The sequence below is a fragment of the Giraffa tippelskirchi genome, chromosome 1, assembly GCF_054371585.1.
Source record: "Giraffa tippelskirchi isolate mGirTip1 chromosome 1, T2T-mGirTip1v1.2.pri, whole genome shotgun sequence".
NCBI classification, from domain to species: domain Eukaryota; kingdom Metazoa; phylum Chordata; class Mammalia; order Artiodactyla; family Giraffidae; genus Giraffa; species Giraffa tippelskirchi.
Genome location: NC_137275.1, coordinates 102,099,085 through 103,194,934, shown reverse-complemented (window position 1 = coordinate 103,194,934; position 1,095,850 = coordinate 102,099,085). Strand labels below are relative to the sequence as shown.

General features: G+C 42.5%; 14 protein-coding genes, 18 long non-coding RNA genes, 1 other non-coding gene and 7 pseudogenes across 169 annotated transcripts; 17 read left to right on the top strand and 23 right to left on the bottom strand.

Annotated features, from left to right (window-relative positions):
- Positions 1-36,757: 36,757 nt before the first annotated feature.
- On the bottom strand, positions 36,758-36,896 carry LOC145521986 (5.8S ribosomal RNA; annotated as a pseudogene).
- A 953-nt stretch (positions 36,897-37,849) lies between these two features.
- On the top strand, positions 37,850-91,930 carry LOC145505624 (uncharacterized). Of its 2 annotated transcripts, none has more exons than XR_014053163.1 (4): positions 37,850-38,132; positions 62,552-62,606; positions 63,727-65,356; positions 87,705-88,499. It is a non-coding gene; the product is annotated as an uncharacterized LOC145505624 (long non-coding RNA). The 2 variants fall into 2 exon arrangements; XR_014053166.1 differs by lacking the exon at positions 37,850-38,132 and adding an exon at positions 90,760-91,930 and having other exon boundaries at positions 59,762-62,606; positions 87,705-89,071.
- LOC145505642 (uncharacterized) lies at positions 78,593-132,440 on the bottom strand. The gene is made up of 3 exons (XR_014053173.1): positions 132,198-132,440; positions 80,675-80,752; positions 78,593-79,513 (listed from the first exon to the last, which is right to left on the bottom strand). It is a non-coding gene; the product is annotated as an uncharacterized LOC145505642 (long non-coding RNA).
- Positions 132,441-132,582: 142 nt separating this feature from the next.
- LOC145505483 (liprin-alpha-1-like) lies at positions 132,583-171,388 on the top strand. Of its 11 annotated transcripts, XM_081487817.1 has the most exons (11): positions 153,750-153,963; positions 155,167-155,251; positions 159,623-159,731; positions 162,135-162,310; positions 162,400-162,497; positions 162,971-163,082; positions 163,900-164,150; positions 164,599-164,624; positions 165,200-165,257; positions 166,450-166,516; positions 168,396-171,388. In XM_081487817.1, exons 4-7 carry the CDS (start codon positions 162,246-162,248, stop codon positions 163,931-163,933), a joined length of 309 nt encoding a protein of 102 aa, XP_081343943.1. In that variant the 5' UTR covers positions 153,750-153,963; positions 155,167-155,251; positions 159,623-159,731; positions 162,135-162,245; the 3' UTR covers positions 163,934-164,150; positions 164,599-164,624; positions 165,200-165,257; positions 166,450-166,516; positions 168,396-171,388. The 11 variants fall into 11 exon arrangements, with proteins under 11 accessions (XP_081343913.1, XP_081343870.1, XP_081343905.1 ...); XM_081487787.1 differs by lacking the exons at positions 153,750-153,963; positions 159,623-159,731 and adding an exon at positions 132,583-132,805; XM_081487744.1 differs by lacking the exons at positions 153,750-153,963; positions 159,623-159,731 and adding an exon at positions 132,606-132,805 and having other exon boundaries at positions 162,108-162,310.
- Positions 171,389-172,103: 715 nt separating this feature from the next.
- LOC145505341 (N(6)-adenosine-methyltransferase non-catalytic subunit METTL14-like) lies at positions 172,104-199,365 on the bottom strand. 16 transcript variants are annotated; one of them, XR_014052957.1, is made up of 8 exons: positions 199,144-199,365; positions 195,023-195,111; positions 194,287-194,374; positions 192,930-193,010; positions 192,494-192,581; positions 182,841-183,031; positions 177,372-180,269; positions 175,014-175,473 (listed from the first exon to the last, which is right to left on the bottom strand). XR_014052957.1 is itself a non-coding variant. In XM_081487081.1 (7 exons), exons 1-6 carry the CDS (start codon positions 199,207-199,209, stop codon positions 177,373-177,375), a joined length of 537 nt encoding a protein of 178 aa, XP_081343207.1. In that variant the 5' UTR covers positions 199,210-199,365; the 3' UTR covers positions 172,104-172,849; position 177,372. The 16 variants fall into 16 exon arrangements, 7 of the variants coding, with proteins under 7 accessions (XP_081343207.1, XP_081343197.1, XP_081343217.1 ...); XR_014052959.1 differs by having other exon boundaries at positions 175,014-175,885; positions 177,291-177,500; XR_014052963.1 differs by having other exon boundaries at positions 175,168-175,473; positions 177,372-177,497.
- On the bottom strand, positions 176,223-177,039 carry LOC145505250 (tyrosine-protein kinase RYK pseudogene; annotated as a pseudogene). Its single transcript, XR_014052920.1, has one exon. The product of XR_014052920.1 is annotated as a tyrosine-protein kinase RYK pseudogene (transcript).
- Positions 199,366-199,443: 78 nt separating the features above from the next.
- On the top strand, positions 199,444-247,157 carry LOC145515725 (uncharacterized; annotated as a pseudogene).
- A 33,450-nt stretch (positions 247,158-280,607) lies between these two features.
- On the bottom strand, positions 280,608-281,086 carry LOC145505746 (uncharacterized). The gene is made up of 2 exons (XR_014053252.1): positions 281,016-281,086; positions 280,608-280,732 (listed from the first exon to the last, which is right to left on the bottom strand). It is a non-coding gene; the product is annotated as an uncharacterized LOC145505746 (long non-coding RNA).
- Positions 281,087-281,140: 54 nt separating this feature from the next.
- Positions 281,141-287,102, bottom strand: LOC145505745 (uncharacterized). Its single transcript, XR_014053251.1, has 2 exons — positions 287,012-287,102; positions 281,141-281,331 (listed from the first exon to the last, which is right to left on the bottom strand). It is a non-coding gene; the product is annotated as an uncharacterized LOC145505745 (long non-coding RNA).
- On the bottom strand, positions 283,334-287,005 carry LOC145505662 (uncharacterized). The gene is made up of 2 exons (XR_014053189.1): positions 286,952-287,005; positions 283,334-283,885 (listed from the first exon to the last, which is right to left on the bottom strand). It is a non-coding gene; the product is annotated as an uncharacterized LOC145505662 (long non-coding RNA).
- Positions 286,258-327,893, top strand: LOC145504861 (neurotrypsin-like). Its single transcript, XM_081486186.1, is given in 7 exon segments — positions 286,258-286,800; positions 302,238-302,376; positions 309,995-310,173; positions 314,752-314,902; positions 321,951-322,129; positions 324,186-324,327; positions 327,329-327,893. Coding segments are annotated over 7 exon segments (1,608 nt in total). The 5' UTR covers positions 286,258-286,307; the 3' UTR covers positions 327,654-327,893.
- On the bottom strand, positions 300,373-314,632 carry LOC145505666 (uncharacterized). Its single transcript, XR_014053192.1, has 2 exons — positions 313,752-314,632; positions 300,373-300,695 (listed from the first exon to the last, which is right to left on the bottom strand). It is a non-coding gene; the product is annotated as an uncharacterized LOC145505666 (long non-coding RNA).
- Positions 327,894-346,974: 19,081 nt separating the features above from the next.
- LOC145505566 (liprin-alpha-1-like) lies at positions 346,975-835,296 on the bottom strand. Of its 17 annotated transcripts, XR_014053138.1 has the most exons (6): positions 709,000-709,242; positions 704,504-704,630; positions 674,628-674,683; positions 673,967-674,032; positions 644,742-644,851; positions 643,253-644,137 (listed from the first exon to the last, which is right to left on the bottom strand). XR_014053138.1 is itself a non-coding variant. In XM_081488018.1 (5 exons), the coding sequence occupies exons 2-5, from the start codon at positions 704,515-704,517 to the stop codon at positions 643,988-643,990; spliced, it is 372 nt and encodes a 123-aa protein (XP_081344144.1). In that variant the 5' UTR covers positions 704,518-704,630; positions 709,000-709,242; the 3' UTR covers positions 643,253-643,987. The 17 variants fall into 17 exon arrangements, 2 of the variants coding, with proteins under 2 accessions (XP_081344151.1, XP_081344144.1); XR_014053143.1 differs by lacking the exon at positions 673,967-674,032; XM_081488018.1 differs by lacking the exons at positions 673,967-674,032; positions 674,628-674,683 and adding an exon at positions 701,757-701,854.
- LOC145505653 (uncharacterized) lies at positions 365,346-483,433 on the top strand. 3 transcript variants are annotated; one of them, XR_014053182.1, is made up of 6 exons: positions 365,346-365,598; positions 384,568-384,663; positions 413,913-414,058; positions 422,939-424,681; positions 468,519-468,620; positions 480,704-483,433. It is a non-coding gene; the product is annotated as an uncharacterized LOC145505653 (long non-coding RNA). The 3 variants fall into 3 exon arrangements; XR_014053186.1 differs by having other exon boundaries at positions 384,568-384,668; XR_014053185.1 differs by lacking the exons at positions 468,519-468,620; positions 480,704-483,433 and adding an exon at positions 459,243-460,080.
- Positions 377,519-382,253, bottom strand: LOC145505683 (uncharacterized). The gene is made up of 3 exons (XR_014053203.1): positions 382,115-382,253; positions 381,112-381,820; positions 377,519-378,688 (listed from the first exon to the last, which is right to left on the bottom strand). It is a non-coding gene; the product is annotated as an uncharacterized LOC145505683 (long non-coding RNA).
- LOC145504903 (uncharacterized) lies at positions 419,312-424,182 on the top strand. The gene is made up of 2 exons (XM_081486270.1): positions 419,312-421,155; positions 421,261-424,182. Exons 1-2 carry the CDS (start codon positions 420,841-420,843, stop codon positions 422,173-422,175), a joined length of 1,230 nt encoding a protein of 409 aa, XP_081342396.1. The 5' UTR covers positions 419,312-420,840; the 3' UTR covers positions 422,176-424,182.
- LOC145504887 (nuclear pore-associated protein 1-like) lies at positions 419,326-424,193 on the bottom strand. Of its 2 annotated transcripts, none has more exons than XM_081486208.1 (2): positions 422,825-424,193; positions 419,326-420,555 (listed from the first exon to the last, which is right to left on the bottom strand). In XM_081486208.1, the coding sequence occupies exons 1-2, from the start codon at positions 424,094-424,096 to the stop codon at positions 420,532-420,534; spliced, it is 1,296 nt and encodes a 431-aa protein (XP_081342334.1). In that variant the 5' UTR covers positions 424,097-424,193; the 3' UTR covers positions 419,326-420,531. The 2 variants fall into 2 exon arrangements, with proteins under 2 accessions (XP_081342334.1, XP_081342323.1); XM_081486197.1 differs by lacking the exon at positions 419,326-420,555 and adding an exon at positions 422,083-422,262.
- On the bottom strand, positions 429,047-543,290 carry LOC145504994 (olfactory receptor 4A47-like). Of its 50 annotated transcripts, none has more exons than XR_014052838.1 (13): positions 533,013-533,197; positions 528,855-528,921; positions 527,315-527,420; positions 509,206-509,376; positions 504,556-504,681; positions 494,105-494,278; positions 493,724-493,867; positions 486,198-486,310; positions 485,225-485,396; positions 483,879-484,021; positions 483,671-483,780; positions 468,171-468,324; positions 442,805-444,534 (listed from the first exon to the last, which is right to left on the bottom strand). XR_014052838.1 is itself a non-coding variant. In XM_081486622.1 (12 exons), the coding sequence occupies exon 12, from the start codon at positions 468,279-468,281 to the stop codon at positions 467,352-467,354; it is 930 nt and encodes a 309-aa protein (XP_081342748.1). In that variant the 5' UTR covers positions 468,282-468,324; positions 483,671-483,780; positions 483,879-484,021; positions 485,225-485,396; positions 486,198-486,310; positions 493,724-493,867; positions 494,105-494,278; positions 504,556-504,681; positions 509,206-509,376; positions 527,315-527,420; positions 528,855-528,921; positions 533,013-533,197; the 3' UTR covers positions 466,835-467,351. The 50 variants fall into 50 exon arrangements, 17 of the variants coding, with proteins under 17 accessions (XP_081342748.1, XP_081342800.1, XP_081342766.1 ...); XR_014052773.1 differs by lacking the exon at positions 509,206-509,376 and adding an exon at positions 452,089-452,156 and having other exon boundaries at positions 442,805-444,530; XR_014052724.1 differs by lacking the exons at positions 442,805-444,534; positions 483,879-484,021; positions 493,724-493,867; positions 509,206-509,376 and adding exons at positions 446,277-447,680; positions 449,250-449,409; positions 451,689-451,757; positions 452,089-452,156.
- Positions 545,498-596,289, top strand: LOC145505679 (uncharacterized). The gene is made up of 3 exons (XR_014053202.1): positions 545,498-545,631; positions 551,143-551,347; positions 596,103-596,289. It is a non-coding gene; the product is annotated as an uncharacterized LOC145505679 (long non-coding RNA).
- Positions 545,644-550,298, top strand: LOC145505709 (uncharacterized). Its single transcript, XR_014053226.1, has 2 exons — positions 545,644-546,646; positions 549,096-550,298. It is a non-coding gene; the product is annotated as an uncharacterized LOC145505709 (long non-coding RNA).
- LOC145505608 (liprin-alpha-1-like) lies at positions 561,313-580,942 on the top strand. Of its 2 annotated transcripts, none has more exons than XM_081488126.1 (4): positions 561,313-562,814; positions 567,173-569,861; positions 569,949-570,046; positions 579,164-580,942. In XM_081488126.1, exons 2-4 carry the CDS (start codon positions 569,680-569,682, stop codon positions 579,241-579,243), a joined length of 360 nt encoding a protein of 119 aa, XP_081344252.1. In that variant the 5' UTR covers positions 561,313-562,814; positions 567,173-569,679; the 3' UTR covers positions 579,244-580,942. The 2 variants fall into 2 exon arrangements, 1 of the variants encoding a protein (XP_081344252.1); XR_014053148.1 differs by lacking the exon at positions 567,173-569,861 and adding an exon at positions 574,987-575,116 and having other exon boundaries at positions 561,382-562,814; positions 579,164-580,380.
- LOC145504852 (neurotrypsin-like) lies at positions 599,720-641,554 on the bottom strand. The gene is given in 7 exon segments (XM_081486179.1): positions 599,720-600,468; positions 603,470-603,611; positions 605,668-605,846; positions 612,899-613,049; positions 617,641-617,819; positions 625,439-625,577; positions 641,012-641,554. Coding segments are annotated over 7 exon segments (1,608 nt in total). The 5' UTR covers positions 641,505-641,554; the 3' UTR covers positions 599,720-600,143.
- LOC145505667 (uncharacterized) lies at positions 613,920-627,442 on the top strand. Its single transcript, XR_014053193.1, has 2 exons — positions 613,920-614,049; positions 627,120-627,442. It is a non-coding gene; the product is annotated as an uncharacterized LOC145505667 (long non-coding RNA).
- Positions 640,741-644,479, top strand: LOC145505648 (uncharacterized). Its single transcript, XR_014053179.1, has 2 exons — positions 640,741-640,860; positions 643,928-644,479. It is a non-coding gene; the product is annotated as an uncharacterized LOC145505648 (long non-coding RNA).
- LOC145504728 (liprin-alpha-1-like) lies at positions 709,401-768,637 on the top strand. 8 transcript variants are annotated; one of them, XM_081486040.1, is made up of 17 exons: positions 709,401-709,607; positions 712,749-712,844; positions 728,550-728,616; positions 730,053-730,158; positions 731,414-731,488; positions 735,812-735,953; positions 736,993-737,016; positions 747,907-748,008; positions 748,479-748,643; positions 751,531-751,752; positions 754,043-754,192; positions 756,199-756,420; positions 758,753-758,902; positions 760,914-761,135; positions 763,476-763,625; positions 766,270-766,493; positions 768,301-768,637. In XM_081486040.1, the coding sequence occupies exons 5-17, from the start codon at positions 731,448-731,450 to the stop codon at positions 768,617-768,619; spliced, it is 2,133 nt and encodes a 710-aa protein (XP_081342166.1). In that variant the 5' UTR covers positions 709,401-709,607; positions 712,749-712,844; positions 728,550-728,616; positions 730,053-730,158; positions 731,414-731,447; the 3' UTR covers positions 768,620-768,637. The 8 variants fall into 8 exon arrangements, with proteins under 8 accessions (XP_081342166.1, XP_081342175.1, XP_081342214.1 ...); XM_081486049.1 differs by having other exon boundaries at positions 712,749-712,849; XM_081486035.1 differs by lacking the exons at positions 709,401-709,607; positions 712,749-712,844 and adding an exon at positions 722,846-723,039.
- On the bottom strand, positions 722,443-723,314 carry LOC145505545 (uncharacterized). Its single transcript, XM_081487970.1, has 2 exons — positions 722,804-723,314; positions 722,443-722,661 (listed from the first exon to the last, which is right to left on the bottom strand). Exon 1 carries the CDS (start codon positions 723,229-723,231, stop codon positions 722,833-722,835), a length of 399 nt encoding a protein of 132 aa, XP_081344096.1. The 5' UTR covers positions 723,232-723,314; the 3' UTR covers positions 722,443-722,661; positions 722,804-722,832.
- Positions 805,784-805,922, bottom strand: LOC145521982 (5.8S ribosomal RNA; annotated as a pseudogene).
- LOC145505508 (liprin-alpha-1-like) lies at positions 834,262-870,721 on the top strand. 11 transcript variants are annotated; one of them, XM_081487856.1, is made up of 10 exons: positions 834,262-834,461; positions 856,827-856,911; positions 863,770-863,972; positions 864,062-864,159; positions 864,633-864,744; positions 865,562-865,812; positions 866,261-866,286; positions 866,862-866,919; positions 868,114-868,180; positions 870,060-870,721. In XM_081487856.1, exons 3-6 carry the CDS (start codon positions 863,791-863,793, stop codon positions 865,593-865,595), a joined length of 426 nt encoding a protein of 141 aa, XP_081343982.1. In that variant the 5' UTR covers positions 834,262-834,461; positions 856,827-856,911; positions 863,770-863,790; the 3' UTR covers positions 865,596-865,812; positions 866,261-866,286; positions 866,862-866,919; positions 868,114-868,180; positions 870,060-870,721. The 11 variants fall into 11 exon arrangements, with proteins under 11 accessions (XP_081343982.1, XP_081344018.1, XP_081344047.1 ...); XM_081487892.1 differs by having other exon boundaries at positions 834,272-834,461; positions 863,797-863,972; XM_081487921.1 differs by having other exon boundaries at positions 834,272-834,461; positions 863,797-863,972; positions 866,112-866,286.
- Positions 870,722-873,894: 3,173 nt separating this feature from the next.
- Positions 873,895-901,029, bottom strand: LOC145505270 (N(6)-adenosine-methyltransferase non-catalytic subunit METTL14-like). 17 transcript variants are annotated; one of them, XR_014052932.1, is made up of 8 exons: positions 900,808-901,029; positions 896,687-896,775; positions 895,951-896,038; positions 894,594-894,674; positions 894,158-894,245; positions 884,507-884,697; positions 879,039-881,935; positions 876,681-877,140 (listed from the first exon to the last, which is right to left on the bottom strand). XR_014052932.1 is itself a non-coding variant. In XM_081487013.1 (7 exons), the coding sequence occupies exons 1-6, from the start codon at positions 900,871-900,873 to the stop codon at positions 879,040-879,042; spliced, it is 537 nt and encodes a 178-aa protein (XP_081343139.1). In that variant the 5' UTR covers positions 900,874-901,029; the 3' UTR covers positions 873,895-874,516; position 879,039. The 17 variants fall into 17 exon arrangements, 7 of the variants coding, with proteins under 7 accessions (XP_081343139.1, XP_081343145.1, XP_081343148.1 ...); XR_014052935.1 differs by having other exon boundaries at positions 876,681-877,137; XR_014052939.1 differs by lacking the exons at positions 876,681-877,140; positions 879,039-881,935 and adding an exon at positions 873,895-874,516.
- Positions 875,610-880,486, top strand: LOC145505739 (uncharacterized). Its single transcript, XR_014053248.1, has 2 exons — positions 875,610-875,819; positions 880,175-880,486. It is a non-coding gene; the product is annotated as an uncharacterized LOC145505739 (long non-coding RNA).
- LOC145505259 (tyrosine-protein kinase RYK pseudogene) lies at positions 877,789-878,706 on the bottom strand (annotated as a pseudogene). The gene has a single exon (XR_014052922.1). The product of XR_014052922.1 is annotated as a tyrosine-protein kinase RYK pseudogene (transcript).
- Positions 901,030-947,615: 46,586 nt separating the features above from the next.
- On the bottom strand, positions 947,616-996,789 carry LOC145505720 (uncharacterized). The gene is made up of 3 exons (XR_014053233.1): positions 996,726-996,789; positions 970,507-970,561; positions 947,616-948,736 (listed from the first exon to the last, which is right to left on the bottom strand). It is a non-coding gene; the product is annotated as an uncharacterized LOC145505720 (long non-coding RNA).
- On the bottom strand, positions 993,042-996,717 carry LOC145505638 (uncharacterized). The gene is made up of 2 exons (XR_014053170.1): positions 996,666-996,717; positions 993,042-993,595 (listed from the first exon to the last, which is right to left on the bottom strand). It is a non-coding gene; the product is annotated as an uncharacterized LOC145505638 (long non-coding RNA).
- Positions 995,972-1,095,055, top strand: PRSS12 (serine protease 12). 6 transcript variants are annotated; one of them, XM_081485883.1, is made up of 15 exons: positions 995,972-996,514; positions 1,011,465-1,011,603; positions 1,019,005-1,019,183; positions 1,023,773-1,023,923; positions 1,030,967-1,031,145; positions 1,033,202-1,033,343; positions 1,036,334-1,036,530; positions 1,041,519-1,041,660; positions 1,051,441-1,051,646; positions 1,054,393-1,054,471; positions 1,055,332-1,055,454; positions 1,069,839-1,070,119; positions 1,072,629-1,072,799; positions 1,073,435-1,073,505; positions 1,093,938-1,095,055. In XM_081485883.1, exons 1-14 carry the CDS (start codon positions 996,022-996,024, stop codon positions 1,073,437-1,073,439), a joined length of 2,487 nt encoding a protein of 828 aa, XP_081342009.1. In that variant the 5' UTR covers positions 995,972-996,021; the 3' UTR covers positions 1,073,440-1,073,505; positions 1,093,938-1,095,055. The 6 variants fall into 6 exon arrangements, with proteins under 6 accessions (XP_081342009.1, XP_081342020.1, XP_081342000.1 ...); XM_081485894.1 differs by lacking the exons at positions 1,073,435-1,073,505; positions 1,093,938-1,095,055 and having other exon boundaries at positions 1,072,684-1,073,377; XM_081485874.1 differs by lacking the exons at positions 1,073,435-1,073,505; positions 1,093,938-1,095,055 and having other exon boundaries at positions 1,072,629-1,073,377.
- Positions 1,004,187-1,006,114, bottom strand: LOC145505743 (uncharacterized). The gene is made up of 2 exons (XR_014053250.1): positions 1,005,729-1,006,114; positions 1,004,187-1,005,103 (listed from the first exon to the last, which is right to left on the bottom strand). It is a non-coding gene; the product is annotated as an uncharacterized LOC145505743 (long non-coding RNA).
- LOC145505707 (uncharacterized) lies at positions 1,009,599-1,022,901 on the bottom strand. Its single transcript, XR_014053224.1, has 2 exons — positions 1,022,773-1,022,901; positions 1,009,599-1,009,921 (listed from the first exon to the last, which is right to left on the bottom strand). It is a non-coding gene; the product is annotated as an uncharacterized LOC145505707 (long non-coding RNA).
- LOC145538796 (cancer-related nucleoside-triphosphatase homolog pseudogene) lies at positions 1,057,688-1,061,140 on the top strand (annotated as a pseudogene).
- On the bottom strand, positions 1,076,227-1,078,034 carry LOC145505633 (uncharacterized). 2 transcript variants are annotated; one of them, XR_014053167.1, is made up of 3 exons: positions 1,077,259-1,078,034; positions 1,076,566-1,076,610; positions 1,076,227-1,076,377 (listed from the first exon to the last, which is right to left on the bottom strand). It is a non-coding gene; the product is annotated as an uncharacterized LOC145505633 (long non-coding RNA). The 2 variants fall into 2 exon arrangements; XR_014053169.1 differs by having other exon boundaries at positions 1,076,861-1,077,270.
- Positions 1,076,680-1,076,810, bottom strand: LOC145521841 (small nucleolar RNA SNORA24). Its single transcript, XR_014065727.1, has one exon. It is a non-coding gene; the product is annotated as a small nucleolar RNA SNORA24 (small nucleolar RNA).
- LOC145515719 (peroxiredoxin-1 pseudogene) lies at positions 1,084,747-1,085,305 on the top strand (annotated as a pseudogene).
- Positions 1,095,056-1,095,850: the final 795 nt, after the last annotated feature.

Here is a 1,095,850-nt window from a genome sequence, read left to right as displayed (position 1 = left end):
GTGTGAAACCAGGTTAAAAGCCCAGGGCCCCAGGGAAGAAGTTGGGCTTCCTCGCTCTTCCGAGTCTAAAAATGGGATGACGACCTAGGGCTTTTGGTGACAGAGTGTGCGGCTCTAAAGCACATGTTCCAGCTTTCTTGCGTGTTTAGCTTAGGTTTTGTGAGTGCATTGCTGTTTACCCCATGAAATCATGTCTGCAACACTCTGCTTTGTAACTGCACTTGTAGTATCACTATTTTTTGTTACCACCCATTTCATTGTAGCTGCATTGTTAGTTAGCATATAATTAAATTATCGGTGAATCATTTTAGCTGCAGATGAAGTGGTAACTAGTCCATTTTGTGGTCTCTTGACACACTGTTTTTATAATTTGCATCACTGGCTAATTAGTTGGTATTTAAAATTCTTTGAAATTTCTCTGTGGTTTCATGCTTGATTTCTTTCCGAGTATTTGTAAAAGAACAGTTCTGTATATTTTTTCCTTGTTGTTGGAGCTCTCTGACGGTGTGTCTGCTTTCATCATTGGTTTTGATTTCCTGTCTCATACTGTTGTCTGCTTAGTCGTCGTCAGTCCAGACCCCAGCCTCCCATCCCCCCACCCGGAGGCTGTAGTTTACCCATCCGTCTCCCCTCCCTCGCCCTCCCACTTGCTCTGGTCATAGCAGTGCTGTGGTCCACAGCGTGTGTCCCTTTTCGTCGGGTTTGTGCTTTGTCGTCATGTCTCATTAAATGATGTTCTTCCCCCACAGCAGGAAGTTTGAATTATTGTATCACTATGCAGTTACAAGCAGAATGTAGATGGATAGTACACTACGTAACATGTGTGATTCATAAATGAGATTATGCTTACATAAAGAAATGATCATCTAAGTGTAGAATTAATGGACTTTTGACACAATATCCTTTCTGTGTTGGTGCTTGTACTTAAGACTGTAAATCTCATCAGCTTTTGCACGGTTAATGTCTCTACTAGACTCTCTTAAAATGTATCTTCTATGGTTCATAAAATGTAAAGACTCCACCTGCTATTATTCTAGCTTTCATTCTTATATATTTTCACAGGGTACCTGCTTTAATGAATTTATTTTGAGAAGTTTGAAATCAGATTCTACGTAAAGATATTACATTAACGTCCAATAGGTGGTTAGATTTGTTCAGTGTTAAAAAAAGGTATTATGGTAACTTCCTCATCTGTTAAATTACTATTTTGAAGTATAACATGTTATTTATTAAGAGAAACTAAGTTATAGAGAAGTTTGGCTGAGAATAGAAAACTCAGGCCCTTTGTTAAGGCCCTTCGTTGTACAGAATGCTGTGCTTTAACAAATCATGATGTTGGAATAGAATTGTATCTTCCTGAGGAATAACGTATAGTGTTTCTCTAGTAAATCCTGAATAGCTTATTTAACTTCTGTGGTCCAAGAAAATGTTCTGTTTCCAGTTACATGTTCTCTAAATCTTCATCTCACTTATATGTTTGCTGTCATTTTTGCTTTACTGTCTTTGCCTATACGGATTCTTGGATTTTTAGCTTCAAAGTCGCAATAAATCTGGTTTCTCTTCATTTCTTTGCATGCATCTATCAGCCTAGTGATTTAAGGAAGCATCGTCGAAAGGTAAACTATTTAGTAATTTAGCATGCCTTTGTTTCTCGATGAAGTATTAAAGAGTCTTTATCGTTTTACATGAATGAACGCTATGTGGTTATGTACCGGTGAATACTTGACATTTTAATGGAAGTGATGAAACTCACCCACCACTTAAAATATGCTGATGATTTTGTTGCAAATGGGTCATTCCTTGGGGAAATTGTAACAGTTTGCCTTTCTCCCACTTGTTTGCCTTCTAATCATCTCATGCTTATTTATAATGGACGTAGTATTATTTATTATTTTTAAAATTTTATTTACTTATTTATTTTGGCCATGCTGCACAGCTTACGGGATCTTAGTTTCCCAACCAGGGATCAGACTTGTGTCCGGGCAGTGAAAGTGCCTCTGGACCTAACCTCTGGACCACCATGGAATTTCCACTTAGTGGTTTTTTAAAAGAAATGACCGAATCAGAACCATAGATGTTAGAATTGGGGGAAACCAATTTAATGATGGTGGGTAGCAGTGTGCAGGACTCTGTGCACCAGGCACCCCGAAGAGTGCTTTCCGAGCCTGTCATCTAATCCCACAGACACCCAGGTGAGGTCCAGGCTGCTGTTATCCCCATTCAGCAGACATGGACACTGAGGCTTAGAGAGGCTGGGCACCATGCCCAGGCTTGCACACCCAGCAGTGCGGTGGGGACTGGTCTGATCAGAGCCTGGACACTTAGCTGTGGTGCCGTCCAGCCCGCTTTCCTCCAGAGGCTCTCGTGTCCATCATGGCATCCCTGATGGAGGGAGCATCAGGAGGGAGCTCGGTGCCTCTCCGCTCGGGTCACTTGGATGAGCCCCTGTTGTTGGAGTCCAGTGCCCCGAGGGCTGGCCTTCCTTGTCCCTCTCTCGCTTCCAGCCTGCTAATCGAGCACTCCTGGGGCTTTCCGCAGGACTCGGGCAGCCGCGCTCCAGTTCAGGCAGCGCAGTGCCCAGGAACCCTTCTGCCGGGCACAGCAGAGCAGCACCGTCACCCTGGGGTTTGTGACCTGGGTGTACGGCTCGCCCGTTTTGTGGCCTGCTTTGCCCTCTTGTTAAGTGAGGACACGGTACTGCCCGTCCTAGTCACGTGGGCACCCGTGGGGCGGGCTCCCATCCTGGGGGAGGGCGGCCAGGCTGGGGACCCAGAGGCCTGCCTTAGGAGGAGGCCCGGGGGAAGGGCCTGGCCGTGGTCCCTGACTTTGAGGCAGGTGTTTTTCTCCATGGAGTCTATAGTCAACCCAGGGGTGTCACTTCCTTGGTCTGTTCTTTGTTGTTTTCTGATTTTTATAAATGCTTCTTTTAACTTGAATTTGAGATTGATCCCTGTTCAGTTCCATGTGGATAATTTCTAGCCTTTTAGCCTTCTGTTGTCTGAGGGTGGTTGTTAGAGATCAGGGGAGGGTGCACAGTTTATCCAACTGCTGTTAAATGAGTTCAGCTGTATTTTGCACTAAGTCACTTTGTTGTCACCAAGCTCCTGTGGGGCTGCAGTGGATCAGTATTCTTTACAGAATCTCATTAAAAAGGCACAGGTTAGTTGGTTAAAACAGCGCACTCATTGTTTATAAAAATACTTGGCCGTGCATGCTTCCTAAAACCTCCCCTGGCTGAACCACTCGCGCAAAGGTATAAGTGAGACCCGTCTGGACCCTGAAGGGGTTAGCTGTTCCCCACACTGTTGCCACCACTGTTTCCTGTCCTCAGACCCAGGACCAGCGGAAAAGCTGGGAGTCCAGGAGAGATCATCTATTTTTTTTTTTTAATTAGTTTATTTCTTAATTGAAGGATAATTGCTTTACAGAATTTTGTTCTTTTCTGTCAAACCGCAACATGAATCAGCCACAGGTACACATATAGACCCTCCCTTTTGAACCTCCCTCCCATCTCACTTCCCATCCCACCCCTCTAGGTTGATACAAGATTATCTCTTAGTGAAGACTTCTTTTCAGTTCAGTCGCTCAGTCGTGTCCGAATCTTTGCAACCCCATGAATTGCAGCACGCCAGGCCTCCCTGTCCATCACCAACTCCCGGAGTCCACCCAAACCCATGTCCATCGAGTCAGTGATGCCATCCAGCCATCTCATCCTCTGTCGTCCCCTTCTCCTCTTGCCCCCAATTCTTCCCAACATCAGGGGCTTTTCCAATGAGTCAACTCTTCGCATGAGGTAGCCAAAGTATTGGAGTTTGAGCTTCAACATCAATCCTTCCAATGAACACCCAGGACTGATCTCCTTTGGGATAGACTGGATGGATCTTCTTGCAGTCCAAGGGACTCTCAAGAGTCTTCTCCAACACCACAGTTCAAAAGCATCAATTCTTTGGCACTCAGCTTTCTTCACTGTCCAACTCACACATTCATACATGACTACTCGAAAAACCATAGCCTGGACTAGACGGACCTTTGTTAGCACAGTAATGTCTCTGCTTTTAAATATGCCATCTAAGTTGGTCATAACTTTCCTTCCAAGGAGTAGGTGTCTTTTAATTTCATGGCTGCAATCACCATCTGCAGTGATTTTGGAGCCCCCAAAAATAAAGTCTGACACTGTTTCCACTCTTTCCTTACCTATTTGCCATGAAGTGATGGGACCAGATGCCATGATCTCAGTTTTCTGACTGATGAGCTTTAAGTCTACTTTTTCACTCTCCTCTTTCACTTTCATCAAGAGACTTTTTAGATCCTCTTCACTTTTCTGCCATAAGGGTGGTGTCATCTGCATATGTGAGGTTATTGATATTTCTCCCGGAAATCTTAATTCCAGCTTGTGCTTCCTCCAGCCCAGCGTTTCTCATGATGTACTCTGCATAGAAGTTAAATAAGCAGGGTGACAACATCCAGCCTTGACGTACTCCTTTTCCTATTTGGAGCCAGTCTGTTGTTCCATGTCCAGTTCTAACTGTTCCTTCTTGACCTGCATACAGGTTTCTCAAGAGTCAGGTCAGGTGGTCTGGTATTCCCATCTCTTGGTGACTTTTCCACAGTTTATTGTGATCCACACAGTCAAAGGGTTTGGCATAATCAATAAAGCAGAAATAGATGTCTTTTGGAACTCTTCTTGCTTTTTCAGTGGTCCAGTGGCAATTTGATCTCTGGTTCCTCTGCCTTTTCTAAAACCGGCTTGAACATCTGGAAGTTCACAGTTCACCTATCACTGGAGCCTGGCTTGGAGAATTTTGAGCATTTACTAGCGTGTGAGATGAGTGCAGTTGTGCAGTAGTTTGAGCATTCTTTGGCATTGCCTTTCTTTGGGATTGGAATGAAAACTGACGTTTTCCGGTCCTGTGGCCACTGCTGAGTTTTCCAAATTTGCTGGCATATTGAGTGCAGCACTTTCACAGCATCATGGGGGTTGGGGGCGGAAGCGTATTATGGGACCTCATCAGGAGGATGTTCAGGAGGCTGGTGTTCCCCCGGGTCCTCCATTTCCCTGTGGACTCTTGAAAGGATGTCACTGAGGGGTCCCTTTCCTGTGACACTTATCAGAGGGTGCCACATGGCATGGATGGTAGACGGTCCTTGACCATCTAGAGGAGGGGTCCCCAGTCTCCAGGCTGTGGTTCAGTACCTCCTGTCATCATCAGTAGTGAGGTTAGATTACAAATAAAGTGCACAGTAAATGGAAAGCTTGAATCATCCTGAAAACACCCCTCATCGCCGGCTGGGGGAAGAATTGTCTTCCACAAAATTGGTCTCTGATGCCAGAAAGGTTGGGAACCGCTGATCAAGATGACCAGCCTGTGTTCCATCTAGAAAACAGTGCTCTGCTGACATGCTGATGGCATTACACTAACTGAAGAGGTCAAAGAAAAGCCCGCTGTGGGCAGAGGTAAGCACTGTTCCTTTCACCGTCAGAGGAAATCGCCAACAGCAGAAGTGGCTTTTGCCCATTGTTGGGGATGAGCCAGTGGGCCTCTGATGCGGTCTGGAAAATGGGCCTGAGACACCCGAAGGGAAAAGAAGCCCAAAGTGGGGGCTGCATCATGAAACTCCTTACTGCATCGCGGGCGGGTGTCCCACTGCAGCAGTTTCAGACTAACCCCAGACAACTCCCAGAGCAACCAGGAACTGCTGGTGCAGGTGAGTCAGCCTGGCTTGGCTGCATAACCAGAGACAGATCTCACCGGAAGCTTCTAGCAAAGTCTCCCAAAGCAACACACATCCACAGGTGATGGTCCCATCTGTGGATGTCGCATCCTCCCATGTGGGGGGCCTCGATGGAAAGCCCATGGTTTGCCTGGACTCTCCTGCCTGCCGCTCCAGGTCCTTATCTTCACTAAAACCTCACACAAGGATGCTCCACAGAGCATCAACCATCTGAATCTCATTTTCCATATATTCAACCTCAACTATATTATGGAGAAATAATAAAGCCTACTTCATAGGCTTGTTTACAGGGACAAATTAAAACTATTTAAAGTGTTTAGAACAAAGCTGGCACATTTGGTGCTGAAAAATACTCACTTTTATCACTGAAACAAGGGCATCACTGCCATCATTAATAATCTCCCAAGGCAAACAACAATACATGCCTGGATATGTAAATTCCAGCTTGTCTATTTCTTAAATACTTCACAGTCACACATCAAAATGAAATATTATTTTGCAAAAACTATATTTGCTATTTCAATGGGTAAGACTAGTGTGTGTGCTCAGTCGCTCAGTCGTGTCCGACTCTTTGCAACCCCATGGACTGCAGCCCACCAGGCTCCTTTGTCCATGGGATTTCCCAGGTAAGAATGCTGGAGTGGGTTGCCATTTCCTACACCAGGGGATCTTCCTGACCCAGGAATCCAATCAATGTCTCCTGCACTGCAGGTGGATTCTTGACTGCTTGAGCCACCAGGGAAGGATTTTTATATGATGACATGAACTTTATTTACTGATTTCAAGAAAAGTTAAGTCATGGTTATGGCTCTGCTTTGTTCACATCTGCTCCGTGAGAACTGATGCTCCTTCCTAGGACCAGCTCCAGCCTTCACATGGGAGTCAGACGCATCTTGTGTTTCCATTTCAAAACAAATAAATTCGCCTGCCAATGCAGGAGACGAGGGTTCAGTCCCTGGTCCGGGAAGATCCCGCCTGCCCCAGAACAACTAAGCCCGTGTGCCCCAACTACTGAGCCTGTGCTCCAGAGCCCGGGCTGCAACAAGAGAAGCCCCTGTAAAGCGAAGTCTGCACTCTGCAACGGAGAGGAGCCCCCGCTCTGCACAGCTCGAGAAAAGCCTGTGCAGCAACGAGACCCAGCACAGTCGGATAAATAAAAAACAATTTTTAAAATGGTATTGACAAACCCAAAGGAAAATATCCTCCAGAAACACCTGATACCTCTTTTCAATACACATTGCTTTTAATGTCATATGAGACCCATTTACCATCATAAGTATTTCTCCTTCTTTAATGAGAATGATTCTCTGACTTCTAATCTCTGAAATATATGAAAATTACTATTCCAGAAATATGAACTTTGTTTCAAATTAACATATATAACTAATGTACTAGAATCTAACTTTAAAAGTGGTGAAAATAATTTTGTAGTATGTTACTTTTTTCTTGGAGTTTTAACTAAATTTCTTGTAAGGTTTGGAGTCTCTGATTTGAAAAATAATTTAAAACAGGTTATTTTAATGCATGAATTCTGTTGCTACAAAATGGAAAGGGTGAATGCAAATTTCCAATTAGAGGCAGCCTTAAATGGGCTTTTGAATATCAGTCTATGTCCAAAGTGCAGAGATAAAGATAATTTTTAAAATCATATTTTTTCATTTATGCATGACATAGATAGCTATTGTATATTCTATGTGAATTCTCTCAAAAAATTGCTTTAGATTGAAGAGCAATACTCTGTCGATATATGAAATTGACAGTCACATTTAGAGTTGGAGAAATGTGGCTTATACAAGGAAAATCTATTGTTATAATTGATAAGCAACACAATTCAGGAAAGCTAACATTTCCTATTTTGCTTTGGAGAGAGTCTTGAGGTTTTCAAAGATGGAGGTTTCAGGGATTGCTGGCTAGGATGACCAGTGATAACATTTTTGAAGTCTTGGAAAAGAATATTTCTGAAAAGTAAATGAATTTGGGTGACTGGTAACTTTGGTTGTTACACTAACAGGTGACCCGAATATGCCATACAGGGTGAGAGCACGGCCACACGGGGACGTCCAGGGGCCCACCAACATGACCGCCTGCCTTGCCCTCGGTTCCAAATCCTTAGAAAAACCAATTCATTCATTCAAACTATTTTGGGCGCTTTGTATATATCATATATAACTATATATGAGCTTCCCTTGTGGCTCAGATGGTAAAGAGTCTGCTTGCAATGCAGGAGACCCGGGTTTGATCCCTGAGTTGGGAAGATTCCCTGGAGGAGGGCATGGCAATCGAATCCAGCATTCTCACCTGGAGAATCCCCATGGACAGAGGAGCCTGGAGGGCTACAATTCATGTGGTCACAAAGAGTCAGACACGACGGAGCCACTAAGCACAGCACAGCACAAGCTTTATATAGAGGATGGGTAAACAACAAAGTCCTACTGTACAGCAAAGGGAATTACATTGACTATCCTGTGATAAGCCATAATGGAAAAGAATATAAATAAAAGGTATATGTATGTGTGTGTATATATATATGTATATATAGCAATCACTTTTCTGTACGGAAGTAATTAGCACACTATGAATCAACACAGAAAAGTGAAAGTGTTAGTCATTCAGTCGTGGCTGACTCTTTGGGATCCCATGGACTATAGCCTGCCAGACTCCACTGTTCCATGGGATTTTTCAGACGAGAAGACTGGAGTGGGTAGCCATTTCTTTCTCCAGGGGATCTTCCCAACCCAGGGATCGAACCTGGGTATCTTGCATTGCAGGCGGATTCTTTACTGTCTGAATTGTACTCATTATTATACTACTTCAGTTTTAAAAAATCAAATTAAAAAAAAAGAACAGGTTGGCCAGGTTAAGATATTATAAGGAAGCAATGTTCAAGCAGAGGTCTCAATAAGAAGAAAGAGCCACGCTTGCCAAATATGGGCACAGGGGTCCACATAAATGAAGAGCAGGTTTACATGTCACGTTAAGGTTCTGAGCAGGAGCCGAGTTTGCTGTCCACAAGCCCTCAAGGAGACGGCCTTTGGTCTGGAAGGAAAGGCAGGTGAGCAGGCAGAAAGGCTCAGGGCAAGGCCAAGGCCTGAGCACAGCCTGGCGAGACTGGGGCAGAAGATGGGTTTTATCTGAACTGTCTGTCAGTGAAGGATGTTAGAGGGGTGAGAGACAGATCCAACTCTCTCTGGTTCAGCCTGCAGACCGGACACTGCAGAGCAGAGCAGGTCATCAAAGCTGCTCTGTGAGGACGAGGGAGCAGAGGACTAGCTGGCGTGAGAGGAGACGCTGACCCAGGTCAGGACACACCGCAAGGCAGTGTCACAGGACCTTCTGGTGGCTCAGGGTACACAAAGGCTCTGAGGGGTGAGACCCAGATTCCTGGTTTGAGCAGCTGGTTGGGTCGTGGGAGGAATGTGGTGGCTTTGACTCACATGGGAGGGTGGGCTGCATTGAGGTGAATAAAAGTGCCTGGTCCTTCTTGATACATTAAAAAAATTTTTCTTGGCGTCTAGTTGCTTTACAATGTTGTGCTAGTTTTTGCTATACGGCAAAATGAATCAGCTATACGTATACACATACCCCCTCTTTTTTGAATTTCCTCCCCCTTTAGGTCACCATGGGCTTCCCTGGTGGCTCTGACAGTAAAGAATCTGCCTGCAATGCGGGAGACCTGGGTTAAATCCTGTGTCGGGAAGATCCCTGGAGAAGGGAATGGCAACCCACTCGAGTATGCTTGCCTGTAGAATTCCATGTACAGAGGAGCCTGGGGGGCTACAGTCCATGGGGTTGCAAAGAGTCGGACACGATTGCATGACTAACACTCTTACGAGGTCACAGAGCACTGAGTAGAGGTCCCTGAGCTATACAGTACCTTCTCATCAGTTACCTACTTCATACATAGTGTCAATAATACATGTGTGTCAATCCCGTTCTCTCAATTCATCCTCTCTCCCTCTCCTTGGTGTCTATACATTTGTTCATTTGTTCCCTATGTCTGAATGTATATTTCTGCTTTGTAAATAAGATAACCTATATCCATTTTTTCAGATTCCATATATATGCATTAACACATGATATTTGTTTTTCTCTTTGTAGACATGCAAGTGAGGGTGTTGAATAAACATTTTGGAGCTCGGGGCCAATCCAAAAATTGGGACTCCTAAGTTGATAGACGGTTTCAAAGTTCAGGAATTAAATGAGATAAATTAGGACAAGTGTTTACACAGAAACAGAAAAGGACCTAATACGAATCAGGGGACATTTCCAAATAGGGAGGTGGGGAAGAGAAAGCGTTCACAGAGCAGGAGACTGAGACAGTGTGACCTGTGCAGTCAGAGTAAGGCAAAGGACCCCTCACTGCAGTCAGGGAGTCATGCCTAGGATTTAGGAAAACCAGCTTCGTTGGGTTAAGATTAATTACATTCTTGCAGATGTTCACTGCTGTTCAAATTCTGCAAAAGTCTGAATTGTACACTGAATTGTTTTCAAACACTGTATTTAGCTACTAATACATCTAGTATTTCCACAGCGTCTGATTTCTGTTCAATTTTCAAGTACTTTCAAGGGATTTAAAGAGAACCAAGAAAATTAAGCATTGTTATTATATAGGTCTTTGATACCAAGTGACAATTTGAGTAAAAACTTTCCCACTTTTCCTATTTGTAGCATCGTGTTTCCCCAGTTATGTTCGATTTTAACTCTGACAACACGATGTATCTAAGAAAGTAAGAAGAGCAAAATTAATAGTCATTAGGGAGGTTGTGCTTTTCAGTGTTTTTATTAGAAACTGAGATGATGATAATAATGATTGAAGAGAAAATCTTTCTGAACCAAATTTGTCAACTTGTAAACTGGTAAATGTTTCAATGAGACATTCACAATGTTCATATTACTCAGAGCTTCACAGAAGTGAATTATGTTCTTGTAAACAAACAAACAAACAAACTTCTCTTGTTCCTACCACAATACTGATCTGAATATGCTTTGCAAAGCTTACCCTCTTTTAAAACACTGGAATGCTTGCTGGTTTACTATTACTCTCCCATTCCAGCTACCAGCAACATTCACCCACAGGGATTTGAGAAAAATCATTTATTTATCTCATCATAATACAATATATCTGAAAAATGTTTATGTTTTTGACCAATTGTGCACTAATACTCTAAGGAAATCTCTTTAAAGAAAGAAAAGTTTTAATACTTAGAAGATTATGTTCACAGGATTTTTACTAATTACATTTTATGCATAAAGAGAGAACATCCGGGACTTCCCTGGTGGTCCAGTGGTTAAGAATCCACCTGCCAATGCAGGCGACACAGGTTCAATCCCTGGTCTGGAAGGATTCCACATGCTTCAGAGCAACTAAGCCTGGAGCCACAACTACTAAGCCTGTGCTCAGGAGCCACAACAAGAGAAGCCACTGAAATGAGAAACTCACATACCACAACTTCAGAATAGACCCTGCTCACCACCATTAGAGAAAAGCCGATGCAGGAACAAAGACCCAGAACAGCCAAACATAAATAAATAGATGTTAGTTTTTAACAGAGAGAGAGAGAGAGAGAATGTCCAGAAATGTTGTCCAAGTAAAATGGCTGTGTAGACTCAACCAGTGTAGATAAAATTTATACTAGATAACAATTATAGAGCCAGATGAAATAAAAAGTCGAAAATGTAACAGCAGTAGAAATTATCCAAAATCAGATAGAGGCTACAGGAAATTTTTCTCTTAAAAAAAAACAGTTCTTAAGAGTAAGAAATGTGTTTGCAACAAAAAGAATAAAATACCTAGGAATAAACCTACCTAAAGACACATAAGACCTGTATGCAGAAAATGGTAAGACACTGAGGAAAGAAATCAAAGACTACACAAACAGATAGAAAGATATACCATGTTCCTGGACTGGAAGAATAAATATTGTGAAAATGACTAAACTACCTAAAGCAAACTACAGATTCAATGCAATCCTTATAAATTACAGAAGGCATTGTTTTTCACAGACCTAGAACAAATAATTTTACAATTTGTTTGGAAGCACAAAAGACCCCAAATAGCCAAAGCAATCTTAAGAAAGAAAAACAGAGCTGGAGGGATCAACCTTCCTGGCTTCAGATATACTACAAAGCTACAGTCATTGAAACAGTATGGTACTGGCACAAAAACACATACAGATCAATGGAAGAAGGTAGAAAGCCCAGAGATAAACTCATGCACATATTGGCACCTTATCTTTGACGAAGGAGAAAAGAATATACAATGAAGAAAGGACAGCCTCTTCGATAAGTGGTGCTGAGAAAACTGGACAGCTATATGTAAAAGAATGAAATTAGACCACTTCCTAACACCATATACAAAAATAAACTCAAAACGGATTAAAGATCTGAATGTAAGACCAGAAACAATAAAACTCTTAGAGTGAAACATAGGTAGAACGCTGTGTGACATACATCACAGTAAGATCCTCTATGACCCACCTCCCAGAGTAATGGAAATAAAAACAAAAATAAACATATGGAGCCTAATAAAACTTAAAAACTTTTGCACAGCAAGGGAAACTACAAACAAGATGAAAAGGGAACCCTCAGAATGAGAGAAAATAATTGCAAATGAAGCAACTGACAAAGGATTAATCTCCAAAATATACCAGCAGCTCATGCAGCTCAACATCGGAAAAACAAACCCAACCAAAAACTGGGCAGAAGACCTAAACAGACATTTGTCCAAGGAAGACGTACAGATGACCAATGAACACGTGAAAAGATGCTCAACATCACTCATTATTAGAGCAATTAAAACTGTATGAGGTATCACTTCACATGGTTACAATCAAAGTTTTAGTCACTCAGTCAGGTCCAACTGCGACCCCATGGACCCCTAACCCACCAGGTTTCTCTGTCCATGGGATTCTCCAGGCAAGAATACTGGAGTGGGTTGCCATTTCCTTCTCCAAGGGATCTTCCCAACCCAGGGATCAAACCCAGGTCTCCTACATTGCAGGCGGATTCTTTACCAGCTGAGCCACAAGGGAAGCCCAAGAATACTGGAGTGGGTAGCCTGTCCCTTCTCCAGTGGATCTTCCCGATCCAGGAATCGAACTGGGGTCTTCTGCATTGCAGGCAGGTTCTTACCAACTGAGCTATCAGGGAAGCCCTCGGTTAGAATGGCCATCATCAAAAAAAATCTACAAACAATAAATGCTGGAGAGGATGTGGAGAAAAGGGAGCCCTTTTGCACTGTTGGTGGGAATGTAAATTGATAGAGCCACTATGAAGAACAGTATGGCTCTGTAACCCTGGATACTCATATTTGTAGAAAACAAACCATAAAAGAGTATAAAGATAGTGAAAACAAAGAGTCATAGAAATGCAAGTAGGGAGCAATATTTTTATTAGACAACTCAAGCTACAGCATATTTATAAGACATACAGTACAGGTTGTAACATTTAAGCTGATTTATGCGGTAGATAACATGGCATTCATTGTAAAATAAATGTTCAATACCTTCCTATGAGTGGTAGTTTTACTGATGTATACATGTTTTGAAAAATTGTGCATTTAAAATTAGTATACTTTATGTTATGTACTTAGAATTAATAAAGTAATCCTTTAAAGAAAATACAAAAAAAAAAAAAAACAATTGGAATAAATCGACAACATGACCCAGCAATCCCTGGGCATATACCCTGAGAAAAGCACAATTCAAAAATACACATGTACCTCAATGTTCACTGCAGCATTATTTACAATAATGCTGGACATAGAAGCAACCTAGATGTCCATCAACAGCTGAATGGATAAAGAAGATGTGTTACATATATACAATGGAATATTACTCAGTCATGAAAAGGAATGAATTTGAGTCAGTTATAGTGAAGTGGATGAACACAGAGTTTGTTATACAGAGTGAAGCAAGTCAAAAGAAGTATTGTATATGTGTGTGTCAATCAGTTGTGTCTGACCCTTTGCGACCCCATGGTCTGTATGTAGCCTGCCAGGCTCCTCTGTCCATGGGATTTCTCCAGCCGGAATACTGGAGTGGGTTGCCATATCCTGCTCAAGGGTATCTTCCTGACCCAGGAATCACGCTTGTGTCTCTTACACTGGCAGGCAGATTCTGAGCCACCCAGGAATATGACAGCATATATAGAGAATCTGGAAAAATGGCACCGATGAACCTCGTAGAGAACAGACTTGTCGATACAGCGGAGGAAGGAGAGGGTGGGACCCATTGGGAGAGGAGCCCTGACATACACACACTGCCGTGTGTAAAACAGCACGTGGGAAGCTGCTGTGTAGCACAGGGAGCTCAGCTCCATGCTCTGTGATGACCTAGCAGGGTGGGATGTGGGGCTGGGAGGGAGGCTCAAGAGAGAGAGAGGATATATATATACAATTATCAGTGATTTGCATTGTTCTAAAACCAACAAAACGTTGTAAAGCAATTTCCACCAGGAAAAAAAAAAAAAAAGTGAATTTGAGGCTTTCAGACCTGAATTTGTGGATTTTTGATTCCTGATCTTCTCAACCCCCATAGCTACAATGATGCAGATCAGCAGAAGAAAACTATGGTATCAAGGGACAGCAAGGGAATTCCAGAAAAACATCTACCTCTGCTTCACTGACTACACTAAAGCCTTTGACTGCATGGATCACAACCAACTGTGGAAAATTCTTCAAGAGATGGGAATACCAGACCATCTTACCTGTCTCCTGAGAAACCTGTATGCAGGTCAATAAACAATAGTTAGAACCTTGTATGGAACAACTGACTAGTTCAGAATTGAGAAAGGAGTATACTAAAGATGTTTATTGTCACCCTGTTTACTTAACTTAGATGTTAAGTACATCATATGAAATGCCAGGCTGGATGAGTTACAAGCTGGAATCAAGATTGCCAGGAGAAACATCAACCACCTCAGATATGTGGATGATACCACTCTAACGGCAGAAAGTGAAGACGAACTAAAGAGCCTCTTGATGAGGGTGGAGGAGAGTGAAAGAGCCAGCTTAAAACTCATTATTAAAAAAAATAAGATCATGGCATCTGGTCCCATCACTTCATGGCAAATAGAAGGGGGAAAGGTGGGAACAGGGACAGATTTCCTCTTCCTAGGTTCTAAAATCACTGCTGATGGTAACTGCGGCCAAGAAATTAGAAGACAATTGCTTCTTGGCAGGAAAGCTGTAACAAACCTAGACAGTGTGTTAAAGAGCAAAGGCATCACTTTGCCGACAAAGGTACGACTAGTCAAAGCTGTAGTTTTTCCAGTGGTCATGTACAGATGTGAGAGTTGGACCATAAAGAAGGCTAAGGACTGAAGAATCGATGCTTTTGAACTGCGGTGCTAGAGAGGACTCTTGAGAGTCCCTTTGACAGCAAGGAGATCAAACTAGTTAATCTTCAAGGAAATCAAGCCTGAATATTCATTGGAAATGCTGATACTGAAGCTCCAACACGTGTGCCACCTGATGGGAAGAGCCGACTCACTGGAAAAGATCCTGATGCTAGGAAAGATTGAAGGCAGAAGGAGAAGGGGGCAACAGAGGATGAGATGGTTGGTTGGATGGCATCACCAATGCAATGGACATGAACTTGGGTAAACTCCAGGAGATGGCAGGGGACAGGGAAGCCTGGCATGCTGCAGTCCATGGGGTCTCGAAGAGTCAGACAGGACTTGGTGACTGACCCACAGCAACAACAAATGAACACTGGATTGTTCACTAAGTGCCAAGTAGCAGTAAAATGCTATAATACACATTTAATTTGTGATTTGGGGGAAATAATGTATGAAACCTATGCTTACAAATATATTGGACTTTGAAGCTGTTTTTAAAAGGTTTCGTCAAAATGTAATAAGGCTAAATCCTAAGATAATGTATATACATACAAAAGTGTACAAATGAAAGTCACTCAGTCGTGTGTGACTCTTTGCAACCCCATGGATTATACATGGAATTCTCCAGGCCGGAATACTGTAGTGGGTAGCCTTTCTCTTCTCCAGGGATCGAACCCAGGTCTCCCACATTGCAGGCAGATTCTTTACCAGCTGAGACACAAAGGAAGCCCAAGAACACCAGATTGGGTAGCCTATCCCTTCTCCAGCAGATCTTCCCAACCCAGGAATCAAACCGGGATCTCCTGCATTGCAGGCAGGTTCTTTACCAACCGAGCTATGAGGGAAGCCCAAGTGTACCAATGATGGTGCACATATATGATTTCTCCAAAACGTCCCTGTTGGGTAATCATTTCTTTCGTAAATAAACTATTTTTTAACATAAGACACATAACAGTTTAATATATTTAGTGAATAGTATGTGTGTTAGTCGCTCAGTCGTGTGGAACTCTTTGCAACCCCACTGACCGTAGCCTGCCAGGCTCCCCCATCCACAGGATTTTCCAGGGAAGAATACTGGAGTGGGTTGCCATTTCCTTCTCCAAGTGAATGGTATAGATGCATATAAAACCTAGCCACGTGAAGCATGAAGCTAGAGGCTGGAGGAGCAGAAAAAGTCTGAGTGTTAAAAACAACAAAGCAGAAAATAAATCATTAACCATGTGTTAATCAACCCACTTTCCACAAGTCACCAGCTTTCTCAAAAGATTACACTGCTTTCATAGGTTCTCTAATTAATGTTTCTTAAATCAACACAGAGCCAGGGGTTAGGCTACCGGTTCTGTTTGTTTTGTGCATTAATTCTGCCTGTGACTGGTGGCTCAGTATATTAATAAATGCTTGTCCGTAACTGACCCTGTGTTTTTTTGCTTGAGAAACCAAAGCGGAGAGTGGACATACTTAAATTGGATTGAACTGTGAACTTCAGTTCTTTCTAGGGACACCGTGAAACAAGTCTATTCAACTGACCACACACGAAACACCTTTTGATCTGCCCCGAAGTTAAACACTACCATCAAAATGTTTTGCGGAGACTATGCGAGTATAATGGCTATTTTCATAAAACTTGACAGTTTTTCGAGATGTGAACCTCGTGTACAAAATTTCATTTGTGGTTCTTGACATTTTCAACAAGAAATACTGGTGTTTTAATTTATCTTCATTAAAGTTTTAATGAGTAGGTGTTCGATGTCACTATTAAACCAAGTTTGTGTTATTAAATATCAAATTCGTGCTAATTTTGAAATAATGTATTATTCTCTAGAGGCAATTCAGTGATCCCTACTTTCTAAAGTTACCTGACTCAGAATTCTAACTGAAGTGTAATAAGCTCTTTTTGTCTCCATACTTACGTCTCTCTGTAAGAAACTAAAAGTAAACCTGACTGCTAATTTTTATTTAAAACCTATGGTATGTTCAGAAAATACGGTTTATTTTTTAACAATTATTTTGAATTTAAACAAATGTAAGACTTAGTTTAGTCATTTTATTTTTTTCCTTGTCTGAGTCACTTTGATCCAATTGCTCTAATAGTCCATGAACTTTGGAAGAGCCTATAGAGACGCTGAGTTATTTAAACGTACATCGTTTGAAAAGATATCCACTTCACACAGCCCTGGAAATTTTATATACATTTGTTGAGGATTTTCTACAAATCTGTATCATTAAAAATGCTTTCCAGAAGCCTTTTATTTTTAGTGCAAAAATGTTATGCAAGAAAAGAAAACAATTATTTGGTGAAACTTTGGCGCAAAAATGATGTTATTTACCCATTTACAAAGTATTAATCCCTAGAAATTTTTATTTACTTATATTGTTTTTCAAATTAAATATTGAATGGGACCTCAAATGTAACTACTTTCCATCACTGTTGGTTCATGAATCTTAATTTTACCTTGAGATTTCAGGATCTTATTTGCAGTTGAAACTTCCTTCATCATCTTATTAATTGTAAGGCAGTTACATTCTACTAAAGAAACAGAAGTTGTTACGTAATTTAGGCCAGGACAGTCAATGATTTAATTTGTAAAAGAAGTTGTTTTCTCCCGATTATTACTTTCAAATAATTGTACTTGGATGAATAGAAAATTTCTCCCTTTTTGTTCATTCAAGTACAATTATTTGGAAGTAATTAAAACTATATTCTGTGTGGTACATATGGTTTTATATTAACATTTATATGCCCATCTATCAAAAGATATATTCATAGAATATTTACATTACATGTCAGAGACTACTAAAAGTTACCAATGATAACAAGCTTTTAAAGAAATGCAATGGTTTGCCATGCTTCTGTAGATAAAGAAGAACATCAGAGATTAAAGAGTTGGATTTCAGCAGACCTAAACTTTCATTTTAAGTGTTCTGATCATCTATTTCAGAGATAAATATCAGGTTTTATGAATTATCTCAGAAAATGAGAAATGGTTTTACATAATCATGTGATTATATTTTCATATTTATAGTCTTTAGGATATATATTTATACATCCCGTTATATATATATATATATCCTTAAGATTTATGGACTAACTGGGAAGAATTGGATATTAAAGAGGCCAATATATGAGGTCAAGTTCACCTGTTTAATCTCCATTCTGGGTGTGTGTCCTTCAGCAAAAGGCAGGCTTTTGCATAATAAGCAAAAGTCCTCAAGTCATAGGGGAGATAGTTACTGACTGGGTTGCTTGTTAAACTATTGAGTTTACATTAAAATTAAATTATCGACTGAGCCTTCTTCTCAGCAGCTCTGATTGAATGACACCTGAATTCACCCCCTTGGTATAAACACATGACTGTCTTTAGAGCCACCAAAATAATGCATTATGTCAGTTACAAAACATAGAAAATTTAAACAGAAATCAAGCAGGAAGCAAGAATTAGAGAAAAGCAGTTATATTTCTATAGGAAAGAAGCATATGCACTCCTTGAAAATTCCTTTCCAGAATTTTGGAGTTCGAGGACCCTCAGGGATTAAAGTAATTCAAGTGGGTTAATTACACCAAGAAGGTAAATTCACCTTCCTGTAAGTATTTTACAGGTGTAAGTATTTTACAGGTGTGCTTGACTGTAAAACTGTCAAAAGCAAGCTTTAATGAAATGACGTTGGCAAGCCTCAAATTGTTTTGATTTACTATTTAGCCAGATATAAATCACCCGTCAGGAAGATGGTATTACAACATGTCTCTTCGAGTGGAAAAAATTTCACTGCAGAGCATTACCAAAAACCTGCCCAGATCAGTATCTAAACCAGGTCTCTCTCTGCCACCGTAACTCAAGCTCTTATCCACAGAAAAACACTGTCTCTTCCACATACATCGCCCTGATTCTTCTACCAAAACTGTTGGCTGTTTTTGTCCTGTTTTGTCATCAACTGATTCCCCCGTTTTGTGTGCGTGCTCAGTCACTAAGTCGTGTCTGACTCTTCTGTGACTCCATGGACTGTAGCCCACCAGGCCCCTCTGTCCACGGGATTTCCAAGGCAAGAATAGTGGATTGGGTTATCATTTCCTCCTCCATCATTTTGTACAGTAGCATTTTCTTTATTATAGACTCCTTTACTTGGGAACACTCTTCCTTTTTGCCTCAAAGGAAATTATAGTCCTTTTCCTTTCCTTCTGACAACTTTCCTATTTCTACCACATTTATTGACTCTGAAAAAAGTTAATCATAGGAAGATCACCAGCAATAGAATATGTCGAGCACACATTCCATACCTGAATTTACATTTTATTTTACACAGAGAGAAGTTATCACTATTAAAATTTCCTAGTCGGTGATAAACAGCAGGAGCTTTGCGCGCGTTGTCTGATGGAACAGTCACTGTGAATCTTCTTACAAGAATACTCCTGGACACGCAAAGGTCCTTGCGTTCTTCTTGGAGGCTCCAGACATCCTGCTCGGTGGTTTTAAATATATTGTTTTTAGGCTTCACAACCTTCATGGAAAATTTTAATCTACCAGTTTCCATATGAATATACTGAGGCTTAGAGAAGTTAAATAATTTTTCCAGGAATGGAAAGGCAGGAAGTGGCGAAACAGAATGTAACTCCAAAACTGTATCCATCACACAGACACAGTTAGAGGGTAAACACGTCTAAGTGTGACTGCTGTGTGTTAGTCCCTCAGTCGTGTCTGACTCTCTGCAGCCCCATGGACTGTCGCCCGCCAGACTCCTCTGTCCATGGGATTCTCCAGGTAAGAATACTGGAGTGGGTTGCCATGCCCTCCTCCAGGGGATCTTCCCAACCCAGGTCTCCTGCACTGCAGGTGGATTCTTTACCAGCTGAGTTACCAGGGAAGCCCCTAAGTGTGATGATCCTACATAATTCGAGGTTATGTTATGAAGGAAAGAGCAGACCCTTTGTCAGTCCAATTGAGAGAGGAAATTAGCAGCAGTATTTTCACAGAGATGCTGTTACTCACAGATTTGCTTCCAGAATGGCCTGAGAACAGTCTGACAACAGCAGCTGAGCTAACGTCTAGAATGGGCGACAAGGCATTCTGCATTTCAGCTCAACGAACACAAAACAAGGCTCAGTATTAAAGAACCCACCTGCCAAGGCGGGAGGCACAGACTTGGGTTTGATCCCTGGGTGGAGATCCCCTGGAGGAGGAAATGGCAACCCACTCTAGTATTCTTGCCTGGGAAATCCCATGGACAGGGAAGCCTGGCGCATGACAGTCCGTGGGGTCAAAAACAGTCGCACATGACTGAGGACCGAATAACAACAACATGAATTAAACGCATGGCTGCTCAGGTGCGAATGGCCGGTGAGGAAGGCAGACAGGCAGGAAGTCAGAAGCAAGTCCGGGCTTTCAGTCTGGGAGGGTCTGCAGGCTGAGAAGGCCTCCCTCCCCTGGGGGTAGAAGCTGGGAAGGGCAAGATCTTTTGTAAAACATGTTTATTGGAGTACAGTGGATTCAAAGGCAAAATCGTTTGAAAAGCAGATTTTTCCTATAGAAAGGGATTCCTGAGAGAAACATTCCAAGCAAGAAATGTGATTTGGATTGCTTATCTACAGTATGACTTACTGAACAAATAATAAGAAAAGGTTGTTCGTACTGCGATTGCATTTTACTATCACAGGACTGCATTGTCTGAACTTGACACTCTGGAATTTAACAAAACTCATGACTCGTGGGTGAGGGCCTCCACTGCAACTGAAGCTTCTGTTGAACTCATACATACTGGACTGGAAAATTCGATGCAGGCACGTTTTCCTTGTAGTCATATACAAGCATATTGCTAATAAGTATTATTATTATTGCTAATAGTATTTCAAAACTTCTGTAACAGCTGTGGATTGCTTTACTGGAAGAGCAGGGCAAACATAACTGCAGGATCACTACTGCACAAGCACTCAGGGCCAGCTTTACCTCCAGGGCTCTGTGCTGAGGACCATTTACTCAAGCTTTGTCGTTGTTTAGTCACTCAGTTGTGTCCGACTCTTTTCGACCCCATAAACTGTAGCCCGCCAGGCTTCTCTGTCCATGGAATTTCCCAGGCAAGAATACTAGAGTGGGTTGCCATTTCCTCCTCCAGGGGATCTTCCCCACCCAGGGATTGAACCCGCATCTCCTGGTTTGGCAGGCGTGTTCTTTACCACTGAGCACCACCTGGGAAGCTCTTACTTAAGCTTTCTGCACCTCAATTTTCCTACCTGTGAGATGGGCGATATGGGCTTCCCAGGTGGTGCAAGTGGTAAAGAACCCACCTGCCAATGAAGATTAGACATAAGAGACGTGGATTCCTTCCTTGAGTCAGGAAGATCCCCTGGGGGACGCCGTGGAAACCCCCTTCAGTATTCTTGCCTGGAGAATCCCGTGGACAGAGGGCAGAATCCCATGGCTGCCGGCAGTGGGATCGCAAAGAGCTGGGTATGACTGAGCAACATAGCACAGCACACAGCACAGCAACATGGGTGGCATAACAGCACCTGTGTTAGATGAGTCTCTCGAGGATCACTTGGCAGGTAAAGCTCTGAGAAGACCTGGAGCACAAAACACATCTGGGAAAGTGAACTATTATTAGCAGCTTTATTAAGTAACTGTGCCAGAGTTTGACGGAGAAGGCAATGGCACCGCACTCCAGTACTCTTGCCTAGAAAATCCCATGGATGGAGGAGCCTGGTAGGCTACAGTCCATGGGGTCGCTACGAGTCGGACACGACTGAGCAACTTCACTTTCACTTTTCCCTTTCATGCACTGGAGAAGGAAGTGGCAACCCACTCCAGTATTCTTGCCTGGAGAATCCTAGGGACGGCGGAGCCTGGTGAGCTGCCGTCCATGGGGTCGCACAGTCGGACACGACTGAAGCGACTTAGCAGCAGTAGCAGCAGCAGTAGCCAGAGTTTGAACCCAGCTAATGCAGAAGCCCTGGCTCTCAACATCCCAGCACATGGCTTCTAGAGAGGAGGTTACACAGACACACACACAAACACACACACACACATGTATATTCGTATATGTGTGTGTAAGTATTCATAACATTTATGAGCAAATTTGAATACCAGCAAACGTTCCATGGGTAGAAATAGAAATATATTCTCGTATGTGAATACATTTTCTTTATCTGTAAACAGCTTCTACTGTGCTGAAAAGTTTTTCACAATCCCACTTTCTTCGCCAGTTATTGCAAACTCTGTTTTTTATGGCACAAGTCCTCCAAAGTGTATTGTACTTGTGTTATCCTGCTCCTCACCTCTGAATCTCCCTGGCTGCATCCTACCTGGGCTGTCACCCACCCCCTCTACCTGCTGGGTCCTGTGGAGGTTGGCAGTGACCTCCATGACCTGACCTATACCCCATTCTCTGCCTTCTCTTGCAGATATATGGGTGAGGTCTTGCCGGAGTTCTGCTCCAGCTGGTCCAGGGGTTCCTTCAGGAAGGACGGCGTCAGTGATGCGAAATGAGAAGACACAGCAAATCTTAGAGTCTCCAAGTGTCTCCTGACTTTGTTGTTTTCAAGACAGCTTTTATATTTTTAGTGGTACATAGAAACAAATGTAACATGTAGAGTCATACCAAATCAGCTTAATGGCTCAGCAGTTTTGACCCTTATCGATGCCGTTTGCATATCTTAGTTACAAAAAGTTTCATTTTGTTTACATCATCTTCTGGCCTGGGGGCCTGCTAACATCTTGTGACTCTATTGATAAGGGTTGATCAGCCAGAACACTTTTGTATCAGGCACAGCAGGAAAGAATTCATCAACAGAAAGTTTCAAAGTAAAACCCGTTTTCGGTAATCTATCCTAGCCTTGAGCCTAACAGAAAAGAATGTGGTCCCATAAAAGCATAGAACAGCAAGCTGAAACAATGTAGCGCAAAGGTCATTTCTTAGCAAAAATCACCAGCTGAATTAACAATTGTCTTATTATTTGTATTAAGGCTAAGCTTTTATTTTTATAATTCTTAAACTATTATATTTTTATTATGTAGGCTAACTATGTTAAGAGGAAAAATATAGCAAGTAAATATAGACTAAGTAACAGTTTCATAAAGCAGTGTTTCTTATGTTTTCTAATAAGCCCTTTCCTACGAAGGGCTCTGTGCCCATTGGGGCTCTCTGTGCGGAGGCTCTTAATGCTGTTTATTGTTAAGGAGCAGTCATGCACATTAGCTCCAAAGGCACAGGTATTTTTATCAAGCAAACTAATATACTAGTAAGAGAAGTGTCAATTAAAATACTCTATATCCTAGATAATCTTATAGGGAACTACCGTTCAGGGGCCGTAAAGTTTTCAGATTGATCTATTTGAGAAGAGATCAGGAAAGGCCTTCTACCTAAGCCGCAGAAAATAAGAAGAGGTTTATTAGAAAGATAGATATCATCTTTAAGGTGAGCACTGAGGCAGCCTTCCGAGAATTCCCTGAGGCCTGAGTTGCTCTGCTCATCAGGTCTTCTCCTCATGACTCTGTCATGGGTGGGATCTCGTGAGCTGGCTCCCGGCACTCGTGGACTGTAGCCCGCCAGCCTCCTCTGTCCGTGGGATTCTCCAGGCAAGGACACTGCATTGAGTTGCCATTTCCTTCTCCAGGGATCTTCCCGACCCAGGGATGCAATCCATGTCTCCTTTGTCTCTCACATTGGCAGGCAGATTCTTTACCACTGGGCCACATGGGAAGCTCATTGCTATTAACAGTGATTCTCAATAATAAAGTTAATAGTTACTCTCTTTTTAGTTTTATTACTTTGCTATATTTTGCTATGTAATGTTTTTTCTTTCATGTGGGATCTTAGTTCCCTGACTGGGGATCAAACTCACGCTCCCTGAATTGGAAGGCAGAGTCTTAACCACTGGGCCACCAGAAAACTCTCTACTATAGGCTGTTTTTGACGAGGCGTCTTATCATTATAAATACAGAATTGTGAGATCTTAGATTGAAAGGGTTAGAAAATGTAAACGCCATGAAGACAGGCCCAGTGGCCTTAACCCCAGCCTCAGCCCCAAGCTCCTTTGTCTGACCAAGGCTTAGAGCAGGTCTAACAGAGCTGCTTTGTCAGTGCACATTGGGTGCCTACCCCTCCCTCTGCTGAGTGAGCACTCAGACTCTGTCTGGACCCTAGTGATGCTGAATCTGTTCTTTTCAGAGTGGTCTCCCCACAGTCATCTATTTATTCTGAATATTTGAAATATCCATCTAGGATATCTCCCATTTACTGGTATCTTAGTTTAATAATCTTTCATAGTAAATAATCTTACTTAATCAGATTAGTTTTTTAAAAACATAACTTTATCTCTTTATTTTTGGCTCCCCTGTGGGCTTTCTCTGCTTGCGGGGAGTGGGGACGGCTCTTCATTGCAGGGCTCAGGTGTGGCTGTGATGGCACCTCTCGCTTCAGAGCACAGGCTGCAGGCGTGTGGGCTCCAGCTGACGCAGCCTCTACAGCGCGGGCTCAGCAGCTGTGGCTCCCAGGCTTAGTTGCTCTGGGGCATGTGGGATCTTCCTGGACCAGGGATTGAACACGTGTCCTCTGCATTGGCAGTCAGATTCTTACCAACTGCACCAACAGGGAAATCCCAATAGTAAATAATCTTAGAATTCTAGAATGATAAATAGAAGGTGACCTTCCTTATGATTTTACTTGATGATGACGTTTAACTCCAAAAGAGAGTATCCATTCCCACCCCACCCATGAATTTGCTTAAAAAAGTGAAAAAGTGAACTGAGTTTTTTGAGAAATCAGAGCAATTCAAATTCTTATTCTAGTTGCTGTTGCATTAGGTAGAGTGTTTCCCAATGAATTCCAAGAAGGTATTCCTAGCACTGGAATTTAGATGTAACATCATGAGGGTCATTTCCCTGGCTTTTCTCTAATCTGGAAGGAGGACAACTGACAGAAGTTTAAGGGAGATTCTTTGTGCAATTAGTCTTCAACATGAAAGACTATTATATCTTCCTTTTTCTGAGAAGTGGCCTCAAACAGGAATCTTCTCCGGTGCTGGAGGAATTCTTGCTGACACACTCAGAAAGGCTAGGCAAGCAACTTGCTGGCATAATTGGCAAGGATGTTACATCTCATCCCACTTAATATAATTAAATCTGATTATATATAATGACTCCCTTCCACGGAAGAAGTTTCCTTGAAAGGTTAAAAACACTGATGGCTGGGAGTGGAGATTTCACTTTCCCATGTTGACCACAGGTAGAACTAATACTCTGTTGAACTCCTGTATCCAACATACTTATTCAAATATATATTCCTTTTCCCTCCTCAAATGCATTTAACTTCTCACCAAAGAACTATAATCAAGATGAATCGGTCCCAAAACAGAACCACATTTTCCTGTAAAAACCCCACATTCTTTCTCTGGGTTTCCCTGGTAGCTCAGATGGTAAAGAGCCTGCCTGCAATGCAGGAGACTCGAGTTCCTTCTCTGGGTCAGGAAGATGGCCAGGAGAAGGATATGGCCACCCACTCCAGTGTTCTTGCCTGGAGAATCCCATGGACAGAGGAGCCTGGCAGACTATATAGTCCATGGAGTCACAAGGAGTCAGACAGGACTGAGCCAGCAACACTCACTTTCTTTCGCTATTACTTTTATCTTCCTATTCTCTTAATATGTAACTTAACTTGATTCTAATAAATAACAAGAGGTGACTAAACTCACTGAAAAACTTTGGCGTTGAAATTTTGTTGGGTAAAGTAAGCAAAAGGGGAAAAATAGAGCAACAATTAAGTGGTCAAAACAACGTTTTCCTGACTTCCCACCAACCTTTCCCCAGTTCTTCCTCCTTTAATCTCTCAGAGATGTGTCTGCTTTCCTGACTATGAAGTAGGTAGAGTCATCTTTAAGCTCTTAAGCAATAGCTGCCCATCAAAGAGAAAAAGCCCATGTCCTCACAGGGACTCAGGGTCCATTCATTTGGCTTTATTTTCCTCTGGCTTTTGTTTTAACGTCCTGCCTCCTGAGTCCTTCTTTGCGATCCTATGACATACCAGTCAGCCTCCTATTAAAGAGCCGTTGCTTGGGACTTCCCTGGTGGTCCAGTGGCCAAGAATCTGCCTTCCAAGGCAGGGGATGTGGTTTGATCGCTGGTCGGGGACCTAAGATTCCACGTGCTGTGGGGCACCTAGTCCCGCTCACCCAGAAAGGCAGGGCTTTATTCTTCCTGAGATGCTCTGTCTACATGGCTTCTCTTCCATCTTTCACTTCTCTACTTTGTTTTCTGTTCTCCCAGGAAAAAAGGAAGCAGGTTGACCATTGCTTATTTCTCTCCTCATTTACAACTGATAGCACCTAGATTATCTTGTAGTTCCGTATTATGTTCTGAGAAAGCCATGCAAAATAGAAACAAGTTGATATTTAGGTTTATCGATGATTACCTTTTCTACCATCATCATGAGATTAATTTTTAACTTCACAATAAGCCATAACATAAGCAAAATAAACAACTGGAAAATAACTTTTAGTAAAATTCTTAATAAAATACATACCTCCTTAACAAAATTAAGGAAAAGCACTGCCCTGGATTTATATGATAATTGCATTCCTGGAAAATTCACTATTGTTAAAAATTACCCCCACATACATTATTTCTATATATTCAGTGTCGTTGTTGTTTAGCTGCTAAGTTGTATCCAACTCCTTGTGACCCTTTGGACTGTAGCGCACCAGATTCCTCTGTCCATGGTATTGCCCAGCAAGAGTACTGGAATGGATTGTCATTTCCTTCTCCAGGGGATCTTCCTGACCCAGGGATCAATCCTACATCTCCTGCATTGGCAGGTGGATTCTGGATTCTTTACCACTGAGCCATCACCGAAGCCCAAATATTCAGTGGGAGTCTTTCAAAAGTCATGTGGGTATGAAATGTCCTTTTTTTTTCTTTTCTTGGTCAGGACTGTCCAGTGTTTCAGAGAATTTCTAGTATCCTTGACCTACTCACTAAATGCTAGCAGCGCCCCTAGATATTATGACAATAAAAGTGCCCCCACCAGATTTCCAAAATGCCCACCTCCAGGAGATGGTGTTACCTTTACTGACAGCCATTGCTCTAAAGGAATTTGGGTGGAGTGTTCCTTCCCTGACTTTGGGGCCAACAGTCCTTCTGAGCAAAAGCACAATAGTTAACATCATGTGCTTTGTCCTAAAGGCACAGGTTGTAAGGGAGCTCAGTTCTTGCCCTTTGTAACTGACGCAGGGTGAGATGAATGTGCCCCCACGTGCAGACATATTAACGGAATCACTGATGCTTTTCCTGCTGACCATGTAGGCTCTATGAGTGTGATTTTCTCCGTGTGGAATTTAGGGAGGAAAAAAAAGGGAGAAAAGGCAAAAGCAATCTTCTTTTGCTACATATGTCTTAGCCCCATTATGTGTGAAAGTACTAAATTTACAGGAAGGTCTAAGTAACTGCAAACAAGATGAGGAAAATTTCCTCCTAACAGGCAAGGCATAATCTCCCTAAAAGGGACCTTGAAGGAGACTTATTCAGCCGTACATTTAGGGTATTTTGCTGTCGGGGGAAACTAGAGGAAGATTTGAGGGCAAATGTTAACCTGAAATGCACACACAGCTTCATGCAAATATCTAGGGCACAATTTCGCTTTAGTTAAGTGAAAGACCTTCTTCATCCTTCTTGCAAAATTGTAGCTCTTGGTAATAAATAAGTTTCTTTCTGAATGATCAGGTTCTCCTTCTTTAGTCTTCCCATTTTTTTAGCTTGCCCCCCTCCCCCAAACATTCTTGGCTATCGAATCCTTGTTTATCAGGAGGGCTGAAGATGAATAATTTTCTACAACTGTAACAAGCTATTCCTTCTGGATGCCCCAGACTCTTCATCTATAATATAGGGAAGGAAGTTTGAACAAGACTCTTTAATGGCCCTTCCAACCAAGAGCTTCGGTTTCAGGGACCTTAATTCTAGCTGAATGACCCTGTATTTAATAGCAAGGATATTCTTCCAATACATGGGTAAAGTGACTGATTTTTCCAGTAGGAAATGAGGTGACCCCCCCACATTCAAATCACTCTTCTGCCATTGTTTATCTCAGGTTAGTCTCATCTCTGCAGCGTTATCACCTGGGTTTGAATCTCAGGCGGATTCCTCAGTAGCTGGGTGACCTTGAGGCAGTTACTGAGCATCTCAGAGCCTCAATTTCTTCAAGTGTGAAACAGACAATATTGGTTTCTATAGAGATCTTATGAGGAGTAAATACCTGTGAACATATTAGCTGGTCACCATCATCCCCAGCATATGGTACGACTCAGCACCATTTGACTTTTTTAAAAAAAAAAACTATTTAAAAAAATTTTAAAGAATTTATTTATTTATTATTTTTGGCTGTGCTGGGCCTTCGCCGCTGCGCGGGCTTTCTCCAGCTGCGGGAGCGGAGGCTACTCTTGCGGCGGCGCTCAGGCTCCAGGCGCACGAACTGCAGTAGCTGGGGCGCACAGGCTTAGTTGCCCCGTGGCATGTGGGATCTTCTTGGACTAGGGATCAAACGTGTATTCCCTGTGTTGGCAGGTGGATTCTCAACCACTGGACCCCCAGGGGAGCCCTTGACTTGCTATGTGCATCCCTAGTTCCCAGCATGTGGGGGACATGCATTCAAAACTCAATGACCTGAATAAGGTCACTTCCATCCTGGCCGTTTCTCCAAACTCACGTTTCCTATTGCCGGGGCTTGCTGTAAAACATTGTCTCCAGTCTTTCAGAGATCCGGATTTTTAATGAATTTCTGAAATCATACTGAATCTGGCATTGCCTGGCTCCGCCAGGTACGGTGGAGCATTTTCCCAGTCTGTCATTTGCGGCTCTGCGGTGGTTCCGCCCACACATTCCGGAAGTTACCCCCGCAGAGCTTCACAGCACAGTCATTCCACTTCGTCCATACCTTGAGAGAGGGGTGCTCAGGGTTCCCATTAAAAGGCAACAAATGAAGGCCCCAGTCTTCCCATCCACCACAAATATATGGACTTTTTAACCCTGGGACGATTTTACCTTTCTGTTATAGAAATGATAAGTGTTGTGGGCTTCAGTTTTCCCTAAATTGAAAGAGCTCTGTCATATCCTTCAAATGCTAAGGGCTGCTCTCTCCCTTCCCAGAACAAGTACATTCATACTTAGGGCAATTTCAAATGTGACTCTGCAGCAGGCCAACACTGGAGCTATAGACTGTTTTGTGCACCCTCAAAATCCATATGTTGAAGTCTAACCCCTTCTGGTTTCAGAAGGGTGGAGCACCCCATCAATGAGATTAGTGCCATTTACCAAAGAGATGCTGGAGAGCTCCCCTTCCCCCTCTACCATGTGAGGACATTACAAACAGATGGTAGCCTGTGAACCAGGAAGTGGGCACCCAGGAGACTCCACACCTGCCCATGCCTTGATCTTGGACTTCCCAGCCTCTGGAATGCACAGAAACAAACGTTTGTTGTTATAGTCATCCAGCCTACAGTGTTCTATTACAGCACCCAGAATGGACGAAGGCAGCTAGGGTAAAGGGAATGTGACACTGGCCTTAGGTGCAAAACCCAAGAGGCCACCAAAAAACCTAGTAATCCAGATAAACCATACTTTATTTTATAAAATATTTTTATTTATTTATTTGCACTGGGTCTTGGTTGCAGCACGTGAATTCCTACTTGTGGCATGTGGGATCTGGTTCCCCGACCAGGGGTTGAACCTGGGCCCCCTGCCTTGGGAGCATAGAATCTTAGCCACTGGACCACAAGGGAAGTCCCCAGATAAATGATATTTTAATGCAATAGTTTTAAAAGTCAAAAATAATTTAAAATCCCATGATGGGACTTCCTGATGGTACAGTGGCTAAGAATTCACCTGCCAATGCCAGGGACACGGGTTGGCTCCCTGGCCCAGGAGGATCCTACATGCTCTGGGACAACTAAGTGCATGAGCCAAACTGCAGAAGCCCACAGGCCCAGTGCTCAGCAGCGAGAAGCCACTGCAATGAGAAGCCCACGTGCTGGAACACAGAGCAGCCCCACTTGCTGCAGCTAGAGAAAGCTCAGGCAGCCGTGAAGACCCAGTGCAAAAAAAACAAAAAACAAAAGAAACCCATGATGAATGAAAAATCAAAATTTTAAAGAAAGATCGGGTCAAGAGTAGTGTTAGGGTGAGCCATTAGTTAAAGGAATTAATAATAGTAATTGTGCATTAAAAATATTTTGTTTATCATGGATGTTTTGGTGTTAATTTTGATTGAAAAATACTACATTATAATGTGATGTACCTGGATAACTGAATGCTTTGGCATTGTCTTCCACCCTTAGATTTTGTGTCTGAGCTTGTATTTCTCTTCTCTCATGTTAGTCTTTGCCCTGAAAAGAGGGTCATCCATTCCTCTTTACATTGTGTTCAGGAAACTTCCTTTGCTTATCTTTCGACCACTAAAAAAAAAAAAAAAAAAAATACACTACAGGAATCATTCTTGAGCCTTGGTCAAAGATAAGTGGCAGAAGTATTTGGTGCGTGGACCACAGTCATTGGCTGACCTCCGCTCTAGGCCAAAGCCAAACTACCCAGCTCTTAGTTATGAGACAATCCGAGAATGTCTTTCAGCAAAATGATTCAAAGTATCTTCTCGAAGGTAATTTAAAAATGTGAGTTTCTTAGATGAGTCAGGATTTTTATAAAGAGATGTAGAGAGAGTAGATTAAGAGAACCACAGATTTGTTGTTCTAAATAGCCAAGTTACATTAGGTGCCCCCTCTCAACCTTCTAACATTGTGTAATTATCTGTATGGAGCATTTAAATTGCCTGTAGTTATGTCTGTTTTCTCGTCTGGACTGACAGTCTGTGATGGCAGAGGTTCTTGTACTCTTGACTCCCTGGACAAATTTGGTGCAAAGCAAGGTTATAATGAATGTTTGATGAATGCATAAACACATATTTACATCCCAAGAAATATAGCAGAAATTTCCGTATTTCAGGCTCACCAACAAATACTATGTTTGTCAACATAAGCACAGTTTTGCAGCAATTTATGGAGACATTAATCCACTAAGAAAAATAACATTGTTTCATTCTTCAGAGGTGAGATAGTCTAACATCAATAGTAATAAAATAATCTTTTGTCTGATGTAAGTTATTAACTACTCGCCATAAAATCAAAAATAAAAAGAAAGGCTTAAATGGTTATATCTTGCTTTTAAATGGATAAAATAAAGTATTTCCAAATTTTCTGAATAAACCAAGAATCTCAAAGTCTAAATTTACTAATAAGCTGATTTTTTACAGGAATCAGTCACTTTGTTAACATAAGGAAAGATCCTGGGTCAGGTACTTCAACTTTAAGATCGATGCTGTTCAATTATTTAGTAATAAATCCTCCTAGAGCAGCATTATACAAGCACCGTGCCTTTAAAAACATAGGATTGGAGGGAGATGAGATGGCAGCTTTTTGATCAGATGAGACTATGCGGGGAGGTGATAAATTTCTGTAGATGCCGGTAACGCTGAATGCCACTAGAAATGATTCTAGTATTTTATCTATACATTAAAAGCTAAATTGCAAAGTATTTGGCATCTTTTCAGCGCAAAAGCCATCTTAGGGAATCCTCATTCCATCTTAGGTAAAATTCTAAGGTCAGTACAGAGGACAGAAATCATCTGCAGGGTGAACTAACTGTGAAAATCTCTTTAGGAGGGCATCCTATTGGAAACTGACATACATTAGGTCAATGATTCAATCTGGCCACTTCTGCTCTTGGGTACAAAGAGATCTCTGTTTTTCTGTGTAAGCATCCCAAGAAGCAGTTGCCTTGTATTTTTAGGCAAGGCTGTAGAAAAGGGAATTCTGCGTCATTAAGCCCCAGCGAGTCTGATGGTTATACGGCGAAAGGCAATGGAGAAGGGAGACGGAGAAAGAAACAACAGATCTGTGTTTCTTACATGATTCTTACTCTGGAATGATTTACTCACTGGTTGGAGGGGGCAGTTGCTTGCACTGTTGCAGGCATTTCTGACGCTCTGTGAATTGACCTCTACTTGGCCACCTTGCTGCATTAATTAACTCACATGTTCCTTCTGGAAAGCATCCTGACTCCTTATGCCTCCACGCTGAAGACTCCAGGCTGGTAGACTAATCTCTAGTTTTCCTGCACACTTCTATTGAAGCTTGGTGCTTGCCAAGTGTTCACTTTGTTGTCTTAAATCTGTTCATGGTAATTGTACTTGCTATTATAATTATACCATTTAATTAAGCATTATATAAACTGATAAGTTGTAAGTGTGAAAAGAGAATTATCTCTATGAAAACTAAGTTGAACACCTTGGAAAAAAATGATAAAGGCAATCAGCTAAAAGATGCTATCATATTAGGTGTGAGGGAGACAAATGTTAAGACTGAAAATATCATACAAATCTAGAAGTCTGAAATCAAAGTACAGTAAAAGTCTTTTGAGGTCCTGCAGCATTTTCAAGAAACTGCCATTTATCTAGTTAAGTTCCATAAGCAGCATAGGATTGGTCAGCTTGCAGTTGTCAGTATCTGCACCACAAGAAGAAAGAAGAAATGCTCAGAGACCATCCCCTGAACTCCTAGAGTAGCCACGCTGGAGGGCGCGGCGGTGCCCTTGGCGCTGGAGGTCATGCGAATGGCACCCTCAGAGTTGAGCAGTGTGCAGCCTGAGGAGCTGTAGATGGCGCTCCTGCTGATGCTTGCCAAAATCAAAACCGCCTCATTAACCAATCATACCCACGGTCCTGGAGAGTATGTAGCAAAGCAGATAAACTCCCAGACGTGATTGGTGGGAGTGAAAGTTATCTAGTTCTTGAGAAGGGCAGTTCTACCAGAAATTAAACACTATATGCACTTCGAGCAAGGCTTTCTTCTTCTAGGAGGTTATTTTTTAATTAATCGATTTTACTTTTGGCTGCACTGGGTCTCTTGCTCCCCGTGGGCTCTCTCTCGCTGGGGCGAGTGGGGGCTCCTTCCTCGCTGGGGCGTGTGCACCTCGCCGCGAGAGCATCGCGTGTCGGGCACCACAGGCTCTCGAGTATGCAGGTGTCTGTAGCTGCCACCCTGGGCTCAGCAGTTGTGGCTCATGGGCTGAGCTGCCTCGTGGCATGTGGCATCCGCAGACCAGGGATTGAAACCAGAGTCCTTTGCATTGCGAGGTGAATTACTGACCAGTGGACACCAGGGAAACCCTAGTAGGTCAGTTTTAAGAAATTCTTGGGGCTTCCCTGGTGGTCCAGTGGTTAAGACTGCACACTTTCCCTGCAGGGGGCACAGGTTTGATTCCTGGTTGAGGAACTAAGATCCCACAAGCTGAGTATCAGGGCCCAAAAAGAGAAAAACAGCAATTCTCATTCATGTGCATGGAGATACATGTTCAAACGTGTCCATTTTAGCAGTGGAGAAAAATCTAAATGCCCTTCTTCCTCCAATCCTTTGATATTTGAGCACAACCAAAATAGTGTGGCTTATGGAAATTCAGACTGGAAGAGACACACAATGACCCTGACCTCAGGGAGCATGCCTTTCTGTGAGGTCTCAGATAAACAGCCAACAGATGCACAAATAAATATGTATCATGATATCAAAAGGTCAATAAGGCCATGGAGACATTATTTATGATTCATTTTGGAATTCTATTAAGCCATAACAAAAGAATGACATAACCAATTTTTACAGATAAAAAAATTATCAAAATATTTTCAATTCTTTCTCGGAAAATAAGTCACACCGCGGTGCAATGTGAATCGTAAGATCACAGCTATGAACAGTCTGTGTCCGTGGGCGTACATATGACTCGACTGTACAGAAGGCATCTGAGAGTGTATGCATTGGAATAGAATGGAGCTATGTCTGGGGTGGGGGTCTTAGTGCTGGGAGAGGGCGAGGGCGTATATGTGAGGTGGGTGGGGTGGGGAGTGAGAACAAGGGGAGGGTTGATACTCTGTTTTGCCTTATTGCATCTTCCCATTCTACTTTTGTGTTTGAAAAGAAGAAATCTATGAGCACTAATCAGTGCTTCTCTAAAGCTGATAACTGAGTAGGGCAGTGAAGAAAGGAACTCCTCTGTCCTGATGCAGGACTGAAAAATCTAACCTTTCTAGAAGGCAAGGTCAACAGCTTTAAAAGCTCAACTTTTTGAAGCAACAATTTGACATCTAGGAATTTAGCCTAGAGAAGTAACTCATGGTGTGGAAAAAAATTTAAATAGAAGAATGTCCATTTCAGGTTTTTTGGCTTAGAAAATTTTAAAAATGATGTCCACATAGAGAAATGGCTAAATAAATTATGACAGCTCCTAAGGGATATTACACAATTCAAAATCTTCTTTTGGGGATTGTGAACATATAAATGCTCACAATATTGCAAATTTGGGGAAAATAGTAGAAAACAAAAACAGACCACTTGGCATAATCCAATATTGTAATAAAAATAGAATATGCCTTTGAGGAGGACATGACAGGCCACTCTAGTATCCTTGCCTTTAGAATCCCATGGACAGAGGAGCCTGGCGGGCTACAGTCCATGGAGTTTGCCAAGAGTCAGACACGACTGAGCACACACCACACCCAAATACAGAAACTATAATGCCTGCGAGGTTGGGTTCCGCCGGGAGCCAGCTCACCAGATCCCACCCATGACAGAGTCATGAGGAGAAGACCTGATGAGCAGAGCAACTCAGGCCTCAGGGATTCTCGGAAGGCTGCCTCAGTGCTCACCTTAAAGATGATATCTATCTTTCTAATAAACCTCTTCTTATTTTCTGCGGCTTAGGTAGAAGGCCTTTCCTGATCTCTTCTCAAATAGATCAATCTGAAAACTTTACGGCCCCTGAACGGTAGTTCCCTATAAGATTATCTAGGATATAGAGTATTTTAATTGACACTTCTCTTACTAGTATATTAGTTTGCTTGATAAAAATACCTGTGCCTTTGGAGCTAATGTGCATGACTGCTCCTTAACAATAAACAGCATTAAGAGCCTCCGCACAGAGAGCCCCAATGGACACAGAGCCCTTTGTAGGAAAGGGCTTATTAGAAAACATAAGAAACACTGCTTTATGAAACTGTTTCTTAGTCTATATTTACTTGCTATATTTTTGCTCCTAACATATTTAGCCTACATAATAAAAATATAATAGTTTAAGAATTATAAAAATAAAAGCTTAGCCTTAATACAAATAATAAGACAGTTGTTAATTCAGCTGGTGATTTTTGCTAAGAAGTGACCTTTGCGCTACATTGTTTCGGCTTGCTGTTCTATGACTTTATGGGACCACATTCTTTTCTGTTAGGCTCAAGGCCTAGGATAGATTACGGAAAACAGGTTTTACTTTGAAACTTTCTGTTGATGAATTCTTTCCTGCTGTGCCTGATACAAAAGTGTTCTGGCTGACCAACCCTTATCAATAAAGAGTCACAAGATGTTAGCAGGCCCCCAGGCCAGAAGATGATGTAAACAAAATGAAACTTTTTGTAGCTAAGATATGCAAACGGTGTCCACAAGGGTCAAAACTGCTGACCCATTAAGCTGATTTGGTATGACTCTACACGTTACATTTGTTTCTATGTACCACTAAAAATATAAAAGCTGTCTTGAAAACAATCAAGTCAGGAGACACTTGGAGACTCTAAGATTCCCTGTGTCTTCTCATTTCGCATCGCCAACGCCGTCCTTCCTGAAGGAACCCCTGGGCCAACTGGAGCAGGACTCCGGCAGGGTTCCTGCCTTATTAAAACTGTGCTCTCCCCCTAAAACTAACAATGTTGTAAGTCAACTTGACTTTAATTTAAAAAAAGCAAAAATCTGTGTTCTCAGAAGTTACTCAGCTCTACTCTTTTCCCCTCTGGAATGAGACCCTTACTTAGTGGAAGAAAAAGGAAGATGCAGAGGTTAGAACTTAAATGTCAATTACACGTTCCTAGACGCCTGCGCGTCAGGCCATTGAGGTTTGACCCATCTCATTTTCAAAGGGCTGAGCTCTGTCGCTCACTCTAAGTTAATAAAAATTACATAAGAAATATTTTCAGTATGTACAGAGCAGTCTATATGTTTTATGACAATTTCCAACTCTCTGGTTGTAAGTCCAGCGCAGCGGCGGGCAGACGCCGCGGCGTCCCGCGGGCCGCCTCCGGGGCACGCGTCCCCGGGGTGCGGACGCGCACGCGGACTCGGCCTCGGGCGCGAGCCGCCCGTCCCGACGGGGCGAGAGCCGCCACGGGGGAGGCGCGGGCCGCGCACGCGCGGCGGGGAAGGCACCGCAGAGGGAAGGGGGGCCGTCCGGGCGCCGGGAAACGCCGCCGCCAAGGGCAGGACGGCGCACGACGGCGGACCGAAAACGCGACCCCACCACCCCCGCGGGCCCCCGCCGCGCGGCGCGAGACCGTCCCCAACCCCCCCCCCCGACACCCCAGGGGCAGCGACCCCCAAAGGCCGCTTGCGGCGCGAGGAAGCTCTCCAAGGGGAGGACCCATCACGGAGGCCCGGCAGGCCGGGGGCCTCGGCGCGAGCTCACGTCCCCTTCTCTCCTCTCGCGGGCGGCGTCCCCCTGGCCGCGGAGGCGGGGGACGCCGTGTCTGCACTTAGGGGGACGGAGGGCACGGCGGCCCTGCGAGGACACCCCCCAGCCGTGCGACCCCCGGGGAGGCGTGCACACGACACGGGCACCGGGAGAGGCGATTGATCGGCAAGCGACGCTCAGACAGGCGTCCCGGGGCCGCAAGTGCGTTCGAAGTGTGGATGATCAATGTGTCCTGCAATTCACATTAATTCTCGCAGCTAGCTGCGTTCTTCATCGACGCACAAGCGAAGTGATCCACCGCTAAGAGTCGTTCGAGGTGTTCGAGGGTTTCGTTTCGGCGGGAGGCCCGCCCCTGGCACAGCACAGCCCTCCCGCTTTCCCTTCCCCGGAGGTGGGGGCGGGGGGGTTGCCTCTGGCCGGCCAAGTCAGACAGAAAACAGCAGACCGGAGGGGTCGGGAAAGGTTTCACACGACGGGGCGTCCGGCGCCAACCCGGTAGGGCGGGCTCGGACACCCCACAGGCGCCCGGGGGTTCCCCACCCTCCCCCAGGGACGCGGGGGGTCGGGCGCACGCAGAGCACCGCACACGGCCACAGCCCGCCCACACGACGACCGCCGGGCAGGCCCCCTCCCGACGGCCGCGGCGGCGGCGGTGACCGTGGCGCGCCACCCCGGCCCCTCGGGGGACGGCGGAGTCTGGGGGAGACGGGGGAGGCACCTCCCGACTCCCCGCGGGCCCGACCGCCGCGACCCCGAGGCGGACGGGCGACCCCCCCCCCCAAGGGGTCTTTAAACCTCCGCGCCGGGACGCGCTAGGTACCTGGAAAGGGGGGAGGCGGGCGAGGGGCACGGCGCGCCCCACGGGCCACCGCCCCGACGTCGACCACCACCGCGGCCCCCCTCGCGGCCGCCCGCGGGCCTCGGCGCTGCCGGCCCGTGACGCACGGGGTCCCGCCGTGCCCCGGTCGAACGCCGCCGCCCGGGGGTCCCCCGCCGACGCCAGACGACCACCCCAACGTCCCCCCGAAACGGGGCGGAGCCCTCTCCCCGTCAACCACCTCGCGGCGCCCCTACGGCCGTCTCCCCCGGACCCCGCCCTCTCCCCTCCACCCTCGGGGTGCCCCTACCCGCGCCCGCGTGTCCCAGGCACCCTTCTCCCCCACGCGCCACCGAGGGCGGGGGGGGGGGCGCCGACGGGAAGCACCGAGCGGGCAGGGGACGCGACAGAGGGAAGGGGGGACGAGAGGGCGAGAGACCCGGAAGAGACGAGACGGCCGCGGGGGGCGTGGGGGGAGGAGTGGGGGCGAGCCCCGAGGCTCGGAGGGCGCGGGGAGGCGCATGGCGACCGCGCGGCGGGCCCAGAGCAGCGGGACGACCGACGACCAGCCGAGGCAGACCGGTCCAGGGCCGGCGGCGGGAGGCGACGGGCGGGCAAGCGGCCCCGCGGCGGGGAGCCGCCACCCGTCACGCCGCACAGCTCGCGAGACGCGACCGGAGGATCCGCGACCGGGGCAAAGGCAGCCGTGGGCGGCCCACGGGGCGAAGGCACGTGGGGTGGGGGGGGGGTGGGGGGGGGGTGGGGGGGGGTGGGGGTGGGGGCGCGCCGAGCCCTCGGATCCAACCTCGAGGGACGTGGCGGGGAGGTCGGACGGGAGAGGGAGGGACACCGGAGACGACGCCACCGGGCGCCGGGGGGCGGGGGATCCCTCCGGCCGGGGAACGGAGGCGCTCGGAGGGGCCGGCGGGGCGGGGCGGGGCGGGCAGGCGGAGGGGAGCCGCCTCTCCCGCCCGACCCCCGACACACGCCGCACGCCGCCCCCCACCTTCTCGCGCGACCCCTCGTCCCCCGAGCCCCGGAAAGGCCACCGGCCCCGGCCCCGGGGCGGGGCGCCTCCCGGACGTCTCTCTCCCCCCTCTCCCCTTCCTGCCCATCCCGCGCCCGCCGCACGGGTGGAGGAGAGGCTCTCGAGCCGGGCGGGGCGAGGCGAGGCGAGGCCGCCGCGCCGCTCTCGGCACCGACCACGGTAATGATCCTTCCGCAGGTTCACCTACGGAAACCTTGTTACGACTTTTACTTCCTCTAGATAGTCAAGTTCGACCGTCTTCTCAGCGCTCCGCCAGGGCCGTGGGCCGACCCCGGCGGGGCCGATCCGAGGGCCTCACTAAACCATCCAATCGGTAGTAGCGACGGACGGTGTGTACAAAGGGCAGGGACTTAATCAACACAAGCTTATGACCCGCACTTACTGGGAATTCCTCGTTCATGGGGAATAATTGCAATCCCCGATCCCCATCACGAATGGGGTTCAACGGGTTACCCGCGCCTGCCAATCTTTCCTCTCTTAGGTATCATGATGCAAGCCATTATTTCATTTGAATATGATTTGCTATGTTTTTTTTTTTTAAGGATTTTTAAAATCTTTGGTACTCTCTGTGAAAAGTGAAAGTGTTAGTCACTCACTCAGTCACATCCGACTCTTTGCAACCCCATGGACTGTAGCTTGCCAGGCTTCTCTGTCCCTGGAATTTTCCAGGCAAGAATACTGGAGTGCATAGCCATTCCCTTCTCCAGGGCATCCTCCCAACTCAGTGACTGAACGCTTGTCTCCTGCATCGCAAACAGATTCTTTACCATCAGAGCCACCAGAGAAGCCTGTTGGTGCTCTCTATCAGTTACTAGTTATTACTAATACATTTCAAAACGGACTCCAACACACCAGATATCAATATATCATCACTGAGACCTGCGTACTCAGACACTTGATGAGAGAATCCTTTCCCCCAGTTTCAACATACATTTTTTAAAGAAATCAAACCAGAAGCTATCCATCAGCCCCATCTCCAGGCATTTCTTGAAGACTGGCTTACGTGCTAGACCAGTAAAACTCAAAATTCTTCATGAAACCGTTCATATGAATGGTGGTATATTTCTATCCAGAAAAGCACAGCCCCGGTGTGATCCCATCATGCTCTCCCGTGTCCTATCTGCTCTGACCTGCGTGTCCCTCCATGAGCACACAGCCTCCTGAGGGCAGAAACCCACCATGTCCATGGTGCACAGCCGGCACCTGGTAGGGAACCTGGCAGATAACAGGTGCCTGCGAAATAGTCATGGAAGGAAAGAAGACATCTCAGAATGGCCACATATTGTATCTTTTAAAAAGGTTTTACTACGTGATTCATCCACTGCCATCATAATTGTGGCTATTTCCTGCTCGTTCTACCAAGTTCTGCCTTGTCCAAGATAGCAAGGACCCCTTCTCATCCCTCCCGATCAGTCCATCTCCCCGTTCCTCTCCCCTGGGAAGTTGAAGAGCACACGAGGCTGCTGGATGGCGGCCCTTCAAGTGATGACTAACGGTAGTAACGCAGTCTTAACTCCTCTCCCTGCATCCTGCAATGGAATATTCTTGCCTTCTCCCTCCCACTTCTAGGACACATGGTCTGCCCAGGAATCCAGCTTCTATAGAACTTGTGTCTCCTAATCTAACATCTTTCCATCCTCTGGCCTCTGAGAAAATAAAAACAGCCTCTCCAAGCACAGAGTCATATCTTTATCTCCTTATTAGCCTTTTGGATTAGTTGGCTGTTTTTCCTTCCATGTGGCTTTGGGTAGTTAAATATACAGACACCAAGCAGACTAGTATGTGGAGCCATCACTCCATCTCAAGTCATTATCATTTGTTTATAAATATGATTTCTCATGGCTGTGTGACTGTCCATTACATAGAATTCGCCATAAGTTTTTTAAAAATTCCCTTTTGCTAGGCATCATTTTATAAAGGCTTTTAAGCAATCCTGAAAGAGTGTTCTTATACTTAAATGTTTGTGAGTATCACCATTATCACTAATATTACCTGGGATATAGTCTTAGGTGTGGAGATACTAGGCCAAAGGATTGAACTTTTTCAGAGACAAAGTTCACAGGAGGATAGACTAGCTGATAGAATATCACTTGATTTGAAAGATCTATATAAAAGATATAGAGATGATAATATATGAGCAAGGATGGGCTTCCCAAGTGGCACGCCAGTGTAAGAGACATAGGAGACGCAGTTCTGAACCCTGGATTGGGAAGATCCCCCGGAGGAGGAAGTGACAACCGTCTCCTGTCCTCCCTGCCCGCGCTGTCCCTGATCCCCGGGGCGGGCACGGCGCTCGGGGCCGGAGGGGCCGCTGGAGCCGCGCGCTCCTCTGCCCTCCCGGCCGGGGCGGCAGCCGCGCCGCGTTCTCTCCGCTCGGGCTGAGCCCATGGACACCGCCCGGGGCGCAGCGGGGAAGCCGCTGCCTTCCAGGCGGAGCTCGCGTAGGACTACCGCACAAAGTAGCCCGCGACCAAGCAGGGACCTCGTGAGCACATGCACAGCGCCATGGGATCCCAGTGGTTACATTATTATTTACAAAACGTGGGCTGAGAGAGCCTGAACACGCCGTCTAAATCTCTCTCCCCGCAGCAACCCGCTCCAGTGTTCGTGCCTGGGAATCCCGCGGGCAGAGGCGTCTGGTGGGCTGTGGGTCCGCGGGGTTGCAAAGAGTTGGATACCACTTAGCAAGCGAGCGGGAGTCTCGCACCCAGCTTTATCTCTGCCTCAATCACTGTGAATTACTGATACGGCGCTTTAATTTGTCTGAATTTTCTTTTCCCCAAATACATACATCTAGGAGAGTTAGTAGATGGCTTAATATTTATTTTGTGACTGGTAAAGCTTCAGCTTGAAACCATTACTTCTGTTTTAGTTTATAAACAACTATCGATATAAAAGATCCCATCAAGAAGCTCTCGTTTCCAGTTTTACTTACAGGCAAGAAACATGTTAAAAGTCAGGGATATCAAGCAAATCCATACAGGGTACATGTCTGGTCTGAATCGAAACGGTTGATATGTAAGATAATGGTGAGTAGGAGCTGTTGTAAACTGCAGGATGTGCGCCAGGTTTGAGACGATTCATCAAGAAAGTCGTGGGCAGAAAAGAAGTGACAACTTCCTTCACTTTGGGCTCACCATCTCGTTGCTTAAATGCCACCATCGTTTATCCTGCTTTCAATACCTTCTCTTCTGTTGATATGGTTCTCATCAGTGGATTTCTTTTAAAGCTTTACTTTTTCCTAAAATATTTATATGCACGAACCAGAATGTATAACCAGCAGTCCATAATCAGGGATATCTTTAGCTGTGTTACAGCAAAAGACCTGGAGGACAGAAGGGAGAATTTCCCAGAGGGCAAATGAGTGTAAGTTCACAGAAGTTTCGATGACTCTTCAATATTCTTGAGCCTGGTAGTCTCAAGGAGTAAGCCTGACATTTCCATAAGTGAAAACTTTTGATTCTCCATGATAGAAATTCTTATGCTAATTAACTTACGCAAAACAGAGAAAATCAGTTTTAAGTATATATAATGAAACTACAGTCCATGGGATTCTCCACACCAGAATACTGGAGTGGGTAGCCATTCCCTTCTCCAGGGGATCTTACCAACCCAGGGATCAAACCCAGGTCTCCAGCATTGCAGGCAGATTCTTTACCAGCCCAGCCACCAGAGAAGCCCAAGAATGCTGGAGTGGGTAGCCTATCCCTTCTCCAGGGGATCTTCCCGACCCAGGAATTGAACCAGGGTCTCCTGCATTGCAGGCAGATTCTTTCCCAGCTCCAGGGAAGTCCAATAGCTCTCACCTAGAGGTGGCTTGTTGGTCAAGTGGAATGATTCTCGCTTTGGGTGCGAAAGATCCTGGGTTTAAATCCCGGACGAGCTGCTTATGGTTAGATGGTTTTGGGGCTTCCCTCATAGCTCAGTCTTTAAAGAATCTGCCTGCAATGCAGGAGACAAGGTCTCAATCACTGAGTTGGGAAGATGCCCTGGAGAAGGGAATAGCTACCCACTCCAGTATTCTTGCCTGGAGAATTCCATGGACAGAGGAGTCTGGCAGGCGACAGTCTATTGACTCTCAAGAGTTGGACACGACTTAGCAACTAGACCACCACATAATGAAAACAGCCCACGTTAAATTTGGGTTTTAGGGAGTCAACAATGTCAGGGGGCCAGGTCTCTCCAGTTTTTTCTGTGCTAATTTCATGCTCAGGTTCTACTAATGGCAAGACGGATGCCCAGAAGCCCGCCATCTACATTATTCCAACTTTAGTGGAGAAGAATGTGTGCTTCAATATTTTTCTCAGTAAACTTGTGCCTGAATCCCCTGAGCAGGCTCTGCTTTATGGAATCGAGACTGAAAGAGCAAGGAAGGAAACAATCCCGAACTGTGTCTGGAAGAAGACGTTCTCATTGTATGACCTCAGCTTGCAGAGGACAGTGGTTTCCAGGTTTTGAATGCTCGTGCCCATTGATGGATAAGGATGTTAGAATAATTCCTACTGATCCCTGTCAGAACAAAGAGAACTCGTAGAGCTTATTATTAATATTTTATTCCTTTAAAGAGTATTTACTTATTCATTTGGCTTATTTGTCCTTACTTGTGGGGCTCAGTAATTGCAGTACACAGGCTTGGTTGCTCTGAAGCTTGTGGGATCTTAATTCCCAACCAAGGATCGAACTGGTGTCTGCTATATCCCAAGACAGATTCTTAACCACCTGACCACCAGGGAAGTCCCTATTTTACTCTTTTTTTTTGGATGAAGACTCACATCAAATTCGTATGGCTTCCCAAGTGGCACTGGTGGTAAAGAACCCGCCTGCCAATGCAGGAAACATAAGAGACACAGGTTCGATCCCTGGGTCAAGAAGATCCCCTGGAGAAGGAAATGGCAACCCCTACAGTGTTCTTGGCTGGAGAATCCCACAGACAGAAGAGCCTGGTGGGCTACAGGCCACGGGGTCACAAAGCGTCAGACACGACTGAGAAACTGGGCACACACGTTTATAAGACACGTACAGTGTCAAAACCTCCAAGCACACGCTTGGGTGGCATTGGGATTCAGTATTTTGGGGGGAGTGGAGACCTGAGTTTTAGGGACTTTGTAATTGCTCTTTGCTTTAAATGGGTTAGAGGTACTTTGGGTGGAAGCCCAAGGTTAGATAATGCTGTGTCATTTGCTATGACTACTAAAATAAGACCAGAGCGAGTAGAAATTGTATGACTCAAAAAATTCATCTCCATTTCATGGATTTTTGAGGTGACCTCTTTGAAGCTTTCTGGCTCTCTGATTTCATATTCCAAAGACTAAGAATGGAAGAGGAAGGGCTATAATGTAAGGCCACAGTATAAACACAGTTGATTGCAAAGAACAATAAATTGCTATCAGAAATCAATACATTATTTTCCAAAGCTTGTCTGGGGAGAATCATTCCATCTTCACAGACACAGTGAATGTTAGCTAGATTTATAGCTGTTTGCTGGGGGTTTATACAGCATCATATTTCCAATGGATCCACCAGGAAGAGAAGCTTGGTTATTTAGCCTCCCTTTAGGGAGTACCAACAGCAGAGAAATTTCCGAGATGACGTATTGAGAGTTATAAAGGAGTGATCTTTTCCATGTACAATTAATCGGTGAATTAAAGAAAAGATTCTTGCGATAGTTCATTTAACAGTTCACTTTTAATGCTTTATTTTGCACATAGAGGTCTGGATTAGATAAATTTACTTTATTAGTACAGATAATATTAAACATTTGGGCAGTCTTGATATATGATGCTTAGTTGTATATATTTAAAGGGAAAATTTAACATGTATCAGGACACTTAAAATATAAAACATGTTGACTGCAGTCACAGAATGAACCAAACTCTAAATTATTATTTACTGAGCAGGAAAGTCAAATTTGAACAATTTGGTTTCAAGCACCAATAGTTTGAAGGAGTCATATGCTAACTACTGAATTTTTTCCAAAAAAATCCTTACTTAGATATTGAAAACTTTAAATACACACTAAAATCTGATTTACTTGGAATTCACTAATTTGTAGTTCATAATAATGTGACTTAGCTAGAATGACATTGACTTGTGTTTTCTATTCAAAGAAAAGTAGCTATTCTGTGTAAATGCATTTTCCCAAGGAGCATCTTATCTATTTATTAAAGGACTTGACAGCACGGAAATTGCATTTCATTGAAATAGTTTTGTAATTTACCTGGACCCCAATTAGTACAGGATTGTGATGTTTGACTATCCTTCACTTTATACCGCAAGAACATCTAGTTCAGAGTTTAAACATAATACTCCTTTCTCATAAAATAATTTTATAAAATGAGATCTTTTCCTTCTCCAAAGATCCTTCTTCTAATTTTTATACCATAAATAATAATAGAACATCATCATGTGTAATAAAATACTCACCTCTCTGGATAAACCACTCTGCTCTTATTATTTGTATCCTGAAACAGAGTCATTTATGAATTGAAATCATAAACTGTCTTAGCTCTAAGTATAAATTAAGCCAAGCCAATAAAATTTTAGCTGGCCATTCTCAACCAGTACTGTGGAGAAGCTTAACATTTCTAAAGTCCCATATTAGGCAAACTAGTCAACATCCAAGGGTATTGTGTCAGGTGAAGGCATAGGAAGGGGCATTCTAAGACGGATTTGAATAAAAGCAAAAACATTCAAAGGATGACTTTCCAGACTAAACCGATTTCCCCATCTGAACGCACATAGCAGCGAGAATTGCTCCCTCCGCAACTCTCTGCATCCAGAACATGAAACCCCGCTTTCAGGACAGGCATGAGGGGAAACGGGGACTTTCTCATTGTCTCAGGGACCTTCTCTGACCTTGCACGACTTTCCTCATGCCCTCAACCACGAGGCCTCTGAAACAATCTAGTCCTTAGGGTCAGTCCAAGAAGACGCTCGGTCTTGTGTGGCTCACTTCTGCCAAGTCCTGTCCCTAGAACCAGAGTCGTTAGGGGAGGATGAAGGGAAAAGTGCTTTATATTCTGTTGCTATTAAAAATTACCGCAGGTGCAAGGCACACTGATTTCAATCAGTCTCCCACATATTGTGAGGACTTTGGAAAGCCTAGAAAGTTCCAAAAGCTCTAAGTTTCCATCAGACACAATAACCTAGGGCTACCATCTCAGAAGATAGACTCACAGTATTTAACAGCCCACAAATTCTTCTATTTATCTGCATCTCCCCCTCTTACTCTATAGTTGCCCTTCAGCTTGAAATTACTCATCTGTAAGATAAGGCAACATTTGGTCATTTATTCACCAAATACTTCTTGCTCTATATCAAGCATTGCGAGTAGGCATTGGAGACATATAAATTAATGTGATAGACAAAATCCTTATTGTCAGAGACCTCGTATTTCTGGGTGGGGATGTACAATTACGATAGACAAGTCTTTCAAATGAAAATCCAGAGCTATAAACACTGTAACAGACAAAGCAGGGTGAGGCTTTACCATGGTGTGGCTGACACACCAGATGCTGCAGTTAAGAAATCAGAAAACATTTTTGTGTGTTTTAATATTTCACCTTTCAAAGTGTCCCATCAAAAGTCAGGTTTATTTTTGCAAAGTAGAGGTATAAGTCAGGGTTCTCTAGGGAAAGAGAACCAATGGGATATAGAAGTAGATATAGATATATAGACTCTTAAGAGCTCCAATACTCTGGTCATCTAATGCGAAGAGCCGACTCATTGGAAAAGACCCTGATCCTGGGAAAGACTGAAGGCAGGAGAAAGGGGCGGCAGAGGATAATAACATCCCTGACTCAATGGACCTGACTTTGAGCAAACTCAGGGAGATAGCCAGAGGAACCTGGTGTTCTGTAGTCCACTGGGGCCCAAAGAGTCGGACATGATTTAGTGACTCAGCAACAGCAACATATAGTAATAGATACAGATATAGATATAAATGTAGTTATAAGAGGAGATTTATGATAGCAGTTGCTTCATGCACTTATGCCAGCTGAAAGTGAAAAGTGTTAGTCGCTCAGTCATGTCCAGCACTTTTCGACCACGTGAACTTGACCCCATGAACTCAACCCCATGAGCCCACCAGACTCCTGTCCATGGAATTCTCCAGGCAAGAATACTGGAGTGGGTTACCATTTCCTTCTCCAGGTTGTCTTCCCAACCCAGAGATGGCACCTGGGTCTCCTGCATCACAGGCAGATTCTTTACCATCTGAGCCACTATGACAGCTGAGATGCTCCACAATCTGCTATCTGGAAGCTGGAGAACCAGGGAAGCCAGTGACATGCTTCAGTCCAAGTCCAAAGTCCTGAGCGCCAGCGGGCTGCTGGTTTACGTCTTGGGGGTCTGAAGGTCTGCGAGCAGGAGCTGCCGTGTCTTGGCATGTCGGTGACCTTCCAGCTCAAGACGAGGGAAGAACTTGCCCTCCCCTTACCTTTCTGTTCCACTCGAGGGCCCGGTGGATTGGTGAGAGTGGCTCTTCACGCCAGCTACCAGATCAAATGCCAGTCATTTCCAGGCACACACGCACAGACTCACCCAGAAAGAATGTTCTTCCAGCTGTCTGGGTATCCATCCCTAAGGGCAGTCAAGTTGACATGTAAAATGAACCATTGCAATGGTAACAAGAGTCCATCTTTATTTCAGCTTGTTAGTTATATCAATGTCCTGCTTATATGTGCATAAATGTTGGATGTGCGTGGTAATTTGAGAGAAGACCCATGGGCCTGAAGCCTGAATTTGTACAGTTTTGTCATTCCCTTTGAAAAAGAGCACGTCTCATCAGTTACATGTTAGAAGGGGAAGAGTAGGTGCCTGACTTTGTCGTCAGACCTGTGGCGTGGAGTCCCCCTGGGGGAGACGGGGCACCCGCGGTGCACACGTTACTCTTGCAGGCGCGCTCCTGTCTCCTGAAGCCAGCAGAGTTCTTGTTGATTTCAAAGGTGTTCTATGGAGATAGAGTTGCATACCGACTGATAGGTCAGAGCGTTGAGAGTTTCCACATCAGCCGTCTTTCTCCTTAAATATGCACCTTTCACTTGTGAGTCTTTCAAACAATACAGTTGTCAATAATTTAGGAAATGATCTCCAATGTCTTACAACTTTTGTAGCACTTTGGGTTTGCAGTCTGGTGATGTTTTACATCCTGGATGCCTCTACAAATCAAAATCTTTATTATGGAGTCAAGTACATACCCAGAGCTCTCCTAGAAAAGGGAGGGAAAGGACAGATGTTTGCAGATAAATATTTGCAAAATAAAAATGTTTTAATGAGAAAGTCTTGTTGCAGTGAGGATAGAATGGATGTCCAAACTTGGAAAATAAAATCGAGTAACCTTCATCTGATTCATCTGGTTTTTGATGAGATCCTCAAGACTAGCTTGACCACAGTTAAGATAAGACCTGGAAGTGAGGAAGATGTGATCTGCTTATTATTCAGAAAAGTGCCTTGCACTTTAGAGATGCTTAATGAACTTGTGTTAAATTGGTACCTCCCTAATTTATGGGGGTATATGGGCTTCCCTTGTGGCTCAGCTGGTAAAGAATCTGCCTGCAATGCGGGAGACCTGGGTTCAATCCCTGGGTTGGGAAGATCCCTTGGAGCAAGGAAAGGCTACCCACTCCAGTATTCTGGCCTAGAGAATTCCATGGAATATCCATGGAGTCACAAAGAGTCGGACACAACTGAGCGACTTGTACTTTCACTTATGGTATAATCTTGAAAACAAGTCTTCTTCCAGTCAGGAGGAATTCACAAACATCCTGTTTACACTACAGTTCATGTGTGTCAGGAATCGTTAGTAAAATACATGGAGATGCATGAAATATTTGTGCTGATACTAGTTCATTATTATAAGCTTCTATTACACCAGTGGTTCTTAACACTACCCAAACCAATGTCATTTTTATAGCAAATATTTCATACTATCTCTTTTACTCTTATGCAGTAAAGTTCATAGCTAATATGAGCTTTGTACCATATAATTTTAAGATGTAATATCATAATTATAATATGAGAAATAAGAGAACACTACTGTGCTTTAGAGCAATAATAATATGACACAGATTTTAATACAGGAACATTTAGTCTTGACCATGCTAGGAGACAAAATGTAATTGTCAAATATTTACACTTAGATATAGAATTATCTATTTAGACATATTTACACAACTAATGAAGGTTTATTGTGTTGGTTGTTGCATCTGGAAAATACTGAGGTTTTCCAAAACAGTGAATGACTGACTCAGTAAAGTTATGAACCACAGTAAAAGTTTACATCAGTTTCTACAGATATTGTGCTTCTGGAGAATTGAGTGGTTAAAAGTGTGAAGAGATAATTTAGACTTGTCTGTGAAGGGTGGTTAGATTCTAGGCTCATAAGATTATAAACACGTTTGCCACCTTCCCGGACATCCACGGGAACATTTCAAAAGCTCTCAGAATATAGGAACGTCCTTTGTTCTTTGAGGAAGAAAAGTCTGGATCCCTTGGACCCCGTATTCCATATCAGTCCTCGCCCCCCACTCACCCTGACGACCAGAGGTCCTTTTACGCCCCCAAACGTTCCCCGGGATGCCGCGCTGTGGCTGCAGAGAGCCGGTGAACCGCGTGCGCAGGTTGAGGAGGCGGCTGTAAGCCTCCCCCTCGCTCATCGTGGGCGCCCCCAAACGTTCCCCGGGACGCCGAGCTGTGGCTGCAGAGAGCCCGTGAACCCCGTGCTCAGGTGAGGAGGCTGCTGTAAGCCTCCCCCTCGCTCATCGTGGGCGCCCCCAAACGTTCCCCGGGACGCCGAGCTGTGGCTGCGGAGAGGCCGTGAACCGCTTGCGCAGGTGAGGAGGCGGCTGTAAGCCTCCCCCTCGCTCATCGTGGGCGTTGTCGTCACTCTTCCCCAAGCTCCTGGCGGTTTTTGAGATGTGACCCCACACAGCAATCTCACCGCCACTGATAGTTGGCTGGCGACATAGTTTTCCTGTCCCCTAGTCATTTAAATGGAAATGAATGGCAATAAAATGAACCCCACATGTTTAAAAGCAGTTCTGGTTTACATAACTATAGGACTGGAAAAAAAATATTGCTACACGGAGGGAACAATTAATCACACGGGAGACTAAGACAAATAAACAGCAGGACTTTTTCATCTTTAAATGTGAAGAAGACAATGTAACAGTCATGGAAATATGCAAAAAAGAGAAAGAAGACGATTGTTGGCTTCAAGGAGCTTTGAGTATCTCCAAGCGTTGGGGACAGGAGCGTAGATAGGGCTCTGATAACCAGCACTTCAGAGTCTAAGCAAAGCTCACAACAAGTGGCTGGTAGGTTACATCACTTCTATCCTTGGGTATGTGGGTTGCAATGCTATGGATTTTAAGTAACTGCCTCATAAACTCAATTGACCATTAAAGTCCAATTGACCAAAATATTAAAGCCTTTGGCAGGGCAGGGGGGAGGGGGGAGCCTTAATGACAACAGAGTGATTCAATTAAGTTTGGTAAATGCTCATCGGAGGTCTAGCACATGTCAAACACTGGGAAGATCTAGCATTGATGAGCCTCTTCCAGAAGCTACACACATAGTTTTCTGTAGTCTTCTCAGTAACTCTCTGTGAGAATATTTCATCCCCACTTTATAGATGTGAGCACTGGGGTTCAGCTGGAGAAGGAAATGGCACCCCACTCCAGTATCCTTGCCTGAAGGATCCATGGACAGTGGAGCCTGGCCGGCTACAGTATGTGGGATTGCAGAGAGTCTGACAGGAGTCAGTGACTAAACAACCGAGGTTGAGCAAAGCTCAGAGAAGCAATCCTAGAAGCTGGGGTTTGCACGTTCACCTGTTTCATTCTCAGGGAGGAGAGTGTATCATTCCGGTACTAGGTCCTAGGCTAGGAAAGGTGCAAGCTCTATTTCCTTCATTCCTCAAAGAACCAAATGATAAAGGTGGTGGCTATTTCTCTAATTTTAAAGCTGAGTCTCTGAAGGCACAGAAAGCTAAGTGACTTGGTTCAGATCCCGCCACGAGTGAACAGTGTAAGCCAGACATATGGTTGCATTGACATGATCCCGGAGGACCTGTTCTTTCTACCCTGGTCTCCTAGGCGTGGTAGCACCATCTCACCTTTTCATTTCTCTACTTGTCATGATTCTTTCTTGAATGTGCCCTGTCGTGTCTCTTTGTGACCCTATGGACTGTAGCCTGCCAGGCTCCTCTGTCTGTAGGGATTCTCCAGGCAAGAATATGGAAGTGGGTAGCCACTTCCTTCTCCAGGGGATCTTCCCAATCCAGGGATCAAACCCACATCTCCTGTGTCTCCTGTATTGCAGGAGGACTCTTTATTGCTTTAGCTACTGGGGAAGCCCTTCTTGTTTAATTTTATTTATTTATACATATTTTGCTGAGTTGGTCTCTGTAGCTGCACTCGGGTTTACTCTAGCTAAGACAGCAGGGGCTACTCTCTGACTGTGGTGTGTGGGCCTCTTCTGTTGCCCAGCATGGGCTTTAGGGGGCATGGGCTTCAGCAGTTGCAGCTCCTGGGCTCTAGTGCTGTGCTGTGCTTAGTTGCCCAGTCGTGTGCGACTCTTTGTGATCCATGGACTGCAGCCCATCAGGCTCCTCTGCCCATGGGATTCTCCAGGCAAGAAGACTGGAGTGGGTTGCCATGCCCTCCTCCAGGGATCTTCCCAACCCAGGGATCGAACCCAGGTCTCCCACGTGGCAGGCGGATTCTTTAATGGCTGAGCCACCGGGGAAGCTCCAGAGCGCAGGCTCAATAGTCGCGGTTCACTGGCTTCGTTGCTCCGAAGCAAGTGGGATCTTCTCGACCAAGGGATCGAGCTGGAGTCTCCTTCACTGACAGGCGGATTCTTTACCGCTGAGCCACTGGGGAAGCCCTGTCATGATTCTCCACATTAAACCCTTGGGTGGTACCTCATTAATTATAAAGATCAGAGTGTAACTTTTTAAAATGTAAAACACACTTGTATTAGCTAAATTATCTAATTCCCTGAAGCAATCTAGAAAAATGTGCCTTGAAAAAAAAGAATGCCCTGGGGAGCGCGAAATGGAGGTCCTCCGCTGCTCCTAAAGCATCAGCCATGCTCGTCACCGGCAGATGAAGGGTTACAAGAAGCGTCGTGGTAAATACATGGCTTCACTTGGTTAATGTAGTTAACAAACTCGGGGTTTTTTCCCAAACTTACTTGACCAGGGAATCCTCTTCCCCACTAACGTATGTTAAAATCCTCAGGATCTAATATCTCACCTAAGACATCTAGGAATAAAGGAGATTGTCTAGTTAGCTTTTTAGAGACAAGATAGCTTGTAACATAGTTAGCCACCTTTTGCAAAGGTGAAGGGAGTCCAGGATTCTGCCTCTCTTTTGGGTACCTCCTTCTGTTGTGTTTTCCAAGACCCTGCCCTGAACCTCATTCACTATCTTTTCTCAAATATTCTCCCAGAGATCTTCAGTGACAGTGGCATGAAGTAACATGAAGGCACTGGGACTATGGTCCGTAGGGTCGCAAAGAGTCAGATGTGACTGAAGCAATTGAGCATGCACGCATCCACGAAACAGAAAGAGACTCGCAGGTTTAGAGAACAAATTCATGGTTGCTGGGGGAAGGGGTAGTCAGGGAAACTGGGGTGGGCATGTGCACACTGCTGTATTTAAAATGCATAAACAGCAAGGGCCTCCTGTACAGCACAGGGAACACTGCCCAATGTGATGTGACAGCCTGGATGGGAGGGGGTTTGAGGGAGAATCAGTTCAGTTCGTCACTCAGTCGTGTCCGACGCTTTTCGACCCCATGGACTGCAGCACACCAGGCGTCCCTGTCCATCACCATCTCCCAGTTTGCTCAAACTCATGTCTATCGAGTTGGTGGTGTCATCCAACCATCTCATCCTCTGTCGTCCCCTTCTCCTTCTGCCCTCAATCTTTCACAGCATCAGGGTCTTTTCCAATGAGTCAGCTCTTCACATCAGGTAGCAAAAATATTGGGAGTTTCAGCTTCAGCATCAATCCTTCCAATGAATTTTCAGGACTGATTTCCTTTAGGATGGACTGGTTGGATCTCCTTGCAGTCCAAGGGGCTCTCAAGAGTCTTCTCCAATGCCGCAGTTCAAAAGCGTCAATTCTTCAGCACTCAGCTTTCTTTACAGTCCAACTCTCCCATCCATACATGACCACTGGAAAAACCATAGCTTTGACTAAACGGACCTTTGTCAGCAAAGTAATGTCTCTGCTTTTTAATATGCTGTCTAGGTTGGTCATAACTTTTCTTCCAAGGAGTAAGCATCTTTTAATTTCATGGCTGCAGTCACCATCTGCAGTGATTTTGGATCCCAAAATAATAAAATCTGTCACTGTTTCCATTGTTTCCCCATCTACTTGCCATGAAATGCTTACATGAAAATTTCCCTTGATGTCTCTAATTTTCTTGAACATATTTCTAGTCTTTCCCTGTCTTTTGTTTTCTTCTATTTCTTCACATTGATCACTGAGGAAGGCTTTCTTCCTTTCCTTCTTATCTCTCTTTGCTATTTTTTGGAACTCTGCAATCAGATGGGTGTATCTTTCCTTTTCTCCTTTGCCTTTAGCTTCTCTTCTTTCCCAGCTATTTGTAAGACCACCTCAGATAACCATTTTGCCTTTTTGCATTTCTTCTCCTTGGGAATGGTTTTGATCACTGCCTCTTGTACAATGTTATGAGCCTCCATTCACAGCTCTTCAGGTGCTCTATCTATCAGATCTAATGCCTTTATTTCTCACTTCCACTGTATAATTGTAAGGGATTTGATGTGGGTCATACCTGAATGGTCTGGTGGTTTTCCCTACTTTCTTCAATTTAAGCCTGAATTTGGCGATAAGGAGTTCATGATCTGAGCCACAGTCAGCTCCTGGTCTTGTTTTTGCTGACTGTATAGAGCGTCTCCATCTTCAGCTGCAAAGAATATGATCAGTCTGATTTCAGTGTTGACCATCTGGTAATGTCCATGTGTAGTGCTGTTGGAAGAGGGTGTTTTTCTGACCAGTGTGTTCTCTTGGCAAAACTCTGTTAGCCTTTGTCATGCTTCATTTTGTTCTCCAAGGCCACACTTGCCTGTTACTCCAGCTATCTCTTGACTTCCTACTTTTGCATTCCAGTTCCCTAGGATGAAAAGGATATCTTTCTTTTGGTGTTCGTTCTAGGAGGTCTTGTAGGTCTTCATAGAACCATTCATCTTCAGCTTCTTTACCATTACTGATCGGGGCATAGACTTGGATTACTGTGATATTGAATGGTTTGCCTTGGAAACAAACAGAGATCATTCTGTCATTTTTGAGATTGCATGCAAGTACTGCACTCCTGGACTCTTTTGTACACTATGAGGGCTACTCCATTTCTTCTAAGGAATTGCCCACAGTAGTGGATAAAATGGTTATCTGAATTAAATTCTCCCCTTCCAGTTCACTTCAGTTCAGTTCAGTTCAGTTCAGTCGCTCAGTCATGTCCGACTCTTTGAGACCTCATGACCTGCAGCACACCAGGCCTCCCTGTCCATCACCGACTCCCGGAGCCCACCCAAACCCATGTCCATTGAGTCGGTGATGCCATCCAACCATTTCATCCTCTGTCGTCCCCTTCTCCTCCTGCCCTCAGTCTTTCCCAGCATCAGGGTCTTTTCAAATGAGCCAGCTCTTCGCATCAGGTGGCCAAAGTGTTGGAGTTTCAGCTTCAGCATCAGTCCTTCCAATGAACACCCAGGACTGATCTCCTCCAGGATGGAGTGGTTGGATCTCCTTGCAGTCCAAGGGACTCTCAAGAGTCTTCTCCAACACCACAGTTCAAAAGCATCAATTCTTCGGCACTCAGCTTTCTTTATAATCCAACTCTCACATCTGTACATGACCACTGGCAAAACCATAGCCTTGACTAGATAGACCTTTGTTGACAAAGTAATGTCTGCTTTTTAATATGCTGTCTAGGTTGGTTGGTCATAACTTTCCTTCCAAGGAGTAAGCGTCTTTTAATTTCATGGCTACAGTCACCATCTGCAGTGATTTTGGCGTCCAGAAAATTAAAGTCAGCCACTGTTTCCACTGTTTCCCCATCTATATGCCATGAAGTGATGGGACCAGATGCCATGATCTTAGTTTTCTGAATGTTGAGCTTTAAGCCAACTTTTTCACTCTCCTCTTTCAGTTTCATCAAGAGGCTCTTTAGTTCTTCTTCACTTTCTGCCATAAGGGTGGTGTCATCTGCATATCTGAGGTTATTGATATTTCTCCAGGCAATCTTGATTCCAGCGTGTGCTTCCTCCAGCCCAGCATTTTTCATGATGTACTCTGCATAGAAGTTAAATAAGCAGGGTGACAATATACAGCCTTGATGTACTCCTTTTCCTATTTGGAACCAGTCTGTTGTTCCATGAACAAAGCTAGTGGAGGTGATGGAATTCCAGTAGAGCTATTTCAAATCCTCAAAGATGATGCTGTGAAAATGCTGCACTCAATATGCCAGCAAATCTGGAAAACTCAGCAGTGGCCACAGGACTGAAGAAGGTCAGTCTTCATTCCAATCCCAAAGAAAGGCAATGCCAAAGAATGCTCAAACTACTGCACGATTCCACTCATCTCACATGATAGTAAAGTAATGCTCAAAATTCTCCAAGCCAGGCTTCAGCAATACATGAACCGTGAACTTCCAGATGTTCAAGCTGGTTTTAGAAAAGGCAGAGGAACCAGAGATCAAATTGGCAACATCTGCTGGATCATCAAAAAAGCCAGAGAGTTCCAGAAAAACATTTATCTCTGCTTTATTGACTATGCCAAAGCCTTTGACTGTGTGGATCACAATAAACTGTGGAAAATTCTGAAAGAGATGGAAATACCAGACCATCTGACCTGTCTCTTGAGAAACCTGTATGCAGGTCAGGAAGCAATAGTTAGAACTGGACGTGGAACAACAGACTGGTTCCAAATAGGAAAAGGAGTACATCAAGGCTGTATATTGTCACCCTGCTTATTTAACTTCTATGCAGAGTACATCATGAGAAACGCTGGGCTGGAGGAAGCACAAGCTGGAATCAAGATTTCCAGGAAAAGTATCAATAACCTCAGATGTGTGGATGACACCACCCTTATGGCAGGAAGTGAAGAACTAAAGAGCCTCTTGATGAAAGTGAAAGAGGAGAGTGAAAAAGTTGGCTTAAAGCTCAATGTTCAGAAAACTAAGATCACGGCATCTGGTCCCATCACTTCATGGGAGATAGATGGGGAAACAGTGGAAACATTGACAGACTTTATTTTTGGGGGCTTCAAAATCACTGCAGATGGTGATTGTAGCCATGAAATTAAAAGACGCTTACTCCTTGGAAGGAAGGTTATGACCAACCTAGATAGCATATTTAAAACAGAGACATTACTTTGCCAACAAAGGTCCGTCTAGTCAAGGCTATGGTTTTTCCAGTGGTCACGTATGGATGCGAGACTTGGACGGTGAAGAAAGCTGAGCACCGAAGAATTGATGCTTTTGAACTGTGGTGTTGGAGATGACTCTTGAGAATCCCTTGGACTGCAAGGAGATCCAACCAGTCCATCCTAAAGGAGATCATTCCTGGGTGTTCATTGGAAGGAGTGATGTTGAAGCTGAAACTCCAATACTTTGGCCACCTGATGAGAAGAGCTGGCTCATTTGAAAAGACCCTGATGCTGGAAAAGATCGAGGGCAGGAGGAGAAAGGGACGACAGAGGATGAGATGGTTGGATGGCATCACCAACTCGATGGACATGGGTTTGGGTAAACTCCGGGAGTTGGTGATGGACCAGGAGGCCTGGCGTGCTGCGATTCATGCGGTCACAAAGAGTTGGACACGACTGAGCGACTGAACTGAACTGAACTGTTGTTCCATGTCCAGTTCTAACTGTTGCTTCCTCACCTGCATACAGTTTTCTCAAGAGACAGGTCAGATGGTCTGGTATTTCCATCTCTTTCAGAATTTTCCACAGTTTATTGTGATCCACACAGTCAAAGGCTTTGGCATAGTCAATAAAGCAGAGGTAGATGTTTTTCTGGAACTCTCTTGCTTTTTCGATGATCCAGCGGATGTTGGCAATTTGATCTCTGGTTCCTCTGTCTTTTCTGAAACCAACTTGAACATCTGGAAGTTCACGGTTCACGTATTGCTGAAGCCTGGCTTGGAGAATCTTAAGCATTACTTTACTAGCCTGTGAGATGAGTGCAATTGTGCGGTAGTTTGAGCATTCTTTGGCATTGCCTGAACCCTCAATAAGCTATAATATATTTCAGTTGAATTTAGCAAATATATATATCTCATATCCATTCATGCTCAGTTGCTCAGTCATATCTGACTCTTTGCAACCCCATGGGCTGTAGCCTGTGAGACACACACACACATGCACACACACACACACACACACACACACACACACACACACACACACACACACACACACACACACACACACTTGCCCTCCTTGGGCATGCAGCTTGGGACTGCAGGCTCATTTCCCAGCCTGTAAACGGAGCTGCCCTCTCTGATGTCTGTCTCCAAGTCCATGTCCTACTTGACTCTTACCTTGGCCACATCCGGCCATGTCATGTGATGAGGCCTGTTACCTAGAGCCACTTTGAAATGAATATGTAAATGGTTGAGGCAAAGATTATGTGAGTGCTAAGTCACTTCAGTCTTGTCTGACTCTTTGCAACCCCGTGGACTGTAGCCCTCCAGGCCCCCTGTCCATGGGATTCTCCAGGCAAGAAGACTGGGATGGGTTGCCATTTTCTACCCCAGAAAATCTTCCTGACCCAGGGGGTCGAGTCCCTTGTGTCTCCTGCATTGGCAGCAGGCTCTTGACCACTAGCGCCACCTGGGAAGCCCCAAAGGGTGCTTAGTACCACGTTGTGGTTCAGCGTATGAGTCATATCCTACTCGTTGTGACCCTCTTGATTACAGCACGCCAGGCTCCTTTGTCCTCCACTGCCTCCCAGAGTTTGCTCAACTTCTTGTCCACTGAGTCGGTGATGCTGTCTAACCATCTCATTTTCTGCCGCCCCTTCTCCTTTTGCCTTCAGTCTTTCCCAGCATCAGCTCTTTGCATCAGGTGGCCAAAGTATTGGAGTTTCAGCTTCAGCATCAGTCCTTCCAATGAATATTCAGTGTTGATTTCCTTTAGGATCGACGGGCTTGCTCTCCTTGCAGTCAACAGGACCCTCAAAAGTCTTCTCCAGGACCATAATTTGAAAGCATCAGTTCTTCGGTGCTCAGCCTTCTTTATGGTTTAAGTCTCACATCTGTAGTCATCTACTGGAAAAAATCGTAGTTTTGACTATACAGATCTTTGTTGGCAAAGTGTTGTCTCTGCTTTTTAATAAGCCATCTAGTTTTAATATCATCAGTTTGAATGCCTCCAATGTCTACCAGTAGACCCAAACTACTCCGGACTTCCTTTTTGTCATGATAATTAGTGTAATCTGACTCAGATCTGTTTTTAATTTTTTCTTTAGAATTAAAGCAGAAAGATGGGGCCTATAGGTAACACTGCAAAATGCTGCATACTTTTGTTGTGAATTGAGAGCAACATAATGAAAACTGTTTAGTACATACTTGAACAGGTGTGTGGAACTGTGGAATGCACCTAAGGTGTGTTGAGCTAATTGTTCCTGATGGTAATTCATGAGATTGAGCCTTGTGTGAGGTGTTTGGTATTTCAGACCTTTTGGAAGGAATCTTCACCATCTAGTCAACATTGATTTGTGAGTATTGAGATACAGGGTATGGGTAGGGAGAGAGGGAGAATGTGGGTGGCACAAAAGACTCCCACATGGGAAGAGTGTTCAGTATGCCTGAGCAATGCAGTGATCTTTAATACCAGATAACAGCCAAGGATTATCGCTCATTTTTGTTAAGCAAGAATACAGCATGAGAAGATACCGTTTTTAATTATTTCATTTCCTCCCAAGGATAGAATCAAGCGATGCAAATAAAAAAAAAAATCACTCAGGTGAGATGAAAATCTTTTAGTTTACACAAGGTAAGAAGATCCTGATGTCACTGTATCATATTGAGCCTTTTGTTCTGTATCTTTACAATATGCGTTTGAGCCTGACACGGCTCTTGCACGCGGACCTTCTCTGCTTCTGCCTGCGGTCTGGCTCTGCTATCTGTACGAGCCCCTGTGCCACACCAAAGGGTGAATCGCCTCCTTCTATTTGATAGCTGTGGTTAATAGGCTTTATTTTTAAGTTGAAGAAGTTAGCATACAAAAGAGATTTCAGAAATTTCTAACCACCTAATGAATGACACTGAAATCCCTGAAAGGTTATTGATGAAAAGATTGCAGCTGATTAGATATCTGGAGACAGAATTTTAACTGAACTTTATATACGCCTTTATTTGAAGATGTAAAGGGTGAATGCAACATTAGGATACAAGGAATTTTTATCTGGCAGAAAGTAATAAATAATAAATGTGAAAGAACTGAAGGGTGAATTTGCATTTATCAGGGTTATTCAGTGTAATGAGCCATTATTATCATTCTTACTATGAGAAGCTCACATTTCCAATTTTGGAATTTATGTGTTTTCAACAACTGAAATTGTTTTTCAGAATCCACCCAGCATAGGTATGCTATAATGAGGGAGCATTTGAAGACTTCCTATAGAAGCAAGCTGCTTCCTTTTTAAATATGATATTTACAAAACGTCACAAGCCTTCAACTAGAACTAAACTATTAACACACACATACACACTTTTAATAACATGTTTTTTTTCTTTTTTTGGCTTGTGGAGTTTAGTTCCCTAATCTTTTAGCTTTCCTGTTTTGAATATCTTGTGTTTGTTCACCACTTAATGAGAGGGCATCCTATGTACCAGAGATATAGAGACCTGTGATTTAGCACACACTTTTAGGCAGTTAATACCAAACGGGTCCATTACATGAGGAACACACACTCACTTAAGAAAATATGGACACCTGAAAAATTAGGAGGAGTGAATCATTAATTCCACTCCTTGCAGACAAGTTCTGCTGCGATGCTGATGGGCCTCCCCCGCCCCTGGTTCATCTGCACCAGTGCTTTCTCTTTGTATTTTATGTGAAACAGGATCACATTAGGTATCCTCTTTTATAGCCTTCCTTTCTTTAAAAGTGTATGTATTTTCAATTGGAGAAAAACTGCTTTACAGTGTTGCGATGGTTTCTGCCCTACATCAGCATGAATCGGCCTTATATAAGTATGCCTACGCCTCCTCCTTCTTGAACCCCCCCTCCCCGCCCCCGCCCCCCAGGCCGTCACAGAGCCCCGGGCGTGAGCTCCCTGCGTCCCACAGCGAGTTCCCACGGGCTCTCTCTTTTACTTTACATGCGATAATATGTGTGTTTCAACGCCAGTCTCTCAATTCGCCCCACCCGCTCCTTCCCCCACTGTGTCCGCAAGCATGTTCTCTCTGCGTCTGCACTGCTGCCCGCGTATATGCTCATCAGTACATCTTTCCAGATTCCATGTATATGCATTAATATACGATATTTGCTTTTCTCTTTCTGGCTGACTTCACTCTGCATAACAGGTATAGCCTTTTTTCCAAAATATTTTTTTGGATGGAGACCATTTTTTCAAGTCTTTGTTGAATTGGTTACAGTATTGCTCTTTTTCTATTTTGGTTGTTTGGCTGCGAGACACGTGGGCGCTTGGATCCCTGACAGGGGTTGAACCTGCGTCTCCTGCGTTGGAAGGCGAGTCTTAACCAGTGGACCATGAGGGAAGTCCCCAGCCTTTCTCTTTCTCCACTTAATACTGTTACCATTTCCCCAGACCAACGAATGTCCTTCTGCAGCATGATTCTGAACAAGTACTTGCTCACATATGGCTGTGCCATATTTTACTTCACCTAATGCCATGGTTGAGGAGGGGCATTCACAGCTCTGCTAACTAGCACTGTAACGATCACCCTGGTCAATACGTATTTGAAGCACATTTCTATTCCCATAGCATACGTTTCTAGCTGCGCCATTTCTAGATTAAAATGAACGAACGTTGTGAGAGGTTTAATGCAGATGAGTCATATGCCTGAATTGGTTGTCCCAACAGCTCCTTTGTCATTTGTTGTTTGACTTCATGCTCTCTGTCCCTGGGCAACACCGATCACTGCTGCAGAAGACCACTAAATTTGCTGCTTTAGGTTCACGTTTTCCACCAGAATGTAAGCCCCGTGAGGACAAGGAGTCTGCCTTGAACATGGCTGTATCTTCAGCACCTGGGACTGTGCTTGGGACAAAGAAAGAAGTCACTCCATACATTTCATTTCTAGAATGAAAGGAAGGAAGAAGGGAAAGATGAGCCAGGTGGGGGCGGGAGGACAAGAAGTTGGAAGTGAAGGGAGAAAGAATGGAAAGATGGAAAGATAGTTTGTAAATGAAGTGGGTGGATGGGGAGCCACCCTGGGGCTCAGCAGTAAAGAATCCGCCTGCCAGTGCAGGAGACAGGGTTCACTCCCCGGGTCAGAAAGATCCCCTGGAGAAGGAAACGGCTACCCACCCTAGTGTTCTTGCCTGGAGAATCCCATGGATAGGAGCCTGGCGGGTTCAGTCCACCGGGACGCAGAGTCGGACACAACTTAGTGACCGAAAAGCAACGCCACATGAAGAGGGAGTGATTCACGGCGAATTTTTGAGCTCTTTTCAATCTAGCATTTTCTAGCCCTGGAAATTGCAAGTAACAAAAATAGTATCTGCCTATGTCAGTGAAAGTGGCTTTCAGAAACAAGAAGGATTTGACATAAGAGAACGGGTCGAAATGTGTAGCTTAATGGCTGATGGCGCAAGCCCGAATGTGACACAGGTGGGGGAACCAGGTGAGGCTTTGCAGTGTCGATGACACAGCCGGTGATGAAACACTGGACCTCGGGGGCTTTCCTCCCCCGCGGAAGCATGGCTAGGGGGCGATGAAGAGTCCCGTGGGGAGATACGCGCGAAGAACATAACAACCGGTTGACAAGTATTTGCATTGATGCTGCAAACACAGATTGGGAAAGTGTTAAAGAAAATAAATGTCTTCCCCTCAGTGATGGCTGGAGAGGATTTGATGAGCAGGAGAAATACTGGTGCAGATAAAAAGGACCTACTGGTGGAAAGGCTGGAACTCCAGTTCTTAAACATATGTGTGTTTTCTGGGTTGAAGACCATTTAAATTAGAAAAAGAAAATTGTTTTCCTTATGTAACTTATTTCACAATCTTTCTTTCATTTCCTCACCTTTTTTTTTTTTTAAGGGGAAAAAAAAACTTTTTTGGTGGAGAGAAAAGGATTTGGCCCCTTTGGGTGGATTTTGTGTTAATTCAAGGCTGTGTGCCAACTGTGGTAACTGGATGGACACGGGGGAAAATCTGATCCCTAGATTGGGAGCCCCCAGGAGGGTGCAGTGTGTATCAGTGGAAGTTAGTGCAGAATTGTCTGCTTGGCTGGTGCACCGTAAATATTAAATATTAATAAAACAAATTCCATTCTTTTCAACTTGGGAAGAGGGTGCTATGCCCAGGGACCTTTGTTTCAAATTCTCTAACTAAAATTAGGGTTCTAAAAAGTATTGTTCTTCTCTGAAATTATGGAAATTAAAATTCTCCCTGTTAGATTTATGCTGGATCTAGGAAATGCAAAGGTGATACTTCAGGAGAGGAAGTTAAGATTAGCAGGAAAAAAAATCAAACAGGGTATTTAAATACCATACTACAAGCGAATAATGTATTCAGTCTTGTAAGAAGACTTTTGAGATCTAAGGGAATAAGCAGAACTGAGCATAAAAAGGAATTTAAAGCAGGGAAGGCGCTTCGGAGACTTCAGTGATTAAAGGGTACCATTCATAGGCATAGCGACATGAGGCAGATAGCTTATACTCTGTGCTAGCTCTTAGCTGAATTCATTCAATATTTCCCGTTTCTTTAAGAGGATGTAAGAAAGCCATTTACACTGAATTGAGCAAGAGACACTGGATTTCAAAATGAAGCTCTCAACGCTCCAGTTCTAGGAAGGGAGGCCTCTCTGTCAATGTGATACTTTATCTAACTTTGTTTTCTCACCTGCATCTAAATTCTGGAACCCTCCAGGGAGACGTTTCAGGTTTCTGCGAGGGGCTGTTCACGCTGCAAGACGTTCATTAAAGTGAGTTATGGCTCCAGGACGTTTCATGATGCTCTGGTCATTTTTTTTTTTTTTTTTTTTTTTAGTATTTATTTGTTTATTTTGGACTGCCTCGGGTCTTCGCTGCTGCACCAGGACTTTCTCTGGTTGGGGTTTGTGGGTTCCTTGTTGTGGTCACGTCTCCTGTTGCCGAGCACAGGCTCTAGGCACACAGGCTTAATTCTGCCACCGCACGTGGGATCACGCCGAACCAGGGATCGAACCCGTGTCCTCTGCATTGGCAGGAGGATTCTTAACCACTGGGCTAGCAGGAAAGGCGGGGAAAGGTAGGGAGAGGGAGGCAGAGTATGCAAAGTGGCCAAGGCACTTCATTTCCCGTTTTTGAGTTAGGTTGACCTGAGCTTAAACATCAGCTCTATTTTTTGCGGGTCACCTCTAGTTCTAGGGAAGTTCTGAAACTCTCTGGGCTTTATTCCTCACCAGAGAACAATATTTGTGCATTACAGATTGAGTTCCGAATGGAAAGTAACTCTGTATGCAATGACCTTTAAAGAACTTGACACATTATAAACATTTAGGAAGTGGTAGTTTAAAACCAAAATAACAGTCATAAAATAGAGGCTGCTTAATTATCAGTTACATGATTTGGCATTTTAAAAAGTGTAACTTTTCATTTTTGTTTTTACCTTTAACAGAGAGGTAGACAATAGTAGAAAGAATCCTGTATTAAAGTTACAAGGCTGGGTTTATCAGGTAACCTTAGGCAAGTGTTTACACTATCCAGGACTTAGTGTTCTGGTATTAGTTTCTTGTTGCTGCTTTAATAAATGGCCACAAACTTAGTGTCTGAAAACAGCAATCATTTATTGTCTGACAGTTCTGTAGTTCAGAAGTCTGACACCGGTCTCAGGCAAAAATCAAGAGGAGAATCACTTTCTTAGCTTTTCCAGCTTCTAGAATCAGCCCACATTCCTGTCTCTTGGTTCTTTTTCTATCTTCAAAGCCAGCAACTGCTGGTTGAGTCTTTTTTAAATATATAAAGTCCTACTGTGTTTAATTGTAGTACTGTTACATTTTTGGTTTTCATTTTAAATCTTTTTAACATATCTATTTATTTATTTGGCTTTATTTATTTTGGCAGAGTCTTATTGCGACCCTCAGGATCTTCATTGTGGAATGAGGGACCTTTAAGTCATGGCACGTGAACTCAGTTGCAACACGTGGGATCGAGTTTCCTGGACCCAGGTTCTCTGCATTGGGAGGAGTCTTAGCCACTGGACCTCCAGGGAAGTCCCCGGTTGAATTTTTTTCCATCACTTTCCTCTGACCTCCTCTTCTGCCTTCCTTTTCCACGTTTAAGAGCCTTGGGCTGCCGTCTATGGGGTCAGAGTTGGACGTGACTGAAGCAACTTCGCAGCAGCAGCAGCAGTGATTACATTAGGCCCAGCTGGATAATCTGGGGGTCGTCTCTCTGTCTCCAGGTCCAACTGGTTTGCAATCTAAATTCTGTCTGCAGTGCTGTCCCTTGTCATGTAAGGTTCATACGTTCTGGGAATTAGGACATGGATATTGTGGGGTGACTATTATTCTACCTGCTACGTTTACATCTATCACATGGAAATAATCGCTTATATAGTAGAATTTATTTTAAATGAAAACATATAAGTTTCCATTCATTTGCTAATCTTATTTAAGAAAGGACTTTCTCTTTGAGTATTTGAGTTCTGTATCTTTCTTATGTCAACTGTACCCTTAACACGTACTGATATTTCTCAGTTACTTTTTAATTAAGAGGAAATTAGGAAATTGTGAAGCAATGTATATAGACTATTTTAAGATATTTTAACCATTTTTTCATTTTATGTGATTTTTTTCACTCAAGCCTAGTTGAATTCCCTTTCCAGTTTCCAAATATTTCAACTCAATTTTCATTGAAAAATTATTTTTCACTAATATTCACCACTTTATGTCACATCTATATGCTTTCAACAACAGGAACAAATAGCATAAGCAGTTATAACTGATCTTGGTTAGTGCAGAATTTACCCATTGGAAGCACAGGTGTGTGGCAAACAAGAGACCCAGGGACTAGTAAGCATGCGTCATGATGCTTTACTGGAGCAGTGGAGATTGTCAGATTCGTTAAGTGGAGATTGATTAAAAGACCGTCAGTTATGATAATGGAAGCTAATGTTATTGAAGGCTTATTGTACATCACGCTCCCCCGTGATGTGTTCTGTTGCTATTGTTGGCTAATCACTAAGTCATGTCCAACTTCTTTTGCGACCCCGCGGACTGTAGCCTGCCAGGCTCCTCTGTCCATGGGATTCTCCAGGCAAGAATACTGGAGTGGGTTGGCATTTCCTCCTCCAGCAGGCCACGTTTTGTCAGAACATTCCGTCATGACCCGTCCATCTCGGGTGGCCCTGCATGGCGTGGCTCATCACTTCATTGAGTTACGCAAACCCCTTCACCAGGGCAAGGCCGTGGCCCATGAAGGGAGCTCTGAAGACAGAGACAAAAAGAGACGAGGCAAGCGGAGACAGCAGGGAAACAGGAAATGCTTACCCTCAAGGGCTTTCCTGCTCTTCGAAAGCAGCATCTTTAGATCGTTGGAGCTACTTGGTCTTTGTCCAAGGCTGTGCTGGCTCCTCCCTCTCTCACATGCAGCACACTTCTCTCTCCTCTCACAGCAGAATTTAGGCTCCAGGAGCAGGGGCATCGTCTCCCAGTGCTTCAGCACCCATTTCCAGAAGAGCATGTGGTTTTTGGTAAGCATTTATACATCTGTTTGAATGAATGAAAAAAAAAAAAAATGAACATATAAATTCCTGCATGAAGATTGAGTGGGGAGGAGCAGCCTTGACAGAGGAGGGTAAAGAATGGTGACATTTTACCAAACAAAAGTGAGAGGAGTGACCCGCGAGGTGGGGGCTTCTCTTTGGTTCCATCCCGTGATTTTCAAGGTATGTATCAAGATTTGTCAACTTGTAAAAAGTGGACATTTCTCTTCAACTTAAAGGGGACTGTCTATTTCCTGGTGTAGCATGGCTGAAATCTCTCGAAGTAGAAGGGACAGAGTTCATATCCCCTCACAGTAATTTTCTGGCTGTGGGATTTGGGGCAAGTCACCTAAACCTGTCTGTGTAATGAGGTTGGTAATGTTTTTGTCTCCTATTGTGAAATCAGAAAGTTAAGTCTCCTTTTTCAGGAGGGAAATGTGAAATAGATCTCTATTTCTATCTTCCCCCATCTGCATTCTCTATCTCTTCCTGCCCGGCCTTGATGAAAGGAGTCATACATTAGGCGAGGGATTTGGCAAAGAAAAGAAACAACACTATGGACCTAAAAATACCTTCTTATTCAGGTGCTATGATGTGCAACATTTTCTTTATAAACAAGACAAAGAAGGACACATAATATTTAAAACTCATGAATGAAATATGGGGCAGTGATTCCACGTAAAATTAGATTTGATAATGATCGATTCTTTTCTGTAAGTAAGATAATCTGCCCATGTTTTCTCAGAGTCAATGGAAAGAAGACAAATCTTTCCAGAACCATGAAACTCTTAGACTGTACAAACTTTCTTAACTTTAGGACACCAACCTTCATCCCCAAGACTGTGTTAACTCTAGAGTAACAATTTTAGAGAAAATGTGTCATAAAACTATGCTATAGGCAAAGTGTTCCTAATGTTTGTCTTAACATTTATATTAGCTGTAAGTAGACTTACAAGTTCCTCCTCCCTACAATTCCCCCTTTAAAATGTATATATATTTATTTATTTCGGCTGTGCTGGGTCTTCCCTGCCGCTGGGGCTCCTCTCTGGCTGCAGAGGGCAGGGTGGGCTCCTTATTGCGATGGCTGCTCGAGGGGGTGTGGCTCCATAGTTGCAGCACGTGGGATCTTCCCGGACCAGGGATCCAACCTGTGTCTCCTGCATTGATTGACAAGCAGATTCTTCACAACTGAGCCACCAGAAAAGCACCTCCCAGCCCCCACCTTTTAAAAAATCTACAGTGAAGGAGAAAGTTTGTGTTTTTAAAGTGACTTTAATGTGTCATTAGAAACCCAACAATTGTCAGAGCCTTTTTGTCTACACTGCCTTACAGGCTTGTTGTGAAAATCAAATTAAATAATGGCTTCCAAAGCTCTTTTAAATCTATAACCTGAAAATATATCTGAGGCGTTGGGTGATGTTGTGCTGAGCTTGGACGAGCACTCACTAACATCCGAGGTCTTCTGAATAAACCAAAGCACTTTACACCCTCATCTCATGGTCTCCTTATAGCAGCCATTAGACTAAGCCTTTTAAACGCCCTTACTACTAGGGAGATGATGACCTAAACTCCTACTTCATGAGAAATTCAAAATAACCTAAGTAATGCATGCATGAATGAATGTCCTACAAAATTTCTGTTTTCCCCACAATTATTATTTAGATTTTTAGTTTTGTAAAATATCCATTTCTTATTCCCCATCTCCCACATGAATGCTTCTGACTTTGCTGGTGCCTCAACCAGGTACTTAATTTGCCTCCTGGGGACTCCAGCCATGGATTTATGTGGTCTTCCAGACAGTGTAAATTAAGTAGTAAAATCCATCCTCAACTAAACAACTTAATCCAACATTTTTTTATTTCCAAAAGAGTTTGGGCATCTTCTAAGATTGATCTTTTTCTGGTCCCAAGTTTGGCTAAGTGAACCATTAGAGAAAGAGACAGATGAAACCACGTAACGGATTAAGACGTGCCTCGGGCATCGACAGGCGGCCCTTCAGGTCCCATCCGCCGCCTCGGTTTCTGAGGGGCCCTGCGGCAGAGTGCGGTGTGCACTTTTCTCCTCTCCTCTCCTGAAGACCGTGTCTTTCCTGTTTGCAGACCTGATGTCAGGACCCCCAACCAAGGGTGGCCGGAATGCTCGCGCAGGTCTGGCTGACGGTGGGGACCTTGTGCCCAGACCTCACCTAGGGACACGCTTCCTGGATGTATTTGACTTGCCTTCCCCTACGCCTGCCCTCAGGTGGGGCCCTGCACGTGGCCCGTGTCTACAGCCCTGCCTGCCAGTGAGCAGGATGCCGGGCTGGAAGATTATTTCAGGCAGACTCAGGGAGAAGCGCCAACGTGTCTGTGGGTCATAAAGAACCAGTAAGGGCCTTGTTTCTGAAGCACAGGTGCAGCTTGCCTTCTCAAGCCTCATCTTGAATTTTTTCAGCACCTGCTCTGAAAAGCAATTGATGTTTCTCTCAAGTCTGAGCTTGATGTATGGGGAAACGTGTGTTCCCCTTTCTATGAAAAGAGGATGCTGGACTTCTTCCTGCGAGGTCTCCTCCAGCTCTGACACCTGTGAAATTCACATTCCCAGTAAATCCCTCCCTCTTTTCTCCTCGGTTTCTGGGAAAGACGTGTTCACTGCTCACTGGTTCCAAACTGTAGTCAGGGGCGTCTTTTAAGACATAGGTTTGTTGTTGTTTAATCACTGTGTCTCACTCTTTCACGACCCCATGAACTGTAGCCCGCCAGCCTCCTCTGTCCATGGGATTCTCCAGGCAAGAATACTAGAGTGAGTTGCCATTTCCTCCAGGGGATCTTCCCGACCCAGGGATCAAACCCAGGTCTCCTGCGTTGACAGGGGGATTCTTTACCACTGAGCCACCTGGGAAGCCCAGGAGATAGCTTAAAGGATGTTATTTCCAAGCTCCCTTGATACCAGTGGCTGTCCAATATTGTTACTGATCGCGTTTGTTGGCCTCCATAATCAACAGAAATTGACCAGAGGCCAGACAAGAAATTCAGGTAAGGCTTTATCGGGGCTCCTCCTACAGCAGGGGGAGGAGAAGAAACAGCAGGCTTCCTCGTTTGCTCCCTGAGGCGACGGGCGAACTTATTCCTTACACGGGGCCGGGGGTGGGGGGGTGTCCGGGATGGAGGGCAGGGTGGCTTAGAAGGTGTGTGTGCAGGGGGCATGCACAGAACCCTGCTTTTGCCCCAGGCTCCTCAGAATGGCAGTTGGGTTTTTTTGGTCTCTTTGTATCTTTTGTCCAAAATTTGGCCCAACTTTGCTTGCAGGCAGTTGTTTTTAGTCCCAGCCCGTTTCTTTGCATTTCCTTGCTGGAGGAGCAGTATGTCCCAGGTGCAAGCATTGGAGGACTGCAGCAAAGGGTCTCACTGCGGTGGACAGAGGAGCCGGCGTGTCCTCCGTGTGCGTGGCTGGGCGTGGTCCCGCTCCCCTGGGACCTCAGCTCTGCTCCATCTCCCCAGGCTCAGCGGCCTTCTTGCCCCTTAAGAAGCTGACCTGTTCTGGCAAGAGCATCGGGCTCGTTTCCCTCTCGACGCCGACCACACTTCTGACTCTTCCCCTGGCCAGATCCTTCTTTGTTCAAGGGCCACCTCCAATATCGCCTGCAGAGGGAGCTGAGGGAACCCCAGGGGGCATTCTCTCCCACCAGCCCCTTCTCCTTTCATCATGACCGTTGAGGGAAGCCGAGACTTATCTTGTTTATTTGCTGTCCATTTTCCCTACAAGAAGGTGTAGTGATGGATGGATGTCTTGTCTCATCTGTTGTTGCGTTCCTCACAGGTGGAAGAGAGTACAGTGGGGATTCGATAATTTGTGTGAAATGAATATATAGCAACAAAACCACATGGCAGCTTATACTTGCTACCTCTCAAGTGCTATTCTAGGTGTTTTTATGTCGACTAGTTGAACTTTGATATTAGCTTAATGACATGGATGCAATTATTACCCCCACTTACAGCTTAGGAAATTGAGAAACAGAGGGAATGAATAACTTGCCAAATATGTTGATGATGTGAGCAAATAAACTCAGACTCTGTGCTTGCTGGGTGGAGCTTAAAAGATCACCAACCAACATCTTTGAAGAATGTGGTCTGAAACTTGGAGTTTCAACTGTGTCGTTACTGTCTCCACTAAAGTGAGAAAGTTTACCATTCCTTTGTCAGGTAGTTAGCCAAGCTTATTTAGGAAGTAAGCATTTTTAACAACTTGATTTAATTTTAATTGAAGGATAACTGCTTTGCAGTATTGGTTTCATTTCTGCCACGCACCAGCATGAACCAGCCATAGGTGTCCATGTGTCCCTCGTCTTGAGCCACTCAGGTTGTCACAGAGCCCGCTGCAGTCCCCCAGGTCACACTGCAAATTCTCACCGGCTGTCTGTGCTACATGCCGTGAGTGTGCTTCCGTCTCTCTCCGCCTCACCCCTCCTTCCTGCCCCTGTCCGTGATCTGTCCGCTACGCCGAGTGAGCATTTAGAAGAGTTCTCTGCATCTCTCGCTGCTGGAGGATCAGAGCAGGGGTTGTATGAGGAAGTAGCCCCGGGTCATCTGGTAAAGTACCTAAGGCTTCAGGGACTGAAAGAGTTTTTCTTTTCATTTTTCAGATCACACCCTTAAACCCTGAACAATTAAGAAAATCCCCTCAACATGTTCAGATTAATAAAGCAAATATTTTACAAGCTGATTTTCTTTCTTGAGTATTAGAATGAGCGATTCAGAGCAACATGAACCTACTGGCTTTATTGAAATATTAAAACGCATGAATAATTTATATGGAGGGACTCACAGAAGAGATGAAATCTTCAGAACATTACACGTATAAATTATATACACTGTGTGGCTCAAGAAGTTTAATGTGTCCGAAAATGTCCAAGTCACCCTCCCATGCTCAGCCCTGCTCCTTTGAGGGGAGGAAGGCTGCAATGAAGACGGAAAAGGGAACTCTGAATCCCAGACCTGCAGTCTTCTAGAGAACAGAACCGACTATTGTCCTCAAATCAGCAGACATGTGAAAACAGGCAAATGGCTGCAAGGCCGTGATAAAAACGCTCGAGCTGGGTTAGGTCCCCCCACCCCGTGCGGTTCCTGTGCAGCAGTGAACGTTGTGATGCCTCGAATCCCTTCTTTAATGCTGCCTTCCCCTCTAGACTGGAAGATGGATGGGGACACGGCCTGGCTCCCCGGTTCGGTTCCAGGAGCCAGGGCTGCGTGACTTGGGACTCCTCACTCAACCTCTCTGCGCCCCAGCTTCCCGTCGGTAAACCGGAGACAGTAAAGTGGCGCAAGGAACAGTCTTAGCAGGATGCAGACTTCTGAGTCAAACTGGAGGTTTTAGCTGCTGTTACTTTGTTTCTTTATTTCAGCTGCTCTGGGTCTCCCTGTGCAGCTTCTCTGGCGGCTGTGAGCAGGGCTTCTCCTGGCTGTGGCTTCCCTTCTTCTGGAGCATGGGCTCCAGGGCCTGTGGGCTTCAGAGGTGGCCGCGCGTGGACGCGGGCGTCGTGGCTCCGGCTCGGAGTGCAGCCTCAGGAGCTGTGCTGCTCAGGCGTAGCTGCTCTGTGGCGTGTGGCATCTTCCCAGACCAAGGATCGAACCTGTGCCCCCTGCAGTGGCGGGCGGATGCTTTACCGCTGGACCACCGGGAAGCCCAGGTGTTACTATTTTCAGTAGAATGTAGGTTACTCAGCAGAAGGGACTCTATATGTTCTGTCTGCTGATGATTCCCTGGTGCCTAGAACAAGGCTTTAGACATAACTGGCACCTCGCTAATAATTCTTGAACAAATTAATTACTAAATTAATATTTTAGATCCTTAACAATTAGATTTTAAGGTTGGGTGGCGGGATGGTAAACAGTGCACACAGGCGCGCGCACACACACCCCTTTATTTCCGTGATTCTCAGCATAAACTTTTGATTATGGAGGACAGCCAAATAGCCTTGCAGCCGCAAGTGGGATCCAGCTGCTCACCACTGGAAGCCATCAAAGAGGCCCAGGCTGGTGGAAAGGAAAGTTTGATTTATTTTGGATGCCAGCAACTGGGGTGGGGGGCGGACACCTGTCTGAAGGTCGACACACACCCCCTCGCCCCTCCACCGCTGACAATTAGTGGGCAAGATCTTTTATAGACGGAGGGAGGGAAGCGGCTACACGCAGAAACAGCAGTCAGCTCTGACGATCATCTTGAAATTAGGCATTGGCGGTGTGCCCAGCGTCGTCTTGACTGTTTCAGGTCTGGTTAGCCTGCAGTTTCAGGGCTGCTTTGTTCCCATTCCCTTGAGGCCACTTCTCGGAACCGTGCCACTTACGTCTTGGTACAGTCTCCTCATCATGCAGTTACCTCCTTCCACCTGGTGTTTAGCGTCTAAGACAGTTCACGGGGTAGGGCTCAGAATCCCATCTACAGCCACGGAGAAGGCGCCAAAGGGCCTTGCTTAATGACTGTTATTATTTGGTCTCCTTGACTGTTCGCCTTTGTTTCTCTATTTTCTAACTTCTCTGATTGAACTTACTCTTCGGCTCGTTTTTCCACAGAGGAAAGGCAGGCTGAGGACAGGGTGGGACGAGGTCCTGCTGTGTATCAGCACGATGCCCCGGGCAGGAAGTCTGGGAAAGCGGATCCTTTGCCTTCCGCGCTCAGCTGTCTTTGAATTCCACCTCGGGCCAGTTCCCCAGGGGTTCTCCCCCCGCTCTGAATCAAAGCCGGAGCTTGCTTTCATTTTGCAAAGGGGCAGCGCGACTTATCATCACCAGCATTGCAACAGGGAAGTAAATAGCCCCTCACCTTAAATGCCAATTTATTGTTCCCACTCTGTCACACCTGATTAAAATACAGAGTTCGCCTCCAAGGCTGAAATTAGCTTTTCATTCTGACTGACTGCCATCGAGGTCTGAAAAATAGCAGCTCGTTTGTTTCAATCTTGACCACACCCGTTTGGAAGAGGTTTACATTATGGCCAATTAGGACTTAATTGTTACCCCTAACTCACACATTTGCTGGCTGTTAACACAGTAAAAGCCATCATTCTCTTTTTACTATCCTGACTTCCTCAACCCCTGAGACACAGAGTGGAGAAATTTCTGTTCCTTAAGATGGGCTTGGTGGAGAAGGTAATAGTCCTTTCGATTCTTAGCTCCAGGAAGTGGCTGAAGGCAGGCGTTAACTGTCCAGTTTAACGGAAGGTGGTTAAGCTGAGTCTGGTATCATCTTCACTTCCCTAATCTTCATTTCCCGACATTCTCCCGACAAACACCTGATTTGGTTTTGGAGAGGTTCTCTGAGGCTTAGATGGCTGCACTAGTCTCCGAGCAGAGCCTCCAGCTCCTACCATTGGCCCCTACGGCATATTCGCAACATTTCGGTGCGGATTGATCTTCTCCCAATGTATCAGATGTGATTCGTCCATCGCAAAGTCTGCATCGCCGTCCCGTCTCCCTCAGGGTAAAGGATGGTCTCTGCAGGGCCTCCCGGGACCCTGCCTCCACGCCGCCCCACAAGACATCACCTTCCTCTTTCTTCACACATGCTGGAGATTTTATATATTTATTGGTATGTGGTCTGTTTCCCCCTCAAAAATGTAAATTCCAGGAAGGCATGTTTAGGTTTATTTATGTAGCCCAACGTTATCATTTCTGGCTTCCTTTCTGTTAATGCTGTTGACTTTAAAAAATAGTTGCAACTGAAAAGATGAGAGTTATGTTTTATTTGGTGGAAATGTTTAGAACTTCGAGCCCAGGAGACAGCATCTCAAGGTACTCTGAAAGAACTGCCCTGAGGAGATGGCCCGGGGCGGGGATGGGGGGCAGGGGGTGGGGGGGGGTGCGGTCGGCGGGGGGCGTCAGGTTATATAGAAGTTTGCAACAAACTCCGGGTAGTCTGAGCATCAAAGGTATTTTAGTTAATTAAAACCGGATATCTCAAGGAACATAGTGCTTTTCTGTATATGAGAAGATGCCCGAGTCTGGGTTCACCGCAGCATCCCTTTCACATGCCTGCATCTGTCTGGAGCCAGTAGCCGATCCTTTTCCTCAGGGCTGACTAGAGGGCGTGGCTGCAGCCTGGTGGCCACCCGCTCACAGGCGTTGTTCTCCTCCCTGGGGGCCCGGGATCGCTGGTGACTGGGTGTCCTTGTTTATGGCACAGCAGGGAATATTCCATTTCTCAAGGCCACACCTGCTGCAGTCTCCAGGTACCAGCCAGGTCCCCTCGGACCCCCTGCTGCCTCCAGACTTCCCAGCTCTCCCCCTCCTCGAGATGCTTCAGTGGCAAAATAGCCTGTCCTTTCTTAGCATCATCTCACAGTCTCTGTGTCCCTCAGTGTCTGTCCTAATGCACTGACCCACTCTAAGGTATGAGACGACTGTCAAGCTAAAAAGTTTTTCTTCTATCCAAAAGCATATCTGATTGATGGAGTTTTAGACAATGTGTCACAGTTTTACGTTTAGGGCAGATGCTTGAGAAAGACGCATTGATGAACTGGTCAGAGAGATAGTTTCTCAGGAGGGGATTGCTTATCTCCCCAGGAGGGCCAGGGACCAGAAGATGCCCCACAAGTGCCAGGGTCCAGAGACACATTTCTTTTGGCTGGCCCTGTGTTTGAAAGAAAGAAGAGCCAGTGCTGAAAAAATGAGATTTTGTAGAGGTCCTGAAGAACTGGACCGCCTGGGGAATGTCCTCCTGGCCCCGCCGTCTCAGCCTGAGGGTCCTCTTCTGCTCCCTTTGGAGCAGGCCTGGCTTCTGTGTCCACATGGTCCCCACTGTGACCTCTCTGCTCGTTCATACGGACCCGTGGTCATGTGAGTGACCAGCAGTCTTCACATCTCAGTTTACTGTGTCCCGGGCTTGGTTTGTGGGGGCCGGACCTCGCTTCTCAGGCTGGGGCTGGCGTGAGTGGGTGTTCACGTCCCTTCGGTGTGCATCACTGGCTTGTCTCTCAGCAAGCCTGGTGAGGCTTCATTTTCTTCCCGTTCTGATGCTCTTGAAACCACTTGCTCTGGGGCATTTTTATTTTTTAACTTCTTATCTTATACCGGAGTATAACTGATTAACAATGTTGTCATAGTTTCAGGTGGAGGGCACAGGGACTCAGCCATACATATACATATTCATGAACAGTTGCATTTACATATACATGTACACGTATCCATTCTCCCCCAAACTCCCCTCTCATCTAGGCTGGCTCTGCAGCATTTAATAAAAAAGTATTTAAAACTTATTTTAAATAATAAAAATAACTATTGCCTAGGTCCACCCCCAGAACACCTGAGTAGAAACCCTTGGGATGTGGGGCTCCGTCTTGATAATTCTTTAAGCTCAGACAACACTACACATGCTCCAGGGTTGAGACTCATTATGGAAACACTCTGTTGATTCCTGTTGCAGGGTAGGGGGTAGAGTGTCTTTCAGTTAGGGTGGCCTGGGGTGGACTTGGCCGAAGGTCAAAGCCTAAGGTGGCTCCTGTGACCACGAAGGAGTGTATTCAACCTTCATATCGTCCAGGTGTGACCCTGGGACCCTGTAACTGACTTAAATTTCCTCTGGCTTGCTTTGGTCTTTGTTGGAACAATGAAAGAATATGAAACACAAGGAGCAAGAGAGAAAATTGATGAGCATGGCTATTTCCTGACCAGAAGACACTCTGGTTTGTCAAAGGGGGTCCTCAGAGAGCGTACTTTGGGGCATCGCTGTTTTTGCATTTGATTCTGGACGGGGTTTGAAAGGCTTTGTTTCGAGTTCAATCTTGCTGTCACTCACCCAAGTTTACCCGTCATCGAACACTGTGGTTCTCTTTCTGCTCTCTGAGCTGAAATTAATAGCATCCTCCAAAAAGCATGCTGGACTGTCAGATGTGTGCCTGAAAATGTGGTTAGAGATGCGTCTGCTCTGCCTCGGGACCGGGAGAGGAATGGCCAACCTTCAGGGACCTGAGAGGTCGTGGGGACGCCCCCGTTGTGTGCCCACCTGGCCTTCCGTCTCAGGCAGGTGGTTTATTGCAGGCGAATTTCAGAAAGCTCTCCTCCTGGGGTTGTTGTCATTGCTTTGAAGTGCTTCAGCTTGCTCTGGGGCCACGGAGTAGACTTTCAAATACTTTTATGTGAACAGATGTTCCCCGTGGACCACAACTCACAGGAAAGCCTGCTTACAGACCGAGCGTGGAGCGCGATTGATGGGGCGGGTGGAGAGAAGTTACCTCTGTTTAATTAGTCGTGGGCGGTGACTGACAGCAGGGGCGGCTGCGGATGCCGCTGGGCTGCTGAATTTCAGACTGCTCTATGGTCGGGCATCATTCTCGTCTCCCAAACTTTTGTCAAGATCGTTGCACCAAGAGCACTTGCTGGAAAGCCTTTTCTGGAGAAAAAAGGCAGATAACATATTCTGTCAGGCAGTAAGGCAGCCACTTAGAGACAGCACTTTGATTATATTCTTTGAAAGAAAGGAAGAATTGGGTTTTAACCACTCTTCCAAATCTCTCACCTAAAGGGTGGAATTGTAAAAGAACTCTGTGTCACCCTTGTTATTGTTGCATATTCGGACAATGCTAAATTAAAGATAGGGTTATTATTTTTTTAAAAGTTTAATAAAAATAATTTTAAAAAAGAGCTCGTTAGTTTCGTTAGAAGCTGCACTCTGTGGTTTGTTGGCGCAGAGAGCAGCCCCTGGGCACGTTTATCTGATTTGGCTGAAGGCGTTCTCACCACGGTTTAGCCAACAGAGTCCCTGTACCTACTCTTCCTTTTGGTTTCTTCTTGTTTTTAAATTCTCTATTGAATTTGTTACAAGATTGCTTCTGTTTGATGTTTTTGGGTTTTTGGCCTCAGGGCATGTGGGGTCCCAGCTCCTTGACCAGGGGTCGAACCCGCACCCCACACACACTTCACTTCCCCCTCAACGTTTGAACAGTTCAGAGTACTCCTCTCGGCAGATGATGTATCTACAATCTAAACCTAGAAAACGCATCATCATGCAAGAAGGCGCTGTCCCCATGCCCACGTTCACACCGGGCTTGGCAAGGGTCAGAAAACAGTTACTGCGGATGAATCAGGGACTCAATCATGTTTCAGGAAATGGTTATCAAATCTGAGGACTCATTGCAAAGAGTCTTGTTAAAAAAGCCAGTGGAAGGACACTACCTCCTAGGATTCTGCACGTTTAATAGTCACCCCAGTGATCTGGATCCAGGGAAATCGAAGGTCATGCTTCAATAGGTTTGGATTGAGCAGAACTTGCTGGAATAGTGTAAACCAAACACCTAAGAATTATTCACACATTGTGACTCAAGAGTGGCATGAAAACAGTCTGGCGGAGTTTTACAGCTTAATCCATAGGTTTGAAAGGGAAAGTGTTAGTCGCTCAGTCCTGTTGACTCTTTGCGACCCGTGGGCTGTAGCTCCCCAGGCTCCTCCTCCGTCCATGGGATTCTCCAGGCAAGAACACTGGAATGGGTTGCCATGTCCTCCTCCAGGGGATCTTCCCAACCCAGGGATTGAGCTCAGATCTCCCGCATTGCAGGCGGATTCTTTACTGACTGAGCCACCTTGGAAGCCCAGATTCACAGGTTTGGGGAAGCCATTTTCTGATACAAATGAGGGAGTCTGACGGTCTCAGTGGCTCCTTTTGCTTGTGCCGAACTTCCGAGACTTGCTGGGCCCTCTTAGGCAGCGTGTCTGCCCTCTCCAGGAAGCGTCACTCCAGCCCCTCGCTCCCTTAGATCATGGTTCTTCACTTACTGAAAAGAAAACACCTCCTCAAAAGTGGTCATTTTGCCTTAGAACTTGGGCCAGGGTCTCCTTCCTTCATCGGGCAATGATGCTGGGTGGACCTCTGCCCATCAAGGGATAGCGCATGTGTCTGAGATCATTTTAGCTGGGAAGAGAATGTGCTATTAAACTTGAATTATATTCGAGAACATTGGTGCTCTTTTCAGTTATTCTTCAATCTTTTTGAATAACTGAAGCTCACTTTGCTGATACGTGGCTGTAGCACTTTTGACCACAGCTAAGTATCTGTTTTTAATGAAAAGAGGGATAGCTTCAAGTTTTTTGTTTTTGTTTAATTATTTGTTGTTTCTGGCTGTGCTGGGTCGCTGCTGCCCACCCTCTGGGTGTCCTGTGCGGGCTCCTCGGGGCGGTGGCCTCTCTTGCTGGTGACCCCGGGCTCTAGAGCATGCAGGCTCAGGCGTTTGGCGCACAGGCTTTCATGCCCTGCAGCAAGTGGCATCTTCCCAGACCCAGGATCGAACCCGTGTCCCCTGCATTCTTAACCACTGAACCACCAGGGAAGTCCAAGTTTTGGGTTTTATGTACCTGTATCTTCAAATATTTAAGCAGTTTCGATAGATAGCTGCCATTTCCCCCTCCTGTGGGGAGAACCTAATACATAGAAAGGGCTTCCCTGGGGGTTCAGTGGCAAAGAATCCGCCTGCCAATGCAGGAGGCCCAGGTTCGATCACTGGGTTGGGAAGATCCCCTGGAGAAGGACATGGCAGTCCACTTGAGCATTCTTGCCTGGGAAGTCCCATGAACATAGGAACCTGGCTGGGTTGCGAAAGAGTAGGACATGACTTAGCGACTAAACAACAACAGATACGTGGGACATCCATCTGAGTCTCTGGACGAGAGTATGGCCGTGCGGTTGAGATGGCAAATTATGGGCTAAAGGGTTCTGCAGAGCATGCTTGGTTGGAGAAAGGATTCAAGAGGGTGAGAGTACACTTATGCAGCAAAAATCAATCAGGTATTTCTACGAGGCGGATCTTATTCCCATCTGGTGTTGGGGATATTGCTGCTGCTTGTTGATAATACAGTGGTACAGACTAAATCAGTGGTTCCTAAACTAAGTCCATGTATATTGCAAAAGTTACACTGTTTCATGGCAGGATGAGAAAAAAAACATGATAAACCTATAACACTATAACACATGTAAATTTAAATCATAATCATTTATTTTGAGTTTTTTTCCTCTATTATTAAAAACCTTTTCTTCCATAAAATGATGATGATAACTGATGGTAGGATGTTATTGTTTCGGTGAATGTTTTCACGTCCTTATTGGATGAATCAGTAAGTTGACAACATTGTGTCAGTCCCAAGCAATTTTTCAAATTGGTTTGAAAAAATCATAAAAATCATGAGCCTCTGGATTAAGTTTTTTAAATGTTAGTAAAATAGGTGACATGTTTTTATTAAATAGACTCACATCAGGAACACTGCATTTTTTTTATTTTGTAACTTTTTATTTTGTATTGGGGTATAGCCGATTAACAATGCTGTAATCATTTCAGGTAAACATGAAGGGTGTCAACCATACATGGACATGTATCCATTCTCCCCCCAACTCCCCCCCCATCCAGCTGCCACATAACATCGAGCAGAGTGCCCTGTGCTGTACAGTAGGTGCTCCCTGGTAAATACAGCAGTGTGTCCACGCCCATCCCAAGCTCCCTGACTATGCGTCTCCCATGGCAACCATAAAGGGGCATGGCACCTTAAAGATCTGTGAGCCACGCAGAGAAATCTGGTCTTCAGAAAACCTGATTGTGTATCAGCTCATTTGTTGCGAGTTGGAAAAAAGAAGAATCAAAGTCACGTGGAAGGGGCACAAGAGTATTGGGCCCTGTTCCTTCTATTTATAAACTTTTATTCCTCTCATGCAAAATGCCAAGCTTTCAGATATTTGTTCCTAATTCATGTATTCTTCTTCATGGCCTTTTCTCCAGGGCTATTTTTATTGTTTGATTTTAGTAAACAAGAATGTACTTTTCAAGGGTTTCTTTCAAAGGTTACCCTCTGGACTGGTTGTCTCTGGCTGTTTAGCAAATTGCCTCCAACTTTAGCTGCTTAAAGCAGCGCCTGTTCATTGCTCTGCAGTCTCCGTGGTTCAGGCAGGCTGGGCTGGGTCCCTCATGGGGCTTCAGTCACTGTGTCGCCAGGGCTGGGGTTTCATCTGAAGTCTCAGCTGGGGAACGATCCATTTCCAGGCTTCCTCCCTGGCTACTGGGAAGATTTAATTCCAAGTAGGCTGTTGGACAGACGTCACTGCATTCTTCCTGGGCATTGACTGGACGTCAGCCTCAGTTCCTTGTGGGCTTCTCCACTGAGGCAGCTGGCTTCCTCAGGGACAGCAATCAAGAGTCTGTTAGGAAAGAGAAAGTTACTATCTCTTGTAACCTAATCACAGAAGTGAGCTCCCATCACCTTTGCTGTATTCTATTAACTGCAGAAATGGTAAAGAGTCTACCTGCTGATGCAGGAGATGAAAGAGACACACGTTGGATCCCTGGGTAGAGAAGATCCCCTGAAATAGGAAATGGTAACCTACTTCAGTATCTTGCCTTGAAAACTCCATGGACAGAGGAGCCTGGCAGGCTACAGTCCATGGGGTCACAAAGAATTGGCCTTGACTGAGCGTGCACACAGGCAAGGAACTAAGACCCCACAAGCTGCAAAGCACAACACCATATTAGTTAGACGCAAGTCACAGTCAACTCCAGACAAGATGGTTACACAAGAGGGCAAGTGCCAGGATGTGAATCGTTGTGTGCCATCTTCAAAGTCTGCTACCGCGCTCAATCTCATCTCCTTAATCCTGTGTTCTTATAACACCCACTACTGCTCCCTACCTGAGAGGTGGATGTGTAGATCAAGGTCATAGCAAAACTAATCTCATCTGTAATTGATTTATTATCTCTTCTAATAACAATTACTAAGTTTGCAACATCAATTCATTAAGAGAAGATTTTAAGACTATGAAGTTTAAAAATATATATGCTGAACTGAACTGATGGTACAACAATCTGACTATTGGTCATGCCTTTCACTATTGCATTCTTTCTACCATCATAGACTTATCAGGACTTATTGCTGCACAATAATAGCTTCTTTGATTCCTTTATCTACTAAATCCCTTTAAAAAAAATTAATGTGTATTTCAGAATACTGCCTTGGTCTTCTCTATTTTGTGACAGTTGAACTAAGGGGCTATTTAAGAAGTGGTCAGCAAGCAAGTTCCACACTAATTAGCTGTACATTGATAGGACTACATGTCAACTCTTGAGCTCACAGACTTTTAATGTAGGTACCTTAATCGTATGCACATTGCTTGTGTTATAGGAAAGGAATATAGAATTTTAATGCAAGTGGTTAAACATGATCTTCCAAAGACAACACTGTCACTCAGGGATAATTAATTAGCTTTTATAAAAAGAAAGGTTAGTTAAACAAGTTAAACATCACTACAAGATATAATTTATGAATTCTGGACTCTGATAATTACACAATTAGAATGTGTGTTTACCTGTCATAAGAACATTTTCTGTAATTTTTGCTCTATACTTCAAAATTTCTTCCAGGGATTAATTCAGGAATCAGGACACTGCAAATGTTGAACATAAAGAAAATGCTGTGAAATAGCCAGATATTTGATTTACCATTTCTTCTGTGGCTGAACATGTGGTTTATTTTGTCCATGCATGGAAATTATTTAACTTAACAGCACAATAAATGTTTAGAAAAACATTAATATTTGATCACAAAGTTATATTATTATTATTATATCATTTCTTTTCAAAATACATTGGCTTTAACCTCTTGTAAAATTACTGATTTGAGACCAAAAGGAGGGGTAAATTCTCAGCATAAGTCCTAAAGTAGAAAGAAGATATCGGTCATATTTAAGAGTTTTAGAGGTAAAGCTAAAAAAAAAAAAACTTTGATTATTTAGAACTTTGGAACAATTAATATAATTATTTTTATTTCTTTATTTTCAATTTTATTTTATTAATTTATTTTTGGCTTTGCTGGACCTTAGTTGCTATGCACGGGCTTCCTCTGGTTATGGTGAGCTGGGTCTCCCCCCTGAGCAGGGCCTCCCCTCTGAGCTGGGCCTCCTCTCTGAGCAGGGCCTCCCCTCTGAGCTGGGCCTCCTCCCTGAGCAGGGCCTCCCCTCTGAGCAGGGCCTCCTGCCTGAGCAGGGCCTCCTCTCTGAGCAGGGCCTCCCCTCTGAGCAGGGCCTCCCCTCTGAGCAGGGCCTCCTCTCTGAGCTGGGCCTCCCCTCTGAGCAGGGCCTCCTCCCTGAGCAGGGCCTCTCCTCTGAGCAGGGCCTCCTGCCTGAGCAGGGCCTCCTCCCTGAGCTGGGCCTCCTCTCTGAGCAGGGCTTCCCCCCAAGCAGGGCCTCTTCCCTGAGCTGGGCCTCCTCCCTGAGCTGGGCCTCCTCCCTGAGCAGGGCCTCCTCTCTGGCTGCCGTGTGTGGTTCTCACTGCAGTGGCTTCTCTTGGGGAGCACAGGCTCCAGGGCGCATGGGCTTCAGCAGCCGTGGCCTGAAGGCTCTGAGAGCAGGCTCGGTAGTTGTGGTGCTTGTGCTTAGTTGCTCAGTGGCCTGAGTCTCTTCCCAGGCCAGGGATCAAACACCTGTTCTCAACTTTGGTGGGGGATTCTTTACCACTGTGCCACAGGGGAACCCCAAGATGTTATCTTAGTATTCGATGGTAGATGGCAGGGCTTCCCAGCTGGTGCCAGTGGCGAAGAACCCACCTGCCAATGCAGGAGACGTAAGAGACACGGGTTTGATCCCTGCGTAGTGAAGATCCCCTGGAGGAGGGCATGGCAACCCACTCCAGTGTTCTTGCCTGGAGAATCCCATGGACAGAGGAGCCTGGCGGGCTACAGTCCATGGGGTCACAAAGAGTCAGACACGACTGAAGAGACCTAGCTTGCAGGTGGTAGATGGCATAGCTCAAGCACATAGGCCAGACTAGTGAGTTTTCTTTCGAACTGCAAGTTTCTGGGGAAAAAATGCAAGGGTTAAAACTATTTTTGGAGCGATTTTGAGATTTTTAATGTTTTCCCATCGCGTTTTTTGAAGTGGCAGCAAAACCTTATCAGCTGTGGATATTAGTGCAACATTCGTGAATCTTTTCCAGAGGTTTAAGAAACATTAATTATCAAAGTCCCATTCATCAAATACTTTGTTTCTATTTATTTACATCTTTCCAAGTATCTAACCGACTCATCAAATTCAAGAGTTACAGACGCAAGATTTTACTTCCTTTTGTTTTTCAGCATTTAAATGAATCATCTTATGCAATGTAAACAATGAACACAACTGCAGTCAAGATGATCAGATGTTTTCATACTTGACTTAGTGTCTCAGCTGCAAAAGCATAGCAGTGATAGATGAAATAACAAATAAGATATACTGAGAAAGACATGGTTATGCTTGGGAGCAGGTTACACCTTTTTCAAGCTAGGCTGCTGGTTTGGAAGCCAGCAGCCCCGCTGGTAGGCTGTTGTCTATAGGTAACTGAGTCGGTGTGTGTACCAGCTCAGTTCCTTCAGTCGTGTCCAACTCTGTGACGCTGTGGACTGTAGTCCACCAGGCTTCTCTATTTATGGGATTCTCCAGGCAAGAACACTGGAGTAGGTTGCCATTTCCTCCTCCAGGGGATCTTCCCAACCCAGGTATTGAAGCCCTGTCTCTTAAGTCTCTTGAATTGGCAGGCAGATTCTTTACCCACTGAGCAATCTGGGAAGCCCCAGCTGAGTCAGAGAACTCAGCAAGGAGGTGGAGAACCAGCACCATGTTCAATGTTTGGAGGCAAGGGTTAGGCTGGGCTGGGGCTATCCTGGGAAAAAAACTGAAAAAGAAACTTCGACACATTGATGCCGGGGGCTAAGACATTCAGAAAGCTGAAGACCGAGGGAAATATGAGGTTGCAGATTCAGCCTTGAAACCAAGAACAAAATCCTCCCAATTCAGTGGTTGGATGTGGAATATCCTCATTGTCTCTACAGATGCGGAGTCTCAAATTGCCGTTGAAAGACCAAGACTAGACTAGAAATTCAATTCAGTCACTTAGTTGTGTGCGACTCTTTGCAAACCCCATGGACTACAGCACACCAGGCTTCCCTGTCCATCACCAACTCCTGGAGCTTGCTCAAATTCACGTCCATCGAGTCGGTGATGCCATCCAAACATCTCATCCTCTTTTGTCCCCTTCTCCTGCCTTCAATCTTTCCCAGCCTCAGGGGTCTTTTCTAAGGACTCAGTTCTTCGCATCAGGTGGCCAAACTATTGGAGTTTCAGCTTCAGCATCAGTCCTTCCAATGAATATTCAGGACTGATCTCCTTTAGGATGGACTGGTTGGATCTCCTTGCAGTCCAAGGGACTCTCAAGGGTCTTCTCCAACACCGAAGCTCAAAAGCATCAGTTCTTCGGCACTCAGCTTTCTTTATAGTCCAACTCTCCTATCCATACATGATTACTGGTAAAACCATAGCTTTGACTACATGGACCTTTGTTGGCAAGGTAATGTCTCTGCTTTTTAATGTGCTGTCTATGCTGCTCATAACTTTCCTTCCAAGGAGCAAGCATCTTTTAATTTCATGGCTGCAATCACCAGCTGCAATGATTTTGGGCCCCAAGAAAATAAAGTCACTGTTTCCACTGTTTCCGCATCTAGTTGCCATGAAGTGATGGGGCCAGATGCCATGATTGTAGTTTTTTGAATGTTGAGTTTTAAGCCAACATTCTGACTCTCCTCTGTCACTTTCATCAAGAGGCTCTTTAGTTCTTCTTCACTTTCTGTCATAAGGGTGGTGTCATCTGCATATCTGCGGTTATTGATATTTCTCTTGGCAATCTTGATACTAGCTTGTGCTTCATCCAACCTGGCATTTCACATGATGTACTCTGCCTATAAGTTAAATAAGCAGGGTGACAGTGAACAGCCTTGACGTACTCCTTTCTGAATTTGGAACCAGTCTGTTGTTCCTTGTTTGGTTCTAACTGTTGCTTCTTGAAGTGCATACAGATTTCTTAGGAGGCAGGTAAGGTGGTCTGATATTCCCATCTCTTTAAGAATTGTACACAGTTTGTTGTGATCCATACCGTCAAAGGCTTTGGCATAGTCAATAAAGCAGAAATAGATGTTTTTCTGGAACTCTCTTGCTTTTTCGATGATCCAGAGGATATTGGCAATTTGATCTCGGGTTCCTCTGCCTTTTCTAAAACCAGCTTGAACATCTGGAAGTTCACGGTTCACGTATTGCTGAAGCCTGGCTTGGAGAATTTTGAGCATTACTTTACTAGCATGTGAGATGAGTGCAATTGTGCGGTAGGTAGTTTTAGCATTCTTTGGCATTGCCTTTCTTTGGGATTGGAATGAAAACTGACCTTTTCCAGTCCTGTGGCCATTGCTGAGTTTTCCATATTTGCTGGCATATCGAGTGCAGCACTTTCACAGCATCATCGTTGAGGATTTGAAATAGCTCAACTGGAATTCCATCACCTCCACTAGCTTTGTTCGTAGTGATGCTTCCTAAGGCCCAGTTGACTTCACATTCCAGGATGTCTGGCTCTAGGTGAGTGATCGCACGATCGTTGTTATCTGGGTCGTGAAGATCTTTTTTGTACAGTTCTGTGTATTCTTGAAATTCGGAGGATTCAGTCAAGAAGTAAAGAAACATTTGTGTGTGTGAGAGAGAGAGAGAGAGAGAGGGAGGGAGAGAGAGACCACAGATAAATAGTGAAAAATATAAAAAGAAAGTAATCTATTCCATTCAAAGGTTTAATGTGCATGTCCAGTAAGCACAGATGTGCTAAGTCAGAATGGTTTGCAAATCAAGCACATAAAGTTATCTAGTGCCAAGGAAGCTGCAAAATAAACAATTAGAACAGTTAGACTCATCTGGAAACCCGAGTTTAGGGCAACTACTGGCCCTTGAGTGTGTAACACGCACTGTTTACAGCGCCTCACGTTGATGGAGCTTATGTTTTTACGACATGTTTTAGAAACTCAAAGAAATAAGTACAGAAACTACATCCACAAGGTACTATAAATCTATAAGAAACTATAAAACAAAACAAGCAGCAGTGAAATAAAAAAAGAAGTGGCAATCTAATAGAAATCTTAGCAGTGAGAAGAATCATCATTTAAAGAAGGCATTCATTAAGTAGCTGAAATATAGAACAGACATTGTTAAAAGAGTTTGGCCAGTATAATATTAAGAGTCTATAATACAGAAGAAAATTATGAAAGGCCAGTAAGGTGCCATGAAGACTGAGAGGTTCCAACATATGTATGTTAAAGGATATTTTGTTTTAAAGATGAAATCATGATTTTCATACAGATCCAAAATGAACACAAGTTAAAGACGGAATTTAGCTCATTATTAATGAGGAAATCTGTAAGATGTTACAACTGTTTTGAAGAAGTCAAAGAAGGATAAATTTATACTGAGTTAAAGGAATGTTGAGATTAATTTACAAATAGACAATGTAAAAGAGGTTTTTTTGCAAGCAGATTTGAGGTTCATTCTTGAGTGAATCGAACCTCCATGGGTCAGACTTTCTCATATCTGTGGATGCTCTGTTTCAGGGATGGCCAATTATGCTCAGAGACTGAGTTTGTCTTTGCCAACAGCTTATTTAACATAAGTTCACAGCAAGAGTCATAAGAATTTTACAGGCTAATAGCAGATAAAGTATCTTAATAAGCCAACAGAGAAAGAGCATACTCCAAACAAATGATAGATTGATCGCCTTGTTGGTTCAGGCAAGGGGAGATGAAAGGAAGAGAGTCCAGATTTAGCTCGAGGCGCACCTTTGCAGGAGTTGGTACAGGGACAGAGGGTTTGACTACCCGAGAGCTGAGTCGCAGCTGCCGGTGCAGAAAGGAAGGTCCCTTGTTGTTAGATCTTGGTTGCTAGGCAACCAGGCGCCGCCATGCCGGCCTGCAGAGCGGGCTGCTCTGGGGGTTATCACTCCAGGAACCATTGCAAAGCCGCTGTCTATGAGGACTCCTCCCTGAGGCAGGTGCAGAGGTCCTTTCTCTTCCTGAAGCTGCTGCTCAGTCTAACGTCACCACCTGCCAAGAGTGACCCCGCCAACACAGGAGAAGTGTCTCGGATCGCCCCAGGGCCACGCCAAGGGTGATTTTTGCCAAGATGCGCCCTCCCAGACACTCCTCACAAGTCCCCGTATGCACAGTCTGTTACCGTTCCACAGCTGCGCCTCCACCTGCCCTTGTCCAGACGCCTCCAGCGACTGGGCTACTTGTCAACCATCCTGCAAAACTCCTCTCATTCTGAAATCAACTTGACCTCAAAGAGCAGCTTCTTATTTGGCTGATTTTGTGTTGTCTTTGTCATAAATAACTGGATTGAAACAACGTAGTAGATTTGAAATCATATCAAATCAATACACCAGGCACAGGAATTCTTTCCCATCACTGTTACTCACAGTTTGTAGAGTTGCTGTGTGCTCAGCCACTCAGCAAGGGCCGACTCTGGGACCCCGTGGACTAGCCTACCAGGCTCCTCTGTCCTTGGGATTTCCCAGGCAAGAATACTGGAGCGGGTTGTCATGCCCTCCTCCAGGGGATCTTCCTGACTCAGGCATCGAACCTGGGTCTCTTGGGTCTCCTCCATTGGCAGGTGGATTCTTGAGCACTAGCACCAGCTGGACTGGATGTCGAGTTGTGAAGCAGCTCAAAGGCAAAGAAAGACTGGAACCACATAACGCAGAAGAGTGTGCTCAAAGTCAAGGGTCGGCAGACTGCAGTCTTCGGTGAAATCCAGCCTCCAGTTTCACCGGAACGCGCCACCCCCACCGTCTGCCTGTTGTCTATGGCGGATTGCACGCTGAACAGCAGGGCGGACATAGTTGACAGAGCCTCTGACATAGTTACTACTTAGACGTTTAGAAAATGTTAACCCGCTCTTCTAAACAGGGCAGTGTTCCACGGAGAACATTTTCTCAACATGAATAATAGAATTCAAAAAAAAAATGGAGAGAGTTGTAAAGAAACAATACATTTAAAAAAAAAAAAACTGACATTTTTCCCCTAGAATTAAAACAGGACATGAGTCCTTAAACCAACATCTCACTCTGAGAACAAGCAGGTGCATAAAATTAGATTCACCCGGCCTCATCGTCAAACTCCCCTGGTGGCTCAGTGATAAAAAAAAAACTGCCTGCAACGCAGGAGACACAGGAGACGCGGGTGTGATCCCTGATTTGGGAAGATCCCCTGGAGAAGGAAATGGCAACCCACTCCAGTATTCTTGCCTGGCGAATTCCGCAAACAGAGGAGTCTGGAGGGCTACAGTCCATGGGGCTGCAAAACATGGCTGAGCAACTAACTAGCAGCATCAGACATGTCATAGAAAAACTGCAAACATTAACAGACGCAGGGGAAAAAAATTAAGAGAAGAGAGTACGGTGAAGGGGAAAAAAATGTTCACTGAGACAATAAATTCTGAGTCAGAACTACCATGGAAAAATATTTTACATGTATTATTTATCTGATCTTTTTCATTATTCTAGGAGCGGGTATTGGCCTTTAGCCATGAAGAAACAGTTCAAAGTTACACAGCTGGTAAAGGGCAGAGCCAAGATGGAACCTCCGGTTTTGTGTTTTCAGAAACACAGACTTGGCCCCTCAGCTCTGCCACTTGTTATTATTAAAAAACAGTTTATTTTTAAGGGTGAGTAACACACACTTCTCTGTCAGGAAAGACGATGAGAAAAAGTCAACTTGCTGATTCAGCTATATAGAGACTTTCGCAGCCAAGAAACAGAAGTGCAGAGACTTCTGCTGGAGGGATCTGTCAGGATCCAAGCCCTGGAAACAGAGTTGCAGCTGGAGAATGGAAGACGGAGGGGCGGATGGGGCTACAGACCAGGTGGGGCTTTTGCAGGCTTTCAGCTTGTGCTAAACACCTCACAATATTCTAAGAGAAATGAGAAGATATTGAAGTTTTAAAAGCAGAGGAAGGGTAGGTGACTTGATCTAATTTGCATTGCAAAGGAAAAGCCTTTGGCATGATGACTGCCTTGGAGTTGGGCCAGAATGGATACGAGGAGACCAATTAGAAAGCTGCTGATATATAACAGCCAAGATGATTACATGCCCAAAGGGAGCTGCGAACCAAATAATGATGAGAACTTGCAGCGTTCAGACTGGAACCGGAGACGTATAGGACACGGGCATGATTGTTTCCATATGGAACGCTGGTCCCTTTCCCTGGCTTGTTCTTTCATTTATATTCTACAGTATTTGGCCTTATTTGCAGATGGAATAAACCTCCATTGTTCTGGCTGCTTGAATTCCCACGGCAAGCAAGCTTGATGTCTGATTGATTCTCCTTTTGTTCTTCCTGTCTGTGTGCTGTCTGTTTCTTACCTCCACTACAGCATTTTTCACACTGAATTATGTCTGATCACCTCCGCCTTGCGGCCTTAGGAGAAGCCCTCAAGAATGAAGACTTCCTTTTAATCACCTTCGCATCCCTACTGCCTACCAGTGCTGCCCAGAAATGGTCATTTCATGCAAGTTGCTGACTAAATGAGTGAGACTTAATTATGTGGGATAGATCATTGTCTTCTGTCAATTTTAGCAGCTCCCTTCACTTCCAAGTTTCCAGATTCATGCTAATTCCCAGGCTCCTGAGGAATTGAAAACCCTCTGAAATAACCCTGTTATTCATTTTGTGTTATTTAGTTGCCAAGTGCTGTCCGACTCTTCGTCACCCCATGGACTGTCACCCGCCAAGCTCCTCTGTCCCTGAGATTCTCCAGGCAAGAGTATTGAAGTGGGTGGCCATTTCCGTCTCCAGGGGATCTTCCTGACTCAGGGATCGAACCCACATCTCCTACTTCTGCATTGCAAGTGGATTCTTTACCACTGAGTTGTAAGTCAATACCATTTCTTACATAGAATATATGGGCCCTTGTAAATGTTTTGAATAGCACAAATACACTTGAATTCTGCTAAAGATATTATCTCCATACCTCAATGATAAACTAATCATGTCTATAGAAACATGTGCTATTTATTTATTTTCCTGCACAACCTGTTCTTTGTGTGACTCGATCAATCTCTGAGTCTCAATTTTCTCTTCTAGAAAACAGATATTTATCCATTGTGACCATTTTTATAAGGATAAATGAGATAATGTGAAGTATGGTAGGTACAAAGTACTAGATTTCCTCCTTTTGTAATTTTATTTATTTTTGGCCGTGCTGGGTCCTCACTGCTGTGTGGGCTTTTCTCCAGTTGCACAGCCTCTCCGGCTGCTGTGTGAGGTGTCTCATTGCCGTGGCTTCTCCTGCTGTGGAGCGTGGGCTCTAGGACAGGTGGGCTTCAGTAGCTGCGGCTCACAGGCTCTAGAGCACAGGTTCAGTGGTTGTGGCAAATGGGCTTAATTGCTCTACGGCAGCATGTGGATCTTCCTGGATCGAGGATCGAACCCGTGTCTCCTGCCTTGGCAAGCGGATTCTTTGCCACTGAGCCTCCAGGGAAGCCTCCCTTTTATTTTTGTATTGTCCCCCATGTCTCCATCATGCCATGGATTACCTAAGTGGTTGGGTGTCCTTTTTAAAATTCTCTTATTTTTCTGTACTGAATCTCTTCCAATATTTGCTCAGGTTTACCTTTTATGTCTCTAGATAGAATAAAATAGAAGTGTTCTACTCCATACACCGTGAATATTTTGACTTCAAAAATGCCTCCCAAATTTTCCCTTGGGGAGGAAATTCAAATTCACTCTAATCTACCCATTGTTGCCTCTTTTCTGCTGTCATGAAAATCTGCAGATGGTCTAGAACTCCTTCACTCCTCTCTCCTGTTAGATTGGATGCACTGTTACCCAGGAAAACCGGGCAGCGCCAGCCTGGGGAAGAGCTGGAGACAGTGAAGCCCTTTATTGCAGGCACTGCTGTGCGGGGTTGGCATGTCTGAATTTAGGATCGGCAGATGCGTTTCTTTAATTGTCCACTTTGTGTAAATTTCCATTCTTCTAAAATAGTTTAATAGGATATTATTTTGAGTCCTAGCTGAGAATTTTTATATTCAAATATTCAGTAGCAATGTTGTGCTCTTTGTTGCTTTCAATTGTCATATGGAACCCCCTTTCAGGTAAACATTTTAATAAACACCCTTTGCCTGGGTGAAGCAAAGTGAAGGCATTAGCAACCCTGCCTTTCTTTGCCTCAAACAGCTCACTGGCACATTATCTGCCTTTGTTCTCAGAGTGTCTTATAAGGCGTTGGAGGGGCCTCACCCTCTGATTTAGAATCTGGGTGTCTTTAGTCTCCTGGAATTTGTGGTCCTGCTAGCATTATCTCACAGACTTAGGTGAGACAGAGGAGAAGCGAGGCTTTACACGTCCCAGTAACACAAACATGGGATCAAGAAGACACTGGCAAGGTTGCTAATTGAAATTGTTTAGGGCCGGGTTTCTCATGCTTTAATCTGTATGTGAATCACTTAGCGACTTGTTAAAATGCAGTCCCTTATTCAGTGGGTTTGGGGCCTCTGATCCTCCATGTCTAACACATCCAACAGGTCTAACATCTGTAACATGTCTCTCTCTCTCAGCTTCCCACATGGCTCAGAACCTGCCTGCAATGCAGAAGACCCGGGTTCGATCCCTGGGTCGGGAAGATCCCCTGGAGGAGGAAATGGCAACCCACTCCAGTATTCTTGCCTGGAGAATCCCATGGACAGAGGAGTGCTGGGAGCCAGCTCACGAGATCCCACCCATGACAGAGTCATGAGGAGAAGACCTGACGAGAAGAGCAACTCAAGCCTCAGGGAATTCTCAGAAGGCTGCCTCAGCACTCACCTTAAAGATGATACCTATCTTTCTGACGTTTGCTATAATAAACCTCTTCTTATTTTCTGTGACTTAGGTAGAAGGCCTTTCCTGATCTCTTCTCAAATAGATCAATCTGAAAACTTCATGGCCCCTGAACGGTAATTCCGTATAAGATTATCTAGGATATAGAGTATTTTAATTTAAACTTCTCTTACTAGTATATTAGTTTGCTTGATAAAAATACCTGTGCCTTTGGAGCTAATGTGCATGACCGCTCCTTAACAATAAACAGCATTAAGAGCCTCAGCACAGAGAGCCCCAATGGGCACAGAGTCCTTCGTAGGAAAGGGCTTATTAGAAAACATAAGAAATACTGCTTTATGAAACTGTTACTTAGTCTATATTTACTTGCTATATTTTTGTTCTTAACATATTTAGCCTACATAATAAAAATATAATAGTTTAAGAATTATAAAAATAAAACCTTAGCCTTAATACAAATAGTAAGACAATTGTTAATTCAGCTGGTGATTTTTGCTAAGAACTGACCTTTGCGCTACATTGTTTCAGCTTGCTGTTCTATGACTTTATGGGACCCCATTCTTTTCCGTTAGACTCAAGGCGTAGGATAGATTACCGAAAACAGGTTTTACCTTGAAACTTTCTGTTGATGAATTCTTTCCTGCTGTGCCTGATACAAACGTGTTCTGGCTGATCAACCCTTATCAATAAAGAGTCACAAGATGTTAGCAGGCCCCCAGGCCAGGAGATGATGTAAACAAAATGAAACTTTTTGTAACTAAGATATGCAAACGGTGTCCACAAGGGTCAAAACTGCTGACCCATTAAGCTGATTTGGTATGACTCTACACGTTACATTTGTTTCTATGTACCACTAAAAATATAAAAGCTGTCTTGAAAACAATAAAGTCAGGAGACACTTGGAAACACCGAGACTCGCTGTGTCTTCTCATTCGCATCGCAGACGCCGTCCATCCTGAGGGAACCCTGGACCAGCTGGAGCAGGACTCCGGCAGAGGAGCCTGGTGGGCTACAGCCCATGGGGTATAAGAGAGTCAGACATGCCTGAGCCACTGAGCATGCGTGTGCTCTTTTTATCTGTCAATATCTATCTGTCAATCATCTAGCTACCTAGATTTGATAATTACATCAGCAAAGACCCTTTTATTTTCCATGTAAGATCACACAACAGCTTCCAGGGTTAGGATAGGGACATAGTCAGCTGACCCTAGGAAGTCTGTGACTTCGTGACCTCCGTAACGTCCACTTCAAGCCAGATACCCTGCAATTCTATATAGGAAAAGCTGTTCATTTAATTTTGCTTTTATAATGTATTTATCTTTGGTTGCACTGGCCTTCTCTAGCGGTTCTGGTGTGAGAGCCTCTCGCTGTGGGGGCTTCTCTGGCCGGGAGCACCAGGTTCCAGGCGCGTGGGCTCAATCGTGGCGCATGGGCTTAGTGGCACACGGGACCCTCCCAGACCAGGCTTGAACCCGCGTGCCCAGCACTGGCAGGCGGATTCTTAACCACAGGACCGCCTGGGAGGTCCCAACTGTGCTCACTTGACTCGCACGCTTAATGTAGAGATGAGAGTGTTTGGACCTGCTCGGATATCAGTGTCCGTCCTCTGAATGTCCGCAGAGAGTGAGGGGAGACCGGAGCAGAACAGAGTGTATCAGCGCAAGTGTTAAATTCAGAGAACAAAGGAAACGGAGGAGGAAGGTGGGGGCGAGACTGAAATAAACACCAGAGGCAGAGGAAGCCAAAGAAACCCTCAGAAGGAAACAACCTATGGCTTCCATCCGAGTCTCTAAAAGGCACTCGGTTCACCCAAGGATCTGGTTAAGCGCATGCGGTCTGGGATGCTGCGTGTCTAATAAGCTCCCGAGTGATGCTGATGCTGCTCATCCATGGACCACACTGAGTAGCAAGGGCTTAGGCTGGGTAGAGACAACAAGAAGGTATAAAAGACATTAATTGGATTGGGTACTGCAATGTGGGAGCCCCGGGTTGAATGCCTGGGTTGGGAAGATCCCCTGGAGAAGGAAATGGCACCCCACTCTAGTATGGTATTCTTGCAATCCCATGGACAGAGGAGCCTGGTGGGCTGCCGTTCATGGGGTCGCAAAGAGTCAGACACGATTGAGAAACTAACACACACATCCATCCCTAGGAAGCAGAAGCTTTGGGTCTATGAAGAACTGGAGAAACTGAAGCTGTCTTCTCTACAGACTCCTTACAAAATTCAAGTCTAGCGTTGCCAAACTTCTTTCCAAAAGAATCTGTATTGCCATATAAAATCTCAATATCCGTGTTGGCAACCTACTCACAAATTTCAAAAACAACTCATGTCACAAATAAATGAAAAATATGTTTTTAAAAAGGATTGCTGTGTTTAAACCTCTAGCGGTGAGTCTTGTGTGCTACATTTGTAAATTGAGCAGATCTGTGACTCCTTTTGCATAAAGGAGTAACCATTAAAAACACTGACAGTGATAAACTGAAAAAAAAAGAAGACCAACAATTTACTGTTAAGTGTTGAACTAGCCTGTGTCTGTTTTGTTTTGCACAGCCCTCCAAATGGGTCGCTGTTGTTCAGAGCACACCATGTCAGGGAGGAAATGAGGCATTCCACGGGCTATTAACTACCCCAGCAGAGATCTAGGAAGATCACTGCAGTGTTATTTAGTGTCGGTATTCATTTAATTCTGGTGCAGAAGGGCAAATTTACCATGCTCAGTGGTCCTCAAACTCACGCTGGCTTACAAGAGGGTTGCTTAATGACCCACTGATGGTAGACTATGGCGTCACCTTACAAAATACCGACAGGAGAGAGGACAGCCCGGGGTAGTTGGTTTTAATACATTTTATATCTAAAGCATTCTTTTCGCTGGTGGAACACAGAGTTGCCAGGGTTTTGTCGGCTGGTTTGTTTGCTTCCCTCATAGCTCAGTTGGTAAAGAATCTGCCTGCAATGCAGGAGACCTGGGTTCGATTCCTGGGTTGGGAAGATACCCTGGAGAAAGAAATGGCAACCCACTCCAGTATTCTTGCCTGGAGAATCCCATGAACAGAGAAGCCTGGTGAGGTACTGTCCATGGGGTCATAAGAGTCGGACCCGACTGAGCAACTAAACCACCACCACTACCACCAAGCTAAGCTACTTCTGCTATCTGACAACCCCCTTCTCTCTGTGGTCTTCATCTGTTGTGAGTTTAGATTAATGAATCCTACCTGAATGAATCTTTTCAACAATATTAGGTAGTCCATTGGGCTTCCCTGGTGGCTCAGCGGTCAAGAACCTGCCTGCCAATGCAGGAGACGTGGGTTCAGTCCCTGGGTTGGGAAGAACCCCTGGAGGAGGAAATCGCAACCCACTCCAATATTCTCATCTGGGAAATCCCATCGCCAGAGGATCCTGGAGGGCTACAGTCCATGGATTGCAAAAGAATCAGATATAACTTAGCAACTAACAATAACATGTGATCTGTAAAGGGCTAACTTGTATAGCTTACTGCTGCTGCTACTGCTAAGTCGCTTCAGTCGTGTCCGACTCTGTGCGACCCCATAGACGGCAGCCCATCAGGCTCTGCCGTCCCTGGGATTCTCCAGGCAAGAATACTGGAGTGGGTTGCCATTTCCTTCTCCAGTGCATGAAAGGGAAAAGTGAAAGTGAAGTCGCTCAGTCGTGTCCGACTCTTAGCGACCCCATGGACTATAGCCTACCAGGCTTCTCCGTCCATGGGATTTTCCAGGCAAGAGTACTGGAGTGGGGTGCCACTGCCTTCTCCGTCCCCAAAGAACATTGCTATCCCTTTATATATAAGATCTCCATCTTGAGATTTTAAAAGCTACAAACATTGATGTAAATGCAATGTCCCAAGGGATGTATAATAAACAGTTGCTGGAGGTGCAAGAAATATAGCAACTGTTTGCAATCTCTACACGAAGTTAGAGAGCCATACCACAATATTTCACTGTAATAGAGTACAGAGAATATGATTTAACTGGCAGAAGAGCCAGCCTCATAATATAACCAGATATTTCATAATAGAGCTTTATTATATAAAATTTAGAGCCATTCCAAATGTTCCTGAAAAATTTTGCAAAGACAACCTACTGTTGCAAAGAGAAGTTTGTATGCTGCCAAGCTCAGACATGACCAGCTCCAGATTCTGTCACTGAATTAAGGCCTCTCTGAACTCAGCATCTAGATGTCTGATTGAGAAACTGAAGGACAGAAAATGGGACTTGCCTTGCGGTTTAGTGGTTAAGAACCCACCTGCTCATGCAGGGAACCCTGGTTTGATACTGGCTCAAGAAGATCCCACATGCCGCGGAGCAACCAAGCCCGTGCGTCACAACTCCGTGGTCCACACTCCAGAGCCTGAGCTGCAACCACTGAGCCCATGCACGTAGAGCTGGTGCTCCGTAACAAGAAGCCGCTGCAAGGAGAAGGCTGCTCTCCACGACCAGGAGCAGCCCCTGCTCGCCACAGCTACAGAAAAGCCTGCGTGCACAGCAGCTAACCCCCAGCAGAGTCCCCTCTCCAAAAAAATACAGAAAATGATACAGGAGCTTTAGTTGTTATCCTGCTGGGTTGTTTCCAAGAAGTATTTTTCCCTGTAAAATGTAAAAAAAAAAAAAAATCTCATCAGCAAGTCTAGCATGCAATCTATGAAGTTTAACATAAAAAAAAAAAGCCAACACATAAAAGTAGGAAAAGATAGACCAACACACATGGTCTTGTTTACTGAGCAGCTCTCTGTGAGTTGCCAGCATGAAAACCCTGCTGCCATTGCTTCATTGATAGTAGCTTCCTAGATCTATCTTAGGATAAGTTCTGAGGCTGATAGCTAGTTCTCTGGGAAAGAGTGCCACAAACAATTAACAATGTCTACCTTGGGCATGGGAAAAGAGTACAAGTTATGTATATGCCATACATTTGCACGGATTATTTGCACTAATACTTAAGGAGATTCTTTTACTTGAAGAGTAAGGATTGATTGAGAATGTCTGAGCCTTTTCTATTGAAAGACAAGTAACAATAAATAAGATATATACAGACCATATGGAAAATGGCAAAAACTGCTTTTTGACATTGGCAGTGGGTAAATCTAGTGAGTGCAAGTCGCTCAGTCATGTCCAACTCTTTGTGACCCCATGAACTATCCAGTCCATGGAATTCTCCAGGCCACAATACTTGAGTGGGTAGCTTTCCTCTTCACCAGGGGATCTTCCCAACCCAGGGATTGAACACAGGTCTCCTGCATTGCAGGCAGATTCTTCACCAGCTGAGCCACAGGGAATCCCAAGAATGCTGGAGTGGGTAGCCTATCCCTTCTCCAGGCAATCTTCTCAACCTAGGAATCGAACCAGGGTAAGTCTAAGACCTTTTCAAATCCCATGTGAAAATCCCTACAGGATCAGTTCATGGGAGTTACTACCTGAGCGCAAGTAGTAAGACAATACTGAATGTAATAACAAATTTTATTTTGGGGGGCTCCAAAACCACTGCAGATGGTGACGGCAGCCATGAAAGTAAAAGACATTTGCTCCTTGGAAGGAAAGCTATGACAAACCTAGACAGCACATCAAAAAGTAGAGACATCATTTTGCCAACAGAGTATAGTCAAAGCTACAGTTTTACCAGCAGTCATGTACAGATGTAAGAGTTGGACCAGAAAGAAGGCTGAGCACCAAAGAATTGATGCTTTCGAATTGTGATGCGGGAGAAGACTCTTGAGAGTCGCTTGGAGTGCAAGGAGATCAAACCAGTCAATCCTAAAGGAAATCAACTGTGAATATGCATTGGAAAGACTTGTAAGCTGAATGCAAAAAGTCAGCTCATTTGAAGAGTCTGACGCTAGGAAAGAGGAAACGAACAGGAGAAGAGGGTGGCAGAGGATGAGATGGTTAGATAGCATCATTGACTCAATGGGCATGAATTTGAGCAAACTCCAGGAGATAGAAGAGAATAGAGGAGCCTGGCATGCTGCAGTCCATGGGGTCACAAAGAGCCAGACATCACTTAGCGACTAAATAACAACAATACTGCACGCATGGGTGTGAGGATGTGGGGTAGTTAGTTGGGACCATCTAGCAGCAAGAGACTTCTTGTGCATGTCAGTGGTGATGGTATCAGTATGGGCCCCTGAAAACTCACCATCTATCAGGTTATGAAACTTCAATATCACTGTCTGTGTGGGCAGAATGACGGCTAGGATGCCTACATCCTCATCCCTGTGAATTTCATAACAGTCATGCTACATGGCAAAAAAAAAAAAAAAAAAAACTTGGCAGATTTTAAGGTTCTGAATCTTAACAGTTGGAGATTATCTGGGATTATCCAGGTAGGGTCAGTCTAACATAAAAGGCGAAGTATCCAGAATATTCAACACAATATTGAAGGAGAAGAACAAAGTTGAAGGACTCGCATTACCTGATTCAAGACCTAATTACTAAGATACAATAATCAAGGGAGTGTGGTCTTGGTGAAAAATTGGACAAATAGTGGAAAAGAATACAAAGTTTTATAATAGACCCACATAAATGTATTCAACTGATCTTTGAGTAGCAAAGGCAATACAATGAAGCAGAGATAGTTTTTCAATGATGCTGAAACAAATAAGCATTTATATGCTGCTGCTGCTGCTAAGTCGCGTCAGTCGCGTCCGACTCTGTGCGACCCCATAGACGGCAGCCCACCAGGCTCCCCTGTCCCTGGGATTCTCCAGGCAAGAGTACTGGAGTGGGTTGCCATTTCCTTCTCCAGGGCATGAAAAGACCCCAAAACAAAACAAAGCAAAACAAAAAAATGACCTAGGCACACACATTATACTCTTCACAAAAATTAAAATTGATAGTAGACCTAAATGCAAAATACAAAACTGCAAAACTCCTGCAGGGTAACATAGGAGAAAACCTAGATGACCTTGAATATGGTGATACATTTTTCCAAACAACACCAAAGACATGCTTCGTGAAAGAAATACGTGATAAACTGAACTTCACTGAATTAAAAACTGGTTCTCCAGGAAAGACAATGTCAAGAGAAAGAGAGAAGAAGCCCCAGCAGGAGAAAAAGACCCATCTGATACAGGGCTTATCCAACATGTACAATGAAATCTTAAAACTCAGTAAGGAAAAAGAAAACCATCCTGGTCAAAAATAGAATGAAGATCTTAACATCCCATCAAAGAACCTATACAGGTGGCAAATAAGTGTATGAAACGATGACTCAGCATCACATCATCGGAGAAATGCAAATTAAAACAAGGAGATACCACCACAACTGTGAGAACGGCTGGCGTCCAGAGCACGGACCCCACCTCATGCTGGAGAGGGTGTGACGCGACAGGAGCGCTCGTTCGCTGCCTGTGAGAATGCAGGACGGCACAGCCACTCTGGGAGAGGGTTTGTCTTTTTCTTACAAAACGAGACACACATTCGCCCACATTAAGTGGTGGCCTTCACAAGTGGCTCTTTCCACACGGTGCTCTCTGTGCTTGGAGCATCCCTTTGCTATCCGTCTCTCTGACTTTGCGCTACGATGGATAAGGGTAGGGAGGGCACAGTAAATATAACACTCCCTTTAACCTTGCACACCGCTATCCCCCTGCTTTTAGTGTGAAGAGAACAATTTCCTGGGTGGTAGGACATGAAATGGGCTTCCCCTGTGACTCAGTGGTAAAGAATCTGCCTGCCAATGCAGGAGACACACGTCCAATCCTTGGGTCGGGAAGACTCCCTGGAGAAGGATATGGCAACCCGCTTCAGTATTTTTGCCTGGAGACTCCCATGGACAGAGGAGCCTGGCGGGCTGTAGTCCCTAGGGCCGCAAAGAGTCAGACATGATTTAGTCACTAAACAACAACAACAAAGGGATGGTATGGTATGCCACACTGCAGAAAAGTCACCCTGTGATAATATCCCTGTCAATTGTTTTCTCCTTCGATGTACTCTCCCGCTCCTGATGCCTTGACTAGGCTGTTTATATTGAATCCCATATGCTTCCAAAGGGCAGTTGACAGTAATACCAGGAAACCAGTTTGTCTGATCCTGCACTTCCCAAAGCTTTTAACAATTTAATCTATCTAGCATGTTCACTGTTTACCACAGAAGTTCTAATCTTTAGCACTGATGACACTGTTTGAGCATTTGTGCATGCGGGGATGTGTCCTGGGCCTTGAAGGATCTTTTGCAGCCTCCTTGGATTCTGCTTGCTAGATAACAATAGCCGTACCGGGTGGTGACGACCAGAAGTATCCCAACATTGCCAGGATTCCCTGGGGAACAAAATCACCCCATGTTAGAAACCACTGGCCTACTGCCAAAACCACCAGTCCTGATGGGTTTATTATCCTTATTTTTATAAAACTTCTATTTATTTATTGTTTATTCCTGGCTGTGCTGGGTCCTCATTGCTGCTTGGGCTTTTCTCTGCTTGCGGAGAGCGGGGGCTGCTAGTCCTGGTGCTTGGGCTTCTCACTGCAGGGTCGTCTCTTGTTGTGGGGCACAGGCTCCAGAGTGCGGGGCGCAGGCGCTGTGGTTCCCGGCTCTAGGGCACAGGCACAGTGGCTGCGGTGCACACACTTAGCTGCTCTGCCGCATGTGGAATCGTCCCAGACCGGGGATCAAAGCCGAGTCTCCGGCGCTGGCAAGTGGATTCCTCACCACAGCACCAGCAGGGAAGCCCCTGGTGGGTTTATTTTACTCACCCGTGGGTCATGGTGTGAAGTAGTCCACCATTCCCTCTGTAAGGGCCTCTCAGAGCAAAGCACATTCTAGCCTAGTCATTTTCATAATGAAAGCAAAAAACTGTGCTTTTTAAGGGGAAGTCTCACACGTAGGCAGCAGATTGGCACCCAGTGAGGTCTTCTCCAACTCTGAGAAGCCTAATTAAACCAGCAAATTCATCTGGTATTTGTAGCTGTTTGTGATCACTTCCAACTCTATTGCACTCACAGCCACACAGAACTTGAGCAAACAGATTCTTATTCTGCTCACAGGTTTGAGTTCTGAAAGGCATGACATGGCACCTCTCCTTCTACAACACTGGTTCCCGAAGCGTCACCCTCACATGCCTTGTTATACACGGTGATCTTAGGTGGCATGGTGTAAACCTATACATTTTTTTAAATCGGAGGAAAATTGCGTTACAATGCGGTATTAGTTTCTTCGGTACAATGAAGTGAATCAGCTATATGTCTACATATACCTCTTCCCTCCTGAGTCTCCCTCCCCTAAGCCCCGTCCCGCCCCTGGGTCATCACGGAGCCCCGAGCCGAGCTCCCTGCACCGCACAGCAGGCTCCCACTCACTGTCTGTTGTGAGTGGTCCAGGCCATGTTCGCAGGAGGGGACCCGAGATGCAGACGCAGAGAAGGGGAGTGTGAGGCAGGGGGTGTGAGACTAACTGAGAGTTAGGAGGCACACGTGTACACTACCATGTGTAAGCCTTCACATTCCATCAGAAGTGGGTTCACTGTAATGATATATGTTGTGTGTTGGGGCACGGAGTCGGAGCCTCAACCAGCGCCCAAAACTCCCCGCGCAAGTCTTCTTCAGAATAAATGTTTCCATGTACAGAAAGTGAGCTGATTTAATGAATATGATAGGACAGAGTACATACATATGTGTAGTTTCCTACTGCTTCTGTAAAAAATTATCGCAGACTTCATGACTGGAGGGCTTCCTTTGTGGCTCAGTTGGTAAAGAATCCTCCCACAGTGCGGGAGACCTGGGTTCAATCCCTGGGTTGGGAAGATCCCCTGGAGAAGGGAAAGGCTACCCACCCCAGGATTCTGGCCTGGAGAATTCCATGGACTGTATAGTCCATGGGGTCACAAAGACTGAGCGACTTTCACTTTAATAACTGGCAGAAAAAAAAAAAAACAAAAAACCCTTGCAGTTTTGAAGTTTAGAAATCCAAAACAGGGCTTGGGGCCGAAGAGATGGACATAGGTGGAGGCTCTGGAGAAAAGCAGCCTGCGGGCCTCTCCCCGGGGCGGGGCCCCGCCTCCCCGGCCGCATCCCCTCCCCCGGCGCTCTGACCGCTCCCTCTGGCCTCACGTCTCCTTTTCTGACTTCGACCCTCCTGTCTGGCTCTCTTGTCTTTTTTAAGGACCTTTGTGATTACACTGGTTCTACCTGGAAATTCTAGGATCATGTTCCAATCTCAAGATCCTTAATTTAATCACATCTGAAAAGTTCCTTTTGCCATATAACATACCATATTCACAAGTTCCTGGGATTAACAAGTAGACAACTTTGTAGGGAGAAGCATTGTTGAGTCTATCACAGCGTATCGAGAAACGTACAAAGTGCTGTCAGGGTGATGCATGACTGACATCTAAGAAATCTTGTTTCAGTTATTTATTGTTTACTTATTGTTGCAGTTGCTTAGTTGCTAAGCCGTGTCCGACTCTTTTTTGAACCCATGGACTGTAGTCCGCCAGGCTCCTCTGTCCGTGGGGTTTTCTAGGCAAGAATATTGGAGTGGGCATGAATATGAGCCAGACATGACTGGGACCCTCTCTTACACTCAGAAATAAAGATAATAAACGGGGAGAAAGAATAGAAGGATACTGGAGTGAGTGGGTTGCCAGCTCCTTCACCAGGGGATCGAACCCATGTCTCCTGCGTTGGCGGGCGGATTCTTTACCACTGAACCACCTGCGGAGCCCCAGTTATCAATTACTGTAAAGCAAATGACGCCAAAACTTAGTAGCTAAAATAGCACACACGTGTTGTTATGTCACAGTTTCTAAGGGTCAGGAAAGGGTAGCAGCGTAGCTGGGCTGTCTTGAGGCTGCCGTCAAGGTGTCTGCTGCCCGAAGCATCTCAAGGTTCACCTGGGCCGACCCGCTCCTGAGTTCGCCCAGGGCCACGGCTAAGGTTCTGTTCCCTGCGGTTGAACTGGGGTCTTAGGTCCTCATTAGCTGCTGGCTGGGGACCCTCTTTGCCGCACGGGCCCCCCTGTGGGGGAGCAGATGGCTCGTCTCCATTGAAGTGACTGGGAGAGCGAGATCGTGAGCAGGCGGAAGTGACACCCTGCTCTCTGAAGCTGCTCTCTGAAGCATCAGCTGGCTTTTGCCCGTTCTCTCCGTTAGGAGGGAGTGAACAAGCCCAGCCTAGCCAAGCAGAAGGCCATTATGCAAGAGTGTCAATCCAGCTGCAGGCGCCCTGGGGTCATCTCAGAACCTGCCTCCACACTCATCACAGGCCTGTTTTTTGCTTCCAAACATGCAGTGCCCCTGTTAGCAGAGAAGGGTCTTCTCCACAGACTTCCTTTCCTCCCGAATCTGGGAGCACCCCTCCCCCCATTTCAAGTGTTCCCACTGTGAAAACCGGCCTTCTTGATTTCCCTTGGGTCTCACCAGCTCTTTCCCCACGCACCCTTCTCTGTTGTCAACTGTCCTCTCTGCGTTCCCACTAGATGCCTCCATTATTATTTCTTTAATTTATGTAAATTAAAATTTTAATTTGAGAATAATCTAACTTTTAAAAAATGTATATGTATAATTAGTTTTTTTAAATTTATGCATTATTAGACATTGTTTAAGAAGCTTCACGACGAAAAAGACAGACAGAAAAATATAAATCTCCTTGCTTAATTAAATTAAACCCAAATCTGAGCTCTGGCTCTTTGGGAAATTCAACCCAGAAATTTTTAGGGTGTGAATAGAGCTTCTCGACTACCAGTGACTGAATCAGATTTTTAACCTTCTACATCTTTCTCCCTTTTTCTCTCCTTCAACTTCCCTGACCAACCCCACACAAAAAAAAAAAAAAAATTATTTTTGGCTGTGCTGGGACTTTGCTGCTTCTCAGGCTTTTCTCTAGCTGCAGCGAGTGCAGGCTGCTCCCCAGAGGCGCGCAGGCCTCTCGTGCGGAGGTTTCCCTCTCGCGGAGCTCAGCTCTAGGACGCCTGGGTTTCAGGGGTTCCGGCTCCGGCTCCGGCTCCAGAGCGCAGGCTCAGTAGCTGTGGTGCACAGGCTTAGCTGCTCTGTGGTTTGTGGAATCTTCCCTGACTAGGGATCGAACTCGTGTCTCCTGCATTGAGGGGTGGCTTCTTAAAACTGAGCCATCAGGGAAGCCTCCCAAAGCCCTTTCTCATAACTTTTTGGGTTTCATGTTGATAATCAGGGTTTTTTGTTTTGTTTTGTTTTGTTTTTAATGCATGTTTTACACCTGGCTAATTTATAGTCTGATTTGTGTGGAGTCTAAAATAGTGAGAGGAGCCTGGCTCTTTCATGAAACCAGACAGTGGAAAGGATTGGGGGATGTCCCGTAGCAAGTGCGAGGGTCAGTTCATTTCTCTCTCCGCGTGTTATGATGCACCGGAGATAACCCTGATGGATTTAATCTGGTGACCTTTAGCAGCTGTCAAGCCTCAATAATTTTTACCTGTTTTGATAGTCCCCAAAATTGCTGAGGACATTACAACATAAAAAGAGCTGGTGAATATGCATAAATCTGTGGGAACTTGAGCAGTCGTTTACGTGGGTGGAGGGGGTGCAGAGGGCAGGTCTCATCCTATGCCCCTGGAGGGACTGCATTCTGGGGAGATCAAGTAGACTTTGAAAATAAACAGGGCTTTTCTCCTCTCCGCTTTCATTCATATTTAATAATAGCTAATTATCCTAAGAATTCAAAAAAACTGTAAAAGAAGAGCATATGATGTGTTCTGTTTATCAAAGGGGAGCACGGGTTTAAAAAATAATTGGGCCTCTCTGTTCTTGCTAGTGGTCTCTGAAGCCAACACTAGGCATCCACTTGGCTACTTTTAATTTTTAAAATATTTTACTTTTTTAATTTTGGCTGTGTCAGGTCTCAGTTTGCTGCTTGAGCTTAGTTGCCCTGAGGCATGGGGAATCTTAGTTCCCCAACCAGGGATCAAACCCAAGTCCCCTGTGTTGGGAGGCAGATTCTTAACATCTGGACCACCAAGGAAGCCTGTTTGGTTCCCTCGAGAGTCCCTTGGACTGCAAGCAGATCAATGCAGTCAATCCTAAAGGAAATCAATCCTGAATATTCATTGGAAGGACTGATGCTGAAGCTGAAACTCCCAATACCTTGGCCACCTGATGGGAAGAACTGACTCACTGGAAAACACCCTGATGCTGGGAAAGATTGAGGGCAGGAGGAGAAGGGGACAACAGAGGATGAGATGGTTGGATGGCATCACCGACCCGATGGACATGAGCTTGAGCAAACTCTGGGAGACAGTGAAGGACAGAGGAGCCTAACCTGCTGCAGCCCATGGGATCATAAAGATGGACATGACTGAGAGACTAAACAGCAACTACGACAAATTTCCAGGGGCAGCAGCCAAAATGGAAGACCATCCTATAACTGTCTTCAAGCTTTACTATCCACTCCCTACCCCTTGTGAAGGAGTTCATGTTTCAAACTATTGAATATTCCTTGATATAAAAACAGATGTAGCAATTAGTATGAGGAAGCAATAAGAACACTGCATTTTATTGCACTCTAAATATTTTATAATTTTTTAATAATCCTGTAGAAAGGCTCCATAGATCATTTTCTAAAAATGACTTTCCTGGCAAATATCAAATCAAGATGGGAGAGTGTCTTATTTTTAAAGCGATCATTTGTATCTAGACCTCTGTACTGTGTTAAACAGCCCTAGTAAAAAATGATATTCCTGTTTTATACTAATAAATGCTGTTTTTACCTGAGTAAGAAAAAAAGAAAGAAAGCTGAAAAGAGCCTGCCCTGGAGTGGGAATATCATTTACTTGAAATAGTGGCTTCTTGTTTTTATGCTTAACAGATTCTATATTACTCCCAGATTAGTGGCCACGTTACCTCATCTTGAATTTCCTCCACATTCAGGCCAGAAGACAAAACAAAGCAACAACAACAACAACAACAAAAAACTCTAAATGTGAATTATGTTAGAAAATAGAAGTCAAGACCTGGTGCCTTAAGGGAAGCCTTGCTCCATGTGGAAATTGAGATTTCAGTTCTCCAACATTCAAGCTGTCTTGGAGGAATTTGGCACGTGTGAATGACCCTCTTTGGAGATGGCCTGCAGCAGTCCTGGGGTAGATGGCATTCCAAGTTCTAAGGACAAATGACTATGTCCGTCCATTAAGGGGCACCTGCTAAAGCCAATGGAAGAGGACATGGAGACAGATATCTTCTACCTTGCTTGCCCTCTCTTGACTTTAGTTTTTATTTTGTCTTGTTATCTTATTTCATTCTATTTTTTTTTCTTCCCTATATCTTTTTTTACCTATATAGCCTTGGGTAACACATCACAAGGTTTGCAAACAATTCTCTGTGATGACCATTCCGATGGCCTTTGGAATTGCACCAATGACGCCCGTAATAATGCCCGTCCATCATGGAGGCAGAGAAACAGGCCCTACCCCCGCCTCCAGGTTCCCGGTCAGGATGCCAACTACTGCCTCCTGTGCAAGCCTCAGGGGTGTGCACCCATCTTCCCTACCCTGTGAAACCCTGATCCTGCTTTAATGGAGAGTCACCCAGTCTTCAGTTGCTCCATGAGGTCCAGAAGCTGAATAGAGAATTTAACCTGAATTTAGGTCCCTTAATTCAGTTTTTTATACCAATTATTTCTCCTTTTTATTCAATGATCTTAGTTGTAGATCCGTAGTCTATTATCCTTTAATTTCTGCCTGAGTTTAGAAGTAAATATGGCTACAAAATAATAATGACATCTTTCTCAACTACAATTTAGTTCAATCTATTGGTTTTCTTACTCATTTAAAAATTAATTTATCAATGTCACACTTCATTCTTAATGTTGACATTTCATTTTCAACATAGGCTGAGATGCATCTTCCTGAGTTATCTATTGTTTCTGCATCCAAGTCTTCTCTAAAATGTTTGCTATCATTCTTATTTGATTATTTTGTTTTAAAATAAATTTGTTACTTACGTAAAAAAATAAAATGGAGTCGCTATGAATGAGTCTACTGTGAGCAAGCTAAATCGTGTTTTAAAATTAATTTAAAGGACTTCCTGGGTGGTACAGTGGATAAGAATCCACCCGCCAATGCAGGGCACGTGGGTTCCATCCTTGGTCCGGGAAGGTCGCGCATGCCATGGAGCAGCTACGCCGTGTGCCATAGTCACGGAAGCCCGACTCTCTAGGGCGGCGCACTGACCCGCGGAGCCCGGCGCTGTAGCTACTGAGGCCCACACGCCCAGAGCCCGCGCTCTGCAACAGAGGAGCCGCCGCGACGAGAAGCCTGCACGGCGCAGCTGGAGCGCGCCCCCTGCCCTCAGCCGCTGGAGAAACGCCCGCACGCAGCAGCGAAGGCAGAGCACGGTCAAAAAAGCAACAACCCCAACTAAAATAAATAAATTTAATAAAAAAAAAAAAAAGCAACAACCCAGTTGGACTTCAAATGTTGCAGTAATTTTTCCAGTTATATTTAAAATGATTTGTATATTACACTCCTCTCTTCCTAAGGAAAGAAATGATAGTATTTATCTTCACATCTTCAGTATTTAGCATTCATTTAATAAAATGTCTATTTTAAATAAAGACATTTCATATGAATAAAAGACATTTTATTAAATGAATAGCTAAAAGTAATATCTAAAATGACTATGAGAACTAGTTTACGCAGGAATCATTGTTAACAGCACTGAGTCTAAAAGGATGTTTATTCTGTGCTTCCTGTATATCAGATACAGTTTTCAAGTACTTTGCATGAATTAATTCATATATCCACCAACAAATTCATGAAGTAGAGTGGCAATTACCCTGATGTACTGCAGGAGGCCCAGGAGACCCAGGTTCGATCCCTGGGTCAGAAAGATCCCTTGGAGAAGGAAATGGCACCCCACTCCAGTATTCTTACCTTGAAAATCCCATGGACAGAGGAGCCTGGGGGGCTACGGTCCATGCGGTCACAAAGAGTCAGAAACGACTGAGCGACTGAGCAGGCACGCTCATGCATGCACGCACACCTTGGACACACCGTCCACCATCACAAGGTTCCCATTAATTACATGGTTTTGAGCAGAGTGGTGGCTTCAGTGGATTTGTATTTTAAAAGGATCCCTCTGTTTCCCTTTGTGTGTGGAAGGCAGTTTGCACGGGATGAATAAAGATTCATTTGACTTTTTGGTTTAAAACATACAGGTAGATAGTGTTCAGTGGAGGGAGGGATACTAGATAAGTATGTGTTGAATTTCATTGCCTGAAAAACATAAAAGAAAAGTCAAGGATGGCACCAGCCACATAAACAAGCTAGTTCGTCTTCTGTCGCTCGATGTGGAAAGCAAACAGAAACTAATAAGGACTCTTAATCAAGACCTCGCTCATCATTTGTGGTGCTTTCAAGATGTGTCAAAATGTTTTCCTCATCAATTATTTTTCTGAAGTGAAGAATGCATTTTCTCCTTATAAAAAAAAATCTCGTTAAAAAACTACTGAAGGCTTTAAACAACAGTGTGCAATAGAAAAAACAGCCTAGGTCCTTAGGCACAAACGATTTTCAATTCTATTCAGAGAAGTCTTTTCGCATCCTGACACTCAGAAAATGAACGATTCCAAAGAGCACACAGAACTGCGCCGTAGGGCTGCTTGGAGCTCTTTGGAATTGGAACTTGTAACCAACCCAAACATTTTTATCAGCTCCATAACAATACCCAAGTCAATAATAAAGGGGGGGATTCAGTTGCCAATCCAGATCCAAAAGACAGTGGCCTTAAAAATAAACAGCCCAATCAAAGTGACATTGATGCTGCCTTGAAACAATGAATATTAGCTCTGTCACGGCTTAACTGCATCGAAGTGCCATATTCTCTCTGGCTCTCACCTTAGAAAATCTCCCAAGGAAAGAGAGAAAACCACCTCAACAGATTCATTTTAGCTGCAGCCATAACTTAAGTTGCCTTCGACTTCAGGTTGGTGTCTGCCTGCAATTTTGCAGATGCTCATCATGGGTAGAATCCTGGTTATTCCACATGGAAAGGGGTTTTTTATTTCTCCATTATATCACTCTGATTCTCTGCCCCTATACATTTAAAGGGTGAGGTAGATTCTGTGAAACAAGAGGAATTCCTTGGTTTTTTTTTTTTTCCCCTGGGGCAATTATGTTCTTCTCTAATCTTGACCTCCAACTTTGAGGAGAAAACTTTTGAGTTCCTCCCAGCCCTTCAATAAAGATACATTGCAGGGACTTCCCTGGTGGTTCAGTGGTGAGGAATCCACCTGCCAACGCAAGAGACACGGGTTCGATCCCTGATCCGGGAGGATCCCACAGGTCGCAGAGCAACTAAGCCCTGTGCCGCAACTATTGAACCTGGGAACTAAAGCCTGCAAGCGGAAACCACTGAGGCCCACACGCCTAGAGCCGGTGCTCCGCAAGAAGAGAAGCCACCGCGATGGGAAGCCCGGACACGGTAGCCCTGGAGGGCAGCCCTGCTCGAGATCCAGCACAGCCAAAAACATCAATAAAATTATATATCTGTATATAAAATTGTATAAAGATCCATTGCAAATGCATGTGTACTATTAAGCCTTAGAGTCACTGACGTGATTAAACTGGTTTACTAATAAAATTATATAAAAATAAACATGCAATGAGAAATATACTGCTATATATATATATATGAAAGACCTGATAACCTAAGTACAGACTTGATGGGGACTTCCCTGGTGGTCCAGTGGCTAAGACTCTGCTCCCAATGCAGGGGCTCGGGTTTGATCCCTGGTCAGGGAACTAGAGCCCAGAGAACTCAACTAAGGATTCGTATGACTCAACGTAGACCTGGCCCAACCAAGTCAACAGATTTAAAAATAAATATGAAAAGACTGTATGGTCTAAGACTGCAGCTCTTTTAGTTTCTCCTAAGTTTATTTTTAACATAATTTGGAAAGGAAGCCATTAATTCATATATTCTCCATTCCAAAAGCATAGCATCACCTGCTATAATTAAGGAATGCCAATTTCAGTCTCACAGATTATATTCCTTCCTCTCTGCGACCCCGAGGTTCTTTCATTTGCTATCCAGGCATTCATTTTGTTTTCCTCATCACCTATTTCAGGCAGTGTTTTAACTACTAGAGAGAGGAAATGTCTAAATTATGTTCTCTGCTTAGGGGCAGGCAGACATATGAATAACTGGCTATAGAACCCGGAAAAATAAAATAAATTCTTAAAAGAATACCAGCAGCAAGACTCATTGTCGAAGAAAAAGAAACTAATTATGATCACCTTTCTTGTATTGGAGAACTTTAACAACAATCAAGACAATTTTACGTGATTTTCTCTGCCAGTGTAGAAACAGCCCTCCTTGCCCTGGCAACTGCCTCCGTTAGTAATAGATACCGACAGGAAGGATATTCAATTCCCCGACCTTGGATTCTGTGTTTAAAAAAATAAAAATCAGCCTAACTTCAGCCAAGAAACTGCTTGACTTTTGAAGCTTGAGTATTCTGCTGCTGCTAGGTCGCTTCAGTCGTGTCCGACTCTGTGCAACCCTATAGACGGCAGCCCACCAGACTCCGCCGTCCCTCGGATTCTCCAGGCAAGCACACTGGAGTGGGTTGCCATTTCCTTCTCCAGTGCATGAAAGGGAAAAGTGAACGTGAAGTCGCTCAGTCGTGTCCGATTCTTAGCGACCCCATGGACTGTAGCCTACCAGGCTCCTCCATCCATGGGATTTTCCAGGCAAGAGTACTGGCGTGGGGTGCCATTGCCTTCTCCGTTGAGTATTCTAAATCCTTTTAAACCCACAGTCACGAGGGAAGCACACAGCAACGAGCATTTAACGACCAGAGCATGGCTGTGGAGGGCCTAGCGTGGTGAAACGTCACACAAGGAGACGCGTGAGCCCCACGCTGCACGCGGGGGCCCCTGACCCCCAGACTCGGCCTGCACTGCCGTCTCCAGTGACGGCTACTCAATGCGTTTGTTATGCGATGGATTTTGTTGTCTTTTCTGTGAACTTATTTATTTCAGACCCCGATACTGGGAAAGATTAAGGGCAAGATTTTTGGAGAAGGAGGTGACAGAGAATGAGATGGTTGGATGGCATCATTGACTCAATGCATATGAGTTTGGGCAAACTCTGGGAGACAGTGAAGGACGGGGAAGCCTGGCGTGCTGCTTGTCCACGGGGTCACAAAGAGTTGGACATGACTGAGTGACTGAACAACAACAATTTTTCATAGAGGAAGAAGCAATGCTAAACCTTGACTTAAGATTCAATTCTTACACATTTTAAGACTGAAAACTACACACCTATAATCATTACAGGCCTTGACATCTGCCTCTTCCTTAAATTTTCATTGTTCCTTGCTGTCTTCTGTCTCTCTGCTTTTACCAAACAACACAGCCAGCCCTTAATTTAAGCAACGGCTTAAGCAACATTTGACTTTAAATTGTTCTTTAAAAAAAAAAGTCCTCACTGGGCTTCCCTGGTGGCTCTGTGGTATAGAATCCACCTGCCAGTGCAGGAGACTTGGGTTTGATCCCTGGTTCTGGAAGATTCCACGTGCTGCAGAGCAACGAAGTGCACGCACCACAGCTCTTGAGCCTGTGCTCTCGAGACCGGGAACCACCTTGCTGAGCCCACGTGTGGAAGCCGTGGAAGCCTGAGTGCCCGAGATCTAGCTCCTGCTCTGCAACAAGATGAGCCACCGCATGAGAAGCCCCCTCGGCAACAAAGACCCAGCACAGCCGAAAATAAATAAAATCATTTTTAAAAAGCCTCACCATGTCTAGAATCAAACCTGCATCATAATGATCCTATATGCGAGACAGAATAAGAGACACAGATGCATAGAACAATTTTATGGTCTCTGAGGGAGAAGGTGAGGGTGGGACGTTCTGGGAGAATAGCACTGAAACATGTACATTATCATATGTGAAACAGAACACCATACCTTGTTCGATGCATGAGACAAGGGCTCAGGGCCGGGGCAATGGGATGACCCAGAGGGATGGGATGGGGAGGGAGGTGGGTGGGGGGTCCAGGAAGGGGAACACATGTAAACCCATGGCTGATTCATGTCAATGTATGGCAAAAACTATTACAATATTGTAAAGTAATTAGCCCCCAACTAAAATAAATAAATTTATATATAAAAAAAAAAATAATGCAGATTTCTACTCCCTAGTGGTAGTGAGGTAAAGAGCCTCAGGGTGTGTGGAACATTCGATCTACCTTTAATATTAATGTAAATCACAGAGGCGAAGCTGATGGGTGGGGTAAATCCTCTGACTTCAGTTCCTATCTGATTATATTACCCTGGACTCCAAGCCGTCCTTTATGTTGCACTCCACTGAAATAAGGAGAGGTACTCAAGTTTCCACCCAACAATATAATTGCATCAAAAGCTTGTCCAATGATAAGACTTCCTGCCAAACCTAAAGAGCTTTATAACTTTGAAACAATATGTTTGCTTTGGAAAATAAACTACAAGGAGGCTTTTGGAACAGAGGAATGTGTTAAGGTAAAGATGGATGGAATGCAAAATGGAAAGTGTTGAGGAGGTCTAAATTCCTCTATCAAACAGACCAGTGCTATTCAGAGACTGTAGATGTTATATACGATTATTGGCTGTATCAGGGTTGCTTGGGATGGTTGTAAATCCAGTTTAATCTGCTTGAGCCATCTAATATAAAACTAAAATGTAAGCATAACAAAATTTGTAAAATGCAGTCTCATAACAATACAAGCAAATATAAGCTTATAGAAAGGAAAAAGATAACTTTAAGGTAAGGAAGGAACTCAATGAATAGGGTCAGAGTTTAGAGGATCTCCATGGTTTTAAACCCCACTCTGATCAATTTTCTTTGGTACAAATGCTAAGTTGGTGGCACGAGTTGGCTTTAGAACACTGGTGTTAGTGATTAGCGCTAGGGGATGTGCATTTAATTAAGTACTTCCTTCTTGCAGACCTTACATTGTTTGCTCTCATGAAAACCCATGTTGTCGTATTATTTTCCTGCTTAAAAGATGAAGAAAGAGGCTTTAGTGGCATTAATAAGTATCCCAAACCATATTACTAGTGATGAATTAAGACAAAACCCAGACCCAGTCTTTTCCTTCCAACTCCATAGTCTGTCTCAGGACTAAGATCACTAAGCGTCTGCTATGCCACGGGAAGGGCTTCAGACTGTTTTGCAAATAAACCTCCTTGGGGTGGATCAAGATGTCTACCTCGTTTTTAACTATTTTTAATTCAACTTGCCAACCTTCTTAAACAAGATTTGGGGAAGGGCAGGAAATAATTTGATATTAGTCCATTCTAGGGAAGAACCTTCTTGAGCCAATCACTACACAAAACGACAGATTTCCTCCTCAAGATGGAATGTGCTAAGTGAAGCTGTAGTGGGAGCCTCGCTGTAGATGCTGAGAAGATGGTGAAAATCTGCAGTGATGTCCATCGTGCACTCACCCATTTTTGGTGGCATAACGTGCAGGGCAACTTCTTTTTGGAGAACTACTGGTGAAATTAGAAATAAAGATATCTTGATCTTCCCTAAGCAGTGGGGAGCACGTGACCCAGCCTGAACTCTTAGACTTTATCTATGGAGGTTGAGTCCTGAAAGGAATGGACCCTAACAGGGTAGAGGAGACAAATAATGGGATTAATGCCTCCCAGGAGCCCACGTCCAGGTGTGCTGCCTGATGAACTTCTGCTTCTGGACACCAGCTGGACCATTTTGTACCCTTTTCATGCCAGGTCTTTGAGATTTTCAATGAATCTGATCATGTCCTACCTTAAATTTACAGTCTTATCGTGGAGACAGCGATGTGCACGTCAACTCAAATAGCACCACTTCCAAGAAGCCATCCTTGACTGCCCCTCTGACATAGGTGCCCCACCCCAGGAACTTCCTATTCTAATATCCAGTTTTAATGTCCTTGCCAACAGTGATTACTATCTGATTTAATCTTGCTTATTGTGTCTCTTCATATGTTTGAGCAGGTGAGCCTCATGGAGTTTCTGCTAGTTACAACAGACAGGACATGGGGAGTGCTTCCTGCGCGCCTATGCTATGCTATGCTATGCTAAGTCGCTTCAGTCGTGTCCGACTCTGTGCGACCCCATAGACGGCAGCTCACCAGGCTCCGCCGTCCCTAGGATTCTCCAGGCAAGAATACTGGAGTGGGTTGCCATTTCTTTCTCCAGTGCATGAAAGGGAAAGGTGAAAGTGAAGTCGCTCAGTCGTGTCCGACTCTTAGCGACCCCATGGACTGTAGCCTACCAGGCTCCTCCGTCCATGGGATTTTCCAGGCAAGAGTACTGGAGTGGGGTGCCATTGCCTTCTCCGCCTAGGAGCAGGAAAAAACTTGGTCTAAGGACATCCAGAGGGTGTGAAGAGGCCTCACAGTCAGAAGAGGAGGATACAGCTGATTCCATGGACCAGCAGATAAAAACCAGATTGGAACAAGGGTGTCTGTAGGCTCCAAGGTAACAGAAAGAAAATGTGAAAATCTAGATTGTTGCGCTTCCAGCTGCTGATTTAACACTAGCTGTGTTGGTGTGGCCTCTTGCATTACACGGTGCTATATTTAAAATGGGCAGTCAACAAGGACTTACTGCACAGCACACGGGACTCTGCTCAGTGTTATGTGATATCCTCGATGGGAGGGGAGTTAGGGGAGAGTCGATGCATGTATATGGGGCTTCCCAAGTCTCAGTGGTAAAGAATCCACCTGCAATGTGGGGGACTCAGAGATACAGATTCGATTCCTGGGTTTGGAAGATCCCCTGGAGGAGGAAATCACCACCTACTCCAGTATTCTTGCCGGGAAAAATCCCACGGACAGAGGAATTTGGCAGGGTAATAGTCCATGGGTTCGCAAAGAATCGGACATGACCTAACGACTGAGCACACATGGATACGGGCATATGTGCGGCCGAGCGCTTAGTGGGGAACTATCACACCCGGAACTGTCACAACATTGCTAACTATCTATGCCCCAACACAAAACACAAAGACATGGATACGGGCACATGTGCGGCAAAGCCCTTAGTGGTCCATCCGAAACTATCACAACATCGCTAACTGTCTACGCCCCAACACAAAACACAAAGACATGGATACAGGCATACGTGCGGCCGAGTCCTTAGTGGTCCACCTGAAACTATCACAACATTGTTAACTGTCTACGCCCCAACACAAAATACAAAGTGAAAAAAAATAAAAATGGGAAAAATCACACTGAGAAAAGATGTTTTTTGTACACTTCAGTTTACAGCCTGAGACTTATACCTAATAAACTTGATTGTGAGTTCGTCAGACAATATGGAGATATAAAATGTAACAATGAGTCTCTTCTAATCCTATCCCCAGAGAGAATGGCTCACAGCTCTTCCTGTAGTTACGTCAACAGAGAGAAGTACAGATGCAAGTATGTACTTGTACATGGACAGAATCACATCTCTGGACACAGTGTAGTCATTGTTTGAATGAATAAGTAGGCTAATAGCATATGCACTCTTCAGAATCAATTTTCAGACATTACAGAACAGCTTTTTTGAATTTGAGCAAGTGAAATATGTCAGTCATTGATAGGTTGACAGCTGACAATGTCATTTAGGGTTAACGGGTGTATTTTCTTTTTCCATGTAAAAAATAACTTTGAAACACTGGATTCACATGGCTTGCTGTAATCAAGAGGCCACCAGGGTAAGACGAATTGCTGCTATGAGAGTGGGTTCCTTGACAAGAAGAGTGAATGTTCACTGGCAAACCCATGAAAAATCAAAGATATTTAGTATATGACTTTGGAAGTGAAAATTGTATACAAGATGTTTATTCTCTGATTAATTATAATTAGAGAGCTCTAAAGCCAAAGTGAAATCATTAAAACTCCCCAATTAATTTTTCTCTAAGACCTCTGAATGAAAAGGCAGGAAAAATGCTTTATTATTATTATTGTTATTATTATTGCTCTCAGAAACTATCAGCTGAAATAATCTACACTTCAGGGGTACCTTGTGAAATACACACGATGCATTTCTTTCAGCGGTAAGGTAACAGATATTTAAAAGTTGACTTAATCCTTTCAGAGACATTGTGACTGCCAAATAAATTTCTGAGGGTATCAAAGTTAGTAATGCAATGATCCCAGGAACTACCCCTGCAGTCCAGTGGTTACGATTTTGCTTTTCAATGCAGGGTGCACAAGCTCAATCCCTGATCTGGGAATTAAGATCCCACATGCTCCGAGGTGTGGCCAATAGTAATGATCTAATGATCCCAGTATTTCTTTGGCTGAAATTTTCAGGTTATCCTTCATGCCATTATCATTTTTTTCATGACCAAATGTAACTGACTGAAACTTTCCAGGGTTGAGAGAAAAAAAGTCAGTGAGTATCTTTTCTTGAAGAAAGATTGTGTTTTAAGGCCACTGACTCTACCCTAAGTGTGATTAACTGGTCTGAGAGCTTCCATGAAACCAACAGGTAACAAGTAGGTGTATTGCTCCGCTCTGGCCGCCATGACGAACTGCCGCCGGCTCTTGCTGTTCAATCTCTCAGCTGCGTCTGACTCTCTGACCCATGGACTGCAGCACACCAGGCTTCCCTGACCTTCACTGTCTCCTGGAATTTGATCAGACTCATGTCCATTGAGTCGATGATACCATCCAGCCATCTCATCCTCTGTCGTCCCCTTCTCCTCCTGCCCTCGATCTTTCCTAGCATCAGCCCTGTATAACTCGGTGAAACTGTGAGCCATGCCGTGCAACCTCCACGGGAGAAGGGAACGGCAAACGGCTTTAGCATCCATGCCTTGAGAACCCCATGAACAGTGTGAAAAGACAAAAAGATATGACACCACGGATTGGATAAACTATGTTTCTTGGTGGCTGGGAAGCCTAAGATTAAGGAGCTGGCAGATTGAATGGATGGTGAGAGCCCACTTCCCAGATGACCATTTCTTTGCTGAAAACTCACATGGTGGAAAAGGCAAGGGAAATGTGTTGGACTGCTTTTATAAAGGCACCAATCCATTCATGAGGGCTCTGCCTCTTGACTGACTCACTTCCCAAGCCCCACCTTGGGGGTTAGGTTTAAATATATGAATTTTGGAGGGACATACATATTCAGATCTTGACAATGTGTGTGTGTGTGTGCGCGTGCATGCGTGTGCACTAAGTTGCTTCAGCCATGTCTGTCTGACTCTGTGTGACCCTATGGACTATAGCCTGCCAGGCTCCTCTGTCCATGGGATTCTCCAGGCAAGAATACTGGAGTGGGTTGCCAGGGGATCTTCCCGACCCAGGGATTGAACCCGGGTTTCCTGCACCTCCTACATTAGCAGGTGGGTTCTTTACCACCGCACCACCTGGGAAGCCCTCTTTACATTACCCTTTTGGTGTGTGGGGGGGACATCAGCCTTGACATGTGACTCAAACATTGGACGGTTCCATCTTGATTTTGGAAGTTGACCATGATACGAACATTATCCTTCTGGGACTTATAATGAACTGGGAGACATGCCACCTGCACGGTCAGTCTTAGGTAAAGCAACTTCCCTGAAGAGTAGAATTTCCTTCCCTGGAAAAAGAGGGTATTACTGGTTTCTAAAATTAACTTGAAGTTGAAACACAGGCAAATTAAAGTATGGGGTAAAAACTCAGGACGGGGCCGCCCCTGGTGGTCCAGGGGTTAAGACTCCACATTCCTGATGCAGGGGGACAATCTGATCCCTGGTCAGGGACTAGATCCCACATGCAGCAACTAAGGGTTCTGCATGCCACAATGGAAATCCCACATGCCAGAAAAAAGGTCAAGATAAAGATTATCTTCGAAGTGGGAAGAGAAGGCAGTGACTTAGAGACACTCAGCGGGGGCTCCTGAGATGCTAGGGAGCTTCTGTTTCTTGATATGGGTGCTGGTTATCTAAGATTTTATTTTTATTATTACTATTATTATTTTTAAAAATCCATTGAACTATATCATTATGGCTTGCACTGTTTCTTTATGTTTGCACGCACTGATAGTTCATTTTTAAAAAGGTATTTCAGTTATATTTGAATTAAGAAAGCGAGCCTCTCCAAAATTTATTCGGAGAGAGTTGTTAAAGAATATACTTTGTGGGGAGAATAATCTGAATCCATAAGGTTTTTACCTTTTGCCCACCCCATCCAATTCCCTCACTCTTCATCTCTGCCTCTGACAAACACAATCCTGATCTCTTTTTCTATGAGTTTGTTTGCTTTTTTTTTTGGTTCCATATATAAATGAGATAACACAGCCTTTGTTTTTCTCTGCCTGACATTTCACTTAGCATAATACCCTCAAGATCTACCCATGTTCCTGCAAATGGCAAGACTTCCTTCTTTTTTGTGGCTGAATAGTATTCTCAAACACACACACACACACACACACACTACTCAGAACAAAGTCTGGGTTGTGGAAACAGGCAGCCCTGACTGAACTCCTATTCTGTTTTACACAGTCAATATTTACGGACCACTTATTAAGTTCCAGGCACAAGATATGGACACCTCGAAAGCCTGGATCTCATTTTCCTCATGTAAAGATAAATTTGATGAGAGCAAGACTTGCTGTTTCCAAAATATGTAAACAGTATTTAATACATAGGAGACCTTCACAGTATAAGCTAAATGCAAAGATTATACTTCAAATGTTACGGTTAAGATTAAAGAAAATCAGGTATGTACAACTCTTATAAAAGCAAATAAACAATGCTCTGAAATGTCAATTCATTACTTTTCTTACTTCCCTGAAAAAAGAGCCCAAGAAATTTGACTAGCGTTCTTGTCACTTTTTCCATTTTCCCTGTTAGATTAAATAAATACATAGCCTTTGAAGGTATACTCCTATAGATATAGATAATCAGATTGAAGGAGAATGATAGCATTTCCTAAACAGATTAGAAAAAATAGTCATCATCACTGGGGTCACCTTTGCAAGTCCAAAGCTGAAAATCTGTAATCTGCCTACAATAGATCTCTGCAGTGCACGAGAGGGTAAAGCGGTAGACTTTTCTGCTGCCTCTGGAGGAAGATATATCTACTATACGTATCAATTCAGCCGTGGAGAATAATTTACTCATACTAATAAATGACATTCCAACAAAAGGTCATCAGATCTATCATGCCCTCATTGACTTAAGAAAACTAGACCTGTTGTATTGATGTTGGAAAGTGAAATAGTGCCTGACTCTCTTTGTAAGGAGACTGGGGAATCAGGAACGCGTGTCTGAGCTGAGCGAAATCCCGGAGCCCAGGCGAGCGGACCGTGAGCCGCTCCAGCTGCAAGTCCTGGTGCCAGCCGAGCGGTTTCTTCTGCTCCCCCTTCATTTTCTTACGAGACTAAATAAACATGTTTCAAAGTGATGTGTGCGTCTCTTCAGTCGTGTCTGACTCTCTGCAGCCCCATGGACTGTAGCCAGCCAGGCTCCTCTGTCCATGGGATTCTCCAGGCAAGAATAGTAGAGCAGGCTGCCATTTCTTCCTCCACGGGATCTTCCTGACCCAGGGATCAAACCCGGGTCCCTTGTGTCGCTCGCATTGCCAGGTGGATTCTTGACCACAATGCCACCTGGGCCAGGGTTCAAAACCCTATCCCTCTTCTCACTTTTCCTGCAGTTTAAATGGAATTGTGCACGGCTGTACACTCCCAGTTGTTTGAGTGGCGACTTCAACTCAACCCCAGTCTGAATCATCACCAAGCACGCAGCCTGACACGTTGATCTATCCAGACTCCTTGCCGAGGCTGCCTAATAGGAGACCTGATGATAACAGGGACTAAGTCATGTCGCCTTCCCATACCAGCAAGTGTAGAGTCTTAGCCAGTGTTTATCCAGAGCTTGTCAGATTTATCTTTCAGCTTCTGAGGGAAAATGCATGCATGATAAGAGCATGGTGGAAAACTAAATCTTCAGGGGTCCACCACTAAGAGCTTCAGGCAATTATCCAGGATTCATCATGCAAAGGTTCAATATTTTTTTTTCAATATTACTTTTGAAGAATTTTCAGACTCTTTTGGTATTTCTAGATGTTTTCGCTAGAATTTCCTTTTCCTAGTTTTGGAGTATTCACTTGAGATGCTGCTGCTGGTGACAACGTACAATACACAGCGCGCGCGCACACACACACACACACACAAGGAGGCACTATATATTTTGATTAGATAATAATTTAAAAATTTAATATGGATATTGCATTCCTGCCATGGACCCTCATAGCACTATTCCTTTCCTTCACTGCACTTATCATGGATATAATTATACATGTACTTGGGTGATTCTTATTACTTCTCCTTTTCCCCACTAAGCTCCTTAAGGGCAGGGAGAGTTTGTTTTGCTCACTGTTGTATATCCGTGGTGGCCTCCACCATGACTTTTTGTTGTTGTGTATTCGCTAAGCCCTGTCCGACTCATAGGAGACCCCATGGACTGTAGTCCGCCAGGCTCCATGTCCATGGCATTCTCCAGGCCAGAATACTGGAGACGGTTACCATTTCCTACTCCAGGGGATCTTCCTGACCCAGGGGATTCTGCATTGGCAGGAGAATTCTTTACCACTGAGCCACCTGGGAAGCCCTTCCTCAGTGATTATCATAGAGTAAAAAGGTAGAAAGTATTTGTTAAATGAATTAATGGTTAAGTGATTAAACAAATGAATGGGTGTTAATACTCCAGTGTGTTATATATTCAAGATTCTTTATATAATGGCTTTACCTCACCCCTCAACATTATAACAGACCCCAACTTCAGTCCACCCAATTTCATAATCAGTGCATGTTCATCTAAAGAAACTATAAAATGCTAAAATCACAAAGCTTTTTCCATTGTGCCATTGCCTAGAAACAATGATGGTTTAAGTTTGATGTATACACTTCCACACTTTTTAATCATTATTGCAGAAAATCGAATCTGTATTATATTTATTAGCTTACTCTTTCACTTGATACATCGTGAACATTTTCCATGAAATATTGTCCTTAACGCAGTGTTTAATGATCATCAGGCATCCCATCATTTGGATGAATAATAATTCATTTAACGGATCCTCTGTTTTCTTGCAGATGAAATGTCTTTCTAAAACTGTAGGGACCCTGAGATATCAGGAGCAGGGCCAGACAGAAGGGCTCATGACTACGGTCCCAGGGACTGTGGCTTCTGCCTCACCCTCGTGTTAATACTGAGTCTTACTATTTTAATAAGACAGTTTGTATCTTATGAGGTGAAAACAATACATTTTTAATTTAAAATTTCTTTCCTGGGGGCTTCCCAGATGTCTCAGTGGTAAAGAATCTGCCTGCCAGTGCGGGAGACTCGGGTTCGATCACTGGTCCAGGAAGATCCCATACGTCTGGAGCAACAGTCCGTACACCACGGTACTGAGCCTGTGCTCTGGACCCTGGGGCCCGAACACTGAGCTGCGAGCCCAGGGCCCAGCTCTGCAGTCAGAGGGGAGCGCCCTCTCTCTGCAACAAGAAAAGCCCGCATAGCAACGGAGACCAGCATGGTCAAATAAAATAAGTTATAAAAATTTTAGCTGAATAATCTATGAGTTATATATATATATATATATTTAAAAGTGGCCCATCAATACTCCAAAATGATGGTTACCTTTATCATTCATTTCTTCTTAATCTGAAAGCTACACAATCCAAGATTTTGTTTCCTGAAAACAAAACACTGGGTCCTAACTCAAGGATGGTGACACACAAGGAAGACAGAAATCCAACAGACCAGATACCTGGAGGAAAACAAATATTTAAAAAGATCATGACAGAAAAGAATAACTTTAAAACAGGCAAAGATTTTGTCACCTGGCCTGAGGGCCTTTTTCCTGCAAACAGTCCACAGGCAGTAACACGTAAGTTGTAATCACTACACAGTCATCAGCAGAGATGAGAGAAATTTAAACATTATGCCTTGTTTTTCCTGCCAGGAAAAGCAGAGATGGTGAAGTAACATTCTAAGAACTGGGACTTTCCTGGAGGTCCAGTGGTTAAGACACCGCGCCTCCAGTGCAGGGGGCAAGGGTTCGACCCCTGGTTGGTGAGCTGAGCTCCTACATGCCGCACGGTGTGGCCAGAAAGTAAAGAGAGTCCTCGGAATGGACACGAAGGCAGCTGAGAAGGCTGCTGTTTCAAGTAATAGTTAAAGACAGAATGAAAGAAAAGAGCCTCTGTCTTCCTCCATCAGGGAGCTGGACTTTTCACAGGTGTGTTTCTATTGGAGATGAAAAAGACACTGTTTGAAGATGGGAAAGAGAGGAAAGCCTGGGAATTTGTATTTATGGTTGAATGGCAACTGCTTATATTAATATTTAAGAGATGTTTTAGATTTCCCCCCTTTTTAAATAGTGCGAAATCTAGAGAAGGATAGGCATGATAAAAATTTTAAAATAAGGGTGAGAAAAACAGAAGAAGGAAACAAAAAACTCCTTATTACTTAGAAACTTATCACCCTAGAAAATCAACGGTTTTGATCCTATTTTGTTAATGCGATTGGTTTCACAACACACAATCTCATGATATTCTGACTACTGCTCTTAATACTATTGGCAAGAATAATAACAATATTAGCCAATATTTATTAAAATGTTATAGTATCCTAAATGTAATGGGTTGAATTCACCCCCATCCACAATAAATTCATTTACTGGAGTGCTTAACCGCCAGCGCCTCAGAGGCTGACCTTATTTAGAGAGCGCATCTTTACCGAGGGGATGGATTTAATTAGAGGTCATTGTTGTTGCTAGGGTTCCCCAGGGGGCACTGAGTCCTACTATTAAAGTGATAAAAACCTGCCTGCAATGTAGGAGACATAAGAGTCATGGGTTTGATCCTTGGGTCGAGAAGCTCCCCTGAAAGAGGGCATGGCAACCCACTCCAGTATGCTTGCCTGGAGAATCCCATGGACAGAGGAGCCTGGCGGGCTTTAGTCCATAGGGTTGCACAGAGTCAGACATGACTGAAGTGACTTAGCAAGCACACACACACGTTGTTGTTTAGTTGCTAAGTCATGTCCAACTCTTTGCAACTCCATGAACTGTAGCGCACCAGGCTCTTCTGTCCATGGGATTTCCCAGGCAAGAATACTGGAGTGGGTTGCCATTTTCCTCTCCAGGGGATCTTCCTGACCCAGGGATTGAACCTAAGTCTCCTGCATTGGCAGGCACTTCTTCACCACTAAGCTTGGGTGGGCCCAATCCATTGTGAGTGGTATCCTTAAAAAAGCAAAAATCCGGAGACGGACCAGCACACGGGGAGAACACCATATAAAGGCGAAGGCAGAGATGGGGGTGGTGCTTCCCGCAGCCCAGGCGCGCCCGTGATTATCGCCAAACCACCAGCACTGACGGGCGAGGCGTGGGGGAGATGCCATCCTGACCCTCAGGAGGGGTCAGCTCTGCCTGAACCTTGGTTGTGGACTTCTGGCTTCCAGAAGTGTGAGGCAGTAGGTGTCTCTAGGGCTTCGATATTGTTGCCCCAGCAAACTAACACAGCAAGCACTGCATTAAACAAACTACACATAAACACTTATTAAATACTCAAAGGTTTTACATGCCAGCTTCTGCCTGCTGTTTTTAGCACAGAGTCTGACATATTCTCCCTAAGCACACATTGGATAAATAGTTCTAGTTCTGTGGTTCTCACATAAATTAAATGATAGCACAGATAGCATATAACATTTTAGTATGGAATGTTCTATGTTCCTACAGAGCCTCCATGATTTTTACTTCTTTAATGGCTATACAAAATTCTATCAATTTCATGATACTCTTATTTATTTGGTCATTTTCCTATTGCTGGATGTTTACGTTGATTTTAACGTATTACTATTATAGGTAACACCATGATGGACGTCTTCATGCCCAGATATTTTCCCAGTTTTTTAAGATGGAATGTTTACTTCCCTGTGGTAGTCATGAAGTTTATACACATTTCTCTAGTTATTATAATATGTATTATCAAATTACCTTGCAAAAGACTTCTGCCAATAAACCTTATTGATGTGGACATGTGTAAGTGTAGATATTTCATGATATTTACATCTGTATTGGGTCAAAATTCACAGTAATTATTAAACCCAGTTTGTCAGATTATCATTCTATGTTTTAAATTTGATCTTTTTGATTTAAAACTTACTTTATCAAGTATCCTAATTGCACCCTTTCTCACGCTCTTGTTAGAAATTAAATTAATTTTGGATTCCCAATGACAAGGCTAGTTTTAAATGTTGAGGTTAGTTATTTAGAAAAATGAAAACACCCACTAAATGAGGTAATCAACTGACAAAATTGATGGAACTTAGTCATATTGAACTAGCACACCAATTTAGTTTAAATACTTGTCCTGATGAATGCAAATAGATACAAGCACAGCTTGTATATATCACAAATTGACCAAATGACAGTATCTAGTGTTTAACTGGCATTTCATGAAACAAAGATAAGTTGTGATGTATTTCAGATTATGAACACACACACACGGCCCCATGATTTGCTTAAAACTGTAAAATCAAATACTTAAAATGTGAAAGCAGGTGAATTGGAAAAAGGAAAGTAGCCCAAAGATGTAATTTTCTCCGACCTCTAAGATATAAAAGGAAGAATTCACTTTGCGATTAGAAAGTTAAAAAGTTGAGTGATTCCTGGACACAGCACATTTTCTGGTAGGGATCTGTTAATACTATAGTCAGCTCAGGAAACAGACCAACTTAGTGATGCTGAGCCTGTTCTATGTGTTACTCCAGTGAATGTGCTAAAGAAAGAAATAAGCTTAATTTACCCCTTGGCCACCTGATGGGAAGAGCCAACTCACTGGAAAAGACCCTGATGCTGGGAAAGATTGAAGGCCACAAGAGAAGGGGGTAGCAGAGGATGGGATGGTTAGATGGCATCACTGACTCAATGGACATAAATCTGAGCAAATTCCAGAAGATAGTGGAGGACAGAGCATCCTGACAGCTGCAGTCCATGAGGTCACAAAGAGTTGGGCACAACTTAGTGACTGAAAAACAACAACAACACCCCCTTGGCTCAACATGGTCACTGAAAGGCATGGGGTGGAGGGAGAAAGGAGAGTGAGCATGGAAAGGAGAGAGAGGAGGAGAAAAAGGAAAAGCAGAGAGAGAAAGGGAAGGAAGAGCACAGAAGGAAGCGGGGAGGAAAGCAAAGGAAAGAGTCGGGAAGGGAAGCGGGATGAAGAGAGGCAGGGAGCTGCTAGGACATTTGTCTATAACTGTGATTGGTATGTTTGTTTATTTCACTTTAAAAATCCCATATGTCAGTGACAGCAGAGAGTATTTGTCTTTCCCTGGCTTATTTCACTGAACAGAAGACTCTCTAGGTCGATCGCATTGTTGTGTATAGCAGAGTTTTCTCCTTTTATGGCTGAGTAATAGTCCACTGTATATGTATATATCTCACAACTTTATCTCAGGGACAATTGGGGAGGGACAAAATTGGGGTATGGGATTAAGACATACAAGCGACTATGTATGACATAGCTAAGCAACAGAGATATATTGTACAGCACAGGGAAATATAGTCATTATTTTGTAATAGCTTTAAATGGAGTGTAATCTGTAAAACTGCTGAATCAGGGCTTCCCTGGTTGCTCAGTGACAAAGAATCACCTGCTGATGCAGGAGACACGGGTTCAATCCGTGATCCAGGAAGATCCCACATGCCAAGAAGCAACCAAGTCCATGCCCCACAACCATTGAGCCAGTGCTCTAGAGCCCGGGAGCCACAGCAAGAGAAGCCACTGCAGTGAGAAGCTGAGGAACCACCGCTGGAGAGTGTCCCCGCCTGCCGCAGCAAGGGAAAAGCCTGTGCAGCAGCAAAGACTCAGCACAGCCAGTAAAAAAAAGAAAAAAGAAAAAGAAAAAATTCTGAATCACTGTTACACACTTGAAACTAATGTAACATTGTAAATCAACTACACTTTACAAAAAAGAAAGATGAGGAAGGCAGAAAGGAAGGGAGGGGAAAAAAAAAACAATTCATGACGCACAGATAGATGCATGAAGTTTGTTAGCACGTGCACAAAGAGAAACTCACTTCAGTATAAGATATTCAATTTTTTAAAAGCCCAATGTTTTAATTGAATTAATTGATAGTGCATATAAATGGAAATTAATTAAAACAGTAATCACATTCAAATCAGATATTAACTTTGCTTTTTTTAAATGACAAAAGTAATCTTTAAGCAGTAACTTCATCTGCAAAGTCCTAAGCAAGGAATTTCTGTGAATTAATCAGTGGCATCTACAATCTGCAGAGTACTCAGCACCTTTGGTGGCTCAGATGGTAAAGAATCTGCCTGCAATGCAGGAGACCTGGGTTCAGTCCCTAGGTTGGGAAGATCCTCTGGACAAGGAAATGGCAACCCACTCCAGTACTCTTGCCTGGAAAGTCCCATGGACGGAGGAGCCTGGTAGGCTACAGTCCATGGGGTCGTGAAGAGTAGGACACAACTGAGTGATTTCACTTTCACTTTTCACTTGCATGCATTGGAGAAGGAAATGGCAACCCACTCCAGTGTTCTTGCCTGGAGAATCCCAGGGACGTGGGGGCCTGGTGGCCTGCCCTCTATGGGGTCGCACAGAGTCGGACACGACTGAAGCGACTTAGCAGCAGCAGCAGCAATTGAGGAAAAAAACCCACGGAAGCAGTCACAAGGGCCATTTACATCATCTTGAAAATGGATTTTTAAACAATTACATAATGTCAAAGGCTAAGCCAAAGACAACAGTATTGATCATAACTTCAAAATTATTTGATCTTTTCTTTGCTACCTTTTAAATTTGCTGGCAAAATTTTATACAAAGAAATTATACCATTAAAAGTCTATGACTCATCTGTGGCAATAAATTTAACCTATCTACCAAACCATGATAAAATTGTAATGACTACACATTACTTCTCTGAAATAGCTTTTATACATAATAATATGTCAACAAAGAATGAGCACGACTCATGAACAAGTTTGAAGGATCGACCTAACTCTACTCACTAAAAATATCTCTGGCTAGCTTGAATTTTAGTTTCAACGCTTTGTGTTCCAAATTTCTTTAGCAACACATCTGCTAATTTCAAAGTCAGTTAAGTGTATTAAAAAATAGCTTTAAAAAGAAGAGATAAGGAAAACAACAACGAAATAGACTGAAAGAAGAAATAGACACACCCACGATTACAGTCAGGGACCTCAGTCTTCCTCGCCGTGACTCAATAACTGATTGAACAAGGAAGCCAAAACAGACAACCAACCAAGGTCAGTAAGGATGTTGAAGCCTTTAAACAATTCTCCAGGCAAGAGTACTGGAGTGGGTTGCCAAGCCCTCCTCCCGGGGATCTTCTCAACCCAAGGATCAAACCCAGGTCTCCCGCATTCCAGGCAGATTCTGTACCATCTGAGCTACCAGAGAACCCTCTTAAACAGCACTATCAACCAACTTGATCTAACTGACATTTGATAGAACACTCTATCCAACAAGAAGCACGATAAAACTCTTCTCAAGGGGATACGGGACATTCTTCAAAAGACAGACAAATCTCAGCATACTTAAAGTGACTCAAATCATACAAAGCATGTTTTCTGATCTCAACAGATTTAAATTAGAAATTAAAAAACCCCTGATATCCAGGAGTCTCCCAAACATCAGCAAAGTAGCATATTTCTAAAGAATTCATGTGTCAAAGAAGAAATCACAAATGAAACAGGAAATATGTTGAAGTGAATAAAAGTGAATATACAATATACTAAAAAGCTACGGGACATGGCTAGATCAGTACCTGGAGGGAAACTGATAGGATTAAATACTTACACGAATGAAGAAAGATTTTGAATCGATCCTCTAAGACTCTATCTTAAACAACTTATAAAAGAACAAATGAAATCCACAGCAAGCAGAAAGAAGAAAATGAAAGAGTAAAAATCAATGAAACAGAGACCAGAGAAACAAAATGAAATGAAAAAACTAAAATCAGGTTCTTCAAAATATCAATAAAAATGACTAAGCCGAGTGACGAAGAAAAAAGAGAAGACATAAACTACCAATATCAAGAATCAAAGAGGGAACATCAGTACAGATCCTATAGACACTGAAAGGAAAGGGTAAACTGTGAACAACTTCAGGCAACTTAGATAAAATACCCTACTTTGTTGAAAGACACAACCTATGAAAGCCACTCAGTAAGAAACAGATAACCTCAATCTATTAAAACTCAAATCCGTAGTTAGAAATCTTACCTACCCATACACCCACACGCACAAAATCTCTATCCTAAATGGCCTTACTAGTGAATCCTAACAAACAGTTATGAAGAAAATCCTGGTTATACACAACCTATTCCAAAATAGTGAAGAAAGAAACACCTAACTCATTCTGAGGCCAGAATTCTCTTGATACCCAAATCACACAAACATATTACAAGAATATCAATATCCCTCAGAGACACAGATGCAAAATTCCTTAATGACACATCAGGAAATCAGTAATCAATTCAAAGTACAAGGTAGCATGACAAGTAGGGTTTATCCCAAGAACATAAGTTTGGGCCAACATTTGAAGAAATCAGTGAAATTCACCATATCAATGGACTGAAAATAAAAACCACAGTCTCACCTCAAAAGAGAGAGAAAAGGCATCTGACAATATTTATCATTGATATATGGAAATCTTAGCAATCTAGGAATGGAAGAAAACTGCCCCAACCTCATAAACGGCATCTACAAAAAATGTAAAGCTGACATCATATGGTGTTTCTCCTCAAGATCAGGAACCAAGCAAGGATGTCTGCTCTCTTGGCTTTTATTCAACTCTGTACTGGAACTCCTAGCCACTGTAACAAGACAAGAAAAAAGAAATCGAAATCATATGAACTGAAAAAACAATACAACTGTACTTGCTGACGACCTGATGATTAACGTGGAAAATGAATCAACAAAAGAGGTACAAGCATGAAAGTGAGTTCAGCAACGTTGCAGTATACAAGGTCAACATACAAAAATGCTCCGTACTTCAGCATACTAAACGAGACCAGAAATTGACATTTTAAAGAATACCCTTGATTATAATGTCATCAAAAACTATGAACTCCTCAGGGATAAATCTAATGGAATAAGTGCAAGATCTGCACAATGAAAATAAACACATGCCATGTACATACATACACACCAAAGAAGGCACTTGATGTTCTTCCGTCCAAAAAGACTAAGGTATGTTCTGAGGAATTATGTACGTTATGGAATCCTTGGAAAGGATTATCTACAAAGTACACAAGTAGATCATCGAGACTAATACTGGAAAAAAAGCAACCAATTGAAAAATGAGCAGAAGACCTGAACAAATTTCTCCAAAGAAGACAGGAAGAAGGCCACCAAACACATGAAAAGATGCTCCACATCGCTCATTATTCAGGAAATGCTAATCAAAACTACATGAGGTATCACCTCACACCAGTCACAATGGCCATCATCAACAATTCTACACATGATAATCGCTGGACAGGACATGGAAGAAAGGGAACCCTCTTGCAATGTTGGTAGACATGTAAATGGATACAGCCACTATGGAGAAGGAACGTAGGTTTCTTGAAAAAGTAGGAATAAAACTACAATATGACACAACAATCCCCTACTGGCCATACGCCCTGAGAAAACCATAACTCTAAAAAGACATATGTACCCAATGTCCATTGCAGCACTATTTAACATAGGCAGGGCATGGAAGCAACCTAATGTCTCTCAAGAGAACAATGGAAAAAGAAGTTGTGGAACATACATGCAAAGGAATACGACTCAGCCATGGAAAGGAACATATACGAATCCGTTGAACTGAGGTGGATGAACCTAGAAACTGTGATACAGAGTGACATCAGTCAGAAAGAGAACAACAAACATAGTATATGAATGCATATGCATGCGATCTTGTAAAATGGTACTGGTGAATATTTGAAGGGCAGAAATAGATACACAGATGTAGAGGAAGGACTTGTGAACTCAGCTGGAGAAGGAGAGGGTGGGACAAATGGAGAGAGTAGCACTGAAACATAGCCACTACCATATGTAAAATAGCTAGCTAGTGGGAAGTGGCTGGATAACATAGGGAGCCCAGCATGGTGCTCTGGGACGACCTAGAGGGTGGGATGCCAGGAACTGGGAGGCAGTCTCACCAAAGAGTGGATAATATACTTATGGTTTATTCGTGGAATTGCATGAGGAAAACCAACCCAACACTGTAAAGCAGTTATTCTCCAAATAAAAATCAATAAATACAATCTGAAAACTATCATTCAACACATATGTACTTTCATTTAAAGCTATACGGGATCATCTTCTATTCCTAGCTATTTTTCCAATATAAGTGCTTATAAATGTCATTCGAGTTTTTGAAAATATGATTTTAATAGCTACATAGCATTGCTTAATATCTCGTACATAAATAATGAACTTTCAGTCTCAAAATAGAAACATAATACCGAAAAAGGTTAAGATTTTAAACTAAAGCTTGCATTTTAATTCAGCTTAATGAGAATTCCTCGGAAGAGCTAAAATTCTTATGAAAAGTAAATATGTGGAGTCCTTCTTGCTTTCATCTGTTATGTCTTATTGTCATTTAATTCTAAGGACTCTTGGACTTTTGACATGTTTGCCTTTGACTGTAATTTTTGACTGAGATAAAATCTTCAGTGTAGATATTAAAAATGTCAAGAAGCACTCTTGTAAGTGTGAGTCACTCAGTCATGTCCAGTTATTTGTGACCCATGGACTATAGCCCACCAGGTCCCTGTCCACAGAATTTGCCAGGCAAGAACATTGGAGTGGGGTAGCCATTCCTTTCTCGAGGGGATCTTCCTGACCCAGGGGTCAAACCCAGGCCTCCCGCATTGCAGGCAGATTCTTTACCATATGAACCACCAGAGAACCCTGACCCTGGTGTACTTGGATGTAAAAATCCTCAAAAAAGTATTACCAGGCCAAACTGAAGCATACGTTAAAAGAATCATACACTAGGATCAAATGGATTTATTCTGGGCCTGCAAGCATGATTTATTATCTGTACATCAATTACTGTGATACACAATATGAGCAAAATGAAGACTAAAATCATGTGATCTTCTCAATAATGGCAGAAAAAGCTTTCAACAAAGTGTAACATCAATTCTGATACCATCTCTCAATACAGTGGTTATCCATGGAACATCCTAAAGGGCACGTTAAGACAAACCCACAGCTAACATCCAACTCAGTGATAAAGAGCTGAAAGATTTTCCTAAAAGATCAGGAATAGTACAAGGATGCCCGTTCTCACCAATCTTGTTCAACATAGTGGCGGAAGTGTCCTACCCAGAGGAACTAGGCCAGAAAAGGGAATAAATGGCATCCCCATTGGAACAGAGGAAGTTACACTGTCACTATTCGATTATGACAGGATTTATATGAAACCCTAAAAACGCCACCAAGTAAGAAGTATTAAAACTAATAAACTCAGCAATATAGCAGGATAGGAAGCATAAGAGAACAGAAAAGTCCCATATACAAATGCATCAAAAAAAAAAAAAAAAACTTGAAATAAATTTAACCGAGGAGCGGAAACACCTGTATCGTCACGGCCTCCAAGACATACAGTCTGGGTTCAAATCTCACCTCACCCGCTGACCCGCACAGTGATCCAGGGCAAATCACACAATGATCTGAGGCTCAACATATTCAACTGTAAAATGGACACAAACCCAGGATCTACACCCAGGGCTGTGAAACTCCGAAGAAGTGCTTATTTAGGCCCGGGGATGGAGTGTCTCCAGGAGACTCTCCTTGTATGACACTCCTCTAGAACTGGGCTCTCCTGATCCTGTGGGTGAGGCTCAAGGGTAGAGCCTGGGAGCCAGATGGGACGCGACAAGGACGAGGACAGAAAAGACTAGTTCTGTGTCAGGGAGAGAAGCCACCTCCTTTCCAGATCTCAGAGTGGGGCCTGCACCGAGGGCCCGGGGGATGTGCAATCGGAAGTGATAACTCCGAACCCCCCACAGCAGGGATGCAGCCTTCCTGGCAAGAACCTTCTCTCTGGTCCAGGAGTTTCACAGCCCTGGGTGTAGATGTGGTACTGCTCCCTGAGTGCTCCATGTCTCCACCAGGCAAAGAGCTCCCGGAACTTGGAGGTCTATTAAACCACAGGTGCCTGAGTGTCACAATGACACAAGGGCTAACACCATTGAAAATTAGCTACATTAAAAAAAATGACAGAAGTATGGACGAGGCAGGGCATGAAAAGCAGAAGGATTGACTACCTCTCAAGCCTTTAGCAGAAATCTCTCTACACCAGCTCAGCGGAGCCCGCAGGAGGAAAATATCATGGAAAAGCAGGCCATAGGTATATCTCTACACTGCTGGACCCAGAGACCCACGTCCCAATCCACCAACATCTTTTTGCGTATCCAGACACCAAGAGGAAGAAACACAGACCTTGCCTGAGAAAGTCTCAGCCAGACTTAATATTGGGGTTGCTGAGCATGGTCACATGGTCACTATGGACTCAGCCTCTCCTCCGTGCTCACATCCTCTGTCCTCACAGAAACATACACGGTTCACTGCAGAGAGCCCTCTGAGGGCACTTGTGTATACAACAAATGGGCAATGGTAAAATGCGAAGAGAAGACACAGAAGTGGAAACAAGCCTCTGGGGTACAAATTACCAAAGACCTGAACTTCTCGATACTTGGCATTTGGAAAAATAGCTTCTTAATATGTAAACGCAGAAAGGACATTTCCAGGAGAAAGGACAAAGGAATCGTCCCATTGGGACAATATTGTATCCATAGGAGAAGGTAAGTTGGATCCCTAACTCACAAAACACCACCAAGCCAATTAGACTGCATACGAAGAACCAGCAATTGAAAGAAAAACTTGACAAAATTCGAACAATTTTTGATGAGGAAATATCTTTTCTTTAAATTGAGGTATTGCTGATTTACCATAATTTGTTTGTCTAAGGCGTACAGCAAAGTGACTCAGAGATTCAGCCTCTCAGGTGCTTCCTTGGACAAAATTCATTGCCTTTGGGAGGCCCCTGGGCCATGCCCTCTACTCAGAACAGCTAAGAATCCTGAATACGCAAAGCAGCATGTGGTGGTCCTCCTGGGGGTTTTCAGACTGAATAAATTATTCTAACAGGATACAAGAAACAAGCCCGGAGGTTAAGAGAGGATCTCCAAACTTACCTTCAAACCGGAGGCCTTGCTCCCTTGAATGTGGGTGCGTGCAACAGCGCTTGCGAAGCGAAGAGTTTTATCGTGAATCTTCCGTCTGCAGAGGACAAAGCGGTGTGTACAGAGGACGCGCAGGCACGTCCCAGGACCCTGAGCACACGGACACAGTGACTGGACTCTCAGCCCTGCTCTTGGGGTACAGCAGTCTCTCCACCGCTGACACAGGGCGAGCAGCTCACACGTGACCTGGAGTATGGTCACGGGACCTGGAATATGGTCCCATGACCTGGAGCTGGCCAATCGGTGTGCTCCATCCTCCCTGGCCACCGTGATTGGCTCAGGACTGGGGCTGTGACCAATCGGGGCCCAGGGCCGGGCCTCAGGCTGGAATCAAGAGAGGAAGAGGAAGTTCCGCCAAAAGGGGTGTGGCTGGGTGAGGTCAGGCTACAGCGGTGGAAGCGGCGTGAGGTCAGCCTGGGGCAGTTGGTGGCTTTCCCGCGCCCGTCAGGGCAGAGCCGCCCGCCTGAGAATGAGGGCGCTGCTGAGCCCACGGGCTGAGAGCGCCGGTTCCTGCTGTGGTCCCGGAGATCCACCTGAGACCTGAGCGAAGCCGTCTGCCGGTGAGTCCTCTCCTGCTTGTCTGTCAGCTTGTTTGCACCACGCTGGGTTTTCTGTCCAGCTGGCTAAGTGGAGACCCTGGAAATGCACGTGTGTGGGTTTTGGCTGGCTTCAGCGAAGAAATGCCAGAGGACACTGGGAGCCTCCAGTTTAATCTGGATTCAGGTCATATCTCTTGAAAATGAAGTGAAGTTCCTCAGTCGTGTCCGACTCTTGCGACCCCATGGGCTCTACAGTCCATGGAATTCTCCAGGCCAGACTGCTGGAGTGGGTAGCCTTTCCCTTCCCCAGGGGATCTTCCCAGTCCAAGGATTGAACCCAGGTCTCCCGCATTGCAGGCAGATTCTTTACCAGCTGAGCCACAAGAGAAGCCCGAGAAGACGGGAGTGGGTAGCCTGTCCCTTCTGCAGCGGATCAGGATTCGCGACCCAGAAATCAAACCGGGGTCTCCTGCATGGCAGGAGGGTTCTTTACCAGCTGATCTATCAGGGAAGCCCAGGATCTCTTAAGGCCAGCTAGTCATTGATATGTCTTAAGGCAAGCTACTCATTGTAGGGTTCCCCTAATTAGTCTTCACAGGATTAAGGTAGCAACCTGCTAAGGTAGCAATCAATGTCCTTTTTCTAGAGGACAAGAGCGGGGCTCAAAGGAGGTAACAGAGCTACAGCAAGGAAGTGTGTACCTAGACAAAACCCCCAGATCCTGCTGTTAGAACTCAGGGAAGCCATATGGTGTGGCTTGTCCATGTGACAGGGGCTAAGGCGCCCAGCCCACACTGGGTACTGTGGGGACCTGACTTGGTAACTGCCGTCTGTCAGCTCTGAGGCTGACAAAAGCAGTTTGCACTAAAGAGAGGAAGGACACCTCCCTTCATCCACCCCACCACACCCTCGGGGTACTGCCACACCCTGCCCCCTTTCTCTTGCTTTGTGAGGGAATAAGAGTCACGCTCATGTGACCACATTGGCTGTCCACTTTTCACGGGCTACCAACTGGAGCTGCTACAGGAGAGGCCAAGAGCCTTTGCCCCTGAGTACCTCTCTTTCCTTTGCACCGTGGGGGCCCTCCTCCACACTTGCACACCAGAGGCCTCCTCTGAGACACGCAGGGACCCTGGCTCAGTTTGCAACAGGTTGCCTCCGTGCCTGTCCTTTCAATGCCTCCCTCGAAACTCAGATCCTAGCCCCTTTGTCTACTCGCGGCCCACCTGGCTGCCATGGGAGGGCCATAGCTTACAATGAATCCCAAGCTCAGATCTGACAGGCAGGAATCTGTGTATAAAGGACCTGATTATTCACGCTGTACAGGCTGTAGTAGGCTCCAGGGATCCGTAACCAGGGCTTGGGCCATAGTGACTCCGCAGCTGTTTTAATGCCTGCGGAGGGTTCTGCCTATAGTGGGGGTGGGGTGAGTCTCCTGAGGTTCTGAAGGCCAACTTTTTGCAGGTTCATGGTGCACAGAGAAGAGAAGGCGGAGTCCTTCCTTGGAGGTGGTCACAGCTCATGGATGAGCCAGACAGGCAGGCAGGGCACAATAGCACCTGAGCTGCCTTCATGAGGAAATGGTGTGAGGGCAGAGGAAGAGAACCAGGTCTGCTCCCTCGTGTGGTGCCCAGGGCAGGTTGTCACCAGACTAAACACTTAACTATGGTGATGACCATCACTGCTGTCTGCAAAGGCTTTACACTGGCGTGTGTCTTCATCTAGCGGTCAGGCCGTCTCTAAACTACACTGTCCATGGGCATGGCCTCTTCCTTGGAACTTGCCGTGTTTCGTCTCTTCCTTACTGAACATTCGTTTCCAAGCGGGTTTTTGGGCCACAAGATTGTTGAGTTTTCTCTAGCTTTGCCTCATGAGGAATGCTTTTCCGGTTGTTGGTGTGGTTTGTTTTTCCAGCTCTCTTTCTTGGCTTATTTTGTGAATTGGTTTCTGCCAGAGGAAGAGCTCAGAATTTGCCTTCTGGCTGAGATGTGACACTCAGAGCAGCAACGCCTACCTGGATATTATGACCACATTTGCCGAAAGGGCTTTGTTATGCAGAAGACCCCTTGAAAGTACCTACCCTGTCCTTTCAGATACCCAAAGGCTATTTGCAATGAAATAGAAAACAATAATGCTCAACTTTAGCCTTACAATCTGTGGGGAGTCAGAAAAATCCCCTGGAGAAGGGAAACACTAGCCATTCCAGTATTCTCGCCTAGAGAATTCCATGGAGCGTGTAGTCCATGGAGTCGCAAAGAATCAGACAAAATCTGATGACTGAACAACAACAACAATGAAGCTTCATCACTCATCAAACAGAGACAACAACAGTATTTACACAACTGTGTGCATGTTCAGTTGCTCATTCGTGTCCACCTCTTTGCAGCCCTGTGGATTGTAGCCTCCAAGATCCTGTATCTGTGGATTTTTCAGGCAAGAATGCTGAAATGGTTTGTCATTTCCTCCTCCAGGGGATCTTCCCAACCCAGGGATTGAACCCAAGTCTCCTGCATCTCCTACATTGGCTGGCGGGGTTTTTTCTGCTGAGCCACCTGGGAAACAAGTCATTACATCACTGGGTTGTCCTAAAGTACTTAATGTAGAGTCTGGCTCTTGGGAAATTCTCACTGGTGATGTGAATATTTAGTCATCTATCATTATTGCTCATAGGATAATGGAATGGCCATGCTCACAAAAGGGAAAGAAGAGCCTTTCCAAGTCCAGTGAAATCCTTCGCCACACATATCTTTTTTAAAACTTGACTTTGAAATAAATATCAAACATAAAGACACTGGTAATGGCCACCAGAAAAGATGGAGTTGTACCAACTGGGAGGATTCTTCTCCCAGTTCCAACATGCATGCGTTGTTTGCCTGGCACCACCCACACTTCTGTGACAGCAGCTGGGGGTCCTGCAGCTTAACTCAGTGTGGACACTGCCTATCTGCGGGTAGTGCCAGACCCCACAGGTTAAAGGCCCAACCCTATAAGACCCTCGCCCCACTTCACACATCATTTGCAAGCCCAGATGGTCACCTGCACTCTGACCCACTGGCCACCCGTTCAGAGGTTCTAATGACTTTGGGTTCTATTAATTGGTAGAGTGGCTCACAGAACTCAGAGAAACATGTTGCCTACTAGATCACAGCTTTATTGTAAAAGGTACTAAACTCAGGAACAGCAGATGGAAGGGGATGCACAGGACGGAGTGTGTGTGGGGGAGGCACGGAACTTCACGCTCTCCAAGCCCCGCTTTCCCCAAATCCGCATGTGTTCATCAACCCAGAGCTGTCCAGACCCTGTTTGGTGGTTTTTCTGGAGGATTCATCACACAAGCACAATTGGTTAAATCACTGGCTGTTGGTGATTGCTTCGACAGGAAGCCCTTCTCGCGTTCCCAGACATGGTAGTGGGGAGGGACCGGAAATTCCAATCCTCTAACCATGTGGTTAGTTCCCCTGGCAAAAAGCCGCCCCCCTTTGGAAAAGAGGCACTCTCTGAAAAGTCATCTCATTCACCTAACAAGAGACACCTTGACTGCTGTCCCCACTTAGGAAATTCCCAGAGTTTTAGGAGCTCTGTGTCAGGACTGGGGGACAAAGACCAAAAATGTATTTCTTCTTATGAATACAAGTTACAAGGTCACAGTGACCCCAAATTTCAGTGATAATTTGGTTCTATAGCTTTAAAAGGTTTTCAGCAGTTGATTGGACCTTTTTTTAAAAAAATGTTGGGGCCACACCTCAAGGCATGTGGGCATCTTAGTTCCCCAACCAAGGATTGAACCCACACTCCCTGCATTGGAAGGCAGAGTGTTGACCACTGGGCCACCAGGGAAGCCCCTGATGGGCCCTTTTTAGATGAAAATGCTCCCGTGGTGTAAACTAAAGGGTTCAAGATTTCAAAAAGCTGGAGCTGAGCATGAGCCATCTTCTTATGCTGTCTTTAGGTCATAACCGGCTTTTCCATGGCCCTTGCAAGCCTGAGCTTTCCCGTGAGATGAGTCAGGCCCCAAGCAGCCTGTTGCCTTCCCCTGCTCGAGACCAGAGTCTATTCAGGGGCCGCTGGGCGCAGGCAGCATGCAGGGTGTGCGCGGGTCCACGCCAGCGGGATTAGCGAGAGATGCCTGGGATGGCTCATTGCCGGGTGTGCTCTGATTACAAGAAGTGAGAGGGTTTGGGGAACAAGATAGCCTCGGAGAGAGCCCAGCCACACAACCTTGCCCACTGTGAAACAAAATTGTGCTGCTTCCCCAAGGAGAAAGAAATCCATGGACTCCTTTGAATAATCAACGACCCCCAAATGATGAAGAGTCTTAAAGTGGGATTCCTCAGCCTTGGCGTTGCTGGCATTTGATATGTTGCAGCATTTGTAAATATAACCGTAAATGTCCCCAGATGTCAACAGTGTCCCCCGGACCCCAACATTGAGGGCCAGCTGGACAGGCTGGACCAGGAGCAGGGATGAATGAAATGAAAGTTGCTCAGTCACGTCCAACTCTTTGCAACCCCATGGACTATACAGTTCATGGAATTCTCCAGGCGAGAATAATGGAGTGGGTAGCCTTTCCCTTACCAGGGGATCTTCCCAACGCAGGCATCGAACCCAGGTCCCACACTGCAGGCGGATTCTTTAGCAGCTGAGCCCCAGGGGAGGCCCAAGGGAAGACCAGGAGCAGGGATGGGAGAATGCAAAAGGACAGTGAAGCAAGAGAAATGGGGGCAGAGAAGCAAGTCCGCCCTCCTGAGACGTCTGCTGGCCCGGTCATCTGCAGTTGTGACCAGGTCACGGGGGCTCAGAGGTGTGTGACCCCCTGTGCTCCCCCAGGGCCAGCGGGTGTGTGAGGCTGAGCTGCTCCGGGGGAAGCGTGGGCCTCAAGCCCCACACAGACGTGCGGCGCGAGCCTTTCTCCCGAGTCAGGAGGTTTATTGTTGAGAAGACATCCCGTGATGAACAGGGGAAGACCGGCCTGGCTGAAGTCGCGGTCAAGGGGTGGATCTTTTTTGTTGTCGTTTGCTGTGAGGCTCAGGCATAAAAACTTTTATTAGAGAAGTCATGATTATGTATAGATGTGTGTAATTTTGATCTGATATTCAAATATTTTCTCTTTTAGTTTCTCAGCTCAGTCCATTTGCTCATTCGTGTCCAACTCTTTGCGACCCCATGAACAGCAGCACTCCAGGCCTCCCTGTCCATCTCCAACTCCCAACGTTTACCCAAACTCATGTCCGTTGAGTCAGTGATGCCACCTAACCATCTCATCCTCTGTCGTCCCCTTCTCCTCCTGCCTTCATTCTTTCTCTACATCAGGGTCTTTCCAGTTGAGTCAGCTCTTCGCATCAGGTGGCCAAAATATTGGAGTTTCAGCTTCAACATCAGTCCTTCCAATGAATATTGAGGACTGATTTCCTTTAGGATGGGCTGTTGGATCTCCTTGCAGTCTAAGGGACTCTCAAGAGTCTTCTCCAAGACCACAGTCCAAAAGCATCAAGTCTTCTGCGCTCAGCTTTCTTTATAGTCCAACTCTCACATCCATACGTGAGTACTGGAAAAACCGCAGCCTTGACTAGATAGACCTTTGTTGACAAAGTATTGTTTCTGCTTTTTATTTTTTTAATTAGCTTATTCATTTTAGTTGGGGGCTAATTACTTTACAATATTGTAGTGGTTTTTACCATACATTAACATGAATCAGCCATGGGTTTAGATGTGTTCCCCATCCTGAACCCCCCTCCCACCTCCCTCCCCATCCCATCCCTCTGGGTCATCCCATTGCCCCAGCCCTGAGCATTTGTCTCATGCATCGAACCTGGAATGACGTTCTGTTTCACATATGATAATATACACGTTTCAATGCTATTCTCTCAGATCGTCCCACCCTCACCTTCTCCCTCAGAGTCCATAAGACTGTTCTATGCATCTGTGTCTCTTTTGCTATCTCGCATATAGGGTTATTGTTACCATCTTTCAAATTCCATATATAGGCATTAGTATACTGTATTGGTGCTTTTCTTTCTGGCTTACTTCACTGCGTATAATGGGCTCCAGTTTCATCCATCTCAATAGAACTGGTTCAAATGTATTCTTTCTAATGGCTGAGTAATATTCCATTGTGTATATGTAACACAGCTTCCTTATCCATTCGTCTTGTGATGGACATCTAGATTGCTTCCATGTCCTGGCTATTATAAACAGTGCTGCAGTGAACATTGGGGTACACGTGTCTCTTTCAATTCTGGTTTCCTCGGTGTGTATGCCCAGCAGTGGGATTGCTGGGTCATATGGCAGTTGTATTCTCAGTTGTTGAAGGAGTCTCCACACTGTTCTCCATAGTGGCTGTACTAGTTTGCATTCCCACCAACAGCGTAACACCCTCCAGCATTTATTGCTTGTAGACTTTTGGATAGCAGCCATTCTGACTGGCGTGAAATGGTACCTCATTGTGGTTTTCATTTGCATTTCTCCAATAATGAGTGATGTTGAGCATCTTTTCATGTGTTTGTTAGCCATCTGTATGTCTTCTTTGGAGAAATGTCTGTTTAGTTCTTTGGCCCACTTTTTGATTGGGTCGTTTATTTTTCTGGAATTGAACTGAGCTGGTAGATCTTAAGGACACAGAATATTGGGAGTCCCAGATGGGGCTTCTGATACTGACGACCACAACGTGGGGGCTGGGGGTGGGGGAGGCTTAAAACAATACTAATCGATTCTCTCCCAGTTCTGGGACCAGAAGTTTATTGTATTTTCTTTATTTTTATTAGATTAGGTTATTTATCTATCTTTTAACTTTACAATACTGTATTTGTTTTGCCATACATTGACATGAATCCACCATGGGTGTACATGTGTTCCCCTTCCGAAACCCCCCTCCCAGCCCCCTCCCCATCCCATCCCTCCAGGTCATCCCGGCGCACCGGCCCCGAGCACCCTGTATCATGCGTCGAACCTGGACTGGCGATTCGTTTCACATATGATAATTGACATGCATCAGTGCCATTCTCCCATATCATCCCGCCCTCGCCCTCTCCCATAGAGTCCATGATACTGTTCTATATATCTGTGTCTCTTTTGTTGTCTCGCATACAGGGTTATCTTTCCGATTTACTAAATTCCATGGCGTCAGCAGGACCGGGCCCCCCGACCCGGGCTCTGGGGGAGCGTCACTTCCAGCTCTTCCAGTTTCTGGGGCTCCAGGTGTTCTTGGGTTTGGGGCCACGTGCCCCCAGCCTCCGCTTCCTACTCACATGGCCTCCTCCTCTCTGTGTGTCCTTCCTCTTCTTATAAAGACACCCATCATTCTGCATAAGGCCCAGCTAATCCTCTATAACCTTATCTAACTTGATTTCATCTGCAAAGACCCCATTTCCGAATAAAGCCCCCCTCGCAAATATGAGGAGTTGGGATGTGGGTGTCTCTTTTGGAGGGCACCATTCACCCATCCACAAAGCTGGGCCTTTACACATGAGCGGTTATCCCAGGAGTGGGGGGAGTTCACGCAGGACCCCTCGAAGTACAGCCATGGGTGGGGGAGGCATGGCTCGTGGTTGGAGGGCTGAGCGGGGCAGGTGGTCTGGTGGGAACCAAGCTTTGAGCTGGCTGCCTCGGTGCAGGGTCTCGGGGTGTGCATGGAAGCCCCTGAGGTCGTCAAGACGCAGGTTCTGACTCAGCAGGTCCAGGTGGGCCCCACACTGCGCTTCTCACCTGCTCCCAGGGTGTATAAACTGCTGAGCCTGGTCCATGCTTGCAGGTGTGAGGAGCGTGCAGTCCTGTTTCCCAGGAGCCGTCAGAAACGTCCCCAAGGAAGGCCCCTCCCCAGTGTCCACTCAAGTCCCCGATCCCCTGTCTAGTGCCCCTGAGGTACCCCAGACAGAGGCCCGCACACCCCGCTGGGTTCCCCGGGCCAGGAACCCAGTGGAGGGGGAGGGGCGGGCCTGGAAGAAACGTGCTCATGGCTCCGTGTGTGGGGCGGATGGAGGCTGAGCCCGGCCGACGGGCTGTGCCCACAGGTGACCCGCTGGCCCCTGCCCCCCGCCAGGACTGTGGTCCCAGGGGAGCTCAGCTTGAAAACTGCTTCCCCAGCCACCCAGAGGAGGGGCCCTGGTTGTCAAATTAGGATCTGACAGCTTGATCCAGAAGACGGCCCCCGAAGTCAGTTTCACACATGAGGGTCCAGGAGGGGGTCATGTCAGAGACCCCTGGGACAGCAGATAGGATGGAAACGGTGGGGGAAGGTCCTGGAGGCAGGCAGCCCAGGCCTGCCTTCTGCAGGAGCGCTTCTTCTGCCCACCCCCCACGCCTCTGTCCCTCTGATGGTGTTGGGATCTGAGCCAGGGATTCCAGGAAATGGAAAAGAGCAGCTTGTGCGCCAACATGTTTCCCTGTACCTGAAACCCATCAGCATTTTTCTAGTCCAACCTCAAAGCCAGGGGCTTATTGATGTCCTAGGAATGTCTTTGTAAGCCTCCCAGAGTGCGGGCGGACACCCGGGCTGGACTCGGGAATTGAGGCCCAGGGAGCAGGCCCGGAGGTCTGGCGTCTGAGTAGCCCCAGACTTTCTGTGCGAGGGAGGACTGAAAAGCCACTCTCTGGGGCTGCCTTTCCTGCCTCCAAGGACGATAGCCTCCCCTACCGCGTTTGGGCTGAGAGTCATCCTGGGCTGGGAAGCGCTGGCTGGGAGGTCATTTTTCAGGGGCCATGGCCCCTGGGGCCCCGCGCCCAGGGAGAGCTCCCACACTGCCTGGGAACGTGACACAAGGCGCCCTCCACACGGCTGTTCTGTCACGTTTGCTCTGCGGGAGAGAGCTCGCGAGACTAGGCCTGTCTGCACCGTGCTCAGCTCCTGCAGGGAGAACACCGTGGGTGCCCGCCTGGATCCCGGGCCTAGGGGCCCCAACCGGCATTTTTCTCCTGGGAAGGCTACACGCGGAGTGCCCCAGCAATGCCTTTGGAGCCATCCCGTGGCTGTTTGCTTTCGTCTGCCGGAGCTAGCTTTGCTCCCCTCAGCGGCGTTGGACAGGGCCGGGGTAGGCCCGCCACCCCTCGCCGGGGGCCCCTGGGAAGTGCGGGCTGGCCTTGGCCAGGGGACACCGGCATGGCACACGGACCTCTCCGCCATACTCATCTGGCCTCCTGCCCCATGGGAGGACGCGTTGCCCTAGGACTATCTTTGCAAGGCTCCCAGAGTGCAGGCAGTCACCCGGGCCTGACTCGCGAGTTGAGGCCCTGGGAGGAGGCCTGGAGGTCTGGGATCTGAGGAGCCCCACACTTGCTGGGCGAGGGAGGACTGAAAACCCACTCTCTGGGGCTGCCTTTCCGGCCTCCAAGGAAGATAGCCTCCCCTGCCAACTTCGGGCTGAGTGTCACCCCGGGCTGGGAAGTGCTGGCTGGGAGGTCATTTTTCAGGGGCCATGGCCCCTGGGGCCCCGCGCCCAGGGAGGGCTCCCACACTGACCGGGAACTTCAAGGCACCCTCAAAAAGGCTGTTCCGTCACGTTTGCTTTGCAATACTAGGCCTGTCTGCACCGTGCTCGGCTCCTGCGGTGAGAACACCGTGGGCGCCCGCCTGCATCCCGGGACTTTCTCCTTAGGCTTTTAGTTACATCATTTTGCAAGAGGTACGGATTGACATATGCAACACTTAAAAAGACATTAGTTGAAATTCATGTTTTATATAAGGCCTGTGCTGATCTACAGATCTTCCTTGGTGGCTTGCTAAGTTGCTTCAGTCGTGTCCGACTCTGTGTGACCCCATGGACTGCAGCCTACCAGGCTCCTCCGTCCATGAGATTTTCCAGGCAAGAGTACTGGAGTGGGGTGCCATTGCCTTCTCCGCCCTGGTGGCTTAGCGGTAAAGAAACTGCCTGCCAAGGAAGACACGCTGGTTTGATCCCTGGGCGGGGAGGATCCCTTGGAGAAGAAAATAGCAACCCATTCCAGTATTCTTGCCTGGGAAATCACATGGGCAGAGGAGCTTGGAGGCTACAGTCCATGGGGTCACAAAGAATCGGACATGAGTTAGCGACTAAAACAAACCACAGTGCTGATTTGTGAATACGATGGCCATGAGCTAGGTTCCCTAATTGTCTTCCTTTCCCTTTTCGTGTTGTTTCCAGATGGGGGAAATCAGGTCATTGGCAGGCATCCCCCTGGAGGGATTGCAGCGTCTCTGCTGGTGTTTCATTCAGCATTTGGAAAGATCTGGAAAGTCATCTGCCCCCCTTCCCTAGCCAACAAACCTCTGACAAATCTGTAGTCAGTTTCTTTCATGACTTGCCTGTAAGAAAGAATTGTTCTGATCCTTTAGAAGCAAGATTTTGCTACATTTGAGCAGTAGTTTTGGTAAAGGACTAATTTAGGGTTGCAAAAATATAGATGTCATCTATGTTTTGTCTCTGCCTCAGCATTACTGACTCATTCCTTTATGAGCCCAATTGATACAATAGTTTACAGAGATTCACAAGAATGCTAACATTTCCACTTAACAGAGGAAGACAAAGGGGCTGATGCTGCTGTTTAGTCACCGAGTTGTGTCCTACTTTTCGTGACCCCAGGTACTGTAGCCCGCCAGGCTCCTCTGTCTATGGGATTCTCCAGGCAAGAATACTGGAGTGGATTGCCATGCCCTCCTCCAGGAGTTCTTCCTGATCCAGAAATCGAACATGCGCCTGCCTCATTGGCAGGTGAATTCTTTACCACTGAGCCATCAGGGAAGCTGAAAGCCATACTGGGACAGAGACAAATGCAAACAGCCCCCAAAGCAGCTCATTTCCTCTTTCCTCTTGGCCGCTCTGCACAGGGCCGGGTCGTGGATCTGAGTTTGCTCAAAAGAAGAGTCAAGTGACCCTGCCGCTGGGCTACGGAGGCCCCCCTTTCATGACAACCCCCTCACCCCAAGCATTTCTCTCATTTCTTCTTTGCTGACATGTCCCCCTCCGCCGCCGATCACACGTGGCAGTATATCACTGGGTGACCCACTCTACTTTCATGGCGTGCCACAGCTCGTGGGCATCATATGAGGGTGGGGGGTACATGAGGCCGACCATGACGTCCTTGAAGTGATTGGAAAGCTTCTCCTTCAAGTCCCCAACCAGGTCCTGTGCAGGGAAAGCAAGTACTTGCATTACACCACTTCCCAAGTTTGCGGGGAAAATGGGATAATCGCAGAAAGTCTTCTAGCAGGATTCCCTTCTCCTTGCCCCTTCACATAATAGCTAGTTTGGTTTGGGTTCACACATGTGTACATGGGTTACATGAGAGGATGGACTTGAGGGTTTGAAAATGAGTGATGTGGTCATATCTCCACGCCAGACGTCATCTGTATGGATATTCTAGTTACACAATCACAGAACCATGATCCTTCTTTAATCCCAACACAACCCCTCTTCTGAGCCTATAAATAAAAGTTAAAATCTGAAAAGCTTAAAATAAATAAAAGTTGAAACTGAAAGCATTTCAGTAGGGAGTATAATAGTTTTGTGTGGAATTAATGAAATATTAGTCCTTAAAGAAAATATGCATTTTATCATTATAGCAGTGTCTTTTAGTAAAGACTTCCAGTTATACTGTTGCCAAAAAGCTTGTGTAAATGAGTTAAGTAAGCAGTCTTGGAACTTTCTTCAAATAGTCACCTGAAAAAGAAAAACAAGCATGCTAGATTTTAGCCCTTGAAATACAGGTATAAAGGTGTGAAACTGATGGTTTTCCTTTAGTTTTCATTTCACTCATATAGAGTAGATGTTTAAAAACAAAAAATATGCACAATTTATGTTTTCTAGGGTTATAAAGACATCTGAAAGATTTTTTAAATGTACCATTTCTTGTTAAAATGTACAGTATATATTCAGTTATATGTTAAAATATGCAACAGTTTAGTTATGAGATGATTCACTAAGATAATTCAATAAGGCACAATAAGCTTTGTTACAGTACAAAACAAAATTGTCATAATTTTCATTTTATTTGCTATAATCTGGCAGTATATTTCCTGTGTTTCTTTTTTAGCAAAAAAGGCATCAGCCACAAGGTGTTAATTGGCAACACAGAGAATGTTTGCTCAGGTCAAGGCAGTTTGTCTAATGTCTGGAGTTGTGGCTGGTCTTGGAGTATATATAAGACTTATAAGATCGCCTCCTCATGGAGCTGGTATTCCAGTCAATTCCCTCATCTTTTGCCATCAACTGTTTCTAATTTCTGTAACAGACTGTCCTGGTGTGCTGTCAGGAGGCAGGCAAAAGCAATGATAAAGCCGTTGTGAACACATGAGCTTGTGAAGACTTTGTTCTCCTGCCCACATGAGCTCAGCACATCGTTTTGAAGGAAAGGCAGCAGTGGAGTCAGTGGGTTTTTATTTCTACTTTTTCTCAGACAAGATGGTAGGAGCTGGAGAAAAACAACACACAATCTCTGTTTTCAAGAGGATCCACATCCATAAACATCCCAGACATAATGCGAGTGAAAATGCGAGCTAATGCTTTGGAAGGCTCTGGTCATGATTTTTCACATCATAAGATCCTAAACAGTAGTTCAAGAGGGTTCTAAAAATTCAGGTAAGAGATGAGAATGGCCTTACAGGCCTAGGGACACAAGACAGTCAGACAAGGGAGAAGTTGCTTTGGGATGGGCGTTCAGAAGTCGCTTCTGATAGTTAACTTTATTCACTTTTGCTGGGCCATTAACATTGTTCTAGATGTTTCTGTGAAGGTGTTTTTAGATGATTTATGTTTTTAGAATATTTACGTTTAAATCAGTGGACTTCAAGTCAAGCGAATTGCCCTCCACAGTGTGGGTGAGGCTCCTTCAGTCAGCTGAAGACTTTCCCTCAAGAGTTCTGCCAGCAGCTGGTCCTTGATACCAATGATCTCCTGCAGAGCAAACGTGACGGAACAGCCGTGTGGAGGGCGCCTTGACGTTCCCGGGCAGTGTGGGAGCTCTCCCTGGGCGCGGGGCCCCCTGGGCAATGTTTTACAAAGACATTCCTAGGACATCAATAATACCCTGGCTTTGAGGTTGGACTTGAAAAATGCTGATGGGTTTCAGGTACAGGGAAACATGTTGGCGCACAAGCTGCTCTTTTCCATTTCCTGAAATCCCTGGCTCTGATCTCAACGCCATCGGAGGGACAAAGGAGTAGGGGGTGGGCGGAAGAGGCGCTCTTCCAGAAGGCAGGCCTGGGCCGCCTGCCTCCAGGACCTTCCCCCACCGTTTCCATCCTGTCTGCTGTCCCAGGGGTCTCTGACATGACCCCCTCCTGGACCCTCATGTGTGAAACTGACTTCGGGGGCCGTCTTCTGGATCAAGCTGTCAGATCCTAATTTGACAACCAGGGCCCCTCCTCTGGGTGGCTGGGGAAGCAGTTTTCAAGCTGAGCTCCCCTGGGACCACAGTGCCTGGCGGGGGGCGGGGGCCAGTGGGTCACCTGTGGGCACAGCCCGTCGGCCGGGCTCAGCCTCCATCCGCCCCACACACGGAGCCATGAGCACGTTTCTTCCAGGCCCGCCCCTCCCCCTCCACTGGGTTCCTGGCCCGGGGCACCCAGCGGGGTGTGCGGGCCTCTGTCTGGGGTACCTCAGGGGCACTAGACAGGGGATCGGGGACTTGAGTGGACACTGGGGAGAGGCCTTCCTTGGGGACGTTTCTGACAGCTCCTGGGGAACAGGACTGCACGCTCCTCACACCTGCAAGCATGGACCAGGCTCAGCAGTTTATACACCCTGGGAGCAGGTGAGAAGCGCAGTGTGGGGCCCACCTGGACCTGCTGAGTCAGAACCTGCATCTGGACGACCTCAGGGGCTTCCATGCACACCCCGGGACCCTGCACCGAGGCAGCCAGCTCAAAGCTTGGTTCCCACCAGACCACCTGCCCCGCTCAGCCCTCCAACCACGAGCCATGCCTCCCCCACCCATGGCTGTACTTCGAGGGGTCCTGCGTGAACTCCCCCCACTCCTGGGATAACCGTTCATGTGTAAAGGCCCAGCTTTGTGGATGGGTGAATGGTGCCCTCCAAAAGAGACACCCACATCCCAACTCCTCATATTTGCGAGGGGGGCTTTATTCGGAAATGGGGTCTTTGCAGATGAAGTCAAGTTAGATAAGGTTATAGAGGATTAGCTGGGCCTTATGCAGAATGATGGGTGTCTTTATAAGAAGAGGAAGGACACACAGAGAGGAGGAGGCCGTGTGAGGAGGAAGCGGAGGCTGAGGGCACGTGGCCCCAAACCCAAGAACACCTGGAGCCCCAGAAACTGGAAGAGCTGGAAGTGACGCTCCCCCAGAGCCCGGGTCGGGGGGCCCGGTCCTGCTGACACCTTGGAATTTAGTAAATCGGAAAGATAACCCTGTATGCGAGACAACAAAAGAGACACAGATATATAGAACAGTATCATGGACTCTATGGGAGAGGGCGAGGGCGGGATGATATGGGAGAATGGCACTGACGCATGTCAATTATCATATGTGAAACAAATTGCCAGTCCAAGTTCGACGCATGATACAGGGTGCTCGAGGCCGGTGCACCGGGATGACCCGGAGGGATGGGATGGGGAGGGGGGTGGGAGGGGGGTTTCGGAAGGGGAACACATGTACACCCATGGTGGATTCATGTCAATGTATGGCAAAACAAATACAGTATTGTAAAGTTAAAAGATAGATAAATAACCTAATTTAATAAAAATAAATAAAATACAATAAACTTCTGGTCCCAGAACTGGGAGAGAATCGATTAGTATTGTTTTAAGCCTCCCCCACCCCCAGCCCCCACGTTGTGGTCGTCAGTATCAGAAGCCCCATCTGGGACTCTCAATATTCTGTGTCCTTAAGATCTACCAGCTCAGCTCAATTCCAGAAAAATAAACGACCCAATCAAAAAGTGGGCCAAAGAACTAAACAGACATTTCTCCAAAGAAGACATACAGGTGGCTAACAAACACGTGAAAAGATGATAAACATCACTCATTATTAGAGAAATGCAAATCAAAACCACAATGAGGTACCATTTCACGCCAGTCAGAATGGCTGCTATCCAAAAGTCTACAAGCAATAAATGCTGGAGAGGGTGTGGAGAAAAGGGAACCCTCTTACGCTGTTGGTGGGAATGCAAACTAGTACAGCCACTATGGAGAACAGTGTGGAGACTCCTTAAACAACTGAGAATACAACTGCCATATGACCCAGCAATCCCACTGCTGGGCATACACACCGAGGAAACCAGAATTGAAAGAGACACGTGTACCCCAATGTTCAATGCAGCACTGTTTATAATAGCCAGGACATGGAAGCAATCTAGATGTCCATCATCAGACGAATGGATAAGGAAGCTGTGTTACATATACACAATGGAATATTACTCAGCCATTAAAAAGAATACATGTGAACCAGTTCTATTGAGATGGATGAAACTGGAGCCCATTATACGCAGTGAAGTAAGCCAGAAAGAAAAGCACCAATACAGTATACTAATGCCTATATATGGAATTTGAAAGATGGTAATGATAACCCTTTATGCGACACAGAAAAAGAGACACAGATGCATAGAACAGTCTTATGGACTCTGAGGGAGAAGGTGAGGGTGGCACGATCTGAGAGAATAGCACTGAAACGTGTATATTATCATATGTGAAACAGAACACCATTCCAGGTTCAATGCATGAGACAAATGCTCAGGGCTGGGGCAATGGGATGACCCAGAGGGATGGGATGGGGAGGGAGATGGGAGGGGGATTCAGGATGGGGAACACATGTAAACCCATGGCTGATTCATGTTAATGTATGGTAAAAACCACTACAATATTGTAAAGTAATTAGCCCCCAACTAAAAATGAATAAGTTGATTAAAAAAATAAAAAGCAGAGACATTACTTTGTCAACAAAGGTCTATCTAGTCAAGGCTGCGGTTTTTCCAGTACTCATATATGGATATGAGAGTTGGACTATAAAGAAAGCTGAGCGCAGAAGACTTGATGCTTTTGGACTGTGGTCTTGGAGAAGACTCTTGAGAGTCCCTTAGACTGCAAGGAGATCCAACAGCCCATCCTAAAGGAAATCAGTCCTCAATATTCATTGGAAGGACTGATGTTGAAGCTAAAACTCCAGTATTTTGGCCACCTGATGCAAAGAGCTGACTCAACTGGAAAGACCCTGATGTAGAGAAAGATTGAAGGCAGGAGGATAGGACGACAGAGGATGAGATGGTTAGGTGGCATCACTGACTCAACGGACATGAGTTTGGGTAAACTTTGGGAGTTAGTGATGGACAGGGAGGCCTGGAGTGCTGCTGTTCATGGGGTAGCAAAGAGTCGGACACGAATGAGCAACTGAACTGAGCTGAGAAACTAAAAGAGAAAATAAATATCAGATCAAAATTATACTGCCTACAATGCCGGAGACCTGGGTTCGATCCCTGAGTTGGGAAAATCCCCTGGAGAAGGAAATGGCAACCCACTCCAGTATTCTTCCCTGGAGAATCCCATGGACGGAGGAGCCTGGTGGGCTACAGTCCATGGGGTCGCAACGAGTCAGACACGACTGAGTGACTTCACTTTTCATACATAATCATGACTTCTCTAATAAAAGTCTTTATGCCTGAGCCTCACAGTAAATAACAACAAAAAAAAGATACACCCCTCCACCGCGACTTCAGCCAGGCCGGTCTTCCCCTGTTCTTCACGGGATGTCTTCTAAACAATAAACCTCCTGACTCGGGAGAAAGGCTCGCGCCGCACATCCGTGTGGGGCTCGAGGCCCACGCTTCCTCCGGAGCAGCTCAGCCTCACACACCCACTGGCCCTGGGGGAGCACAGGGGGTCACACACCTCTGAGCCCCCGTGACCTGGTCACAACTGCAGATGACCGGGCCAGCAGACGTCTCAAGAGGGCGGACTTGCTTCTCTGCCCCCATTCCTCTTGCTTCACTGTCCTTTTGCATTCTCCCATCCCTGCTCCTGGTCTTCCCTTGGGTCTACCTTGGGGCTCAACTGGTAAAGAATCCGCCTGCAATGTGGGACCTGGGTTCGATGCCTGCGTTGGGAAGATCCCCTGGTAAGGGAAAGGCTACCCACTCCATTATTCTCGCCTGGAGAATTCCATGGACTGTATAGTCCATGGGGTTGCAAAGAGTTGGACATGACTGAGCAACTTTCATTTCATTCATCCCTGCTCCCGGTCCAGCCTGTCCAGCTGGCCCTCAACGTTGGGATCTGGGGGACACTGGTGACATCTGGGGACATTTTCGGTTGTATTTACAAATACTGCCAAGATATCAAATGCCAGCAACACCAAGGCTGAGAAATCCCACTTTAAGACTCTTCATCTTTTGGGGGTCGTTGACTATTCAAAGGAGTCCATGGATTTCTTTCTCCTTGGGGAAGCAGCACAATTTTGTTTCACAGTGGGCAAGGTTGTGTGGCAGGGCTCTCTCCGAGGCTATCTTGTTCCCCAAACCCTCTCACTTCTTATAATCAGAGCACATTAGGCAATGAGCCATCCCAGGCATCTCTCTGCTAATTCCACTGGCGTGGACCCGCGCACACCCTGCATGCTGCCTGTGCCCGGCGGCCCCTGAATAGACTCTGGTCTCGAGCAGGGGAAGGCAACAGGCTGCTTGGGGCCTGACTCATCTCAGGGGAAAGCTCAGGCTTGCAAGGGCCATGGAAAAGTCAGTTATGGTCTAAAGACAGCATAAGAAGATGGCTCATGCTCAGCTCCAGCTTTTTGAAATCTTGAACCCTTTAGTTTACACCACGGGAGCATTTTCATCTAAAAAGGGCCCATCAGGGGCTTCCCTGGTGGTCCAGTGGTCAACACTCTGCCTTCCAATGCAGGGAGTGTGGGTTCAATCCTTGGCTGGGGAACTAAGATGCCCACATGCCTTGAGGTGTGGCCCCAACATTTTTTTTTAAAAAGGTCCAATCAACTGCTGAAAACCTTTTAAGGCTATAGAACCAAATTATCACTGAAATTTGGGGTCACTGTGACCTTGTGACTTGTATTCATAAGAAGAAATACATTTTTGGTCTTTGTCCCCCAGTCCTGGCACAGAGCTCCTAAAACTCTGGGAATTTCCTAAGTGGGGACAGCAGTCAAGGTGTCTCTTGTTAGGTGAATGAGGTGACTTTTCAGAGAGTGCCTCTTTTCCAAAGCGGGGCGGCTTTTTGCCAGGGGAACTAACCACATGGTTAGAGGATTGGAACTTCCGGTCCCTCCCCACTACCATGTCTGGGAACGCGAGAAGGGCTTCCTGTCGAAGCAATCACCAACAGCCAGTGATTTAACCAATTGTGCTTGTGTGATGAATCCTCCAGAAAAACCACCAAACAGGGTCTGGACAGCTCTGGGTTGATGAACACATGCGGATTTGGGGAAAGCGGGGCTTGGAGAGCGTGAAGTTCCGTGCCTCCCCCACACACACTCCGTCCTGTGCATCCCCTTCCATCTGCTGTTCCTGAGTTTAGTACCTTTTACAATAAAGCTGTGATCTAGTAGGCAACATGTTTCTCTGAGTTCCGTGAGCCACTCTACCAATTAATAGAACCCAAAGTCATTAGAACCTCTGAACGGGTGGCCAGTGGGTCAGAGCGCAGGTGACCATCTGGGCTTGCAAATGATGTGTGAAGTGGGGCGAGGGTCTTATAGGGTCGGGCCTTTAACCTGTGGGGTCTGGCACTACCCGCAGATAGGCAGTGTCCACACTGAGTTAAGCTGCAGGACCCCCAGCTGCTGTCACAGAAGTGTGGGTGGTGCAAGGCAAACAACGCATGCATGTTGGAACTGGGAGAAGAATCCTCCTCACTTGTTGGTACAACTCCATCTTTTCCGGTGGCCATTACCAATGTCTTTATGTTGGATGTTTATTTCAAAGTCAATTTTTAAAAAAGATATGTGTGGCGAAGGATTTCACTAGACTTGGAAAGGCTCTTCTTTCCCTTTTGTGAGCATGGCCATTCCAGTATCCTATGAGCAATAATAATAGATGACTGAATATTCACGTCACCAGTGAGAATTTCCCGAGAGCCAGACTCTACATTAAGTACTTTAGGATAACCTAGTGATGTAATGACTTGTTTCCCAGGTGGCTCAGCAGAAAAGAACCCGCCAGCCAATGTAGGAGATGCAGGAGACTTGGGTTCAATACCTGGGTTGGGAAGATCCCCTGGAGGAGGAAATGACAAACCATTTCAGAATTCTTGCCTGAAAAATCCACAGATACAGGATCTTGGGGGCTACAATCCACAGGGCTGCAAAGAGTTGGACACGAATGAGCAACTGAACATGCACTTCTGCTGCTGCTGCTAAGTCGCTTCAGTCGTGTCCGACTCTGTGCGAACCCATAGACGGCAGCCCACCAGGCTCCCCCGTCCCTGGGATTCTCCAGGCAAGAACAGTGGAGTGGGTTGCCATTTCCTTCTCCAATCCATGAAAGTGAAAAGTGAAAGTGAAGTTGCTCAGTCGTGTCTGACTCTTAGCGACCCCTTGGAATGCAGCCCACCAGGCTCCTCCGACCATGGGGTTTTCCAGGCAAGAGTACTGGAGTGGGGTGCCATTGCACACAGTTGTGTAAATACTGTTGTTGTCTCTGTTTGATGAGTGATGAAGCTTCGTTGTTGTTGTTCAGTCATCAGATTTTGTCTGATTCTTTGCGACTCCATGGACTACACGCTCCATGGAATTCTCTAGGCGAGAATACTGGAATGGCTAGTGTTTCCCTTCTCCAGGGGATTTTTCTGACTCCCCACAGATTGTAAGGCTAAGGTTGAGCATTATTGTTTTCTATTTCATTGCAAATAGCCTTTGGGTATCTGAAAGGACAGGGTAGGTACTTTCAAGGGGTCTTCTGCATAACAAAGCCCTTTCAGCAAATGTGGTCATAATATCCAGGTAGGCGTTGCTGCTGTGAGTGTCACATCTCAGCCAGAAGGCAAATTCTGAGCTCTTCCTCTGGCAGAAACCAATTCACAAAATAAGCCAAGAAAGAGAGCTGGAAAAACAAACCACACCAACAACCGGAAAAGCATTCCTCATGAGGCAAAGCTAGAGAAAACTCAACAACCTTGTGGCCCAAAAACCCTCTTGGAAACGAATGTTCAGTAAGGAAGAGATGAAACAAGGCAAGTTCCAAGGAAGAGGCCATGCCCATGGACAGTGTAGTTTAGAGACGGCCTGACCGCTAGATGAAGACACACGCCAGTGTAAAGCCTTTGCAGACAGCAGTGATGGTCATCACCATAGTTAAGTGTTTAGTCTGGTGACAACCTGCCCTGGGCACCACACGAGGGAGCAGACCTGGTTCTCTTCCTCTGCCCTCACACCATTTCCTCATGAAGGCAGCTCAGGTGCTATTGTGCCCTGCCTGCCTGTCTGGCTCATCCATGAGCTATGACCACCTCCAGGGAAGGACTCCGCCTTCTCTTCTCTGTGCACCATGAACCTGCAAAAAGTTGGCCTTCAGAACCTCAGGAGACTCACCCCACCCCCACTATAGGCAGAACCCTCCGCAGGCATTAAAACAGCTGCGGAGTCACTATGGCCCAAGCCCTGGTTACGGATCCCTGGAGCCTACTACAGCCTGTACAGCGTGAATAATCAGGTCCTTTATACACAGATTCCCGCCTGTCAGATCTGAGCTTGGGATTCATTGTAAGCTCTGGCCCTCCCATGGCAGCCAGGGGGGCCGCGAGTAGACAAAGGGGCTAGAATCTGAGTTTCGAGGGAGGCATTGAAAGGACAGGCACGGAGGCAACCTGTTGCAAACTGAGCGAGGGTCCCTGCGTGTCTCAGAGGAGGCCTCTGGTGTGCAAGTGTGGAGGAGGGCCCCCACGGTGCAAAGGAAAGAGAGGTACTCAGGGGCAAAGGCTCTTGGCCTCTCCTGTAGCAGCTCCAGTTGGTAGCCCGTGAAAAGTGGACAGCCAATGTGGTCACATGAGCGTGACTCTTATTCCCTCACAAAGCAAGAGAAAGGGGGCAGGGTGTGGCAGTACCCCGAGGTGTGGTGGGGTGGATGAAGGGAGGTGTCCTTCCTCTCTTTAGTGCAAACTGCTTTTGTCAGCCTCAGAGCTGACAGACGGCAGTTACCAAGTCAGGTCCCCACAGTACCCAGTGTGGGCTGGGCGCCTTAGCCCCTGTCACATGGACAAGCCACACCTTATGGCTTCCCTGAGTTCTAACAGCAGGACCTGGGGGTTTTGTCTAGGTACACACTTCCTTGCTGTAGCTCTGTTACCTCCTTTGAGCCCCGCTCTTGTCCTCTAGAAAAAGGACATTGATTGCTACCTTAGCAGGTTGCTACCTTAATCCTGTGAAGACTAATTAGGGGAACCCTACAATGAGTAGCTTGCCTTAAGACATATCAATGACTAGCTGGCCTTAAGAGATCCTGGGCTTCCCTGATAGATCAGCTGGTAAAGAACCCTCCTGCCATGCAGGAGACCCCGGTTTGATTTCTGGGTCGCGAATCCTGATCCGCTGCAGAAGGGACAGGCTACCCACTCCCGTCTTCTCGGGCTTCTCTTGTGGCTCAGCTGGTAAAGAATCTGCCTGCAATGCGGGAGACCTGGGTTCAATCCTTGGACTGGGAAGATCCCCTGGGGAAGGGAAAGGCTACCCACTCCAGCAGTCTGGCCTGGAGAATTCCATGGACTGTAGAGCCCATGGGGTCGCAAGAGTCGGACACGACTGAGGAACTTCACTTCACTTTCAAGAGATATGACCAGAATCCAGATTAAACTGGAGGCTCCCAGTGTCCTCTGGCATTTCTTCCCTGAAGCCAGCCAGAACCCACACACATGCATTTCCAGGGTCTCCACTTAGCCAGCTGGACAGAAAACCCAGCGTGGTGCAAACAAGCTGACAGACAAGCAGGAGAGGACTCACCGGCAGACGGCTTCGCTCAGGTCTCAGGTGGATCTCCGGGACCACAGCAGGAACCGGCGCTCTCAGCCCCTGGGCTCAGCAGCGCCCTCATTCTCAGGCGGGCGGCTCTGCCCTGACGGGCGCGGGAAAGCCACCAACTGCCCCAGGCTGACCTCACGCCGCTTCCACCGCTGTAGCCTGACTTCACCCGGCCACACCCCTTTTGGCGGATCTTCCTCTTCCTCCCTTGATTCCAGCCTGAGGTCCGGCCCTGGGCCCCGATTGGTCACAGCCCCAGTCCTGAGCCAATCACGGTGGCCAGGGAGGATGGAGCACACCGATTGGCCAGCTCCAGGTCATGGGACCATATTCCAGGTCCCGTGACCATACTCCAGGTCACGTGTGAGCTGCTCGCCCTGTGTCAGCGGTGGAGAGAGTGCCGTACCCCAAGAGAAGGGCTGAGAGTCCAGTCACTGTGTCCGTGTGCTCAGGGTCCTGGGACGTGCCTGCGCGTCCTCTGTACACACCGCTTTGTCCTCTGCAGACGGAAGATTCACGATAAACCTCTTCGCTTCGCAAGCGCTGTTGCACGCACCCACATTCAAGGGAGCAAGGCCTCCGGTTTGAAGGTAAGTTTGGAGATCCTCTCTTAACCTCCGGGCTTGTTTCTTGTATCCTGTTAGAATAATTTATTCAGTCTGAAAACCCCCAGGAGGACCACCACATGCTGCTTTGCGTATTCAGGATTCTTAGCTGTTCTGAGTAGAGGGCATGGCCCAGGGGCCTCCCAAAGGGAATGAATTTTGTCCAAGGCAGCACCTGAGAGGCTGAATCTCTGAATCACTTTGCTGTACACCTTAGACAAACAAATTATGGTAAATCAGCAATACCTCTATTTAAACAAAAGATATTTCCTCATCAAAAATTGTTCGAATTTTGTCAAGTTTTTCTTTCAATTGTTGGTTCTTCGTATGCAGTCTAATTGGTTTGGTGGTGTTTTGTGAGGTAGGGATCCAACTTACCTTCTCCTATGGATACAATATTGTCCCAATGGGACGATTCCTTTGTCCTTTCTCCTGGAAATGTCCTTTGTGCATTTACATATTAAGAAGCATTTTTTTTTAAATGCCAAGTATCAAGGACTGCAGGTCTTTGGTAATTTGTACAGCACCCCAGAGGCATGTTTCCACTTCTGTGTCTTCTCTTCGCATTTTACCATTGCCCGTTTCTAGTATACACAAGTGCCCTCAGAGGGCTCTCTGCAGTGAACCACGTATGTTTCTGTGAGGACAGAGGATGTGAGCACGGAGGAGAGGCTGAGTCCATAGTGACCATGTGAGCATGCTCAGCAACCCCAATATTAAGTCTGGCTGAGACTTTCTCAGGCAAGGTCTGTGTTTCTTCCTCTTGGTGTCTGGATACGCAAAAAGATGTTGGTGGATTGGGACGTGGGTCTCTGGGTCCAGCAGTGTAGAGATATACCCATGGCCTGCTTTTCCATGATATTTTCCTCCTGCGGGCTCCGCTGAGCTGGTGTGGAGAGATTTCTGCTAAAGGCTTGAGAGGTAGTCAATCCTTCTGCTTTTCATGCCCTGCCTCGTCCATACTTCTGTCATTTTTTTTTAATATAGCTAATTTTCAATGGTGTTAGCCCTTGTGTCATTGTGACACTCAGGCACCTGTGGTTTAATAGACCTCCAAGTCCCGGGAGCTCTTTGCCTGGTGGAGACATGGAGCACTCAGGGAGCAGTACCACATCACCCTGGAGCCTGGACCAGAGAGAAGGTTCTTGCCAGGAAGGCTCTATCCCTGCTGTGGGGGGTTCGGAGTTATCACTTCCGATTGTGCATCCCCCGGGCCCTCGGTGCAGGCCCCACTCTGAGATCTGGAAAGGAGGTGGCTTCCCTCCCTGACACAGAACTAGTATTTTCTGTCCTCGTCCTTGTCCAGTGCCATCTGGTTCCCAGGCTCTACCCTTGACCCTCACCCACAGGATCAGGAGAGCCCAGTTCTAGAGGAGTGTCATACAAGGAGAGTCTCCTGGAGACACTCCCTCCCCCGGCCTAAATAAGCACTTCTTTGGAGTTTCATAGCCCTGGGTGTAAATCCTGGGTTTGTGTCCATTTTACAGTTGAATATGTTGAGCCTCAGATCATTGTGTGATTTGCCCTGGGTCACTCTGCAGGTCAGCGGGTGAGCCGAGATTTGAACCCAGACTGTATGTCTTGGAGCCCGTGACTGTACAGGTGTTTCCGCTCCTCGGTTAAATTTATTTCAGGGTTTTTTTTTTTTTTTTGATGCACTTGTATATGGGACTTTTCTGTTCTCTTATGCTTCCTCTCCTGCTATATTGCTGAGTTTATTAGTTTTAATACTTCTTACTTGGTGGCGTTTTTAGGGTTTCATATAAATCCTGTCATAATCGAATAGTGACAGTGTAACTTCATCTGTTCCAATGGGGATGCCGTGTATTCCCTTTTCTGGCCGAGTTCCTCTGGGTAGGACACTTCCACTACTATGTTGAACAAGATTGGTGAGAGCGGGCATCCTTGTACTATTCCTGATCTTTTAGGAAAATCTTTCAGCTCTTTATCACTGAGTTGGATGCTAGCTGTGGGTTTGTTTTACGTGCCCTTTAGTATGTTCCGTGGATAACCACTGTATTGAGAGATGGTATCAGAATTGATGTTACACTTTGTTGAAAGCTTTTTCTGCAATTATTGAGAAGATCACATGATTTTATTCTTAATGTTGCTCATATTGTGTACCACCGTAATTGATGTACAGATAATAAATCATGCTTGCAGGCCCAGAATAAATCCATTTGATCCTAGTGTATGATTCTTTTAATGTATTCTTCAGTTTGGTTTGGTAATATTTTTTGGAGGATTTTTACATCCAAGTACACCAGGGTCAGGGTTCTCTGGTGGTTCATGTGGTAAAGAATCTTCCTGCAATGCGGGAGGCCTGGGTTTGACCCCTGGGTCAGGAAGATCCCCTCGAGAAAGGAATGGCTACCCCACTCCAATATTCTTGCCTGGCAAATTCTGTGGACAGGGACCTGGTGGGCTATAGTCCATGGGTCACAAATAACTGGACATGACTGAGTGACTCACACTTACAAGAGTGCTTCTTGACATTTTTAATATCTACATTGAAGATTTTATCTCAGTCAAAAATTACAGTCAAAGGCAAACATGTCAAAAGTCCAAGAGTCCTTAGAATTAAATGACAATAATTCATAACAGATGAAAGCAAGAAGGACTCCACATATTTACTCTTGATAAGAATTTTACCTCTTCCGAGGAATTCTCATTAAGCTGAATTAAAATGCAAGCTTTAGTTTAAAATCTTAACCTTTTTCGGTATTATGTTTCTATTTTGAGACTGAAAGTTTATCATTTATGTATGAGATATTAAGCAATACTATGTAGCTATTAAAATCATATTTTCACAAACTCTAATGACATTTATAAGCACTTATACTGGAAAAATAGCTAGGAATAGAAGATGATCCCGTATAGCTTTAAATGAAAGTACGTATGTGTTGAATGATAGTTTTCAGATTGTATTGATTTATTTTTATTTGGAGAATAACTGCTTTACAATGTTTGGTTGGTTTTCCTCATGCAACACCACGAATAAACCATAAGTATATTATCCACTCTTTGGTGAGACTGCCTCCCAGTTCCTGGCATCTCACCCTCTAGGTCGTCACAGAGCGCCATGCTGGGCTCCCTGTGTTATCCAGCAACTTCCCACTAGCTAGCTATTTTGCGTTGGTAGTGGCTATGTTTCAGTGCTACTCTCTCCATTTGTCCCACCCTCTCCTTCTCCAGCTGAGTTCACAAGTCCTTCCTTTACATCTGTGTATCTATTTCTGCCCTTCAAATATTCACCACTACCGTTTTACAAGATTGCATGCGTATGCATTAATATACTACATTTGTTTTTCTCTTTCTGACTGACGTCACTCTGTATCCCAGTTTCTAGGTTCATCCACCTCACTTCAACAGACTCGTATTTGTTCCTTTTCATGGTGGAGTCGTATTCCATTGTATGTATATTCCACAACTTCTTTTTCCATTGTTCTCTTGAGAGACATTAGGTTGCTTCCATGCCCTGCCTATGTTAAATAGTGCTGCAATGGACATTGGGTACATATGTCTTTTTAGAGTTATGGTTTTCTCAGGGTGTATGGCCAGTAGGGGATTGTTGTGTCATATTGTAGTTTTATTCCTACTTTTTCAACAAACCTACGTTCCTTCTCCATAGTGGCTGTATCCATTGACATGTCTACCAACATTGCAAGAGGGTTCCCTTTCTTCCATGTCCTGTCCAGCGATTATTATGTGTAGAATTGTTGATGATGGCCATTCTGACTGATGTGAGGTGATACCTCATGTAGTTTTGATTAGCATTTCCTGAATAATGAGCGATGTGGAGCATCTTTTCATGTGTTTGGTGGCCTTCTTCCTGTTTTCTTTGGAGAAATTTGTTCAGATCTTCTGCTCATTTTTCAGTTGGTTGCTTTTTTTCCGGTATTAGTCTCGACGATCTACTTGTGTACTTTGTAGATAATCCTTTCCAAGGATTCCATAACGTACAGAATTCCTCAGAACATACCTTAGTCTTTGGACGGAAGAACATCAAGTGCCTTCTTTGGTGTGTATGTATGTACATGTCATGTGTTTATTTTCATTGTGCAGATCTTGCACTTATTCCATTAGATTTATCCCTGAGGAGTTCATAGGTTTTGATGACATTATAATAAAGGGTATTCTTTAAAATGTCAATTTCTGGTCTAGTTTAGTATGTTGAAATACAGTGCATTTTTATATGTTGACCTTGTATACTGCAACGTTGCTGAACTCACTTTCATGTGTGTACCTCTTTTGTTGATTCATTTTCCACGTTAATCATCAGGTCGTCAGCAAGTACAGTTATATTGTTTTTTCAGTTCATATGATTTCGATTTCTTTTTTCTTGTCTTGTTACAGTGGCTAGGAGTTCCAGTACAGAGTTGAATAAAAGCCAAGAGAGCAGACATCCTTGCTTGGTTCCTGATCTTCAGGAGAACCACCATATGATGTCAGCTCTACATTTTTTGTAGGTGCCGTTTATGAGGTTGGGGCAGTTTTCTTCCGTTCCTAGATTGCTAAGATTTCCATATATCAATGATAAATATTGTCAGATGCCTTTCTCTATCTTTTGAGGTGAGACTGTGGTTTTTATTTTCAGCCCATTGATATGATGAATTTCACTGATTTCTTCAAATGTTGGCCCAAACTTATGTTCTTGGGATAAACCCTATTTGTCATGATACCTTGTACTTTGAATTGATTACTGATTTCCTGATGTGTCATTAAGGAATTTTGCATCTGTGTCTCTGAGGGATATTGATATTCTTGAAATATGTTTGTCTGGTTTGGGTATCAAGAGAATTCTGGCCTCAGAATGAGTTAGGTGTTTCTTTCTTCACTATTTTGGAATAGTTTGTGTATAGCCAGGATTTTCTTCGTAACTGTTTGTTAGGATTCACTAGTAAGGCCATTTAGGGTAGAGATTTTGTGCGTGTGGGTGTATGGGTGGGTAAGATTTCTAACTACGGATTTGAGTTTTAATAGATTGAGGTTATCTGTTTCTTACTGAGTGGCTTTCATAGGTTGTGTCTTTCAACAAAGTAGGGTGTTTTATCTAAGTTGCCTAAAGTTGTTCACATTTTACCCTTTCCTTTCAGTGTCTATAGGATCTGTACTGATGTTCCCTCTTTGATTCTTGATATTGGTAGTTTATGTCTTCTCTTTTTTCTTCGTCACTCTGCTTAGTCAATTTGACTGATATTTTGAAGAACCTAATTTTATTTTTTTCATTTCATTTTGTTTTTCTGGTCTCTGTTTCATTGATTTTTACTCTTTCATTTTCTTCTTTCTGCTTGCTGTGGATTTCAGTTGTTCTTTTATAAGTTGTTTAAGATAGAGTCTTAGAGGATCGATTCAAAATCTTTCTTCATTTGTGTAAGTATTTAATACTGTCAGTTTCCCTCCAGGTACTGATTTAGCTATGTCCCGTAGCTTTTTAGTATATTGTATATTCACTTTTATTCACTTCAAAATATTTCCTGTTTCATTTGTGATTTCTTCTTTGACACATGAATTCTTTAGAAATTTGCTAATTTCCTGATGTTTGGGAGATTCCTGGATATCAGGGGTTTTTTAATTTCTAATTTAATTCTGTTGAGATCAGAAAACATGCTTTGTATGATTTGAGTCACTTTAAGTATGCTGAGATTTGTCTGTCTTTTGAAGAATGTCCCATATCCCCTTGAGAAGAGTTTTATCGTACTGCTTGTTGGATAGAGTGTTCTATAAAATGTCAGTTAGATCAAGTTGGTTGATAGTGCTGTTTAAGGGGGTTCTCTGGTAGCTCAGATGGTAAAGAATCTGCCTGGAATGCCGGAGACCTGGGTTTGATCCTTGGGTTGCGAAGATCCCTGGGAGGAGGGCTTGGCAACCCACTCCAGTGCTCTTGCCTGGAGAATTGTTTAAAGGCTTCAACATCCTTACTGACCTTGGTTGGTTGTCTGTTTTGGCTTCCTTGTTCAATCAGTTATTGAGTCACGGAGAGGAAGACTGAGGTCCCTGACTGTAACTGTGGGTGTGTCTATTTCTTCTTTCAGTCTATTTCGTTGTTGTTTTCTTTATCTCTTCTTTTTAAACCTATTTTTTAATACACTTAAGTGACTTTGAAATTAGCAGATGTTTTGCTAAAGAAATTTAGAAAACAAAGCGTTGAAACTAAAATCAAAGCTAGCCAGAGATATTTTTAGTGAGTAGAGTTAGGTTGATCCTTCAAACTTGTTGATGAGTCGTGCCATTCTTTGTTGACATATTATTATGTACAAAAGCTATTTCAGAGAAGTAATGTGTAGTCAGTTACAGTTTTATTATGGTTTGGTAGATAGGTTAAATTTATTGCCACAGATGAGTCATAGACTTTTAATGGTATAATTTCTTTGTATAAAATTTTGCCAGCAAATTTAAAAGGTAGCAAAGAAAAGATCAAGTAATTTTGAAGTTATGATCAATACTGTTGTCTTTGGCTTAGCCTTTGAGATTATGTAATTGTTTAAAAATCCATTTTCAAGATAATGTAAATGGCCCTTGTGACTGCTTCCATGGGTTTTTTTCCTCAATTGCTGCTGCTGCTGCTAAGTCGCTTCAGTCGTGTCCGACTCTGTGCGACCCCATATACGGCAGCCCACCAGGCCCCCCCGTCCCTGGGATTCTCCAGACAAGAACACTGGAGTGGGTTGCCATTTCCTTCTCCAATGCATGCAAGTGAAAAGTGAAAGTGAAGTCGCTCAGTCATGTCCGACTCTTCACGACCCCATGGACTGTAGCCTACCAGGCTCCTCCGTCCATGAGATTTTCCAGGCAAGAGTACTGGAGTGGGTTGCCATTGTCTCCTCCATTTTTTCCTCAGTTAACCATCCTCTACTATTGAATGCAGATCCTCGCGTACAGGAACGTGAAACATGAGTGGATCGGCAACAAGTGGCTGCCCAGTCTGGGCCTCCCGCAGAACCGTAGCTATTTCACGGAGTGCCTTGTGCACGCGCGGATGCTGGACCACTTGACCAAGAAAGTCCTTCGTGGGCAACTGAAAATGGTTGATAGTTTTCACAGGTCAGTCAGTGCAAGAAGTTCTCACTAGCCTGCTGAGAGATGTTTGCCTGCGGCAAGGTCTAAATTTTTTCTTTTTCTCTTGGAAACAGAAACAGTTTCCAGTGTGGAATTGTGTGCCTGCGAAGGTTGAACTATGACCGAAAAGGACTGGAAAGGAAAAGAGAAGAAAGCCAGAATGACCTGAAAGGCTAGTACAGTCCTATTTCTTGCTTCCCAGTGTATAAGCAGCCTCAGTGATTTCCTATTTGAAAGAAAAATTCAGGAAATGCTTTCCTTGGAGAAAACACACCTCGCATCATTACAGAAGAGGGAGGGACGGAAAGGACTGTTTTTGAGGTCGTCCTCTGTGGCCAGAGAACCTGTGCTCTGTCCTGGGGTTCACATGGGTGAGCTCAGTCGTGTCCGACTCTTTGCGACCCCATGAACTGTAGCCTACCAGGATCCTCTGTCCATGGGATTTTTTAGGCAAGAGTACTGGAGTGGGTTGCCATTTCCTTCTCCAGGGGATCTTCCCGACCCAGGGATCGAACCCGGGTCTCCCGCCTTCTAGGCAGATGCTTTACCGCCTGAGCCACCAGGGAAGTTCCAAACACCCATGAAAAACACTAATTCTTTCATTGAAACAGCAACAAACAGCAAAACCTTATCTTTGGTCTCTAGGAGAAGAAGAAAAAAACCGCTGCACCTCCACCAAGGACACTGAGTGTCAATGCAAACCTGGCACTTTCTGTGGAGAAGATGCACCTGAATTCTGTCACAAATGCAGCACCGGGTGAGACACAGGAGCCTAGGGGGCTTCCAACCCACAGGAGACCCCAGTTTCCTTGTACCCCTGTCTCTCTCCTGCTTCTGTGAAGCCCCTCCCACCTCTCAGAGCTCCCCTGTGCCTGTGGGGTCTCCTGAGCCTGCAGCAGCGCTCCCCACCACCCCCGTTTGTCCTGCACGGCTTTCCCAGTGGCCCCTTCCCACGTCTCCTCAGGAGGGGCCTAGAAAGACCGAAGTGCTGACAGCAGACAGAAGTCATCATGAGGCCACGTGTGTGCTCCTTCAAGGTTCCTATAAAACCGGAGCCAACTCGCCAGGCCTCACACCCAGCCCTTGCTCGCCAGTAGCACCTGAATCTTTCCTACTGGGGTGCTCGGGGGCCAATAGTAATTCACTGTCCTCTGATGCTCCAGTGTTGGCTGAGATTGGTAGGAAGAGTCAACAGGTGGATGAGAGGGCCTCGTATTTTAAGTTTGACTGGAAGATGAGTCAAACTTGTGCCCATACCCTTCTGACCCTTGACCTGGATGAGGCCCCCCTCACAGAGCTTCCTGAGCAGCCCAGGGAGGCCAGGGCGGGCCTTGCAGAGGAAGCCCAGCTTTTGAAGGACAGCTCTGAACGCTCAGCAGGAGCCCGGAGGCCACAATACACAATCCTGGATCCTTCTCCTGCCCAGTGAGGGGGAGTGAGGGGACCCTGCCCTGCAGACAGCAGGAGCCTGTCCCGCCTCCAGTCTTGTCAGGGGACCCAGGACAGGAGGCTGCCCCCTCTTTCTCCTCATCCAGCTAGCTGTCCCTGATGAGTCCCCCTGTGTCTGTACCCAGGTGCCCGGATGGGAAGGTCATGGTCATGGACTGAACGCCCTGGAGCAACATCAAGTGTGTGGACCAAGAATCAAGTACCCTGGCCCATGGGGAGGTCCTGGTTCCTGGAGAGCGAGCAGCCGTGAGCCAGAGACTACCCATCACTCCCTCTCCCTCCTCATGCACTTCACTGGTGATGAAAATGGTAACTGGACTTGGAGTCATCACTGTCCTAATCCTAATCGGATGTGCTGTATGCTGGTACTTTAAAGGTGAGGTTCTAGAAGGGAAGGAGGAGGTGCTGGCTCCCTCCTCCATCTCCCCAATCCTCCTGTTCCTCCTGGCTTGTCTCTGATCTTGTTCCCCAGGAAACCCCTCCTTCTCCCACCTCACCAGGTCCTACCAAACCGTGATCACATCGGTCCCCCCAACTCAGCTGACGGTCCCCTCTTCCCCCTGGCCGAGTCTGGTGGGAGGAGGCAGGAGAAGAAGGTGGTTCAGGAGCGCTACACAGAGATTTTCCACGAGTTTCATTTTACTTCCTTTTCTCCCTTCTCTTCTCCTCCCTGAGGGTTCTCCAGACTCGGAATGTCCCGCTTGCCGTCACAGGCCCGGGGCTCTGTTCAGTGTCTGAGCCCCCAGCCTGCACCCTGTCCCTAGGGAAGGAGGTGTGGCAAGAGGGCTGTCCCCACCACTCAGCGGATGTCTCTTCTCTTCTAGGTCGCTTGAGTGAGTGTTGCCACAAGGTGAGTCTGTTTCTCCAGCATCTGGCGGCATCAGGCCCTCAGTCACTGCTTTCCCCCCACAACAAAGCCCAGGGTGGACATGGTTCCCGGTTTGTCCTCTACTGTTGTCCCTGACTCTCTCAACTGGCCTGGGGGCTCTAGGCTGAATGTAGGAGGGAGACGGGCCTGTTGAGAGCTGTCCTAAGGCCGGTTGGCAGCGCTGGCCCTGTCCTTACTGTTTGAGACACCCTCACTCTGTAACCCTGGACCCGGAGGCATGGGGGGTGTCAGGCAGGGGTGCTCAAATCCCCTTAGCATCACACCAGAGCCTGGGTGCCGTCAGCAGAGCCCAGATGTGCTGAGTCTATGCCCCCTTGGGGGGCACAGCACAGGAGTAGGTGGGAAGGCAGAACCCACTGTGTCCCCCCAGATACTGTAGGGGTTTGTGGGTTTGTGACTCCTGGGTCAGCGCCTTGCTTTCTCAAGGCCCTTTTCTGGTGCTTATGTGTCCCCCAAGAGGGTCTGGGACTCTGGACCATGCCCACAACAATACGCTGACCAATGGAGATTCACTTTCCCTTCTGGTCCCTTGGCAGGAAAAGCTGACAGAAGACAACGCCCAGTCCCAAGATGAAGCAAGCAGTCTGTCTGTTGGTGAGTGTGGGGCTCTGGCCCTTCTGCTTGCTCGGACTGTGGTAGAGACAGGGAAAGGCAATGCTGGTCAGGTCTCCTCTCCTCTGGGGAGGTGGTGATGGAGGGAGACCAGGGCATGGAGGGAAGGGAGCCCCACTCCCTGCTCTGGAGAGAGACCAGGGCATGGAGGGGAAGGGAGCCCAACCCCTGTTCTGGTCCACTGGCAGCTCTGATGCTGTTGATCCTCTGTCTTGTTCTCACCACATCCCTGGTCTAGAACAGGGCAGCCGAAGGGTGATCACTCCTCCCATGGCTGACCCAGTGATGGAGTCAGAGCTACATAATATTTGTCTGTGTGATTGTTACACCGTTTTAAGCCATTCCTCATCATAGTAGGAATTTCACATTTATTTCAAAAGTATTATTAAGCTGAATCTACTTGAAGTAAAATTTCTTTGTCAACATATACAAGTATTTTCATTATGTATATGTGTGTGTGTAGGGCATGGCAACCCACTCCAGTATTCTTGCCTGGAGAATCCCCATGGACAGAGGAGCCAGCAGGCTACAGTCCACGGGGTCGCAAAGAATCAGATATGACTGAGTGACTAAAGATATATATATATATATATATAATATATGTATACATATATATATACACACACACACACATAGAGACATCTACAGTTTTGGGTCCTATCATTTCAATAGTTTTGAGGGTTTTGAGTATTGCCTTAATTTATAAATGAATCTAGGAGGAATTGAGATCTTTCAGACGTTCTATATTTTTCTTATGAAAAGAGTTAGCATTTTAAGTTAAGAGTTTTATAATCCCTCAACTCCATGTGTGTTTTTCTTTGGTCAATTTCTCATTTCTTGTTGAGGCTGTATCTTTGTATTACAGTGTTCTGTAACCTTATGAGTTTATCCAACTCATAATTCATTATAGAATTTATTGCCTGTTATAATTTTTAACATTCATCCATCCATACATTCACATTTAGGTATTAGTGTTGAACCATTCGAGTTTGATAAGAATACAACCATATATCCAATAACGACTCTTTTGTCCACTCCCTTCAAAGATCCTGCATTGGTTTTGTTTTGCTTATGGCTGCATCTGCCAGAATTTCAGAACAATGTTTACTAGGCTCAGTTCTGTAATCTAGGATCCTCGATGAAGACCAAGGCTGCTCTCCATTGTGTTTTACAGAAACCAGCAGCCCCTGAAGGATCTCGGAGGAGAAGATGGCTGCTGGTTCCAACAGACACCACTGAAAGTGAGTGTTTTTTTCCTGGGCAGTGGATCAGGAGTGGAGGGAGGAGCGACAGAATTAGTGTCCTAATTTCTGTCCCCGTAGCTGTTAAGGCAACTCAGAGAGGGGACGGCTTGTCCCTGGACCATCAGGCCTCGAATTCCCTCCCTGCCCCCTCCTCTTTTTCCCACCCTGCACCCCTCTGTCCTCTACCAGTGGCCCCTGACACCTCCCTGTCCTTCCCTCCTCCACCATCCTCTCCCCTCCCTGGTTGCTCAGAGCCAGGTTGACCCAACCTGAGACCTCTGAGAGGTTGTGCTGTCCAGCAGGCACCCACTGGCCCAGGGAGGCTGTGGAGCACCTGTCCATGCGTGCTCAGTGGCTTGAATCATGTCCAACTCTTTGCAACCCCATGGACTGTAGCCTGCCAGGCTGCTCAGTCCATGGGATTCTCCAGGCAAGAATACTGGAGTGGGTTACCATGCCCTCCTCTAGGTATCATTCCAACCCAGGGATCGAACCCACATCTCTTACATCTCCTGCATTAGCAAGCAGGTTCTTTACCACTGGCGCCTCTTGGGAAGCCCCGTGGAGCACCTGAATTGTGGCTAAATCTGATGAGCTGTAATATATAACTCGATATTGTAGCTCAAGGTGTTGGTAGAAAAAAGGACTGTAATATGTCTTGTTAACAGGTTTGTTGTTTTTTTTTTATATTGATTACATGTTGAGGGGCTTCCCTGGTGGCTCAGATGGTAAAGAATTTGCCTGTAATGCAAGAGAACAGAGTTCAGTCCCTGGGTTGGGAAGATCCCCTGGAGAAGGGAATGGCAACCATTACTCTTGCCTGGAGAATCTCATGGACAGAGGAGCCTGGCGGGCTACAGTCCATGAAGTCTCAAAGAGTCAGACACACAACTGAGTGACTAACACTACATGTTGCAGTGAAAAAAATTTTTAACTTACTTTTAATTGGAGGATAAGTGTTCCACAGTGTTGTGCTGGTTTCTGCTGTACAGCAACATGAATCAGCCATAGGTATACATATATCCCCTCCCTCTTGAGCCTCCTTCCAACGCCCCCATCCCACCTCCCACAGAGCACCGAATTGAGCTCTCTGTGTTATAAAGCAACTTCCCATTAGCTATCTATATTACATATTGAAATGAAAATTTTTAGAATGCTTTTAGTACCGTATTTTATGAAAACTAGTATTACTTGTTATTTTTCATGTTTTCGGTGTGGCTGTTAGAGAATATAAACTTGTGTTGGGTGCCCTCCTTATGTACTGTGGATGGTGGTGTGCACAGCATTTCACACACACAGCATTGAATCCGCAGCACAGTCCATGAGGCAGGTGGTGTTTGCTCCATTTTATGGTTAAATTCTTGCTCAGAGTCTGTCCCCATCCAGCTCTACCAGTGTCCGGCAGTGAGGCCGAGCGGGGTGTGAGGCCGGAGACCTTCCTGCCTCCAGGCCTTTGCTTTGTCCCCAGTGCAGACGTGGCAGCCAGGGGACCTCACCCTCCTGAGAAAGGCAGCTGCCCTACGCTGAGCTCTGTTCCACCACAGTGTCCCACCGTCTGTCTCCTATCATAGATGCCTTCTCCCTCTGTGACGGCAGTCTCCCCTTCCAGATGGGCCCTCATCCCCTGCTTAGGGCAGGACTCTCTGCTGACCTGGACTGCCCCCCACTGCCCTGGGTGCCAGCGAAGCCCAATGCTCCATGCTGGTGTGGCTTGTTTCTCTGCTGCTGGGAAGCAGGTCAGGGGTGCAGAGCAGCAGGTTTAGCAGCAGGGGGAGCTCCTCAGGTTCCCACCCTGAAGTCTAGGCCTGACTTGAGGGTTCTCTGCCTTTGTGAAAGCCCGTTCCAACTCTGTCTCTGTAACTTTCCCCCAACCTAGGCCTGAAGCTGTTCTTCAGTGACTTTGCAGCTATCTTTTCCTTGTGACTTCTGTGATTCGCTCCTGAGGCAGTTGGGCCTCACATGAAATGAGATCCTTGTGGCCAGAGAATAGGCCTGGGTCTCTCCAGATGCCTTGTATGAAATGCTGCCAGTAACCAAGAAGGGACAGGGGATCTCAGTCAACACCCTGCTGGATGCCTTGGAAATGCTGGGGCAAAGATTGACAAAAGAGACAATTCAAGAGCGCCTGCTGAACTTAGGAAAGTATTAACATGTTTATGAAGAAAGTGAGGCAGGCTCTGTTGTGCCCTGAGTGTTTGAGTACCTCAATCTTTCAGTTCAGGACACTTCTTTATCCTAATAGACTTCTACTTTTTATTTGTATTTGTTTGAAATTTGTCATTCATGTTAGTATGTATGCATTCAATGATGTAACTTATAATGAAAGTGTTCGTCACTGAGTCATGTCCAGCTCTTTGCGACCCCATGGACTGTAGCCCACCAGGCTCCTCTGTCCTTGGGGTTTCTCCAGGCAAGAATGCTGGAGTGGGTTGCCGTTTCCTTCTCCAGGGGATCTTCCCTACCCAGGGATGGAACCTGGGTCTCCTGCACTGTAGGCAGTGCTTGTAATATACATCATTAAAGTGCAAACATCTTGTATGTCTTTGTACTTTTATGTTTGTGCATATATTTCTATGTGTAGAAAAATGTTTTGGAAACATAATTTCTAGGTTGTTTATGTGGGCTACCTGGTTGTGTGCTGGCAATCCAAAGCAATTAGAAATACAAACGGAGGGCATTCCCTGGCTGTTCAGTGGTTAGGAGTCTGCGCTGAGAGCCCTGAGTTCAATCCCTGGTCAGGAAGTAAGATCCCACAAGCCATGAGGCAAAAGCAAACCAAGAAACAAAAACCTACAAAACAACAACAACAACAATAAAGGAGAGCAAGCCCCCTGCTGGGGGAATTTGACCCCGTTGGGATTGCCTGGCGGCTTCTATAGGGTCCAGGCTTTCAACATATCAACTTTATAGTTGTGTGAATATTTGTATTTTTTATAGGGAGATGTTAACAAGTGAGCAGAGGGAGGAGGAGTGGCACACCCATGCAGCACTGTGTCTGGTGTCCATGAACTGGGCTGTTATTCCCCAGGCTTCCTCCTGCTCATCTGGGAGGTTAGGGTGGGATGTGGGTTAGATATGAGTGTCATAGTTTCTGTGTCACGTCTGGTCTTATCAGTGACCTTCATTCCATCTGGGCTCAAGGAAGAAAGGACAGGGATCTGCCATGGTTTCTGGGAGGAAGAATGGACGGGCTCCTGGGTTATGTTCAGTGTTGGCTTGCTCAGCACTAGATGGGCCCCCCTTGATACTGGTGCTCTGAGCTCAGAATTGCCTTTTTGTGTTTGAATTGGCTAATTAAGGATCTCAGCCCCTCTATTAGTTTTGATCTTCTGCAGAAAAGACACAGAAATGCTGATTCTTAAATACTGTGAGAACTCACATAAAATGCCTGCTATATTAGGGTTTTGTCTTTTTTTTTTTATTCCTGCTAAACCTTTCTCCATAGTATTCCAATCACCGCAGGATAATTTAATGGCAGAAGCAATTCTCGGGGTGGGGGGTGTTGGTCTAGTCCATCTCAAGGCTTGTACGTTGTCTTTCCTAAGGTTGATGTGGCTGGTGTGGTCAAAACTGGAATTGCCTAAAATTTAGGTACAAATGGATACAGTATGTGGAGTTCACTTGTGTTTTTAGAAGGGCCGACCCCTGTGGTCTTGGTGCTACATCCCTCTGGCCCTGATGTCCCTCCCTTTCCTGGAAGTCAGGTGTTTCCTGTCTTTGCCGTTCCTTCTGTGCAGGACACTCTGCCTTCATCCCCAGAAGGAGATAGAAATGAATTCTTGGGACTTCCCTGGTTGTCCAGTGGTTAAGACTCTGCACTCGCAATGCAAGGAGCCTGGGTTCAATCTCTGGTTGGGGAACTGAGATCCCACATACCACAACTAAGCATGTGCTCTGCAACTACTGAGCCCATGTGCTGTAGAGCCTGCACATCACAACTAGAGAAGCCTGTGTGCTGCAATGAAGAGTCTGCATGGCTAAAATAAATAAGATAAACTTATTCACTTGAAACTGACACCTATATATTACAAAAAGCATATGCATTTGTAAAACAGTTTAAAAAAATAAATGGTCAGTCAAGTGTCAGGTCACTTGTCCCTTTCTCAGAAGACTTCCTTGAGTGCCCATCTAAAGTATCAGCCTTGTCAGTATTTGTCATGTATATTCATTTGTATATGTGTTTATTGTGTGTTTTACTAATGAGAACCTTCAAGAAACGTGAAACTTGAATCCTTTGTTGCTTTCCTGTGGGTGCTTAGTTGCTCAGTCGTGTCCGACTCTGCGACCCCGTGGACTAGAGCCCACCAGACTCCTCTGTCCATGGGATTCTTCAGGCAAGAATACTGGAGTGAGTTGCGATTTGCTACTCCAGGGGATCTTCCCGATCCAGGGATCCAACCCATGTGCCCTGTGTCTCCTGCATTGCAGGCGAGTTCTTTGCCTGCTGAGCCATCCGGGAAGCATTATTGCTTTAGGCCAATGCAAATGTGACAATTTAAAGTTTTACTTGAGACTGGATGCCTGTTCAGGTTTCTCCTCAGTAATGAATTTGTGACCAAATTAAATATGCAATGTCATATACAAATTTTATAATTTTATGTAAATGTGAAATTTTATGATTTTGAACCAAATTGAATATTCAATGTCATATACAATATTTGCAATTTTCTATAAATATGCAATTTAAAGAATTTGTGGCCAAATTAAATATGCAATGTTATATAAACATTTTATAATTTTATATAAATAAGCAATTTGATGAATTTGTGACCAAATTAAATGGCAGTTACATAAAAATTTTGCAATTTAATGTAAATATGCAATTTTATAACTTTGTGACCAAATTAAATATGTAATTTTATATAAAAAGAGGTGTGTGTGTGTGTTTTTTCCCTATCCTCTGGTTCTCTAGAGCAGTTCTGAGTGAAGGGTACAAGGGTGTGTGTTCTTGCTGTGTGACCCACTCCTTCCTTCTCCCCTTTATGCCTCAGGCTCATCCTGCATGGGTGTGCCTCCTGCTCTGACTCAAGATTTCCGGGTTCCAGATTCCTGGGGGACTGGAATTCAGCCCCTCCTCCCTGCTCTTCCCCTGGGAGAGAGGCTCCAGCCTGGCTGGGCTCCTGCACAGCCTCCCCTCTGTGGTGTCTCTGAGTCCTATCTGGGCCTGCTGGGCTCCCTGGAGGTGCAGACTGGCTCTGACAAGAGCTGTTGGGAAGGGTTGGTGGGGCCCTGCTTGCTGGGGTTCTTCTGTGGCCCCTCACTTGTGAGCCTCCTGCCACTCCGGGGCCACATTCCTCTTCTGTCCCTGCTGTCCTTTCTGCATTCTCATCACAGTGGGTCTGGTGGCTCAGCCCTGCAACCTCATGGAGACCCAATTGCCTTCCCCTGGACCTTGGGGCCTTAGGGTAGATCCCCCACCCACCTAGGTTTCCTGGGGGAGCCCCGTGGTCCCACCCCTGTCCCCTTCCCCAGAGCAAAGGTGCTAGTGCAGAGCTGTACACCCCCTTGACTGCCCCCACTCCTGCCTGTGAACGATTACATATTACATCAAGATTGGGAAGAAAAGAATTTTAGATCACAAATCAGGAGAAAGAGGTGAATTTATAATTACTTTAAAATAAATTCTTGAAAAGCAGTGTTGCCTGTGTGAGACCCCTATATCAAATCATCTAAGTTGTCCTTGAATGGATAAGACTGACTGGGCCTCCATTTGTTTTCGTGTCTGTTAACGCTTTATGAGAAGCTGAGGATGTTAGGGGCAATATTACATAATCAATAGGCTTGAGCTTCCCTGGTGGCTTACAGGATAAAGACACATATGGGATGCATCTGAGCAGTTTTGCAGGATAGGTAAGAGCATGTATTAGTGGAAACTCCCCTAAAACTTAGTGTTGTAAAACTACAGCCTTATTCTTGTTGTTCAGTCACTCAGTCATGTCCGACTCTTTGTGACCCCATGGACTGAAGCATGCCAGACTTCCTGTCCTTCATCATCTCGCAGAGTTTGCTCTAACTCATGTCCACTGAGTCGGTGATGCCATCCAACCATCTCATCCTCTGTCGACCACTTCTTTCCATGCCTTCAATCTTTCCCAGCATCAGAGTCTTTTCAAGTCAGTCGGCTCTTCCCATCAGGTGGCCAAAGTATTGGAGCTTCAGCTTCAGTATCAGTCCTTCCAATGAATATTCAGGGTTGATTTCCTTCAAGATTGACTGGTTTGATCTCCTTGCTGTCCAAGGGACTCTCATGAGACTTCTCCAACACCACGGTTAAAAAGCATCAGTTCTTCGGTGCTCAGCCTTCTTTATGGTCCTATTTTCAAAGAGCCTCTTGATGAAAGTGAAAGAGGAGAGTAAAAAAGTTGGCTTAAAACTCAACATTCAGAAAACTAAGATCATGGTCCCGTCTAAGATTTCGTCCCATCACTTCATGGGAAATAGATGAGGAAACAGTGGAAACAGTGTCAGACTTTATTTGTTTGGGCTCCAAAATCACCGCTGGTGGTGACTGCAGCCATGAAATTAAAAGACGCTTACTCCTTGGAAGGAAGGTTATGACCAACCTAGATAGCATATTTAAAAGCAGAGACATTACTCTGCCAACAAAGGTCCGTCTAATCAAGGCTATGGTTTTTCCAGTGGTCATGTATGGATGTGAGAGTTGGACGGTAAAGAAAGCTGAGTGCTGAAGAATTGATGCTTTTGAACTGTGGTGTTGGAGAAGACTCTTGAGAGTCCCTTGGACTGCAAGAAGATACAACCAGTCCATCCTGAAGGAGATCAGTCCTGGTTGTTCATTGGAAGGACTGATGTTGAAGCTGAAACTCCAATACTTTGGCCACCTCATGCGAAGAGTTGACTCATTGGAAAAGACCCTAATGCTGGGAAGGATTGGGGGCAGGAGAAAAAGGGGACGACAGAGGATGAGAGGTTGGATGGCATCACTGACTCGATGGACGTGGGTTTGGGTAAACTCCTGGAGTTGGTGATGGACAGGGAGGCCTGGCGTGCTGAGAGTCATGGGGTTGCAAAGAGTCGGACACGACTGAGTGACTGAACTGAACTGAACTTCACATCCGTACATGACTACTGGAAATACTATAGCGTTGACCAGACGGATCTTTGTCAGCAAAGTGATGTCTCTGTTTTCTAATACAGTGTCTAGGTTTGTCACATCCTTTATTACATCACCATTTCTAATGGTTCAGTGTAGTTTGGTTCTCTGATAGAGTCTCACCAGATTGGGGCTGTGGTCCCTTCAAAGGACTTGTTTCCAAGCTTACACATGAGGTGGGGGCTGGATTCAGTTCTTGGGGGCAGTTGGCAGGAGGCTATCCTTTGTCCTTGTGATGTGGGCTTCTCGTTATTGTTTAGTCACCCAGTCATGTCAGACTCTTTGTAACCCCATGGACTGTAGCCTACCAGGCTCCTATGTCTGTGGAATTCTCCAGGCAAGAATACTGGAGTGGGTTGCCATGCCTTCCTCCAGGGGATCTTTCCGACTCAGGCATTGAACTGGCATCTCTTAGGTCTCCAGCAATGGCAAGCGGGTTCTTTAGCCCAATGCCACCAGGGAAGCCCGGGCCTCTCCACAGGGCTGCACAAAACATGGCAGCTTGTTTCATCAGAGCAAGTGAGCGACCTGAGGGGGGAAGTCACCATCCTTTTACCCTGATCTTGAGACATCCCACTGCTTCTGTTGATCCATATCTCAGTCTTTTGTCTGAAACTCTGACAGGTCTGAGATCCTACTTGCGAGTTAATGAGTTACCTTGCCACAGTTATTTATGTGAGTCTTTATGAGTGTGCACGTATACCTGGGTAGCATGTATATATCAGTATACAAGTGTATATGTATGTATACAAACATACATGCTAGCCAACAGTACACACACCATCCCACTGCGAGATCTCTGGATCAAGGATCAGACTGTCTCGTTGCCGAGTAAACTTATCCCTGGTTCCCCATGGGGGGAGAGAGTAGAGGCACATGTACCTGTGTGTGCAGGGGGGTTTATGCATAAATTCCAGGTTATGAAACTCAGAGCTTAAACAGATGGCTGACACATCTACTCCTGCTCTCCTCAGTAAGAAAGATCCTGTATTTTCTTCTGGAATAGAAACAAAGTCTCTTTTGAAGGAAAGAAGCCTAGAATGTGAGCACATGGCCCTGATGGGCAGGGGACAACCTCTAGTTCCTACAGGGCAGTAGCCAACCTCTCCCTTCTAAGGCGTGTCAACCATTTGCGCTTGCTGCATGCTAAGTCGCTTCAGTCATGTCTAACTCTTTGCAACCTTATGGACCTTAGCCCACCAGGCTTCTCTGTTCATGGGATTTGCCAGGCAAGAATACTGGAGTGGGCTGCCATGCTCTCTTCCAGAGATCTTCTTGACCCAGAGATCAAACCAGCATCTCTTAGGTCTCCTGCATTGACAGGCAGGGTTCTTTACCACTAGCACCACCTGGGAAGTCCTATTAACCATTCAAACAGCCTTTAAGCAAAGTTGCCCACAATCTTTACTCCAAAAACTTAAACTTTAAGCAAATCTGGAAAATGTCATGTCCATTTTATAAACTGAAAAAATAGGATGAAAGGCCAGAAATTTGTCCCCAGTAGTAAAGATAAGCAGGGTGCACACAGTCTCTCTGCCTGGATGTTAAACATTTACTCTATGGAATTTCATTAAATACATATAAACTTTTAAAGATTTTTTGACATCCCTAAATATTTTGAGCTGGACAAATAGAAAATACAAAACTCAGTCTTTGAAATAGATTTCCACAAAAACATGAAGTGACTTTTCACCCATCCCTTTCCTGGGTCCTGAGTCATCTTTGCCTGTTTTTCTTGACTCCTCAGACTCAGGTTTTACCATGTCTCAGCACTTGACTTCTCAACTCTTCCTTTGGTTTGTCTTTTCTGTCTCCTTGGGCACACCTCATGCTCTCCCTGCTGAATCACAGCAAAAGGTCTCTTGCTTTGACAGCCGTCTCTGTCTTCCATTTATACTACAATCCCATAGGAGTCTGGAATCTTCTTGATTCAAACCACTTCCCAGGATTTCCACCCCTCCCTCCCTGGAGAGTGTCCAGACAACGTCTTATTAAGTGCTTAGCTTTCGCTCCATTCTCTGAGTTGCTGAAATCATTTCTACACTAATGACCATTTTAGTCTACCTATTAGCCTTGTTAAATAATCATGGATTATAGAGACATTTGGGCTTCCCCGGTGGCTCAGATGGTGAGGAATCTGCCTGCAATGCAGGAGACCTGGGTTCAATCCCTGGGTTGAGAAGATCCCCTGGAAAAGGGAATGGCAACCCATTCCAATATTCTTGTCTGGAGAATCCCATGGACAGAGGAGCCTGGCAAGCTACAGTTCATGGGTTGCAAAGAGTCGGACACGACTGAGTGACTAACACACATATAGACATTTATGTGCCAAAATGTTTTTGTAGTATTATTCAAATGTCAAAAACTTCAAAATAATTAAAATGTTCCCAATGGGATTCTGGTTAAGTTACTGGTGTTAGACCCATACAATATGTTAGGGAGTTATCAAAAGTAACATTGTAGCAAAATAATTAATGAAATGAAAAAATGTTTTTAAAAAAGTGTTTAAAAATGTTAAGAGGAATAAACAAGATCATTAATAATATTTACCTGTGGTGGTTTTAAGGCAGGTGCATAAATTCTTTGATCTTTTTCTTTCAAGATATATAGCTGAACATGGAGTGCAATTAGCAACTCATCTGTAATCATTAGGACGTGGCAGAGGCGGCTATACGTGACTAGGTGCTAGAACTGGGATCTCTCCTCCGGATCGAAGGGCCAGCAACAAGCCATCACAGCAAACATTTCCTCAGGACAATGCGGGAACCACCTTTTAGGGCCCGCAGCCATGTCAAAGGGGTCCATGTCCGTGTAGGGCGTTTGGCCGAGTCAAGAGCTAGCTCCCACAGCATCACTCTGAAGGCCCACAGGTCACTGGCACTGGAGAACTCATTATTAACCAGACTTCCAAGGGCTGTCCACCGAACCCGCCTATTTCCGTTGTCCCCTAGGCAATGATAGTTCATGGGGAACAAGTCTCTGGAGACGGCAGTCTGGGATCTTAACTTGAAGTGTTTCCTCAGTGATACAGTTCCTAGCAGCCCCATCTTGGTGGATGACTTCCCTTCTGGCCAGATAGCTCATTCCCCAGGCAATCTGAACAGTCATGTGAACCAAGTCTTGTTGAGAAACTGCCTGTGGATTACGGGCCTCTACTAATTGGCGCTGCCGTAAAAACAATCTAAGATTCCCCCAATTCATGTAAGGCAATAGCCCCGTGGGATTTTCTCCTTCTATACACACCCTGGTGATAGGAAGAAGATTTCCATGATGAAGACCTCGTAGCTTACAACTCTCAGTGAGCATCATTGTCACCTGAATTTCAGGAGCTTGATCTTTAACTGTTTTTACAAATACTTGGTTTTCTTTATTTGGATCTTTTTCTTTTTTTCCTTTAGCCACAGACTTTATTGTTTGAATGTTTGCAACTATTATTTTATACACTTTTAATTTTTTCCAAAACTCTATGCTCCATATTGCTAGGTCACTTCACTCTCCATTTTATTCTACATTTCCATCAAGCAGTGTTTCCCCAAATCACAATCTGCCTGATTGTGTGTTGTTGTTCAGTTGCTAAGCTGTGTCTGACTCCTTGTGATGCCATCGACTGTAGGCCACCAGGCTCCTCTGTCCATGAGATTTCCCAGGCAAGAATACTGGAGTGGGTTGCCATCTCCTTCTCCATATTTGGATCTTTTTCATCTACTAAAATCCCATGGAAAATATGCTCAAAATTACCTTACTGAAGTTCATCTTTTAGAGTTCTCCTCTCCCTGGATATTGCAATATCCTTCACCTTAGCTTTGGCCTCCAAAAGAGTGACACTTCTCAGGTCATTCTTCTGTCTTCTTTGAAGACAGAACTCTGCTTGAGTGAAAATAAAAACAAAAAACCAAACCCCATTGCTATGTCAGATAAGATATCATCAACATAGTTCAGAAGCGACAATGCAAAACAATGCTTTAAACAAAACAATGCTTATTATGCAATCTGAGACAAAGTGCACTCAGGAGGGAGCCTGATCACACTCTAGAAGAAAATGCACTCGGGAGTGAGTCTGGAATCAGAAGCAGCTTTGGTATTTGTTGGACTGTGATCCTCAGCCATTTTTGCCAAAACACGCAGAATGGATGGGTCTGATGCCCTGTGTGCTAGGCTGCAGACCCAATTTCTTAACACAGGGCAGATCACCTGGGCCAACCACCCCTGTACTCAGTGGGCAGAGCTGAGTCACTCTCCTGTCCTCATGGGGCTAGCGGGAGGGACTGACTGAAGACAAACTTCAAAGGGGTGTGATGCAGAAGGGTGCCAATTTTATTGATTGCAGCCCCATCCACTTCTTCTTCCATCTTCCTGGCTTCCTCCAATTCTCCTGGATTTAACACAAATTAACCTCAACTTCGGCCCCTTACCTAGATTTCTCAAGAATTTGATCTGGCTATAAATAGGAGGAGGAAAAAAATAAATAAGTCAAAAAACCTTTTTGCTTTGCTCAAAGACTCTACACAACCATCCTGCTTTTAAAAAATCTTATTCCCTTTCATTTCCTTTTATAATAGTTGAAAATAACATGAGGTGCTTTGGCCGAAAGTCAAGCTTGCTCTAGACCTGTGACTACCCTTTAAAGCCACAATCACACAAAGGCTCTGAAGAGCTCTACCTTCTCACCCCACTGCACAAACCCCAGTTCCTAGCTAGAGACCTAGGCCAGGATGCATTTCTTGGTCAGCCTGCTCAAGATGGATGCTTATGTAACTCTTACCTTCTTCTAAGCAAAAGCAGGAAATCTAGAAATTAGTTTTCTTTAAAATAAAGCAAGGCACGTTCAGGAGGTGGTTAAAATGGCAATAATTTCATACTAATTATTTTTCTAGATCATTTGAGGTGCTGGAGAAGACTCATGAGAGTCCTTTGGAAGACAAGGATTTTGGCCAACTGATGGGACGAGCTGACTCACTGGAAAAGACCCTGATGCTGGGAAAGATTGAGGGCAAGAGGAGAAGGGAGTGACAGCGAAGGAGATGGTTGGATGGCATCACCGACTCAGTGGACATGAGTTTGAGCAGACTCTGGGAGATAGTGAAGGATAGGGAAGCCTGGCATGCTGTGGTGCATGGGGTCACAGAGTCAGACACAACTGAGTGACTGAACAACAACAAATGAGGATTAAAGTCACGTATATTGAATGCTCAGTGTATGGGACCATTGAATAAATTCACTCGGTTACTGTTGAATCACTGTGATTACTGTAAATGTAGAAACTGGCTGGAATTCCCCTTTCAAAAAAAAAAATTTGTTTTTAGGACTTCGATGTTGGGCCTGTGGTTAAGCATCCACCTGCCAATGCAGGGGACACAGGTTCCATCCTTGATTCAGGGATATCCCATATGCCATGGGGCAACTAAGCCGGTGTGCCACAACTACTGAAGCCCACATGCCCTGCAGCCCATGCTCCAAAACAAGAGAGTCCACATCAATGAGAAGCCCATGCATTGCAATTAGAGAAAGCCTGAGCATAGCAATAAGATCCAGTGCAGCCAAAAATAAATAAATAAGTGAAATTTTTTTTTTTTAAAAAAAAAGATTGGTTCATGTCTAAAAAAAATTAGCATTGTTCAAGGTAATGCTTGCTTACAAGCATTTGGTTTGTTGGGAGAAATAATTACATTAAATTGTATCATATTAAAAAGGCCTCTCTTATAAACAGGGTCAAACATTGTATATTTTAAAATAATATTTATCATGTTTTGTTAGATATATTTGCTGCAGAAGATTAAAATGATACATATATATAAAAACCTCACTGTTTTTCCATCATCTAGATATAGCACTCTCAGCGTATTAGTGCATTTAAAAATTTTTTTCTTTCTTTATTTTTGGCTGCACTGGGTCTTGGTTGCTTTGCATGGGCTTTCTCTAGTTGTGATGAGCAGGGGCTACTCTTCATTGTGATGCATGAGTGATGGTTTCTCTTGTTGCAGAGCACAGGCTCTAGGTACAAAGGCTTCAGTAGGTGCAGCACATCGGCTTGGTAGTTGTTGTTTGTGGGCTCTAGAGCACAGGCTCAGTAACTGTGAATGTAGGCTTAGCTACCCTGAGGTATGTGAAATCTTCACAGACCATAGATCAAACCTGTGTCGCCTGCAGTGGCAGGAGAATTCTTACCCACTGCACCATTAGGGAAGTCCCTATGGATTTTTTTAGACACAGATGAATGGATAGGAGGGAGGGACAGAGGTGAGAGGGAAAGAGTGAGATTGGGTGACTTGATGGTATCTGGGTCCTTGTTGCATCATGGTCACTGTAATAGTTAGCTATTGCTGCCTAGACATCTCCTGAAAATGTTGAAGCTCAAAAATACAAGCATTCATAATCTAATTGCTTTTGTGGATTGGGAATGACTTAACTGGGTGGTTCTGGCTCAGTGTCTCGTGGGTTGTGGTCAAGTAGTCATTGGACTGTAGTCAGCTGAAAGACTGACTGGGGCTGGAGGGTCTATGCCCAGATGGCTCATCACAGGGCTACTGAAGAAACCTCCATTGCTTGTTGGCTCTTGGCAGGAGGACTCAGTCATTTCCTGCAGGCGCTTGTCCAAAGGCTTGCTTGAATATCTTCATGTCAGGGCAGCTGGCCTCCCTGGAGAGAGTGATCCAAGAGAGAGAGGAAGGAGGAAGCCACAATGCCTTTTATGACTTAGTCCTTGCAGTCATATACTGCCACTTCTGTTGTATCCTATTCATGATAGGCAAGTTACAATTTTAGCTTATGCTCAGCTGGAACCATTTGAAGAGAGAAGGATCCCAAAATTTTAGACTTCTCAAAACCACAAAATATTTTCATCATCTCATGTATTCCTCCTGCCGTATTTTGATTATGCTTTGTATCATTAATTATCTTGCTACAACATTATGTTAATAACTCTCTGAGATTACATTCTATGGGTAAACTGTCATTTGCTCAACCGGAATTCTATAGGGATTCTTGCAATGTGCTTGATATTTTACATAACGCTTCAAGAAACATTTTTGTACATAAATGTTTTTATAATCTATGATGATTTCCTTTGGTTAATTGTTTAGACTAGTGGGATAGAGTAAAATGGTCATTGGTATGAGAAAGTTTGGTGACCCAGGGAAATGAAGCAAATACCACCTGACAAGACATTGCCTGAACATTCTCTTGGAGGCATGGGGAGGGTTTGAACTCCTGGGAAGTGACTTGACCTGGGCAGATTTCAGAGCTCCAACAGGATCATCAGAGTAAGTGAAGAAGAGGGACAACTGTCAAGAGAAAAGACTTTCCTGGAGAGCCCTAGAGCCTGTGCTCCACAACAAGAGAAGCCTAGTGGATGCCCACACGCCACAGCTAGAGAACAGCCCCCACTCACTGCCACTAGAGAAAGCCTGCCTGTAGCAACTAATACCCAGCATAGGCAAAATAAACAAATAAATATTTTTAAAGCTAAAAAAGAAAAAGAAAGGCTTTCTAGCAGTGATTCAGCTAGGAGAGTGTGATACTGTGCTTTATATTAAGAAATCTGTGTTTGAGCTTCATCCCAGTTTCTGGCACAGAGCTCCTTAAAACCCTAAGTGATGAATTTCCTTAGTCATGAGAGCCATGCAGGTGACTTGTAGGGACTTCCCTGGTAGTCCAGTGGTTATGATTCCACTCCTCCAATGCAGGAGGTGAGGGTTCAGTCCTCAGTCAGGGAACTAAGATCCCACATGCCATGTGGTACCACCAAAAATAAATAAATATAAGAAAACAAAGGCAGAAAAAAAAATGACTTTTGGAAAAACTCCTAGACCACCTGAGGAGGGAAACTGGTTGCCAGGAGAGTTGGGAATTTTCAGTTCCACCCCATCTTCCCCCTCTAGGAGGGCAGGATTATAGACCGAGTTTAATCATGGATGGCCAATAGTTTAATCAATCATTCCTAAGTTATGAAGCCTCAAAAAAAAAAAACAAAAACAGAAAAGGAAGGTTCAGAGAGCTTCTGGGCTCATGAACACCTGGAGGTGGTGGAAAAGTGGGGCGCTGGGAGAGCACAGAAGTGCAGTGCACCTTCCCACTTATCTTGCCCAGTGCAACTCTTCCAATTTTTTCCTGAGTTACTGCCTTTTATAGTAAACTGGTCATCTGGAATTGTCTGAAGCAGAAGGCAGTCACGTAGGCCTGAGCCACTAGCCTGTGGAATCTGACGGTATCTTTGGGTAGGGGTAGGGGTAAGTCACTCAGTCTTATCTCTTTTAAAAATTGAGTTAAAGGTAGGACACTCAGTTGATGTCAGAGAATTGCTTAATGATGTGTAAAAAACCTCACCAACATTGTAACTGAGGTCCTTATCCCTTTAGAGAAAATGAGACATGCCTATAAGTATGAGGAAGAAAGAGGTGAAGGGGCCAACAGTCCATAAGGGTGGCAAAATGATTACTTTAAATGGAAAATATTCATCATAGCAGATGCAGAAAGAACTCTTATTTGAATGTCATTATCAGAAAATACAGCTGCCAAATTCCCTCTCCCAGGGAATTTCCCATTTGAGCCAACACTCTTACAGGTGTAACTTTAGCAGTCAGAAAGAGAACCCTCACCAGGAAATTAATCTTCTAGAACCTTGTTCCTGACTTTCTCAGCCTTCAGAACTATGAGAAATAATTTGTTATTAAAGTCATCCAGTCTGTGATATTTTGTTATGATAGCCTGAGCAGGTTAATACAGTTTTATAAGCCAATGGTTCAAAGTGACCTCATGCTGCTGCTGCTGCTAAGTCGCTTCAGTCGTGTCCAACTCTGTGTGACCCCATAGACGGCAGCCCACCAGGCTCCCCCATCCCTGGGATTCTCCAGGCAAGAATACTGGAGTGGGTTGCCACTGCCTTCTCCACAAACTGACCTCACAGACATGTGACTCTGTGGTCTTTACCAGGGAGGCATCTTTGTAGACAAATTACTCTAGACCATCAGACCATCAGACCGTAAAACCACGAGATTCTCTCTCCACCTTGATTTTATATCCTTAGGGTATGGTTTTAGAAATTAGCATTCTCTCTGGTTTTCTACCTGACATTTACATATTTGTTGGGTATGAGTCTAGAAGGGACCAACTGTGAGGTAGGGGACCTGAGACAAGGAACACATGAGCCTAATATTCTTACTGGCAGTTGCCAGCTTTCATGGGGTTGTCAAAATCCCAATTCTTTTTTACCTCATTATCTTTCTCATGCTGCGACTTCCAGTCTCATTATCATCCATCCAGGATTAGAGATTAGTGAGTCCTTGATTGAAGGCATCTTATTTTTGTGGAGGGCCCAGAGCTTCATTTTTGCTACCTTGCAGCAACTTAAATTTTTTTCTTCTAGGCTATCTTTGGGAACAACTTTGGCCACAGAGCAGATCCTTTGATTTAGAAAAGATTTTATATTTAAGAGAATTTCTATGAGTTTTCATCCTAAACAAACATCCTACTGGTACTTTTGGAAGGGTCAAATTAGGAACACAGACACGCACACACAAAGATATACATACGTGCACACACAAACACACACACAAGTAGTACAGGGCCATCCTAAAATACGCCCCTACAAAATTAAAAAGCAGAAGTCACTCAAACATTAGTGCCATTCCCTTTATACTTGGGACTTCAGAGACCCTAAAATAACGGTATGAGGCTGAAAAAGGAACAGAGCTAATTGGAAACACACTGAATTTTTTTTTTTTTTTCACCTGGATATGCTTTGGAGACCCCTATATGCTGTCTTCTTAGTTCCTCATCCAAATTTTAGTTTCCAGTTACACTAAGATTATTTATAAGGGCAAAAGAAAATCTTAGAAGTCTCCTCCACTAATACTGATGGAAGTCTCATGATAGTCACAATGAAAAAAAGAGCAGATCCAAAAAGATAAAGAGAAAGCAATCAAAGCCTACCACCACAAAAAAATTCACCAAACCACAAAGGAAGACAGTAAGAAAGGAAAAGAACCAAAGAACCACAAAACAGAAAGAAATCAACAACATGGCTGTATTAAGCCACTACTTGGATCAGTAATTATTTCAAAAGCAAATGGATTAAACTCACCAATAAAAAGACATAGAGGAAGAATGAATCAAAGAAATAAAATCAACTATTATGTTATCTCCAACGACCCACTTTAGACTTAAGCTGAAATAGAGGATGAAAGTGAAGGAATGGAAAAAATATTCTATATGAATTATAACCAAAAGAGAGGACTGACTATACTTACATCACACAAAATAGAATTTCAGTTGAAAATGGTCAAAACAGACAAAGAAGGTAATTACATAATGATAAAAGAGTCAATTTAATAGGAAGACACAACAATTATATGCTGTTTGTCCTTTGGCTTTTTGGGACTTATCAATTAACATACACCTAGCTGGGAAAGATTGAGGGCAGGAGGAGAAGGGGACGACAGAGGATGAGATGGCTGGATGGCATCACCGACTTGATGGACATGGGTTTGGGTGGACTCAGTGAGTTGGTGATGGACAGGGAGGCCTGACGTGCTGTGGTTCATGGGGTTGCAGAGTCGGACACGACTGGGCAACTGAACTGAACTGACAATCTCCCCTGTGTTCTTTTCTCCTGTTGTAAAATAAAGGATATTTATTCTAGAAAATTGGGCAATAAAAAATTTTCTTATTTTGTAAATAAGAATGCAGATTCCCTCAACTAGAGATAACATCATTAATATTTAATCTTACTAAAAAACTATTTGAACATATGTATGTATTCTGTCTCTCATTTTTACATTTTAACCTTTATTGGTTATATATTTCAGTTCAGTTCAGTTGCTCAGACGTGACCGACTCTTTGCGACCCCATGAATTGCAGCACATTATATATTTGCATATTCTTAAAAAAAAATCTCAGGACACAGGATCACACATTAAGTAATGAACTTCTGGTTTAAAGGGGTGCCTGACACGATGTCACCTCAAAAAACTGTATGGTGTTTGAGGATTAGATAGGAATGTGTTGATATTAATATTTGGATTTGAAGGATGTATTATGGAAAGTCACTTGAATTCAATATTAGTTTACAGTTCTTAAATGATATAATTAAGAAACAGTGAAATGCATGATTCTTAAGTACACTATTCAATAAATTGTAATAAATATATACATTTGTGTAACCCAAATCCTCTGTGCATGCTCAGTCACTGAGTTGTGTCCCAATTCTTCTGCAACCTTATGGCCTGTAGCCCGTGAGGCTCCTCTGTCCATGGAATTTTCCCAGCAAGAATACTGGAGTGGGTTGCCATTTCCTACTTCAGGGGGATCTTCCCCACCCAGGGATCAAACCTTCATCTCCTGCATTTCAGGGCGATTCTTTACAGCTAAGCCACCAGGGAAGCCAACACAAATCCTCTCTAGATCACAAAATATGAGCATTACCACAGAATATTCCTTTGTGTCCATTCCCAGATTCTACTCTGGAAAACCACTCCTAGAGGCAATTATTTTTTCATCATGGATTGGTTTTGTCAACAACAGAATTTTAAATAAGTCCATCTGTGCAAGCCCTCTTTCACTCACCACGTGGAGATTTGTCTGTGCTGTTTTATGTATTAGTATTTCTTCCCTTTTATTGATAAATGGTATTTCCTTGAATAAATATATTCCAATTCCATCACATTGTTTATCTAGTGTCTGTGGATAGATGCTTGGTCTATTTCCAGCTTTTGACAACTATGATTAAAATGGCTATGAAAGATTCATGGATAGTTAGGGAAACATCATGAATCGTAAGGGAAATTCGAATCAACACTGCAGTGAGATATCACCTCACACCAGTTAGGTTGGCTACTATGAAAAACTAAAAAACAAGTGCTGGTGAAGATGTGGAGAAACTGGAATGCTTATGCATTGTTGGTGAAAATATAAAATGGTGCCGCCTCTATGGTAAAAGTATGGCAGTTCCTCAAAAAAAAAAAAAAAAAAATAGAATTACCATATGATCCAGCAAGTCCATTTCTGAGTATATATACAAAGGAACTAACAGCAGAGTCTCAAAGAAATATTTACACACCCATGTTCATGAAAGCCTTATTCACAGTAAGAGGTAGAAGCAATCCAAGTGTCCATCAAGGGATAAAGGAATGAACACAATGTGGTTTACCCATACAGTGGACTATTACTCAGCTTTAAAAAGGAAGGAAGTTCTGGCACATACTATAATATGGATGAACCTTGAGGACATTGTGTTGAGTAAAATAAGCCAGTCACAGAAATACAACTACCATTTGATTCCACTTATATGAAGTAACCACAGTAGCCAAATTCACAGAAGCAAAAAATAGAATGGTGATTGTCAGGGATTGCAGGGAGGGGAAATGGGAAGTTGTTTCAGTTTTGCAAGGTGAAAAAATGCTGGATGAGGATATGTGGGTATACTTAATAGTATTGAAAAGTAAAGTGAAAGTGTTAGTCGATCAGTCATGTCTGACTCTTTGTGAACCCATGCACTGCAGCCCGCCAGGCTCCTCTGTCCATGGGATTCTCCAGGCAAGAATACTGGAGTGGCTTTCCATTTCCTTCTCCAGCGGATCTTCCCAACCCAGAGCTCTAACCGCAGTTTCCTGCATTGCAGGTAAATTCTTTACTGTCTGAGCCACCAGGGAAGCCCAGTAGTACTGAACTGTACACTTACAAACGGTTAACACAATAAATGTTATGATAATATGTATTTTTTAAAACAGACCATGACAAACTTAATTATCAATTTTTCTGTTAAGAATACTTAGCCAATGTCAAGTTACAAATATAGTCTCTTAGGCTTTTCTCAAGAACCTTCACTGGTTTAGTCTTCAGGAGTGGGTAATGATTTATTGCAAATTGATTTTTGAGTATGATATAGTATAGGGGTTCTTATGCCTTTGTCCCTGTGTTGATAGCCATTGTTTTATCACCATTTGTTCACTTATTTATTTTTGGTTGCACTGGCTCTTTTTCACTGCATGGGCTTTCTTCAGTTGTGGTAAGTGGGGGTTACTCTGTTGTGATGCATGGGCTTCTCATTGCAGTGATTTCTCTTGTTGCAGAGCACAGGCTCTAGGCACACAGGCTTCAGTAGTTGCAGCACTCAGGTTCAGTAGCTGTGGCTTGTGGGCTTTAGAGCTTGGGCTCAGTAGCTGTGGTGCATGGGCTTAGTTGCCCTGGGGCATGTGGAATCTTCCTGCACCAGGGATTGAACTGGTGTCCCCTGCATTGGCAGGCAGATTCTCATCCACTGTACCACCAGGGAAGTTCCATCACCGTTAGTTGAAATTAATTTGCTTACCTCACTGAACCGTTTTAACACATTGGTTAAAAATTAAGGAAACATACAAGTTTGGGGTCCATTTTATAGCCATCTATTCTGTTCTATTGATTTATACTTCTCAGCTACCTCCTTGGTTAGGTTTTAAATATATTAAATGTAAATAGCCTGAAAGAGGAAAGAAGTGGATTAGAGGAAAAGACACTAAGAGGGAGTTGATGTTTCTGGCTTGTTCTTGAGTGAACTAACCCCTGCTTCCATCTGCCCCACCCACCACTCTGGCTGCCTTTATCAAGGACTTCAATAATCAGAAATAACAGTCATGAGTGGGTGTGTGCTAAGTCACTTCATCGTTCCGACTCTTTGTGACCCTATGGACCACAGCTTGCTAGGTTCCTCTATTCATGGGATTTTCCAGGCAAGAATACTGGAGTGGTTTGCTCTTTCCTCCTCCAGGGGATCTTCCTGACCCAGGGATCGAACCTCAGTCTCTGGCACCTCCTGCATTGGCAGGCAGGTTCTTTACCACTAGCACCACCTGGGAAGCCCAATAATAGCCATAGACTCTTCAGCACTAAGAAGTCAGAGAGAACTGTTCCAAAAATAGGGCCAGAGTGAAAGCTTAGCGATTCTCCCAACTTTCTGATCAAAACAGCTTTCTCCCCCAGACTGGCCTTGGTCTTACACTGACTAGACTCTATTTCTTATCAGACAGTCAGCACCAGGCAGAGCACTGCGGGAAGCAGGGATGACACTGGTCGTGGGAGGCACCCCTCTCTCAAGCAGGTGCTGGCTCACGAGTGCGACAAGCCCTGTCATTGCTGGCTGAGTCCGATCCGGGCACAAGGGGGACGGGGTGGAATTACAGAGGAACCCGACCCCAGCTGATACCTCAGCACAGAGTAAAGGCAGACATCTCAAGTTACCCAGCCTGGGAAATGCACACCCATTTCACTGCAGATGCAGCACACCTGCTCCAGTCTACTGCCTTCTCTGCAGGGCGGACACAGCCCCCAGCTGATCCAGCCCCTCTCCGAGTACTAGCAAAGGATGCTGCACTGTTAACAGCTTCAGTCCCACCTACTTAGACCTGCCTGTCCTCAGCCTGGTGGGCCACAGTTTGACGCCGGTGGCCAGGGTCCTCTCTGAAGGTCACCAAGTGTGGAAAGGACAGCAGCACGCCAGGTGGCTGACTTTCCAGCCTTGACATGAAACCAGGTGCTGAAACTCAGCTCTGGGCTGCAGATGGGAACCACTAAGGCTGCAGCCTGAACCACAGGTGACGACCATGCCGGCAGTCTGGCCGCCTGCGGGCCTCTGTCCTGGTCACACAGCTGGCCTATGGTAGGACCTGATCTCCAGCTCCAGGCTTTCCAACACACCTCCCTCCCCAGCAACTCAAAATCTGAAGAGAGCTTCAGAAACCGCAGCCCTTCTTGGCTAAGGTCAATTGAGAGAGGGTTACTTCTGGCAAATCTCGTCCTCAACAAGTGGACTCCCAACTTTTCAACGGAGGGGGAGGGCTGAGTAACAACCCTGCTGACCACGGCGAGGTCAAGTATCCCAGGACCCTGACACCATGTGGGGCGGCACTCGTCCATCCTGTCTTGCTCCATGCCGAACTTCCCTCCGTAGCCGTGCGAGGCTTCGGGTCCTGTTTTCAGCTCTTTCTCCTTGAGGGTCTGGTGTTCTTGAAACACATTCTCCTGCAGCTTGTGGATGCTTGGGAGGGAAGAGATGGAAGACGAACAAATCGGTCAGACAGCCAGCCAAGACATGCGTCTGTGCTTTCTGGGAGGACAGACAAGGACGTTATCTCTGCAATCTGTGAGGTTTCGTTCCCCGGAGGCTCCCCAGCCCGGCCTCCCTTGTGTTCACTTTACTGCACCTCCAGCTGCCCCCATCTACAGCAGTTCTCAGAGTCAGATGCAGGTTAATAGGGAAAAAAGTAAGTCTGAACACACACAGTGAGGCATCTCCAAGCCCCCTCAGAAGCTGGGGCTATGATGTGGACAGCATTCCACCACATGGAGGACAGCTCCTCGGGGTTCACCAGACACCTGACCCGGGAGAGCCAGCTGCATAAATGTCACCAGAGGCAAACGGGAGACAAAGCCAACAGGCTTGTCTCTGGCCACCTGATGCAAAGAGCTGACTCACTGGAAAAGTGATGCTGGGAAAACTGACGGCAGGAGGAGAAAGGGGTGGCAGAGGTTGAGACAGTTGGATGGCAGTACCAAGTCAATGGACATGAGTTTGAGCAAATTCCAGGAGACAGTGAAGGACAGGGAAGCCTTGCACGCTGTGGTCCATGGAGTCACAGAGTCAGACATAACTGAGCGACTGATCATCAAGATCTACAGAATTAATTTATCTTGCATAACTGAAACTTTATGCCAACTGCACAACAACTTCTCATTTTCCTCTCTCTCCAGCCTCTGACAACCACTGCTGTATTCTCTTCTTCTGTGAGAATCACTATTTTAGGTAGCTCATAAAAGTGTATGTATTTATATATGTACTACTGATATTTTAAGTACCTCTTTAAGTGCGTGCATTTTTGTCATTCTGTAATTGGCTTATCTCACCCTTATTATAACTTTTTGTGCTACATCTAAATTGTGACCATGAAAACATTAAAATCAGTTTCCACATGTTGCTTACAAGCAAAAAAAGAAAAAGTATATTGGATTACATCAAAATAAAATTTTTGTGTGGCAAAGGGTGCCATCAAAAAAGCGAAAAGACAACCCACAGAATGGGAGAAAATATTTGCAAATCATACATCTGATAAAGGAGAATATATAAAGAGAATACATACACTGAGAATATATAAAGAACTCTTACAATAAAATAATAAAAAGTCAAATACCTAAAAAAAAAGCTTTTAGACATTTCTCCAAAATAGGTATTTAAATGGAAAAATAAGCATAGGAAAAGATTTTTAATATCGTTAGTCACTAGGGAAATGCAGATCAAAACCACATGAAATACTACTTCATATTCACTAGTATAGCTATAACTATAAAGACAGATAATAGAAAGTGTCAATGATACCTGAAATATTGTTGGAACCCTCACATATTGTTAGTAAAAATATATACAGTACAGCTGCTCTGAAAAACAGATTTGCAGTTCCTCAAAAAGTTAAATGTAGAACTATCACATGACCCAGTAATTCTCTCCCAGGTATACACCCAAGAGAAATGAGAGCATGCATTCACACAAAAACTCTACATGAATATTCACAGCAGGAGAGTTGTCAAGTCAGAAAGTGGAAACAATTCAAATGAATAAACAAAATGTGGTATATACTTACAATGGAAATACTTCTACACGCTGCTAACATCAATGGCCACTGAAAACACTATGTTACGTGAAAAAAGCCCAGTCACAAAATCACATTGTATGAGTCCAATTATATGAAATGTCTAGAATAGGCAAACTGATAATGAGTCAATGAATGGTTATTTAAGCCTGGTTGGGGGGGGGGGGGCCGGCAACTGTGTGAGAAGGAATGGAAACTGACTGCTAATGATTGAGTACTGAGTTTCTTTTTTTTTTTTTTTTTTTGAGTACTGAGTTTCTTTAGGGGAGATAAAAATGTTCTAAGGATGTGTAATATTGTTGGTAGGAATGTATGTAGCAACTGTGGAAAACAGTAGGGAACTATCATACTGTTTTTCCAAAAAACTAAAAATAGAAGTAACTATATGAATACAGAAATTCCACTCCTGGGTATGTATATGAAAAAAACAAAAACACTAATTCAAAAAGACACAGGCACCGATGTTCTCAGAAGCATTATTTACAATAGCCAAGATATGGAGGCAACCTAAGCGCCCATCAACATGTGAAAGGATAAAGATGTGGTACATACACATATACAATGGAGTACTCCTCAGCCATAAAAAGTGATTGTATCTTTCACTATTTGCAACAACATGGAGGATATTATGCTTAGTGAAATAAGTCAGAAAGACAAATACCATATATTATCACTCATATGTGAAATCTAAAAAATAAGGAGCAACCTAGTGAATATAACAAAAAGAAACAGACTCAGAAAACAAATTAGTGGTTACCAGTGGGGATAGAAGAGGGAGAGCAAAATGGGGGCAGGGATTATAAAATACAAATTTCTATATATGTAATGAATAAGTTACAAGCATAATGTTCAGCAAAGAGAATATAGCCAATATTTTATATTAGCTATAAATAAAGTATAAACTTTAAAAATTGTGAACCACTATTTGTACACCTAAAACTTATATAAGATTGTAAGTCAACTATACCTCAATTTTAAAAAAAGGTCTAAAATTAGATGGTGGTGATGGTTGCACAAACCTGTAGATACTTTAAAAAATTATATTCTTTAAATGGGTGAATTGTATAGTACATGAATTATCTTAATCAAGCTGTTTTAAAAATGCAGGGATACTGCCTCTGAGGAGCATACTGGTAGACCGAACACAGCTGAGGAAAGAATCTGAGCTTGAGGATATCTCAACAGAAATCTCAAAAACTGAAAAGTAAATAGAACAAAAACTGGGGGGAAAAAAGTCAGACTATCCAAGGAACATAAGATAACTACAAAAGGTGTAATGGAAATATCAGACGAAGAGAAAAACCAGAGGAACAGAAGAAATATCTGAATCAATAATAACTGGGGGGACTTCTCTGGTGGTCCAGGCATTAAGAATCCACCTTGCAATGCAGGGGATGGCGGTTCGATACCTGATTGGGGAACTAAGACCCCACATGCGGCATGACAACTAAGTCCATGTACCACAACTACTAAGCCACAACAGTGAGCTCACATGCCACAACTAAGATCTGAGGAAGTCAAAAATAAACAAATAATGACTAAAAATTTCACAAATTAATGTCAGACATCAAACCCCAAATATAGGAAGCTCAGAGAGTACCAAACAGGATACATATCAAAAAAGGGAAAAACTCAACTATACCTACACATATCATTTTCAAGCTATAGAAAATAAAAGTCCTGAAAGAAACCAGGAAAAAAAAAAAAACCTACTGTGGAACAAAGTTAAGAATTATATCCAACTTCTCAGAAAAAAGCAAGCAAAAAGAGAGTGAAGTAAAATATTTAAAGTATTGAAAGAAAGAAAACACCAATCCAGAATTCTGTACTTTACAAAATTAATCTTTCAAAAGGAGAAATAAAGACTTTCTCAGAGAAACAAAAACTGAGGGAATTTGTTGCTAGTAGGCCTATCTTGCAAGAAACGTTAAAAAAAAAAATTCTTAGAGGAAAGGAAAATGACATAGGTCAAAAAATCAGATTTACCTAAAGAAAGGAAGAGCATCAAAGAAGGAATAAATAAAGGCAAAATAAAAATGAGGGATAATCACAGAAACAAAATGAAGGAAAGGAAGGAAAAAGGAAAAAAGCAACACTGCTTGATGGAAAAAGACAGTGTACAAGAAGTACTATGAATTAAAGCCATGCCAGGAAAAAGTAATTTTGTTAGAAATAAACCACAAAATGGATAAATTACATGCATGTAACCAACAGCCGGCAATCGCATATTCCCAACAAATCAGACATACCTACATCCCTGATGAAATTCTGGGGTCTATGTCCAGTGTCTACAAAATGTTGGCAGTAATCATTATGGGGATTTAAACTCTGTGTTCCCTAAAGAAAAAGTCAAAATTAAATTAATAGCTTTCACTCTGATGACAGATACATTAACTCGGAGCTTTATTTTTTATTATGAGGCCAAGCAAAATATAAGCTAACTGATAGATTTAAAAAATAAAAAACATCACTACTAAAATGATAGTTTACAATTCAGTTATCTACAGACATTAATAGCCAAGCATCAGAAGAGCATTTCATGAATAATTTTAAATGATATTTTATTTTACAATAAAAATGATCCCTCAATAACTGAAAAAAAATCTTGAACATAAATAAGTATTTAAAATCTTTTCAGGCAAAGGGCTGAAACATGAAAAGTTAAAAGATTTGAAAATTATTTACCTTAAGAAAAGTACTAGAATCTTTATAAATCTCTTCTTCATATGGCAAATTCTCTTCCTCCTGTTGCATTTCTAATTCATCCTTAAAAAAGGAAGATTAAGTAGATATTTTATGTTTAAGAGGAATCTTATGTATTATATCGTAAGTATTAAGACTCATAAATATTTTATTTCCCTAAGACGTAAATTTTTCAAATTACCATTAAAGTCAAACATTGAAGTCTTTGCTTTATCATTACCTGTAACTAGCTATGTTTATAATAAAAATTTCCTTTTCATTCTCAATAATAACTGTCTATAACTACTAATTCTGTTGACTAAGTTATCTATATTTACCTTAGATATAATACTTTAAATTATTAGAATTTAGCTTAAATCATGAAAGACAGGCCCACCAATGGGGCAATTTTACTTCTACTAGAGCAAACCAAAAGAAATCGCTATTTTATAGGTCAAAAATGTTAAAATATTAGGAAGTGTATATGCTTTAATCTAACATAATCACAAATATTTAAGTTATATATTAGAATACATCAAATGCAACCAACACACAATATTTTTGTTTCACAAAGATGGGTCCAACTCTTTGCGACCGCATGGACTGTAGCCTGCCAGGCCTCTCTGTCAGTGGGATTTCCTAGGCAAGAATACTGGAGTGGGTTGCCATTTTCCCCTCCAGGGGATCTTTCAAACCCAGGGATTGAACCCACATCTCTTATGTCTCCTGCACTGGCAGGCACATTCTTTACCACTAAGCCACCAGGGAAGCCCAACACACAACATAGTTTTTATGAAATTAGGTAATTATACTTAGAGATTTACTCAAACTATTTATTCTCATTTGTTAAATACAGCTGTATAACAATTAATTCGAAAAAATGGAGATAGGTTTTTTGCCCTTTACTTTTTTTTCACCTAAATAATGCAACTACAAGTTCAGAAGTTGGGTTTTTTTGCTTGGGCCTCTGTTAAAAATGCTTCTACACTGTCATCTAGCCCATGGATTCTCAAAATATTTTAATTGCACTACCCTATATTGTTAAGATGGAATAATACAACTCACAAAAGACAGTGTAGCCTCCTGAAAATTGATCCAATTATCCAACGTTACTGGTACATCTACCTCCTTGCTCTTATTTAAGAATGTTGTTGCCTAGAGCTTACTAGGCATTACGCTTAGTGCTTTACATACATCACCTGATGTAAATTGATATAAGTGGTGACATATATGCTACTGACGTTATTTAGTGTTTTGTTAAAATTCAACTTTTGTCAAATTTGTTTTCCTAAATAAGACTCTACAGATTGTAAGGACTTATTTTTCTCTTGCCCAAAACATTGCCCCATTCTCTACTCGCCTTGTATTCTTCCATCTTGTCTTCATCTGTCTCTCCTTCATCCTGATACTTACGTTTTGCGTTTGGAACAGAGGTATCATAGGAAGCCCTGAAAATTAAAACTGAAATATCACTCACAAATACATAAGATGTATACATGCATCCATTAATATTAAAGAACAGTTTTAAAAAGACAGAACAAGACAAATTTTTCCTGACTAAACAGTATCCATTCACTTGGTTTATAAATTTTAAAAGTATCACAACCTGATTAATAACTTTGTACTTTATTTTTGAGAAATCAACCAAATGAGAAAATAAGTTTTTATAAGGTATGTATGGCAAAGAGAAATTTCTACATTACATACCATTCTAATCTGTCTTGAGTGAAATTGATGTTCTAATTGGTAACTACAATACTGAAAAATTCTAAATGCTTTATGAACTATCAAATGAGTATCACTTTTAGGGTAAAGTACTTTTTTTTAAATAAGGATTTTTAAAATAAAATTATATATGGTACATAAGCTAATTCTCAGTCTAACATTCCATTTTCTAACTAGTTCATAAATGAGAACTTATATTAAGAAAATAAGCATTTCATAACTCATAGACAATAAAAATCAATGTTTTCCAAATTGGTATGCTGATGCTTATCATAACAACATACTTGATACCTAAGATTATTGTTTATTAAAGCAATGATCCTTTTGCAAATATTAACATATCGCTTATAAAAAGCAATTATTCTACTGACCTGCAAGTTTCTCTTGTTTCAGCAATTTCTCTCTGCTCATCTTTGCTATTTAACACAGCACCAATGCTGTCGGCACTTTCAGCTCCCAACTGAGAAAAGGCAAAAATCAAAATTAGAACACAATGCGCTGAATATCCTTTCTAGCCATCTGTAGCAGCATTTAATACATCAAATATTAAAAAAAAAAAAAAGAAAGAAAGAACTATCCCTAACTACCATAGCAAGCAAACGGACTATTGACCTTGCAGGAAAAACAGAAGTACCTTGAAACAAAACCACGTTATTTAAGAATGATTTGGACAGCTGAAAAGTATTTTATGCTTTAAGTTATATCAGTATAACTTATAGTTATATCAGTATATCAAAACAATTAACTTGAGCCAATCTTCTTTTAAAGTAAATAATAAAACACGTAGTAGTAATAGTAACAAAAAAAAGCAGCTAACAGTGTTTATAGTTTGATAGGCATTATGTTAAACACTTTTCATCCATCTGTGTACCATTCCTTATTTATTTTATATGGTACATATACTTCATGTGCTATACCTTATTTATCCCATATTGTAATAAATACCTATTTGGTTTTATTCAAACCAAGTCTTTATATAATGATTACAAGCACAATACTAAACTTTCCAAATACCTGAAAAATAGTTATGCAAATTATGGCTGGCAGTTGGGGAAATTTTGCAAAATACAAATGCAAACAAATCACTAGTTGAGATAAGTCTGGCTACAAACTGTGGCATCAATTCACAGAAAAATTAAAAACCAAACCAAAGGTATAGAAAGCAATTTATAGGCCATGAGGAATCACTTAACATTTTTAAGCACAATAAGAGCATGAGGAAGTCTGCATTAAATAGCCCCTTGAGCTCAAAAAAGGTGAGAAAGCATACAATACTAGCGCCCAGTCATTATTAAACAATTTTTATTAAACAATTATATTAATTTCCACTGCCTCTTTAGACTATTCCATGACTCCCCTAAAGTTTCCCCACTGATAAATCTCTTCTAATATATTAACTGTTCTGATATTTTAATTCTTCCATAAAATTTTCCTGATCCCTCCTCTGTTTTGTCAGAAAACACATCTACTTCCTGTAGGGGAAATGCTTTTTAACCTTCTTCCCATGAAAGCGACTGACTCCACTCCCTTCAGTTCTCAGATAAACACAAGTCACTTTCTCAGAGAGTTCTTCTATGAACACTAGAGAGAGAATAGGTAGTCTCCTTCCATTTTTCCCTTACCTCCTCATTTTCTCATTCAGATAAAAATACAAACTAATTTTGTTTTACTTTTGTTTATTCCCTATTTATATTATTTTATATTTGTACACCTCAATTATTTTATGTTTACTTTTGTCTACTTCTCCCCGCATTGAATTGTTAGCTCACTGAGGAAGAACTCTGTCCTGTTGATATCTATATGTTCAGGAGCTATTATAAAGTCTGACTTATAATAGATGCTCAATAAATATGTGAATAAACCAATGAGATTTCTTGCCAAGGCCTAAATTAGAATACGATGTTTTATAAGACAAACGCTTTAGATCAAATTGTGCTTACATACATAATCATCTTGTGTTCCAACATTTTTTTTTTTTTAATTGTGGAATGACTGGAGTAATTAAATAGACTTTCCATCGTGGGTGGGTGGGTGTGTGCGTGCTCAGTTGTGTCCAATTCTTTGTGATTCCCCCTTGACTGCAGCCCACCAGGCTACTCTGTCCATGGAATTTTCCAAGCAAGAATACTGGAGTGGGTTGCCATTTCCACTGTGGTAGCACTAAATATATTATTTGAATAATTATGACAATTTGGTATCCTTTGGAAGTATATTAATTTTTAAAAACAAAGCTACAAGCTAAAAAGCAGGTGTAAATTACTGGTGGCAGCATCAATGGCCACAATCATAGTTTGTGCCTATACACTGCACCTGATATCTTCATCCAGCAGCCAAAAGCAAATCAAGCAAATTATATACGTTGAGTTGTGCTCTACTTTGAAGTTCATGAATCAACAAAAACTTATTAAAAAACTTATTAAAAACTAACTTTGGGTAAGAAACAGAGTTAGGGTAGAAGATTAACCCAACTGGAATTGTATTTATGAGTTAGTGATGTACAGTAGTGGACCCAACATTCAGGACAACAGACACACAGAGAGAGAAAAGCCTAAACCAGGGAGTTCCAGACCAAGTTTCATCACAAAGTTCTGACCACGGCTGTGCCATAAAGGATAGAAACCAGAAAGAAAGGACACTTCTTAAAAATTATAAAGTCTATTATATTACACAAATAACTTTCTGGAGAGCAACCAGTCTTGTTCACATAGTAAGTGAAAAAAAAAGGCTGCTGGTAAAGTGGAAGTCTACCATTGATGATATTGGCCATCCTCACCCAGGTGGAATGGTTTCTAACCAGTTATACCAAGAAGGAGCCAGGTGTATTGAAAAGAGCACTGAGACGCCTAACACTGAAGCTGGCAAACTTAAGTTTTGTCACCTTCAGCGTGTAAGGGAAATTCTTTGAGCTTTATTTTCTTCATCTATAAGACCCAGATAGCATCTGACTTGTATGATAAAATATAACATATGTAAAAGTTTGTCAAGTTCTTTGACACATACAAGGGACTTAATAAACAGTAGCCATTAGTAAATGCTGTACACTATGTAAGTTCTCTAATGGTAGGATAACCTATTATTCATAGCTGAGTTACCAACATCTACAAGAGTTCCTGGTACATAGTAAGACATTCAAGAAATAATTCCTTATGTATGTATTTTGAGTCAAATATAGGTCTGAATTCAAAACTTAAGTGTAAAAATCTTACTTGGTTGTAATAAAGAGCCACTGGATATTTTCAAACATAACATGATAAAAGCAATTGGGATAAAGAAGGCTTGAAAAAGATATCTGATTTGTCAAAAAATCATAATGTCAGAGGCACAGAAACAGATCTGATTCCAAACACCCATTTTTTTTTTTTTTTGGCTTACACCACGGGACTTAAGGGATCTGAGTTCCCAAACCAGGGATTGAACCCAGGCCACAGCCATGAAATCGCAGAGTCCTAACCACTGGACCAACAGAGAAGTCCCTAAACACCGACATTTTAAACGCTATACCATAGATCTTTTCATGTCATAAAAGAAGCTATATCTTTGATTTTCATTTACTAAAGCCAAGACTTAAAACAGAAAAAAATTACTATTTTTGAATAACTATTAAGATTCCTCATTAAAGCTTATGAGCATTTCCCCCATCACTTTTACTGACCCGAGGGGTAGAAAGGAAAACACAGCCTCTGACTTTAAGCAAAGATGTGCATGTGCATTTTCTGCACGTGTACTCTACTAATCAGCACGTGTCAACTTACACACAAGAAGCAGTGAAGATAAGCTTTGGACAGACAAACCTGGGTTCAACTTACTGGCCTAGCGGTTAACGACTCGGGGGAAAAGTTAGTTAACCACCGGCGCCTGTGTTTCATTATGTGAAGATAATACTACCCCTTTCAGAGATTTGTTGTGACTGATAAAAGAATTCAAACGTTTAGCTGTGGGTAATGACGAGGATACGGTACACAGCACAGTCGACTGCAACACCCATGATGCAGAACCTAAAATTTACACTCAGGCTACTTCCAATGAGGCCTTTAGATATTATCCCAGAAAAAAACACTGTAAACCTATTTCACAATGAAGCCACAATCTCATGAATCAGGCGCTGATACGAGAAAACCAAGACACAAACGACTACTTAAAAAGTGAAGAGAAACTGAGGGGATAACGAGTCCCCTTTCCTCGCGTGAACCGCGATAACTTATACACAAACACCCAAGTTTTGTATCCTCGTCACTGAGCACTGTGCCAGACACCTAGCGGGCATTCCATAAATGATGCTGAAGACCACGCGTGGCGGTCGGTTTAGCACCACCACAAAGACCACAACATGAAAGGGGAACGATTCGGGGCACAGAGGGTAGGCAGGTCCCAGCATTAAAGTCTCGAGACCAGAAAGGGATGCCCCGTGGCAGATGAGGAGGCGGAAAAGCGAGGCGAAAAGGACGGGGAACGCCGCGCACGCGTATTCGCGACCCCTCCCTGGGCCGCGGACCTGCTGCGCGAGAAGCTGTCGACGTAACTTCTGCCGCTCCCGGATCTCCTGCAAGCGGCTGTCCATGTCCCGACTTGTTTTCCACTACCTCGAAAATTGGCAATTAGCGGATGAATCCTTGTCCCAATTTCTCTTCGGAATCTGTGGAACACAAAATTTTCCAGCCGCTTCAGGAGGCGGGTACCCAATACCCTCTCCTCAGGAGGCCTTTCCGGCGCGGCCGGAATTTTGCGCCACGGGACCCGGAAGTCCCGCCTCCTCCTGGACGCCCGCGATTTGACGCCATTTAGCAGAGGCCCAATGAGTGTCCTGCGGCGCAGGGGGCGTCACGGAAGGTGTCCGCCCTTCCGAGAGCGCGGGCTGTCAGAATGGTGCGGGCAGGTGGCCTGGCTTCTCACTGTCCTCTCCTGGGACTGCAGCCTTCCTAGGTCTGTTAGCACTGTTTCCGAGTTGTGGGTCGTATTGTCGATTCCCTTTTTCAATAATTCCCCAGTTGCCAGTGCTGACGTTTTAAAAATTGCTGGGTACCAGGTTTTTTGCTAAAAGCACAGGCTCGAGTCCGATTGCCGGGTTTAAACCTGGGACTGTCCTTTACTAGCTGAATGGCCTTGGCTAGTTAATCACCCTCTTGTGCCTCTGGTTTTCTCATTTGTACAGTAGGAGTGATAAGAGTGGCTACTTCACAGAGTTGAAGATTGAAAAAATAAACAGCTAAAAGCATACCACCATGGAGATGTTTGAGATTTTTATTATTATATTTCCCTTTAGATAGGGAACAACAATGCATGAGACATAAGAGACACGGGTTTGATCCCTGAGTCAGGAATATCCCCTGAGGAGGGCACAGCAACCCACTCCGGTATTCTTGCCTGGAGAATCCCATGGACAGAGAAACATGACAGGCTACAGTCCATAGGGTCACAGAGAGTTGGACACGACTGAAGCGACTTAGCACTGCACAACACAGGGAACAGTCACTGCATATGCTCATGCTCTTCACAACTCACTAACCCTTGAGAAGTTTCCTGTTTTACCAGAATGCATTCTTAAGGATTCTTTTGTTTAAGGAAGTGAATGTGTAATAAGTGGCTCAGACAGTGAAGAAACTGCTTGCAATGCAGGAGACCTGGGTTCGACCTCTGGGTCAGGAAGATCCCCTGGAGAAAGGAATGGCAATCCACTCCAGTATTCTTGTGTGGAAAATCCCATGGACAGAGAAGCCTGGCAGGCTACAGTCCATGGGATCGCAAAGAGTTGGACAGGGCTGAGCGACTAATACTTTCACTTTGACTTTTTTGTCCTCTATTACAAGTTAATCACTAAAGGGATGCTGTCTGTAAGCTTAAATTATACATAAATGGCCCATCTCTGGGAACTCTGTTTTCCAGGAAATGCACATTACGCTAAAATCCTTCTCATAGGAAACATCCTGACCATACCCACCTGTGAATCACTGCCAGGAGAAAGAGATTAACACATCCCCCTCCAGAGGCTGATAGGAAACAAAGTGTTTGACTTTACTCCCTCCACTTTTACTATAAAAAGAGCCTAAATTCTAACTCAGGCAAGATGGTTCTTTGGGGTATGAGCCCACTCTCTTCTTGCTTAACTGACTTTCCAAAGGAAGTCATTATTTCTTGTCCCAACAACTTGCCTCTTGATTACTGGCCTTTTGTGCAGCAAGCAGTATGAGCTTAGACTTGATAACAGATGGGTCAAAGGAAAATAAGTCTTGGTTGTATTCTAGAGGTCAGATGCTAGGGGGCCCCTTTTTTGTGCCTGTGCAGTTGTCTTAGCTGGAAATAACCCTGAGATATAAAAACAAATAGCCTACTGAAATAACCTGCTTGTAGCAGGGGGCTCCGTGATGCTCCTCTCTTTATAGGAAGGCAACAAAGACTGAAGTCTTAAGTTATTACCATCATACATCATATTCTCATCTTATTCCAAATTCAAAGTACTAGCAGAATTCGACTAAGAAAGTCATGTGGCTGCATGTTTAATTGGAAATTGTGGCAAGTACTTAGTGACATTAGTAACAAGTCTGTATTCTTCAAGGGGGGATTTACTTTTTGAAAATAGTATTAAATCCTGCAGATCAAAAGCAAGTGGTCCCGGCTAGGCCAAAAGGGCTAAACTCAGTAACAGGTGGGTCATAGTAAAACATTTCCTTGGTTCACGTTCTAGAGGTCAGATGCTAGGGGTCCCTTTTTTGTGTTTGTTCATTTGTCTTAGCTGGAAATAACCAGTACTAGACTCTACCAGTTGTCACGTATTTCTCAATAAGTAGCTCTGAAAAGCAGTTTCAAAAAAGGAGTCCTAAAAATCCTTTGAGTAATGGCAGCACTACTTGAAAAAGTATGCTGACTTCCAAGGGCCCTGAACTATAAAAGACAATACTAACTTGAACTTAAAAATTAGCTGCATCACTTGCCAGTCATGTGAGTACTGATTTGAACTTTTATTGATCAGTGATGTAAATAGACATTTTGTTCACTCAAATATGCATTGATATTTATTGAGCATTTTACTACCACATCAGCACACCTGTAGAGTACTGTACATGTGCATCAGTAATATTTCTTCATTACGACAAAATAAGGGCCACTAGGGAATGTGTGTGGCAGGAGTGGGGGGAGAAGAAATTTGTAAATTCCCCAAATATAATTCATATTCTTTGAAAAAGCAATTTTACTTGTAGACACTTATTTTAAGGAAGTAATGAGAGATGCAGGCTTCCCAGGTGGCTCACTGGTAAAGAATCCACCTGCCAATGCAGATGTGGGTTCAGTTCCTGGATTGGGAAGCTCCCCTGGGTGAGGGAATGGCAACCCCTCTAGTCTTTTTGCCAGGAGAATCCTGTGGACAGAGGAGCCTGGCGGGCTACAGTCCATGGGGTCACAAAAGACTCTGACATGACTTACGGCTAAACAACAACAAATGAAAGCTCTAGGTAACAATTAATGCATCTCCCCTCTTGGGCTCCATCCCATAGGCCTACAAGTCCTGTGCTCACCCAGCTTCAAGCCCAGAGTTAGCAACAGAGACAGCAATGGTTTAATGAATGGGGAACTAACATGTGTGAAGCAAAGTCCTGGAGCAACACCTCATGGTGTATGGCAGACGGCAGGCAAGCCATGGTGGCCATCTTCACTGGGGGGCCGGGAGTATATTACCAGTTATAAGGGAACTGATGTCAGGTGGGCTCGTTAGTTACTAGGGAAAGCAATAGAGGGGCATGCCCCTCACCACCCCTTTGATGAGAACAATCACTAAATCACTAGCTGGAGCCTGAGGCAAGTGCATAGGAAGGTCAGTCATGGGATTAGGGTGCAGGCAGTAGGGGTGCAGGGGATGTGCAGACAGCAAGAGAGCAAACGTCTTCAGTGACCTGACCATGCATCCCCCTAAGTTCCTTGAGGATGACTCTTCCAAACTTATGTATCCAACTGTCTATTGTCCATCTTACTAAAATGTCCCTCACAGTCTCAAAGTTGATATGGCTATAAGGTGAATTCATCAATTACCCCCATCCATTTATTTTTTAATTAATTTTTATTGAAGTATAGTTGCTTTACAACAGAAAAATGAATACACATACATATCCTTTCCCTTTAGGATTTCCTTCCCATTCAGGTCACCACAGTGCATTAAGTAGAGTTCCCTGTGCCTATCTTTTTAATTCTACTTCTAAAATGTTTCCTCTTTCAGTGAGTGGGATCAATAGCCACCCATTTTCCTAAATAAGAAGAACTCTACCTCTCCTTCAGCCTCCTTATCTGCTTTGTGACTGTAATCTCTTCCCTCACCTTAACACACACACACACACACACACACACACATACACACACACACACACACCCTAGTCTTCATTTCTGTAAACACAACCTTGGATGATACATATCCTGATTCATATCCTAATTTTCCTAGCAGTTTTCAGTCTATCAAATTCTTCCTAGAGATCTGTGGAAAAATACAAGTTTATCACTTCCAACTCTACTAAAAATTTTTACATGCTTCCCCACTGTCTGGGGCAGTGCTGTCCAAGAAAAATTTTTATAATTATACAAGTGTGCTATTTGTACTAAACCACTAGCTATATGTATCCACTGAGGACTTAAAATGTGTCTAGTGTACCCAAGGAACAGAATTTTTATTTGATTTTAATTAATTACATGTAATTAACCATATTTGGTATATCAGCTACTATATTACATAACACAGCTCTAGGTTCAAGGGGATTAAAATCTAAACTACCCAGCATTATATGCAAAACAGTCCTCTGTTACCTCTCCCATTTTCATTCTATTCTCCTTTATGTACACAATCTTACAGGTATATGACAATTTTTATCTAGTTTCCTAAAACACCTTTTTTCTTGTACTTTTTATTAACTTATAACTGGGTGAGAGAAAATCTTCTAAAATAAAAAGAGATATTCTTAAATGAGTTTTAAAAAATATATTTGGTAAGAAACTTTTTAAAAGAGCTAAAGAACTAGAAATGAATGCTTTCTCCCAGTGCCTTGGAAAGAAAAGTTCAGTTCAGTTGAGTCGCTCAGTTGTGTCCAACTCTTTGTGACCCCATGGACCGCAGCACACGAGGCCTCCCTGTCCATCACCAACTCCCGGAGTCCACCCAAACCCATGTCCATTGAGTCGGTGATGCCATCCAATCATCTCATCCTCTGTCATCCCCTTCTCCTCCTGCCCTCAATCTTTCCCAGCATCAAGATCTTTTCAAATGAGTCAGCTCTTCGCATCAGGTGGCCAAAGATTGGAGTTTCAGCTTCAACATCAGTCCTTCTGATGAACACCCAGGACTGATCTCCTTTAGGAAGGACTCGTTGGATCTCCTTGCAGTCCAAGGGACTCTCAAGAGTCTTCTCAAACACCACAGTTCAAAAGCATCAATTCTTCTGTGCTCAGCTTTCTTCACCGTCCAACTCTCACATCCATACATGATCACTGGAAAAACCATAGCCTTGACTAGACGGACCTTTGTTGGCAAAGTAATGTCCCTGATTTTTAATGTGCTGTGTAGGTTTCCTTCCAAGGAGTAAGCGTCTTTTAATTTCATGGCTGCAGTCACTATCTGCAGTGATTTTGGAGCCTAGAAAAATAAAGTCTGCCTCTGTTTCCCCATCTATTTGCCATGAAGTGATGGGACCAGATGCTATAATCTTAGTTTTCTGAATGTTGAGCTTTAAGCCAACTTTTTCACTCTCCTCTTTCACTTTCATCAAGAGGCTCTTTAGTTCTTCTTCACTTTCTGCCATAAGGGTGGTGTCATCTGCATATCTGAGGTTATTGATATTTCTCCCAACAATCTTGATTCCACCTTGTGCTTCATCCAGCTCAGTGTTTCTCATGATGTACTCTGCAGATAAGTTAAATAAGCAGGGTGACAATATACAGCCTTGACGTACTCCTTTTACTATTTGGAACCAGTCTGTTGTTTCACGTCCAGTTCTAACTGTTGCTTCCTGACCTGCATACAGATTTCTCAAGAGGCAGGTCAGGTGGTCTGGTATTCCCATCTCTTTCAGAATTCTCCACAGTTTATTATGATCCGCACAGTCAAAGGCTTTGGCATAGTCAGTAAAGCAGAGAGAGATGTTTTTCTGGAACTCTCTTGCTTTTTCAATGATCCAGCAGATATAGGCAATTCGGTCTCTAGTTTCTCTGCCTTTTCGAAAACCAGTTTGAACATCTGGAAGTTCACCATTCATGTAATTCTGAGCCTGCCTTGGAGAATTTAAAGCATTACTCTACTAGTGCGTAAGAAGAGTGCAATTGTGTGGTAGTTTGAGCATTCTTTGGCATTGCCTTTCTTTAGGATTGGAATGAAAATTGACCTTTTCCAGTCCTGTGGCCACTGCTGAGTTTTCCAGATTTGCTGGCATATTGAGGGCCGCACTTTCACAGCATCATCTTTCAGGATTTGAAATAGCTCAACTGGAATTCAATCACCTCCACTAGCTTTGTTCATAGTGATGCTTCCTAAGGCCCACTTGACTTCACATTCCAGGGTGTCTGGCTCTAGGTGAGTGATCACACCATCATGGCTATCTGGGTCATGAAGATCTTTTTTGTACAGTTCTTCGGTGTATTCTTGCCACCTCTTCTTAATATCTTCCGCTTCTGTTAGGTCCATACCAGTTCTGTCCTTTATTGAGCCATCTTTGCATGAAATGTTCCCTTGGTATCTCTAATTTTCTTGAAGAGATCTCTAGTCTTTCCCATTCTATTGTTTTCCTCTATTTCTTTGCACTGATCACTGAGGAAGGCTTTCTTATCTCTCCTTGCTATTCTTTGGAACTCTGCATTCAGATGGGAATATCTTTCCTTTTCTCCTTTGCTTTTCACTTTCCTTCTTTTCACAGCTATTTGTAAGGCCTCCTCAGACAGCCATTTTGCTTTTTTGCATTTCTTTTTCTCGGGGATGGAAAGAACAAACGCTCAACAAATGCTTATTGATGAACTGGTTGAGGCTAACTGTCTAATTTTTCCAAGCTTCGTTGGAAAGGTTGGTTGTAAGTAGCTGTTTTGGGAGGGATGGGAGACAGCCAGTTAGTATTTGACGTTTTCTGCATCATCCATGGAAACTGATTTATGGCCACTGGGTGCAGGCTTCTCAGTCCATGCATGTGATTGTGCCCAAAAGGACAACGGGTAAGATCTAGTGCAGCTGTAGCACAAGAGAATATTTAGCAAGCCTCGTGTGTCAAATAAATGGACTACATAAGAAACAGGGATTAAGATGGCTTTTCTTATCTGTCAATAGATTTTTTTAAGGGCATTGTGATTAAATTATTCTAGAGCCTTTCCTGGTGGTCCAGTGGCTAAAATGCCATGCTCCCAAAGAAGGGGGCCCAGTTTCTATCTGTGGCCAGGGAAATGGATTGCACATGCCACAGTTAAGAGTGTGAATGCCTGCAACGAAAGATCCTGCATGCTGAAATGAAGATCAAAGATCCTACGTGTTGCAGATAAGACCTGGTGGAGCCAAGTAAATTTTAAAAAATACTTAAAAAATTTTTATAAAAGATTGGTTTCCTGGAATATAAAGAAGAACATTTCACAGATTATATGTCAGTGTTAACTGGAAAGATGTGGAGAATTGAGTATGTTTGCTTTACCTGGAGAATTAGCACAAAAAATCCCTAGTCTTTTCAAAATGACAAAAATAAGGAAGCAAGTGAGACAAGGCCAAGTGAAAAGCATAAAATAATGCAAAGACAGGTTAAGTAAAATGTCAACATGCTTAACTAAATATATGAAGAAAAATATTTAAATATTGGTTAGTGTGATTTAAATGACTGTATTATTTGTGAAAATCAGTTCTGCTGGAGCGCACAAAATAGGGTGGATGAATCCCATAGGATGTGTTAAGTACAGATAAGCCTTGAGTACAAAATGAAGCAGGGAAAAGGCTAACAGAGTTTTACCAAGAGAACACACTGGTCATAGCAAACACCCTCTTCCAAAAACACAAGAGAAAACTCTGCACATGGACATTACCATATGGTCAACACCGAAATCAGATGGATTATATTCTTTACAGTCAAAAAAGGAGAAGCTCTATACAGTCAACAAAAACAAGACCAGGAGCTGACTGTGGCTCAGATCATGAACCCCTTATTGCAAAATTCAGACTTAAATTGAAGAAAGTAGGGAAAACCATTAGAACATTCAAGTATGACCTAAATCCCTTATGATTATACAGTGGAAGTGACAAATAGATTCAAGGGATTAGATATGATAGACAGAGTGCCTGAAGAACTGTGGATGGAGGTTCGTGACATTGTACAGGAGACAGGGATCAAGACCATCCACAAGAAAAAGAAATGCAAAAAGGCAAAATGGTTGTCTGAGAAGGTCTTACAAATAGATGAGAAAAGAAGAGAAGTGAAAGGCAAAGGAGAAAAGGAAAGATATACCCATTTGAATGCAGAGTTCCAAAGAATAGCAAGGAGGGATAAGAAAGCCTTCCTCGGTGATCAGTGCAAAGAAATAGAGGAAAACAATAGAATGGGAAAGACTAGAGATCTCTTCAAGAAAGTTAGAGATACCAAGGGAACATTTCAGGCAAAGATGGGCACAATAAAGGACAGAAATGATATGGACCTAACAGAAGCAGAAGATATTAAGAAGAGGTGGCAAGAATACACAGAAGAACTATACAAAAAAGATCTTCATGACCCAGATAACCATGATGGTGTGATCACTCACCTAGAGCCAGACATCCTGGAATGTGAAGTCAAGTGGGCCTTAGGAAGCATCACTATGAACAAAGCTAGTGGAGGTGATTGAATTCCAGTTGAGCTATTTCAAATCCTGAAAGATGATGCTGTGAAAGTGCGGCCCTTCAATATGCCAGCAAATCTGGAAAACTCAGCAGTGGCCACAGGACTGGAAAAGGTCAATTTTCATTCCAATCCCAAAGAAAAGCAATGCCAAAGAATATTCAAACTACCACACAGTTGCACTCATCTCACATGCTAGCAAGGTAATGCTCAAAATTATCCAAGCCAGGCTTCAACAGTATGTGAACTGTGAACTTCCAGATGTTCAAACTGGACTTAAAAAAGCAGAGGAACCAGAGATCAAATTGCCAACATCCTTTGGATCATTGAAAAAGCAAGAGAGTTCCAGAAAAACATCTACTTCTGCTTTATTGACTACACCAAAGCGTTTGTGTGGATTACAACAAACTGTGGGACATTCTTCAAGAGTTGGGAATACTAGACCACCTGACCTGCCTCCTGAGAAATCTGTATACAGGTCAAGAAGCAACAGTTAGAACTGGACATGAAACAACAGACTAGTCCAAATAGGGAAAGGAGTACATCAAGGCTGTATATTGTCACCCTGCTTATTTAACTTATATGCATAGTACATCATGAGAAATGCTGGGCTGGATGAAGCACAAGCTGAAATCAAGATTTCCAGGAGAAATATCAATAACCTCAGATATGCAAATGACACCACCCTTATGTCAGAAAGTGAAGAACTAAAGAGCCTATTGATGAAAGTGAAAGAGGAGAGTGAAAAAGTTGGCTTCAGTCAGTTTGTTAGTTCAGTCACTCAGTCGTGTTCGATCTTTGCGACCCCATGGACTGCATCACGCCAAACCTCCCTTTCCATCACCACCTCCTGGAGTTTACTCAAACTCATGTCCATTGAGTCGGTGATGCCATCCAACCATCTCATCCTCTGTCGTGCACTTTTCCTCCCACCTTCAAACTTTTCCAGCATCAAGGTCTTTTCAAATGAGTCAGTTCTTCATATCAGGTGGCCAAAGTATTGGAGTTTCAGCATCAACATCAGTCCTTCCAATGAATATTCAGGACTTATTTCCTTTAGGATGGACTGGTTGGATCTCCTTGCAGTCCAAGGGACTGTCAAGAGTCTTCTCCAACATCACGGTTCAAAAGCATCAATTCTTCAGTGCTCAGCTTTCTTTATAGTCCAACTCTCGCATCCATACATGACTATAGGAAAAACCATAGCTTTACTACATGGACCTTTGTTGGCAAAGTAATGTCTCTGTTTTTTAGTATGCTGTCTAGGTTGGTCATAACTTTTATTTCAAGGAGTAAGCAGAGACATCTGGACATCACCAGATGGTCAATACTGAAATAAGATTGATTATATTCTTTGCAGCCAAAGATGGAGAAGCTCTATACAGTCAGCAAAAACAAGACCAGGAGCTAACTGTGGCTCAGATCATGAACTCCTTATTGTCAAGTTCAGACTTAAATTCAAGAAAGTAGGCAAAATCAAATAGTTGGCTTAAAACTCAACATTCAGAAAACTAAGGTCATGGCATCCGGTCCATCACTTCATGGCAAATAGATGGGGGAATAATGGAAACAGTGAGAGACTTTATTTTGGGGGCTCCAAAATCACTGCAGATGGTGACTGCAGCCATGAAATTAAAAGATGCTTGCTCCTTGGAAGAAAAGTTACGACCAACCTAGACAGCATATTAAAAAGCAGAGACATTACTTTGTCAACAAAGGTCTGTCTAGTCAAAGGTATGGTTTTTCCAGTAGTCATGCATGGATGTGACAGTTGGACTAGAAAGAAAGCTGAGTACCAAAGAATTGATGCTTTTGAACTGTGGTATTGGAGAAGACTCTTGAGAGTCCCTTGCAGTGCAAGGAGATCCAACCAGTCCATCCTAAAGGAAATCAGTCCTTAATATTCATTGGAAGGACTGATGCTGAAGCTGAAGCTCCAATACTTTGGCCACCTGATGTGAAGAACAGACTCATTGGATAAGACCCTGGTGCTAGGAAAGAAAAATTGAAGGCAGAAGGAGAACGGGATGACAGAGGATGAGATGGTTGGATGGCATCACCGTCATGTTGGACATGAGTTTGAGTTAGCTCCAGGAGTTGGTGATGGACAGGGAAGACTGGTGTGCTGCAGTCCATGGGGGTGCAAAGAGTCAGACATGACTGAGCAACTGAACTGAACTGAACTGATATTTTAAAGCATTTAAATTATCAAGAAGAGAGAAGAGTAAGAGGCTTTAAAGACACTTATAATTAGGAGGAAGTGCATGTATAGTTCTACTTTTTATGAATTCTTCTATTATTTCTATACAATTTCTTCAACATTCCCTATAACTTCATTCCTATTTCAAAAACACTAATAATGCGGTTTTAAAGATCTGTGAGATAAAAAATTTAATAAAATGAAATATCCCTATGAAATGAAAGCAATTTCCCCCTAACTTATCTCTTCTATAGTTTATTTTAACGAGTCACTGTATCTCAATGTCCTGGAGGAGGAAAGGGCAACTCACTCCAGTATTTGTGCCTGAAAAAATCCCATGGACAGAGGAGCCTGGTGGACTACAGTCCATGGGGTCACAAATTCTCGATCACCACTGAGCCACTGAGCACACACACAGGTATCTCTATGTAACGCAGAAAATGTTGAGTTAAAAATCTGTAAAGTTTGAAATACCTGTAACAGCATGTAGGGCTTTCTCTAAGAAGATTACCATACTTACGTAAGAAATGAAATTGTTTATGAAGCAAATACTTTTGGGAGCTTATTCTGTGGTTTTTAAAGAACAGGAAGTTTTGTTCTGTAGCTCACTCCAATTAACAGCCTTAATGCTTTACACTATTTTTTAAATGTGTTTGTTTTTACAGCTTCATTCTTACTTTGAGTATTCTCTCTCTCCAAAATTTGAAATGTTAAAAACAATTAGAAAAAGAAAGTATATTCTGGAATGAATCAAAAATAAAACGTATAGGGACTTCCTTGGTGTTCCAGTGGTTAAGAATCCACAATCCAATGCAGGGGACACAGGGTCTATCCCTGACTGAAGAACTAAATCCCACACAACGCTGGGCAACTAAGCTTGCATGCCACAACTAGAGAAAGCTGGCACAGTGAAGACCCAGTGCAGCCAAAAATTATAAATGCATAAAACTTATATTCAAAGAGAAACTGATGATATAATAGTAAGTGCTGCTTACTTTTTAATGCTCTGTTTGGGATTTGGGGGATTTTTAAATATTAACAGTATTTTATAAACCACACATACAAACCGCACAAGATTCGGTCTCAGAAATTACAAAGTACTATTATAAAGGAATCCACTATTCCAGAAATTTGGATCAGAAAAATGCTAAAAACTATTTTTGTAACTTTATACCCAAACTTCCCAGGTGGTGCTCATGGTAAAGAACCTGCCTGCTAACGCAACAGAAGTTAAGAGACACAAGTTCAATTCCTGAGTCGGGAAGATCCCCTGGAGGAGAGCATGGCAACCCACTCCAGTATTCTTGCCTGGAGAATTCCATGGACAGAGGAGCCTGGTGAGCTACAGTCCATAGGATTGCACAGAGTCAAATATGACTGAAGCGACTTAGCACGCAGGCACCATAATTATAGATTTCATTGGATACATTCTTTAAAACAGGCGACATATTCATACAGAGTGAAGTAATCAGAAAAAGAAAAACAAACATTTTATATTAATGCACGTGTATGGAATCTAGCAAGATGGTACAGATGAGCCTGTTTGCAGGGCAGGAATAGAGATCCAGACGTAGATAATGGAGAAGTGGACACGGGAAAGCGGGGAATGGATTGACATATACTACACACTACTGTGTGTAGAACAGATAGCTAGTGGGAAGCAGCTGTGTAGCACAGGGAACTCAGCTCGGTGCTCTGCAATGACCTAGAGAGGTGTAATGGGGGAGGTGGGAGGGGGAGGGAGGCTCAAGACGCAGGGGATACGAGTATGCGTAGAGCCGATTTACTTTGCTGTCCAGCAGAAACTACCACAAAATTGTAAAGCAATTATATGCCAATTAAAAAAAAAGTATGACAGATTATTGTAGCCAATACAAATGCTGTAATTTTTACAGTACTTAAAATTAAATCTATAAATTCCAAAGAGTTAAGTTTCAAATGAATATGAAAAGACAATTCTTGTATATGTGCTCAGAAATACAGATATTAAGACCAAATTATGGCTAATATGCTAAATCTGTTTTAGATTATAAATCAGTGCATCCAAGAGAAGTCACTGGAGTTGCCCTACTTTCTCCTGTCCAGCCTTCTCCTCTGGGCCTTTATGTCAGATGACTTAGGAATGAGCAGAATTAGCACTCACTGGCTACTCACTGGTTATGCAGAATTCCCTCCAATTTGAATAATCTAAACTGGTTTTTTTCCCTCTCATCTGTTTACGGGTCAAATGTACAATAACTCAAAGCATGTTGATCCTGGTGAAATTTAGCAGAGAAAAACAGCTTGGCCACAGAAACTTGAAGAGCTTTACTGAAGGGAAAAAATTGGACATTTTCTCATCCTGGAGAGGAGCTGGATAGGATTCTAACTTCAATTTCCAACTGTAATTGTTTTGTTATGTCTCTACAGGCTGGACCTTAGTTATAGTAAAACTCATCTTAGGCCAACATAAACAATTTCCATATTTGTAGCACAGTAGTACTGCTCTGTAAGTTAACTAATTCAGGAAAACTGGAAGTGACATTAAAAGTAAGCAACTCTTTCACATCTGTACCCAAGTCTGAATTGGTAGTTTCTGAAAACAGGTATCATCTTCATAGCAGGGGGGAAAGCACATGATTCTGTATGCACGTGTAACACATATGCACATATGGCAATAGTATAATTTAGAAAAATTTTGTAAGATGTATAGGAAGATTGGGGCTTCCCAGATGGTAAAGAATCTGCCTGCCAATGCAGGAGGCTCACTATACGAAGGCTTGATCCCTGGGTCAGGAAGATCCTGTAGAGTAGGAAATGGCAACCCACACCAGTATTCTTGCCTGGAGAATCCCATGGACAGAAGAACCTGGTGGGCTACAGCCCATGGGGTAGCAGAGTCAGACACTGAGCCTGCACGCATAGGAAGATTACCTTTGTATTTAGAATACTGACCCAGCAGGTCTTGTAGCATATATTCATTAAGCAAATTAATTATTGTCTTCTACTACTCTTTCTGTGAGGCTGGTTCTTCCCTTGTCCTTGGATGAAAACTTAAGCAGTCTTCATAGTTTTTCTGGTCATTCTTATTTATTAGAAACCGTTATTTGGTTATTCAAGTTTTCATCTCATTATAACAATCAATGAGATGGGGGCGGGGGGGCGGGCCTTCCCTGGTGGCTCAGTTGGCAAGAATCTGCCTGCAATGAAGACCTGGGTTTGATCCCTGGGTCGGGAAGATCCCCTGGAGAAGGGCATAGCAACCCACTCCAGTATTCTTGCCTGGAGAATCCCATTGACAGAGGAGCCTGGCAGGCTATAGTCCATGGGGTTGCAAAGAGTCAGACACGACTGAGTGATTAACACACACATATAACAATCAAAGTAAGAAGTCACAGTTTAATTCTGGCTTTCTGGTAAAGGCTTGTCTCCTTACCCCCATCTTCAGGCCAGTTGCAGGCATGAAGCTCACCGTTACAGAGGCAGAGAAAGGAGAGCGCCGTCAGCTGCTTCTCTCTGTCATCCTGGGGATGCTCCAGCTCCACCTCAGTCAGACCTGCAGACCCCCACACCCAAGGTAGGAGTGCGGGGACCGAGGGGACTTCATGGACAGCTTAGTGGAAAAGTTCTTACTAAATTAGTACTGTCCTCACAATCTAGCATAGAAACTTCCTGAACTTGGCAGATGTTCAAAATTGACTCTTTTTCTTTCTTTAAAATATTTCTTTTATGTATTTGGCTGTGCCACTTCGTAGTGGTGGCACGTGGGATGTTTGCTCTTCGTTGCAGCATGTGGAATCTTTAGTTGCGGCATGCAGACTCTTAGTTGAAGCATGTGAACTCTGAGTTGCAGCATGTGGCATCTCATTCCCTTGCGGAGAGAGAGTGAAGTCTTAGCCACTGGACCACAGCAGAAGCCTCTTAAAATTGACACTTTCTCATTTTGCATTTTCATGGGTTCTTCCAAGACCCACTCTACTCTCCCTGTGGGTTCCCATGACAAGAGCTCTGTTTCTACTGTTCTTTAGCTTTCTTTATTTACTTGGCTTCTTTCTGCAGAGCACTATTCACCCCTCTTGGCTATTCTTCAGGGCATAATGTAAGAAGACTCCATGCTGGCTTTCTAAGTGACTGGCTTTCTAAGATTTGGTTCATGGAAAAACTACATTGTTTATCCCAACAGACTCTGGGGGCAATATTTTACTGCCAGAATTCAGGAAAACCAGAAATCCTATTACAAAGTGGCCACTTGACCCCTTTTTATCTCTGCCCTTTGAGCAACTAACCAACCATTCCAAATGGAAAGTAAACAGTCCCATATCCCCCAGACCTCAGGTTTCCCCATAGTCTCCTTAAAGCCTCCTTTGTTGATTTAGGTTAAGCAGGACTAAGCTCTCCCTCCCTTCCTTGAGGGGAAGGGTGGTATCACAACATAATACAGTGAACTCTGAAAATTCTCTCCTCCAATCACCACTTCTTGATCATTTGAGGACTCTGAAGCAGACAGAATAGTTTAGAGCCTTACAGCCAATTATCTTCTACTTCTTTTACACGTCCGACAGGGTGGTTGTGATCCACACTTTGGAAACTTTGGAAGTCCTAGCCAAAACTTCCACAAGTACTATTGTACACTTAAGTGAAAGATATATCCTATGATGTTGTTCAGTCACTAAGTCATGTCTGACTCTTTGTGACCCCATGGACTGAAGCTCACCAGGCTTCCCTGTCCTTCACTATCTCCTGGAGTTTGCTCAAACCCATGTCTATTGAGTCAGTGATGCCATCCAACCACCTTATCCTTGCTGGCTCTCATCTCCTCCTGCCCTCAATCTTTCCCAGCATCAGGGTTTTTTCCCACTTAACTGGCTCTTCACATCAGGTGGCCAAAGTATTGGAGTTTCAGCTTTAGCATCAGTCCTTCCAATGAATATCCAGGGTTGATTTCCTTAAGGATTGACTGGTTTGATTTTCTTGCTGTCCAAGGGACTCTCAAGAGTCCTCTCTAACACCACACCTCCAAAGCATCAATTCTTCGGTGCTCAGTCTTCTTTATGGTCTAACTCGCACATCTGTACACGACTACTGGAAAAACCATAACTTTGAAGAGACCAACATTTGTCGGCAAAGTGATGTCTCTGCTTTTTAATACATTGTCTAGGTTTGTCATAGCTTTTCTCCCAAGGAGTAAGCACCTTTTAATCCTAAAATTTTAATATATCCTATACAATAGTTAAATTTTAAAAGTTAAATTTTTTATTTTGTTATTACTCTGTTGTGTGTTATTTTTTTGTACTAGACTAGCTGAAATTATTTGTTTATTTCATCTGCCCCCACTCAAAGTGTGACCTTGCCTGTCAATATTCATCACATCTCAAACACCCAGCACATAGGGGTCACTCAATATTTATTACATGTTTAACATTTCTATTTCCTTTTCAAAATGCAAATTCTTTTTGAGTATTCAAATACTGGTAGATTCAGTATATCCTCAAAAGGGACTGTTTATAGTGTTGTTAATTAATTACAGAAACAAAGAAAGGTGAGCTCTGATTTCAGATAAATTCTACTCATGCTACTTACCACTGAGTCAAGTCCTCTATTCATGCCGCATGAAGTAAATAAGAAATGTGGAACCATATATTAATATACCTCAAACATGTCTTGATTCTAAATAAAAGAGAGGATATTGTTGTGTTTCACAAGTTCCAGAAACCACGGGAATTTTTATCCTTTGACTTCATCAGTAATTCTGTGATTTAATCTAGGCAAGTCTGAACAGGTTTTCACAGCTTTGTGTTTCGTTGTGTTAAAAGGATATAACACAAGCTTACCTCATCAAGATGTTATGTAAAGCAGTTTCTATTTGTTCTAAGTGCTGTGTGATTTTTGTCTCTACATTTGTATGGAACAGCACATTTATTACATGATGGTGTCAAAAGAGTTGATGCCACAAAGGATGCCACATTCTTAGAGATACTTGTGGGATTCTATTACATCTATTAAATTAATTTTGGGGGTTGGGTTGGAATTAAGTCTAAAGATAAATCTGGAATTTAGCTAGGTTGAAAAATTGTCTCAGACCATTTTAAGTTGTGTCTTTAGAGTAAGACTCTTAGATATCTCAGGATAGCCTCAAAACTTTAGTAGAAAATCAGTGAAATACATTTTATAAACTTAAAATTCTATAGTTTATGTATCTATTACATGATTAGAATACTGAAGGCACATTCCTTATTTTGAAATGAAAGAGCTTTCTGATATTATTAGCATTCACTTACTTGAAACCCTGTGGAACTCGACACAATAATAGAACACACAAATAGAAAAAAAAATTGTCCATTTATCCATTCTGATTCTGAAAGGATTTTCAAAGAAACTGAAACTTAAAATATATGATACAGTTCCATAAAATGCATTGTGTAGAGTTTTTAAAAGAAATTTAAAATATCAAAAGAGCCTTATAGTTACCTTAATATAACTAGGAGTAATATTGTAATAGAATTCAGTAAAATAAAAAATGTAATTTAATTTATAAAATTAGAAATTTCATTTATAAATGTAAACTAGGCTTTAAAAATTCTTGAGCTATGAAAAAGAAATAGCTTTATGGCATGGATCAAGTCATCTAACCATTTGTATCCTGTGTTCCTAAACTGCAATTCAAAAGGAATAAAATAATTTAGTGGTTCTCAAATAATTCAGTGGTTCTTTGAGATTTCTCAAAGAAGTCTCAAGGACGTCTTTACTCTCTTAAAACAGGTGATCTCAATGAGCTCAATTTTTATTTGCGAGGATTATATCAATCATTATTACAATATTCAAAATTAAGACTGAGAAAAACTTGAGAAAAATTGTATTCATTTAAAAATAACTATCTCACTGTATGTTAGCATAAACAATATATTTTATGAGAAATAACTAAGTTTTCCAAAACAAGATATTTTTTAAAGAAAAGTAGCACTGTTTTGCATGATAAATAAAATCTGTTTAATGTCTGGTTTAATAAAGAATGGCTAGATTCTTAGATATTTTCCTGCGTTGATTTTCCTGTGATCTGTTGTCTTGATTAAAGTATATGAAGAAAATCTGGTCTCATGTAGATAGTTGGAAAGGAGTTTAAACCTTTAAAACTTTAATATTATTTTAAGATAATTATGGATATTTTTGTTCATAGCACATGGAAGCTTGATACACGATCATTTTTTAAAAGCCCAGCTGCTATGTGAAATCTGTAATCATAGCAATGAATTTTTCATATCAAAGAGTAACAACTTTCTGGAGAGTGGCTTGAAAATGAATAGAGATTATGCCACCTTTTAGTCTAACTAAGAGTGATGTGATGAGAATTTTTTATTCCTTTATCTTTACTTGACCCCTTTTCATTAGTGAATATTCTTTTATTGTCTTAAAAAATTTATTTTTGGTGAATTTTCTTAAGACTAGATAATAGATAAGCAATTTAAATAGGTAGTTTAATAGATATCACAGTAAAATGATGAATACTGAATATCATCAATTTAATCAGAAATTCTGTGAGTCTGTCTCGACTGAAAGATATAAGAAGATCACTGGGGGAGGGGAGTGGGTGGAACAGAGTTAGTGGTTCAGTACAGTTACAGTAGTAGTAATAATAGAATAATGCTCCAGTCTATTGTACCAGCAGCATCATGGGAACCTAGCTTCTAAACCTTTCATTAAGGATCGAGACATGCTCAAAATGTCTCTTAGATCAATTTACAATCTGAGTCTTCTCAGTCCTCTCTCAGCAGCCTCCCTTTCTACTGCTGGTGATGATGACCTCTTGCGTCCTGTATCAGTAGATCTCTGATAATCTGTTCTTACCCGAATTGAAGAGTCTTGGTGCTCAGACCTCAAAGAGTCTGCCTGCAATGGAGGAGACCCGGGTTCGGTCCCTGGGTCAGAAAGATCCTCTGGAGAAGGAAATGGCAACACATCCCAGTATTCTTGCCTGGAAAATCCCACGGACGGAGGAACCTGGAGGGCTAGAGTCTATCGGGTTGCAAGGAGTCAGACATGACTGAACAACTAACACTCCTTACATTTCTGGGACCTAGAGAAAATGAAATCCAGAGAGGGAGCATCCTGTTACCCATCTGTTCTATGCCATTAGGGCAGACATAAAATAACTCTTCTCAAAATGGCTTTATTCCATTCTTCATTTTGAGAGTTTCTTCTCAATCTGACACTCTAGCTGAGAGGTAAAGGACTAGACCTTGTTCTCTGGTGATTTAAGGACCTTACAACTGCGCTAGGGAACAGCTATCAAAAGTAGCTCAGCCAATCATTGCCCTTCTAATGAACTGTACAGTTTTTCAAGGGAATAGACCCAGCTAGCCCACTTGCTTTCACTATAAAGGTAGCTGGTGACTATTCAAGAGGTTCATGCTTTGGACTTCATTCCAGGAAACTTCTTACCCAGAATTTTGGTCTTTCTTGATTTCATTTTCTCTCAGTCTAATATACTCCTGTGCCTGCATTCTCCTACTCTCTTTAGCCCAATTATTACTTTCTTAATCATGAGCAAAAAAAAGTTTGATCTACGCTCCAAAGGTTTAAATACTTCTCTGTGTCTCAGAATCACCTGAGGATATCTACAAAAGCTTTCTTCTAAGGTTGTATCTACCTCTTTCAAGAAACAAAAGCTGTCTGTGTGTGTGTGTGTGTGTGTGTGCGTGTGTGTGTGTGTGTGTGTCTGCAAGAGGAAGGAGATGATGAGAGGGAATAGTGACCTACAGGTGAAGACAGCTAGGCATCAGGGATGGAGGTTTGGTTGGAGGAAGAGTTGCCCTTTTCTCTCTCCTACATTGTTCTGGCTAATTATTTCCCATCCTACTGCCTCTTCAGGGCGGAAAAACACTAGCACCGGCTCAGTGCCAGCCCAGGGTAATGATATAGTAGCATATAACAACTAAGGCAGGCAAGCTGACTATGCCCTGAGCATGCATCCTACTCCTTCACCCGCTTCACCCCAACTCTGGCCAGATAATTACAGCTGAAGGAAACAGCTGCTGAAAAGAGCGGTGCCCAGGTTGGTAAAAGTGATAGAAGGTTTAATAAGGGATAGGATTGCCTGGTAGATCATGGAAAGGGTGCAGATGGGGAGTGGTCAATTCACATTGCAACATCAAAGACAAGGAAAACATCTTAGATGATTTCTGAGAGAAAATGCATATCACCTATAGAGAAACAAAAATCAGCTTAACATTACCCTTTCATTAGCCATTCTAGATGCAAGAAGGTAAGAGAGTTAATATTTTCAAAGGATTTTAGCAAAACAACTTTTAACCTAGATTTTTTACTTCTAGGAAAACTACATTTTGTGTAAGGGCTTGATAATACAAGGAGGCAAAAGTGTTTCCCTAAAAAAGTCTTCTTTGCAATGACTCTTGGAGGAAATATTCCTTCAAGAGAGAAATAAATTCTGGAGAAAACAACTTTATATTTATATTTAACAATGAACAAAATAATATAAAGATAAAAAATAAGTTCATTAAGCACTGACTTGAGGAAAATTAGAGATACCAAGGGAACATTTCAGGCAAAGATGGGCTCGATAAAGGACAGAAATGATATGGACTTAAGAGAAGCAGAAGATATTAAGAAGAGGTGGCAAGAATACACAGAAGAACTGTACAAAAAAGATCTTCATGACCCAGATAATCACGATGGTGTGATCACTCACCTAGAGCCAGACATCCTGGAATGTGAAGTCAAGTGGGCCTTAGAAAGCATCACTACGAACAAAGCTAGTGGAGGTGATGGAATTCCAGTTGAGCTATTTCAAATCCTGAAAGATGGTGCTGTGAAAGTGCTGCACTCGGTATGCCAGCAAATCTGGAAAACTCAGCAGTGGCCACAGGACTAGAAAACGTCAGTTTTTATCCCAATCCCAAAGAAAAGCAATGCCAAAGAATGCTCAAACTACCGCACAATTGCACTCATCTCACATGCTAGTAGAGTAATGCTCAAAATTCTCCAAGACAGGCTTCAGCAATACGTGAACCGTGAACTTCCAGATGTTCAAGCTGGTTTTAGAAAAGACAGAGGAACCAGAGATCAAACTGCCAACATCTGCTGGATCATCGAAGAAGCAAGAGAGTTCCAGAAAAACATCTATTTCTGCTTTATTGACTATGTCAAAGCCTTTGACTGAGTGGATTACAATAAACTGTGGAAAATTCTGAAAGAGATGGGAATACCAGACCACCTGACCTGCCTCTTAAGAAACCTGTATGCAGGTAAGGAAGCAACAGTTAGAACTGGACATGAAACAACAGACTGGTTCCAAATAGGAAAAGGAGTATGTCAAGGCTGTATATTGTCACCCTGCTTATTTAACTTATCTGCAGAGTACATCATGAGAAATGCTGGGCTGGAAGAAGCACAAGCTGGAATCAAGATTGCCGGGAGAAATATCAATAACCTCAGATATGTGGATGACACCACCCTTATGGCAGAAAGTGAAGAAAAACTAAAGAGCCTCTTGATGAAAGTGGAAGAGGAGAGTGAAAAAGTTGGCTTAAAGCTCAACATTCAGAAAACTAAGATCATGGCATCTGGTCCCATCACTCCATGGGAAATAGATGGGGAAACAGTGGAAACAGTGGCAGACTTTATTTTTTTGGGCTCCAAAATCACTGCTGATGGTTATTGCAGCCACGAAATTAAAAGACACTTACTCCTTGGAAGGAAAGTTATGACCAACCTAGATAGCATATTGAAAAGCAGAGACATTACTTTGCCAACAAAGGTCCATCTAGTCAAGGCTATGGTTTTTCCAGTGGTCATGTATGGATGTGAGAGTTGGACTCTAAAGAAAGCTGAGCGCTGAAGAATTCATGCTTTTGAACTGTGTTGTTGGAGAAGACTCTTGAGAGTCCCTTGGACTGCAAGGAGATCCAACCAGTCCCTCCTGGGGGAGATCAGTCCTGGGTGTTCATTGGAAGGACTGATGTTGAAGCTGAAACTCCAGTACTTTGGCCACCTGATGCGAAGAGTTGACTCATTGGAAAAGACCCTAATGCTGGGAAGGATTGGGGGCAAGAGGATAAGGGGACGATAGAGGATGAGATGGTTGAATGGCATCACCGACTCGATGGACATGGGTTTGGATAAACTCCGGGAGTTGGTGATGGACCGGGAGGCCTGGCGTGCTGCGGCTCATGGGGTCGCAAAGAGTCGGACACGACTAAGCAACTGAAATGAACTGAACTGAGGAAAAGAGTGAGAAAGAAGCATTTAAAATATATTTATATCAATTCTGAACAAAAATGCTAGATGTTACCAGTATGGGCTGGTGAAGGGCTGAGGCAGAACAGAAAGAAACAGGCTGATGCTAAGGTCCTTATCTTGTTTGAGGCAAGAATACCTATGGATAAGTACAACTAACTTGTAGAGACAATTGAGTCTAGTTCTTTGGGTTTTAGGAAGAGACAATAAAGAACAAAATAACACAATTATTCTTGCTGTGCAGTCGCCAAGTCATGTTTGACTCTCTGTGACCCCAAGAACTGGAGTACACCAGGCTTCCCTATCCTTCACTATCTCCCTTTGGGAGGATAGGATTGACTGGTTTGATCTCGTTGCTGTCCAAGGGACTCGCAAGAGTCTTCTCCAGCACAATTTGAAATCCTCAGTTCTTAGGCGCTCAGTCTTCTTTATGGTCCAACTCTCACATCCACACATGACTACTGGAAAAACCCAGTTGCTTTGACTATATGGACCTTTATTGGCAAAGTGATGTCTCTGTTTTTTAATATGTTATCTAGGTTTGTCATAGGCTTCCCAGGTGGCGCTAGTGGTAAATAATCCCCCTGCCAATTCAGGTGATGTAAGAGACATGGGTGTAATCCCTGGGTCAGGAAGATCCCCTGGAGGAAGGCATGGCAACCCACTCCAGTATTCTTGCTTGGAGGATCCCATGGGCAGGCTACAGTCCATGGGGTTGAAAAGAGTCAGATACCACTGAAGTGATTTAGCAAGCAGCACGCAGGTTTGTCATAGCTTTTCTCTGAAGGAGCAAATGTCTTTTAATTTCATGGCTGCAATAACCATCCACAGTGATTTTGGAACCCAAGAAAATAAAATCTGTCACTGTTTCCACTTTTTCCCCATCTATTTGCCATGAAGTGATGGGACCAAATGCCATGATCATAATTTTTTGAATGTTGAGTTTTAAGCCAGGTTTTTCATTCTCCTCTTTCACCTTCATCAAGAGGCCCTTTAGTTCCTCTTCACTTTCTGCCATTAAAGTGGTAACTATCATCAGCCTATCTGAGATTGTTGATACTTCTCCTGGCAATCTTGATTCCAGCTTGTGATTCATCCAGCCCAGCATTTCACATGATGTACTCTGCATAAAAGTTAAGTAAGCAGGGTGACAAAATACAGCCTTGACATACTCCTTTCCCAATTTTGAACTAGTCAGTTGTTGCTCATCTGATTCTAACTGTTGCTTCTTGACCTGCATACAGGTTTCTCAGGAGGCAGGTAAGATGGTCTGGTATTCCCATCTCTTTAAGAATTTTCCACAGTTTGTTGTGGTCCACACAGTCAAAGACTTCAGCATAGTCAATGAATCAGAAGTAGATTTTTTGGGAATTCCCTTGCTTTTTCTATGATCCAGTGGATGTTGACAATTTGATCTCTGGCTCCTCTGCTTTTTCTAAATCCAGCTTGTACATCTGGAAGTTGTCAGTTCAGGTACTGTTGAAGCCTAGCTTGAAGGATTTTGAGCATAATCTTGCTAGCATGTGAAATGAGTGCAATTGTACAGTAATTTGAACAATCTTTTGCATTGCCTTTCTTTGGGATTGGAATGAAAATTGACCTTTTCCAGTCCTGTAGCCACTGCTGAGTTTTCCAGATTTGCTGGCACATTGAGTGCAACACTTGAACAAAATACATAACTTTAAAATCAGCAAAAGATAATATGCATTATTCTATGCAAAGCAGAAAAGGAAGAAAAGAATACGGCAACTGCAAAACACTAAATAAGGGATCAGAAAACATTCCAAATAACACAATAATTTCAATCAATGTCACTAGGTTAAACTTACAGATTAGAAGACAGAAATTTTCAGATTGTATTAAAAATATAACAGTTTCTTAAAAATACATTTCTTAAAAGAGACTGTTTCTTTTCTCAGAGAGATACATGAGTGAGCTGTGCAACCCCATCGGAGTCTGCATCCGTTCTCCCTCTGGGCATCAAGAACCTACAGCCAGATCTTCACCATATCCATTGTCAAGATCGTTACCAAAGCTTCCTAGAAACTTGGTGTTGAGGTTAAGCTTTCCATCTGAAAATTTCTCTTCAGAGCTCTTCTAATAGCATGTCAATCAGTATATACATACTGAGATATATATATATAAGGGATATATATATATATACATGTATGTATAAAAGGCCCTCAAACTCTAGGAAACAATGAAAAAAAGTGCCACCAAAGCTGTCAAACACATCAGCTAAACTACTAGATGCTGCTGCTGTTAAGTCGCCTCAGTCATGTCCGAGTCTGTGCGACCCCATAGACGGCAGCCCACCACTGGAATTGCCTAGTAAACAAGGGACTGAGTGTTATGTAAAGCAGGTTGACAAACTGATGACAAATTGGCACTGAGAAGGAATTTAAATAGAAATATTGTCAAACTAAGTATTCCCCTTGCTGTCAAGGCTGAAACTGTCAAAGGGGTGGGGGGCCTCTCTCTCCCATCTTATTATCAACTAATCTGGCCACTCAGATGTCACCTAGTCAGTTCCAGTTTTAGTGTGATCAAGAATAGCAACAAGCTCACAATGCAGTGTTTCATAACACTTCCCTACCAGTGATGCAAACTTCAGATAATGCACTAGAGTTGAGGTCTAACAAAACAAAAGAACTTCATCAGGTAGGAGTAAAGAAAGATGCACCAATAAGGGGCATAAGAGATTTTCCTCTAAACATCCTTGAGAATAATGAAGCCCTGGTTCTGTTAAAGATCATCATTGCAAAGGCTGCATACATGGATAAAGTTGTTGACATAGGTGAAAGTACCTCTGGTTCTTCCAGTGTTGGAGATATGACCCAGATTTCAAGTCTTTTTTTTAACTCTAGCTGGTATATCTTATCTGACTAGTTATCAAACATGTGCAAGTTTTCCATCAAGGATGATTTGGTGGTGTGATGCTGTTGTCTATTTAACATTCTTTTCATAAGGATGGCTAGGAAACTTGAAAGAAGTTCCCCAGCATACTATTTTCTAGGTGGTAAGAGGAGATATCATAGTGACCAGCCCCAAGCAAATTTCCAAGGCTAGGATGAGAAGTCATGCCATTGCCTTCTGCTCACAGTGAATCAGATCCATTCTGAAACTGAGTGTTTTCAGGTGTGCTATTCAGTTCAGTCCAAAAGGTGAATTTTCATGGTTTCCCATAATTCTAAAGATACTGAGATATTACTGTTGTCAACATGGACAGCACTAGGCCATCCCTGTTCCAATCTAAGTGCTTGGCCAAGTACAACCGGGCAATGAAGAAACCAAAAGTTCCATAGACAAGTATTACTGAATAAGACCTCTGCTCCTCTTCTAAAAGCAGGTAGCCCAAGATAGCATAATTACCTCTTCTTTTGTCCATTTACCTTTTGATAAGCTTCATGATTCATTAGATAGAGAAGGAAATGGCAACCTACTCTAGTACTCTTGCCTGGAAAATCCCACGGACAGAGGAGCCTGGTAGGCTACAGTCCATGGGGTCAAGAAGAGTTGGACACGACTGAGCGACTTCACTTTCCCTTTTCACTTTCAAGCATTGGAGAAGGAAACAGCAACCCACTCCAGTGTTCTTGCCTGGAGAATCCCGGGGACGGCGGAGCCTGGTGAGCTGCCTTCTCTGGGGTCGCACAGAGTCGGACACGACTGAAGCGACTTAGCAGCAGCAGCAGCATTGTGATTCATTAGAACTGCTACCCTGGAAACTAAGCTTGCACCTGGAACATGTTGAGGAAAGAATGTAGATCTTGTGTCTGACTCAGAAATATTATGTAATCTCACCTGCCTCTGTGAAGCTATATACTTAAAATGTAGACCTTAAAATGTTTGTAAGCAAGACCTGTGGCTTTATGTTGGGGGACAGAAACAATTCAGTAACTTACCTCAAATGTGTGTATAAAAGGGTATATGTTAAGAAAAGGGATATCAGGTAAATATGAGACAATCTCCTTTAAAAGAAGCCAAGATAGCAAAATAGAATTTGAAGTTAAAAGTAGCTTTTAGAATAACAGTATACCAATAAACTATAATAATATAATAGGAACATAGCAGCAGCAGACAACATAACTTTCAATTATATAAGGAAGCAGAAAGAACTATTGAGGGAAATTAATAAATTAATTTAAGCTGGAGATTTTAAGTCATCCCTCTAAAAAAACTGAAAAGTCTTCAAAAAATTAACACTATACAAAATTATAACATGACTTACAAACTGAAATGAAGATAACAGACTTTTACACTCAGCAGAGTATAAATATACATATATAATATAACATTATATATATTATATAATACTGTATATAGAAACTTGGTATAATTATACCAATTAAAATTATACCAGTATATAATATAATTATACAATTATGATTATACCAAGTATAACAATTATAATTATACCAATTATACCAATTACAGTTATACCAATATATAATTATAACAATATATAACAATATATTATATAATAATATAATAATATATATGTATTATTATATAATTATGTATTCTATATAATACTATGTATGTAATAGATATAGCATATATCATATTTTATATATATATTATATGTAATACATATATTATATATTATATAACATAATATATGTAATATATACATTATATACATGTTGTATAATATATATTATATATAATATAGTATATATAATGTTATATTTTATAATATATATGATATTATATATTATACATATTATATTATATATGTAATATTATATATTATATTGATAATATATATTATATTAATAGTAATACATATTGTATATAATGTATATATATTATAACATTCATAGTTTTATATATAATATTAAATATATAATATATATTATATTAATATATTATATAGTACATATATTATACATAGTATATATAGTACATATATTATATATTATGCATATATTAAATATTATATAATTATATATATGTTATACAATATATATAATATATATGTAATATTATATATTATATTAATAATAATATGTATTATATTAATAATAATATATATTGTATATAATATAAAATATTATAATATTCATAGTTTTATATACGGTATATAATGTTAAATATATAATATATATTATATATTTAATATTATATAATATATATTATACTTAATAAAAATAAAGGAAGCATTAAATTCAAAGAACTTGAAAAGGAAACCACAGAATAAACATAGAAACAGGAGGGGAGGAGATAATACAAATAAGGAAAAACCAATAAGAAAGAAAAAAAATCAATAGAGATGACAAACAATCAAAACCTTATTTCTTTGAAGTGATCAACTATTGAACACAAATATCTGACAAAGCTGATCAACCATAAAAGACTATGAATTAAAGCATAACCCCCAAAAGAAAATTAACTCTAGAAACAATAGAGATTTAAAAATAACAACTATGATCTATATAACAATAATATCAAAAAATCTAAAGGAGGGTGTGCGTCCCTGGTGTCAGTGGTAAAATCCACCTGTTAACGCAGGAGTCGTGGGTTTGATCCACGATCCGGGAAGATTGCACATGCCTTGGGGCCCTAAGCCCACTGCCACAACGATTGTGCCTGAGCTTAGAGCCGGGGAGCCGCAAGCACTGAGTCCATGCACTGCAACTCCTGAAGCCCTTGGCCCTAGAGTGCATGCTCTGCATGGACCCTAACAAGAGAAGCCACCACAGTGACACGCCTGAGCACCGCAACTAGAGAAAAGCCTACCGAAGACCCAGCACAGCCAAAAATAAAGAAAGAATAAAAAAAAAAACACTAAATGAAAAATAAATTTTCAGGAAAAAATTTGCCTGAGAAGAAATAGAAAACTTGAATAATGCATTAATCATGAAAGAGATTTCTAATTATTCATCAGGACTCCAGTCTAAAATTTATGGTCAAGTTTCTTAATTTTAGTTAAGTAAACACACTCTAGTTAAGATACTCTGCAAAGGATTTTTTTAAGGAATATATAAATCACAGAATTGTTAAAAAGACTGATGAAACAGACTATGGCTGAGCTTTCAAGAATGATTTCTAAAACCCACCAGGAATAAACAAAAGAACTGCGGCCACTATTATGATCAGGAATTTGCTGCCCGCACTTCTGACTTTACCACCACCACTGCCAAAATCTATATGATAAAAACAAATGTACAAAGTTACAGTTTTAAGATAAAATAAATACTAGAGATGTAAAGCACAACATGATAAACATAATTAACATTGCTATATGTTATATATGAAACATTTATGTTATATATAGAAATTGTTAAAAAAAATAAATCCTAAGACTTCTCGACACAAGGAAAAAAGTTTTTTCTCTTTCTTTACTTTTGTATCTACATGAGATGATGCGTGTTCACTAAACTTACTGTGATAATAATTTCATGATGTATTTATGTTGAATCATTATGCTGTACACCTTAAACTTACACAGGGTTGTATGTCAATTACATCCCAACAAAACTGGAAGAAAAAAAATGAATGCACTGTACCCTGTTTCCACATGACTCTTTGATTCAATCTCAGTTCAGATTTTGAGACTGAATCAAAATCTCCCACAAGTGAATCTTATTACCAGACCTTAAATCACATTCAGAAAACTGTCAGAGAATTTGAAACAAGTAGATTTTACTTTCAAGAGTTAGAATGAGACTGAAAAATAAATCCACAAGATCAGATAGTATTTTGAGTTTCAGAACTTTCAAAGTAAAGATAATTCTAGTTGATATTAAGTGTTTCAGAAAAAAGAAAATGAGGGAAATCAGTGCACCTCATTTTAGGTCTCAAGTTAATTAATTTATTAATTATAATCTTCAGATCAATAATGGATTGGGAAAGTACAAGAAAAGAATCTATTAGCCTATTTCACTACGAACAAAATGTGAAATCCTAAATTAATATTAGTTGAGTTCAACGTGTTTTTATAAACAAAACACGGTGATGTCAATTCCATTTCAGAAATGTAAGGGGGTTCATCACCAGAAAAGCTATCAATACAATTTAGCTCATTAATGGTCTATAGGGGAAAAAATTACTTCAACATAAGCATAATTAATATTTGGTAAAGTTTAAAACCTAGTTATGATATTTTGAAGTGTTAAAAAATTAGGAATTAAAGAAAATTTAGCTTAATAAAAGCTTTTAACAAAAACCTATGAAAAAATCATGACATGTTATGATTAGGAACAGGGAAGAGAGGCTTGTTATTACAGTTCCCATAGTGAGGAGATTTTGGCCAATATAATAAGACAAGAAAAAAACAAGAGGTATAAGGATTGGGTAGAATAAATTACTCTGTCACTGTAAATCGTTAGATCTTCTATTAGAAGACCTAACTGAATCAATAGACAAACTATTAGAACTAATAGAGTTCAGAAAGATTGCATAGATGCAAGATCAATAATAGGCAACATACTAAGTTATATGTAAGCATGTACTAAGTACTATATAAGAAACTATATAAATATTTTACTTGTACTAATCTATTTACATTTAATGTAAATATCAAGACACTTTTATGCATCAGCAGCAACCAACCAGAAATAAGCATGGAGAATATGACTTCACTTACATTAGCAACAAAAACTACAAAGTACATAAGATAACCTAATGAAGAAGTACTAATCCTTTACAAAGTACTTTTCAAATTGATTAAATTACATAAAATAAATTTAGGTAAAAAGAGAAAAGTAACATGTTCATGGATGGGAAAAACTACACTGTAAAAAAATATCATTCTCCATAAATGAACTTATAAATTCAATGCAGTTTTGATGAAAATTTTAGCAGGGTTTTGTGAGAAAACAGAAAAATAGTTTCTGTGAAAGGAAGAATAATGGACTAAAGAAAGGGAATTTGTTTTGTTGGATATATTAAGATATTTTATAAAACCAAAGCAATAAAAAATAGCATAGTACTAGTAGTACGGAAACAGATTAAAAAAATAGATGCTACAAATAGAAAAGCAATGAATAAGTGCCTGTTATGTATGAGAAGGTAGCAGAAATCAGCATCACAAATCAAAAAAGAGAGATTATTTAGTAAATGACTCAAATATAGGTAAAAGTATATTTAGATTCTTACAGAATTAATTCCAAATATATTAAAAACCTAATTATAAAAGGCAATATATAAAGTAATAAAATATATGACGCTGTCTTTGTGAACTTGGGATAGGAAAGGATGTTTAGACAAGACTTAAAAATTATAAACTTTAAGAATAAGTGAGCAGCTTCCCTGGTGGTCTGCCTTCCAATGCAGGGAACTTGGGTGTGATCCCTGGTCAAGGAGCTAGGATCCCACATGCACAAGACAACTAAACCCTTGGGCTGCAACACCACAGCGGGAAGGCCAAGCACCGCAACGAAGACCCAGCACAGCCAAAAAAAGAGTAGGTGCTATATGAATTTTAATTCATATATAACTTAATACAGAAATCTTTCATTTTAATTCATATGAAAATGAAAGATTTCTATACAAAGAGGATATGATAGACAAACTTAACAAGCTTGTGGAAGATTAAAAGATGCTTTCAAAATTTAAAACTGAAAAATGATTATTAACAAATAGAATATATAAAGAACTACTAATATCTTCAAGGAAACAAAAACTGGACAAGGAGTAAAAATAGACTATTCATGGAAGAAGTAATCTAAATAGCCGATATGGACATGAAGAGATGCTTAACTTCACATGAAGTCAGAGAAATTCAAATTAAGTTAACCTAGTATTGGGAAAAATTTAAACATCAGCTAATACCAAATGTTGGTTAGAATGAGGAGTCACGAGAAACTTTACGCACTGTTGGGAGAGTAAACTGATAATATTGAGTGAAATTAATTATCCATATATTCTGTATGCATATCATTCCTTCATCTGGGTTTACAATGTGTACAAGTTTTTAAGGGGACATTTATGAGGATAATGTCATTGCATTATTTGTGTTAGCAAAATGTTATAAAAGCCTTGATATCTGTCCCTAGGGAAATGGATTATCAGAATATGTGATAAATACATGCAATGAAATACAGTACAGCAGTAAGTAGTTAATCACTTTAAGTTATGGCAATATGGGTAGACCTTAGAAATATAGAATGAATTATATAGGGCAAAACAATTTATGTACATTCAAAACACACACATAGAAAGTAATATTATTTCTTAGAGTTATAGCTTCAGATGCCTAAGGACATATATTGAATATACTAGTATAAACATCTCTGATGGGAAAGACAATGTAAATGAGAATGAGTAGGACAAAGGGGAAAGAATAATGAAATAAAACGAGAGGAGCATTTCATGGACTTTATAATAAGAGTAGAAAATGAAATCTGTGTATTTGAGAGCCATTTGACTCATGAATAATTAACGTTTGTCCTAATTTGGGAGAGGAGTAAGCAATGTTCCCAGCAAAAGGGTGCACATATTTTAAAACAGATTCTGAGAGGATTTGAATGGCCTTATGTAGAAAACAGATGGATATCTGACTAGTATAAATCTTTGCTTTAAATATATTTCTCCACTGAAAGTGTTAGAAGTTAGTTTGAAATTAGCCTCCAGCAATCAGTCTAGGAAAGGAGTGAAAATTTGAAAATGTGACTGTTTAATATTCAGAGAGAATTGCTCTGTAAATCTGGAAAATACAAAATACTCTGTGAAAAGTTTGCCTTTTGTTGAGTTTCATGTAATCTGTCATGCAGTAGTTTAAAAAGCATCAGTTTGTTTTGTTCGATGGTATTATCTCATTGCACATACTCACTGACTAAATCTTTTATGCATCAATAAAATTTTCCCTATCATTAATTCTTGTGTGAACAATATACTGCAAATTATAGCCTGTAGATGCTGCTCTGTCATGCTTAGTTTATTGCATTTTTCAATTGCTTTGGTATTCTCGGTATTAATCTTAAAACTCTTTAAAGTCTTCTGGATATTATGTCACTTTTGTCCATATTGTACTTAATAAATCATAGCAATGTGAACTATATAATTAAATGAAGGTTAAATTCTATGTGCTAAATATTCAAAGGCACTATTTTTTGATGGCACAACCTCATGCAAGTTTTTCTTGGTTAAATAGAAAATGTTTGCTATAACCATCTTTTCCTATAACTCACATTTTAGAAGTAATATGATTTTCATTATTAATATTTTAAATAATATTCTTTAATCATAGCAAATATCTCTACTAAAATGTCATGGAGCTTGTCAAAAGTGTTTCTAATAATGCTATAGATGTATATATTTGTATATATACTTATGTATGTCTTATTGTTCCACAATTTTGTGATTCTTATTTAATATTTCATGTTCTTTTCTAACTGGAAAGTGGGTCAGTGTACAAAAGTTCTGAGCATATTAATGTTCTTCTTTAAGATGTTTTTCATGCTTTGTGTGTGTTAGTCACTCAGTCGTGTCTGACTGTGACCCCATGGATTGTAGTCTACCAGGCTCCTCTGTCCATGGAATTCTCCAGGCATGAATACTGGAGTGGGTTGCCATGCCCTTCTCCAGGGGATCTTCCCAACCCAGGGATTGAACCCAAGTTTTCCACATTGCGTACAGATTTCTTTACCACCTGAGCCACCAGGGAAGTCCTTGGTAAATTACAATATAATAACATTTATATGGCACCCCACTCCAGTACTCTTGCCTGGAAAATCCCATGGACAGAGGAGCCTGGTAGGCTGCAGTCCATAGGGTCGCTGAGTCAGACACGACTGAGCGACTTCACTTTTCCTTTCCACTTTCATGCATTGGAGAAGGAAATGGCAACCCACTCCAGTGTTCTTGCTTGGAGAATCCCAGGGACGGGGGACCCTGGTGGGCTGCCGTCTGTGGGGTCGCACAGAGTCGGTCACGACTGAAGCGACTTAGCAGCAGTAGCAGCAGCAACATTTATAAGGCACCCAGAGAGTTATGTGAAGTCACTTGTAGCCAGAGGCAGTTCCCTGCCCTGTAAGTCTTGCCTCACCATCTTGGAGCTGAAGGGGGAGCTATTTCCTACACATTTAACAACTCTGTGTTCCAGCAACCAGATTGGAAAGCTCTGAATTAATGCTTTAAAATTTTTTAAAAGAAATAATTTCTTTCCCAGCCTCTAATGGTAAGATTAAATCTAGAACATAGCGAGACCTCCTTTTTTATACAGAAAGAAGGAATAAAAGATGGTAAGTTGTATGGCCCTTCAAAGTGTAGGGAAGACTCAGGGAAAATCTCTGGAGACTTTTTACTACTATTAGTAGTAGTAGTAGTATAATGATTTATATTTGGAATCATGATGTCAATATCTGTCTAGATTTAATAGTTTTTAAGGGATGCTAGTAATGCGGCAGACACAGAAAGGTGATAGGCAAGCAGGACAGGACACTTGAAAATAATAATGGGGTGGATAATAGGAGACTACACGGCAGGTGAGACAAGGTTATTGGAGAGCAATGATCCACAAACTGCTCAATCTTTCAGTGTCCAAGATAACTGAATGAAACCTTGAGTATGTAATGACTGATCTGTCTACATTTTCCAAAGTGGATTCTTCAGGACATCTTTGTGAGATATTCGTAAGTATTTGGAGGGGCAGGGGAAAGATGAATCTCTTTATCAAATAAATGTGAGAAATTCTGAAATAAAGTTACACTTGATGCTTGATTTCTAAGAGTCTTTAATATTCTGCTATTATTCGTTATGTTTCCAGGAGGAAATAGTAACACATACCCTTTCTCAGATGAGCAAACTATAATATACACCCTTTCTCAAATATGTTTGGCCATGTGCACTTACTTTATTTTTTCTCAAAATATATTATTAACCCCTTCAGAACACTAGGGTGTTTTCTAAGATAAGAGTAGACCTATCCTACTGCCTTTAAGTGTGTTGTTTGGAACAATATATACCAACTTTGAAGACTATAAACTGGTGGTAGTAACCTTTCCTTAAGTTGGATCAATAGAAGTGTTTTTCCCATTTTACCTTTAATTTGTTTTATATCTCTAGTCAGTATCTTTTAATATACAAAGTTGTAATACAAATCACTCTGTGACGTGTTTCTCAATTTATATGAGATGATTTCATACATTTTAAACAATTTGATGAATCTTTCAAGTGGTTGCAATTTTTTGCTATTCAGGAAAAAAGTCTGTGGAAAGTTATATATGGTTTTTATAGCCTGTTAGTATTAATTTTAAGTGTAATATTAATTTTTAAATGTGGTTAAGAAAATGTAGCAAATTAGAAATTAATAAAACTGATTGAGTTAATTTCAGTTGATAGTAAATTTTATTTGGGCTTTCCAGGTGGCATTAGTGGTAAAGAACCTGCCTACCAATACAGGAGACATAAGAGATGTGGGTTTGATCCCTGGGTTGGGAAGATCCCCTGGAGGAAGGCATGGGTATTCTTGCCTGGAGAATCCCATGGACAGAGGAGCCTCATAGGCTATAATCCATAGGTTCTCAAAGAGAAGGACACAACTGAAGTGACTTAGCACAACAAGAAAATCTTACTTGTCACTAACCCAATTGTTTTGCATTTTTACTGATTTGTTCTTTATACACTCTAGCTTTTCTAACTTTCTATATTGCTTTTACAGTGAAAAATAAGACTTCATTATATTTTGCTATATGATATGTAAAACATAAGGTCCTAAGATACTGGAAGGAAATGTGCAAAATATAACCACAATTATCTTGGAGTGATGGGGCTTTATGCAATTCAACTGCGAGGGCCCTCTGAATTCTACTTCTGCATTTTAGGAATTTATTATAAGGACAAATAAATATGTTTTTTTAAAAAGATTTAATTGCCACCTGGACAACAAAGTGGTGCAACACTGTAAACATCTAAAGTGAAACAGCAGATAAACCTCCACAGGTCCTAGAGTCAGTAGACTCTTCACCTTCCATGGGACCTTCACTAAGTCACTGACCTGTTCCAAACCTCTTCTGTAAAACTGGAACAGTAATGCACCTACCTCACAGGAAATTAAAATAGGAAAATACTGTTTTCTGGATGACTAAACTGAAGATGTAACTGCCTACATAAAAATGAAAGTTCTTTGGAAAAAATCTACAAGTTTATGATAACACAATTTAACAGTGTTTTGCTACTGACACAATCAGTTCAATCTTCAGTGAATTAAAGTTTGAGAAACCTTGAGGGAAATTATAAAGAATTAAAATTCTAAAATAATCGGCAGCAGCTCTGATGAGACAATGGATGTCCAGCCTGCCTTTTGTTGATGTTTATCTGCATTTTACATAGATCAACATTCTATCAAGGTAGAGGTTCTATTGCGTGTGTTCACTGAGACAGACAAAGCCTCCTATTGCTTTACTCTAGTTCAAAGATGCAAATACACTTTTGGGATTTTGATTCTGAAAATTATCCTATCTGTTTCTACACCATTTTGACATCAATGTAATTGTTGATTTTCCACCACAAGGAGTATAAAAGGAAAGAGTGGCCTAGAGGCAGCAATGTATTTTAGATCAAGGGTGGCTATGAATCCCATTTTCTCACACTGGTCCACCGAGTGAAATACTTCATTGTGTACTGGTGGGACAGAATGAAGCACACTGCTTTGAAACTTTTATCTTTAACTGGTTTTTACTATAGTATTTTCTTTCTTTTCAATTTAGAAAGATAATAAGAGAAAGAATTACAGGGGAAACTATGTTTCTATCTCAGTGTTTTGGACAAAGCAATATATTGAATCTTTGACATTTTTAGAAACCACCCACGTGATTTAAAAAAAAAAAAGTTTGCTTCTTCTTGAGGCTCATTTAAAGAAACTTCAAATACAAGGAAATACATGACAATTATCTTTTGATTCCTGCAATTCAGTGGGACTCATTTAATGTTAGAATGCCAGTAAAAATTTTTGCTGCCCAGCAGAAACACAGAATCCAGATCAGATGGTCCTGATTACCTGTAACACTGACAATAGATGTAAGAACAGGCACTGTATTTTGGAGCATATTGCTCTTATTGTGAAGCTTTGGACAACTTTTTTTTTTAACTTTCTATGTGGTACTGGGGCATAGCCGATTAACAACGTTGTGATACTTTCAGGTAAACAGTCAGGGGACTCAGCCATCCATATACACGTATCCATGGGCTTTGCCAATGGCTCAGTTGTAAAGAATCTACCTGCAATGTAGGAGACAAAGGAGACATGGGTTCAATCCTTGGGTGGGGAAGACCCCCTGGAGGAGGAAATGGCAACCCACTCCAGTATTCTTGCCTGAAAAAATCCCATGGACAGAGGAGCCTGGTGGGCTACAGTCCAAAGGGTGGCATTGAGTTGGACACGACTGAGCAGGTTCTCCCCCAAACTCCCCTTCCATCCAGGCTGCCACATAACATCAAGCAGAGTTCCCTGTGCCATACAGTAGGACCTTGTTGGTTATCATTTTAAATATAGCAGTGTGTACATGTCTATCCCAAGCTCCTTAACTATCCCTTCCCTCCATCCTGCCCCCTGGCAACCATAAGTTTGTTCTCTAAGTCTGTGAGTCTAGGACAACGTTTAAGTGAGGATTCTTCCTCGATAATCTTCTTTCTGAAAGAGATTCAAACTCCCTTGATCTAAGTTCAGATTTCACCCTGGGGCCACTGGTTGCTGGCTGAGGATGGCCAGCAGCAGATGCAAGGGAGAGACATAGCGCAAAGGCGAAGGCGGGCTGGGGCTGGGTGCAGAGGAAGAGAGACACAGGTAAGTGATCAGTGCACAACAAGGCACGTTTGTTCATACATCAGATTTGTGTTATTGAGGGAGTACTGCTTCTTAGTACTTCTTCTTAGAAGAAAACTACCACTATTAGTCAGGATCCAATCAGGAAAACAGGGTCCACGCCATGTGGTTCAATAGGAGGAATTTAATATAGGAGCCTGTCACAAAGGTCATGAAATCTGGGGCCACCATGACTTTCTGCCCAGTGTCTTTACCATCAGGCTGTTTCTTTCACTTAGGGAAGAATTAAGTAAAAACAGATATTTTCCGGTCGTTTCTTTCTTAGGAGTATTATTTTCCCCACTCATTCTTTAAAATATATTTTAACAGTTATACTAAAACCCTTTCCTTATTTGCTTTTCCTCATATGCAAATCAGACTCTGAAAAATACCTTCAAAAATGCAAAAATCAACAATGCAGATCATAGAAATAAAAAATGCAAAAAAAAAAAATCTTGAAAATACCAATCACTCTACACCCAGAGATAATAATTTCAAATTTTTGGTTGAAAATTTTATAGAAAAATCGTACAGTATTATACAGTCTTGTTACTAGCTTTTATCCTCCAGTGAACATTTATTTATTTTTTTCTACTTCATTGAATATTCTTCAGAAACTTTCTTTTTGGTGTATTCAATATATATCAAGTCTAAATTTCTTTACCATTTTCCTACTGTTGGACATTGAGTTTATTTCCAACCATGTAATTTTAAATAAAGCTAAAATATAATATTCTTATAAGTAGGCAGTTTTTTTTTTGCCTCTTTGATTATTTCCAAAACTAAGAGAAGTCCTACCCTTTTTTTGTCTCTTCTTAATTTGTGAGAGGGGGGAAAAAGTCAGGTCTAATTATGACTTAAATATGAGTAGTGCTTAATGACATGGTTTCTTAGAAGTTAAAGAAAATTATAACTTTAAAATACAATTATATATAAAAAATAACCAATTCCAGAAACCTCTAAAGTTTTCATGCACTTTAGTCCCCTCAATGTTCTCTTCATGTTCTCTCTATTTTCCTCTTAATGAACATAATTTTCTACAGTGTCATCCTTCAAGAAAAAGGATCAGATTCTCTTATATAGATTTTCTACTTTATTCAGTTACTGTAATTGGAGGCAATATTATTTTCTACTATTTCAATAAACAGTCCTTCAGCTGAATAACAGGCTTGGATATATATCTTTATACTTAATATTGTTTCTATGGGAAAATGTATTCAGAGATTCAAATACATATTTAAAAATAAACTTTAACAACACAATTTGCTTACAGGTAAAGGACATTCAGTATTTCAAAAAGTAAACCATATTTGGTTAACCTTGTTCCATTATTCACATATTACCAAATACCATTGTACTTTGATATATAGTTCATCAGGTCAAATATGAAAAACTTTTCTAAGAAATGTGTGTGTGCATTAAATATTAGATATGGTAGATTCTTTGAAGGATTTAGGCACTGGAATTACTAGCTGACCCTTAAGTTATGTTGATTTCCAGAAGGAGACTATAAACTGTGTCAATGAAGATTCTGAGCAAATTTTGCACAATAGCATAGTCATCACTGTTGTTATTGTCTTGCTTTATTTTCTTTTCATAACATTTCTCACTCGGTTTATAATATATTTAGATGTTTTTATTTTAAATTCCATCCTTCATTAGAGTATTAGCACCACGAGAGCAGGTCATTTCTTTCATTCTCTGCTTTATTCACTGTCTTGTATATAGTAGGTACGCAATAAATGCCTTATTTGAATGAATGACTATTGTGTGAATAAAATGCGATGATTGTTTCAGATCTGATACAACAGAAATAACATATAAAATATTGAAAATTTTGTAAATAAGCCCAATTTAAAAAATTGCAAGTGTCATATTTTTATTATCATACAAAGTATTTGTGAGCTGTTTTGTTTTATAGATATATTCATTTGTGTCATATTTTAGATTACATATATAAATGATATCTTGAAATACTGAGTGTGTCAAATCTTGAGCTGTGTCTGTACAGAAAAGAAGTGTGAATCTCAAAGCCTACATTACAAAACATGTATCTTTTTCTTTCCAAGTAAATTAAAAAGTTTTGTCTTAAAAAAATGTGAAATAGACCTAACTCTTTAAACCAAGCAGCATTGCTGATGATTTTAGAATGTGGTTGCCCTGACCTTCATGGAAAGTCACAAATATTTTTTTCATTTACTACAGACTTCATTTGCTTTACTCTTAATAAGTAAGTTAAACGTCCCACACCATAAAAATTACCCCTAGACAAAGGGTACTTTGTCTTCTGAAAGTAAGAATTCTGAAAGTAAGAATTCTCAACAATTCAAAGATAAACATTAGTCTTTTTGGAGAGGCAAGGCTACAAAGAAATAATAAGATGACCAGCGTCAAATTTAGTCTGGCTTTTTTCCCCCAGCAACTCTTAGGCATTTGTCATGGTGTTTAACAGAAGTTCCCAAAGTTAAATGAGGGAATGGAATTAGAATAGATTAAAAAAAAAATGTTTATTAAGATCCACAACTGTATTCACTATTGGTAAGTGGAACTTCAAAGCAGAGTAATGAATTTAAATACATAATAACAGAAAAAATCTTTTTAAAATTTATAGAAGGAACAAGTTAGGTTGGAAAGAATTATTACCATCAATCAGTTTTAGAATTGAAGCCTTTATTTTATGCATGCCCGAGAGGTAAACTGGTTAATATATCTATGGCCTGCACATTTCCACTATATCTCTTTTCTCTCTCTTTCCCACTCTACCCTTCATTTTTCAGACCCTTTCCACCTCTCCCAACCCAGTCAGCCCACACATTCATGCACATGCACAAGTCTGTCTTTGGTATGAAGCTAACATCTTAGGTTTATAATGACCTCATTAGAAAAGTTAAAACAATAGTGCCTATTACCACATAAATGCGTGCAAATGATTAAAAAAATAATTCCTTTTTCTTGTTCTTAATTACATAGACTGTAATGAAAGCAATTACTGTTGCCATTTCCTGCGTTATCAGAATGTTCATATCACTGCAGAAGTAAGAAAAGTTTTTCTATTTAGTTTGGCCTCTGCAATCACAACAAAAGGTATTTATATAGAAGGCCAGAAAACCGTCAAGAAATTGTACTCAATAATCCCAATGCTATCAAATCTATCCTAAGAAAATATTCTAAAATTCTGAAAATTATGAATACAAATATTGCTGCAAGCAACAAAATGAATTCAAGGTAAATTAAGCAAGTAGGAGAATTTGTTGAAAAGATAAGTCATAAATTTAATGACACATTTGTAAAACAGCTTCAGGAACAGATAGGAGCTAAAACAGGAATTCCTAGAATTTCTTATCATTGTGCTACCACTGGAATTAGTTAGCTCCAACTACATTTTCCTTCTTGATTTTTACATGCTTAAGATTCAAAAAGTAAAGAAAAAAGAGGACTAACTAAAATCAGAAATGAAAGGGAGATATTACAACTGATACCACAGAAATATGAAGGATCATAGAGACTACTATAAACAATTACATGCCAACAAATTGGACAACCTAGAAGAAATGAAAGAATTTCTAAAAACATACAACCTATCAAGACTGAATCATGGTGGAAGAGAAAATCTAAACAGACCAATTAACTGGTAATGAAACTGAATCAGTAATTAAAAATCTCCCAGCAAACAAAAGTTAAAAACTTCACTGATGAATTTTACCAAACATTCAAAAGAGAATTAAACCAATCCCTCTCAAACTCTTCAAAAATAGAAGAGGAGAAAACTCTTTTAAACTCATTTAAAGAGGTCAGCATTACCTGATACCAACATCAGACAGGATACCAAAGGAAAGAAAATTATAGGCCAATATTATTGATGGATGTAGATGCAAAAATCCTCAACAAAATATTATCAAACTGATTTCAACAACACATTTTAAGGATCATACAACATGATCAAGTAGGATTTTTTCCAGGGGTGTAAGTATCATTCAATATCTGCAATGAAGTCAATGTGATACAACACATTAAAACAAAATGAATGATAAAAATTATGATTATCTCAACCGAAACAAAAAAAAAGCATTTGACAAAAGTCAACATCCATGTACAAAAAAATCTCTAAATAAAATGAGAATAGAGGGATTGTACCTCAACATAATAAAGGCTGTACATGACAAACCCACAGCTAACATCATACTCAATGGTGAAAAGCTGAAAGTCTTTCCTCTAAGATGAGAAACAAGACAAAGATGTTCACTGTCACCAGTTATCTTCAACACAGTATTGGAAATCCTACACAGAGTAATTAGGTGAGAAAAAGAAATAAAAGACATCCAAATTGGAAAGGAAGAAGTAAACCTGTCACTTGCAGATGACAAGATATTATATGCAAAAAACCCTAAAGATGCCATTAAAAACTGTTAGAGCTAATAAACAAAATCAGTAAAGTTGCAAGATATAAAATCAATATGCAAAAATTTGGTGTGTTCCTATACACAAATAAACTAACATAAAGAGAAATAAAGAAAACAATCTCATTTATAGTTATATCAAAAAGAATAAAATTCTCAGGAATAAATTTAACCAAGAAGGTGAAAAGCTTACATATTGAAAACTAGGGAATTCCCTGGCGGTCAAGTGGTTAAGACTCAGCACTTTCAATTTGGGGGCCTGTGTTTGATTGAAATAGATGAAAACAACAGAATGGGAAAGACTAGAGATCTCTTCAAGAAAATTAGAAATACCAAGGGAACTTTTCATGCAAAGATGGGCACAATAAAGGACAGAAATGATATGGACCTAACAGAAGCAGAAGACATTAAGAAGATGTGGCAAGAATACACGGAAGAACAATACAAAAAAGATCTTCATGACCCAGATAACCATGATGGTGTGATCACTCACCTAGAGCCGGACATCCTAGAATGCGAAGTCAGGTGGGCCTTGGGAAGCATCACTATGAACAAAGCTAGTGGAGGTGATGGAATTCCACAGAAAGTTATAAGACACTGATGAAAGAAATCAAAGATGACATAAACAAATGGAGAGATATTCCATGTTTCTGGGTAGGAAGAATCAATATTGTGAAAATGACCATACTACCAAATGCAATCTACAGATTCAATGCGATCCCTATCAAATTACCAATGGCTTTTTCACAGAACTAGAACAAAAAATTTCACAATTCATATGGAAACACAAAAGACCCCGAATAGCCAAAGCAGTTGAGAAAGAAGAATGGACCTGGAGGAATCAACCTTCCTGACTTCAGATGATACTACAAAGCTACAGCCATCAGGACAGTGTGGTACTGGCACAAAACAGAAATATAGACCAATGGAACAAGATAGAAAGCCCAGAAATAAACCCATGCACCTATGGGTACCTTATTTTTGACAAAGGAGGCAAGAATATACAATGGGGCAAAGACAGCCTATTCAATAAATGGTGCTGGGAAAACTGGACAGTTACATATAAAAGAATGAAATTAGAACACTTCCTAACACCACACACAAAGCTAAACTCAAAATGGATTCAAGACCTAAATGTAAGACCAGAAACTATAAAACTCTTAGAGGAAAACAGGCAGAACACTCAATGACACAAATCAAAGCAAGACGCTCTATGACCCACCTCCTACAGTAATGGAAATAAAAACAAAAGTAAACAAATGGGACCTGATTAAACTTAAAAGCTTTTGCACAGCAAAGGAAACTAAAAACAAGGTGAAAAGACAACTCTCAGAACGGGAGAAAATAATAACAAATGAAACAACCTGAAAAGGATTAATTTCCAAAATATACAAGCAGCTCATATAACTCAATACCAGAAAAACAACCAACCCAATCCAAAAGTGGGAAAAAGACCTTGACAGACTTTTCTTCAAAGGAGACAGATGGCTAACAAACACATGAAAAGATGCTCAACATCACTCATTATTAGAAAAATGAAAATCAAAACTACAATGAGATATCACCTCACACTGGTCAGAATGACCATCATCAAAAAGTCTACAAACAATAAATGCTGGAGAAGGTGTGGAGAAAAGGGAACACTCTTACACTGTTGGTGGGAATGTAAATTGATATAGCCTCTGTGGAAGACAGTATGGTGATTCCATAAAATCTAGGAATAAAAGCAACATAGCCAGTGCAGTGCAGTTGCTCAGTCGTGTCTGACTCTTTGCAATTCCATGGACTGTAGCCTACCAGGCTCCTCCATCCATGGAATTTTCCAGGCAAGAGTACTGGCGTGGGTTGCCATTTCCTTCTCCAGGGGATCTTCCCAACCTGGGGATTGAACCCAGGTCTCCCAATTGCAGGCAGATGCTTTACCATCTGAGCTACCAGAGAAGCCCTATAAGCAACATATGACCCAGCAATCCCACTCCTAGGCATATAACCTAAGGAAACTAAAATTGAAAAGACACAGGTATCCCACTGTTCATTGCAGCACTATTTACAATAGCTAGAACATGGAAGCAACTTAGGTATCCATCAACAGATGAATGGAGAAAGAAATTGTGGTATATATATACAATGAAATACTACTCAGCCATAAAAAGGAACACATTTGAGTCAGTTCTAATGAGGTGGATGAACCTAGAGCCTATTATACAGAGTAAAGTAAGTCAGAAAGAGAAAGATAGATATCGTATACTAGCACATATATATGGAATCTAGAAAAATGGTACTGAAGAATTTATTTGCAGGGCAGCAATGGAGAAACAGACACAGAGAATAGACTTATAGACATGGGGAGAGGGGAGGAGAGGGTGAGATGAATGGAGAGAGTAACATGGAAACTTACATTACCATATGTAAAATAGATAGCCAACGGGAATTTGCTGTTTGCCTCAGAAAACCCAAACAGCAGCCCTGTATCAACCCAGAGGGATGGGATTGGGAGGAAGATGGTAGGGAGGTTCAAAAGGGAGGGGATATATGTATACCTATGGCTGATCCATGTTGAGGTTTGACAGAAAACAACAAAATTCTGTAAAGCAATTATCCTTCAATTAAAAAATAAATTAATTAAAAAAAAAAGCTGAAGGCATCGTGCTCCCTGATTTCAAACTGCAATATAAAGCATTATAAAACAAAACATGGTACTGGGAAAAAAACAGATACATAGATCAGTGGGACAAGACAGAGGTCGCAGAAACAGACCAACACACAGGGGCCATTGATTTATGATAAAGGACCAAGAATATATAATGAAGAAAGGGCAGTCTCTACAACAAATGTTGTTGGGAAAATTGGACAGCCAAATACTAAAGAATGAAACTGGATTACTATCTTATACTACACACAAAAATTAACTCAAAATGGATTGAGGATTTGAACATAAGACCTGAAGCCATAACATTTCTAGAAGAAAATATAAGTGCTAAGCTCCTTGATATAGGTCTTGGCTACAATTTTTTTAATGACACCTAAAGCAAAAATGACAAAAGCAAAAATAAATAAATAGAACAACATGGTACTAAAAAGCTTCTACACAGTAAATGAAACCATAAACAAAATGAATAGGCAACCTATGGACTGAGAGAAAATATTTCCAAATCACCTGATAAAGAATTAATATTCAGGAAATGTAAAGAGCTCACACAACTCAATAGCCAAAACAAAAACAAAAACAATGTGATTAAATAATGGACAGAATATCTAAAGAGAGATTTTGCCAAAGAAGACATACAGATGGCTAACAGGTGCAAGAAAAGATATTCAACATCCTCAATCATCAGGGAAGTGCAAATCAAAACCACAGTAGGATATCTCCTCACATCTCCTAGAATGACTGTTATCAAAAGACAAGAAATAACAAGTGTTGGCAAGGATGTGGAGCAAAGGGAACCCTTCTGAACTGTCAGTGGGAATGCAAATTGGTGCAGTCATTTTGAAAAACAGTATGGAGTTTTCTCAAAAACTAAAAATATAACTACCATACCATTCAGCAGTTCCACCTCTAGGTATTATCAGAAGAAAATGAAAGTACTAATTCAGAAAGATACACAACTCCATGTTCAATGTCACATTATTTACAGCACCAAGATATGGGAACAACCTAACTGTACACTGATGGATGAATGGGTAAAGAAGATGCAGTGTATATATACAAACAAATATGTGTGTCAAGTATGTTGAGATTGCTTAACAAATTTAAAAATGAAAAAAAAACTTGCCATTTTCAAAACATGGATGGACCTTTAGGGCATTATGCTAAGTGAAATAAGTCAGAGACAAATATTCTACAATCTCTTTTATATGTGGAATCTAAAAAATAAACGTAACAGTTCATAGATATAGAGAACAAATTGGTGATTGTCAGAAGTGGGGGTGGGTGCGGAAAGAATAGGTATTAGAGGTCAAAAGGTAAAAAAAAAAATAAAAAAGAATGACTTGTGAAATAGCCAATAGATTCTTATTATCTTATTCTTAAAATTTCCTATTTCTATCAACAGAAGCATCATTAATTCAAACCTGCTGGAGGCATTTAGACATAGTGAAAACATCTGATTTACAGTCTAATTCTCCACAACATACTTTTATAACTAAAGTACAAGATTGGGTAGAGGATTATAGAAGATCCACTGCTTCATTAATAGATTAAGCTGCTCTGTGACTACAAGATAAAATGCTTATTCTTTCAGCAAACGATTATTGAATACTTACTGTGGCCAGCTTCAGAGGTAACTGCCAACATATAACTGTTTGTACAGAGGTGGTTACTGCACAGTTGCACTCATCTCACATGCTAGCAAAATAATGCTCAAAATTCTCCAAGCTAGCCATCAATAGTACGTGAACTGAGAATTTCCAGATGTTCAAGCTGGATTTAGAAAAGGCAGAGGAACCAGAGATCAAATTGCCAACATCTGCTGGATCATCAAAAAACCAAGAGAATTCCAGAAAAAACATCTACTTCTGCTTCATTGACTATGCTAACCTTTGACTGTATGGATCACAACAAACTGTGGAAAATTCTTAGAGAGATGGGAATACCAGACCACCTCACCTATCTCCTTAGAAATCTGCATGCAGGTCAAGAAGCAACAGTTAGAACCGGATATGGAACAACGGACTGGTTCCAAATTGGAAAAGGAGTACATCAGGGTCGTATATTGTCACCCTGCTTATTATACTTATATGCAGAGTACATCATGCAAAATGCCAGCTGAATGAAGTACAAGTTAGAATCAAGATTGCTGGGAGAAATACCAATAACCTCAGATAGGCAGATGCTACCACCCTTATGGCAGAAAGAGAAGAGGAACTAAAGAGCCTCTTGATGAAGGAGAGTGAAAAGGTGGCTTAAAACTCAACATTCAAAAAACGAAGATCATGGCATCCGGTCTCATCACTTCATGGCAAATAGATGGGAAACAATGGAAACAGTGACCGACTTCATTTTCTTGGGCTCCAAAATCACTGCAGATGGTGACTGCAGTCATGAAATAAAAGACTCTTGATCCTTGGAAGAAAAGCTATGTCAAACTTAGACAGCATATTAAAAAGCAGAGACATTACTTTACTGACCAAGGTCTGTCTAGTCAAAGCTATGGTTTTTCCAGTAGTCATGTATGGATGTGAGTTTGACCATAAAGAAGGCTGAGCGCCAAACAATTGATGCTTTGAAATGTGGTGCTGGAGAAGACTCTTGAGAGTCCCTTGGACTTCAAGGAGATCAAACCAGTCAATCCTAAAGGAAATCAATCCTGAATATTCATTGGAAGGACTGATGCTTAAGTTGAAAGTCCAATACTTTGGCCACCTGATGTGAAGAGCTGACTTATTAGAAAAGACCCTGATGCTGGGTAAGACTGAAGGCAGGAGGAGAAGGGGTCGACAGAGGATGAGATGGTTGGATGGCATCACTGACTCAATGGACATGAGTTTGAGCAGGCTCCAGGAGATGGTGAAGGACAGGGAAGCCTGGCATGCTGCAGTCCATGGGGTTGCAAAGAGTTGGACACGACTGAGTGCTGAACAACATAGAGGTGGTTGTAAAGATAAATATTTTATAATGCTCTTTGGAGCCAGGTTTATATGTTTAGTTTCTAAAGTATTTTCTTTTGTAAAAAATATGTTCAGTTCAGTTCAGTTGCTCATTCGTGACCTGGCATGGACGGCAGCATGCCAGGCATCCCTGTCCATCACCAACTCCTGGAGTGTACTCAAACTCATTACCCAAAGAAAGGCAATGCCAAAGAATGCCAAAAAGTGTGTAATATCAATGTAAATTTAATTTCAGTGTATGAATTATGATGTTACTGTTGTCTAAATTAGTAAAATCTCACTATGTTCTCAAAAGTGTTAATGAGGTTATTCTTGGTACACACATACCTTGTTTCATTGCACTTTGCTTTATTGTTTCAAAGATACTGTGGCATAGTCAGACAAAACTATAATTCAAAAAGATAGCAGGGTTATTCATAGTAGCCAAAACATGAAAGCAACCAAAATGCCCAATGACAGATGAATGGATAAAGAAGATGTGGTACATACATACAACTACTCAGCCATAAAAAGGAAGAAAATAATGCTATTTGCAACAACATGGATTCAACTAGAGATTATCATACTAAGTGAAGTAAGCCAGAAAGAGAAAGACAAATACCATATGATATCACTTATAAGTGGAACCTAAAATATGGCACAAATTAACCTGGCTACAAAACAGAAACAGACTCACAAGCATAGAGATCAGATTTGTGGTTGTCAAGGGAGAGGAGAAAGATGGTCTGGGAATTTGGGGTTGACAGATGCAAACTATTACATTTAGAATGGCTAAACAACAAGGTCCTACGGTATAGCACAGGGAACTATATCTAATCTCCTGGGATAATCCATAATGGAAAAGAATGTTTTAAAAAGAGAACGTAGGCCATTTCGTGGACGTCCGGTGTGCGAGCGCATCTGGGAACGCCGGGCGGAAGGGGACCGGGAAGACCTCTGTGGATTTGAACCTCCGCATCTCTAACCTAAGATCTCGAAAAGCATCGTGATTCCTGTCCACTGGACTGTAAATTTTATGTAGATAATCTTGGAAACAATGGCAACAAGACTGAATTGGAAGGAGCTTTTGGCTATTAGGGACCACTCCGAAGTGTGTAGGTTGCTAGAAACCGTCCTGGCTTTGCTTTTGTTCAGTCCAAAGATCCCCGAGATGCAGCTGATGCTGTCCAGAGAGCTAGACGGGAGAGAACATCGTGTGGCTGCCGAGTAAGAGGGGACTATCCAATGATGAAAAGGGAAGTCGAAATCGCCGCCCACCTCCTTCTTGGGGTCGTCGCCCTTGAGATGGTTATCGGAGGAGGAGTCCTCCACTTCCACGCAGATCTCCAAGACGGAGAAGCTTCTCCCGCCGCCGGAGCAGATCCCTTTCTAGAGATTGGAGAAGAGAGAGATCACTGTCCCCGGGAGACAAATCACAAGCCGTCCTGATCTTTCTCTAGGTCTCATAGCAGATCTAGGTCAAATGAAAGGAAATGGAAGATCAGTTTGCAAGAGGAGTGGTGTACAGGAAATAACTTCATTTGACAGGAGTATGTACAGAAAATTCAAGTTGTGTTTGAGACTTCATAAGCTTGGTGCATTTTTAAAATGTTTTAGCTGTTCACATTTGTTTGTCTGTTGGAACAGTGACACACAAAGGTGTAATTCTCTGTGGTTTGAAATGCATCATATGAGGCATGTAATATCAAGAATTGTTACTTTACAATGTTCCCTTAAACAAAATTTAATTTGCTTTGAATTTTAGTCTTGCATAGGCTGATAATAAACCTCTAACTCCTGCCCAGGTAAAGTCAATGTTTAACATTATGGAAACAAAAACTGGCAAAAATTGGAAGATTTTTTTCAACATAGCTGGGATATGATATGTAGCTGTAGTTAAGCAGTTTTTAAAAGCTGCTGTGAACTCAAAAGCCAGCTGGAAAAATTAAAGCTGCACCCTTAAACTAGATTAGAGGTTTAAAAATTCCACTAGTCTTCACATTGGACAAAAGGTTGTCCAGTTGGTGTAGAATCTAAGAAGTTTCAAGGAAGTTAGTTTACCTTTTCTTTAGGTTGTAAGTTCCTTCTGTGATTGCTTTATAAGAATACACAGCTCTTTGTAACATTCTTTATTTGGAAATTTGAGACTACTCAAGATACCAAATATCCTGCCAGTTTAAGGGTACATTGTACAGCTGAACTGAGTTACTGTGTAAGATTCTTTTTTCATGCTGTCATTTGTAATATGTTTTGTAAGAATCCTTGGGATTAAAGTTTTGGTTACAAAAAAAAAGAAAAAGAGAGAATGTATATATGTGTAAAACTGAGTCACTCTGCTGAATTTTGTACAATGTTGCAAATCAACTATGTGTCAATAAAAAAGGGGGGAAAAGATAAGGTGGTTCCACTGTGAACCTGTAAGATTAACAGAGAAGAAAAGTCTGGCAATACCAAGAATGTCAAGCACATAGGAAAACAAACTCTCAAGTATAGCTGGTGGTAGTATAACTTTGTATAATCATTTTGGAGAGCATCTGGCAATGTTTAGTATAATTAAAGATGCACATATACTACTTCCCAGAAATTTCACTTCTAGATATATACTCTGAAGAAATTATCACCAATGGGTACAAGGAGACATGTTCAGGATGTATACAAGATTATTTTCTGTAATAGCAAAAAAAAAATGGTACTAAATGTAGAAGGAATGAATAATATATGTGTATATATGTGTGTATAATAAAATATATATCATCTTTAAACACAAATAGAACACTAAAAAATAAATCAAAGGATTTCCCTAATGATCCAGTGATTAAGAATCTGCCTTCCAATGCAGGAGACACAGGTTTGATCCCTGGTCCGAGAATTAAGAGCCCACATACTTCAAGGCAACTAAGTCTGACTGCTGGAACTAGAGAGAAGCTTGCACCCCAATGAAAAGTCCTGCATGCCACAACTAAGACCTGATGCAGATAAATAAATAAATGTTAAAAATAAAATAAAAGCTAGAAATGATTAAGTGTAGTATGAAGGCACGTAGAAAGCCAAGATAGGCCAAAAGTGAGGCCTCTCGCAATGACCACTTAGCCAAGCTGTGAATGCAAAGGAAAAGTTCTTGAAGGAAATTAATCACGTGTGGGTTTTTTTTCCCTCCTTCACTCTGTTAAAGAGGTATATGGGCATGTGTCTGTGATACGCTACTTCAGTCGTGTCTGACTCTTTACAACCCTATAGACCGTAGCCCGCCAGGCTCTTCTGTCCATTGGATTCTCCAGGCAAGAATACTGGAGTGGGTTTACTATGTCCTCCTCCAGAGGATCTTCCTGACCCAAGAATGAAACCTGCGTCTTATGTCTCCTGTGTTGGCAGGTGGGTTCTTTACCACTAGCGCCACCTGGGAAGCCCAATGTGGTGTATTACATTGATTGATTATTAACTGATTTTCGTATGTTGAACTATTCTTACATTCTAGGAATAAATCCCACTTGGTCATCGTGTTTAATATTTATCATATGCTGCTGAATTCTATTTGCTCGTATCTTGTTGAGGATTTCTGCATCAATGCTCATAAAGGATATTGATCTGTAGTTTCCTGTCTTGCTGGTCTTTGGCTTTGGTAATTCTGACCTCACAGATTGAGTCAGAAAGTGTTCCATCCCCTTCAGTTTTTTGGAAGAGTTTGAGAAGGAGTGGTGTTAGTTCATCTTTAAATGTTTGGCAGTGAAGCCATGGTCCAGGGCTTGCCTTGTCAGATTTTTTATTACTGATTCAATCTCATTACTAGTTAGTTCTTAGGTTTCAACCTTGGTAGCTTTTGTGTTTCTAGGAGTTTATCCATTTCATCTAAGTCATCTAATTTGTTGGTATATAATTGTTCATAGTACTCTCATAATGCTTTTTATTTCTATATAATTGGTAATAATGATCCCATTTTTATTTATATTGGTTATGAATTTTCTGTGTCTTCTTATCCTTTGTCAACCTAGCTTAAGATTTGTCAATTTGTTCTTTTCGAAGATCCACCTTTTGGCTTTGTTTGTTTTCTCTATTGTTTTTCTGGCCTCTATTTTATCTCTGCTCTTATATTTATTATTTTCCTTCTTTTACGGTTTCTTTAGTGTGCCAACCTTATCTCCAATTTAAATCCTTTAAATAGTTTCTGGTTTTGTGGCTTGGGATACTCTTCACCAGTATTTCCCGACTCCCCCTTTATTTCCTTTAGGACTCAGTTCCTCTGGACACCTTCACTGACCTTCCAATCTAAAGCAGCCTATAGCTGTTTTCTATCACAGCATCATGTGTTCTTCACAGCCCTTATCACTCTATGATATTTTCGTTTTTGTTTTTTTGTCTGCCCCCCACCACACATGCTTGCACATGCGTGTATGCATATGTGCATACATGTGCATGCACATTCCTTAGAATATAAACTCTAAAAGAACAGACATTTTCATTGTCTTGTTTAACCACTGCATCCGCGTGGCCTAGAATAGTCTCTGGCCCAACAGTAAAAAATGTTCAGTAAGTATTATTGACTGCTCTAATGTCTTGCGAAGGCTATCAAGTGATTGGTTAAAAAACTTCTTACCTCTTGCTCCTAGAAGATTACTGAAAGACAAGAAATTTATAAAGTAGTTTTAAATTTTAAGATGGCCATAACCTAAATCATTGCTGTCTAATATACTTTATTAACACAGTTGGTTTAACATAGTTATTAGGTAAATAACCATGTTTTACATGCTATTTTTATAATATATCAGCATCTACTTACTTATGTATTATTTCTTACTCTATTTGTTTTTTGAGGTTAAAGTTTTTGGGGGGATATAAATTGTACACTACTCATATCAGGTGGTCAGTTCAGTTCAGTTCAGTCGAGTCCGACTCTTTGCCACCCCATGAGCCACAGCACGCCAGGCCTCCCTGTCCATCACCAACTCCCAGAGTCTACCCAAACACATGTCCATTGAGTTGGTGATGCCATCCAACCATCTCATCCTCTGTCATCCCCTTCTTCTCCTGCCCTCAATCCTTCCCAGCATCAGGGTCTTTTCCAATGAGTCAACTCTTCACATCAGGTGGCCAAAGGATTGGAGTTTCAGCTTCAACATCAGTCCTTCCAATGAACACCCAGGACTGATCTCCCCCAGGATGGACTGGTTGGATCTCCTTGCAGTCCAAGGGACTCTCAAGAGTCTTCTCCAACACCACAGTTCAAAAGCATCAATTTTTCGGCACTCAGCTTTCTTTAGAGTCCAACTCTCACATCCATACATGACCACTGGAAAAACCATGGCCTTGACTAGACAGACCTTTGTTGGCAAAGTAATGTCTCTGTTTTTTAATATGCTATCTAGGTTGGTCATAACTTTCTTTCCAAGGAGTAAGCATCTTTTAATTTCATGGCTGCAATCACCATCTGCAGTGATTTTGGAGCCCAGAAAAATAAAGTCTGATACTGTTTCCACTGTTTCCCCATCTATTTGCCACAAAGTGATGGGACTGGATGCCATGATCTTAGTTTCCTGAATGTTGAGCTTTAAGCCAACTTTTTCACTCTCCTCTTTCACTTTCATCAACAGGCTCTTTAGTTCTTCTTCACTTTCTGCCATCAGGGTGGTGTCATCTACATATCTGAAGTTATTGATATTTCTCCCGGCAATCTTGATTCCAGCTTGTGCTTCCTCCAGCCCAGCATTTCTCATGATGTACTCTGCAGATAAGTTAAATAAGCAGGGTGACAATATACAGCCTTGACATACTCCTTTTCCTATTTGGAACCAGTATGTTGTTCCATGTCCAGTTCTAACTGTCGCTTCCTGACCTGCATACAGGTTTCTCAAGAGGCAGGTCAGGTGGTCTGGTATTCCCATCTCTTTAAGAATTTTCCACAGTTGATTGTGATGCACACAGTCAAAGGCTTTGGCATAGTCAAAAAGCAGAAACAGATGTTTTTCTGGAACTCTCTTGCTTTTTTAATGATCCAGCGGATATTGGCAATTTGATCTCTGGTTCCTCTGCCTTTTCTAAGAGAACCTTGACTATCTGGAAGTTCACGGTTCACGTATTGCTGAGGCCTGGCTTGGATAATTTCAAGCATTACTTTACTAGTGTGTGAGATGAGTGCAATTGTGCGGCAGTTTGAGCATTCTTTGGCATTGCCTTTCTTTGGGATTGGACGTGGCACTAAACTGGAAGTCTTAGTTTCTAGCTTCATCTTTGCTACTATATAATATGTATAGCTTTGGGAAGAAGGGCTTCCCTGCTGGCTCAGCTGGTGGTAAAGAATCCACCTGCAATGTGGGAGACCTGGGTTCGATCCCTGGGTTGGGAAGATCCTCTGGAGAAGGGAAGGGCTACCCTCTCCAGTATTCGGGCCTGGAGAATTGCATGGGCTGTATAGCCCATGGGGCCACAAAGAGTCGGACACACCTGAGCAACTTTCACTTTGTAAAGAATTGTTTCACTTGTTTGTACCTCAGTTTTTTCATTTTCAAAATAAGGGGATTAAATTAGATAAACTGATAAAGTCCCTTCCAACAATCAAATCTATAATTCCATAATTTAGAGTTCAATTTTACTAGTTTAACATGTTTATAATTGTTGGATGTTCATAACATATTTTTCTTTACTTTTTAAAATGTTAAGTTCTTTAATATTACTTAAGTTATAAAATTGTAACCCTCTGTTTGAGCATGGAGATTCCTTTACAGATTTCCACTTTATTTTTCTTAGGAAAAGATATATCTTTTTTTTGTTTCTACAGTATATTTTTATTTATTTTAATTAATTTAAAAATTTTGGCTGTGCTGGGACTTTGTTGCAGAAAAAGCTCTAGGGCTTTCTCTAGCTGCAGCTCTTGGGCTCAGTTGCCCAATGACGTGTGGGATCCTAGTTCCCTGACCAGGGATGGAACTGTGTCCCGTGCGTTGGAAGCTGAATGTCTAACCACTGGACCACCAGGGAAGTCCCTAAGTTATTTTTAATTGGAGGATAATTGCTTTACAATGTTGTGTTGGTTTCTGCCATACAACAAAGTGAATCAGCTGTAAGTATACACGTATCTTCTCCCTCATGAGCCTGCCTTTCATCCCACTTCATCCCACCCCTCCAGGTCATCACAGAGGAATTTCCACTTTATAGAGGGGTTTCTAGAACTGAACTACGTGAAGCTGTCCCTACTCTAGGCAAGATGAGTAGCTGGCTGTCAATAAATTTTGTTGAATTTTTAAGTTGAGTCTGCTAAAGGAAAAGGAAAGATAATATAGCAATGATTGACTTCTAAGAAAAATATTATACTCCAAAAGTATGTAACACTTTACATCAAGGAATTCCATTTAAAAATAACAACTACAATTATAAATTAAAATACATAATAATTTAATGAGAAGATGAAATGCTTTCAGACACTATGGTATCTATAAAATAAATTTCATCTAACTTGGCAATTGGATTTAAACATAAGAGACATGAATCTTGATATAAAAAGTAACATCAAAAGGACAATGTTGATTTCTTCTTGTAAACTTTAGGATTTTGAACATAAACAACCATCATATGTTAGAGGAAACAGATCTTAGAAGTTGAGGTAAGTTTACTTTTCCAATTTCCTGGCCCACTCCTGGACTGTCACAATTTTCCTCTTTCTCTCTCTCTCTCTCTCACACACACACACACACACACATATGTAATATTTTGGATATATTTAAGGTAAAAATTTTAGGAAATGTAGCAGGTAACTGTTGTTGTTTAATCGCTGGTTATGTCTGACTCTTTGTGATCCCATGGACTATATAGCTTGCCTGGTTCTTCTGCCCATGAGATTTTCCAGGCAAGAATACTGGAGTGGATTGCCATTCCCTTCTCCAGGGGATCTTCCCGACCTAGGGATCAAACCTGTGTCTCCTGCACTGGCAGGTGGATAGTTTACCACTGAGCCACCAGGGAAGCCCAGGAAATTGTTAGCAGGCTAAAATACACATTTCATGTCTTCAGAGATTCAAAATGGGAGGACTAGCTGAAAATATCCAATAGAAAGTCCTGCTCATTAAGAAAATAGTGAGTTGTGACTCTATGAGGTAAAAAGCTTTGATTTACTTCACCTAAGGACACTTACATGATTATAAATGTGTTCTGTGAATGTAGCTAGTCAATTTGATTTGTTACCATTTCTCTACAGGACTCAAGATAACATAAAGGGAGTCTCTCAAGAGGATTAGAGACTTCAGTACTGGCCAGCCACTTGGTATCTTGTTAATTATCTTTTTTCTCTTCTCTGTATTTAGATCATTTAATTAATTTAGAATCCCCATTGAAACTCTAGCACCTCCTCCACCATGAACCATTTATGGAAAGACTTCCTCCATACAATCCATTTTGCATGATATAATGAAAGGGCTGAGCAGAAGGGATTTGTTAAGCATAATTTACATCTACTGCATAGTCAACCTTAATTATTTAGTGACTGATTGTCCTTTTAGGGGATTATGCAAGCATTTTGTTTCTACTATGTCTCACTGCTGCTAACTATTTAGCCATTTCACTAATCAGCATGTCTATTAAGAGCAGTTTGGGGCTAGAGTAAAGCAGAAGATCACACTGTGATCCATCATTTTGCCATTTCTTAGAAGATTTAGTAAAATCTTTAATGATGTGGGGAACCGAAGCTTGTGTGTAAATCAGTGGAATTTAATGTTTTCATTATCCATTTATTCTTTGCCTCCTGAGGACAATTAAAAGTTTGCTGTATGCATTTTGAAAATCTTAAGAATAAGAACATGTATCTTACTTTGTTCAGGATGCTATAATAAAATACTACAGACTGGGTGGCTTATAAACAGCAGAAATTTATTACAGTTCTGGAGGCTAGAAGTCCAAGATCAGCGTGACAACTCTCTCTGACTGCAGAACTCACTGTATCCTGCTGTAGCACAAGGGGCTGGGAGCTCAGTGAGATTTCTTTTTTATGGAAAAAACTCGAACGAATTTCTTGGCCAACTCGATATAAACACACTTATTCTGTGCAGGAGGGCTCCATTTTCACAACCTCACCAACCCTGAAAGACCCCCCCCCCTACTAATAACATCACCTTTGAGGGTTAGGGTTTCAGTATATAAATGATTGAAGATAAACTTTCAGCCCACAGCAACAAGGCTATTGTTGTTGTTGTTCAGTTGCCAAGTCCTGTCTGAATATCTGTGACCCCACAGACTGTAGACCGCCAGGCTCCTCTGTCAATGGGATTTTCCAGGCAAGAATACTGGAGTGGACTGCCAATCCCTTCTCCAGGGGATCTTCCTGACCCAGGGACCAAACCTGTGACTCTTGCCACATCTGCATTGACAGGTGGATTCTTTACCCATGAGCCACCGGGGAAGCTCCAGCAACATGATTATACATATTTAAATTTTTAATGGGTATTGCTATATCATCCTATAAGAAAGTTTCTTCTGTTGTTACTCCCCGTGAATGGTGCATAAGCGTGGCTTCCCTCTCTAAACTTTTCCAAACAACACTACATCTTTTTCCCAAAAGGATGGGTGAATTTACCTTTAACTGTTAAATCTTTCAGGTAGTTTATTTTTCAAATAAGCTTACATAAATCCACAAGACATTTTCATTTAAATGGATAAAACCCATAGTAGAGAAGTTTGAGGGGTAAAGGTTAGAGGGAGAAAATTTTTAAATGCAGCAAATTATTTTTAATAATACAAAATGTTTCCCTTGAAATGCATTGTTACATTAAAATTTCCTTTTGGGAGTTGAAAAATCAAGTGGAGAACTATATTTTTTAACAAATATTTCATGTTAATATGTAAAAAGATAAAAATGTTAGTCGCTCACTTGTGTTCCCTCTTTGTGACCCCATGGACTGTGGCCTGCCAGGCTCCTGTCCATGGAATTCTTCAGGCAAGAGTAGTGCAGTGGGTTGCCATTTCCTTCTTCAGGGGATCTTCCTGATCCAGAGAGCCTCCCACATTACAGGCAGATTCCTCACTGTTTAAGCCACCAGGGAAACCCCAATATTAATATATAAGCTTACATAAGTTATATTGTTATTTCAGTATAAAATGCCACTAGTAGATAATATAGGGGAAACAATGGAAACAGTGACTTTAATTTTGGGGGCTTCAAAATCACTGCATATGGTGACTGCAGCCATGAAATTAAAAGATGCTTGCTCCTTGGAAGAAAAGTTATGACCAACCTAGACAGCATATTAAAAAGCAGGGACATTACTTTGCCAACAAAAGTCCATCTAGTCAAAAGCTTTGGTTTTTCCAGTAGTCATGTATGGATGTGAGAGTTGGACTATAAAGAAAGCTGAGTGCTGAAGAATTGATGCTTTTGAACTGTGGTGTTGGAGAAGGTGCTTGAGAGTCCCTTGCACTGCAAGGAGATCCAACCAGTCCATCCTAAAGGAAATCAGTCCTGAATATTCATTGGAAGGACTGGTGCTGAAGCTGAAGGTCCAATACTTTGGCCACCTGATGCAAAGAACTGACTCATTGGAAAAGACCCTGATGCTGGGAAAGATTGAAGGCAGGAGGAGAAGGGGATGACAGAGGATAAGATGGTTGGGTGGCATCACCAACTCAATGGACATGAGTTTGAGCAAGCTCCAGGATTTGGTGATGGACAGGGAGGTCTGGCGTGCTGCAGTCCGTGGGGTTGCAAAGAGTCGGACACAACTGAGCGACTGAACTGAAATGAATATAGCAGTATTATAAACTAGAAAATTAGATAAGGATTATAAACTGGAAAATTAGATAAGGGTTACATGCTACATTATAAATGAAAGGAGTATATAAAAATTTACCCATTTTCGGGAACCCCCTTACACTGTTGGTGGGAATGCAAACTAGTACAGCCACTATGGAGAACAGTGTGGAGATTCCTTAAAAAACTGGGAATAGAACTGCCATATGACCCAGCAATCCCACCGCTGGGCATACACACTGAGGAAACCAGAATTGAAAGGGACGCGTGTACCCCAATGTTCATCGCAGCACTGTTTACAATAGCCAGGACATGGAAGCAACCTAGATGTCCATCAGCAGACGAATGGATAAGGAAGCTGTGTTATACACAATGGAGTATTACTCAGCTATTAAAAAGAATACATTTGAATCAGTTCTATTGAGATGGATAAAACTGGAGCCCATTATACAGAGTGAAGTAAGCCAGAAAGAAAAACACCAATACAGTATACTAATGCATATATACGGAATTTGAAAGATGGTAATGATAACCCTATATTCGAGACAGAATAAGAGACACAGATGCATAGAACAGTCTTATGGACTCTGAGGGAGAAGGTGAGGGTGGGATGTTCTGGGAGAATAGCATTGAAACATGTATATTATCATATGTGAAACAGAACACCATTCCAGGTTCGATGCATGAGACAAATGCCCAGGGCTGGGGCAATGGGATGACCCAGAGGGATGGGATGGGGAGGGAGGTGGGAGGGGGGTTCAGGATGGGGAACACATGTAAACCCATGGCTGATTCATGTCAATGTAGAGCAAAAAACACTACAATAATGTAAAGTAATTAGCCCCCAACTAAAATAAATAAATTTATTTTTTTTAAAAATTACCCATTTTCAAACTAACAGTAGCATTTTCCTTTGACATTTAGACACTTTTTCTCTGAATCATTTCCTAATTATAACTATTTACAATAGACAATATTTGGAAATGGTCAAAATCTTCAACAATGTAATTGAATACTATGAAGCCATTAAAATGGACATTTCAAAAAAATATAATGTCATGGAAAAGATTCTACAATGATATAGTGAGTGGAGGAGTCAGAGAACAAAACTGAAAATACAATGTGACTTCAATTTAGTGTTTCCATTCTCCACTGGAAAGAGAGAGCGTGAGAGTGACAGTGAGAAAGAAGAACGGGAAATGCACAGTAAGAGCATTGAAAGGAAATCAATCAGCAAAATGTTGACAAAATTATCTCTGGGTGATGCCATAGAAGAATTTAATTTTCTAAGTTTTTCTTTATTTTTGAGCTTTTATAGCAATAATAACTTTTGTTAACAAAATTTCCTCCTTATTTTGTGTATTTTTTTTTTAGCATCTATACTATCAGCAGGTACTGCAGCAATGATCATGTTAACTCTTCCACAAAACTAGGATTTCTTGGGGAAGAGAGCCTTGTTTATTTATCTTTATGCTCTCAGCACATAGAGCTTAACAAATGTTTGTTAAATTTTAAAGCTTGAGATAATGAGAAAATAAAAAACAATAAAAACAATAAAAACCTCACAATATAACTAACACTCAACTCTTAGGGCTTTGGACCATCCCTTGTGACTCAGACGGTAAAGAATCTGCCTGCAACGAGACCTGGGTTTGATCCCTGGGTTGGGAAGATCCCCTGGAGGAGGGCGTGGCCACCCACTCCAGTATTCTTGCCTGTAGAATCCCATGGACAGAGGAGCCTGGTGGGCTAGTCTATGGGGTTGCAAAGAGTCAGACATGACTGAACAATTAACCACAGCACAGCACATCAGGGCTTCCCAGGTGGTTCAGTGGTAACGAATTCACCTGCGGTGCAGGAGATGAAGGTTCGATTCCTGAGCCTGGAAGATCCCCTGGAGAAGGAAATGGCAACCAACTTCAGTATTCTTGCCTGGAAAATCCCATGGACAGAGGAGCCTTGTGGGCTATCATCTATGGGGTCGCAAGAGTCAGGCATGACTAAGCCACTAAAGAAACAAAAAAATCAGAGTACTCATCCTCTAGTCCAAGTGCTAACATCTGTCACACTGTTCTATCATCTTTCTATCTATATCATTGCTGATGTCATATGTCACCCTTACAGAATAAAAATACTCTTCCACACAAACATAATACCATTATCACAATCAAGAAATTTAATACTATGTAGTAATATTATATTCAAATTTCCCCAGTTGTCTGAATAACGTTTATAGCTTTTTGTTTGTTTAATTCAAGACCCAAACAAGGATGAAGCATTGCATTTAGGTGATAGGTTACCCTAGCCTCTTTTACTCTAGGTAAAAAAAGGTGGTGTTTCTTTTTTTTACCTAAAAGTGGGTTCTGGGTTTTTTTCTTTGACTTTCATGACCACCATTTTTAAGCATCTAGCCCAGGTGTTTTGTAGAATGTCCACAATTTCAGTTTGTCTGACTGCTTCCTCACAATTAGAAGCAGTTGAAATATTTTTGACAAAAATACTAAAAAGATGATATAATGTCTTTCTTAAATGCATCACATTTGGAGGTACATAATATCCACTTGTCCCATTATATTTATGCTATTTTTAACATAAGTTTTAAAAGTTTTGTAATTCCTTCCAACTGCCATCATGGCTGTATCCCACAGATTTAGATAAGTAAATTCATTTCATTCAATTCTAAATATCAACTTCCACTATAAATTCTTTAACCCATAAATTACATAGATATGTGTTTTGACATTCCAAACAAAATTTCCTCATTGTTTTTACTATTTTTTAGACTTCATATTTTGAAATAATTGAAATTACTGGAAATTTACCTGAAAGTTTCAGAAATGTACACAAAGCTCCTGCATATCCAGTTTTTGAGCACATCCTTACTGGTATATCAAAATATTTCAGATTTGTACTTTCCTAATCCTGAAGTGGAGGTAGACAATATTCTAAGATTCTTGGTCCCTTTTATGTGTGTGTGTCAGTCAGTTAGTTGTGTCCGACTCTTTGTGGCCCAATGGACTGTAGCCCATGGGGCTCCTTTGTCCATGGAATTTTCCAGCCAAGAATACTGGAGTGGGTTGTCATTTTCTTCTCCAGGGGATCTCCCCAACACAGGGATTGAACCCATGTCTCCTACATCTCCTGCATTGGCAGGCAGATTGTTTATCATTAGTGCCATCTGGGAAGCGCTGGTACCTTTTATAAGGTGCGTGTTTGGGTGATCAGTCACTTCAGTCATGTGGACTATAGCCCACCAGCCTACTCTGTCCATGGGATTCTCCAGGCAAGGATACTGGATACAAGGTAATGGAATTTAAAAACAGGATCTGTGCAGTACATGCTTTCTTTTTGTGTGTTTTTAAATGACTATAATGAGGCATCATGAGATGGAGATGAGTGCATGAATTTGTAAGTCAAAGCGCAAGGTTCCTGCTTTGACCAGCCAAGCTGCCAGCTTTGTAACCTAGGGGCATTATCCTCCCTGATATTTGGTTTCCCCATCTTTAAAAAAGTTACTTAAAAAAATAGTAACAACAAAAACAATAATGATAACAAAGAAGGGAAGGGTAATGATATGTGATTATAGTAATCTGATGGGTATTATTCTAAGTTCTTATATAAATACTTAATTTTCACAACAATATTGTTATTATGCCCATTTTACAGATGAAATAAATGAAGATCATAATAAAATATTTGTATCATTCGAATAAAATGAAGTATGTGGATGTGATATGGATTCAAATTGTTTGAGTCCACTTACATGTGAATTTTTTTCAACAGTTAATACTACAGTATTACACTATCTAAGGCTGGTTGAATGAGGGGATGTGGGACCTCAGATTCAGCGGAATAGCAAGCATATTTGGAGGGTCAAGTATAAAATACACACAGATTTTGGACTTAACCTCCTAGTTGTTCAAGGGTCAATTGTATATGTATACATATAATCACTCAATTATTTATTGATTCAATCAGTGAGTATATATTAAGTATTTACTAAGTACCATATGCAATTTTTATGCTAAGTATAAAATAAAACAATGTATACATGTTAAAGTTTATCGTTATATATGCATATCTGCATGTTTATAGCTCCATAGAAAGTTTATTTGAAAGTACCATACAACAAAAATATAATGTAAGTCACATATGTAATTTAAAATTTCCTAGTAGCTGTAGTAAAATGGCTTTATTAAAGGTGAAATAAATTTTAATTATATATTTTATTTTACATAGTATATCCAAGATATTGTCATTCTAACATGTAAATGTAAAACAATTATTAATGATATATTTTACACTTTTTTAGTCTTCAAAATCCATCACAAATTTTATACTTAGCACATCTCAGTTAGAACAAGTCACAGCTTAAGTTCACAACAATCACGAGTTAGTGGCATCTGTTGGATATTTCAGGTCTAGAATGATATACAAAAAACTGACTGGGAGATGGAAGAGGGAGAGGAATTTACCTTTTATTATACATCCTTTCATACTTTAGATTCTTGTATGCTGTGTACTTGTTGCCTAATCAAAGAAATTTGAAAAAATATATTAATACATTAAAAGCATCATGTTTCTATCTGTGCATGTGTGTGCATTCTTGTCTGTCAGTGGTTTTCAATTGCGGGTGATTCCTCGTCCCCCTCAGGAGACATATGGAAACTTTTGGAGATATTTTGGGTAGGTGGGTGGGGACCACTGGCATCCAGTGAGTAGATGTGAGGAGTGCAGTTATAGATCCTACAATGTATGTTACAGCACCCACCCCCCCAATAAGAATTATATGACCCAAAGTATCAACAGTGCTGAGGTTGAAAAACTCTTCTATGTTATGTGCTTCAAAAAGTAAAAATTTCAGTGTCTACTTGTTACCAGGCATTATCAAGACCTGGATATACAAAGAAGGTTTACACACAGCACCTGCACTTCAATGGCTCACAGTGTAGTGAGGGAGGGAGACAATAGGCAAATTATTGCAGAAATGTGATAAATTTGAGAACAGAGTAGAAAGAAGGTATTAAGAAAGAATTAAAATATCTGTAAACATATTCATTAACTAGAAAGCCACTTGTTAGAAGCATCAATTTGAATAGAATAATTGAAATTGAGGGCTTCCCAGGTGGTGCTAGTAGTCAAGATCCTGCCTGCCAATGCAGGAGATCTAAGAGACCTGGGTTCCATCCCTGGGTTGGGAAGATCCCCTGGAGAGGGTCATGGCAACCCACTCCAATATTCTTGCCTGGAGGATCCCACGTATAGGGGAGCCTGATGGCCTCAGTCCATGGGGTTGCAAAGAGTCGGACACAACTGAAGCAATTCAGCACCTACACAAGCAGTTGAAATTGAAACATCAATTTCAGAAGTTATTTTCTACCAAATCCTCAGGTTGAGAGTGTAGCACTTTATTCAAAGGCTTTAGTGTGCCTCTGTACCACTCTAATGTCAATAAAAGATGTCTGGGAAGAACCCTTAATTTGGTTATAACATCTGTTACTCTATTTCTGTGCTGAGTATTACATTTTGGAACTTTAAAAGGACTCTGATATATCTTAAGAAGAATGTGTAAGTCATGACTAACTGTTGTTGCTGTCTGAAAGAGACTACTATATTTTATAAGAACAACAGTCCAAAGGATTATCGTGTTTTGCATATTTCTTCCCAAGAATGTCTCCACTTTTCTGAGAGGCTCCCAAGTTCAACCATATTTCATTACCTATCAAAAAAATGAGACAAAAACTCAGACTGTGAATTCCACTGGCTTTGTTTAGGTTTTCTTAAACCTTAATGCTCTCGTATTTTTGCTTTGGTTTAGTTTTTCACAAGTGAGCTCACAAAAGTGTTGTACACATCTGTTTGCAGGTTGAAAAAAATCTTGTGTCCTTCTCACTGCCTGCAAACTGCCAATACAAGGGGCAGCACAGGGCAGTAGTGATGGGCAAGTGCTCTGGCATCTGGTAAGACCTAGGTTTGAGTCCTGGTTTCACCTCCTAAGCTGCAGCACAGCTTACTTAACTTCACTAAACTTCTGTATCCTCATGTAAAATGTCTGTCATTCAACAAGATCAAATAAGATAGCATATTAAATTCACTATCATTGCTAGGAATGAAGTAATGGGAGCTGTTATTATCCGAATGGCACGAAACAAAAAGCAGCCTTTTAAGCTACAAGTCAGAAGAGAGCTCATGGGTTTTTCTCCACCAGAAATTATTTATGTTTTCATAGTCATTATGTTTCCAAAAAATAAGTGATTCCCCACCTTTTTATTTGAACCTTAATTAGAGAAATCTGAGTACTGCTTTGGTGCTCTGGGCTGAATTGGTTCACATTTGCATTCACTATTCATTTCTTGCTACCTTTCACCACTGTGCTGTTAGAACACTGTACTAGCTCCTGTTTTTTTATGTCTATGCTTCTTTCCAGCTAAGTTCACGTTGTGTATTTAAAACTCAACTGTCTTGGAAAATTCCCCCTTGGATCCTCTTATCACACTAACTAAACCTCACTAAATAGTAACCTGTAACTGTTTAGCAACGAGCCCATCTTCAATAGCTTGAAAAAATATAGTGCCATTCCACAGAGTTCACATCTATATGCAGAGACAAGAGGCTTCTTCTTGACTTGTAATTTCAACAGACCAAGTGATTATAATGTTACTGTGGTAAAAAATGCAGCTGCATTTTTTCATGCTTTCTAGAAAAGTTGAGATGCAATCTTACAATCACACCACACATAGTTTATTATTCAAACCTCAAAGAGGTTTGAATTTTTCATTTTCAATCTTCAATTTTTTCATTCAAAAAGCTGAAATTACACATTTCATTTCATTTGTGTGAAAAGTTATACTTGAATCAATTAATTTTATACAAAATCTTCTATTTCTCTTTGTCAAAATACCCACTGAATGCCTAATTAAAAGATGCAATAGCTTTCTTCATCTTTTAATATATTGATATTTTACACTACCCTTTTTCATGATAGCAAAAAGTTAATGACCTAATTAAAGATTAGAGGAGGTTATAATAACAAAGAATATAGGTAATTTCATTGTTTTTCTTATGGTTGATATTAATAATGATAATATTAATAGAGAAGAGCATAAATAAAAGGTACACTAACAATCTAGTAGCCTAATGACTTGAGACAGACAATTAGGCTCCAATCCATCAAGGAAGATGAGCAGACCTCCAGGGTGAGTAGGTTTTCTGTAGAGAGGGAGAGCCTGGACTCTGTCCTTCTCTTTGCCACACAAGCGAAGATGAGAAACAGATCCAAGCTTCTTTGAACATTTTTCCTCCTGTTTTTCCCTCTATTCTATTCCTGAAGGGAATATTTTTGAGGTGGTATGTCCATTATACACATAACAGATTCCAAAAGAGGGATCTTTTTTTTTTTTTTTTTTAATGGTAGAGCAGGTAAGGGAATGAGGAAAACACAAACGGGGCAGGGAGAGAGCAACTGCATGCAGATTGAGTAAGCCGTGGAGAGAAACTATCACTGAAACGGGTGTGGGAAGAGACAAAGAGAGCCTTCCGGGGGGAAAATGGCTGAAAAGCTGAGAGAACAATCGGGAATGCAGACGTTTAGAAATCACCATAGGAAATCTAAAGCCTCAAGTGGATCATTTTACTTTTTTGCCCCCAAAACGGTGCTCAAGTCGCTTTTTCATTCAGTTCTCGAGAGCTGGGAGAAGTCCTTGGCCACAGACCCAGCAGAATGTGAGCTGCTCAACAAGCTCCTCATCAGAAGCACCAGTCTCAACCTGTTGACTCTCCTTCACCTCTTACCTGGTCTAGAATTTTAACCTCTCCTCTCATTCCTGTGGGTGACACACCGAAGTGGATGGTTATCTTAAAAAGCTATTATAATTAAGACTCCTGGAGGTGGAGAAGAGGCCCTGAGGGTTCTTTTAGTCCAGCACAAAGGAATGTATCAAATCAATGGCTGGCAAACACTCAGGATCTGATACTGTCCATAACCCTGGAGAAAGGCATGGCAACCTACTCAGTATTCTTGCCTGGAGAATCCCATGGACAGAGGTGCCTGGTGGGCTACAGTCCATGGGGTCACAAAGAGTCAGACACTACTGAAGTGATTTAGGGGGCGCACACCGTCCATAAGGCAGTGTTTGTGATAGGAGACTTGCAGAGAGAGGAGAGCCTGCAGTCTTAAGGCTGTATTCCCGAAGCCACCTTCTGGGTATGAAGGTATGAATAGCTGGAAAGTGCCAGATCTAGGAAAGCAGGTCCTGGAATCCCACGCAGGAGGTACACTGCTACAGACGGTGCTCAAAATGAAGAATATGGGAAAGCAAGAAGTACCAAATTTATTTATTTCTTTTTATCTATTGCATATAGGGTTTAACTTGGTTTGATATCAGTTAACAACCATTCTGGAATGGGTCTGGGTTGGACTCCTCACTGTCTGGAGCAGGCTGGTATGAAAAGGGGGGGATTACACTAGAATGTATTGTCTCGAAGAGGCTGGTGGCACTCTTGAGAATACTGAGCAATATTTTGGGGCTAATGCCTGAGCTCCAGATGGCCCAGTGATAAAGAATCATCTGCCAATGCAGGAGACGCAAGATATACAGATTCAATCCCTGGGTTGGGGAGATGCCCTGGGGTGGAAATGGCAACCCACTCCAGTATTCTTGCCTGGAAAATCCCATGGACATAGGAGCCTGGGTGGCTACATCCATGGCATTGCAAAGAGTCGAACATGGCTAAGGGACTAAGCATGCGCACGAACACACACACACACACACACACACACACTCACTCACTTATTCACCAAAATGTCTCTCAGAACTGAATGAGGTCAAAACTGATTGATTCTAACCTAAATCCAGGCTAATCATTCAGAGGAGTGGACTAGCCACTGAAACTTAGGGCAGAGTCGTGAGGAATTCTATTAATAACAGGTAGCCTCGTACTTTTAAAATGAGGACTGCTGTTTTAAACGACATTGTGGAGTAGAGTTGTCTCGAAGGATATTTATAGGAGAAAAAAACGGACCTTGATTAATTGGTGAGATTAAATAGGTGGCTCCAAATAGGAAAAGGAGTACGTCAAGGCTGTATATTGTCACCCTGCTTATTTAACTTATATGCAGAGTACATCATGAGAAACACTGGGCTGGAAGAAACACAAGCTGGAATCAAGATTGCCGGGAGAAATATCAATCAACCTCAGATATACGGATGACACCACCCTTATGGCAGAAAGTGAAGAAGAACTAAAGAGCCTCTTGATGAAAGTGAAAGAGGAGAGTGAAAAAGTTGGCTTAAAGCTCAACATTCAGAAAACTAAGATCATGGCATCTGGTCCCATCACTTCATGGGAAATAGATGGGGAAACAGTGGAAACAGTGGCAGACTTTTTTTGGGGGGCTCCAAAATCACTGCTGATGGTGATTGCAGCCATGAAATTAAAAGACGCTTACTCCTTGGAAGGAAGGTTATGGCCAACCTAGATAGCATATTTAAAAGCAGAGACATTACTTTGCCAACAAAAGTCTGTCTAGTCAAGGCTATGGTTTTTCCAGTGGTCATGTATGGATGTGACAGTTGGACGGTGAAGAAAGCTGAGCACCGCAGAATTGATGCTTTTGAACTGTGGTGTTAGAGAAGACTCTTGAGAGTCCCTTGGACTGCAAGGAGATCCAATCAATCCATCCTAAAGGAGATCAGTCCTGGGTGTTCATTGGAAGGACTGATGTTGAAGCTGAAACTCCAATACTTTGGCCACCTCATGTGAAGAGTTGACTCATTGGAAAAGACCCTAATGCTGGGTAGGATTGGGGGCAGGAGGAGAAGGGGACGACAGAGGATGAGATGGTTGGATGGCATCACCGACTCGATGGACATAGGTTTGGGTAGACTCTGGGAGTTGGTGATGGACAGAGAGGCCTGGTGTGCTGCACTTCATGGGGTCGCAAAGAGTCAGACACGACTGAGCGACTGAACTGAACTGAACTGAAGTAGATGGAGAAGAGGATGAAGACAGTCATTGATTCATTCACTTATTTCTTCAAGAAATTATTCATGAAGCCTCTATGGGAACTGTGCTACACACCAGGGATTTTGTGGAGAGCAGAAGTGACAGGTTCCTGCCCTAATGGCGCTTACCTTCCTGAGTGTGGAGTCAGACAACAAACACAGTTAAAGACAAAGATCACTTCAGACAGCAGTAGGTGCTGTGAAGGAAGGAGAACAGTTCAATGGGATGGCGAGGGACCTGGGGAAGGGTGATGATGAGTTTTTAGCTAGAGGGTGCAGATTTGGAGACTACCTGGAAAGGTGGTATCTGATTGAGACCCAAGAGTTGAAGTGTGGCTCTGTGAAGACCCAGAGAAGGGCATTCTTTGAAGAGGGAGTAGCAAGTATGAGAGGCCTGAAATATCAGTGAACTTGATACAGTGGGGGAAGAAATCAGCAACAACAAAAGCAATGAAAAGGAATGTGGCCAAAGAAAGTAAACAAAGCACAAAAAGTCCAAGACAAAGTTCGCAGGCTAGGCCACATGGAGTTTCTTTAACTGTAAAGAGAATTTAAAGGGAAGATTAAAGTAGAAGCTAATTCTGATCCAGAGAAGATTCAGGAAGATCAGACAGAATCCATTAAAACAGCATTTTTGAGGATGTAGAGAAAAGAGGGCAACCCTGGGTGTAGCGCCCCTATAATAGTAAAAACAAGAGCTAAAACCTGGGTGATACTCAATGTCAGCAAGCTTTGGTTTACAAACATGTGCTCCAGAAAGAAAGGTAAAAAAAAACCCTTGCTGTGGCTACAGCAGTAGGTAAGGAACCCCAGGGATCAACCCAGACTACAGTGTTACAGTCACCACAGCTGGTATTCTAATTCAAGAGGAAGAGGGAAATGACTACCACTGATACCTTCATTAAACAAGAACAACAAACTTACATAGATAAAATTTAATGGCCTAAATATCTTAGATTTTTAATAAAGTAAAAAAAGTTAAAATTCCTGTGTGAGAACCCAAAAGAGTATCAGTGCATAATTTAGTCCTTAGAGGTAATATCTTACTTGTTTTATGTTTCAAAGGCTTACTAACACTTTAATTTGGTCTGAACTCCTTTGTCTACCAATTTAAAAGGCAAAGGAAGTTCAGTTCTTTCCCAAAGAAGCTGAGGTTTTAATTAACGACACATTATTTACCAGATTTCAGAGCCACAAATGCACACTGGGTAAGGGTTTTGGTTTTTTTTTGAAAGGTTAGCATGTTCTCAAGGATGTGTAGCAGCCTTCCCTGACTGTTCTGTTTTAGTCTGGATTGTAAAACTGCATCTTGACTCAACATGCTTTGGTAGGAAAAAACTGTTAGTTCTTCAATAATATTGAACAAAGGATGAGGTTAGAAAAAGGGGGAAAAAACAAAACAGAAAACGTACCATCTGTTCAGTGGTCATGAAGTAGCCAGCACAGCATTTTTCTTATTCCTGCACAACATCACTCTGAGGTGGTGCTGACACCTCCAGATGCAACTCGAAGAGAAACTAGCAAAGATCTGAGTTGTTAAACGGCTGGGGAGAATTTGATATAACGCCCTATGGTTGACAGTCTGTGTGCTATCCACCAGGCTACACAGCATCCCCTTATTTAGAGATTTGTAACAGAGATGATAAAAATTTGTTTACTGACATTAAGAAAAATTAATAAATGCAACTGAATGATCACGTTACTTGTAATACCACCCTTTTCTGATGGAAAAGTCACCTATTAAAAATTGGCTAAGGATACAGGTACCTTGGCAAAAGGAAAACAGGGCAGCAGAGCATGAGATGGTTAGATAGCATCACTGACTCAATGAACATGAACTTGAACAAATGCTGGGGGACAGTGGAGGACAGGGGAGCCTGGTATGCTGCAGTCCATGGGGGTCAAAAAGTCAGACGCAACTTAGCAACTGAACAACAACACAGGTACCTTTGGGCTTCCCTGATGGCTAAGTGGAAAAGAATCTGCTTGCCAGTGCAGGAGATGGAGGTTTGATCCCTTGGTAGGAAAGACCCGGAAAGGAGAAAATGGCAACCCACTCCAGTATTCTTGCCTAGACAAGCCCATGACGGAGGAGTCCATGGGGCTCACAAAAGAGTCAGGCACAACTTAGCGACTAAATAACAACAACAGATACCTCTCATGGAGTCGCTATGATGCAGAAGGCCTGGAGAAAGGAGGGAGAAGGTAAGAACAGCCTGCATGGGAGCCTAGGAAGATTATCCACCAGAGTTTGAGGAAAGGGAATTCTTTCAATTTCTTTCAGTCAGTTAGTTCAGTCACTCAGCTGTGTCTGACTCTTTGCCACCCCATGGACGCACCCCATGGACACCACGGCATGCAACATGCCAGGCCTCTCTGTCCATCACCAACACCTGGAGCTTGCTCAAACTTATGTCCACTGAGTCAGTGATCCCATCCAACCATCTCATCCTCTGTCGTCCCTGTCTCCTCCTGCCTTCAATCTTTCCCAGCAACAGAGTCTTTTCAAATGAGTCCGTTCTTCACATCAGGTGACCAAAATATTGGAGTTTCAGCTTCAGCATCAGTCCTTCCAATGAATACTAAGGACTGATTTCCTTTAGGATGGACTGGTTGGATCTCCTTACAGTCCAAGGGACTCTCAAGAGTCTTCTCCAACACCATAGTTCAAAGGCATCAATTCTTTGGTGCTCAGCTTTCTTTAGAGTCCAACTCTCACATCCATACATGACTACTGGAAAAACCATAGCTTTGATGAGAAGGACATTTGTTGGTAAAGTAATGTCTCTGCTTTTTAATACGCTCTCTAGGTTGGACAAAGCTTTTCTTCCAAGAAGAAAGCGTCTTTTTATTTCATGGCTGCAGTCACCATCTGCAGTGATTTTGGAGCCCCCCAAAATAAAATCTCTCACTGTTTCCATTGTTTCCCCATCTATGTGCCATGAAGTGATGGGCCTGGATGCCATGAACTTAGTTTTCTGAATGTTGAGTTTTAAGCCAAAGTTTTCACTCTCCTTTTCACTTCCATCAAGAGGTTCTTTAGTTCTTCACTTTCTGCCACAAGGGTGGTATCGTCTGTGTATCTGAGGTTGTTGATACTTATCCTGGCAATCTTGATTCCAGCTTGTGCTTCATCCAGCCCAGCATTTCTCATGATGTACTCTGCATATAAGTTAAATAAGCAGGGTGACGAAATACAGCCTTGACATACTCCTTTCCCAATTTGGAACCAGTCTGTTGTCCCACGTCAATTCTAACTGTTGCTTCCTGACCTGCATACAGATTTCTCAGGAGGCAGGTAAGATGTTCTGGTATTCCCATCTCTTGTAGAATTTTCCACAGTTTGCTGTGTTCCACACAACCAAAGGCTTTGATGTAGTCAATAAAGCAGAAGTAGATGTTTTTCTGGAACTCTCTTGCTTTTTCCGTATCCAGTGGATGTTGGCAATTTGATCTCTGGTTCCTCTGCCTTTTCTAAATCCAGTTTGAACATCTGGAAGTTCATGGTTCGTGTACTGTTGAAGCCTGGCTTGGAGAATTTTGAGCATTACTTTGCTAGCATGTGAGATGAGTGCAATTATGTGGTAGTTTGAACATTCTTTGGCATTGCCTTTCTTTGGGATTGGAAAAAAACCTGACATTTTCCAGTCCTGTGGCCACTGCTGAGTTTTCCAAGTTTGTTGGCATATTGAGTGCAGCACTTTCACAGCATCATCTTTTAGGATTTGAAATAGCTCAACTGGAATTCTATCACCTCCACCAGCTTTGTTCGTAGTGATGCTTCCTAAGGCCCACTTGACTTCGCATTCCAGGATGTCTGGCTCTAGGTGAGTGATCACACCATAGTGGTTATCTGGGTCATGTGTATAATTTTATGTGTAATTCTTCTGTGTATTGTTGCCACCTCTTCTTAATATTTTCTGCTTCTGTTAGGTCCATACCATTTCTGTCCTTTATTGTGCCCATCTTTGCATGAAATTTTCCCTTGGTATCCCTAATTTTCTTGAAGAGATCTCTAGTCTTTCCCATCTATTGTTTTCCTCTATTTCTTTGCATTGATCACTGAGGAAGGCTTTCTTATCTCTTCTTACTACTCTTTGGAACTCTGCATTCAAATGAGTATATATTTCCCTTTTCTCCTTTGCCTTTAGCTTCTCTTCTTTTCACAGCTATTTGTAAGGCCTCCTCAGACAACCATTTTGCCTTTTTGCATTTCTTTTCCTTGGGGATGGTCTTGATCCCTGCCTCCTGTACAATGTTATGAACCTCTGTCCATAGTTCTTTAGGCACTCGACCAGATCTAATCTCTTGAATCTGTTTCTCACTTCCACTGTATAATCATAAGGCATTTGATTTAGGTCATACCTGAATGGCCCAGTGGTTTTCCCTACTTTCTTCATTTTACGTCTGAATTTTGCAATAAGGGGTTCATGATCTGAGCCACAGTCAGCTTCCAGTCTTGTTTTTGCTGACTGTATAGAGCTTCTCCTTCTTCGGCTGCAAAGAATATAATCCATCTGATTTCGGTCTTGACCATGTGGTGATGTCCACGTGTAGAGTCTTCTCTTGTGTTGTTGGAAGAGGGTGCTTGCTATGACCAGTGCATTCTCTTGGCAAAAGTCTATTAGCCTTTGCCCTTCTTCAATTTGTACTCCAAGGCCAAATTTGCCTGTTACTCCAGGTATCTCTTGACTTCCTACTTTTGTATTCCAGTCCCCTATAATGATAAGGACATCTCTTTTGGGTGTTAGCTCTAGAAGGTCTTGTAAGTCTTCAGAGAACCGTTCAACTTCAGCTTCTTCAGAGTTACTGGTCGGGGCATAGACTTAGATTACTGTGATATTGAATGGTTTGCCTTGGAAACGAACAGAAATCATTCTGTCATTTTTGAGATTGCATCCAAGTACTGCATTTCGGACTCTTTTGTTGACTATGAGGGCTACTCCATTTCTTCTAAGGGATTCTTGTCCACAGTAGTAGATATAATGGTTATCTGAGTTAAATTCACCCATTCCAGTCCATTTTAGTTTGCTGATTCCTAAAATGCTGATGTTCACTCTTGCCATCTCTTGTTTGACCACCTCCAATTTACCTTGATTCATGAACCTAACATTCCAGGTTCTTACGCAATATTGTTCTTTACAGCATCCGACCTTGCTTCCATCACCAGTCACATCCACAACTGGGTGGTGGTGTTGTTTTGGCTCCATCTCTTCATTCTTTCTGGAGTTATTTCTCCACTGATCTCCAGTAGCATATTGGGCACCTACCAACCTGGGGAGTTCATCTTTCAGTGTCCTATCTTTTTGCCTTTTCATACTGTTCATGGGGTTCTCAAGGCAAGAATACTGAAGTGGTTTGCCATTCCCTTCTCCAATGGACCAGATTTTGTCAGAACTCTCTACCATGACCCATCCATCTTGAATGGCCCTACCCGGCAAGGCTCATAGTTTCATTGAATTAGACAAGGCTGTGGTCCGTGAGATCAGATTGGTTAGTTTTCTTTGATTGTGGTTTTCATTCTGTCTGCCCTCTGATGGTTAAGGATAAGAGGCTTATAGAAGCTTCCTGATGGGAGAGACTGACTGAGGCAGAAACTGGGTCTTGTTTTGATGGGCGGGACCATGTTCAGTAAATCTTTAATCCAATATTCTGTTGATGGGTGGGGCTGTGTTCCCTCCCTCTTGTTTGACTTGAGGCCAAACTATGGTGGAGGTAATGAAGATATTGGTGACCTCCTGCAAAAAGTCCCCTGCAAGCACTGCTTCAGTCAGTGCCCCTGACCCTGCAGCAGGCCACTGCTGACCCATATCTCTGCCAGAGACTCCTGGACACTCACAGGCAAGTCTGGGTCAGTCTCCTGTGGGGTCACTGCTCCTTTCTTCTGGGTCTTGGTGCATACAGGTTTCTGTTTGTGCCCTTCAAGAGCCTGTGTCCCCAGTCCTGTGTAAGTTCTAGTAGTTCTATGGTGGGATTAATGGTGACCTCCTTCATGAGGGCTTATGCCATACCCAGGTCTGCTGCATCCAGAGCCCCTGCCCCTGCGGCAGGCCACTGCTGACCTGTACCTTTGCAGGAGACACTCAAACACTCATAGGCAGGTCTGACTCAGTCTCTGTGGGGTCTCCTGGTGCACACAAGGTTTTGTTTGAGCCCTCCGGGCGTCTCTGGTAGGTATGGCATTTGATTCTAAACGCAATTTCGCCTTTCCTATTGTCTTGTTGGTGCTTCTCCTTTGCCCTTGGATGTGGGGTATCTTTTTTTGGCGGGATCCAACATTCTCCTGTCGACAGTTGTTCAGCAGCGAGGTGTAAGTTTGGAGTTCTCACAGGAGAAGATGAGCGCACGTTCTTCTACTCCGCCACCTTTCAGAAACCAATTCCTTTGGCCTGTTATTATACTAGTCAAGAAATCACGCAGAAGCCTAGGGTGAGCTCCTTAAAATTTCCAGAAACCAGCAATCTGTTTTGTCTTTCTTTACAGCAAAATAAATAGAGAAGTGTAGGAGTTCTTTCAGGTAACATTTAGGTTTATGGATCAGTATTTTTGCTTGGAAGAAGACTACTGTGCTTGCTCTTAAGCATTGACCACTTGAAACCAGAGTGCCTAATGTTAACCTGGCTCCTGGGCACGCTGAGTCTAACTGTTAGTGAACCCGTGACTTCTGTAAACCACGTCCAAACTTCCTTCTTACCTCGATCTCAGAAGACAGTCTGATGGCCTGATCTGGGGCCAAAGTCAACAAAGTAGTACAGAAAAGCCATGTTCTTTTTCATTGCACCTCCCCTGATCCTAAGATGTCCTATTCTGTACTTATTTTTTAATACCAATAATTTTGGCAATAATATTAATAGCCATCATTTATCCAGAACCTACTGTATGCCAGGTATTATGTTGTTATTGCATTAATTTAATCATCACCAAGGAGTGTCCTTGAAGTAAGTATTAGTGTTGTCAGTCACTCAGTCATGTCCAACTCTTTGTGACCCCATGGACCATAACCCACCAGGCTCCTCCGTCCATGGAATTTTCCAGGCAAGAATACTGGAGTGCGTTGCCATTTTCTTCTCCAGGGGATCTTCCCAACCCAGTGATCGAACCTGAGTCTCCTGCATAGGTAGGCGGATTCTTTACCACTGAGCCACCAGGGAAGCCCTGTTTTTAAAGTAAGCAACCATAAAAATTCTCAACTCCTACGGAATCACTTAGATTTAGGAATAGTCAAGTTTATAGAATAAGAGTTTATCTTTGAAATACAGATATTCCTCGACTGCCAACAGAGATTCCTCGACTTACCATGGGGTTATATCCCGATAAATGTAAGTTGAATATATTGTGTGTTGAAAATGCATTGAATACACCTAACCTACTGAACATCAGAGCTTCGCCTCATTCACCTTAAACATGGTCAGAACAGTTACATTAGCCCACAGTTGGGCAAAACCATCTACACAAAGTTTAATTTATAATAAAGTGTTGACTAGCTCATGTATATGAATATTGTACTGAAAGTCAAAAACAGAATGGCTATGTGGAGACAGAATGGTTATTAACGTATGTTGGTTGTTTACTGTCGTGATCGTGAAGGCAGCTGCTCCTACTAAGTATCATGAGATTATACCATGTAACGCTAGCCTGAAAAAAAGATCAAGCTTCAAAATCTGAAGTATGATTTCTACTGAATGCATATCGCACTACCATTAAGTTAAAAAATCATTAAGTTGAATCACTATAAGTCAGGGACCATCTACAGCAGCATCGTTAATACCATATCTTTCTTCTTTAAATACAGCAATGTTATTAATAACATTTCTTTTTTAACTTTATAACTTCCTGAAATATTGGATCCATTTACTTGTTTTTCCTGAACATTGTATATGTTCATTTTTGCTGATTTATATAGAACAACTTCTTTTTCATTCAGTATCATTCTTAAGATTGTTTAATATCCTGCAACTTCATGAGACCTGTGGACTAGAGTGAAGTTTATAAAAACTGAAATCGCAGCATTCTCCAGTATTTGCAAAATAGGAGGAGGGATACAGTGTGGTTGTGTGAGTTCCATGATTGATTTTGCACTTGTATGATGGGCTTCCCTGGTGGCTCAGATGGTAAAGAATCTGCCTACAATGTGGGAGACCTAGGTTCGATCCCTGGGTTGGAAAGATCCCCTGGAGGAGGGCATGGCAACTGACTCCAGTATTCTTCCTGGAGAATCCCCATGGACAGAGGAGCCTGGCGGGCTACAGTCCATGGAGTTGCAAAGAGTCGGACACAACTGAGCAACAAAGCATATGATTTACTCTGATCACCAAAAACATTTAAAAAAATTGTCATTGCTTCAAATTCATCTCCAGATGCTTAAAAATTATTTGGTCACAGTCCCTCTAGAATTGCTAATCCAATCTATCATCTAAGGGCATGAAAAAGAAAATATAATGGGAAGATACATATTTGTAGCAAAATAAAATGTTCTAAATAAAGTCAGTTTCTTTGTTTTTATTAACATTTTCCATAAAAACTCTTTTAACTTGCAGGGAAAAAACTCTGCATTTCACTGCCTTCTGTGCATTTAACTCTAGGCAACCATCTCACAAAGGTAAACAACTAACCATCAAGAGAACTAGATAAGAGACTAGGGTCAGTGAAAATATTTATTGAGAAGCTTATACTAAGTAACGAGGATCCAGAAATGAATAAGATCCAGTACCTCACTCAATAGCTTACATAAGCCCAGCACAAATCCATCCAACAACTTGAGAAAAATTCATTATGAAAAATAATGTATTTTTAAGTGCTCACTTGGATTCCACTAAATGTGCCCTCTGTGCTTTCTTTGTAAATCTTTATCAAAAATATTTTGAAAATAAAAGAATATAGAAAATTATGAAGTATAAAATCAGAACTTTCAAACACTATTATGTATCACAATCAAGAACCAAAATTATGTCATTATTTATAGTCTTAAAACTAATGCTATTGCTCAGATTTTTGTGTTGATTTCCAGCGTTGGAGCATTTTAAAACTCTTCAAGAGATTGATTTCTTAACAGATTTCTTCTTTCTGCCTTCATTATTTTATGCCCTGTTGAGCTAGTTAAGTTCCAAAGGTTAATATTATTCAAAGTTATTGTTGAGTCTCTGAAATAATTTACCTAAAACATTTCTGAAGACAAACAGTCCACAAGACATAAGCATTACATTAATAGCTGTTCTTTTACAGAACAAAACCTTGTTAGTTAACATTTCTTATTTCAGGTTCCTAGATGGAACCCAGAAACATCCATGAAGTTGCCTTTGCTCGGGCCCAGGAGTCAGCTCCAACACAACTGATACTGTGTGCCTAGTATTGTTTTTCTTGTTGACTGACTGACTGTATTTCATTTTCCTAATGACCATGGGATAGCAAAGAACATTTCGTCATATGTAGAGACTTTTAACACTGGATAGAGGTTTTCTAAGCCTTCTAAAAATAAAGACTAGTCTAGAGTAGCGTCATATTTTTAATGCCCCGAGTTTATTACACAACTCAGTTATAAATACTGCCAATGAATCTCTGTTTCAAAACTGTTATCTTTCAGTCTCCAAATGAGGGCAAACTGTACTTCACAATGTAACTGTTTTATGGAAGGGGGAGAAAAGAAATTCTTTCTGATTTCAGCTCCACGAGCATATTTTGTCTCTAGTTCTTATAGCAGTGTTATGCAAGAGTGTGAGCCTTTTTAATGCTTTGGGGTTTTTGGTTTGAGGGTGTGTAGGAAGGCAACAGCAATGTGTGAAGCTTAAATTTCTTGGACAAGAAACTTCACTGTATTACAAAATTCTGGGAGTTGTGGCGAATACAATTTAACTGAGAAGTTTTGTGATCTCCTCATCAAATTGTTATTGCTGTTGTTGATCAGTCACTAAGTTGTGTTTGCCTCTTTGCAACTCCATGGACTGTAGCCCACCAGGCCCCTCTGTCCATGGATTTCCCAGGCAAGAATACTGGAGTGGATTGTTATTTTCTTCTCCAGGGGAGCTTCCCAACCCAGGGATCAAATCTGTTGTGGTCTCCTGCTTGGCAGGCATAGTCTTCACCACTGAGGCAACTGAGAAGTGCTCTCATCAAATTAAACCAGGGTTTTTTTCGTTTCATGTTTCTTTTTCTTTATCAGTATCTTAGGGACAGCCTTACAGGTGGTACAATTGCAGGAGGCTTCCTCCTTATCCAAATTCCTGCTCTCCTGGGACTCAGTTCAGGGGATGCCTGAAAGCCCATAATCCTTTGTCCATTCCATGCATTCTTTTGTCCCTGTTACAATGTTAATATCTCCACACTGGTTGATACATTAAGTCTTATCAGGCAGCTGGTACACTTTGGGAGTCTTTTACTAGGAGTTTGGAGCCCTGAATTCATTGATAAAATCTTTTGGTTTTTTTCCCCTTGCAGACAGATAAAAAACAAGACTGAGTTAGCTTATAATGTAGAGTGGAAGATGTAATTCTAGGGATATTAAGACACCTTTGCTTACAGCTGACCCTATGTTTCACTGAAGTGATTGTTTAATTGACAATGCACTTCCAAGATATTTAGCATTGGGAAAATTCATGTAGTCACACAGCAAGTAAGTATCTGTCTAAATTCCCTGTCTGGGACTTCTCTGGTGGTCCAGTGGTTAGGAATCTGCCTTGCAATGCAGGGTACACGGGTTCGAACCCTGGTTGGGTAATGAAGATCTTACATGCTGCAGGACAACCCGGCCTGTGGGCACAACTAGACAGTCCAGGCTCTGCAACAATCTGGCACAATGTAACAAAGATCCCGTCCGTGTGCCGCACCTAGGATGTGATGCAGCCAAATAAATAAGTACTTTATAAATTCCAAAATATATATATAAATTTCCTGCATAGAACAGTTTTGCAGAATGCAACTATAGTAGCCAGTCGCAAAGAGTGCCCCCCTGCAGTCCCCACCCCCTGGAACTCACACCCCTCCTGCACCGTAGCACAGTTAGTTTACTCTGTGAGCAATAGGATATGGCAGAATTGACAGTGTATCAGTTGTAAGATTAGGTCATAAGAATCTTCGTGATTTCTGTCTTGGTCACGCTCTTGCTCTTTTGGATCACTGGCCCCGGTGGAAGCCAATGCCTTATTGTGAATGGCCTGATGAGAATTCCATGTGCTGAGGAACTAAGCCCTTCAGCCAACAGCCTGTGAGTGATCTGGGAAGCAATTTCTCTAGTGCAGCCAGGCCTTCAGATAACTGCAGTCCCATCACCAATTGGACTGCAGCTTCGTAAGACGTCTTAAGCCGGAAACACCCAGTTCGGCCACTCGCAAGTTCGTGACTCCCAGAAACTCTGTGAGATAATAAATGCTTATTGTTTTAAACCACTAAATTGTGGGACAAAACACTATCATGTCACTGTAGACATTTATCATGTGTCTCCAGAATCCATAGGCTAAAATATCTGTGAAATATCATAATTTAGCATGAAGCTGCTGCCAGATAAAAAAGTATAAACCAGGTATAGTAAACTCAAATGCTTACAAAGTCCAGGCAGGTAGGACCCATGGTGAATTGAGGACCGTTCCCTAAGTCTAAGGATGGAAATAGCCATAGACATTTGTCACTGTGTGGGAACTAGGGTTGTGATAGTGCCAGAGCTCTTGATTTTTTCAACTTGTAGTATACATTAGCTGATCTCTTCCCAAGTTCCCACATAATTAGTCCAAGCTAATCACAGCTCAGTCTATCCTTTCAGTCAATGATTGTTGCAGCAACAGGTGTGCATGCATGCTCAGTTGTGTCTGACTCTATGTGACCACATGGACTGCAGCCTTCCTGCCACCTCTGTCCATGGGATTCTCCAGGCAAGAATACTGGAGTGGGTTGCCATTTCCTTCTCCAGGGGATCTTCCTGACCCAGGGATCAAACTCGTGCCTCCTGCATCTCTTGCACTGGCAGGTGGATTCTTTACCACTGAGCCACCAGGGAAGCCACAGGTGCAGGCATGTGGCCCAGGAATGGCCTACAAAGTGTCAGGGGAAATCCTTGGAAGCCTCTGGGGAAAGATTATTTTGCTCCTGAAAAGGGGCACAGAAAGAACAAATCTCTTTTCTTCTTCTGGACATGACCTCTATCTAGATGTAATGTTTTGTTCCTTGTTGGCAGTCTGAAGATGAAGCCAACACTCAGATAGCCAAACAGAGAGATAAAGAGCCTGCCACCTCAAAGGTGTGGTTAGGCACCGAAACAATCAACCTGGATTGCTTGGTACTTCCTACTGAATGGGATCATATAATCCTTGAAAATACCTGACTTTAAGCCAATTTGAGTTGAAGTGTCTTTTACTTGCAGTCAAAAGCTTTCTAACATGCACACATACAAGGCTGGTAATCCATAATTTCATGGATGAGCTACTGATTTTAAATAATACATAAAGTTCAATTATTAAAATAACATTTCACTAAACAAAATATATCTAGATGGCATGTCCATTTTGGTGGTGGCTAGTTTGTGGTCTCTGTTGTAGACACTACACTATCATATTATAAAAAAGCATTAAAAGCTCATTTGCATTTTATTTGAGGATCTCATTTGCTCACTGTTCATTGGGTGACATTTTTAAAAACTTGACTTAAAATTTTTAGAGCAGTTTTAGGTTTACAGCAAAACTGAGGGGGAAGGTACACAGATTTTCATATATCCTCTTCATCACTCATGCATAGCTTCCTCCATTATCAACATCTCCCACCAGAGTGACATATTTGCTACAACTGATGAACCTACACTGATACATGATAATCGTCCGAAGTCCATGGTTTATATTACAGTTTACTCTTGGTGGTATACATTCCATGTGTTTGGACAAATGTATAATGACGTGGATGCATTATTATAGTACCGTATGAAGTATTTTTGCTGCTCTAAAAATTCTCCATGCTCTGCCTGTTCATTGCTGCCCCAACACCTCAACCACTAGCAGCCACTAATCTTTTTACTGTCTCAACAGTTTTGTCTTTTCCAGAATGTCAAATAGTTGAACTCGTATAGTATATAGTCTTTTCAGATTGGCTTCTTTCACTTAGTAATATGCTTTTAAGATCCTTCCACATCTTTCATGCTGAGTAATTCTTTTCAGTGCCGAATAATACTCCATCGCCTATTGGCTTCATGTAAGGACCAATCACTATAGAATGCATAATTCTTTGCATTGGGGATTTTACAATGAAAACAAGTCTGGAACAATGTGATTGTGACTGTAGAAATTCTGTGTGTACGGCATGCCAGGCTAACCCATATTTCAACAGCAGAATTTGATTAGGGAAGATTTCATAGTTTGAACAGGGTTTTAATGGCTATGGGGAATTCTGTCAGACAGACAAAAGTTTAAGAGTAAACTCAAAACAAACAAACAAACAAAAAAGAGTAAACTCAAATACAAGAGTGACTGTGTTTATTGTGTAACAACCACATATTATGCAGCTATGGAAAAGTTAATGTAATCATAGTGTGGTATGTGGAATAAGAGTGACTTTTTTCCATTGAAATCTGCAATGGGTAAATAATATCTGAGGTATTGTTTTTAATTCTATGAGTTGCCATTTACTGCCATATTTGTCCTGATAATTGTCTTTACATACTTAAATGATAGTCATGTGCTCACTGTCCAGACCTTAATATACTGTTTCTAATTCTTGCAGCTTCGTAAAATAGAGTTATCTCCATATTACAAACAGGGAAACTCTATTTTCGAAGAGGTTAGCAGTGATTGATGGATGAGTGGGGAGCCAGGACCCTTAAATCCTATCTCCACTCCCACCCTCTCCCATCCTCAGGCAATGAGTTCCCCGGAGGACGTTGATGCATAGGATACAAGCCGGGCAAATGCAGACTTTTACAATTAGCTGAGGCTTTGATCCCAAACCCCAAAGTAGTTTCCTAGTAGTAGTGGAAGTGTTGGTCACTTAGTCGTATCCAACTCTTCATGACTTCAACTCTTTGTGGCTCCTCTGTCCATGGAATTATCCAGGCAGGAATACTGGAGTGGGTTGCCATTCTCTTCTCCAGGAGATCTTCCTGACCCAGAGATAGAACCCAGGTACCCTGCATTGCAGGCAGATTGTTTACCATCTGAGCCACCAGGTAGGCAAACAACTAAACAGCTAAACTGCTTCTCTCCCTCTCTTTCAACCTCAACCCAGGTCCAAATCTCAACTTTATGGTCCCTAAGATTCCAGTGATGAAGTAGGGAAAACAGTAAGCAAAAGGAGGGAAAATAGGACATTGAACATTTATTCTTATACAGACTCATACCTCCCACAATAATACTATTAAGGGAGTCCAGTAATGCGAATCAATTGCCGTTCTTGGATCTGCACACTCCAAATGGGGAGATCTCTTTCTTGAACGTGAAAGAAGTTGGGGAGAAAAGATTCTTTAATACCACTGCCCCCCCCGGAGGCCAGGAAACTAATAAATTTAATAGGGATTTGAACCCAGGTCTGCTGGACTCTAAATCAGTAGGAGTATAACCAGCATCATAGCTGGATAAAGTAGGTTTCCACCTGGAGGCAACTTGTGGCTTAGTAGATGGGAAGATTTTCCTAACAATTTGGATTTTCTAGAGACAGAGTGAGCTAGCTTCCAAGTAGAAATTTCCCCCACCCATAGTTTTTAAAAAATACCTGGAAGTCTACTTGTTAGGAAATTCTAGAAAGGTTTCCTGCATTTGACAGAGTTGGGGCTCTAAGTCCTTTTCAACACGGAGATTCTGTGCTTCCCAGATCACCGGCAAACAGTTCTAGCCAGGTTTTTCTTTCTATCTGTTTACTCCTTTTACAAGTGAACACAGCTCACTTGCAACTGAGAGATTTGAAAACTACTCATTATCCTCAGGCAGACGGCTCAGGAAAAGAGTTTTAACTCAAAATATCTAGTGATGGGTTGACCAGAAAGTTCATTCGGGTTTGTCCGTAGTGCCTTGGCTTTCAGGGACCAAACCTGTGGGGATGAGGAGAGAGAAAACCCATCAGACAGGACTAGTGTTCAGGGGAGTGAAGCTAGGGTGGCTGCATATTTGTCTTCCATCTTAGAGGGGAGATGCTGGGGGGCAGCAAGGGACAGGGGCGTGGTAGGGAGGGGATTTTCTGCTTTGTGGAGGCAGGTTTTCACAGAGTGACTTACTCTGAGGAGTTAAAACTCAAAGGCAGTTACTGAGGCTAATCTACCGCATTATAGTTGGCACTTTCTGAGTGCTCTGCTCATCAGTTTATAGGCATTATCTCAGTTACCTCCCCCCATCAGATCTATCTTGGAAACATGATTACTATCCCTTTTTTGAAGATGCTGAGCCTTTGACTTAGGAAACTAAGGGAACTTGCTTAAGATATTTCAAGGCCAAAATAACATTTTTTCTTTTGGGGGGGCGCAGGGGTAAAGAAACCTCCTGCCAATGTAGGAGATGCTGGTTTGACCCCTGGTTCGGGAAGATCTCCTGGAGAGAGAAATGGCAACCCACTCCAGTATTCTTGCCTGGGAAATCCTATGGACAGAGGAGCCTGGCAGGCTACAGTCCATAGGGTCACAAAAGAGTCAGACATGACTTAGCAACAAAACAACAATGAAAATCTATATATTTACATCTATATTCTTCATATACCCTATGTATAATTTGAGTAAGCCTGAAAATGAACCTACAGAATTAATTTCCAGGTAGGGATTACACCAAGGTTAGATGAACTTTCTAAAATAAATGGAAACAAAAAAGTATTCTGTTTTATAAAATTCTATTTAAAACAATAAGGAAAATAGAGATCAAATGCCTCTTAAAAGCATTATGAATACAATGAGTCAAGCAGAGCCCCTTTGGCCAAACCACTGTGCCATTCATTTAGCAATTCATTACTTGTTTTCTGGACCTTTCTTTTATTTTCCAGAACTTTTAACTAAATACTATATGTTCTTTTGTTGTATCCACCCCCCCTTGACCAAAGGCCTGATAATGTCTTATAATTTTAAATCTTCCACAGTCCCTAGACATGGACTTATGTTATTGATATTATTTAATATATTTTTGCTTTTATGTGAAAGAACAATGCCCAGTGTTTCTTTTTTAACAATATTTTTGCACTTGGAATTGTTCAAGTAAATACTGCATTTTGCTTTTCCAAATACAGGCAGTACCCAAACTGTACATGGAACTTATCCAAGTTATTTGGTGTATTGGTTTTAGAACTCTGTATATTCAGTCCATTATGTAGGTAAAGCATAATGATCCCCTAAACGACCATAAAACCAAATGTCCCTATATAACACAGTTGCCACAGTAAAGTGCAGGTATGCACATGTATTCAATACTCGCGCCCGGCTCCACCCCCAAGGCTGCACCTCCTCCCTGCTGTGAGGTGGGCAGGGAGACACCCCTCTTCACTTCCCTTTTTAGGTTTTTGGCTGGGAGGCTGGGGATAGTTGAGCTCTTGAGCCTTTGTCACCCAGGTTGCTTGATGGAACTGGAGGTTACAGAGGTGACAAGAGAGACTGGGGGACCTCATGGGGCTTTTGAAGGGTTGTGCTGGGAAATGCCTGCCAAGTGTCATCTGTTTCATTCTGTTCCTTCTCCTGGCTCCTTTAGCGCTGCTGAAGGGATTGGAAAGCAGAGAAAGCATCCACAGTGGGCTTCTTGCAGCTGTAACACGATGGAGCTGCCGCCCCCTTTCCTTTGGCTTTGCTGTGTGTGACAGGGTGAGGAGCGGCTGAGGAGCGGTGGCTAGGTGGTGGTTCTCCGGGGTGGAGGGAGGCTTCTCCCCCAGCCCCCAACACAGGCAGTGTAATGTGACAGAGGCAGGAGGGAGAAACGCAAATCAGGGAAGGGGAATCCATTCCATCGGATGGGGAATTGGAAATCCTAAACATCTGCATGTTGGTAGCATGCAGGAGGAATGAAGGAAGAGAGGGAAGGAAGAGATTAGCAGGAGGGCGGAGTAATACATAAAGAGCAGGTCTGTTTAAGTCATACTTTCCCTGTAAAATAGAGGACAAAACCCAAATCGAGGCCCTTGACTTCACAGTCCAATTACAGACATGCTGTTTTATCATCTCGGAAAGGGTACGCTTTAAAATGGAGGCGATTACATCCAGATGTGGAATTTTCTGTGGATAACTCCACTTCGTATGAATCAGCTTCATAACTTGTTAACTGTTAAGTAGACCTTGGAAAATTGTCAGTTCCTCTTAGGTGTAAAACGGGCTGGAGAAGAGGCCACACCAGGGTCCCTATTCTTGGGAGCTCAGTTCCAACCATCTTCTCTTCTACTCACTTCTTTCTTGTTATTTTCCTCTCTCCAAGGTGCATAGGTACACTGGGACCAGGTCTGCCTCCAGACTCTCAGCAAGTGTGAAAGCCCTGGGTGTAGGAGCCATGCAGAGAAAGGAGAGAAGCAGGGCTAAGCGGGCCGATCAGAATCCCAGGGCGAGCCTTTCTTGGACCATCATGTGAGTGGCAGAAGGTGGAGACTCAGTTTTGAAGAAAAGGGGTGATTCCTTTTAGAACTGTCACCTATAATAGACAAAGAATCTATGATTTGTCGGAATCTACTTTGGCCACCTCATGCGAAGTGTTGACTCATTGGAAAAGACCCTGATGCTGGGAAGGATTGGGGGCAGGAGGAGAAGGGGACGACAGAGGATGAGATGGCTGGATGGCATCACTGACTCGATGGACATGAGTTTGGGTAAACTCTGGGAGTTGGTGATGGACAGGGAGGCCTGGCGTGCTGCGGTTCATGGGGTTGCAAAGAGTCGGACACGACTGAGCGACTGAACTGACTAAACTGTGATTCTTCCCTGATGGTCCAGTGGCTCAGACTCCGTGCTCCCACTGTAGGGGCCTGGGTTCAATCCCTGGTCAGGGAACTAGAGCCCATGTGCTACAACCAAGACCCAGCACAGACAAATAAATAAAAATAAAGAAGTAATTAAAAAAATAAAGTGTACAAATCAATGGTTAAGTAAAAAAAAAAAGAAAAAATCTGTGATTGGTGAATTCTGCTGACCTCTACTAAAATAAGTAAATCAACTTCCCCCAAATATGTATTTTAACTTTACTCTTCTTCGCCAAGTACAGTTTTAACTATGCTTTTGGAATCAGAAAAGTGTAAGTTTAAAAAAAATGAAACAGTGGGTAAAAGCATCTTGAGCAAAAACATCTTGAATAAAGATTTAATAAACACATTCCTGGATGCCTAATATTGTTCATTTGTCCACTTCTCTAAGTAAAAATCAGATATTTCATTAACAGGGGTGAAAAATTAAGAAAACAGTAATATGATTCAGAATGGTTAAACTAAGATTATTTGAGTTGGGGGTAGGAAATTAATTCAGTTTCTAACTGAAACTAGGTTTTAACAATAAACATTTAATGTTCAAGTTTTCTTCAGAGGAGTGTACGATGGGATTCCCAGGTGGCTCCGCACTAAAGAATCTGCCTGCGATGCACGAGACTCCGGTTGGATCCCTGGGTCAGGAAGATCCCCTGCAGAAGAAAACGGCAACCCACTCCAGGGTTCTAGCCTGAGAAAACCCATGGGCAGAGGAGCCTGGTGGGCTACAAAAGAGTCATGGGGTCATAAAAGAGTAGCGACTAAACAACAGTATACTGTGGGGCAGCCGGTCTCCCCTACACTTCAACACGATTATGCCAGGATGTAAAACATTACCTTTTTTATTGGCCTTCCTTGTTTCTTGTTTAACTTCCGTGGCATAGTCAGGAACAACTGAAGGGGGAAATCCCTAAAACATCCAGCTTCAGGGATTTTTAAAAAGATTCTAAACCAACTTTTTTTTTTTCTGGCCGGGGAAGTGGGGCAGTGCAAATCGGGGGAGCTGTTGAAAAGGCTTTCCTAAGGTCGAGCCAACAGCTATAGAGTTGCCGGTGGACAGAGTCCACTGTGGAGAGGCAAGTGAGTAGGCTTAACTCAAGTCCCATGCTCGGCCAAAACGAGGCAGGTGTTAGAGGGATGGGCTTTTTGGATAGGATGGAGACCCGGACGGATGAAATCTTCTCTGGCTAGAAAGGAAATTTGGTATTAAGAGGGCTTCACTGAATCCCAATAATAACCAAACAACTGGTGTTGTTCAGGGCACCGGGTGGAGAGTGGGTGGCAGGAAGTAGAAAGGCTCGACCTGCTTTCCCTGGGTCGGTTCAGGAATTTAATTTCAGCAAATGTTTATTGGAGCCTAATAAGTGTGGCCCGCGGTTTTAAGTTTTAAGCACTGGGAGATAAAGGAAACGAAATGTGGTCTTGTCCTTGAGGAGCTCACAGCTCAGGAAAATGGCTTCGGCATTCCAAGTGGGCTTTGATAGCTTTTACCCCGGGACTTCAAGGGACTAAACCCATCCACACTTATAAATATTTCAAAACATAGGAAATGAAGCGCGGCAAAGGGGTGGAGGAGAGGTGGGCTGCAGGGGCTGGTGGCAGGTTTGGCAGCCGCCAGACGGAAAGGCTGTGGTGGTGTCGGCTGCTGGCAAAGAGCAGCCAAGACCGTCCCCCGCGTGGGCACCCTCGGACTTGGCTCAGGCACCCCGAGGCCGCCGGGGTGCCAGCGAGCTGGTCTGGCCCGGCCCGGCGCGCTGACAGCGGGAGCCCGGCAAGGACAGGGCGGAGCCCGGCTCCGGGGCGAGACCGCGCGCCTGTGCCCGCCGCCAGAGGGCAGAGTCCCCGGGTCGGCGCCTTCTCTTGGCCGGTCCTCTCTACGAGCCAGGGCTCCGCGGAGCGCACGCCTTCCCCGCCCGGGACCGCTCCCGAGCGCAGCGAGCAGGGGCGCGGCAGCGGGCCCCGCGGCGGGAGGCGGTCCGCGCGCGGGAGGGCGGGAGGGGGCTGGAGCGGGGGTTCCGGGGACGCGCAGCGCCTCCCCCGCCTCCCCTTCAGAAGCGGCGGAGCCGGGGAGCATGGACCAGACGCCGCGGCTCCGGCACCATGAAGCTCCCCCACTTCGCGGTGGCTCTGATTCTCGGGGCGCTCCCCGGCGTGGTCAGCTTTGATTCGGTCCTCGGTTATCCGCTCCACCACCGCTATCACCATGCGCCCTCTCGGGGTCCCCAGGACCCTTATTACCTTGCCACTCAGCGGCGGCCACAGAAGACGCCCCCGCCGCCCCCTCTCCCGCGCGTCCTGCACCCCCCTCCGGCGCTCCGCGCTTCGCGCGCGCACGGCTTCCGCATGACCCGGCCGCCTCCCGGGGACTGCCCCGCCGGGGCGCCCGGGGCCAACGTGACAGACTCCGGCGCTCCTTGTCTGCGCTGGGCAGACGTGCCGCCGTTCCTCGCGCTGTCGCCCCCGGCGGGCTGGGCGCAACTGCGAGGGCAGCGCCACAACTTTTGCCGGAGTCCGGACGGCGCGGGCAGACCCTGGTGCTTCTACGGGGACGCCCGCGGCAAGGTGGACTGGGGCTACTGCGACTGCAGACGGGGTGAGTGGCCGCGGAGCGGCGGCGACCGGGGCCCGGCGGGGAGCCCGCCTGGGTGGGCGAGCGCGTTAGGTGCTCCTGGAGGAGAAAGTGAGAGCGGGTGGGGTTGCGGGTTTGCCTCGCTCTGTGTGAAGGTGGACGGCCACGGACTTACCGTCCAAGTACCTTGGCACCGTGACTGTGAACTAGCGAGGCGCGCTTTGTGTGCGGTTACCTGGGGTGACAGTCTCAATGGAGGGTGGTGCACTCTCGGGCTCCTGGGTGACGGCTTGTCTCCGGGCTGCGGGCTTGTCTCCAGCCACTGTGATGTGTGTGGGGGGAGGGGAAGGGGATGTGTGCGCGCGCGCTTGGCGTGGATGTGTGTTTTCTGCATCAGCTTTGCCTTGAGAATGGTGCCGTATTTACGTAGAAGTGGCAAAGTAAAAGAGAAGATAGTTTCTAATTACCTGTTTTGGAAAGGGAAATATTAAATCTAATATGACAATCAATTACCACACACCCCCGCTCAATTTCTGCCCGCAGTTGACATGTATTTGAAAAGGTTTTTGCAAACTTTCTGGGCCCAAATGTGACTTGTCAAATGATGTTCATGTTCTGGGGCACAGCGTGGTAAATATCAGTGAGTGGAGAAGAAAGGCAAAAGATAGGAATAGTAACTATTCTAGGGAAGAAGCAACTTGATATAGTCAAGTGCTGTTTTCAAGAATGCCAGTATTCAACTGTATATGTTATTTGTGGAAAACCGGAATTAGTTGGTAAAGAGATAAAGTTGGTAAGATGTTTCACATTAATTAATGTGAAAGATCACATTAGTAGATTTAATGTAAGTGAATCATCTGCCTTTGAACAGTGCTTTGTTTTGAGTTGGTGGCGTTTTGTTTACCATTAGGGCTTTTTTTTTTTTTCTTTAATAGTTGTGGAAAAAAACCCTAAAGTTCTTCAAAGTTTAGATTTTCCTTAAAAAAAATTTTTGGCAGCTCTCCATCCAAGCTTTGTGGCAGGGGCTTTGTTAATTGTGATTCTGAGATATATTGTACTTTGTACCTTTTGGTGATTTGGAGGTTAAACTTTCACAGGGCCATTCTTTCCCTTCATAAAATTTTATTTATATGTACCTTCAGTTGCATTAGTGCTTTGAGTTAAAGGGAAGTGATAGGAAGGTTAAGATCCATTATCCTTCATCCTAGAGAATGAAGTCATCGCTACACTTGTTACACAGACAGAATGCCAATGTGGCTATAAAAAATTTGAGGTGATATCAGGCAGACAGCCCTAGTGCTGTTTCACTCTTTATTTGTAGTAAAAGCTCATGGTTAGCAAACACTGACACTTTTTTCATTTTTCTATTATTATATTTCATATTTCCTATTGTGTATACATATATATATAAATAAGTGGAATTCAAAGTTAAAACACTGTAGTGATCTATTGTTCTCTGTTTAACACATAATTTTTTAAATTTTACATTCGGAATGAGGAGAATAGCTTGGCGGTTCATTCTCCCCACCCTCTTGTGTTGAAAAGAAAATTAAACCTAACATCAGTACAGACTCTTTGGGATAGATACCTTTATGCTGATAGCTAATTCTCACTAGACAAAACTCTAAGCACTGCATAATAGTGTGTACTTCCTGAAATAAAGTGCCTGACTGAACACAAGAGAAGCAAAAGAAACCCCCCAAGATGGGAGATAAATACACTCCCTCCCCACCCCACCCCCAAAAAAAGAAACAGGAAAACAGTCTGCTGGCTCTGTAATGATTTAATTACTTTCCAGGCTGTCTGTCATTCACTCCTCACTTTCTGACGGGGCATAGTCATGCCTTAAAATGACTGACATGTTCTGAAACTATGGCTGTCCTGGTTCTACATTCGGTTAGGAGTGTAAACAAAGCTATCATGGTGTGGTGAAAAGAATATGGAATTGTGCTCTGGAGAGCACTGGTGTCCACTTTGGCTCAGCCAGTAGCTATACAGTGTTGAGTAGGACTCTTAACCCCCAAGCTTTGATTTCCTTATCTGGAAGAAGGCAGTTTGGGGATAGATGTATTCAAAGGACTTTCCTAGCACCGAGCACGTACCAGAACAGCCCAGCCTGATAGTTAACAGGTAGGATTTATTGAGGATTCATTCTGTGTTGGATGCTGAGCTAAGCATTTTATATATTAGTTTTCTCATTTAATTCTTTTTTTTTTTTTTTTTTTCTGAAATATCAGTTTTACTGTAACCCAGGAACTGATAAGGATTGTCTTACATGTTCTAGGTGGTCTCCCCATCTGGCACAGTGAGAAAACCCACTTTGTGTCTATACCATGTTTCTTTTCCTCACAGAATATTTAATTTAAAAATGCGAAGTCTTCATGGAATTGATTCTGTTGGTTCCTACCAAGAGGAAGTGTGGTCTTCCTTGAGGCCCTAGGTTTACATTTGACTCTAGAAGTAACCTAGAACTGGAGATATCAATGGGAGATGCTCCCATTTAGTGATTCCATCATCCTCTGCTGCTGCTGCTGCTGCTAAGTCTCTTCAGTCGTGTCCGACTCTGTGCGACCCCATAGACTGCAGCCCACCAGGCTCTGCCGTCCTTGGGATTCTCCAGGCAAGAATACTGGAGTGGGTTGCCATTTCCTTCTCCAGTGTCTCATTTAATTCTTATAGGAACATTATAAGATAGTGCACATTTCACTCCATAGCTCATTTTCCTCTTTAATTATATAAACATGTAGAAAGTCTGTGTGCTCAATTGCTCAATTGTGTCCAACTCTTTTTGACCTCATGGACTGTAGCCTGCCAGGCTCCTCAGTCAGTGGGATTCTCCAGGCAAGAATACTGACTGGAGGTGGTTGCCATTTCCTCCTCCAGGGGATCTTCCCCACCCAGGGAACGAACTCGAATTTCCTGTGTCCCCTGCATTGCTGGTGGATTCTTTACCACTGAGCCACCTGGGAAGCCTGTAGAAAAGCCTAATGATTCTATTTTTGTAGCTTAAAGACTAGTTTAAAAGGAAAGAGAAAGGAAGCTATGTTTGGCCCAATGCATGTGATTTCCAGTCTCTTATGGCTTGAAAATATCCAGGGTTTTCATTCTCTTTCTTTTTTAAACAAAAAATAGCTTGAACAAAAGGAAAGAAGATTAATTGTAACGGAATCCCTCCTTTGAAAAATGTACTGGAGGCTAGATTTTCATGTACCTGGCTGCGTGGAGACAAATGAGGAAGCTGGTGTCTCCAAGGTGGAAAGTTGATTGAAACCTAGTTGAAGGGGTGGCAGGGGGATCTCAGGTGAGTGGGGCAGGGCGTGGACACTCCAATGGCTCAAATGTCTCAGAACAAGGAAGATTATGCCTGGGCCCTGGGTGTGTGAAACTTGCAAATCAGTGATAAAAGAATCGTTGGGGGATTGGAATACCCTGAATCAGCCTGGAGAGTTAGTTCTTACAATAAGCATTAGAATCATGGCACGGGGGTGGTGGTTGGGGGGGCTTATTAAAATACAGATACCTGGGCTCTAGCCTTGAGACCCTGTTTAAGTAATCTCCGGAATCTGGCTGAGGAATGTGCATTTCTAATGAGCAGTCAAGGTCATTTGGAAACTGAAAACTCATTGCCACAGTCAGGGAAAACCAGGGGAGGGCATCAGAACCCACCTAAGCTGTGTAGCGGTGGGTGGTCACGTCAGCTGAATCTGCCATTCTGTGACTTAATCCTACTAGATTTAGGTGACACTAGTGGTAAAGAACCCTCCTGCCAATGCAGGAGACATAAGAGATGCAGGTTCAATCCCTGGGTTGGATCCCTGGGTCAGGATGCCCTTGGAGGAGGGCATGGCAACCCACTCCAGTATCCTTGCCTGGAGAATCCCATGGACAGCGGAGCCTGGCGGGCTACAGGCAGTAGGATCGCAAGGAGAAACAACTTAGCATGCATGCACATACGGCAGGCCTATGGTAACTTTTTGTGTGGTTTTAGAAAATGGTACCACACTTGTTATTTGACCAGTGTGGGGTAATACCAACTTAGCTCACCAGAATATGATTTATTAACTGAATGTGAGCCAGGTTAGTTTTGACATTTCTACAGGAAGAATTAACAGGTGACTGATGACCTCCAGGAATGTGCTCAGTCGCTCAGTTGGATCTGTCTCTCGGTGACCCCGTGGACTGTAGCCCACCAGGCTCCTCTGTCCATGGAATTTTTCAGGCCCGAATACTTGGAGCGGGTTGCCATTTCCGCCTCCAAGGAATCGTCTAGATCGAACCCCCATCTCTTGTGTCTTCTGCATTGGCCGCTGCTGCTGCTGAGTCGCTTGCTTCAATTGTGTCCGACTCTGTGCGATCCCATAGACGGCAGCCCACCAGGCTCCCCCATCCCTGGGACTCTCCGGGCAAGAACACTGGAGTGGGTTGCCATTTCCTTCTGCAGTGCTTGAAAGTCAGAGTCTTTACCACTGTGCTACCTGGGGAGCCCCAGTAATTTACGACTTCCTGACTGGAAAGGGAAATCCCTTCTCTAGTCTCAGGTTGGCCCCTCAGGTGGGGCAACTTGCTTGCACTGTGCTGGGAACTCCTCTTTGTTACAAGCAGCTGAGTGGAACTCAACCTTAAGTGACTGATAGGTAAAATAGATAGAAGAATCAATAGTGCTCTAATAACTGAGATTTTACCAGAAAGAATGATTCATAGATCTGACTTTTTGTCATGTCCTGCTAATCTGTTCACCCAAATCTGATTCAAATAGAGATAGTGGTCTTGTGAGATAAATGCTGCTGTTTACAGGCTGTATTCTTTGAAGTCCATCTGGTGTTTGAAGTGAAGGTTAATTAAAAAGTTGGCTGAAAGCTGTCCCTTTTTAAATTTTTTTAATGCTGCATCTTGATTCTATGTAGCAGATGCTAAAATCATTTATTAGCAACAACAGATTTGATACATTTCCTGGCTGGATTTTAGATATTGAGCTCAATCTCCTTTTCAGGCTAAGGCAGATATAAAATACTTTTGATTTGGAGGCATTATCAGACTCTTCAGTAATGTGAAAAAAATTTTAAGAAGAAAATTAGATGTTCAGTTACTATTGCCTTTTATGAGTGATTATCCTGGACACACACTGTACACAGACACACATACACACACTCTCTTACTGCATATATATTTATTAAATATATATATTTATTCATATATAAATATGGATATATTTATGAAGCATATATACTCATATATTTATATTTATGCAGTGTGTGTGTGTGTGTGTGTGTGTGAAGGTAACCTTTGTAAAAGTAATTGGTTTTTTAACTGTGAAGGCAAACCTAAGTGCGCAGCAATAATGTATTATTCAGAGATCCCTTTATTTGATGTATACTGTGCAGGTCCTAAGGGCTTCCCAGGTGGCACTAATGGTAAAGAACCCACCTGCCAGTGCAGGAGACATAAGAGACGTGGGTTCAATCCCTGGGTCGGGAAGATCCTCTGAGGAGGGCATGGCAACCCACTCCAGTATTCTTGCCTGGAGAATCCCATGGATAGAGGAACATGGCAGGCTACAGTCCATAGGGTCTCAAAGAGTCAGTGTGTGGTGCAGCTCCTAAGTGATAATTGTGAAGATTGTCTATAGAAGATGGAAAAATGCTCATGATAAGGTTGAAGGGAAAAGATTGGAACAAAATGTATATGTGTTTTTACTAACTGAAAATAAAGATGGCTGTGAAGTTTGGGAAGGAAAACAGGTGATGATTATGAACTTGGATATGAATGTGGCTTGGATCAGTTCACGCAATTTTGATGGCAAAGAATAGAAAACCTAATTCAAAATGACTGAATAAATAAGGAGGTTTGTTGTTCATATTACAAGAAGTCGGGCTCCAACATAGTACATCTCTATCTCTCTGCTACTCTCTTGATTCTATTATTTTCAAAGTGTGGTTTTATCCTTAGACTGATGGTTATTCCAGATTTCATATTGAGATAGAATAACTTGAAGAAGCAAGATAGGGTATCCTCTTTATGTATGTCCCATTGAAAGAGCAAAGAGACCTTCCCAGAACTTCTGCACAGATTCCCTCCTGTGTTTCATTGCTCAGACCTTCCTGGCACTCTCTGGGAAGGAAAATGCAGTTACCATGCTTTGCCTGTATTAGTCAGGATTGACCTCTGAACACGTGGGGCCTCGCCTGGCAGGGAGAAGCAGGTAGTTATTCAAGAGAACCAACAGAGTCTGTCAAAAAATGTGACTGAGGTTTGTCCTCTTGGGCTGCACACCACAAACTTGCAAGCCCTGGTGCCTGCCCAGCCTCCTACGTCCATGGTTTAATGGATGCGGGGGCCTTACATGTCTGCAGCCAGCTCCTGAAGCAGCATCTCACCAGGTGTGGCAGGCGGTGAGCAGGACATGGCAGTAGTCTTTGCTGTGTGTGTGTGTGTGTGTGTGTGTGTGTGTGTGTGTGTGTAGGGGGTGTGAGGTAGGAGGAATAGAGGTGAGAGCTGGGGCTGGGAGGTGGAGAGGGAGGTTACCAGTTATAGAGGAAATTGACTTGTCAGGTTGGCTCACTGGTTACCAGGGAAACCAGCAGAGGAGCACACCTCTCACCACCCCTTTGATAAGCTGTCATAGTGGAGATGCTCTGTTCTAAGAATTCACACAGTCCCTAGCTGGAGTTGGGGCAGGTATGTAGGAGTTGACTGATTAGGCTCTATGATTAAGAGGGAAGGTCAGTCACCTGAGTAGGGTGTAACGCAGGGACTGATGGAACAGAGGGATGTACTGAGAGCAAGGGGACGGCCATCTGGGATGGCCTGACCATACAATCCTTATACAGGTATCCCCCACTTTTTGAAAGTTTGCTTTATGCCGCTTCACTTTTAAGAAAGACCTACATCAGTACTTGTTTTCGCTAACCAAAGGAAATCCAATTTTCACTTTTATGAAAAATGGTGAAAATTTACAAGTGCTCTCAGTGTTTGTTTTGCTGGGAGCCGTTATAAACTCAGGGCGATAGCGGAGGACAGAGGAGCCTGGCCTGCTGCAGTCCCTGTTGTAGCAGAGCTGAACACGACTTAGCAACTGAACATTATAGCGGCGGCGCACACCCCCCTCAGCAGCGAGAGTGCTGCCCCCAAGCGCCTTCTCCAGGAACTGCACTCAGTATATCAGCATCCGGCTGCCGCCAGTCTTTGAGCTGTGTCTGGGAGCATCTGCACTTTTCCTGTTTATTTTGTGCATTTCTTAGCAAGATGTTTCCTAAGATTAGTTGCTTCTTTTTTGTTTGTTGTTGTTGTAAGGTGTAGGTGTTGTTTTTTGACAAGTTGTGTCTGACTCTTGCAGCCCCATGGACTGTAGCCCGCTAGGCTCCTCTGTCCATGGAATTTTCCAGGCAAGAATACTGAAGTAGGTTGCCATTTCCTTCTCCAGGGGCTCATCCCGACCCAGGGATCGAACCCGTGCCTCCTGCATTGGCAGGCGAATTCTTCACTGCTTAGCCACCAGAGAAGCCCAGGAACAGAACTTACAAAGATGAATAAGAAATCACCTAAGTCCTCTGGTTAAGGATGCCCACTCTCTGGTTGAAATGTCAAAATAATACTAGGCATTTTTTATTACCTTTCCTGTGATATGTACGCTGGGAGACAGATAAACTTACTATTAAGTGTAGTTTAATTTCATCACTTAGAGTTGTACAATAAAATGTTAATACCCACACTATGTGTTTATGTGTGGACTTAGCTACTGAACAGTATAAACACAATTTGTAAAATTTTCTGCTAAAGTTATTTAAATGCATATATTGTCTTATTCTTTTGCATTATATTGTATAATGTTTTAAATGCATGAATAATTGGTGGTGGTGGTGTTCAGTCACTCAGTCGTATCCGGCTCTTTGCGACCCCCTGGACTGCAGCACTCCAGGCTTCCCTGTCCCTCACCATCTCCCGGATGGGCTTATAGATTTATGTAAGCCCAATGTAAATGGGTAGAATTGCTTATTCAAAAGATATGCTTTCATTTTGAACCTGACAAGTTCATATTTTTCTCAGTATGAAAGGTATCTACATAAATAATAAATGAACAATTAATATGAATTATAGATGAGGACTAATGGGGGTGAGTATAGTTCAGTTGGATATTTAAGGGGATGCTTCCTATGTTAAAAGATGATTTCATTTTGACATGGCATGATTTGAGTAAAATCTATTATTTCACAATGCTAAAGTGATTTCAGTTATGGGTAAGTGTAATCATTGAGAAAATAGAATTCAGTTCAGTTCAGTCGCTCAGTCGTGTCTGACTCTTTGCGACCCCATGAATCGCAGCACGCCAGGCCTCTCTGTCCATCACCAACTCCTGGAGTTTACCCAAACCCATGTCCATCGAGTCAGTGATGCCATCCAACCATCTCATCCTCTGTTGTCCCCTTCTCCTCCCGCCCCCAATCCTTCCCAGCATTAGGGTCTTTTCCAGTGAGTCAACTCTTCGCATGAGGTGGCCAAAGTATTGGAGTTTCAGCTTCAACATCAGTCCTTCCAATGAACACCCAGGATTGATCTCCTTTAGGATGGAGTGATTAGATCTCCTTGCAGTCCAAGGGACTCTCAAGAGTCTTCTCCAACACCACAGTTCAAAAGCATCAGTTCTTTGGCGCTCAGCTTTCTTCACCATCCAACTCTCACATCCATACATGACCACTGGAAAAACCATAGCCTTGACTAGACGGACCTTTGTTGGCAAAGTAATGTCTCTGCTCTTAAATATGCTATCAAGGTTGGCCATAACCTTCCTTCCAAGGAGTAAGCGTCTTTTAATTTCATGGCTGCAATCACCATCAGCAGTGATTTTGGAGCCCAAAAAAATAAAGTCTGACACTGTTTCCACTGTTTCCCCAATCTATTTGCCATGAAGTGATGGAACCAGATGCCATGATCTTAGTTTTCTGAACATTGAGCTTTAAGCCAACTTTTTCACTCTCCTCTTTCACTTTCATCAAGAGGCTCTTTAGTTCTTCTTCCCTTTCTGCCATAAGGGTGGTGTCATCTACATATCTGAGGTTATTGATATTCTCCCGGCAAAATAGAATACCTGAATACTATCAAATAAGCTGTAGGAAAAAAAACAAAACATAAAAATTAATGTAGCCTCCCCAACTGTACTTGAAAAATTCAACTAACTAATTCTCTATTCAGTTGTTTTTAGGCAATGTGATTATTTGGTGTATGTTTTATAATTAAGACAGAAAATGATCACTTAATATATTTTTCCAATTTTGCCTTTAGTAGAAGGCATAAGATTATATTTAATTCATTGTCAAATATGTGTACTAAATTGTCCAATATGTAATGGACTTTTGTTCTGTTTTTTTAATAGTTCATAAACTGAAATTTCTACATCACTTTCAGCTTTAAGTATACTTTTTGTCAAAGATCTGAATAATAGCTTGATGTCACCAGCATGAATTTCTGGTTCCACCAGAACAATAGAGCTGACTAAAATTAAGTATTTTGTGCCTCTGTGAAGTTCAGTAATGGATGAGAAAGGATTTGGGCGATAACATTAATTTTCTATTCCTCATTTATCAAACTGTGATTTTTACAAGATTTCAGAAATATTTATTTTTAATTCTGTTCAGAATACTGGGATGGATCTTTGTTTTTGCTGTTTTTTCTGTCACATGAGTGAGTGCTATTGTATAAGTATATTTTAAGGAGTTAACTAAATAGGCATACCTTTTCATTTCACTAATTTTGAAATGAGCTGGATTTAGAGAACAAAGATAACTGACATGTTTGGTTCCTTTCCTGATATTTCTTTTAGGTCTTCTTGAAGTATGGATGGTTTTGCCAGCTGTCCATGGAGAGATAATACCAGAATGGGTCTATTAGTTTGCTAGAGCTGCTGTAATGAGTACACAGACTGAGTGGCTTAAATAAAGAAACTTGCTATTTCACAGTTCTGGGGACTGGAAGTCCAAGATCAGTGTCAGCAGAGCCATACTTCCTCTCAAGACAGTAGGAAAGGATCTGGTCCAGGGCTCTCTCCTAGCTTCTGATAGTTCCTTGGCTTGTGGAAATGTAACTGCAACCTCCGGATGGCATTCTCCCTATGGGTGTCTGTCCAAATCTCTCCTTTTTATGAGATCATAGTCATACTGGATTGGAGCCCACCCTAATGATCTCATTTATCTTGATCCTCTGCAAAGACCCTATTTCCAAATAAATTCACACATTCATAGGCACCGGAGGTCAATGCTTAAGCATATTTTGGGGGGAAAAGAATTCAGCCCATCACCATCTTTCAACGATAACCCTGTATGCGAGACAGAATAAGAGACACAGATGCATAGAACAATTTTGTGGACTCTGAGGGAGAAGGTGAGGGTGGGACGTTCTGGGAGAATAGCATTGAAACATGTATATTATCATATGTGAAACAGAACACCATTCCATGTTCGATGCATGAGACAAGGGCTCGGGGCCGGGGCAATGGGATGACCCGGAGGGATGGGATGGGGAGGGAGGTGGGTGGGGGGTCCAGGAGGGGGAACACATGTGAACCCATGGCTGATTCATGTCAATGTATGGCAAGGACTATTACAATATTGTAAAGTAATTGGCCCCCAACTAAAATAAATAAATTTATTAAAAAAAAAAAAAAAAAGAATTCAGCCCACTGCAATAGCCTTGAGAACCGATGAAACTTGTGAAGAGAATTTTAATCTAGTTAACTCTCTTTCTCTAGATTACCTTGTATTGAGTGAGACTGATAACATGGCAGAAGAGAACCCCTCTGGAATGTCTCTTTGTTTTAGGAATCCCTATTTTTTTTTTTTTTTGTAGCTAAGTTATCCATAAAGCAAATTTCTGTAACAAAAATCTTTTATGTTCCTTTTCCTTTATAAAAACTGGAGATGTGTTTACATAATAAAAAATAGTAGTAAACTAAAATGACAGTGATTTCAACATCTTTTAAAAATGTACTCATTTTTAATTGGAGGATAATTGCTTTACAATATTGTGTTGGTTTCTGCCATATGTCAACATGAATCAGCCAGAGGTATATGTATGTCCCCTTCTTTTTGAACCTCCTTCCCACCTCCCACTCCATCCTACCCCAAGTTCAACATTTTTGGCAGAGAATTAAGGTAGTAGAATTCTGACCATTGTTGTGTACTGGCACATTTTGCCTTTAAGTAGTTGTTTATACCAACAGGCTGGTACGACTGACAGTTTTCTTTGTTTTTTTGCAATAATTCTTTTCATGAACTCTAGGGGCTCCTCTCCATGACATGCCATCATGCATAGCTTTATAGTTCCAGACTTTTTTCTATTACTGGTTTAGTCTGTAAATTAGTAATGACTACTATAGTTGATCTAAAACCTCTGTCTGAGACTTCAAATTTTAGATTATTGTTATTAACACTTTTTAAAAAATAGGAATATTTAGAATAGAATATTTTTCCATCAAATTGGCACATGAGAGACTTTAAGACCATGCAACCCTGGATTCACTGAGGTGTTGCTGAGAGACATGAGCTGAGACTACGAGGAACATCGCAAAGTGCTGGGCAGAAGCAGGAAAGTATGAACCAAGGAAGACAGATCAATTTTTGGTAATAAGAGGCTGTGACAACAGAGCAATATTTACCAAAGAATCTGGTCTAGAATTTGTCTGAAGAATTTTATTGTTAGTAAGATAGTAATAAAAATGAGTTTACCAGGCTCTGGCCTTTGTGGATTGCTTTATTGTTTTATCCTCTCTCTCTCTGTTTTTTTTTTTTTTATTTCCTCTTGTAATTGCGTATCTATAAATTTGTGCAAATGTATAGTCCTAGAAATTTGTACAGTCCTAGAAATTTGTACAGCCCATGGGACAAATCAGCCTCCACTGGAGGATTAGCCTCAAATATAGATCACCAGAAAGCCACTTCTCTTGTGTTCTGTAGTATAGAGAAACTCTTAAGACTGTCTTATGGATCTGCCTGCCTAGTGTATCCCCATGTAATGTTTGGTAGATTTGTTGTAGTATTTCACCATCCTGGTGAATGCCAACATGGCAGAATGCATAAAGTGGTACCTGAACTATTGAAAAGTGCTTATTGCATCCCAAGTCTTTGCTCAGGTTTGGAGGCAAGGGACTGGTAGCAAGGGAGGGAATCTGGGAGGCAGTTTGTCATGGCTCTGCAACTGCTCAGTTGGTTGGCTCCATAGCTTCCTCATCCATAAATTAAGGGAAACCAATTACAGTTCTACCGTCTTAAGCATTCTAAGAGAGCTAAGTGAAGCAAGAACGAAGTAAAACCAAAACCAAACAAAAACTACCTCCTGTCTCAAATGTATGTAGTATGAATTGTGTGTTCATGCTTTTCTTATCTTAGGCATATTATCGTGCTGATATTTTTTTTTAAAAGTTCTTTCAAAAAATTATTAGAAGTGTAAACCTCATAGAATTACATACCAGTAAGAAATACTCACTGAGTTCAAGGTAGATGATTACTCAGATATTTTGGAAATTTTTATGGCGTAAGGAAAGGATAAACTATGTGGAGGGGCACTGCTAGGCAGGTGTGTGTTTTGGGGATGTTGGTGTTGAGAATGGATTCTTCCAGAGAATTCGCTAGTCATTGACATGCAAACTGCCTTTCCAGAATTGCAAATATTTGTATCCATTTGTTAAAGGAAAATTGGATGAGCACTCCACATTTCTTGCCATATAACAAATACAGATAAACAAATCCAGGTTTTCACAGCATGTTTGGTGCATGTGAGAAATGATGGTAGAACTGATAATTGACCTGGAAATTATTCCCAGTGCTATCATTTTTGTTATAATGATGTTATGGTAACAGTTACACATTATGCAGAGTTTTCTCCTCCTCATTTGTAGATAGGTGCCTTAATCATTTAGATAATATGCCTGCATCATTTCTTCTTTGAAAGCTTTTTAGTGATTTGGGCAATATTTTACATTTTATTGTGATTATTTAACATGCATGAGTAGAGTTCCAGTTTGTTTTCATTACTAGAACTTCTGTCCAACCCTTTGACATGAAGAATTTGATGGCGGTGGTATTTGTGGTGGTGGTGAATTAATAAACAGATAATAGATTAAACGGTTTCTCTGGTGGCTCAGCTGGTAAAGAATCCGCCTGCAATGTGGGAGACCTGAGTTCGCTCCCTGGGTTGAGATGATCCCCCTGGAGAAGGAGACGGCTACCCACTCCAGTATTCTGGCCTGGATAATTCCATGGACTGTATAGTCATGGGGCCACAAAGAGTTGGACACGACTGAGTGACTTTCACTTTCGGATTAAACATCATTTCAAATAACATGTGTTTGAGGTGAACAAATGAATTCTTTGATTTGAAAAAAATCAAAAGACATTTTTACTGTGCATGATATTAGTATTATGTGGGTCTCTATAGAAGACATTTTGTGATTATAAGAAATCATTAAAGTTCAGTTAAACTCTTTGGACATATTTCTTTAAAAATATTCTACAGCTCACACTTTTTGTTGTAGAAAGGGGGACCTCTTCTAAGGCCCAAGAGTAGGCTCTTGTCTGACAGTGAGAAAGGAATTATCTGAGGAGGCACATGTGCTGACAAAGCAAGAGATTTTATTGGTAAAGGGGCGCCTGGGTGGAGAGCAGTACTGTAAGGAAACCCAGGAGAACTGCTCTGCCCCATGGCTCACAGTCTTGGGACCTATGGTGATGAGATTAGTTTCCGGGTTGTCTCTGGCCAGTCATTCTGACTCAGGTCCTTCCTGTTGGTCCAGGCATTGCTCAGTCAAGATGGATTCCAGCGAGGAGGATTCTGGGAAGTTGGTAGGACATAGGGATTGGTGTCTCCTTTGGAGCTTTCCCAAATTCTTCTGGTTGGTGGTGGCTTGTTAGTTTCATGTTCTTTACCAGGACCTCCTGTCATAAAATAAATCATGAGATGGTTACTGTGGTGCCTGGCCAGGGTGAGCGGTTTCAGTTGGTGTTTCCCCCTAACATTTTCACTGAGCTAGACAGGGCTTCCTCTTGCTTGGTCTGAATTAAAGAAAGTTAGAATATATATGAATCAGTTTTAGATTATCTGCCATATGAATGATGCACGCTCACGTTCTCTCCTGAGTAATCAGGATTTGGCAGTGCAACTTTGTCTCCATTTGTTCTTGCCTCTTGTTTAAATTAAATGACACTTTGTATTTATCATGAGAGATAGGATATGTGTTTCTTAAATAGTTATATTTTTAAAGGATGATTGGGTGGAAAATAATAGTGATAGATGACTAGGCTAATGCAAATGAAATGAATGGATGATTTAGAATCTATTATTTTTGAAAAATAATTATAAAGCCATAGATTACTTTGAAATATGTAAAATGTGCCAGAAATTTTTAATAAAATTTAATTTCTTAACTTCTTTTACCTATGAAACAAAGGTCATCTTAAGTGACTTTTCACAGACTTTTATGAAATTTTTAAGTTGTCTGAGTTTGATTCTACCTCTGCACATGTCTCAACTGCAGCCTCAGGACCGACTCTAAGAATAAATGCCCGTGAGAAGAGAAATGTAGTCCTTTGATGCACACTTAAAAAAAACTTGAAATATATTTGATATACGCTATTATGTTGGTTTCAGATGTACTGCATAGTGATTGCAATTTGCATATGTTATGAAATAATCACCACAGTAAGCCTAGTAACCACTTTGATCCACAGTTAAGGGGTAAGACTTAAAATAGTATCTTCCCAGGGATGCTCTAATTTAAATTTTGACTCTTTTAAGACTGAGAAGAATGACTCAAATTATGGACTGTGGAGCAGCTCAGTGGGGATGATATGTAAAGAGAAGTGAAGTTCAAGGGCCATTCAGTTACACCACACCAGTCTCCCTAGGGGCAGTTTCCCTAAGACTAACATTAGACAGTATTTCTGACACTTAACACCTTTCTGAAATTTTAGACATTGTCTTTAGACTTCTCACAACTACTGGAGAGGCTAAAAGGGGAAAAACATTTTATTCTTCTTTAGTGGAAGAACAGATAGAAGGAAGATACAACAGCCAATAACAGGTAACTTATAAACAGCATTGTATTTGTTTCTGTTTTTCTTTTTTTAAAATCTGTGATGTCTCGTGAAGATGGAAAGTGATACATAAGTGATAAGAACTTCCTATGTGATGTAATCAAACATGTGGGATGCAATATCTGCCATTAGTCACAGTCTTCCACTTTTTCCCTTTGGACTTCTGTTTGCCTGGATAAAGAAAGAAAGTATCCTTAGCATTGACATCAGGATGTTAATTTAAAAAAAAGAGCCTGCTAAATCCTCATTTAAAGAAAGAAGGACTTGCTGTGAACAGTGAAAGCCTGGCTCTCTCAGCATGTTACCCGAGGACTCGTTCAGTATGTTCAGTGTGTTCAAACGGTTATGTTCTATTCAAGGATCTGGGGATTCTTTTCCATTTAGGGTCAGTCCGGCTTCGTGGTGGCAAAAGCGCCTTTGAAGGCACAGTAGGAGTGTATGAGAATGGAGCCTGGGGCGTCGTTTGTAGCAGCCACTGGGACGACGCTGATGCTTCAGCTGTTTGTCACCAGCTGCAGCTGGGGTGAGTTTGTTCATCCTTGACCGAATCTGTCTGCTGATACCTGAAGGGAGTGCTGGCCCCCCGCTGTTACCTTGGAGAGGTTACCTCCTCCTTCTCCTTCTCTCACGTTCCTCACTCACTTCTCTCAGGAGACTTTTAAAGAAAGGGTCCCCAATGGAAGGAGTGAGTTCCTTTACATACAAATGCATTTCACTTGTTACTACCCCTGCTGACTAGGAAATGCCTGCCAGAGACGCTCAGAGGGCTCAAACAAACCAAGTGCACACCAGGACCCAGGGACCCCACAGAGACTGAGGCAGAACTATGTTTGAGCCTCACTTGTGGAGGTGAGGGTCAGCAGTGGCCTGCCGCTGGGGCAGGGGCTCTGGGTGTAGCAGACCTGGCTATGGCATAAGCCCTTTTGGAGGAGGTCGGCATTAACCCCACCATAGAGCTGCCAGAACTTACACAGGACTGGGAAATAGACTCTGGGAGGGCACAAACAGAACCTTGTGTGCACCAGGACCCAGGAGAAAGGAGCAGTGACCTCACAAGAGACTGACCCAGACTTGCCGGGGAGTGTCCAGGAGTCTCCAGCGGAGGCATGGGTCGGTGGTGGCCTGCTGCAGGGCTGGGGGCACTGAGTGTAGCAGTGCATGCACGGGACCTTTTGAAGGTCACCATTATCTTCATTACCTCCACGATAGTTTGGCCTCAGGTAAACAGCAAGGAGGGAACACAGCCCCGCCCATCAACAGAAAATTGGATTAAAGATTTACTGAGCATGGCCCCGCCCATCAGAACAAGACCCAGTTTCCCCCTCAGTCAGTCTCTCCCATCAGGAAGCTTCCATAACCTCTTGTCCTTCTCCATCAGAGGGCAGACAGACTGAAAACCACAATCACAGAAAACTAACCAATCTGATCACATGGACCACAGTCTTGTCTAATTCATTGAAACTATGAGTCATGCCGTGTAGGGCCACTCAAGACAGATAGGTCATGGTGGATAGTTCTGACAAAACGTGGTCCACTGGAGAAGGGAGTGGCAAACCACTTCAGTATTTTTGCCTTGAGAACCCCATGAACAATATGAAAAGGCCAAAAATATGACACTGAAAGATGAACTCCCCAGGTGCTCAATATACTACTGGAGATCAGTGGGGAAATAACTCCAGAGAGAATGAAGAGATGGAGCCAAAGCAACAACACCACCCAGTTGTGGATGTGACTGGTGATGGAAGTAAAGTCTGATGCTGTAAAGAGCAATATTGCAAAGGAACCTGGAATGTTAGGTCCATGAATCAAGGCAAATTTTAAGTGTTCAAACAGGAGATGGCAAGAGTGAACGTCGACATTCTAGGAATCAGCGAACTAAAATGGACTGGAATGGGTGAATTTAACTCAGATGACCATTATATCTACTACTGTGGACAAGAATCCCTTAGAAGAAACGGAGTAGCCCTCATAGTCAACAAAAGAGTCCAAAATGCAGTACTTGGATGCAATCTCAAAAACGACAGAATGATCTCTGTTCATTTCCAAGGCAAACCATTCAATATCACAGTAATCCAAGTCTATGCCCTGACCAGTAATGCTGAAGAAGCTGAAGTTGAATGATTCTCTGAAGCCCTACAAGACCTTTTAGAGCTAACACCCAAAGAAGATGTCCTTTTCATTATAGGGGACTGGAATGCAAAAGTAGGGAGTCGAGAAATACCTGGAGTAACAGGCAAATTTGACCTTGGAGTACAGAATGAAGCAGGCCAAAGGCTAATAGACTTGTGCCAAGAGAATGCACTGGTCATAGCAAACACCCTCTTCCAACAACATGAGAGAAGACTACACATGGACATCACCAGATGGTCAACACTGAAATCAGATTGATTATATTCTCTGCAGCCAAAGATGGAGAAGCTCTATACAGTCAACAAAAACAAAACCGGCAGCTGACTATGGCTCAGACCATGAACTCCTTATTGCCAGAGTCAGACTTAAATTGAAGAAAGTAGGGAAAACCACTAGACCATTCAGGTATGACCTAAATCAAATCCTGTACGATTATACACTGGAAGTGAGAAATAGATTGAAGGGATTAGATCTGTAGACAGAGTGCCTGAAGAACTGTGGATGGAGGTTCGTGACATTGTACAGGAGGCAGTGATCAAGACCATCCACAAGGAAAAGAAATGTAAAAAGGCAAAATGGTTATCTGAGGAGGCCTTACAAGTAGCTGTGAATAGAAGAGAAGCAAAAGGCAAAGGAGAAAAGGAAAGATATACCCATTTGAATGCAGAGTTTCAAAGAATAGCAAGAGCGACAAGAAAGCCTTTCTCAGTGAACAGTGCAAAGAAATAAGGAGAATAGAATGGGAAAGCCTAGAGATCTCTTCAAGAAAATTAGAGATACCAAGGGAACATTTCATGCAAAGATGGGCTCAATAAAGGACATAAATGGTATGGATCTAACAGAAGCAGAAGATGTTAAGAAGACATGGCAAGAATACACTGAAGAACTATACAAAAAAGATCTTCATGACCCAGATAATCACGATGGTGTGATCACTCACCTAGAGCCAGACATCCTGGAATGCAAAGTCAAGTGGGCCTTAGGAAGCATCACTACGAACAAAGTTAGTGGAGGTGATGGAATTCCAGTTGAGCTATTTCAAATCCTGAAAGATGATGCTGTGAAATTGCTGCATTCAATATGCCAGCAAATTTGAAAATCTCAGCAGTGGCCACAAGACTGGAAAAGGTTAGTTTTTATTCCACTCCCAAAGAAAGGCAATGCCAACGAATGCTCAAAGTACCGCACAGTTGCACTCATCTCACATGCTAGTAAAGTAATGCTCAAAATTCTCCAAGCCACGCTTCAACCGTGAACTTCCAGATGTTCAGGCTGGATTTAACAAAGGCAGCAGAACCAGAGATCAAATTGCCAACATCCATTGGATCATCGAAAAAGCAAGAGAGTTCCGGAAAAACATCTGCTTTATTGATTATGCCAAAGCCATTGACTGTGAGGATCACAATCAACTGTGGAAAACTCTGAAAGAGATGGAAATACCAGACCACCTGACCTGCCTCTTGAGAAACCTGTATGCAGATCAGGAAGCAACAGTTAGAACTGGACCTGGAACAACAGACTGGTTCCAAATATGGAAAGGCGTACATCAAGGCTGTATATTGTCACCTCTGCTTATATGCAGAGTACATCATGAGAAATGCTAGGCTGGATCACGCACAAGCTGGAATCAAGATTGCCGGGAGAAATATCAGTAACCTCAGATACGCAGATGACACGACCCTTATGGCAGAAAGTGAAGAACTAAAGAGCCTCTTAATGAAAGTGAAAGAGGAAAGCGAAAAAGCTGTTTTAAAACTCAACATTCAGAAAACTAAGATCATGGCATCTGGTCCCATCACTTCATGGCAAATAGATGGGGAAACAGTGGAAACAGTGGCTGACTTCATTTTTTCGGTCTCCAAAATCACTGCAGATGGCGACTGCAGCCATGAAATTAAAAGATGCTTCCTCTTTGGAAGAAAACTTATGACCAATATAGACAGCATGTTAAAAAGCAGAGACATTACTTTGCCAACAAAGGTCTGTCTCATCAAAGCTGTGGTTTTTCCAGTAGTCATGTATGGATGTAGAGTTGGATTCTAAAGAAAGCTGAATGCCAAAGAATTGATGCTTTTGAACTATGGTGTTGGAGAAGACTCTTGGGAGTCCCTTGGACTGCAAGGAGATCCAACCAGTCCTACCTAAAGAAAATCAGTCCTGAATATTCATTGGAAGGACTGATGCTGAAGCTGAAACTCCAGTACTTTGGCCACCTGATGTGAAGAACTGACTCATTTGAAAAGACTCTGATGCTGGGAAAGATTGAAGGCAGGAGGAGAAGGGGACAACAGAGGATGAGAAGGTTGGTTGGATGGCATCACCGACTCAATGGACATGAGTTTGAGTAAACTCTGGGAGTTGGCGATGCACAGGGAGGCCTGGCGTGCTGTGGTTCGTGGGTTCGCAAAGAGTTTGACAGAACTGAGCAACTGAACTGAACTGAATTGACTAGGAAATGGGCAGAAGCTGAATGGTCCAAAAATAAAAGCATCTTTTGGTCTTTGATCTAACAAATGGATTCTTCAGTGCCAGGAAACAAAGAATTGGGTCCTAAGAGTTTTATTTTCCCAGTAGCCTCTACAGCCTGTGGTTGCTGTCATTCGCTTTTACCTTGAGCCAGCCACAGATTCCCCTGTTGTATGTGTGTGTGTAGGAGGTGAAGTTCATTTGTAGTTTCATCCCATGCTGAGTAAGGTGTGATATCCTGGGACATAGGTTTCTGCACTGAGGAGATTCTGTAAGAGATGGCAATTTCCCTCAGCCCAGCAGCACCTGTCATCCTGAGAAGTTGCTGGCCGTTCCTACCACCCTCAGTTCCGTTCAGTTCAGTCACTCAGTCGTGTCCGACTCTTTGCTACTCCATGGACTGCAGCACACTAGGCCTCCCTATCCATCCCCAAATCCCGGAGTTACTCAAACTCATGTCCATTGAGTCAGTGATGCCATCCAACCATCTCATCCTCTCTCACCCTCTTCTCCTCATGCTTTCAGCCTGACCCTAGGCACTCTCCTTAAAATGGACTGGTGTACACTGACTCCCACCATGCCCAGTACCTTTATGCTTTGTCTCAAGGGGTTTCCCAGGAGCAGAAGTTTCCATTTTGGAATTAATGGTTTTTTTTTGTTGTTGTTATTGTTCTGCTTTTCTGTATCATTTATTTTTTCCAAGTATACATGCCCTATATTTTTCTTGACCTTTATCACCAAGGATCTTTAAAAAGCTTGGAAAATATCTTGTTATGAAAAAAATAAAGGTTAAAAGGCCTGAAAGAAAAGCTTTCTATTTGCAAATATTTTAGATTAATAATCAATGAGTGGTAATATCTAATGTGATGACACAAATGAAAAGGTTAGTCAAGTGCAGTCAAATCAGTAAGAATTTTAATTTGCCCGTTTCCTGTCTTCTCACTCGGAAGGTGGGAAATTAGTATTTAGTACAGGCGAACCTTGCAGGCTTAAGTTTTATTCAGACTTTTGATTCTATTAGAGTAGCAAATAGGGTTAATGTAATACTTAATTGATGCTTTCCAACTGTGGTGTTGGAGAATACTCTTGAGAGTCCCTTATACTCAAGGAGATCAAACCAGGCAATCCTAAAGGAAATCAACCCTGAATATTCATTGGAAGGACTGATGCTGAAGCTGAAGCTCCAGTACTTTGGCTACCTGATGTGAAGAGCTGACTGATTGGAAAAGACCCTGATTCTGGGAAAGATGGAAGGCAGAAGGAGAAGGGGATAATGAGATGGTTGGATGGCATCACCGACTCAATGGACATGAATTTGAGCAAGCTACTGGAGATGGTGAAGGAAAGGGAAGCCTGGTGTGCTGCAGTCCTTAAGGTCTCAAAGAATTGGACACGACTGAGCGACTGAACAACAACAACAATACTTAATTAGGCTTCCTTGGTGGCTTATCGGTAAAGAATCCACCTGCCAGTGCAAGAGATGCAAGTTCTATCTCTAGGTCAGGAAGAGCCCCTAGAGAAGGAAGTGGCAACCTGCTCCGGTTGTCTTGCTGGGAAATCCCATGGACACAGGAACCTGGCGGGCTACAGTAAATGGGATTGCAAAGAGTCAGACACAACTTAGCAACTAAACAACGATTAGTTAAGTTAGTTAACTAAACAATTAGTTAAGTTCAGCTACAACTCACTAATTTTTTACAATGAGGGTTGAAATAAATCAGGATAAAAGCAAGAGGAGAGAGCCTACAAAGAGTTATGGTGTTAGCATGTTAATTACTGATTTTATCCCCAGTGGTTTGTTTGGCAAACAGTCCTTGGCTGGTTGGGCAAGTCACAAAGAATGTTGGCTTGATGCTTTTTCTTTGACAGCCTGAAGGTGTAACAATTTGTAGGTTGATGTCAGTGTCTTCCTTCATGGACCTTTCTACCTGTGCTTTTATTATCCCTGAAAAGCAGGGAAGAATGAAATTTTCTATGAGACTGACATAAGAAAACAAAAATGGTACAAATGAACTTATTTACAAAATAGAAATAGAATTACAGATGTAGAAAACAATCTTATGATTACTAAGGGGGGACAGTAGGGAGGGATAAATTGGGAGATTGGGATTGATATATACACACTACTATATATAAAATAAATAATTAATAAGTACCTATTTTATAGCACAGGGAACTCTACTCAGTGCTCTGTGATGACCTATATGGGAAAATAATCTAAAAAAGAATGGATATATGTATATGCATAGCTGATTCACTTTTTTGTACAGCAGAAAGAATGGATATGTGTATATGCATAACTGATTCACTTTTTTGTACAGCAGATACAACATTGTAAATCAACTATATGCCAATAAAATTTTCTAAAAAATTTTAAAACAAAACAAGCTCTGTAGCGGAGATGTGAATTACAGAGATCCTCTTGATTGATAAGGGACTTCCCTGGTGGCTCAGAGGTTAAAGCGTCTGCCTCCAATGCGGGAGACCTGGGTTCGATCCCTGGGTCGGGAAGATCCCTTGGAGAAGGAAATGGCAAACCACTCCAGTATTCTTGCCTGGAGAATCCCATGGACGAAGGAGCCTGGTAGGCTAGAGTCCACGGGGTCGCAAAGAGTCGGACACGACTGAGCGACTTCCCTCCCTTGATTGATAAAAGAATGTAAACTATCTTTATGCAAACATAAACTTCAGATAAGCTGATCTGATTCCTTCTGTCATCTCTTAGTAGTCCATTAATAAAAAAGAATTTCAAATAAGAGCAGAGCAACCTGGCTTTATTGCTGTCAAGACAGATTCATATTTTAGATACACCCCAAATATTTATTGTTGGGTTAATGGAAGCTGTAGCATGGAGACAGTTCTAGAGATCATCATGTTATTCAGATAAGCATTTAATCTTTTAAAAATTTAATTTAAGCTTTGTACATATTAGAGGTTAAAAGTATGTAGACTAGATGAGTTTTCTTAATTGATTTCAAAAGTTCATTAGCAAATACTATTATATATATATAAATTTTTTAAAAATGGGAATGGATTGCCTCTCTTGATATTACCTTGCTTAGATGTGGCAATAATAATTGTTTTGAAAATGACAGCCTAAAATATTGGAATAGGAAAGAATCTTCAAGCATCCAGACTTCTTTCATGTATCAGAAGGAAGGACTTAGAGACGTGTTAGAGTAATTTGCAGCTGAGTGCAGACTAGAATCCAAGTCCCACTAGATCACATGACAGACACACTTCTTCCATATAACCATCCAGACTCCTGTTTTATGTCTGTAGTATTTGCCCATTTTCTTCTAAAATCAGCTGTAGATAAAGGCACATGCCTAGCATTATTCAAGGTTAATTAGAAAGATTGCCATAGATAATCACCCTGTTCTGATCTAATATTTTGATTTCCTTGAAATTTACATAATCCATTATGTTTGTCTTTTTCTTCCACATCCACCTTTTTTGACTTTTTCAATTTTTTTAAAACCCTTGTGCTTTGATAAAAGTTAGCCTACATTTGATAAACCTAACCTTGAGCATTGTACTTCCAGAGGAAAAGGAGTCGCAAAACAAACCCCGTTTTCTGAACTGGGCCTTATTCCCGTTTATTGGAGCAATGTCCGTTGCAGAGGAGATGAAGAAAATATACTGCTTTGTGAAAAAGACATCTGGCAGGGCAGGGCATGTTCTGAGAAGATGGCAGCTGCTGACCTGTGTAGCTTTTCCCATGGTGAAAAAAAAAAATTTTTATTCCCTTGCTTTACTTTTATTCTGTTTTCAGCATTCCAGATGAAAAACATGTCTTAGGTGAATGTTTTCCTAAGCGTTGAAATACAGACCTGAGTCTGAATCATCATAGTCTATCAACAATCTAATTAGTCTTCAAAGGAATTCATGTAACAGTCGGATTTCCATTTGAACTCAGTTGTTTTTTTTTTTTTAATTAAAAAATTTTTTGATTGCACCGAGTCTTGACTGCTGTGCACGGGCTCTCTCTAGTTGCAGTAAGTGGGGGCTACTCTCTAGTTGCAGTGCACGGGCTTCTCATTGATTGAGGTGGCTTTTCTTGCTGTGGAGCACAGGCTCTAGATCATGCAGGCTTTAGTAGATGTGATGCTTGCACCTAACTGCCCCCTAGCATGTGGGATCTTCCTAGACCAGGGTTTGAACTGGTGTCCCCTGCGTTGCAAGGCAAACTCTTAACCACTGGACCGCCTGAGAAGCCCTGACCTCACTTCACATATTTTCTGTTTTAATATAATTTGTTTATAGGATTATTATATACTGTATATGAAACACTTATTTGGGTAATGAAAAATTGTGATGGAATCAAGTTAAAAGTCATCTTGAAACCAAATATAAAATACAGAAACTATAATAAAATGTTTTCACTTTATAAAATAGAATAGAATCATAGTTATTAGCGTTATTCTTTGAAGATAGCACATTCCATAAAACAAATCGCTACCTTGGATAAGGGCTCCTATGCATGATGTCCTAGGCATTCAGTTCAGTTCAGTCGCTCAGTCGTGTCTGACTGTTCGCGATCCAATGGACCGCAGCATGCCAGGTTTCCCTGTCCATCACCAACTCCCGGAGTTTACTCAAACTCATCTCCACTGACTCAGTGATGCCATCCAACCATCTCATCCTCTGTTGTCCCCTTCTCGTCCTGCCTTCAGTCTTTCCCAGCATCAGGGTCTTTTCAAATGAGTCAGCTCTTCTCATCAGGTGGCCAAAGGATTGGACCTTCAGCTTCAACATCAGTCCTTCCAATGAACACCCAGGACTGATCTCCTTTAGGAAGGACTGGTTGGATCTCCTTGCAGCCCAAGGGACTCTCAAGAGTCTTCTCCAACACCACAGTTCAAAAGCATCAATTCTTCGGCGCTCAGCTTTCTTTATAGTCCAACTCTCATATCCATACATGACTACTGGATAAACCTTAGCCTTGACGAGACGGACCTTTGTTGGCAAAGTAATGTCGCTATTTTTTAATATGCTGCCTGGGTTGGTCATAACTTTCCTTCCAAGGAGGAAGCATCTTTTAATTTTATGACTGCAGTCACCATCTGCAGCATTGGTGATTAGTATGTGGTTTTGGTATACAGATGTGTGTATGATCATGTGAACGGAAGCAGCGGGAGAAGCTCCCTTTGCTAGTTATTTTTCCTTGTTTGGGATATTCTTTCTAGGCTTTTAGTTTCACAATTGTGGGTGGGTTTTCTGGGGTCCGTGATTGTTTTAACGTGTGACCACAACCTGTGGCTATCACACCTTTTTGGATTTTCTTGGCGATAGTAGCGTGATCAGATGTCCCAGGTCTTAGAATGCCAGCAGACAGCCGAGGGCAATGGTTTCTGATTGAGTACAAGTATCAGGGAAGGAATTGACACACTCCCTCTGCAAAACATAGGAAGATCCAAGCTAGGGTCATTCCTGTGAACTGACTGGAAGAACCAATGGAAATGGTGCAAGATATCACACAAGTGTGTGCTTGGAGAGCTACAGTCCTTTTGTGGATGCAAGGTGCATTCTAAGTCTTTATGTCTTGTAAGTTTTTCCTTTTCTTCCTTTGCCTCTCCACCTCTTGGTAATCCTACTTGTGGCAAACACATGTTTACACATTGCTACATCAGGGATGCTGTGCATCGGGCTCAACAGTGCACTGCTTTTTGTAGACATTGCTTGTATTCTGTGTTCAACTGAACTGATAAAGTATGTTAACATTTTTCAAGTAGTGAAGTAAGTAAATTTTTGAAAACAATCCTTTTTTTTTTTCAGGGTTTCATAGTACTTTATTTTATTTTTAATTTGATTTACAGTGTTGTGCCAGTCTCTGGTGTACAGCAAAATGACTCAGTTATACACACATACAGTTTGTAGTACTCTAAAAGCCTGCATTTAATTCTAACAACAATGGGAAGTCAGTATATTTTTTTCAGGCTCTCTGTCTACTCTTTTTTTAAAAAAGCTCTCCATTCTCTATAATCTATCCACTTGTTTATGCTCTGGCTGCAAAGATAAATTTAAGGTTGATGTAAGCATATATAACATATCGAAGGTTGAGATAAATTAGAAGTGAGAATGAAAAAATATGCTTTTATGGTAAATTAAATGAGAATATGAAAACAAATAGCTCAAATCAGCAAACACTGAGTCTATCTTAAGGCACAGCAGCAGACCTTTAACATTAATACTTTCTTTTAGTTTGGAATTTACATTTAGCATCTTGGCATTTAGTACTTTTCCAACACTTACAAAGTAGAAGATCGTATCTTTGTATTGGACATAGGAAATATCAGTATAAATGAAAATGTCTGGGAGTTTTATTTATCCATAAGTTAAATACGAGTCAACTACTTCACTGAAATTTCTTTCAAGTGATTTTTTTTTTGTGCGTGTATTTATTGGGAAGATGTGAGATGGTGACTAAATTTTGTCTTTGAGCTTCTCTATATTTTCACAAATACTTACACAACCAGTGTAAAAACTACATTTAAAAATAAAGCACAACGTTTAAAAAAATGTAAGGTAATTATGCCATAATGTTTCTAGGTTGTAGATAATTTTAAATTTCCTTTTAAATTTTTTTTTTTTCTGTTTTCTCCAAGCTTACTATGGAGGTGGGGAGAGGAGAAGCAGAGAAGGATATAATAGTTTAAGAAATTTATTCTGTTTCTATTGGTTTGTTTCTATATTTTCCAAGCTTCTTAAAAGAAAAACATAGTAACATGTAAATTTAGGTTTCTTGCAGTCATTAATTATAAGAAGCTGCTATATACTGTTGAGAACAGTTATGTTTATTAAACCTACCTTTATCCTTTTCCAAATTACAAGTGCTAGTTGACTTATGTAAGAAAACTGTGTTACAAATATCAGAGTATGAGTATATGTACATGTTTGCTAATCTAAATCCCTTCTCTGGTGTGATATTTGAATATAAATATGAATGTCCAAGTACCATTTATTGATAGCTGCTTATACTGTGGAGGAATTAGAAGCATATTTCATGTGGATAAATGATGAGTATTTGGCAAAAGATAACACTAAATTTCCTAATAGGGACCCAGCCTGTTCTGAACCTTTGACCATCTCACATTCTTTATTCCAGAAAAATTAGAGGGCCGTTCTGTTTCCCAAACACACACAGCTTTGTGTTTCTATGCTTGTGTTCATTCGGTTCATTTTGTCTGAAGTGCACATCCCCCATGTAGAACTTATGAAGTCCCATCCATCATCTTGGCCCTCTCAGCTACAGCTCCTTTAGAAGAGATTCCCTAATTTCCTCCGGGGGTGGGCGAGCACCTTTTGCATCTGAACCCCTGCAGGGCCTTCTCAATGGTCTCCCATCTGTACTCATGTTGTCCATATCCCGAGGCAATATACTTCTTAAGGGTAGCATTTGTGCAGTGCCTCTCTGCCTAACAGCTGTTTAAGAAACAGAATTGAAGGAGTGGATATCAATAGTTATTTTTCGTTGTTTGGGATATTCTTTCTAGGCTTTTAGTCATCGTTTGCCAATCCAGTCAGTCAACAAATATTTATTACATGCCTTCTACATAGCTGGGTATCTGAAGTACTTGAGTGAAAGGGAAAGGCGTTCCCTGTGTCCTCAATTCTAGACTAAGAAAAAGAGAGAAAAATTAAAAAACTGATGAAGCTAGATAAGGGCATTGTAGACTATAATAAGGAATTTGCATGGGGAAGCCTCTGGTATTCTTCACAGAGAATGAATTGATTCATACACAAATGATGAACTGATTCATACACAAATGAATCTTCAATATTGTTTTTTGAAGGTACTGGCTGTGATGTCCACCAGCTTCTTATAATGTGATAATGTTAACTTTGACTTGATCTCTACAAATGTAGAAATATTTCTATGCTGAAAGCAAGTATGTCATAGATATAAGTGCCATTCTTAATAATTACATGTTGGTAATTCTCAAGTTACTGTAAATAAAAAATCAATGCTATCCCCCACAATACCACAAAAATCAAATGGATTTCCAATAACTGCAGTTTTGAGTGTGTCTTTTCTGGTTTCTGAGGTCCTCGGGAAAAAGTGAATTTAGACTGCTTCCTCTTGACAGCTATTTGTATGAATGTAATTCAAGTTGGAGGATTTTAATCAGTTGAGATTATCATAAAATATATTAGACATGCGTGGGTATGTCCATATTGCTGAAGTGGCTTATTAAATATAACTTTATGATTGCGAATGGCAAAGAAATAGAATATACCTGATCTTCTATAGCTCAGTATGAATGTGTAGGTTTAATTTGTTGTTAATTTCATATCGCAGGCCCTGCGTTCCCCATCCTGCGCCTTGCTGGGGGGAGCAGTGTGCGTGAGGGCCGAGTGGAGGTCTACCATGCCGGTCAGTGGGGGACAGTCTGTGACGACCAGTGGGATGATGCAGATGCAGAAGTGGTCTGCAGGCAGCTGGGTCTGAGGTTGGTTCTTCTTCTTTTGTTTTGCTTACATTTCTAAGTTTATTACTTCCATACCCAAAGATAGGTGTGTTTAAATTGCACATTTCTTTGAACAAGTAGAAAAAGCCACCTTTTTGATCATTGTATTTGGCGGTAGTCTCCTTGAAGAGAATGTCTATGTACCTATAGATCTAACCTGTTTGTATCTGAATTCAACTGATTTTGTATCCTTAAGAACCTTAAGCCTTTTACCACTTTTTATCGGGAGCCTTTATAGGACTCCCAGGTAGTAACTAGCACGGTCAACTGCAGTAACTTACCAAAGTCATATGATGAAACTAGTTGTGAGGCTTTAACTGAAGTTCAACTTCTTTCCCCCAAATATCGTCTAAACTTTTGCCCTTTGCTCCTTATTTGTTAGGTATGTGCTTAGAACAAAGAATGTTTATTAATGTTCAAAGGAAATAATTCCTATGCAGGATATGGCAATGAAGCTTGTGGAATAAAGACAGAAAACCAATATTATATGTTGCTTTAGTTATGGTTACTTTGGAATAGTATGGTATAATTGTGTATCCTCTGATCCTTGTCTTTAGTGATTTTGAACATTGGTATAGCAGGCCTAAAAGTTTCTCTGAAATTATACTGGCAGATCTTCTGAAGTTGATATTTTACTTTAAATTGGAAAAAAATTATTTAGCATGTTGTGGCAGGTAGGGGTGGGTTGATGTGGAGACCTCTCAAAATTAAGTCTTCTCAGTTCTTGTTTCACTTTGTCCAGTTAAGCATAGTCTTTGACACTGGAGCATGATTTTTGAACCTTGAACCGTAATTTTTTTGCAATTGTTTTTGCAACTGACCCCTCCCCTCCCACTTTTTCAAAACTGTAGGTTAATATTAAAGTATTTTAAAACAAAATAAAGGTGTTTCAACATTTTACCTCTAAATACTTCAGTGTATACTTCACCTTTTAAAAATAAGAACATTGTCCTACATAGCCAAATTATCATCACAACTAATGTCAGTGGTAATCATTCTTACATTGTTTAATATCCTGTAATATTCAGATTTCCACAGGTGTTCCCACCATGTCCTTGACGGATGGTTTCTCTGTAGCAGAATTTAGCCCAGGGCCTTGTGGTGCATCTGGACGTTATACCCCCAAAGTCTTTTAATCCAGAACAGTTTCTTGTTTTTCCTAACACTGACTTGTTGCAGAGACCAAAGACCACACCAGTTGGTTTGTAGAATATCCTCCCTTCTGAATTTGTCTCATTCTGGTTCTTGTAACTTCTGAAATGGGAGGCTAGATCCAAAAGTTTGATTAGATAAACATCACTCAAGTATTTGCTTCCCAGGTGGCGCTACTGGTAAAGAACCCACTTGCTAATGCAGGATACTCAAGAGACCTGGGTTCGATCCCTGGGTTGGGAAGATCCCCTGGAGGAGGAAATGATAACCCACTCCAGTATTCTTGCCTGGAGAATTCCATAGACAGTGGAGCCTGGCGGGCTATAGTCTGTGGGGTCTCAAAGAGTTGAATACCACTGAGCAACTAACACTTTCACTTTCATAGTTTTAAAAGTGAGTCTAAAAATTCATGTTGTAATGTAGAGTTCTTTCTTGAGAGCCAAGATTTTTTTTTTTCACTTACATAAACAGTTCTCAAACAAAGACTGTGTTGACAAACAATAGTCTACTGCATGGAAAGAATGTAGAGATAGAATCACAAGGAAGACTGTATTAATGTTGAACATATGTATGGGTTGAGTAAAGTGTTTACATCTTTCTCAAGCATTTGCTCGCTGCCATCTTTTGTATGAGGAGATTTGTGTTTGGAGAAGTGATGAAAAGGAAAAATATCTTCAAATATTCAAGACAGCAAAGATCTTCCACAAGCCTGTGTAATAACCAACAATCTAGCTTGGTGGAGATTTTTTTTTTATTATTAAGTACCCTAGGATCTGAGCTGATGCTGTTCTTTTGCTTTGTTTTTCTTTACTTTGATTTTCTACTTCTCTCATAACCTTGCAGTACAGCAGTATTCTGCAAGTGCTCTTCCCCTAGAATTTGTTTTGCTCACTTAAAGGCACAGTACTTTCAGATGCAATAATTTTTAATGTTGCATGTTTCATCTCAGTGGTACTTGCTTTGTTGAATTCCCAAAGGGAAACTATATCATGCCTCCCTGGAGTGCTGGTTACAATTTCTTTGTGAGATGCTGTCTTTGTTGACCCTCATCTTTTAATGGTGGCTGTAGATTTTGGTAGCTGGCAAGCGTCCTAAAACACAAAAGGAATAACTGTACTTAAGATATTTAAATTTGATTAATCCAGAACTCAGAGAAACATGAGGATTAGGAAAGGAAGAAGCCAAGTGTTAGAAAATTGAACTTGAGAATGCATACATATGCAGTGAAGTTTCAGATAGAGACATTTTAATTGGAGTTCCTTTTGTGCACTTAACATTAAAGCATTTCCTATGTCTTTCAGAACTCTTAAAAGCATAGCTGCTCATGGAACTGTGACATCATATTTTATTTTGTGGATATGCCATAATTTACATAAGAATTTTAAATTTTTGAGCGCTTTTTTCTTCTTAGGTTTTTTTTTTGGCTATAAAATTATCTTAAAGAAAGAACCATATTATTCCGTGGTCAAAATAAAAATTCTTCTCATGCTCTTTTTAAATATTTATTTGTTCTCTTATTTTATTGTTTATTAATTTTTAAAATACTTTATAAACATTATTAGTATGTCCAATTATTGAGCAGAAAGGAGGCCTTATTTAACAGATGAGAAAGTTAGGCTCTCTGAGATTACTCAAAGTCCCCAAATTATACTGTGAATGAAGACTGGAATCTTGAGATTTGTGGCTCCCAAGGTAGGATTTTTCATTTCATGTTACACTGTTTGCAAAATAGGCAGGTATTAATAAGAATAAATATGAATACAAGCTGAAAGAAATAGGGAAGTCAAGGGAGAAAAGTTTATTGTAGGAGGAAATTGATGATGAGCATGTTTTAGACAGACTATATATTAATGTGCCACAGACACATCACTGAAAATGCCCCAAGAGACTGAAAGAAAGTAAAGTGTTTCAGAGTCTGCTCTAAAGCCAGACAAATTTTACTATCTAATGCTGGGCAAATTGTTTAACTTCTGCAACTCAGTTTCCTCATCTGTAAACAGTGGGTAATAACATCATGGGGTTGTAGGGAGGATTGAAAAAGTTAATACATTTGAAGCTGTTAGACCAGTGTCTGGGATACAGTAATCATTCAGTATACTTCAAAATATCATTATTGGAGATAGAGGGGATTGTTTTCCAGAAAGAAATATGGACTATTGACCAGTAAAAATGAGTTTTTCATCCAAATGTTATGTGTCACAAAATGATATTTGCTGTCAAAGAACCAATCTTTTATAACCTAGCAAGTAATTCTTTTTACACAATAGAATTGCCTAACTCCATTCTGTGTCTAGTCAAAGTAGTAGCTAAATCCAGGGATTGAGTTAGTCAGGTGGTATTTTTTATTTGCTCTTTTTCTATGAAAAACAGACAAATTTTATATGAATACAATCAGATTAGCTAAATAGGTTTAGGAATGTTTTGGATACGGATCAGACATAGGATCAGTTCGGTGTCTATTGGGGATTGCTGCTGTGTAGGTCAAACAGCTTTGCATAAAATAACCTAATAAATCGATGCATTATATCAGAAAACCCCTATTCCACAAATTTATTCTGTGGTCAGATGGTGAGAAAGTAGTAAAACTGGGACTGTTACTACAAATGAACTGCCAGGGCTGATGTGGACATACTTTTCATAATGGAAGGGAAGAGAACACACAACTTTATCAAATTTACATAGTACTTATTAGCCTTTAACAAACCATGAGTCTCATGTTGCTTTCCCTGGTATTAGACAATGTCTTAAACGGCAGAGTCATCCATTTCTTTGGTATTCCCCTGAAAGCTAATACAGTCCAGGACACCAGGAAATAGGCTGAAGGACTGTGTGAATTTATAAATATCATCTTAATTTTTAATGAACTCCAAAATTAGCTGGGAAACCTAGTTTGTTTTACATCATGATTTCTTCGTGTTTTTTTTGTTTTGTTTGGTTCTTGAATTTATTGCATTAATTTTTCTGATTAGTTTATTTTAATTAAACATTTTTGTGATCATTAAAATAATGGTTGTAAACAATGGAAAATATGGAGATGCATAAGGAAGAAAATAAAACACCCAAATGATGTTTTAAGGCTGCATTATAACATAGGTGATTTTCCCCAGAGTCACTATCCGGGGCTTCTGATCTCCCATCTAGTGTTCTCCCTTAAGGAAGGAACACAGTTTAGAGGCTGTTAATCAGGGCTTTTGCTTTTTCCTAGAACCTCTACCACATCTTTGACATATTTGAAATGCAATGTATTTCAGTTACTCTGTCCAGCCTGTCTCAAGTCACTCCCAAGTAATGAGTATTTTAGGTTTGTTATTTTTTTCTTGGGAATAGAAAGCCTTTAGTTTTTAATCTTTTAGCCTAGATTTTTAGTGCAAAGGATTTTAAGGATATGTAAAAATGCATTCTAACTGTTTTAATTTGATCACTGTAAGTTGAGCATCTTACAATATGCTCAGTGGCCATGGGTATTTCTTCTTCTGTAAATAGCTTGTTTGTCTCCATTACCCTATTTTTGATGTTGGTCGTTTTTTCTTTTATTATGATAATAATAAATTATGATTATTTACTTCTAGGAATTTTTTTTTATTTGATTGCTGTTATATTTTACAAATATATCTTTCACCTTCTTTGCCTTTTGATCTGGTTGTGGTGTATTTTGCCATACAATAGTTCAAATTTATGTGTTTGGTTTATTTATTACATAGTTCAAATTTATAAGTTTAACTTTTTTTAGTCTTTGTTTTCTGATTTCTTGGTTTTTCATCTTGCTCAGGAAATTCCCTTATTACCAAGGTTATAAGAACTATGTTATTATTATTTCATTGCATTGTATTAACTTTTTAGTCATCTTGTCTTCCTCTTTCCCTCCTTCCTCCCTTTCTTTCCTTCTTTCTATTTAAATTTTGAAACCATCTGGAGTTTATTTTTTGTTTCTGAGTTTGGGATCAAATTTTATTTTCTCTCATATTGGTCCCTGGTTTTATTTTAGCACCTAGTCTTGCCTCAAGGAATTATACTCACTGAAATTTTCTTTGACAGGTCTTTTTCTTTTCTAGCAATTGTCACCGGGCAGAGACCCAAGAGACGGTCAATCTGCCTTTCTCTAAAACTCTGCTCCTATCTGGCTTCCCCATGGCCTGCATTAGTCATCCTGTCTCTTCTGCTTCTACTCTCCAGCTTTCAGTGTTCTCTAAATCAGTTTCCATATTTGCTTTCATTAATCTCTTTCCTCTAGAGCAAGGGTCAGCAAACATTTTCCGTAAAGGGACAGATAGTGAATATTTTAGACTTTCCAATTACTCCACTGAGCTTTTGTGTAGTGCAAAAGCAGCCACAGACAATAATTTGGGAATGAGTGTGGCTTTGTTCTGATAAAACCTTATTTCTGGATAGTAAAATTTGAATTACATATATCAAAATTGCATTCCTGTTTTGGTTTTAAATTCTCAAGATAGTTATAATGTAAGGAGAAAAAGGCAACTTAAATAATGGGGAATAGATGCAGTATCGTTGAAAAGCAAACTAAAAATATAAATTCTCTAGTCTAAGAATTAAATGGCTGAAAAAGGCTGAAGATACAATTTCTGAAGTCATTTATCATTTTGACAGGCAATCATGATCTTCTTCACTGAAATCTGGGGTTCTAGAGAATATGGTGTCACTTTGAATTGTGAGAGCAGTAAATTTAGTCAAATAAATTTGAGTGAAGAGATGTTTGACCATGAGTAACAGAGAACTGAAAATAACCATGGCTTAAACAAGACATGAGAAATGCCAGGCTGGATGAGTTACAAGCTGGAATCAAAACAGTCAGGAGAAACATCAACAACCTCAGATATGCTGATAATACCACTCTAATGGCAGAAAGCAAAGAGGAATTAAAGAGCCTCTTGATGAGGGCAAAGGAGGAGAGTGAAAGAGCTGGCTTAAAACTAAATATTAAAAAAGCTAAGATGATGGCATCCAGCCCCATTCCTTCATGGCAAAGAGAGGGGGAAAAGGTGGAAGCAGTGGCAGATCTCTTCTTCATGGGCTCCAAAATCACTGTGGACGGTGACTGCAGCCATGAAATCAGTAGATATTTGCTTCTTGGCAGGGAAGCTGTGACAAACCTAGACCATGTGTTAAAAAGCAGAGACATTACTCTGCCGACAAAGGTCCGTATCGTCAAGGATATGGTCTTGCCAGTGGTCATGTCCGGTTGTGAGAACTGGACTGTAAAGAAGGCGGAGCACCGAAGAATCGATGCCTTCAAACTGTGGTGCTGGAGAAGACTCCTAAAAGTCACTTGGACAGCAAGGAGATCAAACCAGTCAATCTTAAGGGAAATCGACACTGAATATTTGTTGGCAGGACTGATGCTGCAGCTGAAACTCCAGTCTTTTGGTCATCTGATGTGAACAGCTGACTCACTGGAAAAATCCCTGATGCTGGTAAAGATTGAGGGCAGAAGGAGAAGAGGTCATCAGAGGATGAGATGGCTGTCCAGCATCATTGATGCAATGGACATGAACTTGGGCACACTTTGGGAGATGGTGAGGGACAAGAAGGCCTGGTGTGCTGCAGTCCATGGGGTTGCAAAGGGTCAGATGTGACCGCGTGGCTGAACAACAACAACAAAGACAAGAGTCTATTTCTCTCTCTGGAGACCGCAGATAGTTAATTCAAGGTTGGTACGGTGGTTCCACAGTCATCAGGGCCCCAGACTCTAGCTTGTAGCTCTTTCATTCTTAGTTTGGTACTTTATGGACCAAGATAGATACAGTGGAGTGAATTGATACGGAAAATTATAAATTAATCATAAGTTTACCTTTGCCAGAGGCAAAAGAAGAAACAGGTCAGACTAACCTTCAATCTGACTTATGTTCTTATGTTTGTTCAGTGGCATTGCCAAAGCGTGGAAACAGGCGTATTTTGGGGAAGGGTCTGGCCCAGTAATGTTGGATGAAGTACGCTGCACTGGGAATGAGCTTTCTATTGAGCAGTGTCCAAAGAGTTCCTGGGGAGAGCATAACTGTGACCATGAAGAAGATGCTGGAGTGTCCTGTACCCCTCTAACAGGTAGGAACTTCACCCTGTCAACCTAGCCACTCTTGCCTTCGCCCGTATTTGGGCTTAACTTCCCTTCTCAATTTAGCTGATATTACTAAATGAACTTACAAATAAATCCCCCAAATAAGACATAAAAAGAATATACACTGTATATTATAATGCTATCTCTTTATTTATAGATATTTCTGAATTTTTCAGTTGAAAGCTACACAATCCTATAAAGTAATTAAGAATATATGATCTTGTTGCAATATATAGTACCTAGTAGTCAGAATCAGTGTACAATGCTACATTTAGGATGTTAGATTTTATAATTATACATTTAGTCCATTCATTTATTAGCCTGTCTTGACTCTCAGAATGTGTTTATAGCTGGTAAAACTATTTTGATGGGATTGTTGATTAAAGCACACTATTAAAGAACCAGGTTAACCTTTGCTGTGCTGAATATTCAGACTGTTCCAAATCACAGCATGCTTGTCAAGCTATGTCTTGTGTTGCAAGAAGGACATGTCTGAGTGCAAATGAGTGTATGTGTATGTACTTAAATGTTTGAGGGGAAGAAGAGAGAAATGGATGGGCAAGAGAAGTTGGGTCAACACAAATCTGTTGTTTCTATAGCAAAAAGAGCTTGAAGAAAAAAATTAAGGCTTTAATATTTCTTTAAAAAAGTCAAATGAAATACTTCTGACAGACTGTGAAATGCTGAAGGTCTACTTTTTTATTTACATAGCTCTGTATACACTGTTGTTTTATTAGAATAACCCATTTATACACAAAACAAATAGAAAATTTATACCAGATTGTAAGCCAGAGCACTTCATCTTCTTGAGCCTCCATTTCCTCCTCTTTCAAATGAGGATAGTCTTGTACTGTTGCTGGGATGGTCAAATGAGGTAACAGGTGTAACAATGCTTTGCAAACAGTGAAATTTTACATTAATAATGATTCTGTTGCTAGGAGACCTTAATTTACTTTGAATGATCCCAGAGATTCATGAAAAGTATGACTTTTTCCCAAGATTATTTATATATTTCATTTGGGAAGAGGGACAGTGTTTGGATTATTTTGGATGGAAATGGCCTCTTATACTTTTTGGGGAATGAATTTATTATATTGTGTATCTGCTTAGAAGCTTTTTACAGGATTTTCTGGGAATTAAGTATTCATTTAATTTCAGAAGACTGAAATTTAGATTTGTATTATCGATAAAAGAACACAGGCAAAACATGCACCCTAGTTTTTATTCCCTTCTCCAGGGGATCTTCCCAACTCAGGAATTGAACCTGGGTCTCCTGCATTGCAGGTGGATTCTTTACCATCTGAGCCACCAGGAAATCCTTTATGAATGCCTAAGGAATAGTAATAAATATTTTGACATGATAGATCACTCTTTAACCAGAGTAGCTTTTTCTGTCTTCATATTTCAGTATTTTTTCATTCACAGTTAAATTTTTCAGCTATTTCCAAGTTACTGTGTTTTTATACTTTTTAAATTAAAGTGACAAATATTGCTCATACTTTTAAGGAGATTAAAACCATAAGAAATTTCCCAAGTATTATTTAATCTGAAGAAATCTAAATAGTTACTTTGGAATTATATCAGAGTATATTTTTCTAGTTAGACACAAGAGTAGAAATAAAAGGGAAGTAGTTTGTTAGGACCGATATGTGTTATGACTTTGTTCAAGAACAATCCCGTTAATGATCTCAGATCACTGAGCACAGTTCTATGCTTGTGTGCTTAGTTGCTTCAGCTGTGAATGACTCTTTGCCACCCCATGGACCGTAGTCCTCCAGGCTCTTCGGTTCATGGGAAGAATCCTGGAGTGGGGTGCCATTTTCTTCTCCAGGGTATCTTCCCGATCCAGGGATTGAACTCAGGTCTCCAGCATTGCAGACAGGCTCTTTACTGTCCGAGCTACCAAGGACAATTCTAATAGGAGTTTAAAAAAAGGCCTCGAGAGAGATCTGGGTAGGATGATATTTCTCATGAAATTACAATGTTGCTCTGCCTTTTTCTGATCATTATTTGCTCAGTCTCCGTGTCTTCTTCTTGTCGCAGATGGCGTCATCAGACTTGCAGGTGGTAAAGGCAGCCATGAGCGTCGCCTGGAAGTGTATTACAGGGGACAGTGGGGGACTGTCTGTAATGATGGCTGGACTGATCTTAATACCTATGTGGTTTGCTGACAGCTGGGATTTAAGTAAGATCTATTGATATGAGATAGCTAAATGCCAAGCTATATTTTTAAAAGTCTTATTTTGTCACCCTTGCTTGTAATGTCTATAATACTAACAGTATATATTCTCAATTATTATCTACCTGTCTATTCTACCTACCTTCCTACCCCTCTTATCTACCTATCTATATATGGAAGTTCAGCAATTAAAAAACAATAACATTTCTTTGATGATAAATAACCATATCTTGCTATTTATCTCATTTGCCTTTCCTGCCATGACCCCTCTTCTTGAATAACTGGTTGGAGCCATGGATGACTTCTAAGTCCCGTTTTGTCTATTTAAGTAAGACTGTATGCTGTGAATGATCAGTTTTATTCTGATGCATTGCTACTATTGGATGTTGTTAGTAATAACATCACTGTATTTAAAATTTCAGAGAAGTCCAATGTCAAATTCTTTGGTATTACATTATTTCCTTTCTCATAATGTGATGATAATTACCACTTTTATTTGAGAAAAACAGCTTTCTTGTCATGAGATGACCTTTTGAACTCACCCTTGACCTCATTCTCTTAAAAACTGAGTATCACACTTTGAGCAATATATTTCATGTCACACACATAATGCATTCCAGAGTAAAGACCTAAGTTGCTTGAAGTAATTGCAAATGATGCCTTTGAGCTAATATCTGAATGAAGCCCATGGATGCCCATTCTTTCTTATTTTCCATATTGCTATGTCATACTTGAAGTAATTGTCTCTTGTTTAAAAGAAATAAGCAAAATTATATTATTTCAGCTTGAGATAGAATTAATTGCAAATATTTATTAAAACTTAAAATATGCTTTCATTCAAGCTATGTTTAAACATATATTTTTAAAGTTGTAAAAGTAATATAAAATTTTAGCGATTTGGAAAAAAGAGAAAATAAAAAACTACTCCTAATTTTTCCATTATTAAAACTTGTGTATAACTTTGTAGCAGCTCTAGTAGTAGATATATAATTTTACTATTCACTTTTTTACTTTATATTACTGTAGTCATAATTTTAATAACATAACTGATGATGTTCATACTATAATTTACTTAATATATCAATTAGTTTAAATTTTCCTGTTGTAAATAATGACATCACAAAGGTATAGATGTATGCGATTGACAAATATTTTGAATTTTCATGGGCAGTGCAGTTAATTATAATTATGAGGTCAAGGGCTATGACATGCTAGCCAAATAAATATTGATATTTAATTAATAAGAATTACTTTAAAATGCCGTTTCATCCAAGTAAATCTCTGCTAGTCTGAGAACTGTATCCCATTTTCACAAGTTTAGAAAAATTCAAAAATATTATTGTTTACTGTTCTCGTATTTTTCCTTATTAGTGAAAACAACTGAATAAATGCTGATTTTTTCTCCATTTTTTATTTTATTTTATTGTTTCACAGATACATTCAGTTTTTCTTGCATATACAGAGTATCAGAACTTAATGGTTCTGAAAGTGTTCTCAATATTTGTTAAAATTCTAAATGATTACGTTAGAAGGTAGAATAGGCACCTGCTACATTTACATTTTAGTTTACAGAGGAATTTCTGAAAGAGAATGCACTTTTGGAATGAAAAAGACGGTGAACTCTGGGTTTCTTCATACAAACGAAATCCCAAAGTAAAATGACCTCTTGCTGTCTCTTACATAATCGATATGAATGGATGTAATCCGATTGCTGCATTTTGTGGAAACCTGGTGTAAGTTGAGCGTGATAGCAGTATGGAATTTAGGATAATTACTTTTTTAGCTAAGAATCGATAAGTCAGCAAAATAGAAGTCTTAGAATGACATTGAAAGTTGCATTGTTTTAATTAATTGAAATGTTTATCATGTTAAATAAATTTAATAAGTAAGTGCATAGGAAAAGATTAGGAAAATTCATTTTTCAGAGAGAAAGATCTCTTCATACTCTTAGTACAGAAATAATAAATTGGGATGGAAGTGACTAACATAAAATTTATGAGTTAGAGTTTAATTATTTATATAGACCAATTGAAAGACACTTCAGATATCTTTTAGCCCAGGGATTTCTGGAGGCTTGTTTGGATTTTACAGAACAAAAGAACTAAACTGGGGAGAAGATGAACGAAGGTAGAGATTGACTTATTTGCTAATTTTTGACTTTGTGGATCTTTCCTATTTCTACAGTGTGTGTATATATATATATATATATATTATAATATACTTCGGGTTTTTCAGTAAGGCAGTGTTACAAATAAAGTCAATTGAAACACAAATATAATTCATGAAAGTTTAAAAAATCAGATTATGTAACCTTATAAAAAGGTAGAAACACTGTTATTACTCTGATTTTGATGGGTTAAAATCCACGTTTCATCATGGATGGGAATGATGCTTGAGAAATCATTGAACCAATACATACATTTTGTTTTTATTTTTTGTTTACTTGTTTTCTTTGACTGTGCCATGTAGCTTTCAATATCTTAGTTCCACTACCAGGAATTGAACCTGCAACCCTTGGCAGTGAGTGTGGAATCCTAACCACTGAACCTCCAGGAAATTCCTCACATGGTTTATTTTGGAAGACAGGATAGGAAAGGGTCTTAGAGAACTAATGAAATCACATGCACTCAGAAGGCTTTCAGAGGCTGACGCAAGTGTTTTCACTTCCTGGTGCACTGTGTTATTTCCACGGTCAGGAATTTGACATTTATCTGTCTGCATTCTCTCTGGATGGTGGCTTAAATTGTAGACAAAACACAAGAATGGTTGGGGGAATAGGATTAATTATCCACTCGTTACCCATTCAGTCAATCAAACATTGTTAAGATCATCAAAATATGTGATGTAGTGAACACTACTGTTAGAAGTGAGTTCTCAGGATAGGAGAAAGAACAAGTACTTACCCTCTGAAGTCATGATGCTTAATGAAGTTGCTTGTTTTATGTTTTGTGGTTCCTTGAAACAAGAGACAGCAGTTCTGTGCATGATGTTTATTTTATTGCCACAGATATGGCAAACAAGCCTCTGCAAACCACTTTGAAGAGAGCACGGGACCCATATGGTTGGAAGGTGTCAGTTGCTCAGGAAAGGAAGCCAGTTTCCTTCAGTGTTCGCGGAGACCCTGGGGAGGTCATGACTGCAGCCATTGGGAAGATGTTGGCATCTCCTGCTACCCTGGCGGGAATGGATTCAGATTCTCCCTGGGTGAGGTCCTGCCACAGCTCTTGAGTATTCATAATCCAGTAGCCACTGCACATCTAGCCACTGGTCCGGAATGTGAGAGGCTTCTAATCTCTGGCTTTTCAAAAAGTCTATTTCCCCAAATGCTCTAATTTTTAATAATTTGATTTCATATAAAAATAGTCTTTTGAGTCTTTCCACCAATGTCACAAAATTTTACTCCTAGTTTTTCTCTACCTATGAGCCCACGTTTCTCATGTATCTGAAAGATGGAAGAAAGAAACTGCAGTGTCCATTCCCCAACTGATTTCGTCACCTATTCTGCCTCTCATTTACCTAGACTTCTAATGAACTATTTGAGAAAGGGTTGAAAATAAACCAGAACAAAACAATAGGTCTCTTTCCCACCCTCCATGATTCATTTGTCTTTAGTCCTGAGGCCTTGTCAATCATTGCTTGCCAGCCAGCCATTGCTGTGTCCTAACCTAGATCTTTCAAGTTTCTCACTGGATTCCAAGGTGGATTCATTGGAGTAAACAGCCCACTTATCTTTCTAAGATATCTTGTTACTAAAAACCCATTAGCATCACTTATTATCCCCTCATTCCAAATTTCTTCAGACTTATAGTCAGATAAAAGGTACTTAGCTCATCTAACAGTCTAAAATATTCGTGTGTAGTCTTAATCACTCAGTCGTGTCCAACTTGTTTGATGGCATGGACTGTAGCCTGCCAGGCTCCTCTGTCTCTGGGATTTCCCAGGCAAGAATACTGGAGTGGGTTTCCATTTCCTTTTCCAGGGGATCTTCCCGACCCAGTGGTCCAACCTGGGTCTCCTGCATTGCAGGCAGATTCTTTACCATTTGAGCTACAAGGAAGACCTTAAATATTGTTAGATAAAGGTCCTTTTGTGAGCAGAGAGGAACTACTATATATCCTTGACAGACTTAACATCTGATGAGGAGGCCAGAATAAATATGAATGAAAAGTGTAGAGGGAGATATTCAGAAGACTTGCCAGGACTCTACCATAGCTCTGTTTGTATCTATACATGTATTTTTTGGTACATAAATGTTGAAATAACAACTGGTGGTCCTTAAGTCTCACCTCAGGCTTGAGTCAGCCCCTTTTATATCCTCCTGTTTTGAGACTCTGAAGCTGGAATCTTCATATTATAAAATAATGGGATGTGTTGAATCCCACAGTATTAACTATTCTCTGGTGGCACAGTGGTTAAAGAATCTGCCTGCCAATGCAGGAGACGTGGGCTTGATCCCTGGGTTGGGAAGATCCCCTGGAGAAGGAAATGGCAACCCACTCCAGTATTCTTGCCTGGAAAAGTCCACAGATAGAGGAGCCTGGTGGACTACAATCCACGGGGTCACAAAAAGTGGGACATGACTGAGCATGCAGTTAAGCACACATACTTTAATTTGTCAAAGTGTATGTTGATTCCTCATTGTACTCTGACCTGTGAGATCATAGTGACGTACTCCACTAATCTAGCACTGATGATACCAGGTAGAAATACAGCATTTTACCCTGTCCCTCATAGGTCATAGTTTAAATTGTTTCTGTTTGGTCTCCTTCCTTGCTACTTTCTTCCTATAAAGGATTTATGATCCTCCTAGGATTATGTGATGAATGATTGCATGTGGTTGGGAGAGATAGAGCCTGTTTGCTAGAAATGGAACCTCTTAGCCCCAGATAGCAGGTATTTGGATCATGGAGTGATCTATTCAGGCATATTCCATCAGTACTCCATGTGATGAAGTGTTATAAATACTATGCATGTGTTCTCAGCCACTTAAGTTGTGTCTGACTTTTTGCAACCCTTTGGACTATAGCCCGACAGGCTTCTCTGTCCATGGGACTCTCCAAGCAAGAATACTGGAGTGGGTTGCCATGTCCTCCTCCAGGGGATCTTCCCAACCCAGGGATGGATCACCCCCCAACCCCCCGCCCTGTCTCTTTTCTCTCCTGCATTGGCAGGTGGGTTCTTTATTACTAGTGCCACCTGGGAAGCATACCAAATACCACAATCTCAGTTCTCTGAAGACCTGTGTGGTTAAATATACACATACAGTTAGGAAAACTAATCCTTTCAATTTCCTAAAAATTTTTAATTTTCTAGGATTATATTGATAGATATATTTTTAAAAAATTTAAAAGTTGAGGGTGATAATTATTAATAAAATATGAGATTATTATTATGAATTCTTTGGTACTAATTTTGGTAATATATTAACTACTTATTTGTCCAAAGAACATTATATCTGAGCCAAATTATTCTTTTGCAGTAGAATCAGATTACCATTTATTCATCCAAAGAGATCATTACTTATCCACTTATCAAAAAGGACTGCATAATTAAAAGAGAAGTTTAGGGAAAGAGACCATGTAATGGTGCAGTTTAAAAACAATTGAGTTTTTTCACTTCTTTGGCGCTATGATAAGAGCTGTTAGACTACTAAGAGTATTCAACTATTTGAAGGCAACTCATTGACCTTAACTTTAATTGTGAATGAAACTTTTCTCAAAATTAGTAGTAGTTCAGTAGACACTTCCTAATTTTAGGTGTGTGGTAGATGGAATGCTCAAAAACAATATTCTAGGTCAGTAAAGGTGATTTAGTACAAGTGTAGTTAATGCCTATGTTAGTTGGGGGAAATTTGTAGGATGGTAAATATGTAGATTTCTTATTTTAATACTGCATTCTTTTTTAAAAATTTAAATAAATTTATTAATTACTGAATTTTCCACATCCTATCTCAAACTTACTTGCCCTGATTGCCCTAAGACTACTCTCCACCAATACTGCATTAATTCTAAAGTTCAGAGTATTAAATCTTAACAGAGATATCTTTCACACCTTCATTGTCTCTCAATTTTACGGTATAAAGTTCAACTTTTACTTTTATGCTAGATTTTATCGTTCTTTTAGGAAAAATATTATTTCTTAAAAATAATGTATTAAATCAGTTTTAGAGGAAAATTGAAATAAAGAAAACTCTGTTGTAATCAGAGTTTGAGATATATAATGAAAGGTACTATATACTCTGTTTAGTTTTCCCAAGCATTTTAAGATTTTAGAAATAAATCATGTATGTTATTATTGCTATAACAAAAAGAACTTAGTGAGGTGGTATTAATAGAATGGCTTCTGTCATTCAGTTTCTCTTCAAGCATCGAAAATCCAATGATTTAATAAAATGAATGGCTAAAATTAGGTTCAGAAATATTGTATATATTATTTTTACAAAACATGCAACTTAGGCTTTAAAACTACTTTATCATTTTTATTTTTATGGAATGTGAAAAACTGCCTATAAAACAACTAGGATGAAATGTGGAGATCGAATTCCATGTGTATATGATTTCTTAATTTTCTTAATTTCTTAATTTTACACTAAAAAGTGTAAAAATCAAAAACTTGAAGAATTTCATCTCTTTAAATTTTTTCATTGAAAATCACTTTTCCCCTTGCTCCTCTTGCAAAGAATCCCTAAATTTCAGATATAATAATAAAAAATGTAAAGTTTTAAATATATTGCATTTTGTAACATGCCTATTACAAAAATTTTTAGCTAATGTAAACAACACATAGAGAAGGTTGTTAATTTTGACTTTGCTGTATTGATTCCACTATGATGCCTGTTACATGAAGTGGGTATGATCAGAGATTAGAGAGCCAGCAACTCTGGGGCAACAAAGAAGAATTCGAGGAATCAAAGTTGGATGTGTCTATCTTGCCAACTGTGTTTTCTTTCAGTTAAAAAATGTCATCTAGTGATTACATACATGGGGTTGAACACATATTGAGTGATACTTGGTTTGTTAGCTGCTTACTTCACCTCCTTAGGTTCTGATCATTTCACCATGTTGGATGGTATTCTTTGAGTCCTTATCAATCTTAGAGGCGCAAGCTGGAGACCCTTCTAGTAACTAGATAATGTAAAGAAGGTGTATTAGTTTGCATGGACTACTGTAACAAATCACACACTGGGTGGCTTAAACAACAGGTATTTATTGTCTCACACTTCTGGAATCTGGAAGTCCAAAATCAAGGTGTGCACTCTGGTTGGGTACTTCTGAGGACTGGGAGAGAAAGATCTGTTCCAGGCCTCTCTCTTCAGCTTGTAGGTGGCTGTTTTCTCCCTCTGTCTCTTCACAACATCTTCCTTCTGTGAGTCTCTGTGTACAGATTGGATTAGAACCCATTCTAATGGCTTCACAACTCAGCCCCAGGCAGTATGCAAGCCATAATGAGGGCTTTTAATTAAACGAAACCATATTTATTGGTGTCAATAGAGATGTGTGAAAAACTCTACACATCATTTCTTTTGCATAATTCAGATAAACCCCCAGTTTGCTAGAGATCAGTATCTCAACTTTTACATCTTTAATGATTTTTATGACTTAAGCCCTTCCTTGGGAATCAATAATAAATAGGAAGCCTGAGATGGAAATTGTCCTTATTAGTTGCTTGCGTTTTTTTTTTTTTTTTCTTCTCTTCCATCATTCAAGTTACTCATGCATCCTAAAGTATATCTAAAAATTCTTCTTAAAAATCCTAGCTTTGGAATGTAATCAGTGCAGATCCTGGCCGTATGATAATTTTCAGTATTTGGCCACCCTGGACAATTTGAGCAGTTAAATATATATAGAAACAAATTATAATCATTGAATAAAACAGAAAGCCATGAATACATGCCAATATAAATAAACAGATGGATAAAATAATGCAGAATAGGATAGGTACTCTTATGGTACAATGAAGTGAATCAGCTATATGTCTACATATACCTCTTCCCTCCTGAGTCTCCCTCCCCTAAGCCCCGTCCCGCCCCTGGGTCATCACGGAGCCCCGAGCCGAGCTCCCTGCACCGCACAGCAGGCTCCCACTCACTGTCTGTTGTGAGTGGTCCAGGCCATGTTCGCAGGAGGGGACCCGAGATGCAGACGCAGAGAAGGGGAGTGTGAGGCAGGGGGTGTGAGACTAACTGAGAGTTAGGAGGCACACGTGTACACTACCACGTGTTAAGCCTTCACATTCCATCAGAAGTGGGTTCACTGTAATGATATATGTTGTGTGTTGGGGCACGGAGTCGGAGCCTCAACCAGCGCCCAAAACTCCCCGCGCAAGTCTTCTTCAGAATAAATGTTTCCATGTACAGAAAGTGAGCTGATTTAATGAATATGATAGGACAGAGTACATACATATGTGTAGTTTCCTACTGCTTCTGTAAAAAATTATCGCAGACTTCATGACTGGAGGGCTTCCTTTGTGGCTCAGTTGGTAAAGAATCCTCCCACAGTGCGGGAGACCTGGGTTCAATCCCTGGGTTGGGAAGATCCCCTGGAGAAGGGAAAGGCTACCCACCCCAGGATTCTGGCCTGGAGAATTCCATGGACTGTATAGTCCATGGGGTCACAAAGACTGAGCGACTTTCACTTTAATAACTGGCAGAAAAAAAAAAAAAAAAAAAAAACCCTTGCAGTTTTGAAGTTTAGAAATCCAAAACAGGGCTTGGGGCCGAAGAGATGGACATAGGTGGAGGCTCTGGAGAAAAGCAGCCTGCGGGCCTCTCCCCGGGGCGGGGCCCCGCCTCCCCGGCCGCATCCCCTCCCCCGGCGCTCTGACCGCTCCCTCTGGCCTCACGTCTCCTTTTCTGACTTCGACCCTCCTGTCTGGCTCTCTTGTCTTTTTTAAGGACCTTTGTGATTACACTGGTTCTACCTGGAAATTCTAGGATCATGTTCCAATCTCAAGATCCTTAATTTAATCACATCTGAAAAGTTCCTTTTGCCATATAACATACCATATTCACAAGTTCCTGGGATTAACAAGTAGACAACTTTGTAGGGAGAAGCATTGTTGAGTCTATCACAGCGTATCGAGAAACGTACAAAGTGCTGTCAGGGTGATGCATGACTGACATCTAAGAAATCTTGTTTCAGTTATTTATTGTTTACTTATTGTTGCAGTTGCTTAGTTGCTAAGCCGTGTCCGACTCTTTTTTGAACCCATGGACTGTAGTCCGCCAGGCTCCTCTGTCCGTGGGGTTTTCTAGGCAAGAATATTGGAGTGGGCATGAATATGAGCCAGACATGACTGGGACCCTCTCTTACACTCAGAAATAAAGATAATAAACGGGGAGAAAGAATAGAAGGATACTGGAGTGAGTGGGTTGCCAGCTCCTTCACCAGGGGATCGAACCCATGTCTCCTGCGTTGGCGGGCGGATTCTTTACCACTGAACCACCTGCGGAGCCCCAGTTATCAATTACTGTAAAGCAAATGACGCCAAAACTTAGTAGCTAAAATAGCACACACGTGTTGTTATGTCACAGTTTCTAAGGGTCAGGAAAGGGTAGCAGCGTAGCTGGGCTGTCTTGAGGCTGCCGTCAAGGTGTCTGCTGCCCGAAGCATCTCAAGGTTCACCTGGGCCGACCTGCTCCCGAGTTCGCCCAGGGCCACGGCTAAGGTTCTGTTCCCTGCGGTTGAACTGGGGTCTTAGGTCCTCATTAGCTGCTGGCTGGGGACCTTCTTTGCCGCACGGGCCCCCCTGTGGGGGAGCAGATGGCTCCGTCTCCATTGAAGTGACTGGGAGAGCGAGATCGTGAGCAGGCGGAAGTGACACCCTGCTCTCTGAAGCTGCTCTCTGAAGCATCAGCTGGCTTTTGCCCGTTCTCTCCGTTAGGAGGGAGTGAACAAGCCCAGCCTAGCCAAGCAGAAGGCCATTATGCAAGAGTGTCAATCCAGCTGCAGGCGCCCTGGGGTCATCTCAGAACCTGCCTCCACACTCATCACAGGCCTGTTTTTTGCTTCCAAACATGCAGTGCCCCTGTTAGCAGAGAAGGGTCTTCTCCACAGACTTCCTTTCCTCCCGAATCTGGGAGCACCCCTCCCCCCATTTCAAGTGTTCCCACTGTGAAAACCGGCCTTCTTGATTTCCCTTGGGTCTCACCAGCTCTTTCCCCACGCACCCTTCTCTGTTGTCAACTGTCCTCTCTGCGTTCCCACTAGATGCCTCCATTATTATTTCTTTAATTTATGTAAATTAAAATTTTAATTTGAGAATAATCTAACTTTTAAAAAATGTATATGTATAATTAGTTTTTTTAAATTTATGCATTATTAGACATTGTTTAAGAAGCTTCACGACGAAAAAGACAGACAGAAAAATATAAATCTCCTTGCTTAATTAAATTAAACCCAAATCTGAGCTCTGGCTCTTTGGGAAATTCAACCCAGAAATTTTTAGGGTGTGAATAGAGCTTCTCGACTACCAGTGACTGAATCAGATTTTTAACTTTCTACATCTTTCTCCCTTTTTCTCTCCTTCAACTTCCCTGACCAACCCCACAAAAAAAAAAAAAAAAAATTATTTTTGGCTGTGCTGGGACTTTGCTGCTTCTCAGGCTTTTCTCTAGCTGCAGCGAGTGCAGGCTGCTCCCCAGAGGCGCGCAGGCCTCTCGTGCGGAGGTTTCCCTCTCGCGGAGCTCAGCTCTAGGACGCCTGGGTTTCAGGGGTTCCGGCTCCGGCTCCGGCTCCAGAGCGCAGGCTCAGTAGCTGTGGTGCACAGGCTTAGCTGCTCTGTGGTTTGTGGAATCTTCCCTGACTAGGGATCGAACTCGTGTCTCCTGCATTGAGGGGTGGCTTCTTAAAACTGAGCCATCAGGGAAGCCTCCCAAAGCCCTTTCTCATAACTTTTTGGGTTTCATGTTGATAATCAGGGTTTTTTGTTTTGTTTTGTTTTGTTTTTAATGCATGTTTTACACCTGGCTAATTTATAGTCTGATTTGTGTGGAGTCTAAAATAGTGAGAGGAGCCTGGCTCTTTCATGAAACCAGACGATGGAAAGGATTGGGGGATGTCCCGTAGCAAGTGCGAGGGTCAGTTCATTTCTCTCTCCGCGTGTTATGATGCACCGGAGATAACCCTGATGGATTTAATCTGGTGACCTTTAGCAGCTGTCAGGCCTCAATAATTTTTACCTGTTTTGATAGTCCCCAAAATTGCTGAGGACATTACAACATAAAAAGAGCTGGTGAATATGCATAAATCTGTGGGAACTTGAGCAGTCGTTTACGTGGGTGGAGGGGGTGCAGAGGGCAGGTCTCATCCTATGCCCCTGGAGGGACTGCATTCTGGAGAGATCAAGTAGACTTTGAAAATAAACAGGGCTTTTCTCCTCTCCGCTTTCATTCATATTTAATAATAGCTAATTATCCTAAGAATTCAAAAAACTGTAAAAGAAGAGCATATGATGTGTTCTGTTTATCAAAGGGGAGCACGGGTTTAAAAAATAATTGGGCCTCTCTGTTCTTGCTAGTGGTCTCTGAAGCCAACACTAGGCATCCACTTGGCTACTTTTAATTTTTAAAATATTTTACTTTTTTAATTTTGGCTGTGTCAGGTCTCAGTTTGCTGCTTGAGCTTAGTTGCCCTGAGGCATGGGGAATCTTAGTTCCCCAACCAGGGATCAAACCCAAGTCCCCTGTGTTGGGAGGCAGATTCTTAACATCTGGACCACCAAGGAAGCCTGTTTGGTTCCCTCGAGAGTCCCTTGGACTGCAAGCAGATCAATGCAGTCAATCCTAAAGGAAATCAATCCTGAATATTCATTGGAAGGACTGATGCTGAAGCTGAAACTCCAATACCTTGGCCACCTGATGGGAAGAACTGACTCACTGGAAAACACCCTGATGCTGGGAAAGATTGAGGGCAGGAGGAGAAGGGGACAACAGAGGATGAGATGGTTGGATGGCATCACCGACCCGATGGACATGAGCTTGAGCAAACTCTGGGAGACAGTGAAGGACAGAGGAGCCTAACCTGCTGCAGCCCATGGGATCATAAAGATGGACATGACTGAGAGACTAAACAGCAACTACAACAAATTTCCAGGGGCAGCAGCCAAAATGGAAGACCATCCTATAACTGTCTTCAAGCTTTACTATCCACTCCCTACCCCTTGTGAAGGAGTTCATGTTTCAAACTATTGAATACTCCTTGATATAAAAACAGATGTAGCAATTAGTATGAGGAAGCAATAAGAACACTGCATTTTATTGCACTCTAAATATTTTATAATTTTTTAATAATCCTGTAGAAAGGCTCCATAGATCATTTTCTAAAAATGACTTTCCTGGCAAATATCAAATCAAGATGGGAGAGTGTCTTATTTTTAAAGCGATCATTTGTATCTAGACCTCTGTACTGTGTTAAACAGCCCTAGTAAAAAATGATATTCCTGTTTTATACTAATAAATGCTGTTTTTACCTGAGTAAGAAAAAAAGAAAGAAAGCTGAAAAGAGCCTGCCCTGGAGTGGGAATATCATTTACTTGAAATAGTGGCTTCTTGTTTTTATGCTTAACAGATTCTATATTACTCCCAGATTAGTGGCCACGTTACCTCTGATTACATCATCTTGAATTTCCTCCACATTCAGGCCAGAAGACAAAACAAAGCAACAACAACAACAACAACAAAAAACTCTAAATGTGAATTATGTTAGAAAATAGAAGTCAAGACCTGGTGCCTTAAGGGAAGCCTTGCTCCATGTGGAAATTGAGATTTCAGTTCTCCAACATTCAAGCTGTCTTGGAGGAATTTGGCACGTGTGAATGACCCTCTTTGGAGATGGCCTGCAGCAGTCCTGGGGTAGATGGCATTCCAAGTTCTAAGGACAAATGACTATGTCCGTCCATTAAGGGGCACCTGCTAAAGCCAATGGAAGAGGACATGGAGACAGATATCTTCTACCTTGCTTGCCCTCTCTTGACTTTAGTTTTTATTTTGTCTTGTTATCTTATTTCATTCTATTTTTTTTTCTTCCCTATATCTTTTTTTACCTATAGCCTTGGGTAACACATCACAAGGTTTGCAAACAATTCTCTGTGATGACCATTCTGATGGCCTTTGGAATTGCACCAATGACGCCCGTAATAATGCCCGTCCATCATGGAGGCAGAGAAACAGGCCCTACCCCCGCCTCCAGGTTCCCGGTCAGGATGCCAACTACTGCCTCCTGTGCAAGCCTCAGGGGTGTGCACCCATCTTCCCTACCCTGTGAAACCCTGATCCTGCTTTAATGGAGAGTCACCCAGTCTTCAGTTGCTCCATGAGGTCCAGAAGCTGAATAGAGAATTTAACCTGAATTTAGGTCCCTTAATTCAGTTTTTTATACCAATTATTTCTCCTTTTTATTCAATGATCTTAGTTGTAGATCCATAGTCTATTATCCTTTAATTTCTGCCTGAGTTTAGAAGTAAATATGGCTACAAAATAATAATGACATCTTTCTCAACTACAATTTAGTTCAATCTATTGGTTTTCTTACTCATTTAAAAATTAATTTATCAATGTCACACTTCATTCTTAATGTTGACATTTCATTTTCAACATAGGCTGAGATGCATCTTCCTGAGTTATCTATTGTTTCTGCATCCAAGTCTTCTCTAAAATGTTTGCTATCATTCTTATTTGATTATTTTGTTTTAAAATAAATTTGTTACTTACGTAAAAAAATAAAATGGAGTCGCTATGAATGAGTCTACTGTGAGCAAGCTAAATCGTGTTTTAAAATTAATTTAAAGGACTTCCTGGGTGGTACAGTGGATAAGAATCCACCCGCCAATGCAGGGCACGTGGGTTCCATCCTTGGTCCGGGAAGGTCGCGCATGCCATGGAGCAGCTACGCCGTGTGCCATAGTCACGGAAGCCCGACTCTCTAGGGCGGCGCACTGCCCCGCGGAGCCCGGCGCTGTAGCTACTGAGGCCCACACGCCCAGAGCCCGCGCTCTGCAACAGAGGAGCCGCCGCGACGAGAAGCCTGCACGGCGCAGCTGGAGCGCGCCCCCTGCCCTCAGCCGCTGGAGAAACGCCCGCACGCAGCAGCGAAGGCAGAGCACGGTCAAAAAAGCAACAACCCCAACTAAAATAAATAAATTTAATAAAAAAAAAAAAAAAAGCAACAACCCAGTTGGACTTCAAATGTTGCAGTAATTTTTCCAGTTATATTTAAAATGATTTGTATATTACACTCCTCTCTTCCTAAGGAAAGAAATGATAGTATTTATCTTCACATCTTCAGTATTTAGCATTCATTTAATAAAATGTCTATTTTAAATAAAGACATTTCATATGAATAAAAGACATTTTATTAAATGAATAGCTAAAAGTAATATCTAAAATGACTATGAGAACTAGTTTACGCAGGAATCATTGTTAACAGCACTGAGTCTAAAAGGATGTTTATTCTGTGCTTCCTGTATATCAGATACAGTTTTCAAGTACTTTGCATGAATTAATTCATATATCCACCAACAAATTCATGAAGTAGAGTGGCAATTACCCTGATGTACTGCAGGAGGCCCAGGAGACCCAGGTTCGATCCCTGGGTCAGAAAGATCCCTTGGAGAAGGAAATGGCACCCCACTCCAGTATTCTTACCTTGAAAATCCCATGGACAGAGGAGCCTGGGGGGCTACGGTCCATGGGGTCACAAAGAGTCAGAAACGACTGAGCGACTGAGCAGGCACGCTCATGCATGCACGCACACCTTGGACACACCGTCCATCATCACAAGGTTCCCATTAATTACATGGTTTTGAGCAGAGTGGTGGCTTCAGTGGATTTGTATTTTAAAAGGATCCCTCTGTTTCCCTTTGTGTGTGGAAGGCAGTTTGCACGGGATGAATAAAGATTCATTTGACTTTTTGGTTTAAAACATACAGGTAGATAGTGTTCAGTGGAGGGAGGGATACTAGATAAGTATGTGCTGAATTTCATTGCCTGAAAAACATAAAAGAAAAGTCAAGGATGGCACCAGCCACATAAACAAGCTAGTTCGTCTTCTGTCGCTCGATGTGGAAAGCAAACAGAAACTAATAAGGACTCTTAATCAAGACCTCGCTCATCATTTGTGGTGCTTTCAAGATGTGTCAAAATGTTTTCCTCATCAATTATTTTTCTGAAGTGAAGAATGCATTTTCTCCTTATAAAAAAAAATCTCGTTAAAAAACTACTGAAGGCTTTAAACAACAGTGTGCAATAGAAAAAACAGCCTAGGTCCTTAGGCACAAACGATTTTCAATTCTATTCAGAGAAGTCTTTTCGCATCCTGACACTCAGAAAATGAACGATTCCAAAGAGCACACAGAACTGCGCCGTAGGGCTGCTTGGAGCTCTTTGGAATTGGAACTTGTAACCAACCCAAACATTTTTATCAGCTCCATAACAATACCCAAGTCAATAATAAAGGGGGGGATTCAGTTGCCAATCCAGATCCAAAAGACAGTGGCCTTAAAAATAAACAGCCCAATCAAAGTGACATTGATGCTGCCTTGAAACAATGAATATTAGCTCTGTCACGGCTTAACTGCATCGAAGTGCCATATTCTCTCTGGCTCTCACCTTAGAAAATCTCCCAAGGAAAGAGAGAAAACCACCTCAACAGATTCATTTTAGCTGCAGCCATAACTTAAGTTGCCTTCGACTTCAGGTTGGTGTCTGCCTGCAATTTTGCAGATGCTCATCATGGGTAGAATCCTGGTTATTCCACATGGAAAGGGGTTTTTTATTTCTCCATTATATCACTCTGATTCTCTGCCCCTATACATTTAAAGGGTGAGGTAGATTCTGTGAAACAAGAGGAATTCCTTGGTTTTTTTTTTTTTCCCCTGGGGCAATTATGTTCTTCTCTAATCTTGACCTCCAACTTTGAGGAGAAAACTTTTGAGTTCCTCCCAGCCCTTCAATAAAGATACATTGCAGGGACTTCCCTGGTGGTTCAGTGGTGAGGAATCCACCTGCCAACGCAAGAGACACGGGTTCGATCCCTGATCCGGGAGGATCCCACAGGTCGCAGAGCAACCAAGCCCTGTGCCGCAACTATTGAACCTGGGAACTAAAGCCTGCAAGCGGAAACCACTGAGGCCCACACGCCTAGAGCCGGTGCTCCGCAAGAAGAGAAGCCACCGCGATGGGAAGCCCGGACACGGTAGCCCTGGAGGGCAGCCCTGCTCGAGATCCAGCACAGCCAAAAACATCAATAAAATTATATATCTGTATATAAAATTGTATAAAGATCCATTGCAAATGCATGTGTACTATTAAGCCTTAGAGTCACTGACGTGATTAAACTGGTTTACTAATAAAATTATATAAAAATAAACATGCAATGAGAAATATACTGCTATATATATATATATGAAAGACCTGATAACCTAAGTACAGACTTGATGGGGACTTCCCTGGTGGTCCAGTGGCTAAGACTCTGCTCCCAATGCAGGGGCTCGGGTTTGATCCCTGGTCAGGGAACTAGAGCCCAGAGAACTCAACTAAGGATTCGTATGACTCAACGTAGACCTGGCCCAACCAAGTCAACAGATTTAAAAATAAATATGAAAAGACTGTATGGTCTAAGACTGCAGCTCTTTTAGTTTCTCCTAAGTTTATTTTTAACATAATTTGGAAAGGAAGCCATTAATTCATATATTCTCCATTCCAAAAGCATAGCATCACCTGCTATAATTAAGGAATGCCAATTTCAGTCTCACAGATTATATTCCTTCCTCTCTGTGACCCCGAGGTTCTTTCATTTGCTATCCAGGCATTCATTTTGTTTTCCTCATCACCTATTTCAGGCAGTGTTTTAACTACTAGAGAGAGGAAATGTCTAAATTATGTTCTCTGCTTAGGGGCAGGCAGACATATGAATAACTGGCTATAGAACCCGGAAAAATAAAATAAATTCTTAAAAGAATACCAGCAGCAAGACTCATTGTCGAAGAAAAAGAAACTAATTATGATCACCTTTCTTGTATTGGAGAACTTTAACAACAATCAAGACAATTTTACGTGATTTTCTCTGCCAGTGTAGAAACAGCCCTCCTTGCCCTGGCAACTGCCTCCGTTAGTAATAGATACCGACAGGAAGGATATTCAATTCCCCGACCTTGGATTCTGTGTTTAAAAAAATAAAAATCAGCCTAACTTCAGCCAAGAAACTGCTTGACTTTTGAAGCTTGAGTATTCTGCTGCTGCTAGGTCGCTTCAGTCGTGTCCGACTCTGTGCAACCCTATAGACGGCAGCCCACCAGACTCCGCCGTCCCTCGGATTCTCCAGGCAAGCACACTGGAGTGGGTTGCCATTTCCTTCTCCAGTGCATGAAAGGGAAAAGTGAACGTGAAGTCGCTCAGTCGTGTCCGATTCTTAGCGACCCCATGGACTGTAGCCTACCAGGCTCCTCCATCCATGGGATTTTCCAGGCAAGAGTACTGGCGTGGGGTGCCATTGCCTTCTCCGTTGAGTATTCTAAATCCTTTTAAACCCACAGTCATGAGGGAAGCACACAGCAACGAGCATTTAACGACCAGAGCATGGCTGTGGAGGGCCTAGCGTGGTGAAACGTCACACAAGGAGACGCGTGAGCCCCACGCTGCACGCGGGGGCCCCTGACCCCCAGACTCGGCCTGCACTGCCGTCTCCAGTGACGGCTACTCAATGCGTTTGTTATGCGATGGATTTTGTTGTCTTTTCTGTGAACTTATTTATTTCAGACCCCGATACTGGGAAAGATTAAGGGCAAGATTTTTGGAGAAGGAGGTGACAGAGAATGAGATGGTTGGATGGCATCATTGACTCAATGCATATGAGTTTGGGCAAACTCTGGGAGACAGTGAAGGACGGGGAAGCCTGGCGTGCTGCTTGTCCACGGGGTCACAAAGAGTTGGACATGACTGAGTGACTGAACAACAACAATTTTTCATAGAGGAAGAAGCAATGCTAAACCTTGACTTAAGATTCAATTCTTACACATTTTAAGACTGAAAACTACACACCTATAATCATTACAGGCCTTGACATCTGCCTCTTCCTTAAATTTTCATTGTTCCTTGCTGTCTTCTGTCTCTCTGCTTTTACCAAACAACACAGCCAGCCCTTAATTTAAGCAACGGCTTAAGCAACATTTGACTTTAAATTGTTCTTTAAAAAAAAAAGTCCTCACTGGGCTTCCCTGGTGGCTCTGTGGTATAGAATCCACCTGCCAGTGCAGGAGACTTGGGTTTGATCCCTGGTTCTGGAAGATTCCACGTGCTGCAGAGCAACGAAGTGCACGCACCACAGCTCTTGAGCCTGTGCTCTCGAGACCGGGAACCACCTTGCTGAGCCCACGTGTGGAAGCCGTGGAAGCCTGAGTGCCCGAGATCTAGCTCCTGCTCTGCAACAAGATGAGCCACCGCATGAGAAGCCCCCTCGGCAACAAAGACCCAGCACAGCCGAAAATAAATAAAATCATTTTTAAAAAGCCTCACCATGTCTAGAATCAAACCTGCATCATAATGATCCTATATGCGAGACAGAATAAGAGACACAGATGCATAGAACAATTTTATGGTCTCTGAGGGAGAAGGTGAGGGTGGGACGTTCTGGGAGAATAGCATTGAAACATGTACATTATCATATGTGAAACAGAACACCATACCTTGTTCGATGCATGAGACAAGGGCTCAGGGCCGGGGCAATGGGATGACCCAGAGGGATGGGATGGGGAGGGAGGTGGGTGGGGGGTCCAGGAAGGGGAACACATGTAAACCCATGGCTGATTCATGTCAATGTATGGCAAAAACTATTACAATATTGTAAAGTAATTAGCCCCCAACTAAAATAAATAAATTTATATATAAAAAAAAAATAATGCAGATTTCTACTCCCTAGTGGTAGTGAGGTAAAGAGCCTCAGGGTGTGTGGAACATTCGATCTACCTTTAATATTAATGTAAATCACAGAGGCGAAGCTGATGGGTGGGGTAAATCCTCTGACTTCAGTTCCTATCTGATTATATTACCCTGGACTCCAAGCCGTCCTTTATGTTGCACTCCACTGAAATAAGGAGAGGTACTCAAGTTTCCACCCAACAATATAATTGCATCAAAAGCTTGTCCAATGATAAGACTTCCTGCCAAACCTAAAGAGCTTTATAACTTTGAAACAATATGTTTGCTTTGGAAAATAAACTACAAGGAGGCTTTTGGAACAGAGGAATGTGTTAAGGTAAAGATGGATGGAATGCAAAATGGAAAGTGTTGAGGAGGTCTAAATTCCTCTATCAAACAGACCAGTGCTATTCAGAGACTGTAGATGTTATATACGATTATTGGCTGTATCAGGGTTGCTTGGGATGGTTGTAAATCCAGTTTAATCTGCTTGAGCCATCTAATATAAAACTAAAATGTAAGCATAACAAAATTTGTAAAATGCAGTCTCATAACAATACAAGCAAATATAAGCTTATAGAAAGGAAAAAGATAACTTTAAGGTAAGGAAGGAACTCAATGAATAGGGTCAGAGTTCAGAGGATCTCCATGGTTTTAAACCCCACTCTGATCAATTTTCTTTGGTACAAATGCTAAGTTGGTGGCACGAGTTGGCTTTAGAACACTGGTGTTAGTGATTAGCGCTAGGGGATGTGCATTTAATTAAGTACTTCCTTCTTGCAGACCTTACATTGTTTGCTCTCATGAAAACCCATGTTGTCGTATTATTTTCCTGCTTAAAAGATGAAGAAAGAGGCTTTAGTGGCATTAATAAGTATCCCAAACCATATTACTAGTGATGAATTAAGACAAAACCCAGACCCAGTCTTTTCCTTCCAACTCCATAGTCTGTCTCAGGACTAAGATCACTAAGCGTCTGCTATGCCACGGGAAGGGCTTCAGACTGTTTTGCAAATAAACCTCCTTGGGGTGGATCAAGATGTCTACCTCGTTTTTAACTATTTTTAATTCAACTTGCCAACCTTCTTAAACAAGATTTGGGGAAGGGCAGGAAATAATTTGATATTAGTCCATTCTAGGGAAGAACCTTCTTGAGCCAATCACTACACAAAACGACAGATTTCCTCCTCAAGATGGAATGTGCTAAGTGAAGCTGTAGTGGGAGCCTCGCTGTAGATGCTGAGAAGATGGTGAAAATCTGCAGTGATGTCCATCGTGCACTCACCCATTTTTGGTGGCATAACGTGCAGGGCAACTTCTTTTTGGAGAATTACTGGTGAAATTAGAAATAAAGATATCTTGATCTTCCCTAAGCAGTGGGGAGCACGTGACCCAGCCTGAACTCTTAGACTTTATCTATGGAGGTTGAGTCCTGAAAGGAATGGACCCTAACAGGGTAGAGGAGACAAATAATGGGATTAATGCCTCCCAGGAGCCCACGTCCAGGTGTGCTGCCTGATGAACTTCTGCTTCTGGACACCAGCTGGACCATTTTGTACCCTTTTCATGCCAGGTCTTTGAGACTTTCAATGAATCTGATCATGTCCTACCTTAAATTTACAGTCTTATCGTGGAGACAGCGATGTGCACGTCAACTCAAATAGCACCACTTCCAAGAAGCCATCCTTGACTGCCCCTCTGACATAGGTGCCCCACCCCAGGAACTTCCTATTCTAATATCCAGTTTTAATGTCCTTGCCAACAGTGATTACTATCTGATTTAATCTTGCTTATTGTGTATCTTCATATGTTTGAGCAGGTGAGCCTCATGGAGTTTCTGCTAGTTACAACAGACAGGACATGGGGAGTGCTTCCTGCGCGCCTATGCTATGCTATGCTATGCTAAGTCGCTTCAGTCGTGTCCGACTCTGTGCGACCCCATAGACGGCAGCTCACCAGGCTCCGCCGTCCCTAGGATTCTCCAGGCAAGAATACTGGAGTGGGTTGCCATTTCTTTCTCCAGTGCATGAAAGGGAAAGGTGAAAGTGAAGTCGCTCAGTCGTGTCCGACTCTTAGCGACCCCATGGACTGTAGCCTACCAGGCTCCTCCGTCCATGGGATTTTCCAGGCAAGAGTACTGGAGTGGGGTGCCATTGCCTTCTCCGCCTAGGAGCAGGAAAAAACTTGGTCTAAGGACATCCAGAGGGTGTGAAGAGGCCTCACAGTCAGAAGAGGAGGATACAGCTGATTCCATGGACCAGCAGATAAAAACCAGATTGGAACAAGGGTGTCTGTAGGCTCCAAGGTAACAGAAAGAAAATGTGAAAATCTAGATTGTTGCGCTTCCAGCTGCTGATTTAACACTAGCTGTGTTGGTGTGGCCTCTTGCATTACACGGTGCTATATTTAAAATGGGCAGTCAACAAGGACTTACTGCACAGCACACGGGACTCTGCTCAGTGTTATGTGATATCCTCGATGGGAGGGGAGTTAGGGGAGAGTCGATGCATGTATATGGGGCTTCCCAAGTCTCAGTGGTAAAGAATCCACCTGCAATGTGGGGGACTCAGAGATACAGATTCGATTCCTGGGTTTGGAAGATCCCCTGGAGGAGGAAATCACCACCTACTCCAGTATTCTTGCCGGGAAAAATCCCACGGACAGAGGAATTTGGCAGGGTAATAGTCCATGGGTTCGCAAAGAATCGGACATGACCTAACGACTGAGCACACATGGATACGGGCATATGTGCGGCCGAGCGCTTAGTGGGGAACTATCACACCCGGAACTGTCACAACATTGCTAACTATCTATGCCCCAACACAAAACACAAAGACATGGATACGGGCACATGTGCGGCAAAGCCCTTAGTGGTCCATCCGAAACTATCACAACATCGCTAACTGTCTACGCCCCAACACAAAACACAAAGACATGGATACAGGCATACGTGCGGCCGAGTCCTTAGTGGTCCACCTGAAACTATCACAACATTGTTAACTGTCTACGCCCCAACACAAAATACAAAGTGAAAAAAAATAAAAATGGGAAAAATCACACTGAGAAAAGATGTTTTTTGTACACTTCAGTTTACAGCCTGAGACTTATACCTAATAAACTTGATTGTGAGTTCGTCAGACAATATGGAGATATAAAATGTAACAATGAGTCTCTTCTAATCCTATCCCCAGAGAGAATGGCTCACAGCTCTTCCTGTAGTTACGTCAACAGAGAGAAGTACAGATGCAAGTATGTACTTGTACATGGACAGAATCACATCTCTGGACAGAGTGTAGTCATTGTTTGAATGAATAAGTAGGCTAATAGCATATGCACTCTTCAGAATCAATTTTCAGACATTACAGAACAGCTTTTTTGAATTTGAGCAAGTGAAATATGTCAGTCATTGATAGGTTGACAGCTGACAATGTCATTTAGGGTTAACGGGTGTATTTTCTTTTTCCATGTAAAAAATAACTTTGAAACACTGGATTCACATGGCTTGCTGTAATCAAGAGGCCACCAGGGTAAGACGAATTGCTGCTATGAGAGTGGGTTCCTTGACAAGAAGAGTGAATGTTCACTGGCAAACCCATGAAAAATCAAAGATATTTGGTATATGACTTTGGAAGTGAAAATTGTATACAAGATGTTTATTCTCTGATTAATTATAATTAGAGAGCTCTAAAGCCAAAGTGAAATCATTAAAACTCCCCAATTAATTTTTCTCTAAGACCTCTGAATGAAAAGGCAGGAAAAATGCTTTATTATTATTATTGTTATTATTATTGCTCTCAGAAACTATCAGCTGAAATAATCTACACTTCAGGGGTACCTTGTAAATACACACGATGCATTTCTTTCAGCGGTAAGGTAACAGATATTTAAAAGTTGACTTAATCCTTTCAGAGACATTGTGACTGCCAAATAAATTTCTGAGGGTATCAAAGTTAGTAATGCAATGATCCCAGGAACTACCCCTGCAGTCCAGTGGTTACGATTTTGCTTTTCAATGCAGGGCGCACAAGCTCAATCCCTGATCTGGGAATTAAGATCCCACGTGCTCCGAGGTGTGGCCAATAGTAATGATCTAATGATCCCAGTATTTCTTTGGCTGAAATTTTCAGGTTATCCTTCATGCCATTATCATTTTTTTCGTGACCAAATGTAACTGACTGAAACTTTCCAGGGTTGAGAGAAAAAAAGTCAGTGAGTGTCTTTTCTTGAAGAAAGATTGTGTTTTAAGGCCACTGACTCTACCCTAAGTGTGATTAACTGGTCTGAGAGCTTCCATGAAACCAACAGGTAACAAGTAGGTGTATTGCTCCGCTCTGGCCGCCATGACGAACTGCCGCCGGCTCTTGCTGTTCAGTTTCTCAGCTGCGTCTGACTCTCTGACCCATGGACTGCAGCACACCAGGCTTCCCTGACCTTCACTGTCTCCTGGAATTTGATCAGACTCATGTCCATTGAGTCGATGATACCATCCAGCCATCTCATCCTCTGTCGTCCCCTTCTCCTCCTGCCCTCGATCTTTCCCAGCATCAGCCCTGTATAACTCGGTGAAACTGTGAGCCATGCCGTGCAACCTCCACGGGAGAAGGGAACGGCAAACGGCTTTAGCATCCATGCCTTGAGAACCCCATGAACAGTGTGAAAAGACAAAAAGATATGACACCACGGATTGGATAAACTATGTTTCTTGGTGGCTGGGAAGCCTAAGATTAAGGAGCTGGCAGATTGAATGGATGGTGAGAGCCCACTTCCCAGATGACCATTTCTTTGCTGAAAACTCACATGGTGGAAAAGGCAAGGGAAATGTGTTGGACTGCTTTTATAAAGGCACCAATCCATTCATGAGGGCTCTGCCTCTTGACTGACTCACTTCCCAGGCCCCACCTTGGGGGTTAGGTTTAAATATATGAATTTTGGAGGGACATATATATTCAGATCTTGACAATGTGTGTGCGTGTGTGTGCGCGTGCATGCGTGTGCACTAAGTTGCTTCAGCCATGTCTGTCTGACTCTGTGTGACCCTATGGACTATAGCCTGCCAGGCTCCTCTGTCCATGGGATTCTCCAGGCAAGAATACTGGAGTGGGTTGCCAGGGGATCTTCCCGACCCAGGGATTGAACCCGGGTTTCCTGCACCTCCTACATTAGCAGGTGGGTTCTTTACCACCGCACCACCTGGGAAGCCCTCTTTACATTACCCTTTTGGTGTGTGGGGGGGACATCAGCCTTGACATGTGACTCAAACATTGGACGGTTCCATCTTGATTTTGGAAGTTGACCATGATACGAACATTATCCTTCTGGGACTTATAATGAACTGGGAGACATGCCACCTGCACGGTCAGTCTTAGGTAAAGCAACTTCCCTGAAGAGTAGAATTTCCTTCCCTGGAAAAAGAGGGTATTACTGGTTTCTAAAATTAACTTGAAGTTGAAACACAGGCAAATTAAAGTATGGGGTAAAAACTCAGGACGGGGCCGCCCCTGGTGGTCCAGGGGTTAAGACTCCACATTCCTGATGCAGGGGGACAATCTGATCCCTGGTCAGGGACTAGATCCCACATGCAGCAACTAAGGGTTCTGCATGCCACAATGGAAATCCCACATGCCAGAAAAAAGGTCAAGATAAAGATTATCTTCGAAGTGGGAAGAGAAGGCAGTGACTTAGAGACACTCAGCGGGGGCTCCTGAGATGCTAGGGAGCTTCTGTTTCTTGATATGGGTGCTGGTTATCTAAGATTTTATTTTTATTATTACTATTATTATTTTTAAAAATCCATTGAACTACATCATTATGGCTTGCACTGTTTCTTTATGTTTGCACGCACTGATAGTTCATTTTTAAAAAGGTATTTCAGTTATATTTGAATTAAGAAAGCGAGCCTCTCCAAAATTTATTCGGAGAGAGTTGTTAAAGAATATACTTTGTGGGGAGAATAATCTGAATCCATAAGGTTTTTACCTTTTCACCACCCCATCCAATTCCCTCACTCTTCATCTCTGCCTCTGACAAACACAATCCTGATCTCTTTTTCTGTGAGTTTGTTTGCTTTTTTTTTTGGTTCCATATATAAATGAGATAACACAGCCTTTGTTTTTCTCTGCCTGACATTTCACTTAGCATAATACCCTCAAGATCTACCCATGTTCCTGCAAATGGCAAGACTTCCTTCTTTTTTGTGGCTGAATAGTATTCTCAAACACACACACACACACACACACACTACTCAGAACAAAGTCTGGGTTGTGGAAACAGGCAGCCCTGACTGAACTCCTATTCTGTTTTACACAGTCAATATTTACGGACCACTTATTAAGTTCCAGGCACAAGATATGGACACCTCGAAAGCCTGGATCTCATTTTCCTCATGTAAAGATAAATTTGATGAGAGCAAGACTTGCTGTTTCCAAAATATGTAAACAGTATTTAATACATAGGAGACCTTCACAGTATAAGCTAAATGCAAAGATTATACTTCAAATGTTACGGTTAAGATTAAAGAAAATCAGGTATGTACAACTCTTATAAAAGCAAATAAACAATGCTCTGAAATGTCAATTCATTACTTTTCTTACTTCCCTGAAAAAAGAGCCCAAGAAATTTGACTAGCGTTCTTGTCACTTTTTCCATTTTCCCTGTTAGATTAAATAAATACATAGCCTTTGAAGGTATACTCCTATAGATATAGATAATCAGATTGAAGGAGAATGATAGCATTTCCTAAACAGATTAGAAAAAATAGTCATCATCACTGGGGTCACCTTTGCAAGTCCAAAGCTGAAAATCTGTAATCTGCCTACAATAGATCTCTGCAGTGCACGAGAGGGTAAAGCGGTAGACTTTTCTGCTGCCTCTGGAGGAAGATATATCTACTATACGTATCAATTCAGCCGTGGAGAATAATTTACTCATACTAATAAATGACATTCCAACAAAAGGTCATCAGATCTATCATGCCCTCATTGACTTAAGAAAACTAGACCTGTTGTATTGATGTTGGAAAGTGAAATAGTGCCTGACTCTCTTTGTAAGGAGACTGGGGAATCAGGAACGCGTGTCTGAGCTGAGCGAAATCCCGGAGCCCAGGCGAGCGGACCGTGAGCCGCTCCAGCTGCAAGTCCTGGTGCCAGCCGAGCGGTTTCTTCTGCTCCCCCTTCATTTTCTTACGAGACTAAATAAACATGTTTCAAAGTGATGTGTGCGTCTCTTCAGTCGTGTCTGACTCTCTGCAGCCCCATGGACTGTAGCCAGCCAGGCTCCTCTGTCCATGGGATTCTCCAGGCAAGAATAGTAGAGCAGGCTGCCATTTCTTCCTCCACGGGATCTTCCTGACCCAGGGATCAAACCCGGGTCCCTTGTGTCGCTCGCATTGCCAGGTGGATTCTTGACCACAATGCCACCTGGGCCAGGGTTCAAAACCCTATCCCTCTTCTCACTTTTCCTGCAGTTTAAATGGAATTGTGCACGGCTGTACACTCCCAGTTGTTTGAGTGGCGACTTCAACTCAACCCCAGTCTGAATCATCACCAAGCACGCAGCCTGACACGTTGATCTATCCAGACTCCTTGCCGAGGCTGCCTAATAGGAGACCTGATGATAACAGGGACTAAGTCATGTCGCCTTCCCATACCAGCAAGTGTAGAGTCTTAGCCAGTGTTTATCCAGAGCTTGTCAGATTTATCTTTCAGCTTCTGAGGGAAAATGCATGCATGATAAGAGCATGGTGGAAAACTAAATCTTCAGGGGTCCACCACTAAGAGCTTCAGGCAATTATCAAGGATTCATCATGCAAAGGTTCAATATTTTTTTTTCAATATTACTTTTGAAGAATTTTCAGACTCTTTTGGTATTTCTAGATGTTTTCGCTAGAATTTCCTTTTCCTAGTTTTGGAGTATTCACTTGAGATGCTGCTGCTGGTGACAACGTACAATACACAGTGCGCGCGCACACACACACACACACACAAGGAGGCACTATATATTTTGATTAGATAATAATTTAAAAATTTAATATGGATATTGCATTCCTGCCATGGACCCTCACAGCACTATTCCTTTCCTTCACTGCACTTATCATGGATATAATTATACATGTACTTGGGTGATTCTTATTACTTCTCCTTTTCCCCACTAAGCTCCTTAAGGGCAGGGAGAGTTTGTTTTGCTCACTGTTGTATATCCGTGGTGGCCTCCACCATGACTTTTTGTTGTTGTGTATTCGCTAAGCCCTGTCCGACTCATAGGAGACCCCATGGACTGTAGTCCGCCAGGCTCCATGTCCATGGCATTCTCCAGGCAAGAATACTGGAGACGGTTACCATTTCCTACTCCAGGGGATCTTCCTGACCCAGGGGATTCTGCATTGGCAGGAGAATTCTTTACCACTGAGCCACCTGGGAAGCCCTTCCCCAGTGATTATCGTAGAGTAAAAAGGTAGAAAGTATTTGTTAAATGAATTAATGGTTAAGTGATTAAACAAATGAATGGGTGTTAATACTCCAGTGTGTTATATATTCAAGATTCTTTATATAATGGCTTTACCTCACCCCTCAACATTATAATAGACCCCAACTTCAGTCCACCCAATTTCATAATCAGTGCATGTTCATCTAAAGAAACTATAAAATGCTAAAATCACAAAGCTTTTTCCATTGTGCCATTGCCTAGAAACAATGATGGTTTAAGTTTGATGTATACACTTCCACACTTTTTAATCATTATTGCAGAAAATCGAATCTGTATTATATTTATTAGCTTCCTCTTTCACTTGATACATCGTGAACATTTTCCATGAAATATTGTCCTTAAGGCAGTGTTTAATGATCATCAGGCATCCCATCATTTGGATGAATAATAATTCATTTAACGGATCCTCTGTTTTCTTGCACATGAAATGTCTTTCTAAAACTGTAGGGACCCTGAGATATCAGGAGCAGGGCCAGACAGAAGGGCTCATGACTACGGTCCCAGGGACTGTGGCTTCTGCCTCACCCTCGTGTTAATACTGAGTCTTACTATTTTAATAAGACAGTTTGTATCTTATGAGGTGAAAACAATACATTTTTAATTTAAAATTTCTTTCCTGGGGGCTTCCCAGATGTCTCAGTGGTAAAGAATCTGCCTGCCAGTGCGGGAGACTCGGGTTCGATCACTGGTCCAGGAAGATCCCATACGTCTGGAGCAACAGTCCGTACACCACGGTACTGAGCCTGTGCTCTGGACCCTGGGGCCCGAACACTGAGCTGCGAGCCCAGGGCCCAGCTCTGCAGTCAGAGGGGAGCGCCCTCTCTCTGCAACAAGAAAAGCCCGCATAGCAACGGAGACCAGCATGGTCAAATAAAATAAGTTATAAAAATTTTAGCTGAATAATCTATGAGTTATATATATATATATATATTTAAAAGTGGCCCATCAATACTCCAAAATGATGGTTACCTTTATCATTCATTTCTTCTTAATCTGAAAGCTACACAATCCAAGATTTTGTTTCCTGAAAACAAAACACTGGGTCCTAACTCAAGGATGGTGACACACAAGGAAGACAGAAATCCAACAGATCAGATACCTGGAGGAAAACAAATATTTAAAAAGATCATGACAGAAAAGAATAACTTTAAAACAGGCAAAGATTTTGTCACCTGGCCTGAGGGCCTTTTTCCTGCAAACAGTCCACAGGCAGTAACACGTACGTTGTAATCACTACACAGTCATCAGCAGAGATGAGAGAAATTTAAACATTATGCCTTGTTTTTCCTGCCAGGAAAAGCAGAGATGGTGAAGTAACATTCTAAGAACTGGGACTTTCCTGGAGGTCCAGTGGTTAAGACACCGCGCCTCCAGTGCAGGGGGCAAGGGTTCGACCCCTGGTTGGTGAGCTGAGCTCCTACATGCCGCACGGTGTGGCCGGAAAGTAAAGAGAGTCCTCGGAATGGACACGAAGGCAGCTGAGAAGGCTGCTGTTTCAAGTAATAGTTAAAGACAGAATGAAAGAAAAGAGCCTCTGTCTTCCTCCATCAGGGAGCTGGACTTTTCACAGGTGTGTTTCTATTGGAGACGAAAAAGACACTGTTTGAAGATGGGAAAGAGAGGAAAGCCTGGGAATTTGTATTTATGGTTGAATGGCAACTGCTTATATTAATATTTAAGAGATGTTTTAGATTTCCCCCCTTTTTAAATAGTGCAAAATCTAGAGAAGGATAGGCATGACAAAAATTTTAAAATAAGGGTGAGAAAAACAGAAGAAGGAAACAAAAAACTCCTGATTACTTAGAAACTTATCACCCTAGAAAATCAACGGTTTTCATCCTATTTTGTTAATGCGATTGGTTTCACAACACACAATCTCATGATATTCTGACTACTGCTCTTAATACTATTGGCAAGAATAATAACAATATTAGCCAATATTTATTAAAACGTTATAGTATCCTAAATGTAATGGGTTGAATTCACCCCCATCCACAATAAATTCATTTACTGGAGTGCTTAACCGCCAGCGCCTCAGAGGCTGACCTTATTTAGAGAGCGCATCTTTACCGAGGGGATGGATTTAATTAGAGGTCATTGTTGTTGCTAGGGTTCCCCAGGGGGCACTGAGTCCTACTATTAAAGTGATAAAAACCTGCCTGCAATGTAGGAGACATAAGAGTCATGGGTTTGATCCTTGGGTCGAGAAGCTCCCCTGAAAGAGGGCATGGCAACCCACTCCAGTATGCTTGCCTGGAGAATCCCATGGACAGAGGAGCCTGGCGGGCTTTAGTCCATAGGGTTGCACAGAGTCAGACATGACTGAAGTGACTTAGCAAGCACACACACACGTTGTTGTTTAGTTGCTAAGTCATGTCCAACTCTGCAACTCCATGAACTGTAGCGCACCAGGCTCTTCTGTCCATGGGATTTCCCAGGCAAGAATACTGGAGTGGGTTGCCATTTTCCTCTCCAGGGGATCTTCCTGACCCAGGGATTGAACCTAAGTCTCCTGCATTGGCAGGCACTTCTTCACCACTAAGCTTGGGTGGGCCCAATCCATTGTGAGTGGTATCCTTAAAAAAGCAAAAATCCGGAGACGGACCAGCACACGGGGAGAACACCATATAAAGGCGAAGGCAGAGATGGGGGTGGTGCTTCCCACAGCCCAGGCGCGCCCGTGATTATCGCCAAACCACCAGCACTGACGGGCGAGGCGTGGGGGAGATGCCATCCTGACCCTCAGGAGGGGTCAGCTCTGCCTGAACCTTGGTTGTGGACTTCTGGCTTCCAGAAGTGTGAGGCAGTAGGTGTCTCTAGGGCTTCGATATTGTTGCCCCAGCAAACTAACACAGCAAGCACTGCATTAAACAAACTACACATAAACACTTATTAAATACTCAAAGGTTTTACATGCCAGCTTCTGCCTGTTGTTTTTAGCACAGAGTCTGACATATTCTCCCTAAGCACACATTGGATAAATAGTTCTAGTTCTGTGGTTCTCACATAAATTAAATGATAGCACAGACAGCATATAACATTTTAGTATGGAATGTTCTATGTTCCTACAGAGCCTCCATGATTTTTACTTCTTTAATGGCTATACAAAATTCTATCAATTTCATGATACTCTTATTTATCTGGTCATTTTCCTATTGCTGGATGTTTACGTGGATTTTAATGTATTACTATTATAGGTAACACCATGATGGACGTCTTCATGCCCAGATATTTTCCCAGTTTTTTAAGATGGAATGTTTACTTCCCTGTGGTAGTCATGAAGTTTATACACATTTCTCTAGTTATTATAATATGTATTATCAAATTACCTTGCAAGAGACTTCTGCCAATAAACCTTATTGATGTGGACATGTGTAAGTGTAGATATTTCATGATATTTACATCTGTATTGGGTCAAAATTCACAGTTAATTATTAAACCCAGTTTGTCAGATTATCATTCTATGTTTTAAATTTGATCTTTTTGATTTAAAACTTACTTTATCAAGTATCCTAATTGCACCCTTTCTCACGCTCTTGTTAGAAATTAAATTAATTTTGGATTCCCAATGACAAGGCTAGTTTTAAATTTTGAGGTTAGTTATTTAGAAAAATGAAAACACCCACTAAATGAGGTAATCAACTGATAAAATTGATGGAACTTAGTCATATTGAACTAGCACACCAATTTAGTTTAAATACTTGTCCTGATGAATGCAAATAGATACAAGCACAGCTTGTATATATCACAAATTGACCAAATGACAGTATCTAGTGTTTAACTGGCATTTCATGAAACAAAGATAAGTTGTGATGTATTTCAGATTATGAACACACACACGGCCCCATGATTTGCTTAAAACTGTAAAATCAAATACTTAAAATGTGAAAGCAGGTGAATTGGAAAAAGGAAAGTAGCCCAAAGATGTAATTTTTTCCGACCTCTAAGATATAAAAGGAAGAATTCACTTTGCGATTAGAAAGTTAAAAAGTTGAGTGATTCCTGGACACAGCACATTTTCTGGTAGGGATCTGTTAATACGATAGTCAGCTCAGGAAACAGACCAACTTAGTGATGCTGAGCCTGTTCTATGTGTTACTCCAGTGAATGTGCTAAAGAAAGAAATAAGCTTAATTTACCCCTTGGCCACCTGATGGGAAGAGCCAACTCACTGGAAAAAACCCTGATGCTGGGAAAGATTGAAGGCCACAAGAGAAGGGGGTAGCAGAGGATGGGATGGTTAGATGGCATCACTGACTCAATGGACATAAATCTGAGCAAATTCCAGAAGATAGTGGAGGACAGAGCATCCTGACAGCTGCAGTCCATGAGGTCACAAAGAGTTGGGCACAACTTAGTGACTGAAAAACAACAACAACACCCCCTTGGCTCAACATGGTCACTGAAAGGCATGGGGTGGAGGGAGAAAGGAGAGTGAGCATGGAAAGGAGAGAGAGGAGGAGAAAAAGGAAAAGCAGAGAGAGAAAGGGAAGGAAGAGCACAGAAGGAAGCGGGGAGGAAAGCAAAGGAAAGAGTCGGGAAGGGAAGCGGGATGAAGAGAGGCAGGGAGCTGCTAGGACATTTGTCTATAACTGTGATTGGTATGTTTGTTTATTTCACTTTAAAAATCCCATATGTCAGTGACAGCAGAGAGTATTTGTCTTTCCCTGGCTTATTTCACTGAACAGAAGACTCTCTAGGTCGATCGCATTGTTGTGTATAGCAGAGTTTTCTCCTTTTATGGCTGAGTAATAGTCCACTGTATATGTATATATCTCACAACTTTATCTCAGGGACAATTGGGGAGGGACAAAATTGGGGTATGGGATTAAGACATACAAGCGACTATGTATGACATAGCTAAGCAACAGAGATATATTGTACAGCACAGGGAAATATAGTCATTATTTTGTAATAGCTTTAAATGGAGTGTAATCTGTAAAACTGCTGAATCAGGGCTTCCTTGGTTGCTCAGTGACAAAGAATCACCTGCTGATGCAGGAGACACGGGTTCAATCCGTGATCCAGGAAGATCCCACATGCCAAGAAGCAACCAAGTCCATGCCCCACAACCATTGAGCCAGTGCTCTAGAGCCCGGGAGCCACAGCAAGAGAAGCCACTGCAGTGAGAAGCTGAGGAACCACCGCTAGAGAGTGTCCCCGCCTGCCGCAGCAAGGGAAAAGCCTGTGCAGCAGCAAAGACTCAGCACAGCCAGTAAAAAAAAAAAAAGAAAAAGAAAAAATTCTGAATCACTGTTACACACTTGAAACTAATGTAACATTGTAAATCAACTACACTTTACAAAAAAGAAAGATGAGGAAGGCAGAAAGGAAGGGAGGGGAAAAAAAAAACAATTCATGACGCACAGATAGATGCATGAAGTTTGTTAGCACGTGCACAAAGAGAAACTCACTTCAGTATAAGATACTCAATTTTTTAAAAGCCCAATGTTTTAATTGAATTAATTGATAGTGCATATAAATGGAAATTAATTAAAACAGTCATCACATTCAAATCAGATATTAACTTTGCTTTTTTTAAATGACAAAAGTAATCTTTAAGCAGTAACTTCATCTGCAAAGTCCTAAGCAAGGAATTTCTGTGAATTAATCAGTGGCATCTACAATCTGCAGAGTACTCAGCACCTTTGGTGGCTCAGATGGTAAAGAATCTGCCTGCAATGCAGGAGACCTGGGTTCAATCCCTAGGTCGGGAAGATCCTCTGGACAAGGAAATGGCAACCCACTCCAGTACTCTTGCCTAAAAAATCCCATGGACGGAGGATCCTGGTAGGCTACAGTTCACGGGGTCGCAACAAGTCAGACACGACTGAGCTCACCGACGTGAGCCCAAGGACGGAGCACAAGTTCTCTGGCCACAGAGGACGACCTCAAAAACAGTCCTTTCCATCCCTCCCTCCTCTGTCATGATGCGAGGTGTGTTTTCTCCAAGGAAAGCATTTCCTGAAGTTTTCTTTCAAATAGGAAATCACTGAGGCTGCTTATACACTGGGAAGCAAGAAATAGGACTGTACTAGCCTTTCAGGTCATGCTGGCTTTCTTCTCTTTTCCTTTCCAGTTCTTTTTGGTCATAGTTCAACCTTTGCAGGCACACAATTCCACACTGGAAACTGTTTCTGTTTCCAAGAGAAAAAAAAAATTTAGACCTGGCCGCAGGCAAACATCTCTCAGCAGGCTAGTGAGAACTTCTTGCACCGACTGACCTGTGAAAACTATCAACCATTTTCAGTTGCCCACGAAGGGCTTTCTTGGTCAAGTGGTCCAGCATCCGCACGTGCACAAGGCACTCCACGAAATAGCTACGGTTGTGCGGGAGGCCGAGACTGGGCAGCCACTTGTTGCCGATCCACTCATGTTTCACGTTCCTGTACGCGCGGGTCTGCATTCAGTAATTAAGGATGGTTAATTGAGGAAAAAATGGAGGAGGCAATGACAACCCACTCCAGTACTCTTGCCTGGAAAATCCCATGGACGGAGGAGCCTGGTAGGCTACAGTCCATGGGGTCGTGAAGAGTAGGACACAACTGAGTGACTTCACTTTCACTTTTCACTTGCATGCATTGGAGAAGGAAATGGCAACCCACTCCAGTGTTCTTGCCTGGAGAATCCCAGGGACGTGGGGGCCTGGTGGCCTGCCGTCTATGGGGTCGCACAGAGTCGGACACGACTGAAGCGACTTAGCAGCAGCAGCAGCAATTGAGGAAAAAAACCCACGGAAGCAGTCACAAGGGCCATTTACATCATCTTGAAAATGGATTTTTAAACAATTACATAATCTCAAAGGCTAAGCCAAAGACAACAGTATTGATCATAACTTCAAAATCATTTGATCTTTTCTTTGCTACCTTTTAAATTTGCTGTCAAAATTTTATACAAAGAAATTATACCATTAAAAGTCTATGACTCATCTGTGGCAATAAATTTAACCTATCTACCAAACCATGTTAAAATTGTCATGACCACACATTACTTCTCTGAAATAGCTTTTATACATCATAATATGTCAACAAAGAATGAGCACGACTCATGAACAAGTTTGAAGGATCGACCTAATTCTACTCACTAAAAATATCTCTGGCTAGCTTGAATTTTAGTTTCAACGCTTTGTGTTCTAAATTTCTTTAGCAACACATCTGCTAATTTCAAAGTCAGTTAAGTGTATTAAAAAATAGCTTTAAAAAGAAGAGATAAGGAAAACAACAACGAAATAGACTGAAAGAAGAAATAGACACACCCACGATTACAGTCAGGGACCTCAGTCTTCCTCGCCGTGACTCAATAACTGATTGAACAAGGAAGCCAAAACAGACAACCAACCAAGGTCAGTAAGGATGTTGAAGCCTTTAAACAATTCTCCAGGCAAGAGTACTGGAGTGGGTTGCCAAGCCCTCCTCCCGGGGATCTTCTCAACCCAAGGATCAAACCCAGCTCTCCCGCATTCCAGGCAGGTTCTGTACCATCTGAGCTACCAGAGAACCCTCTTAAACAGCACTATCAACCAACTTGATCTAACTGACATTTGATAGAACACTCTATCCAACAAGAAGCACGATAAAACTCTTCTCAAGGGGATACGGGACATTCTTCAAAAGACAGACAAATCTCAGCATACTTAAAGTGACTCAAATCATACAAAGCATGTTTTCTGATCTCAACAGATTTAAATTAGAAATTAAAAAACCCCTGATATCCAGGAGTCTCCCAAACATCAGCAAAGTAGCATATTTCTAAAGAATTCATGTGTCAAAGAAGAAATCACAAATGAAACAGGAAATATGTTGAAGTGAATAAAAGTGAATATACAATATACTAAAAAGCTACGGGACATGGCTAGATCAGTACCTGGAGGGAAACTGATAGGATTAAATACTTACACAAATGAAGAAAGATTCTGAATCGATACCCTAAGACTCTATCTTAAACAACTTATAAAAGAACAAATGAAATCCACAGCAAGCAGAAAGAAGAAAATGAAAGAGTAAAAATCAATGAAACAGAGACCAGAGAAACAAAATGAAATGAAAAAACTAAAATCAGGTTCTTCAAAATATCAATAAAACTGACTAAGCCGAGTGACGAAGAAAAAAGAGAAGACATAAACTACCAATATCAAGAATCAAAGAGGGAACATCAGTACAGATCCTATAGACACTGAAAGGAAAGGGTAAACTGTGAACAACTTCAGGCAACTTAGATAAAATACCCTACTTTGTTGAAAGACACAACCTATGAAAGCCACTCAGTAAGAAACAGATAACCTCAATCTATTAAAACTCAAATCCGTAGTTAGAAATCTTACCCACCCATACACCCACACGCACAAAATCTCTATCCTAAATGGCCTTAGTAGTGAATCCTAACAAACAGTTATGAAGAAAATCCTGGTTATACACAAACTATTCCAAAATAGTGAAGAAAGAAACACCTAACTCATTCTGAGGCCAGAATTCTCTTGATACCCAAACCAGACAAACATATTACAAGAATATCAATATCCCTCAGAGACACAGATGCAAAATTCCTTAATGACACATCAGGAAATCAGTAATCAATTAAAAGTACAAGGTATCATGACAAGTAGGGTTTATCCCAAGAACATAAGTTTCGGCCAACATTTGAAGAAATCAGTGAAATTCACCATATCAATGGACTGAAAATAAAAACCACAGTCTCACCTCAAAAGAGAGAGAAAAGGCATCTGACAATATTTATCATTTATATATGGAAATCTTAGCAATCTAGGAATGGAAGAAAACTGCCCCAACCTCATAAACGGCATCTACAAAAAATGTAGAGTTGACATCATATGGTGTTTCTCCTGAAGATCAGGAACAAAGCAAGGATGTCTGCTCTCTTGGCTTTTATTCAACTCTGTACTGGAACTCCTAGCCACTGTAACAAGACAAGAAAAAAGAAATCGAAATCATATGAACTGAAAAAACAATATAACTGTACTTGCTGACGACCTGATGATTAACGTGGAAAATGAATCAACAAAAGAGGTACAAGCATGAAAGTGAGTTCAGCAACGTTGCAGGATACAAGGTCAACATATAAAAATGCTCCGTACTTCAGCATACTAAACGAGACCAGAAATTGACATTTTAAAGAATACCCTTGATTATAATGTCATCAAAAACTATGAACTCCTCAGGGATAAATCTAATGGAATAAGGGCAAGATCTGCACAATGAAAATAAACACATGCCATGTACATACATACACACCAAAGAAAGCACTTGATGTTCTTCCGTCCAAAAAGACTAAGGTATGTTCTGAGGAATTATGTACGTTATGGAATCCTGGGAAAGGATTATCTACAAAGTACACAAGTAGATGATCGAGACTAATACTGGAAAAAAAGCAACCAATTGAAAAATGAGCAGAAGACCTGAACAAATTTCTCCAAAGAAGACAGGAAGAAGGCCACCAAACACATGAAAAGATGCTCCACATCGCTCATTATTCAGGAAATGCTAATCAAAACTACATGAGGTATCACCTCACACCAGTCACAATGGCCATCATCAACAATTCTACACATAATAATCGCTGGACACGACATGGAAGAAAGGGAACCCTCTTGCAATGTTAGTAGGCATGTAAATGGATACAGCCACTATGGAAAAGGAACATAGGTTTCCTTAAAAAGTAGGACTAAAACTACAATATGACACAACAATCCCCTACTGGCCATACACCCTGAGAAAACCATAACTCTAAAAAGACATTCGTACCCAATGTCCATTGCAGCACTATTTAACATAGGCAGGGCATGGAAGCAACCTAATGTCTCTCAAGAGAACAATGGAAAAAGAAGTTGTGGGACATACATGCAATGGAACACGACTCAGCCATGAAAAGGAACAAATACGAATCCGTTGAACTGAGGTGGATGAACCTAGAAACTGGGATACAGAGTGACGTCAGTCGGAAAGAGAAAAACAAATGTAGTATATTAATGCATACGCATGCGATCTTGTAAAATGGTACTGGTGAATATTTGAAGGGCAGAAATAAATACACAGATGTAGAGGAAGGACTTGTGAACTCAGCTGGAGAAGGAGAGAGTGGGACAAATGGAGAGAGTAGCAATGAAACATAGCCACTACCATATGCAAAATAGCTAGCTAATGGGAAGTTGCTGGATAACATAGGGAGCCCAGCATGGTGCTCTGGGACGACCTAGAGGGTGGGAGGCCAGGAACTGGGAGGCAGTCTAACCAAAGAGTGGATAATATACTTATTCGTGGTGTTGCATGAGGAAAACCAACCAAACATTGTAAAGCAGTTATTCTCCAAATAAAAATCAATAAATACAATCTGAAAACTATCATTCAACACATCTGTACTTTCATTTAAAGGTATACGGGATCATCTTCTATTCCTAGCTATTTTTCCAGTATAAGTGCTTCTAAATGTCATTAGAGTTTTTGAAAATATGATTTTAATAGCTACATAGCATTGCTTAATATCTCGTACATAAATAATGAACTTTCAGTCTCAAAATAGAAACATAATACTGAAAAAGGTTAAGATTTTAAACTAAAGCTTGCATTTTAATTCAGCTTAATGAGAATTCCTCTGAAGAGCTAAAATTCTTATGAAAAGTAAATATGTGGAGTCCTTCTTGCTTTCATCTGTTATGTCTTATTGTCATTTAATTCTAAGGACTCTTGGACTTTTGACATGTTTGCCTTTGACTGCAATTTTTGACTGAGATAAAATCTTCAATGTAGATATTAAAAATGTCAAGAAGCACTCTTGTAAGTGTGAGTCACTCAGTCATGTCCAGTTATTTGTGACCCATGGACTACAACCCACCAGCTCCCTGTCCACAGAATTTCCCAGGCAAGAATACTGGAGTGCGGTAGCCATTCCTTTCTCGAGGGGATCTTCCTGACCCAGGGGTCAAACCCAGGCCTCTCACATTGCAGGCAGATTCTTTACCATATGAACCACTAGAGAACCCTGACCCTGGTGTACCTGGATGTAAAAATCCTCAAAAAAATATTACCAAGCCAAACTGAAGCATACATTAAAAGAATCATACACTAGGATCAAATGGATTTATTCTGGGCCTGCAAGCATGATTTATTGTCTGTACATCAATTACTGTGAGACACAATATGAGCAAAATGAAGACTAAAATCATGTGATCTTCTCAATAACTGCAGAAAAAGCTTTCAACAAAGTGTAACATCAATTCTGATACCATCTCTCAATACAGTGGTTATCCATGGAACATCCTAAAGGGCACGTTAAGACAAACCCACAGCTAACATCCAACTCAGTGATAAAGAGCTGAAAGATTTTCCTAAAAGATCAGGAATAGTACAAGGATGCCTGTTCTCACCAATCTTGTTCAACATAGTGGCGGAAGTGTCCTACCCAGAGGAACTAGGCCAGAAAAGGAAATAAACGGCATCCCCATTGGAACAGATGAAGTTACACTGTCACTATTTGATTATGACAGGATTTATATGAAACCCTAAAAACGCCACCAAGTAAGAAGTATTACAACTAATAAACTCAGCAATATAGCAGGATAGGAAGCATAAGAAAACAGAAAAGTCCCATATACAAATGCATCAAAAAAAAAAAAAAAAAACTTGAAATAAATTTAACCGAGGAGCGGAAACACCTGTATCGTCACGGCCTCCAAGACATACAGTCTGGGTTCAAATCTCAGCTCACCCGCTGACCCGCACAGTGACCCAGGGAAAATCACACAATGATCTGAGGCTCAACATATTCAACTGTAAAATGGACACAAACCCAGGATCTACACCCAGGGCTGTGAAACTCCGAAGAAGTGCTTATTTAGGCCCGGGGATGGAGTGTCTCCAGGAGACTCTCCTTGTATGACACTCCTCTAGAACTGGGCTCTCCTGATCCTGTGGGTGAGGCTCAAGGGTAGAGCCTGGGAGCCAGATGGGAGGCGACAAGGATGAGGACAGAAAAGACTAGTTCTGTGTCAGGGAGGGAAGCCACCTCCTTTCCAGATCTCAGAGTGGGGCCTGCACCGAGGGCCCGGGGGATGCACAATCGGAAGTGATAACTCCGAACCCCCCACAGCAGGGATGGAGCCTTCCTGGCAAGAACCTTCTCTCTGGTCCAGGCTCCAGGGTGATGTGGTACTGCTCCCTGAGTGCTCCATGTCTCCACCAGGCAAAGAGCTCCCGGGACTTGGAGGTCTATTAAACCACAGGTGCCTGAGTGTCACAATGACACAAGGGCTAACACCATTGAAAATTAGCTACATTAAAAAAAATGACAGAAGTATGGACGAGGCAGGGCATGAAAAGCAGAAGGATTGACTACCTCTCAAGCCTTTAGCAGAAATCTCTCCACACCAGCTCAGCGGAGCCCGCAGGAGGAAAGTATCATGGAAAAGCAGGCCATGGGTGTATCTCTACACTGCTGGACCCAGGGACCCACGTCCCAATCCACCAACATCGTTTTGCGTATCCAGACACCAAGAGGAAGAAACACAGACCTTGCCTGAGAAAGTCTCAGCCAGACTTAATATTGGGCTTGCTGAGCATGGTCACATGGTCACTATGGACTCAGCCTCTCCTCTGTGCTCACATCCTCTGTCCTCACAGAAACACACACGGTTCACTTCAGAGATCCTCTGAGGGCACTTGTGTATACGACAAACGGGCAATGGTAAAATGCGAAGAGAAGACACAGAAGTGGAAACAAGCCTCTGGGGTACAAATTACCAAAGACCTGAAGTTCTCGATACTTGGCATTTTGAAAAAAGCTTCTTAATATGTAAACGCAGAAAGGACATTTCCAGGAGAAAGGACAAAGGAATCGTCCCATTGGGACAATATTGTATCCATAGGAGAAGGTAAGTTGGATCCCTACCTCACAAAACACCACCAAACCAATTAAGACTGCATACTAAGAACCAACAATTGAAAGAAAAACTTGACAAAATTCAAACAATTTTTGATGAGGAAATATCTTTTCTTTAAATTGAGGTATTGCTGATTTACCATAATTTGTTTGTCTAAGGTGTACAGCAAAGGGACTCAGATTCAGCCTCTCAGGTGCTTCCTTGGACAAAATTCATTGCCTTTGGGAGGCCCCTGGGCCATGCCCTCTACTCAGAACAGCTAAGAATCCTGAATACGCAAAGCAGCATGTGGTGGTCCTCCTGGGGGTTTTCAGATTGAATAAATTATTCTAACAGGCTACAAGAAACAAGCCCGGAGGTTAAGAGAGGATCTCCAAACTTACCTTCAAACCGGAGGCCTTGCTCCCTTGAATGTGGGTGCGTGCAACAGCGCTTGCGAAGCGAAGAGGTTTATCGTGAATCTTCCGTCTGCAGAGGACAAAGCGGTGTGTAGAGAGGACGCACAGGCAGGTCCCAGGACCCTGAGCACACGGACACAGTGACTGGACTCTCAGCCCTGCTCTTCGGGTACGGCACTCTCTCCACCCCTGACACAGGGCGAGCAGCTCACACGTGACCTGGAGTATGGTCACGGGACCTGGAATATGGTCCCATGACCTGGACCTGGCCAATCGGTGTGCTCCATCCTCCCTGGCCGCCGTGATTGGCTCAGGACTGGGGCTGTGACCAATCGGGGCCCAGGGCCGGACCTCAGGCTGGAATCAAGGGAGGAAGAGGAAGTGGAAGTTCCGCCAAAAGGGGTGTGGCCGGGTGAAGTCAGGCTACAGCGGTGGAAGCGGCGTGAGGTCAGCCTGGGGCAGTTGGTGGCTTTCCCGCGCCCGTCAGGGCAGAGCCGCCGGCCTGAGAATGAGGGCGCTGCTGAGCCCAGGGTCTGAGAGCGCCGGTTCCTGCCGTGGTCCCGGAGATCCACCTGAGACCTGAGCGAAGCCGTCTGCCGGTGAGTCCTCTCCTGCTTGTCTGTCAGCTTGTTTGCACCACGCTGGGTTTTCTGTCCAGCTGGCTAAGTGGAGACCCTGGAAATGCACGTGTGTGGGTTTTGGCTGGCTTCAGGGAAGAAACGCCAGAGGACACTGGGAGCCTCCAGTTTAATCTGGATTCAGGTCATATCTCTTGAAAGTGAAGTGAAGTTCCTCAGTCGTGTCCGACTCTTGCGACCCCATGGGCTCTACATTCCATGGAATTCTCCAGGCCAGACTGCTGGAGTGGGTAGCCTTTCCCTTCCCCAGGGGATCTTCCCAGTCCAAGGATTGAACCCAGGTCTCCCGCATTGCAGGCAGATTCTTTACCAGCTGAGCCACAAGTGAAGCCCGAGAAGACTGGAGTGGGTAGCCTGTCCCTTCTGCAGCGGATCAGGATTCGCGACCCAGAAATCAAACCGGGGTCTCCTGCATGGCAGGAGGGTTCTTTACCAGCTGATCTATCAGGGAAGCCCAGGATCTCTTAAGGCCAGCTAGTCATTGATATGTCTTAAGGCAAGCTACTCATTGTAGGGTTCCCCTAATTAGTCTTCACAGGATTAAGGTAGCAACCTGCTAAGGTAGCAATCAATGTCCTTTTTCTAGAGGACAAAAGCGGGGCTCAAAGGAGGTAACAAAGCTACAGCAAGGAAGTGTGTACCTAGACAAAACCCCCAGGTCCTGCTGTTAGAACTCAGGGGAGCCATATGGTGTGGCTTGTCCATGTGACAGGGGCTAAGGCGCCCAGCCCACACTGGGTACTGTGGGGACCTGACTTGGTAACTGCTGTCTGGCAGCTCTGAAGCTGACAAAAGCAGTTTGCACTAAAGAGAGGAAGGACACCTCCTTTCATCCACCCCACCACACCCTCGGGGTACTGCCACACCCTGCCCCCTTTCTCTGGCTTTGTGAGGGAATGAGTCACGCTCATGTGACCACATTGGCTGTCCACTTTTCACGGGCTACCAACTGGAGCTGCTACAGGAGAGGCCAAGAGCCTTTGTCCCTGAGTACCTCTCTTTCCTTTGCACCGTGGGGGCCCTCCTCCACACTTGCACACCAGAGGCCTCCTCTGAGACACGCAGGGACCCTCCCTCAGTTTGCAACAGGTTGCCTCCATGCCTGTCCTTTCAATGCCTCCCTCGAAACTCAGAACCTAGCCCCTTTGTCTACTCGCGGCCCACCTGGCTGCCATGGGAGGGCCAGAGCTTACAATGAATCCCAAGCTCAGATCTGACAGGCGGGAATCTGTGTATAAAGGACCTGATTATTCACGCTGTACAGGCTGTAGTAGGCTCCAGGGATCCGTAACCAGGGCTTGGGCCATAGTGACTCCGCAGCTGTTTTAATGCCTGCGGAGGGTTCTGCCTATAGTGGGGGTGGGGTGAGTCTCCTGAGGTTCTGAAGGCCAACTTTTTGCAGGTTCATGGTGCACAGAGAAGAGAAGGCGGAGTCCTTCCCTGGAGGTGGTCACAGCTCATGGATGAGCCAGACAGGCAGGCAGGGCACAATAGCACCTGAGCTGCCTTCATGAGGAAATGGTGTGAGGGCAGAGGAAGAGAAGCAGGTCTGCTCCCTCGTGTGGTGCCCAGGGCAGGTTGTCACCAGACTAAACACTTAACTATGGAGATGACCATCACTGCTGTCTGCAAAGGCTTTACACTGGCATGTGTCTTCATCTAGCGGTCAGGCCGTCTCTAAACTACACTGTCCATGGGCATGGCCTCTTCCTTGGAACTTGCCGTGTTTCGTCTCTTCCTTACTGAACATTCGTTTCCAAGAGGGTTTTTGGGCCACAAGATTGTTGAGTTTTCTCTAGCTTTGCCTCATGAGGAATGCTTTTCCGGTTGTTGGTGTGGTTTGTTTTTCCAGCTCTCTTTCTTGGGTTATTTTGTGAATTGGTTTCTGCCAGAGGAAGAGCTCAGAATTTGCCTTCTGGCTGAGATGTAACACTCACAGCAGCAACGCCTACCTGGATATTATGACCACATTTGCCGAAAGGGCTTTGTTATGCAGAAGACCCCTTGAAAGTACCTACCCTGTCCTTTCAGATACCCAAAGGCTATTTGCAATGAAATAGAAAACAATAACGCTCAACTTTAGTCTTACAATCTGTGGGGAGTCAGAAAAATCCCCTGGAGAAGGGAAACACTAGCCATTCCAGTATTCTCGCCTAGAGAATTCCATGGAGCGTGTAGTCCATGGAGTCGCAAAGAATCAGGCAAAATCTGATGACTGAACAACAACAATGAAGCTTCATCACTCATCAAACAGAGACAACAACAGTATTTACACAACTGTGTGCATGTTCAGTTGCTCCTTCGTGTCCACCTCTTTGCAGCCCTGTAGATTGTAGCCCCCAAGATCCTGTATCTGTGAATTTTTCAGGCAAGAATGCTGAAATGGTTTGTCATTTCCTCCTCCAGGGGATCTTCCCAGCCCAGGGATTGAACCCAAGTCTCCTGCATCTCCTACATTGGCTGGCGGGGTCTTTTCTGCTGAGCCACCTGGGAAACAAGTCATTACATCACTGGGTTATCCTAAAGTACTTAATGTAGAGTCTGGCTCTTGGGAAATTCTCACTGGTAATGTGAATATTCAGTCATCTATCATTATTGCTCATAGGATAATGGAATGGCCATGCTCACAAAAGGGAAAGAAGAGCCTTTCCAAGTCCAGTGAAATCCTTCGCCACACATATCTTTTTTAAAACTTGACTTTGAAATAAATATCAAACATAAAGACATTGGTTATGGCCACCAGAAAAGATGGAGTTGTACCAACAAGTGAGGATTCTTCTCCAAGTTCCAACATGCATGCGTTGTTTGCATGGCACCACCCACACTTCTGTGACAGCAGCTGGGGGTCCTGCAGCTTAACTCAGTGTGGACACTGCCTATCTGCGGGTAGTGCCAGACCCCACAGGTTAAAGGCCCAACCCTATAAGACCCGTGCCCCACTTGAGACATCATTTGCAAGCCCAGATGGTCACCTACGCTCTGACCCACTGGCCACCCGTTCAGAGGTTCTAATGACTTTGGGTTCTATTAATTGGTAGAGTGGCTCACGGAACTCAGAGAAACATGTTGCCTACTAGATCACAGCTTTATTGTAAAAGGTACTAAAACTCAGGAACAGCAGATGGAAGGGGATGCACAGGACAGAGTGTGTGTGGGGGAGGCACGGAACTTCACGCTCTCCAAGCCCCGCTTTCCCCAAATCCACATGTGTTCATCAACCCAGAGCTGTCCAGACCCTGTTTGGTGGTTTTTCTGGAGGATTCATCACACAAGCACAATTGGTTAAATCACTGGCTGTTGGTGATTGCTTCGACAGGAAGCCCTTCTCGCGTTCCCAGACATGGTAGTGGGGAGGGACCGGAAGTTCCAATCCTCTAACCATGTGGTTAGTTCCCCTGGCAAAAAGCCGCCCCCCTTTGGAAAAGAGGCACTCTCTGAAAAGTCATCTCATTCACCTAACAAGAGACACCTTGACTGCTGTCCCCACTTAGGAAATTCCCCGAGTTTTAGGAGCTCTGTGTCAGGACTGGGGGACAAAGACCAAAAATGTATTTCTTCTTATGAATACAAGTCACAAGGTCACAGTGACCCCAAATTTCAGTGATAATTTGGTACTATAGCTTTAAAAGGTTTTCAGCAGTTGATTGGACCTTTTTTAAAAAAAAATGTTGGGGCCACACCTCAAGACATGTGGGCATCTTAGTTCCCCAACCAAGGATTGAACCCACACTCCCTGCATTGGAAGGCAGAGTGTTGATCACTGGACCACCAGGGAAGCCCCTGATGGGCCCTTTTTTGATGAAAATGCTCCTGTGGTGTAAACTAAAGGGTTCAAGATTTCAAAAAGCTGGAGCTGAGCATGAGCCATCTTCTTATGCTGTCTTTAGATCATAACCGACTTTTCCATGGCCCTTGCAAGCCTGAGCTTTCCCCTGAGATGAGTCAGGCCCCAAGCAGCCTGTTTCCTTCCCCTGCTCGAGACCAGAGTCTATTCGGGGGCCGCTGGGCGCAGGCAGCATGCAGGGTGTGCGCGGGTCCACGCCAGCGGGATTAGCGAGAGATGCCTGGGATGGCTCATTGCCGGGTGTGCTCTGATTACAAGAAGTGAGAGGGTTTGGGGAACAAGATAGCCTCGGAGAGAGCCCAGCCACACAACCTTGCCCACTGTGAAACAAAATTGTGCTGCTTCCCCAAGGAGAAAGAAATCCATGGACTCCTTTGAATAATCAACGACCCCCAAAAGATGAAGAGTCTTAAAGTGGGATTCCTCAGCCTTGGCGTTGCTGGCATTTGATATGTTGCAGCATTTGTAAATACAACCGAAAATGTCCCCAGATGTCACCAGTGTCCCCCGGACCCCAACATTGAGGGCCAGCTGGACAGGCTGGACCAGGAGCAGGGATGAATGAAATGAAAGTTGCTCAGTCATGTCCAACTCTTTGCAACCCCATGGACTATACAGTTCATGGAATTCTCCAGGCGAGAATAATGGAGTGGGTAGCCTTTCCCTTACCAGGGGATCTTCCCAACGCAGGCATCGAACCCAGGTCCCACATTGCAGGCGGATTCTTTAGCAGCTGAGCCCCAAGGGAGGCCCAAGGGAAGACCAGGAGCAGGGATGGGAGAATGCAAAAGGACAGTGAAGCAAGAGAAATGGGGGCAGAGAAGCAAGTCCGCCCTCCTGAGACGTCTGCTGGCCCGGTCATCTGCAGTTGTGACCAGGTCACGGGGGCTCAGAGGTGTGTGACCCCCTGTGCTCCCCCAGGGCCAGCGGGTGTGTGAGGCTGAGCTGCTCCGGGGGAAGCGTGGGCCTCAAGCCCCACACAGATGTGCGGCGCGAGCCTTTCTCCCGAGTCAGGAGGTTTATTGTTGAGAAGACTTCCCGTGATGAACAGGGGAAGACCGGCCTGGCTGAAGTCGCGGTCAAGGGGTGGATCTTTTTTTGTTGTCGTTTGCTGTGAGGCTCAGGCATAAAAACTTTTATTAGAGAAGTCATGATTATGTATAGATGTGTGTAATTTTGATCTGATATTCAAATATTCAAATGTTTTCTCTTTTAGTTTCTCAGCTCAGTTCAGTTGCTCATTCGTGTCCAACTCTTTGTGACCCCATGAACAGCAGCACTCCAGGCCTCCCTGTCCATCACCAACTCCCAAAGTTTACCCAAACTCATGTCCGTTGAGTCAGTGATGCCACCTAAGCATCTCATCCTCTGTCGTCCTTTTCTCCTCCTGCCTTCAATCTTTCTCTACATCAGGGTCTTTCCAGTTGAGTCAGCTCTTCGCATCAGGTGGCCAAAATATTGGAGTTTCAGCTTCAACATCAGTCCTTCCAATGAATATTGAGGACTGATTTCCTTTAGGATGGGCTGTTGGATCTCCTTGCAGTCTAAGGGACTCTCAAGAGTCTTCTCCAAGACCACAGTCCAAAAGCATCAAGTCTTCTGCGCTCAGCTTTCTTTATAGTCCAACTCTCACATCCATACGTGAGTACTGGGAAAACCGCAGCCTTGACTAGATAGACCTTTGTTGACAAAGTAATGTCTCTGCTTTTTATTTTTTTAATCAGCTTACTCATTTTAGTTGGGGGCTAATTACTTTACAGTACTGTAGTGGTTTTTACCATACATTAACATGAATCAGCCATGGGTTTACATGTGTTCCCCATCCTTAACCCCCCTCCCACCTCCCTCCCCATCCCATCCCTCTGGGTCATCCCATTGCCCCAGCCCTGAGCATTTGTCTCATGCATCGAACCTGGAATGACGTTCTGTTTCACATATGATAATGTACATGTTTCAATGCTCTTCTCTCAGATCGTCCCACTCTCACCTTCTCCCTCAGAGTCCATAAGACTGTTCTATGCATCTGTGTCTCTTTTTCTGTCTCGCATATAGGGTTATCGTTACCATCTTTCAAATTCCATATATAGGCATTAGTATGCTGTATTGGTGCTTTTCTTTCTGGCTTACTTCACTGCGTATAATGGGCTCCAGTTTCATCCATCTCAATAGAACTGGTTCAAATGTATTCTTTCTAATGGCTGAGTAATATTCCACTGTGTATATGTAACACAGCTTCCTTATCCATTCGTCTTGTGATGGACATCTAGATTGCTTCCATGTCCTGGCTGTTATAAACAGTGCTGCATTGAACATTGGGGTACACGTGTCTCTTTCAATTCTGGTTTCCTCGGTGTGTATGCCCAGCAGTGGGATTGCTGGGTCATATGGCAGTTGTATTCTCAGTTGTTGAAGGAGTCTCCACACTGTTCTCCATAGTGGCTGTACTAGTTTGCATTCCCACCAACAGCGTAACACCCTCCAGCATTTATTGCTTGTAGACTTTTGGATAGCAGCCATTCTGACTGGCATGAAATGGTACCTCATTGTGGTTTTCATTTGCATTTCTCTAATAATGAGTGATGTTGAGCATCTTTTCATGTGTTTGTTAGCCATCTGTATGTCTTCTTTGGAGAAATGTCTGTTTAGTTCTTTGGCCCACTTTTTGATTGGGTCGTTTATTTTTCTGGAATTGAACTGAGCTGGTAGATCTTAAGGACACAGAATATTGGGAGTCCCAGATGGGGCTTCTGATACTGACGACCACAACCTGGGGGCTGGGGGTGGGGGAGGCTTAAAACAATACTAATCGATTCTCTCCCAGTTCTGGGACCAGAAGTTTATTGTATTTTCTTTATTTTTATTAAATTAGGTTATTTATCTATCTTTTAACTTTACAATACTGTATTTGTTTTGCCATACATTGACATGAATCCACCATGGGTGTACATGTGTTCCCCTTCCGAAACCCCCCTCCCAGCCCCCTCCCCATCCCATCCCTCCAGGTCATCCCGGCGCACCGGCCCCGAGCACCCTGTATCATGCATCGAACCTGGACTGGCGATTCGTTTCACATATGATAATTGACATGCATCAGTGCCATTCTCCCATATCATCCCGCCCTCGCCCTCTCCCATAGAGTCCATGATACTGTTCTATATATCTGTGTCTCTTTTGTTGTCTTGCATACAGGGTTATCTTTCCGATTTACTAAATTCCAAGGCGTCAGCAGGACCGGGCCCCCCGACCCGGGCTCTGGGGGAGCGTCACTTCCAGCTCTTCCAGTTTCTGGGGCTCCAGGTGTTCTTGGGTTTGGGGCCACGTGCCCCCAGCCTCCGCTTCCTACTCACATGGCCTCCTCCTCTCTGTGTGTCCTTCCTCTTCTTATAAAGACACCCAGCATTCTGCATAAGGCCCAGCTAATCCTCTATAACCTTATCTAACTTGATTTCATCTGCAAAGACCCCATTTCCGAATAAAGCCCCCCTCGCAAATATGAGGAGTTGGGATGTGGGTGTCTCTTTTGGAGGGCACCATTCACCCATCCACAAAGCTGGGCCTTTACACATGAGCGGTTATCCCAGGAGTGGGGGGAGTTCACGCAGGACCCCTCGAAGTACAGCCATGGGTGGGGGAGGCATGGCTCGTGGTTGGAAGGCTGAGCGGGGCAGGTGGTCTGGTGGGAACCAAGCTTTGAGCTGGCTGCCTGGGTGCAGGGTCCCGGGGTGTGCATGGAAGCCCCTGAGGTCGTCAGTACGCAGGTTCTGACTCAGCAGGTCCAGGTGGGCCCCACACTGCGCTTCTCACCTGCTCCCAGGGTGTATAAACTGCTGAGCCTGGTCCACGCTTGGAGGTGTGAGGAGCGTGCAGTCCTGTTTCCCAGGAGCCGTCAGAAACGTCCCCAAGGAAGGCCCCTCCCCAGTGTCCACTCAAGTCCCTGATCCCCTGTCCAGTGCCCCTGAGGTACCCAAGACAGAGGCCCGCACACCCCGCTGGGTGCCCCGGGCCAGGAACCCAGTGGAGGGGGAGGGGCGGGCCTGGAAGAAACGTGCTCATGGCTCCGTGTGTGGGGCGGATGGAGGCTGAGCCCGGCCGACGGGCTGTGCCCACAGGTGACCCACTGGCCCCCGCCCCCCGCCAGGCACTGTGGTCCCAGGGGAGCTCAGCTTGAAAACTGCTTCCCCAGCCACCCAGAGGAGGGGCCCTGGTTGTCAAATTAGGATCTGACAGCTTGATCCAGAAGACGGCCCCCGAAGTCAGTTTCACACATGAGGGTCCAGGAGGGGGTCATGTCAGAGACCCCTGGGACAGCAGATAGGATGGAAACGGTGGGGGAAGGTCCTGGAGGCAGGCAGCCCAGGCCTGCCTTCTGCAGGAGCGCCTCTTCTGCCCACCCCCCACTCCTCTGTCCCTCTGATGGCGTTGGGATCTGAGCCAGGGATTCCAGGAAATGGAAAAGAGCAGCTTGTGCGCCAACATGTTTCCCTGTACCTGAAACCCATCAGCATTTTTCAAGTCCAACCTCAAAGCCAGGGCGTTATTGATGTCCTAGGAATGTCTTTGTAAGCCTCCCAGAGTGCGGGCGGACACCCGGGCTGGACTCGGGAATTGAGGCCCAGGGAGCAGGCCCGGAGGTCTGGCGTCTGAGGAGCCCCAGACTTTCTGTGCGAGGGAGGACTGAAAAGCCACTCTCTGGGGCTGCCTTTCCTGCCTCCAAGGACGATAGCCTCCCCTACCGCGTTTGGGCTGAGAGTCATCCTGGGCTGGGAAGCGCTGGCTGGGAGGTCATTTTTCAGAGGCCATTGCCCAGGGGGCCCCGCGCCCAGGGAGAGCTCCCACACTGCCTGGGAACGTCAAGGCGCCCTCCACACGGCTGTTCTGTCACGTTTGCTCTGTGGGAGGGAGCTCGCGAGACTAGGCCTGTCTGCACCGTGCTCGGCTCCTGCAGGGAGAACACCGTGGGCGCCCGCCTGGATCCCGGGCCTAGGGGCCCCAACCGGCATTTTTCTCCTGGGAAGGCCACACGCGGAGCGGCCCAGCAATGCCTTTGGAGCCATCCCGTGGCTGTTTGCTTTCGTCTGCCGGAGCTAGCTTTGCTCCCCTCAGCGGCGTTGGACAGGGCCGGGGTAGGCCCGCCACCCCTCGCCGGGGGCCCCTGGGAAGTGCGGGCTGGCCTTGGCCAGGGGACACCGGCATGGCACACGGACCTCTCCGCCATACTCACCTGGCCTCCTGCCCCATGGGAGGACGCGTTGCCCTAGGACTATCTTTGCAAGGCTCCCAGAGTGCAGGCAGTCACCCGGGCCTGACTCGCGAATTGAGACCCTGGGAGGAGGCCCGGAGGTCTGGGATCTGAGGAGCCCCACACTTGCTGGGCGAGGGAGGACTGAAAACCCACTCTGTCGGGCTGCCTTTCCGGCCTCCAAGGAAGATAGCCTCCCCTGCCAACTTCGGGCTGAGTGTCACCCCGGGCTGGGAAGCACTGGCTGGGAGGTCATTTTTCAGGGGCCATGGCCCCTGGGGCCCCGCGCCCAGGGAGGGCTCCCACACTGACCGGGAACTTCAAGGCACCCTCAAAAAGGCTGTTCTGTCACGTTTGCTCTGCAATACTAGGCCTGTCTGCACCGTGCTCGGCTCCTGCGGTGAGAACACCGTGGGCGCCCGCCTGCATCCCGGGACTTTCTCCTTAGGCTTTTAGTTACATCATTTTGCAAGAGGTACGGACTGACATATGCAACACTTAAAAAGACGTTAGTTGAAATTCTTGTTTTATATAAGGCCTGTGCTGATCTACAGATCTTCCTTGGTGGCTTGCTAAGTTGCTTCAGTCGTGTCCGACTCTGTGCGACCCCATGGACTGCAACCTACCAGGCTCCTCCGTCCATGAGATTTTCCAGGCAAGAGTACTGGAGTGGGGTGCCATTGCCTTCTCCGCCCTGGTGGCTTAGCGGTAAAGAAACTGCCTGCCAAGGAAGACACGCTGGCTTGATCCCTGGGCGGGGAGGATCCCTTGGAGAAGAAAATAGCAACCCATTCCAGTATTCTTGCCTGGGAAATCACATGGGCAGAGGAGCTTGGAGGCTACAGTCCATGGGGTCACAAAGAATCGGACATGAGTTAGCGACTAAAACAAACCACAGTGCTGATTTGTGAATACGATGGCCATGAGCCAGGTTCCCTAATTGTCTTCCTTTCCCTTTTCGTGTTGTTTCCAGATGGGGGAAATCAGGTCATTGGCAGGCATCCCCCTGGAGTGATTGCAGCGTCTCTGCTGGTGTTTCATTCAGCATTTGGAAAGATCTGGAAAGTCATCTGTCCCCCTTCCCTAGCCAACAAACCTCTGACAAATCTGTAGTCAGTTTCTTTCATGACTTGCCTGTAAGAAAGAATTGTTCTGATCCTTTAGAAGCAAGATTTTGCTACATTTGAGCAGTAGTTTTGGTAAAGGACTAATTTAGGGTTGCAAAAATATAGATGTCATCTATGTTTTGTCTCTGCCTCAGCATTACTGACTCATTCCTTTATGAGCCCAATTGATACAATAGTTTACAGAGATTCACAAGAATGCTAACATTTCCACTTAACAGAGGAAGACAAACGGGCTGATGCTGCTGTTTAGTCACCGAGTTGTGTCCTACTTTTTGTGACCCCAGGTACTGTAGCCCGCCAGGCTCCTCTGTCTATGGGATTCTCCAGGCAAGAATACTGGAGTGGATTGCCATGCCCTCCTCCAGGAGTTCTTCCTGATCCAGAAATCGAACATGCGCCTGCCTCATTGGCAGGTGAATTCTTTACCACTGAGCCATCAGGGAAGCCGAAAGCCATACTGGGACAGAGACAAATGCAAACAGCCCCCAAAGCAGCTCATTTCCTCTTTCGTCTTGGCAGCTCTGCACAGGGCCGGGTCGTGGATCTGAGTTTGCTCAAAAGAAGAGTCAAGTGACCCTGCCGCTGGGCTACGGAGGCCCCCCTTTCATGACAACCCCCTCACCCCAAGCATTTCTCTCATTTCTTCTTTGCTGACATGTCCCCCTCCGCCGCCGATCACACGTGGCAGTATATCACTGGGTGACCCGCTCTACCTTCATGGCGTGCCACAGCTCGTGGGCATCATATGAGGGTGGGGGGTACATGAGGCCGACCATGACGTCCTTGAAGTGATTGGAAAGCTTCTCCTTCAAGTCCCCAGCCAGGTCCTGTGCAGGGAAAGCAAGTACTTGCATTACACCACTTCCCAAGTTTGCGGGGAAAATGGGATAATTGCAGAAAGTCTTCTAGCAGGATTCCCTTCTCCTTGCCCCTTCACATAATAGCTAGTTTGGTTTGGATTCACACGTGTGTACATGGGTTACATGAAAGGATGGACTTGAGGGTTTGAAAATGAGTGATGTGGTCATACCTCCACGCCAGACGTCATCTGTATGGATATTCTAGTTACACAATCACAGAACCATGATCCTTCTTTAATCCCAACACAACCCCTCTTCTGAGCCTATAAATGAAAGTTAAAATCTGAAAAGCTTACAATAAATAAAAGTTGAAACTGAAAGCATTTCAGTAGGGAGTATAATAGTTTTGTGTGGAATTAATGAAATATTAGTCCTTAAAGAAAATATGCATTTTATCATTATAGCAGTGTCTTTTAGTAAAGAGTTCCGGTTATACTGTTGCCAAAAAGCTTGTGTAAATGAGTTAAGTAAGCAGTCTTGGAACTTTCTTCAAATAGTCACCTGAAAAAGAAAAACAAGCATGCTAGATTTTAGCCCTTGAAATACAGGTATAAAGGCGTGAAACTGATGGTTTTCCTTTAGTTTTCATTTCACTCATATAGAGTAGATGTTTAAAAACAAAAAATATGCACAATTTATGTTTTCTAGGGTTATAAAGACATCTGAAAGATTTTTTAAATGTACCATTTCTTGTTAAAATGTACAGTATATATTCAGTTATATGTTAAAATATGCAACAGTTTAGTTATGAGATGATTCACTAAGATAATTCAATAAGGCACAATAAGCTTTGTTACAGTACAAAACAAAATTGTCATAATTTTCATTTTATTTGCTATAATCTGGCAGTATATTTCCTGTGTTTCTTTTTTAGCAAAAAAGGCATCAGCCACAAGGTGTTAATTGGCAACACAGAGAATGTTTGCTCAGGTCAAGGCAGTTTGTCTAATGTCTGGAGTTGTGGCTGGTCTTGGAGTATATATAAGACTTATAAGATCGCCTCCTCATGGAGCTGGTATTCCAGTCAATTCCCTCATCTTTTGCCATCAACTGTTTCTAATTTCTGTAACAGACTGTCCTGGTGTGCTGTCAGGAGGCAGGCAAAAGCAATGATAAAGCCGTTGTGAACACATGAGCTTGTGAAGACTTTGTTCTCCTGCCTACATGAGCTCAGCACATCGTTTTGAAGGAAAGGCAGCAGTGGAGTCAGTGGGTTTTTATTTCTACTTTTTCTCAGACAAGATGGTAGGAGCTGGAGAAAAACAACACACAATCTCTGTTTTCAAGAGGATCCACATCCATAAACATCCCAGACATAATGCGAGTGAAAATGCGAGCTAATGCTTTGGAAGGCTCTGGTCATCATTTTTCACATCATAAGATCCTAAACAGTAGTTCAAGAGGGTTCTAAAAATTCAGGTAAGAGATGAGAATGGCCTTACAGGCCTAGGGACACAAGACAGTCAGACAAGAGAGAAGTTGCTTTGGGATGGGTGTTCAGAAGTCACTTCTGATAGTTAACTTTATTCACTTTTGCTGGGCCATTAACATTGTTCTAGATGTTTCTGTGAAGGTGTTTTTAGATGATTTATGTTTTTAGATGATTTACGTTTAAATCAGTGGACTTCAAGTCAAGCGAATTGCCCTTCACAGTGTGGGTGAGGCTCCTTCAGTCAGCTGAAGACTTTCCCTCAAGAGTTCTGCCAGCAGCTGGTCCTTGACACTGGGCTCCTACCCCCTCTGAGCCTCCAGTTGGCCTGCGTCTCGGCTGGCCTGCCCTGTGGATTGTGGCCTGTCCACCTCACAGTCATGTAGCTAATCCCTCACATCGCCCTCCTTCTCGGTGGCAGTGGGCATCCTTCTGACAGCGAGGACTTTGCATAGTCAGAACAGCATGAGGGTGACACGTTTCCTGCGGCACGGTTCATGACTTGTCTCTCGGGTGAGTTTACTCTCCCACTGCAGCAAAATCAACTGCGAACTAATAATAAAGATGGATCTGGGCAATCCCAGATACTTTATTTAGTGAACCTGAAAATGTAACACGTCACAATATGTGACATGCAGCTGAGACAGTGATTGAACATCCATTTTAGCTTTAAATATTTATATTAGAAGAGAAACAGGCAGTCAATGACCTAATCTTCCACCTCAAAACTAGAAAGAGAAGAATACATTAAATCCAGTATAAGAAGGGAGGAAATGACAGGGTGGAGTGCAGACTGTGATGGATTAATGTAACTGTATTACACATGTATGAAACATATATTCATATATTTTAAATTTTAAAAAAGGGAGGAAATGAGAATAAGATCATATTTCAATGAAATAGAAAATAAATACTTAAACTGTCAATGAAATCAAAACCTAATTTCTGAATGTTAATAAAATTCTAATTAGACTGAAAAGAAAAAAGAAAATGCAAAAATATTGGCAATGTAAGAGTAGCATATACATATAAAACAGAAAAAAAAAGTCGCATACACAAATACTACAGATATTGAAGGAAAAAAGAATATTATGAACACATTTATACCACTATATATATTTTTAGTTGAAATATAATTTATTTACAATGTTGTGTTAGTTTCAGGTGATTCAGATATATATATATATATATATATATATATATGTTTATATGTTCTTTCTCATAATCTATCTCTTAGGTTATTACAAAATATTGACTAAATTTCCCTGTGCTATACAGTAGGTCCTTGTTGTTTACCTATTTTATATATAGTGATGTGTTTATGTTAATCCCATCCTGCTAATTTATCCCCCCCTGTTCTCTGTGCGTGTGAGTCTGTTCTCCATGCGTGTGAGTCTGTTCTCCGTGTGTGAGTCTATTTCTGGTTTGTAGATAAGTTCATTTGTGTCATATTTCAGATTGTACATATAAGTGATATCATACAGTGTCTGTCTTTCTCTATCTGACTGGTTTCACTAAGCGTAATGTTCTCTGGGTCTCTCTATGTTGCTGCAAGTGGCATGATGTCATTGCTGTTTATGGCTGAGCAATGTTCCATACGCATACCACAGACACATTCCACATCTTTATCCACTCCTCTGTCTATGGACACCTAGGTTGCTTCCACATCCTGGCTATTGTGAACACTGGGGTGCGCGTGTCTTTTTGAATTATGCCATCATCATAAAGCCTGAAATACTCAGCACCTGTAGGTCATTCCTGTCACCTGGCTGCTGCATCCCTAGGGACCGCCTGTGGCTGTGTCACAGACAGGAGAGCAGAGCTGAGGCTCAGTTCCCTTCTGCACTCCTGATGGGAATAGGAATGGTGCAGCGTCTACGGAGAACAGCATGGAAGCTCCTCAGAAAACTAAACATACAACTACCATATGACCCTGCGATCCCACTCCTGGGCATATATCTGGAGAAAAAGATAAAGATACACCACTATAGTTGAAAATTTAGTTGAAAAGTATAAATTTGTTGACAGCCACATATTACAAAAATAGGACAAGGAGAATTTCCAACTCAATCTAAATTTCCTTATATTAACGAAAAACAAAACCAAACCAGATTCGCAAGTAATCCACCCTCTTTAATCTCTAGACCCAAGTGGAGTCACTTCATAACATCTATGACACATTTTAATGTAGAAGTAAAATCATCTCTACACAGTATTGTGTAGAAAGCAGAGGGTGAAAGAAGACTTCTCAATTTATGCAACTATTATTGTCCTAATACCCCAATAAAAAAAAAAAAAATAAATCCAGTGCTGTGCCTCGGTTTAAAGGGCGGCAGATGGAAACGGTAGAATCAGCAACTCTTTGCGAGCCTTCCTCCGGCCCTCAGGGCAGCTGATTGTTTCTTTGACACTGCAGCTCCACCCCTGAGTTTATTGCACTGGATGAATGACCATATTACATGAATGTTTGCCCCCCTCCCCAAGTCTGTCTCAGGCTTCTCAGGTGGCTCAGCGGTACAGAATCTTCCTGGCAATGCAGGAGAGGTGGGGTTGATGCCTGGGTCGAGAAAATGCCCCCGGAGAAGGAAGTGGCAACCCACTCCAGTCTTCTTGCCTGGGAAAGCCTAAGGACAGAGGAGCCTGGCGGGCTACAGTCCATGGGGTAGCAAAGAGTTGGACATGACTGAGCGACTAAACAACAAGAAACGGCTTTATCACAAATGTTGCCAAATTTGGCCGAGTGCTGAGTGGTCAGAGGTGCAGAGTTTATGGTGTATACCCGGTATAAATGAACCTGTAACAAGTTGAAGAATGAAGGAATGAACGTGGGAGGAGAAAGCCCTGAAGTTACTGATTAAACGTAAAACATACAGGCAATGGCTTGGGCATGGCAAAATCCTCCATTTGATCTTCAGTCACTTCTGGGGTCCCTATCCCTCCCGAATATTCGTAACAGCATCTTCCCCTTACTTCACCTGTGATCGCTGTGGGCTCTGACCCGGAACACCTGCGCCGGTTCCACTGCCCGGTGAGGTTCGGTGCGGCCGCTAGATGGCGCTGGGGAGCTGCGCGCCGGAGCGCGGGGGTGCGCGGGTGCGTGTGTGCGCGTGGCTATAGCACACGGATTTGATAAGGGACCTAGAGGAAGCTGGAGCACTGCGGTGAAAAAGACTGCCGGTGGCGCCCGGGCAGGAGGTGGCCTGCGTTCAGCCCGGGCCGAGCGTCAGCTGCGAAGTGGGCGACTCACCTGTGTGCCCCGTCTGGTCTGTACAGTGAGGACGGCTCCCACCTCAGCGTTGAGCTTTCTAGACAATGTTTGCTCAGGTGAAGTCCTTAACATGTTTTCTGGCTGCTATGAGGCACTGAAAATGTCTTTTTTCCCAAAATATATTAGGTAATTTGCTGTAGGTTTAAAATGGTGGGTACTAGCTGTGTCCTCTCTCCCCTCTTTTTTCTCTCTCTCCACCTCATTAGTTGTCTGTTCCCTTATATATCTCACAGCCTTTCCAGTATCCAGTTGTCAGTGATTCCATGGTCTCTAACTTACGAATGCATCCCCAAATTGACGATTTCATGCCCAGTTACCACTGCAGCCTCGGCCTTTCGTGGTCATCGCTCCTGCGGTCAGTGCCCAGGCCTCCAGAGCGCCCCGTTCTGCCCTCCCAGCGCACCTGGCAGGTGACCCTGGAACATGCACATCAGCTAGTCACTTCTCTGCAGAAAGGCCCTTCCCCACTCCAAACGCCAGGACGAATTACAGCTACGTTTGTGCAGCTCAGCTCAGAATACAGCAAAGATGCAGGTGTTCTGTGTGACGGTCTCCAGGGCGCTGGATGGGCCCGCGGTGGACACATCCCTGCCCTCACCTCCGGCCGCTGCCATCCCTGCTCCCTATCCGCTCCACCCCGCCGCTGGCTTCCTGCAGCTCCTGGGTCTGCAGGCCCCTCCCTCAGGGCCCCAGCTTCCCATTCCTGTCACCTGCATGTTCTTTTGTTGTCTGTGCTGGCTGCCTACTTCATAGAGAGCTGCCTGCTCTCATCACCGTTGACAGTATGCCCCAGCCGCAGCACTGTTTCTCGCCCGGCTTGATCTTTTCTCCAGAGCACTAGTTCATTCTAACATGATACGCGTGCGTGTGTGTGTGTTGCTTCAGTCCTGTCTGACTCTTTGTGACCTACGGACTGTAGCCCGCCAGGCTTCCCTGTCCTTGGCATTTCCCAGGCAAGAATACTGGAGGGGGTTGCCCTTTCCTTCTCCAGGGGATCTTCCTGACCCAGGGATTGAACCCGCATCTCTGAAGTCTCCTGCATTGGCAGGCGGGTTCTTTGCCACTAGCACCACCTGGGAAGCTCGCTGTAGTGGTGGCTTGTTTTTCAGGACATCAGAAGACAGTACTTTCATTAGGGAAAACAGATATTGAGTAACATGTTGAAGTAGCCAAACTTCTCAAGTTCAGAGCAGAGCCTTCACCTGCGTTGTCTAGTCAGTGTTTTAAATGCTCTCCGGAGGGACAGACACAGCGTTGCAGATGCAGTCTTCGCAGGGTGCCTTTCCGCAGCCTGCCTGCTGCTCTTTCCTGTTTGCCAAAGACTCGCCCCAAAGGGACTCCTTGGGCCTCACAGCCTGGGCCTAAACTAGGCTGATGAGTGGATGCCCTTCAAGTGGATCTGTTGGAGCTGCAGGTGGGCCGTGTCGCAGCAGCTCCGACAGCTCCACTTCAGCTAAGAGTGACATGGTGGTTCCCTTTTCTTTCTTCCTTTCACCTTTACCTAACTGTGTGCGCTCAGGGCAAGACACAGGATGGCCAGCACTCTGCTTGTTGGAATATGTTTATAACTTCTATCACTTTTCCTGCTGTTGTAAAAAAATACTTGCTCTTGAAGCCATGTTGTAGACCTGTACCAAGTGTGACTTAGAAGTTGTCTTAATTCTGCCCACCCCAATAGTCATCGTGTAAACCCTCGGGAAATTTTATGTTACATTAGAAAAACACTTGTGCAAACTGCTTTGTCACTGTGCAGTGGTAAGTAAATGTTTAAAAAACGTATTTACTTATATTGACATGTAGTTGATTTACAATGTTGTATTAGTTTCAAGTATAAAGCAGGGTGATCCGTTATAGGTTGCTGCAAGATATTCAATAGAGTTCCCTGTGCTATACAGTAAAAGTGATATCATACAGTGTCTGTCTTTCTCTATCTGACTGGTTTCACTAAGCGTAATGTTCTCTGGGTCTCTCTATGTTGCTGCAAGTGGCATGATGTCATTGCTGTTGTTGTTTATTTGTTGCCGGTGTTGTTTATCGGTTTTATTTACAGTGGGATCTATCTGTTAATCCCAGACTCCTAATTTATCCCCCGCACCTTTCCCCTTTGATACCATATGTTTGTTTTCTATGTCTGTGAGTCTGTTTCTGTTTTCTATGTAGATTCATCTGTATTACTTTTAAGGATTCTATGTTTAAGTGATATCATATGGTATTTCTCTTTCTCTATTACTTCTTTTGGTATGATAATATCTCTGAGTCCATCCATGTTGCTCCAAATGGCATTATTTCATTTTTTTTATGGCTGAGCAATATTCCATTGTACATATGTACATATCACATCTTCTTTATCCATCCTTCTGTCATTGGACATTTAGGTTGTCTTAGATGTAAAACTCACGTCTATTGTATGCTGCTATGGACACTGGGATGCATGTAGCTTTTCAAATTAGAGTTTTCTCCAGATGTATGCCCAGGAGGGGGATTACTGGATCATATGATAACTGTTTTTTTAAGGAATCTCCATACTGCTCTGCATAGTGGCTGTGCCAGTTTGTATTCCAGAATATTACTTCAGGTGAATTTGCCTCCTCTAGGAACCACTGTCAGATTGCCCAGCCCTTCAGCTGGGACAGACCTCCTCAGCCCAGGGGCATCTTGGGTCCCAGGTTCCACTGTACTGGGGAGAACTGCTCTGGGTCAAGGTCTGGAGTGACCGCATCCCTTACGCTGACCAGTGTGTCAGCGGTGTTCCAAGGCTCCTCTCGTGTGTCTCGGGACTAGTGTCAGCAGCTCGTCTAACGTAAAGTATCAAATAGTAAGAAGTATTTGTGAAATGTGCCCAGAACTGTACCTTATTCAGCAGCTAAGAGAGTAATTTCCTCTCATCTTTCTTACTCATGTTCATAAAAATCAATGGTTGGCATACAGGAAATCTATCAGCTCTCCCACAGGAAGGGAAAGCTGGCCTTGTCCAGGTAGAAGAAGTCATTCTGAACGTGAGCAGTGGGGGTCAGGAAGCCATCCCCAAGGTCCAGCAAGCTGACTGGGGGGCAGCCAGAGGAAGAAATGAAGGAAAAGGGAAATTTAGGCAGTTTGTCGGTGGTTTTTTTTTCCCTGTTAAGTGTACCCTAATGGGATTTTTTTCCCTCCTTTTTATTTACAGGCAGAGTGGACTTCTGTGAATGCAGTTCCTGTTCTGTATCAGACCCTGGCTGGACCCGGTCCCTGACTCCAGGAGGTGAAGGCTGAGGGGCGGGAGGTAAGGTCAGTCCGCACACCTGGCGTGGAGGGAGGGGCAGAGAGCCAGGCCTGTGCGCCGGCAGCAGAGGATGTGGTGTAGCAGTCTCGGGGGTGTGTGTCTGGGGTGGCCTGAGTGTGTAGGTCCCGGGGAGAGTGCACGGAGCCCTGGCCGCTCAGTTTGCAGGCCTGCAGGGCCTCCTCTTGATGCAGTGGGCAGAGCAGGAGGTGGCCAGCCCAGCTTGAGGGTCAGAGTGCAGATGCTGCGGATTTGGTGAGAGGGGTGGGAGGATGGATTGAATTCGGTGCACAGATGGGTATTTTGCGGGGGGATCGAGATTAATGCTCTGGTATTAAAGCGGGACAGTAGAGTTTTAGGTTTGGACTCCTCCTGCCTTCAGTTTAGGGATAGCCAGGGTAAGGTCCTGGGGCAGCAGCTTGGGGCGGGGCACCATTTCCACATCCATCTGGATACCACGTGGCGATGCCCAAATCAGAACCGTGTGAGCCAGGGACCCGTGGCAGTAAAAGTGACTAGGAGACTGACTAACTGACCTGATGGGATCTGAGAGCCGAGGGGCCCCACTAGGCTCCTCTGAGGGTCCTCAAGCTCTCTGGATGCCTGGGGCGCTAGCACAGGGGGTCTGACCACTCTGAGACCTTGGGCGTGTGGTAAGGCCTCTTCCCTGGAGGATCCGGTGTCTGAGAAGGTGCAAACACCTCGTTTCTTAGTTTTTTTCTCGGTCTGTTTTAGGGCCATTTTGTAGAAAGTGATAAAGTATTGCTTTTACCCAAGTTAACCTCATCTATGAAAGGCACAGATGTACGTAAACTTTTGGGATATGAACTTACTGAAAATGACCTCTCTTACGGCAGTATGCATATTGCAGCAATATTCGTGACTGATGCTGCAACTTGTATAGCTTTTTTTTTTTTAATAAATTTATTTATTTTAGTTGGGGGCTAATTACTTTACAATATTGTAGTGGTTTTTGCCATACATTGACATGAATCAGCCATGGGTTTACATGTGTTCCCCATCCTGAACCCCCCTCCCACCTCCCTCCCCATCCCATCCCTCTGGGTCATCCCATTGCCCCAGCCCTGAGCATTTGTCTCATGCATTGAACCTGGAATGGTGTTCTGTTTCACATATGATAATATACATGTTTCAATGCTATTCTCTCAGAACGTCCCACTCTCACCTTCTCCCTCAGAGTCCATAAGACTGTTCTATGCATCTGTGTCTCTTATTCTGTCTTGCATATAGGGTTATCGTTACCATCTTCCAAATTCCATATATATGCATTAGTATACTGTGTTGGTGTTTTTCTTCGTGGCTCACTTCACTCTGTATAATGGGCTCCAGTTTCATCCATCTCAATAGAACTGATTCAAAGGTATTCTTTTTAATGGCTAAGTAATATTCCATTGTGTATATGTAGCACAGCTTCCTTATCTATTCGTCTGCTGATGGACATCTAGGTTGCTTCCATGTCCTGGCTATTGTACACAGTGCTGCTTGTGTAGCTTTTACGTTCTCTTTCAAAGGAAAACTACTCCGGGTGTCACAGGAACATAAGAAAAGGAGCAGTTTTACCTGGAAGAAAAACAACAACTGGTTTCCTACTACGGTTTAATTCAGCTAATTTCATGAGCAGTGGTGGCCTTTTAGATGTCATTCATTCCAAAGCAGAGCACACCTTTGTTTTGTGTACTGTGGTTGTTCAGAGCCTGAGGTTTGGAGATGGAGTAAATCTTTAAGAACTAGTCTTACAGAGAAAGAGTTATGGTGGTATTTCATCGATAATGGTCAGGTGACAAAAAGTAATTGCTATTCCAGGTCCTTTTGGACTGAAGAGTTTTCATTCTTAATCTGTGGTTTAAGTGCACAAAAGAGGAGAGAAATCCTTAATGGCACCTGCTTTGAAACCAGTGCATGATTCCGTAAAGTACTCTGGACGGTTCTATTGCCTGAAATTATTTTTGAGCACCATTCTTTTCTAATGGTCTCTAACTGCAGCTTTGGGAGGAAAAGCTAGTGGGGAAGCCACTTGGATAGAGATGCGGGTGAGGACCTCAGGAGAACTGCAGGAAAAGATCTTATTTCTGGGCCTGGATCATTAGCTCTATGTGCCTTCCCTGGAGCTGAACACGGGGTGTTCCCAGGCAGTGCCTAATTGGACCAGCTGGTAGTGTTGGGCTGTGAGAGCTTGTACTTTATGAAGCTGAATGATTTCTAAGAAAGGGCTGGTGGGGTCACACATCACGTGCCGGCACTTCTGATGTGTCTCTTTCCCACATCCTGTGCAACACGTTTGAGGTAGAGGAACTGTCTCGAATGTTCAGTGAAGTCAGACACCTTTGTGATCAGAGACTGGAGAGCCCAGACCCTGTGCGGAGGTGTCTCAGAAGTTTGCCTGGAAACAGGAGGGGTTGGGGGGACTCACCCGGCCGAAGGCACCCAGGTAAGCCTCAGCGATGAGCTAGTGCTACAAGGGTAGTGTTGAGTCATTGTGACAGGGACTATTCAGCTTCAAAGTCATACAGCCCTTTCAGTTCAGTTGAGTTCAGTCGCTCTGTCATGTCAGACTCTTTGCGACCCCATGAATCGCAGCACGCCAGACCTCCCTGTCCATCACCAACCCCCGGAGTCCACTCAAACTCATATCCATCGAGTCAGTGATTCCATCCAGCCATCTCATCCTCTGTCGTCCACTTCTCCTCCTGCCCTCAATCCTTCCCAGCATCAGGGTCTCTTCCAATGAGTCAACTCTTCGCATCAGGTGGCCAAATTATTGGAGTTTCAGCTTCAACATCAGTCCTTCCAATGAACACCCAGGACTGATCTCCTTTAGGATGGACTAGTTGGATCTTCTTGCAGTCCAAGGGACTCTCAAGAGTCTCCTCCAACACCACAGTTCAAAAGCATCAATTCTTCGGCGCTCAGCTTTCTTCACAGTCCAACTCTCACATCCATACGTGACTACTGGAAAAACCATAGCCTTGACTAGACGGACCTTTGTTGGCAAAGTAATGTCTCTGCTTTTCAATATGCTATCTAGGTTGATCATAACTTTCCTTCCAAGGAGTAAGTGTCTTTTAATTTCACGGCTGCAGTCACCATCTGCAGTGATTTTGGAGCCCAGAAAAATAAAGTATGACCCTGTTTCCACCGTTTCCCCATCTATTTCCCATTAAGTGATGGGACCAGATGCTATGATCGTAGTTTTCTGAATGTTGAGCTTTAAGCCAACTTTTTCACTCTCCTCTCTCACTTTCCTCAAGAGGCTTTTTAGGTTCTCTTCACATTCTGCCATAAGGGTGGTGTCATCTAAATATCTGAGCTTATGGATATTTCTCCCAGCAATCTTGATTCCAGCTTGTGCTTCCTCCAGTGCAGCGTTTCTCATGATGTACTCTGCATATGAGTTAAATAAGCAGAGTGACAATATACAGCCTTGACGTCCTCCTTTTCCTATTTGGAACCAGTCTGTTGTTCCATGTCCAGTTCTAACTGTTGCATCCTGACCTGCATACAGGTTTCTCAAGAGGCAGGTTAGGTGGTCTGGTATTCCCATCTCTTTCAGAATTTTCCACAGTTGATTCTGATCCACACAGTCAAAGGCTTTGGCATAGTCAATAAAGCAGAAGTAGATGTTTTTCTGAAACTCTCTTGCTTTTTCAATGATCCAGCAGATGTTGGCAATTTGATCTCTGGTTCCTCTGCCTTTTCTAAAACCAGCTTGAACATCTGGAAGTTCATGGTTCACGAATTGCTGAAGCCTGCCTTGGAGAATTTTGAGCATTATTTTGCTAGCGTGTGAGATGAGTGCAATTGTGCAGTAGTTTGAGCACTCTTTGGCATTGCCTTTCTTTGGGATTGAAATGAAAACTGATCTTTTCCGTTCTTTTCCAGCCCTTTACTGTACTTACTGTAACCTTAATCTAGGGCATGTAAAGAAAAGGATTATTAAAAATAAAATTATAAAATAATGATTTTAAAATTAATCTGTGATATGTCAGTTGTTTTTAACATGTTCTAACATGCATAGAAAACCATGTAATGTTATGCTATTTTGTTAGCATCCTCGCATACTAAAACATTGAATGAAAAGCATAATGAAAAAAAATAGATACGTTTCTCACATACAGGTGAAATATTGAAAGTAAATATTATTGAATCTAATTCAGCAGATGTTTAACTATTAATTACCTGCAGCCAAGTGAAAATTTATTCCAGGGTGTATAAATTATTTACTATACGGAAATATGCTAATATACCTAATCACATCACATAGCCCAAAGCAGAGAAATCATGCATTAATCTTAATAGATACAGAGAAACAGTTGGTCTCTTTTTATGATAGAAAAATATTAATCTAGAAATGGAAAAGTATATTCTCAGTATGCCACAAACAGCATACATACTCTGATGTTTTTCACAGTTAAACATCAGAGATGGTCTTTTAAAGTCATAAATGCTACAAGAATATCTTCTATTTCATGAATATTTAAGGGAAAAAAAGTTAATGAAAGTTCCAACTAGTGAATAAGACATGAAAGATTTGATAAGAGGAAAACATCATTATTTTCAGATTATATTATGACTATATTTCCTGAAACCAAAGTCTGGAAATTAACAGATCTGATAGTTGTCCTCATTCAAGCTTCTTCAGTTGGCAAAGGGATTCCAGTGAGTTTGACATGTAACATTTATTAGTTGTGTCTTTGCATTTTCCTTCAGTTCGGAACAGTTCCTCATTTTTTCTTTGTATTTCATACCTTGACAGTTACAGAACTATAAATCAGTTATTTCATAGAACATCTGTTAATTTGGGGTGTTCCTGTTAGTTTAAAGTTAATGCATCATTGGCTGAAGTATTTCAGAAATAGTGTTGTGTTCTCATTATATGCCCATCCTATCAGATGCACATGTTTTCCTTTGTTCTATTACTGATAGTGTTTACCTTTGATAAGTTGATTAAAATGCTACTGACCATTCTAAACTTACTATTTTTCCATTTTTGTAATAGGTGTTATATCAGGAGATAATTTGTAACCATAAGAGTACCTATCCTATTCTGCATTATTTTCTCCATCTGTTTATTTATATTGGCATGTATTCATGGCTTTCTGTTTTATTCAATGATTATAATTTGTTTCTATATATATTTAACTGCTCAAATTGTCCAGGGTGGCCAAATACTGAAAATTATCATACGGCCAGGATCTGCACTAAATATAGAAAAACATTCCCTATTCAACAATATCAAAATACATTGTTTCCTAGCAAAGTTTATATGTAGAGCAATGTTATACATAACCGCAAAAAACTCAAAGCAATCTCAGAGTACAACGTTAGAGGAATTAACAGAGATTTATACATCATCAGATATAGTGGGCTGTTGGATAGCCCTAAAATCATTAATGTTATTATGTTATTCATGTGCTATTCATTACATCAGAAAATGCTCATTGTAATATTAATGGAAGCAAGGTAACTAGGTACAAACTGTATATTTTATAATCTCAAACATATTAAAAATAAAAGGAGCAGAAACTATATTAAAATATGTATAGTAGATCTTTTCAGTGATGGAGTTATGAGTGACTGTTATTTTTTAAAATTTCCAAATTTGTCATTGGGCATACTATGTTTTTGTAATCAGAAGGGGAAAAAAAGAAAAACAATAAAAAGCATTGGATCAGCTTCCCACAAATATTGATTCAGTTATTGGGCTAAGGGAAGTTTTACTACCTGGGACGCTTTCATTTTCCCACTGTGCGTTACTCCACAGGAGAAAAAAGCATGCCAGCTTTTTTGTTTATGGGCACTGGGCAGGATGGTGCACCATTAAATCTAAGTTGGAATAACGATCATTATCTGCTAGGTGACCTGGAGAGGATGGTTATCCAGTAACTCTCTCTATATTCTACCATGGATGCATTAAAAGAAATCTGCCCTCATATCCTTAGTGGGAAATATGGACCTGAAAATGGGTTAAACAGAAAGAAAAAAGGGTTAAACAAAAGTACACAACATAAACAACAAAAAATATAAGACCTCTATGTTAAGTTCATTACTCTAAAAAAAAGATAAAATGCAGGATGTTCCTCTCATGTGTACTATAATACTTATGAGGTCATTAATGTTTGCCAAAAACAGTACATGCAAAACTGTCTTATTCTTTCTTCTCTGGCATGATCATAATATGATCCTATATGGAGCTTTTAGTAAAAATTGGTATAGTCATTCATTATGCATTTATCTTATTTTAATCCTCTTTGGACTTGATCAGGATGACAATACTTAGTGCTTGAGAAGTCACCATGAAAAGTATGAAAGCTCAAGATATATCTGCTTATTCACAAGTAAATAAATCAGCCTTTTTAATCCTTTAATCTATTCTAGAAATTGAATAATTGAGCTAGAACAGGGGTTGTTCCATCTGATACAAAACATTTGGAGGTCAGAGTCTCAGAGAGATTTTTCACATGTTTATTTTCTCTAATTCGCATAATTAGTTAAAATGAACAAATTAGAAAACAAGTAACCAGAGGGTGCTGGATTAGCAGGAGTCTTAAAAGCTTTGCAGCTTCTTCGTATAATTATTGAGGAGGCATGTTTAATTAATATAATACCCATTAGTAACAAACATAGCCAAGGTCAGGATGTTAACCTTTTTACCATTTACTGTTGGCATTTTAATTTTATAGTACTCTCAGCCCAGAAGAAATGTTCATTTATTTCAATGTAATATTCTGTGATACTGTTGCAACATCAAAAATCTCTCTTTTTCATATCACTATAATGCAGTAATTTATGGGTAAGAAATCGAGGTTTTAGTTTCTAGAGATATCTATAGAAGACTCTCATAAGTGTGAAAGTTCAGTACTCAAAGAAATGACGATGCACATACAATTTCAAGTGACTGTGCTTTGCGAACTGGACTCTTTCTGAGCTGAGTGAAAAATAGAATGAAGAGACTTAAATAGTTGCTCCATTTCCTAATCCCACATCTTGTACCTCAATTGAAAGGGGTTAAGAGCCCATTAAATTCTCTTCTTGGTCCATAAGCTTCTTTTCAGTACCTTTCCCAGGTTGCAAAGAAAATTTCCTGAAGGTTAGCCATTAAAGATTACTATACTCCTGAAAATCCTTGACTTATGTCTTGAAACATGGGATCATTTTAATTATCTATGAATGAAAGACTGTGGTTTGACTTCAACTCACTTTAGATGTCTCTTACGATGTATAACATCTTAAGGTTCTGAAAAACTATCTCCCTCATTACAACCTAAGAAATACCATATTTACTCAGCTTTTTATTTCTGCTCTATGTAATTCATTACTACTAGTGCATCAATTCTGATTTCTATGAATGAGGGAAAAAAAATCTACAAATCAAAAAAAAAACAGAGTATCGAGTTATCTTTTTAGTTTCCATAATGAAGCTACCCTCTCTTTTGTTAAAGCTGTAAAAATTACTATCAATGAATATTATAAGAACCAGAGGATAAAGAAGGTGGGATATGAAAGATATTGACTGTTTATGTGGACGAAAATTTTCATGAATAGTGATACCTGTTTTATGTTCTCAAATTAAAAAAAATTACAATATTAATTTTTAATTATTTTTATTGGAGTACAATTGCTTTACAATGTTATGTTCTGTACAGCAAAAGTGAATCAGCTATATGTATACATGTATCTCCTCTCTCTTGACCTTCCTTGCTACCCATGCATCACTCTCAAATTTTTTGAAAAGATAGTTTTCAGATCGAAGAGAGATGCAGCTCTAATAGTTATACTTTTCTATGAACTGTATGTTTAATATATTTAACATGTATGAAATATATGTTTATTACAGAGTTGTCCTATATTAGTTGTGATTAATACTTGGTCTTTTGAAGTTCAAAATAAATCAAGCAAGATGAATTGGGTAGGAACATCTGAACAGAATAAGGTTTTGTCACATCTGAAGCTGAAATCTTTCACCTGGATGAATTTACCAAAGCCCAGGGGCTTTCCCACAGTTGTAGGGTTTGGAAACATGACATTTTTAGAATTCTAAATACAATCTCTTTTCCCAAGGGAGGACTCACATTAAACCAGCAAACACAAATAGTGTGTAATAACAGAATGGCAAGTTGTGATTGTAATGATAAACAAAAAAAAGTAAAGAAATCACAATGCTCTTTATCTCTTTGAAATGTACTCTGTGACTTGAGTTTGAGCGATCTGGATGTCAAAAGCAATCGAGATTCATAAACTTTTCTGTGTGTATTTTATACCTCAATGAAATTTACAAAAACAAAGTGAAATCTCTGAAACCCAGGGACTAAGACTCTACAGAGTAAACAGTAAGGAAAATTCTCCTGGAAGTTTGGGTGGTGGTTTCTAAGGGCAAAGGGTAATAGCCACTGCAGTTGTCAGTTATGATTTGAAACTTTAATTTCTGAATCACAGATGCATGCGTTTCAAAGGAACCTTGGAAATTTGGATGGATGGTTGCCTTAAGAAGACCTTTTGTTTCTGAGTAGTGAGGATGACTCTTTAATGATTGATGGCTTTTCTGTCAGTCGCCTGAAATAGCTTTTCTTACTTCGTTTGGCAAAACATTTACTGGTCTTTCCTCTAAACCAGAGGTCAAAATCTAACTCCTACAAAACTTTTCCAACTGTTTCAATTTATTCCAAAACTCCTTGACCCTATCAACCTCTCTTACTGGGAACATTTCAAAATAATTGTAATTTAAACTTGGAGTTACAGCTCTCTGAAAATGTGACTCATGTGTTTTATTGGTGGACCTTCAACTCTCAGAAACTCTGAAGTATTGAACAACTGGATGCCTTGTGTTTCTGGGTAGTTAGAGCTACTCTCTCATTTATCAGCTGAGTGATATTGAGCAAATTGTGAAACTTCTCTAAGCTTTAGCTTCCTTGTCAATTAAATCAGGAAGTTAGCACCAAAATATGTAATATTTTATACATAATAGTATACACGGTATAGGTGAGGTATGTTGTGTGTGCAGTGACTATGATATGCATTTAGTACTAGAAACGACTTGATCTCCATCCTTTGTGCTTAGTCGCTCAGTCATGTCTGACTCTTTGTGACCCCATGGACTGTAGCTCACGAGGCCTCTCTATCCATGGGGATTCTCCAGGCACGAATACTGGAGTGGGTTATACCATGCCCTCCTCCAGGAGATCTCCCAACCCAGGTATTGAACCCAGGTCTCCTGCATTGCAGGTGGATTCTTTACCCTTGAGCTAACAGGGAAGCCCCTCCATCCTTTATCCTTTGGTAAATATATTCTTACAAGTGTATCAACAATTGAATTGACACCTCTGTGAGACAGGGAGGAGTCAGAGAACAAAGGATCAGTTCTCATCTGGTCAAATCTTGGTGGTGTTGCAGAAGACTCTTGAGAGTCCCTTGGACTGCAAGGAGATCCAACCAGTCAATACTAAGGGAAATCAGTTCTGAATATTCATTGGAAGGACTGATGCTGAAGCTGAAATTCCAAAACTTTGGCCACCTGATGCGAAGAACTGCCTCATTGGAAAAGACCTTAATGCTGGGAAAGATTGAAGGCTGGAGGACAAGAGGACGACAGAGGATGAGATGGTTGGATGGCATCACCAACTCGATGGACATGAGTCTGAGGAAGCTCTGGGAGTTGGGATGGACAGGGAAGCCTGGCGTGCTGCAGTCTATGTGGTCACAAAGAGTCTGACATGGCTGAGCGACTGAACTGACTGAACTGAACCTTGGGGATAAGAGGAAGGAGGTTCAGAATGAAGCAGGGTTAATTCCCAAGAAACTTGTCCCTCAGAACCTTTCCACATTTGAGTTTGCCATATATAAGAGAGAATATGGATTAGAAGTCCTGCACCTCTGATTTAACTGTGATGCTGGTACATTCTTCCAAGCTAGCATTAATCAGAAGCCCAAATTTCAGTGTATCTCTCTGCTTTCCTTTATTTTTATTTTTCTTCTCTTTCTTCTTTCTTTTGAATGAATTATCAACCTCTTTTTTGTTTGTTTTTATTTTTTCCTCTTGTTGTTATTGTCCAGTTGCTCAGTTGTGTCTGACTCTTTGCGACCCCATGGGCTGCAGCACGCCAGGCTTCCCTGTCCTTCACTGTCTCCTGGAGTTTGCTTAAATTCATGTCCATTGAGTTGATGATGCCATCCAACCATCTCATCCTCTGTCGCCCCCTTCTCCTCCTACCCTCAATCTTTTCCAGCATCAGGGTCTTTTCCAATAAGTTGCCTCTTTGCATCAGGTGGCCAAAGTATTGGAGCTTCAGCATCAGTCCGTCCAATGAATATTCAGGACTTATTTCCTTTTAGATTGATTGGTTTCATCTCCTTGCTGTCCAAAGGACTCTCATGAGTCTTCTCCAGCACCACAATTCAGAAAAATCAATTTTTCAGGGCTCAGCTTTCTTTATGTTCCAACCCTCACATCCATATATGACTACTGAAAAATCTATTGCTTTGACTAGATGGACCTACATTTTCAGGAGCTTTCCACAGTCTTCCATCTGTCTTTCCATCTATTTCTCTTCAGTCTAATTCTATTTCACTTAACTAACCTCATCCAGCCTTTCTCTCAGGTCCCCCAACATGTAGTACTCATATGTTCAGCCAGGTTTGTTCCCTATTCCATAAGCCCTCTGTGCTCACTCCTGACGTTGTGTATAGTCCCTTCCCTGAAGGCTCTTTGCTGTCCTTCTTATATACTTATGCAAGACTCAAATCCTACCTCATCTAAGAGGTCCTCACAGAAGAAGGCAGTGCTTTTTGAAACCCTTCTTTAAATGAAATCCCATAGCAAGTCTAATTTGTCCTCCCTGACCTGGTAATTAATTATCCATTGACTCCATCATATAGGGTATATTGTTTTTCTTATGTGTTATTCTTCTTTATATAAAAAGATTTTAATGACTTGAACTAGGAGCTATGGCATTTTCGTTTTCATTTTCGTACAAGGATCTGTGATATGAAGTTGACATCCTTTTCCCCCACTTCCCATTCACCCTCAGCACTTGTTAAACATAAAGGATACTTGGAACTTACTGGTTTACAGGTTTTTGTAGTCCTTGGTTCTGGTCCTTGGGTCTAAGCCGCAGTACTATAATGCTAATTTGATTGATTTCTTATTGTCACATAACTCAGAAATTAACTAAATATCATTACAAATTTAGAAACGTATAAGATATTGTAAGAAAGCCAATGGATATCACAGCCTTAGGCCTGGAGGAGAGTGTTGTGCAAGTCATAGGTTGGTGGGGTTCATATTTAATGATTTAGCCTTCTAATATTCCATTGTAATTAAGAGATATGCAACTATATATTTAATATTTAACAGCATTGGTTAAAAAAAGAGAAAAGAGAGAAAGGGAGGGAAGAGAGAGATCTTGAAGACTTTTTGAAATTCATGAACAAATATGATTGGATGGGGAAAGAGAAAAACCAAGGGCTGACCTCTCACAAATAAGCTCAGGAAAGAGAGAAGGGCTCATCTGACATGCAAGTAGAAAGGTTAAACCTCCAGAACCTTAGAAAAGCTGAATAGTCTGAGCAGTATTGGCAGAAGGCACATTAAAGAGCTTGCACAATTCTGCAAATGTCTCACCCAAAGAAATCTGACATGGTGTTCATCATCTAGCTAATCCTATCATGCAGACATTTCTGAGAGTGAAATCAGATCTTTCTTTGCCAGAGTGGGTTCCTTATTTGGGCCACCGGGTCAAATCAAGAAAGGCCAATATAGGCTGCCAGAGTAGACAAGGAGAGGAGAAATAAAAGAACAAGACATATAATTCATCAGTGATTTCCTCCCAATATACTTAGCCTCCACCTTACCTCCATCTTACTGGTAATACAGAAACAAGGTTGAAGGATCAGGTAAAAGGTATCTGTAGAAACTGAGTAAATATAGGAAATAAAGTAACTTAAAACATAAAATTGAAAATTTTCTTTCTAGGGATAATTGTGATGATAGTTCAGTAATAAAATAAGATCAGATGAAGTCTGAAGAAATGTTAGAAAACCTGGATAAAGTAGAAAAACATCTGTTTGAAGGCATCAGAATGTTAGAGACACAAAGACGTGTGGGCCAAGTTCTAGAGAGAAGGGAAACAGACACAGGCTTGACATTTGGCCCAGCTTTTCTCCTTGGGGCATTTGCTGATTCAAATCTTACAGCCTAGGGGCTGAGAAGCCAAGGAGTTCAAAAGACTGCAAGCAGAGAAGCCAAGTGGCAAAAGCTCAAGCAAAAAGAAACAACTAAGAGAATGACAAGCTAAGTCTCACAGGGCTGAGGGAACCATTGCATATAAAGCCTGACCAGTGCAAGTACTTGGGAATGGTCACATGGTAATTTCAAAGGGCAGCACCCATAGAGGAAGGACAAGCCAGAAATAGACCAGTCTTCACAAAGACTGAGAACCCCTTTGAATGAGCTCAAACTGAGAATGGACTAAGGTTACCAGTCCCTACCATAACTGTCTGCTGTGAGCAAAAAGAGATCTTTTCAAAAGAAAGATAACAACATCCAGAGTGGAGGTATCTTTATAGTTTCCTAAAATAAGCCCAATGTTAATATAAAACATAATTTGGCATACCAGGAAAAAAGACTAAATTGTCAAGAGCCCCAAAAGAAAAAGACAACATAAATCAACACAGGAGGACAAGATATTTGGGTTTTCAGTCATTAGTTAAAACAACTATGATTTAACAAAGAAAATATACACATGGCAGGTAAGTTCATGAAAAGGTGCTACATGTTATATAACATTCAGTTCAGTTCAATCACTCAGTCGTGTCCGACTCTGTGCGACCCCATGAACCACAGCATGCCAGGTCTCCCTAGGGAATTTTAAATTAAAACGATGAGATACACACCTATTCAAGTGGCTAAAATCCAAAAAATGAAATACCAAAGCTGGTGAGGATATAGAAAATAGGAATTCTCATTTGTTGCTAGTGAGATACTTGACAGTTTCTTAGAAAAGTAAACACTTTTATCATACAGTGATCTTGTCATCATGCTACTTGGTATCTGCCCATAGCAACTGAAAAGTTATATCTCTATTAAAAACCTGAATGTGGGTGTTTATAACAGTTTCTTTCTTAATTGCCAAAACTTGGAATCAACCAAGATGTTTTCCAATAGATGAACCATTTGGCTTCTCTGCTTATAGTCTTTTGAACTCCTTGAGTCCATACAAAGGAATAGCATTCAGCAATAAGAAAGAAAATCTATGAAGCCATGAACAGACATGGAAGAATCTTAAATGCATATAGCTAAGTGAAAAAGAGCCAGTCTGCAAAGGCTATGTACATATTGCATGATTCCAACTATGTGAAACTTAGAAAAGGCAAAACTGTGGTCACAGTGAAAAGATCTTTGGTCATAAGAGATTGTGAGAGGGAGAAAAGGATAGGTGAACCATGGAAATTTAAAGGCTGTGAAACTTCCATGTGTGGTTCTGTGATGATGGATACAGGTTATTCAATTCAGTTCAGTCGCTCAGCCGTGTCCGGCTCTTTGCGATCCCATGAATCACAGTACACCAGGCCTCCCTGTACATCACCAACTCCAGGAGTTTACCTAACTCATGTCCATCGAATTGGTGATGCCATCCAGCCATCTCATCCTCTGTCGTCCCCTTCTCCTCCTGACCCAATCCTTCCCACTATCAGGGTCTTTTCCAATGAGTCAACTCTTTGCGTGAGGTGGCCAAAGTATTGGAGTTTCAGCTTCAGCATCAGTCCTTCCAATGAACACCCAGGACTGATCTCCTTCAGGATGGACTGGTTGGATCTTCTTGCAGTCCAAGGGACTCTCAAGAGTGTCCTCCAACACCACAGTTCAAAAGCATCAATTCTTTAGCACTCACCTTTCTTCACAGTCAAACTCTCACATCCATACATGACTACTGGAAAAACCATAGCCTTGACTAGATGGACCTTTGTTGGCAAAGTAGTGTCTCTGCTTTTAAATATGCTATCTAGGTTGGTCATAACCTTCCTTCCAAGGAGTATGCGTCTTTTAATTTCATGGCTGCAGTCACCATCTGCAGTGATTTTGAAGCCCCAAAAAATAAAGTCTGACACTGTTTGCACTGTTTCCCCATCTATTTCCCATTAAGTGATGGGACCAGATGCTATAATCTTAGTTTTCTGAATGTTGAGCTTTAAGCCAACTTTTTCACTCTCCCCTTTGACTTTCATCAGGAGGCTCTTTAGTTCTTCTTCGCTTTCTGCCATAAGGGTGGTGTCATCTGCATATCTGAGGTTATTGATATTTCTCCCGGCAATCTTGGTTCCAGCTTGTGTTTCTTCCAGCCCAGCGTTTCTCATGATGTACTCTGCATAGAAGTTAAATAAGCAGAGTGACAATATACAGCCTTGACAGACTCCTTTTCCTATTTGGAACCAGTCTGTTGTTCCATGTCCAGTTCTAACTGTTGCTTCCTGACCTGCATACTGGTTTCTCAAGAGGCAGGTCAGGTGGTCTGGTATTCCCATCTCTTTCAGAATTTTCCACAGTTGATTCTGATCCACACAGTCAAAGGCTTTGGCATAGTCAATAAAGCAGAAGTAGATGTTTTTCTGGAACTCACTTGCTTTTTCGATGATCCAGCGGATGTTGGCAATTTGGTCTCTGGTTCCTCTGCCTTTTCTAAAACCAGCCTGAACATCTGGAAGTTCACGGTTCACATACTGTTAAAGCCTGGCTTGGAGAATTTTGAGCATTACTTTACCAGTGTGTGAGATGAGTGCAACTGTGCGGTAGTTTGAGCATTCTTTGGCATTGCCTTTCTTTGGGATTGGAATGAAAACTGACCTTTTCCAGTCCTGTGGCCACTGCTGAGTTTTCCAGATTCGCTGCCATATTGAGTGTAGCAATATATTACTGATGCTAATTAAAAAATAGCTAGACTAAAATTTGGAGGGAAAATGATGGGAAACAGAGAACCTATCCCAAGACCCTGGGGGCAGGAAAAACCATGGCATGAATGTAAAAATTCCACCTGGCTCTCTTGGCACAAAGAGGGAACAGGCTGGCCTGCCTTTAGTTCATTGCTCTGCTGGGAGGGGGGCCTTTTACCCACCATGCAAAATGTTAGGGAGCCTGCCCTCCAAGATGCCTTAAGTAGCAGAAGCCAGGGCTGCCACGCCAGCTCCCAGGGCAAGGGACAGCCTGCTTGTGTCTGTCTTTTTTTTTTTTTTTCCATAATGGCAGAAATATGACCTAAGGGTCCTATCTTGTCGTATATATTTGAGGTGCTTCACTAGTACTTGAGGCTGATTAGACAGGTTTGAGTCAACTTTACTTTGTTTCATTGTTAATTGAGAAACTGTTTCAATAAAATATTCTTAAAAAGAAAAAGAGAAATGAGTACAAAAGACATATGGAGTATATATATAAACTACTGTGTCTAGCCAGGCCCAAGTCACACAGCCTCGAGAGGAGACACAGTCTACCTGAATCTCTAGGACTTCTCCAAAGGGAAAAAATGAGATTCTGATGCCAGAAGTGGAAGGAATGATTTTAAAAGAAAAAGGTAAAATATAATCTAAATACATCAGTAGATGCATATTTCCCTGTGTTTTTAATCTGGTACAGATAATAAGAAAAGGATGCAGCTAATAGTAGGGGCCGTTAGATTCTGCTGAGGAAAATGTGCTGTGGAGGGAGAGTTTGTTTAGCTATTTGTTAGAGTCCACATGTAAGTGGCATCATGCACTATTTGTCCTTGTGTTATTTCACTTGGCATAGTGTCTTCTAGTTTTATCCATGTTGTCTCAAACAGTTGAATTTTCTCTTTTTTAAGATTGAGTAATATTCCACTTTGTATATACATCATATTTTCTTTATTTATCAATGTATTGATGGATACCTAGGCTGTTTCCGTATCTTGGCTCTTGTGAATAATGCTGCAATGAATATGGGAGTGCAGATATCTCTTCAAATAATGATGGTGTTTCCTTTGGAAGTGGTAGTGAGGAAGAGCTTATGACAAATTGACCATGTGTTAAAGATGTTGGAGAAAAGGTCATTTTCAAGGTCATACATAGTTTAAAATCATGACATTTCAGTGAGCCTGTGTGTATGAAGACTTGCTTTTTTTTTTCTGAATTTGAATACACTGCAAAGAAGTATTGCAAAATTTTTGATCAACATCAAAAAAAAGAAGAATAAAAAGGATGGAAATACTTTGTTTTTTACTATGAAACTGGAGGAAAGGCAAGCCTTGTAAGCAGCATGGGATGAAGCCCACTAGAATTTTCTCTGATGATAGTGCTAATTTAGGAGAAGAAGGATACAAGGCCAAGGCACAATTCTGAAGCAAAATAAGGCTGCTGAGTCTGCACCCAGTGTATGAGATTAAGTTTTAATGGCATATGATGAAGTGGCCATGACAGCTGGCAGAGCTGGTTGAGTTGTTGAAAATGGCTCTTGAAGCTACAGGAACTGGACAGTAGACACAGAAAAAGAATAAGGTAAATCCAAAAGAGTGGAAGGACAAAATTAATAAAGAGCAAAGACAAAAATAGAGAAGAAAAGTAGTAAACTTGACAATACTGAAAGCTTGTTCTTTAGAAAGACTAGTAAAATAAGCAATATTTGGTAAAGACAGTAGAGATAGAACTAGCTATAAAGCAGTATTTTTTTAATTACAACAGAATACTGTACTAACTTTATACCAATACACTTGAAAATCTGGACAAACTAGATGATAATAAGTTATATGCATCCAAGATTGACTCATATTTTGAGTAGAAAATATAAGTAGCTTTATGAGGTTAGAAAATATAATCAAAGATCTACACTTTAGAAAGATATCAGTTGTTTTCCAATTTATTAAAAAAGCTAAGAGTCCCAAGACAAAAATCAGATTTAGCAATTTACCCTAAAATTAACCAGAAGCACATTTCTTTTACGGTATTAGGTTATAATGAATGTTAGCAGATAGATTCCAGCAACACATTTTTAAAAAGTTATAATGATCAAGAGGGATTTATCACCATAAAGCAGAGTTTTTTAAGGGAAGATAAAGTTGGAATGAGGAGAGAAATGTGCATATCCAATATCAAAACACACTCCAAAGTTTCAGTGGTTTTAAAAAAATCTACTAAACTATAATAGTACATCAATATATTATTAAACCTGTATAGGAACCCATGTATATATAAGAAATAAAATATAAGATAAATAAAGTGCAGACTGTCCTTACTGTAGAACTACAAAAATGGTCACACAAATTGCACTCTGCAAAGTTGATCTTAATGACCAGTGCAGAAAATATTATTGTTCCTTGATCTTAAAATCTTGCTGAGAAAACACTAGAAATTTTCTTGTTTAAAAAAGTAACTGCTGTACACATGAAACTACCACAATATTGTTAATCAACTGTCCTCCAATATAAAAGAAAAAGTTAAAAATGTTTTTAATACTAAATGTGGAGCTTGATTTATATAATTGTTTTAGATGACAATAGCAAGTCATTATATAATAATGCTAACATATTTGGATATTACAAATTTTATTTTACTTAAAGATACATTCTTTTAAGCTTTCAAAATATAGTAAACCTTAGTTAAGAGACTGCAACCTAAAACATTAGAAATACTGAGAATTAGCATGTTTTATTCTATTGTCAAAAAAACTTACGAGACGTCTAGTTTTGAGTCCAACATGAAAGGAGCTTGGAAGTTGCCACTCTGTACTAACAAGTAAATATCTGAACAAACTGAAAAATCAACAATTCTTAGATACAGTAGAGAAGTGAGGTCACAGGAAAAATCACCATGCCCAAAATTGGAGAGGCAAACAGAATATAACAGCTTACTGGAACGGAAACGCAAGAGTAGAAATCACTGTGGAAACCAAACTGAGGTAGGAAAAACTGAACTGTGTTCGATGAATTGCTAGAGGCCCCGTGTGCAAATGTCTGTGTGATAAAAATTCCAGGGAGGCCTCTATACTTTTGTGAGTTTTGTTTCTTGAGCTCTGCCAGGTTGTCACTACTGGGTGAAGAAGGTCAGAATAAACTCCTCTTCTGGCTGAGGGAAGATAATTTTGAAATACAATTTTGAAACACACCAGAACAATTTTGAAATACACGAGAAAATTCTACTATTCATAGTAAGGCCTGCCCTCAGTTCAGTTCAGTTCACTCATTCAGTCGTGTCTGACTCTGTGTGACCCCATGGACTGCAGCACGCCAGGCCTCCCTGTCCATCACCAACTCCTGGAGTTTACTCAAACTCATGTCCATTGAGTCAGTGATGCCCTCCAACCATCTCATCCTCTGTTGTCCCCTTCTCCTCCCACCTTCAATCGTTTGCAGCTTCAGGGTCCTTTCCAGTGAGTCAGTTCTTCACATCAGCTGGCCAAAATAGTGGAGTTTCAGCTTCAACGTCAGTCCTTCCAATGAATATTCAGGACTGATTTTCTTTAGGATTGACTTGTTGGATCTCACTGCAGTCCAAGGGACCCTCAAGTGTCTTCTCCAACACCACAGTTCAAAAGCATCAATTCTTCAGCCCTCAGCTTTCTTTATACTCCAACTCTCACATCCATACATGACTACTGGAAAAACCATAGCTTGGACGAGATGGACCTTTGTTAGCAAACTAATGTCTCTGCTTTTAAATAAGCTGCCTAGGTTGGTCATAACTTTCCTTCCAAGGAGCAAGCATCTTTTATTTAATTTATTTAAATAAATTTATTTATTTTAGTAGGGGGCTAATTACTTTACAATATTGTAGTGGTTTTTGCCATACATTGACATGAATCAGCCATGGGTTTCCATTCGTTCCCCATCCTGAACCCCCTTCCCACCTCCCTCCCCATCCCATCCCTCTGGGTCATCCCATTGCCCCAGCCCTGAGCATTTGTCTCATGCATCGAACCTGGAATGGTGTTCTGTTTCACATATGGTAATATACATGTTTCAATGCTATTCTCTCAGAACGTCCCACCCTCACCTTCTCCCTCAGAGTCCATAAGACTTCTATGCATCTGTGTCTCTTATTGCCGCATATAGGGTTATCGTTACCATCTTTCAAATTCCATATATATGCATTAGTATACTGTATTGGTGTTTTTCTTTCTGGCTTACTTCACTCTGTATAATGGGCTCCAGATTCATCCATCTCAGCAGAACTGATTCAAATGTATTCTTTTTGATGGCTGAGTAATATTCCATTGTGTATATGTACCACTGCTTCCTTATCCATTCGTCTGCTGGTGGACATCTAGGTTGCTTCCATGTCCTGGCTATTGTAAACAGTGCTGCGATGAACATTGGGGGACACGCGTCTCTTTCAATTCTGGTTTCCTCAGTGTATATGCCCAGCAGTGGGATTGCTGGGTCATATGGCAGTCCTATTCCCAGTTTTTTAAGGAATCTCCACACTGTTCTCCATAGTGGCTGTACTAGTTTGCATTCCCACCAACAGTGTAAGAGGGTTCCCTTTTCTCCACACCCTTTCCAGCATTTATTGCTTGTAGACTTTTGGATAGCAGCCATTCTGACTGGTGTGAAATGGTACCTCATTGTAGTTTTGATTTGCATTTCTCTAATAATGAGTGATGTTGAGCATCTTTTCATGTGTTTGTTAGCCATCTGTATGTCTTCTTTGGAGAAATGTCTGTTTAGTTCTTTGGCCCATTTTTTGACTGGGTCGTTTATTTTTCTGGAATTCAGCTGCAGGAGTTGCTTGTATATTTTTGAGATTAATTGTTTGTCTGTTGCTTCGTTTACTATTATTTTCTCCCATTCTGAAGGCTGTCTTTTCACCTTGCTTATAGTTTCCTTTGTTGTGCAAAAGCTTTTAATGTTAATTAGGTCCCATTTGTTTATTTTTGCTTTTATTTCCAATATTCTGGGAGGTGGGTCATGGAGGATCCTGCTGTGATTTATGTCGGAGATTGTTTTGCCTATGTTTTCCTATAGGAGTTTTATAGTTTCTGGTCTTACATTTAGATCTTTAATCCATTTTGAGTTTATTTTTGTGTATGGTGTTAGAAAGTGTTCTAGTTTCATTCTTTTTCAAGTGGTTGACCCGTTTTCCCAGCACCACTTGTTAAAGAGATTGTCTTTTCTCCATTGTATATTCTTGCCTCCTTTGTCGAAGATAAGGTGTCCATAGGTGCGTGGATTTATCTCTGGGCTTTCTGTTTTGTTCCATTGATCGATATTTCTATCTTTGTGCCAGTACCATACTGTCTTGATGACTGTGGCTTTGTAGTAGAGCCTGAAGTCAGGCAGGTGGATTCCTCCAGTTCCATTCTTCTTTCTCAAGATTGGCAAGTGTCTTTTAATTCCATGGCTGCAGTCACTATCTGCAGTGATTTTGGAGCCCCCCAAAAATAAAGTCAGCCACTCTTTCCACTGTTTCCCCATCTATTTGCCATGATCTTAGTTTTCTGAATGTTGAGCTTTAGGCCAACTATTTCATGCTCCTCTTTCACTTTCATCTTTAGTTCTTCGTTTTCTGCCATAAGGATAGTATTATCTGCATATCTGAGGTTATTGGTATTTCTTCTAGCAATGTTGATTCCAGCTTGTGCTTCATTCCAGTCTAGCATTTCTCATGTACTCTGCATATAAATTAAATAATCACAGTGACAGTATATAGCCTTGACATACTCCTTTCCTGATTTGGAATCAATCTGTTGTTCCATGTCCAGTGTCAACTATTGCTTCTTGACCTGCATAAAGATTTCACAGGAGGCAAATCAGAAGGTCTAGTATTCTCATCTCTTGAGGAATTTTCCAGTTTGTTGTGATCCACACAATCAAAGATTTTGGCATAGTCAATGAAGCAGAAATAGATGTTTTTCTGGAACTCTTGCTTTTTTGAAGATCCATCGGATGTTGGCAATTTGATCTCTGGTTCATCTGCCTTTTCTAAATCCATCTTGAACCTCTGGAAGTTCATGGTTCATGTACTGTTGAAGCCTGACTTGGAGAATTTTGAGCATTACTTTACTAGTTTGTGAGATGAGTGCAATCATGTGGTAGTTTGAACATTCTTTGGCAATGCCTTTCTTAGGGATTGGAATGAAAACTGACTTTTCCAGTCCTGTGGCCACTGCTGAGTTTTCCCAATTTGCTGGCATATTGAGTGCAGCACTTTCACAGCATCATCTTTTAGGATTTGAAATAGCTCGTCTGGAATTCCATCACTTCCACTAGCTTTTCTCATAGTGATACTTCCTAAGGCCCACTTGACTTCACATTCCAGGATGTCTGGCTCTAGGAGAGTGATCACACCATCATAATAATCTGGGTCATGATCTTTTTTGTATAGTTCTTCTGTGTTATCTTGCCACCTCTTAATATCTTCTGCTTCTGTTGATATCTTCTATTTCTGTCCTTTATTGTGCCCATCTTTGCATGAAATTTTGCCTTGGTATCTCTAATTTTCTTCAAGAGATCTCTAGTCTTTCCCATTTTATTGTTTTCCTCTATTTCTTTGCATTGATCACTGAGGAAGGCTTTTCTCATCTCTCCTTGCTATTTTTTGGAACTCTGCATTCAAATGTGTATATCTTTCCTTTTCTCCTTTTTCTTTCACTTCTCTTCTTTTCATAGCTGTTTGTAAGGCTTTCTCAGACAACCATTTTGCTAATTTTGCCTTGGTCTTGTTTTTGCTGACTGTATAGAGCTTCTCCATCTTTGGCTGCAAAGAATGTAATCAGTCTGATTTTGATATTGACCATCTGGTGATGTCCATGGGTAGAGTCGTCTTTTGTGTTGTTCGAAGGGGGTGTTTGCTATGACCAGTGAGTTCTCTTGGCAAAACTGTTAGCCTTTGGCCTGCTTCATTCTGTACTCCAAGGCCAAATTAATCTGTTATTCCAGGTATTTCTTGACTTCCTACTTTTGAATTCCAGTCCCTTATAATGAAAAGGACATCTTTTTTGGTTGTTAGTTCAGGAAGGTCTTGTAGGTCTTCATAGAACCATTCAACTTCAGCTTCTTCAGCATTATTGGTCAGGGCATAGACTTGGATTACTTTGCTGTTGAACAGTTTGCCTTGGAAGCGACAGAGATCATTCTGTCATTTTTGAGACTGCATCCAAGTAGTGCCTTTTGGACTCTTTTGATGACTATGATGGCTACTCCATTTCTTCCAAGGGATTCTTACCCACAGTAGTGGATATAATGTTCATCTGAGTTAAATTCACCCATTCCAGTACATTTAATTTGCTGATTCCTAAAATGTCGATGTTCACTCTTGTCTTCACCTGTTTGACCACTTCCAGTTTGCCTTGATTCGTGGACCTAACATTCCATGTTCCTATGCAATACTGCTCTTTACAGTATCAGACTTTACTTCTATCACTTTTTCTTAATAAGCCCTGCCCTCAGGAGAGACTGTTTTACTAGAGGTCTAATATACTGGGTTTTTTGGGGTTTTGGGACTGACTGCAAAAGCAAGAGAGTTCCAGAAAAACATCAGCAGTACATGAACATGAACTTATCGATGTTCAAGCTGGTTTTAGACAAGGCAGAGGAACAGAGATCAAATTGCCAATATCTGCTGGATCACCAAAAAAGCAAGAGAGTTCCAGAAAAACATCTACTTCTGCTTTATTGACTATGCCAAAGCCTTTGACTGTGTGGATCACAATAAACTGTGGAAAATTCTGAAAGAGATGGGAATACCAGACCACCTGACCTGCCTCTTGAGAAACCTGTATGCAGGCCAGGAAGCAACAGTTAGAACTGGACACGGAACAACAGACTGGTTCCAAATAGGAAAAGCAGTACATCAAGGCTGTATATTGTCACCATGCTTATTTTATTTATATGCAGCGTACATCATGAGAAATGCTGGGCTGCATGAATCACAAGCTGGAATTAAGATTGCCAGGAGAAATATCAATAAGCTCAGATATTTAGATGACACCACCCTTATGGGAGAAAGTGAAGAAGAGCTAAAGAGCCTCTTGATGAAAGTGAAAGAGGAGAGTGAAAAAGTTGGCTTAAAGCTCAATGTTCCGAAAACTAAGATCATGGCATCCGATCCCATCAATTCATGGCAGATAGATGAGGAAACAATGGAAACAGTGGCTGGCTTTATTTTTCTGGGCTCCGAAATCACTGCAGATGGTGATTGCAGCCATGAAATTAAAAGATGCTTACTCATTGGAAGGAAAGTTATGACCAACCTAGACAGCATATTTAAAAGCAGAGACATTACTTTGCCAACAAAGGTCCGTCTAGTCAAGGCTATGGTTTTTCCGGTGGTCATGTATGGATGTGAGAGTTGGATTATAAAGAAAGCTGAGCGCCGAAGAATTGATGCTTTTGAACTGTGGTGTTGAGAAGACTCTTGAGAGTCCCTTGGACTGCAAGGAGATCCAACCAGTTCATCCTAAGGGAAATCAGCCCTGGGTGTTCATTGGAAGGACTGATGTTGAAGCTGAAAGTCCAATATTTTGGCCACCTGATGCGAAGAGCTGACTCATTGGAAAAGACCCTGATGTTGGGAACGATTGAAGGCAGGAGGAGAAGGGGACGACAGAGGGTGAGATGGCTGGATGGCATCACTGACTCAATGGACGTGAGTTTGGGTAAAGTCCAGGAGTTGGTGATGGACAGGGAGGCCTGGCGTGCTGTGGTTCATGGGGTTAGAAAGAGTCGGACGTGACTGAGCGACTGAACTGAACTGACCTGAGGGAAGGGAAATACCTTACCCAAGTCCCTTCCAGCCATTTTGTCTCATTTAAAGTGAGAGAAAATGTTGAGAGGCACTTCTGAAATTCAGCGCTGAGAAGCACATGCTCATTATAAGACTGAGACCTAATCATAAGACTATAGAATGCCTCTGCAGCACCACATCACTGAAGATTTATTTACTGCTGTTAATTTCACCAGTATACTGTGTCTTCCTTTTCAAGGAGATAACTGAATCATATACAATGTTTAATTAAAACCACAAATGGCAGAAAAAGATGGAATATAAAAATAGGAACAAAGAACAATGGCAATAAATGTGAAACAGCATCAGATATGATAGATATTAATCCAATGATATCAATAATCATTTTAAATACCAATGACTATTCCTATTAAAAGATTGTCATAGAGCATCTAAAAACAAGATCCACTTATAAGAAATCTACTTTAAATGTTAATATAAAGGCACATATAACTTAAAAGCAAAGGGTTGTGGAAAGAGATATCATACTAATTCAAAGAAGTTTGAGAAGCTTCATCAGTTTCAGTCAAAGCAGATTTAAGGGCACGGAAGATTACCAGCCACAAAGAAGGCTTTCCATAATGATAAAGGGGTCAGTTCTCCAAGAAGACATAACAATTCTTGATGTGTATGTGCCTGACAACAAAGCATCAAATTAGTGAGACAGAAACAGAACTGCAAGGAGAAAGAAAGAAGCCCAATATCATAGTTGGAGATTTATACACCCCTCTATCCTAAATGGAGAGATCCAGCAGGCAGAAAATCAGCACAGACATAACTGAACTCAACAACACCATTGACAAAATGGATGTAATAAACATCTCCAGACTGCTTCATCCAACAACAGAATGCACATTGTCTCAAGCTCACATGGCATATACACCAAGATGGACCACATTCTGGGGCATAAAGCATGCTCTAACAAATTTAAAATAGCAGAAATATATGAAGTCTGTTCTATTCTTGGACCATGATAGGAGTAACTTGAAATCAATAATAAAAAGAGAGGTGGAAAATTCCAGAATACCTGGAAATGAAGCTGTTCAATTCTGAGCATTCCATGAGTCTTGCTGTCTGTAAGTGAACATGCACAGTGACCCAGCACCCAGAGACTTTGAAAGATGGGGCCTGATTGTTCTCTAATCGTGATATACATCTACCATTACCGTGGTGGTTTGTAAACTTGTTAACAGCTGTGAAGTTTGTACTTTATGCACTTCCTCACAGTTAACACATGCTGGTGTCTGAAATTTGTTTGTTCTGTTGGGGGACAGGTATTATTTAATTAAATAACAGTAACTGAAATTCACGAATGAGCAAACTGTTCAGAGTAAGGACTGCCTGTGTAGCATACACTGAGTAATGTTCCATGGTAAGAAACATATACCTAGAGGCCTATAGGATGAGAATTCATATCTTGTTATGAGGAAGTCTTTCTCTGAGCAGAATGTGAAACTGAGATATAAAGAAAAAAGAGAGTTGCTTTGACTTCATAAAAATGAAAGAATTCTGCACAGCAAAAGGCAACCCAAATAGAGTTAAAGATAAGTGGCAAACTTGGAAACATAAACATCTGACGATGTCTTTGGCCAACAATTCCTTTTCTGCACAATAGAATGAGGGGGGAAATCTCAGTGAGCCAAACCTCATGAATCAATAGATGAGAGGTTAGACTAAATTTCTTATATGGTGTGGATTTAATTTTATGGAATGCAAAATACCTTCCAGTAGGAAATATGGAGCACTACCCATCTTATCCAAATCCTTGGCAATGCACACAGGTAAACCTTGAGTAACTGTGTGATGGATGAGTCTCTTTTCTGTTCTATAAGAGAGAGAAAACAATTAGCAGAATGTGTGTTTCTCCAGGGCAGAATTCTAGTATTGTCTCTGGACCACTGAGCTTTGCAAAAAATCGAAATGCACAGTCTCGGTCAATCACTCTTAAACAATCAAGAGGGAAAGAAATGGAAAGGCTGATGAACTTGCCAGTCGCCGTTGTGGTCCTGACTCCTGAAAATAGTGATGATGGGGAGTATGTGATGTCACATATATGAAACTTACAGGGCATGGAGATTCAGATTTACAGGGTGTAGATTCAAATGAAGTTGAGTAGGGAAGAATGCCTCTCATAACCCACCTCAGCTGAATTACTTATGGTCTCAACTGGGAAATGTTAATTAAGAAATGAGAGGATACAGGCAGGAGCAACTCCTGAAATAGCGCCTATATAACTCAAATATTCCTAAGGAATCTTGTGGACAACTGTGTCAGAGAGGAGCTGACAAATGGAATATAATAAGCACAGAGATCATGCCCTTGTCAGCTAGCATACAGAGAGCATTACTGATCCTCAGCAAATCATTACTGATCCTCAGGAAAATGTACTGTGACTGGGTCTAAAACCTGACTGGAATGTTCCATAGACGTGTGATATTGGAGATGCGTTTGCAGCTGCACTTGGCAAATCACCTTGTCAAAGCACAGTAGGTCATGGCCAGAGGAGCAAGGGCTGCTCTGCTCGCTCTGAGGCAGAAAAGGATTTTAGAAATGCCAAGTTCTCTCCCACAAAGGAAGGGGTTAGCAGGTTATGAATTAATGATTAGTACAAGTGTCTGTGATCTCTCAACTAATTTCCGTCTTGAAGCTGGGATATAAAGACTCAGGTGCTGGGTGGTGAGTCACAATCTCTCTGAATAGGTGCTTAATCACGACTGGATGGGCTGAATTTGGGTCTCGGCATTGGATACCAGCTCTTTTTCCAGCAGGATGCCTTTAGACTTGGCCCCACACCTTTGCATCTATAGCTTTTTGTTGTTGTTTAGTTGTTTAAATATATAAAATGATGATAACACTAGTTGGTGGCATATTATATTTTTAAAAAAAAGCAACCTTTCATTACTTAGTGCAAATCAAACAGTAAATGCTTTCTCTTAGTAAACCTGCTTAACAGTTTTCTGGACTCTTCTGCTCTGGGCCAGATTCAGAAATACACAAGTGAAAGAGGAGATGGTACATCATGTTCTATTCAGTTGGGTCTTGATACCTATGTGTGACTCTTAACCAAGGAGTATGCAGTAGTTAAGGACACAGATTGAAATTGTTTAGAGTGTGTCCTAAACTCTGACTGCCAGGATTTAAATCTCAACTCTGGAAATTGTAAAACCTGGGAAAAATTGCTTCCCTAAACTTCATTTCCTGGATCTGAGAAAAATAACAGTATCTACCTTGTAGACTGAATAATACCCTTGTCCCTAAATGTCCACATTCTAATGCCCAGAACCTGTGAATGTCACATTAAATGACAGAAGGGATTTTGCCAATGGGATTAAATTAGGGTTATTGACGGGGAGATTATCCTGGGTTGCCTGAATGGGCCCAAATTCATCACGGGTGTTCTCATTAAAGAGAGGTAGAGGGAGATTTGACTCCAAAGAGAAAGTGATGATGAAGCTGGGTTTGGATTGATGCAGCCAGAAACCAAGAAATGCTGGCAAGGAAACAGATTCTCTCTTAGAGCCTCTAGAGGGGGCATGAATGGTCCTACCAACTCCTGATTCCAGTCCAGTGAAACTGGTTTTGGACCTCTGTCTTCCAGAACCATAAGAAAATGTGTTTTGTTTTAAGCCACCATGTTTGTAATAATATTATAGCAGCCATAGCAAACAAATGTGCACCTCTTAGGAATTATTACCCCAGTTAAAATGTGTGATTGGAAGCAGACTTAGTGGCATATCTGCATGCAGCATGTATGCCATCATAAGCCATTCTTAAAAACCCGAATCCTTGGTTTTGTGGGATCATCAAATCCAGTACAGTGGTCGCCATTTTTCTCCTTGTTCATCCTGGTAACATGTCTAGACAGCTAGTGGAGAGAGCTCTGTCCTTCTCCACAGGTCCTCTCACCTCTATTAATTAGAAGGAAAGTAAAAGTTGCTCGGTCATGTCCAACTCTTTGTGGCCCCATGGCTCCTCTGTCCATGGGGATCCCCCAGGCAAGGATACTGGAGTGGGTTGCCATGCCTTGCTCCGGGGGATATGCCCAACCAAGGGATTGAACCCAGGTCTCCTGCATTGCAGGCAGATTATTTACCAACTGAGCCACCAGGGAAGCCCAAGAGTACTGGAGTGGGTAGTCTTCCTTCTTCAGGGGATCTTTCTGACCCAGGAATCGAACTGGGGTCTCCTGCATTGCAGGCAGATTGTTTACCAACTGAGCTACCCGGGAAGCCCTAATTAGAGGGAAGAGGTTACTTAAGTAATATGTTACTTAAGCCACCTTATTCTTTTCCTTTCCTTCGTGATTCTTCATCCAGCTGGTCTTTATAAATTTTAAAGAAAACAAAGTCATTTCTCAATGGATTCAGATACTACCCCAAATTAATATTCCCAGTAAGTTCTTGTTCTTATTTCCAGACCTCATCACCAGAAATTCCTGAGCCTAAATCCTCCCTAGCTTCTAGGATCACTCATTTTCTCATTTCTCCCTTTTCCTTTTAGTTGAATCTTGTCATTTTAGTCTCTTCCTTAAACACAACCCTTAATAAGGTGACATAGCAAAGTGATGAAAGTACAGATGGTTTGGTTTTAATCCTGAGTTTTTGCCATCTACTTACTGTGTGACATTGGACAGGCTCTTTAACCTCTCTGGGCCTCAGTTTCAAAAAAATAAGTCAGTATTATAAATAATACCTACCTAAGATTACAATTGTGAGGATTAAATGAGTTTAATATTTGCTAAGCACTTAAAATAGTACTTGTTATAGTGTAAGCACTATAGTTGTGCTTGCTAATAATAATAAATGCAATTCCAAGCACATAACCTACTCAACTTTCTGTCATAACTTTGAGGTATGTATTTGATGAAATCAGTAAAATCATTCTGTTTCAAGGGGAACAGAAAAGTATTTTTGAGCAATTGTCTATGTGGCTATTTCACCACATTTAGTGTTTCCAAATTTCTGTACAATAGCCTGGGCTACTCCAGCAGCAAATTAAAAATGGACAGAGCTTATGTTTTGCACCCTTTACCTCACTGCCCCCCCCCCCCCACACAAATCCCCATCTCTTTGGACACAAACTTTCATTTGTCCTCCATCTTCTGAAAACCTACTTCTAAGAAAGTGTCTGGGTTCATCCATGTCACTACAAAGTTGCATTGACATATATACACTAACATGTGTAAAATAGCTAGCTAGTGGAAAGCTGCTATATAACACGGAGAGCCCAACCTGGTGCTCTGTGATGACCTAGAAGGGTGTGAGGGGAGGGCTGAGGTAGGCTCAAAAGGGAGGGATATATATATATATATATGTAAAATTATGATTGATTTGCCTTGTTGTATGGCATAAACCAACACAACATTGTAAAACAATTATCTGCGAATTTAAAAAACAAAGGTGTGTGATCTCCAACTTAATGTGAATTTAAGACAAAGGTACCATTTACCTCAGAGAGACAACTTTTCAAGACTGGTTGTGTTTTTCAAGTTTGTTTTGTTTTTCTGTCTCTCCCAGCCTCTCAACCTTGGACAAATACAGGAGATCCATACTATGGCTTCAATACTTAGTACCTATGGCATTCTCCAAGCCTGAAAGGAGCATCTGAGGGCAACACTCCTGTCCCGGGACTGCTGAGAGGACCACGCTTAGCTCTGTCTCAGGTAAAGTATAAACTGTTGCTCAGGCAGCCCATTGCATCACATCACCCTAGGTACACGGCAGTGGCTGGTCCAGGGAGGGCCTGGGTGGGCTCAACACAGTCAAGGGCTGTTTCTGGATCTCTAAGAAGAAAATATATAGGACAAGACAGGCATACATTCATGAGTCTGAAATTCTCAAATCTTCCACAAGCTACCTTCTCATTCCTGCGAGATATATGCAGGGAAAATGCCCTGCTTAGTAATAACTAGAGTTTTAGCCTGAAGTTCCACACAGAATTTCTAATCTTAGGAAATATAGGAGGCCCTAGGTCAGATCTCACTTGTGGCCTAGACCAGTATTGGGCGTGATATGGAACAAGGTCTACCTGGCTCATAATTACCTGAAGTACTGGTTGAAATCCAGATTGTTAACTCTCCCACAAAGCAAGGAAATTAAGAGTGATGGGGTCAGAATTATGCAGTTTTCATGATCAGTAACTAGTCATTATTTCTAGTCTAACTGGAAAGCAATTTGGTCTCTTTTCTTTCAGGATCTTATCCTTACTTTGGTCTTACAGCTTCCAAACTGATGAAGGGGAGGGACAAGTGTTCTGAAAAAGGAGGGGATCCAGGCAAGGAAACAGTGTTGAGTTTGAACATTTCAAAAATAGTTTATTCTGGGAAAATAGTGCAAGGAGAACAAAAGAAGGTGGGTCACATTTTAGGAAAAGTAATGAAATTTTGTGAGAAAATAGCAGTTGAAGTAAAAAGCAAACTGAAATATAGCATCAGTTTAAACAGTTGATGTTAGAGACAGAAGTAGGAGCATCATACCTACAGAGAGGAAAATACAGTTCTATCATACTGTTGTCCCCAGGACTGAGCAGAACTTAGTTAATTTAACTTATTGGTTTTCAACCCATAGCATCAACCTGTGAATAAAACACAGGACACTTTGTTCTGATTGCATAACAAATTGTAAATATTATCATCACAGGTAAACAAAGCAAACATGCTATTGACAAAAGGTGAGTTGTACAAGGGGAAAGACAGAAATGGGAGCACAAGCAGTCTCAGGCATAAAGAAAATGATGAGATTAGAGTGAAAGTGACTACTGTAGCTATGTACTATAGCTAATATTTCTTGAGAGCTTCCGTGTGTTGGACGTTGAAGGCTGCAAATGTGTTATTATTTGTATCATCACGAGCAACTCCATGCAATGGTGGTTACCATCCATTTCCTCATTGTACAGGTGAGGAAACAGAGGCCCAGGAAGGTTGAGTAAATTGCTCAGGATTGCAGAGCTAATAAACTGAAGAACAAAGCTTCCAAGCCAAGTGGTCCATCTACAGAACCAAGGCTTTTAGCCACTATGCTACCACTTCTCCCTTCAGTAAAAGCCAGCAAAAATTGCATGGCATTACAGAAGAGAAGCAGCATAAGTAATGAAATGAATATGAAGTATTGAAAGGAAGAGGGATGAGAAGTAGTGGGGGCAGGAGTTTGTCTTCCTGCCTCATGCTACGGTGATAAAATCAATCTACAATGGATACAGCAGATAAACATAATGTTTAGAATTATGGGAGTAACATGCATGTGGCCAAAAACTGTCTCTGGAGAGGGGGAACTGGGGTTAGAAAAGTTGAATTTCTGTATCTGAGATGCTATCATGTCCACATATTATTTTCATAAAAATAATTCTATTTATTTAGAAATAGCTTCAACTGTGTAAGTGCATTAAAACATGAAATTCAAAATCATCTTTACATCTCATACATTTGTTAAGTACTTGCCTTATCAGAATTGATCTTTTCAGCTTCAAAGTTTTTTTTTTTAATGAAAAGCATTATAAATTTTAAAAATTGTCTCTGGTAATATTGCCCGGCATGGCTGAGAGGTGTGGAACTATTAGAAGCAAACTGGATTTCAGCCCTGCTTCTGGGAGGCAGTTGCAACAACAAAGGGAAGGAGAGTCTCTGAAGTCAGGGAGCAGGAGCTTTGATCCTCTGGAGTTGTAACAACTTAGAATAAATGAATCAGGCAGCAGGGTGCCGGGAGGAGGCTGTAGGCCTCTCTGTGATGGTGTTGTTTTTGTGGGAAGGCAATGGCACCCCACTCCAGTACTCTTGCCTGGAAAATCCCATGGACGGAGGAGCCTGGTAGGCTGCAGTCCATGGGGTCGCTAGGAGTCGGACACGACTGAGCGACTTCACTTTTACTTTTCACTTTCATGCATTGGAGAAGGAAATGGCAACCCACTCCAGTATTCTTGCCTGGAGAATCCCAGGGACGGGGGAGCCTGGTGGGCTACCGTCTATGGGGTCGCACAGAGTCGGACACGACTGAAGCGACTTAGCAGCAGCAGCAGCAATCTCAGAAATGTTGCATTAGGCTCAGTGCTATGCATTTTTAGGCTGGAGTTACCATGTTTTTCCATCTGTGTACTTCATGAAAGCAAGCACTTTTATGCTCCCTTTGAAATGGGAATCTCCTATTTGAATTGCCTGGTGAAGACATTTGAAGTAATTCATTAAGTATACATATACGTGCTCTATCTCCATCTATGTATCTATCAATCATCCTTTCCCTACTTACCTACCTGTGTTAGTCTGCTCAGGCTGCTATAACAAAATAGCGTAGTCTGAGTGGCTTAAACAACAGACATTTCACACTTCTGGGAAGTCTAAGATCAAGGCAGATCTACTTCCAGGTGAGTCTTCCATTTTTGGCTTGTAGATGGCCATCTTCTTGCTGTAGTCCTCCTCACATGGTGGAGAGAGAAAGCTCTAGTGTTTTTTCTGTTTCTTAGAAGAGCTAATCCCATCATGACAGCTCTACCTTCATGGCCTCTTCTAAACCTAGTTGCCTCCTAAAAACTCCATCTCCTAATTCTATCACACATAAGAGGATAGGGCTTCAATATATGAATCTCTGGAAAGGGACAAAAGAATTCAGTCTTAACTCTCTATATCTGTCTCTGTCTGTCTGTCTTTATGTATAGAATAGTAACAGTGGCTTATAATTCATTTCCCTGTGTTATTTTATCCTTCCTTTACTCGTGTGAGGTAAATTGGCCATAGGAAGATCACTGATTTCACTGAAACACTTGAAAGTTGAATTAACTTTGTGATCACACAATCAATAAATAATGATGCCACAATTCAATCCACATCTTCTCCATCCTGCTTTCCTGTTCTCTTCTCCCTTCCCACTTTCTGACTCTATTCCAGCCACATTATTTACTAGCTTTTCCCTGAGGACATTGGTATCCTTCTTCTGGGCCTTGCAGAGGTTATTCCCATTATCTGGAATGCTTTTTCCTCAGATATCTGACTCAGTTGCCTTCCCCTACACTGTTCAAATTCCACTTTCCCAGTAAGACTTATCCTGTCTACTGTTTAACTTGAAAACCTTGTTTCTCTGCCCACAAGGTCAATTCCCCATATACTGCTTAATCTCTATTACATTTGTTACTAGGCTTCCCTGGTGGCTCAGTCAGTAAAGAATCCACCTGTAATGCAGGAGACCTGGTCCGATATCTGGGTCAGGAAGATCCCCTGGAGAAGGAAATGGCAACCCATTCCAGTATTCTTGCCTGGGAAATCCTGTGGACAGAGGAGCCTGGTGGGCTACAGTCCCTGGGGTTGCAAAGAGTCGGACACTACTTAGCAACTAAACCACACCACCAACTTGTCAGATAATTTACATAGATTTCTGTTCTCCCCTCTGACTAGAAGATAGGCTACCTAGAGTCAGGAATTTTGCCTTTATTGAACCTGGAGGCCCAACAGAACTCTAGGGTATGCAAGAACTGGACACAGTTATAACTCTTATGTTTGGTATTTTAGCAGCCTATCTCAGAGCCAAGCCAGTTATTAAAGAGAACTTTTCTGATACTTTAAGCAGTATGATAAACTTGAAGTAAACTTAAATTTTCAACAATTACAGAGCAGGCATGGACTCTTCCTTTGTTTTCCAGACACATGAACCTGGATACAAAATCCATCCTCTCTGGGTGAAGTGGGAATATACCAAGATGACTGGCCTAAGTCTCAACTGGATAAAAAAAAAGATGCACAAAAGAGACGTTTAAACATTTTCAAAAACTAAAATCATAAAGTGTGTTTCCTCCTCACACATCAGGGATTATCTGGACTCTAGTGTGGTTAGAGTGGTGTGGGGGGAGAGAGAGAGAGAGACAGAGAGAAGTAAGGATAAGTCACCCTGTCTCTCCCTCCTCTGGACCTTAGTTCTTCCTGGATTGTCACTCCTTACACTCAAAACAGATTTCAGGAGTCAGCACACATGGTCATAATGTGTGCCCAGCTCCTCATCCCAGTCACTGGGACCCAGAAAATTTTGCAACCTCAAGTCTGCCTCAACACATCAATATCAACGAGTAAAGACACATAAACAGTAGTAGATTAACAAGAATAAGTTTTTATTTATATATAAATTACATATATACATATTTGTACATAAAGCTAGGAAAGATAAGGGCCCATTGAGGCAAATGGATAGGGGGAGAAGAAGCAGCTAAAGACTGCTGTGGGCACCCTGCCAGTTCCAAGTGTAGGGAAAATAGCCAGAAGTTTGGGTCGGCCAAGTTTACAGTCAAACCAGGGATGGCACAGTTGATGATACATGCAAGTTATTTTTCATCCTCCAAATGGAACTTCTCAAGTCTGGTATCTAGTTCTGAGCTGGGCTCATCTGCTTCTAACCTTGCAACACACACACACCCACATTCCTCACCCATGCACATACAACACACACATACTCCTGCACACCCCTGAGTGTGTGGTCGTTTGGCTCGTTGTAGAAAGCAGGTTAACAGTTTCACTTAAATGGGCAGAGTCGTTTTCCAGCAAAGCCCGTTCATCGTTGCACAGAATCTGCAGAACAAGATCTGCTCTTTATCTGTTGAGTTTCTTCACAGAAGAAAGGAGTTTGCTGATGCTCCAATGAAATCCTGGGCAGGTGATGAAAGTACCAGACCTAGAGCACAGATGCAGCTTCCCTGACCAGGAGCCGCTAAACACAACACTGTGCTCCTCCAAAGTCAGAGGGGTGCCCTGAGTTGGGGTCCCAGGTGTTCTGAGCATAGAAGTTCCTCTCTAAATATATATGGTGCTATCCCCCATCATACTTCCTGGGTTTGGGCTGGGGAGGCCCGGGTGCTTTGTATGCATGGAACACTAGAAGTGTACCCAGTCATAGCAGGTGTGGTGCTGTCCCCCATCGCCCCCTCTGTGCTTTGCATATAAGAGTTCTGAGTCCAATGGCAGGTGTTGACACTGGGGCCTCCCATCCTATATGAGATGTTGCTCCTTCCATCTATTCCACTCATGGTGTATTGGCCAGGTGGGCCCCAGTTGTACGTATGGGAAGTGTGGATACCAGGTCCTCCAATCCTGGGAATGATGTTGTTCCCTCCTGTACCACCACCACTTGGATTTTGGACAGGTAGGCCCCTTGTGTTTGGAAATAAGGTGGAACTTCTAGTGGGTTCCAAGCCAGGGGTGGGTCTCACACTTGCAAATCCAATGGATGCAGTGTTGCCCTGGTGGAAAGTGGAAATTGACTTGTCCCTTAACACAAATTTCTTCTCCATGGTGAAGGGATTTGTAACTGTAGATTTTCTACGTTCATGTGGGTCCTGAGTGCAGCAATGGGAAGTGGTAACACCCCGACCTCTAACCATAAGGATGCTGGTGTCCCCTGCCATCACTCTACCACCTGGTTTCAGCTCAGGTAGACCCCAGGCATTTGGATTCAAGTTGGAACCAGATATGTGCCTGGATGCTGGGATGGTGGCTTGCCCTTCCTACTGCAGCAGCCATGCTGCAATGAGATGACCCGCAGGTAATCTGGCCCACAGTAGGAGCACAAGTGGTGCTGGGTGCCCCACACAGTTCTGTCCAAAAGTTAGTTGGGCCAGATGCATCTGAATAAGTGAGGCCTAGGGCATTCACACCAACCCCCAAATTCCCACCAGCCATAGAGACTGCAGATCCCATCAACAGTGGGCCTGATGTGGTACTAGCAGACAGCAAGCTACTGTCTCCAGTACCAGGCACTGTGGTATACACTCCAAAATAGCAGATACATCCCTGGGGAAAATACTTGAGTTGTAGACAAAGGCCGGCTGCATGTTGATGATGGTTGTGGCAGACAGGGGATCTGGCAAACCTGAATCCATTATGTTTCCTCTGGGTGGCTGGACTGCAGAAGAGGTTAGCTTTTTATCTCGTGCTAGGACTAATGGGTTTCCCAGTGGAATAAACTTGTCAGGCTTCTCCCTATTGTTGGCCCCAGATGTGGGCTGAATGGTGAGTTCTGGGTCCAAGTGAAGCTTGAAAACGTGGGTACCTCTGTTGACCAACTCCACAGGTAAATAAGTTGAAGCTTGGGTCCAGGCATTGCCACCACTGGGTGCTGTGTTCTCAGAACCAACAATAGCATGTGATATGGGTAGTGGTTCTCCTTGGAGTCAGAGGTAGACTGAAAAATAAATCTGAGAAAGAGGTGTTGTATCCATAGCATCGATGTCAAAGACTGGTTTAACGTTTGTACAGATGCCATCTGCTGGAGCATGGATAACTGCCAAAGCCATAGGTGGGGGACTGGGAAAAACAGGAACTGAAACCATAGATGGGGGTTGGGAGAGGCAGGACCCAAAGCCATAATTTGGGGACTGAGGGAAACAGCCAAAGCCCTAGAGAGGGGGCCAAGGAAGACAAGACCCAAAGCTGTAGATGGGGGGCCAGGGGAGACAGCGGCCGGAACCGTAGATGGAGGGATGGGGAAGACACCGGCTGGAGCCCTAGATAGTGGGGCTGGGGAACACAGGACCCAAGGCCGTAGATGGGGGACCAAAGGAGACATTAGCCGGGGACCTAGATGGGGGGCTGGGCAAGACAGCAGCCAGAGCCTTAGATGGAGGGGCCAAGAGAGGCAGCAGCTGGAGCCCCAGATCGGGGGCTGGGGAAGACGGCAGCCTGAGCGCCAGGTGGGGGCCCGGGGAAGACGGCAGCGGGATCCCCAGATGGGCTGGGGAAGATGGCAGCGGGATCCCCAGGTGGGGGCCGGGGAAAGACGGCAGCCGCATCCCCAGGTGGGGGCCCGGGGAAGACGGCAGCCGGGGCCCCAGATGGGCTGGGGAAGATGGCAGCGGGATCCCCAGGTGGGGGCCGGGGAAAGACGGCAGCCGCATCCCCAGGTGGGGGCCCGGGGAAGACGGCAGCCGGAGCCCCAGATGGGCTGGGGAAGATGGCAGCGAGATCCCCAGGTGGGGGCCGGGGAAAGACGGCAGCCGCATCCCCAGGTGGGGGCCCGGGGAAGACGGCAGTCTGATCCCCAGATGGGGGCACCGGGAAGACGGGAGCCTGATCTCCAAATGGGGGCCCCGGGAAGACGGGAGCCTGATCCCCAAATGGGAGCCCGGGGAAGACGGCAGCTGGAGCCCCAGGTGGGGGCCGGGGAAAGATGGCAGCTGCATCTCCAGGTGGGGGCCCGGGGAAGACGGCAGCCGGAGCCCCAAATGGGCTGGGGAAGATGGCAGCGGGATCCCCAGGTGGGCGCCGGGGAAAGACGGCAGCCGCATCCCCAGGTGGGGGCCCGGGGAAGACGGCAGCAGGATCCCCAGGTAGGGGCCCGGGGAAGACGGCAGTCTGATCCCCAAATGGGGGCACCGGGAAGACGGGAGCCAGATCCCCAAATGGGGGCCTGGGTAAGACGGCAGTCTGATCCCCAAATGGGAGCCCGGGGAAGACGGCAGCTGGAGCCCCAGGTGGGGGCCGGGGAAAGATGGCAGCTGCATCTCCAGGTGGGGGCCCGGGGAAGACGGCAGCAGGATCCCCAGGTTGGGGCCCGGGGAAGACGGCAGCCGCATTCCCAGGTTGGGGCCCGGAGAAGACGGCAGTCTGATCCCCAAATGGGGGCACCGGGAAGACGGGAGCCTGATCCCCAAATGGGAGCCTGGGGAAGACGGCAGCAGGATCCCCAGGTTGGGGCCCGGGGAAGACGGCAGCCGGAGCCCCAGTTGGGGGTCTGGGGAATACAGAGGCTTTTTGCTGCTTATCTGTGGTCACAAATGTGGGCCGAGGGTTGGTTTGGGAGTCAAAGGGATAGTTAAAAATTGAAGCGCGGCAGGGGACCATCGGCACAAATGGGATGGTGGTGTCTGGTCTCTGTGCAATGTGTGTCTGCTCCACCCAAATACCTGGGGGAGACAGAAAAATGACAGCTTGATCAGGGGGAGTAGTGTCCATGTCAGTGATGCCCGGATTTGAAGGAGACGGGGAGGTCACACTTGCAGATGCCATGACTGTGGTGGTAAAAGGGACTGAAGTAGAAGTGATGGGCTGGTCAGTTAGAACAGGGGGAGCGATGGGAGGGTCTGGAAGAGGGGTGAGTAAGTATAAGGGAGGGGGAGAATCTACACACATGGGTGTTGGGGTTTCATTTTTGTAGGAGGGTGGCTGGGAGGAGAGGGTTGGGGTGCTCAGAGGTGTGGAGAGGTCAGAAATAAAAGGTGGTGTTGCTCTGACTGAACACTGAGGGCCTCCATCCTCCTTAAGCGTTATTCCCACAATGGGATTGAAAATTGGAGGAAGACGAGAATCTGCAGAAATAGCAGAATGAGAGTAAACACGGTCTGTGTGTCTTGCCTCCTGATCCATACAAGGTGTCAGGTAAGGTGGAAGGCCAGCCAGATTGGGGAATCTGGAGGACAGGTCGGCCAAGTCAGTGGTAGTAGGAGGGACCTCTAAAATGTGACTGACCGGAACCAGGGAGCCTGCGGTCCCTGGGGCAGGCGGAGGGGCACTGCGGCGTCGCATGGCCTTCCTTGTATCCTTCAGGACTTTGTTCCGATGTCGCTCCATGCTTCGTTTCAGGGTGCCCCAGTTTTTGGCAAGAGTCATGCCTGGAAGCTTCGGAGGTGGGGGAAGGTCACTGCGACCCCACGGCAGAGGCAGCGGTGGTGGCAGTGGTGGCAGCAGTGGCGGCAGTGGCAGAAAAAGCAGCGGGGGCATCTTCCGCTTGCGGTGGTGCCTACTGCTGGCAGATCCCAGGGAAGAAGAGCTTCTCCGTGGGGTGTCTGAAGGTTGTTCGCGCTGCAGCACCTTCCCAGACATCAGTGAGTCAGGGGAGCTGGGTCGGTGGTCTTCACCCAGCACTTCTTCTATTGGCCTGTCGGGCAGCAGGTTGCAGCACGGACTTGAGGCAGAGAGCACCGTGGCCAGGGGGCCAGGCTGCAAGGGAGGCTGGCCATCTCCAGCAGTGCCGTCTGAGCAGATGGCGGGGCTTTCGGAGGAAAAGTTCATCCGAGACACCTGGGCTTTCTCACTAAAGTTGCCTTCTGGGTGCACCGGAAGGAGATTTGGAGGCTCAGGACTGCATTGGAAGGACGCGAGGACCCCGCTGGTCTCCTGGGGCCTAGATGTCATTGTCATATCCCCGTTGCGGTATGGACTTATCTTTCCATTGTCCTCTCCTTCGGCCTCTGTGTGACCTTCCTCCTTTGTCGTGCCTTCCCTGTGTTCTTCTTGGACCTTCGCCTCACTCTCTTTTGCGCAAGAAAGTAGGAGGTGACTGGTTGGTACCAGCTTCCCAGCCTCAACGACCCAAGCAGGTAGCTCAGGTAGTGAACGCAGGAGAATAATTTTGCGCCCCGGTGGAGGAATTCTGACAGTTCTCGAAGGTCCGAACATCATGGAATTACGAGTGGACAAGACGGGCTGCTTCTTCGGCGAGTCCTTCAAGTTCACCAGGGGTAGGACGCCCACACGGGAGTACCCAGCCTGCTGGATGGGGTAGTGCCTTTTCGGCGCGATGTAAAAGCTGGATGATAAAGGCACTCGATCCTGGTTGAGCAGCCTACGACCCGGGTGTAAAGCAGGAGCTGGAGCAGCGGGGTGTAAAGCAGGAGCTGGAGCAGCGGGGTGGCCCCGGCCAGATGTGATGGCAACCCGAGAGGGCAAAACCAGTGAGCGATGGCCCAGCGGGTGCCGGCGGTGGAGCGCGGAAACAAATTTACACAGTAAATTGCCCATATAGGACAGATTGTGCGCCAAACGCCCCGAGAATAGAGTGTGAAACTGGGAGAGCGTCTCCCTAGCTTCTGACTCCTATCGCGGTCAAACACGCACTGGAGAAACGATTCCTCAGCCTGGCGTTTGTGACATGTCCATGGTATACGCATCACAGAGGGCAAACTCCGGGGCAAAGGGCGGGGCCCCTCCCGGACTCTCTAGCAGCTGAGACTTCCCACTGTGGGTGCAGGTGTTTGGCACCAGAGGCGCCACCACGCAGAGACTGTTCAGGACTGTGGGGGCTTCCTCCTCCAGAGCTCATCCTGTCTAGCATCTCATCATGCAGCCCCTTTGGTGCCTGCATGTGTATTGGCCAGCCCCTCCCTGCCTGGGTCTCAGAGGCCTGTGCAAAGCTGAGTGCAGGAGCCACCCACCCTGTGGAGGGGTGGTCCAGCACCTATGGGGGACCTCCCCAGCTTCTCTGCGAGGCCTGGAGCCAGGACCACTTTCTCCACTGCTGTTCCTCTGCCATCATCACCAGCCGGCAGAGAATGCAGAGACCTCACCTGGCCAGATGCTGCACCCCACAACGTCCCTTCTTGGCAGGTAAGGCTCTTTCTTCACTTCTTTTTAGAAATTTGGTACAACAGTTAAACCTTATACTGTTCTTCAGGGTGTGCAGATGGTAATGGCTTAGCCAGGATTTGAACCAAGCCTGCTCTGGACTGTGGTGCCTCCTTGTCATACATGCTTCATGTGTTACTGTTCTTTTCTTGTACTCCTTATGGCACTTAGCCCTAAGTGTCATACCTATAATGAGCCTATATTCTACCCTGTAGAAGGTTTTCTTTTGCTCAATTCATGAATTGATCACCTACCGCACTGGGTTCTGATCTCAGAAGATGCAGGTTAGGGACCACCAGTTGTCAGCATAGCACCAGCGGAGGTTTTCCCTTTGGTCTAGTTTGAAGGATCCAGATATGTAAAGATTATAGTCTAAATAAATCGTGGGCTTTCCTGAAAGAAATTTACCAGTGAATTATCCCGTATGAATTAGAAGCCAATTTCTCTGGCCTTCCTGGAGTTATTTTCAGTAAGGCAGTTGCCTTTCATGTCTAGAAAGTAAATACATCATTTATTGTAGCTTCATAGTGGATCACTGTGTCAGTTTAAAATAGTCAGGTACAATTTGGTCACTGTGAGCATGTCAGCTTGGTCCACTCTTTACTACCATATATAATTCTCGAGATTCTTATGCCCAGGAGAGAAGAAGCACTCTTGGGTGTCTAGGACAAGGGAAACATGTTATTATTCACAAGGTAGAAGCTTCAAAATAATAGGAAAGAACTGGAAAATCCTAGTCTAACATGGCTTTATCGAGTTTGAATCTTGTTTCTTTGGCTTACTTCATTGGAGTGTTTTCTTTCTCCTGTGTTTCTCCTGTAACACATTGTGTGTTACACATCAGGCATGTGACATGTAGAGGTTTCAGAACCCAGAACTGTATTGATCAGTGAAATTTTATTTATATATTTTAGTTTAAAATCTCTTTAAAATAACATGACATAATTCATATATTATAAATAAGTTTTGCCCTCTGCCCTTGAGATTCTTTTTATAGTATGTCAAAGCAAATTTGGACTTCCATCCCCAATAAGATTTGAGATTGGAGGGCACAATAAGTTTTTCTCAGACCTAAATTATGTCTGAAAAAAGCGAGAAATATCATGAGCCCTATCTGACCTCTCTAGGAGCAGAAATGATTTACAGCCGTGGCATTTAACCATAATTCCTTGATCTTGTTTGAGACGAGTTCAGTAAGGAACAATCTCTTGATTTTTGTTTCTTCTTTGTTTTCTTGTTTTGCTTACCAACAATCCATTGTAATCCATGTATTAATATGGCAGCAGGCTGAGTGATCTCTGGAGCTCATTAAAGTAACTTTTTTTCCCTAAAATAACTTTAATTTCCTTGTTTTTCAGCTCCTCTTCTTTCCTTGCCCTTTACCATAACCAGAACTCACCAAAAGCTGACTGGCTTTGTGCAGACCCCTCTTAGGACAATCTTTCCTTAATTATTTTATTCATCACTCTGTTTCATTTTTTGCCTTCTAGAAATATGTTGAAATCTTTCTGTAGTTGATGACTTCCACAACCTCTTGGCTTTTATTAGCTTATTAATTTGGTATTTCTACACTTTTATTTAAATATGGTTTCAGAAGGAACAGAAAGTAAATATGTGCCCTAGTCTGCCATCTTGAGCTGAAAATCCCTGTCAATTTTAGCATCCAGCATTCCCATAGGGGGAAAAAAAAAAAAAACCTTGACATTAATAGGTGTAACACTCAAGATTTGAGCTTTTCTTGGGCAATCACTAAGGACTTAGTATGTGGTAATTTCTAATGGGAAAATAATAACTATTTCATGGAATTTATTTGAGGATTACGTTAGATAATGAACATACAAACACTTTCTAAAGTTTAAAAGTCCATAAAAATGTTTTTTGTTATTGATTTATTGCTACTTCAATTTTACTTGACCTTGCTTATGTGAGAAGATGCCTTCTGATTTGCTGTTTTGAAAGTTAGATTGTATTTTTCAACAGTTCAATGAAAACATAATTTCTGAAGGTGAAGCTGTAAATGTTTCCTGATACTTGTCACTTTACAATATTTTCAGCACCTAATTCACTCATGTATTCCTCCTCCCAATTTTGTTGTGGACCTACTACCCGCCAGATGCTTTCCATCAGGTGTCGGAAAACATTTTCTGGATTTTTAAATATGTGTCTTAGATTTGGTGGGCCATATACAGTTGCTGTAGCTTCTTCTCCTCTTCTTTCTTCAGCAGCCTTTCAAAATGTGAGGCTCAGTATTAGCTCACCGGTCATAAAAACACAAGCTGAGCTCACAATGATTTGTGAGCAATTATTTGCCAGTCCCTGCTCTACATTGTCACTGACTAAGAGGTGCGTTTTTGAGTAAATCATGTCTTTGAGTCAACTCTTGGTCTTCCGGAGCTTGTCCTTACTCTCTTGCAGTCTCTAATCAACAGGGCATTCAGAGAGATCCTGTTAAAACATAAATCAGATCCTATTGCTCAGATCTCTTCAGTGACTTACTCCAAGCAGAAAGCAAAGTCTCCACAGGCCTAGAAATCTGGGCCTCTGTTTCCTCCCTGACTTGTTCCTTCTCCTCTCTACTTTGCTCACTCTATTTCCCACACACTGACATCCTTTCTGTTCCTTGAATACCCTAGGCATATTTTTGCCTCCTTCTCTTTCCATCTGACTGTTCCCTCTGCTGGTAATATTCATTCCCCAGATATGCACCTCGCTCCCTTCCACAACCACCTTAAATTCCTTCATAATTATTATCTTCCTCATAAAGCCTTCATTTATTACTTAATTTCAAGTGGCAGGTGCCTTCTATCAGCCATCTCCATCTCCCTACAATGCTTTCTGTTTTTTCTCTAGCACTTACCTGATATTCTAGTTATTCTATGCATCTATTTAATTTTTATTTACATGTTTATACTTATAGTTTTATATTTGCTTGTTTATTTTTGTCTACCCCCTCAGTTGGAGAGAGGGTATATTCATCTATGTTGATCACTGCTGTGTCATCAACCTATAAAACATACTGAAGAATGGTGCCTGAAATTTGATAAGGGATTAAGAAATTGGCCACATAACTAAATACGTACATAAATTAATGAACAAATCTCCAGGGCTTCTGGATTGAGGGCTAATGAAAAGAGGAAGGCAAATGGTTGGGGCAGGGTACTACAAGAAGTAGAATTTGGAATACTCTGATAGCTATCCCAATAGATAAGGTCTTGTTAATTTAGATAGTTTTAATGAGCGAGCTGCGAACTAGGGACACAGTATCAAGATTTTTATAATGTATTGTGTAGAGTTCTTTTGAAGTGTGCACAGATATCACTGAAAATCTATGAATGTGTGCATGCCTGTATTACTTTATTTAGTGCTTTACAAGAGCCCCTCAAGGACAGGGTTATTGTAAGTATCAGTATCTTTCCTTTATTATGAGCTTAATTTGTTCAAAATTATATCATAATTTATTTGCAGCTGTGAAACTAGACTTAGTTTTTGAGTATACCCTCCCTAGAAATCTGTGACATTAATAAAACCAACACACATGTGTTCAGCTTCCAACGATACACATACTACAAACTCAATTATGGGCCATCCATTTTAATGAAGGCAAGAAGTGATTTAACAAATACAAAGCAAAGAGAATATTAAGTTTTGTCCTCCGTTAATATTAGTAATGGATAACGTGGATTCCAACACCTTCAAAATAGTTTGAGACCATCATCTCTGTGTCATGGCAGAGGGATATTCAGCCAGGATATTGTTCTCTGTCACTCAGAAAAATACCCGCAATGTATACTGATACTTACTGAGTCAGATATGGGACATTTGAGTGATTAGGAGTCTTTTAGCATGATTCTTTCAGATGCCTTAGCTACAAGATGAAGCTAGCAGCTTTGGACACTTTTAGCAATGAAGAGTTTGTTGGGATATTAATTTTCATGCTGAATGAAATGAGCTTATTTCTTCTTGAAAGCCTCCCACATACCATTTCTAACCTCTGTTTTCTGTTTGGAAAGACTTTTAGAAATTAAAGATCAAGACAAAAAATAAATCACAACTTAAATGATACATGGAATATTTTTCTGACTTAAAGGACCCTGCAGAATTAAATATGACCCAGTTCAAATCTGAGCTACTAAGGCTTCTCTGGTAGCTCAGATGGTAAAGAATCTGCTTGCAGTGCAGGAGACCTGGTTTCAATCCCTGGGTTGGGAAGATCCCCTGGAGAAGCAAATGGAAACCCGTTCCAGTATTCTTGCCTGGAAAATCCCATGGACAGAGGAGCTTGGCCGGCTACAGTCCATAGGGTCACAAAGAGTCAGACAGTACTGAAGAGACTTAGCACTAACACAGTTCAAATGTTAATTTCATTTTAATGTGTATATTGGAGTGGAATCTTCAAGGTACCAGAAAACGAGAATTCACCCTACCTACTTGAAACTGCAGCACAGCACGCACACTTCAGTTACCAGTTCTGTTCATTCCACAGAATTATCTTCATAAAACATAGTGTTCTATATACCTGAGATGTATCTTACTTAGTTTTAAGAATTTCCAGATAACTCTTCATACATAGTGTTACAATTCCCATCTTGCCAAGTCCTGCACCAGTTACATAGAACACAGCACATTTATTTCTCTGGATTGTTCAGATCCCAGTGATAGAAGGATGGAGTGGGATCAAAGAGATCAGGATTCTTGTCCCAGATTTACCATAAAATAATTGTGTTCTCAGGAAAATTGTAGTTATTCTAGACCCCTTTCCTTGTCTTTATTTCCAGAGTTTCACTATTCAGTTCAGTTCAGTTTCTCAGTCGTGTCCGACTCTTTGAGACCCCATGAATCGCAGCACGCCAGGCCTCCCTGTCCATCACCAGCTCCCGGAGTTTACCCAAACTCATGTCCATCGAGTCGGTGATGCCATCCAACCATCTCATCCTCTGTCGTCCCCTTCTCCTCCTGCCCCCAATCCTTCCCAGCATCAGGGTCTTTTCCAGTGAGTCAGCTCCTCGCATGAGGTGGCCAAAGTATTGGAGTTACAGCTTCAACATCAGTCCTTCCAATGAACACCCAGGACTGATCTCCTTTAGGATGGACTGGTTGGATCTCCTTGCAGTCCAAGGGACTCTCAAGAGTCTTCTCCACCACCACAGTTCAAAAGCATCAATTCTTTGGCGCTCAGCTTTCTTCACCGTCCAACTCTCACATCCATACATGACCACTGGACCATAGCCTTGACTAGACGGACCTTTGTTGGCAGAGTAATGTCTCTGCTTTTCAATATGCTGTCTAGGTTGGTCATAACTTTCCTTCCAAGGAGTAAGCATCTTTTAATTTCATGGCAGCAATCACCATCTGGAGTGATTTTGGAGCCCCCCAAAAATAAAGTCTGACACTGTTTCCACTGTTTTCCCATCTACTTCCCATGAAGTGATGGGACCAGATGCCATGATCTTAGTTTTCTGAACGTTGAGCTTTAAGCCAACTTTTTCACTCTCCTCTTTCACTTTCATCAAGAGGCTCCTTAGTTCTTCTTCACTTTCTGCCATAAGGGTGGTGTCATCTACATATCTGAGGTTATTGATATTTCTCCTGGCAATCTTGATTCCAGCTTGTGTTTCTTCCAGCCCAGCATTTCTCATGATGTACTCTGCATATAAGTTAAATAAGCAGTGTGACAATGTACAGCCTTGACATACTCCTTTTCCTATTTGGAACGAGTCTGTTCCATGTCCAGTTCTAACTGTTGCTTCCTGACCTGCATACAGGTTTCTCAAGAGACAGGTCAGATGGTCTGGTATTCCCATCTCTTTCAGAGAGTTGCACTAGATGACACCAAATAACATCCCACTCTTTGCAGTAATAGCTTCGATGTTATTGGTATTCTGAAACAAATGAAGACAATGACACATGAAGCTGTGCACCATCTATGTAACTATGTTTTTAGAGTTGCCTCCGTTTTAAAAGAGACACGTGTGCCCCAATGTTCATCGCAGCACTGTTTACAATAGCCAGGACATGGAAGCAACCTAGATGTCCATCAGCAGACGAATGGATAAGGAAGCTGTGGTACATATACACAATGGAATATTACTCAGCCATTAAAAAAGAATACATTTGAATCAGTTCTATTGAGATGGATGAAACTGGAGCCCATTATACAGAGTAATGTAAGCCAGAAAGAAAAACACCAATGCAGTATACTAATACGTATATATATATGGAATTTGAAAGATGGTAATGATAACCCTATATGCGAGACAGAATAAGAGACACAGATGCATAGAACAGTCTTATGGACTCTGAGGGAGAAGATGAGGGTGGGATGTTCTGGGACAATAGCATTGAAACATGTATATTATCATATGTGAAACAGAACACCATTCCAGGTTCGATTCATGAGACAAATGCTCAGGGCTGGGGCAATGGGAAGACCCAGAGGGATGGGATGGGGAGGGAGGAGGGAGGGGGGTCCAGGATGGGGAACACATGTAAACCCATGGCTGATTCATGTCAATGTATGGCAAAAACCACTACAATATTGTAAAGTAATTAGCCCCCAACTAAAATAAATAAATTTATTAAAAAAAAAAATGATAAGATGGCTGAGCACAGAGGTAGATGTTTTGACCAGAGAGGCTCCAAAGTAAATGCAGCTAAACCACACGTTTCCTTCTTTCCCGAAGCTCACTTAACTGAACATAGGCTGCCGGATATTAAGCTGTAAAGCATATTATCAGTGTATTTTAAAAGAAGCTATTCTTCTAAGATTTCTAATTAATAGCAGGAAGTTTTGAAATTCTTAAAAGATCATCTGATCTTGTGAGATTTACAGCTCCATTTTCCAGTCAAGCAAGTTGAGTTAAGGCATCTGAACTTCTGGATGCATCTCAGAACTAAAATTCTGAACCTCTTGAGTTTTTCTTCATGCTGTCAGAAATTCACGCCAGATAATCCTTTTAATAGCGAGTACGTACAGACTTGTATATTTTCATATAAGAAAGCAATGTGGTGAGTCAGGATGGAAGTGAAGCCCTTAGTCTCAGAGGGGTACTGAGCTCCTGGTGAAATATAGCCATCATTTCTTCAAAATAGAAAAGCAGTTATTTGAAGTTATTAACACCAAATAACTATTGATGCATTTATCTGTGATACATGTATTTACTGTACCAACTAGGTGTGTTCTCTTTGGGAAGTCTGTTTAAGACACAGATTGTTTATTTTTGTTTGTTTTCCCACAAAGACCGTGACCTTCTGATCAGGAATGTCTATATTTTACTAACATCTGGAACCACCAACTAACACGGTGTCTAGAATGTAGCCAATGAATATGAAATAAATGAATACATTTTTAAAGTAAGGGCCAGGGTATGGGCAAATACAAATTTTTTGTTTTCAGTCATAACGTGATTGAAACATGTAAATGATACAGACAACAAGCGCTACAGTAATTCAAAGAAGGCATAGAACAGATAACCTGTAAGCATCTATTGTATAGCACAGGGAGCTATACTCGATATTTTGTAATAACTTATTAATGGAAAAGAATCTGATAAAGGACGTATAGATAAATTAATCACTGAACTGTACACCTGAAACTAACATGGCGTTGTAAATCAACTATACTTCAATTTAAAAAACAGACAACAAAAGACACCAAGAAGTCATAGCCGTTCTTATGATATTTCCATAGAGAAGCCAAATGAGGAAGAGAGAGATAGCTTTTGAATTAACCAGAGGAGGAGTCACAGAGAACCTAGGCTTGGACCTGAACTTGAGTTTGCATTAAGATTGCGGTGCAGGTACAGATGTACGTAATCACGTACACTCACTATAGTGAGACTAGCTGAAGTTATGAGTGTTATTCAAGATCCCAAAGCAAGTGCAGTATGGAGTCAAAATTTTAAGTGACACCTAATACACTAAAAAAAAAACAAACAACAACAAGCCCTTTCTGTGATACTGTGTTGTCGTTGAAATAGTTTTGCTTCTTTTTGGTAGATTATAGTAGAAATTGGTTCTAGTGTTTTCTGCAGTAATTACTAGTTCTGTTTATCCCCTCTAGAGCTGATCTTCAAAATTTCCATTACAGTGGTTTTGCCAAAATGAAACATACAAATATTCATGATGCCTGTATCCAAGTATTTCTTCTGTTGTTCCCTGCTTTTCTTCTAGGATTATATGAACAATTCACTATCTTGAATTATGCTTTTCCCTCCTTCAAGAATTCTCTCCTCCCTATTGGGCACCTGGAAAACCCACTTCATTTGTCAAAACTCAGTTTACATATTATCTCTTTTGTGCTGTCTTCTGTTTAGTGTTGTGATCACACTTTCCTTTTTGCTCCCATTACACTTTTGCATACCTGATTGTTGCACTTGCTACACTGTATTGTAGTTGGATTTTTTACATATCTCGGGCTTCTTCTGGGCAACATTCCTTGGGGCCAGGGACTACCTTTTCTTCATCTATTGCTGCAGCTTTAGCATGTTACTTGTTATGCAGTAGTTAATATAAAAATGAGATTTGAATAAACTTAAAAAGGTAGGTACCTATGACTTATTATCATTTTCCAGACATAACAGGAAAAAATATTACTGTTGGTGCTGAATGTTCACTTTTACTGTAGTGAATGGTGGTGGTACTTGACTCCACTTATAATGTTTTACCCACCATTTAATGTATTTCTACCCGATATCTCTTCTTTATTTCCATCTATATATTTATTGCTAATCCAAGTAAAGCAGGAATGAGGGTAGGGCTAGGTTATACTTGGCTGGAATAGTAAAGACATTGTGTGACTTTTTGGTGAGAAAATCCTAATGCATAAGAGGTCTACATCTTCCCTTTGAGGCATATGGAGGGCTCTGCCTCTAAAGAGTTTTATTAGCAACTAATCAAGATGTTTCTGCATGAGGCTCCTGATTAGCTATTAGTAATACTAAGAGTAAATCAAAACTAAAGTAGTTTCTGACTTGTTTTACATTGTAAATGTAGGTTATTATTTTTTAACGCTGGGGGTGGTGGTGGTGGGGAGTGAGGGAATGGTCTTTTCCCATCTTTATGTTTCAATCCTGTCAAGAGAGATCTTAGGGTAATTTCAGCCCTGCTTCTTTTCTTATTCCACCCTAGGGTGATCACGTGACTTATATAGGAAGCTTGAAAAGAATTAAGTGGGCCTGTTTGTCTTAACTAATTCTGTTCTCTCCCTTGAGAGTGAGAGTTGGTGTCTTCTGTTTCTGTCATCCTGTGTATTACTAGTTCAGTTATGGACTAGTAATTTCTGGGGTTCAGTTATGGGGTCATTTCATTCAAACTGGATTCTAAGCCAGGTTTAGATCAGTACCAGGAATATTTTGACCTCCATCTTCGCTCTTTTATCTTGTTTCTTAATTAACTCCATACCTAGGTGTAATTAAGGTGCTGTACCTGTTGTACTTGCACAAATGCATCATTTGATATGTTACCTGGAAACACTGAGAAATAAAAAGAAAGGAGCAGACTTTTTGGAGAGGAAAATGTCCACGTGGAAATGTTTTGGTGCTTCCATGCAAGGTAGTCTTGTGCCTTGGTCTTTAATGTGTGGTGGGATGTTGGGACCTTTGACTATTTGAAAATACTTCGGCTTATGCAGTTAACTGCTGAAGTCTAGAAAAGTTTTAATGTATGCTGTATTAGTTTCCAGTACCTGCTATAACAAATCAGTATAAACTTGGAGGCTTAACATAATAAAAATGTACTATCTCACAGTTCTAGAGGTCGAAAGTCTGATATCAAGGTGTCAGTAGGGCTGCCCTCCCTAAAGCTGTTCTAGGGGAGAGTCCACTCCTTGTCTCTTTGAGCCTCTGGTGGTTAGTAGCTTCCCTGCCTTGAGGCGCATCACTTAGTCTCTGTTTTCACTCCCTTTGTGTGTCTGTATCTTTTTCTTTCATCTGGTCCAAATTGCCCTCTGCCCTTCTTGTTTAATAAGGACAATTATCGTCATATTAAGAACCCGTCTGATTAATACAGGATGGGAATCCCATCTCAAGATCCTTAATGAAACTTGCAAAGACCTTGTTTCCAAGTGAGGTAACAGTTAAGAATTAGAACATGAATATATCCTTTTGGGGGTCACCATTCAACCCACTACACCAACAATAAGACTCGGCAGTTGGCTGCAGTTTATTGCATGGAGGAGTGGCTGTTTCTGTCAAGCCACTTAAGTAAAGGTCTGGCATAAAGAAAAGGGGCCCTAGGGAATTGCAGGTGGCTGAGTGAATAACTGGAGCAGAATGAATAGGGCACCTGGAGGGTCTTTAGTATACAGAGAACTTTACCTGGCTCTTAACTTTGGGGTGGGCAGGAGTTTACAGGGCAGGAAATACTCAGGCAGCTGCTCACCTTGGCTTACTCTTCAGGTAGTTTTTTCCCAAGCAGGCTTGACTGAGACAAAGACTTAGTTGTAAGGAAAGTATATTTTACAGAACTTGTCAGCATTGACACATATGGTTACCATAGGCTCAAGTTAATCCTTTTACATGTGGATCCAAACTGACATGGAATTTGTCAGTTACACTGGAGAAAGAAATGTTCTCTAAAAGGCAGGCTTCTTTGGTCTGTGCAGTTCCACAGCCAGAGGCAGTGAAAATGGCTATGGCGCCGTAGGATCGTAGAATCTACACATCATAACTGGAGGTATAATGTTACTGGATAGAACCCATAATCAGGTCAGTACTGCAGTGTGAACAAGATCATCAAAGAGGAAGGATAACTCAAAAGTCCATGTGTGATAGGTGCTCAGGGCTGTGCATTGCACATGGCAAATTCATAGCGAACAATCAACCTCAGGCCAGAAAATTCCTCCTGGTTCTAAGTTTGCAGGTCAGGAATTTCAGATAAATGGCACAGACTAATGGACATCCTAGTGAGGCTAAAATCAAAGAGACTTTATCTTTCAAATGCCATTGAGTTTCTGCTATGTTCTTTGATAATTTCTGTACTGGTTTCTGGGAATGAAAATGTACCTAGTTTCATTATTCTAGGAGTGGGGACTGGCTTGCTTTTGAGATTGTTTAAATTGTGGGCATAATGCTGTAATCTCAGATTGAATCTTAGTAACTCTTTAAAATCTTTAAAAGCATGATTCATGAAAGACTTGATAAACTGATAGAACAGCCAAGATCCTGAGAGACCCAAGCCAATGTCAGTAACAGAAGTCCAAGCTATAGATATGGAAGTATCCCTCAGTCCACTGAGACACGGAAAGCCCTGCCACTGAGAATGAATTAAAACATACATTTGGGAGGATTATTTCTGGACATTTAGGGACTTCAGATTTTTAACCCAGCATAACAAGGAAACCTGATTTAAAAAAAAAAAAAAAGTGAGGTCTTCAACTTTGTTTTTCTTTCTCAAGATTGCTTTGGTTATTGAGGGTTCTTTGTGGTTACATATGCATTTTAGACTAATTTCTTCTATTTCTGAAAAAAATAGGTTATTTTGATAGGTATTGCATTAAAATGTAGATAGCTTTGTGTAATATAGACATTTTAACATATTAAGTCTTCTAATTCGTAAACATGGTATATCATTCCATTTATGTCTTCCTTAATTTCTTTCAATAACATTTTGTAGTTTTCAGTGTGCAAGTCTTTCATGTCTTTAGTTAAGTTTATTCATATTTTATTATTTTTGATACTATTATAAATGAAATTGTTCTCCTGATTTTTTTTAGATTGTTAATTGTTAGTGTACAGAAGTGCAAGTAATGTGTGTATGCTGATTTTGTATTCTGCAAACAAACTGCTAAGTTTATTAGTTCTAATAGATTTTTTTGTGAACTCTTTAGCATTTTCTGCATCTTTTTTCAGTATGTTCACTTTCAGCCTAAGTGTATCCTTAATTCTAGGTGACATTTTCACTTCCATCTTAGGTTTTCATCTTTTTAAAAAATTATTTTACCATTAATGTTTTTATTTTAATAATCATATTTATATTTTGGCTGTACTGGGTCTTCATTGCTGTCCAAGCTTTTCTCTAGTTGTGGCATGTAGAGTTTCCTCTCTTTGCAGTGCGTGGGCTTCTCACTGCAGTGGTTTTTCTTGTTGTGGAGCATGGGCTCGAGGGTGTGTGGGCTTCAGTCACTGTGGTATGTGGGCTCAGAGTTGTGGTTCCCAGTCTCTAGAGCACAGGCTCAGTAGTTGTGGCTCAGGGGCATAGTTGCTTCGCGGCATGTGGAATCTTCCCAGATAGGAATCAAACCCAGGTCCCCTACATTGGCAGGCACATTCTTTACCAGTGAGCTGCCAGAGAAGCCCCTTAGGCTTTCATCTTAATTCTCAATATATTCAGGCTTAGTTGGGTATATCTCTTGCTCCTCTTCCCTGTACCTCACCATGCCTGGAATAGGAGGTGCCTCTATAACCCTGTGTTGATTTATTTTAAACGACAGAAGTGCATGTACATGTTCATTTCCCTCTGGAAAAGGGGGTTACATTCCACAAGATTCAAACATCAAGTCTTTAAACTTCATTGAACCCATAGATTAATATATAGTTGCATAATTATCGTCCTCTACACCACTCTAAGATAATCATATCAAAGTATGGTTATTAATTATTTTACTTGCAAAGAAATAATAGGCAAAGAGAAAGAAATCTCTTCTCAAAAGAAATTATTCCACTAAAGTAAAGACTAAAGGTCCAAAAGTCAAATTTATATGGAATTTGTGACTATTCTAAGTGATAAAGGACTCTGACAAGAAATATTTCAGTGTTGATTGCTATTATCACCTTTTCACTTTCCATTACAGTTGTTTATATTATTCTCATGAGATTTTACTTAAGTTATCAAGATTTTTATAGTAGTCAAATTAAAGAAACAAAACCCAAAATATCTTAAAATGCCAATACAAAGAAAAATGAGTCAGAACATGAAAAATATTTTAGACAAGTTGGCAACATATATTCTTTGCTCATTTGTTTTTGAGACAAGTTCCATCTTATTCACACCCACATGTACAATACACTGAATAAAATACAACCAATCACCCTATGGTGATGAAAAACAAAAGACAGGATGGTTCTAGAAATTTCTTCTGTCTGTTCCTAGTATCTTGTTGCATCTGGCAAAATAAGCATGTTGAAATGTTCTCTAAATTTTGTGTTTTATTTTATAATAATTTGCTTATTTATCTTAATGTAAATGTTAAAAAAAAAACTTGAGATATTTTAACAGTTGGCATATGAGTTTCCCCACCTATTTTCTCTAATGTTCCCTTTGCCTCCTATAATGATCTTTTAGAATAGCCTGCATATACCATTCACATACTCCGCAGACTCTACAGCCCTATACATGTGCAAAAATAGCTTCTAGGGATGGGTTAGCATACATTGGATTGAATTAGGAAGGTTGTAGAATACATAGTTTTTCATCTCAACATTTCAAAAATACCTTTGGAAATTTTGCACTCAAGTTTGAGTGCAAATTCCATCGACTTACCAAATGCATTTCAGGTATACCTAGGTATGTCCAGTAAAATGGTGAGGAGACTATTTAAATGAGCAAGCGAAAAGAAATCAGCAAAAGGATATATTATAACCAAAAGGCAGATATCATGGGTCAATCAAGTAATCCCAGAAACATATCCACACATATAAACACAATTAACTTACAAAAGAGGTGCAAAGCCAGTTTAGAAGAGAAAGGATAGTCTTCCTGACAAATGGTGCTAGAAACATGTAGTACATGGGTAATATCCATAGATAGCCATATGCAAGACTATGAGTTTTGATCCCTACCTCACACCATATAAAGAATTAATTAAAAATAGATCAAAACATAAATCTGTTAAACTTGGACAAAATCTGTTTGACCTTGGTTAAGCAAAGATTTCCTAGAGATGACACCAAAAACAAGATCCATAAAAGAAAAAAAGTGATAAATTAAGTGTCATCTTTGAAAGACATTATTAATCAAGGAAAAGCTACAGATTGGGATTGGAAGAAAACGTTTTCAAATTACAAATTTGAAAAGACTTGTATCTGTAACATAAATAGAACTCAAAACTCAATAATTAGAAAATTTTTTTAAAAATGAGCAAAAATATTTAAAAAGAGATCCTGCCAAGAAGATGTATGGATGTCAAATAAGCACATGAAGTTGCTCAATGTAATCAATGATTAGCTAAAAGAAAAAAACCACAGGAGATACCACTGCACACCTGTTGAATGGCTAAAATTAGAGTCCAACCACACTAAGTATTGGTGAGGCAGTGTAAAAATTGGAAGTGTTATACAATGCTTGTTGTTGCTGTTGTTGTTCAGTCACTAAGTCATGTCCAAGTCTTTGTAACCCCGTGGACTGTAGCATGACAGGCTACTCTGTCCTCCACTGTCTCCTGAAGTTTGCTCAAATTCATGTCCATTGAGTCAGTGATGTTATCTAACCATCTCATTCTCTGCTTCCTTCTCCTTTTGTCCTTAGTCTTTCAAAAGCATCAAAGTCTTTTCCAGTGAGTTAGCTCTTTGCATCAGGTGGCCAAAGTATTGGAGCTTCAGCTTCAGCATCAATCTGTCCAATGAATATTCAGAATTGATTTCCTCTAGGGTTGACTTCTTTGATCTCCTTACTGACCAGGGGACTCTCAAGAGTCTTCTCCAGCACCACAATATGAAATCAATCAGTTCTTTAGTGTTCAATCTTCTTTATGGTCCAACTCTCACATTCGCACATGCTGCTGCTGCTGCTAAGTCCGACTCTGTGTGACCCCATAGACGGCAGGCAGCCTACCAGGCTTCCCCGTCCCTGGGATTCTCTAGGCAAGAACACTGGAGTGGGTTGCCATTTCCTTCTCCAATGCATGAAAGTGAAAAGTGAAAGTGAAGTCGTTCAGTCGTTTCCGACTCTTTGCGACCCCATGGACTGCAGCCCACCAGGCTCCTCCGTCCATGGGACTTTCCAGGCAAGAGTACTGGAGTGGGGTGCCATTGCCTTCTCCACATTCGTACATGACTACTGGAAAAACCATAGGTTTGACTATATGGACCTTTGTTGGCAAAGTAATGTCTCTGCGTTTTAATATGCTGTCTAGGTTGGTCATAACTTTCCTTCAAAAGAGTAATGTCTTTTAATTTCATGGCTGCAGTCACCATCTGAAGTGATTTTGGAGCCCAGAAAAATAAAGTCAGCCTCTGTTTCCACTGTTTGCCCATCTATCTGCCATGAAGCAATGGGACCAGATGCCATGATCTTAGTTTTCTGAACGTTGAGCTTTAAGCCAACTTTTCACTCTCCTCTTTCACTTTCTTTAGTTTTTCTTCACTTTCTGCAATAAGGGTGGTGTCATCTGCATATCAGAGGTTATAGATATTTCTCCCGGCAATCTTGATTCCAGCTTGTGCTTCCTCCAGCCCAGCGTTTCTCATGATGTACTCTGCATATAGGTTAAATAAGCAGGGTGACAATATACAGCCTTGACATACTCCTTTTCGTATTTGGAACCAGTCTGTTGCTCCATATCCAGTTCTAACTGTTGCTTCCTGACTTGCATGCAGGTTTCTCAAGAGGCAGGTCAGGTGGTCTGGTATTCCCATCTCTTTCAGAATTTTCCACAGTTTATTGTGATCCACACAATCAAAGGCTTTGGCATAGTCAATAAAGCAGAGATAGATGTTTTTCTGGTACTCTCTTGCTTTTTTGATGATCCCTTGGATGTTGGCAATTTGATCTCTGGTTCCCCTGCCTTTTCTAAAACCAGCGTGAACATCTAGAAGATCACGGTTCACGTATTGCTGAAGCCTGGCTTGAAGAATTTTGAGCATTACTTTACTAGCATGTGAGATGAGTGCAATTGTGCAGTAGTTCAAGCATTTTTGGGCATTGCCTTTCTTTGGGATTGGAATGAAAACTGGCCTCTTCCAGTCCTGTGGCCACTGCTGAGTTTTCCAAATTTGCTGGCATATTGAATGCAGCATTTCCACAGTGTCATCTTTCAGGGTTTGAAATAGCTCAACTGGAATTCCATCACCTCCACTAGCTTTGTTTGTAGTGATGCTTCCTAAGTCCTGCTTGACTTCACATTCCAGGATGTCTGGCCCTAGGTGAGTAATCACACCATCGTGATTATCTGGGTCGTGAAGATCTTTTTTGTACTGTTCTTCTGTGTATTCTTGCCACCTCTTCTTAATATCTTCTGCTTCTGTTAGGTCCCTACCATTTCTGTCCTTTATTGTGCCCATCTTTGCATAAAATGTTCCCTTGCTATCTCTAATTATCTTGAAAAGATCTCTAGTCTTTCCCATTCTATTGTTTTCCTCTATTTCTTTGCACTGATCACTGAGGAAGGCTTTCTTATCTCTCATTGCTATTCTTTGGAACTCTGCATTCAAATGCGTATATCTTTCCTTTTCTCCTTTGCTTTTCACTTCTCTTCTTTTCACAGGTATTTGTAAGCCCTCCTCAGACAGCCATTTTGCTTTTTTGCATTTCTTTTTCTTGGGGATGGTCTTGATTCCTGTCTCCTGTGCAATGTCATAAACCTCCATCCATAGTTCATCAGGCACTCTATCAGATCTAGTCCCTTAAATCTATTCCTCACTTCCACTGTGTAGTCATAAGGGATTTGATTTAGATCATATCTGAATGGTCTAGTGGTTTTCTCCACTTTCTTCAATTTCAATAAGGAGTTCAAGAAAAATAAAAGCATTTTTTCATACAAAGACTTGTGCATGTATCTTTATAGCATCTTTATTTTTAATACAATTGTAATAACATCAAGCATCCTTCAACAGGTTAATGAATAAACATACTGTTGTATACTCATACAATGAAACACCACTCAGCAAAACAAAGGAATAAACTAATAATATCCACAAACATATGGATTACTTTCAAAATAATTACACTGAGTATAAGAAGCCAGGCAGAAGAGTGAACACTGTGTAAATCTATTTATATAAATTTTTTAAAAATGCAGACACCTCTATAGTGATAGAAAGTTTATCAGTGGTCATCTGGAGATGTGGAGGGGTAGAATGTGGAAAGAAAATAGGGGCATTATGAATGAGGTATGGAGACACTTTTGCAAGTGATGGTATGTTCCTTTTTTTGATTGTGTTGGTAGTTTCATGGGTATATATATATATTTCAGAACTTAGTCAAATTGTGTTCTTTAAGTATGTGCAGTTTATCATGTCAATTTTATTTTAATAGAACCCTTAATAGAAGGCAAGAACAGAAGTTTGTCTTAACAAAAATGTACAAAAGAACAGAAAAGTTAAGTGCATTATGATCTCTGTCAGTTGAATATTTCTATAGTTTATTTCCCTCAAAACATATATCCCAGTTCTTGAAAGAGATGGGACTCTTAATAAAGGGTAATAAAACCATATTCATTGAATTTCAGGGATAGTTTTTGATATCTCGCTAGCAACATGTTAGAGAAAAGGAGAAAATAAAATTTATCCCACATGTACCCAGACCATCTGTGGCTTCACTGAGGATGCTTGAGGATCATAGCCTCACTATTACCCATCAGAGGCTCTAGTACATGTCTCTGGTTGCCACGACACCCAATGGCAACAGTGGTATCTGGTGATAAGTGGTTTGCATGTGGCTGCTGCTACTCTGGTGAGACACCTTCTCAATGTTTTGTGCACAGGGAGACTGTGAAAGGGTAGCGAGAACAGAAGTGGAATAAAATTGGATGTTCTCTATGGAAGTTGAGAGATTTTGTTGGTATCACTATGAAAAACATGGCTTATATATAGAAATCATCTTTTTTTTTCAAAGATAAATGCAGTTCTAATGATAGTAGCATCTCTAAGTGAGCCCTAAATCATTCTACCAAATTTCTTGGGCTTAGGAAACCTCTCAGGATTGATTAAAGAATCACTAACCCCTAGCAGAAGGCCATCATGTGTATAAGATGATCTCACATCCCAAGGGAGATTCTCCTACTTTATTATGTTTAATTGATATTTCCAGTGATTCCAAACAGAGAGATACACAAAAGTGCCCTCATTCTCAAATAATTAGGAGGTTAGGAAACTGTACTGGTAATCCTAAACCTCGTATTTGAAATGCTTCCAGATTTAAGCCTTTTGAAGTGCTGTGTTTTTTCTCAACTGCTTTTTTTCTTTTTTTTAAAATTTTACTATTTAATGTTCTTTGAATCATACAACTCTTCTACAGGGGATGAATATGCCAAAACAGATAAGGACATGTATTTTCAAAAGGCTCTCTACTTCAAGTTTAGTAGTCTCCCAAAGTTTATATAACAGAATCCCAAGCTGTTGCAAGGGTTTGACGAGCATGTTTTTCAGCAGTTCTGGGATTTATGTTAGATGGCTTTTAGTGCAGATAAAGCAAAGAAAATTTACTGAGTTCCTAAATAACCAGTGATGCAAGTTCTTATTAATATTCTTAGTAGTGGTAAATACTCTTCCTTGCTGTTCTGCCTTAGAATTCTTCGTTTGTTTTCTTCTTCAGGGATTTATTGACTATTTTAAAGATGTATCAAGCTTTTCATTATTCGAATTTGTGTTGTCTCTTGCCCCCTTTTTTTGTCTCCTCCCTATGGCTTGATTTACTTTGCCATATTTAAGGTTTATTCATTTGGTAACATCAGTTCAGTTCAGTTCAGTCGCTCAGTTGTGTCTGACTCTTTGCAACCCCATGAACCGCAGCACGCCAGGCCTCCGGGTCCATCACCAACTCCCTGAGTCCACCCAAACCCATGTTCATCGAGTCGATGATGCCATCCAGCCATCTCATCCTCTGTAGTCCCCTTCTACTCCTGCCCTCAGTCTTTCCCAGCATCAGGGTCTTTTCCAATGAATCAGCTCTTCGCATCAGGTGGCCAAAGTATTGGAGTTTCAGCTTCAACATCAGTCCATCCAATGAACACCCAGGACTGATCTCCCTTAGGATGGACTGGTTGGGTCTCCTTGCAGTCCAAGGGACTCTCAAGAGTCTTCTCCAACACCACAGTTCAAAAGCATCAATTCTTCGGTGCTCAGCTTTCTTTATAGTCCAACTCTCACATCCATACATGACCACTGGAAAAACCATAGCCTTGACTAGACAGACCTTGGTCGGCAAAGTAATGTCTCTGCTTTTTAATATGCTGTCTAGGTTGGTCATAACTTTCCTTCCAAGGAGTAAGCATCTTTTAATTTCATGGCTGCAATTACCATCTGCAGTGATTTTGGAGCCCAGAAAAATAAAGTCAGCTACTCTTTCCACTGTTTCTCCATCTATCTGCCATGAAGTGATGGGGCCGGATGCCATGATCTTAGTTTTCTGAATGTTGATCTTTAAGCCAAATTTTTCGCTCTCAACTTTCACTTTCATCAAGAGGCTCTTTAGTTCTTCTTCACTTTCTGCCATAAGGGTGGTGTCATCTGCATATCTGAGGTTATTGATATTTCTCCCGGCAGTCTTGATTCCAGCTTGTGCTTCATCCAGCCCAGCATTTCTCATGATGTACTCTGCATAGAAGTTAAATAAGCAGGGTGACAATATACAGCCTTGACGTCCTCCTTTTCCTATTTGGAACCAGTCTGTTGTTCCATGTCCAGTTCTAACTGTTGCTTCCTGACCTGCATGCAGGTTTCTCAAGAGGCAGATCAGGTGGTCTGGTATTCCCATCTCTTTCAGGATTTTCCACAGTTTATTGTCATCCACACAGTCAAAGGCTTTGGCATAATCAATAAAGCAGAAATAGATGTTTTTCTGGAAGTCTCTTGCTTTTTTGATGATCCATCAGATGTTGGCAATTTGATCTCTGGTTCCTCTGCCTTTTCTAAAACCAGCTTGAACATCTGGAAGTTCACGGTTCACATATTGCTGAAGCCTGGCTTGGAGAATTTTAAGCATTACATTACTAGCATGTGAGATGAGTGCAAGGCTGCCTCTTAAGGAAGAGTAGATAAAACAAAGATAACTGTTTGTGCAGTAAGCTTGAACTCTTTGCACACGTGTGCCCAACCAGTTTATAAATTTTTTTTGGTCACTCTTTTCAAAGATTTGCTAACATGGTTGAACTTTTACTGTAGAATCCCCTGGCTGCTTAAATCATTCAGCTGATAATCCTGATTCTCAGAGGTGGGTAGAAGGGGCTGACTTCCTTCTCCCCCCCACCCCCTCACCCCCCCCACTACCTCCCACCTCCCCACTCCGCCAGGACTCTGAACTTTACTGCATAAAGCCAGTGTTGAGCAAGCACCTAGAAATTTACAGTCTGCTAGCAGGGAGAGTAGTGACAGGAAAAAGCCCCCCTTCCTCATGACTGACATCAAGTATCCTGACCCTCCACACTTTATTATTCCTCATTCATGTGCTTACTATTAAGTGATTTTCCTGTGTATGGACCCCAAGTCCTCTAGAACTCTTCTTCCATAAAATTGTCATATATTGCAGTGCTCCTGTCTCATAGAAAGTAATATTTTAGATGGGTACAGCCAAAGAAATAGTTCACATAAAGTCTGAAGCTAAAGCTATAAAACACAAGTAAGCAGGATACTTCTTTAGGGATTATATTTTTAAACAGTTTCAAGTCATATCTGGCCTTTACTTCCCCAAATATGAATTATTTTTCAGGCAAATGTCAAATTCTATGACTTTTTACAGATTCCATTTTGTAATTATCTACACTTCACTTCCTGAACCTACACATTTTGCTGAACCCATAGGTCTTGTTTGATTTCTGATAAGCTCCAGGTAACAATAGCTACCTTGTAACAATAGCTACTTTCAAACTCTTCTTATCAGGAGAGTTCTGGGGATGTTTTGTTCTTGGTTTCTTTCTTGATTATTAGTGTTGTTACTTTATGTCTCACCAGTTCCTGGGAAGGGGTCTAGACTAATACTTAGAAAGCCTGACTCTTGACCTTCTTAGTTGGGTGAATCAGTTAATATCTCTGGAATTTAGTTTCCTCATCTACAAAAGGGGAATCAGAATACCAGGCCTGTCTACCATATAGGACTTTTTTGAAGGTCAAGTGAAACCGTGTGCTTACTGACGTTTTGAAGATGATTATGTGTGGTAGCAACACACAGTACCATTATTACTATTGTATTGTTCTTACTCCTGTTTCTACCATACTGTTAATAATATCACCAGGTGAGATGCTATCCAGAAAACATACTTATCATTTTCAATGAGTTTGCCCTGCTTTGTACAAGATAATATTACATTTTATATATCTTATTTTTTGTTGAGGAACCAGTTTCCACTTTAATTTTTATTTATTGGTACCAATAAATAACTGTGGGGCTTCCCTGATAGTTCAGCAGGTAAAGAATCTGCCTGCAGTGCAGGAGACGTAGGAGACATGGGTTTGATCCCTGGGGTCAGGAAGATCTCCTAGAGAAGGAGATAGCAACCCACTCCAGTATTCTTGCCTGGGAAATTGCATGGACAGAGGAGCCTAGTGGGCTCTAGTCCTTGGGGTCACAAAGAGTTGCACGCAACTGAGTACAACAGTAACAAAAAAATAAATAACTATAAAGCCTGATTAGATACCAAAAGGGAAAATTGTATTTAAGTTCAAGGAGCAAAGAGAATCCAAATAAAAAAAACATATAAAGTGTTCAAACCTGCTAGAAGAAATATATATTTTTATTGTGAATTTATATCAAACAGTGGTTCTATATGAGACAAAATCATTGGTTATACTTATTATGATTTCAACACTCAAAGAATCCACTCAGCTTCTTTTAATCAAAGGAAGAGAAGGTACACAACAGGCACAACTCATTGTGAGGCTCTGTCTGTGAAAATCATTACATTGCCCAAACCCCATGTGTACTCCAAATCTTCATAACACATTTTGTTCAAAGTAAATTGTTTCTGGCAATTCTGTGCCTGAAATTTCTGAGCAGCTTGCCACTCCAGTTTATCGCTGGAGGACATTATTAGTCACTCTATTATTTTTAAAAATGCAGAGGTAGTATGTGTGTCTATGTAGTATGCGTGCTGAGTAATAACCAAGAGAATGGGATATTTTTGCAGGCTAGTGATGGGCACGCTCTGCTTGTACGTAGTTCCACATCCGCCCCACCTGTTGACTTCTTGCTGACCTGCCTCCTCAGCATCATGTGTGTGGCCTAACATGGGAAACTTTGCTTCCTCATTTAGTACTTGTTTCCCCAGCTATAGATTGTAAAAGAGAGTGCTGAGCCTCAGGGGATGGGTTTTTATCCAGACAGGCACAAAGCTGATGATCGAATAAGTCTGCAACACTGATCTCAAGCTGGAGAGGTTAGCTGAGAAGCAGATAGGGGCAAGAGGTAAGCAGCTCAAGATAACTGAGACCACAAGGAGGCTTGATGGAAGCCACTGTTCAGCTGTGTCAAGGAATGGAGACCTTCCCTTAAGAATCAATTAGTGGTTTGTCCCTATGAGGGCCTGCAAATGACTCAGAGCTCTGGGCACAACTGTTCACCTGGTCTCTGTGACCAGTGGAGTATATGCAGCTCCATGTACCATTTCCTTTGTCATCACTGGGCATTAACATGATATGAGGAGGATCTGTTGTTTTTCTTGCAGAATTAAAAAAAAAAAATTTGTAAGAAGTATTTGGCTTTACAGAAGTGAAGGAGTATACGCTTACTCGTGACTTGCTTGAGACTCAAGTAATAAGAATATTTGCCATGTGAGAAGCTGGTATCTGCAAACAACCTCCCCACTTCCACTCCCCCTACCCAAATCTACCACCTCCTGGCCGGCCCAGAGTGGCCCTGGCACTCTTGTGCCGGAGTGCTTTCATTACCGAATCCCAGACACCCCTTTCAATAATTAAAGAATGCCCTGTTATATTTATTAGAGAGGTGGCTGATATTGCTGCCGATTGTTGAATTTCGGTTTCCTGTGGTTGATTTTCATGCATGAGGAACACCCAGCTCCTGGGCAGGTATCAGGGCTCCATTAATCTCCCCAGGCTGCCTCGACCTCAGGATAAATTGGAAGATCAATGACTTGTCCCTGCTGCCGCATCAGCTGCTATTGAGAAATTAATATGAGGATCACTATAAATAAAAGATAAAAGATGATATGGCTAACAGTGTAAAATATTAAGGCTGGACACAATGTGCCAGAGGAATCTAAACCACAAGAGGAAGAAATTAACCCCATACAGGCCTTCTACTACTTTGTTGCAAATCCAGTCTGAGGACAAGAGGTGGTGCTGGCATGTGAGAAGGATCTCTTCCTAGAGAAAAAGTTAAAAACAGTGTTCTTCTCTGTGTTGTAGAGTTTTAAGCCTAGAAGAGACTGCAGAAATTATTTAACCCTAGACATCTCATTTTACATGAGAAGACTGAGGACCAGAGTGCTAAGTGGTTTGCTCAAATATTTGCAGCCAGCCAGAGACGGAGCTGCTAATGGACCCCAGTTCCTGTGCTCAATCCTTTTTATCAAGGTATCTCCTATCGCAAAGTCTCTTCGTAAAACTCCCATTTTTGTGCTCTCTAGGGCTTCCCTTAGAAGAGCACTAATTTGTAATCATGCTGCTGCTGCTGCTAAGTCGCTTCAGTCGTGTCCGACTCTGTGCGACCCCATAGATGGCAGCCCACCAGGCTCCCCCGTCCATGGGATTTTCCAGGCAAGAGGACTGGAGTGGGGTGCCATTGCCTTCTCCGAGGTAATCATGCTAGAAGCAGTCAAAGACGAGTGTATTTCTTAACATACACTCAAGACCAGAGATCTATGTGCAGCATGATAATAACATTTGACAGATATCATTTGCAGAGCATCTCTGATTCTAGAGCTTCACAGAGGGCATTATCAACGTTTCTTCTAGAGAAGAGAAAACAGAACAGATTATCAGACTCAAAAAGAGATGTGGAGTCCAGAAAGGGGCTTGGGAGAGAAAAGAAAAATGCTAGTTGAATTACGATAATGCTGGTTGTCAAGAAAATAAGGCCCTAAGAGGAGCAACCTGTTGAAAAGTCATGAGTTAATTATATTTGCATCTAAAAGTCTAAATGCAGCTGCTGGCTCTCGTGCTCAATTTGTGTGCACTAGTCTGCATGGCTCAACTCAAAGTGACTCTGAATCCCCGAGGTTTCCAGCTTTAAACTTTACTCTGCCCATACTGGCAGCTTCCTGGGTGGCTCTGGGTGGTAAAGAATCCACCTGCCAGTGCAGGAGATATGGGTTCGATCCCTGTGTTGGGAAGATCCCCTGGAGGAGGACCTGGCAACCCATTCCAGTATTCTTCATCTGGAAAATCCCAAGGACAGAGGAGCCTGGCCGGCTACAGTCCATGAGGTCACAAAGAGCTGGACGTGACAGAGCGACTGAGCGTGCACACACCCACTGGCAACTTGAGACACGAGGCTGCTGTGATCGCCAGACAGCTGAGTTAGGTGTGTACCTTGATTTGCAGTTCCTTTTGGCTGCTTCTCAGGACAACTAGACGGGATTTAGATTCCTTAAAATGCATTTATGAATCTATTGGTCTTGACTCTAGGTTCTACCTATGAATTCATTTGTAGTTGGCAAGGAACATTTAATTTCTCATCTCCTACATCATTTAAGCCTCTCTTTAGAGCCTGGCCTCACTCTCACCTGTTAGTAATCAGAATCAGCTACATGAAAGAGTCAAGTCAAGCTCCGTCTCTTGAAGACAAATGCACTTTAAAAAAGCCGTGTCACCTACAAGGTGACAAAGTCTGATTCTCTCTTCAGCAGGTTAAAAACAATCCATGATCTCAAACTCTTGCTTTTCCTTTAAAAAAAAAAAAAAGTGCAAACTTCTATCAGAGCTATTTCTTAAGGGCCAAAAGTGTACGTTACAAAAAGGGAGAGACAAAAAGATTAGAAATCAATGCAAGCTCTCCCTGAAATACCTGTCTCAGTTGAGAAATGAATATGAAGATCACTACAAATAAAAGATAAAAGATGCTATCCCTTTTTGAGTAAAATATGAGGCCAGTCACAATATGATGTATCAGGTTTAACCAAATTAACCCGCTGGGATAAACAGGGGCTTGGATTTTGCTGCATTTGAAAAATGAACTGATATTAAAAAAATAAGCTTATATATGAAAAAAAGTCATCTAGGGGCTCAAAAAGGAGAATTCAGCTTCTTTCCTTTTAGGTAGTCTCTGTCAGACACCTGCACGAGATTTGGAAAATGCTTTCCCCTGGGCGACAGAAAACAGAGCAATCATTCAGCATTCTGCAAAGGTGCACCAACTTATCTTATTGGTTGATGTGGTAGCTGGAAGCTGTGTTTAGGGGATGGATTATTTTTTTGCATTTCAGTCTACAAGCTTCTCTCAGAAAATATGCTTTCCATTAGGATGTACACAAATCATTTTCTAATATACTGTTCATTAGATTAATGTTAGTATTAGAGCTTCATAGAGCACATATGTGTCTTGGGCATTTTTCCAGAAATGCATTATGTAACACATGGATTTCCAGTTCATAATTGCAAAAGTTTCAAAACTTGAGCTTCACAGTAGAAGCAGGCTAGCTGCAATGAATTTTTCACTCCCTTTTCTAACTAGTCTTCCTGAATTGTGCGCCTTTTCCAGGAAATGAGATAAAAAAAAAATTAAATTTGGTTCACTAGAAGCGATCACTTTGATCTGTTGAGATGTTTCCAGTTTTTCTCTAAGTCTGTTCCATATAGGCTCTCTCTTTTTTTTTTTGCATGTTTTGACCTTCTCTATAACCCTGAAAGAATATAGATGGGGTGGGTGACTCACAGCACTTTTGGAGTAGTGAGCTGAATTATTTAGCATAGGCAATGGGAGAATATGGAGGAGTAAGCAGGGAGAAATAATTTTAAATTATATCTTCAGCTGGAGGAAAATTGGCCTACCTACACAAGAGTAAATATGGCATATGCAGTGATTCAAATACTCAAAGATGTCTGTTTTAGCAATAAAGACCAGATATGGACACAGTCCCTGGCAGAGTCAGACATACACCTGCACATTCACTATATCAAAAGAACCACAGAAGTGTGTTGAAAACTGCTTAAGTGAGAGACATAAACACAACTACAGATGAATGGACAGGAATTCAAGGTTTTAAATGCTGGACTGCTGCCAAAGCAGTCAGCAGCGTAAGCTCAAGCCAATTTTCAGTTGTGAGACACTAGGTTCCCATTGCAGGCATGCTGGAAGGTTTGTTCTTCCTGCCCAGTGTTTTCAGGAGGATATTAAACACCCCTGTTAAATGCCTGCAAGTGATTGCCAGAGTGAAGCTTTTGAGAATGATGGCTGTGATCTTTAATAGGGTTGTGGCTTTGTCAAGAATCTCATTCAGAATTTCCAATGTAATTTTCAGTTCAACTTTTTTTTTGGATGATATATACAAATAACTTATTTCAAGAATATATGTAGACATGAAGTTTGGGACCAGCTGGTGTCAATTTTTGTGGTTATCTCCTGACCTAACCTTTTAGCTTCTTTTTGTTCCTTGATTGTAGCTAAGCTTCATCTTGCTTTAGGGCCTTTGTATTCACTGTTCCCATTTTTTGGAAATACCATTTCCAGAAAAATTCTCTGTAAATGATTCCTTTCAGTGGCACTCACTTCTTAAAAGATATTTGGTCCTGGACTGTCCTGCTAGCCTAACTTTATCAGATTACCTTATTTATTTATTTTACATGATAAAAATAAAAATAAATATTATCTCTGGTTTCTATTTGTATTTAGATAAGTTTCTTCCCAAAGAACAAAAGCCCCACAATGACAGAGGTTGTTACCTTTCTTATCCCTTATTCTGTGACTTAGAATAGTGTTTGGCATGTAGTCATCACTCAAGGTCTGTTGACTGTGAAAAGAATGTGTGAGTAGATACATGGATTTGGAGTTATTTGAGGTCATTCTTAATGATGGCTAGGGTTGGTGATTAAATTGCACTTGTAGGTTTTAGAGTTGGAAGTGATCTTGTTGCGTCTCACAGATATGGCAAAACTCTTCCTGCTGTAGCATCCCTGACAGGTAATCAACAAGTCTGTGCTTGAGTAACTATACAAAAGACACTCACCAGGGCACCCTCCTAGCTGCCTTCAAACAGATTACTACCTTCCATGGGAGTTTGCTGCTTGTTATTCAGCTGTAATTAGGGGGGAAAAAAAGAAAAAAAGAACTGATTTACTCAGAATCATCTTCTCTCAGTCTCCTTGTTCTAGTTCCTAGAGGATAGTCCAGACAGAATTTCTCTAAATTACATCCTTAGGGTTTGCATTCATGCTTGTAGCAAAATTAGCACACTACTATGGCAAAACTCACCTTGATTGTCTGCCACTTATTACTATAACCCTTGTTAGTATTTAGAAATAATGTGTCTTCATGTTCCACATTATAATTGAGGGAGTATAGGAGTATAGAAACAAAAGTAATCTTGAGGTTATGTCAGAAGCAACCAGATAGATATTTTCACTTACCCTCTTAATGTAGTCAGTGCTGATGCTGTGAGGGATTGAGCAGTATAGTTACAGCATTATTGCCATTGCTGGGGAAAAAAAATGTATTTATGGTGAAATATACGGTAACTTTGACAGCTTTACCTGATGGGGAATTTGTCAACTACATCTTAGAGCTATGAGCGTTTCTCAGAAAGTTGTGATACAAAACACCTCTCCCTTTTCTTTTTTTTTGTATGTTCACCTTCACAAAAAACATACTTCATATCCTTGAAATAATGATGGCTTAGTTGACATTCTTTTGGGTCCTCAAGGACTGACATCTGAGCGTAATAGTGTAGAGTTGCACAGAGCCTGGATATTTGGCTCCAAACTGAAAGCTCCATGGAGTCATTCTTTTCATGTCTGTTCATCAATGTGTATAAGTGAGAGAAAATCAAAGTCCTAGTTTGCCGATCAAGGTGATCCACACTCTTTCACTTTTTGCTGTGACAAACAGGTACAGAGGTGTAAAATATCTGAAAACAGCCTCATAGGGTTGTGAGAAACTTAAGTGGGATGTAGAGAATATGTAACAAGAAGAAAAACAAGAGAGAACAACTGGCAAATTTTTTCAAGGACCGCTTATGGAGCAGTAATAATAGTAACAATAATAGATTGGTTTGAAAAGACTGAAGAGCAGCACAGATTTCTAAGCTCTCTACATGTATTTAATTCCATGTCACAGCTCTGTAAAATGGGTGAGGTTTTTAACCCCCTGTTTTTCAAAGAAAAACACTCCTAAAAGTCCACCACTAATAAGAGGTATAGCTGGGGAAAAGATCCAGGCAAATTGATTTCAGAGTCAGTGCTCTTAACCAGTAGGTTATATGCCATAGGCAATATTTGTACATTTTGAAATCAGTTCACAAATACTATTCTTACCCCTAAAGTACACAGGGAATACACAGGGAAATTGGCATTATAATTATTTACTTTGCCAATGATCAGTTAACTTTTGACCGTTCAACATCCTTACCCAACTTCTTAAAAATTCAGCCTCTTGGCTCTTACTTGGACTTATTTCTCTCACCTCTTCTCCTTGCTTGCCCTTTTCCAAACACCTTGTACTCTTTAGTCCTTGGTGTTGCAAAAAAAAAAAACAAATACAGTAGCAGACATTTTCACTTGCTGTTCACATTGCCTAAATTGTAGTTCTCTTCAGCATCTACATTACTCATCCGCTCTCTTTTATAGGTCTTTTCTCAAATATCACCTTCTCCGTTATGAGCCCTTGCTTATTTTTCTTGGGCTTCCCTGATAGCTCAGTTAGTAAAGAATGCACCTGCAATGCAGGAGGCCCCAGTTAAATTCCTGGGTTGGGAAGATCTGGTGGAGAAGGTGTAGGCTACCCACTCCAGTATTCTTGGGCTTCCCTTGTGGCTCAGCTGGTAAAGAATCTGCCTGCAATACAGGAGACTTGTGTTCAATCCCTGCATTGAGAGGATCCCCTGGAAAAGGGAAAGGCTACCTGCTCCAGTATTCTGATCTGGAGAATTCCATGGACTGTATAGTCCATGGGGTTGCACAGAGTTGGATACGACTGAGCGACTTTCACTTACTCACTCATAGTTTTCTTATAATAACCTGCAACCCCATTAATAAACCCTACCTCCTTAGAAATCTCTCTTTTTACTGTAGAATCTGTTGAATGAATGAATATAATGAATTATATCTAATTAAAAAAACATAAACTGTAAACACTTATTGAGTGATGGTGTCACTAGAATATAAAAAAAGAAGTGTAAGTTCAGGCTTTACCATTCATGATCTATTCTCTCAGGTCTCCTGTGGTGTATCCATGTATAAAAAACACACTTAGATAAGACTAATTACTAGCTTAAATTTGTTAGGATCCAAAAATGTTTGTAGTAGAAATATGATAAAAATTGTGTCAGAGATTCTCAACAAAATATTAGTAAATGAAATTCAAAAAAGTGTAAAAATAATTATATACCATGACCAAAATGGAGTTTGTCTCAGTTATGTAAGGCTGGTTCAACATTTGAGAATCAATTAATATAATCCATCCAAGACTAAAAAGGAGAAAAAAAGACCAAAACACATAGGCACATAAATACATGCAGAAAAGCTTTTGACAAAATCCAGTGTGGACTCATGATAAAAACTCTCAATAATCTAGGAATAAAGGAGAATTTTCTTAACTTGTTGAAGATTATCTATAAAAAATTGATAGTTAATGTCATACTTAATGGAGAAAAACTCAGTTTTTCCACTAAGATTAAAAAAAAGACAAGGATGTTCCCCATTATTATCACTTCAGTATTGTGCTGTTAAGCCCTTGATAATGCAGTAAGGCAAGGCAAGGAAATAAGAGGTGTGCAGATTGTGAAGAAAGACATAAAATTGTTTTTGTTCACAGATGACATGATCATCGATGTTGAAAATAAAGAGTTGACCAAAAAACTCCTAGAACTAATAAGTGATGTTGGTAAGGTGGCAGGATGAAGGTTAATATACAGAAGGTAATTGCTTTCCTATATACAAAAAATGAACAAGGGAATAGGTTAAAACTAAACAGACATTTCTCCAAAGAAGACATACAGATGGCTAACAAACACATGAAAAGATGCTCAACATCACTCATTATTAGAGAAATGCAAATCAAAACTACAATGAGGTACCATTTCACACCAGTCAGAATGGCTGCTATCCAAAAGTCTACAAGCAATAAATGCTGGAGAGGGTGTGGAGAAAAGGGAACCCTCCTACACTGTTGGTGGGAATGTAAACCAGTACAGCCACTATGGAGAACAGTGTGGAGATTCCTTAAAAAACTGGGAATAGAACGGCCATATGACCCAGCAATCCCACTGCTGGGCACACACACCGAGGAAACCAGAATTGAAAGAGACACATGTACCCCAGTGTTCATCGCAGCACTGTTTACAATAGCCAGGACATGGAAGCAACCTAGATGTCCATCAGCAGACGAATGGATAAGGAAGCAGTGGTACATATACACAATGGAATATTACTCAGCCATTAAAAAGAATACATTTGAATCAGTTCTATTGAGATGGATAAAACTGGAGCCCATTATACAGAGTGAAGTAAGTCAGAAAGAAAAACACCAATACAGTATACTAACGCATATATATGGAATTTGAAAGATGGTAATGATAACCCTATATGCGAGACAGAATAAGAGACACAGATGCATAGAACAGTCTTACGGACTCTGAGGGAGAAGGTGAGGGTGGGACGTTCTGAGAGAATAGCATTGAAACTTGTATATTACCATATGTGAAACAGAACACCATTCCAGGTTCGATGCATGAGACAAATGCTCAGGGCTGGGACAATGGGATGACCCAGAGGGATGGGATGGGGAGGGAGGAGGGAGGGGGGTTCAGGATGGGGAACACATGTAAACCCATGGCTGATTCATGTCCATGTATGGCAAAAACCACTACAATATTGTAAAGTAATTAGCCCCCAACTGAAATAAATAAATTTATTAAAAAAATAAATAAATAAAACAAAAGATTTCAGAATTGAAAAAAAAACAAACACTGCATACATTAGCACCACCAAAAATGAATAACTTCAGTATAAATCTAATAAAACATGTACCAAACCTCTATTGTTTTCCTCAATAGGTGGAAAACTACAAAACCCTGATGAATGAGATCAAAGAATAAATAAATCAAGAGACATTGCATGTTCATGATAGGAATATTCAGCATTACCAAAATACTAGTTTTTTCCCAATGTAATCTGTAGAAATACAGTGCAATTCCAATCACAATCCCAGAAAGTTATTTTATGGATACTGTCACATTGATTCTAAAATTTATTTTTTTGGTCTTTTTTAAAAATTGATTATTTTAATTGGAGGCTAATTACTTTACAATACTGTGGTGGTTTTTGCCATACATTGACATGAATCAGCCACGGGTGTACATGTGTCCCCCTGCCCTGAACCCCCCTCCCACTTGCCTCCTTATCCAATTCCTCTAGGTTGTCCCAATGCACCGGCTTTGAGTGCCCTGCTTCATGCGTCGAACTTGGACTGATCATCTATTTCACATATGGTAATATACATATTTGCTTGCTATTTTCTCAAATTATCCCACCCTCGCCTTCTCCCACAGAGTCCAAAAGTCTTCTTTACATCCGTGTCTCTTTTGCTGTCTCGCATATAGGGTCATCATTACCAGCTTTCTAAATTCCATATATATGCATTAATATACTGTATTGGTGTTTTACTTTCTGACTTGCTTCACTTTGTATAATAGACTCCAGTTTCATCTACCTCATTAGAACGCACTCAAATGCGTTCTTTTCTATAGCTGAGTAATTTTCCATGGTGTGTATGCACCATAACTTTCTTATCCATTCATCTGCTGATGGACATCTAGGTTGCTTCCATGTCCTGGCTATTGTAAACAGTGCTGCAGTGAACATTTGTGTACATGTGTCTCTTTCAGTTATAGTTTCCTCAGTGTGTATGTCCAGCAGTGGGATTGCTGGGTCAGATGGTAGTTCTATTTCCAGTTTTTTAAGGAATCTTCACATTTTTCTCCATAGCGGCTGTACTAGTTTGCATTCCCATCAAGTGTAAGAGGGTTCCCTTTTCTCCACACCCTCTCCAGCATTTATTGTTTGTAGACTTTTGGATAGCAGCCATTCTGACTGGTGTGAGATGGTATATGAAGAGGCAAAAAACCCAAAATAGCTATTACCTTATTGAACGAGGACAAAGTTGAAGGAATATTACCCACCTTGAAGATTTACTTTGAAGATATAGTATCAAGACAGCGTGATATTGGTGAAAGAACAAATATATCAATGGAACAGAATAAAAAGCCTCAAAATGAACAACATGAATACAGTCACCTCATCTTTGTCAAAAGAACAAAAGCAATATAATGGAGCAAAGATAGTCCTTTCAACAAATAGGGCTAGAAAAACTGAATATCCATTAAAAAAAAAAAAAAGAAATCTAGACCCAGACTTCACATCCTTCATAAAAATTAGCTCAAAATGAGATCTTAATGTAAAACACAGAACTATAAAACTCGTAGAAGATAACATAGGAAAACCTAGATGACCTTGGGTATGGCAATAACTTTTAAGATATAACCCCAAAGGCACAATCCATGAAAGAAAGAATTGATAAACATAGTTCAGTTCAGTCGCTCAGACCCGTCCTGCTCTTTGTGACCCCATGGACTGCATCATGCTAGGCTTCCCTGTCCATCATCAACTCCTGGAGTTTACTCAAACTCGTGTCCACTGAATTGGTGATGCCATCCAACTATCTCATCCTCTGTCGTCCCCTTCTCCTGCCTTCAATCTTTCCCAGCATCAGGGTCTTTTTCAGTGAGTCAGCTCTTCACATCAGGTGGCCAAAGTATTGGAGCTTCAGCTTCGGCATCAGTCCTTCCAGTGACTATTCAGGACTGATTTCCTTTAGGATGGATTGGTTGGAACTTCTTGCAGTCCAAGGGACTCTCAAAGAGTCTTCTCCAACACCACAGTTCAAACGCATCAATTCTTCGGCACTCAGCTTTCTTTATAGTCCAACTCTCACATCCACACGTGACTACTGGAAAAACCATAGCTTGGATGAGATAGATCTTTGTTGTCAAAGTAATGTCTCTGCTTCTTAATATGCTGTCTAGGTTGGTCATAGCTTTTCTTCCAACAAGCAAGCATCTTTTAATTCATGGGTGCAGTCACCATCTGCAGCGATTTTGGAACCCAAGAAAATAAAGTCTGTCACTGTTTCCACGGTTTCACCATCTATTTGCCATGAAGTGATAGGATCGTATGCCGTGACCTTTGGTTTTTGAATGTTGAGTTTTAAGCCAACTTTTTCACTCTCCTCTTTCACTTTCTTTAAATTAATTTATTTATTTTAATTGGAGGCTAATTACTTTACAATATTGCAGTGGTTTTTGCCATACATTGACATGAATCAGCTACTCCTCTTTCACTTTCATCAAGAGCCTCTTCAGTTCCTCTTTGTTTTCTGCCATAAGGGTGATGCCATCTGCATATCAGAGGTTATTGATATTTCTCCTGGAAATCTCGATTTTAAGTTGTGCTTCATTCAGCCTGGTAGTTCTCATGATGTACTCTACATAAAAGTTAAATAAGCAAGGTGACGATATACAGCCTTGACGTACTCCTTTCCCGATTTGGAACCAGTCTGTTGTTTCATGTCCAGTTCTAACTGTTGTTTCTTGACCTGCATATAGATTTCTCAAGAGGCAGGTCAGGTTGTCTGGTATTCCCATCTCTTTCAGAATTTTCCACAGTTTCTTGTGATCCACACAGTCAAAGGCTTTGGCATAGTCAATAAAGCAGAAATAGATGTTTTTCTGAAACTCTTTCACTTTTTCGATGATCCAATGGATGTTAGCAGTTTGATCTCTGATTCCTTTGCCTTTTTTAAAACCAGCTTGAACATCTGGAAGTTCTTGGTTCATGTACTGTTGAAGCCTGGCTTGGAGAATTTTGAGGATTACTTTGCTAGCGTGTGAGATGAGTGCAATTGTGCAGTAGTTTGAACATTCTTTGGCATTGCCTTTCTTCGGGATTGGAATGAAAACTGACCTCTTCCAGTCCTGTGGCCACTGCTGAGTTTTCCAGATTTGCTGACATATTGAGTGCAGCACTTTCACAGCATCATCTTTTAGGATTTGAAATAGCTCAACTGGAATTCCATCACCTCCACTAGCTTTGTTTATACTGATGCTTCATGAGGCCCACTTGACTTCAGACTCCAAGATGTCTGGCTCTAGGTGAGTGATCACACCATCACTGTTATCTGGGTCATTAAGATCTTTTTGGTATAGTTCTTCTGTTTAGTCTTGCCACCTTTTTTTAATATCTTGTGCTTCTGTTAGGTCCATACCACTTCTGTCTGTTTTCTTTTTTACCTTTTTATTTCTCACACTTTGAACCAGCAGTGGTTAAGAATCTGAGCCACCAGGGAAGCCCAAGAATGAAAGGAACTCAGATCCAAATATTTTTCTCTTGCAAAGTACAGAGAATATGGGGGGAAGTGAAATTTGGGAATTTGTTTTCGTTCCTTTTCCTCCACCTTTTTGGTCAGTTACCTTAGTTCTTCACCTCACTTTTTCTTTCTCATCTGGCTTTAGAAGGAAGATAATTCGATTGACTACACAGTGTTGGAGAAGGAAATGGCAACCAGCTCCAGTATTCTTGCCTGGAAAATTCCACGGACAGAGGAGCCTGGCAGGCCACAGTCCATGGGGTTGCAGAGAGTTGGACATGACTGAACATGAGTACATACACAATATTGGAGTAGATTGCTAGAAGGGACCAAGATCTGGATAACTTTAAAAAGTGGCTACATGGAATTCTATTCAAAAGGGATGGTCCAGCCAATTTCCCTAATTACACTGTGGAATGGATTCCCTGTTTGTAAAACAGTAGACCTATGTTCAACTGACAGGAAGGATGGAGGTTTAGCCCAGTGCATGTATATATGTATTTTTGTGTGTTTGTCTGTGTATGTTTTTAAATTATATGTATTTAATGCCTAATGAGAATATCTCAGACGGTCTCCTACTTTCATGTATTTTTTTTAATTTTACTTGTAAAATTGTGACCATTTTTCAATTCAAAATGAGGAGAACCTTAAAAATTAATTAAAAAGACATTCTCAGTAGTCTAAGGTTCAGGGTGACTTGGCAGAGAAAATTAACGAATGGTGAGATAACAGTGCTGGTATGCTTGGCTACTGTGACACTGTCCATTTGAGTTTCCCTTAGTTGAATTTATAAGATACTATATAACTCAAGAGAAAGACTGATAATTATTAATATTCTGCTTGCTTTTTATATAGCCTCTTGAAGACTATTTTGGTTAATTATTTTGAAGTTCATAGGAAGGAACCTTCATGATCTGACTTTTAAACAAGTAGGGTTGCAACATAGAGCTATGACTAAAAATTAAAAAGGAAGTTTGAAATGATCTGTTTGTTTTGGTTTCTCTTAAGAAATTTTTTTTTTTGGAGTATAGTTACTTTACAGTGTTGTGTTTCTACTGTACAGCAGGGTGAATCAGCTATAGGTATACATGTATGCCCTCTTTTTAGGATTTCCTTCCCATTTAGGTCACCGTAGAATATTGAAAAGAGTTCCCTGTGCTATACAGTCGGTTCCTGTGTGTGCTTGTGCTCAGTTGCTCAGTTTTGTCTGACTCTCTGCAACCCCATGAACTGCAGCCAGCCAGACTACTCTGTCCATGGGATTATTCCAGCAAGAATACTAGAACAGATTGCCATCTCCTTCTCCAGGAGATTTGACCCAGGGATCAAACCCCCCTCTCCTGTGTCTCCTGTGTTGGCTGGCGGATTCTTTACCACTGAGCCACCTAGGAAGCTCCACTGAAGATTCTCATTAGTTATCTATTTTACACATAGTATCAACAGTGTATATATTTCAACACCAATCCCCCATTTCATCTCACCTCCCACATCTCAGTCCAGGTGTCTGTCAGTAAAATGAATCACTTTTCAGTCAAATGGGTGGTCAGCAATATAATTTTTTTAAGATGGGAAGCTGAAAAACACTGTTGCCAAACAGCATCTGCAGTGTTAACATCTATATGGAACATCTTTCTTTTTCCCAAGGGATGCAAATGAGAAGAATGAGGGCAGAAAAATGCACCTGAATAAAGCTTTTCTAAATGGATGGAACAGAGAGCATTCCCAGAGGCAGGTCAAGTTCAACCCAAGAACAACTCTCTCAGTGCTTTCACAACTAGTTAAAACACAAGACCAATAGTACCTCAGCTCTCAAATCAGTGTGGAAATCCAGCAGAAGGTTGTTAATATCGATATGGTTAATATACATCAAATAGGATTCCTTTAATTTTCTGAATCGAAAAATTCTGCACAGTGTTGACATTTCCTTACTGAATTCCCAGGATTGTTTGGTTTCAAAGGCTGTCGGGCTCAAGACGCATTTTGTTTTAAATAATCCTTCATAAAAAATTCAGCTTTCAGTCTAATATGATTGAAACTCAGCTTGAGTGTGTTTTATAATGCATTGAACTGGAAAGACTATGGGCACTGAATTATTCAAAACATGATAGGCGAAGGAGTGATATGTGGGGAGGAGATGATCAAAGAAATCAGTGAGACTTGATATATCTTGTTATCTCATTTTATTTAGCTTTTAGAACTCCTCCAAATATTAGAGAAAAGAAATCAATATCAATTTTCACCTCTGTCACGTTCCACACTTCAATTATTAATGCATGTCAAGTTTGACCACAGTTCTCTATACCACCTGCTTTGCAATAATATTTCTGAGCCTTTATTAAAAATGTAAAATTGTCATTGAATTTCCAAATATGATTCTCCAGTGGCTAATTCGGCTTGTTTTATTAATAAGCAAGTTCTGATGAGTAATACTAATTTAATACCCTGCATGTAAGATTAAATTATAAATTATTTCAGCTGAAGGTGATGAGATATGACTCTGATTTGGTTTTTGGGCAATCACCTTCCTGAACTAACCCTGCAAGCACAGTTCTTGGGAGAAACCAGTACTATAGATAGTAGCAAATCTGATATTATTTTACATGTCTCCTTTGGCAGTGGAATACACACACACACACACACACACAAACACACACACACACACACAAACATGATGGGTGAAAAAGCATACATGCATACCTTAGATGTTTGCATTAATTTCTGAATACGATTCTCCAGGAAGAAAAAAGCTTTACTAATGATTTGTATTTTTATAGTTTATTATTTTATCCATACTAAAGCACTTCAGGAAATCACTTGCTGTTTTGTTGTTCATGGAATCCTTTCAATTTTGAGTTGCTAAATGTAAATTGGGCCTTCCCTGCTGGCTTAGAATCCACCTGCAATGCAGGAGATCCAGGTTTAACTCCTGGGTTGGAAAAATGCCCTGGAGAAGGGAATGGCAACCCACTCCAGTATTCTTCCCTGGAGAATCCCATGGACAGAGGAACCTGGTGGGCTATACTCCATCAGGTTGCAGAGTCATGACTGAGCTACTAAGCACACATGCACAAATGTAGATTGAAATAATAATTAATAGTCCTTGGCCATGAAAGACTAAGTTACAGAGAAACTGGTGACTGGAGGTGAGAGATGCCATGCAATTCTTCTCTGCTCAGTTCAGTTCAGTCGCTCACTCGTGTCCGACTCTTTGCGACCCCATGAATTGCAGCACGCCAGGCCTCTCTGTCCATCACCAACTCCCGGAGTCTACCCAAACCCATGTCCATCGAGTCGGTGATGCCATCCAACCATCTCATCCTCTGTCGTCCCCTTCTCCTCCCGTGGTTGTAATAAGTCAAAATAAAATAAACATGTTTGCATTTCAGAAAAAAGCCTCTAAAACTGTATATCAACAATTTTTTTTTCTTTTTTTTCAGTTTTTTTTCTTTTTCTTTCATTCTTTTTTGTTATTGTTGCTGTTACTGTATTCTTCCTGGAGAATCCCATGGACAGAGAATCCTGGCAGTCCACGGTCCACAGGATTGCAAAGAGTCAGACAGGACTGAAATGACTTATCATAGCAAGAAGATCTCAGCAGCACAAGATGCTCAGCAGTGATTTAAGTCCTGAACTTCCTTGAAAGAGATGATTTTTGTCCTAAAGCAGTTGTTAGCATTTTAGGTATCATAGCTAAAGAATAGCAGCTATCTACAAGGGATTAGTAACACGGACAGGAACTGTAAGTTTCACTCGATTTTACAATATGTGACTTGTTAACTGAAAACATCAATTCTTATCTGGATAAGAGTTTTTCATACTCTAAAGGTATAAACTCTTCTTAAATTAATCTTCTCAATGGGAATCTTAATGAAAATAATTGTTTTGAATATATTTTAAATTTATTTTAACAATTTTAAGCTAATTTTAATTTGAACTTTTATCTTGCTGCTGCTGCTGCTAAGTCACTTCAGTCGTGTCTGACTCTGTGCGACCCCACAGACGGCAGCCCACCAGGCTCCGCTGTCCCTGGGATTTTCCAGGCAAGAGTACTGGAGTGGGTTGCCATTGCATTCTCCAAAGTTTTATCTTATTTATACTTAATATATTATCTTATTTTAATAATTTTAAAATAGAAATATATGGGCTTAGGCAAAATTCTGAGAAAGAATACTAATAAGGGACTGCTAGACTCTTCACAACTACTTGCACTCATCTCACATGCTAGTAAAGTAATGCTCAAAATTCTCCAAGCCAGGCTTCAGCAATACTTGAACTGTGAACTGCCAGATATTCAAGCTGGTTTTACAAAGGCAGAGGAACCAGAGATCAAATTGCCAACATCTGCTGGGTCATCAAAAAAGCAAGAGAGTTCCAGAAAAACATCTATTTCTGCTTTATTGACTATGCCAAAGCCTTTGACTACGTGGATCACAATAAACTGGAAAATACTGAAAGAGATGGGAATACCAGACCATCTGACCTGTCTCTTGAGAAACCTGTATGCAGGTCAGGAAGCAACAGTTAGAACTGGACATGGAACAACAGACTCGTTCCAAATAGGAAAAGGAGTATGTCAAGGCTGTATATTGTCGCCCTGCTTATTTAACGTATATACGTCATGAGAAACACTGGGCTGGAAGAAGCCACAAGCTGGAATCAAGATTGCCAGGAGAAATATCAATAACCTCAGAAATGCAGATGACACCCCCCTTATGGCAGAAAGTGAAGAAGAACTAAAGAACCTCTTGATGAAAGTGCAAGAGGAGAGTGAAAAAGTTGGCTTAAAGCTCAACATTCAGAAAACTAAGATCATGGCATCTGGTCCCATCACTTCCTAGGAAATAGATGGGGAAACAGTGGAAACAGTGTCAGACTTTATTTTTCTGGGCTCCAAATTCACTGCAGATGGTGATTCCAGCCACAAAATTATAAGACACTTACTCCTTGGAAGGAAAGTTATGACCAAACTAGATAGCATATTAAAAAGCAGAGACATTACTTTGCCAACAAAGGTCCATCTAGTCCAGGCTATGGTTTTTCCAGTAGTCATGTATGGATATGAGAGTTGGACTGTGAAGAAAGCTGAGCACTGAAGAATTGATGCTTTTGAACTGTGATGTTGTAGAAGACTCTTGAGAGTCTCTTGGACTGCAAGGAGATCCAACCAGTCTATCCTAAACTGATGTTGAAGCTGAAACTCCAATACTTTGGCCACCTCCTGCGAAAAGTTGACTCATTGGAAAAGACCCTGATGCTGGGAAGGATTGGGGGCAGGAGGAGAGGGGGACGACAGAGGATGAGATGGCTGGATGGCATCACCGACTCAATGGACATGAGTTTGGATAAACTCCTGGTGTTAGTAATGGACAGGGATGACTGGCGTGCTGTGATTCATGGGGTCGCAAAGAGTCAGACACGACTGAGCGCCTGAACTGAACTGAGACTCTTCACATGTCAAAATATCTTAGATATCATAGCAATTATGTGTCAATGCACACATGAATAAAGAGATCAGTGAAAAAGATTAGAGTTTTGAATTAGACCCAAATACATTTGGAGGTAAAAATACAATAGTCAGAATTTCAAATCAATGGCAAAAAGATAAAGTGAATATTTTTAAAAAATTCTAAAATTTACAAAACAAATACAATCAACCCCTCTTGAAAATCCTAAATCAAAATGAATCAAATGCTTTAATGTAAGATGTAATATATGCTTTAAAGATGTAAAAAATGCTTTAAAATTAAATGCAAAAAAAAATGAAGTTTTGGCACAAGTGAAATGAGAAAATTCTTCCTAAGCAGGATACGTTTTTGTTTTTTAATTTAATATAAAATACAAAAAAAAATACATGCAGAAATAATTCTACATGGGATAAAAAAATTAAAATATATATCCAGAAATTATTAACCATATATACAATGTAAAAGATATCATTTCTTTTGTTTCAAATTCTCTCTTAAAAATAAAAAAATGAATGAATCATATTAAAGACATATATATAAAATCCATAAACAAATACAAATCAAATCATACATATGGGAAGATGTTCAAACTTAATTATATCAAAAGGGTTTCAGTTAATGTAAAAAATAACTTTAATTAGATGTGATAAATATTTATCAGATACTGGTCGTTGAGAATGTGGACAAAAAATTCACATGGACTATGAACAGGACAGAAACTGTTATTAGGGCTTCCTTGATGGCTCAGCGAGTAAAGGAGACACAGGAGATGCAGGTTCGATTCCTGAGTCAGAAAGAGCCCCCGAGGGAGGAAATGGCAATCCATTCCAGTATTCCTGCCTGAGAAATCCCAAGAACAGAGAAACCTGGCAGGTTACAGTCCATGGGGTCACAAACAGTGAGACACAACTGAACAACTAAGCACAGACATAGTAGCTGTTAGTACAACCTCAAGGGCAATAGTTTGGAGTGAAGTAAGTCAGAAAGAGAAGAACAAATATAGTATATTAACTATCTATATGGAATCTAGAAAAATGAACCTATTTGCAGGAAAGAAATGGAGATGCAGATATAGAGACAGGACTCATGGACGCAGTAGGGGAAGGAAAGTGTGGGACAAACAGAGAAAGTAGCATCGACATATATACACTATCTTGTATAAAACAGATAACTGTGAGAAGTTGCTATATAACACAGGGAGCCCAGCTTGGCACTCTGTGGTGACCTACAGGGGTGGAGTCGGGGAAGCAGAGGGAGGCTCAAGATGGAGTGGTGCTGGTTTAGTCACTAAGTCGTGTTCGGCTCTTGTGACCCACGGACTGTAGCCTGTCAGGCTCCTCTATCCATGGGACTCTCCAGGCAAGAATCCTGAAGTAGGTTGCCATTTCCTGCTCCAGGGGATCTTATCGACCCAGGAATCAAACTCCGGTCTCCTGCATTCCAGGCAAATTCTTTACCCACTGAGCTAGGAGGTAAGGTGACACGTGCATAATTATGACTGATTTGGGCTGTTGTATGGCAGAAACCAACACAAAACATTGTAAAGCAATTTTTGCCAAATTGAGAAATAAATTAAAAAAAAAAGAGAATGATATTTTGGCAATAAATATCAGTATCAGCATTTTAAATGCATGTAGTACCTGACCATTAAATCAAATGTAATATCAACAATTCTACACCTAGAAACTTATATTTGCACATATTCAAAAACATATATTTATTGGAAATGTAACTGTCATAGAAAAGCCTGGGAATCTCATGAAAGGAATGGATATTAATTTAGATATAAATTTATAAAGAGTGTTGTGCAAAATGAGAAAATTTAAGAAATCTATATGGACTGGTATGGAAATATCTTTAAGATATTGCATAGCAAAAGCAAGCAAGTGATACATATTTAGAAAGAAACAAATATATATAGAGAGAATATACTTGCATCTGCAAAGATTATTACTAGATGAAAATTAAGAAACAAATTTAGGTTCAACCTCTGAGAATGAGGACTAGAAGAAGCTGAGAGAAAAACAGAAAATTCATTTTAAATTTCACCTCATGCTATTTGGATCTCCTTGGGGATCATACAGTAAAGAAACTGCCTGCAATGCGGGACACCCAGGTTCCATCCCTGGGTTGCGAAGATCTCCTGGAAAAGGGAATGGCAATCCACTCAAGTATTCTTGCCTATAGAATTCTGTGCAGAGAGGAGCCTGGTGTACTACAGTCCATTGGGTTGCAGAGTCGCACTCTACTGAGAGAATACAGTTTCCTAGCATTCAGTTTTTGCTTATGCTATTTATTATTATCTATTTTACTTCAGTTTCATTGTAAACACTGAAAGTATAAAAGTAAAAATGTTGTCTATAATGTGAATGCAATACAGTAAAGGCAAGTCATACAGAATTATGTATTTTAAACTGTATAAGTAAAAATGTTAACTTAAGTGACAAGATGCTAAGTAAAGATTACACTGCCTCTGAAAAAGAATAAAAAATATAAATGCATAAGTTGATGAAAAATCAGAATAACTGTATAATAATTTACTTGTTAATTCATTACATATTAATCTCTTGCTATATAGGCATTACACCATTCTAGGTACACTGATAAGTTAATTATAGACTTCATATTCTAGTACGTAGGTAAACTGTTATTATACCCTGGTTGTATAATTATAATTACCATAAACTCTTTGAAGAAAGAGAAATCAGAATCAAATTTTAAAATGACTTCTGCATTCTAAGGAAATGCAACCTGATGTCAAATTACTCCCTTCATGGTGGATGATGCACTTATTGAATATGAGATATGATGTTTCTTCTCCAGGGCATCTTCATAGCATAAGTTAGCTCAGAACTTCTTAAACTGTAGATTAATGGGTTCAGAATGAGGGTTGTGACTGTGAAAAACACGCTCAATAATTTGTCAAGGGGAAACGTCTTAGCAGGTCTTACATACGTGAAAATACAGGGAACAAAAAAGCAGACAACCACAGTGATGTGGAAACCACAGGTGTGGAGGGCATTCTGCCTCCCTTTCTGAGTCAGATTCTTCAGAGATTGCAGGATGACTCCATAGGAGATGAGTAAGAGCAGAAACACAATAGTGCAGATCAGTCCTCCATTGGCCATAACGAAGATTCCAATGAGATAGGTGTCAGTAGAGACGAATTTCAATAAGGGGTACATGTCACACACAAAGTGATCGATGACATTGGGGCCACAGAATGGGACCCCATAAATAGTGCTAAGTTGAATTACTGAGTGCAGAAAACCTCCAAACCAGGACACCGCCAGCACCACAACACATACCCTCTGCCTAATGATCACCAAATAATGCAAGAGCTTACAGATGGCCACATAGCGGTCATAGGACATCACCAGCAGAATGAAGACCTCTGATCCAGCAAAAAAGTGTTCTGTAAGCAGCTGGGTCATACAAGATTCAAAGGATATGTGTTTTTCCTCGAATAACAACTCTGAAATCAATCTGGGGGTGACAGAATTGGAGTAAGTGACATCCATACATGATAAGCTAGCAAGAAAAAAGTACATTGGTGAGTACAGGTTCTTATTGACAGCTATAGTCACTATAATAAACAGGTTGCCTACCAGAGTCAAAAGGTAGATGAACAGCAACAAAAGACAAAGGACTTTCTGCTCCTTTGGATTCTGTGTGAGACCCAGAAGGACAAAGTAGGTTACATCATTTCTTGATTCCATCTAATCTGAACAGGAGCTGACTTCACATATTAAAGCAGTTTACCTAAAAAAAAAAGGGGGGGGTATAACACTTAAAGGGGAAAAACGCTAAAAATTTATAGAAATAACGTTTTATTTATCCATTCATTGGAAGAATGTCAGTAGAACATGCAATTGTGTCTAATGTGTCATAGACATTTTGATTACCAATTTGAATAGGCATAGCTTGTGTTTTTGTTTTTTTTTTTTTAACCTCAGTGATATGACACAGAACAAAGAAAACAAGCAATTCCAGACACATGTATGAAGTTCCATTAAATCCACACAGCACTGAGGAGTCAGAATATAAGAGTATATCAAGTAAGTATCACAGAAGACCTTCAAGAGGAAGTAATGCTTCAGCTGAGTGTAAAAAATAATTCAAAGTATAAAGAAATAGAAAGAGAAAGTCATGAAAAGGTGCAGCATTTATAAAGACGCAGAGTATAATACATGAGACACACTCAAGGTAATACACATAGTCAGTGGGTAGATGAATGTATGAACACAAGTTCCTTGTCTTGAATTGTCTCAAAGCTCCCTGACACTTTTTCAGTCTTTAGGTAGATATTTCCCTTTTCTGACCAATAAACTATACTGCAACAGTCTAATTTTGTATTTCTAATCCTTATCTTTCCCCTAAATTTCAAATGTTTATTTACAACATATCTAATTTTGAATTCCAATTGAATAGCAATTTACTATTGTAAAACATAACTTCTAAATTTTCCACAATAAACATGAGCATTTTCTAAGCAAAATTTAAAGAGGCATTCCTTATTTGTCTCATTAAATGCTATAATTTTCATGTTAATATTCAGAAACAAAATTTCAGTACTCTTAACTCATTTTTTACTCTCATGAGAATTAATAAATCCTACTAACTCTATTTTCAAAATACATCACAAATGTGATCATCCCCTACTTAATTTCCTCCTGGTCCACTCTAATAGCCTCCTACTAAGTCTCTCCACATTTATATTGGCCTCAAAAGTCAATTCTCCTTAAGCAGATCAAATTGTACTTTTTAATCTTATTCTGATAACATCACTCTACTTCTCCAAACTCCTACAGTATATTCCAATCACACACTCATAGTTTAATGTAACACATTTAATATTTACAGTAGCAAGAACTGTAATCCTTATTTCATAAGTGAAAAAATTAAGGCTCAGAATATCTAATTCATTTTCTCATGTACACATTTTTAAGTGATATACCTAGAATTGAATCTGTTTGATTGATTTCAAAGAAATTAACTTTCTTATATAATAAAGAAAGTCACATCTGTGAGTCTGGTTCCCACTATTTAATGTTAGTATTACCTTCTGGAGGCTTGTTCAGAACCTGAAAAATAACTTGAAGTTATTCATAAACACTTGGAATTGTTTTTCATCCAGTTTGACAACAGAGGAAAAAAGGCTGCCTTATTACTTGAGTGTATAGTTTATTTGACTTTCTGTCCATTTACTTCATGGAACCTTCTAATTACTCAGGTCATTTTTATGCGAAGTGTAAATTATTTGAAAGTAATTCCATGGTACACACACTGAAAAACAAGTTCATTACATTAGGAAATATATCAAAATGACCAGTAAATCCTACATATACATAGAAGAAATCAGCTAGCTATTTGGCAGGGAAATTATTCACAAGTAAGTTCTTTCCTACTAACTTCAAAAAGAAAAATAGCATTTGACTGGTCAGTTATTTTCACTCTGTCATATAAACATGACCAGATTAGTTGACTGAGATTTTGAAAGACATTCCCATGATTCTTTTTAAGTCATGTTATAAGTCTAAGAAAGGACCTCCTGAATGTTTTATGCCAGTTACTAAGCAAATAGCATCTTCTTCCTATTAGAGGTGAAGATCATGGGATATTCCATCCCTTCCAGCTTCAATTATCACTGAGTCTTGGAATGTATTCAAGGCTGATTCTTGTTTAATTAATTCACTGGGATTTTCCACAGAGGTTTTAAAGAACATCTATAGGGGCTTTCCTGGTGGCTCAGTGATGAAGAATTCACTTGCCAATGCATAAGATGCAGGTTTGTCCCCTGGTTTTAGGAAGATCCTCTGGAGAAGGAAATACCAACCCATTTCAGTATCCTTGCCTGGAAAATCTCATGGATAGAGGAGCCTGGAAGGCTACAGTCTGTAGGGTGGCAAAAGAATCAGGCATGACCTAGGTACTAAATAACAACAAAAAATATGTGAAGATATTACGAGAGCAAAGCATGTAATTAATGTCAGAAAGGTACAACATGCAAAAAAACAAAAAAAGTAGCTTTAGAATCACTATGAGGCTGCTGCCAATAAGGATAAAATATAGACCCACTCATTTTGATCTAGTGGAATTATTAATATATTCTCCCCTGCCATGGAAAGAATATCTTTCCTTTTATTTAATACTAGATTCAATCACCTTAAAATTTGGTTAAATAAATAACAGTTATACTAAAAATAAAATTAAATGTTTTCAGGTTTTAGATGTAATAACTAATAATTTATCCAATTATTAGTTGTTTATAAAAGTCAGGGCACGCCTCTTATGCCATCATCTGTGCTATGAGTTAGGACACAGTACTTAATAAAAGCAGCGGAAAAATCACGTAAAAAATATTTTCCTGCATGGATATTATAATCGTCAGACAATAAAAAAGGAGACATTTAATAAAGTAGCTATAGTCTTATTCAGGGCTCATAATGTAAGAAATAGAATAACGTGACAGAAAAGAAGAGATAGAATTCTACCATGGATAATATAATCAGAGGAGACCCTTCTTAAAAGGTTATGTTTAAGCTGTGATTGAAAGGTAGAACGTTGCTGTCATTAGAAGTGTTACAGAGAATAATACTAAATAAAAATTAATAAAATTATCTCCTGTCATCAGAGATGACAGGATCTATACTCAGAAAAATATAAACTTTTCACAGGAATTTTTATGGCAGTACTATGTTATAAAAGGACTTGTGAGAGTGTGCCCTCTTGTCTTATTCTAGATTTTAATGAGGAAGATTTCAACCTTTCTATATTGAGGATGATGTTAGCTGTATATCTGTAATATATGGAGTTTCTTATGTCAAGGTACATCTTTTGCTAATTACTTGAGAGTTTTTTTTTTTATGAAATGATGTTTCATTTCTATGTGATAATGAGCAACTCAAGGAAAAATTAAGAAAATAATTCCACGTATAAAAGTATCAAAAAATAAAATATTTAAGTAAACTTAATCAAAGAGACAAGTCCTGTAAACTGAAAACTACAAAAGGTTACTGAGAGATATTATGGAACACACACAAATATGAAAAGACATTTATGATCTGGGACATTTAAAAGTATTAAGTTGTTAATACTACCTCAAGTAATATACAGATCAAAATAGCAATATTGATTTTGCAGAAACGGAAAAATCCATGCTAAAATTCATATGGAATCTCAAGGACTCCAAATTGCTGAAACAATTTTGAAAAGAAGAAAGCTGGGGGTCTCATATTTCCTGACTCTAAAAGATATTATACAAAGCAATGGTAATCATAGCACCAGTATTCGAATGAAGATGGATGGTGGACTAATGGAATAAAATAGAAAGTCCAGAAATAAACCTGTGCTGCAATTCATGGGGTCACAAAGAGTCGGACACGACTGAGCGACTGAACTGAACTGATATGTCTTTAGATAATTTTCAACAAGGGTCCCAAGAGTATTTAAAGGGGAAAAGATATTATAAAAAGTTATAAGAAGGCAATCACATAAAAGCAATTATCATATAATTTGACTTACATGAAGAACTTAGACAATCAAACTCATAAACAGATAGTAGAATGGTGGTTGCCTGGGGCTTCATGAGCTTAAATGTAGAGTTTTGTTTAATGACTGAAATTTCAGTTTGGGAAGTTGGAAAAGTTTAAGAGTTGGATAGTGGTAATGTTTCTATAACAAGTCTGTGTCACTTTAAAATGATTAAAATTGTAAATTTTGTTATGTATGTTGTTGTTCGGTCGCTAAGTTATGTCCAACTCTTTGTTGACATCATGGACTGTAACACGCCAGGCTTCCCTGTCCTTTTTTAATCTCCTGGAGTCTGCTCAAAGTCATGCTTATTGATTTTGTGATCCTATCTAACTATCATCCTCTGTCATCCCCTTCTCCTGCCTTCAACCTTTCCCAGAATCAGGGTCTTTTCTATTGAGTTTGCTCTTTGTATCAGGTGGCCAAAATATTGGAGCTTCAGCTTTAGCATCAGTCCTTCCAAAAAATGTACAGGATTGGTTTCCTTTAGATTTGGCTGCTTTGATCTCTTTTCTGTCCAAGGATCACTCAAGAGTCTCCTCCAGCAACACAATTCTAAAGCATCAATTCTTTGACACTCAACCTTCCCTATGTATATAGGAGCACAATTTTCAAAATAAATGTAAGAACTAATGGACTTCCCTAGTGGTGCAGTGGATGGGAATCAGCCTGCCAGTGGAGGGGACATAGGTTCAATCCCTGGTCTGGGAAGATTCCACATGCTGCAGAGCAATTAAACTCATGCACCACAACCACTGAGCACATGCTCTAGAGCCTGAGAGGCATGACTAGACAGCCTGCATGCCACAACTACTGAGGTCTGAATACACCAGGGTCCTGTAGCCACAACTAATTAGCTCCAGTGCTGCAATTACTGAAGCCCAGGCACCCTAAGGACAGTAAGTCACAACTACTGAGCCCTCAGGCTGCAAGAATTGAAGCCCATGCACCTAGAGCCTGTGCTCCTCAACAAGAGAAGCCACAGAAATGAGAAGCCCATGAACCACAACTAGAGAGTAGCTCCCACTCTCTGAAAATATAGAAATCCCACATGCAGCAAGGAAGACTCAGTGCAAGCAATAAATAAATAAAACAGTATATGTGTTAGTTGCTCAGTCATGTCCAACTCTTTGCAACCCCATGGACTGTAGCCCACCAGGCTCCTCTGTCCATGGGATTCCTCAGGCAAGAATACTGGAGTGGGTTCTGTTCCATGTCAAAAAAAAAAAAAAAAAAAAAAATGAAGTCAGTTTCGTAAAAGAAAAAAAAAAAAAAACTAAGGTGACTTCATTAATTGGTTTATGATGGAAACATAAAATATAGCTTGATAACATAAAGCATATGCAAATATCATGGCTTCAGATAAACTTGAGTAACTTGTTTAAGAGTTAAATATGTCAATCTAATGGCAAAACCATTGAATAAAATCCTCTATTTTTTTTTAATTTTTATTATATATTATAGTACAGTTGACCAACAATATGTTAGTGTCAGGTCTAAATCAAAGGGACTGAGTTATACATGTATATATATATCTATTTTATAAAATTCTTTTTTCAATTTAGGTTATTACAAAATATTGAGTAGAGTTCTCTGTGTTATAGAGTAGGCCCTTGTTGATTATCTATTTTAAATATACTGTTTATATGTCCGGAAAAGGCAATGGCAACCCACTCCAGTATTCTTGCCTGGAAAATCCCATGGAAGGAGGATCCTGGTAGGCTGCAGTCCGCGGGGTCGCTAAGAGTCAGACACAACTGAGCGACTTCACTTTCACTTTTCACTTTCATGCATTGGAGAAGGAAATGGCAACCCACTCCAGTGTTCTTGCCTGGAGAACCCCAGGGACGGCGGAGCCCAGTGGGCTGCCGTCTATGAGGTCGCACAGAGTCGGACACAACTGAAGCGACTTAGCAACAGCAGCAGCAGCAGCAGCAGCAGTGTGTATGTCAATATCCAAGTATTATGTAATCAACTTGAGCAGCCTGCCAAGCTCCTCTGTCCATGGAAGTTTTCAGGCAAGAATACTGGAGTGGGTTGCCACTGTCTGCTCCAGGGAATCTTCCCAATCCAGGGAGCAAACCCAAGTCTCTGGCATCTCTTGCATTGGCAGGTGGATTCCTTACCACTAGTGCCACCTGGGGTTGTAATAAGTCATAATAAAAGAAACATGTTAGCATTTCAGAAAAAAAATCTCTAAAACTGTATCCTAACACATTTTTTTTTTTAGGTTTTTCTTTCTTGTGTGTGTGTGTGTGTGTGTGTGTGTGTGTGTGTGACTATATTTTTCTGGCAAAGTCCATGGACAGAGAATCCTGGCAGGCCACGGTCCATACAGTTGCAAAGAGTCATACAGGACTGAATCAACTTATCACAGTACATGGCAAGAAGATCTCAGCAGCACAAGATGCTTAGCAGTGATTTACGTCCTGAATTGCTTTGAAAGAGATGATTTTTTTTCCTAAAGCAAGTGTCACGTAGCATTTTAGACGTCATAGCTAAAGAACAACAGCTATCTGCAAGGGATTAGAAACACGGGCAGGAACTACAAGTTCCACCCAATGTTACAATAGGTGACTTGTTAACCGAAGACACCAATTCTTATCTAGATAACAGGTTTTTTTTTTAATATATATACTCTAAACGTATAAACTCTTCTTAATGTGAATCTTAATGAAAATAATAGTTTTGAATATATTTTAAATTTATTTTAACAATTTTAAGCTAATTTTATTTTAAACATTTTTATCTTATTTATACTTAATCTATTATTTAATTTTTACTTTTTTTTTTTAATAAATTTATTTATTTTAGTTGGGGGCTAATTACTTTACAATATTGTAATAGTTTTTTGCCTAATACTTACAGGCTTAGGCAAAATTCTGTAAAAGACACATGATACAGGGTGCTCAGGGCTGGTGCACTGGGATGACCCGGAGGGATGGGATGGGGAGGGAGGTGGGAGGCGGGTTCTGGAAAGGGAACACATGTACACCCATGGTGGATTCATGTCAGTGTATGGCACAACAAATACAATATTGTAAAGTTAAAAAAAAAAAGATAAATAAACTAATTTAAAATAACAAAAACAACAATAACAAAATGCTAATAAGGGACTTCTCGGAGAAGGCAATGGCACCCCACTCCAGTACTCTTGCCTGGAAAATCCCATGGACGGAGGAGCCTGGTAGGCTACAGTCCATGGGGTCGCTAAGAGTCGGACACGACTGAGCGACTTGACTTTCACTTTTCCCTTTCATGCACTGGAGAAGGAAATGGCAACCCACTCCAGTATTCTTGCCTGGAGAATCCCAGGGACGGCGGAGCCTGGTGGGCTGCCGTCTATGGGGTCGCACAGAGTCGGACACGACTGAAGCGACTTAGCAGTAGCAGCAGTAGCAGTAATAAGGGACTTCTAGATTCTTCACATGTCAAAATATCTTAGATATCATAGCAATTATGTGCCAAGGTGCACATGAATAAAGAGATCAGTTAAAAAGATTAAAGTTTTGAATTGGACCCAGATACATTGGGAGTTCAAAATACAATAGTCAGAATTTCAAATCAATGGCAAAATGATAAATAGGTGAATATTTTTAAAACATTCTAAAATTTACAGAACAAATAAATCAAACCCTATTCAAACTCCTAAATAAATTCAAGATGAATCAAATGTTATAAGATGTAAGATATGAAAAATGCTTGAAAAATTAAATGCAAAGGAAAAAAATAATTGAAGAACTTTTGGCACAACTGAAATGAGAAAATTCTTCCTAAGCAAGATAGATTTTTTTAAAATTTAATATAAACTACAAAAAATTTTACATGCAAAGATAACTCTACATAGGATAAAAAGTTTAAAACATTTAACCAGAAAATATTAACTATATATACGATGTAAAATAGACAATTTATTTGGCTTAAAATTCTCTCATAAAAATCAAAAATTGAATGAATAAGATTAAAGACATATATATAAAATCCAAAAACAAATACAAATCAAATTAAACATGTGGGAAGATGCTCAAACTCAATTATATCAAAAAGTTTGCAGTTAAAGTAAAAAATAACTTTAATCACATGTGATAAATATATTTATCAGATACTGGTTCTTGAGAATGTGGTCAAAAAAATTCACATGGACTATGGACAGGACAGTAGCTGTTAGTGGGGCTTCCTCAATGGCTCAGTGAGTAAAGGAGACACAGGAGACACAGATTTGATTCCTAAGTCAGGAAGATCCCCTGGAGGAAAAAATGCAACCCATCCCAGTATTCTTGCCTGAAAAATCCCAAGAACAGAGAAGAGTAGGACACAGTTGAATAACTAGCTGTTAGTAAAACCTCAAGAACGACAGTTTGGAGTGAAGTAAGTCAGAAATGCAGTACTTGAATGCAATCTCAAAAATGACAGAATGATCTCTGTTCCTTTCCAAGGCAAACCATTCAATATCACAGTAATCCAAGTCTATGCCCCAACCAGTAATGCTGAAGATGCTGAAGTTAAACGGTTCTATGAAGACCTACAGGACCTTTTAGAACTAACACCCAAAAAAGATGTCCTTTTCATTATAGGGGACTGGAATGCAAAAGTAGGACTTCAGGAAAAACCTGGAGTAACAGGCAAATTTGACATTGGAGTACAGAATGAAGCAGGACAAAGGCTAATAGAGTTTTGCCAAGAGAACGCACTGGTCAGAGCAAACACCCTCTTCCAACAACACAAGAGAAGACTCTACACATGGACATCAACAGATGGTCAACACTGAAATCAGATTGATTATATTCTTTGCAGCCAAGGATGGAGAAGCTCTATACAGTCAGCAAAAACAAGACCAGGAGCGGACTGTGGCTCAGATCATGAACACCTTATTGACAAATTCAGACTTAAATTGAAGAAACTAGGGAAAACCACTAGACCATTCAGGTATGACCTAAATCAAATCCCTTATGATTATACAGTGGAAGTGACAAATAGATTTAAGAGACTAGATCTGATAGACAGAGTGCCTCATGAACTATGAATGGAGGTTCGTGACATTGTGTAGGAGACAGGGATCAAGACCATCCCCATGGAAAAGAAATGTAAAAAAGCAAAATGAATGTCTGAGGAGGCCTTATAAATAGCTTTGAAAGAAAAGAAGTGAAAAGCAAAGGAGAAAAGGAAAGATATTCCCATCTGAATGTAGAGTTCCAAAGAATAGCAAGGAGAGATAAGAAAGCCTTCCTCAGTGATCAATGCAAAGAATTGGAGGAAAACAACAGAATGGGAAAAACTAGAGATCTCTTCAAGAAAATTAGAGATACCAAGGGAACATTTCATGCAAAGATGGGCTCGATAAAGGACAGAAATGGTAAGGAACTAAGAGAAGCAGAAGATATTAAGAAGAAGTGGCAAGAATACACAGACCAACTGTACAAAAAAGATCTTCAAGACCCAGATAATCACGATGGTGTGATCACTGACACTCACCTAGAGCCAGACATCCTGGAATGTGATGTCAAGTGGGCCTAGGAAGCATCATTATGAACAAAGCTAGTGGAGGTGATAGAATTCCAGTTGAGCGATTTCAAATCCTAAAAGATGATGCTGTGAAAGTGCTGCACTCGATATGCCAGCAAATTTGGAAAACTCAGCAGTGGCCACAGGACTGGAAAAGGTCAGTTTTCATTCCAATCCCAAAGAAAGGCAATGCCAAAGAATGCTCAAACTACTGCACAATTGCACTCATCTCACACGCTAATAAAGTAATGTTCAAAATTCTCCAAGCCAGTCTTCAGCAGTAACTGAACCGTGAACTTCCAGATGTTCAAGCTGGTTTTAGAAAAGGCAGAGGAACCAGAGATCAAATTATCCAACATCCTCTGGATCATCAAAAAAGCAAGAGAGTTCCAGAAAAAAACATCATTTTCTGCTTTATTGACTATGCCAAAGCCTTTGACTGTGTGGATCACAATAAACTGTGGAAAATTCTTAAAGAGATGGGAATACCAGACCATCTGACCTGCCTCTTGAGAAACCTGTATGCAGGTCAGGAAGCAACAGTTAGAACTGGACATGGAACAACAGACTGGTTTGAAATAGAAAAAAGGAGTACGTCAAGGCTGTACATTGTCACCCTGCCTATTTAACTTATATGCAGAGTACAGCATGAGAAACGCTGAGCTGGAAGAAACACAAGCTGGAATCAAGATTGCTGGGAGAAATATGAATAACCTCAGATATGCAGATGACAACCCCCTTATGGCAGAAAGTGAAGAAGAACTAAAGAGCCTCTTGATGAAAGTGAAAGAGGAGAGTGAAAAAGTTGTCTTAAAGCTCAACATTCAGAAAGCTAAGATCATGGCATCTGGTCCTATCACTTCATGGCGGATAGATGGGGAAACAGTGGGTGACTTTATTTTTTGGGGCTCCAAAATCACTGCTGATGGTGATTGCAGCCATGAAATTAAAAGACGCTTACTCCTTGGAAGGAAAGTTATGACCAACCCAGATAGCATATTTAAAAGCAGAGACATTATTTTGCCAACAAAGGTCTGTCTAGTCAAAGCTATGGTTTTTCCAGTAGTCATGTATGGATGTGAGAGTTGGACGATGAAGAAAGCTGAGTGCTGAAGAATTGATGCTTTTGAACTGTGGTGTTGGAGAAGACTCTTGAGAGTCCCTTGGACTGCAAGAAGATCCAACCAGTTCATCCTAGGGGAGATCAGTCCTGGGTGTTCATTGGAAGGACTGATGTTGAAGCTGAAACTCCAATACTTTGGCCACCTCATGCGAAGAATTAACTCATTGGAAAAGAGCCTAATGCTGGAAGTACTGGGGGCAGTAGGAGAAGGGGATGACAGAGGATGAAATGGCTCGATGCCATCTCTGACTCGATGGACATGGGTTTGGGTAGACTCCTGGAGTTGGTGATGGACAGGGAGGCCTGGCGTGCTGCAATTCATGGGGTCACAAAGAGTCGGACACAACTGAGCGACTGAAATGAACAGAACTGAAGTCAGAAAGATAAAAAAACAAATATAAAATTTATCGTATCTGTATGGAATCTAGAGAAATGGTTTTGATGAACTTATTTGCAGGAAAGAAATGAAGACGCAGATATAAAGATGGAACTCGTGGATGCAGTAGGGGAAGGAAAGAGTGGGACAAACAGAAAAAGTAGCATTGACATATATACACTACCTTGTATAAAACAGATAATGGTGAGAAGTTGTTATATAACACAGGGAGCCCAGGTTGGCGCTCTGTGGTGACCTACAGGGGTGGAGTCCGGGGAGAAGAGGGAGGTTCACGATGGAGATGGTGCTGGTTTAGTCACTAAGTCGTGTCCGACTCTTGCGACCCCATGGTCTGGAGCCTGTCAGGCTCCTCTATTCATGAGACTCTCCAGGCAAGAATCCTGGAGTGGGTTGCCATTTCCTTTTCCAGGGGATCTTCTCGACCCAGGAGTCTCCTGCATTGCAGGCAGATTCTTTATCAACTGAGGTATGAGGCAAGGTGACATTATGTATGATTATGACTGATTTGGGCTGTCGTATGGCGGAAACCAACACAATATTGCAAAGCAATTTTCCTTCAATTAAAAAAATAGATTTTAAAAAAAGGGAATGATATTTTGGCAATAAATAACAGTATCAACATTTTAAATGTATATACTACCTGAACATTGAATCAAATGTAATATCAACAATTCTACATCTAGGAACTCATATATACACATAATAATAAAAACAACAAAACATACATTTATTGGAAATATAACTGTCGCAGAAAAGCTTGGGAATCTCATAAAAGGAATGGACATAATTAATTTTGATATAAATTTATAAAGAGTGTTTTGAGAAAATTTAAGAAATATATATGGACTGGTATGGAAATGTCTTTAAGATATTGCATAGCAAAAGCAAGTGATAGATATATAGAAATAAACAAATACATATACATATAGAGAATACCCTTGCATCTACAGAGATTATTACTAGATGAAAATTAAGAAACAAATTTAGGGTCAACCTCTGAGAATGAGGACTGGAAGAAACTGATAGAAAAATAGAAAATTCATTTCATATTTCATCTTGTATTGTTTGGATTTCCTTGTGGCTCAGATGGTAAAGACAATGCCGGCAATGCGGGAGACCCAGGTTCCATCCCTGGGTTGGAAAGATCCCCTGAAAAAGGGAATGGCAATCCACTCCAGTATTCTTGCCTAGAGAATTCCATGGAGAGAGGAGTTTGGTGGACTACAGTCCATGGGGTCGCAAACAGTCAGACTCCACTGAGCGACTACAGTTTCCTAGCATTCAGGTTTCACTTATGCTATTTATTACTATCTATTTCACTTCAGTTTCATGGTAAACACTAAAAGTATAAAAGTAACAATGCTGTGCATAATGCGAATGAAATACAGTATAGGTAAGCCATACAAAATTATGTATTTTAAGCTATATAAGTAAAAATGCTAACTTAAATGACAAGATGCTAAATAAAAATTACACTGTCTTTGAAAAAGAATAAAAAATATAAATGTGTAAGTTGGTGAAAAATCAGTATAACTATGTAACAATTTACTCGCTAATTCATTGCATATTAATTCCTTGCTATATAGGCATTACACCATTCTGCTGCTGCTAAGTCGCTTTAGTCGTGCCCGACTCTGTGCGACCCCATAGACGGCAGCCCACCAGGCTCCTCTGTCCCCAGGATTCTCCAGGCAAGAACACTGGAGTGGGTTGCCATTTCCTTCTCCAGTGCATGAAAGGGAAAAGTGAAAGTCAAGTCGCTCAGTCGTGTCTGACTCTTAGCGACCCCATGGACTGCAGCCTACCAGGCTCCTCCGTCACTGGAGTGGGGTGCCATTGCCTTCTCCGGACCAACTTACAGGTCTTCATTTTTTAATCAATTTAACAATCTCCGTGGCCAAAAGCTGGGCCACACCATTCCATTCCGCTGGTGTTCACTGTATGACAACTAATGAGCCAGCCCAGGGAGACAAGGAAGAGAGATAAAAGGTCACAGGCTCACACCCTCCTTCATTTATGAACATGCAGCATCACACCATGATGGTGTTTTGGCAAATCGCACTGTCCGCAACCCCACAGGTGACGGGAAGCACAGTTCCACAGGCAGCAGAAAGATGCGCAGCCCCTCCCACATTTGCTGGGGCTGACACCCCCGTCCCGACAGCTGTCCCTGAGTGGCCAGATAGCTGGTGACCAAGTTGGACTCCACCCCGTGCCAGAAATGAACCTCACATGGAGGCAGGCCCTAAACCTACTCAGCCCCTCCTTCTGGAGCCCCCGTGTGACAGCAGAGCCACAGCGCAGACACCTATGGGGACAGCTCTTCTGTTCATGTTGCCTCACCACCCAACCTCCTCACGTCCACCTGAGGTCTACTACACAAGATCAGGGATCACCTCCTTGCTCAGGGAGGCTGCCATGCCTTGTGCCACTGATGCTTTAGGAAACACTCCATATGAACACACGCTACACACACAACTGTCAACATACACATTTAATGCCGTCCAAGCTGGGTTCCTATTGCAAAAGGAGACTCATGCAGCAGCATGACCTTTGCAGGAGTCACATGGGGTTAGAGTAGCTGGAGCCGCTTCCCAGCCATCCATTAATAGCCACTGAGATAGCAGACAGGCACTTGGAGCAAGATGCCAACCTCACCAAGTTCTCCCAACCCCTGTGCTCACTGCCACCTAAAGACAGCCTGCCCTGAACCATCTACACAGAACAGAGGACTGTGTAAATGCTGCACTGAAATGCCTAGTGACAAGGTGGAAAGAGAAGAGAAGAGGAGATGGACACAGAGAAAGGAGGCTTGTTATCTATGTGTGGGTTATCATCACTACTCCAGTTTGGGGGTACGAGTTAGGTCACAGGAATTTCACCCACATTTCAGTTTTCTTTAGATGTAGATAGAGCTATTGCCACACAAAAAAGAAAGTCCTGTAATAAAATCCTATTGGAAAATTACTGCACTGAACTCATTCCATTGCTTTTAGAAGCTACTGCGTCACAGCCCAAAGGCCATAACGTGATTCTCACTCAGTCCCTCACTCACGCATCTGTCCACCAGTCTGTTCAGAACACAGAGATGAAACTGCAGGCTCTGGAGTCATCTATGTGAGACGGCACCCCAGCCCCACCCCTTCCTCAGCAGTACAGGTTCTCTCTGCCCTACCTCCCTCGCTTGTGAAACGGGAGTATCAGTAAGGCGTCCATCCTATTGTTGCAAAGGTTAAAGGAGACAAGATACATAAAATCCTTAGAACCCAAAGTATGTGCTCCCTCTGGGTGTCTATATTCATGTAACAAACATTTCAATCCAGCTAGCTACAAACCACAAGGGCAGAAAATCTGTCTTCAAGGAATTATTCCAGTAAGAAGACAAGCTGTTAAGGAACTTCAGCAGCAAGACAACCACGACTGTTGTCAGACAGGAAATACAGACCAGGTGCGTGGAGAGAAGACTCCCTCCAGCTAAGCAGGTCACAGAGGATTCTGAAGAGATTTCCCATGAGAAGGGCCATCAAAGATGAACAGGGTCTGGACAACTGGTACTGCGCATCTGTGGTGAAACACTCCAGTTTACAAATAAACCATGAGGGCGTCCAGTAAAATCCATCAAGCAGATGAGCAGAAGCACTTGGGGCTGGGTTCTGGAAGACCTCGGGAGCCTGACCAAGGAGCTGTGCCTTTGGCTGTTTGCAAAAGAAAGCCATCAGAGGCTCAGCAGGATCAGAATTATCCTCTTTATTTACCTAAGTTATGTTTCTGATAGATACGTCATTCAGGCAGAACTTGGAACTACTCCCTAGGACATCAACTATTGTTAACTAAAGAAAACTGCATGTGACTTAAAAACTGTCAGACCAGAAGGCTTCATCTGACAACAGAGTTTAGAGTATATTTAACTTGTTCAGTCTTGGAAGCAAAACTGTTGCCTAATTATCACTTTGAGAGGCAACCAAAGCTTTAATGGGCCATCCTGAGAATAGAATGGAAAAGGAAAACAAATGCGAAGAAAATTAAGAAATCTTCCCCCACTCAAACCCCAGAGCCCCAAATGAGGTCTCCTTAAGACTTCCACCTTATTGATTTACTACCAAAACATCACAGTGTGATTGCTATGTCAGTGAAAAGCATCTTTTCCTTGTCTAACCTAATTCACAGCGATCAAATTCTCACGTGTATGAGACACTGTCCACACAAAGTTGTAGCTGCACTAAGAGAAGAGACAGTGTCCAAAAAGGTGGATGGATGGACATGGGTGCTGAGAAGAAGGAAAATGGGCAAAGATAACATCCAAGAATAAAGAAAAATCAACCCAAAAAAACTTCAGGTTAAAGTGTTCAGTCATTTTTAAGCTTTGCAGAGGCATACACCATTAAGGAATAGATAAAAACTAGGAAGTTATTCTTGTTGCTTTTAAAACTCAGATTAAATATCTGTTAAAAGTACTGATTCTGTAATTCTGATGAGTACCACCCAGGCAGCTCTGCATTATGACATAAATAATAGCCTTTGCTCAGAACAAACATGGCAGAAGTATCACTCACATGGTCTGTTGTCAACGCAGCACACAGGTGAAAATGGTCACAGGAAATGTCATGATTGCTCACTGAACATATGTACTTCTCTAAGTCATCGTATCTCTCTTCATACAGCGCTGGAAGTGAAGAGCAAGAATTTCCCAATGAATGGACACACAAGGATGGGATAACTTGAAAGGAAGACACAAAATTCCTATGAATGTGTCAAACCTACCAAGTCTCACTTTATATGACTGCTTCATCAGCAAGTAGTTATTGTGGGAACTGGCACGGGAGTTGGCATTTCTTTTAGAAGCAATACTTCATTCAATCATACTGTCTGCTTGTTTCCAGTACCGTTTTACAGATTGTAGCCACCTTAAAAATTTTAATTATGTATTACTTATGCAGAACATGGAACCACTTCCTGAAATGTCAAGTACTTCAAAATACAGAAAATGTTATGTGCCTTAAAACTTGTACATAAATGAATAGGCCCTGGAGCCAGATGACCTAAGGTTGAATTCCAGCCTCCTTAACCTGGGCTGAGACTCTTGGTTGAATCACAAAATCTCTCTGTGCCTCGTTTTTAATATTTAAAAGGAAATAATAATAGCAGTCAGAAAATCTACCTAACAGCAGCAATTAAAATAATAAATCATAAGCGTTGTTGGCCATCTAAGACACATCAACATATGCAAAGTACTTAGAAAGGCACTTGGCAAATCAGAGTCTTTGCTATAATTGTTGTTAGTGGGCAAAGATCTAGCACAATGGAAAAATGATACGGGGCTTTCAACTAATAAGGCTCCCCTATCTTTCCAAACATCTGTAAACTGGGACAACATAAGAAGTCTCAAGGTCCATGGCAGACTGTGTCATTATGTGTGTGTGTTAGTTGCTCAATCAAAGTGTCTGACTCTTTGCGACCCCACAGACTGTAGTGCCGGAAGCCAGCTCACGAGATCCCACCCATGACAGAGTCATGAGGAGAAGACCTGATGAGCAGAGTAACTCAGGCCTCAGGGATTCTCGCAAGGAAGGCTGTCTCAGCGCTCACCTTAAAGATGATATCTCTCTTTCTGATGCTTGCTATAATAAACCTCTTCTTATTTTCTGTGACTTAGGGAAAAGGCCTTTCCTGATCTCTTCCTAAATAGATCAATCTGGAACCCTGATCGATACGGCCCCCGAACGGTGGCGCCCTGTTAGATTATCTAGGATATAGAGTATTTTAATCTAAACTTCCCTTGCTAGCATTTTAGTCTGTTTAACAAGAGTGCCTGTGCCTTTGGAACTAATGTGCATGACTGCTCCTTAACAATAAAACAGCATTGAGAGCCTCTGCACAGAAAGCCCCAATGGGCACAGAACCCTTCGTAGGAAAGAAGGCTTATTAGGAAATATAAGAAATATTGCTTTATGAAACTGTTACTTAATCTATATTTACTCACTATGTTTTTGCTCTTAACATATTTAGCCTATATAATGAAAGCATAATAGTTAGAGATAAAAGTTTAGCTTTAATACAAATAATAAGACAATTGTTAATTTAGCTGGTGATTTTTGCTAAGAACTGACCTTTGCGCTACATTGTTTCAACTTGCTGTACCATGACCTTATGGGACCACATTCTTTTCCCTCGGGCTCGGGCGTGGGATGGATTACTGAAGAGAGGTTTTGCCTTGAGGCTTTCTGTTGATGAATTCTTTCCTGCTGTGCCGGATGCAGGAGTGTTCTGGCTGGTCGACCCCTGTCAATGGAGAGTCACAGGGTGTTGGCAGGCACCCGGGCCAGAAGATGATGTAAACATAATGAAACTTTTTGTAACTAAGAGATGCAAACGGTTTCAATAATGGTCAAAACTGCCGACCCATTAAGCTGATTTGGTATGACTCTATACTTTACATTTGTTTCTATGTATCACTAAAAATATAAAAGCTGTCTTGAAAACAATAAAGTCGGGAGACACTTGGAGACGCTAAGATTCGCTGTGTCTTCTCATTTCGCATCACCGACGCCATCCTTCCTGAAGGAACCCCTGGACCCACTGGAGCTGGACTCCGGCACTCTAGCCCACCAGGTTCCTCTCCATGGGATTCTCCAGGCAAGAATACTGGAGTGGGTAGCCTATCCTTTCTCCAGGGAATCTTCCTGACCCAGGGATGGAAACTGGGTCTCCTGCATTGCAGACAGATTCTTTACTGTCTGAGCCACCAGGGAGCCATGATACTATTTTAATTCTATTTCTTTGCAGAAGGACAAAGAAAAAGAAAAATAAATCAATCACTTCTGGTGAGCCTTTCTTGAGATACGGGGGAAATTTCCTACTCAACTGCAGATCCAGCTGGGGGAACCCTTGGTTTTTTTCCTTTACAGAGTGTGGCCTTGCTCAGCACCTGCCAGGAGGAGTGAGTGTATTCCCTGAATATTCAGAGATAAGGTAAGAGATTCATCAGGTGGTTATGGAACTTTCCAGAACACATATAGAAAAGATGACATTCAAACATTCAAAACAGATAAGTATTCTATCTAGACTGAAGCTCAGGCCTACTCAGTCAGATGCTCCGGGTTGCTGATGGTAGCGGAAAGAGCCAGGAAGGGGCAGTGGATAATGATGAGATGCTCCCAGATTTCTGCTCCAGTTTCCCCACCAAGACAGTGGACCTATTAAAGACAAAAATGCTCCATTAAAACTGAGCAGGAGGTCTGAAAGATGTCTTTCCAAAGCAAACAAACAGATGGCCAATAGTTACTTGAAAAGATGCTCAACTTTACCCATCATTGAGAAATGAAAATCAAAACCACATGAGGTATCACTCACACCTGTCAGAACAGCCACCACCAAAAAGAACACACATAAAATGTGTTGGCTGGAGGCTTCCCTGATGGCTCAGTGGTAAAGATTCTACCTGCCAATCCAGAAGACACAGGTTCAATCCCTGATCCAGGAAGATCCCACAAGCCAAGGTACAACTAAGCCTGCACACCGCAACAATTAAGCCTGTGCTCTAGAGACCAGGAGCTGCAACTACTGAGCCCATGTGCCACAAATGAAGCCCTCATGCCCCAGAGCCCATGCTCCACATCAAGAGAAGCCACTGCATTGAGAAGCCAGTGCACCACAACTAGAGAGAAACCTCCACTCGCCTCAGCTAGAGACGAGCCCATGCAGCAGTGAAGACCCAGCACAGCCAAAAAATAAAAATATAAAATAAACAAAAATATTTTAAAAAGCAATCTGAATGTCCATTGCTCAGAGACTAAGTAAACACATTTAAAAAAATATTGTTGGCGAGGGTATGGAGAAACAGGAACTCTTGTACACTTTTAGAGGGAATGTGAGATGGTTACAGCCATTCAGAATAGTACCAGAGGCTCCTCAATAAACTAAAAATAGAACTGCCATATTCTGCAATTATATTCAGCAATTCCACTTCTGGGTGTCTATCCAAAGAAAACAAAAGGATATATGCATCCCCCATGTTTATTGCAGCACTATGTATAACAGCCAAGATAGGAAGCCACCTAAGTGTTCACTGAAGGATGGATGTATGGATAAAGAAACTGTAGTATGTATACATAGAATGGAATATTATTTAACTACAAAAAAGAATGACATCTTCCCATCTGTGATCATGGAAGGACGTCAAGGGCATTATGCTAAGTGAAATAAATCAATAAGTCAGACATAAAAATGATTTCACATGTGAAATCTTAAAACACACACACACAAACAAGCTCAAATATATAGAGAACACGCATGTAGTTACAAGAAGTGGGTGTGGGAGAAATTGGTGAATGGCTTTTATTTGTTGTTTTAGTTTAGTTTAAACAAATTAAATAGCTTTCCAGTTGATTTAAAAATAGCAGATGCAAATAAGACCTGGAAGCTTGACTCATCATCATACATCGTTTCATATTGGCCAACCATGCCAAGTTTACATAAACACTGACAAATTCAGCCAACACAAAATCCTGACACACACTTTCTTTTAATTCCCATAACCAATCCATCAATAATTCCTCTGTATCTTACTTTCCAAAATATCTTTCAAATCTAAGCATTTTCTCCACGTTCATGGCCCCCAGGTCATCTACAATATCCTCCTGGCTGACCTCCCAGCTCCCCTGGGCCCACCCCTGCACTCTTCACATCATAGCCAATAGACATGTCTCGAGGATGAACTCAATCAGGCCACGTCCCCAATTACATTTTCTCAATATCTTCCCACTACATGTGGAACAAAATACAGACTCCCGAACAGGGCGAACATTGTGTTGGGGGTTCCCACCCTCACCAGCCACTCTCCAGCCGCATTCCAGCCTCTCTCCCTTCGTGCACTCACTTCTCTCCAGACACACCGGACTTCGCTTTGTCACCTGAACACAAATTTCCTACCCCAGAGCTTCCACATACACTGTTCCCTCTGCTTAGAATGCTCTTACCCCCTTTTGGACTTGTAGAGTTCGGTTTAGTGTCACCCACTGGAAGACTCTTCCCACCAGCACTGCAGAGCTGTCCTCAGGCTGCACCTATCCCCCAGCTGGCCATCATCACAGTCAGACAGGCTGCCCCTTCTCATCACCATATGCAGGGAAGTGGGCTGCCACAGTCACACGTATGCTCAGCTGTCTGATCCCTTTTGCCCAGTGATTCTGTGGCTCACACCTGGGCATTCCCACACCCACAGTGCCTGGCATTGTGGAGACACTGCTTCTATGCCGAATGCATGAACGTCCTTTGACCCGATAAAGCAAATGGAACTAGATTTAGGGAAGATTCTCAAAAGTGGTGTCAACTTATAAAATATAAGTTTTCCTCTAATTTTGCCCTCCAAATGTGAATTTCTGATCCCCGAGAGTGCCCAGGAACAGCAATACCTGCTATCTGGCAGCCATGGAGCTGCCACCACTCCCTATGGTGAGCAAGGAAATAAGGATGTGAATAATCACATCACAGGACACGGTTTTAGTTAAAAACTAAACATGGTGAGAGTTATGTTTCATTTGGTGGGAATTTTTAGGGCATCAAGCCCGGGAGACAGCCTCTCAAGTGACCCTGAGAGAACTGCTCTGAGGAGACAGGGAGAGGAGGGGAGGGTGGGAAGTCAGGTAATGTAGAAGCTTGCAACAAGGGGCAGGTAATCTGAAAATCAAAAGATTATTGCTAATCAGGGAACACGTGCTGTAGTCCATGCGGTTGCAAAGAGTCAGACATGACTGAATGACTGAACCGAACTGAACTGAGGGAAGACGAGATATCTCATTAAGGAATTGCACTTTTCTGTGTATGGGAAGATGCAAGAGTCTGGGCTCACTGAAATCATCCCTTTCATATGCATCTCAGCTATCTGGGGCCACTGCCCTGTGATGTGATTATTCACATCCTTAGTTCCTTGTTCACCATAGGGAGTGGTGGCAGCTCCATGGCTGCCAGATAGCACGCATTGTTCTTCCTGGCCACCCTCGGGGCTCAGAAATTCACATTTGGAGGGCCAAAACAGCTGAAGGCTGTGACATCCTTGTCTATGATATGGCAGGAAATACTTCATCTCACACTGGTTTCCTTTAAACAGATTACACTGACACTTGGCAATCAACTGGAAATGACTCACTATCACAGTTATTAGATAATTTTTTACAATTCCCTTGCCCATTTGGTTTGGTGGCTCAGATGGTAAAGAACCTGCCTACAGTGTAGGAGGCACAAGAGACCTGAGTTCGATCCCAGAGTCAGGAAGATCCCCTGGAAAAGGGAATGGCTACTGACTCCAGTTTTCTTGCCTAGAGAATTCTATTTATTATTGATTTCCCAGGTGGCGCAGTGGTGAAGAATCCACCTGCCAATACAGGAGGCACAAGAGACAGGGGTTTGATCCCTGGACTGGGAAGATCCCCTGGAGGAGGGCGTGGCAACCCACTCCAGTATTCTTGCCTGGGAAATCACATGGGCAGAGGAACCTGGCGGGCTACAGTCTATGGAGTTGCAAACAGTCGGACATGACTGAGGGACTGACCACACACAGTCAGATAACACAGCTGAATGGTGGCCTTACAGTCTGTGCACATGGCACTCTTCCCTGACTCTGCCAGAAGAACCATCAGTCTCCAAAGACCTCCAGCTTTACCCTTACAGAAGCTGGGGAAGCTGAGGTCCCCCATGTCACTCCATTTCAGAGCTTGGAGACAAGAGTACAGTTCAAGGCCCTGGAGTGCAAAGACAAAGCTGTTGGATGTTTTCCAAATGTGAATATTCAAGGCCTTCAAGATGCAGTGTATACAGATTGAGCAGAAATAAACACAAGAAGTCAGCTTCAAACAAATCAAAAATACAGCCTGCTTGGTGGCTCCTAGTTCACACAGGAAAAGTTAAGCGAAACACAGGCTTATCATCATTTCCCCTTCAAGCTGAAAGCCCCTTAGAGCGGAAGAATTCTTCTATAATGCTGTAAGCCTCTCTGAATAAATACTCTCACTCTGCTGTAAAAACGTTCTCAGTACCCTTCATTTGCCCTATAAATGTCTATTTTCCAACCTGCTCTCTCTGCCCTGGGAAACTGAGCCACAGAGGCTACTTCAAAAGGGTTCCGGGGTTCTCTGGGTCCATCGGATTTGGCTGAATGAGAGCCTGGGCAAGAGACCTGAGGGGAATGAGGATGAGGTCTTAGTGCCACCAGCTCCCTTCCTGGAGGGTTGCCCTGAGCCAACTGTGCCCCCCTGCCTGCCTCCCCCCGCCCCCGCCACCCTCACTAAGGCAGCTGCCCTCCCCAAGCGGCCAGCACGCATAGAACCTCCCTGTGGGCCTCAAGGACGAGCTCCAGGATCAGGCCTACAGGTCTGCCCACAGTTTTCTCTGTGACCTGATCCACCCTTCAAGCTCCACAACTGAGAGCCTTTCACTGATGGACAACTGATTTCATTCTGGTTTCTCCTTCGGTTCACTTGTTGAGATGGGAAGTGTTTGGGTATGTGTGGTATTTTGTGGCTGTTCAGGGTTTTTAATGAGTTGAGGATGTGAAACCTCAGCAACCCCTGACCCAGTCCTCCCCCTCTTCCACCCAGCATATTTCAACAGCACCGGAAGCTCTAGTCTCGCTCTCCACTTCAACAACCTACTCCCGTGACCACACCTGGACCCTGTCCAGCATGTCAACAATCACAAACCCCTCTCTGTGTGTCAGCCCCTCCCTCCAGCTGCCTCCCCTGGGGACCTCCCAGAAGTGTGTCCTGTTGGGTGAGCTCCGAGGCAGCACCTCTCCAGTCCGCTGCTGGCTCCCCTCCATACCTTGCCTGCAGCTGACGATCTGGATCCACTTTCCCCAGTGTTCTGTCTGGACACAGGGCAAGTTTACCCTGCTCGTGTCCCATCAAACTGTGACATAGCTGATGCCTTTCCCACAAGACTTCTGCATGTTCTACAATGATGGTAGAACTGATGGTACAACTCCACAGCCCTTGACATTCTTCTGCAGTCCTTTCTGATGAGAGGACATCTCTGTTTTCAGTTCTCTCTCAACTTTGTGATGAACGCTCACCCTCTCGGTCTTAGAGTCTGAGAAGACACCAGGCACCACCAGACCCAACACTAGCCCCCTACGATGGGACCAGGTACCACCTCAAACTTCCCAGTTCCTTCTTCCTCAGCCAGTTGTACTCCCCCTTGACCCTGTCAACTGGAAGGCGCTGCTGTTCATTCCACTAGCAGACTCAGGTCACTTCCATTGAAAACACCACCAAGGTTCATCTCCTGCGGCACTCTCTCCCTCCTCTTTTTGGCACGGCTCCCCCTTGTGGTCTACACACACTGTCTGCACCTCCTCCCCTTCCTCTGAGTCCTTGGGACCAACCCTTTAGTCCTTGGCACTGCTCTTCAAACACCAGTGATGCTTCAGTGATAGAGAAATCCAGACGATGCTCCCCTGGCCCACAGTGCGCTGGCTTCTCTCTGAAACACGTGAAAGATTTCTGCCAGGGTCTCCTTTCCTAAGAGCTTCTGCTCCCTGGGTTTCAGTTACAGTATTCTTCCTTAGATCTATTTCTCTTCCTCTCTTCTCTCGGGATTAGTGTAATCACTGCTCAAATTAGAAGTGTGAAGATCGTTGAGCATCTTCACTCAAATCCCAGTGAACCTGAGCTCCTAGCACCAAGAGAATCTGGCACCTCTTGCTCCCGTTTTCCACAGACTGGCGCGAGCATCACCACGCTCACCTGGATGGCTGAAACAAGTGCTTCCCTGCCAGACTGCTGGCGGCCTCTCCACCCCATTGCCTCCTGCTACCTGGGCCACCAATGAGTGTGTAAGGTGGAGGCTGACTGACCCTGCTGAACACACTCCAATGCTTTCTCTTGCTTCTGAGTTAAATCAACCTCATTAGTGCTTCCTTTCTGGGACCTGCCAACCATTTGATAAGCCTCCTTCCACTGATGAATCTAAAAAAGAGTGAATATATGTGTATGTAAAACACACACTGATTCACTTTGCTGTACATCTGAAACACACAACCACACAACATTGTAAATCAACTCTATTCCAATAAAAAAATTTTTTTTTAATTTTCTGCTCAGTTCTTTGGGACTTCATTCTATTTTGAAAGGTCCCAAGTATGTGTCAAATATCAGTAAGATGTGTATGCTTTCCTCCTGCTCACCCATCTTATGTCAGTTTAATGCTTAGACTCAGCCACACACCCTAAGAGACCAGAGGACGTCTGTCCTCCTCTATAGCTTCCCAGGTGGCTCAGTGGTAAAGAACCTGCCTGCCAATGCAGGAGACACGAGATGCAGGTTCAGTCTCTGGGTTGGGAAGATCCTCTGGAGGAGGGCATGATAACCCACTTCAATATTCTTGTCTGGAGAATTCCATGGACAGAGGAGCCTGGCAGGCTACAGTCCACGGGATCGCAAAGAGTCAGACACGACTGAGCACACACAGGGTACACATGGGATTTTAGGTCTTACAATACTTTGACATCCTTTTAAACCTTGGTGATGACTCATATCTTTAGGGAGGAGGACAAATGCTCCTCAGGAAGCAAAGTAGGCCCCTGACCAGGCGGGACAGGGTCAGGTGGGGAGGTGGCCACTGGAAACGAGAACCTCAGAGGTTCCCATCCTCATGGCCACTATAAGTGGTTGGGGTGTCTGAGTGGTGGGGGTGGGAATGTTGGGGGAAGTGAAGTCCCCAGGGACAGAAAGTTCGCTTGATTGGTGTCTGTAGTAATGGTGACACTCACAGGAGGTGGAAAGGTGGCATGTGGTACTGTTTAACTTCTATCAGAGCTCTGGAAGAGTCCCTTGGCTTCCAAACTGAACCAATTAGATCGGCTGCCGGGGGTGTATGTGGAAGGCGGGTGCGCCGAGCACTCCCTTCATGCCTAGCAATGTCTTCTGAGATGGGACAGGAGTCCTTGCTGTGGGTGACATCTGGATGACATCTAGGACTCCCAGGGGGATGAGGCATGTCCCAGGAGGGCTGTCTGGGGGTTAGCAGATGTAGACAAGTCTGCTACTGGCTCTCTGTTTGGGTACCTGTAAAGCAAAGATCTCTGGAGTCCTTCAACCCAAAGGGAGAGGCTTCCAGGCCAGGGGCAGGCACACGTGGAGATTCCCAGACAGGGCCCCTGGTCGGCCAGCCTTGGGGCTGAGACCGCTGCCTGAAGGGCAGCCAGCTGTTCAGCCTTGGCCCCCTTCCTCTGCCAGGACACTTGGTTTGAGAGATGGGAGAGTAGCCCCAAATCCCTGAGTTCCTGCACACACACTGGTGGTAACTCCATCTATAGAATCTGCCAACTCCCGTTTCTGTTCACTCAGGTGATCTCTGGGTGTCCCCAGGCAGCTGAATGGTCTGGGATCGGGGTACCTCCTCCAACTCCCCAGCATCTGGCCTGGACTGAGGGCAGGGGGCAGAGAGGACAAGTCCTGCTCGAGGGTGGGACCTGCCAGGGCCCCAGGTTCAGCCCCACACCCCTGCCCTCCACAAGAGGCCTGGTCCCAGTTCCACACTGTGGGGTGCTGCTATCACCAACCGAATCGGGGAGGGCAGAGTCCAGAGGGTCACAGGCTCAGGGTCATGGGCACCTGTTTTCCGGGATCCTGAGTGCAGGGCTGAGGAAGGCAGCACTTGAGGTCACAAGCCCGGGGGTGCCCGTGGCCACCGCAGGTAGTCAGGTACTGAGGAGTCACAAAAGGAGGCCTCTTCAGCGGAGGAGTGGGGGAGGGCACCTATGGAATGCGCACAGAGCTCAGTGGGGGCAAGTTTTACAGCGTGTGGTGCAGGGGCCCCCATGAGACAGTGACTTGCAAGTCCCACCATCAGTCAGGTGAAATGAGTGGATGCAGATCGTGTTGTCCCCAGAACCCAAACAGGACTAAAAGCTGTCAGCGTTGTGTCCACACGTTGGATGGGGCCCGGTCACCAGGTCTCTGCACTCCTAGTCGGCAGTGGGGCCCTCAGCTTACCAATCAGATCCTGAGCCCCACTCTAGGGTGGCGGGCCGGCACCGTCTGTCTGTGCGGCATCCAACCCCAACACGCATTGGGCTCTTTGTCAACATCCGTGGGTCCAAGATGAGCACTTCAGTGAAAGAAGGGGTCTCCTCAGATGATACCATCAGTGCTGTCACACCTGTGCCCCTGGAGAAAGGTGACACGGCTAAGACGTCACCTACAAAGCATGTGCACATCCCAGGCGGCTGCCCCCCTCCCCAGGGAGCCAGGCAGACACACGTCCTGGCCCTTCAGAGATGGGACACTGCAGACTTCAGAGGGGCCATGGAAACAGGCACAGAACAGAACAGCTGTGCATTTCTGTGACAGTCATGCACCAGCTGCCGTTGGATGGAGTGACGGGGGGTGGGGGCTTCCTGGAGCCATGAAGGGAGTGGATCCACTGTGGGGGCAGGGGGCACTCTCAGGCTGAGAACACACCAAGGTGGGCTGGTGCCTGGAGAGCCAGTGAGGGCTACCACCCCTTCATTCATTAGGTCAATGATGGTGCAGCGGTAAAGAATGCACCTGCCAAGCAGGAGATGTAGGTTCGATCCCTGGATCGGGAAGATCCCCTGGAGAAGGAAATGCCAACCCACTCCAGTATTCTTCCCTGGAGAATCCCATGGACAGAGGAGCCTGGCGGGCTACAGTCCGTGGGGTCGCAAAGAGTCCGACACAACTGAGCACACACACACACACGGACGTCACTCAGTTCATGAAAATTATTTGTCAAGAGTGCAGCAGTTGAATATATGCTGTTTCACTTTTTACTTTTTTTTCTGATTATGCTGTGATTATTATTTTAGGAGTTTACCTAACATGTGGCTTTCTAAGGAATCCAAGACTTACTTTTTCAGATGTAATTGAATTTTTTTGATCTTGCCAGGAAGCATGTGGCATTTTAGTTTCCTGAATAGGGACTGAACCTGTACCTGTTGCAGCAGAAGCTCAGAGTCTTAACCACTGGACTCACAGGGAGTCCCACGATGAATTTTTTTTTTTAACACCAAGATAGTCTCATGCTTTCTTAAGATCATAAAGTCAACACTTTTTATTACCAACAGAGTTCTTCTCTACTGAATCTGTTTTGGTTTGAATTGTGTAATAATAACCTCAGTATTAAATATACAAATCATAAATAAACGATGGGCTTAATCAATTTTTCTGTATCCCTATGGAAAAGTGTCAGCAATAATATACTGACCTCTTCATCATGAAGAAACACATAAAACATTTACACACAATCACAGGCTCTAGTAGAAAGTGAAGATGAGCCCCTGGGTGTGTGACATTTCTGATACAGGCATCTCCAACACCTGCTTGTCGGTCCATCAGAGGAAACCTTGGGGCTAGAGACCTGCCAGCTCCCTGCAGATTCCTTCCCAGAATAGCAGGCGCTGAGCAAAGAGTGTGTCCAGCCGCAGCAAGCCAGGGCAGACCCGGGGTTTCTGTGGCACAGCAACTGGCCTCCACGCTGGCCTTTTTTCAGCGTCTAAATCGTTCTCTGCTCCGACAGCCGCTTTCCCCCTTTGACACATTCTTGCTTCCTGTTTGCTTTCCCAGGGGAGTCCCGGCCGCATGGTCCAGGGCAGGCTCCGTGGGGAGCTGCCCCTGAAGCTGTGGGCAGCTGTCCCCATATCCCCGCTTGTTGCAGCAAATGCTCCCCAGGCAAGTCTGATGCTCCCCACCCTATGTCTCCACCCCATATCTCTCCAAGGCAGAGAAAACAAGAACTCTAGGAGAAGCAGAGGCTGTCAGCTGGGATGAGGTTGTGAAGTCTCAAAGCCACTATTAGACATCAAATTATCCTGGCAGATCTGCCTTCCCCTCTAATGGAGAAAAAAGCCAAATTATCTCTTCCCATCAAGGCTTTACTTCCTTTTATATCAACTCAACTTAAAACAGTGCAGTCTGCCACCATAAAAAAAAAAAAAAAAAAAGATGCTGTGGGCCTCCCTGTTGATGCAGTGGATAAGAATCTGCCTGCCAATGCAGGGGACACAGGTTCCACCCTTGATCCAGGAAGATTCCACATACCGCGGAACAACTAAGCCTGTGCTGCACAACTCTTGAGCCTGTGCTCGAGAGCCCGGGAGCCGCAGCAACTGAAGCCCCAGTGCGCTGGAGCCTGTGCTCACAGCGAGGGAACCACCATACTGAGAAGCCGCGCACAGCTAGAGAGGAGCCCCGGCTCACTACCAACTGAAGAAAAGCCTGCACAGCAATGAAGATCTGGCATGGTAAAAAATAAATAGATAAATTTTAAAAGATGCTGCATTTTAAATAATGCATTCATAGTGTAAACACAGATGATTATTATTTCTTTTCATTATCATTCTACAGAGAGTTTTTCCTATGCAATTAGAAACATTTCATTCACATCACTTTCTATGACCACTTTAAATTCCATGAATTAACTTGGCCAGTCCATACCCTGGAGATCTAGGCTGTTACTGACTGTTTGCTACTATAAATACTGTTGTACAGACCATGACATCACACATGTCCTCAAAGAAGAGCAGGAGAGAATGAGTGGGTCAAAGTATGCTGTCAAGTGTGAGCATTTAAAGTGTGCAGATGCTAATCCACTTACAAATGGACTAAAGATCTGCCAGTTCACAGATGAGAGCTGGCCCTGAGTAGAGGACACTTCAACTTCCCTGGTGGCTCAGATGATAAAGCGTCTGTTTACAATGCGGGAGACCCAGGTTCGATCACTGGGTCGGGAAGATCCCACGGAGAAGGAAATGGCAATCCATTCCAGTACTATTGCCTAGAAAATCCCATGGATGGAGGAGCCTGGTAGGCTACAGTCCATGGGGTCACAAAGAGTTGGACACAACTGAGCGACTTCACTTTCTTTTATTTAAAGTCAGTGAGGGTCATTTAATGTTCTGGATAAAAACACATGAGGTTTGAGGCTGTTGCTCTAAGCCTCTAAATTTGAGAGTAGTTTCTTATACAGCAATACATACTGATACATATTTTGATCTGGGATTTTGGAAGTGGAGGACATAAGTGTTGCTGGACAAGCAAGGGGTAGACAATGAACAGAGGTGAAAAGCAACAGGTGTAAGAAGATAAAATCACAGATAGGAAGCAAGACTCCAGGGTGTGGAATTGACAGACAAGTGGGTGCTGGTGTCATCCAGGATTATGGCAGGACTTGGGGTGAAGAAGAAAGCCAAGAGCCCAGATAGTTCAAGGTCTTGATTCAACAAGGTGGGTGGAGGACAGTCAACTCCAATGACCAGCGCATGAAAGAGCAGGGCTTTTTATGAAGAAGCAATTGCATCGAGGCTGAACTGGGGACCCAGGACAGGCCACTGACTCCTTCCTCATCTCCCAGCCTCAGATGCACGTAGAATGGGCTGCGGTGGTAAATGGGAAGTGCGTGGGACTCCCTTTCACAACGTCCGCTCAGTTAGGCACGGCAAGGCCAGAAGCAGACTGAGAGGAGAGACCAGAAAGAGTCCAGCAGCTCTGTCACTTGAGTTCCAGGGGGAGAGCAGACCATGCAGGGCCACTCAGAAGAAGCAGTGGGGTCAGGCAGGGGGCAGAGGAGAGGGGAACAGCGGGTGGTGCCTGGTCTGTGGTTTCCATGCAAAGGAGCTGGTGAGGCAGGGTGAGCAACCTAGTACAGGCTCCAAATAAATCCCACCAGGGGGGTGATAAGGGCAGGTGCATGGTGGCCTGGAGCTCTATATGGGAGGTGGTTGGGGTGTGGGCTTGAGGCACTGGACAAGAAAGGGAAACTAGCAGCTCCTAGTAAGGGCCTCAGAACTGGCCAAATTAATGTGTTACAAACTGTACTACACTCCCCATGGCCACGGCTGCTGTGGCGGGCCACGCAGTCACTCCGGGGCCAGCCCCCCCGCCTGCACAGCCTTGTCACAACAGGAGGACACGCAGCCCCTGGGCTCTCGTGGCCAGGCGGGGCTGTGCCTCTGAGCCCACAGGCAACCTATTATGCTGTCTACTTCTTCAAGACCGGAAGAGAGAGCTGATTCATCTAATACACAGAAACAGAGAACTAGGCAACATAAGGATATGTGTTCCAATCAAAAGAACAAGACAAAAAAACCTCAGAAAAATAATTAAATGAAACAAATACAAGCAATCTAACTGACAAAGAGTTCAAAGTAATAGTCCTGAAAGTGCTTGCTGAATTCAGGGCAAGGATGATGAACAAACACAGTGAGAACTTCAACAAAGAGATAGAAAAAACCAAACAGTCGTGTTTCTGAACTGAAAAACACACCAGAGAGACTCAACAGCGGGTAGGAGGGAATCAACAAACTGGAAGACAAACCAGAGGAACTCACCCAGACAGAGCAGCGAAGTGAAAAACAAAGTTTTAAGAAAAAAACAAAGCTACCTTAAGGGGACCTAGGGACAACATCAAGCAGAATAACGTTTGCATTATAGGGGTCCCAAAAGAATAAGAGAAAGAGCAAGAGAGGAAAATTATTAGAAGAAATAGTGCCTGAAAACATCTCTAATCTGAGGAAGGAAACACATCTAGGTCCAGGAAACCCAGAGAGTTCTGAATAAGATTAACCCTAAGAGACCACCCCAAGGCACATGAACACTAAAGTGGTAAAAATTGAGGATGCAATTGTTGTTATTGTTTAGTCTCTCACTCATGTCCAACTCTTTGTGACCCCATGGACTGTAGCCCACCAGGCTCCTCTGTCCATGGGTTTTCCCGGGCAAGAATACTGGAGCAGGTTGCCATTTCCTTCTCCAGGGGATCTTCCCAACCCAGGGATCGAACCCTCGCCTCCTGCATTGGCAGGTGGATTCTTTACCACTGAGCCACGTGCGAAGCCCTTAAGGATAAAGAAAGCATCCTAAATGCAGCAAGAATAAAATGACTTGTTACATACAAGAGAACCCCCATGAGGCTACCAGCAGATTTTTCAGCAGAAAACTTACACAAAACTTTTTTAAAATGGAAAAAATAAACACAAAAAATCAAACAACACTGCTGAATAATCAACTGGTCATCAAGTAAACCAAAGGAGAAATTTAAAAATATATAGAAACAAATGCGAACAGAAATACAACTTATGGAAATCTATTGGGAGAAGTCTGTGACAGAAAGAACCAAAGGCCTGGGCTTCGTTTGGGGGAGGAAGCAGCTGCTTTGGGCTTCAGGGGACAGGTTGGGGAGATAGGACTAGGGGTGGGGGCAAAAGGAGAAGAAAGCCTACAGAGGAGACCAGATTTTGGGAGACCACCCTGGGGAGCAGCGAAGGGACAGTGCCTGTGGTTCCCAGGGGTGGACAGCACTCCAAGCCAGGCTGCCCACTGGAGAAGGGGAGCCTGACCTCTGGGAGGGCCCCACTTTCCTGTGGGCTGAGTGGCCCCTAGAGCTCCAGTTTGTGTGGAAGGAGGAAGGCAGAGAGAGCAGCAGGAGCAGGAAGCCAAGGGTCTCACCACCCCGCCCGCGGGTGGGGAAGGGAGGGAAATTGGCCGATGCCCGGAAGGGGAGGAGGAGGAACAGCCAAGGGGCTAGGGCTCCAGGAGCACTGGCTCCCTCGTGTGCTGGCTGCCCACACATGAGTTACTAACTGCCTTCCATGAGAATTTAACAAGAGGCACCAAGATCCTCACATTTTCAGCAGCTTTTTGGCCAATAATCCCACTTTCCATTTCAGAAAATCTAAGAATTTCATTCCAAACTGGAAGGAAATCTTTAAACACATAACTCTTGAGACCAACAGCATTTATGATATAAAACCTGAAAATTATCCTAATGCTCTGTAATAATGGAGCAATTATATAAACTATAGTAGGTCACTCGAACACTATTTAACAGTCATAAAAATTATTTTTTCACAGTGCTGTGAAAAAAATGGAAATACCTTTAAGGTAAAATAATGCACAGTATATATAGTATGACTGCAACCATATAAGAAACAACCACATGGACTTCCCTGGTGGTCCAGTGGATAAGACTCCATGCTCCCAACACAGGGGACCCAGGTTTGATCCCTAGGTCAGGGAACTGGACCCTACATGTTGCAATGACAACCCGGCTCAGTAAAATATTTTAAAAAGTGAAAAACAAAGAGAGAGAAAAACAGCCACAACAAAATCTATGCCCTAAAATAAAACAGTAGTAGAAATTAAGTCAAAATACTAATAGTTATCAGCATCAATTTGAGAGGTAGGCTAGGAGTACATATTATCTATTTTTCTTCAGTTTTCCAATTTTTCTCATAATTTTATAATAAACAGAAAAAATAAATGCATAAATGGGTTTTCTAATTCTAAGAACAGAACACAGTGTTAACCAAGTTTCGTGGTTGGTGACACAGAAACATGCTCTCATCAGAGGGAGGAAGGAAAGAGAGGAATGCTCTCACGCTTCAAACAAACAGATATATTGTGGAAATAAAGCAATGTGTTGAAAATGGGACCTGATTGATTCATCAACTAATTAGATCTGGCATTATTCCAAGATGAATCTATATATTTTTTTCATTTGGGATGTAATTGCTTTACAATGTTGTGTTAGTTTCTGCTGTACAGCATAGATCAGCTGTTGCTGTTGTTCAGTCTCCAAGTTGTGTCTGACTCTTGGTGACCCCATGGACTGCATATACCAAGTATACCAGGCCTCTCTGTCCCTCATAATTCCCCAGAGTTTGCCCAAACTCATATCCATTGAATCCATGATGCCATCCAACCATCTCAACCTCTGTCTCCTCCTTCTCTTCCTGCCCTCAATCTTCCCCAGCATCAGCGTCTTTTCCGATAGTCAGCTCTTCATATCTGATGCTTTAGCATCAGTCCGTCCAATGAGTATTCAGGGTTGATTTCCTTTAGGGTTGACTGGTTTGATCTCCTTGCTGTCCAAGGAACTCTCAGGAGTCTTCTCTAACACCACAGTTTGAAAGCATCAGTTCTTCAGCACTCTGACTTCTTTATGGTCCAACTCTCACATCTGTACATGACTACCGGAAAGACCATAGCTTTGACTATATGAACCTTTGTCAGCAAAGTGATGTCTCTGCTTTTTAATACACTGTCGAGGTTTGTCATAGCTTTCCTTCCAAGAAGCAAACATTTTCTAATTTCATGGCTTCAGTCACCATTCACAGTGATTTTAGAGCCCAAGAAGAGGAAATCTGTCACTGCTTCCACCTTTTCCCCTTCTATTTGCCATGAAGTGATGGGACCGGATGCCATGATCTTAGTTTTCTTGAACATTGAATTTTAAGCTGTCTTTTTCACTCTCCTCTTTCACCTTCATCAATAGGTTCTTTAGTTCCTCTTTGCTTTCTGCCATAAGGGTGGTGGCATCTGCATATCTGAGGTTACTGATATTTCTCCCAGCAATCTTGATTCCAGCTTGTGCTTCATCCAGCCTGGCATTCCATATGATGTGCTCTGCATATAAGTTAAATAAGCAGGATGACAATATACAGCGTTGATGTACTCCTTTCTGAATTTTGAACCAGTCAGTTGTTCCATATAAGGTTCTAACTGTTGCTTCTTGATCTGCATACAGGTTTTTCAGGAGACAGGCAAATTTGTCTGGTATTCCCATCACTTTAAGAGTTTCCCACAGTTGGTTATGACCCACACAGTCAAAGGCTTTAGTGTAGTCAATGAAACAGAAGTGTATGTTTTCCTGGAATTCCCTTGCATTCTCTATGATCCAGCAAATGTTGGCAATTTGATCTCTGGTTCCTCTGTCTTTTCTAAACCCAGTTTGTAAATCTGGAAGTTCTCAATTCAAGTACTCCTGAAGCCTAGCTTGAAGGATTTGGGGCATTACCTTGCTAGCATGTGAAATTAGTGCAATTGTGCAATAGTTTGAACATTCTTTAGTAACTGCCTTTCTTGGGAACTGGAATGAATATTGACCTTTTCCAGTCCTATGGCCACCGCTGACCTCTCCAAACTTGCTGACATATTGCATGCAACACTTTAATAGCATCATCTTTTAGGATTTTTAAACAGCTCAACTCAAATTCCATCACTTCCACTAGCTTTATTAGCAGCAGCACTTCCTTAAGCCCCTTAATATCACACTCCAGAATGTCTGGCTCTGGGTGAGTGACCACACCTTCTTGGTTATCCGGGTCACTAAGATCTTTTTTGTACAGTTCTTTTGTATATTCTTGCCATCTCTTCTTGATCTCTTCTGCTTCTATTACATCTTTATCATTTCTGTCCTTTATTGTGTCTGTCTTTGTATGAAATGTTCCTTTGATATCTCCAATTTTTTTGAAGAGATCCCTAGTCTTTCCCCTTTTGTTGCTTTCCTCTATGTCTGTGCACTGTTCGTTGAAGAAGGCCTTCTTGTCTCTCCTTGCTAGTCTCTGGAACTCTGCATTTAGTTTGGTGTACCTTTCCCTTTCTCCCTTGCTTTTGGCTTCTCTTCTTTTCTAAGCTATTTGTAAGGCCTCTTCAGACAACCACTTTGACTTCTTACATTTCTTTTTCTTTCAGATGCTTTTGGTCAGTACCTCCTGTACAATATTATGAACCTCTGTCCATAGTTCTTCAGGCACTGTTTACCAGATCTAATCCCTTGAATCTATTTGTCACCTCCATTTTATAATCATAAGGGATTTGATTTAGGTTGTACCTGAATGGCCTAATGGTTTTCTCCACTTGCTTTAGTTTAAGCTTGAATTTTGCTATGAGGAGGTGATGATCTGAAGCACAGTCAGCTCCAGGTCTTGTTTGTGCTAACTGTATAGAGTTTCTCCATCTTTGGCTGCGAAGAATATAACCAATCTGATTTTGCTATTGACCATCTGGTGATGTCCATGTGTACAGTCATCTCTGGTGTTGGTGTAAAAGGGTGTTTGCCATGACCAGTGCGTTCTCTTGTCAGAATTCTGTCAGCCTTTGCCCTGCTTCATTTTGGACTTTAAGGCCAAACTTGACTGTTACTCCAGGTATCTCTTGACTCCCTATTTTTGCATTCCAATCCCCTAAGATGAATAGGACATCTTTTTTTGGTGTTAGTTTTAGGAGGTCTTGTAGGTCTCCATAGAACTACTCAACTTCAGCTTCTTCAGCATCAGTGGTTAGGGCATAGGCTTAGATTACTGTTATGTTGAATGGTTTGCCTTGGAAACAAAGAGAGATCATTCTGTCATTTTTGAGGTTGCACCCAAGTACTGCATTTTGGACTCTTGTGTTGATTATGAGGGCTACTCCATTTCTTCTAAGGGATTCTTGTCCATAGTGGTAGGTATAATGGTCATCTGAATTAAATTCCCTCATTCATGTCCATTTTAGTTCACTGATTCCTAAGATGTCAATGTTCACTCTTGCCATCTCCTACTTGACCACATCCAATTTACCTTGATTCATGGACCTAACATTCCAGGTACCTATGTAATACTGTTCTTTACAGCATCAGATTTTACTTTCATCACCAGACACATTCACAACAGCTATATGCATATCCCCTCCCTCTTGAGTCTCCCTCCCACCCATGTAGCCTCCCTCCTACTATCTTACCTTTCTAGGTTATCACAGAGCACTGATCTGAGCTCCCTGCACTCTATGGCAGTTTCCCACAACATGAATCTATTTTAAAGGTGATCATGCTCTTTATCTCTCATCTTGAAACAAAAGATAAGCTAGTGTGAACTACAGTTACCATTTTTAAGAACACACAGACACACCCAATCCTAGAAGAACAGGCTCTCCAAGCCAGGGCAGCAGAGCAGCGAAGCCGCACAGAGAGAACCACGGCCACACAAACCTCCCCCTGCGAGGCTAGGCCTTCCCACTACCTGCTCGAAGCACAGAAGGTGCTCAAGAGCAGCAGGTGACCGTCACAGCATATAGGAAGGACAGATGGAGAAAGTGACGACCATGTTCACCTGGGGAGCAGTCATGATTTTTTATCTGGGACAGATGTATATTTCACTGAAGGTGTTGTATATGACTTTCTCTATTTTTTAGAGTAAGATGATGATTCAGATGGCATAGCAAAGCTTCATGCAACCCACAGGAGAAAGGAAGATGTTAGCATGAGCCCCTGACTTTGGATGTTTAACATGGAAAGAGACTATGGAAGAGGTACTGAAAGGCTCGGTTTTGAAATACAAGTTTGATGGACTTTGATCAATAAGAAACTGTTCTGAGGAGTTCAGTGCCTCAGACCAGACTAAAGGCTGCCTTCTGTGACCTTACCAACCAGAGACAAACTGCCCGCATCTCAGCATACCATGCTCTTAATGGGACCTGCATTGATCAGATGGCAGATGAGACTTAATGTTCATTCCTGGGAACCACATTAGCATAGACTCTGGCAGATTAGAAACTTGTAGCAGTTAATGCAAGAGCAATCTAGTTTTTAGTGCATGTTTTCCTAATTAAGGAGGTCAGTAAAATTATCATTCGTCACCTAAAAAGTCAAAATGAGAAATTAATTGTACCTTCAACCTGGTTTCCTCAAACCAAGCTTTACACCACTGTCGATTGTGATGAACTGCTAGGCAAGAGAACCCCTTTCTTCCTTTTTCTGATCGTCAAATGGAAAAAGGTGATTTGCTTGAGAAACTCTGGAAAATAAAGTAAAACATGAAGGGATAGTCATCATTCCACTACTGGAGTTCTGTGTAGTCAGATGTAAACAATTTTTTCTATATGTTTTCTTTCAGTTAAGAATATTGCTGAGTAAAAAAGAATCTTTCTGAATTATTTGACATTCGAAAAGTGTTCTTTTCTGACAGGCTTCTCTGCTTCCCACGGATGAGAAGCTTGGGGCTCCGGGTGTGATGTCTGTCTGACTTGGTGTTAGCCTCTGAGAACGTGCTGTCCCTTCTCGGGGAAGGACAGGATGCAGCCTCCGGGCGGGAGACAGTCACTCATCAGCAGGTGTGGCTGGCGTCGCTGCAGCGCCCCCCCCCCCCCGGGGGTCTCCACTCTGGAAACACTCTTGGCTCTGACCACCGTGTCCTTCCTTTGGAACTTACCCCCGCCCTCTTGCTAATTTATATGTACTAAATATCAAAACAGGGAGAGAGGCTTCCCAGGTGGCTCAGTGATAAATAATCCACCTGCCAATGCAAGAGACACAGGTTCAATCCCTGACTTGGGAAAATTCTACAGGTATTAAGGCAACTAAGCCTGTGTGCCACAGCTACTGAATCTGTGCTGTAGAGCCTGGGAGCCCGTGTGTCCTACGGCCCAGGCTCCACAGCAAGAGAAGCCACCACAATGAGAAGCCCACACACCACAACTAGAGAGCAGCCTCTGCTCGCCACAATGAGAGGAAAACACCGCAGCAATGAAGACCCAGCACAGCCAAAGAGAAAATAAATAAAAACTGGGGAAATCAGAGTGCTTATGAGAAAATATTGTTATTTAACTAATTTGTTTTTAGAAAACAATGCAGAGAGAGTATTATCTGAAGCTCCACTTAGAACTTACTTTTCTAATTTTTGTAATCACCAGAGAAAGTGAGTAAGAAGGGGAAAAGAAATGACTCTGGGGAGGCGGCTTCTCAGGGTAAGTGTTATGATGCTCTCCATTCACGTGATGGAGACCAAGACTTTGTTATGGTAACTAACGCTACCTGGATTCTACCAGGAGGACTGGCATCAAAGCTTGCAATATGCGCATGGATACGTGCTAAGCTGCTTCAGTCTTATCTGACTCTTTGCAATCCCATGGACTGTAGTCCACCAGGCTCCTCTGTTGATGGGATTTCCAGACACGAACACTTGAGCGGGGTGCCATTTCCTTCTCCAGGGGATCCTCCCAACCCAAGGATCAAACCTGCATCTCTTTCCTCTCCTGCATTGGCAGGCAGATTCTTTACCACTAGCACCTCCTTGGAAACACCAAAGCTTGTGATGGTTCCACTTTACTAAACTGCCTTTTATAAAAGAACATTTCTGTTCTTTTATACATGTTACGCACGCTGGAGAAATTCTGAATTTTAAAAATACTTTTTGGCTTAGAGGACCCTTTAAGAATCTGTTCATGAACATGAATTTTCTAATAAAAAATGCCTCCCTCCTTGAATGTGACCCTAGGCACGTGCACACACTCACACTCAGAGGAAACCTTGTATGTAGTCTCAGTCTGGATACTGGTATATTCCAGGCTAAAAAAAATCCAGTTCATAAAAAGTGACTGCACAGGTTTCAAAGAACTACTGCTCTAGGGAAGGAGTCGTCAATATTTAAAACCCATCAATGTGTTTTCTCGAGACGTTTCCTTGTTCTTGGTGACACGATATGCAGTCTGGGGACAGAGAAGGAACACACAGTGTATCCAGTTGACAGCACACCCCTTGGGACGCAGTGTTCCTGGTCTCTGAAGGTACTAGGACTCCAGACACATATCCGATTGCCTACCGACATTTCCACTTGGATGTGTAGTGAATGGACATCTCAAATTTAAGATGCCTGCAACCAATGCCTCAAACTTGGGGCTTCCCCACTTTCCCCAGTCCCAGTAAAGATGGCAACATCTTGCTAACCACGTGAGGTAGCAGGTGAGGACACAGACACGTACAAAACCTGGGCCCCGGGGACAGGGGGAGAGAAGAACACTGAGCTCTCTGCTTCTTCCTTCTTGATTCTCTCCTTTGTTTACATTCAAGTGAACTGTGATTTCATTGCTTTGTTGATTGAAAAATAAGTATTTATTCATCAAATCAGCTAATGGTTCTTGAATGTCTAGCATGTGCTAACAAACTGCTTTCAGTACACAGGATGGGGATATTATGAAGAAATAGCAAATAACAGATCACATTGATCAAGGGCTTATGGTATGTTTGCAGTGTCTAGCTACACTACAGCTATGGCCACGTTTAGTTTTTACTAGAACCCTATGAGGAAGCACACTGCTACTATCCTGATTTTACACATACGAGAAATAACTCTTCAAATGTGTTGGCTGGAGTGGTACAGTGACAAAGGGAAACCCTAGATGTGCAGCTAGTCCCATTTCTAGAGCTCGGATTCCGAATTATTATGCAATAGGCTTTTTGAACAAGGAGACAGAGCACCACAATATTTTTAATTAGTGTATAATACAGTAGGTCATAGCTGTGTAGTTTTCTCTAAAATTATGGCTTTAGTTTTCCAACTATGAAAAAATAAGATATATAAATTCTGTATGTGTTACAATGTACACTAAGTAAAATCACTTGTATGTGTCTTTGGGGCAATTTTGTTTAAGCTCTAATTTGCTTAAACTCTTTGCCAAATTAATTTTTATTAAAAAATACAATGGGTTGTTTGGATTATGAAGTTTTCAAAAGTACAGAAAATAGTATGACCTCCATCTTTATACCACCCTCAATAATCAACATATAACACAACTGTAATGCTCATTCATAGACTGAGTACAAATGGTGATGAATAAAATAACTACTATTAGGGAAGTGGCTATAGTCAATGGAGTAGGAAACAATTTTGCAGAAAATAAAATCCTCAATTAAAAAAAAAAAGGTTATTATTAAGGAGAGACCGAACAGAGTACTTATGCTGCATTTTTAACATTCTGAGTCTGGCATCTGTCAGACAAAATAAAGATTTACTGATGGCTGTACCTTCTCTCACTATGAAAATATAATTTAAAGTTCTTTTAAAAACCTGAGAAATTTTTAATGACAGAGACAACACAAAATCAAACAGTAAACCAAAACGCAGTACTTTATGAATGTTTCATTGTCATGAAGGATGTCTTTCAAAACAGCAAATTTTCACTGATTTTTGTTACCATTTGTACATTTAGAAGCTGGTTTTCAAACTCAGAGACAAACAGCATGGGGCTGGGAATGTAAATTGGTGCAGCTACTAGGGAAAATAGAACATGAAAGTGAAGTTGCTCGCTCAGTCATGTCTGACTCTGCAACCCCATGGAGTGTAGCCCGCCAGGCTCTTCTGTCCATGGCATTCTCCAGGCAAGAATACTGCAGTGGGTTGCCATTCCCTTCTCCAGAGATCTTCCCAACACAGAGATAGAACCCAGGTCTCCTGAATTGTAGGTGGATTGTTTACCATATGAGCCACCAGGGAATCCAGCAAAACAGGATGACGTTCCTCAAAAAACTAAAAATAGAGCTACCATATAATCCAGCAATCCCACTCCTGGGCTTATACCCAGACAAAACTAAATGGCAAAAAAAATATATGCACCCTAATGTTCACTGCAGCACTATGTGCAATATCCAATACATGGAAACAATCTAAATGTCGGATCAACAGAAGAATGAATAAAGAAGTTGTGGTACATATATACAATGGAATACTACTCAGCCTTAAAAAGAATGAAATAATGCCATTTGCAGTAACATGGATGGACCTAGAGATAATCACACTAAGTGTAGTAAGTCAGACAGAAAAAGACAAATATCATATGTTATCACTTATATATGGAATCTAAAAAAAACTGAAAAAAAAAATAAACTTCTTTAAAAAAATAGAAACAGACTCACAGGCTTAGAGAACAAACTGATGGTTACCGAGGAGAAGAGTGGGGGAGGTATAGTTCAGGAGTTTGGGATCCACATGTACACACTGCTATATTTAAAATGGATAACCAATAAGGACCTGCTGTACAGAACAGGGAAGTCTGCTCAATATTACATAACAACCTAAATAGGAAAAGAATTTGAAAAAGAATGATTCACGTATATGCATAAATGAATCACTTTGCTGTATACCTGAAACTAACACAACGTTGTTAATCAACTCTACTCCAATATAAAATAAAAATTAAAAGAAAGAAATCCACTGTCAATCTTTCATTAGATATTTAATGTGAGAAAATTATTTCCATACTCTAAATATGCTTTGACAGGTGATGTGATAATACCACAAACTGCTGCTGCTGCTACTGCTAAGTCGCTTCAGTCGTGTCCGACTCTGTGCGACCCCATAGACGGCAGCCCACCAGGCTCCACCGTCCCTAGGATTCTCCAGGCAAGAATACTGGAGTGGGTAATACCACAAACAGATAGGGATAAATAAATATCCTGTATCTCATAGGATTATTCTGAGAATTAAAAGAGATTATTTAGAAAAGGAACTAGCAAAAACAATTGTTACTATTACTAAATTGATTACCTCTTCTGAGACTATCTCTGATGCTGCTGCTGCTGCTAAGTCACTTCAGTCATGTCCGACTCTGTGCGACCCCATGGACTGCAGCCTACCAGGCTCCTCTGTCCATGGGATTGTTCAGGCAAGAGTACTGGAGTGGGTTGCCATTGCCTTCTCCCACTATCTCTGATAAATCTTATAAAAAAAAGATGGAAAGAATGTTGCATTAAGTCATTTTGATAAATAAAATAAAAAGTCAGGACAAAACAAGAGAATTGTTTTGTAAATTGTTCCTGTAAATTACCTCTTAAAATTTTTTTTGTTTCTTTCTGTGCTTTGCATAACATATGCGTAACTTCTGAGGTTATCAGATTCTTGCCCTGGTAGAAACATAATATTGATCCCCATCCTCTGGGTGAGTATGATTAAGAAGTTATAAAGGAGTGTTTGAGGTCATCAGGATTCCTTTGAAACTATCAGGAAACATGGGGGCAATGCTTTTCCAAGAATAATTTCTACTCTCATGAGAGGCATCCAGAAAACCCTGTTTGAACACCAGCGTTAGCACCGTATCGAAGACAGAGAATTAAGACAGATAACTCAATGAAAGAAGTTTAAGAAATCAAAACATAAACATTCAGTTTCTTGCAGTGAGGGGAAAAATGTACATTACTTTGAAATCTTCACTTCATGGCAGTTAATACTATTAGTTAGAGATCAACGAGTCATAGGATCGGAATCAGTGTGGTCCAATGTTTCGCTCTGAATTATAGTCAAGGACCATAGGTTAAGTAGAGGTCTGAATCCTCAACTGTCATTTCACAAATGTATGCCATAGGTCAAAATTAGGATTTAAATAAATCTGTCTTATATAATTAAGCAGGTGTACACTACTTAGAGTATCTATTAATTTCACTTCTCAACTTCCAATTCTTTTACTCTCTAAGTTCAAACAGGGGTCAAAGTAGCAAGTGGATGGATCTGTTATATCTGTTTTCGGAAGCTGATGTGCGTCACTCTCAGCAGATTAAACCTAGTAGTTGAGGTAATGTATTTCCTCCTTAAACAACACAAGTCTTTAATGAGCAGATAAAAAATTCCATTTTTCAGTGAAGTAGTCTAGGTTGCTTAAAAGTAAAGCAATAATTGCTTATAAAGAGTAGGGTAGGAGAAATTCTTTATCAGATTGAGATTTGCTAAAATTGGAGTCCATTCAATTTGTAATTTTTAAAAGCCAGAAAATTACCTTGTTGGGGATATTTAATATAAAGGAAACAATGAGAGCGTAGTGCCTCTGTTGAATGTGCCATTTTACTGGGCTGTAAATAAAATCCCTGGTGAGTTTTGAAGTCTAAAGGGCTTTCTAGAATTTAAGGCCGGCATCTAGACAGGAAAAAGGCTGTTGATGAAACTTCTTCTCCTTCCTCATGTTTCTGGATGTCCTTAAAATAGACTTCCATCATCACAAATAAATAGGGGCTTCCCTGATAACTCAGTTGGTAAAGAATCCGCCTGCAATGCAGGAGACCCCAGTTCGATTCCTGGGTCGGGAAGATCCGCTGGAGAAGGGATAGGCTACCCACTCCAGTATTCTTGGGCTTCCCTGGTGGCTCTACCGGTAAAGAGTCTGCCTGCAATGCAGGAGACCTGAGTTCAATCCCTGGCTTGGGAAGACTCCCCTAGAGAAGGGAAAGGCTACCCGCTGCAGTCCATGGGGTCACAAAGAGTCAGATACCACTGAGAGACTTTCACTTCACTGCATCGCAAATGAGTTTTACCTATCATCCATTTTGACCTAATGACATTTTCAGAACACTATATTCAAAAACTATGGAAGATGTATTTTTTCCAAGAACACATGGCACATTCATACAAATAGGCCATTTTGGGGGGTCATAAAACAAGCCCCAACATTTTTAAATAACTGAAATTATACAGGAATAATTTATCTGACTACAATGGAATTACATTAGATACCAACAGTGATAACATATCTAGAAAAAAACAAGTATTTATAAATTAAAATAGCACACTTCTAGCTAATCCCTTGTCAAAGAAGAATGATGAGGTATTTTACAAAATACGTCTAATTAAATGGGGAAGAAAAAACCAGTAGATGCAAATTCGTGATGTGCTGCTAAAGCAATGATTAAAAATAAATTTTAAATGTTCAAAATGATAAAGAAGAAAGGTCTTGACTTGCGGTTCCAATTTAATAAGGGAGGGGAAAAAACATAAAGAAATTCCAAGAGAAGAAATAACAAATGTAAGTAGAAATTAACGAATTTATTTTAGAAAACAGACAAACATTTGAGAAAGTAACAAAACCAGGGCTTCCCTGATGGCTTAGTGGTAAAGAATCCGCCTGCCAATGCAGAAGACAGGGGTTCAATCCCTGGGTCGGGAAGATCCCACATGCCAGGGAGCCACAATTACTGAGCCCACATGCTGCAACTACGGAAGCTCATGAGCCCTAGAGCCTGTGCTCTGCAACAAGAGAAGCCGCTGCAATGAGAGGCCTGAGCACCGCAGCTAGAGTGGCCCCCACTCCCCAGAAAAACCTGCTCAACAGTGAAGACCCAGCACAACGACAACAAAAAAAGCTAAAGCTGGGTCCTTGAAAACATCAAGAAAACTAATAAACCACTAGATAAATTAATCAATAAGATGGGACAGAAGTCATAAATTAGCAATATAAAGAATTTATAGAATATTTAATATTATATAAAGAATATACATTTACTAGGTCAGTAAAATACTGATACCGAAATAGCCTGACAGACATTATAAAAGAAAGAAAATTACACATCAGTATCCTTCATGAATGAATATAGGCACACACAAAATATTAGGTAATCAAATCCACTTATATATCTTTTAAAAAATATGGCCAAGTAGAATTTTCCCAGGAAAAAAAGGTTGAATTAATACTCCAAAATCAGTCAATGTAAAACACTTAATTAAAAAAATAAGAGGAAAAGCATATAACAATGCACATAGAAAAAGCACTTGAAAAAACTTAACACCTATTTATGATAAAAAAACCCTCAGGAAACTAGTAATAAAGGGGATTTACTCAATCTTGATAAAGGTATCTACAAAATAACTACAGATAACACAATATCAAATGGTGAAATAACACTTTCCCTTTAAGATCAAGAAGAGAGTGAAGATGCTTATTCACTCTACTTCAACCCTTACAGAAGGAATCAGCCAATTTAATAATACAAGGGAAAACACATAAAATTGAAGAAGAAATAAGATCATATTTATTCACTAAAGACATGTAGAAAAGCTTAAGAAATGTACAAATGAATGACTAAAATTAATGAGTTAGTTTAGCAAGATTGTAGGATAATAGGTCAATATGCAAAAATCGATTATATTTCTATACACTAGCAGCAAAAGATGAAGAAATTAAAAGTTCAGTGGATAATTTTTTAAAATGAAATATCTATAAATATATTTAATAAAAGATGCGCAAGACCTCCACACTTAAAACTACAAACAACTGGTGACAGAAACTAGAGAGGATCTAAATAAACGGAGATACATACCATGTTCATTCACTAAAAGACTCTGCAGCTATAATGAGTATAATTCCATCAAGCTTTTTTAAAAAAACAGAAATTCAGAAGCTGACTGTAAAATTTATGTGGAGGTGCATAGCACCTAGAATAGTCAAAGCCGAACAAAGAACAAACAATCTTCCCTGGGCATGGCAACCCTCTCCAATATTCTTGTCTGGGAAATCCCATAGACAGAGGAGCTGGCAGGCTACAGTCCATGGGGTCACAAAGAGTCGGACACAACTGATCAACTAAGTACGGCACAGAACAAAGTTGATTTCAAGACTTACTATAAAGTTATACTGATTAGGACATTGTGATACTGGCAACAAAGTTAAGTCCATTTTTGAAACAGAGTAGACAGCCCAGAAGTAAACTGACATATACAGTCATTTGATTTTTTACCAAAACAACAACAACAAAGTAATCCACTGAAGGAAAAAGAAATCTTCTCAACAGTTGATACTGGAATAACTGGACCTCAAACTCTAACTCAAACCACACACACACAAAACTTAATTCAAAATATATCATAGACTCAAGTTCAAAAGTTGAAACTATATACTCCTAGAACTAAATATAGGAGACTATATGATTAAGAGGCTTTTTTTTTTTAAGTGGTACAGGAACAACAACTATTAAAGTATGATGAATTAGATTTCATCAGAAAAAGCTGTCTGGTCATCTGAAGAGAGCGTTAAGAAAATTAAGTGCCAAGCCACAGACTGGGAGAACATATTGCCATAACATAAAGGATTGCTTGTTTTATTGCATTTTACTTTATTGTGTTTCATAGATATTGCACATTTTACAAAATTGAATGTTTTGGCAACCTTACATTGAGCAATTATATCAGTACCATTTTTTCCAGCAAAATTTGCTCATTCTATATCTCTGTGTCACATTTTGGTAATTCTCACAATATTTCAAACTTTCATTATTATTCAATTTATTATGGTGATCTATAAACAAAGATCTTTGATGTTGTAATTGTTTAGTGGAACCATGTTTAGTAAACCGTTGTTTACTGCACCCATAAAAGACTGTGGCCTTAATAAACATGTCAGTACTGATTTCTCCACCTGATGGAAAAGTACAAGACTAAGGCTGTTTTCATGTCTGCTAACACAATACCCATTCTTCAGCCCATGGATCAAGGAGTCATTTCTACTTTCACATCTTTTTTTTTTTTTTTTTAAGAAATACATTCTGTAGGGCTACAGCTGCCACAGATAGTGATTCTTCTGATGGACCTGGGAAAAGTAGTCTGTAAGCTTTCTGGAAAGGCTTCACTGTTCTAGATGCCATTAAGAACACTTGTGACTCAGAGGAAGTGGTCCCGATATCAACATTAACAGGAGTTAATGGAGAAGGTGATTCCAACCCTCATGGGTCACTTTGACAGGTTCAGCCCTTCAGTGGAAGAAGTAACAGCAGACGTGGTGGAAATAGCAAGAGGGGGGGACACATGTGCACCCGTGGCTGATTCATGTTGATCTATGGCGGAAAACCACAAAAATATTCTAAAGTAATTAGCCTCCAATTAAAATAAATACATTAATTTTTTAAAATAAAGAAAAATAACCCCCCCCCCAAAAAAAATGTAAAAAAAAATGAAAGAAACAGCAAGAGAACTAAAATGAGAAGTGGAGCTGAGGATGTGATTATTTGCTGCAATATGATCATAAAACTCTAACAGAGGAGTTGCTTCTTATGGATAAGCAAAGAGAATGGCTTCTTGAGATGGAATCTATTCCTGGTGGAGATGCTGTGAAGACTGTTGAAAAGGAAGCAAAGGATTTAGAACATGTCTTAAACTTAGGTGATAAAGCAGAGGCAGGGTTTTAGAGGACAGACTCCAACTTTGAAAGAAGTTCTCCTGTGAGTTAGATCACATGGCTTCTCAAGCTACAGAGAAATTGTTCATGAAAGGAAGAGTCAATTCAATGCTACAAACTTCAGTGTTGTCTTATTTCAAGAAATTTCCACAGCCACCCCACCCTTCAGTAACTACCACCCTGATCAGTCAGCAGCCACCGAGGCCACACTCCTCCACCAGCAAAAAGATTATGACTCACTGAAGGCCCAGATGGTGGTTAGCATTTTAATCAACAAAGTATTTATAATTAAGGTATGAACAATGTTTACTTAACTTATACGCAGAGCACGTCATGCAACATGCCAGGCTGGATGAAGCACAGGCTGGAATCAAGATTGCTAGGAGAAATACCAATAACCTCAGATATGCAAATGACACAATCCTTATGGCAGAAAGCAAAGAGGAACTAAAGAGCCTCTTGATGAAAGTGAAAGAGGAGAGTGAAAAAGTTGGCTTAAAACTCAACATTCAGAAAACTAAGATCATGGCATCCAGTCCCATCACTTCATGGCAAATAGATAGGGAAACAATGGAAACAGTGACAGACTTTCTTTTCTTGGGCTCCAAAATCACTGCACATTGTGACTGCAGCCATGAAATTAAAGGACGCTTGCTCCTTGGAAGAAAAGCTATTATACAAACCTAGACAGCATGTTAAAAAACAGAGACATTACTTTGCCAACAAAGGTCCATCTAGTCAAAGCTATGGTTTTTCCAATAGTCATGTACGGATGTGAGAGTTGGACCATAAAGAAGGCTGAGCACCGAAGAATTGATGCTTTTGAACTGTGGTGTTGGAGAAGACTTTTGAGAGTCCCTTGGACTGCAAGGAGATCCAACCAGTCCATCCTAAATGAAATCAATCCTGAATATTCACTGGAAGGACTGATGCTGAAGCTGAAGCTCCAATACTTTGGCCACCTGATGCTAAGAGCTGACTCATTAGAAAAAACTCTGATGCTGGGAAAGACTGCAGGCAGAAGGAGAAGGGGACAACAGAGGATGAGATGGTTGGATGGCATCGCCAACTCAATGGACATGAGTTTGAGAAAGCTCTGGGTGATGGTGAAAGAGAAGGAAGCCTGGCCTGCTGCAGTCCATGGGGTGAAGTGAAGTGAAGTGAAAGTCGCTTAGTCGTGTCCGACTCTATACAGTCCATGGAATTCTCCAGGTCAGAATACTAGAGTGGGTAGCCTTTCCCTTCTCCAGGGGATCTTCCCAACCCAGGGATCAAACCCAGGTCTCCCGCATTGCAGGCGGATTCTTCACCAGCTGAGCCACAAGGGAAGCCTGCGGTCCATCAGGTAGCAAAGAGTTGAACATAACTGAGCAACTGAACAACAGCAATGAGCATTGCTTTCCTAGGCATAATGCTATTCTATTACACACTTAACAGACTGTAGTATAGTATAGCGCAAGCATAACTTCTGTGCACTGAGAAACCAAGACATTCTTGTACTTATTCATTATGATATTCACTTTATTGCAGTGATCTGGAAATGAACCCACAGTATCTTTCAGGTTTGCCTGTGACTAGGAATTGTAGCCAGAATATATTAAGAACTTCTACAACTCAATAATAAAAATATAAAGAATCCAATTGAAAATAGTTAAAAGATTTGAGCAGACACTTCACAACATATATGGATGGACAACCAGCACTTGGAAAAAAGCATGTAGGTAAATTCTGATGATAAAATTAAAACCACAATGACATAACACCACACTACACATCCACTAGAATGACTAGACTGAAAATACAAGCATTTACAAGTATGAAGAACACCAGAACTCTCACTCACTGTTGGATGGAGTGCAGAGTGGTACAGCCTCTGGGAAAAGATTTGACAGTGCTTTTTTTTTTTAATAAAACTAAATATACATCCACTTTGTGACATGGTAATTATAAACACAGATACATGAACAAGGAAAATGAAAATACATGCCTCAATTCTTGAATGCAATTAGGCACAGTAGCTCTACTGGTACCAGGGAAAGTAGAGAAAGAGCTCAAGTGTCCTTCAACAGCAGAATGGATGAGAAACTGTGGTACACGTGTATTGTACACTACCACTCGGCACTGATTAAAGGAACACAGTGCCGATGCACGTGACAAAATGAACGAGACTCAGAGACATTACACTGGGTGAAGGAAGCTTTACACAATGAGCTCATGCTGTAAAGATCCACCTATTAAAAGTTCTAAAAGAACAGGCAAAACTAACAGATCTAAATGGTGGTTGTTTCTGGGGACGAGTGAGGAGAGACTGAGCAGGGGATTAAAAGAAAATGTTGGGACTTCCCTGGTGGTCCAGTGTTTAAGACTTCATGCTTCCAATGCAAGAGGCATGGGTTCAGTCCCTAGTCAAGGAACAAAGCTGCTGCATGCTGCCTGACAAAAAAGAAGAGAATCAACAGTCTATTGGTATTGCTGGAAATTTAAAAAAGAAAAAACAGAGAACATGCTGCTGTGATGGTCATGTTTCTCTGCTTGGTAAGAGTTTGGGCTATGCAAGTGTGCATCTGTCAAAACTCATCAAAATAGTATAGCTAAGATTTGAGCATCTCATTTCATGTAAATCTTACCTCAAAAAATAAATCTCCTAGAAATACTGAACTCTAGTTAAAGACCTACATGGTGAAATGTTTAAAAGTATGATACAAGAAGGCAGAGTAGAAGGACGGGCACTCCTCTTCTCCTGCAAGAACTCCAAAATTACAACTCGCTGTTGAACAACCATCAATAGGAGAGTGTTGGAGCCCACCAAAAAAAGATACCTCACATCCAAGGGCTAAGGAGAAGCCCCAGCAAGATGGTAGCAGGGGCGAAATAGTGTTTAGAATCAAACCCCATACCCGCCAGAGATGCTGGGACAGCTCTAACAAAACCTTGTGTTCACCAGGACGCAGAGACCCCACAGAGAGAGCGCCAGACCTGCCTTTTAGTGTTTGAGTGTCTCCTCTGGAATTAAGGGAAAGCAATGGCCTGCCACTGGGGTAGGGGCTCTGGGTGTAGCAACCTGGGTCACACAGCCTGTAGCATAAGCCTTCTTGGAGGAGGTTGCCATTAACCCCACCACAGAGCTGCGGAGTAGACGACCCACAAACTGCAGAACAATTATACCAAAGAAATTCTTGCACTGTTAAGAAAGTTCTAGGACCCACAACAGATTTCCCAACCTCGGGGTCTGGCAAAGGGACTGAGAACTCCCAGAGAATTTGACTTTGGAGGCCAGTGGGATGTGATTACAGAACTTACACAGGATGGGGAAACAGACACTCGGAGGGCATAAACAAAACCTAGCACCCACCAGGGCCCAGGAGACAGGAGCAGTGTGCCCACAGGAGACCGAGCCGGACCTGCCTGTGAGTGTCCAGGGGTCTCCGGCAGAGGGGTGGGTCAGCAGTGGCCTGCTGCACGGTCCGCGGCACTGAGTGCAGAAGTGCGTGCATGAGACCTTTTGAAGGACGTCGCCATTATCTTCATTAACCCCACCATAGTTTGGTCCAGGTCAAACAAGAGGGAGGCAACACAGCCCCGTCCATCAGCAGAAAATTAAAGATTTACTGAGCATGGCCCTACCCATCCCAACAAAACCCAGTTTCCCCCAGAGTCACTCTCTCCCATCAGGAAGCTTCCATAAGCCTCTTATCCCTGTCCCTCAGAGGGCAGAGAGAATGAAAACCACAATCATAGAAAACTAATCAAAATGATCACATGGACCACAGCCTTCTCTAGCTCAATGAAACTATCAGATATGCCATGTAAGGCCACCCAAGACGGACGGGTCATGGTGGAAAGTTCTGACAAAACATGGGCCACTGGAGAAGGGAATGACAAACCACTTCAGTACTTTTGCCTTGGGAACACCATGAACAGCATGAAAGGCAAAAAGATACGACACTGAAAGATGAACTCTCCAGGTCGGTAGGTGCCCAATATGCTACTGGAGATCAGTGGAGAAATAACTCCAGAAAGAATGAAGAGACAGAGCCAAAGCAAAAACAACACCCAGCTGTGGATGTGACGGGTGGTGGAAGTAAAATCTGATGCTGTAAAGAACAATATTGCATAGGAACATGGTATGTTAAGCCCATGAATCAAGGTAAATTAGAAGTGGTCAAACAGGAGAGGGCAAGAGTGAACACTGACATTTTAGGAATCAGTGAACTAAAATGGACTGGAATGGGTGAATTTAATTCAGATGACCATTATATCTACTACTGTGATATAGCAGTAGAAGAAATGCACTAGCCCTCATAGTCAACAAGAGAGTCTGAAATGCAGTACTTGGGTGCAATTTCAAAAACAACAGAATGATCTCTGTTCATTTTCAAGGCAAACCATTCACTATCACAGTAATCCAAGTCTATGCTCCAACCAGTAATGCAGAAGAAGCTGAAATTGAACAGTTCTATGAAGACCTACGAGACCTTCTAGAACTAACACCAAAAAAGATGCCCTTTTCATCATAGGGGACTGGAATGCAAAAGTAGGAAGCCAAGAGATACCTGGAGTAACAGGCAAATTTGCCCTTGGAGTACAGAATGAAGCAGGGCAAAGGCTAATAAGAGTTTTGCCAAGAGAACACACTGGTCATAGCAAACACCCTCCGCCAACAACACAAGAGAAGACTCTACACATGGACATCACCAGATGGTCAACACCAAAATCAGATTGATTATATTCTTTTCAGCCAAAGATGGAGAAACTCTATACAGTCAGCAAAAACAAGACAGGCAGCTGACTGTGGCGAAGATCATGAACTCCTTCTTGCCAAATTCAGACTTCAATTGAAGAAAGTAGGCAAAACCACTAGACCATTCAAGTACGACCTAAATCAAATCCCTTACGATTTTACAGTGGAAGTCACGAATAGATTGAAGGGATTAGATCTGATAGAGTGCCTGAAGAACCATGGATAGAGTTTCGTGAAATTGTACAGGAGACAGCAATCAAGATCATCCCCAAGAAAAAGAAATGCAAAAAGGCAAAATGGTTGTCTGACAAGACCTTACAAATAGCTGAGAAAAGAAGAGAAGCTAAAGGCAAAGGAGAAAAGGAAAGATATACTCATTTGAATGCAGAGTTCCAAAGAATAGCAAGGAGAGTTAAGAAAGCCTTCCTCAGTGATCAATGCAAAGAAATAAAGGAAAACAACATAATGAGAAAGACTAGAGATCTCTTCAAGAAAACTAGAGATGCCAAGGGAACATTTCATGTAAAGATGGGCACAATAAAGGATAGAAATGGTATGGACCTAACAGAAGCAGAAGATATTAAGAAGAGGTAGCAAGAATACACAGAAAAACTGCACAAAAAAGATCTTCATGACCCAGATAATTATGATGGTGTGATCACTCACCTAGAGCCAGACATCCTGGAATGGAAAGTCAAGTGGGCCTTAGGAAGCATCACTATGAATAAAGCTAGTGGAGGTGATGGAATTCCAGCTGAGCTATTTCAAATCCTAAAAGATGATGTTGTGACAGTGCTGCACTCAACATGCCAGGAAATTTGGAAAACTCAGCAGTGGCCACAGGATTGGAAAAGGTCAGTTTTCATCCTAATCCCCAAAAAAGGCAATGCCAAAGAATGTTCAAACTACTGCACAATTGCACTCATCTCACACGCTAGCAAAGTAATGCTCAAAATTCTCCAAGCCAGGTTTCAATAGTACATGAACTGTGAACTTTCAGATGTTCAAGCTGGATTTAGACAAGGCAGAGGAACCAGAGATCAAATTGCCAACATCCATTGGATCATCGCAAAAGCAAGAGACTTCCAGAAAAACACCTATTTCTGCTTTATTGACTCCATCAAAGCCTTTGACTGTGTGGATCACCACAAACTGTGGAAAATTCTTAAAGAGATGGAAATACCAGACCACCTGACCTGCCTCCTTAGAAATCTGTATGCAGGTCAAGAAGCAACAGTTATAATTGGACATAGGACTGCTTTCAAATTGGGAAAAGAGTACATCAAGGCTGTATATCGTCACCCTACTGATTTAACTCATATGTAGAGTACATCATGCTAAATGCTGGCTGGATGAAGCTCAAGCTGGAATCAAGATTGATGGGAGAAAAATTAATAACTTCAGATATGCAGACGACACCACCCTTATGGCAGAAAGCGAAGAGGATCTAAAGAGCCTCTTGATGAAAGTGAAAGAAGAGAGTGAAAAAGTTGGCTTAAAACTCAACATTCAGAAAACTAAGATCCTGGCATCCGGTCCCATCATTTCATGGCAAATAAATGGAGAAACAATGGAAACAGTGACAGACTTTCTTTTCTTTGGCTCCAAAATCACTGCTAATAGTGACTGCAGCCATGAAATTAAAAGATGCCTACTCCTTGGAAGAAAAGCTATGACCAACCTAGACAGCATATTAAAAAGCAGAGACATTAATTTGCCAACAAAGGTCTGTCTAGTCAAAGCTATCGTTTTTCCAGTAGTCATGTATGAATGTGAGAGTTGGACCATAAAGAAAGCTGAGCACCTAAGAACTGATGCTTTTGAACTGTGGTGTTGGAGAAGACTGTTGAGAGTCGCTTGCACTTCAAGGAGATCAAACCAGTCAACCCTGAAGGAAATCTATCCTGAACATTCATTGGAAGGACTGATGCTGAAGCTAAAACTGGAATATTTTGGCCACCTGATGGGAAGAACTGACTCATTGATAAAGACCCTGATGCTGGGAAAGTTTGAAGGCAGGAGAAGAGGATGACAGAGGATGAGATGGTTTGATGGCATCACCAACTCTATGGATATGAGTCTGAGCAAGTTCCAGGAGTTGGTGATGGACAGGGAAGCCTGGCATGCTGTAGTCCATGGGGTCACAGAGTCAGACACAACTGAGTGACTGAACTGAACATTTGAAACTTCCTTTCAAATGTGTCCCTCTCCATCGTCTTTTTAATAAATGACTAGAGGCAGAGAAAATTTATGGACATATGTAAAGCAAATATAATAAAAGTAATCATAGAATTAGATGGTGGGGCGATGGATACTTGTGGCACACCTTTCAACTTTTCATGTTTGCAAATTTTTATAATAAAATGTTGAAAACTGAAGAATGGTTTTCTTTGAGTACTGAGATAATGGATTATATATTTTCTGCAAATCTCCACTCACTATAATGATATACTTTCTAAGTAAAGTAGTTTGACAGTAAGTTAAGAGATTTTAATTTTTATTTTCAAAGAATTAAGAAGACATTAGTCTAGAATCATACAATATTTCTCACAGATGAAAATGGATTTAAACTAGAAATCAATAACAGAAATACAACTGGAAAATCCAAAATAACTGGAGCTTAACACTTTTCTAAGTATCACATGGACCAAAGAAGATATCTCATGAGAAATTTTAGAATATTTTGAACTAAATGAAAGTTCAAATATAACATCAAAATTTGTGAAAGGCAGTGAAAACAATTCTTAGAAGGAAATCTATAGTATTAAATGCATACATTAGAAAAGAAAGATCTAAAATCAGTAATCCAAGCTGCTACTTTAGAAAACTAGGCCACAGGTGCAAGCCCAGTGTCAAGGTCACCTCTGGAATTGACTGAGCCTCTGTGTCACTGTTGACAAAAGGCCCCTGATCATCACCAGCAAGCTTCCTGACTCCAAACTAGGTAAAAGGCCCACCTCAGTGCTCACCCTACAGTGCCCTAACCAATCACCTAATGCCAACTTTACAGCATGAATTTTATTTGCCTTGAGGCTATCAAAACTGGCTACTAAACCACAGACACTTTTACCTCTCCCTGGTCTGTCAAGAGGTCGTTCCTCTGAGCTCTCAGTGCCCCTCTTATCTCTGCTCTTTGCTCTTAATAAACTCCCTCCCTTCTGCAATGCTGTGTCTGGAAATTCTTTTCCAGCCTGTGCTTGGGCTGCCATGACAGAAAGAGAAGAGCAAAATTAGTCCAAAATTAACAACAGAAAATAAATAAATAATAAGAATTGCAGCAGAAATCGATGAGGTTGAAAACAGGATATTAGCAGACAAAAACAAGAAAACCAAGACCTGGTACTTTGAGAAGTTCAAAGAAATTGATAAGCCGCTAAGCCAGGCTAACTAAGGGAGAGAGAGAGAGGACAAAAATTACTAATATCAAAAACGAAGAGGGAACATTCATGACAACCCTATGGACATAATAGGATAATCACAGAACACTATGAACAACTGTACATCAATAAATTTGATTACCTGATGAACTTCACCCATCTCTTGAAAAGCACAATAAATTAGGAATAGAGGGGAAACTTCCTCAACTAGATAAAGACCATGTACAAAAAACCTAGAGCAAACATTATACTTAACAGTGAGAATCCCACAGACAGAGGATCATGGCAGGCCACAGGCCACAGGATCTCGAAGAGTTGGACATGACTGAAGCAACTTAGCATGTACAAGAAACTCAAGCTTCCTCACTGAGAAGCTGCAGAGAAAGGCTACCCCTCTCACCACTCCTCTCCAGCATGCTATTTCCGGTCCTGGCTAGTGCGCTGAGACTATCTGAGGAGAACTATGCAAGCTGTCCTTCATTTCTCATAAAATCTGCGAGATAGCATTCTACCAGGTAGAAGAAGCTACTGCCCCTGTTGAATGACTTCTCACGTAGGCATGTGACAAGCAAGGAGTCTCCATCCATCACAAAAAAAGTTAGATTCAACAAAATCATTTAGGAAACTGGAATATATAAAATAAAAATCAACCGTTAAAATAAACATTACAGATTTATGACTACATTTTCTACAAGGACATTGTTGTTATTATTATTTTGATTATCAGCATCATTGTTGCTGTAGTTATCAACAACAGCTACTCTTCGTTGAGTCAGTTCAGTTCAGTTGCTCAGTCATGTCCGACTCTTTGCAACCCCGTGCACTGCAGCGTTCCAGCTTCACTGTTCATCACCAGCTCCCTGAGCTTGCTCAAACTCATGTCCATCAAGTCGGTGATGGCATCTGATCATCTCATCCTCTGTTGTCCCCTTCTCTTCCTGCCTTCAATCTTTCCCAGCATCAAGGTTTTTTTCAATGAGTCACTTCCTCCCATCAGGTAATCAGAGTATTGGAGCTTCAGCATCAGTCCTTCCAATGAATATTCGACTGGGGATCGAACCAGGGTCTCCAGCATTGGAAGGTGGATTCTCAACCACTGACTACCAGGGAAGTCCTCTTTGTTGAGTACTTATAGCAGACAGTCTGCTATGACTTTCAAAATTAACCTCATTTCAGCATTACGACTATCCTACATAAAGACACAGGGCAATTACTATTTCATAACAAGAAAAACTGGGCTCAGTGGGACAAAGTAATATACCCAGTGCAGAGCCAGGATCTAAACTTAAAATCCGATTCTAAGGCCGTTATTCTGGATACAAATATATGTAATATAGCTGCATGCAAAACATCAGAAATCTGATTCATTTTGGAAACCATTTGGTAATGACACCTGTTGACAGCCATAGGGAAAATAATGTTTTCCCACCGTCACCAAATTGCTCTGAGTAAGTATACTGAATGATCATTTATGTGTTTATCACTTTATAGATACACGGATACACAGAGCAGAAGATTTCACAGCACGTTGTTTTTTGTTTCAAAGTACTTACCTAACTTTGGCTATTTCACTCAACATTAATTTTGTCATTTTCCTGAAAAATACTACATGATCTGCTAACTTTAAAAAAAAGGATTATTGTGAACCATCAATACTTTCCAAATAAACACGTAGTTTACTTATTGTTAGGGAAAGAAGAGAGGGCAATCCAATTATTTTTAATACTGTTGAATCTGACTATCGCACAATGTTGTGGTTTTATAAATTATAAATGTCAAAGATTGAAAATTACCCCATTGTGGTTGCTACTTGGACCTTAGAATAGAATATGTATTAAATACGGCTAATATCTTTTATTTTGTCACCTCTACATTGACTATATTTTATGTAAATAGTACTCTTGGAAAAAAAAAAGAAAAATCAAAAATGCACTTATACTTACAACAACAAGGAGAATGAGCAAAAACACTACTGGTAACAAACTTCATGGAATAAACAATCTGATGGCTAAGAGGGACACTAATCAAACAATTACACAAAAAATTTGAATCATAAATATGACAAATGACACAGAGCTCAAAGGTAGCTTCCTTGAAGGTTTTGAGCCTGACAGCTGAAGAATCAGTGCTTCCTTGTAATCTGTCCCGTAAGGACAGCAAAGACTGATGGAGGGAGGGTTCAAGATGGTCGCCCAGGAAGAGCCTGAATTCACTTCTTCCCAAGGACACAACAAATCTACAACTAATACAATAATTCCCTAGACTGGATAAGCAGCCTCCACAACGAAGGGTAAAAAGACAGCCTCGGGATGAGCAGAAGAGCAGAGAGAAAGTTTTGCTGAGATAAAAGCCACAGCCCAGCCTCAGGATGTGCGATACCTTTCAAGAAAAAGGAAGGATGACTCCAAGGTCAGAACCTCAAGGCCAGAAGGCAGAGCCCAGAGCCACGGAGGATTGTTTGCTAGAAATTTTAATTTTTTGGGGACCGACCAGTAACTCCTTTTTTTCCTTTCATTTTCTTTTTTTCTGAACAGGGATGTTCATAACTGGTACCCTGCCCCTGTCACAATGTTCCATCTTGGGCACAGATAACCTGCATTCTAGCTCCATGCTACTTGAATGGAAAGGAGTGTTGGCTGAGAATGGTTCATATGCAGCAGCCTCACCCATACCTGATTTAAATAATTTAGCTGATGATATTTGGATGTCCTGAGTTGATAAGATTTAGATGAAAGTTTGGACTTGAGGTGATACCATCATGGGTTGAGGCTTTAGGGGACTTTGGGATGCGGTGACTATATTTTTCATGTGAAATAGATGTGAGTTTTTCTGGGCAGAGAGTGGACTGTAGTAGACAAATAAATGGCCCCCAATGAATGAAGTCCATGCCCTAATCTGCAGGACCTGTGAATATTACCTTAGGTGGCCAAAAGAACTTGCATATGTCATTCATTCATTTAAGGACTTTGAGATGGGAGATTATCCTGGATTATCCAAGAGGCCCAATATGGTCTCAGGCAGGTAGTTAGAGAGGAGAGAAGTGCCATGCTACTGGCTTAGAGATGGGAGTGGGCACATAACAGGTATTGAGGAACCTCTACAAGCTGGAAAAGACAAGGAAACAGATCCCCCCTCAACCCCCTGATGTAGCACAGCCCTGCTAACACCTTGACTTTAGACTTCTGATTTTCAGAATTGAAAGAGAACAAATTTGTGTGCTTTAATCCAATAAATTGGTTGGAATTTGTTACAACAACAATAAGAATTCAGTACAACTAACATTACCATCCATTCCATTAAAATAATCAATCCACTTCCATCTTTGAAACACCTGTGAGAATGAGCCCACACCCCACTTCCCCTCCTCTCTTTCCCTGTGGAAACTTGCAGGGTGTACACGCTCCATCTCTACTCCTTCCCCTTCAAACTCCTGAAGGTGGGTGAGCTGACCTACCTTTAGACCGAATCTGCACTAGAGCTCCTCTGCCAAACATCACCAGCGATGAGCTATGGACAGCCAAATCCAAACAACCCTGTTTAGTTCTTGAGTTACTGACCTGTTGTCAATATTTGAGATTTTCACAGCATTTCTTCTTTGAAAGGGTCTCTTCTCCCTTGATTTCAGCTACACTATTCCCTTCCAAATCTACTCTTCTTATTACATCTCTGTGTGCGTGCTCAGTCCCCCAGTGTGTCAGACTCTGTGACCCCATGGACTGTAGCCCACCAGGCTCCTCTGTCCATGGAATTCTCCAGGCAAGAATACTGGAGTGGGTTGCCATTCCCTTCTCCAGGGGATCTTCTCCAACACAGAGATCGAACCCGGGTCTCCCTGCACTGCAGGCGGATTCGTTACCACTGAGCCACCAGGGGAGCCCTGTCATTTCTAAAACACCCATGGGCGCTCAGTGGCAGGAGGGCACACTTATGACTCAAGAATGTGCTCATGTTGCAAGAGGCTTGGGTTTACAGATGCCCACCACAGCACCAAGGCAAAGTATCACATCTCATTTAGAGACATCTAGATTCTAATTTTTTACTTAAAAAAAGCTTCAGGTTTCCTGTGTTTGCAAAGTGAATTCACTACAATGACCCAGTTGTGGATACTGCTGTTCTTGGATAAAGCAGTTTCACAATGAAACGAAAGCAGGATGAAAATGCACAGTGACGTGAAGGAATCTGAATATTCCCATATTATCTGTTAAGCTCGCAGAGGACAGGTGGACTTCTGAGCTCTATCAGGTGGACTTTGTGGATAAGGGGGACTTTTCTCCTTTTCTGCTTTCTTTTAAATGAGCTAACGAATTTGGCTACGTGGAAGATGGCACATATGTGAGGGAGAATCAAGCAGTAACAGCCAACACAGATACCACTTTATCAGAGTATTAGCTGTGAGAAAAAGGAATTCTCAAAGGAAATGCAGATGTTGATTCATCAGTGGTGTGTCTCGGATTAAAAATTATTTTTAGTGCATTAAAAGGAAGAACTTAACTTATCATTTTCTTTCCTCCCAGTTGTGTGTCCACTGAGGAGATATTTCAGGGGAGGCCTAACTGGGGTCTTTATGCTAAAGAGTCTGACTCCTCTCGGACTGTGGATAGGGCTCACCTGCTCAACAGGGACTGACAGAGGCTGGATCACAGCTGTGGTCACTCTTGTCTTTGGAGATGATGATCCAGTGGTCAAGGACATAGAAGTGGTTTTCTTCTGAGCTCTGCAAAGTAAGGAGTGAAGTCTTGGGTCAGAATTTCTTAAGCAGGAATTATTCTTTGAAATACTGCCACAGAACAGGCCAGTTTCTTTATGTTTGCTCAATCTGCTTCAACTGGAACTGCTTCAGAAATGGGGACCCACAACCTACAGTTAGAACAGTGGTGCTCAGTATATATTCAGAGGGGCCCACAGACAGCAGCAAAATAAACACACAGATGAAAGTACTAACTATGTATCTCAGCTCTTATTAGAAAGCAGAAAGTATTGAACTGGAAAATCCTAAGACAAAAGATAATACTTAGAAAAGCCCAGTCTGGAGCAGTAAGCAGATACGTTTAGGAAATGTTTAGGAACAGGCTTCGATATTTAATTCAAAGTTCTGGTGGTTGCTTTTCAGTCCAGCAACTGCTCTTTATTCCAGTTTCCCATTGTGTAAAGTTGAGAATGTCTTGGACTGTGGTCTTTTCTTAGTGCATAAAAGTTAAGAGCTGTTTCTAGGTCCAATTTTGCTAAGTCACAGGCTGTGTAATCTCAAGCGAGTCATGGAACTTCACTAAACTTGAGATCCTTGTCGGAATGCACAGGTAGCAGAGTATGTGATCTTATTAAGAGCCCTTTAACACATATGCTCAGTTAGCACTCAGTCACGTCTCTTTGCCACCCCATGGACCGCAGTCTACCAGGTTCCTCTGCCCATAGGATTCTCCAGGCAAGAATACTGGAGTGGGTTACCATGCCCCCCTACAGGGGATCTCCCCAACCCAGGGATCAAACCCATGTCTCCTGCATTGGCAGGCACATTCTTTACCACTCAGCCACCAGGGAAGCCCCCTTTAACATGAATGCTCAGTGATAATTTGAGGCTGAATGGCTATGATTGTTATGCATATACTAGTAAATCAAACAAATTTCTTAGCACAGTCTCAATATTCATGGAGTTTTCTACCAACTCTTGATAGATTTTATCTTTGCAAAATAATTAAGATCCTAACATATTACTAATAATCCCTATGTCTTTGTAGGGACAATGACATTTTGAGATTTTCATGACATGATCTAACTGGAGATACACTTGATCCAAATGGAAACCCATTTCTAGCCTAATTAGATATTTTCTAATTTATGTGACAAGTTGTTTGTCATTTACATTTTAGTACTGATGTCAGTCATTTTCTCTCATTGTGACTGCTCCTTCTACATATTTATAAGCAGTCAGTTGGCACTGGAACAAACATTGTGGATGGTTAGATTTGGGGACACTGAGGATGAAATGCAGACTTCAAAGTTCAAAAGTCAAAGACTGTGTTCCAGGCTCAAGCATCTGATCTCTCAGACATCAGCTGACCTCTTCCTTTAGCGCACAACACCAGCGGCGTCACTGAGCACAAGTCTGCTGACATTTTCTACTTAAACGGACGGAATCATACACACTTACTGTGGCATGGCTCCAGGCTTCGATTTGCAAGCTAAACTTTCACTGTCAGAATCTGTTGAACTGGCACCTGAGTGAAAAAAAAAAACACAACAAAGATGTAGGTAGTATCTATATCTGCTTCCATTAGCATATTGGGCACCTACTGACCTGGGGAGTTCATCTTTCAGTGTCCTATCTTTTTGCCTTTTCATACTGTTGATGGGGTTCTCAAGGCAAGAATACTGAAGTGGTTTGCCATGCCCTTCTCCAGCGGACCACATTCTGTCAGACCTCTCCACCATGACCCATCCGTCTTGGGTGGCCCCACACGGCATGGCTTAGTTTCATTGAGAGAGACAAGGCTGTGGTCCGTGTGATCAGATTAGTCAGTTTTCTGTAATTTTAGTTTCAGTGTGTCTGCCCTCTGATGCCCTCTCGCAACACTTACCATCTTACTTGGGTTTCTCTTACCTTGGGCCTTGGGTAATTCCTCTCGCGGCCGACGCCGGCCCCCAGTCCCCGGCCCAGCCTAGCCCCTGTCGGTCGCCGCCCCCGGCCCGTGGCCAGGCCTAGGCCCTGTCGGCCGCCGCCCCCGGCCCCCGGCCCGGCCTAGCTCCTGTCGGCCACCGCCCCTGGCCCCCGGCCCAACCTAGCCCCCGGCCCCCGGCTCCTGGCCCGGCCTAGGCCCTGTCGGCCGCCGCCCCAGGCCCCCGGCCCGGCCTAGTCCCTGTTGGCCACCTCCCCTGGCCACCGGCCCCCAGCCCGGCCTAGCCCCTGTCGGCCACCGCCCCCGGCCCACGGCCAGGCCTAGGCCCTGTCGGCCGCCGCCCCCGGCCCCCGGCCCCGCCTAGCCCCTGTCGGCAGCCGCCCCCGGCCCCCGGCCCCCGGCCGGCCTAGCCCCCTGTCAGCCGCCACCCCAGGCCCCCGGCCCGGCCTAGGCCCTGTCGGCCGCCGCCCCCGGCCCCCGGCCCGGCCTAGTCCCTGTTGGCCACCTCCCCTGGCCACCGGCCACCAGCCCGGCCTAGCCCCTGTCGGCCACCGCCCCGGCCCCCGGCCCGGCCTAGTCCCTGTTGGCCACCTCCCCTGGCCCCCGGCCCCCGGCCCGGCCTAGTCCCTGTCGGCCACCTCCCCTGGCCACCGGCCCCCAGCCCGGCCTAGCCCCGTTGGCCGCCGCCCCTGGCCCGTGGCCAGGCCTAGGCCCTGTCGGCCGCCGCCCCCGGCCCCAGGCCCGGCCTAGCCCCTGTCGGCCACCTCTCCTGGCCACCGGCCCCCGGCCCGGCCTAGCCCCTGTCGGCCACCGACCCCGGCCCCCGGCCTGGCCTAGCCCCCCGCCGGCCGCCGCCCCTGGCCCGCGGCCAGGCCTAGGCCCTGTCGGCTGCCGCCCCCGGCCCCCGGCCCGGCCTAGCTCCTGTCGGCCACCGCCCCTGGCCCCCGGCCCAACCTAGCCCTCGGCCCAGCCTAGCCCTCTGTCGGCCGCCGCCCCCGGCCCCCGGCTCCTGGCCCGGCCTAGACCCTTGTCGGCCGCCGCCCCCGGCCCACCGGCCCGGCCTAGACCCTTGTCGGCCGCCGCCCCCGGCCCCCCGGCCCGGCCTAGACCCTTGTCGGCCGCCGCCCCCGGCCCCCCGGCCCGGCCTAGACCCTTGTCGGCCGCCGCCCCCGGCCCCCCGGCCCGGCCTAGACCCTTGTCGGCCGCCGCCCCCGGCCCCCCGGCCCGGCCTAGCCCCTTGTCGGCCGCCGCCCCCGGCCCCCCGGCCCGGCCTAGCCCCTTGTCGGCCGCCGCCCCCGGCCCCCCGGCCCGGCCTAGCCCCCTGTCGGCCGCCGCCCTTGGCCCGCGGCCGGCCGGGCCTAGGCCCTGTTGGGCGCCGCACCTGGCCCCTGGCCAGGACTAGCCCCTGTCGGCCACCTCCCCTGGCCACCAGCCCCCAGCCCGGCCTAGCCCCTGTCGGCCACCGACCCCGGCCCCCGGCCCCCGGCCCGGCCTAGCCCCCTGTCGGCCGCCGCCCCAGGCCCCCGGCCCGGCCTAGGCCCTGTCGGCCGCCGGCCCCGGCCCCCGGCCCGGCCTAGTCCCTGTTGGCCACCTCCCCTGGCCACCGGCCCCCAGCCCGGCCTAGCCCCTGTCGGCCACCGCCCCCGGCCCACGGCCAGGCCTAGGCCCTGTCGGCCGCCGCCCCCGGCCCACGGCCAGGACTACGCCCTGTCGGCCGCCGCCCCCGGCCCCCGGCCCAGCCTAGCCCTCTGTCGGCCGCCGCCCCGGCCCCCGGCCTCCGGCCCCCGGCCCCCGGCCCCGCCTAGCCCCTGTCGGCAGCCGCCCCCGGCTCCCGGCCCCCGGCCCGGCCTAGCCCCTGTCGGCCGCCGCCCCCGGCCCCCGGCCCCTGGCCCGGCCTAGACCCTTGTCGGCCGCCGCCCCCGGCCCCCGGCCCCCGGCCCGGCCTAGCCCCTGTCGGCCGCCGCCCCCGGCCCCCGGCCCCGGGCCCCGGCCCCCGGCCCCGCCTAGCCCCTGTCGGCCGCCGCCCCCGGTCCCCGGCCCAGCCTAGACCCTTGTCGGCCGCCGCCCCCGGCCCCAGGCCCGGCCTAGCCCCCTGTCGGCCGCCGCCCTTGGCCCGCGGCCGGGCCTAGGCCCTGTGGGACGCCGCACCTGGCCCCCGGCCGGGACTAGCCCCTGTCGGCCGTCTCCCCTGGCCACCGGCCCACGGCCCCGCCTCGCCCCTGTCAGCCGCCGCCCCCGGTCCCCGGCCCGGCCTAGCCCCCTGCCCGGCCTAGCTCCTCTCGGCCACGCTTCTGCGCCGAGGCGTCACAGCCGCCTCGCTTCTGCGTGCTTCTACTACCCAAGTTAAATATTCCAGAGAGTTCCAGAAAAACATCTATTTCTGCTTTATTGACTATGCCAAAGCCTTTGACTGTGTGGATCACAATCAACGGTGGAAAATTCTGAAAGAGATGGGAATGCCAGACCATCTGACCTGCCTCCTGAGAAATCTGTATGCAGGTCAGGAAGCAACAGTTAGAACTGGACATGGAACAACAGACTGGTTCCAAATAGGGAAAGGAGTACGTCAAGGCTGTATATTGTCACCCTGCTCATTTAACTTATATGCAGAGTACACCATGAGAAACGCTGGGCTGGAGGAAGCACAAGCTGGAATCAAGATTGCCGGGAGAAATATCAATAACCTCAGATATGCAGATGACATCCTCCTTATGGCAGAAAGAAAAGAAGAACTAAAGAGCCTCTTGAAAGTGAATGAGGAGAGTGAAAAAGTTGGCTTAAAACTCAACATTCAGAAAAGTAAGATCATGGCATCCGGTCCCATCACTTCATGGCAAATAGATGGGCAACAGTGAGAACAGTGGCTGGCTTTGTTTTTCTGGGCTCCAAAATCACGGCCGATGATGACTGCAGCCATGAAATTAAAAGACGCTTACTGCTTGGAAGAAAAGTTATGACCAACCTTGACAGCTTATTAAAAAGCAGAGATATCACTTTGCCAACAAAGGCCCGTCTCATCAAGGCTGTGGTTTTTCCAGTAGTCACGTATGGATGTGAGAGTTGGACGATAAAGAAAGCTGAGTGCTGAAGAATTGATGCATTTGAACTGTGGTGTTGGAGAAGACTCTCAAGAGTCCCTTGGACTGCAAGGAGATCCAATGAGTCAATCCTAAAGGAAATCAGTCCTGAATAGTTATTGGAAGGACTGATGCTGATGCTGAAACTCCAATGCTTTGGCCACCTGATGTGAAGAACTGACTCATTTGACAAGACCCTGATGCTGGGAAAGATTGAAGGCAGGAGAAGGGGACGACAGAGGATGAGATGGTTAGATGGTATCACTGACTCAATGGACATGAGTTTGAGTAGACTCTGGGAGTTGGTGATGGACAGGGAAGCCTGGCGTGCAGCAGTCCACGGAGTCACAAAGAGCTGGACACAGCTGAGCAACTCAACCTCAGCCTCTTGCCTCTCTCCCCTCCCCCAACGCTGCTCTAACCATGGAGAAGTCTAGGGCGCAGGACCCCCTCCCCGACCCCAGAGCCGACGGAGGAGGAAGGACAGGGGGGAACACTCGCTGCCCCGGCCCCGCCGACCTGCCGGAAGTCGGCCGGGACTCCGCGCGCCCCCTGGCCCCGCGCGTCCACCGCCCCGGCCCCGCACGACCCGCGCTCCGCGCCGCCCGCACTAACCGGCCTCGCCGCAGACACCTCCTGCCCGGAAACAGCTCGTCTCGGGCCTCAGGACTCAGTCCTGCTCGGCTCGCAGCGCCGGCCTCTGAATTCGGTCTCGTTGGCGGAGCGCCAGGGACGGAGAGCGCGCAACCGGCGGCCAGGAGCCGGGGCGAGGGCGGCGCAAAGACTTCCCTGTTCAGTCTGCCTGTGGCGGAGGGGGCCTGAGCTTCGGGTTCACGGAGGGGAGCGGAAGGGTGTGTCCTCGGGCGGCTGGGGAGGGGGAGGGGTGTGTCTTGGGGGCTGGGGAGGGTGTACCCTGGGGCTGGGGAGGGGTGTGTCCTGGGACTGCGGAGAGGGGAGGGGGTGTGTCCCGGGTTTGCAGCGGAGGGGCAGGAGGTGTCTCACTGGGGGTGCTGGGGAGGGGGAAGGGGTGTGTCCTGGCGGGGGGGGGGGGGTGTTGCTGGGAGGAGAAGGGCTGTGCCTGGGTCTGGTGGGGGAAGGAGGTGTGGTATATCCTAGGGTTATGGAAGTCAACAAAACGGATGACAATTTCTGCCCCATGGCATCGATATCTTGGGGGAGGCGCATAAAGCAGACAATAAACATATAAGTTATATGCTGTGTTAGAATATAATAAGAGTAATTGAAAACATAGAGCTAGATAATGGAGACTGGAAATGGCAGGTGGGGACTTAGATTTTAGATGGAGTGGTCAGAGGTGGCCTTGTGGAGAACGTGACATTTAAGCAGAGTTAAAGGTGGTGAGGGGGTGAGCGCTGGGATTCTCTGGGGAGGCTAAGGGAATGGCTTGTACAAAGGCCTTGAGGTGGGAGGCTGACCCGCACGATTGAGGTACAGGGAAAAGGCCATGCGACTGGAGAAAAGCAAGGTGGACTGTCAAAGGAGGGAGGGAAATCAGGGGGCCACAGTCAGCCGTCAGAGGGTCTCAGGCAGAGGAGAGGTGTGATACGGATCGCTCTCATGTGTCACATCTCATGGCATTGTCCTGGACAGATGCCACACAATTGAAGCAGGACCCGAACGATAGACCCTGTGCTTCCAGTATTTGGCTATTAAACAGTGTTGCAAGCTTCCACATGCGACATTCTACCTGCTGTGTCTAAGGTATTCATCACGGCAAGTGAGATCACTGGGCTGTACATTCCTAATTCTGGTGGACACAGCCCTGTTGCCTCTCAAAGGGCTTCGCCAGCCCAGATGCCCACCAGCAATGCTGACCGCTGCCTGTTCACCACGGCCTTGCCTGCAGACCACTTCGGCAAACGTCCGAGTGTCCACTAGTCTGATGGGTGAAGAGTGACGTCTCAAGCAGATTCATAGGGACTTCCCTGGGCGTCCAGTGGCTAGGACTCTGTGCTCCCAATGCAGGGGGCCCAGGTTCAGTCCCTGATCAGGGGACTAGATCGCACAGGCCGCAACTAAGATGCTAAAGATTCCACTTGCCTCAACAAAGACCCTGTGTGCCACAGCTAAGACTTAGCACAGCCAATAAATAAACACAGAAAAAGAAAAAAGGCATACTCACAGATCTTAAAATCAAACTTTACAGTGACCAAAGGGGAAGCGTGGGGGGAAGTAATAAATTGAGAGATTGTGCTTGACATATACACACTACTATATGTAAAATAGGGAACTCATGAGAGCCTACTGGATAGCACAGGAAACTCGGCTCAATATTCTGTAATGACTTCCACGGGAAAAGAATCTAGTGTATAGGTATAACTGATTCAGTTTGCTCTACAGCATAAAGTAACACAACATTGTACATCAACAATAATAAATATTAAACATAATAAAAATTAAACAATTAAAAAAAAGGACGATTCTGACTGCCTTTCTGTGATATTCAAGCAGCTAGTTGGCTACCTGTGTCAGGATACATTTAACAGGAGGCTTCCTGTGTGCTGTTTTCAGTCTTGCATGAATTCTATGTTCTTTGGCACCCCACTCCAGTACTCTTGCCTGGAAAATCCCATGGACGGAGGAGCCTGGCGGGCTGCAGTCCATGGGGTCGCTAAGAGTCGGACACGACTGAGCGACTTCACTTTCACTTTTCCCTTTCATGCAATGGAGAAGGAAATGGCAACCCACTCCAGTGTTCTTGCCTGGAGAATCCCAGGGACGGGGGGGCCTGGTGGGCTGCCGTCTGTGGGGTCGCACAGAGTCGGACACGGCTGAAGTGACTTAGCAGCAGCAGCATGAGAGTTCAATAATTTTTCTGGACACAAGGTCCACATAAAATTCAATCTCATCTCTTTCATTAAGGAATTATTCTGTTAAGACCAAAATAAAAATAATATAACTTGAAATATTGATAGAAAGACAAATATGAATAATTGGAACCAAATAAAGTTTCTTGTAATTGGCAAAAACTATACAAATGTTTACTAAATCTTTTAGGAAAGAAAAACACATAAATAATTCAACAGATATGTCCTGTTAGTGACTTCTCTAAATTGATTGCTAAGCTTACAGTTATTTTAATTGATATTTGAATAACATTTTTTGAGATCCATGTGAAAATATTTTGAAATACTTCTAGAAAACAAATGAGCCAGGATTGCTATGAACTTTGAAACACGGAGAAAAATTCAGAGAGGTGTATTGTGGATAATATCCCAACAGAATAACAACAAAAATCACATTATAATAATTATGTATGATGATAGCAAAATCAATATGTATATATAACTGAAAAACCTTATTTGTTGTTCTTCAGTTGCTTAGTTGTCTCTGATTCTTTGCCACCCTATGGAGGGCTGCACACCAGGCTTCACTGTCCATGACCATCTCCTGGGGCTTGCTCAAACCCATGTCCATCGAATCAGTGATGTCATCCAACCATCTCATCCTCTGTCATCCCCTTCTCCTCCTGCTTTCAATCTTTCCCAGTATCAGGATATTTTCCAATGAGTCTGCTCTTCACATCAGGTGGCCAAAGTATTGGAGCTTCCGCATCAACACTTCCAATGAATATTCAGGACTGATTTCCTTTAGGATGGACTGGATTGATCTCCTTCCAGTCCAAGGGACTCTCAAGAGTCTTCTCCAACACCACAGCTCAAAAGCATCAATTCTTCAGTGCTCAGCCTTCTTCATAGTCCAACTCTCACATCCATACATGACGACTGGAAAAATCCATACTTTGACGAGATGAACCTCTGTTGACAAAGTCATGTCTCTGCTTTTTCACATGCTGTCTAGGTTTGTCATAGCTTTTCTTCCAAGGAGCAAAAGTCTTTGAATTTCATGGCTGCAGTCACCATCCGCAGTGATTTTGGAGCCCAAGAAAGTAAAGTCTGTCACTGTTTCCACTGTTTCCCCATCTATTTGCCATGAAGTGATGGGACCAGATGACATGATCTTAGTTTTTTGAATGTTGAGTTTTAAGCCAGCTTTTTCACTGTCCTCTTTCATCTTCATCAAGAGGCTCTTTAGTTCCTCTTCCATTTTCACCCTAAGGGTGGTATCATCTGCATATCTGTGGTTTTTGATATTTCTCCCAGCAGTCTTGATTTCAGCTTGTGCTTCATCTGCCCTGACATTGTGCGTGATGTACTATGTCTAAAGGAAATCAGTTCTGAATGTTCATTGGAAGGACTGATGCTGAAGCTGAAGCTCCAATACTTTGGCCACCGGATGCGAAGAGACGACTTATTGGAAAAGATCCTGATGCTGGGAAAGATTACAGGCAGGTGGAGAAGGGGTCGCAAAGAGTCAGACACGACTGAGGACTGAACTGAACTCTGCATATAAGTTAAATAAGCAGGGTGACAATATTCAGCTTTGATGTACTCCTTTCCCAATTTGGAACCAGTCTGTTCTATGTCCATTTCTAACTGTTGCTTCTTGACCTGCATTCAGGTTTCTCAGGAGGCAGGTAAGGAGATCTGGTATTCTCATCTCTTTCAGAATTTTCCACAGTTTGTTGTGATCCACACAGGCAAAGGCTTTAGCAGAGTCAATGAAGCAGAAATAGATGTTTTTCTGGAACTCTCTTGCTTTTCTATGATCCAGTGGATGTTGGCAATTTGATCTCTGGTTCCTCCGCCTTTTCTAAATCCAGCTGGAACATCTGGGAGTTCTAGGGTCACTATGTGAAGCCTAGCTTGAAGGATTTTGAGCATAACCTTGTTAGCACGTGAAATAAGTGCAATTGTGTGGTAGTTTGAACACTCTTTGGCATCGACCTTCTTTGGGATTGGAATGAAAACTGACCTTTTCCAGTCCTGTGGCCACTGCTGGGTTTCCAAATTTGCTGGCATATTGAGTACAACACTTTCACAGCATCATCTTTTAGGATTTGAAATAGCTCAGCTGGAATTCCAACACCTCCACTAGCTTTGTTCCTAGTAATGCTTCGTAAGGCCCAACGTCGATATTTTAGGAATCAGTGAACTAAAACAGACTGGAATGCGTGAATTTCATTCAGATAACGATCATTTTACTACTGTGGACAAGAATCCCTTAGAAGAAATGGAGTAGCCTTCACAGTCATCAAATGAGTCCAAAATGCAGTACTTGGGTGCAATCTCAAAAACTACAGAATGATCTCTGTTCGTTTCCAAGGTAAACAACTCAATATCACAGTAATCCAAGTCTATGCCCAAACACTAATGCCCAAGAGGCTGAAGTCTATGAAGACCTACAAGACCTTCTAGAACTAACACCAAAAAAAAAAAAAAAATGATGTCCTTTTCATCATAGGGGACTAGAATGCCAAAGTAGGAAGTCAAGAGATACTTGCAGTAACAGGCAAGTTTGGCCTTGGAGTACAGAATGAAACTAACAGAGTTTTGCCAAGAGAACACACCGGTCACGGCAATCACCCTCTTCCAACAACACTAGAGACAACTCTACACATGGACATCACCAGATGGTCAATACCAAAAAACCTTCTACCTATTATTAAAACTACATTTATTTTGGATCAAGCAGTCAACAGACTCCTCTAGAACCATCTCATGTCCCTCGGGTCCAGGACTTAACCCGGGAGCCTGGGCACCCTGCTGCTCAGTGCCACTTTACTGCATGCCACCTTTTTGTCACCAATCTGAAATTCCAGTCTTTGGAGAAGAGTCTCTGCCTTCCCACCTCCACTCTGCAGCTGCCAGACCATCTCTCTGACATGAATAGACACCCTGCCCCACACTGGGTCTCCAGAGATACACTCACCCACCTTGATCCAATCCTCACCCTCACTCACTGCCTGTTTCCACACCCGACTCATTACCTTCCTATGATCCCCACATTTCCACGATGGCTTTAAACCCCCAAAATATGATCTGCTTAACATCCTAGCGCTTCAACTCGCTTTTCTCCACATCTCCATAATTCGTCAGAGAAAAACTGTACCACACACAACTCAACAGGCCAGGATGCCTTTGCAAAAGGAGAGAGACTGCCCCCAGCTCCTCTGGGATAAAGGCAGGTGAGGTCTGAGCCCTGGGCTGAGCTAGTGAGTAGTTCAGAGGACACAGGGTGGGGGCCCGGTCACGCCATGAGGACTCCCGAGTCTGCCTACTGGCACTGAGGGTTCTGCCTGCCACAGAGCCCGGGGCCAGCAACTGTCTCACTCAGTGACTGTGGCTGAAAGGGGTGGATTCTAAGCCCTTGAGGAAGGCATTTCTAGCCATCCAGCAAGTGGTTGGGAGAAGATTTACATCTCAAATGAGTAAAGAAAGAATTTACAACCACAAGTTTTCCAAAGTAAATGCTCTCAGAAAAAAGAAAAGATGGAAGGCTTATGATAAGGAGAAGTTTATCTAAATACTGGTCAAGCTGAGGGGCTTCTGAGGTCTTCCTGGTCACTACTGTGACTGCATGTGTGCATGCTAAACTGCCCAGTGTCCGACTCTTTGCGACCCCATGAACTATAGCCTGCCAGGCTCCTCTGTCCATGGGATTCTCCAGGCAAGAAAACTGGAGTGGGTTACCATTTCCTTCTCTAGAAGATCTTTCTAACCTGGGGATTGAACCTGCGTCTTTTTTGTCTCCTGCACTGGCAGGTGGTTCTTTATGACCACAATCTCCCCGCAGCGATTGTACATCCAGGCATTTTACCAGGTTGATGGGTTGGTGGAGGAGGAAGGGCAGGCCTCAGAGCCTAGGAGCAGAGCCCCTGTTAAAAGCAGGGGCCGGATTCCCTCCTCTCACAGCTCCCTCCCCCAAGACTCTTCCTTCTCTGGAGAGTCTGCACTGAGTAAGGGGCACATGGGCCCCTGAGTAGAGCAGCTGGAGTTTGTCAGGTGGATTCAACGGGAGCTGTGTCTTCCCTGATACTCCAAGGACGGAATCAGTGGCAGGAGCCGAGCTCTGCAGGAGTGAGAGAGAGGATGAGCACACCTGTCCCTCCTGAGGGCGGGGAGACGAGGCCCCGCCCCACCAGGCACCAGTGTGCAAGCGGCTCCTCAGGGGTCTCAGAGGGAGGGGGCGCCATCCTATAAGTTGTTGTTCAGTCGCTCAGTCACGTTTGACTCTTTGCGACCCCATGGACTACAGCAGGCCAGGCTTCCTTGTCCTTCACCAACTCCTGGAGCTTGCTCAACCTCACGTCCATCGAGTTGCTGATGCCATCCAACCATCGCATCCTCTGTCGTCCCCTTCTCCTCCTGCTTTCAATCTTTCCCAGCATCAGGGTCTTTTTCAATATGTTGACTCTTTGCATCAGGTAGCCAAAGTATTGGAGCTTCAGCTTCAGCATCAGCCCTTCCAATGAATATTCAAGGTTGATTTCCTTTAGGATTGACTAGTTTGATCTCCGTGCTGTCCAAGGGACTCTTGAGAGTCTTCTCCAGCACCACAGTTCAAAAGCATCAATTCTTCAGTACTCAGCCTTCTTTATGGTCCAGCTCTCACATCATAATAAGTGCTGTCAAACCTCCCACAATCTTCTGTGCTAGAATCCATCTTGGCTAAAAGATGAGCATGTATATGGGGAGGGCCCTGGGACAGGTCACATGTGGGGAAAGAGGCAAGATACCTGGCCAGAGTGGAACACAGCCCTGGAAGAAGTGCCCCACATTAGTGATTTAAATCCCGTCTCTGGCACACTCCTCACTAGGGACGTTGCCTGCTGTCTTCTCTGGGTCTGTGTGTCCGCTTTGCTCCTGCTCTACATGAACTGCTTCTTTGTTCCCTTTGCATGAACTGTGCTGCCAATAACCTCTGTGCCTGCTTCACTCCATTTCTGCGGGGAATTCTTTCTCCAAAACAGAGAGGGACCCTGGTGGTCTCACCTGCTGTCAGCAGGACCAGAGCAGTGACTTTCCTCTCAACGCACATTGTAAATCATTCAGAGCCGTGTGGTGAGAAGGACATGGGGTCTGTTCAAACTGGATCCGTGTGGAGATCAGGGAAGCCTTTTGCTGGTGGGGTAGGAGGGGGATGGAAGAAAGGCCACATTCTCTCCTCCCCTCTATTTGTATTGAATCTTTTAAAAGAAAAGTCTGTAGCAGCAGGAGAGGGGGAGACGGAAGGCACCTCGGCCACGGCAGGGGTACCCTGAAACTTCCACTCACGTTGGGCCTTCTCCCTCCACTGGGAGCACCAGGGGACGAGCTGGCCCACTGGCCTTGGCCCCTGCACCGTGGGCTCTCCCTACCTGCAGTGTGGCACCCACAGCACTCACTCACTCTCCAACACAACTCTCTTCCAGGCTGTGACAAGGACCTGCTGATCGACATCCTGACCCAGCGCTGCAACGCCCAGAGGCTGCTCATCGCTGAGGCTTACCTGGGTGCCTTCGGCCGGGTGAGTCCCCCCAACCCCTCCCGTTTCCAGGCAAACTTCTGAGACACCTCCGCACAGGGTCTGGGCTCTCCAGTCTCTGATCACAAAGGTGTCCGACTTCACTGAACATTCGAGACAGTTCCTCTACCTCAAACGTGTTGCACAGGATGTGGGAAAGAGACACATCAGAAGTGCCGGCACATGATGTGTGACCCCACCAGCCCTTTCTTAGAAATCATTCAGCTTCATAAAGTACAAGCTCTCACAGCCCAACACTACCAACTGGTCCAATTAGGCACTGCCTGGGAACACCCCATGTTCAGCTCCAGGGAAGGCACATAGAGCTAATGATCCAGGCCCAGAAATAAGATCTTTTCCTGCAGTTCTCCTGAGGTCCTCACCCACATCTCTATCCAAGTGGCTTCCCCACTAGCTTTTCCTCCCAAAGCTGCAGTTAGAGACCATTAGAAAAGAATGGTGCTCAAAAATAATTTCAGGCAATAGAACCGTCCAGAGTACTTTACGGAATCATGCACTGGTTTCAAAGCAGGTGCCATTAAGGATTTCTCTCCTCTTTTGTGCACTTAAACCACAGATTAAGAATGAAAACTCTTCAGTCCAAAAGGACCTGGAATAGCAATTACTTTTTGTCACCTGACCATTATCGATGAAATACCACCATAACTCTTTCTCTGTAAGACTAGTTCTTAAAGATTTACTCCATCTCCAAACCTCAGGCTCTGAACAACCACAGTACACAAAACAAAGGTGTTCTCTGCTTTGGAATGAATGACATCTAAAAGGCCACCACTGCTCATGAAATTAGCTGAATTAAACCGTAGTAGGAAACCAGTTGTTGTTTTTCTTCCAGGTAAAACTGCTCCTTTTCTTATGTTCCTGTGACACCCGGAGTAGTTTTCCTTTGAAAGAGAACGTAAAAGCTACACAAGCAGCACTGTGTACAATAGCCAGGACATGGAAGCAACCTAGATGTTCATCCAGCAGACGAACAGATAAGGAAGCTGTGCTACATATACACAATGGAATATTACTCAGCCATTAAAAAGAATGCCTTTGAATCAGTTCTATTGAGATGGATGAAACTGGAGCCCATTATACAGAGTGAAGTGAGCCACAAAGAAAAACACCAATACAGTATACTAATGCATATATATGGAATTTGAAATATGGTAACGATAACCCTATATGCGAGACAGAATAAGAGACACAGATGCATAGAACAGTCTTATGGACTCTGAGGGACAAGGTGAGGGTGGGACGTTCTGAGAGAATAGCACTGAAACATGTATATTATCATATGTGAAACAGAACACCATTCCAGGTTCAATGCATGAGACAAATGCTCAGGGCTGGGGCAATGGGATGACCCAGAGGGATGGGATGGGGAGGGAGGTGGGAGGGGGGTTCAGGATGGGGAACACATGTAAACCCATGGCTGATTCATGTCAATGTATGGCAAAAACCACTACAATATTGTAAAGTAATTAGCCCCCAACTAAAATAAATAAATTTATTAAAAAAAAAAAAGGTATAGAAGTTGCAGCATCAGTCACCCAATATTGCTGCAATATGCATACTGCCGTAAGAGAGGTCATTTTCAGTAAGTTCATATCCCAAAAGTTTACGTACATCTGTGCCTTTCGTAGATGAGGTTAACTTGAGTAAAAGCAATACTTTATCACTTTCTACAAAATGGCCCTAAAACAGACCGAGAAAAAAAACTAAGAAACGAGGTGTTTGCACCTTCTTAGACACCAGATCCTCCAGGGAAGAGGCCTTACCACACGCCCAAGGTCTCAGAGTGGTCAGACCCCCTGTGCTAGCGTCCCAGGCCTCCAGAGAGCTTGAGGACCCTCAGAGGAGCCTAGTGGGGCCCCTCGGCTCTCAGATCCCATCAGGTCAGTTAGTCAGTCTCCTAGTCACTTTTACTGCCACGGGTCCCTGGCTCACACGGTTCTGATTTGGGCATCGCCACGTGGTATCCAGATGGATGTGGAAATGGTGCCCCGCCCCAAGCTGCTGCCCCAGGACCTTACCCTGGCTATCCCTAAACTGAAGGCAGGAGGAGTCCAAACCTAAAACTCTACTGTCCCGCTTTAATACCAGAGCATTAATCTCGATCCCCCCGCAAAATACCCATCTGTGCACCAAATTCAATCCATCCTCCCACCCCTCTCACCAAGTCCACAGCATCTGCACTCTGACCCTCAAGCTGGGCTGGCCACCTCCTGCTCTGCCCACTGCATCAAGAGGAGGCCCTGCAGGTCTGCAAACTGAGCGGCCAGGACTCCGTGCACTCTCCCCGGGACCTACACACTCAGGCCACCGCAGACACACACCCCCGAGACTGCTATACCACATCCTCTGCTGCCGGCGCACAGGCCTGGCTCTCTGCCCCTCCCTCCACGCCAGGTGTGCGGACTGACCTTACCTCCCGCCCCTCAGCCTTCACCTCCTGGAGTCAGGGACCGGGTCCAGCCAGGGTCTGATACAGAACAGGAACTGCATTCACAGAAGTCCACTCTGCCTGTAAATCCAAAGGAGGAAAAAAAATCCCATTAGGGTACACTTAACAGGGAAAAAAAAAACACCGACAAACTGCCTAAATTTCCCTTTTCCTTCATTTCTTCCTCTGGCTGCCCCCCAGTCAGCTTGCTGGACCTTGGGGATGGCTTCCTGACCTCCCCCACTGCTCACGTTCAGAATGACTTCTTCCACCTGGACAAGGCCAGCTTTCCCTTCCTGTGGGAGAGCTGATAGATTTCCTGTATGCCAACCATTGATTTTTATGAACATGAGTAAGAAAGATGAGAGGAAATTACTCTCTTAGCTGCTGAATAAGGTACAGTTCTGGGCACATTTCACAAATACTTCTTACTATTTGATAGTTTACGATAGACGAGCTGCTGACACTAGTCCCGAGACACACGAGAGGAGCCTTGGAACACCACTGACACACTGGTCAGCGTAAGGGATGCGGTCACTCCAGACCTTGACCCAGAGCAGTTCTCCCCAGTACAGTGGAACCTGGGACCCAAGATGCCCCTGGGCTGGGGAGGTCTGTCCCAGCTGAAGGGCTGGGCAATCTGACAGTGGTTCCTAGAGGAGGCAAATTCACCTGAAGTAATATTCTAGAATACAAACTGGCGCAGCCACTATGCAGAGCAGTATGGAGATTCCTTAAACAAACAGTTATCATATGATCCAGTAATCCCACTCCTGGGCATACATCTGGAGAAAACTCTAATTTGAAAAGCTACATGCATCCCAGTGTCCATAGCAGCATACAATAGCCAAGATGTGACTTTTATATCTAAGACAACCTAAATGTCCAATGACAGAAGGATGGATAAAGAAGATGTGATATGTACATATGTACAATGGAATATTGCTCAGCCATAAAAAAAAATGAAATAAAGCCATTTGGAGCAACATGGATGGACTTAGAGATATTATCATACCAAAAGAAGTAACAGAGAAAGAGAAATACCATATGATATCACTTAAACATAGAATCCTTAAAAGTAATACAGATGAATCTACATAGAAAACAGAAACAGACTCACAGACATAGAAAACAAACATATGGTATCAAAGGGGAAAGGTGCGGGGGATAAATTAGGAGTCTGGGATTAACAGATAGATCCCACTGTAAATAAAACCGATAAACAACACCGGTTTACTGTATAGCACAGGGAACTCTATTGAATATCTTGCAGCAACCTATAACGGATCACCCTGCTTTATACCTGAAACTAATACAACATTGTAAATCAACTACATGTCAATATAAGTAAATACATTTTTTAAACATTTACTTACCACTGCACAGTGACAAAGCAGTTTGCACAAGTGTTTTTCTAATGTAACATAAAATTTCCCGAGGGTTTACATGATGACTATTGGGGTGGGCAGAATTAAGACAACTTCTAAGTCACACTTGGTACAGGTCTACAACATGGCTTCAAGAGCAAGTATTTTTTTTTACAACAGCAGGAAAAGTGATAGAAGTTAAAAACATATTCCAACAAGCAGAGTGCTGGCCATCCTGTGTCTTGCCCTGAGCGCACACAGTTAGGTAAAGGTGAAAGGAAGAAAGAAAAGGGAACCACCATGTCACTTTTAGTTGAAGTGGAGCTGTCGGAGCTGCTGCGACACGGCCCACCTGCAGCTCCAACAGATCCACTTGAAGGGCATCCACTCATCAGCCTAGTTTAGGCCCAGGCTGTGAGGCCCAAGGAGTCCCTTTGGGGCGAGTCTTTGGCAAACAGGAAAGAGCAGCAGGCAGGCTGCGGAAAGGCACCCTGTGAAGACTGCATCTGCAACGCTGTGTCTGTCCCTCCGGAGAGCATTTAAAACACTGACTAGACAACGCAGGTGAAGGCTCTGCTCTGAACTTGAGAAGTTTGGCTACTTCAACATGTTACTCAATATCTGTTTTCCCTAATGAAAGTACTGTCTTCTGATGTCCTGAAAAACAAGCCACCACTACAGCGAGCTTCCCAGGTGGTGCTAGTGGCAAAGAACCCGCCTGCCAATGCAGGAGACTTCAGAGATGCGGGTTCAATCCCTGGGTCAGGAAGATCCCCTGGAGAAGGAAAGGGCAACCCCCTCCAGTATTCTTGCCTGGGAAATGCCAAGGACAGGGAAGCCTGGCGGGCTACAGTCCATAGGTCACAAAGAGTCAGACAGGACTGAAGCAACACACACACACGCACGCGTATCATGTTAGAATGAACTAGTGCTCTGGAGAAAAGATCAAGCCGGGCGAGAAACAGTACTGGGGCCGGGGCATACTGTCAACGGTGATGAGAGCAGGCTCTATGAAGTAGGCAGCCAGCACAGACAACAAAAGAACATGCAGGTAACAGGAATGGGAAGCTGGGGCCCTGAGGGAGGGGCCTGCAGACCCAGGAGCTGCAGGAAGCCGGCGGCGGGGTGGAACGGATAGGGAGCAGGGATGGCAGCGGCCGGAGGTGAGGGCAGGGATGTGTCCACCGCGGGCCCATCCAGCGCCCTGGAGACCGTCACACAGAACACCTGCATCTTTGCTGTATTCTGAGCTGAGCTGCACAAACGTAGCTGTAATTCGTCCTGGCGTTTGGAGTGGGGAAGGGCCTTTCTGCAGAGAAGTGACTAGCTGATGTGCATGTTCCAGGGTCACCTGCCAGGTGCGCTGGGAGGGCAAACGGGAGGGCAGAACGGGGCGCTCTGGAGGCCTGGGCACTGACCGCAGGAGCGATGACCACGAAAGGCCGAGGCTGCAGCGGTAACTGGGCATGAAATCGTCAATTTGGGGATGCATTCGTAAGTTAGAGACCATGGAATCACTGACAACTGGATACTGGAAAGGCTGTGAGATATATAAGGGAACAGACAACTAATGAGGTGGAGAGAAAGAAAAAAGAGGGGAGAGAGGACACAGCTAGTACCCACCATTTTAAACCTACAGCAAATTACCTAATATATTTTGGGAAAAAAGACATTTTCAGTGCCTCATAGCAGCCAGAAAACATGTTAAGGACTTCACCTGAGCAAACATTGTCTAGAAAGCTCAACGCTGAGGTGGGAGCCGTCCTCACTGTACAGACCAGACGGGGCACACAGGTGAGTCGCCCACTTCGCAGCTGACGCTCGGCCCGGGCTGAACCCAGGCCACCTCCCGCCCGGGCGCCACCGGCAGTCTTTTTCACCGCAGTGCTCCAGCTTCCTCTAGGTCCCTTATCAAATCCGTGTGCTATAGCCACGCGCACACACGCACCCGCGCACCCCCGCGCTCCCGCGCGCAGCTCCCCAGCGCCATCTTGCGGCCGCGCCGAACCTCACCGGGCAGTGGAACCGGCGCAGGTGTTCCGGGTCAGAGCCCACAGCGATCACAGGTGAAGTAAGGGGAAGATGCTGTTACGAATGTTCGGGAGGGATAGGGACCCCAGAAGTGACTGAAGATCAAATGGAGGATTTTGCCATGCCCAAGCCATTGCCTGTATGTTTTACGTTTAATCAGTAACTTCAGGGCTTTCTCCTCCCACGTTCATTCCTTCATTCTTCAACTTGTTACAGGTTCATTTATACCGGGTATACACCATAAACTCTGCACATCTGACCACTCAGCACTCGGCCAAATTTGGCAACATTTGTGATAAAGCCGTTTCTTGTTGTTTAGTCGCTCAGTCATGTCCAACTCTTTGCTACCCCATGGACTGTAGCCCGCCAGGCTCCTCTGTCCTTAGGCTTTCCCAGGCAAGAAGACTGGAGTGGGTTGCCGTTTCCTTCTCCGGGGGCAATTTCTCAACCCAGGGATCAACCCCACCTCTCCTGCATTGCCAGGAAGATTCTGTACCGCTGAGCCACCTGAGAAGCCTGAGACAGACTTGGGGAGGGGGGCAAACATTCCTGTAATATGGTCATTCATCCAGTGCAATAAACTCAGGGGTGGAGCTGCAGTGCCAAAGAAACAATCAGCTGCCCTGAGGGCCAGAGGAAGGCTCGCAAAGAATTGCTGATTCTAACGTTTCGGTCTGCCGCCCTTTAAACCCAGGCACAGCACTGGATTTCATTTTTTTTTTTTATTGGAGTATTAGGGCAATAATAGTTGCATAAATTGAGAAGTCTTCTTTCACCCTCTGCTTTCTACACAATACTGTGTAGAGATGATTTTACTTCTACATTAAAATGTGTCATAGATGTTATGAAGTGACTCCACTTGGGTCTAGAGATTAAAGAGGGTGGATTACTTGTGAATCTGGTTTGGTTTTGTTTTTCGTTAATATAAGGAAATTTAGATTGAGTTGGAAATTCTCCTTGTCCTATTTTGGTAATATGTGGCTGTCAACAAATTTATACTTTTCAACTAAATTTTCAACTATAGTGGTGTATCTTTATGTTTTTCTCCAGATATATGCCCAGGAGTGGGATCGCAGGGTCATATGGTAGTTGTATGTTTAGTTTTCTGAGGAGCTTCCATGCTGTTCTCTGTAGACGCTGCACCATTCCTATTCCCATCAGGAGTGCAGAAGGGAACTGAGCCTCAGCTCTGCTCTCCTGTCTGTGACACAGCCACAGGCGGTCCCTAGGGATGCAGCAGCCAGGTGACAGGAATGACCTACAGATGCTGAGTATTTCAGGCTTTATGATGATGGCATAATTCAAAAAGACACGCGCACCCCAGTGTTCACAATAGCCAGGACGTGGAAGCAACCTAGGTGTCCATGGACAGAGGAGTGGATAAAGATGCGGAATGTGTCTGTGGTATGCGTATGGAACATTGCTCAGCCATAAACAGCAATGACATCATGCCACTTGCAGCAACATAGAGAGACCCGGAGAACATTACGCTTAGTGAAACCAGTCAGATAGAGAAAGACAGACACTGTATGATATCACTTATATGTACAATCTGAAATATGACACAAATGAACTTATCTACAAACCAGAAATAGACTCATACACACGGAGAACAGACTCACACTCATGGAGAACAGACTCACATGCACAGAAAAGAGACTCACGGACACAGAGAACAGACTCACGGGCACGGAGATCAGACTCACACGAATGGAGAACAGACTCACATGCACGGAGAACAGGGGGGGATAAATTAGCAGGATGGGATTAACATAAACACATCACTATATATAAAATAGGTAAACAACAAGGACCTACTGTATAGCACAGGGAAATTTAGTCAATATTTTGTAATAACCTAAGAGATAGATTATGAGAAAGAACATATAAACATATATATATATATATATATATCTGAATCACCTGAAACTAACACAACATTGTAAATAAATTATATTTCAACTAAAAATATATATAGTGGTATAAATGTGTTCATAATATTCTTTTTTCCTTTAATATCTGTAGTATTTGTGTATGCTTTTTTTTTGTTTTATATGTATATGCTACTCTTACATTGCCAATATTTTTGCATTTTCTTTTTTCTTTTCAGTCTAATTAGAATTTTATTAACATTCAGAAATTAGGTTTTGATTTCATTGACAGTTTAAGTATTTATTAATTTTCTATTTCATTGAATTATGATCGTATTCTCATTTCCTCCCTTTTTTAAAATTTAAAATATATGAATATATGTTTCATACATGTGTAATACAGTTACAGTAATCCATCACAGTCTGCACTCCACCCTGTCATTTCCTCCCTTCTTATACTGGATTTAATATATTCTTCTCTTTCTAGTTTTGAGGTGGAAGATTAGGTCATTGACTGACTGTTTCTCTTCTAATATAAATATTTAAAGCTAAAATGGATGTTCAATTACTGTCTCAGCTGCATGTCACATATTTTGACGTGTTACATTTTCAGGTTCACTAAATAAAGTATCTGGGATTGCCCAGATCCATCTTTATTATTAGTTCGCAGTTGATTTTGCTGCAGTGGGAGAGTAAACTCACCCGAGAGACAAGTCATGAGCCGTGCCGCAGGAAACGTGTCACCCTCATGCTGTTCTGACTATGCAAAGTCCTCGCTGTCGGAAGGATGCCCACCGCCACCGAGAGGGAGGGCGATGTGAGGGATTAGCTACATGACTGTGAGGTGGACAGGCCACAATCCACAGGGCAGGCCAGCCGAGACGCAGGCCAACTGGAGGCTCAGAGGGGGTAGGAGCCCGGTGTCAAGGATCAGCTGCTGGCAGAACTCTTGAGGGAAAGTCTTCAGCTGACTGAAGGAGCCTCACCCACACTGTGGAGGGCAATTCGCTTGACTTGAAGTCCACTGATTTAAACGTAAATCATCTAAAAACACCTTCACAGAAACATCTAGAACAATGTTAATGGCCCAGCAAAAGTGAATAAAGTTAACTATCAGAAGTGACTTCTGAACGCCCATCCCAAAGCAACTTCTCCCTTGTCTGACTGTCTTGTGTCCCTAGGCCTGTAAGGCCATTCTCATCTCTTATCTGAATTTTTAGAACCCTCTTGAACTACTGTTTAGGATCTTATGATGTGAAAAATGATGACCAGAGCCTTCCAAAGCATTAGCTCGCATTTTCACTCGCATTATGTCTGGGATGTTTATGGATGTGGATCCTCTTGAAAACAGAGATTGTGTGTTGTTTTTCTCCAGCTCCTACCATCTTGTCTGAGAAAAAGTAGAAATAAAAACCCACTGACTCCACTGCTGCCTTTCCTTCAAAACGATGTGCTGAGCTCATGTGGGCAGGAGAACAAAGTCTTCACAAGCTCATGTGTTCACAACGGCTTTATCATTGCTTTTGCCTGCCTCCTGACAGCACACCAGGACAGTCTGTTACAGAAATTAGAAACAGTTGATGGCAAAAGATGAGGGAATTGACTGGAATACCAGCTCCATGAGGAGGCGATCTTATAAGTCTTATATATACTCCAAGACCAGCCACAACTCCAGACATTAGACAAACTGCCTTGACCTGAGCAAACATTCTCTGTGTTGCCAATTAACACCTTGTGGCTGATGCCTTTTTTGCTAAAAAAGAAACACAGGAAATATACTGCCAGATTATAGCAAATAAAATGAAAATTATGACAATTTTGTTTTGTACTGTAACAAAGCTTATTGTGCCTTATTGAATTATCTTAGTGAATCATCTCATAACTAAACTGTTGCATATTTTAACATATAACTGAATATATACTGTACATTTTAACAAGAAATGGTACATTTAAAAAATCTTTCAGATGTCTTTATAACCCTAGAAAACATAAATTGTGCATATTTTTTGTTTTTAAACATCTACTCTATATGAGTGAAATGAAAACTAAAGGAAAACCATCAGTTTCACGCCTTTATACCTGTATTTCAAGGGCTAAAATCTAGCATGCTTGTTTTTCTTTTTCAGGTGACTATTTGAAGAAAGTTCCAAGACTGCTTACTTAACTCATTTACACAAGCTTTTTGGCAACAGTATAACCGGAACTCTTTACTAAAAGACACTGCTATAATGATAAAATGCATATTTTCTTTAAGGACTAATATTTCATTAATTCCACACAAAACTATTATACTCCCTACTGAAATGCTTTCAGTTTCAACTTTTATTTATTTTAAGCTTTTCAGATTTTAACTTTTATTTATAGGCTCAGAAGAGGGGTTGTGTTGGGATTAAAGAAGGATCATGGTTCTGTGATTGTGTAACTAGAATATCCATACAGATGACGTCTGGTGTGGAGGTATGACCACATCACTCATTTTCAAACCCTCAAGTCCATCCTCTCATGTAACCCATGTACACACGTGTGAATCCAAACCAAACTAGCTATCATGTGAAGGGGCAAGGAGAAGGGAATCCTGCTAGAAGACTTTCTGCAATTATCCCATTTTCCCCGCAAACTTGGGAAGTGGTGTAATGCAAGTACTTGCTTTCCCTGCACAGGACCTGGTTGGGGACTTGAAGAAGAAGCTTTCCAATCACTTCAAGGACGTCATGGTCGGCCTCATGTACCCCCCACCCTCATATGATGCCCACGAGCTGTGGCACGCCATGAAGGTAGAGCGGGTCACCCAGTGATATACTGCCACGTGTGATCGGCGGCGGAGGGGGACATGTCAGCAAAGAAGAAATGAGAGAAATGCTTGGGGTGAGGGGGTTGTCATGAAAGGGGGGCCTCCGTAGCCCAGCGGCAGGGTCACTTGACTCTTCTTTTGAGCAAACTCAGATCCACGACCCGGCCCTGTGCAGAGCTGCCAAGACGAAAGAGGAAATGAGCTGCTTTGGGGGCTGTTTGCATTTGTCTCTGTCCCAGTATGGCTTTCAGCTTCCCTGATGGCTCAGTGGTAAAGAATTCACCTGCCAATGAGGCAGGCGCATGTTCGATTTCTGGATCAGGAAGAACTCCTGGAGGAGGGCATGGCAATCCACTCCAGTATTCTTGCCTGGAGAATCCCATAGACAGAGGAGCCTGGCGGGCTACAGTACCTGGGGTCACAAAAAGTAGGACACAACTCGGTGACTAAACAGCAGCATCAGCCCGTTTGTCTTCCTCTGTTAAGTGGAAATGTTAGCATTCTTGTGAATCTCTGTAAACTATTGTATCAATTGGGCTCATAAAGGAATGAGTCAGTAATGCTGAGGCAGAGACAAAACATAGATGACATCTATATTTTTGCAACCCTAAATTAGTCCTTTACCAAAACTACTGCTCAAATGTAGCAAAATCTTGCTTCTAAAGGATCAGAACAATTCTTTCTTACAGGCAAGTCATGAAAGAAACTGACTACAGATTTGTCAGAGGTTTGTTGGCTAGGGAAGGGGGGCAGATGACTTTCCAGATCTTTCCAAATGCTGAATGAAACACCAGCAGAGACGCTGCAATCACTCCAGGGGGATGCCTGCCAATGACCTGATTTCCCCCATCTGGAAACAACACGAAAAGGGAAAGGAAGACAATTAGGGAACCTGGCTCATGGCCATCGTATTCACAAATCAGCACTGTGGTTTGTTTTAGTCGCTAACTCATGTCCGATTCTTTGTGACCCCATGGACTGTAGCCTCCAAGCTCCTCTGCCCATGTGATTTCCCAGGCAAGAATACTGGAATGGGTTGCTATTTTCTTCTCCAAGGGATCCTCCCCGCCCAGGGATCAAGCCAGCGTGTCTTCCTTGGCAGGCAGTTTCTTTACCGCTAAGCCACCAGGGCGGAGAAGGCAATGGCACCCCACTCCAGTACTCTTGCCTGGAAAATCTCATGGACGGAGGAGCCTGGTAGGCTGCAGTCCATGGGGTCGCACAGAGTCGGACACGACTGAAGCAACTTAGCAAGCCACCAAGGAAGATCTGTAGATCAGCACAGGCCTTATATAAAACAAGAATTTCAACTAACGTCTTTTTAAGTGTTGCATATGTCAGTCCGTACCTCTTGCAAAATGATGTAACTAAAAGCCTAAGGAGAAAATCCCGGGATGCAGGCGGGCGCCCACGGTGTTCTCACCGCAGGAGCCGAGCACGGTGCAGACAGGCCTAGTATTGCAGAGCAAACGTGACAGAACAGCCTTTTTGAGGGTGCCTTGAAGTTCCCGGTCAGTGTGGGAGCCCTCCCTGGGCGCGGGGCCCCAGGGGCCATGGCCCCTGAAAAATGACCTCCCAGCCAGTGCTTCCCAGCCCGGGGTGACACTCAGCCCGAAGTTGGCAGGGGAGGCTATCTTCCTTGGAGGCCGGAAAGGCAGCCCGAGAGAGTGGGTTTTCAGTCCTCCCTCGCCCAGCAAGTGTGGGGCTCCTCAGATCCCAGACCTCCGGGCCTCCTCCCAGGGTCTCAATTCGCGAGTCAGGCCCGGGTGACTGCCTGCACTCTGGGAGCCTTGCAAAGATAGTGCTAGGGCAACGCGTCCTCCCATGGGGCAGGAGGCCAGGTGAGTATGGCGGAGAGGTCCGTGTGCCATGCCGGTGTCCCCTGGCCAAGGCCAGCCCGCACTTCCCAGGGGCCCCCCGGCGAGGGGTGGCGGGCCTACCCCGGCCCTGTCCAACGCCGCTGAGGGGAGCAAAGCTAGCTCCGGCAGACGAAAGCAAACAGCCACGGGATGGCTCCAAAGGCATTGCTGGGCCGCTCCGCGTGTGGCCTTCCCAGGAGAAAAATGCCGGTTGGGGCCCCTAGGCCCGGGATCCAGGCGGGCGCCCACGGTGTTCTCCCTGCAGGAGCCGAGCACGGTGCAGACAGGCCTAGTCTCGCGAGCTCCCTCCCACAGAGCAAACGTGACAGAACAGCCGTGTGGAGGGCGCCTTGACGTTCCCAGGCAGTGTGGGAGCTCTCCCTGGGCGCGGGGCCCCCTGGGCAATGGCCTCTGAAAAATGACCTCCCAGCCAGCGCTTCCCAGCCCAGGATGACTCTCAGCCCAAACGCGGTAGGGGAGGCTATCGTCCTTGGAGGCAGGAAAGGCAGCCCCAGAGAGTGGCTTTTCAGTCCTCCCTCGCACAGAAAGTCTGGGGCTCCTCAGACGCCAGACCTCCGGGCCTGCTCCCTGGGCCTCAATTCCCGAGTCCAGCCCGGGTGTCCGCCTGCACTCTGGGAGGCTTACAAAGACATTCCTAGGACATCAATAACGCCCTGGCTTTGAGGTTGGACTTGAAAAATGCTGATGGGTTTCAGGTACAGGGAAACATGTTGGCGCACAAGCTGCTCTTTTCCATTTCCTGGAATCCCTGGCTCAGATCCCAATGCCATCAGAGGGACAGAGGAGTGGGGGGTGGGCAGAAGAGGCGCTCCTGCAGAAGGCAGGCCTGGGCTGCCTGCCTCCAGGACCTTCCCCACCGTTTCCATCCTATCTGCTGTCCCAGGGGTCTCTGACATGACCCCCTCCTGGACCCTCATGTGTGAAACTGACTTCGGGGGCCGTCTTCTGGATCAAGCTGTCAGATCCTAATTTGACAACCAGGGCCCCTCCTCTGGGTGGCTGGGGAAGCAGTTTTCAAGCTGAGCTCCCCTGGGACCACAGTGCCTGGCGGGGGGCGGGGGCCGGTGGGTCACCTGTGGGCACAGCCCGTCGGCCGGGCTCAGCCTCCATCCGCCCCACACACGGAGCCATGAGCACGTTTCTTCCAGGCCCGCCCCTCCCCCTCCACTGGGTTCCTGGCGCGGGGCACCCAGCGGGGTGTGCGGGCCTCTGTCTGGGGTACCTCAGGGGCACTGGACAGGGGATCGGGGACTTGAGTGGACACTGGGGAGGGGCCTTCCTTGGGGACGTTTCTGACGGCTCCTGGGAAACAGGACTGCACACTCCTCACACCTCCAAGCGTGGACCAGGCTCAGCAGTTTATACACCCTGGGAGCAGGTGAGAAGCGCAGTGTGGGGCCCACCTGGACCTGCTGAGTCAGAACCTGCATCTGGACGACCTCGGGGGCTTCGATGCACACCCCGGGACCCTGCACTCAGGCAGCCAGCTCAAAGCTTGGTTCCCACCAGACCACCTGCCCCGCTCAGCCTTCCAACCACGAGCCATGCCTCCCCCACCCATGGCTGTACTTCGAGGGGTCCTGCGTGAACTCCCCCCACTCCTGGGATAACCGCTCATGTGTAAAGGCCCAGCTTTGTGGATGGGTGAATGGTGCCCTCCAAAAGAGACACCCACATCCCAACTCCTCATATTTGCGAGGGGGGCTTTATTCGGAAATGGGGTCTTTGCAGATGAAATCAAGTTAGATAAGGTTATAGAGGATTAGCTGGGCCTTATGCAGAATGCTGGGTGTCTTTATAAGAAGAGGAAGGACACACAGAGAGGAGGAGGCCATGTGAGTAGGAAGCCGAGGCTGGGGGCACATGGCCCCAAACCCAAGAACACCTGGAGCCCCAGAAACTGGAAGAGCTGGAAGTGACGCTCCCCCAGAGCCTGGGTCGGGGGGCCCGGTCCTGCTGACGCCTTGGAATTTAGTAAATCGGAAAGATAACCCTGTATGCGAGACAACAAAAGAGACACAGATATATAGAACAGTATCATGGACTCTATAGGAGAGGGCGAGGGCGGGATGATATGGGAGAATGGCACTGATGCATGTCAATTATCATATGTGAAACGAATCGCCAGTCCAGGTTCGACGCATGATACAGGGTGCTCGGGGCCGGTGCGCCGGGATGACCTGGAGGGATGGGATGGGGAGGGGGCTGGGAGGGGGGTTTCGGAAGGGGAACACATGTACACCCATGGTGGATTCACGTCAATGTATGGCAAAACAAATACAGTATTGTAAAGTTAAAAGATAGATAAATAACCTAATTTAATAAAAATAAAGAAAATACAATAAACTTCTGGTCCCAGAACTGGGAGAGAATCGATTAGTATTGTTTTAAGCCTCCCCCACCCCCAGCCCCCAGGTTGTGGTCGTCAGTATCAGAAGCCCCATCTGGGACTCCCAATATTCTGTGTCCTTAAGATCTACCAGCTCAGTTCAATTCCAGAAAAATAAACGACCCAATCAAAAAGTGGGCCAAAGAACTAAACAGACATTTCTCCAAAGAAGACATACAGATGGCTAACAAACACATGAAAAGATGCTCAACATCACTCATTATTAGAGAAATGCAAATGAAAACCACAATGAGGTACCATTTCACGCCAGTCAGAATGGCTGCTATCCAAAAGTCTACAAGCAATAAATGCTGGAGAGGGTGTTACGCTGTTGGTGGGAATGCAAACTAGTACAGCCACTATGGAGAACAGTGTGGAGACTCCTTCAACAACTGAGAATACAACTGCCATATGACCCAGCAATCCCACTGCTGGGCATACACACCGAGGAAACCAGAATTGAAAGAGACACGTGTACCCCAATGTTCACTGCAGCACTGTTTATAACAGCCAGGACATGGAAGCAATCTAGATGTCCATCACAAGACGAATGGATAAGGAAGCTGTGGTACATATACACAATGGACTATTACTCAGCCATTAGAAAGAATACATTTGAACCAGTTCTATTGAGATGGATGAAACTGGAGCCCATTATATGCAGTGAAGTAAGCCAGAAAGAAAAGCACCAATACAGCATACTAATGCCTATATATGGAATTTGAAAGATGGTAACGATAACCCTATATGCGAGACAGAAAAAGAGACAAAGAGGCATAGAACAGTCTTATGGACTCTGAGGGAGAAGGTGAGGGTGGGACGATCTGAGAGAACAGCATTGAAACGTGTACATTATCATATGTGAAACAGAACGTCATTCCAGGTTCGATGCATGAGACAAATGCTCAGGGCTGGGGCAATGGGATGACCCAGAGGGATGGGATGGGGAGGGAGGTGGGAGGGGGGTTCAGGATGGGGAACACATGTAAACCCATGGCTGATTCATGTTAATGTATGGTAAAAACCACTACAATACTGTAAAGTAATTAGCCCCCAACTAAAATGAATAAGCTGATTAAAAAAATAAAAAGCAGAGACATTACTTTCTCAACAAAGGTCTATCTAGTCAAGGCTGCGGTTTTTCCAGTACTCACGTATGGATGCGAGAGTTGGACTATAAAGAAAGCTGAGCGCAGAAGACTTGATGCTTTTGGACTGTGGTCTTGGAGAAGACTCTTGAGAGTCCCTTAGACTGCAAGGAGATCCAACAGCCCATCCTAAAGGAAATCAGTCCTCAATATTCATTGGAAGGACTGATGCTGAAGCTGAAACTCCAATATTTTGGCCACCTGATGCGAAGAGCTGACTCAACTGGAAAGACCCTGATGTAGAGAAAGATTGAAGGCAGGAGGAGAAGGGGACGACAGAGGATGAGATGCTTAGGTGGCATCACTGACTCAACGGACATGAGTTTGGGTAAACTTTGGGAGTTGGTGATGGACAGGGAGGCCTGGAGTGCTGCTGTTCATGGGGTCGCAAAGAGTTGGACACGAACGAGCAACTGAACTGAGCTGAGAAACTAAAAGAGAAAACATTTGCATATTTGAATATCAGATCAAAATTACACACATCTATACATAATCATGACTTCTCTAATAAAAGTTTTTATGCCTGAGCCTCACAGCAAACGACAACAAAAAAAGATCCACCCCTTGACCGCGACTTCAGCCAGGCCGGTCTTCCCCTGTTCATCACGGGAAGTCTTCTCAACAATAAACCTCCTGACTCGGGAGAAAGGCTCGCGCCGCACGTCTGTGTGGGGCTTGAGGCCCACACTTCCCCCGGAGCAGCTCAGCCTCACACACCCGCTGGCCCTGGGGGAGCACAGGGGGTCACACACCTCTGAGCCCCCGTGACCTGGTCACAACTGCAGATGACCGGGCCAGCAGACGTCTCAGGAGGGCGGACTTGCTTCTCTGCCCCCATTTCTCTTGCTTCACTGTCCTTTTGCATTTTTGCATTCTCCCATCCCTGCTCCTGGTCTTCCCTTGGGCCTCCCTTGGGGCTCAGCTGCTAAAGAATCCGCCTGCAATGTGGGACCTGGGTTCGATGCCTGCGTTGGGAAGACCCCTGGTAAGGGAAAGGCTACCCACTCCATTATTCTCGCCTGGAGAATTCCATGAACTGTATAGTCCATGGGGTTGCAAAGAGTTGGACATGACTGAGCAACTTTCATTTCATTCATCCCTGCTCCTGGTCCAGCCTGTCCAGCTGGCCCTCAATGTTGGGGTCTGGGGGACACTGGTGACATCTGGGGACATTTTCGGTTGTATTTACAAATGCTGCAACATATCAAATGCCAGCAACGCCAAGGCTGAGGAATCCCACTTTAAGACTCTTCATCTTTTGGGGGTCGTTGATTATTCAAAGGAGTCCATGGATTTCTTGTTTCACAGTGGGCAAGGTTGTGTGGCTGGGCTCTCTCCGAGGCTATCTTGTTCCCCAAACCCTCTCACTTCTTGTAATCAGAGCACACCCGGCAATGAGCCATCCCAGGCATCTCTCGCTAATCTCGCTGGCGTGGACCCGCGCACACCCTGCATGCTGCCTGCGCCCAGCGGCCCCTGAATAGACTCTGGTCTCGAGCAGGGGAAGGCAACAGGCTGCTTGGGGCCTGACTCATCTCAGGGGAAAGCTCAGGCTTGCAAGGGCCATGGAAAAGTCGGTTATGATCTAAAGACAGCATAAGAAGATGGCTCATGCTCAGCTCCAGCTTTTTGAAATCTTGAACCCTTTAGTTTACACCACAGGAGCATTCTGATCAAAAAAGGGCCCATCAGGGGCTTCCCTGGTGGTCCAGTGATCAACACTCTGCCTTCCAATGCAGGGAGTGTGGGTTCAATCCTTGGTTGGGGAACTAAGATGCCCACATGCCTTGAGGTGTGGCCCCAACATTTTTTTTTAAAAAAGGTCCAATCAACTGCTGAAAACCTTTTAAAGCTATAGTACCAAATTATCACTGAAATTTGGGGTCACTGTGACCTTGTGACTTGTATTCATAAGAAGAAATACATTTTTGGTCTTTGTCCCCCAGTCCTGACACAGAGCTCCTAAAACTCTGGGAATTTCCTAAGTGGGGACAGCAGTCAAGGTGTCTCTTGTTAGGTGAATGAGATGACTTTTCAGAGAGTGCCTCTTTTCCAAAGGGGGGCGGCTTTTTGCCAGGGGAACTAATCACATGGTTAGAGGATTGGAACTTCCGGTCCCTCCCCACTACCATGTCTGGGAACGCGAGAAGGGCTTCCTGTCGAAGCAATCACCAACAGCCAGTGATTTAACCAATTGTGCTTGTGTGATGAATCCTCCAGAAAAACCACCAAACAGGGTCTGGACAGCTCTGGGTTGATGAACACATGTGGATTTGGGGAAAGCGGGGCTTGGAGAGCGTGAAGTTCCGTGCCTCCCCCACACACACTCTGTCCTGTGCATCCCCTTCCATCTGCTGTTCCTGAATTTTAGTACCTTTTACAATAAAGCTGTGATCTAGTAGGCAACATGTTTCTCTGAGTTCCGTGAGCCACTCTACCAATTAATAGAACCCAAAGTCATTAGAACCTCTGAACGGGTGGCCAGTGGGTCAGAGCGTAGGTGACCATCTGGGCTTGCAAATGATGTCTCAAGTGGGGCAAGGGTCTTATAGGGTTGGGCCTTTAACCTGTGGGGTCTGGCACTACCCGCAGATAGGCAGTGTCCACACTGAGTTAAGCTGCAGGACCCCCAGCTGCTGTCACAGAAGTGTGGGTGGTGCCAGGCAAACAACGCATGCATGTTGGAACTTGGAGAAGAATCCTCACTTGTTGGTACAACTCCATCTTTTCTGGTGGCCATAACCAATGTCTTTATGTTTGATATTTATTTCAAAGTCAAGTTTTAAAAAAGATATGTGTGGCAAAGGATTTCACTGGACTTGGAAAGGCTCTTCTTTCCCTTTTGTGAGCATGGCCATTCCATTATCCTATGAGCAATAATGATAGATGACTGAATATTCACATTACCAGTGAGAATTTCCCAAGAGCCAGACTCTACATTAAGTATTTTAGGATAACCCAGCGATGTAATGACTTGTTTCCCAGGTGGCTCAGCAGAAAAGACCCTGCCAGCCAATGTAGGAGATGCAGGAGACTTGGGTTCAATCCCTGGGCTGGGAAGATCCCCTGGAGGAGGAAATGACAAACCATTTCAGCATTCTTGCCTGAAAAATCCACAGATACAGGATCTTGGGGGCTACAATCTACAGGGCTGCAAAGAGGTGGACACGAAGGAGCAACTGAACATGCACACAGTTGTGTAAATACTGTTGTTGTCTCTGTTTGATGAGTGATGAAGCTTCATTGTTGTTGTTCAGTCATCAGATTTTGCCTGATTCTTTGCGACTCCATGGACTACGCGCTCCATGGAATTCTCTAGGCGAGAATACTGGAATGGCTAGTGTTTCCCTTCTCCAGGGGATTTTTCTGACTCCCCACGGATTGTAAGACTAAAGTTGAGCGTTATTGTTTTCTATTTCATTGCAAATAGCCTTTGGGTATCTGAAAGGACAGGGTAGGTACTTTCAAGGGGTCTTCTGCATAACAAAGCCCTTTCGGCAAATGTGGTCATAATATCCAGGTAGGCGTTGCTGCTGTGAGTGTCACATCTCAGCCAGAAGGCAAATTCTGAGCTCTTCCTCTGGCAGAAACCAATTCACAAAATAAGCCAAGAAAGAGAGCTGGAAAAACAAACCACACCAACAACCGGAAAAGCATTCCTCATGAGGCAAAGCTAGAGAAAACTCAACAATCTTGTGGCCCAAAAACCCTCTTGGAAACGAATGTTCAGTAAGGAAGAGACGAAACACGGCAAGTTCCAAGGAAGAGGCCATGCCCATGGACAGTGTAGTTTAGAGACGGCCTGACCACTAGATGAAGACACATGCCAGTGTAAAGCCTTTGCAGACAGCAGTGATGGTCATCACCATAGTTAAGTGTTTAGTCTGGTGACAACCTGCCCTGGGCACCACACGAGGGAGCAGACCTGCTTCTCTTCCTCTGCCCTCACACCATTTCCTCATGGAGGCAGCTCAGGTGCTATTGTGCCCTGCCTGCCTGTCTGGCTCATCCATGAGCTGTGACCACCTCCAGGGAAGGACTCCGCCTTCTCTTCTCTGTGCACCATGAACCTGCAAAAAGTTGGCCTTCAGAACCTCAGGAGACTCACCCCACCCCCACTATAGGCAGAACCCTCCGCAGGCATTAAAACAGCTGCGGAGTCACTATGGCCCAAGCCCTGGTTACGGATCCCTGGAGCCTACTACAGCCTGTACAGCGTGAATAATCAGGTCCTTTATACACAGATTCCCGCCTGTCAGATCTGAGCTTGGGATTCATTGTAAGCTCTGGCCCTCCCATGGCAGCCAGGTGGGCCGCGAGTAGACAAAGGGGCTAGGTTCTGAGTTTCGAGGGAGGCATTGAAAGGACAGGCATGGAGGCAACCTGTTGTAAACTGAGGGAGGGTCCCTGCGTGTCTCAGAGGAGGCCTCTGGTGTGCAAGTGTGGAGGAGGGCCCCCACAGTGCAAAGGAAAGAGAGGTACTCAGGGGCAAAGGCTCTTGGCCTCTCCTGTAGCAGCTCCAGTTGGTAGCCCGTGAAAAGTGGACAGCCAATGTGGTCACATGAGCGTGACTCATTCCCTCACAAAGCCAGAGAAAGGGGGCAGGGTGTGGCAGTACCCCGAGGGTGTGGTGGGGTGGATGAAGGGAGGTGTCCTTCCTCTCTTTAGTGCAAACTGCTTTTGTCAGCCTCAGAGCTGCCAGACGGCAGTTACCAAGTCAGGTCCCCACAGTACCCAGTGTGGGCTGGGCGCCTTAGCCCCTGTCACATGGACAAGCCACACCATAAGGCTCCCCTGAGTTCTAACAGCAGGACCTGGGGGTTTTGTCTAGGTACACACTTCCTTGCTGTAGCTTTGTTACCTCCTTTGAGCCCCGCTTTTGTCCTCTAGAAAAAGGACATTGATTCCTACCTTAGCAGGTTGCTACCTTAATCCTGTGAAGACTAATTAGGGGAACCCTACAATGAGTAGCTTGCCTTAAGACATATCAATGACTAGCTGGCCTTAAGAGATCCTGGGCTTCCCTGATAGATCAGCTGGTAAAGAACCCTCCTGCCATGCAGGAGACCCCGGTTTGATTTCTGGGTCGCGAATCCTGATCCGCTGCAGAAGGGACAGGTACCCACTCCAGTCTTCTCGGGCTTCACTTGTGGCTCAGCTGGTAAAGAATCTGCCTGCAATGCGGGAGACCTGGGTTCAATCCTTGGACTGGGAAGATCCCCTGGGGAAGGGAAAGGCTACCCACTCCAGCAGTCTGGCCTGGAGAATTCCATGGACTGTAGAGCCCATGGGGTCGCAAGAGTCGGACACGACTGAGGAACTTCACTTCACTTTCAAGAGATATGACCTGAATCCAGATTAAACTGGAGGCTCCCAGTGTCCTCTGGCATTTCTTCCCTGAAGCCAGCCAAAACCCACACACGTGCATTTCCAGGGTCTCCACTTAGCCAGCTGGACAGAAAACCCAGCGTGGTGCAAACAAGCTGACAGACAAGCAGGAGAGGACTCACCGGCAGACGGCTTCGCTCAGGTCTCAGGTGGATCTCCGGGACCACGGCAGGAACCGGCGCTCTCAGACCCTGGGCTCAGCAGCGCCCTCATTCTCAGGCCGGCGGCTCTGCCCTGACGGGCGCGGGAAAGCCACCAACTGCCCCAGGCTGACCTCACGCCGCTTCCACCGCTGTAGCCTGACTTCACCCGGCCACACCCCTTTTGGCGGAACTTCCACTTCCTCTTCCTCCCTTGATTCCAGCCTGAGGTCCGGCCCTGGGCCCCGATTGGTCACAGCCCCAGTCCTGAGCCAATCACGGTGGCCAGGGAGGATGGAGCACACCGATTGGCCAGGTCCAGGTCATGGGACCATATTCCAGGTCCCGTGACCATACTCCAGGTCACGTGTGAGCTGCTCGCCCTGTGTCAGGGGTGGAGAGAGTGCCGTACCCGAAGAGCAGGGCTGAGAGTCCAGTCACTGTGTCCGTGTGCTCAGGGTCCTGGGACCTGCCTGCGCGTCCTCTCTACACACCGCTTTGTCCTCTGCAGACGGAAGATTCACGATAAACCTCTTCGCTTCGCAAGCGCTGTTGCACGCACCCACATTCAAGGGAGCAAGGCCTCCGGTTTGAAGGTAAGTTTGGAGATCCTCTCTTAACCTCCGGGCTTGTTTCTTGTAGCCTCTTAGAATAATTTATTCAGTCTGAAAACCCCCAGGAGGACCACCACATGCTGCTTTGCGTATTCAGGATTCTTAGCTGTTCTGAGTAGAGGGCATGGCCCAGGGGCCTCCCAAAGGCAATGAATTTTGTCCAAGGAAGCACCTGAGAGGCTGAATCTGAGTCACTTTGCTGTACACCTTAGACAAACAAATTATGGTAAATCAGCAATACCTCAATTTAAAGAAAAGATATTTCCTCATCAAAAATTGTTCGAATTTTGTCAAGTTTTTCTTTCAATTGTTGGTTCTTAGTATGCAGTCTAATTGGTTTGGTGGTGTTTTGTGAGGTAGGGATCCAACTTACCTTCTCCTATGGATACAATATTGTCCCAATGGGACGATTCCTTTGTCCTTTCTCCTGGAAATGTCCTTTCTGCGTTTACATATTAAGAAGCTTTTTTCAAAATGCCAAGTATCGAGAACTTCAGGTCTTTGGTAATTTGTACCCCAGAGGCTTGTTTCCACTTCTGTGTCTTCTCTTCGCATTTTACCATTGCCCGTTTGTCGTATACACAAGTGCCCTCAGAGGGCTCTCTGAAGTGAACCGTGTGTGTTTCTGTGAGGACAGAGGATGTGAGCACAGAGGAGAGGCTGAGTCCATAGTGACCATGTGACCATGCTCAGCAAGCCCAATATTAAGTCTGGCTGAGACTTTCTCAGGCAAGGTCTGTGTTTCTTCCTCTTGGTGTCTGGATATGCAAAACGATGTTGGTGGATTGGGACGTGGGTCCCTGGGTCCAGCAGTGTAGAGATATACCCATGGCCTGCTTTTCCATGATACTTTCCTCCTGCGTGCTCCGCTGAGCTGGTGTGGAGAGATTTCTGCTAAAGGCTTGAGAGGTAGTCAATCCTTCTGCTTTTCATGCCCTGCCTCGTCCATACTTCTGTCATTTTTTTTAATGTAGCTAATTTTCAATGGTGTTAGCCCTTGTGTCATTGTGACACTCAGGCACCTGTGGTTTAATAGACCTCCAAGTCCCGGGAGCTCTTTGCCTGGTGGAGACATGGAGCACTCAGGGAGCAGTACCACATCACCCTGGAGCCTGGACCAGAGAGAAGGTTCTTGCCAGGAAGGCTCCATCCCTGCTGTGGGGGGTTCGGAGTTATCACTTCCGATTGTGCATCCCCCGGGCCCTCGGTGCAGGCCCCACTCTGAGATCTGGAAAGGAGGTGGCTTCCCTCCCTGACACAGAAGTAGTCTTTTCTGTCCTCATCCTTGTCGCCTCCCATCTGGCTCCCAGGCTCTACCCTTGAGCCTCACCCACAGGATCAGGAGAGCCCAGTTCTAGAGGAGTGTCATACAAGGAGAGTCTCCTGGAGACACTCCATCCCCGGGCCTAAATAAGCACTTCTTCGGAGTTTCACAGCCCTGGGTGTAGATCCTGGGTTTGTGTCCATTTTACAGCTGAATATGTTGAGCCTCAGATCATTGTGTGATTTTCCCTGGGTCACTGTGCGGGTCAGCGGGTGAGCTGAGATTTGAACCCAGACTGTATGTCTTGGAGGCCGTGACGATACAGGTGTTTCCGCTCCTCGGTTAAATTTATTTCAAGTTTTTTTTTTTTTTTTGGATGCATTTGTATATGGGACTTTTCTGTTTTCTTATGCTTCCTATCCTGCTATATTGCTGAGTTTATTAGTTGTAATACTTCTTACTTGGTGGCGTTTTTAGGGTTTCATATAAATCCTGTCATAATCAAATAGTGACAGTGTAACTTCATCTGTTCCAATGGGGATGCCGTTTATTTCCTTTTCTGGCCTAGTTCCTCTGGGTAGGACACTTCCGCCACTATGTTGAACAAGATTGGTGAGAACAGGCATCCTTGTACTATTCCTGATCTTTTAGGAAAATCTTTCAGCTCTTTATCACTGAGTTGGATGTTAGCTGTGGGTTTGTCTTAACGTGCCCTTTAGGATGTTCCATGGATAACCACTGTATTGAGAGATGGTATCAGAATTGATGTTACACTTTGTTGAAAGCTTTTTCTGCAATTATTGAGAAGATCACATGATTTTAGTCTTCATTTTGCTCATATTGTGTCTCACAGTAATTGATGTACAGACAATAAATCATGCTTGCAGGCCCAGAATAAATCCATTTGATCCTAGTGTATGATTCTTTTAATGTATGCTTCAGTTTGGCTTGGTAATATTTTTTTGAGGATTTTTACATCCAGGTACACCAGGGTCAGGGTTCTGTAGTGGTTCATATGGTAAAGAATCTGCCTGCAATGTGGGAGGCCTGGGTTTGACCCCTGGGTCAGGAAGATCCCCTCGAGAAAGGAATGGCTACCGCACTCCAGTATTCTTGCCTGGGAAATTCTGTGGACAGGGACCTGGTGGGTTGTAGTCCATGGGTCACAAATAACTGGACATGACTGAGTGGCTCACACTTACAAGAGTGCTTCTTGACATTTTTAATATCTACATTGAAGATTTTATCTCAGTCAAAAATTGCAGTCAAAGGCAAACATGTCAAAAGTCCAAGAGTCCTTAGAATTAAATGACAATAAGACATAACAGATGAAAGCAAGAAGGACTCCACATATTTACTTTTCATAAGAATTTTAGCTCTTCCGAGGAATTCTCATTAAGCTGAATTAAAATGCAAGCTTTAGTTTAAAATCTTAACCTTTTTCGGTATCATGTTTCTATTTTGAGACTGAAAGTTCATTATTTATGTACGAGATATTAAGCAATGCTATGTAGCTATTAAAATCATATTTTCAAAAACTCTAATGACATTTACAAGCACTTATACTGGAAAAATAGCTAGGAATAGAAGATGATCCCGTATAGCTTTAAATGAAAGTACAGATGTGTTGAATGATAGTTTTCAGATTGTATTTATTGATTTTTATTTGGAGAATAACTGCTTTACAATGTTTGGTTGGTTTTCCTCATGCAACACCACGAATAAGTATATTATCCACTCTTTGGTTAGACTGCCTCCCAGTTCCTGGCATCCCACCCTCTAGGTCGTCCCAGAGCACCATGCTGGGCTCCCTATGTTATCCAGCAACTTCCCATTAGCTAGCTATTTTGCATATGGTAGTGGCTATGTTTCATTGCTACTCTCTCCATTTGTCCCACTCTCTCCTTCTCCAGCTGAGTTCACAAGTCCTTCCTCTACATCTGTGTATTTATTTCTGCCCTTCAAATATTCACCAGTACCATTTTACAAGATCGCATGCGTATGCATTAATATACTACATTTGTTTTTCTCTTTCCGACTGACGTCACTCTGTATCCCAGTTTCTAGGTTCATCCACCTCAGTTCAACGGATTCGTATTTGTTCCTTTTCATGGCTGAGTCGTGTTCCATTGCATGTATGTCCCACAACTTCTTTTTCCATTGTTCTCTTGAGAGACATTAGGTTGCTTCCATGCCCTGCCTATGTTAAATAGTGCTGCAATGGACATTGGGTACGAATGTCTTTTTAGAGTTATGGTTTTCTCAGGGTGTATGGCCAGTAGGGGATTGTTGTGTCATATTGTAGTTTTAGTCCTACTTTTTAAGGAAACCTATGTTCCTTCTCCATAGTGGCTGTATCCATTTACATGCCTACTAACATTGCAAGAGGGTTCCCTTTCTTCCATGTCCTGTCCAGCGATTATTATGTGTAGAATTGTTGATGATGGCCATTGTGACTGGTGTGAGGTGATACCTCATGTAGTTTTGATTAGCATTTCCTGAATAATGAGCGATGTGGAGCATCTTTTCATGTGTTTGGTGGCCTTCTTCCTGTCTTCTTTGGAGAAATTTGTTCAGGTCTTCTGCTCATTTTTCAATTGGTTGCTTTTTTTCCAGTATTAGTCTCGATCATCTACTTGTGTACTTTGTAGATAATCCTTTCCCAGGATTCCATAACGTACATAATTCCTCAGAACATACCTTAGTCTTTTTGGACGGAAGAACATCAAGTGCCTTCTTTGGTGTGTATGTATGTACATGGCATGGGTTTATTTTCATTGTGCAGATCTTGCCCTTATTCCATTAGATTTATCCCTGAGGAGTTCATAGGTTTTGATGACATTATAATCAAGGGTATTCTTTAAAATGTCAATTTCTGGTCTCGTTTAGTATGCTGAAGTACGGAGCATTTTTATATGTTGACCTTGTATCCTGCAACGTTGCTGAACTCACTTTCATGCTTGTACCTCTTTTGTTGATTCATTTTCCACGTTAATCATCAGGTCGTCAGCAAGTACAGTTATATTGTTTTTTCAGTTCATATGATTTCGATTTCTTTTTTCTTGTCTTGTTACAGTGGCTAGGAGTTCCAGTACAGAGTTGAATAAAAGCCAAGAGAGCAGACATCCTTGCTTTGTTCCTGATCTTCAGGAGAAACACCATATGATGTCAGCTCTACATTTTTTGTAGATGCCGTTTATGAGGTTGGGGCAGTTTTCTTCCATTCCTAGATTGCTAAGATTTCCATATATAAATGATAAATATTGTCAGATGCCTTTTCTCTCTCTTTTGAGGTGAGACTGTGGTTTTTATTTTCAGTCCATTGATATGGTGAATTTCACTGATTTCTTCAAATGTTGGCCCAAACTTATGTTCTTGGGATAAACCCTACTTGTCATGATACCTTGTACTTTTAATTGATTACTGATTTCCTGATGTGTCATTAAGGAATTTTGCATCTGTGTCTCTGAGGGATATTGATATTCTTGTAATATGTTTGTCTGGTTTGGGTATCAAGAGAATTCTGGCCTCAGAATGAGTTAGGTGTTTCTTTCTTCACTATTTTGGAATAGTTTGTGTATAACCAGGATTTTCTTCATAACTGTTTGTTAGGATTCACTACTAAGGCCATTTAGGATAGAGATTTTGTGCCTGTGGGTGTATGGGTGGGTAAGATTTCTAACTACGGATTTGAGTTTCAATAGATTGAGGTTATCTGTTTCTTACTGAGTGGCTTTCATAGGTTGTGTCTTTCAACAAAGTAGGGTATTTTATCTAAGTTGCCTGAAGTTGTTCACAGTTTACCCTTTCCTTTCAGTGTCTATAGGATCTGTACTGATGTTCCCTCTTTGATTCTTGATATTGGTAGTTTATGTCTTCTCTTTTTTCTTCGTCACTCGGCTTAGTCAGTTTTATTGATATTTTGAAGAACCTGATTTTAGTTTTTTCATTTCATTTTGTTTCTCTGGTCTCTGTTTCATTGATTTTTACTCTTTCATTTTCTTCTTTCTGCTTGCTGTGGATTTCATTTGTTCTTTTATAAGTTGTTTAAGATAGAGTCTTAGAGGATCGATTCAGAATCTTTCTTCATTTGTGTAAGTATTTAATCCTATCAGTTTCCCTCCAGGTACTGATCTAGCCATGTCCTGCAGCTTTTTATTATATTGTATATTCACTTTTATTCACTTCAACATATTTCCTGTTTCATTTGTGATTTCTTCTTTGACACATGAATTCTTTAGAAATATGCTACTTTGCTGATGTTTGGGAGACTCCTGGATATCAGGGTTTTTTTAATTTCTAATTTAAATCTGTTGAGATCAGAAAACATGCTTTGTATGATTTGAGTCACTTTAAGTATGCTGAGATTTGTCTGTCTTTTGAAGAATGTCCCGTATCCCCTTGAGAAGAGTTTTATCGTGCTTCTTGTTGGATAGACTGTTCTATCAGATGTCAGTTAGATCAAGTTGGTTGATAGTGCTGTTTAAGAGGGTTCTCTGGTAGCTCAGATGGTACAGAACCTGCCTGGAATGCGGGAGAGCTGGGTTTGATCCTTGGGTTGAGAAGATCCCTGGGAGGAGGGCTTGGCAACCCACTCCAGTACTCTTGCCTGGAGAATGGTTTAAAGGCTTCAACATCCTTACTGACCTTGGTTGGTTGTCTGTTTTGGCTTCCTTATTCAATCAGTTATTGAGTCACGGCGAGGAAGACTGAGGTCCCTGACTGTAATCGTGGGTGTGTCTATTTCTTCTTTCAGTCTATTTCGTTGTTGTTTTCCTTATCTCTTCTTTTTAAAGCTATTTTTTAATACACTTAACTGACTTTGAAATTAGCAGATGTGTTGCTAAAGAAATTTGGAACACAAAGCGTCGAAACTAAAATTCAAGCTAGCCAGAGATATTTTTAGTGAGTAGAGTTAGGTCGATCCTTCAAACTTGTTCATGAGTCGTGCTCATTCTTTGTTGACATATTATGATGTATAAAAGCTATTTCAGAGAAGTAATGTGTAGTCATTACAATTTTATCATGGTTTGGTAGATAGGTTAAATTTATTGCCACAGATGAGTCATAGACTTTTAATGGTATAATTTCTTTGTATAAAATTTTGCCAGCAAATTTAAAAGGTAGCAAAGAAAAGATCAAATAATTTTGAAGTTATGATCAATACTGTTGTCTTTGGCTTAGCCTTTGAGATTATGTAATTGTTTAAAAATCCATTTTCAAGATGATGTAAATGGCCCTTGTGACTGCTTCCGTGGGTTTTTTTCCTCAATTGCTGCTGCTGCTGCTAAGTCGCTTCAGTCGTGTCCGACTCTGTGCGACCCCATAGACGGCAGGCCACCAGGCCCCCACGTCCCTGGGATTCTCCAGGCAAGAACACTGGAGTGGGTTGCCGTTTCCTTCTCCAATGCATGCAAGTGAAAAGTGAAAGTGAAGTCACTCAGTTGTGTCCTACTCTTCACGACCCCATGGACTGTAGCCTACCAGGCTCCTCCGTCCATGGGATTTTCCAGGCAAGAGTACTGGAGTGGGTTGCCATTGCCTCCTCCATTTTTTCCTCAATTAACCATCCTTAATTACTGAATGCAGACCCGCGCGTACAGGAACGTGAAACATGAGTGGATCGGCAACAAGTGGCTGCCCAGTCTCGGCCTCCCGCACAACCGTAGCTATTTCGTGGAGTGCCTTGTGCACGTGCGGATGCTGGACCACTTGACCAAGAAAGCCCTTCGTGGGCAACTGAAAATGGTTGATAGTTTTCACAGGTCAGTCGGTGCAAGAAGTTCTCACTAGCCTGCTGAGAGATGTTTGCCTGCGGCCAGGTCTAAATTTTTTTTTTCTCTTGGAAACAGAAACAGTTTCCAGTGTGGAATTGTGTGCCTGCAAAGGTTGAACTATGACCAAAAAGAACTGGAAAGGAAAAGAGAAGAAAGCCAGCATGACCTGAAAGGCTAGTACAGTCCTATTTCTTGCTTCCCAGTGTATAAGCAGCCTCAGTGATTTCCTATTTGAAAGAAAACTTCAGGAAATGCTTTCCTTGGAGAAAACACACCTCGCATCATGACAGAGGAGGGAGGGATGGAAAGGACTGTTTTTGAGGTCGTCCTCTGTGGCCAGAGAACTTGTGCTCCGTCCTTGGGCTCACGTCGGTGAGCTCAGTCGTGTCTGACTTGTTGCGACCCCGTGAACTGTAGCCTACCAGGATCCTCCGTCCATGGGATTTTTTAGGCAAGAGTACTGGAGTGGGTTGCCATTTCCTTGTCCAGAGGATCTTCCCGACCTAGGGATTGAACCCAGGTCTCCTGCATTGCAGGCAGATTCTTTACCATCTGAGCCACCAAAGGTGCTGAGTACTCTGCAGATTGTAGATGCCACTGATTAATTCACAGAAATTCCTTGCTTAGGACTTTGCAGATGAAGTTACTGCTCAAAGATTACTTTTGTCATTTAAAAAAAGCAAAGTTAATATCTGATTTGAATGTGATGACTGTTTTAATTAATTTCCATTTATATGCACTATCAATTAATTCAATTAAAACATTGGGCTTTTAAAAAATTGAGTATCTTATACTGAAGTGAGTTTCTCTTTGTGCACGTGCTAACAAACTTCATGCATCTATCTGTGCGTCATGAATTGTTTTTTTTTCCCCTCCCTTCCTTTCTGCCTTCCTCATCTTTCTTTTTTGTAAAGTGTAGTTGATTTACAATGTTATATTAGTTTCAAGTGTGTAACAGTGATTCAGAATTTTTTCTTAACTTTTTTTTTTTTTTACTGGCTGTGCTGAGTCTTTGCTGCTGCACAGGCTTTTCCCTTGCTGCGGCAGGCGGGGACACTCTCTAGCGGTGGTTCCTCAGCTTCTCACTGCAGTGGCTTCTCTTGCTGTGGCTCCCGGGCTCTAGAGCACTGGCTCAATGGTTGTGGGGCATGGACTTGGTTGCTTCTTGGCATGTGGGATCTTCCTGGATCACGGATTGAACCCGTGTCTCCTGCATCAGCAGGTGATTCTTTGTCACTGAGCAACCAGGGAAGCCCTGATTCAGCAGTTTTACAGATGACACTCCATTTAAAGCTATTACAAAATAATGACTATATTTCCCTGTGCTGTACAATATATCTCTGTTGCTTAGCTATGTCATACATAGTCGCTTGTATGTCTTAATCCCATACCCCAATTTTGTCCCTCCCCAATTGTCCCTGAGATAAAGTTGTGAGATATATACATATACAGTGGACTATTACTCAGCCATAAAAGGAGAAAACTCTGCTATACACAACAATGCGATGGACCTAGAGAGTCTTCTGTTCAGTGAAATAAGCCAGGGAAAGACAAATACTCTCTGCTGTCACTGACATATGGGATTTTTAAAGTGAAATAAACAAACATACCAATCACAGTTATAGACAAATGTCCTAGCAGCTCCCTGCCTCTCTTCATCCCGCTTCCCTTCGCAACTCTTTCCTTTGCTTTCCTCCCCGCTTCCTTCTGTGCTCTTCCTTCCCTTTCTCTCTCTGCTTTTCCTTTTTCTCCTCCTCTCTCTCCTTTCCATGCTCACTCTCCTTTCTCCCTCCACCCCATGCCTTTCAGTGACCATGTTGAGCCAAGGGGGTGTTGTTGTTGTTTTTCAGTCACTAAGTTGTGCCCAACTCTTTGTGACCTCATGGACTGCAGCTGTCAGGATGCTCTGTCCTCCACTATCTTCTGGAATTTGCTCAGATTTATGTCCATTGAGTCAGTGATGCCATCTAACCATCCCATCCTCTGCTACCCCCTTCTCTTGTGGCCTTCAATCTTTCCCAGCATCAGGGTCTTTTCCAGTGAGTTGGCTCTTCCCATCAGGTGGCCAAGGGGTAAATTAAGCTTATTTCTTTCTTTAGCACATTCAGTGGAGTAACACATAGAACAGGCTCAGCATCACTAAGTTGGTCTGTTTACTGAGCTGACTATAGTATTAACAGATCCCTACCAGAAAATGTGCTGTGTCCAGGAATCACTCAACTTTTTAACTTTCTAATCGCAAAGTGAATTCTTCCTTTTATATCTTAGAGGTCGGAAAAAATTACATCTTTGGGCTGCTTTCCTTTTTCCAATTCACCTGCTTTCACATTTTAAGTATTTGATTTTACAGTTTTAAGCAAATCATGGGGCCGTGTGTGTGTGTTCATAATCTGAAATACATCACAACTTATCTTTGTTTCATGAAATGCCAGTTAAACACTAGATACTGTCATTTGGTCAATTTGTGATATATACAAGCTGTGCTTGTATCTATTTGCATTCATCAGGACAAGTATTTAAACTAAATTGGTGTGCTAGTTCAATATGACTAAGTTCCATCAATTTTATCAGTTGATTGCCTCATTTAGTGGGTGTTTACATTTTTCTAAATAACTAACCTCAACATTTAAAACTAGCCTTGTCATTGGGAATCCAAAATTAATTTAATTTCTAACAAGAGCATGAGAAAGGGTGCAATTAGGATACTTGATAAAGTAAGTTTTAAATCAAAAAGATCAAATTTAAAACATAGAATGATAATCTGACAAACTGGGTTTAATAATTACTGTGAATTTTGACCCAATACAGATGTAAATATCATGAAATATCTACACTTACACATGTCCACATCAATAAGGTTTATTGGCAGAAGTCTTTTGCAAGGTAATTTGATAATACATATTATAATAACTAGAGAAATGTGTATAAACTTCATGACTACCACAGGGAAGTAAACATTCCATCTTAAAAAACTGGGAAAATATCGGGGCATGAAGACGTCCATCATGGTGTTACCTATAATAGTAATACATTAAAATCCACGTAAACATCCAGCAATAGGAAAATGACCAAATAAATAAGAGTATCATGAAATTGATAGAATTTTGTATAGCCATTAAAGAAGTAAAAATCATGGAGGCTCTGTAGGAACATAGAACATTCCATACTAAAATGTTATATGCTGTCTGTGCTATCATTTAATTTATGTGAGAACCACAGAACTAGAACTATTTATCCAATGTGTGCTTAGGGAGAATATGTCAGACTCTGTGCTAAAAACAACAGGCAGAAGCTGGCATGTAAAACCTTTGAGTATTTAATAAGTGTTTATGTGTAGTTTGTTTAATGCAGTGCTTGCTGTGTTAGTTTGCTGGGGCAACAATATCGAAGCCCTAGAGACACCTACTGCCTCACACTTCTGGAAGCCAGAAGTCCACAACCAAGGTTCAGGCAGAGCTGACCCCTCCTGAGGGTCAGGATGGCATCTCCCCCACGCCTCGCCCGTCAGTGCTGGTGGTTTGGCGATAATCACGGGCGCGCCTGGGCTGTGGGAAGCACCACCCCCATCTCTGCCTTCGCCTTTATATGGTGTTCTCCCCGTGTGCTGGTCCGTCTCCGGATTTTTGCTTTTTTAAGGATACCACTCACAATGGATTGGGCCCACCCAAGCTTAGTGGTGAAGAAGTGCCTGCCAATGCAGGAGACTTAGGTTCAATCCCTGGGTCAGGAAGATCCCCTGGAGAGGAAAATGGCAACCCACTCCAGTATTCTTGCCTGGGAAATCCCATGGACAGAAGAGCCTGGTGCGCTACAGTTCATGGAGTTGCAGAGTTGGACATGACTTAGCAACTAAACAACAACGTGTGTGTGTGCTTGCTAAGTCACTTCAGTCATGTCTGACTCTGTGCAACCCTATGGACTAAAGCCCGCCAGGCTCCTCTGTCCATGGGATTCTCCAGGCAAGCATACTGGAGTGGGTTGCCATGCCCTCTTTCAGGGGAGCTTCTCGACCCAAGGATCAAACCCATGACTCTTATGTCTCCTACATTGCAGGCAGGTTTTTATCACTTCAATAGTAGGACTCAGTGCCCCCTGGGGAACCCTAGCAACAACAATGACCTCTAATTAAATCCATCCCCTCGGTAAAGATGGGCTCTCTAAATAAGGTCAGCCTCTGAGGCGCTGGCGGTTAAGCACTCCAGTAAATGAATTTATTGTGGATGGGGCTGAATTCAACCCATTACATTTAGGATACTATAACGTTTTAGTAAATATTGGCTAATATTGTTATTATTCTTGCCAATAGTATTAAGAGCAGTAGTCAGAATATCATGAGATTGTGTGTTGTGAAACCAATCGCATTAACAAAATAGGATGAAAACCGTTGATTTTCTAGGGTGATAAGTTTCTAAGTAATCAGGAGTTTTTTGTTTCCTTCTTCTGTTTTTCTCACCCTTATTTTAAAATTTTTATCATGCCTATCCTTCTCTAGATTTCGCACTATTTAAAAAGGGGGGAAATCTAAAACATCTCTTAAATATTAATATAAGCAGTTGCCATTCAACCATAAATACAAATTCCCAGGCTTTCCTCTCTTTCCCATCTTCAAACAGTGTCTTTTTCGTCTCCAATAGAAACACACCTGTGAAAAGTCCAGCTCCCTGATGGAGGAAGACAGAGGCTCTTTTCTTTCATTCTGTCTTTAACTATTACTTGAAACAGCAGCCTTCTCAGCTGCCTTCGTGTCCATTCCGAGGACTCTCTTTACTTTCCGGCCACACCGTGCGGCATGTAGGAGCTCAGCTCACCAACCAGGGGTCGAACCCTTGCCCCCTGCACTGGAGGCGCGGTGTCTTAACCACTGGACCTCCAGGAAAGTCCCAGTTCTTAGAATGTTACTTCACCATCTCTGCTTTTCCTGGCAGGAAAAACAAGGCATAATGTTTAAATTTCTCTCATCTCTGCTGGTGACTGTGTAGTGATTACAACGTACGTGTTACTGCCTGTGGACTGTTTGTAGGAAAAAGGCCCTCAGGCCAGGTGACAAAATCTTTGCCTGTTTTAAAGTTATTCTTTTCTGTCATGATCTTTTTAAATATTTGTTTTCCTCCAGGTATCTGGTCTGTTGGATTTCTGTCTTCCTTGTGTGTCACCATCCTTGAGTTAGGACCCAGTGTTTTGTTTTCAGGAAACAAAATCTTGGATTGTGTAGCTTTCAGATTAAGAAGAAATGAATGATAAAGGTAACCGTCATTTTGGAGTATTGATGGGCCACTTTTAAAAATATATATATATAACTCATAGATTATTCAGCTAAAATTTTTATAACTTATTTTATTTTATTTGACCATGCTGGTCTCCGTTGCTATGCGGGCTTTTCTTGTTGCAGAGAGAGGGCACTCCCCTCTGACTACAGAGCTGGGCCCTGGGCTCGCAGCTCAGTGTTCGGGCCCCAGGGTCCAGAGCACAGGCTCAGTACCGTGGTGTACGGACTGTTGCTCCAGACGTATGGGATCTTCCTGGACCAGTGATCGAACCTGAGTCTCCCGCACTGGCAGGCAGATTCTTTACCACTGAGACATCTGGGAAGCCCCCAGGAAAGAAATTTTAAATTAAAAATGTATTGTTTTCACCTCATAAGATACAAACTGTCTTATTAAAATAGTAAGACTCAGTATTAACACGAGGGTGAGGCAGAAGCCACAGTCCCTGGGACCGTAGTCATGAGCCCTTCTGTCTGGCCCTGCTCCTGATATCTCAGGGTCCCTACAGTTTTAGAAAGACATTTCATGTGCAAGAAAACAGAGGATCCGTTAAATGAATTATTATTCATCCAGATGATGGGATGCCTGACGATCATTAAACACTGCGTTAAGGACAATATTTCATGGAAAATGTTCACGATATATCAAGTGAAAGAGTAAGCTAATATAATACAGATTCGATTTTCTGCAATAATGATTAAAAAGTGTGGAAGTGTATACATCAAACTTAAGCCATCATTGTTTCTAGGCAATGGCACAATGGAAAAAGCTTTGTGATTTTAGCATTTTATAGTTTCTTTAGATGAACGTGCACTGATTATGAAATTGGGTGGACTGAAGTTGGGGTCTGTTATAATGTTGAGGGCTGAGGTAAAGCCATTATATAAAGAATCTTGAATATATAACACACTGGAGTATTAACACCCATTCATTTGTTTAATCACTTAACCATTAATTCATTTAACAAATACTTTCTACCCTTTTACTCTATGATAATCACTGAGGAAGGGCTTCCCAGGTGGCTCAGTGGTAAAGAATTCTCCTGCCAATGCAGAATCCCCTGGGTCAGGAAGATCCCCTGGAGTAGGAAATGGTAACCGTCTCCAGTATTCTTGCCTGGAGAATGCCATGGACACGGAGCCTGGCGGACTACAGTCCATGGGGTCTCCTATGAGTCGGACAGGGCTTAGCGAATACACAACAACAAAAAGTCATGGTGGAGGCCACCACGGATATACAACAGTGAGCAAAACAAACTCTCCCTGCCCTTAAGGAGCTTAGTGGGGAAAAGGAGAAGTAATAAGAATCACCCAAGTACATGTATAATTATATCCATGATAAGTGCAGTGAAGGAAAGGAATAGTGCTATGAGGGTCCATGGCAGGAATGCAATATCCATATTAAATTTTTAAATTATTATCTAATCAAAATATATAGTGCCTCCTTGTGTGTGTGTGTGTGTGTGTGCGCGCGCTGTGTATTGTACGTTGTCACCAGCAGCATCATCTCAAGTGAATACTCCAAAACTAGGAAAAGGAAATTCTAGCGAAAACATCTAGAAATACCAAAAGAGTCTGAAAATTCTTCAAAAGTAATATTGAAAAAAAAATATTGAACCTTTGCATGATGAATCCTGGATAATTGCCTGAAGCTCTTAGTGGTGGACCCCTGAAGATTTAGTTTTCCACCATGCTCTTATCATGCATGCATTTTCCCTCAGAAGCTGAAAGATAAATCTGACAAGCTCTGGATAAACACTGGCTAAGACTCTACACTTGCTGGTATGGGAAGGCGACATGACTTAGTCCCTCTTATCATCAGGTCTCCTATTAGGCAGCCTCGGCAAGGAGTCTGGATAGATCAACGTGTCAGGCTGCGTGCTTGGTGATGATTCAGACTGGGGTTGAGTTGAAGTCGCCACTCAAACAACTGGGAGTGTACAGCCGTGCACAATTCCATTTAAACTGCAGGAAAAGTGAGAAGAGGGATAGGGTTTTGAACCCTGGCCCAGGTGGCATTGTGGTCAAGAATCCACCTGGCAATGCGAGCGACACAAGGGACCCGGGTTTGATCCCTGGGTCAGGAAGATCCCCTGGAGGAAGAAATGGCAGCCTGCTCTACTATTCTTGCCTGGAGAATCCCATGGACAGAGGAGCCTGGCTGGCTACAGTCCATGGGGCTGCAGAGAGTCAGACACGACTGAAGAGACGCACACATCACTTTGAAACATGTTTATTTAGTCTCGTAAGAAAATGAAGGGGGAGCAGAAGAAACCGCTCGGCTGGCACCAGGACTTGCAGCTGGAGCGGCTCACGGTCCGCTCGCCTGGGCTCCGGGATTTCGCTCAGCTCAGACACGCGTTCCTGATTCCCCAGTCTCCTTACAAAGAGAGTCAGGCACTATTTCACTTTCCAACATCAATACAACAGGTCTAGTTTTCTTAAGTCAATGAGGGCATGATAGATCTGATGACCTTTTGTTGGAATGTCATTTATTAGTATGAGTAAATTATTCTCCACGGCTGAATTGATACCTATAGTAGATATATCTTCCTCCAGAGGCAGCAGAAAAGTCTACCGCTTTACCCTCTCGTGCACTGCAGAGATCTATTGTAGGCAGATTACAGATTTTCAGCTTTGGACTTGCAAAGGTGACCCCAGTGATGATGACTATTTTTTCTAATCTGTTTAGGAAATGCTATCATTCTCCTTCAATCTGATTATCTATATCTATAGGAGTATACCTTCAAAGGCTATGTATTTATTTAATCTAACAGGGAAAATGGAAAAAGTGACAAGAACGCTAGTCAAATTTCTTGGGCTCTTTTTTCAGGGAAGTAAGAAAAGTAATGAATTGACATTTCAGAGCATTGTTTATTTGCTTTTATAAGAGTTGTACATACCTGATTTTCTTTAATCTTAACCGTAACATTTGAAGTATAATCTTTGCATTTAGCTTATACTGTGAAGGTCTCCTATGTATTAAATACTGTTTACATATTTTGGAAACAGCAAGTCTTGCTCTCATCAAATTTATCTTTACATGAGGAAAATGAGATCCAGGCTTTCGAGGTGTCCATATCTTGTGCCTGGAACTTAATAAGTGGTCCGTAAATATTGACTGTGTAAAACAGAATAGGAGTTCAGTCAGGGCTGCCTGTTTCCACAACCCAGACTTTGTTCTGAGTAGTGTGTGTGTGTGTGTGTGTGTGTGTTTGAGAATACTATTCAGCCACAAAAAAGAAGGAAGTCTTGCCATTTGCAGGAACATGGGTAGATCTTGAGGGTATTATGCTAAGTGAAATGTCAGGCAGAGAAAAACAAAGGCTGTGTTATCTCATTTATATATGGAACCAAAAAAAAAAGCAAACAAACTCACAGAAAAAGAGATCAGGATTGTGTTTGTCAGAGGCAGAGATGAAGAGTGAGGGAATTGGATGGGGTGGTGAAAAGGTAAAAACCTTATGGATTCAGATTATTCTCCCCACAAAGTATATTCTTTAACAACTCTCTCCGAATAAATTTTGGAGAGGCTCGCTTTCTTAATTCAAATATAACTGAAATACCTTTTTAAAAATGAACTATCAGTGCGTGCAAACATAAAGAAACAGTGCAAGCCATAATGATGTAGTTCAATGGATTTTTAAAAATAATAATAGTAATAATAAAAATAAAATCTTAGATAACCAGCACCCATATCAAGAAACAGAAGCTCCCTAGCATCTCAGGAGCCCCCGCTGAGTGTCTCTAAGTCACTGCCTTCTCTTCCCACTTCGAAGATAATCTTTATCTTGACCTTTTTTCTGGCATGTGGGATTTCCATTGTGGCATGCAGAACCCTTAGTTGCTGCATGTGGGATCTAGTCCCTGACCAGGGATCAGATTGTCCCCCTGCATCAGGAATGTGGAGTCTTAACCCCTGGACCACCAGGGGCGGCCCCGTCCTGAGTTTTTACCCCATACTTTAATTTGCCTGTGTTTCAACTTCAAGTTAATTTTAGAAACCAGTAATACCCTCTTTTTCCAGGGAAGGAAATTCTACTCTTCAGGGAAGTTGCTTTACCTAAGACTGACCGTGCAGGTGGCATGTCTCCCAGTTCATTATAAGTCCCAGAAGGATAATGTTCGTATCATGGTCAACTTCCAAAATCAAGATGGAACCGTCCAATGTTTGAGTCACATGTCAAGGCTGATGTCCCCCCCACACACCAAAAGGGTAATGTAAAGAGGGCTTCCCAGGTGGTGCGGTGGTAAAGAACCCACCTGCTAATGTAGGAGGTGCAGGAAACCCGGGTTCAATCCCTGGGTCGGGAAGATCCCCTGGCAACCCACTCCAGTATTCTTGCCTGGAGAATCCCATGGACAGAGGAGCCTGGCAGGCTATAGTCCATAGGGTCACACAGAGTCAGACAGACATGGCTGAAGCAACTTAGTGCACACGCATGCACGCGCACACGCACACACACACATTGTCAAGATCTGAATATATATGTCCCTCCAAAATTCATATATTTAAACCTAACCCCCAAGGTGGGGCCTGGGAAGTGAGTCAGTCAAGAGGCAGAGCCCTCATGAATGGATTGGTGCCTTTATAAAAGCAGTCCAACACATTTCCCTTGCCTTTTCCACCATGTGAGTTTTCAGCAAAGAAATGGTCATCTGGGAAGTGGGCTCTCACCATCCATTCAATCTGCCAGCTCCTTAATCTTAGGCTTCCCAGCCACCAAGAAACATAGTTTATCCAATCCGTGGTGTCATATCTTTTTGTCTTTTCACACTGTTCATGGGGTTCTCAAGGCATGGATGCTAAAGCCGTTTGCCGTTCCCTTCTCCCGTGGAGGTTGCACGGCATGGCTCACAGTTTCACCGAGTTATACAGGGCTGATGCTGGGAAAGATCGAGGGCAGGAGGAGAAGGGGACGACAGAGGATGAGATGGCTGGATGGTATCATCGACTCAATGGACATGAGTCTGATCAAATTCCAGGAGACAGTGAAGGTCAGGGAAGCCTGGTGTGCTGCAGTCCATGGGTCAGAGAGTCAGACGCAGCTGAGAAACTGAACAGCAAGAGCCGGCGGCAGTTCGTCATGGCGGCCAGAGCGGAGCAATACACCTACTTGTTACCTGTTGGTTTCATGGAAGCTCTCAGACCAGTTAATCACACTTAGGGTAGAGTCAGTGGCCTTAAAACACAATCTTTCTTCAAGAAAAGATACTCACTGACTTTTTTTCTCTCAACCCTGGAAAGTTTCAGTCAGTTACATTTGGTCACGAAAAAAATGATAATGGCATGAAGGATAACCTGAAAATTTCAGCCAAAGAAATACTGGGATCATTAGATCATTACTATTGGCCACACCTCGGAGCATGTGGGATCTTAATTCCCAGATCAGGGATTGAGCTTGTGCGCCCTGCATTGAAAAGCAAAATCGTAACCACTGGACTGCAGGGGTAGTTCCTGGGATCATTGCATTACTAACTTTGATACCCTCAGAAATTTATTTGGCAGTCACAATGTCTCTGAAAGGATTAAGTCAACTTTTAAATATCTGTTACCTTACCGCTGAAAGAAATGCATCGTGTGTATTTTACAAGGTACCCCTGAAGTGTAGATTATTTCAGCTGATAGTTTCTGAGAGCAATAATAATAACAATAATAATAATAAAGCATTTTTCCTGCCTTTTCATTCAGAGGTCTTAGAGAAAAATTAATTGGGGAGTTTTAATGATTTCACTTTGGCTTTAGAGCTCTCTAATTATAATTAATCAGAGAATAAACATCTTGTATACAATTTTCACTTCCAAAGTCATATACCAAATATCTTTGATTTTTCATGGGTTTGCCAGTGAACATTCACTCTTCTTGTCAAGGAACCCACTCTCATAGCAGCAATTCGTCTTACCCTGGTGGCCTCTTGATTACAGCAAGCCATGTGAATCCAGTGTTTCAAAGTTATTTTTTACATGGAAAAAGAAAATACACCCGTTAACCCTAAATGACATTGTCAGCTGTCAACCTATCAATGACTGACATATTTCACTTGCTCAAATTCAAAAAAAGCTGTTCTGTAATGTCTGAAAATTGATTCTGAAGAGTGCATATGCTATTAGCCTACTTATTCATTCAAACAATGACTACACTCTGTCCAGAGATGTGATTCTGTCCATGTACAAGTACATACTTGCATCTGTACTTCTCTCTGTTGACGTAACTACAGGAAGAGCTGTGAGCCATTCTCTCTGGGGATAGGATTAGAAGAGACTCATTGTTACATTTTATATCTCCATATTGTCTGACGAACTCACAATCAAGTTTATTAGGTATAAGTCTCAGGCTGTAAACTGAAGTGTACAAAAAACATCTTTTCTCAGTGTGATTTTTCCCATTTTTATTTTTTTTCACTTTGTATTTTGTGTTGGGGCGTAGACAGTTAACAATGTTGTGATAGTTTCAGGTGGACCACTAAGGACTCGGCCGCACGTATGCCTGTATCCATGTCTTTGTGTTTTGTGTTGGGGCGTAGACAGTTAGCGATGTTGTGATAGTTTCGGATGGACCACTAAGGGCTTTGCCGCACATGTGCCCGTATCCATGTCTTTGTGTTTTGTGTTGGGGCATAGATAGTTAGCAATGTTGTGACAGTTCCGGGTGTGATAGTTCCCCACTAAGCGCTCGGCCGCACATATGCCCGTATCCATGTGTGCTCAGTCGTTAGGTCATGTCCGATTCTTTGCGAACCCATGGACTATTACCCTGCCAAATTCCTCTGTCCGTGGGATTTTTCCCGGCAAGAATACTGGAGTAGGTGGTGATTTCCTCCTCCAGGGGATCTTCCAAACCCAGGAATCGAATCTGTATCTCTGAGTCCCCCACATTGCAGGTGGATTCTTTACCACTGAGACTTGGGAAGCCCCATATACATGCATCGACTCTCCCCTAACTCCCCTCCCATCGAGGATATCACATAACACTGAGCAGAGTCCCGTGTGCTGTGCAGTAAGTCCTTGTTGACTGCCCATTTTAAATATAGCACCGTGTAATGCAAGAGGCCACACCAACACAGCTAGTGTTAAATCAGCAGCTGGAAGCGCAACAATCTAGATTTTCACATTTTCTTTCTGTTACCTTGGAGCCTACAGACACCCTTGTTCCAATCTGGTTTTTATCTGCTGGTCCATGGAATCAGCTGTATCCTCCTCTTCTGACTGTGAGGCCTCTTCACACCCTCTGGATGTCCTTAGACCAAGTTTTTTCCTGCTCCTAGGCGGAGAAGGCAATGGCACCCCACTCCAGTACTCTTGCCTGGAAAATCCCATGGACGGAGGAGCCTGGTAGGCTACAGTCCATGGGGTCGCTAAGAGTCGGACACGACTGAGCGACTTCACTTTCACCTTTCCCTTTCATGCACTGGAGAAAGAAATGGCAACCCACTCCAGTATTCTTGCCTGGAGAATCCTAGGGACGGCGGAGCCTGGTGAGCTGCCGTCTATGGGGTCGCACAGAGTCGGACACGACTGAAGCGACTTAGCATAGCATAGCATAGCATAGGCGCGCAGGAAGCACTCCCCATGTCCTGTCTGTTGTAACTAGCAGAAACTCCATGAGGCTCACCTGCTCAAACATATGAAGATACACAATAAGCAAGATTAAATCAGATAGTAATCACTGTTGGCAAGGACATTAAAACTGGATATTAGAATAGGAAGTTCCTGGGGTGGGGCACCTATGTCAGAGGGGCAGTCAAGGATGGCTTCTTGGAAGTGGTGCTATTTGAGTTGACGTGCACATCGCTGTCTCCACGATAAGACTGTAAATTTAAGGTAGGACATGATCAGATTCATTGAAAATCTCAAAGACCTGGCATGAAAAGGGTACAAAATGGTCCAGCTGGTGTCCAGAAGCAGAAGTTCATCAGGCAGCACACCTGGACGTGGGCTCCTGGGAGGCATTAATCCCATTATTTGTCTCCTCTACCCTGTTAGGGTCCATTCCTTTCAGGACTCAACCTCCATAGATAAAGTCTAAGAGTTCAGGCTGGGTCACGTGCTCCCCACTGCTTAGGGAAGATCAAGATATCTTTATTTCTAATTTCACCAGTAATTCTCCAAAAAGAAGTTGCCCTGCACGTTATGCCACCAAAAATGGGTGAGTGCACGATGGACATCACTGCAGATTTTCACCATCTTCTCAGCATCTACAGCGAGGCTCCCACTACAGCTTCACTTAGCACATTCCATCTTGAGGAGGAAATCTGTCGTTTTGTGTAGTGATTGGCTCAAGAAGGTTCTTCCCTAGAATGGACTAATATCAAATTATTTCCTGCCCTTCCCCAAATCTTGTTTAAGAAGGTTGGCAAGTTGAATTAAAAATAGTTAAAAACGAGGTAGACATCTTGATCCACCCCAAGGAGGTTTATTTGCAAAACAGTCTGAAGCCCTTCCCGTGGCATAGCAGACGCTTAGTGATCTTAGTCCTGAGACAGACTATGGAGTTGGAAGGAAAAGACTGGGTCTGGGTTTTGTCTTAATTCATCACTAGTAATATGGTTTGGGATACTTATTAATGCCACTAAAGCCTCTTTCTTCATCTTTTAAGCAGGAAAATAATACGACAACATGGGTTTTCATGAGAGCAAACAATGTAAGGTCTGCAAGAAGGAAGTACTTAATTAAATGCACATCCCCTAGCGCTAATCACTAACACCAGTGTTCTAAAGCCAACTCGTGCCACCAACTTAGCATTTGTACCAAAGAAAATTGATCAGAGTGGGGTTTAAAACCATGGAGATCCTCTAAACTCTGACCCTATTCATTGAGTTCCTTCCTTACCTTAAAGTTATCTTTTTCCTTTCTATAAGCTTATATTTGCTTGTATTGTTATGAGACTGCATTTTACAAATTTTGTTATGCTTACATTTTAGTTTTATATTAGATGGCTCAAGCAGATTAAACTGGATTTACAACCATCCCAAGCAACCCTGATACAGCCAATAATCGTATATAACATCTACAGTCTCTGAATAGCACTGGTCTGTTTGATAGAGGAATTTAGACCTCCTCAACACTTTCCATTTTGCATTCCATCCATCTTTACCTTAACACATTCCTCTGTTCCAAAAGCCTCCTTGTAGTTTATTTTCCAAAGCAAACATATTGTTTCAAAGTTATAAAGCTCTTTAGGTTTGGCAGGAAGTCTTATCATTGGACAAGCTTTTGATGCAATTATATTGTTGGGTGGAAACTTGAGTACCTCTCCTTATTTCAGTGGAGTGCAACATAAAGGACGGCTTGGAGTCCAGGGTAATATAATCAGATAGGAACTGAAGTCAGAGGATTTACCCCACCCATCAGCTTCGCCTCTGTGATTTACATTAATATTAAAGGTAGATCGAATGTTCCACACACCCTGAGGCTCTTTACCTCACTACCACTAGGGAGTAGAAATCTGCATTATTTTTTTTTTATATATAAATTTATTTATTTTAGTTGGGGGCTAATTACTTTACAATATTGTAATAGTTTTTGCCATACATTGACATGAATCAGCCATGGGTTTACATGTGTTCCCCTTCCTGGACCCCCCACCCACCTCCCTCCCCATCCCATCCCTCTGGGTCATCCCATTGCCCCGGCCCTGAGCCCTTGTCTCATGCATCGAACAAGGTATGGTGTTCTGTTTCACATATGATAATGTACATGTTTCAATGCTATTCTCCCAGAACGTCCCACCCTCACCTTCTCCCTCAGAGACCATAAAATTGTTCTATGCATCTGTGTCTCTTATTCTGTCTCGCATATAGGATCATTATGATGCAGGTTTGATTCTAGACATGGTGAGGCTTTTTAAAAATGATTTTATTTATTTTCGGCTGTGCTGGGTCTTTGTTGCCGAGGGGGCTTCTCATGCGGTGGCTCATCTTGTTGCAGAGCAGGAGCTAGATCTCGGGCACTCAGGCTTCCACGGCTTCCACACGTGGGCTCAGCAAGGTGGTTCCCGGTCTCGAGAGCACAGGCTCAAGAGCTGTGGTGCGTGCACTTCGTTGCTCTGCAGCACGTGGAATCTTCCAGAACCAGGGATCAAACCCAAGTCTCCTGCACTGGCAGGTGGATTCTATACCACAGAGCCACCAGGGAAGCCCAGTGAGGACTTTTTTTTTTAAAGAACAATTTAAAGTCAAATGTTGCTTAAGCCGTTGCTTAAATTAAGGGCTGGCTGTGTTGTTTGGTAAAAGCAGAGAGACAGAAGACAGCAAGGAACAATGAAAATTTAAGGAAGAGGCAGATGTCAAGGCCTGTAATGATTATAGGTGTGTAGTTTTCAGTCTTAAAATGTGTAAGAATTGAATCTTAAGTCAAGGTTTAGCATTGCTTCTTCCTCTATGAAAAATTGTTGTTGTTCAGTCACTCAGTCATGTCCAACTCTTTGTGACCCCGTGGACAAGCAGCACGCCAGGCTTCCCCGTCCTTCACTGTCTCCCAGAGTTTGCCCAAACTCATATGCATTGAGTCAATGATGCCATCCAACCATCTCATTCTCTGTCACCTCCTTCTCCAAAAATCTTGCCCTTAATCTTTCCCAGTATCGGGGTCTGAAATAAATAAGTTCACAGAAAAGACAACAAAATCCATCGCATAACAAACGCATTGAGTAGCCGTCACTGGAGACGGCAGTGCAGGCCGAGTCTGGGGGTCAGGGGCCCCCGCGTGCAGCGTGGGGCTCACGCGTCTCCTTGTGTGACGTTTCACCACGCTAGGCCCTCCACAGCCATGCTCTGGTCGTTAAATGCTCGTTGCTGTGTGCTTCCCTCGTGACTGTGGGTTTAAAAGGATTTAGAATACTCAACGGAGAAGGCAATGGCACCCCACGCCAGTACTCTTGCCTGGAAAATCCCATGGATGGAGGAGCCTGGTAGGCTACAGTCCATGGGGTCGCTAAGAATCGGACACGACTGAGCGACTTCACGTTCACTTTTCCCTTTCATGCACTGGAGAAGGAAATGGCAACCCACTCCAGTGTGCTTGCCTGGAGAATCCGAGGGACGGCGGAGTCTGGTGGGCTGCCGTCTATAGGGTTGCACAGAGTCGGACACGACTGAAGCGACCTAGCAGCAGCAGAATACTCAAGCTTCAAAAGTCAAGCAGTTTCTTGGCTGAAGTTAGGCTGATTTTTATTTTTTTAAACACAGAATCCAAGGTCGGGGAATTGAATATCCTTCCTGTCGGTATCTATTACTAACGGAGGCAGTTGCCAGGGCAAGGAGGGCTGTTTCTACACTGGCAGAGAAAATCACGTAAAATTGTCTTGATTGTTGTTAAAGTTCTCCAATACAAGAAAGGTGATCATAATTAGTTTCTTTTTCTTCGACAATGAGTCTTGCTGCTGGTATTCTTTTAAGAATTTATTTTATTTTTCCGGGTTCTATAGCCAGTTATTCATATGTCTGCCTGCCCCTAAGCAGAGAACATAATTTAGACATTTCCTCTCTCTAGTAGTTAAAACACTGCCTGAAATAGGTGATGAGGAAAACAAAATGAATGCCTGGATAGCAAATGAAAGAACCTCGGGGTCACAGAGAGGAAGGAATATAATCTGTGAGACTGAAATTGGCATTCCTTAATTATAGCAGGTGATGCTATGCTTTTGGAATGGAGAATATATGAATTAATGGCTTCCTTTCCAAATTATGTTAAAAATAAACTTAGGAGAAACTAAAAGAGCTGCAGTCTTAGACCATACAGTCTTTTCATATTTATTTTTAAATCTGTTGACTTGGTTGGGCCAGGTCTACGTTGAGTCATACGAATCCTTAGTTGAGTTCTCTGGGCTCTAGTTCCCTGACCAGGGATCAAACCCGAGCCCCTGCATTGGGAGCAGAGTCTTAGCCACTGGACCACCAGGGAAGTCCCCATCAAGTCTGTACTTAGGTTATCAGGTCTTTCATATATATATATATAGCAGTATATTTCTCATTGCATGTTTATTTTTATATAATTTTATTAGTAAACCAGTTTAATCACGTCAGTGACTCTAAGGCTTAATAGTACACATGCATTTGCAATGGATCTTTATACAATTTTATATACAGATATATAATTTTATTGATGTTTTTGGCTGTGCTGGATCTCGAGCAGGGCTGCCCTCCAGGGCTACCGTGTCCGGGCTTCCCATCGCGGTGGCTTCTCTTCTTGCGGAGCACCGGCTCTAGGCGTGTGGGCCTCAGTGGTTTCCGCTTGCAGGCTTTAGTTCCCAGGTTCAATAGTTGCGGCACAGGGCTTAGTTGCTCTGCGACCTGTGGGATCCTCCCGGATCAGGGATCGAACCCGTGTCTCTTGCGTTGGCAGGTGGATTCCTCACCACTGAACCACCAGGGAAGTCCCTGCAATGTATCTTTATTGAAGGGCTGGGAGGAACTCAAAAGTTTTCTCCTCAAAGTTGGAGGTCAAGATTAGAGAAGAACATAATTGCCCCAGGGGAAAAAAAAAAAAACCAAGGAATTCCTCTTGTTTCACAGAATCTACCTCACCCTTTAAATGTATAGGGGCAGAGAATCAGAGTGATATAATGGAGAAATAAAAAACCCCTTTCCATGTGGAATAACCAGGATTCTACCCATGATGAGCATCTGCAAAATTGCAGGCAGACACCAACCTGAAGTCGAAGGCAACTTAAGTTATGGCTGCAGCTAAAATGAATCTGTTGAGGTGGTTTTCTCTCTTTCCTTGGGAGATTTTCTAAGGTGAGAGCCAGAGAGAATATGGCACTTCGATGCAGTTAAGCCGTGACAGAGCTAATATTCATTGTTTCAAGGCAGCATCAATGTCACTTTGATTGGGCTGTTTATTTTTAAGGCCACTGTCTTTTGGATCTGGATTGGCAACTGAATCCCCCCCTTTATTATTGACTTGGGTATTGTTATGGAGCTGATAAAAATGTTTGGGTTGGTTACAAGTTCCAATTCCAAAGAGCTCCAAGCAGCCCTACGGCGCAGTTCTGTGTGCTCTTTGGAATCGTTCATTTTCTGAGTGTCAGGATGCGAAAAGACTTCTCTGAATAGAATTGAAAATCGTTTGTGCCTAAGGACCTAGGCTGTTTTTTCTATTGCACACTGTTGTTTAAAGCCTTCAGTAGTTTTTTAACGAGATTTTTTTTTATAAGGAGAAAATGCATTCTTCACTTCAGAAAAATAATTGATGAGGAAAACATTTTGACACATCTTGAAAGCACCACAAATGATGAGCGAGGTCTTGATTAAGAGTCCTTATTAGTTTCTGTTTGCTTTCCACATCGAGCGACAGAAGACGAACTAGCTTGTTTATGTGGCTGGTGCCATCCTTGACTTTTCTTTTATGTTTTTCAGGCAATGAAATTCAGCACATACTTATCTAGTATCCCTCCCTCCACTGAACACTATCTACCTGTATGTTTTAAACCAAAAAGTCAAATGAATCTTTATTCATCCCGTGCAAACTGCCTTCCACACACAAAGGGAAACAGAGGGATCCTTTTAAAATACAAATCCACTGAAGCCACCACTCTGCTCAAAACCATGTAATTAATGGGAACCTTGTGATGATGGACGGTGTGTCCAAGGTGTGCGTGCATGCATGAGCGTGCCTGCTCAGTCGCTCAGTCGTTTCTGACTCTTTGTGACCCCATGGACCGTAGCCCCCCAGGCTCCTCTGTCCATGGGATTTTCAAGGTAAGAATACTGGAGTGGGGTGCCATTTCCTTCTCCAAGGGATCTTTCTGACCCAGGGATCGAACCTGGGTCTCCTGGGCCTCCTGCAGTACATCAGGGTAATTGCCACTCTACTTCATGAATTTGTTGGTGGATATATGAATTAATTCATGCAAAGTACTTGAAAACTGTATCTGATATACAGGAAGCACAGAATAAACATCCTTTTAGACTCAGTGCTGTTAACAATGATTCCTGCGTAAACTAGTTCTCATAGTCATTTTAGATATTACTTTTAGCTATTCATTTAATAAAATGTCTTTTATTCATATGAAATGTCTTTATTTAAAATAGACATTTTATTAAATGAATGCTAAATACTGAAGATGTGAAGATAAATACTATCATTTCTTTCCTTAGGAAGAGAGGAGTGTAATATACAAATCATTTTAAATATAACTGGAAAAATTACTGCAACATTTGAAGTCCAACTGGGTTGTTGCTTTTTTTTTTTTTTTATTAAATTTATTTATTTTAGTTGGGGTTGTTGCTTTTTTGACCGTGCTCTGCCTTCGCTGCTGCGTGCGGGCGTTTCTCCAGCGGCTGAGGGCAGGGGGCGCGCTCCAGCTGCGCCGTGCAGGCTTCTCGTCGCGGCGGCTCCTCTGTTGCAGAGCGCGGGCTCTGGGCGTGTGGGCCTCAGTAGCTACAGCGCCGGGCTCCGCGGGGCAGTGCGCCGCCCTAGAGAGTCGGGCTTCCGTGACTATGGCACACGGCGTAGCTGCTCCATGGCATGCGCGACCTTCCCGGACCAAGGATGGAACCCACGTGCCCTGCATTGGCGGGTGGATTCTTATCCACTGTACCACCCAGGAAGTCCTTTAAATTAATTTTAAAACACGATTTAGCTTGCTCACAGTAGACTCATTCATAGCGACTCCATTTTATTTTTTTACGTAAGTAACAAATTTATTTTAAAACAAAATAATCAAATAAGAATGATAGCAAACATTTTAGAGAAGACTTGGATGCAGAAACAATAGATAACTCAGGAAGATGCATCTCAGCCTATGTTGAAAATGAAATGTCAACATTAAGAATGAAGTGTGACATTGATAAATTAATTTTTAAATGAGTAAGAAAACCAATAGATTGAACTAAATTGTAGTTGAGAAAGATGTCATTATTATTTTGTAGCCATATTTACTTCTAAACTCAGGCAGAAATTAAAGGATAATAGACTATGGATCTACAACTAAGATCATTGAATAAAAAGGAGAAATAATTGGTATAAAAAACTGAATTAAGGGACCTAAATTCAGGTTAAATTCTCTATTCAGCTTCTGGACCTCATGGAGCAACTGAAGACTGGGTGACTCTCCATTAAAGCAGGATCAGGGTTTCACAGGGTAGGGAAGATGGGTGCACACCCCTGAGGCTTGCACAGGAGGCAGTAGTTGGCATCCTGACCGGGAACCTGGAGGCGGGGGTAGGGCCTGTTTCTCTGCCTCCATGATGGACGGGCATTATTACGGGCGTCATTGGTGCAATTCCAAAGGCCATCAGAATGGTCATCACAGAGAATTGTTTGCAAACCTTGTGATGTGTTACCCAAGGCTATAGGTAAAAAAAGATATAGGGAAGAAAAAAAAATAGAATGAAATAAGATAACAAGACAAAATAAAAACTAAAGTCAAGAGAGGGCAAGCAAGGTAGAAGATATCTGTCTCCATGTCCTCTTCCATTGGCTTTAGCAGGTGCCCCTTAATGGACGGACATAGTCATTTGTCCTTAGAACTTGGAATGCCATCTACCCCAGGACTGCTGCAGGCCATCTCCAAAGAGGGTCATTCACACGTGCCAAATTCCTCCAAGACAGCTTGAATGTTGGAGAACTGAAATCTCAATTTCCACATGGAGCAAGGCTTCCCTTAAGGCACCAGGTCTTGACTTCTATTTTCTAACATAATTCACATTTAGAGTTTTTTGTTGTTGTTGTTGTTGTTGCTTTGTTTTGTCTTCTGGCCTGAATGTGGAGGAAATTCAAGATGATGTAATCAGAGGTAACGTGGCCACTAATCTGGGAGTAATATAGAATCTGTTAAGCATAAAAACAAGAAGCCACTATTTCAAGTAAATGATATTCCCACTCCAGGGCAGGCTCTTTTCAGCTTTCTTTCTTTTTTTCTTACTCAGGTAAAAACAGCATTTATTAGTATAAAACAGGAATATCATTTTTTACTAGGGCTGTTTAACACAGTACAGAGGTCTAGATACAAATGATCGCTTTAAAAATAAGACACTCTCCCATCTTGATTTGATATTTGCCAGGAAAGTCATTTTTAGAAAATGATCTATGGAGCCTTTCTACAGGATTATTAAAAAATTATAAAATATTTAGAGTGCAATAAAATGCAGTGTTCTTATTGCTTCCTCATACTAATTGCTACATCTGTTTTTATATCAAGGAGTATTCAATAGTTTGAAACATGAACTCCTTCACAAGGGGTAGGGAGTGGATAGTAAAGCTTGAAGACAGTTATAGGATGGTCTTCCATTTTGGCTGCTGCCCCTGGAAATTTGTTGTAGTTGCTGTTTAGTCTCTCAGTCATGTCCATCTTTATGATCCCATGGGCTGCAGCAGGTTAGGCTCCTCTGTCCTTCACTGTCTCCCAGAGTTTGCTCAAGCTCATGTCCATCGGGTCGGTGATGCCATCCAACCATCTCATCCTCTGTTGTCCCCTTCTCCTCCTGCCCTCAATCTTTCCCAGCATCAGGGTGTTTTCCAGTGAGTCAGTTCTTCCCATCAGGTGGCCAAGGTATTGGAGTTTCAGCTTCAGCATCAGTCCTTCCAATGAATATTCAGGATTGATTTCCTTTAGGATTGACTGCATTGATCTGCTTGCAGTCCAAGGGACTCTCGAGGGAACCAAACAGGCTTCCTTGGTGGTCCAGATGTTAAGAATCTGCCTCCCAACACAGGGGACTTGGGTTTGATCCCTGGTTGGGGAACTAAGATTCCCCATGCCTCAGGGCAACTAAGCTCAAGCAGCAAACTGAGACCTGACACAGCCAAAATTAAAAAAGTAAAATATTTTAAAAATTAAAAGTAGCCAAGTGGATGCCTAGTGTTGGCTTCAGAGACCACTAGCAAGAACAGAGAGGCCCAATTATTTTTTAAACCCGTGCTCCCCTTTGATAAACAGAACACATCATATGCTCTTCTTTTACAGTTTTTTGAATTCTTAGGATAATTAGCTATTATTAAATATGAATGAAAGCGGAGAGGAGAAAAGCCCTGTTTATTTTCAAAGTCTACTTGATCTCTCCAGAATGCAGTCCCTCCAGGGGCATAGGATGAGACCTGCCCTCTGCACCCCCTCCACCCACGTAAACGACTGCTCAAGTTCCCACAGATTTATGCATATTCACCAGCTCTTTTTATGTTGTAATGTCCTCAGCAATTTTGGGGACTATCAAAACAGGTAAAAATTATTGAGGCCTGACAGCTGCTAAAGGTCACCAGATTAAATCCATCAGGGTTATCTCCGGTGCATCATAACACGCGGAGAGAGAAATGAACTGACCCTCGCACTTGCTACGGGACATCCCCCAATCCTTTGCATCGTCTGGTTTCATGAAAGAGCCAGGCTCCTCTCACTATTTTAGACTCCACACAAATCAGACTATAAATTAGCCAGGTGTAAAACATGCATTAAAAACAAAACAAAACAAAACAAAAAACCCTGATTATCAACATGAAACCCAAAAAGTTATGAGAAAGGGCTTTGGGAGGCTTCCCTGATGGCTCAGTTTTAAGAAGCCACCCCTCAATGCAGGAGACACGAGTTCGATCCCTAGTCAGGGAAGATTCCACAAACCACAGAGCAGCTAAGCCTGTGCACCACAGCTACTGAGCCTGCGCTCTGGAGCCGGAGCCGGAGCCGGAACCCCTGAACCCCAGGCGTCCTAGAGCTGAGCTCCGCGAGAGGGAAACCTCCGCACGAGAGGCCTGCGCGCCTCTGGGGAGCAGCCTGCACTCGCTGCAGCTAGAGAAAAGCCTGAGAAGCAGCAAAGTCCCAGCACAGCCAAAAATAATTTTTTTTTTTTTTTTTTGTGGGGTTGGTCAGGGAAGTTGAAGGAGAGAAAAAGGGAGAAAGATGTAGAAAGTTAAAAATCTGATTCAGTCACTGGTAGTCGAGAAGCTCTATTCACACCCTAAAAATTTCTGGGTTGAATTTCCCAAAGAGCCAGAGCTCAGATTTGGGTTTAATTTAATTAAGCAAGGAGATTTATATTTTTCTGTCTGTCTTTTTCGTCGTGAAGCTTCTTAAACAATGTCTAATAATGCATAAATTTAAAAAAACTAATTATACATATACATTTTTTAAAAGTTAGATTATTCTCAAATTAAAATTTTAATTTACATAAATTAAAGAAATAATAATGGAGGCATCTAGTGGGAACGCAGAGAGGACAGTTGACAACAGAGAAGGGTGCGTGGGGAAAGAGCTGGTGAGACCCAAGGGAAATCAAGAAGGCCGGTTTTCACAGTGGGAACACTTGAAATGGGGGGAGGGGTGCTCCCAGATTCGGGAGGAAAGGAAGTCTGTGGAGAAGACCCTTCTCTGCTAACAGGGGCACTGCATGTTTGGAAGCAAAAAACAGGCCTGTGATGAGTGTGGAGGCAGGTTCTGAGATGACCCCAGGGCGCCTGCAGCTGGATTGACACTCTTGCATAATGGCCTTCTGCTTGGCTAGGCTGGGCTTGTTCACTCCCTCCTAACGGAGAGAACGGGCAAAAGCCAGCTGATGCTTCAGAGAGCAGCTTCAGAGAGCAGGGTGTCACTTCCGCCTGCTCACGATCTCGCTCTCCCAGTCACTTCAATGGAGACGGAGCCATCTGCTCCCCCACAGGGGGGCCCGTGCGGCAAAGAAGGTCCCCAGCCAGCAGCTAATGAGGACCTAAGACCCCAGTTCAACCGCAGGGAACAGAACCTTAGCCGTGGCCCTGGGCGAACTCGGGAGCAGGTCGGCCCAGGTGAACCTTGAGATGCTTCGGGCAGCAGACACCTTGACGGCAGCCTCAAGACAGCCCAGCTACGCTGCTACCCTTTCCTGACCCTTAGAAACTGTGACATAACAACACGTGTGTGCTATTTTAGCTACTAAGTTTTGGCGTCATTTGCTTTACAGTAATTGATAACTGGGGCTCCGCAGGTGGTTCAGTGGTAAAGAATCCGCCCGCCAACGCAGGAGACATGGGTTCGATCCCCTGGTGAAGGAGCTGGCAACCCACTCACTCCAGTATCCTTCTATTCTTTCTCCCCGTTTATTATCTTTATTTCTGAGTGTAAGAGAGGGTCCCAGTCATGTCTGGCTCATATTCATGCCCACTCCAATATTCTTGCCTAGAAAACCCCACGGACAGAGGAGCCTGGCGGACTACAGTCCATGGGTTCAAAAAAGAGTCGGACACGGCTTAGCAACTAAGCAACTGCAACAATAAGTAAACAATAAATAACTGAAACAAGATTTCTTAGATGTCAGTCATGCATCACCCTGACAGCACTTTGTACGTTTCTCGATACGCTGTGATAGACTCAACAATGCTTCTCCCTACAAAGTTGTCTACTTGTTAATCCCAGGAACTTGTGAATATGGTATGTTATATGGCAAAAGGAACTTTTCAGATGTGATTAAATTAAGGATCTTGAGATTGGAACATGATCCTAGAATTTCCAGGTAGAACCAGTGTAATCACAAAGGTCCTTAAAAAAGACAAGAGAGCCAGACAGGAGGGTCGAAGTCAGAAAAGGAGACGTGAGGCCAGAGGGAGCGGTCAGAGCGCCGGGGGAGGGGATGCGGCCGGGGAGGCGGGGCCCCGCCCCGGGGAGAGGCCCGCAGGCTGCTTTTCTCCAGAGCCTCCACCTATGTCCATCTCTTCGGCCCCAAGCCCTGTTTTGGATTTCTAAACTTCAAAACTGCAAGGGTTGTTTTTTTTTTTTTTTTTTCTGCCAGTTATTAAAGTGAAAGTCGCTCAGTCTTTGTGACCCCATGGACTATACAGTCCATGGAATTCTCCAGGCCAGAATCCTGGGGTGGGTAGCCTTTCCCTTCTCCAGGGGATCTTCCCAACCCAGGGATTGAACCCAGGTCTCCCGCACTGTGGGAGGATTCTTTACCAACTGAGCCACAAAGGAAGCCCTCCAGTCATGAAGTCTGCGATAATTTTTTACAGAAGCAGTAGGAAACTACACATATGTATGTACTCTGTCCTATCATATTCATTAAATCAGCTCACTTTCTGTACATGGAAACATTTATTCTGAAGAAGACTTGCGCGGGGAGTTTTGGGCGCTGGTTGAGGCTCCGACTCCGTGCCCCAACACACAACATATATCATTACAGTGAACCCACTTCTGATGGAATGTGAAGGCTTAACACGTGGTAGTGTACACGTGTGCCTCCTAACTCTCAGTTAGTCTCACACCCCCTGCCTCACACTCCCCTTCTCTGCGTCTGCATCTCGGGTCCCCTCCTGCGAACATGGCCTGGACCACTCACAACAGACAGTGAGTGGGAGCCTGCTGTGCGGTGCAGGGAGCTCGGCTCGGGGCTCCGTGATGACCCAGGGGCGGGACGGGGCTTAGGGGAGGGAGACTCAGGAGGGAAGAGGTATATGTAGACATATAGCTGATTCACTTCATTGTACCATAAGAGTACCTATCCTATTCTGCATTATTTTATCCATCTGTTTATTTATATTGGCATGTATTCATGGCTTTCTGTTTTATTCAATGATTATAATTTGTTTCTATATATATTTAACTGCTCAAATTGTCCAGGGTGGCCAAATACTGAAAATTATCATACGGCCAGGATCTGCACTGATTACATTCCAAAGCTAGGATTTTTAAGAAGAATTTTTAGATATACTTTAGGATGCATGAGTAACTTGAATGATGGAAGAGAAGAAAAAAAAAAAAAAAACGCAAGCAACTAATAAGGACAATTTCCATCTCAGGCTTCCTATTTATTATTGATTCCCAAGGAAGGGCTTAAGTCATAAAAATCATTAAAGATGTAAAAGTTGAGATACTGATCTCTAGCAAACTGGGGGTTTATCTGAATTATGCAAAAGAAATGATGTGTAGAGTTTTTCACACATCTCTATTGACACCAATAAATATGGTTTCGTTTAATTAAAAGCCCTCATTATGGCTTGCATACTGCCTGGGGCTGAGTTGTGAAGCCATTAGAATGGGTTCTAATCCAATCTGTACACAGAGACTCACAGAAGGAAGATGTTGTGAAGAGACAGAGGGAGAAAACAGCCACCTACAAGCTGAAGAGAGAGGCCTGGAACAGATCTTTCTCTCCCAGTCCTCAGAAGTACCCAACCAGAGTGCACACCTTGATTTTGGACTTCCAGATTCCAGAAGTGTGAGACAATAAATACCTGTTGTTTAAGCCACCCAGTGTGTGATTTGTTACAGTAGTCCATGCAAACTAATACACCTTCTTTACATTATCTAGTTACTAGAAGGGTCTCCAGCTTGCGCCTCTAAGATTGATAAGGACTCAAAGAATACCATCCAACATGGTGAAATGATCAGAACCTAAGGAGGTGAAGTAAGCAGCTAACAAACCAAGTATCACTCAATATGTGTTCAACCCCATGTATGTAATCACTAGATGACATTTTTTAACTGAAAGAAAACACAGTTGGCAAGATAGACACATCCAACTTTGATTCCTCGAATTCTTCTTTGTTGCCCCAGAGTTGCTGGCTCTCTAATCTCTGATCATACCCACTTCATGTAACAGGCATCATAGTGGAATCAATACAGCAAAGTCAAAATTAACAACCTTCTCTATGTGTTGTTTACATTAGCTAAAAATTTTTGTAATAGGCATGTTACAAAATGCAATATATTTAAAACTTTACATTTTTTATTATTATATCTGAAATTTAGGGATTCTTTGCAAGAGGAGCAAGGGGAAAAGTGATTTTCAATGAAAAAATTTAAAGAGATGAAATTCTTCAAGTTTTTGATTTTTACACTTTTTAGTGTAAAATTAAGAAATTAAGAAAATTAAGAAATCATATACACATGGAATTCGATCTCCACATTTCATCCTAGTTGTTTTATAGGCAGTTTTTCACATTCCATAAAAATAAAAATGATAAAGTAGTTTTAAAGCCTAAGTTGCATATTTTGTAAAAATAATATATACAATATTTCTGAACCTAATTTTAGCCATTCATTTTATTAAATCATTGGATTTTCGATGCTTGAAGAGAAACTGAATGACAGAAGCCATTCTATTAATACCACCTCACTAAGTTCTTTTTGTTATAGCAATAATAACATACATGATTTATTTCTAAAATCTTAAAATGCTTGGGAAAACTAAACAGAGTATATAGTACCTTTCATTATATATCTCAAACTCTGATTACAACAGAGTTTTCTTTATTTCAATTTTCCTCTAAAACTGATTTAATACATTATTTTTAAGAAATAATATTTTTCCTAAAAGAACGATAAAATCTAGCATAAAAGTAAAAGTTGAACTTTATACCGTAAAATTGAGAGACAATGAAGGTGTGAAAGATATCTCTGTTAAGATTTAATACTCTGAACTTTAGAATTAATGCAGTATTGGTGGAGAGTAGTCTTAGGGCAATCAGGGCAAGTAAGTTTGAGATAGGATGTGGAAAATTCAGTAATTAATAAATTTATTTAAATTTTTAAAAAAGAATGCAGTATTAAAATAAGAAATCTACATATTTACCATCCTACAAATTTCCCCCAACTAACATAGGCATTAACTACACTTGTACTAAATCACCTTTACTGACCTAGAATATTGTTTTTGAGCATTCCATCTACCACACACCTAAAATTAGGAAGTGTCTACTGAACTACTACTAATTTTGAGAAAAGTTTCATTCACAATTAAAGTTAAGGTCAATGAGTTGCCTTCAAATAGTTGAATACTCTTAGTAGTCTAACAGCTCTTATCATAGCGCCAAAGAAGTGAAAAAACTCAATTGTTTTTAAACTGCACCATTACATGGTCTCTTTCCCTAAACTTCTCTTTTAATTATGCAGTCCTTTTTGATAAGTGGATAAGTAATGATCTCTTTGGATGAATAAATGGTAATCTGATTCTACTGCAAAAGAATAATTTGGCTCAGATATAATGTTCTTTGGACAAATAAGTAGTTAATATATTACCAAAATTAGTACCAAAGAATTCATAATAATAATCTCATATTTTATTAATAATTATCACCCTCAACTTTTAAATTTTTTAAAAATATATCTATCAATATAATCCTAGAAAATTAAAAATTTTTAGGAAATTGAAAGGATTAGTTTTCCTAACTGTATGTGTATATTTAACCACACAGGTCTTCAGAGAACTGAGATTGTGGTATTTGGTATGCTTCCCAGGTGGCACTAGTAATAAAGAACCCACCTGCCAATGCAGGAGAGAAAAGAGACAGGGCGGGGGGTTGGGGGGTGATCCATCCCTGGGTTGGGAAGATCCCCTGGAGGAGGACATGGCAACCCACTCCAGTATTCTTGCTTGGAGAGTCCCATGGACAGAGAAGCCTGTCGGGCTATAGTCCAAAGGGTTGCAAAAAGTCAGACACAACTTAAGTGGCTGAGAACACATGCATAGTATTTATAACACTTCATCACATGGAGTACTGATGGAATATGCCTGAATAGATCACTCCATGATCCAAATACCTGCTATCTGGGGCTAAGAGGTTCCATTTCTAGCAAACAGGCTCTATCTCTCCCAACCACATGCAATCATTCATCACATAATCCTAGGAGGATCATAAATCCTTTATAGGAAGAAAGTAGCAAGGAAGGAGACCAAACAGAAACAATTTAAACTATGACCTATGAGGGACAGGGTAAAATGCTGTATTTCTACCTGGTATCATCAGTGCTAGATTAGTGGAGTACGTCACTATGATCTCACAGGTCAGAGTACAATGAGGAATCAACATACACTTTGACAAATTAAAGTATGTGTGCTTAACTGCATGCTCAGTCATGTCCCACTTTTTGTGACCCCGTGGATTGTAGTCCACCAGGCTCCTCTATCTGTGGACTTTTCCAGGCAAGAATACTGGAGTGGGTTGCCATTTCCTTCTCCAGGGGATCTTCCCAACCCAGGGATCAAGCCCACGTCTCCTGCATTGGCAGGCAGATTCTTTAACCACTGTGCCACCAGAGAATAGTTAATACTGTGGGATTCAACACATCCCATTATTTTATAATATGAAGATTCCAGCTTCAGAGTCTCAAAACAGGAGGATATAAAAGGGGCTGACTCAAGCCTGAGGTGAGACTTAAGGACCACCAGTTGTTATTTCAACATTTATGTACCAAAAAATACATGTATAGATACAAACAGAGCTATGGTAGAGTCCTGGCAAGTCTTCTGAATATCTCCCTCTACACTTTTCATTCATATTTATTCTGGCCTCCTCATCAGATGTTAAGTCTGTCAAGGATATATAGTAGTTCCTCTCTGCTCACAAAAGGACCTTTATCTAACAATATTTAAGGTCTTCCTTGTAGCTCAAATGGTAAAGAATCTGCCTGCAATGCAGGAGACCCAGGTTGGACCACTGGGTCGGGAAGATCCCCTGGAAAAGGAAATGGAAACCCACTCCAGTATTCTTGCCTGGGAAATCCCAGAGACAGAGGAGCCTGGCAGGCTACAGTCCATGCCATCAAACAAGTTGGACACGACTGAGTGATTAAGACTACACACGAATATTTTAGACTGTTAGATGAGCTAAGTACCTTTTATCTGACTATAAGTCTGAAGAAATTTGGAATGAGGGGATAATAAGTGATGCTAATGGGTTTTTAGTAACAAGATATCTTAGAAAGATAAGTGGGCTGTTTACTCCAATGAATCCACCTTGGAATCCAGTGAGAAACTTGAAAGATCTAGGTTAGGACACAGCAATGGCTGGCTGGCAAGCAATGATTGACAAGGCCTCAGGACTAAAGACAAATGAATCATGGAGGGTGGGAAAGAGACCTATTGTTTTGTTCTGGTTTATTTTCAACCCTTTCTCAAATAGTTCATTAGAAGTCTAGGTAAATGAGAGGCAGAATAGGTGACGAAATCAGTTGGGGAATGGACACTGCAGTTTCTTTCTTCCATCTTTCAGATACATGAGAAACGTGGGCTCATAGGTAGAGAAAAACTAGGAGTAAAATTTTGTGACATTGGTGGAAAGACTCAAAAGACTATTTTTATATGAAATCAAATTATTAAAAATTAGAGCATTTGGGGAAATAGACTTTTTGAAAAGCCAGAGATTAGAAGCCTCTCACATTCCGGACCAGTGGCTAGATGTGCAGTGGCTACTGGATTATGAATACTCAAGAGCTGTGGCAGGACCTCACCCAGGGAGAATCTGAATCCATTCCCGCCAGGGTAGCAGGAGATGCCAACATCTTCCCAATGGCTGCAGTCATGACCTCCCCAGGGTCTCCGCGAACACTGAAGGAAACTGGCTTCCTTTCCTGAGCAACTGACACCTTCCAACCATATGGGTCCCGTGCTCTCTTCAAAGTGGTTTGCAGAGGCTTGTTTGCCACATCTGTGGCAATAAAATAAACATCATGCACAGAACTGCTGTCTCTTGTTTCAAGGAACCACAAAACATAAAACAAGCAACTTCATTAAGCATCATGACTTCAGAGGGTAAGTACTTGTTCTTTCTCCTATCCTGAGAACTCACTTCTAACAGTAGTGTTCACTACATCACATATTTTGATGATCTTAACAATGTTTGATTGACTGAATGGGTAACGAGTGGATAATTAATCCTATTCCCCCAACCATTCTTGTGTTTTGTCTACAATTTAAGCCACCATCCAGAGAGAATGCAGACAGATAAATGTCAAATTCCTGACCGTGGAAATAACACAGTGCACCAGGAAGTGAAAACACTTGCGTCAGCCTCTGAAAGCCTTCTGAGTGCATGTGATTTCATTAGTTCTCTAAGACCCTTTCCTATCCTGTCTTCCAAAATAAACCATGTGAGGAATTTCCTGGAGGTTCAGTGGTTAGGATTCCACACTCACTGCCAAGGGTTGCAGGTTCAATTCCTGGTAGTGGAACTAAGATATTGAAAGCTACATGGCACAGTCAAAGAAAACAAGTAAACAAAAAATAAAAACAAAATGTATGTATTGGTTCAATGATTTCTCAAGCATCATTCCCATCCATGATGAAACGTGGATTTTAACCCATCAAAATCAGAGTAATAACAGTGTTTCTACCTTTTTATAAGGTTACATAATCTGATTTTTTAAACTTTCATGAATTATATTTGTGTTTCAATTGACTTTATTTGTAACACTGCCTTACTGAAAAACCCGAAGTATATTATAATATATATATATATATATATACACACACTGTAGAAATAGGAAAGATCCACAAAGTCAAAAATTAGCAAATAAGTCAATCTCTACCTTCGTTCATCTTCTCCCCAGTTTAGTTCTTTTGTTCTGTAAAATCCAAACAAGCCTCCAGAAATCCCTGGGCTAAAAGATATCTGAAGTGTCTTTCAATTGGTCTATATAAATAATTAAACTCTAACTCATAAATTTTATGTTAGTCACTTCCATCCCAATTTATTATTTCTGTACTAAGAGTATGAAGAGATCTTTCTCTCTGAAAAATGAATTTTCCTAATCTTTTCCTATGCACTTACTTATTAAATTTATTTAACATGATAAACATTTCAATTAATTAAAACAATGCAACTTTCAATGTCATTCTAAGACTTCTATTTTGCTGACTTATCGATTCTTAGCTAAAAAAGTAATTATCCTAAATTCCATACTGCTATCACGCTCAACTTACACCAGGTTTCCACAAAATGCAGCAATCGGATTACATCCATTCATATCGATTATGTAAGAGACAGCAAGAGGTCATTTTACTTTGGGATTTCGTTTGTATGAAGAAACCCAGAGTTCACCGTCTTTTTCATTCCAAAAGTGCATTCTCTTTCAGAAATTCCTCTGTAAACTAAAATGTAAATGTAGCAGGTGCCTATTCTACCTTCTAACGTAATCATTTAGAATTTTAACAAATATTGAGAACACTTTCAGAACCATTAAGTTCTGATACTCTGTATATGCAAGAAAAACTGAATGTATCTGTGAAACAATAAAATAAAATAAAAAATGGAGAAAAAATCAGCATTTATTCAGTTGTTTTCACTAATAAGGAAAAATATGAGAACAGTAAACAATAATATTTTTGAATTTTTCTAAACTTGTGAAAATGGGATACAGTTCTCAGACTAACAGAGATTTACTTGGATGAAACGGCATTTTAAAGTAATTCTTATTAATTAAATATCAATATTTATTTGGCTAGCATGTCATAGCCCTTGACCTCATAATTATAATTAACTGCACTGCCCATGAAAATTCAAAATATTTGTCAATCGCATACATCTATACCTTTGTGATGTCATTATTTACAACAGGAAAATTTAAACTAATTGATATATTCAGTAAATTATAGTATGAACATCATCAGTTATGTTATTAAAATTATGACTACAGTAATATAAAGTAAAAAAGTGAATAGTAAAATTATATATCTACTACTAGAGCTGCTACAAAGTTATACACAAGTTTTAATAATGGAAAAATTAGGAGTAGTTTTTTATTTTCTCTTTTTTCCAAATTGCTAAAATTTTATATTACTTTTACAACTTTAAAAATATATGTTTAAACATAGCTTGAATGAAAGCATATTTTAAGTTTTAATAAATATTTGCAATTAATTCTATCTCAAGCTGAAATAATATAATTTTGCTTATTTCTTTTAAACAAGAGACAATTACTTCAAGTATGACATAGCAATATGGAAAATAAGAAAGAATGGGCATCCATGGGCTTCATTCAGATATTAGCTCAAAGGCATCATTTGCAATTACTTCAAGCAACTTAGGTCTTTACTCTGGAATGCATTATGTGTGTGACATGAAATATATTGCTCAAAGTGTGATACTCAGTTTTTAAGAGAATGAGGTCAAGGGTGAGTTCAAAAGGTCATCTCATGACAAGAAAGCTGTTTTTCTCAAATAAAAGTGATAATTATCATCACATTATGAGAAAGGAAATAATGTAATACCAAAGAATTTGACATTGGACTTCTCTGAAATTTTAAATACAGTGATGTTATTACTAACAACATCCAATAGTAGCAATGCATCAGAATAAAACTGATCATTCACAGCATACAGTCTTACTTAAATAGACAAAACGGGACTTAGAAGTCATCCATGGCTCCAACCAGTTATTCAAGAAGAGGGGTCATGGCAGGAAAGGCAAATGAGATAAATAGCAAGATATGGTTATTTATCATCAAAGAAATGTTATTGTTTTTTAATTGCTGAACTTCCATATATAGATAGGTAGATAAGAGGGGTAGGAAGGTAGGTAGAATAGACAGGTAGATAATAATTGAGAATATATACTGTTAGTATTATAGACATTACAAGCAAGGGTGACAAAATAAGACTTTTAAAAATATAGCTTGGCATTTAGCTATCTCATATCAATAGATCTTACTTAAATCCCAGCTGTCAGCAAACCACATAGGTATTAAGATCAGTCCAGCCATCATTACAGACAGTCCCCCACTGTCCCCTGTAATACACTTCCAGGCGACGCTCATGGCTGCCTTTACCACCTGCAAGTCTGATGACGCCATCTGCGACAAGAAGAAGACACGGAGACTGAGCAAATAATGATCAGAAAAAGGCAGAGCAACATTGTAATTTCATGAGAAATATCATCCTACCCAGATCTCTCTCGAGGCCTTTTTTTAAACTCCTATTAGAATTGTCCTTGGTAGCTCGGACAGTAAAGAGCCTGTCTGCAATGCTGGAGACCTGAGTTCAATCCCTGGATCGGGAAGATACCCTGGAGAAGAAAATGGCACCCCACTCCAGGATTCTTCCCATGAACCGAAGAGCCTGGAGGACTACGGTCCATGGGGTGGCAAAGAGTCATTCACAGCTGAAGCAACTAAGCACACAAGCATAGAACTGTGCTCAGTGATCTGAGATCATTAACGGGATTGTTCTTGAACAAAGTCATAACACATATCGGTCCTAACAAACTACTTCCCTTTTATTTCTACTCTTGTGTCTAACTAGAAAAATATACTCTGATATAATTCCAAAGTAACTATTTAGATTTCTTCAGATTAAATAATACTTGGGAAATTTCTTATGGTTTTAATCTCCTTAAAAGTATGAGCAATATTTGTCACTTTAATTTAAAAAGTATAAAAACACAGTAACTTGGAAATAGCTGAAAAATTTAACTGTGAATGAAAAAATACTGAAATATGAAGACAGAAAAAGCTACTCTGGTTAAAGAGTGATCTATCATGTCAAAATATTTATTACTATTCCTTAGGCATTCATAAAGGATTTCCTGGTGGCTCAGATGGTAAAGAATCCACCTGCAATGCAGGAGACCCAGGTTCAATTCCTGAGTTGGGAAGATCCCCTGGAGAAGGGAATAAAAACTAGGGTGCATGTTTTGCCTGTGTTCTTTTATCGATAATACAAATCTAAATTTCAGTCTTCTGAAATTAAATGAATACTTAATTCCCAGAAAATCCTGTAAAAAGCTTCTAAGCAGATACACAATATAATAAATTCATTCCCCAAAAAGTATAAGAGGCCATTTCCATCCAAAATAATCCAAACACTGTCCCTCTTCCCAAATGAAATATATAAATAATCTTGGGAAAAAGTCATACTTTTCATGAATCTCTGGGATCATTCAAAGTAAATTAAGGTCTCCTAGCAACAGAATCATTATTAATGTAAAATTTCACTGTTTGCAAAGCATTGTTACACCTGTTACCTCATTTGACCATCCCAGCAACAGTACAAGACTATCCTCATTTGAAAGAGGAGGAAATGGAGGCTCAAGAAGATGAAGTGCTCTGGCTTACAATCTGGTATAAATTTTCTATTTGTTTTGTGTATAAATGGGTTATTCTAATAAAACAACAGTGTATACAGAGCTATGTAAATAAAAAAGTAGACCTTCAGCATTTCACAGTCTGTCAGAAGTATTTCATTTGACTTTTTTAAAGAAATATTAAAGCCTTAATTTTTTTCTTCAAGCTCTTTTTGCTATAGAAACAACAGATTTGTGTTGACCCAACTTCTCTTGCCCATCCATTTCTCTCTTCTTCCCCTCAAACATTTAAGTACATACACATACACTCATTTGCACTCAGACATGTCCTTCTTGCAACACAAGACATAGCTTGACAAGCATGCTGTGATTTGGAACAGTCTGAATATTCAGCACAGCAAAGGTTAACCTGGTTCTTTAATAGTGTGCTTTAATCAACAATCCCATCAAAATAGTTTTACCAGCTATAAACACATTCTGAGAGTCAAGACAGGCTAATAAATGAATGGACTAAATGTATAATTATAAAATCTAACATCCTAAATGTAGCATTGTACACTGATTCTGACTACTAGGTACTATATATTGCAACAAGATCATATATTCTTAATTACTTTATAGGATTGTGTAGCTTTCAACTGAAAAATTCAGAAATATCTATAAATAAAGAGATAGCATTATAATATACAGTGTATATTCTTTTTATGTCTTATTTGGGGGATTTATTTGTAAGTTCATTTAGTAATATCAGCTAAATTGAGAAGGGAAGTTAAGCCCAAATACGGGCGAAGGCAAGAGTGGCTAGGTTGACAGGGTGAAGTTCCTACCTGTTAGAGGGGTACAGGACACTCCAGCATCTTCTTCATGGTCACAGTTATGCTCTCCCCAGGAACTCTTTGGACACTGCTCAATAGAAAGCTCATTCCCAGTGCAGCGTACTTCATCCAACATTACTGGGCCAGACCCTTCCCCAAAATACGCCTGTTTCCACGCTTTGGCAATGCCACTGAACAAACATAAGAACATAAGTCAGATTGAAGGTTAGTCTGACCTGTTTCTTCTTTTGCCTCTGGCAAAGGTAAACTTATGATTAATTTATAATTTTCCGTATCAATTCACTCCACTGTATCTATCTTGGTCCATAAAGTACCAAACTAAGAATGAAAGAGCTACAAGCTAGAGTCTGGGGCCCTGATGACTGTGGAACCACCGTACCAACCTTGAATTAACTATCTCCGGTCTCCAGAGAGAGAAATAGACTCTTGTCTTTGTTGTTGTTGTTCAGCCACGCGGTCACATCTGACCCTTTGCAACCCCATGGACTGCAGCACACCAGGCCTTCTTGTCCCTCACCATCTCCCAAAGTGTGCCCAAGTTCATGTCCATTGCATCAATGATGCTGGACAGCCATCTCATCCTCTGATGACCTCTTCTCCTTCTGCCCTCAATCTTTACCAGCATCAGGGATTTTTCCAGTGAGTCAGCTGTTCACATCAGATGACCAAAAGACTGGAGTTTCAGCTGCAGCATCAGTCCTGCCAACAAATATTCAGTGTCGATTTCCCTTAAGATTGACTGGTTTGATCTCCTTGCTGTCCAAGTGACTTTTAGGAGTCTTCTCCAGCACCACAGTTTGAAGGCATCAATTCTTCGGTGCTCCGCCTTCTTTACAGTCCAGTTCTCACAACCGGACATGACCACTGGCAAGACCATATCCTTGACGATACGGACCTTTGTCGGCAGAGTAATGTCTCTGCTTTTTAACACATGGTCTAGGTTTGTCACAGCTTCCCTGCCAAGAAGCAAATATCTACTGATTTCATGGCTGCAGTCACCGTCCACAGTGATTTTGGAGCCCATGAAGAAGAGATCTGCCACTGCTTCCACCTTTTCCCCCTCTCTTTGCCATGAAGGAATGGGGCTGGATGCCATCATCTTAGCTTTTTTAATATTTAGTTTTAAGCCAGCTCTTTCACTCTCCTCCTTTGCCCTCATCAAGAGGCTCTTTAATTCCTCTTTGCTTTCTGCCATTAGAGTGGTATTATCAGCATATCTGAGGTTGTTGATGTTTCTCCTGACTGTTTTGATTCCAGCTTGTAACTCATCCAGCCTGGCATTTCTCATGTCTTGTTTAAGCCATGGTTATTTTCAGTTCTCTGTTACTCATGGTCAAACATCTCTTCACTCAAATTTATTTGACTAAATTTACTTCTCTCACAATTCAAAGTGACACCATATTCTCTAGAACCCCAGATTTCAGTGAAGAAGATCATGATTGCCTGTCAAAATGATAAATGACTTCAGAAATTGTATCTTCAGCCTTTTTCAGCCATTTAATTCTTAGACTAGAGAATTTATATTTTTAGTTTGCTTTTCAACGATACTGCATCTATTCCCCATTATTTAAGTTGCCTTTTTCTCCTTACATTATAACTATCTTGAGAATTTAAAACCAAAACAGGAATGCAATTTTGATATATGTAATTCAAATTTTACTATCCAGAAATAAGGTTTTATCAGAACAAAGCCACACTCATTCCCAAATTATTGTCTGTGGCTGCTTTTGCACTACACAAAAGCTCAGTGGAGTAATTGGAAAGTCTAAAATATTCACTATCTGTCCCTTTACGGAAAATGTTTGCTGACCCTTGCTCTAGAGGAAAGAGATTAATGAAAGCAAATATGGAAACTGATTTAGAGAACACTGAAAGCTGGAGAGTAGAAGCAGAAGAGACAGGATGACTAATGCAGGCCATGGGGAAGCCAGATAGGAGCAGAGTTTTAGAGAAAGGCAGATTGACCGTCTCTTGGGTCTCTGCCCGGTGACAATTGCTAGAAAAGAAAAAGACCTGTCAAAGAAAATTTCAGTGAGTATAATTCCTTGAGGCAAGACTAGGTGCTAAAATAAAACCAGGGACCAATATGAGAGAAAATAAAATTTGATCCCAAACTCAGAAACAAAAAATAAACTCCAGATGGTTTCAAAATTTAAATAGAAAGAAGGAAAGAAAGGGAGGAAGGAGGGAAAGAGGAAGACAAGATGACTAAAAAGTTAATACAATGCAATGAAATAATAATAACATAGTTCTTATAACCTTGGTAATAAGGGAATTTCCTGAGCAAGATGAAAAACCAAGAAATCAGAAAACAAAGACTAAAAAAAGTTAAACTTATAAATTTGAACTATGTAATAAATAAACCAAACACATAAATTTGAACTATTGTATGGCAAAATACACCACAACCAGATCAAAAGGCAAAGAAGGTGAAAGATATATTTGTAAAATATAACAGCAATCAAATAAAAAAAAATTCCTAGAAGTAAATAATCATAATTTATTATTATCATAATAAAAGAAAAAACGACCAACATCAAAAATAGGGTAATGGAGACAAACAAGCTATTTACAGAAGAAGAAATACCCATGGCCACTGAGCATATTGTAAGATGCTCAACTTACAGTGATCAAATTAAAACAGTTAGAATGCATTTTTACATATCCTTAAAATCCTTTGCACTAAAAATCTAGGCTAAAAGATTAAAAACTAAAGGCTTTCTATTCCCAAGAAAAAAATAACAAACCTAAAATACTCATTACTTGGGAGTGACTTGAGACAGGCTGGACAGAGTAACTGAAATACATTGCATTTCAAATATGTCAAAGATGTGGTAGAGGTTCTAGGAAAAAGCAAAAGCCCTGATTAACAGCCTCTAAACTGTGTTCCTTCCTTAAGGGAGAACACTAGATGGGAGATCAGAAGCCCCGGATAGTGACTCTGGGGAAAATCACCTATGTTATAATGCAGCCTTAAAACATCATTTGGGTGTTTTATTTTCTTCCTTATGCATCTCCATATTTTCCATTGTTTACAACCATTATTTTAATGATCACAAAAATGTTTAATTAAAATAAACTAATCAGAAAAATTAATGCAATAAATTCAAGAACCAAACAAAACAAAAAAAACACGAAGAAATCATGATGTAAAACAAACTAGGTTTCCCAGCTAATTTTGGAGTTCATTAAAAATTAAGATGATATTTATAAATTCACACAGTCCTTCAGCCTATTTCCTGGTGTCCTGGACTGTATTAGCTTTCAGGGGAATACCAAAGAAATGGATGACTCTGCCGTTTAAGACATTGTCTAATACCAGGGAAAGCAACATGAGACTCATGGTTTGTTAAAGGCTAATAAGTACTATGTAAATTTGATAAAGTTGTGTGTTCTCTTCCCTTCCATTATGAAAAGTATGTCCACATCAGCCCTGGCAGTTCATTTGTAGTAACAGTCCCAGTTTTACTACTTTCTCACCATCTGACCACAGAATAAATTTGTGGAATAGGGGTTTTCTGATATAATGCATCGATTTATTAGGTTATTTTATGCAAAGCTGTTTGACCTACACAGCAGCAATCCCCAATAGACACCGAACTGATCCTATGTCTGATCCGTATCCAAAACATTCCTAAACCTATTTAGCTAATCTGATTGTATTCATATAAAATTTGTCTGTTTTTCATAGAAAAAGAGCAAATAAAAAATACCACCTGACTAACTCAATCCCTGGATTTAGCTACTACTTTGACTAGACACAGAATGGAGTTAGGCAATTCTATTGTGTAAAAAGAATTACTTGCTAGGTTATAAAAGATTGGTTCTTTGACAGCAAATATCATTTTGTGACACATAACATTTGGATGAAAAACTCATTTTTACTGGTCAATAGTCCATATTTCTTTCTGGAAAACAATCCCCTCTATCTCCAATAATGATATTTTGAAGTATACTGAATGATTACTGTATCCCAGACACTGGTCTAACAGCTTCAAATGTATTAACTTTTTCAATCCTCCCTACAACCCCATGATGTTATTACCCACTGTTTACAGATGAGGAAACTGAGTTGCAGAAGTTAAACAATTTGCCCAGCATTAGATAGTAAAATTTGTCTGGCTTTAGAGCAGACTCTGAAACACTTTACTTTCTTTCAGTCTCTTGGGGCATTTTCAGTGATGTGTCTGTGGCACATTAATATATAGTCTGTCTAAAACATGCTCATCATCAATTTCCTCCTACAATAAACTTTTCTCCCTTGACTTCCCTATTTCTTTCAGCTTGTATTCATATTTATTCTTATTAATACCTGCCTATTTTGCAAACAGTGTAACATGAAATGAAAAATCCTACCTTGGGAGCCACAAATCTCAAGATTCCAGTCTTCATTCACAGTATAATTTGGGGACTTTGAGTAATCTCAGAGAGCCTAACTTTCTCATCTGTTAAATAAGGCCTCCTTTCTGCTCAATAATTGGACATACTAATAATGTTTATAAAGTATTTTAAAAATTAATAAACAATAAAATAAGAGAACAAATAAATATTTAAAAAGAGCATGAGAAGAATTTTTATTTTGACCACGGAATAATATGGTTCTTTCTTTAAGATAATTTTATAGCCAAAAAAAAAACCTAAGAAGAAAAAAGCGCTCAAAAATTTAAAATTCTTATGTAAATTATGGCATATCCACAAAATAAAATATGATGTCACAGTTCCATGAGCAGCTATGCTTTTAAGAGTTCTGAAAGACATAGGAAATGCTTTAATGTTAAGTGCACAAAAGGAACTCCAATTAAAATGTCTCTATCTGAAACTTCACTGCATATGTATGCATTCTCAAGTTCAATTTTCTAACACTTGGCTTCTTCCTTTCCTAATCCTCATGTTTCTCTGAGTTCTGGATTAATCAAATTTAAATATCTTAAGTACAGTTATTCCTTTTGTGTTTTAGGACGCTTGCCAGCTACCAAAATCTACAGCCACCATTAAAAGATGAGGGTCAACAAAGACAGCATCTCACAAAGAAATTGTAACCAGCACTCCAGGGAGGCATGATATAGTTTCCCTTTGGGAATTCAACAAAGCAAGTACCACTGAGATGAAACATGCAACATTAAAAATTATTGCATCTGAAAGTACTGTGCCTTTAAGTGAGCAAAACAAATTCTAGGGGAAGAGCACTTGCAGAATACTGCTGTACTGCAAGGTTATGAGAGAAGTAGAAAATCAAAGTAAAGAAAAACAAAGCAAAAGAACAGCATCAGCTCAGATCCTAGGGTACTTAATAATAAAAAGAAAATCTCCACCAAGCTAGATTGTTGGTTATTACACAGGCTTGTGGAAGATCTTTGCTGTCTTGAATATTTGAAGATATTTTTCCTTTTCATCACTTCTCCAAACACAAATCTCCTCATACAAAAGATGGCAGCGAGCAAATGCTTGAGAAAGATGTAAACACTTTACTCAACCCATACATATGTTCAACATTAATACAGTCTTCCTTGTGATTCTATCTCTACATTCTTTCCATGCAGTAGACTATTGTTTGTCAACACAGTCTTTGTTTGAGAACTGTTTATGTAAGTGAAAAAAAAAAAAAAATCTTGGCTCTCAAGAAAGAACTCTACATTACAACATGGATTTTTAGACTCACTTTTAAAACTATGAAAGTGAAAGTGTTAGTTGCTCAGTGGTATTCAACTCTTTGAGACCCCACAGACTATAGCCCGCCAGGCTCCACTGTCTATGGAATTCTCCAGGCAAGAATACTGGAGTGGGTTATCATTTCCTCCTCCAGGGGATCTTCCCAACCCAGGGATCGAACCCAGGTCTCTTGAGTATCCTGCATTAGCAAGTGGGTTCTTTACCAGTAGCGCCACCTGGGAAGCAAATACTTGAGTGATGTTTATCTAATCAAACTTTTGGATCTAGCCTCCCATTTCAGAAGTTACAAGAACCAGAATGAGACAAATTCAGAAGGGAGGATATTCTACAAACCAACTGGTGTGGTCTTTGGTCTCTGCAACAAGTCAGTGTTAGGAAAAACAAGAAACTGTTCTGGATTAAAAGACTTTGGGGGTATAACGTCCAGATGCACCACAAGGCCCTGGGCTAAATTCTGCTACAGAGAAACCATCCGTCAAGGACATGGTGGGAACACCTGTGGAAATCTGAATATTACAGGATATTAAACAATGTAAGAATGATTACCACTGACATTAGTTGTGATGATAATTTGGCTATGTAGGACAATGTTCTTATTTTTAAAAGGTGAAGTATACACTGAAGTATTTAGAGGTAAAATGTTGAAACACCTTTATTTTGTTTTAAAATACTTTAATATTAACCTACAGTTTTGAAAAAGTGGGAGGGGAGGGGTCAGTTGCAAAAACAATTGCAAAAAAATTACGGTTCAAGGTTCAAAAATCATGCTCCAGTGTCAAAGACTATGCTTAACTGGACAAAGTGAAACAAGAACTGAGAAGACTTAATTTTGAGAGGTCTCCACATCAACCCACCCCTACCTGCCACAACATGCTAAATAATTTTTTTCCAATTTAAAGTAAAATATCAACTTCAGAAGATCTGCCAGTATAATTTCAGAGAAACTTTTAGGCCTGCTATACCAATGTTCAAAATCACTAAAGACAAGGATCAGAGGATACACAATTATACCATACTATTCCAAAGTAACCATAACTAAAGCAACATATAATATTGGTTTTCTGTCTTTATTCCACAAGCTTCATTGCCATATCCTGCATAGGAATTATTTCCTTTGAACATTAATAAACATTCTTTGTTCTAAGCACATACCTAACAAATAAGGAGCAAAGGGCAAAAGTTTAGACGATATTTGGGGGAAAGAAGTTGAACTTCAGTTAAAGCCTCACAACTAGTTTCATCATATGACTTTGGTAAGTTACTGCAGTTGACCGTGCTAGTTACTACCTGGGAGTCCTATAAAGGCTCCCGATAAAAAGTGGTAAAAGGCTTAAGGTTCTTAAGGATACAAAATCAGTTGAATTCAGATACAAACAGGTTAGATCTATAGGTACATAGACATTCTCTTCAAGGAGACTACCGCCAAATACAATGATCAAAAAGGTGGCTTTTTCTACTTGTTCAAAGAAATGTGCAATTTAAACACACCTATCTTTGGGTATGGAAGTAATAAACTTAGAAATGTAAGCAAAACAAAAGAAGAAGAACCAACCTCAGACCCAGCTGCCTGCAGACCACTTCTGCATCTGCATCATCCCACTGGTCGTCACAGACTGTCCCCCACTGACCGGCATGGTAGACCTCCACTCGGCCCTCACGCACACTGCTCCCCCCAGCAAGGCGCAGGATGGGGAACGCAGGGCCTGCGATATGAAATTAACAACAAATTAAACCTACACATTCATACTGAGCTATAGAAGATCAGGTATATTCTATTTCTTTGCCATTCTCAATCATAAAGTTATATTTAATAAGCCACTTCAGCAATATGGACATACCCACGCATGTCTAATATATTTTATGATAATCTCAACTGATTAAAATCCTCCAACTTGAATTACATTCATACAAATAGCTGTCAAGAGGAAGCAGTCTAAATTCACTTTTTCCCGAGGACCTCAGAAACCAGAAAAGACACACTCAAAACTGCAGTTATTGGAAATCCATTTGATTTTTGTGGTATTGTGGGGGATAGCATTGATTTTTTATTTACAGTAACTTGAGAATTACCAACATGTAATTATTAAGAATGGCACTTATATCTATGACATACTTGCTTTCAGCATAGAAATATTTCTACATTTGTAGAGATCAAGTCAAAGTTAACATTATCACATTATAAGAAGCTGGTGGACATCACAGCCAGTACCTTCAAAAAACAATATTGAAGATTCATTTGTGTATGAATCAGTTCATCATTTGTGTATGAATCAATTCATTCTCTGTGAAGAATACCAGAGGCTTCCCCATGCAAATTCCTTATTATAGTCTACAATGCCCTTATCTAGCTTCATCAGTTTTTTAATTTTTCTCTCTTTTTCTTAGTCTAGAATTGAGGACACAGGGAACGCCTTTCCCTTTCACTCAAGTACTTCAGATACCCAGCTATGTAGAAGGCATGTAATAAATATTTGTTGACTGACTGGATTGGCAAACGATGACTAAAAGCCTAGAAAGAATATCCCAAACAACGAAAAATAACTATTGATATCCACTCCTTCAATTCTGTTTCTTAAACAGCTGTTAGGCAGAGAGGCACTGCACAAATGCTACCCTTAAGAAGTATATTGCCTCGGGATATGGACAACATGAGTACAGATGGGAGACCATTGAGAAGGCCCTGCAGGGGTTCAGATGCAAAAGGTGCTCGCCCACCCCCGGAGGAAATTAGGGAATCTCTTCTAAAGGAGCTGTAGCTGAGAGGGCCAAGATGATGGATGGGACTTCATAAGTTCTACATGGGGGATGTGCACTTCAGACAAAATGAACCGAATGAACACAAGCATAGAAACACAAAGCTGTGTGTGTTTGGGAAACAGAACGGCCCTCTAATTTTTCTGGAATAAAGAATGTGAGATGGTCAAAGGTTCAGAACAGGCTGGGTCCCTATTAGGAAATTTAGTGTTATCTTTTGCCAAATACTCATCATTTATCCACATGAAATATGCTTCTAATTCCTCCACAGTATAAGCAGCTATCAATAAATGGTACTTGGACATTCATATTTATATTCAAATATCACACCAGAGAAGGGATTTAGATTAGCAAACATGTACATATACTCATACTCTGATATTTGTAACACAGTTTTCTTACATAAGTCAACTAGCACTTGTAATTTGGAAAAGGATAAAGGTAGGTTTAATAAACATAACTGTTCTCAACAGTATATAGCAGCTTCTTATAATTAATGACTGCTGAATTATGACAAGAAACCTAAATTTACATGTTACTATGTTTTTCTTTTAAGAAGCTTGGAAAATATAGAAACAAACCAATAGAAACAGCATAAATTTCTTAAACTATTATATCCTTCTCTGCTTCTCCTCTCCCCACCTCCATCGTAAGCTTGGAGAAAACAGAAAAAAAAAAAAAAATTTAAAAGGAAATTTAAAATTATCTACAACCTAGAAACATTATGGCATAATTACCTTACATTTTTTTAAACGTTGTGCTTTATTTTTAAATGTAGTTTTTACACTGGTTGTATAAGTATTTGTGAAAATATAGAGAAGCTCAAAGACAAAATTTAGTCACCATCTCACATCTTCCCAATAAATACACGCACAAAAAAAAAATCACTTGAAAGAAATTTCAGTGAAGTAGTTGACTCGTATTTAACTTATGGATAAATAAAACTCCCAGACATTTTCATTTATACTGATATTTCCTATGTCCAATACAAAGATACGATCTTCTACTTTGTAAGTGTTGGAAAAGTACTAAATGCCAAGATGCTAAATGTAAATTCCAAACTAAAAGAAAGTATTAATGTTAAAGGTCTGCTGCTGTGCCTTAAGATAGACTCAGTGTTTGCTGATTTGAGCTATTTGTTTTCATATTCTCATTTAATTTACCATAAAAGCATATTTTTTCATTCTCACTTCTAATTTATCTCAACCTTCGATATGTTATATATGCTTACATCAACCTTAAATTTATCTTTGCAGCCAGAGCATAAACAAGTGGATAGATTATAGAGAATGGAGAGCTTTTTTAAAAAAAGAGTAGACAGAGAGCCTGAAAAAAATATACTGACTTCCCATTGTTGTTAGAATTAAATGCAGGCTTTTAGAGTACTACAAACTGTATGTGTGTATAACTGAGTCATTTTGCTGTACACCAGAGACTGGCACAACACCGTAAATCAAATTAAAAATAAAATAAAGTACTATGAAACCCTGAAAAAAAAAAAGGATTGTTTTCAAAAATTTACTTACTTCACTACTTGAAAAATGTTAACATACTTTATCAGTTCAGTTGAACACAGAATACAAGCAATGTCTACAAAAAGCAGTGCACTGTTGAGCCCGATGCACAGCATCCCTGATGTAGCAATGTGTAAACATGTGTTTGCCACAAGTAGGATTACCAAGAGGTGGAGAGGCAAAGGAAGAAAAGGAAAAACTTACAAGACATAAAGACTTAGAATGCACCTTGCATCCACAAAAGGACTGTAGCTCTCCAAGCACACACTTGTGTGATATCTTGCACCATTTCCATTGGTTCTTCCAGTCAGTTCACAGGAATGACCCTAGCTTGGATCTTCCTATGTTTTGCAGAGGGAGTGTGTCAATTCCTTCCCTGATACTTGTACTCAATCAGAAACCATTGCCCTCGGCTGTCTGCTGGCATTCTAAGACCTGGGACATCTGATCACGCTACTATCGCCAAGAAAATCCAAAAAGGTGTGATAGCCACAGGTTGTGGTCACACGTTAAAACAATCACGGACCCCAGAAAACCCACCCACAATTGTGAAACTAAAAGCCTAGAAAGAATATCCCAAACAAGGAAAAATAACTAGCAAAGGGAGCTTCTCCCGCTGCTTCCGTTCACATGATCATACACACATCTGTATACCAAAACCACATACTAATCACCAACGCTGCAGATGGTGACTGCAGTCATAAAATTAAAAGATGCTTCCTCCTTGGAAGGAAAGTTATGACCAACCCAGGCAGCATATTAAAAAATAGCGACATTACTTTGCCAACAAAGGTCCATCTCGTCAAGGCTAAGGTTTATCCAGTAGTCATGTATGGATATGAGAGTTGGACTATAAAGAAAGCTGAGCGCCGAAGAATTGATGCTTTTGAACTGTGGTGTTGGAGAAGACTCTTGAGAGTCCCTTGGGCTGCAAGGAGATCCAACCAGTCCTTCCTAAAGGAGATCAGCCCTGGGTGTTCATTGGAAGGACTGATGTTGAAGCTGAAGGTCCAATCCTTTGGCCACCTGATGAGAAGAGCTGACTCATTTGAAAAGACCCTGATGCTGGGAAAGACTGAAGGCAGGACGAGAAGGGGACAACAGAGGATGAGATGGTTGGATGGCATCACTGAGTCAGTGGAGATGAGTTTGAGTAAACTCCGGGAGTTGGTGATGGACAGGGAAACCTGGCATGCTGCGGTCCATTGGATCGCGAACAGTCAGACACGACTGAGCGACTGAACTGAACTGAATGCCTAGGACATCATGCATAGGAGCCCTTATCCAAGGTAGCGATTTGTTTTATGGAATGTGCTATCTTCAAAGAATAACGCTAATAACTATGATTCTATTCTATTTTATAAAGTGAAAACATTTTATTATAGTTTCTGTATTTTATATTTGGTTTCAAGATGACTTTTAACTTGATTCCATCACAATTTTTCATTACCCAAATAAGTGTTTCATATACAGTATATAATAATCCTATAAACAAATTATATTAAAACAGAAAATATGTGAAGTGAGGTCAGGGCTTCTCAGGCGGTCCAGTGGTTAAGAGTTTGCCTTGCAATGCAGGGGACACCAGTTCAAACCCTGGTCTAGGAAGATCCCACATGCTAGGGGGCAGTTAGGTGCAAGCATCACATCTACTAAAGCCTGCATGATCTAGAGCCTGTGCTCCACAGCAAGAAAAGCCACCTCAATCAATGAGAAGCCCGTGCACTGCAACTAGAGAGTAGCCCCCACTTACTGCAACTAGAGAGAGCCCGTGCACAGCAGTCAAGACTCGGTGCAATCAAAAAATTTTTTAATTAAAAAAAAAAAACAACTGAGTTCAAATGGAAATCCGACTGTTACATGAATTCCTTTGAAGACTAATTAGATTGTTGATAGACTATGATGATTCAGACTCAGGTCTGTATTTCAACGCTTAGGAAAACATTCAACTAAGACATGTTTTTCATCTGGAATGCTGAAAACAGAATAAAAGTAAAGCGAGGGAATAAAAATTTTTTTTTTTCACCATGGGAAAAGCTACACAGGTCAGCAGCTGCCATCTTCTCAGAACATGCCCTGCCCTGCCAGATGTCTTTTTCACAAAGCAGTATATTTTCTTCATCTCCTCTGCAACGGACATTGCTCCAATAAACGGGAATAAGGCCCAGTTCAGAAAACGGGGTTTGTTTTGCGACTCCTTTTCCTCTGGAAGTACAATGCTCAAGGTTAGGTTTATCAAATGTAGGCTAACTTTTATCAAAGCACAAGGGTTTTAAAAAAATTGAAAAAGTCAAAAAAGGTGGATGTGGAAGAAAAAGACAAACATAATGGATTATGTAAATTTCAAGGAAATCAAAATATTAGATCAGAACAGGGTGATTATCTATGGCAATCTTTCTAATTAACCTTGAATAATGCTAGGCATGTGCCTTTATCTACAGCTGATTTTAGAAGAAAATGGGCAAATACTACAGACATAAAACAGGAGTCTGGATGGTTATATGGAAGAAGTGTGTCTGTCATGTGATCTAGTGGGACTTGGATTCTAGTCTGCACTCAGCTGCAAATTACTCTAACACGTCTCTAAGTCCTTCCTTCTGATACATGAAAGAAGTCTGGATGCTTGAAGATTCTTTCCTATTCCAATATTTTAGGCTGTCATTTTCAAAACAATTATTATTGCCACATCTAAGCAAGGTAATATCAAGAGAGGCAATCCATTCCCATTTTTAAAAAATTTATATATATATAATAGTATTTGCTAATGAACTTTTGAAATCAATTGAGAAAACTCATCTAGTCTACATACTTTTAACCTCTAATATGTACAAAGCTTAAATTAAATTTTTAAAAGATTAAATGCTTATCTGAATAACATGATGATCTCTAGAACTGTCTCCATGCTACAGCTTCCATTAACCCAACAATAAATATTTGGGGTGTATCTAAAATATGAATCTGTCTTGACAGCAATAAAGCCAGGTTGCTCTGCTCTTATTTGAAATTCTTTTTTATTAATGGACTACTAAGAGATGACAGAAGGAATCAGATCAGCTTATCTGAAGTTTATGTTTGCATAAAGATAGTTTACATTCTTTTATCAATCAAGGGAGGGAAGTCGCTCAGTCGTGTCCGACTCTTTGCGACCCCGTGGACTCTAGCCTACCAGGCTCCTTCGTCCATGGGATTCTCCAGGCAAGAATACTGGAGTGGTTTGCCATTTCCTTCTCCAGGGGATCTTCCCGACCCAGGGATCGAACCCAGGTCTCCCGCATTGGAGGCAGACGCTTTAACCTCTGAGCCACCAGGGAAGTCCCTTATCAATCAAGAGGATCTCTGTAATTCACATCTCCGCTACAGAGCTTGTTTTGTTTTAAAATTTTTTAGAAAATTTTATTGGCATATAGTTGATTTACAGTGTTGTATCTGCTGTACAAAAAAGTGAATCAGTTATGCATATACACATATCCATTCTTTCTGCTGTACAAAAAAGTGAATCAGCTATGCATATACATATATCCATTCTTTTTTAGATTATTTTCCCATATAGGTCATCACAGAGCACTGAGTAGAGTTCCCTGTGCTATAAAATAGGTACTTATTAATTATTTATTTTATATATAGTAGTGTGTATATATCAATCCCAATCTCCCAATTTATCCCTCCCTACTGTCCCCCCTTAGTAATCATAAGATTGTTTTCTACATCTGTAATTCTATTTCTATTTTGTAAATAAGTTCATTTGTACCATTTTTGTTTTCTTATGTCAGTCTCATAGAAAATTTCATTCTTCCCTGCTTTTCAGGGATAATAAAAGCACAGGTAGAAAGGTCCATGAAGGAAGACACTGACATCAACCTACAAATTGTTACACCTTCAGGCTGTCAAAGAAAAAGCATCAAGCCAACATTCTTTGTGACTTGCCCAACCAGCCAAGGACTGTTTGCCAAACAAACCACTGGGGATAAAATCAGTAATTAACATGCTAACACCATAACTCTTTGTAGGCTCTCTCCTCTTGCTTTTATCCTGATTTATTTCAACCCTCATTGTAAAAAATTAGTGAGTTGTAGCTGAACTTAACTAATCGTTTAGTTAACTAACTTAACTAATCGTTGTTTAGTTGCTAAGTTGTGTCTGACTCTTTGCAATCCCATTTACTGTAGCCCGCCAGGTTCCTCTGTCCATGGGATTTCCCAGCAAGACAACCGGAGCAGGTTGCCACTTCCTTCTCTAGGGGCTCTTCCTGACCTAGAGATAGAACTTGCATCTCTTGCACTGGCAGGTGGATTCTTTACCGATAAGCCACCAAGGAAGCCTAATTAAGTATTGTTGTTGTTGTTCAGTCGCTCAGTCGTGTCCAATTCTTTGAGACCTTAAGGACTGCAGCACACCAGGCTTCCCTTTCCTTCACCATCTCCAGTAGCTTGCTCAAATTCATGTCCATTGAGTCGGTGATGCCATCCAACCATCTCATTATCCCCTTCTCCTTCTGCCTTCCATCTTTCCCAGAATCAGGGTCTTTTCCAATCAGTCAGCTCTTCACATCAGGTAGCCAAAGTACTGGAGCTTCAGCTTCAGCATCAGTCCTTCCAATGAATATTCAGGGTTGATTTCCTTTAGGATTGCCTGGTTTGATCTCCTTGAGTATAAGGGACTCTCAAGAGTATTCTCCAACACCACAGTTGGAAAGCATCAATTAAGTATTACATTAACCCTATTTGCTACTCTAATAGAATCAAAAGTCTGAATAAAACTTAAGCCTGCAAGGTTCGCCTGTACTAAATACTAATTTCCCACCTTCCGAGTGAGAAGACAGGAAACGGGCAAATTAAAATTCTTACTGATTTGACTGCACTTGACTAACCTTTTCATTTGTGTCATCACATTAGATATTACCACTCATTGATTATTAATCTAAAATATTTGCAAATAGAAAGCTTTTCTTTCAGGCCTTTTAACCTTTATTTTTTTCATAACAAGATATTTTCCAAGCTTTTTAAAGATCCTTGGTCATAAAGGTCAAGAAAAATATAGGGCATGTATACTTGGAAAAAATAAATGATACAGAAAAGCAGAACAATAACAACAACAAAAAAAACCCATTAATTCCAAAATGGAAACTTCTGCTCCTGGGAAACCCCTTGAGACAAAGCATAAAGGTACTGGGCATGGTGGGAGTCAGTGTACACCAGTCCATTTTAAGGAGAGTGCCTAGGGTCAGGCTGAAAGCATGAGGAGAAGAGGGTGAGAGAGGATGAGATGGTTGGATGGCATCACTGACTCAATGGACATGAGTTTGAGTAACTCCGGGATTTGGGGATGGATAGGGAGGCCTAGTGTGCTGCAGTCCATGGAGTAGCAAAGAGTCGGACACGACTGAGTGACTGAACTGAACGGAACTGAGGGTGGTAGGAACGGCCAGCAACTTCTCAGGATGACAGGTGCTGCTGGGCTGAGGGAAATTGCCATCTCTTACAGAATCTCCTCAGTGCAGAAACCTATGTCCCAGGATATCACACCTTACTCAGCATGGGATGAAACTACAAATGAACTTCACCTCCTACACACACACATACAACAGGGGAATCTGTGGCTGGCTCAAGGTAAAAGCGAATGACAGCAACCACAGGCTGTAGAGGCTACTGGGAAAATAAAACTCTTAGGACCCAATTCTTTGTTTCCTGGCACTGAAGAATCCATCTGTTAGATCAAAGACCAAAAGATGCTTTTATTTTTGGACCATTTAGCTTCTGCCCATTTCCTAGTCAATTCAGTTCAGTTCAGTTGCTCAGTTCTGTCAAACTCTTTGCGAACCCACGAACCACAGCACGCCAGGCCTCCCTGTGCATCGCCAACTCCCAGAGTTTACTCAAACTCATGTCCATTGAGTCGGTGATGCCATCCAACCAACCTTCTCATCCTCTGTTGTCCCCTTCTCCTCCTGCCTTCAATCTTTCCCAGCATCAGAGTCTTTTCAAATGAGTCAGTTCTTCACATCAGGTGGCCAAAGTACTGGAGTTTCAGCTTCAGCATCAGTCCTTCCAATGAATATTCAGGACTGATTTTCTTTAGGTAGGACTGGTTGGATCTCCTTGCAGTCCAAGGGACTCCCAAGAGTCTTCTCCAACACCATAGTTCAAAAGCATCAATTCTTTGGCATTCAGCTTTCTTTAGAATCCAACTCTACATCCATACATGACTACTGGAAAAACCACAGCTTTGATGAGACAGACCTTTGTTGGCAAAGTAATGTCTCTGCTTTTTAACATGCTGTCTATATTGGTCATAAGTTTTCTTCCAAAGAGGAAGCATCTTTTAATTTCATGGCTGCAGTCGCCATCTGCAGTGATTTTGGAGACCGAAAAAATGAAGTCAGCCACTGTTTCCACTGTTTCCCCATCTATTTGCCATGAAGTGATGGGACCAGATGCCATGATCTTAGTTTTCTGAATGTTGAGTTTTAAAACAGCTTTTTCGCTTTCCTCTTTCACTTTCATTAAGAGGCTCTTTAGTTCTTCACTTTCTGCCATAAGGGTCGTGTCATCTGCGTATCTGAGGTTACTGATATTTCTCCCGGCAATCTTGATTCCAGCTTGTGCGTGATCCAGCCTAGCATTTCTCATGATGTACTCTGCATATAAGCAGAGGTGACAATATACAGCCTTGATGTACGCCTTTCCATATTTGGAACCAGTCTGTTGTTCCAGGTCCAGTTCTAACTGTTGCTTCCTGATCTGCATACAGGTTTCTCAAGAGGCAGGTCAGGTGGTCTGGTATTTCCATCTCTTTCAGAGTTTTCCACAGTTGATTGTGATCCTCACAGTCAATGGCTTTGGCATAATCAATAAAGCAGATGTTTTTCCGGAACTCTCTTGCTTTTTCGATGATCCAATGGATGTTGGCAATTTGATCTCTGGTTCTGCTGCCTTTGTTAAATCCAGCCTGAACATCTGGAAGTTCACGGTTGAAGCGCGGCTTGGAGAATTTTGAGCATTACTTTACTAGCATGGGAGATGAGTGCAACTGTGCGGTACTTTGAGCATTCGTTGGCATTGCCTTTCTTTGGGAGTGGAATAAAAACTAACCTTTTCCAGTCTTGTGGCCACTGCTGAGATTTTCAAATTTGCTGGCATATTGAATGCAGCAATTTCACAGCATCATCTTTCAGGATTTGAAATAGCTCAACTGGAATTCCATCACCTCCACTAACTTTGTTCGTAGTGATGCTTCCTAAGGCCCACTTGACTTTGCATTCCAGGATGTCTGGCTCTAGGTGAGTGATCACACCATCGTGATTATCTGGGTCATGAAGATCTTTTTTGTATAGTTCTTCAGTGTATTCTTGCCATGTCTTCTTAACATCTTCTGCTTCTGTTAGATCCATACCATTTATGTCCTTTATTGAGCCCATCTTTGCATGAAATGTTCCCTTGGTATCTCTAATTTTTTTGAAGAGATCTCTAGGCTTTCCCATTCTATTGTTCTCCTTATTTCTTTGCACTGTTCACTGAGAAAGGCTTTCTTGTCGCTCTTGCTATTCTTTGAAACTCTGCATTCAAATGGGTATATCTTTCCTTTTCTCCTTTGCCTTTTGCTTCTCTTCTATTCACAGCTACTTGTAAGGCCTCCTCAGATAACCATTTTGCCTTTTTACATTTCTTTTCCTTGTGGATGGTCTTGATCACTGCCTCCTGTACAATGTCACGAACCTCCATCCACAGTTCTTCAGGCACTCTGTCTACAGATCTAATCCCTTCAATCTATTTCTCACTTCCAGTGTATAATCGTACAGGATTTGATTTAGGTCATACCTGAATGGTCTAGTGGTTTTCCCTACTTTCTTCAATTTAAGTCTGACTCTGAATAAGGAGTTCATGGTCTGAGCCATAGTCAGCTGCCGGTTTTGTTTTTGCTGACTGTATAGAGCTTCTCCATCTTTGGCTGCAGAGAATATAATCAATCTGATTTCAGTGTTGACCATCTGGTGATGTCCATGTGTAGTCTTCTCTCATGTTGTTGGAAGAGGGTGTTTGCTATGACCAGTGCATTCTCTTGGCACAAGTCTATTAGCCTTTGGCCTGCTTCATTCTGTACTCCAAGGTCAAATTTGCCTGTTACTCCAGGTATTTCTCGACTCCCTACTTTTGCATTCCAGTCCCCTATAATGAAAAGGACATCTTCTTTGGGTGTTAGGTCTAAAAGGTCTTGTAGGGCTTCACAGAATCATTCAACTTCAGCTTCTTCAGCATTACTGGTCAGGGCATAGACTTGGATTACTGTGATATTGAATGGTTTGCCTTGGAAATGAACAGAGATCATTCTGTCGTTTTTGAGATTGCATCCAAGTACTGCATTTTGGACTCTTTTGTTGACTATGAGGGCTACTCCGTTTCTTCTAAGGGATTCTTGTCCACAGTAGTAGATATAATGGTCATCTGAGTTAAATTCACCCATTCCAGTCCATTTTAGTTCGCTGATTCCTAGAATGTCGACGTTCACTCTTGCCATCTCCTGTTTGAACACTTAAAATTTGCCTTGATTCATGGACCTAACATTCCAGGTTCCTTTGCAATATTGCTCTTTACAGCATCAGACTTTACTTCCATCACCAGTCACATCCACAACTGGGTGGTGTTGTTGCTTTGGCTCCATCTCTTCATTCTCTCTGGAGTTATTTCCCCACTGATCTCCAGTAGTATATTGAGCACCTGGGGAGTTCATCTTTCAGTGTCATATTTTTGGCCTTTTCATATTGTTCATGGGGTTCTCAAGGCAAAAATACTGAAGTGGTTTGCCACTCCCTTCTCCAGTGGACCACGTTTTGTCAGAACTCTCCACCATGACCTATCTGTCTTGAGTGGCCCTACACGGCATGACTCATAGTTTCAATGAATTAGACAAGACTGTGGTCCATGTGATCAGATTGGTTAGTTTTCTGTGATTGTGGTTTTCAGTCTGTCTGCCCTCTGATGGAGAAGGACAAGAGGTTATGGAAGCTTCCTGATGGGAGAGACTGACTGAGGGGGAAACTGGGTCTTGTTCTGCTGGGCGGGGCCATGCTCAGTAAATCTTTAATCCAATTTTCTGTTGATGGGCGGGGCTGTGTTCCCTCCTTGCTGTTTACCTGAGGCCAAACTATCGTGGAGGTAATGAAGATAATGGTGACCTTCAAAAGGTCCCATGCATGCACTGCTACACTCAGTGCCCCCAGCCCTGCAGCAGGCCACCACCGACCCATGCCTCCGCTGGAGACTCCTGGACACTCCCCGGCAAGTCTGGGTCAGTCTCTTGTGAGGTCACTGCTCCTTTCTCCTGGGTCCTGGTGCACACAAGGTTCTGTTTGTGCCCTCCCAGAGTCTATTTCCCAGTCCTGTGTAAGTTCTGGCAGCTCTATGGTGGGGTTAATGCCGACCTCCTCCAAAAGGGCTTATGCCATAGCCAGGTCTGCTACACCCAGAGCCCCTGCCCCAGCGGCAGGCCACTGCTGACCCTCACCTCCACAAGTGAGGCTCAAACATAGTTCTGCCTCAGTCTCTGTGGGGTCCCTGGGTCCTGGTGTGCACTTGGTTTGTTTGAGCCCTCTGAGCGTCTCTGGCAGGCATTTCCTAGTCAGCAGGGGTAGTAACAAGTGAAATGCATTTGTATGTAAAGGAACTCACTCCTTCCATTGGGGACCCTTTCTTTAAAAGTCTCCTGAGAGAAGTGAGTGAGGAACGTGAGAGAAGGAGAAGGAGGAGGTAACCTCTCCAAGGTAACAGCGGGGGGCCAGCACTCCCTTCAGGTATCAGCAGACAGATTCGGTCAAGGATGAACAAACTCACCCCAGCTGCAGCTGGTGACAAACAGCTGAAGCATCAGCGTCGTCCCAGTGGCTGCTACAAACGACGCCCCAGGCTCCATTCTCATACACTCCTACTGTGCCTTCAAAGGCGCTTTTGCCACCACGAAGCCGGACTGACCCTAAATGGAAAAGAATCCCCAGATCCTTGAATAGAACATAACCGTTTGAACACACTGAACATACTGAACGAGTCCTCGGGTAACATGCTGAGAGAGCCAGGCTTTCACTGTTCACAGCAAGTCCTTCTTTCTTTAAATGAGGATTTAGCAGGCTCTTTTTTTTAAATTAACATCCTGATGTCAATGCTAAGGATACTTTCTTTCTTTATCCAGGCAAACAGAAGTCCAAAGGGAAAAAGTGGAAGACTGTGACTAATGGCAGATATTGCATCCCACATGTTTGATTACATCACATAGGAAGTTCTTATCACTTATGTATCACTTTCCATCTTCACGAGACATCACAGATTTTAAAAAAAGAAAAACAGAAACAAATACAATGCTGTTTATAAGTTACCTGTTATTGGCTGTTGTATCTTCCTTCTATCTGTTCTTCCACTAAAGAAGAATAAAATGTTTTTCCCCTTTTAGCCTCTCCAGTAGTTGTGAGAAGTCTAAAGACAATGTCTAAAATTTCAGAAAGGTGTTAAGTGTCAGAAATACTGTCTAATGTTAGTCTTAGGGAAACTGCCCCTAGGGAGACTGGTGTGGTGTAACTGAATGGCCCTTGAACTTCACTTCTCTTTACATATCATCCCCACTGAGCTGCTCCACAGTCCATAATTTGAGTCATTCTTCTCAGTCTTAAAAGAGTCAAAATTTAAATTAGAGCATCCCTGGGAAGATACTATTTTAAGTCTTACCCCTTAACTGTGGATCAAAGTGGTTACTAGGCTTACTGTGGTGATTATTTCATAACATATGCAAATTGCAATCACTATGCAGTACATCTGAAACCAACATAATAGCGTATATCAAATATATTTCAAGTTTTTTTTAAGTGTGCATCAAAGGACTACATTTCTCTTCTCACTGGCATTTATTCTTAGAGTCGGTCCTGAGGCTGCAGTTGAGACATGTGCAGAGGTAGAATCAAACTCAGACAACTTAAAAATTTCATAAAAGTCTGTGAAAAGTCACTTAAGATGACCTTTGTTTCATAGGTAAAAGAAGTTAAGAAATTAAATTTTATTAAAAATTTCTGGCACATTTTACATATTTCAAAGTAATCTATGGCTTTATAATTATTTTTCAAAAATAATAGATTCTAAATCATCCATTCATTTCATTTGCATTAGCCTAGTCATCTATCACTATTATTTTCCACCCAATCATCCTTTAAAAATATAACTATTTAAGAAACACATATCCTATCTCTCATGATAAATACAAAGTGTCATTTAATTTAAACAAGAGGCAAGAACAAATGGAGACAAAGTTGCACTGCCAAATCCTGATTACTCAGGAGAGAACGTGAGCGTGCATCATTCATATGGCAGATAATCTAAAACTGATTCATATATATTCTAACTTTCTTTAATTCAGACCAAGCAAGAGGAAGCCCTGTCTAGCTCAGTGAAAATGTTAGGGGGAAACACCAACTGAAACCGCTCACCCTGGCCAGGCACCACAGTAACCATCTCATGATTTATTTTATGACAGGAGGTCCTGGTAAAGAACATGAAACTAACAAGCCACCACCAACCAGAAGAATTTGGGAAAGCTCCAAAGGAGACACCAATCCCTATGTCCTACCAACTTCCCAGAATCCTCCTCGCTGGAATCCATCTTGACTGAGCAATGCCTGGACCAACAGGAAGGACCTGAGTCAGAATGACTGGCCAGAGACAACCCGGAAACTAATCTCATCACCATAGGTCCCAAGACTGTGAGCCATGGGGCAGAGCAGTTCTCCTGGGTTTCCTTACAGTACTGCTCTCCACCCAGGCGCCCCTTTACCAATAAAATCTCTTGCTTTGTCAGCACATGTGCCTCCTCAGATAATTCCTTTCTCACTGTCAGACAAGAGCCTACTCTTGGGCCTTAGAAGAGGTCCCCCTTTCTACAACAAAAAGTGTGAGCTGTAGAATATTTTTAAAGAAATATGTCCAAAGAGTTTAACTGAACTTTAATGATTTCTTATAATCACAAAATGTCTTCTATAGAGACCCACATAATACTAATATCATGCACAGTAAAAATGTCTTTTGATTTTTTTCAAATCAAAGAATTCATTTGTTCACCTCAAACACATGTTATTTGAAATGATGTTTAATCCGAAAGTGAAAGTCACTCAGTCGTGTCCAACTCTTTGTGGCCCCATGACTATACAGTCCATGGAATTATCCAGGCCAGAATACTGGAGTGGGTAGCCGTCTCCTTCTCCAGGGGGATCATCTCAACCCAGGGAGCGAACTCAGGTCTCCCACATTGCAGGCGGATTCTTTACCAGCTGAGCCACCAGAGAAACCGTTTAATCTATTATCTGTTTATTAATTCACCACCACCACAAATACCACCGCCATCAAATTCTTCATGTCAAAGGGTTGGACAGAAGTTCTAGTAATGAAAACAAACTGGAACTCTACTCATGCATGTTAAATAATCACAATAAAATGTAAAATATTGCCCAAATCACTAAAAAGCTTTCAAAGAAGAAATGATGCAGGCATATTATCTAAATGATTAAGGCACCTATCTACAAATGAGGAGGAGAAAACTCTGCATAATGTGTAACTGTTACCATAACATCATTATAACAAAAATGATAGCACTGGGAATAATTTCCAGGTCAATTATCAGTTCTACCATCATTTCTCACATGCACCAAACATGCTGTGAAAACCTGGATTTGTTTATCTGTATTTGTTATATGGCAAGAAATGTGGAGTGCTCATCCAATTTTCCTTTAACAAATGGATACAAATATTTGCAATTCTGGAAAGGCAGTTTGCATGTCAATGACTAGCGAATTCTCTGGAAGAATCCATTCTCAACACCAACATCCCCAAAACACACACCTGCCTAGCAGTGCCCCTCCACATAGTTTATCCTTTCCTTACGCCATAAAAATTTCCAAAATATCTGAGTAATCATCTACCTTGAACTCAGTGAGTATTTCTTACTGGTATGTAATTCTATGAGGTTTACACTTCTAATAATTTTTTGAAAGAACTTTTAAAAAAAAATATCAGCACGATAATATGCCTAAGATAAGAAAAGCATGAACACACAATTCATACTACATACATTTGAGACAGGAGGTAGTTTTTGTTTGGTTTTGGTTTTACTTCGTTCTTGCTTCACTTAGCTCTCTTAGAATGCTTAAGACGGTAGAACTGTAATTGGTTTCCCTTAATTTATGGATGAGGAAGCTATGGAGCCAACCAACTGAGCAGTTGCAGAGCCATGACAAACTGCCTCCCAGATTCCCTCCCTTGCTACCAGTCCCTTGCCTCCAAACCTGAGCAAAGACTTGGGATGCAATAAGCACTTTTCAATAGTTCAGGTACCACTTTATGCATTCTGCCATGTTGGCATTCACCAGGATGGTGAAATACTACAACAAATCTACCAAACATTACATGGGGATACACTAGGCAGGCAGATCCATAAGACAGTCTTAAGAGTTTCTCTATACTACAGAACACAAGAGAAGTGGCTTTCTGGTGATCTATATTTGAGGCTAATCCTCCAGTGGAGGCTGATTTGTCCCATGGGCTGTACAAATTTCTAGGACTGTACAAATTTCTAGGACTATACATTTGCACAAATTTATAGATACGCAATTACAAGAGGAAATAAAAAAAAAAAAACCAGAGAGAGAGAGGATAAAACAATAAAGCAATCCACAAAGGCCAGAGCCTGGTAAACTCATTTTTATTACTATCTTACTAACAATAAAATTCTTCAGACAAATTCTAGACCAGATTCTTTGGTAAATATTGCTCTGTTGTCACAGCCTCTTATTACCAAAAATTGATCTGTCTTCCTTGGTTCATACTTTCCTGCTTCTGCCCAGCACTTTGCGATGTTCCTCGTAGTCTCAGCTCATGTCTCTCAGCAACACCTCAGTGAATCCAGGGTTGCATGGTCTTAAAGTCTCTCATGTGCCAATTTGATGGAAAAATATTCTATTCTAAATATTCCTATTTTTTAAAAAGTGTTAATAACAATAATCTAAAATTTGAAGTCTCAGACAGAGGTTTTAGATCAACTATAGTAGTCATTACTAATTTACAGACTAAACCAGTAATAGAAAAAAGTCTGGAACTATAAAGCTATGCATGATGGCATGTCATGGAGAGGAGCCCCTAGAGTTCATGAAAAGAATTATTGCAAAAAAACAAAGAAAACTGTCAGTCGTACCAGCCTGTTGGTATAAACAACTACTTAAAGGCAAAATGTGCCAATACACAACAATGGTCAGAATTCTACTACCTTAATTCTCTGCCAAAAATGTTGAACTTGGGGTAGGATGGAGTGGGAGGTGGGAAGGAGGTTCAAAAAGAAGGGGACATACATATACCTCTGGCTGATTCATGTTGACATATGGCAGAAACCAACACAATATTGTAAAGCAATTATCCTCCAATTAAAAATGAGTACATTTTTAAAAGATGTTGAAATCACTGTCATTTTAGTTTACTACTATTTTTTATTATGTAAACACATCTCCAGTTTTTATAAAGGAAAAGGAACATAAAAGATTTTTGTTACAGAAATTTGCTTTATGGATAACTTAGCTACAAAAAAAAAAAAAAATAGGGATTCCTAAAACAAAGAGACATTCCAGAGGGGTTCTCTTCTGCCATGTTATCAGTCTCACTCAATACAAGGTAATCTAGAGAAAGAGAGTTAACTAGATTAAAATTCTCTTCACAAGTTTCATCGGTTCTCAAGGCTATTGCAGTGGGCTGAATTCTTTTTTTTTTTTTTTTAATAAATTTATTTATTTTAGTTGGGGGCCAATTACTTTACAATATTGTAATAGTCCTTGCCATACATTGACATGAATCAGCCATGGGTTCACATGTGTTCCCCCTCCTGGACCCCCCACCCACCTCCCTCCCCATCCCATCCCTCCGGGTCATCCCATTGCCCCGGCCCCGAGCCCTTGTCTCATGCATCGAACATGGAATGGTGTTCTGTTTCACATATGATAATATACATGTTTCAATGCTATTCTCCCAGAACGTCCCACCCTCACCTTCTCCCTCAGAGTCCATAAAATTGTTCTATGCATCTGTGTCTCTTATTCTGTCTCGCATACAGGGTTATCGTTGAAAGATGGTGATGGGCTGAATTCTTTTCCCCCCAAAATATGCTTAAGCATTGACCTCCGGTGCCTATGAATGTGTGAATTTATTTGGAAATAGGGTCTTTGCAGAGGATCAAGATAAATGAGATCATTAGGGTGGGCTCCAATCCAGTATGACTATGATCTCATAAAAAGGAGAGATTTGGACAGACACCCATAGGGAGAATGCCATCCGGAGGTTGCAGTTACATTTCCACAAGCCAAGGAACTATCAGAAGCTAGGAGAGAGCCCTGGACCAGATCCTTTCCTACTGTCTTGAGAGGAAGTATGGCTCTGCTGACACTGATCTTGGACTTCCAGTCCCCAGAACTGTGAAATAGCAAGTTTCTTTATTTAAGCCACTCAGTCTGTGTACTCATTACAGCAGCTCTAGCAAACTAATAGACCCATTCTGGTATTATCTCTCCATGGACAGCTGGCAAAACCATCCATACTTCAAGAAGACCTAAAAGAAATATCAGGAAAGGAACCAAACATGTCAGTTATCTTTGTTCTCTAAATCCAGCTCATTTCAAAATTAGTGAAATGAAAAGGTATGCCTATTTAGTTAACTCCTTAAAATATACTTATACAATAGCACTCACTCATGTGACAGAAAAAACAGCAAAAACAAAGATCCATCCCAGTATTCTGAACAGAATTAAAAATAAATATTTCTGAAATCTTGTAAAAATCACAGTTTGATAAATGAGGAATAGAAAATTAATGTTATCGCCCAAATCCTTTCTCATCCATTACTGAACTTCACAGAGGCACAAAATACTTAATTTTAGTCAGCTCTATTGTTCTGGTGGAACCAGAAATTCATGCTGGTGACATCAAGCTATTATTCAGATCTTTGACAAAAAGTATACTTAAAGCTGAAAGTGATGTAGAAATTTCAGTTTATGAACTATTAAAAAAACAGAACAAAAGTCCATTACATATTGGACAATTTAGTACACATATTTGACAATGAATTAAATATAATCTTATGCCTTCTACTAAAGGCAAAATTGGAAAAATATATTAAGTGATCATTTTCTGTCTTAATTATAAAACATACACCAAATAATCACATTGCCTAAAAACAACTGAATAGAGAATTAGTTAGTTGAATTTTTCAAGTACAGTTGGGGAGGCTACATTAATTTTTATGTTTTGTTTTTTTTCCTACAGCTTATTTGATAGTATTCAGGTATTCTATTTTGCCGGGAGAATATCAATAACCTCAGATATGTAGATGACACCACCCTTATGGCAGAAAGGGAAGAAGAACTAAAGAGCCTCTTGATGAAAGTGAAAGAGGAGAGTGAAAAAGTTGGCTTAAAGCTCAATGTTCAGAAAACTAAGATCATGGCATCTGGTTCCATCACTTCATGGCAAATAGATTGGGGAAACAGTGGAAACAGTGTCAGACTTTATTTTTTTGGGCTCCAAAATCACTGCTGATGGTGATTGCAGCCATGAAATTAAAAGACGCTTACTCCTTGGAAGGAAGGTTATGGCCAACCTTGATAGCATATTTAAGAGCAGAGACATTACTTTGCCAACAAAGGTCCGTCTAGTCAAGGCTATGGTTTTTCCAGTGGTCATGTATGGATGTGAGAGTTGGATGGTGAAGAAAGCTGAGCGCCAAAGAACTGATGCTTTTGAACTGTGGTGTTGGAGAAGACTCTTGAGAGTCCCTTGGACTGCAAGGAGATCTAATCACTCCATCCTAAAGGAGATCAATCCTGGGTGTTCATTGGAAGGACTGATGTTGAAGCTGAAACTCCAATACTTTGGCCACCTCATGCGAAGAGTTGACTCACTGGAAAAGACCCTAATGCTGGGAAGGATTGGGGGCGGGAGGAGAAGGGGACAACAGAGGATGAGATGGTTGGATGGCATCACTGACTCGATGGACATGGGTTTGGGTAAACTCCAGGAGTTGGTGATGGACAGAGAGGCCTGGCGTGCTGCGATTCATGGGGTCGCAAAGAGTCGGACACGACTGAGCGACTGAACTGAACTGAATTCTATTTTGTCAATGATTACACTTACCCATAACTGAAATCACTTTAGCATTGTGAAATAATAGATTTTACTCAAATCATGCCATGTCAAAATGAAATCATCTTTTAACATAGGAAGCATCCCCTTAAATATCCAACTGAACTATACTCACCCCCATTAGTCCTCATCTATAATTCATATTAATTGTTCATTTATTATTTATGTAGATACCTTTCATACTGAGAAAAATATGAACTTGTCAGGTTCAAAATGAAAGCATATCTTTTGAATAAGCAATTCTACCCATTTACATTGGGCTTACATAAATCTATAAGCCCATCCGGGAGATGGTGAGGGACAGGGAAGCCTGGAGTGCTGCAGTCCAGGGGGTCGCAAAGAGCCGGATACGACTGAGTGACTGAACACCACCACCACCAATTATTCATGCATTTAAAACATTATACAATATAATGCAAAAGAATAAGACAATATATGCATTTAAATAACTTTAGCAGAAAATTTTACAAATTGTGTTTATACTGTTCAGTAGCTAAGTCCACACATAAACACATAGTGTGGGTATTAACATTTTATTGTACAACTCTAAGTGATGAAATTAAACTACACTTAATAGTAAGTTTATCTGTCTCCCAGCGTACATATCACAGGAAAGGTAATAAAAAATGCCTAGTATTATTTTGACATTTCAACCAGAGAGTGGGCATCCTTAACCAGAGGACTTAGGTGATTTCTTATTCATCTTTGTAAGTTCTGTTCCTGGGCTTCTCTGGTGGCTAAGCAGTGAAGAATTCGCCTGCCAATGCAGGAGGCACGGGTTCGATCCCTGGGTCGGGATGAGCCCCTGGAGAAGGAAATGGCAAGCGACTTCAGTATTCTTGCCTGGAAAATTCCATGGACAGAGGAGCCTAGCGGGCTACAGTCCATGGGGCTGCAAGAGTCAGACACAACTTGTCAAAAAACAACACCTACACCTTACAACAACAACAAACAAAAAAGAAGCAACTAATCTTAGGAAACATCTTGCTAAGAAATGCACAAAATAAACAGGAAAAGTGCAGATGCTCCCAGACACAGCTCAAAGACTGGCGGCAGCCGGATGCTGATATACTGAGTGCAGTTCCTGGAGAAGGCGCTTGGGGGCAGCACTCTCGCTGCTGAGGGGGGTGTGCGCCGCCGCTATAATGTTCAGTTGCTAAGTCGTGTTCAGCTCTGCTACAACAGGGACTGCAGCAGGCCAGGCTCCTCTGTCCTCCGCTATCGCCCTGAGTTTATAACGGCCCCCAGCAAAACAAACACTGAGAGCACTTGTAAATTCTCACCATTTTTCATAAAAGTGAAAATTGGATTTCCTTTGGTTAGCGAAAACAAGTACTGATGTAGGTCTTTCTTAAAAGTGAAGCGGCATAAAGCAAACTTTCAAAAAGTGGGGGATACCTGTATAAGGATTGTATGGTCAGGCCATCCCAGATGGCCGTCCCCTTGCTCTCAGTACATCCCTCTGTTCCATCAGTCCCTGCGTTACACCCTACTCATGTGACTGACCTTCCCTCTTAATCATAGAGCCTAATCAGTCAACTCCTACATACCTGCCCCAACTCCAGCTAGGGACTGTGTGAATTCTTAGAACAGAGCATCTCCACTATGACAGCTTATCAAAGGGGTGGTGAGAGGTGTGCTCCTCTGCTGGTTTCCCTGGTAACCAGTGAGCCAACCTGACAAGTCAATTTCCTCTATAACTGGTAACCTCCCTCTCCACCTCCCAGCCCCAGCTCTCACCTCTATTCCTCCTACCTCACACCCCCTACACACACACACACACACACACACACACACACACACACAGCAAAGACTACTGCCATGTCCTGCTCACCGCCTGCCACACCTGGTGAGATGCTGCTTCAGGAGCTGGCTGCAGACATGTAAGGCCCCCGCATCCATTAAACCATGGACGTAGGAGGCTGGGCAGGCACCAGGGCTTGCAAGTTTGTGGTGTGCAGCCCAAGAGGACAAACCTCAGTCACATTTTTTGACAGACTCTGTTGGTTCTCTTGAATAACTACCTGCTTCTCCCTGCCAGGCGAGGCCCCACGTGTTCAGAGGTCAATCCTGACTAATACAGGCAAAGCATGGTAACTGCATTTTCCTTCCCAGAGAGTGCCAGGAAGGTCTGAGCAATGAAACACAGGAGGGAATCTGTGCAGAAGTTCTGGGAAGGTCTCCTTGCTCTTTCAATGGGACATACATAAAGAGGATACCCTATCTTGCTTCTTCAAGTTATTCTATCTCAATATGAAATCTGGAATAACCATTAGTCTAAGGATAAAACCACACTTTGAAAATAATAGAATCAAGAGAGTAGCAGAGAGATAGAGATGTACTATGTTGGAGCCCGACTTCTTGTAATATGAACAACAAACCTCCTTATTTATTCAGTCATTTTGAATTAGGTTTTCTATTCTTTGCCATCAAAATTGCGTGAACTGATCCAAGCCACATTCATATCCAAGTTCATAATCATCACCTGTTTTCCTTCCCAAACTTCACAGCCATCTTTATTTTCAGTTAGTAAAAACATATATACATTTTGTTCCAATCTTTTCCCTTCAACCTTATCATGAGCATTTTTCCATCTTCTATAGACAATCTTCACAATTATCACTTAGGAGCTGCACCACACACTGACTCTTTGAGACCCTATGGACTGTAGCCTGCCATGTTCCTCTATCCATGGGATTCTCCAGGCAAGAATACTGGAGTGGGTTGCCATGCCCTCCTCAGAGGATCTTCCCGACCCAGGGATTGAACCCACGTCTCTTATGTCTCCTGCACTGGCAGGTGGGTTCTTTACCATTAGTGCCACCTGGGAAGCCCTTAGGACCTGCACAGTATACATCAAATAAAGGGATCTCTGAATAATACATTATTGCTGCGCACTTAGGTTTGCCTTCACAGTTAAAAAACCAATTACTTTTACAAAGGTTACCTTCACACACACACACACACACACACTGCATAAATATAAATATATGAGTATATATGCTTCATAAATATATCCATATTTATATGTGAATAAATATATATATTTAATAAATATATATGCAGTAAGAGAGTGTGTGTATGTGTGTCTGTGTACAGTGTGTGTCCAGGATAATCACTCATAAAAGGCAATAGTAACTGAACATCTAATTTTCTTCTTAAAATTTTTTTCACATTACTGAAGAGTCTGATAATGCCTCCAAATCAAAAGTATTTTATATCTGCCTTAGCCTGAAAAGGAGATTGAGCTCAATATCTAAAATCCAGCCAGGAAATGTATCAAATCTGTTGTTGCTAATAAATGATTTTAGCATCTGCTACATAGAATCAAGATGCAGCATTAAAAAAATTTAAAAAGGGACAGCTTTCAGCCAACTTTTTAATTAACCTTCACTTCAAACACCAGATGGACTTCAAAGAATACTGCCTGTAAACAGCAGCATTTATCCCACAAGACCACTATCTCTATTTGAATCAGATTTGGGTGAACAGATTAGCAGGACATGACAAAAAGTCAGATCTATGAATCATTCTTTCTGGTAAAATCTCAGTTATTAGAACACTATTGATTCTTCTATCTATTTTACCTATCAGTCACTTAAGGTTGAGTTCCACTCAGCTGCTTGTAACAAAGAGGAGTTCCCAGCACAGTGCAAGCAAGTTGCCCCACCTGAGGGGCCAACCTGAGACTAGAGAAGGGATTTCCCTTTCCAGTCAGGAAGTCGTAAATTACTGGGGCTCCCCAGGTAACACAGTGGTAAAGACTCTGACTTTCAAGCACTGCAGAAGGAAATGGCAACCCACTCCAGTGTTCTTGCCCGGAGAGTCCCAGGGATGGGGGAGCCTGGTGGGCTGCCATCTATGGGATCGCACAGAGTCGGACACAATTGAAGCGACTCGGCAGCAGCAGCAGCCAATGCAGAAGACACAAGAGATGGGGGTTCGATCTAGACGATTCCTTGGAGGCGGAAATGGCAACCCGCTCCAAGTATTCGGGCCTGAAAAATTCCATGGACAGAGGAGCCTGGTGGGCTACAGTCCACGGGGTCACCGAGAGACAGATCCAACTGAGCGACTGAGCACATTCCTGGAGGTCATCAGTCACCTGTTAATTCTTCCTGTAGAAATGTCAAAACTAACCTGGCTCACATTCAGTTAATAAATCATATTCTGGTGAGCTAAGTTGGTATTACCCCACACTGGTCAAATAACAAGTGTGGTACCATTTTCTAAAACCACACAAAAAGTTACCATAGGCCTGCCGTATGTGCATGCATGCTAAGTTGTTTCTCCTTGCGATCCTACTGCCTGTAGCCCGCCAGGCTCCGCTGTCCATGGGATTCTCCAGGCAAGGATACTGGAGTGGGTTGCCATGCCCTCCTCCAAGGGCATCCTGACCCAGGGATCCAACCCAGGGATTGAACCTGCATCTCTTATGTCTCCTGCATTGGCAGGAGGGTTCTTTACCACTAGTGTCACCTAAATCTAGTAGGATTAAGTCACAGAATGGCAGATTCAGCTGACGTGACCACCCACCGCTACACAGCTTAGGTGGGTTCTGATGCCCTCCCCTGGTTTTCCCTGACTGTGGCAATGAGTTTTCAGTTTCCAAATGACCTTGACTGCTCATTAGAAATGCACATTCCTCAGCCAGATTCCGGAGATTACTTAAACAGGGTCTCAAGGCTAGAGCCCAGGTATCTGTATTTTAATAAGCCCCCCCAACCACCACCCCCGTGCCATGATTCTAATGCTTATTGTAAGAACTAACTCTCCAGGCTGATTCAGGGTATTCCAATCCCCCAACGATTCTTTTATCACTGATTTGCAAGTTTCACACACCCAGGGCCCAGGCATAATCTTCCTTGTTCTGAGACATTTGAGCCATTGGAGTGTCCACGCCCTGCCCCACTCACCTGAGATCCCCCTGCCACCCCTTCAACTAGGTTTCAATCAACTTTCCACCTTGGAGACACCAGCTTCCTCATTTGTCTCCACGCAGCCAGGTACATGAAAATCTAGCCTCCAGTACATTTTTCAAAGGAGGGATTCCGTTACAATTAATCTTCTTTCCTTTTGTTCAAGCTATTTTTTGTTTAAAAAAGAAAGAGAATGAAAACCCTGGATATTTTCAAGCCATAAGAGACTGGAAATCACATGCATTGGGCCAAACATAGCTTCCTTTCTCTTTCCTTTTAAACTAGTCTTTAAGCTACAAAAATAGAATCATTAGGCTTTTCTACAGGCTTCCCAGGTGGCTCAGTGGTAAAGAATCCACCAGCAATGCAGGGGACACAGGAAATTCGAGTTCGAGTTCGTTCCCTGGGTGGGGAAGATCCCCTGGAGGAGGAAATGGCAACCACCTCCAGTCAGTATTCTTGCCTGGAGAATCCCACTGACTGAGGAGCCTGGCAGGCTACAGTCCATGAGGTCAAAAAGAGTTGGACACAATTGAGCAATTGAGCACACAGACTTTCTACACGTTTATATAATTAAAGAGGAAAATGAGCTATGGAGTGAAATGTGCACTATCTTATAATGTTCCTATAAGAATTAAATGAGACACTGGAGAAGGAAATGGCAACCCACTCCAGTATTCTTGCCTGGAGAATCCCAAGGACGGCAGAGCCTGGTGGGCTGCAGTCTATGGGGTCGCACAGAGTCGGACACGACTGAAGAGACTTAGCAGCAGCAGCAGCAGCAGAGGATGATGGAATCACTAAATGGGAGCATCTCCCATTGATATCTCCAGTTCTAGGTTACTTCTAGAGTCAAATGTAAACCTAGGGCCTCAAGGAAGACCACACTTCCTCTTGGTAGGAACCAACAGAATCAATTCCATGAAGACTTCGCATTTTTAAATTAAATATTCTGTGAGGAAAAGAAACATGGTATAGACACAAAGTGGGTTTTCTCACTGTGCCAGATGGGGAGACCACCTAGAACATGTAAGACAATCCTTATCAGTTCCTGGGTTACAGTAAAACTGATATTTCAGAAAAAAAAAAAAAAAAAAAAGAATTAAATGAGAAAACTAATATATAAAATGCTTAGCTCAGCATCCAACACAGAATGAATCCTCAATAAATCCTACCTGTTAACTATCAGGCTGGGCTGTTCTGGTACGTGCTCAGTGCTAGGAAAGTCCTTTGAATACATCTATCCCCAAACTGCCTTCTTCCAGATAAGGAAATCAAAGCTTGGGGGTTAAGAGTCCTACTCAACACTGTATAGCTACTGGCTGAGCCAAAGTGGACACCAGTGCTCTCCAGAGCACAATTCCATATTCTTTTCACCACACCATGATAGCTTTGTTTACACTCCTAACCGAATGTAGAACCAGGACAGCCATAGTTTCAGAACATGTCAGTCATTTTAAGGCATGACTATGCCCCGTCAGAAAGTGAGGAGTGAATGACAGACAGCCTGGAAAGTAATTAAATCATTACAGAGCCAGCAGACTGTTTTCCTGTTTCTTTTTTGGGGGGTGGGGTGGGGAGGGAGTGTATTTATCTCCAATCTTGGGGGGTTTCTTTTGCTTCTCTTGTGTTCAGTCAGGCACTTTATTTCAGGAAGTACACACTATTATGCAGTGCTTAGAGTTTTGTCTAGTGAGAATTAGCTATCAGCATAAAGGTATCTATCCCAAAGAGTCTGTACTGATGTTAGGTTTAATTTTCTTTTCAACACAAGAGGGTGGGGAGAATGAACCGCCAAGCTATTCTCCTCATTCCGAATGTAAAATTTAAAAAATTATGTGTTAAACAGAGAACAATAGATCACTACAGTGTTTTAACTTTGAATTCCACTTATTTATATATATATGTATACACAATAGGAAATATGAAATATAATAATAGAAAAATGAAAAAAGTGTCAGTGTTTGCTAACCATGAGCTTTTACTACAAATAAAGAGTGAAACAGCACTAGGGCTGTCTGCCTGATATCACCTCAAATTTTTTATAGCCACATTGGCATTCTGTCTGTGTAACAAGTGTAGCGATGACTTCATTCTCTAGGATGAAGGATAATGGATCTTAACCTTCCTATCACTTCCCTTTAACTCAAAGCACTAATGCAACTGAAGGTACATATAAATAAAATTTTATGAAGGGAAAGAATGGCCCTGTGAAAGTTTAACCTCCAAATCACCAAAAGGTACAAAGTACAATATATCTCAGAATCACAATTAACAAAGCCCCTGCCACAAAGCTTGGATGGAGAGCTGCCAAAAATTTTTTTTAAGGAAAATCTAAACTTTGAAGAACTTTAGGGTTTTTTTCCACAACTATTAAAGAAAAAAAAAAAAGCCCTAATGGTAAACAAAACGCCACCAACTCAAAACAAAGCACTGTTCAAAGGCAGATGATTCACTTACATTAAATCTACTAATGTGATCTTTCACATTAATTAATGTGAAACATCTTACCAACTTTATCTCTTTACCAACTAATTCCGGTTTTCCACAAATAACATATACAGTTGAATACTGGCATTCTTGAAAACAGCACTTGACTATATCAAGTTGCTTCTTCCCTAGAATAGTTACTGTTCCTATCTTTTGCCTTTCTTCTCCACTCACTGATATTTACCACGCTGTGCCCCAGAACATGAACATCATTTGACAAGTCACATTTGGGCCCAGAAAGTTTGCAAAAACCTTTTCAAATACATGTCAACTGCGGGCAGAAATTGAGCGGGGGTGTGTGGTAATTGATTGTCATATTAGATTTAATATTTCCCTTTCCAAAACAGGTAATTAGAAACTATCTTCTCTTTTACTTTGCCACTTCTACGTAAATACGGCACCATTCTCAAGGCAAAGCTGATGCAGAAAACACACATCCACGCCAAGCGCGCGCGCACACATCTCCTTCCCCTCCCCCCACACACATCACAGTGGCTGGAGACAAGCCCGCAGCCCGGAGACAAGCCGTCACCCAGGAGCCCGAGAGTGCACCACCCTCCATTGAGACTGTCACCCCAGGTAACCGCACACAAAGCGCGCCTCGCTAGTTCACAGTCACGGTGCCAAGGTACTTGGACGGTAAGTCCGTGGCCGTCCACCTTCACACAGAGCGAGGCAAACCCGCAACCCCACCCGCTCTCACTTTCTCCTCCAGGAGCACCTAACGCGCTCGCCCACCCAGGCGGGCTCCCCGCCGGGCCCCGGTCGCCGCCGCTCCGCGGCCACTCACCCCGTCTGCAGTCGCAGTAGCCCCAGTCCACCTTGCCGCGGGCGTCCCCGTAGAAGCACCAGGGTCTGCCCGCGCCGTCCGGACTCCGGCAAAAGTTGTGGCGCTGCCCTCGCAGTTGCGCCCAGCCCGCCGGGGGCGACAGCGCGAGGAACGGCGGCACGTCTGCCCAGCGCAGACAAGGAGCGCCGGAGTCTGTCACGTTGGCCCCGGGCGCCCCGGCGGGGCAGTCCCCGGGAGGCGGCCGGGTCATGCGGAGGCCGTGCGCGCGCGAAGCGCGGAGCGCCGGAGGGGGGTGCAGGACGCGCGGGAGAGGGGGCGGCGGGGGCGTCTTCTGTGGCCGCCGCTGAGTGGCAAGGTAATAAGGGTCCTGGGGACCCCGAGAGGGCGCATGGTGATAGCGGTGGTGGAGCGGATAACCGAGGACCGAATCAAAGCTGACCACGCCGGGGAGCGCCCCGAGAATCAGAGCCACCGCGAAGTGGGGGAGCTTCATGGTGCCGGAGCCGCGGCGTCTGGTCCATGCTCCCCGGCTCCGCCGCTTCTGAAGGGGAGGCGGGGGAGGCGCTGCGCGTCCCCGGAACCCCCGCTCCAGCCCCCTCCCGCCCTCCCGCGCGCGGACCGCCTCCCGCCGCGGGGCCCGCTGCCGCGCCCCTGCTCGCTGCGCTCGGGAGCGGTCCCGGGCGGGGAAGGCGTGCGCTCCGCGGAGCCCTGGCTCGTAGAGAGGACCGGCCAAGAGAAGGCGCCGACCCGGGGACTCTGCCCTCTGGCGGCGGGCACAGGCGCGCGGTCTCGCCCCGGAGCCGGGCTCCGCCCTGTCCTTGCCGGGCTCCCGCTGTCAGCGCGCCGGGCCGGGCCAGACCAGCTCGCTGGCACCCCAGCGGCCTCGGGGTGCCTGAGCCAAGTCCGAGGGTGCCCACGCGGGGGACGGTCTTGGCTGCTCTTTGCCAGCAGCCGACACCACCACAGCCTTTCCGTCTGGCGGCTGCCAAACCTGCCACCAGCCCCTGCAGCCCACCTCTCCTCCACCCCTTTGCCGCGCTTCATTTCCTATGTTTTGAAATATTTATAAGTGTGGATGGGTTTAGTCCCTTGAAGTCCCGGGGTAAAAGCTATCAAAGCCCACTTGGAATGCCGAAGCCATTTTCCTGAGCTGTGAGCTCCTCAAGGACAAGACCACATTTCGTTTCCTTTATCTCCCAGTGCTTAAAACTTAAAACCGCGGGCCACACTTATTAGGCTCCAATAAACATTTGCTGAAATTAAATTCCTGAACCGACCCAGGGAAAGCAGGTCGAGCCTTTCTACTTCCTGCCACCCACTCTCCACCCGGTGCCCTGAACAACACCAGTTGTTTGGTTATTATTGGGATTCAGTGAAGCCCTCTTAATACCAAATTTCCTTTCTAGCCAGAGAAGATTTCATCCGTCCGGGTCTCCATCCTATCCAAAAAGCCCATCCCTCTAACACCTGCCTCGTTTTGGCCGAGCATGGGACTTGAGTTAAGCCTACTCATTTGCCTCTCCACAGTGGACTCTGTCCACCGGCAACTCTATAGCTGTTGGCTCGACCTTAGGAAAGCCTTTTCAACAGCTCCCCCGATTTGCACTGCCCCACTTCCCCGGCCAGAAAAAAAAAAAGTTGGTTTAGAATCTTTTTAAAAATCCCTGAAGCTGGATGTTTTAGGGATTTCCCCCTTCAGTTGTTCCTGACTATGCCACGGAAGTTAAACAAGAAACAAGGAAGGCCAATAAAAAAGGTAATGTTTTACATCCTGGCATAATCGTGTTGAAGTGTAGGGGAGACCGGCTGCCCCACAGTATACTGTTGTTTAGTCGCTACTCTTTTATGACCCCATGACTCTTTTGTAGCCCACCAGGCTCCTCTGCCCATGGGTTTTCTCAGGCTAGAACCCTGGAGTGGGTTGCCGTTTTCTTCTGCAGGGGATCTTCCTGACCCAGGGATCCAACCGGAGTCTCGTGCATCGCAGGCAGATTCTTTAGTGCGGAGCCACCTGGGAATCCCATCGTACACTCCTCTGAAGAAAACTTGAACATTAAATGTTTATTGTTAAAACCTAGTTTCAGTTAGAAACTGAATTAATTTCCTACCCCCAACTCAAATAATCTTAGTTTAACCATTCTGAATCATATTACTGTTTTCTTAATTTTTCACCCCTGTTAATGAAATATCTGATTTTTACTTAGAGAAGTGGACAAATGAACAATATTAGGCATCCAGGAATGTGTTTATTAAATCTTTATTCAAGATGTTTTTGCTCCAGATGCTTTTACCCACTGTTTCATTTTTTTTAAACTTACACTTTTCTGATTCCAAAAGCATAGTTAAAACTGTACTTGGCGAAGAAGAGTAAAGTTAAAATACATATTTGGGGGAAGTTGATTTACTTATTTTAGTAGAGGTCAGCAGAATTCACCAATCACAGATTTTTTCTTTTTTTTTTTTACTTAACCATTGATTTGTACACTTTATTTTTTTAATTACTTCTTTATTTTTATTTATTTGTCTGTGCTGGGTCTTGGTTGTAGCACATGGGCTCTAGTTCCCTGACCAGGGATTGAACCCAGGCCCCTACAGTGGGAGCACGGAGTCTGAGCCACTGGACCATCAGGGAAGAATCACAGTTTAGTCAGTTCAGTCGCTCAGTCGTGTCCGACTCTTTGCAACCCCATGAACCGCAGCACGCCAGGCCTCCCTGTCCATCACCAACTCCCAGAGTTTACCCAAACTCATGTCCATCGAGTCAGTGATGCCATCCAGCCATCTCATCCTCTGTCGTCCCCTTCTCCTCCTGCCCCCAATCCTTCCCAGCATCAGGGTCTTTTCCAATGAGTCAACACTTCGCATGAGGTGGCCAAAGTAGATTCCGACAAATCATAGATTCTTTGTCTATAATAGGTGACAGTTCTAAAAGGAATCACCCCTTTTCTTCAAAACTGAGTCTCCACCTTCTGCCACTCACATGATGGTCCAAGAAAGGCTCGCCCTGGGATTCTGATCGGCCCGCTTAGCCCTGCTTCTCTCCTTTCTCTGCATGGCTCCTACACCCAGGGCTTTCACACTTGCTGAGAGTCTGGAGGCAGACCTGGTCCCAGTGTACCTATGCACCTTGGAGAGAGGAAAATAACAAGAAAGAAGTGAGTAGAAGAGAAGATGGTTGGAACTGAGCTCCCAAGAATAGGGACCCTGGTGTGGCCTCTTCTCCAGCCCGTTTTACACCTAAGAGGAACTGACAATTTTCCAAGGTCTACTTAACAGTTAACAAGTTATGAAGCTGATTCATACGAAGTGGAGTTATCCACAGAAAATTCCACATCTGGATGTAATCGCCTCCATTTTAAAGCGTACCCTTTCCGAGATGATAAAACAGCATGTCTGTAATTGGACTGTGAAGTCAAGGGCCTCGATTTGGGTTTTGTCCTCTATTTTACAGGGAAAGTATGACTTAAACAGACCTGCTCTTTATGTATTACTCCGCCCTCCTGCTAATCTCTTCCTTCCCTCTCTTCCTTCATTCCTCCTGGCTGCTACCAACATGCAGATGTTTAGGATTTCCAATTCCCCATCCGATGGAATGGATTCCCCTTCCCTGATTTGCGTTTCTCCCTCCTGCCTCTGTCACATTACACTGCCTGTGTTGGGGGCTGGGGGAGAAGCCTCCCTCCACCCCGGAGAACCACCACCTAGCCACCGCTCCTCAGCCGCTCCTCACCCTGTCACACACAGCAAAGCCAAAGGAAAGGGGGCGGCAGCTCCATCGTGTTACAGCTGCAAGAAGCCCACTGTGGATGCTTTCTCTGCTTTCCAATCCCTTCAGCAGCGCTAAAGGAGCCAGGAGAAGGAACAGAATGAAACAGATGACACTTGGCAGGCATTTCCCAGCACAACCCTTCAAAAGCCCCATGAGGTCCCCCAGTCTCTCTTGTCACCTCTGTAACCTCCAGTTCCATCAAGCAACCTGGGTGACAAAGGCTCAAGAGCTCAACTATCCCCAGCCTCCCAGCCAAAAACCTAAAAAGGGAAGTGAAGAGGGGTGTCTCCCTGCCCACCTCACAGCAGGGAGGAGGTGCAGCCTTGGGGGTGGAGCCGGGCGCGAGTATTGAATACATGTGCATACCTGCACTTTACTGTGGCAACTGTGTTATATAGGGACATTTGGTTTTATGGTCGTTTAGGGGATCATTATGCTTTACCTACATAATGGACTGAATATACAGAGTTCTAAAACCAATACACCAAATAACTTGGATAAGTTCCATGTACAGTTTGGGTACTGCCTGTATTTGGAAAAGCAAAATGCAGTATTTACTTGAACAATTCCAAGTGCAAAAATATTGTTAAAAAAGAAACACTGGGCATTGTTCTTTCACATAAAAGCAAAAATATATTAAATAATATCAATAACATAAGTCCATGTCTAGGGACTGTGGAAGATTTAAAATTATAAGACATTATCAGGCCTTTGGTCAAGGGGGGGTGGATACAACAAAAGAACATATAGTATTTAGTTAAAAGTTCTGGAAAATAAAAGAAAGGTCCAGAAAACAAGTAATGAATTGCTAAATGAATGGCACAGTGGTTTGGCCAAAGGGGCTCTGCTTGACTCATTGTATTCATAATGCTTTTAAGAGGCATTTGATCTCTATTTTCCTTATTGTTTTAAATAGAATTTTATAAAACAGAATACTTTTTTGTTTCCATTTATTTTAGAAAGTTCATCTAACCTTGGTGTAATCCCTACCTGGAAATTAATTCTGTAGGTTCATTTTCAGGCTTACTCAAATTATACATAGGGTATATGAAGAATATAGATGTAAATATATAGATTTTCATTGTTGTTTTGTTGCTAAGTCATGTCTGACTCTTTTGTGACCCTATGGACTGTAGCCTGCCAGGCTCCTCTGTCCATAGGATTTCCCAGGCAAGAATACTGGAGTGGGTTGCCATTTCTCTCTCCAGGAGATCTTCCCGAACCAGGGGTCAAACCAGCATCTCCTACATTGGCAGGAGGTTTCTTTACCCCTGCGCCCCCCCAAAAGAAAAAATGTTATTTTGGCCTTGAAATATCTTAAGCAAGTTCCCTTAGTTTCCTAAGTCAAAGGCTCAGCATCTTCAAAAAAGGGATAGTAATCATGTTTCCAAGATAGATCTGATGGGGGGAGGTAACTGAGATAATGCCTATAAACTGATGAGCAGAGCACTCAGAAAGTGCCAACTATAATGCGGTAGATTAGCCTCAGTAACTGCCTTTGAGTTTTAACTCCTCAGAGTAAGTCACTCTGTGAAAACCTGCCTCCACAAAGCAGAAAATCCCCTCCCTACCACGCCCCTGTCCCTTGCTGCCCCCCAGCATCTCCCCTCTAAGATGGAAGACAAATATGCAGCCACCCTAGCTTCACTCCCCTGAACACTAGTCCTGTCTGATGGGTTTTCTCTCTCCTCATCCCCACAGGTTTGGTCCCTGAAAGCCAAGGCACTACGGACAAACCCGAATGAACTTTCTGGTCAACCCATCACTAGATATTTTGAGTTAAAACTCTTTTCCTGAGCCGTCTGCCTGAGGATAATGAGTAGTTTTCAAATCTCTCAGTTGCAAGTGAGCTGTGGTCACTTGTAAAAGGAGTAAACAGATAGAAAGAAAAACCTGGCTAGAACTGTTTGCCGGTGATCTGGGAAGCACAGAATCTCCGTGTTGAAAAGGACTTAGAGCCCCAACTCTGTCAAATGCAGGAAACCTTTCTAGAATTTCCTAACAAGTAGACTTCCAGGTATTTTTTAAAAACTATGGGTGGGGGAAATTTCTACTTGGAAGCTAGCTCACTCTGTCTCTAGAAAATCCAAATTGTTAGGAAAATCTTCCCATCTACTAAGCCACAAGTTGCCTCCAGGTGGAAACCTACTTTATCCAGCTATGATGCTGGTTATACTCCTACTGATTTAGAGTCCAGCAGACCTGGGTTCAAATCCCTATTAAATTTATTAGTTTCCTGGCCTCCGGGGGGGGCAGTGGTATTAAAGAATCTTTTCTCCCCAACTTCTTTCACGTTCAAGAAAGAGATCTCCCCATTTGGAGTGTGCAGATCCAAGAACGGCAATTGATTCGCATTACTGGACTCCCTTAATAGTATTATTGTGGGAGGTATGAGTCTGTATAAGAATAAATGTTCAATGTCCTATTTTCCCTCCTTTTGCTTACTGTTTTCCCTACTTCATCACTGGAATCTTAGGGACCATAAAGTTGAGATTTGGACCTGGGTTGAGGTTGAAAGAGAGGGAGAGAAGCAGTTTAGCTGTTTAGTTGTTTGCCTACCTGGTGGCTCAGATGGTAAACAATCTGCCTGCAATGCAGGGTACCTGGGTTCTATCTCTGGGTCAGGAAGATCTCCTGGAGAAGAGAATGGCAACCCACTCCAGTATTCCTGCCTGGATAATTCCATGGACAGAGGAGCCACAAAGAGTTGAAGTCATGAAGAGTTGGATACGACTAAGTGACCAACACTTCCACTACTACTAGGAAACTACTTTGGGGTTTGGGATCAAAGCCTCAGCTAATTGTAAAAGTCTGCATTTGCCCGGCTTGTATCCTATGCATCAACGTCCTCCGGGGAACTCATTGCCTGAGGATGGGAGAGGGTGGGAGTGGAGATAGGATTTAAGGGTCCTGGCTCCCCACTCATCCATCAATCACTGCTAACCTCTTCGAAAATAGAGTTTCCCTGTTTGTAATATGGAGATAACTCTATTTTACGAAGCTGCAAGAATTAGAAACAGTATATTAAGGTCTGGACAGTGAGCACATGACTATCATTTAAGTATGTAAAGACAATTATCAGGACAAATATGGCAGTAAATGGCAACTCATAGAATTAAAAACAATACCTCAGATATTATTTACCCATTGCAGATTTCAATGGAAAAAAGTCACTCTTATTCCACATACCACACTATGATTACATTAACTTTTCCATAGCTGCATAATATGTGGTTGTTACACAATAAACACAGTCACTCTTGTATTTGAGTTTACTCTTTTTTGTTTGTTTGTTTGTTTGTTTTGAGTTTACTCTTAAACTTTTGTCTGTCTGACAGAATTCCCCATAGCCATTAAAACCCTGTTCAAACTATGAAATCTTCCCTAATCAAATTCTGCTGTTGAAATATGGGTTAGCCTGGCATGCCGTACACACAGAATTTCTACAGTCACAATCACATTGTTCCAGACTTGTTTTCATTGTAAAATCCCCAATGCAAAGAATTATGCATTCTATAGTGATTGGTCCTTACATGAAGCCAATAGGCGATGGAGTATTATTTGGCACTGAAAAGAATTACTCAGCATGAAAGATGTGGAAGGATCTTAAAAGCATATTACTAAGTGAAAGAAGCCAATCTGAAAAGACTATATACTATACGAGTTCAACTATTTGACATTCTGGAAAAGACAAAACTGTTGAGACAGTAAAAAGATTAGTGGCTGCTAGTGGTTGAGGTGTTGGGGCAGCAATGAACAGGCAGAGCATGGAGAATTTTTAGAGCAGTAAAAATACTTCATACGGTACTATAATAATGCATCCACGTCATTATACATTTGTCCAAACACATGGAATGTATACCACCAAGAGTAAACTGTAATATAAACCATGGACTTTGGACGATTATCATGTATCAGTGTAGGTTCATCAGTTGTAGCAAATATGTCACTCTGGTGGGGGATGTTGATAATGGAGGAAGCTATGCATGAGTGATGAAGAGGATATATGAAAATCTGTGTACCTTCCCCCTCAGTTTTGCTGTAAACCTAAAACTGCTCTAAAAATTTTAAGTCAAGTTTTTAAAAATGTCACCCAATGAACAGTGAGCAAATGAGATCCTCAAATAAAATGCAAATGAGCTTTTAATGCTTTTTTATAATATGATAGTGTAGTGTCTACAACAGAGACCACAAACTAGCCACCACCAAAATGGACATGCCATCTAGATATATTTTGTTTAGTGAAATGTTATTTTAATAATTGAACTTTATGTATTATTTAAAATCAGTAGCTCATCCATGAAATTATGGATTACCAGCCTTGTATGTGTGCATGTTAGAAAGCTTTTGACTGCAAGTAAAAGACACTTCAACTCAAATTGGCTTAAAGTCAGGTATTTTCAAGGATTATATGATCCCATTCAGTAGGAAGTACCAAGCAATCCAGGTTGATTGTTTCGGTGCCTAACCACACCTTTGAGGTGGCAGGCTCTTTATCTCTCTGTTTGGCTATCTGAGTGTTGGCTTCATCTTCAGACTGCCAACAAGGAACAAAACATTACATCTAGATAGAGGTCATGTCCAGAAGAAGAAAAGAGATTTGTTCTTTCTGTGCCCCTTTTCAGGAGCAAAATAATCTTTCCCCAGAGGCTTCCAAGGATTTCCCCTGACACTTTGTAGGCCATTCCTGGGCCACATGCCTGCACCTGTGGCTTCCCTGGTGGCTCAGTGGTAAAGAATCCACCTGCCAGTGCAAGAGATGCAGGAGGCACGAGTTTGATCCCTGGGTCAGGAAGATCCCCTGGAGAAGGAAATGGCAACCCACTCCAGTATTCTTGCCTGGAGAATCCCATGGACAGAGGTGGCAGGAAGGCTGCAGTCCATGTGGTCACATAGAGTCAGACACAACTGAGCATGCATGCACACCTGTTGCTGCAACAATCATTGACTGAAAGGATAGACTGAGCTGTGATTAGCTTGGACTAATTATGTGGGAACTTGGGAAGAGATCAGCTAATGTATACTACAAGTTGAAAAAATCAAGAGCTCTGGCACTATCACAACCCTAGTTCCCACACAGTGACAAATGTCTATGGCTATTTCCATCCTTAGACTTAGGGAACGGTCCTCAATTCACCATGGGTCCTACCTGCCTGGACTTTGTAAGCATTTGAGTTTACTATACCTGGTTTATACTTTTTTATCTGGCAGCAGCTTCATGCTAAATTATGATATTTCACAGATATTTTAGCCTATGGATTCTGGAGACACATGATAAATGTCTACAGTGACATGATAGTGTTTTGTCCCACAATTTAGTGGTTTAAAACAATAAGCATTTATTATCTCACAGAGTTTCTGGGAGTCACGAACTTGCGAGTGGCCGAACTGGGTGTTTCCGGCTTAAGACGTCTTACGAAGCTGCAGTCCAATTGGTGATGGGACTGCAGTTATCTGAAGGCCTGGCTGCACTAGAGAAATTGCTTCCCAGATCACTCACAGGCTGTTGGCTGAAGGGCTTAGTTCCTCAGCACATGGAATTCTCATCAGGCCATTCACAATAAGGCATTGGCTTCCACCGGGGCCAGTGATCCAAAAGAGCAAGAGCGTGACCAAGACAGAAATCACGAAGATTCTTATGACCTAATCTTACAACTGATACACTGTCAATTCTGCCATATCCTATTGCTCACAGAGTAAACTAACTGTGCTACGGTGCAGGAGGGGTGTGAGTTCCAGGGGGTGGGGACTTCAGGGGGGCACTCTTTGAGACTGGCTACTATAGTTGCATTCTGCAAAACTGTTCTATGCAGGAAATTTATATATATATTTTGGAATTTATAAAGTACTTATTTATTTGGCTGCATCACATCCTAGGTGCGGCACAGGGACGGGATCTTTGTTACATTGTGCCAGATTGTTGCAGAGCCTGGACTGTCTAGTTGTGCCCACAGGCCGGGTTGTCCTGCAGCATGTAAGATCTTCATTACCCAACCAGGGTTCGAACCCGTGTACCCTGCATTGCAAGGCAGATTCCTAACCACTGGACCACCAGAGAAGTCCCAGACAGGGAATTTAGACAGATACTTACTTGCTGTGTGACTACATGAATTTTCCCAATGCTAAATATCTTGGAAGTGCATTGTCAATTAAACAATCACTTCAGTGAAACATAGGGTCAGCTGTAAGCAAAGGTGTCTTAATATCCCTAGAATTACATCTTCCACTCTACATTATAAGCTAACTCAGTCTTGTTTTTTATCTGTCTGCAAGGGGAAAAAAACCAAAAGATTTTATCAATGAATTCAGGGCTCCAAACTCCTAGTAAAAGACTCCCAAAGTGTACCAGCTGCCTGATAAGACTTAATGTATCAACCAGTGTGGAGATATTAACATTGTAACAGGGACAAAAGAATGCATGGAATGGACAAAGGATTATGGGCTTTCAGGCATCCCCTGAACTGAGTCCCAGGAGAGCAGGAATTTGGATAAGGAGGAAGCCTCCTGCAATTGTACCACCTGTAAGGCTGTCCCTAAGATACTGATAAAGAAAAAGAAACATGAAACGAAAATAACCCTGGTTTAATTTGATGAGAGCACTTCTCAGTTGCCTCAGTGGTGAAGACTATGCCTGCCAAGCAGGAGACCACAACAGATTTGATCCCTGGGTTGGGAAGCTCCCCTGGAGAAGAAAATAACAATCCACTCCAGTATTCTTGCCTGGGAAATCCATGGACAGAGGGGCCTGGTGGGCTACAGTCCATGGAGTTGCAAAGAGGCAAACACAACTTAGTGACTGATCAACAACAGCAATAACAATTTGATGAGGAGATCACAAAACTTCTCAGTTAAATTGTATTCGCCACAACTCCCAGAATTTTGTAATACAGTGAAGTTTCTTGTCCAAGAAATTTAAGCTTCACACATTGCTGTTGCCTTCCTACACACCCTCAAACCAAAAACCCCAAAGCATTAAAAAGGCTCACACTCTTGCATAACACTGCTATAAGAACTAGAGACAAAATATGCTCGTGGAGCTGAAATCAGAAAGAATTTCTTTTCTCCCCCTTCCATAAAACAGTTACATTGTGAAGTACAGTTTGCCCTCATTTGGAGACTGAAAGATAACAGTTTTGAAACAGAGATTCATTGGCAGTATTTATAACTGAGTTGTGTAATAAACTCGGGGCATTAAAAATATGACGCTACTCTAGACTAGTCTTTATTTTTAGAAGGCTTAGAAAACCTCTATCCAGTGTTAAAAGTCTCTACATATGACGAAATGTTCTTTGCTATCCCATGGTCATTAGGAAAATGAAATACAGTCAGTCAGTCAACAAGAAAAACAATACTAGGCACACAGTATCAGTTGTGTTGGAGCTGACTCCTGGGCCCGAGCAAAGGCAACTTCATGGATGTTTCTGGGTTCCATCTAGGAACCTGAAATAAGAAATGTTAACTAACAAGGTTTTGTTCTGTAAAAGAACAGCTATTAATGTAATGCTTATGTCTTGTGGACTGTTTGTCTTCAGAAATGTTTTAGGTAAATTATTTCAGAGACTCAACAATAACTTTGAATAATATTAACCTTTGGAACTTAACTAGCTCAACAGGGCATAAAATAATGAAGGCAGAAAGAAGAAATCTGTTAAGAAATCAATCTCTTGAAGAGTTTTAAAATGCTCCAACGCTGGAAATCAACACAAAAATCTGAGCAATAGCATTAGTTTTAAGACTATAAATAATGACATAATTTTGGTTCTTGATTGTGATACATAATAGTGTTTGAAAGTTCTGATTTTATACTTCATAATTTTCTATATTCTTTTATTTTCAAAATATTTTTGATAAAGATTTACAAAGAAAGCACAGAGGGCACATTTAGTGGAATCCAAGTGAGCACTTAAAAATACATTATTTTTCATAATGAATTTTTCTCAAGTTGTTGGATGGATTTGTGCTGGGCTTATGTAAGCTATTGAGTGAGGTACTGGATCTTATTCATTTCTGGATCCTCGTTACTTAGTATAAGCTTCTCAATAAATATTTTCACTGACCCTAGTCTCTTATCTAGTTCTCTTGATGGTTAGTTGTTTACCTTTGTGAGATGGTTGCCTAGAGTTAAATGCACAGAAGGCAGTGAAATGCAGAGTTTTTTCCCTGCAAGTTAAAAGAGTTTTTATGGAAAATGTTAATAAAAACAAAGAAACTGACTTTATTTAGAACATTTTATTTTGCTACAAATATGTATCTTCCCATTATATTTTCTTTTTCATGCCCTTAGATGATAGATTGGATTAGCAATTCTAGAGGGACTGTGACCAAATAATTTTTAAGCATCTGGAGATGAATTTGAAGCAATGACAATTTTTTTAAATGTTTTTGGTGATCAGAGTAAATCATATGCTTTGTTGCTCAGTTGTGTCCGACTCTTTGCAACTCCATGGACTGTAGCCCGCCAGGCTCCTCTGTCCATGGGGATTCTCCAGGAAGAATACTGGAGTCAGTTGCCATGCCCTCCTCCAGGGGATCTTTCCAACCCAGGGATCGAACCTAGGTCTCCCACATTGTAGGCAGATTCTTTACCATCTGAGCCACCAGGGAAGCCCATCATACAAGTGCAAAATCAATCATGGAACTCACACAACCACACTGTATCCCTCCTCCTATTTTGCAAATACTGGAGAATGCTGCGATTTCAGTTTTTATAAACTTCACTCTAGTCCACAGGTCTCATGAAGTTGCAGGATATTAAACAATCTTAAGAATGATACTGAATGAAAAAGAAGTTGTTCTATATAAATCAGCAAAAATGAACATATACAATGTTCAGGAAAAACAAGTAAATGGATCCAATATTTCAGGAAGTTATAAAGTTAAAAAAGAAATGTTATTAATAACATTGCTGTATTTAAAGAAGAAAGATATGGTATTAACGATGCTGCTGTAGATGGTCCCTGACTTATAGTGATTCAACTTAATGATTTTTTAACTTAATGGTAGTGCGATATGCATTCAGTAGAAATCATACTTCAGATTTTGAAGCTTGATCTTTTTTTCAGGCTAGCGTTACATGGTATAATCTCATGATACTTAGTAGGAGCAGCTGCCTTCACGATCACGACAGTAAACAACCAACATACGTTAATAACCATTCTGTCTCCACATAGCCATTCTGTTTTTGACTTTCAGTACAATATTCATATACATGAGCTAGTCAACACTTTATTATAAATTAAACTTTGTGTAGATGGTTTTGCCCAACTGTGGGCTAATGTAACTGTTCTGACCATGTTTAAGGTGAATGAGGCGAAGCTCTGATGTTCAGTAGGTTAGGTGTATTCAATGCATTTTCAACACACAATATATTCAACTTACATTTATCGGGATATAACCCCATGGTAAGTCGAGGAATCTCTGTTGGCAGTCGAGGAATATCTGTATTTCAAAGATAAACTCTTATTCTATAAACTTGACTATTCCTAAATCTAAGTGATTCCGTAGGAGTTGAGAATTTTTATGGTTGCTTACTTTAAAAACAGGGCTTCCCTGGTGGCTCAGTGGTAAAGAATCCGCCTACCTATGCAGGAGACTCAGGTTCGATCACTGGGTTGGGAAGATCCCCTGGAGAAGAAAATGGCAACGCACTCCAGTATTCTTGCCTGGAAAATTCCATGGACGGAGGAGCCTGGTGGGTTATGGTCCATGGGGTCACAAAGAGTTGGACATGACTGAGTGACTGACAACACTAATACTTACTTCAAGGACACTCCTTGGTGATGATTAAATTAATGCAATAACAACATAATACCTGGCATACAGTAGGTTCTGGATAAATGATGGCTATTAATATTATTGCCAAAATTATTGGTATTAAAAAATAAGTACAGAATAGGACATCTTAGGATCAGGGGAGGTGCAATGAAAAAGAACAGGGCTTTTCTGTACTACTTTGTTGACTTTGGCCCCAGATCAGGCCATCAGACTGTCTTCTGAGATCGAGGTAAGAAGGAAGTTTGGACGTGGTTTACAGAAGTCACGGGTTCACTAACAGTTAGACTCAGCCTGCCCAGGAGCCAGGTTAACATTAGGCACTCTGGTTTCAAGTGGTCAATGCTTAAGAGCAAGCACAGTAGTCTTCTTCCAAGCAAAAATACTGATCCATAAACCTAAATGTTACCTGAAAGAACTCCTACACTTCTCTATTTATTTTGCTGTAAAGAAAGACAAAACAGATTGCTGGTTTCTGGAAATTTTAAGGAGCTCACCCTAGGCTTCTGCGTGATTTCTTGACTAGTATAATAACAGGCCAAAGGAATTGGTTTCTGAAAGGTGGCGGAGTAGAAGAACGTGCGCTCATCTTCTCCTGTGAGAACTCCAAACTTACACCTCGCTGCTGAACAACTGTCGACAGGAGAATGTTGGATCCCGCCAAAAAAAGATACCCCACATCCAAGGGCAAAGGAGAAGCACCAACAAGACAATAGGAAAGGCGAAATTGCATTTAGAATCAAATGCCATACCTACCAGAGACGCCCGGAGGGCTCAAACAAAACCTTGTGTGCACCAGGAGACCCCACAGAGACTGAGTCAGACCTGCCTATGAGTGTTTGAGTGTCTCCTGCAAAGGTACAGGTCAGCAGTGGCCTGCCGCAGGGGCAGGGGCTCTGGATGCAGCAGACCTGGGTATGGCATAAGCCCTCATGAAGGAGGTCACCATTAATCCCACCATAGAACTACTAGAACTTACACAGGACTGGGGACACAGGCTCTTGGAGGGCACAAACAGAAACTTGTATGCACCAAGACCCAGAAGAAAGGAGCAGTGACCCCACAGGAGACTGACCCAGACTTGCCTGTGAGTGTCCAGGAGTCTCTGGCAGAGATATGGGTCAGCAGTGGCCTGCTGCAGGGTCAGGGGCACTGACTGAAGCAGTGCTTGCAGGGGACTTTTTGCAGGAGGTCACCAATATCTTCATTACCTCCACCATAGTTTGGCCTCAAGTCAAACAAGAGGGAGGGAACACAGCCCCACCCATCAACAGAATATTGGATTAAAGATTTACTGAACATGGTCCCGCCCATCAAAACAAGACCCAGTTTCTGCCTCAGTCAGTCTCTCCCATCAGGAAGCTTCTATAAGCCTCTTATCCTTAACCATCAGAGGGCAGACAGAATGAAAACCACAATCAAAGAAAACTAACCAATCTGATCTCACGGACCACAGCCTTGTCTAATTCAATGAAACTATGAGCCTTGCCGGGTAGGGCCATTCAAGATGGATGGGTCATGGTGGAGAGTTCTGACAAAATCTGGTCCTTTGGAGAAGGGAATGGCAAACCACTTCAGTATTCTTGCCTTGGGAACCCCATGAACAGTATGAAAAGGCAAAAAGATAGGACACTGAAAGATGAACTCCCCAGGTTGGTAGGTGCCCAATATGCTACTGGAGATCAGTGGAGAAATAACTCCAGAAAGAATGAAGAGATGGAGCCAAAACAACACCACCACCCAGTTGTGGATGTGACTGGTGATGGAAGCAAGGTCCGATGCTGTAAAGAACAATATTGCGTAAGAACCTGGAATGTTAGGTTCATGAATCAAGGTAAATTGGAGGTGGTCAAACAGGAGATGGCAAGAGTGAACATCAGCATTTTAGGAATCAGCAAACTAAAATGGACTGGAATGGGTGAATTTAACTCAGATAACCGTTATATCTACTACTGTGGACAAGAATCCCTTAGAAGAAATGGAGTAGCCCTCATAGTCAACAAAAGAGTCCGAAATGCAGTACTTGGATGCAATCTCAAAAATGACAGAATGATTTCTGTTCGTTTCCAAGGCAAACCATTCAATATCACAGTAATCTAAGTCTATGCCCCGACCAGTAACGCTGAAGAAGCTGAAGTTGAACGGTTCTATGAAGACTTACAAGACCTTCTAGAGCTAACACCCAAAAGAGATGTCCTTATCATTATAGGGGACTGGAATACAAAAGTAGGAAGTCAAGAGATACCTGGAGTAACAGGCAAATTTGGCCTTGGAGTACAAATTGAAGAAGGGCAAAGGCTAATAGACTTTTGCCAAGAGAATGCACTGGTCACAGCAAGCACCCTCTTCCAACAACACAAGAGAAGACTCTACACGTGGACATCACCACATGGTCAAGACCGAAATCAGATGGATTATATTCTTTGCAGCCAAAGAAGGAGAAGCTCTATACAGTCAGCAAAAACAAGACTGGAAGCTGACTGTGGCTCAGATCATGAACCCCTTATTGCAAAATTCAGACGTAAAATGAAGAAAGTAGGGAAAACCACTGGGCCATTCAGGTATGACCTAAATCAAATGCCTTATGATTATACAGTGGAAGTGGGAAACAGATTCAAGAGATTAGATCTGGTCGAGTGCCTAAAGAACTATGGACAGAGGTTCATAACATTGTACAGGAGGCAGGGATCAAGACCATCCCCAAGGAAAAGAAATGCAAAAAGGCAAAATGGTTGTCTGAGGAGGCCTTACAAATAGCTGTGAAGAGAAGAGAAGCTAAAGGCAAAGGAGAAAAGGGAAATATATACTCATTTGAATGCAGAGTTCCAAAGAGTAGTAAGAAGAGATAAGAAAGCCTTCCTCAGTGATCAATGCAAAGAAATAGAGGAAAACAATAGATGGGAAAGACTAGAGATCTCTTCAAGAAAATTAGGGATACCAAGGGAAAATTTCATGCAAAGATGGGCACAATAAAGGACAGAAATGGTATGGACCTAACAGAAGCAGAAAATATTAAGAAGAGGTGGCAACAATACACAGAAGAATTACACATAAAATTATACACATGACCCAGATAACCACTATGGTGTGATCACTCACCTAGAGCCAGACATCCTGGAATGCGAAGTCAAGTGGGCCTTAGGAAGCATCACTACGAACAAAGCTGGTGGAGGTGATAGAATTCCAGTTGAGCTATTTCAAATCCTAAAAGATGATGCTGTGAAAGTGCTGCACTCAATATGCCAACAAACTTGGAAAACTCAGCAGTGGCCACAGGACTGGAAAATGTCAGTTTTTTTTCCAATCCCAAAGAAAGACAATGCCAAAGAATGTTCAAACTACCACATAATTGCACTCATCTCACATGCTAGCAAAGTAATGCTCAAAATTCTCCAAGCCAGGCTTCAACAGTACACGAACCATGAACTTCCAGATGTTCAAACTGGATTTAGAAAAGGCAGAGGAACCAGAGATCAAATTGCCAACATCCACTGGATACGGAAAAAGCAAGAGAGTTCCAGAAAAACATCTACTTCTGCTTTATTGACTACATCAAAGCCTTTGGTTGTGTGGAACACAGCAAACTGTGGAAAATTCTACAAGAGATGGGGATACCAGAACATCTTACCTGCCTCCTGAGAAATCTGTATGCAGGTCAGGAAGCAACAGTTAGAATTGACGTGGGACAACAGACTGGTTCCAAATTGGGAAAGGAGTATGTCAAGGCTGTATTTCGTCACCCTGCTTATTTAACTTATATGCAGAGTACATCATGAGAAATGCTGGGCTGGATGAAGCACAAGCTGGAATCAAGATTGCCAGGATAAGTATCAACAACCTCAGATACACAGACGATACCACCCTTGTGGCAGAAAGTGAAGAACTAAAGAACCTCTTGATGAAAGTGAAAAGGAGAGTGAAAACTTTGGCTTAAAACTCAACATTCAGAAAACTAAGTTCATGGCATCCAGGCCCATCACTTCATGGCACATAGATGGGGAAACAATGGAAACAGTGAGAGATTTTATTTTGGGGGGCTCCAAAATCACTGCAGATGGTGACTGCAGCCATGAAATAAAAAGACGCTTTCTTCTTGGAAGAAAAGCTTTGTCCAACCTAGAGAGCGTATTAAAAAGCAGAGACATTACTTTACCAACAAATGTCCTTCTCATCAAAGCTATGGTTTTTCCAGTAGTCATGTATGGATGTGAGAGTTGGACTCTAAAGAAAGCTGAGCACCAAAGAATTGATGCCTTTGAACTATGGTGTTGGAGAAGACTCTTGAGAGTCCCCTGGACTGTAAGGAGATCCAACCAGTCCATCCTAAAGGAAATCAGTCCTTAGTATTCATTGGAAGGACTGATGCTGAAGCTGAAACTCCAATATTTTGGTCACCTGATGTGAAGAACGGACTCATTTGAAAAGACTCTGTTGCTGGGAAAGATTGAAGGCAGGAGGAGACAGGGACGACAGAGGATGAGATGGTTGGATGGGATCACTGACTCAGTGGACATAAGTTTGAGCAAGCTCCAGGTGTTGGTGATGGACAGAGAGGCCTGGCATGTTGCATGCCGTGGTGTCCATGGGGTGCGTCCATGGGGTGGCAAAGAGTCAGACACAGCTGAGTGACTGAACTAACTGACTGAAAGAAATTGAAAGAATTCCCTTTCCTCAAACTCTGGTGGATAATCTTCCTAGGCTCCCATGCAGGCTGTTCTTACCTTCTCCCTCCTTTCTCCAGGCCTTCTGCATCATAGCGACTCCATGAGAGGTATCTGTTGTTGTTATTTAGTCGCTAAGTTGTGCCTGACTCTTTTGTGAGCCCCATGGACTCCTCCGTCATGGGCTTGTCTAGGCAAGAATACTGGAGTGGGTTGCCATTTTCTCCTTTCCGGGTCTTTCCTACCAAGGGATCAAACCTCCATCTCCTGCACTGGCAAGCAGATTCTTTTCCACTTAGCCATCAGGGAAGCCCAAAGGTACCTGTGTTGTTGTTCAGTTGCTAAGTTGTGTCTGACTTTTTGACCCCCATGGACTGCAGCATACCAGGCTCCCCTGTCCTCCACTGTCCCCCAGCATTTGTTCAAGTTCATGTTCATTGAGTCAGTGATGCTATCTAACCATCTCATGCTCTGCTGCCCTGTTTTCCTTTTGCCAAGGTACCTGTATCCTTAGCCAATTTTTAATAGGTGACTTTTCCATCAGAAAAGGGTGGTATTACAATTAACGTGATCATTCAGTTGCATTTATTAATTTTTCTTAATGTCAGTAAACAAATTTTTATCATCTCTGTTACAAATCTCTAAATAAGGGGATGCTGTGTAGCCTGGTGGATAGCACACAGACTGTCAACCATAGGGCGTTATATCAAATTCTCCCCAGCCGTTTAACAACTCAGATCTTTGCTAGTTTCTCTTCGAGTTGCATCTGGAGGTGTCAGCACCACCTCAGAGTGATGTTGTGCAGGAATAAGAAAAATGCTGTGCTGGCTACTTCATGACCACTGAACAGATGGTACGTTTTCTGTTTTGTTTTTTCCCCCTTTTTCTAACCTCATCCTTTGTTCAATATTATTGAAGAACTAACAGTTTTTTCCTACCAAAGCATGTTGAGTCAAGATGCAGTTTTACAATCCAGACTAAAACAGAACAGTCAGGGAAGGCTGCTACACATCCTTGAGAACATGCTAACCTTTCAAAAAAAAACCAAAACCCTTACCCAGTGTGCATTTGTGGCTCTGAAATCTGGTAAATAATGTGTCGTTAATTAAAACCTCAGCTTCTTTGGGAAAGAACTGAACTTCCTTTGCCTTTTAAATTGGTAGACAAAGGAGTTCAGACCAAATTAAAGTGTTGGTAAGCCTTTGAAACATAAAACAAGTAAGATATTACCTCTAAGGACTAAATTATGCACTGATACTCTTTTGGGTTCTCACACAGGAATTTTAACTTTTTTTACTTTATTAAAAATCTAAGATATTTAGGCCATTAAATTTTATCTATGTAAGTTTGTTGTTCTTGTTTAATGAAGGTATCAGTGGTAGTCATTTCCCTCTTCCTCTTGAATTAGAATACCAGCTGTGGTGACTGTAACACTGTAGTCTGGGTTGATCCCTGGGGTTCCTTACCTACTGCTGTAGCCACAGCAAGGGTTTTTTTTTACCTTTCTTTCTGGAGCACATGTTTGTAAACCAAAGCTTGCTGACATTGAGTATCACCCAGGTTTTAGCTCTTGTCTTCACTATTATAGGGGCGCTACACCCAGGGTTGCCCTCTTTTCTCTACATCCTCAAAAATGCTGTTTTAATGGATTCTGTCTGATCTTCCTGAATCTTCTCTGGATCAGAATTAGCTTCTACTTTAATCTTCCCTTTAAATTCTCTTTACAGTTAAAGAAACTCCATGTGGCCTAGCCTGCGAACTTTGTCTTGGACTTTTTGTCCTTTGTTTACTTTCTTTGGCCACATTCCTTTTCATTGCTTTTGTTGTTGCTGATTTCTTCCCCCACTGTATCAAGTTCACTGATATTTCAGGCCTCTCATACTTGCTACTCCCTCTTCAAAGAATGCCCTTCTCTGGGTCTTCACAGAGCCACACTTCAACTCTTGGGTCTCAATCAGATACCACCTTTCCAGGTAGTCTCCAAATCTGCACCCTCTAGCTAAAAACTCATCATCACCCTTCCCCCAGGTCACTCGCCATCCCATTGAACTGTTCTCCTTCCTTCACAGCACCTACTGCTGTCTGAAGTGATCTTTGTCTTTAACTGTGTTTGTTGTCTGACTCCACACTCAGGAAGGTAAGCGCCATTAGGGCAGGAACCTGTCACTTCTGCTCTCCACAAAATCCCTGGTGTGTAGCACAGTTCCCATAGAGGCTTCATGAATAATTTCTTGAAGAAATAAGTGAATGAATCAATGACTGTCTTCATCCTCTTCTCCATCTACTTCAGTTCAGTTCAGTTCAGTCGCTCAGTCGTGTCTGACTCTTTGCGACCCCATGAAGTGCAGCACACCAGGCCTCTCTGTCCATCACCAACTCCCAGAGTCTACCCAAACCTATGTCCATCGAGTCGGTGATGCCATCCAACCATCTCATCCTCTGTCGTCCCCTTCTCCTCCTGCCCCCAATCCTACCCAGCATTAGGGTCTTTTCCAATGAGTCAACTCTTCGCATGAGGTGGCCAAAGTATTGGAGTTTCAGCTTCAACATCAGTCCTTCCAATGAACACCCAGGACTGATCTCCTTTAGGATGGATTGATTGGATCTCCTTGCAGTCCAAGGGACTCTCAAGAGTCTTCTCTAACACCACAGTTCAAAAGCATCAATTCTGCGGTGCTCAGCTTTCTTCACCGTCCAACTCTCACATCCATACATGACCACTGGAAAAACCGTAGCCTTGACTAGACAGACTTTTGTTGGCAAAGTAATGTCTCTGCTTTTAAATATGCTATCAAGGTTGGCCATAACCTTCCTTCCAAGGAGTAAGCGTCTTTTAATTTCATGGCTGCAATCACCATCAGCAGTGATTTTGGAGCCCCCCCAAAAAAGTCTGCCACTGTTTCCACTGTTTCCCCATCTATTTCCCATGAAGTGATGGGACCAGATGCCATGATCTTAGTTTTCTGAACGTTGAGCTTTAAGCCAACTTTTTCACTCTCCTCTTTCACTTTCATCAAGAGGCTCTTTAGTTCTTCTTCCCTTTCTGCCATAAGGGTGGTGTCATCCGTATATCTGAGGTTAATTGATATTTCTCCCGGCAATCTTGATTCCAGCTTGTGTTTCTTCCAGCCCAGTGTTTCTCATGATGTACTCTGCATATAAGTTAAATAAGCAGGGTGACAATATACAGCCTTGACGTACTCCTTTTCCTATTTGGAGCCACCTATTTAATCTCACCAATTAATCAAGGTCCGTTTTTTTCTCCTATAAATATCCTTCGAGACAACTCTAGCCCACAATGTCGTTTAAAACAGCAGTCCTCATTTTAAAAGTACGAGGCTACCTGTTATTAATAGAATTCCTCACGACTCTGCCCTAAGTTTCAGTGGCTAGTCCACTCCTCTGAATGATTAACCTGGATTTAGGTTAGAATCAATCAGTTTTGACCTCATTCAGTTCTGAGAGACATTTTGGTGAATAAGTGAGTGAGTGTGTGTGTGTGTGTGTGTGTGTGTGTGTGTGTGTTCGTGCGCATGCTTAGTCCCTTAGCCATGTTCGACTCTTTGCAATGCCATGGATGTAGCCACCCAGGCTCCTATGTCCATGGGATTTTCCAAGCAAGAATACTGGAGTGGGTTGCCATTTCCACCCCAGGGCATCTCCCCAACCCAGGGATTGAATCTGTATATCTTGCGTCTCCTGCATCGGCAGATGATTCTTTATCACTGGGCCATCTGGAGCTCAGGCATTAGCCCCAAAATATTGCTCAGTATTCTCAAGAGTGCCACCAGCCTCTTCGAGACAATACATTCTAGTGTAATCCCCCCCTTTTCATACCAGCCTGCTCCAGACAGTGAGGAGTCCAACCCAGACCCATTCCAGAATGGTTGTTAACTGATATCAAACCAAGTTAAACCCTATATGCAATAGATAAAAAGAAATAAATAAATTTGGTACTTCTTGCTTTCCCATATTCTTCATTTTGAGCACCGTCTGTAGCAGTGTACCTCCTGAGTGGGATTCCAGGACCTGCTTTCCTAGATCTGGCACTTTCCAGCTGTTCATACCTTCATACCCAGAAGGTGGCTTCGGGAATACAGCCTTAAGACTGCAGGCTCTCCTCTCTCTGCAAGTCTCCTATCACAAACACTGCCTTATGGACGGTGTGCGCCCCCTAAATCACTTCAGTAGTGTCTGACTCTTTGTGACCCCATGGACTGTAGCCCACCAGGCACCTCTGTCCATGGGATTCTCCAGGCAAGAATACTGAGTAGGTTGCCATGCCTTTCTCCAGGGTTATGGACAGTATCAGATCCTGAGTGTTTGCCAGCCATTGATTTGATACGTTCCTTTGTGCTGGACTAAAAGAACCCTCAGGGCCTCTTCTCCACCTCCAGGAGTCTTAATTATAATAGCTTTTTAAGATAACCGTCCACTTCGGTGTGTCACCCACAGGAATGAGAGGAGAGGTTAAAATTCTAGACCAGGTAAGAGGTGAAGGAGAGTCAACAGGTTGAGACTGGTGCTTCTGATGAGGAGCTTGTTGAGCAGCTCACATTCTGCTGGGTCTGTGGCCAAGGACTTCTCCCAGCTCTCGAGAACTGAATGAAAAAGCGACTTGAGCACCGTTTTGGGGGCAAAAAAGTAAAATGATCCACTTGAGGCGTTAGATTTCCTATGGTGATTTCTAAACGTCTACATTCCCGATTGTTCTCTCAGCTTTTCAGCCATTTCCCCCCCGGAAGGCTCTCTTTGTCTCTTCCCACACCCGTTTCAGTGATAGTTTCTCTCCACGGCTTACTCAATCTGCATGCAGTTGCTCTCTCCCTGCCCCGTTTGTGTTTTCCTCATTCCCTTACCTGCTCTACCATTTAAAAAAAAAAAAAAAAGATCCCTCTTTTGGAATCTGTTATGTGTATAATGGACATACCACCTCAAAAATATTCCCTTCAGGAATAGAATAGAGGGAAAAACAGGAGGAAAAATGCTCAAAGAAGCTTGGATCTGTTTCTCATCTTCGCTTGTGTGGCAAAGAGAAGGACAGAGTCCAGGCTCTCCCTCTCTACAAAAAACCTACTCACCCTGGAGGTCTGCTCATCTTCCTTGATGGATTGGAGCCTAATTGTCTGTCTCAAGTCATTAGGCTACTAGATTGTTAGTGTACCTTTTATTTATGCTCTTCTCTATTAATATTATCATTATTAATATCAACCATAAGAAAAACAATGAAATTACCTATATTCTTTGTTATTATAACCTCCTCTAATCTTTAATTAGGTCATTAACTTTTTGCTATCATGAAAAAGGGTAGTGTAAAATATCAATATATTAAAAGATGAAGAAAGCTATTGCATCTTTTAATTAGGCATTCAGTGGGTATTTTGACAAAGAGAAATAGAAGATTTTGTATAAAATTAATTGATTCAAGTATAACTTTTCACACAAATGAAATGAAATGTGTAATTTCAGCTTTTTGAATGAAAAAATTGAAGATTGAAAATGAAAAATTCAAACCTCTTTGAGGTTTGAATAATAAACTATGTGTGGTGTGATTGTAAGATTGCATCTCAACTTTTCTAGAAAGCATGAAAAAATGCAGCTGCATTTTTTACCACAGTAACATTACAATCACTTGGTCTGTTGAAATTACAAGTCAAGAAGAAGCCTCTTGTCTCTGCATATAGATGTGAACTCTGTGGAATGGCACTATATTTTTTCAAGCTATTGAAGATGGGCTCGTTGCTAAACAGATACAGGTTACTATTTAGTGAGGTTTAGTTAGTGTGATAATGAGGATCCAAGGGGGAATTTTCCAAGACAGTTGAGTTTTAAATACACAACGTGAACTTAGCTGGAAAGAAGCATAGACATAAAAAAACAGGAGCTAGTACAGTGTTCTAACAGCACAGTGGTGAAAGGTAGCAAGAAATGAATAGTGAATGCAAATGTGAACCAATTCAGCCCAGAGCACCAAAGCAGTACTCAGATTTCTCTAATTAAGGTTCAAATAAAAAGGTGGGGAATCACTTACTTTTTGGAAACATAATGACTATGAAAACATAAATAATTTCTGGTGGAGAAAAACCCATGAGCTCTCTTCTGACTTGTAGCTTAAAAGGCTGCTTTTTGTTTCGTGCCATTCGGATAATAACAGCTCCCATTACTTCATTCCTAGCAATGATAGTGAATTTAATATGCTATCTTATTTGATCTTGTTGAATGACAGACATTTTACATGAGGATACAGAAGTTTAGTGAAGTTAAGTAAGCTGTGCTGCAGCTTAGGAGGTGAAACCAGGACTCAAACCTAGGTCTTACCAGATGCCAGAGCACTTGCCCATCACTACTGCCCTGTGCTGCCCCTTGTATTGGCAGTTTGCAGGCAGTGAGAAGGACACAAGATTTTTTTCAACCTGCAAACAGATGTGTACAACACTTTTGTGAGCTCACTTGTGAAAAACTAAACCAAAGCAAAAATACGAGAGCATTAAGGTTTAAGAAAACCTAAACAAAGCCAGTGGAATTCACAGTCTGAGTTTTTGTCTCATTTTTTTGATAGGTAATGAAATATGGTTGAACTTGGGAGCCTCTCAGAAAAGTGGAGACATTCTTGGGAAGAAATATGCAAAACACGATAATCCTTTGGACTGTCGTTCTTATAAAATATAGCAGTCTCTTTCAGACAGCAACAACAATTAGTCATGACTTACACATTCTTCTTAAGATATATCAGAGTCCTTTTAAAGTTCCAAAATGTAATACTCAGCACAGAAATAGAGTAACAGATGTTATAACCAAATTAAGGGTTCTTCCCAGACATCTTTTATTGACATTAGAGTGGTACAGAGGCACACTAAAGCCTTTGAATAAAGTGCTACACTCTCAACCTGAGGATTTGGTAGAAAATAACTTCTGAAATTGATGTTTCAATTTCAACTGCTTGTGTAGGGGCTGAATTGCTTCAGCTGTGTCCGACTCTTTGCAACCCCATGGACTGAGGCCATCAGGCTCCCCTATACGTGGGATCCTCCAGGCAAGAATATTGGAGTGGGTTGCCATGACCCTCTCCAGGGGATCTTCCCAACCCAGGGATGGAACCCAGGTCTCTTAAATCTCCTGCATTGGCAGGCAGGATCTTGACTACTAGCACCACCTGGGAAGCCCTCAATTTCAATTATTCTATTCAAATTGATGCTTCTAACAAGTGGCTTTCTAGTTAATGAATATGTTTACAGATATTTTAATTCTTTCTTAATACCTTCTTTCTACTCTGTTCTCAAATTTATCACATTTCTGCAATAATTTGCCTATTGTCTCCCTCCCTCACTAGACTGTGAGCCATTGAAGTGCAGGCGCTGTGTGTAAACCTTCTTTGTATATCCAGGTCTTGATAATGCCTGGTAACAAGTAGACACTGAAATTTTTACTTTTTGAAGCACATAACATAGAAGAGTTTTTCAACCTCAGCACTGTTGATACTTTGGGTCATATAATTCTTATTGGGGGGGGTGGGTGCTGTAACATACATTGTAGGATCTATAACTGCACTCCTCACATCTACTCACTGGATGCCAGTGGTCCCCACCCACCTACCCAAAATATCTCCAAAAGTTTCCATATGTCTCCTGAGGGGGACGAGGAATCACCCGCAATTGAAAACCACTGACAGACAAGAATGCACACACATGCACAGATAGAAACATGATGCTTTTAATGTATTAATATATTTTTTCAAATTTCTTTGATTAGGCAACAAGTACACAGCATACAAGAATCTAAAGTATGAAAGGATATATAATAAAAGGTAAATTCCTCTCCCTCTTCCATCTCCCAGTCAGTTTTTTGTATATCATTCTAGACCTGAAATATCCAACAGATGCCACTAACTCGTGATTGTTGTGAACTTAAGCTGTGACTTGTTCTAACTGAGATGTGCTAAGTATAAAATTTGTGATGGATTTTGAAGACTAAAAAAGTGTAAAATATATCATTAATAATTGTTTTACATTTACATGTTAGAATGACAATATCTTGGATATACTATGTAAAATAAAATATATAATTAAAATTTATTTCACCTTTAATAAAGCCATTTTACTACAGCTACTAGGAAATTTTAAATTACATATGTGACTTACATTATATTTTTGTTGTATGGTACTTTCAAATAAACTTTCTATGGAGCTATAAACATGCAGATATGCATATATAACGATAAACTTTAACATGTATACATTGTTTTATTTTATACTTAGCATAAAAATTGCATATGGTACTTAGTAAATACTTAATAGATACTCACTGATTGAATCAATAAATAATTGAGTGATTATATGTATACATATACAATTGACCCTTGAACAACTAGGAGGTTAAGTCCAAAATCTGTGTGTATTTTATACTTGACCCTCCAAATATGCTTGCTATTCCGCTGAATCTGAGGTCCCACATCCCCTCATTCAACCAGCCTTAGATAGTGTAATACTGTAGTATTAACTGTTGAAAAAAATTCACATGTAAGTGGACTCAAACAATTTGAATCCATATCACATCCACATACTTCATTTTATTCGAATGATACAAATATTTTATTATGATCTTCATTTATTTCATCTGTAAAATGGGCATAACAACAATATTGTTGTGAAAATTAAGTATTTATATAAGAACTTAGAATAATACCCATCAGATTACTATAATCACATATCATTACCCTTCCCTTCTTTGTTATCATTATTGTTTTTGTTGTTACCATTTTTTTAAGTAACTTTTTTAAAGATGAGGAAACCAAATATCAGGGAGGATAATGCCCCTAGGTTACAAAGCTGGCAGCTTGGCTGGTCAAAGCAGGAACCTTGCGCTTTGACTTACAAATTCATGCACTCATCTCCATCTCATGATGCCTCATTATAGTCATTTAAAAACACACAAAAAGAAAGCATGTACTGCACAGATCCTGTTTTTAAATTCCATTACCTTGTATCCAGTATCCTTGCCTGGAGAATCCCATGGACAGAGTAGGCTGGTGGGCTATAGTCCACATGACTGAAGTGACTGATCTCCCAAACACGCACCTTATAAAAGGTACCAGCGCTTCCCAGATGGCACTAATGATAAACAATCTGCCTGCCAATGCAGGAGATGTAGGAGACATGGGTTCAATCCCTGTGTTGGCGAGATCCCCTGGAGAAGAAAATGACAACCCACTCCAGTATTCTTGGCTGGAAAATTCCATGGACAAAGGAGCCCCATGGGCTACAGTCCATTGGGCCACAAAGAGTCGGACACAACTAACTGACTGACACACACACATAAAAGGGACCAAGAATCTTAGAATATTGTCTACCTCCACTTCAGGATTAGGAAAGTACAAATCTGAAATATTTTGATATACCAGTAAGGATGTGCTCAAAAACTGGATATGCAGGAGCTTTGTGTACATTTCTGAAACTTTCAGGTAAATTTCCAGTAATTTCAATTATTTCAAAATATGAAGTCTAAAAAAATAGTAAAAACAATGAGGAAATTTTGTTTGGAATGTCAAAACACATATCTATGTAATTTATGGGTTAAAGAATTTATAGTGGAAGTTGATATTTAGAATTGAATGAAAGGAATTTACTTATCTAAATCTGTGGGATACAGCCATGATGGCAGTTGGAAGGAATTACAAAACTTTTAAAACTTATGTTAAAAATAGCATAAATATAATGGGACAAGTGGATATTATGTACCTCCAAATGTGATGCATTTAAGAAAGACATTATATCATCTTTTTAGTATTTTTGTCAAAAATATTTCAACTGCTTCTAATTGTGAGGAAGCAGTCAGACAAACTGAAATTGTGGACATTCTACAAAACACCTGGGCTAGATGCTTAAAAATGGTGGTCATGAAAGTCAAAGAAAAAAACCCAGAACCCACTTTTAGGTTAAAAAAAAGAAACAACACCTTTTTTTACCTAGAGTAAAAGAGGCTAGGGTAACCTATCACCTAAATGCAATGCTTGATCCTTGTTTGGGTCTTGAATTAAACAAACAAAAAGCTATAAACGTTATTCAGACAACTGGGGAAATTTGAATATAATATTACTACATAGTATTAAATTTCTTGATTGTGATAATGGTATTATGTTTGTGTGGAAGAGTATTTTTATTCTGTAAGGGTGACATATGACATGAGCAATGATATAGATAGAAAGATGATAGAACAGTGTGACAGATGTTAGCACTTGGACTAGAGGAGGAGTACTCTGATTTTTTTGTTTCTTTAGTGGCTTAGTCATGCCTGACTCTTGCGACCCCATAGATTATAGCCCACAAGGCTCCTCTGTCCATGGGATTTTCCAGGCAAGAATACTGAAGTTGGTTGCCATTTCCTTCTCCAGGGGATCTTCCAGGCTCAGGAATCGAACCTTCATCTCCTGCACCGCAGGTGAATTCGTTACCACTGAACCACCTGGGAAGCCCTGATGTGCTGTGCTGTGCTTAGTTGTTCAGTCATGTCTGACTCTTTGCAACCCCATAGACTAGCCCACCAGGCTCCTCTGTCCATGGGATTCTACAGGCAAGAATACTGGAGTGGGTGGCCACGCCCTCCTCCAGGGGATCTTCCCAACCCAGGGATCAAACCCAGGTCTCGTTGCAGGCAGATTCTTTACCGTCTGAGCCACAAGGGATGGTCCAAAGCCCTAAGAGTTGAGTGTTAGTTATATTGTGAGGTTTTTATTGTTTTTATTGTTTTTTATTTTCTCATTATCTCAAGCTTTAAAATTTAACAAACATTTGTTAAGCTCTATGTGCTGAGAGCATAAAGATAAATAAACAAGGCTCTCTTCCCCAAGAAATCCTAGTTTTGTGGAAGAGTTAACATGATCATTGCTGCAGTACCTGCTGATAGTATAGATGCTAAAAAAAAAATACACAAAATAAGGAGGAAATTTTGTTAACAAAAGTTATTATTGCTATAAAAGCTCAAAAATAAAGAAAGACTTAGAAAATTAAATTCTTCTATGGCATCACCCAGAGATAATTTTGTCAACATTTTGCTGATTGATTTCCTTTCAATGCTCTTACTGTGCATTTCCCGTTCTTCTTTCTCACTGTCACTCTCACGCTCTCTCTTTCCAGTGGAGAATGGAAATACTAAATTGAAGTCACATTGTATTTTCAGTTTTGTTCTCTGACTCCTCCACTCACTATATCATTGTAGAATCTTTTCCATGACATTATATTTTTTTGAAATGTCCATTTTAATGGCTTCACAGTATTCAATTACATTGTTGAAGATTTTGACCATTTCCAAATATTGTCTATTGTAAATAGTTATAATTAGGAAATGATTCAGAGAAAAAGTGTCTAAATGTCAAAGGAAAATGCTACTGTTAGTTTGAAAATGGGTAATTTTTAAAAAAAATAAATTTATTTATTTTAGTTGGGGGCTAATTACTTTACATTATTGTAGTGGTTTTTGCTCTACATTGACATGAATCAGCCATGGGTTTACATGTGTTCCCCATCCTGAACCCCCCTCCCACCTCCCTCCCCATCCCATCCCTCTGGGTCATCCCATTGCCCCAGCCCTGGGCATTTGTCTCATGCATCGAACCTGGAATGGTGTTCTGTTTCACATATGATAATATACATGTTTCAATGCTATTCTCCCAGAACATCCCACCCTCACCTTCTCCCTCAGAGTCCATAAGACTGTTCTATGCATCTGTGTCTCTTATTCTGTCTCGAATATAGGGTTATCATTACCATCTTTCAAATTCCGTATATATGCATTAGTATACTGTATTGGTGGTTTTTTTTCTGGCTTACTTCACTCTGTATAATGGGCTCCAGTTTTATCCATCTCAGTAGAACTGATTCAAATGTATTCTTTTTAATAGCTGAGTAATACTCCATTGTGTATATGTACCACAGCTTCCTTATCCATTCGTCTGCTGATGGACATCTAGGTTGCTTCCATGTCCTGGCTATTGTAAACAGTGCTGCGATGAACATTGGGGTACACGCGTCCCTTTCAATTCTGGTTTCCTCAGTGTGTATGCCCAGCGGTGGGATTGCTGGGTCACATGGCAGTTCTATTCCCAGTTTTTTAAGGAATCTCCACACTGTTCTCCATAGTGGCTGTACTAGTTTGCATTCCCACCAACAGTGTAAGGGGGTTCCCGAAAATGGGTAAATTTTTATATACTCCTTTCATTTATAATGTAGCATGTAACCCTTATCTAATTTTCCAGTTTATAATCCTTATCTAATTTTCTAGTTTATAATACTGCTATATTCATTTCAGTTCAGTCGCTCAGTTGTGTCCGACTCTTTGCAACCCCACGGACTGCAGCACGCCAGACCTCCCTGTCCATCACCAAATCCTGGAGCTTGCTCAAACTCATGTCCATTGAGTTGGTGACGCCACCCAACCATCTTATCCTCTGTCATCCCCTTCTCCTCCTGCCTTCAATCTTTCCCAGCATCAGGGTCTTTTCCAATGAGTCAGTTCTTTGCATCAGGTGGCCAAAGTATTGGACCTTCAGCTTCAGCACCAGTCCTTCCAATGAATATTCAGGACTGATTTCCTTTAGGATGGACTGGTTGGATCTCCTTGCAGTGCAAGGGACTCTCAAGCACCTTCTCCAACACCACAGTTCAAAAGCATCAATTCTTCAGCACTCAGCTTTCTTTATAGTCCAACTCTCACATCCATACATGACTACTGGAAAAACCAAAGCTTTTGACTAGATGGACTTTTGCTGGCAAAGTAATGTCTCTGCTTTTTAATATGCTGTCTAGGTTGGTCATAACTTTTCTTCCAAGGAGCAAGCATCTTTTAATTTCATGGCTGCAGTCACCGTATGCAGTGATTTTGAAGCCCCCAAAATTAAAGTCACTGTTTCCATTGTTTCCCCTATATTATCTACTAGTGGCATTTTATACTGAAATAACAATGTAACTTATGTAAGCTTATATATTAATATTGGGGTTTCCCTGGTGGCTTAAACAGTGAGGAATCTGCCTGTAATGTGGGAGGCTCTCTGGATCAGGAAGATCCCCTGAAGAAGGAAATGGCAACCCACTGCACTACTCGTGCCTGAAGAATTCCATGGACAGGAGCCTGGCAGGCCACAGTCCATGGGGTCACAAAGAGGGAACACAAGTGAGCGACTAACATTTTTATCTTTTTACATATTAACATGAAATATTTGTTAAAAAATATAGTTCTCCACTTGATTTTTCAACTCCCAAAAGGAAATTTTAATGTAACAATGCATTTCAAGGGAAACATTTTGTATTATTAAAAATAATTTGCTGCATTTAAAAATTTTCTCCCTCTAACCTTTACCCCTCAAACTTCTCTACTATGGGTTTTATCCATTTAAATGAAAATGTCTTGTGGATTTATGTAAGCTTATTTGAAAAATAAACTACCTGAAAGATTTAACAGTTAAAGGTAAATTCACCCATCCTTTTGGGAAAAAGATGTAGTGTTGTTTGGAAAAGTTTAGAGAGGGAAGCCACGCTTATGCACCATTCACGGGGAGTAACAACAGATGAAACTTTCTTATAGGATGATATAGCAATACCCATTAAAAATTTAAATATGTATAATCATGTTGCTGGAGCTTCCCCGGTGGCTCATGGGTAAAGAATCCACCTGTCAATGCAGATGTGGCAAGAGTCACAGGTTTGGTCTCTGGGTCAGGAAGATCCCCTGGAGAAGGGATTGGCAGTCCACTCCAGTATTCTTGCCTGGAAAATCCCATTGACAGAGGAGCCTGGCGGTCTACAGTCTGTGGGGTCACAGATATTCAGACAGGACTTGGCAACTGAACAACAACAACAATAGCCTTGTTGCTGTGGGCTGAAAGTTTATCTTCAATCATTTATATACTGAAACCCTAACCCTCAAAGGTGATGTTATTAGTAGGGGGGGGTCTTTCGGGGTTGGTGAGGTTGTGAAAATGGAGCCCTCCTGGACAGAATAAGTGTGTTTATATCGAGTTGGCCAAGAAATTCGTTCGAGTTTTTTCCATAAAAAAGAAATCTCACTGAGCTCCCAGCCCCTTGTGCTACAGCAGGATACAGTGAGTTCTGCAGTCAGAGTTGTCACGCTGATCTTGGACTTCTAGCCTCCAGAACTGTAATAAATTTCTGCTGTTTATAAGCCACCCAGTCTGTAGTATTTTATTATAGCATCCTGAACAAAGTAAGATACATGTTCTTATTCTTAAGATTTTCAAAATGCATACAGCCAACTTTTAATTGTCCTCAGGAGGCAAAGAATAAATGGATAATGAAAACATTAAATTCCACTGATTTACACACAAGCTTCGGTTCCCCACATCATTAAAGATTTTACTAAATCTTCTAAGAAATGGCAAAATGATGGATCACAGTGTGATCTTCTGCTTTACTCTAGCCCCAAACTGCTCTTAATAGACATGCTGATTAGTGAAATGGCTAAATAGTTAGCAGCAGTGAGACATAGTAGAAACAAAATGCTTGCATAATCCCCTAAAAGGACAATCAGTCACTAAATAATTAAGGTTGACTATGCAGTAGATGTAAATTATGCTTAACAAATCCCTTCTGCTCAGCCCTTTCATTATATCGTGCAAAATGGATTGTATGGAGGAAGTCTTTCCATAAATGGTTCATGGTGGAGGAGGTGCTAGAGTTTCAATGGGGATTCTAAATTAATTAAATGATCTAAATACAGAGAAGAGAAAAAAGATAATTAACAAGATACCAAGTGGCTGGCCAGTACTGAAGTCTCTAATCCTCTTGAGAGACTCCCTTTATGTTATCTTGAGTCCTGTAGAGAAATGGTAACAAATCAAATTGACTAGCTACATTCACAGAACACATTTATAATCATGTAAGTGTCCTTAGGTGAAGTAAATCAAAGCTTTTTACCTCACAGAGTCACAACTCACTATTTTCTTAATGAGCAGGACTTTCTATTGGATATTTTCAGCTAGTCCTCCCATTTTGAATCTCTGAAGACATGAAATGTGTATTTTAGCCTGCTAACAATTTCCTGGGCTTCCCTGATGGCTCAGTGGTAAACTATCCACCTGCCAGTGCAGGAGACACAGGTTTGATCCCTAGGTCGGGAAGATCCCCTGGAGAAGGGAATGGCAACCCACTCCAGTATTCTTGCCTGGAAAATCTCATGGGCAGAAGAACCAGGCAAGCTATATAGCCCATGGGATCACAAAGAGTCAGACATAACCAGCGATTAAACAACAACAGTTACCTGCTACACTTCCTAAAATTTTTACCTTAAATATATCCAAAATATTACATATGTGTGTGTGTGTGTGTGTGTGTGTGAGAGAGAGAGAAAGAGAAAGAGGAAAATTGTGACAGTCCAGGAGTGGGCCAGGAAATTGGAAAAGTAAACTTACCTCAACTTCTAAGGTCTGTTTCCTCTAACATATGATGGTTGTTTATGTTCAAAATCCTAAAGTTTACGAGAAGAAATCAACATTGTCCTTTTGATGTTACTTTTTATATCAAGATTCATGTCTCTTATGTTTAAATCCAATTGCCAAGTTAGATGAAATTTATTTTATAGATACCATAGTGTCTGAAAGCATTTCATCTTCTCATTAAATTATTATGTATTTTAATTTATAATTGTAGTTGTTATTTTTAAATCAAATTCCTTGATGTAAAGTGTTACATACTTTTGGAGTATAATATTTTTCTTAGAAGTCAATCATTGCTATATTATCTTTCCTTTTCCTTTAGCAGACTCAACTTAAAAATTCAACAAAATTTATTGACAGCCAGCTACTCATCTTGCCTAGAGTAGGGACAGCTTCACGTAGTTCAGTTCTAGAAACCCCTCTATAAAGTGGAAATTCCTCTGTGATGACCTGGAGGGGTGGGATGAAGTGGGATGAAAGGCAGGCTCATGAGGGAGAAGATACGTGTATACTTACAGCTGATTCACTTTGTTGTATGGCAGAAACCAACACAACATTGTAAAGCAATTATCCTCCAATTAAAAATAACTTAGGGACTTCCCTGGTGGTCCAGTGGTTAGACATTCAGCTTCCAACGCACGGGACACAGTTCCATCCCTGGTCAGGGAACTAGGATCCCACACGTCATTGGGCAACTGAGCCCAAGAGCTGCAGCTAGAGAAAGCCCTAGAGCTTTTTCTGCAACAAAGTCCCAGCACAGCCAAAATTTTTAAATTAATTAAAATAAATAAAAATATACTGTAGAAACAAAAAAAAGATATATCTTTTCCTAAGAAAAATAAAGTGGAAATCTGTAAAGGAATCTCCATGCTCAAACAGAGGGTTACAATTTTATAACTTAAGTAATATTAAAGAACTTAACATTTTAAAAAGTAAAGAAAAATATGTTATGAACATCCAACAATTATAAACATGTTAAACTAGTAAAATTGAACTCTAAATTATGGAATTATAGATTTGATTGTTGGAAGGGACTTTATCAGTTTATCTAATTTAATCCCCTTATTTTGAAAATGAAAAAACTGAGGTACAAACAAGTGAAACAATTCTTTACAAAGTGAAAGTTGCTCAGGTGTGTCCGACTCTTTGTGGCCCCATGGGCTATACAGCCCATGCAATTCTCCAGGCCCGAATACTGGAGAGGGTAGCCCTTCCCTTCTCCAGAGGATCTTCCCAACCCAGGGATCGAACCCAGGTCTCCCACATTGCAGGTGGATTCTTTACCACCAGCTGAGCCAGCAGGGAAGCCCTTCTTCCCAAAGCTATACATATTATATAGTAGCAAAGATGAAGCTAGAAACTAAGACTTCCAGTTTAGTGCCACGTCCAATCCCAAAGAAAGGCAATGCCAAAGAATGCTCAAACTGCCGCACAATTGCACTCATCTCACACACTAGTAAAGTAATGCTTAAAATTATCCAAGCCAGGCCTCAGCAATACGTGAACCGTGAACTTCCAGATAGTCAAGGTTCTCTTAGAAAAGGCAGAGGAACCAGAGATCAAATTGCCAATATCCGCTGGATCATTAAAAAAGCAAGAGAGTTCCAGAAAAACATCTGTTTCTGCTTTTTGACTATGCCAAAGCCTTTGACTGTGTGCATCACAATCAACTGTGGAAAATTCTTAAAGAGATGGGAATACCAGACCACCTGACCTGCCTCTTGAGAAACCTGTATGCAGGTCAGGAAGCGACAGTTAGAACTGGACATGGAACAACATACTGGTTCCAAATAGGAAAAGGAGTATGTCAAGGCTGTATATTGTCACCCTGCTTATTTAACTTATCTGCAGAGTACATCATGAGAAATGCTGGGCTGGAGGAAGCACAAGCTGGAATCAAGATTGCCGGGAGAAATATCAATAACCTCAGATATGTAGATGACACCACCCTGATGGCAGAAAGTGAAGAAGAACTAAAGAGCCTCTTGATGAAAGTGAAAGAGGAGAGTGAAAAAGTTGGCTTAAAGCTCAACATTCAGAAAACTAAGATCATGGCATCCAGTCCCATCACTTTGTGGCAAATAGATGGGGAAACAGTGGAAACAGTATCAGACTTTATTTTTCTGGGCTCCAAAATCACTGCAGATGGTGATTGCAGCCATGAAATTAAAAGATGCTTACTCCTTGGAAAGAAAGTTATGACCAACCTAGATAGCATATTAAAAAACAGAGACATTACTTTGCCAACAAAGGTCTGTCTAGTCAAGGCCATGGTTTTTCCAGTGGTCATGTATGGATGTGAGAGTTGGACTCTAAAGAAAGCTGAGTGCCGAAAAATTGATGCTTTTGAACTGTGGTGTTGGAGAAGACTCTTGAGAATCCCTTGGACTGCAAGGAGATCCAACCAGTCCATCCTGGGGGAGATCAGTCCTGGGTGTTCATTGGAAGGACTGATGTTGAAGCTGAAACTCCAATCCTTTGGCCACCTGATGTGAAGAGTTGACTCATTGGAAAAGACCCTGATGCTGGGAAGGATTGAGGGCAGGAGAAGAAGGGGATGACAGAGGATGAGATGGTTGGATGGCATCACCAACTCAATGGACATGGGTTTGGGTAGACTCTGGGAGTTGGTGATGGACAGGGAGGCCTGGCGTGCTGTGGCTCATGGGGTGGCAAAGAGTCGGACTCGACTGAACTGAACTGAACTGACCACCTGATATGAGTAGTGTACAATTTATATCCCCCCAAAAACTTTAACCTCAAAAAACAAATAGAGTAAGAAATAATACATAAGTAAGTAGATGCTGATATATTATAAAAATAGCATGTAAAACATGGTTATTTACCTAATAACTATGTTAAACCAACTGTGTTAATAAAGTATATTAGACAGCAATGATTTAGGTTATGGCCATCTTAAAATTTAAAACTACTTTATAAATTTCTTGTCTTTCAGTAATCTTCTAGGAGCAAGAGGTAAGAAGTTTTTTAACCAATCACTTGATAGCCTTCGCAAGACATTAGAGCAGTCAATAATACTTACTGAACATTTTTTACTGTTGGGCCAGAGACTATTCTAGGCCACGTGGATGCAGTGGTTAAACAAGACAATGAAAATGTCTGTTCTTATAGAGTTTATATTCTAAGGAATGTGCATGCACATGCATGCACATATGCATACACGCATGTGCAAGCATGTGTGGTGGGGGGCAGACAAAAAAACAAAAACGAAAATATCATAGAGTGATAAGGGCTGTGAAGAACACATGATGCTGTGATAGAAAATAGCTATAGGCTGCTTTAGATTGGAAGGTCAGTGAAGGTGTCCAGAGGAACTGAGTCCTAAAGAAAATAAAGGGGGAGTCGGGAAATACTGGTGAAGAGTATCCCAAGCCACAAAACCAGAAACTATTGTAAAGGATTTAAATTGGAGATAAGGTTGGCACACTAAAGAAACCGTAAAAGAAGGAAAATAATAAATATAAGAGCAGAGATAAAATAGAGGCCAGAAAAACAATAGAGAAAATAAACAAAGCCAAAAGGTGGATCTTCAAAAAGAACAAATTGACAAATCTTAAGCTAGGTTGACAAAGGAAAAGAAGACACAGAAAATTCATAACCAATATAAATAAAAATGGGATCATTATTACCAATTATATAGAAATAAAAAGCATTATGAGAGTACTATGAACAATTATATACCAACAAATTAGATGACTTAGATGAAATGGATAAACTCCTAGAAACACAAAAGCTACCAAGGTTGAAACCTAAGAACTAACTAGTAATGAGATTGAATCAGTAATAAAAAATCTGACAAGGCAAGCCCTGGACCATGGCTTCACTGCCAAACATTTAAAGATGAACTAACACCACTCCTTCCCAAACTCTTCCAAAAAACTGAAGGGGATGGAACACTTTCTGACTCAATCTGTGAGGTCAGAATTACCAAAGCCAAAGACCAGCAAGACAGGAAACTACAGATCAATATCCTTTATGAGCATTGATGCAGAAATCCTCAACAAGATACGAGCAAATAGAATTCAGCAGCATATGATAAATATTAAACACGATGACCAAGTGGGATTTATTCCTAGAATGTAAGAATAGTTCAACATACGAAAATCAATTAATAATCAATCAATGTAATGCACCACATTGGGCTTCCCAGGTGGCGCTAGTGGTAAAGAACCCACCTGCCAACACAGGAGACATAAGACGCAGGTTTCATTCTTGGGTCAGGAAGATCCTCTGGAGGAGGACATAGTAAACCCACTCCAGCATTCTTGCCTGGAGAATCCAATGGACAGAAGAGCCTGGCGGGCTACGGTCTATAGGGTTGTAAAGAGTCAGACACGACTGAAGTAGCGTATCACAGACACATGCCCATATACCTCTTTAACAGAGTGAAGGGGGGAAAAAAAACCCACACGTGATTAATTTCCTTCAAGAACTTTTCCTTTGCATTCACAGCTTGGCTAAGTGGTCATTGCAAGAGGCCTCACTTTTGGCCTATCTTGGCTTTCTACGTGCCTTCATACTACACTTAATCACTTCTAGCTTTTATTTTATTTTTAACATTTATTTATTTATCTGCATCAGGTCTTAGTTGTGGCATGCAGGACTTTTCATTGGGGTGCAAGCTTCTCTCTAGTTCCAGCAGTCAGACTTAGTTGCCTTGAAGTATGTGGGCTCTTAATTCTCGGACCAGGGATCAAACCTGTGTCTCCTGCATTGGAAGGCAGATTCTTAATCACTGGATCATTAGGGAAATCCTTTGATTTATTTTTAGTGTTCTATTTGTGTTTAAAGATGATATATATTTTATTATACACACATATATACACATATATTATTCATTCCTTCTACATTTAGTACCATTTTTTTTGCTATTACAGAAAATAATCTTGTATACATCCTGAACATGTCTCCTTGTACACATTGGTGATAATTTCTTCAGAGTATATATCTAGAAGTGAAATTTCTGGGAAGTAGTATATGTGCATCTTTAATTATACTAAACATTGCCAGATGCTCTCCAAAATGATTATACAAAGTTATACTACCACCAGCTATACTTGAGAGTTTGTTTTCCTATGTGCTTGACATTCTTGGTATTGCCAGACTTTTCTTCTCTGTTAATCTTACAGGTTCACAGTGGAACCACCTTATCTTTTCCCCCCTTTTTTATTGACACATAGTTGATTTGCAACATTGTACAAAATTCAGCAGAGTGACTCAGTTTTACACATACATACATTCTCTCTTTTTCTTTTTTTTTGTAACCAAAACTTTAATCCCAAGGATTCTTACAAAACATATTACAAATGACAGCATGAAAAAAGAATCTTACACAGTAACTCAGTTCAGCTGTACAATGTACCCTTAAACTGGCAGGATATTTGGTATCTTGAGTAGTCTCAAATTTCCAAATAAAGAATGTTACAAAGAGCTGTGTATTCTTATAAAGCAATCACAGAAGGAACTTACAACCTAAAGAAAAGGTAAACTAACTTCCTTGAAACTTCTTAGATTCTACACCAACTGGACAACCTTTTGTCCAATGTGAAGACTAGTGGAATTTTTAAACCTCTAATCTAGTTTAAGGGTGCAGCTTTAATTTTTCCAGCTGGCTTTTGAGTTCACAGCAGCTTTTAAAAACTGCTTAACTACAGCTACATATCATATCCCAGCTATGTTGAAAAAAATCTTCCAATTTTTGCCAGTTTTTGTTTCCATAATGTTAAACATTGACTTTACCTGGGCAGGAGTTAGAGGTTTATTATCAGCCTATGCAAGACTAAAATTCAAAGCAAATTAAATTTTGTTTAAGGGAACATTGTAAAGTAACAATTCTTGATATTACATGCCTCATATGATCCATTTCAAACCACAGAGAATTACACCTTTGTGTGTCACTGTTCCAACAGACAAACAAATGTGAACAGCTAAAACATTTTAAAAATGCACCAAGCTTATGAAGTCTCAAACAGAACTTGAATTTTCTGTACATACTCCTGTCAAACGAAGTTATTTCCTGTACACCACTCCTCTTGCAAACTGATCTTCCATTTCCTTTCATTCGACCTAGATCTGCTATGAGACCTAGAGAAAGATCAGGACGGCTTGTGATTTGTCTCCCGGGGACAGTGATCTCTCTCTTCTCCAATCTCTAGAAAGGGACCTGCTCCGGCGGCGGGAGAAGCTTCTCCGTCTTGGAGATCTGCGTGGAAGTGGAGGACTCCTCCTCCGATAACCATCTCAAGGGCGACGACCCCAAGAAGGAGGTGGGCGGCGATTTCGACTTCCCTTTTCATCATTGGATAGTCCCCTCTTACTCGGCAGCCACACGATGTTCTCTCCCGTCTAGCTCTCGGACAGCATCAGCTGCATCTCGGGGATCTTTGGACTGAACAAAAGCAAAGCCAGGACGGTTTCTAGCAACCTACACACTTCGGAGTGGTCCCTAATAGCCAAAAGCTCCTTCCAATTCAGTCTCGTTGCCATTGTTTCCAAGATTATCGACATAAAATTTACAGTCCAGTGGACAGGAATCACGATGCTTTTCGAGATCTTAGGTTAGAGATGCGGAGGTTCAAATCCACAGAGGTCTTCCCGGTCCCCTCCCGCCCGGCGTTCCCAGATGCGCTCGCACACCGGACGTCCACGAAATGGCCTACGTTCTCTTTCTAAAACATTCTTTTCCATTATGGATTATCCCAGGAGATTAGATATAGTTCCCTGTGCTATACCGTAGGACCTTGTTGTTTAGCCATTCTAAATGTAATAGTTTGCATCTGTCAACCCCAAATTCCCAGACCATCTTTCTCCTCTCCCTTGACAACCACAAGTCTGATCTCTATGCTTGTGAGTCTGTTTCTGTTTTGTAGCCAGGTTAATTTGTGCCATATTTTAGGTTCCACTTATAAGTGATATCATATGGTATTCGTCTTTCTCTTTCTGGCTTACTTCACTTAGTATGATAATCTCTAGTTGAATCCATGTTGTTGCAAATAGCATTATTTTCTTCCTTTTTATGGCTGAGTAGTTGTATGTATGTACCACATCTTCTTTATCCATTCATCTGTCATTGGGCATTTTGGTTGCTTTCATGTTTTGGCTACTATGAATAACCCTGCTATCTTTTTGAATTATAGTTTTGTCTGACTATGCCACAGTATCTTTGAAACAATAAAGCAAAGTGCAATGAAACAAGGTATGTGTGTACCAAGAATAACCTCATTCACACTTTTGAGAACATAGTGAGATTTTACTAATTTAGACAACAGTAACATCATAATTCATACACTGAAATTAAATTTACATTGATATTACACACTTTTTGACATTCTTTGGCATTGCCTTTCTTTGGGTAATGAGTTTGAGTACACTCCAGGAGTTGGTGATGGACAGGGATGCCTGGCATGCTGCCGTCCATGCCAGGTCGCGAATGAGCAACTGAACTGAACTGAACATATTTTTTACAAAAGAAAATACTTTAGAAACTAAACATATAAACCTGGCTCCAAAGAGCATTATAAAATATTTATCTTTACAACCACCTCTATGTTGTTCAGCACTCAGTCGTGTCCAACTCTTTGCAACCCCATGGACTGCAGCATGCCAGGCTTCCCTGTCCTTCACCATCTCCTGGAGCCTGCTCAAACTCATGTCCATTGAGTCAGTGATGCCATCCAACCATCTCATCCTCTGTCGACCCCTTCTCCTCCTGCCTTCAGTCTTACCCAGCATCAGGGTCTTTTCTAATAAGTCAGCTCTTCACATCAGGTGGCCAAAGTATTGGACTTTCAACTTAAGCATCAGTCCTTCCAATGAATATTCAGGATTGATTTCCTTTAGGATTGACTGGTTTGATCTCCTTGAAGTCCAAGGGACTCTCAAGAGTCTTCTCCAGCACCACATTTCAAAGCATCAATTGTTTGTTTGGCGCTCAGCCTTCTTTATGGTCAAACTCACATCCATACATGACTACTGGAAAAACCATAGCTTTGACTAGACAGACCTTGGTCAGTAAAGTAATGTCTCTGCTTTTTAATATGCTGTCTAAGTTTGACATAGCTTTTCTTCCAAGGATCAAGAGTCTTTTATTTCATGACTGCAGTCACCATCTGCAGTGATTTTGGAGCCCAAGAAAATGAAGTCGGTCACTGTTTCCATTGTTTCCCATCTATTTGCCATGAAGTGATGAGACCGGATGCCATGATCTTCGTTTTTTGAATGTTGAGTTTTAAGCCACCTTTTCACTCTCCTTCATCAAGAGGCTCTTTAGTTCCTCTTCTCTTTCTGCCATAAGGGTGGTAGCATCTGCCTATCTGAGGTTATTGGTATTTCTCCCAGCAATCTTGATTCTAACTTGTACTTCATTCAGCTGGCATTTTGCATGATGTACTCTGCATATAAGTATAATAAGCAGGGTGACAATATACGACCTTGATGTACTCCTTTTCCAATTTGGAACCAGTCCGTTGTTCCATATCCGGTTCTAACTGTTGCTTCTTGACCTGCATGCAGATTTCTAAGGAGATAGGTGAGGTGGTCTAGTATTCCCATCTCTCTAAGAATTTTCCACAGTTTGTTGTGATCCATACAGTCAAAGGTTAGCATAGTCAATGAAGCAGAAGTAGATGTTTTTTCTGGAATTCTCTTGCTTTTTTGATGATCCAGCGGATGTTGGCAATTTGATCTCTGGTTCCTCTGCCTTTTCTAAATCCAGCTTGAACATCTGGAAATTCTCAGTTCACGTACTATTGATGGCTAGCTTGGAGAATTTTGAGCATTATTTTGCTAGCATGTGAGATGAGTGCAACTGTGCAGTAACCACCTCTGTACAAACAGTTATATGTTGGCAGTTACCTCTGAAGCTGGCCACAGTAAGTATTCAATAATCGTTTGCTGAAAGAATAAACATTTTATCTTGTAGTCACAGAGCAGCTTAATCTATTAATGAAGCAGTGGATCTTCTATAATCCTCTACCCAATCTTGTACTTTAGTTATAAAAGTATGTTGTGGAGAATTAGACTGTAAATCAGATGTTTTCACTATGTCTAAATGCCTCCAGCAGGTTTGAATTAATGATGCTTCTGTTGATAGAAATAGGAAATTTTAAGAATAAGATAATAAGAATCTATTGGCTATTTCACAAGTCATTCTTTTTTATTTTTTTTTTACCTTTTGACCTCTAATACCTATTCTTTCTGCACCCACCCCCACTTCTGACAATCACCAATTTGTTCTCTATATCTGTGAACTGTTACGTTTATTTTTTAGATTCCACATATAAAAGAGATCGTAGAATATTTGTCTCTGACTTATTTCACTTAGCATAATGCCCTAAAGGTCCATCCATGTTTTGAAAATGGCAAGTTTTTTTTTCATTTTTAAATTTGTTAAGCAATCTCGACATACTTGACACACATATTTGTTTGTATATATACACTGCATCTTCTTTACCCATTCATCCATCAGTGTACAGTTAGGTTGTTCCCATATCTTGGTGCTGTAAATAATGTGACATTGAACATGGAGTTGTGTATCTTTCTGAATTAGTACTTTCATTTTCTTCTGATAATATCTAGAGGTGGAACTGCTGAACGGTATGGTAGTTATATTTTTAGTTTTTGAGAAAACTCCATACTGTTTTTCAAAATGACTGCACCAATTGGCATTCCCACTGACAGTTCAGAAGGGTTCCCTTTGCTCCACATCCTTGCCAACACTTGTTATTTCTTGTCTTTTGATAACAGTCATTCTAGGAGATGTGAGGAGATATCCTACTGTGGTTTTGATTTGCACTTCCCTGATGATTGAGGATGTTGAATATCTTTTCTTGCACCTGTTAGCCATCTGTATGTCTTCTTTGGCAAAATCTCTCTTTAGATATTCTGTCCATTATTTAATCACATTGTTTTTGTTTTTGTTTTGGCTATTGAGTTGTGTGAGCTCTTTACATTTCCTGAATATTAATTCTTTATCAGGTGATTTGGAAATATTTTCTCTCAGTCCATAGGTTGCCTATTCATTTTGTTTATGGTTTCATTTACTGTGTAGAAGCTTTTTAGTACCATGTTGTTCTATTTATTTATTTTTGCTTTTGTCACTTTTGCTTTAGGTGTCATTAAAAAAATTGTAGCCAAGACCTATATCAAGGAGCTTAGCACTTATATTTTCTTCTAGAAATGTTATGGCTTCAGGTCTTATGTTCAAATCCTCAATCCATTTTGAGTTAATTTTTGTGTGTAGTATAAGATAGTAATCCAGTTTCATTCTTTAGTATTTGGCTGTCCAATTTTCCCAACAACATTTGTTGTAGAGACTGCCCTTTCTTCATTATATATTCTTGGTCCTTTATCATAAATCAATGGCCCCTGTGTGTTGGTCTGTTTCTGCGACCTCTGTCTTGTCCCACTGATCTATGTATCTGTTTTTTTCCCAGTACCATGTTTTGTTTTATAATGCTTTATATTGCAGTTTGAAATCAGGGAGCACGATGCCTTCAGCTTTTTTTTTTTAATTAATTTATTTTTTAATTGAAGGATAATTGCTTTACAGAATTTTGTTGTTTTCTGTCAAACCTCAACATGGATCAGCCATAGGTATACATATATCCCCTCCCTTTTGAACCTCCCTACCATCTTCCTCCCAATCCCATCCCTCTGGGTTGATACAGGGCTGCTGTTGGGGTTTTCTGAGGCAAACAGCAAATTCCCGTTGGCTATCTATTTTACATATGGTAATGTAAGTTTCCATGTTACTCTCTCCATTCATCTCACCCTCTCCTCCCCTCTCCCCATGTCTATAAGTCTATTCTCTGTGTCTGTTTCTCCATTGCTGCCCTGCAAATAAATTCTTCAGTACCATTTTTCTAGATTCCATATATATGTGCTAGTATACGATATCTATCTTTCTCTTTCTGACTTACTTTACTCTGTATAATAGGCTCTAGGTTCATCCACCTCATTAGAACTGACTCAAATGTGTTCCTTTTTATGGCTGAGTAGTATTTCATTGTATATATATACCACAATTTCTTTCTCCATTCATCTGTTGATGGATACCTAAGTTGCTTCCATGTTCTAGCTATTGTAAATAGCGCTGCAATGAACAGTGGGATACCTGTGTCTTTTCAATTTTAGTTTCCTTAGGTTATATGCCTAGGAGTGGGATTGCTGGGTCATATGTTGCTTATAGGGCTTCCCTGGTAGCTCAGACGGTAAAGCATCTGCCTGCAATGTGGGAGACCTGGGTTCAATCCCCAGGTTGGGAAGATCCCCTGGAGAAGGAAATGGCAACCCACGCCAGTACTCTTGCCTGGAAAATTCCATGGATGGAGGAGCCTGGTAGGCTACAGTCCATGGAATTGCAAAGAGTCAGACACGACTGAGCAACTGCACTGCACTGGCTATGTTGCTTTTATTCCTAGATTTTATGGAATCACCATACTGTCTTCCACAGAGGCTATATCAATTTACATTCCCACCAACAGTGTAAGAGTGTTCCCTTTTCTCCACACCTTCTCCAGCATTTATTGTTTGTAGACTTTTTGATGATGGTCATTCTGACCAGTGTGAGGTGATATCTCACTGTAGTTTTGATTTTCATTTTTCTAATAATGAGTGATGTTGAGCATCTTTTCATGTGTTTGTTAGCCATCTGTCTTCTTTGAAGAAAAGTCTGTCAAGGTCTTTTTCCCACTTTGGATTGGGTTGGTTGTTTTTCTGGTATTGAGTTATATGAGCTGCTTGTATATTTCGGAAATTAATCCTTTTCAGGTTGTTTCATTTGCTATTATTTTCTCCCGTTCTGAGAGTTGTCTTTTCACCTTGTTTTTAGTTTCCTTTGCTGTGCAAAAGCTTTTAAGTTTAATCAGGTCCCATTTGTTTACTTTTGTTTTTATTTCCGTTACTGTAGGAGGTGGGTCATAGAGCGTCTTGCTTTGATTTGTGTCATTGAGTGTTCTGCCTGTTTTCCTCTAAGAGTTTTATAGTTTCTGGTCTTACATTTAGGTCTTGAATCCATTTTGAGTTTAGCTTTGTGTGTGGTGTTAGGAAGTGTTCTAATTTCATTCTTTTATATGTAACTGTCCAGTTTTCCCAGCACCATTTATTGAATAGGCTGTCTTTGCCCCATTGTATATTCTTGCCTCCTTTGTCAAAAATAAGGTACCCATAGGTGCATGGGTTTATTTCTGGGCTTTCTATCTTGTTCCATTGGTCTATATTTCTGTTTTGTGCCAGTACCACACTGTCCTGATGGCTGTAGCTTTGTAGTATCATCTGAAGTCAGGAAGGTTGATTCCTCCAGGTCCATTCTTCTTTCTCAACTGCTTTGGCTATTCGGGGTCTTTTGTGTTTCCATATGAATTGTGAAATTTTTTGTTCTAGTTCTGTGAAAAAGCCATTGGTAATTTGATAGGGGTCGCATTGAATCTGTAGATTGCATTTGGTAGTATGGTCATTTTCACAATATTGATTCTTCCTACCCAGAAACATGGAATATCTCTCCATTTGTTTATGTCATCTTTGATTTCTTTCATCAGTGTCTTATAACTTTCTGTGGAATTCCATCACCTCCACTAGCTTTGTTCATAGTGATGCTTCCCAAGGCCCACCTGACTTCGCATTCTAGGATGTCCGGCTCTAGGTGAGTGATCACACCATCATGGTTATCTGGGTCATGAAGATCTTTTTTGTATTGTTCTTCCGTGTATTCTTGCCACATCTTCTTAATGTCTTCTGCTTCTGTTAGGTCCATATCATTTCTGTCCTTTATTGTGCCCATCTTTGCATGAAAAGTTCCCTTGGTATTTCTAATTTTCTTGAAGAGATCTCTAGTCTTTCCCATTCTGTTGTTTTCATCTATTTCAATCAAACACAGGCCCCCAAATTGAAAGTGCTGAGTCTTAACCACTTGACCGCCAGGGAATTCCCTAGTTTTCAATATGTAAGCTTTTCACCTTCTTGGTTAAATTTATTCCTGAGAATTTTATTCTTTTTGATATAACTATAAATGAGATTGTTTTCTTTATTTCTCTTTATGTTAGTTTATTTGTGTATAGGAACACACCAAATTTTTGCATATTGATTTTATATCTTGCAACTTTACTGATTTTGTTTATTAGCTCTAACAGTTTTTAATGGCATAATATCTTGTCATCTGCAAGTGACAGGTTTACTTCTTCCTTTCCAATTTGGATGTCTTTTATTTCTTTTTCTCACCTAATTACTCTGTGTAGGATTTCCAATACTGTGTTGAAAATAACTGGTGACAGTGAACATCTTTGTCTTGTTTCTCATCTTAGAGGAAAGATTTTCAGCTTTTCACCATTGAGTATGATGTTAGCTGTGGGTTTGTCATGTACAGCCTTTATTATGTTGAGGCACAGTCCCTCTATTCTCATTTTATTTAGAGATTTTTTTGTACATGGATGTTGACTTTTGTCAAATGCTTTTTTTTTGTTTCGGTTGAGATAATCATAATTTTTATCATTCATTTTGTTTTAATGTGTTGTATCACATTGACTTCATTGCAGATATTGAATGATACTTACACCCCTGGAAAAAATCCTACTTGATCATGTTGTATGATCCTTAAAATGTGTTGTTGAAATCAGTTTGATAATATTTTGTTGAGGATTTTTGCATCTACATCCATCAATAATATTGGCCTATAATTTTCTTTCCTTTGGTATCCTGTCTGATGTTGGTATCAGGTAATGCTGACCTCTTTAAATGAGTTTAAAAGAGTTTTCTCCTCTTCTATTTTTGAAGAGTTTGAGAGGGATTGGTTTAATTCTCTTTTGAATTTTTGGTAAAATTCATCAGTGAAGTTTTTAACTTTTGTTTGCTGGGAGATTTTTAATTACTGATTCAGTTTCATTACCAGTTAATTGGTCTGTTTAGATTTTCTCTTCCACCATGATTCAGTCTTGATAGGTTGTATGTTTTTAGAAATTCTTTCCTTTCTTCTAGGTTGTCCAATTTGTTGGCATGTAATTGTTTATAGTAGTCTCTATGATCCTTCATATTTCTGTGGTATCAGTTGTAATATCTCCCTTTCATTTCTGATTTTAGTTAGTCCTCTTTTTTCTTTACTTTTTGAATCTTAAGCATGTAAAAATCAAGAAGGAAAATGTAGTTGGAGCTAACTAATTCCAGTGGTAGCACAATGATAAGAAATTCTAGGAATTCTGTTTTAGCTCCTATCTGTTCCTGAAGCTGTTTTACAAATGTGTCATTAAATTTATGACTTATCTTTTCAACAAATTCTCCTACTTGCTTAATTTACCTTGAATTCATTTTGTTGCTTGCAGCAATATTTGTATTCATAATTTTCAGAATTTTAGAATATTTTCTTAGGATAGATTTGATAGCATTGGGATTATTGAGTACAATTTCTTGACGGTTTTCTGGCCTTTTATATAAATACCTTTTGTTGTGATTGCAGAGGCCAAACTAAATAGAAAAACTTTTCTTACTTCTGCAGTGATATGAACATTCTGATAACGCAGGAAATGGCAACAGTAATTGCTTTCATTACAGTCTATGTAATTTAGAACAAGAAAAAGGAATTATTTTTTTAATCATTTGCACGCATTTATGTGGTAATAGGCACTATTGTTTTAACTTTTCTAATGAGGTCATTATAAACCTAAGATGTTAGCTTCATACCAAAGACAGACTTGTGCATGTGCATGAATGTGTGGGCTGACTGGGTTGGGAGAGGTGGAAAGGGTCTGAAAAATGAAGGGTAGAGTGGGAAAGAGAGAGAAAAGAGATATAGTGGAAATGTGCAGGCCATAGATATATTAACCAGTTTACCTCTCAGGCATGCATAAAATAAAGGCTTCAATTCTGAGACTGATTGATGGTAATAATTCTTTCCAACCTAACTTGTTCCTTCTATAAATTTTAAAAAGATTTTTTCTGTTATTATGTATTTAAATTCATTACTCTGCTTTGAAGTTCCACTTACCAATAGTGAATACAGTTGTGGATCTTAATAAACATTTTTTTTAAAATCTATTCTAATTCCATTCCCTCATTTAACTTTGGGAACTTCTGTTAAACACCATGACAAATGCCTAAGAGTTGCTGGGGGAAAAAAGCCAGACTAAATTTGACGCTGGTCATCTTATTATTTCTTTGTAGCCTTGCCTCTCCAAAAAGACTAATGTTTATCTTTGAATTGTTGAGAATTCTTACTTTCAGAATTCTTACTTTCAGAAGACAAAGTACCCTTTGTCTAAGGGTAATTTTTATGGTGTGGGACGTTTAACTTACTTATTAAGAGTAAAGCAAATGAAGTCTGTATTAAATGAAGAAAATATTTGTGACTTTCCATGAAGGTCAGGGCAACCACATTCTAAAATCATCAGCAATGCTGCTTGGTTTAAAGAGTTAGGTCTATTTCACATTTTTTTAAGACAAAACTTTTTAATTTACTTGGAAAGAAAAAGATACATGTTTTGTAATGTAGGCTTTGAGACTCACACTTCTTTTCTGTACAGACACAGCTCAAGATTTGACACACTCAGTATTTCAAGATATCATTTATATATGTAATCTAAAATATGACACAAATGAATATATCTATAAAACAAAACAGCTCACAAATACTTTGTATGATAATAAAAATATGACACTTGCAATTTTTTAAATTGGGCTTATTTACAAAATTTTCAATATTTTATATGTTATTTCTGTTGTATCAGATCTGAAACAATCATCACATTTTATTCACACAATAGTCATTCATTCAAATAAGGCATTTATTGCGTACCTACTATATACAAGACAGTAAATAAAGCAGAGAATGAAAGAAATGACCTGCTCTCGTGGTGCTAATACTCTAATGAAGGATGGAATTTAAAATAAAAACATCTAAATATATTATAAACCGAATGAGAAATGTTATGAAAAGAAAATAAAGCAAGACAATAACAACAGTGATGACTATGCTATTGTGCAAAATTTGCTCAGAATCTTCATTGACACAGTTTATAGTCTCCTTCTGGAAATCAACATAACTTAAGGGTCAGCTAGTAATTCCAGTGCCTAAATCCTTCAAAGAATCTACCATATCTAATATTTAATGCGCACACACACATTTCTTAGAAAAGTTTTTCATATTTGACCTGATGAACTATATATCAAAGTACAATGGTATTTGGTAATATGTGAATAATGGAACAAGGTTAACCAAATATGGTTTACTTTTTGAAATACTGAATGTCCTTTACCTGTAAGCAAATTGTGTTGTTAAAGTTTATTTTTAAATATGTATTTGAATCTCTGAATACATTTTCCCATAGAAACAATATTAAGTATAAAGATATATATCCAAGCCTGTTATTCAGCTGAAGGACAGTTTATTGAAATAGTAGAAAATAATATTGCCTCCAATTACAGTAACTGAATAAAGTAGAAAATCTATATAAGAGAATCTGATCCTTTTTCTTGAAGGATGACACTGTAGAAAATTATGTTCATTAAGAGGAAAATAGAGAGAACATGAAGAGAACATTGAGGGGACTAAAGTGCATGAAAACTTTAGAGGTTTCTGGAATTGGTTATTTTTTATATATAATTGTATTTTAAAGTTATAATTTTCTTTAACTTCTAAGAAACCATGTCATTAAGCACTACTCATATTTAAGTCATATATTTAAGTCATAATTAGACCTGACTTTTTCCCCCCTCTCACAAATTAAGAAGAGACAAAAAAAGGGTAGGACTTCTCTTAGTTTTGGAAATAATCAAAGAGGCAAAAAAAAAAAACGCCTACTTATAAGAATATTATATTTTAGCTTTATTTAAAATTACATGGTTGGAAATAAACTCAATGTCCAACAGTAGGAAAATGGTAAAGAAATTTAGACTTGATATATATTGAATACACCAAAAAGAAAGTTTCTGAAGAATATTCAATGAAGTAGAAAAAAATAAATAAATGTTCATTGGAGGATAAAAGCTAGTAACAAGACTGTATAATACTGTAAGATTTTTCTATAAAATTTTCAACCAAAAATTTGAAATTATTATCTCTGGGTGTAGAGTGATTGGTATTTTCAAGATTTTTTTTTTTTTTTGCATTTTTTATTTCTATGATCTGCATTGTTGATTTTTGCATTTTTGAAGGTATTTTTCAGAGTCTGATTTGCATATGAGGAAAAGCAAATAAGGAAAGGGTTTTAGTATAACTGTTAAAACATATTTTAAAGAATGAGTGGGGAAAATAATACTCCTAAGAAAGAAACGACCGGAAAATATCTGTTTTTACTTAATTCTTCCCTAAGTGAAAGAAACAGCCTGATGGTAAAGACACTCTGGGCAGAAAGTCATGGTGGCCCCAGATTTCATGACCTTTGTGACAGGCTCCTATATTAAATTCCTCCTATTGAACCACATGGCGTGGACCCTGTTTTCCTGATTGGATCCTGACTAATAGTGGTAGTTTTCTTCTAAGAAGAAGTACTAAGAAGCAGTACTCCCTCAATAACACAAATCTGATGTATGAACAAACGTGCCTTGTTGTGCACTGATCACTTACCTGTGTCTCTCTTCCTCTGCACCCAGCCCCAGCCCGCCTTCGCCTTTGCGCTATGTCTCTCCCTTGCATCTGCTGCTGGCCATCCTCAGCCAGCAACCAGTGGCCCCAGGGTGAAATCTGAACTTAGATCAAGGGAGTTTGAATCTCTTTCAGAAAGAAGATTATCGAGGAAGAATCCTCACTTAAACGTTGTCCTAGACTCACAGACTTAAGAGAACAAACTTATGGTTGCCAGGGGGCAGGATGGAGGGAAGGGATAGTTAAGGAGCTTGGGATAGACATGTACACACTGCTATATTTAAAATGATAACCAACAAGGTCCTACTGTATGGCACAGGGAACTCTGCTCGATGTTATGTGGCAGCCTGGATGGAAGGGGAGTTTGGGGGAGAACCTGCTCAGTCGTGTCCGACTCAATGCCACCCTTTGGACTGTAGCCCACCAGGCTCCTCTGTCCATGGGATTTTTTCAGGCAAGAATACTGGAGTGGGTTGCCATTTCCTCCTCCAGGGGGTCTTCCCCACCCAGGGATTGAACCCATGTCTCCTTTGTCTCCTACATTGCAGGTAGAGTCTTTACAACTGAGCCATTGGCAAAGCCCATGGATACGTGTATATGGATGGCTGAGTCCCCTGACTGTTTACCTGAAAGTATCACAACGTTGTTAATCGGCTATGCCCCAGTACAACATAGAAAGTTAAAAAAAAAGTTGTCCAAAGCTTCACAATAAGAGCAATATGCTCCAAAATACAGTGCCTGTTCTTACATCTATTGTCAGTGTTACAGGTAATCAGGACCATCTGATCTGGATTCTGTGTTTCTGCTGGGCAGCAAAAATTTTTACTGGCATTCTAACATTAAATGAGTCCCACTGAATTGCAGGAATCAAAAGATAATTGTCATGTATTTCCTTGTATTTGAAGTTTCTTTAAATGAGCCTCAAGAAGAAGCAAACTTTTTTTTTTTAAATCATGTGGGTGGTTTCTAAAAATGTCAAAGATTCAATATATTGCTTTGTCCAAAACACTGAGATAGAAACATAGTTTCCCCTGTAATTCTTTCTCTTATTATCTTTCTAAATTGAAAAGAAAGAAAATACTATAGTAAAAACCAGTTAAAGATAAAAGTTTCAAAGCAGTGTGCTTCATTCTGTCCCACCAGTACACAATGAAGTATTTCACTCGGTGGACCAGTGTGAGAAAATGGGATTCATAGCCACCCTTGATCTAAAATACATTGCTGCCTCTAGGCCACTCTTTCCTTTTATACTCCTTGTGGTGGAAAATCAACAATTACATTGATGTCAAAATGGTGTAGAAACAGATAGGATAATTTTCAGAATCAAAATCCCAAAAGTGTATTTGCATCTTTGAACTAGAGTAAAGCAATAGGAGGCTTTGTCTCAGTGAACACACGCAATAGAACCTCTACCTTGATAGAATGTTGATCTATGTAAAATGCAGATAAATATCAACAAAAGGCAGGCTGGACATCCATTGTCTCATCAGAGCTGCTGCCGATTATTTTAGAATTTTAATTCTTTATAATTTCCCTGAAGGTTTCTCAAACTTTAATTCACTGAAGATTGAACTGATTGTGTCAGTAGCAAAACACTGTTAAATTGTGTTATCATAAACTTGTAGATTTTTTCCAAAGAACTTTCATTTTTATGTAGGCAGTTACATCTTCAGTTTAGTCATCCAGAAAACAGTATTTTCCTATTTTAATTTCCTGTGAGGTAGGTGCATTACTGTTCCAGTTTTACAGAAGAGGTCTGGAACAGGTCAGTGACTTAGTGAAGGTCCCATGGAAGGTGAAGAGTCTACTGACTCTAGGACCTGTGGAGGTTTATCTGCTGTTTCACTTTAGATGTTTACAGTGTTGCACCACTTTGTTGTCCAGGTGGCAATTAAATCTTTTTAAAAAAGCATATTTATTTGTCCTTATAATAAATTCCTAAAATGCAGAAGTAGAATTCAGAGGGCCCTCGCAGTTGAATTGCATAAAGCCCCATCACTCCAAGATAATTGTGGTTATATTTTGCACATTTCCTTCCAGTATCTTAGGACCTTATGTTTTACATATCATATAGCAAGATATAATGAAGTCTTATTTTTCACTGTAAAAGCAATATAGAAAGTTAGAAAAGCTAGAGTGTATAAAGAACAAATCAGTAAAAATGCAAAACAATTGGGTTAGTGACAAGTAAGATTTTCTTGTTGTGCTAAGTCACTTCAGTTGTGTCCTTCTCTTTGAGAACCTATGGATTATAGCCTATGAGGCTCCTCTGTCCATGGGATTCTCCAGGCAAGAATAGTAGAGCAGGCTGCCATTTCTTCCTCCAGGGGATCTTCCTGACCCAGGGATCAAACCCGGGTCCCTTGTGTCGCTTGCATTGCCAGGTGGATTCTTGACCACAATGCCACCTGGGCCAGGGTTCAAAACCCTATCCCTCTTCTCACTTTTCCTGCAGTTTAAATGGAATTGTGCATGGCTGTACACTCCCAGTTGTTTGAGTGGCGACTTCAACTCAACCCCAGTCTGAATTATCACCAAGCACGCAGCCTGACACGTTGATCTATCCAGACTCCTTGCCGAGGCTGCCTAATAGGAGACCTGATGATAACAGGGACTAAGTCATGTCGCCTTCCCATACCAGCAAGTGTAGAGTCTTAGCCAGTGTTTATCCAGAGCTTGTCAGATTTATCTTTCAGCTTCTGAGGGAAAATGCATGCATGATAAGAGCATGGTGGAAAACTAAATCTTCAGGGGTCCACCACTAAGAGCTTCAGGCAATTATCCAGGATTCATCATGCAAAGGTTCAATATTTTTTTTTCAATATTACTTTTGAAGAATTTTCAGACTCTTTTGGTATTTCTAGATGTTTTCGCTAGAATTTCCTTTTCCTAGTTTTGGAGTATTCACTTGAGATGATGCTGCTGGTGACAACGTACAATACACAGCGCGCGCACACACACACACACACACACAAGGAGGCACTATATATTTTGATTAGATAATAATTTAAAAATTTAATATGGATATTGCATTCCTGCCATGGACCCTCATAGCACTATTCCTTTCCTTCACTGCACTTATCATGGATATAATTATACATGTACTTGGGTGATTCTTATTACTTCTCCTTTTCCCCACTAAGCTCCTTAAGGGCAGGGAGAGTTTGTTTTGCTCACTGTTGTATATCCGTGGTGGCCTCCACCATGACTTTTTGTTGTTGTGTATTCGCTAAGCCCTGTCCGACTCATAGGAGATCCCATGGACTGTAGTCCGCCAGGCTCCGTGTCCATGGCATTCTCCAGGCAAGAATACTGGAGACGGTTACCATTTCCTACTCCAGGGGATCTTCCTGACCCAGGGGATTCTGCATTGGCAGGAGAATTCTTTACCACTGAGCCACCTGGGAAGCCCTTCCTCAGTGATTATCATAGAGTAAAAGGGTAGAAAGTATTTGTTAAATGAATTAATGGTTAAGTGATTAAACAAATGAATGGGTGTTAATACTCCAGTGTGTTATATATTCAAGATTCTTTATATAATGGCTTTACCTCAGCCCTCAACATTATAACAGACCCCAACTTCAGTCCACCCAATTTCATAATCAGTGCATGTTCATCTAAAGAAACTATAAAATGCTAAAATCACAAAGCTTTTTCCATCGTGCCATTGCCTAGAAACAATGATGGTTTAAGTTTGATGTATACACTTCCACACTTTTTAATCATTATTGCAGAAAATCGAATCTGTATTATATTTATTAGCTTACTCTTTCACTTGATATATCGTGAACATTTTCCATGAAATATTGTCCTTAACGCAGTGTTTAATGATCATCAGGCATCCCATCATTTGGATGAATAATAATTCATTTAACGGATCCTCTGTTTTCTTGCACATGAAATGTCTTTCTAAAACTGTAGGGACCCTGAGATATCAGGAGCAGGGCCAGACAGAAGGGCTCATGACTACGGTCCCAGGGACTGTGGCTTCTGCCTCACCCTCGTGTTAATACTGAGTCTTACTATTTTAATAAGACAGTTTGTATCTTATGAGGTGAAAACAATACATTTTTAATTTAAAATTTCTTTCCTGGGGGCTTCCCAGATGTCTCAGTGGTAAAGAATCTGCCTGCCAGTGCGGGAGACTCGGGTTCGATCACTGGTCCAGGAAGATCCCATACGTCTGGAGCAACAGTCCGTACACCACGGTACTGAGCCTGTGCTCTGGACCCTGGGGCCCGAACACTGAGCGGCGAGCCCAGGGCCCGGCTCTGCAGTCAGAGGGGAGCGCCCTCTATCTGCAACAAGAAAAGCCCGCATAGCAACGGAGACCAGCATGGTCAAATAAAATAAAATAAGTTATAAAAATTTTAGCTGAATAATCTATGAGTTATATATATATATTTTTAAAAGTGGCCCATCAATACTCCAAAATGATGGTTACCTTTATCATTCATTTCTTCTTAATCTGAAAGCTACACAATCCAAGATTTTGTTTCCTGAAAACAAAACACTGGGTCCTAACTCAAGGATGGTGACACACAAGGAAGACAGAAATCCAACAGACCAGATACCTGGAGGAAAACAAATATTTAAAAAGATCATGACAGAAAAGAATAACTTTAAAACAGGCAAAGATTTTGTCACCTGGCCTGAGGGCCTTTTTCCTACAAACAGTCCACAGGCAGTAACACGTACGTTGTAATCACTACACAGTCACCAGCAGAGATGAGAGAAATTTAAACATTATGCTTTGTTTTTCCTGCCAGGAAAAGCAGAGATGGTGAAGTAACATTCTAAGAACTGGGACTTTCCTGGAGGTCCAGTGGTTAAGACACCGCGCCTCCAGTGCAGGGGGCAAGGGTTCGACCCTTGGTTGGTGAGCTGAGCTCCTACATGCCGCACGGTGTGGCCGGAAAGTAAAGAGAGTCCTCGGAATGGACACGAAGGCAGCTGAGAAGGCTGCTGTTTCAAGTAATAGTTAAAGACAGAATGAAAGAAAAGAGCCTCTGTCTTCCTCCATCAGGGAGCTGGACTTTTCACAGGTGTGTTTCTATTGGAGACGAAAAAGACACTGTTTGAAGATGGGAAAGAGAGGAAAGCCTGGGAATTTGTATTTATGGTTGAATGGCAACTGCTTATATTAATATTTAAGAGATGTTTTAGATTTCCCCCCTTTTTAAATAGTGCGAAATCTAGAGAAGGATAGGCATGATAAAAATTTTAAAATAAGGGTGAGAAAAACAGAAGAAGGAAACAAAAAATTCCTGATTACTTAGAAACTTATCACCCTAGAAAATCAACGGTTTTCATCCTATTTTGTTAATGCGATTGGTTTCACAACACACAATCTCATGATATTCTGACTACTGCTCTTAACACTATTGGCAAGAATAATAACAATATTAGCCAATATTTATTAAAACGTTATAGTATCCTAAATGTAATGGGTTGAATTCACCCCCATCCACAATAAATTCATTTACTGGTGTGCTTAACCGCCAGCGCCTCAGAGGCTGACCTTATTTAGAGAGCGCATCTTTACCGAGGGGATGGATTTAATTAGAGGTCATTGTTGTTGCTAGGGTTCCCCAGGGGGCACTGAGTCCTACTATTAAAGTGATAAAAACCTGCCTGCAATGTAGGAGACATAAGAGTCATGGGTTTGATCCTTGGGTCGAGAAGCTCCCCTGAAAGAGGGCATGGCAACCCACTCCAGTATGCTTGCCTGGAGAATCCCATGGACAGAGGAGCCTGGCGGGCTTTAGTCCATAGGGTTGCACAGAGTCAGACATGACTGAAGTGACTTAGCAAGCACACACACACGTTGTTGTTTAGTTGCTAAGTCATGTCCAACTCTTTGCAACTCCATGAACTGTAGCGCACCAGGCTCTTCTGTCCATGGGATTTCCCAGGCAAGAATACTGGAGTGGGTTGCCATTTTCCTCTCCAGGGGATCTTCCTGACCCAGGGATTGAACCTAAGTCTCCTGCATTGGCAGGCACTTCTTCACCACTAAGCTTGGGTGGGCCCAATCCATTGTGAGTGATATCCTTAAAAAAGCAAAAATCCGGAGACAGACCAGCACACGGGGAGAACACCATATAAAGGCGAAGGCAGAGATGGAGGTGGTGCTTCCCGCAGCCCAGGCGCGCCCGTGATTATCGCCAAACCACCAGCACTGACGGGCGAGGCGTGGGGGAGATGCCATCCTGACCCTCAGGAGGGGTCAGCTCTGCCTGAACCTTGGTTGTGGACTTCTGGCTTCCAGAAGTGTGAGGCAGTAGGTGTCTCTAGGGCTTCGATATTGTTGCCCCAGCAAACTAACACAGCAAGCACTGCATTAAACAAACTACACATAAACACTTATTAAATACTCAAAGGTTTTACATGCCAGCTTCTGCCTGTTGTTTTTAGCACAGAGTCTGACATATTCTCCCTAAGCACACATTGGATAAATAGTTCTAGTTCTGTGGTTCTCACATAAATTAAATGATAGCACAGACAGCATATAACATTTTAGTATGGAATGTTCTATGTTCCTACAGAGCCTCCATGATTTTTACTTCTTTAATGGCTATACAAAATTCTATCAATTTCATGATACTCTTATTTATTTGGTCATTTTCCTATTGTTGGATGTTTACGTTGATTTTAATGTATTGCTATTATAGGTAACACCATGATGGACGTCTTCATGCCCAGATATTTTCCCAGTTTTTTAAGATGGAATGTTTACTTCCCTGTGGTAGTCATGAAGTTTATACACATTTCTCTAGTTATTATAATATGTATTATCAAATTACCTTGCAAAAGACTTCTGCCAATAAACCTTATTGATGTGGACATGTGTAAGTGTAGATATTTCATGATATTTACATCTGTATTGGGTCAAAATTCACAGTAATTATTAAACCCAGTTTGTCAGATTATCATTCTATGTTTTAAATTTGATCTTTTTGATTTAAAACTTACTTTATCAAGTATCCTAATTGCACCCTTTCTCATGCTCTTGTTAGAAATTAAATTAATTTTGGATTCCCAATGACAAGGCTAGTTTTAAATGTTGAGGTTAGTTATTTAGAAAAATGTAAACACCCACTAAATGAGGCAATCAACTGATAAAATTGATGGAACTTAGTCATATTGAACTAGCACACCAATTTAGTTTAAATACTTGTCCTGATGAATGCAAATAGATACAAGCACAGCTTGTATATATCACAAATTGACCAAATGACAGTATCTAGTGTTTAACTGGCATTTCATGAAACAAAGATAAGTTGTGATGTATTTCAGATTATGAACATACACACACGGCCCCATGATTTGCTTAAAACTGTAAAATCAAATACTTAAAATGTGAAAGCAGGTGAATTGGAAAAAGGAAAGTAGCCCAAAGATGTAATTTTCTCCGACCTCTAAGATATAAAAGGAAGAATTCACTTTGCGATTAGAAAGTTAAAAAGTTGAGTGATTCCTGGACACAGCACATTTTCTGGTAGGGATCTGTTAATACGATAGTCAGCTCAGGAAACAGACCAACTTAGTGATGCTGAGCCTGTTCTATGTGTTACTCCAGTGAATGTGCTAAAGAAAGAAATAAGCTTAATTTACCCCTTGGCCACCTGATGGGAAGAGCCAACTCACTGGAAAAAACCCTGATGCTGGGAAAGATTGAAGGCCACAAGAGAAGGGGGTAGCAGAGGATGGGATGGTTAGATGGCATCACTGACTCAATGGACATAAATCTGAGCAAATTCCAGAAGATAGTGGAGGACAGAGCATCCTGACAGCTGCAGTCCATGAGGTCACAAAGAGTTGGGCACAACTTAGTGACTGAAAAACAACAACAACACCCCCTTGGCTCAACATGGTCACTGAAAGGCATGGGGTGGAGGGAGAAAGGAGAGTGAGCATGGAAAGGAGAGAGAGGAGGAGAAAAAGGAAAAGCAGAGAGAGAAAGGGAAGGAAGAGCACAGAAGGAAGCGGGGAGGAAAGCAAAGGAAAGAGTCGGGAAGGGAAGCGGGATGAAGAGAGGCAGGGAGCTGCTAGGACATTTGTCTATAACTGTGATTGGTATGTTTGTTTATTTCACTTTAAAAATCCCATATGTCAGTGACAGCAGAGAGTATTTGTCTTTCCCTGGCTTATTTCACTGAACAGAAGACTCTCTAGGTCGATCGCATTGTTGTGTATAGCCGAGTTTTCTCCTTTTATGGCTGAGTAATAGTCCACTGTATATGTATATATCTCACAACTTTATCTCAGGGACAATTGGGGAGGGACAAAATTGGGGTATGGGATTAAGACATACAAGCGACTATGTATGACATAGCTAAGCAACAGAGATATATTGTACAGCACAGGGAAATATAGTCATTATTTTGTAATAGCTTTAAATGGAGTGTAATCTGTAAAACTGCTGAATCAGGGCTTCCCTGGTTGCTCAGTGACACAGAATCGCCTGCTGATGCAGGAGACACGGGTTCAATCCGTGATCCAGGAAGATCCCACATGCCAAGAAGCAACCAAGTCCATGCCCCACAACCATTGAGCCAGTGCTCTAGAGCCCGGGAGCCACAGCAAGAGAAGCCACTGCAGTGAGAAGCTGAGGAACCACCGCTGGAGAGTGTCCCCGCCTGCCGCAGCAAGGGAAAAGCCTGTGCAGCAGCAAAGACTCAGCACAGCCAGTAAAAAAAAGAAAAAAGAAAAAGAAAAAATTCTGAATCACTGTTACACACTTGAAACTAATGTAACATTGTAAATCAACTACACTTTACAAAAAAGAAAGATGAGGAAGGCAGAAAGGAAGGGAGGGGAAAAAAAAACAATTCATGACGCACAGATAGATGCATGAAGTTTGTTAGCACGTGCACAAAGAGAAACTCACTTCAGTATAAGATACTCAATTTTTTAAAAGCCCAATGTTTTAATTGAATTAATTGATAGTGCATATAAATGGAAATTAATTAAAACAGTCATCACATTCAAATCAGATATTAACTTTGCTTTTTTTAAATGACAAAAGTAATCTTTAAGCAGTAACTTCATCTGCAAAGTCCTAAGCAAGGAATTTCTGTGAATTAATCAGTGGCATCTACAATCTGCAGAGTACTCAGCACCTTTGGTGGCTCAGATGGTAAAGAATCTGCCTGCAATGCAGGAGACCTGGGTTCAATCCCTAGGTCGGGAAGATCCTCTGGACAAGGAAATGGCAACCCACTCCAGTACTCTTGCCTAAAAAATCCCATGGACGGAGGATCCTGGTAGGCTACAGTTCACGGGGTCGCAACAAGTCAGACACGACTGAGCTCACCGACGTGAGCCCAAGGACGGAGCACAAGTTCTCTGGCCACAGAGGACGACCTCAAAAACAGTCCTTTCCATCCCTCCCTCCTCTGTCATGATGCGAGGTGTGTTTTCTCCAAGGAAAGCATTTCCTGAAGTTTTCTTTCAAATAGGAAATCACTGAGGCTGCTTATACACTGGGAAGCAAGAAATAGGACTGTACTAGCCTTTCAGGTCATGCTGGCTTTCTTCTCTTTTCCTTTCCAGTTCTTTTTGGTCATAGTTCAACCTTTGCAGGCACACAATTCCACACTGGAAACTGTTTCTGTTTCCAAGAGAAAAAAAAAATTTAGACCTGGCCGCAGGCAAACATCTCTCAGCAGGCTTGTGAGAACTTCTTGCACCGACTGACCTGTGAAAACTATCAACCATTTTAAGTTGCCCACGAAGGGCTTTCTTGGTCAAGTGGTCCAGCATCCGCACGTGCACAAGGCACTCCACGAAATAGCTACGGTTGTGCGGGAGGCCGAGACTGGGCAGCCACTTGTTGCCGATCCACTCATGTTTCACGTTCCTGTACGCGAGGGTCTGCATTCAGTAATTAAGAATGGTTAATTGAGGAAAAAATGGAGGAGGCAATGGCAACCCACTCCAGTACTCTTGCCTGGAAAATCCCATGGACGGAGGAGCCTGGTAGGCTACAGTCCATGGGGTCGTGAAGAGTAGGACACAACTGAGTGACTTCACTTTCACTTTTCACTTGCATGCATTGGAGAAGGAAACGGCAACCCACTCCAGTGTTCTTGCCTGGAGAATCCCAGGGACGTGGGGGCCTGGTGGCCTGCCGTCTATGGGGTCGCACAGAGTCGGACACGACTGAAGCGACTTAGCAGCAGCAGCAGCAATTGAGGAAAAAAACCCACGGAAGCAGTCACAAGGGCCATTTACATCATCTTGAAAATGGATTTTTAAACAATTACATAATCTCAAAGGCTAAGCCAAAGACAACAGTATTGAGCATAACTTCAAAATTATTTGATCTTTTCTTTGCTACCTTTTAAATTTGCTGGCAAAATTTTATACAAAGAAATTATACCATTAAAAGTCTATGACTCATCTGTGGCAATAAATTTAACCTATCTACCAAACCATGATAAAATTGTAATGACTACACATTACTTCTCTGAAATAGCTTTTATACATCATAATATGTCAACAAAGAATGAGCACGACTCATGAACAAGTTTGAAGGATCGACCTAACTCTACTCACTAAAAATATCTCTGGCTAGCTTGAATTTTAGTTTCAACGCTTTGTGTTCCAAATTTCTTTAGCAACACATCTGCTAATTTCAAAGTCAGTTAAGTGTATTAAAAAATAGCTTTAAAAAGAAGAGATAAGGAAAACAACAACGAAATAGACTGAAAGAAGAAATAGACACACCCACGATTACAGTCAGGGACCTCAGTCTTCCTCTCCGTGACTCAATAACTGATTGAACAAGGAAGCCAAAACAGACAACCAACCAAGGTCAGTAAGGATGTTGAAGCCTTTAAACAATTCTCCAGGCAAGAGTACTGGAGTGGGTTGCCAAGCCCTCCTCCCGGGGATCTTCTCAACCCAAGGATCAAACCCAGGTCTCCCGCATTCCAGGCAGGTTCTGTACCATCTGAGCTACCAGAGAACCCTCTTAAACAGCACTATCAACCAACTTGATCTAACTGACATTTGATAGAACACTCTATCCAACAAGAAGCACGATAAAACTCTTCTCAAGGGGATACGGGACATTCTTCAAAAGACAGACAAATCTCAGCATACTTAAAGTGACTCAAATCATACAAAGCATGTTTTCTGATCTCAACAGATTTAAATTAGAAATTAAAAAACCCCTGATATCCAAGAGTCTCCCAAACATCAGCAAAGTAGCATATTTCTAAAGAATTCATGTGTCAAAGAAGAAATCACAAATGAAACAGGAAATATGTTGAAGTGAATAAAAGTGAATATACAATATACTAAAAAGCTACGGGACATGGCTAGATCACTACCTGGAGGGAAACTGATAGGATTAAATACTTACACAAATGAAGAAAGATTCTGAATCGATACTCTAAGACTCTATCTTAAACAACTTATAAAAGAACAAATGAAATCCACAGCAAGCAGAAAGAAGAAAATGAAAGAGTAAAAATCAATGAAACAGAGACCAGAGAAACAAAATGAAATGAAAAAACTAAAATCAGGTTCTTCAAACTATCAATAAAACTGACTAAGCCGAGTGACGAAGAAAAAAGAGAAGACATAAACTACCAATATCAAGAATCAAAGAGGGAACATCAGTACAGATCCTATAGACACTGAAAGGAAAGGGTAAACTGTGAACAACTTCAGGCAACTTAGATAAAATACCCTACTTTGTTGAAAGACACAACCTATGAAAGCCACTCAGTAAGAAACAGATAACCTCAATCTATTAAAACTCAAATCCGTAGTTAGAAATCTTACCTACCCATACACCCACACGCACAAAATCTCTATCCTAAATGGCCTTAGTAGTGAATCCTAACAAACAGTTATGAAGAAAATCCTGGTTATACACAAACTATTCCAAAATAGTGAAGAAAGAAACACCTAACTCATTCTGAGGCCAGAATTCTCTTGATACCCAAACCAGACAAACATATTACAAGAATATCAATATCCCTCAGAGACACAGATGCAAAATTCCTTAATGACACATCAGGAAATCAGTAATCAATTAAAAGTACAAGGTAGCATGACAAGTAGGGTTTATCCCAAGAACATAAGTTTGGGCCAACATTTGAAGAAATCAGTGAAATTCACCATATCAATGGACTGAAAATAAAAACCACAGTCTCACCTCAAAAGAGAGAGAAAAGGCATCTGACAATATTTATCATTTATATATGGAAATCTTAGCAATCTAGGAATGGAAGAAAACTGCCCCAACCTCATAAACGGCATCTACAAAAAATGTAGAGCTGACATCATATGGTGTTTCTCCTCAAGATCAGGAACAAAGCAAGGATGTCTGCTCTCTTGGCTTTTATTCAACTCTGTACTGGAACTCCTAGCCACTGTAACAAGACAAGAAAAAAGAAATCGAAATCATATGAACTGAAAAAACAATATAACTGTACTTGCTGACGACCTGATGATTAATGTGGAAAATGAATCAACAAAAGAGGTACAAGCATGAAAGTGAGTTCAGCAACGTTGCAGGATACAAGGTCAACATATAAAAATGCTCCATACTTCAGCATACTAAACGAGACCAGAAATTGACATTTTAAAGAATACCCTTGATTATAATGTCATCAAAAACTATGAACTCCTCAGGGATAAATCTAATGGAATAAGGGCAAGATCTGCACAATGAAAATAAACACATGCCATGTACATACATACACACCAAAGAAGGCACTTGGATGTTCTTCCGTCCAAAAAGACTAAGGTATGTTCTGAGGAATTATGTACGTTATGGAATCCTGGGAAAGGATTATCTACAAAGTACACAAGTAGATGATCGAGACTAATACTGGAAAAAAAGCAACCAATTGAAAAATGAGCAGAAGACCTGAACAAATTTCTCCAAAGAAGACAGGAAGAAGGCCACCAAACACATGAAAAGATGCTCCACATCGCTCATTATTCAGGAAATGCTAATCAAAACTACATGAGGTATCACCTCACACCAGTCACAATGGCCATCATCAACAATTCTACACATAATAATCGCTGGACAGGACATGGAAGAAAGGGAACCCTCTTGCAATGTTAGTAGGCATGTTAATGGATACAGCCACTATGGAGAAGGAACATAGGTTTCCTTAAAAAGTAGGACTAAAACTACAATATGACACAACAATCCCCTACTGGCCATACACCCTGAGAAAACCATAACTCTAAAAAGACATTCGTACCCAATGTCCATTGCAGCACTATTTAACATAGGCAGGGCATGGAAGCAACCTAATGTCTCTCAAGAGAACAATGGAAAAAGAAGTTGTGGGACATACATGCAATGGAACACGACTCAGCCATGAAAAGGAACAAATACGAATCCGTTGAACTGAGGTGGATGAACCTAGAAACTGGGATACAGAGTGACGTCAGTCAGAAAGAGAAAAACAAATGTAGTATATTAATGCATACGCATGCGATCTTGTAAAATGGTACTGGTGAATATTTGAAGGGCAGAAATAAATACACAGATGTAGAGGAAGGACTTGTGAACTCAGCTGGAGAAGGAGAGAGTGGGACAAATGGAGAGAGTAGCAATGAAACATAGCCACTACCATATGCAAAATAGCTAGCTAATGGGAAGTTGCTGGATAACATAGGGAGCCCAGCATGGTGCTCTGGGACGACCTAGAGGGTGGGAGGCCAGGAACTGGGAGGCAGTCTAACCAAAGAGTGGATAATATACTTATTCGTGGTGTTGCATGAGGAAAACCAACCAAACATTGTAAAGCAGTTATTCTCCAAATAAAAATCAATAAATACAATCTGAAAACTATCATTCAACACATATGTACTTTCATTTAAAGCTATACGGGATCATCTTCTATTCCTAGCTATTTTTCCAGTATAAGTGCTTGTAAATGTCATTAGAGTTTTTGAAAATATGATTTTAATAGCTACATAGCATTGCTTAATATCTCGTACATAAATAATGAACTTTCAGTCTCAAAATAGAAACATAATACCGAAAAAGGTTAAGATTTTAAACTAAAGCTTGCATTTTAATTCAGCTTAATGAGAATTCCTCGGAAGAGCTAAAATTCTTATGAAAAGTAAATATGTGGAGTCCTTCTTGCTTTCATCTGTTATGTCTTATTGTCATTTAATTCTAAGGACTCTTGGACTTTTGACATGTTTGCCTTTGACTGCAATTTTTGACTGAGATAAAATCTTCAATGTAGATATTAAAAATGTCAAGAAGCACTCTTGTAAGTGTGAGCCACTCAGTCATGTCCAGTTATTTGTGACCCATGGACTACAACCCACCAGGTCCCTGTCCACAGAATTTCCCAGGCAAGAATACTGGAGTGCGGTAGCCATTCCTTTCTCGAGGGGATCTTCCTGACCCAGGGGTCAAACCCAGGCCTCCCACATTGCAGGCAGATTCTTTACCATATGAACCACTAGAGAACCCTGACCCTGGTGTACCTGGATGTAAAAATCCTCAAAAAAATATTACCAAGCCAAACTGAAGCATACATTAAAAGAATCATACACTAGGATCAAATGGATTTATTCTGGGCCTGCAAGCATGATTTATTGTCTGTACATCAATTACTGTGATACACAATATGAGCAAAATGAAGACTAAAATCATGTGATCTTCTCAATAATTGCAGAAAAAGCTTTCAACAAAGTGTAACATCAATTCTGATACCATCTCTCAATACAGTGGTTATCCATGGAACATCCTAAAGGGCACGTTAAGACAAACCCACAGCTAACATCCAACTCAGTGATAAAGAGCTGAAAGATTTTCCTAAAAGATCAGGAATAGTACAAGGAGGCCTGTTCTCACCAATCTTGTTCAACATAGTGGCGGAAGTGTCCTACCCAGAGGAACTAGGCCAGAAAAGGAAATAAACGGCATCCCCATTGGAACAGATGAAGTTACACTGTCACTATTTGATTATGACAGGATTTATATGAAACCCTAAAAACGCCACCAAGTAAGAAGTATTACAACTAATAAACTCAGCAATATAGCAGGATAGGAAGCATAAGAAAACAGAAAAGTCCCATATACAAATGCATCAAAAAAAAAAAAAAAAAAACTTGAAATAAATTTAACCGAGGAGCGGAAACACCTGTATCGTCACGGCCTCCAAGACATACAGTCTGGGTTCAAACCTCAGCTCACCCGCTGACCCGCACAGTGACCCAGGGCAAATCACACAATGATCTGAGGCTCAACATATTCAACTGTAAAATGGACACAAACCCAGGATCTACACCCAGGGCTGTGAAACTCCGAAGAAGTGCTTATTTAGGCCCGGGGATGGAGTGTCTCCAGGAGACTCTCCTTGTATGACACTCCTCTAGAACTGGGCTCTCCTGATCCTGTGGGTGAGGCTCAAGGGTAGAGCCTGGGAGCCAGATGGGACGCGACAAGGACGAGGACAGAAAAGACTAGTTCTGTGTCAGGGAGGGAAGCCACCTCCTTTCCAGATCTCAGAGTGGGGCCTGCACCGAGGGCCCGGGGGATGTGCAATCGGAAGTGATAACTCCGAACCCCCCACAGCAGGGATGGAGCCTTCCTGGCAAGAACCTTCTCTCTGGTCCAGGCTCCAGTGTGATGTGGTACTGCTCCCTGAGTGCTCCATGTCTCCACCAGGCAAAGAGCTCCCGGGACTTGGAGGTCTATTAAACCACAGGTGCCTGAGTGTCACAATGACACAAGGGCTAACACCATTGAAAATTAGCTATATTAAAAAAAAATGACAGAAGTATGGACGAGGCAGGGCATGAAAAGCAGAAGGATTGACTACCTCTCAAGCCTTTAGCAGAAATCTCTCCACACCAGCTCAGCGGAGCCCGCAGGAGGAAAATATCATGGAAAAGCAGGCCATGGGTATATCTCTACACTGCTGGACCCAGAGACCCACGTCCCAATCCACCAACATCTTTTTGCGTATCCAGACACCAAGAGGAAGAAACACAGACCTTGCCTGAGAAAGTCTCAGCCAGACTTAATATTGGGGTTGCTGAGCATGCTCACATGGTCACTATGGACTCAGCCTCTCCTCCATGCTCACATCCTCTGTCCTCACAGAAACATACATGGTTCACTGCAGAGAGCCCTCTGAGGGCACTTGTGTATACTAGAAACGGGCAATGGTAAAATGCGAAGAGAAGACACAGAAGTGGAAACATGCCTCTGGGGTGCTGTACAAATTACCAAAGACCTGCAGTCCTTGATACTTGGCATTTAAAAAAAAATGCTTCTTAATATGTAAATGCAGAAAGGACATTTCCAGGAGAAAGGACAAAGGAATCGTCCCATTGGGACAATATTGTATCCATAGGAGAAGGTAAGTTGGATCCCTACCTCACAAAACACCACCAAACCAATTAGACTGCATACTAAGAACCAACAATTGAAAGAAAAACTTGACAAAATTCGAACAATTTTTGATGAGGAAATATCTTTTCTTTAAATTGAGGTATTGCTGATTTACCATAATTTGTTTGTCTAAGGTGTACAGCAAAGTGACTCAGATTCAGCCTCTCAGGTGCTTCCTTGGACAAAATTCATTGCCTTTGGGAGGCCCCTGGGCCATGCCCTCTACTCAGAACAGCTAAGAATCCTGAATACGCAAAGCAGCATGTGGTGGTCCTCCTGGGGGTTTTCAGACTGAATAAATTATTCTAACAGGCTACAAGAAACAAGCCCGGAGGTTAAGAGAGGATCTCCAAACTTACCTTCAAACCGGAGGCCTTGCTCCCTTGAATGTGGGTGCGTGCAACAGCGCTTGCGAAGCGAAGAGGTTTATCGTGAATCTTCTGTCTGCAGAGGACAAAGCAGTGTGTAGAGAGGACGCGCAGGCAGGTCCTAGGACACTGAGCACACGGACACAGTGACTGGACTCTCAGCCCTGCTCTTGGGGTACCGCACTCTCTCCACTGCTGACACAGGGTGAGCAGCTCACACGTGACCTGGAGTATGGTCACGGGACCTGGAATATGGTCCCATGACCTGGACCTGGCCAATCGGTGTGCTCCATCCTCCCTGGCCACCGTGATTGGCTCAGGGATGGGGCTGTGACCAATCGGGGCCCAGGGCCGGACCTCAGGCTGGAATCAAGGGAGGAAGAGGAAGTTCCGCCAAAAGGGGTGTGGCCGGGTGAGGTCAGGCTACAGCGGTGGAAGCGGCGTGAGGTCAGCCTGGGGAAGTTGGTGGCTTTCCCGCGCCCGTCAGGGCAGAGCCGCCCGCCTGAGAATGAGGGCGCTGCTGAGCCCAGGGGCTGAGAGCGCCGGTTCCTGCTGTGGTCCCGGAGATCCACCTGAGACCTGAGCGAAGCCGTCTGCCGGTGAGTCCTCTCCTGCTTGTCTGTCAGCTTGTTTGCACCATGCTGGGTTTTCTGTCCAGCTGGCTAAGTGGAGACCCTGGAAATGCACGTGTGTGGGTTTTGGCTGGCTTCAGGGAAGAAATGCCAGAGGACACTGGGAGCCTCCAGTTTAATCTGGATTCAGGTCATATCTCTTGAAAGTGAAGTGAAGTTCCTCAGTCGTGTCCGACTCTTGCGACCCTATGGGCTCTACAGTCCATGGAATTCTCCAGGCCAGACTGCTGGAGTGGGTAGCCTTTCCCTTCCCCAGGGGATCTTCCCAGTCCAAGGATTGAACCCAGGTCTCCCGCATTGCAGGCAGATTCTTTACCAGCTGAGCCACAAGAGAAGCCCGAGAAGACTGGAGTGGGTAGCCTGTCCCTTCTGCAGCGGATCAGGATTCGCGACCCAGAAATCAAACCGGGGTCTCCTGCATGGCAGGAGGGTTCTTTACCAGCTGATCTATCAGGGAAGCCCAGGATCTCTTAAGGCCAGCTAGTCATTGATATGTCTTAAGGCAAGCTGCTCATTGTAGGGTTCCCCTAATTAGTCTTCACAGGATTAAGGTAGCAACCTGCTAAGGTAGCAATCAATGTCCTTTTTCTAGAGGACAAAAGCGGGGCTCAAAGGAGGTAACAGAGCTACAGCAAGGAAGTGTGTACCTAGACAAAACCCCCAGGTCCTGCTGTTAGAACTCAGGGAAGCCATAAGGTGTGGCTTGTCCATGTGACAGGGGCTAAGGCGCCCAGCCCACACTGGGTACTGTGGGGACCTGACTTGGTCCTGTTACCTGCATGTTCTTTTGCTGTCTGTGCTGGCTGCCTACTTCATAGAGCCTGCTCTCATCACCGTTGACAGTATGCCCCGGCCCCAGTACTTTTTCTCGCCCGGCTTGATCTTTTCTCCAGAGCACTAGTTCATTCTAACATGATACGCGTGCGTGTGTGTGTGTTGCTTCAGTCCTGTCTGACTCTTTGTGACCTATGGAGTGTAGCCCGCCAGGCTTCCCTGTCCTTGGCATTTCCCAGGCAAGAATACTGGAGGGGGTTGCCCTTTCCTTCTCCAGGGGATCTTCCTGACTCAGGGATTGAACCCGCATCTCTGAAGTCTGCTGCATTGGCAGGCGGGTTCTTTGCCTCTAGCACCACCTGGGAAGCTCGCTGTAGTGGTGGCTTGTTTTTCAGGACATCAGAAGACAGTCCTTTCATCAGGGAAAACAGATATTGAGTAACATGTTGAAGTAGCCAAACTTCTCAAGTTCAGAGCGGAGCCTTCACCTGCGTTGTCTAGTCAGTGTTTTAAATGCTCTCCGGAGGGACAGACACAGCTTTGCAGATGCAGTCTTCGCAGGGTGCCTTTCCGCAGCCTGCCTGCTGCTCTTTCCTGTTTGCCAAAGACTCGCCCCAAAGGGACTCCTTGGGCCTCACAGCCTGGGCCTAAACTAGGCTGATGAGTGGATGCCCTTCAAGTGGATCTGTTGGAGCTGCAGGTGGGCCGTGTCGCAGCAGCTCCGACAGCTCCACTTAAACTAAAAGTGACATGGTGTGGTTCCCTTTTCTTTCTTCCTTTCACCTTTACCTAACTGTGTGCGCTCAGGGCAAGACACAGGATGGCCAGCACTCTGCTTGTTGGAATATGTTTATAACTTCTATCACTTTTCCTGCTGTTGTAAAAAAATACTTGCTCTTGAAGCCATGTTGTAGACCTGTACCAAGTGTGACTTAGAAGTTGTCTTAATTCTGCCCACCCCAATAGTCATCGTGTAAACCCTCGGGAAATTTTATGTTACATTAGAAAAACACTTGTGCAAACTGCTTTGTCACTGTGCAGTGCTAAGTAAATGTTTAAAAAACGTATTTACTTATATTGACATGTAGTTAATTTACAATGTTGTATTAGTTTCAGGTATAAAGCAGGGTGATCCGTTATAGGTTGCTGCAAGATATTCAGTAGAGTTCCCTGTGCTATACTGTAAACCGGTGTTGTTTATCGGTTTTATTTACAGTGGGATCTATCTGTTAATCCCAGACTCCTAATTTATCCCCCGCACCTTTCCCCTTTGATACCATATGTTTGTTTTCTATGTCTGTGAGTCTGTTTCTGTTTTCTATGTAGATTCATCTGTATTACTTTTAAGGATTCTATGTTTAAGTGATATCATATGGTATTTCTCTTTCTCTGTTACTTCTTTTGGTATGATAATATCTCTAAGTCCATCCATGTTGCTCCAAATGGCTTTATTTCATTTTTTTTATGGCTGAGCAATATTCCATTGTACATATGTACATATCACATCTTCTTTATCCATCCTTCTGCCATTGGACATTTAGGTTGTCTTAGATATAAAAGTCACGTCTTGTCTATTGTATGCTGCTATGGACACTGGGATGCATGTAGCTTTTCAAATTAGAGTTTTCTCCAGATGTATGCCCAGGAGTGGGATTACTGGATCATATGATAACTGTTTGTTTAAGGAATCTCCATACTGCTCTGCATAGTGGCTGCGCCAGTTTGTATTCCAGAATATTACTTCAGGTGAATTTGCCTCCTCTAGGAACCACTGTCAGATTGCCCAGCCCTTCAGCTGGGACAGACCTCCCCAGCCCAGGGGCATCTTGGGTCCCAGGTTCCACTGCACTGGGGAGAACTGCTCTGGGTCAAGGTCTGGAGTGACCGCATCCCTTACGCTGACCAGTGTGTCAGCGGTGTTCCAAGGCTCCTCTCGTGTGTCTCGGGACTAGTGTCAGCAGCTCGTCTAACGTAAAGTATCAAATAGTAAGAAGTATTTGTGGAATGTGCCCAGAACTGTACCTTATTCAGCAGCTAAGAGAGTAATTTCCTCTCATCTTTCTTATTCATGTTCATAAAAATCAATGGTTAGCATACAGGAAATCTATCAGCTCTCCCACAGGAAGGGAAAGCTGGCCTTGTCCAGGTGGAAGAAGTCATTCTGAACGTGAGCAGTGGGGGTCAGGAAGCCATCCCCAAGGTCCAGCAAGCTGACTGGGGGGCAGCCAGAGGAAGAAATGAAGGAAAAGGGAAATTTAGACAGTTTGTCGGTGTTTTTTTTTTCCCTGTTAAGTGTACCCTAATGGGATTTTTTTCCCTCCTTTTTATTTACAGGCAGAGTGGACTTCTATGAATGCAGTTCCTGTTCTGTATCAGACCCTGGCTGGACCCGGTCCCTGACTCCAGGAGGTGAAGGCTGAGGGGCGGGAGGTAAGGTCAGTCCGCACACCTGGCGTGGAGGGAGGGGCAGAGAGCCAGGCCTGTGCGCCGGCAGCAGAGGATGTGGTGTAGCAGTCTCGGGGGTGTGTGTCTGGGGTGGCCTGAGTGTGTAGGTCCCGGGGAGAGTGCACGGAGCCCTGGCCGCTCAGTTTGCAGACCTGCAGGGCCTCCTCTTGATGCAGTGGGCAGAGCGGGAGGTGGCCAGCCCAGCTTGAGGGTCAGAGTGCAGATGCTGTGGACTTGGTGAGAGGGGTGGGAGGATGGATTGAATTCGGTGCACAGATGGGTATTTTGCGGGGGGATCGAGATTAATGCTCTGGTATTAAAGCGGGACAGTAGAGTTTTAGGTTTGGACTCCTCCTGCCTTCAGTTTAGGGATAGCCAGGGTAAGGTCCTGGGGCAGCAGCTTGGGGGGGGGGGGCACCATTTCCACATCCATCTGGATACCACGTGGCGATGCCCAAATCAGAACCGTGTGAGCCAGGGACCCGTGGCAGTAAAAGTGACTAGGAGACTGACTAACTGACCTGATGGGATCTGAGAGCCGAGGGGCCCCACTAGGCTCCTCTGAGGGTCCTCAAGCTCTCTGGAGGCCTGGGGCGCTAGAACAGGGGGTCTGACCACTCTGAGACCTTGGGCGTGTGGTAAGGCCTCTTCCCTGGAGGATCCGGTGTCTGAGAAGGTGCAAACACCTCGTTTCTTAGTTTTTTTCTTGGTCTGTTTTAGGGCCATTTTGTAGAAAGTGATAAAGTATTGCTTTTACCCAAGTTAACCTCATCTATGAAAGGCACAGATGTATGTAAACTTTTGGGATATGAACTTACTGAAAATGACCTCTCTTACGGCAGTATGCATATTGCAGCAATATTGGGTGACTGATGCTGCAACTTGTATAGCTTTTTTTTTTTTTAATAAATTTATTTATTTTAGTTGGGGTCTAATTACTTTACAATATTGTAGTGGTTTTTGCCATACATTGACATGAATCAGCCATGGGTTTACATGTGTTCCCCATCCTGAACCCCCTTCCCACCTCCCTCCCCATCCCATCCCTCTGGGTCATCCCATTGCCCCAGCCCTGAGCATTTGTCTCATGCATTGAACCTGGAATGGTGTTCTGTTTCACATATGATAATATACATGTTTCAATGCTATTCTCTCAGAACGTCCCACCCTCACCTTCTCCCTCAGAGTCCATAAGACTGTTCTATGCATCTATGTCTCTTATTCTGTCTTGCATATAGGGTTATCGTTACCATCTTTCAAATTCCATATATATGCATTAGTATACTGTATTGGTGTTTCTCTTTGTGGCTCACTTCACTCTGTATAATGGGCTCCAGTTTCATCCATCTCAATAGAACTGATTCAAAGGTATTCTTTTTAATGGCTGAGTAATATTCCATTGTGTATATGTAGCACAGCTTCCTTATCTGTTCGTCTGCTGATGGACATCTAGGTTGCTTCCATGTCCTGGCTATTGTACACAGTGCTGCTTGTGTAGCTTTTATGTTCTCTTTCAAAGGAAAACTACTCCGGGTGTCACAGGAACATAAGAAAAGGAGCAGTTTTACCTGGAAGAAAAACAACAACTGGTTTCCTACTACGGTTTAATTCAGCTAATTTCATGAGCAGTGGTGGCCTTCTGGATGTCATTCATTCCAAAGCAGAGAACACCTTTGTTTTGTGTACTGTGATTGTTCAGAGCCTGAGGTTTGGAGATGGAGTAAATCTTTAAGAACTAGTCTTACAGAGAAAGAGTTATGGTGGTATTTCATCGATAATGGTCAGGTGACAAAAAGTAATTGCTATTCCAGGTCCTTTTGGACTGAAGAGTTTTCATTCTTAATCTGTGGTTTAAGTGCACAAAAGAGGAGAGACATCCTTAATGGCACCTGCTTTGAAACCAGTGCATGATTCCGTAAAGTACTCTGGACAGTTCTATTGCCTGAAATTATTTTTGAGCACCATTCTTTTCTAATGGTCTCTAACTGCAGCTTTGGGAGGAAAAGCTAGTGGGGAAGCCACTTGGATAGAGATGCGGGTGAGGACCTCAGGAGAACTGCAGGAAAAGATCTTATTTCTGGGCCTGGATCATTAGCTCTATGTGCCTTCCCTGGAGCTGAACACGGGGTGTTCCCAGGCAGTGCCTAATTGGACCAGCTGGTAGTGTTGGGCTGTGAGAGCTTGTACTTTATGAAGCTGAATGATTTCTAAGAAAGGGCTGGTGGGGTCACACATCACGTGCCGGCACTTCTGATGTGTCTCTTTCCCACATCCTGTGCAACACGTTTGAGGTAGAGGAACTGTCTCGAATGTTCAGTGAAGTCGGACACCTTTGTGATCAGAGACTAGAGAGCCCAGACCCTGTGCGGAGGTGTCTCAGAAGTTTGCCTGGAAACGGGAGGAGTTGGGGGGACTCACCCGGCCGAAGGCACCCAGGTAAGCCTCAGCGATGAGCAGCCTCTGGGCGTTGCAGCGCTGGGTCAGGATGTCGATCAGCAGGTCCTTGTCACAGCCTGGAAGAGAGTTGTGTTGGAGAGTGAGTGAGTGCTGTGGGTGCCACACTGCAGGTAGGGAGAGCCCACGGTGCAGGGGCCAAGGCCAGTGGGCCAGCTCGTCCCCTGGTGCTCCCAGTGGAGGGAGAAGGCCCAACGTGAGTGGAAGTTTCAGGGTACCCCTGCCGTGGCCGAGGTGCCTTCCGTCTCCCCCTCTCCTGCTGCTACAGACTTTTCTTTTAAAAGATTCAATACAAATAGAGGGGAGGAGAGAATGTGGCCTTTCTTCCATCCCCCTCCTACCCCACCAGCAAAAGGCTTCCCTGAACTCCACACGGATCCAGTTTGAACAGACCCCATGTCCTTCTCACCACACGGCTCTGAATGATTTACAATGTGCGTTGAGAGGAAAGTCACTGCTCTGGTCCTGCTGACAGCAGGTGAGACCACCAGGGTCCCTCTCTGTTTTGGAGAAAGAATTCCCCGCAGAAATGGAGTGAAGCAGGCACAGAAGTTATTGGCAGCACAGTTCACGCAAAGGGAACAAAGAAGCAGTTCATGTAGAGCAGGAGCAAAGCGGACACACAGACCCAGAGAAGACAGCAGGCAACGTCCCTAGTGAGGAGTGTGCCAGAGACGGGATTTAAATCACTAATGTGGGACACTTCTTCCAGGGCTGTGTTCCACTCTGGCCAGGTATCTCGCCTCTTTCCCCACATGTGACCTGTCCCAGCGCCCTCCCCATATACATGCTCATCTTTTAGCCAAGATGGATTCTAGCACAGAAGATTGTGGGAGGTTTGACAACATTTATTATGATGTGAGAGCTGGACCATAAAGAAGGCTGAGTATCGAAGAATTGATGCTTTTGAACTGTGGTGCTGGAGAAGACTCTCAAGAGTCCCTTGGACAGCACGGAGATCAAACTAGTCAATCCTAAAGGAAATCAACCTTGAATATTCATTGGAAGGGCTGATGCTGAAGCTGAAGCTCCAATACTTTGGCCACCTGATGCAAAGAGTCAACATATTGAAAAAGACCCTGATGCTGGGAAAGATTGAAAGCAGGAGGAGAAGGGGACGACAGAGGATGCGATGGTTGGATGGCATCAGCAACTCGATGGACATGAGGTTGAGCAAGCTCCAGGAGTTGGTGAAGGACAAGGAAGCCTGGCCTGCTGTAGTCCATGGGGTCGCAAAGAGTCAAACGTGACTGAGCGACTGAACAACAACAACTTATAGGATGGCGCCCCCTCCCTCTGAGACCCCTAAGGAGCCGCTTGCACACTGGTGCCTGGTGGGGCGGGGCCTCGTCTCCCCGCCCTCAGGAGGGACAGGTGTGCTCATCCTCTCTCTCACTCCCGCAGAGCTCGGCTCCTGCCACTGACTCCGTCCTTGGAGTATCAGGGAAGACACAGCTCCCGTTGAATCCACCTGACAAACTCCAGCTGCTCTACTCAGGGGCCCATCTGCCCCTTACTCAGTGCAGACTCTCCAGAGAAGGAAGAGTCTTGAGGGAGGGAGCTGTGAGAGGAGGGAATCCCGCCCCTGCTTTTAACAGGGGCTCTGCTCCTAGGCTCTGAGGCCTGCCCTTCCTCCTCCACCAACCCATCAACCTGGTAAAATGCCTGGATGTACAATCGCTGCGGGGAGATTGTGGTCATAAAGAACCACCTGCCAGTGCAGGAGACAAAAAAGACACAGGTTCAATCCCCAGGTTAGAAAGATCTTCTAGAGAAGGAAATGGTAACGCACTCCAGTTTTCTTGCCTGGAGAATCCCATGGACAGAGGAGCCTGGCAGGCTATAGTTCATGGGGTCGCAAAGAGTCGGACACTGGGCAGTTTAGCATGCATACATGCAGTCACAGTAGTGACCAGGAAGACCTCAGCAGCCCCTCAGCTTGACCAGTATTTAGATAAACTTCTCCTTATCATAAGCCTTCCATCTTTTCTTTTTTCTGAGAGCATTTACTTTGGAAAACTTGTGGTTGTAAATTCTTTCTTTACTCATTTGAGATGTAAATCTTCTCCCAACCACTTGCTGGATGGCTAGAAATGCCTTCCTCAAGGGCTTAGAATCCGCCCCTTTCAGCCACAGTCACTGAGTGAGACAGTTGCTGGCCCCGGGCTCTGTGGCAGGCAGAACCCTCAGTGCCAGTAGGCAGACTCGGGAGTCCTCATGGCGTGACCGGGCCCCCACCCTGTGTCCTCTGAACTACTCACTAGCTCAGCCCAGGGCTCAGACCTCGCCTGCCTTTATCCCAGAGGAGCTGGGGGCAGTCTCTCTCCTTTTGCAAGGGCATCCTGGCCTGTTGAGTTGTGTGTGGTACAGTTTTTCTCTGACGAATTATGGAGATGTGGAGAAAAGCGAGTTGAAGCGCTAGGATGTTAAGCAGATCATATTTTGGGGGTTTAAAGCCATCGTGGAAATGTGGGGATCATAGGAAGGTAATGAGTCGGGTGTGGAAACAGGCAGTGAGTGAGGGTGAGGATTGGATCAAGGTGGGTGAGTGTATCTCTGGAGACCCAGTGTGGGGCAGGGTGTCTATTCACGTCAGAGAGATGGTCTGGCAGCTGCAGAGTGGAGGTGGGAAGGCAGAGACTCTTCTCCAAAGACTGGAATTTCAGACTGGTGACAAAAAGGTGGCATGCAGTGAAGTGGCACTGAGCAGCAGGGTGCCCAGGCTCCCGGGTTAAGTCCTGGACCCGAGGGACATGAGATGCTTTTAGAGGAGTCTGTTGACTGCGTGATCCAAAATAAATGTAGTTTTAATAATAGGTAGAAGGTTTTTTGATATTGACCATCTGGTGATGTCCATGTGTAGGGTTGTCTCTAGTGTTGTTGGAAGAGGGTGATTGCCGTGACCGGTGTGTTCTCTTGGCAAAACTCTGTTAGTTTCATTCTGTACTCCAAGGCCAAACTTGCCTGTTACTGCAAGTATCTCTTGACTTCCTACTTTGGCATTCTAGTCCCCTATGATGAAAAGGACATCATTTTTTTTTTTTTTTTTGGTGTTCGTTCTAGAAGGTCTTGTAGGTCTTCATAGACTTCAGCCTCTTTGGCATTAGTGTTTGGGCATAGACTTGGATTACTGTGATATTGAATTGTTTACCTTGGAAACGAACAGAGATCATTCTGTAGTTTTTGAGATTGCACCCAAGTACTGCATTTTGGACTCATTTGATGACTGTGAAGGCTACTCCATTTCTTCTAAGGGATTCTTGTCCACAGTAGTAAAATGATCATTATCTGAATGAAATTCACGCATTCCAGTCTGTTTTAGTTCACTGATTCCTAAAATATCGACGTTGGGCCTTACGAAGCATTGCTAGGAACAAAGCTAGCGGAGGTGTTGGAATTCCAGCTGAGCTATTTCAAATCCTAAAAGATGATGCTGTGAAAGTGTTGTACTCAATATGCCAGCAAATTTGGAAACCCAGCAGTGGCCACAGGACTGGAAAAGGTCAGTTTTCATTCCAATCCCAAAGAAGGTCGATGCCAAAGAGTGTTCAGACTACCACACAATTGCACTTATTTCACGTGCTAACAAGGTTATGCTCAAAATCCTTCAAGCTAGGCTTCACATAGTGACCCTAGAACTCCCAGATATTCCAGCTGGATTTAGAAAAGGCGGAGGAACCAGAGATCAAATTGCCAACATGCACTGGATCATAGAAAAGCAAGAGAGTTCCAGAAAAACATCTATTTCTGCTTCATTGACTATGCTAAAGCCTTTGCCTGTGTGGATCACAACAAACTGTGGAAAATTCTGAAAGAGATGAGAATACCAGATCTCTTTACCTGCCTCCTGAGAAACCTGAATGCAGGTCAAGAAGCAACAGTTAGAAATGGACATAGAACAGACTGGTTCCAAATTGGGAAAGGAGTACATCAAAGCTGAATATTGTCACCCTGCTTATTTAACTTATATGCAGAGTTCAGTTCAGTCCTCAGTCGTGTCTGACTCTTTGCGACCCCTTCTCCACCTGCCTTTAATCTTTCCCAGCATCAGGATCTTTTCCAATAAGTCGTCTCTTCGCATCCGGTGGCCAAAGTATTGTAGCTTCAGCTTCAGCATCAGTCCTTCCAATGAACATTCAGAACTGATTTCCTTTAGACATAGTACATCACGCACAATGTCAGGGCAGATGAAGCACAAGCTGAAATCAAGACTGCTGGGAGAAATATCAAAAACGGCAGATATGCAGATGATACCACCCTTAGGGTGAAAATGGAAGAGGAACTAAAGAGCCTCTTGATGAAGATGAAAGAGGAGAGTGAAAAAGCTGGCTTAAAACTCAACATTCAAAAAACTAAGATCATGTCATCTGGTCCCATCACTTCATGGCAAATAGATGGGGAAACAGTGGAAACAGTGACAGACTTGACTTTCTTGGGTTCCAAAATCACTGCGGATGGTGACTGCAGCCATGAAATTCAAAGACTTTTGCTCCTTGGAAGAAAAGCTATGACAAACCTAGACAGCATGTGAAAAAGCAGAGACATGACTTTGTCAGCAGAGGTTCATCTCGTCAAAGTATGGATTTTTCCAGTCGTCATGTATGGATGTGAGAGTTGGACTATGAAGAAGGCTGAGCACTGAAGAATTGATGCTTTTGAGCTGTGGTGTTGGAGAAGACTCTTGAGAGTCCCTTGGACTGGAAGGAGATCAATCCAGTCCATCCTAAAGGAAATCAGTCCTGAATATTCATTGGAAGTGTTGATGCGGAAGCTCCAATACTTTGGCCACCTGATGTGAAGAGCAGACTCATTGGAAAATATCCTGATACTGGGAAAGATTGAAAGCAGGAGGAGAAGGGGATGACAGAGGATGAGATGGTTGGATGACATCACCGATTCGATGGACATGGGTTTGAGCAAGCCCCAGGAGATGGTCATGGACAGTGAAGCCTGGTGTGCAGCCCTCCATAGGGTGGCAAAGAATCAGAGACAACTAAGCAACTGAAGAACAACAAATAAGGTTTTTCAGTTATATATACATATTGATTTTGCTATCATCATACATAATTATTATAATGTGATTTTTGTTGTTATTCTGTTGGGATATTATCCACAATACACCTCTCTGAATTTTTCTCCGTGTTTCAAAGTTCATAGCAATCCTGGCTCATTTGTTTTCTAGAAGTATTTCAAAATATTTTCACATGGATCTCAAAAAATGTTATTCAAATATCAATTAAAATAACTGTAAACTTAGCAATCAATTTAGAGAAGTCACTAACAGGACATATCTGTTGAATTATTTTTGTGTTTTTCTTTCCTGAAAGATTTAGTAAACATTTGTATAGTTTTTGCCAATTACAAGAAACTTTATTTGGTTCCAATTATTCATATTTGTCTTTCTATCAATATTTCAAGTTATATTATTTTTATTTTGGTCTTAACAGAATAATTCCTTAATGAAACAGATGAGACTGAATTTTATGTGGACCTTGTGTCCAGAAAAATTATTGAACTCTCATGCTGCTGCTGCTGCTGCTAAGTCACTTCAGCCGTGTCCGACTCTGTGCGACCCCACAGACGGCAGCCCACCAGGCCCCCCCGTCCCTGGGATTCTCCAGGCAAGAACACTGGAGTGGGTTGCCATTTCCTTCTCCATTGCATGAAAGGGAAAAGTGAAAGTGAAGTCGCTCAGTCGTGTCCGACTCTTAGCGACCCCATGGACTGCAGCCCACCAGGCTCCTCCGTCCATGGGATTTTCCAGGCAAGAGTACTGGAGTGGGGTGCCAAAGAACATAGAATTCATGCAAGACTGAAAACAGCACACAGGAAGCCTCCTGTTAAATGTATCCTGACACAGGTAGCCAACTAGCTACTTGAATATCACAGAAAGGCAGTCAGAATTGTCCTTTTTTTTAATTGTTTAATTTTTATTATGTTTAATATTTATTATTGTTGATGTACAATGTTGTGTTACTTTATGCTGTAGAGCAAACTGAATCAGTTATACCTATACACTAGATTCTTTTCCCATGGAAGTCATTACAGAATATTGAGCCGAGTTTCCTGTGCTATCCAGTAGGCTCTCATGAGTTCCCTATTTTATATATAGTAGTGTGTATATGTCAAGCACAATCTCTCAATTTATTACTTCCCCCCACGCTTCCCCTTTGGTCACTGTAAAGTTTGATTTTAAGATCTGTGAGTATGCCTTTTTAATTTTTCTGTGTTTATTTATTGGCTGTGCTAAGTCTTAGCTGTGGCACACAGGGTCTTTGTTGAGGCAAGTGGAATCTTTAGCATCTTAGTTGCGGCCTGTGCGATCTAGTCCCCTGATCAGGGATTGAACCTGGGCCCCCTGCATTGGGAGCACAGAGTCCTAGCCACTGGACGCCCAGGGAAGTCCCTATGAATCTGCTTGAGACGTCACTCTTCACCCATCAGACTAGTGGACACTCGGACGTTTGCCGAAGTGGTCTGCAGGCAAGGCCGTGGTGAACAGGCAGTGGTCAGCATTGCTGGTGGGCATCTGGGCTGGCGAAGCCCTTTGAGAGGCAACAGGGCTGTGTCCACCAGAATTAGGAATGTACAGCCCAGTGATCTCACTTGCCGTGATGAATACCTTAGACACAGCAGGTAGAATGTCGCATGTGGAAGCTTGCAACGCTTTAATAGCCAAATACTGGAAGCACAGGGTCTATCGTTCGGGTCCTGCTTCAGTTGTGTGGCATCTGTCCAGGACAATGCCATGAGATGTGACACATGAGAGCGATCCGTATCACACCTCTCCTCTGCCTGAGACCCTCTGACGGCTGACTGTGGCCCCCTGATTTCCCTCCCCTCCTTTGACAGTCCACCTTGCTTTTCTCCAGTCGCATGGCTTTTCCCTGTACCTCAATCATGCGGGTCAGCCTCCCACCTCAAGGCCTTTGTACAAGCCATTCCCTTAGCCTCCCCAGAGAATCCCAGCGCTCACCCCCTCACCACCGTTAACTCTGCTTAAATGTCACGTTCTCCACAAGGCCACCTCTGACCACTCCATCTAAAATCTAAGTCCCCACCTGCCATTTCCAGTCTCCATTATCTAGCTCTATGTTTTCAATTACTCTTATTATATTCTAACACAACATATAACTTATATGTTTATTGTCTGCTTTATGCGCCTCCCCCAAGATATCGATGCCATGGGGCAGAAACTGTCATCCGTTTTGTTGACTTCCATAACCCTAGGATATACCACACCTCCTTCCCCCACCAGACCCAGGCACAGCCCTTCTCCTCCCAGCAACACCCCCCCCCCCCGCCAGGACACACCCCTTCCCCCTCCCCAGCACCCCCAGTGAGACACCTCCTGCCCCTCAGCTGCAAACCCGGGACACACCCCCTCCCCTCTCCGCAGTCCCAGGACACACCCCTCCCCAGCCCCAGGGTACACCCTCCTCAGCCCCCAAGACACACCCCTCCCCCTCCCCAGCCGCCCGAGGACACACCCTTCCGCTCCCCTCCGTGAACCCGAAGCTCAGGCCCCCTCCGCCACAGGCCGACTGAACAGAGAAGTCTTTCCACCGCCCTCGCCCCGGCTCCTGGCCGCCGGTTGCGCGCTCTCCGTCCCTGGCGCTCCGCCAACGAGACCGAATTCTGAGGCCGGCGCTGCGAGCCGAGCAGGACTGAGTCCTGAGGCCCGAGACGAGCTGTTTCCGGGCAGGAGGTGTCTGCGGCGAGGCCGGTTAGTGCGGGCGGCGCGGAGCGCGGGTCGTGCGGGGCCGGGGCGGTGGACGCGCGGGGCCAGGGGGCGCGCGGAGTCCCGGCCGACTTCCGGCAGGTCAGCGGGGCCGGGGCAGGGAGTGTTCCCGCCTGTCCTTCTTCCTCCGTTGGCTCTGGGGTCGGGGAGGGGGTCCTGTGCCCTAGACTTCTCCATGGTTAGAGCAGCGTTGGGGGAGGGGAGAGAGGCAAGAGGCTGAGGTTGAGTTGCTCAGCTGTGTCCAGCTCTTTGTGACTCCGTGGACTGCTGCACGCCAGGCTTCCCTATCCATCACCAACTCCCAGAGTCTACTCAAACTCATGTCCATTGAGTCAGTGATACCATCTAACCATCTCATCCTCTGTCGTCCCCTTCTCCTGCCTTCAATCTTTCCCAGCATCAGGGTTTTTCAAATGAGTCAGTTCTTCACATCAGGTGGCCAAAGCATTGGAGTTTCAGCATCAGCATCAGTCCTTCCAATAACTATTCAGGACTGATTTCCTTTAGGATTGACTCATTGGATCTCCTTGCAGTCCAAGGGACTCTTGAGAGTCTTCTCCAACACCACAGTTCAAATGCATCAATTCTTCAGCACTCAGCTTTCTTTATCGTCCAACTCTCACATCCATACATGACTACTGGAAAAACCACAGCCTTGATGAGACGGGCCTTTGTTGGCAAAGTGATATCTCTGCTTTTTAATAAGCTGTCAAGGTTGGTCATAACTTTTCTTCCAAGCAGTAAGCGTCTTTTAATTTCATGGCTGCAGTCATCATCTGCCGTGATTTTGGAGCCCAGAAAAATAAAGCCAGCCACTGTTCTCACTGTTGCCCATCTATTTGCCATGAAGTGATGGGACCGGATGCCATGATCTTACTTTTCTGAATGTTGAGTTTTAAGCCAACTTTTTCACTCTCCTCATTCACTTTCAAGAGGCTCTTTAGTTCTTCTTTTCTTTCTGCCATAAGGGGGATGTCATCTGCATATCTGAGGTTATTGATATTTCTCCCGGCAATCTTGATTCCCGCTTGTGCTTCATCCAGCCCAGCGTTTCTCATGGTGTACTCTGCATATAAGTTAAATGAGCAGGGTGACAATATACAGCCTTGACGTACTCCTTTCCCTATTTGGAACCAGTCTGTTGTTCCATGTCCAGTTCTAACTGTTGCTTCCTGACCTGCATACAGATTTCTCAGGAGGCAGGTCAGATGGTCTGGCATTCCCATCTCTTTCAGAATTTTCCACCGTTGATTGTGATCCACACAGTCAAAGGCTTTGGCATAGTCAATAAAGCAGAAATAGATGTTTTTCTGGAACTCTCTGGAATATTTAACTTGGGTAGTAGAAGCACGCAGAAGCGAGGCGGCTGTGACGCCTCGGCGCAGAAGCGTGGCCGAGAGGAGCTAGGCCGGGCAGGGGGCTAGGCCGGGCCGGGGACTGGGGGCGGCGGCTGACTAGGGCGAGGCGGGGCCGTGGGCCGGTGGCCAGGGGAGACGGCCGACAGGGGCTAGTCCCGGCCGGGGGCCAGGTGCGGCGTCCGACAGGGCCTAGGCCCGGCCGCGGGCCAAGGGCGGCGGCCGACAGGGGGCTAGGCCCGGCCGGGGAACGGGGGCGGCGGCCGACAAGGGTCTAGGCCGGGCCGGGGGCCGGGGGCAGCGGCCGACAGGGGCTAGGCGGGGCCGGGGGCCGGGAGTCGGAGGCCAGGGGCCGGGGGCGGCGGCCGACAGGGGCTAGGCCGGGCCGGGGGCCAGGGGCGGCGGCCGACAAGGGTCTAGGCCGGGCTGGGGGCCGGGGGCGGCCGACAAGGGTCTAGGCGGGGCCGGGGGCCGGGGGCCGGGGGCGGCGGCCGACAGGGTCTAGGCCGGGCCGGGGACCGGGGGCGGCGGCCGACAGGGGCTAGGCGGGGCCGGGGACCGGGGGCGGCGGCCAGGGGCCGGGGGCCGGGGGCGGCGGCCGACAGGGGCTAGGCCGGGCCGGGGACCGGGGCGGCGGCCGACAGGGGCTAGGCCGGGCCGGGGGCCTGGGGCGGCGGCCGACAGGGGGCTAGGCCGGGCCGGGGGCTGGGGGCCGGGGTCGGTGGCCGACAGGGGCTAGGCCGGGCTGGGCTCCGGTGGCCAGGGGAGGTGGCCGACAGGGCCTAGGCCGGGCCGGGGGCCGGGGGCCGGGGGCGGCGGCCGACAGGGCCTAGGCCGGGCCGGGGGCCTGGGGCGGCGGCCAACAGGGGGCTAGGCCGGGCCGGGGGCCGGGGGCCGGGGGAGGTGGCCGACAGGGGCTAGGCCGGGCCGGGGGCCTGGGGCGGCGACCGACAGGGGGCTAGGCCGGGCCGGGGGCCGGGGGCCGGGGGAGGTGGCCGACAGGGGCTAGGCCGGGCCGGGGGCCTGGGGCGGCGGCCGACAGGGCCTAGGCCGGGCCGGGGGCCTGGGGCGGCGGCCGACAGGGGGCTAGGCCGGGCCGGGGGCCGGGGTCGGTGGCCGACAGGGGCTAGGCCGGGCTGGGGTCCGGTGGCCAGGGGAGGCGGCCGACAGGGACTAGGCCGGGCCGGGGGCCGGGGGCCGGGGGCCGGGGGCCGGGGGCCGGGGGCGGCGGCCGACAGGGCCTAGGCCGGGCCGGGGGCCTGGGGCGGCGGCCGACAGGGGGCTAGGCCGGGCCGGGGGCCAGGGGCCGGGGGAGGTGGCCGACAGGGGCTAGGCCGGGCCGGGGGCCTGGGGCGGCGGCCGACAGGGGGCTAGGCCGGGCCGGGGGCCGGGGGCCGGGGGAGGTGGCCGACAGGGGCTAGGCCGGGCCGGGGGCCTGGGGCGGCGGCCGACAGGGCCTAGGCCGGGCCGGGGGCCTGGGGCGGCGGCCGACAGGGGGCTAGGCCGGGCCGGGGGCCGGGGTCGGTGGCCGACAGGGGCTAGGCCGGGCTGGGGTCCGGTGGCCAGGGGAGGCGGCCGACAGGGACTAGGCCGGGCCGGGGGCCGGGGGCGGCGGCCGACAGGGCCTAGGCCGGGCCGGGGGCCTGGGGCGGCGGCCGACAGGGGGCTAGGCCGGGCCGGGGGCCGGGGTCGGTGGCCGACAGGGGCTAGGCCGGGCTGGGGTCCGGTGGCCAGGGGAGGTGGCCGACAGGGACTAGGCCGGGCCGAGGGCCGGGGGCGGCGGCCGACAGGGCCTAGGCCGGGCCGGGGGCCTGGGGCGGCGGCTGACAGGGGGCTAGGCCGGGCCAGGGTCCGGGGGCCGGGGTCGGTGGCCGACAGGGGCTAGGCCGGGCCGGGGGCTGGGGGCGGCGGCCGACAGGGGGCTAGGCCGTGCCGGGGGCCGGGGGCCGGGGGAGGTGGCCGACAGGGGCTAGGCCGGGCCGGGGGCCTGGGGCGGCGGCCGACAGGGCCTAGGCCGTGCCGGGGCCTGGGGCGGCGGCCGACGGGGGCTAGGCCGGGCCGGGGGCCGGGGTCGGTGGCCGACAGGGGCTAGGCCGGGCTGGGGTCCGGTGGCCAGGGGAGGTGGCCGACAGGGACTAGGCCGGGCCGAGGGCCGGGGGCGGCGGCCGACAGGGCCTAGGCCAGGCCGGGCCGGGGGCCTGGGGCGGCGGCTGACAGTGAGCTAGACCGGGCCAGGGGCCGGGGGCCGGGGTCGGTGGCCGACAGGGGCTAGGCCGGGCCGGGGGCTGGGGGCGGCGGCCGACAGGGCCTAGGCCTGGCCGCGGGCTGGGGGCGGCGGCCGACAGGGGGCTAGGCCGGGCTGGGGTCCGGTGGCCAGGGGAGGTGGCCGACAGGGACTAGGCCGGGCCGAGGGCCGGGGGCGGCGGCCGACAGGGCCTAGGCCGGGCCGGGGGCCTGGGGCGGCGGCTGACAGGGGTCTAGGCCGGGCCAGGGTCCGGGGGCCGGGGTCGGTGGCCGACAGGGGCTAGGCCGGGCCGGGGGCTGGGGGCGGCGGCCGACAGGGGGCTAGGCCGTGCCGGGGGCCGGGGGCCGGGGGAGGTGGCCGACAGGGGCTAGGCCGGGCCGGGGGCCTGGGGCGGCGGCCGACAGGGCCTAGGCCGTGCCGGGGGCCTGGGGCGGCGGCCGACGGGGGCTAGGCCGGGCCGGGGGCCGGGGTCGGTGGCCGACAGGGGCTAGGCCGGGCTGGGGTCCGGTGGCCAGGGGAGGTGGCCGACAGGGACTAGGCCGGGCCGAGGGCCGGGGGCGGCGGCCGACAGGGCCTAGGCCGGGCCGGGGGCCTGGGGCGGCGGCTGACAGGGGGCTAGGCCGGGCCAGGGTCCGGGGGCCGGGGTCGGTGGCCGACAGGGGCTAGGCCGGGCCGGGGGCCTGGGGCGGCGGCCGACAGGGGGCTAGGCCGGGCCGGGGGCCTGGGACCGGGGTCGGTGGCCGACAGGGGCTAGGCCGGTCCGGGGCCCGAGGGCGGCGGCTGACAGGGCCTTGGCCTGGCCGCGGGCCGGGGGCGGCGGCCGACAGGGGGCTAGGCCGGGCCGGGGGCCGGGGGCGGTGGCCGACGGGCTAGGCCGGGCTGGGGGCCGGTGGCCAGGGGAGGTGGCCGACAGGGACTAGGCCGGGCGGGGGGCCTGGGGCGGCGGCCGACAGGGGGCTAGGCCGGGCCGGGGGCCTGGGACCGGGGTCGGTGGCCGACAGGGGCTAGGCCGGTCCGGGGGCCGAGGGCGGCGGCTGACAGGGCCTAGGCCTGGCCGCGGGCCGGGGGCGGCGGCCGACAGGGGGCTAGGCCGGGCCGGGGGCCGGGGGCGGTGGCCGACGGGCTAGGCCGGGCTGGGGGCCGGTGGCCAGGGGAGGTGGCCGACAGGGACTAGGCCTGCCCGGGGGCGGCGGCCGACAGGGCCTAGGCCTGGCCGCGGGCCGGGGGTGGCGGCCGACAGGGGGCTAGGCCGGGCCGGGGGCCGGGGTCGGTGGCCGACAGGGGCTAGGCCGTGCTGGGGGCCGGTGGCCAGGGGAGGTGGCCAACAGGGACTAGGCCGGGCCGGGGGCCGGGGGCAGCGGCCGACAGGGGGCTAGGCCGGGCCGGGGGCCGGGGTCGGTGGCCGACAGGGGCTAGGCCGGGCCGGGGGCCGGGGGCGGCGGCCGACAGGGGCTAGGCTGGGCCGGGGACTGGGGGCCGGCGTCGGCCGCGAGAGGAATTACCCAAGGCCCAAGGTAAGAGAAACCCAAGTAAGATGGTAAGTGTTGCGAGAGGGCATCAGAGGGCAGACACTGAAACTAAAATTACAGAAAACTAACTAATCTGATCACACGGACCACAGCCTTGTCTCTCTCAATGAAACTAAGCCATGCCGTGTGGGGCCACCCAAGACGGATGGGTCATGGTGGAGAGGTCTGACAGAATGTGGTCCACTGGAGAAGGGCGTGGCAAACCACTTCAGTATTCTTGCCTTGAGAACCCCATCAACAGCATGAAAAGGCAAAAAGATAGGACACTGAAAGATGAACTCCCCAGGTCAGTAGGTGCCCAATATGCTAATGGAAGCAGATATAGATACTACCTACATCTTTGTTGTGTTTTTTTTTTTCACTCAGGTGCCAGTTCAACAGATTCTGACAGTGAAAGTTTAGCTTGCAAATTGAAGCCTGGAGCCATGCCACAGTAAGTGTGTATGATTCCGTCCGTTTAAGTAGAAAATGTCAGCAGACTTGTGCTCAGTGACGCCGCTGGTGTTGTGCGCTGAAGGAAGAGGTCAGCTGATGTCAGTGAGAGATCAGATGCTTGAGCCTGGAACAGAGTCTTTGACTTTTGAACTTTGAAATCCGCATTTCATCCTCAGTGTCCCCAAATCTAACCATCCACAATGTTTGTTCCAGTGCCAACTGACTGCTTATAAATATGTAGAAGGAGCAGTCACAATGAGAGAAAATGACTGACATCAGTACTAAAATGTAAATGACAAACAACTTGTCACATAAATTAGAAAATATCTAATTAGGCTAGAAATGGGTTTCCATTTGGATCAAGTGTATCTCCAGTTAGATCATGTCATGAAAATCTCAAAATGTCATTGTCCCTACAAAGACATAGGGATTATTAGTAATATGTTAGGATCTTAATTATTTTGCAAAGATAAAATCTACCAAGAGTTTGTAGAAAACTCCATGAATATTGAGACTGTGCTAAGAAATTTGTTTGATTTACTAGTATATACATAACAATCATAGCCATTCAGCCTCAAATTATCACTGAGCATTCATGTTAAAGGGGGCTTCCCTGGTGGCTGAGTGGTAAAGAATGTGCCTGCCAATGCAGGAGACATGGGTTTGATCCCTGGGTTGGGGAGATCCCCTGTAGGGGGGCATGGTAACCCACTCCAGTATTCTTGCCTGGAGAATCCTATGGGCAGAGGAACCTGGTAGACTGCGGTCCATGGGGTGGCAAAGAGACATGACTGAGTGCTAACTGAGCATATGTGTTAAAGGGCTCTTAATAAGATCACATACTCTGCTACCTGTGCATTCCGACAAGGATCTCAAGTTTAGTGAAGTTCCATGACTCGCTTGAGATTACACAGCCTGTGACTTAGCAAAATTGGACCTAGAAACAGCTCTTAACTTTTATGCACTAAGAAAAGACCACAGTCCAAGACATGCTCAACTTTACACAATGGGAAACTGGAATAAAGAGCAGTTGCTGGACTGAAAAGCAACCACCAGAACTTTGAATTAAATATCGAAGCCTGTTCCTAAACATTTCCTAAACATATCTGCTTACTGCTCCAGACTGGGCTTTTCTAAGTATTATCTTTTGTCTTAGGATTTTCCAGTTCAATACTTTCTGCTTTCTAATAAGAGCTGAGATACATAGTTAGTACTTTCATCTGTGTGTTTATTTTGCTGCTGTCTGTGGGCCCCTCTGAATATATACTGAGCACCACTGTTCTAACTGTAGGTTGTGGGTCCCCATTTCTGAAGCAGTTCCAGTTGAAGCAGATTAAGCAAACATAAAGAAACTGGCCTGTTCTGTGGCAGTATTTCAAAGAATAATTCCTGCTTAAGAAATTCTGACCCAAGACTTCACTCCTTACTTTGCAGAGCTCAGAAGAAAACCACTTCTATGTCCTTGACCACTGGATCATCATCTCCAAAGACAAGAGTGACCACAGCTGTGATCCAGCCTCTGTCAGTCCCTGTTGAGCAGGTGAGCCCTATCCACAGTCCGAGAGGAGTCAGACTCTTTAGCATAAAGACCCCAGTTAGTCCTCCCCTGAAATATCTCCTCAGTGGACACACAACTGGGAGGAAAGAAAATGATAAGTTAAGTTCTTCCTTTTAATGCACTAAAAATAATTTTTAATCCGAGACACACCACTGATTAATCAACATCTGCATTTCCTTTGAGAATTCCTTTTTCTCACAGCTAATACTCTGATAAAGTGGTATCTGTGTTGGCTGTTACTGCTTGATTCTCCCTCACATATGTGCCATCTTCCACGTAGCCAAATTCGTTAGCTCATTTAAAAGAAAGCAGAAAAGGAGAAAAGTCCCCCTTATCCACAAAGTCCACCCGATAGAGCTCAGAAGTCCACCTATCCTCTGCGAGCTTAACAGATAATATGGGAATATTCAGATTCCTTCACGTCACTGTGCATTTTCATCCTGCTTTCGTTTCATTGTAAAACTGCTTTATCCAAGAACAACAGTATCCACAACTGGGTCATTGTAGTGAATTCACTTTGCAAACACAGGAAACCTGAAGCTTTTTTTAAGTAAAAAATTAGAATCTAGATGTCTCTAAATGAGATGTGATACTTTGCCTTGGTGCTGTGGTGGGCATCTGTAAACCCAAGCCTCTTGCAACATGAGCGCATTCTTGAGTCATAAGTGTGCCCTCCAGCCACTGAGCGCCCATGGGTGTTTTAGAAATGACAGGGCTCCCCTGGTGGCTCAGTGGTAACGAATCCGCCTGCAGTGCAGGGAGACCCGGGTTCGATCTCTGTGTTGGAGAAGATCCCCTGGAGAAGGGAATGGCAACCCACTCCAGTATTCTTGCCTGGAGAATTCCATGGACAGAGGAGCCTGGCGGGCTACAGTCCATGGGGTCGCAAAAGAGTTGGACACGACTGAGCGACTAGCTCTTACTTACTCTGTGGTATGTTGGGTATGCAAACCATCGAGAAAGCACATCTGAGATGAGACACTAGGAAAGAGCCAAGCAGTAGAAGTCATTCAGAGGTGGCATGTATAGTAGAAACTCCCTGTCAACCCCCAAAGCAGAGTGGACTTTACAGAAACCATTCTGTGCACCAGTGGACTTGTTTCGTGTTTGCTATGTAAGCACTGGTAGGTGTGCGATGAATGCTTAGCCCTGTCAGTGGCCATGCTGTCACCCACGTGGGTCCATGTTTCCGTGGTTTGCGTGTTCCGAGTCTGACCCACGTGCCTCTGCCCTCCAGGCCCCCAGCCCCACCTTGTTCCTCTGCCGGCCGGATGGACCTGCTGCCGCCTGCCTCCCGCCTGTCTTCACCAAGGTCAGGCAGCTGCATGTCTCATCCTCTGAGTTTGCTCTGGGCCTTTGATTCCATTCTCCTGTGGCTTCATGTATAGTCTTTAAACATGAAAACGAGTGATGAACGGGTTCATCTCAAGGTTACCTGTGGGGCTAAACAGATACTCGGTGCACAGCTGCTGTGTGACCATGATCATATAAAGGTCTGCGAAAGGTGGGCCTGATAGAGCTCAGAACAGACTGGGAACACCAAACAGTGCATGGGAGGAGACAGAATGATGGATGGGAACCTGGGAAAGCAGCAAGGTTTGTAGATGGTTTCAAAACCAACTGACAGATTTTCAGTTTGTCTCAGGGGGTGTTTTGCATCACCAGGCATGATGACATTGGTCAGCTGGTCAGCTCAGCTCAGAAATGGTCCCGTGGGGTGTTTCTCCTCTGTCTCCTCCCCACCTCTTTCCGAGAAAATTGTAAATGTTCTAATTGGAGTTGAGTTGATTTATAGTGTTGTGTTAGTTTCAGGTGTACAGCAAAGTGATTCAGTTATAGATGTAGTTTTTTTCAGATTCTTTTTCCTTATCGAGTTTTAAAATACATTGAGTAGAGTTCCCTGTGTAATACAGTAGGATCTTGTTGGTTATCTACTGTATATAGACTATATTGTGTACACGTCAGTCCCGTCTCCTAATTTATCCCCCCCTTTCCCCTTTGCTAATGGTAGAATTTGTTTTCTGAGTGTGTGAGTCTATTTCTGTTTTGAACGTAAGTTCACGTGTATCATTTTTTGATGGAAAGATATTTAAAAGGCACAGTTGAAGAGGTGCCCCATGCCTGTGTACCAGCGTACTGTCGGAAGTCATGCCCCCAGCCCAGCTAAGTTGAGTGTAGTATTCCTCAAATTGCAACAGATCCTCGTTTTTATCTCTGTTTGTTGTTGAGCTTGGCAGGCTGATTCTGAACCTTTTGTGGTTTCAAAAGTGGCTGAGAGCAGCTGGGGTCCTCCTGCAGGGGCAGGCTGAGATGGTGTTAGGATGTGAGATGTCAGGACTCCCTAGACCAGAGCGCCAGGAGGGCAGGGCTGGCTCAAACCTGGCCAAACAGCAGGACGAGGCCCCGAGAGCGCCCACAAGATGCCCCAGCAACCCGAGGGTCCCTGGGCAGGGTGGGTTCTTCAGAGGTGGGCCCCGGCCTCACCCATCTCACAGGATCAACCCCAAGTAACAGGACGAATGTGACAGTGGCTTCTGTAGTCCATTCTCTGAAATCTGTGAATCTTCCACAAGGCAGCCGCGAAGAGCCTCTGTCTGTCTTCATCCAGGGAGTGATGCTTCCTCCTAAGCCAGCCTGCAGCCAGCTTGGTTAAAGACCTCTTCCTACAGAGTGTTTACGGAGGACACAGTCAATGAATGAGGGCTGTTGACAACAACAGTGAGGGTCCACCTCCCCCTACCCAGGATAAAATACCCAAAGAAGGAAGAAGTCACGTCCTGCCTATGAACAGCGATGTCGGGATAACAGCCCACGGGGCATCTATCCGTGCTCAGAGCAGGAGTCGTTCACAGAGCGGCCGGCGTGACTATTGCATGGAGCGCAGGAGCTGTTGACAAGCAGCCCCATCCGTGAAGTCTGTGGGAGCTGCTGAGTTGTTGTCGGAACGCTGTTGGTTTTGGAGCCAGGGCCCCACGCACCTCCGGGCTGAGGTGTCACACCGTCCTGGGGTACCCAGCGGAGAGAGACCTGAGACACTCCTGTCTCCCTCAGGGCTGCGAAACTCCTTCGGGCCAGCCACAGCCCATCCGTGTCCGCACAGTGCAGTCCAGCTCCTGGGGCAGAGACCCCAGCACACTGTCCCCTTCAACCCAAAGGGAGCCATGAGGCATGCTCTGAGCCTGATAGAAAAGGAAACCAGGATTCCACATTTTTCTAAAGCTTGAGTTCGTAAGTCGCAAACAGTAGAGTGACTGTCCTCGCCTGCTGTGCCGGCCTCTTCCTCCTCGCTGGTGCCTGCAGCACCCTTCCCCTGGGGGCGCTGTCCCTCCCTGCCCTGCCCCGTCCTTCAGGGCCTGGGCTCTGCCAGTCCTTGGGCACCTCCATCCGTGTCCCCTCACGCCCCTGGTGGGGTTCCCTGGGGCTGAAGCCGGGGCCACCAACCTGGTGGGGACAGCAGCTCACGGGTCCCAGGGACACACTCGGGGCCTGGAGAGCGGCCACCCCGTGTGGCGTTTCTCCCTGGAGCCGTGGACCTTGCAGGGAGTCTTGGTACCAGGTGGACCTGAGAGCAGGAGATGCCCTCCTGTGGACCTCAAACCCTCAGGGCCACAGACCAGCCTCCCAAGGTCAGCCGTGCGAACGTGGCTTTGCTCAGCAGAAGCTCACTCAGGAGGAGCCACGTGGCAGACCTTGGAAAACTACGGAGACCTGTGTGTGTGACGTGCTTGGTTTCTACCCAGGTCCTACCTTTGTGACTCTCCAGTGTGAAGAGTATGCGCAGTCCTAGGAGCAAACCAGAGGCCCCTGGGTGTCTGGAAGCTCACACGTGGAGAGTATTAGTGCAGCGTCTGTAACGCGCTGTGAATGCTCCCTGAACACACCGGGGACATCGATGACTCCATCCTCACTAGCTGGACCCCGAGGGCAACATCTTCCCTGCTGATCTGCGAAATACTGCCCTCTGGACTAATCAGAAAGTGGAAGTCAATTTAAAACCAGAGACTTTTCTACATTTACAAGTAAGAATGAAGAGAGAATGGACTCAGAAGTAGGTAATAATATTCACCTTTTCATTTATCAAAAAAGGCCTTTGGCACCAAAATTCTCAGCAGGTACATTAGACTTTCCTGCTTCTGCCCACATTGTGGACTTCCAAGGTTTCACAGGGCCAGAGCACATGCACTGCAGGCCAGTTGCTACAGGATCTGTTTTTCCCCAGCACACCTTTGGCCGTCTTTTGAGAAAAATGTAAAAAGCAAAAATGGAAACAGAAAAAAAAAAAAGCATCCTGCCTAATGTGAATTTGTTTGCTTTGGTTCTATGCATAATCAATTATTGCATCTGACTTACTTCAAGAGCCGTACTTGTCCTTTATTGGATGTGATACCCTGTAGGCACATACATAGATAGTAGAAAGTTTCAGTGGGCCTGTTGCCAGGGGAAGAAGGCAAGGGAGGCACCTGGAAGGGTCAGTCATTCCTTTGGTTTTGAGTAGCCGCTTGACAAGTTTCAGCTCTTTGCATCTATGAAGCCACACTCCTTTCTGGTCTGTTGGGCTGTCAGAGTTGATTGGTCTGGAGCTAGAGTGGCTGGAGCACCAGGGTGACAGTGCTGGTCAGGGGGAGGAGGCGAGGAAGGTCAGGTGGGGGAAGTGCTCCCGTTTTATTTCGCTCAGACCCTGCAGGTGAATGGGATCTGGAAAGAGGTACTGGTGCACCTATCTGTGGGGCAGCAGTGGAGACACGGACATAGAGAACAGACTTGTGGACCCGGGGAGGGGGGCTGGGAGAGAGGAGAGGGTCAGATGAATGGAGAGAGTAGTGTAGACACATATACACGACCATAGGTAAAAGAGATGGCCAGTTGGAGATTTGCTGTGTGACTCAGGGAACGCAAACCAGTGCTCTGTGACAACCTAGCGGGGTGGGAGGGAGGTTTAAGAGAGAGGGGGCATATCTATGCTTGTGGATGACTCTTGTTGATATTTGGCAGAAACCAACACAATATTGTAAAGCAATTATCCTTCAATTAAAAATAAATTTAATTATTAAAAAAAAACAAAAGAACCTGCAGATGAGGAAATGCCAGCCCTCCTTCTGGTGCAGCTGCCCCAGGACGCTGGTGGACACATGAAGGTCCTGGGGGAAGGTCGGAGCTTGGGGCACAGATGGGAGACCCAGGTTCAGCCTCTGGGTCGGGGAGATCCCCTGGAGAAGAGCGTGGCGACCCACTCCAGTATTCTTGTCTGGAGAATCCCATGGACAGAGGAGCCTGGCGGGCTCCTCTGGTGGACAAGTGGCATCTCCTTCCCCTCCTGTCTGGTCCCCTAGGACTCTACCCCCAGATGGAACACGGGTGGATTGCACCAGCGCATCCTGGTGTTGATAAAGACAGGTCATGCCGACACTGAGACGTTCCATGGGTAATGGAGCCCGTGCACTGCAGGGCGGGCCCCGGGACCTCCCTCACTTCATCACCTGGGATCCAGTGCTCTCCTGACCTGAGGAGGGGTTCGTGTGCACGGTGCCCACCCCGTAAGTGCTCCTCTGAGCTTAGGAAGTGTTCCTCTGTGTCATGAGACCGTGTCGTGTGGCTGTGTGAGCCCAGACCTGATGGGTGTGTCCCGGTGTTTCAGGAGCTGCAGAACATCCGTGCGTCTGAGGGCCAGGTGGTCATGCTGGAGTGCCGTGTGCGCGGCACGCCCCCGCTGCAGGTCTGCTGGTTCCGGCAAGACAGCGAGATCCAGGACTCACCGGACTTCTGGATCTTGCAGAAAAGTAAGGAGAGGGGCCCCCTCACAGTGCTGCCCACAGCACCACCCCGGGGCTGACCAGGCCCTGTCTCCGCCCAGGAGAACCAGGAAGGGTTCAGTCACTAAGATGCATGGATTTCTTCTTTGTTTCCTTTTTTTTTTGGCATTTTATTATTTTTAACTATTTTTTTCTTCCTCTCTCTTGAACTTCCCACCCCATCCCAACCCTCTAGATATTTTTTAATTTTTATTTTTATTAACAATATTGAGTTAGTTTCAAGTGTACAGCAAAGTGATTTAGCTATACATCTACATGCATCCAAGCTTCCCTGGTGGCTCAGGTGGCAAAGAATTTGCCTGCCATGCAGCAGACCTCAGTTTGATTCCTGGGTTGGGAAGATCCCCTGGAGAAGGGGTAGGCTACCCACTCCAGTACACTTGCCTGGAGAATCCCAAGGACAGAGGAGCCTGGCAGGCTACAGTCCATGGGGTCGCAAAAAGTCGGACACGACTGAGTGACTAAGCACAGCATACATGAATCCATCCTTTTTTGGAGTCTTGCTCCATACAGGTCACTACAGAGTATGGAGTAGAGGACCCTGTGCTGTACAGGAAACCTGGTTGTTTATCTGTTTATGGACAGTGGTGTGAGGTGTGTAGATTTGTGGTCTCAGAGTGAGGGGACATGGGCTCCAGCACATGAAAGCCATCCTGCTGGCTATGGGCCCTCACAAGCCCTGACTGAAGTTTTGTTTTCTTCTTCCGCAAAAATCACACATCCACATTTGAATTCAAAGTTGGGCCAGTCATCCTAGGAGGCTCTGAGCCTTCTATGAACTGCAATTGAAAACCTTGCTAGTGTGAGCTGTTAAGGGAGTCTTAGTTTATTTATGGGAATGTAAATTGATCTACCGTCCCTCTCTCTTTTGCGATGGGGCTTATCTCCAGTGTTTCTGCAGACATGTCCTAGACAAGGCCACAGGAAAGGATGGGCAGGTTTCGTATGAACGGAAACTGACTCGAATGCTCTGTTTTGATGTCTTTTTTTCTCATGTGGGGAACAGAACCTCGATCCACAGCTGAACCTGGTAAGAAGCTTTTTCTTTGTTTCTCTCTGCTAATGCATCTCTTGAGTTTCAATAGTTTGTTTCTGTTTTAAACCACATGCAGAACAATGTTGTCGGAGTTCCCTGGAAATGTGAAACCCCCTTACAGACAATATCTTCTTGACTGTGGGGTCTGCACACTGCATTTTCCATCTAGTTGTTTTATTAGTGAAACATTCAATTCCATTCAGACAAGGAGATCGGGCTCAATGACTTGAGGCTTTTAAAACCATGGTCTTTTATACTCAGAAAGCAAACTAAGCTAGAGATGCAAAAGCATCCGGCTAAGATTTCAGTGGAAGAGTGGTCTGCGGCACATTTCTACTGAACAGAAGACGCCACCAGCTAGACTACAGCCTGGAGATGCGTCTCCTGGGAGAGCAGCCTGGGGGTCAGCAGAGTGACCCCAGGGTCTGTATGTGTGTGTCCTGAGGTGTCGGCAGAGTGACCCCAGGGTCTCTGTGTGTGTCCTGAGGTGTCGGCAGAGTGACCCCAGGGTCTGTGTGTGTGTCCTGAGGTGTCGGCAGAGTGACCCCAGGGTCTGTGTGTGTGTCCTGAGGTGTCGGCAGAGTGACCCCAGGGTCTCTGTGTGTGTCCTGAGGTGTCGGCAGAGTGACCCCAGGGTCTGTGTGTGTGTCCTGAGGTGTCGGCAGAGTGACCCCAGGGTCTCTGTGTGTGTCCTGAGGTGTCGGCAGAGTGACCCCAGGGTCTCTGTGTGTGTCCTGAGGTGTCGGCAGAGTGACCCCAGGGTCTGTATGTGTGTGTCCTGAGGTGTCGGCAGAGTGACCCCAGGGTCTCTGTGTGTGTCCTGAGGTGTCGGCAGAGTGACCCCAGGGTCTGTATGTGTGTGTCCTGAGGTGTCGGCAGAGTGACCCCAGGGTCTCTGTGTGTGTCCTGAGGTGTCGGCAGAGTGACCCCAGGGTCTCTGTGTGTGTCCTGAGGTGTCGGCAGAGTGACCCCAGGGTCTCTGTGTGTGTCCTGACAGGTATGGTGGGCTGAATGGTGGCCCCGAAAGCTGTCCATCCTTCTGCAGCCGGTAAAGGTGACCTTATTCCGATGAAAGGTCTCGGCAGATGGAAGTAAGTTACTGACCTCTGTACCAGATCACCCGGGATGCATGTGGATCCTAAATCCAATGAAGGGTGTCCTTGGAAGAGAAGAGGGGGTGATCTGAAGCACAGAGCCACCTAGGGGAGAAGGTTTGTGCAGATGTATGCAGAGGTCGGGGTGATGTGGCCACAAGCCCAGGGAGGCCTGGGGTTCCCCAAGGGCTGGAGCAGGCCAGGGGGACTCCCCTGGAGCCTCTGGAGGGAGCTCAGCCCTGCCCACACCTTGGTCACAGGTTTCTAACTCCAGAACTGGGGGAGAATGAATTTGTGTTAAAGCTGTCCAGTGTGTGGCCAGTGGCTGCAGCCGCCCCTGGACACCGAGAGTGAACTTGCTGGCTCCAAGGTGAAAACAGTGGCAGGACCCGCGACCCCTGCCCCCCCGCCCCCCGCCACGATCTTGTCATAAGGTTAAAGGAATGAATATGCACAGATGAGATGCCTGAATCAGGGACTGCCACTTGGGTCTCAGCCCCCTTCACCTCCTCCTCCTTGTCATCATCACCATCATTAGGGGTCCTCATCCACTCGTTCAGTGGACACGCGGTGCTCTTGCACGGCCCTGATGTGGGGAACGAGGCCAACGAGCTGGGAGGCTCCACACAGGACTCACCCTGCCTGCTGGGGCCGCATGGACAAGGCCTGTGCAGTGACACGGAGGCCCTGGGAGAGGCTGGAACCTCTGGTCGTGGGAGGCTCGGGGTCTCAGCATCAGAGGTGGAGGGGTGAGCCGGGTCCATCCAGGGGGTGCAGCCCTTCACTCAAAGTGGGGGAAGAACCCCACGTGGCAGCCGGTGTCCGGGAGCCTCCCCTTGCCCTGGTGGGCTGCAGGCACAGCCATGGATGACCAGGAGTCTGCATCTCGCTAGGTGCCGAGGCTGGCACCAAGTGAATCCTCAGTGAGGTTTTTTCCTTAAAAACCATCCTAAGTGACTTTGGCTCCATTGGTTTTTGCCAAAAACCTACAATGATCCCAAGAACTTTGTACACTCCAAGGGTGGTGACTGGACGTGGAGCCCAGCACAGACCCAAGTCGGTCCTGCCCTGAGTCCCACGGGCCGGCCACACCATCCCCCTTCTGTGGCCTGGCTTTCTTCTGCCAGGACCCCCAGGATGGTGGAAAGGCGAGTGTGGCCTCAAGCTGAGGGGCCCAGCGTGGGCTCCAAGCCCCTGGGGGTCCCCTTGGGAAGTCTGGTGGACCATAGTCTCCACTGCCGTCGGGCATCTCTGTCTCGGGGAATGTCTTGTTTCTTTGCTTTTTGTTGTGATGGGACACCCCACTTATCTCCGGGCGGTTGGGAAGTCTGTTGTTGTTACATGCTCCCGCCTTAGATGGGGAAACATGATTGCTGCCTTGGCGCTGCTCACTCGATCCTGGGAATCTGTTAAATACAAATGGCAAGGGGAACAGAGAAAAACAGAAAAAGAAAAACAGAGACTTGCTGGGTTGCTTCAGGTCTCACCTGTGATTAAGAGTGTGTACAGCCTGCATGTGAACCCGGATTCCCACACCTGCCAGCTACCAGGTGCCAGGCCCTGATTTTAGACCCCCAGCTTCACTAAGGAGTCCTTGACAGATACAGTTTGTGTGTATTTCAAGTCTACCTTGTGATGACTTGATGCCCATAGGCCTCATGGAATGATTGCCCAACATACGCATCGCCTCACACAGTTAAATCTGTGTGTGTGTGTGTGTGTGTGTGTGTTTGTCTCTTTAATGTTGTTCTAGAATCCATGAACACAATATATATAGCTCTCCATTTTTTTAGATCTTCTTTAATTTATCTTAGAAGTTTATAGTTTGCTGTATGTCTTGCACATGTTTAGTTAGATATCTTGATATTTTCAGTGGCATTATAAATTCCTCATAGATAGAGATAGAACTGACTTTTCTATATTCACTTCCTAATTCCATTTATTTCAAATAATTCTAATTGTATTTTTTTATGTATACATAATTATGTCTTCAAATAAGTGCTTTCTTTCCCCTTTGCAACTGTGATAACCCTTTTCTTTTTCTTGCCTTATTTTTCGGACTGGGATCTCCAGTACAGAGTACAGTGGTGAACAGAAGTAGTGAGAATAAGTATCCGTGTCTCTTTTCCATAATCAGAGGAAAAGCTTTCAGTATTTCACCATCACATATGATATTAGCTTTTTTGGAGACATTTTTATCAAAATATATAAATTCTTCTCTGTTAGTTGACCAAGAGTTTTTTCTTAGTCATGAACTAAGATTATTACATTAAATTTTGTTAAGTTTATTTTCTGCAGGTTTTGAAACAGGTGATTTTTCTTTAATGTGGCGATTTAACTTTTAAAAAATTTTGTGATTCTAAAACGACCCCAACCTGATCTCGATGTATTCTCCTTTGGTTGGACTTTATTTGTTGGGGTTTTATTTAGGATTATTCCATCTATACTCAGAGTCTGTAATTTTGCTTTCTTGTACTTCTTCCTTGTTGGTTTTAGTATCAAGGTTATGCTAGTCTTCTAAAACAAGGTTGCAGAGTGTTCCTTGTTTACCCCGAGAGTTCCTGTGAGATTACTGTTTTCTTCCCTAGATTTTGGAAAGAATTGATTGGCAAAACCAGTTGGTTTCATTGTGGGGAGGCTTTTAATTTCAGATTTAATTTTTTTCATGCAAATAAAATGTTCTGATTTTGTATGTCTTCTTGGGTCTATTTAAGTAAAGCATATTCCCCCTGCTAGGAATTTATTGAGGCCAGCAGATTCTCCAATTAGTAAGTGAACTGTGGTTTATAGTATGTTTCCTATCTGCAAGATGTGTTGTCTCCCCTTTCAAAAATCCTTGATACTGGTGATTTGTGCTTTGTCTCTTTTTCTTAATCAGTGTCTCTAGGGGTTTATGAGTTGTATCAGTCCTTTCAAAGAGCCAACTTTTGGCTTTGTTTTTAAAAATGTTCATATTTGCTTTCTGTTGCCTTATTTTCTGCTCCTTTTTTCCCCATCTGCCTTGTGTTTCGTTTGCTTTGCTCTTTTTCTGGTTTCTTGGGCTAGAGGCTTAGTTGATTTTTAGCCTTCCTTCTTTTCCAGTATATGTGTTTCGGGCTTTAAGTTACCCTCTAAACACAGTTCGCTGCGTGCCACAAGTTTGAATAAGCCCGATTTTCACTATCTTTTATGTAAAAGTTTTTCCTAATCTTCATGTGGTTTTTAAAATTTTATTGAAGAAATTCTTCAAGAAGCATGTCATTGAACTTCCCAATGTTTGGGGAGGTTTTTCTAGTGACCCTTTTTTGATTTCTCACTTAATTCCATGAAGAGCCCCGTCTTAGTCATTTTGCGCTACTGTTATAAATACCATAGACTAGCTGGTAAACAACAGAAAGTTGTTTCTTATAGTCCCGGAGGCTGGGAAGTCCTAAGATCACCCGCAGGTGCCACATCTGGTGAGGCCTGTTTCCTGGCTCCTAGGCTGCCTGCTTCTTCTCTCTGTCCTCGCAGCACGGGAGCCCATTCCCTCCTGACCTGACCCCTCCCAGAGTCCCTGCCTTCTAGTATCATCACCACGTGCGAGGTGAAGCTTGAGGGCACATAAACCGTCAGCCCATTGCAATCCGTAAGTATACCCTGAATTATTTCAGTCCTTGGAAATAATTTGAGCTTTCCTAATGGCCCAATATATATTCATTTTGTTCTATGTTCCTTGGGCTCTTGAAAATAATATGGGTCAGTGGGAGTGCAGTGTTCCGTATGTATCAGTTAGAGCAGGCTTGTCACTCGTATAATTCAGATTCCGGTAGCCATGCTGAATAAAGCAGAAGTCGGTGAAATTACCTGTAATATATTTTATTTAACACACCCAAAATATTATCATTTCAGTGTGTGATCAACATGATAAAGCCTAGTGAAATATTTCACATTCTGTTTTTCATGCTGAGTCTTGAAAATCCAGTGTGTGTTTCATGCTTGCAGCGCGTCTCATTGTCGAGCCAGCCGCATTTCAGGTACTTCGTGGCTGCAGGTGACTCCGCACCAGGGAGCCCAGTTCCAGGAGAGACATGTCTTTAACGTCTCCCACTGCGATGATGAACTTGGCTGTTACTCCTTTTCTATTTCTGTCAGTTTTTATGGATTGATATTTTGAGGTTATGTTATTAGGTACATTCAAATTTAGAATCCTCATCTTCTTGCTAGACTGAACTTGTATCAGTATGAGATGCTCCTTTTTATCGCTAGTAATGCTTCTTAATTTAGGCACTGTTTGACAGTGATATTGCCACATGAGTTTTCTGTCCTTGTTTGCCTGGGTATCTTTTACTTTCACCTGTCTAAAAGATCTTCTATCTTAACATGTACCTCTGTGAATAGTGTATAGGTTTAATTATAATCAGTTTGACACTGTACCTGTTAATGAGAGTATTTGCTCTATTTATTATTTTGATATTTCAGTGTGTAGATACCATGTTACTGTTTGTCCCACCTATTCTGTGTTCTTTTTCTCTTGCCTTCTTTTAGAAGTATGAAGTGTTTCTCTAGTTCTGTACTCCTCTGTCAGGTTGTTGGGCGTACATTGGCAGATACAGCGTGTGTTTCACATTTAAGTCTAACTTAGTACTTTTACTGCCTCCCTGACACGATTGTTTCCTCCTTGTCACTGTTATACTTGAAAATTTTAGATACATTTTTGGCATGATCATCATTGTTTTGTAGAGTTAATATTTACCCTCAGAGTTACCTCATTGTTGGTCTTTACTTGTTTTGTCTGTTTCCGTCAGAGACTACTTTTCCTTTTCCCAAAGAACTGCCTTCATGTTTTTTTAGTTCACGTCTGTGGCTGATGAGTTGTCTCATTTCCATTTGCCCTAAAAGTCTTTATTTTGCTTTCACTTTCGAAACGTGTTTTTGTTGGGTATAGAATTCCAGGTTGGTGGTTATTTGTTTTTCAGCATTTTACAGATGCCAGTCCATCATCTTCTGACTTCCTTGTTCTTGAAGTCAGCTCTCAGTCTTGCTGTGCCATTAAAAGCCTCTGAGCGCTTGAACATTTTCTTCTTGCCTTAGGCACCCGCAGAGCTGCTGAAACCAATGTGCGGTTTGCATTTTTGAGTCAATGGTCTGATTCTTGATCCAACTCTTGCCACTGTCCCTGTCCGTCAGTTCAGTCGCTCAGTGTCTGACCCGTTGTGACCCCATGGGCTGCAGCATGCCAGGCTTCTCTGTCCATCACCACTCCCGGAGCTTGCTCAAGCTCATGTCCATCGAGTCAGTGATGTCGTCCAACCATCTCGTCCTCTGTCGTCTCCATCTCCTCCTGCCTTCAGTCTTCCCCAGCATCAGGTTCTTTTCCAATGAGTCAGTTCTTCGCATCAGGTGGCCAAAGTATTGGAGCTTCAACATCAGTCTTTCCAGTGAATATTCAGGACCGATTTGCTTTAGGATTGACTGGTTGCATCTCCTTGCAGTCCACGGGGCTGTCAAGAGTCTTCTCCAACACCACAGTTCAGAAGCATCGATTCTTCGGCGTTCAGCCTTCTTCATGGGCCAACTCTCAAGTCCATACATGACTACCTGAAAAAACATAGCTTTGACTAAATGAACCTTTGTCGGCAAAGTAACGTCTCTGCTTTTTAATATGCTGTCTAGGGTTGTCATAGCTTTCCTTCCAAGGAGCAAGCGTCTTTTAATTTCACCATCTGCCTTAATTTTGGAGCCCAAGAAAATAAAGTCTGTCGCTGTTTCCATTGTTTCCCCATTTATTTGCCATGAAGTGATGGGGCCGGATGCCGTGATCTTCCTTTTTTGAATGTTGAGTGTTATGCCAGCTTTTTCACTCTCCTCTTTCACTTTCATTAAGAGGCTCTTTAGTTTCAACCCCTGTAGACATTTCTTATTCCCCTTTCTGTCTTTTCCCCACTGTGAGGGGCCCCCTTTATAGATTTTAACAACGTAGTTTAACAACGGGCTCCTTCAGTATATTCTATACTTTCCGCCCTCTTATATATGTATTTTTAACCGATCCATTCTTCAGTTCACTGATCCTGTCTTCAGCTACGTCCAATTTGATGTTAAGCCCAGAGACTGAGTTTTTAAATTGAGTCACTGTTATTGTAAAGTTCTAGAATCGGTTGTGATTCTCAGAAATTTTTCCTTTTGTCAAGTATCTTTTTGAGCAGGTGAAGTTTGTATCTGATACCTCTAGCGTACCTCTGATATGCTGATATACATCTGACACCTGTGGAGCTGTTTCAGTTCTTTTTCTCTTGGTCCTGTTTGTGGTTACACCCCTTTTTGCTTTTTTGGTTGCATGTTGGACATGATGTATGGAAAACCCTAGAGGTTCTGAGTGATGCTGTCTTCTCCAGAGTTTCCTCTGACGCAGACCTCCAGTGGGGACAGAGCTGTCTGTTCACTCGGGCCTGAGTGACTTGACTGGGGGCTCCTTGTAAGCTCAGTCTCAGCAGCCTTCACCCACTTTCCCCCCCAACCCCAGGGAGGAGCCCTCCAGCGTCTCCGTCTGCAAGCCTGGGGTCCCTCCCAGGGCCCCTCCTTCTCGGCAGGTCCTGAAGCCCACCGTCTGTCTCCTGAGCGCCACGAGGTGATTGATACTCAGCGCTCAGCCGGTTTGGGCAGAGTGTTGGGTCCGTTTTCTGTGCCTCCCTTTTCTTGGGGAGCTTGGTCTCTAACATCCGGACTGAGTTGTCAGGCCTGTGCTTGAATTTTTGTCTTCCCAGCCCAAGGAACCATCCAGAGCTGTGTTAGCCAGTCCCCTCTGCTTGACTTTTTGCCTGCCTTTTCTTCCCAGAGTCAGCTTTGTTCAAATGCCCCAAGGGAAGGAGCAGCCCTCTCAGCCTCTGGCTCCCTCCCTGGGCTTCCCTTTTGTTTGAAATCTTGGATTGTGGCTGCCTAAGGACCTCTTTTCAAATGTATTTAGCTTTTCTAGCTTTTGGCAGGCTGACCTACAGGCTGCTTGTGTCTGTAACTGGAAGTGGGGAAGCCCTGGGTGCCTTCTCTCATCTGAAGCCACATGTAAAAGTCACAGTAATTCTACTGATCATCTTTATTTGATACCAGGGAAAACATGAACCAGGAGTCCTTGCTTAGTACCCACGGTTGTGTTTCTGATCAGAATCCCCAGGTTGCCGGGCTGTTTCAGTGCCACTTGAACTTGGGAAGGAGGTAGAGCAAGCAGCCCACTCGGCCTGGGGGCAGAGCAGCCGGTCTCCCCTCTTCCTCAGCCCCTGCCGGTCTCCCCTCTTCCTCTGCCCCTGCCGGTCTCCCCTCTTCCTCTGCCCCTGCCGGCCCAGGGCAGGCCTCGTGATGACCGGCTGGTGGTGGAGGAGAAGGCTGAGGGGGAAGGGGTTCGGTGACGTGTATTCTGTGACGTGGTCACATGCGAGTTTACTTTTTCAGTTTGAAAAAAATGACTGCTTTTAGTCTTCCCTCCAGTTTCACGTTAAGGTTGAAAATGAAGATTTTATTCTTAAATTTGAGTACAGTGATTTTACAGTCTTTCTGAAAGCAACAGTTGAGGTTTTCAAAAGACATCTCAGAAAACTCCAGTAGATAAAGCCAAAAAAACAGAATGTGTTCCGGGTGAACTGCGGGCGGGACCCCAAACTGTCCTGTGTCTCTCCCGGAGTCTGTAATGGCTGAGATGGGTGGATATAGAACCCCAAGCACCCTCAGGACTGAGGTCCTCAAGTGACAGCAGAGGTCCCGGCTGAGCCAGGAGCAGTGTGGCCTGTGCCCCAGTGAGTGGAGAGCCGCGAGGGTGGGAGTGGAGCCGGGAGAGGGGGTGGGAGACTCGGGGGCGGAGGGAGGGGCAGCACCTAGGGGGGTCTGGGAGGCGCTGGCTGTCGGGGCTCGAGGCAGGGACACCCCTGAACCTCCACCGTGCAGCCCCCACGGGGCAGAGTTGTCTGGCCGCCCAGGGTTGAAGTTAAGAGAGCGAGTTCGCAACAGGTTGAGTGAACCCCTGTACCCACTGTGGGTTCATGTTAAGTGCCTGGAGCGAGGTTGGTCAAGCCCTTGCTGAGCTCGATTGAGAGAGTCAGTCAGGGAGGACCGAGCTCAGGGTGAGAGTGAGGGGCAGCTAGTGTGGTGAGTCCTCCTCAGCTGGGTGGGTTCTGGGGACGCCCTTGAGTTCAGGGGTGCCCTTTCACTAGCCTCACTGGAGGCTTGTTTAGGGGGTGGAGGGGCAGAAGTCCACTTAGAAGACATGCTCATTCCTAGTGGTGGTGGTTTCTGAAGCAGTTCATACTGTTCGGTTCAACTGTGAACCAGTACCTTGCAGGGTCATGTTTGACGGTGGGCCTGAGCTGTGGGCACGGCCTTCCTTCTCCCGCACCCCACACTCACCTGCCGTCTTTTTGGCAGCCCCTCCCCCTTCTCGGCGCCCTTGATGGTGGGCCTGAGCCCAGCCCCCCTGTTACCACGGAGCCCCTTGTGACTGAGTGGGTTCCGGGTTCCGGGCTCCTGGGAGACGTGCTGGAGGCAGAGCCTTCGTGCCATTTCTTCTTGAGACACCGGTGCTGGTGGACATAGTGTGAGAGCGGTGGTCATAGTGTGAGAGCTGTGTGTGTGAGAGTAGTGTGTGTGAGAGCGGGGTGTGAGAGGAGGGTGTGAGAGTGGGGTGTGAGAGTGGGGTGTGTGAGAGTGATGTTCATGGTGTGAATAGCCATGGTCGTAGTGTGAATAGTGGTGGTGATAGCTCCGTTGCTCAGGTATCTGGTAGTGAACCAGCAGTTGCCCCCGAGTGGGGGGCTGCCCCCATCCGTGAGGATGGGTCGCAGAAAGGCCCGCGTCTGGGCGCTTTTTCAGTGCTGCTACCCCAAGGCAAAGGCCAAGACGAGGAAGAATTTGGACGCGGCCCAAGTCCTGGATGCAGAGCTGCTTGAGGTGAGAGCAGATGGAGGCTGGGCTCGTCGGATCGGCCCTCACGCGGTGAAGCACTGGGGTCGTGTTTCTTGTTAGCACGGTTGTGGGCCCTGCCGGCCAGGGCATTTCGGCCTTAGTGGGCAGGATCGACCCCAGCAGGTTTACCTTGTAAGAGGTTGTGCAGGTGCTGCTTGGAGGATGGGCGGAGGCCCCACAAGAAGGGAAACACTGGCTGGATGAGTCTCTGGGGCATGTGGATCGAGCTAGAGAGTCCGTCCTTGAAGCAGAAATGCTAAGCCTCTTAACGTCTCTCATCTTACAAAGCACAGGACAGTGTGTCCAGTATCTTAATGACGGGTACCTACTGCTTACGTGTATAACATACACCCTCATAGCTTCACATGTCTACTACATGCCTCTTGCAAGTGTTGGGCACTGTTTACTGAATGACTGGGTGACTTCAGTGGAGTCAGGCTAACGGATGGCCCTGGGGTGCCATCAGCCTTTTTCCCAGGGGAACACTCCAAAGCCTGGTGGCCTTGTAGACCTTTCCTTTTTTCTTCACTCTCCGCAGTGATTCTAGGTCACTTGTCTGTGTGTTGTTTAAGAATCTCTTTATGCACTTTGTTGTTGGATTTATGTTTAGGAAAGTTTCTCAGACGTCCCTGGGTCTTGAGAAGGCAGGCTTGGATTCCGGGTTCTCCCCTGCCACGTGCCTGTCAGGTCGAGGTGGAGGCTGCAGGCCGGTCTGAGTTGTGGTGGTCTGTGTGGTCTTGGGGTCAGCAGACCCCTCTTCTCTGGAGGGGCAAGGAGATCCTTTGTGTGGATCTTGGAAAGACTTGGCAGGGTCAGTCTTCAGCATCTTGCTCTCTTTTTAATTTGTGTTTGCATTTAGTTACTTACTCATTTCACTGTTTTCTAGGATTTTGCTACGCTTACCGAAGGACTAAATGTATGCAGGCAGCAGCTTCTTGAAAGAGAAGAAGAAATCGCTGAGCTGAAAGCCGAAAGGAACAACACCGGGGTCAGTAGGGGGATTGTCACGTGTTGACATTTGCCTTGCGGGGGTCACCACTGGGCTCCGTGTTGCTGTCTTTAAACTCTGTCTGTTTTCAAGTTATTTTTCACATCTTCCCTCTGAGCAGACCGAGGTGGATCAGTTTGGGGTTCTCATACCTTGCTTCAAATTTATGATGAGAGCTAATGTAATTTTAGTACATTTGAGGGGGGAGTTCTCTTAACTTACATTTTTGTCCATGCTCCACTTTGTGTGGGATCTTAGTTCCCTGACCAGGGATTAAAACCTATGTCCCCTGCAGAAGTGTGGAGTCTTAACTACTGGGCCACTGTGGAAGTCCACTCTAACTTTAGGCTGAACTGGCAGGATTCCGACTTGCCTTAGCATGGTTTCGGCTTTAGCATGAGGCTGAGAGGAGTTATCGGCCCTGAATTCAAGCATGAGGTTGAACGTGCTCCTTTGGCCCCGCCCTGCAGCTGCTGCTGGAGCGTCTGGAGCGCCTGGTTTCCCAGTACATGCCGTCCCTCCGGATGACGGCGGATGAGCAACAGGCGCAGTCCCCAGCCGGCATGACCAGTGAGGTGGAGGTGCTCAGGGCGCTGAAATCGCTGTTCGAGCACCACAAGGCCCTGGACGAGAAGGTACCAGCCACCTGGCCGTCTTGAATTTGTACACTTGCTGCCTTGTTAGGTGGATGCTGCACGTATTTATGTAACTAGTTGACTTTTGAGCTTCTTGAATTTTTGTAAATAGGTTCTTTCTGTAAGAAGACAGAGTTTTATATGGTTAAAAAGCGTTGCCTGCATACATGCTCAGTCATGTCCGAGTCTTTACGACGCTGTGGACTGCAGCCCACCGCGCTCCTCTCTTCATGGGACTTCTCAGGCTGGAATACTGGACTGGGTGGGCATCTTCTACTCCAGTGGATCTTCTTGACCCAGGGATTGAACCTGCCCTCTTCATTGGCAGGCACATTCTTTACCACTGAGCCACTTGGGAAGCCCGCAGTTAAAAAGTGTTAGTTGGCATAAATGACTCAAGATTGATTATATTCTGTATATCAATTTGCATTTAAAAACTGGGTAATAGAATTAATTTAGGATAACATTTTGTTGTCTCAAACTTAGAATTTAAAGCTGTTAAGAAGGAGATTTTCTTAACGTTAAGATCAATGAGAGACATTAAAGGTATTCTGTTACAGTAGCCATGTATTAGGGTGAGTATACAATAAGAAGTGCCCTAAGGTATATGCACACATCAACACACAGTGACTCGGCCCCTTTTATTTGAGTTGAGAGAGCGATTATGAGTAGCACGCGAAAGGTGGAGTTTGTTAGAAGAAGGATTAGGTGCCACATGTAACGGGGTAAGTTTGATCAGTCATCGTGTAATTTCAGTTAAGGGTTTGTCATTTGCATCCTTTCATTTTAAAAAAGTATGAAGGCTGTAGTGGTGGACATCAGAGGTTATTTATCTTTCTGATTGAGGACCTGCCCACCTGGGTTATTTTAATGACTAGTAAACTAGACTTGTGGTTCAGAGCTACAGAATCTCTTAAGTACCCATTTGTCCAGTAGAAGACAAATTCTGACTCTAATCACCTGGTTGTATTCGCGATGGATAGCATCACCGTGAATTTTCTTTTTATATTCTGTTTTCAGTTTAGAGTTGAGTTTTTCCAAGTGGAGTTCTGCTGTCTTTACTTACTTCTTTAAGTTCAGTTCAGTCACTCAGTCGTGTCTGACTCTTTGCGACCCCATGAGTCACAGCACGCCAGGCCTCCCTGTCCATCACAAACTCCCAGAGTTCACCCAAACCCATGTCCATCGAGTTCATGATTACCATCGATTGATCTCATCCTCCATCTTTCCCAGCATCAGGGCTTTTTCCAATGAGTCAGCTCTTTGCATCAGGTGGCCAGAGTATTGGAGTTTCAGCTTCAACATCGGTCCTTCCAATGAACACCCAGGACAGATCTCCTTTAGGATGGACTGATTGGCTCTCCTTGCAGTTCAAGGGGCTCTCAAGAGTCTTCTCCCACACCACAGTTCAAAGGCATCAATTCTGCGGCGCTCAGCTTTCTTCACCGTCCGACTCTCACATCCATACACGACCACTGGAAAAACCATAGCCTTGACTAGACGGACTTTTGTTGGCAAAGTAATGTCTCTGCTTTTAAATATGCCATCTAAGTTGGCCATAACCTTCCTTCCAAGGAGTAAGCGTCTTTCAATTTCATGGCTACAATCACGATCAGCAGTGATTTTGGGGCCCAAAAACGTGAAGTCTGACACTGTTTCCACAGTTTCCCCATCTATTTCCCATGAAGTGATGGGACCTGATGCCATGATCTTAGTTTTCTGAACGTTGAGCTTTAAGCCAACTTTTTCACTCTCCTCTTTCACTTTCATCAAGAGGCTCTTTAGTTCTTTTCCACTTTCTGCCGTAAGGGTGGTGTCATCTGCATATCTGAGGTTATTGATGTTTCTCCCGGCAGTCTCGATTCCAGCTTGTGTTTCATCCAGCCCAGCGTTTCTCATGATGTACTCGGCATATAAGTTAAATAAGCAGGGTGACAAGGACACAGACTTGACGTCCTCCTTTTCCTATTTGGAACCAGTCTGTTGTTCCATGTCCAGTTCTAACTGTTGCTTCCTGACCTGCGTACAGGTTTCCCAAGAGACAGGTCAGATGGTCTGGTATTCCCATCTCTTTCAGAATTTTCCACAGGTGATTGTGATCCACACAGTCAAAGGCTTTGTTTGGCATAGTCCATAAAGCAGAAATTGATGTTTTTCTGGAACTCTCTTGCTTTTTCGATGATCCAGCAGATATTGGCAAATTGATCTCTGGTTCCTCTGCCTTTTCTAAAATCAGCTTGAACATCTGGAAGTTCACGGTTCACCTATCGCTGAAGCCTGGCTTAGAGAATTTTAAGCATTACTTTACTAGCACGTGAGATGAGTGCCATTGTGCGGTAGTTTGAGCATTCTTTGGCATTGCCTTTCTTTGGGATTGGGATGAAAACTGACCATTTCCAGTCCTGTGGCCACCGCTGAGTTTTCCATATTTGCTGGCATATTGAATATAGCACTTTCACAGCATCATCTTTCAGGATTTGAGATAGCTCAACGGGAATTCCATCAGCTCCACTAGCTTTGTTTGTAGTGATGCTTCCTAAAGTCCGGTGGACTTCACGTTTAGCAGATGATTCTTAAAGAGCAGAATAACTGGGGAAAGCTACTAACGGATGGGGTGCTTGATGTAAATCCCGAGCAAGTAAACATGCCAAGCACCAATGGAAAGGCAAGTCCTCGGTCTCGCTCTCTGTCTGGTTCTCGCCTTACCATCTAGTCTCTGCGGGGCTGTTGGGACCTGTCAGCAATGCACCATGTAGATCTGAGTGGCCGTGAGGGTCGTGTGAGCTCCCAGAGTGCAGAAGAAAGTTTTGACCTCACCGATTGCCCGGAAATGCTGTGTTCCCTGACTCCCAAAACAAGGCTGTCTAAGGCTTCCTTTCTCCCTTAGAGATCCTCCGACGGCTCCCCAAGCCACGAGGAAGACCTGGCTAAGGTGATCGAGCTCCAGGAAGTCATCGAGAGGCAGTCAGGGGAGCAGAGCCAGTTGAAGGAGTGCCTGGCAAACCTCTCTGCCTACGTGAGAGAGCTGGAGGAGGACCTGGACACGGCCAGGAAGGAGCTCCTCACGTCCGAGGAAGCGAACAGACAGCTACAGCGGGATGTCCGCGCAGTGAGTGACAGCGGACGTGTCTGTTGTCTTGAGGTGGAATGTGGGTCCCTTGTTCTCCCAGTGATCTGAGCTTTGGGATGGCTGCGTGAGTAGGAGCAGAGCGCTGGCGAGACCGCGACTGGCGGCCTCCCCGCCTCTGCGTCGAGATCTCTGGGGTAGAAGAGGCCTGGTCCAGGCGGTCCATTGGCAGTGGAGCAACACGAGGGCATCCCTAGCGCTGTGCTCACCCTGGGTGTGGACTCCTCATTTCTACAAGTTCTAGGGTGCCCAGTGTGTTCCTCTTTGAAAAATTCATTCATCCATTCATTCATTTATTGGAGTCCAGTTGCTTTACTTTGTATTGGAGAAGGCAGTGGTACCCCACTCCAGTACTCTTGCCTGGAAAATCCCATGGATGGAGGAGCCTGGTAGGCTACGGTCCATGGGGTGGCTAAGAGTCGGACACAACTGAGCGACTTCACTTTCACTTTTCCCTTTGATACACTGGAGAAGGAAATGGCAACCCACTCCAGTATTCTTGCCTGGAGAATCCCAGGGACAGGGGAGCCTGGTGGGCTACCGTCTGTGGGGTCGCACAGAGTCGGACACGACTGAAGCGACTTAGCAGTTAGCAGTTGCTTTACACTGCTGTGTCAATGTCTGCTGTACAGCAAAGTGAATCCGTCATATATATATATATATATATATATATTTATATTTATATTTATATATATACATATATATACGTGTGTGTGTGTGTGTGTGTGTGTCTACATATATCCCTCTTTTTAGATTTCCTACCCATTTACTTCACCACAGAGCCCTGAGTAGACTGCCCTGTGCTGTAGAGTAGGTCCTTACTCGTTGTTGACTTTACGCATAGTCTCAGTAGTGTACATACGTCAACCCCAGTCTCCCAGTTCATCCCCCCCACCCGCCTGTCGAATGTATACCTGATGATGCTGAAATTTCCTTCGGGTTCACTCAGGCGAGTCTGGTGACGTCTGTGGAGCCCGTTCTCTCGGAGAGATGGGAGCCCGCTGTGTGGGCCCTGCTGAGGCAGCTTGCCTGGCCGTCTTCTCTAGTTTTCTGAGGTTCTGCTCCTTGAGGGGATGTGTGACATTGATACCGGCGGTCAGACAGGTCGAGTGGCGTTTGCTCACCCTCAGAGCCTCAGGCCCGTGCTGTGTAACCATGTAGAGTCATGATGTTTCTGGTGGTCGTGTCTGCGGCTGTCACGATTGATGAGAAACCGCCTAACGGTCATTGTGAAAAGAGAAGAGTGCTGAGGGTTCGGGCCTCCTCCTGTGAGCCTCACCTCTCCTTTGTAGGCAGACAGACAGCGCCCACCCTGCCCCACCCCTCCCCCGTGAGACCGTCTCAGACAGAACCCCTCCGACATGTGCTACAGCAGGTGTGCTTGTTTAGTAGCTTGGTGTGAGTAATTCTCTGTGAGAGCTCAAGGTGAGAACTCAAAACAGAATATTTGCACGCTTGTATAACCTTTTCCCACTACTCTTTGGCAACAGGAGGAGATTAGGTGGCAGAGTTCAATATGTAGAGAATTCTGGGAAAAGCGGCCTTGAGACCTTTCACTTTTAATGTCAGGCCTTTGCCCACATTGGTTACTTAGTAGTCGACTACGGAGGGACCTGCAGTGGATTTTGACCTGGAGGACGGGAGTTGCACCAGCAGCAAGTTCTGGTCCTGGTTTGACCCTTTCATACATGTGGTGTAAGTCTGCTTTAGAAGAATTAGGCTTGAGAAGGCTGCTTCCAGTTGTGTTAAGCTTTGACTTCTGTTTCCACTCATTACTATTACTTGAATTCTGAGGAAATTGCATGAGAGTTTTCCGACTTTTACCCGAGGAAACGAGCCTCAGAGGTCCCTGTTGGATCTGTTGAAGGTCCCTCCCTCTTGTGGATCCAGTCCGCCTGTGTGGTGTAGCAGACAGAGGTCGTGACTTCATGCCAGATACCATTCCTCCTGGAATTCATGCAGTAACAGGGTAGTTTAGTATACTCTTTGCTGTTTGGGTTTATTATGTTGAAGAGAAGCTTGGGAAACCGAGTGGCCAGACAGAACGTTAATACAGACATATGGGTGCCAATCGTGGCAAATGTGACATTTTAAGTAGGCACGTTTTTGCTCACGTCCGAGGAAACTGCCGTGTCTAGGACTTTAATTTTGAGGACGCTAACTTTATTTTTGAGTTGAAACTTAGGATTTAGTCCAACTCTTTTACGCGTACGTGTATCGGAATGTTCCATGATAGTGACTTACCTTTTCTACTCTGCAATGCCCGGTGTAGGCCATGGTCCAGAACACGGACGTGGAGGTGCGAATCACTACCCTTGAGAGATGCTACCTTGCCGCCCAGCGCGAAGCCACCTCTGTGCACGACGACCTCAATGATAAACTTGAAAATGAAATCGCAGATAAGGATTCTATGCATCGACAGGTAACGGCTTTTACTGAACTGTGTCTGACTTTTATAGTGGTGAATTCCTGAGGAAGGAAGGTAAACACCTTTTCATGTGACTCCCACGTTGGAATTTAAGTCCCAGTGTCAAGTTCTTATTACCCTAAAATATTGCGTTCAAATTTGTGGATGTTCAGTTCAGTTCAGTTCAGTCGCTCAGTCATGTCCGAATCTTTGCAACCCGATGATCTGCAGCACGCCAGGCCTCTCTGTCCATCACCAACTCCCAGAGTCTACCCAGACCCATGTCCATCGAGTCAGTGATGCCATCCAACCATGTCATCCTCTGTCGTCCCCTTCTCTTCCTGCCTCCAATCCTACCCAGCGTTAGGGTCTTTTCCAATGAGTCAGCTCTTCGCATGAGGTGGCCAAAGTGTTGGAGTTTCAGCTTCAACATCAGTCCTTCCAATGAACACCCAGGATTGATCCCCTTTAGGATGGACTATTCGGATCTCCTTGCACTCCAAGGGACTCTCAAGAGTCTTCTCCCACACCACAGTTCAAAGGCATCAGTTCTGTGGCGCTCAGCTTTCTTCACCGTCCGACTCTCACATCCATACATGACCACTGGAAAAACCATAGCCTTGACTAGACGGACTTTTGTTGGCAAAGTAGTGTCTCTGCCTTTAAATATGCCATCTAAGTTGGCCATAACCTTCCTTCCAAGGAGTAAGCGTCTTTCAGTTTCGTGGCTGCAGTCACCATCAGCAGTGATTTTGGAGCCCCCAAACATAAAGTCTGACACTGTTTCCACAGTTTCCCCATCTATTTCCCATGAAGTGATGGGACCTGATGCCATGATCTTAGTTTTCTGAACGTTGAGCTTTAAGCCAACTTTTTCACTCTCCTCTTTCACTTTCATCAAGAGGCTCTTTAGTTCTTTTCCACTTTCTGCCGTAAGGGTGGTGTCATCTGCATATCTGAGGTTATTGGTGTTTCTCCCGGCAGTCTCGATTCCAGCTTGTGTTTCTTCCAGCCCAGCGTCTCTCATGATGTACCCTGCGTCTAAGTTAAATAAGCAGGGTGACAAGGACACACAGCCTTGACGTCCTCCTTTTCCTATTTGGAACCAGTCTGTTGTTCCATGTCCAGTTCTAACTGTTGCTTCCTGACCTGCATACAGGTTTCCCAAGGGAGAGGTCAGATGGTCTGGTATTCCCATCTCTTTCAGAATTTTCCACAGTTGATTGTGATCCACACAGTCAAAGGCTTTGTTTGGCATAGTCCATAAAGCAGAAATTGATGTTTTTCGGGAACTCTCTTGCTTTTTCGATGATCCAGCAGATATTGGCAATTTGATCTCTGGTTCCTCTGCCTTTTCTAAAATCAGCTGGAACACCTGGAAGTTCACGGTTCACCTATCGCTGAAGCCTGGCTTAGAGAATTTTAAGCATTACTTTACTAGCACGTGAGATGAGTGCCATTGTGCGGTAGTTTGAGCATTCTTTGGCATTGCCTTTCTTTGGGATTGGGATGAAAACTGACCATTTCCAGTCCTGTGGCCACCGCTGAGTTTTCCATATTTGCTGGCATATTGAATATAGCACTTTCACAGCATCATCTTTCAGGATTTGAGATAGCTCAACTGGAATTCCATCAGCTCCACTAGCTTTGTTCGTAGTGATGCTTCCTAAAGTCCGGTGGACTTCACGTTTAGCAGATGATTCTTAAAGAGCAGAATAACTGGGGAAAGCTACTAACGGACGGGGTGCTTGATGTAAATCCCGAGCAAGTAAACATGCCAAGCACCAATGGAAAGGCAAGTCCTCGGTCTCGCTCTCTGTCTGGTTCTCGCCTTACCATCCAGTCTGTGCGGGGCTGTTGGGACCTGTCAGCAATGCACCATGTAGATCTGAGTGGCCGTGAGGGTCGTGTGAGCTCCCAGAGTGCAGAAGAAAGTTTTGACCTCACCGATTGCCCGGAAATGCTGTGTTCCCTCCCTCCCAAAACAAGGCTGTCTGTCTAAGGCTTCCTTTCCCCCTTAGAGATCCTCCGACGGCTCCCCAAGCCACGAGGAAGACCTGGCTAAGGTGATCGAGCTCCAGGAGGTCATCGAGAGGCAGTCAGGGGAGCAGAGCCAGTCGAAGGAGTGCCTGGCAAACCTCTCGGCCTACGTGAGAGAGCCGGAGGAGGACCCGGACACGGCCAGGAAGGAGCTCCTCGCGTCCGAGGAAGCGAACAGACAACCACAGCGGGATGTCCGCGAAGTGAGTGACAGCGGACGTGTCTGTTGTCCTGAGGTGGAATGTGGGTCCCTTGTTCTCCGGCTGATCTGAGCTTTGGGATGGCTGCGTGAGTAGGAGCAGAGCGCTGGCGAGACCGCGACTGGCGGCCTCCCCGCCTCTGCGTCGAGATCTCTGGGGTAGAAGAGGCCTGGTCCAGGCGGTCCATTGGCAGTGGAGCAACACGAGGGCATCCCTAGCGCTGTGCTCACCCTGGGTGTGGACTCCTCATTTCTACAAGCTCTAGGGTGCCCAGTGTGTTCCTCTTTGAAAAATTCATTCATCCATTCATTCATTTATTGGAGTCTAGTTGCTTTCCTTTTTCTTGGAGAAGGCAATGGTACCCCACTCCAGTACTCTTGCCTGGAAAATCCCATGGATGGAGGAGCCTGGTAGGCTACGGTCCATGGGGTGGCTAAGAGTCGGACACAACTGAGCGACTTCACTTTCACTTTTCCCTTTGATACACTGGAGAAGGAAATGGCAACCCACTCCAGTATTCTTGCCTGGAGAATCCCAGGGACAGGGGAGCCTGGTGGGCTACCGTCTGTGGGGTCGCACAGAGTCGGACACGACTGAAGCGACTTAGCAGTTAGCAGTTGCTTTACACTGCTGTGTCAATGTCTGCTGTACAGCAAAGTGAATCCGTCATATATATATATATATATTTATATTTATATTTATATATATATATATTTATATTTATATATATATTTATATTTATATTTATATATATATATATATATATATATACACGTGTGTGTGTGTGTGTGTGTCTACATATATCCCTCTTTTTAGATTTCCTACCCATTTACTTCACCACAGAGCCCTGAGTAGACTGCCCTGTGCTGTAGAGTAGGTCCTTACTCGTTGTTGACTTTACGCATAGTCTCAGTAGTGTACATACGTCAACCCCAGTCTCCCAGTTCATCCCCCCCACCCGCCTGTCGAATGTATACCTGATGATGCTGAAATTTCCTTCGGGTTCACTCAGGCGAGTCTGGTGACGTCTATGGAGCCCGTTCTCTCGGAGAGATGGGAGCCCGCTGTGTGGGCCCTGCTGAGGCAGCTTGCCTGGCCGTCTTCTCTAGTTTTCTGAGGTTCTGCTCCTTGAGGGGATGTGTGACATTGATACCGGCGGTCAGACAGGTCGAGTGGCGTTTGCTCACCCTCAGAGCCTCAGGCCCGTGCTGTGTAACCATGTAGAGTCATGATGTTTCTGGTGGTCGTGTCTGCGGCTGTCACGATTGATGAGAAACCGCCTAACGGTCATTGTGAAAAGAGAAGAGTGCTGAGGGTTCGGGCCTCCTCCTGTGAGCCTCACCTCTCCTTTGTAGGCAGACAGACAGCGCCCACCCTGCCCCACCCCTCCCCCGTGAGACCGTCTCAGACAGAACCCCTCCGACATGTGCTACAGCAGGTGTGCTTGTTTAGTAGCTTGGTGTGAGTAATTCTCTGTGAGAGCTCAAGGTGAGAACTCAAAACAGAATATTTGCACGCTTGTATAACCTTTTCCCACTACTCTTTGGCAACAGGAGGAGATTAGGTGGCAGAGTTCAATATGTAGAGAATTCTGGGAAAAGCGGCCTTGAGACCTTTCACTTTTAATGTCAGGCCTTTGCCCACATTGGTTACTTAGTAGTCGACTACGGAGGGACCTGCAGTGGATTTTGACCTGGAGGACGGGAGTTGCACCAGCAGCAAGTTCTGGTCCTGGTTTGACCCTTTCATACATGTGGTGTAAGTCTGCTTTAGAAGAATTAGGCTTGAGAAGGCTGCTTCCAGTTGTGTTAAGCTTTGACTTCTGTTTCCACTCATTACTATTACTTGAATTCTGAGGAAATTGCATGAGAGTTTTCCGACTTTTACCCGAGGAAACGAGCCTCAGAGGTCCCTGTTGGATCTGTTGAAGGTCCCTCCCTCTTGTGGATCCAGTCCGCCTGTGTGGTGTAGCAGACAGAGGTCGTGACTTCATGCCAGATACCATTCCTCCTGGAATTCATGCAGTAACAGGGTAGTTTAGTATACTCTTTGCTGTTTGGGTTTATTATGTTGAAGAGAAGCTTGGGAAACCGAGTGGCCAGACAGAACGTTAATACAGACATATGGGTGCCAATCGTGGCAAATGTGACATTTTAAGTAGGCACGTTTTTGCTCACGTCCGAGGAAACTGCCGTGTCTAGGACTTTAATTTTGAGGACGCTAACTTTATTTTTGAGTTGAAACTTAGGATTTAGTCCAACTCTTTTACGCGTACGTGTATCGGAATGTTCCATGATAGTGACTTACCTTTTCTACTCTGCAATGCCCGGTGTAGGCCATGGTCCAGAACACGGACGTGGAGGTGCGAATCACTACCCTTGAGAGATGCTACCTTGCCGCCCAGCGCGAAGCCACCTCTGTGCACGACGACCTCAATGATAAACTTGAAAATGAAATCGCAGATAAGGATTCTATGCATCGACAGGTAACGGCTTTTACTGAACTGTGTCTGACTTTTATAGTGGTGAATTCCTGAGGAAGGAAGGTAAACACCTTTTCATGTGACTCCCACGTTGGAATTTAAGTCCCAGTGTCAAGTTCTTATTACCCTAAAATATTGCGTTCAAATTTGTGGATGTTCAGTTCAGTTCAGTTCAGTTCAGTCGCTCAGTCATGTCCGAATCTTTGCAACCCGATGATCTGCAGCACGCCAGGCCTCTCTGTCCATCACCAACTCCCAGAGTCTACCCAGACCCATGTCCATCGAGTCAGTGATGCCATCCAACCATGTCATCCTCTGTCGTCCCCTTCTCTTCCTGCCTCCAATCCTACCCAGCGTTAGGGTCTTTTCCAATGAGTCAGCTCTTCGCATGAGGTGGCCAAAGTGTTGGAGTTTCAGCTTCAACATCAGTCCTTCCAATGAACACCCAGGATTGATCCCCTTTAGGATGGACTATTCGGATCTCCTTGCACTCCAAGGGACTCTCAAGAGTCTTCTCCCACACCACAGTTCAAAGGCATCAGTTCTGTGGCGCTCAGCTTTCTTCACCGTCCGACTCTCACATCCATACATGACCACTGGAAAAACCATAGCCTTGACTAGACGGACTTTTGTTGGCAAAGTAGTGTCTCTGCCTTTAAATATGCCATCTAAGTTGGCCATAACCTTCCTTCCAAGGAGTAAGCGTCTTTCAGTTTCGTGGCTGCAGTCACCATCAGCAGTGATTTTGGAGCCCCCAAACATAAAGTCTGACACTGTTTCCACAGTTTCCCCATCTATTTCCCATGAAGTGATGGGACCTGATGCCATGATCTTAGTTTTCTGAACGTTGAGCTTTAAGCCAACTTTTTCACTCTCCTCTTTCACTTTCATCAAGAGGCTCTTTAGTTCTTTTCCACTTTCTGCCGTAAGGGTGGTGTCATCTGCATATCTGAGGTTATTGGTGTTTCTCCCGGCAGTCTCGATTCCAGCTTGTGTTTCTTCCAGCCCAGCGTCTCTCATGATGTACCCTGCGTCTAAGTTAAATAAGCAGGGTGACAAGGACACACAGCCTTGACGTCCTCCTTTTCCTATTTGGAACCAGTCTGTTGTTCCATGTCCAGTTCTAACTGTTGCTTCCTGACCTGCATACAGGTTTCCCAAGGGAGAGGTCAGATGGTCTGGCATTCCCATCTCTTTCAGAATTTTCCACAGTTGATTGTGATCCACACAGTCAAAGGCTTTGTTTGGCATAGTCCATAAAGCAGAAATTGATGTTTTTCGGGAACTCTCTTGCTTTTTCGATGATCCAGCAGATATTGGCAATTTGATCTCTGGTTCCTCTGCCTTTTCTAAAATCAGCTGGAACACCTGGAAGTTCACGGTTCACCTATCGCTGAAGCCTGGCTTAGAGAATTTTAAGCATTACTTTACTAGCACGTGAGATGAGTGCCATTGTGCGGTAGTTTGAGCATTCTTTGGCATTGCCTTTCTTTGGGATTGGGATGAAAACTGACCATTTCCAGTCCTGTGGCCACCGCTGAGTTTTCCATATTTGCTGGCATATTGAATATAGCACTTTCACAGCATCATCTTTCAGGATTTGAGATAGCTCAACTGGAATTCCATCAGCTCCACTAGCTTTGTTCGTAGTGATGCTTCCTAAAGTCCGGTGGACTTCACGTTTAGCAGATGATTCTTAAAGAGCAGAATAACTGGGGAAAGCTACTAACGGACGGGGTGCTTGATGTAAATCCCGAGCAAGTAAACATGCCAAGCACCAATGGAAAGGCAAGTCCTCGGTCTCGCTCTCTGTCTGGTTCTCGCCTTACCATCCAGTCTGTGCGGGGCTGTTGGGACCTGTCAGCAATGCACCATGTAGATCTGAGTGGCCGTGAGGGTCGTGTGAGCTCCCAGAGTGCAGAAGAAAGTTTTGACCTCACCGATTGCCCGGAAATGCTGTGTTCCCTCCCTCCCAAAACAAGGCTGTCTGTCTAAGGCTTCCTTTCCCCCTTAGAGATCCTCCGACGGCTCCCCAAGCCACGAGGAAGACCTGGCTAAGGTGATCGAGCTCCAGGAGGTCATCGAGAGGCAGTCAGGGGAGCAGAGCCAGTCGAAGGAGTGCCTGGCAAACCTCTCGGCCTACGTGAGAGAGCCGGAGGAGGACCCGGACACGGCCAGGAAGGAGCTCCTCGCGTCCGAGGAAGCGAACAGACAACCACAGCGGGATGTCCGCGAAGTGAGTGACAGCGGACGTGTCTGTTGTCCTGAGGTGGAATGTGGGTCCCTTGTTCTCCGGCTGATCTGAGCTTTGGGATGGCTGCGTGAGTAGGAGCAGAGCGCTGGCGAGACCGCGACTGGCGGCCTCCCCGCCTCTGCGTCGAGATCTCTGGGGTAGAAGAGGCCTGGTCCAGGCGGTCCATTGGCAGTGGAGCAACACGAGGGCATCCCTAGCGCTGTGCTCACCCTGGGTGTGGACTCCTCATTTCTACAAGCTCTAGGGTGCCCAGTGTGTTCCTCTTTGAAAAATTCATTCATCCATTCATTCATTTATTGGAGTCTAGTTGCTTTCCTTTTTCTTGGAGAAGGCAATGGTACCCCACTCCAGTACTCTTGCCTGGAAAATCCCATGGATGGAGGAGCCTGGTAGGCTACGGTCCATGGGGTGGCTAAGAGTCGGACACAACTGAGCGACTTCACTTTCACTTTTCCCTTTGATACACTGGAGAAGGAAATGGCAACCCACTCCAGTATTCTTGCCTGGAGAATCCCAGGGACAGGGGAGCCTGGTGGGCTACCGTCTGTGGGGTCGCACAGAGTCGGACACGACTGAAGCGACTTAGCAGTTAGCAGTTGCTTTACACTGCTGTGTCAATGTCTGCTGTACAGCAAAGTGAATCCGTCATATATATATATATATATTTATATTTATATTTATATATATATATTTATATTTATATATATATTTATATTTATATTTATATTTATATATATATATATATATATATATATATACACGTGTGTGTGTGTGTGTGTGTCTACATATATCCCTCTTTTTAGATTTCCTACCCATTTACTTCACCACAGAGCCCTGAGTAGACTGCCCTGTGCTGTAGAGTAGGTCCTTACTCGTTGTTGACTTTACGCATAGTCTCAGTAGTGTACATACGTCAACCCCAGTCTCCCAGTTCATCCCCCCCACCCGCCTGTCGAATGTATACCTGATGATGCTGAAATTTCCTTCGGGTTCACTCAGGCGAGTCTGGTGACGTCTGTGGAGCCCGTTCTCTCGGAGAGATGGGAGCCCGCTGTGTGGGCCCTGCTGAGGCAGCTTGCCTGGCCGTCTTCTCTAGTTTTCTGAGGTTCTGCTCCTTGAGGGGATGTGTGACATTGATACCGGCGGTCAGACAGGTCGAGTGGCGTTTGCTCACCCTCAGAGCCTCAGGCCCGTGCTGTGTAACCATGTAGAGTCATGATGTTTCTGGTGGTCGTGTCTGCGGCTGTCACGATTGATGAGAAACCGCCTAACGGTCATTGTGAAAAGAGAAGAGTGCTGAGGGTTCGGGCCTCCTCCTGTGAGCCTCACCTCTCCTTTGTAGGCAGACAGACAGCGCCCACCCTGCCCCACCCCTCCCCCGTGAGACCGTCTCAGACAGAACCCCTCCGACATGTGCTACAGCAGGTGTCCTTGTTTAGTAGCTTGGTGTGAGTAATTCTCTGTGAGAGCTCAAGGTGAGAACTCAAAACAGAATATTTGCACGCTTGTATAACCTTTTCCCACTACTCTTTGGCAACAGGAGGAGATTAGGTGGCAGAGTTCAATATATAGAGAATTCTGGGAAAAGCGGCCTTGAGACCTTTCACTTTTAATGTCAGGCCTTTGCCCACATTGGTTACTTAGTAGTCGACTACGGAGGGACCTGCAGTGGATTTTGACCTGGAGGACGGGAGTTGCACCAGCAGCAAGTTCTGGTCCTGGTTTGACCCTTTCATACATGTGGTGTAAGTCTGCTTTAGAAGAATTAGGCTTGAGAAGGCTGCTTCCAGTTGTGTTAAGCTTTGACTTCTGTTTCCACTCATTACTATTACTTGAATTCTGAGGAAATTGCATGAGAGTTTTCCGACTTTTACCCGAGGAAACGAGCCTCAGAGGTCCCTGTTGGATCTGTTGAAGGTCCCTCCCTCTTGTGGATCCAGTCCGCCTGTGTGGTGTAGCAGACAGAGGTCGTGACTTCATGCCAGATACCATTCCTCCTGGAATTCATGCAGTAACAGGGTAGTTTAGTATACTCTTTGCTGTTTGGGTTTATTATGTTGAAGAGAAGCTTGGGAAACCGAGTGGCCAGACAGAACGTTAATACAGACATATGGGTGCCAATCGTGGCAAATGTGACATTTTAAGTAGGCACGTTTTTGCTCACGTCCGAGGAAACTGCCGTGTCTAGGACTTTAATTTTGAGGACGCTAACTTTATTTTTGAGTTGAAACTTAGGATTTAGTCCAACTCTTTTACGCGTACGTGTATCGGAATGTTCCATGATAATGACTTACCTTTTCTACTCTGCAATGCCCGGTGTAGGCCATGGTCCAGAACACGGACGTGGAGGTGCGAATCACTACCCTTGAGAGATGCTACCTTGCCGCCCAGCGCGAAGCCACCTCTGTGCACGACGACCTCAATGATAAACTTGAAAATGAAATCGCAGATAAGGATTCTATGCATCGACAGGTAACGGCTTTTACTGAACTGTGTCTGACTTTTATAGTGGTGAATTCCTGAGGAAGGAAGGTAAACACCTTTTCATGTGGCTCCCACGTTGTAAGGCACCTGCCCCCTCACACTGTGGTCCTGAAATGGTTTTGGAACAAAGCGTTGATAGATCGCTTTATGTCTTCCCATTTTCCTTTTTCTGGCTACGAGTTTCCTTTTAAGGCATGCTTTTTTTTCTTAAAAGAACCAATTTTGATAACTTGTGGCCTACTGTGCGGCCCAGCACAGTACTAATTAGCACCGTTTTGATTGAAATCATCCTGCGAGTAAATGGATACACATACCCATCATTTTATAGTGAGAAGAATTCTCATTGGAAGTTTAAGTACCTTTGTATTTTCGCCTCATTTATGGCATGTATTTTTTCATACATGTCTGTGTTTTGAGCTGCCATGTTCAGTGAGCAGCTAGTTTGGGCCAGACATCGTCAGAACTAGGACTCCAGCAGTGAATTAAAAACCGTGTGCGTTCTTTATCCACTGCCATGTAACAAATCACTGCAAAGCTTAGTGGCTTCCCAGTGAGCAGGTCACAGTCCAGTTTCTGTGCTTTGCAGCAGGTGGGCCTGGTTCAGGGCCTCCTGAGGACGCAAACATGGGAAGGCCCCCCAGGGCTGGATGGCAGGCTTTCAGACTCACCTGGCTGGTGGGGACAGGCCCAGGTCCCTGCCGTGTGGACCTCTTCATGGCCTGGCTTTCCTCGGAACACCCTCTGAGAGCGAGAGTGCGGGGTGTATCCCGGGGCCTTTCGCGCCCCGGTCTCAGAAACCGCACACCTTGACTTGTGTTTGCGAGAGTGAGCTGCGAAGTCCTGCCTCGCTCAGGGGCTGAGCAGGAGTTGCCCCCTCTGCCTCTTGAAGGGAGGAGGATGGAAGAATTTGTGGATCCATTTTTAAGCCCGCGCAGCCCATTGGACAGTAACGAGCAGGGAAAGGAGACCTGAGTGCCCGAGTTGTCCAAGGAAGGGGGGACGATTGAGTGTGAACAGGGTGGCCAACGAGGTGACACCAGGAGGGTGACCTTGAACAGAGCCCCAGAGGCAGGAAGAGAAGGAGCCACTCGGAGATAGATCAAGGGTCGTGTCAACAAGCTGGGATAACGGAGAGAGAGGGCCACATCAGAGAGGACCCTGGGCTCAGGCCTGAGCAGCTCGAGGCCGGAGCCTGTTTCCTGAAGTGAGGAGGGCACTGGGGTGGGGAGCTAAGAGCCGGCCTCAGCCCTGTTCAAGTGGACGAGCCCGTCAGCAGCTGAGTGTTCCGGCCTGGATCCGGGAGAGGACTCAGGGTCGTGGGCATACAGATGGCATTTAAAGGCACGAGCATGGTAAAGTCACCAGGCATGTGCTGGTGGAGAGAGATGGGGTGCAAGAGTAGAGCCGTGGGGTGCCCCACATTCCAAGGTTGAGAAGGGGCGCGAGGGACTGAGGAATAACCCCAGAGAGGGAGGGGCCTGGAGCCCAGGGAGAGACATGCTGCGGGGGCAAGGAGGGGAGGGGGCTTGATAACATGGGTTCCTTGGCGCCCCCGGGGAACTGCCCTGCGGGGTGGGGCACACCACCTGCTTGCAGAGAGCTGGAGACCGGGTGGGGCAGGGGACAGTAGAGGCCGCTCCCAGGGAGCTTTCAGAGACCTGCAGTGGGTGCTGCAGGGAGCCCTGGAGGAGGAATCTGCTGGTTCCCATTGTGCGATTTTAAGGTGAGAAAAGGGAGAGGATGTGCTGACCGGGCTGATGGGGGTGAACCCATAGGCAGCTGGTTCACTGGAGCGGAGCAGGAATGATGGCAGGAGGTGCTGGAGCCAGCGAAGGGGGTGGCCCAGCCCTGGGGAGGGATTGTGACGAAGACAGAGGGTGAGGGCACAGGCAACGGGGGACAGGGAGCCGGCAAACCAGCCCCTCAAGGCTGCCCCTTGGTTGCTTTGAGGTCATGTCTGGGAAAAGAAGGCAGGACCTGGGTTGAGAGTGGGGCAGGGGGGAGATTTGCAGAGAGAAGGGTGTGAGGTGTGAGAGTGGAAGAGCAGGATGGGGCCCAGCAGGCACTCTCCCGGGCATCTCTGATGACAGAGCCACCCCTGGGGTGTGAGGGGCCGTCCCCCAGAACAGCCCGAGTGCCTGTGCCCCGAGAGGAGAGCCGCGGGGGGCTGGCCTTCCGGTCCCCTGGCTGCCCCTGCTCGCTCCTGTCTGAGGTGTTCAGACCAGCCTGGAAAACGGAGGGCTGGGAACCTGTGAGGACTGTACTCCTCGGTGAACTAGTACAAGTGATGACGGCTGAGGTGGACCCAGCTGCTGCGGAGCTGAAGGATTTTTTTTTTCTTTTCCTTCCGCCTGGCTGAAGGAAGCATGGATGTATTTTTTTTTAATTTTCGGTTTTTGTCTCTGACTCCATCAGCCCACCCTTATGAAAAACCTCATAGGATTGCCTTCCGTCCACGCTAAGACCTGAATGTCACCAGGCCATCTAGGAACTGGATTCTCCTCCTGCCCGTTTCTTCAGTACTGCTCGCTTAAGAGATGGCAGTGTCTCATAAGCATGGCCCATTTATCCAAAGTCAGGGCTCCCATGTAAAATCGTGGTCACTGACGAGACGTGGTCCTCTCGTGCCCAGGTGCAGACCCCGAAGAAACAGGACTGCGAGCGCGCCAAGGAAGCCAGCGTGCCGGCCAGCGTGGCCCAGGCGTTCGAGAGTGACGTGGACGTGTCTGACGGCGAGGACGACAGGGCCACCCTCTGCAGCTCGGCCGCTCTGCTGTCGCCCAGAGGGCAGGGCGATGCCGAGACTCTGACTGCGATGCTTCAGGAGCAGCTGGACGGCATCAACGAAGAGATCCGGTGGGTGCGCCCGAGCCCAGCTTCCTGGAAACTTGGTTTCTCTGAGGAGCTGTTCTCCTTAGACAAGTCTTGAGTGTTCCCTAGTAAGAAAACTGACTTCAGGTCTGCTTCAAGAATTTTCAGTTCCGAGATGGCCCTTGATTATAGAGCTCAGTCAGCCAGGGCGTTCGGTCCACAGTGTGTTGTCAGCACTCTGTGGGGAGGCGCTGTGGGGTGTTCCCCTCTCAGCTCTGAGCCCCAAGGTGGGTGAGGTGCCAAGGCGGTGTCCCCCTGTGGCCCGTGCACCCTCCGGCACTGAGGGTTCGCCCTCGTGTGTCCTTCGGAGCCGCCCACGTTCTGGTGAAAAGCCACCTAGAACAGAAAAGCTGGGGTTTTGGGGTTGGCAAATTCCCACTCAGATCTGCATTTTCCTTTTAAAGTTAATACAGTGTGAAGATTGGCTTGTTGTAAGTAAGACAGTGGTCCAAGGACATGTGTTTGAGTTTTTCTCATCTCATCAGTATATTGAAGATGTTTTCCTTAGACACCGTCTTGGCAGTTATAACAATTTACAAAACGGGCTAGAATCCAAAGGCCGGCCTCGTGGTGAACAGGGGGCCTTGGGTCTGGGTGCAGCCGGGTGGCTGGGGGCCCCGAGATCTGCCTGGTACCACACCCGCACAGCCATGCCTCCTGTCCCGAGTCCACATTCAGAGTTGGTCGCAGGCCGGTGACCCTGCACAGGACCTGGCAGAGCCGCTGCTCAGATTGTTCTTGTCACGTCAGCCCAGGCCGAGGTGCCCGTTCCTGTCGGCCGAGCACGGGGGGCCCGGGGGAAAGGCGGGGGTGACGGCCAACCAGCAAACGCAGGTGGTGCCGCCTGCACTTCTGACGCCGTAGACAGACTGCTCTGTGGGCCGGCTTTGAGCACAGACAGCTCAGAAAGATTGTCTTTCCCCGTCCCCGCAGGTAATCTGGAACGGTTATATATTAATATTTTTATTTTTACAGCACGTTGTCAGGTAAAGGTGATTTTTCCTTATGCCACAAGTTAACTTGATGTAAATGGCAAATGCTGTCCATCAACTTGTTATCAACGGTGAAAAACTTCCAGTATGTATAAGCAGAAGTGAAACTGGAGAGGTTACGACCTGTAAGAATCTTGTAGTTAAATTTGAAAATCATTTTATTTGCATAATCGAGTATTTAAACTGCTGTATAAAATCATCCACCACACATTAGGGGAGAAAAGCAGTAACCATGAATTACAGGTTAATGCAGCACATTGACATGAATCCAGAAACTCACACAAAGCTGGTGGAGAACTGCATCAAGTGATGCGTTTGTATGTATAGAACCTTAAAAAAAAAAAATCAACTCAGCACTTCATCTGGTCTGGAGACTTGTGTTTAGAAACTCCAGCTTGTTCGTGAATTGCTGTTTGATTATACAGAGTTCCCGATTCCCAGTGGAAAAGACTTGAGGCACTGCCGTGCATCTCTGCCCTGAGAGCGGGGAAGGTGAAGGTTGTCAACTTCAGGTTATCTCCTCACAGGGAGAGAGGCGCCACCCAGGCCCCGTCAGAATGTTAGAGTAAATCAGTCAAATCAAACGTGAACGATCAGGGGCCACTTTGTAAGACTCAATGATAATTATTCTAAGTTTGAGACTGTTGAAAAGAGGGAAAGTCCTACCTTTTTGCTGAGATGTTAGTTGAGCAACTGTTCCTGGAATTTGCTAATCGTGACACAGAATGCAAGCCCACATTTGTTGTCCAGACACGTTCCTCTGCTGACAAAGGCAGGTGAAGAGTTGTATTCTATTTTAGGTTGATCCAAGAAGAGAAGGAGAACACGGAGCAGCGGGTCGAGGAGATTGAGAGCAGAGTGTGCAGGGGGAGCTTAGGCAACCTTCGTCGTCGTGAATCTGTGAGCTCCCTCAACCTGTGTCCCACCTCCTCGCTTGCCGACTCCTGCCTGCCCAGCAGTGGGCGCTCCAAGCCCCAAAGGAGGCTGCACAGCCCGGAGCAAGAGGTAGACAAGCTGGACATCAAGACTCTGGCCTCCCTGCTGCGTCCCTCCCCCAGCACACTGGTTTTGTGTTTTATTTGTTTCTTTTTTGTTTTTTTCTCTTTTTACCCAGAATAAAATCAGATATACATTTGCTACGCTCAGAGGTGTAAGATTTTTAAAACTGGCTAGTCTTTAATCATTCCGTAATCACACAGCGACAAATGAGTCTTGATATTTGGACCGCCGGCTTAGCCACATCATCATGAACTCAGCCAGAGCCTGCCTCTGTAACGTTGGGCCTGGCCTGTGCTGGGCACAGCAGCTGCAGGGAAGTTTTCTGTTCTCAGGGAGCAGACAGCTTCGTGAAAGTAACCATAGGCAGGTCTCATGGTGTGTGAAAACCGTGCAGCACGTTTTCCATTGGGGATGCCTGGCTGCAGGGTGCAGGGCATGCGGTGGGAACAAAACCAAGAAGCTAAACTGGTCTGCTTGCTGCTGGACCTGGCCGCACGCTCAGGCCAGCTCTGCGTGTGAAACCAGGTTAAAAGCCCAGGGCCCCAGGGAAGAAGTTGGGCTTCCTCGCTCTTCCGAGTCTAAAAATGGGATGACGACCTAGGGCTTTTGGTGACAGAGTGTGCGGCTCTAAAGCACATGTTCCAGCTTTCTTGCGTGTTTAGCTTAGGTTTTGTGAGTGCATTGCTGTTTACCCCATGAAATCATGTCTGCAACACTCTGCTTTGTAACTGCACTTGTAGTATCACTATTTTTTGTTACCACCCATTTCATTGTAGCTGCATTGTTAGTTAGCATATAATTAAATTATCGGTGAATCATTTTAGCTGCAGATGAAGTGGTAACTAGTCCATTTTGTGGTCTCTTGACACACTGTTTTTATAATTTGCATCACTGGCTAATTAGTTGGTATTTAAAATTCTTTGAAATTTCTCTGTGGTTTCATGCTTGATTTCTTTCCGAGTATTTGTAAAAGAACAGTTCTGTATATTTTTTCCTTGTTGTTGGAGCTCTCTGACGGTGTGTCTGCTTTCATCGTTGGTTTTGATTTCCTGTCTCATACTGTTGTCTGCTTAGTCGTCGTCAGTCCAGACCCCAGCCTCCCATCCCCCCACCCGGAGGCTGTAGTTTACCCATCCGTCTCCCCTCCCTCGCCCTCCCACTTGCTCTGGTCATAGCAGTGCTGTGGTCCACAGCGTGTGTCCCTTTTCGTCGGGTTTGTGCTTTGTCGTCATGTCTCATTAAATGATGTTCTTCCCCCACAGCAGGAAGTTTGAATTATTGTATCACTATGCAGTTACAAGCAGAATGTAGATGGATAGTACACTACGTAACATGTGTGATTCATAAATGAGATTATGCTTACATAAAGAAATGATCATCTAAGTGTAGAATTAATGGACTTTTGACACAATATCCTTTCTGTGTTGGTGCTTGTACTTAAGACTGTAAATCTCATCAGCTTTTGCACGGTTAATGTCTCTACTAGACTCTCTTAAAATGTATCTTCTATGGTTCATAAAATGTAAAGACTCCACCTGCTATTATTCTAGCTTTCATTCTTACATATTTTCACAGGGTACCTGCTTTAATGAATTTATTTTGAGAAGTTTGAAATCAGATTCTACGTAAAGATATTACATTAACGTCCAATAGGTGGTTAGATTTGTTCAGTGTTAAAAAAAGGTATTATGGTAACTTCCTCATCTGTTAAATTACTATTTTGAAGTATAACATGTTATTTATTAAGAGAAACTAAGTTATAGAGAAGTTTGGCTGAGAATAGAAAACTCAGGCCCTTTGTTAAGGCCCTTCGTTGTACAGAATGCTGTGCTTTAACAAATCATGATGTTGGAATAGAATTGTATCTTCCTGAGGAATAACGTATAGTGTTTCTCTAGTAAATCCTGAATAGCTTATTTAACTTCTGTGGTCCAAGAAAATGTTCTGTTTCCAGTTACATGTTCTCTAAATCTTCATCTCACTTATATGTTTGCTGTCATTTTTGCTTTACTGTCTTTGCCTATACGGATTCTTGGATTTTTAGCTTCAAAGTCGCAATAAATCTGGTTTCTCTTCATTTCTTTGCATGCATCTATCAGCCTAGTGATTTAAGGAAGCATCGTCGAAAGGTAAACTATTTAGTAATTTAGCATGCCTTTGTTTCTCGATGAAGTATTAAAGAGTCTTTATCGTTTTACATGAATGAACGCTATGTGGTTATGTACCGGTGAATACTTGACATTTTAATGGAAGTGATGAAACTCACCCACCACTTAAAATATGCTGATGATTTTGTTGCAAATGGGTCATTCCTTGGGGAAATTGTAACAGTTTGCCTTTCTCCCACTTGTTTGCCTTCTAATCATCTCATGCTTATTTATAATGGACGTAGTATTATTTATTATTTTTAAAATTTTATTTACTTATTTATTTTGGCCATGCTGCACAGCTTACGGGATCTTAGTTTCCCAACCAGGGATCAGACTTGTGTCCGGGCAGTGAAAGTGCCTCTGGACCTAACCTCTGGACCACCATGGAATTTCCACTTAGTGGTTTTTTAAAAGAAATGACCGAATCAGAACCATAGATGTTAGAATTGGGGGAAACCAATTTAATGATGGTGGGTAGCAGTGTGCAGGACTCTGTGCACCAGGCACCCCGAAGAGTGCTTTCCGAGCCTGTCATCTAATCCCACAGACACCCAGGTGAGGTCCAGGCTGCTGTTATCCCCATTCAGCAGACATGGACACTGAGGCTTAGAGAGGCTGGGCACCATGCCCAGGCTTGCACACCCAGCAGTGCGGTGGGGACTGGTCTGATCAGAGCCTGGACACTTAGCTGTGGTGCCGTCCAGCCCGCTTTCCTCCAGAGGCTCTCGTGTCCATCATGGCATCCCTGATGGAGGGAGCATCAGGAGGGAGCTCGGTGCCTCTCCGCTCGGGTCACTTGGATGAGCCCCTGTTGTTGGAGTCCAGTGCCCCGAGGGCTGGCCTTCCTTGTCCCTCTCTCGCTTCCAGCCTGCTAATCGAGCACTCCTGGGGCTTTCCGCAGGACTCGGGCAGCCGCGCTCCAGTTCAGGCAGCGCAGTGCCCAGGAACCCTTCTGCCGGGCACAGCAGAGCAGCACCGTCACCCTGGGGTTTGTGACCTGGGTGTACGGCTCGCCCGTTTTGTGGCCTGCTTTGCCCTCTTGTTAAGTGAGGACACGGTACTGCCCGTCCTAGTCACGTGGGCACCCGTGGGGCGGGCTCCCATCCTGGGGGAGGGCGGCCAGGCTGGGGACCCAGAGGCCTGCCTTAGGAGGAGGCCCGGGGGAAGGGCCTGGCCGTGGTCCCTGACTTTGAGGCAGGTGTTTTTCTCCATGGAGTCTATAGTCAACCCAGGGGTGTCACTTCCTTGGTCTGTTCTTTGTTGTTTTCTGATTTTTATAAATGCTTCTTTTAACTTGAATTTGAGATTGATCCCTGTTCAGTTCCATGTGGATAATTTCTAGCCTTTTAGCCTTCTGTTGTCTGAGGGTGGTTGTTAGAGATCAGGGGAGGGTGCACAGTTTATCCAACTGCTGTTAAATGAGTTCAGCTGTATTTTGCACTAAGTCACTTTGTTGTCACCAAGCTCCTGTGGGGCTGCAGTGGATCAGTATTCTTTACAGAATCTCATTAAAAAGGCACAGGTTAGTTGGTTAAAACAGCGCACTCATTGTTTATAAAAATACTTGGCCGTGCATGCTTCCTAAAACCTCCCCTGGCTGAACCACTCGCGCAAAGGTATAAGTGAGACCCGTCTGGACCCTGAAGGGGTTAGCTGTTCCCCACACTGTTGCCACCACTGTTTCCTGTCCTCAGACCCAGGACCAGCGGAAAAGCTGGGAGTCCAGGAGAGATCATCTATTTTTTTTTTTTAATTAGTTTATTTCTTAATTGAAGGATAATTGCTTTACAGAATTTTGTTCTTTTCTGTCAAACCGCAACATGAATCAGCCACAGGTACACATATAGACCCTCCCTTTTGAACCTCCCTCCCATCTCACTTCCCATCCCACCCCTCTAGGTTGATACAAGATTATCTCTTAGTGAAGACTTCTTTTCAGTTCAGTCGCTCAGTCGTGTCCGAATCTTTGCAACCCCATGAATTGCAGCACGCCAGGCCTCCCTGTCCATCACCAACTCCCGGAGTCCACCCAAACCCATGTCCATCGAGTCAGTGATGCCATCCAGCCATCTCATCCTCTGTCGTCCCCTTCTCCTCTTGCCCCCAATTCTTCCCAACATCAGGGGCTTTTCCAATGAGTCAACTCTTCGCATGAGGTAGCCAAAGTATTGGAGTTTGAGCTTCAACATCAATCCTTCCAATGAACACCCAGGACTGATCTCCTTTGGGATAGACTGGATGGATCTTCTTGCAGTCCAAGGGACTCTCAAGAGTCTTCTCCAACACCACAGTTCAAAAGCATCAATTCTTTGGCACTCAGCTTTCTTCACTGTCCAACTCACACATCCATACATGACTACTCGAAAAACCATAGCCTGGACTAGACGGACCTTTGTTAGCACAGTAATGTCTCTGCTTTTAAATATGCCATCTAAGTTGGTCATAACTTTCCTTCCAAGGAGTAGGTGTCTTTTAATTTCATGGCTGCAATCACCATCTGCAGTGATTTTGGAGCCCCCAAAAATAAAGTCTGACACTGTTTCCACTCTTTCCTTACCTATTTGCCATGAAGTGATGGGACCAGATGCCATGATCTCAGTTTTCTGACTGATGAGCTTTAAGTCTACTTTTTCACTCTCCTCTTTCACTTTCATCAAGAGACTTTTTAGATCCTCTTCACTTTTCTGCCATAAGGGTGGTGTCATCTGCATATGTGAGGTTATTGATATTTCTCCCGGAAATCTTAATTCCAGCTTGTGCTTCCTCCAGCCCAGCGTTTCTCATGATGTACTCTGCATAGAAGTTAAATAAGCAGGGTGACAACATCCAGCCTTGACGTACTCCTTTTCCTATTTGGAGCCAGTCTGTTGTTCCATGTCCAGTTCTAACTGTTCCTTCTTGACCTGCATACAGGTTTCTCAAGAGTCAGGTCAGGTGGTCTGGTATTCCCATCTCTTGGTGACTTTTCCACAGTTTATTGTGATCCACACAGTCAAAGGGTTTGGCATAATCAATAAAGCAGAAATAGATGTCTTTTGGAACTCTTCTTGCTTTTTCAGTGGTCCAGTGGCAATTTGATCTCTGGTTCCTCTGCCTTTTCTAAAACCGGCTTGAACATCTGGAAGTTCACGGTTCACCTATCACTGGAGCCTGGCTTGGAGAATTTTGAGCATTTACTAGCGTGTGAGATGAGTGCAGTTGTGCAGTAGTTTGAGCATTCTTTGGCATTGCCTTTCTTTGGGATTGGAATGAAAACTGACGTTTTCCGGTCCTGTGGCCACTGCTGAGTTTTCCAAATTTGCTGGCATATTGAGTGCAGCACTTTCACAGCATCATGGGGGTTGGGGGCGGAAGCGTATTATGGGACCTCATCAGGAGGATGTTCAGGAGGCTGGTGTTCCCCCGGGTCCTCCATTTCCCTGTGGACTCTTGAAAGGATGTCACTGAGGGGTCCCTTTCCTGTGACACTTATCAGAGGGTGCCACATGGCATGGATGGTAGACGGTCCTTGACCATCTAGAGGAGGGGTCCCCAGTCTCCAGGCTGTGGTTCAGTACCTCCTGTCATCATCAGTAGTGAGGTTAGATTACAAATAAAGTGCACAGTAAATGGAAAGCTTGAATCATCCTGAAAACACCCCTCATCGCCGGCTGGGGGAAGAATTGTCTTCCACAAAATTGGTCTCTGATGCCAGAAAGGTTGGGAACCGCTGATCAAGATGACCAGCCTGTGTTCCATCTAGAAAACAGTGCTCTGCTGACATGCTGATGGCATTACACTAACTGAAGAGGTCAAAGAAAAGCCCGCTGTGGGCAGAGGTAAGCACTGTTCCTTTCACCGTCAGAGGAAATCGCCAACAGCAGAAGTGGCTTTTGCCCATTGTTGGGGATGAGCCAGTGGGCCTCTGATGCGGTCTGGAAAATGGGCCTGAGACACCCGAAGGGAAAAGAAGCCCAAAGTGGGGGCTGCATCATGAAACTCCTTACTGCATCGCGGGCGGGTGTCCCACTGCAGCAGTTTCAGACTAACCCCAGACAACTCCCAGAGCAACCAGGAACTGCTGGTGCAGGTGAGTCAGCCTGGCTTGGCTGCATAACCAGAGACAGATCTCACCGGAAGCTTCTAGCAAAGTCTCCCAAAGCAACACACATCCACAGGTGATGGTCCCATCTGTGGATGTCGCATCCTCCCATGTGGGGGGCCTCGATGGAAAGCCCATGGTTTGCCTGGACTCTCCTGCCTGCCGCTCCAGGTCCTTATCTTCACTAAAACCTCACACAAGGATGCTCCACAGAGCATCAACCATCTGAATCTCATTTTCCATATATTCAACCTCAACTATATTATGGAGAAATAATAAAGCCTACTTCATAGGCTTGTTTACAGGGACAAATTAAAACTATTTAAAGTGTTTAGAACAAAGCTGGCACATTTGGTGCTGAAAAATACTCACTTTTATCACTGAAACAAGGGCATCACTGCCATCATTAATAATCTCCCAAGGCAAACAACAATACATGCCTGGATATGTAAATTCCAGCTTGTCTATTTCTTAAATACTTCACAGTCACACATCAAAATGAAATATTATTTTGCAAAAACTATATTTGCTATTTCAATGGGTAAGACTAGTGTGTGTGCTCAGTCGCTCAGTCGTGTCCGACTCTTTGCAACCCCATGGACTGCAGCCCACCAGGCTCCTTTGTCCATGGGATTTCCCAGGTAAGAATGCTGGAGTGGGTTGCCATTTCCTACACCAGGGGATCTTCCTGACCCAGGAATCCAATCAATGTCTCCTGCACTGCAGGTGGATTCTTGACTGCTTGAGCCACCAGGGAAGGATTTTTATATGATGACATGAACTTTATTTACTGATTTCAAGAAAAGTTAAGTCATGGTTATGGCTCTGCTTTGTTCACATCTGCTCCGTGAGAACTGATGCTCCTTCCTAGGACCAGCTCCAGCCTTCACATGGGAGTCAGACGCATCTTGTGTTTCCATTTCAAAACAAATAAATTCGCCTGCCAATGCAGGAGACGAGGGTTCAGTCCCTGGTCCGGGAAGATCCCGCCTGCCCCAGAACAACTAAGCCCGTGTGCCCCAACTACTGAGCCTGTGCTCCAGAGCCCGGGCTGCAACAAGAGAAGCCCCTGTAAAGCGAAGTCTGCACTCTGCAACGGAGAGGAGCCCCCGCTCTGCACAGCTCGAGAAAAGCCTGTGCAGCAACGAGACCCAGCACAGTCGGATAAATAAAAAACAATTTTTAAAATGGTATTGACAAACCCAAAGGAAAATATCCTCCAGAAACACCTGATACCTCTTTTCAATACACATTGCTTTTAATGTCATATGAGACCCATTTACCATCATAAGTATTTCTCCTTCTTTAATGAGAATGATTCTCTGACTTCTAATCTCTCTGAAATATATGAAAATTACTATTCCAGAAATATGAACTTTGTTTCAAATTAACATATATAACTAATGTACTAGAATCTAACTTTAAAAGTGGTGAAAATAATTTTGTAGTATGTTACTTTTTTCTTGGAGTTTTAACTAAATTTCTTGTAAGGTTTGGAGTCTCTGATTTGAAAAATAATTTAAAACAGGTTATTTTAATGCATGAATTCTGTTGCTACAAAATGGAAAGGGTGAATGCAAATTTCCAATTAGAGGCAGCCTTAAATGGGCTTTTGAATATCAGTCTATGTCCAAAGTGCAGAGATAAAGATAATTTTTAAAATCATATTTTTTCATTTATGCATGACATAGATAGCTATTGTATATTCTATGTGAATTCTCTCAAAAAATTGCTTTAGATTGAAGAGCAATACTCTGTCGATATATGAAATTGACAGTCACATTTAGAGTTGGAGAAATGTGGCTTATACAAGGAAAATCTATTGTTATAATTGATAAGCAACACAATTCAGGAAAGCTAACATTTCCTATTTTGCTTTGGAGAGAGTCTTGAGGTTTTCAAAGATGGAGGTTTCAGGGATTGCTGGCTAGGATGACCAGTGATAACATTTTTGAAGTCTTGGAAAAGAATATTTCTGAAAAGTAAATGAATTTGGGTGACTGGTAACTTTGGTTGTTACACTAACAGGTGACCCGAATATGCCATACAGGGTGAGAGCACGGCCACACGGGGACGTCCAGGGGCCCACCAACATGACCGCCTGCCTTGCCCTCGGTTCCAAATCCTTAGAAAAACCAATTCATTCATTCAAACTATTTTGGGCGCTTTGTATATATCATATATAACTATATATGAGCTTCCCTTGTGGCTCAGATGGTAAAGAGTCTGCTTGCAATGCAGGAGACCCGGGTTTGATCCCTGAGTTGGGAAGATTCCCTGGAGGAGGGCATGGCAATCGAATCCAGCATTCTCACCTGGAGAATCCCCATGGACAGAGGAGCCTGGAGGGCTACAATTCATGTGGTCACAAAGAGTCAGACACGACGGAGCGACTAAGCACAGCACAGCACAAGCTTTATATAGAGGATGGGTAAACAACAAAGTCCTACTGTACAGCAAAGGGAATTACATTGACTATCCTGTGATAAGCCATAATGGAAAAGAATATAAATAAAAGGTATATGTATGTGTGTGTATATATATATGTATATATAGCAATCACTTTTCTGTACGGAAGTAATTAGCACACTGAATCAACACAGAAAAGTGAAAGTGTTAGTCATTCAGTCGTGGCTGACTCTTTGGGATCCCATGGACTATAGCCTGCCAGACTCCACTGTTCCATGGGATTTTTCAGACGAGAAGACTGGAGTGGGTAGCCATTTCTTTCTCCAGGGGATCTTCCCAACCCAGGGATCGAACCTGGGTATCTTGCATTGCAGGCGGATTCTTTACTGTCTGAATTGTACTCATTATTATACTACTTCAGTTTTAAAAAATCAAATTAAAAAAAAAGAACAGGTTGGCCAGGTTAAGATATTATAAGGAAGCAATGTTCAAGCAGAGGTCTCAATAAGAAGAAAGAGCCACGCTTGCCAAATATGGGCACAGGGGTCCACATAAATGAAGAGCAGGTTTACATGTCACGTTAAGGTTCTGAGCAGGAGCCGAGTTTGCTGTCCACAAGCCCTCAAGGAGACGGCCTTTGGTCTGGAAGGAAAGGCAGGTGAGCAGGCAGAAAGGCTCAGGGCAAGGCCAAGGCCTGAGCACAGCCTGGCGAGACTGGGGCAGAAGATGGGTTTTATCTGAACTGTCTGTCAGTGAAGGATGTTAGAGGGGTGAGAGACAGATCCAACTCTCTCTGGTTCAGCCTGCAGACCGGACACTGCAGAGCAGAGCAGGTCATCAAAGCTGTTCTGTGAGGACGAGGGAGCAGAGGACTAGCTGGCGTGAGAGGAGACGCTGACCCAGGTCAGGACACACCGCAAGGCAGTGTCACAGGACCTTCTGGTGGTTCAGGGTACACAAAGGCTCTGAGGGGTGAGACCCAGATTCCTGGTTTGAGCAGCTGGTTGGGTCGTGGGAGGAATGTGGTGGCTTTGACTCACATGGGAGGGTGGGCTGCATTGAGGTGAATAAAAGTGCCTGGTCCTTCTTGATACATTAAAAAAATTTTTCTTGGCGTCTAGTTGCTTTACAATGTTGTGCTAGTTTTTGCTATACGGCAAAATGAATCAGCTATACGTATACACATACCCCCTCTTTTTTGAATTTCCTCCCCCTTTAGGTCACCATGGGCTTCCCTGGTGGCTCTGACAGTAAAGAATCTGCCTGCAATGCGGGAGACCTGGGTTAAATCCTGTGTCGGGAAGATCCCTGGAGAAGGGAATGGCAACCCACTCGAGTATGCTTGCCTGTAGAATTCCATGTACAGAGGAGCCTGGGGGGCTACAGTCCATGGGGTTGCAAAGAGTCGGACACGATTGCATGACTAACACTCTTACGAGGTCACAGAGCACTGAGTAGAGGTCCCTGAGCTATACAGTACCTTCTCATCAGTTACCTACTTCATACATAGTGTCAATAATACATGTGTGTCAATCCCGTTCTCTCAATTCATCCTCTCTCCCTCTCCTTGGTGTCTATACATTTGTTCATTTGTTCCCTATGTCTGAATGTATATTTCTGCTTTGTAAATAAGATAACCTATATCCATTTTTTCAGATTCCATATATATGCATTAACACATGATATTTGTTTTTCTCTTTGTAGACATTCAAGTGAGGGTGTTGAATAAACATTTTGGAGCTCGGGGCCAATCCAAAAATTGGGACTCCTAAGTTGATAGACGGTTTCAAAGTTCAGGAATTAAATGAGATAAATTAGGACAAGTGTTTACACAGAAACAGAAAAGGACCTAATACGAATCAGGGGACATTTCCAAATAGGGAGGTGGGGAAGAGAAAGCGTTCACAGAGCAGGAGACTGAGACAGTGTGACCTGTGCAGTCAGAGTAAGGCAAAGGACCCCTCACTGCAGTCAGGGAGTCATGCCTAGGATTTAGGAAAACCAGCTTCGTTGGGTTAAGATTAATTACATTCTTGCAGATGTTCACTGCTGTTCAAATTCTGCAAAAGTCTGAATTGTACACTGAATTGTTTTCAAACACTGTATTTAGCTACTAATACATCTAGTATTTCCACAGCGTCTGATTTCTGTTCAATTTTCAAGTACTTTCAAGGGATTTAAAGAGAACCAAGAAAATTAAGCATTGTTATTATATAGGTCTTTGATACCAAGTGACAATTTGAGTAAAAACTTTCCCACTTTTCCTATTTGTAGCATCGTGTTTCCCCAGTTATGTTCGATTTTAACTCTGACAACACGATGTATCTAAGAAAGTAAGAAGAGCAAAATTAATAGTCATTAGGGAGGTTGTGCTTTTCAGTGTTTTTATTAGAAACTGAGATGATGATAATAATGATTGAAGAGAAAATCTTTCTGAACCAAATTTGTCAACTTGTAAACTGGTAAATGTTTCAATGAGACATTCACAATGTTCATATTACTCAGAGCTTCACAGAAGTGAATTATGTTCTTGTAAACAAACAAACAAACAAACAAACAAACTTCTCTTGTTCCTACCACAATACTGATCTGAATATGCTTTGCAAAGCTTACCCTCTTTTAAAACACTGGAATGCTTGCTGGTTTACTATTACTCTCCCATTCCAGCTACCAGCAACATTCACCCACAGGGATTTGAGAAAAATCATTTATTTATCTCATCATAATACAATATATCTGAAAAATGTTTATGTTTTTGACCAATTGTGCACTAATACTCTAAGGAAATCTCTTTAAAGAAAGAAAAGTTTTAATACTTAGAAGATTATGTTCACAGGATTTTTACTAATTACATTTTATGCATAAAGAGAGAACATCCGGGACTTCCCTGGTGGTCCAGTGGTTAAGAATCCACCTGCCAATGCAGGCGACACAGGTTCAATCCCTGGTCTGGAAGGATTCCACATGCTTCAGAGCAACTAAGCCTGGAGCCACAACTACTAAGCCTGTGCTCTAGAGCCCAGGAGCCACAACAAGAGAAGCCAATGAAATGAGAAACTCACACACCACAACTTCAGAATAGACCCTGCTCACCACCATTAGAGAAAAGCCGATGCAGGAACAAAGACCCAGAACAGCCAAACATAAATAAATAGATGTCAGCTTTTAACAGAGAGGGAGAGAGAGAGAATGTCCAGAAATGTTGTCCAAGTAAAATGGCCGTGTAGACTCAACCAGTGTAGATAAAAAATTATACTAGATAACAATTATAGAGCCAGATGAAATAAAAAGTCGAAAATGTAACAGCAGTAGAAATTATCCAAAATCAGATAGAGGCTACAGGAAATTTTTCTCTTGGAAAAAAAACAGTTCTTAAGAGTAAGAAATGTGTTTGCAACAAAAAGAATAAAATACCTAGGAATAAGCCTACCTAAAGACACATAAGACCTGTATGCAGAAAATGGTAAGACACTGAGGAAAGAAATCAAAGACTACACAAACAGATAGAAAGATATACCATGTTCCTGGACTGGAAGAATAAATATTGTGAAAATGACTAAACTACCTAAAGCAAACTACAGATTCAATGCAATCCTTATAAATTACCGAAGGCATTGTTTTTCACAGACCTAGAACAAATAATTTTACAATTTGTTTGGAAGCACAAAAGACCCCAAATAGCCAAAGCAATCTTAAGAAAGAAAAACAGAGCTGGAGGGATCAACCTTCCTGGCTTCAGATATACTACAAAGCTACAGTCATTGAAACAGGATGGTACTGGCACAAAAACACATACAGATCAATGGAAGAAGGTAGAAAGCCCAGAGATAAACTCATGCACATATTGGCACCTTATCTTTGACGAAGGAGGGAAGAATATACAATGAAGAAAGGACAGCCTCTTCGATAAGTGGTGCTGAGAAAACTGGACAGCTATATGTAAAAGAATGAAATTAGACCACTTCCTAACACCATATACAAAAATAAACTCAAAACGGATTAAAGATCTGAATGTAAGACCAGAAACAATAAAAGTCTTAGAGTGAAACATAGGTAGAACGCTGTGTGACATACATCACAGTAAGATCCTCTATGACCCACCTCCCAGAGTAATGGAAATAAAAACAAAAATAAACATATGGAGCCTAATAAAACTTAAAAACTTTTGCACAGCAAGGGAAACTACAAACAAGATGAAAAGGGAACCCTCAGAATGAGAGAAAATAATTGCAAATGAAGCAACTGACAAAGGATTAATCTCCAAAATATACCAGCAGCTCATGCAGCTCAACATCGGAAAAACAAACCCAACCAAAAACTGGGCAGAAGACCTAAACAGACATTTGTCCAAGGAAGACGTACAGATGACCAATGAACACGTGAAAAGATGCTCAACATCACTCATTATTAGAGCAATTAAAACTGTATGAGGTATCACTTCACATGGTTACAATCAAAGTTTTAGTCACTCAGTCAGGTCCAACTGCGACCCCATGGACCCCTAACCCACCAGGTTTCTCTGTCCATGGGATTCTCCAGGCAAGAATACTGGAGTGGGTTGCCATTTCCTTCTCCAAGGGATCTTCCCAACCCAGGGATCAAACCCAGGTCTCCTACATTGCAGGCGGATTCTTTACCAGCTGAGCCACAAGGGAAGCCCAAGAATACTGGAGTGGGTAGCCTGTCCCTTCTCCAGTGGATCTTCCCGATCCAGGAATCGAACTGGGGTCTTCTGCATTGCAGGCAGGTTCTTACCAACTGAGCTATCAGGGAAGCCCTCGGTTAGAATGGCCATCATCAAAAAAAATCTACAAACAATAAATGCTGGAGAGGATGTGGAGAAAAGGGAGCCCTTTTGCACTGTTGGTGGGAATGTAAATTGATAGAGCCACTATGAAGAACAGTATGGCTCTGTAACCCTGGATACTCATATTTGTAGAAAACAAACCATAAAAGAGTATAAAGATAGTGAAAACAAAGAGTCATAGAAATGCAAGTAGGGAGCAATATTTTTATTAGACAACTCAAGCTACAGCATATTTATAAGACATACAGTACAGGTTGTAACATTTAAGCTGATTTATGCGGTAGATAACATGGCATTCATTGTAAAATAAATGTTCAATACCTTCCTATGAGTGGTAGTTTTACTGATGTATACATGTTTTGAAAAATTGTGCATTTAAAATTAGTATACTTTATGTTATGTACTTAGAATTAATAAAGTAATCCTTTAAAGAAAATACAAAAAAAAAAAAAAAAACAATTGGAATAAATCGACAACATGACCCAGCAATCCCTGGGCATATACCCTGAGAAAAGCACAATTCAAAAATACACATGTACCTCAATGTTCACTGCAGCATTATTTACAATAATGCTGGACATAGAAGCAACCTAGATGTCCATCAACAGCTGAATGGATAAAGAAGATGTGTTACATATATACAATGGAATATTACTCAGTCATGAAAAGGAATGAATTTGAGTCAGTTATAGTGAAGTGGATGAACACAGAGTTTGTTATACAGAGTGAAGCAAGTCAAAAGAAGTATTGTATATGTGTGTGTCAATCAGTTGTGTCTGACCCTTTGCGACCCCATGGTCTGTATGTAGCCTGCCAGGCTCCTCTGTCCATGGGATTTCTCCAGCCGGAATACTGGAGTGGGTTGCCATATCCTGCTCAAGGGTATCTTCCTGACCCAGGAATCACGCTTGTGTCTCTTACACTGGCAGGCAGATTCTGAGCCACCCAGGAATATGACAGCATATATAGAGAATCTGGAAAAATGGCACCGATGAACCTCGTAGAGAACAGACTTGTCGATACAGCGGAGGAAGGAGAGGGTGGGACCCATTGGGAGAGGAGCCCTGACATACACACACTGCCGTGTGTAAAACAGCACGTGGGAAGCTGCTGTGTAGCACAGGGAGCTCAGCTCCATGCTCTGTGATGACCTAGCAGGGTGGGATGTGGGGCTGGGAGGGAGGCTCAAGAGAGAGAGAGGATATATAAATACAATTATCAGTGATTTGCATTGTTCTAAAACCAACAAAACGTTGTAAAGCAATTTCCACCAGGAAAAAAAAAAAAAAAGTGAATTTGAGGCTTTCAGACCTGAATTTGTGGATTTTTGATTCCTGATCTTCTCAACCCCCATAGCTACAATGATGCAGATCAGCAGAAGAAAACTATGGTATCAAGGGACAGCAAGGGAATTCCAGAAAAACATCTACCTCTGCTTCACTGACTACACTAAAGCCTTTGACTGCATGGATCACAACCAACTGTGGAAAATTCTTCAAGAGATGGGAATACCAGACCATCTTACCTGTCTCCTGAGAAACCTGTATGCAGGTCAATAAACAATAGTTAGAACCTTGTATGGAACAACTGACTAGTTCAGAATTGAGAAAGGAGTATACTAAAGATGTTTATTGTCACCCTGTTTACTTAACTTAGATGTTAAGTACATCATATGAAATGCCAGGCTGGATGAGTTACAAGCTGGAATCAAGATTGCCAGGAGAAACATCAACCACCTCAGATATGTGGATGATACCACTCTAACGGCAGAAAGTGAAGACGAACTAAAGAGCCTCTTGATGAGGGTGGAGGAGAGTGAAAGAGCCAGCTTAAAACTCATTATTAAAAAAAATAAGATCATGGCATCTGGTCCCATCACTTCATGGCAAATAGAAGGGGGAAAGGTGGGAACAGGGACAGATTTCCTCTTCCTAGGTTCTAAAATCACTGCTGATGGTAACTGCGGCCAAGAAATTAGAAGACAATTGCTTCTTGGCAGGAAAGCTGTAACAAACCTAGACAGTGTGTTAAAGAGCAAAGGCATCACTTTGCCGACAAAGGTACGACTAGTCAAAGCTGTAGTTTTTCCAGTGGTCATGTACAGATGTGAGAGTTGGACCATAAAGAAGGCTAAGGACTGAAGAATCGATGCTTTTGAACTGCGGTGCTAGAGAGGACTCTTGAGAGTCCCTTTGACAGCAAGGAGATCAAACTAGTTAATCTTCAAGGAAATCAAGCCTGAATATTCATTGGAAATGCTGATACTGAAGCTCCAACACGTGTGCCACCTGATGGGAAGAGCCGACTCACTGGAAAAGATCCTGATGCTAGGAAAGATTGAAGGCAGAAGGAGAAGGGGGCAACAGAGGATGAGATGGTTGGTTGGATGGCATCACCAATGCAATGGACATGAACTTGGGTAAACTCCAGGAGATGGCAGGGGACAGGGAAGCCTGGCATGCTGCAGTCCATGGGGTCTCGAAGAGTCAGACAGGACTTGGTGACTGACCCACAGCAACAACAAATGAACACTGGATTGTTCACTAAGTGCCAAGTAGCAGTAAAATGCTATAATACACATTTAATTTGTGATTTGGGGGAAATAATGTATGAAACCTATGCTTACAAATATATTGGACTTTGAAGCTGTTTTTAAAAGGTTTCGTCAAAATGTAATAAGGCTAAATCCTAAGATAATGTATATACATACAAAAGTGTACAAATGAAAGTCACTCAGTCGTGTGTGACTCTTTGCAACCCCATGGATTATACATGGAATTCTCCAGGCCGGAATACTGTAGTGGGTAGCCTTTCTCTTCTCCAGGGATCGAACCCAGGTCTCCCACATTGCAGGCAGATTCTTTACCAGCTGAGACACAAAGGAAGCCCAAGAACACCAGATTGGGTAGCCTATCCCTTCTCCAGCAGATCTTCCCAACCCAGGAATCAAACCGGGATCTCCTGCATTGCAGGCAGGTTCTTTACCAACCGAGCTATGAGGGAAGCCCAAGTGTACCAATGATGGTGCACATATATGATTTCTCCAAAACGTCCCTGTTGGGTAATCATTTCTTTCGTAAATAAACTATTTTTTAACATAAGACACATAACAGTTTAATATATTTAGTGAATAGTATGTGTGTTAGTCGCTCAGTCGTGTGGAACTCTTTGCAACCCCACTGACCGTAGCCTGCCAGGCTCCCCCATCCACAGGATTTTCCAGGGAAGAATACTGGAGTGGGTTGCCATTTCCTTCTCCAAGTGAATGGTATAGATGCATATAAAACCTAGCCACGTGAAGCATGAAGCTAGAGGCTGGAGGAGCAGAAAAAGTCTGAGTGTTAAAAACAACAAAGCAGAAAATAAATCATTAACCATGTGTTAATCAACCCACTTTCCACAAGTCACCAGCTTTCTCAAAAGATTACACTGCTTTCATAGGTTCTCTAATTAATGTTTCTTAAATCAACACAGAGCCAGGGGTTAGGCTACCGGTTCTGTTTGTTTTGTGCATTAATTCTGCCTGTGACTGGTGGCTCAGTATATTAATAAATGCTTGTCCGTAACTGACCCTGTGTTTTTTTGCTTGAGAAACCAAAGCGGAGAGTGGACATACTTAAATTGGATTGAACTGTGAACTTCAGTTCTTTCTAGGGACACCGTGAAACAAGTCTATTCAACTGACCACACACGAAACACCTTTTGATCTGCCCCGAAGTTAAACACTATCATCAAAATGTTTTGCGGAGACTATGCGAGTATAATGGCTATTTTCATAAAACTTGACAGTTTTTCGAGATGTGAACCTCGTGTACAAAATTTCATTTGTGGTTCTTGACATTTTCAACAAGAAATACTGGTGTTTTAATTTATCTTCATTAAAGTTTTAATGAGTAGGTGTTCGATGTCACTATTAAACCAAGTTTGTGTTATTAAATATCAAATTCGTGCTAATTTTGAAATAATGTATTATTCTCTAGAGGCAATTCAGTGATCCCTACTTTCTAAAGTTACCTGACTCAGAATTCTAACTGAAGTGTAATAAGCTCTTTTTGTCTCCATACTTAACGTCTCTCTGTAAGAAACTAAAAGTAAACCTGACTGCTAATTTTTATTTAAAACCTATGGTATGTTCAGAAAATACGGTTTATTTTTTAACAATTATTTTGAATTTAAACAAATGTAAGACTTAGTTTAGTCATTTTATTTTTTTCCTTGTCTGAGTCACTTTGATCCAATTGCTCTAATAGTCCATGAACTTTGGAAGAGCCTATAGAGACGCTGAGTTATTTAAACGTACATCGTTTGAAAAGATATCCACTTCACACAGCCCTGGAAATTTTATATACATTTGTTGAGGATTTTCTACAAATCTGTATCATTAAAAATGCTTTCCAGAAGCCTTTTATTTTTAGTGCAAAAATGTTATGCAAGAAAAGAAAACAATTATTTGGTGAAACTTTGGCGCAAAAATGATGTTATTTACCCATTTACAAAGTATTAATCCCTAGAAATTTTTATTTACTTATATTGTTTTTCAAATTAAATATTGAATGGGACCTCAAATGTAACTACTTTCCATCACTGTTGGTTCATGAATCTTAATTTTACCTTGAGATTTCAGGATCTTATTTGCAGTTGAAACTTCCTTCATCATCTTATTAATTGTAAGGCAGTTACATTCTACTAAAGAAACAGAAGTTGTTACGTAATTTAGGCCAGGACAGTCAATGATTTCATTTGTAAAAGAAGTTGTTTTCTCCCGATTATTACTTTCAAATAATTGTACTTGGATGAATAGAAAATTTCTCCCTTTTTGTTCATTCAAGTACAATTATTTGGAAGTAATTAAAACTATATTCTGTGTGGTACATATGGTTTTATATTAACATTTATATGCCCATCTATCAAAAGATATATTCATAGAATATTTACATTACATGTCAGAGACTACTAAAAGTTACCAATGATAACAAGCTTTTAAAGAAATGCAATGGTTTGCCATGCTTCTGTAGATAAAGAAGAACATCAGAGATTAAAGAGTTGGATTTCAGCAGACCTAAACTTTCATTTTAAGTGTTCTGATCATCTATTTCAGAGATAAATATCAGGTTTTATGAATTATCTCAGAAAATGAGAAATGGTTTTACATAATCATGTGATTATATTTTCATATTTATAGTCTTTAGGATATATATTTATACATCCCGTTATATATATATATATATCCTTAAGATTTATGGACTAACTGGGAAGAATTGGATATTAAAGAGGCCAATATATGAGGTCAAGTTCACCTGTTTAATCTCCATTCTGGGTGTGTGTCCTTCAGCAAAAGGCAGGCTTTTGCATAATAAGCAAAAGTCCCCAAGTCATAGGGGAGATAGTTACTGACTGGGTTGCTTGTTAAACTATTGAGTTTACATTAAAATTAAATTATCGACTGAGCCTTCTTCTCAGCAGCTCTGATTGAATGACACCTGAATTCACCCCCTTGGTATAAACACATGACTGTCTTTAGAGCCACCAAAATAATGCATTATGTCAGTTACAAAACATAGAAAATTTAAACAGAAATCAAGCAGGAAGCAAGAATTAGAGAAAAGCAGTTATATTTCTATAGGAAAGAAGCATATGCACTCCTTGAAAATTCCTTTCCAGAATTTTGGAGTTCGAGGACCCTCAGGGATTAAAGTAATTCAAGTGGGTTAATTACACCAAGAAGGTAAATTCACCTTCCTGTAAGTATTTTACAGGTGTAAGTATTTTACAGGTGTGCTTGACTGTAAAACTGTCAAAAGCAAGCTTTAATGAAATGACGTTGGCAAGCCTCAAATTGTTTTGATTTACTATTTAGCCAGATATAAATCACCCGTCAGGAAGATGGTATTACAACATGTCTCTTCGAGTGGAAAAAATTTCACTGCAGAGCATTACCAAAAACCTGCCCAGATCAGTATCTAAACCAGGTCTCTCTCTGCCACCGTAACTCAAGCTCTTATCCACAGAAAAACACTGTCTCTTCCACATACATCGCCCTGATTCTTCTACCAAAACTGTTGGCTGTTTTTGTCCTGTTTTGTCATCAACTGATTCCCCCGTTTTGTGTGCGTGCTCAGTCACTAAGTCGTGTCTGACTCTTCTGTGACTCCATGGACTGTAGCCCACCAGGCCCCTCTGTCCACGGGATTTCCAAGGCAAGAATAGTGGATTGGGTTATCATTTCCTCCTCCATCATTTTGTACAGTAGCATTTTCTTTATTATAGACTCCTTTACTTGGGAACACTCTTCCTTTTTGCCTCAAAGGAAATTATAGTCCTTTTCCTTTCCTTCTGACAACTTTCCTATTTCTACCACATTTATTGACTCTGAAAAAAGTTAATCATAGGAAGATCACCAGCAATAGAATATGTCGAGCACACATTCCATACCTGAATTTACATTTTATTTTACACAGAGAGAAGTTATCACTATTAAAATTTCCTAGTCGGTGATAAACAGCAGGAGCTTTGCGCGCGTTGTCTGATGGAACAGTCACTGTGAATCTTCTTACAAGAATACTCCTGGACACGCAAAGGTCCTTGCGTTCTTCTTGGAGGCTCCAGACATCCTGCTCGGTGGTTTTAAATATACTGTTTTTAGGCTTCACAACCTTCATGGAAAATTTTAATCTACCAGTTTCCATATGAATATACTGAGGCTTAGAGAAGTTAAATAATTTTTCCAGGAATGGAAAGGCAGGAAGTGGCGAAACAGAATGTAACTCCAAAACTGTATCCATCACACAGACACAGTTAGAGGGTAAACACGTCTAAGTGTGACTGCTGTGTGTTAGTCCCTCAGTCGTGTCTGACTCTCTGCAGCCCCATGGACTGTCGCCCACCAGACTCCTCTGTCCATGGGATTCTCCAGGTAAGAATACTGGAGTGGGTTGCCATGCCCTCCTCCAGGGGATCTTCCCAACCCAGGTCTCCTGCACTGCAGGTGGATTCTTTACCAGCTGAGTTACCAGGGAAGCCCCTAAGTGTGATGATCCTACATAATTCGAGGTTATGTTATGAAGGAAAGAGCAGACCCTTTGTCAGTCCAATTGAGAGAGGAAATTAGCAGCAGTATTTTCACAGAGATGCTGTTACTCACAGATTTGCTTCCAGAATGGCCTGAGAACAGTCTGACAACAGCAGCTGAGCTAACGTCTAGAATGGGCGACAAGGCATTCTGCATTTCAGCTCAACGAACACAAAACAAGGCTCAGTATTAAAGAACCCACCTGCCAAGGCGGGAGGCACAGACTTGGGTTTGATCCCTGGGTGGAGATCCCCTGGAGGAGGAAATGGCAACCCACTCTAGTATTCTTGCCTGGGAAATCCCATGGACAGGGAAGCCTGGCGCATGACAGTCCGTGGGGTCAAAAACAGTCGCACATGACTGAGGACCGAATAACAACAACATGAATTAAACGCATGGCTGCTCAGGTGCGAACGGCCGGTGAGGAAGGCAGACAGGCAGGAAGTCAGAAGCAAGTCCGGGCTTTCAGTCTGGGAGGGTCTGCAGGCTGAGAAGGCCTCCCTCCCCTGGGGGTAGAAGCTGGGAAGGGCAAGATCTTTTGTAAAACATGTTTATTGGAGTACAGTGGATTCAAAGGCAAAATCGTTTGAAAAGCAGATTTTTCCTATAGAAAGGGATTCCTGAGAGAAACATTCCAAGCAAGAAATGTGATTTGGATTGCTTATCTACAGTATGACTTACTGAACAAATAATAAGAAAAGGTTGTTCGTACTGCGATTGCATTTTACTATCACAGGACTGCATTGTCTGAACTTGACACTCTGGAATTTAACAAAACTCATGACTCGTGGGTGAGGGCCTCCACTGCAACTGAAGCTTCTGTTGAACTCATACATACTGGACTGGAAAATTCGATGCAGGCACGTTTTCCTTGTAGTCATATACAAGCATATTGCTAATAAGTATTATTATTATTGCTAATAGTATTTCAAAACTTCTGTAACAGCTGTGGATTGCTTTACTGGAAGAGCAGGGCAAACATAACTGCAGGATCACTACTGCACAAGCACTCAGGGCCAGCTTTACCTCCAGGGCTCTGTGCTGAGGACCATTTACTCAAGCTTTGTCGTTGTTTAGTCACTCAGTTGTGTCCGACTCTTTTCGACCCCATAAACTGTAGCCCGCCAGGCTTCTCTGTCCATGGAATTTCCCAGGCAAGAATACTAGAGTGGGTTGCCATTTCCTCCTCCAGGGGATCTTCCCCACCCAGGGATTGAACCCGCATCTCCTGGTTTGGCAGGCGTGTTCTTTACCACTGAGCACCACCTGGGAAGCTCTTACTTAAGCTTTCTGCACCTCAATTTTCCTACCTGTGAGATGGGCGATATGGGCTTCCCAGGTGGTGCAAGTGGTAAAGAACCCACCTGCCAATGAAGATTAGACATAAGAGACGTGGATTCCTTCCTTGAGTCAGGAAGATCCCCTGGGGGACGCCGTGGAAACCCCCTTCAGTATTCTTGCCTGGAGAATCCCGTGGACAGAGGGCAGAATCCCATGGCTGCCGGCAGTGGGATCGCAAAGAGCTGGGTATGACTGAGCAACATAGCACAGCACACAGCACAGCAACATGGGTGGCATAACAGCACCTGTGTTAGATGAGTCTCTCGAGGATCACTTGGCAGGTAAAGCTCTGAGAAGACCTGGAGCACAAAACACATCTGGGAAAGTGAACTATTATTAGCAGCTTTATTAAGTAACTGTGCCAGAGTTTGACGGAGAAGGCAATGGCACCGCACTCCAGTACTCTTGCCTAGAAAATCCCATGGATGGAGGAGCCTGGTAGGCTACAGTCCATGGGGTCGCTACGAGTCGGACACGACTGAGCAACTTCACTTTCACTTTTCCCTTTCATGCACTGGAGAAGGAAATGGCAACCCACTCCAGTATTCTTGCCTGGAGAATCCTAGGGACGGCGGAGCCTGGTGAGCTGCCGTCCATGGGGTCGCACAGTCGGACACGACTGAAGCGACTTAGCAGCAGTAGCAGCAGCAGTAGCCAGAGTTTGAACCCAGCTAATGCAGAAGCCCTGGCTCTCAACATCCCAGCACATGGCTTCTAGAGAGGAGGTTACACAGACACACACACAAACACACACACACACATGTATATTCGTATATGTGTGTGTAAGTATTCATAACATTTATGAGCAAATTTGAATACCAGCAAACGTTCCATGGGTAGAAATAGAAATATATTCTCGTATGTGAATACATTTTCTTTATCTGTAAACAGCTTCTACTGTGCTGAAAAGTTTTTCACAATCCCACTTTCTTCGCCAGTTATTGCAAACTCTGTTTTTTATGGCACAAGTCCTCCAAAGTGTATTGTACTTGTGTTATCCTGCTCCTCACCTCTGAATCTCCCTGGCTGCATCCTACCTGGGCTGTCACCCACCCCCTCTACCTGCTGGGTCCTGTGGAGGTTGGCAGTGACCTCCATGACCTGACCTATACCCCATTCTCTGCCTTCTCTTGCAGATATATGGGTGAGGTCTTGCCGGAGTTCTGCTCCAGCTGGTCCAGGGGTTCCTTCAGGAAGGACGGCGTCAGTGATGCGAAATGAGAAGACACAGCAAATCTTAGAGTCTCCAAGTGTCTCCTGACTTTGTTGTTTTCAAGACAGCTTTTATATTTTTAGTGGTACATAGAAACAAATGTAACATGTAGAGTCATACCAAATCAGCTTAATGGCTCAGCAGTTTTGACCCTTATCGATGCCGTTTGCATATCTTAGTTACAAAAAGTTTCATTTTGTTTACATCATCTTCTGGCCTGGGGGCCTGCTAACATCTTGTGACTCTATTGATAAGGGTTGATCAGCCAGAACACTTTTGTATCAGGCACAGCAGGAAAGAATTCATCAACAGAAAGTTTCAAAGTAAAACCCGTTTTCGGTAATCTATCCTAGCCTTGAGCCTAACAGAAAAGAATGTGGTCCCATAAAAGCATAGAACAGCAAGCTGAAACAATGTAGCGCAAAGGTCATTTCTTAGCAAAAATCACCAGCTGAATTAACAATTGTCTTATTATTTGTATTAAGGCTAAGCTTTTATTTTTATAATTCTTAAACTATTATATTTTTATTATGTAGGCTAAATATGTTAAGAGGAAAAATATAGCAAGTAAATATAGACTAAGTAACAGTTTCATAAAGCAGTGTTTCTTATGTTTTCTAATAAGCCCTTTCCTACGAAGGGCTCTGTGCCCATTGGGGCTCTCTGTGCGGAGGCTCTTAATGCTGTTTATTGTTAAGGAGCAGTCATGCACATTAGCTCCAAAGGCACAGGTATTTTTATCAAGCAAACTAATATACTAGTAAGAGAAGTGTCAATTAAAATACTCTATATCCTAGATAATCTTATAGGGAACTACCGTTCAGGGGCCGTAAAGTTTTCAGATTGATCTATTTGAGAAGAGATCAGGAAAGGCCTTCTACCTAAGCCGCAGAAAATAAGAAGAGGTTTATTAGAAAGATAGATATCATCTTTAAGGTGAGCACTGAGGCAGCCTTCCGAGAATTCCCTGAGGCCTGAGTTGCTCTGCTCATCAGGTCTTCTCCTCATGACTCTGTCATGGGTGGGATCTCGTGAGCTGGCTCCCGGCACTCATGGACTGTAGCCCGCCAGCCTCCTCTGTCCGTGGGATTCTCCAGGCAAGGACACTGCATTGAGTTGCCATTTCCTTCTCCAGGGATCTTCCCGACCCAGGGATGCAATCCATGTCTCCTTTGTCTCTCACATTGGCAGGCAGATTCTTTACCACTGGGCCACATGGGAAGCTCATTGCTATTAACAGTGATTCTCAATAATAAAGTTAATAGTTACTCTCTTTTTAGTTTTATTACTTTGCTATATTTTGCTATGTAATGTTTTTTCTTTCATGTGGGATCTTAGTTCCCTGACTGGGGATCAAACTCACGCTCCCTGAATTGGAAGGCAGAGTCTTAACCACTGGGCCACCAGAAAACTCTCTACTATAGGCTGTTTTTGACGAGGCGTCTTATCATTATAAATACAGAATTGTGAGATCTTAGATTGAAAGGGTTAGAAAATGTAAACGCCATGAAGACAGGCCCAGTGGCCTTAACCCCAGCCTCAGCCCCAAGCTCCTTTGTCTGACCAAGGCTTAGAGCAGGTCTAACAGAGCTGCTTTGTCAGTGCACATTGGGTGCCTACCCCTCCCTCTGCTGAGTGAGCACTCAGACTCTGTCTGGACCCTAGTGATGCTGAATCTGTTCTTTTCAGAGTGGTCTCCCCACAGTCATCTATTTATTCTGAATATTTGAAATATCCATCTAGGATATCTCCCATTTACTGGTATCTTAGTTTAATAATCTTTCATAGTAAATAATCTTACTTAATCAGTTTTTTAAAAACATAACTTTATCTCTTTATTTTTGGCTCCCCTGTGGGTTTTCTCTGCTTGCAGGGAGTGGGGACGGCTCTTCATTGCAGGGCTCAGGTGTGGCTGTGATGGCACCTCTCGCTTCAGAGCACAGGCTGCAGGCGTGTGGGCTCCAGCTGACGCAGCCTCTAGAGAGCAGGCTCAGCAGCTGTGGCTCCCAGGCTTAGTTGCTCTGGGGCATGTGGGATCTTCCTGGACCAGGGATTGAACACGTGTCCTCTGCATTGGCAGTCAGATTCTTACCAACTGCACCAACAGGGAAATCCCAATAGTAAATAATCTTAGAATTCTAGAATGATAAATAGAAGGTGACCTTCCTTATGATTTTACTTGATGATGACGTTTAACTCCAAAAGAGAGTATCCATTCCCACCCCACCCATGAATTTGCTTAAAAAAGTGAAAAAGTGAACTGAGTTTTTTGAGAAATCAGAGCAATTCAAATTCTTATTCTAGTTGCTGTTGCATTAGGTAGAGTGTTTCCCAATGAATTCCAAGAAGGTATTCCTAGCACTGGAATTTAGATGTAACATCATGAGGGTCATTTCCCTGGCTTTTCTCTAATCTGGAAGGAGGACAACTGACAGAAGTTTAAGGGAGATTCTTTGTGCAATTAGTCTTCAACATGAAAGACTATTATATCTTCCTTTTTCTGAGAAGTGGCCTCAAACAGGAATCTTCTCCGGTGCTGGAGGAATTCTTGCTGACACACTCAGAAAGGCTAGGCAAGCAACTTGCTGGCATAATTGGCAAGGATGTTACATCTCATCCCACTTAATATAATTAAATCTGATTATATATAATGACTCCCTTCCACGGAAGAAGTTTCCTTGAAAGGTTAAAAACACTGATGGCTGGGAGTGGAGATTTCACTTTCCCATGTTGACCACAGGTAGAACTAATACTCTGTTGAACTCCTGTATCCAACATACTTATTCAAATATATATTCCTTTTCCCTCCTCAAATGCATTTAACTTCTCACCAAAGAACTATAATCAAGATGAATCGGTCCCAAAACAGAACCACATTTTCCTGTAAAAACCCCACATTCTTTCTCTGGGTTTCCCTGGTAGCTCAGATGGTAAAGAGCCTGCCTGCAATGCAGGAGACTCGAGTTCCTTCTCTGGGTCAGGAAGATGGCCAGGAGAAGGATATGGCCACCCACTCCAGTGTTCTTGCCTGGAGAATCCCATGGACAGAGGAGCCTGGCAGACTATATAGTCCATGGAGTCACAAGGAGTCAGACAGGACTGAGCCAGCAACACTCACTTTCTTTCGCTATTACTTTTATCTTCCTATTCTCTTAATATGTAACTTAACTTGATTCTAATAAATAACAAGAGGTGACTAAACTCACTGAAAAACTTTGGCGTTGAAATTTTGTTGGGTAAAGTAAGCAAAAGGGGAAAAATAGAGCAACAATTAAGTGGTCAAAACAACGTTTTCCTGACTTCCCACCAACCTTTCCCCAGTTCTTCCTCCTTTAATCTCTCAGAGATGTGTCTGCTTTCCTGACTATGAAGTAGGTAGAGTCATCTTTAAGCTCTTAAGCAATAGCTGCCCATCAAAGAGAAAAAGCCCATGTCCTCACAGGGACTCGGGGTCCATTCATTTGGCTTTATTTTCCTCTGGCTTTTGTTTTAACGTCCTGCCTCCTGAGTCCTTCTTTGCGATCCTATGACATACCAGTCAGCCTCCTATTAAAGAGCCGTTGCTTGGGACTTCCCTGGTGGTCCAGTGGCCAAGAATCTGCCTTCCAAGGCAGGGGATGTGGTTTGATCGCTGGTCGGGGACCTAAGATTCCACGTGCTGTGGGGCACCTAGTCCCGCTCACCCAGAAAGGCAGGGCTTTATTCTTCCTGAGATGCTCTGTCTACATGGCTTCTCTTCCATCTTTCACTTCTCTACTTTGTTTTCTGTTCTCCCAGGAAAAAAGGAAGCAGGTTGACCATTGCTTATTTCTCTCCTCATTTACAACTGATAGCACCTAGATTATCTTGTAGTTCCGTATTATGTTCTGAGAAAGCCATGCAAAATAGAAACAAGTTGATATTTAGGTTTATCGATGATTACCTTTTCTACCATCATCATGAGATTAATTTTTAACTTCACAATAAGCCATAACATAAGCAAAATAAACAACTGGAAAATAACTTTTAGTAAAATTCTTAATAAAATACATACCTCCTGAACAAAATTAAGGAAAAGCACTGCCCTGGATTTATATGATAATTGCATTCCTGGAAAATTCACTATTGTTAAAAATTACCCCCACATACATTATTTCTATATATTCAGTGTCGTTGTTGTTTAGCTGCTAAGTTGTATCCAACTCCTTGTGACCCTTTGGACTGTAGTGCACCAGATTCCTCTGTCCATGGTATTGCCCAGCAAGAGTACTGGAATGGATTGTCATTTCCTTCTCCAGGGGATCTTCCTGACCCAGGGATCAATCCTACATCTCCTGCATTGGCAGGTGGATTCTGGATTCTTTACCACTGAGCCATCACCGAAGCCCAAATATTCAGTGGGAGTCTTTCAAAAGTCATGTGGGTATGAAATGTCCTTTTTTTTTCTTTTCTTGGTCAGGACTGTCCAGTGTTTCAGAGAATTTCTAGTATCCTTGACCTACTCACTAAATGCTAGCAGCGCCCCTAGATATTATGACAATAAAAGTGCCCCCACCAGATTTCCAAAATGCCCACCTCCAGGAGATGGTGTTACCTTTACTGACAGCCATTGCTCTAAAGGAATTTGGGTGGAGTGTTCCTTCCCTGACTTTGGGGCCAACAGTCCTTCTGAGCAAAAGCACAATAGTTAGCATCATGCGCTTTGTCCTAAAGGCACAGGTTGTAAGGGAGCTCAGTTCTTGCCCTTTGTAACTGACGCAGGGTGAGATGAATGTGCCCCCACGTGCAGACATATTAACGGAATCACTGATGCTTTTCCTGCTGACCATGTAGGCTCTATGAGTGTGATTTTCTCCATGTGGAATTTAGGGAGGAAAAAAAAGGGAGAAAAGGCAAAAGCAATCTTCTTTTGCTACATATGTCTTAGCCCCATTATGTGTGAAAGTACTAAATTTACAGGAAGGTCTAAGTAACTGCAAACAAGATGAGGAAAATTTCCTCCTAACAGGCAAGGCATAATCTCCCTAAAAGGGACCTTGAAGGAGACTTATTCAGCCGTACATTTAGGGTATTTTGCTGTCAGGGGAAACTAGAGGAAGATTTGAGGGCAAATGTTAACCTGAAATGCACACACAGCTGCATGCAAATATCTAGGGCACAATTTCGCTTTAGTTAAGTGAAAGACCTTCTTCATCCTTCTTGCAAAGTTGTAGCTCTTGGTAATAAATAAGTTTCTTTCTGAATGATCAGGTTCTCCTCCTTTAGTCTTCCCATTTTTTTAGCTTGCCCCCCTCCCCCAAACATTCTTGGCTATCGAATCCTTGTTTATCAGGAGGGCTGAAGATGAATAATTTTCTACAACTGTAACAAGCTATTCCTTCTGGATGCCCCAGACTCTTCATCTATAATATAGGGAAGGAAGTTTGAACAAGACTCTTTAATGGCCCTTCCAACCAAGAGCTTCGGTTTCAGGGACCTTAATTCTAGCTGAATGACCCTGTATTTAATAGCAAGGATATTCTTCCAATACATGGGTAAAGTGACTGATTTTTCCAGTAGGAAATGAGGTGACCCCCCCACATTCAAATCACTCTTCTGCCATTGTTTATCTCAGGTTAGTCTCATCTCTGCAGCGTTATCATCTGGGTTTGAATCTCAGGCGGATTCCTCAGTAGCTGGGTGACCTTGAGGCAGTTACTGAGCATCTCAGAGCCTCAATTTCTTCAAGTGTGAAACAGACAATATTGGTTTCTATAGAGATCTTATGAGGAGTAAATACCTGTGAACATATTAGCTGGTCACCATCATCCCCAGCATATGGTAGGACTCAGCACCATTTGACTTTTTTTAAAAAAAAACTATTTAAAAAAATTTTAAAGAATTTATTTATTTATTATTTTTGGCTGTGCTGGGCCTTCGCCGCTGCGCGGGCTTTCTCCAGCTGCGGGAGCGGAGGCTACTCTTGCGGCGGCGCTCAGGCTCCAGGCGCACGAACTGCAGTAGCTGGGGCGCACAGGCTTAGTTGCCCCGTGGCATGTGGGATCTTCTTGGACTAGGGATCAAACGTGTATTCCCTGTGTTGCCAGGTGGATTCTCAACCACTGGACCCCCAGGGGAGCCCTTGACTTGCTATGTGCATCCCTAGTTCCCAGCATGTGGGGGACATGCATTCAAAACTCAATGACCTGAATAAGGTCACTTCCATCCTGGCCGTTTCTCCAAACTCACTGTTTCCTATTGCCGGGGCTTGCTGTAAAACATTGTCTCCAGTCTTTCAGAGATCCGGATTTTTAATGAATTTCTGAAATCATACTGAATCTGGCATTGCCTGGCTCCGCCAGGTACGGTGGAGCATTTTCCCAGTCTGTCATTTGCGGCTCTGCGGTGGTTCCGCCCACACATTCCGGAAGTTACCCCCGCACAGCTTCACAGCACAGTCATTCCACTTCGTCCATACCTTGAGAGAGGGGTGCTCAGGGTTCCCATTAAAAGGCAACAAATGAAGGCCCCAGTCTTCCCATCCACCACAAATATATGGACTTTTTAACCCTGGGACGATTTTACCTTTCTGTTATAGAAATGATAAGTGTTGTGGGCTTCAGTTTTCCCTAAATTGAAAGAGCTCTGTCATATCCTTCAAATGCTAAGGGCTGCTCTCTCCCTTCCCAGAACAAGTACATTCATACTTAGGGCAATTTCAAATGTGACTCTGCAGCAGGCCAACACTGGAGCTATAGACTGTTTTGTGCACCCTCAAAATCCATATGTTGAAGTCTAACCCCTTCTGGTTTCAGAAGGGTGGAGCACCCCATCAATGAGATTAGTGCCATTTACCAAAGAGATGCTGGAGAGCTCCCCTTCCCCCTCTACCATGTGAGGACATTACAAACAGATGGTAGCCTGTGAACCAGGAAGTGGGCACCCAGGAGACTCCACACCTGCCCATGCCTTGATCTTGGACTTCCCAGCCTCTGGAATGCACAGAAACAAACGTTTGTTGTTATAGTCATCCAGCCTACAGTGTTCTATTACAGCACCCAGAATGGACGAAGGCAGCTAGGGTAAAGGGAATGTGACACTGGCTTTAGGTGCAAAACCCAAGAGGCCACCAAAAAACCTAGTAATCCAGATAAACCATACTTTATTTTATAAAATATTTTTATTTATTTATTTGCACTGGGTCTTGGTTGCAGCACGTGAATTCCTACTTGGTGGCATGTGGGATCTGGTTCCCCGACCAGGGGTTGAACCTGGGCCCCCTGCCTTGGGAGCATAGAATCTTAGCCACTGGACCACAAGGGAAGTCCCCAGATAAATGATATTTTAATGCAATAGTTTTAAAAGTCAAAAATAATTTAAAATCCCATGATGGGACTTCCTGATGGTACAGTGGCTAAGAATTCACCTGCCAATGCCAGGGACACGAGTTGGCTCCCTGGCCCAGGAGGATCCTACATGCTCTGGGACAACTAAGTGCATGAGCCAAACTGCAGAAGCCCACAGGCCCAGTGCTCAGCAGCGAGAAGCCACTGCAATGAGAAGCCCACGTGCTGGAACACAGAGCAGCCCCACTTGCTGCAGCTAGAGAAAGCTCAGGCAGCCGTGAAGACCCAGTGCAAAAAAAACAAAAAACAAAAGAAACCCATGATGAATGAAAAATCAAAATTTTAAAGAAAGATCGGGTCAAGAGTAGTGTTAGGGTGAGCCATTAGTTAAAGGAATTAATAATAGTAATTGTGCATTAAAAATATTTTGTTTATCATGGATGTTTTGGTGTTAATTTTGATTGAAAAATACTACATTATAATGTGATGTACCTGGATAACTGAATGCTTTGGCATTGTCTTCCACCCTTAGATTTTGTGTCTGAGCTTGTATTTCTCTTCTCTCATGTTAGTCTTTGCCCTGAAAAGAGGGTCATCCATTCCTCTTTACATTGTGTTCAGGAAACTTCCTTTGCTTATCTTTCGACCACTAAAAAAAAAAAAAAAAAAAATACACTACAGGAATCATTCTTGAGCCTTGGTCAAAGATAAGTGGCAGAAGTATTTGGTGCGTGGACCACAGTCATTGGCTGACCTCCGCTCTAGGCCAAAGCCAAACTACCCAGCTCTTAGTTATGAGACAATCCGAGAATGTCTTTCAGCAAAATGATTCAAAGTATCTTCTCGAAGGTAATTTAAAAATGTGAGTTTCTTAGATGAGTCAGGATTTTTATAAAGAGATGTAGAGAGAGTAGATTAAGAGAACCACAGATTTGTTGTTCTAAATAGCCAAGTTACATTAGGTGCCCCCTCTCAACCTTCTAACATTGTGTAATTATCTGTATGGAGCATTTAAATTGCCTGTAGTTATGTCTGTTTTCTCGTCTGGACTGACAGTCTGTGATGGCAGAGGTTCTTGTACTCTTGACTCCCTGGACAAATTTGGTGCAAAGCAAGGTTATAATGAATGTTTGATGAATGCATAAACACATATTTACATCCCAAGAAATATAGCAGAAATTTCCGTATTTCAGGCTCACCAACAAATACTATGTTTGTCAACATAAGCACAGTTTTGCAGCAATTTATGGAGACATTAATCCACTAAGAAAAATAACATTGTTTCATTCTTCAGAGGTGAGATAGTCTAACATCAATAGTAATAAAATAATCTTTTGTCTGATGTAAGTTATTAACTACTCGCCATAAAATCAAAAATAAAAAGAAAGGCTTAAATGGTTATATCTTGCTTTTAAATGGATAAAATAAAGTATTTCCAAATTTTCTGAATAAACCAAGAATCTCAAAGTCTAAATTTACTAATAAGCTGATTTTTTACAGGAATCAGTCACTTTGTTAACATAAGGAAAGATCCTGGGTCAGGTACTTCAACTTTAAGATCGATGCTGTTCAATTATTTAGTAATAAATCCTCCTAGAGCAGCATTATACAAGCACCGTGCCTTTAAAAACATAGGATTGGAGGGAGATGAGATGGCAGCTTTTTGATCAGATGAGACTATGCGGGGAGGTGATAAATTTCTGTAGATGCCGGTAACGCTGAATGCCACTAGAAATGATTCTAGTATTTTATCTATACATTAAAAGCTAAATTGCAAAGTATTTGGCATCTTTTCAGCGCAAAAGCCATCTTAGGGAATCCTCATTCCATCTTAGGTAAAATTCTAAGGTCAGTACAGAGGACAGAAATCATCTGCAGGGTGAACTAACTGTGAAAATCTCTTTAGGAGGGCATCCTATTGGAAACTGACATACATTAGGTCAATGATTCAATCTGGCCACTTCTGCTCTTGGGTACAAAGAGATCTCTGTTTTTCTGTGTAAGCATCCCAAGAAGCAGTTGCCTTGTATTTTTAGGCAAGGCTGTAGAAAAGGGAATTCTGCGTCATTAAGCCCCAGCGAGTCTGATGGTTATACGGCGAAAGGCAATGGAGAAGGGAGACGGAGAAAGAAACAACAGATCTGTGTTTCTTACATGATTCTTACTCTGGAATGATTTACTCACTGGTTGGAGGGGGCAGTTGCTTGCACTGTTGCAGGCATTTCTGACGCTCTGTGAATTGACCTCTACTTGGCCACCTTGCTGCATTAATTAACTCACATGTTCCTTCTGGAAAGCATCCTGACTCCTTATGCCTCCACGCTGAAGACTCCAGGCTGGTAGACTAATCTCTAGTTTTCCTGCACACTTCTATTGAAGCTTGGTGCTTGCCAAGTGTTCACTTTGTTGTCTTAAATCTGTTCATGGTAATTGTACTTGCTATTATAATTATACCATTTAATTAAGCATTATATAAACTGATAAGTTGTAAGTGTGAAAAGAGAATTATCTCTATGAAAACTAAGTTGAACACCTTGGAAAAAAATGATAAAGGCAATCAGCTAAAAGATGCTATCATATTAGGTGTGAGGGAGACAAATGTTAAGACTGAAAATATCATACAAATCTAGAAGTCTGAAATCAAAGTACAGTAAAAGTCTTTTGAGGTCCTGCAGCATTTTCAAGAAACTGCCATTTATCTAGTTAAGTTCCATAAGCAGCATAGGATTGGTCAGCTTGCAGTTGTCAGTATCTGCACCACAAGAAGAAAGAAGAAATGCTCAGAGACCATCCCCTGAACTCCTAGAGTAGCCACGCTGGAGGGCGCGGCGGTGCCCTTGGTGCTGGAGGTCATGCGAATGGCACCCTCAGAGTTGAGCAGTGTGCAGCCTGAGGAGCTGTAGATGGCGCTCCTGCTGATGCTTGCCAAAATCAAAACCGCCTCATTAACCAATCATACCCACGGTCCTGGAGAGTATGTAGCAAAGCAGATAAACTCCCAGACGTGATTGGTGGGAGTGAAAGTTATCTAGTTCTTGAGAAGGGCAGTTCTACCAGAAATTAAACACTATATGCACTTCGAGCAAGGCTTTCTTCTTCTAGGAGGTTATTTTTTAATTAATCGATTTTACTTTTGGCTGCACTGGGTCTCTTGCTCCCCGTGGGCTCTCTCTCGCTGGGGCGAGTGGGGGCTCCTTCCTCGCTGGGGCGTGTGCACCTCGCCGCGAGAGCGTCGCGTGTCGGGCACCACAGGCTCTCGAGTATGCAGGTGTCTGTAGCTGCCACCCTGGGCTCAGCAGTTGTGGCTCATGGGCTGAGCTGCCTCGTGGCATGTGGCATCCGCAGACCAGGGATTGAAACCAGAGTCCTTTGCATTGCGAGGTGAATTACTGACCAGTGGACACCAGGGAAACCCTAGTAGGTCAGTTTTAAGAAATTCTTGGGGCTTCCCTGGTGGTCCAGTGGTTAAGACTGCACACTTTCCCTGCAGGGGGCACAGGTTTGATTCCTGGTTGAGGAACTAAGATCCCACAAGCTGAGTATCAGGGCCCAAAAAGAGAAAAACAGCAATTCTCATTCATGTGCATGGAGATACATGTTCAAACGTGTCCATTTTAGCAGTGGAGAAAAATCTAAATGCCCTTCTTCCTCCAATCCTTTGATATTTGAGCACAACCAAAATAGTGTGGCTTATGGAAATTCAGACTGGAAGAGACACACAATGACCCTGACCTCAGGGAGCATGCCTTTCTGTGAGGTCTCAGATAAACAGCCAACAGATGCACAAATAAATATGTATCATGATATCAAAAGGTCAATAAGGCCATGGAGACATTATTTATGATTCATTTTGGAATTCTATTAAGCCATAACAAAAGAATGACATAACCAATTTTTACAGATAAAAAAATTATCAAAATATTTTCAATTCTTTCTCGGAAAATAAGTCACACCGCGGTGCAATGTGAATCGTAAGATCACAGCTATGAACAGTCTGTGTCCGTGGGCGTACATATGACTCGACTGTACAGAAGGCATCTGAGAGTGTATGCATTGGAATAGAATGGAGCTATGTCTGGGGTGGGGGTCTTAGTGCTGGGAGAGGGCGAGGGCGTATATGTGAGGTGGGTGGGGTGGGGAGTGAGAACAAGGGGAGGGTTGATACTCTGTTTTGCCTTATTGCATCTTCCCATTCTACTTTTGTGTTTGAAAAGAAGAAATCTATGAGCACTAATCAGTGCTTCTCTAAAGCTGATAACTGAGTAGGGCAGTGAAGAAAGGAACTCCTCTGTCCTGATGCAGGACTGAAAAATCTAACCTTTCTAGAAGGCAAGGTCAACAGCTTTAAAAGCTCAACTTTTTGAAGCAACAATTTGACATCTAGGAATTTAGCCTAGAGAAGTAACTCATGGTGTGGAAAAAAATTTAAATAGAAGAATGTCCATTTCAGGTTTTTTGGCTTAGAAAATTTTAAAAATGATGTCCACATAGAGAAATGGCTAAATAAATTATGACAGCTCCTAAGGGATATTACACAATTCAAAATCTTCTTTTGGGGATTGTGAACATATAAATGCTCACAATATTGCAAATTTGGGGAAAATAGTAGAAAACAAAAACAGACCACTTGGCATAATCCAATATTGTAATAAAAATAGAATATGCCTTTGAGGAGGACATGACAGGCCACTCTAGTATCCTTGCCTTTAGAATCCCATGGACAGAGGAGCCTGGCGGGCTACAGTCCATGGAGTTTGCCAAGAGTCAGACACTGAGCACACACCACACCCAAATACAGAAACTATAATGCCTGCGAGGTTGGGTTCCGCCGGGAGCCAGCTCACCAGATCCCACCCATGACAGAGTCATGAGGAGAAGACCTGATGAGCAGAGCAACTCAGGCCTCAGGGATTCTCGGAAGGCTGCCTCAGTGCTCACCTTAAAGATGATATCTATCTTTCTAATAAACCTCTTCTTATTTTCTGCGGCTTAGGTAGAAGGCCTTTCCTGATCTCTTCTCAAATAGATCAATCTGAAAACTTTACGGCCCCTGAACGGTAGTTCCCTATAAGATTATCTAGGATATAGAGTATTTTAATTGACACCTCTCTTACTAGTATATTAGTTTGCTTGATAAAAATACCTGTGCCTTTGGAGCTAATGTGCATGACTGCTCCTTAACAATAAACAGCATTAAGAGCCTCCGCACAGAGAGCCCCAATGGACACAGAGCCCTTTGTAGGAAAGGGCTTATTAGAAAACATAAGAAACACTGCTTTATGAAACTGTTTCTTAGTCTATATTTACTTGCTATATTTTTGCTCCTAACATATTTAGCCTACATAATAAAAATATAATAGTTTAAGAATTATAAAAATAAAAGCTTAGCCTTAATACAAATAATAAGACAGTTGTTAATTCAGCTGGTGATTTTTGCTAAGAAGTGACCTTTGCGCTACATTGTTTCGGCTTGCTGGTCTATGACTTTATGGGACCACATTCTTTTCTGTTAGGCTCAAGGCCTAGGATAGATTACGGAAAACAGGTTTTACTTTGAAACTTTCTGTTGATGAATTCTTTCCTGCTGTGCCTGATACAAAAGTGTTCTGGCTGACCAACCCTTATCAATAAAGAGTCACAAGATGTTAGCAGGCCCCCAGGCCAGAAGATGATGTAAACAAAATGAAACTTTTTGTAGCTAAGATATGCAAACGGTGTCCACAAGGGTCAAAACTGCTGAGCCATTAAGCTGATTTGGTATGACTCTACACGTTACATTTGTTTCTATGTACCACTAAAAATATAAAAGCTGTCTTGAAAACAATCAAGTCAGGAGACACTTGGAGACTCTAAGATTCCCTGTGTCTTCTCATTTCGCATCGCCAACGCCGTCCTTCCTGAAGGAACCCCTGGGCCAACTGGAGCAGGACTCCGGCAGGGTTCCTGCCTTATTAAAACTGTGCTCTCCCCCTAAAACTAACAATGTTGTAAGTCAACTTGACTTTAATTTAAAAAAAGCAAAAATCTGTGTTCTCAGAAGTTACTCAGCTCTACTCTTTTCCCCTCTGGAATGAGACCCTTACTTAATGGAAGAAAAAGGAAGATGCAGAGGTTAGAACTTAAATGTCAATTACACGTTCCTAGACGCCTGCGCGTCAGGCCATTGAGGTTTGACCCATCTCATTTTCAAAGGGCTGAGCTCTGTCGCTCACTCTAAGTTAATAAAAATTACATAAGAAATATTTTCAGTATGTACAGAGCAGTCTATATGTTTTATGACAATTTCCAACTCTCTGGTTGTAAGTCCAGCGCAGCGGCGGGCAGACGCCGCGGCGTCCCGCGGGCCGCCGCCAGGGCACGCGTCCCCGGGGTGCGGACGCGCACGCGGACTCGGCCTCGGGCGCGAGCCGCCCGTCCCGACGGGGCGAGAGCCGCCACGGGGGAGGCGCGGGCCGCGGACGCGCGGCGGGGAAGGCACCGCAGAGGGAAGGGGGGCCGTCCGGGCGCCGGGAAACGCCGCCGCCAAGGGCAGGACGGCGCACGACGGCGGACCGAAAACGCGACCCCACCACCCCCGCGGGCCCCCGCCGCGCGGCGCGAGACCGTCCCCAACCCCCCCCCCCGACACCCCAGGGGCAGCGACCCCCAAAGGCCGCTTGCGGCGCGAGGAAGCTCTCCAAGGGGAGGACCCATCACGGAGGCCCGGCAGGCCGGGGGCCTCGGCGCGAGCTCACGTCCCCTTCTCTCCTCTCGCGGGCGGCGTCCCCCTGGCCGCGGAGGCGGGGGACGCCGTGTCTGCACTTAGGGGGACGGAGGGCACGGCGGCCCTGCGAGGACACCCCCCAGCCGTGCGACCCCCGGGGAGGCGTGCACACGACACGGGCACCGGGAGAGGCGATTGATCGGCAAGCGACGCTCAGACAGGCGTCCCGGGGCCGCAAGTGCGTTCGAAGTGTGGATGATCAATGTGTCCTGCAATTCACATTAATTCTCGCAGCTAGCTGCGTTCTTCATCGACGCACAAGCGAAGTGATCCACCGCTAAGAGTCGTTCGAGGTGTTCGAGGGTTTCGTTTCGGCGGGAGGCCCGCCCCTGGCACAGCACAGCCCTCCCGCTTTCCCTTCCCCGGAGGTGGGGGCGGGGGGGTTGCCTCTGGCCGGCCAAGTCAGACAGAAAACAGCAGACCGGAGGGGTCGGGAAAGGTTTCACACGACGGGGCGTCCGGCGCCAACCCGGTAGGGCGGGCTCGGACACCCCACAGGCGCCCGGGGGTTCCCCACCCTCCCCCAGGGACGCGGGGGGTCGGGCGCACGCAGAGCACCGCACACGGCCACAGCCCGCCCACACGACGACCGCCGGGCAGGCCCCCTCCCGACGGCCGCGGCGGCGGCGGTGACCGTGGCGCGCCACCCCGGCCCCTCGGGGGACGGCGGAGTCTGGGGGAGACGGGGGAGGCACCTCCCGACTCCCCGCGGGCCCGACCGCCGCGACCCCGAGGCGGACGGGCGACCCCCCCCCAAGGGGTCTTTAAACCTCCGCGCCGGGACGCGCTAGGTACCTGGAAAGGGGGGAGGCGGGCGAGGGGCACGGCGCGCCCCACGGGCCACCGCCCCGACGTCGACCACCACCGCGGCCCCCCTCGCGGCCGCCCGCGGGCCTCGGCGCTGCCGGCCCGTGACGCACGGGGTCCCGCCGTGCCCCGGTCGAACGCCGCCGCCCGGGGGTCCCCCGCCGACGCCAGACGACCACCCCAACGTCCCCCCGAAACGGGGCGGAGCCCTCTCCCCGTCAACCACCTCGCGGCGCCCCTACGGCCGTCTCCCCCGGACCCCGCCCTCTCCCCTCCACCCTCGGGGTGCCCCTACCCGCGCCCGCGTGTCCCAGGCACCCTTCTCCCCCACGCGCCACCGAGGGCGGGGGGGGGGGCGCCGACGGGAAGCACCGAGCGGGCAGGGGACGCGACAGAGGGAAGGGGGGACGAGAGGGCGAGAGACCCGGAAGAGACGAGACGGCCGCGGGGGGCGTGGGGGGAGGAGTGGGGGCGAGCCCCGAGGCTCGGAGGGCGCGGGGAGGCGCATGGCGACCGCGCGGCGGGCCCAGAGCAGCGGGACGACCAACGACCAGCCGAGGCAGACCGGTCCAGGGCCGGCGGCGGGAGGCGACGGGCGGGCAAGCGGCCCCGCGGCGGGGAGCCGCCACCCGTCACGCCGCACAGCTCGCGAGACGCGACCGGAGGATCCGCGACCGGGGCAAAGGCAGCCGTGGCCGGCCCACGGGGCGAAGGCACGTGGGGTGGGGGTGGGGGTGGGGGTGGGGGTGGGGGTGGGGGTGGGGGCGCGCCGAGCCCTCGGATCCAACCTCGAGGGACGTGGCGGGGAGGTCGGACGGGAGAGGGAGGGACACCGGAGACGACGCCACCGGGCGCCGGGGGGCGGGGGATCCCTCCGGCCGGGGAACGGAGGCGCTCGGAGGGGCCGGCGGGGCGGGGCGGGGCGGGGCGGGGCGGGGCGGGCAGGCGGAGGGGAGCCGCCTCTCCCGCCCGACCCCCGACACACGCCGCACGCCGCCCCCCACCTTCTCGCGCGACCCCTCGTCCCCCGAGCCCCGGAAAGGCCACCGGCCCCGGCCCCGGGGCGGGGCGCCTCCCGGACGTCTCTCTCCCCCCTCTCCCCTTCCTGCCCATCCCGCGCCCGCCGCACGGGTGGAGGAGAGGCTCTCGAGCCGGGCGGGGCGAGGCGAGGCGAGGCCGCCGCGCCGCTCTCGGCACCGACCACGGTAATGATCCTTCCGCAGGTTCACCTACGGAAACCTTGTTACGACTTTTACTTCCTCTAGATAGTCAAGTTCGACCGTCTTCTCAGCGCTCCGCCAGGGCCGTGGGCCGACCCCGGCGGGGCCGATCCGAGGGCCTCACTAAACCATCCAATCGGTAGTAGCGACGGACGGTGTGTACAAAGGGCAGGGACTTAATCAACACAAGCTTATGACCCGCACTTACTGGGAATTCCTCGTTCATGGGGAATAATTGCAATCCCCGATCCCCATCACGAATGGGGTTCAACGGGTTACCCGCGCCTGCCAATCTTTCCTCTCTTAGGTATCATGATGCAAGCCATTATTTCATTTGAATATGATTTGCTATGTTTTTTTTTTTTAAGGATTTTTAAAATCTTTGGTACTCTCTGTGAAAAGTGAAAGTGTTAGTCACTCACTCAGTCACATCCGACTCTTTGCAACCCCATGGACTGTAGCTTGCCAGGCTTCTCTGTCCCTGGAATTTTCCAGGCAAGAATACTGGAGTGCATAGCCATTCCCTTCTCCAGGGCATCCTCCCAACTCAGTGACTGAACGCTTGTCTCCTGCATCGCAAACAGATTCTTTACCATCAGAGCCACCAGAGAAGCCTGTTGGTGCTCTCTATCAGTTACTAGTTATTACTAATACATTTCAAAACGGACTCCAACACACCAGATATCAATATATCATCACTGAGACCTGCGTACTCAGACACTTGATGAGAGAATCCTTTCCCCCAGTTTCAACATACATTTTTTAAAGAAATCAAACCAGAAGCTATCCATCAGCCCCATCTCCAGGCATTTCTTGAAGACTGGCTTACGTGCTAGACCAGTAAAACTCAAAATTCTTCATGAAACCGTTCATATGAATGGTGGTATATTTCTATCCAGAAAAGCACAGCCCCGGTGTGATCCCATCATGCTCTCCCGTGTCCTATCTGCTCTGACCTGCGTGTCCCTCCATGAGCACACAGCCTCCTGAGGGCAGAAACCCACCATGTCCATGGTGCACAGCCGGCACCTGGTAGGGAACCTGGCAGATAACAGGTGCCTGCGAAATAGTCATGGAAGGAAAGAAGACATCTCAGAATGGCCACATATTGTATCTTTTAAAAAGGTTTTACTACGTGATTCATCCACTGCCATCATAATTGTGGCTATTTCCTGCTCGTTCTACCAAGTTCTGCCTTGTCCAAGATAGCAAGGACCCCTTTTCTCATCCCTCCCGATCAGTCCATCTCCCCGTTCCTCTCCCCTGGGAAGTTGAAGAGCACACGAGGCTGCTGGATGGCGGCCCTTCAAGTGATGACTAACGGTAGTAACGCAGTCTTAACTCCTCTCCCTGCATCCTGCAATGGAATATTCTTGCCTTCTCCCTCCCACTTCTAGGACACATGGTCTGCCCAGGAATCCAGCTTCTATAGAACTTGTGTCTCCTAATCTAACATCTTTCCATCCTCTGGCCTCTGAGAAAATAAAAACAGCCTCTCCAAGCACAGAGTCATATCTTTATCTCCTTATTAGCCTTTTGGATTAGTTGGCTGTTTTTCCTTCCATGTGGCTTTGGGTAGTTAAATATACAGACACCAAGCAGACTAGTATGTGGAGCCATCACTCCATGTCAAGTCATTATCATTTGTTTATAAATATGATTTCTCATGGCTGTGTGACTGTCCATTACATAGAATTCGCCATAAGTTTTTTAAAAATTCCCTTTTGCTAGGCATCATTTTATAAAGGCTTTTAAGCAATCCTGAAAGAGTGTTCTTATACTTAAACGTTTGTGAGTATCACCATTATCACTAATATTACCTGGGATATAGTCTTAGGTGTGGAGATACTAGGCCAAAGGATTGAACTTTTTCAGAGACAAAGTTCACAGGAGGATAGACTAGCTGATAGAATATCACTTGATTTGAAAGATCTATATAAAAGATATAGAGATGATAATATATGAGCAAGGATGGGCTTCCCAAGTGGCACGCCAGTGTAAGAGACATAGGAGACGCAGTTCTGAACCCTGGATTGGGAAGATCCCCCGGAGGAGGAAGTGACAACCGTCTCCTGTCCTCCCTGCCCGCGCTGTCCCTGATCCCCGGGGCGGGCACGGCGCTCGGGGCCGGAGGGGCCGCTGGAGCCGCGCGCTCCTCTGCCCTCCCGGCCGGGGCGGCAGCCGCGCCGCGTTCTCTCCGCTCGGGCTGAGCCCATGGACACCGCCCGGGGCGCAGCGGGGAAGCCGCTGCCTTCCAGGCGGAGCTCGCGTAGGACTACCGCACAAAGTAGCCCGCGACCAAGCAGGGACCTCGTGAGCACATGCACAGCGCCATGGGATCCCAGTGGTTACATTATTATTTACAAAACGTGGGCTGAGAGAGCCTGAACACGCCGTCTAAATCTCTCTCCCCGCAGCAACCCGCTCCAGTGTTCGTGCCTGGGAATCCCGCGGGCAGAGGCGTCTGGTGGGCTGTGGGTCCGCGGGGTTGCAAAGAGTTGGATACCACTTAGCAAGCGAGCGGGAGTCTCGCACCCAGCTTTATCTCTGCCTCAATCACTGTGAATTACTGATACGGCGCTTTAATTTGTCTGAATTTTCTTTTCCCCAAATACATACATCTATGAGAGTTAGTAGATGGCTTAATATTTATTTTGTGACTGGTAAAGCTTCAGCTTGAAACCATTACTTCTGTTTTAGTTTATAAACAACTATCGATATAAAAGATCCCATCAAGAAGCTCTCGTTTCCAGTTTTACTTACAGGCAAGAAACATGTTAAAAGTCAGGGATATCAAGCAAATCCATACAGGGTACATGTCTGGTCTGAATCGAAACGGTTGATATGTAAGATAATGGTGAGTAGGAGCTGTTGTAAACTGCAGGATGTGCGCCAGGTTTGAGACGATTCATCAAGAAAGTCGTGGGCAGAAAAGAAGTGACAACTTCCTTCACTTTGGGCTCACCATCTCGTTGCTTAAATGCCACCATCGTTTATCCTGCTTTCAATACCTTCTCTTCTGTTGATATGGTTCTCATCAGTGGATTTCTTTTAAAGCTTTACTTTTTCCTAAAATATTTATATGCACGAACCAGAATGTATAACCAGCAATCCATAATCAGGGATATCTTTAGCTGTGTTACAGCAGAAGACCTGGAGGACAGAAGGGAGAATTTCCCAGAGGGCAAATGAGTGTAAGTTCACAGAAGTTTCGATGACTCTTCAATATTCTTGAGCCTGGTAGTCTCAAGGAGTAAGCCTGACATTTCCATAAGTGAAAACTTTTGATTCTCCATGATAGAAATTCTTATGCTAATTAACTTACGCAAAACAGAGAAAATCAGTTTTAAGTATATATAATGAAACTACAGTCCATGGGATTCTCCACACCAGAATACTGGAGTGGGTAGCCATTCCCTTCTCCAGGGGATCTTACCAACCCAGGGATCAAACCCAGGTCTCCAGCATTGCAGGCAGATTCTTTACCAGCCCAGCCACCAGAGAAGCCCAAGAATGCTGGAGTGGGTAGCCTATCCCTTCTCCAGGGGATCTTCCCGACCCAGGAATTGAACCAGGGTCTCCTGCATTGCAGGCAGATTCTTTCCCAGCTCCAGGGAAGTCCAATAGCTCTCACCTAGAGGTGGCTTGTTGGTCAAGTGGAATGATTCTCGCTTTGGGTGCGAAAGATCCTGGGTTTAAATCCCGGACGAGCTGCTTATGGTTAGATGGTTTTGGGGCTTCCCTCATAGCTCAGTCTTTAAAGAATCTGCCTGCAATGCAGGAGACAAGGTCTCAATCACTGAGTTGGGAAGATGCCCTGGAGAAGGGAATAGCTACCCACTCCAGTATTCTTGCCTGGAGAATTCCATGGACAGAGGAGTCTGGCAGGCGACAGTCTATTGACTCTCAAGAGTTGGACACGACTTAGCAACTAGACCACCACATAATGAAAACAGCCCACGTTAAATTTGGGTTTTAGGGAGTCAACAATGTCAGGGGGCCAGGTCTCTCCAGTTTTTTCTGTGCTAATTTCATGCTCAGGTTCTACTAATGGCAAGACGGATGCCCAGAAGCCCGCCATCTACATTATTCCAACTTTAGTGGAGAAGAATGTGTGCTTCAATATTTTTCTCAGTAAACTTGTGCCTGAATCCCCTGAGCAGGCTCTGCTTTATGGAATCGAGACTGAAAGAGCAAGGAAGGAAACAATCCCGAACTGTGTCTGGAAGAAGACGTTCTCATTGTATGACCTCAGCTTGCAGAGGACAGTGGTTTCCAGGTTTTGAATGCTCGTGCCCATTGATGGATAAGGATGTTAGAATAATTCCTACTGATCCCTGTCAGAACAAAGAGAACTCGTAGAGCTTATTATTAATATTTTATTCCTTTAAAGAGTATTATTCATTTGGCTTATTTGTCCTTACTTGTGGGGCTCAGTAATTGCAGTACACAGGCTTGGTTGCTCTGAAGCTTGTGGGATCTTAATTCCCAACCAAGGATCGAACTGGTGTCTGCTATATCCCAAGACAGATTCTTAACCACCTGACCACCAGGGAAGTCCCTATTTTACTCTTTTTTTGGGATGAAGACTCACATCAAATTCGTATGGCTTCCCAAGTGGCACTGGTGGTAAAGAACCCGCCTGCCAATGCAGGAAACATAAAAGACACAGGTTCGATCCCTGGGTCAGGAAGATCCCCTGGAGAAGGAAATGGCAACCCCTACAGTGTTCTTGGCTGGAGAATCCCACGGACAGAAGAGCCTGGTGGGCTACAGGCCACAGGGTCACAAAGCGTCAGACACGACTGAGAAACTGGGCACACACGTTTATAAGACACGTACAGTGTCAAAACCTCCAAGCACACGCTTGGGTGGCATTGGGATTCAGTATTTTGGGGGGGAGTGGAGACCTGAGTTTTAGGGACTTTGTAATTGCTCTTTGCTTTAAATGGGTTAGAGGTACTTTGGGTGGAAGCCCAAGGTTAGATAATGCTGTGTCATTTGCTATGACTACTAAAATAAGACCAGAGCGAGTAGAAATTGTATGACTCAAAAAATTCATCTCCATTTCATGGATTTTTGAGGTGACCTCTTTGAAGCTTTCTGGCTCTCTGATTTCATATTCCAAAGACTAAGAATGGAAGAGGAAGGGCTATAATGTAAGGCCACAGTATAAACACAGTTGATTGCAAAGAACAATAAATTGCTATCAGAAATCAATACATTATTTTCCAAAGCTTGTCTGGGGAGAATCATTCCATCTTCACAGACACAGTGAATGTTAGCTAGATTTATAGCTGTTTGCTGGGGGTTTATACAGCATCATATTTCCAATGGATCCACCAGGAAGAGAAGCTTGGTTATTTAGCCTCCCTTTAGGGAGTACCAACAGCAGAGAAATTTCCGAGATGACGTATTGAGAGTTATAAAGGAGTGATCTTTTCCATGTACAATTAATCGGTGAATTAAAGAAAAGATTCTTGCGATAGTTCATTTAACAGTTCACTTTTAATGCTTTATTTCGCACATAGAGGTCTGGATTAGATAAATTTACTTTATTAGTACAGATAATATTAAACATTTGGGCAGTCTTGATATATGATGCTTAGTTGTATATATTTAAAGGGAAAATTTAACATGTATCAGGACACTTAAAATATAAAACATCTTGACTGCAGTCACAGAATGAACCAAACTCTAAATTATTATTTACTGAGCAGGAAAGTCAAATTTGAACAATTTGGTTTCAAGCACCAATAGTTTGAAGGAGTCATATGCTAACTACTGCATTTTTTCCAAAAAAATCCTTACTTAAAGATATTGAAAACTTTAAATACACACTAAAATCTGATTTACTTGGAATTCACTAATTTGTAGTTCATAATAATGTGACTTAGCTAGAATGACATTGACTTGTGTTTTCTATTCAAAGAAAAGTAGCTATTCTGTGTAAATGCATTTTCCCAAGGAGCATCTTATCTATTTATTAAAGGACTTGACAGCACGGAAATTGCATTTCATTGAAATAGTTTTGTAATTTACCTGGACCCCAATTAGTACAGGATTGTGATGTTTGACTATCCTTCACTTTATACCGCAAGAACATCTAGTTCAGAGTTTAAACATAATACTCCTTTCTCATAAAATAATTTTATAAAATGAGATCTTTTCCTTCTCCAAAGATCCTTCTTTTAATTTTTATACCATAAATAATAATAGAACATCATCATGTGTAATAAAATACTCACCTCTCTGGATAAACCACTCTGCTCTTATTATTTGTATCCTGAAACAGAGTCATTTATGAATTGAAATCATAAACTGTCTTAGCTCTAAGTATAAATTAAGCCAAGCCAATAAAATTTTAGCTGGCCATTCTCAACCAGTACTGTGGAGAAGCTTAACATTTCTAAAGTCCCATATTAGGCAAACTAGTCAACATCCAAGGGTATTGTGTCAGGTGAAGGCATAGCAAGGGGCATTTCTAAGACGGATTTGAATAAAAGCAAAAACATTCAAAGGATGACTTTCCAGACTAAACCGATTTCCCCATCTGAACGCACATACAGCAGCGAGAATTGCTCCCTCCGCAACTCTCTGCATCCAGAACATGAAACCCCGCTTTCAGGACAGGCATGAGGGGAAACGGGGACTTTCTCATTGTCTCAGGGACCTTCTCTGACCTTGCACGACTTTCCTCATGCCCTCAACCACGAGGTCTCTGAAACAATCTAGTCCTTACGGTCAGTCCAAGAAGACGCTCGGTCTTGTGTGGCTCACTTCTGCCAAGTCCTGTCCCTAGAACCAGAGTCGTTAGGGGAGGATGAAGGGAAAAGTGCTTTATATTCTGTTGCTATTAAAAATTACCGCAGGTGCAAGGCACACTGATTTCAATCAGTCTCCCACATACTGTGAGGACTTTGGAAAGCCTAGAAAGTTCCGAAAGCTGTAAGTTTCCATCAGACACAATAACCTAGGGCTACCATCTCAGAAGACAGACTCACAGTATTTAACAGCCCACAAATTCTTCTATTTATCTGCATCTCCCCCTCTTACTCTATAGTTGCCCTTCAGCTTGAAATTACTGATCTGTAAGATAAGGCAACATTTGGTCATTTATTCACCAAATACTTCTTGCTCTATATCAAGCATTGTGAGTAGGCATTGGAGACATATAAATTAATGTGATAGACAAAATCCTTATTGTCAGAGACCTCGTATTTCTGGGTGGGGATGTACAATTACGATAGACAAGTCTTTCAAATGAAAATCCAGAGCTATAAACACTGTAACAGACAAAGCAGGGTGAGGCTTTACCATGGTGTGGCTGACACACCAGATGCTGCAGTTAAGAAATCAGAAAACATTTTTGTGTGTTTTAATATTTCACCTTTCAAAGTGTCCCATCAAAAGTCAGGTTTATTTTTGCAAAGTAGAGGTATAAGTCAGGGTTCTCTAGGGAAACAGAACCAATGGGATATAGAAGTAGATATATAGTCTATAGATATAGTCTATATATATATAGACTATAGATATATAGTCTATATATAGACTCTTAAGAGCTCCAATACTCTGGTCATCTAATGCGAAGAGCCGACTCATTGGAAAAGACCCTGATCCTGGGAAAGACTGAAGGCAGGAGAAAGGGGCGGCAGAGGATAATAACATCCCTGACTCAATGGACCTGACTTTGAGCAAACTCAGGGAGATAGCCAGAGGAACCTGGTGTTCTGTAGTCCACTGGGGCCCAAAGAGTCGGACATGATTTAGTGACTCAGCAACAGCAACATATAGTAATAGATACAGATATAGATATAAATGTAGTTATAAGAGGAGATTTATGATAGCAGTTGCTTCATGCACTTATGCCAGCTGAAAGTGAAAAGTGTTAGTCGCTCAGTCATGTCCAGCACTTTTCGACCACGTGAACTTGACCCCATGAACTCAACCCCATGAGCCCACCAGACTCCTGTCCATGGAATTCTCCAGGCAAGAATACTGGAGTGGGTTACCATTTCCTTCTCCAGGTTGTCTTCCCAACCCAGAGATGGCACCTGGGTCTCCTGCATCACAGGCAGATTCTTTACCATCTGAGCCACTATGACAGCTGAGATGCTCCACAATCTGCTACCTGCAAGCTGGAGAACCAGGGAAGCCAGTGACATGCTTCGGTCCAAGTCCAAAGTCCTGAGAGCCAGCGGGCTGCTGGTTTAAGTCTTGGGGGTCTGAAGGTCTGCGAGCAGGAGCTGCCGTGTCTTGGCATGTCGGTGACCTTCCAGCTCAAGATGAGGGAAGAACTTGCCCTTCCCTTACCTTTCTGTTCCACTCGAGGGCCCGGTGGATTGGTGAGAGTGGCTCTTCACGCCAGCTACCAGATCAAATGCCAGTCATTTCCAGGCACACATGCACAGACTCACCCAGAAAGAATGTTCTTCCAGCTGTCTGGGCATCCATCCCTAAGGGCAGTCAAGTTGACACGTAAAATGAACCATTGCAATGGTAACAAGAGTCCATCTTTATTTCAGCTTGTTAAGTTATATCAATGTCCTGCTTATATGTGCACAAATGTTGGATGTGCGTGGTAATTTGAGAGAAGACCCATGGGCCCGAAGCCTGAATTTGTACAGTTTTCTCATTCCCTTTGAAAAAGAGCACGTCTCATCAGTTACATGTTAGAAGGGGAAGAGTAGGTGCCTGACTTTGTCGTCAGACCTGTGGCGTGGAGTCCCCCTGGGGGAGACGGGGCACCCGCGGTGCACACGTTACTCTTGCAGGCGCGCTCCTGTCTCCTGAAGCCAGCAGAGTTCTTGTTGATTTCAAAGGTGTTCTATGGAGATAGAGTTGCATACCGACTGATAGGTCAGAGCGTTGAGAGTTTCCACATCAGCCGTCTTTCTCCTTAAATATGCACCTTTCACTTGTGAGTCTTTCAAACAATACAGTTGTCAATAATTTAGGAAATGATCTCCAATGTCTTACAACTTTTGTAGCACTTGGGGTTTGCAGTCTGGTGATGTTTTACATCCTGGATGCCTCTACAAATCAAAATCTTTATTATGGAGTCAAGTACATACCCAGAGCTCTCCTAGAAAAGGGAGGGAAAGGACAGATGTTTGTAGATAAATATTTGCAAAATAAAAATGTTTTAATGAGAAAGGCTTGTTGCAGTGAGGATAGAATGGATGTCCAAACTTGGAAAATAAAATCGAGTAACCTTCATCTCATTCATCTGGTTTTTGATGAGATCCTCAAGACTAGCTTGACCACAGTTAAGATAAGACCTGGAAGTGAGGAAGATGTGATCTGCTTATTATTCAGAAAAGTGCCTTGCACTTTAGAGATGCTTAATGAACTTGTGTTAAATTGGTACCTCCCTAATTTATGGGGGTATATGGGCTTCCCTTGTGGCTCAGCTGGTAAAGAATCTGCCTGCAATGCGGGAGACCTGGGTTCAATCCCTGGGTTGGGAAGATCCCTTGGAGCAAGGAAAGGCTACCCACTCCAGTATTCTGGCCTAGAGAATTCCATGGAATATCCATGGAGTCACAAAGAGTCGGACACAACTGAGCGACTTGTACTTTCACTTATGGTATAATCTTGAAAACAAGTCTTCTTCCAGTCAGGAGGAATTCACAAACATCCTGTTTACACTACAGTTCATGTGTGTCAGGAATCGTTAGTAAAATACATGGAGATGCATGAAATATTTGTGCTGATACTAGTTCATTATTATAAGCTTCTATTACACCAGTGGTTCTTAACACTACCCAAACCAATGTCATTTTTATAGCAAATATTTCATACTATCTCTTTTACTCTTATGCAGTAAAGTTCATAGCTAATATGAGCTTTGTACCATATAATTTTAAGATGTAATATCATAATTATGAGAAATAAGAGAACACTACTGTGCTTTAGAGCAGTAATAATATGACACAGATTTTAATACAGGAACATTTAGTCTTGACCATGCTAGGAGACAAAATGTAATTGTCAAATATTTACACTTAGACATAGAATTATCTATTTAGACATATTTACACAACTAATGAAGGTTTATTGTGTTGGTTGTTGCATCTGGAAAATACTGAGGTTTTCCAAAACAGTGAATGACTGACTCAGTAAAGTTATGAACCACAGTAAAAGTTTACATCAGTTTATACAGATATTGTGCTTCTGGAGAATTGAGTGGTTAAAAGTGTGAAGAGATAATTTAGACTTGTCTGTGAAGGGTGGTTAGATTCTAGGCTCATAAGATTATAAACACGTTTGCCACCTTCCCGGACATCCACGGGAACATTTCAAAAGCTCTCAGAATATAGGAACGTCCTTTGTTCTTTGAGGAAGAAAAGTCTGGATCCCTTGGACCCCGTATTCCATATCAGTCCTCGCCCCCCACTCACCCTGACAACCAGAGGTCCTTTTACGCCCCCAAACGTTCCCCGGGATGCCGCGCTGTGGCTGCAGAGAGCCGGTGAACCGCGTGCGCAGGTTGAGGAGGCGGCTGTAAGCCTCCCCCTCGCTCATCGTGGGCGCCCCCAAACGTTCCCCGGGACGCCGAGCTGTGGCTGCGGAGAGCCCGTGAACCGCTTGCGCAGGTGAGGAGGCGGCTGTAAGCCTCCCCCTCGCTCATCGTGGGCGTTGTCGTCACTCTTCCCCAAGCTCCTGGCGGTTTTTGAGATGTGACCCCACACAGCAATCTCACCGCCACTGATAGTTGGCTGGCGACATAGTTTTCCTGTCCCATAGTCATTTAAATGGAAATGAATGGCAATAAAATGAACCCCACATGTTTAAAAGCAGTTCTGGTTTACATAACTATAGGACTGGAAAAAAAATATTGCTACACGGAGGGAACAATTAATCACACGGGAGACTAAGACAAATAAACAGCAAATAAACAGCAGGACTTTTTCATCTTTAAATGTGAAGAAGACAATGTAACAGTCATGGAAATATGCAAAAAAGAGAAAGAAGACGATTGTTGGCTTCAAGGAGCTTTGAGTATCTCCAAGCGTTGGGGACGGGAGCGTAGATAGGGCTCTGATAACTAGCACTTCAGAGCCTAAGCAAAGCTCACAACAAGTGGCTGGTAGGTTACATCACTTCTATCCTTGGGTATTTGGGTTGCAATGCTATGGATTTTAAGTAACTGCCTCATAAACTCAATTGACCATTAAAGTCCAATTGACCAAAATATTAAAGCCTTTGGCAGGGCAGGGGGGAGGGGGGAGCCTTAATGACAACAGAGTGATTCAACTAAGTTTGATAAATGCTCATCGGAGGTCTAGCACATGTCAAACACTGGGAAGATCTAGCATTGATGAGCCTCTTCCAGAAGCTACACACATAGTTTTCTGTAGTCTTCTCAGTAACTCTCTGTGAGAATATTTCATCCCCACTTTATAGATGTGAGCACTGGGGTTCAGCTGGAGAAGGAAATGGCACCCCACTCCAGTATCCTTGCCTGAAGGATCCATGGACAGTGGAGCCTGGCCGGCTACAGTATGTGGGATTGCAGAGAGTCTGACAGGAGTCAGTGACTAAACAACCGAGGTTGAGCAAAGCTCAGAGAAGCAATCCTAGAAGCTGGGGTTTGCACGTTCACCTGTTTCATTCTCAGGGAGGAGAGTGTATCATTCCGGTACTAGGTCCTAGGCTAGGAAAGGTGCAAGCTCTATTTCCTTCATTCCTCAAAGAACCAAATGATAAAGGTGGTGGCTATTTCTCTAATTTTAAAGCTGAGTCTCTGAAGGCACAGAAAGCTAAGTGACTTGGTTCAGATCCCGCCACGAGTGAACAGTGTAAGCCAGACATATGGTTGCATTGACATGATCCCGGAGGACCTGTTCTTTCTACCCTGGTCTCCTAGGCGTGGTAGCACCATCTCACTTTTTCATTTCTCTACTTGTCATGATTCTTTCTTGAATGTGCCCTGTCGTGTCTCTTTGTGACCCTATGGACTGTAGCCTGCCAGGCTCCTCTGTCTGTAGGGATTCTCCAGGCAAGAATATGGAAGTGGGTAGCCACTTCCTTCTCCAGGGGATCTTCCCAATCCAGGGATCAAACCCACATCTCCTGTGTCTCCTGTATTTATTGCAGGAGGACTCTTTATTGCTTTAGCTACTGGGGAAGCCCTTCTTGTTTAATTTTATTTATTTATACATATTTTGCTGAGTTGGTCTTTGTAGCTGCACTCGGGTTTACTCTAGCTAAGACAGCAGGGGCTACTCTCTGACAGTGGTGTGTGGGCCTCGTCTGTTGCCCAGCATGGGCTTTAGGGGGCACGGGCTTCAGCAGTGGCAGCTCCCGGGCTCTAGTGCTGTGCTGTGCTTAGTTGCCCAGTCGTGTGCGACTCTTTGTGATCCATGGACTGCAGCCCATGGCTCCTCTGTCCATGGGATTCTCCAGGCAAGAATAGTAGAGCAGGCTGCCATTTCTTCCTCCAGGGGATCTTCCTGACCCAGGGATTGAACCCGGGTCCCTTGTGTCGCTTGCATTGCCAGGCGGATTCTTGACCACAATGCCACCTGGGCCAGGGTTCAAAACCCTATCCCTCTGCTCACTTTTCCTGCAGTTTAAATGGAATTGTGCATGGCTGTACACTCCCAGTTGTTTGAGTGGCGACTTCAACTCAACCCCAGTCTGAATCATCACCAAGCACGCAGCCTGACACGTTGATCTATCCAGACTCCTTGCCGAGGCTGCCTAATAGGAGACCTGATGATAACAGGGACTAAGTCATGTCGCCTTCCCATACCAGCAAGTGTAGAGTCTTAGCCAGTGTTATCCAGAGCTTGTCAGATTCATCTTTCAGCTTCTGAGGGAAAATGCATGCATGATAAGAGCATGGTGGAAAACTAAATCTTCAGGGGTCCACCACTAAGAGCTTCAGGCAATTATCCAGGATTCATCATGCAAAGGTTCAATATTTTTTTTTTCAATATTACTTTTGAAGAATTTTCACACTCTTTTGGTATTTCTAGATATTTTCGCTAGAATTTCCTTTTCCTAGTTTTGGAGTATTCACTTGAGATGCTGCTGCTGGTGACAACGTACAATACACAGCACGCGCGCACACACACACAAACACACACACACACACACAAGGAGGCACTATATATTTTGATTAGATAATAATTTAAAATTTTAATATGGATATTGCATTCCTGCCATGGACCCTCATAGCATTATTCCTTTCCTTCACTGCACTTATCATGGATATAATTATACATGTACTTGGGTGATTCTTATTACTTCTCCTTTTCCCCACTAAGCTCCTTAAGGGCAGGGAGAGTTTGTTTTGCTCACTGTTGTATATCCGTGGTGGCCTCCACCATGACTTTTTGTTGTTGTGTATTCGCTAAGCCCCGTCCGACTCATAGGAGATCCCATGGACTGTAGTCCGCCAGGCTCCATGTCCATGGCATTCTCCAGGCAAGAATACTGGAGACGGTTACCATTTCCTACTCCAGGGGATCTTCCTGACCCAGGGGATTCTGCATTGGCAGGAGAATTCTTTACCACTGAGCCACCTGGGAAGCCCTTCCTCAGTGATTATCATAGAGTAAAAGGGTAGAAAGTATTTGTTAAATGAATTAATGGTTAAGTGATTAAACAAATGAATGGGTGTTAATACTCCAGTGTGTTATATATTCAAGATTCTTTATATAATGGCTTTACCTCACCCCTCAACATTATAACAGACCCCAACTTCAGTCCACCCAATTTCATAATCAGTGCATGTTCATCTAAAGAAACGATAAAATGCTAAAATCACAAAGCTTTTTCCATCGTGCCATTGCCTAGAAACAATGATGGTTTAAGTTTGACGTATACACTTCCACACTTTTTAATCATTATTGCAGAAAATCGAATCTGTATTATATTTATTAGCTTACTCTTTCACTTGATATATCGTGAACATTTTCCATGAAATATTGTCCTTAACGCAGTGTTTAATGATCATCAGGCATCCCATCATTTGGATGAATAATAATTCATTTAACGGATCCTCTGTTTTCTTGCACATGAAATGTCTTTCTAAAACTGTAGGGACCCTGAGATATCAGGAGCAGGGCCAGACAGAAGGGCTCATGACTACGGTCCCAGGGACTGTGGCTTCTGCCTCACCCTCGTGTTAATACTGAGTCTTACTATTTTAATAAGACAGTTTGTATCTTATGAGGTGAAAACAATACATTTTTAATTTAAAATTTCTTTCCTGGGGGCTTCCCAGATGTCTCAGGGGTAAAGAATCTGCCTGCAAGTGCGGGAGACTCGGGTTCGATCACTGGTCCAGGAAGATCCCATACGTCTGGAGCAACAGTCCGTACACCACGGTACTGAGCCTGTGCTCTGGACCCTGGGGCCCGAACACTGAGCGGCGAGCCCAGGGCCCGGCTCTGCAGTCAGAGGGGAGCGCCCTCTCTCTGCAACAAGAAAAGCCCGCATAGCAACGGAGACCAGCATGGTCAAATAAAATAAAATAAGTTATAAAAATTTTAGCTGAATAATCTATGAGTTATATATATATATATATTTAAAAGTGGCCCATCAATACTCCAAAATGATGGTTACCTTTATCATTCATTTCTTCTTAATCTGAAAGCTACACAATCCAAGATTTTGTTTCCTGAAAACAAAACACTGGGTCCTAACTCAAGGATGGTGACACACAAGGAAGACAGAAATCCAACAGACCAGATACCTGGAGGAAAACAAATATTTAAAAAGATCATGACAGAAAAGAATAACTTTAAAACAGGCAAAGATTTTGTCACCTGGCCTGAGGGCCTTTTTCCTACAAACAGTCCACAGGCAGTAACACGTACGTTGTAATCACTACACAGTCATCAGCAGAGATGAGAGAAATTTAAACATTATGCCTTGTTTTTCCTGCCAGGAAAAGCAGAGATGGTGAAGTAACATTCTAAGAACTGGGACTTTCCTGGAGGTCCAGTGGTTAAGACACCGCGCCTCCAGTGCAGGGGGCAAGGGTTCGACCCTTGGTTGGTGAGCTGAGCTCCTACATGCCGCACGGTGTGGCCGGAAAGTAAAGAGAGTCCTCGGAATGGACACGAAGGCAGCTGAGAAGGCTGCTGTTTCAAGTAATAGTTAAAGACAGAATGAAAGAAAAGAGCCTCTGTCTTCCTCCATCAGGGAGCTGGACTTTTCACAGGTGTGTTTCTATTGGAGACGAAAAAGACACTGTTTGAAGATGGGAAAGAGAGGAAAGCCTGGGAATTTGTATTTATGGTTGAATGGCAACTGCTTATATTAATATTTAAGAGATGTTTTAGATTTCCCCCCTTTTTAAATAGTGCGAAATCTATAGAAGGATAGGCATGGTAAAAATTTTAAAATAAGGGTGAGAAAAACAGAAGAAGGAAACAAAAAATTCCTGATTACTTAGAAACTTATCACCCTAGAAAATCAACGGTTTTCATCCTATTTTGTTAATGCGATTGGTTTCACAACACACAATCTCATGATATTCTGACTACTGCTCTTAATACTATTGGCAAGAATAGTAACAATATTAGCCAATATTTATTAAAACGTTATAGTATCCTAAATGTCATGGGTTGAATTGACCCCCATCCACAATAAATTCATTTACTGGAGTGCTTAACCGCCAGCGCCTCAGAGGCTGACCTTATTTAGAGAGCGCATCTTTACCGAGGGGATGGATTTAATTAGAGGTCATTGTTGTTGCTAGGGTTCCCCGGGGGGCACTGAGTCCTACTATTAAAGTGATAAAAACCTGCCTGCAATGTAGGAGACATAAGAGTCATGGGTTTGATCCTTGGGTCGAGAAGCTCCCCTGAAAGAGGGCATGGCAACCCACTCCAGTATGCTTGCCTGGAGAATCCCATGGACAGAGGAGCCTGGCGGGCTTTAGTCCATAGGGTTGCACAGAGTCAGACATGACTGAAGTGACTTAGCAAGCACACACACACGTTGTTGTTTAGTTGCTAAGTCATGTCCAACTCTTTGCAACTCCATGAACTGTAGCGCACCAGGCTCTTCTGTCCATGGGATTTCCCAGGCAAGAATACTGGAGTGGGTTGCCATTTTCCTCTCCAGGGGATCTTCCTGACCCAGGGATTGAACCTAAGTCTCCTGCATTGGCAGGCACTTCTTCACCACTAAGCTTGGGTGGGCCCAATCCATTGTGAGTGGTATCCTTAAAAAAGCAAAAATCCGGAGACGGACCAGCACACGGGGAGAACACCATATAAAGGCGAAGGCAGAGATGGGGGTGGTGCTTCCCGCAGCCCAGGCGCGCCCGTGATTATCGCCAAACCACCAGCACTGACGGGCGAGGCGTGGGGGAGATGCCATCCTGACCCTCAGGAGGGGTCAGCTCTGCCTGAACCTTGGTTGTGGACTTCTGGCTTCCAGAAGTGTGAGGCAGTAGGTGTCTCTAGGGCTTCGATATTGTTGCCCCAGCAAACTAACACAGCAAGCACTGCATTAAACAAACTACACATAAACACTTATTAAATACTCAAAGGTTTTACATGCCAGCTTCTGCCTGTTGTTTTTAGCACAGAGTCTGACATATTCTCCCTAAGCACACATTGGATAAATAGTTCTAGTTCTGTGGTTCTCACATAAATTAAATGATAGCACAGACAGCATATAACATTTTAGTATGGAATGTTCTATGTTCCTACAGAGCCTCCATGATTTTTACTTCTTTAATGGCTATACAAAATTCTATCAATTGCATGATACTCTTATTTATTTGGTCATTTTCCTATTGCTGGATGTTTATGTTGATTTTAATATATTACTATTGTAGGTAACACCATAATGGACGTATTCATGCCCAGATATTTTCCCAGTTTTTTAAGATGGAATGTTTACTTCCCTGTGGTAGTCATGAAGTTTATACACATTTCTCTAGTTATTATAATATGTATTATCAAATTACCTTGCAAAAGACTTCTGCCAATAAACCTTATTGATGTGGACATGTGTAAGTGTAGATATTTCACGATATTTACATCTGTATTGGGTCAAAATTCACAGTAATTATTAAACCCAGTTTGTCAGATTATCATTCTATGTTTTAAATTTGATCTTTTTGATTTAAAACTTACTTTATCAAGTATCCTAATTGCACCCTTTCTCATGCTCTTGTTAGAAATTAAATTAATTTTGGATTCCCAATGACAAGGTTAGTTTTAAATTTTGAGGTTAGTTATTTAGAAAAATGAAAACACCCACTAAATGAGGTAATCAACTGATAAAATTGACGGAACTTAGTCATATTGAACTAGCACACCAGTTTAGTTTAAATACTTGTCCTGATGAATGCAAATAGATACAAGCACAGCTTGTATATATCACAAATTGACCAAATGACAGTATCTGGTGTTCAACTGGCATTTCATGAAACAAAGATAAGTTGTGATGTATTTCAGATTATGAACACACACACACGGCCCCATGATTTGCTTAAACCTGTAAAATCAAATACTTAAAATGTGAAAGCAGGTGAATTGGAAAAAGGAAAGTAGCCCAAAGATGTAATTTTCTCCGACCTCTAAGATATAAAAGGAAGAATTCACTTTGCGATTAGAAAGTTAAAAAGTTGAGTGATTCCTGGACACAGCACATTTTCTGGTAGGGATCTGTTAATACGATAGTCAGCTCAGGAAACAGACCAACTTAGTGATGCTGAGCCTGTTCTATGTGTTACTCCAGTGAATGTGCTAAAGAAAGAAATAAGCTTAATTTACCCCTTGGCCACCTGATGGGAAGAGCCAACTCACTGGAAAAAACCCTGATGCTGGGAAAGATTGAAGGCCACAAGAGAAGGGGGTAGCAGAGGATGGGATGGTTAGATGGCATCACTGACTCAATGGACATAAATCTGAGCAAATTCCAGAAGATAGTGGAGGACAGAGCATCCTGACAGCTGCAGTCCATGAGGTCACAAAGAGTTGGGCACAACTTAGTGACTGAAAAACAACAACAACACCCCCTTGGCTCAACATGGTCACTGAAAGGCATGGGGTGGAGGGAGAAAGGAGAGTGAGCATGGAAAGGAGAGAGAGGAGGAGAAAAAGGAAAAGCAGAGAGAGAAAGGGAAGGAAGAGCACAGAAGGAAGCAGGGAGGAAAGCAAAGGAAAGAGTCGGGAAGGGAAGCGGGATGAAGAGAGGCAGGGAGCTGCTAGGACATTTGTCTATAACTGTGATTGGTATGTTTGTTTATTTCACTTTAAAAATCCCATATGTCAGTGACAGCAGAGAGTATTTGTCTTTCCCTGGCTTATTTCACTGAACAGAAGACTCTCTAGGTCGATCGCATTGTTCTGTATAGCAGAGTTTTCTCCTTTTATGGCTGAGTAATAGTCCACTGTATATGTATATATCTCACAACTTTATCTCAGGGACAATTGGGGAGGGACAAAATTGGGGTATGGGGTTAAGACATACAAGCGACTATGTATGACATAGCTAAGCAACAGAGATATATTGTACAGCACAGGGAAATATAGTCATTATTTTGTAATAGCTTTAAATGGAGTGTAATCTGTAAAACTGCTGAATCAGGGCTTCCCTGGTTGCTCAGTGACAAAGAATCACCTGCTGATGCAGGAGACACGGGTTCAATCCGTGATCCAGGAAGATCCCACATGCCAAGAAGCAACCAAGTCCATGCCCCACAACCATTGAGCCAGTGCTCTAGAGCCCGGGAGCCACAGCAAGAGAAGCCACTGCAGTGAGAAGCTGAGGAACCACCGCTAGAGAGTGTCCCCGCCTGCCGCAGCAAGGGAAAAGCCTGTGCATCAGCAAAGACTCAGCACAGCCAGTAAAAAAAAAAAAAAGAAAAAGAAAAAATTCTGAATCACTGTTACACACTTGAAACTAATATAACATTGTAAATCAACTACACTTTACATAAAAGAAAGATGAGGAAGGCAGAAAGGAAGGGAGGGGAAAAAAAAACAATTCATGACGCACAGATAGATGCATGAAGTTTGTTAGCACGTGCACAAAGAGAAACTCACTTCAGTATAAGATACTCAATTTTTTAAAAGCCCAATGTTTTAATTGAATTAATTGATAGTGCATATAAATGGAAATTAATTAAAACAGTAATCACATTCAAATCAGATATTAACTTTGCTTTTTTTAAATGACAAAAGTAATCTTTAAGCAGTAACTTCATCTGCAAAGTCCTAAGCAAGGAATTTCTGTGAATTAATCAGTGGCATCTACAATCTGCAGAGTACTCAGCACCTTTGGTGGCTCAGATGGTAAAGAATCTGCCTGCAATGCAGGAGACCTGGGTTCAGTCCCTAGGTTGGGAAGATCCTCTGGACAAGGAAATGGCAACCCACTCCAGTACTCTTGCCTGGAAAATCCCATGGACGGAGGAGCCTGGTAGGCTACAGTCCATGGGGTCGTGAAGAGTCGGACATGACTGAGCGACTTCACTTTCACTTTTCACTTGCATGCATTGGAGAAGGAAATGGCAACCCACTCCAGTGTTCTTGTCTGGAGAATCCCAGGGACGGGGGGGCCTGGTGGGCTGCCGTATATGGGGTCGCACAGAGTCGGACACGACTGAAGCGACTTAGCAGCAGCAGCAGCAATTGAGGACAAAAACCCACGGAAGCAGTCACAAGGGCCATTTACATCATCTTGAAAATGGATTTTTAAACAATTACATAATCTCAAAGGCTAAGCCAAAGACAACAGTATTGATCATAACTTCAAAATTATTTGATCTTTTCTTTGCTACCTTTTAAATTTGCTGGCAAAATTTTATACAAAGAAATTATACCATTAAAAGTCTATGACTCATCTGTGGCAATAAATTTAACCTATCTACCAAACCATGATAAAATTGTAATGACTACACATTACTTCTCTGAAATAGCTTTTATACATCATAATATGTCAACAAAGAATGAGCACGACTCATGAACAAGTTTGAAGGATCGACCTAACTCTACTCACTAAAAATATCTCTGGCTAGCTTGAATTTTAGTTTCAACGCTTTGTGTTCTAAATTTCTTTAGCAACACATCTGCTAATTTCAAAGTCAGTTAAGTGTATTAAAAAATAGCTTTAAAAAGAAGAGATAAGGAAAACAACAACGAAATAGACTGAAAGAAGAAATAGACACACCCACGATTACAGTCAGGGACCTCAGTCTTCCTCTCCGTGACTCAATAACTGATTGAACAAGGAAGCCAAAACAGACAACCAACCAAGGTCAGTAAGGATGTTGAAGCCTTTAAACAATTCTCCAGGCAAGAGTACTGGAGTGGGTTGCCAAGCCCTCCTCCCGGGGATCTTCTCAACCCAAGGATCAAACCCAGGTCTCCCGCATTCCAGGCAGATTCTGTACCATCTGAGCTACCAGAGAACCCTCTTAAACAGCACTATCAACCAACTTGATCTAACTGACATTTGATAGAACACTCTATCCAACAAGAAGCACGATAAAACTCTTCTCAAGGGGATACGGGACATTCTTCAAAAGACAGACAAATCTCAGCATACTTAAAGTGACTCAAATCATACAAAGCATGTTTTCTGATCTCAACAGATTTAAATTAGAAATTAAAAAACCCCTGATATCCAGGAGTCTCCCAAACATCAGCAAAGTAGCATATTTCTAAAGAATTCATGTGTCAAAGAAGAAATCACAAATGAAACAGGAAATATGTTGAAGTGAATAAAAGTGAATATACAATATACTAAAAAGCTACGGGACATGGCTAGATCAGTACCTGGAGGGAAACTGATAGGATTAAATACTTACACAAATGAAGAAAGATTTTGAATCGATCCTCTAAGACTCTATCTTAAAGAACTTATAAAAGAACAAATGAAATCCACAGCAAGCAGAAAGAAGAAAATGAAAGAGTAAAAATCAATGAAACAGAGACCAGAGAAACAAAATGAAATGAAAAAACTAAAATCAGGTTCTTCAAACTATCAATAAAAATGACTAAGCCGAGTGACGAAGAAAAAAGAGAAGACATAAACTACCAATATCAAGAATCAAAGAGGGAACATCAGTACAGATCCTATAGACACTGAAAGGAAAGGGTAAACTGTGAACAACTTCAGGCAACTTAGATAATATACCCTACTTTGTTGAAAGACACAACCTATGAAAGCCACTCAGTAAGAAACAGATAACCTCAATCTATTAAAACTCAAATCCATAGTTAGAAATCTTACCTACCCATACACCCACACGCACAAAATCTCTATCCTAAATGGCCTTACTAGTGAATCCTAACAAACAGTTATGAAGAAAATCCTGGTTATACACAAACTATTCCAAAATAGTAAAGAAAGAAACACCTAACTCATTCTGAGGCCAGAATTCTCTTGATATCCAAACCAGAGAAACATATTACAAGAATATCAATATCCCTCAGAGACACAGATGCAAAATTCCTTAATGACACATCAGGAAATCAGTAATCAATTAAAAGTACAAGGTAGCATGACAAGTAGGGTTTATCCCAAGAACATAAGTTTGGGCCAACATTTGAAGAAATCAGTGAAATTCACCATATCAATGGACTGAAAATAAAAACCACAGTCTCACCTCAAAAGAGAGAGAAAAGGCATCTGACAATATTTATCATTTATATATGGAAATCTTAGCAATCTAGGAATGGAAGAAAACTGCCCCAACCTCATAAACGGCATCTGCAAAAAATGTAGAGCTGACATCATATGGTGTTTCTCCTCAAGATCAGGAACCAAGCAAGGATGTCTGCTCTCTTGGCTTTTATTCAACTCTGTACTGGAACTCCTAGCCACTGTAACAAGACAAGAAAAAAGAAATCGAAATCATATGAACTGAAAAAACAATATAACCGTACTTGCTGACGACCTGATGATTAACGTGGAAAATGAATCAACAAAAGAGGTACAAGCATGAAAGTGAGTTCAGCAACGTTGCAGTATACAAGGTCAACATATAAAAATGCTCCGTACTTCAGCATACTAAACGAGACCAGAAATTGACATTTTAAAGAATACCCTTGATTATAATGTCATCAAAAACTATGAACTCCTCAGGGATAAATCTAATGGAATAAGGGCAAGATCTGCACAATGAAAATAAACACATGCCATGTACATACATACACACCAAAGAAGGCACTTGATGTTCTTCCGTCCAAAAAGACTAAGGTATGTTCTGAGGAATTATGTACGTTATGGAATCCTTGGAAAGGATTATCTACAAAGTACACAAGTAGATCATCGAGACTAATACTGGAAAAAAAGCAACCAATTGAAAAATGAGCAGAAGACCTGAACAAATTTCTCCAAAGAAGACAGGAAGAAGGCCACCAAACACATGAAAAGATGCTCCACATCGCTCATTATTCAGGAAATGCTAATCAAAACTACATGAGGTATCACCTCACACCAGTCACAATGGCCATCATCAACAATTCTACACATGATAATCGCTGGACAGGACATGGAAGAAAGGGAACCCTCTTGCAATGTTGGTAGACATGTAAATGGATACAGCCACTATGGAGAAGGAACGTAGGTTTCTTGAAAAAGTAGGAATAAAACTACAATATGACACAACAATCCCCTACTGGCCATACACCCTGAGAAAACCATAACTCTAAAAAGACATATGTACCCAATGTCCATTGCAGCACTATTTAACATAGGCAGGGCATGGAAGCAACCTAATGTCTCTCAAGAGAACAATGGAAAAAGAAGTTGTGGAACATACATGCAAAGGAATACGACTCAGCCATGGAAAGGAACATATACGAGTCCGTTGAACTGAGGTGGATGAACCTAGAAACTGTGATACAGAGTGACATCAGTCAGAAAGAGAACAACAAACATAGTATATGAATGCATATGCATGCGATCTTGTAAAATGGTACTGGTGAATATTTGAAGGGCAGAAATAGATACACAGATGTAGAGGAAGGACTTGTGAACTCAGCTGGAGAAGGAGAGGGTGGGACAAATGGAGAGAGTAGCACTGAAACATAGCCACTACCATATGTAAAATAGCTAGCTAGTGGGAAGTGGCTGGATAACATAGGGAGCCCAGCATGGTGCTCTGGGACGACCTAGAGGGTGGGATGCCAGGAACTGGGAGGCAGTCTCACCAAAGAGTGGATAATATACTTATGGTTTATTCGTGGAATTGCATGAGGAAAACCAACCCAACACTGTAAAGCAGTTATTCTCCAAATAAAAATCAATAAATACAATCTGAAAACTATCATTCAACACATATGTACTTTCATTTAAAGCTATACGGGATCATCTTCTATTCCTAGCTATTTTTCCAATATAAGTGCTTATAAATGTCATTCGAGTTTTTGAAAATATGATTTTAATAGCTACATAGCATTGCTTAATATCTCGTACATAAATAATGAACTTTCAGTCTCAAAATAGAAACATAATACCGAAAAAGGTTAAGATTTTAAACTAAAGCTTGCATTTTAATTCAGCTTAATGAGAATTCCTCGGAAGAGCTAAAATTCTTATGAAAAGTAAATATGTGGAGTCCTTCTTGCTTTCATCTGTTATGTTTTATTGTCATTTAATTCTAAGGACTCTTGGACTTTTGACATGTTTGCCTTTGACTGTAATTTTTGACTGAGATAAAATCTTCAGTGTAGATATTAAAAATGTCAAGAAGCACTCTTGTAAGTGTGAGTCACTCAGTCATGTCCAGTTATTTGTGACCCATGGACTATAGCCCACCAGGTCCCTGTCCACAGAATTTGCCAGGCAAGAACATTGGAGTGGGGTAGCCATTCCTTTCTCGAGGGGATCTTCCTGACCCAGGGGTCAAACCCAGGCCTCCCGCATTGCAGGCAGATTCTTTACCATATGAACCACCAGAGAACCCTGACCCTGGTGTACTTGGATGTAAAAATCCTCAAAAAAGTATTACCAAGCCAAACTGAAGCATACGTTAAAAGAATCATACACTAGGATCAAATGGATTTATTCTGGGCCTGCAAGCATGATTTATTATCTGTACATCAATTACTGTGATACACAATATGAGCAAAATGAAGACTAAAATCATGTGATCTTCTCAATAATGGCAGAAAAAGCTTTCAACAAAGTGTAACATCAATTCTGATACCATCTCTCAATACAGTGGTTATCCATGGAACATCCTAAAGGGCACGTTAAGACAAACCCACAGCTAACATCCAACTCAGTGATAAAGAGCTGAAAGATTTTCCTAAAAGATCAGGAATAGTACAAGGATGCCCATTCTCACCAATCTTGTTCAACATAGTGGCGGAAGTGTCCTACCCAGAGGAACTAGGCCAGAAAAGGGAATAAATGGCATCCCCATTGGAACAGAGGAAGTTACACTGTCACTATTCGATTATGACAGGATTTATATGAAACCCTAAAAACGCCACCAAGTAAGAAGTATTAAAACTAATAAACTCAGCAATATAGCAGGATAGGAAGCATAAGAGAACAGAAAAGTCCCATATACAAATGCATCAAAAAAAAAAAAAAAACTTGAAATAAAATTAACCGAGGAGCGGAAACACCTGTATCGTCACGGCCTCCAAGACATACAGTCTGGGTTCAAATCTCAGCTCACCCGCTGACCCGCACAGTGATCCAGGGCAAATCACACAATGATCTGAGGCTCAACATATTCAACTGTAAAATGGACACAAACCCAGGATCTACACCCAGGGCTGTGAAACTCCGAAGAAGTGCTTATTTAGGCCCGGGGATGGAGTGTCTCCAGGAGACTCTCCTTGTATGACACTCCTCTAGAACTGGGCTCTCCTGATCCTGTGGGTGAGGCTCAAGGGTAGAGCCTGGGAGCCAGATGGGACGCGACAAGGACGAGGACAGAAAAGACTAGTTCTGTGTCAGGGAGGGAAGCCACCTCCTTTCCAGATCTCAGAGTGGGGGCTGCACCGAGGGCCCGGGGGATGTGCAATCGGAAGTGATAACTCCGAACCCCCCACAGCAGGGATGCAGCCTTCCTGGCAAGAACCTTCTCTCTGGTCCAGGAGTTTCACAGCCCTGGGTGTAGATGTGGTACTGCTCCCTGAGTGCTCCATGTCTGCACCAGGCAAAGAGCTCCCGGAACTTGGAGGTCTATTAAACCACAGGTGCCTGAGTGTCACAATGACACAAGGGCTAACACCATTGAAAATTAGCTACATTAAAAAAAATGACAGAAGTATGGACGAGGCAGGGCATGAAAAGCAGAAGGATTGACTACCTCTCAAGCCTTTAGCAGAAATCTCTCTACACCAGCTCAGCGGAGCCCGCAGGAGGAAAATATCATGGAAAAGCAGGCCATAGGTATATCTCTACACTGCTGGACCCAGAGACCCACGTCCCAATTCACCAACATCTTTTTGCGTATCCAGACACCAAGAGGAAGAAACACAGACCTTGCCTGAGAAAGTCTCAGCCAGACTTAATATTGGGCTTGCTGAGCATGGTCACATGGTCACTATGGACTCAGCCTCTCCTCCGTGCTCACATCCTCTGTCCTCACAGAAACATACACGGTTCACTGCAGAGAGCCCTCTGAGGGCACTTGTGTATACAACAAATGGGCAATGGTAAAATGCGAAGAGAAGACACAGAAGTGGAAACAAGCCTCTGGGGTACAAATTACCAAAGACCTGAACTTCTCGATACTTGGCATTTGGAAAAATAGCTTCTTAATATGTAAACGCAGAAAGGACATTTCCAGGAGAAAGGACAAAGGAATCGTCCCATTGGGACAATATTGTATCCATAGGAGAAGGTAAGTTGGATCCCTAACTCACAAAACACCACCAAGCCAATTAGACTGCATACGAAGACCAGCAATTGAAAGAAAAACTTGACAAAATTCGAACAATTTTTGATGAGGAAATATCTTTTCTTTAAATTGAGGTATTGCTGATTTACCATAATTTGTTTGTCTAAGGCGTACAGCAAAGTGACTCAGAGATTCAGCCTCTCAGGTGCTTCCTTGGACAAAATTCATTGCCTTTGGGAGGCCCCTGGGCCATGCCCTCTACTCAGAACAGCTAAGAATCCTGAATACGCAAAGCAGCATGTGGTGGTCCTCCTGGGGGTTTTCAGACTGAATAAATTATTCTAACAGGATACAAGAAACAAGCCCGGAGGTTAAGAGAGGATCTCCAAACTTACCTTCAAACCGGAGGCCTTGCTCCCTTGAATGTGGGTTCGTGCAACAGCGCTTGCGAAGCGAAGAGGTTTATCGTGAATCTTCCGTCTGCAGAGGACAAAGCGGTGTGTAGAGAGGACGCGCAGGCACGTCCCAGGACCCTGAGCACACGGACACAGTGACTGGACTCTCAGCCCTGCTCTTGGGGTACAGCACTCTCTCCACCGCTGACACAGGGCGAGCAGCTCACACGTGACCTGGAGTATGGTCACGGGACCTGGAATATGGTCCCATGACCTGGAGCTGGCCAATCGGTGTGCTCCATCCTCCCTGGCCACCGTGATTGGCTCAGGACTGGGGCTGTGACCAATCGGGGCCCAGGGCCGGGCCTCAGGCTGGAATCAAGAGAGGAAGAGGAAGTTCCGCCAAAAGGGGTGTGGCTGGGTGAGGTCAGGCTACAGCCGTGGAAGCGGCGTGAGGTCAGCCTGGGGCAGTTGGTGGCTTTCCCGCGCCCGTCAGGGCAGAGCCGCCCGCCTGAGAATGAGGGCGCTGCTGAGCCCACGGGCTGAGAGCGCCGGTTCCTGCTGTGGTCCCGGAGATCCACCTGAGACCTGAGCGAAGCCGTCTGCCGGTGAGTCCTCTCCTGCTTGTCTGTCAGCTTGTTTGCACCACGCTGGGTTTTCTGTCTAGCTGGCTAAGTGGAGACCCTGGAAATGCACGTGTGTGGGTTTTGGCTGGCTTCAGCGAAGAAATGCCAGAGGACACTGGGAGCCTCCAGTTTAATCTGGATTCAGGTCATACCTCTTGAAAATGAAGTGAAGTTCCTCAGTCGTGTCCGACTCTTGCGACCCCATGGGCTCTACAGTCCATGGAATTCTCCAGGCCAGACTGCTGGAGTGGGTAGCCTTTCCCTTCCCCAGGGGATCTTCCCAGTCCAAGGATTGAACCCAGGTCTCCCGCATTGCAGGCAGATTCTTTACCAGCTGAGCCACAAGAGAAGCCTGAGAAGACTGGAGTGGGTAGCCTGTCCCTTCTGCAGCGGATCAGGATTCGTGACCCAGAAATCAAACCGGGGTCTCCTGCATGGCAGGAGGGTTCTTTACCAGCTGATCTATCAGGGAAGCCCAGGATCTCTTAAGGCCAGCTAGTCATTGATATGTCTTAAGGCAAGCTACTCATTGTAGGGTTCCCCTAATTAGTCTTCACAGGATTAAGGTAGCAACCTGCTAAGGTAGCAATCAATGTCCTTTTTCTAGAGGACAAGAGCGGGGCTCAAAGGAGGTAACAGAGCTACAGCAAGGAAGTGTATACCTAGACAAAACCCCCAGATCCTGCTGTTAGAACTCAGGGAAGCCATATGGTGTGGCTTGTCCATGTGACAGGGGCTAAGGCGCCCAGCCCACACTGGGTACTGTGGGGACCTGACTTGGTAACTGCCGTCTGGCAGCTCTGAGGCTGACAAAAGCAGTTTGCACTAAAGAGAGGAAGGACACCTCCCTTCATCCACCCCACCACACCCTCGGGGTACTGCCACACCCTGCCCCCTTTCTCTTGCTTTGTGAGGGAATAAGAGTCACGCTCATGTGACCACATTGGCTGTCCACTTTTCACGGGCTACCAACTGGAGCTGCTACAGGAGAGGCCAAGAGCCTTTGCCCCTGAGTACCTCTCTTTCCTTTGCACCGTGGGGGCCCTCCTCCACACTTGCACACCAGAGGCCTCCTCTGAGACACGCAGGGACCCTCGCTCAGTTTGCAACAGGTTGCCTCCGTGCCTGTCCTTTCAATGCCTCCCTCGAAACTCAGATCCTAGCCCCTTTGTCTACTCGCGGCCCCCCTGGCTGCCATGGGAGGGCCATAGCTTACAATGAATCCCAAGCTCAGATCTGACAGGCAGGAATCTGTGTATAAAGGACCTGATTATTCACGCTGTACAGGCTGTAGTAGGCTCCAGGGATCCGTAACCAGGGCTTGGGCCATAATGACTCCGCAGCTGTTTTAATGCCTGCGGAGGGTTCTGCCTATAGTGGGGGTGGGGTGAGTCTCCTGAGGTTCTGAAGGCCAACTTTTTGCAGGTTCATGGTGCACAGAGAAGAGAAGGCGGAGTCCTTCCTTGGAGGTGGTCACAGCTCATGGATGAGCCAGACAGGCAGGCAGGGCACAATAGCACCTGAGCTGCCTTCATGAGGAAATGGTGTGAGGGCAGAGGAAGAGAACCAGGTCTGCTCCCTCGTGTGGTGCCCAGGGCAGGTTGTCACCAGACTAAACACTTAACTATGGTGATGACCATCACTGCTGTCTGCAAAGGCTTTACACTGGCGTGTGTCTTCATCTAGCGGTCAGGCCGTCTCTAAACTACACTGTCCATGGGCATGGCCTCTTCCTTGGAACTTGCCGTGTTTCGTCTCTTCCTTACTGAACATTCGTTTCCAAGCGGGTTTTTGGGCCACAAGATTGTTGAGTTTTCTCTAGCTTTGCCTCATGAGGAATGCTTTTCCGGTTGTTGGTGTGGTTTGTTTTTCCAGCTCTCTTTCTTGGCTTATTTTGTGAATTGGTTTCTGCCAGAGGAAGAGCTCAGAATTTGCCTTCTGGCTGAGATGTGACACTCACAGCAGCAACGCCTACCTGGATATTAGGACCACATTTGCCGAAAGGGCTTTGTTATGCAGAAGACCCCTTGAAAGTACCTACCCTGTCCTTTCAGATACCCAAAGGCTATTTGCAATGAAATAGAAAACAATAATGCTCAACTTTAGCCTTACAATCTGTGGGGAGTCAGAAAAATCCCCTGGAGAAGGGAAACACTAGCCATTCCAGTATTCTCGCCTAGAGAATTCCATGGAGCGCGTAGTCCATGGAGTCGCAAAGAATCAGACAAAATCTGATGACTGAACAACAACAACAATGAAGCTTCATCACTCATCAAACAGAGACAACAACAGTATTTACATAACTGTGTGCATGTTCAGTTGCTCATTCGTGTCCACCTCTTTGCAGCCCTGTGGATTGTAGCCTCCAAGATCCTGTATCTGTGGATTTTTCAGGCAAGAATGCTGAAATGGTTTGTCATTTCCTCCTCCAGGGGATCTTCCCAACCCAGGGATTGAACCCAAGTCTCCTGCATCTCCTACATTGGCTGGCGGGGTTTTTTCTGCTGAGCCACCTGGGAAACAAGTCATTACATCACTGGGTTGTCCTAAAGTACTTAATGTAGAGTCTGGCTCTTGGGAAATTCTCACTGGTGATGTGAATATTTAGTCATCTATCATTATTGCTCATAGGATAATGGAATGGCCATGCTCACAAAAGGGAAAGAAGAGCCTTTCCAAGTCCAGTGAAATCCTTCGCCACACATATCTTTTTTAAAACTTGACTTTGAAATAAATATCAAACATAAAGACACTGGTAATGGCCACCAGAAAAGATGGAGTTGTACCAACTGGGAGGATTCTTCTCCCAGTTCCAACATGCATGCGTTGTTTGCCTGGCACCACCCACACTTCTGTGACAGCAGCTGGGGGTCCTGCAGCTTAACTCAGTGTGGACACTGCCTATCTGCGGGTAGTGCCAGACCCCACAGGTTAAAGGCCCAACCCTATAAGACCCTCGCCCCACTTCACACATCATTTGCAAGCCCAGATGGTCACCTGCACTCTGACCCACTGGCCACCCGTTCAGAGGTTCTAATGACTTTGGGTTCTATTAATTGGTAGAGTGGCTCACAGAACTCAGAGAAACATGTTGCCTACTAGATCACAGCTTTATTGTAAAAGGTACTAAACTCAGGAACAGCAGATGGAAGGGGATGCACAGGACGGAGTGTGTGTGGGGGAGGCACGGAACTTCACGCTCTCCAAGCCCCGCTTTCCCCAAATCTGCATGTGTTCATCAACCCAGAGCTGTCCAGACCCTGTTTGGTGGTTTTTCTGGAGGATTCATCACACAAGCACAATTGGTTAAATCACTGGCTGTTGGTGATTGCTTCGACAGGAAGCCCTTCTCGCGTTCCCAGACATGGTAGTGGGGAGGGACCGGAAGTTCCAATCCTCTAACCATGTGGTTAGTTCCCCTGGCAAAAAGCCGCCCCGCTTTGGAAAAGAGGCACTCTCTGAAAAGTCATCTCATTCACCTAACAAGAGACACCTTGACTGCTGTCCCCACTTAGGAAATTCCCAGAGTTTTAGGAGCTCTGTGTCAGGACTGGGGGACAAAGACCAAAAATGTATTTCTTCTTATGAATAGAAGTTACAAGGTCACAGTGACCCCAAATTTCAGTGATAATTTGGTTCTATAGCTTTAAAAGGTTTTCAGCAGTTGATTGGACCTTTTTTTAAAAAAATGTTGGGGCCACACCTCAAGGCATGTGGGCATCTTAGTTCCCCAACCAAGGATTGAACCCACACTCCCTGCATTGGAAGGCAGAGTGTTGACCACTGGGCCACCAGGGAAGCCCCTGATGGGCCCTTTTTAGATGAAAATGATCCCGTGGTGTAAACTAAAGGGTTCAAGATTTCAAAAAGCTGGAGCTGAGCATGAGCCATCTTCTTATGCTGTCTTTAGGTCATAACCGGCTTTTCCATGGCCCTTGGAAGCCTGAGCTTTCCCCTGAGATGAGTCAGGCCCCAAGCAGCCTGTTGCCTTCCCCTGCTCGAGACCAGAGTCTATTCAGGGGCCGCTGGGCGCAGGCAGCATGCAGGGTGTGCGCGGGTCCACGCCAGCGGGATTAGCGAGAGATGCCTGGGATGGCTCATTGCCGGGTGTGCTCTGATTACAAGAAGTGAGAGGGTTTGGGGAACAAGATAGCCTCGGAGAGCGCCCAGCTACACAACCTTGCCCACTGTGAAACAAAATTGTGCTGCTTCCCCAAGGAGAAAGAAATCCATGGACTCCTTTGAATAATCAACGACCCCCAAAAGATGAAGAGTCTTAAAGTGGGATTCCTCAGCCTTGGCGTTGCTGGCATTTGATATGTTGCAGCATTTGTAAATATAACCGTAAATGTCCCCAGATGTCACCAGTGTCCCCCGGACCCCAACATTGAGGGCCAGCTGGACAGGCTGGACCAGGAGCAGGGATGAATGAAATGAAAGTTGCTCAGTCACGTCCAACTCTTTGCAACCCCATGGACTATACAGTTCATGGAATTCTCCAGGCGAGAATAATGGAGTGGGTAGCCTTTCCCTTACCAGGGGATCTTCCCAACGCAGGCATCGAACCCAGGTCCCACACTGCAGGCGGATTCTTTAGCAGCTGAGCCCCAAGGGAGGCCCAAGGGAAGACCAGGAGCAGGGATGGGAGAATGCAAAAGGACAGTGAAGCAAGAGAAATGGGGGCAGAGAAGCAAGTCCGCCCTCCTGAGACGTCTGCTGGCCCGGTCATCTGCAGTTGTGACCAGGTCACGGGGGCTCAGAGGTGTGTGACCCCCTGTGCTCCCCCAGGGCCAGCGGGTGTGTGAGGCTGAGCTGCTCCGGGGGAAGCGTGGGCGTCAAGCCCCACACAGACGTGCGGCGCGAGCCTTTCTCCCGAGTCAGGAGGTTTATTGTTGAGAAGACATCCCGTGATGAACAGGGGAAGACCGGCCTGGCTGAAGTCGCGGTCAAGGGGTGGATCTTTTTTGTTGTCGTTTGCTGTGAGGCTCAGGCATAAAAACTTTTATTAGAGAAGTCATGATTATGTATAGATGTGTGTAATTTTGATCTGATATTCAAATATTTTCTCTTTTAGTTTCTCAGCTCAGTCCATTTGCTCATTCGTGTCCAACTCTTTGCGACCCCATGAACAGCAGCACTCCAGGCCTCCCTGTCCATCTCCAACTCCCAACGTTTACCCAAACTCATGTCCGTTGAGTCAGTGATGCCACCTAAGCATCTCATCCTCTGTCGTCCCCTTCTCCTCCTGCCTTCATTCTTTCTCTACATCAGGGTCTTTCCAGTTGAGTCAGCTCTTCGCATCAGGTGGCCAAAATATTGGAGTTTCAGCTTCAACATCAGTCCTTCCAATGAATATTGAGGACTGATTTCCTTTAGGATGGGCTGTTGGATCTCCTTGCAGTCTAAGGGACTCTCAAGAGTCTTCTCCAAGACCACAGTCCAAAAGCATCAAGTCTTCTGCGCTCAGCTTTCTTTATAGTCCAACTCTCACATCCATACGTGAGTACTGGAAAAACCGCAGCCTTGACTAGATAGACCTTTGTTGACAAAGTATTGTTTCTGCTTTTTATTTTTTTAATTAGCTTATTCATTTTAGTTGGGGGCTAATTACTTTACAATATTGTAGTGGTTTTTACCATACATTAACATGAATCAGCCATGGGTTTAGATGTGTTCCCCATCCTGAACCCCCCTCCCACCTCCCTCCCCATCCCATCCCTCTGGGTCATCCCATTGCCCCAGCCCTGAGCATTTGTCTCATGCATCGAACCTGGAATGACGTTCTGTTTCACATATGATAATATACACGTTTCAATGCTATTCTCTCAGATCGTCCCACCCTCACCTTCTCTCTCAGAGTCCATAAGACTGTTCTATGCATCTGTGTCTCTTTTGCTATCTCGCATATAGGGTTATTGTTACCATCTTTCAAATTCCATATATAGGCATTAGTATACTGTATTGGTGCTTTTCTTTCTGGCTTACTTCACTGCGTATAATGGGCTCCAGTTTCATCCATCTCAATAGAACTGGTTCAAATGTATTCTTTCTAATGGCTGAGTAATATTCCATTGTGTATATGTAACACAGCTTCCTTATCCATTCGTCTTGTGATGGACATCTAGATTGCTTCCATGTCCTGGCTATTATAAACAGTGCTGCATTGAACATTGGGGTACACGTGTCTCTTTCAATTCTGGTTTCCTCGGTGTGTATGCCCAGCAGTGGGATTGCTGGGTCATATGGCAGTTGTATTCTCAGTTGTTGAAGGAGTCTCCACACTGTTCTCCATAGTGGCTGTACTAGTTTGCATTCCCACCAACAGCGTAACACCCTCCAGCATTTATTGCTTGTAGACTTTTGGATAGCAGCCATTCTGACTGGCGTGAAATGGTACCTCATTGTGGTTTTCATTTGCATTTCTCCAATAATGAGTGATGTTGAGCATCTTTTCATGTGTTTGTTAGCCATCTGTATGTCTTCTTTGGAGAAATGTCTGTTTAGTTCTTTGGCCCACTTTTTGATTGGGTCGTTTATTTTTCTGGAATTGAACTGAGCTGGTAGATCTTAAGGACACAGAATATTGGGAGTCCCAGATGGGGCTTCTGATACTGACGACCACAACCTGGGGGCTGGGGGTGGGGGAGGCTTAAAACAATACTAATCGATTCTCTCCCAGTTCTGGGACCAGAAGTTTATTGTATTTTCTTTATTTTTATTAGATTAGGTTATTTATCTATCTTTTAACTTTACAATACTGTATTTGTTTTGCCATACATTGACATGAATCCACCATGGGTGTACATGTGTTCCCCTTCCGAAACCCCCCTCCCAGCCCCCTCCCCATCCCATCCCTCCAGGTCATCCCGGCGCACCGGCTCCGAGCACCCTGTATCATGCGTCGAACCTGGACTGGCGATTCGTTTCACATATGATAATTGACATGCATCAGTGCCATTCTCCCATATCATCCCGCCCTCGCCCTCTCCCATAGAGTCCATGATACTGTTCTATATATCTGTGTCTCTTTTGTTGTCTCGCATACAGGGTTATCTTTCCGATTTACTAAATTCCAAGGCGTCAGCAGGACCGGGCCCCCCGACCCGGGCTCTGGGGGAGCGTCACTTCCAGCTCTTCCAGTTTCTGGGGCTCCAGGTGTTCTTGGGTTTGGGGCCACGTGCCCCCAGCCTCCGCTTCCTACTCACATGGCCTCCTCCTCTCTGTGTGTCCTTCCTCTTCTTATAAAGACACCCAGCATTCTGCATAAGGCCCAGCTAATCCTCTATAACCTTATCTAACTTGATTTCATCTGCAAAGACCCCATTTCCGAATAAAGCCCCCCTCGCAAATATGAGGAGTTGGGATGTGGGTGTCTCTTTTGGAGGGCACCATTCACCCATCCACAAAGCTGGGCCTTTACACATGAGCGGTTATCCCAGGAGTGGGGGGAGTTCACGCAGGACCCCTCGAAGTACAGCCATGGGTGGGGGAGGCATGGCTCGTGGTTGGAAGGCTGAGCGGGGCAGGTGGTCTGGTGGGAACCAAGCTTTGAGCTGGCTGCCTGGGTGCAGGGTCTCGGGGTGTGCATGGAAGCCCCTGAGGTCGTCAAGACGCAGGTTCTGACTCAGCAGGTCCAGGTGGGCCCCACACTGCGCTTCTCACCTGCTCCCAGGGTGTATAAACTGCTGAGCCTGGTCCATGCTTGGAGGTGTGAGGAGCGTGCAGTCCTGTTTCCCAGGAGCCGTCAGAAACGTCCCCAAGGAAGGCCCCTCCCCAGTGTCGACTCAAGTCCCCGATCCCCTGTCCAGTGCCCCTGAGGTACCCCAGACAGAGGTCCGCACACCCCGCTGGGTTCCCCGGGCCAGGAACCCAGTGGAGGGGGAGGGGCGGGCCTGGAAGAAACGTGCTCATGGCTCCGTGTGTGGGGCGGATGGAGGCTGAGCCCGGCCGACGGGCTGTGCCCACAGGTGACCCACTGGCCCCTGCCCCCCGCCAGGCACTGTGGTCCCAGGGGAGCTCAGCTTGAAAACTGCTTCCCCAGCCACCCAGAGGAGGGGCCCTGGTTGTCAAATTAGGATCTGACAGCTTGATCCAGAAGACGGCCCCCGAAGTCAGTTTCACACATGAGGGTCCAGGAGGGGGTCATGTCAGAGACCCCTGGGACAGCAGATAGGATGGAAACGGTGGGGGAAGGTCCTGGAGGCAGGCAGCCCAGGCCTGCCTTCTGCAGGATCGCCTCTTCTGCCCACCCCCCACGCCTCTGTCCCTCTGATGGTGTTGGGATCTGAGCCAGGGATTCCAGGAAATGGAAAAGAGCAGCTTGTGCGCCAACATGTTTCCCTGTACCTGAAACCCATCAGCATTTTTCTAGTCCAACCTCAAAGCCAGGGGGTTATTGATGTCCTAGGAATGTCTTTGTAAGCCTCCCAGAGTGCGGGCGGACACCCGGGCTGGACTCGGGAATTGAGGCCCAGGGAGCAGGCCCGGAGGTCTGGCGTCTGAGGAGCCCCAGACTTTCTGTGCGAGGGAGGACTGAAAAGCCACTCTCTGGGGCTGCCTTTCCTGCCTCCAAGGACGATAGCCTCCCCTACCGCGTTTGGGCTGAGAGTCATCCTGGGCTGGGAAGCGCTGGCTGGGAGGTCATTTTTCAGGGGCCATGGCCCCTGGGGCCCCGCGCCCAGGGAGAGCTCCCACACTGCCTGGGAACGTGACACAAGGCGCCCTCCACACGGCTGTTCTGTCACGTTTGCTCTGCGGGAGAGAGCTCGCGAGACTAGGCCTGTCTGCACCGTGCTCAGCTCCTGCAGGGAGAACACCGTGGGTGCCCGCCTGGATCCCGGGCCTAGGGGCCCCAACCGGCATTTTTCTCCTGGGAAGGCTACACGCGGAGTGCCCCAGCAATGCCTTTGGAGCCATCCCGTGGCTGTTTGCTTTCGTCTGCCGGAGCTAGCTTTGCTCCCCTCAGCGGCGTTGGACAGGGCCGGGGTAGGCCCGCCACCCCTCGCCGGGGGCCCCTGGGAAGTGCGGGCTGGCCTTGGCCAGGGGACACCGGCATGGCACACGGACCTCTCCGCCATACTCATCTGGCCTCCTGCCCCATGGGAGGACGCGTTGCCCTAGGACTATCTTTGCAAGGCTCCCAGAGTGCAGGCAGTCACCCGGGCCTGACTCGCGAGTTGAGGCCCTGGGAGGAGGCCTGGAGGTCTGGGATCTGAGGAGCCCCACACTTGCTGGGCGAGGGAGGACTGAAAACCCACTCTCTGGGGCTGCCTTTCCGGCCTCCAAGGAAGATAGCCTCCCCTGCCAACTTCGGGCTGAGTGTCACCCCGGGCTGGGAAGTGCTGGCTGGGAGGTCATTTTTCAGGGGCCATGGCCCCTGGGGCCCCGCGCCCAGGGAGGGCTCCCACACTGACCGGGAACTTCAAGGCACCCTCAAAAAGGCTGTTCCGTCACGTTTGCTCTGCAATACTAGGCCTGTCTGCACCGTGCTCGGCTCCTGCGGTGAGAACACCGTGGGCGCCCGCCTGCATCCCGGGACTTTCTCCTTAGGCTTTTAGTTACATCATTTTGCAAGAGGTACGGATTGACATATGCAACACTTAAAAAGACATTAGTTGAAATTCATGTTTTATATAAGGCCTGTGCTGATCTACAGATCTTCCTTGGTGGCTTGCTAAGTTGCTTCAGTCGTGTCCGACTCTGTGTGACCCCATGGACTGCAGCCTACCAGGCTCCTCCGTCCATGAGATTTTCCAGGCAAGAGTACTGGAGTGGGGTGCCATTGCCTTCTCCGCCCTGGTGGCTTAGCGGTAAAGAAACTGCCTGCCAAGGAAGACACGCTGGTTTGATCCCTGGGCGGGGAGGATCCCTTGGAGAAGAAAATAGCAACCCATTCCAGTATTCTTGCCTGGGAAATCACATGGGCAGAGGAGCTTGGAGGCTACAGTCCATGGGGTCACAAAGAATCGGACATGAGTTAGCGACTAAAACAAACCACAGTGCTGATTTGTGAATACGATGGCCATGAGCCAGGTTCCCTAATTGTCTTCCTTTCCCTTTTCGTGTTGTTTCCAGATGGGGGAAATCAGGTCATTGGCAGGCATCCCCCTGGAGGGATTGCAGCGTCTCTGCTGGTGTTTCATTCAGCATTTGGAAAGATCTGGAAAGTCATCTGCCCCCCTTCCCTAGCCAACAAACCTCTGACAAATCTGTAGTCAGTTTCTTTCATGACTTGCCTGTAAGAAAGAATTGTTCTGATCCTTTAGAAGCAAGATTTTGCTACATTTGAGCAGTAGTTTTGGTAAAGGACTAATTTAGGGTTGCAAAAATATAGATGTCATCTATGTTTTGTCTCTGCCTCAGCATTACTGACTCATTCCTTTATGAGCCCAATTGATACAATAGTTTACAGAGATTCACAAGAATGCTAACATTTCCACTTAACAGAGGAAGACAAAGGGGCTGATGCTGCTGTTTAGTCACCGAGTTGTGTCCTACTTTTCGTGACCCCAGGTACTGTAGCCCGCCAGGCTCCTCTGTCTATGGGATTCTCCAGGCAAGAATACTGGAGTGGATTGCCATGCCCTCCTCCAGGAGTTCTTCCTGATCCAGAAATCGAACATGCGCCTGCCTCATTGGCAGGTGAATTCTTTACCACTGAGCCATCAGGGAAGCTGAAAGCCATACTGGGACAGAGACAAATGCAAACAGCCCCCAAAGCAGCTCATTTCCTCTTTCCTCTTGGCCGCTCTGCACAGGGCCGGGTCGTGGATCTGAGTTTGCTCAAAAGAAGAGTCAAGTGACCCTGCCGCTGGGCTACGGAGGCCCCCCTTTCATGACAACCCCCTCACCCCAAGCATTTCTCTCATTTCTTCTTTGCTGACATGTCCCCCTCCGCCGCCGATCACACGTGGCAGTATATCACTGGGTGACCCGCTCTACTTTCATGGCGTGCCACAGCTCGTGGGCATCATATGAGGGTGGGGGGTACATGAGGCCGACCATGACGTCCTTGAAGTGATTGGAAAGCTGCTCCTTCAAGTCCCCAACCAGGTCCTGTGCAGGGAAAGCAAGTACTTGCATTACACCACTTCCCAAGTTTGCGGGGAAAATGGGATAATCGCAGAAAGTCTTCTAGCAGGATTCCCTTCTCCTTGCCCCTTCACATAATAGCTAGTTTGGTTTGGGTTCACACGTGTGTACATGGGTTACATGAGAGGATGGACTTGAGGGTTTGAAAATGAGTGATGTGGTCATATCTCCACGCCAGACGTCATCTGTATGGATATTCTAGTTACACAATCACAGAACCATGATCCTTCTTTAATCCCAACACAACCCCTCTTCTGAGCCTATAAATAAAAGTTAAAATCTGAAAAGCTTAAAATAAATAAAAGTTGAAACTGAAAGCATTTCAGTAGGGAGTATAATAGTTTTGTGTGGAATTAATGAAATATTAGTCCTTAAAGAAAATATGCATTTTATCATTATAGCAGTGTCTTTTAGTAAAGAGTTCCAGTTATACTGTTGCCAAAAAGCTTGTGTAAATGAGTTAAGTAAGCAGTCTTGGAACTTTCTTCAAATAGTCACCTGAAAAAGAAAAACAAGCATGCTAGATTTTAGCCCTTGAAATACAGGTATAAAGGTGTGAAACTGATGGTTTTCCTTTAGTTTTCATTTCACTCATATAGAGTAGATGTTTAAAAACAAAAAATATGCACAATTTATGTTTTCTAGGGTTATAAAGACATCTGAAAGATTTTTTAAATGTACCATTTCTTGTTAAAATGTACAGTATATATTCAGTTATATGTTAAAATATGCAACAGTTTAGTTATGAGATGATTCACTAAGATAATTCAATAAGGCACAATAAGCTTTGTTACAGTACAAAACAAAATTGTCATAATTTTCATTTTATTTGCTATAATCTGGCAGTATATTTCCTGTGTTTCTTTTTTAGCAAAAAAGGCATCAGCCACAAGGTGTTAATTGGCAACACAGAGAATGTTTGCTCAGGTCAAGGCAGTTTGTCTAATGTCTGGAGTTGTGGCTGGTCTTGGAGTATATATAAGACTTATAAGATCGCCTCCTCATGGAGCTGGTATTCCAGTCAATTCCCTCATCTTTTGCCATCAACTGTTTCTAATTTCTGTAACAGACTGTCCTGGTGTGCTGTCAGGAGGCAGGCAAAAGCAATGATAAAGCCGTTGTGAACACATGAGCTTGTGAAGACTTTGTTCTCCTGCCCACATGAGCTCAGCACATCGTTTTGAAGGAAAGGCAGCAGTGGAGTCAGTGGGTTTTTATTTCTACTTTTTCTCAGACAAGATGGTAGGAGCTGGAGAAAAACAACACACAATCTCTGTTTTCAAGAGGATCCACATCCATAAACATCCCAGACATAATGCAAGTGAAAATGCGAGCTAATGCTTTGGAAGGCTCTGGTCATGATTTTTCACATCATAAGATCCTAAACAGTAGTTCAAGAGGGTTCTAAAAATTCAGGTAAGAGATGAGAATGGCCTTACAGGCCTAGGGACACAAGACAGTCAGACAAGGGAGAAGTTGCTTTGGGATGGGCGTTCAGAAGTCGCTTCTGATAGTTAACTTTATTCACTTTTGCTGGGCCATTAACATTGTTCTAGATGTTTCTGTGAAGGTGTTTTTAGATGATTTATGTTTTTAGATGATTTACGTTTAAATCAGTGGACTTCAAGTCAAGCGAATTGCCCTCCACAGTGTGGGTGAGGCTCCTTCAGTCAGCTGAAGACTTTCCCTCAAGAGTTCTGCCAGCAGCTGGTCCTTGATACCAATGATCTCCTGCAGAGCAAACGTGACGGAACAGCCGTGTGGAGAGCGCCTTGACGTTCCCGGGCAGTGTGGGAGCTCTCCCTGGGCGCGGGGCCCCCTGGGCAATGTTTTACAAAGACATTCCTAGGACATCAATAATACCCTGGCTTTGAGGTTGGACTTGAAAAATGCTGATGGGTTTCAGGTACAGGGAAACATGTTGGCGCACAAGCTGCTCTTTTCCATTTCCTGAAATCCCTGGCTCTGATCTCAACGCCATCGGAGGGACAAAGGAGTAGGGGGTGGGCGGAAGAGGCGCTCTTCCAGAAGGCAGGCCTGGGCCGCCTGCCTCCAGGACCTTCCCCCACCGTTTCCATCCTGTCTGCTGTCCCAGGGGTCTCTGACATGACCCCCTCCTGGACCCTCATGTGTGAAACTGACTTCGGGGGCCGTCTTCTGGATCAAGCTGTCAGATCCTAATTTGACAACCAGGGCCCCTCCTCTGGGTGGCTGGGGAAGCAGTTTTCAAGCTGAGCTCCCCTGGGACCACAGTGCCTGGCGGGGGGCAGGGGCCAGTGGGTCACCTGTGGGCACAGCCCGTCGGCTGGGCTCAGCCTCCATCCGCCCCACACACGGAGCCATGAGCACGTTTCTTCCAGGCCCGCCCCTCCCCCTCCACTGGGTTCCTGGCCCGGGGCACCCAGCGGGGTGTGCGGACCTCTGTCTGGGGTACCTCAGGGGCACTAGACAGGGGATCGGGGACTTGAGTGGACACTGGGGAGGGGCCTTCCTTGGGGACGTTTCTGACAGCTCCTGGGGAACAGGACTGCACGCTCCTCACACCTCCAAGCATGGACCAGGCTCAGCAGTTTATACACCCTGGGAGCAGGTGAGAAGCGCAGTGTGGGGCCCACCTGGACCTGCTGAGTCAGAACCTGCATCTGGACGACCTCAGGGGCTTCCATGCACACCCCGGGACCCTGCACCGAGGCAGCCAGCTCAAAGCTTGGTTCCCACCAGACCACCTGCCCCGCTCAGCCCTCCAACCACGAGCCATGCCTCCCCCACCCATGGCTGTACTTCGAGGGGTCCTGCGTGAACTCCCCCCACTCCTGGGATAACCGTTCATGTGTAAAGGCCCAGTTTTGTGGATGGGTGAATGGTGCCCTCCAAAAGAGACACCCACATTCCAACTCCTCATATTTGCGAGGGGGGCTTTATTCGGAATTGGGGTCTTTGCAGATGAAGTCAAGTTAGATAAGGTTATAGAGGATTAGCTGGGCCTTATGCAGAATGATGGGTGTCTTTATAAGAAGAGGAAGGACACACAGAGAGGAGGAGGCCGTGTGAGGAGGAAGCGGAGGCTGAGGGCACGTGGCCCCAAACCCAAGAACACCTGGAGCCCCAGAAACTGGAAGAGCTGGAAGTGACGCTCCCCCAGAGCCCGGGTCGGGGGGCCCGGTCCTGCTGACACCTTGGAATTTAGTAAATCAGAAAGATAACCCTGTATGCGAGACAACAAAAGAGACACAGATATATAGAACAGTATCATGGACTCTATGGGAGAGGGCGAGGGCGGGATGATATGGGAGAATGGCACTGACGCATGTCAATTATCATATGTGAAACAAATTGCCAGTCCAAGTTCGACGCATGATACAGGGTGCTCGAGGCCGGTGCACCGGGATGACCCGGAGGGATGGGATGGGGAGGGGGGTGGGAGGGGGGTTTCGGAAGGGGAACACATGTACACCCATGGTGGATTCATGTCAATGTATGGCAAAACAAATACAGTATTGTAAAGTTAAAAGATAGATAAATAACCTAATTTAATAAAAATAAATAAAATAAAATAAACTTCTGGTCCCAGAACTGGGAGAGAATCGATTAGTATTGTTTTAAGCCTCCCCCACCCCCAGCCCCCAGGTTGTGGTCGTCAGTATCAGAAGCCCCATCTGGGACTCTCAATATTCTGTGTCCTTAAGATCTACCAGCTCAGCTCAATTCCAGAAAAATAAACGACCCAATCAAAAAGTGGGCCAAAGAACTAAACAGACATTTCTCCAAAGAAGACATACAGGTGGCTAACAAACACGTGAAAAGATGATAAACATCACTCATTATTAGAGAAATGCAAATGAAAACCACAATGAGGTACCATTTCACGCCAGTCAGAATGGCTGCTATCCAAAAGTCTACAAGCAATAAATGCTGGAGAGGGTGTGGAGAAAAGGGAACCCTCTTACGCTGTTGCTGGGAATGCAAACTAGTACAGCCACTATGGAGAACAGTGTGGAGACTCCTTCAACAACTGAGAATACAACTGCCATATGACCCAGCAATCCCACTGCTGGGCATACACACCGAGGAAACCAGAATTGAAAGAGACACGTGTACCCCAATGTTCAATGCAGCACTGTTTATAATAGCCAGGACATGGAAGCAATCTAGATGTCCATCATCAGACGAATGGATAAGGAAGCTGTGTTACATATACACAATGGAATATTACTCAGCCATTAAAAAGAATACATGTGAACCAGTTCTATTGAGATGGATGAAACTGGAGCCCATTATACGCAGTGAAGTAAGCCAGAAAGAAAAGCACCAATACAGTATACTAATGCCTATATATGGAATTTGAAAGATGGTAATGATAACCCTTTATGCGACACAGAAAAAGAGACACAGATGCATAGAACAGTCTTATGGACTCTGAGGGAGAAGGTGAGGGTGGCACGATCTGAGAGAATAGCACTGAAACATGTATATTATCATATGTGAAACAGAACACCATTCCAGGTTCAATGCATGAGACAAATGCTCAGGGCTGGGGCAATGGGATGACCCAGAGGGATGGGATGGGGAGGGAGATGGGAGGGGGATTCAGGATGGGGAACACATGTAAACCCATGGCTGATTCATGTTAATGTATGGTAAAAACCACTACAATATTGTAAAGTAATTAGCCCCCAACTAAAAATGAATAAGTTGATTAAAAAAATAAAAAGCAGAGACATCACTTTGTCAACAAAGGTCTATCTAGTCAAGGCTGCGGTTTTTCCAGTACTCATATATGGATGTGAGAGTTGGACTATAAAGAAAGCTGAGCGCAGAAGACTTGATGCTTTTGGACTGTGGTCTTGGAGAAGACTCTTGAGAGTCCCCTGGACTGCAAGGAGATCCAACAGCCCATCCTAAAGGAAATCAGTCCTCAATATTCATTGGAAGGACTGATGTTGAAGCTAAAACTCCAGTATTTTGGCCACCTGATGCAAAGAGCTGACTCAACTGGAAAGACCCTGATGTAGAGAAAGATTGAAGGCAGGAGGATAGGGGGACGACAGAGGATGAGATGGTTAGGTGGCATCACTGACTCAACGGACATGAGTTTGGGTAAACTTTGGGAGTTAGTGATGGACAGGGAGGCCTGGAGTGCTGCTGTTCATGGGGTAGCAAAGAGTCGGACACGAATGAGCAACTGAACTGAGCTGAGAAACTAAAAGAGAAAATAAATATCAGATCAAAATTATACTGCCTACAATGCGGGAGACCTGGGTTCGATCCCTGAGTTGGGAAAATCCCCTGGAGAAGGAAATGGCAACCCACTCCAGTATTCTTCCCTGGAGAATCCCATGGACGGAGGAGCCTGGTGGGCTACAGTCCATGGGGTCGCAACGAGTCAGACACGACTGAGTGACTTCACTTTTCATACATAATCATGACTTCTCTAATAAAAGTCTTTATGCCTGAGCCTCACAGTAAATAACAACAAAAAAAAGATACACCCCTCCACCGCGACTTCAGCCAGGCCGGTCTTCCCCTGTTCATCACGGGATGTCTTCTCAACAATAAACCTCCTGACTCGGGAGAAAGGCTCGCGCCGCACATCCGTGTGGGGCTCGAGGCCCACGCTTCCCCCGGAGCAGCTCAGCCTCACACACCCACTGGCCCTGGGGGAGCACAGGGGGTCACACACCTCTGAGCCCCCGTGACCTGGTCACAACTGCAGATGACCGGGCCAGCAGACGTCTCAAGAGGGCGGACGTGCTTCTCTGCCCCCATTCCTCTTGCTTCACTGTCCTTTTGCATTCTCCCATCCCTGCTCCTGGTCTTCCCTTGGGTCTACCTTGGGGCTCAGCTGGTAAAGAATCCGCCTGCAATGTGGGACCTGGGTTCGATGCCTGCGTTGGGAAGATCCCCTGGTAAGGGAAAGGCTACCCACTCCATTATTCTCGCCTGGAGAATTCCATGGACTGTATAGTCCATGGGGTTGCAAAGAGTCGGACATGACTGAGCAACTTTCATTTCATTCATCCCTGCTCCCGGTCCAGCCTGTCCAGCTGGCCCTCAACGTTGGGATCTGGGGGACACTGGTGACATCTGGGGACATTTACGGTTGTATTTACAAATACTGCCAAGATATCAAATGCCAGCAACACCAAGGCTGAGAAATCCCACTTTAAGACTCTTCATCTTTTGGGGGTCGTTGACTATTCAAAGGAGTCCATGGATTTCTTTCTCCTTGGGGAAGCAGCACAATTTTGTTTCACAGTGGGCAAGGTTGTGTGGCTGGGCTCTCTCCGAGGCTATCTTGTTCCCCAAACCCTCTCACTTCTTATAATCAGAGCACATCAGGCAATGAGCCATCCCAGGCATCTCTCTGCTAATTCCACTGGCGTGGACCCGCGCACACCCTGCATGCTGCCTGCGCCCAGCGGCCCCTGAATAGACTCTGGTCTCGAGCAGGGGAAGGCAACAGGCTGCTTGGGGCCTGACTCATCTCAGGGGAAAGCTCAGGCTTGCAAGGGCCATGGAAAAGTCAGTTATGGTCTAAAGACAGCATAAGAAGATGGCTCATGCTCAGCTCCAGCTTTTTGAAATCTTGAACCCTTTAGTTTACACCACAGGAGCATTTTCATCTAAAAAGGGCCCATCAGGGGCTTCCCTGGTGGTCCAGTGGTCAACACTCTGCCTTCCAATGCAGGGAGTGTGGGTTCAATCCTTGGTTGGGGAACTAAGATGCCCACATGCCTTGAGGTGTGGCCCCAACATTTTTTTTTAAAAAGGTCCAATCAACTGCTGAAAACCTTTTAAGGCTATAGAACCAAATTATCACTGAAATTTGGGGTCACTGTGACCTTGTGACTTGTATTCATAAGAAGAAATACATTTTTGGTCTTTGTCCCCCAGTCCTGGCACAGAGCTCCTAAAACTCTGGGAATTTCCTAAGTGGGGACAGCAGTCAAGGTGTCTCTTGTTAGGTGAATGAGGTGACTTTTCAGAGAGTGCCTCTTTTCCAAAGCGGGGCGGCTTTTTGCCAGGGGAACTAACCACATGGTTAGAGGATTGGAACTTCCGGTCCCTCCCCACTACCATGTCTGGGAACGCGAGAAGGGCTTCCTGTCGAAGCAATCACCAACAGCCAGTGATTTAACCAATTGTGCTTGTGTGATGAATCCTCCAGAAAAACCACCAAACAGGGTCTGGACAGCTCTGGGTTGATGAACACATGCGGATTTGGGGAAAGCGGGGCTTGGAGAGCGTGAAGTTCCGTGCCTCCCCCACACACACTCCGTCCTGTGCATCCCCTTCCATCTGCTGTTCCTGAGTTTAGTACCTTTTACAATAAAGCTGTGATCTAGTAGGCAACATGTTTCTCTGAGTTCTGTGAGCCACTCTACCAATTAATAGAACCCAAAGTCATTAGAACCTCTGAACGGGTGGCCAGTGGGTCAGAGCGCAGGAGACCATCTGGGCTTGCAAATGATGTGTGAAGTGGGGCGAGGGTCTTATAGGGTCGGTCCTTTAACCTGTGGGGTCTGGCACTACCCGCAGATAGGCAGTGTCCACACTGAGTTAAGCTGCAGGACCCCCAGCTGCTGTCACAGAAGTGTGGGTGGTGCAAGGCAAACAACGCATGCATGTTGGAACTGGGAGAAGAATCCTCCTCACTTGTTGGTACAACTCCATCTTTTCCGGTGGCCATTACCAATGTCTTTATGTTGGATGTTTATTTCAAAGTCAAGTTTTAAAAAAGATATGTGTGGCGAAGGATTTCACTAGACTTGGAAAGGCTCTTCTTTCCCTTTTGTGAGCATGGCCATTCCATTATCCTATGAGCAATAATAATAGATGACTGAATATTCACGTCACCAGTGAGAATTTCCCGAGAGCCAGACTCTACATTAAGTACTTTAGGATAACCTAGTGATGTAATGACTTGTTTCCCAGGTGGCTCAGCAGAAAAGAACCCGCCAGCCAATGTAGGAGATGCAGGAGACTTGGGTTCAATACCTGGGTTGGGAAGATCCCCTGGAGGAGGAAATGACAAAGCATTTCAGAATTCTTGCCTGAAAAATCCACAGATACAGGATCTTGGGGGCTACAATCCACAGGGCTGCAAAGAGTTGGACACGAATGAGCAACTGAACATGCACTGCTGTTGCTGCTGCTAAGTCGCTTCAGTCGTGTCCGACTCTGTGCGAACCCATAGACGGCAGCCCACCAGGCTCCCCCGTCCCTGGGATTCTCCAGGCAAGAACAGTGGAGTGGGTTGCCATTTCCTTCTCCAATCCATGAAAGTGAAAAGTGAAAGTGAAGTTGCTCAGTCGTGTCTGACTCTTAGCGACCCCTTGGAATGCAGCCCACCAGGCTCCTCCGTCCATGGGGTTTTCCAGGCAAGAGTACTGGAGTGGGGTGCCATTGCACACAGTTGTGTAAATACTGTTGTTGTCTCTGTTTGATGAGTGATGAAGCTTCGTTGTTGTTGTTCAGTCATCAGATTTTGTCTGATTCTTTGCGACTCCATGGACTACACGCTCCATGGAATTCTCTAGGCGAGAATACTGGAATGGCTAGTGTTTCCCTTCTCCAGGGGATTTTTCTGACTCCCCACAGATTGTAAGGCTAAGGTTGAGCATTATTGTTTTCTATTTCATTGCAAATAGCCTTTGGGTATCTGAAAGGACAGGGTAGGTACTTTCAAGGGGTCTTCTGCATAACAAAGCCCTTTCGGCAAATGTGGTCATAATATCCAGGTAGGCGTTGCTGCTGTGAGTGTCACATCTCAGCCAGAAGGCAAATTCTGAGCTCTTCCTCTGGCAGAAACCAATTCACAAAATAAGCCAAGAAAGAGAGCTGGAAAAACAAACCACACCAACAACCGGAAAAGCATTCCTCATGAGGCAAAGCTAGAGAAAACTCAACAACCTTGTGGCCCAAAAACCCTCTTGGAAACGAATGTTCAGTAAGGAAGAGATGAAACAAGGCAAGTTCCAAGGAAGAGGCCATGCCCATGGACAGTGTAGTTTAGAGACGGCCTGACCGCTAGATGAAGACACACGCCAGTGTAAAGCCTTTGCAGACAGCAGTGATGGTCATCACCAGAGTTAAGTGTTTAGTCTGGTGACAACCTGCCCTGGGCACCACACGAGGGAGCAGACCTGGTTCTCTTCCTCTGCCCTCACACCATTTCCTCATGAAGGCAGCTCAGGTGCTATTGTGCCCTGCCTGCCTGTCTGGCTCATCCATGAGCTATGACCACCTCCAGGGAAGGACTCCGCCTTCTCTTCTCTGTGCACCATGAACCTGCAAAAAGTTGGCCTTCAGAACCTCAGGAGACTCACCCCACCCCCACTATAGGCAGAACCCTCCGCAGGCATTAAAACAGCTGTGGAGTCACTATGGCCCAAGCCCTGGTTACGGATCCCTGGAGCCTACTACAGCCTGTACAGCGTGAATAATCAGGTCCTTTATACACAGATTCCCGCCTGTCAGATCTGAGCTTGGGATTCATTGTAAGCTCTGGCCCTCCCATGGCAGCCAGAGGGTCCGCGAGTAGACAAAGGGGCTAGAATCTGAGTTTCGAGGGAGGCATTGAAAGGACAGGCACGGAGGCAACCTGTTGCAAACTGAGGGAGGGTCCCTGCGTGTCTCAGAGGAGGCCTCTGGTGTGCAAGTGTGGAGGAGGGCCCCCACGGTGCAAAGGAAAGAGAGGTACTCAGGGGCAAAGGCTCTTGGCCTCTCCTGTAGCAGCTCCAGTTGGTAGCCCGTGAAAAGTGGACAGCCAATGTGGTCACATGAGCGTGACTCTTATTCCCTCACAAAGCAAGAGAAAGGGGGCAGGGTGTGGCAGTACCCCGAGGTGTGGTGGGGTAGATGAAGGGAGGTGTCCTTCCTCTCTTTAGTGCAAACTGCTTTTGTCAGCCTCAGAGCTGCCAGACGGCAGTTACCAAGTCAGGTCCCCACAGTACCCAGTGTGGGCTGGGCGCCTTAGCCCCTGTCACATGGACAAGCCACACCTTATGGCTTCCCTGAGTTCTAACAGCAGGACCTGGGGGTTTTGTCTAGGTACACACTTCCTTGCTGTAGCTCTGTTACCTCCTTTGAGCCCCGCTCTTGTCCTCTAGAAAAAGGACATTGATTGCTACCTTAGCAGGTTGCTACCTTAATCCTGTGAAGACTAATTAGGGGAACCCTACAATGAGTAGCTTGCCTTAAGACATATCAATGACTAGCTGGCCTTAAGAGATCCTGGGCTTCCCTGATAGATCAGCTGGTAAAGAACCCTCCTGCCATGCAGGAGACCCCGGTTTGATTTCTGGGTCGCGAATCCTGATCCGCTGCAGAAGGGACAGGCTACCCACTCCAGTCTTCTCGGGCTTCTCTTGTGGCTCAGCTGGTAAAGAATCTGCCTGCAATGCGGGAGACCTGGGTTCAATCCTTGGACTGGGAAGATCCCCTGGGGAAGGGAAAGGCTACCCACTCCAGCAGTCTGGCCTGGAGAATTCCATGGACTGTAGAGCCCATGGGGTCGCAAGAGTCGGACACGACTGAGGAACTTCACTTCACTTTCAAGAGATATGACCAGAATCCAGATTAAACTGGAGGCTCCCAGTGTCCTCTGGCATTTCTTCCCTGAAGCCAGCCAGAACCCACACACATGCATTTCCAGGGTCTCCACTTAGCCAGCTGGACAGAAAACCCAGCGTGGTGCAAACAAGCTGACAGACAAGCAGGAGAGGACTCACCGGCAGACGGCTTCGCTCAGGTCTCAGGTGGATCTCCGGGACCACAGCAGGAACCGGCGCTCTCAGCCCCTGGGCTCAGCAGCGCCCTCATTCTCAGGCGGGCGGCTCTGCCCTGACGGGCGCGGGAAAGCCACCAACTTCCCCAGGCTGACCTCACGCCGCTTCCACCGCTGTAGCCTGACTTCACCCGGCCACACCCCTTTTGGCGGATCTTCCTCTTCCTCCCTTGATTCCAGCCTGAGGTCCGGCCCTGGGCCCCGATTGGTCACAGCCCCAGTCCTGAGCCAATCACGGTGGCCAGGGAGGATGGAGCACACCGATTGGCCAGGTCCAGGTCATGGGACCATATTCCAGGTCCCGTGACCATACTCCAGGTCACGTGTGAGCTGCTCGCCCTGTGTCAGCGGTGGAGAGAGTGCCGTACCCCAAGAGCAGGGCTGAGAGTCCAGTCACTGTGTCCGTGTGCTCAGGGTCCTGGGACGTGCCTGCGCGTCCTCTCTACACACCGCTTTGTCCTTTGCAGACGGAAGATTCACGATAAACCTCTTCGCTTCGCAAGCGCTGTTGCACGCATCCACATTCAAGGGAGCAAGGCCTCCGGTTTGAAGGTAAGTTTGGAGATCCTCTCTTAACCTCCGGGCTTGTTTCTTGTATCCTGTTAGAATAATTTATTCAGTCTGAAAACCCCCAGGAGGACCACCACATGCTGCTTTGCGTATTCAGGATTCTTAGCTGTTCTGAGTAGAGGGCATGGCCCAGGGGCCTCCCAAAGGCAATGAATTTTGTCCAAGGCAGCACCTGAGAGGCTGAATCTCTGAATCACTTTGCTGTACACCTTAGACAAACAAATTATGGTAAATCAGCAATACCTCTATTTAAACAAAAGATATTTCCTCATCAAAAATTGTTCGAATTTTGTCAAGTTTTTCTTTCAATTGTTGGTTCTTCGTATGCAGTCTAATTGGTTTGGTGGTGTTTTGTGAGGTAGGGATCCAACTTACCTTCTCCTATGGATACAATATTGTCCCAATGGGACGATTCCTTTGTCCTTTCTCCTGGAAATGTCCTTTCTGCATTTACATATTAAGAAGCATTTTTTTTTAAATGCCAAGTATCAAGGACTGCAGGTCTTTGGTAATTTGTACAGCACCCCAGAGGCATGTTTCCACTTCTGTGTCTTCTCTTCGCATTTTACCATTGCCCGTTTCTAGTATACACAAGTGCCCTCAGAGGGCTCTCTGCAGTGAACCATGTATGTTTCTGTGAGGACAGAGGATGTGAGCACGGAGGAGAGGCTGAGTCCATAGTGACCATGTGAGCATGCTCAGCAACCCCAATATTAAGTCTGGCTGAGACTTTCTCAGGCAAGGTCTGTGTTTCTTCCTCTTGGTGTCTGGATACGCAAAAAGATGTTGGTGGATTGGGACGTGGGTCTCTGGGTCCAGCAGTGTAGAGATATACCCATGGCCTGCTTTTCCATGATATTTTCCTCCTGCGGGCTCCGCTGAGCTGGTGTGGAGAGATTTCTGCTAAAGGCTTGAGAGGTAGTCAATCCTTCTGCTTTTCATGCCCTGCCTCGTCCATACTTCTGTCATTTTTTTTTAATATAGCTAATTTTCAATGGTGTTAGCCCTTGTGTCATTGTGACACTCAGGCACCTGTGGTTTAATAGACCTCCAAGTCCCGGGAGCTCTTTGCCTGGTGGAGACATGGAGCACTCAGGGAGCAGTACCACATCACACTGGAGCCTGGACCAGAGAGAAGGTTCTTGCCAGGAAGGCTCTATCCCTGCTGTGGGGGGTTTGGAGTTATCACTTCCGATTGTGCATCCCCCGGGCCCTCGGTGCAGGCCCCACTCTGAGATCTGGAAAGGAGGTGGCTTCCCTCCCTGACACAGAACTAGTATTTTCTGTCCTCGTCCTTGTCCAGTGCCATCTGGCTCCCAGGCTCTACCCTTGACCCTCACCCACAGGATCAGGAGAGCCCAGTTCTAGAGGAGTGTCATACAAGGAGAGTCTCCTGGAGACACTCCCTCCCCCGGCCTAAATAAGCACTTCTTTGGAGTTTCATAGCCCTGGGTGTAAATCCTGGGTTTGTGTCCATTTTACAGTTGAATATGTTGAGCCTCAGATCATTGTGTGATTTGCCCTGGGTCACTCTGCAGGTCAGCGGGTGAGCCGAGATTTGAACCCAGACTGTATGTCTTGGAGCCCGTGACTGTACAGGTGTTTCCGCTCCTCGGTTAAATTTATTTCAGGTTTTTTTTTTTTTTTTTTGATGCACTTGTATATGGGACTTTTCTGTTCTCTTATGCTTCCTCTCCTGCTATATTGCTGAGTTTATTAGTTTTAATACTTCTTACTTGGTGGCGTTTTTAGGGTTTCATATAAATCCTGTCATAATCGAATAGTGACAGTGTAACTTCCTCTGTTCCAGTGGGGATGCCGTGTATTCCCTTTTCTGGCCTAGTTCCTCTGGGTAGGACACTTCCACTACTATGTTGAACAAGATTGGTGAGAGCGGGCATCCTTGTACTATTCCTGATCTTTTAGGAAAATCTTTCAGCTCTTTATCACTGAGTTGGATGCTAGCTGTGGGTTTGTCTTAACGTGCCCTTTAGGATGTTCCATGGATAACCACTGTATTGAGAGATGGTATCAGAATTGATGTTACACTTTGTTGAAAGCTTTTTCTGCAATTATTGAGAAGATCACATGATTTTATTCTTAATGTTGCTCATATTGTGTACCACCGTAATTGATGTACAGATAATAAATCATGCTTGCAGGCCCAGAATAAATCCATTTGATCCTAGTGTATGATTCTTTTAATGTATGCTTCAGTTTGGTTTGGTAATATTTTTTGGAGGATTTTTACATCCAGGTACACCAGGGTCAGAGTTCTCTGGTGGTTCATGTGGTAAAGAATCTTCCTGCAATGCGGGAGGCCTGGGTTTGACCCCTGGGTCAGGAAGATCCCCTCGAGAAAGGAATGGCTACCCCACTCCAATATTCTTGCCTGGCAAATTCTGTGGACAGGGACCTGGTGGGCTATAGTCCATGGGTCACAAATAACTGGACATGACTGAGTGACTCACACTTACAAGAGTGCTTCTTGACATTTTTAATATCTACATTGAAGATTTTATCTCAGTCAAAAATTACAGTCAAAGGCAAACATGTCAAAAGTCCAAGAGTCCTTAGAATTAAATGACAATAATTCATAACAGATGAAAGCAAGAAGGACTCCACATATTTACTCTTGATAAGAATTTTACCTCTTCCGAGGAATTCTCATTAAGCTGAATTAAAATGCAAGCTTTAGTTTAAAATCGTAACCTTTTTCGGTATTATGTTTCTATTTTGAGACTGAAAGTTTATCATTTATGTATGAGATATTAAGCAATACTATGTAGCTATTAAAATCATATTTTCACAAACTCTAATGACATTTATAAGCACTTATACTGGAAAAATAGCTAGGAATAGAAGATGATCCCGTATAGCTTTAAATGAAAGTACGTATGTGTTGAATGATAGTTTTCAGATTGTATTGATTTATTTTTATTTGGAGAATAACTGCTTTACAATGTTTGGTTGGTTTTCCTCATGCAACACCACGAATAAACCATAAGTATATTATCCACTCTTTGGTGAGACTGCCTCCCAGTTCCTGGCATCTCACCCTCTAGGTCGTCACAGAGCGCCATGCTGGGCTCCCTGTGTTATCCAGCAACTTCCCACTAGCTAGCTATTTTGCGTTGGTAGTGGCTATGTTTCAGTGCTACTCTCTCCATTTGTCCCACCCTCTCCTTCTCCAGCTGAGTTCACAAGTCCTTCCTCTACATCTGTGTATCTATTTCTGCCCTTCAAATATTCACCACTACCGTTTTACAAGATTGCATGCGTATGCATTAATATACTACATTTGTTTTTCTCTTTCTGACTGACGTCACTCTGTATCCCAGTTTCTAGGTTCATCCACCTCACTTCAACAGACTCGTATTTGTTCCTTTTCATGGTGGAGTCGTATTCCATTGTATGTATATTCCACAACTTCTTTTTCCATTGTTCTCTTGAGAGACATTAGGTTGCTTCCATGCCCTGCCTATGTTAAATAGTGCTGCAATGGACATTGGGTACATATGTCTTTTTAGAGTTATGGTTTTCTCAGGGTGTATGGCCAGTAGGGGATTGTTGTGTCATATTGTAGTTTTATTCCTACTTTTTCAAGAAACCTACGTTCCTTCTCCATAGTGGCTGTATCCATTGACATGTCTACCAACATTGCAAGAGGGTTCCCTTTCTTCCATGTCCTGTCCAGCGATTATCATGTGTAGAATTGTTGATGATGGCCATTCTGACTGATGTGAGGTTATACCTCATGTAGTTTTGATTAGCATTTCCTGAATAATGAGCGATGTGGAGCATCTTTTCATGTGTTTGGTGGCCTTCTTCCTGTTTTCTTTGGAGAAATTTGTTCAGATCTTCTGCTCATTTTTCAGTTGGTTGCTTTTTTTCCGGTATTAGTCTCGACGATCTACTTGTGTACTTTGTAGATAATCCTTTCCAAGGATTCCATAACGTACATAATTCCTCAGAACATACCTTAGTCTTTGGACGGAAGAACATCAAGTGCCTTCTTTGGTGTGTATGTATGTACATGTCATGTGTTTATTTTCATTGTGCAGATCTTGCACTTATTCCATTAGATTTATCCCTGAGGAGTTCATAGGTTTTGATGACATTATAATAAAGGGTATTCTTTAAAATGTCAATTTCTGGTCTAGTTTAGTATGTTGAAATACAGTGCATTTTTATATGTTGACCTTGTATACTGCAACGTTGCTGAACTCACTTTCATGTGTGTACCTCTTTTGTTGATTCATTTTCCACGTTAATCATCAGGTCGTCAGCAAGTACAGTTATATTGTTTTTTCAGTTCATATGATTTCGATTTCTTTTTTCTTGTCTTGTTACACTGGCTAGGAGTTCCAGTACAGAGTTGAATAAAAGCCAAGAGAGCAGACATCCTTGCTTGGTTCCTGATCTTCAGGAGAACCACCATATGATGTCAGCTCTACATTTTTTGTAGGTGCCGTTTATGAGGTTGGGGCAGTTTTCTTCCGTTCCTAGATGGCTAAGATTTCCATATATCAATGATAAATATTGTCAGATGCCTTTCTCTATCTTTTGAGGTGAGACTGTGGTTTTTATTTTCAGCCCATTGATATGATGAATTTCACTGATTTCTTCAAATGTTGGCCCAAACTTATGTTCTTGGGATAAACCCTATTTGTCATGATACCTTGTACTTTGAATTGATTACTGATTTCCTGATGTGTCATTAAGGAATTTTGCATCTGTGTCTCTGAGGGATATTGATATTCTTGAAATATGTTTGTCTGGTTTGGGTATCAAGAGAATTCTGGCCTCAGAATGAGTTAGGTGTTTCTTTCTTCACTATTTTGGAATAGTTTGTGTATAGCCAGGATTTTCTTCGTAACTGTTTGTTAGGATTCACTAGTAAGGCCATTTAGGGTAGAGATTTTGTGCGTGTGGGTGTATGGGTGGGTAAGATTTCTAACTACGGATTTGAGTTTTAATAGATTCGGGTTATCTGTTTCTTACTGAGTGGCTTTCATAGGTTGTGTCTTTCAACAAAGTAGGGTGTTTTATCTAAGTTGCCTAAAGTTGTTCACAGTTTACCCTTTCCTTTCAGTGTCTATAGGATCTGTACTGATGTTCCCTCTTTGATTCTTGATATTGGTAGTTTATGTCTTCTCTTTTTTCTTCGTCACTCTGCTTAGTCAATTTGACTGATATTTTGAAGAACCTAATTTTATTTTTTTCATTTCATTTTGTTTTTCTGGTCTCTGTTTCATTGATTTTTACTCTTTCATTTTCTTCTTTCTGCTTGCTGTGGATTTCATTTGTTCTTTTATAAGTTGTTTAAGATAGAGTCTTAGAGGATCGATTCAAAATCTTTCTTCATTTGTGTAAGTATTTAATACTGTCAGTTTCCCTCCAGGTACTGATTTAGCTATGTCCCGTAGCTTTTTAGTATATTGTATATTCACTTTTATTCACTTCAAAATATTTCCCGTTTCATTTGTGATTTCTTCTTTGACAGATGAATTCTTTAGAAATTTGCTAATTTCCTGATGTTTGGGAGATTCCTGGATATCAGGGGTTTTTTAATTTCTAATTTAATTCTGTTGAGATCAGAAAACATGCTTTGTATGATTTGAGTCACTTTAAGTATGCTGAGATTTGTCTGTCTTTTGAAGAATGTCCCATATCCCCTTGAGAAGAGTTTTATCGTACTGCTTGTTGGATAGAGTGTTCTATCAAATGTCAGTTAGATCAAGTTGGTTGATAGTGCTGTTTAAGGGGGTTCTCTGGTAGCTCAGATGGTAAAGAATCTGCCTGTAATGCCGGAGACCTGGGTTTGATCCTTGGGTTGCGAAGATCCCTGGGAGGAGGGCTTGGCAACCCACTCCAGTGCTCTTGCCTGGAGAATTGTTTAAAGGCTTCAACATCCTTACTGACCTTGGTTGGTTGTCTGTTTTGGCTTCCTTGTTCAATCAGTTATTGAGTCACGGAGAGGAAGACTGAGGTCCCTGACTGTAACTGTGGGTGTGTCTATTTCTTCTTTCAGTCTATTTCGTTGTTGTTTTCCTTATCTCTTCTTTTTAAACCTATTTTTTAATACACTTAAGTGACTTTGAAATTAGCAGATGTTTTGCTAAAGAAATTTAGAAAACAAAGCGTTGAAACTAAAATCAAAGCTAGCCAGAGATATTTTTAGTGAGTAGAGTTAGGTTGATCCTTCAAACTTGTTGATGAGTCGTGCCATTCTTTGTTGACATATTATTATGTACAAAAGCTATTTCAGAGAAGTAATGTGTAGTCAGTTACAGTTTTATTATGGTTTGGTAGATAGGTTAAATTTATTGCCACAGATGAGTCATAGACTTTTAATGGTATAATTTCTTTGTATAAAATTTTGCCAGCAAATTTAAAAGGTAGCAAAGAAAAGATCAAGTAATTTTGAAGTTATGATCAATACTGTTGTCTTTGGCTTAGCCTTTGAGATTATGTAATTGTTTGAAAATCCATTTTCAAGATAATGTAAATGGCCCTTGTGACTGCTTCCATGGGTTTTTTTCCTCAATTGCTGCTGCTGCTGCTAAGTCGCTTCAGTCGTGTCCGACTCTGTGCGACCCCATATACGGCAGCCCACCAGGCCCCCCCGTCCCTGGGATTCTCCAGACAAGAACACTGGAGTGGGTTGCCATTTCCTTCTCCAATGCATGCAAGTGAAAAGTGAAAGTGAAGTCGCTCAGTCATGTCTGACTCTTCACGACCCCATGGACTGTAGCCTACCAGGCTCCTCCGTCCATGAGATTTTCCAGGCAAGAGTACTGGAGTGGGTTGCCATTGTCTCCTCCATTTTTTCCTCAGTTAACCATCCTCTACTATTGAATGCAGATCCTCGCGTACAGGAACGTGAAACATGAGTGGATCGGCAACAAGTGGCTGCCCAGTCTGGGCCTCCCGCAGAACCGTAGCTATTTCACGGAGTGCCTTGTGCACGCGCGGATGCTGGACCACTTGACCAAGAAAGTCCTTCGTGGGCAACTGAAAATGGTTGATAGTTTTCACAGGTCAGTCAGTGCAAGAAGTTCTCACTAGCCTGCTGAGAGATGTTTGCCTGTGGCAAGGTCTAAATTTTTTCTTTTTCTCTTGGAAACAGAAACAGTTTCCAGTGTGGAATTGTGTGCCTGCAAAGGTTGAACTATGACCGAAAAGGACTGGAAAGGAAAAGAGAAGAAAGCCAGAATGACCTGAAAGGCTAGTACAGTCCTATTTCTTGCTTCCCAGTGTATAAGCAGCCTCAGTGATTTCCTATTTGAAAGAAAAATTCAGGAAATGCTTTCCTTGGAGAAAACACACCTCGCATCATTACAGAAGAGGGAGGGACGGAAAGGACTGTTTTTGAGGTCGTCCTCTGTGGCCAGAGAACCTGTGCTCTGTCCTGGGGTTCACATGGGTGAGCTCAGTCGTGTCCGACTCTTTGCGACCCCATGAACTGTAGCCTACCAGGATCCTCTGTCCATGGGATTTTTTAGGCAAGAGTACTGGAGTGGGTTGCCATTTCCTTCTCCAGGGGATCTTCCCGACCCAGGGATCGAACCCGGGTCTCCCGCCTTCTAGGCAGATGCTTTACCGCCTGAGCCACCAGGGAAGTTCCAAACACCCATGAAAAACACTAATTCTTTCATTGAAACAGCAACAAACAGCAAAACCTTATCTTTGGTCTCTAGGAGAAGAAGAGAAAAACCGCTGCACCTCCACCAAGGACACTGAGTGTCAATGCAAACCTGGCACTTTCTGTGGAGAAGATGCACCTGAATTCTGTCACAAATGCAGCACCGGGTGAGACACAGGAGCCTAGGGGGCTTCCAACCCACAGGAGACCCCAGTTTCCTTGTACCCCTGTCTCTCTCCTGCTTCTGTGAAGCCCCTCCCACCTCTCAGAACTCCCCTGTGCCTGTGGGGTCTCCTGAGCCTGCAGCAGCGCTCCCCACCACCCCCGTTTGTCCTGCACGGCTTTCCCAGTGGCCCCTTCCCACGTCTCCTCAGGAGGGGCCTAGAAAGACCGAAGTGCTGACAGCAGACAGAAGTCATCATGAGGCCACGTGTGTGCTCCTTCAAGGTTCCTATAAAACCGGAGCCAACTCGCCAGGCCTCACACCCAGCCCTTGCTCGCCAGTAGCACCTGAATCTTTCCTACTGGGGTGCTCGGGGGCCAATAGTAATTCACTGTCCTCTGATGCTCCAGTGTTGGCTGAGATTGGTAGGAAGAGTCAACAGGTGGATGAGAGGGCCTCGTATTTTAAGTTTGACTGGAAGATGAGTCAAACTTGTGCCCATACCCTTCTGACCCTTGACCTGGATGAGGCCCCCCTCACAGAGCTTCCTGAGCAGCCCAGGGAGGCCAGGGCGGGCCTTGCAGAGGAAGCCCAGCTTTTGAAGGACAGCTCTGAACGCTCAGCAGGAGCCCGGAGGCCACAATACACAATCCTGGATCCTTCTCCCGCTCAGTGAGGGGGAGTGAGGGGACCCTGCCCTGCAGACAGCAGGAGCCTGTCCCGCCTCCAGTCTTGTCAGGGGACCCAGGACAGGAGGCTGCCCCCTCTTTCTCCTCATCCAGCTAGCTGTCCCTGATGAGTCCCCCTGTGTCTGTACCCAGGTGCCCGGATGGGAAGGTCATGGTCATGGACTGAACGCCCTGGAGCAACATCAAGTGTGTGGACCAAGAATCAAGTACCCTGGCCCATGGGGAGGTCCTGGTTCCTGGAGAGCGAGCAGCCGTGAGCCAGAGACTACCCATCACTCCCTCTCCCTCCTCATGCACTTCACTGGTGATGAAAATGGTAACTGGACTTGGAGTCATCACTGTCCTAATCCTAATCGGATGTGCTGTATGCTGGTACTTTAAAGGTGAGGTTCTAGAAGGGAAGGAGGAGGTGCTGGCTCCCTCCTCCATCTCCCCAATCCTCCTGTTCCTCCTGGCTTGTCTCTGATCTTGTTCCCCAGGAAACCCCTCCTTCTCCCACCTCACCAGGTCCTACCAAACCGTGATCACATCGGTCCCCCCAACTCAGCTGACGGTCCCCTCTTCCCCCTGGCCGAGTCTGGTGGGAGGAGGCAGGAGAAGAAGGTGGTTCAGGAGCGCTACACAGAGATTTTCCACGAGTTTCATTTTACTTCCTTTTCTCCCTTCTCTTCTCCTCCCTGAGGGTTCTCCAGACTCGGAATGTCCCGCTTGCCGTCACAGGCCCGGGGCTCTGTTCAGTGTCTGAGCCCCCAGCCTGCACCCTGTCCCTAGGGAAGGAGGTGTGGCAAGAGGGCTGTCCCCACCACTCAGCGGATGTCTCTTCTCTTCTAGGTCGCTTGAGTGAGTGTTGCCACAAGGTGAGTCTGTTTCTCCAGCATCTGGCGGCATCAGGCCCTCAGTCACTGCTTTCCCCCCACAACAAAGCCCAGGGTGGACATGGTTCCCGGTTTGTCCTCTACTGTTGTCCCTGACTCTCTCAACTGGCCTGGGGGCTCTAGGCTGAATGTAGGAGGGAGACGGGCCTGTTGAGAGCTGTCCTAAGGCCGGTTGGCAGCGCTGGCCCTGTCCTTACTGTTTGAGACACCCTCACTCTGTAACCCTGGACCCGGAGGCATGGGGGGTGTCAGGCAGGGGTGCTCAAATCCCCTTAGCATCACACCAGAGCCTGGGTGCCGTCAGCAGAGCCCAGATGTGCTGAGTCTATGCCCCCTTGGGGGGCACAGCACAGGAGTAGGTGGGAAGGCAGAACCCACTGTGTCCCCCCAGATACTGTAGGGGTTTGTGGGTTTGTGACTCCTGGGTCAGCGCCTTGCTTTCTCAAGGCCCTTTTCTGGTGCTTATGTGTCCCCCAAGAGGGTCTGGGACTCTGGACCATGCCCACAACAATACGCTGACCAATGGAGATTCACTTTCCCTTCTGGTCCCTTGGCAGGAAAAGCTGACAGAAGACAACGCCCAGTCCCAAGATGAAGCAAGCAGTCTGTCTGTTGGTGAGTGTGGGGCTCTGGCCCTTCTGCTTGCTCGGACTGTGGTAGAGACAGGGAAAGGCAATGCTGGTCAGGTCTCCTCTCCTCTGGGGAGGTGGTGATGGAGGGAGACCAGGGCATGGAGGGAAGGGAGCCCCACTCCCTGCTCTGGAGAGAGACCAGGGCATGGAGGGGAAGGGAGCCCAAGCCCTGTTCTGGTCCACTGGCAGCTCTGATGCTGTTGATCCTCTGTCTTGTTCTCACCACATCCCTGGTCTAGAACAGGGCAGCCGAAGGGTGATCACTCCTCCCATGGCTGACCCAGTGATGGAGTCAGAGCTACATAATATTTGTCTGTGTGATTGTTACACCGTTTTAAGCCATTCCTCATCATAGTAGGAATTTCACATTTATTTCAAAAGTATTATTAAGCTGAATCTACTTGAAGTAAAATTTCTTTGTCAACATATACAAGTATTTTCATTATGTATATGTGTGTGTGTAGGGCATGGCAACCCACTCCAGTATTCTTGCCTGGAGAATCCCCATGGACAGAGGAGCCAGCAGGCTACAGTCCACGGGGTCGCAAAGAATCAGATATGACTGAGTGACTAAAGATATATATATATATATATATATAATATATGTATACATATATATATACACACACACACACATAGAGACATCTACAGTTTTGGGTCCTATCATTTCAATAGTTTTGAGGGTTTTGAGTATTGCCTTAATTTATAAATGAATCTAGGAGGAATTGAGATCTTTCAGACGTTCTATATTTTTCTTATGAAAAGAGTTAGCATTTTAAGTTAAGAGTTTTATAATCCCTCAACTCCATGTGTGTTTTTCTTTGGTCAATTTCTCATTTCTTGTTGAGGCTGTATCTTTGTATTACAGTGTTCTGTAACCTTATGAGTTTATCCAACTCATAATTCATTATAGAATTTATTGCCTGTTATAATTTTTAACATTCATCCATCCATACATTCACATTTAGGTATTAGTGTTGAACCATTCGAGTTTGATAAGAATACAACCATATATCCAATAACGACTCTTTTGTCCACTCCCTTCAAAGATCCTGCATTGGTTTTGTTTTGCTTATGGCTGCATCTGCCAGAATTTCAGAACAATGTTTACTAGGCTCAGTTCTGTAATCTAGGATCCTCGATGAAGACCAAGGCTGCTCTCCATTGTGTTTTACAGAAACCAGCAGCCCCTGAAGGATCTCGGAGGAGAAGATGGCTGCTGGTTCCAACAGACACCACTGAAAGTGAGTGTTTTTTTCCTGGGCAGTGGATCAGGAGTGGAGGGAGGAGCGACAGAATTAGTGTCCTAATTTCTGTCCCCGTAGCTGTTAAGGCAACTCAGAGAGGGGACGGCTTGTCCCTGGACCATCAGGCCTCGAATTCCCTCCCTGCCCCCTCCTCTTTTTCCCACCCTGCACCCCTCTGTCCTCTACCAGTGGCCCCTGACACCTCCCTGTCCTTCCCTCCTCCACCATCCTCTCCCCTCCCTGGTTGCTCAGAGCCAGGTTGACCCAACCTGAGACCTCTGAGAGGTTGTGCTGTCCAGCAGGCACCCACTGGCCCAGGGAGGCTGTGGAGCACCTGTCCATGCGTGCTCAGTGGCTTGAATCATGTCCAACTCTTTGCAACCCCATGGACTGTAGCCTGCCAGGCTGCTCAGTCCATGGGATTCTCCAGGCAAGAATACTGGAGTGGGTTACCATGCCCTCCTCTAGGTATCATTCCAACCCAGGGATCGAACCCACATCTCTTACATCTCCTGCATTAGCAAGCAGGTTCTTTACCACTGGCGCCTCTTGGGAAGCCCCGTGGAGCACCTGAATTGTGGCTAAATCTGATGAGCTGTAATATATAACTCGATATTGTAGCTCAAGGTGTTGGTAGAAAAAAGGACTGTAATATGTCTTGTTAACAGGTTTGTTGTTTTTTTTTTATATTGATTACATGTTGAGGGGCTTCCCTGGTGGCTCAGATGGTAAAGAATTTGCCTGTAATGCAAGAGAACAGAGTTCAGTCCCTGGGTTGGGAAGATCCCCTGGAGAAGGGAATGGCAACCATTACTCTTGCCTGGAGAATCTCATGGACAGAGGAGCCTGGCGGGCTACAGTCCATGAAGTCTCAAAGAGTCAGACACACAACTGAGTGACTAACACTACATGTTGCAGTGAAAAAAATTTTTAACTTACTTTTAATTGGAGGATAAGTGTTCCACAGTGTTGTGCTGGTTTCTGCTGTACAGCAACATGAATCAGCCATAGGTATACATATATCCCCTCCCTCTTGAGCCTCCTTCCAACGCCCCCATCCCACCTCCCACAGAGCACCGAATTGAGCTCTCTGTGTTATAAAGCAACTTCCCATTAGCTATCTATATTACATATTGAAATGAAAATTTTTAGAATGCTTTTAGTACCGTATTTTATGAAAACTAGTATTACTTGTTATTTTTCATGTTTTCGGTGTGGCTGTTAGAGAATATAAACTTGTGTTGGGTGCCCTCCTTATGTACTGTGGATGGTGGTGTGCACAGCATTTCACACACACAGCATTGAATCCGCAGCACAGTCCATGAGGCAGGTGGTGTTTGCTCCATTTTATGGTTAAATTCTTGCTCAGAGTCTGTCCCCATCCAGCTCTACCAGTGTCCGGCAGTGAGGCCGAGCGGGGTGTGAGGCCGGAGACCTTCCTGCCTCCAGGCCTTTGCTTTGTCCCCAGTGCAGACGTGGCAGCCAGGGGACCTCACCCTCCTGAGAAAGGCAGCTGCCCTACGCTGAGCTCTGTTCCACCACAGTGTCCCACCGTCTGTCTCCTATCATAGATGCCTTCTCCCTCTGTGACGGCAGTCTCCCCTTCCAGATGGGCCCTCATCCCCTGCTTAGGGCAGGACTCTCTGCTGACCTGGACTGCCCCCCACTGCCCTGGGTGCCAGCGAAGCCCAATGCTCCATGCTGGTGTGGCTTGTTTCTCTGCTGCTGGGAAGCAGGTCAGGGGTGCAGAGCAGCAGGTTTAGCAGCAGGGGGAGCTCCTCAGGTTCCCACCCTGAAGTCTAGGCCTGACTTGAGGGTTCTCTGCCTTTGTGAAAGCCCGTTCCAACTCTGTCTCTGTAACTTTCCCCCAACCTAGGCCTGAAGCTGTTCTTCAGTGACTTTGCAGCTATCTTTTCCTTGTGACTTCTGTGATTCGCTCCTGAGGCAGTTGGGCCTCACATGAAATGAGATCCTTGTGGCCAGAGAATAGGCCTGGGTCTCTCCAGATGCCTTGTATGAAATGCTGCCAGTAACCAAGAAGGGACAGGGGATCTCAGTCAACACCCTGCTGGATGCCTTGGAAATGCTGGGGCAAAGATTGACAAAAGAGACAATTCAAGAGCGCCTGCTGAACTTAGGAAAGTATTAACATGTTTATGAAGAAAGTGAGGCAGGCTCTGTTGTGCCCTGAGTGTTTGAGTACCTCAATCTTTCAGTTCAGGACACTTCTTTATCCTAATAGACTTCTACTTTTTATTTGTATTTGTTTGAAATTTGTCATTCATGTTAGTATGTATGCATTCAATGATGTAACTTATAATGAAAGTGTTCGTCACTGAGTCATGTCCAGCTCTTTGCGACCCCATGGACTGTAGCCCACCAGGCTCCTCTGTCCTTGGGGTTTCTCCAGGCAAGAATGCTGGAGTGGGTTGCCGTTTCCTTCTCCAGGGGATCTTCCCTACCCAGGGATGGAACCTGGGTCTCCTGCACTGTAGGCAGTGCTTGTAATATACATCATTAAAGTGCAAACATCTTGTATGTCTTTGTACTTTTATGTTTGTGCATATATTTCTATGTGTAGAAAAATGTTTTGGAAACATAATTTCTAGGTTGTTTATGTGGGCTACCTGGTTGTGTGCTGGCAATCCAAAGCAATTAGAAATACAAACGGAGGGCATTCCCTGGCTGTTCAGTGGTTAGGAGTCTGCGCTGAGAGCCCTGAGTTCAATCCCTGGTCAGGAAGTAAGATCCCACAAGCCATGAGGCAAAAGCAAACCAAGAAACAAAAACCTACAAAACAACAACAACAACAACAATAAAGGAGAGCAAGCCCCCTGCTGGGGGAATTTGACCCCGTTGGGATTGCCTGGCGGCTTCTATAGGGTCCAGGCTTTCAACATATCAACTTTATAGTTGTGTGAATATTTGTATTTTTTATAGGGAGATGTTAACAAGTGAGCAGAGGGAGGAGGAGTGGCACACCCATGCAGCACTGTGTCTGGTGTCCATGAACTGGGCTGTTATTCCCCAGGCTTCCTCCTGCTCATCTGGGAGGTTAGGGTGGGATGTGGGTTAGATATGAGTGTCATAGTTTCTGTGTCACGTCTGGTCTTATCAGTGACCTTCATTCCATCTGGGCTCAAGGAAGAAAGGACAGGGATCTGCCATGGTTTCTGGGAGGAAGAATGGACGGGCTCCTGGGTTATGTTCAGTGTTGGCTTGCTCAGCACTAGATGGGCCCCCCTTGATACTGGTGCTCTGAGCTCAGAATTGCCTTTTTGTGTTTGAATTGGCTAATTAAGGATCTCAGCCCCTCTATAAGTTTTGATCTTCTGCAGAAAAGACAGAAATGCTGATTCTTAAATACTGTGAGAACTCACATAAAATGCCTGCTATATTAGGGTTTTGTCTTTTTTTTTTTTATTCCTGCTAAACCTTTCTCCATAGTATTCCAATCACCGCAGGATAATTTAATGGCAGAAGCAATTCTCGGGGTGGGGGGTGTTGGTCTAGTCCATCTCAAGGCTTGTACGTTGTCTTTCCTAAGGTTGATGTGGCTGGTGTGGTCAAAACTGGAATTGCCTAAAATTTAGGTACAAATGGATACAGTATGTGGAGTTCACTTGTGTTTTTAGAAGGGCCGACCCCTGTGGTCTTGGTGCTACATCCCTCTGGCCCTGATGTCCCTCCCTTTCCTGGAAGTCAGGTGTTTCCTGTCTTTGCCGTTCCTTCTGTGCAGGACACTCTGCCTTCATCCCCAGAAGGAGATAGAAATGAATTCTTGGGACTTCCCTGGTTGTCCAGTGGTTAAGACTCTGCACTCGCAATGCAAGGAGCCTGGGTTCAATCTCTGGTTGGGGAACTGAGATCCCACATACCACAACTAAGCATGTGCTCTGCAACTACTGAGCCCATGTGCTGTAGAGCCTGCACATCACAACTAGAGAAGCCTGTGTGCTGCAATGAAGAGTCTGCATGGCTAAAATAAATAAGATAAACTTATTCACTTGAAACTGACACCTATATATTACAAAAAGCATATGCATTTGTAAAACAGTTTAAAAAAATAAATGGTCAGTCAAGTGTCAGGTCACTTGTCCCTTTCTCAGAAGACTTCCTTGAGTGCCCATCTAAAGTATCAGCCTTGTCAGTATTTGTCATGTATATTCATTTGTATATGTGTTTATTGTGTGTTTTACTAATGAGAACCTTCAAGAAACGTGAAACTTGAATCCTTTGTTGCTTTCCTGTGGGTGCTTAGTTGCTCAGTCGTGTCCGACTCTGCGACCCCGTGGACTAGAGCCCACCAGACTCCTCTGTCCATGGGATTCTTCAGGCAAGAATACTGGAGTGAGTTGCGATTTGCTACTCCAGGGGATCTTCCCGATCCAGGGATCCAACCCATGTGCCCTGTGTCTCCTGCATTGCAGGCGAGTTCTTTGCCTGCTGAGCCATCCGGGAAGCATTATTGCTTTAGGCCAATGCAAATGTGACAATTTAAAGTTTTACTTGAGACTGGATGCCTGTTCAGGTTTCTCCTCAGTAATGAATTTGTGACCAAATTAAATATGCAATGTCATATACAAATTTTATAATTTTATGTAAATGTGAAATTTTATGATTTTGAACCAAATTGAATATTCAATGTTATATACAATATTTGCAATTTTCTATAAATATGCACTTTAAAGAATTTGTGGCCAAATTAAATATGCAATGTTATATAAACATTTTATAATTTTATATAAATAAGCAATTTGATGAATTTGTGACCAAATTAAATGGCAGTTACATAAAAATTTTGCAATTTAATGTAAATATGCAATTTTATAACTTTGTGACCAAATTAAATATGTAATTTTATATAAAAAGAGGTGTGTGTGTGTGTTTTTTCCCTATCCTCTGGTTCTCTAGAGCAGTTCTGAGTGAAGGGTACAAGGGTGTGTGTTCTTGCTGTGTGACCCACTCCTTCCTTCTCCCCTTTATGCCTCAGGCTCATCCTGCATGGGTGTGCCTCCTGCTCTGACTCAAGATTTCCGGGTTCCAGATTCCTGGGGGACTGGAATTCAGCCCCTCCTCCCTGCTCTTCCCCTGGGAGAGAGGCTCCAGCCTGGCTGGGCTCCTGCACAGCCTCCCCTCTGTGGTGTCTCTGAGTCCTATCTGGGCCTGCTGGGCTCCCTGGAGGTGCAGACTGGCTCTGACAAGAGCTGTTGGGAAGGGTTGGTGGGGCCCTGCTTGCTGGGGTTCTTCTGTGGCCCCTCACTTGTGAGCCTCCTGCCACTCCGGGGCCACATTCCTCTTCTGTCCCTGCTGTCCTTTCTGCATTCTCATCACAGTGGGTCTGGTGGCTCAGCCCTGCAACCTCATGGAGACCCAATTGCCTTCCCCTGGACCTTGGGGCCTTAGGGTAGATCCCCCACCCACCTAGGTTTCCTGGGGGAGCCCCGTGGTCCCACCCCTGTCCCCTTCCCCAGAGCAAAGGTGCTAGTGCAGAGCTGTACACCCCCTTGACTGCCCCCACTCCTGCCTGTGAACGATTACATATTACATCAAGATTGGGAAGAAAAGTATTTTAGATCACAAATCAGGAGAAAGAGGTGAATTTATAATTACTTTAAAATAAATTCTTGAAAAGCAGTGTTGCCTGTGTGAGACCCCTATATCAAATCATCTAAGTTGTCCTTGAATGGATAAGACTGACTGGGCCTCCATTTGTTTTCGTGTCTGTTAACGCTTTATGAGAAGCTGAGGATGTTAGGGGCAATATTACATAATCAATAGGCTTGAGCTTCCCTGGTGGCTTACAGGATAAAGACACATATGGGATGCATCTGAGCAGTTTTGCAGGATAGGTAAGAGCATGTATTAGTGGAAACTCCCCTAAAACTTAGTGTTTTAAAACTACAGCCTTATTCTTGTTGTTCAGTCACTCAGTCATGTCCGACTCTTTGTGACCCCATGGACTGAAGCATGCCAGACTTCCCTGTCCTTCATCATCTCGCAGAGTTTGCTCTAACTCATGTCCACTGAGTCGGTGATGCCATCCAACCATCTCATCCTCTGTCGACCACTTCTTTCCATGCCTTCAATCTTTCCCAGCATCAGAGTCTTTTCAAGTCAGTCGGCTCGTCCCATCAGGTGGCCAAAGTATTGGAGCTTCAGCTTCAGTATCAGTCCTTCCAATGAATATTCAGGGTTGATTTCCTTCAAGATTGACTGGTTTGATCTCCTTGCTGTCCAAGGGACTCTCATGAGACTTCTCCAACACCACGGTTAAAAAGCATCAGTTCTTCGGTGCTCAGCCTTCTTTATGGTCCTATTTTCAAAGAGCCTCTTGATGAAAGTGAAAGAGGAGAGTAAAAAAGTTGGCTTAAAACTCAACATTCAGAAAACTAAGATCATGGTCCCGTCTAAGATTTCGTCCCATCACTTCATGGGAAATAGATGAGGAAACAGTGGAAACAGTGTCAGACTTTATTTTTTTGGGCTCCAAAATCACCGCTGATGGTGACTGCAGCCATGAAATTAAAAGACGCTTACTCCTTGGAAGGAAGGTTATGACCAACCTAGATAGCATATTTAAAAGCAGAGACATTACTCTGCCAACAAAGGTCCGTCTAATCAAGGCTATGGTTTTTCCAGTGGTCATGTATGGATGTGAGAGTTGGACGGTAAAGAAAGCTGAGTGCTGAAGAATTGATGCTTTTGAACTGTGGTGTTGGAGAAGACTCTTGAGAGTCCCTTGGACTGCAAGAAGATACAACCAGTCCATCCTGAAGGAGATCAGTCCTGGTTGTTCATTGGAAGGACTGATGTTGAAGCTGAAACTCCAATACTTTGGCCACCTCATGCGAAGAGTTGGCTCATTGGAAAAGACCCTAATGCTGGGAAGGATTGGGGGCAGGAGAAAAAGGGGACGACAGAGGATGAGAGGTTGGATGGCATCACTGACTCGATGGACGTGGGTTTGGGTAAACTCCTGGAGTTGGTGATGGACAGGGAGGCCTGGCGTGCTGAGATTCATGGGGTTGCAAAGAGTCGGACACGACTGAGTGACTGAACTGAACTGAACTTCACATCCGTACATGACTACTGGAAATACTATAGCGTTGACCAGACGGATCTTTGTCAGCAAAGTGATGTCTCTGTTTTCTAATACAGTGTCTAGGTTTGTCACATCCTTTATTACATCACCATTTCTAATGGTTCAGTGTAGTTTGGTTCTCTGATAGAGTCTCACCAGATTGGGGCTGTGGTCCCTTCAAAGGACTTGTTTCCAAGCTTACACATGAGGTGGGGGCTGGATTCAGTTCTTGGGGGCAGTTGGCAGGAGGCTATCCTTTGTCCTTGTGATGTGGGCTTCTCGTTATTGTTTAGTCACCCAGTCATGTCAGACTCTTTGTAACCCCATGGACTGTAGCCTACCAGGCTCCTATGTCTGTGGAATTCTCCAGGCAAGAATACTGGAGTGGGTTGCCATGCCTTCCTCCAGGGGATCTTTCCGACTCAGGCATTGAACTGGCATCTCTTAGGTCTCCAGCAATGGCAAGCGGGTTCTTTAGCCCAATGCCACCAGGGAAGCCCGGGCCTCTCCACAGGGCTGCACAAAACATGGCAGCTTGTTTCATCAGAGCAAGTGAGCGACCTGAGGGGGGAAGTCACCATCCTTTTACCCTGATCTTGAGACATCCCACTGCTTCTGTTGATCCATATCTCAGTCTTTTGTCTGAAACTCTGACAGGTCTGAGATCCTACTTGCGAGTTAATGAGTTACCTTGCCACAGTTATTTATGTGAGTCTTTATGAGTGTGCACGTATACCTGGGTAGCATGTATATATCAGTATACAAGTGTATATGTATGTATACAAACATACATGCTAGCCAACAGTACACACACCATCCCACTGCGAGATCTCTGGATCAAGGATCAGACTGTCTCGTTGCCGAGTAAACTTATCCCTGGTTCCCCATGGGGGGAGAGAGTAGAGGCACATGTACCTGTGTGTGCAGGGGGGTTTATGCATAAATTCCAGGTTATGAAACTCAGAGCTTAAACAGATGGCTGACACATCTACTCCTGCTCTCCTCAGTAAGAAAGATCCTGTATTTTCTTCTGGAATAGAAACAAAGTCTCTTTTGAAGGAAAGAAGCCTAGAATGTGAGCACATGGCCCTGATGGGCAGGGGACAACCTCTAGTTCCTACAGGGCAGTAGCCAACCTCTCCCTTCTAAGGCGTGTCAACCATTTGCGCTTGCTGCATGCTAAGTCGCTTCAGTCATGTCTAACTCTTTGCAACCTTATGGACCTTAGCCCACCAGGCTTCTCTGTTCATGGGATTTGCCAGGCAAGAATACTGGAGTGGGCTGCCATGCTCTCTTCCAGAGATCTTCTTGACCCAGAGATCAAACCAGCATCTCTTAGGTCTCCTGCATTGACAGGCAGGGTTCTTTACCACTAGCACCACCTGGGAAGTCCTATTAACCATTCAAACAGCCTTTAAGCAAAGTTGCCCACAATCTTTACTCCAAAAACTTAAACTTTAAGCAAATCTGGAAAATGTCATGTCCATTTTATAAACTGAAAAAATAGGATGAAAGGCCAGAAATTTGTCCCCAGTAGTAAAGATAAGCAGGGTGCACACAGTCTCTCTGCCTGGATGTTAAACATTTACTCTATGGAATTTCATTAAATACATATAAACTTTTAAAGATTTTTTGACATCCCTAAATATTTTGAGCTGGACAAATAGAAAATACAAAACTCAGTCTTTGAAATAGATTTCCACAAAAACATGAAGTGACTTTTCACCCATCCCTTTCCTGGGTCCTGAGTCATCTTTGCCTGTTTTTCTTGACTCCTCAGACTCAGGTTTTACCATGTCTCAGCACTTGACTTCTCAACTCTTCCTTTGGTTTGTCTTTTCTGTCTCCTTGGGCACACCTCACGCTCTCCCTGCTGAATCACAGCAAAAGGTCTCTTGCTTTGACAGCCGTCTCTGTCTTCCATTTATACTACAATCCCATAGGAGTCTGGAATCTTCTTGATTCAAACCACTTCCCAGGATTTCCACCCCTCCCTCCCTGGAGAGTGTCCAGACAACGTCTTATTAAGTGCTTAGCTTTCGCTCCATTCTCTGAGTTGCTGAAATCATTTCTACACTAATGACCATTTTAGTCTACCTATTAGCCTTGTTAAATAATCATGGATTATAGAGACATTTGGGCTTCCCCGGTGGCTCAGATGGTGAGGAATCTGCCTGCAATGCAGGAGACCTGGGTTCAATCCCTGGGTTGAGAAGATCCCCTGGAAAAGGGAATGGCAACCCATTCCAATATTCTTGTCTGGAGAATCCCATGGACAGAGGAGCCTGGCAAGCTACAGTTCATGGGTTGCAAAGAGTCGGACACGACTGAGTGACTAACACACATATAGACATTTATGTGCCAAAATGTTTTTGTAGTATTATTCAAATGTCAAAAACTTCAAAATAATTAAAATGTTCCCAATGGGATTCTGGTTAAGTTACTGGTGTTAGACCCATACAATATGTTAGGGAGTTATCAAAAGTAACATTGTAGCAAAATAATTAATGAAATGAAAAAATGTTTTTAAAAAAGTGTTTAAAAATGTTAAGAGGAATAAACAAGATCATTAATAATATTTACCTGTGGTGGTTTTAAGGCAGGTGCATAAATTCTTTGATCTTTTTCTTTCAAGATATATAGCTGAACATGGAGTGCAATTAGCAACTCATCTGTAATCATTAGGACGTGGCAGAGGCGGCTATACGTGACTAGGTGCTAGAACTGGGATCTCTCCTCCGGATCGAAGGGCCAGCAACAAGCCATCACAGCAAACATTTCCTCAGGACAATGCGGGAACCACCTTTTAGGGCCCGCAGCCATGTCAAAGGGGTCCATGTCCATGTAGGGCGTTTGGCCGAGTCAAGAGCTAGCTCCCACAGCATCACTCTGAAGGCCCACAGGTCACTGGCACTGGAGAACTCATTATTAACCAGACTTCCAAGGGCTGTCCACCGAACCCGCCTATTTCCGTTGTCCCCTAGGCAATGATAGTTCATGGGGAACAAGTCTCTGGAGACGGCAGTCTGTGATCTTAACTTGAAGTGTTTCCTCAGTGATACAGTTCCTAGCAGCCCCATCTTGGTGGATGACTTCCCTTCTGGCCAGATAGCTCATTCCCCAGGCAATCTGAACAGTCATGTGAACCAAGTCTTGTTGAGAAACTGCCTGTGGATTACGGGCCTCTACTAATTGGCGCTGCCGTAAAAACAATCTAAGATTCCCCCAATTCATGTAAGGCAATAGCCCCGTGGGATTTTCTCCTTCTATACACACCCTGGTGATAGGAAGAAGATTTCCATGATGAAGACCTCGTAGCTTACAACTCTCAGTGAGCATCATTGTCACCTGAATTTCAGGAGCTTGATCTTTAACTGTTTTTACAAATACTTGGTTTTCTTTATTTGGATCTTTTTCTTTTTTTCCTTTAGCCACAGACTTTATTGTTTGAATGTTTGCAACTATTATTTTATACACTTTTAATTTTTTCCAAAACTCTATGCTCCATATTGCTAGGTCACTTCACTCTCCATTTTATTCTACATTTCCATCAAGCAGTGTTTCCCCAAATCACAATCTGCCTGATTGTGTGTTGTTGTTCAGTTGCTAAGCTGTGTCTGACTCCTTGTGATGCCATCGACTGTAGGCCACCAGGCTCCTCTGTCCATGAGATTTCCCAGGCAAGAATACTGGAGTGGGTTGCCATCTCCTTCTCCATATTTGGATCTTTTTCATCTACTAAAATCCCATGGAAAATATGCTCAAAATTACCTTACTGAAGTTCATCTTTTAGAGTTCTCCTCTCCCTGGATATTGCAATATCCTTCACCTTAGCTTTGGCCTCCAAAAGAGTGACACTTCTCAGGTCATTCTTCTGTCTTCTTTGAAGACAGAACTCTGCTTGAGTGAAAATAAAAACAAAAAACCAAACCCCATTGCTATGTCAGATAAGATATCATCAACATAGTTCAGAAGCGACAATGCAAAACAATGCTTTAAACAAAACAATGCTTATTATGCAATCTGAGACAAAGTGCACTCAGGAGGGAGCCTGATCACACTCTAGAAGAAAATGCACTCGGGAGTGAGTCTGGAATCAGAAGCAGCTTTGGTATTTGTTGGACTGTGATCCTCAGCCATTTTTGCCAAAACACGCAGAATGGATGGGTCTGATGCCCTGTGTGCTAGGCTGCAGACCCAATTTCTTAACACAGGGCAGATCACCTGGGCCAACCACCCCTGTACTCAGTGGGCAGAGCTGAGTCACTCTCCTGTCCTCATGGGGCTAGCGGGAGGGACTGACTGAAGACAAACTTCAAAGGGGTGTGATGCAGAAGGGTGCCAATTTTATTGATTGCAGCCCCATCCACTTCTTCTTCCATCTTCCTGGCTTCCTCCAATTCTCCTGGATTTAACACAAATTAACCTCAACTTCGGCCCCTTACCTAGATTTCTCAAGAATTTGATCTGGCTATAAATAGGAGGAGGAAAAAAATAAATAAGTCAAAAAACCTTTTTGCTTTGCTCAAAGACTCTACACAACCATCCTGCTTTTAAAAAATCTTATTCCCTTTCATCTCCTTTTATAATAGTTGAAAATAACATGAGGTGCTTTGGCCGAAAGTCAAGCTTGCTCTAGACCTGTGACTACCCTTTAAAGCCACAATCACACAAAGGCTCTGAAGAGCTCTACCTTCTCACCCCACTGCACAAACCCCAGTTCCTAGCTAGAGACCTAGGCCAGGATGCATTTCTTGGTCAGCCTGCTCAAGATGGATGCTTATGTAACTCTTACCTTCTTCTAAGCAAAAGCAGGAAATCTAGCAATTAGTTTTCTTTAAAATAAAGCAAGGCACGTTCAGGAGGTGGTTAAAATGGCAATAATTTCATACTAATTATTTTTCTAGATCATTTGAGGTGCTGGAGAAGACTCATGAGAGTCCTTTGGATGACAAGGATTTTGGCCAACTGATGGGACGAGCTGACTCACTGGAAAAGACCCTGATGCTGGGAAAGATTGAGGGCAAGAGGAGAAGGGAGTGACAGAGAAGGAGATGGTTGGATGGCATCACCGACTCAGTGGACATGAGTTTGAGCAGACTCTGGGAGATAGTGAAGGATAGGGAAGCCTGGCATGCTGTGGTGCATGGGGTCACAGAGTCAGACACAACTGAGTGACTGAACAACAACAAATGAGCATTAAAGTCATGTATATTGAATGCTCAGTGTATGCGACCATTGAATAAATTCACTCGGTTACTGTTGAATCACTGTGATTACTGTAAATGTAGAAACTGGCTGGAATTCCCCTTTCAAAAAAAAAAATTTGTTTTTAGGACTTCGATGTTGGGCCTGTGGTTAAGCATCCACCTGCCAATGCAGGGGACACAGGTTCCATCCTTGATTCAGGGATATCCCATATGCCATGGGGCAACTAAGCCTGTGTGCCACAACTACTGAAGCCCACATGCCCTGCAGCCCATGCTCCAAAACAAGAGAGTCCACATCAATGAGAAGCCCATGCATTGCAATTAGAGAAAGCCTGAGCATAGCAATAAGATCCAGTGCAGCCAAAAATAAATAAATAAGTGAAATTTTTTTTTTAAAAAAAAAAGATTGGTTCATGTCTAAAAAAAATTAGCATTGTTCAAGGTAATGCTTGCTTACAAGCATTTGGTTTGTTGGGAGAAATAATTACATTAAATTGTATCATATTAAAAAGGCCTCTCTTATAAACAGGGTCAAACATTGTATATTTTAAAATAATATTTATCATGTTTTGTTAGATATATTTGCTGCAGAAGATTAAAATGATACATATATATAAAAACCTCACTGTTTTTCCATCATCTAGATATAGCACTCTCAGCGTATTAGTGCATTTAAAAATTTTTTTCTTTCTTTATTTTTGGCTGCACTGGGTCTTGGTTGCTTTGCATGGGCTTTCTCTAGTTGTGATGAGCAGGGGCTACTCTTCATTGTGATGCATGAGTGATGGTTTCTCTTGTTGCAGAGCACAGGCTCTAGGTACAAAGGCTTCAGTAGGTGCAGCACATCGGCTTGGTAGTTGTTGTTTGTGGGCTCTAGAGCACAGGCTCAGTAACTGTGAATGTAGGCTTAGCTACCCTGAGGTATGTGAAATCTTCACAGACCATAGATCAAACCTGTGTCGCCTGCAGTGGCAGGAGAATTCTTACCCACTGCACCATTAGGGAAGTCCCTATGGATTTTTTTAGACACAGATGAATGGATAGGAGGGAGGGACAGAGGTGAGAGGGAAAGAGTGAGATTGGGTGACTTGATGGTATCTGGGTCCTTGTTGCATCATGGTCACTGTAATAGTTAGCTATTGCTGCCTAGACATCTCCTGAAAATGTTGAAGCTCAAAAATACAAGCATTCATAATCTAATTGCTTTTGTGGATTGGGAATGACTTAACTGGGTGGTTCTGGCTCAGTGTCTCGTGGGTTGTGGTCAAGTAGTCATTGGACTGTAGTCAGCTGAAAGACTGACTGGGGCTGGAGGGTCTATGCCCAGATGGCTCATCACAGGGCTACTGAAGAAACCTCCATTGCTTGTTGGCTCTTGGCAGGAGGACTCAGTCATTTCCTGCAGGCGCTTGTCCAAAGGCTTGCTTGAATATCTTCATGTCAGGGCAGCTGGCCTCCCTGGAGAGAGTGATCCAAGAGAGAGAGGAAGGAGGAAGCCACAATGCCTTTTATGACTTAGTCCTTGCAGTCATATACTGCCACTTCTGTTGTATCCTATTCATGATAGGCAAGTTACAATTTTAGCTTATGCTCAGCTGGAACCATTTGAAGAGAGAAGGATCCCAAAATTTTAGACTTCTCAAAACCACAAAATATTTTCATCATCTCATGTATTCCTCCTGCCGTATTTTGATTATGCTTTGTATCATTAATTATCTTGCTACAACATTATGTTAATAACTCTCTGAGATTACATTCTATGGGTAAACTGTCATTTGCTCAACCGGAATTCTATAGGGATTCTTGCAATGTGCTTGATATTTTACATAACGCTTCAAGAAACATTTTTGTACATAAATGTTTTTATAATCTATGATGATTTCCTTTGGTTAATTGTTTAGACTAGTGGGATAGAGTAAAATGGTCATTGGTATGAGAAAGTTTGGTGACCCAGGGAAATGAAGCAAATACCACCTGACAAGACATTGCCTGAACATTCTCTTGGAGGCATGGGGAGGGTTTGAACTCCTGGGAAGTGACTTGACCTGGGCAGATTTCAGAGCTCCAACAGGATCATCAGAGTAAGTGAAGAAGAGGGACAACTGTCAAGAGAAAAGACCTTCCTGGAGAGCCCTAGAGCCTGTGCTCCACAACAAGAGAAGCCTAGTGGATGCCCACACGCCACAGCTAGAGAACAGCCCCCACTCACTGCCACTAGAGAAAGCCTGCCTGTAGCAACTAATACCCAGCATAGGCAAAATAAACAAATAAATATTTTTAAAGCTAAAAAAGAAAAAGAAAGGCTTTCTTGCAGTGATTCAGCTAGGAGAGTGTGATACTGTGCTTTATATTAAGAAATCTGTGTTTGAGCTTCATCCCAGTTTCTGGCACAGAGCTCCTTAAAACCCTAAGTGATGAATTTCCTTAGTCATGAGAGCCATGCAGGTGACTTGTAGGGACTTCCCTGGTAGTCCAGTGGTTATGATTCCACTCCTCCAATGCAGGAGGTGAGGGTTCAGTCCTCAGTCAGGGAACTAAGATCCCACATGCCATGTGGTACCACCAAAAATAAATAAATATAAGAAAACAAAGGCAGAAAAAAAAATGACTTTTGGAAAAACTCCTAGACCACCTGAGGAGGGAAACTGGTTGCCAGGAGAGTTGGGAATTTTCAGTTCCACCCCATCTTCCCCCTCTAGGAGGGCAGGATTATAGACTGAGTTTAATCATGGATGGCCAATAGTTTAATCAATCATTCCTAAGTTATGAAGCCTCAAAAAAAAAAAAAAAAAACAGAAAAGGAAGGTTCAGAGAGCTTCTGGGCTCATGAACACCTGGAGGTGGTGGAAAAGTGGGGCGCTGGGAGAGCACAGAAGTGCAGTGCACCTTCCCACTTATCTTGCCCAGTGCAACTCTTCCAATTTTTTCCTGAGTTACTGCCTTTTATAGTAAACTGGTCATCTGGAATTGTCTGAAGCAGAAGGCAGTCACGTAGGCCTGAGCCACTAGCCTGTGGAATCTGACGGTATCTTTGGGTAGGGGTAGGGGTAAGTCACTCAGTCTTATCTCTTTTAAAAATTGAGTTAAAGGTAGGACACTCAGTTGATGTCAGAGAATTGCTTAATGATGTGTAAAAAACCTCACCAACATTGTAACTGAGGTCCTTATCCCTTTAGAGAAAATGAGACATGCCTATAAGTATGAGGAAGAAAGAGGTGAAGGGGCCAACAGTCCATAAGGGTGGCAAAATGATTACTTTAAATGGAAAATATTCATCATAGCAGATGCAGAAAGAACTCTTATTTGAATGTCATTATCAGAAAATACAGCTGCCAAATTCCCTCTCCCAGGGAATTTCCCATTTGAGCCAACACTCTTACAGGTGTAACTTTAGCAGTCAGAAAGAGAACCCTCACCAGGAAATTAATCTTCTAGAACCTTGTTCCTGACTTTCTCAGCCTTCAGAACTATGAGAAATAATTTGTTATTAAAGTCATCCAGTCTGTGATATTTTGTTATGATAGCCTGAGCAGGTTAATACAGTTTTATAAGCCAATGGTTCAAAGTGACCTCATGCTGCTGCTGCTGCTAAGTCGCTTCAGTCGTGTCCAACTCTGTGTGACCCCATAGACGGCAGCCCACCAGGCTCCCCCATCCCTGGGATTCTCCAGGCAAGAATACTGGAGTGGGTTGCCACTGCCTTCTCCACAAACTGACCTCACAGACATGTGACTCTGTGGTCTTTACCAGGGAGGCATCTTTGTAGACAAATTACTCTAGACCATCAGACCATCAGACCGTAAAACCACGAGATTCTCTCTCCACCTTGATTTTATATCCTTAGGGTATGGTTTTAGAAATTAGCATTCTCTCTGGTTTTCTACCTGACATTTACATATTTGTTGGGTATGAGTCTAGAAGGGACCAACTGTGAGGTAGGGGACCTGAGACAAGGAACACATGAGCCTAATATTCTTACTGGCAGTTGCCAGCTTTCATGGGGTTGTCAAAATCCCAATTCTTTTTTACCTCATTATCTTTCTCATGCTGCGACTTCCAGTCTCATTATCATCCATCCAGGATTAGAGATTAGTGAGTCCTTGATTGAAGGCATCTTATTTTTGTGGAGGGCCCAGAGCTTCATTTTTGCTACCTTGCAGCAACTTAAATTTTTTTCTTCTAGGCTACCTTTGGGAACAACTTTGGCCACAGAGCAGATCCTTTGATTTAGAAAAGATTTTATATTTAAGAGAATTTCTATGCGTTTTCATCCTAAACAAACATCCTACTGGTACTTTTGGAAGGGTCAAATTAGGAACACAGACACGCACACACAAAGATATACATACGTGCACACACAAACACACACACAAGTAGTACAGGGCCATCCTAAAATACTCCCCTACAAAATTAAAAAGCAGAAGTCACTCAAACATTAGTGCCATTCCCTTTATACTTGGGACTTCACAGACCCTAAAATAACGGTATGAGGCTGAAAAAGGAACAGAGCTAATTGGAAACACACTGAATTTTTTTTTTTTTCACCTGGATATGCTTTGGAGACCCCTGTATGCTGTCTTCTTAGTTCCTCATCCAAATTTTAGTTTCCAGTTACACTAAGATTATTTATAAGGGCAAAAGAAAATCTTAGAAGTCTCCTCCACTAATACTGATGGAAGTCTCATGATAGTCACAATGAAAAAAAGAGCAGATCCAAAAAGATAAAGAGAAAGCAATCAAAGCCTACCACCACAAAAAAATTCACCAAACCACAAAGGAAGACAGTAAGAAAGGAAAAGAACCAAAGAACCACAAAACAGAAAGAAATCAACAACATGGCTGTATTAAGCCACTACTTGGATCAGTAATTATTTCAAAAGCAAATGGATTAAACTCACCAATAAAAAGACATAGAGGAAGAATGAATCAAAGAAATAAAATCAACTATTATGTTATCTCCAACGACCCACTTTAGACTTAAGCTGAAATAGAGGAAAGTAAAGGAATGGAAAAAATATTCTATATGAATTATAACCAAAAGAGAGGACTGACTATACTTACATCACACAAAATAGAATTTCAGTTGAAAATGGTCAAAACAGACAAAGAAGGTAATTACATAATGATAAAAGAGTCAATTTAATAGGAAGACACCAACAATTATATGCTGTTTGTCCTTTGGCTTTTTGGGACTTATCAATTAACATACACCTAGCTGGGAAAGATTGAGGGCAGGAGGAGAAGGGGACGACAGAGGATGAGATGGCTGGATGGCATCACCCACTTGATGGACATGGGTTTGGGTGGACTCAGTGAGTTGGTGATGGACAGGGAGGCCTGACGTGCTGTGGTTCATGGGGTTGCAGAGTCGGACACGACTGGGCAACTGAACTGAACTGACAATCTCCCGTGTTCTTTTCTCCTGTTGTAAAATAAAGGATATTTATTCTAGAAAATTGGGCAATAAAAAATTTTCTTATTTTGTAAATAAGAATGCAGATTCCCTCAACTAGAGATAACATCATTAATATTTAATCTTACTAAAAAACTATTTGAACATATGTATGTATTCTGTCTCTCATTTTTACATTTTAACCTTTATTGGTTATATATTTCAGTTCAGTTCAGTTGCTCAGACGTGACCGACTCTTTGCGACCCCATGAATCGCAGCACATTATATATTTGCATATTCTTAAAAAAAAAATCTCAGGACACAGGATCACACATTAAGTAATGAACTTCTGGTTTAAAGGGGTGCCTGACACGATGTCACCTCAAAAAACTGTATGGTGTTTGAGGATTAGATAGGAATGTGTTGATATTAATATTTGGATTTGAAGGATGTATTATGGAAAGTCACTTGAATTCAATATTAGTTTACAGTTCTTAAATGATATAATTAAGAAACAGTGAAATGCATGATTCTTAAGTACACTATTCAATAAATCGTAATAAATATATACATTTGTGTAACCCAAATCCTCTGTGCATGCTCAGTCACTGAGTTGTGTCCCAATTCTTCTGCAACCTTATGGCCTGTAGCCCGTGAGGCTCCTCTGTCCATGGAATTTTCCCAGCAAGAATACTGGAGTGGGTTGCCATTTCCTACTTCAGGGGGATCTTCCCCACCCAGGGATCAAACCTTCATCTCCTGCATTTCAGGGCGATTCTTTACAGCTAAGCCACCAGGGAAGCCAACACAAATCCTCTCTAGATCACAAAATATGAGCATTACCACAGAATATTCCTTTGTGTCCATTCCCAGATTCTACTCTGGAAAACCACTCCTAGAGGCAATTATTTTTTCATCATGGATTGGTTTTGTCAACAACAGAATTTTAAATAAGTCCATCTGTGCAAGCCCTCTTTCACTCACCACGTGGAGATTTGTCTGTGCTGTTTTATGTATTAGTATTTCTTCCCTTTTATTGATAAATGGTATTTCCTTGAATAAATATATTCCAATTCCATCACATTGTTTATCTAGTGTCTGTGGATAGATGCTTGGTCTATTTCCAGCTTTTGACAACTATGATTAAAATGGCTATGAAAGATTCATGGATAGTTAGGGAAACATCATGAATCGTAAGGGAAATTCGAATCAACACTGCAGTGAGATATCACCTCACACCAGTTAGGTTGGCTACTATGAAAAACTAAAAAACAAGTGCTGGTGAAGATGTGGAGAAACTGGAATGCTTATGCATTGTTGGTGAAAATATAAAATGGTGCCGCCTCTATGGTAAAAGTATGGCAGTTCCTCAAAAAAAAAAAAAAAAAATAGAATTACCATATGATCCAGCAAGTCCATTTCTGAGTATATATACAAAGGAACTAACAGCAGAGTCTCAAAGAAATATTTACACACCCATGTTCATGAAAGCCTTATTCACAGTAAGAGGTAGAAGCAATCCAAGTGTCCATCAAGGGATAAAGGAATGAACACAATGTGGTTTACCCATACAGTGGACTATTACTCAGCTTTAAAAAGGAAGGAAGTTCTGGCACATACTATAATATGGATGAACCTTGAGGACATTGTGTTGAGTAAAATAAGCCAGTCACAGAAATACAACTACCATTTGATTCCACTTATATGAAGTAACCACAGTAGCCAAATTCACAGAAGCAAAAAATAGAATGGTGATTGTCAGGGATTGCAGGGAGGGGAAATGGGAAGTTGTTTCAGTTTTGCAAGGTGAAAAAATGCTGGATGAGGATATGTGGGTATACTTAATAGTATTGAAAAGTAAAGTGAAGGTGTTAGTCGATCAGTCATGTCTGACTCTTTGTGAACCCATGCACTGCAGCCCGCCAGGCTCCTCTGTCCATGGGATTCTCCAGGCAAGAATACTGGAGTGGCTTTCCATTTCCTTCTCCAGCGGATCTTCCCAACCCAGAGCTCTAACCGCAGTTTCCTGCATTGCAGGTAAATTCTTTACTGTCTGAGCCACCAGGGAAGCCCAGTAGTACTGAACTGTACACTTACAAACGGTTAACACAATAAATGTTATGATAATATGTATTTTTTAAAACAGACCATGACAAACTTAATTACCAATTTTTCTGTTAAGAATACTTAGCCAATGTCAAGTTACAAATATAGTCTCTTAGGCTTTTCTCAAGAACCTTCACTGGTTTAGTCTTCAGGAGTGGGTAATGATTTATTGCAAATTGATTTTTGAGTATGATATAGTATAGGGGTTCTTATGCCTTTGTCCCTGTGTTGATAGCCATTGTTTTATCACCATTTGTTCACTTATTTATTTTTGGTTGCACTGGCTCTTTTTCACTGCCTGGGCTTTCTTCAGTTGTGGTAAGTGGGGGTTACTCTGTTGTGATGCATGGGCTTCTCATTGCAGTGATTTCTCTTGTTGCAGAGCACAGGCTCTAGGCACACAGGCTTCAGTAGTTGCAGCACTCAAGGTTCAGTAGCTGTGGCTTGTGGGCTTTAGAGCTTGGGCTCAGTAGCTGTGGCGCATGGGCTTAGTTGCCCTGGGGCATGTGGAATCTTCCTGCACCAGGGATTGAACTGGTGTCCCCTGCATTGGCAGGCAGATTCTCATCCACTGTACCACCAGGGAAGTTCCATCACCGTTAGTTGAAATTAATTTGCTTACCTCACTGAATCATTTTAACACATTGGTTAAAAATTAAGGAAACATACAAGTTTGGGGTCCATTTTATAGCCATCTATTCTGTTCTATTGATTTATACTTCTCAGCTACCTCCTTGGTTAGGTTTTAAATATATTAAATGTAAATAGCCTGAAAGAGGAAAGAAGTGGATTAGAGAAAAAGACACTAAGAGGGAGTTGATGTTTCTGGCTTGTTCTTGAGTGAACTAACCCCTGCTTCCATCTGCCCCACCCACCACTCTGGCTGCCTTTATCAAGGACTTCAATAATCAGAAATAACAGTCATGAGTGGGTGTGTGCTAAGTCACTTCATCGTTCCGACTCTTTGTGACCCTATGGACCACAGCTTGCTAGGTTCCTCTATTCATGGGATTTTCCAGGCAAGAATACTGGAGTGGTTTGCTCTTTCCTCCTCCAGGGGATCTTCCTGACCCAGGGATCGAACCTCAGTCTCTGGCACCTCCTGCATTGGCAGGCAGGTTCTTTACCACTAGCACCACCTGGGAAGCCCAATAATAGCCATAGACTCTTCAGCACTAAGAAGTCAGAGAGAACTGTTCCAAAAATAGGGCCAGAGTGAAAGCTTAGCGATTCTCCCAACTTTCTGATCAAAACAGCTTTCTCCCCCAGACTGGCCTTGGTCTTACACTGACTAGACTCTATTTCTTATCAGACAGTCAGCACCAGGCAGAGCACTGCGGGAAGCAGGGATGACACTGGTCGTGGGAGGCACCCCTCTCTCAAGCAGGTGCTGGCTCACGAGTGCGACAAGCCCTGTCATTGCTGGCTGAGTCCGATCCGGGCACAAGGGGGACGGGGTGGAATTACAGAGGAACCCGACCCCAGCTGATACCTCAGCACAGAGTAAAGGCAGACATCTCAAGTTACCCAGCCTGGGAAATGCACACCCATTTCACTGCAGATGCAGCACACCTGCTCCAGTCTACTGCCTTCTCTGCAGGGCGGACACAGCCCCCAGCTGATCCAGCCCCTCTCCGAGTACTAGCAAAGGATGCTGCACTGTTAACAGCTTCAGTCCCACCTACTTAGACCTGCCTGTCCTCAGCCTGGTGGGCCACAGTTTGACGCCGGTGGCCAGGGTCCTCTCTGAAGGTCACCAAGTGTGGAAAGGACAGCAGCACGCCAGGTGGCTGACTTTCCAGCCTTGACATGAAACCAGGTGCTGAAACTCAGCTCTGGGCTGCAGATGGGAACCACTAAGGCTGCAGCCTGAACCACAGGTGACGACCATGCCGGCAGTCTGGCCGCCTGCGGGCCTCTGTCCTGGTCACACAGCTGGCCTATGGTAGGACCTGATCTCCAGCTCCAGGCTTTCCAACACACCTCCCTCCCCAGCAACTCAAAATCTGAAGAGAGCTTCAGAAACCGCAGCCCTTCTTGGCTAAGGTCAATTGAGAGAGGGTTACTTCTGGCAAATCTCGTCCTCAACAAGTGGACTCCCAACTTTTCAACGGAGGGGGAGGGCTGAGTAACAACCCTGCTGACCACGGCGAGGTCAAGTATCCCAGGACCCTGACACCATGTGGGGCGGCACTCGTCCATCCTGTCTTGCTCCATGCCGAACTTCCCTCCGTAGCCGTGCGAGGCTTCGGGTCCTGTTTTCAGCTCTTTCTCCTTGAGGGTCTGGTGTTCTTGAAACACATTCTCCTGCAGCTTGTGGATGCTTGGGAGGGAAGAGATGGAAGACGAACAAATCGGTCAGACAGCCAGCCAAGACATGCGTCTGTGCTTTCTGGGAGGACAGACAAGGACGTTATCTCTGCAATCTGTGAGGTTTCGTTCCCCGGAGGCTCCCCAGCCCGGCCTCCCTTGTGTTCACTTTACTGCACCTCCAGCTGCCCCCATCTACAGCAGTTCTCAGAGTCAGATGCAGGTTAATAGGGAAAAAAGTAAGTCTGAACACACACAGTGAGGCATCTCCAAGCCCCCTCAGAAGCTGGGGCTATGATGTGGACAGCATTCCACCACATGGAGGACAGCTCCTCGGGGTTCACCAGACACCTGACCCGGGAGAGCCAGCTGCATAAATGTCACCAGAGGCAAACGGGAGACAAAGCCAACAGGCTTGTCTCTGGCCACCTGATGCAAAGAGCTGACTCACTGGAAAAGTGATGCTGGGAAAACTGACGGCAGGAGGAGAAAGGGGTGGCAGAGGTTGAGACAGTTGGATGGCAGTACCAAGTCAATGGACATGAGTTTGAGCAAATTCCAGGAGACAGTGAAGGACAGGGAAGCCTTGCACGCTGTGGTCCATGGAGTCACAGAGTCAGACATAACTGAGCGACTGATCATCAAGATCTACAGAATTAATTTATCTTGCATAACTGAAACTTTATGCCAACTGCACAACAACTTCTCATTTTCCTCTCTCTCCAGCCTCTGACAACCACTGCTGTATTCTCTTCTTCTGTGAGAATCACTATTTTAGGTAGCTCATAAAAGTGTATGTATTTATATATGTACTACTGATATTTTAAGTACCTCTTTAAGTGCGTGCATTTTTGTCATTCTGTAATTGGCTTATCTCACCCTTATTATAACTTTTTGTGCTACATCTAAATTGTGACCATGAAAACATTAAAATCAGTTTCCACATGTTGCTTACAAGCAAAAAAAGAAAAAGTATATTGGATTACATCAAAATAAAATTTTTGTGTGGCAAAGGGTGCCATCAAAAAAGCGAAAAGACAACCCATAGAATGGGAGAAAATATTTGCAAATCATACATCTGATAAAGGAGAATATATAAAGAGAATACATACACTGAGAATATATAAAGAACTCTTACAATAAAATAATAAAAAGTCAAATACCTAAAAAAAAAGCTTTTAGACATTTCTCCAAAATAGGTATTTAAATGGAAAAATAAGCATAGGAAAAGATTTTTAATATCGTTAGTCACTAGGGAAATGCAGATCAAAACCACATGAAATACTACTTCATATTCACTAGTATAGCTATAACTATAAAGACAGATAATAGAAAGTGTCAATGATACCTGAAATATTGTTGGAACCCTCACATATTGTTAGTAAAAATATATACAGTACAGCTGCTCTGAAAAACAGATTTGCAGTTCCTCAAAAAGTTAAATGTAGAACTATCACATGACCCAGTAATTCTCTCCCAGGTATACACCCAAGAGAAATGAGAGCATGCATTCACACAAAAACTCTACATGAATATTCACAGCAGGAGAGTTGTCAAGTCAGAAAGTGGAAACAATTCAAATGAATAAACAAAATGTGGTATATACTTACAATGGAAATACTTCTACACGCTGCTAACATCAATGGCCACTGAAAACACTATGTTACGTGAAAAAAGCCCAGTCACAAAATCACATTGTATGAGTCCAATTATATGAAATGTCTAGAATAGGCAAACTGATAATGAGTCAATGAATGGTTATTTAAGCCTGGTTGGGGGGGGGGGCCGGCAACTGTGTGAGAAGGAATGGAAACTGACTGCTAATGATTGAGTACTGAGTTTCTTTTTTTTTTTTTTTTTTTGAGTACTGAGTTTCTTTAGGGGAGATAAAAATGTTCTAAGGATGTGTAATATTGTTGGTAGGAATGTATGTAGCAACTGTGGAAAACAGTAGGGAACTATCATACTGTTTTTCCAAAAAACTAAAAATAGAAGTAACTATATGAATACAGAAATTCCACTCCTGGGTATGTATATGAAAAAAACAAAAACACTAATTCAAAAAGACACAGGCACCGATGTTCTCAGAAGCATTATTTACAATAGCCAAGATATGGAGGCAACCTAAGCGCCCATCAACATGTGAAAGGATAAAGATGTGGTACATACACATATACAATGGAGTACTCCTCAGCCATAAAAAGTGATTGTATCTTTCACTATTTGCAACAACATGGAGGATATTATGCTTAGTGAAATAAGTCAGAAAGACAAATACCATATATTATCACTCATATGTGAAATCTAAAAAATAAGGAGCAACCTAGTGAATATAACAAAAAGAAACAGACTCAGAAAACAAATTAGTGGTTACCAGTGGGGATAGAAGAGGGAGAGCAAAATGGGGGCAGGGATTATAAAATACAAATTTCTATATATGTAATGAATAAGTTACAAGCATAATGTTCAGCAAAGAGAATATAGCCAATATTTTATATTAGCTATAAATAAAGTATAAACTTTAAAAATTGTGAACCACTATTTGTACACCTAAAACTTATATAAGATTGTAAGTCAACTATACCTCAATTTTAAAAAAAGGTCTAAAATTAGATGGTGGTGATGGTTGCACAAACCTGTAGACACTTTAAAAAATTATATTCTTTAAATGGGTGAATTGTATAGTACATGAATTATCTTAATCAAGCTGTTTTAAAAATGCAGGGATACTGCCTCTGAGGAGCATACTGGTAGACCGAACACAGCTGAGGAAAGAATCTGAGCTTGAGGATATCTCAACAGAAATCTCAAAAACTGAAAAGTAAATAGAACAAAAACTGGGGGGAAAAAAGTCAGACTATCCAAGGAACATAAGATAACTACAAAAGGTGTAATGGAAATATCAGACGAAGAGAAAAACCAGAGGAACAGAAGAAATATCTGAATCAATAATAACTGGGGGGACTTCTCTGGTGGTCCAGGCATTAAGAATCCACCTTGCAATGCAGGGGATGGCGGTTCGATACCTGATTGGGGAACTAAGACCCCACATGCGGCATGACAACTAAGTCCATGTACCACAACTACTAAGCCACAACAGTGAGCTCACATGCCACAACTAAGATCTGAGGAAGTCAAAAATAAACAAATAATGACTAAAAATTTCACAAATTAATGTCAGACATCAAACCCCAAATATAGGAAGCTCAGAGAGTACCAAACAGGATACATATCAAAAAAGGGAAAAACTCAACTATACCTACACATATCATTTTCAAGCTATAGAAAATAAAAGTCCTGAAAGAAACCAGGAAAAAAAAAAAAACCTACTGTGGAACAAAGTTAAGAATTATATCCAACTTCTCAGAAAAAAGCAAGCAAAAAGAGAGTGAAGTACAATATTTAAAGTATTGAAAGAAAGAAAACACCAATCCAGAATTCTGTACTTTACAAAATTAATCTTTCAAAAGTAAAGGAGAAATAAAGACTTTCTCAGAGAAACAAAAACTGAGGGAATTTGTTGCTAGTAGGCCTATCTTGCAAGAAACGTTAAAAAAAAAAATTCTTAGAGGAAAGGAAAATGACATAGGTCAAAAAATCAGATTTACCTAAAGAAAGGAAGAGCATCAAAGAAGGAATAAATAAAGGCAAAATAAAAATGAGGGATAATCACAGAAACAAAATGAAGGAAAGGAAGGAAAAAGGAAAAAAGCAACACTGCTTGATGGAAAAAGACAGTGTACAAGAAGTACTATGAATTAAAGCCATGCCAGGAAAAAGTAATTTTGTTAGAAATAAACCACAAAATGGATAAATTACATGCATGTAACCAACAGCCGGCAATCGCATATTCCCAACAAATCAGACATACCTACATCCCTGATGAAATTCTGGGGTCTATGTCCAGTGTCTACAAAATGTTGGCAGTAATCATTATGGGGATTTAAACTCTGTGTTCCCTAAAGAAAAAGTCAAAATTAAATTAATAGCTTTCACTCTGATGACAGATACATTAACTCGGAGCTTTATTTTTTATTATGAGGCCAAGCAAAATATAAGCTAACTGATAGATTTAAAAAATAAAAAACATCACTACTAAAATGATAGTTTACAATTCAGTTATCTACAGACATTAATAGCCAAGCATCAGAAGAGCATTTCATGAATAATTTTAAATGATATTTTATTTTACAATAAAAATGATCCCTCAATAACTGAAAAAAAATCTTGAACATAAATAAGTATTTAAAATCTTTTCAGGCAAAGGGCTGAAACATGAAAAGTTAAAAGATTTGAAAATTATTTACCTTAAGAAAAGTACTAGAATCTTTATAAATCTCTTCTTCATATGGCAAATTCTCTTCCTCCTGTTGCATTTCTAATTCATCCTTAAAAAAGGAAGATTAAGTAGATATTTTATGTTTAAGAGGAATCTTATGTATTATATCGTAAGTATTAAGACTCATAAATATTTTATTTCCCTAAGACGTAAATTTTTCAAATTACCATTAAAGTCAAACATTGAAGTCTTTGCTTTATCATTACCTGTAACTAGCTATGTTTATAATAAAAATTTCCTTTTCATTCTCAATAATAACTGTCTATAACTACTAATTCTGTTGACTAAGTTATCTATATTTACCTTAGATATAATACTTTAAATTATTAGAATTTAGCTTAAATCATGAAAGACAGGCCCACCAATGGGGCAATTTTACTTCTACTAGAGCAAACCAAAAGAAATCGCTATTTTATAGGTCAAAAATGTTAAAATATTAGGAAGTGTATATGCTTTAATCTAACATAATCACAAATATTTAAGTTATATATTAGAATACATCAAATGCAACCAACACACAATATTTTTGTTTCACAAAGATGGGTCCAACTCTTTGCGACCGCATGGACTGTAGCCTGCCAGGCCTCTCTGTCAGTGGGATTTCCTAGGCAAGAATACTGGAGTGGGTTGCCATTTTCCCCTCCAGGGGATCTTTCAAACCCAGGGATTGAACCCACATCTCTTATGTCTCCTGCACTGGCAGGCACATTCTTTACCACTAAGCCACCAGGGAAGCCCAACACACAACATAGTTTTTATGAAATTAGGTAATTATACTTAGAGATTTACTCAAACTATTTATTCTCATTTGTTAAATACAGCTGTATAACAATTAATTCGAAAAAATGGAGATAGGTTTTTTGCCCTTTACTTTTTTTTCACCTAAATAATGCAACTACAAGTTCAGAAGTTGGGTTTTTTTGCTTGGGCCTCTGTTAAAAATGCTTCTACACTGTCATCTAGCCCATGGATTCTCAAAATATTTTAATTGCACTACCCTATATTGTTAAGATGGAATAATACAACTCACAAAAGACAGTGTAGCCTCCTGAAAATTGATCCAATTATCCAACGTTACTGGTACATCTACCTCCTTGCTCTTATTTAAGAATGTTGTTGCCTAGAGCTTACTAGGCATTACGCTTAGTGCTTTACATACATCACCTGATGTAAATTGATATAAGTGGTGACATATATGCTACTGACGTTATTTAGTGTTTTGTTAAAATTCAACTTTTGTCAAATTTGTTTTCCTAAATAAGACTCTACAGATTGTAAGGACTTATTTTTCTCTTGCCCAAAACATTGCCCCATTCTCTACTCGCCTTGTATTCTTCCATCTTGTCTTCATCTGTCTCTCCTTCATCCTGATACTTACGTTTTGCGTTTGGAACAGAGGTATCATAGGAAGCCCTGAAAATTAAAACTGAAATATCACTCACAAATACATAAGATGTATACATGCATCCATTAATATTAAAGAACAGTTTTAAAAAGACAGAACAAGACAAATTTTTCCTGACTAAACAGTATCCATTCACTTGGTTTATAAATTTTAAAAGTATCACAACCTGATTAATAACTTTGTACTTTATTTTTGAGAAATCAACCAAATGAGAAAATAAGTTTTTATAAGGTATGTATGGCAAAGAGAAATTTCTACATTACATACCATTCTAATCTGTCTTGAGTGAAATTGATGTTCTAATTGGTAACTACAATACTGAAAAATTCTAAATGCTTTATGAACTATCAAATGAGTATCACTTTTAGGGTAAAGTACTTTTTTTTAAATAAGGATTTTTAAAATAAAATTATATATGGTACATAAGCTAATTCTCAGTCTAACATTCCATTTTCTAACTAGTTCATAAATGAGAACTTATATTAAGAAAATAAGCATTTCATAACTCATAGACAATAAAAATCAATGTTTTCCAAATTGGTATGCTGATGCTTATCATAACAACATACTTGATACCTAAGATTATTGTTTATTAAAGCAATGATCCTTTTGCAAATATTAACATATCGCTTATAAAAAGCAATTATTCTACTGACCTGCAAGTTTCTCTTGTTTCAGCAATTTCTCTCTGCTCATCTTTGCTATTTAACACAGCACCAATGCTGTCGGCACTTTCAGCTCCCAACTGAGAAAAGGCAAAAATCAAAATTAGAACACAATGCGCTGAATATCCTTTCTAGCCATCTGTAGCAGCATTTAATACATCAAATATTAAAAAAAAAAAAAAGAAAGAAAGAACTATCCCTAACTACCATAGCAAGCAAACGGACTATTGACCTTGCAGGAAAAACAGAAGTACCTTGAAACAAAACCACGTTATTTAAGAATGATTTGGACAGCTGAAAAGTATTTTATGCTTTAAGTTATATCAGTATAACTTATAGTTATATCAGTATATCAAAACAATTAACTTGAGCCAATCTTCTTTTAAAGTAAATAATAAAACACGTAGTAGTAATAGTAACAAAAAAAAGCAGCTAACAGTGTTTATAGTTTGATAGGCATTATGTTAAACACTTTTCATCCATCTGTGTACCATTCCTTATTTATTTTATATGGTACATATACTTCATGTGCTATACCTTATTTATCCCATATTGTAATAAATACCTATTTGGTTTTATTCAAACCAAGTCTTTATATAATGATTACAAGCACAATACTAAACTTTCCAAATACCTGAAAAATAGTTATGCAAATTATGGCTGGCAGTTGGGGAAATTTTGCAAAATACAAATGCAAACAAATCACTAGTTGAGATAAGTCTGGCTACAAACTGTGGCATCAATTCACAGAAAAATTAAAAACCAAACCAAAGGTATAGAAAGCAATTTATAGGCCATGAGGAATCACTTAACATTTTTAAGCACAATAAGAGCATGAGGAAGTCTGCATTAAATAGCCCCTTGAGCTCAAAAAAGGTGAGAAAGCATACAATACTAGCGCCCAGTCATTATTAAACAATTTTTATTAAACAATTATATTAATTTCCACTGCCTCTTTAGACTATTCCATGACTCCCCTAAAGTTTCCCCACTGATAAATCTCTTCTAATATATTAACTGTTCTGATATTTTAATTCTTCCATAAAATTTTCCTGATCCCTCCTCTGTTTTGTCAGAAAACACATCTACTTCCTGTAGGGGAAATGCTTTTTAACCTTCTTCCCATGAAAGCGACTGACTCCACTCCCTTCAGTTCTCAGATAAACACAAGTCACTTTCTCAGAGAGTTCTTCTATGAACACTAGAGAGAGAATAGGTAGTCTCCTTCCATTTTTCCCTTACCTCCTCATTTTCTCATTCAGATAAAAATACAAACTAATTTTGTTTTACTTTTGTTTATTCCCTATTTATATTATTTTATATTTGTACACCTCAATTATTTTATGTTTACTTTTGTCTACTTCTCCCCGCATTGAATTGTTAGCTCACTGAGGAAGAACTCTGTCCTGTTGATATCTATATGTTCAGGAGCTATTATAAAGTCTGACTTATAATAGATGCTCAATAAATATGTGAATAAACCAATGAGATTTCTTGCCAAGGCCTAAATTAGAATACGATGTTTTATAAGACAAACGCTTTAGATCAAATTGTGCTTACATACATAATCATCTTGTGTTCCAACATTTTTTTTTTTTTAATTGTGGAATGACTGGAGTAATTAAATAGACTTTCCATCGTGGGTGGGTGGGTGTGTGCGTGCTCAGTTGTGTCCAATTCTTTGTGATTCCCCCTTGACTGCAGCCCACCAGGCTACTCTGTCCATGGAATTTTCCAAGCAAGAATACTGGAGTGGGTTGCCATTTCCACTGTGGTAGCACTAAATATATTATTTGAATAATTATGACAATTTGGTATCCTTTGGAAGTATATTAATTTTTAAAAACAAAGCTACAAGCTAAAAAGCAGGTGTAAATTACTGGTGGCAGCATCAATGGCCACAATCATAGTTTGTGCCTATACACTGCACCTGATATCTTCATCCAGCAGCCAAAAGCAAATCAAGCAAATTATATACGTTGAGTTGTGCTCTACTTTGAAGTTCATGAATCAACAAAAACTTATTAAAAAACTTATTAAAAACTAACTTTGGGTAAGAAACAGAGTTAGGGTAGAAGATTAACCCAACTGGAATTGTATTTATGAGTTAGTGATGTACAGTAGTGGACCCAACATTCAGGACAACAGACACACAGAGAGAGAAAAGCCTAAACCAGGGAGTTCCAGACCAAGTTTCATCACAAAGTTCTGACCACGGCTGTGCCATAAAGGATAGAAACCAGAAAGAAAGGACACTTCTTAAAAATTATAAAGTCTATTATATTACACAAATAACTTTCTGGAGAGCAACCAGTCTTGTTCACATAGTAAGTGAAAAAAAAAGGCTGCTGGTAAAGTGGAAGTCTACCATTGATGATATTGGCCATCCTCACCCAGGTGGAATGGTTTCTAACCAGTTATACCAAGAAGGAGCCAGGTGTATTGAAAAGAGCACTGAGACGCCTAACACTGAAGCTGGCAAACTTAAGTTTTGTCACCTTCAGCGTGTAAGGGAAATTCTTTGAGCTTTATTTTCTTCATCTATAAGACCCAGATAGCATCTGACTTGTATGATAAAATATAACATATGTAAAAGTTTGTCAAGTTCTTTGACACATACAAGGGACTTAATAAACAGTAGCCATTAGTAAATGCTGTACACTATGTAAGTTCTCTAATGGTAGGATAACCTATTATTCATAGCTGAGTTACCAACATCTACAAGAGTTCCTGGTACATAGTAAGACATTCAAGAAATAATTCCTTATGTATGTATTTTGAGTCAAATATAGGTCTGAATTCAAAACTTAAGTGTAAAAATCTTACTTGGTTGTAATAAAGAGCCACTGGATATTTTCAAACATAACATGATAAAAGCAATTGGGATAAAGAAGGCTTGAAAAAGATATCTGATTTGTCAAAAAATCATAATGTCAGAGGCACAGAAACAGATCTGATTCCAAACACCCATTTTTTTTTTTTTTTGGCTTACACCACGGGACTTAAGGGATCTGAGTTCCCAAACCAGGGATTGAACCCAGGCCACAGCCATGAAATCGCAGAGTCCTAACCACTGGACCAACAGAGAAGTCCCTAAACACCGACATTTTAAACGCTATACCATAGATCTTTTCATGTCATAAAAGAAGCTATATCTTTGATTTTCATTTACTAAAGCCAAGACTTAAAACAGAAAAAAATTACTATTTTTGAATAACTATTAAGATTCCTCATTAAAGCTTATGAGCATTTCCCCCATCACTTTTACTGACCCGAGGGGTAGAAAGGAAAACACAGCCTCTGACTTTAAGCAAAGATGTGCATGTGCATTTTCTGCACGTGTACTCTACTAATCAGCACGTGTCAACTTACACACAAGAAGCAGTGAAGATAAGCTTTGGACAGACAAACCTGGGTTCAACTTACTGGCCTAGCGGTTAACGACTCGGGGGAAAAGTTAGTTAACCACCGGCGCCTGTGTTTCATTATGTGAAGATAATACTACCCCTTTCAGAGATTTGTTGTGACTGATAAAAGAATTCAAACGTTTAGCTGTGGGTAATGACGAGGATACGGTACACAGCACAGTCGACTGCAACACCCATGATGCAGAACCTAAAATTTACACTCAGGCTACTTCCAATGAGGCCTTTAGATATTATCCCAGAAAAAAACACTGTAAACCTATTTCACAATGAAGCCACAATCTCATGAATCAGGCGCTGATACGAGAAAACCAAGACACAAACGACTACTTAAAAAGTGAAGAGAAACTGAGGGGATAACGAGTCCCCTTTCCTCGCGTGAACCGCGATAACTTATACACAAACACCCAAGTTTTGTATCCTCGTCACTGAGCACTGTGCCAGACACCTAGCGGGCATTCCATAAATGATGCTGAAGACCACGCGTGGCGGTCGGTTTAGCACCACCACAAAGACCACAACATGAAAGGGGAACGATTCGGGGCACAGAGGGTAGGCAGGTCCCAGCATTAAAGTCTCGAGACCAGAAAGGGATGCCCCGTGGCAGATGAGGAGGCGGAAAAGCGAGGCGAAAAGGACGGGGAACGCCGCGCACGCGTATTCGCGACCCCTCCCTGGGCCGCGGACCTGCTGCGCGAGAAGCTGTCGACGTAACTTCTGCCGCTCCCGGATCTCCTGCAAGCGGCTGTCCATGTCCCGACTTGTTTTCCACTACCTCGAAAATTGGCAATTAGCGGATGAATCCTTGTCCCAATTTCTCTTCGGAATCTGTGGAACACAAAATTTTCCAGCCGCTTCAGGAGGCGGGTACCCAATACCCTCTCCTCAGGAGGCCTTTCCGGCGCGGCCGGAATTTTGCGCCACGGGACCCGGAAGTCCCGCCTCCTCCTGGACGCCCGCGATTTGACGCCATTTAGCAGAGGCCCAATGAGTGTCCTGCGGCGCAGGGGGCGTCACGGAAGGTGTCCGCCCTTCCGAGAGCGCGGGCTGTCAGAATGGTGCGGGCAGGTGGCCTGGCTTCTCACTGTCCTCTCCTGGGACTGCAGCCTTCCTAGGTCTGTTAGCACTGTTTCCGAGTTGTGGGTCGTATTGTCGATTCCCTTTTTCAATAATTCCCCAGTTGCCAGTGCTGACGTTTTAAAAATTGCTGGGTACCAGGTTTTTTGCTAAAAGCACAGGCTCGAGTCCGATTGCCGGGTTTAAACCTGGGACTGTCCTTTACTAGCTGAATGGCCTTGGCTAGTTAATCACCCTCTTGTGCCTCTGGTTTTCTCATTTGTACAGTAGGAGTGATAAGAGTGGCTACTTCACAGAGTTGAAGATTGAAAAAATAAACAGCTAAAAGCATACCACCATGGAGATGTTTGAGATTTTTATTATTATATTTCCCTTTAGATAGGGAACAACAATGCATGAGACATAAGAGACACGGGTTTGATCCCTGAGTCAGGAATATCCCCTGAGGAGGGCACAGCAACCCACTCCGGTATTCTTGCCTGGAGAATCCCATGGACAGAGAAACATGACAGGCTACAGTCCATAGGGTCACAGAGAGTTGGACACGACTGAAGCGACTTAGCACTGCACAACACAGGGAACAGTCACTGCATATGCTCATGCTCTTCACAACTCACTAACCCTTGAGAAGTTTCCTGTTTTACCAGAATGCATTCTTAAGGATTCTTTTGTTTAAGGAAGTGAATGTGTAATAAGTGGCTCAGACAGTGAAGAAACTGCTTGCAATGCAGGAGACCTGGGTTCGACCTCTGGGTCAGGAAGATCCCCTGGAGAAAGGAATGGCAATCCACTCCAGTATTCTTGTGTGGAAAATCCCATGGACAGAGAAGCCTGGCAGGCTACAGTCCATGGGATCGCAAAGAGTTGGACAGGGCTGAGCGACTAATACTTTCACTTTGACTTTTTTGTCCTCTATTACAAGTTAATCACTAAAGGGATGCTGTCTGTAAGCTTAAATTATACATAAATGGCCCATCTCTGGGAACTCTGTTTTCCAGGAAATGCACATTACGCTAAAATCCTTCTCATAGGAAACATCCTGACCATACCCACCTGTGAATCACTGCCAGGAGAAAGAGATTAACACATCCCCCTCCAGAGGCTGATAGGAAACAAAGTGTTTGACTTTACTCCCTCCACTTTTACTATAAAAAGAGCCTAAATTCTAACTCAGGCAAGATGGTTCTTTGGGGTATGAGCCCACTCTCTTCTTGCTTAACTGACTTTCCAAAGGAAGTCATTATTTCTTGTCCCAACAACTTGCCTCTTGATTACTGGCCTTTTGTGCAGCAAGCAGTATGAGCTTAGACTTGATAACAGATGGGTCAAAGGAAAATAAGTCTTGGTTGTATTCTAGAGGTCAGATGCTAGGGGGCCCCTTTTTTGTGCCTGTGCAGTTGTCTTAGCTGGAAATAACCCTGAGATATAAAAACAAATAGCCTACTGAAATAACCTGCTTGTAGCAGGGGGCTCCGTGATGCTCCTCTCTTTATAGGAAGGCAACAAAGACTGAAGTCTTAAGTTATTACCATCATACATCATATTCTCATCTTATTCCAAATTCAAAGTACTAGCAGAATTCGACTAAGAAAGTCATGTGGCTGCATGTTTAATTGGAAATTGTGGCAAGTACTTAGTGACATTAGTAACAAGTCTGTATTCTTCAAGGGGGGATTTACTTTTTGAAAATAGTATTAAATCCTGCAGATCAAAAGCAAGTGGTCCCGGCTAGGCCAAAAGGGCTAAACTCAGTAACAGGTGGGTCATAGTAAAACATTTCCTTGGTTCACGTTCTAGAGGTCAGATGCTAGGGGTCCCTTTTTTGTGTTTGTTCATTTGTCTTAGCTGGAAATAACCAGTACTAGACTCTACCAGTTGTCACGTATTTCTCAATAAGTAGCTCTGAAAAGCAGTTTCAAAAAAGGAGTCCTAAAAATCCTTTGAGTAATGGCAGCACTACTTGAAAAAGTATGCTGACTTCCAAGGGCCCTGAACTATAAAAGACAATACTAACTTGAACTTAAAAATTAGCTGCATCACTTGCCAGTCATGTGAGTACTGATTTGAACTTTTATTGATCAGTGATGTAAATAGACATTTTGTTCACTCAAATATGCATTGATATTTATTGAGCATTTTACTACCACATCAGCACACCTGTAGAGTACTGTACATGTGCATCAGTAATATTTCTTCATTACGACAAAATAAGGGCCACTAGGGAATGTGTGTGGCAGGAGTGGGGGGAGAAGAAATTTGTAAATTCCCCAAATATAATTCATATTCTTTGAAAAAGCAATTTTACTTGTAGACACTTATTTTAAGGAAGTAATGAGAGATGCAGGCTTCCCAGGTGGCTCACTGGTAAAGAATCCACCTGCCAATGCAGATGTGGGTTCAGTTCCTGGATTGGGAAGCTCCCCTGGGTGAGGGAATGGCAACCCCTCTAGTCTTTTTGCCAGGAGAATCCTGTGGACAGAGGAGCCTGGCGGGCTACAGTCCATGGGGTCACAAAAGACTCTGACATGACTTACGGCTAAACAACAACAAATGAAAGCTCTAGGTAACAATTAATGCATCTCCCCTCTTGGGCTCCATCCCATAGGCCTACAAGTCCTGTGCTCACCCAGCTTCAAGCCCAGAGTTAGCAACAGAGACAGCAATGGTTTAATGAATGGGGAACTAACATGTGTGAAGCAAAGTCCTGGAGCAACACCTCATGGTGTATGGCAGACGGCAGGCAAGCCATGGTGGCCATCTTCACTGGGGGGCCGGGAGTATATTACCAGTTATAAGGGAACTGATGTCAGGTGGGCTCGTTAGTTACTAGGGAAAGCAATAGAGGGGCATGCCCCTCACCACCCCTTTGATGAGAACAATCACTAAATCACTAGCTGGAGCCTGAGGCAAGTGCATAGGAAGGTCAGTCATGGGATTAGGGTGCAGGCAGTAGGGGTGCAGGGGATGTGCAGACAGCAAGAGAGCAAACGTCTTCAGTGACCTGACCATGCATCCCCCTAAGTTCCTTGAGGATGACTCTTCCAAACTTATGTATCCAACTGTCTATTGTCCATCTTACTAAAATGTCCCTCACAGTCTCAAAGTTGATATGGCTATAAGGTGAATTCATCAATTACCCCCATCCATTTATTTTTTAATTAATTTTTATTGAAGTATAGTTGCTTTACAACAGAAAAATGAATACACATACATATCCTTTCCCTTTAGGATTTCCTTCCCATTCAGGTCACCACAGTGCATTAAGTAGAGTTCCCTGTGCCTATCTTTTTAATTCTACTTCTAAAATGTTTCCTCTTTCAGTGAGTGGGATCAATAGCCACCCATTTTCCTAAATAAGAAGAACTCTACCTCTCCTTCAGCCTCCTTATCTGCTTTGTGACTGTAATCTCTTCCCTCACCTTAACACACACACACACACACACACACACACACACACACACACACACACACACACACCTTAGTCTTCATTTCTGTAAACACAACCTTGGATGATACATATCCTGATTCATATCCTAATTTTCCTAGCAGTTTTCAGTCTATCAAATTCTTCCTAGAGATCTGTGGAAAAATACAAGTTTATCACTTCCAACTCTACTAAAAATTTTTACATGCTTCCCCACTGTCTGGGGCAGTGCTGTCCAAGAAAAATTTTTATAATTATACAAGTGTGCTATTTGTACTAAACCACTAGCTATATGTATTCACTGAGGACTTAAAATGTGTCTAGTGTACCCAAGGAACAGAATTTTTATTTGATTTTAATTAATTACATGTAATTAACCATATTTGGTATATCAGCTACTATATTACATAACACAGCTCTAGGTTCAAGGGGATTAAAATCTAAACTACCCAGCATTATATGCAAAACAGTCCTCTGTTACCTCTCCCATTTTCATTCTATTCTCCTTTATGTACACAATCTTACAGGTATATGACAATTTTTATCTAGTTTCCTAAAACACCTTTTTTCTTGTACTTTTTATTAACTTATAACTGGGTGAGAGAAAATCTTCTAAAATAAAAAGAGATATTCTTAAATGAGTTTTAAAAAATATATTTGGTAAGAAACTTTTTAAAAGAGCTAAAGAACTAGAAATGAATGCTTTCTCCCAGTGCCTTGGAAAGAAAAGTTCAGTTCAGTTGAGTCGCTCAGTTGTGTCCAACTCTTTGTGACCCCATGGACCGCAGCACACGAGGCCTCCCTGTCCATCACCAACTCCCGGAGTCCACCCAAACCCATGTCCATTGAGTCGGTGATGCCATCCAATCATCTCATCCTCTGTCATCCCCTTCTCCTCCTGCCCTCAATCTTTCCCAGCATCAAGATCTTTTCAAATGAGTCAGCTCTTCGCATCAGGTGGCCAAAGATTGGAGTTTCAGCTTCAACATCAGTCCTTCTGATGAACACCCAGGACTGATCTCCTTTAGGAAGGACTCGTTGGATCTCCTTGCAGTCCAAGGGACTCTCAAGAGTCTTCTCAAACACCACAGTTCAAAAGCATCAATTCTTCTGTGCTCAGCTTTCTTCACCGTCCAACTCTCACATCCATACATGATCACTGGAAAAACCATAGCCTTGACTAGACGGACCTTTGTTGGCAAAGTAATGTCCCTGATTTTTAATGTGCTGTGTAGGTTTCCTTCCAAGGAGTAAGCGTCTTTTAATTTCATGGCTGCAGTCACTATCTGCAGTGATTTTGGAGCCTAGAAAAATAAAGTCTGCCTCTGTTTCCCCATCTATTTGCCATGAAGTGATGGGACCAGATGCTATAATCTTAGTTTTCTGAATGTTGAGCTTTAAGCCAACTTTTTCACTCTCCTCTTTCACTTTCATCAAGAGGCTCTTTAGTTCTTCTTCACTTTCTGCCATAAGGGTGGTGTCATCTGCATATCTGAGGTTATTGATATTTCTCCCAACAATCTTGATTCCACCTTGTGCTTCATCCAGCTCAGTGTTTCTCATGATGTACTCTGCAGATAAGTTAAATAAGCAGGGTGACAATATACAGCCTTGACGTACTCCTTTTACTATTTGGAACCAGTCTGTTGTTTCACGTCCAGTTCTAACTGTTGCTTCCTGACCTGCATACAGATTTCTCAAGAGGCAGGTCAGGTGGTCTGGTATTCCCATCTCTTTCAGAATTCTCCACAGTTTATTATGATCCGCACAGTCAAAGGCTTTGGCATAGTCAGTAAAGCAGAGAGAGATGTTTTTCTGGAACTCTCTTGCTTTTTCAATGATCCAGCAGATATAGGCAATTCGGTCTCTAGTTTCTCTGCCTTTTCGAAAACCAGTTTGAACATCTGGAAGTTCACCATTCATGTAATTCTGAGCCTGCCTTGGAGAATTTAAAGCATTACTCTACTAGTGCGTAAGAAGAGTGCAATTGTGTGGTAGTTTGAGCATTCTTTGGCATTGCCTTTCTTTAGGATTGGAATGAAAATTGACCTTTTCCAGTCCTGTGGCCACTGCTGAGTTTTCCAGATTTGCTGGCATATTGAGGGCCGCACTTTCACAGCATCATCTTTCAGGATTTGAAATAGCTCAACTGGAATTCAATCACCTCCACTAGCTTTGTTCATAGTGATGCTTCCTAAGGCCCACTTGACTTCACATTCCAGGGTGTCTGGCTCTAGGTGAGTGATCACACCATCATGGCTATCTGGGTCATGAAGATCTTTTTTGTACAGTTCTTCTGTGTATTCTTGCCACCTCTTCTTAATATCTTCCGCTTCTGTTAGGTCCATACCAGTTCTGTCCTTTATTGAGCCATCTTTGCATGAAATGTTCCCTTGGTATCTCTAATTTTCTTGAAGAGATCTCTAGTCTTTCCCATTCTATTGTTTTCCTCTATTTCTTTGCACTGATCACTGAGGAAGGCTTTCTTATCTCTCCTTGCTATTCTTTGGAACTCTGCATTCAGATGGGAATATCTTTCCTTTTCTCCTTTGCTTTTCACTTTCCTTCTTTTCACAGCTATTTGTAAGGCCTCCTCAGACAGCCATTTTGCTTTTTTGCATTTCTTTTTCTCGGGGATGGAAAGAACAAACGCTCAACAAATGCTTATTGATGAACTGGTTGAGGCTAACTGTCTAATTTTTCCAAGCTTCGTTGGAAAGGTTGGTTGTAAGTAGCTGTTTTGGGAGGGATGGGAGACAGCCAGTTAGTATTTGACGTTTTCTGCATCATCCATGGAAACTGATTTATGGCCACTGGGTGCAGGCTTCTCAGTCCATGCATGTGATTGTGCCCAAAAGGACAACGGGTAAGATCTAGTGCAGCTGTAGCACAAGAGAATATTTAGCAAGCCTCGTGTGTCAAATAAATGGACTACATAAGAAACAGGGATTAAGATGGCTTTTCTTATCTGTCAATAGATTTTTTTAAGGGCATTGTGATTAAATTATTCTAGAGCCTTTCCTGGTGGTCCAGTGGCTAAAATGCCATGCTCCCAAAGAAGGGGGCCCAGTTTCTATCTGTGGCCAGGGAAATGGATTGCACATGCCACAGTTAAGAGTGTGAATGCCTGCAACGAAAGATCCTGCATGCTGAAATGAAGATCAAAGATCCTACGTGTTGCAGATAAGACCTGGTGGAGCCAAGTAAATTTTAAAAAATACTTAAAAAATTTTTATAAAAGATTGGTTTCCTGGAATATAAAGAAGAACATTTCACAGATTATATGTCAGTGTTAACTGGAAAGATGTGGAGAATTGAGTATGTTTGCTTTACCTGGAGAATTAGCACAAAAAATCCCTAGTCTTTTCAAAATGACAAAAATAAGGAAGCAAGTGAGACAAGGCCAAGTGAAAAGCATAAAATAATGCAAAGACAGGTTAAGTAAAATGTCAACATGCTTAACTAAATATATGAAGAAAAATATTTAAATATTGGTTAGTGTGATTTAAATGACTGTATTATTTGTGAAAATCAGTTCTGCTGGAGCGCACAAAATAGGGTGGATGAATCCCATAGGATGTGTTAAGTACAGATAAGCCTTGAGTACAAAATGAAGCAGGGAAAAGGCTAACAGAGTTTTACCAAGAGAACACACTGGTCATAGCAAACACCCTCTTCCAAAAACACAAGAGAAAACTCTGCACATGGACATTACCATATGGTCAACACCGAAATCAGATGGATTATATTCTTTACAGTCAAAAAAGGAGAAGCTCTATACAGTCAACAAAAACAAGACCAGGAGCTGACTGTGGCTCAGATCATGAACCCCTTATTGCAAAATTCAGACTTAAATTGAAGAAAGTAGGGAAAACCATTAGAACATTCAAGTATGACCTAAATCCCTTATGATTATACAGTGGAAGTGACAAATAGATTCAAGGGATTAGATATGATAGACAGAGTGCCTGAAGAACTGTGGATGGAGGTTCGTGACATTGTACAGGAGACAGGGATCAAGACCATCCACAAGAAAAAGAAATGCAAAAAGGCAAAATGGTTGTCTGAGAAGGTCTTACAAATAGATGAGAAAAGAAGAGAAGTGAAAGGCAAAGGAGAAAAGGAAAGATATACCCATTTGAATGCAGAGTTCCAAAGAATAGCAAGGAGGGATAAGAAAGCCTTCCTCGGTGATCAGTGCAAAGAAATAGAGGAAAACAATAGAATGGGAAAGACTAGAGATCTCTTCAAGAAAGTTAGAGATACCAAGGGAACATTTCAGGCAAAGATGGGCACAATAAAGGACAGAAATGATATGGACCTAACAGAAGCAGAAGATATTAAGAAGAGGTGGCAAGAATACACAGAAGAACTATACAAAAAAGATCTTCATGACCCAGATAACCATGATGGTGTGATCACTCACCTAGAGCCAGACATCCTGGAATGTGAAGTCAAGTGGGCCTTAGGAAGCATCACTATGAACAAAGCTAGTGGAGGTGATTGAATTCCAGTTGAGCTATTTCAAATCCTGAAAGATGATGCTGTGAAAGTGCGGCCCTTCAATATGCCAGCAAATCTGGAAAACTCAGCAGTGGCCACAGGACTGGAAAAGGTCAATTTTCATTCCAATCCCAAAGAAAAGCAATGCCAAAGAATATTCAAACTACCACACAGTTGCACTCATCTCACATGCTAGCAAGGTAATGCTCAAAATTATCCAAGCCAGGCTTCAACAGTATGTGAACTGTGAACTTCCAGATGTTCAAACTGGACTTAAAAAAGCAGAGGAACCAGAGATCAAATTGCCAACATCCTTTGGATCATTGAAAAAGCAAGAGAGTTCCAGAAAAACATCTACTTCTGCTTTATTGACTACACCAAAGCGTTTGTGTGGATTACAACAAACTGTGGGACATTCTTCAAGAGTTGGGAATACTAGACCACCTGACCTGCCTCCTGAGAAATCTGTATACAGGTCAAGAAGCAACAGTTAGAACTGGACATGAAACAACAGACTAGTCCAAATAGGGAAAGGAGTACATCAAGGCTGTATATTGTCACCCTGCTTATTTAACTTATATGCATAGTACATCATGAGAAATGCTGGGCTGGATGAAGCACAAGCTGAAATCAAGATTTCCAGGAGAAATATCAATAACCTCAGATATGCAAATGACACCACCCTTATGTCAGAAAGTGAAGAACTAAAGAGCCTATTGATGAAAGTGAAAGAGGAGAGTGAAAAAGTTGGCTTCAGTCAGTTTGTTAGTTCAGTCACTCAGTCGTGTTCGATCTTTGCGACCCCATGGACTGCATCACGCCAAACCTCCCTTTCCATCACCACCTCCTGGAGTTTACTCAAACTCATGTCCATTGAGTCGGTGATGCCATCCAACCATCTCATCCTCTGTCGTGCACTTTTCCTCCCACCTTCAAACTTTTCCAGCATCAAGGTCTTTTCAAATGAGTCAGTTCTTCATATCAGGTGGCCAAAGTATTGGAGTTTCAGCATCAACATCAGTCCTTCCAATGAATATTCAGGACTTATTTCCTTTAGGATGGACTGGTTGGATCTCCTTGCAGTCCAAGGGACTGTCAAGAGTCTTCTCCAACATCACGGTTCAAAAGCATCAATTCTTCAGTGCTCAGCTTTCTTTATAGTCCAACTCTCGCATCCATACATGACTATAGGAAAAACCATAGCTTTACTACATGGACCTTTGTTGGCAAAGTAATGTCTCTGTTTTTTAGTATGCTGTCTAGGTTGGTCATAACTTTTATTTCAAGGAGTAAGCAGAGACATCTGGACATCACCAGATGGTCAATACTGAAATAAGATTGATTATATTCTTTGCAGCCAAAGATGGAGAAGCTCTATACAGTCAGCAAAAACAAGACCAGGAGCTAACTGTGGCTCAGATCATGAACTCCTTATTGTCAAGTTCAGACTTAAATTCAAGAAAGTAGGCAAAATCAAATAGTTGGCTTAAAACTCAACATTCAGAAAACTAAGGTCATGGCATCCGGTCCATCACTTCATGGCAAATAGATGGGGGAATAATGGAAACAGTGAGAGACTTTATTTTGGGGGCTCCAAAATCACTGCAGATGGTGACTGCAGCCATGAAATTAAAAGATGCTTGCTCCTTGGAAGAAAAGTTACGACCAACCTAGACAGCATATTAAAAAGCAGAGACATTACTTTGTCAACAAAGGTCTGTCTAGTCAAAGGTATGGTTTTTCCAGTAGTCATGCATGGATGTGACAGTTGGACTAGAAAGAAAGCTGAGTACCAAAGAATTGATGCTTTTGAACTGTGGTATTGGAGAAGACTCTTGAGAGTCCCTTGCAGTGCAAGGAGATCCAACCAGTCCATCCTAAAGGAAATCAGTCCTTAATATTCATTGGAAGGACTGATGCTGAAGCTGAAGCTCCAATACTTTGGCCACCTGATGTGAAGAACAGACTCATTGGATAAGACCCTGGTGCTAGGAAAGAAAAATTGAAGGCAGAAGGAGAATGGGATGACAGAGGATGAGATGGTTGGATGGCATCACCGTCATGTTGGACATGAGTTTGAGTTAGCTCCAGGAGTTGGTGATGGACAGGGAAGACTGGTGTGCTGCAGTCCATGGGGGTGCAAAGAGTCAGACATGACTGAGCAACTGAACTGAACTGAACTGATATTTTAAAGCATTTAAATTATCAAGAAGAGAGAAGAGTAAGAGGCTTTAAAGACACTTATAATTAGGAGGAAGTGCATGTATAGTTCTACTTTTTATGAATTCTTCTATTATTTCTATACAATTTCTTCAACATTCCCTATAACTTCATTCCTATTTCAAAAACACTAATAATGCGGTTTTAAAGATCTGTGAGATAAAAAATTTAATAAAATGAAATATCCCTATGAAATGAAAGCAATTTCCCCCTAACTTATCTCTTCTATAGTTTATTTTAACGAGTCACTGTATCTCAATGTCCTGGAGGAGGAAAGGGCAACTCACTCCAGTATTTGTGCCTGAAAAAATCCCATGGACAGAGGAGCCTGGTGGACTACAGTCCATGGGGTCACAAATTCTCGATCACCACTGAGCCACTGAGCACACACACAGGTATCTCTATGTAACGCAGAAAATGTTGAGTTAAAAATCTGTAAAGTTTGAAATACCTGTAACAGCATGTAGGGCTTTCTCTAAGAAGATTACCATACTTACGTAAGAAATGAAATTGTTTATGAAGCAAATACTTTTGGGAGCTTATTCTGTGGTTTTTAAAGAACAGGAAGTTTTGTTCTGTAGCTCACTCCAATTAACAGCCTTAATGCTTTACACTATTTTTTAAATGTGTTTGTTTTTACAGCTTCATTCTTACTTTGAGTATTCTCTCTCTCCAAAATTTGAAATGTTAAAAACAATTAGAAAAAGAAAGTATATTCTGGAATGAATCAAAAATAAAACGTATAGGGACTTCCTTGGTGTTCCAGTGGTTAAGAATCCACAATCCAATGCAGGGGACACAGGGTCTATCCCTGACTGAAGAACTAAATCCCACACAACGCTGGGCAACTAAGCTTGCATGCCACAACTAGAGAAAGCTGGCACAGTGAAGACCCAGTGCAGCCAAAAATTATAAATGCATAAAACTTATATTCAAAGAGAAACTGATGATATAATAGTAAGTGCTGCTTACTTTTTAATGCTCTGTTTGGGATTTGGGGGATTTTTAAATATTAACAGTATTTTATAAACCACACATACAAACCGCACAAGATTCGGTCTCAGAAATTACAAAGTACTATTACAAAGGAATCCACTATTCCAGAAATTTGGATCAGAAAAATGCTAAAAACTATTTTTGTAACTTTATACCCAAACTTCCCAGGTGGTGCTCATGGTAAAGAACCTGCCTGCTAACGCAACAGAAGTTAAGAGACACAAGTTCAATTCCTGAGTCGGGAAGATCCCCTGGAGGAGAGCATGGCAACCCACTCCAGTATTCTTGCCTGGAGAATTCCATGGACAGAGGAGCCTGGTGAGCTACAGTCCATAGGATTGCACAGAGTCAAATATGACTGAAGCGACTTAGCACGCAGGCACCATAATTATAGATTTCATTGGATACATTCTTTAAAACAGGCGACATATTCATACAGAGTGAAGTAATCAGAAAAAGAAAAACAAACATTTTATATTAATGCACGTGTATGGAATCTAGCAAGATGGTACAGATGAGCCTGTTTGCAGGGCAGGAATAGAGATCCAGACGTAGATAATGGAGAAGTGGACACGGGAAAGCGGGGAATGGATTGACATATACTACACACTACTGTGTGTAGAACAGATAGCTAGTGGGAAGCAGCTGTGTAGCACAGGGAACTCAGCTCGGTGCTCTGCAATGACCTAGAGAGGTGTAATGGGGGAGGTGGGAGGGGGAGGGAGGCTCAAGACGCAGGGGATACGAGTATGCGTAGAGCCGATTTACTTTGCTGTCCAGCAGAAACTACCACAAAATTGTAAAGCAATTATATGCCAATTAAAAAAAAAGTATGACAGATTATTGTAGCCAATACAAATGCTGTAATTTTTACAGTACTTAAAATTAAATCTATAAATTCCAAAGAGTTAAGTTTCAAATGAATATGAAAAGACAATTCTTGTATATGTGCTCAGAAATACAGATATTAAGACCAAATTATGGCTAATATGCTAAATCTGTTTTAGATTATAAATCAGTGCATCCAAGAGAAGTCACTGGAGTTGCCCTACTTTCTCCTGTCCAGCCTTCTCCTCTGGGCCTTTATGTCAGATGACTTAGGAATGAGCAGAATTAGCACTCACTGGCTACTCACTGGTTATGCAGAATTCCCTCCAATTTGAATAATCTAAACTGGTTTTTTTCCCTCTCATCTGTTTACGGGTCAAATGTACAATAACTCAAAGCATGTTGATCCTGGTGAAATTTAGCAGAGAAAAACAGCTTGGCCACAGAAACTTGAAGAGCTTTACTGAAGGGAAAAAATTGGACATTTTCTCATCCTGGAGAGGAGCTGGATAGGATTCTAACTTCAATTTCCAACTGTAATTGTTTTGTTATGTCTCTACAGGCTGGACCTTAGTTATAGTAAAACTCATCTTAGGCCAACATAAACAATTTCCATATTTGTAGCACAGTAGTACTGCTCTGTAAGTTAACTAATTCAGGAAAACTGGAAGTGACATTAAAAGTAAGCAACTCTTTCACATCTGTACCCAAGTCTGAATTGGTAGTTTCTGAAAACAGGTATCATCTTCATAGCAGGGGGGAAAGCACATGATTCTGTATGCACGTGTAACACATATGCACATATGGCAATAGTATAATTTAGAAAAATTTTGTAAGATGTATAGGAAGATTGGGGCTTCCCAGATGGTAAAGAATCTGCCTGCCAATGCAGGAGGCTCACTATACGAAGGCTTGATCCCTGGGTCAGGAAGATCCTGTAGAGTAGGAAATGGCAACCCACACCAGTATTCTTGCCTGGAGAATCCCATGGACAGAAGAACCTGGTGGGCTACAGCCCATGGGGTAGCAGAGTCAGACACTGAGCCTGCACGCATAGGAAGATTACCTTTGTATTTAGAATACTGACCCAGCAGGTCTTGTAGCATATATTCATTAAGCAAATTAATTATTGTCTTCTACTACTCTTTCTGTGAGGCTGGTTCTTCCCTTGTCCTTGGATGAAAACTTAAGCAGTCTTCATAGTTTTTCTGGTCATTCTTATTTATTAGAAACCGTTATTTGGTTATTCAAGTTTTCATCTCATTATAACAATCAATGAGATGGGGGCGGGGGGGCGGGCCTTCCCTGGTGGCTCAGTTGGCAAGAATCTGCCTGCAATGAAGACCTGGGTTTGATCCCTGGGTCGGGAAGATCCCCTGGAGAAGGGCATAGCAACCCACTCCAGTATTCTTGCCTGGAGAATCCCATTGACAGAGGAGCCTGGCAGGCTATAGTCCATGGGGTTGCAAAGAGTCAGACACGACTGAGTGATTAACACACACATATAACAATCAAAGTAAGAAGTCACAGTTTAATTCTGGCTTTCTGGTAAAGGCTTGTCTCCTTACCCCCATCTTCAGGCCAGTTGCAGGCATGAAGCTCACCGTTACAGAGGCAGAGAAAGGAGAGCGCCGTCAGCTGCTTCTCTCTGTCATCCTGGGGATGCTCCAGCTCCACCTCAGTCAGACCTGCAGACCCCCACACCCAAGGTAGGAGTGCGGGGACCGAGGGGACTTCATGGACAGCTTAGTGGAAAAGTTCTTACTAAATTAGCACTGTCCTCACAATCTAGCATAGAAACTTCCTGAACTTGGCAGATGTTCAAAATTGACTCTTTTTTTTTCTTTAAAATATTTCTTTTATGTATTTGGCTGTGCCACTTCGTAGTGGTGGCACGTGGGATGTTTGCTCTTCGTTGCAGCATGTGGAATCTTTAGTTGCGGCATGCAGACTCTTAGTTGAAGCATGTGAACTCTGAGTTGCAGCATGTGGCATCTCATTCCCTTGCGGAGAGAGAGTGAAGTCTTAGCCACTGGACCACAGCAGAAGCCTCTTAAAATTGACACTTTCTCATTTTGCATTTTCATGGGTTCTTCCAAGACCCACTCTACTCTCCCTGTGGGTTCCCATGACAAGAGCTCTGTTTCTACTGTTCTTTAGCTTTCTTTATTTACTTGGCTTCTTTCTGCAGAGCACTATTCACCCCTCTTGGCTATTCTTCAGGGCATAATCTAAGAAGACTCCATGCTGGCTTTCTAAGTGACTGGCTTTCTAAGATTTGGTTCATGGAAAAACTACATTGTTTATCCCAACAGACTCTGGGGGCAATATTTTACTGCCAGAATTCAGGAAAACCAGAAATCCTATTACAAAGTGGCCACTTGACCCCTTTTTATCTCTGCCCTTTGAGCAACTAACCAACCATTCCAAATGGAAAGTAAACAGTCCCATATCCCCCAGACCTCAGGTTTCCCCATAGTCTCCTTAAAGCCTCCTTTGTTGATTTAGGTTAAGCAGGACTAAGCTCTCCCTCCCTTCCTTGAGGGGAAGGGTGGTATCACAACATAATACAGTGAACTCTGAAAATTCTCTCCTCCAATCACCACTTCTTGATCATTTGAGGACTCTGAAGCAGACAGAATAGTTTAGAGCCTTACAGCCAATTATCTTCTACTTCTTTTACACGTCCGACAGGGTGGTTGTGATCCACACTTTGGAAACTTTGGAAGTCCTAGCCAAAACTTCCACAAGTACTATTGTACACTTAAGTGAAAGATATATCCTATGATGTTGTTCAGTCACTAAGTCATGTCTGACTCTTTGTGACCCCATGGACTGAAGCTCACCAGGCTTCCCTGTCCTTCACTATCTCCTGGAGTTTGCTCAAACCCATGTCTATTGAGTCAGTGATGCCATCCAACCACCTTATCCTTGCTGGCTCTCATCTCCTCCTGCCCTCAATCTTTCCCAGCATCAGGGTTTTTTCCCACTTAACTGGCTCTTCACATCAGGTGGCCAAAGTATTGGAGTTTCAGCTTTAGCATCAGTCCTTCCAATGAATATCCAGGGTTGATTTCCTTAAGGATTGACTGGTTTGATTTTCTTGCTGTCCAAGGGACTCTCAAGAGTCCTCTCTAACACCACACCTCCAAAGCATCAATTCTTCGGTGCTCAGTCTTCTTTATGGTCTAACTCGCACATCTGTACACGACTACTGGAAAAACCATAACTTTGAAGAGACCAACATTTGTCGGCAAAGTGATGTCTCTGCTTTTTAATACATTGTCTAGGTTTGTCATAGCTTTTCTCCCAAGGAGTAAGCACCTTTTAATCCTAAAATTTTAATATATCCTATACAATAGTTAAATTTTAAAAGTTAAATTTTTTATTTTGTTATTACTCTGTTGTGTGTTATTTTTTTGTACTAGACTAGCTGAAATTATTTGTTTATTTCATCTGCCCCCACTCAAAGTGTGACCTTGCCTGTCAATATTCATCACATCTCAAACACCCAGCACATAGGGGTCACTCAATATTTATTACATGTTTAACATTTCTATTTCCTTTTCAAAATGCAAATTCTTTTTGAGTATTCAAATACTGGTAGATTCAGTATATCCTCAAAAGGGACTGTTTATAGTGTTGTTAATTAATTACAGAAACAAAGAAAGGTGAGCTCTGATTTCAGATAAATTCTACTCATGCTACTTACCACTGAGTCAAGTCCTCTATTCATGCCGCATGAAGTAAATAAGAAATGTGGAACCATACATTAATATACCTCAAACATGTCTTGATTCTAAATAAAAGAGAGGATATTGTTGTGTTTCACAAGTTCCAGAAACCACGGGAATTTTTATCCTTTGACTTCATCAGTAATTCTGTGATTTAATCTAGGCAAGTCTGAACAGGTTTTCACAGCTTTGTGTTTCGTTGTGTTAAAAGGATATAACACAAGCTTACCTCATCAAGATGTTATGTAAAGCAGTTTCTATTTGTTCTAAGTGCTGTGTGATTTTTGTCTCTACATTTGTATGGAACAGCACATTTATTACATGATGGTGTCAAAAGAGTTGATGCCACAAAGGATGCCACATTCTTAGAGATACTTGTGGGATTCTATTACATCTATTAAATTAATTTTGGGGGTTGGGTTGGAATTAAGTCTAAAGATAAATCTGGAATTTAGCTAGGTTGAAAAATTGTCTCAGACCATTTTAAGTTGTGTCTTTAGAATAAGACTCTTAGATATCTCAGGATAGCCTCAAAACTTTAGTAGAAAATCAGTGAAATACATTTTATAAACTTAAAATTCTATAGTTTATGTATCTATTACATGATTAGAATACTGAAGGCACATTCCTTATTTTGAAATGAAAGAGCTTTCTGATATTATTAGCATTCACTTACTTGAAACCCTGTGGAACTCGACACAATAATAGAACACACAAATAGAAAAAAAAATTGTCCATTTATCCATTCTGATTCTGAAAGGATTTTCAAAGAAACTGAAACTTAAAATATATGATACAGTTCCATAAAATGCATTGTGTAGAGTTTTTAAAAGAAATTTAAAATATCAAAAGAGCCTTATAGTTACCTTAATATAACTAGGAGTAATATTGTAATAGAATTCAGTAAAATAAAAAATGTAATTTAATTTATAAAATTAGAAATTTCATTTATAAATGTAAACTAGGCTTTAAAAATTCTTGAGCTATGAAAAAGAAATAGCTTTATGGCATGGATCAAGTCATCTAACCATTTGTATCCTGTGTTCCTAAACTGCAATTCAAAAGGAATAAAATAATTTAGTGGTTCTCAAATAATTCAGTGGTTCTTTGAGATTTCTCAAAGAAGTCTCAAGGACGTCTTTACTTTCTTAAAACAGGTGATCTCAATGAGCTCAATTTTTATTTGTGAGGATTATATCAATCATTATTACAATATTCAAAATTAAGACTGAGAAAAACTTGAGAAAAATTGTATTCATTTAAAAATAACTATCTCACTGTATGTTAGCATAAACAATATATTTTATGAGAAATAACTAAGTTTTCCAAAACAAAATATTTTTTAAAGAAAAGTAGCACTGTTTTGCATGATAAATAAAATCTGTTTAATGTCTGGTTTAATAAAGAATGGCTAGATTCTTAGATGTTTTCCTGCGTTGATTTTCCTGTGATCTGTTGTCTTGATTAAAGTATATGAAGAAAATCTGGTCTCATGTAGATAGTTGGAAAGGAGTTTAAACCTTGAAAACTTTAATATTATTTTAAGATAATTATGGATATTTTTGTTCATAGCACATGGAAGCTTGATACACGATCATTTTTTAAAAGCCCAGCTGCTATGTGAAATCTGTAATCATAGCAATGAATTTTTCATATCAAAGAGTAACAACTTTCTGGAGAGTGGCTTGAAAATGAATAGAGATTATGCCACCTTTTAGTCTAACTAAGAGTGATGTGATGAGAATTTTTTATTCCTTTACCTTTACTTGACCCCTTTTCATTAGTGAATATTCTTTTATTGTCTTAAAAAATTTATTTTTGGTGAATTTTCTTAAGACTAGATAATAGATAAGCAATTTAAATAGGTAGTTTAATAGATATCACAGTAAAATGATGAATACTGAATATCATCAATTTAATCAGAAATTCTGTGAGTCTGTCTCGACTGAAAGATATAAGAAGATCACTGGGGGAGGGGAGTGGGTGGAACAGAGTTAGTGGTTCAGTACAGTTACAGTAGTAGTAATAATAGAATAATGCTCCAGTCTATTGTACCAGCAGCATCATGGGAACCTAGCTTCTAAACCTTTCATTAAGGATCGAGACATGCTCAAAATGTCTCTTAGATCAATTTACAATCTGAGTCTTCTCAGTCCTCTCTCAGCAGCCTCCCTTTCTACTGCTGGTGATGATGACCTCTTGCGTCCTGTATCAGTAGATCTCTGATAATCTGTTCTTACCCGAATTGAAGAGTCTTGGTGCTCAGACCTCAAAGAGTCTGCCTGCAATGGAGGAGACCCGGGTTCGGTCCCTGGGTCAGAAAGATCCTCTGGAGAAGGAAATGGCAACACATCCCAGTATTCTTGCCTGGAAAATCCCACGGACGGAGGAACCTGGAGGGCTAGAGTCTATCGGGTTGCAAGGAGTCAGACATGACTGAACAACTAACACTCCTTACATTTCTGGGACCTAGAGAAAATGAAATCCAGAGAGGGAGCATCCTGTTACCCATCTGTTCTATGCCATTAGGGCAGACATAAAATAACTCTTCTCAAAATGGCTTTATTCCATTCTTCATTTTGAGAGTTTCTTCTCAATCTGACACTCTAGCTGAGAGGTAAAGGACTAGACCTTGTTCTCTGGTGATTTAAGGACCTTACAACTGTGCTAGGGAACAGCTATCAAAAGTAGCTCAGCCAATCATTGCCCTTCTAATGAACTGTACAGTTTTTCAAGGGAATAGACCCAGCTAGCCCACTTGCTTTCACTATAAAGGTAGCTGGTGACTATTCAAGAGGTTCATGCTTTGGACTTCATTCCAGGAAACTTCTTACCCAGAATTTTGGTCTTTCTTGATTTCATTTTCTCTCAGTCTAATATACTCCTGTGCCTGCATTCTCCTACTCTCTTTAGCCCAATTATTACTTTCTTAATCATGAGCAAAAAAAAGTTTGATCTACGCTCCAAAGGTTTAAATACTTCTCTGTGTCTCAGAATCACCTGAGGATATCTACAAAAGCTTTCTTCTAAGGTTGTATCTACCTCTTTCAAGAAACAAAAGCTGTCTGTGTGTGTGTGTGTGTGTGTGTGTGCGTGTGTGTGTGTGTGTGTGTCTGCAAGAGGAAGGAGATGATGAGAGGGAATAGTGACCTACAGGTGAAGACAGCTAGGCATCAGGGATGGAGGTTTGGTTGGAGGAAGAGTTGCCCTTTTCTCTCTCCTACATTGTTCTGGCTAATTATTTCCCATCCTACTGCCTCTTCAGGGCGGAAAAACACTAGCACCGGCTCAGTGCCAGCCCAGGGTAATGATATAGTAGCATATAACAACTAAGGCAGGCAAGCTGACTATGCCCTGAGCATGCATCCTACTCCTTCACCCGCTTCACCCCAACTCTGGCCAGATAATTACAGCTGAAGGAAACAGCTGCTGAAAAGAGCGGTGCCCAGGTTGGTAAAAGTGATAGAAGGTTTAATAAGGGATAGGATTGCCTGGTAGATCATGGAAAGGGTGTAGATGGGGAGTGGTCAATTCACATTGCAACATCAAAGACAAGGAAAACATCTTAGATGATTTCTGAGAGAAAATGCATATCACCTATAGAGAAACAAAAATCAGCTTAACATTACCCTTTCATTAGCCATTCTAGATGCAAGAAGGTAAGAGAGTTAATATTTTCAAAGGATTTTAGCAAAACAACTTTTAACCTAGATTTTTTACTTCTAGGAAAACTACATTTTGTGTAAGGGCTTGATAATACAAGGAGGCAAAAGTGTTTCCCTAAAAAAGTCTTCTTTGCAATGACTCTTGGAGGAAATATTCCTTCAAGAGAGAAATAAATTCTGGAGAAAACAACTTTATATTTATATTTAACAATGAACAAAATAATATAAAGATAAAAAATAAGTTCATTAAGCACTGACTTGAGGAAAATTAGAGATACCAAGGGAACATTTCAGGCAAAGATGGGCTCGATAAAGGACAGAAATGATATGGACTTAAGAGAAGCAGAAGATATTAAGAAGAGGTGGCAAGAATACACAGAAGAACTGTACAAAAAAGATCTTCATGACCCAGATAATCACGATGGTGTGATCACTCACCTAGAGCCAGACATCCTGGAATGTGAAGTCAAGTGGGCCTTAGAAAGCATCACTACGAACAAAGCTAGTGGAGGTGATGGAATTCCAGTTGAGCTATTTCAAATCCTGAAAGATGGTGCTGTGAAAGTGCTGCACTCGGTATGCCAGCAAATCTGGAAAACTCAGCAGTGGCCACAGGACTGGAAAAGGTCAGTTTTTATCCCAATCCCAAAGAAAAGCAATGCCAAAGAATGCTCAAACTACCGCACAATTGCACTCATCTCACATGCTAGTAGAGTAATGCTCAAAATTCTCCAAGACAGGCTTCAGCAATACGTGAACCGTGAACTTCCAGATGTTCAAGCTGGTTTTGGAAAAGGCAGAGGAACCAGAGATCAAACTGCCAACATCTGCTGGATCATCGAAAAAGCAAGAGAGTTCCAGAAAAACATCTATATCTGCTTTATTGACTATGTCAAAGCCTTTGACTGAGTGGATTACAATAAACTGTGGAAAATTCTGAAAGAGATGGGAATACCAGACCACCTGACCTGCCTCTTAAGAAACCTGTATGCAGGTCAGGAAGCAACAGTTAGAACTGGACATGAAACAACAGACTGGTTCCAAATAGGAAAAGGAGTATGTCAAGGCTGTATATTGTCACCCTGCTTATTTAACTTATCTGCAGAGTACATCATGAGAAATGCTGGGCTGGAAGAAGCACAAGCTGGAATCAAGATTGCCGGGAGAAATATCAATAACCTCAGATATGTGGATGACACCACCCTTATGGCAGAAAGTGAAGAAAAACTAAAGAGCCTCTTGATGAAAGTGGAAGAGGAGAGTGAAAAAGTTGGCTTAAAGCTCAACATTCAGAAAACTAAGATCATGGCATCTGGTCCCATCACTCCATGGGAAATAGATGGGGAAACAGTGGAAACAGTGGCAGACTTTATTTTTTTGGGCTCCAAAATCACTGCTGATGGTTATTGCAGCCACGAAATTAAAAGACACTTACTCCTTGGAAGGAAAGTTATGACCAACCTAGATAGCATATTGAAAAGCAGAGACATTACTTTGCCAACAAAGGTCCGTCTAGTCAAGGCTATGGTTTTTCCAGTGGTCATGTATGGATGTGAGAGTTGGACTCTAAAGAAAGCTGAGCGCTGAAGAATTCATGCTTTTGAACTGTGTTGTTGGAGAAGACTCTTGAGAGTCCCTTGGACTGCAAGGAGATCCAACCAGTCCCTCCTGGGGGAGATCAGTCCTGGGTGTTCATTGGAAGGACTGATGTTGAAGCTGAAACTCCAGTACTTTGGCCACCTGATGCGAAGAGTTGACTCATTGGAAAAGACCCTAATGCTGGGAAGGATTGGGGGCAGGAGGATAAGGGGACGATAGAGGATGAGATGGTTGAATGGCATCACCGACTCGATGGACATGGGTTTGGATAAACTCCGGGAGTTGGTGATGGACCGGGAGGCCTGGCGTGCTGCGGCTCATGGGGTCGCAAAGAGTCGGACACGACTAAGCAACTGAAATGAACTGAACTGAGGAAAAGAGTGAGAAAGAAGCATTTAAAATATATTTATATCAATTCTGAACAAAAATGCTAGATGTTACCAGTATGGGCTGGTGAAGGGCTGAGGCAGAACAGAAAGAAACAGGCTGATGCTAAGGTCCTTATCTTGTTTGAGGCAAGAATACCTATGGATAAGTACAACTAACTTGTAGAGACAATTGAGTCTAGTTCTTTGGGTTTTAGGAAGAGACAATAAAGAACAAAATAACACAATTATTCTTGCTGTGCAGTCGCCAAGTCATGTTTGACTCTCTGTGACCCCAAGAACTGGAGTACACCAGGCTTCCCTATCCTTCACTATCTCCCTTTGGGAGGATAGGATTGACTGGTTTGATCTCGTTGCTGTCCAAGGGACTCGCAAGAGTCTTCTCCAGCACAATTTGAAATCCTCAGTTCTTAGGCGCTCAGTCTTCTTTATGGTCCAACTCTCACATCCACACATGACTACTGGAAAAACCCAGTTGCTTTGACTATATGGACCTTTATTGGCAAAGTGATGTCTCTGTTTTTTAATATGTTATCTAGGTTTGTCATAGGCTTCCCAGGTGGCGCTAGTGGTAAATAATCCCCCTGCCAACTCAGGTGATGTAAGAGACATGGGTGTAATCCCTGGGTCAGGAAGATCCCCTGGAGGAAGGCATGGCAACCCACTCCAGTATTCTTGCTTGGAGGATCCCATGGGCAGGCTACAGTCCACGGGGTCGAAAAGAGTCAGATACCACTGAAGTGATTTAGCAAGCAGCACGCAGGTTTGTCATAGCTTTTCTCTGAAGGAGCAAATGTCTTTTAATTTCATGGCTGCAATAACCATCCACAGTGATTTTGGAACCCAAGAAAATAAAATCTGTCACTGTTTCCACTTTTTCCCCATCTATTTGCCATGAAGTGATGGGACCAAATGCCATGATCATAATTTTTTGAATGTTGAGTTTTAAGCCAGGTTTTTCATTCTCCTCTTTCACCTTCATCAAGAGGCCCTTTAGTTCCTCTTCACTTTCTGCCATTAAAGTGGTAACTATCATCAGCCTATCTGAGATTGTTGATACTTCTCCTGGCAATCTTGATTCCAGCTTGTGATTCATCCAGCCCAGCATTTCACATGATGTACTCTGCATAAAAGTTAAGTAAGCAGGGTGACAAAATACAGCCTTGACATACTCCTTTCCCAATTTTGAACTAGTCAGTTGTTGCTCATCTGATTCTAACTGCTGCTTCTTGACCTGCATACAGGTTTCTCAGGAGGCAGGTAAGATGGTCTGGTATTCCCATCTCTTTAAGAATTTTCCACAGTTTGTTGTGGTCCACACAGTCAAAGACTTCAGCATAGTCAATGAATCAGAAGTAGATTTTTTGGGAATTCCCTTGCTTTTTCTATGATCCAGTGGATGTTGACAATTTGATCTCTGGCTCCTCTGCTTTTTCTAAATCCAGCTTGTACATCTGGAAGTTGTCAGTTCAGGTACTGTTGAAGCCTAGCTTGAAGGATTTTGAGCATAATCTTGCTAGCATGTGAAATGAGTGCAATTGTACAGTAATTTGAACAATCTTTGGCATTGCCTTTCTTTGGGATTGGAATGAAAATTGACCTTTTCCAGTCCTGTAGCCACTGCTGAGTTTTCCAGATTTGCTGGCACATTGAGTGCAACACTTGAACAAAATACATAACTTTAAAATCAGCAAAAGATAATATGCATTATTCTATGCAAAGCAGAAAAGGAAGAAAAGAATACGGCAATTGCAAAACACTAAATAAGGGATCAGAAAACATTCCAAATAACACAATAATTTCAATCAATGTCACTAGGTTAAACTTACAGATTAGAAGACAGAAATTTTCAGATTGTATTAAAAATATAACAGTTTCTTAAAAATACATTTCTTAAAAGAGACTGTTTCTTTTCTCAGAGAGATACATGAGTGAGCTGTGCAACCCCATCGGAGTCTGCATCCGTTCTCCCTCTGGGCATCAAGAACCTACAGCCAGATCTTCACCATATCCATTGTCAAGATCGTTACCAAAGCTTCCTAGAAACTTGGTGTTGAGGTTAAGCTTTCCATCTGAAAATTTCTCTTCAGAGCTCTTCTAATAGCATGTCAATCAGTATATACATACTGAGATATATATATATAAGGGATATATATATATATATACATGTATGTATAAAAGGCCCTCAAACTCTAGGAAACAATGAAAAAAAGTGCCACCAAAGCTGTCAAACACATCAGCTAAACTACTAGATGCTGCTGCTGTTAAGTCGCCTCAGTCATGTCCGAGTCTGTGCGACCCCATAGACGGCAGCCCACCACTGGAATTGCCTAGTAAACAAGGGACTGAGTGTTATGTAAAGCAGGTTGACAAACTGATGACAAATTGGCACTGAGAAGGAATTTAAATAGAAATATTGTCAAACTAAGTATTCCTCTTGCTGTCAAGGCTGAAACTGTCAAAGGGGTGGGGGGCCTCTCTCTCCCATCTTATTATCAACTAATCTGGCCACTCAGATGTCACCTAGTCAGTTCCAGTTTTAGTGTGATCAAGAATAGCAACAAGCTCACAATGCAGTGTTTCATAACACTTCCCTACCAGTGATGCAAACTTCAGATAATGCACTAGAGTTGAGGTCTAACAAAACAAAAGAACTTCATCAGGTAGGAGTAAAGAAAGATGCACCAATAAGGGGCATAAGAGATTTTCCTCTAAACATCCTTGAGAATAATGAAGCCCTGGTTCTGTTAAAGATCATCATTGCAAAGGCTGCATACATGGATAAAGTTGTTGACATAGGTGAAAGTACCTCTGGTTCTTCCAGTGTTGGAGATATGACCCAGATTTCAAGTCTTTTTTTTAACTCTAGCTGGTATATCTTATCTGACTAGTTATCAAACATGTGCAAGTTTTCCATTAAGGATGATTTGGTGGTGTGATGCTGTTGTCTATTTAACATTCTTTTCATAAGGATGGCTAGGAAACTTGAAAGAAGTTCCCCAGCATACTATTTTCTAGGTGGTAAGAGGAGATATCATAGTGACCAGCCCCAAGCAAATTTCCAAGGCTAGGATGAGAAGTCATGCCATTGCCTTCTGCTCACAGTGAATCAGATCCATTCTGAAACTGAGTGTTTTCAGGTGTGCTATTCAGTTCAGTCCAAAAGGTGAATTTTCATGGTTTCCCATAATTCTAAAGATACTGAGATATTACTGTTGTCAACAAGGACAGCACTAGGCCATCCCTGTTCCAATCTAAGTGCTTGGCCAAGTACAACCGGGCAATGAAGAAACCAAAAGTTCCATAGACAAGTATTACTGAATAAGACCTCTGCTCCTCTTCTAAAAGCAGGTAGCCCAAGATAGCATAATTACCTCTTCTTTTGTCCATTTACCTTTTGATAAGCTTCATGATTCATTAGATAGAGAAGGAAATGGCAACCTACTCTAGTACTCTTGCCTGGAAAATCCCACGGACAGAGGAGCCTGGTAGGCTACAGTCCACGGGGTCAAGAAGAGTTGGACACGACTGAGCGACTTCACTTTCCCTTTTCACTTTCAAGCATTGGAGAAGGAAACAGCAACCCACTCCAGTGTTCTTGCCTGGAGAATCCCGGGGACGGCGGAGCCTGGTGAGCTGCCTTCTATGGGGTCGCACAGAGTCGGACACGACTGAAGCGACTTAGCAGCAGCAGCAGCATTGTGATTCATTAGAACTGCTACCCTGGAAACTAAGCTTGCACCTGGAACATGTTGAGGAAAGAATGTAGATCTTGTGTCTGACTCAGAAATATTATGTAATCTCACCTGCCTCTGTGAAGCTATATACTTAAAATGTAGACCTTAAAATGTTTGTAAGCAAGACCTGTGGCTTTATGTTGGGGGACAGAAACAATTCAGTAACTTACCTCAAATGTGTGTATAAAAGGGTATATGTTAAGAAAAGGGATATCAGGTAAATATGAGACAATCTCCTTTAAAAGAAGCCAAGATAGCAAAATAGAATTTGAAGTTAAAAGTAGCTTTTAGAATAACAGTATACCAATAAACTATAATAATATAATAGGAACATAGCAGCAGCAGACAACATAACTTTCAATTATATAAGGAAGCAGAAAGAACTATTGAGGGAAATTAATAAATTAATTTAAGCTGGAGATTTTAAGTCATCCCTCTAAAAAAACTGAAAAGTCTTCAAAAAATTAACATTATACAAAATTATAACATGACTTACAAACTGAAATGAAGATAACAGACTTTTACACTCAGCAGAGTATAAATATACATATATAATATAACATTATATATATTATATAATACTGTACATAGAAACTTGGTATAATTATACCAATTAAAATTATACCAGTATATAATATAATTATATAATTATGATTATACCAAGTATAACAATTATAATTATACCAATTATACCAATTACAGTTATACCAATATATAATTATAACAATATATAACAATATATTATATAATAATATATATGTATTATTATATAATTATGTATTCTATATAATACTATGTATGTAATAGATATAGCATATATCATATTTTATATATATATTATATGTAATACATATATTATATATTATATAACATAATATATGTAATATATACATTATATACATGTTGTATAATATATATTATATATAATATAGTATATATAATGTTATATTTTATAATATATATGATATTATATATTATACATATTATATTATATATGTAATATTATATATTATATTGATAATATATATTATATTAATAGTAATACATATTGTATATAATGTATATATATTATAACATTCATAGTTTTATATAGAATATTAAATATATAATATATATTATATTAATATATTATATAGTACATATATTATATATAGTATATATAGTACATATATTATATATTATGCATATATTAAATATTATATAATTATATATATGTTATACAATATATATAATATATATGTAATATTATATATTATATTAATAATATGTATTATATTAATAATAATATATATTGTATATAATATAAAATATTATAATATTCATAGTTTTATATATGGTATATAATGTTAAATATATAATATATATTATATATTTAATATTATATAATATATATTATACTTAATAAAAATAAAGGAAGCATTAAATTCAAAGAACTTGAAAAGGAAACCACAGAATAAACATAGAAACAGGAGGGGAGGAGATAATACAAATAAGGAAAAACCAATAAGAAAGAAAAAAATCAATAGAGATGACAAACAATCAAAACCTTATTTCTTTGAAGTGATCAACTATTGAACACAAATATCTGACAAAGCTGATCAACCATAAAAGACTATGAATTAAAGCATAACCCCCAAAAGAAAATTAACTCTAGAAACAATAGAGATTTAAAAATAACAACTATGATCTATATAACAATAATATCAAAAAATCTAAAGGAGGGTGTGCGTCCCTGGTGTCAGTGGTAAAATCCACCTGTTAACGCAGGAGTCGTGGGTTTGATCCACGATCCGGGAAGATTGCACATGCCTTGGGGCCCTAAGCCCACTGCCACAACGATTGTGCCTGAGCTTAGAGCCGGGGAGCCGCAAGCACTGAGTCCATGCGCTGCAACTCCTGAAGCCCTTGGCCCTAGAGTGCATGCTCTGCATGGACCCTAACAAGAGAAGCCACCACAGTGACACGCCTGAGCACCGCAACTAGAGAAAAGCCTACCGAAGACCCAGCACAGCCAAAAATAAAGAAAGAATAAAAAAAAAAACACTAAATGAAAAATAAATTTTCAGGAAAAAATTTGCCTGAGAAGAAATAGAAAACTTGAATAATGCATTAATCATGAAAGAGATTTCTAATTATTCATCAGGACTCCAGTCTAAAATTTATGGTCAAGTTTCTTAATTTTAGTTAAGTAAACACACTCTAGTTAAGATACTCTGCAAAGGATTTTTTTAAGGAATATATAAATCACAGAATTGTTAAAAAGACTGATGAAACAGACTATGGCTGAGCTTTCAAGAATGATTTCTAAAACCCACCAGGAATAAACAAAAGAACTGCGGCCACTATTATGATCAGGAATTTGCTGCCCGCACTTCTGACTTTACCACCACCACTGCCAAAATCTATATGATAAAAACAAATGTACAAAGTTACAGTTTTAAGATAAAATAAATACTAGAGATGTAAAGCACAACATGATAAACATAATTAACATTGCTATATGTTATATATGAAACATTTATGTTATATATAGAAATTGTTAAAAAAAATAAATCCTAAGACTTCTCGACACAAGGAAAAAAGTTTTTTCTCTTTCTTTACTTTTGTATCTACATGAGATGATGCGTGTTCACTAAACTTACTGTGATAATAATTTCATGATGTATTTATGTTGAATCATTATGCTGTACACCTTAAACTTACACAGGGTTGTATGTCAATTATATCCCAACAAAACTGGAAGAAAAAAAATGAATGCACTGTACCCTGTTTCCACATGACTCTTTGATTCAATCTCAGTTCAGATTTTGAGACTGAATCAAAATCTCCCACAAGTGAATCTTATTACCAGACCTTAAATCACATTCAGAAAACTGTCAGAGAATTTGAAACAAGTAGATTTTACTTTCAAGAGTTAGAATGAGACTGAAAAATAAATCCACAAGATCAGATAGTATTTTGAGTTTCAGAACTTTCAAAGTAAAGATAATTCTAGTTGATATTAAGTGTTTCAGAAAAAAGAAAATGAGGGAAATCAGTGCACCTCATTTTAGGTCTCAAGTTAATTAATTTATTAATTATAATCTTCAGATCAATAATGGATTGGGAAAGTACAAGAAAAGAATCTATTAGCCTATTTCACTACGAACAAAATGTGAAATCCTAAATTAATATTAGTTGAGTTCAAAGTGTTTTTATAAACAAAACACGGTGATGTCAATTCCATTTCAGAAATGTAAGGGGGTTCATCACCAGAAAAGCTATCAATACGATTTAGCTCATTAATGGTCTATAGGGGAAAAAATTACTTCAACATAAGCATAATTAATATTTGGTAAAGTTTAAAACCTAGTTATGATATTTTGAAGTGTTAAAAAATTAGGAATTAAAGAAAATTTAGCTTAATAAAAGCTTTTAACAAAAACCTATGAAAAAATCATGACATGTTATGATTAGGAACAGGGAAGAGAGGCTTGTTATTACAGTTCCCATAGTGAGGAGATTTTGGCCAATATAATAAGACAAGAAAAAAACAAGAGGTATAAGGATTGGGTAGAATAAATTACTCTGTCACTGTAAATCGTTAGATCTTCTATTAGAAGACCTAACTGAATCAATAGACAAACTATTAGAACTAATAGAGTTCAGAAAGATTGCATAGATGCAAGATCAATAATAGGCAACATACTAAGTTATATGTAAGCATGTACTAAGTACTATATAAGAAACTATATAAATATTTTACTTGTACTAATCTATTTACATTTAATGTAAATATCAAGACACTTTTATGCATCAGCAGCAACCAACCAGAAATAAGCATGGAGAATATGACTTCACTTACATTAGCAACAAAAACTACAAAGTACATAAGATAACCTAATGAAGAAGTACTAATCCTTTACAAAGTACTTTCCAAATTGATTAAATTACATAAAATAAATTTAGGTAAAAAGAGAAAAGTAACATGTTCATGGATGGGAAAAACTACACTGTAAAAAAATATCATTCTCCATAAATGAACTTATAAATTCAATGCAGTTTTGATGAAAATTTTAGCAGGGTTTTGTGAGAAAACAGAAAAATAGTTTCTGTGAAAGGAAGAATAATGGACTAAAGAAAGGGAATTTGTTTTGTTGGATATATTAAGATATTTTATAAAACCAAAGCAATAAAAAACAGCATGGTACTAGTAGTACGGAAACAGATTAAAAAAATAGATGCTACAAATAGAAAAGCAATGAATAAGTGCCTGTTATATATGAGAAGGTAGCAGAAATCAGCATCACAAATCAAAAAAGAGAGATTATTTAGTAAATGACTCAAATATAGGTAAAAGTATATTTAGATTCTTACAGAATTAATTCCAAATATATTAAAAACCTAATTATAAAAGGCAATATATAAAGTAATAAAATATATGACGCTGTCTTTGTGAACTTGGGATAGGAAAGGATGTTTAGACAAGACTTAAAAATTATAAACTTTAAGAATAAGTGAGCAGCTTCCCTGGTGGTCTGCCTTCCAATGCAGGGAACTTGGGTGTGATCCCTGGTCAAGGAGCTGGGATCCCACATGCACAAGACAACTAAACCCTTGGGCTGCAACACCACAGCGGGAAGTCCAAGCACCGCAACGAAGACCCAGCACAGCCAAAAAAAGAGTAGGTGCTATATGAATTTTAATTCATATATAACTTAATACAGAAATCTTTCATTTTAATTCATATGAAAATGAAAGATTTCTATACAAAGAGGATATGATAGACAAACTTAACAAGCTTGTGGAAGATTAAAAGATGCTTTCAAAATTTAAAACTGAAAAATGATTATTAACAAATAGAATATATAAAGAACTACTAATGTCTTCAAGGAAACAAAAACTGGACAAGGAGTAAAAATAGACTATTCATGGAAGAAGTAATCTAAATAGCCGATATGGACATGAAGAGATGCTTAACTTCACATGAAGTCAGAGAAATTCAAATTAAGTTAACCTAGTATTGGGAAAAATTTAAACATCAGCTAATACCAAATGTTGGTTAGAATGAGGAGTCACGAGAAACTTTACGCACTGTTGGGAGAGTAAACTGATAATATTGAGTGAAATTAATTATCCATATATTCTGTATACATATCATTCCTTCATCTGGGTTTACAATGTGTACAAGTTTTTAAGGGGACATTTATGAGGATAATGTCATTGCATTATTTGTGTTAGCAAAATGTTATAAGAAGCCTTGATATCTGTCCCTAGGGAAATGGATTATCAGAATATGTGATAAATACATGCAATGAAATACAGTACAGCAGTAAGTAGTTAATCACTTTAAGTTATGGCAATATGGATAGACCTTAGAAATATAGAATGAATTATATAGGGCAAAACAATTTATGTACATTCAAAACACACACATAGAAAGTAATATTATTTCTTAGAGTTATAGCTTCGGATGCCTAAGGACATATATTGAATATACTAGTATAAACATCTCTGATGGGAAGGACAATGTAAATGAGAATGAGTAGGACAAAGGGGAAAGAATAATGAAATAAAACAAGAGGAGCATTTCATGGACTTTATAATAAGAGTAGAAAATGAAATCTGTGTATTTGAGAGCCATTTGACTCATGAATAATTAACGTTTGTCCTAATTTGGGAGAGGAGTAAGCAATGTTCCCCGCAAAAGGGTGCACATATTTTAAAACAGATTCTGAGAGGATTTGAATGGCCTTATGTAGAAGACAGATGGATATCTGACTAGTATAAATCTTTGCTTTAAATATATTTCTCCACTGAAAGTGTTAGAAATTAGTTTGAAATTAGCCTCCAGCAATCAGTCTAGGAAAGGAGTGAAAATTTGAAAATGTGACTGTTTAATATTCAGAGAGAATTGCTCTGTAAATCTGGAAAATACAAAATACTCTGTGAAAAGTTTGCCTTTTGTTGAGTTTCATGTAATCTGTCATGCAGTAGTTTAAAAAGCATCAGTTTGTTTTGTTCGATGGTATTATCTCATTGCACATACTCACTGACTAAACCTTTTATGCATCAATAAAATTTCCCTATCATTAATTCTTGTGTGAACAATATACTGCAAATTATAGCCTGTAGATGCTGCTCTGTCATGCTTAGTTTATTGCATTTTTCAATTGCTTTGGTATTCTCGGTATTAATCTTAAAACTCTTTAAAGTCTTCTGGATATTATGTCACTTTTGTCCATATTGTACTTAATAAATCATAGCAATGTGAACTATATAATTAAATGAAGGTTAAATTCTATGTGCTAAATATTCAAAGGCACTATTTTTTGATGGCACAACCTCATGCAAGTTTTTCTTGGTTAAATAGAAAATGTTTGCTATAACCATCTTTTCCTATAACTCACATTTTAGAAGTAATATGATTTTCATTATTAATATTTTAAATAATATTCTTTAATCATAGCAAATATCTCTACTAAAATGTCATGGAGCTTGTCAAAAGTGTTTCTAATAATGCTATAGATGTATATATTTGTATATATACTTATGTATGTCTTATTGTTCCACAATTTTGTGATTCTTATTTAATATTTCATGTTCTTTTCTAACTGGAAAGTGGGTCAGTGTACAAAAGTTCTGAGCATATTAATGTTCTTCTTTAAGATGTTTTTCATGCTTTGTGTGTGTTAGTCACTCAGTCGTGTCTGACTGTGACCCCATGGATTGTAGTCTACCAGGCTCCTCTGTCCATGGAATTCTCCAGGCATGAATACTGGAGTGGGTTGCCATGCCCTTCTCCAGGGGATCTTCCCAACCCAGGGATTGAACCCAAGTTTTCCACATTGCGTACAGATTTCTTTACCACCTGAGCCACCAGGGAAGTCCTTGGTAAATTACAATATAATAACATTTATATGGCACCCCACTCCAGTACTCTTGCCTGGAAAATCCCATGGACAGAGGAGCCTGGTAGGCTGCAGTCCATAGGGTCGCTGAGTCAGACACGACTGAGCGACTTCACTTTTCCTTTCCACTTTCATGCATTGGAGAAGGAAATGGCAACCCACTCCAGTGTTCTTGCTTGGAGAATCCCAGGGACGGGGGACCCTGGTGGGCTGCCGTCTGTGGGGTCGCACAGAGTCGGTCACGACTGAAGCGACTTAGCAGCAGTAGCAGCAGCAACATTTATAAGGCACCCAGAGAGTTATGTGAAGTCACTTGTAGCCAGAGGCAGTTCCCTGCCCTGTAAGTCTTGCCTCACCATCTTGGAGCTGAAGGGGGAGCTATTTCCTACACATTTAACAACTCTGTGTTCCAGCAACCAGATTGGAAAGCTCTGAATTAATGCTTTAAAATTTTTTAAAAGAAATAATTTCTTTCCCAGCCTCTAATGGTAAGATTAAATCTAGAACATAGAGAGACCTCCTTTTTTATACAGAAAGAAGGAATAAAAGATGGTAAGTTGTATGGCCCTTCAAAGTGTAGGGAAGACTCAGGGAAAATCTCTGGAGACTTTTTACTACTATTAGTAGTAGTAGTAGTATAATGATTTATATTTGGAATCATGATGTCAATATCTGTCTAGATTTAATAGTTTTTAAGGGATGCTAGTAATGCGGCAGACACAGAAAGGTGATAGGCAAGCAGGACAGGACACTTGAAAATAATAATGGGGTGGATAATAGGAGACTACACGGCAGGTGAGACAAGGTTATTGGAGAGCAATGATCCACAAACTGCTCAATCTTTCAGTGTCCAAGATAACTGAATGAAACCTTGAGTATGTAATGACTGATCTGTCTACATTTTCCAAAGTGGATTCTTCAGGACATCTTTGTGAGATATTCGTAAGTATTTGGAGGGGCAGGGGAAAGATGAATCTCTTTATCAAATAAATGTGAGAAATTCTGAAATAAAGTTACACTTGATGCTTGATTTCTAAGAGTCTTTAATATTCTGCTATTATTCGTTATGTTTCCAGGAGGAAATAGTAACACATACCCTTTCTCAGATGAGCAAACTATAATATACACCCTTTCTCAAATATGTTTGGCCATGTGCACTTACTTTATTTTTTCTCAAAATATATTATTAACCCCTTCAGAACACTAGGGTGTTTTCTAAGATAAGAGTAGACCTATCCTACTGCCTTTAAGTGTGTTGTTTGGAACAATATATACCAACTTTGAAGACTATAAACTGGTGGTAGTAACCTTTCCTTAAGTTGGATCAATAGAAGTGTTTTTCCCATTTTACCTTTAATTTGTTTTATATCTCTAGTCAGTATCTTTTAATATACAAAGTTGTAATACAAATCACTCTGTGACGTGTTTCTCAATTTATATGAGATGATTTCATACATTTTAAACAATTTGATGAATCTTTCAAGTGGTTGCAATTTTTTGCTATTCAGGAAAAAAGTCTGTGGAAAGTTATATATGGTTTTTATAGCCTGTTAGTATTAATTTTAAGTGTAATATTAATTTTTAAATGTGGTTAAGAGAATGTAGCAAATTAGAAATTAATAAAACTGATTGAGTTAATTTCAGTTGATAGTAAATTTTATTTGGGCTTTCCAGGTGGCATTAGTGGTAAAGAACCTGCCTACCAATACAGGAGACATAAGAGATGTGGGTTTGATCCCTGGGTTGGGAAGATCCCCTGGAGGAAGGCATGGGTATTCTTGCCTGGAGAATCCCATGGACAGAGGAGCCTCATAGGCTATAATCCATAGGTTCTCAAAGAGAAGGACACAACTGAAGTGACTTAGCACAACAAGAAAATCTTACTTGTCACTAACCCAATTGTTTTGCGTTTTTACTGATTTGTTCTTTATACACTCTAGCTTTTCTAACTTTCTATATTGCTTTTACAGTGAAAAATAAGACTTCATTATATTTTGCTATATGATATGTAAAACATAAGGTCCTAAGATACTGGAAGGAAATGTGCAAAATATAACCACAATTATCTTGGAGTGATGGGGCTTTATGCAATTCAACTGCGAGGGCCCTCTGAATTCTACTTCTGCATTTTAGGAATTTATTATAAGGACAAATAAATATGTTTTTTTAAAAAGATTTAATTGCCACCTGGACAACAAAGTGGTGCAACACTGTAAACATCTAAAGTGAAACAGCAGATAAACCTCCACAGGTCCTAGAGTCAGTAGACTCTTCACCTTCCATGGGACCTTCACTAAGTCACTGACCTGTTCCAAACCTCTTCTGTAAAACTGGAACAGTAATGCACCTACCTCACAGGAAATTAAAATAGGAAAATACTGTTTTCTGGATGACTAAACTGAAGATGTAACTGCCTACATAAAAATGAAAGTTCTTTGGAAAAAATCTACAAGTTTATGATAACACAATTTAACAGTGTTTTGCTACTGACACAATCAGTTCAATCTTCAGTGAATTAAAGTTTGAGAAACCTTGAGGGAAATTATAAAGAATTAAAATTCTAAAATAATCGGCAGCAGCTCTGATGAGACAATGGATGTCCAGCCTGCCTTTTGTTGATGTTTATCTGCATTTTACATAGATCAACATTCTATCAAGGTAGAGGTTCTATTGCGTGTGTTCACTGAGACAAAGCCTCCTATTGCTTTACTCTAGTTCAAAGATGCAAATACACTTTTGGGATTTTGATTCTGAAAATTATCCTATCTGTTTCTACACCATTTTGACATCAATGTAATTGTTGATTTTCCACCACAAGGAGTATAAAAGGAAAGAGTGGCCTAGAGGCAGCAATGTATTTTAGATCAAGGGTGGCTATGAATCCCATTTTCTCACACTGGTCCACCGAGTGAAATGCTTCATTGTGTACTGGTAGGACAGAATGAAGCACACTGCTTTGAAACTTTTATCTTTAACTGGTTTTTACTATAGTATTTTCTTTCTTTTCAATTTAGAAAGATAATAAGAGAAAGAATTACAGGGGAAACTATGTTTCTATCTCAGTGTTTTGGACAAAGCAATATATTGAATCTTTGACATTTTTAGAAACCACCCACATGATTTTAAAAAAAAAAAGTTTGCTTCTTCTTGAGGCTCATTTAAAGAAACTTCAAATACAAGGAAATACATGACAATTATCTTTTGATTCCTGCAATTCAGTGGGACTCATTTAATGTTAGAATGCCAGTAAAAATTTTTGCTGCCCAGCAGAAACACAGAATCCAGATCAGATGGTCCTGATTACCTGTAACACTGACAATAGATGTAAGAACAGGCACTGTATTTTGGAGCATATTGCTCTTATTGTGAAGCTTTGGACAACTTTTTTTTTAACTTTCTATGTTGTACTGGGGCATAGCCGATTAACAACGTTGTGATACTTTCAGGTAAACAGTTAGGGGACTCAGCCATCCATATACACGTATCCATGGGCTTTGCCAATGGCTCAGTTGTAAAGAATCTACCTGCAATGTAGGAGACAAAGGAGACATGGGTTCAATCCCTGGGTGGGGAAGACCTCCTGGAGGAGGAAATGGCAACCCACTCCAGTATTCTTGCCTGAAAAAATCCCATGGACAGAGGAGCCTGGTGGGCTACAGTCCAAAGGGTGGCATTGAGTTGGACACGACTGAGCAGGTTCTCCCCCAAACTCCCCTTCCATCCAGGCTGCCACATAACATCGAGCAGAGTTCCCTGTGCCATACAGTAGGACCTTGTTGGTTATCATTTTAAATATAGCAGTGTGTACATGTCTATCCCAAGCTCCTTAACTATCCCTTCCCTCCATCCTGCCCCCTGGCAACCATAAGTTTGTTCTCTGAGTCTGTGAGTCTAGGACAACGTTTAAGTGAGGATTCTTCCTCGATAATCTTCTTTCTGAAAGAGATTCAAACTCCCTTGATCTAAGTTCAGATTTCACCCTGGGGCCACTGGTTGCTGGCTGAGGATGGCCAGCAGCAGATGCAAGGGAGAGACATAGCGCAAAGGCGAAGGCGGGCTGGGGCTGGGTGCAGAGGAAGAGAGACACAGGTAAGTGATCAGTGCACAACAAGGCACGTTTGTTCATACATCAGATTTGTGTTATTGAGGGAGTACTGCTTCTTAGTACTTCTTCTTAGAAGAAAACTACCACTATTAGTCAGGATCCAATCAGGAAAACAGGGTCCACGCCATGTGGTTCAATAGGAGGAATTTAATATAGGAGCCTGTCACAAAGGTCATGAAATCTGGGGCCACCATGACTTTCTGCCCAGTGTCTTTACCATCAGGCTGTTTCTTTCACTTAGGGAAGAATTAAGTAAAAACAGATATTTTCCGGTCGTTTCTTTCTTAGGAGTATTATTTTCCCCACTCATTCTTTAAAATATGTTTTAACAGTTATACTAAAACCCTTTCCTTATTTGCTTTTCCTCATATGCAAATCAGACTCTGAAAAATACCTTCAAAAATGCAAAAATCAACAATGCAGATCATAGAAATAAAAAATGCAAAAAAAAAAAAAATCTTGAAAATACCAATCACTCTACACCCAGAGATAATAATTTCAAATTTTTGGTTGAAAATTTTATAGAAAAATCGTACAGTATTATACAGTCTTGTTACTAGCTTTTATCCTCCAGTGAACATTTATTTATTTTTTTCTACTTCATTGAATATTCTTCAGAAACTTTCTTTTTGGTGTATTCAATATATATCAAGTCTAAATTTCTTTACCATTTTCCTACTGTTGGACATTGAGTTTATTTCCAACCATGTAATTTTAAATAAAGCTAAAATATAATATTCTTATAAGTAGGCGGTTTTTTTTTTGCCTCTTTGATTATTTCCAAAACTAAGAGAAGTCCTACCCTTTTTTTGTCTCTTCTTAATTTGTGAGAGGGGGGAAAAAGTCAGGTCTAATTATGACTTAAATATGAGTAGTGCTTAATGACATGGTTTCTTAGAAGTTAAAGAAAATTATAACTTTAAAATACAATTATATATAAAAAATAACCAATTCCAGAAACCTCTAAAGTTTTCATGCACTTTAGTCCCCTCAATGTTCTCTTCATGTTCTCTCTATTTTCCTCTTAATGAACATAATTTTCTACAGTGTCATCCTTCAAGAAAAAGGATCAGATTCTCTTATATAGATTTTCTACTTTATTCAGTTACTGTAATTGGAGGCAATATTATTTTCTACTATTTCAATAAACTGTCCTTCAGCTGAATAACAGGCTTGGATGTATATCTTTATACTTAATATTGTTTCTATGGGAAAATGTATTCAGAGATTCAAATACATATTTAAAAATAAACTTTAACAACACAATTTGCTTACAGGTAAAGGACATTCAGTATTTCAAAAAGTAAACCATATTTGGTTAACCTTGTTCCATTATTCACATATTACCAAATACCATTGTACTTTGATATATAGTTCATCAGGTCAAATATGAAAAACTTTTCTAAGAAATGTGTGTGTGCATTAAATATTAGATATGGTAGATTCTTTGAAGGATTTAGGCACTGGAATTACTAGCTGACCCTTAAGTTATGTTGATTTCCAGAAGGAGACTATAAACTGTGTCAAGGAAGATTCTGAGCAAATTTTGCACAATAGCATAGTCATCACTGTTGTTATTGTCTTGCTTTATTTTCTTTTCATAACATTTCTCACTCGGTTTATAATATATTTAGATGTTTTTATTTTAAATTCCATCCTTCATTAGAGTATTAGCACCACGAGAGCAGGTCATTTCTTTCATTCTCTGCTTTATTCACTGTCTTGTATATAGTAGGTACGCAATAAATGCCTTATTTGAATGAATGACTATTGTGTGAATAAAATGCGATGATTGTTTCAGATCTGATACAACAGAAATAACATATAAAATATTGAAAATTTTGTAAATAAGCCCAATTTAAAAAATTGCAAGTGTCATATTTTTATTATCATACAAAGTATTTGTGAGCTGTTTTGTTTTATAGATATATTCATTTGTGTCATATTTTAGATTACATATATAAATGATATCTTGAAATACTGAGTGTGTCAAATCTTGAGCTGTGTCTGTACAGAAAAGAAGTGTGAATCTCAAAGCCTACATTACAAAACATGTATCTTTTTCTTTCCAAGTAAATTAAAAAGTTTTGTCTTAAAAAAATGTGAAATAGACCTAACTCTTTAAACCAAGCAGCATTGCTGATGATTTTAGAATGTGGTTGCCCTGACCTTCATGGAAAGTCACAAATATTTTTTTCATTTACTACAGACTTCATTTGCTTTACTCTTAATAAGTAAGTTAAACGTCCCACACCATAAAAATTACCCCTAGACAAAGGGTACTTTGTCTTCTGAAAGTAAGAATTCTGGAAGTAAGAATTCTCAACAATTCAAAGATAAACATTAGTCTTTTTGGAGAGGCAAGGCTACAAAGAAATAATAAGATGACCAGCGTCAAATTTAGTCTGGCTTTTTTCCCCCAGCAACTCTTAGGCATTTGTCATGGTGTTTAACAGAAGTTCCCAAAGTTAAATGAGGGAATGGAATTAGAATAGATTTAAAAAAAAATGTTTATTAAGATCCACAACTGTATTCACTATTGGTAAGTGGAACTTCAAAGCAGAGTAATGAATTTAAATACATAATAACAGAAAAAATCTTTTTAAAATTTATAGAAGGAACAAGTTAGGTTGGAAAGAATTATTACCATCAATCAGTTTTAGAATTGAAGCCTTTATTTTATGCATGCCCGAGAGGTAAACTGGTTAATATATCTATGGCCTGCACATTTCCACTATATCTCTTTTCTCTCTCTTTCCCACTCTACCCTTCATTTTTCAGACCCTTTCCACCTCTCCCAACCCAGTCAGCCCACACATTCATGCACATGCACAAGTCTGTCTTTGGTATGAAGCTAACATCTTAGGTTTATAATGACCTCGTTAGAAAAGTTAAAACAATAGTGCCTATTACCACATAAATGCGTGCAAATGATTAAAAAAATAATTCCTTTTTCTTGTTCTAAATTACATAGACTGTAATGAAAGCAATTACTGTTGCCATTTCCTGCGTTATCAGAATGTTCATATCACTGCAGAAGTAAGAAAAGTTTTTCTATTTAGTTTGGCCTCTGCAATCACAACAAAAGGTATTTATATAAAAGGCCAGAAAACCGTCAAGAAATTGTACTCAATAATCCCAATGCTATCAAATCTATCCTAAGAAAATATTCTAAAATTCTGAAAATTATGAATACAAATATTGCTGCAAGCAACAAAATGAATTCAAGGTAAATTAAGCAAGTAGGAGAATTTGTTGAAAAGATAAGTCATAAATTTAATGACACATTTGTAAAACAGCTTCAGGAACAGATAGGAGCTAAAACAGGAATTCCTAGAATTTCTTATCATTGTGCTACCACTGGAATTAGTTAGCTCCAACTACATTTTCCTTCTTGATTTTTACATGCTTAAGATTCAAAAAGTAAAGAAAAAAGAGGACTAACTAAAATCAGAAATGAAAGGGAGATATTACAACTGATACCACAGAAATATGAAGGATCATAGAGACTACTATAAACAATTACATGCCAACAAATTGGACAACCTAGAAGAAATGAAAGAATTTCTAAAAACATACAACCTATCAAGACTGAATCATGGTGGAAGAGAAAATCTAAACAGACCAATTAACTGGTAATGAAACTGAATCAGTAATTAAAAATCTCCCAGCAAACAAAAGTTAAAAACTTCACTGATGAATTTTACCAAACATTCAAAAGAGAATTAAACCAATCCCTCTCAAACTCTTCAAAAATAGAAGAGGAGAAAACTCTTTTAAACTCATTTAAAGAGGTCAGCATTACCTGATACCAACATCAGACAGGATACCAAAGGAAAGAAAATTATAGGCCAATATTATTGATGGATGTAGATGCAAAAATCCTCAACAAAATATTATCAAACTGATTTCAACAACACATTTTAAGGACCATACAACATGATCAAGTAGGATTTTTTCCAGGGGTGTAAGTATCATTCAATATCTGCAATGAAGTCAATGTGATACAACACATTAAAACAAAATGAATGATAAAAATTATGATTATCTCAACCGAAACAAAAAAAAAGCATTTGACAAAAGTCAACATCCATGTACAAAAAAATCTCTAAATAAAATGAGAATAGAGGGACTGTACCTCAACATAATAAAGGCTGTACATGACAAACCCACAGCTAACATCATACTCAATGGTGAAAAGCTGAAAGTCTTTCCTCTAAGATGAGAAACAAGACAAAGATGTTCACTGTCACCAGTTATTTTCAACACAGTATTGGAAATCCTACACAGAGTAATTAGGTGAGAAAAAGAAATAAAAGACATCCAAATTGGAAAGGAAGACGTAAACCTGTCACTTGCAGATGACAAGATATTATATGCAAAAAACCCTAAAGATGCCATTAAAAACTGTTAGAGCTAATAAACAAAATCAGTAAAGTTGCAAGATATAAAATCAATATGCAAAAATTTGGTGTGTTCCTATACACAAATAAACTAACATAAAGAGAAATAAAGAAAACAATCTCATTTATAGTTATATCAAAAAGAATAAAATTCTCAGGAATAAATTTAACCAAGAAGGTGAAAAGCTTACATATTGAAAACTAGGGAATTCCCTGGCGGTCAAGTGGTTAAGACTCAGCAGTTTCAATTTGGGGGCCTGTGTTTGATTGAAATAGATGAAAACAACAGAATGGGAAAGACTAGAGATCTCTTCAAGAAAATTAGAAATACCAAGGGAACTTTTCATGCAAAGATGGGCACAATAAAGGACAGAAATGATATGGACCTAACAGAAGCAGAAGACATTAAGAAGATGTGGCAAGAATACACGGAAGAACAATACAAAAAAGATCTTCATGACCCAGATAACCATGATGGTGTGATCACTCACCTAGAGCCAGACATCCTAGAATGCGAAGTCAGGTGGGCCTTGGGAAGCATCACTATGAACAAAGCTAGTGGAGGTGATGGAATTCCACAGAAAGTTATAAGACACTGATGAAAGAAATCAAAGATGACATAAACAAATGGAGAGATATTCCATGTTTCTGGGTAGGAAGAATCAATATTGTGAAAATGACCATACTACCAAATGCAATCTACAGATTCAATGCGATCCCTATCAAATTACCAATGGCTTTTTCACAGAACTAGAACAAAAAATTTCACAATTCATATGGAAACACAAAAGACCCCGAATAGCCAAAGCAGTTGAGAAAGAAGAATGGACCTGGAGGAATCAACCTTCCTGACTTCAGATGATACTACAAAGCTACAGCCATCAGGACAGTGTGGTACTGGCACAAAACAGAAATATAGACCAATGGAACAAGATAGAAAGCCCAGAAATAAACCCATGCACCTATGGGTACCTTATTTTTGACAAAGGAGGCAAGAATATACAATGGGGCAAAGACAGCCTATTCAATAAATGGTGCTGGGAAAACTGGACAGTTACATATAAAAGAATGAAATTAGAACACTTCCTAACACCACACACAAAGCTAAACTCAAAATGGATTCAAGACCTAAATGTAAGACCAGAAACTATAAAACTCTTAGAGGAAAACAGGCAGAACACTCAATGACACAAATCAAAGCAAGACGCTCTATGACCCACCTCCTACAGTAATGGAAATAAAAACAAAAGTAAACAAATGGGACCTGATTAAACTTAAAAGCTTTTGCACAGCAAAGGAAACTAAAAACAAGGTGAAAAGACAACTCTCAGAACGGGAGAAAATAATAGCAAATGAAACAACCTGAAAAGGATTAATTTCCAAAATATACAAGCAGCTCATATAACTCAATACCAGAAAAACAACCAACCCAATCCAAAAGTGGGAAAAAGACCTTGACAGACTTTTCTTCAAAGGAGACAGATGGCTAACAAACACATGAAAAGATGCTCAACATCACTCATTATTAGAAAAATGAAAATCAAAACTACAGTGAGATATCACCTCACACTGGTCAGAATGACCATCATCAAAAAGTCTACAAACAATAAATGCTGGAGAAGGTGTGGAGAAAAGGGAACACTCTTACACTGTTGGTGGGAATGTAAATTGATATAGCCTCTGTGGAAGACAGTATGGTGATTCCATAAAATCTAGGAATAAAAGCAACATAGCCAGTGCAGTGCAGTTGCTCAGTCGTGTCTGACTCTTTGCAATTCCATGGACTGTAGCCTACCAGGCTCCTCCATCCATGGAATTTTCCAGGCAAGAGTACTGGCGTGGGTTGCCATTTCCTTCTCCAGGGGATCTTCCCAACCTGGGGATTGAACCCAGGTCTCCCACATTGCAGGCAGATGCTTTACCGTCTGAGCTACCAGGGAAGCCCTATAAGCAACATATGACCCAGCAATCCCACTCCTAGGCATATAACCTAAGGAAACTAAAATTGAAAAGACACAGGTATCCCACTGTTCATTGCAGCACTATTTACAATAGCTAGAACATGGAAGCAACTTAGGTATCCATCAACAGATGAATGGAGAAAGAAATTGTGGTATATATATACAATGAAATACTACTCAGCCATAAAAAGGAACACATTTGAGTCAGTTCTAATGAGGTGGATGAACCTAGAGCCTATTATACAGAGTAAAGTAAGTCAGAAAGAGAAAGATAGATATCGTATACTAGCACATATATATGGAATCTAGAAAAATGGTACTGAAGAATTTATTTGCAGGGCAGCAATGGAGAAACAGACACAGAGAATAGACTTATAGACATGGGGAGAGGGGAGGAGAGGGTGAGATGAATGGAGAGAGTAACATGGAAACTTACATTACCATATGTAAAATAGATAGCCAACGGGAATTTGCTGTTTGCCTCAGAAAACCCCAACAGCAGCCCTGTATCAACCCAGAGGGATGGGATTGGGAGGAAGATGGTAGGGAGGTTCAAAAGGGAGGGGATATATGTATACCTATGGCTGATCCATGTTGAGGTTTGACAGAAAACAACAAAATTCTGTAAAGCAATTATCCTTCAATTAAAAAATTAATTAATTAAAAAAAAAAAGCTGAAGGCATCGTGCTCCCTGATTTCAAACTGCAATATAAAGCATTATAAAACAAAACATGGTACTGGGAAAAAAACAGATACATAGATCAGTGGGACAAGACAGAGGTCGCAGAAACAGACCAACACACAGGGGCCATTGATTTATGATAAAGGACCAAGAATATATAATGAAGAAAGGGCAGTCTCTACAACAAATGTTGTTGGGAAAATTGGACAGCCAAATACTAAAGAATGAAACTGGATTACTATCTTATACTACACACAAAAATTAACTCAAAATGGATTGAGGATTTGAACATAAGACCTGAAGCCATAACATTTCTAGAAGAAAATATAAGTGCTAAGCTCCTTGATATAGGTCTTGGCTACAATTTTTTTAATGACACCTAAAGCAAAAGTGACAAAAGCAAAAATAAATAAATAGAACAACATGGTACTAAAAAGCTTCTACACAGTAAATGAAACCATAAACAAAATGAATAGGCAACCTATGGACTGAGAGAAAATATTTCCAAATCACCTGATAAAGAATTAATATTCAGGAAATGTAAAGAGCTCACACAACTCAATAGCCAAAACAAAAACAAAAACAATGTGATTAAATAATGGACAGAATATCTAAAGAGAGATTTTGCCAAAGAAGACATACAGATGGCTAACAGGTGCAAGAAAAGATATTCAACATCCTCAATCATCAGGGAAGTGCAAATCAAAACCACAGTAGGATATCTCCTCACATCTCCTAGAATGACTGTTATCAAAAGACAAGAAATAACAAGTGTTGGCAAGGATGTGGAGCAAAGGGAACCCTTCTGAACTGTCAGTGGGAATGCCAATTGGTGCAGTCATTTTGAAAAACAGTATGGAGTTTTCTCAAAAACTAAAAATATAACTACCATACCGTTCAGCAGTTCCACCTCTAGATATTATCAGAAGAAAATGAAAGTACTAATTCAGAAAGATACACAACTCCATGTTCAATGTCACATTATTTACAGCACCAAGATATGGGAACAACCTAACTGTACACTGATGGATGAATGGGTAAAGAAGATGCAGTGTATATATACAAACAAATATGTGTGTCAAGTATGTCGAGATTGCTTAACAAATTTAAAAATGAAAAAAAAACTTGCCATTTTCAAAACATGGATGGACCTTTAGGGCATTATGCTAAGTGAAATAAGTCAGAGACAAATATTCTACGATCTCTTTTATATGTGGAATCTAAAAAATAAACGTAACAGTTCACAGATATAGAGAACAAATTGGTGATTGTCAGAAGTGGGGGTGGGTGCAGAAAGAATAGGTATTAGAGGTCAAAAGGTAAAAAAAAAAATAAAAAAGAATGACTTGTGAAATAGCCAATAGATTCTTATTATCTTATTCTTAAAATTTCCTATTTCTATCAACAGAAGCATCATTAATTCAAACCTGCTGGAGGCATTTAGACATAGTGAAAACATCTGATTTACAGTCTAATTCTCCACAACATACTTTTATAACTAAAGTACAAGATTGGGTAGAGGATTATAGAAGATCCACTGCTTCATTAATAGATTAAGCTGCTCTGTGACTACAAGATAAAATGTTTATTCTTTCAGCAAACGATTATTGAATACTTACTGTGGCCAGCTTCAGAGGTAACTGCCAACATATAACTGTTTGTACAGAGGTGGTTACTGCACAGTTGCACTCATCTCACATGCTAGCAAAATAATGCTCAAAATTCTCCAAGCTAGCCATCAATAGTACGTGAACTGAGAATTTCCAGATGTTCAAGCTGGATTTAGAAAAGGCAGAGGAACCAGAGATCAAATTGCCAACATCCGCTGGATCATCAAAAAAGCAAGAGAATTCCAGAAAAAACATCTACTTCTGCTTCATTGACTATGCTAACCTTTGACTGTATGGATCACAACAAACTGTGGAAAATTCTTAGAGAGATGGGAATACCAGACCACCTCACCTATCTCCTTAGAAATCTGCATGCAGGTCAAGAAGCAACAGTTAGAACCGGATATGGAACAATGGACTGGTTCCAAATTGGAAAAGGAGTACATCAAGGTCGTATATTGTCACCCTGCTTATTATACTTATATGCAGAGTACATCATGCAAAATGCCAGCTGAATGAAGTACAAGTTAGAATCAAGATTGCTGGGAGAAATACCAATAACCTCAGATAGGCAGATGCTACCACCCTTATGGCAGAAAGAGAAGAGGAATTAAAGAGCCTCTTGATGAAGGAGAGTGAAAAGGTGGCTTAAAACTCAACATTCAAAAAACGAAGATCATGGCATCCGGTCTCATCCCTTCATGGCAAATAGATGGGAAACAATGGAAACAGTGACAGACTTCATTTTCTTGGGCTCCAAAATCACTGCAGATGGTGACTGCAGTCATGAAATAAAAGACTCTTGATCCTTGGAAGAAAAACTATGTCAAACTTAGACAGCATATTAAAAAGCAGAGACATTACTTTACTGACCAAGGTCTGTCTAGTCAAAGCTATGGTTTTTCCAGTAGTCATGTATGGATGTGAGTTTGATCATAAAGAAGGCTGAGCGCCAAACAATTGATGCTTTGAAATGTGGTGCTGGAGAAGACTCTTGAGAGTCCCTTGGACTTCAAGGAGATCAAACCAGTCAATCCTAAAGGAAATCAATCCTGAATATTCATTGGAAGGACTGATGCTTAAGTTGAAAGTCCAATACTTTGGCCACCTGATGTGAAGAGCTGACTTATTAGAAAAGACCCTGATGCTGGGTAAGACTGAAGGCAGGAGGAGAAGGGGTCGACAGAGGATGAGATGGTTGGATGGCATCACTGACTCAATGGACATGAGTTTGAGCAGGCTCCAGGAGATGGTGAAGGAAGGCATGCTGCAGTCCATGGGGTTGCAAAGAGTTGGACACGACTGAGTGCTGAACAACATAGAGGTGGTTGTAAAGATAAATATTTTATAATGCTCTTTGGAGCCAGGTTTATATGTTTAGTTTCTAAAGTATTTTCTTTTGTAAAAAATATGTTCAGTTCAGTTCAGTTGCTCATTCGTGACCTGGCATGGACGGCAGCATGCCAGGCATCCCTGTCCATCACCAACTCCTGGAGTGTACTCAAACTCATTACCCAAAGAAAGGCAATGCCAAGGAATGCCAAAAAGTGTGTAATATCAATGTAAATTTAATTTCAGTGTATGAATTATGATGTTACTGTTGTCTAAATTAGTAAAATCTCACTATGTTCTCAAAAGTGTTAATGAGGTTATTCTTGGTACACACATACCTTGTTTCATTGCACTTTGCTTTATTGTTTCAAAGATACTGTGGCATAGTCAGACAAAACTATAATTCAAAAAGATAGCAGGGTTATTCATAGTAGCCAAAACATGAAAGCAACCAAAATGCCCAATGACAGATGAATGGATAAAGAAGATGTGGTACATACATACAACTACTCAGCCATAAAAAGGAAGAAAATAATGCTATTTGCAACAACATGGATTCAACTAGAGATTATCATACTAAGTGAAGTAAGCCAGAAAGAGAAAGATAAATACCATATGATATCACTTATAAGTGGAACCTAAAATATGGCACAAATTAACCTGGCTACAAAACAGAAACAGACTCACAAGCATAGAGATCAGACTTGTGGTTGTCAAGGGAGAGGAGAAAGATGGTCTGGGAATTTGGGGTTGACAGATGCAAACTATTACATTTAGAATGGCTAAACAACAAGGTCCTACGGTATAGCACAGGGAACTATATCTAATCTCCTGGGATAATCCATAATGGAAAAGAATGTTTTAGAAAGAGAACGTAGGCCATTTCGTGGACGTCCGGTGTGCGAGCGCATCTGGGAACGCCGGGCGGGAGGGGACCGGGAAGACCTCTGTGGATTTGAACCTCCGCATCTCTAACCTAAGATCTCGAAAAGCATCGTGATTCCTGTCCACTGGACTGTAAATTTTATGTCGATAATCTTGGAAACAATGGCAACAAGACTGAATTGGAAGGAGCTTTTGGCTATTAGGGACCACTCCGAAGTGTGTAGGTTGCTAGAAACCGTCCTGGCTTTGCTTTTGTTCAGTCCGAAGATCCCCGAGATGCAGCTGATGCTGTCCGAGAGCTAGACGGGAGAGAACATCGTGTGGCTGCCGAGTAAGAGGGGACTATCCAATGATGAAAAGGGAAGTCGAAATCGCCGCCCACCTCCTTCTTGGGGTCGTCGCCCTTGAGATGGTTATCGGAGGAGGAGTCCTCCACTTCCACGCAGATCTCCAAGACGGAGAAGCTTCTCCCGCCGCCGGAGCAGGTCCCTTTCTAGAGATTGGAGAAGAGAGAGATCACTGTCCCCGGGAGACAAATCACAAGCCGTCCTGATCTTTCTCTAGGTCTCATAGCAGATCTAGGTCAAATGAAAGGAAATGGAAGATCAGTTTGCAAGAGGAGTGGTGTACAGGAAATAACTTCGTTTGACAGGAGTATGTACAGAAAATTCAAGTTCTGTTTGAGACTTCATAAGCTTGGTGCATTTTTAAAATGTTTTAGCTGTTCACATTTGTTTGTCTGTTGGAACAGTGACACACAAAGGTGTAATTCTCTGTGGTTTGAAATGGATCATATGAGGCATGTAATATCAAGAATTGTTACTTTACAATGTTCCCTTAAACAAAATTTAATTTGCTTTGAATTTTAGTCTTGCATAGGCTGATAATAAACCTCTAACTCCTGCCCAGGTAAAGTCAATGTTTAACATTATGGAAACAAAAACTGGCAAAAATTGGAAGATTTTTTTCAACATAGCTGGGATATGATATGTAGCTGTAGTTAAGCAGTTTTTAAAAGCTGCTGTGAACTCAAAAGCCAGCTGGAAAAATTAAAGCTGCACCCTTAAACTAGATTAGAGGTTTAAAAATTCCACTACTCTTCACATTGGACAAAAGGTTGTCCAGTTGGTGTAGAATCTAAGAAGTTTCAAGGAAGTTAGTTTACCTTTTCTTTAGGTTGTAAGTTCCTTCTGTGATTGCTTTATAAGAATACACAGCTCTTTGTAACATTCTTTATTCGGAAATTTGAGACTACTCAAGATACCAAATATCCTGCCAGTTTAAGGGTACATTGTACAGCTGAACTGAGTTACTGTGAAAGATTCTTTTTTCATGCTGTCATTTGTAATATGTTTTGTAAGAATCCTTGGGATTAAAGTTTTGGTTACAAAAAAAAAGAAAAAGAGAGAATGTATATATGTGTAAAACTGAGTCACTCTGCTGAATTTTGTACAATGTTGCAAATCAACTATGTGTCAATAAAAAAGGGGGGAAAAGATAAGGTGGTTCCACTGTGAACCTGTAAGATTAACAGAGAAGAAAAGTCTGGCAATACCAAGAATGTCAAGCACATAGGAAAACAAACTCTCAAGTATAGCTGGTGGTAGTATAACTTTGTATAATCATTTTGGAGAGCATCTGGCAATGTTTAGTATAATTAAAGATGCACATATACTACTTCCCAGAAATTTCACTTCTAGATATATACTCTGAAGAAATTATCACCAATGTGTACAAGGAGACATGTTCAGGATGTATACAAGATTATTTTCTGTAATAGCAAAAAAAATGGTACTAAATGTAGAAGGAATGAATGATATATGTGTATATATGTGTGTATAATAAAATATATATCATCTTTAAACACAAATAGAACACTAAAAAATAAATCAAAGGATTTCCCTAATGATCCAGTGATTAAGAATCTGCCTTCCAATGCAGGAGACACAGGTTTGATCCCTGGTCCGAGAATTAAGAGCCCACATACTTCAAGGCAACTAAGTCTGACTGCTGGAACTAGAGAGAAGCTTGCACCCCAATGAAAAGTCCTGCATGCCACAACTAAGACCTGATGCAGATAAATAAATAAATGTTAAAAATAAAATAAAAGCTAGAAATGATTAAGTGTAGTATGAAGGCACGTAGAAAGCCAAGATAGGCCAAAAGTGAGGCCTCTTGCAATGACCACTTAGCCAAGCTGTGAATGCAAAGGAAAAGTTCTTGAAGGAAATTAATCACGTGTGGGTTTTTTTTCCCCCCTTCACTCTGTTAAAGAGGTATATGGGCATGTGTCTGTGATACGCTACTTCAGTCGTGTCTGACTCTTTACAACCCTATAGACCGTAGCCCGCCAGGCTCTTCTGTCCATTGGATTCTCCAGGCAAGAATGCTGGAGTGGGTTTACTATGTCCTCCTCCAGAGGATCTTCCTGACCCAAGAATGAAACCTGCGTCTTATGTCTCCTGTGTTGGCAGGTGGGTTCTTTACCACTAGCGCCACCTGGGAAGCCCAATGTGGTGCATTACATTGATTGATTATTAATTGATTTTCGTATGTTGAACTATTCTTACATTCTAGGAATAAATCCCACTTGGTCATCGTGTTTAATATTTATCATATGCTGCTGAATTCTATTTGCTCGTATCTTGTTGAGGATTTCTGCATCAATGCTCATAAAGGATATTGATCTGTAGTTTCCTGTCTTGCTGGTCTTTGGCTTTGGTAATTCTGACCTCACAGATTGAGTCAGAAAGTGTTCCATCCCCTTCAGTTTTTTGGAAGAGTTTGAGAAGGAGTGGTGTTAGTTCATCTTTAAATGTTTGGCAGTGAAGCCATGGTCCAGGGCTTGCCTTGTCAGATTTTTTATTACTGATTCAATCTCATTACTAGTTAGTTCTTAGGTTTCAACCTTGGTAGCTTTTGTGTTTCTAGGAGTTTATCCATTTCATCTAAGTCATCTAATTTGTTGGTATATAATTGTTCATAGTACTCTCATAATGCTTTTTATTTCTATATAATTGTTAATACTGATCCCATTTTTATTTATATTGGTTATGAATTTTCTGTGTCTTTTTTTCCTTTGTCAACCTAGCTTAAGATTTGTCAATTTGTTCTTTTTGAAGATCCACCTTTTGGCTTTGTTTGTTTTCTCTATTGTTTTTCTGGCCTCTATTTTATCTCTGCTCTTATATTTATTATTTTCCTTCTTTTACGGTTTCTTTAGTGTGCCAACCTTATCTCCAATTTAAATCCTTTACAATAGTTTCTGGTTTTGTGGCTTGGGATACTCTTCACCAGTATTTCCCGACTCCCCCTTTATTTTCTTTAGGACTCAGTTCCTCTGGACACCTTCACTGACCTTCCAATCTAAAGCAACCTATAGCTGTTTTCTATCACAGCATCATGTGTTCTTCACAGCCCTTATCACTCTATGATATTTTCGTTTTTGTTTTTTTGTCTGCCCCCCACCACACATGCTTGCACATGCGTGTATGCATATGTGCATACATGTGCATGCACATTCCTTAGAATATAAACTCTATAAGAACAGACATTTTCATTGTCTTGTTTAACCACTGCATCCGCGTGGCCTAGAATAGTCTCTGGCCCAACAGTAAAAAATGTTCAGTAAGTATTATTGACTGCTCTAATGTCTTGCGAAGGCTATCAAGTGATTGGTTAAAAAACTTCTTACCTCTTGCTCCTAGAAGATTACTGAAAGACAAGAAATTTATAAAGTAGTTTTAAATTTTAAGATGGCCATAACCTAAATCATTGCTGTCTAATATACTTTATTAACACAGTTGGTTTAACATAGTTATTAGGTAAATAACCATGTTTTACATGCTATTTTTATAATATATCAGCATCTACTTACTTATGTATTATTTCTTACTCTATTTGTTTTTTGAGGTAAAAGTTTTTGGGGGGATATAAATTGTACACTACTCATATCAGGTGGTCAGTTCAGTTCAGTTCAGTCGAGTCCGACTCTTTGCCACCCCATGAGCCACAGCACGCCAGGCCTCCCTGTCCATCACCAACTCCCAGAGTCTACCCAAACCCATGTCCATTGAGTTGGTGATGCCATCCAACCATCTCATCCTCTGTCATCCCCTTCTTCTCCTGCCCTCAATCCTTCCCAGCATCAGGGTCTTTTCCAATGAGTCAACTCTTCACATCAGGTGGCCAAAGGATTGGAGTTTCAGCTTCAACATCAGTCCTTCCAATGAACACCCAGGACTGATCTCCCCCAGGATGGACTGGTTGGATCTCCTTGCAGTCCAAGGGATTCTCAAGAGTCTTCTCCAACACCACAGTTCAAAAGCATCAATTTTTCGGCACTCAGCTTTCTTTAGAGTCCAACTCTCACATCCATACATGACCACTGGAAAAACCATGGCCTTGACTAGACAGACCTTTGTTGGCAAAGTAATGTCTCTGTTTTTTAATATGCTATCTAGGTTGGTCATAACTTTCTTCCCAAGGAGTAAGCATCTTTTAATTTCATGGCTGCAATCACCATCTGCAGTGATTTTGGAGCCCAGAAAAATAAAGTCTGATACTGTTTCCACTGTTTCCCCATCTATTTGCCACAAAGTGATGGGACTGGATGCCATGATCTTAGTTTCCTGAATGTTGAGCTTTAAGCCAACTTTTTCACTCTCCTCTTTCACTTTCATCAAGAGGCTCTTTAGTTCTTCTTCACTTTCTGCCATCAGGGTGGTGTCATCTACATATCTGAGGTTATTGATATTTCTCCCGGCAATCTTGATTCCAGCTTGTGCTTCCTCCAGCCCAGCATTTCTCATGATGTACTCTGCAGATAAGTTAAATAAGCAGGGTGACAATATACAGCCTTGACATACTCCTTTTCCTATTTGGAACCAGTATGTTGTTCCATGTCCAGTTCTAACTGTCGCTTCCTGACCTGCATACAGGTTTCTCAAGAGGCAGGTCAGGTGGTCTGGTATTCCCATCTCTTTAAGAATTTTCCACAGTTTATTGTGATGCACACAGTCAAAGGCTTTGGCATAGTCAAAAAGCAGAAACAGATGTTTTTCTGGAACTCTCTTGCTTTTTTAATGATCCAGCGGATATTGGCAATTTGATCTCTGGTTCCTCTGCCTTTTCTAAGAGAACCTTGACTATCTGGAAGTTCACGGTTCACGTATTGCTGAGGCCTGGCTTGGATAATTTTAAGCATTACTTTACTAGTGTGTGAGATGAGTGCAATTGTGCGGCAGTTTGAGCATTCTTTGGCATTGCCTTTCTTTGGGATTGGACGTGGCACTAAACTGGAAGTCTTAGTTTCTAGCTTCATCTTTGCTACTATATAATATGTATAGCTTTGGGAAGAAGGGCTTCCCTGCTGGCTCAGCTGGTGGTAAAGAATCCACCTGCAATGTGGGAGACCTGGGTTCGATCCCTGGGTTGGGAAGATCCTCTGGAGAAGGGAAGGGCTACCCTCTCCAGTATTCGGGCCTGGAGAATTGCATGGGCTGTATAGCCCATGGGGCCACAAAGAGTCGGACACACCTGAGCAACTTTCACTTTGTAAAGAATTGTTTCACTTGTTTGTACCTCAGTTTTTTCATTTTCAAAATAAGGGGATTAAATTAGATAAACTGATAAAGTCCCTTCCAACAATCAAATCTATAATTCCATAATTTAGAGTTCAATTTTACTAGTTTAACATGTTTATAATTGTTGGATGTTCATAACATATTTTTCTTTACTTTTTAAAATGTTAAGTTCTTTAATATTACTTAAGTTATAAAATTGTAACCCTCTGTTTGAGCATGGAGATTCCTTTACAGATTTCCACTTTATTTTTCTTAGGAAAAGATATATCTTTTTTTTGTTTCTACAGTATATTTTTATTTATTTTAATTAATTTAAAAATTTTGGCTGTGCTGGGACTTTGTTGCAGAAAAAGCTCTAGGGCTTTCTCTAGCTGCAGCTCTTGGGCTCAGTTGCCCAATGACGTGTGGGATCCTAGTTCCCTGACCAGGGATGGAACTGTGTCCCGTGCGTTGGAAGCTGAATGTCTAACCACTGGACCACCAGGGAAGTCCCTAAGTTATTTTTAATTGGAGGATAATTGCTTTACAATGTTGTGTTGGTTTCTGCCATACAACAAAGTGAATCAGCTGTAAGTATACACTTATCTTCTCCCTCATGAGCCTGCCTTTCATCCTACTTCATCCCACCCCTCCAGGTCATCACAGAGGAATTTCCACTTTATAGAGGGGTTTCTAGAACTGAACTACGTGAAGCTGTCCCTACTATAGGCAAGATGAGTAGCTGGCTGTCAATAAATTTTGTTGAATTTTTAAGTTGAGTCTGCTAAAGGAAAAGGAAAGATAATATAGCAATGATTGACTTCTAAGAAAAATATTATACTCCAAAAGTATGTAACACTTTACATCAAGGAATTCGATTTAAAAATAACAACTACAATTATAAATTAAAATACATAATAATTTAATGAGAAGATGAAATGCTTTCAGACACTATGGTATCTATAAAATAAATTTCATCTAACTTGGCAATTGGATTTAAACATAAGAGACATGAATCTTGATATAAAAAGTAACATCAAAAGGACAATGTTGATTTCTTCTCGTAAACTTTAGGATTTTGAACATAAACAACCATCATATGTTAGAGGAAACAGACCTTAGAAGTTGAGGTAAGTTTACTTTTCCAATTTCCTGGCCCACTCCTGGACTGTCACAATTTTCCTCTTTCTCTCTCTCTCTCTCTCACACACACACACACACACACACATATGTAATATTTTGGATATATTTAAGGTAAAAATTTTAGGAAGTGTAGCAGGTAACTGTTGTTGTTTAATCGCTGGTTATGTCTGAGTCTTTGTGATCCCATGGGCTATATAGCTTGCCTGGTTCTTCTGCCCATGAGATTTTCCAGGCAAGAATACTGGAGTGGGTTGCCATTCCCTTCTCCAGGGGATCTTCCCGACCTAGGGATCAAACCTGTGTCTCCTGCACTGGCAGGTGGATAGTTTACCACTGAGCCACCAGGGAAGCCCAGGAAATTGTTAGCAGGCTAAAATACACATTTCATGTCTTCAGAGATTCAAAATGGGAGGACTAGCTGAAAATATCCAATAGAAAGTCCTGCTCATTAAGAAAATAGTGAGTTGTGACTCTATGAGGTAAAAAGCTTTGATTTACTTCATCTAAGGACACTTACATGATTATAAATGTGTTCTGTGAATGTAGCTAGTCAATTTGATTTGTTACCATTTCTCTACAGGACTCAAGATAACATAAAGGGAGTCTCTCAAGAGGATTAGAGACTTCAGTACTGGCCAGCCACTTGGTATCTTGTTAATTATCTTTTTTCTCTTCTCTGTATTTAGATCATTTAATTAATTTAGAATCCCCATTGAAACTCTAGCACCTCCTCCACCATGAACCATTTATGGAAAGACTTCCTCCATACAATCCATTTTGCACGATATAATGAAAGGGCTGAGCAGAAGGGATTTGTAAGCATAATTTACATCTACTGCATAGTCAACCTTAATTATTTAGTGACTGATTGTCCTTTTAGGGGATTATGCAAGCATTTTGTTTCTACTATGTCTCACTGCTGCTAACTATTTAGCCATTTCACTAATCAGCATGTCTATTAAGAGCAGTTTGGGGCTAGAGTAAAGCAGAAGATCACACTGTGATCCATCATTTTGCCATTTCTTAGAAGATTTAGTAAAATCTTTAATGATGTGGGGAACCGAAGCTTGTGTGTAAATCAGTGGAATTTAATGTTTTCATTATCCATTTATTCTTTGCCTCCTGAGGACAATTAAAAGTTTGCTGTATGCATTTTGAAAATCTTAAGAATAAGAACATGTATCTTACTTTGTTCAGGATGCTATAATAAAATACTACAGACTGGGTGGCTTATAAACAGCAGAAATTTATTACAGTTCTGGAGGCTAGAAGTCCAAGATCAGCGTGACAACTCTCTCTGACTGCAGAACTCACTGTATCCTGCTGTAGCACAAGGGGCTGGGAGCTCAGTGAGATTTCTTTTTTATGGAAAAAACTCGAACGAATTTCTTGGCCAACTCGATATAAACACACTTATTCTGTCCAGGAGGGCTCCATTTTCACAACCTCACCAACCCCGAAAGACCCCCCCCTACTAATAACATCACCTTTGAGGGTTAGGGTTTCAGTATATAAATGATTGAAGATAAACTTTCAGCCCACAGCAACAAGGCTATTGTTGTTGTTGTTCAGTTGCCAAGTCCTGTCTGAATATCTGTGACCCCACAGACTGTAGACCGCCAGGCTCCTCTGTCAATGGGATTTTCCAGGCAAGAATACTGGAGTGGACTGCCAATCCCTTCTCCAGGGGATCTTCCTGACCCAGGGACCAAACCTGTGACTCTTGCCACATCTGCATTGACAGGTGGATTCTTTACCCATGAGCCACCGGGGAAGCTCCAGCAACATGATTATACATATTTAAATTTTTAATGGGTATTGCTATATCATCCTATAAGAAAGTTTCTTCTGTTGTTACTCCCCGTGAATGGTGCATAAGCGTGGCTTCCCTCTCTAAACTTTTCCAAACAACACTACATCTTTTTCCCAAAAGGATGGGTGAATTTACCTTTAACTGTTAAATCTTTCAGGTAGTTTATTTTTCAAATAAGCTTACATAAATCCACAAGACATTTTCATTTAAATGGATAAAACCCATAGTAGAGAAGTTTGAGGGGTAAAGGTTAGAGCGAGAAAATTTTTAAATGCAGCAAATTATTTTTAATAATACAAAATGTTTCCCTTGAAATGCATTGTTACATTAAAATTTCCTTTTGGGAGTTGAAAAATCAAGTGGAGAACTATATTTTTTAACAAATATTTCATGTTAATATGTAAAAAGATAAAAATGTTAGTCGCTCACTTGTGTTCCCTCTTTGTGACCCCATGGACTGTGGCCTGCCAGGCTCCTGTCCATGGAATTCTTCAGGCACGAGTAGTGCAGTGGGTTGCCATTTCCTTCTTCAGGGGATCTTCCTGATCCAGAGAGCCTCCCACATTACAGGCAGATTCCTCACTGTTTAAGCCACCAGGGAAACCCCAATATTAATATATAAGCTTACATAAGTTACATTGTTATTTCAGTATAAAATGCCACTAGTAGATAATATAGGGGAAACAATGGAAACAGTGACTTTAATTTTGGGGGCTTCAAAATCACTGCATACGGTGACTGCAGCCATGAAATTAAAAGATGCTTGCTCCTTGGAAGAAAAGTTATGACCAACCTAGACAGCATATTAAAAAGCAGAGACATTACTTTGCCAACAAAAGTCCATCTAGTCAAAAGCTTTGGTTTTTCCAGTAGTCATGTATGGATGTGAGAGTTGGACTATAAAGAAAGCTGAGGGGAGAGCAGAAGATGGCGGAGGAATAGGACGGGGAGACCACTCTCTCCTCCACAAATTTATCGAAAGAACATCTGAACGCTGACCAAACTTCACAAAACTACTTCTGAAGGCTGGCTGAGGACGTCAGGCTTTCACAAAAACTGCGCATTATCTTCAAAAGAGGTAGGAGAAATTATAAAAGATAAAAAGAGAGACAAAAGAGTTAGGGACGGAGACCCGTCCCGGGGAGGGAGTCGTAAAAGAGGAGGAATTTCCAAGCACCAGGAAACCCTCTCACCGGCGGGTGTGGGGGAGGATTTTTTATCTCGGAGGGCAACGTAACTGGGAGGAAAAAATAAATAAAATCCACAGATTACGTGCCTAAAGCAACTCCCAGCAAAGAACCCCAGACGCTCGCATCATCCGCCACCAGCAAGTGGGGGCTGAACGGAGAGGAGCGGGCGGCATTGCCTAGGGTAAGGACCGGGCCCGAGTGCCCCGAGGGCAATCTGAGGGAGCTAACGTGAGATAGTAACCTAAACTGTGGGACAGCGAGAGAGAGAGAGAACTATCCCGCGAAAAGCCCAACTCTAAGGCACTGCCGGCCCGCTCACAGAACAAAGGACTGAGCGATACCAGAGGAGAGCTAGCCGGCTGCGGACCGCGCCATCCCCCGCCGGACACAGCGGGTAGGCGGGGCCCGCCAGAGCCGGAAAGGGGCAAACTCGGCTCCAGAGAGGGCACCCCCTACCAAACTGCAAACAGGCTCCCAGTTTTTAAGCAAAGACTGACTGAGATCCCGGAGGGTCGACAGCAGCCGGGAGGGTCGCAGCCAGAGACCAGCTCCCCAGAACCGACACAAAGCACACCGGAGCCGGGCGCGCCCTAAACCGAGGCGGGGACCAGGGAGGTGATAAGCCGCACCGCCCCAACAGGGGACAGCGCCCTCGCCAAACTCCTGGCCGCCTGGGCAGCTCCGACCGGGAACGGCACAAGCCGCGGGCAAAATCGAGTCTGCGCCTTTGTGGAGTAACCGGGAGCCTGAACCTGAGCGGCTTAGTCCTGGGAAGTGCACGCAGCTCAGGGCCCGCTCCCCGGCCGAGTAACCTGAAGCCTGAGCAGGGTAGACGGGGAAAGCACACACGCCGTGAGCGGGGGCGAACCCAGTGCGGCCGAGACACTGCGAGCTTACCACACACACGCCAGAATTGCAGTGTTCCTTCCTCCCCACAGCACGATTGAACAAGCGAACCTAAAGAGATCACCTCCACCGCTTTGTTGCAGGGCGGAAATTAGATACTGAAGAGATCTCCAAACAGAAGCCAAATAAACAGAGGGAAGTGCTTTGGAAGGGACAGGCCAACAGATTAAGATCCCTGTAGCTAATACCGACTGCATTAAAAAGGACCTACAGATCTTGAAAAGTATAAGCAGGAATAAGGATCTATCTAAAACTGAGCAGACCCCACACTGCTCACAACAGCTCCAGAGAAAGTCCGGGATATATATATTTTTTACTATTATTATTTTTTTTAATTTTTTTTTTAATTATTTTTTTTAATTAAAAAAAATTTTTTTTTCTCTTCTTTCCTTTTTCTTCAAGTCCTCTATTACACCTTTAACTTTCATTTTCATAACCCACTATTAACTTGCAAAAAAAAAAAAAAACCCCTATTTTTGAAGCAAACTACATACATATATCTTATACCTTTTGTGTTTTTTTTTTTAATGTTTTTTTCCTGTTCTACATTTTTTTACTGTTTCTTTTTTTACTGTTTTACTGTTTTTTTTTCTTTTTACACTGTTCCCTTTTTTCTTTCTTTCTTTTTTTTTTTTTTTTAGATTGTAAGTTTTATAAGAGTCTAACCTCTGCTCTAGATTTTTAATCTGTGTTTTACATATTTGATATCAACTTTGTACATTTAAGAACCCAATCTTTAGGACCCATTTTTACTCAGGAGTGTGATCACTGGCCTGATCACTCTCTCCCCCTATTGATGCTCTTTCTTCTCCCCCAGGGAACCTCTATCTCCCACCCTCCTCCTTCTCTTCTCAACCCAATTCTGTGAATCTCTGAGGGTGTTCTGGGTACCGGAGAACACTTCAGGAACAGGATACTGCCCAGATCTCTCTCTCCCCTCTTAATTCCTCCCTTTCTACTCATGCTCACCTCTGTTACCTTCCTCCCCCCTCTCTATGTATCTCTGTGAATCACTCTGAGGGTTCCAAACTGTGGAAAGCACAGAGGGAAGTGCTTACTGGCTAGATTGCTCTCTCCACATTTGAATTCCCCTCTTCCCCTCCTGGTCACTTCAACCCACCCCCCCCACCTCATCTCTCCATGTAACTCAGTGAACCTTTCTGGGTATCCCTCACTGTGGAGAATCTTTTCACCATTAACCTAAAAGTTTTATTATTGAGGCTGTATGGAAGGAGAAGTCTTGAGGCTACTGCAAGAATAAGACTGAAAGCCAGGGGAAACATTAATTAATAAGAGACCATCCAATAGCCTCCATAAATTCACTGAAACCAAGCTCCACCCAAGAGATAATAAGTTCCAGAGCAAGACATACCACGCAAATTCTCCAGCAACGCAGGAACATAGACCTGAGCATCAATATACAGGCTGCCCAGAGGCACACCAAATCCATAGACATCTCAAAAATTAATACTGGTCACTCCATTGCACTCAAGAGAGCAGAAATCCAGCTCCACCCACCAGAACACCGACACAAGCTCCCCCAACCAGGAAACCTTGACAAGCCACCTGTCCAACCCCAACCGCAGTGAGGAACCTCCACAACAAAGAGGAACTTCATACTACCAGAATACAGAAGGGCCACGCCTAACACAGCAATCTAAACAAGATGAAAAGGCAGAGAAATACTCAGCAAGTAAAGGAAAATGAGAAATGCCCACAAAGCCAAACAAAAGAGGAGGAGATAGGGAATCTATCCGAAAAAGAATTTAGAATAAGGATAATAAAAATGATCCAAAATCTTGAAAGCAAAATGGACTTACAGATAAATAGCCTGGAGACAAAGATTGAGAAGATGCAAGAAATGTTTATCAAGGACTTAGAAGAAATAAAAAGGAATCAATATAGAATGAATAATGAAATAAAGGAGATAAAAGACACTCTGGAGGGAACCAACAGTAGAATAACGGAGGCAGAAGATAGGATAAGTGAGGTAGAAGATAGAATGATGGAAATAAACGAAGCAGAGAGGAAAAAAGAAAAAAGAATCAAAAGAAATGAGGAAAACCTCCGGGACCTCTGGGACAATATGAAACGCCCCAACATTCGAATCATAGGAGTCCCAGAAGAAGAAGATAAAAGGAAAGGCCATGAAAAAATACTCGAGGAGATAATAGTTGAGAATTTCCCTAAATTGAGGAAAGAAATAGTCACAGAAGTCCAAGAAACCCAGAGAGTTCCAAACAGGATAAACCCAAGGCGAAACACCCCAAGACACATATTAATCAAATTAACAAAGATCAAACACAAAGAACAAATATTAAAAGCAGCAAGGGAAAAACAACAAATAACACACAAGGGGATCCCCATAAGGATAACAGCTGATCTTTCAATAGAAACCCTTCAGGCTAGAAGGGAATGGCAGGACATACTTAAAGTAATGAAAGAGAATAATCTACAACCCAGATTACTGTACCCAGCAAGGATCTCATTCAGATATGAAGGAGAATTCAAAAGCTTTACAGACAAGCAAGAGCTGAGGGAATTCAGCACCACCAAACCAGCTCTCCAGCAAATGCTAAAGGATCTTCTCTAAACAGGAAACACAGAAAGGATGTTTCAACACGAACTCAAAACAACAAAGTAAATGGCAACGGGATCATACTTATCAATAATTACCTTAAATGTAAATGGGTTGAATGCCCCAACCAAAAGGCAAAGGGTTGCTGAATGGATACAAAAACAAGACCCCTATATATGCTGTCTACAAGAGACCCACCTCAAAACTAGGGACACACACAGGCTGAAAGTGAAAGGATGGAAAAACATATTCCATGCAAACGGAGACCAAAAGAAAGCAGGAGTCGCAATACTCATTTCAGATAAAATAGACTTTAAAATAAAGGATGTGAAAAGGGACAAAGAAGGACACTACATAAAGATCAAAGGATCAATTCAAGAAGAAGACGTAACAATCATAAATATATATGCACCCAACATAGGAGCACCACAATATATAAGGCAAATACTAACAAGTATGAAAGGGGAAATTAACAATAACACAATAATAGTGGGAGACTTTAATACTCCACTCACGCATATGGATAGATCAACTAAACAGAAAATTAACAAGGAAACACAAACTTTAAATGATACAATAGACAAATTAGATTTAATTGATATTTACAGGAGTTTCCACCCCAAAACAATCAATTTTACCTTTTTCTCAAGTGCACATGGAACTTTCTCCAGGATAGATCACATCCTGGGCCATAAATCTAGCCTTGGTAAATTCAAAAAAATTGAAATCATCCCAGCCATCTTCTCTGACCACAATGCAGTAAGATTAGACCTCAATTACAGGAAAAAAACTATTAAAAGTTCCAACATATGGAGGCTAAACAACACGCTTCTGAATAACCAACAAATCACAGAAGAAATCAAAAAAGAAATAAAATTATGCATAGAAACGAATGAAAATGAAAACACAACAACCCAAAACCTATGGGACACTGTAAAAGCAATACTAAGGGGAAGGTTCATAGCAATACAGGCGTACCTCAAGAAACAAGAAAAAAATCAAATAAATCAACTAACTCTACACCTAAAGCAACTAGAGAAGGAAGAAATGAAAAGCCCCAGGGTCAGTAGAAGGAAAGAAATCTTAAAAATTAGGGCAGAAATAAATGCAAAAGAAACAAAAGAGACCATAGCAAAAATCAACAAAACTAAAAGCTGGTTTCTCGAGAAGATAAACAAAATTGATAAGCCATTAGCCAGACTCATCAAGAAACAAAGGGAGAAGAATCAGATCAACAAAATTAGAAATGAAAATGGAGAGATCACAACAGATTCCACAGAAATACAAAGGATCATAAGAGACTACTACCAACAGCTATATGCCAATAAAATGGACAACTTGGAAGAAATGGACAAATTCTTAGAAAAGTATAACTTTCCAAAACTGAACCAGGAAGAAATAGAAGATCTTAACAGACCCATCACAAGCACGGAAATCGAAAGTGTAATCAGAAATCTTCCAGCAAACAAAAGCCCAGGACCAGACGGCTTCACAGCGGAATTCTACCAAAAATTTAGAGAAGAGCTAACACCTATCCTGCTCAAACTCTTCCAGAAAATTGCAGAAGATGGTAAACTTCCAAACTCATTCTATGAGGCCACCATCACCCTAATTCCAAAACTAGACAAAGATGTCACAAAAAAGGAAAACTACAGGCCAATATCACTGATGAACATAGATGCAAAAATCCTTAATAAAATTCTAGCAAACAGAATCCAACATCATATTAAAAGGATCATACATCATGACCAAGTGGGCTTTATCCCAGGAATGCAAGGTTTTTTTAACATCCGCAAATCAATCAATGTAATACACCACATTAACAAATTGAAAGAAAAAAACCATATGGTTATCTCAATAGATGCAGAAAAAGCCTTTGACAAAATTCAGCATCCATTTATGATTAAAACCCTCCAGAAAGCAGGAATAGAAGGAACATATCTCAACATAATAAAAGCTATATATGACAAACCCACAGCAAACATTATCCTCAATGGTGAAAAATTGAAAGCATTTCCCCTAAAGTCAGGAACAAGGCAAGGATGCCCACTTTCACCACTACTATTCAACATAGTTTTGGAAGTTTTGGCCACAGCAATCAGAGCTGAAAAAGAAATAAAAGGAATACAGATAGGAAAAGAAGAAGTAAAACTCTCACTGTTTGCAGATGACATGATCCTCTACATAGAAAACCCTAAAGATTCTACTAGAAAATTACTAGAGTTGATCAATGAATATAGTAAAGTTGCAGGATATAAAATTAACACACAGAAATCCCTTGCATTCCTATACTCCAATAATGAGAAAACAGAAAGAGAAATTAAGGAAACAATACCATTCACCATTGCATCAAAAAGAATAAAATACTTAGGAATATATCTACCTAAAGAAACAAAAGACTTATATATAGAAAACTATAAAACACTGATGAAAGAAATCAAAGAGGACACAAACAGATGGAGAAATATACCGTGTTCATGGATTGGAAGAATTAATATAGTGAAAATGAGTATTCTACCCAAAGCAATCTACAGATTCAATGCAATCCCTATCAAGCTACCAATGGTATTTTTCACAGAACTAGAACAAATCATCTCACAATTTGTATGGAAATATAAGAAACCTCGAATAGCCAAAGCAATCTTGAGGAAGAAGAATGGAACTGGAGGAATCAACCTGCCTGACTTCAGACTCTACTACAAAGCCACAGTCATCAAGACAGTATGGTACTGGCACAAAGATAGAAATATAGATCAATGGAACAAAATAGAAAGCCCAGAGATAAACCCACGCACATATGGACACCTTATCTTCGACAAAGGAGGCAAGAATATACAATGGAGAAAAGACAACCTCTTTAACAAGTGGTGCTGGGAAAACTGGTCAACCACTTGTAAAAGAATGAAACTAGAACACTTCCTAACACCGTACACAAAAATAAACTCAAAATGGATTAAAGATCTAAACGTAAGACCAGAAACAATAAAACTCCTAGAGGAAAACATAGGCAAAACACTCTCCGACATAAATCACAGCAGGATCCTCCATGACCCACCTCCCAGAATATTGGAAATAAAAGCAAAAATAAACAAATGGGACCTAATTAAAATTAAAAGCTTTTGCACAACAAAGGAAACTATAAACAAGGTGAAAAGACAGCCTTCAGAATGGGAGAAAATAATAGCAAATGAAGCAACAGACAAACAATTAATCTCAAAAATATACAAGCAACTTCTGCAGCTGAATTACCGAAAAATAAATGACCCAATCAAAAAATGGGCCAAAGAACTAAACAGACATTTCTCCAAAGAAGACATACAGATGGCTAACAAACACATGAAAAGATGCTCAACATCACTCATTATTAGAGAAATGCAAATCAAAACCACAATGAGGTATCATTTCACACCAGTCAGAATGGCTGCTCTCCAAAAGTCTACAAGCAATAAATGCTGGAGAGGGTGTGGAGAAAAGGGAACCCTCTTACACTGTTGGTGGGAATGCAAACTAGTACAGCCACTATGGAGAACAGTGTGGAGATTCCTTAAAAAACTGGGAATAGAACTGCCATATGACCCAGCAATCCCACTGCTGGGCATATACACCGAGGAAACCAGAATTGAAAGAGACGCGTGTACCCCAATGTTCATCGCAGCACTGTTTACAATAGCCAGGACATGGAAGCAACCTAGATGTCCATCAGCAGATGAATGGATAAGGAAGCTGTGGTACATATACACAATGGAATATTACTCAGCCATTAAAAAAAATACATTTGAACCGGTTCTACTGAGATGGATGAAACTGGAGCCCATTATACAGAGTGAAGTAAGCCAGAAAGAAAAACAACAATACAGTATACTAATGCATATATATGGAATCTGAAAGATGGTAACGATAACCCTATATGCGGGACAGAATGAGAGACACAGATGCATGGAACAATTTTATGGACTCTGAGGGAGAAGGTGAGGGTGGGACGTTCTGGGAGAATGGCATTGAGACATGTGTATTGTCATATGTGAAACAGAGCACCATTCCATGTTCGATGCATGTGACAAGGGCTCGGGGCCGGGGCAGTGGGATGATCCAGAGGGATGGGAGGGGGAGGGAGGTGGGTGGGGGGTTCGGGAAGGGGAACACATGTAAACCCATGGCTGATTCTTGTCAATGTATGGCAAAAACTATTACAATATTGTAAAGTAATTAGCCCCCAAGTAAAATAAATAAATTTATAATAAAAAAAAAAAAAAAAAAAGAAAAAAAAAAAAGAAAGCTGAGTGCTGAAGAATTGATGCTTTTGAACTGTGGTGTTGGAGAAGGTGCTTGAGAGTCCCTTGCACTGCAAGGAGATCCAACCAGTCCATCCTAAAGGAAATCAGTCCTGAATATTCATTGGAAGGACTGGTGCTGAAGCTGAAGGTCCAATACTTTGGCCACCTGATGCAAAGAACTGACTCATTGGAAAAGACCCTGATGCTGGGAAAGATTGAAGGCAGGAGGAGAAGGGGATGACAGAGGATAAGATGGTTGGGTGGCGTCACCAACTCAATGGACATGAGTTTGAGCAAGCTCCAGGATTTGGTGATGGACAGGGAGGTCTGGCGTGCTGCAGTCCGTGGGGTTGCAAAGAGTCGGACACAACTGAGCGACTGAACTGAAATGAATATAGCAGTATTATAAACTAGAAAATTAGATAAGGATTGTAAACTGGAAAATTAGATAAGGGTTACATGCTACATTATAAATGAAAGGAGTATATAAAAATTTACCCATTTTCGGGAACCCCCTTACACTGTTGGTGGGAATGCAAACTAGTACAGCCACTATGGAGAACAGTGTGGAGATTCCTTAAAAAACTGGGAATAGAACTGCCATGTGACCCAGCAATCCCACCGCTGGGCATACACACTGAGGAAACCAGAATTGAAAGGGACGCGTGTACCCCAATGTTCATCGCAGCACTGTTTACAATAGCCAGGACATGGAAGCAACCTAGATGTCCATCAGCAGACGAATGGATAAGGAAGCTGTGGTACATATACACAATGGAGTATTACTCAGCTATTAAAAAGAATACATTTGAATCAGTTCTACTGAGATGGATAAAACTGGAGCCCATTATACAGAGTGAAGTAAGCCAGAAAAAAAAACCACCAATACAGTATACTAATGCATATATACGGAATTTGAAAGATGGTAATGATAACCCTATATTCGAGACAGAATAAGAGACACAGATGCATAGAACAGTCTTATGGACTCTGAGGGAGAAGGTGAGGGTGGGATGTTCTGGGAGAATAGCATTGAAACATGTATATTATCATATGTGAAACAGAACACCATTCCAGGTTCGATGCATGAGACAAATGCCCAGGGCTGGGGCAATGGGATGACCCAGAGGGATGGGATGGGGAGGGAGGTGGGAGGGGGGTTCAGGATGGGGAACACATGTAAACCCATGGCTGATTCATGTCAATGTAGAGCAAAAACCACTACAATAATGTAAAGTAATTAGCCCCCAACTAAAATAAATAAATTTATTTTTTTAAAAAATTACCCATTTTCAAACTAACAGTAGCATTTTCCTTTGACATTTAGACACTTTTTCTCTGAATCATTTCCTAATTATAACTATTTACAATAGACAATATTTGGAAATGGTCAAAATCTTCAATAATGTAATTGAATACTGTGAAGCCATTAAAATGGACATTTCAAAAAAATATAATGTCATGGAAAAGATTCTACAATGATATAGTGAGTGGAGGAGTCAGAGAACAAAACTGAAAATACAATGTGACTTCAATTTAGTATTTCCATTCTCCACTGGAAAGAGAGAGCGTGAGAGTGACAGTGAGAAAGAAGAACGGGAAATGCACAGTAAGAGCATTGAAAGGAAATCAATCAGCAAAATGTTGACAAAATTATCTCTGGGTGATGCCATAGAAGAATTTAATTTTCTAAGTTTTTCTTTATTTTTGAGCTTTTATAGCAATAATAACTTTTGTTAACAAAATTTCCTCCTTATTTTGTGTATTTTTTTTTTAGCATCTATACTATCAGCAGGTACTGCAGCAATGATCATGTTAACTCTTCCACAAAACTAGGATTTCTTGGGGAAGAGAGCCTTGTTTATTTATCTTTATGCTCTCAGCACATAGAGCTTAACAAATGTTTGTTAAATTTTAAAGCTTGAGATAATGAGAAAATAAAAAACAATAAAAACAATAAAAACCTCACAATATAACTAACACTCAACTCTTAGGGCTTTGGACCATCCCTTGTGGCTCAGACGGTAAAGAATCTGCCTGCAACGAGACCTGGGTTTGATCCCTGGGTTGGGAAGATCCCCTGGAGGAGGGTGTGGCCACCCACTCCAGTATTCTTGCCTGTAGAATCCCATGGACAGAGGAGCCTGGTGGGCTAGTCTATGGGGTTGCAAAGAGTCAGACATGACTGAACAACTAAGCACAGCACAGCACATCAGGGCTTCCCAGGTGGTTCAGTGGTAACGAATTCACCTGCGGTGCAGGAGATGAAGGTTCGATTCCTGAGCCTGGAAGATCCCCTGGAGAAGGAAATGGCAACCAACTTCAGTATTCTTGCCTGGAAAATCCCATGGACAGAGGAGCCTTGTGGGCTATAATCTATGGGGTCGCAAGAGTCAGGCATGACTAAGCCACTAAAGAAACAAAAAAATCAGAGTACTCCTCCTCTAGTCCAAGTGCTAACATCTGTCACACTGTTCTATCATCTTTCTATCTATATCATTGCTCATGTCATATGTCACCCTTACAGAATAAAAATACTCTTCCACACAAACATAATACCATTATCACAATCAAGAAATTTAATACTATGTAGTAATATTATATTCAAATTTCCCCAGTTGTCTGAATAACGTTTATAGCTTTTTGTTTGTTTAATTCAAGACCCAAACAAGGATCAAGCATTGCATTTAGGTGATAGGTTACCCTAGCCTCTTTTACTCTAGGTAAAAAAAGGTGTTGTTTCTTTTTTTTAACCTAAAAGTGGGTTCTGGGTTTTTTTCTTTGACTTTCATGACCACCATTTTTAAGCATCTAGCCCAGGTGTTTTGTAGAATGTCCACAATTTCAGTTTGTCTGACTGCTTCCTCACAATTAGAAGCAGTTGAAATATTTTTGACAAAAATACTAAAAAGATGATATAATGTCTTTCTTAAATGCATCACATTTGGAGGTACATAATATCCACTTGTCCCATTATATTTATGCTATTTTTAACATAAGTTTTAAAAGTTTTGTAATTCCTTCCAACTGCCATCATGGCTGTATCCCACAGATTTAGATAAGTAAATTCCTTTCATTCAATTCTAAATATCAACTTCCACTATAAATTCTTTAACCCATAAATTACATAGATATGTGTTTTGACATTCCAAACAAAATTTCCTCATTGTTTTTACTATTTTTTTAGACTTCATATTTTGAAATAATTGAAATTACTGGAAATTTACCTGAAAGTTTCAGAAATGTACACAAAGCTCCTGCATATCCAGTTTTTGAGCACATCCTTACTGGTATATCAAAATATTTCAGATTTGTACTTTCCTAATCCTGAAGTGGAGGTAGACAATATTCTAAGATTCTTGGTCCCTTTTATGTGTGTGTGTCAGTCAGTTAGTTGTGTCCGACTCTTTGTGGCCCAATGGACTGTAGCCCATGGGGCTCCTTTGTCCATGGAATTTTCCAGCCAAGAATACTGGAGTGGGTTGTCATTTTCTTCTCCAGGGGATCTCGCCAACACAGGGATTGAACCCATGTCTCCTACATCTCCTGCATTGGCAGGCAGATTGTTTATCATTAGTGCCATCTGGGAAGCGCTGGTACCTTTTATAAGGTGCGTGTTTGGGAGATCAGTCACTTCAGTCATGTGGACTATAGCCCACCAGCCTACTCTGTCCATGGGATTCTCCAGGTAAGGATACTGGATACAAGGTAATGGAATTTAAAAACAGGATCTGTGCAGTACATGCTTTCTTTTTGTGTGTTTTTAAATGACTATAATGAGGCATCATGAGATGGAGATGAGTGCATGAATTTGTAAGTCAAAGCGCAAGGTTCCTGCTTTGACCAGCCAAGCTGCCAGCTTTGTAACCTAGGGGCATTATCCTACCTGATATTTGGTTTCCTCATCTTTAAAAAAGTTACTTAAAAAAATGGTAACAACAAAAACAATAATGATAACAAAGAAGGGAAGGGTAATGATATGTGATTATAGTAATCTGATGGGTATTATTCTAAGTTCTTATATAAATACTTAATTTTCACAACAATATTGTTGTTATGCCCATTTTACAGATGAAATAAATGAAGATCATAATAAAATATTTGTATCATTCGAATAAAATGAAGTATGTGGATGTGATATGGATTCAAATTGTTTGAGTCCACTTACATGTGAATTTTTTTCAACAGTTAATACTACAGTATTACACTATCTAAGGCTGGTTGAATGAGGGGATGTGGGACCTCAGATTCAGCGGAATAGCAAGCATATTTGGAGGGTCAAGTATAAAATACACACAGATTTTGGACTTAACCTCCTAGTTGTTCAAGGGTCAATTGTATATGTATACATATAATCACTCAATTATTTATTGATTCAATCAGTGAGTATCTATTAAGTATTTACTAAGTACCATATGCAATTTTTATGCTAAGTATAAAATAAAACAATGTATACATGTTAAAGTTTATCGTTATATATGCATATCTGCATGTTTATAGCTCCATAGAAAGTTTATTTGAAAGTACCATACAACAAAAATATAATGTAAGTCACATATGTAATTTAAAATTTCCTAGTAGCTGTAGTAAAATGGCTTTATTAAAGGTGAAATAAATTTTAATTATATATTTTATTTTACATAGTATATCCAAGATATTGTCATTCTAACATGTAAATGTAAAACAATTATTAATGATATATTTTACACTTTTTTAGTCTTCAAAATCCATCACAAATTTTATACTTAGCACATCTCAGTTAGAACAAGTCACAGCTTAAGTTCACAACAATCACATGTTAGTGGCATCTGTTGGATATTTCAGGTCTAGAATGATATACAAAAAACTGACTGGGAGATGGAAGAGGGAGAGGAATTTACCTTTTATTATATATCCTTTCATACTTTAGATTCTTGTATGCTGTGTACTTGTTGCCTAATCAAAGAAATTTGAAAAAATATATTAATACATTAAAGCATCATGTTTCTATCTGTGCATGTGTGTGCATTCTTGTCTGTCAGTGGTTTTCAATTGCGGGTGATTCCTCGTCCCCCTCAGGAGACATATGGAAACGTTTGGAGATATTTTGGGTAGGTGGGTGGGGACCACTGGCATCCAGTGAGTAGATGTGAGGAGTGCAGTTATAGATCCTACAATGTATGTTACAGCACCCACCCCCCCAATAAGAATTATATGACCCAAAGTATCAACAGTGCTGAGGTTGAAAAACTCTTCTATGTTATGTGCTTCAAAAAGTAAAAATTTCAGTGTCTACTTGTTACCAGGCATTATCAAGACCTGGATATACAAAGAAGGTTTACACACAGCACCTGCACTTCAATGGCTCACAGTGTAGTGAGGGAGGGAGACAATAGGCAAATTATTGCAGAAATGTGATAAATTTGAGAACAGAGTAGAAAGAAGGTATTAAGAAAGAATTAAAATATCTGTAAACATATTAATTAACTAGAAAGCCACTTGTTAGAAGCATCAATTTGAATAGAATAATTGAAATTGAGGGCTTCCCAGGTGGTGCTAGTAGTAAAGATCCTGCCTGCCAATGCAGGAGATCTAAGAGACCTGGGTTCCATCCCTGGGTTGGGAAGATCCCCTGGAGAGGGTCATGGCAACCCACTCCAATATTCTTGCCTGGAGGATCCCACGTATAGGGGAGCCTGATGGCCTCAGTCCATGGGGTTGCAAAGAGTCGGACACAACTGAAGCAATTCAGCACCTACACAAGCAGTTGAAATTGAAACATCAATTTCAGAAGTTATTTTCTACCAAATCCTCAGGTTGAGAGTGTAGCACTTTATTCAAAGGCTTTAGTGTGCCTCTGTACCACTCTAATGTCAATAAAAGATGTCTGGGAAGAACCCTTAATTTGGTTATAACATCTGTTACTCTATTTCTGTGCTGAGTATTACATTTTGGAACTTTAAAAGGACTCTGATATATCTTAAGAAGAATGTGTAAGTCATGACTAACTGTTGTTGCTGTCTGAAAGAGACTACTATATTTTATAAGAACAACAGTCCAAAGGATTATCGTGTTTTGCATATTTCTTCCCAAGAATGTCTCCACTTTTCTGAGAGGCTCCCAAGTTCAACCATATTTCATTACCTATCAAAAAAATGAGACAAAAACTCAGACTGTGAATTCCACTGGCTTTGTTTAGGTTTTCTTAAACCTTAATGCTCTCGTATTTTTGCTTTGGTTTAGTTTTTCACAAGTGAGCTCACAAAAGTGTTGTACACATCTGTTTGCAGGTTGAAAAAAATCTTGTGTCCTTCTCACTGCCTGCAAACTGCCAATACAAGGGGCAGCACAGGGCAGTAGTGATGGGCAAGTGCTCTGGCATCTGGTAAGACCTAGGTTTGAGTCCTGGTTTCACCTCCTAAGCTGCAGCACAGCTTACTTAACTTCACTAAACTTCTGTATCCTCATGTAAAATGTCTGTCATTCAACAAGATCAAATAAGATAGCATATTAAATTCACTATCATTGCTAGGAATGAAGTAATGGGAGCTGTTATTATCCGAATGGCACGAAACAAAAAGCAGCCTTTTAAGCTACAAGTCAGAAGAGAGCTCATGGGTTTTTCTCCACCAGAAATTATTTATGTTTTCATAGTCATTATGTTTCCAAAAAATAAGTGATTCCCCACCTTTTTATTTGAACCTTAATTAGAGAAATCTGAGTACTGCTTTGGTGCTCTGGGCTGAATTGGTTCACATTTGCATTCACTATTCATTTCTTGCTACCTTTCACCACTGTGCTGTTAGAACACTGTACTAGCTCCTGTTTTTTTATGTCTATGCTTCTTTCCAGCTAAGTTCACATTGTGTATTTAAAACTCAACTGTCTTGGAAAATTCCCCCTTGGATCCTCTTATCACACTAACTAAACCTCAATAAATAGTAACCTGTAACTGTTTAGCAACGAGCCCATCTTCAATAGCTTGAAAAAATATAGTGCCATTCCACAGAGTTCACATCTATATGCAGAGACAAGAGGCTTCTTCTTGACTTGTAATTTCAACAGACCAAGTGATTGTAATGTTACTGTGGTAAAAAATGCAGCTGCATTTTTTCATGCTTTCTAGAAAAGTTGAGATGCAATCTTACAATCACACCACACATAGTTTATTATTCAAACCTCAAAGAGGTTTGAATTTTTCATTTTCAATCTTCAATTTTTTCATTCAAAAAGCTGAAATTACACATTTCATTTCATTTGTGTGAAAAGTTATACTTGAATCAATTAATTTTATACAAAATCTTCTATTTCTCTTTGTCAAAATACCCACTGAATGCCTAATTAAAAGATGCAATAGCTTTCTTCATCTTTTAATATATTGATATTTTACACTACCCTTTTTCATGATAGCAAAAAGTTAATGACCTAATTAAAGATTAGAGGAGGTTATAATAACAAAGAATATAGGTAATTTCATTGTTTTTCTTATGGTTGATATTAATAATGATAATATTAATAGAGAAGAGCATAAATAAAAGGTACACTAACAATCTAGTAGCCTAATGACTTGAGACAGACAATTAGGCTCCAATCCATCAAGGAAGATGAGCAGACCTCCAGGGTGAGTAGGTTTTCTGTAGAGAGGGAGAGCCTGGACTCTGTCCTTCTCTTTGCCACACAAGCGAAGATGAGAAACAGATCCAAGCTTCTTTGAACATTTTTCCTCCTGTTTTTCCCTCTATTCTATTCCTGAAGGGAATATTTTTGAGGTGGTATGTCCATTATACACATAACAGATTCCAAAAGAGGGATCTTTTTTTTTTTTTTTTTTTAATGGTAGAGCAGGTAAGGGAATGAGGAAAACACAAACGGGGCAGGGAGAGAGCAACTGCATGCAGATTGAGTAAGCCGTGGAGAGAAACTATCACTGAAACGGGTGTGGGAAGAGACAAAGAGAGCCTTCCGGGGGGAAAATGGCTGAAAAGCTGAGAGAACAATCGGGAATGCAGACGTTTAGAAATCACCATAGGAAATCTAAAGCCTCAAGTGGATCATTTTACTTTTTTGCCCCCAAAACGGTGCTCAAGTCGCTTTTTCATTCAGTTCTCGAGAGCTGGGAGAAGTCCTTGGCCACAGACCCAGCAGAATGTGAGCTGCTCAACAAGCTCCTCATCAGAAGCACCAGTCTCAACCTGTTGACTCTCCTTCACCTCTTACCTGGTCTAGAATTTTAACCTCTCCTCTCATTCCTGTGGGTGACACACCGAAGTGGATGGTTATCTTAAAAAGCTATTATAATTAAGACTCCTGGAGGTGGAGAAGAGGCCCTGAGGGTTCTTTTAGTCCAGCACAAAGGAATGTATCAAATCAATGGCTGGCAAACACTCAGGATCTGATACTGTCCATAACCCTGGAGAAAGGCATGGCAACCTACTCAGTATTCTTGCCTGGAGAATCCCATGGACAGAGGTGCCTGGTGGGCTACAGTCCATGGGGTCACAAAGAGTCAGACACTACTGAAGTGATTTAGGGGGCGCACACCGTCCATAAGGCAGTGTTTGTGATAGGAGACTTGCAGAGAGAGGAGAGCCTGCAGTCTTAAGGCTGTATTCCCAAAGCCACCTTCTGGGTATGAAGGTATGAATAGCTGGAAAGTGCCAGATCTAGGAAAGCAGGTCCTGGAATCCCACGCAGGAGGTACACTGCTACAGACGGTGCTCAAAATGAAGAATATGGGAAAGCAAGAAGTACCAAATTTATTTATTTCTTTTTATCTATTGCATATAGGGTTTAACTTGGTTTGATATCAGTTAACAACCATTCTGGAATGGGTCTGGGTTGGACTCCTCACTGTCTGGAGCAGGCTGGTATGAAAAGGGGGGGATTACACTAGAATGTATTGTCTCGAAGAGGCTGGTGGCACTCTTGAGAATACTGAGCAATATTTTGGGGCTAATGCCTGAGCTCCAGATGGCCCAGTGATAAAGAATCATCTGCCAATGCAGGAGACGCAAGATATACAGATTCAATCCCTGGGTTGGGGAGATGCCCTGGGGTGGAAATGGCAACCCACTCCAGTATTCTTGCCTGGAAAATCCCATGGACATAGGAGCCTGGGTGGCTACATCCATGGCATTGCAAAGAGTCGAACATGGCTAAGGGACTAAGCATGCGCACGAACACACACACACACACACACACACACACACACACACACACACACTCACTCACTTATTCACCAAAATGTCTCTCAGAACTGAATGAGGTCAAAACTGATTGATTCTAACCTAAATCCAGGCTAATCATTCAGAGGAGTGGACTAGCCACTGAAACTTAGGGCAGAGTCGTGAGGAATTCTATTAATAACAGGTAGCCTCGTACTTTTAAAATGAGGACTGCTGTTTTAAACGACATTGTGGAGTAGAGTTGTCTCGAAGGATATTTATAGGAGAAAAAAACGGACCTTGATTAATTGGTGAGATTAAATAGGTGGCTCCAAATAGGAAAAGGAGTACGTCAAGGCTGTATATTGTCACCCTGCTTATTTAACTTATATGCAGAGTACATCATGAGAAACACTGGGCTGGAAGAAACACAAGCTGGAATCAAGATTGCCGGGAGAAATATCAATCAACCTCAGATATACGGATGACACCACCCTTATGGCAGAAAGTGAAGAAGAACTAAAGAGCCTCTTGATGAAAGTGAAAGAGGAGAGTGAAAAAGTTGGCTTAAAGCTCAACATTCAGAAAACTAAGATCATGGCATCTGGTCCCATCACTTCATGGGAAATAGATGGGGAAACAGTGGAAACAGTGGCAGACTTTTTTTGGGGGGCTCCAAAATCACTGCTGATGGTGATTGCAGCCATGAAATTAAAAGACGCTTACTCCTTGGAAGGAAGGTTATGGCCAACCTAGATAGCATATTTAAAAGCAGAGACATTACTTTGCCAACAAAAGTCTGTCTAGTCAAGGCTATGGTTTTTCCAGTGGTCATGTATGGATGTGACAGTTGGACGGTGAAGAAAGCTGAGCACCGCAGAATTGATGCTTTTGAACCGTGGTGTTAGAGAAGACTCTTGAGAGTCCCTTGGACTGCAAGGAGATCCAATCAGTCCATCCTAAAGGAGATCAGTCCTGGGTGTTCATTGGAAGGACTGATGTTGAAGCTGAAACTCCAATACTTTGGCCACCTCATGTGAAGAGTTGACTCATTGGAAAAGACCCTAATGCTGGGTAGGATTGGGGGCAGGAGGAGAAGGGGACGACAGAGGATGAGATGGTTGGATGGCATCACCGACTCGATGGACATAGGTTTGGGTAGACTCTGGGAGTTGGTGATGGACAGAGAGGCCTGGTGTGCTGCACTTCATGGGGTCGCAAAGAGTCAGACACGACTGAGCGACTGAACTGAACTGAACTGAAGTAGATAGAGAAGAGGATGAAGACAGTCATTGATTCATTCACTTATTTCTTCAAGAAATTATTCATGAAGCCTCTATGGGAACTGTGCTACACACCAGGGATTTTGTGGAGAGCAGAAGTGACAGGTTCCTGCCCTAATGGCGCTTACCTTCCTGAGTGTGGAGTCAGACAACAAACACAGTTAAAGACAAAGATCACTTCAGACAGCAGTAGGTGCTGTGAAGGAAGGAGAACAGTTCAATGGGATGGCGAGGGACCTGGGGAAGGGTGATGATGAGTTTTTAGCTAGAGGGTGCAGATTTGGAGACTACCTGGAAAGGTGGTATCTGATTGAGACCCAAGAGTTGAAGTGTGGCTCTGTGAAGACCCAGAGAAGGGCATTCTTTGAAGAGGGAGTAGCAAGTATGAGAGGCCTGAAATATCAGTGAACTTGATACAGTGGGGGAAGAAATCAGCAACAACAAAAGCAATGAAAAGGAATGTGGCCAAAGAAAGTAAACAAAGGACAAAAAGTCCAAGACAAAGTTCGCAGGCTAGGCCACATGGAGTTTCTTTAACTGTAAAGAGAATTTAAAGGGAAGATTAAAGTAGAAGCTAATTCTGATCCAGAGAAGATTCAGGAAGATCAGACAGAATCCATTAAAACAGCATTTTTGAGGATGTAGAGAAAAGAGGGCAACCCTGGGTGTAGCGCCCCTATAATAGTGAAGACAAGAGCTAAAACCTGGGTGATACTCAATGTCAGCAAGCTTTGGTTTACAAACATGTGCTCCAGAAAGAAAGGTAAAAAAAAACCCTTGCTGTGGCTACAGCAGTAGGTAAGGAACCCCAGGGATCAACCCAGACTACAGTGTTACAGTCACCACAGCTGGTATTCTAATTCAAGAGGAAGAGGGAAATGACTACCACTGATACCTTCATTAAACAAGAACAACAAACTTACATAGATAAAATTTAATGGCCTAAATATCTTAGATTTTTAATAAAGTAAAAAAAGTTAAAATTCCTGTGTGAGAACCCAAAAGAATATCAGTGCATAATTTAGTCCTTAGAGGTAATATCTTACTTGTTTTATGTTTCAAAGGCTTACTAACACTTTAATTTGGTCTGAACTCCTTTGTCTACCAATTTAAAAGGCAAAGGAAGTTCAGTTCTTTCCCAAAGAAGCTGAGGTTTTAATTAACGACACATTATTTACCAGATTTCAGAGCCACAAATGCACACTGGGTAAGGGTTTTGGTTTTTTTTTGAAAGGTTAGCATGTTCTCAAGGATGTGTAGCAGCCTTCCCTGACTGTTCTGTTTTAGTCTGGATTGTAAAACTGCATCTTGACTCAACATGCTTTGGTAGGAAAAAACTGTTAGTTCTTCAATAATATTGAACAAAGGATGAGGTTAGAAAAAGGGGGAAAAAACAAAACAGAAAACGTACCATCTGTTCAGTGGTCATGAAGTAGCCAGCACAGCATTTTTCTTATTCCTGCACAACATCACTCTGAGGTGGTGCTGACACCTCCAGATGCAACTCGAAGAGAAACTAGCAAAGATCTGAGTTGTTAAACGGCTGGGGAGAATTTGATATAACGCCCTATGGTTGACAGTCTGTGTGCTATCCACCAGGCTACACAGCATCCCCTTATTTAGAGATTTGTAACAGAGATGATAAAAATTTGTTTACTGACATTAAGAAAAATTAATAAATGCAACTGAATGATCACATTACTTGTAATACCACCCTTTTCTGATGGAAAAGTCACCTATTAAAAATTGGCTAAGGATACAGGTACCTTGGCAAAAGGAAAACAGGGCAGCAGAGCATGAGATGGTTAGATAGCATCACTGACTCAATGAACATGAACTTGAACAAATGCTGGGGGACAGTGGAGGACAGGGGAGCCTGGTATGCTGCAGTCCATGGGGGTCAAAAAGTCAGGCACAACTTAGCAACTGAACAACAACACAGGTACCTTTGGGCTTCCCTGATGGCTAAGTGGAAAAGAATCTGCTTGCCAGTGCAGGAGATGGAGGTTTGATCCCTTGGTAGGAAAGACCCGGAAAGGAGAAAATGGCAACCCACTCCAGTATTCTTGCCTAGACAAGCCCATGACGGAGGAGTCCATGGGGCTCACAAAAGAGTCAGGCACAACTTAGCGACTAAATAACAACAACAGATACCTCTCATGGAGTCGCTATGATGCAGAAGGCCTGGAGAAAGGAGGGAGAAGGTAAGAACAGCCTGCATGGGAGCCTAGGAAGATTATCCACCAGAGTTTGAGGAAAGGGAATTTTTTCAATTTCTTTCAGTCAGTTAGTTCAGTCACTCAGCTGTGTCTGACTCTTTGCCACCCCATGGACGCACCCCATGGACACCACGGCATGCAACATGCCAGGCCTCTCTGTCCATCACCAACACCTGGAGCTTGCTCAAACTTATGTCCACTGAGTCAGTGATCCCATCCAACCATCTCATCCTCTGTCGTCCCTGTCTCCTCCTGCCTTCAATCTTTCCCAGCAACAGAGTCTTTTCAAATGAGTCCGTTCTTCATATCAGGTGACCAAAATATTGGAGTTTCAGCTTCAGCATCAGTCCTTCCAATGAATACTAAGGACTGATTTCCTTTAGGATGGACTGGTTGGATCTCCTTACAGTCCAAGGGACTCTCAAGAGTCTTCTCCAACACCATAGTTCAAAGGCATCAATTCTTTGGTGCTCAGCTTTCTTTAGAGTCCAACTCTCACATCCATACATGACTACTGGAAAAACCATAGCTTTGATGAGAAGGACATTTGTTGGTAAAGTAATGTCTCTGCTTTTTAATACGCTCTCTAGGTTGGACAAAGCTTTTCTTCCAAGAAGAAAGCGTCTTTTTATTTCATGGCTGCAGTCACCATCTGCAGTGATTTTGGAGCCCCCAAAAATAAAATCTCTCACTGTTTCCATTGTTTCCCCATCTATGTGCCATGAAGTGATGGGCCTGGATGCCATGAACTTAGTTTTCTGAATGTTGAGTTTTAAGCCAAAGTTTTCACTCTCCTTTTCACTTTCATCAAGAGGTTCTTTAGTTCTTCACTTTCTGCCACAAGGGTGGTATCGTCTGTGTATCTGAGGTTGTTGATACTTATCCTGGCAATCTTGATTCCAGCTTGTGCTTCATCCAGCCCAGCATTTCTCATGATGTACTCTGCATATAAGTTAAATAAGCAGGGTGACAAAATACAGCCTTGACATACTCCTTTCCCAATTTGGAACCAGTCTGTTGTCCCACGTCAATTCTAACTGTTGCTTCCTGACCTGCATACAGATTTCTCAGGAGGCAGGTAAGATGTTCTGGTATTCCCATCTCTTGTAGAATTTTCCACAGTTTGCTGTGTTCCACACAACCAAAGGCTTTGATGTAGTCAATAAAGCAGAAGTAGATGTTTTTCTGGAACTCTCTTGCTTTTTCCGTATCCAGTGGATGTTGGCAATTTGATCTCTGGTTCCTCTGCCTTTTCTAAATCCAGTTTGAACATCTGGAAGTTCATGGTTCGTGTACTGTTAAAGCCTGGCTTGGAGAATTTTGAGCATTACTTTGCTAGCATGTGAGATGAGTGCAATTATGTGGTAGTTTGAACATTCTTTGGCATTGTCTTTCTTTGGGATTGGAAAAAAAACTGACATTTTCCAGTCCTGTGGCCACTGCTGAGTTTTCCAAGTTTGTTGGCATATTGAGTGCAGCACTTTCACAGCATCATCTTTTAGGATTTGAAATAGCTCAACTGGAATTCTATCACCTCCACCAGCTTTGTTCGTAGTGATGCTTCCTAAGGCCCACTTGACTTCGCATTCCAGGATGTCTGGCTCTAGGTGAGTGATCACACCATAGTGGTTATCTGGGTCATGTGTATAATTTTATGTGTAATTCTTCTGTGTATTGTTGCCACCTCTTCTTAATATTTTCTGCTTCTGTTAGGTCCATACCATTTCTGTCCTTTATTGTGCCCATCTTTGCATGAAATTTTCCCTTGGTATCCCTAATTTTCTTGAAGAGATCTCTAGTCTTTCCCATCTATTGTTTTCCTCTATTTCTTTGCATTGATCACTGAGGAAGGCTTTCTTATCTCTTCTTACTACTCTTTGGAACTCTGCATTCAAATGAGTATATATTTCCCTTTTCTCCTTTGCCTTTAGCTTCTCTTCTTTTCACAGCTATTTGTAAGGCCTCCTCAGACAACCATTTTGCCTTTTTGCATTTCTTTTCCTTGGGGATGGTCTTGATCCCTGCCTCCTGTACAATGTTATGAACCTCTGTCCATAGTTCTTTAGGCACTCGACCAGATCTAATCTCTTGAATCTGTTTCTCACTTCCACTGTATAATCATAAGGCATTTGATTTAGGTCATACCTGAATGGCCCAGTGGTTTTCCCTACTTTCTTCATTTTACGTCTGAATTTTGCAATAAGGGGTTCATGATCTGAGCCACAGTCAGCTTTCAGTCTTGTTTTTGCTAACTGTATAGAGCTTCTCCTTCTTCGGCTGCAAAGAATATAATCCATCTGATTTCGGTCTTGACCATGTGGTGATGTCCACGTGTAGAGTCTTCTCTTGTGTTGTTGGAAGAGGGTGCTTGCTATGACCAGTGCATTCTCTTGGCAAAAGTCTATTAGCCTTTGCCCTTCTTCAATTTGTACTCCAAGGCCAAATTTGCCTGTTACTCCAGGTATCTCTTGACTTCCTACTTTTGTATTCCAGTCCCCTATAATGATAAGGACATCTCTTTTGGGTGTTAGCTCTAGAAGGTCTTGTAAGTCTTCATAGAACCGTTCAACTTCAGCTTCTTCAGCGTTACTGGTCGGGGCATAGACTTAGATTACTGTGATATTGAATGGTTTGCCTTGGAAACGAACAGAAATCATTCTGTCATTTTTGAGATTGCATCCAAGTACTGCATTTCGGACTCTTTTGTTGACTATGAGGGCTACTCCATTTCTTCTAAGGGATTCTTGTCCACAGTAGTAGATATAATGGTTATCTGAGTTAAATTCACCCATTCCAGTCCATTTTAGTTTGCTGATTCCTAAAATGCTGATGTTCACTCTTGCCATCTCTTGTTTGACCACCTCCAATTTACCTTGATTCATGAACCTAACATTCCAGGTTCTTACGCAATATTGTTCTTTACAGCATCGGACCTTGCTTCCATCACCAGTCACATCCACAACTGGGTGGTGTTGTTGTTTTGGCTCCATCTCTTCATTCTTTCTGGAGTTATTTCTCCACTGATCTCCAGTAGCATATTGGGCACCTACCAACCTGGGGAGTTCATCTTTCAGTGTCCTATCTTTTTGCCTTTTCATACTGTTCATGGGGTTCTCAAGGCAAGAATACTGAAGTGGTTTGCCATTCCCTTCTCCAATGGACCAGATTTTGTCAGAACTCTCCACCATGACCCATCCATCTTGAATGGCCCTACCCGGCAAGGCTCATAGTTTCATTGAATTAGACAAGGCTGTGGTCCGTGAGATCAGATTGGTTAGTTTTCTTTGATTGTGGTTTTCATTCTGTCTGCCCTCTGATGGTTAAGGATAAGAGGCTTATAGAAGCTTCCTGATGGGAGAGACTGACTGAGGCAGAAACTGGGTCTTGTTTTGATGGGCGGGACCATGTTCAGTAAATCTTTAATCCAATATTCTGTTGATGGGTGGGGCTGTGTTCCCTCCCTCTTGTTTGACTTGAGGCCAAACTATGGTGGAGGTAATGAAGATATTGGTGACCTCCTGCAAAAAGTCCCCTGCAAGCACTGCTTCAGTCAGTGCCCCTGACCCTGCAGCAGGCCACTGCTGACCCATATCTCTGCCAGAGACTCCTGGACACTCACAGGCAAGTCTGGGTCAGTCTCCTGTGGGGTCACTGCTCCTTTCTTCTGGGTCTTGGTGCATACAGGTTTCTGTTTGTGCCCTCCAAGAGCCTGTGTCCCCAGTCCTGTGTAAGTTCTAGTAGTTCTATGGTGGGATTAATGGTGACCTCCTTCATGAGGGCTTATGCCATACCCAGGTCTGCTGCATCCAGAGCCCCTGCCCCTGCGGCAGGCCACTGCTGACCTGTACCTTTGCAGGAGACACTCAAACACTCATAGGCAGGTCTGACTCAGTCTCTGTGGGGTCTCCTGGTGCACACAAGGTTTTGTTTGAGCCCTCCGGGCATCTCTGGTAGGTATGGCATTTGATTCTAAACGCAATTTCGCCTTTCCTATTGTCTTGTTGGTGCTTCTCCTTTGCCCTTGGATGTGGGGTATCTTTTTTTGGCGGGATCCAACATTCTCCTGTCGACAGTTGTTCAGCAGCGAGGTGTAAGTTTGGAGTTCTCACAGGAGAAGATGAGCGCACGTTCTTCTACTCCGCCACCTTTCAGAAACCAATTCCTTTGGCCTGTTATTATACTAGTCAAGAAATCACGCAGAAGCCTAGGGTGAGCTCCTTAAAATTTCCAGAAACCAGCAATCTGTTTTGTCTTTCTTTACAGCAAAATAAATAGAGAAGTGTAGGAGTTCTTTCAGGTAACATTTAGGTTTATGGATCAGTATTTTTGCTTGGAAGAAGACTACTGTGCTTGCTCTTAAGCATTGACCACTTGAAACCAGAGTGCCTAATGTTAACCTGGCTCCTGGGCACGCTGAGTCTAACTGTTAGTGAACCCGTGACTTCTGTAAACCACGTCCAAACTTCCTTCTTACCTCGATCTCAGAAGACAGTCTGATGGCCTGATCTGGGGCCAAAGTCAACAAAGTGTACAGAAAAGCCATGTTCTTTTTCATTGCACCTCCCCTGATCCTAAGATGTCCTATTCTGTACTTATTTTTTAATACCAATAATTTTGGCAATAATATTAATAGCCATCATTTATCCAGAACCTACTGTATGCCAGGTATTATGTTGTTATTGCATTAATTTAATCATCACCAAGGAGTGTCCTTGAAGTAAGTATTAGTGTTGTCAGTCACTCAGTCATGTCCAACTCTTTGTGACCCCATGGACCATAACCCACCAGGCTCCTCCGTCCATGGAATTTTCCAGGCAAGAATACTGGAGTGCGTTGCCATTTTCTTCTCCAGGGGATCTTCCCAACCCAGTGATCGAACCTGAGTCTCCTGCATAGGTAGGCGGATTCTTTACCACTGAGCCACCAGGGAAGCCCTGTTTTTAAAGTAAGCAACCATAAAAATTCTCAACTCCTACGGAATCACTTAGATTTAGGAATAGTCAAGTTTATAGAATAAGAGTTTATCTTTGAAATACAGATATTCCTCGACTGCCAACAGAGATTCCTCGACTTACCATGAGGTTATATCCCGATAAATGTAAGTTGAATATATTGTATGTTGAAAATGCATTGAATACACCTAACCTACTGAACATCAGAGCTTCGCCTCATTCACCTTAAACATGGTCAGAACAGTTACATTAGCCCACAGTTGGGCAAAACCATCTACACAAAGTTTAATTTATAATAAAGTGTTGACTAGCTCACGTATATGAATATTGTACTGAAAGTCAAAAACAGAATGGCTATGTGGAGACAGAATGGTTATTAACATATGTTGGTTGTTTACTGTTGTGATCGTGAAGGCAGCTGCTCCTACTAAGTATCATGAGATTATACCATGTAACGCTAGCCTGAAAAAAAGATCAAGCTTCAAAATCTGAAGTATGATTTCTACTGAATGCATATCGCACTACCATTAAGTTAAAAAATCATTAAGTTGAATCACTATAAGTCAGGGACCATCTACAGCAGCATCGTTAATACCATATCTTTCTTCTTTAAATACAGCAATGTTATTAATAACATTTCTTTTTTAACTTTATAACTTCCTGAAATATTGGATCCATTTACTTGTTTTTCCTGAACATTGTATATGTTCATTTTTGCTGATTTATATAGAACAATTTCTTTTTCATTCAGTATCATTCTTAAGATTGTTTAATATCCTGCAACTTTATGAGACCTGTGGACTAGAGTGAAGTTTATAAAAACTGAAATCGCAGCATTCTCCAGTATTTGCAAAATAGGAGGAGGGATACAGTGTGGTTGTGTGAGTTCCATGATTGATTTTGCACTTGTATGATGGGCTTCCCTGGTGGCTCAGATGGTAAAGAATCTGCCTACAATGTGGGAGACCTAGGTTCGATCCCTGGGTTGGAAAGATCCCCTGGAGGAGGGCATGGCAACTGACTCCAGTATTCTTCCTGGAGAATCCCCATGGACAGAGGAGCCTGGCGGGCTACAGTCCATGGAGTTGCAAAGAGTCGGACACAACTGAGCAACAAAGCACATGATTTACTCTGATCACCAAAAACATTTAAAAAAATTGTCATTGCTTCAAATTCATCTCCAGATGCTTAAAAATTGTTTGGTCACAGTCCCTCTAGAATTGCTAATCCAATCTATCATCTAAGGGCATAAAAAAGAAAATATAATGGGAAGATACATATTTGTAGCAAAATAAAATGTTCTAAATAAAGTCAGTTTCTTTGTTTTTATTAACATTTTCCATAAAAACTCTTTTAACTTGCAGGGAAAAAACTCTGCATTTCACTGCCTTCTGTGCATTTAACTCTAGGCAACCATCTCACAAAGGTAAACAACTAACCATCAAGAGAACTAGATAAGAGACTAGGGTCAGTGAAAATATTTATTGAGAAGCTTATACTAAGTAATGAGGATCCAGAAATGAATAAGATCCAGTACCTCACTCAATAGCTTATATAAGCCCAGCACAAATCCATCCAACAACTTGAGAAAAATTCATTATGAAAAATAATGTATTTTTAAGTGCTCACTTGGATTCCACTAAATGTGCCCTCTGTGCTTTCTTTGTAAATCTTTATCAAAAATATTTTGAAAATAAAAGAATATAGAAAATTATGAAGTATAAAATCAGAACTTTCAAACACTATTATGTATCACAATCAAGAACCAAAATTATGTCATTATTTATATTCTCAAAACTAATGTTATTGCTCAGATTTTTGTGTTGATTTCCAGCGTTGGAGCATTTTAAAACTCTTCAAGAGACTGATTTCTTAACAGATTTCTTCTTTCTGCCTTCATTATTTTATGCCCTGTTGAGCTAGTTAAGTTGCAAAGGTTAATATTATTCAAAGTTATTGTTGAGTCTCTGAAATAATTTACCTAAAACATTTCTGAAGACAAACAGTCCACAAGACATAAGCATTACATTAATAGCTGTTCTTTTACAGAACAAAACCTTGTTAGTTAACATTTCTTATTTCAGGTTCCTAGATGGAACCCAGAAACATCCATGAAGTTGCCTTTGCTCGGGCCCAGGAGTCAGCTCCAACACAACTGATACTGTGTGCCTAGTATTGTTTTTCTTGTTGACTGACTGACTGTATTTCATTTTCCTAATGACCATGGGATAGCAAAGAACATTTCGTCATATGTAGAGACTTTTAACACTGGATAGAGGTTTTCTAAGCCTTCTAAAAATAAAGACTAGTCTAGAGTAGCGTCATATTTTTAATGCCCCGAGTGTATTACACAACTCAGTTATAAATACTGCCAATGAATCTCTGTTTCAAAACTGTTATCTTTCAGTCTCCAAATGAGGGCAAACTGTACTTCACAATGTAACTGTTTTATGGAAGGGGGAGAAAAGAAATTCTTTCTGATTTCAGCTCCACGAGCATATTTTGTCTCTAGTTCTTATAGCAGTGTTATGCAAGAGTGTGAGCCTTTTTAATGCTTTGGGGTTTTTGGTTTGAGAGTGTGTAGGAAGGCAACAGCAATGTGTGAAGCTTAAATTTCTTGGACAAGAAACTTCACTGTATTACAAAATTCTGGGAGTTGTGGTGAATACAATTTAACTGAGAAGTTTTGTGATCTCCTCATCAAATTGTTATTGCTGTTGTTGATCAGTCACTAAGTTGTGTTTGCCTCTTTGCAACTCCATGGACTGTAGCCCACCAGGCCCCTCTGTCCATGGATTTCCCAGGCAAGAATACTGGAGTGGATTGTCATTTTCTTCTCCAGGGGAGCTTCCCAACCCAGGGATCAAATCTGTTGTGGTCTCCTGCTTGGCAGGCATATTCTTCACCACTGAGGCAACTGAGAAGTGCTCTCATCAAATTAAACCAGGGTTATTTTCGTTTCATGTTTCTTTTTCTTTATCAGTATCTTAGGGACAGCCTTACATGTGGTACAATTGCAGGAGGCTTCCTCCTTATCCAAATTCCTGCTCTCCTGGGACTCAGTTCAGGGGATGCCCGAAAGCCCATAATTCCTTTGTCCATTCCATGCATTCTTTTGTCCCTGTTACAATGTTAATATCTCCACACTGGTTGATACATTAAGTCTTATCAGGCAGCTGGTACACTTTGGGAGTCTTTTACTAGGAGTTTGGAGCCCTGAATTCATTGATAAAATCTTTTGGTTTTTTTTCCCTTGCAGACAGATAAAAAACAAGACTGAGTTAGCTTATAATGTAGAGTGGAAGATGTAATTCTAGGGATATTAAGACACCTTTGCTTACAGCTGACCCTATGTTTCACTGAAGTGATTGTTTAATTGACAATGCACTTCCAAGATATTTAGCATTGGGAAAATTCATGTAGTCACACAGCAAGTATCTGTCTAAATTCCCTGTCTGGGACTTCTCTGGTGGTCCAGTGGTTAGGAATCTGCCTTGCAATGCAGGGTACACGGGTTCGAACCCTGGTTGGGTAATGAAGATCTTACATGCTGCGGGACAACCCGGCCTGTGGGCACAACTAGACAGTCCAGGCTCTGCAACAATCTGGCACAATGTAACAAAGATCCCGTGTGCCGCACCTAGGATGTGATGCAGCCAAATAAATAAGTACTTTATAAATTCCAAAATATATATATAAATTTCCTGCATAGAACAGTTTTGCAGAATGCACCTATAGTAGCCAGTCTCAAAGAGTGCCCCCCTGCAGTCCCCACCCCCTGGAACTCACACCCCTCCTGCACTGTAGCACAGTTAGTTTACTCTGTGAGCAATAGGATATGGCAGAATTGACAGTGTATCAGTTGTAAGATTAGGTCATAAGAATCTTCGTGATTTCTGTCTTGGTCACGCTCTTGCTCTTTTGGATCACTGGCCCCGGTGGAAGCCAATGCCTTATTGTGAATGGCCTGATGAGAATTCCATGTGCTGAGGAACTAAGCCCTTCAGCCAACAGCCTGTGAGTGATCTGGGAAGCAATTTCTCTAGTGCAGCCAGGCCTTCAGATAACTGCAGTCCCATCACCAATTGGACTGCAGCTTCATAAGACGTCTTAAGCCGGAAACACCCAGTTCGGCCACTCGCAAGTTCGTGACTCCCAGAAACTCTGTGAGATAATAAATGCTTATTGTTTTAAACCACTAAATTGTGGGACAAAACACTATCATGTCACTGTAGACATTTATCATGTGTCTCCAGAATCCATAGGCTAAAATATCTGTGAAATATCATAATTTAGCATGAAACTGCTGCCAGATAAAAAAGTATAAACCAGGTATAGTAAACTCAAATGCTTACAAAGTCCAGGCAGGTAGGACCCATGGTGAATTGAGGACTGTTCCCTAAGTCTAAGGATGGAAATAGCCATAGACATTTGTCACTGTGTGGGAACTAGGGTTGTGATAGTGCCAGAGCTCTTGATTTTTTCAACTTGTAGTATACATCAGCTGATCTCTTCCCAAGTTCCCACATAATCAGTCCAAGCTAATCACAGCTCAGTCTATCCTTTCAGTCAATGATTGTTGCAGCAACAGGTGTGCATGCATGCTCAGTTGTGTCTGACTCTATGTGACCACATGGACTGCAGCCTTCCTGCCACCTCTGTCCATGGGATTCTCCAGGCAAGAATACTGGAGTGGGTTGCCATTTCCTTCTCCAGGGGATCTTCCTGACCCAGGGATCAAACTCGTGCCTCCTGCATCTCTTGCACTGGCAGGTGGATTCTTTACCACTGAGCCACCAGGGAAGCCACAGGTGCAGGCATGTGGCCCAGGAATGGCCTACAAAGTGTCAGGGGAAATCCTTGGAAGCCTCTGGGGAAAGATTATTTTGCTCCTGAAAAGGGGCACAGAAAGAACAAATCTCTTTTCTTCTTCTGGACATGAACTCTATCTAGATGTAATGTTTTGTTCCTTGTTGGCAGTCTGAAGATGAAGCCAACACTCAGATAGCCAAACAGAGAGATAAAGAGCCTGCCACCTCAAAGGTGTGGTTAGGCACCGAAACAATCAACCTGGATTGCTTGGTACTTCCTACAGAATGGGATCATATAATCCTTGAAAATACCTGACTTTAAGCCAATTTGAGTTGAAGTGTCTTTTACTTGCAGTCAAAAGCTTTCTAACATGCACACATACAAGGCTGGTAATCCATAATTTCATGGATGAGCTACTGATTTTAAATAATACATAAAGTTCAATTATTAAAATAACATTTCACTAAACAAAATATATCTAGATGGCATGTCCATTTTGGTGGTGGCTAGTTTGTGGTCTCTGTTGTAGACACTACACTATCATATTATAAAAAAGCATTAAAAGCTCATTTGCATTTTATTTGAGGATCTCATTTGCTCACTGTTCATTGGGTGACATTTTTAAAAACTTGACTTAAAATTTTTAGAGCAGTTTTAGGTTTACAGCAAAACTGAGGGGGAAGGTACACAGATTTTCATATATCCTCTTCATCACTCATGCATAGCTTCCTCCATTATCAACATCCCCCACCAGAGTGACATATTTGCTACAACTGATGAACCTACACTGATACATGATAATCGTCCGAAGTCCATGGTTTATATTACAGTTTACTCTTGGTGGTATACATTCCATGTGTTTGGACAAATGTATAATGACGTGGATGCATTATTATAGTACCATATGAAGTATTTTTACTGCTCTAAAAATTCTCCATGCTCTGCCTGTTCATTGCTGCCCCAACACCTCAACCACTAGCAGCCACTAATTTTTTTACTGTCTCAACAGTTTTGTCTTTTCCAGAATGTCAAATAGTTGAACTCATATAGTATATAGTCTTTTCAGATTGGCTTCTTTCACTTAGTAATATGCTTTTAAGATCCTTCCACATCTTTTCATGCTGAGTAATTCTTTTCAGTGCCGAATAATACTCCATCGCCTATTGGCTTCATGTAAGGACCAATCACTATAGAATGCATAATTCTTTGCATTGGGGATTTTACAATGAAAACAAGTCTGGAACAATGTGATTGTGACTGTAGAAATTCTGTGTGTACGGCATGCCAGGCTAACCCATATTTCAACAGCAGAATTTGATTAGGGAAGATTTCATAGTTTGAACAGGGTTTTAATGGCTATGGGGAATTCTGTCAGACAGACAAAAGTTTAAGAGTAAACTCAAAACAAACAAACAAACAAACAAAAAAGAGTAAACTCAAATACAAGAGTGACTGTGTTTATTGTGTAACAACCACATATTATGCAGCTATGGAAAAGTTAATGTAATCATAGTGTGGTATGTGGAATAAGAGTGACTTTTTTCCATTGAAATCTGCAATGGGTAAATAATATCTGAGGTATTGTTTTCAATTCTATGAGTTGCCATTTACTGCCATATTTGTCCTGATAATTGTCTTTACATACTTAAATGATAGTCATGTGCTCACTGTCCAGACCTTAATATACTGTTTCTAATTCTTGCAGCTTCGTAAAATAGAGTTATCTCCATATTACAAACAGGGAAACTCTTATTTTCGAAGAGGTTAGCAGTGATTGATGGATGAGTGGGGAGCCAGGACCCTTAAATCCTATCTCCACTCCCACCCTCTCCCATCCTCAGGCAATGAGTTCCCCGGAGGACGTTTATGCATAGGATACAAGCCGGGCAAATGCAGACTTTTACAATTAGCTGAGGCTTTGATCCCAAACCCCAAAGTAGTTTCCTAGTAGTAGTGGAAGTGTTGGTCACTTAGTCGTATCCAACTCTTCATGACTTCAACTCTTTGTGGCTCCTCTGTCCATGGAATTATCCAGGCAGGAATACTGGAGTGGGTTGCCATTCCCTTCTCCAGGAGATCTTCCTGACCCAGAGATAGAACCCAGGTACCCTGCATTGCAGGCAGATTGTTTACCATCTGAGCCACCAGGTAGGCAAACAACTAAACAGCTAAACTGCTTCTCTCCCTCTCTTTCAACCTCAACCCAGGTCCAAATCTCAACTTTATGGTCCCTAAGATTCCAGTGATGAAGTAGGGAAAACAGTAAGCAAAAGGAGGGAAAATAGGACATTGAACATTTATTCTTATACAGACTCATACCTCCCACAATAATACTATTAAGGGAGTCCAGTAACGCGAATCAATTGCTGTTCTTGGATCTGCACACTCCAAATGGGGAGATCTCTTTCTTGAACGTGAAAGAAGTTGGGGAGAAAAGATTCTTTAATACCACTGCCCCCCCCGGAGGCCAGGAAACTAATAAATTTAATAGGGATTTGAACCCAGGTCTGCTGGACTCTAAATCAGTAGGAGTATAACCAGCATCATAGCTGGATAAAGTAGGTTTCCACCTGGAGGCAACTTGTGGCTTAGTAGATGGGAAGATTTTCCTAACAATTTGGATTTTCTAGAGACAGAGTGAGCTAGCTTCCAAGTAGAAATTTCCCCCACCCATAGTTTTTAAAAAATACCTGGAAGTCTACTTGTTAGGAAATTCTAGAAAGGTTTCCTGCATTTGACAGAGTTGGGGCTCTAAGTCCTTTTCAACACGGAGATTCTGTGCTTCCCAGATCACCGGCAAACAGTTCTAGCCAGGTTTTTCTTTCTATCTGTTTACTCCTTTTACAAGTGACCACAGCTCACTTGCAACTGAGAGATTTGAAAACTACTCATTATCCTTAGGCAGACGGCTCAGGAAAAGAGTTTTAACTCAAAATATCTAGTAATGGGTTGACCAGAAAGTTCATTCGGGTTTGTCCGTAGCGCCTTGGCTTTCAGGGACCAAACCTGTGGGGATGAGGAGACAGAAAACCCATCAGACAGGACTAGTGTTCAGGGGAGTGAAGCTAGGGTGGCTGCATATTTGTCTTCCATCTTAGAGGGGAGATGCTGGGGGGCAGCAAGGGACAGGGGCGTGGTAGGGAGGGGATTTTCTGCTTTGTGGAGGCGGGTTTTCACAGACTGACTTACTCTGAGGAGTTAAAACTCAAAGGCAGTTACTGAGGCTAATCTACCGCATTATAGTTGGCACTTTCTGAGTGCTCTGCTCATCAGTTTATAGGCATTATCTCAGTTACCTCCCCCCATCAGATCTATCTTGGAAACATGATTACTATCCCTTTTTTGAAGATGCTGAGCCTTTGACTTAGGAAGCTAAGGGAACTCGCTTAAGATATTTCAAGGCCAAAATAACATTTTTTCTTTTGGGGGGGCGCAGGGGTAAAGAAACCTCCTGCCAATGTAGGAGATGCTGGTTTGACCCCTGGTTCGGGAAGATCTCCTGGAGAGAGAAATGGCAACCCACTCCAGTATTCTTGCCTGGGAAATCCTATGGACAGAGGAGCCTGGCGGGCTACAGTCCATAGGGTCACAAAAGAGTCAGACATGACTTAGCAACAAAACAACAATGAAAATCTATATATTTACATCTATATTCTTCATATACCCTATGTATAATTTGAGTAAGCCTGAAAATGAACCTACAGAATTAATTTCCAGGTAGGGATTACACCAAGGTTAGATGAACTTTTTAAAATAAATGGAAACAAAAAAGTATTCTGTTTTATAAAATTCTATTTAAAACAATAAGGAAAATAGAGATCAAATGCCTCTTAAAAGCATTATGAATACAATGAGTCAAGCAGAGCCCCTTTGGCCAAACCACTGTGCCATTCATTTAGCAATTCATTACTTGTTTTCTGGACCTTTCTTTTATTTTCCAGAACTTTTAACTAAATACTATATGTTCTTTTGTTGTATCCACCCCCCCTTGACCAAAGGCCTGATAATGTCTTATAATTTTAAATCTTCCACAGTCCCTAGACATGGACTTATGTTATTGATATTATTTAATATATTTTTGCTTTTATGTGAAAGAACAATGCCCAGTGTTTCTTTTTTAACAATATTTTTGCACTTGGAATTGTTCAAGTAAATACTGCATTTTGCTTTTCCAAATACAGGCAGTACCCAAACTGTACATGGAACTTATCCAAGTTATTTGGTGTATTGGCTTTAGAACTCTGTATATTCAGTCCATTATGTAGGTAAAGCATAATGATCCCCTAAACGACCATAAAACCAAATGTCCCTATATAACACAGTTGCCACAGTAAAGTGCAGGTATGCACATGTATTCAATACTCGCGCCCGGCTCCACCCCCAAGGCTGCACCTCCTCCCTGCTGTGAGGTGGGCAGGGAGACACCCCTCTTCACTTCCCTTTTTAGGTTTTTGGCTGGGAGGCTGGGGATAGTTGAGCTCTTGAGCCTTTGTCACCCAGGTTGCTTGATGGAACTGGAGGTTACAGAGGTGACAAGAGAGACTGGGGGACCTCATGGGGCTTTTGAAGGGTTGTGCTGGGAAATGCCTGCCAAGTGTCATCTGTTTCATTCTGTTCCTTCTCCTGGCTCCTTTAGCGCTGCTGAAGGGATTGGAAAGCAGAGAAAGCATCCACAGTGGGCTTCTTGCAGCTGTAACACGATGGAGCTGCCGCCCCCTTTCCTTTGGCTTTGCTGTGTGTGACAGGGTGAGGAGCGGCTGAGGAGCGGTGGCTAGGTGGTGGTTCTCCGGGGTGGAGGGAGGCTTCTCCCCCAGCCCCCAACACAGGCAGTGTAATGTGACAGAGGCAGGAGGGAGAAACGCAAATCAGGGAAGGGGAATCCATTCCATCGGATGGGGAATTGGAAATCCTAAACATCTGCATGTTGGTAGCAGCCAGGAGGAATGAAGGAAGAGAGGGAAGGAAGAGATTAGCAGGAGGGCGGAGTAATACATAAAGAGCAGGTCTGTTTAAGTCATACTTTCCCTGTAAAATAGAGGACAAAACCCAAATCGAGGCCCTTGACTTCACAGTCCAATTACAGACGTGCTGTTTTATCATCTCGGAAAGGGTACGCTTTAAAATGGAGGCGATTACATCCAGATGTGGAATTTTCTGTGGATAACTCCACTTCGTATGAATCAGCTTCATAACTTGTTAACTGTTAAGTAGACCTTGGAAAATTGTCAGTTCCTCTTAGGTGTAAAACGGGCTGGAGAAGAGGCCACACCAGGGTCCCTATTCTTGGGAGCTCAGTTCCAACCATCTTCTCTTCTACTCACTTCTTTCTTGTTATTTTCCTCTCTCCAAGGTGCATAGGTACACTGGGACCAGGTCTGCCTCCAGACTCTCAGCAAGTGTGAAAGCCCTGGGTGTAGGAGCCATGCAGAGAAAGGAGAGAAGCAGGGCTAAGCGGGCCGATCAGAATCCCAGGGCGAGCCTTTCTTGGACCATCATGTGAGTGGCAGAAGGTGGAGACTCAGTTTTGAAGAAAAGGGGTGATTCCTTTTAGAACTGTCACCTATTATAGACAAAGAATCTATGATTTGTCGGAATCTACTTTGGCCACCTCATGCGAAGTGTTGACTCATTGGAAAAGACCCTGATGCTGGGAAGGATTGGGGGCAGGAGGAGAAGGGGACGACAGAGGATGAGATGGCTGGATGGCATCACTGACTCGATGGACATGAGTTTGGGTAAACTCTGGGAGTTGGTGATGGACAGGGAGGCCTGGCGTGCTGCGGTTCATGGGGTTGCAAAGAGTCGGACACGACTGAGCGACTGAACTGACTAAACTGTGATTCTTCCCTGATGGTCCAGTGGCTCAGACTCCGTGCTCCCACTGTAGGGGCCTGGGTTCAATCCCTGGTCAGGGAACTAGAGCCCATGTGCTACAACCAAGACCCAGCACAGACAAATAAATAAAAATAAAGAAGTAATTAAAAAAATAAAGTGTACAAATCAATGGTTAAGTAAAAAAAAAAAGAAAAAATCTGTGATTGGTGAATTCTGCTGACCTCTACTAAAATAAGTAAATCAACTTCCCCCAAATATGTATTTTAACTTTACTCTTCTTCGCCAAGTACAGTTTTAACTATGCTTTTGGAATCAGAAAAGTGTAAGTTTAAAAAAAATGAAACAGTGGGTAAAAGCATCTTGAGCAAAAACATCTTGAATAAAGATTTAATAAACACATTCCTGGATGCCTAATATTGTTCATTTGTCCACTTCTCTAAGTAAAAATCAGATATTTCATTAACAGGGGTGAAAAATTAAGAAAACAGTAATATGATTCAGAATGGTTAAACTAAGATTATTTGAGTTGGGGGTAGGAAATTAATTCAGTTTCTAACTGAAACTAGGTTTTAACAATAAACATTTAATGTTCAAGTTTTCTTCAGAGGAGTGTACGATGGGATTCCCAGGTGGCTCCGCACTAAAGAATCTGCCTGCGATGCACGAGACTCCGGTTGGATCCCTGGGTCAGGAAGATCCCCTGCAGAAGAAAACGGCAACCCACTCCAGGGTTCTAGCCTGAGAAAACCCATGGGCAGAGGAGCCTGGTGGGCTACAAAAGAGTCATGGGGTCATAAAAGAGTAGCGACTAAACAACAGTATACTGTGGGGCAGCTGGTCTCCCCTACACTTCAACACGATTATGCCAGGATGTAAAACATTACCTTTTTTATTGGCCTTCCTTGTTTCTTGTTTAACTTCCGTGGCATAGTCAGGAACAACTGAAGGGGGAAATCCCTAAAACATCCAGCTTCAGGGATTTTTAAAAAGATTCTAAACCAACTTTTTTTTTTTTTCTGGCCGGGGAAGTGGGGCAGTGCAAATCGGGGGAGCTGTTGAAAAGGCTTTCCTAAGGTCGAGCCAACAGCTATAGAGTTGCCGGTGGACAGAGTCCACTGTGGAGAGAGGCAAATGAGTAGGCTTAACTCAAGTCCCATGCTCGGCCAAAACGAGGCAGGTGTTAGAGGGATGGGCTTTTTGGATAGGATGGAGACCCGGACGGATGAAGTCGTCTCTGGCTAGAAAGGAAATTTGGTATTAAGAGGGCTTCACTGAATCCCAATAATAACCAAACAACTGGTGTTGTTCAGGGCACCGGGTGGAGAGTGGGTGGCAGGAAGTAGAAAGGCTCGACCTGCTTTCCCTGGGTCGGTTCAGGAATTTAATTTCAGCAAATGTTTATTGGAGCCTAATAAGTGTTGCCCGCGGTTTTAAGTTTTAAGCACTGGGAGATAAAGGAAACGAAATGTGGTCTTGTCCTTGAGGAGCTCACAGCTCAGGAAAATGGCTTCGGCATTCCAAGTGGGCTTTGATAGCTTTTACCCCGGGACTTCAAGGGACTAAACCCATCCACACTTATAAATATTTCAAAACATAGGAAATGAAGCGCGGCAAAGGGGTGGAGGAGAGGTGGGCTGCAGGGGCTGGTGGCAGGTTTGGCAGCCGCCAGACGGAAAGGCTGTGGTGGTGTCGGCTGCTGGCAAAGAGCAGCCAAGACCGTCCCCCGCGTGGGCACCCTCGGACTTGGCTCAGGCACCCCGAGGCCGCTGGGGTGCCAGCGAGCTGGTCTGGCCCGGCCCGGCGCGCTGACAGCGGGAGCCCGGCAAGGACAGCGCGGAGCCCGGCTCCGGGGCGAGACTGCGCGCCTGTGCCCGCCGCCAGAGGGCAGAGTCCCCGGGTCGGCGCCTTCTCTCGGCCGGTCCTCTCTACGAGCCAGGGCTCCGCGGAGCGCACGCCTTCCCCGCCCGGGACCGCTCCCGAGCGCAGCGAGCAGGGGCGCGGCAGCGGGCCCCGCGGCGGGAGGCGGTCCGCGCGCGGGAGGGCGGGAGGGGGCTGGAGCGGGGGTTCCGGGGACGCGCAGCGCCTCCCCCGCCTCCCCTTCAGAAGCGGCGGAGCCGGGGAGCATGGAACAGACGCCGCGGCTCCGGCACCATGAAGCTCCCCCACTTCGCGGTGGCTCTGATTCTCGGGGCGCTCCCCGGCGTGGTCAGCTTTGATTCGGTCCTCGGTTATCCGCTCCACCACCGCTATCACCATGCGCCCTCTCGGGGTCCCCAGGACCCTTATTACCTTGCCACTCAGCGGCGGCCACAGAAGACGCCCCCGCCGCCCCCTCTCCCGCGCGTCCTGCACCCCCCTCCGGCGCTCCGCGCTTCGCGCGCGCACGGCCTCCGCATGACCCGGCCGCCTCCCGGGGACTGCCCCGCCGGGGCGCCCGGGGCCAACGTGACAGACTCCGGCGCCCCTTGTCTGCGCTGGGCAGACGTGCCGCCGTTCCTCGCGCGGTCGCCCCCGGCGGGCTGGGCGCAACTGCGAGGGCAGCGCCACAACTTTTGCCGGAGTCCGGACGGCGCGGGCAGACCCTGGTGCTTCTACGGGGACGCCCGCGGCAAGGTGGACTGGGGCTACTGCGACTGCAGCCGGGGTGAGTGGCCGCGGAGCGGCGGCGACCGGGGCCCGGCGGGGAGCCCGCCTGGGTGGGCGAGCACGTTAGGTGCTCCTGGAGGAGAAAGTGAGAGCGGGTGGGGTTGCGGGTTTGCCTCGCTCTGTGTGAAGGTGGACGGCCACGGACTTACCGTCCAAGTACCTTGGCACCGTGACTGTGAACTAGCGAGGCGCGCTTTGTGTGCGGTTACCTGGGGTGACAGTCTCAATGGAGGGTGGTGCACTCTCGGGGCTCCTGGGTGACGGCTTGTCTCCGGGCTGCGGGCTTGTCTCCAGCCACTGTGATGTGTGTGGGGGGAGGGGAAGGGGATGTGTGCGCGCGCGCTTGGCGTGGATGTGTGTTTTCTGCATCAGCTTTGCCTTGAGAATGGTGCCGTATTTACGTAGAAGTGGCAAAGTAAAAGAGAAGATAGTTTCTAATTACCTGTTTTGGAAAGGGAAATATTAAATCTAATATGACAATCAATTACCACACCCCCCCGCTCAATTTCTGCCCGCAGTTGACATGTATTTGAAAAGGTTTTTGCAAACTTTCTGGGCCCAAACGTGACTTGTCAAATGATGTTCATGTTCTGGGGCACAGCGTGGTAAATATCAGTGAGTGGAGAAGAAAGAAAGGCAAAAGATAGGAATAGTAACTATTCTAGGGAAGAAGCAACTTGATATAGTCAAGTGCTGTTTTCAAGAATGCCAGTATTCAACTGTATATGTTATTTGTGGAAAACCGGAATTAGTTGGTAAAGAGATAAAGTTGGTAAGATGTTTCACATTAATTAATGTGAAAGATCACATTAGTAGATTTAATGTAAGTGAATCATCTGCCTTTGAACAGTGCTTTGTTTTGAGTTGGTGGCGTTTTGTTTACCTAGGGCTTTTTTTTTTTTTTCTTTAATAGTTGTGGAAAAAAACCCTAAAGTTCTTCAAAGTTTAGATTTTCCTTAAAAAAAATTTTTGGCAGCTCTCCATCCAAGCTTTGTGGCAGGGGCTTTGTTAATTGTGATTCTGAGATATATTGTACTTTGTACCTTTTGGTGATTTGGAGGTTAAACTTTCACAGGGCCATTCTTTCCCTTCATAAAATTTTATTTATATGTACCTTCAGTTGCATTAGTGCTTTGAGTTAAAGGGAAGTGATAGGAAGGTTAAGATCCATTATCCTTCATCCTAGAGAATGAAGTCATCGCTACACTTGTTACACAGACAGAATGCCAATGTGGCTATAAAAAATTTGAGGTGATATCAGGCAGACAGCCCTAGTGCTGTTTCACTCTTTATTTGTAGTAAAAGCTCATGGTTAGCAAACACTGACACTTTTTTCATTTTTCTATTATTATATTTCATATTTCCTATTGTGTATACATATATATATAAGTAGAATTCAAAGTTAAAACACTGTAGTGATCTATTGTTCTCTGTTTAACACATAATTTTTTAAATTTTACATTCGGAATGAGGAGAATAGCTTGGCGGTTCATTCTCCCCACCCTCTTGTGTTGAAAAGAAAATTAAACCTAACATCAGTACAGACTCTTTGGGATAGATACCTTTATGCTGATAGCTAATTCTCACTAGACAAAACTCTAAGCACTGCATAATAGTGTGTACTTCCTGAAATAAAGTGCCTGACTGAACACAAGAGAAGCAAAAGAAACCCCCCAAGATTGGAGATAAATACACTCCCCCCCCACCCAAAAAAAAAAAAAAAGAACCAGGAAAACAGTCTGCTGGCTCTGTAATGATTTAATTACTTTCCAGGCTCAGTCTGTCATTCACTCCTCACTTTCTGACGGGGCATAGTCATGCCTTAAAATGACTGACATGTTCTGAAACTATGGCTGTCCTGGTTCTACATTCGGTTAGGAGTGTAAACAAAGCTATCATGGTGTGGTGAAAAGAATATGGAATTGTGCTCTGGAGAGCACTGGTGTCCACTTTGGCTCAGCCAGTAGCTATACAGTGTTGAGTAGGACTCTTAACCCCCAAGCTTTGATTTCCTTATCTGGAAGAAGGCAGTTTGGGGATAGATGTATTCAAAGGACTTTCCTAGCACTGAGCACGTACCAGAACAGCCCAGCCTGATAGTTAACAGGTAGGATTTATTGAGGATTCATTCTGTGTTGGATGCTGAGCTAAGCATTTTATATATTAGTTTTCTCATTTAATTCTTATAGGAACATTGTAAGATAGTGCACATTTCACTCCATAGCTCATTTTCCTCTTTAATTATATAAACATGTAGAAAGTCTGTGTGCTCAATTGCTCAATTGTGTCCAACTCTTTTTGACCTCATGGACTGTAGCCTGCCAGGCTCCTCAGTCAGTGGGATTCTCCAGGCAAGAATACTGACTGGAGGTGGTTGCCATTTCCTCCTCCAGGGGATCTTCCCCACCCAGGGAACGAACTCGAATTTCCTGTGTCCCCTGCATTGCTGGTGGATTCTTTACCACTGAGCCACCTGGGAAGCCTGTAGAAAAGTCTAATGATTCTATTTTTGTAGCTTAAAGACTAGTTTAAAAGGAAAGAGAAAGGAAGCTATGTTTGGCCCAATGCATGTGATTTCCAGTATCTTATGGCTTGAAAATATCCAGGGTTTTCGTTCTCTTTCTTTTTTAAACAAAAAATAGCTTGAACAAAAGGAAAGAAGATTAATTGTAACGGAATCCCTCTTTTGAAAAATATACTGGAGGCTAGATTTTCATGTACCTGGCTGCGTGGAGACAAATGAGGAAGCTGGTGTCTCCAAGGTGGAAAGTTGATTGAAACCTAGTTGAAGGGGTGGCAGGGGGATCTCAGGTGAGTGGGGCAGGGCGTGGACACTCCAATGGCTCAAATGTCTCAGAACAAGGAAGATTATGCCTGGGCCCTGGGTGTGTGAAACTTGCAAATCAGTGATAAAAGAATCGTTGGGGGATTGGAATACCCTGAATCAGCCTGGAGAGTTAGTTCTTACAATAAGCATTAGAATCATGGCACGGGGGTGGTGGTTGGGGGGGCGTATTAAAATACAGATACCTGGGCTCTAGCCTTGAGACCCTGTTTAAGTAATCTCCGGAATCTGGCTGAGGAATGTGCATTTCTAATGAGCAGTCAAGGTCATTTGGAAACTGAAAACTCATTGCCACAGTCAGGGAAAACCAGGGGAGGGCATCAGAACCCACCTAAGCTGTGTAGCAGTGGGTGGTCACGTCAGCTGAATCTGCCATTCTGTGACTTAATCCTACTAGATTTAGGTGACACTAGTGGTCAAGAACCCTCCTGCCAATGCAGGAGACATAAGAGATGCAGGTTCAATCCCTGGGTTGGATCCCTGGGTCAGGATGCCCTTGGAGGAGGGCATGGCAACCCACTCCAGTATCCTTGCCTGGAGAATCCCATGGACAGGGGAGCCTGGCGGGCTACAGGCAGTAGGATCGCAAGGAGAAACAACTTAGCATGCATGCACATACGGCAGGCCTATGGTAACTTTTTGTGTGGTTTTAGAAAATGGTACCACACTTGTTATTTGACCAGTGTGGGGTAATACCAACTTAGCTCACTAGAATATGATTTATTAACTGAATGTGAGCCAGGTTAGTTTTGACATTTCTACAGGAAGAATTAACAGGTGACTGATGACCTCCAGGAATGTGCTCAGTCGCTCAGTTGGATCTGTCTCTCGGTGACCCCGTGGACTGTAGCCCACCAGGCTCCTCTGTCCATGGAATTTTTCAGGCCCGAATACTTGGAGCAGGTTGCCATTTCCGCCTCCAAGGAATCGTCTAGATCGAACCCCCATCTCTTGTGTCTTCTGCATTGGCTGCTGCTGCTGCTGAGTCGCTTCAGTTGTGTCCGACTCTGTGCGATCCCATAGATGGCAGCCCACCAGGCTCCCCCATCCCTGGGACTCTCCGGGCAAGAACACTGGAGTGGGTTGCCATTTCCTTCTCCAGTGCTTGAAAGTCAGAGTCTTTACCACTGTGCTACCTGGGGAGCCCCAGTAATTTACGACTTCCTGACTGGAAAGGGAAATCCCTTCTCTAGTCTCAGGTTGGCCCCTCAGGTGGGGCAACTTGCTTGCACTGTGCTGGGAACTCCTTTTTGTTACAAGCAGCTGAGTGGAACTCAACCTTAAGTGACTGATAGGTAAAATAGATAGAAGAATCAATAGTGCTCTAATAACTGAGATTTTACCAGAAAGAATGATTCATAGATCTGACTTTTTGTCATGTCCTGCTAATCTGTTCACCCAAATCTGATTCAAATAGAGATAGTGGTCTTGTGGGATAAATGCTGCTGTTTACAGGCTGTATTCTTTGAAGTCCATCTGGTGTTTGAAGTGAAGGTTAATTAAAAAGTTGGCTGAAAGCTGTCCCTTTTTAAATTTTTTTAATGCTGCATCTTGATTCTATGTAGCAGATGCTAAAATCATTTATTAGCAACAACAGATTTGATACATTCCCTGGCTGGATTTTAGATATTGAGCTCAATCTCCTTTTCAGGCTAAGGCAGATATAAAATACTTTTGATTTGGAGGCATTATCAGACTCTTCAGTAATGTGAAAAAAATTTTAAGAAGAAAATTAGATGTTCAGTTACTATTGCCTTTTATGAGTAATTATCCTGGACACACACTGTACACAGACACACATACACACACTCTCTTACTGCATATATATTTATTAAATATATATATTTATTCATATATAAATATGGATATATTTATGAAGCATATATACTTATATATTTATATTTATGCAGTGTGTGTGTGTGTGTGTGTGAAGGTAACCTTTGTAAAAGTAATTGGTTTTTTAACTGTGAAGGCAAACCTAAGTGCGCAGCAATAATGTATTATTCAGAGATCCCTTTATTTGATGTATACTGTGCAGGTCCTAAGGGCTTCCCAGGTGGCACTAATGGTAAAGAACCCACCTGCCAATGCAGGAGACATAAGAGATGTGGGTTCAATCCCTGGGTCGGGAAGATCCTCTGAGGAGGGCATGGCAACCCACTCCAGTATTCTTGCCTGGAGAATCCCATGGATAGAGGAACATGGCAGGCTACAGTCCATAGGGTCTCAAAGAGTCAGTGTGTGGTGCAGCTCCTAAGTGATAATTGTGAAGATTGTCTATAGAAGATGGAAAAATGCTCATGATAAAGTTGAAGGGAAAAGATTGGCACAAAATGTATATATGTTTTTACTAACTGAAAATAAAGATGGCTGTGAAGTTTGGGAAGGAAAACAGGTGATGATTATGAACTTGGATATGAATGTGGCTTGGATCAGTTCACGCAATTTTGATGGCAAAGAATAGAAAACCTAATTCAAAATGACTGAATAAATAAGGAAGTTTGTTGTTCATATTACAAGAAGTCGGGCTCCAACATAGTACATCTCTATCTCTCTGCTACTCTCTTGATTCTATTATTTTCAAAGTGTGGTTTTATCCTTAGACTAATGGTTATTCCAGATTTCATATTGAGATAGAATAACTTGAAGAAGCAAGATAGGGTATCCTCTTTATGTATGTCCCATTGAAAGAGCAAGGAGACCTTCCCAGAACTTCTGCACAGATTCCCTCCTGTGTTTCATTGCTCAGACCTTCCTGGCACTCTCTGGGAAGGAAAATGCAGTTACCATGCTTTGCCTGTATTAGTCAGGATTGACCTCTGAACACGTGGGGCCTCGCCTGGCAGGGAGAAGCAGGTAGTTATTCAAGAGAACCAACAGAGTCTGTCAAAAAATGTGACTGAGGTTTGTCCTCTTGGGCTGCACACCACAAACTTGCAAGCCCTGGTGCCTGCCCAGCCTCCTACGTCCATGGTTTAATGGATGCGGGGGCCTTACATGTCTGCAGCCAGCTCCTGAAGCAGCATCTCACCAGGTGTGGCAGGCGGTGAGCAGGACATGGCAGTAGTCTTTGCTGTGTGTGTGTGTGTGTGTGTGTGTAGGGGGTGTGAGGTAGGAGGAATAGAGGTGAGAGCTGGGCCTGGGAGGTGGAGAGGGAGGTTACCAGTTATAGAGGAAATTGACTTGTCAGGTTGGCTCACTGGTTACCAGGGAAACCAGCAGAGGAGCACACCTCTCACCACCCCTTTGATAAGCTGTCATAGTGGAGATGCTCTGTTCTAAGAATTCACACAGTCCCTAGCTGGAGTTGGGGCAGGTATGTAGGAGTTGACTGATTAGGCTCTATGATTAAGAGGGAAGGTCAGTCACATGAGTAGGGTGTAACGCAGGGACTGATGGAACAGAGGGATGTACTGAGAGCAAGGGGACGGCCATCTGGGATGGCCTGACCATACAATCCTTATACAGGTATCCCCCACTTTTTGAAAGTTTGCTTTATGCCGCTTCACTTTTAAGAAAGACCTACATCAGTACTTGTTTTCGCTAACCAAAGGAAATCCAATTTTCACTTTTATGAAAAATGGTGAGAATTTACAAGTGCTCTCAGTGTTTGTTTTGCTGGGGGCCGTTATAAACTCAGGGCGATAGCGGAGGACAGAGGAGCCTGGCCTGCTGCAGTCCCTGTTGTAGCAGAGCTGAACACGACTTAGCAACTGAACATTATAGCGGCGGCGCACACCCCCCTCAGCAGCGAGAGTGCTGCCCCCAAGCGCCTTCTCCAGGAACTGCACTCAGTATATCAGCATCCGGCTGCCGCCAGTCTTTGAGCTGTGTCTGGGAGCATCTGCACTTTTCCTGTTTATTTTGTGCATTTCTTAGCAAGATGTTTCCTAAGATTAGTTGCTTCTTTTTTGTTTGTTGTTGTTGTAAGGTGTAGGTGTTGTTTTTTGACAAGTTGTGTCTGACTCTTGCAGCCCCATGGACTGTAGCCCGCTAGGCTCCTCTGTCCATGGAATTTTCCAGGCAAGAATACTGAAGTCGCTTGCCATTTCCTTCTCCAGGGGCTCATCCCGACCCAGGGATCGAACCCGTGCCTCCTGCATTGGCAGGCGAATTCTTCACTGCTTAGCCACCAGAGAAGCCCAGGAACAGAACTTACAAAGATGAATAAGAAATCACCTAAGTCCTCTGGTTAAGGATGCCCACTCTCTGGTTGAAATGTCAAAATAATACTAGGCATTTTTTATTACCTTTCCTGTGATATGTACGCTGGGAGACAGATAAACTTACTATTAAGTGTAGTTTAATTTCATCACTTAGAGTTGTACAATAAAATGTTAATACCCACACTATGTGTTTATGTGTGGACTTAGCTACTGAACAGTATAAACACAATTTGTAAAATTTTCTGCTAAAGTTATTTAAATGCATATATTGTCTTATTCTTTTGCATTATATTGTATAATGTTTTAAATGCATGAATAATTGGTGGTGGTGGTGTTCAGTCACTCAGTCGTATCCGGCTCTTTGCGACCCCCTGGACTGCAGCACTCCAGGCTTCCCTGTCCCTCACCATCTCCCGGATGGGCTTATAGATTTATGTAAGCCCAATGTAAATGGGTAGAATTGCTTATTCAAAAGATATGCTTTCATTTTGAACCTGACAAGTTCATATTTTTCTCAGTATGAAAGGTATCTACATAAATAATAAATGAACAATTAATATGAATTATAGATGAGGACTAATGGGGGTGAGTATAGTTCAGTTGGATATTTAAGGGGATGCTTCCTATGTTAAAAGATGATTTCATTTTGACATGGCATGATTTGAGTAAAATCTATTATTTCACAATGCTAAAGTGATTTCAGTTATGGGTAAGTGTAATCATTGACAAAATAGAATTCAGTTCAGTTCAGTCGCTCAGTCGTGTCCGACTCTTTGCGACCCCATGAATCGCAGCACGCCAGGCCTCTCTGTCCATCACCAACTCCTGGAGTTTACCCAAACCCATGTCCATCGAGTCAGTGATGCCATCCAACCATCTCATCCTCTGTTGTCCCCTTCTCCTCCCGCCCCCAATCCTTCCCAGCATTAGGGTCTTTTCCAGTGAGTCAACTCTTCGCATGAGGTGGCCAAAGTATTGGAGTTTCAGCTTCAACATCAGTCCTTCCAATGAACACCCAGGATTGATCTCCTTTAGGATGGAGTGATTAGATCTCCTTGCAGTCCAAGGGACTCTCAAGAGTCTTCTCCAACACCACAGTTCAAAAGCATCAGTTCTTTGGCGCTCAGCTTTCTTCACCATCCAACTCTCACATCCATACATGACCACTGGAAAAACCATAGCCTTGACTAGACGGACCTTTGTTGGCAAAGTAATGTCTCTGCTCTTAAATATGCTATCAAGGTTGGCCATAACCTTCCTTCCAAGGAGTAAGCGTCTTTTAATTTCATGGCTGCAATCACCATCAGCAGTGATTTTGGAGCCCAAAAAAATAAAGTCTGACACTGTTTCCACTGTTTCCCCAATCTATTTGCCATGAAGTGATGGAACCAGATGCCATGATCTTAGTTTTCTGAACATTGAGCTTTAAGCCAACTTTTTCACTCTCCTCTTTCACTTTCATCAAGAGGCTCTTTAGTTCTTCTTCCCTTTCTGCCATAAGGGTGGTGTCATCTACATATCTGAGGTTATTGATATTCTCCCGGCAAAATAGAATACCTGAATACTATCAAATAAGCTGTAGGAAAAAAAACAAAACATAAAAATTAATGTAGCCTCCCCAACTGTACTTGAAAAATTCAACTAACTAATTCTCTATTCAGTTGTTTTTAGGCAATGTGATTATTTGGTGTATGTTTTATAATTAAGACAGAAAATGATCACTTAATATATTTTTCCAATTTTGCCTTTAGTAGAAGGCATAAGATTATATTTAATTCATTGTCAAATATGTGTACTAAATTGTCCAATATGTAATGGACTTTTGTTCTGTTTTTTTAATAGTTCATAAACTGAAATTTCTACATCACTTTCAGCTTTAAGTATACTTTTTGTCAAAGATCTGAATAATAGCTTGATGTCACCAGCATGAATTTCTGGTTCCACCAGAACAATAGAGCTGACTAAAATTAAGTATTTTGTGCCTCTGTGAAGTTCAGTAATGGATGAGAAAGGATTTGGGCGATAACATTAATTTTCTATTCCTCATTTATCAAACTGTGATTTTTACAAGATTTCAGAAATATTTATTTTTAATTCTGTTCAGAATACTGGGATGGATCTTTGTTTTTGCTGTTTTTTCTGTCACATGAGTGAGTGCTATTGTATAAGTATATTTTAAGGAGTTAACTAAATAGGCATACCTTTTCATTTCACTAATTTTGAAATGAGCTGGATTTAGAGAACAAAGATAACTGACATGTTTGGTTCCTTTCCTGATATTTCTTTTAGGTCTTCTTGAAGTATGGATGGTTTTGCCAGCTGTCCATGGAGAGATAATACCAGAATGGGTCTATTAGTTTGCTAGAGCTGCTGTAATGAGTACACAGACTGAGTGGCTTAAATAAAGAAACTTGCTATTTCACAGTTCTGGGGACTGGAAGTCCAAGATCAGTGTCAGCAGAGCCATACTTCCTCTCAAGACAGTAGGAAAGGATCTGGTCCAGGGCTCTCTCCTAGCTTCTGATAGTTCCTTGGCTTGTGGAAATGTAACTGCAACCTCCGGATGGCATTCTCCCTATGGGTGTCTGTCCAAATCTCTCCTTTTTATGAGATCATAGTCATACTGGATTGGAGCCCACCCTAATGATCTCATTTATCTTGATCCTCTGCAAAGACCCTATTTCCAAATAAATTCACACATTCATAGGCACCGGAGGTCAATGCTTAAGCATATTTTGGGGGGAAAAGAATTCAGCCCATCACCATCTTTCAACGATAACCCTGTATGCGAGACAGAATAAGAGACACAGATGCATAGAACAATTTTATGGACTCTGAGGGAGAAGGTGAGGGTGGGACGTTCTGGGAGAATAGCATTGAAACATGTATATTATCATATGTGAAACAGAACACCATTCCATGTTCGATGCATGAGACAAGGGCTCGGGGCCGGGGCAATGGGATGACCCGGAGGGATGGGATGGGGAGGGAGGTGGGTGGGGGGTCCAGGAGGGGGAACACATGTGAACCCATGGCTGATTCATGTCAATGTATGGCAAGGACTATTACAATATTGTAAAGTAATTGGCCCCCAACTAAAATAAATAAATTTATTAAAAAAAAAAAAAAAAGAATTCAGCCCACTGCAATAGCCTTGAGAACCGATGAAACTTGTGAAGAGAATTTTAATCTAGTTAACTCTCTTTCTCTAGATTACCTTGTATTGAGTGAGACTGATAACATGGCAGAAGAGAACCCCTCTGGAATGTCTCTTTGTTTTAGGAATCCCTATTTTTTTTTTTTTTTGTAGCTAAGTTATCCATAAAGCAAATTTCTGTAACAAAAATCTTTTATGTTCCTTTTCCTTTATAAAAACTGGAGATGTGTTTACATAATAAAAAATAGTAGTAAACTAAAATGACAGTGATTTCAACATCTTTTAAAAATGTACTCATTTTTAATTGGAGGATAATTGCTTTACAATATTGTGTTGGTTTCTGCCATATGTCAACATGAATCAGCCAGAGGTATATGTATGTCCCCTTCTTTTTGAACCTCCTTCCCATCTCCCACTCCATCCTACCCCAAGTTCAACATTTTTGGCAGAGAATTAAGGTAGTAGAATTCTGACCATTGTTGTGTATTGGCACATTTTGCCTTTAAGTAGTTGTTTATACCAACAGGCTGGTACGACTGACAGTTTTCTTTGTTTTTTTGCAATAATTCTTTTCATGAACTCTAGGGGCTCCTCTCCATGACATGCCATCATGCATAGCTTTATAGTTCCAGACTTTTTTCTATTACTGGTTTAGTCTGTAAATTAGTAATGACTACTATAGTTGATCTAAAACCTCTGTCTGAGACTTCAAATTTTAGATTATTGTTATTAACACTTTTTAATAAAATAGGAATATTTAGAATAGAATATTTTTCCATCAAATTGGCACATGAGAGACTTTAAGACCATGCAACCCTGGATTCACTGAGGTGTTGCTGAGAGACATGAGCTGAGACTACGAGGAACATCGCAAAGTGCTGGGCAGAAGTAGGAAAGTATGAACCAAGGAAGACAGATCAATTTTTGGTAATAAGAGGCTGTGACAACGGAGCAATATTTACCAAAGAATCTGGTCTAGAATTTGTCTGAAGAATTTTATTGTTAGTAAGATAGTAATAAAAATGAGTTTACCAGGCTCTGGCCTTTGTGGATTGCTTTATTGTTTTATCCTCTCTCTCTCTGGTTTTTTTTTTTTTATTTCCTCTTGTAATTGCTTATCTATAAATTTGTGCAAATGTATAGTCCTAGAAATTTGTACAGTCCTAGAAATTTGTACAGCCCATGGGACAAATCAGCCTCCACTGGAGGATTAGCCTCAAATATAGATCACCAGAAAGCCACTTCTCTTGTGTTCTGTAGTATAGAGAAACTCTTAAGACTGTCTTATGGATCTGCCTGGCTAGTGTATCCCCATGTAATGTTTGGTAGATTTGTTGTAGTATTTCACCATCCTGGTGAATGCCAACATGGCATAATGCATAAAGTGGTACCTGAACTATTGAAAAGTGCTTATTGCATCCCAAGTCTTTGCTCAGGTTTGGAGGCAAGGGACTGGTAGCAAGGGAGGGAATCTGGGAGGCAGTTTGTCATGGCTCTGCAACTGCTCAGTTGGTTGGCTCCATAGCTTCCTCATCCATAAATTAAGGGAAACCAATTACAGTTCTACCGTCTTAAGCATTCTAAGAGAGCTAAGTGAAGCAAGAACGAAGTAAAACCAAAACCAAACAAAAACTACCTCCTGTCTCAAATGTATGTAGTATGAATTGTGTGTTCATGCTTTTCTTATCTTAGGCATATTATCCTGCTGATATTTTTTTTTAAAAGTTCTTTCAAAAAATTATTAGAAGTGTAAACCTCATAGAATTACATACCAGTAAGAAATACTCACTGAGTTCAAGGTAGATGATTACTCAGATATTTTGGAAATTTTTATGGCGTAAGGAAAGGATAAACTATGTGGAGGGGCACTGCTAGGCAGATGTGTGTTTTGGGGATGTTGGTGTTGAGAATGGATTCTTCCAGAGAATTCGCTAGTCATTGGCATGCAAACTGCCTTTCCAGAATTGCAAATATTTGTATCCCTTTGTTAAAGGAAAATTGGATGAGCACTCCACATTTCTTGCCATATAACAAATACAGATAAACAAATCCAGGTTTCCACAGCATGTTTGGTGCATGTGAGAAATGATGGTAGAACTGATAATTGACCTGGAAATTATTCCCAGTGCTATCATTTTTGTTATAATGATGTTATGGTAACAATTACACATTATGCAGAGTTTTCTCCTCCTCATTTGTAGATAGGTGCCTTAATCATTTAGATAATATGCCTGCATCATTTCTTCTTTGAAAGCTTTTTAGTGATTTGGGCAATATTTTACATTTTATTGTGATTATTTAACATGCATGAGTAGAGTTCCAGTTTGTTTTCATTACTAGAACTTCTGTCCAACCCTTTGACATGAAGAATTTGATGGCGGTGGTATTTGTGGTGGTGGTGAATTAATAAACAGATAATAGATTAAACGGTTTCTCTGGTGGCTCAGCTGGTAAAGAATCCGCCTGCAATGTGGGAGACCTGAGTTCGCTCCCTGGGTTGAGATGATCCCCCTGGAGAAGGAGACGGCTACCCACTCCAGTATTCTGGCCTGGATAATTCCATGGACTGTATAGTCATGGGGCCACAAAGAGTTGGACACGACTGAGTGACTTTCACTTTCGGATTAAACATCATTTCAAATAACATGTGTTTGAGGTGAACAAATGAATTCTTTGATTTGAAAAAAATCAAAAGACATTTTTACTGTGCATGATATTAGTATTATGTGGGTCTCTATAGAAGACATTTTGTGATTATAAGAAATCATTAAAGTTCAGTTAAACTCTTTGGACATATTTCTTTAAAAATATTCTACAGCTCACACTTTTTGTTGTAGAAAGGGGGACCTCTTCTAAGGCCCAAGAGTAGGCTCTTGTCTGACAGTGAGAAATGAATTATCTGAGGAGGCACATGTGCTGACAAAGCAAGAGATTTTATTGGTAAAGGGGCGCCTGGGTGGAGAGCAGTACTGTAAGGAAACCCAGGAGAACTGCTCTGCCCCATGGCTCACAGTCTTGGGACCTATGGTGATGAGATTAGTTTCCGGGTTGTCTCTGGCCAGTCATTCTGACTCAGGTCCTTCCTGTTGGTCCAGGCATTGCTCAGTCAAGATGGATTCCAGCGAGGAGGATTCTGGGAAGTTGGTAGGACATAGGGATTGGTGTCTCCTTTGGAGCTTTCCCAAATTCTTCTGGTTGGTGGTGGCTTGTTAGTTTCATGTTCTTTACCAGGACCTCCTGTCATAAAATAAATCATGAGATGGTTATTGTGGTGCCTGGCCAGGGTGAGCGGTTTCAGTTGGTGTTTCCCCCTAACATTTTCACTGAGCTAGACAGGGCTTCCTCTTGCTTGGTCTGAATTAAAGAAAGTTGGAATATATATGAATCAGTTTTAGATTATCTGCCATATGAATGATGCACGCTCACGTTCTCTCCTGAGTAATCAGGATTTGGCAGTGCAACTTTGTCTCCATTTGTTCTTGCCTCTTGTTTAAATTAAATGACACTTTGTATTTATCATGAGAGATAGGATATGTGTTTCTTAAATAGTTATATTTTTAAAGGATGATTGGGTGGAAAATAATAGTGATAGATGACTAGGCTAATGCAAATGAAATGAATGGATGATTTAGAATCTATTATTTTTGAAAAATAATTATAAAGCCATAGATTACTTTGAAATATGTAAAATGTGCCAGAAATTTTTAATAAAATTTAATTTCTTAACTTCTTTTACCTATGAAACAAAGGTCATCTTAAGTGACTTTTCACAGACTTTTATGAAATTTTTAAGTTGTCTGAGTTTGATTCTACCTCTGCACATGTCTCAACTGCAGCCTCAGGACCGACTCTAAAAATAAATGCCAGTGAGAAGAGAAATGTAGTCCTTTGATGCACACTTAAAAAAAACTTGAAATATATTTGATATACGCTATTATGTTGGTTTCAGATGTACTGCATAGTGATTGCAATTTGCATATGTTATGAAATAATCACCACAGTAAGCCTAGTAACCACTTTGATCCACAGTTAAGGGATAAGACTTAAAATAGTATCTTCCCAGGGATGCTCTAATTTAAATTTTGACTCTTTTAAGACTGAGAAGAATGACTCAAATTATGGACTGTGGAGCAGCTGAGTGGGGATGATATGTAAAGAGAAGTGAAGTTCAAGGGCCATTCAGTTACACCACACCAGTCTCCCTAGGGGCAGTTTCCCTAAGACTAACATTAGACAGTATTTCTGACACTTAACACCTTTCTGAAATTTTAGACATTGTCTTTAGACTTCTCACAACTACTGGTAGAGGCTAAAAGGGGAAAAACATTTTATTCTTCTTTAGTGGAAGAACAGATAGAAGGAAGATACAACAGCCAATAACAGGTAACTTATAAACAGCATTGTATTTGTTTCTGTTTTTCTTTTTTTAAAATCTGTGATGTCTCGTGAAGATGGAAAGTGATACATAAGTGATAAGAACTTCCTATGTGATGTAATCAAACATGTGGGATGCAATATCTGCCATTAGTCACAGTCTTCCACTTTTTCCCTTTGGACTTCTGTTTGCCTGGATAAAGAAAGAAAGTATCCTTAGCATTGACATCAGGATGTTAATTTAAAAAAAAGTGCCTGCTAAATCCTCATTTAAAGAAAGAAGGACTTGCTGTGAACAGTGAAAGCCTGGCTCTCTCAGCATGTTACCCGAGGACTCGTTCAGTATGTTCAGTGTGTTCAAACGGTTATGTTCTATTCAAGGATCTGGGGATTCTTTTCCATTTAGGGTCAGTCCGGCTTCGTGGTGGCAAAAGCGCCTTTGAAGGCACAGTAGAAGTGTATGAGAATGGAGCCTGGGGCGTCGTTTGTAGCAGCCACTGGGACGACGCTGATGCTTCAGCTGTTTGTCACCAGCTGCAGCTGGGGTGAGTTTGTTCATCCTTGACCGAATCTGTCTGCTGATACCTGAAGGGAGTGCTGGCCCCCCGCTGTTACCTTGGAGAGGTTACCTCCTCCTTCTCCTTCTCTCACGTTCCTCACTCACTTCTCTCAGGAGACTTTTAAAGAAAGGGTCCCCAATGGAAGGAGTGAGTTCCTTTACATACAAATGCATTTCACTTGTTACTACCCCTGCTGACTAGGAAATGCCTGCCAGAGACGCTCAGAGGGCTCAAACAAACCAAGTGCACACCAGAACCCAGGGACCCCACAGAGACTGAGGCAGAACTATGTTTGAGCCTCACTTGTGGAGGTGAGGGTCAGCAGTGGCCTGCCGCTGGGGCAGGGGCTCTGGGTGTAGCAGACCTGGCTATGGCATAAGCCCTTTTGGAGGAGGTCGGCATTAACCCCACCATAGAGCTGCCAGAACTTACACAGGACTGGGAAATAGACTCTGGGAGGGCACAAACAGAACCTTGTGTGCACCAGGACCCAGGAGAAAGGAGCAGTGACCTCACAAGAGACTGACCCAGACTTGCCGGGGAGTGTCCAGGAGTCTCCAGCGGAGGCATGGGTCGGTGGTGGCCTGCTGCAGGGCTGGGGGCACTGAGTGTAGCAGTGCATGCACGGGACCTTTTGAAGGTCACCATTATCTTCATTACCTCCACGATAGTTTGGCCTCAGGTAAACAGCAAGGAGGGAACACAGCCCCGCCCATCAACAGAAAATTGGATTAAAGATTTACTGAGCATGGCCCCGCCCATCAGAACAAGACCCAGTTTCCCCCTCAGTCAGTCTCTCCCATCAGGAAGCTTCCATAACCTCTTATCCTTCTCCATCAGAGGGCAGACAGACTGAAAACCACAATCACAGAAAACTAACCAATCTGATCACATGGACCACAGTCTTCTCTAATTCATTGAAACTATGAGTCATGCCGTGTAGGGCCACTCAAGACAGATAGGTCATGGTGGAGAGTTCTGACAAAACGTGGTCCACTGGAGAAGGGAGTGGCAAACCACTTCAGTATTTTTGCCTTGAGAACCCCATGAACAATATGAAAAGGCAAAAAATATGACACTGAAAGATGAACTCCCCAGGTGCTCAATATACTACTGGAGATCAGTGGGGAAATAACTCCAGAGAGAATGAAGAGATGGAGCCAAAGCAACAACACCACCCAGTTGTGGATGTGACTGGTGATGGAAGTAAAGTCTGATGCTGTAAAGAGCAATATTGCAAAGGAACCTGGAATGTTAGGTCCATGAATCAAGGCAAATTTTAAGTGTTCAAACAGGAGATGGCAAGAGTGAACGTCGACATTCTAGGAATCAGCGAACTAAGATGGACTGGAATGGGTGAATTTAACTCAGATGACCATTATATCTACTACTGTGGACAAGAATCCCTTAGAAGAAACGGAGTAGCCCTCATAGTCAACAAAAGAGTCCAAAATGCAGTACTTGGATGCAATCTCAAAAACGACAGAATGATCTCTGTTCATTTCCAAGGCAAACCATTCAATATCACAGTAATCCAAGTCTATGCCCTGACCAGTAATGCTGAAGAAGCTGAAGTTGAACGATTCTCTGAAGCCCTACAAGACCTTTTAGAGCTAACACCCAAAGAAGATGTCCTTTTCATTATAGGGGACTGGAATGCAAAAGTAGGGAGTCGAGAAATACCTGGAGTAACAGGCAAATTTGACCTTGGAGTACAGAATGAAGCAGGCCAAAGGCTAATAGACTTGTGCCAAGAGAATGCACTGGTCATAGCAAACACCCTCTTCCAACAACATGAGAGAAGACTACACATGGACATCACCAGATGGTCAACACTGAAATCAGATTGATTATATTCTCTGCAGCCAAAGATGGAGAAGCTCTATACAGTCAGCAAAAACAAAACCGGCAGCTGACTATGGCTCAGACCATGAACTCCTTATTGCCAGAGTCAGACTTAAATTGAAGAAAGTAGGGAAAACCACTAGACCATTCAGGTGTGACCTAAATCAAATCCTGTACGATTATACACTGGAAGTGAGAAATAGATTGAAGGGATTAGATCTGTAGACAGAGTGCCTGAAGAACTGTGGATGGAGGTTCGTGACATTGTACAGGAGGCAGTGATCAAGACCATCCACAAGGAAAAGAAATGTAAAAAGGCAAAATGGTTATCTGAGGAGGCGTTACAAGTAGCTGTGAATAGAAGAGAAGCAAAAGGCAAAGGAGAAAAGGAAAGATATACCCATTTGAATGCAGAGTTTCAAAGAATAGCAAGAGCGACAAGAAAGCCTTTCTCAGTGAACAGTGCAAAGAAATAAGGAGAACAATAGAATGGGAAAGCCTAGAGATCTCTTCAAGAAAATTAGAGATACCAAGGGAACATTTCATGCAAAGATGGGCTCAATAAAGGACATAAATGGTATGGATCTAACAGAAGCAGAAGATGTTAGGAAGACATGGCAAGAATACACTGAAGAACTATACAAAAAAGATCTTCATGACCCAGATAATCACGATGGTGTGATCACTCACCTAGAGCCAGACATCCTGGAATGCAAAGTCAAGTGGGCCTTAGGAAGCATCACTACGAACAAAGTTAGTGGAGGTGATGGAATTCCAGTTGAGCTATTTCAAATCCTGAAAGATGATGCTGTGAAATTGCTGCATTCAATATGCCAGCAAATTTGAAAATCTCAGCAGTGGCCACAAGACTGGAAAAGGTTAGTTTTTATTCCACTCCCAAAGAAAGGCAATGCCAACGAATGCTCAAAGTACCGCACAGTTGCACTCATCTCACATGCTAGTAAAGTAATGCTCAAAATTCTCCAAGCCACGCTTCAACAGTGAACTTCCAGATGTTCAGGCTGGATTTAACAAAGGCAGCGGAACCAGAGATCAAATTGCCAACATCCATTGGATCATCGAAAAAGCAAGAGAGTTCCGGAAAAACATCTGCTTTATTGATTATGCCAAAGCCATTGACTGTGAGGATCACAATAAACTGTGGAAAACTCTGAAAGAGATGGAAATACCAGACCACCTGACCTGCCTCTTGAGAAACCTGTATGCAGATCAGGAAGCAACAGTTAGAACTGGACCTGGAACAACAGACTGGTTCCAAATATGGAAAGGCGTACATCAAGGCTGTATATTGTCACCTCTGCTTATATGCAGAGTACATCATGAGAAATGCTAGGCTGGATCACGCACAAGCTGGAATCAAGATTGCCGGGAGAAATATCAGTAACCTCAGATACGCAGATGACACGACCCTTATGGCAGAAAGTGAAGAACTAAAGAGCCTCTTAATGAAAGTGAAAGAGGAAAGTGAAAAAGCTGTTTTAAAACTCAACATTCAGAAAACTAAGATCATGGCATCTGGTCCCATCACTTCGTGGCAAATAGATGGGGAAACAGTGGAAACAGTGGCTGACTTCATTTTTTTGGTCTCCAAAATCACTGCAGATGGCGACCGCAGCCATGAAATTAAAAGATGCTTCCTTTTTGGAAGAAAACTTATGACCAATATAGACAGCATGTTAAAAAGCAGAGACATTACTTTGCCAACAAAGGTCTGTCTCATCAAAGCTGTGGTTTTTCCAGTAGTCATGTATGGATGTAGAGTTGGATTCTAAAGAAAGCTGAATGCCAAAGAATTGATGCTTTTGAACTATGGTGTTGGAGAAGACTCTTGGGAGTCCCTTGGACTGCAAGGAGATCCAACCAGTCCTACCTAAAGAAAATCAGTCCTGAATATTCATTGGAAGGACTGATGCTGAAGCTGAAACTCCAGTACTTTGGCCACCTGATGTGAAGAACTGACTCATTTGAAAAGACTCTGATGCTGGGAAAGATTGAAGGCAGGAGGAGAAGGGGACAACAGAGGATGAGAAGGTTGGTTGGATGGCATCACCGACTCAATGGACATGAGTTTGAGTAAACTCTGGGAGTTGGCGATGCACAGGGAGGCCTGGCGTGCTGTGGTTCGTGGGTTCGCAAAGAGTTTGACAGAACTGAGCAACTGAACTGAACTGAATTGACTAGGAAATGGGCAGAAGCTAAATGGTCCAAAAATAAAAGCATCTTTTGGTCTTTGATCTAACAGATGGATTCTTCAGTGCCAGGAAACAAAGAATTGGGTCCTAAGAGTTTTATTTTCCCAGTAGCCTCTACAGCCTGTGGTTGCTGTCATTCGCTTTTACCTTGAGCCAGCCACAGATTCCACTGTTGTATGTGTGTGTGTAGGAGGTGAAGTTCATTTGTAGTTTCATCCCATGCTGAGTAAGGTGTGATATCCTGGGACATAGGTTTCTGCACTGAGGAGATTCTGTAAGAGATGGCAATTTCCCTCAGCCCAGCAGCACCTGTCATCCTGAGAAGTTGCTGGCCGTTCCTACCACCCTCAGTTCCGTTCAGTTCAGTCACTCAGTCGTGTCCGACTCTTTGCTACTCCATGGACTGCAGCACACTAGGCCTCCCTATCCATCCCCAAATCCCGGAGTTACTCAAACTCATGTCCATTGAGTCAGTGATGCCATCCAACCATCTCATCCTCTCTCACCCTCTTCTCCTCATGCTTTCAGCCTGACCCTAGGCACTCTCCTTAAAATGGACTGGTGTACACTGACTCCCACCATGCCCAGTACCTTTATGCTTTGTCTCAAGGGGTTTCCCAGGAGCAGAAGTTTCCATTTTGGAATTAATGGGGTTTTTTTGTTGTTGTTATTGTTCTGCTTTTCTGTATCATTTATTTTTTCCAAGTATACATGCCCTATATTTTTCTTGACCTTTATGACCAAGGATCTTTAAAAAGCTTGGAAAATATCTTGTTATGAAAAAAATAAAGGTTAAAAGGCCTGAAAGAAAAGCTTTCTATTTGCAAATATTTTAGATTAATAATCAATGAGTGGTAATATCTAATGTGATGACACAAATGAAAAGGTTAGTCAAGTGCAGTCAAATCAGTAAGAATTTTAATTTGCCCGTTTCCTGTCTTCTCACTCGGAAGGTGGGAAATTAGTATTTAGTACAGGCGAACCTTGCAGGCTTAAGTTTTATTCAGACTTTTGATTCTATTAGAGTAGCAAATAGGGTTAATGTAATACTTAATTGATGCTTTCCAACTGTGGTGTTGGAGAATACTCTTGAGAGTCCCTTATACTCAAGGAGATCAAACCAGGCAATCCTAAAGGAAATCAACCCTGAATATTCATTGGAAGGACTGATGCTGAAGCTGAAGCTCCAGTACTTTGGCTACCTGATGTGAAGAGCTGACTGATTGGAAAAGACCCTGATTCTGGGAAAGATGGAAGGCAGAAGGAGAAGGGGATAATGAGATGGTTGGATGGCATCACCGACTCAATGGACATGAATTTGAGCAAGCTACTGGAGATGGTGAAGGAAAGGGAAGCCTGGTGTGCTGCAGTCCTTAAGGTCTCAAAGAATTGGACACGACTGAGCGACTGAACAACAACAACAATACTTAATTAGGCTTCCTTGGTGGCTTATCGGTAAAGAATCCACCTGCCAGTGCAAGAGATGCAAGTTCTATCTCTAGGTCAGGAAGAGCCCCTAGAGAAGGAAGTGGCAACCTGCTCCGGTTGTCTTGCTGGGAAATCCCATGGACAGAGGAACCTGGCGGGCTACAGTAAATGGGATTGCAAAGAGTCAGACACAACTTAGCAACTAAACAACGATTAGTTAAGTTAGTTAACTAAACAATTAGTTAAGTTCAGCTACAACTCACTAATTTTTTACAATGAGGGTTGAAATAAATCAGGATAAAAGCAAGAGGAGAGAGCCTACAAAGAGTTATGGTGTTAGCATGTTAATTACTGATTTTATCCCCAGTGTTTTGTTTGGCAAACAGTCCTTGGCTGGTTGGGCAAGTCACAAAGAATGTTGGCTTGATGCTTTTTCTTTGACAGCCTGAAGGTGTAACAATTTGTAGGTTGATGTCAGTGTCTTCCTTCATGGACCTTTCTACCTGTGCTTTTATTATCCCTGAAAAGCAGAGAAGAATGAAATTTTCTATGAGACTGACATAAGAAAACAAAAATGGTACAAATGAACTTATTTACAAAATAGAAATAGAATTACAGATGTAGAAAACAATCTTATGATTACTAAGGGGGGACAGTAGGGAGGGATAAATTGGGAGATTGGGATTGATATATACACACTACTATATATAAAATAAATAATTAATAAGTACCTATTTTATAGCACAGGGAACTCTACTCAGTGCTCTGTGATGACCTATATGGGAAAATAATCTAAAAAAGAATGGATATATGTATATGCATAGCTGATTCACTTTTTTGTACAGCAGAAAGAATGGATATGTGTATATGCATAACTGATTCACTTTTTTGTACAGCAGATACAACATTGTAAATCAACTATATGCCAATAAAATTTTCTAAAAAATTTTAAAACAAAACAAGCTCTGTAGTGGAGATGTGAATTACAGAGATCCTCTTGATTGATAAAAGAATGTAAACTATCTTTATGCAAACATAAACTTCAGATAAGCTGATCTGATTCCTTCTGTCATCTCTTAGTAGTCCATTAATAAAAAAGAATTTCAAATAAGAGCAGAGCAACCTGGCTTTATTGCTGTCAAGACAGATTCATATTTTAGATACACCCCAAATATTTATTGTTGGGTTAATGGAAGCTGTAGCATGGAGACAGTTCTAGAGATCATCATGTTATTCAGATAAGCATTTAATCTTTTAAAAATTTAATTTAAGCTTTGTACATATTAGAGGTTAAAAGTATGTAGACTAGATGAGTTTTCTTAATTGATTTCAAAAGTTCATTAGCAAATACTATTATATATATATAAATTTTTTAAAAATGGGAATGGATTGCCTCTCTTGATATTACCTTGCTTAGATGTGGCAATAATAATTGTTTTGAAAATGACAGCCTAAAATATTGGAATAGGAAAGAATCTCCAAGCATCCAGACTTCTTTCATGTATCAGAAGGAAGGACTTAGAGACGTGTTAGAGTAATTTGCAGCTGAGTGCAGACTAGAATCCAAGTCCCACTAGATCACATGACAGACACACTTCTTCCATATAACCATCCAGACTCCTGTTTTATGTCTGTAGTATTTGCCCATTTTCTTCTAAAATCAGCTGTAGATAAAGGCACATGCCTAGCATTATTCAAGGTTAATTAGAAAGATTGCCATAGATAATCACCCTGTTCTGGTCTAATATTTTGATTTCCTTGAAATTTACATAATCCGTTATGTTTGTCTTTTTCTTCCACATCCACCTTTTTTGACTTTTTCAATTTTTTTAAAACCCTTGTGCTTTGATAAAAGTTAGCCTACATTTGATAAACCTAACCTTGAGCATTGTACTTCCAGAGGAAAAGGAGTCGCAAAACAAACCCCGTTTTCTGAACTGGGCCTTATTCCCGTTTATTGGAGCAATGTCCGTTGCAGAGGAGATGAAGAAAATATACTGCTTTGTGAAAAAGACATCTGGCAGGGCAGGGCATGTTCTGAGAAGATGGCAGCTGCTGACCTGTGTAGCTTTTCCCATGGTGAAAAAAAAAATTTTTATTCCCTTGCTTTACTTTTATTCTGTTTTCAGCATTCTAGATGAAAAACATGTCTTAGTTGAATGTTTTCCTAAGCGTTGAAATACAGACCTGAGTCTGAATCATCATAGTCTATCAACAATCTAATTAGTCTTCAAAGGAATTCATGTAACAGTCGGATTTCCATTTGAACTCAGTTGTTTTTTTTTTTTAATTAAAAAATTTTTTGATTGCACCGAGTCTTTACTGCTGTGCACGGGCTCTCTCTAGTTGCAGTAAGTGGGGGCTACTCTCTAGTTGCAGTGCACGGGCTTCTCATTGATTGAGGTGGCTTTTCTTGCTGTGGAGCACAGGCTCTAGATCATGCAGGCTTTAGTAGGTGTGATGCTTGCACCTAACTGCCCCCTAGCATGTGGGATCTTCCTAGACCAGGGTTTGAACTGGTGTCCCCTGCATTGCAAGGCAAACTCTTAACCACTGGACCGCCTGAGAAGCCCTGACCTCACTTCACATATTTTCTGTTTTAATATAATTTGTTTATAGGATTATTATATACTGTATATGAAACACTTATTTGGGTAATGAAAAATTGTGATGGAATCAAGTTAAAAGTCATCTTGAAACCAAATATAAAATACAGAAACTATAATAAAATATTTTCACTTTATAAAATAGAATAGAATCATAGTTATTAGCGTTATTCTTTGAAGATAGCACATTCCATAAAACAAATCGCTACCTTGGATAAGGGCTCCTATGCATGATGTCCTAGGCATTCAGTTCAGTTCAGTCGCTCAGTCGTGTCTGACTGTTCGCGATCCAATGGACCGCAGCATGCCAGGTTTCCCTGTCCATCACCAACTCCCGGAGTTTACTCAAACTCATCTCCACTGACTCAGTGATGCCATCCAACCATCTCATCCTCTGTTGTCCCCTTCTCATCCTGCCTTCAGTCTTTCCCAGCATCAGGGTCTTTTCAAATGAGTCAGCTCTTCTCATCAGGTGGCCAAAGGATTGGACCTTCAGCTTCAACATCAGTCCTTCCAATGAACACCCAGGACTGATCTCCTTTAGGAAGGACTGGTTGGATCTCCTTGCAGCCCAAGGGACTCTCAAGAGTCTTCTCCAACACCACAGTTCAAAAGCATCAATTCTTCAGCGCTCAGCTTTCTTTATAGTCCAACTCTCATATCCATACATGACTACTGGATAAACCTTAGCCTTGACGAGATGGACCTTTGTTGGCAAAGTAATGTCGCTATTTTTTAATATGCTGCCTGGGTTGGTCATAACTTTCCTTCCAAGGAGGAAGCATCTTTTAATTTTATGACTGCAGTCACCATCTGCAGCATTGGTGATTAGTATGTGGTTTTGGTATACAGATGTGTGTATGATCATGTGAACGGAAGCAGCTGGAGAAGCTCCCTTTGCTAGTTATTTTTCCTTGTTTGGGATATTCTTTCTAGGCTTTTAGTTTCACAATTGTGGGTGGGTTTTCTGGGGTCCATGATTGTTTTAACGTGTGACCACAACCTGTGGCTATCACACCTTTTTGGATTTTCTTGGCGATAGTAGCGTGATCAGATGTCCCAGGTCTTAGAATGCCAGCAGACAGCCGAGGGCAATGGTTTCTGATTGAGTACAAGTATCAGGGAAGGAATTGACACACTCCCTCTGCAAAACATAGGAAGATCCAAGCTAGGGTCATTCCTGTGAACTGACTGGAAGAACCAATGGAAATGGTGCAAGATATCACACAAGTGTGTGCTTGGAGAGCTACAGTCCTTTTGTGGATGCAAGGTGCATTCTAAGTCTTTATGTCTTGTAAGTTTTTCCTTTTCTTCCTTTGCCTCTCCACCTCTTGGTAATCCTACTTGTGGCAAACACATGTTTACACATTGCTACATCAGGGATGCTGTGCATCGGGCTCAACAGTGCACTGCTTTTTGTAGACATTGCTTGTATTCTGTGTTCAACCGAACTGATAAAATATGTTAACATTTTTCAAGTAGTGAAGTAAGTAAATTTTTGAAAACAATCCTTTTTTTTTTTTCAGGGTTTCATAGTACTTTATTTTATTTTTAATTTGATTTACAGTGTTGTGCCAGTCTCTGGTGTACAGCAAAATGACTCAGTTATACACACATACAGTTTGTAGTACTCTAAAAGCCTGCATTTAATTCTAACAACAATGGGAAGTCAGTATATTTTTTTCAGGCTCTCTGTCTACTCTTTTTTTAAAAAAGCTCTCCATTCTCTATAATCTATCCACTTGTTTATGCTCTGGCTGCAAAGATAAATTTAAGGTTGATGTAAGCATATATAAAATATCGAAGGTTGAGATAAATTAGAAGTGAGAATGAAAAAATATGCTTTTATGGTAAATTAAATGAGAATATGAAAACAAATAGCTCAAATCAGCAAACACTGAGTCTATCTTAAGGCACAGCAGCAGACCTTTAACATTAATACTTTCTTTTAGTTTGGAATTTACATTTAGCATCTTGGCATTTAGTACTTTTCCAACACTTACAAAGTAGAAGATCGTATCTTTGTATTGGACATAGGAAATATCAGTATAAATGAAAATGTCTGGGAGTTTTATTTATCCATAAGTTAAATACGAGTCAACTACTTCACTGAAATTTCTTTCAAGTGATTTTTTTTTTGTGCGTGTATTTATTGGGAAGATGTGAGATGGTGACTAAATTTTGTCTTTGAGCTTCTCTATATTTTCACAAATACTTATACAACCAGTGTAAAAACTACATTTAAAAATAAAGCACAACATTTAAAAAAATGTAAGGTAATTATGCCATAATGTTTCTAGGTTGTAGATAATTTTAAATTTCCTTTTAATTTTTTTTTTTTTTCTGTTTTCTCCAAGCTTACCATGGAGGTGGGGAGAGGAGAAGCAGAGAAGGATATAATAGTTTAAGAAATTTATGCTGTTTCTATTGGTTTGTTTCTATATTTTCCAAGCTTCTTAAAAGAAAAACATAGTAACATGTAAATTTAGGTTTCTTGTCATAATTCAGCAGTCATTAATTATAAGAAGCTGCTATATACTGTTGAGAACAGTTATGTTTATTAAACCTACCTTTATCCTTTTCCAAATTACAAGTGCTAGTTGACTTATGTAAGAAAACTGTGTTACAAATATCAGAGTATGAGTATATGTACATGTTTGCTAATCTAAATCCCTTCTCTGGTGTGATATTTGAATATAAATATGAATGTCCAAGTACCATTTATTGATAGCTGCTTATACTGTGGAGGAATTAGAAGCATATTTCATGTGGATAAATGATGAGTATTTGGCAAAAGATAACACTAAATTTCCTAATAGGGACCCAGCCTGTTCTGAACCTTTGACCATCTCACATTCTTTATTCCAGAAAAATTAGAGGGCCGTTCTGTTTCCCAAACACATACAGCTTTGTGTTTCTATGCTTGTGTTCATTCGGTTCATTTTGTCTGAAGTGCACATCCCCCATGTAGAACTTATGAAGTCCCATCCATCATCTTGGCCCTCTCAGCTACAGCTCCTTTAGAAGAGATTCCCTAATTTCCTCCGGGGGTGGGCGAGCACCTTTTGCATCTGAACCCCTGCAGGGCCTTCTCAATGGTCTCCCATCTGTACTCATGTTGTCCATATCCCGAGGCAATATACTTCTTAAGGGTAGCATTTGTGCAGTGCCTCTCTGCCTAACAGCTGTTTAAGAAACAGAATTGAAGGAGTGGATATCAATAGTTATTTTTCGTTGTTTGGGATATTCTTTCTAGGCTTTTAGTCATCGTTTGCCAATCCAGTCAGTCAACAAATATTTATTACATGCCTTCTACATAGCTGGGTATCTGAAGTACTTGAGTGAAAGGGAAAGGCGTTCCCTGTGTCCTCAATTCTAGACTAAGAAAAAGAGAGAAAAATTAAAAAACTGATGAAACTAGATAAGGGCATTGTAGACTATAATAAGGAATTTGCATGGGGAAGCCTCTGGTATTCTTCACAGAGAATGAATTGATTCATACACAAATGATGAACTGATTCATACACAAATGAATCTTCAATATTGTTTTTTGAAGGTACTGGCTGTGATGTCCACCAGCTTCTTATAATGTGATAATGTTAACTTTGACTTGATCTCTACAAATGTAAAAATATTTCTATGCTGAAAGCAAGTATGTCATAGATATAAGTGCCATTCTTAATAATTACATGTTGGTAATTCTCAAGTTACTGTAAATAAAAAATCAATGCTATCCCCCACAATACCATAAAAATCAAATGGATTTCCAATAACTGCAGTTTTGAGTGTGTCTTTTCTGGTTTCTGAGGTCCTCGGGAAAAAGTGAATTTAGACTGCTTCCTCTTGACAGCTATTTGTATGAATGTAATTCAAGTTGGAGGATTTTAATCAGTTGAGATTATCATAAAATATATTAGACATGCGTGGGTATGTCCATATTGCTGAAGTGGCTTATTAAATATAACTTTATGATTGAGAATGGCAAAGAAATAGAATATACCTGATCTTCTATAGCTCAGTATGAATGTGTAGGTTTAATTTGTTGTTAATTTCATATTGCAGGCCCTGCGTTCCCCATCCTGCGCCTTGTTGGGGGGAGCAGTGTGCGTGAGGGCCGAGTGGAGGTCTACCATGCCGGTCAGTGGGGGACAGTCTGTGACGACCAGTGGGATGATGCAGATGCAGAAGTGGTCTGCAGGCAGCTGGGTCTGAGGTTGGTTCTTCTTCTTTTGTTTTGCTTACATTTCTAAGTTTATTACTTCCATACCCAAAGATAGGTGTGTTTAAATTGCACATTTCTTTGAACAAGTAGAAAAAGCCACCTTTTTGATCATTGTATTTGGCGGTAGTCTCCTTGAAGAGAATGTCTATGTACCTATAGATCTAACCTGTTTGTATCTGAATTCAACTGATTTTGTATTCTTAAGAACCTTAAGCCTTTTACCACTTTTTATCAGGAGCCTTTATAGGACTCCCAGGCAGTAACTAGCACGGTCAACTGCAGTAACTTACCAAAGTCATATGATGAAACTAGTTGTGAGGCTTTAACTGAAGTTCAACTTCTTTCCCCCAAATATCGTCGAAACTTTTGCCCTTTGCTCCTTATTTGTTAGGTATGTGCTTAGAACAAAGAATGTTTATTAATGTTCAAAGGAAATAATTCCTATGCAGGATATGGCAATGAAGCTTGTGGAATAAAGACAGAAAACCAATATTATATGATGCTTTAGTTATGGTTACTTTGGAATAGTATGGTATAATTTTGTATCCTCTGATCCTTGTCTTTAGTGATTTTGAACATTGGTATAGCAGGCCTAAAAGTTTCTCTGAAATTATACTGGCAGATCTTCTGAAGTTGATATTTTACTTTAAATTGGAAAAAAATTATTTAGCATGTTGTGGCAGGTAGGGGTGGGTTGATGTGGAGACCTCTCAAAATTAAGTCTTCTCAGTTCTTGTTTCACTTTGTCCAGTTAAGCATAGTCTTTGACACTGGAGCATGATTTTTGAACCTTGAACCGTAATTTTTTTGCAATTGTTTTTGCAACTGACCCCTCCCCTCCCACTTTTTCAAAACTGTAGGTTAATATTAAAGTATTTTAAAACAAAATAAAGGTGTTTCAACATTTTACCTCTAAATACTTCAGTGTATACTTCACCTTTTAAAAATAAGAACATTGTCCTACATAGCCAAATTATCATCACAACTAATGTCAGTGGTAATCATTCTTACATTGTTTAAAATCCTGTAATATTCAGATTTCCATAGGTGTTCCCACCATGTCCTTGACAGATGGTTTCTCTGTAGCAGAATTTAGCCCAGGGCCTTGTGGTGCATCTGGACGTTATACCCCCAAAGTCTTTTAATCCAGAACAGTTTCTTGTTTTTCCTAACACTGACTTGTTGCAGAGACCAAAGACCACACCAGTTGGTTTGTAGAATATCCTCCCTTCTGAATTTGTCTCATTCTGGTTCTTGTAACTTCTGAAATGGGAGGCTAGATCCAAAAGTTTGATTAGATAAACATCACTCAAGTATTTGCTTCCCAGGTGGCGCTACTGGTAAAGAACCCACTTGCTAATGCAGGATACTCAAGAGACCTGGGTTCGATCCCTGGGTTGGGAAGATCCCCTGGAGGAGGAAATGATAACCCACTCCAGTATTTTTGCCTGGAGAATTCCATAGACAGTGGAGCCTGGCGGGCTATAGTCTGTGGGGTCTCAAAGAGTTGAATACCACTGAGCAACTAACACTTTCACTTTCATAGTTTTAAAAGTGAGTCTAAAAATTCATGTTGTAATGTAGAGTTCTTTCTTGAGAGCCAAGATTTTTTTTTTTTCACTTACATAAACAGTTCTCAAACAAAGACTGTGTTGACAAACAATAGTCTACTGCATGGAAAGAATGTAGAGATAGAATCACAAGGAAGACTGTATTAATGTTGAACATATGTATGGGTTGAGTAAAGTGTTTACATCTTTCTCAAGCATTTGCTCACTGCCATCTTTTGTATGAGGAGATTTGTGTTTGGAGAAGTGATGAAAAGGAAAAATATCTTCAAATATTCAAGACAGCAAAGATCTTCCACAAGCCTGTGTAATAACCAACAATCTAGCTTGGTGGAGATTTTTTTTTTATTATTAAGTACCCTAGGATCTGAGCTGATGCTGTTCTTTTGCTTTGTTTTTCTTTACTTTGATTTTCTACTTCTCTCATAACCTTGCAGTACAGCAGTATTCTGCAAGTGCTCTTCCCCTAGAATTTGTTTTGCTCACTTAAAGGCACAGTACTTTCAGATGCAATAATTTTTAATGTTGCATGTTTCATCTCAGTGGTACTTGCTTTGTTGAATTCCCAAAGGGAAACTATACCATGCCTCCCTGGAGTGCTGGTTACAATTTCTTTGTGAGATGCTGTCTTTGTTGACCCTCATCTTTTAATGGTGGCTGTAGATTTTGGTACCTGGCAAGCTTCCTAAAACACAAAAGGAATAACTGTACTTAAGATATTTAAATTTGATTAATCCAGAACTCAGAGAAACATGAGGATTAGGAAAGGAAGAAGCCAAGTGTTAGAAAATTGAACTTGAGAATGCATACATATGCAGTGAAGTTTCAGGTAGAGACATTTTAATTGGAGTTCCTTTTGTGCACTTAACATTAAAGCATTTCCTATGTCTTTCAGAACTCTTAAAAGCATAGCTGCTCATGGAACTGTGACATCATATTTTATTTTGTGGATATGCCATAATTTACATAAGAATTTTAAATTTTTGAGCACTTTTTTCTTCTTAGGTTTTTTTTTTGGCTATAAAATTATCTTAAAGAACCATATTATTCCGTGGTCAAAATAAAAATTCTTCTCATGCTCTTTTTAAATATTTATTTGTTCTCTTATTTTATTGTTTATTAATTTTTAAAATACTTTATAAACATTATTAGTATGTCCAATTATTGAGCAGAAAGGAGGCCTTATTTAACAGATGAGAAAGTTAGGCTCTCTGAGATTACTCAAAGTCCCCAAATTATACTGTGAATGAAGACTGGAATCTTGAGATTTGTGGCTCCCAAGGTAGGATTTTTCATTTCATGTTACACTGTTTGCAAAATAGGCAGGTATTAATAAGAATAAATATGAATACAAGCTGAAAGAAATAGGGAAGTCAAGGGAGAAAAGTTTATTGTAGGAGGAAATTGATGATGAGCATGTTTTAGACAGACTATATATTAATGTGCCACAGACACATCACTGAAAATGCCCCAAGAGACTGAAAGAAAGTAAAGTGTTTCAGAGTCTGCTCTAAAGCCAGACAAATTTTACTATCTAATGCTGGGCAAATTGTTTAACTTCTGCGACTCAGTTTCCTCATCTGTAAACAGCGGGTAATAACATCATGGGGTTGTAGGGAGGATTGAAAAAGTTAATACATTTGAAGCTGTTAGACCAGTGTCTGGGATACAGTAATCATTCAGTATACTTCAAAATATCATTATTGGAGATAGAGGGGATTGTTTTCCAGAAAGAAATATGGACTATTGACCAGTAAAAATGAGTTTTTCATCCAAATGTTATGTGTCACAAAATGATATTTGCTGTCAAAGAACCAATCTTTTATAACCTAGCAAGTAATTCTTTTTACACAATAGAATTGCCTAACTCCATTCTGTGTCTATTCAAAGTAGTAGCTAAATCCAGGGATTGAGTTAGTCAGGTGGTATTTTTTATTTGCTCTTTTTCTATGAAAAACAGACAAATTTTATATGAATACAATCAGATTAGCTAAATAGGTTTAGGAATGTTTTGGATACGGATCAGACATAGGATCAGTTCGGTGTTTATTGGGGATTGCTGCTATGTAGGTCAAACAGCTTTGCATAAAATAACCTAATAAATCGATGCATTATATCAGAAAACCCCTATTCCACAAATTTATTCTGTGGTCAGATGGTGAGAAAGTAGTAAAACTGGGACTGTTACTACAAATGAACTGCCAGGGCTGATGTGGACATACTTTTCATAATGGAAGGGAAGAGAACACACAACTTTATCAAATTTACATAGTACTTATTAGCCTTTAACAAACCATGAGTCTCATGTTGCTTTCCCTGGTATTAGACAATGTCTTAAACGGCAGAGTCATCCATTTCTTTGGTATTCCCCTGAAAGCTAATACAGTCCAGGACACCAGGAAATAGGCTGAAGGACTGTGTGAATTTATAAATATCATCTTAATTTTTAATGAACTCCAAAATTAGCTGGGAAACCTAGTTTGTTTTACATCATGATTTCTTAGTGTTTTTTTGTTTTGTTTGGTTCTTGAATTTATTGCATTAATTTTTCTGATTAGTTTATTTTAATTAAACATTTTTGTGATCATTAAAATAATGGTTGTAAACAATGGAAAATATGGAGATGCATAAGGAAGAAAATAAAACACCCAAATGATGTTTTAAGGCTGCATTATAACATAGTTGATTTTCCCCAGAGTCACTATCCGGGGCTTCTGATCCCCCATCTAGTGTCCTCCCTTAAGGAAGGAACACAGTTTAGAAGCTGTTAATCAGGGCTTTTGCTTTTTCCTAGAACCTTTACCACATCTTTGACATATTTGAAATGCAGTGTATTTCAGTTACTCTGTCCAGCCTGTCTCAAGTCACTCCCAAGTAATGAGTATTTTAGGTTTGTTATTTTTTTCTTGGGAATAGAAAGCCTTTAGTTTTTAATCTTTTAGCCTAGATTTTTAGTGCAAAGGATTTTAAGGATATGTAAAAATGCATTCTAACTGTTTTAATTTGATCACTGTAAGTTGAGCATCTTACAATATGCTCAGTGGCCATGGGTATTTCTTCTTCTGTAAATAGCTTGTTTGTCTCCATTACCCTATTTTTGATGTTGGTCGTTTTTTCTTTTATTATGATAATAATAAATTATGATTATTTACTTCTAGGAATTTTTTTTATTTGATTGCTGTTATATTTTACAAATATATCTTTCACCTTCTTTGCCTTTTGATCTGATTGTGGTGTATTTTGCCATACAATAGTTCAAATTTATGTGTTTGGTTTATTTATTACATAGTTCAAATTTATAAGTTTAACTTTTTTTAGTCTTTGTTTTCTGATTTCTTGGTTTTTTATCTTGCTCAGGAAATTCCCTTATTACCAAGGTTATAAGAACTATGTTATTATTATTTCATTGCATTGTATTAACTTTTTAGTCATCTTGTCTTCCTCTTTCCCTCCTTCCTTCCTTTCTTTCCTTCTTTCTATTTAAATTTTTAAACCATCTGGAGTTTATTTTTTGTTTCTGAGTTTGGGATCAAATTTTATTTTCTCTCATATTGGTCCCTGGTTTTATTTTAGCACCTAGTCTTGCCTCAAGGAATTATACTCACTGAAATTTTCTTTGACAGGTCTTTTTCTTTTCTAGCAATTGTCACAGGGCAGAGACCCAAGAGACGGTCAATCTGCCTTTCTCTAAAACTCTGCTCCTATCTGGCTTCCCCATGGCCTGCATTAGTCATCCTGTCTCTTCTGCTTCTACTCTCCAGCTTTCAGTGTTCTCTAAATCAGTTTCCATATTTGCTTTCATTAATCTCTTTCCTCTAGAGCAAGGGTCAGCAAACATTTTCCATAAAGGGACAGATAGTGAATATTTTAGACTTTCCAATTACTCCACTGAGCTTTTGTGTAGTGCAAAAGCAGCCACAGACAATAATTTGGGAATGAGTGTGGCTTTGTTCTGATAAAACCTTATTTCTGGATAGTAAAATTTGAATTACATGTATCAAAATTGCATTCCTGTTTTGGTTTTAAATTCTCAAGATAGTTATAATGTAAGGAGAAAAAGGCAACTTAAATAATGGGGAATAGATGCAGTATCGTTGAAAAGCAAACTAAAAATATAAATTCTCTAGTCTAAGAATTAAATGGCTGAAAAAGGCTGAAGATACAATTTCTGAAGTCATTTATCATTTTGACAGGCAATCATGATCTTCTTCATTGAAATCTGGGGTTCTAGAGAATATGGTGTCACTTTGAATTGTGAGAGAAGTAAATTTAGTCAAATAAATTTGAGTGAAGAGATGTTTGACCATGAGTAACAGAGAACTGAAAATAACCATGGCTTAAACAAGACATGAGAAATGCCAGGCTGGATGAGTTACAAGCTGGAATCAAAACAGTCAGGAGAAACATCAACAACCTCAGATATGCTGATAATACCACTCTAATGGCAGAAAGCAAAGAGGAACTAAAGAGCCTCTTGATGAGGGCAAAGGAGGAGAGTGAAAGAGCTGGCTTAAAACTAAATATTAAAAAAGCTAAGATGATGGCATCCAGCCCCATTCCTTCATGGCAAATAGAGGGGGAAAAGGTGGAAGCAGTGGCAGATTTCTTCTTCTTGGGCTCCAAAATCACTGTGGACGGTGACTGCAGCCATGAAATCAGTAGATATTTGCTTCTTGGCAGGGAAGCTGTGACAAACCTAGACCATGTGTTAAAAAGCAGAGACATTACTCTGCCGACAAAGGTCTGTATCGTCAAGGATATGGTCTTGCCAGTGGTCATGTCCGGTTGTGAGAACTGGACTGTAAAGAAGGCGGAGCACCGAAGAATTGATGCCTTCAAACTGTGGTGCTGGAGAAGACTCCTAAAAGTCACTTGGACAGCAAGGAGATCAAACCAGTCAATCTTAAGGGAAATCGACACTGAATATTTGTTGGTAGGACTGATGCTGCAGCTGAAACTCCAGTCTTTTGGTCATCTGATGTGAACAGCTGACTCACTGGAAAAATCCCTGATGCTGGTAAAGATTGAGGGCAGAAGGAGAAGAGGTCATCAGAGGATGAGATGGCTGTCCAGCATCATTGATGCAATGGACATGAACTTGGGCACACTTTGGGAGATGGTGAGGGACAAGGAGGCCTGGTGTGCTGCAGTCCATGGGGTTGCAAAGGGTCAGACGTGACCACGTGGCTGAACAACAACAACAAAGACAAGAGTCTATTTCTCTCTCTGGAGACCGGAGATAGTTAATTCAAGGTTGGTACGGTGGTTCCACAGTCATCAGGGCCCCAGACTCTAGCTTGGAGCTCTTTCATTCTTAGTTTGGTACTTTATGGACCAAGACAGATACAGTGGAGTGAATTGATACGGAAAATTATAAATTAATCATAAGTTTACCTTTGCCAGAGGCAAAAGAAGAAACAGGTCAGACTAACCTTCAATCTGACTTATGTTCTTATGTTTGTTCAGTGGCATTGCCAAAGCGTGGAAACAGGCGTATTTTGGGGAAGGGTCTGGCCCAGTAATGTTGGATGAAGTACGCTGCACTGGGAATGAGCTTTCTATTGAGCAGTGTCCAAAGAGTTCCTGGGGAGAGCATAACTGTGACCATGAAGAAGATGCTGGAGTGTCCTGTACCCCTCTAACAGGTAGGAACTTCACCCTGTCAACCTAGCCACTCTTGCCTTCGCCCGTATTTGGGCTTAACTTCCCTTCTCAATTTAGCTGATATTACTAAATGAACTTACAAATAAATCCCCCAAATAAGACATAAAAAGAATATACACTGTATATTATAATGCTATCTCTTTATTTATAGATATTTCTGAATTTTTCAGTTGAAAGCTACACAATCCTATAAAGTAATTAAGAATATATGATCTTGTTGCAATATATAGTACCTAGTAGTCAGAATCAGTGTACAATGCTACATTTAGGATGTTAGATTTTATAATTATATATTTAGTCCATTCATTTATTAGCCTGTCTTGACTCTCAGAATGTGTTTATAGCTGGTAAAACTATTTTGATGGGATTTTTGATTAAAGCACACTATTAAAGAACCAGGTTAACCTTTGCTGTGCTGAATATTCAGACTGTTCCAAATCACAGCATGCTTGTCAAGCTATGTCTTGTGTTGCAAGAAGGACATGTCTGAGTGCAAATGAGTGTATGTGTATGTACTTAAATGTTTGAGGGGAAGAAGAGAGAAATGGATGGGCAAGAGAAGTTGGGTCAACACAAATCTGTTGTTTCTATAGCAAAAAGAGCTTGAAGAAAAAAATTAAGGCTTTAATATTTCTTTAAAAAAGTCAAATGAAATACTTCTGACAGACTGTGAAATGCTGAAGGTCTACTTTTTTATTTACATAGCTCTGTATACACTGTTGTTTTATTAGAATAACCCATTTATACACAAAACAAATAGAAAATTTATACCAGATTGTAAGCCAGAGCACTTCATCTTCTTGAGCCTCCATTTCCTCTTCTTTCAAATGAGGATAGTCTTGTACTGTTGCTGGGATGGTCAAATGAGGTAACAGGTGTAACAATGCTTTGCAAACAGTGAAATTTTACATTAATAATGATTCTGTTGCTAGGAGACCTTAATTTACTTTGAATGATCCCAGAGATTCATGAAAAGTATGACTTTCTCCCAAGATTATTTATATATTTCATTTGGGAAGAGGGACAGTGTTTGGATTATTTTGGATGGAAATGGCCTCTTATACTTTTTGGGGAATGAATTTATTATATTGTGTATCTGCTTAGAAGCTTTTTACAGGATTTTCTGGGAATTAAGTATTCATTTAATTTCAGAAGACTGAAATTTAGATTTGTATTATCGATAAAAGAACACAGGCAAAACATGCACCCTAGTTTTTATTCCCTTCTCCAGGGGATCTTCCCAACTCAGGAATTGAACCTGGGTCTCCTGCATTGCTGGTGGATTCTTTACCATCTGAGCCACCAGGAAATCCTTTATGAATGCCTAAGGAATAGTAATAAATATTTTGACATGATAGATCACTCTTTAACCAGAGTAGCTTTTTCTGTCTTCATATTTCAGTATTTTTTCATTCACAGTTAAATTTTTCAGCTATTTCCAAGTTACTGTGTTTTTATACTTTTTAAATTAAAGTGACAAATATTGCTCATACTTTTAAGGAGACTAAAACCATAAGAAATTTCCCAAGTATTATTTAATCTGAAGAAATCTAAATAGTTACTTTGGAATTATATCAGAGTATATTTTTCTAGTTAGACACAAGAGTAGAAATAAAAGGGAAGTAGTTTGTTAGGACAGATATGTGTTATGACTTTGTTCAAGAACAATCCCGTTAATGATCTCAGATCACTGAGCACAGTTCTATGCTTGTGTGCTTAGTTGCTTCAGCTGTGAATGACTCTTTGCAACCCCATGGACCGTAGTCCTCCAGGCTCTTCGGTTCATGGGAAGAATCCTGGAGTGGGGTGCCATTTTCTTCTCCAGGGTATCTTCCCGATCCAGGGATTGAACCCAGGTCTCCAGCATTGCAGACAGGCTCTTTACTGTCCGAGCTACCAAGGACAATTCTAATAGGAGTTTAAAAACAGGCCTAGAGAGAGATCTGGGTAGGATGATATTTCTCATGAAATTACAATGTTGCTCTGCCTTTTTCTGATCATTATTTGCTCAGTCTCCGTGTCTTCTTCTTGTCGCAGATGGCGTCATCAGACTTGCAGGTGGTAAAGGCAGCCATGAGGGTCGCCTGGAAGTGTATTACAGGGGACAGTGGGGGACTGTCTGTAATGATGGCTGGACTGATCTTAATACCTATGTGGTTTGCCGACAGCTGGGATTTAAGTAAGATCTATTGATATGAGATAGCTAAATGCCAAGCTATATTTTTAAAAGTCTTATTTTGTTACCCTTACTTGTAATGTCTATAATACTAACAGTATATATTCTCAATTATTATCTACTTGTCTATTCTACCTACCTTCCTACCCCTCTTATCTACCTATCTATATATGGAAGTTCAGCAATTAAAAAACAATAACATTTCTTTGATGATAAATAACCATATCTTGCTATTTATCTCATTTGCCTTTCCTGCCACGACCCCTCTTCTTGAATAACTGGTTGGAGCCATGGATGACTTCTAAGTCCCGTTTTGTCTATTTAAGTAAGACTGTATGCTGTGAATGATCAGTTTTATTCTGATGCATTGCTACTATTGGATGTTGTTAGTAATAACATCACTGTATTTAAAATTTCAGAGAAGTCCAATGTCAAATTCTTTAGTATTACATTATTTCCTTTCTCATAATGTGATGATAATTATCACTTTTATTTGAGAAAAACAGCTTTCTTGTCATGAGATGACCTTTTGAACTCACCCTTGACCTCATTCTCTTAAAAACTGAATATCACACTTTGAGCAATATATTTCATGTCACACACATAATGCATTCCAGAGTAAAGACCTAAGTTGCTTGAAGTAATTGCAAATGATGCCTTTGAGCTAATATCTGAATGAAGCCCATGAATGCCCATTCTTTCTTATTTTCCATATTGCTATGTCATACTTGAAGTAATTGTCTCATGTTTAAAAGAAATAAGCAAAATTATATTATTTCAGCTTGAGATAGAATTAATTGCAAATATTTATTAAAACTTAAAATATGCTTTCATTCAAGCTATGTTTAAACATATATTTTTAAAGTTGTAAAAGTAATATAAAATTTTAGAGATTTGGAAAAAAGAGAAAATAAAAAACTACTCCTAATTTTTCCATTATTAAAACTTGTGTATAACTTTGTAGCAGCTCTAGTAGTAGATATATAATTTTACTATTCACTTTTTTACTTTATATTACTGTAGTCATAATTTTAATAACATAACTGATGATGTTCATACTATAATTTACTTAATATATCAATTAGTTTAAATTTTCCTGTTGTAAATAATGACATCACAAAGGTATAGATGTATGCGATTGACAAATATTTTGAATTTTCATGGGCAGTGCAGTTAATTATAATTATGACGTCAAGGGCTATGACATGCTAGCCAAATAAATATTGATATTTAATTAATAAGAATTACTTTAAAATGCCGTTTCATCCGAGTAAATCTCTGTTAGTCTGAGAACTGTATCCCATTTTCACAAGTTTAGAAAAATTCAAAAATATTATTGTTTACTGTTCTCATATTTTTCCTTATTAGTAAAACAATTGAATAAATGCTGATTTTTTCTCCATTTTTTATTTTATTTTATTGTTTCACAGATACATTCAGTTTTTCTTGCATATACAGAGTATCAGAACTTAATGGTTCTGAAAGTGTTCTCAATATTTGTTAAAATTCTAAATGATTACGTTAGAAGGTAGAATAGGCACCTGCTACATTTACATTTTAGTTTACAGAGGAATTTATGAAAGAGAATGCACTTTTGGAATGAAAAAGACGGTGAACTCTGGGTTTCTTCATACAAACGAAATCCCAAAGTAAAATGACCTCTTGCTGTCTCTTACATAGTCGATATGAATGGATGTAATCAGATTGCTGCGTTTTGTGGAAACCTGGTGTAAGTTGAGCGTGATAGCAGTATGGAATTTAGGATAATTACTTTTTTAGCTAAGAATCGATAAGTCAGCAAAATAAAAGTCTTAGAATGACATTGAAAGTTGCATTGTTTTAATTAATTGAAATGTTTATCATGTTAAATAAATTTAATAAATAAGTGCATAGGAAAAGATTAGGAAAATTCATTTTTCAGAGAGAAAGATCTCTTCATACTCTTAGTACAGAAATAATAAATTGGGATGGAAGTGACTAACATAAAATTTATGAGTTAGAGTTTAATTATTTATATAGACCAATTGAAAGACACTTCAGATATCTTTTAGCCCAGGGATTTCTGGAGGCTTGTTTGGATTTTACAGAACAAAAGAACTAAACTGGGGAGAAGATGAACGAAGGTAGAGATTGACTTATTTGCTAATTTTTGACTTTGTGGATCTTTCCTATTTCTACAGTGTGTATATATATATATTATAATATACTTCGGGTTTTTCAGTAAGGCAGTGTTACAAATAAAGTCAATTGAAACACAAATATAATTCATGAAAGTTTAAAAAATCAGATTATGTAACCTTATAAAAAGGTAGAAACACTGTTATTACTCTGATTTTGATGGGTTAAAATCCACGTTTCATCATGGATGGGAATGATGCTTGAGAAATCATTGAACCAATACATACATTTTGTTTTTATTTTTTGTTTATTTGTTTTCTTTGACTGTGCCATGTAGCTTTCAATATCTTAGTTCCACTACCAGGAATTGAACCTGCAACCCTTGGCAGTGAGTGTGGAATCCTAACCACTGAACTTCCAGGAAATTCCTCACATGGTTTATTTTGGAAGACAGGATAGGAAAGGGTCTTAGAGAACTAATGAAATCACATGCACTCAGAAGGCTTTCAGAGGCTGACGCAAGTGTTTTCACTTCCTGGTGCACTGTGTTATTTCCACGGTCAGGAATTTGACATTTATCTGTCTGCATTCTCTCTGGATGGTGGCTTAAATTGTAGACAAAACACAAGAATGGTTGGGGGAATAGGATTAATTATCCACTCGTTACCCATTCAGTCAATCAAACATTGTTAAGATCATCAAAATATGTGATGTAGTGAACACTACTGTTAGAAGTGAGTTCTCAGGATAGGAGAAAGAACAAATACTTACCCTCTGAAGTCATGATGCTTAATGAAGTTGCTTGTTTTATGTTTTGTGGTTCCTTGAAACAAGAGACAGCAGTTCTGTGCATGATGTTTATTTTATTGCCACAGATATGGCAAACAAGCCTCTGCAAACCACTTTGAAGAGAGCATGGGACCCATATGGTTGGATGGTGTCAGTTGCTCAGGAAAGGAAGCCAGTTTCCTTCAGTGTTCGCGGAGACCCTGGGGAGGTCATGACTGCAGCCATTGGGAAGATGTTGGCATCTCCTGCTACCCTGGCGGGAATGGATTCAGATTCTCCCTGGGTGAGGTCCTGCCACAGCTCTTGAGTATTCATAATCCAGTAGCCACTGCACATCTAGCCACTGGTCCGGAATGTGAGAGGCTTCTAATCTCTGGCTTTTCAAAAAGTCTATTTCCCCAAATGCTCTAATTTTTAATAATTTGATTTCATATAAAAATAGTCTTTTGAGTCTTTCCACCAATGTCACAAAATTTTACTCCTAGTTTTTCTCTACCTATGAGCCCACGTTTCTCATGTATCTGAAAGATGGAAGAAAGAAACTGCAGTGTCCATTCCCCAACTGATTTCGTCACCTATTCTGCCTCTCATTTACCTAGACTTCTAATGAACTATTTGAGAAAGGGTTGAAAATAATCCAGAACAAAACAATAGGTCTCTTTCCCACCCTCCATGATTCATTTGTCTTTAGTCCTGAGGCCTTGTCAATCATTGCTTGCCAGCCAGCCATTGCTGTGTCCTAACCTAGATGTTTCAAGTTTCTCACTGGATTCCAAGGTGGATTCATTGGAGTAAACAGCCCACTTATCTTTCTAAGATATCTTGTTACTAAAAACCCATTAGCATCACTTATTATCCCCTCATTCCAAATTTCTTCAGACTTATAGTCAGATAAAAGGTACTTAGCTCATCTAACAGTCTAAAATATTCGTGTGTAGTCTTAATCACTCAGTCGTGTCCAACTTGTTTGATGGCATGGACTGTAGCCTGCCAGGCTCCTCTGTCTCTGGGATTTCCCAGGCAAGAATACTGGAGTGGGTTTCCATTTCCTTTTCCAGGGGATCTTCCCGACCCAGTGGTCCAACCTGGGTCTCCTGCATTGCAGGCAGATTCTTTACCATTTGAGCTACAAGGAAGACCTTAAATATTGTTAGATAAAGGTCCTTTTGTGAGCAGAGAGGAACTACTATATATCCTTGACAGACTTAACATCTGATGAGGAGGCCAGAATAAATATGAATGAAAAGTGTAGAGGGAGATATTCAGAAGACTTGCCAGGACTCTACCATAGCTCTGTTTGTATCTATACATGTATTTTTTGGTACATAAATGTTGAAATAACAATTGGTGGTCTTTAAGTCTCACCTCAGGCTTGAGTCAGCCCCTTTTATATCCTCCTGTTTTGAGACTCTGAAGCTGGAATCTTCATATTATAAAATAATGGGATGTGTTGAATCCCACAGTATTAACTATTCTCTGGTGGCACAGTGGTTAAAGAATCTGCCTGCCAATGCAGGAGACGTGGGCTTGATCCCTGGGTTGGGAAGATCCCCTGGAGAAGGAAATGGCAACCCACTCCAGTATTCTTGCCTGGAAAAGTCCACAGATAGAGGAGCCTGGTGGACTACAGTCCACAGGGTCACAAAAAGTGGGACATGACTGAACATGCAGTTAAGCACACATACTTTAATTTGTCAAAGTGTATGTTGATTCCTCATTGTACTCTGACCTGTGAGATCATAGTGACGTACTCCACTAATCTAGCACTGATGATACCAGGTAGAAATACAGCATTTTACCCTGTCCCTCATAGGTCATATTTTAAATTGTTTCTGTTTGGTCTCCTTCCTTGCTACTTTCTTCCTATAAAGGATTTATGATCCTCCTAGGATTATGTGATGAATGATTGCATGTGGTTGGGAGAGATAGAGCCTGTTTGCTAGAAATGGAACCTCTTAGCCCCAGATAGCAGGTATTTGGATCATGGAGTGATCTATTCAGGCATATTCCATCAGTACTCCATGTGATGAAGTGTTATAAATACTATGCATGTGTTCTAAGCCACTTAAGTTGTGTCTGACTTTTTGCAACCCTTTGGACTATAGCCCGACAGGCTTCTCTGTCCATGGGACTCTCCAAGCAAGAATACTGGAGTGGTTGCCATGTCCTCCTCCAGGGGATCTTCCCAACCCAGGGATGGATCACCCCCCAACCCCCCGCCCTGTCTCTTTTCTCTCCTGCATTGGCAGGTGGGTTCTTTATTACTAGTGCCACCTGGGAAGTATACCAAATACCACAATCTCAGTTCTCTGAAGACCTGTGTGGTTAAATATACACATACAGTTAGGAAAACTAATCCTTTCAATTTCCTAAAAATTTTTAATTTTCTAGGATTATATTGATAGATATATTTTTAAAAAATTTAAAAAGTTGAGGGTGATAATTATTAATAAAATATGAGATCATTATTATGAATTCTTTGGTACTAATTTTGGTAATATATTAACTACTTATTTGTCCAAAGAACATTATATCTGAGCCAAATTATTCTTTTGCAGTAGAATCAGATTACCATTTATTCATCCAAAGAGATCATTACTTATCCACTTATCAAAAAGGACTGCATAATTAAAAGAGAAATTTAGGGAAAGAGATCATGTAATGGTGCAGTTTAAAAACAATTGAGTTTTTTCACTTCTTTGGCGCTATGATAAGAGCTGTTAGACTACTAAGAGTATTCAACTATTTGAAGGCAACTCATTGACCTTAACTTTAATTGTGAATGAAACTTTTCTCAAAATTAGTAGTAGTTCAGTAGACACTTCCTAATTTTAGGTGTGTGGTAGATGGAATGCTCAAAAACAATATTCTAGGTCAGTAAAGGTGATTTAGTACAAGTGTAGTTAATGCCTATGTTAGTTGGGGGAAATTTGTAGGATGGTAAATATGTAGATTTCTTATTTTAATACTGCATTCTTTTTTAAAAATTTAAATAAATTTATTAATTACTGAATTTTCCACATCCTATCTCAAACTTACTTGCCCTGATTGCCCTAAGACTACTCTCCACCAATACTGCATTAATTCTAAAGTTCAGAGTATTAAATCTTAACAGAGATATCTTTCACACCTTCATTGTCTCTCAATTTTACAGTATAAAGTTCAACTTTTACTTTTATGCTAGATTTTATCGTTCTTTTAGGAAAAGTATTATTTCTTAAAAATAATGTATTAAATCAGTTTTATAGGAAAATTGAAATAAAGAAAACTCTGTTGTAATCAGAGTTTGAGATATATAATGAAAGGTACTATATACTCTGTTTAGTTTTCCCAAGCATTTTAAGATTTTAGAAATAAATCATGTATGTTATTATTGCTATAACAAAAAGAACTTAGTGAGGTGGTATTAATAGAATGGCTTCTGTCATTCAGTTTCTCTTCAAGCATCGAAAATCCAATGATTTAATAAAATGAATGGCTAAAATTAGGTTCAGAAATATTGTATATATTATTTTTACAAAATATGCAACTTAGGCTTTAAAACTACTTTATCATTTTTATTTTTATGGAATGTGAAAAACTGCCCATAAAACAACTAGGATGAAATGTGGAGATCGAATTCCATGTGTATATGATTTCTTAATTTTCTTAATTTCTTAATTTTACACTAAAAAGTGTAAAAATCAAAAACTTGAAGAATTTCATCTCTTTAAATTTTTTCATTGAAAATCACTTTTCCCCTTGCTCCTCTTGCAAAGAATCCCTAAATTTCAGATATAATAATAAAAAATGTAAAGTTTTAAATATATTGCATTTTGTAACATGCCTATTACAAAAATTTTTAGCTAATGTAAACAACACATAGAGAAGGTTGTTAATTTTGACTTTGCTGTATTGATTCCACTATGATGCCTGTTACATGAAGTGGGTATGATCAGAGATTAGAGAGCCAGCAACTCTGGGGCAACAAAGAAGAATTCGAGGAATCAAAGTTGGATGTGTCTATCTTGCCAACTGTGTTTTCTTTCAGTTAAAAAATGTCATCTAGTGATTACATATATGGGGTTGAACACATATTGAGCAATACTTGGTTTGTTAGCTGCTTACTTCACCTCCTTAGGTTCTGATAATTTCACCATGTTGGATGGTATTCTTTGAGTCCTTATCAATCTTAGAGGCGCAAGCTGGAGACCCTTCTAGTAACTAGATAATGTAAAGAAGGTGTATTAGTTTGCATGGACTACTGTAACAAATCACACACTGGGTGGCTTAAACAACAGGTATTTATTGTCTCACACTTCTGGAATCTGGAAGTCCAAAATCAAGGTGTGCACACTGGTTGGGTACTTCTGAGGACTGGGAGAGAAAGATCTGTTCCAGGCCTCTCTCTTCAGCTTGTAGGTGGCTGTTTTCTCCCTCTGTCTCTTCACAACATCTTCCTTCTGTGTGTCTCTGTGTACAGATTGGATTAGAGCCCATTCTAATGGCTTCACAATTCAGCCCCAGGCAGTATGCAAGCCATAATGAGGGCTTTTAATTAAATGAAACCATATTTATTGGTGTCAATAGAGATGTGTGAAAAACTCTACAGATCATTTCTTTTGCATAATTCAGATAAACCCCCAGTTTGCTAGAGATCAGTATCTCAACTTTTACATCTTTAATGATTTTTATGACTTAAGCCCTTCCTTGGGAATCAATAATAAATAGGAAGCCTGAGATGGAAATTGTCCTTATTAGTTGCTTGCGTTTTTTTTTTTTTCTTCTCTTCCATCATTCAAGTTACTCATGCATCCTAAAGTATATCTAAAAATTCTTCTTAAAAATCCTAGCTTTGGAATGTAATTTCTAGGTATGTTTGTGGAGGAGTGAGTAGATGTAGAACAAAAACAATTGCAAGTTAATGTCTTTTACTAACTAGAAGTTAGAGGTAATAAAATCATACACAGTTTTACAGTGCTATATATTCATTTATTCAATAAACAGATGTTATGTGTACTCTATAATGCCAGACACTGTTTCAAGTGCTGGGAATATAAAGTTGAGCAAGATAAGCACTCTGACCTCAAGGCTTCAAAAGATATTGCAAAAGTGGATACATTTTTTTTTTTTTCTAAATTGGTATGTCCTCTCTCTCTCACTGTCCATCTAATAGTTAGCTCATTTTAAAAGCAAATACATTTTATAAAGTCTCTGATGCTTTAACATCAGTTTGCTTGTTTTGGCTCTTATAAAAGTAATAATGAGTATTACTTTTAACTCGTGACTTAGGTTTTCCAATCAGACTGATGGATGGAGAAAATAAGAAAGAAGGACGAGTGGAGGTTTTTATCAATGGCCAGTGGGGAACAGTTTGTGATGATGGGTGGACTGATAAGGATGCAACTGTGATCTGTCGACAGCTTGGCTACAAGTAAGAAAACCTAATTATTTGGGATGGTTGCTGGACAAAATGTATGATTTTTTTACTCTTGTTATTGTTGTACAAAATTAGTACTTATGATTCAGTTGAAAATACTGGTAGCATGTTGACTTGATTCAGAATGGTAAAGAAATACGAAGTAGAGTCTGTTTAAATTTTCCTATACTCTTACAAGACATATACATTATGTTACTTAAGAAATGTAGCTTTTATCTAATAACAAATAGTCCAACAACTCTTGATTATTCATAACACTGGAGAAGGAAATGGCAACCCACTCCAGTATTCTTACCTGGGAAATCCCATGGACAGAGGAGCCTGGCTGGCTACAGTCCATGGGGTCGCAAAAGGGTCGGACAGAAATTAGCGACTAAACAAAAACAACAACATTAGTAACCATGCTTCTGTCAGCCAAACGTATTAACCTTTTCTCTGTGATTTATGTCGCAACACAGTAGCCTTATAACGGATTCTGCTGTTACTGAAATTACAGTTGGTTCTTGTTATTTGCAGTAGTTATGTTCTGTAAAGTCACTGTGAACATTAAGTTAGGAAATACTAAGCCATTGCTTCTAGAGCTGAGGTCAAACCAAGTGATGTTCTGCCTTCTTGTTTTAACTCTCATGCTTGCAAGCAGTTGCCCTTTTCGTAGTCTACTAATGCTTTCCCTTCCCCCCCATTTCTGCACCTTTTTGTTGACGATTTCTCTGTTTAAAATGCCCCTAAGCATTTTGCTGCAGTGCTGTCTAGTATTCCTGAATGAAGAAGGCTGTGATGTGCCTTATGAAGGAAGTGTGTTAGGCTTCATTCAGGCATGAGTTATAGCATGAAAAATGTGGCACTAAATGAGGTAGGAAGCAGACACTTATTTCCAGTTTGAGGCGAACTAAAAAGATAGTTTATCTCCTTGTGAGACCTCAACTGGGGAACTCAAAATTGTTTGAGACTTTATACATGTCCACAAATGACGGTGAAAAGTCTGATTGATTTTGGAGTTGCAAATACATATGGAATATGTTACAATTTAGAGGGCTATGAAATTTAAGCTAATAAACATAATTTGCCTGGCTTATTTTGGATTACTAATGTGTAAATTTTAAAATATATCCTTAATTACACATCTATGTGTATCTTAAATATTGATAAATTTAACTGGTTATTCCCATTCAGAATATACTTTTATTTTGATAAAAATTCAAATTTTTTCCCTAAAGTTTTAACCCAAAGTTTATTTTCGACTACTTATATCCTACTTCAATTTACTTCTCAGTTTTGGACCTAGTTGCCATTCCAATTGCTCTGTGGTCAGTGGGTTCATTATTTGTAATATAGATTTTTCAGTATTCAAAATTGGTGGTATGTGACATTTTTGACTTTCAAAATATAGGGTAATAGAATAAGGGAGGAAGAATCTACATTAGATGAATTTAGTCAACAATATAAGTTTCCTTTGCTCACTACATTTTTAACACTCAGTTTTCCATTAAATATATATATGTGTGTATATAATTGTTCTTAGATTACATTCCCAGTGAATTTCTTATCTAAAATCAGCCATTAAGGTGTATTGCTGCTTGAGACTAATTTTTTGGCTTACTTTTATTTTTTTGGTAGAGGTAATCCAGGAAACCTAGTGTTACCTTTGGAAATGTGAAGGAAAATATGAAACAAAAGGTCCAATTTGATCCTTGAATTGTGTGTCTAAGTCACATTTAAGGAGCAAAAAATTTGTACAAATATCCATCAATTCATTTTCACTTTGTTTTCCTTCTACATCTTTGCTTACTTTTTGCTTATCATTTAGTCCATTTTACATTCAACTCAAATGGTGAATTTAGGTGAGAACAATCTAGATTAAGTGAAAAAAGTTTGTAGAAATCTTCAATAATATTTCTGTAGCAATTATCAAGAAAAGCATTAAAAGAAGATCCTACTTTATGATGGTTTTTATTTTTAGAAGTATTTATTTATTTATTTTTGGCCATGCTGGGTCTTTGTGGTGCAGACTTTCTCTAGCTGCAGTGAGCTAGGCTAGTAGTGGTAAGTGGGCTTCTCATGGTGGTGGCTTTTCCTGTTGCAGAGCACAGGCTCTGGGGTGCATTGATTTCAGTAGTTGCAGCATGTGGCCACAGTCATCGTGGCTCCTGGGCTCCAGAGTGCAGGCTCGATAGTTGTGGCTCAGGGTCTTATTTGCTCCTTGGCATGTGGAATCTTCCTAAATCAGGGATTGAACCCATGTCTCCTGCATTGTCAGGCAGACTGTTTACCACTAAACCACCAGGGAAGCCCCTTACTTTATAATTGTTTCTATAATAAAGCTTCTTAATACATAAATCAGTAATTTAGTGTTACTATGACAAAGTGGATGGTCATCTTCTAGTGTGCAAGCTACAATTTGCCTTCAAATAGTATTTAGAAGAGAATCATTTAGCTTTTGATCAGTCTACATATATTTGAACATATGCTTGTTTTTTATAACTTCCCACTGAGAGGAGATAGAATTTCATATAAGAACTTATAATTATAAATAAGTATGTGACTAGAATAGGAGATTTTTCCCCCATGTCTACTTTGAATTATTAAAAATCTTTAATAAAGCATTTATTTGTAGAAATCAATCCAGAAAGCTTTGAAGATGTCAGAAGACTTGAGGTTTCTTAATAAGAATACCAGAGAACTGTCCCCCACCAGCTATATTGCCCCTGAGGATTAGTACTTGGAAACACTGAGAATCAAAAGAGTGTTAGCTTTTTCATACTGTAAGAAACAGAAATGAAGTAATAAAAATCAGGAACGTGAGTGGTAACTAATATAGATGCACTTAGAGTGAACAGAAGCTAAAAGACACTCTTTAATGGTATGTTACATAATGTCTGACAAAGTCTAGCATATGAGCACATTGTTTCTGGAGGGTTGAGAGAGAATGTGTTGCTATCAGCTAACCTCCTAAGGACTAAATAGCCATGATGGAGATTCCATTCTCTTTGAACTTGGTGTGATTCCATTAGCGCATGCTTCAATATGGCATTGTTCTTGCACTCTCTGTTTGTTAGAGTTATATCCCTTAGAAGAATTTTCAAAGGGTGTATCCTTATTGCTTTGCCTGTGTACTCAGTCGTTTCAGTCGTGTCCAACTCTTTGCAACCTTGTGGACTGTAGCCCACCATGTTCCTCTGTCCATGACAGGAGTACCATTCCTCTCTCCAGACAGGAATATTCGAGTGGGTTACCGTGCCCTCCTCCAGGGGATCTTCTCCACCCAGGGATTGAACCCGCATCTCTTATGTTTCCTAGCACTGGCAGGCAGCTTCTTTACCACTAACACTACTGGGAAGCTCATCCCTCTAGCCTTAATAGAGACCTAAAACTAACTACATGTAATTTTTAATCTTACATTTAAATAGCTGCAAAGAGTTTTAATTTCTGGCATATTTGTATATGACATTTAAAAGTTGAAGTTACATCATTCTTTTAATTGTATCCAGTAAACATAAATATAGTGTTTTGATACTGTCATTCATTTAAAAAATACATGAATAAGTTCTTCTTTGACCTTCACAAATTTTACATAGTTCCTTTTTCTCCTTGAAATTTTAGTTTAAATTTTCTTTCCCCACAGAATCCTAATGTTACTATGTTTTAAAAACTGTTGTGTGTGTGTGTGTGTGAGTGTGTGTACACATGCAGAGAGTGAGATAGAGAAAAATTAAATTGTTCTAACAAGTTCCTCTCAGGATTTTATGATTTCTGGTACACAACTAATTAAAAACAACAAATTTGATAAATGATTTTTCAACATAGGAAAGAAAAGTTGACAAAAGCTCCCATTTCCTAGACTGGTGGGTTGGGTTTCTGGTCCTTGGATAACAGGAGGCTTCATTGCTATTGTTTGTTCTGAACTGTTCTTTTGGCCACTTCAGAGGCTTTTACATCTTGGAACAATGCACTGTGGTTGGATTTGGCTGAGTGGAAGGCATGCCTTTCCTTTGTGTAGTGGGAAAAGGGAAATTTTGAAAGAGATGTTGATCTTGACTTAGCAAGACCAGTTTTAGGAGAGAATACACATGGATTTTGATGATCTACATATCAGTTCTGTATCTCTTGGACAATCATCATCTATTCCCAGGAGGACTTGATACTCAGTTTAAGTGAAGTGAAGTGAAGTGAAAGTCGCTCAGTTGTGTCCAACTCTTTGCGACCCCATGGACTGTCCATGGAATTCTCCAGGCCAGAATACTGGAGTGGGTAGCCTTTCCCTTCTCCAGGGGATCTTCCCAACCCAGGGATCAAACCCAAGTCTCAGTTTAAACACTCGTATATTAGAGCCTATTGTCTTACTGAAATTATCAGCTATGAATTACTTCATGCTTGTAACCCAGAAGTCCTTATAGGTGACACAGACTTTAATTATTTTTTTTAAAGTCAAAGAAAAATGTATTAGGTTTCACTACATCTTTGAGGATATCTTTAACTATGTACTTTTATTAGTTAAAATGTTCTGTAATTCTACTTGTTGATATATCTAAGATGGTACATTCTCTTTAGTTTGTTCATTGATTGGTAAATTGCTAAGAAATTATCCTTTTGGTTTATTTAATGAGTCTAATTTTATTTTCAACATGTTTACTTCCACCTGTCATCTACTTTTATGCTATCTATCATGCTTTATTTTTGGTTCTTTGTATGACCTTCCGGCTTTTGATTCACAAGCAATCTAATATTCTTTCTTTGCTATCTCTAGTTGTCTGAAATTTCAGCATTCTTGTTTTACTAGAAATTCTCTTTAAATTTTTAGCAAAGATATTCAGATATTTTCTTACCAATTTCACAAATTATCTGTAATTTCCCCTTCTTGAAAAATATCAAGACATTTAGCTTATTGTTATTTGCTTTCTACCTTTGCTCATCCTCACACCCAAAACTGATGGGAATCATCTTGGATATTAGTTCCAGGATGTTATTAATTTTCAATTTTCTTCAAATTATGGCTATTTGAATTTCAAATTGCTCTTCATTACACAGGCACTTACCAGCAATTATTTCCATTTTTAAAAAAAGATAAATGAGATAACAATTTCTGGCAATTCTGATTAAGAAAAAGAGAGAATATAAGTAAACATTAGAGAAAGGAAATATAAGCACAGATACAGAGGGTTAAAAATTGTGGAACACTATAAACTTACTTTTAGCCAATGAATTTGCACATCTGAATGAAATGAACAATTATCTAGGAAACTGTACATTTCAGCAAAAAATATAATTATCAAGAGGATTCCCTGGCAGTCTAGTGGTTTGGCCTTGGTGTTTTCACTGCGGGGGCCCAGGTTCAAGCCCTGGTTGGGGAACTAAGGTACCGCAAGCCATGCAACATAGCCATAAAAAAAGAAAAATAAAAACCTAAAAAAATCAAACCAAAACAAAAAATTTTTACAGTTGATACAAAAGATAGAAAACTCAAATAAATTAAAATAAATTACTGATGACAGGAGAACTGACTCTTGACTTTTCGCTGAAGAGTTTTGACCAGTCTTTAAGACACAGGTGGCTCCTGAGTTATTAATATAAATGTTGTTGTACAGCAAAAGAAAAAAAGGTGAAGATCTTTCCATTCACTGTATGAAGTTAATATAACTTGATTTTAAGTCTAGACAAGGATTCATACACAAAAGAAAACTCATGAATCTATATTGAAAATTCTAAACAAAATATTAATGAATTTATCAGCAGTATATTAAAAGAACAATATCACTCAAACAAAGTTTCTGTAAGAACATGAGAGTAGTTCAGCTGAAGCATTCAATTTAATGTATTTTGGTGTGTTGTCTATAAATGAAAACATATATGATTATCATAATAATGTTGAAAAGTTACATGATAAAAATCAGTGTTCCTGTCTCATATCTCCTAGGATGCTGAGAATAGAATAAAACTACCTTAATTCAGTTATCACAAACAAGCATGAAGTAGGAACAAATAAGTGTGCCTGTTTTTACTGCAATGACTCAGTATTATCTGGAGTTTCCACTAATCATTAAGAACTGAGGTATTGGAATTTTTAAAAAGCCAGAATTGTTATATAAATAATGCAATGTCCACCTAGAAAACCCAGGAGGATCATCTGAAAAGACACTAGAACTAGTGTTTATTAATGTAACAATATGAAATATAAATATTTTTTAAAAAGCAATAATGTTCCTATATGCTTAGTAGCAGAGAAGGCAATGGCACCCCACTCCGGTACTCTTGCCTGGAGAATCTCATGGATGGAGGAGCCTGGTAGGCTACAGTCCATGGGGTTGCTAAGAATCAGACACGACTGAGCAACTTCACTTTCACTTTTCCCTTTCATGCACTGGAGAGGGAACTGGCAACCCACTCCAGTGTTCTTGCCTGGGGAATCCCAGGGACGGGGGAGCCTGGTGGGCTGCCATCTATGGGGTCGCACAGAGTTGGACACGACTGAAGTGACTTAGCAGCAGCAGCATGCTTAGTAGAAAAATTTTTTAAATGTTATAAAAGGTACAAAACTCAAAAAAATTCAAGGAATAAACTTCACAAAAATTGAGGTCTATGTGAAAAAAAGCTATTAGTAAATCTTTACAGAAGCTGTAAGACTTCATGATACTCCACAACTCTGAATGGGAAGACAAAAGAGAAATTAATCTGTACATTAAATGCTCTCCTCATCGAAGTCTTTATTTTTCTTGGTGTGTATGATGGTTGGAGAGAAGGGCTTAACTTCCAAATTCATATGAAATCAAGTCTGTGTGATATTGGCCCAGGAATAGGCAAACAGGTCAGTGATGGTTAACAGCCTTGGTTGTGCATGGAAATCCCTTTGGGACATAAAAAATATTACCCAGGCCTGGGCCTAGTCCCACTGTACTTAACATCTTAATTCTACTTTAATTGACATCCAGTGGGGTTCAGTTCAGTTCAGTTCAGTCGCTCAGTCGTGTCTGACCGACTCTTTGTGACCCCATGGACTGCAGCACGCCAGGCCTCCCTGTCCATCACCAACTCCCTGAGTCCACCCAAACTCATGTCCATCGAGTCGGTGATGCCATCCAGCCATCTCATCCTCTGTCGTCCCCTTCTCCTCCTGCCCCGAACCGTTCCCAGCATCAAGGTCTTTTCCAATAAGTCAACTCTTCGCATGAGGTGGCCGGAGTATTGGAGTTTCAGCTTCAACATCAGTCCTTCCAATGAACACACAGGACTGATCTCCTTTAGGATGGACTGGTTGGATCTCCTTGCAGTTCAAGGGACTCTCGAGAGTCTTCTCCAACACCACAGTTCAAAAGCATCAATTCTTCGGCGCTCAGCTTTCTTCACCGTCCAACTCTTACATCCATACATGACCACTGGAAAAACCATAGCTGTGACTAGACGGACCTTTGTTGGCAAAGTAATGTCTCTGCTTTTAAATATGCTATCTAGGTTGGTCATAACCTTCCTTCCAAGGAGTAAGCGTCTTCTAATTTCATGGCTGCAATCACCATCAGCAGTTATTTTGGAGCCTAAAAAAATAAAGTCTGACACTGTTTCCATTGTTTCCCCATCCATTTCCCATGAAGTGATGGGACCAGATGCCATGATCTTAGTTTTCTGAATGTTGAGCTTTAAGCCAACTTTTTCACTCTCCTCTTTCACTTTCATCAAGAGGCTTTTTAGTTCCTCTTCACTGTGCTATATTTTAAAGGCACCCACAGGTAATTTTAATGTGTAGAATTATTGAACTATAAAGACCGAGAAGTGGCTTGTGTACTTACAAACATGATAAATAAGTAAATAAAAATGCCCTTTAAGTCAGCAGGAAGAGTTATTAGGACAGTTACTTTAGGGATAGAAATAAAGCTAGATCCCTTACTAATATTAACAGAAATAAATTCCAGAACTGTGATGTACAAAGTAAATCAGAAAAATACCTTTCCTTTAAATAGTTATATTTTATTATACATATTTCAAATGCATAATTTGCTTTCCAAAGACTTGTCCTATATGAACAATGTATATATCCAGAATCTTAAGAAATATTTATATCTGTTGAATAAAAATTTCACTTCTGGGAAGAAATCTAAGCTGCCCGCATAAAGATGTATATACTTGTAAAACCTATAAAAATTTTAAAATAAATGTGCAACAGTAAGGAAATAAATTCTTTTTTTTTTCTACACTGAAATTTGATGCAGAACCACCTTCATAAGAATCATCCACTTAGTTTGAGATCCACTAGTCTGTACAATGAGTTTTTTTTTAATAATTAAAAATTGTAGTTAATATTTTCCCCATAAATGTGTGCCAAATGCTAGCAGTGTGTGGTTGGGGTTTTTTAATGCTTTTATTTTGCAAACTTGATGCAATGAGCATTTTTTACTTATACAACTATTGAAAGTTTTATATGTAGAAAGAATTAAAGAGTAACTTTAAAGTTTCCTGTTTGATCTTCCATGACTATAAGTATTTCTAGTGGGTTAGATCTTATTTTTATTTGCAATTTATGTCAGAGTAGCCGTTACTAATACAGAAGAAATTTTAGGGTACATTTTTGAAATGAGTGTACTGCCAACTACAAGCCTGTGAAGCCAGGTCTCATAGCTGAAAGGGGATTATTCAAGCAAATTCCTCAGATAATCTGTATCAATAAACTGTTTTGCCTGAGTTCCTTGCATAACTATAAGGAAAGTATAATAACCTTATCCTAACTAAGTAGAAAGTATTTTAATATTAGCAATCTGGTCTATATTGTCATTTTTAATAAGACAGTTTCTTTTGATTTGAAACTGTCCTGATTTTCTATTGGTTGCTGGTTTTTTATTTTATATGTGAAATTTGAGTTATTTATGTATTGTATGCTATTTCCCTGTTAGAGAATGCATTCATCAACACACACACACACACACACACACACACACACACACACACATATATAGTATACATACTCATCAACTTTAAAATTTATCTTTTCACTTTCCTTTGGTGGTTTTTAGTGAAGTGGCATTTTTAAATTTTTGTTGAGCTTATTAGTCTTTTAATTTAAGGTATACCATCTATGTGTTTTTTTTTTTAAACAAGTCTTTCCCTAACTTGAAGTTACAAGGATAATTTTCCTATAATTCAAACATTAAAACTTGGCCATTCATAATCATGTCATTAATTTAACAGGAACTGAGTTTTGAATATGGTGTTAGTTTGAAATACTTCACTGAAAATTTTGTATTTGGATATTTAAAAGAAGTAATATATTATTAAAAAAGAGGGAAACCAAAGAAAAATGATATACCTAAAGTAATTCTGCCTTCTTAATTATGGTTCCTGGTTTTCTCTTTCTCAGTTAAAAATTGTGCGTTTTTACTTCTAAAGTAGGCTTTAAAAATTCTTAGCTCCCTAGGTAATTATTTAATTCTCATAATTTTCTTGGAAATCAATTTTAAGAGAGTATTATGCTCTGGAAGAGAGTAGATATTTTTGAGGAGATTTTTCTTCCTGCTTAAACTAGAGTTTAAGACTATCATAAATTTTTGACATACGACTTTCTTATTAGAAACTAAGATATAATCAAGAAGCTGTGGAATATGATAACAAAGAATGTATAGTTATTACCTCTCAAGCTTTTTTTTGATAGTCATAAAATAATTTTTTAGCACATATATATGCTAATATTAATATATGAAAGTTAAGAAATATACTTGGATGAGAGTATATGTTGTGATTTATTCAAATGTACGATTGACTGACTCTCCACATCCTCAAGAATGCTCTTGTTTCCAGGGGCCCAGCCAAAGCAAGGAGCATGGCATATTTTGGGGAAGGGGAGGGACCCATCCATATGGATAATGTGAAGTGCACAGGAAATGAAAGGTCCCTGGCTGACTGTGTCAAACAAGACATCGGAAATCACAACTGCCGCCACAGTGAAGACGCAGGAGTTATTTGTGATTATTTTGGGAAAAAAGCGTCAGGAAACAGTAGTAAAGGTATGTCACCTTCTGGGACGTGTCTGTGAAGGTCAAAGAATATTCATCCCCACGTCATTATTCTGAGCAGCACTTGGGTAATGAACTCCCTTCCATAAGTATATATTCAATCCCTTGTTCCTTCTGCTAGTATTTAGAGGCAGTGGTTCTTCACCAACTTGCCTGTGTGGGATTCCCAGAGAGGGCAGAGTTCAGGGGCAGGAGTGGGCTTAGAGGATTTTGTAATCTCTGAGATTGTCCCCCTTTGACATTCTTAGCCGTTTATAACCATTCCTTTTTTGAATGTAATAAAACTGTCAAACTTGCTGGTATCCTTGAAGGTTTAGAAATGATATTTGCTTCATAAAAGTAGGAAAGAAATGAAAATTTAAAGGTGAATCAGAGAAGGGCTCTTCTTCCACTCTTATTAATATCTTAACAGGGATAGTTTTTGAAATTAATTGCAAAAAGAAAATTATCTTTTGTAGATTCTACTCTCTGAAATTTAAAAATGTAAGGAAAAGAAAAGTAATCTTTCAGTATAATACAGTGATGGATAGTTCATACTTATATAAATAGAAGAGTTCATAGAAACTCTGAGTTTAATTTTTATGAAACAAATACTGCTTTAAGTGAAGAAGGGGAAAAACTAGCTCTTTTGGAGGAAACTATGGTTATGTTTTATGAAAAGAACAGTTGTTTATTTATGTGGATTAATAATTCATGGTTTTGATACTTAAGATTTTCTTAAAATCAGGTGTATCTATACTTGAGTATCCTCTTTTTCTAACATCTTTTAATAACCATTAAAGACAATCCAATAAATTGGATATTGTTAATATGATTCTTCAAATCTGAGAGTCTTTTGAGTGTGAAGAATATTTGCAACCCTTTATGCTTTGTTTTATATATATATATTTATTTATTTATATATATATACATATTACATGAAATAAACTTGATTTGGTAAGCCAATTTTTCCCATCTATAGACTGTAACTTAATTAAATTCCCTTCACTAATTTAAATACAGTTACAAAGTAAACATAGCTAATTCTTTGGATTATGGAAAATTTTGTAAGCAGTAGAGAAACATAAAAATTCAGTAACTATGAAATATTTTAGTATATTTCTATGTAAAATAAACCTATCTTAAAATTTGAAATGCCATGTTTATTTCTTCATTATTAATACATTTGCTTTAATGCCTTCCACAGGTGTAGCAATGCTCATTTTGATACCTTTCCATGGTCCCAGTGCTACCATATCTGAAATAAAAAGATTTTATCTTAGACCAGCTGGATTACTGAATCAGACTTATTAACTTGTTGATTTTGTGTTGAGGTTTGAGACCTATTAACTTCTATAAGGTGATTAAAACACAAGCCATCAGTTTTTGGTCATCTGATGGGATCCTTTCATAAACGAATTTCATTTTACTTTATAACTTTTTTATAATAGTGAATTTTATGGCTTTCAGTAAATTTTACTTTTTTGCAATCTGGTACTTTGCCCCAGAATGATGTAAACTTTTGGTTTTGCTTGCTTAATATTAGATCATTCTTTGTGTTGGCATTATATGCATTGACCTGACTTGGAACATTGTTGGAAACTTGTGTATTTCTGGTATCTTCTAACTTACAGTGTAATGTAGAAGACTCATATCATAAGAGATGAGGATTAAGGTTTGACGGCATGTCTCTGAGTTCATTTGACAAATTAGTGATCTTGGTACACATTGCTGAACCTCTTTCTCCATGAAGAAATACCTAGTGCTGATATCCTGTTTGGCTCCCTTTTACCTGTTATTATGGGAGAACATTAATGCTGATTAGACTTTCATGGTCTTGGCACAATTCCTACCCTTTCTTCCTACTCTGATAGAAAAACAGTATATACTGTATTTTATACATATATACTTAACCATCCCTGGGTTGGGAAGATCCCTTGGAGGAAGAAATGGCAGCCTACTCCAGTGTTCTTGCGTGGGAAATCCGATGGACAGAGGAACCTGGCAGGCTCCAGTCCACAGGATCTCAAGGAGTTGGACATGACTGAAGCAACTTAGCACACACACACTTTCTAAAATTATTTTTAAAACTAGTCATATCTTATTTACTCTTCTTTTATACACCACCTTTTCATATATTTTCAATTTAACTCTTTTTTTTAATACTCTTGACAGAAATCTGTTATTTTGAGATGTTTGACTGCATAATCTTAAATCCAATTTGCCACTTAAACTGGCTTAGTAAATCCTTTCTGTATATTAATGTGCTATTTGAATAAATGTAAATTTGTGTCAGAATTTCTTCCTGGGAATGTCCTTTGCTTCTCTGAGTTACATTCGTATATGTGGCTTGGAAGAGTGTTGGCCGTGAAAATTAAATAATTCAAATCATCATTATTTTTTGTAGTCCTCTTGTTTAGTATTTCTGAACTCCTGAACAGTCTCCATAGTCAGCAGAGGAGTAGGTGTGGATACCATAAGGACGATGCACTAGATAGGGCCAGACCATTCAACAGTCCATGAAACCTCCTCAGAGCTGACTGTGGGAAACCTCAAGTTCCTTGTCTACTTGTGAATTATTGTTGTCTTCGTTAATTGAGAAAACAATGTTTAATTTTTATTATAAGAAAAGTAGCCTATAATTTGAAGAGAAAAGGCATTTGAATAGAGGAAGAAACTGCAGAGAAATGTGTCACTTGTATCTCTACCCCAGTATCAGCAATGTGGTAGTTTAATTAAAAACCTCATTCTGCTTCAGATTCCCTCTCATCTGTTTGTGGTTTGAGATTATTGCACCATCGGCAGAAGCGAATCGTTGGTGGGAAGAATTCTTTAAGGTAAAAGTTTCTTCAGAAGTGATTTTCCATATTACAGAATTATTTATACAGAGAGGGGGTTACAAATTGGGGCATTTTCTACTATTATATAGTGGATTTGTCTTATTTTATTTTCTAAATTAAATACAAATTACACCGATAATTTCACTGCCCTTTGACCTATATTTATTTATATAGACCATGTTCTTCAAATCACTATCCCCTGATATATAAGATAGATGGGTTGCAGAAACAAACTGATTTACCAGGAAATCTGAAAAATTGTATAACTACATATTTATTTAATTTAGAATATATTTGTTTTGGACTTGACTCATTCTTAATAATTTTTTTGTTTATTGAATTTACAAATGGAAAATTAGTGCTTTGCTTAGTAAATATTTTTTCAGGGGAATTCCCTGCACCTGGCGGGCTACAGTCCATGGGGTCACATGACTGAAGCAACTTAGCATGCATGCCAATGGTTAGGACTCTGCACTTTCCCTGCCACGGCTCAGGTTCAATCCCTCATTGGGCAACTGAGATTCCCGCAAGCCATGTGGCATGACCAACAGAAAAAAAAAAGAAAAAACCCAACTTCTTTAGGGTGTTTAGGTGAGGGAGAAAATACACTTCAAATCACGAAATATAGAGAAGACACAAATTGTTTCCAAGGACGTCAGAGTTTGGGGCGATGCACACAGATGCTATAGGCAAATCTTCATGGTGTTCTGCTCAAAGTTGTAGGAATTCAAAGTAGGAAAGGACTTCACATTCTCAGGTCTCTTTTATACTCCTTTCCTCCTACCTGCACGCCTAAGTCATTGTTTTACTGGATGATGTGCCTTGCTTTTCTGATGAGTGCTTTACTTTCTTCTTAGGGGTGGTTGGCCTTGGCAAGTATCCCTCCGGCTGAAGTCATCCCACAGAGATGGTAGGCTCCTTTGTGGGGCCACGCTCCTGAGTAGCTGCTGGGTCCTTACAGCAGCACACTGCTTCAAGAGGTATGTGTGTACCTTTCCAGATAATGCACTTTGGCCCTTGCTTACCAGTTCTTCCAACCCCTTCCTGCTCTACAGCATAATGGACACTTGGAGTGTCAGAGATAGGCTATAGGCATTCCTCGTCTCCTCCAATGGCACCATGGAAGCAACTGGGTAACATTAGGAGCAAAGAGAGCTCTCAGGAAATCACTTGCTACCCTGGTATTAAACTCTAGGTTTAGGGAGAAGAGAAGATGAGTCTTTGGAGGGGAGGCAGCTTCTTCAAGAACATGTCTGAGGATGAAATCATATGCCCACAGAGCTGGAAGAAACTTCAAATTATTTGCTTCTGAATGCTAAGGAATAGGGAGGCCACGTTTAGTGTTTTGATTTGAATTTTAGAACCTTTGAGTCTTCTTGGTGTTTTGTGTCTTCTAGAGAAAGAATTCTCTATGTGTACCTGTCAGTTTGCATCCTGGTTATTTCCTGTTGTCTCAGACATTTGGGGCTTCCCTGGTGGCTCAATTGATAAAGAATCCACTTGCAACGCTGGAGACATGGGTTAAATCCCTGTGTTGGGAAGGTCTCCTGAAGAAGGAAAGGGCAAACCACTCCAGTATTCTTGCCTGGGAAATCCCATGGGCAGAGGAGCCTGGCAGGCTGCAGTCCATGAGGTCGCAAAGAGTTGGACACGACTTAGCGACTAAACCACCACCAGACATTTTATCAGCCCAATCTGAAGTCTTTCCAGTTCAGAGGGGAAGCCCTGCAGAGGAATACAGTGTGCCAGAGTCACACTGCTCATAGTGGCAGCACCTGAAGTGGAACCTGGTGGTCCTTTCTCCATGTCCTGTGCTCTTTAGCGGCCCTGGAGAATGGCCATTTCCTCAGCATGAATTTTAGTGTTTAAAAATGTGTACCATTGCTTGGCAAATATTAATGATGACTGAAGCAAGGTGATGAATACAGGGGTTTTCAGTATTCTAATTTTGTGTATTTAAAAATACTCAAAAAATGTTTTAAATAGAACATTACCATAGTGTTAAAACATCTTACGACCAAAAATTTGTTTTGTATTTTTTCATTTATGAGATTATGTGGCTTCATTGTGTATTTACAATCCATCCATGTAGATTTTGTTCATTTTAACTGCCATATGAGTGTGTTAAGTCCTATTGTAAGATGCAACCAACCACAGTGTATTTATTCTCCTACTGGTGGATAGTTAGGTGGCTTTCATTCTGTCACTACTAAAAAAGAGTGCTGCAGTAGATATACGTGTCTCATTGGTACATACATGTGGGAGCATTGTTCTGGGTCCAGGAGTATGGGTGCCACTCATATTTACTAGGCATTACTAGTTTATGTTCTAAGTAACTGTATCAGTTTATATCACAGCAGTTTGTAAGTTCCTGTTTCCTCACATCCCTATCTCAATTTGATACCATCAACGTTTTCAGTTTTTGCCAGCCTTAAAGAGTTTTTGGATTTCTTCTTAATTCTATTCTCATTTCGTGTCTTCTTATTTCATGAATTATTTGTTTATATCCTTTGCTTATTTTTCTATTCAGTTGTCTTTTATAATTGATTTTAACATTTTTTGGATATATTCTTTGTACAAAGTCTTAGTTATTATGTGTTACAGATACCTTTTACCAATCTGGGGCATGTCCTCTAGCTTAAGGTTTTTTTCTTATGAAAATATTTCAATTTTAATATTTTTAAGTGTGTCAGTTTCTGAAGTCTTATAATAGCTTTGTATATCTTATTTTTAAAATCCTTCTTTAGCCCCATAAGAAGATACTGGAGTTACGGGAATGGTTTGGGATGTCAGGGTAGTGAATCTCTGTTTCATTTACTCGGTAGTGCAAAACCACTAAAGGTTTTCGAGCTTTGAAATAGGATCAAAGAGGAGTTTTAGGAGATATGTCATTGGAGATATATGGGATAGATCTGAGGGGGGAAAGCAAAGTTATTAATCTAGGAGTCTGTGAACAAGCTTCAAATTATATGAAAAATATTTACATACATGCTGCTATCCTTTTTTCTAGGTAACTCAAATTGGCCCATGTTACCAAGTGATTAAACCCATTGTGGTAGGAACTGAAGGGAGACTGGCTGTAAGGCTGCTGTAATAAAGGTAGAAGGTTGCAGAGGAGAGGAGGGAGAGAAGGTAGAGACACCGAGAGAAATCAGTAGAACTTGGTGCTGGGTAACCAGAGAATGCGATCTGGCCATTAAGACCAAGGTTAGTATGGCCCAGCACGTGTTTGTCACTGGGCCCCCAGGGGTTGGAAAAACAACAATGATCTAGAAAACCACTGAAGTTTTAAAGTCCTCTGGTGTGCCTGTTGACGGATTTTATACAGAAGAAGTCAGACAGGGAGGAATAAGAATAGGGTTCAATGTTGTCACTTTGTCTGGCATCCGGGAACCTTTATCCAGAATTGGGTCAGAGCTGCCCCCTGGAAAGCATGAGTAGGGCAGTGCATAGTGGGTCTGACGTCCTTTGAGCAGCGGCGCTCCCAGTCTTGAGGAATAGATCAAGCCCTGAGCCTTGGAGTGGGAGCACTGACTCCAAGACCCTAGACTACCGGAGAACTAACCCTAGGGAGTATCAAATAGTGAGAACTCACACAAAGAAACTGTTTGAATATAAGACCTGGCATTACCCAGCCACCAGTAGCACCCTGTGCAGGACATGTCAGCTAAACAACAAACAAAACAAAAATATAAACCCAATCATCAGCAGACAGGATTACCACCTCACTCAGCCTTGCCCATCAAAGGAAAAACAAACAAACAAACAAAAACTCAGCACAAATCTCACCCTATACAAACACAAACAACTGGACCAACTTTAGGAGGGCAGAAACCAAAGAGAAGAAAGAATTCAACCTTGAAGCCTGGGAAAAGGAGAGCTTAAACACAATACTTAAAAAAAAAAAAAATGAAAAGGCAGAGAAGTACTACACAAATGAAGGAACAAATTAGAAACACAGAAGTCCAAATGAATGAAGAGGAAATAGGCAAACTACCTGAAAAAGAATTCAGAATAATGATAGTAAAGATGATCAAAAACCTTCAAAACAGAATGGAGAAAATGCAAGAATCAATTAACAAAGACCTAGAAGAATTAAAGAATAAACATACAGAGACAAACAACACAATTACTGAAATTAAAAATACTCTGGAAGGAATCAATAGCATAATATCTGAAGCAGAAGAATGAATCAGTGAGCTGGAAGGTAAAATGGTGGAAATAACTTCTGAAGAGCAGAATAAAGTAAAAAGAAGGAAAAGAACTGAGGATAGTCTCAGAGACCTCTGGAACCTAAATGTAAGACCAGAAACTATAAAACTCTTAGAGGAAAACAATAGGCAGAACACTCGATGACATAAATCAAAGCGAGATCCTCTATGACCCACCTCCTAGAGTAATGGAAGTAAAAATAAAGTAAACAAGTGGGACCTGATTAAACTTAAAAGCTTTTGCACAGCAAAGGAAACTATAAGCAAGGTGAAGAACAACCCTCAGAATGGGAGAAAATAATAGCAAATGAAACAACTGACAAAGGATTAATTTTCAAAATATACAAGCAGCTCATACAATTCAATACCAGAAAAACAAACAACCCAATCAAAAAGTGGGAAAAAGACCTAAATAGCCATTTCTCCAAAGAAGACATACAAATGGCTAACAAACACATGAAAAGATGCTCAACATTGCTCATTATTAGAGAAATGTGAATCCAAACTACAATGAGATACCACCTCACACTGGTCAGAATGACCATCATCAAAATGTCTACAAAGAATAAATGCTGGAGAGGGTGTGGAGAAAGGGAATGCTCTTGCATTGTTGGTGGGAATGTAAACTGATACAGCTACTATGGAAGACAGTATGGAGATTCCTTAAAAAACTAGGAATAAAACCACCATATGACTCAGAAATCCCACTCCTAGGCATATACCTTGAGGAAACCAAAATTGAAAAGAGACACATGTATCCCATTGTTCACCACAGCACTGTTTACAGTGGCTAGAACATGGAAGCAACCTAGATGTTCATCAAGAGATGAATGGATAAAGAAGTTGTGGTACACAATGGAATATTACTCAGCCATAAAAAGGAACGCCTTTGAGTCAGTTCTAATGAAGTGGATGAACCTAGAACCTATTATACAGAGTGAAGTAAGTCAGAAAGAGAAAGATAAATATCATATACTAATGCATATATACAGAATCTAGAAAAATGGAACTGAAGAATTTACTTATAGGGCAGCAATAGAGAAACATACATAGAGAATAGACTTGTGGACATGGGGAGAGGGGAGGAGAGGGTGAGATGTATGGAAAGAGTAACATGGAAACTTACATTACCATATGTAAAATAGATAGGCAACTGGAATTTGGTGTATGGCTAAGGAAACTCAAACAGGGGCTCTGTATCAACCTAGATGGGTGGGGAGGGAGATGGGAGGGAAGTTCAAAAGGGAGGGGATATATGTATACCTATGGCTGATTCATGTTGAGGTTTGACAGAAAACAACAAAATACTGTAAAGCAGTTATCCTTCAGTAAAATATAAATACATTAAAAAAAAAAAAAGGCAACCTTAATACCACCAGAAAAAAGAAAAAAAAGACCAAAGTTAGAGTTCCAGCTCCTCCAACTGGTCATTGTTGCACTTTGTGGAGATTATTTTCACCTCCATCAGCCTCAGTTTTCTCATCTGTAAAATGAAGGCAATAATATTCCACAGCGAGGAACAAATGATCTGCAAAATATGTAAAGGTTTTTTATATCTGTAAAATTAAGAACAAATGTTGGTTGTTATTATGGGAGCGTTCAAAAACAGGAATCAAAGATTATTATTAACAAAAGTAGAGAATTCAGGGTGGTTTCATCCCACTAACTATTGGAGAAAAAGGTAGGAAATTGCAGAGAAACTGGATTCTTGGGCTAAGAATTTAAGTGAAATCATTCAGTATGTTCAGTTTAGATTTTCCTCCTTTTGCTCAAGACTCCTTGTCTTTCAAGTTGATCTCTCTCTGCTAAAAGTTATAGACCTTGAGGTTCAAGGCTTAGAGTATTAAAGTAGGGAAATTGTCCAAAAATTCCACCTGAGGTTGAAAACTTTGATCTGACTTTTGAGTTCCCTCAAAGGTTCTTTTTTTTAAGGTACATGTTTGGGTTTGTTTGTTTAAAGGTCATTATTCCTCTCTTGGCTTGCTCCTTCTAGATTATTGCTTCAAGTCAGTAATCATCTCATTTGTGTTTATTAGCTAAGTGTCTAATATATTACTTGGCACAAACAGATCCCCTAAATGATGGTTACATGATGAAAGTGGGGGATCAGTTGCCAGATAGTGGATATATTTAAGAATGTTGGACTCTTTAGAAGATGGTGGTATTTTAAACCTAGATCAATGGATAATTCTTTCCATATGTCATTCTGAATTTCTTCCCATTATCTGCACAGTATAAAATAAAGACAGTTGATTAAAAAGCAGAGGGGCAGTTGATGATATGCAGCATTCTGACTTGCTTTGGATAGAATGCAAGACTCTTAATGTTAATAGGGAAAAATCTGTTTTGCAAAGGTGTTACGCATCCATTTTTCTTGGTCTGTTGTTTTGAAGTGCCCAAGGAGGCTACAACTCACATCTTTATTACAGTAAGTTTTTTGAAAGCCAGTGATTAGAGGACAGTGACCAGTGATTAGAACAAACTCCAAATTTTGTCTTCTGGGTTCAGGGACTTAGGATTAAAACAACCTTCTTTTAATCATCAAAAACTCGGAAATGTGCAAAAATAGAGAATTTTCCTCTGGAATTGTAGACACTGTAGTGTAGAAGGGGCTTCCCAGTTGGTGCAGTGGTAAAGAATCTGCCTGCCAATGCAGGAGATGAAAGAGACATGGGTTTAATCCTTGGGCTGGGAAGATCCCCTGGAGGGGGAGATGGAAACCCACTCCAGTATTTCTTTTTTTTTTTTTTAATATTCATATTTTTATTTATTTGGTTGCACTGGGTCTTAGTTGTGATACGTGGCCAGGAATAGAACCCAGGCCTCCTGCATTGGGAGTGTGGAATCTTAGCCATTGGACCAGCAGGAAAATTCTTGCCTGGAAAATTCCATGGACAGAGGAGCTGTCAGGCTACAGCTCATGGGGTCACAAAGAGTCAGACACGACTGAGCAACTGAACACACACACAGCACACTGTGGTGTAGAAGCAATGTTGTTAGCTTCTGAGAGGTTCTCTTCCTTTTAAGGACTTCCCTTGTGGCTCAGCTGGTAAAGAATCCAGCTGCAATGCAGGGAACCTGGGTCAATCCCTGGGTTGGGAAGATCCCCTGGAGAAGGGAAAGGCTACCCACTCCAGTATTTGGCCTGGAGAATTCAATGAACTGTATAGTCCATGGGGTCACAAAGAGTTGGACATGACTGAGCGGCTTTCACTTCACTTTCACTTCCTTTTAAATTCTTGGGAGTCTAACTTTAGGCCCACTGGGAGGGGACCTAGATTTCGTTTTTTGAAATTAGCTCTCTCACACCCTTTTCCTTTCTGTTTGTATTTCTACTGCTTTAACTATCAGTGAAGTGTCAGTCACTCAGTTGTGCCCGACTCTTTGAGACCCCATGGACTGTAGCCCACCAGACTTCTCTGTCCATGGGATTTTCCAGGCAAGGATACTGGAGTGGGCTGCCATTTCCTTCTCCAGGGGATCTTCCGGACCCTGAGATCAAACACTGGTCTCTTGCACCGCAGGCATATTCTTCACCGACTGATCTATGAGGGGGAAAAAGCCAAAAGCCAAATTTTCTTTTCTTTAAAATCGCTCAGTCGTGTCCAACTCCTTGTGACCCCATGGACTATATATACAGTCCATGAAATTCTCTAGGTCATAATACTGAAGTGGGTAGCCTTTCCCTTCTCCAGGGGATCTTCCCAACCCAGGGATTGAAACCAGGTCTCCCGCATTGCGGGTGGATTCTTTACCAGCTGAGCCACAAGGGAAGCCCTAACTATAGTTTCTTATTCATGGGGCCTTTTTTGGTGCCTAATTCTTGCAGTGATAATATGGGCCAGTGCTCTTGAACAGCCTTTCTGAACAATACAGCATAGATTGCTCTCACCATCTGTGTTATTTTATGCTATAGGATGACAGTTTCTTAAGTGTTTATATTTTTGGCTCTGTAGAATATTCACTCTTTTATGTAATCCTCATATCAGAATAATCTAGGAATGATGGCCTGGGGATGATGAGGTCAGAACACAATTACTCATATGCACCATCCTGTTATACTCATTTCTTATAGTGTCTCTATATGATAAAGGTACTTTATTGGTAGGCTGACAAAATTTTAGTAATCCAGCTCTATGTTTGTAGCTTTCACATATTATGAGGTGTCCAAAACATTCTTTTATGCTAACAGGGGTAACTGAAGTAGTTAGTGAATCACTGTTTAAAGGCCTTCTATTCATTGGAAGGACTGATGTTGAAGCTGAAACTCCAATACTTTGGCCACCTCATGCGAAGAGTTGACTCATTGCAAAAGACCCTAATGCTGGGTGGGATTGGGGGCAGGAGGAGAAGGGGACGACAGAGGATGAGATGGTTGGATGGCATCACCAACTCGATGGACATGGGTTTGGGTAGACTCCGGGAGTTGGTGATGGACAGAGAGGCCTGGCGTGCTGCAATTCATGGGGTTGCAAAGAGTCGGACATGACTGAGCGACTGAACTGAACTGAACTGATCCCATATTTCACATTTTTCCTAGTGTTAATAGGAATGCAACATCCCGTTGGCAGTTTGAAGCAGAAACCTGGATAAATGAAGTTTTTGTTTTGCAGTTACCCTGTGAATTTTACACAATACAAATTGCTTGCTTATGCTGTTTCTTATTTTAAATAATTATTCAAGTACAATAAAATGACCCTCTGTCTGTGGTAGTATGGGAATATAATTGAGAGGAAAATTCCTGAATGTTAAACTAATTTCTTTTAATTGCTTGTTCTGATAAAAAACACCATTTTGAAGGAAAGAATGTACTTCAATAAAAGGATTCTTTTATTTCTGTAGTTCTGCAGAAAATTTGATTTTATCAAGAATTATAGCTTGACCTGATTTTATCTTTTTGACTATTTGCCTAGAGACACCATAGCAGCTGGAAATTGTCAGAGACTAGTGCTCTGAAAATCAGAAATATCTCGATTATTAGAGATTATAAAGATGAGGCACAGAAGTAATGGGAATTACTTTTTAAAAACAAAATGTATCCTGTACTTAAACCTGTGTTTCAGCATGACCTGGAACATGGTAGAATTCTTTAAGAACGAGGTCTTTGGTGATGTACACAATAGCATCAATCATGTTAAAATCATTTCCTGAACACACACCACATGGGTATAAGGGGCAGTGAAAGATTCTACAGAGGTCACTTCTCCGTGAGCAATTGGAATCATTTACTCAAGCAACTTAGTCAGCCACTTTTTGACTTTCAGACAGCAGACAAGGACAGATTCTAGTAGTAGCAGATGTGTACAGGCTGATGTAAAATATTGGTCTTTTTGAATAGATAAATCTATAGAGAGAACACACATAAAGAAAATGACCCTGCCACCTGAATTAACTCTTCTCTTTTTAATTCTAGAAATTTTAAATTGTTGTTTAATTCTAGAATCTCAGAAAAGCTGAAGTAGAGGATCTGCCCTGTCTTAGATACTCTTTTGCTCAAACTTGTCCAGGAATTTCATCCAGTTTTTATTTGAGGGGGAGTCGAAGGCATTTCAGCAAAGCAAACAACTGAATGGTGTGTCAGCCAAAATCTGAAATGTTTGTTTTAGAAGCAGTTTTGAAAATAATCTATCAAAATAACAAAAGTTCAACTAGAAATACCTTAAAATATATTGAAAAAGAGAATTCCTTGATAAGTTTTCTTGAGAAGTCTAGAACCATAGAAAATGCTTTCTAACCCCAAAACTATACTGGTAACCTCAGCCAAAGTGTTATCTGTGAAGTATATAATCATACCCACTAGGAGAGGTGACACTGGAGACAAATATTTGGCTAGCAAACTAATCCAGTCTTATGTCAGATGATCTTCAAATTCCAAGCATAAATCTATTCTAAGAATAACTGGAGTGAAAGGAGTGTGGGAATCACTTCTTGGGTTTAGCTGGTCCATTTCTTAAATCAGAATTTTAAAAGTATACATACTAATAAAGAACTTCATTTTAACAAGAGTGGTGCATTTTTTCCCTTCTTGTCAGGTAAATATTTTGTTTTTATTCTCAGTTTAATATCAACTCCTGATTGGTGAGCATATTAATTTTAGGGTATACTCAAAAATGGGCTTCCCTGGTGGCTCAGCATTAAAAGAAGCCACCTGCCAATGCAGGAGACATAAGTTCTATCCCTTGGTCTGGAAGATCCCCTGGAGAAGGAAATCGCCACTCACTCCAGTATTCTTGTCTGGAGAATTACACGGATGGAGGCAGGCTACAGTCCATGGGATCACAAGAGTTGGACACGACTTAGCGACTAAACAGCCCCTGCAGTACATGAAAGTCCGTGCTAAAATCTACCTGGTCTGAGAACAGTGTATTCACGGGATGTGTACATGTTCATGTTATTGCAATCTGTTAGTCATCTTGTAGGAGGCTCACTTCATTTCAGTGAAATTCCAGGCATGAAGGGATGGGAGTTAAGCCGGTGCCTTTCAGTCTTTGTTCTGGTGGTTCTCAAGTCCTACTGTGAATTTGGATCACCTGTGGTCCTACATCAGCTCTGTTGATTTCATGTTCTCAGAGTTTGTGTGGCCTGGACATTTGTAGTTTTAAAAGTGGTACAGGTGGTTCTCATGAGCAACCAGCATTAATGAGAATGGTAGATCTTTGTGGGGACCTTTGTTTATTTTTCCAAAGAAATAAAAACTTCTGTGATGGTGTTGTTACAACATAGCAATTGGTGAGATGTCTCTTTCACTTCTTTAATTTAGGGATGAGAGTGTATGTATGTGTCTTCCAAAAGAAGTCATTTATCATATATTTATTAAGAGCTTTCTCTGTGCCGACTTCTTTGCTCACAAATGTGAGCACAACATGGTCTTACACTTAGGGAGCCTTTAACAGGGTAGACCTGACATCTTAACAAGTCCTAGTGTGTGTGTGCATGCTCAGTCACCTAAGTTGTGTCCAATTCTTTGTAACCCCATGGACTGTAGTGCACGAGGCTCCTCTGTCCATGGGATTCTCCAGGCAAGAATAAGCCATGCCCTCCTCTAGGGGATCTTCCCAACCCAGGGATCGAACCTGCATCTCCTGCACTGCAGACGGATTCTTTACTGCTGATCCACTGGGGAGTCCCAACAAGTCCTAGAAGCTGTTGTAAATGCTCTGACAGTGCTGTTGGAGGTGTTCAAAGGAAGGCTTGGGCAGCTTTCTGGGAGGGCAGGAAGAGTGTCCTAGATCTTGAGACTTAAAAGTTAAAATCAGTTTTTGCCATCTTAGGGTGAAGGGGGGGGGATGATACTGCAAATAGTTTGAATAAAGACAGGTTTGTCAGACACCTCTTCAAGCCACTAAAATGACTGTGGCACAGAAGCGGTATCAGAGTGGTGGACAAGGGCCATTCTTGGATGGATTTATGTATCACCGAAGGAATTTGAACTTTATTGTGTTGACAGCCGGGACCCCTTGAGGGGTATCCAGAAGAGTAGTTATATTACCAGATATTTCTATCTGGCTATTTCTGTTTCGCTCTGGCTACAATGTGAAGGATGGCTTGAAAAACTTAAAACTTGAAGTAATGATGCCATTTAGCAGACTGTTACAGGAATTCAGGCATGAAGTGACAACGAAGGCAAGATTGTCCAAGACTTTAAGACTGGAATATTCAAAAAATAAATTTCCATGTGATAATGTCCTGTTTCTTTGTTCACTGGCTAAATTTTTAGATAACGTAGGACATATTTATGTAGGTTTTTTACATGCAAGGATTATTTTAGCTAAGTGTCAAAGCCCTCTTTTGAAGAACAGAAAATATTGTTGCATTAAAAAATAATTTTTACGTTGGACAGTAATGTAATTATCTTAAATAATATAAAAAGTTGACATACGTAGGGAATGTCTCATAACTGGAGCTTAAGAGTTATAAGCAACATCAGAGACTGCATTAAAGAAACATAATAAAATAGGATGCCTACTTTATGCCAGACTATTTCTCTAGACCAGTGCTATCTAGTAGGAATATAATGTGAGCCACAAATACAAATCATATATGTAACTTTAAATTTTCTGGTAGCCACTTTAAAAGATTAAAAAACTAAATGGGTGAAGTTAATTTTAATGATATATTTCATATAACTTAGTATATCCAAAATATTATATAAAAACTGAGATATTTTATATTCCTATTATCTATAGAAACAATATATTTTATATTCTTTTCCATACTAAATGTCTGAAATCCTGTGCACATTTTGTACTTTTTTTATAGTAAATATTCACCACTATATTTCTTTTTTAAAAAATTATTTAATTGGAGGCTAATTACAATATTGTGATGGTTTTTGCCATACATTGCCATGAATCAGCCACGGTGCACATGTGTCCCCCCATCCTGAACCCCCCTCCCACCTCCCTCCCCACTCTATCCCTGTGGGTTGTCCCAGAGGACCGGCTTTGAGTACCCTGCTTCATGCATTGAACTTGCACTGGTCGTCTGTTTTACATATGGTAATATATGTGTTTCAATGCTGTTCTCTCAAATCATCCCACCCTCACCTTCTCCCACATAGTCCAAAAGTCTGTTCTTTACATCTATGTCTCTTTTGCTGCCTTGCATATAGGATCATCGTTACCATCTTTCTAAATTCCATATATATGCGTTAATATACTGTACTGGTGTTTTTCTCTCTGACTTACTTCATTCTGTATAATAGGCTCCAGTTTCATCCACTTCACATCTCATTTTGGACCATCCACATTTCAAGTGCTCCAATAGCACATGTGGCCACTGCCTCCTGAGCTGGACAGTGAAGCTTGAGATTAATTTCTTAAACTCCACTCCAAAGATACAGGCAACCTTTTAGCAGCACTTTCAAGGATGCAGTGACAGTTAATCACTTGGGATTTTTCTTTAAAAACCTGTATAATGAGACATATTGAATTTTATAATACAACAGTATCGATACACAGAAAGTAGAAATGAGTTATTTAAATATCTGATTATTCTTCATGACTGTTACTTTTTACAGTTTCAGGATGTGAAATAATCCTAAACTTAAAGTTTGAAGTGGAACCCACAAGAAATCTAAGCACAATATATGAAAAGCCTTCTGTACTTTAAAGATATGTGATAATTTAAGGTTCAAAATGGAGAATTTCAAGGAATCGCAGGAAATCATTAGCTTCATAGATCACTAGTAGGTCATCATCTTTGTTGCATTGTTTGGGTTTTTGAGTTGACATAGTTACAAAAACCACTTTATATATTGAAGTGTTGTCAGAGCCCTACCTAGGGCTATTAGAGTCTTTGAGCAACTTTTAACTTCATTGCTGTGTGGGCTTGTCTCTAGTTGCAGTGAGCAGGGGCTACTCTTTAGTAGTGGTATGCAGGCTTCTCATTGTGGTGGCTTCTCTTGTTGTGGAGCACAGGCTCTAGAGTGGGCTTCATAATTGTGGCCCTGGGGCTCCAGAGCACAGGTTCAGTAGTTCAGGTGCATGGGCTTAGTTGCCCCACAGCATGCGGGATCTTCCATTTTCCTGGACTAGGGATTGAACCCGTCTCCTGGATTGGTAGGTGAGTTCTTTACCACTGAGCCACCAGGGAAGCCCTGTTGAGAATGTTTTAAGTAGCCACTAGAGGAGAAGTGGGGGCTTCCTAGGTGGGGCTAGTGGTAAAGAACCCACCTGCCAATGCAGGAGACTTAAGAGACATGGGTCCGATCCCTGGGTCGGGAAGATCCCCTGGAGGAGGGCATGGCAGCCCACTCCAGTATTCTTGCCTGGAGAATCCCATGGACAGAAGAGCCTGGTGGGCTACAGTCAGACATGACTGAAGCAACTTAGCACACACGCACAGATGGAAGTGAACAAGGTGCTGTACTCTTCAGTGAGAAAGAGGAAGTGATCAGGAGGTGGACTGGATCTTGTATGGTAGGTTGGTGGTTCTCAATGGGGGACAGTTAGCACCATAGGGAATATTTGGCAATGTCTGGAGACATTTTTGGTTGTCAAACTTGGGTGCGTGTATGTGAGTGTGTGTGCAGCTGACATCTAGTGAACAGAGAGGCCAAGGATGCTTCTAAACATTCTAAAATGCACAGGACCCCCCTTTACAGTAAAGAGTAATCTTGTCCCTAATGTCAGTAGTGCTGAGCTTGAGAAACTGCTTTAGGTAGATGTATCAGAATCAAGGTATGTTGGCTGAAAAACAGGCTGAGACCTATCAATCAAGTAAATATTATGCTTATTTTTTATGTGAGTAGTTCCTATGGAAAAAAGACATTCATTAAAAATCTGCATTCATTCATTCATTAAATCAACCAATGTATGCTACATTTCTACTTAACTGGCATTGCTATACTAGATGTGTAAGATTCATCAGTGAACACTGATAAAAGATCCCTGCCCTTGAGTACCTTTTGTTTAAGCAGGATGAGACAGAGAATAATAAATATAAGTAAACTATATTGTTGGTTAGAAAGTAGAGTTTTTAAAAAAGGAAAAAGTAGAGCAGATAAGGATAGTGGGAGTGCTGGGGGAATGGAATGACAAACAAGGGTGGGCTACAATTTCAAATGAGCATCAAAGTAGGTCTCACTGAACAAAGATTTAAGAGATGAGCGCATATGATGAATATATGTTGCCTGAAGATAACAGTTTTGGTTTACATTCAGTTCACAGGAAAGGGGGAGTAAAGTGGATTGTGCTAATTAAGTGATCTGGGAGATATAGTGTTAGACCAGATATGGTTTCTGCCCTCATGGAACTTGATGGGAAAGTCACCATCTTGGAAATGACAGAAAAATGATGACAACAAAGGCAAGATTGTCATTTTGCCCTATTCCATTCGCTCCTGTTTTGATCCTTTTTCATGGTGGGAAAATGACTGGTTAGTGATTCCTTTCCATTCATCCTCCACATTTGATCCTTTTCAGAAAATAGTTAGACAGTAACCTGGGTTAAACAGTGAAACGAATGAAGGAAAAACATGAGTACCAGACAGAGAGCAGTGGGGTCAGAGAAATGGAAAGAAAGGTGAAACTTACAAAAGGGGTTAATGATTTGGAAGAAAGGATTACAGGTATCCTATTAAGCTTCCTGGCAGGCAATGACCAGTTTATGGTGTTTGAAACAAGCCTCCCATTAGTTCTTTCTGCCTCTCAGGTACGGTAACAATACTAGGAACTACGTGGTTCGGGTTGGGGATTATCATACTCTGGTGCCAGAGGAGTTTGAAGAAGAGATCGGAGTTGAGCAGATCGTAACCCACCGGCAGTACCGCCCGCACAGCAATGACTATGACATCGCCCTGGTTAGGTTACAAGGACCAGAGAAGCAGTGTGCCAGACTCAGCAGCCACATTCTGCCGGCCTGTTTGCCACGCTGGAGAGAGAGGCCACAGAAGACAGCCTCCAACTGTCACATAACAGGATGGGGAGACACAGGTAACATAGAAAACCCAAAGAAACAATGAAGATATGGCCACCTTCTTGCATCTGGATTATCCATTTGGGTGTGCAGTGGGTTGTTGTTCGGTCGCTAAGTCATGTCACTCTTTGCGACCCCATGAACTGCAGCACACCAGGCTTCCCTGTTCTTCACCATCTCCTGGAGTTTGCTTAAACTCATGTCCATTGAGTTGGTGATTCCATCCAACTATCTTGTCCTCTGTTGCTCCCTTCTCCTCCTGCCTTCAATCTTTCCCAGCACCAGGGTCATTTCCAGTGAGTCGGCTCTTTGCATCAGTGGCCAAAGTATTGGAGCTTCAGTTTCAGCATCAGTACATGAGGTACAGCATCAGTACCCCATTCAGTACAGTGGGTAGCAAAATCTTAAAAGGGGCTTCAGGCTTAGTTGTTTGGAAATTCCGCCAAGTGCATGCAATTTGGATTCCTATCCTGAGGGTACTGTGGTTTCCATTAGGATGTAGACGCTACCTTAGGACTTGGGCCTGGCTGTCTCTGTTTGAAAGTTTTCCCAGATGACTTTGATGTAGCTACCCCAGCAAATGGAGAAGGAAATGGCAACCCACTCCAGTGTTGTTGCTTGGAGAATTTCATGGACAAAGGAGGCTGGTGGGCCACAGTCCACGGGGTCACAAAGAGTCTCACACTCTTGGGCGACTAACACACACACAACCCAGCAAAGGGCTTTGGTATTAGGGTTTTTTTTTTTTTTTGCATTGCAATGGAGCCCTTTATCAAACTAAATCTTATGGAGATTTTTAAATAAAGAACAGCAAAAAAACAAAACAAAGCTGCTGAGGTTCAAGAGGAGGGATCCACCCTACTTGGGTTTCTCCTTCACCACTCTCCCCTTTCTATTCTTCCCACAGATAGTGTTCAGCTTATGTTCTTCTCAGGCAAACAGCTTTCTGTATTGTCTTGCTAGAGTTAACATCAGCTAGTATTTTCTCAGGAGCTCAGGGGTAAAGAATCCCCCTGCCAATGCAGGAGATGTGGGTTTGATTCCTGGATCAGGAATATCCCCTGGAGAAGGAAATGACAACCCCCTACAGTGTTCTTGCCTGGAGAATCCCATGGACAGAGGAGCCTGGTGGGCTATGGTCCATGGAGTCACAAAAAATTGGACATGACGTCCTAAACAACAACAGTGCTTGCTCAGGATAGTCTTTGAAACAGAACTCTTAAGTCTCGCCTGGATCAGGTACTCGATTCACAAATGACTATTGAATAAGGAGAAATGATTGGGCTGATTACTCTGCATTAAAAATAATTAACACTGTTAACTGTACTCTTGAAAACAGCATTCAATACGTATTTCTACAGGTGATGATTTCAATAAGGTTTTACCTACTGAATTTATTATATTTCAGTGTTCATTTTATCCATTAAATCTTGGCTTTAGACTGGGAGTCCATGGGGTTGCGAAGAGTCAGGTAAGACTTAGCAACTAACACTTTCACTTTCTTTAGATTCAACACTATTTCATAGCAGCAAAATGTAGAAACACCTGTAGCAGATACAGAATACTGGGACCAATCCTGAGAGAAACCATAAAAAATGGAAACATTTCATGGATGATGTAATAAAATCAAGTCAGAGTAAATGCTTTCTCAAGGAAACACTAAGCTGAGCTATGATGCAAATCGAAGATTAAAGTGTAGGTGTTAAAATTACTTCTTCAGGGAAAGTTCAATCATCTTCCTTAAGACACTACATCTGAACAGAGGTAACACAGGAAGTAAATTTCACCAAATGATTTTATTATGAATGAATCACTGCAGTTGAGTATACTGGACAATAATGGTGGAATTTAGATGCAAGTAAAGGGTATCTATCATGGAGAACCTACCAATTATGCATTTTGGCCACTAAAGAATGAGTGGCTTACTAGTAAATACAGTACCTTAACATCAAGAGGTTAAACTTAAGGCTGTCTGTATATAAAGTTGTTTCTGAATCATCTTCATGAAATACTGAGGATAGTAATTGCGAGTTGACATAGATGAGTTTTAGGGCAATGGATATGCTAATACAGAACTAGCATGAATGCACCCTCAGCATTTTAATACAGAGAATTTAAATTCTAAAGCCTACACAAACGCGCTTTCTGGAGGCTACCCTTTTCTAGCAGGCAAATCCGTAAATGTTACTCAACTATTCTTCAAAAACTTCAGTACTGAGGAACAGATCAGTGAAGGATTAGAGTATGGTTAACTGCTCACTCCAGTACTCTTGCCTGGATGGAGGAGCATGATGGGCTACAGTCCACGGGTTCGCAAAGAATCAGACACGACTGAGCGACTTCACTTCACTTCAACTGCAAACACTGAAGAAAAAAAACAGTTATAGTTATCGCTCATTTAAACTACACTAATGCCACAATAGGGCTTTTATCTTCAAGACTCTTAAATGTTCATTTAACTGTTAAATATAGCTCTTTCTCTAAGATCTTTAGCTGGAATCTAATCCAGTTGTTTGGCCCGCATAGGACCAGCCTACTCAAGAACTCTACAAGAAGCAGCCATCCCCTTACTTCCCAAGAGGCTTTGTGAACATCGTTATAAGGGTCGGTTTACACGAAGGATGCTCTGTGCTGGAAACCTCCGTGAACATAAACGTGTGGACAGTTGCCAAGGAGACAGCGGAGGACCACTCGTGTGTGAGCGACGGGGAGGGAGCTGGGTTGTGTATGGGGTGACCTCCTGGGGATACGGCTGTGGGGCCAAGGGTTCCCCTGGTGTTTATACCAAAGTCTCGGCCTTTGTACCGTGGTTAAAAAATGTCACCAAACTGTAATCCTTCATAGAAATGTCAAGAAGATAGTATTTAAAGAATATGTTGGAAAACTTCCAACATTGGCATTTTGCCAGAGATGCCAACTATTGGGAGTGGAGACCTATGTTTTTGTGTTCTGTGTTGATAAAAGTGATGTACCTCTTTGCTGCTTGAGAATTCATGATGTGAACATTCTGGTTACAGATACCTCAGTGTAGTAATGACTATTCTTATTTAGCACTGTTGCCTACCCAAATTAGTTTTATGGGAGACTACATTCGTTATTCTGTCTTGTCTCAATTTCTCAGCATTCCCCAGAGATTATTGTATATTGATTGTGCAATAAGGGTGTTTTTACATGTGTTTGGATTGAGAACTCCTTTGTAACTGAATCAGTATGATATATATTCATATTAAGAGCCTACCTTTGACATAAAAAAATACCCTTTACTATACTTAAAATACAAGTGGCAGTGTTTTCTGTTCATGTAATTTTTAAGCTGATTTTTTTCCCTGAAGGTTGATAAGCAATCTCCACAGATGAATCTTTCTGGCCTTTCAGAAGTGAGAAAAGTATAAAAGCTAAAAAGGTAAAGCAATCCTATTATAAACAGACTGGACTAGGAATATTGTCACAATACATTTCTGAATGAAGCCTTTATACTAAGTCACTATGGCAACCAGAGAAAGACATTCTAGCTACCCTGTATGTTGCTAGCATAATTTGGCATTCCTGATGACATTAAGAATACCTTCAAATTGTTTAATACATAACCTGATTCATCCACTGTGTACTTGCCAACATTTATCTGCTTGATTACTTTTAATGACTTCAAATTTGCTGCTTGATAAAACAAAAATGTTTTTTCCTTAGCAGCATGCTCTTTTTCTAGACCTTGGTGTAAGAGCACCACCTATTGCAACTTTCTGGTAACTAACTGAAACCTGCAGATTTCCTAAAACTATCCTAATAAGAAGTGGAAGTTGCTCAGTCGTGCTCAGACTCTTTGTGATCCCATTGACTGTAGCCTGCCAGGCTTCTCCGTCCATGGCATTTTCCAAGGAAGAGTACTGGAGTGGGTTGCCATTTCCTTCTCAAGGGTATCTTCTGGGGAGACCCAGGTCTCCCGCATTGCAGGCTTTATCCTCTGAGCCACCAGGGAAGCCTGCCATCCTGATACAGTCCCATCTAATAAAGATTTTGTTGAGTTGCCGTGTCCTACTTCTTCCAGCTCCAGGGACTGTAGCATGCCATGCTCCTGTCCTCTAACTCAAATTCATGTCCACTGTGGCAGTGATGCTTACCTACCTTATTCTCTTCCTAATAAAAATACACTTAATTGTTGAATGCTTTCCTGTCTGTAGTGTGGGAAAGCTCTAAAATAATTGTAATATTTAATCCATATGCCAGTTATGTACTAGGTGACTATGCACCTCATTGACAATTTATAAAAGGCAGGTAAGATTTTATAGTATCCCTAGTTTCCAAATGGGCTAACAAGCTGAGGCCAATGAGACACTTGAAGGGTTTTCAGTCCAAACTCCAGGAGAGTAACAACGAAGACAAGGGAATCTCTTTCGATCTAGTTTTCCGTTTCTCAAAGGAGTAAAGGATAGCTGCTTACTATACAGCCTTACTGGAGAAGGAAATGGCAACCCACTCCAGTATTCTTGCCTGGAGAATCCCATGGACAGAGGAGCCTGGCGGGCTACAGTTCATGGGATTGCGAGTCAGACACGACTTGGTGCTGTCTTTTTCTATGCAGCCTTACAGGGAATTCTTGGTAGCAGCACAAAAGTCTGTCCCGATTCATTTAAAGAATTGTGTATACAAGGGATAGATGCATAAAGACAGGTGAAGAGGTTGAGTGCAAAACTATAGAATTAAGAATGCTAAGTAATCCTTTTAAATGGCTGATTATGAAGGGACCTTTTTATCCCCTTTCTCTTCTGCATCATACTGTGTCCTTTTGTAAACTGAGCTATTTAAAAAACTGGTGCTAATCTCAAAGTGCTTTATAATCTACTACTTTGCAGAATTGCAATGCCAAGCCATTGTAACATTTTTCAAAACACATTTGATAAAGGAACAACTGTACAAGCATTTAGGAGAAGGCAATGGCACCCCACTCCAGTACTCTTGCCTGGAAAATCCCATGGGTGGAGGAGCCTGGTAGGCTGCAGACCCATGGGGTCGCTAGGAGTTGGACACGACTGAGCGACTTCACTTTCACTTTTCCCTTTCATGCACTGGAGAAGGAAATGGCAACCCACTCCAGTATTATTGCCTGGAGAATCCCAGGGACGGCGGAGCCTGGTGGGCTGCCGTCTGTGGGGTCGCACAGAGTTGGACACGACTGAAGCGACTTAGCAGCAGCAGCAGTACAAGCATTTACCTTTAGAGATGACAGAACTATAGTGTACACATGAATGAGGGCCTGGGAAAAACATACAGTGCAGCTGAGTTGAATTCTCACTAGTTTCTCATGGGCCATCCTTGTAATTAAACTGCAGTGCTGATGCAGACATTCATAGTGGAATTTTAACTATGTTACTGAGTCCAGCCCCGCTCTGCCACATGCATCCAAAATGAGGTGTTGAGGCAAGGAAGAGACTTAATCAGGGAGCCAGCAGACCGAGATGGCAGGCTAGAACCTCAAAATAACCATCTTATTGGGGTCTGGATGCCAGGTTCTTTAATAGATCAGAGAAAAGGCAATTAAGAACTAAAGTCAAAAGGCATTATAGAGAGGGAGATACAGTGAGGAAGTAAAGTGCAAAGGTTTCCAGTCTTGCAAAACATCTCCAAGGAATATCCAGCCTTCAGAAGTGTGTTTATCTCTCCTATTCACAGGTGGGCAAGGACCTCCAGGCAAGCCACTGAGTATGATTACAATAAAAGCCAAGCCAAATAAAATTTCCAACGTAAGAGTCATAATTGGCTTCCTTCTTGCAACGAGACCAGAGATTGGTTAATAGGTCAGGTAACAGGTTATCTTCAGTTTTATCAACCTTGAGGTAGAATGCTTCCTTCATAAAATACAAACTTTATTAGCTGTGTTCCCTAAATACCATATGCAATACTAACTCATGTTACCACCACCGGAGCTCTTAACAGTAGAACAGACTGCCTCTTGTTCTCTATAGTTACCTATGCACTTATAAGACCTCGGTTTGATCCCTGGATAATCCCATGGACAGAGGAGCCTGGTAGGCTACAGTCCATGGGGTCTCAAAAGAGTTGGACATGACTTAGCGACTAAACCATTCCCATTGTACTCATAAATCATTCACTCCTGGAACACTGTATGTACAAATCAAGCATTTTATTATATAAATAAAAGCAGCACGCATTTATTCTCTATTTAAATACCATACACGAGATTTAAGATCACATTTGGCAGTGTACTGCAGGATGCTCTATCAGACTTCACCCACATCACTTTGGATTTCTTGGTGTATCTGCAAGAGACAAAAACCAGCTTAACAAGACTGATTTGTGTACATACTGTTAAGATAAGATTTTAGCTAAAGCAGTTACAGTCTATTCAGTTGGCTATTTAAATTACAAAACGCCAGCACAATGTGCCAATTCTGGCCTTCCAAATCCTTAGCTCTAAGGGTTTGAGACACATAGAAGAGGAACGTACCTCGTTATGCTTTCCATCATCCACTGGAACAATTAGCTCAGCTTCCTAGAAACATTTGAACAGTAGTTTAATGTTTGCCCGATAACCCAGCACACTGCAGGTTTTTCAAGTGAAGAATGTTACTTGTGCAAGTCAGAATCTGATACCAATTAAATGGTGACAGCTTTGCCAATAAACAAGAATATGCTCTTCCATGGCTAGGAAGGGAGACTGCCACAGCCGACAGGTCCCAAAGATACATGGAGATTCCTAATCCCATAAAAAACCAGCAAAGACAACTACAGACACTACTCACCACCTGGATCAAACTGGCGGGTCGTCAGGATGCGGTGTTACTCTTCCAGAGTAGCAGAGTAACAGATTCAAGATAGCCACATGGCACCCACAGTACAACGCACTACCTTCTTCACCCGAGTCATCGGCGGTATTTAACCTCTGCCGGAGGGCCCACGACCCACGCGCGACTGGCTTCTGACTCAGCGACCGGGGGTGCACGTGGCCGCCCCGCTAACGAACGAACATGAAGTTCACTCAAGCTTTTGAACCTAGACGTTTTCAAAATTAACGTCGATCTACTACTACAAGACGGCTGCATCTCCTGCATCTTAAAGTAGGCCGAAAAGCTGTGTTCCTTCTTACTTTACCTCACAAAACAACCACAACAGAGAGGCTTACCCTACACTGGACACTTACCGGACGTAAAAGGCCAGATTCGTCCGCACAAGCTCTCTTATAGCGCTGATGACGCCATTCCGGGAGGTGCCGCGAGGGGCGAGGCCTACGCGCTTGCTCCCTCCGCCCCGCCGCGGCTCCGCCCGCTCCGTTGGCCACCGCCTCCCTGATGGCCCCGCCCCTTCCTCAGTGCTCCGCCTTCCTGGCGCGTCTTCTGGATCTGCCCGGCTAGCGGGGGCGTCTGACTTTGACGCATGCGCATACATGCCCCTCCCCCTTCCTCAGTGCTCCGCCTTCCTCGCGCGTCTTCTAGATTTGCACTCCTAACGCAGCGTCTGACTTTGACGCACGCGTATACAGGCCCCTCCCCCTTCCTCAGTGTTCCGCCTTCCTTCCGGGTCTTCTAGACCTGCCCTGCTAACGCGGCGTCTGTCTTTGACGCATGCGCACACAGAGTTCCCGCCCGACCGGGAACTCCTTCAGATCTCGCGTGTCCGCTGTGTGAGGAAGGTGAAAGGGTTATGTTGTTTCTTGCATACTTTAGGACAGTTACTTTAGAAGTCGCTATTGTTACCAAAACGCCAGGTTCGATAGTTCTCTTCCTCTTAACCTTTTGGTAGGTTGATTTTTTTTCTCTACTTAAGAAACTTCGTATCTCCCGTAAGTGTCAGTCGCTTAGTTGTGCCCGACTCTTTGCGACCCCGTGGACTGCAGCCCACCAGGCTCCTGTGTCCATGCGATTTTCCAGTGCAAGGATACTGGAGTGGGTTAGCCATTTCCTTCTCCAGGGGATCTTCCCAACCCAGGGATCGAACCCGGGTCACCTGCATTGCAGGCAGATTCTTAACCGACTGAACTACAGGGGAAGCCCGTAGCTTCCCGTATTCCAGCGACCTTACTGTGTCTGAAGCACAGGTGTCTATGGTCTACAATCAGTTATTTTGTTTTGTTTTTCGGGAGTCTGATCTCTTAGGAGTATTTGTACTCATTATTGAAAGCCTTGCCACACGAATTTGTACACAGATTAGAAGACAACAGGAGCGTGCGGGAGACGCTTTTTCGTGCGTGTGTGAACATTTCCTCTGTTGCCCGCTCGCCCACAGTTTGTGGTCCACAGTCAGCGTCTCCAGAGCTGCTGTTGACTCTTGAAAGAGCGCACTTGGGTCTTAACATCCATGACTTATGTTTCTTTAAGGGTGAAAGGAAAGCATAGATCTATTTTTTGTAAAAGGAAATTGAAGATGTTTAGGAATACTTTTAGTCCTAGGCATGTGCATGGAGTAGGAAGTGGCAACCCACTCTAGTGTTCTTGCCTGGAAAATTTCATGGACCCAGGAGTCGGGCTGGCTGCAGTCCATGGGCTCCCAAAGAGTTAGTGGGACTGAGTGAGCACTTGTGCTTGTTAAACGCCACTGAAATTTATTTTCTGTTTTCCCTTTTAGTTTTCACCTGGTGTGAAACAAAAAGGTAGATCTAGGTGAAGCTTTTACTTAATAGTGGACAAGTTGGAGCACTATGTTGCAGCAGGTGTCAGGCATTCTGCTATCAAGAGGTCTGAACTTTCCAGGTGGCTCAGTGGTAAAGAATCATCCTGCCGGTGTAAGAGATGCAGGTTCAATCCCTTAATTGAGAAGATCCCCTGAAGAAGTGGCAACCTACTCCAGTATTCTTGCCTAGGAAATTCCATGGCCAGGAACCTGGTGGTCTGTTGCCCGTGGAGTCGCAAAGAGCTGAACAGGACTGAGTGACTAAATAACAATACCTGGCGAATAAAGTGCTACAAAAGAGATCCCTGAAGCTTCTTGAAATTGCTAAAATTAGAGTAAAATTTCTTGTTATGGTTAAGGTTGGGAATAGACAAGTTTATAAGGGCATAATAAATTTTAATTTGAAAGACCTAAAGCTGTTCCTAAGGCTGACCTTATATCACATTTTTCACCTTTACTCTTCATGTCCCTACTGAATGGAAAGAGCTGTTGAATGACAAGGCTTAAATTAGAAATCACAGAGGGGAATTTTGCCAAAATGGGTGTGAGTTTTAGAATCTGTAACTGAGCATCTGTGTTATTTTGCTAAGGCTGATATGACAAAATACCACAGACTGGGTGGCTTAAACAACAGAAATTTGCTTTCTCACAGTTCTGGAGACAGGAAGTCAGATCAAGGTGTCTTTAGGTTTGTTTCTTCCGAGTTCTCTCCTTGGCTTTAGATGACCCTGTTTCTTCACATCCTGTTCTCTCTGTGCTTATATCTTTTTTTTAAACTATTTATTTTTAATTGAAGGCTAATTACAATATTGTGGTGGTTTTCGCCATACACTGACATGAATCAGCCATGGGTATATATGTGTCCACCCCTCCCACCCTCCCCCCTGCCCCCGAAGCCCGAACCCCTCTCTCACCTCCTTTCTCATCCCATTGCTCTGGGTTGCCCCAGTGCACCAGCTTGAGTGCCCTGTTTCATGCATGGAACTTGGACTGGTCATCTGTTTCACATATGATAATATACATGTCTCAATGCTGTTCTCTCAAATCATCACACCCTTGCCTTCTCCCACAGTGTCCAAAACTCTGTTCTTTATATCTGTGTCTTTTTTGCTGTCTTGCACATAGGGTCGTCATTACCATCTTTCTAAATTCCATGTATATGCGTTAGTGTACTGTATTGGTGTTTCTCTTTCTGACTTACTTTACCCTGTATAAATAGGATCCCGTTTCATCCACCTCATTAGAACTGACTCAAATGCATTCTTTTTAATAGCTGAGTAATATTCCATTGTGTATATGTACCACAACCTTCTTATCCATTCGTCTGCCGATGGACATCTAGGTTGCCTCATGTCCTGGCTATTATAAACAGTGCTGTGATGAACACTGGGGTACACGTGTCTTTTTCAATCCTGGTTTCCTTGGTGTGTATGCCCAGCAGTGGGATTGCTGGGTCATATGGCAGTTCTATTTCTAGTGTTTTAAGAAATCTCCACACTGTTCTCCATAGTGGCTGTACTAGTTGCATTCCCACCAACAGTGTAAGAGGATTCCCTTTTCTCCACACCCTCTCCAGCATATATTGTTTGTAGACTTTGATCGCAGCCATTCTGACTGGCATGAGATGGTACCTCATTGTGGTTTTGGTTTGCGTTCTTTGATAATGAGTGATGTTGCGCATCTTTTCATGTCTTTGTTAGCCATCTGTATGTCTTTGGAGAAATGTCTGTTTAGTTCTTTGGCCCATTTTTTGATTAGGTTGTTTATTTTTCTGGTATTGATGAGCTGCTTGTATATTTTTGAGATTAATTCTTTGTCAGTTGCTTTGATTGCTATTATTTGTTCCCATTCTGAAGGCTGTCTTTTTACCTTGCTTATAGTTTCCTTCGTCGTGCAAGTGTTCAAGTTTAATTAAGTCCCATTTGCTTATTTTTGCTTTTATTTCCATTACTCTGGGAGATGGGTCATAGAGGATCTTGCTGTGATTTATGTCAGAGTGTACTGCCTATGTTTTCCTCTAAGAGTTTTATAGTTTCTGCTCTTACCTTTAAATCTTTAATCCATTTTGAGTTTATTTCTGTGTATGATGTTAGAAAGTGTTCTAGTTTCATTCTTTTACAGGTGGTTGACCAGTTTTCCCAGCACCACTTGTTAAAGAGATTGTCTTTTCTCCATTGTATATTTTTGCCTCCTTTGTCAAAGATAAGCTGTCCATAGGTGTGTGGATTTATCTCTGGGCTTTCTATTTTGTTCCATTGATCTATAGTTCTGTCTTTGTTCTGTGCCTATATCTTTATAGCTTCTTAGAAGGACTCTAGTCATACTGGATTAGGGTCTGTCCTAATGACTTCTTTTAATCTTAATTACCTTTTTAAAGATCTTATCTCCAAATATAGTCATATTCTCGGGTACCAAAGGTTAGGACATCAGCGTAATGAATTTTGGGGAGACTAAGCACTCCCCATTTATGCTAAGCTATGGAAATTTACTGAAGATCTTAAAATGAATGTTTCCATTGGGTTACAATGCAAAAACACTGAGTGAATGAGAGAGAGCTCTTATATTTTGTTTATGCTCTTTTCTCCATCTTGTATGTCTTTCCATCTAGTTTTTTTTTCCCTTCCTGTAGTTGACATATTAGTTTCAGTTGTACAACATAATAATCTGATATTTGTGTATATTGTGAAATCATCACCACAGTAAGTCTAGTTAATCTTCATCCTCATACACAGTTATAAAATTGTTTTTTTTTTTCCTTGTGAGAAATTTTTACAGATTTATTTTCTTAGTAACTTTCAAATATGCAGTACAGTATTATTAACTGTAGTCACTGTGTTGTACATTACATCCCCAAGACTTGCTTCATAACTGGCAGTTTATAGTATGAATCTATTGTTTTTTTTTATTCCACATATCAGTGGGATCATGCAATGTTTGTGTTTCTCTGATGTATTGCATTTAGCATGATACCTTTAAGATCATCTATGTTGTCAGCAAATTGAAAGATTTCATTCTTGTTTATAGCTTAATATTCCTGTGTGTGTGTATACACCACATCTTTCTTCATTCATATTAATACATCAGTGGACATTTGGATTGTTTCCATATCTTGGCTATTGAAAATAATGCTGAAATGAACATGGCAGTACATATATCTTTTTGAGTTCATGTTTTTGTTTACTTTGAGTAAATACTAAGGAGTGGAATTGCTGGATCACACTCTTCTTTATTTTTAATTTTTTCGAGGAATTCCCATGTAGTTTTCCAAAGTGGCTACACCAGTTGCATTCCCACCAATAGTGCATGACAGCTCTTTTTTCTCCTCATTCTTACCAACACTTGTTATTTCTTATCTTTTTTGATAATGGCCATTCTAACATGTGACATGATACCTCATTATATTTTTGATTTGTATTTTCTGATATTAGTGATATTGACCATCTTTTTAGGTGTCTCTGGGGTCTTCTTTGGAAAAATATCTATTTAGATATTCTGCTTATTTTTTAATTGGATTTTTTTTCCTATTGAGTTTGATGAGTTTTTATATATTTTGGATATTAGCTCCTTATCAGGGTATATGATTTTCAAATATTTCTTCCTATTCCATAAACTATCATTTCATTTTGTTGATGGTTTCCTTTGCTGTGATGAATCATATTAGTTTGATGTAGTCCCACTTGCCTATTTTTGCTTTTGTTGCCTTTACTTTTGGGGTCAGGTTCAAAAAGTCATCACCAAAACTGATGTCTGGGAGCTTACCACCTATGTTTTCTCCTAGCAGTTTTATGATTTCAGGTCTTATATTCAAGTCTTTAATCCATTTTGAGTTCATTTCTGTGTATGGTGTAACTTCTTGGCCCATTTTTGATTTTTTGCACATGGTTTTCCAGTTTTCCCAACACCATTTATTGAAGAAAACTGTTCTTTCCCTATTGTATAATCTTGGCTTCTTTGTCATAAGTTAACTGATTGTGCATATGTGGGGTTATTTCTGATAGCTCTGTTATGTTGAATCTGTAGATTGCTTTGCATAGTATGGGCATTATAACAATATTCTTCCACTCCATGAGCATGGACATCTTTTCACTTATATGTGTCTTCAGTTTCTTTCATCAATGTATTATAGCTTTCAGTGTACAGGTGTTTAACCTCTTTGGTTGAATATATCCCTAGATATTTTATTCTTTTTGATGCATTATAAATGGGATTGTTTTCTTAATTTCTCTTTCTGATACTTTATTATTAATGTATAGAAATGTAACAGATTTTTGTTTGTTGGTTTTGTATTCTGCAATTTTACTGAATTCATTTATTATCTCTAACAATTTTTGGTGGACTCTTTGGGTTTTCTGTGTATGAAATCATGTCTTCTAAAACAGTGCAGTTTTACTCCTTTTTTTCCAATTTGAATACTTTTTATTTCTTTTCTTTGCCTAATTGCTCTGACTAGGACTTCCAATACTATGCTAATAAAAGTGGTGAGAGTGGGCATCCTTGTCTTATTCCTGATGTTCAGTTCAGTTCAGTTGCTCAATCGTGTCCGACTCTTTGCGACCCCATGAACTGCAGCACGCCAGGCCTCCCTGTCCATCACCCAACTCCCGGAGTCTACCCAAACCCATGTCCATCGAGTCGGTTATGCCATCCATCCATCTCATCCTCTGTTGTCCCCTACTCCTCCCACCCCCAATCCTACCCAGCATCAGCGTCTTTCCCAATGAGTCAACCCTTCGCATGAGGTGGCCAAAGTATTGGAGTTTAAGCTTCAACATCAGACCTTCCAATGAACACCCAGGATTGATCTCTTTTAGGATGGATTGATTGGATCTCCCTGCAGTCCAAGGGACCCTCAAGAGTCTTCTCCAACACCACAGTTCAAAAGCATCAATTCTTCGGCACTCAGCTTTCTTCACCGTCCAACTCTCACATCCATACATGACCACTGGAAAAACCATAGCCTTGACTAGACGGACTTTTGTTGGCAAAGTAATGTCTCTGCTTTTAAATATGCTATCTAGGTTGGCCATAACCTACCTTCCAAGGAGTAAGCGTCTTTTAATTTCATGGCTGCAATCACCATCAGCAGTGATTCTGGAGCCTAAAAAAATAAAGTCTGACACTGTTTCCACTGTTTCCCCATCTATTTCCCATGAAGTGATGGGATGTTAGAAGGAAAATTTTCAGTTTTTCACTGTATGATATTAGCCGTGGGATTGATATATATGGCTTTTATTATGTTGAAGTACATTCTCTTCATGTCCACTGTTGAGAGTTTTAAATTATAAATGGATGTGAATTTCCATCTGTTTTCATCTGTCAAAATTATGTTCAGCTTTACTTTGCTTAAATATTTCTTGTTCTGTGAAACTTTTCATTACTTCATTACTCCAACTGGATTTTATTTTTTCCGTTTTTGTGACGCTGTAGTACTTAACCGGCATTTTTCTTGTGGTATCCTAACTACATTATAAACTCCTTGTGGTGCAAGACTGTGTCTAACACTTATTTGAAATGCCTAGCAGAGTGACTCGTGTTAAATGGGCACTTAATTGCATTATCAGATGCTTTGAGGTACTCAATATGTATTTCAGAAATTGAGTAAGTTTTATATTTATTCTAAAAAGTCACTTAGCTCCAGGAGTTGGAGTTTAGTTTCCCTTCCCTATACCATCTTGAATATGGGCTGTGCTTAGCAACTTGCTTTCAAAGGGTAGGGTAAGGCAAAATGGGGAAAGCATAACTTTACAGTAGAGAAATCTGGTAAACACTCTCTAAGCCAGGTAAACAGTATCAGCAACAGTGATAAGTCATATTGATAGTGTGAACCCTCATATGATAAGAACACTTCACCTCCTTCTGTGTTATTTTTCCTCAAAGCCCTAACCTCAGTCTATCCATGAGAAAAGCATCAGCCAAAATCAAATTGATGGGTGTCTTCCTCCTGACTAGTCTGTGTGGTTTCTCTCTGAGAGCTGCTGATAGCATTGTCTTCAGGAAATGTGAAAATTGGGCACCCTGCTCCCCAGTTCAAAGCAACAACCATTATGCCAGATGGTCAGTTCAAAGATATCAGTCTGTCTGACTACAAAGGAAGATATGTTGTGTTCTTCTTTTACCCTCTTGACTTCGCCTTTGTGTGACCCATGGAGCTCATTGCTTTCAGTGATAGGGCAGAAGAATTTAAGAAACTCAACTGCCAAGTAACTGGTGCTTCTGTGGGTTCTCACTTCTGTCACCTGGCATGGATCAACATACCCAAGAAACAAGAAAGACTGGGGGCCATGAACATAACCTTGATATCAGAGCCTGAGCACACCGTTGCTCAGTCCTGTGGGGTCTTAAAGGCTGATGAGGGCTTCTCATTCAGGAACCTTTTTACTACTGATGATAAAGGCATCTTTCGACAAATTACCATAAACGACCTTCCTGTTGGCCGCTCTGTGGATGAGACACTGAAACTAGTTCAGGCCTTTCCAGTTCACTGACACACATGGGGACATGTGCACAGCTGCCTGGAAGCCTGGTTGTGATACCATGGAGCCTGATGCCAGAGCAAAGAATATTTCTCTAAGCAGAAGTGAGTGCTGGGCCATTTTAGGGCCAGGCTGCAGTAGGTGGCCGTGAGAACAACACCTCTTTTGTACTGTTGTCATTAACCCACCTTACTGTCAGTTCAGATGTGTGGGACAGCACTGGCCTTTCCTGCAGGGGCTGGGGAGGCCAGCCTTTCTTCCTTTGAAGAAGGCCTGAGCTGTGTTATGGGCAGGCTAGCTGATGTGTGCAGTAGTAGGCTATCACTTTTGAGCTTTTGTAGTTTTATTAAACTTGAACTGAGAAAAAAACATCAAATTGATGAATGTACTTTGCTGCTGCTGCTGCTGCTAAGTTGCTTCAGTCGTGTCCGACCCTGTGCGACCCCATAGACGGAAGCCCACCAGGCTCCTCTCTTCATGGGATTCTCCAGGCAAGAGCACTGGAGTGGGCTACCATGTCCTTCTCCAGTGTACTTTAGGATTCCCTAAACTGTGCTCAAAGCTGTCATGGTCATGAAAAACACCGGAGGAGATGAGATGTAAGGCAATGTGGGATCCTCAACCCAAAAAAGGACATTAATGGAAAACTAGTGAAACTTGAATAAAGTGCGGGCTTTAGTTAATAGTAATGTGCCATTCAGGTGGCTCAGTGGTGAGGAATCCGCCTGCCAATGCAGGAGACACAGGAAATGCAGGTTTAATCCCTGGGTCAGGAATATCAACCCACTCTGGTGTTCTTGCCTGGGAAATCCCATGGACAGAGGAACCTGGTGGGCTACAGTTCATGGGATTGCAGAGAGTTGGACAGGACTTAGTGACTGAGCCTGCAGGCATGCTGCTTTCTTAGTTGTACATGGTATTATAAGATGTTAACAATAGGGGATATTGGATGAGGGGTGTCTGGGAACTCCCTGTACCATTTTTGTAACTTTTTCTGTAAATCTGAAACTCTTTTTACAATAAAACTTGATAAAAAGTTGTGATTTTTATTTTCATTTTAAGAAGTGGCACATTAGTGATGATTTCTCTCCTCAGTGTGAAATTTGTGGCTAAGATGGCAATATTTCTAGATTTGAGGGGATTCAAGATCATACCTAATGAATTTAGCTGCTGTTCAATCTTTGAGGCTTAGAGTGAGTTCTCAGGAGAGAGAATGTGGTAATAGAGGAATTGAAAATTGGTTATAAGTAAAGTTTGGTTATAAGTTAGTTTAAGGATTTTAAAGGTAGAATGGAGGTGGAGGTGGAACTATTAGACTGGTAAAATGATGGCTGGGAAATACTTCAATTCTGCATTGGATACATGAACTGTATTCTATACATTTGTTATAGAATACTCATTCTTCAACTATACTACTTCTTTTTTCCTTTTAGAGTTTTATTATAGAAACTATGGTAATCATCAGGGAAACAAAATTTACATAACTGCATATCTCTCATATGAATGTTGAGATAAGTGGGAGAAAATATAGTCAGGAAACGGCCTGTGAGCCTATTTTCACATTAAAATACTTAGGAAACAAACTTGCAGTTGGTGTGTACTAGCAATGTGATACTACTGGTAACAAAATTGTAATAGAAGTATAGTATCTAGACAAGAGGAGATGAAAAAGCTTTTCTTCTAGAACATCTATTAGTCTCCCTTTTCTTGCCACCCTTAATGTTTATTCTTAGTGCCTTATATTTTTAAAAATTGTTCATCAGTAAATATGTAATGAATTCCTTCTCCATTATCTTTACTAAAATATTTTTTTCAGTTCTGGACGCTTGTTGTTTTCAGTCAGGCTCCTCTGTCCATGAGATTCTCCAGGCAAGAATACTGGAGTGGGCTGCTGAGCCCTCCTCCAGGGGATCTTCCAGACCCAGGGATCAAACCTGTGTCTCTTATGTCTCCTGCATTGACAGGCGAGTTCTTTACAGGTAGCGCCACCTGGAAAGCCCTAAACATTTATAAGACTCCAGCAAATGCTTGTTGATCAAATATGTCCCTTGCCTCAAAACTACAATGAAATTGAGTAACTTGTAGTCAGTGATAATCAAAATTTTCTCAAATTATTCCAAGCTTGAAGCCTAGGAGTTATCTTTGATTTTTTTTGCCACTTTATTTTTTTTTTAATTGAAGGATAATTGCTTTACAGAATTTTGTGGTTTTCTGTCAAACATCAACAAGAATCAGCCATAGGTACACACATGTCCCCTCCCTCCCAGATGCTGTAGCAGAGAATCCAGCTAGGTCATACTTAGATTTCCTGACCTACAGAAAGTGTGTGAGATAAGGGTTTTTTAAGTGAGTAAGTTTGGGGGTAATTTGCTATTCAGCCATCAATAACTCATATACTTGGTAAAGTCAAGGGACAGAAACGAGATCAGTTTGGAGTGGAGTAAGGAAGTAGGAAGTGAAGTTAGAAAGGTAATAAGCTACCTAGTGCCTTATAAGTCATTGTTCAGTTTTTAGGTTTTTTTGTTTGAGGAAATTCGGTAGCCATTGGAGAGTTTTGAATAGAGAAGTGATATGATGTGACTTTGGATTTACACGTCGAAAAGTCACGTTGACTGAGCAGAGAAAGAGCAGTGGTGGAAACAGGATTGGAGCAGGAAAAACTAGTTAAGCTAGTGCACTGATTCAGATGAGAGTGATGTTGGCTTAGTGGTACTAGCGGAGGAAATAAATGATTCAACTCTGGATGTATTTTTATGGTAGAGTGGACAGCATTTGATGACAGATTGGATACAGGATATGAGAGAAAGGGAATGTGGTATGAGAAAAATGGCTCCAAGATTTTTGGTTATTTTCTGAGATGATGAAGACCAAGGCGTAGCAAGATTGAGGGGAGGTGTACTCAGGAACATAGTTTGGTACATGTTAAGTTTGAGATGCCATTTAAACATTCACATGGAATTGAATTGTTGAGTAAGGAGTTCACTATATGAGTACAGAGTTCTGGGGAGAGATCTGGGCTGGAGAAACAAATATGGGAGCTGTCACAGTGGCACTTACAGCCACAAGATTGGATGCTAATATCAGGGGACAACATATAGACAGAAAATAGGATCAAAGAGTGAGCCCTTGGGGATGTCCACATTTATCTACCAGGAAAACTATCAGGAGCCAGGCAAGGAGATTGAGAAGTGGAGTAAGGAGGCATGTGGTATCCTGAAAGTCAAGAAAGTTTTTCAAATAAGAGGGAGTGATCAACTGTTCATGGTACAAGTAAAATGGGAGCTGAGCAATGACTATCAGATTTACTGTGTGGAGGTCAGTTAAGAGTAGGACCTTGTTAAGAATAGTTTCATATAGAAACAGACTCACAGACATAGAGAAGAGTCTTGTGGTGGCCACAGGGCGGGGAGGGGGTAGTGGAGAGATGGATTGGGAGTTTGAGATTAGAAGATACACACTGTTATAAATATAATGGATAAACAATAAGGCCCTACTGTATAGCACAGGGAGCTGTCTTCAATATCCTGTGATAAACTATAATAGGAAAGAATGAAAAAAAGAAACAAAATATAAATAACTGAGTCACTTTGCTGTACACCAGAAACTAACACAACATTGTAAATCAGCAATACATTAATAAATAAAATTTAAGAAAAAGAATAGTTTCACAATGGAAGGAGGACAGTCAGTGACCATGGATTTGAATGACACCTGAGGAATTATAAAGGGGATGAGAAGTAGGACAGTAATGCAGAGGGATGTAGGATCAAGGGTGGGTTAATTTCTAAGCATGGGAGAATGTAAAGTGTGTTTGTATTCTGATGGGAACAATCCAGTAGAAATGAAGAAAACTGGTTATATAAGCAAGTTGGTGAATTACCTGGTTGATGAGGTAGGATCTTGTGCATGAAGTAGGAGTAGCCTAAATGGTAGTTCAAGCAGTTCATCCATCGAAGCAGGAGTAATAGGGTACAGATACTGGTGAGTGAACTTTTGAATGGTCTCTTCTATTCATTTTTTCCCTTTTTTCAGAGTAATACAAAGCAAGGTCATCAACCGAGTGTGAGGATGAGGGAGGGAGTGTTGGATATTTGAGGAGAGAGGAGAGGTCATAGTTAGGAGATAGTGTGAATAGACTAAGAAATGTAGCAGGATTCCTGGATCACATGAGGGGCTCACTTCAGTTCTTGTAATGAATTTAAATGCATTAAAAAAAAAAACAAAACTGGGGGCTTCCCAGGTGGCACTAGTGGTAAAGAAAGCCCCTGCCAATCAGGAGACATAAGAGACATGGGTTTGATCCCTGGTTGGGAAGATCCCCTGGAGGAGGGCATGGCAGCCCACTGCAGTATTCTTGCCTGGAGAATCCCATGGACAGAGGAGCCTGGTGGGCTACAGTCTATAGGGTCGCAGAAAAGTCAGATCAACTGAAGTGGCTTAGCATGCACAAATAAAAAACTAGCACAATTGTATATTTTTCCACACCAAGCTTAGCTGCAAAGGTGTAGGTGTAAAGCTGACAGAGAGTTGGAATTAACTCAGGTTGAGGTTTGCCAAGAAAGCAAACAAAGTGAAAGAAGGCAAAGAAAAAAAATAGAAGAGATTACATTAATTTGCCATGAAATTTAAACTAGATGAAGAGGGATGACAACACATGAGCCGAGTGAGGATCACTGAAAACGTAAATAGGATGAATGAATTTTAGGGTGACGGTGAGTCAAATTTTGGAGCTGGGGCACTGGAGTAAATGACTTGAAATATCTGTAACACACGTATATATTGGGAGGTTTAGCAAGAAACCTGCTGAGACATTTTTTGGTTAGGATGACAAACTGGAGTTGCTGGGTGTTCAGTGACCTTAAATTGGCCTCCATCACCTCAAGGATGATTATTTGCCTTGGTTGTAGAAATGTGCATATCAGTGAGATGTTGCACTCTTGTTTTATTAAATATTTAACATCTCAAAGCTTTTTCTTTCTTTTCTTCTCAGACAGACAACATGTAATCCTTGATTTTTGGTTTAATCTATTCACTAATAAAGCCTTAAATTTTTTTTTTACTTGCATGCCTTTATGCAAAAGAAGATTATTTAATACATAATATATGAATATAGTATATTAACCTGAAAGATCTTATTACTGTTTTATAGTATATAAGCTAATATTTATGAAATATCTAATGCTTACATACTTGACATTAATGTAAATTGAAAATTGTCACTTGCTAAAATTCTTTGTTTTCCTTTATTTGTTCTTATAATAGACTTTATAGATGTTTGTGATGTCAAACATTCACTCTAGTGCTCTAAATATTATTAGTACCTGTGTCAGTGAAAAGATAAGCTTATGTTTATGTAAAACTTAATAGAATGAAAAAGGCAAGCATTCTTTTTTACGAGGCCACTAGGTGGCACTGTTAACCTATTAAGTCTGTCTAACACTAGTGTGTTTTTTTTTTTTTTCTTTTTTTAATATTGGAGTATAGTTAATGTCCCCTGGAGAAGGGAATGGCAGCCCACTCCAGTATTCTTGTCTGGAAAATCCCATGGATAGAGGAGCTTGGCGGGCTACAGCCCATGGGGTGGCAAAGAGTTGGACATGACTGAGCATGCAGGCACCGCATAGTTAATTTGCAATGTTTTAGTTTCAGGTGTACAGCAAAAGTGATTCAGTTAAACACATACATACATGTATTGACGTACACACACTACTATATTTAAAATAGATAACCAACAAGGACCTACTGTCTATCAAAGGGAACTCACTCATTGTAGTAACCTAGATGGGAAAAAGAATTTGAACTAGTATGTTTAAAATTAAATACATTCATTTATTATTGTGCATGAGTGTTTATACATTTATTGAATGTGTGGATAATAACGTGAAAATGTCAGAATATATAATGGCTCTACAAACCTACTCTCTGGACTCCAGTTTTATACAGTAAATATCCATAGTGAATGTTAAAAACCTTATAAAAGGTACAACTTTCCCCAGATGCAGATTCTAAGAATATAATTGAAATATTGTATACTTTTATATGCAAATTTGATATATAGGTTTTAAAAATGCTGTATTAATCAAGTAGAGATTTAATTCATTACCTATTGTCTAGAGTGTTTAGGTTGATACATTTTTAATCTGAACTGTATGGAAGTGGCGAGTTATTCTCTTGGAGAAAAGAAGTATTTTCACTCAATTTACCAGAGGACAAGGATGTAATCATATTCATCTTACCCGTAGCAATACTTGATCCATGAATGTGAGTGTTTGTTGAATGAGGAGACTGTATGGTAAAACTGAAAAAAAAAATTGTGGGAAATTATACACAGTGTTCAAAAGGAAAATTTCCAGCTAGTATATTAAAGCAAAAATGTGTTTTTTGATTTGGGGCATATCTTACCTCTGTCTTTGCCAAAAGTTTTAAGTTGAGGGTTTTCTTTTCCCTCCTATGGGAATATATTTTGAGTTTTTATAACGGAAATCATTTTACAGAGAACATTTTGTGACAAACTTTGGAACTGATTCCTATTAGTCAATGTTTATAATTGCAATAGATCTTCACTGTCTTAAATCTCAATACCAGAGGTTTACATCTTCTTGAGACTGTAAGGACTATATTGAGTAATTTCTATTTGATCTTCAAATAACTGACAGGACTCATACAATGCTCTGAAAAATTTTAGCTTGAACTGAATCTAGAAAAATCTTAACACTTTTTTTAAACGAAAATAAAAGAATTTACATGGTAGGAAAATACCCCAATTTACTATATAAGATGTTTTAGTAGGTGTTTATTTATTTTCTCCAAGTAAATTTATAGAAAATCAAGTAGAATTAATATCAGAGAAATGACTTTTGTATTTCTTTAATTTAAAAGCCTCTTACTTGTATGGTAATTTATACAAATGAGTAATGTGTCTTAGAAATCAGAAGAGTCCTGAAAGAAATCCATGGAATTCAGTATATTTGATAAAAGCAATGAAAATTTTGAAATACTCATCATTCCTTTTTTAAAAAAAAATTATTTATTTTTTAATTGAAGGATAATTGCTTTACAGAATTTTGTTGTTTTCTGCCAAATATCAACATGAATCAGCCATAGGTATACATATGTCCCCTCCTTCTTGAACCTCCCTCTCGTCTCCCTCTCCATTTCACCCCTCTAGGTTATTACAGAACCCCTGTTTGAGTTCCCTGAGTCATACAGCAAATTCCCATTGACTATCTATTTTACATATGGTAATTAAGTTTCCGTGTTACTCTCTCTGTACATTTCACCATCTCCTTCCTCCCTCCCCACCCGCTGTGTCCATAAGTCTGTTCTCTATTTCTGTTTCTTCATTGCTGCCCTGCAAATAAATTCATCGGTACCATCGTTCTAGATTCCATATATATGCAGTAGTATGCAATATTTATCTTTCTGTTTCTGACTTACTTCACTCTGTATAATATGCTCTAGGTTCATCCACTTCATTAGAACTGATTCAAATGTGTTCCTTTTTATGGATGAGTAATATTCCATTGTATATATGTACTACAACTTCTTTATCCATTTATCTGTTGATGGCCATCTAGGTTGCTTCCATGTTCTAGCTATTGTAAACAGTGCTGCAGTGAGCAATGGGATACCTGTATCTTTTTCAATTTTGGTTTCTTCAAGATATATCTCTAGTAGTGGGATTGCTAGGTCATATGGTGGCTTGAGTCCTAGTTTTTTAAGGAATCTCCATACCATCTTCCATAGTGGCTGTATCAATTTACATTCCCGCCAGCAGTGCAAGAGTATTCCCTTTTCTCCACAACCTCTCCAGCATTTATTGTTCATAGACTTTTTGATGATGGCCATTCTGACCAGTGTGAGGTGATATCTGATTGTAGTTTTGATTTGCATTTCTCTAATAATGAGCAATCATCATTCTTTAGAGTACTGAGCAATAATGACTGAGGAGGTCTAAAGATGGAAATATGAGCAGACACTAAAGGGATTCTGAAAAGAACAATTATTTGTTATTAACACCTTCTAGAGGTAATTATTATAATAGTGATAATAATGGTAATAACTAGTGTTTATTGAGTCTATATGTACTCATTAACTCATTTCTTTGTCTCAACAATTGAATGAAATTGTACTATTATCTCCATTTTCTGATATAGATGAGTAAATTGAAGCACAGGGAAATAATTAACCCAAGGTTAGCTCCAGGATTTGAGTGTAATCTCGCTCAGGTCCCCATTTCTAACTGACATGTGTTGTAAAGGAGGAAAAATGATATTAGGTATAAGATAAATTTAAATATGAGCTCAAATCTCAAATTTTTGACTTTGCTTCTGGTGTGACATTGGTTTAGTTATCTGTCCTTTCCATACCTGTTTCTTCATCTATAAAGGAAGCTAGCAATGCCTCCTTTTAGAATAATTGTTCAGGTAATTTATACAAATAGTTTAGTAAATACAAAACAATAAGAGGTTATTTTTTTTCATCTTATATTTGAAAAAGTTACTTTGCGAATTTTAATTCTTTATTAGAAATTCATTATTATTTAAAATCTGAGCTTGTTTTTTATTATTTAGAAGAGACTTTTTTTTAAGTCTTTGCATGATTGTGGAAATATATATCTTTACCAAATTTATTGATTTGTAAAAATTATACTTTTTTCTAAGGCTTAAATGGAAGAAAATGTGCCACATTAAAACTATCATCCTTTGCTTTTATTCTTCCCCATTCATTGCTAAATTAGTTAATTCAGCAAGTATTTATTGAGCAGCAGAAGCGCAGCGGCTGTGACGGACTGCGCAGAAGCATGGTGGAGAGGAGCTACCCCACGGACAAGGCCGGGGGAGCTACTCCACGGACAAGGCTGGGGGCGGCGACCGAGAGGAGCTACCCTGGGCAGGAGGCCAGGGGCGCCAGCCGAGAGGAGTTACCCTGCGTCCAAGAAGCAGCGGCTGCGTGGGCACAGGAGGGCTGAGAGGAGTTACTGTACATTCAAGGTCAGGACGGGCTGCCGTGAGTAGATACCCCTTGTCCAAGGTAAGGAGCAGCGGCTGCACTTTGTTGGAGCAGCCATGCAGACATACCCCACGTCCAAGGTAAGAGAAACCCAAGTAAGATGGTAGGTGTTGTGAGAGGGCATCAGAGGGCAGACACACTGAAACTATAATCACAGAAAACTAGCCAATCTGATCACAAGGACCACAGCCTTGTCTATCTCAATGAAATTAAGCCATGCTGTGTGAGGCCACCCAAGACGGATGGGTCATGGTGGAGAGGTCTGACAGAATGTGGTCCACTGGAGAAGGGAATGGCAAACCACTTCAGTGTTCTTGCCTTGAGAACCCCATGAACAGTATGAAAAGGCAAAAAGATAGGACACTGAAAGATGAACTCCCCAGGTCGGTAGCTGCCCAATATGCTACTGGAGATCAGTGGAGAAATAACTCCAGAAAGAATGAAGGGATGGAGCCAAAGCAAAAACAACACCCAGTTGTGAATGGGACTGGTGATAGAAGCAAGATTCGATGCTGTAAAGAGAAATATTGCATATGAACCTGGAATGTTAGGTCCATGAATCAGGGCACATTAGAAGTGGTCAAACAGGAGATGACAAGAGTGAACATCAACATTCTAGGAATTAGTGAACTAAGATGGACTGGAATGGGTGAATTTAACTCAGATGACCATTATACCTACTACTGTGGGCAGGCATCCCTTAGAAGAAATGGAGTAGCCATCATGGTCAACAAAAGAGTCTGAAATGCAGTATTTGGATGCAATCTCAAAAACGACAGAATGATCTCTGTTTGTTTCCAAGGCAAATCATTCAATATCATGGTAATCCAAGTCTATGCCCCGACCAGTAACGCTGAAGAAGCTGAGCTTGAATGGTTCTATGAAGACCTACAAGACCTTGTAGAACTAACACCCAAAAAAGATGTCCTTTTCATTGTAGGGGACTGGAATGCAAAAGTAGGAAGTCAGGAAACACCTGATGTAACAGGCAAATTTGGCCTTGGAGTACAGAATGAAGCAGGGCAAAGGCTAATAGAGTTTTGCCAAGAGAACACACTCCTCATAGCAAACACCCTCTTCCAACAACACAAGAGAAGACTGTACATGTGGACATCACCAGATGGTCAACACTGAAATCAGATTGATTATATTCTTTGCAGCCAAAGATGGAGAAGCTCTATGCAGTCAGCAAAAACAAGACTGGGAGCAGACTGTGGCTCAGGTCATGAACTCCTTATTGCCAAATTCAGACTTAAATTGAAGAAAGTAGAGAAAACCACTAGACCATTCAGGTATGACCTAAATCAAATCCCTTATGATTATACAGTGGAAGTGACAAATAGATTTATGGGACTAGATCTAATAGACAGAGTGCCTGATGAACTATGGACAGAGGTTCGTGACATTGTACAGGAGACAGGGATCAAGACCATCCCCATGGAAAAGAAATGCAAACAAGCAAAATGGCTGTCTGAGGAGGCCTTACAAATAGCTGTGAAAAGAAGAGAAGCGAAAAGAAAAGGAGAAAAGGAAAGATATTCCCATCTGAATGCAGAGTTCCAAAGAATAGCAAGGAGAGATAAGAAAGCCTTCCTCAGCGATCAATGCAAAGAAATAGAGGAAAACAACAGAATGGGAAAG

Bases quoted from the DNA above. Each gene is read 5' to 3' on its own strand.
- LOC145505483 (XM_081487744.1), top strand. From the start codon at position 162,129: ATGCAGATCCTCGCGTACAGGAACGTGAAACATGAGTGGATCGGCAAC. The intron at 162,311-162,399 runs GTCAGTCAGTGC...TCTTGGAAACAG, and splicing joins ATGGTTGATAGTTTTCACAG to AAACAGTTTCCAGTGTGGAA. The intron at 162,498-162,970 runs GCTAGTACAGTC...TTTGGTCTCTAG, and splicing joins AAGCCAGAATGACCTGAAAG to GAGAAGAAGAAAAAAACCGC.
- LOC145505341 (XM_081487061.1), bottom strand. From the start codon at position 199,209: ATGGACAGCCGCTTGCAGGAGATCCGGGAGCGGCAGAAGTTACGTCGA. The intron at 194,375-195,022 runs GTCAGTAGAATA...TTTAATTTTCAG, and splicing joins GAAACAAGAGAAACTTGCAG to GGCTTCCTATGATACCTCTG. The intron at 188,708-192,493 runs GTATGTCTGATT...CTGTCCTCCCAG, and splicing joins GAATTTCATCAGGGATGTAG to AAAGCACAGACGCATGTCTT.
- LOC145504903 (XM_081486270.1), top strand. From the start codon at position 420,841: ATGGGGAAGACACCGGCTGGAGCCCTAGATAGTGGGGCTGGGGAACAC. The intron at 421,156-421,260 runs GTGGGGGCCCGG...CCGCATCCCCAG, and splicing joins GACGGCAGCCGCATCCCCAG to GTGGGGGCCCGGGGAAGACG.
- LOC145504887 (XM_081486197.1), bottom strand. From the start codon at position 424,096: ATGGGCAATTTACTGTGTAAATTTGTTTCCGCGCTCCACCGCCGGCAC. The intron at 422,263-422,824 runs GTCAGTCACATT...TGTCTCCCCCAG, and splicing joins CCGCAGGCTCCCTGGTTCCG to GTATTTGGGTGGAGCAGACA.
- LOC145504994 (XM_081486664.1), bottom strand. From the start codon at position 468,281: ATGGAATCAAGAAATGATGTAACCTACTTTGTCCTTCTGGGTCTCACA.
- LOC145505608 (XM_081488126.1), top strand. From the start codon at position 569,680: ATGCAGACCCGCGCGTACAGGAACGTGAAACATGAGTGGATCGGCAAC. The intron at 569,862-569,948 runs GTCAGTCGGTGC...TCTTGGAAACAG, and splicing joins ATGGTTGATAGTTTTCACAG to AAACAGTTTCCAGTGTGGAA. The intron at 570,047-579,163 runs GCTAGTACAGTC...CTCTTTTTCCAG, and splicing joins AAGCCAGCATGACCTGAAAG to GGAAGGAAATTCTACTCTTC.
- LOC145505566 (XM_081488018.1), bottom strand. The intron at 644,852-701,756 runs GCTAGTACAGTC...TGGCTCCTTTAG, and splicing joins AAGCCAGCATGACCTGAAAG to CGCTGCTGAAGGGATTGGAA. The intron at 644,138-644,741 runs GTGAGGAGCGGC...CCTCTCTCCAAG, and splicing joins GCTTTGCTGTGTGTGACAGG to GTGCATAGGTACACTGGGAC.
- LOC145505545 (XM_081487970.1), bottom strand. From the start codon at position 723,231: ATGGAGAAGTCTAGGGCACAGGACCCCCTCCCCGACCCCAGAGCCAAC.
- LOC145504728 (XM_081486040.1), top strand. From the start codon at position 731,448: ATGGACCTGCTGCCGCCTGCCTCCCGCCTGTCTTCACCAAG. The intron at 748,644-751,530 runs GTACCAGCCACC...TTTCTCCCTTAG, and splicing joins ACAAGGCCCTGGACGAGAAG to AGATCCTCCGACGGCTCCCC. The intron at 761,136-763,475 runs GTGAGTGACAGC...TGCCCGGTGTAG, and splicing joins CACAGCGGGATGTCCGCGAA to GCCATGGTCCAGAACACGGA.
- LOC145505508 (XM_081487856.1), top strand. From the start codon at position 863,791: ATGCAGATCCTCGCGTACAGGAACGTGAAACATGAGTGGATCGGCAAC. The intron at 863,973-864,061 runs GTCAGTCAGTGC...TCTTGGAAACAG, and splicing joins ATGGTTGATAGTTTTCACAG to AAACAGTTTCCAGTGTGGAA. The intron at 864,745-865,561 runs GTGAGACACAGG...GTCTGTACCCAG, and splicing joins TGTCACAAATGCAGCACCGG to GTGCCCGGATGGGAAGGTCA.
- LOC145505270 (XM_081487007.1), bottom strand. From the start codon at position 900,873: ATGGACAGCCGCTTGCAGGAGATCCGGGAGCGGCAGAAGTTACGTCGA. The intron at 896,776-900,807 runs GTCCGCGGCCCA...GCCTTTTCTCAG, and splicing joins GACAGCTTCTCGCGCAGCAG to TTGGGAGCTGAAAGTGCCGA. The intron at 894,675-895,950 runs GCGAGTAGAGAA...TCCTTTTTTAAG, and splicing joins ACAAGATGGAAGAATACAAG to GATGAATTAGAAATGCAACA.
- PRSS12 (XM_081485874.1), top strand. From the start codon at position 996,022: ATGAAGCTCCCCCACTTCGCGGTGGCTCTGATTCTCGGGGCGCTCCCC. The intron at 1,036,531-1,041,518 runs GTGAGGTCCTGC...CTCGTGACTTAG, and splicing joins TGGATTCAGATTCTCCCTGG to GTTTTCCAATCAGACTGATG. The intron at 1,054,472-1,055,331 runs GTAAAAGTTTCT...CTTTCTTCTTAG, and splicing joins GGTGGGAAGAATTCTTTAAG to GGGTGGTTGGCCTTGGCAAG.